Below are 1,153,433 nucleotides of genomic sequence, written 5' to 3'. Positions count from 1 at the left end.
GATAGATTTCTCTATGTCCTGCAACTAGAGTGGATGGCATCTTCAACAATGAAGTTTTGCCATCTGGTTATGGTAGGCAACAATGAGCTACTGGTTTTGGTTCTTCTGAGACTTCTCTGACCCAGTAGTTCCTAAGGAGGTAACTTGTGACTGTTCAGCATTCTTAACAGCTCTTATTCAGTCATTTCATGTGAAAGGTACAAGTGGAAATGATATCATGTAGTAATTGGTGAAAATTAAATGTGATAACACATGAAAAGAAAAATGTGCTCACATGCTGTTTCCTTCCTATCATGGCACACATGTAGTCTTATATTTTAGAGTATGGGCAGCCTTAAATGCACAAGAAAGAATGAGGCAGTTGTGAAACTATGAATTTTCTTTTCAAGACTTCAGACTCTTCTTAGAAATGGTTCTCCCATAGGTGTGACCAAAATGTCAGCATCCTATAGAGGATTCAGGCTGTAGAAGAGGTGTCAGGTAGAAGATAAATACCTTCAGAGAGGAAAACAGCCCCAGCAACACCAAGCAGTGATTGGACAAGTACACAAATGGGCCTGTTTCTCCTTCACATACACCCCCAATAGATCTCACACTGAGCGCTTCATGTTACAATGGCACTTCCTTTCCTTCACATTTACTAAATGCCATAAGATGTCAGAATAAGATATTTTAAATAATGATTCCATTAGAATTGTTGAATGATCTCACCTAATGAAAAATGAACAAACTACTTCTTTGAAAATTTAGACTTCTTGCAACTTATATTGAAACACTTATTTTGTCTACAGTTAAAGAAACTCAGGATACTAGTATAAAAGGAAATGTCTCTTATATGATGAGCGTAGCATTGTCTTTGGGTCTGGTTATCAAATAAACCCTGTAATCAAAATATTTCTTTCTAATAATGTTAAAAACTTGATACATGAACACTGATACTCATAGGATAGCTGAACTTTACATAGTAACAAAGGTAGAAATTTTGAGACATTATATCTCCAAACTGATATACTTTTGAACCAATAGGTAGTCCAGTCTCTCTAGTCCTGCATAGTCAACACACCAGTAAGGTCATAGAACACCCAAATAGTGTTGGCTTCTAGGCCACTCTGCTCGGATAAAAAAAAAAAAAACAAAACAAAACAGAAAACAGCAACAACAACAACAACAACCACAATCTTCCTTGTTAGTTATTCAGAATACAAAAAGCTTTCTCTCTTTTCAACCACAGGGTAGAAAATTTTTAATGAATCAAGATGACCTCACATTTTCTAAATTCATTATGATTTCCCTTTATTATATCAAAAATACAGAAAGAAATATTAGTCTCATTTTGGACCTACAGCAGATAAATACATCAGCACGAAAGAGAACGTGGTTGCCACTTGTCATTGAGTGATAGCACAGCAGATGGGAGCCAGCATGAAGCATAACACTCTGTGGGTGTTTCCTGGTGGGGAAAGCTGAATCGTGAGGCTGTTTAATAGCAATAAAAACAAACTACCTTACTCAAACATAATTCATCTTCCCGAAAATATTCTTCCTTCCTCGGTGTTTTTGTTCTCCCTGATGTTTGAGGAATCTCTTCCTGGGTTGAGTCACCAAACATCTATTTCGATGCTTTTAATGTTTTAAGTTTAGATACAGACGTGTCATTACCCACTGAGAGCTTAGTCATCCTTTATCAGGGTCACCTCAGTGTTTCCACCCATCCTTAAAGTCTGTATTTCCAACCTTTACCACCTTATATGTACCTGTACCCCCTGCTCACACATAGGACAACTGGCATGTCCATGGTGTGTTTTATCAGTGTTTTGTATCCTCTCTTCTGGCTTTATAGTCTTCATAGATTTCTAGGGATGGCCTTCTGTTTTACCTCTCTGCTTCTATTTAGATTTGTTTCTTTTTACCTAAAATAGTACTTTGCCTGAAATATTACGTACAATATTGCTTTGAACACCTAATTACCTGACATTTTACAATTGTATTTGTTTCTAGCATAAGAAAAAAATGAGTAGGCATTTTTGGATATCACAAGGTCAAAAGTGAAAACCGTTACTTTTAGGACACTTGTGACCCATGCTTTTTAGGCATGTCTGCCTACAGCATGTTTGCAGTAGCCTGATGAGTTAGACCAACATAATCTTTCTGTTTAACACTTAGTTAACATGAGACTCAAAGAGTTTGGGTTGACTTGTTTGGTTGGTTTGTTTTGTTTTTCCAAAACTAACTGGACTGGACAATCAATGGTAGACCTGCAATGTATAGAACACAATCTCTTTGACTTAAATCCCTTTTTATTCCCAAGACACTAAGGCATTCAACTTATTTCGCTAAACTATAAACACACACACACACACACACACACACACACACACACACACATTCATACAAATGAATTGTCAAATGGAAAAGCAGCAACTATTTAACGCCAAACTTAATATGAACCTTAATCTTTTAACCTTGATTTCATGGTGTCTTGGATTCTGCAAGCACGTTCAGAGTACAATCTAGACATTATTTCAATTCAGTCAACACAACAACTTCTTCATTGTATCCCTTGACTGGGCCCACAGAACTAAGGAGCTTGATAAATTCAATACCCAATAAATGCTTCAACATCTCCTCCTCCTGTAGAGTGGTTTATAGTACACACTAGGTGAAATGACAAGTAGATTCTCATCAAGCCATCATATTACAGCCAAAATCGATTAAAGGGAGCATGTCTTTACGTGTGAGGAAATTGGAAGACACCAACGAGGTCTAGACAGTGAAAGAATCCTCATATCCCATAGGTTGGCAGTAGAAAATCCAGGAAAAACAAGGATAGATGTTACCTTCAGATTAAAAGTATCATAATTTTTTTAAAAAGACACAAAATTTACTGTTTTTGTGGGTGAACACTTGGGTGACAAATCCACAAATAAGCAAAAAGATAAGAAGAAGGCAGTTAGTATATATTTTGTAGGAGAGAGGCATGATTGGTGACAGAAGACAGAACAGTAAGTTTATATGTCTTTACCAGGATGGCAGTCACAACAGTGTTCAGTTTACTCATTACCTCAGTAACTCATTAACTTTACAATCATTATGAATTATTTCCTGCATCTTTATTTCATCTTAGATTTGAAAGGATAGAACCTTTAAGTGGTTCACTGGGTTTCTAAACATAAAAATTTAAATTTATCCTTACCATGCAGGATAATATATAATGTAAAATATTGCTGTTTTTATTGCAAAACAATTATAAAATCAACATAGTTAGATATCAGCATTCAATGGAACAATCAAATAATTTACTATGTCAAACAAGTATATGACTTTGGTGTTGTGTCTGGCCCAAGTCTGCTCTGCTAATGGGCACTACAGCTTGGGGAGGCAAGATGCGGGGAGTTTGACTATGCTTATACCACCCGCAGCTGTCTGCCTAGTAGGGAAGCACTGTGGCATGGTGGGAAAGCATAGTCTGAGGCATGAAAAAGCTGGAGCTGGCTGGGGATCTCTGGCCTGCCAAGAGACCAAGGCGGTTCTCAAGTTCTTGGCCAGTGAGAGTAACAGAAGAGCTGAGAATGAAGTGAGTATCCTGCAGCTGGGTCTAGCCTGGGAGTGGGGGATGGCCTAGTCCTACAGGGAGAGTCCTTGGCTTGATAGCATCAGGCTTGGTGGTAGTGCTGGTTGAGAGCACATAGAGGCTTTCTACAGGAGACTAGGTTGCTGCTCTGTAAGTGAAGACCTTCTCCATGGCTCCATGGATCTTGCTGAAAAGCGTTTGTGGTTCCAAATCATTTGTTGTCATGGTGGAAAGTGGATGCTTAGAACCATACCCCCCTGCTCAGTGTGGGCCTGAAATTAAATACCTTTTGCAGGGAGGAATGTCTAGGAAGGAAATCTCATTGACAACACCCTCCAGGCCTCTTTGTACCTTACTAGCATGGAGATCTCTATCTTGAGCATACATGACCATATATCTGGTCTCTTTTCCTATTGTCTTGGTCTGAGATGTTAGGAATACCTCATCTACATGTGGAACAGCTTGGGGTATTGCTTTTAAGTGACTGATGACCACAAACCTTTGTGGGGGAGGGGAGGAGAGGGGGCTGTGACTACATGACAGAGGCCTGGTGAAACTACGTTTGGTTTAACCATCTCTCCCTTGTACCGCCAAACATCTTCAAAATGCATAAAAGTCAAACATAGATAGTATGTGTAGATATGTTGTACATTATCATTTAATATAGTACAACATTTTTTAATAAATGTTGATTTCAAACTACCTTTAAACCATCTTAGTTAGAGTTTCTATTGTTGTGGGGGGACACCATGATTAGGGGAACACTTTATAAGGAAAACATTTAATTGGGTCTTTAATAATATAAACTATTACTGTTTTTATTGCTGAACAATTGCAAAATCAACATTTTCAGATGTTTAATCAATTATTGTAATGGAAGCAAGCATAGCACAGCATGCAGGCAGACATGCTTGCGCAGAAGCTGAGAGTTCTAAACATGGATTAGTAGGCAGCAGGAAGAGTGATACTGGGCCTGGCTTGAGCATTTGAAACCTTAAAGCCCACTCCCAGTGACACGCTCCAACAAGGTCACACTTCCTAATAGTGCTATGACCTGTGAACCTACAAGAGCTATTTTCTTTTCTTTTTGTTCTTTTTTTATTGGATTTTTTGTATTTACATTTCAAATGTTATCCCCTTTCATGGTTCCCCCTTCTCACACCCCTCTGACCCTGCTTCTATGAGGATGCTCCCACTCCCACCCACCCACTCCCACCTTAACACCCTGGCATTCCCCTACACTGGGGAATCTAGCCTTCACAGGCCAAGGGTTTCTCCTCTTACTGATGCCAGATAATGCCATCCTCTGCTACATATGCTACTGGAGGCCTTGCTCCCTCTGTGATTACTCTTTGGTTGGTGGTTTAAGCCCTGGGAACTCTAGGGTGTCTGGTTGGTTGATATTGTTGTTCTTCCTATGGGGTTGCAAACTCCTTCAGTTCTTTCAGTCCTTTCTCTAACTCCTCCATTGGGGTCCCCACGCTCAGACCGATTTTTAGGTGCAAGCATCCTCATCTGTATTGGTAAGACTCTGGCAAAGCCTCTCAGGAGACATCCATATCAGGCTCCCGTCAGCAAGCACTTCTTGGCATCAGCAATAGTGACTGGGTTTGGTGGCTGTATATGGGATGGATGCCTAGGTGGAGCAGTCTCTGGATGGCCTTTCCTTCAGTTTCTGCTTCACCCTGTATTTCCTTTAGATAGGAGCAATGCTGAGTTAAAATTTGAGAAGGATGGGTAGTCTCATTCCCCAACAGGGAGCCTCTGGATATATTCTCTACAGGTTCTCCTTTCCCTTTGTTTCATTTCATCTAATCTCACCCCTGTTGGGTGCTGGGAGACCCTTGCTTTTCTGGCATCTTGGACTTACAGGTGGCTACTTCCAGTTCCCCATCCCCCATTGCTACAAACCTCTGTTCAAATTTCTGACCATGTGTATATATTCCCTATCTCCTCTCATACCTGATCCTGTGCCCCCTTTCCCCTTCCCTTCTTCTCTTCCTCCCAAGTACCTCCCACTCTCTGCCTTCTGTGAATATTTTGTTCCCCCTTCTAAGAAGGGCTGAAGTATCCAAAGTTGGGTCTTCCTTCTTCTTGAGCTACAATTGTATCTTGGGTATTCTGAGATTTTGGGTCATTTTCATTAAAAACCACCACATTGTATGAAAGAAATATACTTTGATCTAAGCAACATGGTGGTAGAACTCCACTATGATACTTCAAAACAAAACATTATGTGGACCTCATTTTCATTGGAAAACCAATGAAGCATGTAAATTTACATGGAGTTCTCACACAATGCAGGACAGAAGCAATCAGTAAATTTACCAAGCAGTAATACGAGTAAAGTTTGGTAAGATGAGGGCTACAAGAGAAAACAAATGCAGAAAGGAAGGAAAGAAAGAATGAGAATAAAAATACATGAGCTTTTAAGCTGAACAATAAATTCAAATAAAGGAGACTGTGTGAAAATGGTAAGGGACAGAGGAAGAGATGGGGAAATGCTTGGAAATTATTCATATATGTGAAGAATTCATATTCATAATATAGATAGGATTAACCAAGGCTAATATCTAAGGCCAACGAAGAATGCATGATATATAATGTATCTATGTAAGGATGTTTGTATGTGTGTTGAAAACAACAGAGAGGAGCAACTCATGATACGTTCACAGCTTGAGCTCTCCATGAACTAATCAGTTCCCATCCTCGTAGTAAAACTTGAGTGGCTAGGATAAGGTCCACAAGCATCATCACGAACTCAACAATATGTGATCTGAGATGTAACTCTGAATCCTCTAAACGAGTCAGACATCCAGCATCTCAACATCTGGAACGTATGGCTAGGAAACAATTTTGTCTTTCCAGAACTTTGGGATGGATTAGAGAGTGACTTTAGAGCCAGGAATACTTACATTTAAAACCTTCATATTCCATTTCTCTAATCCTTTCTTCAAGTGAGGTCCAGGGTTATACAATGGTTCCACCTTATCTCACCTCATCAGTATTGCCACTAGTGATTGTTCCCATTCTCATGATGTCTTTAGAGCCACCAAGGAAGTCTGTTATATAACCAAGAACCACAATAAGTTTGTTGAATAAATTATTGAGTTGACTTTTCCAAAGAAGCATAGTTATTAGACCTTAGGGGAAAAAAATCATCTGAGATATCTTATGAGTAGGATCAGGATAACTTCCTGCCAGAGCAAGAGAGAGAGATAAAAATGAAGGGACACCAAAAGAAGCAGTCTGGGTAAAGAATAAATAATGCCTGAGAATCTTTAACAAGTTCATGTTTCTCTGAAAACGAATTTCCTATGAGTACGTATGCATACAACACAAAGAGGGCTTCAATGACCTTTTGTTCTTTGAGGAGAGGGCATAATTAAGTATATGGTTAAAGAAGTGTTTTTCAACTTGTGGGTTGCAACCTTTTGGAAGTCAACTGTATTTCCACAGGGGTCACCTAAGACCTTTGGAAAGCTCACATATTTATATTATGATTCATAAGTGTATCAAAAATACAGTTATGACATTGCAACAAAAATAATTTTATGGCTAAGGGATCAAAAGAACATAAGAAACTGAATTAAAGAGTTGCAGCATTGGGAAGGTGAGAATCACTGATCTAGAGCATAGTTCTGAAGTTAAGATTTTATTCTTGCATTGCTTATGACTTACATTATATATCATTTGGATAGTTACTAAATCTCTCCGTAAAATTTGTTTTGAAATATGAAATCTGTCTTAAAGAGTCAATGAGAAGTGTAAATGAATAAAAATCCATGTATGTCCAACCCAGAGGCAATACATTTCAAAGATGAAACTTAAATTTATGTTGATTTTGAGCTTTTTTCTCCTTGGATTCACTTAAGTAAATATTCTGGCCCATGCTTTACATATATAAAGCAATTCTAGTGAAGTATCTCTTAATCCTTTATTTATAAGAAAATGAGGGTTTCTAGGACATTTGCATTCTGTCAGCAAATGAACTCAGGAGAACATTACACTAGATCCTACAGACATTTTAGTACCAGTGTTGTTTGCAGAGATAATATACTGACTGTGTGTACTGGCTATATATACCACATGCAGAATAACCTGACTCTAATTCCTAAATACATAAAACTGCCAAATATAACCTTGGATTTTTAAAAAAAAAGTCACAAATTTGTCCTCAAGGAGGGGAACCACAGAGATGACTCAGAGTTTTCAGGAAGTTTTGTTCCATTGACATCATGACCTCAAAAATCCTTTTCTTTTCCCAACTGGAACTACATGTTGATTCCAAAGGTGACTTTGTGTGCCTAACAAGATCAGGGTCTTTCCTAGTTCGCTCAAGTTCAAGTCACCTTCAGCCAGCCAGCAGCTGCTACTTACCCTTTCAGGATAAACTCAACAAAGTTGAAAAAATTATTACCCACATTACTTTCTGTTGCCACTATACTGACTCTGCTGTAAGAGAGAAGATAGATTTTATTGTAGCAACAAACAACCCTGGCAGGTAAATTTGAAATGGTAAATGCTTCTTATTCATGTCCTATCCCATACCAGTCCAAAGGAATGTAGGCTGAGAAGTCATGACTTTAGTGTTGTTTGCCCCCGAGTTAGAGGTTGTAGAATCTTGGAAGGTCTCTCAGCAAAAAATTAAACATTCAATTCTCAAATAATAACCTTGCTGAGCCACAACTAATTACTTGGCTTGCTTATCAAAAAGGGGCAAGCAAGTATACATGCCATAAGATTACCAGGCATTGTCTGTGGGATATATCCTTCTAGTTGGGCTGCCTTGTCTGACCTCAGTGTGGGAGGATGTGAATAGCTCAGCAGAGACTTGAGGTGTCAGGGTTATGGTATACCCAGGGTGGCCCTATCTACTCAGAGGAGAAGTGGAGGAAGGATGTGGAGAAGGATTGTGGGAAGGGGTGACCAAGAGGAGTGCAGTGAGCAAGATGAAAATTAAATAAGTCAAATAAAAGTAAAAAGATTACCAGATATAAGCTGGTCAACATTATCCTAAAACTTTTCATTGGTTCAAATCATCTCTCCACTAATCTAATTCTGGCTCAAATGCCAGGCTTGCCCTCCTGGAATTCTTAGTGAGAGAAGTAGACTTGTCAACTGTCACATGTTCTGGTCAGATACACAGAGTATAAATCGGAGCATGGAAGGGGGACATAGGATGAGGCCAGAGGAAGGTTTTTATAGACAAAGTAATATATATAGCCTTAAAGGATGAGTAACAATTAAGCAGATGGAGGAATGGGAGAGAGTGACTTTAAATCATTTGCCAAGAGTAGAGTCATCTTCTTCCTGGCCATGGGAGTCTTGAAATATGATCTTACTATAGACACAGAAGTATGTATCCCACCATGTGGACAGAATTATTTGAAAAGCAACACTTAACATTCAACTCAGAAAGAAACCTTGAAGAAATATCTCTACTTTATAAACTTAGAAATAGAATAATGGGCCAAGGATCAGGAGAAAGGTGGAGGGAAGATGTCACAAATGGGTGTTGTACATTTCAGGGCACACTGCCTTTTTCCATACTTGGCTTTCAAATACTCTTCTCCTTAAAGGGAAGAGAATCTGGCAGAGATGACTGGAAATTCTAGGTCTGCCTAAGTTTTCCTATGATAGTCCAATTTTAAACTAGTCCTCTCCCACTTGAGGACACATCCCTTTGGGATGGGAATGTTGAGTCACTCTGTGCCCACCCTTTACCTGTGTCAGTCTTCTGCTCTGAAATCCCTACTTGTTTCTTTTCTAGATTTTTTTTCTTGGTGATTAACTTTTTCTTTTATTATTTGAAGAGGTTAGACAAGAATCTTCCCACTTGACCTTTATGGGTCTCATTCTTGGTATTCTCTTGCTCAGACTTGGATACATGCCTTCATAAAGCCTCTCCCTGGGATGGCTTATATTGTGGTTGCCAATAGTCTCAAATTTTGTCCCAAATTAAACTACCCTGACCAATTTATAACCCCCCTTCATTCTACTTAATATAGTAAATATAATATGACACAGTGTAAAATATTTAGTATTTAGGATCAGACAAAGAAGTAGAGCCTTAGATTTAATAGCTCTAGTCAAGTGTCCATAAACCAATTACTTCATGTGTAATTGAAGCTTTATTTTTGCATTTGCAAAATGAGGTCAATAATGGAAAGTCATGCTAAGCACTTGTCATGACCATAGATGATGGTCGTCGTACACTAGAAATTTTCTATTCCTATATCAATTGCTTGTGACTGACTACCGCATTGCATAAACACTTGGTGCCTTCAAAACAAAACATCTCATAGCCCAGAAGTCTTCAGGTTTTAACAAAAGTTCTGATCTTTCCAGGCTTGGATGATCTCAGCCAGATTCATCCAAGTGCTTGTGGTCTGGTGGTGGGTCAGTTGGAACTAGCTCATCCTGGATGAGCAATTGGCCATGTGTCTTTTATCACTACATAGCCTAGGTTTGTCACTATGGGTTATAATAAAGCTCCAAGAGAAACATAAAAACTATTCATGATCTTTTGCGCATTGTACATACATATGATGTAACTTGCACTATAATATATTGGCAAAGTAGATTCTAAAGACAACCAGGTTTAAGACTTAAAGGGACAGGCTCTATCTTTTGATGGTGGAAGCTCTAAGTAGTATATAAGCTATATGGATGTTAGTAATGAATGAAACATTGGAGACATTTGGGCAAGTAATCTCTCATTGTTCCACTATTTTTTATTTCTCATTTCTCTTCTGTTCTGCTTAGACTGACTGTGAGCTACTTTTTCTCACTATCTTCTTATTCTCTTCTGCCTCTCACTAAGTAAATCCCTTCTTTTTCCCAAGTTCCCTTCTGACTTTCACGTCTTGCAAATATGCATTTGTATGACTTACTGCATTTAATTGGGTCTGCCTTTATGAGTGTCGTTAGGAGGTTATTTACTGAGCACGGGAGATGTGCAACAACTTTTTGAATGACTGTGACTCCCTCTCTCTCAGCATTCATTAACTACCTATAGCATGCCAGAAGGGGGTGCTTATGGATCTCTTCTCCATCCATGACAGAATGGTTAGTGGCCCAGTCTTGACCAGTACTTGTGCTGGTAGCCAGCCCTTCTGTGATTCATGGCTATAAGAGCTATGTCATGTACAGATGACAGCATTGTACAGCACTCCTACCCAGCCTTAACTCTTTACATTCTTTCTTGCTCTTCTGCTGAGATGTTCTCTGAACATTGAAGGGTATGAATGAATTTTCTGAAAGGAGGCATTGTATTTTACACAGATCAACATTCCTTAAGCATAGGTGCTACCATCACTATTATCACCAGCATTCTCCCAATAATGAGTACATTTGAAGATTTATCTCACTTACTATAAGCCCTTTATCCCTATAACTATTCTTATAATTGCCACTCATGATTTTCTTCTGCATCTGATACACTTAGTAGATATCCAATAAAATACTAGTGACGTGAATCAGTTCTTTCACCTCAGGCTATTTTGTGAGTTTAGTTCATGTTTGGTGATTGGGGGAGATGAAGCCAATGGTGATGAGTCAGTCCTTCTCACCTTTGACTTCTTCCCAAATCTACTTCTGTTCCTCACCTGTCTCACCTCCAGTTCACCCTACAGACTTGTTATTGTGGATTGAGTTGAGCCTCCCACAAACTCTTGTAACACTTCTCATGGCTCGCAGTGCTCATATTACTCATCTTGCTCACCCACATAAACTCCTACTTCCCAATATTCATGCCTGTGCCTATAATCTTTCCAGAAGGTTGCCAATGTAGGTTTATCACAGTTATTTTTCAGATAGAGAGATATCCAGAACCCTTTGCTTAGTCATAAAAAGCAATGATAATAGCAGTGTCTTCCTATTGTCACGCATGTGCTCTCATGATATTTCATGTTCTTTTTGGGACATGTTAGACATGGAGGTCAGCTCTCTGTAAACAGGTATCAAAATCCAGGCCTAGAGATGTTTTGTGGCTTTGATGTTGCCAATGAGAAGAAGCCCGGTATTAGTAGTTTGTAGACCTGCCCTAGTTCTTCCTACCAGTCCTTGTGATTTTTTTCAACTTTCTTTACTTTCTTTAGCTTTTCAGGTGGCTGTGCAGTGTTCATGCAGCATAACCAAAGCATTGCCAATGTTCTCTTCTATGTACTATATGCACCATTCTAAAATAGAAGGAATGCCTGTCAATGTAAGGAAAAAACTGAGGGGTTATGTATGAAAGTACTTTGTTCTTAGGTAATCTTAGATTCTAATTAAGTCACCATCCCTTCCTTATTCTAAGATCATAGGTAAATTGCACAATATATTTGGTCTCCAGTTTCTTTATTCCTCAGAAGTAGGAATTAAGATTTACACTATAGTTTTATTAGGAAGATGAAATGAGATGATTATGCAAATGAATCTCTGATACATTGAAGCTATTCTGGAGTCTATTATTATTGTTGTTGTTAATAAATATGAATGAGGTAAGAATGAGTCATGACAATCAGTTGCTCAACCCTATCCTGTCCAATCTTCATCATATTTATGTCCTTATTATTCATTCTATTTGTCTGCCAAAGATATATTTTTTTATTATATGCCAAGTTCTAAGATCACCCTTTAAGCCCAGAGGGTTATATTGAAACAGAAGTGACACGTTCATTCCATTAACTGTCTTTTGCCCTCCCATAGCTTAGGAAAATATTCATATTCAAAGCAAAACAAAGCAAAAATCTAGGGAGATACCATCTAAAACTCTTGATCTCCAGACCTTTGTAGGAAAAGAGTTTTGAGTAATTAGTTCAGAACCCCAATTATGTGAAAATATTCAATCTAAAATTCTTTGAAGTCCGTTTTCCACATGATATGAAAAACAAAAAACAAACACCAACAAAACCCTTTATTTTAGACAATGAAAGTCATCAGAGTTAACGATAACTTTAAACAAATTATAAATGATAAGAATTTCCTCCTTAGATTCTAATGTTGAATAAAATAGGGGAAAACGAGATTAAGAAAAAGAGATGAAGGAGAGATAGAGGAAGGAACGGATGGAAGAAAGCAGGAGACAACTGAATTTTGAAGATTATATACTAGCATCTAATAGCTTCTATGTTTACATATATGACTGTATATATATGAATGTATTCATTGTAAATATGTATATATACAATTTATTTTATTTTGTCCATTTTTATACATATTTGTATACATATACACATATACATACACATATATATCATATGCATATACATATGAAACACTGAATAGCCATATGAATTCAAATGATATACTAGTTCATTCATAAAATTTTAGGGAAAATTTGAAGTGAGATAGGTGAAGTAGCATGGACAAGCTTGCAGGTAGAGCTGGAATTGGTGTACCTTCAGTCAATAGTGTTTTTCCATCGTACCTCAAGGATTGTGCTGGAATGTGATAAACTGAGACCAAAGTTGATTGTTCCAGAAAATTCCATACTTAGCTACATAGGGGTCCTCATAAAATATAACTTGCCTTTCAAGATGGTAAAATTGGAGTGGACTGAATGAACCCCTAGAAGGCAGACTACTCTGAAGGAGGAAAGAAGGAACTAAATAATTCAAGCAAGCTTAATGGGATTTTCAGGACATGTTGGTGTTCTTGAGCTCGATGACCACCTGCTGAGCTAAACCTCTCCCTGCCTGTTCTGTTTGGGCAGCCAGAAAACAAATGATGTTTTTTTATAGAAAATAGAAGTCCCTCTGATTGGGGCAAAGTTCGCTTTTTGGGGAAGCTGGATAGAGGATCCTGGATAAGGTACTAAGAAACTTGAAGGTGTCTCTTTTTTGATGCATTGTTTATTCTAGTGTATGAGAGACATATGTAGTTTTCTGGTCTCTACAAACCTAGTTCACATTGATTCTCTCATTGTAATTCTAGATTTTTCTTCCAATCTGTAAAACAAAGAGGCTGGAATTCCACTATTTGCTACTCAAAATTGTGCAATTATTGGTCACTTGGTTAACGCCATTTGTTTGAGCTTACTACAACAAGACAGATCAATATCATCAACTTACAGAAGTTAAATAAACTGAGTCTACTTTCTCTATTTATAAAATAAGCATAGAAAGATGACTCTTATCTCATAAATAAAAGCAAAATTTGCTCCATTCCTTATATATCAAATTCTTTGTTCACATATTGAACTGATAGCCTTCAAAATGTATTGTGAGTATTGTTTTCATTATTATGTTTATTCTTCTTCTGTGAGCCTCTATGACTAAACCAAAATGCAAAGTGATATAAGATCCCTATGAAACTCTTAAACTTCCAAGAAAAATGGACCTGTCACATCTTTTCGGCCACCAATCAGCAACATTTCTGAGGAAATGAACTACCCAGAAGAAAGAGAACTATTTAATTTCAAACGTAAGAAAAGAGAAATAAAAGTAAGGTTAGTCACAGTCTTAAAATGTTCAAACACCATCAGTATTATTATCTCAGCAGCCAGGTATCCAGTGCTTCCCCAGCCATTTAGCATAATGGATGGTTGCTGACAGCTTCTCAGCAGAGCTCTCCCTTGAAGGTGTATAACCACAACAACCTGCCAGGACTTTATTTAAACATGTTCTTCTCATGACTGAACTCAAGGAGTTTGCTCTGGGGATACAACAACTCCTTAATATAGAAATGCTGGTGTGTGGCTGTTTTTGTGTCTGCTATGAGGCTACCCAAGAATATTCAAAGTCCTTTCCTAAAATATTGAGTTTACAAAGTTCATTTAGTGGAAGCAGAGTCCAGTGTGCTTGAACTCAGCCTTTCCTCTTCTTTCTATTACCTTAACTCAGTCTTATTTCTCACTTGCCATGTTTTCTTTGCTTCAGGGTAGAAGTAAGCAATAGTGAAGTGGGACTGTATCTCTCCATTATTTATTTGATTACAAAGAACTTAATGCTTTTGAAGAGCCAAATAATAGAAAAATTAAGTACATTAAATAGCACTTGAGTAACCAGGTACTCCACTGTCTAGAAAGACATAGCTTAACAACTATGACTCTTAATAGTAAGATGTACACCCGGTCATGCTTTATCTATGCATCTACAATTAGAATTGCATAGAAAAGGTGCTTGGAAAAACTTATTTCAGATAGGGCATTTGCTTTTGGGTAGGTATGAAAATTAGTTTGTGAGATAAAAAGATAGAAATCTCTGTTGTGGCCCCAGAACTAATTAACACTTAAGAAGTAAGAACAGGAGGAGAAAGCAGAAGAAGCAAAGGTAGAAGAAAAGAAAGAGGAAAGAACATAATCAAGAGGAACCCTAAAAGCAGAATCTCATATTTGCTTTGATGTCCTTTGCATGATCAATAGTAACTCCATAGATTTTCACCAATGTCAATAAACTTTTTTATAAAATTTTTTTTAAAAATGGCACTAATAAATTCCTAGAGACACAAGTAAAGCACCAAGTGCTGCACTCCTGATGCATCTGACCTACCATAAGCCATAAGACTATAAGCAAAATTGTAGGCAGAGGGAAGACAGGCAGCACAGGTCCTGGAAGCTTGCATAACCATGAGAAGGGCATTAAAATATTAAAACCTGAAGTTACCTTTTAGACACTATACCTAGAGTTTTGAGTTGCTGATATATTTAGATAATATGGCAGTTTGAATAATAATGGTCCTAATATGCTCATATGTTTGAATAAAATTGTTTTTAGTTGGTAGAACTCTTTGGGAAGAATAGGAAAGTGGAACCTTATTAGAGGAGCTGTGTCACTAAGGATGGACTTTGAGGTTTCAGAAGCCCACACCATTCCCAGTTTACTCTCTCTTGGTCACCTATTTGTTGATAAGAATGTAGATGGTCAACTTCAGCTCTTGCATCATGTCTGCCTACCTGCTGCCAGGCTTCCCTAGAAGATGGGCCTGGATACTAACGCTCTGGGTCTGTAAACCCAAATAATATGCTTTTGCTTATAAGTTGTCTTGGTGATGGCAATAGAAAAGTAACTAAGACAGGCAGACAGATGAATACGCAGATATGGTCTCACTTGTGCACTTTCTTCAATATAAATGAAATATGCGTGAATATATATATATGTACTTTTAGAAGCTATCATAACATATGTGCAGATATATGCAAAATATTTGTTATCATTTATAATTTGTTTTCTTCCATCACCAATTAATTATGATATAAATTCATACTGTTTCCATGCTTGTCAGCTTACTTCCAGAACTGTTATAGGCATGGGATACAACCATAGAAATTTTCATGGCAACACCAACATACCTATATCATTCTTATTAATGATCACTTTGAACTCTATACTGGAAAATTATGCTTTGTTAAAAGTTCCTAAAGAAAGATATTGTGTAGAGTTTTTCAGTCTTTTGGTGTTGGACACAATGCTCTAGCTTCTGGCTTTTGGACTCGTGCATATGTACAAATAGTTTTGAAGGTAGTTTTGAATGGATTGAAGGAAGCAGAACATAATGCATATTTCTTCTTCTCCCAGTCCCCACCCTCATCTACTCATCCTCCATTTCTCTTTATAAGAACATGGCATGTCAAGTTGCAGTTAAAATACTAGGCATCTTTCCTCATATTAAGGATGGATGAGGCAACCCAGTGGAGGATAATGTTCCCAAAAGTAGGCAAAATGATCATACATCCCTCCAAACATGCATGCACACACAGACACGGACACAGACACACACAGACACACAGACACACACACACACACACACACACACACACACACACACACACATGGGGGTGGGGTGGGGTGTTAAGAATCTCATAAGAACACCAACCTGTACAACCATCCATTTATACAGAGGGCCTAGATCAAACCTATACAGGCTCCCTGATTGTTTCCTCTGTCTCTTCGAGTTTCTATGAGCCCACAGAAGTTGGTTCTCACTAACCCCCTCATGTGTCTCTCTCTGTGTGGTTTTAGTTTTTGTTTCTGTTTTGTTTTAGCTTTATTTGTTTATTTTATTTTGTTTTGTTTTGTTGTGGTATCCTTGACATCTCTGACTCCTACAATCCTTCCTCCCTCTCTTCCGCATGATTCCCTGCCCTTGCCTAATATTTGGCTGTGGGTCTCTGCCTCTGTTTCCATCAGTGGCTTGATGAACCCTCTCTAATGACAAGTGGGCTAGGCACCATTCTGTGAGTATAAAAAATATCACTAGGAATCATTTCTTTGACTTTTTTTTCCCAGCTTTGTTTGGTTCTGTCCTAGATCTCTGGGCTATCTCACCTCTGGGTCCTGTCCCTCAAGGTATTGTCAGGGGTGGGCTCCCTCTAGTGGCATGGGTCTCAAGCTGGACCAGTCATTATTTAGCCACTTGAACCATACCTCTGTCACCTTTACCCCACCACTCCTTGCAGGCAGGAGGTTTGTGGCTGGGTTGCTATCTCAATCCCTCCACTGAAAGTCTTGCCTAAGTACAAGATGTGGTCCATTCAGGCTCTATTCCCCATTGCCAGGAATTTTATCTAGGGTCGCCCATGCAGATATTTTGAAGTTTCCATTATACTAGATGCATAGCTCATTCCCTAGATGCCCCTCTGTTGCAATTGTCTCTCCCAGTACTCCCTTCCTCCATTCTCCCACATTTTAATCTGTGTAACTTAGCAGAAACATGTACATCCATCAGTGAAATAGCAGATCAAACTATGAAATAAGACACATAAATACATCCAACTTATTTTTGGGGAAATGATAAGCAATCCTTCAAAGAAAAGATAGCTTTTGAAACAAATGGCTTTGAAATAACTAGAAATACACAGACAAAATGAAAAGTACCATGATTCTTTCACCATATGCAAAGTGAACTCAAATTGACTGTATCCTAAGACAAAATTTCTAACTATGGGAATTTTAAAAGAACTATACATAAGAGAAAAATTATGTGACCTAGGGTGAAATGAAGACTTTTTTAATGTCATTTTTTTGAGTCTAGCTCATTTTGTTAAACATGATCTCAACTTCTATGACTTTTGCTGACACTCAAAATAAGACATCAAAAAGATAGATGTAAATTTGTATTACTTAAAAACTGTGTTTTCTCTATTAATTACACTGAAGAAAATATTTTTAAAAATAGGACATAAAATTGGAGAAAATATTTACAAATCATCTATGTGAGAAAGATAAATATACTTTGTACTTTGTACTTGGAATATAGAAAGAATGCTCTAAACACAGTAGGGAGAATATGGCCCTATCAGAAACCAGAAAGAAGGGGGTGTTTAATCATATCACCATGCACGATGCACAGAGGACATATGAGTCTATAAAAATGTGCACCACTCACCATTAGGAAAATGCAAATGAAAACCACAATGAGATGCCAGTGTGCACTTAATATAATAACTGAAATAAAAATGTTGGCAAAACTATGTGCTGATGCGAAGCAAATTGATACATAATACTTTGCTGGAAGAAATGAAAAATGTTTCACTTACTCTGGAAAATAACATACCAACTTATAAAGTGAAACATATACCTTCTATGTGACTCCAGCATGGCACTTGTGGGAATTTGTCATAAGAAAAATGGCAAGTGAGTGTTCACGTCGTCTTCCAGCATGCTGAATTTTTGTGTCCTCCCAAAAACTTATCTACTGAAATCTCCTCAAGGAGATAATATTGGGAGATATGGACTTAGGAGAAAAGTAAGCCATGTCGATGGAGCCCTGATGAATGGAGTTAGTATGGTTATAAGAGATTTGGGAATAGAACTCTTTTTTTTTTCTGAGAAGGAGCATAGAGAAATGAGAATTCTGTAGCCACGAGAACAGCTCTCACCATACTGGCACCCTAATCTCTAACTTCCATTCCTCACATTTCAGCAAAACAATATTTCATTTTTATCCTATACCCAGTCTTTGGTTCTTAATTGTAAAAGCCTGAGCCAATTAAGATTTATTTGCAATTTCAAAAGATCAGATCCCAATTCAAATTTTTTCAACCAATCTGATAAGCTATAATATGTCCTTGCAATGGAAGAACACTTAGAATTAAAATAGAAAGTTAAAACCAACGACTCAGATGAGTCTCAAACTGGTTGGGCTTATGTGTTTGTATTTGTGATCTTAAAATATCGTGATTTTATTTATAAAACTGTCTCAGTATGACAAAGCTATAATGATGAAGAACCAGCCATGGACTGGTTGCCAGGATCAGGGTTGTGGGAGGGTGTGACTGTAACTAAGCATGAGGAACCATTCTGTAGAGACACGGTGATGCTGTGTCCTAATTGTGGTAGGGATTCTACAAATCTACAAACATGCTAAATTTTTATGAAGCTGTACATTGAAATTTACATGCAAAATTTATGAAACATGAATAAGGTTTACGGATAAAGGATGCTACATCAGTGTTTCCTATTTTGTGATTATACAAGATATTACTGCTGTTGAGGGAAGTTAGGTGGGTGATAATGCCAAAACTATTTTTACAAGTCCTAAAATACAAGAACGTTAATAAAAATATCAAACTTTGACTACTCAACTGTATTAATCAGGGCTCTCTAGAAAACAGAACTGATATAATGAGCCTCTCTCTCTCGCTCTCTCGCTCTCTTGCTCTCTCGCTCTCTCGCTCTCTCTCCCTCCCTCCTCCCCTCCCCCTCCCCAATACTTGCTCTTGAAAGAAAGGCCCAGGATCTGATAATCTGGTAGTTGTTCAGTCCACAGGAGAAGATGGTTCACCTGGTCTTCCATCTATTCTGAAATGCATAAGAAGTGAGTTCAAATACCAGTGAAGGAGTGTCTCAACATCAGTAGAATTGAGTTTGTCAGGGAAGAAGGTCAAGTAGGCATAAAGCAACATCTTTCTATTTCCATGACATCTTCTGTGTGATGTCACCAGAAGCTGTGGCCCAGATTTAAGATGTGTCTTCCCACTCCAAATGATTTAGACTTAGGGTAGATCTTACCACTTCAAATTATCTAATCAAGAAAAATCCCTCACGGGTGAGCCCAGAGGCATGGGGTTGAGTTGATTCCATATATAATAAAGTTGAAAGCCAAGGTTAGCCATCATACTAACTCATTAACACTCATTTCCTTGATATCTATCTTTTTTCCATTCTCCTCTCAAACCGTAAGTTTCTGTGTCTGGAGATCTAAGCACTTCCTTCCCAATGCTTACCTAATTGCTGTTATAGAAACATATTTAACAATAACAAATGCTAAATGGAATTAAAGTTCTGAAGCAGAGAAATTGAAAGTGAGACCCCTTCCTGAGTAGCCTTTCCAATGTTATTTCATTGTGTGTGTCTTATGTGCATAAAATAAGCGCACCGATTATTTTAGCAAAGGCTCCCTGCCACTACCATTCCATAATTTGGTTTCTGTGATTTAAGTTACCCATGATCAACCATACTTATTTTTTATAGACTTCTACTGTGTCTTTACATATTGTACTCTGTTATAAGTATATATTAAGGAGGGAATATGGTATATACAGAGGATGGTACTAGTTTCATAAAAAAATAATTCATGAGCTTTGAATTTCATCCCTTTCTGTTATGCAGTGAGTATTATAGTCTGGTTGATGCAACCTGGACAAGTATAAACCATCTCTTTAAATGTATTCAATAGCACTCACACTCTATTCAATATATTCTGATCCTTGAGACTTAATTCTTGCTATGTAGCCCAGCTGCTAACCTGTCCTCTTATCTCTATATCTTCTAGGATATACAGGTATTTGCTAGAGTTACAATTATATGCTACCATGATGGGTTTCAATACTCTCTTGGAAAGGTTGAGCTCCTGGATAGAGAGGAGAGATAAGGAAAAAGAGATGATGGAGAGGGGGAAGAGAAGAGAGAGACATTCTATCCTTTTAATTTTTATTGGAGTGTATTGTTTTACCACTCTCATTGTTCCTGATTTATAAATTACACTATAACATAAAAAAATATAGGATAGAAACACAGTATGTTTAAGATTAGGTACTACTCACGTTTAATAAATCCCATAAAGGATTTGGGATGTATCCCCTTTAGATAATGCAGACTACAGCATTTTAAACTGGAAATGATTATTGGCAAAGAATTGATTGAACAGCAAATTGATGCCTTTATTTTTAATTTATACATTGAAGTTCCATCTAGATTTCCACTGGGAAAAGATTGACAGCTAGTAAGAATATAAAATTAAAGTATGAAATCTGAAGTGATTCAGGGAGTCAAGCACTTACCACACAGATAGGAGGAAAGAATTTGTATTCAAAGAACACATAAAAATTGTTTAATAAGTATAGTAGTCCATCTCTTATCCTATCTCTCAGAAGTCAGAAAATCTGAATTCATATATGTATATATACATATATATATATATGCATGAATACATATGTATGGGATGGTGATATATATCCTATTAAGTCATGATATAGACAAATGGATATATATTCATACATATATTAAGTATGCTATATACACACAAAAATTATTATATATACATGTATAAAGTAACATAAATGTATACTTAGTGTGATATATATCATATATGTATACTTAGTATGATACACACACACACACATATATTCTATTAAGATTATTTCATATTGCTTCTACATGTAATAAGGCTGACCATTTGAGGTTGTATGACTATCGGAAGATTCATCCCTAGAGGGAACTAATTCTTCCTTCCTTAGTAATCATTGGATGTCTGTTACTTTTCACCCAGGTTTGGTTCTTTGTGAACTTGCCCTGTCTATGTTGGTATGCGAGCTGGTATGCTGGCTATTCACTGTTACAATTTCATGGGTGTAGCATTCATGTTATGTCATTTGTCCTGATCCTCCAGAGTTTATGATAAATGTGTCCAACTGCCTATCGATAAGAAACCTATTAATGCCCTTTTTCTAAATTTAGATAGCATAGATATGTATTCTAAATTACTATAATTTTTTTTCTTTATTAACTTGAGTATTTCTTATTTACATTTCGATTGTTATTCCCTTCCCGGTTTCTGGATCAACATCCTCCTAACCCTTCTGCCTCCCCTTCAAGATGGGTGTTCCCCTTCCCATCCTCCCCCCATTACTGCCCTCCCCCCAACAATCACGTTCACTGGGGGTTCAGTCTTAGCAGGACCAAGGGCTTCCCCCTCCACTGGTGCTCTTACTAGGCTATTAATTGCTACCTATGAGGTTGGAGCCCAGGCTCAGTCCATGTATAGTCTTTTTTGGTAGTGGCTTAGTTCCTGGAAGCTCTGGTTGGTTGGCATTGTTGTTCATATGGGGTCTTGAGCCCCTTCAAGCTCTTCCAGTCCTTTCTCTGATTCCTTCAACGGGGGTCCAGTTCTCAGTTCAGTGGTTTGCTGCTGGCATTTGCCTCTGTATTTGCTGTATTCTGGCTGCGTCTCTCAGGAAAGATCTACATCTGGTCCCTGTTGGCCTGCACTTCTTTGCTTCATCCATCTTATCTAATTGGGTGGTTGTATAAGTATGGGCCACATGTGGGGCAGGCTCTGAATGGGTGTTCCTTCTGCCTCTGTTCTAAACTGTGCCTCCCTATTCCCTGCCAAGGGTATTCTTGTTCCACTTTTAAAGCAGTAGTGAAGCATTGGCATTTTGGTCACCATTCTTGAGTTTCATGTGTTCTGGGCATCTAGGGTAATTCAAGCATTTGGGCTAATAGCTAGTTATCAATGAGTGCATACCATGTGTGTTTTTCTGTGATTGGGTTACCTCACTCAGGATGATATTTTCCAGTTCCAACCATTTGCCTATGAATTTCATAAAGTCATTGTTTTTGATAGCTGAGTAATATTCCATTGTGTAGATGTACCACATTTTCTGTATCCATTCCTCTGTTGAAGGGCATCTGGGTTCTTTCCAGTTCTGGCTATTATAAATAAGGCTGCTATGAACATAGTGGAGCATGTGTCTTTTTATATGTTGGGGCATCTTTTGGGTATATGCCCAAGAGAGGTATATCTGGATCCTCAGGTAGTTCAATGTCCAATTTTCTGAGGAACCTCCAGACTGATTTCCAGAATGTTTGGACCAGTCTGCAATCCCACCAACAATGGAGGAGTGTTCCTCTTTCTCCGCATCCTCGCCAGCATTTGCTGTCACCTGAGTTTTTGATCTTAGCCATTCTCACTGGTGTGAGGTGGAATCTCAGGGTTGTTTTGATTTACACTAAATTACTAAAATTATACGTACCCTTCATTAAAGATTTTTCTCCCCAGAAGACAGAGTTTAACAACAGGTTAAAATGCAGAAGATACGTGAACCTGGGGTGCTGCACCGCTATGAAGATATCTACAGCACAGCTCCAACACCTAAGGTTCAGGAAAACAACAAGGAAGAAGAGTGGAAAGACAGAGTTACCATCTCATCTTAAGGAGTATGAAGTGAGGTCAATGGGATAATGTTAATTGCCCATTCAATACTGGCTCCAGTTCCTTAAGTAGAATAAGAGCCAAGTTGCCCACCCATAGTTCGTTTGATAACTCTCTTATTTGTTTTCTTCTCTTATTTATCCCACTCTATTACTCTCCTCCTGCTGCTTTCAAATCCTCTCTCCTGACTGAGCTTATTGTACTAGAAAACACACCTCAAGGTCTGTTTCTTGGAAACCTGAACTAAAACCTGGATTTGAGATTCTTTCTTAAGAAGAGAAACTGATGCAGTGCATCCATTTCTCCTGACATCTTTGTAATCAGCATCCTCCTCTCTCTGTGAGCTTACTACCCTAGCGATGTCACTTAAGTGAGATTGTACAGTGCATGCACATATACCCTTATGTTAAGCTATGTTGCTTTTCTGTCTCCCTTTCTAAACAGAGCTAGCAACATAGGCTTGGTGATTTCTTTACAGACATTAATAACTCTCAAAATAAAAACATAGATTCCATCCATTCTTTCACAAGGAAAAGGAATGTTTAGTGCATTTTAAATTTTTAAATCTGTGCAACATGAAAGACTGCATATACTTGACTTTTTGTAAGAAACATAAGCAAGTTTTATATTTAAGATTAACCTGCATCAGGTGAGTGAAATTGGATGACCACATGCATTGCATTTAGTCTAGACTTCTAACAGCAATTTCTATGATCATCTATGTTAATTAAAAATTGCCCATACTTGTCAAATCATTCTTTTAAATGCTGCCAAATACTATGCCCTCTTATGCCAACTGAGACCATATGAATCCCATATCATAATCTCTTCTTCTCATTTTATATTTATTTCAACAAATAAAATTTAAATATTTCTCCTTAAAATATATTTTTGTTCTCAAATACGTATTTTTCATGGGTATTTTACTAAATATAGAGAACAGAACAATTCTAATAGCCTGAAAAGTTTTAAAAAGATCAATCGAGTATTCATCTTTATTTATTTTTTTTTTTGCCTATTCTCAACAGCATCATATATAATGTGCGTGTATTTAAACATACTCAGTTAATGACGGGCCAATTCCTAAGAGACTTTGTTTTACTTCTGGTGTTTCTATTGCCTCTGATTATTTCTGCATTTTCTACTACTAATCTGAAGTCCACCTCCCTGGAAGCTCACTGTATAATAAGCAGAGACTTTGTCCTTTTGCTCTTTGTTCCATTGTCTTAATTAAGATTTTAGTGCTGTGAAGAGAAACCACTACCAAGGTAGTTCTTATAAAAGGAGGTATCTAATTGGATCTGCTTTACCATTTCAGAGATTTAGTCTATTACTGTCATAACAGGAAGCATGGCAGCTCACAGGGGATGGAGCAGTAGCTGAGAGTTCTACATCTAGATAGACAGGCAGGAGTCCCACAAATACACACTCATAGAGACATGGGGTGGGAAAGAGAGAGGCAAACAGTGGAATAAAGGGAAAGACTGGGGACGGTTTTACCATTTGAAATCTCAAAGCCCAGCCCCAAATGACACACATCCTCCAACAATGTCACATATTCTAATCCCTATTGAATCCCTATGAGACTATGAAGCTATCTTCATTCAAACCACCACAGCCGTCCTTGAGACCTTTTGTTTGGAGTTGGTGGGTTGGTGCATAATCATGTAATAACTCCCAGGAGCCTTGAACTCAAGTGGTTTTTGATGCTCATCAAGGATTCAGTTTTCTTCTTCTGGGGCTGCATCAAGCGCATCAAACCCTAAACCCCAGCCCATTGGTAACATATAGGCAAGAGATAGCAAAGACGAGAATTTCACTAAATCCATTAGATTGTTAAATGAATTGTTAAGGATAGGAAATGAGTTGAGGTGGAGAGAAGGGGTATAGGCTTTTCCAGACCCTACAGTTTCATTGGAAATTGAAGACAATGTTTACTTTATCCATCTTCTATGGCCCCAAAAAGCGCATAGGCCAAATTTCTACTGTATGACCCCCAAATCTAAAAATGCCTTCTTCCTCTGATTTTCTTTCTTTAGACTCATTCTCCTGATGCCAATTTCCCATCTTTATTCTTTTGAAAACTTCTGGAACTTCTTGAAATCTAGGGCAATAGAATCAGCATGCACTGTGTACTACTCCACCAAACCCCCGAAAAAAAAGACAATTAATTATCATGATTTTGACAAGAGGGAGGCTGGAAATAGGGGTTGAGGGGGGGAAATGTCTGGGTGGTGATAGGTGTGAGTATAACAGGAGGGGAGGCAAATTGGAGCTTGGGGCTCCTCAGAGGGCTTTGACTAGGGGAAGATAAATTACCTCATGCTTGGTGTTGAGAGAAGGGTACTTGGAAAGATTGTGGTATCTAAAACATGCACACATGAGCATCTGGAAATGGCAGGAATGGCAATCAATCAGAGTTAAAAAGAGTAAGATGGCGCAGTCTCATTCCAAGAAAGAACCAAAGTTAAAGGTTCTCTGGCATGCCCCCACCCTGTGTGACTACCTGAACTCGCTGTCGAATATTCTTTATTGACTTATCCATACAATCATATTATTTTGCTTCTCTGACATCTTCCTAGATTCACCCCACTTTTCTATACATATAACTTCTCTCCCACAGAAAAATTAGAAAATTGAAGGGAAATGGGTGTACTTTCTAATACATCTGTCATACTGATATCAAACTAATAGGAGGTATGAAGCTTTAATACATCCACCACTAGCAGTGATAGTGAAACAACAGAGAAATCCTTTAAGACACACAAACAAACAAATAAAACTTATGCTCAGATAAATTTCCTCAAGAATTCTACCACACAATTAAAGAAGAATTAAACTCAGTCTATTCTACAAAATAGATGAGAAAAGAAGGCTTCCGAGTTTGTTTTATGAAACCGACATTACACTGATACCTAAATCAGACAAAGGCACCACCAAAAGAAAATTGTGAGCTAAGCTCCCTTATGGACATATATCAAAAGCTCTCAATAAAATGCATGCAAGTGAAATTCCAGACTATATTATGTAGATTATCCACTATGATCAAGTCAACCTCGTCTCACATCTGAAAGGATGGGCCAAAAGACATAAAAATCAGCAAGTGTAGTCTACCACACAGGTAGACTCAAAGACAGAAACCACCTCTCATGAGATTTAGAGAAGATATTTGATCCGATACCTTTCATAATAAAAGTCTTTGGGAATCTAGATATTCACACAACCTATCTTAAAACAACAATACCACAGTTTGGTTTAGGCTAAACTGAGAAAAACTCAGAATTTCCACTAAAGTTATGAAGAAGACCAGGATGGCTCCTCTCTTCTCAAGTTCAAAATATGGCTTGAAATTTTAGCCAAAGTCAAAAGAGGACTGTGGTGATTTGAATAGGTTTGCCACCATAGATTCATGTGTATCAATGCTTGGTCCATAGGGTGTAGCACTATTAGGACACTTGGCCTTACTGGAGTTGGTGTGATCCTGTTGGAAGAATGATATTATTTTGGAGCAGGCTTAGAGGTCTCATAGGTATACTCAAGCTCCATCCAGTTTAAGTAAGTTTCCTCTCCACTGCCTATAGATTAAGATGTAGAACTCATAGCTCCTTCAGCACCCAGCCTGCCTGCATGCTGCCATGCTTCCTACAATGATGATAATGGACTAAATCTCTGAACTGTAAGATAACCCAAATTTTATGTTGTCCTTTGTAAGAGTTGGAAGATCATGATGTCTCTTTAGAGCAATAAAGACCTAAAACGAGGACAGGAGATAAATGGGCTACACATATGAAATGAAGTCATACTGCCTAGTGGTAGTATACATTTTCATCCCAGCACTTGAGGGGGACAGAGGTTGGATGTCTGAGCTTGAGGCCAGTCTGTTTTACAAAGTCAGTTGAGATTAGCCAGGGCTGCCCAGAGAAACCGTGTCTTGAACAAAACAAAAATAAACAAAGAAAACAAAAAGAAGTCTCTTAATTTACAAATAACTTAATTCTATACATGAAACACCCTAAAAACTACACGATAAAACTTCAACAACTGATAAACACTTTCACAAAAGTATCAGGACACAAAATTAACACACAATGGTCAGTAACATTTCTTACTTTTTGACATTCTTTCTCTTATTCCAAAATATACTATATTCAATGTAAGAGTCTCTTACTTATGATCTTATCATCACAATTAGTTTCTAGGGTATGAGTCAATATCTTTGAAGAGGTGTTATCAAGTCCTCTACAAAGATGGAAGAATGATGAGTCCACCCTGCTATAACAACAGTGATTGTAGCTTCAAGAAACTCAGTCCTTTAAGGAGAAACAGACAGACCTTTGTTGGTTTATTAAGTACCTAACTGAGGTTCTGAGAACATTGGATATTGATTTGACATGTAAATACAGTGCAATGCCTGGTTCCAAGTTGATGAGAAGTAAGTATCAGGCAATGAGAACAGTCTTTTGTATCAGAGCCCTTTTCTTTTGTCAGATATTTTACATGTCTTCTTGGTTTCTTCTTCCCTAAATTCTAAAAAACAAAACGAAACAAACAAAACCAATGTAATTAACCCTTTTTATAAAGGTAAGAAATCTGCTAGCATTGAACCCAATAAGAGGTAAAATGAGGAAGCTGATTCGGCTTGGCTGTATGACAGTATAGAACATATTCTAATTCTTTCCTGTGGCTTTTTTTGCGAAGATATGTGAATGAAAAACTATTAAGTAATGGGAATGAATTTTAAATTGAGGATCTTAAAACCTTTCTAATTCAAGGAAGAAGCAATTATCCTAAGTGGTAGAATTCTAGGCTGCAGGATACTCTGCAAGGTGTGAGATTCCATAAATCGATATATAAATTTAAGTGTCATATATCCCTGCTACAAAAGCTTAAGGTCTCCATGAATACCTGATGGATGCCATAAACATTCAAATTTGGCCATTCTGCCGGCTCCCATGGGCATGATTATAGCACTTCAGAACTATATAGAACGCCTCTTCAATATTTTTAGTGTGCACATGCATTCTGTGGTAATACAACATTAGTCGCTCCATTCTGTTCCCTTTGGTGTCCTCTGCACAAAGTTACTTGGAGCAGCTCTAACCATCGCGGCACTCTGGTGTCTGACAGAGAATGTGTGTTCCTCAGGAGGCTTATGTGCTTAAGGCTCATCCTTCAAGGGTATCTTCAATATGTTCTATTTGTAAAGTGGTCCCATCACCTTTTATCAGAGCAGTGTGAACAGAACCAAATTCCCCAACCCTACTGATTTTTCTATATCTATATTGCATCAAAGTCATATTCTATTCTAGGCAGAAATGAGAAGAGGTCTGCTTCTCAACCTTGCATGGCATTTAGAAGTCAGGATGTAATTAATGTGCTTACAAGCAATTGTAAGTTTACTTACTTCTTCCTGAATTCCTAGACATTGATACTAAAGCCAGTGACTATAGGTTTCAGTCATGTGGTTGACTTTGTTCAGTAGAACAACAATGTGCTTGCAAGAATAGGCCTGGAGAAGCCTGAAGCTGAGACTTGTGACGCAACAGCGATTGGCCAAGACAATAATAAATTTACACACACTCAGTTAATCACTTGATTCCCAGGAAGACCAGAAGACATGGCTTACAAAGACCTGCCCAGTTTGGAAAAACTGTTCAATGAAGTCATGCAGACTATAAAAACTATAGAGATGACTCAGTGGTTAAGAGTGTTGTCTGCTCCTCTAGAGGACCTGGATTCAAGTCCTAGCAACCACATGGCAGCTCACAACTGTCTGTAGCACAGGCTCCAGAGGATCTCGTATTCTTGCACATATATGCAGGCAAAATATCAATGCACAATAAATTAAATAAATTTAAAAATAATATTAGTACTACCACTGCTGATGATGATAGTAATAATAATAATAATAATGATGATGATGATAATTAGTCAATTGCTTCTATTGACTCTTGTATTGCTACAATCAATTTTCTGGATAGAGTCTTGCATTGTGCATAGAAACAGCAATCAGATCATACCTCTTTTTTGCAGAAGTACTCCAGTTGTTTTTTGATGACTTTAGTATGACTGTAAAGATAAAACTAAAACACATACACAGCTAAACTGTTTCTTATCTTGATCACTACCTTCCTTTCTCAGTCACGACCTTTAAAATATTTTATCTCTGAATTCTATTTAAATTGTTACTGTGGAATAAGACTAATAGCCAGCAAGGAAATAGAAACTTCAGCCACACAAAACCAGAACTGAATTATTCTAGTAAATGAATCAGTATGGAAGTGTTTGGGACTCAGCAAGAAACACATGTGTGATCACGCCTGAGCTTTCAATGATGACACCTTAAGTAGAGACCATTGCACATTGTGTTACATCCAGACAAGATTGTTTTGTGGAATTAGGGCTTACAGCATGCTGTGATCACAATTTATACTTTAACACTGGTAATAGGTGATAATTTTTATAATAGCAACACAAAACTAAAACAAGGAACAAAGGTCACCAAGAAAGACTCCAGTCTCTTTTCATATTTTGAAACTGCCTCTCCTAAGAGACTTTCATCATTTTAAGTTAGACAAATCTCAGGACTCCAATTATTCCCAAGTTCTGGATAAAATATCAACTTGTACCACTGACCAGTCATTAATCATAGACATGGAGGCCATGTGTTGGACAGAGCTGGCTACTTTTCCTTGAGTGTTGAGATGCGTGTCTTATGATAAACTAAGAGACATCAAAGATATAACAGACATGACGCACATGAAAAGGATTCTGGAAATTATAACAGAGAAAGAGCATGGAAACATTTGGCAAGAAGGTGGCAAGAAGGTCTACAAGTCACAACCTTTAAAATCTTTTATCTCTGAATTCTACTTAAATTATTACTACAGAACAAAAACTTATCAACTCCATACAGGCAAAAAGAATCTTTAACAAAATTTAACATCGCTTTATGATTAAGAATCTTCAATAAATTGAGTACTGAAGGAATACCACTGAACCTACCAAGGACCACAGAAAACAAACCCACAGTTAACAAAACATTCAATGATGGAAGGTGCAAGGCTGGCTTTTGTTTGCTTGCTTGCTTACTTTTATTTGTTTCCCTTTCTGGGATCACAGGAAAAAGGTAAGAGAAGTATGCCCATTTGCATCATTTTCATTCTTCATAGTAGAATAGTATGGGAAGTCAGTTAAGAAAACAATAAAATAAAATGCACACAGTTGAGAAAGATAACATGTATTGGCTTGTGATGACAAGATATGGAAAATCCTAGTGACTCTACAGTAAACAAACAACTAAACCCAAATACTTGTGAATTTTTGAAAGCTAATAAAGTACTAAAGATAGAGTTATATATAAAACTAGACACACAAAATCATAGCATCTCTATGTTCTGTCAACAAACCACCTGACACAATAAAAATATAGCCACTCAAATGAAATACATAAAAGTAAATAAATAAGGAAATGGAAAATTGACACACTGCATGTTACAAAATATTGTAACTCACAAATGCATTGTAAAGTATTCCATGCTCATAAGAAGGATGATACTATGATATGAACATGCTCAAATCACATGAAATTATAGATAGATAGATGATAGATAGATAGATAGATAGATAGATAGATAGATAGATAGATAGATTGAGTGATACTTCTGTCAAAATATCATCAGATATAGAAAACACAATTCTAGAAGTTGCAAGAATCCATGAAAACCCAAAGGGAAATGGGCAGTTGGTATTCAGGAGAGCAGAGCTTCAGTTTTGTGGGCTAGAAAAGTTTTGTGGATGGATACTGGTGATATGATGGATATGTAATTAGTAACACAGAATAGTACATAAAATTTGTTAAAACTGCCCTTGGGAAATGGCTGTGTAGATAAACATGCTATACAAGCAAGTGGACCCTAGCTTGAATTCCTAGCACTAAAAAAGCTGTACCTGGCCATATGTGTCTGTTGCCTCAGTGTTGACATATCAACAGACAAACATCAGACATACGCTGACTCTAGGCATTCACTGGCCAATCAGTCAAGCAGAAGCAGAGTCCTTGAAGCTATCTGTAATGGTGTGAAACTGTATGGTCCACACAGACTCATGTGTTTGAATGCTTGGCCCATAAAGAGTAGCACTATTAGGAGGTATAGACTTGTTTTAGCAGGTGGTCTCATTGGAAGAAGTGATTCATTGTGGTGGGCAGGCTTTGACATCCCTCATGCTCAAGATACTTCCAACGTGGCACACAGTCTTCCTTTTCTGCCTGTGTAAGATGTAAAACTCTGGATTCATCTAGTACCTTGTCTGCCTGCATGCTCTCATGTCTCCTGCCATGATGATAATGGACTAAACCACTGAAGCTGTAAGCCAGCCCCAACTAAATGGTGTCCTTTAGCAGAGTTGTTGTGGTTATGGTGTCTCCTCAGGGTAATGAAACCCTAACTTAGACACCATGTAATCCCGATTCAGGAAAAGTTAACACAAGAGAATTGCTAGAGCTGGTTGTCCAGCTGTTCTAGCTGAATCAGTAACATCTGTATTCAGTGGGAGATCCGGTATCAAAATGCAAGGATAAAACTGTGGAAGACACAGAATATGGACTTTTGGCCTCAATACACATGTCTGTATGTACACATACATCCTTAATTGTTAACAAAATTAATTTTGAGTAGTGTTTAACTGTGTATGTAACTGTGCATATATGTATGTATGTATTTCATAAACAGTTTGTGTTTTTATCAAACAAGTTGCAAATTTTGAACCCAATCCTGCTAGCATCCTACAATAGTGTTCTATAATATCCATTCTCTCTTGGTTCTTGTTGACCTCTTATTTCATTCTTTATTTCTCTCTATTTCCTTCCACCTGCATTACTACCTCTAGCACATCATGGACCTGTCTTGCATGGTCCCTGTTCACATTAGAGACCATCAGCTTCATTTCTCATCAAAATTGAAATGACAAGTGAGATTTGAGATCATGTTATCCATCTGTGTGTTTATTTTTATTGAGGGAAATTTGCTTGACCCTCATCGATTCTGTTCTCAGGGAATGTCCATCTCCTGAACAGAAAGTGCTCAGAGTAATAGGCCCTCAGGTAGAGGGACAATGGGACAATCTTCCCAACATCTCTCTGTCTGTTGCTTTCTGATTCATATAGACATGAGATCAGGAGTTTTCAGAAAAAAAATACCCACTTGAAACCAGTGCCTGTCCAGGAGCCCAAATTGATCATTCTTAATCAAAAAGCCAAGTGGATACTTTTTATAGAAAAACAAAAAAACGAATATCAAAACTCTGTGAACATGATGCCTGCTGGAATGACACCAGAAGAAAAGCACATGAGACATAGATGGGGCTTTCCGAGACAATGGCATAGAAATCTTAGAGGAAATAACAGTATTCCAGAAATAGTAAGAGTGTCAAGTGACTATTATTATCCCAGTGGCCTGAGTTCAAACCCTACTCTGTAATTCTGAAATAATCTCTTTACCTTTTTGAGCCACAGGAGCCTTGACTGTCATGACCGCAGTCAGTATGTGACCAACGATCAACTGTGTGAGATGCTGTAAGTGCCCACGAGTTGCTGATTCCCCTTCTGACACAGCACCCTGATTTAGTCAATACTGTTGTTATATGCTGGTCCCTCCTTGACTCTCATTTAGCCTCATTCACGTCCTCCTTAATATGTAATATTATTAAATGCCCACTATAAATGACCTATCCTATCATCTGGTCACATGTGTTTTATCTCATTCTAGCTTTTACTGATGCTTTGGAGATCTTCTATGGCTATTCTTTCAAGTACAATTGTGTTGCAGCCTTCAGATACCAACAGGCACTAGTATCATGTTGGAGGCCTGACTCAGGCTAGGTGACACTCAGAGTCCTTCAGGTTCTCTTAGAGTTCCCCATTTCCTCACCTGCACATAAATGTGCTTGCATTATTATTTGCATTTTTCCCAATGCAAATCGGGTGAGTTACTCTACGGAGGAAATAATCTTCAGACCTTGGCAGTCAAACTAAATAATAACTTGGTTATTCCGCATGATTTCAAATGTATGTTCATGGTTTTTAACCTGACATTTTTAAAATGCATTTTAAAAGTGCTTGTTCTATTGTTGTAAGAAATGTCACTTGGTAATATTTGCTCCTTGCTGTGTCAACAAGCCATACACTGGCCCCAAAAATATGAATTGTGAAGAATGTCTTTGAAACTACTTGTTTCAGAGATGATGAGCTTAAATGCCCACCAAGACCAAGAAGCGATGCTTCTCAGATTCTAAGAATGATACACTCTATGACTACAGAGATAATATAGTGTATCCGGGTTTTAATGTGCTGGCAATTAATTTTTAAGTATATTCATGTTGTCAATGCATGCGACTGTTGGGTAGAGGGACAATATATTATAAGCTTAACATAGACTTTTATCACAGTTCATAGGTTATCCGTCTGTGATTTCTGACTTTGCCAAAAACTCATAATACAAAGGTTCAGGGATCAGGAATGCGTTTCCTACAGTTATACCAAGCAGTACTGTAAGCACTGGAGTGAGAAGTCAGATCTCAGACTGGAATGGAGTCTGTGTTTTCTATGTTGAGTTCTATCGTCCTTTTAAATAGAAAAGAAAAGAGAGAGATTGGGATGCACTTAAAAAGAGAAGAAGAGAAAGAGAATGAAGGGAAGGGAGAGCAGCAGAACCTGTGTGGTAAAAAGTCTCTAAGCTCCATCTACTCTTAAGTTTCAGTCCATGTTTCTTTAGCCTGGTTTCATGTGTGCCAGTGGCAAGATGGCACATGGTGGCAGAAGTGTCTGCCGGAGGAAAAGTGCTCACTTACAGTAACCAGGAAGCAAAGAGAGAAAAGAGAGGGCGTAGGATCTCAATAATCCCTGTAGGTTCATAGTCCCAGCCACCAACTTCCTGTAACTAGGATTCGCCTCTTAATTATTTCTCCTCCTCCTCTTCATCCTCCTCTTCTTCCTCCTCTTTCCAACAGTGCTACTAGCTGAGAGCCAAACTTTCAGCACATGAACAACCATCCCAAGGGGTGCCACTACAACAGAGACCGGCTGATTCAATTTCTGGACTCATATAGTTCCAAAGACATGTAAGTCTGTAGAAAGAAAATATGTCACAGGTACTACTTTTTATTTAAATACAGGCAAACTAAGGCTTTAGTGAACACTTGCTTTTGTTGTCTCCTCTGCCATCATACATTAAATATTTTGATATGTATTTTTGTGTATGTGTGTGTTCATGTGTGTAAGTTTGGACACACACATGCCACAGCACTCATGTGGAAGTCAGAGGACAACTTTGGGTGTTTGTCCTCACCTTACAACTTGTTTAAGACAGGATTTCTTGTTCATCTTTGAAGCACCAGGCTAGCTGGCATGTAAATAAACCTTCAGGAATTCTTCCGTCTCTGCCTCATAGCAGAGTAGGAACACTGAGATTATTAACACACCCCACTTTACAAGGCTTCTGTGAATCTGAATTCGGGTCCTTGTTCATGTGTCCACGTCATCTTTCTAAATTCTTTTTTACATCAATCAATAGTGACACTTTTATCTTCTTCTACTTGCTTGACAAATATTAGAAATAATATCTTCTGCTTATGTAATACACCACATAATGCCACTCACTAATGTTGATTTGATTCTTACTTGCATTTTGCTATACCCCAGCCTCACTGAAAGTACAACATACAACTAAATCTCCTGATCTAATCTTCTCCCCATGGAATCATATATATAATTTCAGGATTATAAGCAACTTTAATGATCAACTAAATCCAACTTCACTAATATTTATATCTAGTATATTAAATACTAAATTCCAGGCCTTGTTCCAAATTTGTGATTTTACAATCTAGTTCTAAAAATAAGTCTATAAGTTGGTGAGGTTGTGAAACACATTTTTGCAAATAGTCAAACACAGGGACCATAAGTAACTAACCAAGAATGCACAGCTGATAAGCAGAAGCAAATATCACACACAAGATGTGTGTTTCCAGAGTTGATGCTCAGAATACCCTTGCCAATCACAGCTGCCTTCTGAATGCCATTCAGAGATTGGATATCCATTTCCAAATGTGGGGGGTGGGGCTGGTGAGGAACAGAAAGGGGATCAGTAAGACAGGGCAGGAGGAGGCTGTGCAGGAAGAATGTGGTCACAGAACAATCAAAGCAATGCTTATTGACTAGTGAACACTCTGCTTTCAAATCAGAAATATTCTTTTTCCCCTTTCTCTGTTTCTTGTCTCTATTCATATGGAAATTCCTTAACTTATTGAATATTAAAAATTAAAAACTCTAATATGTTTTCTACCACACATCCATTTATAGACCTAAATCTTTTCTTATCATCATTGTTGTTTTTGAAATGAGGTATTTCTTTATCCTGGTTGGCCTTGAACTTCCAGTCCTCCTCTCTCATCTTTGTGAGTCCCAAGGTTATAGGTATACACCTCTATGTCCAGTTTCTTGGTCTGCATTAAATGCTAAAATAGCTCTGTTCAGTGTTTCCCTGTTGAAGCATATAGCCTTCGACTTTCAATGGCCTTTACCTCCACTAATCTCTAAGATATACAAGTGTACACAGTATAACCACATCTGCCAATGATCACTAGCAGCATTGCATAAATCTCCAACCCAGTACCTATGCTCAGTAGATAATGGTGCTACATCCATCCTCCTAGAAATTGGAGAACCCAAGACCATGTAAACCACTCAGTGTCTATCTCTGACACAACAGCACTGTTCCCCACATCTCATCTTCTGATAGCCCTCCAACTTTTCTTCACTAGATCCTCTTTCTTGTGTCCATGTCTCCTGCTCTTTGTCTAGTTTTCCCTCAGTCCCAGTGCTTTCAGTCACTAATTAGCCTTTTAGGGTGTAGTGAACTTTGAAACTGTGTCTGCACATGGCCACACAGACCCTGGCATTCTGCATTCAACCCCTAGGGTCCTTGGTGACCTGACAACTAAACATCTGGGAAACTGACTCATCTTGCTTTTCCTTTCATCTACATGACTTGGCACCATGACGGCACTGCCAGAAGGTCGGGCACAGAGTCCCTGATGCCGTGACAATTTTCTTCTGGCTTCTTGAAATCATCAAGGGCTTGTATACATGGGGAAGGCTTTTTTAATCAGGGAACAGCTGGTTGTGGTGAGGGATTGAATTGTTGCACCCACTATTAATTAGTAACATTTCAGAAAACAGAACAAGAAGAGAAACATTTACAACTGGGGAAGAAGTGGATACCATATGTAAAAGCTGGGGCAATGAACATGCCACGGTTGAGAACTTGTCAGGTGAATAATAGAGGTTCATAGTCTATGACTGTAGGTAGACACAGGGTAAAATCACAAATAGCAATTTCAGGAAAAGGAATTTTAGACCTTATCTTTCCAGACAAAAAGGAGGAAATCAAAAAATATTCTTTATCCGTTACTTTCTTATCTTTTCTAATAAACTTCTTATTCATTCTTTACCATGAAAAAATTTAATGAGAAATGCTTTAAATAAGAAAGCATGGAATAAAAGGTTGAAGAGTTTCTTCCCTTCGGTAATTCTCAAATAAAGTAAATTGATATGTAACAAGAGAATTAAGACTTTTTGATGCTTCAGGGCAGTGACTGACACACACACACATGGTAGAGGGAGCAGAGAGGTCCCCAAGTCACCTACCAACGCTTCCTTAAGAAATGAACCTTACTGAACTGCTCAGCTTGCCTAGAAAGAGGCTCGTAAAACTAGAAGAACTTAATGTCAGCAATGACATCTTTTGACAGGAAAACTGATGGATCAACATCCATGTCCAGCATTGCACTTTTGAACATTCCCACGGAGTTCTCCAGTAAGTCCGTGAGCTTCTATTGTTTACAAGTATTTGTGGAGGCAAAGTGACTTTCTGGACAGGATTTGTGAGAAAGGAAACTTTTGTACTGGGGGAGACTCGCAAAGTCCTTGAACTTCCTATTTGTAGTGACTTACTTGGTCTTTTCCCCACATTATAATACCATTAAAACATTCCTCCCTTCCCTTTCCTCCATTAAAAGCTTCTCGTCTCTCTGTCTCTGTCTCTCTGTCTCTCTTTGTCTCTCTCTGTCTCTCTCTGTCTCTCTCTGTCTCTCTCTCTCTCTAACACACACACACACACACGTATTGCCTCTTTTTCTACGTTGTTTTAATGCCTATAAGTATATGAATATGTACATGTATTCCTAAATACAATCTGCTCAGTCTATATAATGTTACTTATCTGTACATTTTCAGAAAAACAACTTCAGAGAAAGAATATTGATTGTTGTCCTGGGATTGGAGGAGTATGCCCAAGCTGGGAAGTTAGACATGTCTGGCTGAAGAGTACTCCACACTTGCAATGGTGCTGAGTGGTGTTCAGACAAGGTCTGTTCTTGCTTTCCTGAGACTATGCCATTGTAGAATCCCAGAAAGTATGAGGTACTGGTGCTCTGTGTCTCAGTGATTCTTAACGTAGTTAGTTTCAAAGCTTCTTTCCACAAAATTTAGCCATCCTGTCTACTCACTGTGCCTGCAGCAAGCCATGTAGTTCTGCTTCCTGTGAATGATTTTACATATCCCATGGGTTTTCTTCATGAATATCTCAATGTATCACATAGGTTCTCATGACATCTCCCTCAGTATATAATGGCAGTCCTTCCTCCATCAGGATCCAGGATATTTGAGAATGAAAGTTTCATATTAATTACTTATATTATCCTTTGTTGCCTCCTCTTATATGCAGCAGTAAGTCCACAAATTTTAATTGACCCTATACTATGCTCAAATGTCAAAGAACTTGCATATCTCAACCTGCTTTTTGTGTGTGCTTCCATTGAATGTTTTGCATGGCATACTATCTCTGCCCTAAATGTTATCACTCCTTATTTGAATATGTGCCCCGTGAGGAGACACAGTATTTCTTGTACAGCCTTGTCAGCATAGAGGTATTGTGTTGTTGGACTAGTTCTTTACAAAATTGCTTCAGCTTCTTGACTGTAATAAATTACATCCCAGTTGTAGGATGTATAGTGTTTTAAGAAACCGGAACTCTGACACCACCATTTAGTGTTTAAATATTAAATAAGAAAATCTTTGATCACTCTAGACTGTCGTACGTTGTGAGAAAGCCGCAAGTACTGAACAAAGACAAAATAAAACAAATTTCAAAAGTTACCTCCTTCCTTCAGGTAGTTCACAATCTGCAGCCCCAGGAGAATGCTAATTAGACTGCATAATTAGTGTCATGAAGGAAACATGAAGAATAAGCAAGAGAGGTGAGATTTTTCATTTTCCTGTACCATCTGGGGACAAAGAAAACACAGCTATTGGATATTGCATCATGAAGAAAACATTTATTAATAAAGCAATAGTCCCATTCATGTTCCTCTGTGGGGAAAACAGACTAAGAATGGACTATAGATTCTGACTTCTCTCTGACATAACTCGGGAGGGGGGATTTTCTTTCTTCACTTCAGAATGTTCTGTCCAGTGGTGGGCTATCTCAGCACAGACTGTCACTATAAAGGATTAAGATTCATGGAGCATATTCAGTCTTTGATGAGGAGCCACCTGGAGCTGTCAGATTGCATTCCCTTGGGCAATGAGGTGTTGCTTGGAGTTTATTAATCTGGAAAAATAACAACAAAAAAGTATATAATTACCTCAAGACTCTACCTGGGTGGGTTGAGAGCTGCAATAAACATGCGTAGTTTTCCCAGGAATGTGACACTCACTGGGAGGAAATATGAAGGGATTTTAGTCATTTTCACATATAAAACATAACGATGTAAATGAGGACTTTTTTGGGGTATTGTTTTGTTTTGTTTGAATACAAGGTCTCATTCTATTATCTAGTCTGGGCTGGAGTTTTCTACCTAGAGGATGTTATTTTCTGGACTTACACCATCATCTGTTTGTTTATTTGTTTGTTTGTTTGTTTTTAATTATGCCATTATTAGCCAATCACAGAAAAATGACCGGATTCAATATTCGAAGGAAAGTTAATTAAGAACTGAAAAGTTGTTCCAGCAGTTAGGAGCATGTGATGCTCTTAAAGAGGACCTGAGTTATGTTGCCAGCACTCACGCACGTAGTCGGCCTCACAGTTGCCTGTAACTCTAGCTCCAAGGGATCGAACACTCTTTGACCTTCTTTCTGTACCTATGTATCCAACCCTCACCCACCAACACTTACACAAGCCTGAAGAGGACTTGGATCTTATCCCATCAAAACCCAGGGTAAACTGATTTCCATCTCTGTTCCTCGTTCCCTGTTTCTAATCCAGGAAAGGAGTTACTGGACAAGAGCATCTTCTTTCTAATTCTTCCTTTCACAGTGGGACTTACGTGGAATCCATGGACTCCATCCCATCTGAAATATGTCTCTTCATGTTACTTCATTCTCCCAGAGCTCAAATGTGAGGTACAGGTAATAGAAAAAGTAGTGGGGAAGTCATAGCACCATTTGAGAGAAGAACAGAGGAAGGAAAGAAGGAAGAAAATCTCTGAGGACCAGAGCTCCCCAGAACTTACTTCCTTATCTGTTGTCCCAAATAAGCAAGTCTCATTTTTCACATTTGATTGTCAGTCCCGATTGCAGACTCCATTGCCATTACCAAACAGAAACAGGAAAACAACAACAAAGGCCACGTCAGTATTTATTGAAGACTAGGATTCCAGACACTAATGCCTGGGCAGCACAATTGCCAGTCACGCTAGTCCAGAGATCGAGGATGAGACCTAGTTCACTTGTTAAAGGCGTGTTTCCTTTCCATGATGCTTCTCTGACATTCACACAAACATTTGTTCCGAGGAAAATGACAACTAGATATAGCAAAAGGACACTCGAGTCCTTGGTCCCAATGATGTCTGAAATTTAAAATTAAAGACAAGACTAAAGGAATGAGGGAAGTAGAGGAAGAAAGAGAAGAAAAGGCAATTGGGAGCAGAAAAAGGAAAGGATGAGAAAGCAGAAGAGAAAGGAAGGTGGAGAAAGAAAAGAAAAAAATATTTCAGGAAAATTCTCTCACTTCCACTCAATGAATGCAGACTGAGGATGAGTGAACCCATTTGGGAAGCATGGAATCCTCAGAACAAATATCTGTGTTTTGAATTGCCCCTGTTGTGTAACTATCTGTCTATCACTTACAGGCTTCGATTGTTGCTATGGATTGGGTGTGTTGTAAGACAGACACCTCAGAGACAGCTGCATCTCTGAGCGCGTCCTCTGTGCCAGGCACTCTGCCAGGGACTTTACTGCACTGTCTCATTCATGCTTTACAATAACCCAGCAAAGGAGGTAATTTTAAGCCTATTTACAGATGAGGAAATGGAGACCAAGAGAGAGCTGAGGTAATTTATCCAGGGGCATGTATTTTGTAAGTGACATAGCCAGGATTTAAACCCAACTTGTTTTGCCCCCAAGCTTGTTTCTAAGACACAAAATCCCTTCTCCAAGTCCTCACATCCTACTTGGCCAGAGAAGACATTTACATAAGACTGCAGAGCTTGGGTGGCAGGGGTGTGGATGTTGGGGGGAGGGCTCATAGAGGGTTGTTCTGCAAGAATGTTTTTCTGTGTGGACATTTTGACTACATTGAATTATGTCATTTATATAACCACACTCTGTAAGGAGAAGGCACGTTAGTTCACTTTCCCAGAACATAAATGTGAGGCTCAGATGATGGGGGGCATGGTGACAGGACATTGGCAGAACTACTGCTGCTTACATTTCCAGGACATTTGACTTGGACCTCGCTGTGAGATTGAGGAGATGTTGGTGTGCTTCTGAGTTTCTGATGACGGACAAGAAAGGGGATAGGTAGAGCAGACAAGTACAAAATCTCCGTCATTAAGTGGCTTTATCTGAAATCCCCATGTAGCAGCCTGTGAATCAGTTGGCCTCTTCTGGTAAGCCTCAGACTCTCTGACAGGAAAGCATGGCCAAGAGAGTTGCTTATTTCATATGAGTAAAGTTGATGGTTTAAGGCCTAGTGTGTATACATTGTGAAGTGCTTCTCTAACCCCAACACTTTTTGTTTCTTAACACATGTTCATTAGTATTATTAGATATGTAAGCTCAGGGACATGAGAGTCATATTTGCATCACTGGTACCTGGTCTAGTGTCTGGCACCCACTGGATTCCTAATAACTATTGCTCAAATTATCAGAAGAATTCCACATTTGCCCTGATTTGAGGATGCTTCTAGGGATCTGGGAAAATTCAGTATAAAGACTGTTACAATTTAAATGACTCATACTAATTGAACATTTTAAGCAAACCATATCCTTGGTGCATGCTGACTCATTTATTCCTCAGAGAAATGCTAAGCAATAGAATTTGGTATTACTGACCTCCTTTAATTAATGAAAGACCTAAGAAAGTTCTGTCCGACATGGTCATGTAGTAGCACTTAAATTCAGCTTCTGTGAACCGAGTATAGGCACTTCACATTGCTCTCTAGCAGTCTCTCCTTGGAGTTTGCTACCTGGTTTCATGTGAAGATACTAAATTGGACCCAAGGCAATCAATCTAGTGTTGGCTTTCTGTTCCAGTTTTTGTCTTCTGGAGGTTGCCAGTGCCAGTGCCCCCCATTAAGAAGGATGAACATTGTGAATCAGGACATGAACATTAATTAGTTTTGCCTCTGAGGTCATACATATGAGAATGCCCCAGACTGCTTTGGTAAAATATTTGCCACCATTTGTTAACTGAAGTCTGGCTGATCAAAGCTGTCATGCAGAGAATCTTACCTAATCTTGGATTACATTTGTCCTCAAGATTTGGACATCACTCTGTACTTCCCTGGAGAATGATAGATAATGAATCTAGACTGTTGATAGTTGAGGAGAACTCTCACGAGGATATCTTCTATAAGTCATTATGGGATTCTCATTGGAATCAGCACAGCTACTGGCCATTCTGTAAAATATGCTGTGAAATTTGTGTGTTAACATGTAATAATGTTCAGATTCATTTAATAACTAGAAGGTCAGGAAAGTTATGAGTCCAATGGCCTTACAGAGGACAGTAAGCCTAAAATGGCACTTTTAGCACTCATTGAACACAGTAAAATATATGCAAGTCTGAACTGTTATCTCTCATCATGCTATTATACAGGGAGAGCAAATGAGACACTTACAGCTGTCCTCATATACTAGGGACATTGTTTATGGCCATGGCTGTCTACTAACCACTGGAAATTAGTATTTTAGAGGGTGGCGATAAAGCTAAGTAGTGAAGTACATGTTTAATATGTACAGACCTCAGTTTTATCACAAAAATATATTTAGGTAGTTAAAGACAGTTATTAGACAGACAGACAGACAGATTAATAGGTACTTTATTGCATGTCCCAACTTCCTGACCTATATTCTCTTGGAATTATGTGGTTACCTCTGTCAACATTCATTTTGAGAGTATTTCGCATTTCCATTTCGGAGGGCTGATGATTGCTAGTGATACATATTAGTGAACTTAAAGGTCTTCTTCTGACACCACGTGTCACGTTATCAGGAAGGAACCTTCACACCTGCAACTTAACATATAGGCAAAGAACACAGGCTTTAAAGACAACTGAATCTGGCTGTGATTGTCACAAATCCACACAGTGCTCCAAGGTTATTTTTTTTTCCTGGAAAATAGACAGTCTTATTTCCTGCCACTGGGCACTGTAAAGAATGAATAATGTAATATATAAAACATTTAGTAAATAAAGGCAAACAACAATGGCAAAACAGGACAAGAAGGAAAATTATCAGTCCACACAGCTAGCCAGACTTTTGCAAAATGTCAAGTATATGGGAGTCAACGTTGCTAAAAAGATGTTAAGTAAAGGCATGCCATCACCACTGAGAGTAAGACAGGGGGCATTTCTGTAGAATGCACAATTGTTTGGGGGAGAAAGCAGTTTGGAGTAGTTTGGGCTTTAGGGAAGTAGTTTGTGACTTTAGGGAAGCCTTTTCCCTATATTTATAAAGAAAGTGCTCAACTTAAAAGGTTGTAAAATGCTTTTGATATAAACAAATACAATGGGCTAGCATGCCATACATTAATATCATTCTCAAATGACATCCAGATAGAATTAGGTTTGCAGGACAAGAGCAGTAGAGATATACTGTAGATTGGCTGGCGTGGCTGAACTTGGGCTAGAAAAGGGGCTTCCTAGTGTGACTTTGGCTTTCCGCTTCTGGTCTTTAAGGTAAAAGGTGATCTAAGCATGGCCTCCTTTATTTGAAGTCACACACAGCAGGAACTGGATGCCACCAAATGCTCACTGCGCTCTTACTTAGCATAAAACACAGAGGGCACACTCCATATGGAGTAGCAAAAGGCACAAGATACAAGTCTTATCTCCAGGAAGCTTAAAATCTAGCATAGAAAGGAAAACAGAAGCACACAACAGTATAACAAAAAGAGAAGGCTCAACAGTCCCTAAAAATGGTTTGTTTTGATGATTAAAATGTTACTGAGGTGGTGGCTTTCCCCCTAGTTCAGAGGGAAAGCATTTGACTCCAACATTTGTTCTGAACATATATCTTATAGCTATGTGACTTGGGGTGAATTGCTCCTGTTTCTAAATGTAAGCATCATTAATTTTGGGGGAAAAAAGCAAACCTAATTGAGTCGTGAAAAATCTGGGTTCTCTCCATAAATAAGATGCAGAAAATTGCTGATATGTAGAGATCCTAACTGATATAGATTGAGTTTATCAGAAAGCATGACTGGACTAGCATCACAGGGAAAAGGTGTCACCAAACAGGGATGAGGTGAGTGCCTTCCATCTCAGGGATTTTGGAATCTCTGGGGGGAAGTGAGTTGAGAGCTTTGTTCATTATGTGATTCAAGGTTCTTCTTTTGTGTTCATCCTGGAATTAAGCAGAAGTTATAAAATGTTCCCCTTCTGATCAGCGAAGCAGGCCCAAGTGTACCCAAAGAAGAAACTGCCCTTGTTGTTTGGTTCTGATTTCTTATGAAGCTGAAACTTCTCTTCCACTGTATTTTGGAGGTCTCTCCCTGGTTCCAATTGAGAACAATAGAAAGATAAAGCAGGATTAAAGGCAGGTCAGCCCTGTGGTTAAGCCGGTGGACTTTGGAGTGAGATAACTCTGAGTTTAATGTGTCATAGAATTCAACTAACTTCTTATTTTTGAAAAAAATAAGACAGTATTTTAAGCGTCATTTATTTATTTGCAAAACTGGAAGATCATGAACTTTTACAAGGCACAGTTCTGAAAATTAAATACCATGGTATGAACAGGAACTACAATAATGAGTTATTGTTACCAAGAGAAAACTGTAAGTCAGGGGAACCCAGATAAATGACGTCTTGCTACAAATGAGAAGCTAAACTTAACTGTCAATCAGTGGTTTTCACCTTCAGCTTTAATTCTCAGCTTAATAAATGCTCAAGGTACCTGAGATAAGTGAAGGATTTTTTCTGTGTAAGCCAAATGACTGGTGTTGGAATCTAGACTTTTGTTTCATCTTCTTATAAACTGGCATGAAGAACTGAAAGGGGACTCAGATGATTCTATAACCACTTACTTCTGAACAAAATGAGTTCAAGAATGAAAATGGGAAGTGAATCAGGCCTGTGAAGTCCATATCCAGATAAATTAGGTCCCTCACCCCATGTTTCTCCCTGTACTTGACATAGACAATATGATCACTGGTCCCCTTTCCATGTGCCACTGAACTAAGAGCAGTTATTGTTAAATTACTGTTAATACTAACAGTAATTAAAATAATATTTTAATAAAGATCTTGGAGACACTCAAATTATATTGGTCTGATGTGAATTTTTTAATGGAATTCTAGAAAATAAAATTCATAAGTAACCTTCTGAGCAATTAAATTAATTTAAACAGTAACAAACCTAGTAGTGAATGTATTTAATCATTATTTTTTAAGTGGCATACCATCGGCACTCCATAAGGGAAGGTCATTATCACTGCCAGAACTCTATGACAGTGTCCCACTACTGCATGTATGCCACACAATGCAATTCAACTACTGTTGAGGAGGATGAGGAGATGAGGAAGCTGGTGTGTACAGAGTATTCACTGACATGCCAACTCACATCAAAGTGCTACATTTTAGCCATGATAGTCTTCTTCTACCTCCCAGTAACCCTATGAAGATTGTACAAATGAAAAATGTGATTTCATAGCAGGATGACCATTCCACAGTCTCTGAACTTGGTACGCAATGTTACACCTGGTACGATTAATACTTTTTTCCCTTCCTCCTTCTCTCTCTCTCTCTCTCTCTCTCTCTCTCTCTCTCTCTCTTTCTCTCTCTCTCTCCCCCCTTCTCTCTTCCCTTCTCTCTCTCCCCTCCCTTTCTCTCTCTCCCCTCCCTTTCTTTCTACTTTCCTCTCCTTCCTATTCACAACTTTTCCCTCCATCCCCACCCCCATTTAACTTCCACTTCAGGCCTGCTACAAGTATTTCTGAGGAAGGCACCAATGAAAGTAATTTACTTCAAACTTACTATAAGTACAAGCTGTTAAGAGAATGGTTGCTGAACTCTTTTTACTTCATCCCGAAGTCTGTATGAATATTATCTCATTTGAAAAGCTAGTAAATGTCACTGTGGATGTGTTAGGAGATCCACAGGTCCATCCTTAACTCTAAGAACCAGGAAGAAGGAGGTGTTAGATTAGATATTCCTCAGGAACCTAGTGTGTTTACGGACTAATGATTGGCACTCTAGGATAAGTTGTGTCATGTAATTTTCTTTTCATCGGTGATTTGAACAAGCAGTTACATGAGCAGAGGAGTTCTGTCTTTGGGGGAAATACAGCATAAATGCTTTGAACCCGGGAGACTCCCGGGACTCTGGCAGACATGTAACTAAGCATAAGTTGCCTTGGGAACATGCTGATAGAAATTCAGTAGAAGTTTTAGGAGAGCCCAGAGGAGGGAGCCCTTCAGGGGCTTATGTGCCTAGTTAAAGTTCTCTAAGCAGGTGACTGAATTGACCCTTAGAAGTTCTTACCTTTGATACTTCCTAATCTTTGCAGGGAGATATAAACAAGACATTGAGAACAATGCAAGGTCCTATCTCACAGGTTCTACAAGAAGACAATACTGCCTTAGAAATCCCAAGATGAGAATAACTTACTGTCTAGGAGTAAAAAGATAGTGTCCTGGCTGTAGAGGAAAGCTGAAAGAGAAGCCCAGTGGCTGTTAAATTTAAATCTACAGAAAGAAGTATGGGTGAGCTTTTAGTGAGCAGCTACTACTATGTCATACAATACACTAATTTAATCCTCATGCCAGCACCATGGTATGGCCACTAAGACTCAGAAAAACTAACACTTGCTGAGATCATAGGAACCCAGGTCACAGGGACTCAGAACTCAGTACTTTGGGCCACTCAAACTCATCTATGATTCTAAGGTGCTACTTTGTTGTTACTCTAACTTCCATAGCACCCTGTAGCCTTCTGGGCTTCATATAGAGCTTTCAACTACTCCCAGATAAGATGCATGTTGTGGGAGTATGCCCCAAGGATTGAAAGTACAGAGTAAGAAGGGTTTGGTACCAAAAGTTTCTTCAGAAACCTAAGAAAGACCCTGAGAATGGAACCAGGGACTGGGTAGGTTTGACAAGACTAAACGGGATCTAGTAGCATAGTTGCATAGTTTCTGGTACTAAAATGGGGGAGAAATGGAAAGATAAAAATAAGGAAAAAAATCTACAAGAGACTGCATGATTAATTTAACAGGGGACAGCAGTACAGAATGAATCATTATTTTACATGTAAGCCAATGCAGAGGCCATGTGTAAGCCATGGGTTTGAATGGGCTGTGGTCCACAGTGTGTGATTCATCGACGAGACTCCTGCATAAAAACAAGTAAATCCATTTGCACACAAAGGGTATGAGTAGCCTCCAAGACAGGTGAGGTGAAAGGGTAATTATATGGCTAAACTTTTATTTTACTTTTCACCATGTGGGTCCCAGTGATTGAACTCAGGTCAGCAGACTTGGCCTTTACCCACCGTGCCACCTAGCTGGCCTAGCTGTATATTACTAATCATCCATTTAGTAATATGTCAGTAAAAGGTTTTCCCAAACATTCCCAATGAATTTACAGATGGGTCAAAGAGCCAGACAACCTATAATATCTAGTCTTTCCTTTCATTCACTTTCAGAGGGGAAGAAGACATTTTTATCTAAGTAAGGACCCAAGGAGCAATTTGACCTTGATGGGAACAGCTGAATAAAGGTGCTCATAGAAAGATTCTACAGCTCAGAAATTTTCCTACTCGGAATAAGCTGTGAAGTGCATGCTCTCATTGTAAAGGTAACAGAATGGATGGCTACAGAGAAATGGCTAGCAGGAGGTCAAGTTGTGTATGTGTTGGAAGTTGATGTGCCTCCTACTCTCATTCCTGGTTAGAAAGTGGATGAAATTCTAAATGTCTGCAAATATTAAAACTATTGTACAGGATGGCTTATAAACCTCCAGAAATGCAGTCTCCAAATACAATCCTAGTTGTTATAACCGAAGTAAGCAGTAATCACATTTCAGATATCACTGGGGAGGGGAATACTGAATGAGAGTCTTTATGCAATTCATCCTCCATCTTTCTCCTTCTTTGAGGACAGCCTCCTAGCTTGTGTAAGTGAATCAAAGTTGTGGACAGTGAGAGGTTTGCCAAGGGAATGTTTTTACCCGTGGCATTGTACACATTATCTTCTTTTCTTTCCTTCCAGTCTCTAAAGAGTGGAGGATGGAGGATGAGCATCACTTTGTGAGTAGAGAACCTGAGTCCCAGAACTCTTAGCCTTACACTATATAGCAAGCTCTTCCCTGAACAGAAGGACACAAAACTGCGATAGCTGGCTTGCAGATCAGTGCCATGATCCCTGCTTACCACATCTCAGCTTTTATGGAGGGGAGATCTGAGTCATTGGCCGTCTTACAAATCTATATCCATTTACCAGTGAATATTCTCCGATGGTTCTCTCCCTCCCTGGAGCATGTAGCAAAGATCCTAACTCTAAGGAAGGATCTGGAACAGCCCGGAGGATGGGAACACCACGGGACAGCAAGTCACTAATTAGTAGCATCAACTTCAGTTTCCACCATAAATTCTACCTGGAATGACATCTTTTTATAGTGATACTATTTGGACAGAGTGGCAAGGAACTAATAATTTCTAAACCACCATGGCTAAGTCATTTTGACTTATTAAACACTCGAAGGAAAGAGAACTGTTTTGCCATAAGGGGGAGCTTTTGAGTTCCATAAAGAGGGGGGAAAGAAAAAAAAATACAAAATACATGTTTCAGTTCAAAATGTAGAGCCACAAGCAGCAGACTCCTACCTGGGACAGCATTAGGAGGTTGGATTGTTTTTAAGGTTGAAATCGGGTAAATCCATACTTTCTTTCCATGTATGTTCAACAAAAAGTATGTCCAATGACCAACTGAATGCTTTAGGATTATTCAGGGGCAATGATGGGGGCAAAGCACTGGTCCACAGTGCCTCAAAGGGAGATGCCTGGAAACACTTCTCCTCTGATGTTCTGTTCAATCTATGAAGATTTGGGAAATGAGTCTGAAGCCTGAAGGTTAGCATCGGGGGCTCAGGGAAGAGTAGAACCAACTTACTACAGTATAACTTTAAGAAAATTTGGTGAGGGGGAGAGGAGAAAGGCAAAAAAAAAATCAAAGAAAGCAAGGAAGGGGGAAATGGGAGAGGGGAATGAAGGAAGGGGACAGAGAAAGAGAAGAAAAGTGGGAGAAAGAGAAAGAAAGAGGGAGGGAAGAAGATGAAAAAGACTCTGAGAATTAAGTTTCAACGCATTACGTGTTGTGGAAAAAGGGAGACGTGTAACAGCAAAGGGCAAATGAGACTCTGAAAGACAGATTTCTCTCTCCCGCCACGAGGCAAAATAAAAATAAAAATAAGGGGCGGGGGTGACGGGGGAGCAAAGCAAAGCAAAACAAACCAGAACGCATGTGTTTTGAGCTGGAATGAGCAGAGCAGGGAGGACCCGTAAGGGGGTGTGTACAGAATTTCATTAAATTGTTACTTTAAGATTGTCTTCTTTAAAAAAAGAAGAAGTAGAAGAAGAACGAGGGGGTGGAGAAGCTGAAGCGAAGGGAAGGAGACAAACGGCAAAGTAGAGGAAGGCTGGGTGGATCGGCCTCTCCGAACCGATTGATTGGTCATGATCCCCGCAGTTTGAACAGGGACTCATTCAATTGGGAAGGTGGAGTGCTGGCGAACAGATTAGCACACGCTTGTTTACTCATCTTCTAAGGGATTTTTTCCCCCTCTTTCCTTTCATTTCGTGAAGAAGGAGGGAGGGAGGGGCAGGGGGAGAAGGGGCTGTGGCTTGTGTTATAAGGACGCAAAAAATAAAGAAATGAGAGCATCTTGGGGGGAGGGAGGGAATTCAGCTGATCAGTGTGTTAGAGGAGATTTTTTTTTGAAGAGCTAGAAATATATAAAATAAAATGAAATAAAACAAGGAGGAAGGCATCCAGCTGTTAGAGGGGGGAAATAAGGCAGATAAAGGAGCGGGGAGAGAAATTAATTGCCAACCAGGAGGAGTTGGACTGTATTTTTGAAAGGTGGGGGGAGTGGAGCACACACCTTGAGGAGGAAAGCGAGAAAGAAAAGAAAAAAGCAAGTGGAAAGGGGGCTCTCACGAGAAGGGGATCAGAGACTAGGCGGGAGCTAAGCTGGCAGCTCTGGGCGGCAGTGCAGGGGCGCAGGGGGGCGGGGGACCGTCGGACATGCGGCTCTGGAGTTGGGTGCTGCGCCTGGGGCTGCTGAGCGCCGCGCTGGGCTGCAGGCTGGCCGAGCGCCCCCATGCCGGGCCCGGAGAGACCCTCGGGCCGTGCGCCCCCGCGCCCCGCCGCCGGACCGGCCACCTGCGCCACCTGGGCGGCCCGCGGTCGCCGCGCCCTCGCCGCCGCCGCCTCCGGGCGGTGCCTGGGAAGCCGTGCGCGTCCCCCGGCGGCGGCAGCAGCGGGCGGCGAGGGGCGCCGAGGAGCCGAGCCCGCCGAGCCGGGCGCTCTATTTCAGCGGGCGAGGGGAGCAGCTGCGTCTCCGGGCCGACTTGGAGCTACCCCGCGACGCCTTCACGCTGCAAGTGTGGCTGCGAGCCGAAGGTGGCCAGAAGTCTCCAGCCGTGATCACAGGTAAGGCGAAAGGGGTGCCCTGTCCTGTAGACCATCCCGCTAGTCTCTACGGACCCCTCCGGGTCGCTCGTGGATGTCGGGGGGCGAGGGTGGTTGGTGGGTATGCGGGAGTCGCCCCTGGAGCAGCGCAGGGACCACGGAAGCGAGACTCGCTTTAACCCATCTGCAGAATGGGCGCGCTGAGAAGGGATGCTGCCCGGCCTCCGGGGAGCTGCACTTGGGAGCTCCATGCCTGTCTAAGACCACGAGCTAGAGATAGCTGATCCTCCCGGGAACCCAGAACACTTAGGTGGTGCTGGGGATGTGCAGACAGACATTGTCCGGGTATGGGAGGGAAAGGTACAGGACCCAGTTGGATTGCCTGTGAAAGAAGTGCAGGGAACCGTTCATTTCTCTTTACTTTTTGATATTCTTCAGTAATTCTTCAGTAGCCTGGCTAGCCTCAAAGTAGGCATGGGCCAGGTAGTTTTGATTGCCAGACTTAGAAGTCCCAGAAGTACCCCAAAGTTGCTCTCTGCCTGAAGCTTGCCTCTGGGATCCACCCCCACCACTATAGCCACCCACACTGCTTCTCCCGGGTCCTTGCTTTTAAAGCCGGTAGCCTGTCATTCACGGCTGGGTCAGACCTTCGTAGCGCACACTCTGCCAGCCTTCACCAGACTCTGGCGCTTTTCTCTTTGGGTACTTTTATGAGCCCATAGTAGATTTAAGTTCTCCCTCTTCACCCTCCCTCTCTCCCCGTCGCTGCTCCGTAGTGAAACCGGACACTTTGCGAGGGCTGCAAACCTTCCAAACGCCTCAACATCCATTTTCCCTTCTAAATGAATCTGTGGAAATGCCTTTAATAAAACGAGGGGTGGTGGAGGGGGGCAGCAATGGAGGAGAGAAGGAAAGTTTTGCCTCTTCTGTCTGGGAGATTCCCTCACTGCATAAACAACCTTGCCCTGTCCTGGGACGCCTTAAAGCTATATTAGGGGTTCCCCCTTCGCTGCAGCCTGGGAGCGAGCAGAGGCTTTCGCGATCCCACCCCTTACACACCACTCTCAGGCAGTCTGCTGCTGTTTTGCCTTGGTGTAGACCTTTCTTAACACTGCACTGACTCTCCTATTTACCCGAAGTCACCTTCGGGGGACCCAAACTCTGCCATCATGCCAATCAAATGTATCCTCAAAGCTCCCACTTTCCAGCTACCAAAGGAGAGCAAGAAGGACTCCACACACAGACACAACTGACGTCATCGCTAGCCACCACCCCCTCCCCCCTGGAAAGGAGAGGGAAAACGGAGCTCATTCACTTTCAGCTCCCAAACCATCCTCAGCCAGAGGAGGGTACAACAAGGAACGGGGAGGCAAGATTCAAAATAATCATGAAGATGATGATAATTCAGGAGAGACTCTCTCTCTCTCTCTCTCTCTCTCTCTCTCGCTCGCTCGCTCGCTCTGTGTGTGTTTGTGTGTGTCGTGTGTGTGTGTGTGTGTGTGTGTGTGTGCCCGTGCGTGCGCGCGTTTCACTTTCAAAACATAGCGGTCTGCTGCTTGGAAGTGGGGTTAAGAATTGGGTAGGTCTGGCTTCGCTGCTCTTTACCTGTTGTGTTGGTGATTCGGAAGGGATTCCCCTCCCCCCAGAGGAAAGCCCGGGGTTGTAGAGATAGTGGGTACATTTAATATATACATATATACAAATCTATGTCTCACGGGGTTGCATGGGAGACTGGCTTCTAAGTATCTAACTCAGACCCACGTTCTTTTCCTGTTCTCTGGAACACGTAATCCGCTCTTACAATGATTGTTGCAGTAAAATACTTTCATTGGATCAGGGATGCTAGGTTATTATTGCTCGTATAAAATGCCTGGTTCTTTTTATGCGTGGAAATAACATTCCTCACAAAACGGAAGAGAGAAAAAAACAAAACAAAACAAAACAGTAAGTAAATAAATTAATAAATAAATGGCGCTACTGCCATGTAGCCCCAGAAAGCCTAGGAGCTGTTCTCCGGAGAATTCTGGTGGATTTCCAACCCCCTCCCCTAGTTGAATCGGAGCCAGATTTGGCAGTGTGTAAACACCTGGCAGTAAGCCAGACTTACTCTGCCTTATCCTCCAAACGGAGCATACTGTAGGTCTAAAGAGAGCCTGCTTCTCCTTGAATTAGCAAAGCAAACAAACAGAGCGTTTTTTTTCTAGAAGTACTTTTTAATTCCCTGATCCGTGGTTAAATTGGGGTTGGCGGAGACAGGACTCCTAAGTGGGTGACAATGAGCATCCTCAGGTTGTCTGCGGTGACTTCAGGTGTGGGTTGGCTGCCTTACTTCTGCTAGTTTTCTCTGGTGGGGCATCACCACTCTCACAGGAATCCCTGGTCACTTATCTCCAGAGCAGTCCTCCTTCAGCAGGGTTTGCAACTGCTATTTCAGGCCCAGGGATACTCTCTCTCTCTCTCTCTCTTTCTCTCTCTCTCTCTCTCTCTCTCTCTCTCTCTCTCTCTCTCTCTCTCTCTCTCTCTCTCTCTCTCTCTCTCTCTCTCTCTCAGCCTGCCTTACATCACTAGACTGCACGATTCAATTGGGTTTCGTAAAGGTCTAATTTTACGGTGCTGTTAACCGGGTCTGTCGTCTGGCAGCGGCAGGCCTTGCAGCTCCTGGGAGGCGGGAGTGCTCCCAGATCTGCTGGCCCCTGGTTCTATTTCTGCCTGGGTTCAAACTTCACTTCACGGACACTGGTTCAGACAGTCACTGAAAAAGGCAAGGGGAAGGAGTAGGCTGCTGAAGCACAGAAATCATGTCTTTTATTTTTCTGAAAGGCAAGTGAACACACATACAGAGAGAGAGAGAGAGAGAGAGAGAGAGAGAGAGAGAGAGAGAGAGAGAGAGAGAGAGAGAGAGAGGAGAGAGGACAGTAGCTTGTGCAGGGAAATTTGAAGTCACCATTGTTAGAAAGTATTGAGGGTGCAGGATTCTCCTGGGTCCGGCCAAAGCTGAAGGAACTTTTTAGAACTGAAGACTCCTTTAGGGCTACTCTGAACAGGGTCCCAGGAGGTTATACATCAGTAGTGGTTCAGGCCAATGGGAAGAGATCCACAGGGGATCAGAGGGTGTGCTGAGTGACAGAGCTTAGGGGCAGGAACCTCTGGCATTCCTATTTCCAGAGCTCACCTGCTACCTGGCAGGGAGACGTCTCATAAACAGGCTCCTCTCATTCTACGAGGCCCACCATCCAGGGTGTGTGTGTGTGTGTGTGTGTGTGTGTGTGTGTGTGTGTGTGTGTGTGTGTTCTGACACATCTCTGCTTTTGACAGATCCAGACCCCTGCCTCTTGTCCCCAGCCAACATGCTGTCCTACATGCCCTATCACCCCTACAGTATAAAAGAAACAGAAAGCAATAGATTGATTTTTCAATGAAGTCAGAGGCCCCAGTGGCAGCTGACTTATTGAAGTTTCTCCTGACCTGAAAAGTGTCCCCCACAAGAACTACTTTCCTCCTACCCTAGTCTCAGTCCCCTTCGGTCAGTGACTCAGAGTTCTACCTCAGAAGGAGATGAGAGTTAAGCCCTAGTACTACCCAGCACCTCTGTTGTCAAATCCTTTTTCTTTTGATGTAAGTGTTGAAATAAAGTTTGCTAATTGCTCTCAAGAACCCCTTTCTTCCTCCCTTCTGTAGGTCATGTCTTCCTTCTCACTCAGCCCTTCAAAAAATCCGAAGCTTCACCTGAAGTTCACACATGAGCATAGCTTTCTCTGTAATCAGCTGTAGCTCCAGGGGGATGCAGAATACCGCACTGGTCATGATGAAGTGTCAGTAGCCAGGTTACCTCTGTCCTTGTGCATCTGTGACCTTGAACAAGCTAACTGGCTCCTCCTGGCTCCAACTTCCTTGTCCATGAAGAACAGATGTTGGGAGCACTTGTGTTACAACAGAGCTGTGTAAATGGTGACTGAGCTAAAGGGTGAAAAGTACTTAGAGCAGGCCTGTTATTAGGATGTTTCAAAGATCTCAGGCTTCCTGAGCTGAGGATAATGGGAAGCAGAAAGCCTTCTCTACCAAGCAGTCATCTTTAAGCTTGCTTTTGCTTTACACCTGAGAATTTTGTCCTCCTGACCAGTCTGAGAGGTGGGCATTGGTATCCACACAGACTACACACACACACACACACACACACACACACACACGTACACGCACACGCACATGCATACACAAGCACACATGCATACATACTCAGAGAGAGACAGAGACAGAGACAGAGGCAGAATCTGTGTCAAAGAGCTAAAGGAATTGGTCCAAAATTCCACATCCCCCCATGTAGATAGATTCTATCCAGGAAGACAATTCCAAAAGTACCTGGTCCCTCTGCTGTTTGTAGGGCAAGAGAAGTGATAATCTGGCTGCAGAACCTTTCCATTCCCTTGGACATCTCTGTGCCAACCCAAAATTTTCTATATCAGGGAGTAAGGAATGGAGAGGTTTCACCTGGAGTTTGGATCAAACTTGGCAGTTCTGTTGCCCTCTCACATCAAATCATCAGACTGAGCAGCAGCCTGGAGATTTATTTCTCCCGAAGCCTCTTGCTGTGTAACTTTCCCTATCCTTTCATACATTTCTCCCCCACACCACCCCCATACACCCCTCTGTCTGTCTGTCTGTCTGTCTGTCTGTCTCTCTCTCTCTCTCTCTCTCTCTCTCTCTGTGTGTGTGTGTGTGTGTGTGTGTGTGTGTGTGTGTTATCTACCTTCTGAAATGGGCATAATGATTTCAGGATATTTCAGCAACATACAGCAATTGTTGAAGATAGTCCACTCCTATTTGAGAATAAGTGGAGGGTAATCACAGCTAGTAAACATACACCTGCACGTTTTCCAGTTATTGGTTTTGGTTTTTTTGGTTTGTTTGTTTGTTTGGGGGGGGATGCTGGGTCTCTTGGAAGGTAAGCTAGCTTGTGCACACTTAGAGTACCCTCCCTTGAATTTTGAGGGATGTCTGGAGTCACCATTGTACCTTTGGGAACCACTAGACTTTAATTTCTTCTTTGACTTTGCTCTTTCCTTTGCCCTGTGGGTGACCCCTTGCTAGTAAGAGTCAAAGGGAGTCCAGGGTTGCTGAAAACTGTGAGTCTCCCAAGCTTGGAGAGGAAGCAGAGATTCCCAGAAACAGAAGGTGAATGGTGACATATGTCACAGGCCACATACCACTTGCTTCTCTGTGAATTACCTTTCACCTCCCCCTTACCTTTATGCTACTGTCCAATGGACAAGCAGACATGATTTAGACTGTTAAACCTTAGAAGCACCTTAATCCTCCCTCTCCACAGAGAAAGGTAACCTGGAAACTCTAGGGTCATACAGAATATTGTGCTCACAGATCTCCATAGCTTAGAGGTGCCTGTGAGACATTTTGATTCATTAGCTACCACTCAGGGATACACAAAGAATACTCACCTTTTTAAACATCCTTTGGTTTGGGCACGATGGTGCATATGTATGATTAAAGCACTAGGGCCTCAAAACTAGGATCAGCACAACCTTAAGGCTTGCCTAGGCTACATAGAAAGTTTCAGACCTACCAGAGCTTCATAGTATGACATTGTTCAGGTGGGTAAAATGAAGTAGTAAATGGAAATGACACTCTGTCTTTCCAGGTTAGAGACACCCCAAGGAGCTTTCTTCCCATCTGAAATCTCTGCTTGCTACCAGCCTTTGGCATTTTTGGGCCTTGACAGTACATTTTCCCCCTAGAGCTCTTCATGTGCTCTGAGTCATACTCTCTCTTACTCGTACCTCCTTTAAGGTAGAACCATGCATGCATGGAGTCACAAGCCTGTCCATGTCACAGGCTTGTGTTTCACAAGCCTGATTTCAAGTGAACGTACCAATTCTGGAAGAGAGCCTCACCAAAAAAGAATGTAGGAAAGGGAGCTTAGATCTGGAACATTTTCTACATATGTTCCTGATGTTTCATAAAATCCTCTCACTTTTAGATCTCTTTCAAACCAGTACAGGTTGTAGGTAGAGAAAACATCTCTTCACGCCTGTTCAACAGAAAGGACTTCCTTTGTGGCCTTCTCTACTTGTGGTGAAAGGCTCCTGTCCAGCATGTATTTGTCTGCCTCTTCTCTTTACCATTTTAGTCTCCCCTCAGAGTCTCCAGATCTTTCACTTGTTGCACAGAGAACTGTGTTTCCCAAGTTGGGCAGAACACCAGGAATACTTCCCTGGGACCCTGACACCAGGAATTGAGAACTGATTTCTAAGGTTGGTCGCTTGGGTGTTGCACATTTAGAATTGACAACCAAGAGTTCACAGTTCGGTGACTTCATTCCTTTGGAGGTCTGTGACTTGAGGCCAACGCGGCAGGATTAGGATGTGATTACATTCAACAGCTCCCGATCATAATCATCATGGGGACCAGTGACAGGAGATCCTCTCAGCAGAAATCAAAACCAGCTTATGCCAGCAAGGGTTGGAGAAGGGATGAATTTGTGCAGTCAAGGACATTCCTAGAAATGCACTTTTATTGTTATTATCATCATCATCCACCCAGCAGTGGATAGATAGTTTGAGCCAACAAACCTTCTCGTATACATGATCTCACTGAAAGTCCTTTGATGTTGGGACTTCACAAGTCTGCCAAACACTGCCAGATACTGTTGTGTGACCTTCACAGCTCATAGCTCCTTTCTGGGACCCACTGTTTTTGGTATGTAAAATAAGGTGGAGTAAAAACTTTACACCATGCCCTACAACTTTAAGAAGCCTCTGGAGAGATAGTAGAGGTCAGGACCTTACCACATATTTTCACTATGTTATTCTGCATAAATCACACCATTCTATAAAATTCCTTTTGTGGGGGAAGGACACATCCCTCCTTTACAAAGTATTTGAATGGACAGGGGCTGACCTGGAAGGATTTGGAATTGTGTTAAGTGTGATTATAGTATTGTGACCACATATATTTAAAAGATTCTAATTTGAAAAATGCACACTGGAGCACCTGTATGTTAGGAGATTTTATGTTTAGTTTTTGTTGTTAGTGTTTCTTGCAAAAGCTCTAAAAATATAGGAGCTTGGGGAGGGAGGGAAAAATGCTAAAAAAGAAATGGTGATGTAGTGCTGGCCACTATTGAAAAAAAGCTATAGAAACTTGGGCTTTTAATAAGTTTCTGGTGGTGCTTTTAAACATGTAATTGAATATTTCTGTAGTAAAGTATAATACATACATGCATGCATACATACATACATACATACATACATACATACATACATACATACATGTTCTAGAGAGCCAAAGAAGGAGATGATGTCTCAAAAACCCAAGCATTCTGACAGAGGCTGGAGCCAGGAGAGGCGCAGGGACTCTACCAAGGTCAAACAGAAATTAACTGAAGTAATAATACACTCTAGGCATCGGACACTAGGACCCTCCTCATGCCCTCTTGTCCCTACCTCTGTATACCTTCAAACTCTGGTTACCATGACCAGCTAGGGAGAGCTTCAGGAAAAAAGAATAGAGAGACCATGCAGACAGGGCTATTGGCGACTCACTTGCTGAAATAGTTTTGAATAACAAAATTCATTGCTGTATAAGACTCCCCTCTATGGGAGGAAACACAGCATCCTTCTCTTCCTCACAATGCCAGGAGATTTACCACTCATTGTAAAAATCCACAGGGTAGCATGGCAATATATACCACTCAAGTTTGCACATGGTCATAATTCTCTTTTACTAGTTCCTATTTCTCTCCATCCCCAGTTGCCCCGAGTGCTTTCTGTCTGGCATTCTTTGGAGCCTTTGAACAGACTGGGGAAATGGAGGAGGTGTTTTTCTGAGGAAATATTTTGCAGTGGTTGATCACTGGGCTCATGCGTAAGCCGGACTTGATTCCCTGACTCCTTTTCCAGCTAGTTGCATGGTCTTGCAGCAGCTACTCAATATCTCTGGCTTCACTTTTTCTGTCTATAGCGTCCAGCTAACAGCAGGTCCTACATCGTGGGATTTTTCTGAAGATTAACTCAGTCTCCTTGTGGAAAATGCTTAGTAACGGAGTCTAGATGACAGGTAATCCAATGATCAATCATTAACTTAGGTTGATATTACTTGTGCTGACCCTTACTGTACATCATTTCCAATTCTTTCAATGATTCAGGATCGTAGACATGTCTATCCTCTTTGGCAAAACCAGAAACTATCTTACCCTCCCTTGCCACTCAGGAGAGATTTATAAATCATCGTCAGAACACTAAAACAGCAACAAAAATAAGTGGAAAAAAAAGTGAGAATACAGCCAAAAGGTAGCTGCTTCATTTTACAAAAGTGTGTACTTACAAAACCGAAAATCCGATCAGCGAAGACGAAACAAAGTGAATGTGTGAGCTCCCTGTCTAAAGCACTCAGCAGGCGCTTTTGTGAATTTCTGCTGTGTGAAGTTATATTCTGGGTGCGAGGCAGAGGAGATGACAAACTGCAAACAAGAAAGCTGGCGTGTCATTTAATGCCAGATAAATTTTAATTCAAAAAATATATATAAAAAGTGGATGTGTGGGTGGGGTGTTGGAGGTGAAAGATTTGAGTGCCCGAGCAGAGAAGGTTTCTTAAGAGCTATGTGGAAAGGCAGCAGGGTGTAGTTGAGGTTGTCTAAAGAAGGAGGTGAGCAGAGGCCAGCTCTGACAAAAGACCATCAGTAGCTTGCCGTGTAACTTTATTCACGTTACCTTTTCTCTCTGACAAACTTTCCTTATCTGAGGCATGAAAGGTGTCACAAGTTTATCACTACCTTGGCCCTAAAGGGCCTTCTGGTAGAAACCTTTTACATTATTGTAATCCCAACCTAGCTGTCCTAGGGTATAATTGTGACATTGTCAATTGCTCCACTTTTCGCCCATTTTTGGCTTTTTTTCTTCCACTAGGTGGTGCCCGGGTCTGTTACCCTCAAAGGCATCGTGCCCACACACTTTCCTCCTTTCTCAGAAAGAAAAACAATAAAAGACCCACTACTCTTTTTGTTAAGGTATCATTGACTTACAGCTCTTAAAACATTGCTTTTTATTTGACATATACATTAATGAAATCTCAAAAATCTCTGTGCTGCATACCAAAATGTCTGTGGTAGAATTTCAGTCAGTCTGACTGGAGGCATTATTTAGTGGATGTCAGTACTTCCTAATGGCTGGAATCTAGCTCATTAACACTAGAAATAATTACAGCTGTCACAAGTATCCCTCCCATAAAAGCCCTCACTCATTGAGGGACTTTTCTGATAATTATTTATTAAGTTATACAAACTTCATAATTGTGTTTACTAGACAAGGGCTACTGTAGACTTCCAGACAGCACAGTCAGTTACTGGCCTATTAGTCTTTGTTATCATGTATATCAGAGAGTATTTTGCTAATTAAAAATATTAAAATTCAGGGGCTAGGATGAGAATTTATTTGGTAAAGTTCTTGCCATGCATTCATAAGGACCACTGTTTGAGCTTCAAAACCCACTCTAAAAACCCAGCAATAGTGAATGCTTGTATGTCCAATGCTGAGGATGTGGATAAAAAGTCTGGCCTGGAGTTTGCAGACGTGCAGGGTAAGACTGATTAGTGAGTGAGAACCAAAATTCCAGTCAGAAACACAAGGAGTGGATAAGACTTGAGGTTGACCTCTCATCTCCATATATACACATACACATACACATACACATACACATACACATACACATACACATACACATACACATACACATACACATACAAACATATACAGGCAAAATGTGAGTATACAAATACACACACACACACACACACACACACACACACACACACACACACACAGAAACTCTAAGAACTCTAAGATGCAAAGTCACTTTACCTTCTGTTCTTCCAAAGCCTCTAGTGTCAGCATCCCTAAGGTAACCTGGCTCCCTGGTCCCCTCTCTCCACCCTGAGCTCCTATTTCTCATACCCACTACATTTGCTAAGACTTTTCTTCAAACAAAAAAAGAAAGTAGTGTGTGTGTGTGAGTGTGTGTGTGTGTGTGTGTGTGTGTTGACATTATTTACTACAACTCAAGATCTTTAGAAGATTGGAAGGAGAATCATGAACTTTTGAGAACCTTGAAAGGTGCCACATTCTAGCCTATTTGGAAAATACAGCAGCATCAAAGAAGTGGGAAATCCGTGATGTAGGTTGTCACAGACCCTATAGACAAGGCAAACTAAAAGTTCAGGTAGATGTGGCACTGCCCCATCCCATGGTGAAGAAACTGCTCTTGGGTCTTCCCTGTATGCATCTTTCCTAAATTACCATTGCTCTGTATAATAGGAAAGACAGAAGAATGTGCAGAATGTGATCAAATGGTCTTATAAGGAAAGGATAATTTTCCCCACCTGAGACTGGAGACTTTTTTTGTACAGAGGTTGTTGAAGAAATACGGAAGGATGTGATAGTTAGTATTTAGGAGGAAGGTAGCCTTACCCTAACAGATGCAAATCTCACACCCACAAACGTAAGAAATTAATACATTCTACAGTCAGACTAATGAAGCCAAACCATGAATTCCAGAGAAGCAAGGTGCGTGGAAGCCAGAACGATGTATTCAGATATTCCTTTCATAGATGTGGAACTGAGATGCTGGTAGGGAAAGTAGGTAGTAGAGATCAGTGGTCAGGCTTGGAAGGCATTGCCGTCTAAGTCTAGAGCCAGGAAACAAAGCACATGCATATCTTTGCATACCTTCTCAGCAGTTAACTAGCACAGCTCTACTGATTGGTTTAAATCTCCAAATTGTATTCAATTTAGGTTTGTGGAACAGAACCATGTATTGAAATGTCAACATACACCACACATTCAACAAGTCCAAAATGTCCACTTCTCCTGCAAAATTTCTGTGGAATGTTACCAACTCTTTATGCATCATGGATCCCTAAGTTACCAACCCTTCTGTCCTGCTTTATAATAACTGGGTTAGCAATTTAGTCTTCTTTTAAAGTATGTTTTTCTCTATTGAAATGCCCAATAGAACCCCAACCCTTTTACCCACTCTAGTCCATCTACCAACCAGATCTGGATGTCCAGATTTTTCTACTACTAAAAAAAGAAATCTTACTCTATTACTCCTAGTTAAAGGCTCTTCCGTAGCAACTGAATTAGTTAAAGTTTCCTTCGATGCTGCAGGCTTTTTCTTACATCTCTTTCTTTACTTACAGAATATTCCTGAATACCATTTTACATCCTGCTTAAGGATCTACAGCTTTCTGCTCAAGGTTTCTTTCTCCTGAAAAGGCCTGCCCTGACTCCTTCCAATGTGTAACTTGTTTTTCACCTGTCCTTTTCCCTTTTTTATACCTTATGCAAATCTACATTTACAGATGCCTGGAATTCTTTATCACACTTAATTACGCACACATTTTAAATCATGTCCTTCTCAATTTCTCCCCTGCCTAGTATGCAAGGGTGCTTGTATGGTTTTTTGTTTGTTTGTTTGTTTGTTTGCCTATTTGTTTTCGTCTCTGTTTGTTAATGAATAGATAAATGGAGGTGATGACCATCTGAATATCTAATGACTTTCAGAGAAAAAGCTCAAGGAACCTCCCAGGCATGATGCATTACGTAACTCCAAGCACATGACCTGTGTTGTGCGTCACAGTTAGTAACATTACACAGTGGTTAATTCCATTTCCCCTTGAGCAAAGAAGTCAGAAGGGAAAAAGAGATTTGGCCTTCCACAACAGAAAGAGGAGGGGAGCAGCAAATCCTTGGGCCCTCAGCTCATATTGTAGCTGGTCTAATCCAAGCCACATTTTTGGTTTCCATCTCCCCATTCCCAGACCCTGGCTCATTTGCGACACACTTGTTTTGTGTCTTCCTTACAGCACATAATCCTCGACTTTATAGATCTCCCCATTCTCGGTCTTATCAGTATCGTTCTGAGACTCCAATGCCCTGCCAGTTCTATCCATTTTTAAGTCTGAATCCACTTCCTGTCTTTCTGATAGAGGGCCTTTCCATCTCTTAACCTTCATCTTATGAGACCTTGAAGTGACCTCGGGATTTAGGATTCTGCGTCCACTGTTTACTTACCCTTGTAGGTGGCGGGAGTGGGTATGCATTTTCATCAGTAGCAACTGTAATAAATGCAGCCAGCTTCTAAAGAACACTTCCTGTGTACTGGCACTATACCCACAGTGACTTTCTGTTCCCTCTGAACTTGCAGTAGGTAGCTGCATGCTTCACCAAAGAATCCTCTACTCATGGGTAATTGAACTGAAATTCAAATTTCATCCTCTATCTTCAAGATGGTCATGTTTATTACAGCACTATTGGAATTCATTCAGATGACTCTTTTGAGAGGATAGATGTTTGTATGAAAGGAAGAAAAAAGAAAGAAAAAAGAAGGATGGATGAATGAATGAATGAATGAATGAATGAATGAATGGGGACAATGTGCCCCTAGTGGCCAGTGCAGATATTTAATGGATGCAGAGTGAAAAAGAAAGAAAAGCAGAAAAATGACAGGAGGGAGGAAAACAGCAGGAAAAAAATGTGCATGAAAATGATGAGACATTAAAAAATTGGCTTATAAATATTTTATATGCAAAATAATTTTACTTGTAGGTGATATTTCACCTGCTAGAACGATTCCCACCTTTAACAGTCTACTCACAGAAATATGCTTATTTCAAAGATGCTGCTTTTGTCATGCTTAAGGCATGTGTCCCTAAAATACTCAATGAAGACATGTTTTGATCCCCCAGTAAGCACCTGAATGCATTTTGAGCTGAACTGAAGCATGCAGTAGGCCTTGGTGGTTGAACTATGGAGCTCTGAATGGAAGACTAGTTTGGGAGACACAAGTTGATTTGTCCTAGATATTTTTTGTGAGGTTCAATTGCAAATGAAAATTCAGTGGGAGAGGGAAAGTTTTATTCCTAGCATATCTCTGTTCATTCAACCTTATATTGAATAGGTCACTCATAAGCAATGTTTACATGTTGTATGCTATCCAAGGAGATGGAGTCTGAAAAGCAGACCTGGGTACAGTTCCATCCCCTGAGGACCTCCCAGCCCTTGTGGCGGAAGCCAAGGGGTAAACAGAGAGATGACATCATTGTAACTGCTCTAACTAAGCAATTAATAGAGCCCCGTGGAAGCAGTAGGAGGGAAACGCTGTGTTGTGGAACACCCATATTTACCATGGGACTAGACAGTACTCCGAGAATTCAGCTCTGTAAGTGGTCTCTTCCATCTAAAAGATCAGTGTTTGTACAAAGGCAGCAGTATGGTGCGCCCTGCTTTGGGGTATGCCATACATGTCATTTTCAACACGGTCGTGAAGATCTGAATCAAACGAGAACAACCTATATGACTTACTTTATGCTTTAGCTGTGGACATTGACCCAGAGCTGCCTTTTGGAATATAATGGGAGAAATAATTTTTGTGCAATTCAGTTGATCACCATCCATGTTAAGCTCAAATAACCAATTATATTCTTCCTACATAGTATTTCCATACTGTTTTGCAGTTACCTAGGTACCTGCTTATATTTCCCATTTGACTCTGAGCTCTTTAGTAGTAGACACCACTTCTCCTTTCAGCTCTATATAATTACCATAATTTAGACTTGTACTGGATACATTAGTGCATGCTAAATAAGCTTTGTTAAATGAATAACTAGATTTGAGATGGATCCAAATAAATTTAATATGGAGAATAAGGTGGCTGGAAGAAGGTACTAGAAGGCTAGGGGCTCTGAGAGTTGATATCTCAGGCTTTAGGAAAAGTCAGATCGTGAGAGCAAATGCACTGTGAAAGGCATTGGCTGTTATATGTGGCCCTGGCTTGTGAGCTGACCAACTGCCAGTTAAGATATATGTTGCCATTACCATTTCTATTGTTCTTCTCTTCATTCTCTCAAAATAGGTATGCTATCTTTGTATCTTTCTGTCTTTTCTCCATGCTTCTCTCTCAGCCTTTGCATCCTGTCCAGTTCTAATTTGTGTTCCTGCATCTCCCACATCTCTCTACTGTACCTACATGGCCTCCTTTCATTTCACACTCACCATGACTGCCAACCTCAGGGACCATTTCCAAAATAAATACCTAGGGGGATACATAACGCAAATTTACAGAATATATAATCTAGGCCCCTCAGCACACAAATGAAGAACTTGTTATTCTGAAACGTGAAAGAAACCATCACAACTTCCATTTCATCTTAAACATAGAGAAGGCCCCAGTTTCCCTGCCCATTTCCCTCTATCTTAATATCTTAGGATTTGGACCCAACTTGATCAAATGTAGATTTAAAAATTCATATAGTCAAGTCCTACAATTAGATAGGACTACACCTGCCCTTTCATTCCTGGAAAGCCTGAAGTCCAGTGGGAAAAATGATCAATTCTAGATTCATCAGTGATGCAGGGACAACTTAGAGCTGTCTCGAGAAATGTCCATGTATCTCTCAAGGTCAACAAGTGCATAGCATATGTTCCACACTATAAGATATAGTCATGGATAATACAGAGCAGGTCCTTGCCCTTGTGGACTTTGTATTCTCGGGAGAAGTGAAAGGCAATAATTTAGTAAACAATTGTAAGCAATTATAGCTTACTTGTGAGAATCAGGATTAGAAAATAAAAATATCAAGCTTTGGGAAATGACTACCACAGAAAAACACTGGCTAGCAGGGTCAAAATGAGGCTTGTATGAAGGAGGACAAAGACTGAGTGATAGTTGTAAGAGGCAGAAACAGATCATGGCCAGAAGAAGTTGAGCACAGAGGCAGAGCTTATGAAAACCACTGGGAGATAGGTATATAGAGAGCTGGAAATGGCTCAAACTATGAAATGTGGCTACTTACTTTAATCTAGATGTGTGAAGAAGTGGTCAGAGAGATTCTATCAATGACTTATTAGGTTCATTAAACATTTTCCAATAAGGATCCTGCATTACATGATGGGTGAGGGTCTCGATCTCAATATTATCATGGTTGAATTTATTGCTGGAATTTTTATTATTTAGTACTTTGATTAATATCATTATTATTTATTTTAGAATATCACTTCCAGCTAAAATCCCTAATTTCTGCTCATACTTTAGACCGACAGGGGAAGGATGGGCTCTTTCACTTGGCTTCAGGAGAATTTGAAGATATGTATGTATCTCAAGATGTTTTTTGTCAAAGTGTGTGGTTGTGCATAATTTTTTTGAGTCCAAAGTTTTCATCAGCCCCAAGCAGTTACTTAAATGCTAAGAAACAGGGAGCATCCCAGGTCATCCCCTGAAGGCTGTTCCCAGCACGAGAGTCTGAGCAGTGGAAAGGATCTGTGAAAATGAGACTGTTGATGCCTAGTTGTCAACTCAGACTGAAGAATTGCACTTTTCATCATCTGCACCCTTGCTGGAGTAAATAGAATTTAGGCTTTTATTCCTCTAAGGAGGAATTAGTATAGTCCTTAGAAATTTAATCTATAACTTTGTTTATTCAAACTCTGTTCACTCAGTTTCTCTGGGCTTTTAAGTAGGCAAAGTCAACTCTATTGTTGCCTGAAATGTTTCTCCTGGTATTATTCAGTTTGGATGGTGTATATTGATTTAGTCCAATGCATTCTAACCATCTATCAACTTTTAAGTTCTTCATACTTGCCCATCCCTTATTCTTCCTTTACTCTACCTTTTCATTTGTGGGTCTGTGTAAGCTTCCCTATATCAGGCTTTGGGCTTAGGGCCCAGGCACAAGTTAGGAGATTGTTCTAGTTGTTAAGATAATGTGAATTCCTAACTGTTTTAATTTCCCCAAACATTCATTGAACCCTGCACTACCATACAGTACAGTTTGAAAGCCACTCACTTCAGAAGTCAAAAATTACTTTAAAAGAAATTAAAGTGTGTTGTCTACATAGATATGAATTATAAGTGTTCCATGTAGCTCTTGGAGTCAGAAACTGCAGTGCCAGGCAGCTTGATTTTTGTTTGTTTGTTTGTCTAACAACACTACTATTTTGGTCAATCCTCTTTTTGAGCTTTGAGGCAACATGTGATGGAAAGCCTGTATAGAATGAGAAATAGAACCCAGGTAACAGGGAACCAACTACCTTCTTAGGTAGAGACAAGAAAGAGAGTTGTCAGTCACTTGGCTCCTAGGATCTTGCTTGTGCTCCTTCCCTCAGGGCTCCCATTCAGGACTCTGAGAATCCGTGATCTCTGAGCATCCCTGAACATAGGAAGTAGCAAGAAGCCCTCATGACGTGAAGTTGTTGCTGTTTCTGAAGCATTTTCAACATGCACCTATCATATTCCCATTTACCTTGTAAAACAAGCATTCTCATTTAATACAGTGAGGTCTTTGTATTCTGAACAGCAAACACATATTTTTAAGGCTTTCGGGCAAAACCTGCCTTTTCCTCCAACTCTCACCCCTACCCCCACTCCACTGGCTCCCTAGTACAAAGCCTTGTGTCAGCAGAACTATCTGTTAACAAACAAAGGCTCCAATTGGAAAGAATCAGCCAATTGTGCTCCTAATTCTGTCCTTGTGATTCCTGAGCACGCACAGCAGCACTCGGCAGAAGACTCCCATTTTTCCACCTTCCTGTATTTCTCATGTTCTCTGACTCCTTCCACTGTACATGAGATTCCTAGACTGAATGGGTGGTCAAATGCTGGTCGGGGGCATTTGAAGAACTAGGCTATATAACCTAGTCAAGGATCTGCTTGTAACCTCAACACTTGCAGTTCACGTGTTGCCACATGAAACAGAAGCTGGCAGGAGAAGAGTTATTAGCTGGGGAATGTACAGTAGTTCTGTGGAGAAAAAGTAGCTCCAAGGTCTTGAGTGCTTTATCCATTCTCTCTGACTCAAGCCTGGTGTGGTTCCCTCTTACTTCCTCATAGTAATGGAAGTAGCTGGTGTATGGACTATGTACTCTAAGACAGACCCTGCTCTAAGAACATTGCCTGTGCTTTACTCCTCCCAAAATTCCTCTGAAGAGAGTAGCAACAGTGTCCCAGTTTGTTAAGTAAAGGATGAAAAAATTTTAAGTGATTCCCGTAAAACGTACATCCTAGGCAGTGGGAGAATCCAACCTTCAGGTCAGCATTATAAGCAGGCCACCACAAATGTCTTAATACCAGATCTGAATGGCTCAGTACGATGTCACACTTGCTGTCCAGACTTTAAATCCTACCAGTAGCTTGTAGTAGAGCAAGTTGAGACTACTCAGCCTCAGCACCAAAGGACTTTTGGGATACACAATTCCTAGTCAGTGCTTTCCTGTGTACTGTAGGATGCTAAGCAGCATCTCCAGCCCCTACCTGCTTGGACCAAAGCAGGTCCAACCCACTCAACAGTTGCCATGATCAGAAATGGAAGCATCCATCCCCAAACACCCTATAAAAGGAAAAATCTATGTATCTTGAGAATGACAGACATTAGATTAATTATAATTGCCTGATATTCTTAGAACATATATTTCCATTTCTTTGCCTTTCCACATTAGATTTTTTTTCTTGACCTTATGGTGTCCTTGTCATTCCTCCTCCCTTCTATGTTCTATAACTTACTACATGTACTGTTGTCTCCTTTAAGACAGACAGAAAATACTAACATATCTGAGTAACTAATCTGTTTATTTTTATACTTAAAGCCATAAAAATGTATACCCAATTCCAAACTTTTGATTTATTGCACCCCCAAAGATTCCATTAGAATCTTGAGTTTAAAAAAGTTAATGTGATTCACATATCTAGCAGATTTCAATTGGCTTTACCATATGTCAGGTAACAAGCTAGTCGCCAAGGGTCTTAAACCAAAGGATATTTACCTGTATTAGATGGATCAGCTGGACCAAAATTGAGGCTTAGATCCACTCTGTACAATCCTTCAATTTAATAGGAAGGAATCCAGAAACAGAGTTAACCGAAAGTTGCAGAGTTCAGACCCTGCAACTAGACACCAGTATTGAAGATGATCGTAATACAAATTCTGAATCCCTGATAGGTGTCTAAATGTCATTTGTGTGTTTTAAAAGGACATCATGTCCTTGTTTTGAGTTGAGTCGCAAGTAACAATATTACAATAGATGTCAAAACAACAGAAAATTACTATCCAGGTAAAAATGCTGTCAACATCTCCAAATATTTGATTACATACTCCTCTCATCATTAACGGGCCTGCATTGCACGAGCTTGCCACTGTCACAGAGTCCTGAGATACTAATCCTGGCTTTCTCTTCCCTGTTACAGGGAAAAGAGGTGCTACATGACTCTAATAGTTCTCTATTTCTCTACTTTAAAGCTCCCAGAGATTCTCTCATGTCTGTGAAAGGAAGTTGGATCTTGCTGTATGCCAAGCTCAGCCCTTTGCAGTGTAGTCCCAAGCAGCTCTTGCCAGTTCATTTCTGTCCACTCCCCTGCACATTCTCAATCCTATCAATTATAGATGTCTTTTCCATCTGCAGGCTTCCCATAGGTGACAGGTCCTATCCGTGTCCATCTGACTCTATACTTGAAGTTCTCCTATCCCACCTTGTTCCTACCCAGATCCTGTACCTCATCAAGGTTCAACACTTTGAGATTCATCCAGGGAAACTTCTTTGGGCCTTCATGTCTGAACGAAGTCCTCCTTTGTGTTTGTGTCACAAGGACATTAACCGTGACAGGGTAGTGCCATTTCAAAGTTAAGCGCCCGAACTCCAGACTCAGACTCTGGCATTGCAGCCCACTTACTCAGGCTTGAGCACATTATTTTCCCACATATGAAATGAAAGCAATGACAATGCATCCCTGATTGGATTTCTGTGAAGATTCCCTGTAACAATCTGTGCACAGTGCTTAGCCTTTGCCTGGCAAAGAAAACCCTGGCAAATACCTCCTTCCGTAGCCTTCCTTGCCCAGGACAGAACCCTGAATGATACAACTCTGGTCCGCCTGGCCTCATCACTTTTCTATCTCTTCTTGCCATCTCTCTCCCTGAAAGATGACTCATCTCTGTAGGCCAAGAAGAAATGATGTCAGGCTTACCCAGAACTGTTTGTCTCCAGAGCTTAGACTACACTATCCGAGTGTGTTTTTATGGGACAAGCTATGGACTTATGTCAGGAATGAAACTTAATGTCACATTGTTGGCCATCCCTTTTACCTCTTTATTTAAGAGGGAGAGACTTCGCAAAAAAACCCACAAAATCCTAACTACAACCCACAAAATCTTTATGAAGTATGGATTACCAAGACTTGCAAAAGATTCGTAGAACATGAACTTCAAGCCAGAACACATATTTTATTATTATTATCTATAAAATATAATTAATAATTGTAATAATAACTAATATTATCTCATAAAGATTTCCCTTGTTTTTCCAAGGGAAGCCAGTAAAATTATTTCACCATAGTCTGATCCTTCAGAGTTGACAAAAATGCACACCAGAGAGCATTACCAGCCAAGCTGAGTTTTCCTATTAGTTTTCCTATTTTCAACAATGAAATTTAATGACCGTGGTGACAACCCCTCATTCCATAGATGGAAAAACTGAAAGCCAGGACAGAAGAGGCCTCTGCTCTTATATACGGATGCTTCCAGCTTCCTTCACTTCAAGGCTCTTCATCCAGGACTGGAAAGATTCAACTCTAGTTTCCCCATCAGCCTTAGGCACATTCATCTTTCATTCACTCATCTATTTAACAAATGTTTATTGGGTACTTATGCCCTGGGCACCATGTGGAAGATTCTAGATGCAGACTGATGATAGACATGCACTGTGTGCCCTCATGAACTTATAGTACAGTTTCAGAGACAACTTAAGAGTGGATATCTGAGATCAATCATAGGACTAATAGTGATCATTGCTATGGAGAAGTAAAGAAATAACCAACTAACACATAGCAGTGAGGACTCAGGAATGAGGGGCTATTCCTTAGGATATTTTGTATAATAAAATAACAGGCCAGAAATTCTATAAATGCTGCAGTCACATGCCCAAGACCTAAGACAGAAGTAACAGGTACTCATTCATGTGCATATACTCACACGGTGCAGACTCATGACAAATGAAAATTTAGTGGAAGAGATAATACTGTTTAGTCTTCTAGACTAGAAGGACATAAGGCAAAGGAAAAGAGTAATGTTTCTAACCAGAGGAGGCGGTGTGGGTCAAATAGATGGACCTAACAAGAGTCTGCCTCCATCAGAAATTAGATGTGCCAATGCTTTTATGGAAACTGAAAGATGGTCTTAACGTGGTGGGATCAGAGAAAGGCTTGCATGTACTGCGGAACTGTGGCATTATGAATATGAATCTAATGATAATCTACAGATTATATCATGTTGGGTGTAAATGGCCAGAACATAGACTAGTTAAGGAAGCTCTAATAATATTACGAATCAACTGTAGGCTTCCCCATGTCAATTGTCACTATCCCTTTAGAGTTGGCAACAACATGATTATCTTACGAACTAAGAAAGAAAACTTCAGACAAGTGTTAGATTTTCCTAAATCTGCAGGTATATGGTGACTCAACAGAGATCTAAAATCATAACTCAACCCGATCTCAGAAAAGTAGGCTTGTGTGTCTTGTGGACTTTCAAGCCTGCAGATAAAGCTCCATGTCCATATAACTGCATGGAGACCCATTTTCTTTTAAAATGAAAATGTGTGGAATATCTGCTAAGCACTAGTTTTTAACCAAGTAATATAGATTATATTGTTTTAAACCTAAAATGGGGGAGAGAGAGAGAGAGAGAGAGAGAGAGAGAGAGAGAGAGAGAGAGAGAGAGAGAGAAAAGAAGAGGGTGGAGCATGGGATAGCAAGAAAAACAAAATTATGATCAGTGTAAAACAGAAAAGAAAATCACCATTCAATGTCTCTTTCCTTCCCCAACAACTCATGATAATCAGTCTTGATGCATGTTGTTTACAGAATGTAATATGGTTGGTTTTGTATGCCTGTGTGGTGATGTTTGTATGAACATGTGAAACTTGCTCCTGAGCATATTAGATGCATCTGTGTTTTCTCTTTTCTCCAGTTCTCATGGTCTTTTGTGGTCTCCCCATGTGCATTTGTTCTTTCTTGCCCTCACATAAACAGAGGATGATGCAGTTTCTTGAGCACATATTTGACCAGACATTTTAAGTGTTCTATGAACAGTGTCTTATTACAGCTCTCTAACCAGAGCTGCATTGAGGTCATGTCAGAGTTGGAGATTCGCAGATCTTTGTTTGCTTCTGAATATAGCTTTTAATCACTAGACAATCTACTGGGCTGTCACTCAAACATTCTCATGTGTTCTCATTGACTTCCTCTGCCTTGCATGCATACATATCAGCATCAGTCAGTGCTTTCTACTTGCCAGTCCTTGTGCTGAGGCTAAGATCATCAAAAGTATGTATGTACCTTGAAGCTTCCCTTGTGCTCTGTTAACGACCTACCTGGACCAATATAGGATCCCTCAAATAGAAATATCCCTTGTTTCTGAAACAGCTTCTTGTGTAGTTCAGTAGAACAAGAGTTCACATACTTTACTCTTCCAATTTAAACTATTCCTTAGATTTCCATGAGCTTAATGCATAAATGAGGCTACCCATTAACTGTGTGGGGGAAAATAGTGCTGATCTCAGGGAGAATGTCTCTAGCCACTAAACAGAGTATTTGAGGCTGTAGATGCAGTCAGAGAGCATCTGTGTGCTGACTTAAGATTTACAACTTGGATTCCGGTTCTGTCCCTCACAAAACACATCAGATGATCTGGACAGTCTTGGATCCTCACTTTTCACTTTCATATAGAACAAATCATCTCCATTTTGTCTCCTTCAAAGGGTACTATAAAAAGACAATTAAACAAATGAGACACTCTGTAGATTTCAATCTCAAAGAAACTTCATGTTCTCCCATACTATTATAACTAACATAACATGAAGTCAGAGTGGGAAAAATTGAACAATTACCTAAAAGAATAAATATTCAACTGATGGTATGAGGATTTTATGTTTTCCATAGAACCTGTAGTACAAGAGTTAAGTCTAAGTAATCACAGGTCAAACGACCTTGGCCATCACTGCCACAATCTTGAAACTCAATTTTCTCCATGGTGGAGGGAACATAGAACATAGAACTTTGTGAAGCAGTAGTAATGGTTCAAGAAGATGACACACAACATGCTTTTGGTCATGTTCCTTACACATCATAATTAGTGAGCATATTTATTCCTAGGCACATATGACTGTGACTGGAATTAGAAAAGTCAAGCAATATCTTGAATAGGACACATGAAAACAAGTTTTCCTAATTGCATTTTTCTATCCTCTATTTGTATCTCTTTTGCATCCATCTATGGACCAGCTAGAATCATAAATCCCTAGCTAGGACCCCATACTGTTCCTTGACATGCCCCATGCTTCAAATATCTAGCCAGGGCCTGATACAATGGATATTACAAGAATATATGTTGAATGAACAAATTCATACATCAGAGGAAATTTAGAGATGCTAATTTGGGCAATTGTAAATCTCTGAGACAAGACCAGTCAAAAATCTCAGACATCTCAACTACAGTTATAGATACAGCATTAGTTTATATATACATAAGGGTTTCTAGAAATCAGAACATTGGTCGCTGTTTGAAAGAAAGGTGGGTAACTTAGTCTTTGTCTAGTACATTACTGAAACATGACTAATGATGAGTAGGTCTCCTCAGGTACTATGGAGTTCTTTGATTGTAGAAATAAGAAGGGTCTCTTGCTAAGATGCCTTACAAGTGATTCAGCGTGGTATGGAGTGGTAAAGGGGTTGATAATAGACTCTAGTAAGGAAATCTTCCTCTTGGCTCTACTTGATACCATAGTGAAGGGTGAGAATTGAGCTATGTTGAAAGATGAGGACTACAGGAACCATCTCATCTATATGTCACCATTTCCTCAAAAAGGTCACTGTTCTGGTGTTTAATGAATGAGTGTAGAGAGGAGTTTCTCAAGTGATCAATATGAAAAAAACAAAACAACAACAACAAAAAAATAAACAGAGACCTTACTTGATGGCAGAAACATTGCAAAAATCTGGTACCTGATTTGAGCTGTGTTAAGTGTTGAGGGTGAATAAAATTGAAATCCACCCTCACCCAAGCTCTTCTTTCTTCTCTTTACCCCTTCCTTCCTTCTTCCTCCACTCATGCTCATTCACAGTATGTGACAAAGTGGACAATGACATATCTTTGTGACTGACAATAGTGAGAGAAAGACACACAGTTGAAGAGCACAGAAGGAAAACATGGTCCAATTCTAAGTGGATAATAAAGAACATTCACTCTGGTCAATAAAACACACAGCTACACTTATTGAATGCTATGCAAGTGTGAAGTTTCTGTCTTTCAGACCTTCCTATTCTGAGTGGGAAATACTTGTTATATCATTTTATACATGAGGAAACTCAAAGGAGAGGGGGTTTAGGGGATGATGGGAGGTATAGCCTGAGGCTACCCTGCTAACAAGGAACAGAGCTAGGGCTCAAACAGACCAGTCTGACTACAAACTACAGATGTTTTAACACTTAGTATGTTGCCAGTGGCTGTGTGCCAAGTCCTGACAAGTTCATTATCTCTTTAGTTTCGTCTACAACTGTCAGAGGAAGAAGGGTTATCCCCATTCTAGATGAGTACTAAAACCAAAGTAGGTTTCCTCCAGAATTGCTGAGTTCCTTCACTGATAGCATGGTAGAGCCAGCACTTGACATCAAATTTGTTGGACTGTTAAACCCTAAACAACAACAACAACAACAACAACAACAACAACAACAACAACAACTTCTTCTTCCTTCTTCTTCTTCTTCTTCTTCTTCTTCTTCTTCTTCTTCTTCTTCTTCTTCTTCTTCTTCTGCTTCTTCTTCTTCTTCTTCTTCTTCTCCTCCTCCTCCTCCTCCTTCTCTTCCTCTTCCTTCTTCCTCCTCCTTCTTCTTCTTTTTCTTCTTCTTCTTCCTCTCCTTCCTTTTCCTCCTTCTCCTTCTTTTTCTTCTTCCTTCTCCCCCTCTCCCTTTCTCTCTCTCTGGTGTGTGTGTGTGTGTGTGTGTGTGTGTGTGTGTGTGTATGTGTGTGTGTGTGTGTGTACACACACGCATGCATGCATGCAGGTGTGAGCACTCATTCACCTGTGCACACGTTATTAGATGTTCTGTTGCTGTGAAGAGACCCCCTGATCAAAGCAGCTCTTAACCCCTGGGAGCTCTGAGACTGAGCCACCAACCAAAAAGCATACATGGGCTGTACAGAAGCCCTGGCACACATTCAGCAGAGGGCTGCTTTGTCCTGCCTCAGTGGGAAAGATGTGCCTAATCTTGCAGACTTAATGCTCCAGCATGAGAGGATAGATAGGGGTACTCCATCTTCTTAGAGTCAAAGGGGAGAATGGATGGGTGAAGAGTCTTTGTAAGAGGGTCCAGGAGGGGGTCAGTGTTTGGGATGCAAATTAATTAGTTAGTTAATTAGCTAATTAATTAAAAGGAAGGATTTAATTGCTTACACTTTCATAGATTTAGTCCTTTATCATCATGGAAGGAAGCATGGTACGATGCAGGCAAACTTGATGCTTATCCATAGGCAGCAGGCATAGAGAAAGACAATGAGCTGATCTAGAGCGTTTGAAAATCAAAGCCCACCACGAGTGATAGTTCCTTCAAAATGCCACACCTCCTAATCTTTGTCAAGTAGCATTACTGCCTAATGGCCAAACATTCAAATCTGCGTACCTAGGTAGATTATTCTTATTCAAAACAGCACATTGTGTGCACATGTGCATATGTGTGTATATGTGTATATGTGATATGTGCATATGTTTTGTGGAGATATGTACAATCATGTGTAAGTGCACATGTGTGGGGGTGTCTGCAAATTCCAGAGTATAAGTCTTCCTTTTATTTTAGGTATTCTATTTTATGTATTAAGTCAGGTTTTGTGCTAAACCTGAAATTTACAATTTCATTTAGATGTCTGGATGGTGAAATCTAGGAATTTTTTCCATCTCAATCTACCCTTTTTTCCAGCATTGTGCTTAGACAGATACTTCCATGCCAAGTTTTTACATGGACTCATGGAATCCAAACTTCGATCTTCTTAGTTGTGCATCAAGCACTTTATCGCTGAAATATTACCTCAGTCCCAAACTTTGACCTTTCTATTGTACAGGCTGCTTTTAGGAAGAAAGTATTCAGAATGGAAGGTCAAGAGTAGAGGAAAATATGAGTGGGGTTTTTTGGTTTGTTTTGTTTTGATTTAATTTGATTTTGAGCACGTAGAGTATTTTGCCAGTCTGAATCTATCACATGGGCCCATGTATTTAGACTTCTGGGTTATAGATATATGTACCATTCTTAAATTTCTTCACACCTGGAATGTTTAAAGCAGTTCTCAAGTATGTGTTCATTCATCTCCTTTACCATTCCAAAGATACCTGGGAAATATATGAAGCATACAGGTTATAAGTGTTGATCGTGGAAACACTTGAGGTGGAAGAATCCAGACTCAGAGAGCTTAAGTCATTTAAGGTTGTACCGTGTAGTGAAACTGGTAAGCTGAACCACATAGTTAGGAAACACTCAAAAGTGGTTCCTAACATAGATAAGGCATCTGGGTGAGAGAGCAGGTGCAGATGGCATTGTCTATACCAGCCCCACTGTGTGCTGAAAGTGACACTGTCTATGTCATCTCCACTGTTTCCTGCAACCTAGCTTTTATCAGAATGCATACATGGCCAACATACAGAGATCCTCACCTGAGCAAGTGTGACTAAGGTTGATTGACCATGTAGCTAAGGTTACATTGGATGTTTTTGCTTCTCTGACACTGGAAGACCAAAATGCCCTTTGGTACCATCTCAGCCTTCTCTTAATGTCTAGTGGTTCTGAATCCTTCAGGTCATTTTGGGGGCCTCCCCTAAATAAACCTAGTGCAGGGACCATGGGTATACTTAACCCAAATCTGTCTGTTTTAATTACTCTCCATTGAACAGACGAAAGCTTTCTATAGGATTGCTCTCTCAAGCATTCTTCCGTGGTTTTGATCCTGGCGATTAAATCATAGAAAGCAAAGCATAACAAAACAAAAAGGGACCAGTGTCGACCTTTAGCTCTTAATTTTTTTTAGCATCCTAAAAGAAACTGTATTGTTGACCTAAATTTCTCTTTTCATTCCTCTGTTTGTATTCTCCTGTCAGATTCCCATAGATCAAGGCCCCAAATCTGCTTGTTCTACCCATGATCTTAAATTTCTCACAGTGGAACGCTATGTTGGAGTATCTGAAGAATTACAATCCTAGAACTGTGAATCTAGGAAATGGGGTAGACCTTTAGGTCTATCTGTTGTGATCGTCCCATTAGAAGAGGGAATGAAGAAGCTCAGAATATAATTGCTTATCTAGTGGTGCATAGCAGAGCAGTATCAGAGGAGCCATAAGAGCCTCTGCTGGCCGAAAGGGATTCCCATGCAGGAAAGCATCCTGAAATCCATTTTGTCTGTAAAGTCAGGTAGATGGGAGTCAGAATCGCATCTTTCCAAGACCTTAGCAGGGATCCTTGTGACATCATTTATTGTCTTCTTATTCAATCTCCATATCTGCTGAAGGCATGTTAATAAAGAGTTTACAGGGTCATGTAAGCCCTGAGGTATGTGTGTTTAACATAGAGATTGTTACATAGAGGTTTTCAAAAAACTGATATTATCATCATTTATTTGCAACTGCTATTTTTTTTATTACAAGCAGAAATCTCCTAGGTAGACATTTTTTGTCTTCCCCTCTGGATACACTCCAATGGAGAAAAACAAAACAAAACAAAACAATATTAGCTGAATATGCAGTTGCATCATAGGCTAATTCTCCTCCCAAGGCAGTGGCAACTCAAGCCTTAATGTCATATTACATTGAGCATCCAGAGAACAGTATAGAAAAAGAGAGACAGAGTTGGGGTCTTTACCTACCCCAGCTATGAAAGAATGAAACTAGACACTGCAATACCTAACGTCTACCACTTCCTACTGCTTAGTTCTACTGATTTTGGCAAGGGAAATTCAATCTCTAAGGCTCAACTTTTTGCACTGGTAAATAGACAGCAGCTATGGTACAAGGCTAGTGTGAGTATCATAGCAGACAGCCTAACATGGAAACAGTTACCCATGTATGCAGAGCAAGCAAGGTGCTTCAGGGAAGTCAATTCAAACACGAACAGATAGCTTGCCTTACAGCAGGGAAGATTTTTCTGTGTGTGGTGACTATGTCACCCAGCTTTGTCTCCTCCTAATAGACTATGCTCTGCTCAAAATAGAAATTGAGACATTATGTCATAGAAATAGAGAAGTATTTGTGAACTGAGCACAAGGCAGTAAGAGATGGACAGTAGTTTAGAGAAATTCTAGTGATTGTATTTGGAGAGTGCCCTGAATGATAATACAAGAGTCTATTGGGGCTTATCTGGTGTAGCTCAGAGTCTGTGTGACTGAAACAACATACATCTTTTTCTTACAATCCTGGAGACTATGAGTTCAAAATTCAGGTTGGACTTGGTTTATTTAATATCTCAGGCTTTTATTTGGTTGTTCTCTGTGTGTCTTTTTGCGTTCTTTGAACACATAAATGCCTGGAATGTCTCCTCTTATTTATAATACACTGGAATTTGATCTTATGGTGACATTGCTGCTATATGATTACCTCTTTCAAGAACAACACCAAATACAGTCATATATAAGCTTCTAGGTGATGTGCGTTCAACATATACTTCTTAAAGGAGTCAGAAACATTCAGTTTATAACAAATAAATAGATGAGAGGCTATCAAATTATGACAGAAATCTGAAAAAAAAATGTAGACACTGGAAGCTAGGACAACCCTGGATCTGTAGAGAGGCTGACAATGGAAGTCTTGAAATTGGAGGACAAGCTCAAGAAATCATACCAAACTCGAAGGCAACAGATGCCTGTGCAGATGTTAGGTCCCAGTAGAATGGGATAAGCGCAACAGATTGTTAGTGGTAAAGAACTGCTTTCTGATTCCAGTTTTAGGTCTAGGCAAAAGTATGTCACAAGGCTCAGCCTTCTGGCTTGCAGTTCAGCTCAGCTTGCTTGTGTTGGCAATGCAGAGCTTATAGAAGTATTCTTAGAGGAGGCCAGGCCTTAAGACAATCTACAATAAAATGCTTGGTGCTTGGCACTTGAAGTAGTAACATGATTACAAGCATGAGGATCCTACAAGTCCAAATTCAGCACTGTTGCCTTGGAATTCCTGTTCTTGAGCCTCAACACACTCTGAGGAGTGCAGAAGAATGACAATGTAGGAACTGGCAGCTTCGTGGGGAAGGTTAAGGAGACCATGTACAGCACTTGACATTTAGTCATTCCATAGTAAGAGTAACAAGCTTATGTGGAGAATAGAGAAATAGTGATGTATATCCCCTAAAGTGGAAACTTTAATGTGATTCATAAAGAGTGCCCCGTATCTCAGAGCATTCTATCAAGCCAAGGCTATAGAGGACTTTATGCAGTTCTCCTGCCTTTAGGGTTTCCTGCTAGGTGTGAGCTTAAATGGAGAGGGAACATTGTAAAAGGGGAAGAAGGGGCTGGTGAAACAGCTCAACAGGTAACGGCACTTGCAGCTCAAAGCTGACACCCTGAGTTTGATTCCTAAACCTGTATCAGGATGAAAAGAGAGACTCAACTCCACAAATTGTCCTCTGACTTTCACATGTGTACCATAACATATGTGCACTCCCACATTCTATGCGAAATAACATAGACACAAAGACCTGTCAAATATCTGGAACCATCTGAATGCCTTCGCATATAAAACGTGGCTGCACATAGACCAGGGCATAGTAGAATGGCAGCAGACTGGTATTCTGGTGGACAGTTCCTTAACAGAAAGCCCAAGGATGGGTCCTCTACTGTCACTGTGACTCATCCTCTCTCGCTCTAGGTAATGTTTACAGTTGCCTCACTTGTCTGGAAAACGGGGCCCTTGAAGTCACTTTCATTGCCTGGCTCTGTAAGCTTATATTATTTAGCAGGTGTATGGTAATTATATGCAGATTATATGCAGAATTGTGTTTGGCCTTCTGCCTTGTCATACAGGGATATGTCCATCGAGACTATCCTCTAGTCCCACACAGATGGCTGCTTAAGACAGACTTTCCCTATTTAAAAAAGAAAAAAACTATGTCTCTATCTCATTGAATAATTGTAAGAAAGGACAGTACAGAGGTATATGGGTACTCTTAAGCACCCCAGAGAATGCCAGGTTTGAGTCCTGTGTGAAATGACACAGAAGAGAGGGAGTCTAGAATTTAAGATCGAGCATGACATAAGGCATCCAGTTCAAACCAACACATACTTTTGAGCACTGGCTACGTACAAGGGACCATTCTAACAGTGAGCAAATGGGCTCTTAAAATTTAAGGGAGAATCATTTCATTTCAAACCCCAACCCCCACTGCCACTTACGGAGAAGGGAAATGAGGCCCAGCATCATGACTTGTCCCAGATAAGGGCACACCAAGCAATGTCTCTCAAGCTGAGGCTTGGCTCTGGGCTGATACAGTGCAGGAGTGTTTCCTGTCCAAGCTGCTGGAAGGTGACTCCAATAAAGTTATTTTTCGATATTAAATGATGCCTATCCCCACATCTGTGCCCCACCTCCGGGAAGCTTAGTGATTTCCTCTCATCAACTTATCCTCCAGGTAACTATTTCCATCTGCCCTTCTGCAGCCACTGCTTTTTTTCTTTCACATCTTTCTTCCTGGGGCTACTGAAAATCACTCTTTATCTTTCCCCTTTGCCTTCTGGGACAAGCCACCTCTTCCTCTATACCTCTGAATGGCAGCATCAGGTGATCTGAACCAGAGCTCCAGTCTCCAGGAAGGTTCTGAACTGGGGAAATCCTACAGATGTGTAAACACTTTACACTGATAACAAAACAGGCTTCTTTCCAAAAGCAACAGGAAAAAGCAGAAACCAAAAGCCTCTGGAAAAATAAAAGGAAAGAAAGGAGATAGGATGGTATCATGTTTCCTATAAGAAAGCCCTCCTTTATCATTTTATAAGATGATGATGATGATGGTGGTGGTGGTGGTGGTGGTGGTGGTGGTGGTGGTGGTGGTGGTAGTGGTGATGGTGATGATAGAGAAATGAAATGGAAAAGGGGGAGCCAATGAGCTAAGAAGTATGAGGGACAAAAATATGATGGCTCTAGCAGCCTCTGATCCCACTGACATGCTAAGTGGACACTAAGACAGGAGCTCTAGAGAAATTAACTCCAAATGTGAAGGCAGCTCTTTGCCCGTGGAAAGCCAGTGGAAAATAACTTAATATGTAGTCTCTTAATATTGTCTAAGGTGGTGGAAATATAGGATTTCTAAGTGGTTTTTGAGCCTTCACCCTGTACTTTCACCTATCAGGCAAGATAATTTTAAAGTACCTCCTTTACAAAGGTGGCCCCTGTATGTTTTGTTTCTACTTCTTTCCTATACTTTCATTTCTAATTTACTCCCATTCTCTTCAACCTCTTGAAGACCAGCTCTTCTTTGGATAGCCTGTGTGTCAAGGATAGTATATCCATTACGTCTCTCAAGTAGGACAACATATTTAAAGAGAGATACAGATGAGGGAAATATGGTCCACAGAGATGACGTGATTTCATGCCAGACATATGCCCTGTAATTGCTGTCATCATGAGTCAGAACAGGTTACCCTGTACCCCAAATTCTCCCCCTTCCTTAACGGTAGAAACACATTTGTCCTCTAGTTTTCCTTGTCCTTTAGCAACTGAGATATAAATTACTGCCTTCATTTTGTTTGCCTTTAAAGCCTCATTCCTTTTTTCATAATATTTTGAATTCCATGCAGCCATGATTATTCATGGGACACATAATGGGTGCCCATTCAATGGACACATAAAGGGCAAGACAGTTTTCAGACATCACCCAATATGGTCACTACCCTCAACAGCCATCTAGTCTAGTAGAGAAGAGACAAGAAAATGGAGACAGGCTACTCCAGAGTGAGAGATTTGATGCTGTTCTCTGAAAGCAAAATGAATTTAGTAGAGTGAATAATCCATATTCACAGAGATATCAGAGAGCGCCCCTTGAGAGATGTGATTTGTGCATTAGGAAGCCTAGGATAAAGAAAATCAAGCATGGGTTGACTATGTGATGCAACACTTCATTCAAAGACCCAGAGGCACCTATTACACAGCCATTGTCACCCAGATGGTGGAAGTAGAATGACTGTTAGGAGACTCTGTGCATTGCTGGAAAATGTTGAGAGTAGGAAGAAAGAAGTGGGTGGGCTTAGATCCTCTGCCAAAATGCTGATCATGTCAGATGCTAACATAGGCATTTGTGTAGATGCTAAGGTCCCAGTGCCCACAAAGGAGAGAAGACTGTGTGGGCCTCCTCTATTGATTTTGTTGGACACCCTCCATGTTCATTTGATGAGTATTAATGGCAGACGCACACTCAGAGTTACGGTGACCGCAATGATTCTCCAGGGAGAGTAGGGACTGTCCTTCCAAAATTAGCATATTTTATTCATTCTTGTCTCCTTTTCTTTCTCCTCTCTCCTGGCTTCATACATCATCTGACACTTAAAATACACATGTAATTAGAAATTACTCTTTATCATCCAGGAGCTTTGCCTGTGCCAAGGTACAGTGGGTACAGAAAGGTACAAGAAAGACAGGGGGGCAGGAGAATCGATGAGTACAAAGATAGTCAGATGCATGGAGAATCTGTTGAGCTGCTTATTGGAGTTTCTACCTGATTTCTAGATATGGGCATAGCCTTTAAATGTCCTTAAAGAACAATTAAAACTTGTGATAACTACCTTGAACTTTCCTCGGCAAGTGATGAAACTCAGAGCTTTAATAGTATTAGCATTAGGACTGTTATGCAACTTGCACACATGACAGTTAACTGCAAGGTCATATACCAACCAGCTGACCTCATATCCATCATTTCCTTTCCTTTAGTTTTCATGTTAATCATTATATAAATGAGAGATAACATCACAGATCTTTTAAGTGTTCAATACATATAAAGACTTAGCATGATACCTTATCTGTTATACAGTATTAATAGAGTTTATACCTTATGACATTTAAAATGCCATCTATAAATGTGTAAATACACACACACACATACACACACACACACACACACACACACACACTATAAAGAGGAGAGTGTTAGATAAACATCAATTGGTCCTTGCACTTGGTTCTGTATAAACTTAAAAATGTCATCTATTCTCTGTGTCTTACTGCCCTCACTACTGGTAAAGTCCAGGAAGTGGGAGGCAGTAATCTTCTGAAATCTTCCCAGTTCAGATATTAATTGTCTTTCTTTCTTCCAGAACACATGACAGGGATAGACAAGACTCATGGTTGAGACAGAAACACTGGCTTTCGAGCCCTTGCATCGTACTCTTCATGAGCAACCTTTTCCACTATTTCACCTTACAGATCATTCACTGACTGCTAATGGCAGTTGTATGCTTGAAGTTACGGCAATGGTCCAAGAGACAGTCTGTCTAAATGAACATCTTCCATCCCTTATTTCCCACTGTTTTCCTATCACCTTTCATAACATCCTTTACTTACAGTTCTAAATTGAAAGCATACTTTCTCATCCAGCATTTTTGTAAAACCAATAATTTGAAGGCTTTATTTTCATTTTTCAAAATTTTCTATAGGTGAAATGCCCATTCTTCTAACAGAAACTTTCTTGCATGTTTCATAGTCAAAATAAAAAAGAGCAAAACCTCATGTCATGAGGTGACAAATCTAATTCTTTGCCCTCTTAGTTCCTCTAGCTCTTACCTTGCCCTAGGGGTGGTCCCAGAGGCTCCATTAGTAATAGCCAGGGTTTCAGAGAGCTTTATCAAAGCTATTCTAGAGTATCCAGATATGGATTTTATCAGAGAATAATAACTTACCTGCATCTACTTCCATGCTTTATTTACTCATCTTTTTCTTTTGGGGCCACATAGGGCTGTATGACAAATGTTCTTATACCTCGCGTGATCGAGGATGGGTCATGGGCATTCACACCATCAGTGATCAAGGCAACAGAGATCCACGCTACTTTTTCTCCTTGAAGACAGACCGGGCCAGGAAAGTAACCACCATTGATGCCCATCGCAGCTACCTCCCGGGTCAGTGGGTGCACCTAGCTGCTACCTACGATGGGCGACTGATGAAGCTCTATATGAATGGTGCCCAGGTGGCGACCTCTGCGGAGCAAGTAGGTGGCATATTCAGCCCACTGACCCAGAAGTGTAAAGTGCTCATGTTGGGGGGCAGTGCTCTGAATCACAACTTCCGGGGCCATTGAACACTTCAGTCTATGGAAAGTAGCCAGAACCCAGCGAGAGATTCTATCCGACATGGAAACGCGTGGCCTCCACACCCCTCTACCTCAGCTCCTCCTCCAGGAGAACTGGGACAATGTGAAGCGCACTTGGTCCCCTATGAAGGATGGCCACAGCCCCCAGGTGGAATTCAGCAATGCACATGGCTTCCTGTTGGACACTAATTTGGAGCCCCCTCTTTGCGGGCAGACACTGTGTGACAACACAGAGGTCATCTCCAGTTACAATCAGCTCCCAAGTTTTCGGCAGCCCAAGGTGGTGCGCTATCGTGTGGTCAACATCTATGATGATCACCATGAAAACCCGACAGTGAGCTGGCAGCAGATCGACTTTCAGCACCAACAGCTGGCTGAGGCCTTCCAGCACTACAACATCTCCTGGGAGTTGGACGTACTAGATATAAACAGTTCCTCTCTGCGTCACCGCCTCATCCTGGCCAACTGTGACATCAGCAAGATTGGGGATGAAAAATGCGATCCTGAATGTAACCATACACTGACTGGCCATGACGGTGGCGACTGCCGGCAGCTGCGCTACCCTGCATTCATGAAGAAGCAGCAGAATGGGGTGTGTGACATGGACTGCAACTACGAAAGGTTTAATTTTGATGGTGGAGAGTGCTGTGACCCAGACATCACTGATGTCACTAAGACATGCTTTGATCCTGACTCTCCACACAGGTAAGACTTTCCTGGACAGATGTCCAGTTGAGAGCTCACTGTGATGTTCCTATTTGATAGATAAGATACCTAAGTTCCCTAGGGGTTTGTGGCATTTTCTAGTCTGTATAGCAGTCTTGTGAGCAACACAAGTTTATTTTTAAGGTTATCAAGGGGACCACATACATACATAGTCCTTTATGAGACTACTTGCTCAGTGCTTCCATTGACTATGAAGAAGGCCTTAAAATCCTGTTCTCTCAAAGAGGTCAGGGTTAAGTTGGGGGCCATGCACTGAATGCAAATAGCTGATGGACTGTACGTGGTAGTGTTTGTTAAATCTGCCACAACCAATTCAGTAGTTTCTGGCCATAGGCTACCATTTAAAGCTAACTCAGTTAAAAGTAAACAGGACTGTTTTTGTTTTTTAATTTTACTTATTGCTTTATATTTATACATTTGTACTTATTACTTTTACTTTGTAAAGAAAACCAGAAGCACCTGATGTAATCTCAATTACTTAAGAGAGAGACACAGGTGATTTTAATTTCAAGAACTTCCTGGGCTACAGAATGAGTTCAAGGCCAGCCTGGGAAAATTTGTGAGACCTTATCTCAAAATAAAAGAAGGGAAGGCTTATAGCTCAGTGGTAGAGCATTTGCCTAGTGAGTATAAGACTCTGGATATGTTCAGTCTTTAGCAACACACACACACACACACACACACACACACACACACACACCCCACAAATGGATGCACATGAGGATAAAACTGTAAGAGGTAAAACTCAATTATTTCATTATCCAATTTGCCACATGGCGTTTGTGGCTTTTGTGCTGGACAAAATGATGCAGAAATCTTGCACTGTCAGGCCTAGTTCGGTGGATGCTGAGTTGGTAGACCTTGGGCCACTCAGGACCTTGGGTATGGATCCCAGATCTATCACTTAACTCACTTTTTGATCTCATAAAGACTCTTCCTGGATCTGTATGATGGATATGAGAATGTGATTACTTTTTAAGTTGCAGAAGTCAGAGAGATGGCGCAGGAAACTCCATTCTCTACACCAGTGGCCTGAACCTTAGTAGATCTCAATAAGTATATTTACCTAAGGAAAGGCAGAAGTAGTCAGGGAGGACCACATGAAGCATACACCTTATGACTTGAGTGTGTCAAGGAGAGTTCTTTTGGGCAGGTGGAAATTCACCAAGGTCTTCCAAAGCAGTGATAGTGGGAAACACAACTGAGGATCTCCAGATATCTACCATGGATAATAAATATGCACTGTTCTTAATATTCATGCTAAAACACAAACATTATCTTTTTGTTAGGTAAAGGTAGCTGTATGAGATGACAGATCTGATTATTATTTTCACTATCATAATCTTTTCCCTGTGTTTCTATCCCATGAAGACATTATAAACCTTAAATCTTACAACAATATTTACTTTTAACAACAGCAACAAAAATAATAGAAGGCATTGGAGAGATGGCTCAGAGGATAAGTGAAAACAGGATGACCTGAGTTCAGATCCCCAGCACCTATGTAGGTATCATGCACAGTCATTCATGAACACAGCCTTTGCCTTACAGGGCAGAGCAGACAAATTCTGGGAGCTCTCTAGCCAGCCACCTTAGAAAAATGGTAAACTTCAAGTTCAGTGGGAGATGCTTTGTCAAAAACAAGGTGAAGGATGATGACATAGAATACTAGATATTATCATCTATTTTATATTTGCACATGCACACACACAGAGGCATGCATGCACATACACAAGTGCTTGTGTGTGTGTGTGTGTGTGTGTGTGTGTGTGTGTGTGTGTACAAAGAACAGGTATAATTTTGACATCAATCAAAGATTAGACTGGGTCAGGAACAGTGAATTTCTCCTTTATTATTCCTGAGTAGTAGGAAGGAAAGAGGTCTGCTGTTGAAGACCTCAGAGTCTGCCCTAGCTGCTGACTAGAACCAGCAGTCCCAGCATACAGCAGGGTAAGCTGCATTTCCCATGGGACTTTCAGTTTGCAGTCAGGGAAAGTGTCAACACCCACTTTCCTGTTTTTCTCAGGTTCATGGGGAACTTTTCCACTCTGTCCAATACACAGAACCCTGGACTTGCTGATGGCTTCAACACATTTGCAGACATATGCAGGTTTTCTGCTGATACTTCTCTTTCTCTCTCAAAAGAGCAAGGGCCTCCCTTGCATAGACAAATACCTATGTTCAGAGAAATGGGGATTCTGGCAGGAGAATGTCCTGCCTGGCAGAAACTCAAAGAGCATGCATGGCAGCTCAGCCTGCTCGTGCACAGAGGGCTCCTGGGCACTCACTTGTTATACAAAGGAAGATGTAGGGTATGGCTAGTCCCTTCCAGGTCACTTCTGCTCACATTTGGTTCTCAGAAGAAATTGACAAAGGAGACAAGATGGGAGCTAGTATGTTCATGTGTGTGATGGAAAATAATGGGACTTTAGAGAATTCAACATGCATGATTCAGTAAAATCACTTGGCAAATGGAAAATCCGGGTTTTCTGTGACCAGTGTAGAGGGTTCTACTAAGCTCAGCTTACATGAAAGAAATTCGTATGTTCGAAGGCAGAGTCAGTAGGAAGGAGAATGAGCACAGCTGAAAGTAATACATACACCAATCCAATTAACTATCTCTGATTCCTGTGACAAATCATTACTCAGCATCTGCCCAGGGCCAAGAGGCAGGGACTCCAACCTTGTTTAACTTAAAGGAAACCCAGATTCTGAAAGACGGAGGGATACATTGCAAAAGTTATCCTGCTAAAGTGTGGAAGAGTTGAACTCAAACCTAGGCTTACTAACTCTAAAGCCATTGAATGGGGACTATGTTTCAATTCAAAAAACAATTAGATAACATTAAAGGACCGGGGAGCTGCTGGGGTAGCTTTTACAAAGCTTTGGGAGAAGTTTGATGGTTGTGATGGAGTCAGAACTGAAGGTAACTGGCGTTTTCAGAGTCCCGTGCTAGCATACTGCGACCATGGGGCCCCAGGTTCCAGATAACTCAAAATCAGCAGACAACACTGGCAGATTCCAAAGGCCTCCTCTTTTCTCATCACGAGACTGCATGCTCCAAATGTCTATGCACGGCCATGTGCCAGCAGTGTGACCACTCAAGCCAGGGGCTGTTTATTTGCTGCCTGGGAAAACTGTGTGCCCGGAGTGAGCCCCAACAGGCCCTGTGTCATCATGAATAAGCTGGGGTTATTGGGTTCTGGCTGAATCAGCTCTCCTGTGTGCAGAAAGAAACCTGTGGAAGGTTTCAGAGGAATACACACTTTGTGACTTTGAACAAATGAGAAGGTTGAGGGAGGAGAGGAAAAGAGAGAAAAGAGAGAAAGTATAAAGGGACAAGAGGAAGGAGGCAACTGCAACATGAGTTATGAAAACCAGGCTGCTGTTGTTTAGGTGACTTTTAATGAAGTGCTAGGTTAAAACAAAATAAAACTCATTTAGGGCATTCTCTCTCTCTCTCTCTCTAGCTCTCGCTCTCGCTCTCACTCTGCTCTGCTCTGCTCTTGTCTTTTCTCTATCTGTCTAGCTCTATTTTCTCCATCAGTTCTTTTCATGTGTCTATTATTACTGCTTTTATATCTCTGGTTGTTTAAAAACTATTATTGCTCTTATTATTAAAATCACTATTATTTGTGTGTATGAATATGTGTATACCATGTGTGCATTTGATTACAGAAACTGCACAGTTATAAGTCATCCCCCATGGATGCTGAGAACTGGATTCAGATCATGTCTAACAGCAAGTGCTCTTAACTGCTGAATCAATTTCCCTCCTCTCCATCTTTTAAAACTCTTACTATTTATTTGAGGATTTCACATATGCATAGAATATATTTTGAACATATTCACTACTCAGTTCCCACTTAACCTCTCCCATATCCATACCCCACTCCATCCTAACTTTCTCCTCCTCCTCCTTCTCTCTCTCTCCTCTTCCCTCTCTCCCCTCTCCCCCTTCCCACACACACACACACACACACACACACACACACACACACACACACACACATACACACACATCCCAAAGAGTGCAGAGTGCAGTCTCTGCTGGCCATGTACCATGTACTCATGGCTATCCTGCTCTTCATTATAATGTGGTTGACCTAATAAGGACCATACCCTTAAAGAAAATGTACTCTCCCATGCCCAAGGTTTAATCAGTTATTAATGACTCCTCAGTTAGGAGTGAGGGCTCGTGACCCCCATCCCCAGTCATGCATAGGCAGACAATCACAGCTGCTGTGAGTTCATGAGTGCACATGCAGTCCTATGATGTTTAGAACAGTTTCATTCTAGTCTTTCCTGACTCCTGGGTGTTAAGAACTTGCTCTCCTTTTCTATGATGATATCTGAAACTTAGGGGGAGGGATGTGCTATTCACCCTTCATTGTCACTGAGCCTTCCACAGGTAATTATTTGTACTTTGGCTAATTATGAATTTCTTTGTTAAATCCCTTCCTATGCTCAAAGAAACTTCTCTGATGAGTTCTCGAGCTATACAAACCTAAGGGTAGAGAGTTACAGATTTGGAGAACATTTTAATACTATGTCCTTTAGCAACATAGCAATAGTAAATTTATCCCTATGGTCTATGAACTCCACACACATGAGTTCTTAGCCAGGTCTACAGTATCAGTCTCGCATTGTGTCCCATAGGATAAGTTAGTTGCTCACATAACATCCATACACTCCCATGATTGTGTCTTGCTTTACTGGTAACTCACAGAGTTCACAACTAGGTAAGATAGTTGAAGACTTTCCCTTTATCAGCTACAACAACACTTTATGAAAGGTGGAAGCTGACTTTAAACCGCCATTCTTACTTGATAACAAAAGGGAAGATTATTCTATATCTCATCTGACACTGGGATTTAAAATACAAGGAATTAGTGTATGTAGGGGAAAGGAGGCAGATACCTGGAACAACCATGATTTCATCGAGCATCCAGGAATAACCATCCCCTAGAGAAGTCACAGTCAGGGTCCTGGAGTGAAACAGATGGTACATTCAAAGAGAATGGTAAAGGAAAGTTGAAGGAGGAATGATGTTGAAGTGACAACTACTTACAATGCTATATACAGTATTTTAAAAAAAATACTAGCAACCTTCTCTCTTCACTTCATGCTCATCACACACAAAGAGACATTTTTACTTTTCTTTAGTAGAGAGAAAATGAGTGGGCAGTTGTTGTAACTACAAATTGTGGCTGGATTGAAAGGCTTTCCAAGTCTGGCTGTGACTTTTATAAAAGAAAAGATGCCTCCTGACCAGAAGCAAACTAGAGGAATGAATGTTACTTTTCTCTTCTGACTTACTCATGTAACATATAGAGGCCACTTCCCTGAGGTACAGAACAGCTGGTGGCATCTCAAAGAGCAGACAGGAATGTCCAGAGCAGAGAGAAAGCCAGACCATGCTGAAGGTAGACAGAGAGAGTCCGGGAGGATGTAAGCCACTGGAAAAGAAAGGCAAGACAATTAAAAGGCCGTCTATTCAAAGAGGGAATCAAAATAGTTGCTCTTTTTTCTCACACAGAACTTTGTTACCTAGTATCACTTCCCTTCTTCCATTCCTATTCCTCATCCTCTCTCTCTCTCTCTCTCTCTCTCTCTCTCTCTCTCTCTCTTTTTTTTCACTTCCGCTCTTCACTTTCTTTAACAGTATAGATATGCGACACATTCCATTATTGCCAATCAATCCCTGCCCCTGTGGCATCATCACCTCCTTGGTAAAACTCACTAGCAATTGCTGTACTGAGTTCACTACTACAGGGGAATACCCCACAATACCAATGTGGGGTCATTAATTCTCCAGGAGCATGGATAGCCTTTCTAAGTGAATAGTCAGGTAGAGATAGACACAAGTGAGCCTCGGTCATTCTTCCCAAGGTAGACATAAGCCAGGTAGGCAACTCGAGTTTTGCATTTTAGTTGTCTTGTTGGGAGACAAGTTTCTCAATTCTCTTCTTTGGAGCCCACAATCTCCCCACCCCACCTCTACAAAATGATCACGTGAATTACACTAGCAGCCATGGACATCTATTTACATAAACTGAATGGGACAAAGGGACTGTTCTGCCACTACTGGCTCATAGGGATATGTTGCTTTGTTTTCATGTGTGTGTGTGTGTGTGTGTGTGTGGTTTGTATTTAGGATGTGTGTATTTAGGATATGTGTGCGTGTTTGGTGGTGGTACTTATATGTGTGTGATGTGTATAGTGCATATGTGGTATATATCTGAGGTGTGTATGTGTGGTAGTGGTGCGTGCTTGTGTGTGTGATTGTGGGACTAAAAACTGTGCCAAGAGCTTATTTCATATTCCCGTACCATTTCAGCTCCTCAAAATTCCTGCTAACAATTGTCCCAATGTCTTAGAAGCTGATAGTTCAAGACTTGAAAGTTCATATCCAGCAAACATTTCCTACCCATATTTCGTTAAATCTTTAATAGCCAGAACACAGTGACAAATGCTTCAGGATTTCAAGACAAAATCTCTTGTCTTTCCAGGAGTTTGTATTTTGCCTTTTAAGGGTCTGTTATTGCAATCATCTCAGGGATGGACCAGAAGGCAGAGTATTCATTTTCAATTGAAGTATCAAGACTGTAAGTTCCCATACTATCTGAGAAAAGGAAGAACCACCGTGGTTTTGAGAACTTAGGGAAATCTTCATGATGTGGTAGGGACAAACAAGGTTCGCAGCATGGTCAGTCTTGGCAATAGCAGAAAAGAGATTATGGGGAGAAGAGACAGGTTGTGCCGTACAGCAACTAAGGCTGAGATGGGGAGATAGAGGCAGAGAGCAAGAAAGGGATCGTTGGGACTCCATGCATGTGGATGTTCCAATTTGCTCCTCAGTTGAACATCTCAAAGAATCAGCGTGATTAGGAAGAAATAAAAATCCAGGGGAAACACATTGTGTCCTTGGCTGGAAAGTTTCTTAGCTATGCAATCTTGGGCCAGTCTCTTAAACTCTGAGTCTCCATTTTCACATCTACTGAAAGAAATAATATCTGATGGCACACACCATATATTATTTTATGTGGCCATGGGGCTCATATAAAAGTAATATAACAGGGAGTCCTGGGAAGAGTTAACCAGTTTGCAGTGTAAAAGAGCATTGTTATTTTGGGTTTTCTTTTTAGTAACTTCGTTCATTCTTTTCCAGTAATCCTGTAAGAGAAATTACTTGGAATCTTATAATCAGAATATCAGGGTTTATTTAACGTGACTAATATTCATTACAGCAATAATAGGAGTCAGGACTGGTGTAGTGGAAAAAATATGCATGCTGGAGACTGACCAGGGTTTGAATCTTGGCTTCACTCTGCCCTAGCTGTCTGACCTTGGCTCATTGTTCAGTAAGAGTTGGTTTCTCATCCATTAAAATTAGGTGATAACAGCTATCCTGTGACATGTCAGAAAACATAAGTAAAATGACTACCATGGGACTCTTGGTTTTGATTCCGGCACATAGTAGGTACTGTAGGTGTTCATCCCATTTCTTCCATGCACACATAGACTGCCTGCCTGTCAGCATTTATTTCACAGAGACTGCATTCCGACAGGCTCTTAACAAAGACTGGAGCAAACTGCAGTATACAAACTGAGAGCATTTAACCAGATTACTTTCATTCTTAAAATACTTTCTTTTAAGGACTGGCCACAGAACTGGTGCTGTTATGTAAAGACCACATCACTTATATCAAACTGATCCTGTTTGTTCACTAGTTTATTTGACAATTACCCCAAATGTCTAGCTGTATTAGAAGATATATTGCACCACAAACTACTACATGCAGTGCTGGCAATAGTCATGAAGAGGCACAAGCCAGTTTGGTGGATGTTACTAGATGTTTTTATCATGAATGCTTTAATGTTGAAACACAGTAAACCTGAGCACGCACATTGATGTGCCTGGTCTAATTTTCTCTAATGTAACCTTGAGTTTTCTTGAAGCTGAGGAAAGTTCAACTTCATTCGAAGTTTCCACCTGAGAGAATTCTGTGCCATTTTAGTCACTGAAAGGAGGATGAAAGGGAAACTGGAATTAACAAAGACTATCTAGGGCTCTGAAACATTAGGAGAGCAGGAAGCTCAAAGCAGTGAGCTGTGTGAAACAGCAAGTTTGAGAGACCAAGCACATTTTTAATATACTTTCACTAACCCAACTGATACCATTGTAGCCCTGTGTAGCTGCATCCTATGAGAAATCAGGATAGAAGGAACAATCTGCTTTGCTGTTTAGATTTGATGAAGTGCCACCATAGCATACGATTCACATTTTGGGGTAGCACCTGGCATGACATGAGCACTACAAATAACAATGAGTTTCCAGCTGTTGTTTGGGAATTTCCCTTCCCTAGGAAATCTTCTGATGTCTTTTCTCCATATCCTATGCTCACCTGCTTCTCAATTCTGCAACCTCTTACTAGACTTCCATGGCTAGAGTAAGGGTCAGAAATGTTTGAATCCATCACTGCCACCATTCGACTTTTAGCACCTCTGAGTTCCATATATTTTTTAGATTTGTATCTTTAAATTCTAAGAGCCTTTTACAGACTAAATGCTAATGTATTCCTCTTCTGGAGAGATAAGCAGCATAGCATGCCACACTAAGACTGTACAGTCTGAGGATCACTGGGTATTTGTGAAGTCAAGGAGCTAAAGGCCAGAAAGATACCCATCGTGATGTCAGGACCAAACCTTGCAAGTTGCCTCCTGGTAACAGGCAGCCCAGCATGGAGGAGCTTTCAGTATGAGAGTATCTGAGAGACTCTGTCTTTTACTCCTTTCATAGGTTCAATGTGCATTCCCATGTACAGTTCCCTGGACAGATGGGAATACTGGATGCCCTTTTGAAGGCCTCACTAGGAGACTGTTGGGGATTTTCCATCTTAACTTTGGCAAACTCAGCACTCTCCCTTCCCTTTCTCAATCCACTGGTGACACTGACAGCCTATGACAGCCTCAGCACTTGGTCAAATTCCCTTCCAGTTAGGAAACATAGCCAATGAGGCTGTAAGGGAAGGTGGACCTACAAACAATGTATTTCATTTTAGTGTGGGGAGGGGCACTTTCCCAATGAAATCGCAGTTCAGCATCATCCTGCAAATCACCACTGGGCGTTTCCTACCACCTTTGAGGGAATCTCCACACCTCCTCTCTCACTTTCTGTAAACACCAAACTAGTGAACTAACATGTAAACACAGAGACCTTTTTCTCCTAGATTTGTTTGCCTAAGTAGCACAAGTTTGCCTGTCCCTATTGAGGAGAACCTTCTGCTTTACTCTTTCGTCCTCTGCTTCTCTGTCCTGCTTTTTTCTGTGCTCTAGGTCGTATTAGTGGTCTGGTGGTAAAACAGCAGGGAGAACACTGTCTCCATTTTATGTTTCTGGTATTTGTAATTCCAGCCTTTCGTGAGTTCAGACAGTCAACTGCAGCCCTTAGCCTTGAGCTTGACTTCTGACTACTGAACTATTTTTTATGGCCATAGAGGGCAATGGTAACTGTAACACCATTAAGCACGCAGTGTCTCCGCATCCTACGCAGGGTGTAGGAGATTCACAAGGGAAGTCTTTTCCCAAGTGGATTCCTGGTAGAAAAACACAATTTGCCTGCGGTTTGGCCATACAAATAAAAGAAGGAAACTGGATTCTTCCAGTAACACAGTGGCCAGCATGAAGTCCAACACTTCTTCACTCTCATTTAAAATCCTTTGTGTGCAAAATGGGACAATTCAAGGTCTCTTCTTTGTTAGATCAAGTCATTCTCAAACCAGGTTTTGCAATTCTGGTTCCTATGCACTGAAGCTGATTGGGAGAAGATAGATGTACTGGTACAAATGAAAGATCTGATGCCTTCAAAAGGCGCAGGCGAAGTTGCATGTAGACACTGACAAAACTAGAGACATAAGAGACAGTTTCTTCCTTCAGAGAGTTTCCCAGATTCTATGTCTCATTAGGGACAATGTGTCCAGCACACCAGGAAAGGAAGCTATGATAGATGACAAGGTGAAAACCCTGTTACTATCCCTTGGATCTTAGTGGTGACACCTGGGACCAATGCATGTTTTCTACTTCATTTTTCCTCAAGCTCTATGTATAGCATCCATTTTTCCAAAAGTCAACTTGAATTTAATGGTACTTTCAAAGAGCTTGACATCCAATGTCATTTTTCCAATATCCTTTCTCCAAACTTGAACTTTGTGGTCACATGACCCTGTGGAAGACATCGCTGCTTTAGCCCCAGGAAAGACAAAATATGGAAAAGTTATTAGGTTTGTTAAAGGTCACCAACAGAGATCTACACCTACCGTTGTGATTGCATTATTCTCCCTTCAAATACATTTGTTATTTGCCTAAGATTATGTGACTCATATGGAACCATGGTCCAGACTAAATTCCAGATGCTCTCTTATTGACAACTACTGGTGATGATGTAATTCTTGATTTATCCTTCCTAAACTCAGTGGTATTTAGTTAGCCTTCCCATCTGTTATAGGGCACACATGGCTAAAACTGGAGCTATAACACACAGAGTCTTAGGTACAACTTCTCGTACCTAAGGCATCATGGCTACTACATGAAAAATGTTTTGTCTTTGTTTAATTGTTATTTCAATGAGAAAGACAAACCCCAGGACCATTTTAGAGCTATGCATATTTCTTTCAATGTGGTCAACTTTACTATTTATCAATTGTGGTTTGAGTTCTACAGGAAGGAAGTTAGATGGTGGGAAGAGAAAGCTGTGAATCCTGGAACTCCATAGTTTTGTTGTGAAAGCAATAGTTTGGCACAAATTGTCATATTGCTGTAATGGTACTTTTTAAACATAATATTATGCTTTAAGGTATTATGTTTTCCTATGTAACCAGGGATACTTTAAATTTTATAGGCTGCTCTGAAAATTATTGAACTCTGAGCTCCTGGTACTATCAAAAAAGTATTGCCTAACTATAAGAAAAGACTAGAGAAAGAAAGGCTCATTTGTGTATGTGTGAATGAGTGTACTTATTGTGTATGGCGTTGAGCAATGACTATACAACATTGAACAGTACACAAAGCCAGGCATGAACATGCCATGTTAACATTTACTATAAATGAGTAGCTATGTGAATAAATGCTGTTATAAAGAAGATCCGGGTTCTGAGAAGGCACAGGATGGCTTCTAGACAGGGCAGAGTCCTGAATCATGAGTCACACTAATCAAATATGTGTAGTGGAGCTGGAATAACAACCAGGTGTCTTCTGCACTTGTCTTCTACCCAAGTCATTTCTAAAGCTGATATTCAAAGTTAAAAGAGAAAACTAGCAGCTATGTAGTTCTAAATAAGATGTATCCATTAGAAGAGTAGAATCTTTTATTCTGTGAAAATTCTTAGCATTCAGGTACCTTTCATGATTTGAGAGACATTATTGTTAATTGCTTGTCTTTCGCCATATTTTAATGCCTTCTTTATCTTATGAAGATTATTAACCTCTACTTACTTGTTTGCATTTTTTTAATAATCCAAATTTCTGATCCACCTGCCCCTGCCAAATTTCTAATCAACCCTCTACTGCCTCCACCCACTAGACTCAATATGACACCTCCTCTAATCCAAATATTCACACCTTTCCCCTTGCACCTACCATGGGCTCATCATGACACCTATAAGTGAGAGGACCTATGAAAAGAGGACTTAATTCGCCTAGTCATAGTATCTTCACATGTACACAGGAAAGAGTCTTAATTTGACTTTACAAGTTTTGTAAAACTTCAAACGAATAGTATTTTTGAAAGTATATCAGCAGGGTTAGTAGATAGAAAACTCCCTAAGGTTATTAATAATCTCACTGTACTATTCTTGTTGGTGTTATTGTCCTCTACTTAATTTACTTCATTCATAAAACCTCTAGATTTTTACAGTATCAATCTTTTCTCTTTCCATATTTTTATCACCAGTATATGGTAGAATCTCAATGAATGCTGATAGTTGAAAGTTGAAATGAATGAATGAATGAATGAATGAATGAATGGTGCATGGAGAAGAAGGAAGTTGGGACATAAAAAGGATGAAGGCAGACAGCAAGGAATGGATGGGAGAAAATGAGGAGTAAATGAAAGAATGTCTTGTTCAATAAATGAATGAAAGAATAATCAGTTTTTCAATTATCTTTGTTGCTATTATATTTGTCTTGCCTAGAGTTCAAACTTCCATATAAAAGCTATTATTTCAGAAAGTGAACATAAGATTCCAAAATTTAGTAGACATTCCAAGAAGTGTGTGTGTGTGTGTGTGTGTGTGTGTGTGTGTGTGTGAGTTTTGATAAAGAAGAGAGGCAAACTTAGTCATTTATAATGATCAAACTAAAATAAATTCCAGATCATTAGGGCCCTTGGGATAAGACACAAAATTCAGGTTTTAGAACCAGTCACAGATTGGGGAAAGCTTGTTATTTGGAAGAAGAATATGGACACAATAAGCATTCTGAGGTTTATCTTGCTTTGGTGGCCTGCCTTGTACAGCTTTGATCTTTAGATTTGATAATCATTTTCGAATGGTCTGGTGTGTTTTGAAAGTGAAGTAGTGGTCCATGACTGCATGGGGTTCATTGGAAATGGTAAGCTGCAATTGAAACTTGGAACTGGGTGGTGCTGGGACTGAACCTTGCTCTGGGAGCAGGAGAACCAGGATGACCCATCCTGTGAGGAAGGAGAATACACAAACTGACAAAGTGATGAGATCCAGGGTCAGTGGTGGGTTGCTAGCCTAAATAGGCAATGGGAACTGGGACCTTTAACTCCATTAGCAAGTTCAGAAGAGAATGATGGATCTTGGGTCTTTTTCATGAACTGGTTGCTTTTCTAGGTACTTTCTGATACATCATCATACTGAATTTTAGATATTCCCATCCACGTTGTATTTTATAATCTCCGTTTTGCAGGTGAGGAAATTAAGAGTCAAAGAGATAGAGCCATGCGTTCGAGGTCAGAGGGCCACTGCACAGGAGAAGAAGGATTCGAATCCCTCTGTGTCTGTCTTAAAATAGCCATCTGCTCCTTGTTCTTTTAACCCAAAAGAACTGTTTTTAGCTTGGCCCACTCTCAGCTCAGACAAATGCTCCACAAATTGAGGTCACCTGCACATGTCCAGCACCATCCTCTGTGACCAGCCTGCACCCATCAAAAGCCCAGGGAGCAGCACAGGAGAATAACACTCTTAACTTGTGCACAGAGGAAGTCAGCTGCAAGACGACCTGCTTTTGAATCGGAATAAAAATCAGAACACATGAGGTTTGACCTGGGTTTCCTGTGAGCCATACCTCTGACCACTCTCCATTCAAAGGGATAAATAGATATATCAGTGTACCGTGCTTCTAGCACTGAAGGACCTCAGTCTTTCCCAGATTTTTTCCCATGATTTCATGTAAGGGTTTTGTTGTTGTTTTGCATTTTGAATGCGGTTCCCTTTTGCTTCTTTCAATAAAACAGGCCCTGACAGCTCCCTCATTCGGATTATTACAGAGTTGTACCATCTCAGGCCAGTGCATTTAGGAAATATGTTGTTGGCACTAACCAGCAAGTGAGATGCATAAAGAAAATATTCTAATGACAGTTGAGTTGAGAGAGCTTTGATCTCCCTCCAGAACTGCACTCACAACTTTGAAATGCAGTTCTGGCAAAGGGGTAAAGTCTGGGCACCATTGCAATCAGGGCTAGTCCCCCTGAAACAGACATTCCCGGGGACCCACAACCTTCACTGTGGAATCCAGGTGCATGAGATGTGCAGGAAGAAAAGAAACACAGCTTTGGGGAGGGGACCTAAGTTTAGCAGGGGCATTCCTGTTTAGATTGCTGTTTCCAAACACTGTTGGTTGTGCTATCATTGGTGTTTTGGCAAAGATGGAGGATGTAACAGGAGTGGGGGCCTGTGATTATGGTCAAATGTGTTTCAGAACACTTCAAATACTTTCTGTCTTGCTCCAATTTTGTTTAATGTAAGGTTATGAAAATGTTTGCAATCAAAAAGTATAAGGTTCTCCACTTGCTCAGGAAAGCATTTAAGGGTAAAGATTTGATGAATCTTTTCATTTAAATATGTATCTGCTTCCTGTGCATTTAGCTTTTAGTAGGATGAAAGCTAGACAGCAGCGATGTAGTTCACAAGCTCATCAAAGAGACACAGGCTTTAAGCTACAGAGCAGGCAACAGGCTGTACGTAGTGAGGTGAGATGTCGCTAAATACACAGGCAAGTTCTGCATGGGGCGAGTAGTTGGGGGGTGTCCAGATTGGGGAGATGAGGTAAGGCTGCCATCCCTTTCGTGATCAGTATTCCAAGCTATGCAGCCTTGCAAGGAATTGTTCCTACCTGAAGCAAGGGCTGATCTCACTCACCAACATAAAGGTTCTGAAATCAAAGATCACATGTACAGAAGCCTGAAGAGCCAGATCTATGGCTAGATCTTTATTATTCTCGGAGATACAAGACCTCAGGCAAATGACCTCACTTCCCTGAGTCCCGAGCTTACTCACCCTGGTTTGAGGCTATGTGATTCAAAGGACAAGTGCCCAATAGCTTCAAATCATTACTATCTGTCTGTGTATTTTTGAGGAAGATTTCACAATAATGATTGTGAACATAATCGTTTGTAGCCCATAGTTTTATGAATGAGATGGGTGCTCACAATATGAATTACACACAAACCAGAATGATAAAGATTAGAATTAAAAAATAGTGTCCACACAATCCTTTTTAGCTAGTGGTAATAATGAGTTTGGAGTGTTGATCACAGCACTGATTACAATTATATACAACTGTATTCATTTTACTACAAGATAGCCCACACTGGTCAATATTACCCTCTAGGTTTATTAATGCCATGTGGGTAGATCGAGCTATGTATATCACCAACCATATCTCTTTAGTTTCTGCAGCACTTATGAAAAGTAGTGTCTCCAACCTGTGAAATACAGTTGAAAGTGGTCAGGATAGGATACATAGAGTACCAAATATCCCCCAAAAGGGGAAGATTTTACATGATTACAGTTCAGAAAGGTATGTTGTAAAACAAAAGATGAAAGATGACAGATATGCGTAAGGAAGAGCTGTACTTAGAAAACACACAGGAGGCTCTGGGTAATGAAACCTTGTGATCCTGTGTGACTAAGGCTGCAAAAGGAAAAGGACATTTGGGAAAGAGGTATTGGAAGCTGAGACTGGGAGAACTATGCAAAGGGAACTGGCAGCTTCACTTCAGGAGGAAGATGGAAGAGACTAGAAAAAGAGGGGAACTGTATTGTGTATGCTACCATTGTGCTGACCTGCCTCAAAGCTAACAGACTTTTACACAGCCTTGGATCTCTCTGTCCATCTCTGTGTAAGACTAGCAGCATGTAAGTTAGTGGACGGTGTTTAGAGTTATATTGTAGGAGGTAGGAGGTAGAAGTTAATTTTTAATAATTTTGTCAAATTTGAAATTTATGTCCAAGGCTAATTTGATAATTGTTTTTTCTTATCATTGTGACCAAAATACCTGACAGATACAGATTATAGTCAGAACGATTCATTTTAGTCCACAGCACCTTAGGGCTAACTCCATGTTGCTTGGCCTCTTGCTGCTTAGGCCGAGCATCAGGGGGCTGGCACATGTGGTGGAAGAGAGCTGGTTACCTCATGGCAAGCAGAAAGCAGAGAGAAGGAAAAGGACAAGGTATAACCTTCAAGTACCCTTTTAGGAATCTGTTTCCTCCAGCTAGTGTCATCACTTCTCAGAGTTTCCCAAATTGTACCATGAAATGAGGACCATGTGTTGGCACTTCAGCCCCTGGGCATCTCATATTCAAACTGTAACTGCTAGCTTTCCTTAGTTGCAGAACAGAAAGTCGAGGGACCTTAGCAAGTCATTTTCTTTTGTTCAGGTTAAATATCCCTATACTACTATCTTCCTTTTCAATGTTTTGCCTCTGGTGCCTTCTCTTCTATTTACTGCCTAAAGTGAAAACTAAAAATTACATTGTCTTCAAGAGATAAGCAGATGGATATGATAAAGAGCCACACAGACTCCTGTGTTCAAAGGATTCCCTGATGTCTTTGGGAGACATCCAGCTTAGCTCTGAATTGGTAGAAGACCTCAGTTGACAGAGGGAAACCTTTTTCTAACAAAGCTATTTTCCCTTTGGTTGGATTCCCCCCAACGACAGAGACAGGGTGGAGAAAGGCCAGTGGGTCCAGTAGCTTAACTCCTTTTGGGAGATGGAGGCTTCCCAGGAATGAGAAAACCCCACATATGAGCCAGGGAGAAGATCCAACAACCCACATTTCTGCTTTGGGCTAGGATGAATACCACCTCTTGAAAAGATTGGCACTGCAATTACCACTGAATAAACAACCAATTAAAATGTCTCCTCTTCTACCGTGTCTTCCTCTCTTGAAACTTTTTCATCTCCGACCTTTGAGACAGACGTGTCTTTCTCTAATCAAATATTCCTCTTATGCCAGTAGATCATTGAAGGGAAATAAGCAAATCAGCTAGGGGTGGGGGTGGGGTGAACATCGTGGAAAGTGTTGCTCCAAGAAAAATCTAGGATCTTCTGTATTCTCATTCTCTTCTCTGTATTATTTTTCTCTTCCCCGTGGGCGGAGATCAGCTTAAAAGAGAAGGCGAGTCAGTATTTTAACTTACAATGCTATCCCTGAAATTAGCCACTATGAGCCTATGTTTGCTATCTCTATGAGCTTTCTCCAGACTAGTCATCAAACTGAAGATCACATGGACATTTGGCCTCATAGAGACCTATGACGAGACTGGTCAGAATGCAATAGCTGTCATATATTTCAGTCTGGAGTTGTGATAAGGCAGTGCAGCTTCTGAATCAGGAAACACTAAACTTGAGACCAGGACCTGGGTATTTTATCTTCAATACTACCCAATTTAAACTCAATTCTATCAGTTCCTTTTATTAAGAGCTCACTAGATACAAAATCCTGAGCTGAAAACTAGGTACCAAGAAATGGGCAAGATATCTTCTCTATACTCAGATGCCCTAAGAAGATGGCATATGATATATGTCAACAGAAAAATATGAACACATTTCTAAGCTCACCCCACAATAACTATCAGTCAATCATAAGGATTCCGGAAAAAAACAGAATGACAGACAAGAATCAAGAGAGGTAGCATTGAAAATGAGCACAGAATGTCTAACCAAAGCAGAGAGCATAGGTGGCTTCCTGTACTTAGCATTTCTGCTCTGGTGAATTTATCCAAGGCTATTATTGGATAATCCAAGATTATTATTTCTTGAGCACACAGAATATATGTCTCTTTCTTAACCAACCATTCCCTCCCCCCCTCTCTCTCTCTCTCTCTCCTCCCTCCTCTTGACCTCTCTCATCTCTCTTATTGTTGTTCTTTAATTTTTCTCTTTTCCTCTCTCTTTCCCTTTCTTTTTTTTTTTTTTTGGTTTTTTTTTTTTTTGGAGCTGGGGATCGAACCCAGGGCCTTGCCCTTCCTAGGCAAGCGCTCCACCACTCAGCTAAATCCCCAACCCCTTCCCTTTCTTTTTTTTAACCAAATCTCTTACCAACAAATTGATTCCCTACATTGAAGAGACAATTTACTATAGCATGAAGAGTTAATTCATTTCCAAGATATGACCACCACAATGACAGCAACATCAAAGTCAATATCTTTGGTCTATTTTTCACATAATGAAATAGAGTTTTCCAGAATGGAGAAGAGTAAATCTGTGGCAGCATGATACACTTACAAGCTATCCAGCACGAACACTGGACCCCAGTGCTACATCTTTGGTTGACCTACTTAAAAACATTGGACGACATATTTCTCATCTTTACAAAAAAGTTATGATGCCTCCTAACAAGATTATTGTAGAAATGAGGAACAATTTCTACTTCATCTGCCCATTTTTCTAGTAGATGACCAAGGCCCATAGTGAATGAGTGAGAGAGACAAGCTAAGATGTGATATCTCGTTCATGCTCTGAATTCTCGGTCTAGTTTTCTAAGTTGCCCTCTCCTTAGTCAAAATAGCACAGTCATTAGAAATATAAATATTGGTTTTCAACACGTCTAGATTCAAAACTGAACCTAGCTATTCATAGTTAACTTGATTTGTTTTTCTTTCAGTAAAATAAAATAATATAACATTTTCAGAGAAATGCAATGGTGTGATACTTATAAAGGGTTTAGCTACTGTGTCCAGAGTGAGAGCTCCTGATTATATGGGGAAGATTCTATTGTATGAACACTACTTTTGGGGGACAATGATAACAGCCAAACTTACTTTTATATTTCAGAGCCTACTTGGATGTTAATGAGCTAAAGAACATTCTTAGACTGGATGGATCAACACATCTCAATATTTTCTTTGCAAACTCTTCAGAGGAGGAGTTGGCAGGAGTGGCAACTTGGCCATGGGACAAGGAGGCCCTAATGCACTTGGGTGAGTTTTAGATGCTCATTCAGAAGGAACTTAGAGTAATAGTTTGGATCTCAGTGTGAGGAAGACTTCAGCATAATCACAGGGGTGCAGGCAATAGTGGTGGTGGGAATAACTCATTTGTTTGTTTAATTCACAAAACACTGGTATCTCTGATCCTACCTTTGGCCATCAATCAATCCTCTGGAAGAACTAGCTTTCTGAATGAGTAAAGTCAGACCCAAGCAGGCTTTATCCAAGGTTATATACATATAGTGAGGAAGCCTCAGTTAGAGTTCAAGCTTTTTACTATATTCAGAAACTGCATTCTTCTTGTACCTCCTAACCCATGCATACTTCTTAGCCCAGAAACAACATTATTCTGGCATAGCTGGGCTAAGACAATTCTGAAAGACACCAAAGAAACAATAGAAACACAATATATAAGGACATCTCTTCCTCCAGGTTCTGTCTACAAGCAACATGGGGAAATCTTCTGACATTTAAATTATGCATATTCATAAACAGCATATCACTTTGTGCAGGCTAATCTTTAGAATTCCGAAATGGGAATTATTCCTGAACTGGTGGTTGTAGAAAAAATTACAATTCTTTGAATTTTTTCCATATCCTTTCCAAGCATACGTAAATATGTAGAGAGGCCATTTTTATTTGTGTAGACTTGAAATGATAATAAAGGCACATGCTTCAATTCCGTTCATTTGATTTCTCAGTTGTCTACATGTTTCCATATCACATGAGTCTTACAATTACTTCCTGTCCTACATTTTTTCCACTTATAGTCATAAAAGAAAAGCATCCCTCTGGTTTATTTACACTTTGCTAAAGACAATCTTTTAAAAAAAAAAAAACAACCATTCTAATATTCCATGAGAAAGTCACTACAGTAGGTTTAACTGTTTTCCCTCAATAAAATTCTCTCATTATTTACAACAATGAATTCTGATGACTCTGTGTGACTCGTGATTTGTGAATTCCTACGCTCAGCAGAATGGCAGTGCTGGATGTACTCTCAGGCCAGCATGGTCAATAGTAAACCCAGAGTCTAGTAGCTGCTTTTCTTTTGGTTATTTGGAAGGTAGCAAGATCTAAAACTTCAGCTGGTAAATCAAATTATGGGCTTAGGTCTATAATTTTAGAGGGATGAAGCTAACTTGCATAAGAGAGAGGAGAGAAAAGAAGTGAGAGAGAGAGAGACAGAGAGAGGAGGGAGAGAGAGAGACAGAGAGAGAGACAGAGACAGAGACAGAGAGAGACAGAGAGAAGAGGGGGAGAAGATGCTCTATGACCCTATGGCTGGGGCGATGAATTCTTTTTGCTTCCACTGCAGTTTAGTGTTCTTATGTTGCACCAGAGAGGGTTATTTAAAGTTGGTGGAAAGCTCTAATATTCAAGAGAACACTTTTTCCTAAATGACATGAATACAAATAAATAAGTATCATTAACTTAGAGGTCAAATCTGTTTTGGTCAGTACAAATGTGGCATGCTATAGGCATGTAAGTAAGTAGTAGTGGTGAAATCAAATATTCCACAGTGGCCCCAACAAAGAAGTGGATGCTTTAAAATATCAATAGTGCTTAAATCAGGAAATCCTGATATCTGAGATAAGTGATGGTTAGATAGACAGGCATCAGACACCGATAGGTGGTGAGCAGGAAAGCTCATACAACTCATGCAAACTTGAAAATGATTTGCTCTTAACACACACTTAGTATATCTTAGGAAAGTAATGTCAGAGTAAAGGCAAAGGCATGCTTTTTCTCATTCTTAGCTGGATGGCCCTAGGCAGGTCTTTTCTTGGATTTGTTGCCTAAAATGTTGAAGATACAGGTTGACTAGATGGCCTCCCAGGGTCCTTCTAAGCTGTTAAATTTGCTCTTAAAAAAGCAACCAGAAGATTCCTGACCAGCATCTGGGGATGGCTGACGACTGGGCTTCTAAAGTTAAAGAGAAATACTCCTGATGATTTCATAAATGTCAGAGCCTGGCTCAAGGCGAGAAATGGGGGAGGCTGTAAATCTATAGCATGTTATAGTATTTCAGGTGATGTCAGGCTTGAGCTATTTCACCTTTTAAGAGAAGCAATGAAACAGGACCAGGGGCAAGTGTTGTCATTCTATAGGAAAGGGTCAATTGGTGTAGAATGAACAGAGCCAAGCTGGATATTTAGTTTGCTGTCCTATTACCATTCCTAGGCTGGTTCTGCCTCTGTTACCTGCAAGGCTTCATAAAAAGACATGGCTCATTAGTACTGTTGTAGATACTTAGTTCAGAGCTTCCTCGAGAAGTAAAGTCTGTTTCTCAGGAGAAACAAGGGCAGGGTGAAGCAGAAGGATTACTAGCAATGTAATGCTGCCTCTACCAGCCAACAAGCTGCCAGCTCCCCATCCTAAATGCAGTTGATCATAAGTAATGCCTGTGCAGTAGCCTCAATCAAACTCAATTTATTAGAACCATATTCGTTAGCCCTCCTTTCCTGCTGTTACACCATTAACCCTGGAAAAAGCCTTGGGTGGAAAGGGATTACATTTCAGATTATGAGTGACAGAAAATAATGGAGAAAGATTTCCTGTCTTAATTTCATTTCTTCCTGCTTCTGCCTGCCTTTGTCATAACACACACACACACACACACACACACACACACACACACACACACACACACACACACACACACATCTTTGTGTAAGAAATCTCCAAGCAATTAAGAATTTGTAGACTCCATGTGTCTGAGGACAGACCAAGCAACTCAGTCCAAGACAAAACTTGTCTCTCGTCTGCTCTGAGCACACCATTTCAATTCTATAATACATTACTGCCTTGTCCTTCCTCCATGAGACACTTAACACCTCTACTTCCAAGGGTCTCATACCTAAGTTTTAACCTTCTCTTTTAACATCCAGGGTTTTAAGTTTAAATATTTCTCTATCAACCTGTATGCCAGTGTCTAAAGTGTACAAAAACAAGTACTATTCATTGCTTCCACTGAAGTAGGTTCTAGATCTCCAAACTGAGTTATATTCTCTCTCTGGGGACATGAGGCATAGTCATTTATTTCTCAATCCAGAGCAGGCAGATGAGTCATCCAGGTCTCTTTTTAAAATGCAGATCCTGATGCTACAGGGCAGAGCTGGGACCTGAAACTCGTTTCTGCTAGGCTTGTAAGCATTTTCTACACATTTTGTTCTCATGTAGGTAGACAATAAGTAGCTATTTCATATCTGTCAGGGGTTACTCATCTTCCTTGGAAGTAATTAGTTATATATCACAACCCTTTCAAAGATGTGTTATCACTCATCAAATATTCAACACCTATTTAATCAGTACTCCAATTACATTCTGTTGATGTCATAAATCATTCAGGCCAAAACAATGTTAGGAAGGAAAGGGTTTGTTTGGTTTATACTTCCAGGTCACGATCCATCTTTGAAGGAAACCAGGGCTAAACTTGAGACAAGAACCTGAAGGCAGGTAGCACAGAGACTGCTGTTTGCTGGTTTTCTCTCTGGCTTGCTCTTTCACTAGTTGATGCTTAGCTTTTCTATAACTCATGCCAACCTGCCAGAGGAATGGCGTGACCCACAGTGGGTTGGGCCCTCCTATGTAAAATAATAGAGAGAAAGCCTCAGAGACGCGCCCATAGACCAATCTCATCCAGAAAACTCCTCAGTAAAGCTTTCTCCTTTCAAATGACTCTGGACTTTGTCAAGTTGACAATCAAGTCTAACCAAGACAATCAGATGCTGTGTTCTAGTCTCAACCCAAGAATGTTGATTTCAGATTCCACTGTCACATTTCTCTTAAGCAGGGATGGGTCATTTAGGTGATCTACGGATGAACGTCTTTATGTTTGAATTATGATAATAATAATATGAATTGTCCTCCTTAAAAACTCCATACAGCATCTGAGGACACATAATAAATAATCAAGAAATATCAATTGCTGCTTTAAGCAATCTATTAACTGAGCACAACCCATGGGTGACTTTCCCAAGTGCACTTGCTTTTGGAGCATTAGAGATGAAGGCATGAGATTCAACCATAGTAATCAAGTTGCGAGATGTGACATCATTGATGGAGGCAAATGAAAGTCATAGCTGAGGAGTGTGAGCCTTTTCGAGGGGTTTATGTATATAGCAGGATATGAAATAAATGTGAAGCATGGCATATATTCCAATCTCGGGTATACATTACAATAGAAGTCCAGTCAAGGCACAGATCAAAATCTTGATCAAAATAGTATTTTCAGCAGTTCAGCCTCAGCTTAGGCAAATGCTACTCCTCCAGAGGGGCAATGTTCCAGTTTCAAACATGATACAAAAGAATTCATGACACTCCTATCAGTTATGGTAGCCAGTCACTCACAGCAGAGTTGTGACAACCCTGAGGCAGTAGGATCATAAAGTGAAGAAGACTGTCAGTTTAAGTCAGTAGCATCTTTTTTTTTTTCTTCTTTGATTGACTTCTGGGCTATTTTAGTCTGAAACAGACAGTTGCCTGATGCTCTGGTTTTCTTCTTACAGGCGGTATTGTTTTGAACCCGTCTTTCTATGGCATTCCTGGACACACCCACACCATGATCCATGAGATTGGGCATAGCCTGGGCCTCTATCACATCTTCCGTGGTATCTCAGAAATCCAGTCCTGCAGTGATCCTTGCATGGAGACAGAGCCCTCATTTGAAACTGGAGACCTCTGCAATGACACCAACCCAGCCCCTAAACACAAGTTTTGTGGAGACCCTGGACCAGGGAATGACACTTGTGGTTTTCATGGCTTCTTCGACACTCCTTATAACAACTTCATGAGCTATGCAGGTAGGATTATACACATCCCTGATTGTAGCCCAGTCTGACATAGAACCAAATGTCAGACTTGGGCTCTACTCCTGGCTCAGGGTAGCCTTGAACCAACTGCTCATTTTCCTAAGAAGGAGATATTTCCTTCCAAGCAATCAGAATAGCATTTAATTCACAAGCATTTCTGAGATACAAGAGAGATGTTATACATGAATACAAACAAGATGGTAGAGACCAAAACCAGTAAATCCAGGAAGAACTACAGGGGTCATCTGTTCTCTACCTCTGCCTTCTTAAGAAAAATCAAATCTTTCAACTTGGTCGGAAAGGTTATTCATAGTTTTGTAGCTGTCCTGTTCTACACTAGTATATTGCTGAAGCTTTTTATTTAACCAAGGTCTTCATTAGATAAATATAATTTTCATATGTTTATTTTCTATTGGAAGCTGGAGAAAAAGAAGCTTTTGTTCTTGAAAATGCAAAATTGTCATATATTATTGGCTATGGTATTTTTCCTAACGTCCTTTAAGTTTTTACGTCCCTTTCAGTCATCAGAAGCCATATTAAGAAGTCATGATCTAGGTCCCAGGATGTCCTGTGCTTCCTGTTGGCACAGGCTCCATCAAGGCCACTTAAAGCCATTTTAGCAGTTTTGGCAAATTAGAACAAGTCACTGCTTCTTCAGGGTGGTCACACGCTGATTACGGTTGCCTGTGATCAACTGTCCACAAGTGCACACAGTAGACCATTACTGAATTCATTATAATATTTAATTTAGTCATCCCTTCCCCAGAAAAATGTATGAAATAAGCAACAGCCTTTTATTGTGTCACAAAAAGGAGAAAAATGAATAAACTATCTTTTTTCATTTTATATTTTAACCATGCTAATTTCTCTTATTAGAAGTATATACAATTGTTTCTTCCAATCAGAGTATTCTCCTCTGTGTAACCCTTTATTGTCTATTAAAGACTTTAATGTGTTCCCTCTCATTTAATTCTCACAACACATCCATGAAACAAGAACCATGACAATATTGAGAGTTACTGGGGTCCATTGCTTCCTATGACACATTGGATACCAATTATTCTTTTCCCTGTCTGTCTTATGCTATTCTTTTAAAGAGACCCAATGGATGGTTAATTAGGGAAGTTGAACAATCTCAATGCTCTTTTCACTCTACTTCCTGCAGTAGGGTAGAAGATCCACTCCTTGATGTGGGAATAAGGGTGAAGGTCCTAATTTGGGTTTGAACCAGGAAAGGTTACTCCCAGCTGTTTACGTTCCTGTTGGAATTTTTGGTGTGCATTGTGATTGAAAAGAGATTTTGCCAGTGAAAGCCAAAAGATTTGATGATTCCAATGGCCTTTCCAGTTTCCTATTTAGGATGCTGGCTCCTGGGGCTTTCTAGTGTGTGGCTCATAAAACTTAAAAGTCATGCCATGTCCAAAGAGAATAACCCAGTTCTGGATCTATAAAGTGTCTTCAGATATGGTTCTAAAAGAAGCCAGGGTGCTCGGTATTTCCTCAAAAACAGATTCCGTCTGGGCCCCCGTTTCCAAACATACTGACACTCCACATCCGGTGGCCTGCTTCCATCCCATCTCTGTAGCACCTTTCCTTAGCCAGCTCACCACACATGGCAAATAAACAATAGTAAGAGTTTGGAAGTTTGCCTGCTTCTTAGGGAATAGGAGCTTCCACCAGCTACCAGACCCTCATAAACGAAATCTCCTTTTTGTTTCCCTTTGAGAAGATCTAAAGGGTGATTAATTTACTATTGTTGTTTGGAAAGGATCTCCTCAGCTCGGTGACCCATTAACAGCAGAACTAATTCATTGAGCTGCGATAACAAACTTACACCCCAAAAGCATCGTCAAAGCAACCCCGAGCTTGGAAATGTTTGTTTTCCTTAGGGTCTCTGATAGATGAGGTGACAAAAGCTGCTGGACCACATTCAAAATGCAGAACAGAATGGGTTTCTCAGAACTAAGGAAAGGGATGCACAGGGCTCCCTTCACAACAGAGGGCAGTCACTGCTGAGTTGACTTCGTCCAGCTGCCTCTTTTGCTGGGTTCTCATTCCTCAAGCAGATCTGCCTGCCAAAAGGGTCACAGTTTATGTGTGTGCTTACAATGCAATAGCCATCATCTACATGTGGCTACTGAGCACTTTAAATATAACTGGTGTAACTGAGGACCTGAATTATTACCCTTAAAGTATTTTAATTAATTTAAATGGAAACGGCCATATGTATTGGTGGCTATCATCTTTGTCTTTGAAGTACCCCCAACATATAAGAAATAATATAAATAACCCAAACAGATAATGTAATTTATATATATTATATATAAAATGTATATGATAATAATGCAATATAATAAATAATGTAAATTGACCCAAAGAGATAAGTGATATTAAACATAATCTGTTTAGAGAGGCAGAAAATGTGGTTCAAATAGCACAAGAAACTTGCTCAGGCTTAAACATGTGACTTAAGTCCAAACCTTTGTTACTTCAGAGTCTGAGTTATTAACTAGTCACTTTACTATTCAGAAAAAGATTGAAAGGCTCCCAAGTAGTTCAGCCTACAAGGCAGCAGGCAGTTAATGTGTCAAAGGTACTTCAGTAGAAAGCACCAAAGTATATGCTTCTACTAACCTATTGGCTAAGCACTTGCCAGAGAGATGGGGAGGAAGCCTTCCCACATTTCCTAAAGATAGCAGGCTATATTGAAGATATTTCAAAGGTTACTGGACATATAATACAGAATCCTGGGATTTTTTTAGCCTGTCTGTTATGGTACATCATTCTATATGCTAGGAATGCATAGCATGGATACATGCTTTGGACCAATAGGCAAACATGCTTCAACACAAACAGTCCTGTGTTTAAAGAATATACCTGAAGCAGATAAAGCATTTCACATGTTTAAAGGTTTAGCAGCAAGAAAGTTCTTAGCAGTGTTCACAGTCTAAATCTTTATTAAGCATTCACTGTTTGCCAGGAGTAGAAAATAAATGTTTGTCTATGCAAAAAATTAAAACTGGTCTATAAGCTTGAGGATAATAATGGAAACTGAAATGAACTGCAAGACATCCCACATTATAGAACATCATGACACCACTGAACAAGATGCCGAGTATGTCCGAAAGAAATGGCATTACATACATTAGGTGTTGTGTCAGGAAGCTGAAATTGAAGGTCTTACATTGGAATGTTTGGTCATAAGCATATTACTTCTTATTTTGGAGCCTGATTTGTATTTTAATTCATGAAGAATAACTACTCTTGCCTTGAGTGATCAAACAAGGAAAGAATCTAGAATTGTCCTCGGTAGAATAAGAAGTGCTTGACAAATGATAAAAAGTATTAACTATTTTATATGGAAACATCCTAGTCCTAGTCATAAGTATAAGCCACATATTTGATGAGAATTACAGAAATTTACTATATCATACCCATAATATTATATATATATATATGCATTAAACAAAAATTATATTATTAAAGGTACTGGACTTAGGGTGATGTTTATTTTGGGCATCTTTCAAAATTTTACAGTGAGCATAGCTTTTATACTGATTTATTACTGAGCCTATTGTTATAATTTTAAAAGCAAAACCCAAACAACAAGATTTTACCAAAACTTAGCCACATACAGAATGTCAGCAAGCTCACTAAATGCTTACATCAACTTTCTGAGGAAGACTGTCATCATCCTTCAAATCGTAGTGAGTGGAAATGAGGCAGCCAGAGTCAGCATTATGTCCAAGGTCCTACAGGTAGTTTAGTTATTAAGTGTCTGTCCTGATTCCCATGCAATATACCCCTCGGAACATGGCTCAGGTTGCAAGCCTAGAGTGCTCTATCAATTGAATCGTGGCCTGAGCAGCCCCTCCAAGAGCTTCCTTCCTCAGAGTCCCTTCTACTTTGAGACAAGATGGGAACAGAGGAACAAGATGAACCTGAAGATCTAGACTGCAGATAGGAGAAGCAGAGCTTTTTGGAACTGGAAGCCAAGTGGGCCTGAGTTTAGACATGAGTTAATTGAGACAAAGCATTTATGATAAATGGAGGCCTTTAGGATTTTGCCCAAGTTTCTGATAGTCTCAGTGTGACATAACCTGGGACAGATGTTTTTCAACATAATAAAGTTCAAATGGATTCCTGTTCTATCACCTATCCATTTTCAAACTTTTTCCCATTGACAAGTGGAAATGCTTACTAATTATAAAAGGAAGACAAAATTCTTTGAAGGAAAACTAATCAGAAGTTTAAAAGAAAAATGTTTCATATTTCCATCCACACTCATCTTGGTGCTTTCTGTGCCCTATTTGGATCCTTAATAACCTTCTTTGCTTGAGTTGATTAAATACCCTTAATTTATATATCACAAAACTGATATATAAAGTTAGGAGAGTTGGTAGTGTTCGCTTAGTATTTTGTTTTAGTTATGTCCTTAAAATGTGTAGTCTGTGTTAACATTTTTACTATCGTGACCATGCTACAGGAATCAAGGCAATGATTTTCCTCATCTCTGTCCATCCATGGTGCTAGCATTAGAGCTATGTGGGCTAGTATTAGACTGGAAAGAATTCATGATTTACACTCTGAGCTTTGGTTCTTCCTTCTCCAGCTCTCTCTCTCTCTCTCTCTCTCTCTCTCTCTCTCTCTCTCTCTCTCTCTCTCTCTCTCTCACACACACATAAACATGTATATTTCGCACTTCTCCAAAATATGACCCAGTGAGCATTTGCCATGAAGTAGAGAGTTCTCATGCCAAACACTTCAGCTCATCCATATTGTCAGATGAACCCTTTTATTAGCCACATTGTTTCCACTTTGCAGATAGAAGATGGAGGTGCCAAGGGCATAAAGACACTCGCTCCCTTGACCCTATATCTTGAACATCTTCTTTCTTGAGCCATCAAACTCTCCGCCTACATCTAATCTACTTGGTGGCTTTTTCCAGACTTTTTGCACTAAGTGTACAGATCACAGTGTTGACGAATAATGAACTTTTGTTCTGGCGATTCTCAGGCTGAGGTGTTCGTACTCCTGGCAATCAGTAGCCACAGTATTTAGGGAGTTACATGGTGAATCTGGACTTGAGAGAGATTTACTGTCACTTCTGTGCAATGCTTGCTAAGGAACACTGGGCTGTTCCGATTTCGCCAAATGTCTTAAAGCTTTCCCTTGGGGTGCTGAAAAGAAGACTGTAAAAATTACTAAGAGAATCCAAGCCAGCCTCTCCATATAAACTCTCACACCCTTGTCAGTTCCCTTCAAGGTCATGTCCTGCTGCCTAGCACCTGTCCAAACTTATTTTCTGATAAGGAGAAGTGAGTTTATGCTGCTGGATTCCAGTAGCACTTTTATTTTTAAGATCTGGTGAGGTCCACACTCCTCTATCTGGGGCTCAGCTGTGGTAATCCTGACCAAGCAAATACCCTGAGAGGGAAGTGGTACATTGGGAAACCAAGCCAAACAATGTCTTTCTTTTTCCTGTTCCCAGGGGAGCTGAATCAGAATGTTGGAAAAGAAGCAGGAGGCAAACCTCTTCCTTAGGGGCTGGCTCAGGTCTTTGTCTTAAGTCCATACTCTGGAAAAGGGAGAGTAGAACTGAAGGTCATTCCATCTAAATACCTGAAAGATTGTTTCCAATTCCCCTTAGACTAGAACTGGGCTCAACTCCCATTCACAAGCCACCTGCTGGAGACTTTACCCATAACATATTTCATTTGTTCTAGGGTGGGGGGAGTTATGGCATTGGCTAGGAGCACAGCTTTATTTCAAACCCCAGATATGCTTAACTCCATGACATAGAAAAAATGGCTTGCCTGAACATAGCCTTAGTTTCTAACTCTGTAAGTAGGAGAAAATGATAATATCCACTCCAAAAAATAGCATGTGTTGGGAGATAAAGGGTAATTGTCCAAAGCTTGTCATCCCATGCCTGACTCATACTTACCACATGTTAAGCATGTGTCTGAGAGACATGTAGAGACTGCAAGGAGTTGTGTTTGCTCTTCTTCCCATCTGGACTGGTTAGTTTATCATCAACTTGACCCTAGCCAGGGTCATTTGAGAAGAAGAAGCCACAGTTTAAAAAAATGCCTTTCGTCATATTGGCCTGTAGGCATTTTATTAATGATTGATGTAGAAGGACTCAGCTCACTGTAGGTAGTGCCACCAGTAAGCAGCTGGTCCAGTGCTGTCTAAGAAAACAGACTGAGCAAACCATTAGGAGCAAGGCAATAAGCAGCATAGCTCCATAGCTTCTGCTTCAAATCCTGCCTCCAGGTTCTAGCCTTGAGTTCCTGCCCTGACTTTCCCCTAAGACAGACTGTGGTATGGAAGTGTGAATCCAGAAAACCCTTTCTTCCCCAAGTTGCTTTCGGACATGATCTTAATCACAGCAATAGAAATGCAACTAAGGTAGCATAGAGAGCCTGGGGTGTATATTCCTTTCTTACCTATGGCAGGACCTGAATTTTACATACCTCTAGCTGTGTAGTTACCTTTATTTTATAGAGTCACTTTCTTTCTCGACCTCAACCAGGTGACCTAACTGACCTCAGATAAACATCCACCTTTGGTGCCTTTTTAGTTTGTCCTCTTCCCCCACATGCCATCGCTATCATTTCAGTGGTAATCTACATCACATTAGTAAGCATAAAACAGTCCTTGTTCATTCGATGTGTTCCTATCTCTTTAAGGGCAGGAACATTTTAAGTCCCATCTTTCCACAATCCTGGTTTATAGCACTGAGCATTAATTAGACATTTAATGGATTTGTTTCAAGAAGAGTATCTTTGCATTAGGTAAAAGTAGAATTCATTAATGCACAAATGAATGAATGAATGAATGAATGAATGAATGAATGAATGAATGTGAAGGCATACCAAAGGAAACTAATGAGCACATAAAGGGGTAAATAAGTAAGTGGGTGAAAAGTGAATGAATGAAGAAATGAATGAAAGAAAGTGAATGAGAGTGGAGGCAGTGCTGACTTGGGGCCAGAGAATATGGGCTCAGTGGAAAGCAGCCTGTTTTGCCTTTGTCCTTAGCCATAACCTCTTAGTAGCTCTCTCCTAAGATCCAGGCTTACTTTTCCCATTCTGCCCACCCTCCCTTCCCTCCTGTTTCCTCTCACCTGTCTCCAGGAGTGATGACTGCACTAATTTGTTCACAGACCATTAACTTCTAAGCACTAGAAGAGGCTGCCCTGAGCTGGCAAGGACAGACTTGGGTGCTGGCTCTCTAGCTGCATGGAGACGTCATCCTTCTTTCGCATGCCTGCCTGTGCAGCTTGAAGCTTATCGTTCTCTCTTTACTTTTTTCCTCTTTCTGACTCTTACAGATGACGACTGTACAGACTCTTTCACGCCCAATCAAGTCTCCAGAATGCACTGTTACCTGGACCTCGTATACCAGAGCTGGCAGCCCTCCAGAAAGCCAGCACCTGTAGCTCTTGCACCCCAGATTGTGGGCCATACAACCGACTCTGTGATGCTAGAGTGGTTCCCACCCATCGATGGCCACTTCTTTGAAAGGTGAGTGTGCCCTGGTGTGTGTTGATCTCTCTCTCCTCCAGGGAAGTAGGCAAAGACTCAGAAGGAGGGTGGACTTGGAAGAGATTTTTCTGTGCTTCTTATTATTGTTGAATAGACACCCCCCTACTCAGCAGTGACTGGTACCCAAGGGCACATTGATAAGCTTAGGACAGATAATATAAGAATATTGTTAACAGAAATGATCCAGTAATGATGCATGCTTCTTCATGAATAGGAGGTGAAATTAACTTTCTTATAGAGGTTTGGAAACTAAGGTTGGTGAGAAATGAAAATCTAATACAGTCTAATCTTGTGGTACTTGTCTTTAATCCTAGCACTTGGGAGTTAGAAGTAGGCAGATCCCTGTAACTTCACAGCTAGTCTAGTATGCCTAGTGAGTTGTAGTCCAGCCAGGGCTACATAATGAGAGAATTATGCATCAAAACACACACACCAAAATTTGTCCATGTCCAAAATATCTGGAAATTTCTATTACAAGAAATATTTTCTGGTCTTGTCTCCATTTACACAGGACTTGAAATTGCCTCTGATTAATAAAAAAGAACCTTTTCATATTATATATAAATAGAAGCATGTGTACTACTCAGTTTGCAAAAATGTATTGTTATATATCACTATAAAGTTTATATTTAGAATATTTTGAGAAAACCAGAGGTTAATCAGGTATAAGACACCACAGATCTGCTCCTGGTCTGTTACTTGTCACGCAAATGCCAGATTGTTTTTAACTATCTTTTCCTGAAAAGAAAAATGGGTCTAATGATGTCTTCTGGTAGTCAGTAGGAGACCTAAATTCAATGCCTTCTTATGAATTCTTCCACTATAGACCTCTAAGGAGCTCAGGCTTTGAGGGAACCAGATAGAGCTTCATAGCTAGGCATGAAGTTCAATGGCAAGACTTCCTTAGCATGTATGAGGCCAAGAATCCAACCCTACCTGCAAAAATAAGAATTAATATTCATGAATACAGTTTACGACTATCTCAGAATATTTCTGTTATTCAGGTAATCTCTCAAGCCAACCCTTAGCTCTTCTTGGGATGTGCATCCAGCAATGAGGATATAGTGTTGGTGATGGTGTAGACAATAACCACAGAGGTGTTATTTGTTTCTGTCTGCTGAACTTGCAGCTGTCTGTCAAATGCTTACCGTGTGATAGATTCTGATCTGAATGCTTCTTGTGCAGAGTCTTATTTAATATTCCCATTAACCCAGTATAAGAATAACAATTTTTCTCACATGTCAGATAAGGAGAGCAGTGGAGCTGAAAGAGTCTGAGAAATTTGGCCAAGAGCTCATAGAAAGTGCTGAAGGTAGCCCTCAGAATTTCAGAACGCCCTGTCTATGAATCCTTTGTGCCTTGAATGAGTTGTTCCATACTAGAGTGTGAAGAAGGTATTAACTTTGCTCACAAAAGGTGGCAAAAAGTTCTCCTTTATGAGTTGTGCATATGTGTATTTTTGTAAGGAAAAATAAGCCCAAGATCTTACCCGAGATTTTTTTTTTAGAGGTAAATAGCTAACAGGCACATGTTTAAATGTTCACTCTCACTAGTTAGCTGGGAAACTACAACTTATAACTGAAATGATTCACCTCACATTCTTAAAATGGCTATTCCCAAAAAGAGACAGTTAAAAAAATGGCAAGGCTTTTGAGGAAGGGGAATCTTGTGCACTGTTTGGGAATGTAAATTTAATCAGTGGAAACTAATGTGCATAACTAACCTGGGACTGTATGATCCAGATCTTTCATTGATGCATACATATTCAAAAGAAATTAAGTTAGAGACTGGAGAGGTAGTTCAGTGGTTAAACATTTACATTGAAGCACATGGACCTGATCAGATCCCCAAACCACAGTAAATCCGTGGAGAACCTGGCCTATGAGTGTGGGAAACAGGGGATTCCGGAGCAAACTGGCTAGCAAGAGTAGCCAAAGCAGTAAATCTTGGTTTGACTGAGAAACCCAGCTTGATGAATAAATGGAAGAGCAATGGAGGACGGTTTCTGACATCAGTCTCCAGCCCTCAGTACAGGTGTTCACTTGGGTATAGCACACATCTATACTCATGTGCAGACACAGGCACAAGGCACACAAAAAATGGAAGAGATCAGAATTAGTTAGTTGAAGGGGCACCCTGACCCACACGCTCTGTATAGCATCACTCGCATATCTAAGAAACAGAAACAACCTGAATATCATCCATCAGGTGAAGAGGTTTTTTTAAACAAGCCTATGTGTACTGTGAAATATTAGTCAACTTTTAAAAGGCTGCAGAGAAACCTGTCACTTAACACACAGAATCGAGTCTGGAGGTAATTATGTTTATCGAAATATGCTTATCTCAGAAAGACAAATATACCTGATCACCCTTATATGTGGAATGTTATAAGGTTGAATCCTTGAGTGGGAGAGAATGATGTTCAGTGGAGGAGGGCGAATCTAGGTGAACGTGAGAAGTGAAGATGTTGGTCAAAGAGTATAATTCCAATTAGATTGCAGAAAGAAACTTTCGTGCTCTATTGCCCACAGCTGACATTATAATGAACAATACTGCTTTGTATATTTTAAAATGGATAAAACAGTAGATTGTAAATGCTTTCATCATACAGACAGAAAATGATAGGTATGAAAGATGATAGGTTCCTTCATTATTCTTCTTCAATTATTATAAACCTCGGTATAAACATTGTTTAATACTTCAAAATACCCAAAATTAAGATCTGTGTGTTAAAAGTAAGTTTCAAAAGTTAAAAACACATTATACAGTGATACTACATCAAAATGGGCCTCTAAATGTCTACAGATTATCAATCTCTGAATCTAGAACCTTCCTTTTGCATCCAGGGCAGAGTTTGCTCTGGTAGGAAGGAAGTGAACTCCCCGGGCTCTCTGTAGGAACTCCCTCTTCCTGGCCCCAGTTGCCCTTGCAGAGCTTGGAGCTGGGTTTGGGAATGCTCACGTGACACTTTGGAGCAAGCTTAGCAGCAGCCTGTAGATTTATTTATTTTCTCCGAAGTGATGAGAAGTTTCAGACTTTTGGTCATGCTTTGGCCTTGATTCTACCTAAAAGTGGAAGTTTTGTAAATGAAGCTTCCTGTGTGTGTATTCAATTTATATTTCATAAAGCAGTTATTGTCCATTAAATAAAATCCATCTGATTGTTGGAAACCTCTTCGAGGGTTAATTGTTGTGTTATGAGATATGTCTCTATTACACAGTACTTGGCTTTAATCAATATGTTTTTAATAACCTATAGTCAGTAAGGACTTGAGGCATATACAATAGCTATTCTGTTCAGGGTAATATTAATAATGGAGTTATCACATGCTAAATTCAAACTGACATTTTTGAAACATGTAATTAAGGCTAGCAGCTATGCAGACCACAATCTAAAGGAAGTTCGTCCACAATTATTAATAAATTGCCATGAAGGAATGGTACTTCATCCTTTGTGCATCTTGCTCCCATACGCAGGGAGTTTATAGCAGTGCAAATTGATTTAGTATGAGGCACATAAGCTTTGATGTCTGGTCACATGCACACTCTGCCACCACCTCCCTTAGCTTCATCGCTCCCAGTAGATGAGACTTTAGGCAAGACATCTGACTTTTCTAATTCTATGAGTCCTCCTCCATAAAAAGGTGCTAACTTGCGCACATTGTCTGTGCCATATGGAGAATTCAACAAATGACATCTACAATATACCAAGCACACATTCTATACTCAAGGAATGTTAGCTTCTACCTTGTGTGAGATTTTCCAGAACTGTTTGGTTACTTGAAAATCCCCTTCCCTTGCAAAACCTTGGGTATTTTCCACACCATCCATCAATGCCAGCATCGCGCCCCTGGCCATGTTCATGTCCTCCTGCTGTTCTCACATCTGTGGTCTAGGAGAATACAAGGGTTTCCCTTAAGAAAACATATTCCGATTCCCCCACAGCCTGTGTCCTCACACAGGGGCAACTGAATAAATAATTCAAGGCCACCCTTGGTCTTGCAAATGTGTTGACTAGCTGGTTTTAGTATTGGAACAATTGGCTATCCTATACTGGAAAGCATAGTGGACTAGGAACTATGGGACCATGGTCTAAATTCTTTGCAGATGCTTCAATCTCTCTGCCCATTTAGCTTCAGTTTTCTGATCTTTAAGTCAAAGACGCTTGGCCTTTCTCGGGCAGAATTTGTTCTCCATGTCTCCTAACACATATAATAATGAGGAATTATTTTTTCTACAATATTGAGACATACTAGTACCAGTCTAGGTGGAAAGAAGAGAAGCTAACTCCTTTTTGTCTAGGATGGCTTTTTGAAGCACAGTTCAGGACTTTATTTGTTCATGGGAATGTTTCTCTTTCACTTTCACAAAGATAGCAGCCATTCTCTAACACAGTAGCCACATACACCAAATAGTGACCATGAAGTACTTAAAATTATGACTGATTTAACCAAGGTTCAGAATTTAAAAAAATTGTTTTATATTAATTAGTTTAAATTTAAATAGCCACTTGTCGCTGCTAGGCTTCTCCTTCAATAGCATATATCTAAAGCTTTGAGCTTGGACTCAGATAAACTGTGTCAGAAAGATGAACTCCCCCAACATGAACATTCTCCAGGTATATGATTGTGTGTGTGTGTGTGTGTGTGTGTGTGTGTGTGTGTGTGTGTGTGTGTGCAGGTGTCCATGAAAGTCAAATAAATGCCAGAGTGAGTCATGGGCACCAGCATGCCATGCATGTATTGGATGCCAGCATTCCCTGGATGTACATGATACCACCCATCACATTTTCCGCCAGCTCAATGGTGGTTCCCTTGTCACAGTACTGCTTGAGAACCACTCTTGTTATGAGATCCGTGAAGTACAAGGCATGCCTACGGGAAAGAGAGAAAGTCAGTAGCTGTGTAGGTCAGCCCAGTTCTTGAATGCATCCCCGAGCATTCATGATGTCACTTTTTATTATCAGTCCTGTGAGTCAGAGCTGCTGTGCATGGAAGCTGACATTGTAAGGGACCTCTGTCCTCATTAAGATGCTGAAAAATTCCCCCAGTTCTCTTTCTCCCTTCTTCTCTACTTTCCTTGTTCCCTTTACTGTAAGCATATTTGTATAAATAAGATACCATATCTTCCCAAATCAATTCACAAATTACTGACAATTTTGTTCTGTTACTGAAGCCTACCCGAATATCACCAAGATAACAATATATAGGTTAAATGTGACTAAGACTATTCTGCATAATTTTATAGTAAATGTGTTTTCTATAAAATTGCATAATTTTAGATATTATAGAATAATTGCTGACTATTCTATTTAGATTAACCATGGAATGTTTAATGTTTTATTCTTCCACCAAGTGAAAATGTGCTTGCTTGATGTGTGTTTTCACATTTTCATCTACTGGGGTGAGAGGGCACACACTTTGCTGTTTGAAGATTTAGCTTAATTTAGCCATGACTATTATATGTGTCTATATGACTAATATTCACTCACTAACTCCATTTATTCATCCATCCGTTCAACTGCACATACTAGAGAACACTTGTGTTGTGTGCTAACCACTAAGACAGAAAAAAGGCCTAGGTTATGAATCTTGTTTTCAGGTGCCCCACAATTTATGAAAGAAACACATTTATACATAAACATATTAATACATGAAAATATAATTAAGGTGAACCTAGCAGAATGAGAAACATCAGTCAGGCAAAAGCAGCAAATGAGGGGTATTATGACCCAATGTGGTAGAAAGAGACAAGGCTAGCATAATGAGGACAGTTAGATTCATTAGAGGTTGGAAACACTCAAAATGTTTAAGCAGGAACACAACCTACTGAGAATGGGGTTTTTAATGATTCTCTGCCCTCTGCCTGGGATAGCTAGCACACTATAAAGGTCACATGTATATGTCCTTAGACCATAACCCTAAAATCACAGTTTCCTTGTTATGGTAAATCCTACAACTTGAAATCTGGATGTGTCATTCTGTCCTCTCAGGTCACCAAATCACACAGATTCCTCTAGGAGTGATTGAAGAGGAATCCCTGGGGCTGTTGTATTTTGAGAAACACTTGGTCGGTTGAGCCCTTAATATCATTTAGAAATTCTATTGCCAAGATTCTCAGCAGATGCCACTCAGATCTGCAGATATTTTGGTCCCTGAGAATATGGAAGAGTCATTCCTCTAGCTTCTCCACAACTGCCTCCTACAGATGCCAAAGTTGGAAAACCAGTAGGAACTCAGACACAGTTGTAGCCAAAGGGAGATTGAATCCAGATATACTAGAGCATTGGGGAAGCCACCATAATATTCCATTTTTGGGACTGGTCCCATTGAGAGATTGGCTCACCCCCTGGAAAGCTGTTAAAATGAGTTAGATGGCATAGTAAAGAAAGTGTTTTTGACTATTAAATTGTGAGTGAGTCACTCATCCCCAGAATGTCATGGCTGGAAGATTTCTTAGGCATCATCTCATCCAGCCCACTCATTTTCTGACGAAGGAACCACACCTTCTTCATGTTTAGTGCCTATGATGCAGACTGAGTCCTTGAACGTGGTGGCTACCTGGAAAATATTCTTAAAGAAGTCATTCCTGAGGACAAATGAGGCAAATATGCTCTTCTGATCACACAAAAGATTCTCAGTGAAGCTTTTTATGTCATGTACAATTAAAATTATTGTAGGTATTGGGTTTTTCTGGCCAGTTGGTTCTGTGCTACTTGATAGCAGAGGACTGCATGGAACATCAGAACAGGTGCCAATAAAAAAAAGCAAAAACAAAAACAAACAAAATTCCTGTGCAATAGAAGAGATTATTAGAGTCATTTTCCTAGTCATGGCTTGTGCATGAAGAAAAGGCAATAAAGACAGAATGTGTCCTCTGCCCTAATGCTATTGCCACAGTCCCATCATCTGCTCAGTCAATTGTTCTAAGTCAGTGTGTTTCCTCTCTTTCCTTGGCCTCCTAGAGAATTGGGATCAGCATGTGACCTTTGCCTAGAAGGGAGAATCCTGGTGCAATATGCTTTCAATGCTTCCTCCCCCATGCCCTGTGGACCATCGGGACACTGGAGTCCTCGGGAAGCAGAAGGTAAGTCAGATGCTTTTTGACACATGTGGTATACAGAAAACAACTTTAATGTTATTCTTTTAACAATCTTTTTTTTTTTTTTTTCTTTTTTTTTTTTTTTTCGAGTGGGGATCGAACCCCCAGGGCCTTATGCCTTCCTAGGCAAGCGCTCTACCACTGAGCTAAATCCCAACCCCTTTTTTAACAATCTTTAACGCTATTAATGCACTCATTAATTTAACAAGTATATTTTAGCATATGTACTATTTTATGTATACTATTCTCCTGTTACATCTCGTGAAATCAAATCACCAAAATATTAAATAAAGTTCATACATGATGTATGGAAATGTTCGTACAACTTAGAGACTCTAGTCCCCTGTGGGTACAGACAGGTAACATTGGAGTTAACACATGTATCGGGGGACTTTAAATCATCAACCATCTTTGATTCTTCCTTAGTTATGACAAAGGCCACATGACTCATTCTTGTATGTGTCACAACTCTTTAATTTTCCCATGTGCCCTTTTTGTCTCTGGCCACTATTCTAATCTTCACCTATTATCAGATCCTGCCACAGATAGATGGAATTCTCAGGAGTCCCAAGAAGTCAATGACTGAGTTTATGCATAGCATCATCATTTAGTATAGAAAAAAAGACTCCCATGTCGTACAGAAGCAAAGACAACAACTTCTGCCGTGTCTTGAATGTTGCACTTTGTCAATTAGCCCTTGCAGCCAGACTGGCAGAGAACCATGACTTCCTTTACATATAACATTTCCCTTCCCCTGCCTTGGGACATTTGCACATTGACTTTGTCCCAACAGAGTGCCACAAAGGTCCAGGACAGGTCAGATAACATTATCCATAGTCATTAGGTAAGACAACACGACATCAGGTTAACAGAGAAAGTAGACCCACCACCTTGCAGAGCATCAGTGAGAACTCTTTCTCTGCCCTCTATATTTTTAGAAAGAGAGTTGAAAAGGAAAAGCCAAAGATAGAGTAAAGCAAAGGAAAAGGATCAGAAAGGGAAGTGAAGTTGAAAAAATGACAGTCCTGTGCCTTATTTTCTAAAATAGCTTAAAATAAAAATGAGATTTGGACGTGGGAATTCTAAATAATTTATCTGCAATATTAAGCAAGAGAGAGGAATGCCTGGGAGAAGCCCTTAATTCAGTCTTATAAACTGATAGGCTTGGAAGGGATACATGTGGGCATTGTGCTCCAGACCTTCATAAAGGAAACTCCTCAATGATCTTCTTCACTGTGGCATGCCTCACTCCTTTAGAAAGCTACAGACACACTTTCCCTACCCAAATAGAACCCACTCAGTAGAAACTATACTTCGCTGACAGTGGAGAACGTTTTGCATACTGGTATAGAGTATACCTGTCTCCCTCTGTATCTGCCATGGGGAGTATGTGTGGGCACAGTCTTAGGTATATAGGCAAGAGCATGATGGCTCTCCAGCAGGAGTGAGATAAGCAGATGGGCAGTGACCACACTGATCAAAGTAGAGGGCTAAAGACCTAGTAGAAAGGAAGTTTCATCCAGGACTACCAGAATTATGTTTCCCGATGTCCCCAAACACTTTGGAGCACTGAAATAATTTTAATATTTAAAGAGGGGAAGTTTCCAAGGTTGTGGTCTAGAGTGTCCTCAAAGTCAAAATTATTCATAATGTTACTATGGCATCGTTTACTGCTTCTTTTCCATTCTCTTCTGAAAACACAATGAGGCTTTCCAGGCCTATGGAGCACGAAATGTTGTCAGCCCTCTGACAGATAATGGAGTACATACTATATATATTGTAGCTTTACAGTGCTCCCATTCATAGACATACTACTGCATGTCTATGAGTAAATATAGTCCACCTAAAACAAAAGCTCCTCATAAGGCTGTGTGCATTTATATGGATTCACAGCCTGAACAGCACGGTGAGGGAGACAGGTCCTGGACAGGTGAGGTAGCTAGTGCCCACATAAGGTGGGTGAATTACCACTGCAAACAAGGAGAAGATGCCATTAGCTTACATCAGAGAAGGTCATCCTGTCATAAATTGTAGATTGAACCTTATGTATGGTGGCATAATATTTTACAAAATAAAAGATTTTAGAGCTTGTCAGCCACAAAACTTAATTCAAAAACATTTAATGAATCCAAATCTCTTCAGGCAACACAATCCCGAGTTGTATTGGGCAGCCTCACTGAACACAGCTATACTTTATACAGTTCATGCCCTTGCACCATTAATGCTGATGGATATTTCCTTAAAACACCTCAGATTGAAGACTATTGGATATTATGGACTGCAATGTTTTAATTATTCACTCAAAATGGTTTTGCTTATATATAAAATTAGCAATGTAATTAAAGAAAGCAAAGACTTTAATATTTCCCTATTATCATGTCTCGGCATGCATTAAGTTGATAATCAGGGTTGTATTTTGTTATAAAATTTATTTTTTATGATGTTGGCATCGTTGATTTAAATTTCATTTGTAAAAAATTAAATGAGCCTTGGCTCTGACTTAAAACAGAATTTCCAGCAATTTTTGAAATGGCCCTAAACATACTTCTGCCAGTTCAACATAATATTTTGTGCAGTGCAGTATTCTCGGCAATGCTAATTATAAGATTAAAATATCAATCAACTCTGCAAAGCCATTGAAGATACTCTACATCTTGTAATAGTAAATATTGTCAAGATTTACAACTTTATGTACAATCAGACAAGCATATTCCTATCATCAGTATGCAATTGTGCTTTGGCCTTTAATATGTAACTCCATTATATGTATATAGCCAAATTCTTTTAAAGTAAGTTTGCTTAGGACTTACTGTCAAGAAGTGTTTACATGCCCACTTAGAGTATGTGGAATGGTAAGACGTGCGAGTTCTAAAGACTACTGTAAATGCTCTATGCTGAATACCTTCAAGGATAAAGGTCCTGAAGGGAAGGGAGCAGCTTTTGCTTGTTACTAGAATTCAGGCAATCAAAGATGCTGTCTGAGTTAATGCCAGGATAATGGCTGAGGCAGTGATAAGGGAGAAAAATCAGAGTTGCGAGATATGTGGGAGGTAGAATCGGTAAGTATTCCCCTTGGCTAAAATCATCTCGGTCACTCTGCCACTTGTTTGAGTAACATAATTTCCAGATGTCACTACACACTTTCATTCAAACCAAATGTGCTAGTCAGTGAAGTCTGCTCCTGGCTTGTTCTGACTCTCTTAAAGGGTAGTGTGCAGTTGATAATCTAGTGCAAGTGTGGGGGCCCCTGAATGTCTGAGCTGATTCCACCCGCTAAGGACTACCTACAGCCTCCTGTATGCACTTACTATGTTCTTGCCAGGAAAAGGCACCGCTCCATTCTTAGGGCATCTTATTACACATGCTGTGATCCATTTGGCTCAGACTCCTTTACTATTCTTGAAGAAATAAACTTTTCCATGGGCCAAACTCTAAACTTTATTTCACAACTCATTTCCAACCTATTTATCTTTGTGTGTTTAAATTTTGGGACTTCCTAAACTAACAGAAAACTCCCAAAGTCATGAGCAAGGCCAGACATATCTGTAAGGTTGAGGAAAGAAAGTACAGGGCAGAATTAAAAGTGGTGTTCCTCACCCTGTCACTGCCAACTACTCTGTACCTTTGAAGTTCTTCAAGTTCTCCTAAGATGGTGTCTTACTTACAGAATGAACAACTTAGCTATAAGGCCCTTTCTTAACTCCATATTAATATGACCTAAGAGTTTCATTTTTAAATATCTGTTGGCTGTCCACTACATTCAATTAACTTTACTCCACAGTTGGAAAAAATAACAAACAAAAGAAACACTTCAGGGGTTGGGGATTTAGCTCAGTGGTAGAGCGCTTGTCTAGCAAGCTCAAGGCCCTGGGTTCGGTCCCCAGCTCCGAAAAAAAAGAAAAAAAAAAAAAGAAACACTTCTGTACACAGAAAACTGTTACAATCGAATGTTTAGAGAAAAATCTATTTTTCACAGGTATGTATTTTTAAAAGTATTTACCATGCTACATTTATAAGCCAGAAACAAGATGGCTGAGTTTGACTAATGGAAATCCCACGTAGCATCACGTATGCAAGTGTTGGGTTTTGCGTGAGACATTGCCATGTGGTGCCACGTGGTTTCCTTCTTTCCTGTATGTATGAATGCTTGCTCCATTATTCTCCATAAAATGTTTCAGGTGTGCTGAAGCTCCTATCTTCAAAAAGAACTTTGGCATCATCGTGTCTGTGTTCATATCAACAGCTACAGTGAACATTCACTTAGATATATAATGGATCTCTATATAGATTTTCATAAATTTACACTTGGAACAGCAGAAGTGTGTATGAATATATGTCTGTACATGTCTGTGACCTTCTTCCTGATGGACCGCTTATATAAAAATAAGCTATTTTTGCGTAGTCATCATATATGTGAAAGGATATGTAATGATAACAAACTAACAGGACTTTGTACCTTTTTTTCACTTCTCCCCTGTTTTTTTCTATTCTTGTATTCTTCATCACTTCCTCATCTCCTTCCCTCCTTCTTTTCTCTCACTCTGTTTCTTTTTCTCGGACCTCTCTGGGTCTTACAACCATATATCTAATCAACTTCACAAATGTGTTCATTTCTGACCCTCATTAAGGAATTTAACTCATGGTCTCTGATGAGCTCTTTGACCAAACCATAGATGTGTGCTCTACATTAGCATAACGTTGTCCCTTCTGACATGACCGGAACAGAAGATCTATAAACACAGAGAGCACTATTGAAAACTTTCTCCCCAGGAACTAGACTAATACAGAGCATGTACTCAGGACTCTGAAATTATTATTTTAATATAGAGATACACATATTGATGATGGGTGGGTGGATAGATAGATGGAAAGAAAAAGAGTATCGGGACAGAGGGACAGGTAAATGGGTGGATGGGATAATGGATGGATGGACAGATGGAAGGATGAATAGAAAAAGATAAATGATTGATGAATAGATAGTATCTATTTCTCTAAACAGTGTTTTCTTTAAAAAGACAAGTGTTTTGTCCCTCTTTTGTTTAAAATTTACCATGAGCTCTTCATCTATCTAAGTGTAAAGTTCAGGTCCTTTAATGGGTCATACAGAACACTTCCTGATGTTTTGTTTAACCCGCTAGCAGCCTTTACTACTTTTTTTTTTTGAAACTGTAAGTCTTCTTAACTTGCCTTCTTTCTCACCCATTGTCTATACATGAAATGCTTCCTCCCCGAAAGACTTTCTTTCCTAGACCCTCATTTCTTCTCACGATGTAACTAATATAATTGTGAGCATGTATTAAAGACCCCATTTCATTTGCATTTTAAAACCATCTTATGAAGTAGGGAGCATTGGAGTCGATATCATAGCCTAAGCGGAATAGTCAGGATTTTAGCTCAGCTCTAATTGCTTTAAAGCCTAACACATTGTTTAGATCGACAGTATCCATGTCTTCTACTAACTAGAAGAGCTTTGCTCAGCTATCTGACGCTTTGTTTGCTCTTCCTTAAAATGAGTTTACTTGCTCTCCGAATACAGAGAGCTGAGGCATGTAATATGATTGGTGCATTGCCTACACGAAACGTCCAGTAAGTGTAAGAAACGTGGTAGTATTACAAATAGGTTTTGTGAAAGTTATGGTTCTTTTTATATTTAAGAATCTGTCTGTAATGACCATACAAGTAGAGGCCTTGCTAAAATTGTTACTCCTATGTGTCTATTTGAGCATAATAATCAGACTTACCTTATCCTTTGGAAAGCATTCAGTCCCTCTGCTGACTAACAAGAAAACAGAAAGGAATGATAAATCAAACAGATTTGTCATCTTTGTTCTCCTGTGGCTTCCCCAACTGATAGTCATTTTCTCCAAGGATGGGAGAACGATCACTTTATCCCTTGCCAATTCCAGGGAAAGCACATGAAAAGGGTGGAATGTTCACCTGGCACCAACCACTGGACAGCAGGCTCTAAATTGCCGTCTTCTTTTTATAAATACCATATTCGCAAGAGATAATTGTTAGTTGTTGAGCAAATACTGATCAAATATATTCTATACTGTGGGTAATCTATACAGACCAGATACTGTACTGATCAAAGGTTCTCAGCATTGAGTAAAATAGAACTGTGAAATAGGGACAGAAATATTCAGTCTTATAAGATTTTGAATATGATCTTTATAGTTAATTAGTAATTAGAGGATGTTCTTAATATCATGTAAACTGTTGTTTTTGATAATAAATACTAGATTAATAAGAGATCCCTGTGTCCTCACAAGCCAAAGTTGAGAGTGGACTGCAAAGTAGATAGGAAGACTTCAGTTAGTTGAAGAATCATTCTGCTTTTTCCTTTAACCAAGAGTTACTTTGAGAAAGCATTTTCTATTAGTAGAGGATGAATGTAATCAAGAAATCTTGTAATTGTGATTTTATCTTCTCGGTCTGCTGTGTTATTTATGAAAATGTGTATTTTCCGTGCCTCCATTTGTTCTCTAATTTTCTTCTATTTGACACAGTTTGTAGCATGTTGATTCTCCCTCTATGAGAAAGGGTAAGAATGTAGAGGGTGTTAACAACCTCCACTGTAATAACAGCCACACACACACACACACACACACACACACACACACACACACACACACACACACACACACAACTGTATTTTTTTATGCCTATGTTATGATGAGTATTGTTGCATTGTAACATTAAAACAAAGTATTGTAAGACTAAGGTTATTTTTCTTCCTCTTTACTTAAAAGTATCCAACATACTTATTCCCTAAACAGACATTACTATCCAGTAATACTGAAGGAACAAATGACATGATTACTAATACAACTTGAAATTATCCTATCTTGTCCTCACCAATGATCTCTGTCTGTCACTGGACTTTCTTAAGTTGTGATTAATTTTCTCAGCAGCAACAAAAAGGGTTCTCTGTATGTGACCTCATCAGTAAAGAATTTAGAAATTGCTTCAGACTGTTATCAGTAAAGATGAAGCATCATTTTTTTCCTGAGGAAAAGTAGCAACATCAATTTTTTCTTTTCTCACTCCCCTGTCCTTGAGTGAAAGTGGACATAACTCAGAGAAGTTCAGTGGTGTGGAATGATCTCATGTAGGGAGATGGAGGAGTACAGATAAAATGGTCCCAAATTTGACTTTGTAGCTCTGTCATTCACAGTTTATTCTCCTCCCAGGATCTCTGTCTAAAACATGTATCCCATCTTTGCTCCCCTCTTCTGCTAGTTATTTTCTAGTGTTTCTGTTAAGTCTAAGCAAGTTGTACCAGTGTCAATGATACTATTGGGACTCTAATGTTAATGATTCCTGCATATAGCAGGGACTTCATTGTATAAACTTTTGTTTAATTAATTCTATGTTTCTGAACCTTAATTACGTCATTTAGAAAATGAATCTATTCATGAATTAAACAAATTCATGGGACATAAAAGGCGTTCAGAAGAATATCTCTTTTATTCTTTCTATATAGAACATCAAAGTCTCTCAATGGAAACTTAAGAAGGAAAGTTTGACTATTTTTTTAGGAGGTAGACACTTCACTTCAAATGTTGGGTGACTCATCTGAGATCTCTTTTGCAGGGTTAGGGATGAGCTGGTTACTTTACATATAGCAGATTTCCATGACACCAAGATATACTCTTTCATCTCTAAGTTCTCATCAGACATATCTTTCTCTGGGTTTGTGGGAAACTATGAAAACAAGAATGTAGCAAGAACTCATTTTCACCTCTTTTCTCTATAGGTCACCCAGATGTTGAACAGCCCTGTAAATCCAGTGTCCGTACCTGGAGTCCAAATTCAGCTGTCAACCCGCACACAGTCCCTCCAGCCTGCCCTGAGCCACAAGGCTGCTACCTCGAGCTGGAATTCCGCTACCCCTTGGTCCCTGAGTCTCTGACCATCTGGGTAACCTTCGTCTCCAGTGACTGGGATTCCAGTGGAGCTGTCAATGACATCAAACTCTTGACTGTTAGTGGAAAGAATATCTCTTTGGGTCCTCAAAATGTCTTCTGTGATATCCCACTTACCATCAGACTCCGGGATGTGAGTGAGGAGGTATATGGCATCCAAATCTATACTCTGGATGAACACCTGGAAATTGATGCAGCCATGTTGACCTCCACTGTAGACAGCCCACTCTGTCTGCAGTGTAAACCCCTGCAATACAAAGTGCTCCGAGACCCACCTCTGCTGGATGACGTAGGCTCATTACTCCACCTCAACAGAAGATTCATGGATATGTAAGTGCATTCTCCCTCTCAGGAGCTGATAAAATGGATGGGATGTGGAAAGTGTGGGGAAAGTCAGAAGGTCCTGGCCTAAAAGGAGAAAGTTCATCTCCATCAGGCTTAATTCTATAGATTGTATTCCAGTGCTGAGTGTAGGATTCATGCTAATAAGGTAGAATTGCTATAATGGGAAGGGTCAAGGATGGGGTCAGAGGGGTCAGAGGTGAGGACATTCTCTTGTGATATTCATTTATCTCTCTAAACCTTGGTCTTTTCAATAGCAAACAAGGAAGAGTGGTTGGGATTAACAATGATAAGTCCTTTATTACTAATGAAAATAACTTTTCTGAAAGAACAGAACTTTGATAATGATTCCTGTTTATGTAAGCTTGAAGCAGATTTGTGCATTCTGATTGTTTCTCCACTGTATGAAAATGGTAATGTAGCAGCAGCTTCAGGGGGACTTGCACACACGACTAGGCAACCTTGTGAAAATATTCCTAGACATTGAATACCTCTAGTCACAATTTTTCTGCTTCCTGTATTTCCTGAGGTAGAAATGAGTTCTTAACCTCTTTGATCATTAAAGACCTTACAGTGTAGGGATCCACTGATGCTTTTGTGGGTAATAGGGTGGATATTCACCATGCTTGCCTTTAACATTTATATGTTAAGCACTTTTCTGCCACTTTCTTTACATCCTCATGATATGTGTCTTTTAGAAAAGAAGAATTCCTGTAGTGAGGTCATTAGTGTTGTATCTTTCTGTGTGTGCTTATCAGTTTTCTGTTCTTGTGGCAAAAAAAAATTGTCACTTGGACATTTTCCTACTCAACATTATTAGAGCCAGGACAGTACATCATTATATGGAACATAGAGTAGGGCACAGATGCTTGATTTATACAGTCCTGAAAGCAGCGAGAGAGCTCCATTTTATCATAGGTCCATTCTCTAGAGATTAGTAAGTTTATGAATCCACAAATAAATTAATCTTCTGATGATAACAAAGCCTTTATGATCCAATCTCCTCCCAAAGGCTGCCACCTCTGCACTTGGCTTCAATGGGAACTGAAGCTTTGATCCACGAATTCTCCAGTGACATTTAAGATCCAAACCATAGCATCCTGTCTACCAGACAGAAGGCTATAATAAAGGCAGTGTCACTCATTCATTTCATGCACTCTACAACCACAACCCTACAGTCATTATCAATTTGCAAAGAAGGGGAAAAGAGGCATTCAGACATGAGGTCACTTGTTTGGAGAACAGTGAAGAGATTGGAATGCAACCCCAAGTCAGTTGGTCCAACTTATGTTCCATCAAAAGGGTTGCTCTAACTTCTATTTTGGTCTTAAGTAAAAAATGGTGGAGGCTTAACTGCCTAATTTGAGTGAAGACTCTGTGCAGTCAATCAACAAACCTTACATAAAACTTCCTATGTGCACGAAATGCAGGTTGGAACATTGTGAATAATGGAAAGAAGCTCAAGGGACAGATGCTTCATATTTAGCCTTAGTCCACCTCCTTCCTAATATTAGGTAATTGGTCACTGTCTTCGAGTGCTCATTTCTCCTCTGTTTGATAAACTATTGAGTTGCATGACTTCTATAAGTTTGTGAGGCTCTCTCTTCAGTTCTTAGATGACATGAGACACGATCTCCACTCTGTGTACTCAAAAATATTTACTAGGCCCATCATTAATGGAAACCAAATTCTGGAAGGAAATTTTTAATCTTTTTAAGAGACAGGATCACTTTCAAACACTTTACCAGCACTTCCTTTTAAATGTCAGCAATTAATGGGCACATCTCAGGCAAAACCTCACCCATTCATTGAGTGAGAGATAAAGAACATCTGTTTAAGAACTTAGAGAGAACACTTGGTTTGTGTTTGAGAATGTACTTAAAACTTAAGTACATTGTCTTTCCGTGAAAATATTCCACAACCCTGTCTCACCCATCCCTCACTTGTCCGGACTGGTGAAGTTCTGTAAATTTGTAGCCACTTAAGACTTCTTTACAAAATAACAGGAGGAAAGAAGTAATAGATGCCTTAAAAACCTCAGTTTAAACATGGCTTTGATTTTTTGCCTTGATTTATGAGCCTGTGAGAACTGACATGAGTTGATAAGTGCAGAATGGTGGAAATGAAACTGAAGAAAAGCCATCCTGAATTCTATTCTCTGCTGCATCTTCAACTCACTCTGTGGCCATGGTTGACTCACTTAGTCTCTCTGATCCATAAATGCCTCAGTTCTGTGAGAGTGATAGTGCTCTTAAGTTATAGCCCCTGAGTTAGGTTGCTCCTTTCAAAACCTAAGATCCTTTTAAATGGCTGACTTCTCACCTTTAGTCTCCCCCACCTGCCTCCTTGTTGATTTAATAGTAAGAGTGAGCTCTAATGATCAGGACTGTAAACATCTCTGGATGTAATTGTAATATGTGATAAAATTTCACACCTACTACTCTTAGGCAGTCTCCTGGCATGGGGCTGTAGAGCTGCATCAGCCTCCCTCCGTCTCTGGTCAGCCTATTGAATCAGAAATCCCATGCGCATGGCCTTTCCAGGCGATTCTCTTGCTGGTTACAATTTAAGAGCTACTGCTCTTGGTGAGCCCTCTGGCCCGAGAATTGCCAAGTTTTTATTCACTCTTAAAGCTACTCTTCCAATTTACAAGTAAGAGTGGAGGACCGTCTATATAGCCTTCTATACAGGGAACTGGGGATGCCAAGAATCACTCAGACAGACCTGTTCGATAAAAGAACTCAACCTGTGGGCTGAGCAGAGGCCATCCCCAGGCCTCTGTGATAGAAACAGTAGTTCCTATGCCACCTCACATCCAAAAACCTCACAATTAGACCCATGCAACAGTATGCCATTTGGTAGGATTTTGGTTTTAGGTTTTGGCACTTGAAGCAAAAGACTTTGTTCAGTCCCTAGTATGTGTTAAGTGCCAAACTAAGGTACTGATTAACCTTCCTGTTTGCCTTTTTTTAAAAAAAAATGTATTTATTTTTATTTTATGAGTATCTTTCTCCACGTGAACATATATGTACCACAAGAGGATGGAGGAAAGCATTGGCTCTCTCAGAAACAGAAATTACGGAAAGATGAGCGCTACCACGAGGGTACAGAGAACAAAACTTGGGTCCTCTGAAAGGCCAGTGAGCGCTCTTAACCATTGAGCCATCTTTCCAACACTGCCTGTTTGCCTTTCTGGAGAGTCACCAAAAAGTTCTTGGAGACTGATAATGGTTTGGACTGGGCTTTCTCAATTGAATGTATTCAGAATCACTGACAAATGAAAGGAAAATTCATCACGCGAGTCCATCCACTATTTCAACTCCTCTGTTATCTCTCAGTAATTTGAGTATCAAACCCCACACAATTATGTGTGAGAGAGAAAGTAAGAGTTAGAGAGGGAGAGAGAAGGAGAGTTTGCTGCTTTTAAGGTTTTTTTTTTTGTATCAAGAAAATTGGCTTTTATACAAGTTCTATATAAAGACTGTTTGGGAGAAAAGAAGAGGGGTGTTCCTTTTTCTTCTGACTCAACCCATTACATGATTCCCTTTGACCTTAGTCTCCATTTTTTTCTCTCAACAAAAATATTTACCCTTTATGTTATCTGCGCTAGAGATAGTTTCATAAGGTGTGACATTGATGGAGAGAGCCTTCTGTGCTTACTCCATGGAAGTTTCTGGTAGACGGATTACTTTTGGCCAGGACGAGAAAGAAATGTGGAATGGTTCCATCTTCTTGGGAAAAAAACAAAAACCAAGAAAACCTACATTGTATGAGAACTAACACTAGCAGAATTAAAGGGCCAGAACCAACTTTGCTAATAACTAACTCAACACATGACACCGAGACACATTTTGTAACCTTTTGGGCCTCAGTTTTCATCCCTATACAATACAAAATGAAGGGCCAGCACATTAAGATTTTGTGTGTGGAAAAGATACCTTAGGTGAAAAATGAGTTTTATACCTTTTTTTTTACACTAAAAACATTCAACAGGAATCACGTAGCATAGTTAGTCTTCATGAGACTCTAACTGGCTCACAAAACTTTACTGGAGTCGGTTATCTGTGACCAATGGCAATCGTTTATTTATTTATTTATTTATTTATTTACTTATTTATTTATTTATTTGCTTTGGCTTAAGTGTCTTTTTCTCACTTAAGAAGCAAGTAAGAAAACCAAACCTCAAAATGATGGAAGCATCTTTGAATGGCTAGGAAATGCATAGCCAGATTCAAATTGAGATCGAATTCTAAACTGTCTTGCCCAGCCACTCTACAACACACTCTCACGTCAGAAGACACAGTTTAGGAGCTTGGGAAGTGCACTGAGTGTCCACTTTCTAAGTACAATGTATAGAATATGGGGTTACAAGGCAGAAGCCGCCAGCCAACAATTAGGTCCAGTGGCCTGCGGCTGTGATCAGAGAATACACATTACACAGCTGGTTCTCTATGACCCTGAATGGAGTAAAAAGAACAAATTTTTTTTTGTGTGATTCCTTGACTTTGACAAAGTCCTTAGCTTCTCCAAAAATGAAAAGTGTATATAACTGATAGATACATACATAGATATATAGATAGATACATAGACTCATAAATATATACATATGTACTATATACATATATAATATATAGATTGATAGAGACATAGATACATAGATATGTACATACATAGATACATATATAGATAGATATATAGATAGAGAGATACATAGATACATAAATACACAACACATAGACCGATAGATACATATGTTCACAGATAAACTGATAGTTACATAGATAGGTATATACATACATACATACACAGATAAATTGATACATAGATAGGTATATAGATAGAGAGATGATAGATACATACATATGTACATATGTGCATAAAGTGGTGTTAAATCAAACCAGAAAGAGCAAATAGCTGCTCACTCATTCATCTTTGTATCTGTCTATTTCACCCATCTCACAATCCATTCAACAAATCTTCATTGGCTACCTATTTGGTGCTCTGCTCTGTGTTTGGAAATGAAGATGGGGTGGTAATAACTTTTCCAAGTTCTCAGCTACATGGGAAATAGTGTTACCTCTGTAAATGATGCTCTAATGGAAGACTGATTCCAACAACTGAAAAAATGAGATCTAAATTTAGAACTGAAATATAAATTTTTCAAATTCTGTATTGCATTTTTTTTCTTTTAAATTGGATCTGGAGTAGAGGAAAGGGAGGAACATAAAATTCAAAGAGAATCAAAGACCCTAAAGCTTACAGGATGTGCCTAAGTGCATGTCAAACACTTACTAAAGGCTACACATAGATAGCATCGATGACCTTAATAGTCATAACAATTCCCTTATTCCCAGGCTGTAGATAATGACCTGAAACTCCACATAGGGAGGGAGACCATAGAATTTACACAGCTATAAGATCTGAAGCTTGTTAAGTAGGTGGCTGTATTGACTATTAATTTTCATTCTTTTTGTTAGCAGTGCTCTCCTTTTATTCTCTTCAAGTGCAAAAACAATAACATTCTTACACATTTTTATTTCCCAACTTGCTTAATTGTTTACCCAGTTGTATGCACTTACCAATTCTCTCATATTCAGACTGTTGTGCTCCCAAATTTATACCTGCCAGTTTTACCTCACCTCCCTGACATTCTCAGTGTAAGTTTGGAGTAATGGAATTGTGTTTTCAAGGTGTAGGTATATGTTCTTGTAGCTCTCACTCCAGAATCTACATATCAGATCCCAAACACTTCCTTTAGAGTCCTAATGCTCAGAAACTATGTTCACCCATGTGAAACCATCAGTTCACGTGTCAGTTTCTTTTCTCATCCAACACTATGATGGTTTTCACTTGAATCCAGGTACTTTCTGGTTGCTAAGCATGCAATAATGAGCAGAGACAAAAAAAATCTTCTTGCTTTGATTTATTCTTAAAATACAGTTGAAAAGACAGTAAGAAACAAGTACTCATATGCCAAGGTAAAGCAGACATGTGTTGCCAACTTAAGGCAACATTTAGCTTAATTCAGGGTCAGCTGAAGGCACAGGTGGCTACTGCCTGCTGTTTCTAGGGCTTTTCAGCTGAGTCATCACTTTTTTTCTAAGCCCCATTTGAAGGTCTTTCTATTATGTAATTATCCACTTGGTTTTTGTATTTATTCATTTGCCATTCATTCATCCACTAAGTAGCCAAAATTCAGCATAATCATTTTCAGTAACACATTTCACTTATCGTCTGTTCTGTGTCATGTACTGTGTTTAGACTAGACATAGCTTTGATCAATCTGTGACTCCATCTCCCCAGTTTAAAGAGGACACAAATGGGAATGGACACAGTCATACATGAAAAGTGCCATGTTAAAAGGAGCACAGTAGGATCATGTTAAATCCAAGGAGTGATGCTAGCCTGGTTTGAAAGGAGAGGATGGCTTACTAGAGTGACATTTACACAGGTCTGAAATAGATGGAAACTTTTGCTCACTGAAATTTGCCATGGCTCATGGGTGGAAAACAAGCTATGTCCAGCAAGAATGATGAAAACAAGTGAGAATGAGTAAAGAAACGAGTGAATGGACAAATTAATGAAGACAGGCAGGGAAACTCATAGGAGTATACGCTCAACCACACAGCAGAGTAGAACCTTCAAGTAGAAATAACGGCATTGTGGCTCATCTGTCTAGTTCATACATCTATTTCTTTATTATGAAGTTTTCAATTATTATGCAAAAAATGAGTTCCTTATGACAGTTCCGTGTTTCTGTATTATTATACTTTGCTCATATTCATCCCATTACCCCACTCTTGCTTTCCCAACCCTTATCATATCTACATCACTCTCCATAACAAGTCAGCAGTGCATAAATTTAAGCATAGTTTCGACATTTGAAAAAAAGGCATTCACGATTCGTCCGTTCTTTTCTATCCATTGCTCTCTTTTCCATTAATGCTCCATACTTTCATTTCTTCTGTCCCTCAGGTAGCTCTCCTTTGTCTTCCATGTCTGTCTGTCTATCTATCTGTGTTTTAGAAGTGGAGCTGTAGTACATCCTGAATTTGACTTACTTGACTGAACGTGATTCTTCAAGTCCTACCCATTTTCCTACAATTGAAATCACTTTGATCTTTACTTAAACTATTCTCTTATCACCACAAAACAAATGTTTCCCAGGTTACTTAGTCAGAGGCCATAAAGATTGGAGTTTATGTTGCCTCTTCTTTTTTTTTTTATTACATATATGAAAGTAAATGGTAGGACCTGTATTTTTGATGTTCTTTCTTTAAGGAATCTGCTGCAGTGGGTGTTCTTGTACAAATTTCCATGTAAGCACAAATATGTAACCATTTGTTTAGGGTCAATATTGGTAAATAGAATTGCTGGCACAGAAACTATAGACCTTTTCCATTTTAATGGATACCACATATAGCATTCTGAGAATGGAAATCATTGTGCACCTCATTAACTCTTTCCTCCATTTCAATCCATTACTTTGTCCCATCAGTAGTTGGTATACATATAACATAAATAGTGTACTCTGGTACACTGCAACCTGGGATGTCTTAAGCAAAGAAAGTCTCTTCTGTGATGGGTGAATTGTGAGGATTTGATGTTTGAAACATGCGTCCTCTTTTTGTTGAGATGGAAACTTATATTTCCCATTAGTTGATCCTGATTGTAAATTGATTGGATTATGAAATATCTAAAACATTAGCAAAACATGCATCTGAGTGTAATTAATCGAAGGGGAAGACTGACTGTGAATATGGGCTGCATCGTATTCTGGGGGCATAGATGGAATGGGAAGGGAAAAGGAGAAAGCCTAGCACACACACTTTCTCTGCTTCCCGGCTTCATGATACAAGCTATTCTCTGAATTTAACCGGCCTTGCAATTCCATGCTGTCTGTCTTACTCTTCGATACATTGAAAGGGGTTTTTCTTTGCCCTCTTGGTCTACTTAACACCTTCTCAATGACATATCTTATTCTTGGTTTAACATCTTTTCAAATGTTTCCTGGATATTCTCATTTCTCGTTCTGAGAAATCTACATTAATATCTTTAAGATAGCATTCATCTTTCATCTCTTCCGATCTCCATCATTCCCTTTATTAAACAGTGATTCTAATGTCAACCTTCCCTCACTTCTTTCAGTAGAGTTAGGAGCAAGGTAAAATAGGGAGTCAAGAGGGAATGAGTATTCACGAAGTGGTTACTGTGAGTCATTCTTTATGGATTGATATATTTATCAAAAAGTTCTTTATTGCACTCTCTGTGCTGGGAACCAGGCCATGTTCTGAAGATAAAATAGGTAACTAGAGCCAATCTGCTTGCCGCCTTCAGTAGAACCTAAATTTAGTCAGTGTGATAACCACTCTCATGTGTAGTAGTATCAACAGCAGCATTTCATGGTATCAATGCTGACATTACTGCCACCATGTAATAAGCACCTCACAGAAAACCTAGTACTTTTTATAAGTCTACTGATAAAGTCTAGGTGCTAGCACATCTGATTTTCAGATGAAGAATTATTTGGAGGCTTAGAGAGATAGCCTTTAATTCAAGTTTCTAGAATTAATAGAGTTCTAACTGCAGTGTCTATCTATTTGTCTGGCTCTGACTCCCAAGAGCTGTACCTGGCAAAACCACAGACTGTAAGCGTTGCTGTGATGGCTGATAAAGTACAAAACAGTATCTTGATGAATGGAGAAACTGGATAAAAATAGGTAGTCTTGATTCCAAAAGCAACAGAATAAGAAAAAAACTGAGTGAGGATAAACATGCTTTCAACATTTAAGTAAATGAAGAGGAGGAGGATAAAGGAAGCACCGAAAATGTGAGAACAACAAGGTTTCCAGTAACCCACTGCTGACATGCAGGATTTGGTCTAGCACTCTCCCACATTTACCAAGCAGGATTTTACCAGTGCTCAGAGGTGTTGCCCAGCAAGGTCCCTATGATGAGTAAGAGCTCTTTCTCTAATTCTAGAATAAGTACCATTATTCTTAGGTATTCTAATCCAACTCTGTAAGAATAAATAAAGCAATGGACCTCAAATCTGGATTCTAGATTAGGTGTAAATCAGATCCGAGTGCCAACACTTCTTTCAATGCTTTAAATGCTATCTCAGACAACAGTAGTGTACTGTAGATATATGTTTCATCAGTGGTATGGGGTAGGTAGTATTTACTCCTTTTCCTCTGTCCTGAACGTACAAGGCCAGATATTAAAAAAAAAAAAAAAGATAAGTAAATGAGAATCTATCTTCTGTGGCACACCAAAAAGAGATCCAAGATCCATAAGTAAGGTTGTCTTTAGTATATCACATTGCATTAAATGAAATTCATAGAATGAAGAGGACACTAAAGATCAAAAGACTTCCCAGAACCTCAGTTTTCATTTTCCTAAAGTGAGTCAATTGGGTCACTTGTGTAAATCAATCTTTTATTAATTCAACAGTTGCTTAATTACCACTGTCTATCATGCTCTCTGAAAACTAGCCTTCTGGTAGCTTAGTGTCATTAATGTGAAAACTGGACCGATAAACAAAGGATTATACAACAGAGGGAATGCTCTGTTAAGGGAATCCCACTGACTAAGATTTGTTCACTTGGCTCTAAGAGTCAGTGAGAAGCCCCTGTGATGGACTGCATTGTCAGCAAAGGTCCATATGGTTTACCCAGAGAATAGAGGGGAGATTGCCTCCTTATGATGATCAAGGGTGAAACTGAGAAAGGATAGTTGAGCAGAAATACCAAAGAATTTGAAAGTGAGCAGATCATCTGGCCCCAGAATACTTTGCTGAAGGTTCTAAACTTTATCCAGAAAAGTAGGAGCTATTGGGAATGGGACTTGGAGAACTGTAAAGTACTGATTACATGTGGTCCTACAACATCTCATCATATTTGCACAGTTGGTAGAAACAGGATCAGAAGCAAGTACAAATAGTACTAAAGGAAATAATAACCTACGGACAAACTAACAGACGGTGGCTTTGTTCTACTGAGCTGAGGTAGAAAAGAGTGAGGTAGCTGGGGTTGAGGAAATAGAACTTCATAACCATTCAGAAGGAAGAACCTGAAGTATGGGTTTGGAAATATGCCCATGCTACTGACACCATTGAGTAAGAATAAGTGTAGCTTTAAAGACATACTTAGGTTGAGATTAGAAGAAGTGTTCAAACATGACTTCCAGCTGCTGATCCATGGATCAGAAGCAAGCACCAGCTTCAGATCACGTTGGCCTATTACAATTCTCTCCTGTAGAAAATGAAATGAAATGAAGGCACATATATGATGTACACATGTATTCTCTCCTCTCTCTCTCTCTCTCTCTCTCTCTCTCTCTCTCTCTCTCTCTCTCTCTCTCTCTCTCTGCATGTGTGTGTGTTGCCTCTATCTCTGCCTGTCTCTTTGTCTCTCTCTCCTCTTTCTCCATCTCTCTGTGTCTCTCTGTTAGCATGTTTGTACACATGCATGTATGTGTGTTGCTATTAAACAAACTGGACCTGTGAGACCACCAGTTTTCATCACCCACTGATTCCCAAAGTGTAGTCCAATATTCTGAAAGGGTCCCCTGGGGGGCAGTAGGGTTAATCTTCCATAGCACTAATGCCTCTAATGTTACAGGGCTCTGGCTTTGTTTGCTACCCAGGATTAATCATTCACTCATGGGCTCTAATACAAGCCAGACACTACCTCCCCAGGCCTCATGCAAAGCAGTGCCATTCCATTTCCATCCTGATGTCTGCTTTTGCATTCCGGCTGTCAGACTGGGAGACAGGTTTTTGTATTTTTTTTTCTTTTGCCCCAAGAAAAAAGTTGGTAACTTATGTAGAAACTTGTTTATCAAAAATGCCATGGAACCCAGGGGAAAAAATGCCAGGGAATTAATGTATAGAAAAGCTACTTTTTTTTCTAGTTTTTGACTTTGTTTTCTGCTACACTGGACTCTGCCATCAACTAGCTGTGTGACTTGCAATGACTTTTCTAGGCTTGGTTCCCATCCATAGGCTTGGGACCCATCTACAGTGGGACACTTTGAAAGGTTAGGGTCCTTTTACACTGATCTCCAGAGTTTTGTGTAATTTGCCTGAGCTAAGTTCTAGATACACACTCAGCCATCAAAACTTAGAAAACAAATTTGTCTGAGATACTCGAATCTGTTATCTAGAAATTAGAACCCCAAACTCTCAGACTTAGAAGGAACAGTGAATATCATCTAATCCAAATTGACCTTCACAAAAGAAATAATTGAGCCAAGAAAAACAAGATAACTCTTTTAGTCATTTGGTGGCAGAATGGAGAGCACTCAGGGCTCCATCCTGTAAGCTATTTGTTCGTAGCAAGAATACTAGAGTCTGGCCACACCTTGGGATTCCAATAGGAACTCAGCCCTTCCTGATCATGGATCTTCTGTACTTGCTCCGTCTGAAAATGTAGAAAGTTGATGTAGTAACCTCATGGCAGCTGGGGCAGGTAAAGAGCTGCATAGGAAATAAATAAACACATCTGGTCAAGTTCAAGGTCTATGCAACTATCCAGGAGTTCTCATTTCAAAACAAACTCAACCTTGTAGGTTCAGGCTCTCCCCACCCCAACAGAAATGTAACTTCCTGCTTCTAAGAAGCAAGACTTATAAAGTGGCTCAGAAGAGTCTGCAGACATCAAATAGTTCTTACAAAATAGCGTTTTGATGAGTTAAGTGTAAATGAATCAGAAACATAAGGATTACATTTCCCCCAAGCACACATGGGTTTCAAAATTGAGGGGAAATGTAGCCTGCTAACAGCACGCGGGCTTTCACCAAACCCAAAGCGTCCGTGGGGATAGTGGGGGCAGAGAAGAAAGGGAAGCCCAGCCCCCAAATAGTTTTAGATCTGGTGCCAAATTCAAAAATGCTGTTGGGCTTGCCCTCTGCCAGTAATAAAACTGCTGGCCACCCAGAAAGGCTATGGGGAGGAGAAAGGAGATTGCTTTTCCCACTGGCCCCTAGTCCTCAGTAACTCCTCAGAGCTGCTCAATCACCAGCTGTCACTGGGTCCCTGTGCTGGACTGGCTGGCCCCAACTTGGCCTCGATTTTCACACTATACTGCATGCCTTGTTTACATCCAACTGTATCTGGTGTTTTGGCTTCCAGAGCCCTTGGCGATCAAGCAGCTTGTCAAGAGCCTCTGTTCTATAATCAAGTGACCTGTCTATCACCAGCAAAGTGTTTGGGGAAATTGTCACATACCTCTTTCAGTTGCCTTCAGAAAAAAAAAAAAAAGAGTGTCCCTTGGGAATGCTTTCCTCTCTTTTACTTTAATGCTATCCAGGTGTGGACTTTCCCCCAAAATGGTACATATACTCCATTCAGATCTCAGCATGACACAAATAACCAATAAAATCACAAGATGCCTGTTATGCCAGGATCTTAAGCTCAGAATCTTTTATAATTTCCACATTGTCTCTCCATTCTTCCCCTTATGTTTTATTTCACTGCACCAAGAAAGTTCATTTCAATTGGTGGTAAAAGATAATTAAAACAAAATAACAAAGGCCTTGGCTGCAAACTGTTAGTTTTATTAAATTTGCTACTGGGCTTTAAATTGGTAGCAGGGCAAAGCTTTGGACAATTGTATCAAAGGCTGCTGGAATTAAGCAGTTGTGTGTATATATATTTGCTCTTTTCTGGGTCTTCCATGGAGTTAAAAGCAGCTTTGTCAATATGAAAAGAATGAGTTTTGCATTACCTGTGTCAGAGAGTCTATCTTAGTCCCATTGGGAAGGAATCCAAATCCTCAGTATGGTCTCAGATCTTGACATCGCTTGTTGAACTCAGATCATGCAATGGAGGCCACAGTGGTTATTGCAAGGAATAAGATGATACCTATTGAAAAACAAAACTATGAATCTTTCTTAGCAATAGGACCTCAGTCACTTGTATAGAAAGAATGATGTCTTCCAAGTGCCTGGACTGGAGAGAGGAAGAAGGATGGATGGAGAGGGATTCTTGATCTATGCAAAGGATGGATTTTGACTCAATACCCCAATTACCATTAGCACACCTAAATTTTGAGTTTGACAGGTGCAGGTAAGGAAGAATTTCAGGCAGTCACTGCATCAATTCTGCTCTTATTTCAATGGATTTCCTACTATGACTGGAGGTCCCCCTTTTGATTCTATAATCTGGCTTGACCATTGTAGTAAAAGCTTCCTTGTCTTGTGGCTAACTTGAAGGTTCAGTCTAAATAAACTGTCCTTTATCTTAAAAGATTTACCTATGCCTTGTTCTATATCATTCTTACTGCTTAAAACACCACAGTCAATATTTATATCTTCTGATATTCTCCCTCTATGTACTATTTCAAACTATTAATTTACTTAGTAGATACTTCTGGAAAACTGTTATGGCCCAGACACTGTGCTGGAAACTGAGATATAACTATGTTAATGTGACCTGTGTCTTCAGCAAGTAAATAGATATCCAATATGATGGATAGAAAGTGGTTGGTTTTATTAAATAAAGTATAAGGAACTAAGGATTTATACCAAGAAACCAACTCAGTGTAGATGCCAAGAGGAATTCTATACAGTCCTCTCACTCTTTGAAGTCAATGACAGTATCTTCATTTTGTGTAATTTGTCCTCCCTAGACTGCATGTTTTCTAGTTCAGTGAGGACAAACTAAACAGACAGAACTGAATTGTCCAAAATCACAGCAAAGTTAATGAAAGAATCATGGCCACTCTTCGTGACAGTTGATCCAGGACCAATTGCTTGGCCTGCTTTTTATGATACTCCTTCCAAAGAGAGTACTTTGTACCAAATGTTTAACAACTATCCTACCACCAAAGTCACTAATAAAAAAGTAGAACAAAACATCTCCCAACCTAAAATAGAAATAGAACTTTCCTTTAATTCTTCATAGTGTTAAACATTGGAATTAAAAACTTTATGGCAATTATCTATGAAAATCTTGAGTGTATGTAATTTTACTGAGTGTCAAGAAAGACATTCTTTTGGTAGACTACTCAGAGCTTAACCATCACTCCATGACGTATGGCATGCTATTGGAGGCTTTACCTCTCTTTAAATAAAGCAGGGTATGAAAATAATGTCAAACTTACATCCTCTATTCAATCGACAACATTGCTTCTCTCCACAAGCCAGCTGTCTGAATTCACACCAAAGAAAACCATTGTCAACTCATTGCCAGGAAAACCAAGTCTCTTGTTCTTTTGACTTAACTTCTGACCTTTCTGCAGTCACTTGAGCACAGAACACTTCTTTGTAAGAGCTCATCTAGGATGCTCTCCTCCTCAGCTCAGACAATAGTCTCCTCCTTCAGTAAACTCTGAACTTATTATAGAAGGCTAAATGTGTCCATTTTAATATTTTCCTTCTAAGGAACACCTTAAAGATAGCACCACTTTTGTTTGTTTGTTTGGTTGGTTTGGTTTGATTACTTATTTATTTATTTATGTAGAGACAGATGTTCACTGTATAGCCCTTGCCCCAACTCCATAATCTAGACTGGCATACTTACTTCTGCCTCCCAAGGCATGGTGTTAAAAGGATGTTTTACTACCTCCCACCACATTTAATTCACTTTGTATCCCAGGAATGAAAGATATCCTAGGATGACTAAAGGAATGGCATGTGGATAGATGAGTAGATAAACTAATGAAATGGTACCTATATATTTGTTCAGGATGTGAAAAAAGAAAGTAGCTAGCTAGATTGACCTCTGTGTACTGATGATCCTTACAGATTAAATTGTGTTATAAATTAATGATCTTATAGTAAATTCTACATTTCTATGCATTAAAAGATAGATATAAAGGTGTTTACAGGGTTATGATCAGATATTTTATTTTTAAAGTAAATAATTTTCCATAACACTTTAATTTATATTAAATAGTAGGTAATATAATATGGATCAATAGTCAACCAAAATATGTCCCAGAAAATGTCAGCCCTCACTCTAAAGGATGAGATCAGGCTTCATGGTAGAATAGATGTCTAATAAGGAAAAAAACCCTATGTTCAAGTATCAATAACATAAAAAAAATCACTCTACCAAACCCCAAAACATTAGGGTTAAATTTACTTTCTTATACATATCTACATAAAATATAAAATAGATGTCATTCTGTATAGCAGATCTCTAAAGCATTTAGAGCCATAAAGGGGAACATGGACTCTCTTTGAATGTTATCTCCTGAGCTGTATTGTCCTTCAATCTATAGCTCACTATTGTATGTTTATCTAAGAAGTCAGCTAGAATATATGACCAAGTTAGTGGTCCTAGAATCCAACTGTTTGGCTCATATCTTACCTTTAAATTATTATCTCTTTATTTCAGAGAGATTATTGAAATATCCTTAACCTCAACTTAAAAATACAAAGCACATGAAGATTTGGTGGTAACCTAGAAGGTTATTAACTACAAAAAGATATTTATTCTTTCAAATATAACCGTTTGGTAAATCGTTATTTTTTATTTTACAAATAAAATATATTTTACAAATATAGATATTTAGAATTTACTCTATGCATGAGACAAATAAAAGTCAACAAATATTAAGGAATTACCACTTTATAGAAGACGATTTTTATGTTTATTTTTACTATATGATTCCTGTTAGGATACAAATAAAGAACTAAGTAAATAAAGACTATAAAACTTTCAATTGAAATTTATGACTAATGATCAATAATTTTATGTAAGATATTATGAAAGAGAATTCAATAATGTATTCACATCCACAAACTCATAGAAACACACATACTGAGTCAAAGCTGAATTATTCTAGCATGACAGATTACTTTAATATTAGATCATCTGCTATTATAATCCAAATTACTAAATTAACATATTGAAATATACATACATTAGATACATATATATGCAGAATAAGGATGCTTAATGGGGAAATGCTCTCTTACCATATGCTAGGCTAAGTCCAATCTTTAGTACATGAAAAAAAAAGTTTCAAAGGAGATAAGTAAAAAAAGCAATCTTTTGTCTTCTGGTAAGACTACAATGACAACATATTATTGGAATTAATGAAATAGTCTATGATTACTTCTAAACATGTTTTAATTATATCTTAATATTTTATCATCTCTAGAGAATTGGAATACATATATGTGTGTGGATAGAGTACAATTAATTATAGCATTGATATATAAAATATCTGTTAGGAATGTATTCCTATAAACAAAGTCAACATGATTTTTGTCAAAAGAGTTTTACTCTGTTACATGAAAGAATACTCAAATATATGAAATGATAAGTTATGTGGCTTAAGGGGATGATTTAAATCAGAAACATGCTCTTTCCCCCCCAAATACAGCTATATATTCAATGAAATTGTGATAAAACTCCCACTAGACATTGAAAACAGAGAATCTTATAATTCAATAAAAGGACAAACAGATTCATAACATAAATCAAGATTTTTATGTAGCCACATAAACTAAGATAAATTTCTTCTGACAGTATGACAGAAAACTTAGATTTCAGTGCTGGGGAAATTGTTCAGTAGGTAATATGTTTTGTGTACAAATATGAAGACCTTGGTTCAAAACTCCTGAACTCATATATAAGCCGGCATGGCAGTATGCCCCTTTCAACCCAGAACTAAGGAGACAGAAGCAGGCAAATTGTAGCAGTTAGCTGAATAGTCATTCTGGATAAAACAGCCAGCTTCAAGTTCAATGATGATTTCTCTCTGAAAAACTAAGGAGGAGAAGCAATTGAGAAATATCATATGAGACTATGCTCTGTCCTCTACAGGCAAGCACATGCAGGAATGGTTATATTTACAGATGCACTCCCACAATATAAATAAATAAATAAATAAATAAATAAATAAATAAATAAATAAATAAATAAATAAATAAAGTCCAGTGCAATCATAAATACGTTTAAAAGGAAAACTATCTGATAATTAAAAGTAAGTAGAGAGCTAGGAGAGACAGTTCAGTGATTAAGGACAACTATTTGCAGAGGACCTGAATTCGAATTCAACTCACAGGATCTATGTTAAGCAGTTCACAACCACCAGTAACTCAAGCTCCAAGGATTCAATGTCTACATCTGGAGTCTGTGAGCACCTGCACTCGTGTGTGTGTGTGTGTGTGTGTGTGTGTGTGTGTGTGTGTGTGTGTGTGTGTATAGTTACCAACAAACACATAGACAGATAATGTAAAATAAAATAAATATTTTAAAATAATTAAAGAAGCTCTTTTATGATTATGGAACACAAATCATAAGAGAAATAAAACTTACTATTCAACAAAATAGCATAAACACAGTGCAACATAGGAGTAAGGTACCTAGAAATGGCATTTTCAATGTTGTAAGTGATAAATAATTCCTATGCAATACATACAAACACACTACACATTAATACTGAAAACAAGATTTTGAAAAGGCACTAAGATGAACAGACCATACATGGAGCTAGAAATGTATGAGGCCAACAATTATATAAAAAGATACTCAGACTTATTAGTAATGAAGCAACAACAAAATAATACAATAATTAAATATAATTTAATAACCGGTCGATTGGCAAAAAACTAAATGTTTGGCAGAATTGAGTTCTGGCAAAGACCGAGGCAATGGGAAGTCTGTTGGTAGGCTTGCTAATTGGTGCAACCATTTGGGAAAACAATTTGGCAACATGTAATAAGTTTGAAAACACAAGTACTCGCTGCCTAATAATGCTATTGTTTGGTGTATTTCTTTCAGAAAAGTCTTGTTCTGTGTCCACAGGAATGTGGACACAATTGTTTAAAGCAACATTTGTTGAAAATATCAAACAAAAATATTAAAGAATAATGATATTAAAAGAATAAACCTAGGTCCTCATTATATAGAGAGTGGCTAATGAAAGTGTGACTTGCTTGTTGACTAATACACTTATGGTGGCGAAAATAATGGACATAATCTCCTTGTACCAGTGAGGATATTCTCAATGCAATGCAGATGGAGAAAAAGCTACACAATGACAGAAATGGCATTAAAACCTCTGATACATAAACAAATACACATGTGCAAAAGTATAAAAATGATATAAAGCAAATGGATATAGAAATAAACTGGGGCTGGGGATTTAGCTCAGCAGTAGAGCGCTTACCTAGGAAGCGCAAGGCCCTGGGTTCGGTCCCCAGCTCCGAAAAAAAGAAAAAAAAAAAAAAAAAAAAGAAATAAACTATTGCCCAGTGTGACAATTTGATAAAAATGAAGAGAAAGTCTGTGTACCTTTGTCGCACACCTCACCCCAATTTCTGTATAATTGAAATATCTTCTAATTAAAAGAGCTGTAAGGGTTTCGATGAGGTCTCTGGCACTTCTTCTCGGGACTAAAAAGTGATTGTTTCCTTCCTTTCCTGTTCTTGGCTCCAAGCTGGTATCTGAAGTGCCCAGGCATTACCCTCTGATTCTTACCCCCAGGCTGGACCAGGATGTTTGGGATCTTCCTGAGCCAGAGGCAGCCTAGGTGGTCTCACCATCCTATCTTCCTGCTCAGACAGTCTGGGTGGTAGGTTTTGACCTACACCCATTCTTACTGCAGAGTTTTCACTGTAGTGGCAGATTCTAACCTGTGTAATAGTCCACGCCAGGAAGACAGAAGTACACATTCCTCATTAAGTTGGAACTATACATTGGAGACCTGAGCATCATATTTCTCCTAAATTCTCTTTCATAGATTTATAAAGGGAGGTTCAGAGAAGTATGGGCTTCTCACAGCACTGGGTCAGTAACAGTATTTAAAAAAGAAGTGTGTCTTTTGATTTCTAGATCTTTCCAACTGGACTTCATCTGTAATCTCTTTTAGCTTGCAAGTTCTGTCTTTTGATTTCCTGTCTGCTGTGTTTTCCACTATAGAGCAGCAGGAAGCTTCTGTGACTGAAATAAACACTGCCTTGGAATGTGGTTATACAGAACGGGTTCAAGTTTCTACCCATGGCAAAAATCTATAAGCAGGCAGCTTGTTCTCTCTTTACTGCGTTAGTCTCTTCACCTGAGAAGTGGGATGATGATGATGATGATGATGATGATGATGATGATGATGATGATGATGATGATAACAATTGCTCAAGGAATGTTTGTTTTAATTGAAACTGTGCCCACAAATTATAACATACTATATCTGGCAAGTAAAAAACAAATTGAAGCTATAGTTATGGTTGTTTTTCTAAAAGGAAGAGTTTTAAAGAAAATATATTCAGCTTGAAAATAGAGACTATCTTGAGACACTATTGAGACACGAATGCTATTATATGATAACAATTGGATATTGATGAAGAACGATCAAGGGCTTTGGAAGTTTCCTGAAAGAAACAAAGTAGGGTGTTATTATACAGTAAATTGGGTCTCCCTTTGATTCCTCCTCCAGTACTGACAGACCTGACACAAATGTCCTGCTTTTAGACCAGCTGAGGAGCGGATTCTAACTTCCACCAAACCAGCAAAGTTCTCAGCACTCATCAGTTTGCCTCAAAATAAAAACAATCTAAGTTTGTAAGAACAACCTTTGTTTGGCACTAATTTTGGCTACATTAAAGGGAAAAAATGTAGCTCTAACACGAGAGATTCATAATCGTTTTAGTAACAATTATAACTAGCAATTTTCAACTCCTTCACCTTTACATTGAAGGGATGATTAGAGTTTCTTGTGTTCCTGTTTAGGAACTTAGGATATTGGCCCCTGATTCTGAAAACTGTTATTAGGCTTCAACGGGTGATCCAGGAGCCACACACAGACAATTGAGAAAAGAGCTCTGGACTTCTCTTTCATAAGTACTATGCATGTTGATCCTAGGTGGGTCACTGGATAGATGTTATTAGAAGACAATTTTTACCTCAGGACAGAAGAACCTGATTTGTAAGATTCTCAGAAGCTGTGGTGAGTTGCCTTGAAATAAAGTGAGGTGCATGGCACTGAGATCTTTCCACTACCTAAATGATGCTGGCCAAGGAAGGCAGAATGTGTAAGGTGCTCCCATACCAAAGGTAGATGGAATATTTATAAATTCACCTCACCAGGGTTATATATATTATCTGACTCTTCATCTCCCCCATAAAAGAGTCTATAGCACAACTCCAGTGACCGAAACTGTTGCTAATTAACCATTGATTAATGAATAGCATTTTCTAGGTATTCGTTATGAGCTAAGGGTACTGTCTATGTTCTCCCATTTAAGCTGTAGGAAAATGCTGTCGGTATGGCTTTAGAGTTAATTTGAAATGGGCTCAGAGTGATCGTAAAGAATGCCATGTGGCTTTCTGGATAAAAGTGGTAAAGGCAGAACACAAAAACATGTTTACTTACCTGCTGGTTGGTGATTGCCAAGGCATAGGAGGAACATGGCAAATAGAAGCTATAAGTAAAGCCAAGGTAGCGCTTAGAAGGAAAACATCCACAAGAGATTAGCCCATCACATTAAATATTTCAGCTACAAATCATTTGTCATGTCACACCCAACAACTTGAGAAGCACTGTTCATTTTGGCAAGCCTTTTTACAGAAGAGCCCCATCTGTTCAGACAATGAATATAAGTCCTCTGGGGTCCACGATGTCACCTGAAGCAAATTTCTTATTTTATTCCAAAACATTGCCTTATTTGCAGTGTATATCCATAGCTTAGAAAGGATTGAAAGAGCTGAAGGGGCTGGCAACCTCATAAGAACAACAGGTACTCCCAGGGACTAAACCACTATCCAAAAACTATACATGGACTGACCCATGGCTCCAACTGCATATGTAGCAGAGGATGGCCTTGTTGGGTACCAATGGGAGGAGAAGTCCTTGGTCCTGCCAAGGTTGGACCCCCAGTGTAGGGGATTGTCGGGAAGATGGGGCAGGAAGGGGAGAGTAGATGGGGAGGGGAATACCCTTACAGAAGAAGTGGAGGGTGATGGGATAGGGGTCTTATGTCTGGGAAACCGAGAATGGAAATAACATTTGAAATATAAATTAAAAAATCCAAAGAAGAAAGGAAGGAAGGGAGAAAGAGAGAAAAAGAAAAAAGAAAGAAAGAAAGAAAGAAAGAAAGAAAGAAAGAAAGAAAAGAAAGGAAGGAAGGAGGAGGAAGGAAGGAAGGAAGGAAGGAAGGAAGGAAGAGAGAGGGGGAGGGAAGGAAGGAAGGAAGGAAGGAAGGAAGGAAGGAAGGAAGGAAGGAAGGAAGGAAGGAAGGAAGGACGAACTGAGTTTATAGTAGAACTCATGTATATTTGTGGACTTTCACTCACTGTCTCCCTTCTCTTCCTGTACTTCTGGGAGAGTCACTCATTAGTCAAGGCATAGATAAAGAGTCAACAAAATGAGTATTCTGATAATGTCATTCTGGAAGTTTTCAACACATCCATCATTTATCTATTCAATATCCCAAAATATCTTTGCATTATCTCCCAGGATGTGCATCACCAGATCTGCAAAAAAGTTTGGTTTGCCCTCAACATCAGTAACTGCTTCAGTGCTACTCAAACAAACTCCCTTTGGGGATGATGAGTCTACTATTTTCATCAAGGGATTTTTTTTCTTCATAAGAACGGTTCATTGCTCATAAAGTCTATCATTACATTGAGTGTCAGGAAATCTTCCCTGTTCATTGTTCATGCACCTGTTGTCTTATTGGCCTTGTCCAAACATCTCCTGCCTTTCATAGCAGCTGAAATAACAGATGGGCAAGAAATCTTGAAATTTCTTGACATCTTTTTCTGTTTATGAAACTTTCCTCCTTTCACCCTGGAATGTCCTCATTAACCTTTTGTGTCCCTACCCCCATGGTACAATTTTTTCATGGTAAAATAATTAACATATAAGTCAATGCATATGAAGACTCACGTGTTCTTTTTAAAACAGTCTATCATGAAATATGAGTGGAAATTTGGTCATGTAGAATTGACACAAACATGCTTTTGTATTAGAGGATAATTGGCAGTAGCCATGTTCCTAGGTGAGGAAGTCTGGACAGGCCCTGGAAGTCTTCAGCCAGAGTGCAGATGCAGTTTTGGCATGTTGCAAATCTGGCAGTTACCAGCCTCCAGAATTGTTATTCCAGAACAGGACCCCTCTCTCCAAGAGATGTGGTTATTGGGCAGGCCTATGGGGATAAAGGAAGAAGAATATAATGTACTACTTGATAACATACAATTGAAAACAATTGGCTTAACATCTCTATGTTTCAGATTCATCATCTATAAAAACAACATAAAAATATGAGTACCCATGTAAGGTTGTTTTGATTCTCAAATAAGAAAATTTATAGCAAGTGCATAGCCCAGGGCCAAGATTTAATTAATGAATGCTACTGTTATTTAAATAAAGAGTAATAGTCATAGGCAAGAATGAGTGGAGATTAGGAGAGTCTCAATAATGCAGTGTAAAGGAAAAGGCGTTCTCATGTGCAGTGGTGTTCCTGCACAGGTCTTTAATGTGAGGAAATGGTCAGATAATACCCAGAGGATCAGATAGGCTACTTCCACCTCCTTTTGCTTATCCAATCTTGTACCAGGATTTCTGCTTCCCATAAGCTCTCATTGTATAGATTCCATACTCTCTGGTATTCTTCCCTCCCAAACCACAATTCTGGATTCCTGTGAGGTTCAAAATCAAAAGCATTTAGTACTATGCACAGTTATACTTCTGGTAAAGGTTTTTTTATTTTTGTACATTATAATATAGTCCACTGTGCTTAGCAAAGTAGCTTAACCTACTGTATAATATAGATTGTCAGATAACCAAATGTACCAATGATTTAAAAAATAAAAATAAGCAAGGCTTAAAGAGCATACTCAAAGGAATCCGTACTCCATCTCTGCTGATCAGCCCCTAGCACTGTATTTGTTTTAACTAACAGATTTCTCTGCACTTTCCAGGGATCTGAAACTTGGCAATGTGTACCAGTACCGGATTATCACCATATCAGGAAACGAAGAGAGCGAGCCCTCACCTGCTGCCATATACACCCATGGAAGTGGGTACTGTGGTGATGGCATTATCCAAAAGTAAGTAGACCCATCTAACTTAAGAGGGAATGTTAATTAGGTCAAGATGCTTGTATAGGAGATCTTAGGAGATGTGCCACAATTCATAAGCCCCGAGGCACCAGTAATCGCTAATAACCCATCAGTTGGTCGGTACTCCATTTGCTGGCCTTGGAAGACAAACCAATAACTATGTTTTGGGGTCACACACATTTCTCAAGTATATATGATTTAACCAGAGGCACTATTATGCAATTGCTACCACCTACTCTCAATCTTGCTCATTCGCTTTGAGGCACTAGAGGATTACACTACTTTTTTCTGTGACTATTCAGTCAATCGGTTACCTGAACACAGTTCATCTAGGTTAAAACACTTTTCAGCGCACTGGTGAGCTGGTTTAGTGGTTAAGAATGTCTGCTTTGGAGCTGGAGAGATGGCTCAGCGGTTAAGAGCACTGACTGCTCTTCCTGAGGTCCTGAGTTCAACTCCAAGCAACCACATGGTGACCTACAACCATCTGTAATGAGATCTGACGCCCTTTTCTGGTGTGTCTGAAGATAGCTACAGTGTACTACTCATACACATAAAATAAATGATTCTTAAAAAATAATGTATGTGTGTTTTTCTTGTAGAGGACCAGAGTATCACAACTGTCTGTAGTTCCTGCTTCAGGGAACCAGACACCTCTGACTTCTGCAGGTACCTGCACTCATAGTTTCATATCCACACAGAGACACATATACACATAAATTTTAAAGTCTGAGGGCTAGAGAGCAGTGTCTCCAGAGTTAAGGGTCCTGCCTGCACTTGCAGAGAACCCAAGTTCAATTTCCAGCCCCTACATAGTGGTTCACGATCATCAATAACTCCAGTTCTAGGGGATCTGGCAACCACTTCTGAACTCTGTGAGCACTATGCATGCATATGGTGTATATCCATACATGCGGGCAAAACATGCATACATACAAATAAACAACTCTATAAACCATAAATCTTAAAAAATACTTCTTTAACCCAGGCATGGCGGCACATAACTTTAATCCCAGCCCTCGAGAGGCAGAGGCAGGTGAATCCGAGTCACCAATTCAGGATTGTCAATTCAGCAAACAGGCCAAAGGCTCACAAATATTATGAAGTATTGTAACATACAATATTGAAACTATCAGCACTAAACAGTATTCTAGAATGAGTAGTGTCTGAAGATGAATACACTGAAAATGAGTGAACCAAGACGTGTAAAGTTTTCAGCACAACTTAGATTTATGGTTGCAAAATATCAAGCTGTATGCAAAAAGGAAACAGATCTTATAGGATGTTCAGTCCATTCATTGCTGGTCCTTGAGGGCAGGATATACACATGTGAAAACAAGAGCAAGAAGTCATCAAGCTTCACCCTCAACTTCTGATTTGTTTTTCTTCTAAGATATGCACGAAACAATTAGATGCCGGCAGAAAAGTGTAGGTTTTCTTTTTCCTATAGAAATGAAGATCAGACTAATCATCGTTCCAAATTAAGTTTCTTATTGCTCCCATTGCCAGTGTGCTCGTTTGCAAGTGACACTATCACTAAGACCTCAACAATTGACAGGTTTAATCTCATGCCTTATGTGTATGATGGCAAAACACGCTATTGGCAAATTCCTTCATTAAATGGCACTGTTGGGTGTCATATAATATGTTTGCAACATGGGACTGCAATTGCAATTCCTGTTGGGGGATGGGTGGTGTGAAGACAGCATTTGCTTCAGGGCTGGAGGAAAGCACTGATGTGCAGCCTGTGAATTAGTGTGTGGCACATATACGAAAAAGAGGTGCTCGATGTCTATGCCTTGTGTTTGTCACTCACAATAATGCTCTAGGGAAGAGCAGTTCGATTTGTTACTGGTGATTGTGTGGGAGGTGATGGAAACCTCTGGATTTGAAAGAAAGGAGCATCTAGACTGCATTTATTTCTTTTATTTGCTAGGCTTGCAAGGTAAAAGCAGTTTATAGTCAAAAGTCCATTCACAAAGCCATAGGTATTTGGTGGCAATATGCTGTCCTTTGTAAGGTTTATTTCTGTTGTATGCATGTGTGTGTGTTCGTTCGTGTGTGTGTGTGTCTGTGTCTCTGTGTCTGTGTGTCTGTATGTCTGTGTATTTGTGTCTGTGTCTGTGTGTACCATATGCATGTGTGGTACCTGCAGAGAGTCTCTAATAAAGTGGCAGACAACTTAGAGCTAGAGACACTTGTAAGCTGCCTGATATGGATGCTGAGAAATGAACCTGAGTCCTGGGTCAGAGGAGCAAGTGCTGTTAGCCATTGAGCCATCCCTCCAGCTACAGCAGTATGCTTTCCAATTGTGATTAGCACTGAGAGAAATACATGTTGTAATATGATCAGATGAAACCCAGACAATTCTGTCTTTTCAGTTGACTGGGTAAAAGGATTGTAATATGCACAAGAGTCTCCTGCCCGACACTGAAGTATATCAGCAATTCACAGAAAGGTGATAATTCACAATTTCAAAATCAAAAGTAACGTATTTAGGACTGGCAGTCTGGCTCGGTTAGAATAGTTCTTACCTAGCATGCTTGAAGCCCTATGTTAGATACATACATCCAGCATGGTGGCACATAGCTGACCTGCCCTGGAGTGGTAGAAGAAGGAAGATCAGAAATTCAAATTCATCTTCAGATACATGGTCCCATATTATGCTCATTGGGCAAAATAGAGTTTTTACCATTTTTTTTACATTAGGAAGCAGTTTTGCTTCTGAATTAAAAGTTGAGCTAAGATTTGTGTCTTTAGGGTTAACAATGTGGCCCAGCAGATAAAGGTAATCACCAGATAAAACTAGTAACTTTGATCCTCAGAACCTACATAAAAAGAGGACAGAATCAACTCCAGTAAAACACATAAATAACAACAACAACAGTAACAAAAATTTCAGACCTGTGCTTTCTCCATGTTTTTATTATTAAAGCTAATTATTTGATAGAAAAGGATTTGCAATCAATTTATATTATTTCAGAGAGGAAGAGATATTTAAAATTTTCCTTAATATTCTTAAAGTATTATTCTTGCCATTTTAAAATAAAAATAAGTGATATTTACATAAAAACAGATTTAGGGCAATAATTGCTGGTATAATTTCCTCTTACTTACTGGAAACACACATATCAAGGATATATATTTGTGCCCTGAAACACCTGTACTGTGTGTCATTTCCAAATAGACTTATCAATACTAATATTAAAGATACAAGAATTTTTAAGTCTTGAATTGTGGTACAAATAAGCTGGTAAGTAAGATTTGAGATTGCTGAAAAATGAACCTGAGTCCTCTGTCAGAGTAGCAAGTGCATCAAGCCATCCCTCCACCAACAGCAGTACACTTTCTGATTGTGATTTAGCACTGAGAGACATATATGGACATGGGTTATAAAGGCCCATCCTCTGAAGGTGAAATCCATGATATATTGCGTGAATTAATATCAGTATTTTAAAAATCCAGTAACAGAACATGAAGACATTCCAAGTGCAACAAAGTAGAGAAAGAAAGGCCAGTCATGAGTCTCTCCTCCTCCAAGGCATTAGCTCCAAAGCTCTGAAAAGTCTATGTATGATGAAACGTTGGACTAAAGCTTAGGAAGTAAGTGTCCCATTGTTGACTAGTCTCAAGATTGTATAGTGTATCTAGGGTTCCCACAAAACACTGCAGTCATTCCTAAGAACCTATAATTGTAACTTTGAATTTTCTAATTTGTAACTGTTATAGTTAATGTTCGTATTATTATGAACAGCCACCATGACCTTGGCAACTGTTTTAAAGGAATACATTTCACTAGAGCTGGCTTATAATATGGAGATTTAGTTACTTGCCATGGCAGGAAACATGGTGGCCAGCAAATAGCCATGGGGCTAGAGAGGTAGCTGAGAATTCTACATCTGCATCAGCAGGCAGCAAGAAGAGAGACAATGAGTCTGACTTGAACAACTGAAACCCAAATCCTATCCCACAGTGACATACTTCCTTCAACATGGCCTAATCTCTCTCAGATATCACTATTTCCTAATGGCCACACGTTCAAATATGTTAGCTTAAGGGGGCCACTCATATTCGTACCACCACAATCACAAGGAGTTTATTCATATTTGGAACCTTAATTTATAGCTTGGTCTAACTGTCTTATAGTTATATACAGCTGCAAACAATGTAAGACGTTTTAGTGATCAAAAAGGAAGAGCAGCAGCAGCACTAACCTAATTGTATACACAATTTAATAGTTGTTTTTAAAATGTTTACTTAGAATCAAACCCTGCATAGATATTTGGCTTACCTTTTGTAAAATGGAGCAGCTACTCATACATGTTTTATTGAAAATTGAATCTACCTAACGAGTGTTCTAGCAAAAAAGGTGGAAGGAGAAAACACGTTTGCCCAAGTTGTTTTCTGATCCCCACAACAGCACCTCAGTACATATGCACTCACACACTAAATAAATGAATGAGTTCTTTTAAGACAGAATAGATAGAGCACTCACAGAAACCCTTAATGGGTCAGCACTCTGGTGTGAATGGTCAATAGTAATAGATAGTTTCTTCCCATTTTTTACACTGTTGGGATAGAAAGACTGGTTAGATATGATAGTAACACTGTATGTGAACATTTACCAAGCTTCTAACACACATGAGACCCTACAATATATTATGATATCCTTGTGTCCTCTCCACAATATTCTGTGATTGGGCCTATTATGATAATTTATAGTAAAATAATTTGCAAAAAAAAATCTAAAATTCTTTTCTTAAGCATTCACACCTATTAATAATTAGAACCAATATTTATACTAAGGACTTGATTCTCATCTGGATTCGTCTCTTCATTTTAGTATGAGAAGAGAAGGCTACAAAATTAGTCAGTAGAGAGGTGGCTACATGCCATGTCCCTCATCCCAGGAACTGGACACTGGGCTGCTAAGATAATGGAGACTCTATCTCCTCCTTTGGTATCTCACAGCCTGCTTGCTACAAGCACTCCAGTATTAGGGGAAAGCAGTCAGTTTGACAAGTTCTGTGATAGATGAAGCAAGATGTCTGCAAACGCAGAGAAGGACGCCTACATACTTCAGTCTGAAAGGTCAAAGGAGGTTTCTCAGATCCCAGAACCACTCTATCTAATGATAGCCCCACCATGACTCAAGATATTTGTGGTGACCCTAACATTTTGCTTAAACCAATACGATGCACTGTTTGGGTGGTGATGGAAGGTAATTGGAAATACTCTTCATGGCTTAGGGAACCAGTCCAGTCTGGGGGTGGAGTGCGGCAGGGGAGGGGATGTCTCTGGGGGTTCGGGGGATGTCTCCCTACACAACTCATGGAAAATCTAAGAAGCTGAAGGTCATTGTTGATTTCAAGCCTGTGCGATTCTCTGGCAGAGAATGCTGAGGACAGCTAAGAGTACAAACCTCTTAGCTCATGGTTGTGCTGACAGGAGGGAACTTGGGTGGCTCCTTGGAGGTTGATGCAAATGCCTAGGTCATCTGAAGAATTGATTGCTGGGCCCTATCCTGCTATTCTGACACCTCCTAAAGACAACAAACATTACCTGGTGTTAATTGCCCCTGGTAAAAGGAAAAGTCTGAGACCTGTTCCATGCTGTGACAGTTCCCAGCTGGTCTCTTAAGAGGGAGGGACAGCTGCCACACACTCTACAGAGACCCCCTAGGGCAAAGAAGGAATGGGAACTGACTCCTTTAGCATCTGGTAGGTGAAACCCATCATAGCAGATACAAACATACAAATCATGCTGCAACTCCAAGGAGAAGGCTTAATTATCTCCATTGTTAACACGTAGAAAAGTGAGGCACCATACAATAAATATATCTAGGACAGTGGACTTTGTTCTGGGCTGTCGGACATAGTGGACACTGGCCACGTGCTGCTCCCTAGTGCTTGACATGTTACTACTGTGATTGAGGAATGACATTCCATAGATTTAAACTTATTAAAAGATCAGCTAGACCAGCCAAGGGACTTACACAGATCATTCAGTTAGTTTTGGAACATTTGGTTCTAAACTGACATTTTCAGTTTCTAAGAGGATGGGAACTTTTCAGAAAGCAACAGTCTATCTAGTTTCCCACTTTCTGCTCTTCTTTCTACTTGCCAAAGCCAGCTTTGAGGGAAGAAGAAGGAAAAAAGCAATGTTCAATTTCTGGTCCTTTCAACCTCTGCAAAATCATTAGGCGTTGGAGAGAATTGCAAGGATGGACCTCAGAGCTTTCAGTGGAGGGAGTAGAGCTTTCTAGTGAAAGTCGACTAAGCCTGGGAATGTGAGTGGAAGAAAACAAGTCTTTTGGTGTCTTGAGGGAGCCAGGAGAGCGTGAGCACAGGAAAAGGTGAAGAAGGTTGGAGGGCCTCGAACATTTCTGCCATTTCCAATTAAAACAAATGCCTTTATAGACAATGATGAGCTTCTTTAAGACCTGTCAGGAGAAAGCTGGCCATTCATTTGTTAATTTATACCTCCATTTCTTACTATTCCTTGTCTTGTCAGTCTATTTGACTTGAGTTTCAAGAGATGAGGGCAGGAGAGATGCCTCAAATGGTAAAATGCTTGCCTTGGACTTGTAAAATATACTGTAAGGCTGGGAGAGGTTTGGATGTCCAGAGCCACAAAAACATAGAAGAAAAAAGAAGTAAGATCTTAAAATTCTAAAGTGCTCGCCTTGCTTGCACAGGGACCTAAGTTTGATCCCCTCCCCGGAAACCACTGTAAAGACAAGCATAAAGCTGCTTGCTTGCCTGTAATCTCAGCAGAGCAGAGGTGGAAACAGTGGAATCCCTGCTTTCCAGCCAGTAATGCTAGCTTTATCAATGAGCTCTAGGCCAATCAGAGAATGTACATCAGAAAGTAAACTGGACAGAATTCCTAACAGTAATAACACACCTAAAGTTGTCATCCTGCCTCAACAGACATGTACAGCCATATATATATATATATATATAGAGAGAGAGAGAGAGAGAGAGAGAGACCTGCACACATGTATGCATACACAGATACTCATATGATTGTGTGTACACAAGCACATACACACACAAGCATACACATGCATACATGCAAAAAAAAAAAAAGAAAAGAAAAGAAATGTCAACACGATGGCCAGTTTTGAAAGAGAACTGTCCTTTTCTCATGAAAATACCACAAAGGCTACTGCAATCTGATTTCATAAATCTATACCTTTTGCTCGTTTCATTTTGCTGAGACACTAGACTGAAGTCAGGGAAACTGGAACAAGATCTCACAAAGCTCCATGATCCCTGTGAGTGTCTTCACTTGTCTAGCCTCTGTTCTGAAACTGACCTGGGCTTTCCCCCTGTTGTATCTGTTGTGCAGAGACCAAGGAGAAGAATGTGATGACATGAATAAGGTCAATGGGGATGGTTGCTCCCTTTTCTGCAAGCAAGAAGTTTCCTTCAACTGCATTGGTGAGTCTTTGCCATGTCTTTGACTGATTGGCCAATTATAATAATAACAAGTATGACCAAATGAAATTCACTCATGTTGATTGCACATCTATTAAGCATCTCCTATGGGCCACACACTGTCATAAGCATTAAGAAATACAGAAGGGAAAAACAAAGTAAGTCAAAGGCAAACATTACTGTCCTCAAAAACTCATGCCCTCATTGATGATGGCAGTGACAGGTGACATGTTTTTATCATTCTTTACCTTACATTCATTATTGGTTTTTTTCACACCGACTGCCCAGAATGGCTAGTGCCATGGTAGTTCATGTTTAAGCCTTTTCTTCTTTAGAGGAGAGAAATATCAAGAGTTGAGGCAATTACAAAGTATTTCCAGAGTCATACCGATCAGAAGAGGCTCATTCTTAAAGAATGACTTAACCTTGATTTTGTGTGATTCTCAAGTCGATGCTCATCATCCTATACTACACAAACAAGCTCTGGCTGGGGGTCTACCTGCTGCGTTGGTCCTTGCTTCAGACCCAAACTGCACAGTCTCTGGGATTTACAACACAGGACAAATAACAGGCCAGTCCGTGCTTAGAAAGCAAACCTCCTTTTCCCACCTTTACCAAATCCTGTGGGAAATGTGTTTTTCTCTGCCTTCTCAAGGAGTCTGGCCTATCTTGTTGTTTCAGCCCCACTTGGGAGGCCCTGTCCAGCCTCAGGGCTGGTAAACAGACAGGGTGTGGGGGCAGGGATGGAATTTTGAGCTGGCCCAGATGAGATCATGCTTCCTTTAAGATGCAAATCGATACCTGAAGATCAAAGGTCTTCTGGCTAATCCCTTGGGCTGGAGGTGAAAACTAATCACAATTCATTTGCAAGTACAAAGGACAGAGGTGCTCTATCTGAAAAGGGAATGGGCAGCGACAGAGGGGATGAAAACCGTGGTGGGAAGATTTTTCACTGAAAGTCGGTTTTCCAGGAGGACTACAGGGAAAGAGATGTCATCGCATCTTTGCATCTGTAGTGCATTAAAGTGCTGGGCTTAGACAGTGCTCCTCCTGGTAGCCTGAGCTGCAGGAGGGTAAAAGTATGCTTCACTTACTGTCTATTCCATTCTGAACACATTTATGGAGCATCTACTATTTATCTTCTGCACCAAATAGGATCAGAGCAACAAAACAGAGATGCTATGCAATTGCATGTACTTAAAAAAAAAAAGAAGAACATGGAAGTGGCGGTTTCCATTGCCGTTGTCATTGTTGTTGTTGTTGTTGTTGTTGTTGTTGTTGTAGTTGTTATTGCAGAAGATTTTGCCCCAAGCTGAGAGTTGAGTGTTAAACATCATAAAAGTCTGATTACTAACTAGCTCAGTGGTATGGCAGCAGGAAACATTAATTAAAATTAAAAAAATAAAGCTCTAGATGCAGTGCTGAGGACTTGTGTAAAGTTGACCAGGTTTGGATTTAAGTTCAACTCCTTTAAATGGAAATGAGTAGATGATCTGAGACCTTGCCCGTCTGCTGTGTGATTTCCCCTGTGTGCAGATGAATTCTTCATTACTGGAAACACTGCTTGAACTCATCGCCTTCGCCAGCCGTTCACCTAAGTAAAATAGGTTAAGTATTCTTTTGTATAGTGATCCCAAGCTACACAAAAGAATACTTACTTATTTTACTTAGGTGAATGAGGCATGCCACTTTAGACCTTCTTGGATGTAGGTTCTGGTGAAGGTGGAATGTGGGGGGACATGGACCTTCTAAAATGGATGTTTTGGGTCTGTCAGTCCTGTAGTGTATTGTTTTAAGATTATTCAGCCATACACAATAACAAAAAGAAAAGAAAAGATATTTTCAGGAAAGCATCAGCAAGCTGCAGTCCACAGACTGTGTTATATTTGTATGTTTGAGGTACCACAGCCACATGTGCTCCTATGTCTGACAGCTTTCTTAACACATTGGAGTCTACTGGGTGAAGCAAAGGTTCTATGTCTCAGAGAAACCAAAATGCTATCTGTCCCTTAACTATAAAAATTTTCACTTGCTAATCTGTGCATCAGAGGTATTTGATTCTTTGGGAGGTTTGTTTGTTTATTTGTTTGTTTGTTTTTGTAGTGTCTGGTGCAGAGACTAAATGGAAATTGGGATGTTATTCTCCACTTATTACAAAATGAACTGAATTTTAAATATACAGTGATAAAACTGAAAGACTCTTCTAAAATAGCACTGAGTGGTTAGTTCTAGAATCAATTTCCCTTGCTTGTTTGGCCTCATTTTTCTCTCTACTCAGACTAAAACAAATGCTCAGGATTATACGTTTTCAAAATGTTCTCTGTAATGTTTGCGAAGAAAAGGGTGTTGTTGAGGAGTTAAGACTTGGTCCTTCCTAACTCCATTGTACAAATATTCTTTACTAGGTTCAAAGTGATCCATTGGTGGCAGAATTTGATGATCATCTTTGTATGTCAGTCATATTTCTAAACTATTATTCCCCAGACACCTTTCTTATGGATAACTATTTTACCAAAAAAAGAAAGGAATGTTTGTAGTAGACAATAAACAAAGTGAAGCTGTATTTAAACCAAGAGCCTGGCTGAGTGTGATGGCACACAACTTTAATCCTAGCCCTTGAGAGGCAGAGACAGATGATCTTCATGAGTTCAAAGACAGCCTGCTCTACAAAGCAAGTTCCAGGACAGCCAGGGTTCTTACACAGAGAAACCTTGTCTGAAACAAAGAAACAAACAAGCAAACAAACAAGCAAAACACCCAGAGTCTGACTGTGTAATTACTGTGGAAAGTTGCTTGCTGAAACGTCACTTAATCTTTCATGTTCTAAAGAGCTTTGATGGTGAATAGAGACTTTACTATTAGGGAGCAATTCTTGTTCTAATTTAATGGAAATGGAATACATAGATTGAAGTAAAGGAAGGCTTTCTCTTTCTTTCATGCATTGAGTTTTATCTGTGCTAGAGAAAAGACATCAACTGTACCCTTGATTGGTCAATTAGAATTTCATGAGACTTACAGAGATATAGGCATTCCAAGAGGAATGGAACTCATTCTAAGATACCAGCTCCCAGAGACTGCATTCCAACAGAAACTCCAAAGCTTGATTCTGAAAAATATTCTAAGAAAAACAGCTCAAGTACAGACAGAAAAAAATTTCACACCCTGTCCCCCAATAGCTTCAATGACTCAGAGAAGGTAGACTGCAGCAAGGTGAGGGGCTGAGGGGTGAGGGCAGGTGTTTGTCGAAGTGGGCGTTCTTATCATTATATGCGTCCAGAACGGTGGCCAAGAAAAGAGTCCTCAGTGAAACTAACTTTCGTTCACACCACAGCTTAGATATGTGATATTGACTAAGATTTGGTACTCTTATCCAGAAAATGTAAAAGATCTGGGGCTCATTTGTGGCAGATATCTATGAATATTTTGAAATGTTACTTTCTGAATCCTAGATTTGGGGAGTCAAGATAATTGTTCCAGTAAAGTGGAGCCCAATCCTCATTAGAGCATTAGAGCATATCCAATCATCTTCCCCAAGTTACTCTGCAGTTAGTGGGCTCCTCCTAGGCTTACCTTCTACCCCAAAAGACAACCAACGCACAAATTGGATTCTCAAGCTATATTGAACCTATTTTGATGACCATTCATGAAATGACAGTATCCAAAGTACTAGAGTCAGCATCACAGTTGAGGAAAATAGAACAGTGTGTTATTTCTTACTGAGTTTAGTACCTGGGCCAGAGCTTCTGCCTGAAATTCCCCTTGAGGGAGTGCAGTTTCTCTTCTCCAGCCCTGCGAGAGAACCCTTTATCACTGAGTGTTTCAGATAGGTGGTTTATTTTGTTGAAGCTAACCAAAACTGGTTTCTACTGAGTATACATTAAATTCCTAACTGAGAACTATCCTCATAAGATAGAAGGAAGTTTAGTAGCATTTCCTGAAGCTCCACTTACCTCTCTCATATAAATGTGGGGAGTTGGGATGCTGTGGAAAATGAGCAGCACAATACTAAATGGGGAGACCCAAATTGTGCAGTTTTATTTAATATGAGTCTATATGTGGTTCTTATCCCAGATATGAGATCTGAGATTAATTGTAATATCTCAACTGGCCCAAAGTTCCAAAAGTATGGTGTTCCCTCCAAAATGAATACAGGACCCTGCTTTCCCTCCAAATGAATAAAGGACTCCAGAACTTTGCCACTAGAAAAGTTTTTCTTATTTCTTTCCTTCCTTCCTTCCTTCCTTCCTTCCTTCCTTCCTTCCTTCCTTCCTTCCTTCCGCTTTTCTGATCCTACCTCTTCCCTAATCTATGTCTTGCTCTTAGTTCTTGTCATTGCCCCCCCCCCCGCTCCTCCTCTTCTTCCTTTGCCTTTCTTTGCCACCCTTGTCATCACAGACCATTTAGAAGGCTGTTTTCTCTGGGCCAATAACAGCAGTGTGAGGGTGGGTGACAGATTTATGGGGGCATTCCCCTTCACTTTTCAGAAGCCCACACATCCGGAAGTATTCCCAAGGTGCCAATGTGTTATTGTGCAACACTCTGGTGACTTCCCTTTCCCACTTTCCCACCCCCAGAGCCTTAGTCTCCCAGCACATAATAAGTTTCTTATTAAAATAAACACCGCCCACAAGACCTCTTGAGTAATGCCGACTGCATTCCCCTTTGCAATGTGGAAATTATCTTGTCCTATAACACACACCAGGCCTGGGGTTTCCTTTAGAAACCACGGTATCAGTGAAGTGATAACTCCCCCAGCAGGCGCTGGCTGGAGGCATTGTTCAGAAGCTATGGGGATTCCTCTCTAAGGCACTGAGTCAGAAATGGCAGACAGGCTGCTGATAAAAGCTGAAGGAGGGAAGGTAATGGCCAAATTAGTCAGACAGAATGTGCAGGATCCCCCAAAGGGCTTGTAGTTAATCATATATCTTGAGCCAAAGCTGGAAACATGCTAATTTCAGAGAAGACATTTAAGCCCTTGCAGAAGATGCAATTCTGGGTGTCTTTATGTTCCACACTGTGTGCTTCACAGTAGTCCTGGATAGTTCAGTTTTTGTCCAGGTTTAGTGGTAGACCTTTTTACAGTTCAGCATCTTGGGACTTAGTTTCTCCCTTTGTGAAAGATTCTTTTGGTTTTTAATACTGAGCATCTTTCATGGCTTGAGGTGATTCATACTTTACTTGATGCTGATATATGGTCAAGAAACAAATTACTAGAGGTTTCCACATCATATCTCCCAGGACTACAGGCACCCCCCACTGTGTATCTCTCTTTTTCTCCCAGCTCCTCTCCCCCAGCAACTTTCAACATCACTTTGTCTCCCATCCCTGACAGAGCATCTCCACCCCTGTGTTCCAGCCAGGGCCAATAACTCAATTAGCACTCCCTAAAGCCCAGCACCCTCCCTCTCTCTGAGGTAGATATGCTGTAAGGGGCAGAAGATCAATCTGCCTTGCCACCAGTTGCTGGGAGGGCAGGGGGTCACCTAGCCTATGGCCCCTCTGTCAGACTGTCCTGGCCTGACTGAACCAAGGCGAGAAAGGAAAACAAGAAGATGAATCGGTGTGTCTTCTCAGTGGATATGCCTAAGAGAGTTTAGAACAACAATGACTAAAAAAGAAAACAGTATTTTAGGCTAGAGAAGAGGGAGGCAGGGCCTCTGCTCGGAGTTGCATTCATTATTATTTTTCTTCTTAACAGTACTTTCTGTGTAACCGTAATGGAGAACCCACCTCTCACCTTAGGAAAAAAATAATTTAAGGAAAAAAAAAATCAAACATTCCTGATTGCCCAAATTCACTTAGAGTTCCCTCTGATTGATATATATATATATATATATATATATATATATATATATATATATATATATATGTAACTTTCCATTACAGGACTTTCTGGAAACGATGCTTTCTTTGTCTTAAAGATGGGCCTTTATAACAGAAAGTAAAAATAAAGTTAAAAAGAGGAAGAGATGGGGATGGCAATAACAGTGATAGAGCCAGGATAGGCACAGCAGAGGCAGAGCATCCGATGACGTCTTAGGTACCAACATAGCATCTGGCTGAAAACGCTGATGCACCGGCTTTAAACCTGTGCCTCAGTTTTCATCAGCAAAGTATTTCAGTTACCACTGTTACCACTTAGAGTTGTAAAAAGCAAATGCACTAAGTGATCTGTAGCAGGTAGTTCACCATGAGTTTCATCCCCAAAGCACTACAAATGGAGAAGGGTTCATTTATGATCTGCATTAAAATAGTGATACTTGGTAATTTTAAATGAGTGTACATTGTTTTCTTTCATTTCTACTGGCAAGATTCATTAAAAAGTTTTACCAATACTCCCAGCAACTCTCAAACATTAGTAAAGTCATCACCCAGTTTGGTAGAGGATAAAACTGTGACTCTGAGATGTTATGTATACTTCCCAAGGTTGTACTAGATTAGGAGAAGTGGAATTCGCAGCAGGAAGCCTCATTAGGCAAGGATCCATTTGTTAGATGCCCAATTCCACCAGTATTAGACTAAGAAATGTTCTGAAAAGTAGGATATCATTCAACCTTCCAGAGTAGTCTTACAGATCTTGCTGACCAGAAAATAGAGACACTGAGACGGGATTGAGTGAATTATAGAAAGTCATCTCACCAGGCAGGTCAGAGAAGAATTAAAATAACAAAGATTGTGTCCCATACCTGGATAAAGTCTTGAATGAGCAGGAGAGCATTGCCTGGTTTATTTCTGTTTGTGACCATTGTGTCCCAGGAAGAAGGGAAGTGAACATACATATCCAGCTTGTACCTTTGCCATGCCATGATTATGACTGCTAAGAAACACTATCAAAAGCAAACAAAACAAAACTCAGCCATGGGACCCTCAGTTCTCAAGCCTTCTCTTTTCACAATTACATTAGCCAAATTGCTTTCTAACATTTAACATAGAGAGAAAATATGACTCAGTGGGATCCCATTGTCCTAGCTACATTGGGGATCTTGGAGCCTGAGGTTGCTATCTGGGTAGCCATGGGTACCTCTCTCCTGCCTCCCAGGATCAGTTTTCTCCTCTGGGAACTAGACACCATTTGCAAGTCCATAATACTATTGAGTACCAAGGATAATTCAGTGCAGCTCTTAGGCTCCTTTTCTTCCTGCCCATGAATCTCAGAATTGACTAATGAAGAAGCAGATGGTGCATCTGTGGCAGGGCTGGTTCTTATCCTGACTGTTGGACCATTGGATCCTAACACCAAGTGGCTGTGGTTGGTATCTTTTTTCCAAGTCACTAGGTCTTCCCACACACATTAGCATCAAGTGGTGAGGATGGGTTAGATGAACCCCAAGGGCCTTTGGAGTCTAACTTCTAGGATTAAAATCCTGGGTTGTTATTGTTTTAAAACTGTGCAGTTTTGAAAGAAGGACTCCAGGAGGAGAAAGGAATTCTTTTCACCCCAAAGGTCAAAAAGGGTCACAGAGGACACAAAAGAGCAGGAAAAGGAGGCAATGGGGCGGAAGGCTGACGTGTGGGCAGGACCAAAGATCTGAGTCTTCAACGGGGAGGTCTGAGGAATAAATTCAAATACTCCAGTCAGTATTCCTTAGGATCAAGCTTGCCTATCTGCCACAGACTAAGGCCCACTACCCCCTTTGCAAACCAGAGGGGGGGGTTACCCCACAAAGAGGCAGAGCTGGAGTGAAAAGAAACAGGAGGCCTCTGACACCAGCAGGGAAGAACTCTAGCCCTTAGCCCTGGGTCAGCTTCCTGACTCTCAGGAAGGGGTCAGGATCAGGGAACCCACTTGCAGCTCTCTTAAAAGTAAGGAATAGAGACCATACTTTGATGTGTGCCTTTGAAGGGTGGCCAGAGTCCTGGTATGTGAATCAGGACCTTTAAGAGTTCTTTACAGAACTGAAAGTGACCAGAAATTCATCTGCCCTGAAGTGCATCTGTAAACTTATAGTTTAGTAATCTCGAAGAGGAAAGAAATCTCTAGAACTGGTATCAAGACCTTTATCTGGGCTGAGGCTCTCTTCTGTTGCTTTGAGTCGGTGTTGAGTTGGAATAGATACTTAATATTCATGACCTGTGATCTCCACTTGAAGGGACTGCCCTGGGGGAAATTGAAATCTTAAGCAAGTGAGGGAGATAGTTCTAATTGTGTCTTCCTTTTCTTTTTTTGGAGAAAAGGTAATGTGCTTAAAATAAAATGATGGATGGACAGTCACGGTGATATGCGAACTTCACTGTGCTAAAAAGAAAAAAATAAGAAAAGGGCAACTGCTTGCTTGCACTCAGACCCAGGCTGAAAGCAGTGCCAAGTGCTTTGTGCATCACCTTTCCTTGTGTCTCTTCCTACTGATTGTGTCTCCTGAGTGCCATGCTCTGTGCTTGTTTCAAGGAAGCAGCAGCATGCAAGGAAGGCTGTGGGTTGGAGTAGGGAAGCTGGAAAAAGCCCCTAATATTTGATTACAAAGTCACTGGATGGTTGGAAAAAAATAAAACCAACAAATGTTTTACCTGGAGAGATCAAGAAGGACTTCTTAAAAACAAACTGATAAGACTTGAAGTTCTAAAGGAAGATAGACATGTTAGAAGCTATAAGGTAGGGTGGCAGTCAAGACTTCAAGAAGCTCAGATGATATAATGATCAAGGCAAGGAAGAACTTTTGCAGTGAAAGGAGGGGTTAGTATGGTGGATTACAAGGAAAGCTGAGGAGGTAGCATTGAAGGCCGAGGTTCTTCAAGGCCTGTCAGTACTGTGGTCACTTACAGCCTGAAGGAAGAAGAAGGTGACTCATATGTGTTCTCCTTACAGTGAGCTTGTGCATTCTTTCACAGACTGAGATGGGCAAATTGCTGCCCATGGCCAAAGCCAACCCGCTGCCTGTTGTGGTAAATAAAGTCCTATTGAAATACATTGAAGCCCCTCTGCTAATATACTGTCACTACAAAGGGGGAATGTAGTGATTCAATAGAAGCCCTGTATTGTTTGCAAAGTCATATAGTTACTGTCTATCACTGTGCTGAAGACATTCTTCATAGCTAACTGCTATATGGGAAGAAAAATAACAATAGGCTGGTACAGGTGGGTAAGGGAGAGGGGAAAGAGGAAGAGGAAGACAAAAAGAGAGACAACGGAAGAGGGACAGAGGGACAGAGAAAGGGATTCTTTCACCCACACCCTGTAACACTGGTGCCCCACATTTCTGTTTACACATTTGTTCCTTCTCCCTTGACAAAGAAACACTTCTGTGCTTCCATCAGCCAGCTCTAGCCAGTCACTCTCTGATACACTTAAGCATGTGTTATTTTGTGTCTGGAAGCAATGGCCACCAGAGCCCATATGGCTTCTCGTCTTAAAGGATCAGACAGCACCTGTCCCCGACCCCACCTGCGGACGGTCCAACACTTTTGGCCCAGTAAATCACATTGAGGTGTCTCTTTTCAGACCCACAGTGACCCTGGCAGCCAAGGTCACTTGCTGACCTCTTTCTAGATGACACAGAAAAGCTCCCAAATGTATGAACCATTCAGGGGAAAGTAACCTCTACTCAGTAAATATCTGTGGAGTTGAGAAATGACTACAAGGGGAACAAACCTTAGATCTGCTTCACTGGAAATTTAAGAGACTTCAGAAGCCTTCCATGAGAATGTCAAGCCTTCTAATTGGACCTGTCTTTCTCACCCTCCCTGATAATAGTTATAATAATACAAGCAATGGGTTCATGGAGCAGTTATATTAATTAATTCAATAATTAATGACACAGATCCTATAAGGTAGTATTGGCATTATATAGGTTGCCTGTGTACAGAAATCAAGACACAGAGGTCGATAATTTACTCAGGGTTTTCATTCTCCAGTTAGATATTTCTAGGCCTGAAAGAATAGCTCCTGAGCCCTGAGGCTGGACAGTTTAGTTTATGCTACATCTTATCTTTAAGTTTATCTAATAAAATGTGTACTCTTGGGAGCCGAAGGGCCTAAGAGAAAGCAGATAATGAGAAGGGGAATAATTCAAGACACAGTGGAGACTTCAAGCAACAAAAGGTCCCTGGGTCTCTTTATGAGAAACACCGTCTAAAGTGTTTATTTGCAGACCATTAAATACTTAACAAAGGGAGCAATGGAAAGTCCACTTTCTCTTGGCTGCCACTGGTTAAAGCCCTAAAAGAAATTAGCATAAAACAAATTTGAAATTATAATAGTCATTAAAAGGATGTTTTGTTTTCTTAACACCCTGGACAGAAAGATGAAATGCCTTGTGCTAGCATTTGCAGTGGTGAGACTAAGCTTCCAAGTTACCTTCTATGTTCCCCGGGCAGTGCCCACCAGCTGGAAATGAACGAGAAGCTCTCACAGAAGGGGTTTGTCTGTTTGCAGCCCCTGTTGCCTGTCACATTTTCTATGCTTCATATGCACCTCCAAAGCAGGGTCTCATCAGTGACAGTAAGGGTGGATGTGGTGGTTCCCAGGGTCCTGGAAGGCTCTCCTGATTGGAGTCAGTGAGTCTAGGAAATATTCCTGAACAATAGGACTCAGATGGAAACAAAAGTTGTACTGTTGAAGGTCCAGTGGATACTAGTCCTAGAGGATCCAAAGGCAGGATGCCACAAGAGGCCTGGGGTGTCTGGTCCTGTAGTGATTATGGTTTCTGGGCAGAAGCAAAAGAGGCTAGAGCAATATTTTAAGACATCAACCTCCCTGAGAGGGGTGCTCTTCAAGGGCCAACAAAGTACTTTTGGCAAGCTGACCTGATGAGAAATCAGAGTGATTTTAGCTTTCAACACCAGTCAGAAAGCCGACCCAAATTATCCATAAGTTTAAATTAAACCATCAGCTGCCATTGGCAGTAATGTGAACATTCTGGCAGGAGCCTTCCCTCCAACAGCAGTCCAAAACCGCGCACATAACTTGGGTTTAGCCTCATTACTGTGGAAAACGTTGTGCGAACTACTTGAAACCCCAGCTTTGCTTCCTGTTTGCCTCTGTTCTCTTTTGCCAAGAGAATGCACCGACAGGGTAGCTGGATACCTGGCCCTGAAGCATGGGAGCCTCCTCTTCTTCCAGTCTCATGCCCATGAGCATCTTTCTCCGTGTGAGAAATGAGAACAGTGGTCCTTACCTCAGCTATGATCTGTCCTTTCATGCACTAAATGAGTGCGTGCCGCGCTCAGGTATTGAGCAACTCCCACCATGCCAGTCCTGTGCTATGAAGTCTGCATATCTTATTGCCACTGCACGGGCCAGAAAGTGATCAATACATACTAATTATTATGGCTATTAAAATAGTGATGCTCTTACTCACAAGTAGCAAGTACCCTGTCCCTGGAAGACAGAAAGGAAAGGTGTGAATCATCCGTTATACAAAGAGGTCATGAAGGGGATTCTATTAACATGATTAAACAAAATATTGCTAGGTATTTTTCTACCTATACTTGCCTGTCTTTTTCCAGAACTCTGGGTGCTTCTGCAATATTGGGCCCCTCTGGTTTGTCTTAGTTCTCTGTTCATTTTAGCACAGGCTACTTTCTGACATCCACAGTGGGATTCCTTCTCCCAGCTCTCTTCAGAGTTATCTCTTCAGAAGCACAGTTTTCAGATCCTGTGTTGTGCCCAGCTGTATACCTTCAGTACCCTGCTCAGCCTTGCATGTTTGAGGGAAGTGTTCTACCACTGTACCACTGCCCAACACTGGGTTTTGCCCTTTTCCTGCAGATTCATGGATCTAATTTCTCTACCTGAATTTGAGAGTCACTTATATACTCAACACACTTGGAACTTTCTCCCCAAACCTTCAGGTGGCTCCCCTAACTAATACATCACTTAAACAGGACTTGCAAGAAACATCCACATTTGCTCTTTCTCTAATAACTATCATTCCAACTTCATTTTGAAAATCAATATGTCCTTCCTAATCAATCGCTCGCAATATTCTGAATTATTATTGTTTCACCCAAGGCCCCTTGCAATGTCAGTCTAATGTGTGGAAAGACAGTTCGCACAGGCTCCTGGTTCCTTGATTTTCTCAGCCACAATCTGTCCTCCACCAGGATGAAAGAATAATTTTCCTAGAGCAAACACGATTTTTGCCTTGCTCCAATGGAACATGTTCACAGTGGCTTTGCATGGCCTTCGAGGAAAATGTTAAATCTAAAGAAGCAAGGAGAAAGACCGTTGACACGAATTACCATGGCCAAATTAATGAAAGCAAGCTTTTTAAAAATTCGTATGGATGGGCTGCCATCACCTAAGGTGTGGTTCCAGAGGTCAGCATTGGACATTGGCAAGATAAGGGTTGTTTATAGGTCAAAACAGGGGTTTTCCAAATGAGAGATTTGACAGGCAAATAGGAGGTATACAGAAGTAGTACATGAGAAGGTGGTTATAAGGTAACCATAATACCCCTTTAAAAGAAAGGCAGCTTTGCAAGATGGTCACAACAAACTCCTGAACCAAAGGCATAATTGTCATTCCTGGGTCAGGCAATATAGGACCATTTGCAGTTAAAGTTACCGGTGGGGCATACCCCAATTTTTGAGAAACAGAGATTTAATCACATACAGGAGGAATAAATCTAGTTTGTCTATGTTATGTGGTGGCATTCACACCCAAGATGTGGACAGTTGGGTTCAGCAGAAAATCGAAATTCCTTATTAACATAGCTTTCAAGCCAAGTAAGAGCTGCCATGACCTGATGCTGTTATGTGCAGTAGGTTCCAGTGTGTTAGGTTCCAGGATCTTATTTTGCTTTTTACCGTCTACCTTTTCCCCTAGAATTCTTTCATTCCCTCACAGTTTCCTTTCCCCTGGCAAGGTGTCCTCTTCACTACCCATTGCTTCCGGGAGAGATACAGCCCAGGTGCTGCCTCTTAAGAGGAGTTCTTTCCTGGGAGCCTAAAATTGTTCCCTCCCCTGTGCTCATGCAGCATCAGATACCTCAAAGCAAATACAATGCAGTCACACTTCACACACACACACAGACACACACACACACACACACACATGCATGCACGCACACTCTCTCTCTCTCTCTCTCTCTCTCTCTCTATATATATATATATATATATATATATATATATATAATCAGTAAATAGAAAATAAATGAAGAAGAGTATATCCCTTATGAGACTGCTTTATTTCTTAGGAATTTAGGTGTCTTATAACTCCTCTGTCTTCAGAGTCTAACAGACTGTGACTTGAATGGAGACTTTTCCTCTTGTCTAAAGTGGGACATTTGGGTAGCTCAGGGTGGTGGTAACCCTGGAGCTGTGCTCTGTGTCTAATTCCTAGATGTAACAAAAAGTGATTGGAAGTACATTTGCCTCCTCATCTTCACAATGCCTTGTTAGTACGCTCAGTTCCAACAAGCCACAGAGAGTTTTACAAATATCTGTCATTAAAGCTTTTTTGACCCTCATTTTAGCTTCCTATTAAAAAGGAGTCAGGTGCAAGAGTCACACGCCTCTCTCCTTCCTCACCTCTGTGCTGACTGTAGTCCAAACTCTTGAGGGTTTTCACTGAGCGGTTATTTAGATTACCTGTAGGACTCTCTGATAACCCCAAATTGAGCGACTTTTGAATATCAAGCGCAGTCCTACTCTAGCTTCCTTTTGGGTGGAAAACCTAATTAACTAGTAGCTAGAAAGAACAGCAGGCGTGCCACCCCCTAGGCAGAGAATTCAAAAGGAAGTGGGTAACTCTGTAAATAGCGCTGCTTTAAGGGGCATTTAAGCCAATGCTCTTTGTTAAGGAAATTGATGGCTTTGTAAGTACTCTGTCTGAAGGGAGTGCTTGAGCTGAAGGCCCCCACCTCGCCTGCCTCGTAAATTCCCTAATGGACTGTGGGGCTGCAGGCTGGGCCCGGCATGTTCAATCATTTGCCAATACAAACTCAGATTTCTCTTTTAAAAAATCAAAATGTTTAGTCAAACGTAAGCCATTGAGCCTATGCAGTTTAAGTGCAGCCCAAGGTAGTAAGGATTGAGTGTTTTCTTCAGGGAAATCGAGCTTACTAATTTGTTATAGTAGATTTTCTTCCAAGTGCTAGATTGTTGCGATGGGTCCTTATAGTTTGTCTTATCACTTCCTATTCCCAACATCTGGAAAGTTAGTCATTATTTCAACAGTCTCCTGATAAGGAAGAGGTCTGGAACTGAAGGCTTCTGATCATTCCAAAGAGGTGACTACAGCTACCTCAGATGTCTGAGCCCCCAAGACACAAAATCACAGGACATCCCAGAAGGAAATGGGTCCACCTATCATATAAAACAACCTGCTCTGTATTCATATCCATTTCAAGAAGATGTTGAAGGGTGCAGAAGGAGCACACAGGCAGGTTTGGATTTTAGAATCCAACTAGTATAGATTTCATTCTTGATTCTGCAGCTGTCTTAGGTAATGAGTTAATGTTTTCAGGCCTTAATTTCCTTGTTGTACCATTGGGATAACCATAGCGCTTACTACAAAGAGTTCTACTAGGATTAAGTAATTGTAGGTGTTTAAAACACTTAGCCAAGAGCCTGACACTTAGCAAACCTGCCCCCTCATTTCCTTAGCAAATGTAATAAATGTGATTTTAATTGGTCAAGTAGTTGATGCTTAGAAATGCAACAAGGGGTGGCAACTAGCCTTTGTAGAGAAGGAATGGCAGATAGGGTTTCCAGAAGGTGCCTGCTTAGCAAGGAATAAAGCCAGCCACAGGAAATGCAACTGGGACATTAGATAAAGCCCTATTACAAGTGGGATAGCTGAGGCCACAAGGGTGGATATGGGTCCCTTAAGGAGCAGCCACGGTATCAATAGACCTGTATCAGAGAGCAGGATGGCATTAGTGATGAGCATATTCCAGAAATAGCTAATCATACCTGCCAATTGTCATTAAATATGTCAGAAAAGAATATATATATCCAGGCAGATGATTACGTTTTCACACCCACTGAAGCTTGAAAGAACTTCCAAGTCCTCTCCTTTTCAGGTTAGATATCTTAATACCTAAGTGGGTATTGCTTAGTGAGCAATTCCTATTCTGTATCCCATTCTCTTACTATATAGTACAACTCTCTGTGGCCCAGAATTGTTCTCTCAAGGCCTGGTTCATCTAGTCTTAGGGAGGACATCTCCGACCGTGTTCTGGAGTCAATAGCTAGCAATGCGGTCTGCAATCTCTTGTTTTCATTTGGGCAAACCCCTCTTCCAGTTAGTGGAAACTGACCTCGGAGCAACCATGGCTTCTTGGAAGCTGATTTGAACAAGGACAGTCATGATGACTTCTTTTGTTTCTGACCAGAAAGGGTAGTGGTTTTGATTTCTATGTTTGAATGTTCTAGTTAACTCTTTATATTTAGGACCAATGATCCTGTCTTCCCATTCTCTATCTTCCTTCCCCTTTCCTTAGTAGAATATTGATTGGAAAGACATACACAGTCTCTTTAAGAACAAAATGGAGTAAAACAGTATGAGTCATTCTGTTCTTAAGCTTAAATATTATTGTGTTCATCATATAAGAAAGAGCAAACTTACCTAGTGGTGATTCTTGCCTGATTCCTGGCTTTTGATCTTTATGCACTCCAATGTGTCTTACTGGGTTGGAATTGGAGGACACCATGACTTGCACGCCTCATTCTTTTGGACTTTTCTGACCCATATTGCAGGAAGATGGTCTTTGAGGCAAGCCAGAAAAATCAGGACCCGGGATGGAAGGGATCCATGTTGATACTCTGGCTACTCACAGGAACACTACCCAACACACCACACTCACCTTAGTCATGATGAGCTTTGTTAAAGTATTTCATGTGCTGTTCTGACTCATCTTCCACTCCGTGGCCCACCCCACTGGTACATATAACATCAGTTTATTCAAAAACCTCTGTTGGCGGTAATGTCCAGGATGCTGTAACAGAATGATGGGTTCCTTGTTTTCTTGGGTTGAGGAAGATACACATACATGTATATATTTTTATTTGCCTGAATTGTCTTTCACTATGTTCACATATATAAAGTTCTCATAGACCATGAGAACTTTTTTTATCAGCCAGTCACAATCCTCAGTGCTCCATCAACTATTTGTGCTATATTAGATTGGATACTTAGGTTTTCTCGATGTCAGTTGCTGCAGTTGTGAACAGGATGTGGACGAGCTGTGTAATCACTAAAGATCATTGCAGTGCAAGACCTTTGTTCATTTAGTACTCATATTTGCGCAGATGGTCTTCTCTGCATTGATCATGAACATAACAGTGACAAAGTGACCTGTCCTACTTTGATGGAACAGCTGCTATCTTTACAAAGAAAGTTGAATGATCAAATATTTCAAGAGGCAAGTTAGTGTTATGAGAGGAGTATAGTAGACTAGAGGTAGAGAGAAGACAGGGCACTTAGAATTTCACTTTGGGAGCATGTTTAGATAATCTTTTATTTATCAGGGTAAGACATGATCAATAAGATGGAAAGCCAATTTGGTGACTTAGAGGGTGACATTTGACCAAGTAAAAACATTACTTGAAAAATTTGGCACTTTAAGTATTTAAGTATCAGATCTTTACCGCCACTTTCTAAAATAGATAAGGAAAATAAAGTTGCTTTAAGGAATAAATAGCAAAGCAAAAGGAGAGAGTTATAGAGGAATAAAATATGGTATTAGATAGCCAAGAGTATCTTAAGCAGGCTTAAAGTTTGAATTTTGATTTTTGGTGCCAGAATTCATGTGATTTTCACTAAAGTCTTCTTCTACATCTTTCAAAAAAGTTCACTGTACATGGACTTCGAGAACTTTACTTTCCAGTTGCCCATTTCAGACTGAAAAAAATAGTGGCATGAACATTTAAGGGTTAAAAGAATTAAGAACCAAGCAAATTTTAGAGTAAAATATTTGAAGATTATAAAGCTATTTGATCTAACTTGCTTACTAGGCAGAAGGGAAAATTGCAGCCCAGAAAGAGAAAAGCTTTCAGAGTGCCCTCTCTCCTTGTCCTCTCTCTCCCTCTCTTCTTCTTTCTCTCCCTCCTTCCTTCCATCCCTCCTTCCCTCCCTTCCTCCTTCTCTTCTTTCATCCCTTCCTCCCTCTCTCCTTCCCTTCGTTTCTCCCTCCCTCTTTCCCTTCCTTCTTCCTCCTTCTTTCTCCATCTTCCTCCCTCCTGATCTTCCCTCTTCCTCCTTTTCTTCCTCCCTGTTTCACCTACAGTCTTCTTCCTTCCCATCTCCCTGCCCCTCCCCTTCATTCTCTCCTCTCCCTATTTCTTTTCATGTGGTGATAAGATCACATCCAAACCATTGAGAATCTATTTATAGTATGTGGTGTTTTGTTACCCTCTTTGGGCCATTTTTGCATACTTTCTCCATATCATAGTTTAAGGATTTTTCCCCCATGTATTTGCTTGGATTATCTAAACCAAATTTCATTTTGCTATTTCCTGTTGCTGATTTTACAGGTCTTGGTGTCTCAGGCATCATTTGTTCTTGTGGTCACATCTATTTTTTTGGCACTATAATTCATGTGGTATGAATTGTTCTACTCTTTGATATCATAAAACATAATTGGAGCTCCAAAGAGACATAAATAGAAATTTATTTTTGGCTTTGAGTATTTGGGTTTGTTAGATGTGTTGTCATTTATTTAGATTTCTATCTTTCTCACAATATTTTCAGCCTATTTAAATAAATACACTAAATTCAAGGTGATATCAACACACCTTCAGTTCTAATTCAGAAGACTGTCAAATCTATTAAGTTCCCGTGCAATATGTATTCCCTTTTCTATCCAGACTTTCCATTTCTTTTTAAAAATTGCAAAAAGGCAGAAAATAAAACAATGTTTACGGGGCTGGGGATTTAGCTCAGTGGTAGAGCGCTTACCTAGGAAGCGCAAGGCCCTGGGTTCGGTCCCCAGCTCTGAAAAAAAAAGAACCAAAAAAAAAAAAACAATGTTTACAACATATGGTTGAACACAAAGAGCCAATGTTACTGGCTAGTTACAGCATTGCACTGCTGCAGTCAATGTATACCAGAGTTTGGGCTAGACCTTCCCAAATTCTTTATGTAGAATAATCTGCTGAAGTAACTTGAAATCAGGTTGGGCACTCATTCTGGGTTTTTTTTATTTGTTTGTTTGCTTTGTTTGTTTTTGTTGTTGTTTTAGACAGTGTCTCATTGTATAACCAAACACCATAGGTTTTTGCCAGTTTGACAAAAATCAAGACACATCTGGAAGGGGGGGACTCTCAGGTCAGGAATTGCCTCCATCAAATTGGACTGCTTCTCTCTACAGGCAATCGTTCTTAATTAGTAATTGATGTAGGAGGGCCCACTCCACTGTGGAGAGTACCATCCTTGGGCTGATGGGCCTGGCCTGTATCACAAAAGCTACCTAAGCATGAGCCAAGAAACAAGTCAGTAAACAGCATTCCCCTATGGTCTCTAGTTCAGTTCCTGTCTTTAGTTTCCTGGGTTGAGTTCTTACTCTGACATTTCTCAATGGTGAACTGGGATCTGGAAGTATAAACCATATAAAAACCTTTCCTTCCCCTTCATATAAAACAGTGCTTTGTGGAGCTAGAGAAATGACCTAGCACTTAAGAGATTAGACTACTCTGGCAGAGGACTGGGGTTTCCAGAATCCATGTTAAATAGCTCCAAATGGTTCAGGCATCCAGTTTGAGAGGATCCACTGGTCCCTGACTTTCATAGGTACCTTTCATGCACATGGTGCATATAAACTGATCCAGACATATACAAGTAAACAAAAACAGAGAAAAGAATTTCTTTAAAGTTTTATTGAGATGTTCTCTCTCCCCTCATCCCCTATGTCTTCTTTAGCCAGTCCCTCTTCCAGTCTATCTTTTAGGTTTTCAGTGACTATCACTTAGGAATGCCTGGTACGAGCCCCTAAGCTCCTAAGACATAGAAAGGTGAAATGACATGTATTACATTAATCAACAATCTGAATCAGATCATTAGATCCAAAGATCTGATTTTAAAAGGAAGAACTCTTCACAATACATCTACTCCAATCTTTGCCTAGATTTTAATGAAAATCTGTCACATTCTCCTAGACTTGGTCTTCCAAAGCTGTAGTGAGTTTAACAATCCCTGTCTCTCTCAAGAAGAGGGTTTATTGTGTGCTTTAGGGATGCAGGGGCAGAATGTTTTATTCTGACATTCTGTACAGATGAGAATCAGACATAAACTCTATGCAGAGCCGACAAGTTGCCTGTCTACACGCAGAAGGTCCATCTGCCTCACACTCTTGAAACAGCTCATTTCCTCCCAATGAAAAAGCAAGTTTTGCCTTCTAAAACCTCAGTTGTGGGAGGTTGACCTTCTCAGTTACCATCAAGTGTTCTTTCTAGGTGGACACATTTCTAAATGTGTCATTACATCTATAGGAATGAATCGGAGATGGTGAATTCCTCTTTGGTAGGAGAAGATGGGATGTGAAGGAGACATCAGACTTTCTAGTATAAGGTTCATTGTAAACCAGTCCCTTCCTGTGTCTCAGTTCTTTTTTCTTCATCCTGAGACAGAATCTAAAGGAATTTCCTAAGGGTGTAGAGTCTCAATAGGAATGGGCACACCAGGGAGTCTCTAATTCATTCATTCATTCATTCATTCATTCATTCATTCATTCATTCATACAACAAAAACGTGTCAAAGTTTGCTGGTTTTTCAAACATTCCTCCCCCCCCCCTTCCTGCCCTCTACTCTCTCTTCTCTCTCTCTCTCTCTACCTCTCTTCTCTCTTTTCCTTTCACTCTACATCCACAATATCCCTTCCCAGTCCAAGTAGAATATATTCCATAATAAACGTCACCAGCCTACTACACTGGATATAGGATGGCAGGGCAATCATTTGCTCTTGTTGTAGACTTCAAATTCTGCACAATCACCTGCTCATCACCCAATGTAAAGTACTCAAGGAACACTAAGAAGATGGATGTAATGAAAACAGAAAGCCCTGTTTGCCTGATTGTTCTGTTGCTGCAGTCTTTGTTTTTCCTGGCCTTGCATTTGTATTCCATTCCTTACCCTGTTCTCTTTGGTGCTGGAGGCAGAGGGAGTGAGGAAAGAGAGAGAATTCCCCAGACAAAACACTGGCAGATGGAGTGGAGGAGCTCCCTTAGGACACTAGTAGCAAGAGAAACCAAATAGCAGAGTCCAAGGATGTTATTTTTAAAAGAGACTCACAATAGCTTTGTCAGCATAATGTTGAAGAGGAAAGGAAACATACTCACATACTCATCTTCTCTCTCTCTCTCTCTCTCTCTCTCTCTCTCTCTCTCTCTCTCTCTCTCTCTTTCCCTCTTTCCCACTATCCATTCATTCATTTTCACTTTTCCTTTCTATCCTCTCCATTCCTCTTCCTTTCTCTGTAAAACTTATAAATTAAATTTATTTATTTAATATACTAAAAAGAGGTGCCAGCCTGTATATGTTTCAGAAATTTGATGCACTTTGGAGAAGTTAGTTCTTTCCTACCACGTGGATCCCAAGTGTTGAATTCAGGTAACCAGGCTTGGTGCCCCGTCGCTTTTCCCTCTAAACCACCTCTCCTGTTTGAACCTCTCTCTTTTTAATTCTAGCTCTTCTCTATCATTTGAGGTTTGTGGCCTATGTATTGACCACCTTACTATTTAGTTGTGTAACTCTTGTTCTGCTGCTGTCTGTCTATACCTCCCTCCATTCTCAAATTCTAGTTCTAATCAAACAGATTTTTTGTGACCTAAATTTAAACATAAAGAAGTAAACCTTTAAAAGAACATACTTTTATCCAATTCGCTGCTATTTTGAGAATGGCCTTTGCCTTGAGAAATGAATTAAGTCATCTTAGAAGGTAGATATTACATAATCTTATCATAATTTCTCGCTATCCGTCTTCACATTTGAAGAGGAGAAAGTGGGTACCTAAGTTAGCCAACCTCATAATCTTGTCCTTAAGAGGTCATGTTTTATCAGTCTGTAAATACTGAATATAAATAGCTCTCCACTAAGCATAAAGAGACACAGAAGCTAGGCATAAGGGCTCCAATTCTCACCCTCGTAGCAGCTGTCTCTGTGGTCTAGAATTGGACACTGTGACTTCCTGCAGTCCTCTTCATTGGGCTGAGATTGCCCTTTGGTTGGACCTAAAGTTTTATTGTATCTGAATTGGCTACCATCCCTGGTGACTGGGAGACTGTTTTAAGTGCTGACCTTGTCTTCTTTCCATGTTGGAAGTATCTGACATGCTGGTCACTGGAGCTCTCTGCTGGCTTACACCCATCCTCCAATAATTAAATTATAATGAATTGACTTACTCTGGCACATTTAATAGTATTTTACTATGTAGGCTGTTTGTAGGAATAAACAAAGAATTTTGGAGGTTGGAAGAGGCTCAACATTCTGCTACCCCTGAATTCAATAACTCCCTGTACAGATAACAACATAAAAATTCAAGTCCTTTTCCCCCATGACCCTAGCTTTTTTCTAGAAGGTAGAATGTTTGAAAGTATTTCAAGTAAGTATTGATTTCACAAGCTGATTTAAATTCAGCGCCTTTGAAAGGAATTGACTCTTTAGAAGAAATGCATATTTTCTTGTCATGACTGTTTTAGAATGTATAAGGCATATTTATGTTCCTTTCCAGTGAGGATATTGTTCTTATTGGGGCAATTAGAACCGCGTTAGAGGAGGGGGACAGAGATTAAGAGGAAAAACTATCTTTTGTGGTTATATGCAGTGCAAAGGACAAAGAGGAAACCAATGCCTTCGACCTTAAATGTAGTATCTTCTCCAGGATTATGTTCCAGTGTTTTGGAGTCAATATTAGATGGATGACCTAGATCGAACAATTAATTCACAGTAATCCTACATCCTAATTTGCCTGAGATAATCAGAATTTGATGTGCATGTTGCTCAGACATAATTTCTAATAATATGCTCTTTACTTTCCAAGTGCTAGAGCTTAGATAATAAATTATACAGTGGACTTCAGATGGTGGAGACAACTGCTTGAGAAGTCTACAACCTTTCCGACCAGTTACAGCATGTGGACCCAGTGTCAGGACAGTTCAATGAGTACTAAGGTGGAGATGTTAATAAAATAGGCCCTCCACACGAAAGGGGCTGCTTAGCTTTGACTAGCAGCACAGGAGAATAGCAGAGAAGAATGGATACTAGTTTTAAAAGGTGACAGGGATCTCCACTTTGCTTCTCCCTGATTTGCTCTATATTGAATACATAGGTCAGATCTTCTTGGATGGCATCCTCCTCATGACTCTTCCGATGCTTGTCCTTAGAGACAAAGGAGCATTGGTGCAACCAGACACAGCTTTTAATGATACCCCTACAAAAAGCAACAAAATAAAACAAAAATTTCAAAAAAGGCAGGTTCTTGATCACTTGGCATTTTGCTGAGACTCTTAAAACTATCATGTAAGACTGTGGGAGCACTGGCTGGACGAGTGGAGCCCCAGGAGTCTAACTACCTTCTTTGCTCTGGGGACTGAGCCCAGAGAAGAAAAGAGACTAGTCATTCAAACACAGAAATGTAGTTGCTGGGCTGAAACTGAAGTTGGTTTGTGCTTTATGTAAACCTGAAATCTTCTTTGCAGTTAAATAAATCCAGGTTGCAAACTTAAAGTCCTATGGTGTTGGAAGACATGTCTAAGACTTACAGAGGGAGTTGGGTTCCTAGAGCTGGCACATATTGTGTGACTTGGGCACCTATTAAAGACATACAGCATCTTAGTTTCTGCATCTAGAACATTTGCATTATAATTAAAATAATACCTTCATCATACTGTGATTCAGTCTCACTTGAAAGGAGTGGCATTTATGAATTTTGTTTTAAGTAGGACAACAGACCTACAGAGTTGAGTTCTGCCCTCCCAGCATATTCTATGTACGTAGTCAGATATGTCAACTAAAAGCACAAACCTGTATGACAAATTTCTAGAATGTTTTCATCTTGCATGAAACCTATGGACATTGCACACAGTTTCCATGCCCCTACCCCCTGTCAAATGAAATTTGGATATTGTAGGTTGTAGTTTTTGCTCTTACTTTCTACACGTGTGTGTGTGTGTGTGTGTGTGTGTGTGTGTGTGTGTGTGTGTGTGCGCGCGCGCGCGCGCGTAAGAGGAGTCGTGCAACACTGTGCTTCATTTACTCAGCACTGCATCTACCAATTTCAAATAAACCATTGTGTATCCCCCTTAAGGCTGAAGAGTATCCTAATATGAGTAAAGATCATAGGTTCAACAGAGCTTCTGGTCTGGATGGTCTACTCCACAGCTGCTGCTGCTGTTAGGACCAGAGAAGAAATATTTAATTATTGACTCCCTTCCTATGTCCATCTCCCACAGATGAACCCAGCCGGTGCTATTTCCATGATGGGGATGGGATGTGTGAAGAGTTTGAGCAAAAAACTAGCATTAAAGACTGTGGTGTCTACACGCCCCAGGGTTTCCTGGATCAGTGGGCGTCCAATGCTTCAGTATCCCATCAAGACCAGCAGTGCCCAGGTTGGGTTGTCATTGGGCAGCCGGCAGCCTCTCAGGTAAGTTCCCAGTCTTGCAGGGCTCCTGATGCTGGTTCCCTGTATCCCTGCTATGGCTCTCAAGGTGCCCACTTCAAGCACCGTGTCACAGATCATATCGACCTGAGGATAACGTTAGCCAACTGTGATAGCGCCTCTTCACTCTCACTGGTAAGGATTAGGCATATTGTGGTGAAGGGGAGAGAATGCAAACATCATGGAAATAATGACTGTTCCCCTATGGGCTTCTTATTATGATTCAAATATGGGGAAGGACTCTGTTTTGAATATACCATTGGAATTCAATGGGGGTAAGAACAAATTTATTTGGAAAAATCATAGGGTATTTTGTTTTGTTTTGTTTGTTTGTTTTGCTTTTGTTTTGTGGGGTGTTTGGTGGGGTTTTTTTGGGGGGCAGGGACCCTCAACTTGTATGGTTACTGAATTAATAACAACGTTATCAAAAACTTGCTGTAACATCTCTCCACCATTGTAGGTTCCACTCTTTCTCCCTGGCTCTCACCTCTGTATTTAAAACAGGAGTTTAGTTTGAAGCACTTCGGGGATGTTGCCACTTCTAAGAGGCTGGGACTCATTGTATGGGCCCCCTAATGCACTATTCATATGACACTATTCTCCCACAGGGTAATCACAGCCTTGTGGAGGGAGGGAGAGTTTTGGGGATACCAGAGCCTATGTGATCCTAGTGTATCTGTGCTTCCCCAGAGCCCCCTTTGCAATTATCCTGCTGAGAAAATACCTGCCTTCTTCTGAGACTCCTATTTCCCAGAGACACAACTCAGTGCTTCTAACTGCCCAGCACGGTAGCCATTTTTGAACCTAGCCTTCCTCTTGGCCTTGCAGATGAGCCATGATTCTCAGTCATCTCTCTCTAATCCTGCTTCCTTATTTCCAGTTTGTTGGAGTCCAGCTGGCATTTAGGTGAATGAGAATTAGCACTTTGGGCTGGGGTCCAGTGAGAGTTATTGAATGTGTTATAAAATAGCACCTCTCACACATTCAGTTTCATTTCCATTCGACCATCTCTTCATCTCTCCTACCTATGTTCACATTATTTTTGTTTACTCATTTGCATGTATGAATGAATGCCCTTAGGAAAATGGAAGGTGTGAGTTACCCAGAATCCCTTGGTGCCTCTCATGTGCAGTGTCAGTCTGGCCATGAATGGGTTGGGTCAGCATTCCTCTTCTCTGTGCTGCCCAGCACTGGTAGGACTCACCTGGATGGTCATAGCTTCACAGAGAGCTTCAGGAATCTTATTTATGTACCCTATTACTTCCTACAATGGGTTATTGGAGGGAGTTGAGAGTAGGCTGTGGATTTATTCACCTTTTCTCCTCAAAGCACAGCATCAAGATAACACTGTGTGCCAAGACCGACTGGCTTTGTTTTTACTGTTAATGTGCATGTCCTAGAGATGCTTGAAAAACAACATTCAAATGAGGTAATTATTAACACTTTAGAAACCTTTATACACAGGAGTAATGGGAGCAACTGTGTTCAAAAAATCACCCAAAGATTATTGCTAATAGTGATCAAAATTTAAAAAAAAGAATTTCCCAGTCCCCTTATTTTGAAAAAAGAAAAAAAAAGTGTTTCATGGGATAATTAATCCAACCTTGTAGGGAGAGGTCTGCCAGGAATTATGGCTGATTAGTTCTCTCTAAACAAAAATCTAATTAAAAAAATCATTATAAATACTAGCTCTTCAATCTATAAAGAGGAGGGGAGGAAACAAAATCTTCATACTGAATTATTCATTGTTCCCAAATTTATTTTAATGAAATCGACTAGGTTCTATTACTCAAAGCTTGCATATAATCTTTGTTACAAGGAGAATTCACTGTGACTAATTTTGCCATTATGAGATCAGCTCACTCTCGTCTTTGAGGTCAGTGTGTGCAGGCTGGGTGCAGCATCAGGAAAGCAAAGGTCTGGGGGCACAGTACAATAGCGTTCCATTTTCTTTACTCAAAACAAATGCATCTCCTGCACATGTGTATATGTGCTCATCCACACAGGTACAGCCACATGTGTCATACAGACAGTACAACACAACATCTGCTTCCTTCAGGGCAAGCACTCTTCCTGAGGTAAAAATATTGCTCCCTCCTGACAACAGGGTAGGAGGAAATAAGACTATTCCCATCACTACCTTGTTCAGTGACTAGAGGATCCCAGTAGTTAATTTTTACCCTGTCAAGCCCTCTAGTGTAGATATTAATGGTGAGGGCAGAGAAGGTGGGAGGATCCTGATAATTAAATTGAAGAACGAGATAGAAAGGGATATCTTTGGTCCCTAACTTTCCTTAAACTTTATCCTCCTCCACCTTCTCTTTCTCTCCCCCATCTCTTCATTTGACTCCTCTTCTTCTTTTCTTCCATCCCCTTCTTATTCTTTTCCCTTATACCCCTCCAATATGTACATATATGAATAAGCCCATAGGAGCTCAGTCTAGACACTATCCAAATCAAATACAGGAGAATAGAGGGAAAGGAACCAGGAACACCTGAATTTCACCACCCACCTTGCTCAGCACACACACACACACACACACACACACACACACACACACACACACACACACAACCAATTGCCTTCTTCACGGTAAACACTCTGCTGTTTACCTTGGAGCCCTGCAGGAAGTGCTGTGGTCTCCTCAGTCGGTGCCATATACTGTGTGTAAAGAATCTTGTCTTAGAGGTATATCTTATAAGATGACAATGGGAGCCTAGAAATATGAGGCCATATACAAATTTGAGAGCTGCTGGATTCCTGGGAAACAGGCAGAGTTATAGGACTCCAGGACTCAAACCCCTCTACACAGTGTCACAGTCTCTGGAACTGAGGCTGCCCCACTCTATTCTATACACTGACCCTCTTCTGCAGTCTTACTCTTTACCAGGGCTAGCTTGGCCTGAGGAATTATGAAACTGCCCAGGCATTCCCATATCTCCTTTATAATCCAGCTTATTCCACTCTCTGGGAGTCTTTCTGAGGTATTATAAAAATGATAAAAACTCAGATGTTTGCTGGGACCATGTACGTATTTCTATGTCTGTGCTATAACCCACAGAAGCTTAGGACTGCATCTCTGACCTCAGCACTCTGTAAAGAAATAGGTGTGAGAACTCTCTCCAAATTATAGCTGCATTTGAATAATTTAGCAGGCAGTTGTGACTAGTGAGAAAGAGGTACACGCTTTGTGTTATGTGAGCTTAGAATGCCAGTCTAAACTTGAGCTTTGATTTTGCATAAACCTGCCACTTCTAATGATTTCCAGCCTCTCTCCTCGGTTCTCCTTAAACAACTTTCCCAAATTTGGTTACAGTAAAGCTACCCATGAATGCTGAGTCTTGTATCCAAATGTTATCAGACATATCAAAGCCTCCTATTTGGGCAAATTGGGCTGAATATCCTATAATGAGAGAAATTCCTGGGATATTTGGGCTATGCACCTTCCTGACCCAGCTGGAATCAGGAAGTTCCTGTAAGTGAACAAAAATGGAAATGAAGAAAGAGAATCTAGTTATCTCTCTTCTGGGAACCTCAGCAATGGTGCGCTTCAGTTTGGTTTAAGTGCTTGCAAAGATCTTGTCTTGTTCATACTTTGCTTCCATGCCTCACATTTCTCCAATATTTTACAAAAAAGTCTGCCAAAGCACAAAGTTGATATGCCTCCCTTCTGCCCTCATCCCCAGAGCTTCTCCCTAAGACTATTTTCTCCTGTGCAAACAGGAAGCCCCTCTTTGCCATGGATTGTAAAGAAGAGATGGAGATGCTAGGATGAGCTAGAATTCTCAGTGTTCTCATAGGGATTACAGACCATCAGTCAACAAACCAGTTCATTAGCTTAAACTTTTGAGGGTCAAGATGACACCGACATTTGTGGGGTGCTGATTTGAAGATGAATGAAAAGCAAACCTCTTTTGAGAATAAGGGAGAAATGACCTATCCACAAGAAGCAAGGTCTGTGACACGGTAAGCTCCTCCCATTCTGGGACTTTCTGCCTAGTTCAAGCTAGACTGTTGGTTCAATGGAGATTCCTGCATGAGAGAACACCATCACTTCTTTACTTGTGAAAAGTTTTGATTGTATTTGGCATTAACCTTTTGGGGAGCAGATTAGTCCTTTGCAACTTCATTCTGAGTTGCTGTCGCCTGGTCCTTGACATGCTCATCTATCATCATCATTTTTTTTTTTTGCCTCTGTTAAAATACAAACCATATCAGGTTTTATGCTAGAGTAATCATTTACTTGTTTGATTAAAGAGAGATAGAGAGCCTGTAGCCTGTGTCCATGAATGTGAAGGGAGAACATACACAATAATAAAAAAATGGGAAATCACAGTTTTGACCTCTAAAGTCAAATAGATGACGATCTGCCTTGCTCCTTTATCTTCTATTCCTGGAAACACTTGGCAAGCCATTTCTCCAGGAAGCTCGGTGTCCTCCTTTGGAAAATGAGAATAATCTCTACAACATAGCGATTAAAGATGCAGGATACACAGAGAATACAGGCTTTTTGAAGTTACCTTGTTCTACCTGCATGTTAGATTCCACTATACACCCTCACCCAGTGCTGACCACAGTGACCCATACAGGAGAAACCATTGGTCACATTTCACCCACTTAAGCATAGACCTATCAGAAATTGCTCACCCAGGACTGTGTCAGGCACATTGGGAATCTTTAAGAAAGCCCAGGTCCTCTTGCTGTTCTCGGAGAGCTTATTGTTATACCCGAGGGGTGTGTACACCTGGAAACAGTAGTCAAAGACCTCAGAATATAAACTCCAGAGGAAATACCCCAGGGAAGAAAACACAGAGTTGTTAGCCTACTCAGCCAGATGGGATGACAGCCAGCACACTGCATGGAAAAGTCCTTTGCCCACTTTCAGAATGTCTAGGATAAATCATAGAAATAACGTTTACCAAGTTCCTCTGGGCTCTGTACCAAACTCCTTGACTCTCAAACTAGTATCGAAACAGTATTAATGGTCTCCATTCACAGATGGGCATACTAAGACTTAAGACTCAGGTTTGGAAAGAGCCAAATTAGGACACTAGCCACTGAGTTCAGGTAGGAGCCCAGATACAGAGCAAGCAGGTCTCACTTGCTTCCAAGATGGTTATGGGAAAATGGTCAAAAGAAGGGATATTTTGTGTCATCTTGTCACTATATGCATTTTAAGAATACCAAGAAAATGGGGAGATCTCTTGCAATACCTCAAATACTGCTCCACCTTTCAAGTATGCTGCCAAGATATCCAACTTTGGCCTCCATTCTTTTTCCAGTGATGGATTCCATACAGATATTTCCATTTATGGATATCATTTAATTTTGTTGTGTTCACACCCTGAGCTTCTACCTTCCTCCTTCCTTCTAGTGCTTTCCTGTGTCAGGTTAATCCTCTTCTACCTTTCTTGTAACTTACCTCTCTCTCTCTCTCTCTCTCTCTCTCTCTCTCTCTCTCTCTCTCTCTCTTATGTACTATTCATTTTTGAGATAAAACATTCAATATTGATTCTCCCAACTCTAACTGATTTGTCTTAATGTGATTAGCTCTAGTTCTATTTAATTTGCTATGAGCAGCATAATGTTTGTCTTTATAGCTAAAGGAAACACCATGATGTGTGCACCCCACTTTCAACCTCCATTAGTGTGTGTGTGTGTGTGTGTGTGTGTGTGTGTGTGTATGTGTGTTTAAAAGAAAAGTTGCAGCTCAACAACTTTAGAGGGGCAAATTTTTGGTCAGGTCAAGGCATGGATATGAAGCACATGCTGTCAATAGAAAAACAGCGAGGCCAGTGTAAAAGACAAAATGAATGACACACATAAAGTAAAAACAACAAACAAACAAACAAAAATAAATAAATAATTGGCCAATACATTTTAAAAATCAAGGTAAATGAGCTAGGAGGGGTGTTTAAAGACACTGCAGATGCTTGGCATTTATTTTTTATCCTGAAGACTGAGGAATGCTTTTCTGAGACTTTAAGCATGAGACAAACTGGTCAGACATTAAGACGGAAAGAACAGCAGTAATGCCTACTAAATACCTCCTGTATGCCAGATCCCATGAAGCATACCCTTTCCCATGCACTTCCCAGCCACCCTCCTGAGCATAAGAGGCTTCTCTCAAAGGGAAGACGCAGAGCCTCAGAAAGAGACCTGAACTCACCTATAGCATACCTCTTTGTTTCCTTCTATCTACCTCACGACAGGTGTTAACGTGAAAACATCTCCACTCAGAAACCTTGTCCTGAGAAGCATTTCCCCTGTGTTATTTATACAATAATATCTGCAAGGAACAAGGAGAAATCTTGGCCTCCTTAGCTAGTGCTGAGGAGACAGTTCCAAAGGCTGTCTGCCCCTTGCTTGCTTGTCCCTGCCTTCAACCAAAGCATTCGAGTCTTCTCATTAGGAAAAGGGGCAGCCTTTGCCAATGGTGGGGAAGGAGAGGGAAAAGGAACATGCTGAAATGCTGGAGCACATAGATTCCAAGTAGTTTCCCCAAAGGCCCAAGGGATCTGCTTTCTCCTGGTGGTTTCAGAATAATTGTTCAAGAGCACATGTGCAAGTCATCTAAGGAGACAGAACAGAAAGTACCATGGTTTGTTACAGCCTGTCCCACTCATGGGGGCACCCAGAATTCCCTCCAATGGAGTACAAAATAGTGTCTGTGAGCTGTCACTCCCCAAACCCATCCAGGGAACCCTTGGGCTTGGAGAGACTTTAAATCTATTAAACCTTACAGGGATCCTTGTGGTCCTCCTCACCACCTCTCCTCCCCATCCATCAGTCATTCACCCCTTCTACAAAGGATGAATATTTGAGTGTTGAAAGTTTGAAACACATACAATCCAAGGGCATCTGCAATTCCATTAAGCCTGGGGTCCACCATTTCCTGGTTATGTGACATTGGTCAAGACACATAATCTCTGCTTTTTGAGGTAGGAGTGAGATGCATGTGATGTGTGATTTCTCTTCTGATGACAGACTCTTTCAGAAATGCTTTTGTCTCCTGTTACAATTTCTGCAACCAAGGGGCAGACATGGTTATAAACAACACGTGGTATTACTTTCAAATTGTTTTTTTCTAATATATGTACAGATATTTTGTCTGATTCTGTGTCTGTGCTTTGTGAGTATCAGATACCCTGGAGGTACAGATAGTTGTGAGCTGTCATGTGGGTGCTGGGAATCAAATCCAGCTCCTCCAGAAGAGCAGTCAGTCTTTGTATCCACCCTCTCTGAGTCATCGCTCTAACCCTAGGATATAGGTTAAAAGAAAAATAAACAACTCAGCTTTCCCGTACCAACTTTGGGTGGTTGTAGACTTAGTGAGCCCCCAGTTCTTCCTTCACTTCCTGTTGCTTATAGAATGATTCTGGTATTCTAATGGAAGGCCAGTGATACCTGTCATTGTAAGTAATAGAACGACATGGAGATAAAGTACAGTGCTATACTCTCAAGGGAGAAGGAATTGGCATGGGAGTCCTCTACTGAGGTAAAACACATTGTGACGAAGTGTTCTAATATATGGAGTTAACCTCAGCATCTTGCATATTTTGATGAGGAAGGGACAGTTGGCAAGATGGTTTTCTATAGAATTATCTTTCTTTGTAGTTGGGCATTTGAGAGTAAATTTAAGAAGCTATACTATATCTACATTGTTACATAAAGAAAGTCTGGGTTTTGCATTGAGAAATAACTGATGTACGTTTGAGCTGCGTGATGCCTGACAAATCGCCTCACCTTTATAAGCCTCAGTTTCCCTCATCTGCAAACTGGGCAGACTCTCCCCTCTGTATTATGGTCTTGAGAATGCAATAACTTAGCATACCAAGTACAATGTATGTGCTTGTTCTTACTGGGTATCAGAATAATATCAGATCTCAGTCCCTCTAAGGCATTTGATACTAAAGTAAACTAAGTCTGAAGCAGAACACAGTACTGACAGGAAGGAAGTTACAGATAGGAATATAGCACTTCCAGGTAGGCACTAAGAATGCATTGACTTCTTGAGGACAGTGTCATGTGTAGCCCTGAGGACCATGATTGAAGAGTGAGTCTCCATCTCTCAGATGCCAGGGGACTTGACTTGAAGCCGGAGAGCAAGCAGATCTCTGTGGCTTGAGGCTCAGTCCTCTGAGGTCTCTGTGGAAATCAGACCCTTCCCTTGCCAACCTTCATGGCCCATCTAGGAAGATTCCTAGGCCTTCGTTCATGGTCTCCATCCAAACCTGACCCACCTTGATCCTGATGCCCATCTTCTCTACATCACCCTTGTTAAACCTCATATTCAGGAGCAGACACTCCTTCATCCTTGCCTTTCACTTAGACTTCCTTCTCTTATGATCTCTTTCGATGTTTTTCTGTAGGTGTTTGACAGTCTCTCTCTTCACCCCACGTCTCCTCTCCTTTCTTTATTTCCTTCCTCTTTTCTCTCCCAGACTCCCTTCCTCTCTGTTTCTTTCCTTTTTTTCTTTTTGTACTATTGTTTTGTTTTAAGTAGGGTCACCGGCATGTAGCCAACATGGCCTTTGCTGTATAATTTAGTTTCATGTTCTGTACCCAAGAAACATGTAAAAAATGTAAGCAGCATTCACTCTCTGGGGCATAATGAACGTAGGAGGCAAGCATCAGTCAAGCTTTGCTGAGCCTGCTGCTTTGCTGGTATTGAATTCTGCCCCCCAAACCACACACTCATTTCTCTACTCTGAAAGTAAACTTTCTCAAGCCAGGCTGGAAGGAGGGGGCTTTGGAAAGGAGCCGAGCTTTGCTGGGCACAGGACTCTGTTTTTTGTTTGTGTGAGCACTCCTTTGTTTGTGTTTGTTTTTCAAGGCCCCGTAAGCCCCACTCTCTAGCTCCCTCCAAGTTCTGAATTTGAAAATTCAGTCTTGGTGTGCTGTCTGTAGAATCACACCAGGAAGAGTGTCCTAACTACACTGTCACTACAGTTATAGCTTCCTTAAAACTTAAAAGTCCTCTACTAGTTCTGAGCACAAGCAAACCTAGATGCATTTGAACATATTCAATTTTCAGGGAGAAAAGGGCTCCAAGGGTCCCATAAAATGTACTGTTACTGAGAAGCATACATCATAGTTATATCTTCCTGTTTACCCCCATGCCCTTCCTCAGATAGACCTATATGTATAATGGGTAGAAGGGGACTTTACTCAGTGTCTGCAATTTTCCCCTTTCTGAGAAAGAGTTCCCTTCTAACTCCGTGGAGAGCCATGAGCTTGGATGAGCATCTGATTTGTTGATAAATACTGTTTGAAAAAGTACGAATGCTACCCGAGTGATGTCAGTACAGCACCTGACATCAAGAGATGTAGAAATAAAGTAGCAGTGCAATGAAAACGAAGACAGAATACTACTTGGCACACATCAAGAAGTGAAAGTCAGGATTATGTTTAAGAGAAAACAAAACGGTGACATCATTGAGAGCTCGAGACTAGTGAGCTGTCCGCTGGAACTTCTTACTTGGCTACAAATGCCCTACATTGACTCTGTTTTGTACCACAGTCTTCAACCACTTATGATGTCAAGTCATAAAATGTGGCTCATGTATTCAAGAAGGTGCAGTTTGCATTTAGTTAAATTTAAGTAGCTTCATAGAGGCTGTGGGCTACTCTGTGCACTAGAGTGGGTACATCATATCCCATTGCTCCCGTACAAAGCGATCTCCAAGCAATTGTCTCACCTTGCTGAGCCTCTGTCTCCTCAAATGTAAGCTCTGTCTCCTCTAATGGCAAGTTCCCTGGATCCATTCATCAAATTAAATCATTTGAAATCCACAGTGAAATAATTTATCCATTTCCCACATAGGGAGGGAGAGCTTCTCAAAGTGTCTCACATTTTGTGGCAGAATAAGAGAAACACTCACTCAGTCTCTTGGTGGTCTATCCCATACCACCTTCCCCAAGACTTAAAAGTAAATCTCTCTTTTTTTCCCTGAATGACATATGACAGACTGAGCATTTTGTGATAGAAAGTCTTATACATTTTATCTGTACCAGTTCTCATGGGAGGTTTTTGACATTAGATACATTGTTTTTCATTCATAAGAAGTAGCTGATCTACATGATCACTTTTTTTTAAAGCTCTCTAAGTCATTTCACATAGCTGGTGAAATTTAGACTCTTTAAAGTAGGCAAGGCCTGGTGCAGTTAGTGCAAACTTTTCTATGTAGCCCAAGGGGCATGTTTTAGGCAGAATGAATGACATAGCTTGAGGGCTTTTTCCCCTTCTCTCCAGAGATGTCAGTACTCCTTCAGACATGTTTAAGGCTTAGCCATCATTCAGGGTCTAGGTCTTTCAGTGAACACCGGATTTTTAAACAAAAAAAAAAAAAAAAAAAGAAGAAGAAGAGCAGCTAAAGATTTGGGCTCTATCTTCTGTTTCAAGTTATTTCCAGTGCCTAGCATAGGGTATCCGTATTTGAAGAACATTTGGAAAAAAATGTTTCTGTATTTGTTGAATGTCACCAATGTAAATTTCCTGTGGTGATGGCATCTCCTTTGTAACTTGAGTTAACAAGTTGGGTCAGGAAGTGCTAAGTAAAATGTTTGGGTTATAATACTCTGTGAATTTATAAATGGGGAAAGCAGGCTGGGCCTTCTTAATCACCTGATTTATCTATCATTTGTTGAAGGATGATGATGATGATGATGATGATGATGATGATGATGATGATGGTGATGACCTGAAACTGAGAAAGGATAGGCTCCTTTATTCTCCTTTATGCCTCCAGAATTGAACCTTACCTCAAAACCAACATAGCTTTCCTTGGTGATGTTTCCTGCATTCATTGCTGGATGCCTCCACATCTGACAAATCAAAAGCTCATAGTAGGTGTTGAAGAAGTAACCTCCCGTTTACCAATAACTTAGCGCTGATACCAGGAAATGGCTAGACTCTGGGGTTGATGTGGAGGGGAGGTTCTAATCAGCTCCTTTGCCTCCACTATGGCGGACACATCAAGTCAAGAATGCCCCCATGATTGACTTCCCACAAGGAGTGATGAAAGCATTAGGTATGTTTTTTTCAGCTTGTAAGTGAGGAGCAATTTTTAATGTGGTCTCCAAATAAAAAGGATAAGCACTAGAGGCTGTGAAGTAGTAAGGAATAGGAAGACAGAGAGGAAGAGGAAAGAATAAGGAAGGAAAAAGAGATTATGGGATATAAGAGTAAATAGAGGAAGGAAACAATGACTACACCAAAAGAGTAAATGGCAACATAATTCCAATAACAGTTGTTATTAATGACCAGAATGTGAAGGACTCTCAGGGTGTCAATTTTGTATCCAGAACTTATACTGTTTCTTTGCGTCCAAACATGCCAACCATCTTATGAAGGAGATTGTACAGTTTTTACTAGTTGACAGAAGAATAAGTTATGAAGCCTTCAGGTGGCCCAAAGGTAAGGTAGGACTGTCTCCAGCTCTTTCTGCCAAAAGTGGAGGAAGAATAGATGATGCAGAAAGGACAAACCTGCGTGCTTTCTAATAAATGGGCATGATATGCCTACACCTGTGTGCCTGCAGGAACTCTTTGAATTCCCATGCCAGATCTGGTCATCTCATTTTTCAGTGGGGAAATACAGACTTAGCGACAGGTCTGAAGTCATTCCCTCAGTGAATGGCAGAAGCAGAACTTCCAAACCACAAACCTTTGACATCAAAACATATATAGTTCCCTCTGTCCCATGGAGAAGGAAAAAGAGTCAGGTGTAGGGGTGTGTGAAATATTTCGAATGGAGGATCTCAAAGCATAATGCCAAGGTGCTACTGCTGGGCACATATCTGAGCTGAGCCTTCTAATGCTGCCACTGGTGAAGACATACTCAAGGAAGTCCCCATCTTTCAGAGACCTTTGCTAATAATCTTGTAGACAGGGAAAATCAGGAATGGCCACTCAGCACCTGAGAGTCTTAAAGCTTACTAACTTGCTGATCACAGCTATTATCTCTACTTCTGAAATCTGACATTCCAGGCCAGAGAGTCACGCTATCTATTTTTCTCCTAAAGACTGTGGTCCTTGTTCAAACTGGAAGGTCCTGGGGCTCCCTCAACAATTTCAGCAACTCCGTCCTCTGTCTCTTACATATGTCAATGAAACACATTATTGGATTGGTTCCAGAAGAAATGAAACTGCGGACAGGCAGCCGAGGAAGGCACCCTCCCTCTCATTAGAGAACCAAGAGAAACAAGACACACATACTGCAGCTATAGCAGAACATCAGAGAACATACATGCTCAATAGGAAGCAGGGCCAAGAAACAAATATATGCAACCTGGCTATGTTGGCATAGTGCAAGAGTTCCCTATAAGCATTGTAACATGTACATTATCCTGAATACAGTTCTTAGGGCACAGATCTTAGTTAGCAAAGCACAGATCTTAGTTAGCAAAGCACAGATCTTAGTTAGCAAAGTTAGTTAGGAGAAGGCAGAGTGGGACAAACAAACACAACCTGGTGACTCCCAGTTTTATGAACTTGAGAAAACTGTGTTCTTTTATGACACATGTTTTTAAGTGAAAAATCATTCTTGTGACCTTTCTGAACAGTGTGGTGTGGTCTAGAATGCCATTAACCACTTCTCAGCTCTTCCTAATCAAGAGTTTCAGTGACTATAGCTTTGGTGTGGTTATCGATTATCCAAAGGTTTCCAGGAAAAGGTGGAGAGGGGATTGGATGGGTCTGATGACCTACATGTCTCAATCTTTGAGCTGGGTGATCAGGATTTCTCACTGTAGAACGTTGATCTAAGATTAGTTATGACTCCCAATTTAGCTCCAGGGTTAAGGATATCATCATATTTTGTTTTCAAATTAAAGTTAACTGTATTTGTAATTTTAACCTTTGTATCTAAATCTTAAACAGGTAGTTTTATAGTACCAGGATATGGTCAAAAAGATATCTTGTTCTACAAAAATGGCTTCTTGTGTTATAGTCAGAAAACGAAATTTTCTCAGTGCCTTCTATTTCTAGAACTATCGATATCCCAGGGCTCTGAAAGGAAATCCACTATAATGCTGGACTCTTATCTGTAACAGGTGATGCCTCAGGATGTCCACCTACTGCTAGCCATGGTGTCAATTTTCCTCTCTAGTGTCTAGGGTCCATTCTGGTTAAAGTAAACTGAGACCTTGTCTGATACAATCAGCACTGACTGATATTTTATCCATTTATCTAATATATAGCAGTTTTGTATCATGATGCAGAATTTTTGAAACTTGCTTTTTTTATAAATGTAAAAGAAGAAAGATCAGAAAACACATAAAAATTAGCATTTTTTTCCAAAAATGTTATGTTGGGAGCTGTATGCAGAATAAGGCAAAGCCTCTTGACCTTTGACCTTCCTCCTTCATGCTTATGCAACTGACAACATCTGGAAAACTGGTTTTGTCATGGCTCAGCTGTGGCTCAGTTTTTCCTCTTCTCGAGCCTTTTTTATCTCCAGAGTGTACTTGACACAAAGAATTTACACTTCAGATCTGGCTTCAGGCATAGTTTGTTTCAGTCCCTTACTTGTCCATGCCCATCGCTCAGACTTCATGAACCTTGAAGCCAGAGCCAACCTGGTTTTCTATACGTGTCAGCTCACTTAATTCTTTACAATCAACTTTCCATGGATTTAGGAGTCATTTATTAAAGAGGGGTGTGGGGACTCTATTGATATTTTCTTCTGTGTTTCCTTTTTCTCACATATACCATGGGAATTAAGATCTTAGCCCATAATAAGAAATAAGTATGTGTTAATTGAGTAAGTAAATTAATGAGAGGTCATGAATAAATATAGGAGAAAGGTCTTATTTTCAGCACAAAAAAGGAAAAACTGATTCTTCCAAAAGAAACCTGGGATATCTAGAAACCCATAACCTTCCCCTTCTCTCTTCAGAACACAAGGGATTCCCTCACCTTACTGTCTCTATCTTTCCAGCATCTTACTCCTGATAGTGACACATGAGACCTGGGCACAACTACAACCATCTTGCTGGAACCATGTTCTACTGTGGGAGAGCACATGAACTGAAGGGCAGCCTCCAGATGTTAGCAGTTTCTGCTCATTTTTTTTTTCCTTTTCAACAACAACAATAATAATGAAAGCAAACACAGGCCTTGTCCCCCATCTGCACCCCAGAAATTACAAACAGGTGGGCCCAAATACACTAGTATAGCCCAGACACTTACCCTTTGCAAGGCCTGCCTTGTACTGAGTCATCCAGCCATACCAGCTGTTCTATGAACTGGGACAGGGGCTCCAATAAGAGATCATGGTCATACCACAGGAAGCCCCAGAGTCTACTTTCCCTCTCCCCACCTCCCACCCTGAAGAAGCCTTGGCCTCTAACTTAAATGGATGTATTTTGGAGAACTAGGTGGCTTAAGAGATTAGTAATGAGATCCCAAGTCTTTCAGTACTAGGTCAGGAGTTCAGAGGCAGGCCTGGGTGACTGGTGAATGGCATAATTAGGAGCCAGGGGCAGCCTGTGAGGGCCTCTGTGAAATGAGCCTATAGGGCTTTTCATGGCTGCAGTTGTCAGCTGCACAAAAGCCCACCACCACATCCGACACTAATCACTCTCCCTTGTTAGAGGATTTACTAGCTGGAGAATCCTGAGCCCCTACCTAGCCTTCTAAAAGCCAATGTCCAGAATGGGTTTAGGCTATTGCCTGGTTCCTGTTTGTAAAGTGGGAAGAGCACATCAACCCCATGGTATGGACACATGAGAACTAACATTTCATGGCCTTTAGTTGTGAACTAGAATTATGTCTATTATTACTATCCTTGCTTTGTGATTGTTTAACTCTCCCTATCTGAAAAAAGAGGCCATGAATCTCCCCTGCTCAAGGGAAGAATGAAATAGAGAAGAGTGGTATCATTCTGTTATTGTCACCAGCTTTTTTATGGGCATCATTTACCCTGTGTGAACCTTGATTTCCTCACCTGTACAATGAATATGGAATAGGAAATTGTTTTGGACTAACACAGAAATCATATCCAGACTTTAGCACCTGCTCCTGACAAGCATAGTCCTGGAGTAGTTTTTATCCACTTACGAGACCTGAGGCATCAAAGAAGATATCTTCTTGATAGAGTCCCAAAGAACATGAAGACTAAACTTGACACACAAAATCTGGCCAGTAAATGTTGTGAAAGAAGCTCTGGTGTGCTTCATGGATGCTATCTCAGATTTCTATAGCAGCTTTTGCCTTAGAAGATTGAAATGCCCATTTCTGTCAATGAGAAATTCGAAGCTCATTTAGAAGGAGTGACTGAGTGAGTAGATACACCCCAGTGCAACCGTAATAATGGTTCTGAGATATATCTCATCTGTGAGATTTAGTTAATCTACCAGTAAACCATGTTAGCAAGGAATAGAAAATGGTATCCTAATTTCTATGGGAAAGCCCACGTTTTTCCTTGTGGCCATTTGATCAGATAACAGGTTTTCACTGCAAATCACAAGAGTTCATATTTTATAGAGGAGTAGGCTTGGCTGGGCATTGGATCTCTAAGGAGTGGGAAATGCATAACATTTTAGGGGCTATTCCCTTGGGACAATGAGGTGCTAATCAGTCCCAAGCCAAGACCCAAGGCTGGAGAGCTTCCAATGCCAAGTTCTTATTGTGAATTGTCTCCTAGGCAGAGGCCCCTAGATCGGCTGTTAGTTCCAGAATTCTAAGAGAATGAAGGTAGCGTCTCTCTGTCCAGCTTTTTTGCTTGATTGTCTGCCGACACCATACAGTAAATCATCATGCTGAAAGAAAGGCAACCTCCCCCTCCCCCTGCTCTTTAAGGCAGGCATCAAAGGGGAAAGTGCTCAGCAGGCCTGGGGAAAGTGATAATTGTTTCTAATGGTCGGTGAAAGAAAGCCTCCTCCCCCTCCTTCTCCCACCCCTCATTGTTATTAGTGTGTAGAAAGGAGGTTGGAGGAAGGGATTGGAGTGCTTTCTCTGTCTCTCTGTCTCTTTGTGTCTCTGTCTTTCTCTGTCTCTGTCTCTCTGTCTCTCTGTCTCTCTGTCTCTCTGTCTCTGTCTCTCTCTGTCTCTCTCTCTCTCTCTCTCTCTCTCTCTCTCTCTCTGTGTGTGTGTGTGTGTGTGTGTGTGTGCTGGATAGTTCATCTGTTAACCCTTGTTTGCCTCTCAAGTTTTCATGTTTAGTGGGTCAGTATGAATTGGGGCTAGAGAAGACTGGGAAAGTGGGCTTGGTGCAAACTACCCTGTGAAAGAGGTCTATGATGAGCGTTGTGCAGTGGGAGGAGCCTGATTCAGGGTGGAATGCTTGAGCTTCATTTGTTCATTGTGTGTGTCAACTGACCTACCCACAGGCATCAAAGAAGATATCTTCTTGATAGACTCCCCAAGAACATGAAAACTAAAACTTGACACACAAAAGGTGGCCAGTAAATGTTGTGAAAGAAGGTCTGGTGTCTTTATAACTTAAATCAAATAAAGTATTTAAATAAGTTTTATGGTAAATTATACCCATTGGACAAAGAGCTATCATCATATATTTCTTCATATCAAGCAAGATTAGTTAAAGTGTGATTTTCCCACATCTGGAATGATCCAGATAACCTGAACCCTTTCTGATACTCTATGGTCATTACCTACATCAGCATCTCTGTACATTGGTCTATGCCTATGGTGACTTGGGCTCCTAGATTGATTGCACCACCATGGGAAAAACCATATCAATTCAGTGACCCAGGCCTAATTAGCCAAGTTGGACGTTGATGAAAAAGTGACTAGCGATTGTCCTTCAAATGTATCCAGGGAGAAGGTGAGGGGCAAACAAGAAACCACACTGTGGGTATATGATGCCAAGCATGTGGGGCAAATTTGGTTGGGACGACTAGCCATAGGGATGGAGGGGAAAAGACCCTGAATCATACAAGTTTTGTGTGGTGAAATGACGAGTGTCTTCCCAAAACCTCAACGTCTTTATCTGTCAAATGGAAAGTCATATGCTTACTCTCCACTGTTATTACTGAGGAGAAATGAGATAACATGAAGGACACCATCCCATCCTATATGCACATAGCATATTTAAAAGTTGATGACTATTCCATCTGGCAGGGCAGGCTTGAGAAGGGAGCAAAGCTGTGTTTATGGACACAGATTCATTTCATCTGAGCAGTGCTGTGTTTGGGATTCCCTGACCCTTTAAGGTTTCAGTCTGGAGTGCTTTCTCCTAACAATCTCTCTCTCATATTTGTCAGGACCCTGAGAACTTGATGTTTGATATCTTGGAGGATATAGCTTGGTTATGGAACTTCAAGCCTGAAGATAAAGTATAATCTAGGGAGAGCTGTTGGAAAACAGGGGCATGGTTATGATTTTGTGTGCACACTTGTAGGCACACAAAAGTTATCAATTTATATCCCTACCTTTCTTCCTCCTTACTTTCTCTCCTGTTTTTCTATGAAGCCTATCACAGGTTCTTCTGGGTAGAAAAAGGAATTTGGAAAGGATAGGTCTAAGGTTTGAGGCACATTTCTTCCCTCCCCTAATTGATAAGGAGGCCTGGGAAAATATAAAATCAAAATTCTTTGAAATCTCATAAAATCTGCCTGTGAAGGAAAATGTCAGAACCTTTGTCCTCCTGTTCTCCCTCAATCTCTATGCAATTGTATACATTGTGTGTGGGTGGAAAATAAACTGGATTTTAAAAAATCCTTTGAAAGCAAGACGTTACTAAGTACTCTTTCTTTTTTTCTTTTCTTTTTTTTTCTTTATTATTTGTTATTCCCTTTCCCGGTTTCCAGGCCAAAATCCCCCTAGCCCCTCCTCCTCCCCTTCTATATGGGTGTTCCCCTCCCCATCCTCCCCCCAATACTGCCCTCCCCCCAACAATCACGTTCACTGGGGGTTCAGTCTTAGCAGGACCAAGGGCTTCCCCTTCCACTGGTGCTCTTACTAGGCTATTCATTGCTACCTATGAGGTTGGAGCCCAGGATCAGTCCATATATAGTCTTTGGGTAGTGGCTTAGTCCCTGGAAGCTCTGGTTGGCTGGCATTGTTGTTCATATGGGGTCTCGAGCCCCTTCAAGCTCTTCCAGTCCTTTCTCTGATTCCTTCAACGGGGGTCCCTGTTCTCAGCTCAGTGGTTTGCTGCTGGCATTCACCTACGTATTTGCTGTATTCTGGCTGTGTCTCTCAGGAGAGATCTACATCCGGTTCCTGTCGGCCTGCACTTCTTTCCTTCATCCATCTTGTCTAATTGGGTGGCTGTATATGTATGGGCCACATGTGGGGCAGGCTCTGAATGGGTGTTCCTTCTGCCTCTGTTTTAATCTTTGCCTCCCTATTCCCTGCCAAGGGTATTCTTGTTCCCCTTTTAAAGAAGGAGGGAAGCATTCGCATATTGATCATCCGTCTTGAGTTTCATGTGTTCTGTGGATCCAGGGTAATTCAAGCATTTGGGCTAATAGCCACTTATCAATGAGTGTATACCATGTATGTTTTTCTGTGATTGGGTTACCTCACACAGGATGATATTTTCCAGTTCCCTCCATTTGCCTATGAATTTCATAAAGTCATTGTTTTTGATAGCTGATTAGTAAGTACTCTTATTGAAAGCAGTTGTCTCCAAATGTGGGGGATTGGGAGGCAGATGCTAGGTGTAGTGGTTGGCATACATGGCATGAATGAAAATCTCCAGGTCTTTCAGCCACAGACTGGTTCTACAGACAGGCACTTCCAGATATCTCCAGGATGGCTGCTGGTCTACAGAATCCACAGAAATAACTATGTATCTTCAAGCTTCTCTCACTATTTCTTCCTCTATAGAATGAGAAAGCATAAATATTTCTAAGGACATCCTGGAATCTCAAGATCTGGCTGATGAACTTCTCTAGGTCACTGGCAACGTGCAATAATAAATACAGAAAGGGAAAAGAAATAAAACAAAAATCAGAAAACATATTGCTAGGATGACTGCAGTAAAACTCTGTACTTCTCTTGTGATTGTCATTGTTAGAAGAGAGAAGGTAACTACAAATTAGCTGTTAGTCTTTGAGTATCACAGACACGAGATCTGTAAGTTCTCAGACATTGACAGGATGGTCACTTGGTCCATTGTGAGGTTTTGTTTGCTTTAGTTAACCCCCTCTTCTATGAAATTCAGTTGGAAGTGGTTGGAAATCTAAAGCTGGCAGCTTGTCAATGCCATTAGGAAGTAAGCAATTGAATCAGTTCTAGGAAGGGACCTCTTCCTTTTTGATCCAGGTTCTTTCTGTTGTTCACAATCCTACAGAACAGACGTGTAAAGACCTGTTTGGTCTGTTGAGACAACTTCTATTTTCTGAGTACCAGGAATAAATAGGAGAAATTCTGAACACATGGTCTATGTGGCTTGGGACTTAAGCTCTATCTGACATAGATATATCCATTCTCTCAATATAACCTCCAAAATGTTAGGCATAGTCAAGTCCTTTTCAAAGCAGCATCTATGGTTTTAGTCTGGATTGGAGTCTTGGCTTTAGCAAAAGCTAGTTGTGACCTTAGGCAAAATGTAGGACTTCAGTTTTCTTGTCTGTACAGGGGGTATACATATTAGTCTCCACCTCTACCTCATATGATTCGGTACTGATAAAGGGTTTGGTTTGGTTTCTTTTTTGTTTCCTCTAAAATAATGTCAAACTCACTAGTAACTCAGGCTACCATTGAGTTGACAAGCATCAGACCTCAGCCTTTTGAATGATGGGATTATAGTAATGCAGCAGTATATTCAAATTTATAGAGTCTGAAAATATTCAAGACTTAGAATAGGTGTCTGTGTATGTCACTACTGCTGCTGTGGCCTTCTATGCTATCTATTATTTCCTAGATATTAAGGAATAAACTGGGATTTATGTGACTATAAAATAAAATAACATTCTCAAGTTAGAGATCATCAGACTTTATAGGGTAAGACTGGGCTCTGAATAACTATAATCTAACTGGACAGGTGCTATAACTAAGCTATGTTCAAAGAGCTTTGTGGACACAGAAGAGATAGCAATTAATTCTGACTGTTGGGTGAGCTCTCAGAAGAGACTTGTTATTCCAGACAGGTTTTAAGGATGCGTAGCATTACACAAAACAAGCAAAGCAGAGACAGGGGTGAGTCTGACCACAGGCAGTATGCATGGAGCCCATGATGCTTGGGAAAAATGAGTCTTCAACTGACATGAAAGTATCATAGTGGACATGGGACTCCTGCATGGTGGGTGAAGAAAACACAGCTGCTGCTGAAACTGCTTTCAAAGCCTTTAGCAGCTACATCTAGGCAAATCTCCTCCCACTGGGCATGGGGTAGACCAGAAGTAGCAGGTGATGTGATTAGTTTTTCTATTTGAAACAGGTGTGTGTGTGTGTGTGTGTGTGTGTGTGTGTGTGTGTGTGTGTGTGTGTGTGTGTGTGACTATAGAGTGACCAAGGATAAAAATAGTGTTCAGCCAAGCCTTTTTCCCGCTAAGGGAAGCTGAAGTTTGTGTCAAACCCAAGCAACAGTTATGTTGTTTTTCTATTAAACTTCACAGTGTAAAGTCAGAGAAATCAGTGTATGCACCCCAGCTCTACACTCAAGTGAGCATGTGATCTTGAAAGCATTGTTCATTGCCTCAGTTTCTTCATGATAAATACTGTATAAGGATTCCAGCCTTGTGAGGAGTAAATGGAACCCTGGGTCGAAAGGATTATTGTGGATGTCTGTAAGCTTCTAGTGCCCTTAGCAAACATTCAATGAAACCACTATCAGCTAAAGATGAAGAAGCTGCCTGTTGGAGAACTATTTCATAGTAATCCATCCAGATGTGGTGCAGTGTGCCTATTGACTAAATAAACACATGTGATGGAGAGTGTAAAGGTTATGCTAAAGGGTAGAGTCTCTTAAAGGTCGTGAGCAGTAGACACTTGTCCCTTAGTTCCTTCAAGTACTATAAAGGAAAGAGGGCAGCTACCTGCACTGAGCTTCCTATAACAGGGGGTATTGTGTACCTCAGAATTCCTGTCTGCTGTGTCTGTCATGCTATTTTAGGAAAAGAAGTTAAAGTCTCATCATCAAAGATTTTTCTTTACACCAACATCAGAATCAAGAGGACCCAGAACGCATGTACTAAAGCTAGAAGATGGAAGCTTGCATTTTCAGGACAACTTTGCCTCCTACCACCTGCATGTCATTGTGCAGGGAATCTCCAATCTCTTGCTTACTGAAGAGAGAATTCTCTCTTAGGGAACTCTTCTAAGCCTAATTAGAAAATTATAAGTAAAAATGCATAGTGATAGGCAAACAGCTCATGGGTAGTATTGTGGATTAGATTCTCAGCAGTGGAAAAAAATAATCAAATGATTACCACACAACACAACACCCACACACAGAGAGAGAGAGAGGGGGGAGAGAGAGAGAGAGAGAGAGAGAGAGAGAGAGAGAGAGAGAGAGAGAGAGAGAGAGAATAAACAGTACAGTCAAGAGAGCGAAAATATGAAGTCATTTTACTCCTTAGAGTAGAAGGCTTCCAGAAGTCTAAATGTGGAAGTGAATTTTCAGTCTGTGATCCAAGAATAATGACAATTCTGTATCCTTGTCAAACCCTGAAAAGACCAGAGTAAGCTTGCTAACCAAATCACACTTGATGTTTGCTTAGTACCAATATTTAAAAATCTCTAAGTAAATTTTATTTAGTACCATATTTATGCATTCATCAATATAACTTTTAGTCACACCTGGTTTCTTTTTTCAATATTTCATTTTATTGCATTAGGAGCCCACCAGATGATCATGCCTCTTGGCAATCTATAATGCATACTATGGGATTTTTAACTACAGGTATGTTGGTAAGCAACAGACCTTTAAGTCTTTTCTTGTTTAACTGAAGTACAAGCCCTCATATGTGCAACTAGTCGTTCCCTTTTCCCCCAACCCTTTGCACCTACCACTGCATCTTTGAGTCTTTTATGTGTCTCATTTGTGTGGAGACTGTGGTATTTATTGTCTGTGACAGACTTATTTATTTGTAATTTTTAAATTACTTTTATTCTTTGACAGTTTCATACAAATACATATTGATATCTGGACATTTAACCTGAATTTCCCTCTTTTATTTCCCCACTTTCTCACTGAACAAGAAAGTCCCATCTTATTTTATATGTTTTCTTTTGTTTCTCATCTAATGTAATGAAGATTACTTGCATGAGTATCAGTGGAAGGTTATTTACTTGAACATGATGACTTGCCAGTGTGATACATAAAAAAATGACACTTTTTCTACCAGCCTCCATAAAATTTCCACAATCCTTTAGTGAGGGGTAGGATCCCACAAGCCTTTTCTCGGCATAAGATAGCAATGTAATGTTCAATATCTAGCATGGAGAAATTATGAAGGTAACCACAGCTGCAGTAAGTTTATAGATCCAATGGCTGTGTCATATCCAGAAGTCAGCTATGCAGCACTTCTCCCCAAATTCTTATTCTTTCTACTCACTCTTCTATGAACCTCAGAGGGGATGCTTAAGATTCCAGTTTAGGTCAGGACATCCAATATTTGTTTCTTCTCTGCATGTTGACCAGTTGTGAGACTCTGAATCAATCATTATTCACTGCAAAAGGGAAGCTTTCACTGAGCAAAACTGAGAACATTACTATTACTAGTGGTATAAACATAAATATTTATAAGGCAATTGGATGTCATTTCAACTTAGCAAAATTACAGTAGTAGTATATCCCGTGGCCTATATGTCATATATATGTCCTACGGTCACAGGAAGTCTCTTCATCCTCTGGCTCTTGACAGGTACAGTAGCAGGCATGAATTCTCGCCTGTGGATAGGCATCTAACTCAGTCATGAAGTGGTTACACCTATAATAGTCGTGCCACTATTGTACCAGGTTTATTTCACTAAGTATTATATCCTCATGGCTCACTTTTTATTGAAGGTAGCGTGGTTTTCTTCTTTTTCAAAGGCGAATAACATTCTATTACATGTCCATATCATGATGTTTTTACACATCCACCTGTTTATAGGCATGCATGTTGTTACATTTCATCCATTAGAAATAATGCTTCAATGAACATAGGAGTGGGAACTGCAAAACAATTGAGCTCCAGAGAAGTGCTACTTTACCTCTCTCTGAAAACGTAAAGCCAGGTTCTCCAGAACATCCTTACTATCGTCCACAACAAAGTCAAAGTTGGAAGATAAGACAACAGGTCTTCTTCATAGTACTGTGACAGGAATGAGTATTACTGTGGTCAGTTACCTGACATCTCCAGAATGAGATAGCCAGTGACAGCCACAATCATTAAACTTTGCTCTGTAAGATTAGAAAGTCAGAGGAAGAACAGAAGGGCTCCTCATTAGATTTCAGAGATGTAAAAGTTGGGTTGGGCTTGGAATATTGAGAAAGACTGAAAAGCACATAGATCCAGTCATACTTTGGGAAATGGAGGCATGGTGAAGATGAGTGAGAACAGAGATGCTTAGAATGGTGGTAGAGATGATTTAAGAGTCTGTGATGGTGTGGAATGTATGTGTACTCCACCAATTTATTCACTAAAATTGTGTTCAGTAATCTTTGTATAGTAGGACTTGCTTTTCTTCTTGAAGGAGCCAAATAAAAGTGCATGGATAAAAAGAAAATATTCCCATAGCTTCAGTGTTCAACCTTGTGCTTCCACAGGGTTCTCTGTTGTTCAGCACAGGTGAGCCCAACATGCCCATATCTGTGCTCTTCAGTTTAGGTTGCTAAACAGGTAAGTTTGAGCAGTGCCCATAAAAACGGGAGGCCCTGAAGAATTTGAGTCTCCTTTTCTCTCCACCCTCCCAGGAACAAATGATTTCAAGATCAACTGAGCACTTTGGGTAAAATTCAACTGGTTTTGTTTGTTCCTTTCTGATTTAGTTTGAGTGTCCTGATTGGGATTACAGCCAGTCTGACAGAAACACACAACAAAACAAGAGAACAAAATAACAACACCATGTTCCACTAAGAACCTGTCTAGCCCTGATAAAGCTGAAGAGAGAAGAGGAAATCATGCTTAAGTAATAAGAAGGTTTTGTTCATGTTGGCCAGTTCTCTGAGCATGGATGCTTTAGATGCAGAGATAAGACCCCCAGCTCGAAGCTCAGAGTTCTGCTCCACCACACTCTGTGGGGAGACAGGCAGCTAAGAATGCAAGGAGAGTGCATTCCAAATGATAGCTGGCCAGGCTTTGAAATGCCGTAGATGGTTTGTGCAAAGTCTCATGCTGCTCTAAGTCACAGCACAGTTTACCAGCTGCTCTGCCTAAGCTGCTCCCAGTTGTTTTGAGAAAAATAAAAAAGCTGAAAAACTGTCTACTAGACTGTGAAACTGACTATGTTTCATCCTCAGCATCTGTGTCTAATTTTGCACAAAGGGATAGGTGATTCTTGGCACCTTTGTACTTTCTAAAAATCCCCTGTGATATTTAAGAAACCAATATTGCATTCCCAGGTCTCACCGACTCTCAGACCCAGCAAGGAATTTTGGCAATTGATGGTTTTGATACTTTTTGATGTTTATGAAACAATTAAGTCATTTTCTTGCATGAAATATTATAAGGCAGTAGAAGACAAAAGGTTCACTCAGTTGATATTAAGTTGACATCCAATCTAACACCAAGTGTTGAGAATCATTGATTAGACACCTTTGTGTCTATGGCGTATCCATTATTCAAATGCACAAGATCTAGAGAAGTCCATAGAGGCAGGACCTAATTCTCCCTCTGTTTTTGAGCCAACATTCACTAGAAGTAGGTCTACTTAGTCTAAAGTCTGCTACTGAACTTCTGGGTGATATTTGATGTTTGTTAATGTTGTGTAAGTGGTTTATCTTCCTCTGAGATTTCCAAAATGAATTGATGGGGATAGTAACACGAGGGCAAGCCAAGTGTAGTGTGCACATGGCTTTCTGCATTTTCTTTGCAACCTCAAATATGAACTTACTCCATGATTTTTAGTAAAACATAGAATCACTTACTGCCTATCACTATTACAGTTCAAGATGTGTTTTGTCTGAACATTGTTTAATGTGTCATTTCTGTAAATGGAACAGATACTTGACACTTTCTTCTTATTTTTTTATTTAGTTACTTTGTTCTTTGTTAATTTTATACATGTATATAATGTATTCAGATTACTCTTTTTTTAGACCAAAACATTTTTTATTGGGAGTCAGATGCTATATGAACATATGTGGTTACAACAGCTTATCAGCATAAGTGTAAAGAACAGAAACAATGCCTAAATTTATTAATTAGAGACTGAATAGTCAGCATGAGAAATACATTTCTTTCAGTAAAATTCATTACAATTCAGATTACTCTTAACCCTGAATCTCTTATATTCCTCCTCCACCATCAACTATCACTCTTTCCTATGTACTCTTGTCTCATATTCATATCTTTGGTTTTGTGATCCTCAACTTAACCAGGGTTGACTATATGACTACATCTATGAGCCATTTGAACTGTCCATTGGTACCTGGTGGTTCCACCAGTGGGTATGTTAACTGAACGCAAGGACCATACTTACCTCAGAACTTACTAATGGCCAATATGTTATCAAAGAGCAGTAGAGAGTAATGAGCTCTTCCTTCCATAACAGACTGTTGAAAGACCTAATCAGGTGTACATCCAGTGCAGGTATCCAAAGCTGCTGAGAATTCAAAATTGACAATTGCAGTTTGCAGCTATTCTGCCTGTCTTGGGCGCTCACATTTTTTTCTACTTCCACTTCTGTATGTTCCCTGAGCCTTAGGAGTTGTGTGGTATAAAAATCTTCTTTAGAGATGAGCAATCAACCAAAGACTTGACATTTTCTGAGAACTATCCCAAGATATGATGGAAAGAGGGACACTCGGAACTGAGCATGTGCATAGGTGGGATTCTTGGCGTATTAAAAGAAGGTTTGGTGATGCTCAGGTAAAGATGGGTTAGGTTTTTCAGAAGAACCTGACTTAGTCCAGTCCTAAAGCACAGTGTTAAAGGGAGTTAATACCAATAGTTTTACATCTATTTCCATGGCTTTATAAGCTAATATTTTGGTGATTGTATTCATTGGGTTTGAAAAAACAAGGAACATCTATGCTACATAATCCAGGCTGGCTTTGAACCCTGTGCCTCAACTGGTCTTACTTCAGATTTCTAACTAGCTATAATTACAAGTGGTAAGCAAGGACTAAAGAGTTTTATATCCTTTTAATTCATAATCTAAATGAAATAATGTAAACAAATCAGTGATGTTTGTCAAGTATATGCATTGTAACTGGTGTGCGCAGTACCTAAATTGATTCTTGTGTGTATCTCGTCTTGCTTGCTTCTTTCTTCTTTCTGTAATAATCCACTGCACATAAGATTCCACACATTTTCCTCCACTTCCTTGACACCATTGCAGCTGACACCTTAGCATTCAATGCATGTTTTCTCCTGATGTGTGCAATCCATACTAACCTCTGGTCACATACAGAGCTTTTAATGTATGGTTTTAACAAATATGTTAGAATGAGCTTAGACATTTACGTGTCATTTCTCCTTTTCACTGATTGTTGCCATGGGTCCATGTTGGTGTCATCCAATTCACCACTAATTTTTCATTTTGTTTGATCTGGGCGCACATGAATCTAGTGAATTCATTTTAATATTCTTTTGCTCTGTGTAATTCAACCGTAAGAATATTTCTCACTTTTGCATTCCTGTCCCCAAAAGTTGAACACCAAGACTATCTCCAGATATGCATGCATATATGTACATATATTAAAGAACTGGACATATTTGATTAAGAACTATTTATTTTTCTCTTTGTTTTGTTTATTATGTGTGTGCGGTTTAGTTTGATTGACATTAGATTGTCTTGCTGTTTATTCTTAGAGCTTTTAAGATCTTCTGAACTTTATAGGTCTGCTTTACTTCTCCAATAACTAGACTATGACCTGGAGGTGTAAAATAGTAGGCCCAAGAGCACACGGAAGTTTTGTGAGAAGAGTCACATTGCAGATCAGAGGAAAAGCGTTAATTCAGGATAATTCTGCCAAACATCTGGCCAATCTCAACAGCTCCATTTTTCACCCCTTTCCTCACACTGAACTTGGTCAGTTTGCACACATGTGAGGGATTACTTGATTGATATTTTGATGCTATGTCTGCTCTCCACCTTAATTTTATGTAGATTGTGCTCCCTAGTTCTTGATACATAGTTTTTAGTACTTAACATTTGAATGAATCAGATAACTTGGTAAATGGAATGACAGTTGGATACATGAGAAACTCCAGTAATTAAAAGAAAAAACATGCCCATGCATGCATTCTTCTTGATAATTGTAACACTTTAATATTAACATCATTGGAAGAAAGAGGGCAGTGGGATGTAGGGAAGAGGGAGGAAGAAGAAGGAGAGGAAGGATTCCATGGAGTTGATTTTTCATGATAGCATAGAAACCAGAGTTCATACTCTCAGTACTTTTCTGTCACTGTGAAGCTATGAGCCCAATTTTATGGTCACAATACACCACATGGCTTTGAGAATTCAGTAAGAGCAATCTCACAACACTCATCTTCACAGCTTTCCTCGAGCTTTCTGATCGCTGGGTAATTTATAACAACTTAGGACTCTGTCTGTTTTCTTTTGAACCTTCCCTTCTATTTCTTCTTACAATGCCTTCCAGGACCAGATTCAATGTCAACTCCTTCAGGATTTGTTCCCATGAGAATGTCACTGTCATTCTGCCACTGAAATATGTCATGTGTCCTTTCTTTTCCAGCATTGGGGATTATTTCAACAATAGAGTGTGAATTTCTGGAGTAGCTTCAATCTATTCACTCCTGCTTTCTATTCCACTACCAACCAAGCACATGAATGCTAGAGGTTCATTAACTTTAGCTGAATTCTCAGCACCCTTGAAACATCTTTTCCTCCATCTTTTGCCAGGTGTGTCGAACCAAGGTGATAGATCTCAGTGAAGGCATTTCCCAGCATGCTTGGTATCCTTGCACCATCAATTACCCATACTATCAGCTGCCTCAGACCACATTCTGGCTCCAGGTAAGAGCTCTCCTGATTTTGAGAGGCGTGATGTATAGGTCTTGCTTCAAGGATGTACTAACCACTCTAATGACTTTTTCCTCAAGATGTTCTTTCCACCCTCCAAGACTGTGAATTTGTAAAGACAGGAAACTGAAACATATTCATGGGATGCCTTCTACAACCAAATCCCATAATTGCTCGTAGGATGCCTCATTGAATGTTTATATTGCAGAGAATTTGAAATCTGCCTATTACTTATTATTCAAAGTTCTAAAATCATAATCTTTTTCTTCATGGAGTCTACACTGACCCAGAGAAAGAAGTGAACATTGGCCTCTTTGTAGCTTTGTATATGCTTGGTCACTCACTAAACAATAACCTTCTCCTGGTGTTTCACATCTTTGTGTGGTTTCACCTTCTTGGGTACAGACTGTGAACTGTGTTTATTTTTTATTTATGTGTCATTGACATACTTTAAGCCCCATGGTTCACAGAATTTTCAGGACCATGCCTTATTTGGCTTTATCATGTTGGGACCTAGTAGACAGAAGAGTGGAGATAAGTGATGGGTAATAAACCTACAATGTGTTTGATGTCCATGTGAAATTTCACTATGTACTATCCTTGTGCTAGACACTATATTCCCTTTGTCTTAATAGAACTTCACAGTGACCCTATGAGCCACTTCCTTTAATCAACTATGAAGGAACTAAGTTAGGCTCAGAATGTTCCAGGCATCTACCAGAATCACAAAAAAGCAGGAAAAAAGCTTAGTCTGAAGCAAGGTTTCTGGCCTGGGCTCTGCACTGGAATCCTCTGCCTCCTCCTTTCCCAGTGAGAGAAAAAGTTGAAAAAAAATCAAGATTCTCCTTTGCTTCACTCTAGTACGATAGGTTATTTTTACCATGTGGCTGAGTAAATGAATGACTATATCATGTCTTCTCTATTTCAGACATATTTCTCTCAGCCAATGGTGGCTGCAGCTGTTATTATTCACCTGGTGACTGATGGGACATACTATGGGGACCAAAAGCAAGAGACCATCAGTGTTCAGTTGCTTGATACCAAAGATCAAAGCCACGATTTAGGCAAGCATGCTATAGTGGGCTTGGTTCATCACTGGGTTCCTCTTCCTATGTGCAGTTACCCCCACCCCCACTTCAAGAAAGATCTTCTTTCCCTTCATTTCTTTGACTCTTTTCTATTTGGAATCACTTTAATCAACAGTTCTTTGTGTATCCAAATTGGGCAAATATAAAGATAATGATTCAGTGACAAAACTTGAACTTCATTGGCTTGCCTCATTACGTGTCTTTAAACGTAGGCATCCAGAGAATCCTCAAAGGACTCTGAGGAGGAGACTAAGCAAGCCCATTTCCCCACCATATGTCATCATTTAAAAACAATTGCAAAACAATAGGAGAACATAGGACACAGCAAACTGGAACTGAGAGAAATCAGGTTTTAGAATCATATCTCTAGATGTCTTGGAAAATCTCAATAATGGTTGTGTATTTGGCATATTTTCCAAGGGATATACATGTGGACACAGATAATAGAAAACTTTCAATTAGCTTTGGGGTTTGAGAAGTAAGTGAGAGGACAGGTCCTGCTTACTGTGGAGCAAGGTCATGAGAGGTATTCACTTGTCCTCTGGAGGTTGCTGCAAACATCTGAGCAAACAGTGACAACTTTTACCAGCTGGAAGGAAATCCAGTTCAACATGACTCAGTGCACAGTGTTGGTTCAGTCTTCTTGTGTCTGACATCAAGCACTTTATTTAGGTGTATTTAAGTACTGTACAATTTGGATTAAAAAGTTTCCTTGTGTAACACAATCCCCTCTGTGCAATCACATGGAATCCTTTCTCAAACAAATGTTACTTCTTCAATGAAGCTAGGTTCTGGAGATGGGCTACATGTATTATCTTATGGGTCTAGGAGAGGACATGCTGTGCCCTCAGTCAAACAAATAGTATAGTCATTCAGGTTATTAGCCACCTCTGACCCTGGTTGTGGGAGTTTTGGGGAGCTAGGAATGAACTGACCACAGAGATGGCACAAAAATTACCTAGGCTATTAGCAGCCTTCATTCCCAGCCTTCGGATGTAGAACAGGTTACATGTCTCTTCCTTTGAACAGACAACACTGCATGTTTAACATTTTCTGCTTTCCCTAGTGGTATCTGTGAGGTCTAGGTCCTTTGTGCTCCTGACATTGTACCATCTAAGCACATTTATTTTTGTCTTTGTATGAACAGAGGAATGACTCTAAAATTAAGATTCAAAGTTTGAATCCCATATTTATTGTTAACTCACTTTGAAAAGGCGAACAATTTTATTGACACCATAGCACCTTACAAAAAGCCTGGTGTTCTTGGATTGCATTGAGAGATGTACCATGTGGTTAGAGGGGACATTAGCTGTCACTACTATGACCACTCCTAGTGTAAAAGTTGGCACCACGTCCTCGTCTCATTAAGAATATTGTTACACATTGCTCTAGCCATCAATTCTGAAGAACTTTGGGCATTTATTGCAAGTGTTTGGAATTCTGGGTGAGGCTTGGATTGGCACTTCAAAGCCGTGTGCACATCATTGTGTAGGAGAACCCATTTCAAAACTCTGAAGGAGCAAGCAGACAAAGGGTCACTTCTGGGTCAAATGAAAGCCAAAGAAGCAAAAAGAACTTTGTTGTTTTGTTTACATGTTTATTTATTTAGTAGTTTTAAAGGCAAAGGGAAAACATATCTTGAAGAAAGAGAAAGAAAAATCCCTTAGGACTTCTCTGGATTCCTGGGAAATTTCCCAAACTTACAAGCAAATATTTTCATAGTTATCCTGGCACTGCATAGGGTGAGGAGCAGACAGTGGAAATGTCAGGCTTGCCAGAAGGTCGTTGGATCCCATTGTTGTTATCTAAGGCTTTGACGGTTTCCTCTCTCTTCCCACCGGATCGTCCTGTTCTCTGCCTCCAGACTACTGAGCAGAGGCTTAGTGTCATTGAGAGTGTAAAGCAGAAAAAGGACACCTGATGGGCCCAGGACTTCCTTCTCCCACAAGGAGAACTCTCCCATCTGTCAGCACATGGTCAAGACCATGCTACTTTTACAATGTAGAAATGAAGGTTTAAGAACTTGCTAGAATTCTGTCACCAACAAGTAACTAAACACTGAAGCCCGCTTTTGACCTCCTCACTCTATCCCACTTGCCCAATCCTCTCCTTACTCTGTGCAAACCATGTGTCTTTTCTCTGTGCTACCATCCCTCCCTTCTTAACCCCGAGGAAAGGAACAATAAAACATGAAAGACTTGTCTGAGCCAAATTTGAGTTCTACTTGTATTTGGTGCTGCAACCATGCTGTGCTTGTCTGTGCACCCCGGTTTCCATCCTTGAAGATCGGGCAGAGGTCCTTCCCACCCAGGGTTGCTCACAGGCCTGCTGATGAGCGTTAACAGTGAGCTTCTTACTCTGAGAAGGGCTTGCTCTTATGAATTATTTCTCCAATCTTTGAGAGCCCAGGCAAGCAGCATGAACACAGAAGGCTCAAACCTTCAAGTCCTGAAGCAACGTGGGAGGGAGGGAGAGCCATAGATGCTTGGCTGAGGGTGGCCGTTTGGGGGAGGGAGAGACTGTGGGCATTAGGTGAAGGAAAGCTTAGGGGCCAGGGAGGCAGGGGGATTGGAAAGATTTGGAAGCAAGAAAAAAGGCAGACAAAGAAACTTTCAATCAAACTCAAAATCCTCCTTGGCCGCCCAATGGTGCTTTTGTGGAGTGACATGAAAGGGTCTGGGGGCTTCGGGAAGGGCCTGTTGGGGAGGGCGTGACTGGCCTTGAGTAATGAGCCTGGCCCCTCGGCCCTCTGTCTCCCCTGACAGGCCTCCATGTCTTGAGCTGCAGAAACAATCCCCTGATTATCCCTGTGGTCCATGACCTCAGCCAGCCCTTCTACCACAGCCAGGCGGTACATGTGAGCTTCAGTTCGCCCCTGGTCGCCATCTCGGGGGTGGCCCTCCGCTCCTTCGACAACTTTGACCCCGTCACCCTGAGCAGCTGCCAGAGAGGAGAGACCTACAGCCCTGCTGAGCAGAGGTAAGCGACCAGGGCCTCCTTACCCTGGATCATTTGTAGTAAGTGGAGAGAGAGAGTCTGAACAGCCACTGCTGCTGCTGCTGTTAATTTCTACCTGTTCCTTCAGTTTCCATTCTCTGACTTCTGGTCAGCTTGTCCTTCAAGATAGAGAGAACCAAAAGTCCTTGAATGTTGGAGTCAATTACTATAAAGTAGAAAGGACCCCTCCTTTCACCTGTCCTGCAACTACTGAAATGATGGCAGGATAGAAAGTGAACTCGAAATAGCAATTTTCTGCTCTAGGCTGCAACATCCCCCTCTGAACAAAGACAGGGCAGGTATATCAGTTCTTGGTTCTTAGTATCTATTTTGATGGTGGAGACTTGGCAGGTGACGTGATCCTCCCCAATTGAGGATGATGTGACTACCATTTGTTTCATCCCAGTTCACTGTGTATTTTAATGAGTGAAATCCCCACATGTTCTGTGGGCCTAGTTCCTGATATTTCCCCAGAGGTGGAAGAGTTTGTGTTTTCACTGAGTCACATTTATGATCTGTTATCTGTTAATACTGTTTAATTCTTGCCACAAGAGGACATTATTTATTTGGAAGAAGGAATTTGGGGAAAATGCTAATCTTGGGCTTTAATGTCCACATTATTGATTCTCAGATGTATGTCCTTCCATGAGTCCTTTCACTTTTCAGACTCTCGGTTTCCTATTTAGGAAGATGTAGGTGATGACATCTACCCATACGGGTAATCGTGAGGCTGAAGTACTATAGTGTAGGTGAAAGTGACCTTGCATGACATTCACTGGACAAAGTTAATGTAACAGTGAGGACTGTTACCCACTGTCACCTTCCAACCACAATGGTGGTACCTCTGTGCACACAAAGCTGTCTATTGCTCTTAAAAGTCAGAAGTGGAAGAAACCTCAGAGATAATCTAGGGCTAAGAACATATTCAAACTTAGTGTCACCATGTAGGATTCTGGGGACCTGCAACAGGAAATGTTCCAGAGTTACTGAGTGTCTCTCATGCCTGTTTAATAAGATCCAGAGGGAGAGCTGGCATTTTGGTGGGCTCTGAAGAGTGAAGCCCCTCTGTGTGGCAATTCTGCCCTATCCTGTACACCTGGGGGCAGAGGAAGGGAAGAGGACTGGTGATGGGAGGGGGACATTAGCCTTTCCCACGCCCCTGTTCCCACAGAGGACACAAAAGGTAGTTGCAAAATCCACATTGTTTTGCACCCACAGTCTCTCCAGCTTCTGTTGTGCAAAATGTGTCGCAATCACTGTGATGGAAGAGCTCCTTAAATACCCTTCATTGTCATATTTCGTCCTCACAGCACTTCTCTATCCCCAGCTCTCCAGTCTCTATAAAAATAAGTTAATTCTCTGAACCCAGGAAAACAACGTCGATAGAAAATGCAAATCCATTGCATCTTTTCCACAGTGTGTTCCCAACTTCGGATATTTGTCTGTACCATCCACAAGCTGACCAAAGCCAGCACTGACTCCTCGAAGCTCTAAACTAATGATTCCTGTGTGCTGAACAGTGTTTACATTCTGAAACCAGTCAGTTGATATATGATTACGTAGTTCTTTAGTGGTAGAGAACCATGGATCTGAGACAAAACATTATCCTGTCTGTTTCATGTGACTGTGGACTGTATTCAACCCCTTCTTTGAGCCTGCATTTCTCCTTAAGAGATGCTGATGAATAGTATATTATCTGTGGCTCTTTCCAGGTTTTGCAGTCTGCAATTCCAAGAGCTAGGAAAAGTAAGAAGAGAGAGGGAAAAACAAACTTCTCTTAAGTCCATAATAACTGCATTACCTTATTTCATTCCTAAGCCTGATTTGACTCAGAGAAACAGTCGGTGAGTCCATGAAGAGTAGGCAGTAAGAGGGATGACCCCTGCCCAATGTATGAAGAACATGAATGGGATAAGAGGAATCTTCAGGACTTGTCATTCACCCTTCTAGTTAAGGGATGCAGAGGCAGCCAGGAAGGCTTTGGCTGACTGGGCCCTGCACTTGGACCAGGCTGCACAGAAGGCTGAGGCTGCAAAGCTACAGGATCCTTCTGAATGCCCCACTGGGGAAAGGACAGCAGCTGTTCTTGGGGAGCTGCAGAGGCATTGACAAAAACAGGCAGGACTCTACAATCATGCAAATGTAGTAAAACAACCCAGAAGACAAGAAAAATAAACAACAACGTGGTGAAAGGACTGCGATATGGTCCTTCATTCTTGAAATCGGCAAATCGTAGAGGTCAACGTCATTGCTTTTTACCACAGAGACTCCAGTCAGCTCTCCTTTGACCTTTCCACTTTACTCTAGGCTGTTTTTCTGGCAGAAAAGGGCAGTTTTCCTTCCCTCCCAGATGCTTTTCTCTCCTCCCTCCAGCTCTTCCTCTTCTCCCTCCCACTTTCATCCCCAGGGAACCCTATGAGATCCATTGAGCTACCTTGAGAGAAGTAATGTAGTAAGAACCACAGATTTTATAGCAAAATCAGCGTAGAAGATGTTTTCTGACCTAGATTCAAGGATTCTTAGCATCTGAGCAGTATTGTGCATGGATTACAGCTCTCCTCCACCAATAGGATCAGATTTCAAGTTAGAGGTCCAGTTGTAGAATTCAGCTGTACCTAGTTGGAGAATGATGCACAAATGGGAGATCACAGGGGTGGAGTGGAAAGCTAAAAGGCTTCTTTAAGGAAAAAGACTGTAGTCATGGTAAGACGCCTGTGTCTGTCTTTGTATAGTACATCTCCTTTCCTTTCTTTTTTATTCTCCTACACTGTTCACACACACACACACACACACACACACACACACACACACACACACACACACACACACACACACACATCTGCCCGGTCCATCCATCCATCCATCCATGCACTCTGTGGTTCTTAACACAAATCAAACACTATATTATAAATTTCAGTAGCCTAAGTATTTAAAGTTATTTCCACTTCTCCCTTTCCTTGTCCTCTCTCCTTCCTTCCCTGTTACCTTCTTCCACCTCTTTTATTTTCTTATTCTCTTCCTCCTCTACTTCCAATGTTTTCCTTTCCACATGTTACCACCTCTCTAGAGGTGGTACCTAACTTTGTAGAAGGCTCTTTGCTAGATACAAGTTCTTCATGTGTCTGTGATGAACTCTTTTCAGTTGGGGAGAAGAGGACCTAGGATAGAGAAAAATGCTCCTGGAGTATACACTTCCAGGACCCCAAGTGTATAATACCTTATGCAGTAACAGGAATCCATATATAGCATTTCAAACTCAGGTTGAAGGTACTCATGGCCATATGGAACTATCTAATACATCATACTGAGTCCACAGGCCTCTGTTTACAGGGAAACCAGACTTAAAATAACCCTGCTTCTGTAGCCAGACACTGGTCAAGGGGCAGCTGTCAGTTCACCCTGAATTTTAGTAGTCTGTCTACATACCATGTGGGGGTCACTGAGCTTCAATCTCTTAGTCTTCACTGGTCTCCATACCCTAGCACCATTAAACTGCTGGGTTGTAAATGTTTTACTATCACTTGCCCTTGACCCCAATTTCTGTGAATGAAAAGGAAGTCCTATCAGGCTAACTTGTTTCTGTCTCTCTCAATGTCCTGAAGAGTTGGTGCCTAGGTTGCATTTCCTCTCATTTTCCAGTTTTGACCATATGGCCCTCCATCTGTTGTTGTGGTGGTGGTGACTGCCATTTAATGGCATAATATTGGCTAAGCAGAAGGCCATAGGACTTAAGGGAGGACTTAAAGAACAGAGCCAGGAGTAAAGTCCTTTCCAGCCCTCCAATATCAGTTTTGTCCTGGCTGGTAGATTTGCCTAGGTGTCAGCCATGAGGTGTGGGATTTCCATTTCAATTCTCTATGGGGGAGGAAGGGAAGCTAAAAAAAATGCTGAGGTATTGCAAATGGTTCTGTCCTCATGAAGATCTCGAACGTGTAAGTAGATAGATACAGGGGCGTTTGGCCACATGGAGAGAGAGAGAGAGAGAGAGAGAGAGAGAGAGAGAGAGAGAGAGAGAGAGAGAGAGAGAGGGGAAAAGAGAGGAAAAGAGAGAAAAAAGGAAGAAAAAGATCACCTTTGCCCCTCAATATGAGAACTTGGTACATTCGCTCTTTCAGCCACGCACAACCATATTCTTCCTTCTGACAACTTTCTTTAGCTCCTTCTTTTTTATTGACCGTCCATCACTAGTCTTGAGTTCCCCTTTTAAAATCAGAGCCTTTTGTTTCATCGTCCTTCGTTTTGTATTTTAGAAATGAATCACAGCTGTATTGAGGTGGGGTATGTGAGACATTCAGCCATCATTCTTCTGCAGTGTGGCACACAACCTTTTCTAAAGAGTGGATAGAACTGGAAAGAACTAGGGCCGAGGGAACACAGTGGCCGATGTCTATTGGAACTCTGTCCAGGCTAAAATGCTACTTTGGGCACGCAATCCCAAATGTGTATTCTCAAACGGGAACAATATCAGTCCCTCCAGGAGTCCCTGTGCAGTTGCAGAGAAGGGGTTATAGTGAGACTCAGTGGCTAGCCCATGGCATTTCTTACTTTGTTTCCTCTTCTCCCTTTGTTATTTGCAAGTCTGCAAGCCAGGTGGAGACAGATGCTTTACTTCCAAAGTGCATTCTAAGAAGATACTAGTCCTAAGAATTGCCCCATAATAGAAGGGATATTAGATTTTGGAAAATAAACCCTCCTTTAGGCCATTCTGAACATCGAAATGAATCAGAAGATTCAACATTCTAACAAAATCTAGAACGTTTCGCATGTGTGTCATGAACACTTTCAGCATCAAACTACCTTTTCATAGAGGTCACCTAAGACCATCGAAAACATTAATATTTATTATTCATAAAAGTAGTGAATTAAAGTTATGAGGTAGCAATGAAAATACTTTTTATGGTTTTGGAATCACAGCAACATGAGGAACTATAGTTGAGGGTCGCAGCATTGGGAAGGTTGAGAACGCTATTCTGGAATGAAGAAATCTCACTGATCTCATTAGTTCACTACTATCTACTCCTGTCTAAAATATAGAACCCTTTAATAAGGAGGTTCCCAAAAGTAGGGGATATTTTCTTTATATAGCAAAAAGGGACAGAACAGAAAAGCCATCTTGTTGTGGAGTTCCAGAGCTTCTAAAGCATTTATTCAGTACTAATGTTCCTAGTATACCAAGCTATATCCCATCGTGGTTCTACATATCTCCTCTCCACTTTGCCTGGATCCCTGTGTCCCAAAACTTTGTAAAGTTCATCCTTACATTTCATCCAGTTCTTACTCAGATTTTTCCTTCCTTATAGATCCTTCCATTAAAATTCATCCTGATCCCACCCCCTACACCCCAAACAATGGCTCAGTATAATTTCTCTTTGGTCTTAATGGACTTACTGTATATATGACTGTGTGAATTTGTGTAGGCACTTAAGTACATGAACTTCCTCTTCAATACACAGGGTAATAGACACCTGATGTAGTCTCCTAACAGTACCTTACCCAGTGAGATGCCAAGGTAGCGTCTATTAAATGAATGAATGGATGGCAGTTCATTTGGTGATAACTCTGAGAGATAAATCAGGCTACTTCTGCCAATGTCTAGGTTAGGAGACTAGGGTGCTGCTCAACTTTTCACATTGAGCATGTGATAAATTACTGAGTTGTACCTTGAGCTTAAACATTCCTCACTCCTACACTCTCTTTCATTCTATGAAATTAAGTATTGCAGTTTTTCCTTGACTACTAAAAAAACCATGGCAAGCCCAAAGCAGGGAACAGGTGGTGGTTCTCCTTTAATTGCCCTAGGATGCTTTCCTTCTGAGTCCTGATAGGATGGAAACCCAGGGGCCTTCTGAGAGTACAGAGTCCGAATGTCTGAATGATAAGGCAGAGGGCAGAGAGACAAGTTGGGAGCTCCCAGCTTACAGACTAAGCTGTTCTCTTCATGTGGCTCTTTTTCCCAGCATTTGAACAATGTGAGCAGTGCACTGCTTGTTGTCAAAGCACATATGCTGACTCCACAGTCACAGCCTCTCCTAGATCTTCACGTCAGTACAGCATGATGTTATCATAACAGCTCAACACAATGCCAACTTATTCGGAAGTTTGTAGGGGTGTGAGGAGACAACAAAGCTACATCAAGAGGGTCTGAGCCACATATGAAATTATTGACCTTGACTATTTTAAAGACTAGATTTGCTCATAAAATGTGTTATAGGTTTTCACTTCCACAAAAATCTCCTGCTCTGTTCCTCACCAGATAAGTTGAGTAGTTGAGAAGATTAATATCCAGATCCTCACTCCCTCCTAAAACCAAAATACTGGTGAGGCTCACCACGACACCACGAAAGTTCAGAGCATCCTTATGAAGATGTTCCTGGCCAAACTCTTTTATATATATTTATCCAAAAAATATGAAAACAAATTCCAGGCATAGTAGTGCATACATTCAATTAGTGCACTTGGGAAGCAAGGGAAGATGAATCTCTGTGTGCTTGAGGCTAGGCCGAACTCCATATTGAGCTCCAGGACAGTGAGAGCTACAGACAGAGACCTTGTCTTGAAGCCCCTCTAAACACACAAACACTAAAAAATAAAAATAAAAACAAACAAACCAACAAATAAAAACCAGGAAAACCAAAGACTGGATGATCTGGATGCAAATCTAGCCACCTGTGTAGCCCTATAACCTATAACCAAGGTTTTAGGGTGAACATGAATATAGAAATTTTTTTACACCGTGGATTTTGCTGCTGAAAAGGAAATTTCAACTACTGTAAAAGTTTCAAGCCATTGATGGTGCTATGGCCAGTAGCTCCTCTCTATTTAGTCAACATCTGGGTACAAGCCATTTTTCTTCATAATGCAAAGCATAACAGTATATAACAGGCATTGTCCCTATACAAAGTCATGTTCTTGTTCAGACCCTAGGGTAAAGTTTGCTATGAAGACCTAAGGGTCACGCATAGGTATCAGAATGTAAGCAAGTGATTTATTCTTGCCAAGCTCCAATCTTTCCAACAATAAACCAAATAACCCATAGTTCACAGGGTTATCGCAAGGATGAAGTGAACTCAATTAGATATGCTCTCCGTGATTAATTACTAATGGTCTTGAGTGCCTGTGTACCTATTGCTTAATGGGAAAGGCTATCAAAGCTCAAGGGGGTGTATGTCATGTTTACTTGTATCCTTAAAGATTTGTATACATTTGGGTGCCTGGGAGGCACCTACATCCTGGATTTGAAATGCACTGAGTGGGAGGCAATGGTATGAAAGACAAGAAGGCAAAGTGTCTGGGATGGAACTCATGTAGTGACGTAAGAGAATGCTTTGATACAATTAGCTCTGACCTGAAGACTGTGCAGAATTCAGATTGGCTAAACGATGAAGATAGCATCCAGAACAAGACAGAAGGCATGGTTTCTGTACATTTTCCTCAAGGATTTGTGAGTTACATTACAGTTCTCAAAGATGCTCCCTGACTCTGTCACTGGGCCTCATGACTCTGTGAAGTGGAATAAACTTTCAGATACACCAAGGCCCCAATGAACAACATGGTTTTTTCAAAGTCATACAATTTCTAGGTAACAAGTAGAGCAGGCTGTCTGTGTAACATTAGCTACTGTTGGTTGAATGTGCTGGGAATTTAGCTACATGCAGTTTATAAATTATCGGATCCAATCATCCCCTTGATCCTGGAACTCAGCACTCACTGGAGTGTTCAAGTGAAAGGATTGGAATCCAGGATTGTCAGCCCCCATTTCTTGTATTCTTCATAATCCATAACCACGATCAGTGGAATCGCTTTTGCCTGACTCAATGCTCTTCTCTTCAGTGTTTGCTTCCTGAAATTTTGGGAAGAATTCTTCTAGGTGGAGTAAAGTTGGCTTGTGAGGAAACCCCTCTTCACCTTCTTATTTCTTCCTTCCCAGCTGTGTGCATTTTGCCTGTGAAGCCACGGACTGCCCAGAACTGACTGTGGAGAATGCTTCTCTCAACTGTTCCAGCAGCCATCGTTATCATGGTGCTCAGTGCACCGTAAGCTGCCAGACAGGTTATGTGCTGCAGATACAGCGAGATGATGAGCTAATCAAGAGCCAGGTTTGTGGATTCAGAGAGGAGAGCCCTTTTTCAGTCAGAGAAGGCTGTCAGGGGTAGAATGGATTCTCTGCAGAATCCCCAGTACTGGAAATACTATTACCACATGAGACAAATAAAGAAAACACTCTCTCTCTCTCTCTCTCTCTCTCTCTCTCTCTGTCTCTCTCTCTCTGTCTCTCTCTCTCTGTCTCTCTCTCTCTGTCTCTCTCTCTCTCTGTCTCTCTCTCTCTCTCTCCTTCCCCTCCCTTACCCCTTCCAACCCTCCCCCTCTCTTTTCTGCCTTTTCTCATATATATGTATACACACAACACAGTACACATATATGCATGTGTATACATATACATATACACACTAGTATGCATGTAGATTTATTATGATGATTGAATCAACCACACAGCCAACAAACAAATCAACTGGAACTCTGTAAGAAGAGGGCTTCTGTCCAGGATGTATTACAGGCAGCATATGGAGTGTTGGTACAGAGGATACATATCTATGACCTAGGAATGAGATCATATTGGACTGAGATGCTGACCCTCAAATTTTGCATAATGAAGTAAGCTGTTTTAAGTAGATGGGTTTTCTCAGTTTATGAGTTGCCATCCATCCATTCATTCATTTATTCATTTGTTCATTCATTCGTCCCAAAGCATGAGTTCTTCATAAGTCAGAGACTGATTAGGTCCCAGAGAAACAAAGTTGTTAAGATTGAACTGTTCCGTAGTGACTAGCAGAGAGTTCCAAGACAAAGAGACATGGGTTTACAGGAATATGTTAAAGGAAAATGCCCTGGAGGAAGTGACATAAGAACTGAGAAGTGGCTTGATGGGCAGAGGCGTGTCTGCAGGATACAGGCAAGAAAAGTGTGCTCTGGCAGTGGAGTATATGTAGAAACCTGTTGATACTGTAAGTGTGCCACATGTGGAGACTGGTTTTTCTTTTTCAAAAATCATGCAAGTCATGAGGCTAGAAGGTCAAACAGAGTCCACAGGTGCCAGATCCTACCAGTTTAGAGGGGAAGTTTGAAATTGTTATGGCAGCAAGAAGTTGTGGAAGGACATGGCAGATTTATATCCTGATAAACAAAGGCCTCATTTGGCTGCCCATATGGGAGTGGCATGGAATGTAAGCAATGAGACAGACAGCAGACAGAACCATAGTCATGTTATCGATGGAACCCTTGTAAGTGGGGAAATGTCCTGCACGAAACTATCGGTAGTGAGTAGAGATAGGTTACATGGAAAACCTTGCTTTAGTCTGATGCTGCTCTGGGAGTCTTGAGTCCAAAGGGAGTAGGTGGGACAAGTTTAGCAGCCCCAAGCTTTGAGAGTTCCAAAGCTGTCTCTAGATGCTGATTTTCCACAGCCCCACTAGTAGACCAGTAGACTATGTGCACTGCTAGCACACAGCAGCATATTCTTTATTGCTGGGAACGCCTATTTGTGTAGAGCTTCTGGGCTGGCTTGTCTTAGACACCTACTTCCGTGTGTCAGACATGGCAGGTCTGAACTCCTATGGAAACAATTAAGCTGACTTGGCAGTGAAAGACCTCTGCTCCCTTTGATGTGTACTTAAGAGAGGAAAATGTCCTTTGCTTTTAGAAATCCCAAATCAACATTTGGCCTTCTCAACCCCCAAGGGTTTGGCTGCTTCCTCCTTGAATGGAAGACTCTGGGCTGCCAATGTCAGGCCTTCTCTTGGCTCTATAGCATGGCCTCACCCTTCCACCTACATAACCCTGCCATTTTCTAGTTTGGTTTAAATCAGCTAGACAGTTCAGTGTTCCTAAATGTGTTTCTTTTTAATGTATTTTTTTCTTGATTATTCAAATTTTGTTTGCTCTGGAGCTACTAAATATCAGAATGGGCAACTGCATGTAATGTATCCTTGGGTTCTGCCCATCCATGTTACCAGTGGGACATTTAGAGAGGAACCTTCCCATGGAGAGACATCAAGTCTCCTGTACCCAAAGGTACTCCCTGACTTAGCACCAAGGATTTAGCTATCTCTAAGTAAACCCCTTCAAGAATAGATACAAAGATCAGCCTCTGATATCCTTCTATTTAATGTGTTTTAGAGTCTATTTGATGAAAAAAGTCTTGCTCTGTGAGGTCTCTGAATCTCAAGATTCTTATCATATGACGCTCTATCTGGAATCCATTATAGATTGCATTTCTTAGCACATTACTTGGGTTCAAGTCACGCTTAGCTTTTCTCTTAGGGGTAAACTGAGACTGTTCAAATAATATTTTTAGGTCTCCATTTTTATGTCATTTAATGGAGATTAAAGTATCTAATCTATAAAGTTGAGGAGTTATTAAAAATGAGTCTGAGTCAATCACTGAGAATGGGTTAGCTCTTTCCGAGACAAGACTCTGATGTACCACCTGAGAAGTGTATTTTTTCATATAGGAGCACCTGTCTGAGCTCCTTCATTGTACCTTTTCTGTCTTTCAGGTAGGGCCAAGCATCACAGTGACATGTACAGAGGGCAAATGGAACAAGCAGGTGGCATGTGAACCTGTAGACTGCGGTATCCCAGATCACCATCACGTCTACGCCGCCTCCTTCTCCTGTCCAGAGGGTACCACCTTTGGTAGAAGATGTTCCTTTCAGTGTCGCCACCCTGCCCAGCTGAAAGGTATTTTGAGTTCTTTATCTCAGCCTGGACTCTATCATTTCTGAGAACCTTGGAGCTGTTTCCCAGCCTCCTTCTGAGTCTCAGGCACCAACAGGTAGACGGAGATGGGTCTGTTCCTGGTTTCTTTTTAGCATTTGTAGTCATGTAAAACAACTTGTACAACCAAGAATTTTTTAAAAAAAATGTTTGTAATAGATTATATGAGTATAAAAATAGATATTAATACCCCTTCAAGATTTTGAAAATCTCTCAAGAAGATGGTAGGGATGGGGGACAAAAAGAGTTTTATTTCGAACTGATATGTCTAGTTGACTGTGTATGATTAAGGCCTAGCAAACCTTGAGAGGTGTTATTATTCAATTTTCCAAAGGGAGAAACCAATTATTAGGGATTAAAGAACCAACCTAAGGTTGCCATATTATTGATGGAGACCATGTTGTAACCAAGGTCTGTCTTTGACCAATGTCAACTAGACTCTTCACAAAGAGAGACTGGGTGGCTGTGGCCACAAGCATCTGGCATCTCTTAAACTGAATATGAAAAATATGAAGGTGAAAAGGAGGGAGTATCATAGGTTGAAGAAGAGGCTACATTTTGGAAATGGGCAAGAAACTGGCCTAGAAGCACATAGTGTATTTCTAGAAATGAAAGTCTTAGAATAGGTCTCAGAGCCCATACAGAACATCTAGAAATACTGAAGAGCCAAAGCACATCAAGGAAAGGGGGGAGCATCACAGAGCTCACCAGCAGCAATTTTTGCCTGAGATTTAAAGATTTAAGGGTTCGATCCTCCACACGGTTTGTTGGCAGAAGCATACTTCTTTCTTGAATGTCAACAACAGTAACTAACTTGGTCATAGAGTCTCATATTTTGGCCTATCATGCCAGAGTATATGTGAGGAGTTATGTTGAGTGTGAAGACTTTGGGAGTATGTCTCTGAATTCTTTTAATAGCAGATGAACTACTGTATATGGTTAAGATTTAGGTACTGTGGTAAGCATGAAGAGTCTTACCAGTTTTTCAAAGGGAGATTGAACCGAAAGGGTTATATGAACTCGCAGGCTTTGGAGGCACTGGCTATGTGGTCAGAAGTTCGGGAAATGACCTGCACTAAAACATAATAAAAAGTATTGATTGGGTACCTGAATGTTGTGATGGAAAAGAAATACAAGAATATAAGACCTGACTTTAATTATAAGCTATCCCTTAAGAAAATCAGGAAGTGCATCTGGGCTACATCCCATAGCTCCTCTTTTTTTTCTATTAATGAATATTTTTGACTATGATACATATCAAACTTTCATTTGAGATGCTATGAAGATTAAAATTAAAGAGGAAAAGAAACCAGTGACTCCATGGAAGGGTTATCCCAAGGAACTGCAACCAGAGGATAAGAACCCCTAATAGAATCTAAGCAATCCAATCCCATTACATGGCTCTGTCTATCAATAGGATGTTGGGGGTATTAATAACTAGAAAATCATACCTCTTTTAATTAGAGGCCCATGTGAAAAGAAGTCAAATAAATTAGCATTGATTATTAAAGCTCTCAGGATAAAGCTCTCAGGTAAATCCTTAAACAAATCTTTCTCTCACTGTTTATTGGACTATACATGAAGTGTATGGACATTGCTCAAGAAAGGTGGGTTCAGGGAACCCGCATTTTGACATGTGTTGATTCTCGTTTTGACCATCTCGTGAGAAGTCACAGAAACACCTTGACTTTCCACAGTGGCCTGTGAGAACCTACTAGGAGTTCATGTAGCTTGGTGTTCAGCACTATCTTGTACTCAGATCCTTGTTCTGAGGTTTCCACTTGAACCTGCTGTCAGCAAAGACTACGAGTTGTCCTCCCTCTTTGAGGTTCTTGATGGTAGTTCCCTTAACACCCATTTCAATAAATTATAAAAAAACCCTTTTCTTCTATTATATTTTTTGCTTTGTTTTTTCCTTCTACCCTTTAGATTTCCTTTCTTTACACTATGTTGTGGGTGTGGATGTGTGTATGCAGGAAGCAATGACCATGGAACAGAAATTTCCATGTCTGATCCAGCAAAACAGCTCAATGGATAACTTCCACATGGTGACATACATGTGTCCATACATATCACACACATGCACATGCAAATGTGCAAGAAATAAAGAAGATGCAGTAGCAGGTTAAAAATAAAAAATGTCCAGATATACTGGTTTTGTCCTCTGCGAGATATTTGATCTTAGCTGAGCAACTTTGCTCCTACGACCCAACACATTCCTACTTAAAAGATAAGCTTAGGAGTGGTCACCATCAAAGAGTCATTAGTGGATGAAAAACTGTCATTTATAAGATGGCTGCCCTGGAGGATGTTCTTCCTAAAGACTCAGTTTTCCCTTGACATTGGAGCACTAGGTGATTGTTCCACTCGTACTTTTCCTGTGCTATCTGTGGCTAGCAACCATGCACCATATTTTATTCTGTATGAAGCTCTTAGGCAACAATATCATCTTCAGAAGAGGTCATATCATTCAGGACAATCCAACCCAAGTAGCACAATCCCCCCTTGTCCTCTATTTCAGGTGAAATATTGCTTTAGTCCAAGTATCTCTTCGAGATTTCTGCAAAACAGCATGAGAGGTCGAGGTTTTAAGATCATTTATGCCAAGATTTTGGATACTGTGGTTGTTGGCATTTCTCAAAAAACTTTGTAAGCATAGGTCAAATTTATAAAATTGCACGAGAAGAGAAGTCCTTTCAAATTCTGGAAAGGCAACTTTAAAACGAATACCATAAATATTGAATTAATGGATTGCAATATATTAGTTTTATTGCCTAGTGAATCTCAACTCAAATGATAGGTGCATTTACTATTAAATTGGGTGCACAGCTTCTGAAGTAAGCATGTCTTCATACTACAAACTCTCTGTGGAACATCTACTTTCTATTTCTATCCTGTGACTTTTTTCTCTCTGCTTTTCATGTGAGCTTTTAAAACCCATTCAATGCACTGGTTTCCAAAGGATAACCTATTCTATGTAATATTTTCTGATTTCTTGTGTTTGACTGAAAATGAGGTGAGTGTGGAGGATAGTGTACCAACATGTAGCCTCCTTGTTTTCCAGTGACATAGTTTTCCTATGTCTCACACTTGCCTTTCTCCATCCATGTTTGCACAGAAGTAAGTAGATTCCTTTATTTCCCATCTTAGGAAGAATTTTCCATCAATGATCCTTGAAAACAACTGCTTTATAGGACATTCTTCCTCTATATTTAATATTGGGGAAGAAAGATGGGTTACCTTAGTAAAGGAGTCTACATGTGAGGTGAGAAGCTGGGTTAGTGGTAGCATTCTACTGTGTAGCTGATTCGCCACTGATTTAAGTCCTTTACTCCATAAGCCTTTCATTGAGTGCAGCTTTGCAGTTTTTCTTTGGGCAGGTTCGTCAGTAAGAGTTCCAGTGTGGTTGAAGAGTCCGACAAAGCTTCTCAGAATGTCAAGTCTGACATAGTTTTAACTTCTTGGCATCCTAGTAACCTAGAGATATACATTTAGATTAGCTGTTTCTCTTGTTATCTCTTTGAATTCTTTATCTTTTTCCTTACTTTTTCAAGGTCCATATGTAGCTGAGACTCTCATAAATTACTTTTCATAAATCAGCCTGAAGTCCTTTGTGCCGTTTCCTGCCCTACTGGACTCTGACTCTCTGTCTCTCTCTCTGTCTCTCTCTGTCTCTCTCTGTCTCTCTCTCTCTCTCTCTCTCTGTCTCTCTCTCTCTCTGTCTCTCTCTCTCTCTCTGTCTCTCTGTCTCTCTCTCTCTCTCTCTCTCTCTCTCTCTCTCTCTCTCTCTCTCTCTCTCTCTCTCTCTCTCTCTCTTCTCTCAAGCTGAATTCTTGTTCTCTACAAACTGTGAGGTATCGATATCCTTTCACATCATAAAATGTTCAACTTAAAAAGTTGACCAAGAACTCAGAAGTAGGTTTTGAATAGGACTAGAGAGGCTGAACAACTCTTTCAAATTCAAAAATAAATTAATGATGCTTCATTCATGCAACAAATGGAAATTGGAGAAGTACTATATACTGGACCGTAGGCTAGGCTCTGAGAATGAAGAATGAGCAAAACATAGCCCCTTATCTTAGAACCTCTACAGTGACCACACCATATAGCAAACATGAAAAAGACAAAAGAAAACAAAAACAAAACAACCAACCACAACAAAGCAGGTTGAAGTTATAATAGTTCACTTCATGAATCTAATATAATGGCAATTTCAATGCAAGGTTTCCATGCACACACTCTGATGTCACATATTTTGGGGAGACAATATGATGTTTGATCCTGCTGTAAATTGGGCCTTGATCAAAACAGGGTTATTGCTCTGCCAAATGCTTTAAACATTTATAATTTCCTTGTGCTAAGAATATTCAAAATCATTTCTTCTCATTATGTTGGAATGTGCAGCATGGCATTATCCACCACAGTCACCCTACTGTGCTTAGGATACAAAAACTAATTTTTCTTTGAAAGCGCTCTCAAAGGAACTTGGTCTACTGTATAATCTTTTAAGAAAGGTTATCACAATGAACACTACTCTTCTGTCACTACTGAATGTTTGTAGTTCTTTCATGCACTCTAGAGAGTGGATTTTCCCTAAACACACTGGGAGACAGACTAAGCAAGACTAATTTGCTGACTTTAAAAGATCATACATATATACATATAAGTAACAATAATTAATGGAAAATATGCCATTTATTTTGAAAAAGAGCAAGGAGGGATACACATACGTGGAGTGTCATGGGAAGAAAAGAGAATAGGGAAATGGCAATTATATTATAGTTTCAAAAATAAAAGAAATAGTTAAAAATAAAGCTTATAAGATGAGCAGTGTCTTGAAAGATGGATCAGTTAGGAACACTTCGTGATCTTCAGAAGACCCAGATTAGATTCCCAAAACCCACAAAGTGGTTCACAAACATCGATACCTGCAGTTACAGAGGATATAACATCCTGTTCTGTCCTCCATGAGCACTAGAGATACACATCATAAACATTACACTTGCAGGCAAAACACTAATACAAATAAATTAGAATAAAATTTGATTTATTTACACACATAAACATAAATACATCTTAAAAAATTAAAAACAATGAACAAATGAGATGACAGTGTACCTGAACTCATGAGAACCTAGTGTTTGATATCTATGCTTTCATACGCTGCTAGAAATGTCATGTCAGCCTTCATTTCCTGACTTAAGGAACATTCTCAAGAAAGCACATGTTGGGGAGTACAAAGAAAGGAAGAGACATGCTATGGATGAGGTTATAAGTGTATCTTCTATAGCCAGTGAAGAGTGGAAACAGTGCTACCTCATTGTCTATGAGGAACTTGGAAGGCGAGATTAGAATAGGCCCGAGTACTCCAAACTCTAGGTGGTCTGTAAGTCCTCCAACAATGACAGGTTTGACGCGGATACAAGCAGCATTCACTACCTGTTCTTTCGAGTATGTTTTAAAAGCATGTATTTGTGACCAAAACCAAGAATCCTCAATAGAGTAAAGATCCTTCAGAGTATGTGGGCCATTGTCAAAGGTACAGAGTATATATGCCACACAGTGCTTTCTTCAAAGCCATTTGGTAGATGGCTAGGATGGAAATCCTGACCCTGCAGAGTCCATTGGTGTGAAACACAGTTCTGCCCTACCTACCCTGTTCATTCGATCAGCAGTTTGCTAACACCTATTTGCTCTCTCCTAGAAGAACCATTTTCTGTTTGATTCTTTCCTCTTGGTTAACATTCTGCAGTCTTCCTATCATTTCATAACTAAGAACTATGCCCTTCATTTCACAGTTTATAGCATTTGTAGCTGATATAACCCCAACACTTTGGTAAAAGCACTCACATTTTAGCAGTGTTTTTTTTTAACACCCTTGAGCAATTTGGAAAGGACGCCATTCTCACCGAACTACTGATACATCTGGCATTCCCAAACAACTTGCCACAATAATAAATCCCCACAACGATATAGGGAAGTTCCAGTTGCTGCTGCCTTGAAAGTCCATTTGCTTTGATGAAAGCTCAATGAATCATCCTTTCATCTTTTTCTCTTTCCATGAGGTGTGAAAATATCTAGTTATAGTATTATAGCTTACCAGGTAGCATTTTCTGTGGGGTTTGCAAACACCATTGTCTCATGTCATCCAGATGAATCACCCTGACAAGACAGTGAATCTCAGGAAATGAATGGTAAGAGGGGACAAAGGAGTGTACATAAAATTGCCAAGCAGTTTTCTGGTCTTCCTTCTTTCTTCATTTTATCCTAGGTGGTATTTGCCACCACCTTCAAGAATACTAGCTAATTCATGTTTGATGACAGTTTGTCATGCTCTTTCATATATCATTAGATTACAAGCACTGAGTACATGTTATTTTTGTCTTATTTTTGTCTTATTATGTTTTATTCATTGCTTTGCTCCTCACATGTAAAGTATGCCACAAATATTAAGCAGAGGTTGGCTGAAGAATTGTAGGACACTGCACATCGCACATGTGTCCTGTCGGACATTCTTGTCTAAGAGTGATGTTAAAAGGGAGGGAGGAAGGAAGGGTTAATGAGGAAACATGGACATTGGTGACACTTTGATAGACACTTATCTAAGTTGCTATAATTTAATCTGCTAAATTTTGGAAAGCCAAGAAACCTCTATTCTTCCTATGGACACAAAACATAAGGTTGGACCATCCTGTGTGGAAAATAAAGGGTCTTGCTGAACATATAGATACAACCTCTTATTGTATAAACAACTCTGTATTTAGACAAATGTGTTTTTGAACATTTTACCTTTCGCTATTCACAAGCTATAAGAGCTTCAACAAGCTGCCCCCTCCTTTGGCAAATGAGAATTAGCATGCTAAGCACCCTGCATTTCAAAAACTCTCTGCACATAGTAACTGCTCAATAAATGCCAGTTTTCTTCCTGTCACTGATGGTCTCCCTGCCCTGCTTCAAAACCAGAGAGTCCCATGTGTTTCTAGCACTGGCTGCAAACTCCTTTTGGTATTAACCAATCCAAAGAGAATCAGAGAAGAAACACCCATTGCAGGTCCTCCTCTAATTGTCTTGAGTTTGGGAATGGCTCTGCCTTCATAATACATGAGCTGGCAAGGAAAAGCCTAGCTTCTGGCTTTTACTTTTATCTTCACTGACCCCAATGGAGCAAGTATCCTGAAGGCAATCAGCACCCTGTAAGAGCTGGCTGGTGCGTGTGGCGGGAAGTAATGCTCTCTCAGCTTCTCTCGCAGAAATTCTCTGAGCACTGGGTTCTGAATAAAAAAAAAAAATTAGCCTCCTGAAGAGATGATATTGTCACATCGGGGCATGAGGAAGCCAGGACAAGTACAGGGCCCAGCCCAAGAGGCACCCCTGGGTCATAAAGATTGCTGTTAAGGATGACACGATTTAGGCTGGTCTCAGGCAAAAACATGCACCTGCAGGGCACGGGAATGATGCATGACCAGGAAGCTTTTGTTTTTTGTTCTTCATGTTTTATTTTTCCTCTTCAGCATATGAGGTGCAGAATGGTTTGAATTTTAACACAGTGTAGAAAATTGACTAAGCCTAGCTTCCATGGCTGCCTGCTTTGCAACAACTGCCCAGCACTCTCCAGAGATACTGAGTTCTTAGAGGAAGGAATTGTGATTCCAACCTGGGATCTCTGGGTACCTCATGGTGGTTAAAATCCAGGCAACTCATGTGTTATCTTAGATGTCAGGGGACTCATTCCTCTGCTAACCCTGTCTGCCTGTGTCTTCCAGGCAACAACAGCTTTCTGACCTGTATGGAAGATGGACTGTGGTCCTTCCCAGAGGCACTGTGTGAGCTTATGTGCCTCGCCCCACCCCCAGTTCCCAATGCGGACCTACAGACAGCCCGGTGTCGCGAGAACAAGCACAAGGTGGGCTCCTTATGCAAGTACAAGTGCAAACCTGGATACCACGTGCCTGGCTCATCTCGGAAGTCCAAGAAGTAAGTGCTGCTGGGAACACACTCATGGACTTTAAGAAGAACTTCAGAAGGGAACATTTCCAGGGTTGCTGGAGGCCATACCAAGTGGTATTCCATTCTGTCCCATAGAAAAGATATGGAAGAGTGGGTATTTTATTAGAGTAGTGTCTTATTTTCTCAGGCCTCCTATTTGTTGGCAGTGATATGAAGATGGTAACTTACCACACAGTATTGTCATGATGCAGAAAAAGTTACAAAAATGCCTTACACAAAGTACTTGCTTAAGAAATATTGAGTTCTTGCATCACCATTGTGCGGGCACCTATCACTACACACTGGAAGGAAGAGAGAAGACAAGGGGCTGATGGGAATTAATCTCTGTCCCGAACCACATTTGAATGGCAACATGCCTACCTTCAACAATGTTGTTCAATGAATACAGTTTCTTTATTATAGTTCTAGGTTTTAATATAATTATACCATTTCTCTTTCCTGTACATCTCTCTAAAACCTGCCCATGTTATATTCCCTGGTTCCTTTCAAATTTATGATGAATTATTCTTGTTAAGCATGCACGCATATACACTATATATATTTTACTATATATATATTTTATTATATATATTTTATTATATATATTTTATATTATAAGTAATATATATTTGTGAAAGTAAGATTATTTCTCCTCCTCTCAGCATTCTTTAGGTCATAAGCTTCCCCTTTAAATGTTAGCACTCTATTGGTGCCATCCTTGTTAGGTCATATTTAAGCAACCATGTTGATCAGAGTTCACTGTGCCTTGATATTTCTAGGAAACAAAAGTATGGCAGCAAACTCCTTGTTCCTCTGGTTTTGCAGCCTTTCCTCTTCTGGTTCTGCATCGATCTCAGAACCTCCAATATAGGGGTTGTATGGCAGATGTTTCATTTGGCATTGTTCCACAGCTCTGCATTGTGACCAGTTCTTGCTTCCAGTCACGGTCTCCATCATGCATGCATCTCATGCATCTCTCATACAGGCAGGGATTATGAATAGGAAGACAATGTTGGTGCCCCGTTAGTGCTCAGATTCAAATCATGTTATGCTTACAATATCTATCCTTTCATCTTTCCTGAAGACGGGCCTTCAAGACTCAATGTACTCAAGACGGCAGCTGGCAAGAGGGAACATGTGTGCCGGTGACTTGTGACCCACCTCCACCCAAATTCCATGGGCTCTATCAGTGCACTAATGGCTTCCAGTTCAATAGTGAGTGTAGGATCAAGTGTGAAGACAGTGATGCCTCCCAGGTAAGCCCACTGAACCCTGAGATCAAGGCCTTCTTTCACCTACCAACTGTTATTGTCTGGGCTCTGTCTACACAGCCAAGCTTATAAAATGACAGCATCATCATTTGTAGAAGCTGAGAAGTAAGACTCCCAGTATCTTCTTTTGTTAAGATCTCTGAGCTGTATTGTCTTTCTATAAGCCTATTTTATTCAGAGATTCTTAGCTTTGGAAATTTTTTTAAGCATTAGAACTTTTAAACACTTATGAGAAATGTTGAAAGAAATGCATGTATGGCCTCTTAGCAGTTAAGATTGATCTGTTATGCCATTCTGGTAGGCGTGCCTGGGATTTTGATCAGCTCTGCCCACTTCCTACTACCCACATTGTTCTTAAAGCTTTTACAGACAAAGGGCAGCCATGCTTATCAGACATCAGTTGGTCCTGGAAGCCTATAGACAGGGCTTTCTTAAGGTTGGGAGAACACTTGAGAGTACAGTGTAGAACAAAGGAGAACAGAAGGGGCCAGCATGGATTTGAGTTTCATCTCAAGCCAAATGTAACTAAAAGGTAAGTCTAGTGCCCCTGCCTGCCTCTGCTGAAAGGACTGTGTGAAAAAATACCGTTCAACTTCTATACCCAACCTCTGCTACTCAGTTGGACAAGTCGGGAGGCATAAAAGCGAAAGGGAAGTTGAAAAGAGTGCAGAAGTCCACAGGAACCACATTTCCACAGATCCCACCACTCCGGTTTGACCGTCTAGCTCTGCGACTTATGGGTACACAAGGAACAGCAGTCAGGTGGAGCTGGAATGTAGCTGCCTAGACTTCTTCAGGGGTGAAATCCCCACTGTTCTTCATTTCTTAGCCTCCAAATACCAAACACTGCAAAACTTAGCACTTTTAGCACCCTTAACACCCCTTTCTTCCTTTTCCCACATTTAAACTATTCCCAGACATACCCAATCTTCCCAAAATACCCCCAAAGCTGTTCCCTCTGTACCCAAAGCAACTACCCTAATAAAGAAAAAAACACCATAGTCTCCCCCCCCCACACACACACAATGCAGCCTCTTGATCATATCTTTTCTTGTCATCCCAAGTCTCTGGCTTTAAACTACTTTAGGCCAGCATCTTTTTGTTTCTTTGGGATAAAATTCAACCCTATTAGGCAGTATTTCATACTCTGTCTCTACCCCAGAAGACCCAGATTCCCTACCTATCTATGAATCTGTTAAGCAAGTCCCTCTTCTGACTCCTTGCCTTCTACCCCTCTGAGAAGCAGCAATTCCACTATCTTCTTTTGTATTTTTTTTCTATAAGCCTACTTTATTCAGAGATCTTAGCTTTAAGTAATCCCTCCTCTAAGAGTCGTCCATAGGTCCCCTCCACATCTGAACTAAGCTACACATTCCTCCGGTTATCAATTCATAGTAGTAGCCACTCGTGCTAAGTTTCTGATTTACTTCACAGTGGTCCTACGCAACACTATAAAGCCTTCCACTGCCTCTTTCAATCACTCTCTGTCTTCAGCACTTAGGATGCTACAGGCACCTAGTAGGTCAGTAGGAAGTAACAGTCAGATTAGGAACCTGGTGCCTCTTCTGTGATAAGCTGACTTTAGTAGGTATTGCTTCCAAGTTTTGTGCATCATACATTCATACATATCTAGGGCTATCCTGGCCACTCCCGGGAATCACTCCTAGGAATCATGTGGGTCCTCCAACATCTAGGAAGCATGAGTCCTGGAATAAGCAGGGACCAAGATTGCCACAGCCTTTCAAAGACTGATCAACCTCCCTTTCGCTCCCTCACATAAAACTGTTGCTAACAGTTATCCCTGAGCCAAATAATATTCTGGCCATGGTCATGTTATCAAACTGAAACCCAGTCTGCCTGCCGCCTGCCAAGTAGCTTTCAAGGGCAGTTTGTATTTAAAGGAGAGGAAAATGTAAATTCATCAGAGGACTGGAGTGTTGCTGTTTGGCAGTGCGTGGAGAGGCTAGACTCGAAGGAGCAGGGTATGGCTTGTCAGCTCAAAGAATGAGGAGGTGTGTGCCAAGTGGGCTCTTTACACAGTTGACGTTTCTAGTTTGTACTAAGAATGAATTTCCTCTACCCTCAGACCAAGGGCCTGAGAGCCAACGCCAGTGTTCACCTCAGATTCCCTCTCGCTGCCTGTAAACACAGCAGGAACTCAAGGCTTATATGGAACAGAGATTCTTAGCTTTCCAAAACAAGTGACAGATCCTGGCATAGAAGGGCAGAGGCTACTACAGGGGAGAGTCACATACTCTCTCCACTGCTACTATAGGCAGAATTTAAAAAATTCCACATCATTGAGTCCTCCAAGGAAGCCAGTAGGATGTGAGATCTGAGTTCAAATGCTGACATTACTACCCTACTCCTCGACTGAGGGACAAATTCCATAACCCATCAAACTTGTTTCCCTGCGTATAACATGAAGAGAAATAATAAAGCCTGCCTCATAATTTTGGTGGTAGCAGGGAATAGATGCAGGTAAAGCCAGAGATGTGCAGTGAGGGGGCCTATGCCACAGTAAGCAGCAGCCCCCAGGAAGGTACAAATAGAATAGCCTGTTTTTATGGTTATAGCAGTAGAGAGATCTCTGATGCTGAATTAAACTTCCGTAGAGCCTAGAAACACAGGCAACAGATTGAAAGGTAGCCTTATGCTGGCTACTTCCCCAAAGTCTCAGAAGTGGCATTTACCCATATAAGTTGTGTGGAAACTTCTTACCTTGCCCAAATAGAACCTGTGTCTACCAGATCTGTTTTGTGTCTCCAGACATATGTCACTGAAGTATTTAGAATATGGTTATAATGTCCAGGTAGTTAAATATTAAACTATACTTAATATTAAAACATTGTTTTTAATTTGAGGTGTACATTCTAGTGTCTGTTACTAATCCCTACCTGTGGCAAGTAGAGACAGAAAAATTAGCAGTTCAAGTCTAACCTTGACTTACACTGTGAGTTTGAGGCAAGCCTTGGCTACATGAAACATGAGACCTTCTCTCAACCAAGTTATTTTATCTATTTGTTTTCTGATATAGTATCTCACCGTGTAGTCCAGACAAGCCTCCCTGCACCTCATGACAACCCTTTTTTTCTTACCTCCTCAGTGTGGAGATTTTAGATGTGAGCCATCACGTCTAGCCTCAGAGTTCACATTTAAATGTCAATAGTCATTTTTATACTTACATATTCAACATTTCAGTTTTGATGTTCCTATCCCACTAAATCATGGTGGAAAGCCTGAATAATCATAACATTGATTTTTTTTAATGTGAGGGTTTTAAGGGTTCTAGGCTGGTGTTAACAGACTTTTTTTTTCTTTCTATTAAAAAAAAACACCTCAACAAGAAATCATCTCCCCATTTGACAGACACAAAACGAAGGCCTACAGTGTCTAAAATTTTGCCTATAACTCTGTGTTCGTAGGTGGTATCGAGACTATTCTGCTACACTCATCCACTGTCCCCAGTTACTTCCAGGGCAGGCTGGTGACAAAGGGCAAAGTTTGCTCTCCAGACAGCTGGCAAGAAGTGCGAAGTGCTAATCCTCTCTAGATTTAATGGGACTTAGAAGGTATTGAATGTGTGGAGAGATAATGGAGTCCCAGGACATAGTGAAAAGCTCTGCAGGAGTTCTGCAACTGATTAGAGGAGTAGCCAGTCTTTAGATAGGATCAGGGTCTATGGCAGACACTTGAAGCAGGAGAGGACAAAGGCTAAATGCTTCATGGGTCAAGTAGTACATGTAATAATGGGTTTCCAGAACTCAGCAGGAGTTCCTGGAAGACAAGAAGGAGAAGAGTTGAATCAGGAGCATGCCCATTTCCTTGCAGGGGAGACAGATGGTGGGTATGTAGTTCTTTGTGCCACAATAGCATAGTGTTGGCTCGGACTATATGAACTCTCATGGATGCAGACTTCCATGGTTCCACACTCTATGGGTGTAGAAACAGTGTCTTATTTCAGGGTTTCCTTGAGAAAGGGATGAAAATGCAGAATCATGTGCCATTAGAATCTGGCAAATGCTCAGAGATTGTCATACAACCTACTCAGCTTGCAGATGGCTCCACTAACACCCAGAAAGGTAAGCCACACAAGTGACTAGCAGTGCCAGCTCTCAAAACAAATTATTATTAGCACGACTCATCTCTTTTGCAACAAGCCCTTTCTTCAGGTGATGCTCATGACATTTGCCTGTCTGCTTCATACATACAACATGTCTGCATTGTTTTACATATATATATTGGACATTTCTGTTCTACTTACACATGCAACCATGGAAGGGATTCTTGGAGGTAGGTAGCATGTGCTGTGTTATACAAGTAGGAAGGACATGGTAGATCCAGATTTCCATAGCTGATGCTCATCCTGTCCCCTGCTATCTGTCTCTGGCTGACTTTGATGCTATAACAACCTCTGCCATGGTTTGGCTTATTTCTTCTTCTACTCATTGTCTTTCTTTCCCTTTTGTTTGTTCCCCTTCCACTGTAGGAAAGGCACAAAGGGTTGTCTTGATTCCCAACTTCCCTATTGCAGCAGAGGAGTTAGGAGCCATGATCAATGTATAGCTCTGTGCCACACATATTGGATCTTAAATACTTCCATAAATTGACCACTTGGTTGTCATGATGACTCCTTTAGGCTGAAGACTCAATGTCCCTTAACAGTTGAAGAAACTAAGGCACAGGTCCACGAATAAACTCTCTCAGGTCCCAGATCTGGAATATTAGAGAACTGACATTTGAACTGGTACAGTTGTAACCATCACTATAATATCCATTACTTGTGTCTTTCTTGTAGTGAGCCTCAGTTTTCAGATTTGACATAGGATCCAGTTTCTCTTCCACCCAGTAGTTAAAATGATTTTTTAGAACATTGACAGTGTCATAGTTCAAATAATATAGTTGTAAGCAGTTTCAGCTCTGTGTAGTTTTCTTGGCTAACGAGACAGGGGGTATAAAGAGAGTGGAACATGACTTTTATAGTCATAGATAAGCACAGAGAGGAATGCAGTTTCAGTGAAGGATGCACAGTCCTCTTGTTCAATATTTTACTTTAGCAGATAAAGTCATGTCTTGTGCTAGGACTTGGCTTGTGCATTTGGAATCTAACACATTCAGTTGGTTTGGTTCCCCCACAACACCCACAGAAGTAGTGCTCTCAGATTGGATGCTCAACTACATTGGCTTGTCTGTGCTCAAATTAGACAGAGCAGTCAGCAAGGATATCCTCGTTGTCAGATGGTCAGCAAATGCTGAGCACAACAGGAAGTAGCCCTAGCAGAGACTGGAACATCTAGAAGCTTCTGCAAAGTTGCCATTTAGGGGGGAATAGCACAGAAAAAGGTAGCAGATATGGTAAACCAGCAATGCAGGCAGGGAAATGGTGTGTTTACTTGAGTAGAATGAAGGCCACATGTATAGCCAAGAGGTGGGGCTAGAAATCTCTGTGTGCCATATGGAAGCTATGGGAGTGCTAGCCCACATGCTTGCCTTCTTCTGAAGGCTAAAGTGTCTTAGCAGGTGGGTGCCATATTTTTAAGGCAGATTTAGCCACAGAAAGCTCCAGATGAACCAAGCAGGAGAAGGAGAGAGAGGGGGAGTCCTGAGAAAGTAAGACCAGTACCTTATGTTCCCACCTTCCACAGTGAGGCCTCTGGGAATTGAAACTCCCTGAGTAGATTCCAGTTAGCTCTAATACATCCTCTGCTGCAAACCTTGCTCCTCAGCCAACTCTGGCCCATGTAGTGCTGAGGTCTGCAGGCCTTGAGAGGCTGGAGGCCAAATGCATCATAGTCCCAGGCCAAGGATCCAGGAAATTGGGGTCAATTTCCTACTCCCCTGAGTACCGAGCAGAATCATGGGGCTTAGAGCTTGGGGCTCCAAGAGGGAAAGTCCAAGTTCTCTAAAGTCCCATGAAGCTGCATAAGCTTGCCACAAGCCCACAACAAGCCACTGAACGAGGCCCTCTTAGTTTCTGCGTAACTGCAAGCTCAGATGGGCCACATTCTCCTACAGGCAGAGGAGCTTCTCTCATAATGGTGCACAACTCCTGCTGGCCCCGGACAGACCTCAAGAGGGGCCCCTTTCTCTTCTCAGTTTCTCAGTCCTGATTCTATGCAGCTGCAGCTGGGTGTGTGTGTGTGTGTGTGTGTGTGTGTGTGTGTGTGTGTGTGTGTGTGTGTGTGTGTGTGTGTGTGTAAAGACAAGGAAGCATCAGTCCATTTCAGCCTTTTCACATTTTATCTCCTAGACATTCATTGTGTATTCCCTCATTCATTTGCTAAGACATTTATGCCTTTATTTTTTCTGGCCATGAATCCATTTATTTCCTGATTGGTTAAAAAAAAAACCCACATATTCATTCCATCTTTAGTTAAGCAACTAGTCTAAATGAACAAAAGCATCTGCAATGAGACAAGTGGTAGACTGAGTGGCCTACATTACCGGCAGGCTGTGAGGACACAGGGAGATGAGTCAAGGCAGTATCTAGGCCCCTGCACAGCCTCTTGATCCAGCCAAAAAGGGTAGTTGTCTTGCTTGTTTTCAGGACAATCCAGTCTCCCGAAGTCAGCATCAAAGATTCATACCTTCTCTCCTTCACTCCTCCCTCAAGTCTCAACAGAACCACATCTCCCTCAGCCATGGTTACCACACTGTCCAGCATTTGTCTGTGAGCTTCCTTCTTCCAGGAATGTCCTCCCATTCCTGCTTTGCCTTCCGGGAGCACCATCCAACTTCTAGTCTGATAGGTTTCTCATGTTGAGTGGGTCGTAATGCAAGGGTATATCTTCAAACTGCACTTTCCTACTTGCTTACAGAAGAATGAGGAACGACCTGTTTCTTACCTTAGAGAACCAAGAGTAGATACTGCTTTGACAAATAACCCCCTCAGAACCCTCTTGTGGCCATCATGGCTAGAAGTACCTTGGAAGAGAAAACTTCTCACCTGGGCTGCTTTCTCGGGTCTGAAAAGAATGAAAGTGCAGTGCACAGCTGTCTTTTTCTATGACTTCCCTGCACGATGCTTACATTTTATTGTCTGTGTACGACTTCTCAATAAAAACAGCAATAACATAAAACAAATATAAGGCATAGTTACTCTAATCATAATTTCCCAAAGACCATTAGTCTAGAAATTAGGAAACCTTGGAGTTAGTCAGTCTGGGAAAACCTGAGCAAGCTCTGGTTTTCTCTGAGTCTTCAGTTTCTCCACAAGGTCCTAACAATACCCCTGTTTCAAGATGTCTGGGACTCAGCAATTAGTAACAAGTTATTTTGGAACAACTTTTAAGCCTGTGGGGAAATGACACATTGTTTCTCCTTTCATTGTGAGATGCATGTCCTTTGTACAGCTTGAGTCTCTGACCTCCTGTGTGTGTTTCTCTGGTGTCCAGGGCCGTGGGAGCAACATCATTCACTGCCGGAAAGATGGCACTTGGAGTGGTTCCTTCCATGTCTGCCGAGAGATGCAAGGCCAGTGCTCAGCCCCAAACCAACTCAACAGTCACCTCAAATTGCAGTGTCCTGACGGCTATGCCATAGGTAAGATGGGTCTAGATGGGGAACAGTGGTATACGCATGTCCATCCATGAGCGCAGGCTAGTGCCTAGAACTTTCTGAGGTTATATCCAGATGAAACCTGACTCTGTGAGGGAGAGAGAGAAGAATGAAGCAAACTCTGCCTTCTCACCAAGGAACTCAGGACCAGGATCCTGGTTATACTATATATTATATGGTCGGCAAATGTGCACAGCTTTGGAACAGAAAAGCTGTCAATGGCCAATTAGGACAAAGAAATACCCAGAGGAACTGATGCTTACCCAGAGATTTGCTAGACTTTGTCACATATTCTAGGGAGAAGAAGCTGAAACCAAGAGACCAATGAGTAGAAAGTATGACAGCATACAGGTTCCACTGTGGCAGCTTTCATGATGAACTGTAGAATATATCTCATGCACAGGACCCAAGAGCAGTTGGTGCTCTTCAAACTCTGATCCCCAAAAGGGCTTCGTGACTGATCCTTTTAATCAAGTTTAACAGATGAGAGATAAAACCTTGAATGGACGAGGGAACTTGCCCAAGTCCTGAGATTTGACTTACTCCAAAGGCTCACCTCTCTTCCTGGCTACCTTTGGGGAGTAAAAGGCTTTTTCAACCTTCAGCTTGTGCGTGTGTGTGTGTGTGTGTGTGTGTGTGTGTGTGTGTGTGTGTGTGTGTGTGTGTGTGTGTAAACTTAGAGCATATAGAACCTGATGTAAGGGCATCTTACCACATTAAGATGATTCCCTAATGTCCATAGTCATGTCCAATGTGATGTCTAAGAATGTTTCCAGGGTTGTCTGGCACAGAAGGTTATGTGAACATATACAAAGCAAACATGTTCTTTATGAACCATGACAAGAATTGTCACTGTGTGTCCAGGAGCACACAGGTCTGTGGATGAACACAGAAGGTTCCTAGGGGGCTGTCCCATCTCTTTTTGAAGATGGAAACACAGAAAGTCAGAAAGCAGAAACTGTTGCCATCTGAACTTAGAGCAAGCACCAGCATTCTTGCACATTGTTTACCGTTCTAGCTCCTGCTTGTGTCCAAGGACAACAAGCATCCAGTTTCTCTCCTCTGATTAAGATCTTAAGGAACCACTAAGGGGGCCTGACCAGAAGAATTATGGAGAAATGAGGGTTTATGAAGTCTTGTCACATAATCATTCTAGACAGTTGGGGCAACAGGTGTCTGAAACAGTGGCTGCTGTATCCCAATGCCAAGCCTCCCTCTTTTCTAGTATTCCTCATGGGTGTGCATGTCTTTCAACACCTATGACTAAGAATAGTCTAGACACGGAGTGGTGGTATTCGTCATTCACCTGGTGTGAATTTTATATAACCAAAGCAGGAGAGTAGATTCTTATGATACCAGTCCTGTGTTGCTTTCTTGCCCCTTCAAACTCATGTTACTATGGTAGCCTGGATGCTCATCATATGGATACTTCAGGGTTGTCAATTGGTGAGTGGGAACCTCTAATAGGAAAGCAGAAAAAGAAGTGGGTAACTTGAGAATACTGATGGAAGCAGTGAAAGAAAGGGGAGAAATCTGTTTTCCCTCTACTATTTCTTATCTTCTAGTGGTTCTCATTTAGTCCCAGCAACACCCCTACCCAGGAATCCCATTTCCTTATGGAGAGGGGATTGTTTACAAACCTTGTATTAGGACAAGGTTGGGGTCAAACTTCTGACTGAAGACCCACCACTCCGACCCTTCGTTGGTCCTTCCCCAAGTAACCTTTAGGACATGTGTGTCCATCATGAGCTCCTGGGGAAGTCACTCCTTTTCTGGAAGAAGCAAGGGCCTGGTGAAATCAGCCCTCTGTGCTGATGCCAACTGTGGCGCATATATCACAACATTGCAGTTTGGTCCTGAGTCTGGCATGTGGGACAGGAGCCAGAGCAAGAAAGAGGGAAAGAAGGAGGGAGAGACAATGTCACATAATAACCAGTTTTTCCTCTTCCCATCCTCTTCCCTTTTCCTCATTTCTTGGGATAGACTGTCATTGTCTATTATCCAGAGGAAACATCTCTTTCCAAGATAATTTTATCACTACAGCTTTGTTTCATCTCTGCTCACTCAAAACTCCTTTAGAATTGGTCTCACAGCAACATATGGTGTGCCACAGAATTTTTCTGACAGCTCAGTGACATCTGTCCCCCTCTTTTCATTAGTCATCATTTGTCTTTATCTCTTTTTATATTCATTTCCTGTTTTCCTGTGGTCCTCTACTGGTCTCTTTACCTCCCCATTGCCACTTTTCTGTGTGGATGTAGCTTACCCCATAACCGAGCCTGAAAGTTAGGAGAACTGTGTTTAAGCCTGGGCCTTCTGCATGGCAACAGAGAGAGGTGACTTCCATGTGCCTTAGCTCACCTACTTATGAAATGCCACTGAAGACCCCTGTCTCAACATGGCGCTGGATTTTCAGGAAAGTGGAATGACATAAGGAAGTCACCTGGCAGGATCAAAGACATCACTGCCTAGGTTATAGTGAAATGGTTCTTAACATTTCCTTCCTTCCTTCCTTCCTTCCTTCCTTCCTTCCTTCCTTCTTTCTTTCTTTCTTTCTTTCTTTGTTTTTACAGGTTTAATATTTTATATTTACTTATATTGGAATATAATTAAATTGCAGATTCAGTATACACATTTTTTAAGAATCATCTCCCTGCCTCCTCACTGCTTTCTCTCCTCTCCTCTTCTCTCCTCTCCTCTCCTCTCCTCTCCCTCTCCTCTCCTCTCCTCTCCTCTCCTCCTCTCCTCTCCCCCTCCCTCTCCTCCTCTCCCATCCCTTCCCCTCCCCTCTTCTTTTTTTACCTCTTAACATTGTTTAAAATGTGCAAACCCAGTTGCCCCTTTCTTTTAGATTGAAGACAATATGATAAGAAGGAGAGCACTGTATAAGGTGTGTGTGTGTGTGTGTGTGTGTGTGTGTGTGTGTGTGTGTGTGTGTGTGTGTTGTACATGTACAAATCTGGAAAGGGATACTTAGAATGGCTCAATGAAAAGATTACTTGCTAGAAAGATTTGGCCCAATATTTTTACACTGAGTGGCATGTAGGGAGGATTGGACAGGCTTTCTGGTAGAGATAACACATGGAAAAGTTAAGCTCTGGGCTAGTCACTGTGGTGATAGTCGTTAGCTGGATAAGAGGTAGGAGCCAAAGAGATCTGAGGTGACTCTGCCAAAGGAATCCTCTCCTTCTCACTGCCTGTGTTGATAGCCAAATCCACTGGGGGGGGGGGAAACCAGTGCTTTCCCTGAGCATGGTGACCTATAGGTATGTGGAGATGTGGCTGAGCCATTACTTTACCTTGTGCTTCCCTTCCTTTCAGGGTCAGAGTGTGCCACCTCGTGCCTGGACCACAACAGCGAGTCCATCATCCTGCCAGTTAACTTGACGGTGCGTGACATTCCCCATTGGATGAACCCCACACGAGTACAGGTGAGTGACTAGGGCCATATCGCTATGGCTAACAAGGAAGAAAACACCATTGTTGAGCTCCTTCTAAGCCTTTGCTCTAGCCAAGATCATCCTTCTGTGTATAGTATCTCATTTAATCACATCTGTTTTTGGAGGGAGTTCTTTTTTTTTCACAATTTTTCCATCTATAATTTTTTTACTACACCTCATCAGCTTTTTTCCTAAAAGCTGTGCATTTACATTCCTACAGGTGCCTGGTATACAAGTGAGGAAATTGAGACAAGTGCATAGTTAGGGACATAGAACTGGATCCTGTTTTAGTGTCTGCCTGTGTAGTCTGTACCCATAGGAATAGGGCTCGTTGGTGTCTCTAGCAGCTCCGTGTGATTGAACTTTTCATTGCCTCAATCTCTTCCAACTTCTCCAACGCTTTCCTTACTTGGTGTAATGCACCCAACATGGGATATTTAGGATAAGTGACTAGTTGAGCCTAGTGTTAGTACAGTTCACAATGCATTCAGGTACCTGGAGTTTCGCATACAGGATGACTTGAACCTCAGCCTGTATCCTTTTCTGTGTACTCTGTACTTACAGAAGCTGCTATCATCTCAGGTATTCGAGAAAGGGAGGTCAGACATGATGCTTACTCTCAATACTAACCTTTCCATGGCACCAGGCTGTCTGGCTCCTGGACAGATGATGGTTGATGCCCTGGAGTAGTACCACTACCAAGCTGACCTTGAGGACACCATTGGTTCTTAGTTCCTCTTGTGTGACCTGACTAGTCCAGGGCTCCAGAGATGATTTGGGACCTACTCTCATCTTCCAAGACCGCAGAGTTCTGAGGTTTCCAGGAATCCCTTTGAGAATGACTCCTCACCTTGCAGAAGCAATGGGGTAACAGGAGCAGAGGGTGGGCAGGCAAATCTCACCTATATTTCTATCCACCAGTCTTTCTGCCTGGGATTTGGGAGATGCTTTCTGCCTGCCTACTGCAGATGGAGATCTGGATAGCTTGGTATAACCTGATACAGGGTGTACTGTTTCTCAAATGAGCTGAGGGAAGACTTTCTTCAAGGGCTTACTCAGCAGTCTAACATGAGGACTTGGCCAGACCCCTCAGCTATCTGACTATACCAACGGCCCCCATTCCTCCTTCCCCTGCCTATTTCTCTTCTTGCTCTTACCTGCCTCTACTTTTGTTTTTCACACTTTGTGTTACTTTTACTTCTACTTTGAAACATTGTTTCAATTTCTCTCATTTCCCATCTCTTTCACTGGGTTCATCCTCTCCCTTCTACACTTCCACCATCCTCAATCTGACTTCATCTCTGTATCTACACAGTATACCTTTATTCCATAGCCATAAGCTCCTACACCTCAGGATAACTTTCCCCATTCTTAACCAGAACAATAAAAGCATCCAGACTGATGCTCCAGGGTGCTTGAAATAGCTGAACTCATGCAGCAGCAGCCACAGATCCTGTTCACATGTAAGACACCTCAGAAAGCTGGAGATCTATCAGCCCAAGCCCCAGAGCATACACTAGAGACCTGAAGATTACAGTCTGAGGAGTAGGTCAAGGTCACATGGAAATGCATCCTCACCTACTTATTAGGACTCCAGACTGGTCGAATCTCCCACTGCTTTCTCCCACACTACCTCCCACATGCTCCTAAACAGAAGAGTGCCTCCCCACACAAGAGAATTCCCTGACAAATTCAGACCGAGGCTTGGCCCAGCTCCTACTTAAGTCCTTTCTTACCCACTAAGTGAATTCTTACCTTTTCCTCTATGAACTCTGGATACTAAAGCATTAAGTAGTAATTCATTGTGAAATAAATTCAGGGATTTGAAAGACCACAAGCTGCCCCCCCCTCCTTGAGTTGCCCACTCGCTGCCTGTCACAGCCTCCAACCCCCCTTCCCTGGTTTGCTTGCCTTTATTGATGCTGGACTACCAAGAGAGCTGTAACGAGGTTCAGACCTCCACCAGTCTCTGGAGGCCTCATTATACAAGAGGAAAAGAATGTAGGAAAAGTGAGGGGGTGAAGGGCATAGATTGATGACTTCCAGGAATAAAGCAGCAATGCTGGCCTCTGCTGCACCCTTGCCCCCTAAACAATGATTGCTGCTGAGAGGAGGCTAGTGTAGGCATCTCCAGGCCCAGGGAGGTGTTGGATGGCTCCTAGGTCTTCTAAGAGGTGGCTCCAATGCACCTATGTGAGGAGGATGGTAGAGAATATGACTCTGCTCCCACTTAGCCACCTTTGCCCTTGGGTAAGAGTTTGAAACAAGAACTGACATTTAATAGATACCTGCTGTGAGCAGTCTTTTCCCAACCATCTCAGCCATGTTCCTTGTCTCCCACCCACCTACCTCCCCCGCCACACACACAGATGCATCCCTATGTAGTGGCTGGAATTGAGCTTCTATTGTTTCAGTGGAGGAAATGAAATATCAGAGAAGGAATTGAGTTTCTATTGTTTCAGTGGAGGAAATGAAATATCAGAGAAGGACCCTCTCCACCACAAAGTTATTTTAGCCACCCCTGCATCTCCTACAGGATGTAGAATAACAACTAAGACAAGGCATTTATTGACTGCTTGCAAGGAATGTTCTAGAAAATTCTTAGTAAGAAGGGCTATACACATGCATGCACACATACGAATGCAAACCCGTGAGCTCTGATTTATGGTATTTTCCATATCTCTGGTGTAAACACTCCCACTCTGTAGGCCTCTCAGTATCAAGGCCTCTCAGTGCTTATCACTGAACACCAAATTGGAAAGACACGAGCAATTGTCACCTCTGAATCCCATGTAACCCACAAGTACAGTAAATAGTAAATAGTTCGATAATTTTACTTCTGTTAGTGATCTCATCACAGATGTGAAAAATAATTAATACAAAGTGGCACCTTCAGACTGAATATTCTGGAGCAAATCCTATTGTGTTTCTAGGCTACAATTTCCCATTATTGAAATGAGAGTTTGGAACAGGTCAGGTGTTCAAAGCTCAAGCACACATAGATCCAGGCAGGTGGGGTAGACGGGGAAGCGAGCTGAACCTATTGCTCTGTATGTTATGATATTTTAAAAACAGAAACCTATTAGTTTTGGTTACTGGACTATTTACTGGAAATATTTCAGAAACTCAGAAAGACTGACAAAACTACCATAGACATTCCTGTATATAGAACCGGACTTAAAACAAAACTTTATTGGTGTAGAGAAAGCGTTCTTCTTTTCCTTGATATGAAATTTATACACCACTATTAAGCATGGGACTTAGTAAGTTCTTATGCTCGTGTGTGCCTGCATAACCAGTACCGTATCAGAATGTAAAACTTTCCAGAGAGTCAGAAGACTACCACACCTTTAGCAAATGATGCCTTCATCACCAAGGCAATCACTGTTTATGTATTTATCATTACAGGTTAACGGTACTTAATTTTGAACTTCATATAAATGGATTCATATAATATGTCTTATGAGTTTTATTCATGAGCACACTTAATTGCTATGATGATAGAAACCATGTTTTTTTTAAATTAGTTATTCCTTTTTCAATAACCCTTGAATCGCATATACCATAAACTCGTCAGAGACACAAGTACATTAGACTCTTCTAATTGAAAAAAACGAGGCGATACAAACCCAATAATAGATGGAAAAGCCTCTAGCTTTGTACTAGATATGTGTAAGACATGCTAGTAATTATAGGAAAACATGAAAGACATCATTGCTATGTGTATGTGTATGTGTATGATGTGTGTGTCATGTTCCTCCATATGTTTGCAAAAGTTAGAAAACAAGCTTGTAAAGTCAGAACCACCTTATTATGGGTTCTGAGGATTGAACTCAGGTTCTCAGTTTCTCACAGCAAGCATTTTAACCACTAACTCTAGCACCAGCACTCCTACTCCCAATCCTGGACACTGGACACCATGTTTTAAAAAGCTATTTCCAGATTGAAGTTGGTTATTGCCAAATACAGCAATGTGAAAATGTGGCTTCATGTGGGCCATATTTTCCTCTCTCTGTGTCTCTGTCTCTGTCTCTGTCTCTGTCTCTGTCTCTGTCTCTCTCTCTCTCTCTCTCTCTGTGTGTGTGTGTGTGTTTGTATGATAAATCTGGAGTTTCATTCATATTGAAATATCTTTTTGCTTTTAATAATTTCAAATCTCTAAAATACTAGTATGCCAAAGCAAACATTTCTGTGGCTTGTGTAGCCTGGAAGCTGCTGGCTTACAACCTTTGGATGAGAGAAGCCAATTCCAGACAGGGTATCTAGAATTATGGGATTACGCAAGATTCTACCCTGTTCTAAGGAAGGTCCCCAGCATGCACCATTGCCTTGCTAGGGCTACCAGGAGTGTCCCATAGTAGAAGGTATTCTCTAGCATTATAAATGAAAGAATGGAGGCAAGGAAGAGAGTAATAGAAAAAAGAAAAAGGAAAAATAAGCATGCCCGTTTGTGGATGACGTATGTATGATGTAGTTTGCTATTGCTCTTTCATATCACCTCCATCACTTCGTCACATCATAGCCCTCTGAGGTAAATGCTATTCCCTGGTGATACATTTGTCCCACAGCTTTTCTACCCTTCTAAACCCTGGTTTTTCACCATCCACAAAAGGAAATACTTTGTAGTAAAAATTTCAGGGATATGAAGAATGGAGGGTAAGAAGCCTATACCTTGAAATAAGACAGAGATAGTTTACTTGTTGATGGTTGCTTCCTACTGGTGTGATTGGAATAACTTGTTGATTTTCATATAACTTCATTTTCCAGGGTAAAAATAGTTTTCTCAGAGTTCTGAGGAACTGAGAAGATCTAGGCATCTTGCTTGGAGAATATTCACTTAAGAGAAGATTTTGTACTGAGGACAAGGGTGACGGCGGTAGTAGTACTGTTGACTAAGTTGGTAGTGGCACAGCTAATATTTTGGTGGTGATTATGATAGTGGCCTTAGTAATGATTCTGTGAGAATGAAGGCTGATCGCTAATGAGGAGGAGTTGTATGGTTCACTTTTACCGCCCTGAAGAAATATTTGAGCAAACTTATAGGAGGAAGTGTTTGCTTCTTGCTGGTAGCTTTGGAGGCTTCAGTCCATGGCAACTTGACCACTGAGATTCAGGAAGCCTTGTGTTACAAAGTTCAATATCATCATGAGGACGTATATGTCTCAGAGCTACCTACATCATAGCCGCTAGGAGCCAGAGAGAAACAGAGGAAAGAATCAGGGATGAGACATAGATTCTTCAAAGTCATGCCCTAGCCTCTACTTCCTCAAATTAGGACTTGCCTCTAAAGTTTCTACCACCTCCCAGTTGTGTAGTAAATTGTAGTTACCCAACATAGTTCATTGATTGTGTCAGATCCTTCATGACCCAATCAAGCTCTAAAACCCCACCAGCTCCTAAGCAAGACTTAAACCTGTGAAATTTTGCTGGTGGCTTCTCTAGTTCTGCTGGTATTGTGAGCATTTGTCTTGAAGAAAAGATGGTTCAATCTTCCTTCATCCAGAAGCAGAAAATGAAACCCTCTTGCAAGACCTCATATAAATGACTTTGGTGGGGCCTGATGTCTCATTGAAATCAAACAGGGTTGACATTTGAGAGGCCCCACAGGACCTCCCAATTCTTGGTGCACTCAACCTACCCTCTCATTTGGCTCTCACTGCCAGTCTCCTTTCGTAGTTTCCCCAGCACACAGAGGGGCCCTGTGGCAAACAGGTGGGGTGTGCAGCCTTGAGTAGCAGTGGAAAATCCAAATACTTGGAAAGATAAATAGGCTCATGCAGATAGTACAAAAGTCCCTTTTCTGAACTCACGTCAAATAAACCTCAACTGACAGAACGTTCTGCAACCACACCAACACAGAAGGACTAATTTAGATCTCAAATAAGGAGGGCAGCATGGTTATCAAGTCCCTGATGGATACCAATATGGTTGTTTTCTTTTTCTTGAACCTTTACTAAATACTCTCTGATATCCCTGGGTTTGGGTTGTGAACAAACCCTTGGACTCATAGAAGAAAGTCTTATTGACGCCTCTTAGAGAAGTAAAACAGGTGGGCTTGTCCACTTTGGCCCTGTGACTGGGCTGCAGAGGGAGAAATGAGTGTGGAGCATAGTGACATTGCTTCATATGTTCTTCAGTTTGGCTCTGTGCTTGACTCTGAAGAATACAGGGATATCTAAGAGCTGGATCCACCCTCAGGAAGCTTAAGTCCTTTGTCTAAGAAGCCATTCTTGCTATTTGTTCATGTCAATGTGTCATTATAGCAAGCTATGGCTTTTTCAGGACACATTTTACATAAATTTTACCAGAAGTTCAAGTTAAAATTTTACTCATACATGTTTTATTTCAAATTTCACAGTGGTTATAGTGTTGCAGCATAGATCTCGAATGCCAACAAGTCAGGAGTGTCTCAAATATGTGTCAACCTGGGCTACACAGTAAAACCCTTTCTCAAAAAAGAAGGGTGAATAGTTGGAAAATCCCATGACTTCACTTATCAACAGAGGAGAGATAGTGGGCATTGTGTTCTTTATACAAGATATTAATTTTAACTCAGACTATGCCAACTAGCCATTGTAAATGATATCACTAATATTCTGACAATCAAGAAGTAAGGAAGACAAATGAAGAAGCTATTGTCCACTGGAAAAAAGTGATCTCTACTATGAAATGGACCCATTCCTTCATTAAAACAAAATGAAACAAAGCTATTTACTGAGTAATTTATGAGGGTCAGGCATTGTCCCGGGCAAGGATATCAAATTTGTGAACCTGAAGTGTTATAAAACAGAGAAGAAAGTCACTCTAGTCTTAGACTGGGGTCATGTGATTTCCGCTGTTAGAAGCACGCCAAGAAACTAATTACACTTTGGCTCTCATGTAAGTCTGCCCTCAGGGGGAAAATAGGACGGTCACATGCATTTCCCACTTTCTGGCCCATGTGACTGCTCATTTCTTAATTAAATTAATCAACTGGCACTCATCCAGGAAAGCAATCTCTGCCCATACATATAACTTCCATACTCACATGGCTGGTCCAAGCCATAGCTAACTTTAGCTCTGTAAACAAGCACATATTTCATTTTCTTAAAGAAACAATTGTAAAGCTACATGAAAAGAGAAGCTTATATGGGAAATTTTAAAAGGGATATTTAGGATTTTTATGATTGTTCTATTCTGGTCACCATCTCATCCTTTTGGTTTTCTGTTTCATTGTTCATCTATGTTATAAAATATTGTCACATTGGACTTTATGTGATAAGTTAAATCATTTCTGGAACAATCGGTGTTGTCAAATGCTGGATTCCCCCACTTAACAGTTATGGAACTTAGGAAGCTTATGGTACTATAACACAAGATTAATGCCTACCTCACAGCTTGGTAGCAAGAAATAAATAAGATAATACACAAAGTAATTAATGACAAGAATGCACTCAATATACTTTAAATGTTATTATCATCATTGTAGTTATTAGTTCTAAAACAATACACCATTTCATATGTGCACACACAGGTGTGTGAGTGTGTATGTCCATGTGTGTATGTGTACTTGTGTGTGAGTGTGAGTGTGTTCTGTCTGACGTGGTCGTGAAAAGCACCACGGAGGATGTGATATGTGGAGATATTTAGAGGACAGGTAAAGATTCTTCAAATGCCAAAGTGGGACAGGTATTTCAGTGAAGAAGCCCCAGTTCTCTGGGAAACAAAAGTGTGTGCGGCTTCAGGGAGTTGTCAGCAGAACATGATAGCAAGAAGGTTCGTAGGCTACGTGAAGCTCCACAACAATCGGTCCCTCATTCTTGAGCTAGCCCTGCTGTTCTCAGATAATTATATGATACAGTAGCATCATTGGAGACGCTTCCTCTTCAGATTCAAAATCACAGTCCTGCACTCAGATACTTGGATTCATTAGAATTGAAAACAGAGTGGATGAATCTGTCCTCTTAATGGAGAGGGATTCTACAAGTTCCAATAAAAAGAAAATGATCCTCAGGTTGTTGGGAGAGAAGGAGCTTATACTGGGAGAAGCCTTATTCTCTACTTTTTTTTCTAACATCTCTACTACAGTCACAAATGTACACGCATACATAAGCCAAAGGTCAAACAGGAGTTTTCGGAAAGGCTTTTCTGCTTGTGTTTCCTTCCCCACAAGTCTGCTTCTCCTTAACTCTTATTCCTGCCACAGCAATAAAGAACCATGACACATACAGTGAATACAAATATTATGTTAATCTTAGGGCTTCTGTTATTGCAAGTACCTGGGCAACTTCTTCATGTAAATACCAGGGTGAGGTCAGAATTTGGATAGTCCAAAAGAAATGAGGTGGTTTAATGTGCTGCCAATGAAAGTTGGTTCCCTTCCAATCCCAAACCCACCTGATCCTTTTCTCCATCTCTCCGCAGAGGATTGTCTGCACTGCTGGTCTCCAGTGGTATCCCTACCCTGCTCAGATCCACTGTGTCAAAGGCTGTGAGGTGAGTCACAAGAAGAGACGTCTCAGCCTCAAAGAAATACTTACAGTGTTGTGTTCATTTTGATGGTTACAATTCACTACACCAACTAAGCAGTGTGCACACTTAGTTGAATTGCTCTCATTGTTAGGTGAAGCAGAAGTATCATTACTCATTCTACAGATAGAATAGGGAGGTATGAAGAAACACACACACACACACACACACACACACACACACACACACGCACAAAACAACAAAGCGAGTTCTGAGAGTCCAAGGCGAGCTTTTCTTTCCGCATAGCTTATAGCTAAATATTACTGGAACATAGCAGATAGTAAGATGGTCAACCAGAAATGTGATTAATATGCAAGCTTGAGGACATGAGTTCAGATCCAGCACTCAAAAAAAAAAAAAAAAAAAAAAAAAAAAAAAAAAAAAAAAAAAAAAAAAAAAAAAAAAAAAAAAAAAAAAAAAAAAAAAAAAAAAAAAAAAAAAAAAAAAAAAAAAAAAAAAAAAAAAAAAAAAAAAAAAAAAAAAAAAAAAAAGCACAAAATACATCAGGCAGTGTAGTATATACTTTTAATCATAGCATCAGGGCAGTAGATCCAGGAGCATGAAGCCAGCCAGTCAAACATTACAGTGAACTTGAGGTTTAGTGAGAGACCTGACTCTTACTAAAGTAAGCGAGGTAGAGAGGAATTGAAAACTATATGTGACATCAGTGCCAGGCTTTCGTGCACAAGTACACATGCATACTCCCTCACAACCTGTGCATGTGTGTATAAGGCAATAAGAAACAGAAACCATATTTATGTAACAGAAATAGTATAGCAGGTACTCTAATAGCAATACATCATTTAGCTTGTATAATGCCACGTGAGGTCATTTTTCTTTTAATTTCCATTTCCTTGCTTCCAGGTGAGTTCTGTCTGTTTCCATACCTTAGTCATTTACTAATCCTTCAGTACCAGAAACAATCTGGTCACTTTTAACTGAACCTTTGAGTTCAAGTAGAAGATCCTTTCTGACCCTCAAAGTTGTTGACTTCCCAGTTAAGCCATTTTTCAGCCTTGGAATTGTGGAAAGCTAGCTGTACTAGCGACAGTTTCGGGATGGAGGTCAATAGGCCAGTTCTTGGGATGCAGGTGTGTTCGTGAGGAAAGGATTGCAAGGAAACCAAAGCTGTTTCTCTGCATCAATTTGACCCTTCCTGAGAAGATACAACATAGTGTCCCTAACAAAGGTGTAGAAAGAAACAGGTGCTCCCAGAATCCTCAGATAGAGCTGGAAAGGAGTCTCACAACCACTCCCGAATGGATATCAAAGCTCTGTAGTCTCAGACTTCACATAGAGGACCTCGATAATGTCCTACAAAAATCTGTGTGAACCGGAATTACTCTTTAAATAAAGTGATCGTCTAAACCAAATAATTATTGAAAAATGAGGAAACAGACCCAGGCAACTATTTCCAGGAGAATTTGGTGGAACTCCAAAGCTGAGAATATTCTTAACATGACCTGGCTCTACTGGACTGCTACATAAACAGGAAAATTAGAGTCGGAGATGAATAGACTGGTATATATTTGTATGGCATGGTAGTCACGGAATAAAAACATGAGTCCAAATACTCTGCCTGCTAGTCTGCTGCTTTTCTTCCTTTCTGTCTATTGCCTGCTTATAGTGATTTCCTATAAGCATCACAAAACATTCAAGACCACAAGTTTCTTCCTGCTGTGGCTAGTAATCATGTATATATTTTTCAGGGTAGGCAGCATCATAGTCCTCAAGAACTCCCATTCCTTCAGGCTTCATTCAGAATGACAAAATATGGCCATGGCCTTGTCCCCATTACTTCTTTTCATGTCTCTGAATCAGTGCTGTGTTTTTGGGAGAGGCATCTTTAGTTATCTGAGCACTTATTATGCTGAGTTGGCAGTCTGACCATTCAGTGTGACAGCAGAATTTGATCTCTCCTTTGACTCAGCATTGAGGCCAAAGACCCTCTATCACTGCTGGGCACTGAACCCTGACAGTGATGCTTATCGCCCTTACCCCTCATCTTCTCTCCTTCTCGGTTTAGAGCTAATACTCTGTGTCTTATTTAAGGATAAAAGGATGCCCAGAAGAGAAAGAAATGCTGGGACCAGTAGTGAGATATTAAGCCTTAAGTGTCTAGAGTAAGTCAAGGTACAGACAGGACCTCTGAGTATCACCCTTCTGCTCACAACTGAGTCCTAGTCAATGTTACGCTCATTTATTCAAAGTCTATTTAAGGTCATTACATGGTCAGTCACTGTTCAAAGTTCTGTGTACACACAGTTTCACACAAGTTAAAAATAGCAGCTATGTCAGCTATGATAGCAAGTCACCTGTGATCTTTTGTTCCTCATATATTCACCCAACATGCACCATTTGCTAACTTTTTATTGATCATTATACTTGATAAATTTTTGTGTGAGTTTCCAGGCATTTTTGTAGAAAATTGGGGTATGAAACCAGAAGACTTATAGCAAATCTGTTAAAATTTTACAGTGATAATAAAGAAGAAAAAGATAAAATTTAACATTATGGACCATCCTATGTGTAAAATGAGTACAAGAAAATGTGGGAACCTAGAGCATTCAGAGCCTGCTAGAAAAAGCAAAAAGGGGGTAGAGATGATTTTTGAGCTATATTCTGAAGGATTTTTTTTCAATGCATTATTATTCAAAGTACCAACTGGATGTGGGATAGAACTATATTCAGCAATCTTTTTCAGGTTGTTTCCTGTCTCTTAAAAATATTCCTTCCTACTCCAACTAATAAACTCTTATATATGATTATGATCTCCGTTTAAACGTCATTTCTCCCAGGACATTTTCACTGAACAACCTCAGACAAGGTCAATGCTTTGCTATAATAGCATCAAGTGACTATTTGATTAATGACATTTTCTTTCATAAAGTTTTGATCTGGCTGGGTAGGGTACATGGATAGAAGAAAGAGCGGATGGATGGATTGATGGATGGATGGATAGATAGATAGATAGATAGATAGATAGATAGATAGATAGATAGATAGATAGATAGATGATTATGGTTACAGGAAAGGGCACCAAGGGAAGAAACCTCATGCAGAAAGTCAACTCCTCCTATCCAATCCAGTTTTATTCATTTTAAGAAAGGGACGGTGATTTACCTTTAGTACTCTGTCCACAGATTATCTGCAGAAGAATTCAAATGGAAAAGGGCTTCTGTTTTGTTGTTGAATATGAATGTAACAATCTGTTTGAAGTGGAAGTTACATGGTAGAGTCATTTCTCAACTTGAAGCCATGTGTGTGTGAGTGTGTGTGTGTGTGAGTGTGTGTGTGTGTGTGAGTGTGTGTGTGTGTGTGTGTGTGTGTGTGAGAGAGAGAGAGAGAGAGAGAGAGAGAGAGAGAGAGAGAGAGTTCTCATACATATATGAGCTCAACAGTGGTTTTTTACACTCCAAGTGGGAAATAAGGAAACAGGAATTTAACATACAGCATTGCAGGCAGAAAGGCTGGATGAATGAGAATTTGGAGCACATATGCAAAAGCCAGTCATGCAACACAGACTAGATTCCTTGTGAGCTTGATTCGCCTCAGAGCCAGTCACAATGGGAAGAAGAGTGGCCACAGGTGAATCAATGGCAGTGTTCTGAGATGAACCAGTCTCGGGATGACATGATTCTTACACTATTAACTCTAATCAGGCTTCTAGATGATTGGGAGACACAGATGAAATTAATACTGCTCATGTTTTTACGGACTTACAGTCTCTTGCCATCATAAACACTTAAACAGACACATGATGTTGTGATGATGTGTTGATGATTGGAGTGAGGAAACACACACACACACACACACACACACACACACAAACATGCACATGCACACGCACATGCACATTCATGTGTGTGTGTGCACATTAATGTTTGTGGGTGCCATCAAAGAAAGTCTTTAGATTTCCTCAGGCCCTCAGAATTCAGAACAGCAAAGATCTTTGTCTTCTTTCTCTCATTTTTGGAGAAACAAAAATGTTTAGAATTGATTGAAGAAAATACATTACTATGAACTAGAACACTATAGAATGGGTAGGGGAATTAGGGAAAAAGACAAGTTTAGATCCTGACTTTTTTTTTTTTTTTGCCAGCATGATTTTGACCAAGTTCCTTTTTACCCCTACTCTCCAGGTGTTAGCTTATGAAGTGGGGATAGTGATGGGGGCTTCATATGTTTTGAGGAAATGTAAAAATAGACCTTCAAAGGCTTAAAACCCTGAGTAGATCTGTATTGCTTTTAGAGAATTAATACACACCATCTTGAGCCTAATCCTTATGAATCCTTAATTTTTATGTCTGTAATTCTAATAGGTTACATCCAGATTTCTCATTTGTCTGCCTATAAATCATTCAAGAGATATACAGCCAGATTTTATTGTCTTAAAGTAAAATGTACCTTCTAATTCAGAGTGAAAGAAAGACAGAAAGGGAGGAAGAAAGCACAGGAGGAAGAAAAGAGAGAGAGAGAGAGAGAGAGAGAGAGAGAGAGAGAGAGAACACTGTTTTAATTTTCATACTACAGCAAACAAAATATATTTCTCGGCATCATCATATTCCAGCAAGGAAAAATATGGCACATAAAAATGTTTATAAATGGTAAAAAGTAAAACGTACCCAAGGGGTTGTTGGGATTGAAAGCCAAGTTGGCTGATGATGAAGATTTGTAAAAAGAAGAGAGACTGCCAGACAGCCATAGAGGCCTCAGTGAAGTGCTGAGAGCAGCTCCCTGTCATGCCAGGATAATAACATAGCCTCATTTCCTCCTTGCTTCTCTTCCCTTTTATAGCCATTCATGGGAGACAATTACTGTGATGCCATCAACAATCGAGCCTTCTGCAACTATGATGGTGGGGACTGCTGCACCTCCACAGTAAAGACCAAAAAGGTATGTCAACTTTAGCCTCCTCATACCTGCCCCCTCAGGAGCTCTCCAGCCTACTGACTAAGGTTTTATCTACACGGTAGATGACTTGTTGCTGTGGCCATGTTCTTGCTCTGTCTTCAGGCTTGATATCACTCTAGATTTTTTTATGATGATGATGATGATGATGATGATGATGATAATGATAATGATGATGATGATTATTCCTTTACTTAGTAGTGAAGTTGCTATCATGTACTGGGGGCTAGCTGGACTTTGCAGAGTTGGTCCTCAAAGCTAAGTGTCAGGTTGCAGAAGCAATTAAGTAAAAGACAACTCGCACTTTAAGAGAAGACTGGAAACAGGAGGCTCTTCCGTGTGTGCAGTAACTATGCCACAACAACAAGGGAAGGGACAAGGAGATGGTAAGGAAAACATCATTTAAAGCAAGTGGGTAGCTTGTAAATTCTAGAGAGAATATATATTTTAAATGATATATCCAAAGTGTAAGGTAAGCCAACACAGGACACCGGCAACTAGACTATCTATGCCCTCTGAGCACTCTAGTATCTATTTTGTCTTTACGCCTGTAAAATAGGAGGTCTATGAAGGGCCTTGTCTACATGTGGGAAGAGGACTTGGACATCATTTTCTTCCCTTGGCATTACCCACATCCAGGGGCTCAATTATTTGTACTAAAACAGGAACATTAGGACAAGATGCTTATCAGCTACCATAAAAAGTGGTGATCACCTCTGCTAACTTCCTGAGAAGAGCTAAGACGAGAATTTGGGGCTTCACTTTTGAAAAGGGTGAGACACCTGGGCACCCAGAGCTGAAAAACAGTCATGTAACCGTGGAGAAGAAATGATCTGGTGCTTGAAGCCATCTATAACATGAGACAGGTTTTTCCATCTCAGAGATGATTTTCTCAAATATTCCATCATAAAGAACTGTGAACTGAATCACTAGAAAAGAAAAGAATCTAAATGATAGTCAAAGACTCAGAGATTATCCCACACAATCTCCCCATTTCATTACTGGGACACTGAGGCCAGAAGGTGGGTGATTTGGGCCAGATAACAGAGGAAATGATGCAAGCTTTCTGACTGCCAACATAAACCGTCGGCTATTCTTACAACCTTATGAGAGTTGTTTTACAAAACAGGCTCAGGCCTCACATTTTAGAGACTGCTGAGCACATACTCAAATCAGAGAGCTGTTAATGGCTGACAAATAAGAATGCTGGGGTTCTCTGGAATCCATTCAGTCCCAAGTGGGCAGTATTTTCGCAAAATGCCTGACCTTTTGTGGTTTTGGTTTTGTACTATTGCTAAAAGACTGAAGATACATGCTTTCTACTTAATATAGGAGAATAAAAGCAATTTCCTGTTGATAAATTTTATGACTTGTGTCTTAATAGTGGAATAATATATATCTTACTCTTTGGGAAGTGTGGAAAGAAAAGAAGAATATAATTAATATCCTTCACCCTGAAGAAAATCATGGTTACTTTTTGTACTAAACATTTTTCTTGTTTGTTTCATATATTGCTATAATGAATTCTATTTTTTTTTTTACTCTTCTCTCCTCATCTCCCACTGAAACCCTTCCTTTTGAACATGTCCAGCTTCTACTTTCTAGCTTCATTTTTTTGGTATGATTTCTTATCTGAGCCTGGGTGGGGGTTATTTACTGCAGCAAGGGTAACTTACCAATGGTTATACCATTGAAGAAAATGACACTGCCCCCTTTTTGTTCTTTTGCCTTTGTTTTTTTTTTTACATATTTTTACATATTTTATAAGTATAAAGGTATGTATATCTCTGTGAATCAGTGCATTCTCAGTTTTGGTTCTAACTTCTGTTTATTTGGCACAGGAAAATTTATACACACAAATGGTCTAACATTTCAGGCATATTTTTTCTCTGTTGATGTTTATTAGTCGATTGAGATGTACAGCATTTGAGCTACGTAACAATTTATTTTAACTCTTGTCATGAACTTTTGAGTTATGTTCATTTCTTTGTGCGTGTAAGTACTTTCAGAGCTCCAATTGTTCCTTCACAAAATCATTTCTCGGACTGAAATGACCGGAATTGAAGGTGTAAGCAGTTTTAAGTGTCTTGATGTCTGCTTCCAGTGAATATAACCTATCATAATTCATATTGTAGCCCATCAGAGTACTCTGGGTTTTCTTTTAAATAATGTAGGGTGTCGTTTTATTTTCAGTAGCAATTTCTTAAGAATTTCAACCCTGATTAAGCTCACAAGTTAGTCAAACAGTGCCCCTGATTAAAATAATTTTATGCTATTATAATTTATAAACTAAAATATCATAAAACTATTTGGGAGCCTTCTTTAATGTATTACTGTTTTTACAAGAATGTGTTGTGGAGAGGCGAAGTAATATGATGGAAGTTTACATGTAGACTCCAAGTTGTTATAGTAATTTACTAAGCGCGGGTGTGTGTGTGTGTGTGTGTGTGTGTGTGTGTGTGTGTGTGTGTGTGTGTGTAAGTCATCATTTGGTTCTATGTTCCTGAGTTGGGTACATCTCCAAGAACATCACTCTGCAGGGTCCTATAGTCTGAGATTTTTCCCCCATTCACATCTTCTGCTTTCTGCTTCTCTATCCTTCTGGATCAAGCAGAATATTGCATGTGTTCAGACTTTCTTTTCCCAGTGAGATGATTGTCCACTGAGCCTCTTCTCTGGACCAGACTGTGTATGAACAGTAAGACTAGATGGATACAACTTTATGCTTGTAAGACTTGTCTGTTAGAGGGCCTAATGAAAATCAGTGACACAGTGACAGCTCATCCAGTTGTCTTTGTGAATGATTTAGGACTTTGGGGATAAAAGTTCCCTATGTATGTATCTTTAGCTCTAAGGAGGAGGGGTGTCTCAGGGAAGGAGAATATGGTTTGGGACAGAAAGGTCGGGTTCTATGACCAAGAGGATGTATTATAGAGGCTAATTGACTTTCTCGGGGCATGTGTGACATTGTCATAGTTCGTAAACTCGTGCTCAACACTTCTCAAAGTGTGAACTCCAGAAAGAAGAGGGAAAGTATCTTATATTAACATCACACATCTTCCCTTTTAGATTGCCCAGTGTACCTTCTAAATAAGCTTCAAGCCTCACCTTGAAGCATCCTTTGTATACACCCAGCTACTCTCACTAGACTGGTTTGAAGAGGATTATAAGAAGTAAAACAAAACAAAACACAAACCAACAATCCAAGAATAGCAAACATGTATGTAAATCACCTCACAGACCAGACCCTCTCCTGGACTTCCCTTTTGCTGAATTTTGAGACTTCTGTACAGATTACTCTGTATTTCTCTCATCTACACTGCCCTTCCCTTCTCTTGTATTTATGTTGCAGATATAAAATATTGAGCCAAGACTCATTTTTAATCCCCATGTCAACACTGACAGGTCAATATTACCTGTACAGAAGAGACAAACTGACTTGGACTCCAAATAATTATGAGGCTTGCCCAAGTTCATTTGACCAATGATTGGCAAAGTCCAAATTGAAATCAAGTTCTGTGTGACTCACAGGTTCTGCTCGTTCTTCTGCACAGGGCTGAGTCTCAGAGGCGAAAGTACCTGTGAATAGGGCCTTGTTCTCAGTGCACCTGGGCATGGCTCTCTCAGTTTAGGCTACAGACGTTTTATGGCGTTCCAAGGCTGCCAGAGAACTTGGGTGGGGGACCCTCCCTGTGGCACACAAAAGCAGCTCTCCCAGAAACAGTGTTGCCTAGGTAATCCCTGACACCCCAGGATGCCCAGCTTGGGGATTATTCTGTGTATACACGGGACAGGAGCAAATTTCTGTTTCTTTCTCCAGCTTCCACAGTAAGAAACCTCTTACTGGACAGAAGAAGCTTTCTTGATTTTATGTTTCTGACCTTACTTACTTGTTATGTCTATTTTATTCTCACCCATACCCTTGGCCTCTATCATGGGAAATTTTCTTTCTGTGATCACGCAGCCTGATAGTAAGAAACTGATCCACGAAGGATGTTACAGACAGAAGCATGTGCCCGCTGAGCACTTGCTACGCAATGAATTTTGGCAGGAATCTCTTTTGTGTTTCCCGAACTGTCCATCAAGGACGAAAACAGATTCTTTCAGGTCAAATGTGAGGACAAGGTCACAGAGATCTATGTGGGATTAGGATCCCCCATGTCTAGAGATTTAATGACAGTTGTCTCATTGTCATGCACAGTGGTAACTGCTTTCCCCTGGTATTTCATGTCGCTAGTACAGGAACTCTGTTGCAAATATTGATGAAACTTGGACTTAGAAAGTCTTGTGTAATCCAGCCAGGAGTGAGCAGATCTGAGATACAGGTCAATGATTTTAATAAACATATCACCAGCCTCTAACCTTCATGACCATTTTTCAATGGGCTTGTGACTCGTCAAAGCATCTTCCATTTTCACTTCTAGCAAGTGTCTTCCTTTATACATAACCATACACTCCGGACACTGGTTAAGATAGACTTCCCTGAGCTAGGGCTTGCTACTTACTTGGCTCATTGTTACATCTGTGAACTTCTTCTGGTCTTCCTCTTCTGTATATATACCAGCCTTTACCAACATCCACTGTGTATATACCAGCCTTTACCAACATCCACTGTGTATATACCAGCCTTTACCAACATCCACTGTGTATATTCCAGCCTTTACCAACATCCACTGTGTATATTCCAGCCTTTACCAACATCCACTCTGTACAATATCCTGGGCCATGTTGGCATACAAAAGAAATACTAGAAACTTTGATAACAGGACTTACTCAATTCCCACCCCAACCCCCGGACACCTTGTAACATGAGGTAGACAGGGAGAGGTAGGCAGGCTTCTGCTTCTTATGGTATTGGCTTATTATTCTTGTTGGAGCCACAAGCCTTGAGTACAAAGCAGCTGTCCACGATGGCTGCTCTCATTGTTTGAATAATAAAAAATATGTAATAATTTTAGTAAGTTAATTTTAGTAAGTTAATTTTAGTAACTTAATGTGTTGGTGATAATATAGCAAATAGGGTGTATTAACAAGGATTCATAGATGAGACATTACTTCCATAAGGCCTAAGGTGAAAGGTTTAAGAGAGAAGCAGGCACAGGGTGAAGGGAAGAAAGTGTCTTTGGCAGAGGGCACAGACTATATCAGAACCCAGATATCAATTAGGGAAAGTGTGAAGGAAGTCACTTCTTGCTTTACAGAGCCAGATAAGAGCACAGAGGAGGAAGAAAGAAGCCTAGAGGGATAAGGATTTTACAACTTAAGCCAGTCTGTCTGATCAGCCTCCAAAGGTAATAGGGAAGTACAGCAAGGATTGCAAACATCGCACCAGCTTAGAGGAGCCAGGAATGCTCCTTAGAAGACGCAATATGCCAAGCTGAAAGGATTAGTAGCAGAACACAAGCAGCTTGCTAAACAGAAAATCCCAACCATTTCATGGCTGGTAATCACAGATACCAAAGGTGTTTCTGTCCCCCTCCCATTCAAGATTGGCCATGACATATTCCTGTGGATAAGACACCGAAAGGACTTTTAATTTGTTCCTGTGAGGGAATCCAATCATGCTTCCTCAAAAAGTTATCTTCACTGTCACTGTCACTATTGTCACTATCATTCATTGCCTCCATTGTCTTCAGCATGTTCCTATCAATGCCAGCATTGACATGACCCATATTCACCAGCACCATGACCAGAACCATCATGATCATTATCACCATCATGTATCCAACACAGACCGTTCTGAATGTCTTTTTCCTGGGTTTCATACTTTGTGGAAAGGAATTTCTCTTGATACAACTCTTATTACCTCCATTTTTACTGAAAGAGAGCCTGGGGCTCAGAAAAGAAAGCATACCTTAAGTCAATTACAGGGCAAGAGCTCACACCTAAGTTCTCCTTCCCTCTCTACCAGCACTTTTCCTCCTTATACCTATGTACAGTGTTACTCAATCATGAATAATTTACCCACAATTGAGCACTCCACTCTTTCCATTCATTGAATTGTATCAGGCACTGTATCTATCCCACTCCCAAGAACCATGTTGTTTGTATGTGCCTACTGGGATTGTTAACTATTTATATGTACACTATACTGCCTCTGAGACTCAGGGACACACAGTGACTGACCCAAGGTGCCATAGCATAGGTACCTTGCTGTGGGGTAGCAGAACTAAAGCTTTCAGACTGTCAGCAAAAGATACCTCTGGTTTCTTTAACACACACACACACACACACACACACACACACACACACACACACACACACATACACACACACTCACATTTTGCCTGCTACCTCCCTGTTGAGTATGAGTCAGAATCTAGCCCTTGCCTGTCTCCCAGTCTAAGACAAGAGTCACAGCCAGAGCTTTGTGGTACATTTGCCCAAGCTGCATTCCTAAGCCATGCACACCCATAGATGAAGGGGTAAACATGGGCAGCTGACCCAGATGGAGAAATCCCAGGTCTGAGCACCATCCACTAGCCAAGAGGGAAAGAGAGAGAATCCTCCCTTCCCTCCTTGATTCAGCATTGTTAACAGAGTCTGGCATAGGACAGCATAGCTACATGGTTTTTGGACATCTTTAAATATTATCTGGTCACCCTGGTGTGTGGCAGATTTTCATGGGAGGAAACACACAAGGGAATCTACATAGGGATTCAAAGACTGGAAATTAGGCTTGTAGTTCTTACTATATTGAACTGTGGTTCTTGTTCCCATGCTTAGGGATCTTCCTCTGCATTGAGATGAGTTTGACTCCTGTTCTTGCTTTTGGGGGGCATGGGCATGGCACTGAGAAATAATGATAAGCACAGATGCATGTTCCTGGCCACCTGCCAGCTAGTGACTCACTTCTTTGCATCTTAGTTTCCTCTAAGGTATAAGACCGGGGTAGTAAGAATAGCTACCTTATTAGGGTTGCTGGGAAGCACAGAATGAGATAATGCAGGTTGAGAGTAGCTTAGGGCTAGGTTCAACATAAGGGACAAAGGTCTACAAGCTGGTTTGGAGAGAAGCTAATTTCACTGACTCCTCACCAGAACATTGTGGAGACTTTTTGAAAGCACCATCTCTCATCGGGAGTCTATAATTCCAAACTTCTTTATCATATTCTAATTATATTCCCTACTGTTTACTTCCAGATGTGCCTGTTTAAGGAATGTTAAAACTCCCAGGGTTGTCCTTGCTAGGATAGAGAATAGAAGTCTCTTTCAAACATAACCAGACCAGTGTGAGAATCAGCTGGTGCCAGAGCTCTGCCTGCCAATGACTTTGGAGGAGTTAAAGGTACTAAAGAGTGTAGGAAAAGAACCAGGCAAGGCAGAGTTTGTTGGTAAAATTGTTTCTAGTTCCTAGACAAGAGGTATGGGTAGCTCAGAGGGAGAAAGCTGGACTAGCCAGTAAAAGGCTCAAGACAACACACAACACACACACACACACACAGAGAGAGAGAGAGAGAGAGAGAGAGAGAGAGAGAGAGAGAGAGAGAGAGAGAGAGAGAGGGGAGCTATATAATTTAATTTTTATTCTTTTATTTCTGGACAGGGTTTGCTTTCCTATTTTTCGATACTGAGAAATATTTTCAGGCATATAGAATGATAGATTATAAAGATCAATGCTTGCTATACAAATCAGGAAACTCCATGACGTGCTGGTGATCTGTTTGTGCATTCATGTGTCAGCCACTGATGAAGCTACTCAAGGCTACTGCTTGGCTAAGATTCAGTTCAACACCAGCCCCTCCTCCTTCGCAGGCTGAGCAGACGCACACAAACAAGAAGCTATTCTGCGTAGTAAGAGTGTAAAAATAATATGCTATGATATCCTAAGACTAAAGAAAAGGGGGATTAGACTTTAGATAAGATATGTGGAAGAACAGTTAGGACGGAAGAAATTGAAATGCTAAAGTCTTAAATATGAGAAAAAATGGACTGCTTAAAAACTGTATAAGTAAATACACCACAGAGAAGGTGCGAGAAAAGGTACAGGTAAGGCATGAGAACCATATAGTGCTCGAATGACATCAGGCCTTGAGCTTTGAGTGGAGTGATTTTCTTCTAAGAGTCAGAATTTGCCAAATACTCAGATGTGTGGGTCACAGATACTAAGTTGCCCCGGTGAAACAGAGCTCGATGGGAAAGAGGTTCATGGAGAGTATAGAGAAGCCAATAGAGGTAACGGGAAGGTTTTAAGTACAGAATTGGAGCGAGGCCAGGAGAAAGATGGGGTGAAGGATGGACAAATTGAAGACAACGTCTGGGTGGAAGTGGCAAGAAGGTGACAGGAGGCGGGGAAGATGGTGGCATATGTGAGAGAAAAGTCTGACTCTGTATATCTTAGTCCTCACTGAGTACATCCTTATACCCTGTGTGTTGGGCCATGTTCTGGGGGCTTCTGTGTGATTCCTCATGTTTTCTCCTCACTACCATATGACAGCACGTATTGCTACTCTTTCGATCTCTGCTTTATGCATGTTGAAAGTATGGACTATGGCAGAGGGAGAATCTGCCCAAACTGTTCAGTGAGCATGAAGCAAAGACATGTAGTCTGGGCCTTAGGGCTGCCAGTGTGGTCCTTTCCAGACTAGATCAACAATTGGAGTTTGTCTCAGATCCTTATTTACCTTCTCCATCATGGAGAGAAGATTTCTCTTTGTAAATTTCCAGTTCTAACATTCTCCTAAAGATGGAGAGGCTGTGGAAAAGAAGTCTGACTAGGAGGAATGCTTGAAAAAATTTTTTTGTTTGGTTTTGTTTGTTTTGTTTTGCTGCAAATTCTTAGAGGCTAGAATTTAAATGTCCCAAAGAATGAAAAGGAGGTGTGTGTAAAGGTTAAAACAGGTGCTAAGTGGGGGAAAGATTGAAACTGACCAGCTCCAAGTCCCTGTAAATTGAAATGAAATACAAAGAGATATCATAGACATGGTAGTGAGCCATGGAGCAAATACAGAGTAACTCATGCTTTCTGTGGCTTAGGCTCGAAGAAAATAATACAGAACACTATTGACCCTATCTCAGTAGTAATGAATTATATTAATGTATTGATTAATTGTATTAATTAATACAATGATGTATTAGTATATGTGTAATGTATGTACATGAATATATGTCTATATAATTGATCACAGTTTATCAAGCCCCATGCTAGATAATTTTCATAAGCTATTTTATATATCCTTTATCACAGTGTCAAGAGATATAAGGTTGTATTTCCACTGTTCTTATTTAATTAATGAGTTGCTAAGGCTCCAGAAATTGTAACATATTCGAGGTTTTCCCTGAGCTGGGTGAGAGGGGCTAAGGTGAATACTTAAATTTAAATTATTACAAATAGTTCAAGTTGAATAGAGTTTAATAGTTATGGAGGTAAGAGAGAAGAGATGAGAGAGAGAGAGAGAGAGAGAGAGAGAGAGAGAGAGAGAATGAATTAGTCTACAAGTACATAATAATAAGGGAGAGAAAGATGCTCTCAGAGACAATCGTGAGCACTTGGAGACCCTGCCTAGGCAGGAGGCGAATGAGGTCATTAAATCCATCTGCGCAGATGGGGGACCCTCTGGGGAAAGTTATAAGCAAATGTCATGATGCAATACGGTGCAATCGACTTGTGTTAGTTCAGGCTGGGACTCCAGCAGGGACTGTACTGCAATCTGTGGAAAGATGGATCATGTGCCGGATAGGGCAGACACTTGCTCTGTTGGGCTTTTCCTACCACTTTCTAGAAAGGCCAGCCAGCCCAAGGTCACAGAACACATGAAGGGACGGACTGGAAATGGAACTTTGGCCTTGCACTTTGTCTTATGCTAAAATCTGTTTCCAAGAAAGGTCCTCCCAAAATTTAATTCAAAACTTTTATGTAAAATGCTCCTTGCTCAGGACTTCAGGCCCCATCCAAGGTCCTGCACAATTGTCTTATGCATTCTTTTGATTTTATTTTGCCTCCTCAAACCAGATATGCCACTATGTATAGAAAACGTTGTTCTTTTCAACAATCTGTTCTCATCGTTTATTTTAATGTGTTCATCACAGAAGTTCTACTTGTTAGATAATTCACAGTACAATTATCCTAACAGGCTGCATTAGTACTCATTACAATCTTTACTCCTGTTGCTCAGACCATGAAGCTTACTCAGTTTCTTCTAACGTGCAGACAGAAGTGGTTTGTCATTCTTTAAGTAGCAGATGGATCATTTTCTTTGAAGAAAATAGTGTCCCTTTCTTGGTTTCAGTTTCATCATTGATAAAAAGTTGATTAGTAGAGACTTGTAAAAGTGACTCAGAATCAGTAATTTCTTATCTGAAAAGTACATTCCCTGACAGAGGTACTTTTGCAAATGTAATCTGCCATGTTAATGACTCTTGTGTTATGGGAAACAGTTATTGTGATGCTATCTAAAATTAGAACTGTGATTTGAACTTGAATTTATTTTTCAAATCTACTAACTACCCCCATTCCTTTTTACTACCAATCTGAAAATCAGAACAAAGTCTCTGATTCATTCTTGATTTTCTCTCTGCAGGTCACTCCCTTTCCTATGTCCTGTGACCTACAAGATGACTGCGCCTGTCGGGACCCTGAAGCCCAAGAACACAGCCGGAAAGACCTTCGTGGATATAGCCATGGCTAAGGAAAGACAGGTGTCAAAGATTTCCCAACGCCAGGACACGCATCCCTCTGGTATTGATTTCACAGTCTGCTGCTCAATGAAAAGGCCTCTCCACACCAGGGATCCTTAGCACCCAACCGGTCTGCCTTTAATTTCACCCAGGAAGGACCAACTGTGGGGCAATGAACCGAGTCTCACCATGTTGAATGATGGAGTGGAATACTATCCTGTAATCTAAGATGGATTGCACACACAGCATGTAGTCCCAGAGCCTCTGAAAGTTCTTTCCATTTTTCACATGACCACAGCCCCAAACAACGAAATTGTGTGTGTATCAAGGAGTATGCACATCTGTGGTTAGTACACAGGCATGCATACACACCCATACTAATGTCTGTGTGAGGGTAGTTTTGGAAACTGAGTAGAAAAAAGAACTGGAAAAAATGAACAAAATGAAAAAAAATCAATCTTTCATTTCCCAAGCTCCCAGTGAACACAGCCCTTGGGAGAAGTGGGTTATAGAAACTAAGCCCAAGTACTGAAAAGCCAATCTCAGAATGTGAGGCTCAGAATATGTAGGATGTTACATCATTGTGTAGTGCTGTGGGATTGGAGGTAAAATGGTTGTAGTCACCAACCTTCTAGGGAACTATGGCTCCCCAAATGGTAAATATTCCAAGGTGTGCAAAGCTCACCAATATTTTTGCTGCCATGGGGGTTTTGTCCCAACACCAGGGTGCAAGGCTGAGCTGGAAATGGTGTAGGACTGCAGAATTAAGGTATTCTATCAGCTCCCTGCTTGAGACTTGAGGTCTTCATACCCCTTCCAGATCCCACCCATTTTTCAGATCTTACCTTGGGACCACATTTGCTGCTACTCTTCCTGCTGCTCTGTCCAAATACATTGAGTGCCCTAAGATGGTAGGACTAGGTTAGAACCGACTCCATATAACCAAGTAGACTGCCTCAAAAGTGATTCATATTTTCTCACAGTTCCTCACCTCTTGGCCCATCCACAAGAAAAGAAAAACATTCATGGGCTTAAGTCTTTCATGAGTAGACTTTTCATTTTGGAAAAGAGTTGCGGGATGCCAGATGCTGGAGCCCTTTCTGAAAGTCCAGTATGTCTAAGCCAGTGTTAGATTTTTCTAATCGAGTGGAACAGTGTTAAACTTGGGAATGCTGGAGCTACCCAGAGACTGTTGGAATAGCAAGAACTTGAGTTATTGTCCTTATCCCAGTCTTCCTAGCTTTCTAGGCTAGAACAAGCTTTGGTCTTCAGACTATTCTATTACTCCCAGCAGATCCAGTTTTGAAACATCTTGGATATTGGCAATGTAGACTATATACTAAAGGAATATGGAAAGGAAGCCCTTCAGATCCAGACTGAGCACCCAAAATAGCCATCATATTTTCCACATAATTTTTCAGATGTTAGGACATATTTCTACATCCATTGCTGGGCACCACTCCTTCCACTCCCATATTTAGTCTTTAAAAGTTAAGAGGAAATGAGTTAATTGCCTATGGAAGCCAGCAATGTATGCAGGGCCTTTTTTTTTTCTGCACCTTTTCAGTTACCTATATATACACTCTGGATTAATATGGGAAGAGATTAATAAAGAATAATATGGATAGAATAGCTAACTTTGAAATAATTTATGAAAGGTGGAGAAGGAAGCAATGCTATGCGAGGATCTAAATGAATTATATAACAAAGGTGATAGCATATCAACTGATCTCAAGTCTAGTGGAGATAGCCAATAAAAGCAAAGTCTGGGACAGAATGCAAAATGCCAGCCCAGCATTAATTGTTAATCTATCATATCCCTTTTTCTACTAGGAACAACAGTAACTTTGCCAACTGTGTTTTCATATTGTGATTAAAACTTTTTCCTGCTGATCAAGAACTTGAAAAGGTACCTATTGACCATCTGTGGTCCATAATATCAAGAAATGTATCAAGGTGTTTTTGCACGGGTACCCATAAATATGGATACAGTGCTTATATTATGCATCTTGTCCTGTCCTTTAGCCTCTGAGGTTGAAGTCTAGAGTGGAAAAGTGGCCACCAATGCTGTGGTCAAGCACTTCAGCTCCTCCAAAAGCATATCTCATTTATACATAGGGCATTTCCCCTTGGGATTTTCAGACCAATCTATAGCAAAGTATAAGAACAATCTTTTGGAGTACTGGCCTGATTATGATCATCTCTCCAAGATCCTCAAACTTTTGTCAACCCTTCAGGTCCCTCTCTTGCTCAGATGTGCTGTGTCGGCTTAGAAGGAACAAGCAAAAGAATGGTGACAGAGCTATCCCTCCTGATAAGTAACCCAGAAATTTCCAAAGACCCAAAGATAACATTATCAATAGGAGGGTTATAGAAGCCAAGAAAACCACATGAAACTTCTTCCAGTCAATCTTTATCCAACTCTATCTTGGGTCTCCCTGTCATCTGTTCTTATACTCTACAGCTGGGCAAAGATTCCTGGAGGCTGGCTCCTCTATTAAGATTCATAGACTGAATTGGGGGGTGGGTGCTTTCCAGGAAGAGTCCCATCCAGTTTCTTCCTTATTACCATTCAAGCCTGTTAAGAACAAATTCATATTTGCTGAGCCTAATAGATAAAAGAGACTACCCAATTGGTAGCTTGCCTCATGCCCACAAGGGATGTGTAATTCATAAGGTCTTCTCAGACCTTAGTGCAGGACAGTCAGCTGTATTTTTGCAGTGCACTGATTCCCAGTTTCATTTTCTTCCTGAGAATAAATTCCTTGTCACATCTCCTCAGTCATCTGTTTTGGACAATGGGATAATCAGGAGGAGGCGGTCTGAAGCACTATTGTACATCCACAGCTTAGGGGCCCTAAAGCGCTTGAGAGTTCTGCAGCTGAAGCAGTAGAAGTCGGTTAGCAGCAAGGAAGTCGAGATGAGATGGACAGTTCTCTGAGCCCCATCTGGGAAACTGTTCCAAACCGCAACACACTGTCTGCCCAGAGGACTTGCATTACCCCCTAGATTTTGTGCCAACAGCCCCGTGAGGGAAGTCAGTGTGGGAAGTCAGTCAGTCCTTGGGAAGCAGTGTGGGTAGGTGAAGTGGGGTGTAAAGTAAAGGAGAGATTAAAGGTCTTAAATAGCAGGCCTTTGGAGAAGGAGGGAATCAGCTGCTGCTCTTGGCCTTAGCTCACTGGGCCATCGCCGAGACCATTCTCGGTCTCATTCCCACGTTGGCCAATGCTTAAATGCTATTTGTTGAAAATAATTCTTTGGGACAGATTTCAGCTACCTCCCTTCCAGGTTTGCTTTAACTTGGTTGTAACTGTCAATTTGTTAAAGGTCTTACCTGTGTGGATTTTTTAAAAAAGAAACAAATAGAAAAAGACGTGAAAGAAAAGAAAAGAACAGGAAGGAAAGCAGTCATATTAGCTGTTTCTGAGTGTGTGTGTGTGTGTGTGTGTGTGTGTGTGTGTGTGTGTGTGAGAGAGAGAGAGAGAGAGAGAGAGAGAGAGAGAGAGAGTCTGTGTGTATCTGTGTGTCTCTATGTGTGAGTCTCTGTGTGTGTTTGTGTGGTTGTTTTTCCTGAAACTACTTCAAGTGAGAAAATAAATAGAAGGAACTGAAGGTGACAAAGCTGTAAAAATTGAAATTAATAGAAGACAAAGTGATTACAAGGGACTAAAATGCATGATTAAAGTCTAAGAATATGAACCCTGTTTTTATGCTTCCTGGAGGAGACTATTCTGTAGACTGAGTAGGTAGAGATGACATAGAGATTTCTCTAGAAGATGTAGAGTGGGATTCTATGGCTCTGACTAACCCTTTCTGAACATTGTGGTAGGTCCAGGAAGTAAAGCATTTTCTCCCTTGAGTTGTTGTCAGCTAAGCATTTGGTTCATTTCTTTGGTGACTGTCTATGGTAGAGGGGAATGGGGAGGGTTGCTATTGATAGTTACCAACTATTAAGGATAGAAACTGTGTCTTTGTCCTTTTTTACACTATAAGATATTTGTATTGGCCAGTATAGCCCTGAGCTCCCTAAAGACTGCACTCAGAACCACACTGCATAGCTCTGTTCTTCAGAGCTGCTCCATGACCAGGCAGGTGATCCCATTGAATACTGAGAAAGGATCAAACCAAGTAAACAGGTAATACAGAGAACTAATGCCTCTTTTTTGATTTATTCAAGTTTTCCAAATTCCTAGCTATCATTTCCTCTGTAAAAGCAACGTAATAATGATCAAGATAGAAGTTGATGTGTCTGGCCCAAAGCCCCAGAATGCTTGCCTGCAGCCATCAATTCACTCGGTGTTCTTGGATAAGTTATCTAATTGCCTCCACATTTGCCTCAGTTTCTCTAGCTGAAAAATGGGGATACTGCTACTTACCTACCTCACAGTGGGAGGATCATGATGCCCTGAGGATTTTAAACGGACTGTCCAATCTATAGGAGACACAGCCTGATGCAAAATCCATAGTTTTTCCCCCCCTCTTTTTTTTTTTTTTTTTTTAAAAACGTACAGGCTCACTGCCCTTTTCAGAGACAGGGAGTGCTTGAATGACATTTCAAGGCACAAAGCTGGAGGGTCTGGATTGCCATCCACCTTAAGTGAGTGTACTGGGGAATAGTTTACTCTTCGGATAAGATTTCCCTCCATTATTCTGGCATTTACCAATCCAATGATTTGATCAAAATCCAATGGCTTCCTACAGTATAAAAGTCAGTCTACTGTCATCTAGCTAGGAATGCTAAGATTGGGGGTGGAGGCATTTCCAAGTTACAGACTAAGAAGGTCTGACATCTCTTCTTCAACAGAATCCTCACTTCTCAGACTTAGTTTCCACATCACAGGCTTCATTAAGAGAAGAGATAACATCCTGAGTGCAAGTTGGGCTTCTTCAACTTCACACCAGCAGCTAGTGAGGAGAACTTTGAACAATTATTGAGTTGCTTTCTTGGGTCTCTATAATCAATAACCTTTCTGCAGATATCTATCTATATAAAGATATTATATATAAATAAAAATTTACATATATATGCACATGTATATATAGCTGTACATATATGTGTGTATATATATACTTAAATGTAATATTTACAAAACTGTGATCTCGTCTAGAGAAAATGTATTCATATTACAAACTGCTCTTCCATATTTATGTATCATATTATACCTTTTTATTACTGTCGTAATTATTGAGGGTATTTCTAATTATTATGATGTTAGAATCTGTTTAGCATCTTCTGGAAGCAACCAAAAAATATGACTTTTCATTGAAGTGCTTAGAATCTGTTCTCATGAGAATTCTACTGGTCTACTGTAAAACAAACAAAGAAATAAAAAGAAACAAAAAATGAAAGAAAGGAAGAAAGAGAGAGAAAAGAAAGATTAAAGCAAAGTAAACAGCAAAAACTAAATACAACCCTAACCTTCTTCCTGTACCTCACGCGCAGAAATGTGCTGCTCTTGTTTTGGGTTTTATTTTTCCCGTTTATGTGTTTTTATGGATCTAAGTTAAGTCTTTCAGCAATATATAAAAATGTAAATAGTTAACTTTATTTATTAAGAATGTCATCTTTTTTAATTTATATTTACACGATGGTTCATCTAATTTATTTTTTCTATACGGTTTTAAATACTCAAACATATTTTTCTGTTCATGGTATTTTTTAAGCTCTTCTCATGGATTGGTGTTTCCATACTGTTTTCTCTGGTCTCAATTACAGGTTAGATCTGACACACACATACACACACACACACACACACACACACACACACACAACTAATATCAAAGACAAATATTTTGCCACTGTTGATTACTATACCTTAAAGTTCTATATTATGAAAATATATAATAGCTTGTCTGATTCAGCATGTTGTTGTGTGGTTTTTGACTGCTATAGAGATATATAGAATGGTCATGCGTGTGCACACAAACACGCTCAAACACACAGGAACACACACCCATGCAATAACATGTGAGCTTATAATTTAAAAAATCAATAAAAAAGCATGAAATTGAATTCAATATATATATCAAGTCCTCTATATAATTCCTGAAAAGTATCTATATTTTGTACATGCAAAACCTGGCAAACATTATTATACATTGTAATATATTTCCATTCTATGGCACTAAAGCATATACTCCGTGTCCTTATATACTACTATTTGGACTCTGTCTTGAACAATATACTCTGAGAATAATTTTTATTTTCATAACAAACAAAAAACAAAACAAACAAACAAACAACAAAAAAGGAATACACCCTGTGTTCTGGGTGTAACCCTGTCCTTGTAATCCTAAGCTCACTACCCAGGTTGATACTGCACATACCCTGCAGAAATCTGGTCCTTCAACATTACATCACGGATCAGGGACTGAGGGGCTGGTTATGATGCCTCTCTCCCTAAAGAGCTATTGACAGGTCATGGTTGCAGGGGGAGAGAGGTATCATTTTCTCCAGTGTCATAAGAATTGGCAAGGGGCCCATGCTTCAATAAATAACCCTCTCTCCAAGCTCATCCAAGCAAACCTTATTAAATAAATGTTAGGACCAACAATATCAACAACAACAACAAAAAGTGAGAAACCTAAGAAGAAGGGCATGTGCAAGGCAGGGGAGGGGAGAGAGAGGGAGGAGTGGATAGGATCACAACACAATGCATATGTATAAAGTTTTTAAAACGATGTTATGTGAAAAACAATAAATTAAAAAGAACGAAAAATTAGCCACCCAGTCCATCTTGTGAGCCTGCACTGAGACTGGATATTGCTGCTTTCTCTCTGTTTAGCACATTTTATTGTTCATCAGTACCCAGCTAGTAAGTAGCTATGCAGTCTTTGGAAAGTTATTAAATTGTTTTAAGGTTTTGTTTTACTATCTGTGAAATGAAAATAAACTATCAACTTCATAAGATTCTTAATTGCGTTTTTTTTTTAAAGATAAGCTTTCAGTGATTCAGAGCATGATTGGACATGGGTTGCATCACTCTTGTCAGGGTGAGAATGAAGTTGCTTGTGAAAAATACCAATAACATATTAATTTTACTGTTGCTCTTATTTAAAAAGTGAGTTAGAATAATATGTCTTGAAGACATGATACTTGCATAGGAATATTTATAACAGTGGCAGTGTACACTGAGCTGTTGGCTGGTAGCTTCAAGTATGTTTTTGTCTGCTGATGATTAACATCTTGAGTTTTGTACAAAAAGAATTGTTTGGGGGGACATCAGTTAGAATTATTTTTGAGATCACTATAAGGCAAGTCAGGACTATACATAATGAAGTTTTGAAATCATTAAAATACAGTATATCAAGAATCATAAGAGAAGGCACCACTAAACCAGTCAGCAAGAAGCATTGTTAAATGCTCCCCTACTCCATAACTAGGTTTGTTTGTTTGTATGTTTCGAAGACAGGTATTCTCCGTGTATCCCTGGGTGTCCTGAGACTTGCACTGTAGACCATGCTGTTCTCACACCTAAAGATTTAACTGCTGTGATTTAAGACACGCCATCATGCCAGGATCCATAACTAGTCTGCTCCACATTTATATTCAGTTCACTATGAAAAAAACTTTATAAAATAAAATTTATTGGATGGCTTCATGAGTAGAAACAAACATTTTTTCCAAGTAAAAAGATTATACTCTACGGTGTTAATATAGCTCAGTATTCTGCAAAATTTTGTCTGAAAAGACAAAACTTCTTTGTAATCTTTAGCTTACAGAGTCAAGAATGTCTTCTCTCTAACCCATCAGAAAGAGAAGGGGAGGGAAAGAAGGTGAAGGAGAAGCCAAGTGCAGAGTTAACTGTTTCTTTACAGCATTTAATGGGAAAATGGCTTCTTTCTCACTTCAAATTAGGCAACAGTGTTTATAATTTATAGTTAGAAGCAAAAGATTGGGGACCATTCTATGATGCTATACTGGCATTAGCAAATTACTGACTGGCCATAATCAGAACTGAGGATAAAAACACAGTCTGTCTGATATTCAACCCAGTGACCCTTCATCTTTTGAGTAAATGTTTTTAACACCAAAGGAACAAGGTTTAAGTTGAAAGTCAATGTTGCTATGGAAGGAACTAAGTCCAGTGATAATCTGCCCTGTGACTTTGAGCAAGTTCCTTGCCTTGGTGAAGACAGAAGGAACGCCTAATGAAAGCATGCAGGTGCTGTGATTAAGCAAATGAGATAAGCAGGTGTGTCCATCATTCTATGAAGAATTTTAAAAGTAAATCAAGAGGCCCCTGGCACAGATACTGCAGATTTGAAGCTCTGCCTCCATGGCTGCCTTGTCTGGCCTTAATGGGAGAGGCTGCACCTAACCCTGAAGAGACTCGATGGGCCAGGGTGGAAGGATATAAGGGGAGCACCTTCTCAGAAGAGAAGGAAACAGGGGATGGGGGTGTGTGTGAAGGGGGAATGAGAAGGCAGAGGTTGGGATGTAAATAAATAAATAGCTTAGTGCTCTTAAGGAACTGAAAAAGATGTTTGAAATTTGAATTTACTGCCTGTTAAATAATGTGACTACATAAAGTCATCTTTAGAGTCTTGCACATTCTACAATTTAGGAAATAAAAAATGGGGGACCAGGTAATCGAGATTTGGAAAATCAATAAATGTTCTTATGCTCATATGACTCATTATGTACAGTGTTGACTATCATATGGAAAGCCCTAGGTATGATTCCTACATTACATAAAACCTGCCTCATAGACAAGCCAAACCAAATAAAATAAATACACAAACACAGTTAATGGGCTTACAAAGGGTGTATCATGATGAGGTCTCACTAGAAGGAAGGCTTTGGGAAAGTTTGAAAATGAAGCAGGGATCACGTGTTGTATTATCCCGAGCAGTACTCTACCTCTTAGCTCTGTCCAACTTAACATTAAAACTGGGGTGTCCTAGGGAAACAATGAACCGTTTAAGTGAAGTGTCTAGCAAGGGGTATGGTATGTACCAGTCTTGAGTCCTCTACTTTTCTCCATTCCATGTCTGACTTGCACAATAGGAAGTATGCAGCAGAAAAGGAGGTGGGTAGGTGAGGAGGCGTCCTTCAAAGATCTCAGCTCCTTGGTATTTACATGGAGAAACCTTGCATCACTTTCAGATCACCAAGATAGGCATCCTGCAAGTCATTAAGCTTGTTTCCATCTCTATGAAACTAGACAAATCTTGGCTGCAAGCCAAACATATTGAATAGGTCCAGAGTGAAGACAAATTTGAAAAATTAAAGTCAGCACAATTCCATAGTTCATGGAATGTGCATCGAAAGGGTAACAAGAAAAGCAAGCACAGATGAAGCATCTCTTTAATATATGGAAATGGATTAGTGTTTTCTTTTAATTGTAACAAAATACTGTGATTATAGGAATCATAAGAGTCAATCGTGCAGATGAGAGAAACTGAGGATCCAAGTTTTACTGATTTTTTTCATAAATAATGAATGCTTCCCCAATCAACACTAACCATTTTGAGATTTATACAGTATAGTCCAGACCTTTTCTTGTCATATTTTGAATCTGTTTGAAGTAAAAACCTAAGCTGATATTCAAATACTCAAAGAATGGAAGCTACTTAAGCTTACTATCAGCAGAAGCTGACTGATTGCCATTGTAATGCAGGGTTGAGATGGAGTCACAAGAATCATTTAGGCTTTACCATCCAATCTTAGAGATTAGCACCCAGATCTCTGGCATGCAGTCTACATGATAGTGTTTTAAGTAGGAGAAGTGGGCAAGGATAAATGATACAGGCAGAGATAATAATGTGTATCAGTCAGACTTAAAAGAATGAAATAGGGCATTGCTGTATTAAAAGAAGCAAGTGTGAAGGTCACCAGAACTGAGGTTGTGAAAAGGGACTAAGGGACCACACTGGGGAAGAAAGATTGAGAGGAGTTATACAAAGACCGAATTGCTAAGCGTGTTTTAGTTTTAGTTTCTTCAGAAGTCAACACAAAGATTAAAGTGCACAGAGTTTATCTGGATAGTGACTTTACTAACAGCATTGTTTTATAGCAATTTCTACCAAGATATGAACTTTTATCTTAAAGGGAAACTTATTAAGACATAGGATGTTCTAAAAGGATGTGAGGTTTTTCATCCTGCAGGGAGGTTTCTTTAGTTCAGACAGAAACCAAGCCAAAGGCTCCAGGAAGTACCAGAATCTTATCAGACACACTAGGTCTCTCCCTCCTTAAGAACATATAATCAGTAAAAACGGACATAGAGACACCTCAGACAAGTTAAGCTGGCTAGAAGAGGCTCAGACAAAATGGTATACCCCTAAAGAATACTCTCTAACCTATAGAGCTGCCAGAAAGTTGTCCAGTGTGTTTCCTGTTTCTAGCTTCCATGAGACATCACTCATGCTAGGGCACACGTTCATAAGACAGGTGTCTTCTACTCCAGCAATCCTTGACCCATATTCCAGTAAATAACAATAATAAAATTCATTGCTTCACCGAGATGAGCTTTGATGGCATTTTGTGTCTATTATCAGTTCCCTGATCAGGATGAGTAGACATTTGCTTATATCTCTGCAGAAATAATGAAATACATCAGTTGCCAGCAAAGGAATATGTATAAAATGCCAAAATTGTATTGAGACCAAAAGAGAATCTATTTCATGCTACTAAATTATATTTTCTATCTCTGGTGAAAGTCACTGAGCAGATAGGACAGGAAGCTGGGGTACTTATCCAATCTCCACCATGAGCCAGTGGTCAAGAATTTCCCTGAGGTTGAATCAAGCACATCTCCCTTTCATGTTACTAGGCATGTGCACTCATGCCAACGAGAAAGGCTCTCAGCAAAAGTACATGGATTGCTGAAAATCAGACCAACATACCATAGAGTTATATGAGGAAATGGGAGTTATGGCATAACTATGCTATAGTTATATCATAGCAAGAAATATGGCCACAGATTAGTTGAGATCTGCTACAGCTGGAATGTAGCTAAGAACTATTCCAAGTTTGATGGGGAAACATGGAGATTTTTAGGGAATGGAATATCTTGAATAAGTTTCAATTCGTACAGAAATCCCTGCTGAGGAAAGCCAGGACTCACCAGGACCAAATTAGAGGTTAGACTGCAGCTCTATTTGAGAAAAAAACCTGGCAATATTGGGTAATAATGGAAATGAAACAACAACAAAAAATGGGCTCAAGACAGTTACTAGAATAAGGAATTTTAAGGATTAAATCAAAATGCATCCTTGGGATAGATGTTCCAGGGTGTTTAAGGATCAAACAATAGAAAGAAAATTTATGAAGTCAGAGCAAGTTAAATGGGCACTGATTCATTTTTAAAATAAAAGGAGAATGGCATTCGAAGGACGGCAATGCAGTGACAGATCTGGATGATTGCACCTATTCTTTTACTAGGGCAAACTCACATGGAACTGCCTTAGCAATTCCCAATATCAACCTCTTAAGATAGTAAGGAACTTTCCTCCATGGGTCACAATGCTCTTGAGTTCTATTGAAGCTTGAATCTACAAATGTTGGAGGAACTAAGATATTTTTATCACAGGGTCCTGGCCTCTTTGTGACTGCCGGTTCTCTGACCTTATGATGTGTTCAAATACATTAAAAGTTTCTAGGATCTGCTTGTGATTTGCATTACTGGCTATGATGCAGCAGTGCACATGAATGTACATTAAGCAAGCAAACAAACAAACAAAACCCTCCCAGGGGAAGGAGGGAAAAACAAAAACCTTTCTTGCTCATTGATAATGGAGGGGCACAGTAAGTAAATCACCGATGTCAGTCACTCTGCAATTCACAAACTACGTATCTATTATAGGAGTAAGTAGACTCCTTCATAAATAAAATGAGCTTGGCTCCCATCTTGGGGAATTTTCTCTCTGTTGGTAAAGTTAGTGGCCCCATTTTAATCACAGTATCAAAAACTAAGCGTTGGAAAAACTCATCAGTCTTTGCACTAACAATGTGATGCCCAGGTGGAATTTCCATTATGTCCAACAAAGCAAGATGAATGCAGGGATTGTTAAAGACAGAGGGAGTATGCTGGACAAAGGCTATGGACAAGAGAGGTGCACATAAATTTATGGAAAGAACTACCAAGTTGTTAAACAATTACTGCTACACACACACACTCACTCACACACACACACACACACACACACACACACACACACACACACACACACACTCACATGTAATTCTGGAGATAGGACTAGAGAAACCTGGAGGTTTTATATGGAGACAGAACGTAGAAGAATTGAAGAATTGAAGAATTCCTATTTCTTCTTCCTACAAATGACAGAGGAAGCATAGACCCCTTTGTTCTGTGACAAAAGATAGTCTAGGAGAAGGGCATCCCTTAAGGGTCATTCCAGAGGTCAGTCTTGGCTCTGTACAGAATGCACTATCTCATTATGTTTAAGATCCTTGTACCATGAAAAACACATTTTTTTTCAGGACCGAAAACACACTGAGGTAACATAAAGCATGTGCAAGAAGGAGGTGAGTAGATAACAGATATCACATTTTCAATCTGTGCCACATAGTACATCCGCCATCCATTTAGCTGTTTTCCCTCCCTCTTTCCCCCTCTCTCCTTCCCGCCCTTCCTCTCTTCCTATTTGTCCTCTCCCTCTTCCGTTCCTCTCCCTCTCTCTCTCTCTCCCCTTACCTGTTGCCTCTCCTTTCTCCTTTTCCCTCTCTCCCTCCCTCTTTTTCTCCTCCCATTAAATCCAGCAGCACACAAATTGGAAACAAAATTTCCAAGAGCCAATTGCAAAACTGCTTTAAAAGGAGCCAAAGCCTAAATTTGGTCTGTACACATTCAGCATACTATGCAAGCCTGTGAACACAAACCTGGGCATTTTGTTTCTGTTACCAGAATAGATTCCCTACAAGTTGCTACAAATATTTCTCCCTGTTGATATTTTTAAAAGATTTTTTCCACAAAGCTCCCTGCCAAATGCTTTCATCTCAAGCACCTGCACGCATTAACAAAGCTCCAGTTGTTGGAACTCCATTCACCTGTTCATTTAAGTGATCATCAGAGTCTGAAGTTTGCAAATATGCTCACTGTTTCAAGAATACTGCCCAGTGAAGTCTGAGCTCACTTACCGACTCTACCTATCTCAGTAGATTCTACACTTGCTAGGCATTTTGTTTGTTTCCTAACACCACTCCTAGCTCTCTGTCCTCTTTTTCAAAATAACTTCTTTTAGTTACTTTAGCAAGCTATCTTCCCGCAGTTTTGACCTTTAGATGCGTGCTGTTGCTTTTTCTGAAGCACTCACGCATAATGCAGCCTCGTTCATTTGTATTCTTTCCTCACGTCTCAGCTTCAATGGGCTCACTCATTAAATATATACAAAAAGCCACTGAGGAAGGCATAATCATCACCACCTTCATTGTACAAATGGGAAAACTGATGTGAGGAATTTAGGATAATTTTTCCAATGTCACATAGTTGATAAGGTGAAATCTGTACTGGAACCAAGACATTTGATTCCAGTTGTCACTTGCCACACTTAGGTAGAGAGCCAATCAGTTTTAGGTGCTGGGAGTGGAAGATCTTCAATGTGTTTAAAAGAACTTGTGCAAAGAAAACTTAAACACACACATACACACACACACACACACACACAGAGAGAGAGAGAGAAAGAGAGAGAGAGAGAGAGAGAGAGAGAGAGAGAGAGAGAGAGAGAGAGAGAGAATCTCATTATCAATGTGCACATGTAACACCTATTGAAATGATGATACTTTGGATTCTTTGAGTTAAATAAAATATAGTATTAAATATCACCATGGCTCCTTCCTTTTGGGGTTCTTCATTTGTCTACTAACTAAAATGGTCCATGTGGCTCAAACTTCATATCAGTTCAGCACTATGACTCCAAGTGAAATCTAATGCTCAGCTTCAATTCTTATTCTCTTCCTCTTAAAATTTATACTCCACTCAACCTGAATTCCTTCAAATTCTCCATCCTTCTGGTTCGTTGTTACTGAAAAACCACTATACATGACTAGAAACACACACACTCTCTCTCTCTCTCTCTCTCTCTCTCTCTCTCTCTCTCTCTCTGCATCTCTTATTCATCCTGTAGGGAAGAGTTCAGGTATTAGGATAGAGTGTGCTCAGCTTTCTCGGTTTGGGTTAATGATCCCTGTCTGTACCTCAGTACTTTCTATGTTTCCACCCTTCACAGAATATTCTAGGTTGTCAGGGTTCACCACACTGAACCTTCAGGACTGTAAGCAACAAAGTAAACTTATTTGCTGTTATACATAGTACCTAGCAGGTACTTAACAAACACTTAAGGGTAAAGGGAAAAAATACAATGAAACAGCAGTACAGTGATAGCATCCAACATTGTACCAGGCATTGGCAAACTTCACTCAGCATATTTTTGTAAAAAACAAAAACAATAAGCAAAAGGCCACAAAGTTTTATAGAAATACAATCTTGAGTTCATTATCTCAAACTCTGAATATGGCTGATTTAATGATGCAGAGACAAGTTGCAATGACTGAAATTATATTCCCTCTCCAAACCTAAAAAAACATACTGCATGATCTTATTAGGAAAAGTATTTGAGACAGCTGTAACAGACTTTTGTCAGCATGCACTGCTTGACATCAGCAATACTGTCTGGGTTTGGTGGCTGTGTGTATATGGGCTGGATCCCCATGTGGGGCAGGCTCTGAATGATTGTTCCTTCAGTCTCTGCTCCAAACTTTGCCTGCATATCCCCTCTTATGAATATTTTTGTTCCCCCATTTAAGAAGGACTGAAGTATCTGCACTTTGGTCATCCTTCTTCTTGAGCTTCATGTGGTCTGTGGATTATATCTTGAGTTATCTGAGCTTTTGGGCTAATATCCACTTATCAGTGAGTGCATACCATGTGCGTTTTTTTGTGATTGGGTTACCTCACTCAGGATATTTTCTAGTCTATACATTTGCCTATGAATTTCATGAAGTTATTGCTTTTGATAGCTGAATAGTACTCCATTGTGTAGATGTACCACATTTTCTGTATCCATTCCTCTTTTGAAGGGTATCTGGTTTCTTTCCAGCTTCTGGCTATTATAAATAAGGCTGCTATGAACATAGTGGAGCATGTATCCTTGTTATATGATGGAACATCTTTTGGGTATGTGCCCAGGAGAGGTATAGCTGGGTCCTAGGGTAGTACTATTTCCAATTTTCTGCGGAACCTCCATACTTATTTCCAGACTGGTTGTACCAGCTTGCAATCCAACCAACAATGGAGGAGTGTTCCATGACAAATACAGAGGTGAATGCTAGCAGCCAACCATTGAACCGAGAATGGGGTCCCCATTGGAAGAGTTAGAGAAAGGATTGAAGGAGCTGAAGGGACTTGCAACCCCATAAGAACAAAAATACCAACCAGCTAGAGCTCCCAGGGACTAAATACCCAAAGAATATACACGGACAGACCCATGGCTCCAACTGCATATGTAGCAGAGGGTGGCCTTGTTGGGCACCAATGGAAGAAGAAGCCCTTGGTCCTGCCAAGATTGGAACCCCAATGTAGGGAAAAGTCAGGGTGGTGAGGTGGGAAGGGGAGGGTGGTTGGGGGTGGTGGAACACCCTCATAGAAGAAGGGGGAGGGGGAATAGGATGGGGGTTTATGGACAGGAAATGGGGAAAGGGGATAACATTTCAAATGTAAATAAAACAATATCCAATAAAAAAAGTATTTGCTCACCAACACATAAGTGAATGCACAGATTTTCAGAGATGGTCCTGTCTCTGTGTCCAGACACCTTTGTAAGTATTCTATCTCTACCACCTTCCCATTTGCCAGCACTCCTATGCTCACCCATCCCAACAATAAAGTATTCTCCATACCTCTCAGCATTCTTGTGACACATATCACCATTATTACATCAGACATAATGAAATATGATTATTTATAGGCCTTTCTCTGAAGTATGAATACTCAGGAACAAGGGTCATCCATTCATTTAACAAATATTTTTTAAAAGAATCCCAGTGTTTGCTCTGAATTTTAAGGAGCAAGAGATGGAATGATCACTGAGACAGGGATATGTATAACCAAGGCCATAGTTGGTACACATCCATCTCTACATCAGCAATGCTATGAAAAATGAAGGGTAATAATGAATCTGTTCACTGCTATTCTCACCTTCAGGAAGATAGGCAGGCAGGAAGCAAAGGCTACAGATTCAGGGGAAGATGTGTAGAACACAGTGGAGGTCAACTGTTATTGGCGTGAGTGATGCTCTGTGCTTTGTCACTAGTGCCAAGAAAAATAAATGACAAAGACAGTTCATCTTGGAAATAAACTGTCTGGTGTTAAAGATTGGTTTTCCAAGTGCCTTTTTGGTTTCGAACAAATGTCTATACCTTCGTGTGACTTATCTTACTAGTCTGTGAATTGTTGATAAGCACGTCTTCTCTGATGTTATGCAGATTAACCAAGCTACTGGTGAGAAGTGTTTTGGCTAGTATCTGGCCTATAAAACAAAACAAAACAAAACAAAACAAAGCAGAACACTTTGTAAGTGCTGGCTCCCATTGTCTTCATTGTCATTCTCAGTGCTGTCACCATTTACAAAAGGAGTCTGACAGTTTTAGGACCTTGATAATCAAATGGACACAATGCTACCTGTCTTGCTGGGAGGACTCAGATTAGAGGTTTCAGTGATGCAGAGTGACTGGTAAACTGCCCTACAGATGTGAGCAAGCATCTGCAAGGCGCAAACATCTGGAAGTCTTGCATGCCACAGACTCAGCCTCTGTTGCCCTTGATGTTCATGGCCCTGTTCTCACTCAGGGCTCCCTGCCAGTGCCAAGGTTGCAGTGAGAAGAATAACATTCTTGTGTTCTCCATCCAGTGTGGAAATTCCATCCCTTGGCAGTTTCCATCATGTCAGAGTTGTACTGAAGGTCCATTAAAGATTCTTATGGAAAAGGAGGAAGGTGTAGGGGAGGGAAGGGATGGGAATCCCTTTTACTGGGGTTTTTACTAGCACTCAGATGAGATCATTCCATCCAGTCACCAATGTGCTATTGGGTCATGACTACCGCTAGAAGGTGATTTTAAAAAATTAGACCAACAGCAAAGAATGCCTCATTGAGGCAAAGCACACATCTACTGTGACTTTTTTCCAGACCTTTTTTTTTTTTTTTCACCCCTATTTGCTTTCCCAAACACAGCAGAGTCTGGCTTAGTTCTCAAGGCAGTTTTGCATGTAAGGCCAATCCTGCTTTGTAGGGAGTGCCTGAAGTAAGTAGATTCATTTTAATACACACTGACTTAGCACTAACTTTCTGCTATGTGCCATGCTGTCATTGAAGGCATAGAGATGACAAGAGCATTGAACTGTCACTGGAGATTACAGAGACTTTGGAAAGCAATTTACAAGGCCTAGAACTTTATGACAATCTTCCATGTTGCTTGAGAATCTCACAGGAGGAGCAAATGCTGTGTTTAAATGTTACCCATGCTAAGTACAGAACCTAGGATGTGCTAAATCCTTCATAAGAATAGTTGCATGGATGTCAAGTCCTGCCTCAGAAGGAATTAGGAAAACACGTAAAGAACAGATGGGGAATAACCGAATATTTATCGGGGTCATAGGTAGCAAGAGGAAGTAACCCAACATGGCTCATGAATAACTTACTATATGTGTTTGACTGTTTCACGGTTTCAGAATAGGTAATAGAAGAAAGTATCAGCTACAGTCATGCTTCCAATTGCAGAAACAAGGACTATAATTGACAGGAGTGCTTTTATAGTATTTTATTAAGAACATGTCTGTGCATAAATATACATATACCAGCAGATGTTTGTGCTTTCTTTCCTCTATTTTTTTTATCATGTAATCAACATTAATTGAGATCTTATCAGTGAGTAAGTGTGGTAAATTTATATTGTTGTATTGAAGTTATGATAGTAAAAGACTCAGCATTCCTCAAGGGATATTACTCCTATTTTAAAATATAGAATGTCTGTGAGTTGAATGTGGTTGAACTCTCAAGCTTGGCAGAATTTTCACTTGGTTATTGGTTTCATATGAAAATTAGCATGTCAAATGGAAATATGATTGTGTGTCAGGGTATCAAGGGGTGATCTAGTGATGGCTAATCTTGCTTGCTTATTACATCTGTAATTAAGTAGGCCCCATTTTTCTGGCTGCTCCTGTGAGGAAATTTCTTAATAGTTATTTGTAGCAGAAAGGCCTAAGTCTGAGCTACACCTCCTGGTGACAACCCAAATAAAATGACATGAAAGAAGGATTTTGTGTTTGTTGCCTGCTTCCCCTCACTCTTGCTTGCAAGTTAATTTACCTTCTTGTTGTGGCTGGTAATAAATTTCACTTTTTTCAGGATTCCAACACAGGCTGAAGACCTCTCTAGGAATCATTCCCAGACTCCAGAACTGGATTGCTTAAATATCTATCCCCAGAGACTGAACACTACTGGATTCTCTGTGTCTGGGTGACCATCATTGTTGGTCTACTCAGATAGCATCCTGTTAGCCAATCAAATGAACCATATATATGTATTTTGTTCATTATATACATTATGTATATACATTATATATTTGTAATAATATATAGAGACTCAGGAGTATTACCAGAAAGAGGGAGTGGAAAGATTGGAGAAGTCATTGGGGATAACTGAAAGGAAATAGTGTTTTCTGGACAAAACAGGGCAGTTGCACATAACCCACAGTGATTGTGAAAGTATGCACAAGACCCACACAAGAACAAGCCAAATCAGACAAAATCCAAGCACACAAAGAGAGGTGTGAACACAAAGCCCAAACCCAATCTGAACAGCTCTTGGCATGTAGTAGCTTCTGGAAAAGAAGTGTCACTTTTCTTTAAGAGTGAGACCACTGGAAGGTCTAGGGCAGGGCCCATACACAAGAAGATTTATATAACAGACTAGGCATGAGTTACCTGGATTGTAGAACCTATTTCTAATAAGACAAACAAAGATATGATTTTTGACTTCCCCTATCCAAAACAAATAGAGATAGGGGAAGGGATTGTGATCTGAGGATTGCCTCATAACAAAGCTGTTGAGCTCTGAGAAAGTAGAACCCAGGTAGCAAAGTTTAAACAGCTTTCATATTGCTTGAATAAAAGGCATAAAGCAAAGGATTCTAGAGACAAGCTATGGATACAACAGAACCTGAAAATGTCTAAACTTGCTTCTGTCTTGTGGTGCCATCAGGAAAACAAAAGAAGTGATTAGTGTTATTCTTGTCTGTGTGGACTGCTGCCTTGAATGTTGTTATTTTCCCTCTACAAAATACTGCACATGGACACTAGGACAAAGAGATTACCTAAGTCCAAATACCATTTCCCGAATTGCAGATGTACTGACCAGGTACTGACTGAACTTGACCCATCCACAAGTAGAAGTTTGTTTCATTGAAAAGGAACAAGGACCAGAAAGTGTCATGTGTAGCCAATGACCCATTTACCTAGATAATGAGGGAAACTCCCCTGTGCCCACAGACTATCCTTTGTTCTGATTTTTACTGCTTGTGTTTTAGAGCAAGTCTCAGTTTCTTATACACTAGGACATGAGGCTGGGTGTAGAGCTTTTTCTTTCTGGTTAGGTTTTGTAGGAACTAATATGATGCCAAAGATATGGGACAAATGAAAGCTAAAAAATGTGCAATCATGAGCCCTCATGAGCCCTTGCTATTTCCCACAATCTAGATCATCTGCTTTCTTACCTAGTTATGATGTCTTCCATGCATATTACCTATGTAGTGAGTCTAGTGGTTTCTGCATTGCTATGATCAGACTGTGGACCAAAGAGGTAAAATTCTCATTTGGGGGAAAGTTTAGATTTCAACTCCAGTTTCATAATAAGAATCATTCCTGCCCCAGAATGTATTCTATGCCCACCACCAACTACTTTCATAGGCATCTTGCTGTTCATTCAATCAGTGTTGTCTCTACTTGGCTACCCCTTGATATCAAGAGCTGAGTACTACCTTCTTCCTTCACTCCACCACACCCAACCAAGCAGCATTTTAAAAGGAGAATCTATGAGCAAATCTAATCTTTCTCCCAACTGTTTTCCTGAATGAACCCCAACAAAGATGACCGCTCCTTCAGAGGAATGCTGTCAGTTGAGTCGAGTGAATATGAGATCAGACCCGAATGTTGTCTCCCTGCAAATGTGCCTAGTGGGAAGGTAACAAAGAAAGAACCAAATCTGTGAAAAGACAGGACACACGTCAAAGCCACCTAGAACAGACTGTGAAAGTACAAATTACTAGGCTTCCCCTAAGATTTATTCAGTTGGAATCTCAGTGAATAAGGTCAAGAAATCTGTTTTTTACCTGTGTAACTTCCCAAGTTATTTGGCTACTTCTATTAAAATTTCTAAATTACATTGTATGGGGGAATCAAGATGCACAGAAAGATTGAAATTTTTCTAAGATCGCATATCCCATAATCCATGATTTTATTTTCTAAGAGGGCAAAACATGTCCTTTGAATTTCTGCAGAGAGCCCTGTCTAAGCAATTGCTTCTTGTTGTGCCTCAGGAAGACTGTTTATTCTGTGTAGAGCTGAATTGCTTGCAAGTGAGTGAAGAAACTACGTCATTTCTGACCGTAAAACCTAGTGAACCACAAGCAAGCTGTTGTTTGTGCTACAGAACCACCTGGGGAGGCCAGCCTGACTTGGCACATACCTTGAGCCTGAGGAGAGTTAAGATTTTTTTTCCTCTGCCTTCACTACCTGCCCAGAGTTCAGGAACAAGTATGGGCCTGGGGTCACTGTGAGGTTGGGAATGTACTGGAGATAAAAATCAGGATAATTTACTCTTGGTTCTGCTACCGGTATGAACTTAGCTAGGTTCATTTTCCTTCCCAACTCTTGGTCTCTGGATTTCTGAAATGGGAGCACTGGTCTCTAAAATACTTCTGCTAGGAGAGTTGTTAAGCTTCTATGTGTACAGTTAGATTGGTAGCCTAGCTTCTTTCTAACTCACTATGACTCCAGGATCCACCTCCCTGAACCTGAAGCGCTGTGCTCTGGGATGGGAGTGTTGACAGCTGGCATATGGAGTGTGGAGGAAAACTGAGGGAGAGGTTGTAACTAGTGTGTTTGGCATAGATCCTGGCCATGGACGGTGCTCAACAAGTGGCAATCATTGTTCTTGTTTTTGAAATTTGTCCTTCTCATCTCATTTTCTAACTGAGAAGAGAGATGCCAAGGCTAGTCCTTCTACACATACTCTCCAGTCATCAGGGATGCCTCAAGCATCTCCAAATGTTAGTCAACTCCAGAGGAATTTAGCATGGGAAGGAAGAAGCATGTAGGCCTGTTCTAGCTGAGAGATCCAGTTTAAACTCAAAGCCTATCTCATCTTCCATATCCTTATTCATGAGGTACAGATCACGAGGCTTGCCCTAGTAGGTACAAATAAGAGTGATTTTCAGATGTCATGGCACTGTATTCGCCCATTTTTCGAGCTTTTTTTTTTTTTTTTTTTTTTTTGCCAACAGTGGAACTTATCCTGAGTACTAGAGACATGCGGCTTTCCTGGAAAATGTCATTCCAAGAGTTTGCTTTGTAAACATCAATGTCCTCTGCAAATATGCAGGGCTGTTTACCTCTAAGTGTGCCAACATCAGGCCACAAGAGGTTGCAAATCCTACGACTCTAGAGCAGAATGACTCTACAAGGAAGCTGAAGTCACAGCAACTTGCTTAAGGAGAGACACTGGAAGCACATCTGGAAAGACGCCAAAGCCTGCCAGTGTCACAGTTGTATCAAGAATGAAAATTGGGAACTTGTTACCACCTGAAATGAAAAGCTCCCAACATTTACATTAAATACATCGGTGGCATGTACAGAGTGCTGCGTCACACACACACACACACACACACACACACACACACACACACACACACACACACACACCACACCACACCACACACACACACACACCACACACACACACACACACACACACACACACACACACACACACACGAGGGGTGGTGGCGCAGGGGAGGCACACATGGCTGCTTCTCCAGCAGGACACACCTGTGGATCCTTGTCCTTTTCTGCTGCCAACCCTTGTAAAATAGGCAAGCAGAGAGCAGCTTGGCTTTTGGCTATAATATGTACAAAACACATGGGGCAAAGTTTCCAAAGGAGCAGACAGTGAACACCTTTCAGGGTCTGGCAGTTTTATGGGCAAAGGTCAATTAAAAGCACACACCCCACAAAGCTAGTGGGTTTTGTTTGGCTATGGAGTTCTCTCCAGGCCCCTTGTAAGCTGCATTGATAATACAAATTGGAAGGGCCACTGTTCTCAAAGGATCACAGGTCTTCTCCTGATTCTGGGGAATCTTTGCTCAAGGTCATCTTACAGAAGCAAGCTCAACTTAGGTAGTAGTCTATAAGTCCAGTGTAGAGTTCCAATATCTCAAAGAGAAATAGTGAATATGTAAGGCAGAGAAATGAAAAAATCTTTGTGCACAAGTAATCATATAATAAAATGCTTCATGCCTAGAACACATACACTTCTCCCACTTAAAGGGATAATATGGAGAACTGAGTTCTAAGAGAACAAATAGCTGCTCAAAGACATTTACCATTGTAAGTCAAAAGGAACCAGAATCCAGAGTTCCCTACCTCAAAAAGTAAGAGAAGATAGAACTAATAGTGAAGTCAGATGGGATCAGAGGTAGAATTTTGGTCTGTCATGATAGGTGCACAGATTTGGAAATTTCTTAAATATCATATTATCAATAAAATGAGTATGTTAATCCATGTGTTATTTTGTGAAGAATCTGGAAACAAACAACAAACCAATCAGAGGATGATACTGATAACAACGAGGAAAGTGATTATGACAGTGATTAGGATTAAGAGGAAATGACAGAGGAGGGGGAAGAAGAGGAGGAGAAAAGGAGGGAAAGGATGTTAAAGAAAAAAGAAAAAGAAGATGAGTCAGAGGAGAAAAAAAAAGCCTATTACAGAAATAGGACGGAAAAGAAGTAGGAGAGGGGGATAAAAAGAGGAAAAGGAGGAAGTGGAGGAAGAGAAAGGGAAGGACTAGATACTTTTGTCTTAAGTCCCGCAATTCATTATCTTACAGAACTGTCCAGAGTTAAAGAAAGGCCAGGGTGTGGTTTTTACATAAGTAGTATTCTTCTTTCCAGCGATGATTCTCAACCTGTGCCTCATGAACCCACAGGACCATGGGAAAACACAAATGTTTACATTAAGCTTCATAAGACAAGAAAAATTACAGTTACAAAGCAGGAATGAAACAATTTTATGGACTGGGGTCACCATAATGCAAGGAAGTGTATGGAAGGGTCTCCGCATTAGGAAGGTTGAGAACCACTATGGCCTAAAGTATTCAAATGATACAAATCGATGCTTCATCCATGCTCTTCTTCTTGAGCACACGTGACTCTGTTCTACAGCTACACCTAGTTCTACCCATCCTGAGCATACCAGTGGCCAGCAGGAAGCCAACATCACCAGGCTCAGTAGTTAATCTTCCTTGAGTCAACTCACTCACCACGCTCCAAATCCAGCAGTTCCTTATGCTTACAGAGTCCCATCTCCCTCCTAGAAATCTAGTTTCCTGTCTAGTTTCTACGCCACTAAATTTCTACCACAAAACCAGATAGGTCTTTAGAAATTATTATCTGTATTTCACACTCTAATTTTCAACTACTAGTCTAGCTGGCTCTGTCCTCCTCTGCAAACACCTTCTATTTTACTGCTCAGACTATTTATTCCTTAAGTATAGCACACATTCAGAGGAATGCTGCTCTCTTTTCCTTCTCTTCTGCTCTGTTTGTTGAGTTCCTATACGCTCATCTGTGCAACAATTGTGTCAATGGAGGAGACCAAAGCACCTGTTCTTTCATGTATAAATTAGTTGTTACCATAACTATTTATATGTACAGTTTGCTAACCTTATCACCAGTTTTTAATTCAGTATTCTCAGCCCTCATGAAAAATGGTATATTTAATCCCTGAGCAAGTGAGGAGATTGAGATTTATAGGAATTTAGATGCTGTCTGCTAACCTACCATGAGGTTCTTAGTTGTCAAGACCTGTCCACTTTGCCTTACAGATTTCTCTTAAAGTACAGCCCTTCCCCAATGTAAACTGCCTAACTAATATTGAAAATCAGATTGGCTTGAGTTCAGAGTGTCTGATTTTATCACACCATGTTTAGTTAAATTCTCAAGGACAGAATTGAGTCTTCTTTGTCTCAGTGTCCAACACCTGGAAAATAACCTCAGATCTAAGCTGGAAAGTAGACTTAGCTTTTAACTTAGGAAAGAAGAGCAGGGAGCTGCATCTCTCTGACTTTGGTAACAAGCACATAGTTCAGTAAATAGAATACTTTGCCTGCTATATTTGGGAATTCAGTAATCCAATAACATCACTTATGAGATAAAGAATCTACAACCAGACTGCCTAAATCTTGGTTTTCTCAAAAATGGAATCGCAACATGGCATGAATGTTTTATACATGGTTCACTGAGATGAGTGTGTGGATGTGTGGAGACACTGATAGGATGACTTCCTAAGCAGAAGTCATCAGCATTTGCCTGTGTAATGAACTCTCATGCAGTCTGTCTAAAGTAGTTTTGTGTGGTGCACATGCGTACGTGCGTACATTTGTCTGTTTACATAGTACATATTTGTGTGATACAGCATTTATAGTAGCTGCTATCTTCTATCTTTTATCCTTCTTTGTCTTATTGCCTTTAGACAAGGATTTTTATTGAATTTAAAGCTGGCTGTTTTGAGCTTCTAGGCCATGTCTGACTCTGCCCTCCAATGATGTAATTACACAAATGCAAAGCCTGGCCAGTTTGTTTTATGTCAGTTCTGGAGAGTCAGGTCCTCAAAACTGGAGAATAAGTGCTCTTACCTGCTAAGCTGTCTCCCTAGTCCTGAGAGGATAGCTCTTAATCTTTATGAAAAAGAGACCATTAAGGGGTAATTTCCAATGCACTTCTAGCATATACCTGAGTCTCTTTGCAAATTCCTTAGCTGATGAAGAAAAGGCTACATGGGAAGTCCCACCCTTGCCCCTCAGTGAGATCAGTTTCCTGGTAATTTCTGTGACAACACACAAATCAGTGTGCTTGTAGAGATGCCAGAGCTCCCGCCCCAGCCGCTGTGTTTGCACTTGAAGAATTTTCGGTTTTCCAGTGAAACTTCTTAACAAATATTGGTCAAACCTTGTTTGCTGTCATAACTGACAACATTAACACACACAAACATACACACAGACACAGACACAGACACGGACACACACACATACGCACACGCACGCGCGCGCGCACACACACACACACACACACACACACACACACACACACACACACTATTGTGAGCATTATGATGGCTGAGAAAGGTGACAGATTCTCCAGAACAGGGAAAAAAAGCTGAAGCCAGTGAGGGAGTAGAGGGGAGAAGGAGTTAGGGACATCCAGACAGAAAGTATTTCAGGGATCACCACTATCTGTGAGTGCTTCAGGGAAAACCACATGGTTTTGGAGGGGGGCATCAGGTCATAATCCTGACATTATGACCACTTATTGTTGAGTTAAATCTCCGACAGTTTTTAATGTTATCATAACTCATAGAACAGTTAGTCATTAATTCTATCTTTGTGAGGTGTGTGTGTGTGTGTGTGTGTGTGTGTGTGTGTGTGTGTGTGTGTGTGTGTGTGTGTGTGTATTTAGGCGAGTTGATATAGTAAATGTCAGGGCCTTCCTCTTTGTCATCTATCTTACTTTATTGAGATAGGGTCTCCCACTAACTCTGGAGCTCTGCTTGTCTCTACTTCTCAGGGTTAGGATTAAAGATGCTTGCCACTGACGTAGTACTTTTAATGTGGTATTTGGGGACAGAAACCCAGGTCCTTCTGCTTGTTCAGTGAATACCCCTGACTAAGCAATCTATGTAGCTCTGCACTTTCACCTATTAATCAGAGCTTAATAGGCTTTCTTTTAGACCTGGTTTCCTAGTGATTTCCTTAAGATTCATATTATTCCTAAAATAATATTATAATATTGATATTCCATTAAGACTAAAAGAATCTCTACAATTACTACTGTAAGTGGTGTCTGGAATGGCCTAGCACACTTGCGCTCTCTCTCTCTCTCTCTCTCTCTCTCTCTCTCTCTCTCTCTCTCTCCTCTCTCTCTCTCTCCATCCTAACTCTTATCTATTTAACTTGTACACTTATTTATATGATAATCCCACCAGGCAAAAATATTGTTGGTCCAATTCACTGACAAGAAAACTGAATTTAAGGTGTCCAGTTACTCACCTAAATGCTATGCTTTGTGAACAGTAGAAGAGTTAGAATCAAAATTCTTCAGGCTCAGCTTGCTGCTTCAACACTGAACAGTTTTACTTTTGTCAACTCTTGGGTTGGATTTTCCATCAGGTTGAGTCCTTGTCTTTGTTTTTTTTCCTATTTCTTTTTCCTTTGTTTAGAAGATGGTGTTTCGAGACAGAGTCACACCATTATGTAGCTCTGGCTCTAGCAGAACTCACTATGTAAGCCAGGGTGGCATTGAACTCACAGAGATCTGCCTGCCTCTGCTTCCTGAGCTCTGGGATTAACGGTTTGTGCAACGGTGTCTGGCTAGGTTGAGCCATTTCCATTGCTGTGAAAGGTTATAGCAATATGCTGACTCAGAGAAAGCCTAGACTTGGGGTTAGGAAAAAGTAAATAGAGAGGCACTCAGAAGAGGATTTTGCCCACAAGTACTCAGTGCATGGTAGCTAGTACTTTTTTGAGTCTTTATTTTTAATTTTTGCTGAGATGTTGACTCCTCCTTGAGAAAATGAACAGCAACACTACAGAAGAAGTTCACCACCAAAACTTTACCTGTACACTTCCAGGTGTGTGGACTGCATCATAACTAACCTTCTTCGGAGAAGATGATGCTGAAGGTTAAGGCGATAAAACTGTCATTGGCATCCACACTTTCCTCCTATGGGATATGACCCAATGTACAGGTTTTCAAGACATGATCTCAGAAGCTCTGATAGAATTAATTAATTATATTAATTAAAAAAATCAGATGGATTTTTAAAGGCTTCAGCACCTTTTCCTCCTCCGGAGTCTCATAGTGCCTTTGACTCTGTTCCCTGAGACAGGTGCCATCTTTTAATGATGACATAGATTTATTTGCATCTCATCCTCTCTCATCACTGCAGTCTAGTAAGACATTAGTGAGGTAAGAACAAGGTTTTGGGAGTATAAAACACCTCTTTAAACTCACCACCACCCATGCCCACACCCAGGGAAAACAGGAGAGCAGTAAGACTGCCATTGAATGAAATCTCAAGTTTTCCTCTTTATGTCCGCATAAAAATAAACAAGTAAAATAAATAATTTAATAAATATTCCATGGTTGGAAAGTGTCCTCATGACTGTGGGATCTAGGCTACCATCATTATTGCTTGCCTGGATAAAGATACTAACTAGCTTATCTTCGAAGTTTTCTCCAATTTATTTTTGATACCATAGCTCGAGTGACTTTTCATACAGAATACTATTAGTTATTTTAGTTAAAGTCATACAACAGTGCCTAGGTACCAAGATTTCACAAGCTGTTGACCTCCTAACCTGTTTTCTACTATGTCTTTCTTTGATTCCTACTTTATTTTTAAATCTTTCAGGTTTTTAAAAAAATTTTAAAGTTTAAAAAATTGAAAAGTTGATAATTGTATACATACACATACTGAGTCTTGAGCACTCGTTACCTTGTTTCATACCCCTCCCTCCCGTGTATATTTTTCTACTGTACATGGCACAATTATTGTATCCATGATCACATTTAGTAAAGTTGTGGTTATCTGCACAAGAGCTGCACAAAGCTGGACCTGTTGAGCTTCAAGCTGTGTGAAGAAGGGGCTCATAAGACCCCACTCCTCACTGAGAGATTATGGAGAATTGATAGGTGCTAGAGGAAAGGCTATTATTTTCTTAATTAGTATGGCCACTGACACATTGCTTGTAATTCAGGAAATAACATGCTACTTGTGCTCATCATAAATTCAGTATTTCCTACGTTTAATAAAAGCTTCTTTGGCAAAAGTTAGATTTTATATTTTCCTGCTTTTCATCATGGCTTTTCCCCTTCCTGAACCATATCCTATGTTTTCTGCTTTTGTCTGACTTCTTCTTCCCCATTCTTTGGAATAAGTATTGTGTTTTCAAGCAAGCACTTATAACTGCTCCAGCATATTTTATGATCCAGACTCATCTCCAGGAAGCCCAGTCTGCTACTACTAGATTGCTTCACTACAGTAACCACTAGACTGTAAGTTCTTACAGGTCAGAAAACTTCTGTGCCTGTTTTGTTCAGCCTGTGTCTTCCATATCGTACCTCATTAATCGATATATGTTTCATGCATAGACAGAAATTCCTCAGTAAGAAACATCACCCAAGCAAAAAGAGAGACAATAGGAATTTTAATGCACAGAAAGTCCTGAAGTGACCCACAAGTAGCAGAAAGAAGCAGTGGGCCTGCAAACTCAATAATGGAGAGAGAGAGAGAGAAAGAGAGAGAGAGAGAGAGAGAGAGAGAGAGAGGGAGGAGGAGGAGGAGAAGAAGAGAGGAAGAGAGGAGAGGAGAGGAGAGGAGAGGAGAGGAGAGGAGAGGAGAGAAGAGAAGAGAAGAGAAGAGAAGAGAAGAGAAGAGAAGAGAAGAGAAGAAAAAGGAGGAGAAGAAAGGGACGGGGAAAGGAAAATGTGGGAGGGTAGGAGAGGAGGAAGAAGAGAAGAAAAAGGAGGGAGAGAGGGGGAGAAAAAGGAGAGAGAGAGAGAGAGAGAGAGAGAGAGAGAGAGAGAATCCTTAAAGACCCAAGCTTCCTTGCTGCAACAATTCTAGGGTATTCTTGCTAATGCTGAAGTCAAATTGTCTCTCCACAGGTCTCCTTCTTTCAGGGGTCCATGGCAGGAGGGAGGAAGAAAAGGAAAGGCTGCTTGGTCTCCTCCTGAAAGCTCGTGCCTCCACATTACCTTCCATCCATAAGAAAAGGTTTAAAAAGGAGAGACATTTGAGAGAGTCAAATAATATCTTAGAAAAAATAAAAGAGAAAAATGAATAATTCCATTGGTTACAAAGTTCTCTGTTGTCTGTCCACGGAGAAACAGTTTACTTTGGCCTTGCTGGCAAGTGTCATGTGCCAGGCCCCTCAGCTGTCCCCCAGCCCACCCAGGCCCCAGGATCCATGAAAGTCGTGCTCCCCCATAGAGCGTCTCTGTGCTCAAGGAGGGTAGTACCCTCCCTCACCGGCCCTTGGTTTCCCCATACGTGTTTCGGGCCATGGACACCATCTTCTCCTCACATGTGATTTTGGTGTCTTTGAGGATGCTGTACCACACCATTCCTGCAGGCCGGACCTCCTCACTGCGGCAGAAGAGATAGGGTATGGTATCCACACGACTCTGGATGTAGGCGCTTCTCAAGAGACTAGAACAATGGCTGCTGACCCTCTCCAGCCGCCGTAGAATCAAATGAGCCTTCCTAGATGGCACAAGAAGACAGAAACACTCAGAGCGAAGTCCAGAGGATGTCTTAAATAAAGTCAACAGATGATGTCTTACTCAAGCTATACATTTTCACCCATTTCCAACTTTAGTTCGGCACTTTAAATTACTCAAGAGTTACCAGGGACTGAGATGGAGTGTTCTTATAAATGCGAGCCTCTGGCTGAGTACTGAAACTTCCCTCACCCAGAAGGATGACTTTAGGACCTGTCCTTCTTAGTTTCATTCACTGAATCGTAATTTGTGACATAATACCAGTCTTGGAGCTCTGACCAACAGAAATTACTGTAGTAATGACTTAAAAAGATCCAGAAAATCTATATTTGGACACCACATGCTACTAATTCAATGAATATGTAATTCACATATGATTTTATATATTTATTAAATGTGTCATGTATTTATTACATGTTTGCATCAGTCCTGAATGTTTGCTTTTACTCTCAGTTAACAGAAAAGGAAACCATACTCAGAAAAAGAAAATTACTTGACCAAAGTCAAATATTAAGTTGTTGATCATTCGAGCCAAGGTTGTGAGTCTGGCCCTTTTCCACTTGGGTCCCTTTGGCTTCGGTGACCCTTGTGCATTTTTCTCCCTGTCATGACATTGAAAATCATGCCCCTGGGCTTTCTGTCTCATGAAAGTCTAAATATGAAAATCTTCAAATCAGAACTTCACTGTAGTAGAAGTAGGCGGTCCTCCAGACCACCTCTCATCCTGTGATGGCTGCCTTGCCCTCCTATTTGCTTCTGAGAGCATGAATGACTGTTTAACTTCCTCCAACAGTAATCTTCCCATACATTGTTACCATGATATGTCAAGACCACTGCTAATCTGAATACTCGTCCAAGCAAGAATCATTCTATGTGGCGGTCACCATTTTGAACTTACGTGGAATATTCTTCTAGCAGTAGAGAGTGATGGCTGCATAGTCTGAGTTAGGGAAGATCGTTGGTGTCCCTAGTCAAAGATTTTTTAACATTACTACTACTATTAACTTTTTTTCCTGTAGGAACAATCATGTAGGATGCTGATCACCATCCAGCAGCTTCCTCTCATCAGGTAGAAATAGCACCACACATTTGTCAGGACAATAAAATTGGCTCCTGACATTTTAAAATATCCTTTCAAGGAACCCCTAAGAATCCCAGACTTACTTACGTAGCCAGTTAAACTCCTATCAAAGACATAGACACAAAAGCTTAGAGAAGGAAAGGAAGGCTTCTCTCCCAGATCATACTCAACAGGAAACATATTTCTCTACATTTCAGCATCTTTTAGATGCTCAGGGGTCCTGGGTACTAAGGAAAGTCTGCATCTGTGTCACTGGCTCTCTGTCCTTTCCATGACCCCTTGAGACCCTGGGAGAGAAGGCATTTTATAATATAGACCCCACAAATTGGAGACTATGCTAGGCACCTGTGTGGTGGCTGAAAGGGGACTGGACTTGTGTATTACATTTCGTAGGCATGATTTATGAGGTGCCTTTCAAAAAGTCCTCTTTGTATAGTTCACCACTTGGGTGGAATATTTTGTGAGGAGCCAAGAATTCACCATTTTATGATCACACTCTATCCACAGGCCTCCCTCCTAGAAGGCAATTGCCCCCACCCCTACAAGAAGCCCGAGAAGTGAATTTCTCAATCTTTCTTGTTCAAACTCCTGCTCTGTTCTTATTTTTATTGTTTTTTTTTTTATTTATGGACTTTATTTTATGTGCATGGCTGTTTTGCCTGCATGTATGTATGAGACCTCATGCAACGTCGCTTTTCACAGAGGTCAGAAGGGCTCATTGAGTCCCCTGGAACTGGATTTATAGATGGTTATGAGTCACCATGTGTGTTTTGGAAATAGAACCCAGATCATCCGCAAGAGCAACACGTGCTATTAAACCCAAGTAACCTCTCTAGTCCCTCTGCACTTAAAAAAAAAAAACTATTTACGTACATGTATGTACATGTTTATGTGTGAGGGTGGGCACACGCCATGATGTACATGTGGAAATGAGGACAACCTTGGAAATTAGTCTTCCCCTTCTCCCTTATTTGAGCCACGGTCTCTCTTGGCGTTTCTACATAGACCACTCTAGGTGGCCTGAGAGCTTCTGAGAAATTCTCCGGTTTCCTCCCACCTTCCTGTTGGAGTGGTGGGACTCCAACACTCACCTCTGTTTCTGGTTTTTGCTGGAGTTGCAGGTATCTAAACTTGGAATATCTGGCTGGAGTGACACTTATATACACTGAGCCATTTGTCTCTGGTCATCTGTTTCCATTTGCTAATAGTTCTGTCTCTGGAAAAATCTCTCTATACTCCCTAAACTCGCTTTCTTACAAAAAAGAGGGACTGTGATAAAGTTAAAGGAGATAAAGTAATAAATACCTGCTAATTAGTTCAGAATATTTTATATCCATGTTATTATTTAATGGATTCTATGAGAAAAACAGATGGATAGAGATTGTGATACAGGAGCCAAGAGCAATGAATTAAAAAGTTAAGTGACAAATGTTGTGCGGACACAGAGAAAGGTGTCAAAGTGGGACTATGACCACTTTGTCCAAGAAAGCTCCCTAGAGGAAGAGGAGCTTGTGTTGACTGTTAGATGTACAGTAGAAGGTTCGGTAGGCAGTAGTGACAAAGACAGAGAGAGAAGAATGCAGAAAAGCCCTGGGGATTTGGAACACAGTACTCATGGAGTGTTGGCGGTGAGTCGAGGAACTGAAGCAGCAGGATGAAAATAGACTGCTGTTCCCATATCCATGTTCCTGTGTTATCTCCAGTGCTTACATTAATAGTGATTTAGATCCCCTTTCAGTTACATGCCACCTAGGTAATAGTCAAAAAAGCATTTCACTACTGTGCCTCAGTTCGCTTGTCTTAAATATGCAATGTGAGTAACCCTCCATATACGACATTGCTGCAAAAATTAAAAACGGAGGGCTATGAATGTAGTTCAGTAGAATGATTGTCCAGCATTCATGAATTTCTGTGTTGAGACCCCACAAGTGCACAAGTTTAGCAGAATAGCATATGCTGGTAATCCTAGCATCCCCAAACAGAGCATGAGAGTCAAGCATTCAAGGTTAAGCCTTGGCTATACAGTGAATTCAAGGTCAGTCCAGACACATGCAATTTTGTCTCAAAAATCAAATAAATAAATACGATAAAAAGAGGATAATAAATCTACAATAAACTCTTCATAGGTGTTATCTCTGCTTATATAGTTGCAGGTAATGCTGAGGGTGGGGGCAAACCGAACATTAACAATATACATTTCAAATTTATTTTCTGAAAATTTCCGTCATTTACGCAATGGGTTTTCATCATACACAACTCCAATTTCCCTTGTCAGTCTAAGTAGATAAAGCAAATCTTGACGTGATACAACATTTCATTCATAAACTTAACGCTCAAGAATCACCCAATGGAGTTACAAAAGAAAAATATGAAAAAGTCATAAAATATTTCACAGGTACCATTTTGTACCAGGCCCCATTCATAGTTGTATTCAGTCTCTCACTAAACTTTAAACAGAGAAACGAATTGAATGGGATCTGCATTGTTTGAAGATGTTTTTTTGCTGCTTTGGAAAGCAAGTAGTGGAAGGTAAGACCAACACTGAGAAACAGGCTGGGAGCACATCGGGGCATTTTTCTCTTTCCCCTTTTTTACTTAGGCATGCTGGATTGAATTTTCTCTGGGATGGTGAAAAGCTACCTGCTCTGTTTCCTCAACTTCAAAAAGGAACATCAGATGGTTCACCTTACGGGCTTATGGCAGGTCTTAAGTTAATTAGTACATGTAAAACCATGAGAGCTGTAACACAACAGTCTTAGGAACGGCCACATAGAAAGCAGGTGGTACAAATTGGGAAATGTCTTCACTCTAGCCAGCCACACAGCCATGGCCACCACTGCCACTTCTGCCACTGTCACAGCCACCATCACCATCACCAGCACCAAGGCTGACTCTGTCATTACGGTGTAATTTGCTGTTATTTGTTAATCCAGCAGTAGAGGTAGACTGTGATCTGGCTAAAGCAGTAAGCATCAAGATTGGAGGAGGCTCACAGAGGTAGAACTGTGTTGAACTGGAAAACATGAGGATGTGTATTAGGAGAATATAGAAGACAGGAAAGAAGGTGGCAAATATGTAACTGGGAAGGGAACTCAGGAAAGTCTTCTCAGAGTAGCACGGCAGAGCTGTGTAGTCAATGTTGGAACATATTCTTTAGATAAATGAGTATAATTAAACTAGCAGTTGGATAAAATGGATGGCCAAGGAATATGTGGGTGGCCATGTCAGATATGAGGCCATCTAGATTTTCCTATGCCTAACTCACATTTTGATTTTATTCTCCGGGCAATGGAGAACCATTGACTGATCTAGACAGTCACAAAGAAGAACAAGAAAATGCAAAATGAAGCCGAGAATGCTTTGCCTTCAAAAGCCCTGCAATTTCCTCAGAGAGTTAGTTTTAGAACTCAATTATACAAAGCCTCCCTCTATATGGATGAGAAAATAAATTATTGGTGAGGTTAGGGTTCGGGTTCAGGTTAATTAGAAAAAACTGAATTAAAAGAATGACATCTGGGGTTGGGATTTTAGCTCAGTGGGAGAGCGCTTGCCTAGGGGCGAAAAAGGCCCTGGGTTCGGTCCCCAGCTTTAAAAAAAAAAACCAAAAAAAAAAAAAAAAAAGAATGACATCTGTCAATTATGAATAAATACAGAACCAATATTCCTGATGGTACAAAGTTGAGGCAAAGACCTTAGTTTCACCATCCATAATGACAGGTCTGTGGATCATGAACAAATTCTTGCACAGGACTCTTACTTTCCACAACTATAAAATAGAAATAGTAAAAGCGATGGTAGCAGATGAAACAGCATAAGGATTTGCTTGGCTCTAAATAAACGGTGGGATTACATTGGTATTGTGTAGAGGAAAAGCTTGGTCTTAGGACCCATTACACTCCTTTGATCCTCAGTTTCCTCATCTGTAAAACAGGATTCAAGACACGTAATCTGTAGGAATGTTGCTGTTAGGCTGAGATGAAATGATTACGACAGTTATCTATGACAAGCAGGTAGGTGGCAAATGCTAAATTAAAGTGTGCATTTAGACAACAACAGAGGATACTGGAAATGAAGCAAGTACAGATGTGTTGGAGGTGCCTAGAGGAGGAAGAGGATTGGGATAAATGAAAGAGACCAAAGGCCAGAGTTCTAGTAGGTAACCACCTGTAGGCTGTGGAGAATCATAAATCAAAGATCAGGTCTGCTTGAAGCATTCCCAGGAGGCTAGGGAAGTCCTAAGTCAAAGTGACCATGTTTTGCAAAGACCAAAAATGAAATTTCCCTCACTGGAGTCAGGACTGATGTCTGCTGGGATAGAGGGAAAGAGATGAAGGGAGACAGTTAATTTGTCATGTATTACTAGAAAGAATTGGGGAAGGATAACCAGTGGGGGAGTCAGGACCAGGGCCTAGCTGCCACTTCCCTGGGAATTGTTAAACCTTTGACATTCATTTTGTTTCCATCACTGCTACCCAATTAGTGGTTGATCCAGACCTCAGTGGTTGATCTTCTTCCTCAGTGATTCTCAAGTTGTCCTTGGTTTAGGCAATGCCAAATTAATGAGATTCAAGGGCATGCACAACAAGGCTCTAAGAATTTCTCCAGAATTGAAGAGGGCAGAGTGAAGTAAGTAAAAACTGCATTCCCTCTGCCCTGTCAGGTCCCAGCTGGGGAAGATAGGCCTGTCCTGATACAAGGAACAGTGACCTTTCTAAACTGCAATCAGACTGAGATATTGCAGGACTTCTGACAATCTATCCCAAACTCAGAGCAGGAAGAAAGAGGGGGAAAGGCAGGGGTGTTCTTTACACAGCCACAAGTAAGGGAGTAGAGTAGAGCAGAAGGGATGAAGACAACTATAATCGGGTGCCCACTATTCGTCAGAAACTAGCTATGCAGGATCATCTAACTCTGACCCACCACAATGTCAGAATCTATTTTATGCTCCCATTCTATAGGTGGACAAAATGAGCCAGTGGCAAGTCACTTGACATGTGTTACATTTGCAGCAAGGTACCAAGTGTTACAAGAGAAGTCATGCTAAAATTGCCACTATATCATCCTATTTATCAGCCTTATAACTAGAGTCTTTGAAATTTAACGTAAGTCCTTTGATATGGTTATGGGTTGCTCCCTTCCGCCACAGTAGTACATTTTAGAAAAGTAGCTGCCTATATCCAAAATTAGAGTGGGTATTTTTGTGCTTTTGAGGGTGTATGTGTGATATGTGTGCTTCATGTATGTGTGTGGTGCGTGTATGTAGCTATGTGGGTATAGACATGTATGTTTCAGGGATACAAGTGTAGTATATGTCGCTGTATGTGAACACATGTGCATGTGTTCCATGTGTACCTCTGTTAAGTACATGCAAGTATCGCTGCATGCGAACAGATGTCTGTGTGTGTCTGTGTGTGTCTGTGTATGTCTGTGTCTGTGTGTATGCATATGTGTATGCTCAAGTTTGACAATCTTCCTCAGTCACTCTTCACTGTATTCGTTGAGGTAGAGTCTCTCAGTTTGAATCCAGAGCTCACTGACACGGCTAGTATGGGTAGTTAGCTCACTCTGCAGATCCCTTGTCTTTGGCATAGAAGTATGCCAACATGCCTACCCATTTACACAGGTGCTGGGATCTAAACTCCAAATGTGTCTTCATGCTTTCCTCTTGTGCTGAGTTATTTCCACAAGTCTCTTTTGTATGTTTCTAGTGAAAGGAAGGGGCCGTGATTTACAGAGAAATGCCATCCAATATACCTCTTATAAGAAGTTTATTAGGTAGCCTAATATGACACAGTGTCCAATGCACTGTACTCAGAGAGGAAAACCACACACTCGCTGAAGTTCCACTCAATGACAGGTTGAAATTTCACCTTCAAGATGTCTTCCAGATCGTCTCTACTTTCTGTTGGGCTTTCCCTGCTTGCTGCTGACCCATTTTATTTCTCTGTTGGGAACCAAAATTTATCCTCTCTTAGTTGTGCACACATGTTGGGTTGTAATATGTCACATGGAATAGAATGCTGATTTGATACAGCAAGACTATACTTTGAATTTGGGCTCTGACTCAGTAATTATGAGACCTTGAACTGTTTACATATCAGGAGGGCTTCTCTATTGTGTAATTGCCAGTCTACTATTCAAAATATAAGTGCTATTCATATGTCCAGGTCTATAATATTTGCTCAGTTAACATTTGCCAGCTGCAAGAAGAATTGATTATTAACTGCAAATTGACACAAATAGAGGATACTTTCTGTCTTAAATTTTCAAAACATGGCAGTTTTCTAGCAAGGGGCAGTAAAGGCAATGGAATAGCACAATTACATAATTTGGACCTAAGGAAGGAGTTAGACAATTAGGTAGGTGGTTTTGGAAAATTCATCTTTAACAACAAAAACATCCAGTTGGTATATAATGGAGAATTGGGATACATTCTAATAACTGCATAACCACAGAGATTTGCCTAACAATACATTTAGGTATATGTCCATAGAAAGATACTCATCTAGTGTATTGTTAAGATATGAATAGGCAGATGATGGCATGTATATTTGGTAAACACAGCAGAGATCACTTATGACGTGGTTGTAAATATAGATATCGTGAAACTGTGTGTATTTCCCTTTTCCATAAATATCCATGTCTATTTTCACACCTGTTTATGGAAAGCTATATGAAGTCAATAATTTTATATCTGGGGTAGCTGAAATGACACCATTTATATCTACAAAATTTCTACTTTATACTATACGGTTTGTGTGCTGTTAAATAAATAATACTGATTTGGGAATAAAATTACTGTATCACCACTTGGAGAATGTGCATGCACTAATATATATTTAGCTTGTGTGGTAAACTGAAGCAATGAAGTCATGCTTTCAAAGCTTCTTAATAGTTCATGAGGATTACTTTCAAAGTAAACCTCTATCAAAATTGAGCACCAGTCTCTTGCCCCAACAGGAAGCCAGCATTGGGATGGATGGCTGCTGATGCTGATGGATCCTCAACATGTGAGTAATTAGAGAAAATAAATACATTGGCTAGTTCTCCTTCTTGATTCCTCATAAGAAATTTTAGGATATATTCTCCTAGTTTGTATTTTCTTCAACATGGAGCCTCTCTATGTGTAAAAGTCATTTTTTTTTTTGTTGCTCTGATAAAATCACCATCACCAAAAGTAACTTAGGTAACAGTGTTTTCAGATTACAATTCCAGATACTTGGTGTCTACACTGAAGCTAAGAGATCACATCTCAGTCACACACAGGAAGCAGAGAGAAAGTAAACAGGAAGTAGGAGAGAGGCTGTTAACCTTCAAAGCTTGCTATTCCCAGTGACATACTCCTTCCAGTAGGGTAGTACCTCTCCATGTCTCCAGCTATGGACCAAGTGTTCAAATATTTAAGTTATCACAGGCATTCCCCATTTAAACCACAATCCTTTGTGTTTTGTTGCCCATGTTGGACTCTGAATTGAAATCTGCCCGCCTCAGCCTAGTGGGGGCCGACATTACAAGAATACACTGCTATGTCTGGCCAATGAGACTTGATAAAGAGTTTCTTGACTAGAGGCAAAAATGACTGACCAGAAACTATCTCAGTTGAAGTTGATAGGGCCATAAAAATTATACCCATTTGCTAATATATCAGAGAGGAAATTTGGAACATTTATTATATTAGAAGTCATACTAAATCATAACAGCTTTCATCAGCATTTCTGTCTTCTAAGATACTGTGGAGAAAGAGGTATAATTAATCAGTTTAACAGTCTTTCCCTGAAGAGTACACTTAATATCTATTCACTCTACACAATTCATTTTATCTCAGAAATATCAAAATATGCAGGAAATATTGAAGCATATCTGATGTTATAAGACCACATCCCAGAAACCTGTTTATTGCTTTTACCAATGTTAGTTATCCCAATGTTGCTAATCTAAGACAAATGTTGGAAGGAACCAATATGATCTTGGAAGACACTAGAGTATGGTTTTATGTTTGCTTACCTCTTGCTAAGGGTACAACAATGGTTGTATCAACACTTCTCAGATGAGAAACTACATTGTCTTTTAAGGTTGAGAAAGATCTCAGGTTGATCCAAGTCTGTGATAACTCTGTGATCTGTTAGAAATGTCTGCTATGGAAATTAGTATGAAATAAATTGATTATAGCTCAGATAACCCAATTTTTCTGAAACCAAATCTCACCACATGTTTTCTCTCCTCTCACTACCCTTTCAATTTGACCAAACATAACTGAAAGTATAGAGGAGCTCACGAGTGGTCAAGGATGCTCTGAGTGGAGAAAATCCTGGTCCCTGGCCACCTATGAGCTCAGCTTTTCAAGTCTCCTAATAGGAACCTTATGGTGGGACAGCTGGGTGTCAGCAGGTCTTCTTTGAGCAGCTGTTTGCAGTAACCTATAGTTGTCATGAGAACCAGACTCTGGGGAAAACCAGCCTGATAGATTTATTAGGCAGAGGTAAGAGATGCCCCTTTGTCACTAAATTTTATGGGCGTATGCAAACCCAGACCAGGGAAGGAGTTGAAAACATTTGGGTTGGAGATTATATGGGCCAAGAGAATTCTAACAGAGTTCATCTTGTGTCAACTCTTCGGAAAAGTTCTTTTCTCCCCGGGCATCCTAGGTCCCCAGAAACAGATTGTTGGGCTAGAAGTGAAATGACATCCATGTTGTCTTCATTTTCTAGTTGCTGTGACCTTCAGGGCTTTCTGGTTCCTTGGCTTGCCAGTTGGAAGAGACCTTAGAGTTAAGCCCTTTTGCTTTACAAATGAGGACCAGAATGGAGGTAGAATTGATTCCAGGTCTTACAGTAAATAGGTGGCAAAGCCAGGACATGAACTCTGGGCTCCCAGCCTAAGCAAGAGTCTTGCCCCATCTCCTTATCATGTTGGTTCTGTACATTTGCAAACCCTTGAGAGGCAGAGCAAATTTATTTAAATTGCTCTTTTAAAAGCCTTTACATAACTTCCGGGGTAAAGAATAAACTTCTGAGTAGGACTACACAAAAGCCATCAAAATCTGACCCTAGTTAAACTCTCCAGCCTTGCCTTTCATTTTTCCTTCTTGTCTCTCACCTTGAACTCTCTGCTTCAGTGATATTTATAGTTCCTGACTACACTATATTTTCTTACCTCGCCACCACTTTCCTCTTCACACTGGCTTCCTTCTGATGGAAGTATCCATCCCCTGCAGCTGGCAGGCTCGGCATGCTTTGGCTGGAAGCACTAGCCTCTCTTTCTTTTGCCAGGGATTCTTCCTTGGGTTTGGATCTGCATTGTCTTCTCTACCTACCCACAACTATAATCTTGTCACTACTAGTTGCTTCTAGACCAACAATACCAGCACTATCTGATAGTGTGTTCAAAATGCAAAATCTGAGCTTCTTCCCAACCCACTGAGAGGAGATTTTAACATGATGGACGTTAACATTTGAGATGCTCTGCTATACACAGTCTTTCATTCTCCTCCTTCACAGCTTGTGGCATGCTCCCCTATAATTGCCTGCTGACAGTATTTTCTTCTCTAGATGATAAGTTACGAATACAGCCTGAACAGTGTTGTTGACTCATTTCCAGCCCTCAGCCCAGGGCCTGGTAAGTTAAGACATAAAATGTACCTATAAATCAGTTACTGGATCAAAGTCCCCTCAAGTCCTTTAATATCTAGACTGCCACTTCATTCTTGGAATTCTGGATGCTGTTATTTCCAAATGGAATCTATACAACCTTGAGAACATGGACAGAATTAAGAGACTTGTGAGACGTAATAGGTGGGGAGCTACACAGACGATGGGGGGGGGCTATACCGAATGAATCCATGATCATCTGTGCATACACTCACAGATTCATACCACTGCCCAATTCCACACCTGGTGATTATTCAGCATCTGCTTGCAGAAGTGAAGAAGTCACAAAAGATCAATACCTATATATAACATGTATTGTAATAGGGAGAACAGCAAACACAGAAGCCAGTAAGACACAACTAGTGAGTTAAATATAGAAAATTAAAACATGAGGTTGACATAGAGTAAAGTGGTGGTCATTTTATAAACTGTCAGTGGGAGTGCCATTCTGTTAAGAGCTGGGGTTCTGTGTAACATATATTTAACTCCTCTGAGGTGAGTGTGTGTGCGTGTGTGCGTGTGTGTGTGGGTGTGTGTGTGCGTGTGTGTGTGAGAGAGAGAGACAGACAGACAGACAGAAGGACAGAATGACAGACATGCTACAGAGTTAGTTTATCTTGATCATCTTATACAGAAGCTAGCTAAAGGACCTGGATAAGGCATAGCCTAGTAGTTGTACAGTAAGTTTACTAGCAGAGTCAAGATGCAGCCCCTCCACACTACCTCTCCTTTATTCCTCATGAAATGTCAGTGCGGGCCACTAGAGCAATCTCAAATCCCCTCTCAGAGATCTAAAGAAACAAGAGAAGGAGGAAGCTGGGAGACATGTGTCAGCATTAGCAGACAGTGACTATGGACATGGTATCTGAAGGTTTATTGATTATTATTGTCTATTACCAAATAAGTGGTCTTGCCTCTATGGGCAACCAGAAGGCCTTACTAGAAAATTTATGTCTTAGAGGATCATAAAGGATGCCAGCAGGTTGTAAAGACAGAATTGGAGCTCTCGGGTAGGGTTGTTTCTACCCAAATTCTCTGAGTCCTGTGGCAAGCCCAATAAAGCTGAATGTCTTTCTAAGCCCAGGGTAAGATGGCATTGAGGTGACTCATGTGGTTTTCAACAGAGGCTCTGGACTGCTGCAGACCAATCTTCTTTTAGCTTTTATCTAAAGAAATTTCCTTTCATGTCAAAGGAAGAAAGTTACAGTCCAGCACCTTACAGAACTGATAAGACCGGTGGTGGGGAGAGATCTCTGTTTTATTCTTTAACAAATTCATCAGATCTCATAGCATTCCAGAAGGGCCTCAAACTCATCTCAGCATGGGAGATCCAGAAAGTTTTAGTCACCATCTGTAACTCTGTGACTCTAGGAAGTTCACTTAAACCACATGGGATCTCCAGTTCTTTATCACTCAGACATGGGAACAATTATCCTGTGGGGACATTTTGGAGCATGTACTGCTGCGTGCTAAATATTTTAGAAAGTCACACCTTTCTCTCCAGTGCTACCTGATACTACTCTGTCTGAGAATACCATACTGTCACCCTGGGGCTGCAATCAAAGCAGCAAACAGAAGGCCTCACTGACTCCTTTTGGCCTCCCCTCCTGTGCTTTTAGCTTCCAACTTCAGTGGAGGAATCCTTCTCCCTTTGAGTTCTGATAATACTGTTCTCACACCCCTGTGAAAAACACCAGAAAAGCTGCTGTTAACCTGAGGAGATAATCCAAACTCCTTGACCCTACTTCAAGGGCATTCAAGATCTGGCCCCTGCTGCTACCTCCCTGTCCTGCTGTTAAGCCTTTTGCCCCCAAAACTCAGAAATTCTTTAGTGCCTCCCAAAAGAGTGCTCACCCAAAGCCTAGAAAGAATTCCTGTGGGGCAGGAGAAAAGGATTTAGGTTGGTACTCAAGATGATCCCAGATCCCCTGTTACAAAGCAGTGAGGCACATTTGGGAAAGTGGTCAGATTCTCTCCTTCATTCTCTTCCCTCCCTCAAATTGCTTAAAACAAACAAACAATAAAATAAAAAATCAAGACAAACCTTGGTTGACTGCTGTGTATTTTTTAAATTAAAAAATTGTATATGATATATTTTGATCAAAATCTTTCTCCTTCCCAACTCTTCCTAGATTCTTTCTATCTCCCTACCCACTATATTTACTGTTCTATCCTTGCCACTTCTTTTGAGGATATTTTCACAAGGCAACTTCATGCTCTTCTAGAATTGACTAATGAGCTTTTTTGTTCCATGTTTGTTGTTAGTCTTGGATTATGTTTTAGTGATTAAGGTTCCTTTTCTGCTAAGGGCAAACAGCATTGTTTTTTTTCTTCTTCTATACAAGAAGATACAGTGTTATTCTATTCTAATACATTTCCAGTAAGCAGCAGTCTCTTCTTACTTCCCATCCTTAATCCAGACAGGACAGTGTTCATCAACACCCACCTTTCTTTCTTTGATCCAGCCCATTGTCAATGTAGGTAGAGGATGACCAGTAAAATTAATGAGAGGCAAAAAGCATTTGGCCCCCCACCCATACACCTAAGCCTTATACCTCGGTCCTAGCTCATCCTCACTCCTCCAGACGAAGTCACCGAACTTTTCATAGTGAGAGTTGTAGTGGTGCTGGACTCGGAAGAGCATGGAGGCAGAGACTTCCATCAGTGTGTTGTAAGCAGTCTGCTGTTCCTTGCCACTGGTGTAACCATTGTATAGATTGTAAATCTTGTCAGCTATCTCTGTGGGGTGAGAAACACAGAAGGCATCACTGACAGCAGAGGAAAATCTGGTGATGGACACATGAGTGGTCTTCTGAGATAGGAAATTCTCCACTCCATCTGAAATATGTCGTTGACAAGTTGAGTTCAGTTTTCCTATATGTAACTGAAGATAAGGATGTCTACTTGGGGGGAGGGAGAACTAAATTAGGAAATAAATGAGAGCCGTGCAGAGCCAGGCAGAAAGTTGGCACTCAATGTCTAAGCTTAATTAAAAGGTACTACCTCTGTGCTGAGAACTGAACAGAAATGCCAAAGAAATACTGAGACTTAAATGAACTCTTGCCTTCTCTCAATATCTTCCTTCTGTCTCACCTCTAAAATGTTTCCAAAGTCTTCCTGCAGTCAGGTCTGATGGATCTATTTTCAAAACCTTGTAAAGGAAGTCCAGATGCTTCATCTTGTCATTCAGGGTTATTTCTACTCTTCCAAACTCTGTTAACCATTTTTGATTTAAATAAATCACAAAGAGATGGTGCGTCCCTTCAGCTCTGAAGGCTCCAACCAAACTTTCTATTTGTGCCCTTTTCATTATTCATGTCAGATGACTCCAGAAGAGTCTGAGGCACTTGGAATCAGAATGAGAAAAGCACCTAATTTCTACTCTTCCTTCCTCTAATTTTTTAGTGGTGTATCCATTGTTTTAAAACTGTACTGAAATTACCACAAATCTCCTCATCTTAAGGATTAAGAGCTCCTTGGTTCCTCTTATCTATTAGCACATTAAACATTATTATCAAGCTCTTTATTAAATCAATAAAAATCTTTGTCTCTCTATCAAAAATGAGAACTTCCAAAGGGTAAAGCCTTACTTCTGATACATTGATTAGACCACAGATTTGGGGAAATGTCTGCACAATGTAAGGCTGTCCACTATAACCTCTGAGCTACCACCACAGTTGGCCAGTCTAGTTATATAAACTATACCTACATGCTAAGTGTATGGTTAGTTTGATTGATTGCTGCATTATGTGTGGATGTTCTTATCTAATATTTTGAACTTTTTGAATCAGGAGAGGCTAAGAATGAAACAAAATGAAAGTTTAATATTGTATGCTAAATCTGATTGACAGACACTAGTTGTTCAGGGTTAAAGGTTCAAAAGCTACCTCCTACTCCTTAGAATGGGTCAATGTACTATCAGTTAATGTCATCGGAGGTGCAAGAAGACTAAGGAGTCTTCAAGGTGTCGCTGACTTGTCAGCTCTAGCACAGACTTAAGTAGAAGAAAGTGGTCAGTACCTAAGGCTAGAATGTAGGCTCTGATCCTGAACATTCTTTGTCAATTGCTGAGCAATTCTAACCGCCAGCAAAGATATTGGTAGTTCATCTCAATTTGTTCTTCCACTATTATGATTAATTTAATTTTATGTTCTTCTTGCTCTTTTAATTCTTACACACATACACACACACACACACACACTCACACACACACACACTCACACGGGCACTGGCACACCCTCTGTGTGGTAGTTAGTGACAGTACTTAGAGAGGGAAATCACAGGACTTCCCTGGCAAATGCAGAGATGAATCACCTACCTTCTGCTTTGTTGTCATCTACCAGTGGACAAGCTGTTCTGAGAGTCACTGTGCTGAGCTCTGAGTGCCTCCCTCGAGTATCCACAGCATACAGAGTGAACCTGCAGTGCAGCAAGACAACATCAGAATGAGACTTTCCAGAAGGACCTGAGAGGTGGAAGGAAAGTCACAAAACCATGGCCACAAGGAATGCTCCCAAGAACCCAGAAATCCCCAAGCGGCATGCAAAAAAAATGAATTTTAAAATAATAATTACAAAATTTTAATGCATTTATCAAGCTTTGAGTGTCTGCTGGGCACTTGGCAGCTAGACTCATAATTTGCAATTAAGTAAACCCCAAAGACCAAGATAGACCATGACCCATCTTTCACAATGAGGGCGCTGAACCTTAAAGTGGGTATCTTTCGGATTCAATGTTTTTTAAGGCAGAATACAGGTATGGATACAAGAAACAGTGTGAGTCTAGGGGGTGAGAAGTAGGTCTCAAAAATAAATCGCTCAAAGACAAATATGCTTATTTATATGTTCATTCATGCATTCATTTGTTCATTAACTTTAAAATTACTTTGCCCAAACTGTGTCCTGGGACTTGTTTTGGATGCTACCTTTTTGAATGAAAGAGTGCAGTGTAACATTAATCAAAAGCTAAAACAACAAAATGCACAACAGAACAGTTGAAGGATGGCCAAAGTGATGGAAAATACAGCAAGATCCCACAGGAGCAGTCAGATGTGGGAGTGGGAGCTGCATGAGATTTTAGGAAGGGCTAGAAAGATGCCTTTCTAAGCAAGCAAAGTTTTAGCTAAGACCTGAACGATAAGGATAAAGCAAGGCAAGGGGGGACATCAGAGGGAGAATCAAAAGCTCAGCAAGTGTAAAAGAACTACGAAGGAATAGCTGTAAGTGCAAAGGCCTGAGAAGAAAAAGACCAGATGGGGGAAGAGGCAAGTGGTATGGCCAAGACAAAGCTAATAGAGGGAAGGACACTGGACGCTATGATAAGGAATTTGTAAGTTATTCTAGCTATAAGGCTGGCCTGGCCCAACCTTCTCATCACATCATCTGAAGGTCTATGCTACCTGTGTGGGACTCAGCTAATGGACATAACTGTTCACATCAGACCTGGCAGATGCAGAGAACAGAGTTCCTTTGAGCACATATGTGCAGAGCAAGGAGGGCCTATGGGCCTTCCTATCTTCAGGTTTCTGGGCATTAGCACTGTAGCTAAAACAAAGTCTAAGGAAGGAGAAGAAACTACCTTCCAGAGAAGGTCAGGGACAGGAACAACAGAAGGGCTGTACATGGGAGTGACTCCACTTGGTCAGGCCACTCTTCTCTGTCAGGAGCATGGGCAGATTGTGAAGGGGATAGATGGTTTCCTAGGTTAAGTTTGTAAAAAACAGCTGAGTCCTTTTTCCCCTATTTTTTTCCTTTCTTTCTTACTCAGCACCTGAGTAGAGATCATGTTAATTAAAATCACTTAGTGTCAAGGCTATGAAAGTGCAGAACTGCCAGGTCTGATTGACTGACCACGCATAGTGGCTGTTACACATTTCTTGAACAAATGTATTAATATACACTAAAACTTTAATATACTTCACACATTGAGCTAAACAGTTTATTTTACCAAGAAATTCTAAAGGAGATATAAAATTACCCTTTTTATTTTATACATGAGATTCAGAAAGGAAGGACATCTTGCCTACAATCACATAGTGATTACTGGGACAGACTACTTAAAGCTAAAATTGTTTGACCCTAATGAATGAAAATGTTTGGCCCTTGAATGAAATTGCTGCCACTACTGTTGTTAGGACCAAGATCTGCAGATATCAACTTGATACAGATATAATTCCAACTAGTTACACTTATGGAACCTCAGCTAGGCTCACCCGGTCCTGCCCCATGCACTTTTCTAATCTTATGAAACCATCCTAAAATAATCATCTCTATTTCACTGTTTCAGGATAGGAAACCTAAGGTAAAATAATAAGCCACATAGGATTGGAGAGTAAAAGAGACAAGGCTGTGGTCTGTTGACATCTAGACCTTCTTGCTCTGACTTACTCTATCCAGTTCCAGCTCCACCATTCACTGGCTGAACCAGTCTCAGCTTGGTAAACTACCTAGGCTTCTGAGCTTTGACACTCTATAACTTCAAGTCTCAAAGGTTGTTCATGAACAAGGGTGAGTGAATAGGAACTTCTTAGTACAAAGCAAGATGGCAATGATAGCAAAAGGAGCCTGGTTTTAGAGGTGAGCAAACTTATGTTTTTATTCCAGTTCTGTCCCTTTGTGCTGTGACTTTGGGTCAGTCACTTTATGCCTATGAGCTTGCTTTATCCCTCTGTACCAAGTACAAGTGACAGGCAGACTCACTTGCCTCTCAGCTCCAGTGTTGATGGATATGAAAGTTCTTCGGAAAGTTATGTAGATGGGAAAGGATAAGATAAAGAAGAAACTCAGCACCCAGATAAGTATGCTGACTTACAAACATAAACACGATGCTCTGGAGGATGAGGAAAGGCGATTTTGCGTTCAAAGCTAGCCTGGTCTAGATTGTGACACTGAGGTCATCTTTGATTGCATAGCCAAGACCCTCTCTCAAAACAAAACCAAACAAGCAATAACAAAAACCTTCAAAAATGGAGAAAGAGAAAAGAAAAAAAAGCAGCTCCAGAATGTGCGACTAGGCAATTTTCAAAGTCAACAGGAAAACCTACATTTGAAGATACCAGGTATGTCCTTCCCATCTGCACATCAGCTCACCTAGGAGCTGCTGAAGGTAGGACTCCAATTGCCACCTAGAAGTCCAGCCAAAGCACGCTACAGCATGGTCGTTTGCATCATTTAACACAGCACTAGTCATTCAATATTTGTGCAAATCAGTGAACTTGAAGCAACTCATCTCATTCCTCACTTACAGTTTCTCCATCAGCAGATTGGAGACAATTTTACAGCATATGGTTATCTCCAGGGTTACAAGAAATAAGGCATGAGGAAGGGCTTGTAGTTAGAGTTTTATAAAGACCACAGAAACAATACTGACTCTTACAAGAACACATCATTTTTTTTTTGAAAAGCCTTTTATTTGAACAGGAAGAGGACATATGTTGCGACTGAAGAGCAAATTGACATTGTGTAAAGAGTGAGTTGACACACTAGTTAGCCTCAAGATGGAAAGACTTAGAAGATGTTTAAGGCCTCTTTCTCATTGACTGTTTTATGTTTTGGTGACGCTTTGGTTTTCTCTTCTTCAAGCAGCATCAATAATACCATGCTAGGGGAAAAGTACTCTTAGGCCTGTTTTGCCTTTTTGTAGGGTGGCAATTAAACCCAGGTCTTGTATATGACAGACAAGTGTCAGATCACTGTGATATATCCCTCACACCTCAAATACCATCCTAAAGACTGAAAGGTGGGTAGAAGCCTTGCCTTTCCCATTTGAATGCAGAGAATTCTTTAGGAAGTTGTTTACCAGCTCTGACTCTCAGCCTCTTGTAAACTACAGTGACACAAGCTGAGGATCAGGATTGGATGAGATATCCTGACATGGTTCAGTCTTTGGACCTTAAATTGTAGTTTGGGCTAACCGTGTTAGCACAAATGCCAAATAGACATGGCATTAGGCCACCCTGCTTGATGTGCCTGTCAGAATGATGGGGCAGGGTATGGAAGAGAAGAAGGAAGGTATCAATCTCACTGGCCTGGGTCAAAAGTCATTAGGCCATGCGATTTCTGCCTGTCTCAGCTGTAATTGGAAAACTACTCCACACCCACATCTGAAATCAGTTAGAAAATCAAGCCAGAACTTGAACATTTTTTTTTGAAAGAGCAAGAAAGTGATGGTATCTGACATAGAGGGGAAGGATACCCAAGCACGCAATCAAACTTTTATGCTTCTCGGGGATTAGGAGGAAGTCATATACACTCTGATTCTCTGTGCTCCCTGAGAAACAGACTGAAGCCCAATGATAGAATGGATTGAAACCCTGGAACTCCATCCTGTAGCTTTGAATCTTCATTTCATAAATGGCAAGAGGAAGGCTGAGAAGGGAAATGAATTGCACAAGGACCCACAGTCTCTAAATTCAAGATAAACACCCAAGCCTCCCAGGGTCCTCCTCCAGGGTCCAGCAGTGTCTTATCCAAGTGACTGACTATGTCTATGTATACTTTGGAGAAGTTTTGTTGGTTATAGAAGTTGATCCAAGAGCAAAGTTGGGCTTCGTAGGAATCTGAAGCTCTAGGCTTAAACCATTTCTCCTCCAAATGCTGACCTTGTTCCACAGAGAAAATTATCAATCAATGAGGTTGAAAGTTAGAGTTTCAGTAAAGCACTTCCAGCTGCTTTAAGCACTGTGGTGTCTTAGGCACCTTAAAGTCATGTGGTCCTCTACATTGAGAATCTAAAATTATTCTAAGAACTTTGTAGTGATGTATTTGAGATGACTTCTCATACACAAAGGATAGTTTCTTCAGTGTCAGGACAGTGCCATCCACTCAGCTAGCAATCATCCCCACTACAATCATTCTCAGCTAGAAACTTTAATATTACTTTATTCAATGTCACTCAGTCTCTGAACCCAAAGAATGACTTTGGCAGTAGGTCCAGTCTTATTTGCTGATCTTAGCTGCCTACTGCTTTTCAGTCCCAATTGCTGCCTGTTCTAGAGGATGGATCCCAACTTTTATATTCATGTAGGTTGCATCTTCTCGCTAAGTAACCCTTCTCCCTTGTCTTTGAACTACCCTTCAAATGTTATCTCTTTAGAAAATCTGTTTTTTATCCCCTCAAAATGATGCAGGGCCTGTGTACTTCTCTATGAGTTGTCTTCCAGACATAGCAGCTCTCTGTAAATACCTATACCTGGTACTTCAAGAGCCAGCAAATACTAGCCAGAATGAGTAATAAGCACCTCATGCTATTAAAGCCACAACCCTTCTCTGGAAATGAATTTTTCTATCTGTGAAACAAACAAAGGATGATTAGATTGAGGGTTTCTAGGGGAGACTAGCAGAAGGAATTTGGCAATTTTGTTTTCATATTGAGTTCCCTATTTATTGGATATGTGAAGATTTACCACAACTTACTCACCTATAAAATGGAAATCACACCATTAAAATGTGCCATGGAGAGGAGCTGGTTTACAACCAAAAGTGGTAGAGAGCATGGTAGCATGACATCCAGCACGTGTGAAGCAGTCCATGAACAATAGCCCTTGGTCTTATGATCACTGCTATTATTTTGCTTCTTTGCAAGGCTCTGATTTCAACCCTACCTGGGATAAGTAGTCCTCCTGGAGATCAGAGGTAGGTGGGTGGGTGAAAAAGGAGCAGTTGCAGGCCCCATTCAAAACCCCCAGACCTCCTAGCAGCAGGGGTGAGAGAATGGAACTGAGAAGTTAATTGGCAGTGAGAGCTTCTCAGAATCTGACAGGGGGTAAGAGCAGGGAGAGAGCCCCAGAGGCCTATGTCAGGCTCAGGTCCCCTAGAGGACAGGAGAATGTGTTTGAAGTCTCTAAACCAACGCCTGGTCTTCCCCAGTCACCACATGATTTAGGCATTCTGGGGAGGCAAAAGTCTCTTTGCTGATTTGAAGGGAAACAGATGTTTCCAGGCCAGAGGCCCTGGTCTTATAAAATGTTCCTTCCCCAGACAAGGCTTTGGCAAACAACTTCCCATTAGCTCACACCCACCCCTTCACCTCTCCACCCCCTAGTTCTCTACCTCCCCACCCCCATTGCTATGGTTTTGCTCCCTGCATTCCCAGCACAATAGGGTAGTGGGGAAAACACCAGCAGTCCAACACATAGTTCTGGTCTCAGCATCTGGATTTGGCACTCCTTACTACCCTTCTTAGAGTCTCAGTTTCCAATCTCTGTAGTAGGAAATGGAGACAATCTGGCCTTTGGAGGTGTGTTAGATCTGATATTCTAGAGACAGAAGATTTTCTTCTCAGAGTTGGTATTATCTCTTTCAAATTGCCTTTTGTGAGGGTCCCATGCAAAGAGATTATTCTAGTTTTCAGTCCAGGCTGCACCAGCTCCTAAGCAAGTGACATGTTTACCAGTACACGTTGGTATTCAGTACTCTTGCTTTCTGCAACTTTAACATGGGAGTCATTGTTCAAACTCCTGGAGTCATGAAAAGGAAACTAGAATTCAATACCCTGGACTGTATTTTAGAATACTTGTAAAAGGAACAATGTACTATGCTTTTTTTCCTTTTGCCACTCTTAGTAATGCCTATGTATTACTAAATATGGAGCAATGTTTACAATTGGATGCTATAAGGAAAAGGAACGATCATTCCATGATGCCAGTGAGATGACCTGTGCAGGGGTTGAATGGGCTCTGGAACCTGATTACCTGGAGTCAATCGTGGTTCTACAAACTACCATACTTCTCTGTTCTTTGAAATGTGAATGATTATATTTGCACCAGAGGGACACTATATTTGAAGGTAGTGTCTGGCATATGGTATATACTAAGAACACATTGAGTGTATCTTTAAATTTTTAATGTTTTCAAGGGTAGAATACATTCTATTGGGAAACTGATGCTTCATTTTAGATTTAGAGTTGGCTCAGGAGTGCTGTGATTAGGAATATACAGTGGTGGAGATGCTGTGCTACGTCTGTGCCTAGTTGTACAAATCAATACGCCTTCTTCCTGCTCACTAAATCACCTTACTTGGAATCCTCAGCCTCCAATATGAAGTCTGAATGCTGTGCTACATCTAGAGTATGAGGAAGGTGAGCCATGAGAAGAGGTTGCCTATGGAAACCTTAGAAGCCTTGGGGTCCAGATCTTTCCAAGCTGAGACCTAAGTCACGCCAAGCTAAGTTCCTTGTACCACACAACAGGGAGAAAAGAGAACCTAACTTGTGTCCAAGTTGAAGTTCAGAATTAAAGAATTCATGTGTGGAACAAAATAGCCACACGGAGCTGCTGAGTTTAGGAATCATTTGCTAAATCAATAGGAGCTATGACAGCCTGCAAGCATGGAGAGTCGGAGTTAAAGACAAACTTGGCTTGCTGTTTGCTTTTTTAAATAATAATTAAGTGGAAAACGGTTTCTTTTAAAAAATGTGTTTACTATGGCTGCTTTCATACTAGAGGGACAAACAGAAGATACCAATGGCAACCATAGCTTCTACAGTCTGTGATTCTAGGGGAACATTTATAGAACTTGATGGAGAACTCCAGCAGTATTTAAGGAAACAGTTTTTCCCATGTTTCTTCATTTGATCCCAGAGTTACAAATCACTCCCATGGTGCACATAGACACAGAATGTTCAGGCTATGCTCTGAGGCCATAGCTCTTCTGATTTCTAGTCTAACACCTCAATAGCTGGCTGAAGACTTGAACTTCAATTTCAGAACTGATTCTGAATGAGCAGCATAGCTTGGGGCAAGCCCTATCCTGTTCTGTCCTTGGTTTTCCCAGCTTTGTACATGAAGACCATTGAGTAAATGGTCTGGAGTGGGTGTCAGAATTCAGATGTCCCAAGTTTCACTGATCTGGGTAAAGGGTCTTTGTTTTCCTTTAGTATAGGAAACCAAAGTGAAAGGACAGAATGTGTAAGAAAAGGCTGCTATGCATGTAGTCTCTTACCCTTAGCACCAAAACTCAACCTTCCTATTTTCCAAGTCAGGCTAACAGCCCACACATACCAATATAAATTTTGCCTCTAGAATCTGCCACAAAAACATGATCCAAGTAGCTTAGCAGTACCTGTCTTTCAAGCTTCAAAACAACTCAATCTGAATAATGGTTGTGAACCCTGAGCTGGGACAAATGTGAGATAGTATATAATTAAATTCTATAACATTCCAAAGGGTCTTCTTTTTAGTGTGTGTGTGTGTGTGTGTGTCACATAGGGCATGTGCACGTGAATGCCCAGAGAGGGCAGAAGTTATCAGATTCCCTGGAAAGCCAGTGGATTGAAGTTGCCAGGTGCTGGGAACCAAACGAGTACTTTGGAGGAGCAGGATTTACTCTTAACCCCTAAGTTATCTTTTTTAGTCCTGTGCTTGAATTCTAAATGTCAACTACACACACACACACACACACACACACACACACACACACACACACACACACACTTCCTTTAATCACTACAGCAGCATAAATTAACCATCAAAGATTCAGGAAGGTGGAGAATGCTAAAGAAAGACAAATTTGAAGACCAGTATCATCACCCAATTCAGTAAAAGTAATCAGTTCTAGATTTGGTAAGGTGAACACTCTGTCATTTGCCCCCCACCCTCCCACTCTGAGCTTACTGACAGGTGCACGGGCACTAAAACACACTTTACTAAGAACCTTGAAACTCTGATACAAATAAATATTGATATCTGAAATTAAGTAAACAAAAGTTGATTTCAAGCAAAACATGTCAGGTATGTCTTCAATACTTTACTGACAAGTGAATGATTATCACAGTAATCTCACACTGTGTGAGCCTGGGCACCAGTGAAAGACCTTTTAAGTGGCAAGCATGCAGTTACATGGGAATAGTTACCCAACAGAAAGAGAGTGTGGCTTTCGTGGAGCTTGTAGACCATTCCGGAAAGGATTGGGTAGCCATGAAATGGCACGCAATGAAAAGAGCTCTTTAGAACAATGTGCTTTTGGTCTTGGGTTTGCTTGAGAGAGAGTCCTTCCTTTGAGAGATATATACAAAAAGGGGACTTTGAACTAGATGGAGTCTCAGTTGCACATTAGGGCTGTCAATCACTTACAGGATTGTATTTGCTTTCCTGAAAAATTGGTAGCAATCCCTGTCCTTTCTACCTCAGTTATTTATATAGTAAAACCTAACCATTCAATTAACCAGCTAACCAACCAACCAACTGACAATCCAAACAAGTGAAACAAAAACAAGCCCCAGTGTCTGAATATGCAATCACTTTGCAAATGGTTATTTTAGTTCATTCATTCGCTTATTCACTCATTCACTCCTCAAATAACCTAAGCCTATCACAAACAGTAGAACAGATCTGCATTGACTTGCTTTAGCACTAGCTTAAATCTCTGCCTTTCTGCCTCTTGTTGCCTTGATTTTTTTCTTTTTTTTTCTCCAGGGTGTGAAATATAGAACATATAGTTAGACTATTATTCTTCATTGGAAACTATTCATGATTTACTAGATTACTTAAAGGTATAGCACACACAATCTAACTTGTGGTCCCAAGACAAAGAATAAATAAGTACAGAAGTAAATAAATAAGTCCATGTTTTCCTCTCCAGCTTATATTTATGGAACCTTTAAAACAAATTGTGAGCTCTTTTTTAATGCCTTCTTTTTATACTGGTCAGCATCTTGAAAATCCAGATTTCAATGGTGTTTAAATAGCTGCAGTTAGAAAAATGGTTTTACAGACAGGAGTCACTCAGGAGTGGACAGGTACTGGGTATGGTTTTGGGGTTGTCTTATCATTAACCTCTTACTAGCTGTGTGGATTTCATCTGACTCCTTGATTTCTCTGTGCCTCAAATACTGTAGATAACCCCAGAAAGGTATTATGAAAGAAACACATAGCTATTGGAGATGGGAAAGTTTCTTAGAGTTTTCACACACACCTAGGTGCCTACCCTGCATAGATATTGAAGGTTACACAGCTATCTTTTGGTTTTGCAATTGCCAGAGGTGTGTATAGGATTAAACCAATTTCAAGGAGTCATGCAAACCGTGAAGATTTGAATTGAGTTCCTCAAAGATGCAGACACTGGTAGTACTTCAGTGGGGTACAAAAGAGACCTACTTAGTCAAAGGCCAATGTTATTCCCAAACAGACAGAATTGTTAGACAACTGGTTTTTGAGTCACTATTCAGAGCAGTTACAGCATAGTAAAGGATGAAATTCATGTTACCATATTTTCACAGAGAACAGATAGTTCCTACCTACTTTACACTGAGATCAAGACCATCTCATCTATGAGCTGTTCATTCTCACAGGATGGAGAGGTGCGAATAGGGGAGTGACTAGGCCCCTGCACTCGGAGTCTCAGAGACTACATGTCATTACAACTAGTCTGTTTCCTGTTTATAGCATCTCTTAGAGATGCTAATACTTTCCCTATTCATAAAGTAGAGTCAGCAATATTTGTCTCACAAAACTGTGGTATGAATGAAAGAACCTGGAAAGCAGCAATAACTGTGACTGGTGCGCTGAACCAGTTGGCTGCATTTACTCACTTTGCATGCTCAAATGAGAAAAAAAGTGAAAACAATGCTTCTTTAAACGTTTAGAGACAAAGAAGTAGTAGAGACTGAGGAACTGGCCAACCAATGACTGGTTCAACTTTAGCCCTATCCCAGGAGCAAGCACCAATCCCTGACACTATTAATGATACTCTACTATGCTTGCAGACAAGAGCCTAGCATAATTGTCCTCTCAGAGTCTCAGGGCTGACTGACCCAGAAGCTGACTGAAACAGATGCAGAAACCCACAGCCAAACATAGGATGGAACTTGGGAAGTTTTGTGGAAGAGTTGGGGGACGGATTGAAAGACCAGGAGGGGATAGCAACTCCACAGGAAGACCAACAGTGTCAACTAACCTGAATCCTTGGAGACTCCCAGAGACTGAATCACCAACCAAAGAGCATCCATGGGCTGGACCTAGGCCTGCTGCACATATGTGTCAAATGTGCACATTGATTTTCATGTAAGTCCCCCAGCAACTGGAGCAAGGTCTGTGCTTGACTTTGTTGCCTGGGAATGAATCCTGTTCTCCTAATTGGGTTGCCTTGTCCCTCAGTAGGAAAGGATTTGCCTATTTCTGGAGTGACTTATGTGCCAGGGTGAGTTGGTACTTCTCAGAGGAGAAGGAAAGGGGTAAAGGGGGAAACTGTGTGAGGAGAAGACTGGGAGCAGGGGGGGCTGCAATTAGGGTATAAAGGGAACAAATAATTAATGGGCAAATAAAGTAAGTCAAAGCACATCATCTCTATACATAGGCAATGGTCTTGGAGACTGGCATCAGTGACAGGAGCAATGTGATCCACCAGATTCACAGAAAGTTCAGCTTGGCCGCTGGATGGATAGGTGACTCACACTATGTCAGAGCATGACATACATGGCAGACAGTGGTTGAGTGAGGGAGAAACTGCATGTTGCCTGTTGGTAAACCCTGATTCAGCCTCCATCAACATAGTGGTCCTGGGTAATAATATTTATTTATTTATTTATTTATTTATTGACTAATTGCTCATTTTCTCTTCCTGATAAGAATGGGCTACACAATGTCATTGAGAATTATACTAAATGATCACCAGTCTTCCAAAAACTCTTTACATAAGTAACTGAGAGGGAGTTAATCTAGTATGGTTAAAATTACTTTCATAGCAAAAGAAAAAAGAAGAAAGAAAACTAGATGTATGTAGTGCAATACCCTTTACAAACAATAATATGTGAAGCAAACTGGAAGACTGTCCTAAAGACTACAGCATGGGCTGGGGATGTAGTTCGGTGGTAGAGCTCTTTCCTAGCATATCTGATTGCAGTATGACCTCATGCACAGACCAGATGGAATATACTTGGGAATATAAAATTAAACCATATATTTAGAGTCAATTTTGTTTTGACCAAGAAGCTTAGATAATTCAATAGAGCAAAACATGCCCCCTCCCATTCTTCTCTCTTCTTCTCTTTCTTCTCTCTTCTTCTCTTTCTTCTCTCTCTGTCCTCTTCATTTTCTTCATTTGTTAATTATATTTATTTAGTATTATTTGTAAACCAAGAGTTCATGAAGTTACACAAGCTCAGCATGTGTGCACATGCTTGTGGAAACCTGAAGTTGTTGTCAGTGCTTTGTCCTTAATCATTCTCTACCTTATTTATATATTGAAATGAAGACTATTAATCAAACCCAGGGCTTTCTGATGCACCTCTTCTCTTTTAAGTATCTCCTGTCAAAAATCAAACTAGAGTTTCTATATGACCAATTTTTCTATGCTCAAAAATATATTTCCCTATGGAGAAAACTTGCATGGGAATTTTATATAAGCATTATTCCTAATGGCTAGAAAAAGTGTATGATGGCCCAATTTGTCATCAATTGATGGGTAAACAAAAAAAAATGATACAGCCATATAATTGAATATTATTCAGCCATGAAAAAATATGGCTCTTACTCAAGCTACAGTTTCACTGAACTTTGATAAAATTAAGTTATGTAAAAAGGGCTGGAGAACTGACTCAGCCATTAAAGGGTAGACTCACAACCAAAAATATAAATGATGTAAAAAATTAGATGTACAAGATCAAAATTTGTATTATTCCATTCATATAAACTGTGTGCAATAGGGAAATGCCTAGTGCCAGATAGCAGGTTAGGGACTGCCAGGAACTAATGGGGGGGTGAATTCCTGATTCTTTATAGGTGAAGAAAATGTTCTGGAATTTGTGGTGATGTTTGCTCAATTTTAAAATATTTGAAGACTATGGTCCACATGTATCAAGGACCACTACATAAAACCAGATACACTGAAACTAATAGAAGAGAAAGTGGGGAAGAACCTTGAACATATAGGCACAGGGGGAAATTTCCTGAACAGAACACCCATGGCTTGTGCTCTAAGATCAAGAATCCACAAATAGGATTTCATAAAATTGAAAAGCTTCTGTAAGGCAAAGGGCACTCTCATTAGGGCAAAACAGCAACCAACAGATTGGAAAAACATCTTTACCAATCCTAAATCCAATAGAGGGCTAATATTCAATATATACAAAGAACTCAAGAAGTTAGACTCCAGAAAATCAAATAACCCTATTTAAAAGGGAGGGGGTGTACAGAGCTAAACAAAGAATTTACAGCTGAGGAATATTGAATGGCTGGGAAGTATGTAAAGAAATGTTAAACATCCTTAGTCGTTTGGGAAATGCAAATCAAAACAACCCTGAGATTCCACTTCACATCAGTCAGAATGTCGAAGATAAAAAACTCAGGTGACAGTAGATGCTGGCGTGGATGTGGAAAATGAGGAACACTCCTCCATTGTTGTTGGGATTGCAAGCTGGTACAAGCACTCTGGAAATCAGTCTGGCGGTTCCTCAGAACATTGAAAATAGTTCTACCTGAGGACCCAGCTACACCACTCCTGGGCATATACCCAAAAGATGTTGCAACATATATCAAGGACACATGCTCCACTATGTTCATAGCAGCCTTATTTATAATAGCCAGAAGCTGGAAAGAACCCAGATGTCCTTCAATAGAGGAATGGATACAGAAAATTTGGTACATTTACACAATGGAATACTACTCAGCTATTAAAAACAATGATTTCATGAAATTCTTAGGCAAATGGATGGAACTAGAAAACAGGTAACCCAATCACAAAAGAACACACATGGCATGCACTCACTGATAAGTGGATATTAGCCCAAAAGCTCAGAATATACAAGATACAATTCACAAACCACATCAAGCTCAAGAAAGAAGACCAAAGTGTGGGTGCTTTAGACCTTCTTAGAAGGTGGAAGATAATACTCACAGGAGGACATATGAAGACAAAGTATGGAGCAGAGACTGAAGGAAAGGCTATCCAGAGACTGCCCCACCTGGGGGATCTATCCCATATACAGTCACCAAACCCAGAAAATATTGCAGATGCCAAGAAGTGCATGCTGATAGGAGCCTGATATAGCTGTGTCCTGAGAGGCTCTGCCAGAGCCTGACAAATACAGAGGCGTATGCTTGCAGCCATCCATTGAACTGAGATCAGTGTCCCTAATGAAGGAGTTAGAGAAAGGACTGAAGGAGCTGAATGGGTTTGCAACCCCATAAGAAGAACAACATTATCAACAACCAGATTCACTAGAGCTCCCAGGGACTAATCTAACCTCCTAAAAGTACACAGGGATGGACCTATGGCTGCAGCTGCATATGTAGCAGGGGATGGCCTTGTCGGGGATCAGTGGGAGGAGAGGCCTTTGGTCCTGTGAAGGCTTGATGCCCAGTGTAGGGAAATGTGGGGAGGTGAGAAGGAGTGGGTGGGTGGATGAGGGAGCACCCTCATAGAAGCAGGGGTAGGAGGAATTGGATAGCGGTTCTCTAGAGGGGAAACCAGAAAGGGAGATAACATTAAAATGTAAATTTAAAAAATACAAGAAAAATGTAAAAAAAAAATCTTAAAAAATATTTGAAGCCTAAAACATATCGTGTACTTCACAGAGGAAAATTCCATAGATGCAAATTATATCTAAAAGAAGTCTTTGTGGGAAAGGGAAGGACTGGCGTGTGGCTCTGTGGTAAAGTGTGTGTAGCATGAGCATAGTCCAGAGTTTAATCACAGCAAAAATTCCAATAAACAGAAGTTTGAAACAGCAGTGGCCTTGAAGGGTGTTTGGGAGCTGTTTCTTTTTATCATTCTTGCTCCAACCCTTATCTCATATCTCTTTATGTAACCAACAAGCTTTAGTTAAGCAGAAAACTAGAAACCTTCAATGAAATCCTAAGTGAACATCCATATCTTCAGTGTATTTGTAAATGTGGTAATATGATGACTGCAGTGGAACTCTTTGAATCCTTGGATTGGTAAAGAGAGAGCTGTTTCTCAACCTGTGGGTCAAAACCCATTTGGGAGTCCTGTGACCCTTTCACAGGGGTCACCTAAGGCCATCTGTATACCAGATATCTACATTATAATTCATAAGAGTAACAACATTACAGTTATGAAGTAGCAACAAAAATAGCTTCATGGTTGGGGATCATCACACATGAGGGACTGTATTAAGGGGTCACAGCATTAGGGCAGTTGAAAAATATTGGCATAGAGCCTAGGCGCAGGAACATGAAAGTGGAGAACATTCTAGATTTAATTTTTTATTTCCATTTTTCAGGTTTTGATTCTTGTGAGAGTTTAGTCTCTTTAAAGCCTGGTTCCCATGCCAAGGAAATGGATGAAGTTGCATGTGACCCAAGGGGTTATTTGGAGGATTGTGTGGATTGGATAAGATGGAGTTAGATTTCCTAGTCTTAATGTCCTATTCTGGGGCTTCGGACTCTGCTAAACAGAGAGGAGTCGGTAATTTCCATCAAATGAAGACGCCCCTTAAGGCCCAACATGCTCTAGCAGCCTGAACTGGCTCCTTATTCTGCTTCAAATATTCTTACCCCAGTTCCTCCCTCATCTCCCTCAAATATGTGTGGCTAATACTTTGTTTTCGGTGAGGTTTCCTTTTAAAATTTCAACTATGTTAAACTTCCGATATCATTGACTCAAATCTAATCTTTTCCTTAAAGTATTTGTGACATCACGATATGCTGAATGTTCACCTGTTTATTATGTTAAAACATCCACCCCCACTGCTAGGATATTAAGTTCATAAGAATTAGAAAAGTCTGTTTCAGCCACTAATGTGTATACCAAAACTTTTGTCAGATTACAAGGTAAACCCTCAGTAGGTATTTGTTAAACACAAGCGTATGCTCCAACGAATGGCCCTATACCTATCTGCATACCATCAACACTAATTGGACTTTGGGTTATAAAGGAAAAGGAGAGTAGGACGAAGAGGAATAGAATAAGGAAGAAGAAGAAAATAAAAAAAAAAGCAGAATGGGGATGTGGGTCCAAGAGGAGTGGAGTGGAAGGGGACAGTAGGAGTGGGTGTGATCTATTTAAATAAATTTTATTCATATGTGAAATTTTCAAAGAATAAAAAAAATAGGTAGAGCACATAACTGTATTTTACATGGGTTTACATGTTTTTACATGGAAGGTACTAGAAATCTTCCAACCTCCTTCTGACCCTCCATTTCTTTGGCTAAATAAATATCATCACTATAACCAAAGAAAATATAATTGGGGAGTGTTATTATTTGCCCAAGCTCATTCCCTTAGGAACTGGCAAGCTAGTTTCTGAACCCAAGTTTGTCTGATTTCCATGGCCATTCCCTTTTGGTTACAATGTGATGCCCCCGTGGGACATTATTAAGTACTGCAACCCAGATGTGCTCCCTTCCCGCTGATCAAACACCAGCAATGTGGTAGCAGGTCCATCAAACATAGTACAGTATCATCTGGTATATTTGATCATCTTTATCTTGTGCCAGAGAATGGAATGAGAGGACAGGGAGATTAGGCATCTTACTTAGAAAATGGTAGAACTGGGTTGCTCTCCTAGACAGTCTGGCTTCAAAACTATGGCCTTTAAATCCCTCTGCCATTCTCTATATTTCAGTTCTTAAGGAATTCCTAGCTCACTTCACGCCATTTGACTATGATTCTATATTCTTTCCAAAAGGATAGAGAGGGCACAAATTTGTTTTTCTGTGGCGCGCGCGCGTGTGTGTGTGTGTGTGTGTGTGTGTGTGTGTGTGTGTGTATGTGTATGTCCATCTGTCTGTCTATCTTCATGTACCTGCATATTTGTGAACACCTTCCTAAGGACATAGTATAGATTTTTTTTCCTTTGTAGTTATTGTAGTTCACTAGCCATTGGACACCTCTGTTATGACATCCATTGACAAATCAAGCCCTTGCCCCTACACTCTTCAGCCCCTGACTTGCAAGTGACACATCTGCTTATGCTGCTCATTTAGAAGGATAACACCATCCACCAACCACCCAGTGGCTCTTACTGTATTCTATAGGATGCTCTTTTAGGCTTAATACCCACTTTTCCATTCTCTATAAGAGATATTCTACTCCTGCGTTGAGTGTTTCTTTTTCTAAGATCCTTTCACTGACTTATTTTGCAGAAGTGAGAGACATGGTATAGGAGATGAGGATCAAGACACCTTGATCATCTGTGTTTTCTTTATTGCTGGTCACTTTTTACTGTGTCCCACTATGCTTTCTACCATTTATCCGTTAACACAGTATGATCTGTCTCCTTGATAGTAGGGGTAACATCTTGATAATTTTTGTATAGCCAGAATATGACATTCAATATTTGTTGACTATGCATATGAAAGAGTGTTTGAATATATATTTATTATTGAATCTACATTTGCCTGTTCATTATTCTGTGGGTACAATATTAAAAGTTGTATATCCATAAATTTGGTTCTAATGTGTATGAGGATGGAGAAGTGTGATTAGAGAAATGCATAGTTAGGTGGTGGTAGAGCCCACGTTCAAGGACTTACCATTGGAATTCAGTGTTTGTAAGAATCATACATCTACTATTAGTAATGAATTTTTGGCACAAATACATCATATCTCCTAGGCTAACTCTTATTAATTGCAATGTATAGGTATTGAGGGTTACCAGACAAGCAAGCCCATGGTAGTTACAAAATAACTATCTTAATTGGGAGCAATTTTATGTCTAATCCCATATAGATAAGTATATCTATGTATATATGTATGTGTATATAAAATTTAGAGTAAGCAGGCAAGGATAAAATGTAAAACATTCGAAAGACTCAGGGGAGTGTTCAATTTTACCCTCAAAGTTAACAGTGAAAGTCTTGGGAAAGGAGAATGTGGAGAAAGAAGAGAAGAGGAAAACAAGAAGTTCTACTATTCCAGACATGGTGGCATGCACATTGAATTCCAGAACTTTGGAGGCCAGGTTATCACTCTGAGTTTGAAGCCAGCCTGTTCTAGACAGCAAGGTCCAGGGCATGTAAGGCTATTAATACAGAGAAACCAAACCAAACCAAAACGAAATAATAAAGAATAGCAAACAATCAAACAAAATAAAGCCAAAAATGACCAAAAATATTAAACAACAAACCCCTGGAAGTTTGACTATTCAACAATACATTGACCTAGGAAGTCTACAACCTACTATGGCTGTTCTCACTCCACACTAGTACTAAAACTACTCTGTCTTCACTGATGCACATTTGGTGGGGCTGATGTCAATATAATTATCACATAGCAGTCTTGTGTATCAGTAGATATTATAGAATAAATTCAGAGTGATAAAGTAGATTCAAGGACATCTATCTACTATCCTCTCCCTCTCCTGTGTGTGTGTGTTTGTGCGAATGAATGAAATGGGACACCTGAATTACATAGATGGTCAGTTTTATGGTAAGATCCATTCTTAGACTTCATCTGGCACCCTCCCTCCGAATACATGGGCTTTTTGTTATACAGCATCCATGCCAGGAATCAACAATGTCTTGGTTGAAGATGGTTAACACATTTGTAGTTAGTAAATAAAGCACATTTATATAAAAATGAGATGATCAAGACAGGATAGAACGTTAGCATTATTCATACATCCAAGAGAAGATGTAAGAAAATTATTAAAGCCTTTCTCAAGGTGAAAGTGCAATTTGTCACCCTCACTGATACAGACGGGTCTCATCAATAAAGTATGGAGTTGGGTGATGCCAATATTATAGCAAAACAATCAAATTCACATCCAGGCTGTAAATAAAAGGTCAGGCATGATGAAATATTGTTATGTCCAGGTAGGATTATCAAAAGAGGTGGAAAATGCCAGGGAAAAGAAATAGCTGATGTGGGCTATGCTCTGTCAATCATGAGTTCCTAAGGGGAACTTAAATAATCTCACCACTAAGGTACTGTGAGCAGCATGTCTTACCCAATCTCTATGTAACCTACTCATTTAAATTAGGACCAACAAGGTAGTTGATATGCCTTAAGTCGCATAGTGAGCTCAATGCAAATCTAAGGTTGGATACTGTATAGACCTCCATCATGGTGAATAACACCACCTTGGCATTGCTCATAGTGAATAACATTTAGTCAGGATTGAGAACAGTGCTAAGAGAAGTGCTTTTCCTAAAGTTCTTGCCATGACTCCACTATATTTGGCATGAAGCGTCAGTGTGGCTTTTTAATATTTGTATAGAGAAATTTTCTTTCTGTTTTGGTTTTGTTCATTTGCTTGCCTTCCTCCAACCCTTGATGTCAAATATTTGACCTTCCTGCCCTGGCCATTGCTTGAAATATGGATTCACTTACCTCTTCTTCCCACCAACCATCCATGAGGATAGTGCAGGGCAACCACAGGTATGGTCCTAAAGGCACACTGGGATCTGCCTCTTCCTTACATTCACCAGAACCTTATAGTGAGGTGAGCCTCCCATGTTGGATATAGGCTCAGAACAATGGTGAGGCCACTACATAAGGATATGCTTAAGATATGTATAATGTAATATCAAAGCCATTGCCTTTGTCCCCTACAAAAGCTGTGTGCTCCTCACCATGACAGTTCTGTTTTAGACAGATTTGATTGCTGTTTTGAACTCACATAACCTTGCACAGCCTTCATCTAACATTCCTGGGCCCCAATCTCCATTGAGTTTCCTTTGCCCCATGAAGATAAGCTTCTCTGGTCTGTTGGACACATGAGCTGTGGAAACCTTGAGTTACCAGAATGCGGGCAATGGGCTGGCCAGGCATGGTTGAGGCATTCAGTGCTGATAAGACCTTGACATGGCTGGACAAGCTCACAGAGACGTAAGGCTTTGCGTAAGCACAAGATTAGAAGACAACATTATTCAAATATTTATTTTCTTGCAGGAATTGACATAAAAAGGGAGTGGAGGAGAGTCCCATGAGAAAGATAAGACCTTGTGGGCCTTTCTGTGGCATGACTTTGAAAGTGTAGTTATTAGAGAAATCAAATTAATATTAACAATAAGCAACACTGGCCGCACGCGTCAGCTGGAAGCAGATGTAGTTTGACTTGCTAGCATAAGAAACCAGGGATGGCAGTGTAAATTAAAGAACAAACAACAGGGAAATGTAAGCCTACTTTGCCCTTGTGCTAGACTGATATAGATTCAGGATGATGGTGATAATTTCAGAGGGAGGAGTAGAATGAACCTGATGGGGCGGGCAATGTAGTCTTTAAGTGCATCTTTCGTTTTGATTTCTTTGAAGCCTGGAGCAAAAGTGACACAGTACTGACATGCATGGGTAGTGTGTGGATTATTATACTTTCCTTCTACTCTCTGCTTTTAGTTTCGGGTCTCTGGATTAAAAGAAACGAACACATCCCTGACACCTATCAATTTGCACTTTTCAAAGCTTATTGTACAAATAACCTTGAGAGCAAGACAAAGCAGGGTTTATTGGCCCACATTTTGCATTCTGTGAATTTGCTGTTTGTGGAGAGGAAGGCAAGGGGGCTTTTAAACCAAGGACACATTGTTGGAAATTGATAGAGCTGGCACTTAGTCAAAGGCTGACCTAAAGATCTTTTCACTGCGTTCACCTTGACTTTGAAGAAGAAACTGTTCCTCTCTTACAGAAAAATAAATCTCTCTAGGGTTTCCATGGGTCCAAGGACTAAGACAGCACCAAGGCATGAATGAACTCCAGCCTCTTGGCCATTCAATTTGACCTCACTCCATCGAGCAGAAATGAGTCTTGTCATTACTGGGTGAGCAGCTGTTTCCTGAAGCCTAAATATGAGGGTATGACTCCCACTCACTCTTTCATGTATTCTCTTCTCACAGGTTTGCCTGTGTCACCTTAGTACACACCTTAGGCCTTCTGCTTTCTCCTCCCACTTCAGAAGGAACCTAGAGTATCTGGTGGGTTAGAGCAATGTGGTAATTAAGGATTAATGGTATTGGCTTTGAAAAGACTTAGAAGTAGACCCTTTCAACCTTGTGGATTTCTGCTGGGGCTATAATGCATTGATATTTGGTTGCTCCTCTTAGCAAAGCATCCTTCCTCCTTTGAAAGAGCAGTACTTGCTGAACAACTCTCTCTTCAACTCTGAATGAGGGTTGGGTACCATGACTTACATTATTCCTGGCCTCCCAGTGCAGAAGTGGTGACATCTCTCAAGTAAGACAACCAGAGTCTGACTTCCCAACTTGCTTCCCACAGCTCTGCCTTACCATGATTCTATTACTATTATATTGGTCAGAATGAGGCTTCAGCAAATTTGACAATGTCTACGGAGCATCCAGCTCAAGATCTCTAATGCTTGCCTTCGCCTTCAAGTTAAGAGTTCAAACTCCTTAGGTTGTCCTAAAGTCCCTTCATGGTGTGAGCCCCATCAGTGCTGTTCAGACTAACACATTCACGTATGGCCATATTATAACAGGATGACCTGATGTGGTTTGTAAACCTGCCTGGTTGTCCTGCTCTTCAATAACTTTTCACATGAGATGTCCTGCCCCTGGCAAAGCATTTTTTTTTGTCTCCCAATCTTCTATCTTACTGATCCTAATCAGCTTCAAAAGTTTTATGCCAATGTCCTGTCTTTCTAGTCAGCTTTCCCTGGGCAGAGAGGACCTGTTTTTGTGAGGGCTCATACCACATGAGTTCCATGGAAGCAGAAGCAATGTCTGGTTCATCTCTGAATTCCAAGAATGCAGTGCAGAATGCTACAAAGAAGTAGATTCAAGCCAGTGGGATAAATAAACACCCATGCAAACAGAAAGGATGTCACATTTGAGCAACTGCTCAGAAACTAATGGTTGCATGAAGAAAAGTGGGGGCAGGGGGCTTATTTCCTGGCAAAATAAAACCAACAGAACCTTCTTTGTTGTCTCAGCCATCTTTTCCCATAGCTCATAATCTGTATATTACGAAGGTAGTTACCAATTAATTACTGTGTGACATAGTGGTCCGTTCACGTTTGGCTCTTCCCTGAAGAACAGGAAGTGCATCAGGGCAAGCACTACATTTCCCTTCTCTCTGTGTCCCTTATGGGGCAAAAAAGAGTATAGTACAGCGAGTCAGAAAAAGGGCCTTGATCTTAGAGGTCTTTCAGATGTTCCTCCTCTCACTCTCTGGTACAATAGCTAGTTTATTATGCAACCAGGACTTTTTACTTACTTACCTTTAAAATAAAGTGAAAAAAACTTCTACATCATTATTATGGTTATAACTAGAGGCATATCACATAACACATGCACACACTCATATATACATACATAATGAATTATTATAAAAATAAATATTTATTGCCTTCCTTTGTGTTGCAGCTAAATATAAATTCTCTTTACCTCACAAACTGCCCTGTCTAACAGAGACCATATATAACACACATATAAATATGTATTATCAAGTTTGGTGACTGTAGCACAAGAAAAGGTATGTAATTTAGATGATAGGGTGCCATTTTAAAAAACAACTGAGAGATCAACAAAATTAACTGAGAGAGAGAGAGAGAGAGAGAGAGAGAGAGAGAGCACATACGGCATATGGGCATGTGTCAAAGCCCTGAGGTAGGTGTGAACATAAGCTTTACTGTCCCAGAGGCTCATTAGATGCTAATGTGGGTTCTGAATTAGTGAGTTATTGGTAACTTGGCCTTAGGAACCAGTCTTCTGAGTTAACATCCTGGCTCTGATACTTGCCTTTTTCAAATGTATTTACATTTTGGAGTTGAGTTTTCTTGTTTGTGAACTGACAATGTTGGACTAGTGTCCTCATTGAAGGTCTATGTAGCTAACTTGTGGGAAGCATTTGGAATGGTGTCTATTGTATGGAAAGCACATTTCAAGTACTTGCATTTCAAACTGTTCATTTTTTTCCTGGGCATCCATGAAGACACTAATGTGAAATAGAAGCAAAAGGTCTTATTGTGGAATAAATAGTATTTCAGAGAAGAATCAGGGGAGATAAAAGGAAATTGGGGGTGAAGTCAAGCCTTGTGGTATAGGCCTAGAATCCTAGCTACTCAGAAGCTGAGGCAGGGGGATAGCAAGTGCACAGTCTGTTACAGATTGTGTTTAATGTCAGTTTGGACTACTTGAGAAAATACTCTTTAAAAAAGCAAAGAAACACAACAAAAAGAGGCTAGAGATCCAGTTTAGTAGTTGGGTGTTTCTTGGTCATAGATAAGACCGTAGATTCAATCTCCCTCTCCCTCCCTCTCTCTCTCTCTCTCTCTCTCTCTCTCTCTCTCTCTCTCACACACACACACACACACACACACATACACACACACACACAGGCGAGAGGGAGAGCGACATACAGACAGAGAGACAGACAGAAGGAGACAGAGACAGAGACAGAAACAGAAGGAAGGAGGGAGGGAGGGGGAAAGAGAGATAGAGATAGAGAGTGTGCACAGACAGACAGACAGAGACAGAGAGAAGGGAGGAGAGAGAGAAAGAGAGAGAGAAGAGAGAGAGAGAGAAGAGAAAGAGAGAGAAGAGAGAAAAGAGAGAGAAGAGAGGAGAGAGAGAGAAGCTGAGTTTGTTGGTCTACAAAAGGCATCATTCTTGTCCTTCGGAGCAACACACTTCACACTAGCAATGTTACTTTTGAGACACCATGAGGGACTTGTTCCTTTGGCCTGCCATTGGCTGTCTAGATGTTTACAAGGATATTGAGATTCCTGGAAAAATGTTATGATGCTAAGACAGATAATATGGAAAATTTCACAAGATTAAAGCTAAGACAAACACAAAACAAGTCGTGGGTACCACCTCTACTTTTTGTCCCCTGAGGATATTTTCGTGGACTTTATACCCATTGAGAAACCAGAAAAACTGCTGTTAATTTCTCCTGTGAATTCTGAGTGGCTTCTTTGCTCTGAGCAGTACCTCTTCAACCTGTTATGGAACTTAGATATGATTGAGAAAGAGCAATTGAAGCACATTAATTTCACGGTCTATGCTAAGGGTGAAAGGATTTGCATACAGCCCTGGGAGTTACATCTACAGCCCACTCACCCACAACCTGTCCACAAGCAGGGCAGCTCCTTCTGGGCTTGTCCTAATCTGTGAATGTTTCCCAGAAAGAAATACTCACTTCTTCTTTTTCTGGCTAGAGAACCTGATGAAATTCCCTGTAAACAGGGCCTCTCCCTCCCCTTTGCACTGGCCTCGCACATGCTAATGCAAATCAGTCCTGACCTAGCCAGGGGTCTATGGGAAGGCTGCCAGGCGCTGGGGAACAAACATGCAAAGAATGTTATTTCATTTCTGGCATCCTGGGGAAAGAGGGCTGAGAGAGGGAAGTTGGTCAGTGAGAGAACAAACTGGGTGGATGGAGAAAAGAAGACATTTTTATGAATGTATAAGGCAATGAGAGTGACTAAGACAGGAAGGAGTTTACAGGAATAAAGGGCCTACTGGGTGCCAGGAATTACTGTCTGAAACTTTTAACTGAAATTTTATGTTTGACTGTTCAAAGTACAATGTATTATTCCTGTCATAAATGAAATCAATGCTTTAAAAATTTTTTTCTGCTTAAGTACTGTTTGTCTGTTTGCTACAGGGTCGAATTCTTAGCACAGAAAGATCAGAAACTTACTGTGTAATCCAGGCTGGCCTCAAACTTGTAGTAATCTTGACTGAGCCCTCAGTAATTTTTCATATGTTAATTAGTGGCCTACTGGTGGGGTCAGGATTTGAATCCAGATACAAGTTTTTACCCTGAACATCTTCACAAGCTTCATGATTAGTTGTTTTTTGTCATACTTTCAAGGAAAACTCTGAACACCATTGTCCCACATCCTGTCATTCTCAACATTGTCTCTTCCCTTACATCAGCTAACACAGACCTAACAGCAGAGTAATTACCTCTTATCAGATCTATTATAAAAAGTTTTGACTACTATCCCCAACCTCAGCCATATTCCACAGATATTTCTCCTTACTCCAAATCGCTATTCTCACTATTGTTCAGACTTTATCAATGGCTCCCTAGTCTGCACCATAGGGCTTTATCAGAACTGCCTCCCCAACCTCTTTTTTTTTTTTTTTTATCTGCCTCAACTATCTTGAGCTTTCTATCATGGGACTCTTTCAATATATCATCTCCTTTCACAGTTGTTTCAACCATTCCTTCTACTTAATAGGTAAACTTCCCTGTTCTATATGTTTAGTGCGACTAAAATCAATCTCAAAGATTCTTCCTCCAAGGACCACTAGATAACAACGATTATAGCTTCCTTATATAAGTCCCATGCTTTCATGTGGGACCAATATACCCTAGTTAATCGTCTGGTTGCAAGTTTGACTCCAACACCAGATGAAGCTCATTCAGCAAGAGCCATAGGACCTCAAAGTCCAGCTTAATCTCTATGTAAAGGAGGGATGCATAAAATTTTGATTCTGGTGCTAGAAAGCTTCCGTTAGAATCAAGGTTCAACCACTTACCAGTTAAGTGACCATAGCAAGTCATATTTAAGTGTTGTTTGCTTTATTATAAAATATAACATTGCTAACATTCAAAGAGTTAGTTGACCTAAAAACCTTAGCACAATGCTGGCACGTAACAGTCAAGTTTGACAAATAGTTAATGGTAATGGTAGGCAGGCACCTGGCATGGCTTTGTTTGTGGCTAATAGCTACAACTGTTTCTTTCAAACACTACCATGGAGTGATGCTTATTACTGATATGTGGTGCTTGCTGAATTAGGCATCAACCAAGTGCCAGGTCATGTGGTTGTTAATGAATTCACAGACATGTAACACATGAGTCCTGAAGTCTCTCTACTATTGGTCAATGGCAGAATCTCTGTGATTCTAAAAGCAAGAACAGGTCGAAGGAACTCATAAAGGATAATCAGAAGGAGTCATAAAACACCTCTTATTTTATTATAAGTTATAGGAAATTGACCCCAAACTGCCCACCCTTTATGATGAAAGAATGTCAAGGGTCTTGTTTACCAGCTGAAAACACTTCCTTGTAAAGGACGATCTTACATGTATTTGGTATCCTTCATGTTCATTGGTTTTACATGCCTGGAAGCTGTGTGAACCCTCAGCATGAGTAAGAAAACTCACATATGAGCTAAGCGATTCAGACCTTCAATTCTAGCACTCGGGAAGTAGAATCAGGAAGCTCTCAAGTTCAAGGGCAGCTAGGCAAGCAGAGCAAATTCCATGTCCGTCTGAGCTTCATAGTTGATCTCAATAAAGATAGAAGCAAAAATGTGATTCTCTAAAGCAGGCAGTAGCAATCTCTCTATTTTACACAGATATGGAATTTATGATAGCCCTCCAAAAGTAAATATTTTATACAGTAAAACAAAACAACAAAGTGAAATCAATCAATCAAACAAACAACAACAAAACCACATGAGATTTGAAATGACCCTAGGGCAATCTGCCTTGATCATATGACCTTGGCCTCAGACGATTTAGAGTACTTGAATGTATGGATATAGGACATACATACATACATACATACATACATACATACATACATACATACAGCAATATGTGGTTTATTGTAGACTTAAGAACCCTGTTCCAATCCATTCCGACTTTGAGTGACATGGGATAGACCATGGAGATGTGTGGGTCATAGATACCTGTATTCTCAGGCACTGTTATTCTGTACTTCAAATAGAAACACAGATTGGGGTTGTGGGTAGATGGAAGGCTCTGTACTCAGAAGAAAAGGGAACATGTAAGAATGGGAAAATGTCAGAAGTCTGGGTTTTGTCTCACCTCTGCCTCTCTACACATCATTAATGCTGGTCCCCTACAGTCCACTAACACTTTCACATTATAAGTCTGCCCAGAGTCTCCTCTTTCGCACTTGTAAATGCAGTAAAGTGAGGGAGAGATGTGTCTCTGCCCATAGCCAAGTTGCAGGGAATACGAAAAGCTTAGAGGACCTAATCTTTTACCTGGCCTCATTCCTGAGTTCCAATCTGAGCAGGAGAGGACTTTTCGACTGACCTGTTTGTACTACTGGTGAGGAATGTGAAGTTTAAACAGACAGGACTCTTTGTCCACACTAAGATAATTGACCTAGGTGAGGATCGTGATCACAGGGAGGACATCTGTTCCCATACTGAGCTATCAATATGCTTCTTCCTAAAGGTGATGCTAATGTAGACAGTGATAATAACAACCTCCTGGGAAAGGCCATGTGTCAAGAGTTAGCACCGCTGTGTGTTAATCCTGGCTCTGTCTGCTTATGGAACATACAGGCCTCTTAGAATCATGATTCTTTCACAGTACACAAAGAAAATGACCCTAAATTCTGTGAGCCATGATTTGCAGATTAACTGTTTGTGCTATCAGTTGTAAATTGACTAGGAGTTACGTCTTCCCTGTAGACACGAGCACAGGCAGTACAGCATCTCTACCTTGGAGCTTCCTCCTGCTCACCATGAAGATTTAGTACTGCCAAAAAGTTGCTTTTTTTTCCCTGTAACACCACCTCCTCCATCCTTGCCCTCCACATTCAAGCTGCATTCTCTTCTGTACCATGGAGGTCTCCTGATTTTAATTATTGTATTCTGACAGATATTGTCTTAATCTCTGTGTTAGTTTATTATGGTTGCCCTAAAACATTATCCCAGATGTATCTAGCTTAGTTTGAGGTGCCTTGTGGACAGCAACTAATACAACCTTCCCTACAGCTTTCCACACTATAGCCATTTACAAAGAAAGGAAGGAGTTGTTGCTAGGTATTTTGGAAATTACCTAAGCCATGCTGCTCTCTATTGATTCAGCACATTTCTTCACACTGGATAAAGTTGCTGAGGCCCAATCATGCTCTTTCTACCTACGTCAACCGGTTTATCTGACTCTCCATCCAACCCAGACTAATCTCCACACTACAGTTAGAATCACCACCAGACAGCACAGGTTGAAATCAACTCAGTATCTCCTCGGAAGATGCTGACAGTTCCCTGTGACCACAGGAGAAGGTCCATCGCTTTTGCTTGTCATTCAAGGACAATCTTCACAGCTCAGAGTTAGTTTCCACCCCCGTCCACCCTGCACAAGTTCACATGAGCAGTCTGTGCCCTGTCCTTCTGGAATCCTGGCTGGTGTCCCATTCCTGGATGAAATCCTGATGCCGTCTGAGGAAAGAAACAGTCTGCCTTAGAGTCCCCAGCAGGTTTTAGGAGCCTTGCTGTCTGTCTGCTGAAGAACAGCATTCTTTTTCCTCTGTGAGTCTCTCTTGGCTTGCGATACGTGGCTGTGTTTGCTTCTGGCTTGAAGACAGCTCTTCCCCTCTCTGGGGCCCCAAACGTGCATTTTGAAGAGGTCAGTGTGACCTGATGTTGAAGAGAATTAAGTCACTAATCTGCCCCAACTCACCCTCATTTCCTGAACAATAAGGATGGGCACCATAGTCAAAGACAGTCCATACTCCCCCTGATTGGGGTGATGACACCAGAGGCCCTGGCCCCTGGCGACATCAGGTATGCTTGACAATTCTCAGCTGGCTGCTTGATTAGAGCCTAAGAACAGGGTGTTCCTGGTCCTTAGGCTGGGATGTGGTATGAGAAGAGGAGAATGGAGAAAATTCACAGAATGGTGGGAGAAGAAACCTACTGATGTTGTACAAAGGAGACACTGAGAGAGGGTAAGTGAGGAGAATGGAACAGAAGGCGGAAATCTGCAACAAAGGAGATAGCAAGTCAAAGAAAGGTCCATGCAGAGGCAAAAATTGGACAGACAGGATGAGTGACATGAAGGGGGAGGTGGTACCCATGACTAGCAGAAGGAAAAACAAAATGAGGAAGAGGATAGAACAGAAAAAAGGAGCAATAAAAGAATGAATAGAAGTGAAAGCAGAGATGAAATTAAGAGTATACATGGAGGGACCCATGGCTCAAGCTACATATGTAGCACGGGATGGCCTTATCGGGCATCACTGGGAGGGGAGGTCCTTGGTTCTCTAGAGGCTGGATGACCCAGCTTAGTGGAACGTTGGGCAGTGAGGCAGGAGTGGGTGGGTGGGAGAGTGGGGAAGCACCCTCACGGAAGCATGGATAGAAGCAGGATGGAGAGAGGAAAGAGGAGCACAAAGAAAAAAATTGTAGTGGTAAAGTAACAGTCAGAAAAGAGCAGGGCAAGAGCTACATCTAGCCCCTTCTGGCCTCTTTGCTTGGTGTGTCCTGAATCTGCTTTGGGCAGCAGCCTCATCCCATGTTCATTCAGATGCTGCAGCGTGGTCAGCCAGGAAGACTTCCTCTTTGTGCATTTCCTTTCTTCTAGGAGCTGGAAGTCTCTCAAATGTTGTCTGGGTCATGTCTGGGATTTGGCTCAGAAGCCAAGGCAAAGGAAGAGAACTTTAGCTGTATCCTGAATTCAAGTCTTCTATGTGGACTGATGCTGGCCTCTCAGGCTGCCAGGGTTTTATTATATCTCTCCACTTTGTCCAATCTCGGGAGATGTACAAGTTCTTGGTTTTGAAAATGTCTTGGAGGTGGCCTCTTCAAGTGTCTACAAAGGGATAAGTTGAGACATCCCAATTGTAAATCACTTGGCCAAAGTCTCATAACCACTTAGGACAAGAGACAGGGTGGCCCTTGGGTCTCTGGCCTCTCATCAACTGGGCAAGCACTTTTGAAAGCTAGCCCTAGAAGACTTTTGATGACTTTCATTCTGCTTCCAGTAAATTCTGTGCTAATTCTTGGCATGAGGAGAGAAAATAAAGAGGGTAGGGTAGGAATGTAAATAAAAAGAAGGTTGGGGTGTCATCTAATATAAAATGATGGCATGCGTGGTGGTGACCTTAACTGCTTTTGTAATGGGCTTCCTAGAGTGTACCCAGGAAAGAAATGATACCCTTGGGGTTGGGGATTTAGCTCAGTAGTAGAGCGCTTGCCTAGCAAGCAGAAGGCCCTGGGTTCGGTCCCCAGCTCCGAAAAAAAGAAAAGGAAAAAAAAATGTTAAAAAAAAAGAAATGATACCCTGAGGGTGGTAGAAAGCCCACACACTTTGCCCTAGGCTCTATGACCCCTGAGTATTTGTAAAGTCATCTCTAAGCTAGTTGTCTGAACTTCTTCACAGAAGCATGGGAGTATAGAGACTAGAGAATAACTCATCCCATGAAAACTGGGCCTGAGAACACCTAAAATGGGATTAGGAGTCTATTCCTTGGCAGAATAGGCATCACAGTTTCTCTGGGTTTCCTGCCTTGTGAAGACTAGAGGGCAATACAAAGTTAGGAGCTCTGGAGTAGGTAGTTTAGTATTTAATGAGGAAACTGAAAATTATTTTTATATATTGTTCTCAATCCATATATATATAAGGATCTTCTTTGTGGAAAGGGTTCCATTTTAACTCTGGGACATGTATTATGTCTTTGTTAAGTTCTTGTTGACATTATCCAGTGAGGGCAGTTTTGAATTCAGGCCCTGTACCTATGTTAGGCATAGGCATACATATATGTTTCTCCTTTTATTACCTTTGTGACTGTGGTAAAGTTTTCAAACCACTCTGTACCTTAGTTATTCTACCTAGATACAGTATTTTTAAAAGGACTGATTAAAATAATTTTTTAAAAGAGGGAAGATGAGGGAGAGAGAGAAAGAGAGAGAGAGAGAGAGAGAGAGAGAGAGAGAGAGAGAGAGAGAGAGAGAGAGTGCTTGTAAGGACAGAGTAACAGAACAATCACTAAGGTTATGGAAATTTCTTGACTGGTAAGAGAAGTAGGAGAGGGTTGTGAGTGATTGAAAAGAAGTGGGTATGTGTTCAATTTTTGCACCGAATTAAAACAAACAATAAAAAAGCATACTAAATCATTATGACTCTAGTGCATGAGCCAGGTGAGTTCTATAGTCAAGAAAGGATATGAAGGAACATGAGGAACCACTGAGGAGAAAATCCAGGGAAAAACACAATAAAAGTGGGCATTGGTGGTAAGTACCTCAAGGAAATAGGCGTTCCTGGAAAGTGATGATATGGGCCAGAGTTGGGGGTAACACAACATGGTCTCCTACTGGAATGTGGCGAGCACCAGGGTGCCAACATAAGACATTGGTTTTGAGGTAAAATACAGCATCATAAATAGTAGTAATCGTGGCTATTGTTCTTATTCTTGCTTTTTATCAAGTACCAGTTATGAAGAAGGAAGTGTTTTATGTCCTTCTCATGCATCATTTCACTTATGAGTTAGGGCTTATCATGACTCTACCCTATAAATGAACATAGAGATGTCAAGAAACATGTCCAGGGCATAAAGCCCAGATAAAACCTATCTCTGTCTACTACAAAGGCATGATTGTGTGTGTATCTCTCTCTCTCTCTCTCTCTCTCTCTCTCTCTCTCTCTCTCTCTCTGTGTGTGTGTGTGTGTGTGTGTGTGTGTGTGTGATATGTTACTAGGGATGTAGATTCAAAAGCTCTCTTGTCTTTCCTGTTGCTTCTTTGATAACTCTTTACAAGTATTTACAGTCAAAGGAGATATCAAACTGTTGTCTCACCTAATATCTAGGATGATGTTTGGAAGAACAGTTTGTTTCTTCCTAGTTTACAGAGGAACTTAATATCTCCATTATATAGATGGGGAAAACGATACCTTAATTACTTTCTGAGATACAAAGGCTGTGATAGAAGTCTTCTGGTATCCATATCTGGTATTTCTCCCATTGCAATCACTGTTCACTGCTACTACAAGTCCCTGGTCTGGTTATTCATACAACTGCGTCCACATGTATGGGAATGAGCATGATAAGAGCATAGTCGGAGCACTAGCATGACCTGGGACATGGATTCAACTCTAGTCCTTCTTTGTCATATGATTTGTACAAAACCATTACCCCCTTAAAGCCCAGTTTCCACATCATTGTTATGGGAGATGATAAGAACACAGCTACTCTATCATAGAGCTCGGTGAAAATTATATGAGATCACGTGTATGCCTTACATGGTTCCTGGCACAGTGACTTCTCTGTGTAAGAGTATTACTATTATCCAGAAAGTTAAGATGTAGTAACATGAGAATCGGAATTCTGGTTTGAATTCTGAATGTATACCTGGTGCCCAAGTCTTAGGACAGCTGAGTTTAGCTTTCCATTATCAAGGCAGAACATCAAGTGTGGAGAAGGAGGAACTGGCCCAAGGTGGAACTGAGCAGTGAAGAAGGTTGTCTGCCTTCTGACTTCACAGCCTTGTTTTATGCAATTCTCTTTTTCCTCCAGGGCCTTGGTTTTTCTTCTACTCATCCAACCCCACCCATCCCTACTTAGTCTTTCCCCTGAGACTCTGTTCCCACCATGGATGCTGGCACGTCATGCAGTACCCAGGCTTCTTTGGCATTCCTTTCATACAGCAGAAGCCAGAGAGGTGAAGGTGGGCCCGAGGCAAGCCTCTGAATGTGTGGGAATGAGCCCCCCACCCCAGGAATCAAGCCTGGCTGCTTCTGGCATGTTTACTGAGGACCCCTTGGCAGCCAGCCATTATTTGAGAAGGCAAGGCAGCCAAGACAAGACGGAGGCTAATTACCTTGAGTAATAGGAAATTGGAAAGCAGTTACAAGGAGAGACTCCAGGCCCCTAGCCAGGTAAGGACAGAGACCTTGAATGCTCAGCCTGGCTTCTACCATTGGTCAAAGAGGACACTCCCACTCAAGGTCAGTGGACTTCAACTATCCAAGGGATAAGAAGCTGACCCCACTATTGGGCCTTTGGGGGACCCTCTCCATTTTCTGCTCTTGTTTGTTTTCATTCAGACCAAAACAAATGAAACAAACAAGGAAATTCAATTTAAATGGGGCACAGTTGCTGATGTTTCTGGTTTGTTACAGGAGGGTGAGCTTAGGACAGAAAATCAGCCTTGACTTTCACTCCTCCAATTGGTCTTACCCTGAAGCACTGTGTAAAATTCCATGGACAGAGGGGCTGCAAAGGCAATTTGCCTTACTAGGTAGGGCATAGAAAAGGAGTTTGGATGAGAGGAGGCAGAGCCAAAGATTCAAATAAGAAATAGAGCGGAGAGATTGATATGCACTTGGATAAATAAAACCTCCAGAGAATAACAAATGGGAAGGAAAATGACAGACACAGACAGGAATCTATAGAGAAAATAACCAGAGAAAGTTTATAAGATAAAGAGATACTAATAAGGCAACAGAGAGGCCGTGGATGGGGCAAAATGGAAAGTGATAGAAGCAGATAAGTGAGAAGGGCAGGAGTCCTAGGACTGGGAATGAAAATAGATCCCATGGCCAACATACAGTACACAGAACACTCAAGCTGTAGGGACTCTCATGAGCCTTCATTTTAAAGTTGCTGCAACTTCTGACCAAGAAGAGTATATGGAGTTTCAACCCAGCAGAAGCAGAGGGTGCTCGGCATGAACCCTAGCTTATTTGTAAGCACACTGAATCTTTACTCTCAGTTGAATCTTTCTAGAAGCTTGGATGGAAGAGTGAGTGGCTGACTGTGCTACTGTGCTAGACATAAAAACCCAGCTTTCTGAGCCTTCCCTCCTCTGAATCTGTCCATTCCTCTTCTTTTTCTGTCTCAGAGGACTCTTTCAGGTGGTTGGACCCAGTCTTGCTTCATAGAAACCAACTCCCCTGAAGTTGTCCGAAGAAGAAGAAGAAGAAGAAAGAAGAAGAAGAAGAAGAAGAAGAAGAAGAAGAAGAAGAAGAAGAAGAAGAAGAAGAAGAAGAAGAAGAAGAAGAAGAAGAAGGAGGAGGAGGAGGAGGAGGAGGAGGAGGAGGAGAAATAAGAGGAAGAGGAAGAGGACAAAGAGGATGAAGAAAAAGAGGAGGAGGAAGAGGAGGAGGAAAAGGAAGAGAATGAAGAAAGAGGAGGAGGAAGAGAAAGATGATGAAGAAGAGGATGAGAAAGAAGAGAAGGAAGAAGAGGAGGAGGAAGAAGAAAAGGAGGAAGAAGCAGGAGCAGCAGTAGAAGAGGAGGGGAGGAGGAGGAGGAGGGGGAGGGGAAGAGGGAGGGAGGAGGAGAAAGAGAAGAAGAAAGAGGAGGAGGAAGAAAACTGATCATGAGGAATTGATATTGAAGATCATTAATCCTTCCTGCTGGCCTTCTATGTCCAGGCAATCTGGCAAACTCTACGCACCTAGTATGTTTTATTCTTATTAATAATGTTCTCTGTTCTTAAAACTTGTCAGGCAGGAGTGACTCTATGAACACTTTTCCAAGTGGAAGAATCTGTCACTTAGAATAGTGAAAGATAATTTGTCTGGGATCAATTTCTGAGCATGCGGGGCCGAATCAGGATTCCCACCCAGGCTAGCCTGTCTCCAAAGCCTGTGCTCTTTACGTTGCCCCATGCGGTGTTTTTGGCTCAGAAGGAAGAAAACAAATTTTGCTGATGAATGAGCAAGCAGAAAATGAGAAACTCGAAGAACAGACATGGGAGTTATTTTAAAACTCAAGACCAAGTCAGTCAGACTTCATGGGAGGATAGCCGCCAGTGGGATGAGAGACTGTTCCAAACAACATTCTAGCTCCCTGTCAGAGGATCCCATATCACAGGGCCATTAATGAAATCTACTTCAAAAAGAAATGAATAAAACAAAAGGGTGTCCAGAGATAGGGAAGGCAAACTTATGACAAGCACATTTCTAAAGCAGAGGAAAGAAGGTGACCCCTACCTCAACAGTTGGGAAGCAGCGATGGTGCCAAGGAATTGGATAAAGATGAGTGAATGTATTTATTATTTAAAAATGGTATCCAATTAATCAGTTCTTAGCATTAATTGATTTCGGGGATTTATAAGCACATCTCTCTGCTTTTTATATAAGGGGACTGTAGACATTAGCTAAGCTAACATCCAGTTCCTACAATACCACCTTAAGTCAGGGCTACTTCTTTTGACTTAATGGATAAGAACCCACCAGGTAAGACTGATTTGTTATACTCACTCATCGGATCCATCAGTCTAAGGATAGATGAGGAGCAGGGGAAATTCATGACTTCCATAATCCAGTAGTAATAGCAACAGAAATAACACTTAATAGTTGTTATAGTCTCACTAGGGGCTCACACCAAGTAATCTAGAAGAACACATAGACACATGAATGGATACATACATGGAAAGAGAGAGAATGAGAAGCCTCAGGGTGCCATGCACATTCTCATAGAGAAGGAACTGGAGACTCAGTATAAACACCAATAAAGAAAAAGTGGTAGATTTGAACCCAGATCTATCTGCCTCTTGTGCATGTGCTTGAGGAATGGCAGAGGTATCAGAAGTCAGCCATCAGGAAATGTTCTAAAAATGCTACTTTCTCAATAGCATCATAGGTTTTAGTGTCAGAGAAGACCTGACAGCATTTCCTTTAGCTGTGTGCTTGCTGTATTGCACCAGTGCAGAAACTGGAGCTCAGATATCCAGTGCTCACTGATTCTGGAACTTTAGAGTTCTGTTCTCAAATTCCAGATTCCAGTCCCAGTATTCACCGTTAAGACTGTGGTCATTCCTTAAGGCCTTGCGTACATCATACTTCTCTGGTTAGCTTGCCCAGATATCTCTGTGTATTACAGAACTCCTATTTCTATAGCACCCCCCTTTGAAGATGAAGTTTGCACTGTAACAACTCTGAGATTGTTGAGTCAGGGTTACAAGTTCACAGTGATATTCTTGAGTTTGGTCTATTGATGTATCTGTACGGCAACGTATTTAAGGTTATACAATTAAATATACCAAACTCATCTTTCTTATTCCTGGTAGGTTGCAAGTGATCGAGGATAGGCCCCTTTGTATCAGACATAGGCATATGCGAGGAGACCTGAGTGCAGTCTGATGACATAAAAGAAATCCTTAGAAAAACTGGGAGTGAAAAGAGAATTTTCATACAGTAAGTATGATGTGTATATACTCAGTGTAAGAGTATGTAAAGAGATGGATGAACCATATGGATAAATAAGTAGAAGAAGAGACAGGAGAGGTAAATGAAGAATAGATTAATGGTTGAGTAGATGAAGAAATAAATGATGCAAATCAAAGAATCATTTGAGTAAGTGTTGAAAAGCTTAGCGCCTCACCAATTACAGCTTTCTAGAGGAATAAAGGGAGGTGGCCTGTGATTTCATCATTAACAACATGATGAGCGTGTCTCTAGAGCTCCTTATTGTTATTTATGATGCTTGCTTCCAGATGTGACAATCCTCAGAGGTTAGAAACAAATGATAAAATAGCTTCTTGTTTCCTCTTATAATACCAAATGAAGCTGAGTGTGACTTCTAAAGGTTTGGATACAGTAAGTCCAGTAAAATTTAATATATAGTCCATACATATGTCTGTATATATGCATATGGTTACATATACACAGACATAACACACACACATATGCACAGCTGTCAAAGACGATGCTTATGTGATCTGTATATATCAGTATAACTTAATATATGCATATACACACATACACATCTCAGAGACATTATGAAAAAAAAAACAGAAAAGAACAGTAGGCAAGTATTGCCAAGACAGCTCTCCCTCATACGCTGCACTGTGACCCTGAGTCAGCTTTTGTCCTTCTCTTGGTGGCATATTATTTATCAGTAGGAAGAACAGAATAGAGTTGGTGTCTGGCTTCTATGAGATCTGTAGCACTCACCTGGCATGCCTTACTGAGGTCTACAGTCTAAACAGAAACTTCTAAACCTTTGACTTTTTAAAGTTACATACAGACAAGCTAAGAAACATTGAGCTTCTCTGAAAAGAATGACTCCTGTTACTGCTTCCAGCTGAAAGGCATCGTTGTTGCTTCACACTTCCCAGGAGCCCACCACCTCTTACTTGTAAAGGCCATCTGGCTCCAGGCACTTGAAGATCACCGAGTAGATACTGACTTCCGGGACCTCTCCATGGCTTCGTCCAGCGGCTACACAAGATGTGCCCAGGCCAGAGAGTAAGTCATCAGCAAAACTCAGGAATTCTCCTGAAAGGAGATAAACAAAAACAAAAACAAAAACAGAAACAAACCAGATCAGCTCTCTAGTGCAAGTCTTGGTGAAAAGAAATTGTAAGGGGAAAAGGCAGATCTGAAATGTTGCAAATTATCATCCACAGTGCCTATTTGCTATATGATTGTATTGGAAAAATGGGTTCTTGCTGTGTAGCCAAGGCTGGCTTTGTATTTGTCATTTGTCTTCTTCAGTCTACCACCCATTTGCAGAGATTTAAGTTGTGAGCCACCATGCCAGGCACATGATGACTATTCAAGTTTATGCCTGAATTTTACTACCTGTGAAATAAAACATTAATAATGAACTTTGTCAGATATGGCGAAGCTAAAAGGAAGTACATTATTCTATAACAAAATACAAGTAAGGACAAAGGAATTATTTCCTCTTTTGGTGCAGAGTAACTGTTGATCCTGTCACTGTCATTTTCTTCTGACTCCATGACCAAAGACTTTCTTCCTTAGGCCTCCTATATGTCAAAGGAGTGGGACTTAGGATGAAAGAATCTTCATATCACATGGCCATCCTTTTGTGCTCATGAGGAATTCATAAAATGTTATTTGTAGGTGGATACAGATAAGCTAGGGAAGGAGAATTCTATGACTAATTAGTAATGAAGGTCACAGGCAGAGATGACAGTGGAAGATACACTAAGTACTTAAGAGTCCCTGAAATCTGTACCTGCTAAAACCTACCTTAACCATTGGACTTAAGGAAACATTTGAAGTTGACCAGAAAGAGAACTCTGGAAAGAGCAACTGAACATTTAGAATCTAATAGTTTAATATTAGCTCTGACGAGAGTTTGAAGATTAATTTGAATTGAGAAACTCATTTCAGCACTTAAGTTTTTTTCTATATAAGGTGAAAGTACTATAATAATTCTTGAAAGATAAAATAGATGTAGAAAAACATGTAAAGACGGTGTCATGCTATTTAAACAGCACAGATTTAGAGATAACTAAATATTCAGCAATGTACAAATGTTTGTCAATTGTAGCTCAATGATATTAAGGGATACTCCATAAATATTAAAATAACTTCTTGGAACATATGAAGGTATATAAAAGGACATTTCTGAGATATGTAAGCTAAAAAAAATAAAAATAGGACACACAATTGTAGAATATCATTTTATAAAATTTCACACATACATGATTTTAAAACAGGGAATTAAAATATGCTTACTAGTGTTTTTGAAGTAAGATGACAGACACTTTTCTACCTTATTATTTTTGGTTTTAACGTTGTCCTCAATAAAAATAAAATATACAGCCATTAACAAAAAGAAAAATCATTCAAATCCTGAAACTAGATAGAGAGAGCCTAAACAGCCTCTTACTTGCTATAAAATAAAATAAGAAAAGTGGGTAATTTAGAGGCAAAACAAGAGTATGTGAAAGTATTTTATACCACACAGTAAGTATGAAGTGTTATGTATTGTTTCCTAACTTATATTCACATAAAAGTGTCAATTAGTTGCTTTAGAGAGGAATTAATGTTTCTCCCAGAAGCCATAGTTGGCCAAATAAAAGGATACAGGACACCCCCCTCAAGTTGTTGGTCATGGGAATACCATAAATTCCTCTAAATAATACAGGATATTACTGAGGCTCTTGATTGCCTACCAAACTTTGTGATAAGATCCTTTATTGAAAACAAGGTACATGTTGATCACAAGCCACAAGGAAATAAAGTTAGTAAATGACCATAAAACTTCTCCCCTGCTAGCTAGCTTTCATGGTACCACAAGTTGTTCCACAGGCTGCTTGATAGAAAAACTCGACAACAGCTTTACCAAGATATCAATTGTGTGAATTATAATAACAATTACAGGAAAAAAATGTATGCTCACGGGTGTAATAGTGGTATAATTATTACTGGAGTATGCAACTACTTTCTGGGTGAACTTAAATCCTACTTCACAGAAGAAAAGATATATCTGGTATCGTAAATCTGGCCAAGAATCCAAGGTTCAGGAGATCAGATGTCCCCAGGATGAACATGCTACTATTACTTTACTAAATGGACACAGTACTTTTCTATACTGAAAAACTGAAATGGCTCTAGGATCTTATTGGAGAAGTTTCTTTGTGCAGTGTATGGTGGGTAATGTACAAACTCACAATCATAGGGGTTGGGGATTTAGCTCAGTGGTAGAGCGCTTGCCTAGGAAGCGCAAGGCCCTGGGTTCGGTCCCCAGCTCTGAAAAAAAAAAAAGAACCAAACTCACAACCATCCAAGGTGCTTAGAATATCAGTTGATTACTTAGCCACAAATGAATAATCTATATTATACTCCTCCACTGTGAACCTCAGAGACCATCATGAATGTGGAGGCAGAAAAATGTAAGGACCAGAAGTGAGGAATAATTAGAGCCAAAGAGTGTCTTCTGGGCATGGCAGGACTGCTGTGCCTATGAATTCATAGTAGCCTGTGGTTGACTGCACAATTCATTCAAAAGATCGAGCCAATCAGCATTTCAGCTAAGTTAGAGATTGGCTTGGGAGCCCCCACACCTAACTGAGGAGCTATTGAGTTGATGTCTGTGGGAGGGAGTCAGTTGTCTTTAAGAGTGTGACCTCAGTAACAGTTGCAGAAAAACAGTTGCCTGGGTGTAGTAACGGTATATCCACATAACAGTGGGTAGTTCTAAATCCCTGAGTATATGGATAGCACAAATTGGTCTAGGTGGGTGAGAAGTTGAGAGTGGGTAGAAGGAGTATATATGGTGGATTTTAGAGGAATTAGGGAAAGGAGTAGAATAAATATGATCTATGTATTATATTGTATGTATGTATGTATGCATTATATATTATGCATTTTTATGTATTTAATAGCCACAAATTACTAAAATTATTTTTAACTTTCCTACCCATCTGTGACACCTATCAACTACAACAAAAACCAGCACAAAACTCCTAAGAGTGAAGTAGTGGTCCACCATGCAAACCTTAACAGTAACCAACAACTCTGCATTGGCATAAGGACCCACTCAACAGGAGGGAAAGGAAATGTTACTGGAAGCCTAGTCAACAACCCAGGGCTGGTTTTTCATGGATCTTAGGGGAGAACTTATAGCCACCCCTTTACTGTACCAGCATAATCCCCGACTAGATGCTAAATATTTGTCTTTATAACACAGTTTAGTTCTCATCTCATATACAGAAAAGTTTTTTTAACAAAACACCATTAAAGAAAACCACCACCAATAAAAATACAGAGTGTGGGACAAGTTCCCATGGATATAGCTGCTATATATCCACTGGACACTGAGGGAACAGTGAGGATGAGGAAGCAGAAAGATTTTGAGACAGAGAATCCAGGAGTTTGCTCTAAGACTATCTTGGAGTAGTGTCAGAAGTTACACCCATAAAATCTCCCATAAAATGACTGCCCAACATCACTTAGAAAATAAATCAAAGAGTCTAGAAAAAAATAAAACCAAAGATGTTGAGAAGCAGAGGCTCGCTGACCTTTAAGAGGTAAGTGGAGTCCTAGACACTCCACATTTCCACTGTGGACCTCTTACCCTAACCTGAGAGCTGAGTCACCAAACCTTCCAATCCTAAGAGGTATCAAAGCAGATTACTATATGAGACTACAGATTAGAAAGAAAAAAGAGAAATGAGCAGACTGAGGGATTGTTTAACTTGGTCTGAGGATGGCAGATCTGGCTGTTTGTCCTTGTTTTCCTACGGCATGTTTCCATGTCTGTCTGCTTTTCAATTTATTTCCAGATAGCCGTTGAAGAAATTGGCTCTTCGTGAGGGAACTCAGTATGCTTGTAAGTAATATTAATTGGCTGTCTGGAAGCCAAAAGATGGCTGGCATTCATTTTCAAACAGGACAAAGCTTTCCAGATATTTCTATGAATCTCGGAATCATTGGGGCCTCATAAGCATGTCAGGTCATTCAGTACAGTTCTAAATTCTATCTAGTTCCAAGGATTATAAATTATAGTTCAAGTGAAGAACTCAGATGACCTGGAGTAGAGCAACTCATAAGCAAAGCACTATAGAAATACATAGTATCCAGCTGTCATTGAGATTACATGCAAACAATGACTGGGTTAAATTGGAAAGGATACTTAGTATGTACTTCACTTTTCCCAAATCCTTGAGGCAACTAACAAGTTAAATGTTATCACTCCACAGTAAAGTGTCTTTTAAAGTTGCAAAGGGGGTTGGGGGTGGCTGCGACTTGAACTTTTAATTTTCCAGTGCAGAAGTGTCATCTTTTATACTATGCTGCCTCCTAGAGAGGATTGTCGTGGGATAGTGTCTGAAAGCTGGCTTTCTCAAAGCTATTCACTTTACAATTGAGTTCATGCCACCCTCTTAGTGCTATGGGCTTGTGGAATGCAACAATAAAAGAAATGGTCCCTGACCTTACACAGCTTGTAATCTGACAACAGGAAGGGTTGTTAAATACAAGAACAGACCCATAAAGTAAACTGTAAGGTTGCTTTTCTTGGCTCTGTACTTTATACTGCAATGCCACAAATGTGGAGACAGGTGAGTGACTGACCCTTCAGTGTCCCTAAGAAATACCTCTGGTGACTTCTCTATGCACAATACAAATCAGAGGAATTCATCTGCATATATGGCTCTGCCATAAATTATAGTCCGAACCTGGCAGTGTCACAATCTACTAAGTATTAATGTAATTTCGTACTTGAGAGCCCAGTCTCTGAATTTATTCTACAGAGGACTTAAACCATTCATTGTATACCCCCCCACACACACACACTGCCTATTTTTGATAGCATCCTTACATCTGTGCATCTATTTCTTTTTTAATCTGGGGAAATACAATGGTAGAAAATGTAACATTGCAAATATGCAAAATATCACCTATAAATTAATCGTCAAAATGCCCAGCACATGGGAAGAGCTAAAACACAGCCATTATTACTTTTGTTTTTACTTGTAGTTACCACGACTGTGTAGAGAGGAGGATTTTAGATATTATTTTGTCCATGTTCTCTACTTACTCATGGTGGCTGGAGAAGTGACGTTGCCCTCACTATAAGCAGACTGAGGTGAAGCAGCAGGAAGTTTTACTCTTTTCACTCCTTTAACATAACCCAGCTTTGCTCAGGCAGCCTAATACACAGAACCTTAGAGCTTTTCAAGTAGTCACTGAATGCCATCCTCTTCCACTTCTGACTTCTTCATCTGATATGAACACTTCCCATATTTCCTGAGAGATTTCCTATGTGTCAGGTAGAGGAGTCCATCCTGCCATCATCCTAAATCTAGCAATTTCGGAGCAAGATATAAAGTCCGCAACTGACAAAAGAATTTGAAATGGTCTCTGGTGTAATATATTCTAACAGTGCTTTGCAAATTACAATAGATGGAACCCAGAGAGAGGGCTCATCACTAGGGGGAGGGGCATCAATATGTAGCTCCCTGTATATCTACATTAGCTTTCAATCATATTAGCAACCCATGTATTATTTAGTTGGTTATTCGATATTTCTTTCATTTTGAGTTATGTGCATGTGTGTGTTTGGGTTTATGTACATGAATGGGTGCATCAGTCTACTGAGGCCAGGGGCAATTGGAACTCCCTGGAGATAGTTTCAGGTGGTTGTGAGCAATCCTCATGAAGTACTGCCCTTCAGAAGAGCAAAAGAGTGTGTGCTCTTCAGCACAGAGCCTTCTCTTTAGCCCCCTTTACTGCTTTACTTTTACTTTCAAAATATGAAACTGCTTATTAAAAACTTTTAAAGGGGTTATTTCTACTTTTTAAAATGAAAACTATGTGTGTGTGTCTGTCTGTCTGTCTGTCTGTCTCTCTCTCTCTCTCTCTCTCTGTGTGTGTGTGTGTGTGTGTGTGTGTGTGTGTGTGTGTGTGTGATATTGTCATATCCTATACATGGGAGGACAAGAACAATTTAATTTTGTGGATCATTCTTTAGTCTACCTTTACATGGGTTCCAGGCATCCTATTCAGATTACCAGGCTTGAGTGACAAGTATCTTTACCTGCAGGGCCATGTTCCCTAATCTAACTTAAAGGTTTTTCTGTTTCATCTTTGTTAAATTGGGTATTTCTTATTTACATTTCAAATGTTATTCCCTTTCCCGGTTTCCAGGCCAACATCCCCCTAAACCCTCCCCCTCCCTTTCTATATTGGTGTTCCCCTCTCCCTCCTCCTTCATTACCGCCCTCCCCCCAAGAATCCTGTTCACTAGGGGTTCAGTCTTGGCAGGACCAAGGGCTTCCCCTTCCACTGGTGCTCTTACTAGGCTATTCATTGCTACCTATGCAGTTGGAGCCCAGGGTCAGTCCATGTATAGTCTTTGGGTAGTGGCTTAGTCCCTAGAAGCTCTGGTTGATTGGCATTGTTGTTCATATGGGGTCTCAAGCCCCTTCAACTCTTTCGTCCTTTCTCTGAGTCCTTGCTTAAAGTTTTATTCTTTAATATGTTTGAAACCCTCAAACATTCAGTCATTGAAAAGAAGTTGCTCAGGATACTCACGCTAATTAAAGCATTTGAAGCCCACTCAGGGGCCAGAAACAAACACAGCTCTTTTGCATCTGTGCCTCAAGCACCTCCTGCCTGGGCCACCCCACCAGTCTTCTTCTCCCTGGCAGGATGCCAGGCCTCCTGGTAGAGAACTGTGAGATCTCGGTCTGCTGCCTTGTCTCACCTGACCCTGTTCAAGTCTTAACATTCTTCTTTTTCATTTTGTTTTGTTTCTCTTTTCTTGAAAACAGATAGGGAGTTAGGAGTTGTTGTAAAGGAATGTGCCTGTTCCCCATTATAGCTCTTCAGGGGCTACAACCCGAGTGGGCTAGAGCCAGACCCCCACACATTTCTTTATCCACTCACACTTTCCTTATGTTCCACAGAAAAGGTTAACAGCCATTCTGCTGCAGCTTCAGCATGAAGCAACAAAGGCCTAACCCCCTGACTCAATCTCCACCCTCCCTCTCCTTTCAGCACCCCCATAAACCCCTTGTTTGTTCCTTACCTAACTCCTGCTCCTTCACCACACCCCCTCCTTTCTGATTGGGTTGAGGTCCCAGTTAAAGCTGGCCACAAGAGCAAATTGAAAACAGGTTGGGGAAAAAAAAAAGCAAACAGAAAAATCCAAAATGGAAGGGGAGTTCAGGTGGGGAGAAAGGTCTTCCAGGCTCCACACTTTTCAGAAAATACAAGGAGAACTTCTAGACACTCTGTAACTTGCAAATACCTTCTGTCAGGACACCAAAGAAAGTTCTTTTTCCCTCCTCACACTTCCCTGCCTTTTTACTTAGACGAGGAAGACATGCATTGTGCGAGCTTATCAGTAAGAGGATATTCTTTGGGGCCTCACATAGATCAGCTACAGTTGGTTTGTTTCTTCTAAAATATAATTCTGTTTTAAATCAGGGGAGCCAGTGACAATGACCCTTACCTTTATTGTGATAGCAGTATGAAGTAAAGGGAACAAAGTCGGACAGTGGCAAAGGAAGTCTGGTTTTGAATCCAGACTCACCACTTACGAACTCTGTAGTTCATGCAGGAATGGATGGCTACACCTAAAGGGCAGCTTTTTCATCTGCAAAGGAGATGGGCATGTGTATTTCAGAGAGTCAGGCAAGGAGGGAAGGAGCTAATAGTATATATAATCCCTTGTTATAGGATGCGTCGTATTTGTTGCTGGTCCTTCATTCCTGCTACCTGACCCTAGCAGTTCTCGTTAATCTATCTGATGGCAAATCTCATAATATTCAAACTCATTTGCTCTTCAAGGCATCACAAAATACTTCATTCCTTGATAATTTTGTAAATGTAAATACTTTTAGAAGAGAAGAACTTGAAAGAAGAGAAATAAAGGAAGTGTTTATCTCTTTTTATGGTATCAATGATGGTAGACTCCTTCACTTACATTCTCAAGTTAAATACTCCCAGCAACTGATCCTCATAAATTGAATACAACCAAATGGATTTCATTTGTTGTGCATTTACAGGGTAGAGAGTGGGCTTCAGGAAGTTTAATAATGTGCCTAGGAATGGACAAGTAAAGGAGAGTTGTCAGGGACCCAAAGTCTTCATGTTGTCTACGACATACTGGCCTGCAGACTGTGAGATGATTCCTGCAAGAACTGTGTTTGGACCACTGCTATGTCACCAGTCCTTGGCGCAAGCTGGCCATGCAGTTGTTTACCGAATTCTGTGAAATTAACATCCATGGTTGGTTCTTGGATCTCATTCCCTCAACCCCAGTGCCAGGCATTAAAAGAAGTTTCTCTTGGGAGACCCACTCTGCTTTCTGCTTTGTGACTTTTCAGTAGTAAATAAGACTCACATGGTATAGTAGAGACCACTAGGAAATAATCCCTCTGAAGGAACCAATTGTGGGCTAGCATATGCATGCCCACTGTCCCTGTGAGCAGGTACTGTGGCAAAGAGACTTTTGATTCATCTACATGCACACTCTAGTAGATATTTGTTGTTCCTCCTCTTGGGCTGTAGTTCCATTGGAGAATTTAGTCTACCATAATCTCTACTTATATACTTTAGGTAGAGGTAAGGCCTCTTCTATTATTCTGAAGTTGATGTATATTCAAAGGCCATTTATTCCATGTCAAAGGTAAAATAATAAATAGCCCATGGACTCAGCAGTTACAAGCACTGGCTAGTCTACCAGAGGACCTGGATTATATTGCCACTATGCACAGGGCAGCTCTTTTAGTAACTTCAGTGCCAAGGAATCTGATACCCTTTGCTAGCCTCCAAGAGCACCATACACACATGTCTTGCACAGAAACATATGCAGGCAACCTGGGATAAAGATCAAGTCATGATAATATCATTTGAAACCTAGGACGTGGTGATTTCTAAAGCTTGAGCTACCCTTGGATATTCAAATATGCAAGTCAGTACTTTTCCTTTTCTGCTGAAGGTGTTTTTTATTTGCTTTGTTTTACTTGCAACTAGGAGTCCCACAGATCTGCATCACTGAGGTTATGCTCATGACTGTCATCGTAAAGTAAAAACTAATAATTAAAAAATTATAAAACTCAGAGACTGAAGAAAAGGCCATTCAGGGCCTGCCCCACCTGGAGATGCAGCCCATATCCATACAGTAACCAAACACAGACACTATTGCTGATGCCAAGAAGTGCATGCTGACGGGAGCTGATACAGCTGTCTCCTGAGAGGCTCTGCCAGAGCATGACAAATACAGAGGTGGATGCTTGCAGCCTATCTGAGAACAGAATCCCCACTAGAGGAGCTAGAGAAAAGGTTGAAAGTGCTGAAGTGGCTTGCAAGTCCATAAGAACAATACCAATCAAGCATAGCTCCCAGATACTAAACCACCATCCAAAGAGTACACATGGACAGACCCATGGCACCAACTGCATATGTAGCAGAGAATGGCCTTATTGGGCACCAATGGGAGGAGAAGACCTTGGTCTTGCCGAGACCTGACCCCCAAGTACAGGGGAATGTCAAGGCAGGGAGGCAGGAAGGGGTGGATGGATGCATTATGGAATACCCTCATAGAAGAAGGGGGTGGGGGATGGGCTAAAGTCCTTATGGATGGGAAACCAGGAAATGTAACATTTGAAATGTAAATAAAAAATATCCAGTAAAAAATAAAAAAAAACTTTCTACAACACACACACATACACACACACACACACACACACACACACACACACATTAGCACAAAGTCTTATTTTATCTAAATTCAATTTTCTCAAACTTTAAAACCCAGAGATAGCACACTATTAGACACTGAGTAGAATGAAGGAGGCAACTTCTCCTCATAAACAGTAATCTGCTATCCCCAAAGAACTGCTTTCCTTGACCCCTTCTTTTCCTTATTGTCTATGTTCTTCCTTCCTTCCCCACACATGCCAGTCATGCTGGTGTTCTCCTTCTTCTAATGTGGCAAGCTTGATGCTGCCCCCCGGCTTTTACACTTGTGATTTTAGTATCTTGATAACACACTCATTCCCTTTTCTTATCAAGATCCCTTATACGTCACTTCTTCAGAAATATATTTTGTCATTCACCATTCTGTGTTTTTTTTTTTTGTTTTTTTTTTTTTTTTTTCGAGCTGGGGACCGAACCCAGGGCCTTGCGCTTGCTAGCGTCATTCACCATTCTAAGGGATGAACTTCAGCCTCTAGCCCCCTGTTCCTATTTTACTTCAATCGATGCCTCTCACAAATAATGAATTGTTGTACTATTTGCATCTGTGCATTGTGGATTCTACAAGGAAGCTCATTTAGAATGGTGCCAGCCAGTGCACAACGGGGTCTCTGTAAATATTTGTGTAGTGAGTAAATAGATCTACTGCATCCTGTAAATTAAACTTAAGACCAGAAGCACAAAGAAGGACATCTTGTTTGCATTTTGTGTGTGCCCTCTTGCTCTTGCTCTTGCTCTCTTAAGGTCTCTTCTTGTTCCTGTTCCTCCCTTTCCCCATTTTCCTCTCCCCTCTCTCGACATGCTCATGCTCAGCCTCTACTCTACTCCATCTCTCTCTCTGCCTTTCTCAGTCTCTAGTCCCCTAACTCCCCTTCCCATGCCCTGAATAAACTCTATTCTATATATACCATGCCTGGTACCTCAGGGAAAAGGGGATGCCTTAGCACGGGCTTGCAGAGGCACCCCATACCCCCACACCTTACTGTGCCTCCAACAAATATTTCTCTGGTCTCTAAATTTTTTTAGTAAAATACAACATTGGTGCTGAAACTCCAGATTTAGAAACTCGCAGGTTCACATCCCCTGCTGCCACATGGCGAGCCATCGCTCACTCGACCTACCCACTCAAACTTTGGAGAACTGGTTTCTGCCCAGCACCACCTTATCTGAGCACCATGTGGAGACCTTTGGCTATTGACTGGATACAGGATATTCATGGCATAATGCTGCCTGACAGGAAGGAAATGACCCTGAACTCTATCAGGGATCAGAGTCCATGAGCTATAAGACACAGACCCCTTCTCAGGAGCCCTGTACAGCAGGTTAGTGTAGTCTGCACTGCATCCAAGAACTATCTCTTTGTAATAAATAGAGACCATCACAGAAGACCACAACTGATCAGAATGCAGAGTTGTGGAACCTAGTCTCAGTGAGAACATCTGTAAAGCTCTCCTACATCTAAGGCTGAGTGAACACTGGGGAAGAGATGGCATAAAAATTGGGAGAGCTACAGGACAAGGGGATTTACGGAGACTCTGCTGGGACTGTAAGGAGCCACAAAGCCCCACCCATGGTACTACATAAGTGTGAGCAGAACAAGACTGATCCCAGTAAACACACCAAAGTGGACGGTAGGACCAGGACCAGTCAGGAATCAGACTCCGGAGACCAGCATCGAGGTTCGTATCTGAGTTTAGTGCACAGCTCATACCCTGAGTACCAAGAGGTGTGGTTAATACTGTCTTGAAAGCCTCTGCTCAGCTATCCTTGTTACAGCTCAGGGCGACAACAAGCATGACAGGAACTACCTTGGGATCTCAGTTGAACCTAGCAGCTTGATCCTTCATTCCAGTTATGTCCTTGTTTCCTCTCCACGGCTCATAACTAGGAGTAAACAGCCAATTTTTCAGTTGATCAAAGTTCTACAACTTGGATGTCCTGGTTAAATAAACCAACAGGAATCACCAAATTTGAATAATTAAATCTGAACAGAATCATCCGAGGTCTCCAATTTGTGTAAGAATTAAGTGTTGATGGTACTTGTGTCTTATATGGGCAAGCAAGTAATCAAGAGATGCACACAAGTAAATGGGGCGGGGGAGTTTGATGGAGATGTACTGAGTATATTTTCCTGTCCTGACTTAGGGACAGTGCAAGCAGCCTTCTACCTTTTCATCCAAAGGAGGCACAAAAGAGGCAATGGAAACTCTGGTGTCTTTCCTAAAAGATTCTAACCCCTTCCTTTGCAGTATCATTTTCCTCCTCCAGAGGTATTGCTAATACAAGCATATTGGCTGTGGTTCATAGGCCAAAAAAAAAAAAAAAAAAAAAAAAAAGTGCATGCTAAGATAATGACTTGCTTATTTGAAAGTGATCCCTGGAAGCAGAAATGGAGAAATAATTGAAAAACAAAGATAAGAAAGGGTAAGTGATTGACATAATGGTCAATCTGGTTTGTTGCTATGAGCACCAGAGGCTCGATTCTGCTGGGACATTTGATAAAGTGAATTGTCCTTCTGGAATCAAGGAACTGGAGTATTCAACATTTACATGCTGATTCTTATTCGTTGGAGTGCTAAAATGTGATCTTCGTGGACCTGGGGGGCTCCCTCCATCTTGCATTAGGCTGTGGGACATAATTCGAGCATGGATTTGAGATCACTGCCAGCTGGAGGTGCTCCTGAACTGCTTAAGAAATATTTGGATGAAATCTCTCTGAAACAAGGGGATAAAACAGAGCCTCGAGCACACTATCTACAGTGACCTATTTTTTGTCTTTGAGGAGTTTGATGAACAATTGAAATGCCTTCCTTATTGATATCTAGGGCTAATTTGTTCGATCTACTGTGATAAATGTTCACAAGCAGTTGTCGGACACCCTCTAGGTGACATAGAAACGATTACAACTGCAGACTTAGGTCTGAGCCACATGAACAGAGCCCTTTTCCTGTGCTGTTCATAGCTTAGAAAGGGAGAACTGTCAGGGTTGCTTTTGTGTGAGACCCAACGAGGAGTCCTGCAACTTATTATTAATATAGACTTTAATAGTAATAACTCTAGCATTAATATGCATTTGGCTAATGGAGCCATTCCTTCTCTACAGTTGGGTTAATTATGGCCATAAAAGCCCTCGTCATCTCCACAGTCTGCTGGACAAACGATGCTAATGCACTTGGCCGCAGTGGGTATTACTACCATGTGTGAGGAAAGCTGATTTGGGGACCAGACTGGGAAAGATGAGGAAGCCAAACATCCCCACCCCAGCCCATTTTCTCTTAAGAACTAAATGTCTGTCTGCTGCCCATGATGAACTCATTCATGGACAGCTTTCTTTCTTTGCTATTGCGAAGTCAAATTCTCAGAAGTTACACTGCTCTAAAAGGGAAAGCTAGCCATAGAGAACGCCAGACAGATCACACTTCTTTGGGAGTATTCAGCTCTTCTCATACTCCCAAGTGTTCAGTTCAGCTAATATCCTTCTCTCAGTCTAAACAGGTGAACTCCATGAAGTTGCTACTGGAAGGCTCACAGTGTGATGAAACAGCCCATGCTGGGTTGAACAGGCAAGGCTAGAATTATTGTTCTCAACTTGTGAGAAAGAAAAGAATGGCTCAGAAGGTGGGATCAGCTGCCCAATCACACAGCTCCTTCCAGCACAGCAAAACTCTGATTTGATGCCACACTCTCCTAATTCCAAACCTGCAGGGTTGTTTTTGCTTTTGTTTTCAACATCACACATGTTTTAGCTGTCCTGTTCTGTGAACCTCAAGTCACCTTGTCTCTAACGCGAACACGTCAGTGTCCATTCTGAAAGGAGTTTATAAAGAGCAAATTAAAACTAGGGAAGAATTTTCCAGTCTTCAAAATGAAATGTCTATGTAAGAGGTTGTACTAAGAGAAACACACACACTACCTTCTATCTTAACTGTCAAGTATGTAATTTTGGAATGCCAATATTCAGCCCCAAGGAAGCAGCAGGGATCAAGAAGTGTGAGAGTCAGGTGACAACAAATGCTGGCGAGGATGTGGAGAAAGAGGGACACTCCTCCATTGTTGGTGGGATTGCAGACTGGTACAACCATTTTGGAAATCAGTCTGGAGGTTCCTCAGAAAATTGAACATTGAACTACCTGAGGATCCAGCTATACCTCTCTTGGGCATATACCCAAAAGATGCCCCAACATATAAAAAAGACACGTGCTCCACTATGTTCATCGCAGCCTTATTTATAATAGCCAGAAGCTGGAAAGAACCCAGATGCCCTTCAACAGAGGAATGGATACAGAAAATGTGGTACATCTACACAATGGAATATTACTCAGCTGTCAAAAACAATGACTTTATAAAATTCATAGGCAAATGGTTGGAACTGGAAAATATCATCCTGAGTGAGGTAACCCAATCACAGAAAAACACACATGGTATGCCCTCATTGATAAGTGGTTATTAGCCCAAATGCTTGAATTACCCTAGATGCATAGAACACATGAAACTCAAGACGGATGATCAAAATGTGAATGCTTCACTCCTTCTTTAAACGGGGAACAAGAATACCCTTGGCAGGGAAGAGAGAGGCAAAGATTAAAACAGAGATTGAAGGAACACCCATTCAGAGCCTGCCTCACATGTGGCCCATACATATACAGCCACCCAATCAGACAAGATGGATGAAGCAAAGAAGTGCAGGCCGACAGGAGCCGGATGTAGATCTCTCCTGAGAGACACAGCCAGAATACAGCAAATACAGAGGCGAATGCCAGCAGCAAACCACTGAACTGAGAATTCCCCGTTGAAGGAATCAGAGAAAGAACTGGAAGAGCTTGAAGGGGCTCGAGACCCCTTATGAACAACAATGCCAACCAACCAGGGCTTCCAGGGACTAAGCCACCACCTAAAGACTATACATGGACTGACCCTGGACTCTGACCTCATAGGTAGCAATGAATATCCTAGTAAGAGCACCAGGGGAAGGGGAAGCCCTTGGTCCTGCTAAGACTGAACCCCCAGTGAACTAGATTGTTGGGGGGAGGGCGGCAATGGGGGAGGGGGGAAGGGAACAACCATAAAGAAGGAGAGGGGGGGATTAGGGGATGTTTGCCCAGAAACCGGGAAAGGAATAACATTCAAATGTAAATAAGAAATACTCAAGTTAAGAAAAAAAAAAAGAAGTGTGAGAGTGAGGGGCCTTTACAAATTAGAAAGCATATCTACGATATGGAGGAATTGAAGAGCCAATGAACTCATGGACTCCACACACAAAGGAGTTGGAGAATGAGGATACCATAAAGTTCTAGGGTTAACTTGGGGACTCACAAACTCTTCTCCCATTATCTTCCTTCAGTGCACATTCTAGTCTTTCTTCTGCACATGTGATTTTCTTCCTCCTCAGAGCTCCCTGCATTATTCCATCTAATTCTTACCCACACCGAATGCACTTAACTGTGTTTATTTTCATCTTAGAATTCAAATTTTCATCATTAGGACAACTTACAGTTTCTGTGAGTCAGTTTATTGCTTCTTCCTTGCTTCATTATTAAAATGCTAGTTCCATGAGTTTGGAATCTTGGTACACCCTGTTCATGATATCCCCATGTCCAGAAGGTCATGGAAATCACTCCATGTAATTATTCATTGAAGATGTGCTGAATAAATTGAGGGAGGGAGAGGTAAGGCTAAAGAACTAATGATTCTAGAAAACAATGGTAAAAATACAAGAGAAGTTCATGCTCATTGTTTAAGTGTTTGCTCACCAATGATATCTTCTAAAATGCTTCATAGCACTTGACTCTACCCTGCAGGGTGGAGGGACCCTACCTCATCTGTATTCCTATGTTTCAACTGCACCTCTGCTTATAGTGGATCTTAACTCATTTTTAGCAATTTTTTTGCCTGTGGGTGGAGAAACAGTATGTAAATAGCTTCATCCTGTATTATTTACGATATGAACCCTATTGTTCAAACTTATTCAGAATAAGTGGTTCAATGAATAAGCTTAGCTTCCTTCCTCATTTGGAAATGGGTGCAGATGGAGAGGGTTCGAGAATGTTATGGCTTTGCTGTCCATCACATTTTTAATGGTCTTGGAAAGACTCACCTCATGAGGATACTGATTCTTATATGAGAAATAACTGAATAGGGTCTCAGGAGATTGGCCCCTTCTGTATCCTTGTGAGATTCTGCATAAACTGTCTCACCAACTTCTGCCTAAACAAATGACTACCAAAGAAGACATACTCAGCAGGTAATCTTTCAGCATTTATATGATTTGGTTTTACAAGTACATCAAACATTCCATCTTTTCCAAAGATGCATATATATCCCCCTGTTGACCTGGCTCTCAGTCTAGCTAAATGTTCCTTACCATTTCCTAAATTAACATTATTGCTTCCCTTTTCTCCTTATTATTGGAAACTGAACTTACATCCTAATCCAAGTGAAGGAATACCCCACCACTGAGCTACAATCCAGTGGGGTGAATTGATGAGGTGAAGAGTAAGAGGAATCTCTTTTCATTTTGGAATTTTGAAAGAGTGCCTTACCAAGTTGCCTGCACTGTTGCTGCTTATAGCCCAGGCAGCCACTGAACTTGCCCCCTGTCTTAACCCTTTGAATAGCTGGGATTAAAGGCTTGTGCAGCCAAGTCTGACTTAATGTTATTGTATAGTGATGTCTTGTCAACCTAGCAATTCTACCCATTTACACTGTTCTGTTAATATTGAAATTCTCTCCCCCTTGACAACAAAGGTCTATAGCATCTGTATACAACTGTCTCCTTTGGCAAAGCCCTTGACCATTTGCCATCAACACCCACTATCTTGTCATATTTTAACCTTCAAAAGGTAAAGCTGAGTTGAGTGCAAGGTAAGTCTGCAGATTCCCATTGCACAGAAGAGCATGAGAAAACACAGGAAAGAAATGCATCCACATAAAGATGTACAGGAACAAGATCATTTCCTGACTTCTAATTCTCAGCTTTAATAGGAGTACCTTGTGTTCCTGTCTCTTAATACAGGCAATGAGCTGACACATGACAAACGCAGCATTATAGTAATCCTACGGCGCCTAGTCACAGCTCTCCCTTCCTGAACCCTCTACATGAAAGCACTGAGTTCAACAATATTATTGACTAAGGACATCAACAATGTGTTTTTGGGGAGCAAAGCTTCATGGAATATCACACTCTCCAAAGACTGGCTTTGAATCCTGACTCTGCTACACTGGTCCTTAAACTTTCATTTTCTATACCTGCTAAATGGAAGTGAACAAACCAACTTCAATAGAGTCAGGAGAATCATATTTGGGACTAATTTGAAGCATAATCAGAGCACATGGCATGCTGCCAACACTGCATGAGTGGGAGCTTCATTGACATCACTATTGTTATGAAAAATACCGATTCATGAGACATTTCCTATGAGATAAGTAAAAGAAAGCCGAGCAAATTTGAATTTAGCACATCTTGCCCTCCTAAACCAGAATACTATACTCTAGGTGTCCAAAGATTAGAAACTGCTGAATGCCAAAAATTTCCTTTTCTGTTCTAAGTATAAACTTCAAAGCCAGTGGTGAGAGATAGCAGGGGTATTTGAAGCATATAAACAAGCTTTTGATTTCTCATTCTCAAGTAGTAAGAGAAAAATTATTTTCTCAAACTCACCAGGGCCCTTCAAAAGGAGCCTCTATGTCCCCAGAAATGAACCAGGGGGCTTAAATTAGATTCTGAACCCATTTCCCTCCCTAAACACATTTCCTTACCATTCATGAACACACACACACACACACACACACACACACACACACACACACACACACACCTCCTGCTTCCCAAGCATCCAGGAAGAAAACAACTTACAGAAGGGTGGAGAGACACCCTGGGCAAAAATGAGTCAAATTTTCTGCTCATGCAACTAACACCATTTCACCAGACTGAGGTGAATCATCAGTAAGAGGTAGGATTGGAAGGTGACAAAAACCGGTCAATTTCCAAGTATTTGTATGTGTGTGTGCAAAATATATGTGTGTGAGGATGTATGAGGGGTGTGCAAATTCTAAAAATGTCACCAGAGAGAAATTAGGAAAGAGTTAGATAGTTAAAGATATAAAGATACAAACATCTAGACAGAAACAGGAGAGAGGGAACAAAGAGAGAGGGAGACAAAGGAAGTTGAAAAGTGGTGGTGGGGACTAGAAAAGAGAAGTAGTAAGGAAGGAGTAAATAAGGAAGCTAAAAATCTCTGTTAGAGAAAAATGCTCCAATGCATTTGAGAAAGGCAATGTTGGTAATTCCTGTTCCCACCTCTCCCCGGAGTAGATGGTCTAGTGTCACAGCAAACAGTGAGGAGGTGACAACCTCTTCCACCCACCTCCCTCCGTCTGCATGTCCCATGTATGTGCTGCTTTCATTCTTTCAGTTTAGCCAACTCCCTTGATGCCAACTTACATTTAATATTTCTTTTAAATAGAAAAGAGGGACCAAAAAGCTCTCTCTTCAGTCTACAATTTAAGCTATAAAAGTCTTTCTAAGATTGGACATTCTGCTGAGTGAGTTTTTCTACTGTTAAATACAAGCCTTGGGTTTGACTCATATGTTTCCCTGTAGGTTTACAGCATTTATCCATCTACCTACCTATCTATCTACCTGTCTGTTCATCTATCTATCTATCTATCTATCTATCTATCTATCTATCTATCTATCTATCATCTATCTATCATCTATCTATCTATCTACTATCTATCTTTCTGTGTATATATATACACATATACACATATATAATGCATACACACACATATATAGAAACATTTAGATGTACTTCTTAATAAATACACATACATATATATTACATATATATATATATACTATAAAGACACATTGACACAAACACATATAAACATATATACCTTACATGAACAAAAATACACATGCAAAAATAAGCATGCAAGTACATTTGTGTATGTGTAATTAACTCAACAGTGGACCGTTCACTAGACTTTCAATAACAATCATTCTTGATTTGATCCTTATAAGCATTCTGGGGAGGGTAGGTAGAAGATCACTCTTGGTTTGAAGGTACCTGTAAGGGGGAAAGGTTCTGGAGACTCACACACCTCTAATAGTTGAGAGTTTCTGGCACAACTCCCTATGTCCACAATCGCACAGATAAATCTCATGAGCTCAGTTGGCACAGCATCAACTTCTGGACCTTCAAGAACTGGACTCAAAGGAAGTCAGAAGAGCTAGCATTTAGTGCTTTATTTTTTAATACCATTTTCTTTTTTTTAAATTTATACCTCTAAATTTGTACAGTGTCTTTACTTGATTTCTACTCTATCCTCTCACCTTCCAACACTTCCCATCTCTCCCAATCCTTCTCAAATTCAGAGATCAACTGACCATTGTGTGCCCAGTCCCAATTAATACATCTACCATGCAACTGCTACAGACTGCAACATTAAAGAAAGGAATGGTGGGTTCTAGTCTCAAAACAAATCCTAAAAACGTTTTTATTGGAGTGGTGGGCATTAGCACCATAACATGTGAAGTCCAGTTTCCTACATTTTACATGCCTAGGAACTGTACTCAGCCAAGCACAAAGCGGACAGGACATTATGCACAGGAGAGAAAGGCAGGTGGTCACTACTGGAAATGATCTGTATTTTGAAGGTTGGAAAAGAAGGTTCATTTTACTTAAGGAACATATATCACAATAATTAATGTTGTTAAGCACATAATTTTTCTAGTACATGTGGTACATATGTGAGAGGGTCATATATTAGCTGGTGCTTTTTTTTTCCATTTTGCCTTCTCAACTGATCTGAATATTACTAATGACAGTGATAGTAATATATATTATCTACTTTTAGTATTGCATCCTATTCCTTGTAGTTCCCATATTCCATCTCATTGCAGCAATGCAGCAACTCTACGAGTTAGCTACTTACATACATTTGCAGATGAATGTATCATAATTCAGAGTTTAAGTACCTTGCCCAAATCACATGGCCAATTGCAGAGCTATGATTTGAGTTTTCTTAGAAAAGAGAAGACTGTAGAGATATGCTCATAGTCTCTAAGGTTGAATGAAATATTTTTCATTCTCAGTAAATATTTATTATTCTTTCACACCAGAGGGATTAGATTCTCTGTCAGATAGAGAATGACATCCAGGCAAGGGAATAATCTCTTGTGGTTACCTCATGCAGAACCCAAAGAAGAAACAAGAGCACATCTGTGACTTTGTCTGTATGTGTTCCATTATCCAACACCTTAGTCATCTCATTCAATTACTTGGAGGATGCAGAGGAAAAAGGATCTCCCAGACAAATATTCATGGTCTCTCTTTCCTCTGGTGACATAGGCTCTGCTGTCATCTTACCTCTCTCTGATGCCCATCTTGCTTACCTATTGCCTCTCTCCTTCACTAAGAATTCAATGGATGCAAATGGGTATGGTGAGACATCAGGTACTTTTCAAACAAGGACTAAACCAAACTAAACCTAAACCAGTAGTGTATTTTGACTCCTGCTCAAATGGAATTCTCTTTTTGTAAAGGAGGAAGAAGAAATACATCCATTTCCGTAGATGATTTTAAATAATTTCCTGCTTACGCCTGTGCCAGGAAGATGCCTCAGCCACGACATGGTGGAAGGAGATAACTGAGTCTTAGAGTTGTACTTTGAAGGACACATGTAAGGCAAATTCCACACATTCCATGACATCCCAAACGGGCATGCACACAAGTCCTTTCATCTGTGTCAACTCCCCACCATTGTTTGTGATTAAGGAAACCCGAGAGCTTACTTCTTCTCCAGTAACTTCTTTCTTTTTGCTCACTATACTTCCACAAACTATGTACTCTTTGATGCTCCTTGAACATGTTCCAGGGCCTTGGCTTTTACTCTGTTCTCAGTCCTCTGAAGGCTCATCTAGATAGTCATATAGTCACTCTCTCATATCTTTCAGGCTTTTATTCAAACATCACCTTCTCTGGGAGGCATTCTCTGGCCACCTTGACAAAGGGAATCATCATCTCTCAGCATCCTCCTTTATTTTTCATGAAACATGCTTTATACGTGAAATTGTTTTGTGCAGTTATAATTTTACCATCTATCTTTACCCCCTTCTGAAACATAGGCTCCATGGTAGATGTTTGGTTAAAATGCCTTAGCTTCTGGGATAGTATCTACCACATAGTACCTACTCAATATATGGTTTCTGAATAATTTAAGGGCTGAGGTTGGTAACAAGATGGTCCAAAGCCCTTCATCTGATATAGCTGATGTCATTGAACTTAACTGTTGAACTCAAATCCAGTGTATTTTCCCCTCCACTGAGGTGGATTTCTTATGATTGTTGCCTTCGCTTCCAAGTCTGTATTGAGAATTAAGAGAAAAGTCACAGTGATGGTGAAATGGGGAGCCGTCTCCTAGTCTTTTACCTACCTAGACACAGGGAAAGGAACAAGAATCCTGCTTGAGAATAAGCAGCAGGGATAATAGTGACCAATCAATCATGAGCAGCCAAAGTAAGGGAAGGAACGATCTTCAGTTTGGGAGAATGAAAGAAGACAGGGCAGGAATATCTTCAGCCATCTCCAAAGCTCAAAGGAGTCAGAGCTGTGTCCAGTTGCCCTTTCAGTGTTATTTTCACTCCATAAAGAGGAGATGGCTTTATTGCCTCCACATTTCCATTTGCCTATTGACCATAGCCAAGTCCTGCAGGGTAGGGAGCAGCTTAGTGACTGTCAGATCTCTGGAGAGGAAAAGACGTCAGGTGTGAACTTGGGCTGAGATTTGCCTTCCTTTTACTCTGTGACTCACCTTCCCTTACTGGACTTTGTTTTCTCTTCTATTTAAAACCTTGTGGGGCTTAGATGAGTTCTGAGGATTGGTTTGGAAGAGATGTTGTAAAGGGAGGCATGTACCCTTGCATGTGCCAAGTTGCTGGAGGTCAGGCTCTACTTCGTTGTGCTCTACACAGAGGACTTTTCTAATCCTTGCAGTCACTCCAGGAGATTGACACCTCCGTGTTATTTTTACACCAGTAAACCCCTAACTCCATAGTTTTGTACAACAGATTTGAGATTAGAACTCAGAAGCACTAAAAAATTTTAACTCCTAACCTCAATATGTTTATCTTGTCATTTGACAGACTTTCAATCGAAATGAAGTCCCATAAAAACTAATGAGATGAATCTCCTCTTTTCCAGATGCAACAAACAAAAGAAACACAGAAAGGAGAATGAGTTCCTGAAGCCATGCATTGAATTGAAGCCAGAATTGAATCAAATTTGTTAAACTAAACCAGGAAAGAAAATCTATATTCCAATGTTCTACCCACTTTATTTTCCAATTAAGGCAGTGAGATGACTACTGATTTGGTGTTCAAGGTAGACAAAGTACCTTTCTGTGCCTTCCTATGCACCATGGCATTATCTACTCAGTACCAACAAGCACTGCATATTCAAAGTATTTTTGAGATGCTATAGGCATTTACTTAATAAATAAGTAAATGGGTTTCCAGGCCAGATCCATTCCTCTCTTCCTAAACTATTCTTGGCATCTCTCAACACTGGAGCTTTTGTTCACATTTTCTTCTTTCCATTATTCTCCAGACTCAAACCTTAGGCCCCAGCTTTAGGAATCACAGGCATTCCTATTTTCTTTCCAAGTCTTCCCATCTTTCATTATCTTAGCATCTTGAGAACATTTGAGAACTTTTCTAAGCCTTAGTTATTTTAACCATGCAGTAGGAAAAAAGAGTCTGTAGAAAGCTACTGTAAGAATTGTGGTGTCACATGAATTCAGAGATGTAGAGATCACATAGTCGCTGAGGGGGTGAAATTATTCAGCTTCTTTATTGGTTAATCCAGTTCAACAGCTTGAGGGAACTTTAATGTGTTCACTCTGATAGAACTTCGTGTCTCATTGAATAGTCCTTTCAGCACTCCTAGTCAAGAGCTCCTCTCTCTGACTCTCTGTCTCTCTGACTCTCTGTCTCTCTGTCTCTCTCTGTCTCTCTCTGTCTCTCTCTGTCTCTCTCTGTCTCTCTCTCTCTCTCTCCCTTTCTCTCTCTCTCTCTCTGTGTGTGTGTGTGTGTGTGTGTGTGTGTGTGTGTGTGTGTGTGTATGTAAAAGATCCATAATTTAGGCAACCTTGACTACTGAAGATTCATCAGCACCCTTGCTAACATGCATGGTAATTCACAATTTACAAAGCATTTTACTTTTACTTCTGCATTTTCACCTCGTAACAATGTTCCAGGACAGATTTATAGTTTTAAGGGAATATAGTTTAGTATTAGAAAGGTGGATAATATGGAAAATAGACTTGCATTATTGTGAAAATTCTAGAACCTGACCCCAGCTCTAACTCATTGCCAAAGTCAGCCATATGCACATTAGGTGTTGATGGATGAGTAAAGGACATGTTTTTACTGAAGTGATTTTGAGAGGCAAAAGTTGGGGCTTTGCGTAAAGAATCAGTGTCCTCTGAAGATTCCTCCCTCTCTTAAGGTAGAAGAAATCACATCTTTGCTTCTGAACACAGCTGGATATAAAGCTGTAAGCTTCACAAGCCATTTGGTAGTCGATGTCAGCTATCTATCTTGCACCCACCCAAAATCTAACATACATTTGGGGAGAAAAACAAGGGCAAGATGAGGATGGATGTTACAAAATTTAAATTTTCAGTAAGTTCTCATGTTATGTTGGTACTGTTTGACTGAGCACCACATTTGGAGAATAGCTGATTTAGACAACTATGTAATAATTCCCCTCATTATTATGTACATATAAATATGAATTGATGAACAAAGTTTTCAAAAACTAAAGAACATATATTATAGCCATAGCCATGTACCTGAAATGTTAGGGGAGTTTGTTTCACATGAACTATCTCACACCATGTGTGTAATGAATAAATAAAGGATAAGTTTAAGTCTCTAGATCCAGATTGCTTTCTGCTCAGACAATTCAGGATAGAAGACAGAGTGATGAAGAAATAGTCCGAGTCTTACATTTTCATGTTCGGTCTAAAGGCCAGAACCAGAATGCATATGAGATAAAGTAAGTAACCAATGTCAGTATCCATCTGTTATTGTCACCTTCTATTATTTATAATGGACTTTTTGCATCTATCATCTCACTTGATATGCATTTGAGAGAGAACATGATAACTGTAGGTAGGATGGTAAGGCAGCTAGAGAGGAAGGGAGAGGAGAAGGCAGTAGCAATGTGGAAAGAAAGGATGATTCCCATCATACAGGTTTAAAAACTGAATTGAGCATCTGCACTTTGTTCATCTTTCTTCTTGAGCTTCCTGTGGTCTGTAGATTGCATCTTGGGTAATTTGAGCATTTTGGCTAATATCCACTTATCAATGATATCAGGATGATGTTTTCTACTTCATTCCATTTGCCTTTGAATTACATGAAGTCATTGTTTTTGATACCTGAGTAGTACTCCATTGTGTAGATGTACTACATTTTTTAAATCAATTCCTCTGTTGAAGGGCATTTGGGTTCTTTCCAGCTTCTGGCTATTATAAATAAGGCTGCTATGAACATAGTGGAGCACGTGTCTTTTTGATATGTTGGGGCATCTTTTGGGTATATGCCCAAGAGGGGTATAGCTGAGTCCTCAGGTAGTGTAACGTCCAATTTTCTGAGGAACCTCCAGACTGATTTCCAGAGTAGTTGTACCAGTTTGCAGTCCCACCAACAATGGAGGAGTGTTCCTCTTTCTCCACATCCTTGCCAGCATCTGCTGTCACCTGAGTTTTTTATCTTAGCCATTCTGACTGGTGTGAAGTGGAATCTCAGGGTTGTTTTGATTTGCATTTCCCTGATGACTAAGGATGTTGAACATTTTTTTTTTTTTTTTTTTTTGGTTCTTTTTTTCAGAGCTGGGGACCGAACTCAGGGCCTTGTGCTTCCTAGGCAAGCGCTCTACCACTGAGCTAAATCCCCAACCCCTTGAACATTTCTTTAGGTGCTTTGTGGCCATTTGGTAATCCTCAGCTGAGAATGTTTTGTTTAGCTATGTACCCTATTTTTTAATAGGGTTATTTGGCTCTCTGGAGTCTAACTTCTTGAGTTCTTTGGATATTTTGGATATTAGCCCTTTTTCAAATGTAGGATTGGTAAAGATCTTTTCCTAATCTGTTGGTTGCCGTTTTGTCCTAATGATAGTGTCTTTTGCTTTACAAAGCTTTGCAGTTTTATGAGATCCCATTTGTCGATTCTTGATCTTAGAGCATAAGCCATTGGTGTTTTGTTCAGGAAATTTTCCCCAGTGTCCATGTGTTCAAGATTCTTCCCCATTTTTTCTTCTATTAGTTTGAGGGTATCTGGTTTGACGTGGAGGTCCTTGATCCACTTGGACTTAAGCTTTGTACATGGTGATAAGAATGGATCAATTTGCATTCTTCTACATGCTGACTTCCAGTTGAAACAGCACCATTTGTTGAAAATGCTATCTTTCTTCCATTGGATGGTTTTAGCTCTTTTGTCAAAGATCAAGTGACTATAGGTTTGTGGATTCATTTCTGGGTCTTCAATTCTGTTCCACTGATCTACCTGCCTGTCTCTGTACCAATACCATACAGTTTTTGTGACTATTGCTCTGTAATACTGCTTGAAGTCAGGGGGGAAAATATTCATAGGAGAGGATATGGAAGCAAAGTTTAGAGCAGTCACTCAAGGAATGGCCTTGAGCCTGACACACATGTGGCCCATATATATACAACCACCAAAACTAGATAAGATTGATGAAGCTAAAAAATGCATGTGGAAAGGGACTGGATATATATCTCTCCTGAGAGACACATCCAGAGCATGTCCAATACAGAGGTCAATGCTAGCAGCAAACCACCGAACTGAGACTAGGACCCCCTTGGGGGAAATTAGAGGAAGTATTGAGAGAGTTGAAGGAGCTTGCAACTCCATAAAAACAACAATGCCAACCAACCAGAGCTTCCAGGGACTAAACCACTACTGAAAGACTACACATGGACTCACCCAGGGCTCCAACTGCATATGTAGCAGAGAATAGCCTTGTTGGGGCATCAGGGGAAGGGAAAGTCCTTAGTCTTGCCAAGGTTGAACCCTCAGTGCAGGGGAATATGGGGGAGGACAATAAGGGGGATGTATAGGAGGAATACCCGTATGGGGGATGGGCAGGGGAGAGAATGGGGGCTTATGGACAGGAAACTGGGAAGGGGAGTAAACTTTGAAATGTAAGTAAAGAAATATATAATAAAAATTTAAAAATAAATAAATTTAAATATATTTTAAAAAAAAAAAGAAAAACTGAATTGACCTGAGTTGACCCTGTCATACCACAAGATTGCTGTGCTCTTTCTCAAATTCATGCTTAACTGACATTAAGTTATGAAACTTTACAGAAAGAAATCATCTTTTCAGTGAATTAATACAGATGTTAGATAAGGATAGGAAGAATAAAACTTAGGAATTCTAGGGATTTCCTATCTTTTAGTACATTGTTTCCTAATAACCAATGAGACATCTTCATTTACATAACATGCTCTGACACACACACACACACACACACACACACACACACACACACACACACACACACACACACCACACTGTAGCAAATCAGGATCACCGTCATGAGATTCTAGGAGAACGTTCCATGCCTCACTCAAGGGTTACAAACTTTCGTTTCAGATGAGGGCTAGGACAGTTGTATTAAACTTAACTTTCTGCAACCATAAAGAAAGAGTCAAGAAGACTTTTATTAACTATTACATTAATTTAAAGTCAATTTTGTGAGTATTCAAATGCTTGAATTGAGACTTGTTGATCAAAAGGACAGAGAGAGAGAGAGAGAGAGAGAGAGAGAGAGAGAGAGAGAGCGCAATAATGTATCTCTTTAAATAACCCCAAAGAATTAGGTCCCCTTCAGAGGTAGCTTAGCCTTCCTGGAAGTCAGGGTATAAAAAAAGCATGGTAGTGTGAGGTGACTCAGTAAATGTCTCTGATAGTCTATGTTCTGGGTTTTAATATGATAGTTACTGTTACTGTCCTCGCAGAATCTAAGCCTTATTGTCGTGACCCCAAATTAAGACTCAAATAGGACAGTCTTATTATTTTGATAGTGATGGGCAGTTCATGGTGAACCATGCTGATGGGGGTTGTGTTCAAAGAAGCTGTCTTTCTACCCCTTTTGGCATGGGTAAAGAGGTACTTTCTGGTTAACCAGGCTTTGGCCACTGGCTTTGAGTGTTTTCTAAAGTCACAATCTGCTAAGCCAAGCAGTTCCTGACCTTCACAGATCATTGCTTAGTTCATTCACAAGCTTCCTTTAGTAAGAATTAGCACTTCTGAAGGCAGACACAGAATCAGAGCTGAATCTCATGAGAATGTCCTTTCTGGGTATAGGATACATGGAATCTATTTCATGTTCAGTCCTGGTTGGACTTTCAGCTAAAAAGAAAAGCCAAAATGTTAATAAAAATATCACACAGTGGCAAAGCTTAAATACTTAGACTTGGATTGACATTCGTTTCATTGTAAAACTCTATTGAGGATGTTTTTCCCCACTTCACTAGCAGATCATTTCTAAGAGGAGTTAGCCTCTTCAGTGAACAAAAGAGAGAAATGATTTATGATATAAGACTTAACAAAGGGGCTCCTCTTTCTGAGTAGCTTCTGCATGTGATATGTCTCTCACCAGTCACTGTCTACTTTGTGATAGCCTCTCCTATAAAAGGCAACAATGTGACTTATAACTAACTAGATTGGTTGAGGTTGAATTAACTGCTCCAACATAGCACTTTTCTATCTTAGCCAAAGACTGGAGCCAACATGGGTTCAATTGTTTCCATGGGAAAGTGGAGTCAAGCATTCCCTTTTGCACAGTGGTGCCAGACACACCCTTGCCTTGCAAGCTTTCACTCATCTCTGGGACACAGCATGGTGTCTGGGAAAGAGCTCTATATTTAGAGTATGATGACATGAGTTCCAATATCCCTTTCCTGTTCAGTCTGCCAAGTGATCCTTAAGTTATCCAAGGCTCAGTTTCCATATATGTGGACCAGGCATGAAGATCCCTATGCTCCTAGGCGATTGTGGTCTAAAAGGAAGCTGACATTAATAAAGGAGCTTTGAAATCTTTGAAATTCCCTACACAGTGTTGTCCATGACTGTTCTAGGCATGCTCTGTCCACAAAGCATCCCCTCCAGGCTCAAGCCCAGACAAATCTTAGTTGTTCACACTCCATTTTGCTTTGTTTCTTTGTTTTCTAGGTTTCTTTCTTGCCTGGCCTTAGCATTGGCCTTTTCTTTAAACCTTACTCGTTTCCAAAGCCGAGCTCAAGTACCAGGTTGTTTTGGACTCTTTCGATTAACTCTGTCAGCACTGGAGAGATAGACTTTTAATGACTATTAAAAGCACCAACTGCTCTTTCAGAAGACCCTGTTTCAATTCCCAGCACCCACATGACAGATCATACCTGTCTCTACGTCCAGTTCCCAGGCATCTGACACTAATACATATTAAAAAAATCAAGATGGATGATTTACCATATCCTTATCTGTCCCTTTTCCTGTAATACATTATAGCTGACCTCTGTTACTTCATTAACAACAAATTCATAAGCTTCACCTTCAAATAAATCTGGCCCCTTTTTGCTTATTTTAAATAAGGATAACCATAAAACTTATACTACTGTCTCAATGTGAGAAGAAATGAAATAAAAGATGAAGTAAATTCTAACATTTGAAACATAAACAGTTAGTCCTGCGACCTGAAAGATGTTATTTTTCTTAATTTCTTGGTATAAGTATATAAATTCAATTCTTCCTCAGAGAAAGTATCTGGGAAAATGAAGGGTGAGAAACAGACCAATAGAATACAACAGAAAACCACAGAATAAACTCTGATAGTTAATATAAATAAATTTTTAACTGAAATATTTCACAATAGGAAAAAGATAATGTCTTCAGTAAAAGGTGCTCCGAACACTGGGAGCCATGCTTACAACAATGAAATTAGAGCTGTAATTCACACCATGCACAAAAATTGCTTTCTAGTTATTAAACACATAAACGTAGCCTCTGAAACTAAAACCATTGAAAAACATAGAAGAAGTTCTGTTGCATTGGTTTGATGGTTCTGATATAGCACTGAAATACAGATAATAGAGTAAAACTCACTGAAAGGAGCAGTATCCATTTATATGATTCTCTGCAGTTAAGGGCAAACTCAACAGTCAGTGCACAACACAAAGAATGGAAGGGTATATTTTAAAACCATCCATCTTATAAGTGGTTCCGATTTAAAACATATCAATAAACCAAAAATAGAAATGAAAAATAACCTAATTTAAAATAAGCAAAATACCTATAGACAGTTTTTTGAAAAATATAATAGAAAAATAGCTAGCAAGGGATCTGAAGTAATGGTTCAGTAGTTAAGAACACTGGCTTTTATTTCAGAAGACCTGGGTTCAATTACCTGCCCCTTCATGACAGTTTTTCTGTATCTCTTTCCTAGGAGATCCTCTTTGGGAGTTTGAATATAGGACATATACATGGTGTATGTGTCTGCAGTAAAGCACCCATACACATAACACAAAATAAAACAAAAGTACTGTTACTGTTTTTAAAAATGTAACAGAAAATGTTCAGAATCACTAATCATCAGGGAGGTTAAAATAAAAGCGACAATGATTACTGCCTCACTGTGTTAGAAAGGCTGTGATAAAAATGTGCACAGGTCAAGAAGTGTTGTAACAATGTTAGTGGGAGTGCACATCTGGTGGAAATATAAATTAGTATAGCTGTTATAGAAAAAAACACTGTCATATGATCTACCAACTCCATGATTGGGAAAAATTCCAATGGGAAGGAAAGTCACAGTGAATAAGATATGGAATCAATCCATATGTTCATCAACTAGTAAATGGACAAAGAAAATGTAATACGCACACATAGTGGAGTTTATAACACCTTGGAGCAGCCTAGAGTACTTTGTTAAGTGACACAGAACATGCAGAGAGAGAGAGAGTCAATATACAATAGAAGGAGAGAAAAGTTGTAGTTATCAGAATCAGGGCATGGTGAATGGAAGTGAAAAGTTGTTAAAATGAAACATTTTCACATGGGGAACTAAGGCCCAGAAATACATTGTGCATCATGGTGACTATACTTAATAAAAATCTATTGTATACCTGAAAATTTCTAAGAGATTTGAAGTTCTCACACTATATACTCACTTTCAATCACAGATAAGTATGTAGGGTTATAAAATGCTAGATAGTCTAATTGAGCTATTCCTCAGTGTTGACACACAGCAGAACGTGATGCATGCCATAAATACATATATACCTATGGGAACACTAAACTAGAATTTTCCCGATAGACTTTGTAATGACATATAACCCCTTTTATTCTATTCACCATAGTGTGAGTTGCTAGTGTTTGTCTGTGGGATGCCATCTATCAACTGCACTGGACAAGCACCCGGTAGTAGAGATGATTTCCTCAGTGAATATTCATCACTAAGTTTGCCAGATGACTCAATCAGTAAAGTGCTTGCCCTAAACTCTGGAATAACACAAAGCTAGACATGGTGGTGTGTGTTCATAATCCCAGTGTTGGTTGGATCCAAGTGGATCCCGAAGGCTCACAAGACAGCCAATCTTGTGCAGTTGGTTTGCTTTAGGCCAGGCCAGTTAAAAAAAAATAGATGACATCTGGGGAACAACACTTAAACACACACACACACACACACACACACACACACACACACACTCACGCACACGCACACAGGCACAAGCGCTCAGCACCTAGGACAGAGCATGAAATTCCACAGGCACTAAGAATATATTCATTGGTTGAACATTTTTATTTTAAAAAAATCTTGGCAGCAGAAGACCACAGTGTATTGGAGATGCCAGTACCATGGGCTGATCACCAAGAATGGCAGTGGCAGTGGAGTGGATCAACCTGAGGTTAGAGTACTACAGAGGGCAGAGCTGGAGAAGTGATGCCTACCCTTTCGAGGAGCCCAGAAGATCATATGTGGATCCTAGACATTGAAACAATAAGCCATAACATTGAAGCTGCCTTGGGAACCCCAAGATTTTTGAGATTCCAGAGCCATAGGATATCTCCTGAGGAATGCTCTTAACAGGGACTGGAACCAGCCCAGGAAAAGAAGGTTGTTTCTGTCAACAAAGATGAAAAAAGGAGTTGGAGATTTGAAAACTGCTTTGGCATCAGACATGGAGATGCAGAGTTTGGAATTCGCCCAGCTGGTTTCCTATCTTGTTTTGGGGATTACAGTTAAGTGACTGGATGGATTTCGGAAGAGACTTTGAACTTTGGACCTTTATCACTGTTGAGACTGCTATAGACAAAGTGGATTTTGCAAGTTGGACTAAATGCACTTTTCATTATGCTGTAGCTAGCTATGACCCCCATAGACTCAGGTGCTTGAACAAGCCTATTTAACCAAAGAATGGAATGTGATGGTTTGTATATTCTTGACCCAGGGATTGGCACTATTGGAAAGTGTGGCCTTGTTGGGGTAGATGTGTCACTGTTGGTGTAGGCTATAAGACCCTCACCCTAGCTGCCTGGAAGTGAATCTTCCACTAGCAGCCTTCAGATGAAGATGTAGAATTCTCTCTCAGCTCCTCCTGCACCATGCTTGCCTGGATGCTACCATGTTCCCACCTTGATGACAGTAACATGAACCTCTGAACCTGTAAGCCAGTCCCAATTGAATGTTGTCATTGATAAGAAAAAAAAAGCCTTGAAAAGTGAAAGGTAAAGTTTTAAACTATTATTATTAATTACTGTCCTGTGCCTCTAGGCAAAGAACACAGTCTGTGTTTTCATTGCTTCTTCTACTCTTCCACCATGGAAACACCTCTCTCTGGAGCTAAGTTTATCTGTGCCTGTGTTTGTTAGCCTATGAAATGTGATCTCCAAATCAGAACTGCCTTTCTGTATTAAGTGAAAATCCACAGACACTGAATCAGAATGACAACCAGAACTGTAATTGTAACTCACTTTTTGACATGTAAATCATTCTGAATGCTGGGGTTCATACCTTTTTCTCTTTTCGAGTTTTACTGCTCACCCACATTTATTGTGTCCACATACTGATATTGTAACAGAATTATGATTCTGATCTTACAATTTATATTGGTAGCTCCAATTCATTTGGTACATCTATCAATTTCTGACAAGATTTTCTCCACAAGGAATGGAGGCCAAGTGATGTGTGTTGTGATGTGTAGTGACTAGTAGCAACACTGGGAAATGCAAGCTTACAACAAAGTGCTGGGAGGTACATTATTGAACTTTAGGACAAGGCAACCTTTGAGTTTCCAAAGCCAAAAAAAAAAAAAAAAAAAACCAAAGAGAGTTTCTTAGAAAAATGTTCTGTGTTCCAAGTCTTAGAAAGGGCAGGCACTACAAAGCAGTTCCAATGGGAGAATTTCAGAACTGTCATTCAATGTTACTGACAGCAAGGATCTAGTTATCGTAGCCCAGACTTGTACAGCTAGGTACTCTGGATGCTGAGCTATAAGGACTACAAGACTAGCCTGAGGAAAAAAGAAATATATATATATCAGATACAAATGGAGAATAGCTGACTTACAATTTGCCTGATAGAAGAAAAGCATTCTTTCCAGTAGCATAAAAAGGAAACTTAAAAAGCACAACAGGATAGAGAAATCTCAGAGTCCATTGTGGAGGCTTGGGCTCATTTCCATTTGAGAAATGTACTCCTCCAATGTTCACTCTGAGAACCAAAACCAAGTAACATAGAAAAACTCTGAACCAGAATACACAGTGTTCCACAAGGTGGGAATTTGGTATGAACCACATACTGGAATGAACCACACAGAATCAGCCTTGGCACCCAGGCTCACACCAGGGAACACTGTGTTCTGAATGAGTCTATTTCAGAATTTTTCTCGCATTCCTAATGGTGTCCCTCAGATCAGATCTCACACCCATTGTATTTGCTTTGAGTTCTAAGAGCACAGCATGAAAGGAGGAGGAACCTTTGCCTATATGGTACCTAATCTCTAGCTCAGCAGAAGTCATTTTTTATTGGTTATATTATTTATTTATATTTAAAATGTTATCCTCCTTCCCAGTTTCCCCTCCACAAACCCCTATACCTTTTTCCCTCCCCCTGCCTCTATGAGGGTGGTCCCCTACCCACCCCAGTCCTGCCTCAGCACTCTAGCATTCCCCCTATGCTGGGTCATCAAACTTCCACAGGACCAAGAGGCTCCCCTCCCATTGATGCTAAATAAGGCCTTCCTCTGCTAGATATGTACCTGGAGCTATTTGTCCCTCCATATGTTCTCTTTGGATGGTAGTTTAGTCCCAGGAAGCTTTGGGGTGTCTGGCTGGTTGATATTGTTGTTCTTCCTGTGGGATTGCTAACCCCTACAGCTCCTTCAGTCCTTCCCCTAACTCCTCCATTGGGGTCCCCACACTCAGTCCAGGGGTTGCACGCATGCATCTGCAACTGTATTGGTCAGGCTCTGGCAGAGCCTCTCAAGGGAAAGCTATACTAGGCTCCTGTCAGCAAACACTTCCTGGCATCAGCAATAGTGTCTGGTTTGGTGTCTGCAGGTGGGATGGTTCCCTAGGTGGGGCAGTCTCTGAATAGGCTTTCCTTCAGTGTCTGCTCTACTCTTTGTCCATGCATTTCCTTTTGAGAGGAGCAACTCTGGATTAATATTTTTGAAATGGTTGGGTGACTCCATCCCTCAATTGGGCTGTGCCTATCCACTGGATATGGTCTCTATAGGTTCTATCTTCCCTTTGTTGGTTATTTTGGCTAATGTCATCCCTGATGGGTCCTGGGAACCTCTTGGGTATGTGACATCTGGGACACATACATAGTGGTTACCTTCAGTTTCCCAGGTACCACTGCTACACACTTCCATTCAAATTCTTGCCCTTCTGCCCCTCTCCCAGTCTCGTCCAGAATTCGAACCTGCTCTCCTCCCCCCCCCGCTCACTGTCCCAGATCCCTCCCTCCCTCTACCCTCTGAGATTATTTTCTTCCCCCCTCTGAGTAGGACTGAAGCAGCCTTAGTTAGATCTTCCATCTTCTAGAGTTTCATGTGGTCTGTGAATTGTATTGTGGGTATTCCAAGCTTAAATGACTGATATCCTCTTATAAGTGAGTATATGCCATGTGTGTTCTTTTGTGTCTGGGTTAACTCACTCAGGATGATATTTTCAAGTTTCATCCACTTGCCTAAGAATTTCATGAAGTCATTGTTTTTAATAGTATTCCATTGTGAAAATGCACCACATTTTCTTTATCAATTCCTTTGTTGAGGGACATCTGGGTTCTTTCCAGCTTTTGGATATTTTAAATAAGGCTACTATGAACATAGTGGAACATGTGTCTCTGTTGTATGAGGAGAATCATTTGGGAATATGCCCAGGAGTGGAATAGCTGGGTCCTCAGGCAGAACTAGTCCCAATTTTCTGAGGAACCACCAGACTGACTTCCAGAGTGGTTGTACCAGCTTGCAATCCCACCAACAATGGAAGAGTGTTGCTCTTTCTCCACATCCTCACCAGCATCTGCTGTCACCTGAGTTTTTGATCTTAGCCATTCTGACTGGTGTGAGATGGAATTGCAGAGTTGTTTTGATTTGCATTTCCCTGATGAGTAAGGATGTTGAACATTTCTTTAGGTGCTTTGTGGACATTTGGTAATCCTCAGCTGAGAATGTTTTGTTTAGCTCTGTACCCTATATTTTAATAGGGTTATTTGGCTCTATGAAGTCTAACTTCTTGATTTCTTTGTATATTTTGGATATTAGCCCTCTATCAGATGTAGTGTTGGTAAAGATCTTTTTCCTAGTCTGTTGGTTTTTGTCGTATTGACTGTGTCCTTTGCCTTACAGAAGCTTTGCAATATTATGAAGCCACATTTGTCAATCTTGATCTTAGAGCATGAGCCATTGATGTTCTGTTCAGGAATTTTCCCCTGTACCAATGAGGTTGAGGTTCATTTTTAAATGGTCACCTGCCACCACTGAGAAAAAAGGATCTGTGTGTGTGTGTGTGTGTGTGTGTGTGTGTGTCTGTCTCTCTGTCTCTCTCTGTCTCTGTGTGTCTCTCTCTGTCTCCATCTCTGTCTCTCTCTGTTTCTCTCTGTGTCTCTCTCTGTGTGTGTCTCTCTCTCTTTCTCTCTGTCTCCATCTCTCTCTCTCTCTCTCTCTCTCTCCCTCTCTCTCTCTCTCTCTCTCTCTCTCTCTCTCTCTCTCTCTGTGCATCTTCTCACTCCCATGTTTGTTACTCTTTCCTTCCTTTCCCCCCTCCCCAGACATACAACTTCTTAAAATTATAACTGGCTGAAACTACAGTTTGATGCTGCCCCCGATCTTACGCAATAATTTCTACATTCTGAATTATACCCATGTTGGAAGTATGTAGATAAAACACATTGAGATGAAGATTTATACAGACTGATTATGAAAATGGTCAACAACAACAGCAAAGGAGGCAAATGAAGTTGTCAATAAATCTAATGGAAATATGAACGTATTGATCAAGTAAAGTGTTTAAAACAAACTGCAAAAGAGAGATTTAATAAAATATATTACAATCAAGTTGAAATCTTGTAAATGAAGCTTTCAACAATTCAGTAGATAGTGAAAAATTTACTAACAGTATGGATGACATGAGAGACAGAATTCAGTGGCAGAAAGATAATGAAGGAAAACCATAACAATTGTTTTTTTTTAAGTCACAGGAAGAAATGGCCATTCCGATACAGGAAGCATTCAGAATGTCAAGCACATAAAACCAGAAAAGAATCTCCCAAAGTTCCAGTTTCATTAATTCACTATGCATATGAAGCAAAGAAAAAAATATCCAAAGCTGTGAGAAAGAAGCATTAAGTTACACATCAACATGAATCCACGAGAAGAGTAGCAGACTTCTAAACGGAAACGCTCAGGGCTAGGAAGACATGTACTATGTATTTTAAATTCTGAAACGTAATGGCTGCCAACCAAAACTATCATGCTCAGCAAAACTGAAGGCTTTTCATCGTAAACACAAACTAAATGTTTCACAACCACTGATGTGAACTCCATATTAATTGAAGTAATATTCACAATATCCAGGTTATAGAATCAGTTTTGGGGTTTATTAATAGGCTTTAAAAAAACTATGGTAGGCAGATATGTAAATGATATTTTATTAAATCATAAATAAAACTAAAATAGTAACATTTATTTGAAAATGGATATAATTTTTGATCCTCACATCTAATGAAATAAGCTATGATCAGAAAGTCAAACACCATGTTATCTCTTACTTGTGGATTCTAAAAGTAATAGAAGGAAAAATGGGAGGGTGGATAGGGAGAAAAAAAAGCATATAGGGGTGAAATTGGTTAATATGTATGGCATACTCATCTTCCACTGTGTGCATAACAGGGACTTGATATAGGCTATAAGCCTTTGTGCTAAGTGACCTTACCAAGGTGGCCACCCCTTCAGTCTCAAGAGACATCTCTTTTTTTAAAAATAATGTATTTAATCCTTTTTTTTTTACACTCCAGATTTTATCCCCATTATGGTCTGCTCTCTGAATATTCCACATCCCATACCTCTTCCCCTCCCCTCCCCTCCCCTCCCTACCCCACCCCTATCTCCATGAGGATATCCCTATTCCCTCCACTCCCCACCCCACACTCCACTAGACCTCTCCACTCCCTGTGGCCTCCAGGATCTTGAGGGTTAAATGCATCTTTGTCTGACTGAACCCAGACCAGGCAGTCCTCTACTGTGTATGTGTTGAGGGTCTCATATCAGCTGGTGTATGCTGCCTGGTTGGAGATCCAGTATCTGAGAGATCAGGGAGCTCTAGGGAGTCTGGGTTAATTGAGACTGCTGATTCTCCTACAGAGTCACCCTCCTCCTCAGCTTCTTCCAGCTTTTCTTTAATTCAGCCACAGGGGTCCATTGGTTGTATGGAAATATCTGCCTCTGACTCTTTCAGCTGCTTGTTGAGTATTTCAGAGGGCAATCCTGATAGGTCTCTTTTTTAAAAAATATTTTTATTATTTATTTACATTTCAAAAGTTATCCCCTGTCCTGGTTTCCTATCTATAAATCTCCTATCCCATTCCTCCTCCAGCTTCTTCTATAGGGTGTTCCCTCACCCATCCACCCACCCCTTCCCGCCTCCCACCCTGACATTCCCCTACACTAGGGTTGCCCTCCTCCTCTGCTTCCTCCAGCTTTTCCCTAATTTAATGAGAGGGGTCAGCAGCTTCTGTTCATTGGTTGGGTGCAAATGTCTACATCTGACTCTTTCAGCTGCTTGTCAGATCTTTGGAGGGCAGTTATGATAGGTCCCCTTTTTGGGAACACTTCATAGCTAATAGTGTCAGGCCTTGAGAACTCCCTTTAAGCTGGATCCCACTTTTGGCCTGTCACCAGACCTTCTTTTCCTCAAGCTCTTCTCCATTTCCATCCCTGCATTTCTTTCAGACAAGAACAATCATGGGTCAGTTTTGACTGTGGGATGGCAACCCTATATCATATTTTCTGCCCTGTCTTTCTGCTGGAGGTAGGCTCTACAAAGACCCTCTCCCCACTGTACAGAATTTTATTTATGGCCCCTCCCTTTGAGTCCTGAGAGTCTCTCACCTCCCACATCTCTGGTTCATTCTGTAAGGTGTCCCCACCTCTTATCTCCCAACAATGCCTGTTTCCATTCTTTCTGCTGGCCCTCAGGGCTTTATCCTTTCCCCTTGCTCAAGACCTGGTCATGTTCTTCTCTTTTGTTCCCTGTCCCCCTTCCCACCAAGGTCCCTCCCTTCTTCCCCCTTCCCGTGATTGCTTTCTTCTCCCTCCCAAGTGGGATTGAGGTGTGCTAATGAGAAGTCTTTTATGCCAACACTTATTGCAGTACTATTCATATTAGTGCGGTGTGAAACCAGCCTAGATGCTAATAAACAGCAGAACAAGGGAAAAATACAACCCATCTCACATAGTGAAATATTCAATAACAGAGAAAAATAAAACATTACCATTTTCATATAAATGAATGTCCTTAGAAGTCATTATATAGCATGAAATAAACCAGACACAGAAAGGCAGGTGTCATACATTTTCTCTATGTGGAAATTATAATAAAAAATACAGACAGACAACCTGAAAGTAAGACAGAGCCTCCTGGGAGAGGAAGTGGAAAGAAGGATAGCCAGAGATAGTAATCAACAGAGTAGATCAGAACAAAAGAAACAATGTCTGAATATGTAGATATATCACAATGAAACCCATTCATGCATGCTTTCAATCTATTTAAGTAATAAATTTTAAAACGTCCTTGAAAATATGATGGAACCTAGTTATAACTTCTGGGAAACATAGATAATACTTTTGAATAATTGACTATCAAAAGTCATGTTGACCAATGTATTCTTTTAACACTTACTTTTATAATAACTGATAATGTCCTTTTACCCATCTGGTTAAAATAAACCTCTCTATAGTGTGTACATTGGACTAAAATTAGCATTTTGCATCAATTTTAATTTGAAAATTCACTCTCTTAGAGAACCACTAAAGAAGAAAATCTGTAATAGGGCCTTTGTATTAAGGTCTATAGAGTAATGAAAGGCAATAGCAATGACTTGTAATGTTGGAAGAACTCTTTTGCAGAAGACACCATATACTGGAGTTATAAACCATGGAGAAATCAAGAGGATTCTGACTTACTGGCTAGCTTCCTCGGTGCTATAAGATGCTATGCACTCTCCTGGGGGAGCTTTGAGTCTTACACAGGTGCAAGCCCTGTGAGGTACAGTGATGACTATCCTGACTAGATATACCTACTGAAGTGAATAGTGCAAGAGATGTTGTAGGAGTCATTACACACTTTCTGACTGGATTTAAGGCCCACTCACAAGATGGAACCTATATGTAGTATAATCATCAGGATTCATAAGCAATGGCTAGACAAGTCAAAGGGCCTAGGGAAGAAACTACTGCTGTTATTCTGGTAAATAGAGAAAATATTAAACTGATTCTATGCTGGTCAATTTTTTTGACACAAGCTTTAGTAATTTGGAAGAGGGACTCTCAATTGAGAAAGTATCTCAAAAAGATATGTATGCCCGTGTCTGTAGTGTATTCTCTTGATTAACGTAGGAGGGCCTAGCTTACTGTGTGTGGTGCCACCTCCGAGCTGGTAGTCCTAAGTGCTATAAGAAAGCAGGCTACGCAAGCAACAAGAGAGCCAGCCAGAAAGCAGAAATAATTCATGACCTCTGCATCAATTCTTGGTTCTAGATTCTTGCTGTGATTGAGCTCATACCCTGGTTTCCCTTAATGATGAACTGATTATAAGTCATAGGATGAATTAACCCCTTCCACCCCCAAGTTGATTTTGGTCATGGTGTTTTATCATAGCAATAGAAACCATAACTAAGATAGACTTTTAATGACTTCATGCTGTACACATAAATTAGTGAACATCTCAACCCTTGTCAGAGAGCTTCTTTTTGTAGTAAATGATTTCCATTTGTAAGACCCACAGCTGGTTGATGTGCACAGAATAAAAGACTAAGGAGTACATAACCCTAATAGAAGATCTATATCACATACCCCACCCCCAAAGGCTCAGGAATCTTAGAATATGAGGGCAGAAAATCTATAAGAGCCAGAACGGTAGATGACAACAAGGAAGGGATGTTTTTCAGGACACAAGAGGGAATTTGTTATATACGAATTGACACACATATTATGCCACTATCCACATGATCTGCACAAACTCAAGGAAGACAAAATATCAGTATGAAAAGGGTGAGCATGCACTCTAAGTCCCACCCCCACTTGAGGAGCTATTATAAATTGATAACTTCGATACTATGAGAGGCGAGAGTAATTATTTTTTAATGTGACCCATGGTAAATTCACCACACTCCAGAGCAGAATAATACCCAAGAATGTTTGGTAAGATAACGATGTGAACAGGGATGTGTTGGTAAGAGAACGATATGAACAGGGATGTGTGTATGAGTGGCAGCATGAGAGAGAGAGAGAGAGAGAGAGAGCCCACAGAACATTAGGTTGTATGAGTATAGAGGTGGGATGGATCTAGGAGGAGTTGGGGATATAGAGAAGTTAATATGGGGACCTGACCTTCTCTGAGTGAGTGATAGAGGACTATAATTAGGTTGTAAGGTGAATAAATTGATTTATGAAAAAACATTATTTTAAGATATTTGTTATATTTTTTCTTTTGGTGCTTAAAAATATAACAACAAAGTCCTGGATCACAGCTCTGCCTGAGTCCCTAGAGGTTTCCTGCCACCTAGGACAGCCAGCTGAGATCCCCACATCCCAATCCCTGCCCACTGGGTCCCCTGAAAGGTTTAACAGTATGAGGACTGCCACTTCCCCTTTCAGCTCCAGCTTTAGTCCACACGTTTACTGCAATCCCAGATCTGCATTTCACTCCCTGAACCACAGCTCTGCCTGCATCCCTGGGGACCTGTTGCTACCCAGGACAAACAGAGAACTGCTGCCATCAGCCACTATCTACCTGAAGTCCTCATATGTGCTGGTGAGGATGTGTAGTAAGGGGTATACTCCTGCATTGCTGGTGATAGAACAAACTTGTACAACCACTTTGGAAATCAATATGGTGGTTTCTTAGAAAATTGGAAATAGTTCCACCTCAAGACCCACCTATACCACTCCTGTGCATATACTGAAAGGATGTTTCATGATACCCCTCAATGACAAGTGCTCTACTATGTCATAGCAACTTTATTTGTAATTGCTAGAGACCAGAAACAACCCAGATCTTCCTCAGCTGAAGAATGGATAAAGAAAATGTGCTTCATTTGCACAATGTAATACTACTCAACTACTAAAATCAAGGACATCATAAATTTGTAGACAAATGGATGGAAATAGAAAATATCACTCTGACTGAGGTAGCCCAAACCCAAAAGGACGTGATGCATAGTATGTACTCACTTATAAGTTGATATTAAAATACAGGAAATACAGTAAAATACAAGATACCCATGCCATAATCCACAGACCCAAAGAAACTAAATAACAGGGAAGGTCAAAGGGAGGATGCTCGAATTTCTCTCGGAAGGAGAAATAAAATAGTCATTGAAGGTGGGTGGAGGGAAGGAACTGAGTGGGAGAGGAAATAGGGAGGAAAACGGGGAGGGGATCAGGTTTGGGTAAAGCCTGGGAGAGACAATGGCAATCATTGGAATGGGGGATATCTCTAGGACATGCCAGAGGCCTGGGATGGGGGAGTCTCTTGGAGGTCATTCTACCTGAAACTCCTAGCAATGGAAGATATGGATACTGAAGTGGTTACCCTCTGTAGTCAAGCCTGACTCCCAGTGGAGGGGTAAGGACATGAACCCACCCATAAAACCTTCCATCCAAAATCTGTCCTGCCTGCAAGAATTGCAAGAACAAAGAAGAGGCACAAACTGTTGGGATAGCCAACCAATGGCTGGCCCAACTTGGGACTCATCCCATGGGCAAGAACCAATCTTTGACACTATTAATGATACTCTGTTATACTTGCCGACAGGAGCCTAACTGTCCTCTTAGAAGCGCTACCTAAGCAGCTGAGTGAAACAGACATAGAGATTCACTGCCATACATTGGACAAAGCTCAGGGAGTCTTGTGAAAGAGTTGAAGGAAAGATTGAGGGTTGGGGAGCTTAGAAACACCACAGAAGGACCAACAGAGTCAAGTAACCTGGACTCTTCAGGGTTCCCAGAGATTAAACCACCAACAAAAGTACTGACCTGGGTTGGATCTAGTCCACCAACCACAAACATGAAACAGATATGCAGCTTTGTCTTCATATGGGTTCCCCAACAGCTGGAGTGGGGAGCGTCCTTGAATCTGTTGCCTGCTTATGGATCCTTTGTATGTAACTGAGATGCTTTGTCTGCCCTCAGTGGAAGAGGAGGTGCCCTGTTCCTGAATTGAGTTGATATGTAACAGTGGGGTGATATGCAGAGGGCCAGGGCAGCTCTCTCTTCTCAGAAGGGAGGAAGATATGGTGGGGCTATGCTAGTGTTGTGCTGGGAGGAGAGGGCAGCCTTCATCAGGATGTAAAATATATATGTACAAGCATACATACATACAAACATATATAATACAAACAAACAAAAAATAGTTTTATAAAAGGAATGGTCTTGTTCATTTGGGGATTTTAATACAAAGTTAGCCTGACACATTCTTCTGATTGTTACAGTTTTCAACCAAATTGTCAGTAAAAAACAACTCAAAATTGGTTAAAATGTCAGGAGCTCTAAAAGATAGGATGCCTTGCTGATACGTAATAGCCTATGCTGCCTAATTGGTGCCTTTAAAATCCCACTCTCTAGTGTCCTCTATAGAAAAATCATTATCATCCACAATCAGTCAATGTGGTGATGATGTTTATTTACTTCTCCTGTGAATACTGCACTGGTAGACGCTTCTCATTGTTATATCTGATAACAAATCTGATGACCTAAGAGTTTCTGTGACATTATAGTGATGCTTAAGTTGTCTTCTTCACTGGTGAGGATAAAAACGTCAAACCTTGTTGTTGTTTCTTACAAAGCCAACATGGGTTGTGGAAGATGAATAAAGCCTTCAAATGTTTCTGTGGTAGAACATGACATAATTGAGTCCTAACAGAGAAAAGAGGATGATTTAGCAATATCCAAACTCCCTTCAGTAGCTTTTGGGGAGAGAATGCCACCGTCACCTACCCTTTTTTAGACTAAGGAGGCTCTTTGTGGATGATATTTTAATATGCTTTGGTCAGTCAATCTGCAACTTTGCAATGAACTGACCATACTAAAGAACAAACTTATTTGAGAAGATGTGACACATCTCAATAAAAGATGGAGTGTTTAGGAGGAGGAGAGCAGAAGGAGCCAGATGCCCTCAGTATGATATAAAGTTAACTTACTCACCTTGTGATAGTGCTCCCCAGTCCACTCTATTGCCTTCAAAAGATTTATGGTATAAAACAATCTCATTGACAAAGGACATGTGTATATTAGACATGGTAATAGTGGGTCTTTCCTGAAATAATCTACCTTATATATCTTCTAATTTTTTACAGGTTATGTGCTATATTTACAGATGCCACCAAAAGAAGGGTATTGCGATTCCTCCATTTACACAGATTTCATGTGATTTTGACAGTTTTATCACATTCCTGACAGTTACATATTTTTGTTCATGGTCTATTTGGTAGACTGGTCCTTAGGGATATTAAACGTTTACACTGGAACACAGTAGGAGCATGTAGACCTCCCACTTCTGACACCAAAGGTCACAATTTGGATTATGTGCTGGGGGCTAGACTTTCAGACCACAGTAGCAAACACAAGAGCAATTTTCCAGGAGCCAAATCAATGGGAAACATGGCAAAGAGGATGAATCTAAGAGACATTTTTGTGGCTGTTTTAAGGATATAAAAAAGTCATGAAGCATAAAAAAGCCTCAGAGGGATTCCCTCATACTCCCAGCTGTAGAAATATTCTGCCTCATGTCTTTTGGACTCTGTACCAGAAGACCCTGGGTGAGAATGCCCGCGGCTGGCTCCTGGTCCAGCTACCTACTCTCCCCTTTGCCATAGAAAGCATGGATGGTTTCTGCTCCTACACAACCCATGGGACAGTTCCTTCCAGCTTCCCAGCAATGTTCTTGGACTGCACAGTGGCTCCTGGCTCTAACTTAGGCCAAGTGCCCGGATAGGCCAACTCACAGCTAGAGATGCCAGACCTGGCATTGGGGGCCGCCTGCCTGGGGCCATGGGCTATCCTCAAGAAAACAGACTGAGAGAGCCTGGAGTCATGAAGCTGACAAGTAGCCAGTGGGTTTCTGTAATTCTACTGCGTTCGGAAATGGTGTGATTTCTACAAAGATTTATATAGAAAGTGTTGCTTACAAAATTGGAAAATGGATTGAAGCCTTCACATGCACCCACCATTCTGTATTCAGCATCTCTTTTGGGAATACCTCACTTCCTTTCTTTGACCTTAGAAGTAGCCGTTCTGAAAACATTCCCAATGCAATAAAATTCACCTTTAAAAAAACCTTTATACATGTATCTTCTGTGAATGTAGGGGAGTAGAAGGCTGTCCAGCTGCAGCCATCACACTCTGTCCATCATCCATTCCAGTGTGCTGTTTGTTGCCTTCTCGGTCTATCCATCGATCTCTTAACTTCTCAAGAAACTTACATGAAATTTATAGTTTAAGGAGTTTTAGAAATAAATTCAATCTTTCCTAAAGTCTAGCTTTCAAATGATCAGCTTTTGGCAGGAAAGGCATTTAAACAAATTTGCACATGATTGCTGTCAGAAATGTGAGCATCTCCTGACTACAGAGTATAAGCTAAGCATATCTAGGAAATGAAGATACAGGAGAAATGAAGATACAGGGAAGTTGCAATTTAAGCAGCAAAACAGACCTTATTGAAGAGTGTACTGTGTACATGGGGAACCCATTTGTGCCCATATAAGTCTCTGTTGATTTGTAATGTTATAAAACAAAGTATATAGAGCATGTTAAATCGGGTTTTTATTTTCCTGGGAATACCTCCTTATTTTACCTAAAATAAATTGAGCTCGAGATTGGACAGAGAACATAGAGATGCAGACCTAACTTCCACTCTGGTTGTTTACAGTACATCAGTGTTTCCTTGACTTAATTGCTGTAGCAAAGAGATAATTACAAAAACTTAGAAAGAACAGAGTTAATGTTGTGGCCTGAGCCTTCTCAGGTACCAGTAAAACCTAAAGGTGACAGATCTTAAATGATGGTCTAAAAAGTCTTTAAAAAGTTAGAAGTCAGAATATAACACAAATGGCACTAAATTTAAATACACTATTTGATGTACAATGAGTTCTTATTGTAAGTGACATTCCATTCTGCCTTCAAAATGCTTACTGCTAGCACATGGCTAGGAGCATTCCTGATCTTCCTAGAACAGATCAAGACACAGTAGCAAAGAAATCACCCCTATCTCAGAAATGGGAGAAACTGAGTCAGATTAAATCTGTCTGGCTTCTTGTTTTGTTTTGCTTTTGGTATTTTTTGGTTTGTTTGTTTGCTAGCTTGCTTTTCTGGAGGTAATATGGTGTGAATATGCCAGGCAGGTGATCAGTCAATGAATTGTATGTCCAGATTTATGTGTTCCAAATGCAAGAACTCAACTGCCTAAAATAACATAATGTGCACGGTAAGTAAAGACTCTTTGTCTTGAGTTTTACATGTTAGATTTACGTTAAGTTAGAGAACAAAATGGACCTGGATTGTGGCCTAGGAGCATACAGGAAACAAGAGAGAAGAGCAATATTCTAAAGTTATTATTGTATATGTTGGTATTGCTGTTTGTGGTGTATTTGTGCAATTATAGGAGGGTTTCCACATGGAGGCCAGAAGTAAGCACCTAGTGTCTTCCTTGATCTCTCTGTACCTTACAAGTTTGCAAATGTGTATGGAAAATTTGCCTGCTAAATGTCTCTGCCAGCAGAGGCCAGAAGAGAGTGTTTGATCCCATTTGATTGGGGTCAGTGATGAATCTGAGCTCACATGTGGTGTTGGGAATTGAACCCTGGTAATTAGGAAGAGCAAAGAGTGTTCTTAAACACTCAGCCACCTTTCTAGGTCATGTGCCTTATTTCTTGAAAGAGGCTCTGTCACTGAATGCTTACTCAACAAAGCTATCTTGGCAATGAGCTTCAAGGGACCCACCAGTCTCATCAGACTGGGGTTACAAATGTCTGCAGTGAGAACTGGCTTTCTACATGGATGGTGGGCATCCAAGCTCAGGTCTTTATACATGCATAGCAAGAATTTTACCAACTAAGCCATGTCCCTAATCTCCAAAGTGGCATTTATTGAACATGAATCATAAGTTCAAAGTAAAACATAGCTGTACTATTTTAGAATTTTCATTAGAATGAGAAAGACAGATAAATAAAGAAATGAACGTCTAGGGCAGTGAGTTCTATAATACAGACATGCGTAGAAACATATTTAGTTTGTATTACAACCACATCACTCTCCCATCCCCATCTCTCTTTCTCTTACACACACACACACACACAGACACACACACACACACACACACACACACACACACACACGCACACACACACACACACACACACACACACATTTCATCTCTGATAAAGAAATAAACTTTGGAAAATCCTGAATTACTAGCCTCCACGTCATACATTTCACCCACAGAAAGCATAGGAGTTGACTACTTGTCACAAATTTCAAATCTCCCCTTCTCTGGACTTGACCTAGCGGCTCACAGATTCCATGAGTGTCTACAAGAATGCATCTGAAGATTGCGGTAAAACAGCATTTAATCTGCTGTACTTACGTGATGGGGTATTTATATAGAAACTTTCATCTTGGAGATGTAAAGTATTTTATAAACACATTCTTATTATTTTCTCTCTCCCCTTCCTCTCCTCCACCTGAGTCCTTGGGAACAAAGAGCTTGCCAAGAATGGCCAAGGTCACAAGTGTGGACAGGTGTATCAGCGGTGGTGGTTCCCCGTGTGTGGACACAGCTGTGCTTGGTGATAACAGCAATAATCTCTTGCATTTGTATACCCCTTCACTATTTACTAACCTCTTTCTTGTCCAGTTTTCATTTGATCTTTACATCTGTCATATGAAACAGGCAGAGAAAGCATCAGTTTCCAAAGGAAACCCCTGATGCCCAGAGAGGTCACCTCGTATCCACCCCGTGTCAGATGATTCTTCATATGACAGCAGGATCTGTAGTAGCTGTGTTGGAGCTTTGGCATCAGGCTGGCTTGAGTTTGAATGCAGTAGTGGGTATAGAATGTGCTTTAATGGCTCTGTGGCTAGGGCAGAGGAGTTCATCTCTGTGATTTTTCTTTCCTCTTCTGTGCACTAACTAAGCTAATGTTCCCTCTGTAGTAGTACGCGAACAATACAGACAAGTATTTTGTATAAAGAACAATGCTTAATATATAGAGGGCTTTCCATGAATACAGCCACAGGAAAGATCCCAAATGTGGTATCTTTCCACTATGGCAAATACCTTTAGTGAGAAGGCTTGGAGGTTGGATACACCTGAGAGTGTCTGTGTGAAGGCAGGTCGGGTGCAGTCTTTTACTAGCTGCCACCCAGGCTGAGATCTGGCCCCACATTCCCTCCCCTGTAGGCATTGGCTTCTATGTGGGGCGCATTCTCAGGAGGCCTGCTGGCAGCAGCTGTGGGAGGCAATGCACTCCTGACTCACATCCCACGCCCCCCCCACGAGCTCTGCCCACCTGTCTCTGGTCTTGCCTCTGGCAGCCCTACTTTGCCTCCAAGAAGAGCAGCAAACCTGCGTCCTTAGGTGCTCTCCTCTGAGCTCCGCAACTCCAGGATGCAGCCAACAAAAGCCAAAAGAACTCTGTTTGTTTTCTAAGCCGGAGCCAGCAGTGATTCCCGGAAGGCACTGCCTGGCTTAATGGGGCTGTGTTTGGGCCTCTCCTCTACGCCAGGCCCTGGCAGAGTCAGGAGGCTGCTCTCCTGAGGCCATGGCATTTGCTTAAGGTGATTCAGACTTGGGGCCAAGGGGACAGAGATGGCAAGAGAAATGGTTCTAGTTCTGTCCACACTGACTCATTCTGGATATATCCCTTTACCTCTTTTGGCCCTCAGTGCCCTTGTATCTTTGCCCTTAACAAAAGGCAACTGTAAAGTGTTTCTTCACTCTGGTGGTATAGGATAAGCAGCTGGGGGAGCTTTTAAAAATTCCTAAAGCCTGGGACACTCTCTGCTAAGTTCTCATCAAATTGGTCTGGTATGTGGAGGAGCGGTAGGGTGTTCAGGCAATACAACAATTTTGGAGGATTTTTGGTAGGTAGCTAAATGCTGAGCTCCCATGAACTATCCCATTTAACGAATCCACTTTTTAAAGTAAAATTGAAATAGACAATTCTGGAAGAAATGCTGATGGGTTCTTGTCTTTAAAATATTTTCAAATACCACTATTTTGCTGGGGAATTGGAGGAACTGAGGCATAAAGGAAACAAGTTTGAAAGCACCTAGACACCCCATGATGGTCTTTATGGGTATCCTGAATCACACTGCCCTACAGCAAACATAGAAAGGAAAAGGGTTCTAAGGAATAACAGGATGATGTAGAAATAAAAAGAGTAAAGGAAAAGAAACCAAAGGACACCAAGCAGAAGAAAGCAAGAGAAAAATGGGAGGTAAGGGGAGGAAGGGTAAGGATACAGGAGGAAAGGGGGGAATGGAATCCACGGCAGGGGCATGAATAGCTCAGATAATTCCCAGTGAGACAAGGCAGCATTGAACCACACTTGGCTGTACAGGCAGTTTTCAGATAGTGAAAGCAAGGGAGAACTTCCATCCCAACCGGGGCCCCGAGCTTAGAGCTGGAGCCTGCGCCTGCGCCTGCGCCTGTGTGGGGGCAGTCTGACTCACAGCTGCTGCCTCACCCTGTGTCCAGCTTCTTGCTCAATCCAGGCAGCAGGAGGGAGAGATGCCCTTTTTCAAGATGACTCCTGCAGTGAGGGCCCTGTGACCTTTCCAAAGTTGTCTGGTTCAGAGTAGAAACAAGATCAGGAGACCCCATAATCCTGCCATGGCAAATAACTGAATAGTTCATAAAGAGGCCTGTCCTTGTCTGCCTTCAGGCCTTTGTTTGAACCCCATTTCTATTGAAGTCTCCTCCCTAGGATAACTTTTCTAGCATGGCATTCAAAGTGTGCTGTAATATCTCTGTTGTAATCATTTACATTAGTTTTTACACTTTCTGTAAGACTTGTGCAAATCTGAGCAGAGGCCCCCTAGCTCCCACCTTTGCTTATGATGTGGCTAATTACCCTATGCAACTAGACCTATAGGCATCATACACACACACAGAGAGAGAGAGAGAGAGAGAGAGAGAGAGAGAGAGAGAGAGAGAGAAAGAGAGAGAGAGAGAGACCACCTGGGCTATTTCCAAAAATTCTGATTGAGTAATTTTGGGGTCAGCACAGTCATCTGAGTTATTAACATGATGATGCAGATATAAATGGACCACACACTGCAAACACTTTGGTACCTTGTCTGACCTAAATCAGCTTTCTCTCACCCTAACTTTGTGTATCCTCCAACTCATCTTTTGCTGAAAATACAGGATAAATTGATCCCCTCTCCATCATGCTACTATCATCCATAATTTTCACTTAATATTTCATGTATGTCTTTGATACATTCCATAAAACTAGACTTTGTCTATGAGCTCTATATATTTGAAGCCCTCCCTGTTCCTGACTCTTCAAGGACCTTGTTCTTTCAGAATGTTATCTCTTCCCCTCTCAGAATGCTTCCATTCTATTCTTGCCAAATTGGGGGAATGTCTAAGAATCCATGTTTCACCCTTTGCCCATTCTAATTTCTCCTTTAGAAGCTTCTATATGAGCATATAGTCAATGACAACAAAGTTCTCAGGATTCTGCTTCTCACCAACTTCCTATCCCCATTGTGGCCCTTCTACTGTAGTGCTCACTTCTCCCTAGAATGCTAAACTGTACTGTGGAAGGAAATAGGAAAATGAGAAGGCAAGAAATTAGAATAGCAGCTTAGGGCCAGGAGCTTCTGATCTCAGATTAGAAATAAAATGGGAAAAGCTATGAAAAATTAGAAGGAGGCAGAGAAAAGTAAGATGATGTTCAAATCAAGTGTGTAATTCTACCCATAAAGATGTAGTCAACTGATTCTCAAATAGTCTGTTATGTATGTGCATGAGTACATATGTATGGACGTGATATATATGCATACATATGGCTCAAACATACACACAAACATTCTTGTTGATAGATACATAGATACATAAATATATAGATAGAGATAGATGGATAGATGAATAGATAGATAGGACTAAATAGACATAATATACTCTCGTGAAACTAAATAGTCTTAAAATTCTTCCAACATGTGATTGTGTAAATGGAGAAGACAATTATTTTTTAGTTTTCTAGCCATTTGTCTCAGAGATTTTATCTAGAGTAGTCATTTTTTAGTAGAAAAATAATATTTTGTGTTTATTTTCTTTTGGCAAACTGGTATGCCTATGTATGAGAATTAGTATTTTCCAAAGTATTTTATTTAACCAGAAATTATTTATTTCTAACAACCTCAGAAGAGAGCCCAGACAATATAGATAAAGGGCTTGGCTGTTGTAGGACAGGCACAAGTATCCTGCGAATTGAATTTGCCTCTTGTGGTGACTCCTACTGCATCCCACAGTATCTTAGCATCTAACAGCATAGCTCTGAAAACTGCCCCAGTCCAGTTTATTATTGTCCGAAGAGGGAGCCTGACTAACTGGAGTTGCTGCGCAAGCCACTAAAAACCTGGGGTCAGTCCCTTGATTTCTGGCTCTCCTTTCTGTCCCTCTAGAAAGGTAACTCTCTTGCACATACTCACATCAAACTTATCTCAGAAGCCAAAGAGAAACTGAATATCCTAAGGTCTAGCACCCTGGAATTAGGCTTTACCTGGAACCAAGTGTGGGGTCAAGCATCCCCATCCAAGCTCCTGTGAGTATGGTCACTGAGTGTGCTGTGGAATTTCACAGGTTCCTTGGCAAATCTATAAAATTATTATTGTCAGGAAGAAATGAGGAAGGCCAGCAGTGTGACCCAATAGAACTCAGCACAGAGAATATTCAGCAACATATGATAGCAAAGAATGGGGCAAGCAGGACAGACAGACCCAAAGGTGTCCTCTGGCTGAGTGCCTTAGGAGATGTATGAAGACAGGGTGAAGCAAATGCATATCTTTAAAGAATGCTAAATGACAGATGTTCTCTCTCTCTCTCTCTCTCTCTCTCTCTCTCTCTCTCTCTCTCTCTTTTCTCTCCTCTCCTCCTCCCCCTCCCTCTCCCTCTCTCTGGCTTGAGGGATATTCTGTGTAATCTGCAAGTGTGCCAACGAAGAGGCCAGAAAGTCTACCTGTGACTCTAAAACAAGACTGATCAATAACCAGTCTGACCTCACTTCATTTTTGTTCCAAAATTAAAAATAAATAAAAAGACACACTTTGTAGATGCTTATAGAACTTACCTCAAAGTGGCCCTGGGTAAAGGATGGAGTATGGGGAGCGCTAAACCATTGGTCAGTGGTCTATTTTCTTCCCTTTTTTCTCTGGTCCTCAACTTCCAATAATTATACTTACTCTCTATTTTCTATACAGCAGTCATATTTCCTAACTATGTAATGAAGCAGAAACATGAAAGAAAGGCACACTGTACTCAGAATGCTCTTAAGCATATAGCTCAGACATGCCCTGGGGGAAAGAATGAAGCTCTGGAGTCAGAAAGTTTTGAGCTGAGCCCAAAGGCCAAATGATTTGCTCCAATCTCAGTTCAGGCTGAGCAAAATATTCAGTTTCGTCCCTGTGATAATAGAAGAACTTAACAAACTGCATAGCAGGCCAACATAGATGTCGTACAGAATGACAGGCCCCAGAGCAGTTCCTCAAATTTTTCCATACACAACAACAACAAGTTGCTTCTTTATAAGATTCGTTCACTGTGAAGGAGTGGGGGGTCTCACCAGTAAGGATTTTGTCCAGGGAAAAACAAAACACTAACCTTATGGTTTGAATGTCAGGTTTTCAGCTACCACTTTGAGCTTTTCTGATACATGATAAGATTTAGATATTTTTGCCTTGATTTGAATACTATACAAGATATGCATATATCCGAACATTGCATTGTACTTCATTAACATATATGATTATGTTCCTCTGTATTAGTTGTAAAAAAAAATGAAAGTAAGTAAGGCTCTGGCTTGGAAGCTTCCAGAGGTAACAGTGTCTGCTGAGACTGTTATAAAACTGTTTTGTTTATATTGTATTGATTTTTAGAGTTATTTACTATTTATGGCAAGTAATCCTGGTTTCCCACTTACCGGTAGTGATATAAATTTCCATTTTGAAATAATTGATTTTAACCAAAAATAAAAAAAGAGGAATAAAGAAATGAGTCAGTTTTAAGAACACACAGAGCTAATACTCCAGATATAGGAAAGATGCAAAGGAGGTAATTGAAGGATGGGCAGAAGTCACATCTGATGGTTCTGAGAAACCCTCAAGGAGGGAAACAGATTAACTGGATTCTTTGAACCCCAATCTGCCATTCAAAACATCCCTATGGGGGTTATATAAACTTTGTTTCTTAAAAAAAAGACAAAGACAAAAACAAAAACAAAAACAAATTTGACTAGAGTGATACCCAGACACTTAGGAGTAACTATGCTCTTTATCTCGTGTCTGTAAAGGAAAAATAGCAGGCCTGCAGATGCCCTGGAAAGAGTCAAACGCCTGTAACTGCAAAGGCCAGAGAAAACAGCCCACAGCTGCCCAGAGCTACCCTAGCAAGAGGCCCTGGGAATGCTCTGAGCTCCCCCATTTGGAGCCTCTCTGCTCTCTGGCCAAGAAGAGAGGCAAGGCCAGCTGCACAGACAGGCCTTCTAGTGCAGGGCTGGGATAGCTGAGCCAGTGTGAGTCAGGGCCCCAGATGTAGGCCCCTTCTCCTGCACTGCCCCTGTCCTCAGCTTGAAATAGAGCAAAGCATGAGGGTGAAACCAGGACATCGACACACTGGGTTTAAGTAGGATAGGGATGTGCTTCCCACTCCCCACCCAATGGACAGTACCTCAATTCCCACCCCATTCAATTTCCCCCTGGACACTCCAACTCACAGGAGACCTTGCCTACAGATGAGCTCTGAAAAAGCTCTTGGAGAGTGCTTTAATGTCAGAGGAGAGGGCTCAGGGAAAAGGAAGAGGAAGAGAAGAAGGGATAATTCTAGATAAGAAAGAGGAGAAATGAATGTGGGTTTCTCTGCATATTTAGCACTTACTGACCAATAAACAGAGTCAGCTGATTAAAAAGTAAAAAGAACAAAAGGAAGGGGAAAAAAATCACAGTCCCATGTCTTATAGCTTCTGGCCACGGAGGCAGGAGAGGCCTCTGGGTACAGGGGCATGGGAAAGCTGGATTAATATTTTGGATAATTAACATCCAAGTTCATACGCTGCTAGATTGGAGATGCTTCTGCCTGAGAGGGCATCAAAACCCATCATTTGGTGTAGCATAAGCTCAGGTGACAGCGTGAGACCGGGGCCGAAGGATCTCTGCATACACATTTACTCACCTGCTCAGCGTCACTGTCTTTCACTCCTACTATGTGCCTACAGCTCTGTGGTGAGCACTGAGGAGGCCACAATGAAGAATGTGGCTGGCACCTTCCCATATCACCATGTTTAGGAGCTTCTGATGGACTTAGAATCAAGTCTCTAATCCTTCCCTGTCTTTCAATAGTGACCAAAGTGTGTGTAGGGGAGAAGGAGGGATAGAAAGTCGAGGGCAGATTCAGGGTTTTTTAAGTTCAAAGACTTCAATAATACTCCTAAGTGACTTGATAGTATTATTACTATTATTATTATTATCATTTGTACATTGGACTGCTCTTATGTACAAATGGCTCTAATGATATAAACAGGAAGAGGAAAGGTTTGACAATAACTCAACTACATGATCACTAATATTCTTAAACTTGGCTTTCTAGGATAAAATACTGTTGTCCTAGTATTTGATGCAAAAATTTCTGTAAGTATACTATAACTACAACATAAGCAAACCTGTCTCAAACCATACCAAGTTAATGCAATTTTCATCCACCTCTCTCTCTCTCTCCTCTCTCTCTCTCTCTCTCTCTCTCTCTCTCTCTCTCTCTCCATCTCTCCCCATCCACCCCTTTCTGTTTGTGCTGCCATTTGCTTTATTTGCTATCTAACTCAGGTCAATCTGAAATTCACAATTTGTGTGACTTGGCCTCCTGCATGCTGGGACCACAGACATGTATCAGCCCCACTGTACTTCTGGGTCTTATTTACTATGATCCCCAGGATAGATCCTTTAGAGAATGTTACATTCCATCTTATCCTTGTCTTTGAAATGGGTGGAGAAATGGATTGCTTATTAAGATTCATGACTAGGTGTAAGTATACAGTTACAGCACTCAGTATGGTAGTGCACAAGTCCAGCTGTGTAGGTGCTATGTTCCTCCTTCTGTCTTATGTCCCTTCTTAAACATCAAGGTATGGCACATACCATTTTCTCTACCTTCACTTCTTGCTCTCAAATGACAGAGGGACACTAACACCTGGAAGCAAAACTGTTGTGAGCTGTGGGTCTTTGTTTTCACACCATCCAAACCAAGTGACCTAAGTAAAATATGGTAGTCCACTGAAACCATAGCTAATATATATAAATAAAGGCAGAAAGTTACAAAACTTTCTGCAGTCACCCATATATATATATATATATATATATATATATATATAATTTCCAAAGCATATATAAATGAGTATAATGAGTTCTGCGTCTTCAAGCCACTGTAAACTCTAGACTGAAGCAGCTGTAGCAACATACAGACAAGTCATTATAACATGTAAGGACACACCTCTACTTTTGTGATTCAGGTCCTTAGCAGCTGTGTACTAGTACCTCAAGTCCTGCCCATTTTCCAAGTGTGTGTGTTTCAACATGTTTTCTTGAAACATCTTGGTTTTACAGAAGTCTCATCACAAAGTTACAGGCATAGAAATCTAACAACTGTGCCCATCTTACACATCAGACTTTCTCTCTAGAATTGAGGCCTGGGAGCAGCTTATGCGCCATGAACACGGAGAGGTAGGGCAGAGTCTCTGTCCTTCCTCGTGGTACATTCACAGTGCCAGAAGTTGCTCGTTGTCATTCTTAGTTCCACACTTAGCTGATGATGTAGTAGACCAGTTGGGTCCTTCAAATAAAAGTCACAGTGCAAAATCACTGGTAATGTTAGCACCTACCAGCCTACTAATCAAGACTATGATACTTTATATTCATTCACTGTCTCTAGATCACTCTGTATCCTTAAACATGACTAACCTTTTATATCATACAAAAGGTATAAAATGTGATTATTTAAGGCCATGTGACCAGTGAGTGGTTGAGTTAGAATTACTTCCTCCTCTGTGTTCAGGAAAATGAATTAAAGAACATGGTCTTTGTCTCAGAACCACATGGTAACAGAACAATGACTTGCTCTTGGTTGAGCCCAGAATTCTCCCTTTAGGGAGACGAACCTAAGGTATTTGGGGAGCATTAGCCTGAAAAAGTCTTGTCTTTCTCTTAAAGAGTTTCACATTTACAGTGGTGAAGCTCTCACAAATCACCCTGCTTAACTGGTATATCAGATGTATCTTCATGACTCTGCACAGAAAGCCAGGGATGGTGGAAGACACATGGCATATCCCAGGACAGCCTGTCTTTCATGAGGCATCTGATAGTCAGGACACGGAAAAGAACTGGGGCTTAAAGAAAAGATATGGATCCCAGTGGCTTGAGTTTGTCAGGTTTCCTCAGATATAAAAATATGATAACATTATCTATTATATAAGATGACTATGAGGTTCAATGAAATCATGTAAAACTATCTGATATTAATGCAGAGTTGGAGTTTAATAAATGCTTGTTACATTAACTTAATGAATATCTGAACTCTCATTTACTTGACACTCTTAGTAAAGTTTAGAGAATACTAGTCAGTTATGTAAGCTTTTGCACTTTGGTGGTTACAGTTTGGGGATAAAGAAGGTATCCATACCCCATTCTTTCTTACATTCTCTATTGTCAGCCAGTGACAAAGGAGGTTGCCTTCTGTGTGAGACACAAGTCTTGCATGGCCATAGGTGTCTTTCTCTCCACTTCTCTCACACAGTCAATGGAGCTTCACAAATGCTTCTCTGGGACCTTTTCCCCAGTGTGAGTTCTGTGCCCTAACCTTATTCCACCTCACTGGCCAATTTAAATAGCTGAGACTTTGGAAGTCGTCTGGGAAAGGAAATTCAAGGAGCACATAGTGAATATATCCCTCCACTCGCCTCAGCCCATACTGCTGGTGCAGAGAAATAGCATGAATATGTTGACTAGGTTCTTTCACAACTTATGTGGCAGCCAATTCCAGTCTGAGCTGCTTATAGTTTGTGTGGGATTTCCCTCTTTAATCCCACTTACTGCATTTGCAAATGCATATGTCTAGTTGAAGTGTTTATAAGTTTGAACATATAGGTTTTGCTGCACATGCAATGAAGATACTATAGAAAAAATGTATGACTGAGCCTTTATAAAATCTCCAAACAAAATTTAGAGTCCCAAGCTCCTCTAGCACCTTGGAGGTTTGCAGCTAACAGAACAGAATCCAGATTTCAACCTGAGTGATCTGACTCGAGACCCAGAGTCCTTGACTTCTGTATAAGTCTGTCTTCTTTCTCTCAGAATTATGACAATGCACTGAGAACTTTATTCACTTTCCTCATACCAAGAAAAGCATGAGTTACTATTATTGCTTCTGCTTTATTAATAAAGAAGCAATTGCCCAAGCTGGAGAGATGGCTCAGTAGTTAAGAGCAATTTCTGATCTTCCAAAGGACCTAAGTTCAGTCTGCATGTCTGGTGAGTCACAGCTGCCAGTAACTCCAGCTTCAGGGACTCTGACTTCCTCTTTTAAGTCCATGATTACCTACTGACATGGGACACGCATATTGATAAAATTAAGATAAATTTTTTAAAAAGTAACAAAGCTATGCTTGCAGGTCCCCATGGTAAGACTAAGGAGTCAGCAGTGGCAGGCTCTACTGGTATAGCCATGTGTTATAAATTATAGCCATGGTGTTATACAGCCATAGCCTAGTAAGAACCAAACTCCATTGTAATACATTGTAATGTGTACTGGGTAGCTTATGGCACACTTTTTCCCTCGCCATGAAGAAGATGGTGAAGAGTGAACACAATTGGCCCAAATTTAGATCAGTTCCAAAGGCAATGGTAGGTCCTGGGATCTGCTTCTCTTCCTCTTCATAGATGCTTCATTCGCAGCAGCCTTTAAATAGTATATCCACCAGCCCTCATTCCAGCTGCAAGCTGACCCCATGTTCTCAGTACATGTGTGTTCTTATTTTCGGGATTATTAGTTTTTTCATTAAGTGATGTGTTTGTCTTTCACACTAGACTGCAAGTGTTTGGTGGCCAGCGCCCATGCCTTTCCTTTATTGGTGAGTGTACTCCAACCTCTGGCAAAACATCTGTGCAACACAGGTGGCATCCAATATTTATTCTCCAAAACTTCAAAGGGGTAAATAGCATTATTGGAGATATTCAAGTATTAGCATTTAATTCTTGAAGGGGGCAGAGAGGAAAGGAAAAAGCTTATCAGAGGGTGTGAAAGTGACATACTTGAACTGCAGCATTATATGACCTGTGGCTGGCACTCAAAGGAACTGGGAAGAACAGCAGGGAAATGGGAACAATGTGTGCATGTTGCTATGCTGTGGGGTGAGTGTGGGACTAACTCGCTGAACCCATGTTGGTTGGTAAATGAAGCTGAGAAGTTTGCAGGGGGATAAATGTAAAACAACCATCTATGTTGAAAACCAAGCCCTTTAAAACACGTGCTATCCTTCAAGTTTATCTCATGATCATAAATCTTCTAAATTCCACTGCTTGCCTCAATCCTAAAACTCCTAATAGAGTAGGCATCATGGTGCCTTTAGTTACCCTACAGCTATATAGATACCTTACTATGCTGGAATAAAGGCTAGAAATTATTCATAGCTGTCTTCTCAATGCTTATTATAGGGATCTTGGTAGAATATAAAAAATGCTTATTTTAAAGGATCAAAACTGAAGTGTGTGTGTATATGGGTATATCTGAATGTATGTATATTGTGTGTGTATATGTGTATATGTGTGCATGTGTGTGTATTTTTATGTATGTGTTTGTATATATTTGTATGTGCATTTAGGTGAAGTCTGTTTTGTTTTTCTGTCATAGCTGTCATTTATCTTTCCACTTACTAAAATCTAAATCGTCAAGTTTCAGGTTAGGAAAAAACAATCCAAAGTTATGAGACAAAGGAGACCACCAAAGAGAAAAAGCAGAAATAGAGAATGTCTTTGAGAAAGACAGACAAAAAGACTGAGCAAAACAAATCTCCTTTGTGGAAACCTGGAAGGGGCCTATTGGCATTTCACATCAGCCCTGGGGAGGAGAGATAAAGATCCCATCCCTATTGGTATCAAGCTGCATCTATTACATACCATCGCTAATTTAATTTATACTGCATGAACTGACCTGCCAAGCTTTTATTGTTGAGACTACTTGAGAGGAGGGTACAAAGCAAAAAGCTGTGCCCTTGTCATGCACAATCTGGGGTCAGAGGTATGCCCTCTTCATTCCCTTGTCATCCACAGGCTGAGGTCAGAGGTGTCCCCTCTTCATTCCCTGCACTTCCTCCAAATTTTCATAATCATGGCTCTTTACATTTCCATAAAAGTTCCATGCTGGGCAGGAAAATTTTAAAGTCTGAGGTCATTTCTCCTTGAGAGGCAAGGAGGAGGTAGAAATGAAAATCAAAATGGCTGCCCTGAGCTATAAAGCTATAGTGACAAGGGGTGGCTGAGGATAAACCAAAGAACAGAATCACCAAAACCATTTAACTTCATCTTAAAATCTAAGCTCTTGCAGATTTCTGCATAAGATAAAGTGTAACACAGTCAAAGGTCCCTTTAACCTCTCTTCTCTTTGAGATTCATAGTACCTGATGCTATAAGTTCCCTGAAGTCAAAGAATGAAGAACCCAGGTTATATTTGCTAAACAACTGCTAAAACTGATTCATGTGAGAGATCTTTTATTTGCTGTGTCTCATATGCTAGCATTGTGTAAGATTAATGTTCTCTTGTACATGCTCTGCAGATCAACTCTGAGTAGAGTCGACATAAGCAAAAGAATGGAAGTCGCAAAGCCTTTGTGCGACCCTGAATGATAGAGGATCAGGAAGCATGCATGGGTTAGGCAGATGAGAGGGAAGGATCAGAAGTCTCATATGTCCACCCAGTAAAGATCTACAGGGTGCTTACTCTGAAATAGAGAGCATTCTTGGTGTTAAAATACACAGAAAACCAAGGGAAGTAGAAAGTCCCAAAAATTCTTCATAGCACTTCTATTCTAAAGAATAAAAAGAGATATAAACACATATGGGTTATTCTTCTGCCCAGGATGGTTGAGAAAAGTATACAGAGCTTGAAAGTCATTTTAAAACTTCCCAATCAAAACAGGGAGAGGAACATGAATGCTGAGATTCCTACTTTCTTTTGAAAATTCCATACATGCTCAGAACCTTTGCATGCACTCTTCTCTTCTCTGATATATTCTTTTTGGTCTTCTTTCTTTCATGATTGCTTGTCCCTTCTAACTATTTAATATTTAAACCCAGGCAGCCTCTTTCTTCCTTCTTTATCCTGATTTTCTTTTTGTTTACTTATGATATCACTTATCAAATCTAAGAAATGATATGCTTTTCCCTAACTGCCTCTAACTGTGATGAAATGGATGCTCCAAGAGTTGTGCTATATTGTACCCCATTCTCCCTTATGTTTGCTTAATAAAGGAAAGGATCTGTTATATATATTTAATATATAACATATATAATAAATATAGATATCTATGTAGATATTTATTGAATAAACGAATTAATGAATGAATGAAAAGGATTGGAAAATTTAAGGACAAAGAATGAACAGAGAAGATAACAAATTATGTCATAAACTCTTCACAAATCATAGGGCAAGATTGATTTCATGAATCAAAAAAATCTGTAGATAGATAAATTAAAACTCAAACAGTTTAAGTGGCTTAATCTAGTGTTAGCCCCAAATCCACTGAGAAGTCCAGATTTAAACACAGCTACAACTCTAGTTGCTGGTGACTTGGTCCTTGTCAAGCTTTAGTGATCAATTTTAGTGTTCATTCTTCACTGCTAGTGAGCTCCATTCTTTAACAGATGCTGCAGCTTTCAAGCAGTCAGAGGACAGGGAACTGACTGACTCCTACTCATGGGACTGAGGAATAATAACATGGTAGCATTCAAGGCTGAGAATGACTCAGCACACCAAAGCTGGGAAAAAGCGTCATTTCTCCCTACCCAAAACACCTTATCCATTCCCTGATGCCAGGCATCTGGTTACCCCCATGCCCAGGTCAGTTAATAGCTTACCTAATAAATAGGTGCATGACAAGGTCTACTGCAAGGCAATCATCATTTCAAGTGTGGCCACATGATTCATTCCACTGGGCTGTGGTCCCCTGCCCGGGGTCATGCAGAAATCCTTCACTCCTTGGCTGGGAGGCACAGACACACAGTCATGAGTCTCCTTTCCCTGAGCCCCTCCCAACATTGTTAACTCCCTTTGTCACTTTACCATCACAGTTTTATATAGTTGTATATCCATTTCTGTAATTTTTCATTCCTTTATTCTACTATATTAATGTGTAGTCTGTACTCATTCATAGAGGCAAACACAGACCCATTTGCTTTCTTAAAGATCTTTGGTGAAGGAAAGGATGTTAAGAGTTATTTGATCGGGTAAAGTCACTTCGCCAATCAGATTTAAAATAGAAACAGGTAGAAGGGGGCCTTGATGACATCCATTCCTGTGTTTGTTATAATTAAGCATCCCTTGCAACATATAAATCCATGAGCTCAGGATACACAAGACATAACCCTACCCTACCGTAGTTCACAAGCTGGACATCTTGCATTTTCCATCCATCTCAAGTTGGTAGTGCACAAATTCATGTGCATATGAGACAAATCAAACACAACCATTCTGAAATAGTCCTTACCCTTACTATCTATACAACACAATCTATAATCTTAATTTTTTTAAATGTGAACCATGCCCCAGCAAGCTGATTTCACAACCAGTTAATAAGTTATGACTGAAAGGTTGAAAACTGTGTAAAACTGATCTAAAAGTGCCTATAGTAATGTGTTTGGTTATACACAAGTGTATAAACTCAGAGACCAATTTAAGCTCCCACTCTTACTATCTCCCAAATTCAGCATTCATTGATTGATGCAGGCTACATCTCCTAATTTACAACTTTTCACTTGATTGATCTTACTTTTTACCATTCACTGGACCACTTAATAACTGAATCAGCTTCCTTCTTCCAAAATGGACCAAACTATCTCTCTGACTTTCTGCTTCCAGTATATTCTCCAAACTGGAGTCATAGATCCTCTAAAATAGACACTTTCAGGAATTCTGTAACATACTTCAATTGCCTATAGAATACAGAGTAACCAGATGTAACAATTCCTTAGCTGTGGCTGATCTTGAGTCTCCCTCCAGGGCTATTTCTTCCTAATTTTACTTTTTAGTCTCATACTGAATCAATACTGAAGCCTAGAATTTCTTATTCTTCTTCATTTCTCCAGACTTACTATACATTTTCATTGTAGGCTAAATACTGAACTCATTCAAGAACTGTTTTTCTAAGCAGTACCTCCTAGACACCTATTTACCTGGTTTGTCGTTCTGAATATGCCCATTACTCTTGACGATACACTCTGTATGGCGACTATATACTTGAGGGCTGTATATTTGAATCAATCTCTCTCTCTGTCTCTGTCTCTGTCTCTGTCTCTGTCTCTGTCTCTGTCTCTGTCTCTGTCTCTGTCTCTGTCTCTGTCTCTCTCTCTCTCTCTCTCTCTCTCTCTCTCTCTCTCTCTCTCTCTCTCCAGGATTCAGTGAACTATTCAGAATAGATGAGACAATCAGAGCGTTCACAGATGAGAAACCTCCTCTCCCACATAGGCCTTTCCACACATCAGTCCTTGTATGTTTTACCTTACATCAGGATCTCTTTCCCAGATGACCTAAGCTAACACTCTATTCCCTGTGTATAACTGAAGGAGCTGAGGCCCAGATTAGTCATGTGACTTGCAAACAACTGGTGAGGCTGAGGTTTAGTTGAGTGCTGGCAATGGTTAACGACTGGCTCTCTGGGGGAAGAAAAGGTGCTGATTTGTAGTACTGGCTCATTTCCAGGGTGTAATTACCTCCACCCTGGGCAATTTCACACTACCAATGTGACTTCCTGAACATGGAGTGGGGAGGGTAGTGCACAGTTGCCCTAGGAGCCAGACAATTTGGCTGTAGCACATCTATGTGAGACTGTTGCCTCTACCGACATCTTTGGCAGGTCCCCCATACACACCCCAGCCTTTTTTACTTGGGGAGATGCCCTGTGTTCTGTTATTCTGCTTGAAACTTCATACATGGGCAGCTTTTCCATTGGCACAAGGGGTAGACAGGAGTAAGGACACATGCTCCACTATGTTCATATCAGCTTTATTTATAATAGCCAGAAGCTGAAAAGAACCCAGATGTCCTTCAGCAGAGAAGTATATACAGAAAATGTGGTACATCTATATAATGGAGTACTACTCAGCTATTAAAAACAGAGACTTCATGAAATTCATAGGCAAATGGATTGAACTAGAAAATATCATCCTGAGTGAGGTAACCCAATCACAGAAAAGACACATGGTATGCACTCACTGATAAATAGATATTAGCCCAAGAACTCCGATTACCCAAGATACAATCCACAGGCCACATGAAGCTTAAGAATAAGGAAAACCAAAGTACAGATGCTTCAGTCCTCCTTAGAAGGGGGAACAAAAATATTCACAGGAGGAAATACAGAGACAAAGTTTTAAGCAGAGACTAAAGGAAAGGTCATCTAGAGTCTGCCCCACCTGAGGATCCAGCCTATATACAGCCACCAAACCCAGACAATATTGCTGATGCCAAGATGTACATGCTGACAGGAGCCTGATATAGTTGTCTCCTGAGAGGCTCTGCTAGAACATGACAAAGAAAGAGGTGGACGCTCACAGCCAACCATTGAACTGAGAATGGGGTCCCCAATGGAGGAGTTAGAGAAAGGATAGTATAGAAAGAGCTGAATGGGTTTGCAACCCCATAAGAGCAACAATACCAAGCAAACAGAGCTCCAAGGGACTAAACCACTATCCAAAGAATACACATGGACTGACCGATGGCTCCAGCTGCACATGTAGCAGAGGATGACCTTGTTGGGCACCAGTGGGAGGAGAAGTTCTTGCTTCTGCCAAGGCTGGATGCCCCAGTGTAAGGGAATGTTATGGAGTTAGGGCAGGAAGGCAGGAAGAGGTGGATGGGTGGGTGGAGGAACACCCTCATAGAAGCAAGGGGAAGGGAATGGGATAGGGAGTTTATGGATGGGAAACCAGAAAGGGGATAACATTTGAAATGTAAGTAAAAAAATATCCAATAAGAAAAAAGAAATGTAAATTCTGTTAGGTCAAATACAGCAACAGAAGGCCTGAAATATCAAAATGACCTTTGAATACTTTTATGGATGTGACATGAGAAACAAGATGGAAAAAGAAATCAGATGCAGAAAGACTACATGGAGGTTGTTGTTAAAAAGAAACATAAAAATCAGAATGAAAGATGGTGGCATAAAGACTATAGGGAATCACAAAAAGAAAGGAGCAAGGAGAAAGGATGGGAGAAATAGAGGGAAAGAGGGGTCACAGTCACATAATCAGTTCTCCAGCCGGTCTCCGTGCCAAGCATTTTCTCACTGGAAACTGCCTTTAGCCCTATTGCCAAGAGGAAAATGATTAACTCAGCATCACAAATGTAGACCCAAGCTACAGAGTGATGGCTCCTTTAATGATGACACAGGTCTCAAAAATGGCAACTCACATGCACAAGGCTTTTGAGTGGCATCATCGATCCACTTCAATAACGTGATTAAGAAAACATGAAGGAGCTGAGACAGGATTTCAAAGACTTACTATTCTTGACCAAGGGCTAATTATCTTGTTCTATGTGCCACGAAGAGTTTTGATTAGGCTCCTAAACGTGAGCTTTTGTTTCTTCTTTCTAGATCTGGACTGAGATGAAGAAATTCACCATGTGGAATGAGTATGATCCATTTCAAAGATGGAAAACCCAGTGTACTCTCCAGATTGGACAGGAAAGCCTAACATTTCGGGTCATTCTTCTTCTTCCAGACTAGCTTTGAGTAAATTCATCACAAGAAAGGAATTTTGGAGATGTTCACTGAAGACCAAGAAAAGTGAAGGAGAAAACTTAATGTATTTGAGAACAAAGACAGCCATTAACCTTCCCATCCTGGGAATTTGAGGCTGGAGCCAAATCTCAGCAGACAGCCAAATAATGCCAACATAAATTCCCCTATTGAATAAAAGACAGGGAGAACAATATTTGAATGTTGTGGCCTCACAGACTTAAAGGTAGTCCCTCACCCTTAGGTGGTGTACACTTTGGCAACAGTCACCTCAACAACCTTACGTAGCTCCTCTTCAACCCCAATCAGAAACTCAGCTCAGCCTCAACTGACAGACATAAACTCTCTAAAGGGAACAGGAACTTCCACTATTGAACTAAGCAAAACTTATAGGGCTGAGGGGCAGAACTCCCACCTTTCCAAAGGAACAACTGTTAGATGACCCATGAAAGAGAAAATAAAAGCCAGGTCAGAGGACTGGCACATTGTTGTTCCACAAAGTCACTTCTAGGCAAAGAGAAGCTTGTTTTCCTTGAATGATATCAGACTGAAAACAAGTGACAAGGTCAAGTCTAATCCATGAAGTACAGGGAAAGAAGCAGATGAGAGGCTTAGAGCTGGGGTGTCATTAGCACAGTGACTTTGATTATCACACTCTTCTCTAGGCCAGTGGTTTCCTCATTGTAGCTCAGAGATGAGAGTCCCTGCTCTCTTCTTCAGGGTGACCAATACAATACTGCATTAGGCCAGAAATGTTAGAGCCCAATAGATCTCGTTTGAACAGCAGTGTCACCTATGGCTAAACAACTCATGCCATGTCACTGAATATCTCTGAGCCTTAGTATGCTCATGTAAAAGTCACAAATGCAGGGCCTGCTCAACAAGGACACTTACTAATACAGCACACGAACTTGATCAGCTAAGGATAATCAATTATGTTACATTTGAAATGCAGCACAGAAGCAATAAATGAAGGTATGTCATTGGACCCCCATATCCCCACTATGAAACAATTAGATGACCTCAGAGTTTCCTTCCAATTCTATTGCTACCTGAAAATGGATGACACAATTATAGTTATCTACAGAAAGAACAGCCATGTATCCAGAGATCAAAATTTGTCTCTGCTATGTATCACGCCACATCCGTGTTTACCAGGAAGTGGTGCTTGCATGTGTGTTAAATGTCATATGTCTGTGGTGTGTGCAGATGTGTGCAAAATCACAAGGACAAGGTAGTCTGTTAATGACCTTGAAAGTCAAACATTCCGCAAAGCTAACTGGCCAATGTATTTCAAGAATCTTCCTTTCTCTGTCACCCTACCCTACTCAAGGTTGTACTCACTGCCACCCCCTACTTTTTTTTGGTAGGTTCTGGAGATCTGAATTCAAGTTTGCGTGGCAGATACCTTATCAACCGAACCATCTTCTCAGCCCTGTTTCCCTATTTTACTGTCAATAGCTTCTTTTTCCTGCCTATAAATGGCTGGGGCTGGTCAGGAAGCCAGGAGCACAGCCCTGACACCAAACCCATATGTGAGGCATCAGGATGACAGCTGAAGAGGACACAGGGCCTGACAGAAATCTGTCAGGACGAATGCTAAACCCAGATGCCAGATCTAGGGGCACGGACCTGAGGTACTTGGGAGGTCTGAAGCTTGGCCTGGCTTTATAAGATTTCTTCTTCCAGGTGGGAGAGTCCAAAGTGCTCCCTGGAGCTTTCTACCTTGGTGTCTCTTTACTTTGGATCATACCCCTTTCTGTGGGTTCTTGCTCAAGATTTACAAAGGTAATGAAGATAATTAATTATGCCCATGTTGCCGAAATGCAAAGGGATGTTGAAATCAGGCTCTCTAACACTTCCATCAGGGATAGCTGCCTTTATGTCTGTAGCCTTGGCTTCTTCATGTGTAGTATGATGCTGGCAAATCCTTCTCATTTTCCCATTTTTAAGTGACTATTGACTCAGATAGTGTGTATATACTGCCCCCAAAGAAGTATGTGTACCAAATTTTTAACGAATTCCTCCTTTCCTCATCAATAGTTCTCTATTGGTCCCTATCCCTGTGACATTTACATTATATGGGTCTGTCTTCTCCTAGGCTGTACACTTTGGAAGGTGGACGTCAGCTTCTTCTTTTTACATTCCAGCATCCCACAATAGTCTGGCCTAGCTTGGCTGTTTGAGAAAGTTTGCTGATGTGAATCTATTTCACTGAAAATTCTGAGGTTCCAAGAATTGACTTTTATTTGGTTAGTTACATAATGAGCAAGATTTGCTTGAGTTCTGTACCATCCAGATCTATCCTGTCTTCTTTGGCAAAACAAGCCTTCTTGGGAGTACTCCTTCCCCCCCCCTCTCTCTCTCTCCCTCCCTCCCTCCCTTCCTCCCTTTAATTTTCTGTTGTTGTTAGTTTGTTATGCCTTCCCCCAATTTGGATGCTTTTTAAAAGCAATGAAAAAGTACGTTTCCTGAAAGTTTGGGAAAGTTTCTCTCTAACACTGGCCGAGTGGGGGGAGGTGGGCAGTGAGATGTATATGGCCTACAGCTCATTGATGATGATAACCGAGAGATGGGTGGGGTTGAGGCAGACATCTGTGGAGGTGAGATGAGCTGGCAGCTGCAGGGACATGCAGGAATAGACATGAGAGATGTGATCTGGTGCCATTGTTACAGCCGAGATTGAGGCTCATGCTCTGGCCTTGCGCCTAAGGCTCATTCTTCCTAGGACACCCTTAGCCCCTTCTGTCTTTGCCTCTGAAATAACACTACTTAGAACCATCACTATAGTCACGTAAGCAGAGGAGAGAGAAGCTGACCATTGTGTGCGATGCTGTGCTTCCTGCCCTATATCTTTTCTAGATGCTGCTTTTTTGTATTATCCTATCTTTCCCCTTTCACACACCCACTTTCCCTGCTCTTCTTCATGCCTGGTTCCCTTATCAAAACATGTATTTTATTCTAAGTGTTTTGAATGTATGTAGCGTCAAGTCCATGCAGTATGTGTTACTGTGTGCTGCCTAGATTGATGTTGTTTGATGTGTTACCCAGGCCTGTTCATGCTTGGTGAACTGACATGGCATTTGGCCCATAGACTTTCCAGTATGCTAGTGAGGCAGTGGCTATGCTTAGCCATGTCTGTCTGTTGTTTATCTGTAATATCACTCCTGGGGGATTTGCTGTGGAGGGAGGGAGAGACTCACATTATCTGTATGTGCTCTGCTTTCAATGGATTTTGAATGGCTGTGTGTGCTGTGGTCTACTGCATCTCTGTGCTGTGTGTGTGTGTGTGTGTGTGTGTGTGTGTGAGAGAGAGAGAGAGAGAGAGAGAGAGAGAGAGAGAGAGAGAGAGAGAGAGAGACTGTGTGTCTTTATTATATAGCTTACCTATCTCACCTTTCTATATTGTGCATGTTCTGAATGTCCTCATGGGGTGAGGGGCTTACACATATTAAATGTACTGTATACAGCCATGTATTGTCCTTGCACCTTATCTGGGAGTGAAGACTGCGTTGTATGCATCTGCGTGCTATGGGTTACATTCACATCGTGGTTCTGTATTATGTGACTCACAAACAAAATCTCCTTGTTCGTAGTCTGAGTAGGGTATGTTATATTGGTTGTTTGTAGGTATGCGCTCATGTTCTGTGCTTTCCCTGGGCCTCTGTCTCCATGAGATGTGTATTTGAGTTCTCTGCCAGCTCTTCCTCCCTTTCTGGTGCCCCAGCCCCCCTCCTTTCCTCCTCCTCCCTAGGCTGTGACTGCTCTCAGCTGACACCTCGGCTGCTCTGGCAACCCAAGAACAGCCTAGAGAAAGGTCAGCTGGCTGCCTTTGCCCTGCGCCTGTCTAGAGCCTTCCACCCAGTGTTGTGGTGTGGGAGCGCCCTCTATTGACTATGATATCCACCAAAGGCCCTAGAAATGGTTTTAGGCTTCCCTGTCTGGATAATCCCTGAGATTTCCATCTTTACTAAGTAACAGACTAAAAGGGGATTGGGTCAACATAATTTACTGTTCAAAGTCAGACACTCTTAAGAATGACAGCGCTATTAAATACACTCAGACACTGATGTATGCAGAGAGCAGATGGCCCAGAAAAAGACTGCCCTGGACCCTTATTCAAGTCATAGATACTTGAAAATGAGCCTCAAAATATGTGCTAACACACTGTGAAAAGAGCCCACTGCTTTCTACTCATATCCTGGGGAAAATCTCAAATTCACACTTTCTAGTAACTTCATGCAAATCTGGAGACCCCCTCACCCCTACCAAGCAGGAATTTTCAAAGGCTTTGATTTTTCCTTTGCAACAGAGACCCAAGGATGAGACCTAGGCCTCCAGGTACAGAAAGCAGTATGAGACAACTTCAGGAATTTCCCAAGGGACTTAACAGAAGCAAGGCAAAAACACTTGTGAGAACAAGGATAGTCGTAGAGTGCCAGAATTTGTTCAAGGTGTTTCTGGTAGCCTTATCTGTGAAGTCACTTGTGCAAACATGCGCATTCCCGTACACACAAATCCACCAGGAGACAGATACTCAACAGCCAGTATGGTCAATAATTTCATAGATTTGAGGACGAGCACCGTTTACTACTTTTTGAGTTCTAGAAAACAAAACAAACAAACAAAAAAAAACAGAACAAAGCTGAATTACATTTCAGGTGGAGAAAAGTGGGTTTCATTGTTTCCTTTTGCCAATAATTAAAAATGAGGCTTACATTGGAAGGTCTGTTTCTGTAAACTTGGCATGATGATTAAAGTCAGACCAAAGGACCACTTGGTCCGTTTTGTTCAAAGAGCATTTTACAGAATTTTACCTTCTGTGAGACACTGATAGTCATTTCACATAAATTTGAAAGCTACGGGGATAAAAATAAAGTTAAGCAGACTTCTTTTTAAAGGGGTATCTTAGAACATTAAAAATGATAATGTGTCATAGATTTCCAGAAACTGGAGGGTGAAGTGTGTCCACTTTTTCATAAATTACAGATTTACCCCCTCAGAAATCCTATGGAAATACATTCTGCCCTACTAAAATTGTCCTTTTCTGCTTCCTTTTGTACTTTTTTTTTGGGGGGGTTATATCTATAGATCTTGTACTGATATCCACAAATAGGAATTATGCTACAATGCTAAACCACAAATGGGAAAAGATTTTAAGGGGTCTGGTTGATTTGCCCCAGGTCACAGCACTGGGCAATGACAGAGCAAAAGGAAGCCCTTTAAAACACATGAGCTTCTCACTTAACTGACAGCTATTAAACAGAATTTACAGGTGTGCTGTGACATAACGGTGAATATAGCTGCTCCAGAAAGTTAAAATATGAATATGCCCACAGGAACTATACAGCGTTCCTAGAGAGATCCATAAGGGCATAGGTGTAAAAAGGCAAGTGTGTTGGCACATTGCCTACAATCCCTGCACTCAGGATGCTGAAGCAGGGGGACTGTTGCAAGCTTGAGGCCAGTCTGCACTAGACAAAGTTAACTCGAGGCCAGATCAGGCATCACGGCAATGCTCTGTTTCAGAAATCCAAAAAATAAAGGATGTGGAGGAAAGAAGGAAAGAAAGGAAAGGAAAGGAAAAAAGGAAGAAAAGAAAGAAGAAAAAAAAGAAAGAGAAAGACAAAAGAAAGGGGACTATGCTACTGGGAAATAGTATGTAAAGAAGAAGAGATAGAACATACCTATAATCCCCACACTAAGAGGCTGAAGTACTTGGAGTACCATTACATCAAGGTCAAACCTGAGTACTTCATGGACTCTAGGCCAGCCACATCTATACAGTAAGACTGTTTCCAAAAGCTTTGCTAACGTAGTAAGTAGCACTGTTCATCCGAGCTCAGAAAACTCAGCAGGAACTGGGAGGGTCAGAGTGAGCTTTCCAGAGGAGGTACATTTGAACTATTCTTTGAAGATGGAGATAGCATCCTTAGATAAAGGGCCAGCAACTATTTTAAGGTAAAGCACCAGATAATAAATATTCTGCTTTGTAAGCCCAATAATCTGTGGCAAACGCACTCAGGGTTGCTATTGCAGCATGAGAGCAACAGCAGATAACATGTAAATAAAAAACTGTGCACCAATAAAACTTTACTTGCAATGTGGCAGCCAGCGCATGGGCTGTAAGTGGCCAGCTCTTGCATCTGAAGGAGGACAGAAGGAAGGAAGTAGGGCCAAGAGGACCCCTTTGTGTAGTACTGGGAAGCGATGAACTCAAAAGAAGGCCACAAAGTCTGATCTTCACTGTTCCTCCTTATTCTCCCAACTCCACCTCAGACCTCTTCCATTGTCTTCTCAGCCCTGAGCATCGTACTGCAGCTACACAGAAAGATAGCTGCGTGCATTTAGGATAAGATGAATAACCAGGTTACTGAGGAGGGTGCTTGTGAACTGTGCCTAAAGTTAGTCTGTTGGAAAGACAAGAAAAGCAAAGTAAAAGAAAATTACTTTCCCACTGAGCAAAAGGATTGGACCGTTCCACACACACACACACACACACACACACACACACACACACACACACACATCTCCTTTTCCCCTATTAAGAAGTCAAAGCCAAGGCTAAAATATTTGCCAGTTTCTATATTCTGGGTGAACCATCTGCTCCTTTACTGATATTCACACCAGTCTTTAGAAGTTCCCGACATATAATGTGTTGGAACAACATCTCTGTTCTTTGGACTCTAGCACGGGCCCCATATTGTTACATCTTTGCTCATTAAACTTTAGTACTGTCTCACTTGGTAGGATCCATACCAAGAGCCATGGGCCTAGAATTCAAAGTAATGAACCTGATTCCTTTATGTATCTACTCCATCTACCTCACTCTGGTCTCAGACTCTGTGGTTTTCTACATTATTTACAAGTCTTCCATTGCAGACTTTGGACTTCCACTTCTAATAACTTTATATCCCCCCCCCCGCCAAACTCTTCCATTGTGTCCTCACTCCTGAGCAGCATCTTACTTCAGCTACATAAAAAGAAAGCGCTCTTCTCTCTCTCTCTCTCTCTCTCTCTCTCTCTCTCTCTCTCTCTCTCTCTCTCTCTCTCTCTCTCCTTTCTTCTTCTTTCCTTTATTCAAGTCCTACCCTAAGGCTCTACTCTTATTTTCTCTTCCTTGTAAAGATACCCCATTCTTACATTTAAAGTTCTCCAACCCAGACTCAGTAATTCTTTTTCCTTGGCTGCTTTTATTGTTTGTATTCCCAAACAAAATGAACATTTTAGCAATTCCAAAAATACATGACTTACTGTTTAAGACTCAAGCAGTCTAGCATCAACCCTGAGAAAAATTCAGGAGGCTGGCAAGGTTCAGGAAGGTGAAAAAGATAACATGATACAGCTTTAAAAGGAATTTAGTGTCTTTGGTTATAGCTGAGAAAATGGTTCCCACAGAAGACCAATGAGCAATGTGATCGGAGACCTGGCAGGGTCCAGAGTACCTTAAATTCTGTAGTTTTCATGAAGTCTTGATTTATATATTGTCAGAGTAAAAGCTATACATGACATATCCCAACTAAGTGCTTAGCTTGACCTACAGTAGTCAACTCATAAATATCTATTACATTAATGTAGGGCTCGTTATGGAGTCTTAGGAAGAGAAATTACCCTGAACTGGATTCCCTAACACTAGTCCTGTAGGAAAGGCATTGTGTGAGGCTGTGCGGCAGAAATTTCAGCTGGCTTGTGTCCTACAGAAGGTCCCATAAACTGATTCCTTCATCATTTCCCATCCAAAACATTAACTGAGTGGCCCCATATGTTGGCCCATGTATCAAAGCTAAGCAGAAGACTGTGAGTGGATTTTTCCAGTGAGTTGATGACGGTAATTTGAAGAATACATGCTAGAGAGTTGTCCATTTACGTACATCTCTGACTAGGAAGAGAAAAGCTCAGGGCACTGGAAGGAGGGAAAAGAAGAAGAGGGGAAACCCAAAAGTGTCCCTGTCCTCATATTGACCTCAACCCGGGAAGCATTTTATAGAGTAGTAGAATTATAAATTCCAATAAACAGAATGGCCCATTGCGCCTTACTATTCTGTGTTTCGGCATCATTGGGCCTCCCTTTGAACATTCTCCATTGCAAGAACTCATCCTATGTCCAGGAAACCACTGTGGAATAGGGTCCAGATGCAAGTGCAGACCATGGAAAAAGGAAGGAGACTAATCCTCTAAGAAGCACTTACCATATGTCAGGCCCTGACTCAACATGCTGCCGGTGCTGTTTCATGTAACCCATGTGACAACCTTGTGAATGGAGATTAATATCCCTATTTACCAGGCAAGGAAACTTGGGCTCAAAGATATTGAGTCATTAGACCTAATTACAATAAGTAGTGAAGCTCAAATTCAAGTTCAGGATGTTCTACAACATAGGGCATGGTGTTTCAGTTGAAAGAGAAAATAAAATAGAATTGATAAGACCAAGCAAAAGACAAGACAATCAATGTAGCCCCACAGGGCAGCAAACTCAGAGGGGATACAGCACTGGTTGGGAGGGCTTTAGGGAGGGTGTGAGAGACTGAAAGGCTGAGCCTGGCTGGCAGGAAGTGCTTCAGGACAGGATTAATGCTTATTGGCAAGTATGGCACTACCAGCTCTTGAGTTGTTAGTTCTCTATGTACCTGTGCCTATGCCTGCCCCTTGATGAATATTTTGGGCATTCTTCACTTCTCTCTCTCTTTCTCAAGAAGAGATGGGAGGGAGAGAGAGAAAGAGAGAGAGAGAGAGAGAGAGAGAGAGAGAGAGAGAGAGAGAGAGAGAGAGAGAGAGAGAGAGAATAGTGCTCAGGAAATCAAGTATGCCCTGGCTTGATCCTATAATTATAGAAAACAAGTCTCACCTTGTATCTGTTTCCAGCTCTTCCTTGAAAACCATCAAAAAGCTCATCTTGTACTCTGTATGATTATAAAATGCTTTCGTCTTTTCAACAGTCATTGTTGTCTCTGGGCCAGGCACTAGGGATGCCTAAATAGTAACATCAACAGTGATAACTCACATGCACAGACTTCTGTGTTTCAGGAGCTCTGTAAAGTGCTCTCCTAGCATAATTGTACTTATTACTAAGAACAATTTATGAGATAAGATGGCATTTTACAGCTGAGGCCCATCAAAGCTCAGAATAATTGTCTTAAAAATACAAACAGTAAGTCATGGAGCTGGTATATGACATGGGAATCCAAAACAAAATCATAAAAACTCTCAAGACACAGAGTAAGTCCATTAAAAAAGAAAAAGACACTGACCCGTGGATATGACTCCATCAGTAAAGTACTTATCTCCTATGTATGAGAACCTGAATTTGAACTCCAGAATCCTCATTTAAAAGTCAGGAGTGTTGGAGCAGGCTTATAATTTGAGAACTGGGAAGGCAGAGACAGGCAGATTCCAGAGCTTGCTGGCTAGCCTACCCTACTTGGAAAGCTTTGGATCAGTGAGAGAGACCCTATTTCAAGAAACAAGTTGTGTACATCCTTAGAAATGGCAATCAATGTTTTTCTTTCTGACCCCTACATGTTGACACGCTCACATGCTCCCCTATGTACCTACACACAAGCACAAAATACACACAAAATACATTTATAATGAGGAAGGCATAGGACATATTATTATGATCCAATGTGTTGAAGGGAAAGCATTTTAGTTTCTGGATATGAACATATTATATTGATCACCTCATTTATTTCATTCCTTCACTCTATGAAAAGATATTAATCGGTCCATTCTATAGAGGAGCAATTCAGACAAATGGGGAGGTTGAGGAGTCATTTGGACATAACTTGTAAATCTAATTATTTAGATGCTTGCAAACAAAATTAATAAGAGAGTTGCAAGTTCAGGTGGAGGCTGTAAGGTATGCAGGCTAGGGCAGTAGTGATAAGAACTAGCACATGGTCAGAGAGGGACCAGTCATATGAGTCAAGAAATTCTATATGTCTGGAGATGTGACTCAGTGATTGATCACTTGACTCCATGCAGGAGGCCCTAGGGTTAAGCCCAATAAACTATATAAACCACATTAACAAATAAAATGGAAAATAATCCATTCAATGATAGAAGTAGAGCAGATACTGTTCAAGTGAAAAAACACAAATGGACAACAGACATCTCTGAACAAAGATAGTCAGAAGTCCTTAGCCAACACAGAAATGCAAATCAAAACTATATAAATGTGCCATCTAACGGCAATAAGAATAGTCACCATCAAGAAAGCAAGCCAGAAATGCTATTGGGATGAGACTGGGACCTGTGCAAAAGTTCCCCAAACAAAGAGATAGATAGATAGATAGATAGATAGATAGATAGATAGATAGATAGATAGATAGATAGATAAGAAGCAGGAGAATTGAGAATTCTGGATACCTTCAGCTATACAAATAGTCTTTGTCACAAAACAAACAAAAAGGAAAAATGGGTAATAAATAAAAATAGAACTTTCACATGATCCAGTCATATTATTTCTCAGTTTATATACCAAAGAATCAGAGACCGTCTACTACAGTGACGCTTGCGCACCCAGGTGTGGAGAGGGATTGTGTGTAACAACCAAATTACAGAACCAAACTAGATTCCCGTAAGCTCAAAGGAAAATGAAATTATGTCAGTTTTAGAAAAATAGACAGAACTAGAAATCAGTACACTAAGTAAACTATCATGTAAAAACAATACATAGCATGTGTTCTCGTATTCTGTAGAAGGTATGGCAAACAAAGCCAAACAAAACAAGAGCTAGAAAAGCATGAGACCAAAAAAGCACATGGGAAGGAGGAAAAAGATGGTTTGGGATAGGTAAGAAAAAGGAATAGCAGGGAATTTTAGGACCACATTTAACTATAAGGATGTATGCGAATATAAGAAAACCACTTTGGAAAATTAATACACACCAATATAAGTAAGCCCACTAAAATGAGAGTTCTATTCTAAAGGCAAAGGAAGTTATGGTGGGTTTTAAATCCTCCTTTTAAATGTTAAAGTAAATAGTGATTCAAAATGGTCACAGCATAGAGAAAGAATAGTTAGGAAATTGTCACAGGACAGCAGTGATAGGCAAAGGAGCCAAGGTTTAAGGCTAAAAGGTGGTAGGCTCAGAGATGACAAGACAAGTTTCATACCATGTACCAAAGGGAAACTGAATTTCAAAAGCAAACTCATTATTACAATGGGTTTCATAGGGGACTCAAACGATGCTGTACTGATTCTAAGTGCTCATTACACCCTTTCTTCTGGAACTCTCTCGTATACTCATTTTTTTGTTTGCTTTTTTTAAAAAAAATTGGTTATTTTGTTTATTTACATTTCAAATGTTATCCCCCTTCCAGGTTTCCCCTCCGAAAACCCCCCATTACACACCCTTACCCCTGCCTCCACAAGGGTGCTCCCCTATCCACCTACCCACTTCTGCCGCACCTCCCTAGCATTCCCCGAGGCTGGAGCACCGAGCCTTCATAGAACCAAGGGCTTCCCCTCCCATTGATGCCAGACAAGGCCATCCTCTCCTACATATGCAGCTGGAGCCCTGGGTCCCTCCATGTGTATGCTTTGCTTGGTAGTTCTTCTCTCGTCCATTACATTTCAACTTCAGTTATCCCCTCTACCCCCTCTTCACTATCCCCAGATTCACCTCATCCTCTGTTTCACCTCAGAAAGCAACAGGTCTCCCAGGGATATCAACAGAACACTGCCTAACAATTTACAAAAGGATTATACACAAACCCTCATATTAAGCTGAATGAGACAACCCAATAGGAGGAAAGGGGTCCCAAAACCAGGCAAAAGAATTAGAAACAGCCCCTTAAAATACAGATGCTATTGTATCTTTAAGCACCCATTTAATTCTTACAATCCTCACTAGATACTATTTTTCAAGTCATTGTTTTTAAATTATGAAATCAGCAGCAGAGCAAAAAGCAAACAAACAAAAATGTCTAAGATCAGGTTAACAGTTACAGAGCCAGGATTTGAACCTTGGCTGTTGGTTTCCAAGGCCTCTGTTCTTCCTATTTTACCTTGCCAGGTTCTGAAACAATACCCATGCTTTTTCTTCTTCTCCAAGTCCTGCCCCCTGCCCAAGCCCCAACACGTTTTATTTTTAAAAGTTGGGTTTTCAAATGGAAAAAAGTACTGACTGTGGAAACATAGTATGTAATACGTTCTTGGATAAAGTTATTTTTGTCCAGTGTTTCTCCTCTTTGGAAGAATTACAGAAGGTTCAGATCAGCAGAAAAACAGCCTGGAAATTTCATGCCTTAATAAGTTCCAAATATTTTGGTATTATTATTTACTTATTTTCTTAGGAAGTAACGTCTGCACTCAGAGGGAAAGGAGGCCAGGGGTTAGCCACATTCACAGATTTCTACTCACTCACAAGAAGCAAGTCACTTGGAAAAACAATAGCCTCCATTACTATAGTCAACTATATACAGACTGATTTAGTTGCCCCAGCAATCCTAGGAGGATGCTTCTTTTTTTTTTTTTCTTTTTTTCTTTTTTTTTCATTCTACAATGAGGGAACTGAGGGAAAGAAAGCTCAAATAACTTTCTCAATAACGGCCAGATGAAAATACATGGGTCATACATCCAGAGATGCAATGGTAGTGCTTTGGGTTCTGAATACATTCACGTATATGATCTATCAAATAAAACTTTTCTCTTTCTACAGGGATCTCATCCGTCCTCCGTGTGCTGACTGTTTAGTTGATACAAGTGACAGTCAAGGAGTGGAGGAGTCTTAATTGAGAAAATGCCTCCAAAAAACCAAGCTATGGACAAGCCTAGGGCATTTTCCTACTTGATGATCTATGTCAGAAGGCAGAGCACATTGTGGGAAGGGTCACCCATGTGCTGGTGGTCCTGGGTACTCTAAGAAAGCAAGGTGAGCAAGCCATGATGAAAAACCAGTAAGCAGCACCCCTTCGTGATTTCTACAGGATCCTGCCTCCAGGTTCCTGCCCTGCTTGAGTTCCAGCCCTGATTTCCACCAGTTATGAATAGTGGATGTGTAAACCAAATAAACTATTTCCGTGCCAACTTTCTTTTTGGCCATGGTGTTTCATCACAGCTATTGTAACCCTAACTAAGGCGCCATGCTACTTCCCTTCCTTTTCCTAAAAACTGAGCTTATGAGAAGATAGATTTAATTATCACCAGGGGCTGATGTGAGAAACAGAGCAAACATGACCTTCCAATGCCACCAAATGTCCTTCCACCATGTTGCTATCTAAAAATTCACTATTATAAAATCCTTATGCTGATGATCTGGTCCTTTGGTTTATACTTGACTGTTATTCCCTATGTAAATCTATGGGTCCACTGTGCCCCGCAGTGACTCTTAACCTAACCATATCTAGGTGAGAAAGCTTAGAAGAAAATAGGCAGAGATGACTCAGGTTTCACATTTCAGGATTTGACCACATCAGGGGGAAATGTAGGCAGCAAAACTGTTATAACAAAATTGACTATGAACAGGATAAAAGGGCATAGACTTGAAGCAGGAAGAGAAGAAGCAAAGAAACTTGAGATAAGAGATATCTGATGGAAACTACAGCAGAGAACCCAAGGTGAAAATTCTGTCCTCATTTTCAGAGATTTCTTGATCAAAACCTCACAACCCTAGACAAATATCATAGAGGGGTTGATTCCAAAGTGGGGTGCAAAATTGATCAGAAGAGAACAAGTTGTTCCAAATGCCCTGGGACAGTGTATTTTCAAAGCCTCTCTATGCTGTGAGGCAGCTGAGTTGTTAGCATAGGACAGCCAGACATAATAGCAGAATCGGCTTAGCCTAGCTCCGGCTCCTTCCCTGGCTGCCATTTTCACGTGGAAACCATAAAAGATCCCAGAAATGTGAGTTGCACTTAATGGGTTTCGTTGGCACCAGGAAATTAATCTTTTTTAAACCAAAGAGATTTTTTTTTCCTAAAGATCTTTGGCAAACAGAAGCCAAATTGCTTCCAGGCCTCATGAAAGGTATTTTGTGCAAACGAGGTGTGATTTACACTTCCTTTAATTAGTCTGAACCCTGGAAAAAGAGAGAAATAATAGAAAACAAGAGTTGCGTAGAAAACAAGTCCAAACAGCCCTAAAATAACAGTTTTGTAAAAGGATCAGTTGAGGGTGCTAGAAGGGAACCAACAACAGAAAAACCCTTCTAATTCTGGGAGTGGAGCAATTACATGTGAATTTGTTGGACTGTCTTCCCTTGGGATGGGGGTGGGGAGGATGTTTGGCAGAAAGGCACTTCACTGTTCTCAGAGATCCAAGTGTGGTTGACCTTCCTTTAAGCCTCAGTCTTTTCTGGGGCATCTGAGGTCTAGGAAAGAAGAAAAGCAGGCAAGACAGCCCTGCTTACAATCACAGACTCACTCCATCCAAGCTTGCTTCCTAGCCCAGTGGAAGCACAGTGTTTATGAAGTGGCTTGGGCCCTGGAATCTCAGATATGGTTTGAAATTTTAGCTCTGCATGTTTTCCCCATTAGAATGACTCTAAGAAACCCAGTCTGAGACCTCTTTGCCACTTTCTTCCAGATGGAAGGTTTCTTTCTGTGTGTACTCTGTTCCCTACGTTTACAGGGGTCTATCAAGTTTCTCTTGCTTTGCCTCACTATCAGACTCTGTCTTCAGTTGGACGTCTTCAGGCACCCTAGGAGTCAACATGTTCAAAATTGAATTCAGGGTATCCTTCCTTAAGTCTATATTCTAAGTATTGGCAATGAACAAATAGGCCACGCTATGAAGATGCCACCTTTGACTACCATTCGCCTTCAGCTTCACATTTGACCAAACAACAGGATCAGCGGATTTAATCTTTACACTGATCTAGCAGAGGGCCTTTCCCAACTTACTCTGTCTCTGTGCAAACTGAGAAAGCTGAATATGTTCTCTGGGCTGGTCATGGCTCTGACGCGAGATGATGATGCAATTATGATCATTCTATTTCAGTTACTATTCCCCTGTATGGCTCACAGTCCAAACCAATCTCTCTGTCCCCATTACACAGCAGTCCCAGGAACTCTTTGGTTAGTTTATGTTTATGGGGAAATCCCAACAAGAAAAAAAAATAGCAAATGCTGGTGAGGATGTGGAGAAAGAGGAACACTCCTCCATTGTTGGTTGGATTGCAGACTGGTACAACCATTCTGGAAATCAGTCTGGAGGTTCCTCAGAAAATTGGACATTGAACTACCTGAGGACCCAGCTATACCTCTCTTGGGCATATACCCAAAAGATGCCCCAACATATCAAAAAGACACGTGCTCCACTATGTTCATAGCAGCCTTATTTATAATAGACAGAAGCTGGAAAGAACCCAGATGCCCTTCAACAGAGGAATGGATACAGAAAATGTGGTACATCTACACAACGGAATATTACTCAGCTATCAAAAACAAGGACTTTATGAAATTCATAGGCAAATGGAGGGAACTGGAAAATATCATCCTGAGTGAGGTAACCCAATCACAGAAAAACACACATGGTATGCACTCATTGATAAGTGGCTTTTAGCCCAAATGCTTGAATTACCCTAGATGCATAGAACACATGAAACTCAAGACGGATGATCAAAATGTGAATGCTTAACTCCTTCTTTAAAAGGGGAACAAGAATACCCTTGGCAGTGAATAGTGAGGCAAAGATTAAAACAGAGGCAGAAGGAACACCCATTCAGAGCCTGCCCCACATGTGGCCCATACATATACAGCCACCCAATTAGACAAGATGGATGAAGCAAAGAAGTGCAGACCGACAGGAGCCGGATGTAGATCGCTCCTGAGAGACACAGCCAGAATACAGCAAATACAGAGGTGAATGCCAGCAGCAAACCACTGAACTGAGAACGGGACCCCTGTTGAAGGAATCATAGAAAGGACTGGAAGAGCTTGAAGGGGCTTGAGACCCCATATGAACAACAATGCCAGCCAACCAGAGCTTCCAGGGACTAAGCCACTACCCAAAGACTATACATGGACTGACCCTGGACTCTAACCTCATAGGTAGCAATGAATAGCCTAGTAAGAGCACCAGTGGAAGGGGAAGCCCTTGGTCCTGCCAAGACTGAACCTCCAGTGAATGTGATTGTTGGGGGAAGGGCAGTAATGGGGAGAATGTGGAGGAACACCCATATGGAAGGGGGGGGGAAAAAAAGAAAAAAAAAAAAAAAGAAAAAAGAAGGGGAGAGGGAGGGATTAGGGGGATGTTGGCCCGGAAACTGGGGAAGGGAATAACATTCGAAATGTAAATAAGAAATACTCAAGTTAATAATAATAATAAAAAAAAACAGTCTTAGGGAAGTTCTTGTCTTTACCATCACCATCCTCTCTGACTATTCTTCCTTGGCAAGATGTGGCAAGGGACACAAAATTTCTTTTCTGGCAGAAGAAATTGAATGGCCATATCTTCACTCTATGTAAAGAACAATTAGTATTCTCTCTGTGTGTCTGTCTCTTCTCTCTCCTCCTCTCTCTCTCTTTCCCTCTGTCCCTCTCTCCCTCTTCCTTGTTAAAGATTGAACCATTGAGCTATATGTTGAGCCGTCATAAGAACAAGTTCTTTCAATTGTGATACCTTGGAGCAGTTCTTATTTCCAGGGCTTGGGCTTGATTCTCTCACTATATGATAAAGGGGTAAGATATACGAGCTATATGGGCTCTGGTAGTGCTGAGGTTGGTAAGGTTGTATTATATGCTATACAGAGAATAGCAGGGAATTCCAGGGAGTCTCTTTTACAGCAAGTAATGATGATTAATATTCACTATTTATTATGGATCATACACTAACATTCACAGCTAAAAATTAACCTAAGACTACACACATTTATGGGATAAAAAAAGAAAAAGAGATCGTACTAATGCTATATAGCTAGTAAATAACACAACAGATTTCAAGCATCAGGTTGATTCTAAGCCTGTGAAATACACCATTCTTTCTATCTATCAACCACAGTTATTATTATAAATTCATTTGTTTACTCAGCCATTAATACATGTGATGGGTATTACAGAAGTATTTTGTCTGTGAATGAAACTTTACTAACATAACTAACGATACATGGAAAAGATCAGAATTTTAACAGGAGGCTTAGAAAAGTTATTTTTTTTCCAAAATGACACTGTGACCAGGTGTATGATCTTCTTCAAAGGACTTCAATGACTATCATTTGCATATAAGATAAAATCCAAATACTAAAGCCTATTCTATCATTCCTCTGTGACCTGGCCCTTGTGTGGTACCTTGTTAGGCCCACTTATTAAATGTCTGTTAAAAACTAACCATATGGTCTACAAGTGTAGGAATGTTGAGTGAGACAGCCTTAGACACTGTTCTCAAGCTCACACTTTAGACAAATCGATATATTGATATAGGACTAGAATTTCTTTAAAATTTCTCTGACACTGTCCCATTAGATACGAAGTCACTGATGCCAGCGTGTACTCAGGATACATAGAGTAACCCAGTTTTCTTTGGACTCATGACATAGTCTCCCAACAATGTTGTATCCTATTAATCAAGAAGAAATATATATTTATGTTAAGAGAACACATTTGATTTAACTCCTTTTAAAGAATTAAAATAATTGTTGGATTCCAAAACCAATTTGTATCAATATGTTGAAATATGTTCCCTGCTGTCAGAAGTGCTACGTTCCCTTCATAGAAGCACTCAGCATTGATCATTTAACTCTTCTTGCTCCTCATTTAACTCCAAACTTCCAGGAGAGAGAATTTTGCTTACTATTATTCACCAATACAATTGCAACAAATTGTATTACAAATTTCTTTGCAAATTAAAGTCATTCAGTAGATTACTAAAGTTGAATAATCTTTAACTACACAATATCCAATTAAAAAATGAGACCATGGTACACATATTCCCATCTGGTTTGCCTCAACCCCTTACTTTCTTTGTTTAAGATGGAGAAACAGAATCTGAGAGGACGAACCAAACATGATGTAGATACCTAATTGAAGTTAGAGCTATGAAGAACCTAAAATGTAAGCTATTTACTCAACCGTTAATGCATGCTATGCGCATTACGTAAGTATTTTGTCTGTGAATAAAACTTAACTAACATAACTAATGATACATGGAAAACCTCAGAATTTGATCAGGAGGCTTAGAAAAGTTCTTATTCCAGTCACAATCCTTGAGTCTTAAATAACATGATAAGAGCCACAAGGAAAAAAACAGGGCAGGGCTGGAGAGGTGGACCCATGAATTAATGTCCAGTGTTAAGCCTAACCACCTGAATTCCATCTCCAGGATACATATGGTAGGAGAGGACTAACTTCTGAAGTTGAACCCTGACCTCTAAACATATACTATGGCACTCACATGTCCACATACATATACAGCACACACACACACACACACACACACACACACACACAACTGAATAAGTATAAAAAGAAGAAAGAAAGAACATAACTTGAGGCAGCTACAGTCCCCAGTTATTAGTTCCTAGCTTTTTCTATGGGTGAATATACCCCAGAAAGGCTCAGGAGTAGAACTTTCCCAACTATAAGGTTCAATACTCTTGGGAGTTACCCTTGACTGCCCCCAAACAAGGAAGTTATAACTCTCTCTAACCCAAACTCTCCAATGTATCACTTCCTATTATGTCTCAACCAAATCTAAACCACCGTCATCTCGAGATTAAATCTGTGAGCTCACAAAGGCTCGTCACTTAATTAATGGGAGGTAAAACCTGATCCTCTCCAAACAGAGTGAGATGTGACATAATTCAGTCCTTAGGTTTATAGATCACTCAGAAAGACACAGAGGAACTAGGTGAGAATGGGTGGGTCACTCATAACAAGAAAATTTCCAGGGAATTTGAGGGATGTATCTGCTTGATCTCAGTGTTCCAGGGACCAGAAAATGCTGGAAAAAAGGCCAGGGCATTAAGAGGCCTGGTATCAGTGATGAAGCCCAGAATTCCCAAGGGAAATGCCAGCTTTCAAAACCTACTGAATTAGGTTAACTCTGGGTATGGAAAAACCCCTCCTTATAAATAAGTACCATACCTCTTTGGGCCTTAGTCTCCTCATTCTTTATATAGAAGCTGAGAAAAACCTAGTTACAGTAACATACAAAGTCTCTTCCAAGAGCACAGATAGGAAAGCCAGTTACACCAAAAAAGTCAGTTTGTCTCATAGAAATAGCCTCAAGATCCAGTTCCAGCTTACGTGAATGATTTCTCCTGACAAGACCAGTTTTTGTTTTCATTTTGTTTTGTTTCTTCCTTAAAATCAGTGAACTTAAAAACAATTCTCTCAGAATCACTTTTCGGATTTAAGAAAATATATGCAGTGTTCTTTGCATGGTGTCTGGCATACAGATGTGCAGAGTAAATAGTAGTGATTACTCCAAGAAGCTGTTTGGGCTTTGTACAACCACTGAAGAATGCAACCTCTATGAATAAAGACTTGATAGAAATGTTGAGTTTAAGAAGAAGCTGTGCTCTCAAGTGAGAGATTCTTCAAACTCATCAGCAACTGCTTGTCTACTAGGGGTCACCAATTCACATCTGAAGAAACTACTATTCTTAATGGGCCATGCTGAAAAGGGACACAGTTTAAGAACATCAAGATGTCAAGACTAGCTCCTAGTCCCATGTGAAACTTAACTATGAGGGGCCTTAGAATGAACTCAGGATAAGATATCCTGGGTTAACTTCTACTGGTAACTAAGCAGTACAAATAACATTGGCCAAAACTCTTTACTAGTCCCTTACCCCAATTTAAGTCTTCTCATTTAGGGATGATGGTTTAAGTTTCCAGGACTTGCTGAAATGATTGATTACCTAAAAATCACTACACAGTGGCTAGCAGGCAATAAAAACAAAGGTCCTTAGCAGGATGGTACCAGCTGTGCCTCTTATTAGCCTTGTCTTTGGTTAACTCACTTCCCCTTTCTGACTGTCCATATGCACATCTTAGAAGCTAAGTCTCAGATTACTTCACATTCTAAGAATCCTGGGAGCATTTGACGAGACAATGTTTAACAAGCATCTTTATAGTTGAAGATGTTACTGGGAGGTGAAGGAACCTCAGTTTTATCCTACCCCCTCTGTCTGTCTGTCTGTCTCTCTGTCTGTCGCTCTCTGTCTCTCTCTGTCTCTCTGTCTCTGTCTCTGTCTCTCTCTGTCTCTCTCTCTCTCTCTCTCTCTCTCTCTGTGTGTGTGTGTGTGTGTGTGTGTGTGTGTGTGTGTGTGTGTGTGTGTGTGTGTGTGTGTGTACATAAGAGTATGACTATGAAGGTCAGAGGACACCACGTGGTTCTCTTCTTCCATCCGATACCTTCCACTGATTGTGTTCAGGAAATCAGCCTTGGTAAACAGTGCCTTTATTTTCTGAGTCATTTCTCTGTCCTGAAATACTTATTCCTATACCAAAAATCTTTCTCTTATTTTTCTAGTTTTTCAGTGATGGATTTGTAAATAAGAATTCAAAGATTCTATGGATTTTTCCACTACCAGGAAAAGGTAGCCACCATCATCATCCACTCATCATGATCATGATCGTGGTCATCGTGATCATCATTGCCAACATCAATTGTTTCTCATTTACCATAACATAAGGGGAAAATGAAACGATTGTAGTCTTAGATCCAGAATTTCAAATAAATCTGAAACCCCAGCCAGAAGCTAAAGAATGAGATGCTAGCTATTTACCATGTCAAGAATATATACCCTCTGCTTCCTGGGATTCCAAATGAAAACTGAAAACCTATTATTGAAAACATCTAACCTAACCCAAAGGGAAAATGCAGCTGTGCTTGAAATGAACTTTTTACCAGTACTAATATTAAAATTCAAAGAAAAGTCCTTCCTAAGCTGTGACATATTCAAATGTTTGCAGTGAGTTAAAGACATATAAAATAGAGTAGAGTGGGTATTTAATTCAGGTCTAATGTGCATGACTACCTACCATCCATGAAGACATGAGCTTAGTCACCACCACCTAAACAAGTAATTAATAAATTAAATAATTAAATCATGGGTACAGCTAGATAGTATTGGGAACAAAAAGACTATCTATTGAAGCACAGGGCAAGATCAGTGGTAATAGATGAAATGGTAATTATATGAGGATGTCTGGATGAAAGACATCTTAGCCCCTGGAGTCTTAATAGATCCTTACATAGGAATTAGGAATAACTTCACAAAGTAGGGTAGGGTAGAGTCATAAAGGGGAAAGAGTTATGAGAGTGATATGTATGCAGTACTCATGTATGAAGCTGTCAAAAAATATTCAACAAAAGTATAGATACTGTAAAAACTGGACTAAGTTTTGACAACATGATAGGTTAAGAGTGCATACCACTTAATTGTGGGTACAAAAACTTCTCAGAACAGCAGTGGCAACTTCAGGAAAATGGACACTAGATTTCCTGTGGTGACTGAATATAATTATGTCAGAAATCCCTATAAATGTGTTGCCTTCTTCCCTGACACTTATCTGTATTCGATTCTCACCTCTGTGTTTTAGAGCAATGTCTGCATGATAAGTAAAGGAAAAGATATGATTCTCTTAAGACATAGCAGACACAGACTTATAAAAAGAACTCAACACTGAATTGGCCTAACAACTGTCTGTTTTTATTTTAAAATAAGAAAACTTAATTCCAGATAATTGATTTAGAGAAGTAAATGTAAGAGAAGCTTATACACTTTAATACTTGTGAAGAATGATCTCAGTAATGATCAAATGTCAATTTAGTACCTGCAATGTCCTATGAAGACAATTCTTCTCGGTGAATTCATTACCTGTCAAACCCACAGAGGTAAAGCTACAGGAGGCTCTGGGTATATAAAGACAGATAAGCGAACTAGAGACTACTGAAAAGAAGTATAGATTATAGTTGAAGATGTGTTACTTCTACAATTACCTATACAGTTGAATATATGATTAAGTGAATAAATTCTGAATATGGATTGAATTCTGAATATGAATAACAACTTACAGCCTTACAAATCTTAGGTGATTTGCTCTCTTAGTCTCCCAGGAACAACATTGAGAAGTGCTCTGTATCCCTCAGAGATAACTGCTATCCCTGCAGATTACAATAGTTGTCAGGATTACTGATTCTTTGAGGAGGAAGGAAAGCAAACTGCTTCTAGTGACTCTGGTGGGTCTTTGGCAGTATTTCCTTATACTAGCATGTACAGTTGAGAAGAGGTGTCACCATTGCTTTGCTCTGCTGTAATATAGGCAGAGACATTAGAAAGAATCATTTTACAGATCACAGTAATCTCATGACCTCAAGGCCAAGCTCAAGTGTCCAACTTCTTTCTTGGGGGAGAGGGGTTGAAACAGGGTTTCTCTGTGTAACAGCCATAGTTGTCCTAGAACTTGCTTTATAGACCAGTGTGACCCCAGATTCACAGAGATCTACCTACCTCTGCCTCCCAGTGCTGGAATTAAAGGCATGTGCCATGATGCCTAGCTAGTGTCCAACTCTTTAGTTTATGTAATGTGCTTCAGTATCATGTCCTGTGTCAAGGTATCTATGCAAAGTGTGGCCTTGAACCCATTGTCTGTATCTTCTATACTGAAGATCCCTAAATGTTGGGCAATTTTAAGCAACCTGAAATGTTCTAAACCTCCTGCACAAAAGAAAGTATTGTCTATGTTTTTATCCCCAGAATCTCTTGAATTTTGGACTATATTTTGATAACCATTCCCCAGAGACTTTTGAGTTTAATTACCATGGAGAGTTGCTGAAGGGGAAATTTTTTCCTGCACCACCATATCTAAAGTCTACTGGGTTTTGTTTGTTTGTTAGTTTTTTTATATAACTAAGAGCAGCCATTCCCAAGATCTTTTACTGAGAAAAAGGCTCTGTTGTTGGCTACCAATCTTTATATTTAACATAGCTACAAGATTTTTAAATAAAAGCTTCACCTCAGATCAAGAGAAAAAAAGGAGGAGAAAGGAGAAGTAAGAAGAAGGTAGTGATAGAAGACAAATAAATTATAACTTTAGCAATATAGATAAGTCTCATAGCCTAGTGAACAAAAGAACTCAAATATCACTGAATATGAATTATACAATTTTTTGGTCAATGGTCTAAAATAAAAAAGGCAAAATTAACCTATGTCTAATTCCAAAAGTCAAGAGTGTTTTACCATTGATGGAGAGGTTGTTGCTAAGAAGCTTTTTGCAGCTGATAATATTTTGTTTCCTTATCTCGAAATAGGCACATGACTGTATTCACTTTAGGAAAATGTACAAAGTTTACATTCATGATTAGTGTGATTGTCTAGGTATTATATTTATACAGAAACTTCAAAAAAAGGTGAAGGTTCATTGTCACAAATGAGTGAAACAAGCCAAAGTAGTGTAAATGTTTAATAACCCTAGAGACTTGGGAGCATTAAACCTTAAAAATATAAGAGCCTCAGAGTTGATTGATTCAACTGTCTCATTTCAAAGGCAAAGGGAAACAAACTTGTAGATAAAAACAGCAAGACCACACAAGGACTCTCAGTACCAGAATCAGGCCTTGTGAAACCCTCAGCTCATGGTCCTTTGCTCTTCATGATCCTGCCTTCCTAATCAGATGATGAAGGGGAGATGTGGTTTCAGAATGAGCCATGCACCTCAGCATGTCATGGCATACACATTTTCAAATAATGATTAATACAATATCTTCTTCACAAATGGTTTCAGCAGCTGGGATGAGGCAGACATGGCTACACAAATGTGCTGTCCATGACGCATGGGTTGAAAGAGTGGGGTGGAGGCAGCTCTTGAGTGAAGGAACAAAAGGAGAGTTTATCTGCCTGGAATGCAATGGGGATGGAGATTCCAAGAAGGTCATCCAGGGAGACACTGTGCCTGCATCCCAGAGAAGTCTGGGTGCATTTACTGACATTCTGAACATCTGTGCTTTTGCGAGGGAGATAAAAGGGAATCTGCTTCTCTGCCTCGAGGCATGATGTATGGGCTTCTGAGACACTGGGTGTGGGCTGCTGTTGAAGGCACAATGCAGAGGTTGATAGATGAAGGCTAAGGGATCTCACCAGGCCACACATTAATAAGAATGATCAACTTGCCCTTGATGGTGGAGTAGAATGCTAATGTCATTCTCCATGCAAGTGTTGAAAACAGAGAATGTCTGGAGGGTGCAACCCTTGCCGTCTATCTTTACATTGATTGTACATGTCCAAATTAGGTCCTCTATTCTCCTGCCAATGGCCAAAGTCAGCCAAGGTTGGCAAAGCAAATTCCATCCTAAAACCACCCAAGATTTTCACATGCCTCTAGCCATTGACTAAGAGTGAGAAACTGTGTTCTCATCATAACTTACACTCATAAGTACTTCCTATCATCCTCCTCTGCCAAAAGAATAGTTTAGTTATTTTAACCTGGCCTTTGAATCTTTCATCACAAACTCCAATCTCTCCCATACTGTGCTTCTAGAAGTATTTCCATCCTGGCCTCATACCTTTTCCTCTCTCTGAATTTCCTCTTTTACTGAAATCATCCTAGATTAAGTTAGTGACTATTTCTTCATAAAGGCGTCTCTGACTATCAGAGTCTCAACTAAAGTGATACTTCTTCCATTGTAACTCCATTTAATCTTATTTTCATTTTTTGACACTATCAGAGAAGTATCCTCCATTTTCATAACTTTCTTCTAGTCCAGTGCTCCAAGAGGAGAAATAAATATCAGTCCTACATTGCTTTTCTGGAAGCATAGCAATATGTCTGGCATGTGAAATTGCATGGTATCAACACTTTCTGAATGAGTATTCTGATTTCAGCTCCAGCTGTAGCGGTTTTGGTATGCATTGAGATTAATTTTCTGATGCTCTGATACCCTCTACCTCAGGTATATTACAAGTTAAGTCCTTCTATTTTCTTCCTGAAGATTTGGGAGCTTCCTCAGCTCATGTAGACAAGCATAGCCAAGAAACAAAAGAAACAGTAATTTTCAAATGATTGAGCTGATAAGGTTGAGCCAACACTCCCTAGCTCTACATTCTTTGGGTAACAGGAGCCTAATTTCCTCACTAATTTCACTGTACTGATCTATTGCCCTGATCTTACCATGACTCTTCACAACTATCCTTTATGGATATTTAACAAATAAACTATATGCTTCCAATCATTGCTTAGACTCTGTCTTTAAGATTATCATAGTGGAAATAAAACAAAATGAGTGTGTGTCTTCTACTTTAAATTACATTTGCATCCATCTATGGGATTTTTCTAGTGCCAGGGACTGATTGTCAATAGTCTCTTGTCAACTAGAAATAAATTTGAAAATAAGGCCCATTAATGTCATTTAATCTAATGTAGGAAAGCCATAATTAAGCAAATCTTAGGTGAGAGTGAACACCCTGATGACCTTTGATTTTGCTCTCTCACTTTCACTTTTAGTTAGTTAACTATACTCCTTGATGTTAGAGTTCAAACCAAGAACCCTGTAACCCTAACCCTGTTAATATGCAGGCAATTCTCCTGGTCTACTCTCAGGGACCTAGCAACTGCTGACATTAACATCTTCCTCTACCAGATGCACAAGGTTTGTACTAAGGATTAAAGAACCCCCCAGCTACCCCAGAACACCCCTGCCCAGTCTTATCTGGTGATTTCCCTGACCTCATTCTCTAAGACAAGTGAACCCTCCAGAGAGTTGCCCACAATAAACCTGCTTTTTTAAAAAAAAAAAATGTTTTATTCATTTACAGTCCAGTCATTGCCCCTCCATTTTCATCCCCCAAGTTCCTCATCCCAGTTCTCTTCCCCCTTGCCTCTGAAAGGGTGACACCCCCATCAGGCTTCCCTCTTCTCAGGAACCTCAAGTCTCTTGAAAATTAAGGACAGCTTCTCCTACTGTGGCCCAAACAGGCAGACCTCTGCTATATATATGCCAGGTGATTCGGACCGGCCCATGTATTCTCTTGGTTGGTGGCTCAGTGTGTGGGAGCTCCCTAGGGTTTGAGTTGGTTGAGATTTCTGGTCTTCCTATGGGGTCATTCTTCCCTTCAGCTTCTTCAATTCTTCCCCTAATTTAACCATAGGGGTCCCTGACTTCAGTCCAATGGTTGGGTATAAGTATCTGCATCTGTTTCAGTCAGCTCCTGGTTTTTATACTTTTATTTCAGCTTCAATTGTCTTACTATATTGGCAAAGAAAATCTATTGCTTAGATGTTATTCTTCATCACCTATCTCTCTATATTCTACAGGACCAGAATACCTAAAATGTATAGTGCTCTAGGACAGCGCCATCTGACCTCCTGAAGGAATGATTCATCATGTGCTCCATGATAAACCACCTGTACCAAATACAAGAAATATGGTTAGACACATACCCTAGCCCAAATGACCAAAGTGACTCAGAGCTCACAAAAAAGCAAATCCCAGTGCCACCACACCCCCAATAATCGCAACCAAAAGCACAACCCAAGTGTTTTATATTTTACTACAGCCTTCTCTCCTTTTTTTAAAATTCAAAACACAATCGTTCCACTCCCAAAGACTCCTTTGAGGGCATCAAGAGAAGGGATACGTTTCTGAATGAAAATGGTTAAGGTCTAAACTCCTAACTGTATCACTTAGTATCTATATGCCCTTAAACAAATGCCCTCACTCTTCTTAATCTGTCTTCCTATCTGTGAGAGCAGGATAGTAGTAGCTACTTTTCTGAATAAATCTGATGTCTGCACAGTTAGTAAGTGCTCAGTAATTTGACTCCTCTTCCCCTCCACAAGCTTCACATCTCTCACCATGCCTGTGGAGTTCCCGGTATTAAGTAGGTACTTACTGCTGTGATTCAATTATAATAGTTGTCTTTCTGCTCTGTGACCGGTAGTGTTAACTACTTGGTTTCATGACCTCTAACAATACCGTAATTCATATTGTGATACTAGGAACACAGAGGGAAATAGATGCGTAAAAATCCTCATTTACCCTGAGGATAGAATCAAGTGTAAGGGAACCTTCATATGCCATTTTTGGGAAAGTATAATGGTGTAACTATTCTGGAAAATATCAAAGATATTCCTCTAAAAATGTTTAAATGGACCAATGAGATGGCTTAGTAAGTTAAAGGGATGTGTCACCAAGGCTGACCACCTCAGCTCTATTCCTAGAACCCATATGGTGGAAAGATTCTCATAGGTTGTCCTCTGACTTCTACACACACACACACACACACACACACACACACACACACACATTTGCATTCAGATATATTTCAGATACATGTGTTTATTAGAATGGCTTATGGCTATGGTCCAGTTACTCCAACAATGGCTGTCTACCAGCAGAAGGTCCAAGAACTGGTAGTTGCTCACTCCACAAGGCTGGATGTCTTAGCTTTTCTTCAAGTATCACAAAGAATGTCAGAATTCCAAAGACGTAGGCTGTAATGCCAGTGAAAGAATGGACTTGCTAGGGAGCTAGACAAGTAGGCAAAGAGAATAAGTTTCCTTCTTCCATGCCCTTTATGAAGGCTGTCAGCAGAAGATGCAGCCCAGTTTAAAGGTAGATGTTCCCACATCAAATGATCTAGATTAAAAGTGAGTTTCCCCACTTCAAATTATTTCATTAAGAGAGAAACACGTCACAAGTGTACCCAGTTACTTGAGTTCTAGTTAATTTTAGATGTAGTCAAGTTGACAATTGAGAATAACCATCACATTATGGAAAATATGGAGGTATTCTCAATGTTATTCTCAATAACCAAGATGTGGGAAAACAACTTTCCAACGTTCTGCTAAGGGAAATGATTAAAAACTATAATGTAGTTGAGTGTCCTGCAAGCATGTACCTTCCATCCCATCACAAATTAGGAAGCAGAAAGGCATCTATTACAAATAAACACCGCCACCCAGAAAACAGAGGCACGAAGATCATGGGCAGGGAGCAGGGGGTCACGTCTCATCTATTTTGTAAGATTGCTTCAAAATAGAACTTTTAAATAAAGGAAAATAGGCAGGGGCATCTGGAGAGATGTCCCAGTGGTTAAAAAATTAGTGTTCTTACAGAGGACACAAGTTTACTTCCAGCAGCTGTGTTGGTCAGCCTGACTAGAGCTCCAGAAAATTCAGTGCCATATTTTTGGGTTGTGTGAACATATAAACTCATATTTACAGACAAGTGTACTCCAAGAGACAAGCATATATATATATATATATGTAATTTAAAATATTTTTAAAAAGGAAGTATGGTGATATAAAGATATAATATCATTTGGACTCCCAAAGAGAGGACCACTGTTAATTGTGGAGAGATGGATGAGCCTAAGTACACAAAATGAGCCAGCTACAGAAGAAGAAAAGCTGCATAATTTCAATTACATAAACTATCTAAAATAGAAAAATTCAAAGAGACACAGAATAGGATGGTACTTTACACCAGCTGGGATGAGGCAGAAATGAAAAATTGTTTTTCAACGGAGTGTAAACTTTCTGTTCTGCAAGATAAAATGGTTTCATGGATCTGCTACCAAACATAGCACGTAGAGCTAGCACTCTGGGGTGGTATGCTTTAAAATGCTTTACAAGGATAGATGTCATGGGAAGTGTTCTTACACCTATACAGTCATGGCCACACAAATGAGCAAAAGGAAACCTTCTGGGAGCTGTGCATGCGTGGTCATGTTTGTGGTGATGCCATCCCACGTATATGCAGACATTCGAAATCACAAGATGTGTGCATCAAATGTAATTTTATGTATGTCACTTATACTTGCAATAGAGTTATTTCTAAGATGAATAGAAAACAAAAATAAGCAGATGAAGAAATAAATGAAAATTCTAGGTGATGTGTCAGCAGTAATAAAAGGAATGTGACATAAAAGATGTAAGTAACCTTCTACCTGGGTGGCCAGGAAAGCCTTTCTGTCATAATGAGAATGGGGTTAGCTCACAATCAATGAGAGAACCAGCAATTCAAGCAGCTTGGGGGAGGGGATGCTTTTTACATTGTTTTCACTTCATTGTGGAATTTCCCTACATACTCTCTTATTTGTTCATATTTCTCCCTTACTCCTCTCCCTCACAGTCTCCCTTCACCCATTGGTCTTCTTCCCATCCAACAGTCCTTTTACTTCCAGGTCACATGTGTTTTATTAGTCACCTCCCTTTAAGATCTCTTCTGCTCCTCCCATGGTCCCCTTTCTGGCAAAAGTGTGAGAAGAAAAACTGCATATTTACCACAGGTAGGAGTGTAAACTAGAGAAACTCCTGTGGAAATTAGTATTGAGGCTTCTCTGAAAACTAAAATTGGAACTACCATATGACCCAGCTACACTGCTTCTGGATAAATACCCAAAGAAAGCTGAAGAATTCTAGGCATAGAGAAGTAGATATGATGTAACAAGCTTGGTGTGTCTGAGGACAAGAAGGCACAAAATGTTTTTACCGCCTTCACATGCTAAGTTAGTCACTGGTTTCCTGAAAGCCAACTCAGGAAAGTAAATTATTTGTTTTACATTGTTCTCTTTTCCAAATATGAAGGCAATATCACTTCCAATACATAATAAAGGGATCAATTGTCATGCCTCCTAGAGTATGTCGATTCCATTTGTCTTTTGTCTTTGGAAACAGTATACTCTACTCTGCAAGTAATTCTCCCATCATTCAGCCTCATTCAATGATGTCTATGGTTCCACAATGAGGTTTGATTGAATTGATGGAGAAATCTAAATGTTGATAGTCCCAGAGGCAAATGGAATTAGCAGCTCACAGGGTTCACTCTGGAACACACGCAACACTGGCTATTTGCTGGTCATAAGTTGCTTATAAAGAGACTGAAGAGAAAAGCCCTTCATGTTCAGTTGTTGATTCCTAAAATGCAAAATGAATGAACTATTGGAATGGATTGTAAGTATCTTGCAAACAAAATAGTTTAGGATTCCAGAAGCATGTGATGGAATAGGCAACTTATAAACTATAGGGCCTGCTATATAAAAAATGAAGATAATAATAACAACTTCAACAAAGAGTTATTGTGAGGGTGAAATTGTTCAATGTGCTCATTTACCAGACTTTACTATAGATCAGGGTCTGATGTAGGAGAAAGTAAATAATTGAACAATGAAGAACTAGACCTAAGTCCTCACAGGTGTGAAAGTCTGTAGTGGGCTTTAGCACAAGGAAAGCATTGCAAAATAAAAGCAATTTTACAGTCACCATTCTGCTATCATTTACCAGTCAATATCAAATGCCATGTTATGGATCAACAACAAACAGACATATTACAATAGAAAGAAAAGATCTCTGAAGAGATCCTATGCTCTGGTTTGAGTGAGAGATAGTCCATTAAAGAGCCATAGAGCAGAGCAAGCTATGTAAATGAACATGCCAGATTAGACAATGCTAGCAAATCTGGGGGGGAAAAAGAGGGATATGGAAAACTAGAGTTTACATATTTCTCTAAAATGAGCAGTTGCCACTCAATTCTTTTGCCTCCTCTACCGTATGGGATTGTAAGCCTAAACCTTCCAGAACCTACTATTTCTCAACAGAATTTTTGAATCCAAATTTCTATATGAAAATCATCCAGATTTCCAATGATATCAACTTATTAAAATATTTTAAAGGATTGGCAGTCATTGGTTTGCTATCTCTGATTTAAGACATTTGTTTTTGCAGAAAATTAAGAGTGCTGCATATATTTTCAAAAAGCCAAGAAAAAAAAACTAAGAGGATAGATGGTTATTGAATGTGATTCCTTGACAGAATGTCACATATATTGTATATCATTTTGATGGATATTAACAATAGTGATGATTATTAACAATAGTGGATTATTCTTCAGTTTCCTCAGATGCGGGAAAATGTACATATGTATATATCAGGGCCAAACTAAAATCCTGGTAGTTCTAGATATTTCTAGCTAGTGTGACCTTGTGTGTAAAACAATAAGCACAGGGGATACAACAATGAAAGTAATGATTGGTGGGGATGTTAAGAGTCTAATAAAAAAGCAAATGTTAAACTCTTGTCCTCTGCCCCAAAATCAAAGTATATTCAGTATTGCAAAGTGCATTTCTAAGCTTAGAGGATTAAAAAGTGCTGAAAGGTCACCAGGTCAAAGAAAAGAGTAAATCTAATGAAATGATTCAGATAAGTGGCACCGAGATTGAGATGAGAGAGTGTCAGGCGAAAGGAAAATATGGGTGGTGTCAAGAACAAACAGCAGAGAATTAAGGAAGCACATCATTCATAACCTTTTAGTACTTGTCAAAAATTCTTTAGTAATAAAAGTAATAGAAACATGTAAAAGTCCTAAGAGAGGAAGAATCTTATTTGTAAATCACATACCTATTTTCATAGTTACTGGGTATTTAGTGTATCAAATAATGTACTTATCTCTGGCTATATCACATGCATACTATGACAAATTATAAATTGATATAGAGAAAAGATGAATAGTTTGAGGGTTAATTTGAAGGTTAATAAAAAGATTTTCATCAGTCTAGATTAGGTGATAGAGATAGAAAAAAATTGATTCCTGAGACAATGGTGATTGAAGTAAAATAGTTTACATATGAAATGAAGAAATAAATATGAAACAAAGTTCCAGACTTTTAACCAGTAAATACAAACTCAGAAAGGTGCAATAGTATAAGAAGATGAGATTTCAATTTAAGATATATTGATTTTGAAATGCTTATTGGATAATATATTGCAAATATGTATAGAAATCAGTTGGATGTAGGGAAGAATATGGCAGAGACGACAAGGCAACAGTGAATAGTAAGAAATGTGGCAAATAACTGCACACTTGAGTTTTGTTTCACCATAAGAATCAACTATATCAAGCAAAAAAAAAGCCCATATAAACACAAACACATGCACACATACACGAAACATAAAAAGTGAAAGTACAAGAGGACTCTTTAGAAAGGGCAAACAAGACTGGAAGAAAGGAATATAGAGTGATAGAAAGATGAATATGAGCTAAATAAATTTATTGAAAATACCATTAGACTCAATTTGTGTAATAAATATATGCTAATAAAAATCAATAACTTTATTGACTCTTATACTACACGTAGTTACAGTAGCCCAAAGATAGGTTAAATTGAGAAAAGAATGTACAAAACCACAAGAATGTTGACAACTTAAATAAAAGATAGGAGAATCTATCAAGAAAGACTAAGGTTTAGTTAGAGATGGGAGTAGAAAACTAGCATGTTATCAAAGAACTATGGAAAATAAAATATTTCCCTGGAAGAGAATAGTCAATCTTATAGAATGTGAAAAATGTCAGGAATATTTTTAAAAGTTTAAAGTGTCTTCTAGGTATGACAGGGAAGTGACACTCATAAAATCTCAATAACATGGCTGATTAAACAAACCAGGACAATTTTAGCATCAGTTGACATCCTGGCATAGATGAGGAAAAGATCTCACAGGGCCACACCCCTAGATAAAGATTCATAGAATATTAATAAATGCTGAGGAAAGGAGAATGAGTCTTTCCCTAATATGTTATTTAATATGAAGTCATCAGATGCCTTAAAAACATGTTCACATAAGCAGTACTAAATGCACTCCTATGTCTGTGTTCTATAACAATATAATAAATAACATGAATATGTATTACATGGCAATAAGACAACATAAATTTGAGAGAGACCATGGAAGAGTCCTGAGAGGAGCGAGAGCCAAGAGGGGAAATGATGTAGTATTTTAAGTAAAAATATGGTTTTTAAAAAGTCATTGGCTGGGGTTGGGGATTTAGCTCAGTGGTAGAGCGCTTGCCTAGGAAGCGCAAGGCCCTGGGTTCGGTCCCCAGCTCTGAAAAAAAGAACCAAAAAAAAAAAAAGTCATTGGCTAATGTGGATGAAGGAAATGTCATACGGTCCCACACATACCTGAAAAACTCTAGTCAAGAAATGGCTACTGAGAGAAGAAAAATTATTCTTGTACAAGGATGAATCCCCTGAGAAGTTATCCAATCCCTAGCAGTAAGTGCATGTACATACTAGAAACATGCATGGGCATAAGTGGATTTGTGACAATAATGAAGAGTAAAAGGTCATAAATTTGAGAGAATATAGACATGGGAAGGCAGGGATGGATGAGAATGACATGTAATACAGTATTCATACATGAAACTTTAAAATAGTACCAAATTTAAACAAACATTTTAGATTCCAAGACAGGAAGATCATAAATATTTATAAAGTAAAATGATTCTGTAACCTGGGAGTAATAGGACACAGGAAAGCCTAAATTGAAGCTTAATGGAGTCAGTCAACATAAAACATGTCATCAACTGTGAAATTATGAAGGAGAGGAAATGGATTTTATTGGGTGGAATGTGGAGTGGTTTTCTTTGTTTTAAGAACAAGAAAGGCTTATTCACACATTTAAGTAATAGTGAAATCAGTGTGCTAAAAATAGAAAGGAAATGTAGGATATGGGGAGAAGTATGTGTGTGTGTGTGTGTGTGTCTTCCTATGAAGATAAAAGGAGAATATCAGAAGAATTAAATGTAAAGGATACCGGGGTTGGGGATTTAGCTCAGCGGTAGAGCGCTTGCCTAGCAAGCGCAAGGCCCTGGGTTCGGTCCCCAGCTCCGGAAAAAAAAAATGTAAAGGATACCACCTTTACTACAAGAAGGAAGAACATGCATCATGATACCTATACATTTAAATTGTTATGGAGGTCCATGGACTACTTCCTGCTATTCTATTCTCTGCGATTGGAGGATGAACGCTATGCATTTAAGTATGATGGAGAAGTAAGTGGGCAGGAGCAACCTGGAAAGTCACAGGGGCACACAGAGGTGAGTTGATATTGGTGGCTAATAATATATACGCTCCCATTCCTAAACCTGGAGTTTTCCTTAGGCTGTTTGAATATCCCAGAGGAAGAACACTTACAGTGCAATCAAGGATTGGTTGGTGAGAGAACTCAGGTTCTTGTTGAAAAGAGTACTTAAAAGATAGGACAAGAACTTTACCTTGGATAGGGAAATGACTTTTAAAAGTTGTAACTGATAGGTGGACAAAGTAATTATATGAAGATATGGCAAGTGCTGAGGAGTTAAAAGGCAGATATTATAGGAGTCAGAGAACTACAAACAGGGTGACATATTACGGTCAAAGTGTATGGTGTGGAAACTAATGATTTTGATGGAACAATATCCTGTGGGGAAAAGTATTTAGTGTAGCTTAGGAGTAGTTGGCTGAGAAAGAACAAAGGAAAGTTCACTGAAAAATGAGGAGGTCAAAGAAACAGATGACCTGATTCTTTAAAAATAGGCCTTCTACAAGGACCATGAACTTATCTCTTAGGTTGACATGAACATGAAGAGAAAGTTCAAAAAGAAGACCTTAAGTATTTTTAGAACTAGTTTTAGTTGAAGCAGGAAGATAAAGTTGGGAATGTGTGTGTCTTTCCTTTTTAGAGGATATCTAAGCATCTTAGACATAAGAGAAGATGGATTTAGCCTCGAAAAGGTCTTTTTTATGAAAGGTGGGTCCTCCTGGCATGATACATACTTGCTCCTGAGGGAGATATTGGTGATGACACAGAGAAATATAACTTTTATGCTCTTGTTCTCTGCAATAAGCAAATGTCACTAAGAATAAAAATGGCAACCAATGGCACCAGGAAGGGGGACCTGAAAAGACTATGTGTGATAAGCATGGGGGCTGGAAGTCTTATTACGATGTCTTGATCCTGGTGACTAATTACTGGGACTAGAATCTCAAATAATTGCCTCACTTCATCTGGGTACCTGTATTGAGTTAGAAACTCCTTTTCTGTATTTCATACCATATGAGGTATCTTATCACCCTTCTTTCTGTCACCGACATTTCTCAATAAATCATTTTTCGCTTCTAGCAGAAAATAAGCTTATTGGGGAGAGGAAGCATTCTGTGTTGCTATCGTGTTCTATGCACATAGAAACAACTATACCGGAAAGAATTCCATCATGGTAACTATGTAACGAGTAATTTTTTGGTGACTTTTAAAAATTGTATTAGGAAGGTAGGCTTTGTAGCATAAAGAAATGGACAGAATTAAGACTCTCTAAGACGTATAAATACCTTTTCTTTTGGAAGGCTCTTGGCTTTAGAAATGTCTCATTCAAAGAGCAGATGGAGTGATAGAAACATTACTGAGACCCTAATATTAATTCCAGATGTTTGGAGTCATGCTATTTTGTACCTCACCCTGCAGAACATATTTCACTTGCCACCCTCTCCACGCCTACCCTTGTTCCCTTTCAGCGGAAGGGGTGGAGTTCTAATTCTAAGGACATCATTTCCCTTAAGCTGGCTCAGAGCAAGCAGACACCAGACTGGTGAGAGTCCCTTTAGCTTCCTCTACATGCCTGAGGCATAACCCTTATGGTTGGAGGAATGCTAGGTTGCTTCTAGAGAATGCCATAAATAACTTCAGGGTAACTACTGAATCACAGCCTCTCTCTCTCTCTCTCTCTCTCTCTCTCTCTCTCTCTCTCTCTCTCTCTCTCTCTCTCTCTCTGCTACTGGAGAAGCATTTTCCTTAATGTTCTTCTCATATGAGGAGGTCTTTACTCTAAAGTCTAAGATGGATTGGGGAGTATATCCTGTGGAGGGGTGAAGAGGAGCAGGTCTTCTTGACTGAGGATAAGGCATACCAACAGGAAGAACTGAACATGTGAGATGAGCTGAAAGTAAGCAGAGGTGACTTCTCACAGTTTACAAGTTCTTGACCCATATCTGAGTCTAGATGAACAGTTTATGCTGAAGCCAGGTTGGAGGAAAAAACAAATAAATACATGAAACCTAGAGATTTCGGGAGAAAGTTAAATAGAAGAGTCAGATATCAAGAGCACGCACATACAAAGAAAAAGAAATAAGAAAGAGGGCAAACGATGGAGAAAAGCAGAATAAGAAAGGACTTGAGAGTTGGCAAGAGATAAACCCAATGCCTGGTACCAATCTGCTGGGGAGAGGCCCATAAGACTCCCAGATGCCAGCACAGAAAGGGGCACTGACCAGCTCCAGATGTTACTGCCTTTATTGAAGCCGGGTGGGGGCCGGCAGAAAGGGCCTGCTGCCTTTTCAAGAGCCAAAGGAGTCAGCTGGCCTTCCAGCCCTGAATCAAATGAGCTGAAGCTAGGAATCCCATGAGGAAAGACAGAAGCTTTTATTTTTTTAAAGATTAAAAGGGAATCCATCAAGTGAGGAGCAGATGCCTGAAGACACTGGGAGTGGAAGAATATAATGGCCGGTGAGCCTGTTTCCTTCTATTCCCACTTTCTCAACACTTACACCAAGGAATGGGGACTCCATGCTTAAGGTGGAGTCCAAATCCTTGAGATTCTCAGCAGCTAATATACATATGACAAAGAAATGACAATCTTGATCAGGAGTCCCCATGGCTATCTGGTGGGTAGTTTCCATCCTGCCCCGCTACATAAACATCTCTTATTCCCATCTGCCTCCAGGATTTTTCTCAATCACAGAAAACTATAATAGATATAACATGGGCTCTTGGACTTTGGAGGGGAAGTAGTGAGGTAAAGAAACAAAAATCTAGGTCTCACTGTGGTTCTACAACTGACTCCTCATGTGGACAATCTCTGCCCAAGTCCCTCTCCATAGGTCAGAGAGGAGTTTGGACTCATTTAGTTGGCTTGTGCTTCAACACAACTTCTTATTCCCTCACTCCGCACATGTCTACCCTGCCTGAGAGACCGAAGCTCATGCCAATTTCTCTGATGAGGCCATGTGGGAGAAGCAGACGTCTGTTTTTAATACTGATGACAGATTAGTGTGCGGGGAATTTAGCCACCCCACAAAACAAGCCCCATTCTGCTGAAAACAACTGGAACAGAAGGCTACTTATGCTCAGTGTTCCTAATGGAGTCAAGACCCAGAGAGCAAACCAAGAAGTCACCAAACCCAAGGGAAGTGATGGGAGCATGGATAGGATGCAGGAAAAGGGGTGTGCATTTCCAAAGCTCAGAGGAGGGTAAAGGAGATGGCAGCCATAAAGGATATGTGTTTGCATGAGCACAAGGGAGCAGGACCGAGAAAGATGCATGTGTGCACTTTTATCTGCGTTGCTCAAACATGGGATTCTGAATAAATAATCTCAGCACTGAACTTAGATGCTATCAAAATTTAAAGATCAATGGTAAGAGCCTAGGATTTTCTATTCTGGCAGCCTCTGACCAACTGTGATGAATTCTCTTTCCAAAACAACTCTCTACTTTGTTTTTTTTATTCACATCTCCCCACCCCCAATCCTGATTCCTCTCCCCACTCTAATCATGGAAATAAAAAAGAAGCAACTGGACTTAAGTAGTTCCTATGTCCCAGAACTCTACTGTAGTTGGTTCTCAGAATAGCTTAGATGAGGAAACTGAGACCCAGAAAATATGTTGACACATACTAGCTATTTCAGGGAGAAGTAGCTAAATTTGGAGAAGCAAAAGACAGCTTTTGCAAAGTCCTCTTCCTTGAACTGGGCTTATGTTCTTCAGGACAAAATTCATGTAACTAAGCTGAAAGATTCAAATTTGGGCCAAGTTCATTTTTTACAGGTATTATAGTTTTGATTTGAAATACAGTGCCAGCAACTAAATTTTCTGTGTTAAGGACACAGTCCTCATCTACTGGATCCAGACATTGAGAGTTGAATGGTTCCTGGGGGCCTACACCCTAACACATGTATTTATTCAGTGATGGATCATCATCTGAGGTATTATTAGAAGGAAGTGGAATCTAGGAGGTGAGGATGGTTGGAGGAAGCAAGTCACTAGAGTTACGCTTTTGAAAACTCCTGACCTCATTTCCCCATCACACCTCCTGCACACTTTCTTCCCACCTCCCCTTTTGTGGAAAACATGAAGTAGGCACATTCCTCTCACACACACACTCCTGTTGCCTCACCACAATCAGGCCCAATGCAATAGAGCCAGCTCACATGGAACTGAAACCTCTGAAATTGTGTCAGCAAAATAAATCTTTCCTCCACTCAAGTCTTGTTTTTTGTTTTTCTTTTTTCTTTTCTTTTTCATTCTTTCTTTTTCTGGGTATTTTGTCATATACCACCACATTTTACATCATATATTCTCATATTTTATCATAGCAGCTTAATGATCAGTACAAGGTGGATAGGATTGTACCCAGACCATCAAGCTTGAATGCAAGTGCCTTTGCCTACTGAACCAAAGAAACTACTCCATGGGTCTAGAGAGCTTGATCAATGGGAAAGCTGCATGCCGTGAAACCATGAGGCCCTGGATTCCTTCATTAAGATCACCAGCAGCCATGTAACTACAATATGGAAACAGAAGATTCAAAAGGGCTTGCTGGCCAGCCAATATGGCTGACATATTGAGTTTCAGCTTCTGGGAGAGACATTGTCACAAAAACTAGAAAAGTATTTGAAGATGACACCATGATGTCTGCCTCTGAATTCCACAAGAATAACTGTATACCCTCATATACACACAAGAAACTGCTCAATAGCTTAACTATCTCCTAAAACAGAATTCAAATTATTATTATCAGGAATTTGAGAACACCCAGTACCCAACAGGGCAAAGATCTTAGAATTTGGCAATCCAATTCCAGAACCCACAATGGAAGAACTACATCTCAAAAGTTGTATTGTGACCCCCATGTTGAGTATACAAATACTTACACACACACACACACACACACACACACACACACACACACACACACACGCACGCACACACACGTGAAAAAATATCAAGTACACAAATGGAAGCAAGAAAAATGAAATCTATAATGAGTAAAAAAATAATGAGTCAATAATCCAACCAAGAATGGATACAGATGCTAGAATTAGCAAAAAGAAAATTTAAAGTTATGAAAACTGAACTCCATGTGAAAAATTATTGTCCTGATAATATGGTTCAATGGGTAGAATCACTACAAGCCTGAAGACCTTAGTTTGATCTCCAGAACTCATAAGGTAAAAATTAACCTCTGACCTCTATATATACACTGTAGTATATACACACCATCACATAAATAATTAAATGCAAAACAATTAAGGAAGAGCCATGCATAGCAAAGCATGCCTGGAACACCATCCCAGGAGGATGAACAACAGGATCAAAATTTCAAACTAGGTATGACTTCATAGGGAGTGTCTGTCTCTACAAAACAGAATAAGCCAACAAGAAAGATATGAATCTATTCAGACATAACTTTCAAGAAATGAAGTGGCAATCTAAGACAAAAAAAATCACTAGATAGAATTAAAAACAGATAATTTACAGAAGGCACTAGAGGAAGTATGAGAAATTATCCAAATGAAGCACGGAAAGAAAAAAATTTAAAAATACAAAGTAATCACTAATTAGTAATACCTTCAAGTTGCTACATACACATGTAATTGGAGTCGCCAAAGAAGAAAAATGAGGAGAGAAGAAACCTATTTGACAAAGTAATAGCCAACTTGTTTCCCCTGGGTGATGGAATTATAAAGCCATAGATCTAGGAAAGGTCAATAAATGCCAGATAGGAGTAAAACTAAAATTGTTCAAAATGAGTAATAAAGAGGACCTTAGAAGCTGCCAGAGAAAACTATCCTGTGACTACAGAGAAACCACCATAAGAGTTATGGCTTATTTCTCACATGGAATACAGCAAAGAAGAAGACAAATGAAGAGCATCTTTAAAGCATAGGGAAATGAATTGTCAACATTGATGTCCACATCTAGCAATGATAACTTCTAAAAGAAAATAAGAACAAATACATTACTGACTAATGTGAACTATTAGATATTGCAAAATGTGTTCAACACCTTTTGCAATTAAGGAAATGCAAATTAAAAATACTTTGAGATCTCATCCTAGACTAACTAGAATCAAGAAAACGACTAAAAACAAAGGCTGGAGAGGATTTGGGAAAAGGAGACCAGCCATTCACTGATGGAGGGATTGCAAACTAGACCAGCAGAGAATTTTCAAAAAGCTAAAAGTAAATATATTATATGAGTAAGCCTTACAACTGCTTTGTGTACATCCAAAGGACAATATCCTACTCCACAGAAAACTTGTTCAGCTATTGTTCCTGTAGCTCTATTGACAATAAATGAAAAATGGAAACAGGCTATATGTCCTTCAACAGAGGAATGGATAATGAAAATGTGTTACATACACAAAATTTCCTACTCCTCAGCTTTGAAGAGACATGAAATCAGGTAAAATAATGGAGTCACACCATATTATACTGAGTGAGATAACCCAGGCCCAGAAATGCAAACATTACATATTCTGGATCTATTTCTGGATCCTAAGTCAGATCTTTATATGTGTTTATTTAACTTGGAGAAGCTACAGAAACCAGGAAAGTAAAATGGAACCCTGGGAGGGGGCTCCAGAGAGGGGAATAACATGTTACAGGTGTTATGAAGGAGGAAATGGTAAAAATAGCGGGTGGGATCTGCCTGAGGAGGTGGCAAAGGAGGCAACACTGAGGTATAGAGAAAAAGAAAAGACAAAGAACACTAAGGTTGAGTTAAAAGAAAAAAGCCAAAGGGAAACAATTTATTTCATGTTCACTTAACTATAAATGTGTAATATATAAGTGAATACATAAAATTATTTAAATGAAGTTATGCTACTTGGTGTGATAATACTTTTTCCCAAAGTCATAGATTATTTAGCAAAATTCCAGTGCCAGGCATGGGAAATCCGCCTTTGTTTAGTTTCTCAGAAAAGTTCAAGAAACTCAGAAAATGATACAGGTTATCCCCAGTGCTCTTGGTTACCCACCAGAATCTGATGTTATGACCCTAATTTTTGAAGACATCTTACGCTTCAGACACAGGAGTTGGAGGACTCAAGTTTGGATGGATCAGGAAGCCTTCTGTCTGAAGACCAGCTCTTATGGCATCCGAAGTTAGTATGTAATGATCAAAGGGAGAAACTCCCTATCCAAGTGCAAAGACTGTGGACCACACCAAAGATCTGTACAGCAAAACATTACTAAAAGTGCAATGATGGTGTTTATATCTCAGGAGGAACTGAAAGTTACCTAACTTGATTTAAGGACAACTCAATAGTAAGAGAATGCACATCCCTTATGATTAATCTAGCCAATTACCTGTGGTTGCTAAAGTCATGGGTCCTAGGGGAAAGCGTACTACTGCCACTTTTATTTTTTCTAAAATAAATGTCTTTTTTTTGATATTTTCTTTATTTATATTACAAGTGTTAGCCCTTTTCGGGGTTTCCTCTCTAGCAACCCAAAATTCCATCCTCCATCCCCCATCCCCCATCCCCTGCTTCTATGAGGGTGCTCCCCCACCCACCCACTTACCCACTCCCCTCCCACCTCCCCGCCGTGGCATTCCCCTATACTGGGGTATCAAGCCTTCACAGGACCAAGGGCCTGTCCTCCCCTTGATGCCTGACAAGGCCATCCTCTGCTACACATGCGGCGGGAACCATGTGTACTCCTTTTCAGGGGTTTAGTCCCTGGGAGCTCTGGGGTGTCTGGTTAGTTGATATTGTTGTTCTTATGGGGTTTCAAACCCTTTAGCTCCTTCAGTCCTTTCTCTAACTCCTCCACTGGGGAACCCGTTGTCAGTCCAATGGTTGGCTGTGAGCATCCACTGTATTTGTCAGGCTCTGGCAAAGCCTCTCAGGACACAGCTATAGCAAGCTCCTTTCAGCAAGCACTTTTTAGCATCTGCAATAGTGTCTTGGTTTGGTGACTGTATATGGGATGGAAGCCCAGGTGGGGCAGTCTCTGGATAGCCTTCCCTTCAGTCATTGCTCCACATTTTGTCTCTACGTTTCTTCCTATGAGTATTTTGTTCCCCCTTCTAAGAAAGACTGAAGCATCCACACTTTGAGCTTTCTTCTTCTTGAGCTTCGTGTGGTCTGTAAATTGTATCTTGGGTATTCCCACAAAGTCTTTATAATTCTCTATTGCATTTTAAGTATTTCTTCTTATAGCCACAGATAAATGTAGCTGTCATCATTCATCAAAGAAATATCTTTATTTCAGCAACTGGAGACCATCACAGAAATACATAAGTCAGTGACAATGGAGAGAACAACGGACTATGGGTTCTCAGCTCTAAATGATACATCTATAATCCACTCCCTATACCTAAAGCTCATGGAACATTATAAAAGAGGTGGAAAGATTATAAGAGCCAGAGAACCAAGATGCCCAATATAAAATAATTATTTCCTATAAATTACAGTGAGCTAATTCAGGAAATATTAACAAAATTGTCTCCTATAGAAACCAATGGGGATCATGGGAGGGATCTCCTATAAACAGTGGCAATGTCATTTAATATTACAGTGTGGATGGAAGAACTTTCACACGGATCCATGTCTTGATGAAAAACTAGAGTCAATTAAAGGCTCCTAGTAGAAGGAGAATCAGTTTTCTACAGGGAAAATCCACCTGATATATATCCAATCCCAAGTATTTATTCCTAAATGCATATACTTATAAGCAACAGTAAATGGGACTCAGCAGCCTGTGTGTATATATGAAAGCAGAAATGAGAGAAGGAGAAAGAGACACAGAAACAATAATAATTAAAGAATGAGTTGTCATAAAATTACAAGGGAGTAGGGAAGACACATCAGGAATTTAACAGGGTATTGGGTAGAAATGACATAAATATAGTACTCATGCATGAAACTCTCAGAAATTAGTAATAAATATTAAATGTAAAGTATTGATAATCATAACCTTATGACAAGACCCAAAACAAAGAAATGAAAGATTCTCATTTAGTAAATCAAAAAGGAAGTTATTCTGAGATCATAGAAGATAGAAAAAAATGGTAAAAGATACAATAATCATTAAGATAAAAGAAAAGAATTAACAAGACAATGAGCTCAAACCTAGTCATACATTTCACATTAAATGTAAATAGTCTAAAATTAAGTTTGATGTACATAAAGTAAAAGCTGATAGTACTTCCAAAGAGAAGAGCAAATTATATGCAAAGATACATGCTGCTCAAATTCCATTAGGAACATAAAGTCCCTAAAGAACCCTGTAGACAACTTAAAAAATTAAAACTACTCAGTTTCACTCAATGAGTTTTTTTCCTCTCATCTACAACCCAAGCCTGAATATGTATATCATGCTCTTCTTAGTTCCAGAGGAATTAAAGCAAAAATAATTCAGAGAGCAAAATTATATAAACAAAAAATGTCAGGGAGAAAAATCAAAACAAAATTGAAACAATTAAGTCTTTTTATTTGTTATCTATTTACCCCACAAATATTTGAATATTAGACTCAGATTTATTGTAAATGTGGAGAATTCATATTGATTTAAGAAATATGTCATTTCTATGACTGTCTTTTAATGTAACTGAGTAATCAAAATTTGTACTTTTTAAAATTGTAACATTTCAATAGTCTTGTGGAGATGACAGCAGATGGATAACCTTGCGTTGGCCTCAGTTTCAGGATCTGTGAGATAAGCACAACACATCAATCCCTTTAAATTTGGAGCCTTTCAGGGAGATGCTGAACAGTGTAAGTAGGTCACTGTGTGGCAGAGGAAGCAAACACCCAATCAGTTTTCTGACTGGAAAAGCGTAATGACTGCTTGAAAGTCACAACAGAGTGCAGAGCATAGGTGTTCAGTACAGTTCAAATCTTTTTGGCAGTATCAGAGACACAGGAAAACACAGAGTTAATTTTCTCAGTGGCAACCAAATGGAGCTCTTTTAAAAGCCACATTCCTCAAAGCTCTTGGATGCTTGAATCATTTCTAGTCCTCATTTACCTAACATCAGTTTATGAAAACCAGTCCCTGTTACATCCTATCAGGAAAGGAGATTGCTTGAATATTCTCAGTTCCAGAGTAGTAGTATATGTATGTACAAATGTTTTCAAACCCAAGATTCATTGACCTTTCTCACACGGAGTATAGGTGTATACTCTCACCTGTGTAGAGGTCAGTGTCTGTGTATTCATCCACTTTCTTGTGCTGCAGGATATAGTCAGAAACTTTGGTTCCAATGGCTGGCTGAACATCTATCCACTCCAGGGAAACCACAGTGCTGGAAGGTTCCACTGTTGGAGAAAGTCGTAACCTAATTGGGGGTGACAAAGAAGGTTTCTTATTTGCCCTCTTGTTTCATCCAGGGCCCTAAAGACTTGTAGAAGGAGTTTTAGCCTAGGTTCAATTAATGATTACATCTGTTACCACAACTATTGTATGTCTGTAAATAAACTACATTAGTTTTCAAACCCTCTATTTCTTCATCCACAAATCACAGATACAAAAAGCTTCCTTTTGAAAAGCAATACAATCAACAAATTAGCCCATACAATACACACAACAAATTAGTGTGTGTTCAACGGAAAAAAAAACGGTTAGCATTTGATTTATTTACATTACATTTTCAATGCTGTTTCATTTTATAGATTGTCACCAATAAATTGTCAGGGGCTAAACACAGTTGTGTTTAGTCTACTGACAGTGTGTTTAGCTCCTGAATACATTAGTCGACTTTTAATATCCTGAAGTCTCTACAATTGGTACTTAATAATCTCTCAAAAAAGAAAGGGACTTTTGGGATAAATCCTTCTTTAGAGCAATATGAAAGAGAACTGTTGAAGGTTATTACTGAACTGGTCTCTTGGAGGCAGTGATGTGCAATTCCCTAATTTAATAAAGTAAGAAAAGTAAAGCTCCCAATGGGAAACATTTTCACTGGTTCATATAACAAAACACAACCAAAAGTCATCTGGGTAACTTTGTTTACCCTAGGTCCATATTCTTTCTTTTAACTTACTATACCATACTATGTCTACAAGGACAACCTTATAGTACATGTTTTCTCTTCCTATAGAAGTGTTTTATGGGACTCTGGCGGCCAACACTGGCTCCTGACCATTTCCCTTTACAGCACTTCTTTTTAATCACACTTCTCCAAACAAGATGGCCTTCCTTTGCTTCCTCAAATAAACTTCCTGTGTCAGGTACCTCTCTCTAATAGACTGTCTCACCTCTCTAAACCGTGATTCTAGGTATTTGTTACCAGCTCATGTCTCCGTTTATAATTCAGATACCTTTACTGGTGTTTTCTTTAATGCTGCCTCTTCTATCTAAAGCATGCCCATGAGTCTTCACATGAACAACTTTGTTTTTCTTCAGTTTTTACTTTAACTTTAAACTGTGTCTCATTTATTTTTATTGCTTGTCTTTCCTATCTCACTACCACCCTTCTAAAGCTGTAAATTGTCTCAGTCTTGATCATTGATATTTTCTTACCAGTAACTAACACCCAGAAAGTGACCAGAATGATTGGCTAAAAAAAAAATGAAGAAAATAAGAGAGGTTCTATAACTTTCTTTATCTCAGTAGCTGCCATGTTCAAAGTAGGCATTGGCAAAGCAAGTTATTTGCCTAGCAGACAAGTGTTAAATGAATAAGCACAGGAAGGAGAAATGAATCACAAGTCATCATTTTAAAACATATACTGCAAACTGAGTGCATGGGTCACATCTCTATACTACAAGAGCTCCTTTCTTAAGAAAGGAAGGAAGCGCCAGAGATTGTAATGATCTGGGTATGCACCTGGATAACCCAACAGAGTCATAGCTTAGTCTGCCACTACAAGAGTGTAAACCAATGGAAAGGCATAGGCAAAGGAAGAGGGGCCATACATACTTACACCGGCTGTGGAAGGGGGCTACAATTGGGAAGCCCACTGGCATCGAAGGCACTGAGGTCACACCTGCACCAGTCATCGATCACATCTCCTTTACCAGAACACCAGTAAGAACTCATCAGTGCATTCTTGAAGGCCTAGGAGAATGACAGAATGGATGACTGACAATAAAGTTATGTTGATGGTTATGATGTTACCCCACTGAAAATGTGTAATAGCATTCCTGCTTAAACTCTGTGACCTTATTATTTGGGTTCTTGCATCTTCAGATATTCATTTCCCAGCTTTCAGAATAATTATTGAAACATAATGCTAATAGCATCATTGGGAATTTCTCTTGTCCTTGGCACTCTACATATTAACATAGATTTTCTTTATAATAGTCCCACATGATAGATATTAATATATTCCACATTTTATATATGGAAAACTGGAGCACAAAAAGAGTAATTTCAAGAAGTCACAGGTAGTAAGTAATAGAAGTAGTATCAAACCACTTATCCAGTTTGTTGGTACCCTATCTTACATAAAACCAATCTCAACTGATTCCTGGCCCCGCCACCTTATCCTACTAGAGACATTGTATCTCACTATCTCAGCACCCTGTTTAAAAATATGAAAATACCCACGCCATTCAGGATTAAGTCTAAACTCCTTTCCTAACTTTCTATAGTCCTTTCTAAACAGCTTACACAAGTTTTAGAACCCTTAGTATAAATTATCATTCCACTGATATCGATGTCCCCAGGAATCAAATCCTGTCTATTCAACTAGACAATTGAATACATAAAATGAGAATAATATTAATATCTATCATGTGGAACTAGTGTAAATAAAAACTATGGTTTTTTGTTATTTTATCTTTTTAATTCGATTTGTTTCTTTATTTACATTTCTAATGTTATTCCCTTTCCCAGCTTACTGTCCATAAGCCTCCATCCCCTCACCCTCCCCCAAAAGGATGTTTCCCTCCCATCCACCTCCCTTAATGCCCCCCTCCGACATTCTCCTGCACTGGGGGTCCAACCTTGACAGGACCAAGGACTTGCCCTTCCACTGGTGCCCAATGAAGGCTATTCTCTGCTACATATGCAGATGGAGCCCTGGGTCAGACCATGTATAGTCTTTGGGTAGTGACTTAGTCCCTGGAAGCTCTGGTTGGTTGGCATTGTTGCTCTAATGGGTTGCAAGCCCCTTCAGCTCTTTCACTCATTCCTCTAATTCCCACAAAGGGGTCCTGTTCTCAGTTTAGTGGTTTGCTGTTAGCATTGACCTCCAGATTTGACATGCTTTGGATGTGTATCTCAGGAGAGATCTATATCCAGTACCTTTCAGCATGCACTTTTTTTAGCTTCATCAATCTTATCTAGTTTTGGTGGATATATATATATATATATGGGACACATGTGGGGCAGGCTCTGAATGTCCATTCCTTCAGGCTCTGCTCTAAGCTTTACCTCCATATCCCCTCCTATGGATACTTTTGTTCCCCCTTTTAAAAAGGAATGGAAGCATCTGCATTTTGGTCATCCTTCTTCTTGAGCTTCCCGTGGTCTGTGGATTGCACCTTAGGTAATTTAAGCTTTTGGGCTAATACCCATTTATTAATGAGTGAATACCAAGTGTGTTTTTCTGTGATTGGGTTATCTAATTGAGGATATTTTCCAGCTCATTCCATTTGCCTATGAATTTTTTGATAGCTGAGTAGTACTCCACTGTGTAGATGTACCACATGTTTTTAATCCATTCCTCTGTTGGAAGGCATCTGGGTTCTTTCCAGTTTCTGGCTATTATAAACGAGGTTGCTATGAACATAGTGGAGCATGTGACCTTGTTATATGTTGGAGCATCTTTTGGGTATATGCCTAGGAGATGTATAGCTGGGTCCTCAGGTAGTGCAATGTCCAATTTTCTGAGGAACCTCCAGACTGATTTACAGAGTGATTGTACCAGTTTGCAATCCCATCAACAATGGAGGAGTGCTCCTCTTTCTCCACATCCTTGCCAGCATCTGCTGTCACCTGAGATTTTTATCTTAGCCATTCTGACTGGTGTGAGGTGGAATCTCAGGGTTGTTTTGATTTGTATTTCCCTGATGACTAAGGAAGTTGAACATTTCTTTAGGTGCTTTTCGGCCATTCAATATTCCTCAGATGAGAGTGTTTTGTTTAGCTCTGTACTCCATTTTTAATAGGGTTATTTGGCTCTCTGGAGTCTAATTTGAGTTCTTTGTATATTTTGGATATTAGCCCTCTATTAGATGTAGGATTGGTAAAGATCTTTTCCCAATCTAATGGTTAGCATTTTGTCCTTATGACAATGTCCTTTGCCTTACAGAAGCTTTACAGTTTTATGAGGTCCCATTTGTCAATTCCTGACCTTAGAGCATAAACCATTGGTGTTTTGTTCAGGAAATTTCCCCAGTGCCCATGTGTTCGAGGCTCTTCCTCACTTTTTTTTCTCTTAGTTTGAGTGTATCTGGTTTGATGTCGAGGTCCTTGATCCACTTGGACTTAAGCTTTGTACAGGGTGATAAGAATGGATTGATTTGCATTCTTCTACATGCCGACCTCCAGTTGAACCAGTACCATTTGTTGAAAATGCTATCTTTCTTCCATTGAATGGCTTTAGCTCCTTTGTCAAAGATCAAGTGACCATAGGTGTGCGTGTTCATTTCTGGGTCTTCAATTCTGTTCTACTGATCTAACTGCCTTTCTCTGTACCAATACCATACAGTTTTTATGACTATTGCTTGGTAATACTGCTTGAGGAAAAGGTATGTTAATAGTTAGAGTTCTAGGGACAAGAGAAATTCCCAATGATGCTATTAGCATTATTCTTCAACAATTAATCTAAAAGCTGGAAAATGAATATCTGAATATGCAAGAACCCAAATGCATAGAACCATTAAAAAAATTCAACATTGTGGTGGTTTCTGTCACAATTAATACTACATTTGTAGTACACTAAGAATGTCAATAATACTCCAAAAGAATAGCATGTTACATAAAAAAGAGACATCCGTTGACAGGTCTAGCCAGTGGGTAGATTGGCTCTGACAGTCTTACTCTATTAATCTTTGTTTTGGTTACTTGTCTATTTAATCATAATGTTTCTCACTATCTTTTTAAAGGTATCTTCTTTTTGGCCTGAAATTCTGTATTTTCATTGAAGTCTACTGTAATAGTTTTGGATTTAAATTAAGACTTTCCCTTAAATATGTAGCAGAAGATGGCCATGATGGGCACCAATGGAAGGAGAAGCCCTTGGTCCTGCCAAGGTTGGATCCTCCAATGTAGGGGAAAATCTGTGCAGGGAGGTGAGAAGAGGGTTGGTTGGGGAGGGGAACACCTTTATACTTGAAAGGAGAGGGGGAGGGGATAGGGGCTTATGGATGGGAAACCTGGAAAGGGAATAACATTTGAAATGTAAATTTAAAATATCCAATGGAAAATAATTCCCTTAAAACTGACAGAGATCATGTTTTTTGGACACTGACACTAAGTGACTCCTACCACCACATCTATCTTACCCATCAAATTCTAACCCTAATTGCTACCACAGGCAAGGGACTGACAGTCTTCCCAGTAATATTTTCATAGTACCTTGTGTGATCCAGTTAGTAGTTAATGAATAAATGAATGTTCATTTAAAACTAATTGTTAATATCAGATGGAAAAGGCAACTTAAAAGTAGTTTCCTAAACTCAATGGCTTAACTATGAGTGCTAATGTTTATGAAGCATCCAACTGCACTGTCAAAATATTTTAAGCACACAATCCCAAGAAAAAGGAGCAATGCTGGAAAACTTGTCATTCCAGATTTCAAGATATATTGCAGAGGCATAGTAATAAAAAACAATATGATAGTTGCACAAGACAAACTTGTAGAACAATGGAAAAAATTGAAGACCCAAACATGAGTATATGTAACTACAGCCTCGCTATATTTGACAAGGAACAAAACATACAGTGGAGAAAAGACTGCATCTTCAACAAATGGTGCTTGAGAAACTTCATGTTCCCATGTAAAAGAATGAAATTAGACTTGCAACTATTGTGTTACATAAGAACCAACTCCAAATGGTTTGGAAACATAGGCAACCCTCTACAGAACACAGATGTAGCTTCCAGGGACTACGCCACTACCCAAAGACTACATGGACTGACCCTGGGCTCCAACCGCATAGGTAGCAATGAATAGCCTAGTAAGAGCACCAGTGGAAGGGGAAGCCCTTGGTCCTGCCAAGGCTGGACCCCCAGTGAACATGATTGTTGGGGGGAGGGCGGTAATGGGGGAAGGATGGGGAGAGGATCACCCATATAGAAGGGGAGAGGAAGGGGTTAGGAGGATGTTGGCCTGGAAACCAGGAAAGGGAATAACAATCGAAATGTAAATAAGAAATACCCAATTAATAATGATGGGGAAAAAAAGGTAAAAGCTTTATCAATAGTACTCCATTTATTTAGGAACAGAGGCAACATTTGACAACTGGGATTTTATAAAACTTAAAAATATCTGTATTAAAGGAAACAAAGGGATAGAATCAACTTGCTGGAGAGGAAGCTCACGGAATGTGACAGAATATTTACCAGCAATACATCTGACAGAGGATTAATATCCAGAATGTGTAAGCAATAACAATAACAGTTTAAAAATAAAATAAATAATTAAGAAAAAACCAAATGATCCATTCAAAAATGGGCTTGGAATCTGAACAGATAATTCTCAAGAAAGAAAAGAAGAAAGAAAAAAAGAAAGGAAGGAAGGAAGGAAGAAAGAAAGAAGAAAGAAGAAAGAAAAATGAAAAAAATTATTAAGAAATATCTGAATACCTGAAAATGATGTTCATCATTTCATCATTTCTAGCAATTAGGGAAATGGTAATCAAAATAATGTGAGTCTTCCTCATACTTCCATCATAATATAGCAAAGATCAACAAAACAGCTGACAACAAATGCTAGAGAGGATGAAGGGGAAAAAATACCTTCATTCTCACTGTTGGTGGAATTGCAAAATGGTCCAGCCACTCTAGAAATCAGTGAGGAAAGCACTCAAAATGACAAAAATAAATGTACCATGTGACCCAACTATACCACTCCCTACTATATGTCCAATGGACTTGCCATCTCTAAACCATAGACACTTGCTCTGCCATGTTCATTGACACTCCATTAACATCAGCTTTGAGATGGGAGATAAGGAACCCTCTAGGGTGTACCAAAGACCTGGAAGGTGAGAGACTCTCAGGACTCACTCTCACAGTCGGGAGAGGGAACTTGTAGAGTCCACCTCCAGTAGGAAGACAAGGCATCAAGTGGATGGATGGGGTTGCCATCCCACAATCAAAAACTCTGACCCAGAACTGTCCCTGTCTAAAAGAACTCCAGGGACAAGAATGGAGAAGAGACTGAGGGAAAGGCAATCCAATGACTGGTCCAATTTTGGATCCATCTCAAGGGAAGCCTCCAAGGCCTGACACTATTACTGATGCTATGGTGTGTTTACAGACAGGAGCCTAGCAAGGCTACTGTCCAAGAAGCACAACAAGCAGCTGATCAAGACAGATACAGATACTTACACCCAACCAAAGGAATGAAGTTGGGGACCCCTGTAGTTGAATTAGGGAAAGGCTGGAAGAAGATGCGGAGGAGGGTGACCTCATACAAAGACCAGCTGTCTCAACTAACCTGGACCCCTGAGATCTCTCAGACACTGAGCTACCAACTGGGCAGCATACACCACCTGATATGAGGCCCAACTCATATACAGCAGAGGTCTGCCTGATATTGTCTCAGTGAGAAAAAGTGCACCTAACCCTTGAGAGGATTGAGACCCCAGCAAGTAGGGAGTCCTGGCAAGATAATTCGGAGTGAGGGAGTGGTTTGGGATGGGGAGATGGGGTAGTGAGATGGGGGATATCCTCTTGGGGACAGGGAGAGGAGGAATGGGATGAGGAACTGCTAGAGGGCAGACCGGGAGGGAGATAATAACTGGACTGTAAAAAAGAAAAGAAAAGATTGAAAAAAGACTAAAGATAATAATAATAATAATAATAATAATAATAATAATAATAATAATAATAATAATAATGATGATGATAAACAAAAAAACCCAGTAGCTTCGAGATGGAAATGACCCAAATGTTCATCAACTGATGGAAGGATAACAAGGATGTGGTAATTGTACACAATGGAATACTATTTAGCATTAGAAAAAAATAAAATTATGAATTTTATAGACTCATGTATAACTAGATGGATATATATGGATATAACTAAAAAAGATCATATTGAATGAGGTAATCCAGACCCAAAAAGACAGGCACCACATCATCTGTTTGATCTAGGAATCCTAACCCCATGTCTGTGGATATGAGTATAAGACCTGGAATAATGGCAGAAGCTGGGAAAGTATAAAGAAAGCAGAGGGAATAACAGGATAGAAGCAGTTAAAGAGGAAATTGGAAAAATGTGTGAGAGGATTCAATTAGGGAGGAAAAAGGCAAAAAAAAAAACAGTTAAGAGGGTCTGAAAAAGTCAAAATGAATCACTGCCTAATCAAAATTATTTATAATACATATAAGTCTGTATATACAAATACATGTATAGAACAGATGGAATTTTCCCAGCCATGCTGACAGTGCTCTCAGACATGAGAATACCACTTTTGAGTTGTTGGTCAGGTTTGTATAAGAAACTCCCACAACATAATAGGCTATTACTTTTACCTTTATTTGCATCCTAGAAATGAAATGGAGGTCCCTATTGCTGGAAACACCACACATGTTGGACACAAGACCAAACTGGATCTGACCTGAAAGACTCCTCTTTGAGGACTATATTTCATAACCCAAGAAAGCACAAGAACGCTTCCAAAGGAAACACAGCAAGCAATAGTCCTACTCAATTATGATGCCCGTAAACCATACCAATAACTAATATGACACCATAGCTTTAAGAGTGCCATAGTGGCACACATATCTTGGTGGTAGCTAACAGTTCTGGAATTGAACTTAAGGCCAGCTCAACAAGAGGGAAATCATGCCCGATACTGAAAATGTAGCCATTACCCTAGGGTGGTGAAGGCCTGAATATTGGAGGAAAATGTGTAAGTATTATTTTAGTAAACCAGCATAATTCCAAACTACATCTTGCATATTTACCTTTATACCCACAGATGAGTATAGTTATCACTCTGCAGAGAATCTTCTCTTTACAACAGAGATAATTACAGAAAACCACAATCAAGTACAGAGAACAAAAGATCACTTAGGACCCAGTCCCTACTGATAACTCCTATCCATAAGGCTCCAAGATCGCTGAAGAAAAGGGGGTAGAAATATTTTAAGAGCAAGAGGAATGGGAAATTTGTTGTAAGGTTTTTGACTCCTAGAAACACCATAGATACCACACACGAGTTTCATCAATATGACTGTCTATGTAAGACCTGAACAATAATGACACCAGTGGACATCCTAACAAGGAAAAAGAAAGCTCACAGTCTCAAGCCTAGAAAAAGAACTACTGGGAAGTATGAAATGATAACAATAGGAGAAATGGTCTTCCCCAGGAAGAACCTCTCCCAATTGGTTTTCTTTCTTTTTTGTTGAGGGGGGGAGCAAGTGTATAGGAATAATTTTATTTTTTACACATTGTAAATTTCTAAAATTACTTACATTATTTTTATACAATTGTGCAGGGAATATATACAATGGCTAACACTTAAGGCAGCATTAAATTGTATGTACAAAGAGTCATCATTCTGCCCCTTCCAATTACCAATCCTTAGAGACCTTCTCTTGGACCTGTCCTACCCTGATATTTACCTCCATGCAAGATGGTATAGATATTCTGCATAACAACTCATTGTTTTGCATATGAAATTTCAATAGCGAAGTGACAAATAAAATGAAAGCACTGCTCATAAATACAAAATAACAGAAGATATTATAATGCACTTATGCTGTAATGTTTACATTTTTAGTTACAGATGTTATTTTTTAATCCATTTTTAATTGGATATTTAATGCATTTAAATCTCAAATGTTATCCCGTTTCCTGGTTCCCCCCTCTCCAATTCCTCCTCCCCCTGCTTCTATGAGGATGCTCCCCCTCCCACCAACCTACTGCTACCCCAACACTCCGCCATTCCCCTACAATGGGAAACATGTCTTCACAGGACCAAAGGCTTCTCCTATTGATGCCAGACAAGTCCATCCTCTGGTACATATGTGACTGGAGCCATGGGTCCCCCACTGTATACTCTCTGGTTGATGGTTTAATCCCTGGGACCTCTGGGTAGGGGAGAGTCTAGTTGGTTGATATTGTTGTTCTTTCTAGGGAATTGCAAATCCTTTCAGCTCCTTCAGTCCTTTGTCTAATTTCTCCATTGGGGTCCTAGTGCTCAGTCTGATGATTAGCTACAAGCATCCTCATCTCTATCTGTAAGGCTCTGGCAGAGCCTTTTAGGAGACATCCATCAGCCTTCTGTCAACAAGCACATCTTGACATCAGCAATAGTGACTGAATTTGATGACCGCATACAGGATGGATCTCCAGTTAGGGCAGTCTCTGGATGGCCTTTCCTTCAGTCTCTGCTCCACTCTTTGTCCCTGTATTTCCTCCCAAGAGTATTTTGTTCCCCCTTCAAAGAAGGTCTGATGCCTCCATATTTTGGTCTTCCTTCTTCTTGAGCTTCATATACTCTGTGAATTGAATCTTGGGTATTCCGAACTTTTGGGCTAATATTCCCAATTGGTCTTCTAATGCCAAGCGGGTAGCCCTAGGATCATATACATACATATAACATTATATAAAAACCAAGAAAGTATTTATGTATTTAAGAATGTGTGTGTGTGTGTGTGTGTGTGTGTGTGTGTGTGTGTGTGTGTGTGTGATGACTACAGGGAAAATGGTCAGGACAGAGAAAAGGGCAAGGTGAGATGCACATGAGAGGAAACGGAGGTAGGAAAGAAAAAGGAGGAAATGACATAATTACATTATAATTTCAAAAGCTAAAAACATATTATAAAAAAACAATCCCAATAATAGTTCTAAAAGCTATGAAATACAACCTATAATTACAGATGAAAAGACTAAATATCGGTACATGAAGAAACTTTTCTTTCAAGACTACACAGCAAAAAAAAAAAAAAAAAAATGATACAAGGAAAATGCCAGACTGTGCCTCCATCACTTACAAAAGTGCAGGTCTTTTTGGTTCAAACATGAAGATCAGTGGGATTAATTCCCACACTTAGTAAATTAAAACAGAACATGTTCAGTTAAATATACATTTAAGACATTTAGTTCAATGTAACTATATTCAACAAAATATTTGTTGTAAAGTACTTGGGCCAAAATTGACTCCAGTGTAAGAACACCATTCCTACTATGTCCCTGAATCTATGTTGGGAGCCAATGTTCCTTGTACTAACCTAAGAAAAGTTGCTTTGTTCATAAAGGCAGGAACCAGATAGGAAACTGAGTTTATATTGACTGTCAGAACTGTTCTCCCTCATTTGCAGGTTCCTCTTCAGTGCAGTCAGTGTGTACTGACTTTGCTTATAAGCAAAGATTCTTCAGCATCTCCAGCCAAAGCTAAAATCTTAATTACCACAGTAGTGAAATCCAGGACCATGGGGAAGAGTGACACAGATGGAAAGACTGTGTAGCAGTCCCACATAGAGAACATCCTGTTTTGTATGTGTCTCCTCTCCCTCCTCTCCTCTCCCTCCTCTCCTCTCCCTCCTCTCCCCTCCCCTCCCCTCCCTCCCTCCTCCTCTCTCCCTCCCTCCCTCTCCTCCTTTCCTCCTCTCCCCCTCTCTCCCCCTCTCTCCCTGTCTCTCCTTCTCTCTCCCTCCCTCTCCCTCTCTCTCCCTCCTCCCTCTCTCCCTCTCTCCCTCTCCCTCTCCCTCTCTCCCTCCCTCTCTCTCCCCTCCCCCTCTTCCCTCTCTGTCCTCTCTCTCCCTCCTCCCTCCTTTCTCCCCCTCGCTCCCTCTCTCTCTCCCTCTCTCTCTCTCTCTCCCTCTCTCCCTCAGTCTCTCTCTCTCTCTCTCTCTCTCTCTCTCTCTCTCTCTCTCTCTCTCTCTCTCTCTCTCTCTCTGTATGTTTGGTTTCTGTCAAAATAAGAGCTTGTAGAAAACAAAACAGTAAACCTCCCCGGACTTTGTGAGTTCACCATCTAGGCAGTTCTTGGGAAGAAATCGTGCCTGTGAGCCTCCACATTCACTGGCTGTTTCCCAGAATTCTGGGGAACAGAATGGGGGCTGGTGCAATGGCCAGGCAGGCCCTGGAGAGAGCACAAACACACTCTGATAAAAGCCTGACATCAAACAGGGAGCTCTTGCAAGGCAGCAGAAGCCAGCATTGTGTCAGCGCAAGATCACTCTTCCTTACGTCTTCAGCCCTTGCAACACTCCATCCACAGTCCAGCTTGATCCCAGGGGAAGGGAATCATAGAATGTTCCAGCTTCACAGGACTTGGTCTGTAAATCATCTAATCTAATCCATTTACAGATGCAGATACAGTGGCCCAGAGAGCCTAGCTGGCTACCCAAATATGACGGATACTTTTGATGATTAAAATTATTCTCTTCCTTCAATTAATGCTTAAATTTCCTCCTCTGTCATGGGTTTTCTGTTCCCATACACAGAAAAGAATAAGAAAGTAAGGAGCATGAGAAATTGAAGTTCATTTGAATCTGTACCATTAGTCTTTTTTTCCCCACTTTAAACAAATTAATTGGTTATTTTTTAAAATTACATTTCAAATGTTTTCTGCCCTTTCTGGACTTCCCTTTCGAAAACCTCCATCCCATCCCTCCTTTGCCTCTGATAAAGGTGCTCCCTCACCCACCCACCCAAACCTGCCTCACTCTTGTAGCATCCCCCTATGCTGGGCAACAAGCCTCCACAGGACCTCGCCTCCCATTGTTGCAAGATAAGGATGCAGAAAATCACAACCAATCGCAGCAGACAATCCCAGTGGAAGAGTTAGAGAAAGTACTGAAGGAGCCACAGGGGATTTCAACCCCATAGGAAGAACGACAATATCAGCTAACTGGACTCCCCAGCCCCAGTGCTCCCAGGGACTAAACCACCAACCAAGAGACCAGCTACATATGTAGCAGATGATGGCCTTATCTATACCATTGGTCTTACTAGGTCATTTAGAACAGTACATGCCAGGATTTCATTCAAAATCTAATTTTAGTTTCTCTGTTTTGGATCATTATAAGGATATGCATGTTTGTGTGAGTGTGCCTGCACTGCCTTGTGCATGTGTGCACATGTTTATGTGTGTGTGTGTGTGTGTGTGTGTGTGCGCGCGTGTTCTTAGAAACAAATGAAAACATGTACTGTAAGCACTCTGACTCCTAGCTTTTGATGGGATCAACATTAGTATGGACATTGCTTTTCATAACAAAGAAGGTTTGCAATTCCAGAACTCATAAGTGCTTCCAAGTTCAAGTTAATTAGTAAACCAAGTTGAGCAGGAGGAGAAAAGCAGCCACAGAAATGTTAAGCAATCAAAATAAACTAGGATTTATTCCTAACACTATTGTTACTTTCTCATTTGAACTTGCATAAAGGATTCCTCTTGTTAAGCCTCAGTTTCACTGTGTGCAAATGTAGAAGACAATGATACTTCATTGACGGTAAAATTAAGTTCAGTAAATATTACTTACTGGCTAAAATTAAGAAAGGGTGAAGAAGGCCCAGTGGTTAACTTTAAAGAACTCTGGTTTAATGGTAAAGACAACACACAAAGAATTAAAATTACTACGGTTGAAATGCTATGAAGTCACGTACATAGGAGATGATGAGAAGACAAAGAGAAGGGTCCCTTTCAGCTCTAAAATTATGACAGTGCCTGAGGAATTCTAAACTCTAAGTAAACAACCTGCATTTCATTAAGATAGTTAAGACAATGAACACAGAATGCCATTCAGGCCGTGAATTAAATTCCATTTTCTGTACTCCCAATGCCTATATTATTATGACTTCATTTTTACAATAAAAATTGATATGGCTCATTGACAGTAAGTCAGTTATTGTTGGTGTCCAGAGGGTTATGTAAGACTCCAGAATGAGACCCTGAAGTCCTCATTCCAGGCTTCAGCATTGTGTTATCTGTATCAGACTAATAAGCTTCGTCCTGAGATTGTTCAACTTTTTCCAAATAAGGAAGGGAAAGTTTTCTAAAGACAAAATAATATATTATCTTATTATTATTCTGTCTCCATTTCACCGCTGAATGCAGCAACTAACATGCAATATAAATCAGTAGATGTTTGTTGAATTGACTTCAATTTTTATGTGGAATGTTGAAGGAAACAAGTTTTATAAACAGAGAAAAAAAGAAAATATGTTTGTGACTCTCTTCTTCCCCAAGGACACTTGTGTTGTGCATGTCTGTTGGGTGCCTCCATCCAAAAGCTGCAGGTCAATCAATCCAAGCTTCTTCTTCTATGTCAAAACCAATCTCTCTCCCTTGGTCCTATGGATATCTCCCCTAGGACGGTAGGCTTGTGTCTTCTGTAAGCAATTTTAAAAGTTTTTGGTAAGATGTCCGGCTTCAATTTCAGTTACTGCTCTATATTCTCTGAGAGATTTCTGAAACACCCCTGGTTCCTCTGTCTTCTTGCCTGAGCCTCTTCAAAATTCCTACTTTCTAAGGAAAGTCTCCCCTACTGAACTTAAGAGTCAGCATTCTTCGTCATAAAACGTCTTCCTTCTTTTGTCTGTTTCCCGCTGCTCACACTGTGGTGCAGGGCATCCCACTTTTCAAGGAACTGCGCTATTTCATAGCCACAAGCATTTTATTCTACTCTTTGATTTTACCTGTGCATTCCCTATTTCTCTGACTGTGATGGTTTGCATATGCTTGACCCAGGGAGTGGCACAATTAGAAAGTGTGGCCTTGTTGGGAGAAATGTGTGACTGTCGGGGTGGGCTTGGAGACCTTCCTCCTAGATGCCCAGTCTGTTCCTGGCTTCCTTTGGATGAAGATATAGAACTCTCATCTCATCTTGAATCATGCCTGCCTGGATGCTGCCATGCTCCCACCTTGATGATAATGGACTGAACCTCTGAACCTGTAAGCCAGCCCCAATTAAATGTTGTCCTTTATAAAACTTATACTGGTCATGGTGTCTGTTCACAGCAATGAAATTGGCCAAGCATATGCACCATCACACTGATGAACTACAGGAAGAACCCATGTCCAGCTGAACATATGTTTTGGGATGTTTTCTTTCACTTTCTCTCATTAAAATTTTATAAATTTTATATCTCCTTGCAATTTGAGTATCTATCCTTCTCACCTATCAGCTAATGATATGTTACAGCCGAAGTCATAAATGTGAGTAATGTCTGCTCCAAGAGCAAAAGCTGGGTATAGAAATGTCTCCAGGACAGATATTAAATGGCATAGAATTAGAATAAGGCTCTCTGTCAAGAGCTAATCTGAGGAGGGAAGACCCATGAATTGGGGTCCCAGATTGAAAAATGGAAGTAGTTGAGTACCTGCATTCACTTCTTTCTGCTTCCTCACTGAGGCTACAATGTAACAAGCTGCTGCATGCTTCCACCCCTTGCCAGGCATATCTACCATGATGAACCAAATCCCTTCACACCATGAGCCAAAATAAACCCTTATGACTTTGAGCTGCTTTTGTTGAGTATTTTTGTCACCGCAATAAGAAAGGCTAATTAATACAGAAAACTAGTACCAAGGATCGTTGCTGTGACTCATGTTACCATGTAAACTTATGTATTTAGAGCTGGTTTGTAGGTGAAATTTGTTTTAGCCCGAATCCCTAAAATATTTAAGTAAAGCCTAATAGGTGGTCATTCTGATAGGATTCCGGAAGACCAAAATGTTGAGAGAAATGTGCAAAATGTTCTTAAATAGTAGTTGAGTCAGTATGATGTCGGGGATGTTCACCAAGGGACATTGGAAGCATGGAGAGTATCAGTCCCAAGAGAAACGCTATGTGCACTGCCAGTGACAGAACAGGTATGTAGGATACCCTAAGTCGTTAGGGCCCAGATAATGCCATGAAAAGCCTTGGATGTTAGACATGCCACATCCATTATAACGCACTGTCAACTATGAGTCAAATAAACACCTTCTTCCTTAAGCTTCTTGTCTTAGGTATCTGTCACAGCAATGAGAAAAGTAACTAACAGTCTAGTTAGTCTATCGAAAGAAAGGACACACTTTTTGAAGTCATTGAGAGGGCGCTCACATGCTATAAATGTCATGAAGTTAGATTTTTTTTCTGAAGATAGTTGTAATCATTTTTCTGAGAAAAGTAGTTGAAAATATAAAAAGGCATTCTAGTTATTTTGAGAGATATTAGAGATGTGAGGATAGGACATTGACTGACATCCGATATCTTTAAAGTGACTAATTCCTGAGCCCATGTTAACCACATGTTTAGGACAGAAAATGTCTAATGAACACTTGAAGGGCTAAAGAAGGTAATACAGCAATGTAAGCACAACATAATTAATAGAGAATTCTAGCCACACTAGAACTCTTGGACAAGCTATACCAAATCATGTGTTATTTATTCATCAGCAAACAGCCCCCAAATCCCTTACTGGCTGGAAAATATATTCATCTCCGTAGTAGCTTTAAGTGACTTAAGATGAAATAAAGGTGCTTCAAGAGACAGAATGAAATGTAGTCTGATAATGAAAAGGAGATTATCTAATCATCATCATGTTAGATCATGTGACTGTATTATTAATTAGTATTGTGAGAACACATGCATGAAGAGAAGTGCCAGTTATCAATCTTCTTATTCCCAACAAAGCAAACAAGGTATGTGTGATGGCTTATCTCAAAATTGTTTTAAGAAAGTACAAGTAGGGAAAATGGAAACTTTCAACTACTTACAGATTTAAGTAAAACTCTGAAGCGAGTCTATACTTTTCATTGGCATTGATTTCTTCATACTATATATAATTATGTATACATGCAATATGCATTTGTCAATACTCAAAAGAAAGCATACCTCTAATGGTGCTGGTTGGTACTGATAACATAAATGCATATTCATCCGCTATAACAAATATACTATTTTTAGTGTGAAATGTTTGGAGTTGAGAAATTTGTGGGAGTATGTAGGTAGAAGATGTATATTCTCTATTGTCTATTCGATTTTACTAGGTGACTACAAAATGTTCAACTTGACATCCATCCATGTAGCACCTACCCTGCAAAAGAATTTCATACATGAAATTGATAATTTGACCAAGAAAGAAGTAGGAAGGAGACAGACAGCCTATTGAGTCTCACCATTTCAAAGCCAGGTACTACTCAATCTGCTTGCTAACTTTAATGAGCCTCCCAGTGATCTGTGAATGAAATAGCCCTTACTGTTTCCACTAATGCTTAACAGATAAGCTGGTCAAGTGTCATAAAAATATAGTCTCAGAATCCCTTCAATTAAACTCAATAGCACTATATTCTATTCTCAATTTTCAGCTCCATGATGAGTAGTTTTTGTCAGTTTGACACAAACTAGAGTTATCTGGAGAGAAGCAATTTCAACTGAGGAATTGCTTCTATCAGATAGGAGTTATGGGCATGTCTGCAGAGAATTTTCTTGATTAATGATTAATAGGGTGGACTCAATCCATTGTAGGTGGTGCTCTTTTAAGGAAGGTGGTATTTGGTTATATAAAAAAGCAGACTGAGCAAGCCATAGGGAGCAAATCACCAAGCCGCAATTCCTCCATCATTTCTGCCTCTATTTCTGCTTGGGTACCCATCCCAGCTTCCATCAATGATAACCCAAATAAGTCTTTATCTCTCCAAATTGCTTTCCACCATGATGTTTATCACAGGAACAGAAGACAAACCAGGACAAGTCTCATCCTTGAAACTTGCTCACTGATCACCTCCAATCATTTACCTGTGGCCTCAGATCATTCCACTCTGTGATAAAATACCAATTTGTAATGATTCATCTTCAATATGAGAAATCATGCAACTCAATTCATGGCTCAATAAATCATAAGAACAACACTGAATTTCCCCAGTCAGGACTCACTACTTTTGATGTTCCTTTCTTCTAAATGACAAGAGCCCAACAGAACAACTTCTTAAACTAGATGGCACTTACAGCCAGCTGAAATTCTGCCTTGCCACAGCAAGTGTGCCTAATAAGAAAACATTAAACACACACACACACACACACACACACACACACACACACACACACACACACACACACGGGGAACTGTCAACTCTCTGTTCATTAAGAGATACAGAAGCAAGATAACAGGGTTTCATGACCCTTCAACAGGGAGCTCTTTTTCTTGTCATCTAGTCTTCCATTTCAGCTCCCATTCATTTTACAGAGGATGGTGTTCTGGGTTAATTCACTAAAAATAATAGTGAGCATTTTTTAATACTTTTATATTGATGACACAATGCTTAGAGTTTGACATGCAGGAGAGCATCTAATTGTCACCAGCATATCATGAGTTGAATACTTGCATTGTTCCATTACAGAGAAGATGAGACTGAGGCCCTAAGGAATTTGAACACTTTTCCTCACTCACATAGCAAATATTCAACAAAGTAAAACTCATTCTCATGTTTCTCAGTTTCTAAGCCCAAATATTTAACTACAGTTAATTAAGCAATATGTCAACTCCATGTTGTAAGTTACATTGTCTTCATTAAACCTTTGAAAACATTGAAATTTTTGATAATTTGAGGCATCAATGACAGTTCATGTTACAAATCAGGATGAGTTAGTGTTAGAATGCAAACAGGTGTCTATTTCAAACACTCATCCAAATTTTTGAACGTCTCTGTTTTGATCATGTTTCCTAAATGGTGAGAATGGGTAATATTGGAGGTACACTAGGTACTTTCTGGAAGATGCAAGTTAACTGTTTTGGTGAATTCTGAGTTTATATTGGGCCCATAATCTTCCAGCACATACTGGAATTGCCCAAGTTCAACAGATTTGAGATGAAAATCTCAAAGAAATCTGGAGCCAAGGAGGTAATGACTCTCTGCCTGTTTGCAATCATGAGGAGCTGAGTTTAATCTCTAGCATCCACACAAAAGCCAAGATTGTTTTCATACAAGGAACATAATAAGGATTTATCAGGTTGTATTTCTATATTTTAATACAAACACATACACATACACAGACATCAAAACCACCACCACCTCCACTACCACCACCAGTACCACTGACAACAATGATTAAAGAAAATGAAGCCATGCATTTTAAAGACAGTAATGGAAGTACTTCCCCAGTTAAAGGAAGAAAAGAGAAATTAAAGATGATGATAATATAATCTTTTTTTTTTCTTTTTCTTTTTTTCGAAGCTGGGGACCGAACCCAGGGCCTTGCGCTTGCTAGGCAAGCGCTCTACCACTGAGCTAAATCCCCAACCCAATAATATAATCTTAAAAGATAAAAACAAATAATTTTTAAAAGCCATTCCTGGTATATAAATCAACCTTTATTGTCTGAAATAATTGTCATTTCTGTGGCTTACTGCCTCTGCGTGCTAACCTAGGCCTGAAAGCTTCTAGCTTCTATACAAACTAATCTAGGCCTAGAATGTTTTCAGACTCTGGAACTTACTGCTGAATGTGCTTACTCTTTCTAGTCTTTCTGAACTCTGAAAGGCAGGTAGTTATAACCCGAATACTGTGAAGGTAGAAACAGAAGGGCCACTAAGGCTTGACTAGACCAGCTTGTCTAGCCAAATGTTCAGTTGAAAACCTTGTCTCAAAAAATAATTCAAATGCACATATATGCACCCCACATGAGCAAACACAAAAGCGAGCAAGCAAATCTGGGAAAGACAGAATAAAATTAAATAGATTTCTCTATAAAAAGACCTTTGAAGCAGCTAGGATGTCATTTTTTTTTTGAGAAGTCCCAAGAAAATAATGTAAAACATAGCATTGAATGTCATTCATCTACACAACTTTCTTTTCCTGATAGAACTTGAGAATATGAAACTCTTGTTCCATATTGGTATCCAAGTTGTACCACTATAGATTCTGGCCTGAACACCCAAGAGCTATCCAATAAAGAGAAGTAACCATTCATGCACACCTGAATCTTTGTGCTTTTAACACATTTCCTACAAAATGTGGAGTTTGATATTCTTATTTCGGAGGGACTAATCTTCTGGTATCACCATGAGAAAAAAGCAAATCCAGAGTCGCCACCTCCCCTTACTTACATATATGTAGAATGTAGCATGATTCTGACCACGCAATTACGAAAAGCCATTTGGATTTCTGTGAGTCAATGGCAGGATCATCACACCTTTCAGTCCAGCATCCTTGCCACTAAATACTGTTTAGTGTTTTATGTTCCAATTATGCTTTTTTAATTTCCTGCTCTAATATATTAGTTCTTCTCCCAGATATAACTTCCTCCCGAGGATTATTTCCTCTCAATAGTTCTTCAGCCTACAACCAGGATAGGTCCTCTGAATCTAGGACAGACTCTTTCCTTTGCAAAGCATCTTCTCCTTAGTCTTTATATTCCAAAATATTGTTTACTGCATTATGCATTAATGTTCATTTAATTGATAACCTGTCTTTCCAAATATACAGTGCACATGTTGTTTTGGGGGACACTGAGTGTTTGACCTACTATTTAATCTCTTGCACTTGATGCAATAATGATTGATTAATCAATTGGTTCATCATAGTTAGCTAATATCAGAAATCATCCTATAATAGTTCTTCTTTATCAGTTTTCTTTCTATTAGCACATATTACTTATGCATAATAATGTGTTTATTACAACATCTTCACACATGTTTATTTTCAGCATTTCAACCTCCATTACTCTCCTTTTCCTCCTTTCCCTTCCCACCGACCCTCTTCTTCTTTCCAAATTGTCTTCTTTCTATCTTCCAATTTTGATATTATTACTTTTATATAATCCAATACATTGGTGTTTCCTAAAAAAAAATACTAAAAAAAAAAAAAATACTAGGTGCGAAGTTATATATAAGACAGGTACCTTACCAGTGTCCATACCATAGAAGAAAATGCCACTTCCTTCCCCAGAGACTATTAACTTCTTATAGACCAGTGCTTCAGAACCTGTGCACTGCAATCCATTTGGGGACACATGTCAGATATTATACACGTTAGACATTACATTACAATTCTTAACAGTAGCAAAATTACAATTATAGAGTAGCAATGAAATAATTTTATGGGGGTTGGGGATTTAGCTCAGTGGTAGAGCGCTTGCCTAGCAAGTGCAAGGCCCTGGGTTTGGTCCCCAGCTCCGAAAGAAAAAAAAAAGAAAGAAAGAAAGAAAAGAAATAATTTTATGGTCAAGTGTCACCACAATATGAGAGACTTATCAAAGTGTCAAGCATTATAAAGATTGAGAACCACTGTGTGTCTGCTGTATGTATATTGTCTATAGTATAGATTGTCTACAACATAATCACATGGTCAATGAGGCTAAAAGCCCTGCCCTTTAGTTACCAGTCTGTCTACATGTCTTTAAGAGGCCCATGCCTACTGCCCAATGACAGGATACTGACAGGTCTTATCTCATGTAGGTCATATGACCAGAATCATAACTGCTATCTGAAAAGAATGTTCTAGAGTCAGTACTTCACCTTACTCTGCTCCTTTCTCTGGCTCTTAGATCTTTTTATACCAATGTCCCCAACATTCTTTGAGTCTTGGAGAGATAAAAATAATACCATTTAGGATTGAGTATTCAACAGTTCCTATCCTCAGAACTTTGATCAATTATGTCCTTATCACTTCACCTTAGCATTGAGACTTCCCCTCTGCCCAGCCTAAGGGTAGTATGCACTTGGTCTTTTCCGTGTTCCTTGATGCTGCCTTCAGTCCTGTAAAAAGCCTAGGAGTTCAAAGATTCAAAACCATCCACTTGAAAACCTCCCACACCATCCCGGAAGGCTCTATTAAACTCTGTGTAAATCACTCCAAATAATAACAGAAATGAATGTAGAATTACTTTGAACTCTTTCATGTCCGAAGGAGTTTTATATAAATTATGTAATCTGCAAAGGACAGGTTAGTTGTTTAGAGTTCTTTAGGTTTTTGTGTGTTTGTTTGCATGCTTGCTTTTGATCTGTTTTCCAGGCTAGGAGTTAAGCTCCTGGTCTCTTGTAAGTTGGGCAAGTGTTCCATCACTGAGGTATCACCCAAGCCCTTGCTGTTTTCTCATTTGCTCATGACAATGTCTCACTAGATATCCAAAGATGGATTGAACTCACGACACTCCTGCTTCTGCCTGTGAAATACAGAGATATTAGGAATATGCCACTTATCTGCTTCATATAGACTAAGTTAACACATGAACAATAAAAGTTACTCCAAGTAATTCTCATACCTTAATCCCTGGATCATTAAGGGATTCCTAGGCTGACCTCAGGCTCACTAACTCCTTGAAGAAGGGTTCCAGTGCTCCAGAACCTGCACTTTCATAGCTCTCTGGGCATGCTAATGAACCATGAAATTCAAGAGTCTTTCTTGTCTTTTTAGTCATTGGTTTTTGGATATATGCTGTCAGTTAATAGGATATCAACCTATTTTAAAGCTTTAAAAACTAGTTATCAGATAAAAGATGAAAACTTGCTGGCAAAACTTGAACTAAGTAAATATTCTGTTTTAACAAAAGTTAATTGGTTCATTAATACATGTTGGTGAATACAAACTAAAGCAGTTGAAATTTTTATTAGGAATTTAGATTGAGATATTCTTTCCATTTTTCTGAGTGTCTTGATTTTACAAATTGTTTGAAGAAGCTAGGCTTACAAGATAAGATGAGAGTAAGAATGAGCATAAGCTTAAATGATTGTGGAAACAGGCACTAGGCAGCAGGACAACTATTGAATTGAAACCTAGACTGAACACACACACACACACACACACACACACACACACACACAAACACTCACTCACAAACACTCACTCACAAACAAAAAAACTAAGATATTGTAATAACATCTCCTTCTGTGTTTAGAAAGTTTCAGCTATTTCCTTTCTAGTCGTTAAGTGCACTTTGACAGAAACAGGTATAAATATTTTGCTGCATGACTTCAACAGGATCCTTCACAAGATGATACCAAACAATCACAGTAGTCTCATATCCCCCACACTAGTCTCTCTCCACCCCACATACCAACTACACCTAACCATGAACCTGGTCATAAACCTGGCCAATAGCATACTTTTATGTCACTTTGCCATGGTATAACACATCTCAGTCTTCCTTTTCTTCATTCTATTTTTGACCAAATCTACCTTATCATAAGACTCGTGACCACTGAAAATTTCTCTGAAAATCATTCTCCTACTTTTCAGAAGTGCAAGCTCCTATTGTACCTTGGATCATATATCTGTTGAACTTACCATTCCATTGAATTATTTATTTGCCTTCCCCCTCTGTTGGTCTATGAGGCTTTTTTAAATCAAGAACTGTTAACATGTTTACTGTATGAACAAGTATTGAAGGGGTGTGTGGCAAAGTCTGAGTGCTAGAAGCTCCTTGCGTGGCTAAGCTCTGTGATCCTGAATAGAACTACTCAGTTGTCGGGGCAACAGCTCGTGCTGACATTGTTCTAAACTATCTCCAGACCATTTGTCCTCCTTGTCACTGAGCTGATAGCAATTGTGAAAGTGATGAATAGCAGGCCAATTATCAACAATAGGAAACATCAGTTATAACTCCAGGGAGAAGACATAGCCATATCAGTAGCCTCATCCATCTAACTGTGAGTCATCTTCCCAAGGCATCTTGCCCTGTGACCTTGAACTGCCAAAGGATTCTTAGTTTTGGACAGATCTAAGTTCCTTCTCTCAGACTGTCTTCCATAACTGTAGGCGTTGTTCCTGGCCCACTCAGTCCTAGAAAGGGAACACGGCATGGAACACATATATTTTTCCTAAGGGAAGCCACTAACCAAAGATCTCAGCCACACCCAAAAGACAAGACCAGTCTTCTAAAGCGTTCTATCCTCTGATGTCTCTCCCTTGTGGTAAGAATGTCTGGAGATGAGAGGCTGGTGGAAAGGCTAATACCATAGAGTTTACTGGGCTAAGTGTTAGCAGAAATTAATGGCATTTCTTTCTCCTGTGGCCACTGGTAACCTATTTTCCAGTACTCATATGGTACAGGATGAAGCATACAACAGAATAAGTCTCCTTTGCTAGTAGATGGTGTGTGATTGAAGGAGAAAATCCACAGCCCAGGAAGAAGCATGTTTACTCCAGACCCATACTAAGCCTACTTTGACATTTGGAGGGAAGGTGTAGGGGTTTGGCTGAGGAATCTGTTTATGAATAAGTAATGTCTATTTCATGTTTTGGTTATTTTTGTGACTTAAAATTTGGTATTTGGCATGGGAGCAAGTGCTGTACAACTGAGCCACAGCTCAGGCTTCTGATGAAGGAGGTTCTTATCACATTCGTTGCAAACATATTTCAATCAAGGTAACTAGAAAAATCCCTATCACTTAACCCAGAATGAGTGAAAATGTTCTATAGGTTTGGTGGCCAGCAGAATATGGAAGTCAAGAATATGGTCATTAGAACAAGACTCTTGGTTCATGTACTAAGATAAGTAACTGCAATTCCATGCATGCTGTAGTACATTGATTTTTTGAACATTAAAATGGGTATATTAATCTCTAACTCTGTATTAACTAGTGTGTATCATTTTTAAATGCCTTAAGATAATGCTAATCCTACATTTTTATTCATGAAGACGTATATTTGGTAGTTTAATAACTACTGCCTAAGTCTTGAATAGGAATAGTCTATAGCTCAAATATTTGTTAATCAAACAATAAAAAACGCAGCTAGACACATTTTTAACAATGAAGCAATTCTAGACATACCTGTGTCCATCTGGAATTATCTTGTTGTGTTTAATATTTTCCATTGGAAATTATGTCAATAGAAACAGCTTTCAGAGACACTATCTTTGCCTTTAGGAAAGAATGAGTTTCTTGTCTCTGTGTGTTGACTACTCATTTGTTGGTTAAAATCCCTGAGTGTCATGAAGGTAAAGCAATTGCTATTTATTATACTTTGCACTCGATGCTTTAATCACAGGGAAGGCAAGATGACAAGAGGGCAAAAACAAATAATAAGAGGGTGATATGAAGAATATAAAGAAAGCAGAGCAAAGCTGCAAGTGATTTACATCAAGTATTTAATGTACAAGGAATTCGCTAAATGCTTCCCAATGTAATCTTATTTAGTCTAACAACTCTGTGAGTTAAATACCATTATCATAGCATTCCATTCGGATTCTGAGGAATGAAATTATATGCCCACAGTATGCGGTGAAGGAGAACACTAATGCAGATCTGATTTGTATACTGCCTTTTTTTTTTCAGGTCCAATATAATATGTAGGAAGCCCGTGAAGAAGGGCCTCTTTATTATCCTCAACTTACCGATGAAGTGTAATCCAACATGGAAGAAAGACGTCAGAAAGCAAACTTAGATCTGACTTAAAGCCAAGATGCTTTCATTGACATGTTGCTAACCTTCCCAAAAGTCTCAATGCCAGTGTTAAGTGTGTCTACCTTAGACATCGCCAACACCGTGTTGAATACATTAAGAACATGAAAACCATCCTCCCTATATTTACACTGTTGTCTCTTTCCAAATATACATTTACCTCCAGTTCCACTTAAATTAGGTACATGCACATTTGAGAAACAATAACCAGGAAAGGGCTAGGTGAGGAGTAAGCATCTTTAATAACACAAATTCCCCAATGGCACATTAACAACTGTGTTTGTATCACTGGTGTCCCATATAATTTTTAAGAGACAAAATTATGGAAAAAGAAAGATTTGAATCTTCTACATTGGCATTTTATCCGATTTCTTTTTTTTTTTTTTAATGAGAACCAGTAATTCCATTTGCTGTTGTTAAGAGAAAGAAATCAAATTAAAGTTGAAGCAAAAGTTGAAGTAACAAGTCAAAACTATTCTAAAAGTAGGTGTAGACCCTCTGGAAAGAGGGAAGAAGAATAATATGGGTTGAAGAAATCAGAGGTCTCTCATGTGTTTTTCTGTTTATTGGGTTTTTTGGTTCTTTGGGTTTTCTTTTTGTTTGTTCGTTTGTTTGTTTTTATAAAAGTGTCAGCTAGATGGTGGGACAGAACTTACCTTCTGATCAGCTGAGATGTAACTGAGAATAAAGGAAAGGTAAAAAGGATGATAGTGACAGGAGGGGGTCTAGAGCCTAACAAAGGGTACTTGAGGGTAAAATGGTTTGTCTGTGCCAGAGTACAGTGGAAGGACCCAATGATAACAGAGGCCCTGGAAATTACATATTTGGTCAAAAATACACAAGTAAGGGTTATGAGCTAAGAGGCATTGAGATGCTGGTATATGTTTTTTCTCCTGAACTTCAGTTTTCTTCAGTCACTTAAAAGTTACATTCTCAATAATTACTAGATTTATGGTCTCAGAGATTATAGCTATTATGACTCAGGACAAATCAAAACTTAAAAGAAAGATTTATCCTCAAAACAAAATGGCATTGACAAAGTCTCTGTGAATTTTAACTAGAGTCTTCTTAAGTAGAAAATGAAACATTAAGAAGGACTTAGAAGTTGAGTAACTTCTTTTAGGGACTAATAAGGACGACTGGCAGACTATGTCTGCTGTGATTTCAAGAATGGCTCCCAAATTAATGTTGAAAATGAATCCCCATGGAATTGTGTTAAGAAATATGTATTTGGGGTTGGAGATTTAGCTCAGTGGTAGAGCGCTTGCCTAGCCCTGGGTTCGATCCCCAGCTCTGAAAAAAAAAAAACCCACAGAAATATGTATTTACAAAAAACGCAAGGTGGCAAAATGGGATGGAAATTAAACTAACCCAGGCAATGGAGATTTCTTTTTTATTGTAAAAAATAATCTGATGTTTAATAGAATCATATAGAAATATAGAGGAAATTTCTAAAGGACAAATAATTGAGTTTTATCATGAAAACATATGTTTTGTCATATTGAGAACTGGGGAAGAGGGAGAGAGAACTGTAGATTAGAAGAGTCCCTCTTAAAAGCCAACCAGAACATTTTGATTTTGATTTCACTTTGTTCTTAATTTGAAAAAAAAAGTAATCTGGAAACAAAAATAAAAGACACTCTTTTAACCCCAGACAACACCTGAAACTGGTGATGTAAAGAAATTGCTGTTAATTGGAGAAGCCTGGTAGTGATGTTAAGTGGTTTTATGTTTATCATTTAGAGATGTGGGCTTTAATATTTACATAAAACATTACCTAATGTTTGAGGTGGGTCTTTTTTGGCAAAACAGATGAAAGGGCGACTGAGGTCAGCTTGGGATGAGATGATCATTTTTAAATTCAGTAATGAGTACATGGAGGTCCACACTCTTATTATGTTTTTATCTATTATGATTTTCTAAACACAATCAATTTTACAGTGAGAGAAGATTCTGGAATTTGACAACGTTACTTTAAATGGGATAATGTGTAGGCAAAATTGAACAAGAACAAAACCATGGTGCAAGGAAAGTTACATTCCTCATGTTCTTCCCCTCAGCTCAGACTATAATTTATAGTCTGAAACCCTTTTGCTCAGAGATGCCAGGTATCCCTCGATTGTTGACCAGAAAGGCCCAATATAGAATGGCCATTTGTCTAACTTGTGACTTCAAGTGTACCTGCCTGACACATTGTAAGGCACATCTGGAATGAATATTTTTTCTTCATTTTAGATTGGAGATAGATCTAAAGAGAATGTTAGGTTGTTTTTTAATCCTTTCTGGGTCCTTAACATCACTGTTACCTCAAATTGTCTAATGACCCAAGAAGAGACCCCTGGTGAACAGGGCTAAACGCCAGCAGGAATTGGGCCTGAGGTTTGTTCTGTTCTGGAAGTTGACATTTCCGTGGCTGGGCTAGCCTTTGCATGACACCCTCAGATAAATGGTGGTGCTGTGATGAATGAGTTGCTCTAGGGGATGTGGAAAGGGAATTCTTATCCTGGCTCTGTCCTGAACCTCAAGCAATAGTTGTCTATATGATTTTAACCTATGTAACCTTTTGTATAAAATGAAGATAAATATATAACACTATTGGAATAATTGGTGCAGTTACTGTAGTGTGGACATACCACTGCAGTTTGGTGACATTTCTTCATTCTTCATTCACATGTTCTCATTTTAATATATTGATCATCATATTCTCAAATTGAGTTACTTAGGTACTTATAAATTTATATGAGTTATGTTTATTTTATTAGCCCATTTATTTGGATTGCTTGATTTCTTGCTTCTTTTATGGGTTTTTGTTTTGTTTTGTTTTTTAGTATTTTAGGATAGTTTAGATAATCATCTCTCAGATGTATAACCAGCCCAGATTTCTCTCCCATTCTGTGAACCATCTTTTCACTTTTTTCCACTATTTCTTTTGCTATGCAAGCTACATTTGTCAACCATTGGCCTTATTTCCTCACCAACCAGAATCTGACATAAAAAGCTCTTGCCTATACCTAGGCAAGAAGGGTTTACCCTACTTTTTCTTTTAATATTTTCATAGACTCTTGTCTTATGTTAATGTCTTTAACACACTTGAAAGTAATTTTTGTATAGTGTAGAGATAGGGCTATAGATTAATTGTCTTACATGTGGATAGAATCACTATTTAGTAAGTCTGACTCTTCTCTAGTGTGTATTTTTGCTATCTTCGTCAAAGATCAGTGGCTGCAGCTACATGACCTTGTGTCTATAGCCTCTGTTCTATCCCATTATTTCATGTGTCAGATTTGGTGCCAGTACTGTGCTGTTTTTCTTACTATGGCTCTGTTATATCATTAGGGATGGAGTACTGTCATATCTCCTGGAACACTTGATATGTGTAAAAAATGCTTTATTTTCTAAAAAAAATATTGATCATATACTATACCATGTAAAAGCTACTCATATAATATACTTGGTCCAGTCTCTGACCTCATAAAATTATCTCCTGAATGTATAGGAAAATATTTTAATTCAGAGGCTGGAACAGTGGCTTTCATTAAGAGAAGAGAATTCACAGAGAGCACTAGGAAAATAAAAACTGATAATGTCCAAACATAAGCTCTGTGCCTTTAACAATATGCGGTTGAAAAGAATGTTTTAAAACATAGATGGCAGGTGTAGTGGCACTTGTCTTTAATTGCACTACCTGGAAGGCAGAAGCAAGTGGATCTCTCTGAGTTCAAGATCAGCCTCATCTATGAAGTGAGTTATGGGCCAGCTGGTACCACCCTACTGAGATTGAAAAAAATAAATCAATCAAGGACAACAACAGCCACAAAATTAAGGATCAGGAGAAGTGAGTGAATAAATGTGCTTGGTGAGAAAGCAAAGATCTGAGTTCAAATCTCCAGAACCCAGGTACAAGCCAGGCACTGTTGTTCATGGCAGTAACTTCAGCCCTGGAGGGTGAATACAAAAGATCACAGGAGCTTTCTGGCCAGCCCAAGTAGCCAACCTTCAGGTTGAGTAAGGATATTTGTCTCATAAAAATAAAATGATCGAGGAAACCAGTGGACACCCAGATGTCCTCCTCTAGTCGCTTCATACACACGGCTGTACACACCCTTAGGTATGTACACCCCTCTCCAGAGACAGGCAGAGGGGGGAACTATATGCTTATATAATCCTTTCTGTTCCTGATTCACCTTTTCTTCTCTCTTTTTTCTCTCTCTTCCTTCTTCATTTCTTTCTTATGCTTTGTCTTTATTTCTCACAAGCACTGGAGTGATCATAAATAATGATATGTCGAGGAAGAGATGCCGATGGCAGTGAAACAGTCACAAATAAACAAATAAAACCAGGACTGCTCTCTGAAAACTGCCATGGAAGAACAAGAAAGGTGCTCAAGAACCTAAGTGAAGATGCAGGAAGGAGGATTTGTCAAGCAGAGAGCCTTGGCCACCTGATGAGCGAGCATCAGTCTGCTAAGAAGAGAGTGAGTGGGGAAGACGAGCATACATATCACCATAGGAATGGCACAAACAGAATCATTTTGTCAGAAAAAAAGCAACTTGCCTTAAGAAAATGGAAAAGGAACCACTGTGACTGAAGAAGAGATAAGATGAGGCAACATGAATGAATGGATGTAAGAAAGGGATATCTAGTCCCGTGACTCCTCATGGTCATGATGATGACTTTGATCTTGATCCTAAAAGCAACTGGAAATCAATTGTTAGATGAGTGAATAATCTAATCAGGAAAACTGTGTGAGAGATTTCGTGTTGGAATTATCGATTTGACTCCATGTTTTTAGGAAAACAGGATCATTGTTGCCTATCAGAAGAACACAGATGATTTAGGTCAGGATGGATAAAATGAATGCATTTGGAAAGCCTTTAAGAAGACAGATCTACAGGATCTGTTAATGTGCTGGAGGCTGAATAGGAATATGGAAGCTAAAAAGAAACAACATGACTGGTGGGTGTTGCCATGGCTTCAAGATAATGAAAGCTGAGATGGGAAGCACCACAAGGCCTCTCGTGGCAGATGAAGCACAGAGGTCTGCCAGGGATATGGATGGGAGAAGCCGAATAACTGGAGTGAGCCAGGATGAAGGATAATGAAACAATGCAGGCCGACACTGTTCCGTTCTCCAGAAGTTGGCCACTAAGTAAAGACGAGATGATAGCTGGAAACAGTAAGCACAATGAAGTGATAATGTCTTTAGTACATGTTGGACAACCGCTTATTACACTTTATTGTCAAAGCTGGAAGGAGAGGGCCAGCATAACAAGAAGCAGTCAGGTGCTGATGACAAATCCTAGCTCTTCTAGCTAGGATCAAGTGATTAAACTCTCGCTGCTTCGATTTTCACATTGAGAAAAAGAAAGATAATGATGCTACATGCGAGTGAAGTGGATGAGAGGGTTCAGTGAGCTAAGTGCGTCCAGTGTTTCAGATGGGCTCCTGGCACACCCAAGTAAATGTTTGTTATTGTTAAAGTGCAGGGAAAGGGTGCTCCGTTTTTCTACTTATTACATTTAATAATGGAATCTGATGCCTCATCAAATTGCTCTACTCTCTGACATGCAAAAACAATAGCATTTGCTAAGGCTTTGTATCCCGTATGTTTTTCTGAATCTGGTCGTCTTCTACTCCTATGAAAGAGCTTCATTTTCCAGTTTTGTAAATAGGCAAGCCAAGCATTAAGTTCCTCTTTTGTAATTGACCGTGTGTGTTGAGTAATATTCGGATTATTCCCCTCCTTTTCTTTGATCTTCCCTGCTGCCAAGGAGTGCCTGACAGGCTGACTCCTGGCAGCTCACCTCCTTCTCAGAATCTGAGATGAAGAAGTAGCCCATACTAACAGAGAAGATTTAAGGTAGATTGTAAGAAACATTTGACTTTCTTAATCCATAAAGAATTCTTTATATGAGTTTTAAAATGGCAAAAGCATATGAAGCAAAGTTTTGGTCCAAGAATATAAAGAATAGTGTTAGAGGGTTAGGGATTTAGCTCAGTGGTAGAGCGCTTGCCTAGCAAGTGCAAGGCCCTGAGTTCGGTCCCCAGCTCCGAAAAAAAAGAAAAAAAAAAAAAAAAGAATAGTGTTAGAATGAACCTGGGGAAATGCTCATGGAAAGATGGGATCTCGGCTCTTAGACAAACAGAATTGGTTCAAAGTGGCCATGAAACTGCATTCTTTTTAATCTCTCTCTTTTCTCTCTCTCTCTCTCTCTTTTTTTTTCGGACCAAACCCAGGGCCTTGCACTTGCTAGGCAAACGCTCTACCTCTGAGCTAAATCCCCGAAACTGCATGCTTATTGAATATTTATTCCATATTGTCCCAGTGATTCTGGTCTTCTTCGAGATACCCAAGACCCAAAACTCTATACTTGAATACACACATACATCTCTATTATTCATAATCTATTTATCCACATTTTCCTATTATTTACTAAACTGCTTATTTTTCTGTCCCTCGTACATCTGCTGGTAGAAATGAAGCTTCCCGATGATGGGAATGTGTGTCTCCATTGCTTTCTGATGTGTCTGAAGTGATCAAAACAGTACCTGATGTCTTAATCAATATTTACTAAAATTATTTGAACTGGATTTCCACTCTCCCCAAACATCTCGTGCATGCACAAACGCGCACGCACGCGCGCACACACACACACACACACACACACATGTACGCACGCACACACGCATGCACGCACACACACATGCACAATTTTGAATGTATTTTCTGAGGCTATATCCAAAGATGCTTTAATGTCAAAGATACAGAAATAGCAAATTAATAATATGTTCACTAAAAGGAGTTCTAGTCTTTGAAAATCATGTCCAGTGTTGCTGTAGTGTTTAGCCTAACCTTCACATCTAGTAACACATCTCCTTTGATCCAGAGATTAAAGTTCTCCGTTCAGCTTTCAGACTTCATATCCCTTAATACAGCCCTCCAGCTTACCCACAACTGAACTTTCTACACAACCCTCTTACTGTTTTCCCATCTCCAATTGACAGTTTTCCCTCTTCTGTCTCCTGAGCCTCTTCCACCTATTGCAAGAGCGCCTTATTAAATATTTATGTTCTAGACTCAGGAATCTTGCCTTTGAATTCTTAACTTTCTTTTTAACTTTTGGGTTTTTTTTTTTTTTTAAGATTTAGGTAGATGGGTGTGGCTGTGTGTGAGTGTGCACCTGTGAGTTTAGATTCCTGTGGAGTCTTCAAGAAGGGTTCAGACTCCATGGAGCTGGAATTACAGGCATTTGTAAGCCACTCAATGACATGACGGTGCTAGGGACCAAACTCAGAGCCCCTGTTAGAGCAGTACACATCCTAAAATTGCTGAGCTATCTGTCTAGCCCAAATCCTTAACTTTCAACCAGTCACTTAGTCACCCTTCGATTCAATAGTGGTATGATCACAGAATATTTATTTCATTCTAAACCTTGGGTAATTTATTTTCAATTTGTGAAATTAGCATAATAGTGCACTCTTCATGTGTGCTGAGGGGGGCAAAGGATAAGGAAGCATGCAAATACACATGACAGTTTTTAAAATGAGAGAGAGAGAGAGAGAGAGAGAGAGAGAGAGAGAGAGAGAGACTTGGCACACATTACAACAGCACATGTGTGAATGTGTAGCAGTCAGAAGATAACTAGCTAGAGTCAGCTTTCTCCTTCCATCCTGTAGGTCTCAGACATTAACCTCAGGTCATCATATTGAATGACAAGTGCTACTGATTCACCCATACATTTCTCTTGCCTTCACTTTCACTATATCTTAGTATAGATAATGATTTTGTAAATATTTTATGTTAAGGAGTAGAAGGGGGTGTTTTAAGAATTACTCACTACAGGGTTTTCTGCAATTCCTACTTAACTTTTTCACTGCAGTAGTAAATCTAGAACAGATATGAATATATTAATATAACCTTTGTGTGCAAAAACAGGCAACAGGTCTGATGGACACATGGGAGGTACATTATCTTCCATTGCTGGTCCAGATTAGGTTTGACATAATATAGACGTTAGTGTAGATACATTAGTATTTCCTAAGTTGTTAGATGGTTAAATAAGATTAAAAACCTCAGTACCTAGAAGTGCTATGCAGATGGCTGAACTGAGAGTGACTTAGAGGGTTAAGAGTGTTAGATTGAGGAATGTTGAGTCTGTGTAAAATATCTGGAGCCATTTAAGCTATTGGATTAATGGAAAGGTGTATACAGACAATGTATGCATATATACATATATACATATATGTATATATAAGAGATTATTACCTCCATTATCAATAGATCTACTTCAGGTTATGGCTATACGTACTATGGGCCTTTTTGTACCTTCAGTTCCCCAGAACATTTTCCAGATCCAGCTGCTCAAAGTTTCTCACTGTCTTCTAATACATTTGGAATGTTCATTTCATTATTTAAAAACAAGTCATGCATTAATGTAGCATATGCAAGTAATTAGAGCTGTTTATGTGTCTTGTGATTCATCTACTAGACTGTGAGATCCTTGAAGTTAGTCTACATCCTAATGCCCTCTGTATCTTATTTCCTAGCACAGTATCTGGCCCATAGTAATTTCAGTATACAAGGACATACTAGGGAAATGTGGTGGTGGTATAATGACTGTGTCAGTTGTAATGGTAATGACCACGGTAATGGTAATAGTAATGTAGTAGCGGTAGAGTGATGGTGGTACTGGTAACTGTGGTACGGGCAGTGGTGATAAGGATGGTAGTAAAGTAGTTGTGGTGGTGCCAGCGGCACACTAGTGCACACTAGTAATCATACCAAGAGTGAAGACAGCCATTATTTAAGGTGGAGATGGCTATTACAGTAATATGGATAGTGATGAAAATATTGATAATGGTAATAACGCAATGGTCATTATGTGGGTAACTGTGTTCAGGTTATTACAATCATTTTTCCAGTGAGTGTCATATGTGGTCATTGTTGTGGTGATGGTAATGGTGTTGGTTAGTAATATAGTGACAATGGTTGCTCTTGTAGTGATGGTAGTGGTAACAGTGGTGGCAGCAGGGCAGTGGTAATGGCAGCAGTCATTGTTGTAGACATGGTGGTAGTTGTGGTACAGGGATGGCGATGGTAATAGCTGAGGTAGAAGAGACTTTATTAATTACTTTTTAAATGTTAATCAGGGTTTTCTTCTGTTTGAGCCAAGAAATGGAAATGAAGCAAATAAGTGTTTTTGGCAAAGAATAAAGATATGCAGGAAAGTCAAACAACCACAACAAGACCAATATTGTATGTGACTTTTCCTAAGACAACATGAAGACTAAAACCCTTACAGGACTAGAAGTGAATCACCAGACCTTAAATATTTTACAACTTCAAAATCCTATCAAGTGGTCTCCTAATTATTCAACATGAGACTTCTGAGGGTAAACTTATACACACCCACTTTGCTGATGAGGAAGCTAAAGGTTTATTTTTATTAATTAATTTTTAAGTCCCCTGCACACAGAGTTCCTTCCCCCATTCCCCTTCACCTCTAAGAGTGTGCACCACCCCAGGCATCCCCCTTCCCTGTGGCATCAAGTCTCTACAGGATTAGGCACATCTTCTGGCACTGAAGCCAGGCAAAGCAGTCCTCTGCTACATATGGACTAGGGAACCTTGGACCAGCCTATGTATGCTCTTTGTTTGGTATCTCAAGTCTCTGGGAGCTCCCAGGGGTCCCCCAACTTAGTTGACACTGTTGGGCTTCCTATGGGGTTGCCATCCCCTTCAGTTCCTTCAATTTTGCCATTAACTCTTCCGTAGGGATCCCTGACCTCAGTCCAATGCTTGGCTATGAGTATCTGCATCTGTCTCAGTCGGCTGTAGGTAGTGCCTCTCAGAGGACAGCCATGCTAGGCTCTTATCTTCAAACACATATAGCAACAGTAATAGTGTCATGGTTTGGTGTCCACCCATGGAATGGATCCCAAGTTGGGCTGGTCACTGGTTGACAATTTGTTCAGTACTTGGATGGGAGATTTTAATATACCTCAGCTCGCACATGAATTTCTTTTGGAATAGGGTGCAAGATTATCATATATTTCTTTCCTCATTACTAAATCTGAGAAGGAACGTTGGCATTGCCTTTGTGTGGGAAGTTTTTTATTAGATGATTAGATTTTTCTTTCAACCCCAAAAGATTTCCTTTTTATTTGGTTTCAAAGTTAGTATATTGGTTCCAAATTTTCTTCACTGCTCTAGATCTCTACTTGTGTGTCATTTGTCACTCTATTGAGAGTAAGGTGGTATTTCACCTTGGTTCTGATTTTTGTTTCTCTAATGATGGATGGTGTTCAGCATTTGCCATTAGTCATCAGTCATCTTGGGATAGTTATATATTAAAATGTTTTGTTTTTTTAAATTTTTGATTATTTATCTTACTCTGTTGCTTGTCGTTTTGAGCTATAAATTTTTCACAATATTGGGCACCAGCTACTCTCCTGTAACTTCTTAGAGGAAACCAGAAAACATGGTATTTTCACTATTAATACTGATATTATATAGCAAGTGTGTATGTATGAGGATTACATGTATACACACATATATTGGAAGTTCATAAAACAACCAAATTTAACATTAAATATATAAGTTTCAAAAAGAAAAAACATAGATCTGATTTTATCACAATATCAAAAGGGGACTTTGGATAAAGTTAGCTTGTATTTCTCCATATTTAGATACACCAAGTCCTCATCCAGACAACAGAAGTCCAATCAATGCCATATAACAATGGAGGAGAGTGTTTAATTTAGATCCTTGGTGTTTCAATTGTCTACTTCACCCAAACAAAACGCCCAGTCCTGAAATGGATATGGATGGATATTATAATTGTAACTCTATGAATGAGTAAAAGAAAGGTCACACAGGCAGTAAATGCCAGATGTGGGATTCAAATCCAACTGTCTGGGTTTTCACTGTGACACTCCTGTGTCTTCCCCACTTGGAGTCTCTACTTTACCCACAGGCTAAATTAGTAACCACACAAAGTCTAGTACATTTAAGTAGCAGTTGTGTAGAGCCAAGATCTGTGGCTCAGGGCTGTTTAAGGGCCATTTAACAGGTGGAGGAGGAGAGTTGTACAGCAATCAAATTCTCCATCACAAAGATACTCATTTAGAAAAACATTTTCCTTATTCAAAAATCACAGCACAAAGTATAATTAATGATTTTTTTCCAGCTAAGTCGAAAGGCATTATCCCTTCCTACATCTTCAATGGAATTGATCCAAGCGTACTCCAGACACCTAAAGAGGTAGTGTCAAATAGTCCCTCATAATATCCAGATCTTAATCTCCCTGTCATTCAGAATCAAAGGCCAGGATGCTCCCATAAAAATCAGTGAAGTATGGTCCACTTGTTATTTGGTCAACTGATGAGCTCTCCCATACAAAGTGTGAATCTGACTTGAAAACTACATACAGTTTGGGCATCAACAAAATCATCAGGTTTTATCTAGAAGTGGAAGCACAAGAAGCAGTCATATATATATATATATATTTTTAATCTTATAGATAATACTAAAAGGCAGAGACCTGGAGTTGGAAGTCGTGGGTTCTGAACAGAGCAAGGCCTTGGCAAGTTCTTTGCTCTGTGAGGCTTTTCTTTCCCTCCAGAAGAGAAAAAAGGACAGATTGGATGAGATAAGAACGATGTTGTTCTGAGTCTCCTCCAATTAACTAAGTCTTCATGGAAGCAGATAGTGTAGTGTAAGCTCTGAACTATTCTTGTTGGCTCTAAATCCTGCCTTTAACCCCTAGTCACTGCATAATTCTGAGTGATAATCCCAAGCTTCAGCTTATACATCTGCGAGATGTTCTTATAATACCTACTTGTAAGGGAATCAGATGAGGTGGAGTATCAGTGAGACACTCTGGGCATGTATTCTAGGCATCTTAGTGTTTTATCTATACAGCCACCTCTGAGCACTCAGAGATGGCAAAGAAAGGCATAACCTGGGGAAGAGTGGGTGATAGAGGATTAAGGCAGACGGGGAATAACCAATAAAGAATGAAATGGGAATAAATACTATCCTTAAACCAGCCTTCTTGGGTGGCTATCATTCCATCAATCAGGATCATTTCCACATAGGTTTCTTCCACATATTCTGACTGCAAAGAAATACCTGATGTAGCCAGGAGTGGCAGTGTGTGCCTTTACTACCAGCATTGGGAGGCAGAGACACCAGCCACACTGGTTCCCATTCAGCTTCTAAAATGAAATGTATTTGTCCACTCTTCTGGTCCTTTCAAGACCTGGACCTCCAATCTGGAATGCTCTTGATCTCTGTCTCCTCCAACAAGCCTTGTTCTCACTTTATGTAGCTAGTGACAGGGACTTGACTTTCTCAGAAAAGCCTTCTCAGATCCCACAGAGCTCCTTGGCAGGCACTTCAAACTCATGAGCCCAGACTTGCCCTGGAGACTTTGTCCAGTCTGGTTTCACTATATGTGACTGCTTCATGAATATCTGTCTTCTCCACAAGTTTATAGATTCCATGAACTAAAAGCCTATAGCAAAGTCTTTCCTGTTCAGTGTTACAGTCCTTATAGATCATATATGAGGAGCTGGATTAGATTTCCGCCACTCAGAGATGGGAGAGCATATCTATTTTCCTACTCTTTCTTTTTTACAGTATTGGTCAATAAGAGTATATTTAAAAATATACTCACTCATTTAATGAATGAATGACTAGTCCTTCCAGCTTATCAGGTCTCTTTCAAGAAACACAGTGACATCTAGTGACCACTTTCCCAAACTTGAGATTCTCTAGTGTACCATGAGTCAATGATAGAATACTTCACTGTACATTTAAAACATGGGACATTTCAACAATGCTAAGCAAAACTGCCATAAAATCCACACACGGAAGATTTTTGCTCCTGATCCAAGTAGAAATGAACTGTCATCGCATCAACTCCCCCACACACTAAGAACATGCAGTGAAGGCTACACAGCTTGGCTTGTACTGTACCACACTGCAGACTCACAGAGACATCCTTTGCACTCCTTGTACTACTCATTGAACAGTAAATGAGATAGCCACAGCCTCACACAGTCTCAGAGAGAGCGCCCTGAATTGCCACCACTATGCTGGCATGCTGCTCATTAGATCACCTGTGTTGTTTATCATGGAATTCATCCTATGGAAGTGACATTGTGACTTTAAAAAATGGGCAAACTTCATATGGATCAGTATTTTTAAGGACATGGTAGTCTTGAATATAATGAGATAAGCATCGTTAGATTATTATTAAACCCATGTATTCTTCCTGTAGATCCCTCAGTTAAAACACATTTCTCTGTCTCTCTTGTAGACAGGTGTAGACAATGACAGAATTGCTATAATTCATGGATCTGTAATTGTCATTCACTGCCCTCAAATCCTGGCCCGTTGAAAGCTTTAATATGCAACCCCTCCTCCAAAAAAATTTATTATCTCCCACAGTGACCTTAGCAATGTCAGGTTAATGGAACAAAAATGTACTAGGCTAGGTCCCTGAACCACCTCTTAGACAAAAGCCACCTATTAATCAAAAACAACTATTTGGGATTCTGTGCAGATAAAGTGGTGTCTACTGGGTTGGGACATTGAGAGTTCTGGATTTATTCATTATTGCAGCTAGTGTAATATCCATACATACTTAGGATAGAACAATGAATCTATAAATGGCAGACAGTACCATACTGCTCTTATTGATGGGGGCCGGGGGAGACAATCCTCATGGGCAAAGGGGCCATAAGAGCAGGAGCTGGGAGGATCAGTCAGATTGGACTTGGCATCTGGGCCAGGGAAGCTCACCTCCTTTGTGCCATTGTCTTGGATGAGGGTATAAAGTGGCACTACACGGTTAATCTCCAGCAGCACTGGCGTGGGGCTCAGCTGTTCTTTGCCTGGCCGGCGGCAAAGGTGACAGGTAGATGGACAGCGGCCCTTTTCCTCACATCGAATCTCCACACCTGAGATGAGTTGGTCATCTGATAGCATCTGGGCTGTCAGTAGACCAGAGAGGTAGGTGATGAAGGGCATGGACTTGAGCTCCTTCTTGCTGCCCAGCTCCGTGGTCTCTAGAGGGTTATAAAAAACAAAGTGGTATAGGTCAAGTCAATATTGTCTAATTTGGCTAAACCTCTAGGCCAACAAAGAGCATTCGCTGAGAAACTGGTACCTGTTGGAAAAGAACGAAGGCAATAAGGTGACTTGTTCATCAGGCTTTGGAAAAACCACTGGCCTGAGGGTTAAGGTAATGGGATGATGTCTTACCCTACTATTTATACTAGATAATCTGTTGCTTTATGTAGCCCTCACTTTCCACATGTTAAATTTGTAGGTCGCATGGAACGATTCTGCAAGCAAGATGTAAATACTCAGAGATATTTTTCCTGACCAGAAATTCTCTTCTATCATCAACTTACAAAAATTATACCCTTCTTTTAAGTCTGTGCTTCAGTTTTATATTTTCCATCAAACAATATAATGACAGAAGCATGAGCATCAGGTCAAGCCAATTTTGGTTTGAACAACAGTTCTGCTTGCTAAAACTTCTGCATCTTTGGGAAAAGAACCTCTCTTAATGTCCGGATATTTGGATCACTAGTAGTTTGAAATGGGGTTAATAAACCAATGAAATTAGTTATAAGTGGCAAATTAGATAAAAGGAACTAGAATAGCCTTGTATGGGCATTACTTCCTCTTATGATGCTTACTCATTTTATTAGGAAATGTTCCTTTCCTTCCAGTTCTGTCATGTGCTCCCTGGCATGTAGTCTGGGCACTCTCCATTACAGTGCTTACTATTATGGTCTATATACTTAGTAGCTCCTGTCTTTGTGATTCTGCTCACCATGTCTTGCCTCTGAAATCTTTTATAGCCACTAATGCTCTAATTTAATCTACCTCAAGAAGATTGTCTCAGCTGATCAACTCTGAATAAGTTCTTGAGGGGAGGAATCTCACCTTAAGTTTTCTTTCCCTTCGTGTTTTCTGATTTTTAAACCATTTTATCAACCTCTTCCTGCCCACTCTTGGTATCTAACCCGATGCTGAAGATATGTTTATACTCATAAAGGGAGCTTGGGAAACTATGAATGGAGGAAAATCCATTCATGTTCCAGTTCAGAGATTTTGAAGAATTCTTGAATTCATAGGAAGTGGGCCAGTAAGATGGTTCACGTGTAACAGCACTTGCCACACAACCTGACATCTTGAGGTCCATCCCAGGAATCTACATAAAAGTGGAGGTGAAAAGAACCTCCACAATGTTGTCCTCCTGCCTCTACACACACGTCAAGAACATTATACCTAATGAAATTAGTAGGGCTATAGAGATGGATCCAGAGTTAAAAGCATTTTCTGCTCCTGTAGGGGAATCCAGACTCAGTTCCTACTATCTACACAGCAGCTCGCAACCGTCTGTGACTCCAGTTTCAGTTTATTCCAAGCTCTCTTGTGGCCTTTATGGGTACTAGGCACATGCGTGATGCACACACATACTTGCAAACCGACACTCACACACATTAAAAATAAATAATAAAGTTCCAGGGAGCACCTCAGCAACTGCTTCCATAAGACTAGAGATGCTTATCAACTTCTCAGCCTCAAGTATAGCATTTCTATGTTTTTCAGCAAGCCACCTTTCTATGCAAGATTTTATACAAAAAAAAAAAAAAAAAAGGAGGAGAGGCTGCGGCACCAAAAGCTCCAAGGTACACAATAGTAAATATGTCCTGGAGGGTGACATAATACATTATGTGGGTATTGGCCACAAAAATGTGCAAGGCATAATCTAAGTGCCAAAACAGAGGAACCCTCCACTAAGGGACCAAGCATGGTCCAGATGGCAGCTTCTAACAAACGTGAAGAAATAAAGATAAACACACATCTCAGTGGCCATGAGGGCCCTAGGCAGTTAGGTCAGAAGGAAAAGTAAGAGTTTTCTCTTCCTAATGCTCTGGCTTGCAGTGACATGTAGCTGATCTGAAAACGGCCTTGCCAATTAGAAATCCAAATAAACTCAGCCTTCATTCATTACTCTTTCTGCCCTCAGGTCCAGGATCTGGGCTCCACTTTTTCTGTCTGACTGTCAGCAAATGCATATGAGCGGCAGATCAAAGGCTCCAGGAGAGGAAGACTAGGAGGAGAATTCCAGCTAACCATTCCTTCAGAGGGATTAAAGAAGGGTAGTTACTAAGATAAACAAAACAAGGCTGTGAAAAAGGCCTCACAGCAGCTGGAAGACTGAGAACGGATTATGCAAAGACATGGGAAGAACATGGAAGAGAACTACCATTTGGATAGATGATCAGGAAAGAAACACAAACAACAAGGATATTACAAATCAGACCAAGAAGTGTAAAAACCGGAGTGGGGGGTGGGTTCATGAGACAGAGTCATTCAACTTCCTGCATTCGTGAAAGTTTTACTGGAAAGCAGATATATCTGTTCACTTACATATTATATATGTTCACAATGAAGAACCGAGTGCTTGCACCGAGGATTCTATGTCACACAAAGGCAAAAAAAAAAAAAAAAAAGAAGAAGAAGAAGAAGAAAAATACTTATTTGTCTCTTTACAAAAAGTTTTTTTTAGCAACTCCTGTGTGTAACTCCAGTGTACAGAGTGGGAACTTGAATTTCAGATCCCTGGGGTGTACCTATAGTCAGAGAAGAGTATAGGAGTATGATGGATTAGATAAAAATGTAAATTTTTAAATTGCAAATTGTAAAAAAATTGCAAACAATCAATACATTTGTACCATGACTTTCCAAAGACAGAAACCATAGTAGGACATCTCTTTCTTCCAAAATTAAGGCAAAACAAACTATTGAGAGAATATTTGGGGGGGGTGTTGCAGAGGGGAAATCAGAAAGGGGGATAACATTTGAAATGTAAACAAATAAAACATCCAATTTAAAAAAAAGAAAGACTATTTTTAGGCACCCTTATAGAATATCAACTTCCTATTATAAACTATGTGGGTATGTCTTATGAAGATGAAACAATGAATTACTGGCCAATCAATTGCCCAAATTACTGTTATCATCTACTGATTTGTCTAGTTTTTACAGATTGGAGGATTAAGCCCAGGGCTATCACTGCTCCAGTTAAGTTTGTGTGTTTGCTTTTAAGGTGGGCAGTCTCCTGATTTTCAGGCTGGTTTTGAACCCATTATCCTCCTCCTCTGATTCTCAGGTGTTGGAATTAGCCCTCTATGCCACCCCTCTTGGCTAAGTGTCCTGAATATTAAAACATAGAAGGTATCTCCCCAGTGACACATTTCAAAAGCACGCAATTAAATTTAAAACAAATGCTACTTCATGTCAAAGGTTTTTTTTTTTAAACTTCCCTGATCAAACAAACACACCTATGTATCATGTTAAAGATACTTTCCATTTACTAATCAAATAATCAATAGTCTTTGGTGCTCTCCTTTGATCAATAAATCTTTAGCTTTTTCCATTCATCATCCTCTGTAAGTGGTTTTGAAAGGTAACAACTCAAGCTAAAAACAGCAAGACAGCAGCAGTGTAAAATTAACAGATGACCCAAAGGGCTGGCTTTGCAAAAGGAGGGTGCTTTGGTCATCATTTGTTGCAACATTAATTTTTTTTTGAACAGGGAGGAAAACGGAAGGCAGAATAGGTGACCCACATTTAGGTCCCATCTATATTTTCTAACAATTTTTTTTCCTCAAAGGTTGTGTCATGCCTAAGTTATGATCTAGATGAGAGTTACAGCAGGAAAGAACATTAGCCATTCCATTAATTATTCCTCTGTAGACATTACAATTGTGAAACCTAAGTCTCTGATCCAACCCCACCCTGTGGCTAAAGTCATCTTTCCAAAAGGCAAACCATGTAGTTGTTTCCTGCTTTAAGCTCCTCTGTGATGCTTCCCTACTCTTAAGAGAGAAATCAAAATTCTTCAGCCATGTATAGAAGGTGAAGCCTAGACAAGCCGCTGCCTCTCTAGACTAATCTTACACTGCCCTGCCACATTTTCTTTTTATCAGCTGCAATGACCTTTAAGTTCCTTGCATATACCTGTCTTTATCTCAGTCCAGGCATATGCTTAATCTCCCTCCAAAATGCATCCTTCCTTTCCTCCTGGGCCCTTGGTTTCTCCTGGCTGACTTTTATTCATGACCCACATCTTAGTTCAAATATTAATTCCTCAGAAAAATCTCCCTGAAATCCTATACCATTAATGTATATAAACATTTCTTTTACAATTTCTCATTGCCACCTGATTTCTGTATCATCTGTCTCAAAACTGTAAAGTCCTTGAAGGAAAATACAGAATCAGTTTTTGCTGATGTCCAGACCCACCTTACACAGTTCATGGGCCATGATTTTAAATACACTCCCTCCTCTCTTCCGTCTTAAGGTCTAGGGATAAATCCAAAGGTTCTTCCTCATAGTAAGCAAGCACTCTACCACTGAGCTATACCCCAAGCACTGTTTGTTTGTTTGTTTGTTTGGTTGATTGTATGTTTCTTTGTTTTTGAGACAGAATTTCTCTGTATAATCCCGGTTGTTCTGGAACTCACTCTGTAGACCAGTCTGGCCTTGAACTCAGAGATCCAACTTCCTCTGCTTCTTAAATGCTGGGATTAAAGGCCTGTGCCATGACCACCACCACCAACAACAACAACAACAACAACAATAACAACAACAACAACAACAACAACAACAACAACAACCATCCACTGGGCTTTTTTCCCCTAAGCACTCCTTTTAATTTTTGTTTTGAGTTTAGGTCTCGCCAGTTACAAAAGTTCGCCTTGAACTTACTTTGTAATACAGAAAAGCCTGAATATACCAATCCTGCCATTTTCGACCTTTAAATACTAAGGAAATTTACCACTAGACCTAGCTTCAAAGTATTTTTAATAAATGTTTGTTGCCTACATAGTATGCTTGTATGCCCTGGCCACTACTATCATAGCACCAATGAATGCAAGAGGCAGGATTTGGAAGCAGAAGCACAAGAAGTAAGAAAGAATTCCAATGGAGATAGGACCGCTTCTCAAAGTAAGATTCACCTATTCTAAGGAAAGTCAGCAGATGAAGCAGTTGATTAACTTTCTATGTGTTCTGACCTCCTCCAGGTTTGCATGTAGGCCTCTGCATTGAGAGGATAGGAGAGTTGAGTTTAAACAGGCTGTCTGTCTTTAACAGGAAAAAGATAAAGAGCATTTTTGAAGAGACTTATCCTCTGTTCACATTTCCCATCCCTCTGAACAATGCTTCCAAAATAGGATCATGTCTGGTTTCAAGCCCGGTTCAGTTCCAACGACACTACAACCCATTCATTTGAGAACCTGCCAAATGAACTCTCTTTTTTCTCCTCCCAAATTCCTGCTGGGTATTATTTTGTTGCCACCAAAAAAAAAAAAAAAAAAAAAAAAAAAAAAAAGCCTTAGTGACAACTCCTTGTTGGGAGAGCAGCCAGAGCTTTCCGGCAGGAGGTGATGGCACCATTTGCCCTCGTCCAGAAAACAAAACAAAGGCATAAGACTGAGGACTTCTGGGAGAGTCTGAGCTGCACGGTGTTTGTTCAGTGATCAGCAATGGTGCAGGACTTCCTAGTCAGACAGGCTTCACTTTGGCAATGGGCTCCTACTTGAAGCATTTAAAGGCTCCATGGGGATGACAGGGGCTCAAATTAGAAACATGAAAGAAGGAGGAAAAAGGGTGAGACTTTTACATCATAAAGAGTGGCCTTTCTTACAACAGTGGCCTTTCTTACAGCAGTGGCCTCCCAGGAATTACGGAAATGGAATCATCTCTTAGGAGGAGTTATTGTGTCCTGTTGGAGAGAAGCAGTTTAATCCCAGGCCTGAGCCACACAAAAATCTGAAACAAAGGGGAAAAACTTATCTGAAATGTCGTCATTGAAGTCTAGCCTGCTTTGTCGTTCAATGTGAACTTTTCAGCCTAACTCAGCCCATGGTCCTGAGAGTGTCCTTGATATGTGACAGTATAAACTAAAAGTCCATGTGAGGATTAAATGAGGTGCCTGGCAGAGGCAACTCTCTCAATCAATATGAGCTGCTGTTGTTTGCTGCTGCTGCAGTTACTATAATTATATTGTTGCTGTTGTAACAGAATGCTAAAATTGCCATTTCTATTGATATACCAAGACATACCAGAAGCGAGATCCCAACATCAAGCCCATAGACGCAGAACTTAAAAACGAAATGCATTCTAATTAGTTTCATAACTCTGAAAATCTCATCCAGAACACACACACACACACACACACACACACACACACACACACACACACACACACACACACAAACGAGCCCAGAGAGTATAAAAGAAAGATTCAGGAGCTTCTCATTGAGAGAACTATTACCATGTTTGTAGTCTCCAGCATCCTGAGACAGACATAGAAATCCTATGACCTCTGACCCTTGTTCTATGGAGGGTCTCTTTGAGTGCTGCTAAGAAAACTTGGTACCTGTTGTTAGAAAGTGGGAAGATCAGTAGGCCAGGCTTTACCTTCACCTGAAGAACTCTAATGGCGTGTGTTAGAAGAGCAGAGAGGGCTGCAAAGGATTGGCACAGACATCCAGAGGTTTCAGGGAGGGAACTGCTTGTGTTTTCCATGGACAGAAGGAAGAGATAGCATGCAAGCCTTTTGAATCTTCCCCAAGAGTCCCTAAAAGTGAGTGTCCATGAAATGAACTACCAGAAAACGTAAGTAAGGTGGATCAGCATCAACCAGAAAAAGAGAAATCACCATGTTCCTAGTCTGGAGAGAAATCCTTAGCATTGGGCTTCACAGCACAGACACTTAGCTAGGAGAAAAAGGAAGCTTTAAAAAATCTGTTTGAACTGGAAAGGGTAGAGTCCAGCAAAGTCTGACCATGCCCGTCCTTAGTATTCTCTTCTTGGGGTAGAAGAGTAAGCATGAGGTTAGAAATCCCGTGAAGGCCAGCGGTGCCACCTGTGGATGCCACCACAGAGAGAGGCAAGAGGATTTGACCTGTCAGGTTATATAGTCCTGTCAGAGCACATGGACTATATAATCATACTTGAAAGCATGTTAACAGTGCAAAATGATAACCAAGTAGATGTGATCCTAAGTGATTTGTGATTGCCCACATTAGATACACTAAAAGTAGTGTGGAAATCAGTACACACCCACATGCCCACATGCACGAGTGCATGTACATGCACGTGCGTGCGCGCGCATGCACACACACACACACACACACACACACACACACTTTCAGACTTCTTTCAGGTTCCATTGTCAATGGAAACACTAATTGTGACAGTACCTACCACATTTGGAACTTTGGTTAATGTTATAATTAAATATCTGCCATGCCAACTAGTTTGCTCCATAAGAACAAGGACCATAGCCAGTTTTAATGACCTTATATATCCTCAGCACAAAAAAATGTATTGTTTGTATCATTGTCATAGTCTGAAGGTAAATATTTGAATAAATGAATATGATGACTATATACATATGACTCCCCTTCCTTTAATGCTCTGAACTATATAATAATATGTTGGACTCTAATCCTTCTATCTCAGTTTACCAAGAGATAACAGGAGCTGAATTCAAATTCGTGAAGGCCAAAGGTAGCAAGTTTTGATTGTGATTACTGATGCCAACTGACAAAGGTGAAGTAATTCACACAAGGCTGTATAAACGGTAGAGTCAAACTATTTCTAGACCATACATGTCTATAGACTATAGACTATAGACTATACATGTCTAGACCATACATGACCATTCATTACATGTGTTTTCTCTTAGAAAGATTCTCGGTAACAGTTTTCATTCCTGTATGAGTCCTGCCTGGGATCTCTCTGTTTCACACACATGTACCTGTCTGATGCTTGTCACTCCCAGGTATACACCCAACCTTTCCCACCACTTTTCATGAGATAGTCTGCTATCATGAGCAGAAGGAATTTAACAGTTCACCTGGTCAGAAATCTCACCTAACTTTTTATTTACTCTTCTGTCCTCTAACACTTTCAATGATATGAAACTTCCTCGGTCTCCCAGATTCATCATGGGTAAGCATTGTTAAATGTGGGCAACCATCCAAACTTGGGCAATTCTCAACCTACGTGTCAGACTTAAACCCAGGGTATATAGCAATTTTCAAGCCTGCCCCTGCTTAATATGCTAAAACCAGCGAACTAGTAGTTGGATAAAATCTCCATCTCATAAATTGGAGGGAACTATGGGGTGGGTTCTCATAAAATGTATATCTGTGTTTTGTGCCATATGTGTGCTCATCTAGGAAACAGAGAGACAGCATGGTAGAGCCTCTGACAAAGAGGAGGTAGGTTTACAAAGTAGACACGCAAATGATCCTCTCCTCTCAGCTACCTTAGCAGCCTTTCAGTGTGGACACAGTCCGTAGAGCAGCTACAACAGAATGGCTTGCACGAATTTGAATTCAGCTCCTGTTTTCTAATTGGGCAGCTTTGATCTGTTATTTATTTCTCTAATGTGCTGTTTTCTCAGCTTTGAAGTGTCAATAATAATAGTTCTCATGTTTTATTACTATTATCATCTGAGGGATTGATGGGAAACAAAGTTCACAGAAGAACATCCAGGACAAGTGTGTCAAAGGCATCGTCAAAATCCATTTCATCTGATACTTCTTCGCTTCCATTCAGTATTTTTCATTTCTGAAGCAAATGTGAATCTCTAAGTCTTTTCTTCACAGTTGCTTAGTGTTATAACAATAAGGAACTTCTCTTAAACTGCTTTTTTTTCTGCTCACTAAGGAGATCAGGCAAGACTGAACACTATCCTACAGCCATTGAGTCCAACTACTCCATTTCAAATCACTGGCGAGCCACTTCACTTCCCCAACATTAGTAAAATGAAGACTCTAAGTCCCCGTTCATATGTTTTGGAAACCAAATGAGAGAATCTCATACCCATGACCTGCTATGATCCTATCATTCAAAAATAGCATCTGTTGCTGTCTTTTACAGGCTTAAAGTAATCAAGCATAACCTGGAAGAGGGCACCTGTCTTCCAGAGAAAGCAGTTTTCTTCTGAGGAAGGTCAAACTCTCTGTGGGCACTGCCCAGCAGCTAACTGCTGGCTAATGTTTTGGCCAGAGGCAGGAACCACTCAACATCTGTTCCTAATATTCATTTTTGCCTCTTGAGACAAGGTGGGTTGCGACTAGTCAGAGGGCTGAAAGCTCCTCCATGTGTGATCTCCTGCTGCCCTCTAGTGTCTGCTGAAGATGTTTGCTCCCAGAAACGACTGCTTTTTCCCAACTGATTACAGAGCGCAGCTTGCTAGGCATTAAAGAGGAGCAGAGGAACAAAATAGAGACATCTTTGGCTCAAGGGAGCTTGAGTTAAAACTATTGCAAGAAATAACAGTTCAGAATGGCATTTCCTTAGAAGACCCATACAGTACCATGTTTGAAGATATGATCCACAGGTTGAGAATAGAAATAACAATCTGCTCTGTAGTTCTCAGGTATAGGCATTTGAGAATATACACTGGGAAGGAAAATACAGAGGTGGAAAGAGATTAGGGATCCAGAAGGGATCAAATATAACAGGAAAGAAACTCCTGCCTAGCAAGGCAAAAGATAGCTCAAAGGCTGTTTTCAGAATACTCAAAACTAAGGCATGTGGCCTGGGTTTCATTCTCTACTTCCGGGCTGCTGTCCATGGAATTGAATTCAAGCAGACACGCACCTTTGCCTACAGTAGAAAAAGTGATAAGGAAATCCTCACAGTATCCCAGAACAGTACTGACAGCAGGGAGGTTAAAAGTAAAGTCATGAGACATCCAGAGACTAGCCAGCTGCCATGCCACACAGTAGGGACGAGAAAAGATGCCCAGAGACCTGCCCTCCATCACACAGCATGAGCGGGTCATAGGCATAAAGAGGCTCACTAGCCATATGGTGTGGGAGAAGGAAGACGTCAATAGACCTGCCCACTGCCATGCTACATGGGTAGGCTGTAGCTAGAGGCGCACTTGCCAGCACACCAATTGGCACAAATAGACAGGGTAATCCAGAGGTCCGCTAACCATGTGGCTGCCTGCAGCCAGAGTGGAGTCACTCACAATGTCCAAGATTGACAGATCGGAGAGAAACAAAAGCAGAACAGTTTGAGAATTATGAAGAGAGAGCTGGAACTGGAGAGATGAAAGAGCTTGGCATGAGGAGCCAGCCCTGTTGCCTGAGGCCATGATCAAGTCTCACCCCTGGCTGCTCCTGCCACTGAGGACCTTGTCTGGGTCTGTGGTTATACAGCAGCTAGAGTTGGTGTTAGTGTTAGTGGTTCATATTACCACTAGAAACCTGGCTGGGAATGTCCTTGGTCTGGCATCATGTGGAGTCCAGAGGCTATGCAGAACTGAGTCTGCCGCTCACTGATTGTGACACTCTGGAGAGCCCGCCCCACTTCTCACATGAGGCAGCATTTGAGAGAATTGGCCCTGTGCCTTCCCTGGGCAATAGAGTGGAGCTGGCCCTAGTGGCAAAGGCAAGAGTGAGCCAGCCCCAAGGACATAGGTATGGAAGAGCTGACCCCTCCCCCCACTACACTCATATGCCCTGAGATAGGCTGGGGGTTGGGGTAATGCCCTCCACCCCCTTGCCTCTCACCACCTGAGGCAGTCAGGTGAGTTGACCCCAGGGTCACGAGTGTGGGTGAGTTGACCCTGCCCCTTACTAGCAGCAGCACTCAGGACAGTGGGCCCTACACCTCCTCTGAGGAGCACAGTAGAGCTGGCCCTGGTGGAGGAGGCACAAGTGAGACAGCCCTGTGGGCATGAGCACAGAAGAGCCGGCCTCATCACTTGTCTGCCATGTGGTGAAGTGGGTAGGGTGGGGCATGATACCCCTTCTTCCCACTCCACCTGTGATACTGGGAGAATGAACAGGCTCCCACGTTCACGAGAGCAGGAGAACTGGTCCTCTCCCTCATTTCAAAGCTCTAGCACTTAGGAGAGCAGTCTCTTCAACCAGCCTGGGCAGCACAGTGGAGCTGGCTGTGGAGGCATGGTTGGGAGTAAGCCAGCCCAGAGGGCATGAGAGCAGGAGGACTGACCCTGCCTCCTGCCAATGGCAGCATTGGCTGGCCTAGCAGGAGCAGTGCTGGAGAGCTTGCCCTGGTATGCAGAAAGGGAGAGCTGCAGAAGTGACCAGTTCAGCTACCTCCTGGGCTCAGATCCAGGGCTTTGAGTTGGTCCACCCCAAAATCCACATCATCTGTGAACTATTGAGTATGAGAAAGGGTTGACCTTGCTGATCCAAAGCTGCAGGATCTCTATGACACAGGTCAACAATAGGATAACCAGGATGATTATCATAAACGAAGCCAAAGACCCTGAACCAGACCAATGACTCATTACAATGAACCCTCCTAAGTGAGGATGTGGGGACAGAGGAGTATATTGTAGGACACAGTGTAACACACTGCAGCTTACATGAAGAGTAATTTTCTATGTTTTGTTTTGTTTCTCTCTCTTTCTCTCCTTCCTTCCCCCCTCCCTCCCCCAGCCTCTGTATGTGTGTGTGTGTGTTTAGTGGCGGGGGGGGGTGATTGCAAGGGCTAAATATGAGAGGACAGGGAGATGAGTGTGATTAGGAGGCATGATTTGGAAACTCACAAAGAATCAATAAAAAGTACTTTTTTTAAAGGGGCTTATAAGCTATCTACAGACCTCTATGTGACCATGAATAATGAAAACAAATAGAAATATATGTATTTTTATGCATAAAATAAGTGTAAGGTGAACAAAAATACAATCGTTAAAGTCTAATATATTGAATTTTCATACAAAGTGCTTGATGTCCATCCAGAAAAAATCAATTGTGTGTGTGTGGGGGGGGTGAGTGCGCACGTGCATGCGCTTGCATGCACACTTGAGTATATGTTTGTGCATTACATCTTGTAGAGACCAGAAAAAGGTGTCAGGTCCTCTGAAACTAGTGTCAGAGGGATCTTAAGCTCCCAGTATACTGGGGAATGAATCTGGATCCTCTGCAAGAAGAACAAGTAGTCTTGACATCTGAGCTAGCTCTCTCTCCCACTTACTACATTTACTACAAGAGTGTTACTGTCTTTTTAAAGATGAAGCTGGATGAAATGTTTGAAAGGGAAGTATGAGAGAAAAGAGAAACCTTTCCCAGCCATCTAGGTTTTGCATTGTAGGTACCACCTTTACTAACACTGCGTTCTTTTCCCTGGAATCAAGCTCATGCACTGCCCTTCATGTCCTGCTCAAAATGCAGGACTCAAAGACAAGCCTTTTGCCAGTACCCTTTCTTTCCTTCCAGTAACTTAGAGGTAGGGAGAGCAGTAGGATGTCTTAGTCGGTGTGAAGGGTAAACAGATCTTGGAGATGCTAGCACCCTGGATTGGATATACTATCCTGCTGTAACAAGGCTTGGAGGAGGACAAGAGGTCACAAGGCACACCAGCTACCCTCAACCCAAGAAGAGGCAGCTGGGTTCAAACACCACCATAGCCTTTGCTGGACTCAGCTAACAGCTTTGGTTAGAGGAACAATGGGAAACAACTGTCATTGCTTTGCCAGTTAGAGCAGAACCATAGCCTTTCACAAATTTCTTTAAAGTACTAACTCTCTCTACGTTACAAGGTCATATTTAAAGATACCTGTGAACATTTTATAAGGTATTAATTCCTCTATTCTCTGTCGTCTTTTCTGTAACTGAATATCATCTGGGATCAGATGACTAACCAGACCATCCCACAGAAAAGAAGATTAAAGCACAGGTTTGCAATCCATCATGAATTCCCTTTGTCAAAGTTGAGGCACTGAGTAAAATGAATAGCATCCACTCCAGTTGTACAGATACACATATCAGCCATAACTGATGTACTTGTTTTGTATACACGATCACACCCGGTCTCTCTGCATCCTGAAAGCAATGAAGGGCAGGTTTCAACATTGCTTCTTGAACATGAGAAAGTAGCAGATCACAGGTGGAAAATCAGGGTCTGTTCTATTTTGTTGCTGTGTCGCTGCTGTGACAAAACATTGAGTGACTCGATCCTGGGGAAGAAAGTGTTTGTCTTACAGGCTATAGTGTAGAAGGAAGTGAGTCAAGGCAGGAAATCAAGTTAGGAACTGAAGGACGGAACTGAAGCAGAGAACATGGAGTAGCACTGTTTACTAGCTCGCTCTCTGTGGCTTGCTCAGGTACCTACCTTCCGTGTGCAGCGTAGTCTGACCTGCCCAATGAGCATGCTAGAAAATGCTCCCGTGATAAGCCCACAGGCCAATGTGATGTAGGCAATTGATCAAGGGAGACTCCCTCTTCCTAGGTATGTCCAGGTTTGAGTCCAGGTTGACATAAAAATGTAGCTGGGTCTACGACAAACTGGTTCATTGTTTTCTTGTCTTATTTCTTAGCACACTTGCTGCTGTGTTAAGCTCCCTTTCACTCTGGTGGTGCTAAAGATTCCAGTCTGGATAGCTATAAATTCCAGAGTGCAAGCTCTATCTCTTTTTCTGGTCGTAATATCCCAGGACAAATGGCTGAGGGGCCTATTTAAACTATCAAAGCAGAAGCTGATTGCCAGGTTCTCCTAGCACCCCTCAGTCCCTACCTGTTATAGGGTATGGCTGGCACATCTCACTCTCTACCCTAAACTTTTCCAGTCCAGGGCCTTGGCTGTTCTTCCTCCAGCTGCCCTTGCCTATATAATCCAGCCATTTGTTTACCTGACCTTTCAGCCTAACTGTTAACCTCCTGGCCAGTCTCTTGGCACAGGCTGCTCCTGTTGGTCGGCTGTTCTACCCCTTCTCCCATCTCACATGGTCCTACTCAGTCTGTTCATGTTCAGTCTGGACTCTTCCAGATGTCGCTGCCTCTGACTGTGCTCTCCTTTTGATCTAGAACAGATTTTCTCTTCAACCATACTTAGGGGCAGTTATGTTCTTTACTTTTTTACTTCTGTCTTTTATTTTTTTCACCTGGTCCTCAAACCCAGGGAAGATATAAGTGAGCCTCCCTCCGAGGAGCTTAGCATCTCCTAATTGAACCAAATTGCCAGTTCTGCCCTTCTGGGAGTGGGTTTCTTGCCTGTTCTGGCTTCTGCCACCCACCACATATTGGTTCCATATTCTAGAGGCTCACTCTTCAGCTGCTCTCCCCCACACCTGCTCTAACAATCTGACTTTTCTGAGTATTTATCAAGTGTTTCTCTGGCTCTTCGAGCCTACCACACCTGTCTGGACATCTCTCATACTGGGCACTTACCTTTCCTCTATACAACCTTCATCCCCTTCCCCCAAAGGCCTTGCCAGTCCACCTTGCCAGCTTCTCTTCATGCTCTAACTACTTGTCTCTCCTCATCTACAGGGTGTCATCCCTGAGTTCTTTGTTTTGTCTATTCATACTTCAAAAGCCATACCAATGTGCCAAGAAGCTTCTTTCACCTCCACTGGGCTCTAGTCATAAGGACAAAGTGCTTTTTTTCTCTGTAATTTAAAATGTTTCTCCTTCACAAGTCTCTCAGTCCACTGAGGATGTGGTAGGTTGAGATTCTTGTCACTGCAATGATCTTCTCTATTCCCATTGCTTCTAATCCTTATCTGGGTAGGAACTAAGGAATTACTCTGCCTCTCTTACTCTTTGAACATTGCCTCTTCATACTCAAAACCTAACCCCTCAACTCTGCTCAAGTCTTGACCCACTCTTGGACTTAGTGGTGTCATTAAACCTTGCCACCTCATTTTTTATTGCAACATTGCCTTGCCACAATACAGACTCTACCGTTAACCTCAATGGCCAAACAATGGCACAATTGACTACCAAATCATCACTGATCGTAACAAATATGGCCAAGACACAGACAAAGTGGACTAAGTCCACCTATATGCGGAAGTCCTTTGCTCTCTGCTCTCTGCCTTCCCTCTGTATCTCATGCCAGGTGCTCCTGGCAAAAGTCAACCCCACTCCTGAAACTTACCCAATCCCAGACTTTTCAACTTCAATCTAGAGAATAAGACCCTGCCCCAGTTGCCTCTTCTCCTTAGCCCTCTTCCTTAGCCCAATGTCATGATCTAGTACTCTTCATCCAGCTCCCATCCCCATCCTATCTCAAAATCAATAGCCCTCTCCTTGTTGCTTCCTGCAGCTCACACCTACTCCCACACTGATGGCCTCTACACTCTCAGGGAAGTGGCAGATCCTGATGGCTTTCTCCATGTCCCTTTTTCTATGGCTAATCTCCCCCAGGAAGAAAGACACATTGGTTCTTTCTCTAGTGATCCATCTAGCTTCACCAAAGAATTCATATGACCTCTATGCCATATGAATTCCTGAGGAAGAGGAGAGGGTCCAGTCAGCTGCTGAAGTCCACAAAGGGAGTCCATTACATAGACAATTCTTATTCTGTGGGGACAGACACAGTTGCCTGGTCAGACCCCCTCTGGAACTACCAGGTTAATCTCGAGAATCAGTCTGCTGGCAGGAGGGCTAGGGACAAAAGAGTTATTTGCCTCCTGGCTAGCTTTCAGAACACCTCCCATAAGACAAATAATTGTAATAAGCTGACAAACTGACAAAGGTCACACAGTATGGATTAGAATACTGCATAGTTCCTAGCCTCACTTATAGAGGTTCCTTTGGCCAGAAATAAGGAGAATGCTTACTTTTAGCAGGTAGGGACTATTTTTTCTCAAGTCCCTAAGGGAATGGTGGCTTTTGTGTAAATGTCAAACTTTGGGGAAAGGGATTCCTTGGGACCAGACACTGGTTGGCAATAAATTTCTTAAAATAATATGTAGTTCAGTTGTTAGAGGGTGTCTTAGTTAGGGTTTCCATTGCTGTAAAGAGACACCATGACCCATGTAAGTTTTATAAAGGACAACATTAAATTGGTGCTGGCTTACTGGTTCTGAGGTTCAGTCCATTATTATCATGGCCAAAAGCATGGCAGAATCTAGGCAGGCATGGTGCTGGAATCGCTGAGGATTCTACCTCTTGTTCCGAAGGCAAACAGAAGACTGATTTTTAGGCAGCTAGGAGGAGGATCTCTTTGCCCACTATCACAGTGACATACCCTCCCCCCAACAATACCTCAAGGACACACCTCCTAATAGTGCCGCTCCCTGGACCAAGCACGTTCAAACTGCCACAGAAGGCTTGCCTAGAATTCCCAAAGCCCTAAATTCTGTTTCTCAAACTGGAATAAATCAGGTGGGTTGTTGCACAATGGTAATCCTAGTACTTGGAAAGTAGAGAGAGGAGGATTGGGAGCGCGAAGTCATCCTCTGTTACACAGTGAACTCAAGGCAGCCTGGGGTATGGGAAACCCCATCTCAAAAACTGGGGGAGAAACTGGCAAGATGGCTTGGTAGGCAAAAAATGTTTTCTGCTCTCACAGAGGACCTGAATTCAATTTCCATCATCCACATCATGTTGCTCATAACTATCTAGAATTCTAGGTCCAAGGAATTCAATGTCCTCTTCTGACCTGTACGGGTCTACTCACACACAGATACACATGAAAACACAGGAATAAAAAAGTTAGGTATTCATAAGAAATCTATAGATGATCAACAGGAAATTGGTGGAAATTCATGGCGCATCTAAAATGGTAGGATCAGTATGACAAACTTGGAGTTAGAACAATTTTTACTATGTGTCAGATAGAGTAATCAGAAGCACTTTTATTAAATGGAAAAGGAAATGTGTGCAGCAGTAGATAGATCTTATGTGTGAAGAGAAGGAACGCATAAAAAATACATATCTAGACTTATAGATAATATCTATATTGTTTTTTTTCCCCTTAAGAAATACTGACAGGCCTAATCAAACTAATAAAATGGCTACCTACAGGGATAGCAGAGAAACACAGACACGAAGATTTTTTATCTTATTTTATAAGATTAAACTTTACAGAAGCCATAGACAGTTTTTTATATTAAGAGGGAAGCAAAACATATATCTTCAAGTTGTATAGAAGCTGAAAAATGTCTACTGTATATCAAAGTTTTAAAAGAATTAAATAGGGCAGAAGACACCCAGAAGCCCAAATGGCACTAAGATGAGCAAGTATGTGGTGGACAGATGGGCGAGGAAGACAGGCAGAAGGTGGTGTGCACGATGAAGAGAGGAGGACTGGAGGAGTGTGGTGATGAGCAGGCTGACAAGAGTAGCTTGCACTACCACCTGAGACCATGGTGATGGCCCAGCCTGTGCTGCCGCTGACGATCATGCCTGGGGCCATAGTCCTGTAGCAGCTGAGGTCTGTGTCAATGTCTTTCCCATGCTATCACCAAAGGCTATGCAGACATTCCTGATGTGGGCTGCTGCCTGGAGCCATATTGATGTCTGAGGGCTGTGCAGAGTTGGCTCCACCCTTTGCCTGGGCAGCATGGGAGAACTGGCCCTGAAGGTATGAGAGCAGGCAGGCTGGTCCTGGTGGTGTGAGCATGGGAGAGCAAAGTGGGGAAGTACACAAGGGCAGAGGGTGGATATGGGGAGATGGGGAGATGAGTGGGATTGGGGTGCATGATTTGAAATTAACAAAGAATCAATTAAAAAGTTCTTTAAAAAAAACACACTAAATAGAATGGCCGGAAACAAAACTTAGTAGTTACGAGAACTTGTAAAGTAACAAATGTCTATAACTCCAGTACCAGAGGGTGTGACACCCTCTTCTGGCTTCCATGGGTACTGCATACTCGTGGCACATTGTCATACATCTAGGCAAAAACACCTATACGCTTATCATAGAAATAAACCCATTTTGAAGAAAGAAATAGCTAGAGAGAAAAATAATGTCTAGTGTCTTTAAACACAGCATTTTTGCATTATATGTTTAAGGATGTTATTCAAAGCAGAAAATCATCTAGGAATAAATGTTAAAGTAGATTTAAGGAACCTGCAGTTCTGTTACTGGGATATAATTATGCAAAAATTGTTCACTTCTCCTGTTTTCAAAACAATTTTAGATCATCTTTGGTTCGTGGAAATATTAAGAGGAAGGTATAGGAAGGTTCACATGCTCCTTCCCTAATCTATGCTAAACCTTCCTCCATCACCATGGCTCCCACCAGTGTAACATAATACCCTTGATGAGCCTTCACAGACATCATAATCACCCACTGTCCACAGGTTATACTAGAGGCAATTCCTTGTACTTCCTGGACAAATATATAATGACTTGCACCCACGATGATTGCGTCATACAGACCATTTCCACTGCTTTAAACGACCATCAGTGTTTGCCAGCTTTAGTCTTCACCTCTGCCTGCAACCCACGACAACCACTGACCTTCCTGCGGTCGGTAATCTACAGTTTTGACTTACCCACAGCGACACATAGGAGATGGCTGCTGAGTCTCATGCTGAGAGTGTGCTCTGCTTTGTGGTAAACTTCCAAGGTCTCTTTTCAAATGGCTTTGCCATTTGCATTTCCACCAGCAATAAATGAGGCTTCCTATCAGTGCATACACATACGGTCAGCATTTGCCTTTGGCGTTGTTCTAGGTTTGATAGTTGGATAGACAAATCTTGTTCTAGTCATTGTTTTTTGGTGGTATATAATGTGGAGTGTATAATGTGGCATATAAGCATTTGTGTAATGCTTATGTGCCGTCTGTATATCTTCTTTGCTGAGTTATTAAGTTTTAATCCATGCTATAAATTAAGATGCCTGCCTTTCCGTTTTTTGTATATCTTTTATTTCTCTCTCTCTCTTCTCTCTCTCTCTCTCTCTCTCTCCTCTCTCCCCCCCCGTGTGTGTGTGTGCATGATATGTTAGAGGGGATACACATACCTGTGTGTCCATGTGGAAACTAGGGGTTGATGTTGGGTGTCTGTGTCTATAGCCTTTCACCTTAATTTTTGAGACAAGATCTGTCACTGAGGTTGAAGCTTATCAGTTGGCTACACTGGCCGGCCAGTTGGTCCACAGGATCGTCCTGTCTCTACCTGCCAGTACTAGAATTGCAGGTGTGGACAGCCATGCTCAGCTTTTCTAAATGGGCATCAAGAATCTAAACTCAGGTCCTCATGCTCTAAACCTGCAAGTACCTTACTCACTGAGCCATCGTCCAAAGCCCTGTTTGTTTTCTTACAGCTTCATTTTAAGGTCTTTTTATATATTTCCATAAATTCTCTATCAGACCTCTCTTTTATAATATTTTCTCCCAGTCTGTGGCACCCCTCCCTCCTTTTATCTACATGCTGTCTTTTGTAAGGACGCAAGCCTTTATTTAGTTTAATAAGCTCAGTTTATTATTTCTAATATATTACAATTTAAATTTTAAAATAGCTAAGACCTCTTCCTACGTTCAAAAAATAAAATATTTAGTAAGAAATGACATAAAACCGTGTGAGACAAAGGTGATAGGCTGGGACAGTGGAGACTCTGTCTGGTGAAACTCAATCTAGCCAACAGCTACTTCAAGGGTTTTGGAAATGAATGTTTTCTCAATCCAAACCTTCAGCTGAGACTTCAAACCTAGCCAAGAACTTGACCTCCGTCTTGTAAGATACTTTGAAACATAGGAGCCAGGAAAGCTGGAATTGGATCCCTTGATTCACAGAAACTCTGAGATAATGCATGCAGATGACTTTAAATGTTGGGGTAGTCACTTGTTATACAATGGTAGACATGTAATACAGATAGACTGATACCTTTGAATTTATATTATTTAATAAAACGCTATTTCAATAATAAGTAGGTATTTTCAGACAAATTTTGTAATGATACATGAGAATTTTCATTCCTTATACTTTTCTCCTCTATATTTTTCAAGCAAGACACTTCTTTTCCTATCATAATTCATTTAGTAATGAGGGGGGTGAAAAGGATCCTTTTGTTGAGATTAGCAATCATAATAATTGTAAACCTTCACACAGAGCACTTTGCACATAGCTCATTAAGTCCCTTAGAAGGTATGTTAAGCCAGGGATGGTGGTGCATGGCTTTAGTCCAAGCACTTGGGAGATCACAGCAGAGGGGGCTCTTTGAGTGCAAGGCCAGCATGGTCTACAAAGCAAGTACCAAGATAGCTAGGGCTACGCAGAGAAACCCTGTCTCAAAGAAACAGAAACAAAAATAGAATGATTCACTAAATTACTGAACATTCAAATAAATGTGAGTATTGGATGTACATACTAAGCTCCCAAGGCTTTCTCCATTCCAACAAAAATTAAAATATATAAAATAAAATAAAATAAAAAAGTGACTCTCAACCTTCCTTATGTTGTGACCCTTTAGTGCAGTTCTTCATGTTGTGGTGACCTCCAACTATAATGTTATTTTCTGTTGCTACTTCATAAACCATAATATTGCTACTGTTATGAATCATAATATAAATATTTTTAGAGATAGATGTTTGCCCCAGGATCTCAACCCACAGATTGAGAACATTTCTGTGTCAAAAGGCTGCTAACATGAGGACTGCGTGTGCAAAGCTGCAAGACAGAGTGAAACTAGTTTTCTAAAGTGTTTATTTTACTCCTAGATTTCGTGTGGAGGGTGACAATAAATTCACACTTGTTGAATAATTTAAACATTTTTTTTTAAAAAAGGAACATTCAGATGAACATGATTTTCAGGAGAAAAGAAAAGAACATATTAATTACAAAGGCATGGCTGAGCCTTATCTTTGAATTTCAGGAGGGCCATTAGCTTTCTGTCAGAAAGAAATATCAAGTTATATGCATTCCTATAATATATATGATAAATCCATATGATTAGCTACATATATATGCATATGTGTATACACACACATATACACACATGCACACCAGTAGTGCTGAAGTGAGATTGTAGGCTGTTAATTGCAGTGTTCAGAGAACAGAATTCTAATTCTTTCCCTCTGGGAGTAGAAGAGAATTTAAGTCAGAGACCATTTGACAGCAGCTCTCTCATTGTCTCCACCTACAGCACAGTGAGTAGAAGTGTCCTAAGCCCCTTGCCTGAAGGCTTCCCTATCTTTCTAGAGGAAGAAGCTACAAGTCTCTGATATGACATATGACGGAAAGCCAGTACAAAGGTTATTCAGTATTCACACTGCTGGAATGTGAACATTGGATGTTCATGCTAAGCTTACAAGCCTTTCTCAGTTCCAGCCAGTTAGGAAGCCTAATAGCAAGTCATCTCTCTTCATCTACCCCCCAAATAACCTGAAGGTGTTGAGGCTGCCCCTGTGTGTGGTATTCTCCCCTGGAGATTATGCTCAGAACTGCTCAAAGAAGAGTAAAACAATAACCAGGAGATCATAATCAAGTTTGTCACAGATTTCTTGACTTAGCATTGTAATCTCTCATTTGTTTTGAATATTTTGAATAATCTTTCTTAACAAATAGAAAAGATAGCTCCTCTCATAAAATGTGGGTTGTTTGTGAAGGGTGGTTTGGACTCTAGCTCTGTGCTTCCGGGAGTTGACTGGCACATGCTATTTGGGGTTTCTTTATCCACCTACAGTATTATTGAAAGGGTCAGTTATGACGAGTGAATGTCTATGAAGTACTATGAAACTGCCCAACCCTTACTTGACTTAGCCCACTGTATTCTATTGCAGCTACACTAACCTTAGGTCAGACAATTAAAAACAATTTAAAACCATTTGCCTAAGGGCACAGGTTTGTCATCCTCACATTTAGGAGAATGGGTAAGGAGAACAGACAGCTTACAGGCAGACGGGACCACTAACCTAATTTGCCTCTACCGTTGTGACAATGACCATGGCCAAAAGCAGCCTGGGAAGGACAGGGTTATTTGGTTCCCACATTCTGGTGCCAGTACATCATTAAGGGAAGACAAGGCAAAGGTTCAAGAAGGCCAGAACCCGGAGGCAGAACTAAAGCAGAGATAAAGGGGGGCTGGGGCTTCCTGGCTTGTTCACTGGGTCCTATGCTCAGTTACCTTTCCTATATCTCCCAGCACCATCTGCCTATCCATATGCCACTCCCATACCAATTATCAGTCAAGAAAATGCCCCGTAGGCCTGGCTACAGGCTAAGCTGAGGAAGGCGTTTTCTCAGGTAAGGTTCCTGAATGTGCCTATATTTGTGTACAGTTGATCAAACCAAACGAAACAACAAAACAAACAACAAATGAAACCAACAAATAACTTACCAGGACAGTTACATAGTGGGGTACAGGACAAACCTTGGTTATACCCCAAACCTTGCCTCAAATAAACAAAACAGGAACACAGTCATAGTTCGTTTTTAATGCAACCTGTTATACAGATAGTTCCACGGTCCCAGACCCCTGAATTTCAGATGTCAGAAAAGGAGAGAGGATGGAACACTGTACTCCTCTCCTTTTTTGCTCCCAAAGTAATTCGGAGTCAAATAGGAATAAGCATAGCCTTGTCTCTCCCATATAACACACTTTACAGCGGAAGAGGTCTGTGAACATTCATACTCCCAGAACAAAAAACTCCTAAGTCAAAATACTTAAATGCATCACGGGGCGATATCAGGTAGGTGGACTCCAGCAAGCTAGGGAGATTTCTTTTTTCTTTTCCAGATGTTATAGCATTCTTAGCTTTAGAACTATTGGAAGCTAGTGGTCTTCCACTTTAAGGATACATTCCAACAGTTTTACCTAATAATCGCAAGTCAGAGTCAGAGGTTGGTAATAAATGCCCATTCAGAGAACTAAAAGATAGCACAAGATAAATTTGATTATGTGTGTATACCAGGTTTCTATCCTTTCACATTTGAAGTTCTAGGCATTTGGTCAGTCCATAGGATTGCCAACACAGATATAATTTCTTCAGGGAACTTCGAGTCACATGTTCTCCGAGCAGGCCTTGGGAGTTCTGGGTAGCTGGATTGGCTCAGGGCTCTAGAATTATCTGAGATAACAGCATTGTACTCAGAATGTATAATTTGGAAATCTGGCCAAGGATAAAATTGTGTGAGAACTCCTGCATCACCAAGAAGAGAGCCCAGTTGGAGAATGACTAGCCTGCTTCAGAGTTCCATCTAAATAGATGTCCTGTGGATACAGAACCTTGGACAAGTTGGGGATGGGTCGGGGGGGGGGTAAATTTGCTTTTCCCATCTTTCTGAGTTCTAGTAATTCATCAATACAACCCTTAATTTTATTTCGAGATAAAGAAACGGAAAAATAAAACAAGGTTAAGAATGCTTCTCAGAAATTAAATCCAGGTTCTGGCAGGTAGAAACTGGTTTCTTTGGCATTTAACCCCTAGGTCTCAGTTTCTTTACCCAAAGTCTGTAGTTTGTCGGAAAGTGTTTAAAGATATTACTGGTTTTGTTTGTTGTCTTATCATCAGTGCAGAGGGTACTCAGCTTGGTGGAATTTCAAATATGAGAGCATAATATTTCAGATTCCTTCATATTCCCAACTAGTACTGTGTGTTCATCGGGTTCAAGAGCAGGTATTACCAGTCCCCAAACTACCTTCAGGACCTGACCAGTCACTGGGCCACAGAACTTACCATCTGATAAGACTGAATGCAGGCTTTTCCTTGTTTTCCCCTTTGCTATCCGCCTCCGTGCTGTGAGGCAAAGAAAACCTCTTTCCTAAGTGCTGTGTATTCTGTGACTCCACTGTGGGATGTGTCACAGGCAGAAATACCTAGCCTGGGGACCTGCTGCTCTTTGAAGGGAGTGTGCTTGTCTTCCCTACATAAGATTCAAAGAGGCGTCTCTCTGTAAGGTGCCAGAACTTTCTGGAGACTACTACTGAGGGATTAACATTGACTAACCCTGTTTAGACTCTGAAATAGCGAAGAAAGCTGGATCACACGCTGCAATGGCCTAGGTTTCTGAAGCCATCCCTACCCATTTAGCTGGGCCGCAGGCGCTGGGCCCGCGGGCCTACAAGCCCCAGCATGCCTTGGGAGGCGGGGCAAGTTGACGGACAGGCGATTCTACAAATTGGCTATTGCCGTGGGAAGTACGCGCTAGCGCATGCGCAGGAGGCAGCGGGCGGGTGGGCTGGCAGCGGTGGACTCGCGTCGGAGCCGCGGGCGGTCAGGTAGGGGGCGGGAAGGAGGGTCTGCGATCAGGGACTGTGGTGGGTCGCGGGGCTCCAAGATTGAATGGCAGAATTTGGGGACTGGATCTGAGTGGCAGGACCGGGTTGGGGAGGGACGGGCTCAGGAGCGATTCGGCGGGGCTGAGATGCAGCTGGGGGAGGGGAGCAAAGGGGCTGAGGAAATTTGCAGTTGCAGCATGTCGGGAGAGAGGTATGAGGTAATGTGGGGGCCATGCGGAGAGACGGGGTGCAGCAAGTGTTAAGATGCGAGGACCTGAAGTGCCTGGAGGTATCTGGGTGCATACTATCAGAAGCAGAAAGGAATTTGGCAGGCCTGGATGAGATTGGGTGTTGGCGGGCAGAATCTTAGGGGCTTTGAGGAGATCGGTGTAATGGTAGCAAGATCCGAGATCAAAACAGCCAGAGTCTTGGAAGATCCTAAATGCTGAAGAGAAAGAGATTTCTGTAGCGGAATCTGGGAAAGATTGAGGGGTGAGTTCCCAAGGGAATCAGTACCCAGTTAGCAAATCGCAGCAAAGGTTTGAAGGCAACACGTGAGGCAGGACGGGGGCGGGGGTGGGGAGGTTGGAGGTGGCACAGTACAAGATGGGGAATGCAGATGAGGGAAAAGGTTGAAGGAGGCAGAGTCTAAGGTACAGGATTGGAGTTTGGAGCTGCCATACGTGGGTGATAGGAGTGGAAATTTGAAAATAGATGAAAGGATGTACCAGAGGGATGTGGGACACATAAGAGCTATTGGTGCGTTGCAGGGTTGCAACACACACAGTCTAAAAGGTTGAATTCTAGATTTGGGATTTATTGTTGAGAATGGGGTTCGTAAAGGATTGAATGGTGGGGAGTGAATGTTGTAACTAGATTGCACAATTCAAAACCAGGTGAAATTTGTGAGCTGGTTCTGAGACCACTAAAGGAGGTGTTTGTTTGTTTGTTTGTTTGTTTTGTTTTGTTTCTTGATTTCTGCATAATTGAACCCAGAGGGTGTTCTAAAGACCTAGGGACCTGAAAGTAATTTATAAATAAACTATGTATGAATGAATGGAATTTAGGAGAATGTAGGGGTTTGGAAATAAAGACACTGGTCTTCAGAAATCATGAAGGAGAGTTTGACATTCTCTGAAGGGCAGAGTCTTCCTCACTTGCTAACTAAAAGCCCTTTAATCCTGAGGCAGACAGGTATTCTCACTAAATCCACTCTGACCACCCCAAATTCCCCACCACAGACTCAACCAACATTATAGGCCTTGGGGAAGAACAGTAAACTACCTAGGGGCTTTGCTACTTATCCCTTTCTCTGTACCCCTAAGCCCTCAAAGGTATAAGCCAAAATTATCTTAGATCTGACATCATTTTATAGAAGGTCTATTATAGCACAAAGAGGCAGTGATTCTATGAATGAAGTATTAGAATTGGGCGAGAAACAAAACAGGGTTGGAGCAAGGGAGAGCCTCACATGTACTGAGTATTTAGACTGTATCATTACCTAAAACCATGGTTCTCAGACAGAGTGGTTTTGTTCTGCCAGGAAACATTTGACCATGTTTGGATGGAGGCATTGTCAGTTGTCATAATTGAGGGGTTGTGGGGGGTCTACTGATTTCTAGTGAACAACCCCCATAATAAACTGTCACCTAGCCAGAAATGCCAATCATGCCACAAATGAGGGACCTAGCAAGAGAGTCAAGAATTCTGTGTCCAAATCCTGGCTTTTTCTCTTCCTGCTTTGAAATCTTAAGACTTATTTGACCTCTCAATGCACAAGCTCTTGGAGACCTGCATCCTAGGACTCAGTGAAATAAATCGGGGTACTTACTGTCTAGTGCCTAGTAAGTGTTCAGAATTTACTACTCTCAAAGATCTATGTGTACTTTCTATGTCCAGTGTGACACATGAAACTAAGGCTTAGGAGATCACTTGTGTAAAGCCACATCACCAAAACTGGCAGAAGTAAACTGCCGTGTAAATCGCCACCACAGAATCTCCCCTCTTGCTCCTTTGCTGCAGTCGTCTTGGTCCTCCCTTTTCAGCCTTTCCTAATGAAAAGGAGGCTTGCTCCATATTCAAAAGTGGGGTGACTTTTCTTGATCAGCAGAAGCCCTGGACTTTGTTCTTGCTTTGCTCTTAGACCAGAACCAGTGGGGAGATAGTGCAAGGAGCTTGGAGCTACGAAGCTGAGATAAGAAGACTCTGGCCCAAGGACAGTGCTAGACTGAAGGAGACTGCTCTGAATACCCTCCTTTGTGTATCTTGGTCTCAGGAACAGAAAGGTAGCATTGTCTTTATCAACTCCAAACCTAGCTACATTACAGAAGGCAATTTCCTAGTTAAAATCAGACTGGAGCTGAGGGCAGAACACTTGACTGTGATATCCACACGGATCACTTCTGCAAACACATGATGGAGCAGGTTCAGTTAGCTTTGGAATCAGGTGTTTTACTGCTTGTTTGGTGGTCAAGCACTAGTCAGCCTCTGTCTATAAACAGAGTGAACTCCACTGAGTGCTGACTAGTGTACATTCTCTCCATAAAGCTCACAATGTAAATGTTGCTCTTGATTCCATAAGGTGGGAAGTTAATAGGTACATTGCATGACATATCCTGGGCTTCAGAGCCTATGGCCAAGTGGGCATGTGAATCAGAAGTCACAAGTTGGCAAGCCTCCTAAAGTGTGCCCCTCCGTATGTAGATGGTGTTACCTTTTGAAGAGTTCTTCCATTGTGCCTTTCTGATAGGACAGTATGGTTTAAAAGTCATTCCTGGATGAATTTACCCACCTGTTAGCCAAATCTTGCCTGCAGGTAACAGTAGTCGTATCCTCTATGAAAGCACATGTTTGAAGTGGGCCCTGTTGTGGCATAGTTCACATGTGGGCATCTGAGGGATGACGCTACTACAGTCCATGGTGGTAGAACCTGGACAGGTTACTTTTTTCTGAGTGTTAATTAGGATGCGAACTAACACTTCCTTCACAGAGTTAAGAGAACACATGTGATTCGTAGAAGGTGCCTGGCACTCACTACCCCAGGTGGCAGTTAGAAGATATGGTTTTAGCTATTAGCAGGCATCGTAAGTGCCCCCAATCTAAAGTTTACAGACTTGTCTCCCTGGCCAGAGCTAAGGGAATGGTGAGTTTTGTTAGTGAGTGGCCTTTGTGGCACTGAGACCGGTTCACACTTGGTTCAAACTGGGTTAAAGGGCATAAGAAATAAAGCTTGAGTGCTGGCGCAAAAGGGAGTGATTAGTCTCTAAACAAAAGAAAAGCACCTGCAAACCACATGAGCATATTAATTGTAGAATGTTCCTTCATGTCAAATTTTTAGATTTTTTTTTTTTTTTTTTTTTTACATCTCTTTCTAAAAGTTCTCTCCATCCCCATCTTGTCGGGGCTAAACTAGTGGTAATTGCTTAGTAAAGACCAGCTTCTTTAATTGCTTAAGGTTCTCCAGGTTTGCTTATGGCCCAGTCGCCCAAGGAACAAAGATGCGCATAGAAAATAAAGGTGTCTAAAGAATTCCGTTAGGTAGAGATCGAGTACTCAAACTTTGGCTCTGCTTGAGATCAAATAACAATCTCCCAGGAGGCCCTGAGTTTAGATTATTTAAATGGATGTCTACCGCCTTAGATATCTGCCTTATGACAGGTGCCTGTTCATTTCATATCACAGGCTGGCTGGTGGCTATGGCAAGCAGTAGCAATTGCAGCCACTGCTGCTAATAATAATAAAGGCTCATCTACACAGTTAATTCTGTGCCTAACTTGGTGCTGTCCAAAGTGCTTTAGGCTCTGTGTCTTCTCCTCGCCTGTGAGAAGGAATCACCTTAAAAGGCCATTTCATATATAAGCTGAGATGTTAAGTAACCTTTCAGATCTCCACTGTAAGTGGTAGAGCTGGAATCTAAAGCCAGAGTGATCTGGTCCTGAATGTACTTAATGCTTGTAGCACCATTAGCTTCTAGCCCGTTCCCCTTTGCCAGAGTTCTGCCCTGTGATGTGTGAGTAGCTAGTTTTCCCCTCTTGGTCTCAGTTTCCTCATTTGTAGTACTCTGGGTCACAGCTCACTCTAGCTCTGTGTATTTAGTCTCTGCTAGAAGGGGCCTCAGTAGTTGCTATGTTAATTAAAGTGGTGATTTCATTTACCCCTTGCTTCCTAGCCTAGGTGACCACATTCTCAACTGAATCCCTCCCAAGTTAACTTGGCCTTTGAGTGATCTTTATGTGCCTTTGCAGCCCATGAAAGGATAATTCTCCATTCCTTTCAAAACGTAGATTACAAACTGAATTGTTTGCTAATACCAGGACTGTTTATGATTCTTAATGCTCTTGATTGCTAACAGAATTAGGTTAAATAGTCACTGTCATCAACTATGTTTAGTCACTGCTTGCCTGCCAGTTATCAGCATAAGTATCTACATGTATTCCTAGTTTTCATGGTAATTTTCTTTCTTTTCTTTTCTTTTCTTTCTTTCTTTCTTTTTTTTTAAAACTAAGAAAATAGGTGGAGAGGAGTTAAAGCATTTGTCAGGCCTAGAATGTCTGAATAACTTGCCAGGCATGGAAAAGTTAAGTAATCTGTCAGGTCTAGAGATATTAGGTAATTTGCTACCCCCGCCCCCCATTCTGTAAGTGAAGACAAGAAATTTTGTCTTGTTCTGTCTCACCTCAAGGTTTATGTTATTTGCTTACTCTTTGTTCTTTCAACTCCCTGGCTACCTGTTTCACCGACTGGCAAAACTCAGGGTGTCAGGAGGGGAGAAGGCTGTCTTAGATCTGTGAGAACACATACAACTTTTAAGAGATACGGTATCTAGAGTCAGAGATGTGCTGACATCAGGGTGGGCTGTACACTTCAGTCATTGTGTGGAGGGGGTGAGCGAACAAAGTAAATGAATATAACATAAAATGGAAGGGCAAGACTTGAGAGTATAGACTGAAAAATGGGAAATGTGTTCAAGGGGTTGTGGAGGCAGCCAAGACTGTAAATGGTGTGTTGACTTTTCATTCTGCTTGGTTACTGATTGTTAATAGATGGGCAGCACGTGTGAATGCTTGACATAGTGAGGCAGTTCCTTTCACTGTGACAGTCTTGTCAGGGATGTTGAAGTCAAATCGAGCTTCTGTGGGATTCAATCTTGGTATTAATGGGAGTGGTCAGGTATGCCCATCTATAGGAAAGGCAGGGTCTGCCTGGCTGGTGGGTCTGTCTTAGCCTAAGTGAAAGCTGTGTTCTGGGATGGTGGTACAGAAGTAAGTTCAGGCATTTTTCAGGTCTACACTCCTCCAAAGCCAGAATTTTTAGTGCATGGATTTTTGACATCTTTTTGGAGAACCAAAAAGCTGTAGACCGGAGAAATAGTTTGCAGTTGGATGTGGGCATAGTCAATTAATTTCATAAAACTGATAGCTTACACAGGCAGGAAGCTTTTGAATTGAAAGAAATCTGGGGAAAGAATTTGCTAGTATTTTTACAAATTGGCAGACTTGTTTAACAAGCTGGTCTGCAGTGCCAGCTCCAGGAGGAACAGATGTCCCTGTACAATGTAAGGTAACATGCTCGCGATCCAAACAGCAAATGCTGCCCTCAGTCTGTTCTCACAGATGACAGGAGACAGAAGAAAGCTAGTGGTTAGGACTGAGTGGCTTTCGTGTAGATTCTGGGTCAGGGCTTCTATTGATGTTTCTGTGGGGCTGCCCCATGCCCACAGCATTTGAGAATTGAGCATTCACTGTTGTAATAGTCACAGGAGACCATTTAAAGTTCACGCTGCCCAGTAATTTGTTCTTTTGTCAAGGCATGGATTTGAATTGTAATGGTTGCAAATCAAGAGTATGGGACTGTGTCACCCAGCTAATAAATCAATTTGCTCCACCCTGTTGGCTGGCTCAGCTAGGTGATTGTTCATTTTTCAGGGAGAAAAGTATATCTTAAAGGCAGTATGTCCTAGAGCAGAGATGAAAGCACTCGTTAATAATTACTGAAAGAAAAACCTTGGAAATAATGTTGGGTTAAAAATAAGTAAAGGTACCATGTTTGACCGCTGAGACCTTGAGCTAGTTTTTCTGAACTTCGGTGTTCTCATTGCTAAAGTAGGAGAGTAAATATCTTACCTCATTTCCACAATGAAGATTAAGTGAGAATCAACATGGACAGCATTGGGTAGCGTGTAGTAGGTGCTAGGATACCAGAGCAATTTCCTAGCTGTAGAGGGACTTCCTGGAGGTAAATATGATCCCCCCCCCCCACACACACACACACAGTGCTTTTCTTCCTTAAGCATATCAGTTCTTTGCTGCTAAGCGCTTGTCCCAGCAAACCCATCACAATTAATTCCTATTTTACTTGCACATGAAAGTCATGTTGTCCTCAATATCTGATCATCCTCAAATGACCTCTGTGTGCATCTCACAGCTCCTGCTGTAGTCTACAGTTTTAACATAAGGCTAAGTTCACTTAGGACCTTCCTAGTGCAGATGGTATCCTTCCTGATCCTCATGTAAACCCAGTAAAGCTATGCTGTTTCCATTTTACAGATGCCGAATATTAAATCTAGAGAGACCGAGTGTGCTCTGTTCTTCGTCCCAATTCACATAACTTTGTGTTTTGTTCTCTGCTTTCTCAGGTTTGTTAAGGCTGCCCCCTTAACAAAGTGTTTCATTCTCTCGTCTCATTTCTGTGTCCTTGCAGGCTAAAATGAGTGTTCCAGCCTCTCTGAAATTCAATTTTTCTTTAAGTAAAAATGAGTCTACTTTAGTATCTGTGAGACTGAGTCTGTCCTAACTCACACACCTTTCTAAGGTAGAGCAGGATGTGTGTGCTAAAATGTAATGTCTCATTTCTACGTGATGCCAAGACTACCGTGGGTGCTAGGTGACGGGGTAGGAAGATGAACAAATGAAAAACTTGTTCCCTCCTTATCTGATGGTTTGCAGATTACTTAAAGGCAGCCATCAGAATCTTCTCTCTCTCTCTCTCTGAGGCCATCAGCTCTGTGATGGAATGAAAGGGCTCAGACACGAGACTCACACAGTGGTCTTTGCTTACAATAACTGTATGTGTCACTGCCTCCCAGCTTTTCAAGTAGCACCATTTATGAGGAACCTTACTCGGTTGTCAGGCTCCACTACTCTACCTACTGCAGCCCACAGTGTAGACCGTCATGTGACTTTCTCTGCTGGTCAGGGTTATTCTGTGCCTTCCTGCTTGCATATTATATCATTTAACCCTCCGGTAACCTAGTAACCGTATGAGATAGATGCCGTCATTTCTGTTATATAGATGATAGAGAAACTGACATTTAGGCATTAGGCTCTTCCCTGAATTCTCCCATAACATAATGCTTTAATCGTGTGTGTGCACTTGTGCATGTGTGTGTGCATGTGTTGTGTGTGTGTGTGTGCATGTGTTGTGTGTGTGTGTGTGTGTGTGTGTGTGTGTGTGTGTGTGTGTGTGAGAGAGAGAGAGAGAAACTATTGCCTGAGTCATAATGACTGCAATAAACTGTAGATAGGTAAATGATTAAATGGATGGTTATAGCTATTCTCTTAAGTGTTTCTAGACTGGATTAGCCTATATAAGAATGGAAAAATAAATAATGGTTTGTTTTTCTCTTTAGCAGGAATTTGACACTGGGGCATGAATATTAAGCTGTTCGGCTCTAGGCTGTGTTAACAGGAACCCTCTCTGGAAGAGCAATGGCTGCGGCTGCAGCAGCATCTCACCTGAACCTGGATGCCCTCCGGGAAGTGCTAGAATGTCCCATCTGCATGGAGTCCTTCACTGAAGAGCAGCTGCGGCCCAAGCTGCTGCACTGTGGCCATACCATCTGCCGCCAGTGTCTGGAGAAGCTCCTGGCCAGTAGCATCAATGGTGTCCGCTGTCCCTTTTGCAGCAAGATTACTCGCATCACCAGCCTGACCCAGCTGACCGACAACCTGACAGTGCTGAAGATCATTGACACAGCCGGCCTCAGTGAGGCCGTCGGGCTGCTCATGTGCCGAGCCTGTGGCCGGCGGCTGCCTCGGCAGTTCTGCCGAAGCTGTGGTTTGGTGTTGTGTGAACCCTGCCGAGAGGCAGATCACCAACCTCCTGGCCACTGCACACTCCCTGTCAAGGAGGCAGCTGAGGAACGGCGGAGGGACTTTGGGGAGAAGTTGACTCGTCTAAGGGAACTTACTGGAGAGCTGCAAAGGAGGAAGGCAGCTTTAGAGGGCGTCTCCAAAGATCTTCAGGCAAGGTATAAGGCTGTTCTTCAAGAGTATGGCCACGAGGAACGCAGGGTCCAGGAAGAGCTAGCCCGCTCTCGGAAGTTCTTCACAGGCTCTTTGGCCGAGGTTGAGAAGTCCAACAGCCAAGTAGTAGAGGAACAGAGCTACCTACTCAACATTGCGGAGGTGCAGGCCGTGTCTCGCTGTGACTACTTTCTAGCCAAGATCAAGCAAGCTGACGTAGCACTCCTGGAGGAGACAGCAGATGAGGAGGAGCCAGAGCTCACTGCAAGCCTACCCCGGGAGCTTACCCTGCAAGATGTGGAGCTTCTTAAAGTAGGACATGTTGGTCCTCTGCAGATTGGCCAGGCTGTTAAGAAGCCCCGGACAGTTAACATGGAAGATTCCTGGGCAGTGGAGGAGGGAGCAGCATCTTCTGCCTCAGCCTCTGTAACCTTTAGAGAGATGGACATGAGCCCTGAAGAAGTAGTTCCCAGCCCTAGGGCTTCACCTGCGAAACAGCGGAGTTCTGAGGCAGCCTCCAGCATCCAACAGTGTCTCTTTCTCAAGAAGATGGGGGCGAAAGGCAGCACTCCAGGCATGTTCAACCTTCCAGTCAGTCTCTATGTGACCAGTCAGAGTGAGGTGCTGGTTGCAGACCGGGGCAACTATCGCATACAAGTGTTCAACCGCAAAGGCTTTTTGAAGGAGATCCGCCGCAGCCCCAGTGGCATTGACAGCTTCGTGCTAAGCTTCCTTGGAGCCGACTTGCCCAATCTCACTCCTCTTTCAGTGGCCATGAACTGCCATGGGCTGATTGGTGTCACTGACAGCTATGACAACTCCCTTAAAGTCTATACCTTGGATGGCCACTGTGTGGCCTGTCACAGGAGCCAGCTGAGCAAACCATGGGGCATCACAGCCCTACCGTCCGGCCAGTTTGTTGTGACTGATGTGGAAGGCGGGAAGCTCTGGTGTTTCACTGTGGACCGAGGAGCTGGAGTAGTCAAATACAGCTGCCTCTGCAGTGCTGTGAGGCCCAAGTTTGTCACCTGTGATGCTGAAGGCACAGTCTATTTCACCCAAGGCTTGGGCCTCAATGTGGAAAACCGACAGAATGAACACCACCTGGAGGGTGGCTTCTCCATCGGCTCTGTGGGCCCTGACGGGCAGCTGGGCCGACAGATCAGCCACTTCTTCTCTGAGAACGAAGATTTCCGCTGCATCGCCGGCATGTGTGTGGATGCTCGGGGTGACCTCATTGTGGCTGATAGCAGCCGCAAGGAAATCCTCCATTTTCCCAAGGGCGGTGGCTACAGCGTCCTTATTCGAGAGGGCCTTACCTGTCCAGTGGGCATCGCCCTCACACCCAAGGGGCAGCTGCTGGTCTTGGACTGTTGGGATCACTGTGTCAAGATCTACAGCTACCATCTGAGAAGATATTCTACCCCTTAGAAGATGAGAAATACCAGTTTCTTCTTCCCCCAACCGAGTTTCCTTCCCTTTCCTTCCTTCCTTGTTGATGGTGCCGTAGAGTAGATGTGGCCTGTGTCCTGATTCTAGTAGGGTTGCTCTAGAATCGTAGAAGCTCTAGTTTTCGGTGATTTTGTTTGTTATTCCCCTCTTCCCACCCCCTTCCCCTTCTCTCCTTCTAAATTTAGAGCTTAGAGCTTTAACAGATACTTTGTCCCACGTAGAATAGATGATGCTCTTAGCAGAAGTTGCTTAGAAGTCAGGCACTTCAAGGCTTTAGTAGAGAGAACCACTTTAGCCCTTTGCCCTTGTATTTGAACTTTGTATTGGTATTGAGTAGTCATTGATCTTTCCCTTTGGACTCTGAGGTCCCTAGTCTATTGTCCTCTTCCTGTTACAGTGTGCTTCATCTGTGGCTTTAACTCTGGCTGCATTCTGTGTGCATGCTCCAGTGGGCTCTGCTCAACCGTTCAGTGATATTATATCTCTGTAGCATGGTGTCTCCTTTGATCACCTTTACCAGTGTGAGACTGTATCATTAAGTGTCACTAAGGTGACACAAAGTCCCTTTGGGAAGCAGGACCTATTGACTGGGGAATTTCTGCCAACATAGATTGTCTTCTCTTACAGATGTGCCAGAGGATTGTTTGATGGACCCTAGTTGGATAGTGTTGAACACTTGAGTCTAGAAATCACTTGCCTTTTAAAGGAGTTTCTAGGTTAGAATTATGCCATAGCCAAGGCAGATGGGAACAGGTAAGCCTTGCTAACATATCCAGCAAACCTGTATATTTTTTAGGGCTCAGAATGTTTCATACTCCTTCCACTGACCTATGCTAAGAGTTTTTGGAAGAATTGGATTATGTAGGCTTCGACCAACAATGCGGGGGAAGGTCGACACATCCATTTTCATTACAGAAGAACAAACCATTAGGTAGCTAACTCTGTATTTTCTTCAAGTGAGTGCATATTGTTTGACTTTGAGATTTCTTTCTGTTCTATGAAGCATTAAACTAATAAAACTAATAACTTTCTTCATCACTGATGTTCATAGCTTAATTAAATGTGGGCTTTGGGACAGGAGAGTAATAGCGTGTATTATGCCATTGTGCTCATTTATACTGTGTTTTGTTGACAGCAGAGCATTCTGCTTCATTTAAAATGCAGTCCCAAGTACCATTATATAAAGATGAACAGATCCTCACTCCCATGTGCATTTGAACAGGATCCGTGTAGCATCACCAGCACCCTGTTCAAATTGGGTGTCCACCATATGCTTATGGTAAGCATGGTAGTCTGTAAATGAAGATAGCTACATATGTGTGTTTCAGACTAGAAGTGAGAGTGTGGAATAAAGTTCTGCAGGCCTCCATGTCTGCAAAGTAACCTATCTTGATCTTAGGTGCAGGAGTGATTGCAAGCCAGAGAGCTAAACTATAAGGAACCCCAAATTGTTTATCGGTGGCAGTGTTGGCACAGCTGTCAAAGGCTGGGTAAAGAAATAGTGGATGGTGAACAAGTTCTTCTTGCTTTCATTGGAGGAGGCTCCATATTTGGATTATGAAATTACATCTGATATTCCAAGTTTATAGAATTGAGAAGAAATTAATCCAATTAGATTATACATTATACAAAATGGCTCAGTCACTTCGAATCATCAGTGGTGGTTCCTAGCAGTCGATCTGTTTTTACTGAGGGTGGGGACCTGGTGGAGGTCCTAACAGGGATGGAAACCTTTGCCACACAATGTGAAGTGGCTCACGACTACAGTGCTGCTGGTAAGATAAGAGGGCCAGGAACCCTCCGGTCACCTCTCAGTTCGCTTTTCCCCATCTCTACAGCACAGCCTTGCTTTGCCTTTCAAATAAAGCAGGTGTCTGCTGGGGTGAACTAGCTGATTTTCTCTTTTGATATTTCAGGCCGTGACGAATAGTTTGCAGCTCTCTGCCTTGTTGTTTAAATAAACAGATTGTGGCTCGAAAAGCATTTAATCATAACCGTTGGATTTTTGTCCTTCAAAGCAGCAGCCCTCTTAGACAAATGAAATGTCACATGCAAGTCTGTCCTGTAAAATCAATTAAGAGCAATGGCTCTAGTTGCAAACTTGGGAGGCGGGGAGTGGGTAGTCCTTACCACAACTTCTATGCTACTACTGCAAACTTTTAGGAGCTGATAGTACCCTTTCTGAAAGCCATCAAGCTACAAGACTTAACAATTCCATTGTATTAGCTTGTAGACTAGACAATTTGCTTAACACAGAAAAAAAGAAAAAATAAGGCCTCTGTATATAGGAAAGGTAAAAGAATATGGATGTAAAATCACCTGACCAGGTTCCCAAAGGACTTGCGAATACGAGCTATTTAGCTGTGCGGGTTTGGATGCGCCAGGCTGCCTGGTGCTGTCAGCTTTTGTCTTCCATCCACATCAAACTGTCTTTCCCCCTCCTTTCATGCTCTCCTGCTTTCATTTGGCCACTGGAGCCTTCCTCAGCGGTTTCCTCCCCCAGCCATAAATGCCCTAATAGGTTTATCTGCCTGGTCCTCTCTACAGGCTAGTTAATAGTTCTAGTTTTGTATAAATTCCCATGTCATTGTTATTTGTCCATGGGGCTGAGCTTTACTGAGGCCAGCATATAGCACTGTGCCTCATTTAAAGTATGCCGTCACTTCATTATTCATGTTTCTACCTGGTTTCTGAAGCTTCCTAGGGCATCTTCTCCATTGGATAAAGAGACATTCCCAGTCAAGCCCTTTGAAAGATTTATAAGACAAGCAAGTGACAGTCGATTGCTTGGTCTGACCTTTGTTCTCTTATCATTCTTGGAGAAGTCAGGAAGAGAAGTTCATTTCCATTCCGTTTGGGTTTGTTTAGCATCTACTATAGGTTAGGTACTCTGCCATGTGTTTCAAAGAAAAATGCAACTATTAATCTTTCTAACTTTTTTGTTATTCCAGCATCTTGTCTGGAGTGTTCGAACTCCCCTGTTCTGCCAGTGTGTCCTCTGCAGACCATATACAGGGTACTTATAGCAAGAGTACAATTCACTCTTCAAGAATACAGAGCACCACTCCTGTAAATCACAGTGAATTTGGCTTGAATTTTGCAGCGTTGCTGCTGGAAGGCAGGTAATGCTGGAGTGGTCACATGATTTGCATAGTCCCAACTGATGACTTCTTAAGGTTTGGAAGGCAGGTCTAATCTGAGACTCAGGTTTTCCCTCCTTATCTGGGCAGGAGGTTGGTTTACAAATGAGGAAGTACAGCCCCGTAAGGGATTGTATAACAAATCCCAGTCATGAAACGGTGCTTGAATGAATTTTACAAGCAGGGCAGTGGTAAGACAGAAAGCAGTTAAGCAAAATAGACTGAGAGACTGCAGACTGTAGCTTTATCTTGTCAGTATCAATGCTGATGGAATCCCATCTCAATGCAAGCTTAACGAGGCAGTCCTGGGACCAACAGTATTTTCAAGGGGGAAGATCACTGGTTATTTTCAGGCCTGTGTCTTACTTGCAGCTCTTTCTCATGTATAACTAGCTGTAGGGCTACAGGTAATCTCAACACATCAGTTTCAGTACACAACAGGCAATTGGGAGAGACTAGTAAATTCCCTTTTAGCTATGACCTTAACGTTTCCCCAATATAAATTGTGCTTGACTTCTCCCCCGGTGTCTTTGCACTTTGCATATTATTTGCTATAATTTTATTGTGTGTTCATGGAAAGTAGAAAACAACGGAAAAAAAAAAACCCTGAACTTCAAAATGTGCCTCACCTCAGTCCAATTGTTTCGTGCTGCAGCTCGTGTCACTTGTCTCAGTTATTAGCCAGTTGTAACCCTGCTAAGTTACTGTTTCTCTATCTGATAAAAGGAAGTGACAGTCTGCATTTCAATGGGTGAAGGTTAGGAGAATTAAAAGATAATAATGCCAAGGTATATGTAAAAGTGCCCAATTAAGAAAATAACCTTTATTGTAGAGGGCAAAGACTTCCCTTTTGTGGGAAGTTGATCTGCACTTTTTGTATAAATGCTGACAAGAAATCCAGGCCTGTGTTGGTGAAGCAACCATTTGTTCAATGTGGCCTAGCTTCTTAATTAAAAAACCTGTTGGTCCAAGAGTGGCTTGCTGGAACAGCGAAGCAGAAATCATTCATTCACAGTACCTTGTTTCACTTGCAAAGCTTCATAGATCCTTGTCTAATTTCAATTAAAAAAAAAAAAAAAAAAAAAGTAAGGTAACATCTTAACTCAGATAGATGGATTCGGGCAGTCAGGATATTAAATGACAATCTATAGTCATATGTAAGTGCACGGAAGAACACATTTTAACTTAGAATCATGTGTGTTTGCTATTCTTCAGCTAGCCTGAAATGAGTTTTTCTTCAGTCCAGTAGTCATTGAATCCTTAAAGCCTCAAATCACATTCTAAGGGAAGTGTTAAGACATGCTTATATCCTGGACTTTAGAAGAGGGATATGTGTCACTTGGTCCTGTTTCCAGCTTAGTAGCTCTGTGACCACTCACAGAGCTTGGCAGTCACAGTTTCTTCCTGTGTCCCGTAATGGTTCTGGTTCCCACTTCCCGGGACAATTGTAAAGACATGGTAGGTATAAAGTGGCAAGTCTACATACAGGGCACTGCTGAAATCATATGTGAACTGGATAATGGACCTGAACGCTATTGTCATTTGTGTCACAAGGATGATAGGAATTGGTGAAGAAACAATCTCAACCCCAGCACCAAAGGAAAATTTAGTGACTCACAGCGGAAAGACAGGAGCAGTTTGTAATGTCAAATGCATGGGCTTTTGTCTTCTGTACTATTGAAATCAGAAGTTCCCTCTAGTGATTTACTGTTTACTTGGTTATAACTATGACAACGTTGCATATTTTCAAAAATAATTGGGCCTGAGATAATATTTATTCACCCGCCTGCTCATTAAACACCAGAGACATCTACCGTATTATCAGCAATAGTTGTATGAATAATGAGTGCAAAGACAGATCAATCATGAGCCTCACAGTCAGTTAGCTTGTAGTCTAGCTGCCAACACAGAATAATGTAAACCGTACGAACGCTGAAGGCTAAGATGAATGGTATAAGACGAAGTAGTCCAAGGGCTACAGCAAAAATGCCGGCTGAGGGACTCTGTTAAAGTGCCTTCTAAGTATGGCTGACGCTACCGACAAAAGCGGATTGTTAAAGGGAAGAGTGGGATTGTACTAACAAAACCAGAGCAGGGTGAGAAACCCACAGATCTCAAGAAGTCCACGTGCCCTGTAACTATCAAGGGTTCGTTATCGAGGGCTCACCGGTCATTGAGCATTTGAGGCTCAGGAAGGCTGTGTTTCTCATCAGAATCTTGGAGTCTCCTTGGTGGAGAGCAAAAATATAGTTAGCTGGAATCTCTGATTAGGTATTGTCCCCTAAACTATTTTTCTGCTTTGAAAAACCATGAACTAGCATGAAACCACTTCTCAAAAGCGTAGACCAAAAGGAACCTTGTACTCTTTGTAGTAGGGTTTCCCTCTTTTTTTTAAATTTTTTTAATTTTTGCTGGAGGTTTTGCGATTCACTATTGCTGCTTTTGCCCTGTAACTAGACATGCTGGTAGGAAATCTGAATTGTTTTTCCTTGTCCTTCCTACCTCCAAGCTACTAAAGGCAAGTTGGTCTGATTTGCCATCTCAAGCTATTCTTGGACCATCCAGGAGTACTGTTTCCTTACAGAAAGACTCGGATAATAAACATTTTATGTCTATTTCATGTGAGAGTGATACTATTGACTTATTGACTTCAACATTAGAAATAAGTTTGTGGTTTTAAAAGAAAAAGATTCAACTTTGTAGGAATGGCTATAGCCGTTGACACAGCAATCTGGGAGGTGAGGCAGTCACTACTATTAGGGGCCTCTTGGAGTTTGTTTCTGCTTGCTAACTGGTCCTGGAAGGATAGCATGCCTTTGTCACCTTCACTGTGCTGACTGGCTGCATTTGCCAACCATCAAACCATCATAGGTGTACTCGACTAGGTTGGAAGATTTGATGGCCAGTTAGGAACAAAACACTAATTCTGCTCATAATGTATCAGACCTGAGCTGTTAACTGACACTGAGACTCAAGAATGACTCTTAGCCTGCCATTTTAGTCAGTTGTCTTTAGCAGGCATTAACTCCATTCTGTACGACACTCACAGGAAATTATATAGCCTGTGCATATTGGAGCCTGTAAGTCACTGATATAGAGGAAAGCTGTATAGGATATGGTAGCCCATACTCCTAATGGGTCCAGATGACTGCATAGAATGTACAACTGTGATTCTCAGAGTTAGTGCTGAAGTTTATATATCAGATCTACTTGGAGAAGACGTACTCCCAATGCATCCATAGCACTCGTGCAGTGTGGCCAATGGATGAGTAAAAAACTGACTTAAGCCAGGCATCCTTAAGCCTTTTTAGGTAGCTATTGTAGTCAGGAGATCTTGGTTCTGCTGATAACAGATCTCAGACTAGAGGAGGAAACATAAGGAAGTTAGCTAGGACTCCCCACCCAGTTAAAGCCAACAATTGCGCAAACACTTTAATACAGAAGGACAGACAACAGCAATAAAAGAAACAAGTCCATAATTTGACCCAGTTGGAACTGCACACTTTACTAAAATGATTTATATAGACACATAAACAAGATTAAAGCTGCTAATTGGCTTTTGTATCTCTACAACCAACCTTGCAAATTAACTTTTAATGATTGCTAAAATGGGCAAAATTTTGTGTCCTTAATCGTGGGACTCAACGTATAGCTATATCTGAGAATTCCCCTAAATTTAAACAGGATGCCCCATAATCTCAGGGCATCTACTGAGAACATTTCAGGACATGTAAGGAAGAAAACTGGGTATATCTCATTTCAGTGAACAAAAATACTGCCTTGACTAAATTTCTCATCACCCACAGCACCCATAACCGTGACTATCCCATAGTGGGCATGGACATATTGGCCTAATGAGTAATAAAGTACAATTAAATCTTGAATGCTAAGCAGTTACCTTGCCAAAATGGGACCACATGGACTTGCCCATCCTCCTGTTAAGTAAAATGGTTAATGTGGCCTGGTTTAAATGAAAAGAAGGCCTTTGAGGTTTGAAGCCCATATACCAGACCTACTTAGAGAAGAATTATTATCCCCATAGCTTCACCACCTAATGGCTCAATTTCCACTGTTTTTAAATCTACATGTAACAAATGGCTCCTCCCAGCAGACTGTTGTGATCTTAATATCTAAATGCTGAGGGTACACCTGTTAAGGCTACCATGCTAATTATTCTCAATATTACTAACTCTATCTGATTACCAACTGGTAAATAAATACTTTACATTTTTAGGTTTGAAAAGGGAAGGTTAGGTTTCTGTGCCTGTTTTAACAGCCTAAGCCAGTTTGCCCTTACCTTCAATGGACACAGTACCCTTTTACTGGGATACCTGTGGGGAGGGTAAATCGTGACTATGCCCTCACCCAGTCTTTGTTTATACATCCCAACCATATTCATCTTCAGCAGCATGGTGATGACATCAAATAATCACATCCCTCTCCAAAAGATTCATGTGACACATTCAATGAGGGCAAGCAAATATTCACCAAAAAAAAAAAAAAAAAAAAGAAAGAAAGAAAGAAAGAAAGAAAGAAAGAAAGAAAGAAAATCATCAAGGGAGATGGATCACTGAACCACACATGATAAAAAGTATTGCCCTGTGCGTGTGTGTGTGTGTGTGTGTGTGTGTGTGTGTGTGTGTGTAGAGATGGCTCATCAGTTAAGTAGCACTAACTGCTCTTCCAGAGGTCCTGAGTTTAATTCCCAGCAACCACATGGTGGCTCAGAACCATCCTTAATAGGGATCTGATGCTCTCTTTTGGTGTGTCTGAAGACAGCTACAGTGTACTCATATAAAAAGAAATAAATAAACCTTTAAAAAAATGATAAAAAAAAAACAAACCTTATTGCCACATCAGTCAACTTCCTGAAAATTGTAACTTCTGAAAACAAGATATATCTCACTCCATGTTTTACTCATTACATTTGTCTAGTGCCTCACAAATGGGCCCCACCTTAACTGGCCTTCTGTGCAACGAGAAGCTCTAGAATTGTAATATAGTCCTCCATGTCAATGCTTCGGAATTCCTTAGGCCTCCGAAGGTCTATGGACCATAGCTGTAAGTCATCTCTTTACAACTGATAACTCCTTAGCTCCATGCTTTCTGCTATTACAGTAAAACCACTGCCTACATACTGGGCAGTTCTAGCATGGGTTGAATGCCATGTGATCTGAGTCTGAGACTTACTACATTATACTGCCTTTCAAACTTCGGGCAATAGAAACAGCATCCAAAAGCTTAGTGAAGGATGTTTACTGTACAATAGAGGAATATGGCATAGTCCATATGTTGTAGAAGGTTTCCTCTAGTCCTTCCTTGCTGGGGCCTTTTTACTGGTGAAAGTTGTTTCATTCCCAGACCCTTGGAAAGCTATTCCTTGAACTTAACTGAATTAACAACAAAGCATGTTTATATACTTCATAAATGGTGTGCACCGTCATGATAAGCAATGAAGCTTGTTGGAAAGCTGCTAGGTTTTAGGCCTGAGCTGGAATGTCCCTTACAGCAGAATACAACCCAGGAATAGGCACATGTGGTTCTTTAAGCACTGGGTACCCTTGTCTGCAATCTGCCTCACTGTCCCAGGCCTACATACTCTTGGAACACTGCTAGTGATCTGTTCATTTGTTGTAGCAATGGCAGCAAAAGCAGGTCCTTACCTACGACTGCCTCTTTTGAGAACAACACTGAATTGCCATCCGTAATGGAAATGAAGAGCTACACACATACACCATCTATGTAAAGGCATTCTTCACTCTGTCTAGCAGTCCAGACATGACTATCAGTGAGAATGCACTCGTTTCCCCTCTCATAGTTTACCTCTTGTAAAAGTATTCACTGTCAGATTCATGATGCAGTCCTCATAGACAGTCACAACTGTTACTTAAGCAAGTTCAAATTCCATTTAACACTGCATATTTTAGCCATCAAATGTTAGGAGTAGATTACAATAAGATCCTGAATCTACCTTTGATAAAAATTTCAGAAAGCTTTCAAGCCCTATGTCTCTCTTCTCTTCAGACTCCCATCTGGGCAAACTGATAGAAAAGCGTAAGTATTTCCACCTTGGCTGCCAGAGCAGAGTTCAAGCTAGGTAAGTTCCACACAAGCTATGGGACCAAGTTCAGCCCCATTCTATACTCTACACTCTGCATCACCGCAACTGCATAAAAGCCAAACTGGCTGAACAATGAGGATGCCAATGTACATGCCACAATGGGTGGGGAAAAGCGCGGGAGGCTTCAATCTTACATAAGGAACTACAGGCAACTGATTAAAGCTGGGGGGCAGGACACATTCATCCTTGCAATAAGATTTGATGAAAAAGAGAGGCCAAGAATTTAAGGGAGGACACGGAGAAATTCTGCAACACCCCTCATGTTAAAAGTATTGGAGAGATCAGAAATCCAAGGCTCTTAATAATAATAAATAAACATAATAAATATAAACAATAAAAGCAATATACAGCAAACCATCTACCAGTATCAAATTAAGTGGAGAGATACTTGAAACAGTCCCACTTAAATCAGGGACAAGAGAAGGCTGCCCACTCTCTGTATCAATTCAATATAGTACTTGAAGTTCCAACTAGAGTAATAAGACAACAAAAGATCAAAGGTGATACAAATTGGAAAAGAAGAAGTCAAGGTATCACTATTTGCGAAGTTAAGGAAACAACACCCTTCACACTAGCCACAAATAGTGTAAAATATCTTGTTGTAACTCTTATCAAGCACGTGAACGATCTGTACAACAAGAATTTCAAATCACTGGAAAAGAAAATCAAAGAAGACCTCAGAAGATGGAAAAATCTCTCATACTTATGAATTGGTAGGATTAACATAGAGAAAATGGCCATCCTACCAAAGGCAATCTCCAGATTCAACACAATCCCCATCAGAATTCCAACACAGTTCTTCCCAAACATGGGAAGAGCAATTCTCAATTTCATATGGAAAAACAAAATACCCAAGATAGTGTAAACAATTCTTAACAATAAAAGAACTTCTGGGGGAATCACCATCCCTGACCTCAAGTTGAACTACAGAGCCCTAGTAGTAAAAAACATATGGTATTGGTACAGAGGCAGACAGATCGAACAGTGGAATAGAATTGAGGACCCAGAAATAAGCCTATACACTTATGGAAACTTGATCTTCAACAAAGAAGCCAACGATATTCAATGGGAAAAAAGAAAGCATCTTCAATAAATGGTGCTGGTCTAACTAGCAATCTGTATGTAGAAAAATGAAAATAGATACATATTTGTCACCTTGCACAAAGCTCCAGTCCAAGTGGATCAAGGATCTGAGCATAAAACCAGACACACTGAATTAAATAGAAGAGAAAAGTGGGAAAGAGCCTCGAACTCACTGGCCCAGGGGGAAATTTCCTAAACAGAACGCCAATGGCTCAGGCTCTAAGATCAACAATTGATAAATCAGACCTCATGAAACTGAAAAGCATCTGTAAGGCAAAAGACACAGTCAATAGAACAAATTGGCAACCCTACATCCAATAGAGGGCTAATATAAAAACACAAACACAAAAACAACAACAAACAAACCAAAACTCCAAACCTCCAAAAAACAAAATAACTCAATTTAAAAATGGGGTACAGAGATAAACAGAATTCTCAACCATGGAATCTCAAATGGCCAAGAAGCACCGAAAGAAATGTTCAACATCCTTAGTCATCAGTGAGATGCAAATCAAAACAACCCTGAGATTCTGCCTTACACCCAATCAGAATGGCTAAGATCAAAAACTCAGGTGACGGCAGATTTTAGCAAGGATGTGGGAAAAGAGGAACACTTCTCCATTGCTGGTGGGATTGCAAGCTTGTACAACCACTCTGAAAATCAATCCGGTGGTTCCTCAAAAAATTGGACATAGTTCTACCTGAAGACCTAGCTATACCACTCCTGGGCATATACCAAAAATGAGCTCCAACATATAACAAGCACACATGTTCCATTATGTTGATAACACCCTTGTTTATAATAACCAGTAGCTGGGAACAACCAAGATGTCCCTCAATGGAAGAATGGATACAGAAAATGGTACATTTACACAGTGGAATACTACTCAGCTATTTAAAATGATGACTTCATGAATTTTGCAGGCAAATGGGTGTAACTAGAAAATATAATACTGAGTGATGTAGTGATGTAACCCACACACAAAGGGACATAAAGAGTATATACTCATTGATAAGTGGCTATTAGTCCCAAAGCTCAGAATACCCATGATATAACTCACAGACTATGTGAAGCTTAAAAAGAAGGAAGGCCAAAGTTTAGATGAGTCAGTCCCACTTAGAATAGGGAACAAAATAATCCCAAAAAATAGAGGGAGGGAGGGTCCTTGGTGGAAGAAATAAGGGGCAGTGAAAACGGGGTGGGGAAAGTTCAGGTACGGGAAAAGTCAGTAGAGCATTCCAGAGGGTCAGGAGATGAATAGAAATATGTAGCAGTGGGGGTAGCGAACGGGGAGGAAGGGAGAACCACAAGAAAGTCCCAGAGCCTAGGGATTTGAGAGGCTCCCAGGACCCAGTGGAAATGACATTAGCAGAAAAACCTAACAGAGGGGAGATAGAACCTGTAGAGACCACCTCCAGTAGACAGGCATGACCCTCAGTTGAGGGAAAAGGCCACTTACCCATCTCAGTTACCCAGAATTGGTACTGTCTAAAGAAAACACAGAGACAAAAAAACAGCCAAGGATGACAAAAAGGCCATCCAGAGACCACCCTACCTTGGGATCTACCAACTAAAGAGTTTACATGGGTGGGTCCATGTCTCCTGCTACTTATATAGCAGAGGATTGCTTTATCTGGCATCAATGAGAGGGGAGGCACTTGGTCCTGTGGAGGCTTGTTGCCCCGCTGAAGGGGAATGCTAGAGCAGTGAGGCTGGACTGGGTGGGTGGTTGGGGGAGCACTTTCTTAGAGAAAATGGAGATAGGGGAATGGGATTGGGGGTTGCTGAGGGGAGATGGGGAAGGGGGACAACATTTGAAATGCACATAAATAAAATAATCAAATAAATAAATAAATGGGAGAGTATTCTGGAGGGTTTGGAGAGAGAAGGGGATAAGAAAAGAATCTTGTAATTAAAATACAATCACAAAAATGAACAACAAGCTAAACTAGTTTCCTTTCCTGTCCTCTGAAGCTGTTGGGAGCCCCCTCAGGTTTTCCTCAAAAGCTGAAAATACATCATTTCATATCCTGCAATGTGTAAGTTTTACCACAAGCCTCAATATTATTTGGTGTGTGGGGGGTACACTCCCCTACTTCACAGAGACAACAAAGCCTCAGAGTTGAATATTGAAAATGACTTCATAATATGATATATGAGAATGTGGTTAAGTTTAATTTCAGAGCAGCCACATGTGGAATGGCATTCAATATTGAAACTTAAAAATACTAAACCTATAAATCTCCTAAGCCTCGGGATGTGAAAGTTGTTTGACTTGCTTAATGATTCTATAAAGACATCAGGGATAAAGTTAAATGGCATGGCTTGAGGGATACAGATGGTTAGGATCCACACATCCTCTCACCTGATCCGGGACTTAGAAGCTGAATCTAGAAGAGTAAGCTTGCGCTAATTGATACATTGCAAAAAAGGTCATAGAATGAGGAATGGATGTACCAGAGCCAGTCAGAGACAGTAATTGCAAGTGAAATGAAGAAAAAAAAAATAAATCAAACAAAACCCTTCCATTCTACTCCAAGGACAAGAACCATGATACACTTTTGCTCTCGTCAATGATTTCCAGCCATTTGGTATGGAGACTCTTCTTAAATATCTTATAATGCTTTGTGCAAATAAAACTAAGCCCAAACGGAACAGCAGAAGCAGCCTTTCTGGATGCAATAAAGACTATATAAATAAAGTGTCACAAACAATATAGAGTCTGGTGGAGGAGTAGCTCCCCAGAGGAACAAACTGCAAAGAGGAACTTAACTTTTATTCTGGGAGATATTGTCTTCTGTGATTTCATCATCTTTTGTAACCGGGTCCCAGTTCTCTAATTTTCAGCTCTTAGCCTTTTCCACGGTGGACTGGTGTATAGCTAATTGTCTTTTAGTTTTGCCAATTTTATAGTCTTAGTAGCCCAGACTCAGCATGCTCAAGCTGACTTCAGCTCTACCGCATCTAATGCTCATTCCTCACTCCACCTAAGGAGCACCAGTAGCCATTCAGGCTGCAGAGCCTGGAGGCCTGGAACCTCCTCTAGCCATTTCATTAGCTCTTACCATCCACTTCCCGTGATTCATAAAGGCCTTATTTGCTAAAGCTTGCACACAGTTTGAGTCGGTCCCTGCACCGAGTATCCGTTATGATTGCAGGCTTAGTTTTCAAAGCTTGGGAGAAGTGAAGCCTTTAGTAAGTGACCTGGGTGGAATGGCCTCAGGTTATTGGAAGAATGCCGCAGAAGGCAGTTTTTAATGAGGCTCCTTACTAATTTTCTGGAGATAATTGTTATTTTTTTTTTATAAAAAGGCTGTATCTGGCCTCATGTGGTCCTCTCATTTCCGATTTGTGATGTAACTTCTTGCTCCAGTGTAAGCACCTACCTCTTCTAGTCACATCTCATCTCTCTGAACACCAACACAAAGATTCCTAATTGATGTGAGGACTTTGAAACTCCAACACCATGAGGTAAATAAACTTCTTTTCTATGTAGCTTGGGTCATATATTTTTACCATTATGCAAACCGAATATTTTTTCACATCCATTTATACTTTTCTTTAGCCTCAGGGCAAGCGAACAATATGCTACTCTTGTTTCTGAGCTTGGGACACTACTGTAGCTTCCTAGATTAGATCTTCTTCATTCTCTCTGACTTGTTTCACTTTAGGGAATCATCTCCACTATGAAGTAACTGAGGAAGTCTGGATTCCTTTGTGTTGATGCAAAGTCACAGAGGAAGAGAAGAATGCTCAAGAATGCATTTTCAACGGTATGGTCTAGATGCTGTGTCACTGAAGCTGCTCCGAGTCAAGAGAGAAAATTATATACATGGCCTCTTGAATTTCCTCTCAACCTAGAAAGTAAAGGGAGTTATCTACCATCTGAGTCTAAATCCTCTTCCTTTGAGAAAGTTCGCTGTTCTTAATATCATGTTACTTCCCTCTACGTTTAGGATATTTTCTTAAATAGTAATTATTTTTATGCACCAAATGGTTTCTTCAGCATCGATCTCACAAAGAAAGAGGCATCTATACTTCTGGGCATCCAAGAAAAGGGAGAGAGACTCTGGACCTTGAGAACAGGGCTCTGAGGAGGGACGCTTGAGGCCAGGGATGGCATGCCAGGTGAATACTAAGATCCATGCCAACTCAGTGGGTCATGCCGGTTTCTAAGACCTGGCTGACAGCCTGCCCTCTGTCCCAGAACGAAGGTGATATTAAACCCAGCTACCTAGTATCATGTGGCTTGAAATCACACAGATCTGATTCCCCCTTTCACTCTCCTTGACTAAATATTTTGATTTATTGCAGAGAGAAATGCTTCCCAGGAAGAGCACTTTCTGAAGCACTCCTGGTGACTAAATGAAACTGAAATGTAAATGATGAGAGTGCTGAGGCCAGACAACACAGAGAAAGGAAGAGAAGGGCTCATTTGCTATCTCTCTGGCTCTTGGTAAATTCTTTTATTCCTAAGCCCCCATAAGATTTAGTTGGATCTTCGTTTCCAGTCATAAATGTGCCAACCACAGAAGTTGTAAAAATTAGATTAAACTAGGTGTGACGTATTCAGCGTACCTCCTGGATAAAGAGTTCCAGTACGAGGCACCTGTTGTGATAGGAATGTCATGGGTCATGTAGATTTTGGAGTCAGACAGTTTTAGAATGGTATTCTGCTTCTGCCTTTTACCAGCTATGTGACGAGAAGATTCTACCGCTGTATTCTTCTTGAACAATGTAAGTTCAGTGTTTTGTTGCGTGCGCATAGTTCATCCATTCCACTTTGACCTCAGGCCAGGCCGTTGGACAACACGGCTTTCTTCTGTTCCCACCACCAGACTCATGCAGAATTCATCTTCAAAAGCTCCCGGATTAACCAGGGAGGAATATTCATAGCTTAATAAGTGCCATGCAAAGAAAGCAGGTATCTGTCACTACTATAGTCAGAAATAGTAAGAGCTACGCCATGATGCTTTTTGCTTGGGAAAACCAATAAAATGAATGATCATTGCTGGATTAAGTATATCTCAATAATAATGAGAATGATAATAGCTAGCATTCCTTGGCATATATTATATATCAGGTCCAATGAAAGTCACTTTATAAACATTATTTCATCTGATCATGAATCTCATAACAATAATGTAATCCAAGTGTTACTAGGCTCACTTTAAGGATTATAGAAACAGACTCAGAGTTGCCTTGATCCAAGTCACAAATCTGACAGTGGGACATATGTTTCACACATAGTCTGTGTGTGTGTGTGTGTGTGTGTGTGTGTGTGTGTGTGTGTGTGTGTGTGTGTGATTTATTGAGTAGACAGATTGACTCATGTTGAGTTCCTACTGTAGACCAATTAGTCGTCACAGGACCCCATGCCGTCTTGATAACTTCCATGTGTGATGCGTTTCCGGCTATTCACTGGTGCTTCCTTAATTGGTGCATTATTTTTACTTCATTTGCATTGTCTGGTGACTCGATCCTTTCTCTTTGTAATATTTCTCAGCTATGCATGGAGGTACTTCACCTTCTCTAAGTACTAAGTAACCTGAGGCATAGAAACCCAATATTTCATCGAAGAAGCCAGAGACATTCCTTGGGATCACACAGAGAGATCCAGGGACTATTAATCTTAACTGTTTCAGGATGTTTAAACAGTGCTCTGACGTGTTGGGACTTTCCTCATATTCAACTTGCGCACAATCTCCTTCCTGTATATTTTTTCATGACAAATGCCCACTTAGATAGCCCACCCCCAAATCTCTGCTAGACATCCAAAGAGACCCCTTCAAAGGCCTTTGCAGAGTGAAGCGGCCATCTCTTAGCTGTGCACCTCTGCTCCTAAACTTCTGTGCCTCTACACATTCCCTAGCTTCCTCTGTCATAGTATTTATTAAAGGGTAACAAGAAGGGACATATGGGAGGGTTTAGAGGGAAAAAATAAATGGAGAAAGTTTGCAATTATGATCTCACAAAAATTAAAGTAAAAAATTAAAATTTAAATATGTTGAGACATTCTGTATGTCAGCTTTCCCTGATTGACCGTGACCTTTTTGAGAGACTCAGCTGTATCCTACCTACCTTGTTTTTCCTAGCTATTACATGGAGTGTGGCGTATATTAGGATGTCAACACGCTACTGTAGAAGGCTGGGGAAGTAAGGGGTGATGGAGAAAAGCCATCACCTGAGGCACAGCGAAAAATGAAAGAGCTTTTGTAGCATCCCTGAGAACAGTGGTCAGGTCAACTTTTGCCAGAGGAAGACAAAAGTGTCAGTGAGTATATCCTCTATCCAGACCAGTGTTTTTCTCACTGAGAAAGTGAAGAATGTAGAACAAAATCTTCCTAATTCTATCCAAGGAAACTTCACATTCCTGGTAAAATACAGCCAACACAGAGATGTCCTGTCTAACAACCAATCGTTATCTAACATACCATGCCAGGGACCAGATCTATGACAGAATCAATGTGATTTGTTTCCACTTTAAATAGAATCAAGATAACTAAGTTAATGATAGTGTCACTCTCTTACTCTTTCTACCAAGTATTGTTCCCTTCAGTGAGTTCCCATAAGTCCTCAGAGTTTCAGGTATGGTATACCCTATGTTTGCATTTATGCATATGTGTAGACATGTATTGTAGGCATGTATACATACGCACATAAATACTCATGCACACTATATTTTGTGAAATAACAAATAGTCTGCCAAAACGTTATTGCTCTTTGTTTATGAATATATGTGAGGTTTTATCAACCAAGAGTCTAAATTTATTCAAATTTTTACAATAGTTAAGATTAAAAAATACCTAGCACACTGTTTTTCCCTTAGTGGCTGTGACTATGAGTACTAATGCTGCATGATTTGTCCTCAACTTGACTTTCCCATAAGAAGAATGGGAATGACTAACGTACACGAGGAAAGAAATCACACATTGCCTTATTATTTCCTAGTCTCAGCCCCTGGAAGACACTGGGAAGCAATCTATGTATTCTTACTACTGAGATGGGTCCTAGCCTAAAATCTCTTTCAACACAGTTCTCCAAGCATTCATTACCATCTGATTGTAATGGTCCTGCGAGAAATGTAGGCCTGGCTAGATGATTTCTAATGTCTTTTCCCACTATGATCTTTTCAGGTTTTGGTCACTTTACCTTATAATGCTGCCTCTAAACTAAGATTTAGAAGTAAGTTGTATCGAGGAAGACTAGTGAGGAGAGCATTTCTACGTCTGTTTAGCTTTCTTCCTTCCTTTCAGCTGCCATAAGAGAAATGGAACTCATGAGCAAATGGTTCTCTTGGGTTTCACAACAACAGCCGAAGAGCTCTCTAAGATTGTGGTGGTATAGTTGGATGAACACTGATTTTTGTTATTAAAACTGCCAGGGTTCAAATCTTTGCTCTGTCAGGCTCTCTGTTGTGAACCATTGACAAATCACCTCACCCTTCTGAGCCTTAGTTTCCTCAAGTATGAAATACATATAGCAATGCCTACCTTACAGATGTGCTGGGAAGAGTAAATTGAATGAAGTAATTTATGTGAAAGTGCCTTGTAAGTTGCACTGTGCTGAGTGCATGGAAAGGATTATTGTTCTTGGTGCACATCCATAAGAAAAAAGACTAGAGTGTTCCGTTCCAGATGGACACAATCTAAAATGGGGAACAAATGCTTTTTTTGGTAATTTTATCTTGTGGAAACAGCAATCTCATGGGCCTGTTTGTGTTTAATGAACCACATCCTGTATCGCCTTTTTGCATGGTTCTGAGAAGAAATAAGTGGGCTCTCCCCTCTGGTGTGCTGCAAAGTAGGTGTCCGGCTTATATGTAACCTCCTCCATCTCTCCCACTTTGCCAAAAGACATAACAATACTTCATTGCTAGATTGACTCTACAGTCATCTATACAGAAGCCAGGATGCAAGGCAAACGTAAAGGGATGTTTGGCCAGCACCCTATCCTATGTTGGTCCGAAATAAAGATGACTGTGTCTAGGCTGAGCACTTAAATCTGTGCTACAGTTGAGGAAAGTAAAATAGGCCCTGAGTTCATACAGATTGGCAGTAAAGGCGCCAGGCTTGTCTGAAGACCGTGCAAAAAATTAGTATTCTCAAATCTTCCACAAAGTACTTCTGAACAGCAGAAGCCTTCATTCTTCTAGAAGCAGGGACTCATTGAGGGCACAAGAAGGCTATGTATACTTTCTTTCCCAATAAAATACAAATATAAAGAACACTTAGACTTAGATACTAAAACATATATGAACGTCCAATCTTATCTAATCATCACCAATTAAATAAATGCACATCACCAATCAATGCTTAAGCATGATGCCACAAATATTTACCAAGCAACATAATGTCTAACTTCATAGAGCTTCCAGTGAAGTAATAGAGATAGACACAAGCTATGAATGTAAAGTTACACACTGAGATACATTCTTCGGTGCAAGGAAGAATCTCACCTTAGCCTGATTCTTCTTGAAAGGTCTCTTGCAAAATTAACATGTGAGTTTAGGGATCTAAAGTGATCCTGCCTGTGAATGTCAATACCCAGAAGGCAAAAGGACTACAGATTGCCCTAGCATCTGACTGAACAGTAGAGAACATGGGCATATGGCAAGGAAGAGCTTGGATGGAGACAGATGGCACCTATAGAATCTTAAGGCTGTAGAAATGAGCTTAGATGTTATCCTCAATCCAATGATAAGACAGACCCTCAGGAGTCTGAAGCCAATGAACAACATAATAAGACCTCTGGTTGAATCTGTGGTGGTTAAGTTTATGTGGCAAATTGATGGAGCTGTGGGAGCATAGATGTCTGGTCAAACATTGGGGATGTGAGAGTGAATGACTTTGAATGAGGTTACTACTTAAACTATTGGGCTGTGTGAAGCCGAGAGGCCTCTCTAATGTGAGTTGGCCTCATCTAAGCTATTGAAGGCCTCAGCAGAACAGTTAGGCTGACAACTGAGCTGGAAGAATGACTCTTACTGGACTGCTCTAAGCTTGTTGATGGTCTTTTGTGCTTTCGGACCCTCATGCCAATATTGATTCTTCTTAAGCTTTAAGTTTCCAGTTTCCAGACTACAACTACATACAACATATTACCAGTAGCCTGGAAGTAAATTATCATTTCATCTGAGTCTCTAACCTGCTAACTCCATAGTCTCTGTAACTGTGTAAACTAGTTCATCAAAATGACTATCTCTCTTCCCGCTATCTCTTTCTCATGTGTACGTGTGTATGTGTGTGTGCATGCTGGTGGGAGTGTGGGAATGTGTTTGGGTGTGTGTTTGTTTCATTATCCTGGCTCTGCTTCTCTGGAGAACCTGAATGTCACATACATCGTTAGGAGAGTTGTGTGGTGTGGACTAATATGAGTAGCTTCAGGTATGAGACTAACACTGGGATGACACAAGCTGCGATGGTCTGCTCGGGGTCAGAAGGCAACAATAAGGTGGAAATGATGAGAGCATCCAGAACTTTGAGGAAATGCAAGCTGATGAGATTTGAGGTGCTTTGGAAATGGAGTAGAGGAGGAAGAGAAAAAGAGTTGCTGAGGATTCCCAGGTTCTGACTCTGGCTCTAAGCAGGTAATAGCACTATTCACTAGAATTCTAGAAAAGCACTGGGTTTTGTGGGGTTCAGTTCATGTTGCAAGAGAACAGGCAGGAGAGCAAACCTTGGAAGAAGGTTTAACAGAAGACGTAAGTGATGCATATGGTGGGGCCATAGTGTAGGGACAAAAGAAACTATACTAGATTGGCACAGAGGTGGCCCAGGAGCAGAAAAGCATGCCTCCTGTTCAGCCTTACTGGTTTGGCAGAGAAGGATACGCCTGCAAAGGGAGATGCAGAGCAACAGGTAGGGAGGGCGGAGAGAACACAGAAAGATCTGGTTTCATACAAGCAAGCACAGAAATGCACCAAGCTGGAGGCAGTAAACTGTCAAGTGCTACTGAAAGGTCAGGCAAAATGAGAAGAAATAAAAAACGGCCCCAGGTTATGAAATCACTGGGGATGTCATCTGGCACCCTGGCAGTCTCAGATCCTGAGGACAAGCCCTTTCATGTCTCCTTGCTCTCTTTGAAGCAAGTTCCCCCAAGAAATAAGAGAGCTCTGGAGAATTCTTTAGCTCACAACAGCCCTCGGCCACACCTGTCAGCACAAGAGGAAGCGACAGTTGTCTACATCTTGGTATTCTCCTCCTCCAGCCTGATGCCCTGATCTGCCTTTCAAACAGCCAAAAAAGTAGCCCAGGAGTGTTGCAATTGATAATGTATGTGATAATTCAGACGAAAAATCATTCCCTAGAATTTCCTGGAAATATAAAATAGAGACAACACACCTTTAAAAGGGGGTGTTTGTCTGTGGGAGCATCTCCTGATACCCCAGGTTCAAGAAAATTCAAGACCAGGGTATTCTGAACAGAATGTTCTTTCACAGGGCACAAAGGCTTGGGGGACTCTATGCTTAGAAGATTCAAGCTGCTTTGCTTCTGGACTCTGTCTGCTTCTTTGGGTTTGGGTTTCCCTCTGGCCGTCCTCCTCTCCCTCCTCCTCCTTTTTATTCTCTCTGTTCACTCACAGAGGTTAAACAATCATTTCACATATTCATATCCGTCCACTCATAAAGTCACAGGAGATCACACCCTGCTAGGTCTTTTTGTTTATGGGTACAAAGGCAGACAAATTCCTGAGTGCAGGCTCAGGCTGGGACAGAGCAAGGTAAGGCCCAGGTGTGGAAGAAATGGAAATTTCAGATTGGGGTCTCACCTAGCTATTTTATCCTGGGTGCTTATCAGAGGCAGGCAGATCTCTGAATTCTTTTGCTGTGTTAAAAGAAAATGCATGCTTGTTGTCTCTTAAGAATAGGGCTGGGGTTCCAGGATACTTCTTCATAGGCTAATCAAAAGGAAACCTGGAGTAAAGATCTGGATTGATATATAAATTTAAAGTCTGGATGTATGATCTTCAAGAGATGAGCTATCGAAAGGTCTTTTTAGATTAGCAAAAGACAACTGCTTGGAGAACTGTCTAGAGCAGAGACTAAGAAGAGAAAGCTGTCTAGAGAGAGAGAGAACTGTCTGGAGTTCTCCAGAGAAAGAAAGCAGAACAGAGAGGGAAAGCTGTCTCCAGCAGAACATAGGTCACCAGCTGGGACCCATGATTTGACTTGGCATTGTTTTGGCTGCTCCCAGACACCCTTTCTCTCAGAACCCCTCTCCAAGTGGAGGCTGGTCCTTGGCCTATGCCTGTGATTTTAAGGATGACTCCACCGATTATGAAACTGTTTTATTCATAAATGAAAGACATTATTCATGAGTGACTTTATAAACAATCATAACTAAGGACTCAGTATCAAGGTCACAGAGAAGTAGAACATGCAACTAGCAAGGGCAGACGTGAAATAAAGCCCCAGTTGGGGGTGGGGGATATTGCAATATGTTTTGCCAGTATAATCCTAGTACAAGACACTCAGAATGTCACATGGGCTTTGAGAAAGGCAGGGGGGCACCGCTGATGGTTATAGAAACCTGATTGCCTGAGCAGTTCACATGCTAATTTTGCCTAGGATTCTTAACTTCAGGGATGATTTCAGACACTTAATAGCATTTAGGGCACACCTTTCCCTGGGTTAAGGTCAGTTCAGGTACTACTTTACTGACCTGCCTAGTCCTCCAGGCTCCCCCAGAGTGCTGGAAGCTCAAGTCCCTTTATCTACCTCTCTGGGTCTTTTCATCCGTCTTTGGCATACCCAGGAGCTATTACCCTGGCTTTTATTTTTTCGCTATTACAGAGAAGAAAATGCTCAGGCACCTTCTTCCTTCGAAAGACACTATTAACTAAGCTGAGCTCTTTTCTCCAGTAGTCACTCTTCAAATGGGTAGAACTAGCAAATAAAGACTTTAGATCGGAAAAGGGCTAGGGCATTTCCTTTTTAAGGTCTGGAGATAATGATTATAGTGAAGGAAGCTTTAGGCCCAGTTTAGGATTCAGTCCCCAGTGCTCTCACTGAGGAATCTGGATTCCTCCTTTCTCTTTTCCCTTCTGCAAAGGGAAGAGTACATACCCTTTTCTTTGCCTCCTGGGGTAGATGGTATGATAAGAGTATAGCCACCCAGCAACTGTAGAGGGCTATGAAAATGTTCACCATCTTTTTCAGGACCTATTTGATTGTTCCCCTGGTGTGGTCCTTCCCGTCTAAGAAAAGCTACACATTTCTGCTAAATGGAAAAGACATTAGCAAATGCTACCTTCTTCCAATGGCATATATAGTTCATAGGGAGAAACAAAGATGGAGGCCACACATTAGGAAGGGCTGGTGCCAGGTCTAGATTCCTCAGAATTCTATCATTTTCATTTTATTTTAAGCTATTGTTTTTCATGTACCCACTAAGTTTTGGAAGTTTTACCTGTGGTGTTTCATCTCATTGACCCAAAAGTTGTGAAAGGGAATAATTGTCTCTCACGTAGCACGAGGCATCTGAAAACTTGAAAGTTACTAGGTCAGTGGGTATAGAGGAAATCTAGATGTGTCCCACTTCGTTGCTGCTCAAGCTCCTCCGCCCACAAGCTCTGCTCCCAGCTAACAGTCACAAAGCCCGGATTTAACTACCCTGTGTCCTCGTGTTTAGCAGATGCTGATTTTACATGACTGACAGCTTGGAAAGAAATGATATCAATTGTCTGAATCCAAAGTGTTCCCAACATCTTTTTTTTTTTTTCTGCTTTATAACCTCCCCAGTCTTTTGTATTATTTCCCCATTATCAAAAAATAAATCAAGAATTCTGATGAGCCATAGGGGAGAAAGAGAGAGAAAGAAAAACTGAAAACGGGTATCTTGGCTTCAGAACATCTGTATATTCTCCTGGAGCAAATATAGACCATGAAAGGAGTAAAAATATGTGCAGAATAGAAACCCAGAGACAGAAAGTTCCAACATCAAAGTCACCCAGTCCTTGACGGGGGGTTGGAGACTTTGTTTGCTCTTTTAGCTTTTCTCTTCCTATATTTCTTGTAACAGATTCCATTTTTATTACGAAGAATGGGATGTTTTTCAACAAGGAAGCCTAGGCCTTGAAAGCAATCAAGGATGGAGATGGGATGACATTTAGCATCACAGTAGTATCCTAGGCCCTGAATAGGGCATGAAGCAAATTAGTTCGGTGGCCACAGCAAGAGAGGGTTTTTTTTTATAAACATAACCTAATTGTGTTACTTCAAAGTCCTGAAGCTTATTGCCCTGCTTAATGATGCGTCACGTTATTTATAGGGTGGTACGATGAGGCTTCTATTGATTTAATGCACTTCCTTAAAGACTGTCATTGTCATAGCCATAAAACCGAGCTATTCCCTGACAACTCAATTATGTCCTCCGAGCCTATAAACTAACCATGCCCCACACAGTTGTATGCAGGAAGCAGGCAGTGGTGCAAACACAGCTAGGGGAGCAGAGCCCCCAAAGGCAGAAAGAAAGGCTGCAAATATGGCCAGGGTAGGTTCAGGGGCTCTGTCTCATAGGCATTGTCAGCAGCTAACAAGCACTAAAGTTGGCATGAAGCAGCTTCAGTTTGCCTTAATATATGGAGCTGTGTGACTTAGCTCCCCCTCCCACTGAATTTTCATTTCCACAAGGGCAAACTGGAGAGCTAAGTTCAATGAAGACTCCAAGAGCCACAATGTTCTGTGGTTTGTGTTTATGACTTAGGGGTTTCTCGGAGCTAGGGTGTTAAGTCCTATAGAGAAAGTTCAAGAAGGTTTGTATTGTCAATCCTCACCCTTTGTAATCAAGAGCCTTTCTTTCATAATTAATTGATAGCAATAATATTAACTATAACAGAAAGCAGTGTAATATAGCTGGGGGAAAAAGGACAGGAAGAAAGAAAATGGCTTCCATAGGTAGACAGTTCTAATTGTGAGTTCCAACATAGGACTTGCTATTCATAAGCTCTGTCTCTATGGGCACGCGACTCAGCATGTTTCTTAACTGTGAGACTCCATCTCTCAAATACGGTGACCTATCGATGTGTTGCTAGGAGATATCTCAGTGGTTAAAGTGCTTGCTGTACAATTAGCAATTGTGGGAACCAGGCTTTGGATCCCTAGCACCCACATAAATGCTAGGCAGGCACAGCAGCTTGCTTATAACCCAGCGCTTAGAGAGTGGAATACAGGAAGTGCCCTAGTAAGTTGGCTAATTAGATTAGCTGGATGCATGAACTTGGGTTCAAGTGAGAGATATTCCCTTGATGGGCAAGGTGGAAATGGTCAAGGAGAACTCCTCATGTCAGCCTTGGGTCTCTATACATGAGTACCCATATACACATACACAGGTATACATTTATACTCATGTGAAGAAACAACTCACACACACACACACACACACACACACACACACACACACACACACACAAAGTAAAATACAACCTTACCTACATGTGATGTTTCCAACTTTGTAAAATGAAATCTGTATCTCACCTCCCCATTCACATGTGGTAGGTTCATAGGAATAGTTATTGAAGTGCACATTTTCCAGGAAGGGGACATTGAGGACACAAGGGAATGACTTTCCCAATGTTAGGGTTAGAGACTACTCTTCTGCATTAGACCAACTTAGGCTGAAGGAAATAAAGATCTGTTAACAGCTGAGAAGCAGGGGAATTGAAGATGTGGTGATTCTCCATGAGAATAAGAACCCCTTTGTGGGGAACAACTTGAGGAGCAGGAGTGACCGTTCTTCCTGGCTTCTCCCAAGAAGCCCAAAGAGAAGGCATCATGGAGCTACCACTCCCTATCCTCTGTCTTTATCTCTGGCAACTGTTTCAAAGGGAAAGCATGTTTAAAAACAAAAGAAAATCAAATGAGTCTACAATATAAGAAAAGAGTTCAAATACCTGAATGAAAGAATCCTGAGGCAGTGTATTCCCTCACCTTGACCATGGTGAAGTGAAACTCAGAGGAAGCCAAGGGGTTGACAAAGCCCAGCCAGCTCACAGATAGGAGAAATGGGCTCTGGTGTTTCATCGGTTGCCTTTCCTCTGCACCACATCTGGCCATCACCTCCAACAAGCCCCGCCCCTGAGACTTACCTTTCTGATACTGGAGCCATAGCTGCTGCTGGACCTTCTTGCTGGGAAAATGGATGATGCAAGTGAGTTCAGAACCATACAGAGCCTCTGCAATGTAGTGGGAGCCATAGTGCTGGATGAAGGAGAGCAGCTCATCCCGACTGCTCTCTTTGGTCAGGATCTTTAGGACATTGGTGAAGCCTGGAGGGAGAAGAGCACATGTAAATGCTTAGACATGAGAAGTTGATGGCCAAAGAATTGTGTGCCATTAAGGGCTCTTCCCAACTAGGGGACATGGCCTTTACTTTTATCACAGTGTCAGTGGGCTGTCATCTCAAACCTTATATTCTTATAGCAAAGGCTTACTTTCACTCCCAGATAAGGTGACATAGTAAACCCCTTCAGAAGAGGAAGACTCACCAACCTACATGATACTTAAGGACACAACCAGAAAGTTAGAGGTGAGGCCTATGATTGAACAGCTAATGTATACACTGCCATGCTTTTATTCTCTTAGTGCAAACACTGCAATGTTGACCACCACAGCCCCAATTAACCTAATGAAAAGCCAAAGCTCAAAGACTATAACTAATACGTTTTGGCCCTCCAGCTAACAGAGCTTATAACAAACTGATTCAAGCTTATAATAACTGAATCGAAAAGATTCAAACACTGTTTTGTTTTTACTCCAAGTAAATTGCCGGGAGTCCCTTTCCTGCACTTGTCCCAGCTCAGTACAGATTCTCTAGCTGCTCTAGCTTCTGGCTAACTCATCTCCCTTTCTACCTTTGCTCTTGTTTCCTGAGCGGGTGGACTCCTTTCTCTACTGAGATTTCAATGGAGTTTTCTGACTGCTTGCTGTACTGCTGAAGTGCATTGCTTAGTCTTCTGGACCTAGGATAGGGCTGGCCGAGCCGTGACCTAGGAGCTGCTGTTCCTTATTCATTCTTCTTGTTCTTCCAGGGCCTTCCGGCATGGGAGACTGGTTCTCTCACCATTCAGCTACTACCCAATTCTCTCCACAGCAACCAACCCAGCTTTGGTATGGGAAACACCTTGGAAAGCTTCAGAAGGCGTAATGACAGCACAGAACACACTTCCTTGACTTTCAAACCCAGAACGTTTAGAGCACAGCAAATGCCAGGAAGGGCTCCTGGTGGATCAGCTCCCATCTCCCTTAACGGCTAAGTAGTCTAGAGTCCATGCAGTTGTTATGAATTCTCTCTCCAGAGAGTCCAGAAACTGGAGGAGTCTACAGCATCCTGCAGTTGGACTTGACCTGGCACCACACGTGAAGTCCAGACAAATACTGTTCCTGGCTATTGTCACCATTCATTCTTCTTGGCATTATTTCCTCTTCATCTAAAACTACCTATGCCCCACATCCTTAAAGGTTCTTGTCCTCCTCCCTGCCCCTAGATAATGTCCCATGACTCTCTCTGGGCCTACAGGAAGGCCTGGGTCATCCCCTATTTCCTAATTTGCACTCGGTAGAGCCTGGACTTTCTATTACTGTTTCTTCTTTTACCTCCTGACCGTACCCCAAGACTACTCTCTCCCCATACATGAATTTACCCCTTCCCACACCTGTGCTTAAAAATACTATGAAGCTGCCCCTTTCTTAGAAGCCAATTCCTGTGTGGAACACCCATCCCCTCCTTGTCTCCCCCAACCCCACACTCTGAGGGACTACCGGTTTTACAGATAGAAGCCTTCCTTATCTGTCTCTAAATTCACAAATGCATTTCTCCTGTGCCCGCCCCAGCCAGGCACACCACCAGCTCCTGGAGGCCAACAAATAGCAGGCATAGTTATTATAAAAACACCCAAGGCCGCATCAAAGTGCAAACATCTCTCCAACATTGAAAATGAGCTCCAATTTGCCAACATTTGATTTACAAGGAGCTTTCAGGAACATCATTACTGATTAATTAAAGCAGGTACACCTTTGTAGTTCTAACAGGAACATCACAGTTATATTCATAAGTGCGGGGTGAGGGGGTGGAAGGGAAACAGAAATAGGACTCAAAGAAAGGGTGCTTGATTAGAACAACCTCTCTCCATCAACCTGTTAACTCATGCACTGGGTAATTAATACAGTGGGTTTAATAATGAGATGGTTTCTGTTAAGTAATAAATGACAATGCCTTGGAGATGCCCCATGGCTCTTTAGCCAGGCAGACAAAAATACAATCAAAATGCCTGCTCTGTTTTCTCGTCTGGCACTGACTGGCTGTGTGATCTTGAGTTGGTTGCTTAACCTCTTTGACCTCCAGTTTCTCTATCTGATGACAGATAGGTTAGATTATTACTGTTCTTGTGGGACTGCTGCAAGCCACAAGACATGAAACATTATCACATGCTCGACAGATGTCAGCAACAATCATGGTTTGTACTTCCCACAGGCTAAAGTCCTCCCAGCCTCAGGATGAAAGGGCCCCATTTTGCTGATGACTAAAGTAGTACTGAAAAAAAAAGGTAATGAAAGAGAGAAGAACTCAAGAAATAATTAGGGGACATGCTGATAATAAGCCAGTGACAGTGTTGGCAGAACAAGAGTAGAAAACCCCCAGCTAGGTGTCGGCTTCCCGGCCACCATTATTCAATACCATATTCTCCAGTTCTCATTCATTTCATTCTTTGATCAACCATGGACACCAACAATGATACTCTGTTAGTTTCTCGAGACACAGGGGAAACCAGATCCCAAACCCTGGCTCCAGTTCTCCTGTAAACAGACATGATTCAGATTCGAATCAGGTACTTTGTTAGTATTTCCCTAGAGGTATTTCAACACCTGACATTTCTTGGATTTTTTTTTTTTTTTGTTTTTAAGAGTGGAGAGTGAAGGAGGCACCAAAGAGTTTAGAGTGTACGCCCCAGGCAGGGAGAAGGAGGCAGAAGGTATAGCAAATGCAAAGTGTGCAAAGTCGTGAAAAAAGGAGTCCCTTCTCGAAGTCTATGCTCCCTGCTGAAGCTCAAGGCTTGCATGGATAAAGAAAGATGGAGGAAGGTGCCTATGGTGGTAAAGAGTGTAGCTACATGTTATTACCATGATGGTCCAGGAAAGAAACAAAGAGAGAACTGACCAGAGAAGAAGGTGCAAATCACAGGCCAGACACACTTCTGGAACAAATATTGCTTGGATTCCTGTTTCTATCCTTCCTGTGGTCGTATTTTTTCACCATGCTTGGACAGCTCTTCTTCTAAGAAACTCCTCTGTGTCATACTGCCTCATTGTTTTATTACCCCTACTGCGATGTGTTAATGTCATTGTGTGCTATCTTGTCCTACCTAGGTGTTCTCTCATGATTTAGTGCCAGCCAGGGCTTGGGGCATTCTTATCCCTCGAGACCATGTATTGTGTGATGGTAAGTCCTTTGGTTGCCATTAGGGCAGTAGTCCTCACCTGCTGACAGGGTGATGGTACTCAGCTTCACACGATAGAGGTTGCTCCGGACACGCCACTGCTGCACCATGGGGTAACCCATGGCCTCGTCATACCTGATGTCTCCTAGAGGGACAAATAAGATGGCCACATGAGCTGAGAATGAAGAATACTTCGAACAATGCAAACTGTGCAGTGAGAAGCAGCTTGGTCCTGACTGTTGCTTTTGTTGTTAGAACCATTTTACCAGCTCTGCAGCACCATGTATTTTAGTTACAGCTCTTTTTCTTTTGGGCTTCTAATGCCTCTCTACTTTCCATGCCAAACGTCAAATTTTTTATCCCACCTACCCAAGGCTTAGCATGGAGTTAGACATCCCGTTGTCTCAGATTTCTCATTTAACAGTACAGTCATCTATCATTATTTTATCTCAGAGGCATAAGGTGAGACAGGAATGTGGTAGCAAAAGTGGAAAACTCTTTTAGAAAAGAGAAATTTTGGGCCTGTAGGCCTGGAGACCTATAGGGGACAGTGGCATATTTCCTTTTTTTCAAATCATTTATTTGTCAGTACTGCAGCTGATTTTACATTGAGCAGAGTTGAAGAGTTGAACAGTTATAACAGAGACCACTTAGAAAATCCCTATATGTACCACATACCTAATTCCTTCATGCTTGCTTCCCCTGGTATAGAACATTGGTTGTTAATATGAGTGTTCATAAGCACTACAGCAAACCTGTATACCTACATACAATTTCCCAATTCAAATAAATGAAAAATACTGGCCAAAGAAGCTAAACTTTTTAATCTTCACCATATGATAGTAATTAGAATACATTATAGGGCTCTGTGAAGATGCTGCGACTCATGGGGCCCTCTTTATATAGAGGGATCATTAAGAATGCATGTTCCATAAAGTGCATTACAGAAATCACAGGTGTTAGAGTGATGCAGTGTAAACAAAGAAGAATTACAACAAACATGTTGATAAGCATTTAACACTGGGTAACAGATTCAGGCCAAAAAAAAAAAAATCCCGCTTTCTGTTTTGTATCTATCTCCATTTTCTAAACTTTCCACCCAAAGCTATGCATTCTTTCTTATTCATAATCATGAAAAAATGCATTAAAAAATAAATGCTAACCATGTTATCAGTTATTAGTGTTGTTATGTATTTGCGCTTTTCTGTGCCTCTGCAAATAGCAGGCACATTCCGTATCCTTTTCTCTTGTCCCCTGGTGAGGAGGCACTTAAAGAGATATTTGATACAGAGATTAAAATGAGAATCTCATTGGAACAAATGATTTCTTCCTGGACATTTCTGTAGTATTAAAGTTGTCCATTATTGTCAACAGTTTTTTTCCCCCTCTATCTTTAGCCTTTTCAGGAATAATATAATTTTAGATGCTTTCATTTTCTAGTAAAATATTCATGATCCCCTAAGATATGTCCATTGATGTGAGACTGTTTAGTTATAAATATGTCCTGTTTATCTGCTCTGTCTTGCCTGTGCTCCTTATGTGGTGCTAGGGAAGGAACAGAGATTGGATGGAAGGAAGAAGAGAAGACTATGCTCCTGACCCAAGGCAGAGAAATTAGTCTACTCAAGGAGTAGGCAGCTTCTATTTCCTGTCCCATCTGCTACTACTTTGTCATGTTCACAGCTATAGTGTGTAGAGAAGCAGGTAATCAACTCGCACCCTCCTGACACAAGAAAGCTGAACATTCTAATGTGGGCTTTTAAAAGAACCCTTTCCTTCCATGGTGTAGTGCTCAAAAGCATGGAGGCACCTTTTGCTTATCAACTAATTTATAAAAACTATCTTTACTGCCTCTCATTCTATCCTGGGCTTCCCGCATATGGAGCTATTACTCTATGTCTCATTTCACATCTGGAATACAAATTTATTTAGTAGAAAGTTGGGTTCTTGATATCCAGGCCAGGGGCTCTATTTGCAGTTCTCTTACAAAGTCCAGAATGCATTTGAGCATCCAGGTGGATTTTAATAATTTCTTAACTGGAATGCCTTCTCTGTGTTCTTCATCATGATACCACCCCTGATTTTCAGTCTATCCGCCATCATGCTCTTCGTGAAGTTCATCACTTGGGGAAAGGAGATGAGATGAAGCTCTGGGAGAGCAGATGATTTTTCTTGGTAATTATATTTTTAAAAGATTTATTTTTACTTTATGTTTGTGGGTATTTTGTAGCATGCATGTCTGTGAGTGATGTGTGCTGTGCCTACAGATGCTGGTAGAGGATTTTGGATACCCTGAACGTAGAGTTAGAGATGGTTGTGAACTCTCACGTAGGTACTAGAAGACAGACCCAGTGTTTTAACCACTGAGCCATTACTATTGCCTTTGATAATTAAAAATAAAATCCCTTGAATTATAGCAAATGTAGCAATTCCTTTATTAGGGAACTTTCAAATGTTCCCGATCCAACACATACAATTTTAACAATCTATACTATTACGAGACACCCATGGTAAACCAAACATCTCATTTATACGTGATCTTTATTCCTTAGCATATTTTTGAAAAAAACTGTTACATTCATGTTGTGAAGATAAAAACTGCCCAAGAATACACAACAATCAATGATGGGTCAGGATATTATAGAACTCTTCTATGGACCATGTAAAGAAATAGCAGTTCTTACAAATGGTGAGCCTCCCTTACTGAAGTTTTCCAAAGAGACATGTATCTTAAGAAGGATATAATAAAGTAGACCTGATGCCCAATCAGTGGAGAGAATTCAACTAGCATACTCTATGTCACTTAGAATTTCTATGATCTTAGGAAGGGGAAAATTAAGGAAAGCATAGAAGTCTTTAACACACTTTACAGAAGGTTTTTCATCTGTGGGTTCATTTGATCTGAATCTTCTTTGAAGTGGGACAAGTCTGGGAGGTGGTAGGATAATGGATAAGGCATCCACTTTGGAGTCCAGACTAATTAGGCTTAATCCTTGATGGTAATTTATGCCGTAGCTATGCAATGTTGGAGGAGTGTATGTCCCCTTCCCCCCCTTAACCATCTGAAGGCAGAGTAGTAACGCTTACAGGATCATGTTGGCTGAAAAACAGAAAAGACCTGTCCCACAAGAACACTTTCAACCCATGTAGGGGTCTTCTCTGTCAATGCCACTTTATGGGAAAGGCTTGTGGTAGCTATATATCCTTTGCTCTTTGTCACTCAGAGCTTTCGAGTGATGAGGGTGTCTGTCACATTGCAGGATAATTCCTATGGGACCATCCTCCTCTAAATGACAGGATTCGATCATCCTCAATGGTGGCCATCCTGGTTAATATATTCCACCCAACTTTTATATCACCAAACTAGAGTTCAGGTCCTCGTATCTTAGAGAATCAACCCACCCCTCAAGAAAGAGGCAGAAGAGCTGGAAGACGATACAGAAGCGAGATAAGAAACACACCCTGGGTGGAGACCAAATTCTGGCACCTCAGAAGACTGGCTGTGAGTCAGTGAGTCTGCAGAGGTCTGAAAGGTGCATCTTACCCGTGAGAAGCTGAAGGTCTGGGAGGGGCTCAGAGAGAACCCCTCGGCATTGCTCTTCCACCGGTAGTGGGATCACCAACAGTCCATCCGCCAGCTGGGGAAAGTCCTTGATGAAGTTGTTCTCCCTGTGGGGCAGAGCAAAGAGATTGCAGAGCAGAGGAAGGGAACACGGCCATGGTGGGGGCAGGAAAGCAGGAACCTTGTCAGCTTGTAATGCTAGCTTTCTGAATCATAACTGTGAGAGCACAGCGCTGACCACAGGGCATAGAAGGCAGGCAGGTTGGGTGTCAAAGCCTGGAGCACCCACTGACTAGCTACTTACTGTTTCTCTTGCAACCAGAGTTTCCCTCTCCTTTAAATGAGGCTTAGATCTCAGGGCTGCTGTAAACACTTAATGGGATCAAGCTGCCAATTGTTTAAGACATCCTCCGAGGCTCCATAAACTATATATTTGGCTGTTAAGCATCCCTTTGCATAAGCAATGACAGGGGGTAAACCTGGATGTGAGGGAACTGAGCATCAAACAGTGTTTGAAGCAGGAAACAAAGCTAAGCCGAAGAACAGAACGCTCAGAAAAATGCATGTGTGTTAAGGTAGAGAGAATTCTGGAGGTGCTCTGGCTCAGACAAATCTGGAAGACCACGGCCTTAAGAAAGGGAATATCTTGTTTAACAACAACCAGTAGATCGGGCACAAACCCAGGTCTCTTTGCTCCCAGACAAGTGCTCTTTGACTTATGCTAACTTCATATGGGTTGCCTCCAAAGGATCTACAAGACGAACCCCTAGGTGACCCCGGAATACTGAATCCTGGGTAGATATATGGTTTAAGAGGACAGTGGTGGCAACACAAATTTCATTATTCGAGACAATAGTCTGACCTAAAAATGGAACAGCCAGCCACAGGAGATGGGAGGCTTGCTGACACTAGGAGCGTGTAAGCAGGAGATGTGACAGTCAGCTGGCACGCAGCATCTCAAGGGCACTTCCCTATTTAACCTGACTTGTGAGGTCACTTCATGTTCAGAGACCCTCAAAGTTAGAAGCACTAATTATAGTCTGCAGATGGAGGAGGAGAAGGAGGGAAAGAACAAAAGGAGGAGGCTGTTTATACCTCCTTTTGCCACCTGGCACAGGCACCCTTGAAGCGAAAATCAGAGACAGATACAAAAATACCTGATGTTAAACAAAGGCATTTACAGCCTGAGCTCCAGGCAGGCTCAGAAGCAACTGAGAAACTGCTCACTGGGTCACCATCTTGTCTTTACTGCATATGCCCGTGCCATTCCCTAGAGACTTTTAGAGTCTGTCACCAGTCTGTTCACTTACTGAAAATGTTCTCTAGGGCTGAGTCCAGAGAAGGTGATGTTATCCCCACCTCCCATCTCCAGCATCACCATCCCCTTCTCCATCACACTCATGTCTTCTCCATTATTCAATGCATCCTTAGTTTGCTGGGCACTAGCAAAGTGCTTAACATGTATCTTGATATTTAATCTTTACCGTGGCTCTTGAGCTAGTGTTGTGTGTAAAAAAACAGATAAGCCGCAATGAGAGTCTAGGTTGGTGAGAATAAAATCTAAAGCCAGGTTTAGCTGGGCCTCTTTCTGGGGAATACATGTGTGCACTGTGGTGAATTTCCTAGCTACTCTCACTATATCGTTTAGTATTTTGTGTGTACCTAGGTCTGTCTGTACAGTCACGTGATCTGCTAATCTGGGAGCCACAAACAGCACTGGGCATAGGGAAGTCAACTTTCCAGCTAATAGAAATGCTACACACAAGGGAACAGCAGTGCTGGGTCTACAGAGCTTTCGCCAAATGTGCAGTAAAATGGGAGCATGTTTTAGGCTGGTCACATAGCTCTGAGTTGAGTACTATAGACAGAATGACCAACTTTGTCCTTTGTCCCCCAGATCTTCCCAACCTGGTAAGGGAGAGAGAAACATTGGCCATGCAGTACAACCAGCGAGCTCCTTGTAAGGCTTTCTGGTTAGTTTGTAAGAAGCCCTTCATCATGTCTTCCACAAGTACTTGATTTACAGGTAGGAGAAACTAATTTTAATGGCTCTGAACACTGGGCTTCAGGTCTCCCCACATAACACCCTACCACAGTAATCAGGGACAAAACTCCTAAACTTTAGTTTTCTTATCTGTAATATAAGATCATAAAAGTTTCCCACTTTGCTATAGTGAAAGAGTAGAATGAATTTCTATAGCACATACTGTAGGCCAGGCATCCTGGTAAGCACTTTTCCCAACAGTACAAAGTAGGTGCTGTTAAATACCCCAGGTTAGAGATGAAAACTTTAATTCAAAAGAACTCGTACTACGCGAGGCCATGACATTGTAGGTGTGAGGACCTGGGTAGTAAGGTCACGGAGGCCATACTTCTCATCTCAGTAAGGCAAGGGCTGAAAGACCTGCTCCAGGATGGACAGACTGAAGTCCTCAGAGTCCTACAGGCACCATCCCTTCAGATTCCCAGACTCCAAGCAGGCCTCGGCAGAGAAAAGGGCCTGTGGCATCTTACAACCTGGCTGCTCACAGAGGCTCTGCTCTCATCGAGAGCTCAGCAGTTCTCACTCTGAGGTGGGCACAGCCATATTCTTCTGCTTAAGCAATAGGAAGAAGGTGGCTCCACAAGGTGCCCAGGGTCTTGCAGTGATCCATAGTCCGAGCACATTTGGTAATTGGCCTTTGCGGGAATATTTACGTCTTTAGGGTTGGAGGTTTTCTCTATATCCATCAACTCCTGTACACGTTCTTAAAACAGCAGAAGAGGGAATATATACCAACTAGTACCCCCTCATTACTCTCTCCAAACCTCTGTCCTCCATCCAAGTCAATCTGCTGACATCTGACATCAATGGACAAGGCCAACCCGATGTGGCAGGAGACATGGCCAAAGGTGCCTCGTCTTCCATAAACATTCACCTCTGAGTTTCAGGAAGAAACATGATGAAGCTCATGAGAAGGAGAAGAAGAAGTAAGGTTGCATAGAAAGCTAAGAATGAGGCACACAGGCAAGGATGAGGCACAGAATAGCAGGACAGTCATTCTTTTCCAGGGAATAAATCCATTCTTGGCTGTCTGGGCGATGGCTACAATCGTGCATGGCCTCTACCAGCAGAGGGCGCCCAGGGCCTTCACATCAGCGTGCTCTTGGAAGAGGCAAAATACAGATTGGGGAAAACAGCCTTGGGAAAGTTTTGCTGGGAAGAGAGGACCCTAAGATGAAAACTGAGAGAGCCTGAAAAACCAAGGAGGAGGAAGGGACCCAGAGGTGACATGTGCTGGTACAGGCCATATAACATATAACCATCAGAAACAATTCTGCTCTTTACCTCTTCTGATCTTTTCTTTTTCCGTCCTCCGTCCCCCAACTCGTGTGTCTGTCTGTGTGTGTGTGTGTGTGTGTGTGTGTGTGTGTGTGTCTGAGAGAGAGAGAGAGAGAGAGAGAGAGAGAGAGAGAGAGAGAGAGAGAGAGAGAGAGAGAGGAGAGGTGCAGTACTAGTCTGATTTTAAACATCATGAGGTCTATTATGAGGTCTATAGTTGGGAAGTGACAGTAGCCTCACCAAGTTTGTATTCAACTGAATACTCAGATTCAGGGAATTCAGCCAGGATGGGGTCTGCTTGCTCGATCATTGACTAAGCCAGAGATACTTTTAGAGATGAGAGCAGGAAGCACTCATGAGCACAGCCACGACAGAGCATTATTTCATACATGTGTGTTTGGGTTTGATAGTTTATGTGTGTATGTATGTATATATACATACATATATATGTGTATATGATTGATATATATATACATATATAACATGTAAATAAATAATATTATTTCACATTAGCAACAGGCTCAGTGTTAGATCAACATCTTCACAATGCACCCATGTAAAAGTTAAATCTCAACTAATAATATGTGGAAACAACTCAGCAAAAGTTTTAAGCATATCCTAGAACTCTGACATTGAGCGGGTCCCATTCTCTCTGCAAATCTGCATGACTTCAAGGCATCAGGGCTACAGCTGAGGGGGAGTGCTGAGTGTTCCTCCATGGGAAAAACCAAGAAAGAATGCAGGTGCTGTATTCCAGTCTAGAGAAATAAGGACGCTGTATTACAGTCTAGAGGATCCCACACGATCCAGCCCCTGCTGACTTCTGCTGCCCACTCAGGATGAACTCAGGCTGTACTCACTGTCCTCTCCTGGGGCAGGCTCGCACTCTATAGCTCCTGACTGGAATGTGTTCTCTCTCTGGGAGGTTTTTCCTTTTTCTCTGCACCTGGACCATTCACCACACAGATCACACCACAGACCAATGCTTTTAGGAAAGTGACTCAGATCACATCTGTCACACACGTTTCTTCCAAGAAAGGTTTCCAAGTTTTTAGCTGTAGATCTGCGCATGAAAAACTTCTATTTCTCACTGGGCTGCAGGCTCCATGGGTCTCCAGACAATGCCGAGCCTTTCTGAAGGCCAAACTGTGAGACTGAGTGTAGGTGAGTCAAGTGTAGAGGCTCGGTGAGTGTCTCTTGCTACATGAAGGACACAAAAGAAGGCAGCACGTGCATAGCCCCTGACTTCTCATAGCCACTGCTCTCATGTTTCTCTGTCCAGAAGGTTTCCTCACCAGAGTTATTAAAGATTTGAATCTAGCCTTTCTCCAAGACGATTCAAAATACTTTGTTAGGCTGATCAGCTGATTCAAACCTCATGATTGTGGAGACTTTGGATGTTAAAATATAGAGCTCAATTGTCTTGGGGTACCTTCTTCACTTCTAGAACAATTCATTGCCCATTTGTGTCTTAGCTAATGTATTGCTATCAAGTCAAACCTTCTGGAATACATTTTCTTAAATGAGCACTAGCTTCCACCAATCCAAAAGCTATGAATGTCGTCAGATAGCATCTGACATTGACAGCAGAGATTTCCCACACGGTACTGTAGCCTGCCTTCATGACGTTTCCACCAATGCTTTTGAATCAATGTCTCTATTTGCGATGTTCTTTTCTTTTCTATAAAAACTTCCGGAGACCATCTCCATGTTGGAATAAATTATTTGGGGTACCCTAAATTCATGTTTCCAGACCATGATCACCCATATTTGGCTTAGAAATGATTCTCTTACTCCCTTTGAAGTGAAAAGGGTTTTGCATCAACAAGGCAGCTGCTGTGGCTTCCTTGGAGATTAGACCAAAGGGGCTGAGGACTGATGAACTGACGGAGCCAGGTGGAAAAACATGACTTCCCTAGACAGCATACGCCAGGCCTCAAGCATGCACTCATTCATGTGGAGGGTTGTTGGGTACATATGGGGAAGAGGGAGCTCGAAAATCACTTTTTCATAATAGTAATCTAGTGTCTCCAACTTCAGGAACTTCAGATTTCTGAAGTTGGCAACTGATTGTGGAATGTGCAGAACCTTATAAGTCATATAGCCAAAAACCCACATTTTATCTAGGAGGGTCTGTCTGTCTGTCTGTATGTATGTATGTATGTATGTATAGTTGCCTGCCTGCCTGCCTGCCTGTCTGTTCTTAAATCACACATTAGATTCTGAATCTCGTCAAGGGTTTTAGACCCAGTTCAGCCAGGGCCTGGTTCACATTATTCACCACAAAGCAGCTGCTGACCCATGTCGAGGAGCCAGGGCAGATGTCCTTATTCTCCAGTGTCACCTGCACCTCACTTCTGGGTGACACAAAATCTATAAAGCAGCTCAAACTGTCTCACTTCCCTTTGATCAACCATGCTGTCAGGAAGGACAGGCAGGGAGAACCTGTCTGCTACACAAATTCTCCCCACCCTTCCACACCTTGCATTCCTCCCTGCCTCCCTCCCCTTTAAGAGCATATAGGTGAGGGTATTTCATCCACCACCATCACCCACCCACCCCTATCTCCCCACCTTTGGGAGAGCAGCCTCTTAGAGGAAAAGGGGGTGAGGTGAAGAACTCTGGAAGTTGGGCAGCATTTAGAATATAAATAAATAAAAAAGTAATAGAAATACCTACCTCACAGAGTCATAAAAAAGAGAAAGAGTATTGGTGAGCATTTTGGAAACATTAATACAGAAAGACCAACAAGCCAGAAGCATCACCTCTCAATTCTTGGAAAATTAGCATTTAAATAGAGGCATTTGGGAGGTGAGTCACCCTAGAGTCAGTCTGTGTTGTCTGCTTCCTGTTTTTGCTTGGAGAAGGCTAGGAGAAAGCTGGCCTGGAATTTTGAGTTTTCAGAAATGGGACTCACTGTCTTTCTGTCTATCCTTTGGCTGCTCAGAGCTTTCTAAGAGGGTCCCATCAAACTCCTAATGTTAATCAGCATAGCTACCTGATTTAAACTGTGTCCTATCCCTCACCTGCAAATGAACACCATTTCTGCCAAGAGAGGGGAAGCACTTCGGCTGAGATGTGGGGTCCTCAATTTATGGTAAGTAACCACATGTGGTTCTTTCTTGGCTCTGCCACAAACAGGATCTGAAGAAAGCACTTCCCTTCTTTGGAATTGAGAGGACTCAGGGTGGAGCTGACGCAAACTGTAGCATTTCTGACCATCGGGGGCCTAGACATCTGGTGATTAAATAATTATTAAGATTGGTTTAGCCGTTATTATCTTGAAGCTTCACCATATCCAAAGAACAGTTATAAATGGTTCACTCATGCTCTAGTACTTGACGTGTCAAGATGATAGGCCTCACTGTGAAGTGTTTCTTAAAAGGCCAGGTCAGCATAGAATTTGCAATCCACCTGTGTGAGTGATGGGATTACATGTGTATGTCGCCACCTTTAACTTCCTAGGGCGTCACTCTTAGCGCTGGCCCTTAATTCAAGTTTTGGGTCAAGCCCTCAATACACAGTCATTTTTTCATTCAAAGTTTCATTCATTAATCAGTTCATCCACTGAGTTCTATTGTGATGAAACACTGGGGATACAATAATGCCCTTCTGTACCTTAAGGCTTATATAACTTACAGCCTATATTAAAAAATGTATTAAAATGCTTCCTACATATATACCTGTGTATATTCCCAAGTTAATGTTTTTGAAAAAAGTTAATATGAAGATTTTTTAAAAATTCTCTCAAGATCATATTTCTCTGGAATAATACATATTAAATCAATGCTATCCATCCTTTTGGTAGAAGAACAGATACCATCCAGAAAAGGAGGGACTCCTTGCTCAGCTTTGTATCTCAAGGCAGGCTTTGTAGTGCCTCAAACCAGACAGCTCCAAGAGTAAAGACTTTTTTATATGAAAAACCATGCCTGGCTATCTCAGGTCATTGTGTTTTATTTTAACATAGAGACATTGCAGGTAATGACCTTAAGGGAGTTCCACTAGACAGGAAAAGAAATAGTCTTTCTGCCACTAATGTTTCAAGAGGCTGGTGAAGAAGAAGGCAAAGAGGTCAGAGTTCAAATGGGGATGTTCCTGAGACCGTCATTCAGTCTCAGTCTTTTAGAAATGATGCATTTCACACATGCACATGAGCACACGAAGGACAAGGGTGATAACACAATTGTCTAAAAGGCACACAGAAAGTTGGTTGAAACTTTTGGTGAACAATGGTTATAGAGTTTCCTTCCCCAGAGTCAGGGCATAATGTGTGGAGTTTGTAAGCCCCTTTACCTCATAAGACAAATACTCTCATGATAGCCAAAATGAGATGATGCCCTTTCCTGAGTTTTGACTCCCAGGGAAAAGGAGATAAAGCTGTGAAGATTTCCTATTCCCATGGAGGCAAGGATGCGGGAGGAGGCTGAGGTTAAACCAAAGAGGACTTCAGCATGCAGATGCATCCGTTGAGTGAGTCTTCCTGAGAGCTTCTCAGATAGAAACCAAAGTGGCATTTCCTTCAGGGTACTGTCATGGGGCTCTTCTTTGTCAGTAGTGTCCTTGTGTTTTCATAGCATCCAGTTCTGGTCCCTATGTCAAAACCCATATACGTAGGCAGCTGCAGCTCTTCTCTCCACGTCTGTCTCCTGGCTCAGGGCACGGATTTGGTTGGTTGGTTAAATCCTTTTCCAGCAGGCTGACTTCAGGTTCTGATACAGATCCAGTGCTTCATAACCATATGCCCTGATTGAGGCCCCATCCCCTCTCACAGGACTACAGGAACAGCTTGTTAATGATGCTGTCTGCATGTAGCCATGTCCCCTCCAATTTTTAAACTGTCATGCAACCAGAGTGATTTTCTACAATGACTGTCCTACTGGAACCAGTGATAACAGTCCAGCAGGTAAAGGTGCTAACCACTAATACTGACAACCTGAGTCTGACCCTTGGGAAACATATGGAAGAAGGAAAACACAACTTGTCAACTATGATGACTTCTCTGTGTTCCAGTACACACACACACACACACACACACACACACACACACACACACACACACACGTACACACACTAGATAAAATGTAAAAATATTAAAAATACCTTTGGATGCATGTATTAGTGTATTTATATTCTGCCACCACCATCCCAAATCACCTTACACTGGCTATCTAACAGCACATAGACTTAACTATCTTGGAGATCTGTAGGTCAAAAGACTGGCATGGATTTCTTATCTAAAGCCAAGATACCAACAGGCTACATTCTCCCTAGCTAATTACCTCCAAGTCCTCAGGGATATCCAAATTCCTTGCATTTCTTTTCCATCATTAAATGTAGCCCGCTTCACTTGGGAACTATGATTTTAACCTTGGCTCTCTTTCTTCTACTACAAAGACTCTCCTGATTTCACAGGGCCCAACTGCATCACATGAATAATCTTTCTAGCTTTGCTCATCTGCCTGATGCCCATTTTGCCATGTAAGAGGTTCACATTTCCAAGGATGAGAAAATAGATATCCTGAAAAGAACTCAAAGATTTCTCCTTGCTTCATCATCCACGAGGACACTGTCAACACTTCTCTCGAAATTCTCTGACTTGTCACAGTCCTAATTTGAAACCAGCCCCAGTGTTTTCCTACTATTCTACTGTTCCTAGTCATTGACTGTCTCTTTCACTGGACCATAAGTGCCCAAGGACAAGAGCCATGTCTGTGTGTCTGTCTCATGAATTGTGCTAAGCATCCAAAAACTAAAGTTGTCTCTGAGGCATGCACATGGGGATTCAACACATGCTTATTCGATGAATGAACAAGGTATTCAGCTGTGGCATCTTAACCTCTCTCCAATAGACTGGGTTATTGCCTCCTTAATCTTTGGCTCTATGTATTCCCCCCTCTTTTCCTCCCCCCCCTCTCTCTCCTTTGCTTTTTTCTTCTTGATAGCTAAGAAGTATCTAACATAGCATATAATAGCAAATCTTATTTTATAATTCTTTACATTTATTTATCAATTTACGTGACGCATTTGCAAGTCAGAGAACAACTTGTAGAAGTCAGTTCTCCCCTTCTCCCATGTAGAGCCTGGTCGGGAAACTCAGATCCTCATGCTTGGCATCTTGCTGGCTCCCAAGACTCAGTTTAAAAATTAGTGACTAGTGATTATTTACAATATGCCAGTCATTATTCTAAGCGCTATGCACATATTTTTCTTTATTTTCCATGTGCAGTAACTAAGCAGTATGTTGAGGGGAAAGAGAAGACTAAAACAAAATGAGGTTAAATACTGAATGCTTTAAAAACTAGGTTTTGAACAGTGTAACTAGTGATTGTCTACTTTTGCTTATGCATGAAAGGGAAAGGTTGTCTTGTTGAAAATATCAGTGGTGGCTGACATGGATGGTCCCCTATGGATGCTGGCATCAATAACAGCAATGCCCTTTATCAAATGCATACCACGTCATCTGCAGGCTCTGCTTCCAACATGCTAAGCAATGTTTTGAGATAATGGTAGTGAGGAGACCAGGGCGCTCATAGGTGATGTCACCTTCCTAATGTCACCGAGGATGGAATCAAGATCATTCATTCTACTCTGTTCGACATTCATCAGAGCCACCTTTTTTCCTGTTTAAAGCCCGACTTTCTCTCATAGATAGGTAGACACACTGATGCTGAGTTAAGCTGGGCTACATATTGCCTGTGTGTCTGCTCTCTCAGTGCAAAAGAACTTCTACCCGTGGCACTGGACTCACTTACGTATTCTAAGCATGGCCACTCCTAACTCTTGCCCTGGTAATTGCAATCCCTAAAATTGAAAGAAATTGCAGGCTAGAGAAACATTATCTTTTCCTCAGCTACTTCACCCTCCATCTCCTTGTCTGTGTGTGTTACCACAGGGAGTTTGTGTCCTGTCATAACACTGAGAACAAGCTGAGCTGCTCTTCCCGTGCTTCCTGGAGCATTTTCTCAGACTCCTCTGTCTAGTTTTTAGGAAGGAATGAAAGACTCTAATATCTTGACATGCAACTTTAGAGTTGGAGGTGAGGAGAGCCCAACACCGCTAGATCTAACCTCTTCATTTTTCTGACACTGTCTGCATCTCTCTCATGGTCTGTATTTACTAGATTTTGTAAATAAGACTCACAGAAGAACATTAGCATTGTGCTCATGGTAGCCCAGATACACCCAGAAATTTAGAACTGCCTCCTTCTACCGGCTCAGAAGAAAAGATTCCTTAGTTTAAGGAAGCTGCCAAGCTTCCTTTGTGATGGAAAGGTGTTTCCAGTAGTGTTTGCTGGCTCCAGCCACCCAGTCCTGTATTACCTTCCCCAATCCTTCAAGATTCTAGCTATTAACTTATATCACAGTTAAGATCAGAAGATAATGGACTTCATTCATATGGCTACATGGGCTATAGAAGAAACATTAACACATTATCAATGCACAGAAGCCTTTGATGCAAAACAAAACAAAACAAAACAAAACAAAACAAAACACCAAAGGCTATGGCAGCTGACCTTGTCTATGTCATCAGTACTTCTCGTTGTCCATAGGACTGCTCTGGTCAGTCATCCTAGTTAAACCAGCTATGTGAAACATTGCCACAGAGACTATATGGTCTTAAGCAATGGTTTTCCCACCTATGGGGGTATTTTAAGCTTTACAGACATTTCTCTGACTAACACAAGTGTCCTCAAATAGTGTTAACATAAAAGTGGAAGAAAAGCTTCCCACAAATTCAGATAGTGAGCCATGTTCTCATGGAGTGCTCTGTCTTCTCTCACACTATTCTTTTACATAGCTCAGCGTGACCTTGGATCCACTGTTTAGACAAGGATGACCTTGAATGCCTATTTTTCCTGCTCCCATATCCAGATCAAAAGCATATATGGTTATAGAAGGTTTTATATGTTGCTGGGGATCTAAATCAGGGTTTTTTACATGGCAGGTAAGCCCCCACCAAGTGAGCTACATCCCTATCAGTCCCTCACATTTCTCTCTTCTTTAGATTACAATGTAATGACATCATTTCTCCTGTCCCTTTCCTCCTCCAAGCCCCCTTTCCCATATCTTCCTGTTTGCTCTTTCTCAATGCATGGCTTCTCTATTCATTAATAACTGTTATATGCATGTTTGTATATATGTATACTCCTGAATACAACCTGCTCAGTCTGTATAATGTTACTTGTATGTATGCTTTCAGGACAGACCATTTAGCATTGGATAACCAGTTGGTGTTATCTTAGAGACCATTTCTCCCATTCTCAGCAAGCTTCAGTTGCTTGTAAGTCTTTGTGTGGGGTTGTAGCCCTAGGGACTTTCCCCCATTTGTTTTTGCATGTCTATTGAATGCTTAGGCAATCCTCATGGATATATGGATACAAAATTCCTGCACCAAAGGCTAGGGGAAAATTGTGGACCAGAGGGCAGAAAGACCGTAAGAACCATAGAATCAGGGAGTTGTCTGTGCCATTGTGTTTCCTAGTAACATCAGAAACTACACCCATAAGTACACTCACATTTTTAAAAACACTATTTGCAGTCATACATTGTCTCCACATCCTGCTATTGCCTCTCATTTTCTATGTGGCTTTGGCTAGGCAGAATGTTAAACTTTTAGCCTGGGTTTGTGTTCCCTCATCAGAAAAAAGGGGGGGGATAGTAATCATTCAAGCCTCTCATATTTGCTGTAAAGATGAAAAGAGCCCATAAACGGGCCGCTCAGCATAAGGTCTGAGAAGAGTAGGCTCTCAAAAAATGGTAGTTATTGCTGCTCAGAATGGTCTACTCCAGATTTTAATTTAGCATACTCCAAAGGCTTGGTTAGGAATAAGAAGAATAAAAACATTAAGGCTGGAATGGACCTTAACCCCCTCTTTCTTTCATTCCTACTCAGACACACAGACAATTATCCAAGATACGTAACAGAGAGACAATAAGAGTACAGAACATACCACTATGGATTTGAAATTCTTTCTTCTTTTGCTGTACATGTAAGTCTTCCCATACCATGTCTGAAACCTTTGGAAGAGTCTTGATTGCTGAAGGCAATATTTCTTGCACCACAATCCTCCTTCCCCCAGCATCCTTCACTGAAATCACTGCCATTATTGTGATTTCCCTGACTTTAGGATGAGAAGGTAGCTGCATCCTTTTGTCTAACTCCTGAAGAAAGCATTCAGCCCATAGAAAGTAGTCAAAAATGTTTGCAGTTTGCACCACCAAATTCTGTGCCAATCAAACTACAAATTAAATGTAAGAGATGTTTCAAAACTCCTAACTTAAAGCAACAGATGAGGGAAAAAGTCAGGGCAGTAATTTTAACTAACCACATTGTATCCATCCACTCAATCATAATGATGGTCCTAGATTTTTCTTTTTATGTTCACATTCAAAATCAAACAGGAGGTGGAAGTTTGGAATCTGAACAAATGATATAAAGACATGGTTCTGGTGTGAATTTGTGTCAGGGTCAAATCTCTGAAAGTTTCATTTCTCTTTTTGTCTTTCCCATTCTCCCTGGGGTACCTTGGGGGTCTTTCCATACAGTCACCTCTAATGAGCTTAGCAAAATGAGAAACCCGTTGTAGTAGAAGAAAATCTAATAGCAGCCGCTTTCTAGTTCCCATGTACTCTCCTCGGTCTCCCTTTCTTATTAGTCATTAGCAATGGAGAGAGAAAACACCCAAAGGCAGTAGAAAGGCAGCATGACTTGCTTGTGCTTTCTGCCGCACTGTGCTAATGAGGATCCCACCATGTTTCATGGCCCTTGTTGTTGAACCAGACATCAGTTGCATCCAAATCCAGAACTCAGCTCATGTGGACATTAGCCAGTCTGTTTTATAACTAAGGTGAAGTGTGCATATCATTATAGGACAGCTGGAGTTGTCTTTAAGTGCTTCTTAAAACCAAGGGATGCCAAGACATTCACAGATAGCATAGGAAAACAAACATCCAATTAATGAACACAATTTTTGCCTTTTCAAATCTGACATCAAAATGAAATTGAATTCAGTCTTGAAATCACTCTTTCTGGCTTGCCACCCTGTTATCTACTGTTGATAATCTTGTATGCGATCATGTAGTCATACTATCAGTCATCAATAACTGTACACATGAGAAGAGATCTTAAGCTGTATGTCTTTTTAAGTGTTATGGTTTTGATCAAGATTTTAATTGCATGACCATCAGCTACTTCATTTGTGAAACTGGATCATGAAAGCATCCATTCTAAATTTTTTTTATTGTTTTATATGTATTGGTGTTTTGCCTAAATATAGGTCTGGACACCACATGAATACCTGGTACTTTCGGAACCCAGAAAAGGGCATCAAATCTGGAACTGGAATTACAGATGGTTGTACATTGCTATCTGGGCACTGGAAATTAAACACAGATCCTCTGAAAGAACAGCCAGTGCTCTAAATTGCTGAACCATCTCTCTAGTTCTAAAAGGCACTGTTTTTATACCCTTGGCTATCAATGGCCCAAGTGATAATGAAGGCAGGTATGGTACTTCCCTTCTGTACTCCCAGTTTTTGAGAGGCTGAGACTGGAGGTTTTTGTGAGTTAGAAGTCAGCCCAAGATATATAATGAGTTCCAGGGTCTTAACTACATTGAGAATCTATTTAAGGAAAATAAAAATAAATAAAAATATAAGACAGACATATGAGAGAGAGAGAGAGAGAGAGAGAGAGAGAGAGAGAGAGAGAGAGAGAGAGAGAGAGAAGGTCCTATGGTCAATAAATATGATGGGTGATCGGTATATTTAACTGGTAGTTGATTACTGTTACTATAATTTATTACTGTCATTACTCATTTACTGATAAGACTGAACAGAGTAAGAGGATGCCTCACTTTTTTACAACTTCAAACAAATTATTATATCTTCTAAACTTTGCTTTTTTATTCATAAAAGAAACAAAACAATACCTGTATCAGTGCTGGAAGCAGTGAGATAATACATTCAGTATAGCATTGTATAAATTACATATATTTACAAAAATTAACTTATTATACTAATAGGAATGTCATTTAGGTATGAAAAATAATAGACAACAAAGGTATCAGGGTTGCGGAGATAGCATAGCAGATAATATGCTGACTATGGAAATCTGAGGACTTGAATTCATATTTCTAGTACTCTGAAGGCAAAGGATAGGTTTCTTGGAGCAAGTTGACTAGCCAGTTTCATCGTGCTCAAGTTCTGTTGCGAGACCTTCACTTAATGGATTAGGTACACAGTAATCAAGAAAGTCTCTGAATACCAACTTAAGATATCTATATTCATATTACAGTTCTGTGAATATACCTGCACCCATATATATATGAACATGGATGAATAAATACAAACACAGCAAATAAGAATAAGATATCAGACTGAATGCTTAAGAGCACATCTACTCTTCCAGAGGACCAGGGTTTAATTCCCATAATCCACATGGCAGCTCGCAAGTATCTGGAACTCATGTTCCAGGGGGATATGGCACTCTCACATAGACATGCACATAGGCAAAGCACCCATGAATATAAAATAAAAGTAAATTGGAAAAAATGAATAAAGTTTGAAAATATTAAAGAATTTAAAAGAAAGCCTTTTGTACTTAGTGATTATAAAAAGCTTGCAGAATATATGTTCACATACAAAAGCCAGTTGCTCTTCTTTATTAACAGAGAAAAACTGGAATTTGGAATTAAAAACACAGCATAGTCTATAGTAACACACACACACACACACACACACACACACGCATGCACACACACACACACAATACAAAATATTAGTTGTAAATCTAACAAAGTTCATACAAGGTCTATATAAGCAAAACTATAAAATGTGTATACACAAAATCAGTAATTTTTAAAAAAAATGGAAAGGAATTCCATGCTGACAGTTAATATTATTAAAATGCCATTTGTTTTTAAGTTGACCTCTAGAGAGGCTCAGTTTGATCCAACTCTAATCCCCAAGTTATTTTCTAGAAATAATAAATGCATTCTAAGGAGTATGCACAAGGCTTAGGATATCCAACACAATTCAAGGAAGAAAACAAAGTCAAAGGAAAGATACCGTTTATAAAAGTAGTGTATTCAAGATCACGAATTATAGATGAAATAACTGAAAACTAGACTTGTAGGACAGAATAAAATGCCCCCAAGCAGACCCACCCAGATGTGCTCAATTGAAAGCTTGATGAAATAGCAAAGACAAACTCACAGAAGAAACAAAGGACAGTGTTTTTTAGAAATACTGCTGAAACAGCTGTGCATCCAGGTGAAAAAAAAACCAAAATAAAGAAGAGAATAACAGAAAATGAAGAGTCTAAACAAAGACCTCACATTTCCCACAAAATTCATTAAATATGCTTAAACTAAAAAAAGAAAAAAAACATTAAAATCCTATAAAATACAAGAAAAAATCTTGATAACCTTGGGTTTGATAATGTGCATTTTACCTAAGAGTCGTATAAAAGAGACTGATGAATTGAACTTAACTAAAATAAAAATCCAGCTCTGTGCAAAGCACTATTAACAAAAGTCATATCAGAGACGGGGAGTGTTTGCCAGCATACAACTTATTAAAAATTCATAAGCAAAATGTGCACTAAAAACACAACACTAAGTACAGTAGCAAGTGAGTCACACAGGATTCTAAAATTACAGATTAAACAAGAGTGAAACAACTCGATGCAACTATTACAACCACTAATGCAGCTTAGCGAGTGCACACAGGAGCTCTCTGGTTAATCTCCAGCCCTTCAAACAAAGACACCAATACCCAATATTGGCAAAGAACTGAAGAAGCAGGAAGAGTTTATTGCTAGTCAGAATATAAAAATGACGGAGCCATTTTGGAAGGTAAACTGGTAATTTCTTGCAAAACTAAGTACTCTCACCACACAGGTCAGTAATCGTGTGCTTCTGTATGTCTCAGACCATGGGGCACATGTCTACACAAAACTTTGCATATAGCCTGCCGAGATCCTTATGCCTTCTCACCAAGCTTTGGAAACAATCAAAATGTGACAAAAATCCCATTGTTTCCAAGTAAGAGTTGACAAACTACATAGTCCTCTAGGCTATCCGGATCCTATCATATCTCACACAGGTATACAATGGGTTGTGTTTGTAAAGACAAGGAACTGTTCTCTCTAGTCATCAGAAGATACAGGAACTTAAACTCTTCTTGCTAAGTGAGAAGATTCTGTCTGGAAAGGTTTCACATCACATAGTTATAATTACCAACACTCTGAAAACAGAAAGCTATAAAGGCTATGCAAAGACTGCATTGCCACATGTTCAGAGAGAGAAAAAGGGGGATGGATAATCAGGGCATAAAGTATTTGAGGGATGAAAAGCATGCTGGGTGACACTGTAATGACAGATATCTGACATTATGCTTCTATCCAAACTCATAAAAATATACAGCGTAATATTAAACTGAGCTCTCATTAATAAAAATTTATCAATGTTGGCTCATAGATTTTAACAAATATGCCATGTTCATGCATTAGTAACAGAAAAATGGGGAGAGATAAACTAGCTCTATTTTCTGCTCAATTTTTCTGTAAACATTAAACAGCTTTAACAAAACAAAAACCAAAGGCTAGTAATTAAAATAATGATTACATGCATGGTTTAGGTGGTTGTTTTTATCAAATCTTGTTGTCTCCAAGTAGGAGTTGACAAACTACATAGCCCTCTAGTCAATCTGGATTCTATCTAATTTTATCAACATTGTCATGGATCATAGCGGCACCCAGGCATTTTTATAACATTGTATTATTAGGTTGCTGCTTTGGTATTTCAGTGGCAGACACATGAGCAGCTGTGATGGAGCCCACATGACCTACGAAGCTGAAAATGTTTACTATCTGGAGTCTCGCAGAAACTGTTGGCTGACTCCTGTTGTAGAATTGTTTAGTTCAATTACCGAGAAATGCCAGAACGGTTGCAATCACATTATCCTAGGGGGAGCCATGTCCTGGCCTCACTTTTCTAGCTGGTAATGATCTTTGGCACATTAATGGTGATATGAGAAATCATCTTTTCGTTCATCCTCCGCTACTTTCTGCTTCAGAAATAGCATGTCAGAGTTTAACTTAGGCATGAATTTATCCCTCAGAGCTCCCATTCTAAAATGCTTTCCTTGACCCAGTGTCACCCTGTTTCTGAAACTGTGTTCCTGTGTACCCTACTTCTGACCTTACTCTTTCTCACCCTGGTCCTGCCTCTGTACCTGAATTTTAATTCCAATGCTAGATCTCCATGATATTGCTTTTGTTCCCAGAGTCCATTTTAATCAAGACATACTGTGCAATACTAAATCATAGTCATTCAATATATTGAGGTCCTAACTCCTGGAACTTATCAATTTTATGGAATGAGTTGTGCTGTGGTATCTACCTTCCAGTAAAAAAAAATACCAAAAACAACCACAAAAATATCTTGTATGTTCATGTCCTGTCAGGACCAGCCAGAGTCTTAGAAACTGGTCTCTAAATAGGAATCGAATTAAAATGATGTTATTAATATAAGAGCTTATCCAATGTAACTTATCTTTATAACTAAGGAAAAATATCTGGACATATAAAACCCAGGAAAGTATATGAGCTAGGAGAAAATGGCTGAGAAGCGTCTCATAAAACTCCAAACCTGTTGACTCCTTGATCTTGAACTTCTAGCCTCAATAACAGAGAAGAATAAACTTACCTTGTTTGAGTCATTCAGTTGGTGGCATTCTATATGGAAGACCAAGCTAGCTAATATAGCATATGTTGCCAAAGAGATTTAGTTGCAGAATAATCTTCTAGTTGGATTTCTCCATGCATTTTAACTTTAGGTACATCAACTAGGGAGGTTATCTGTACTCTGTGCATGGGTCCTAAATGCCATCGCATTTTATGTCCTTATAAGAGGGAAACAGATGGCTATTTGAGTACAGAAGGGGCAGAAGTAACATGGACTAGAACAATATGGCTACAAGCCAAAGAAGCTGTAGAAATAGACTATCATTAGATTATCCCCTTGGGTCCTCCAGAAGGAAGCTGCCCTAACACTGCATGTTAAAGCCTCTCCCACTGTGAGAATAAATGTGCTGTTTCAGCTGCCAAACTGGTCATAACGTGTTATAGCAGCACACTCTGTCTTATGCACACTCTTTCTCAATTAGACACCATTTGGGGGCTGGTCTCCAGATCATCTCCAGAGCTAAGAACACTCAGGCACCAGTCCTTCACTTAATCGATGCCCAGTTCAAGGGAGAGCAGAATGCTTCACTTCCACAAAATATAAACTTCGGCATCAACCAAGACTAATGTCGAATCACGGCTTCAAAACATGTTTGTAATCTTAATATACTGTTTACACTAGCTTGGCCTCAGTCTCCTGATCAGAGAATGGGTATTAAGAAATGTTTGTTGTGACTATACATGGACTGACCCTGGACTCTGACCTCATAGGTAGCAATGAATATCCTAGTAAGAGCACCAGTGGAAGGGGAAGCCCTGGGTCCTGCTAAGACTGAACCCCCAGTGAACTAGACTGTTGGGGAGAGGGAAGCAAGGGGGGAGGGTTGGGAGGGGAACACCCATGAGGAAGGGGAAGGGGGAGGGGGATGTTTGCCCGGAAACCGGGAAAGGGAATAACACTCGAAATGTATATAAGAAATACTCAAGTTAATAATAATAAAAAAAATATATATATAAAAAAAAAGAAATGTTTGTTGTGAGGACATTAAGTACATAAATCAAAGCATATACCTTCTGGAATAAGGTCTGCTGCTGACATCTTTACTAAGTAACAGCAATGTTATCGTTACTTGTTTCATGCTGTTTCATCATCTTGATGCCACTGATTTCTATTTCCCAAAGCAATGAAAAAACTTAGAAATCCTGGTTAGGAACTAAGCTCTAGAACCATCAGTGAATTCATAAAGGCCACTTGCGTATTCATTGACTTCAGCCTTGCTCCTCTGTACGTAAGAGGGATAGAGCAGTTTAGCTTCAAACAGGCTAAGCAAGTTAACTAAGGTGGCGCAGATGATAACCCACCTGTACTGGGCCTATCCATTCCAGTTGCCCTGTCAACAATAGAGCTTCCCACGTGTAGGACCTGATAAATGGGTGAAAGAGTTCCTGTTGCTCAGAAGGCTTAAATCCTCCTTCCTTCCCTCTCTGGGAAACTTGTTTCCTGAGCTTTTATTGGGAACTGAGAAGGAACAATTCCACACAGCTGCCAGAAAGACCCAAGCCTCATGCCTCGTCTTGGAGAATGTGGCACCACACCTAATATCCCATCCCCTAGGATGCCAGGAAACCAACACCCACAGAGTGCCTTCCTGCTCCACCAGCAACCCAGACCATATGGTTAATTAGCTAAAATTCGTGACCACATCTGTGATGCTATTTCTCTTTCTGGCATGTGTAAAGCTAATTACTGAAACCATGGGAAGCTCCTGGCCGTCTGGGAGCCCAAGAGGCATAGGAGGGCACAAAGTATGCCCATGGTTCAGACAGTGGGATTATATGGATGAAGAATGGAGGGGAGAGAGGGCTACTTTGACTAGCAGAGGGTAGAGGTTTTTCTGCTTTTTGTGTCATTGTATGTGGGACACACAATGTCACCAGAACCTTCCTCTGTTAATGAGGAGATATAACCTTAAGCAGAGGCCAACCTGAATGAGTAGCAGAGTGTAGGGCTCATCCTCTGATCATCCACTGCCCTTCAAATTTCATCCTTAACTCCCCTGAATAATGTCTGTCTTATCATCACGTAGGATTATACAATATACACTTTGTTTCTGAGCAGTCATTTCTATGTCTGTAGAGCAGAGATTAAGAAAGTTGAATTCTACCATGTTGCTGGGGGATTAAACAAGCTAAAGTGCACAGAGCACATATCACGGCTCTCAATACAGTGGAGACTGCTCAACACAAATTCATTAAATAAAAAAAGCACAGTGGACAAACGCATGAAAGTATTTATAACAGAATTACCACTGGCAGAAATCTGAGAGATCAAACTGTAGATTAGTGCTCCCACTGTGCCTCTGTTTCCTCACCTGGATAATAAGAAAAATAAGACCATTCCCCTTACTGGTACCTTGATGATTAAAACAAATGACAGGTAAATATTCAAAAGTCTGGCTGTAATTGAGTAAGCTGCCCCAGAAAGGAAATGGGAAAACTTGGCATTGGTAAGCAAGAGGATGTGGCACTGAGAGGAACATCTGAGGTATGCCTTGTATTCTAACTCAGGGATGCTCCTCGCCCATATGTTGCTGCTTTCTGAACAGAATGATGCTGGGTTCGTGTGTAGTGGATGGGAAGTCCTTTGGAGTTGCTGCCTGACACTAGAGCCTGAGCTCTCACATTTGGGAAAGAGCAATGCTAAGAGTTAGTCTTCGGTGATGTTTCCTGGGATGGCTACAGAAGTACTGTGTCCATTAGGAGAATTCTGTAGTCTGAATTCTTCATGGCTCTGTGTTCATGGAAGGGTAGGTGTTTTACAAGTCACACAAAACGGTTGTATTGCAGCTGAAGACATGAATATTTGAAGCTCTGGAACGCTGAGCAGGCACATCAGGAAACCAGAACAGTATCTTAGTCACCTATGTGTCAGGTCTACTGTTATCCCTCAGTGGACACTCATGCTAGTACACACAGATGAACCTTTTGATTTTTGGGGTTGGTGGCAGATTTTTGAGACAGGGTCTCATTATATATTGTGGGCTGGCCAGGAATGTTCAATCCTCCTGCCTCAGTGCTAGCATCATAGACTTGTATCACCAATTGTAGCTCCTATTACATTCACTTTTTTGTATGTATGTATGTATGTATGTATGTATGTATGTATGTATGTATGTATGTACATGTATATGCATGTATATATATATTTCTCACCCAAATAGAACACCTTGGTTCAATGCATGTGCACATACTTCATGGGCCCAGATTGTTCACTATGTGCAGAGAAAACAAGCCATGGCCAGAGTCCTCCAACCTTACCAAGGCTGGAAGGTATAGCCTCATTATAAAGCCTGGAAGTTCTCCAAAACAAGACTATGCTCTCAGTAAAATGAATCAGTCACGACTACTTTTACTCAAGGAGGAGGATGGGGACAGTCTGGAAGCAACCTCTGCTAGCTGCGTAATGTTGTGTGTGGTTAGAATTAAAGGCATTTAAAGGCACTCTTTGGGAAAGTGAAAACATCAGATACTTGCACATCTTTAACCTAAGGAGATGAAAGTCAGGCCGAGTGGCTCAGCCCTGAGAGTTGGGAGCTATAGGAGGATCTTGAGCCAGGGGAATGGGCAGAAATGCTCTCCGCGAAGCAAGTCAGCAGTGTGTTCAGACACACTGGGCCTCCATTGCTTTCCTTTTTAGTTCCTTCTAGATTGTGCCTTGGAAATGGAGCGGGGTGAGAGGCAGTGTCTGTAAGGTGGAGAATCCTTTTACCACATGCTGAAGCAGTGGGGGTGGAGGGGAACAGGCCCGGGTGACAGGCTCTACTTGTGCCACTCTGATTAGCTGGGAAAATGCAAATCGGCACTTCCTTCTGCAGCACAGCTAACAAGATAATGAATATTTTCATCAGCTGCAGAGAATACAAACATCTGTAGGAACACCAAACCTACTCTCGGGTGGGGGAGGCTGTGGAGGTGGGGAAGCGTGACTCTCCGCAGTTTTAAGGAAGAGGAGCCGTGCAGGGAACCTGACAGAGTGGCTGGAAGATGGAAACTGAGGCTGGAGTCTCCAGCCTGTGACACATTGGGGAACTTGTAACTGTCCACTTGCTCTGTGTCTACCCAATCCTTCATGGCTGCTTCATGGATGTCAAATTGGTAAACAAAATAACATCCACAGAGGCTGGAAACAGGAAGTCGCCAGTGGAAGGACTGCCAGCAGCTGTGTAGAAGTGTGTGTTAGCAGCAAGGATAGGGCTGGAGCAGTGACAGAAAATGCTAGAAGATGGACCTGCGTTCAGTTCTAAGGAGAGCATCAACCGATCTAAAGATGCTGACCTTTATTCTGGCCAAAATAGGAAACCACTGAGGGGTTCTGAGCAAGGGTAAGCCCTGTGTTTTAGAAAATGGCTCTGGCTGCCACTTGGAGGATAGATGTGAATACATTAGAAGCAAAGCTGAGCAATATTTAGAAAGGCTTGGGGGGAAGAGTCCTGGAAGAGATCTGAAGAAGTGAATGTTCAGCTTTGCTATTTATCCAGCTCTTTGACTTCCTGGGCCAGCCTGGCTTCCTAAGAGTTGGGGGAAGAGAGTCATATAATCTCTTTCATGGGGTTCAAAAAGAAACAATGCCTAAGGTCTAAGGTTCAGCGGACATATCACCAATCCATAATTGAATCGCAGCAGTGATGCTGGGCCAGATCGTTTTGCTCCTCAGCCCTTCATAGCCGATGTCAAAACAGACACTGGCAGATAGTTGGGGGCTTGAGGACTTGCTTTGTCTCTTACTGTATGGGAGCTGATTGGACGTTCTCTGAGTCTCTGTGCTTCAGATTTTGTATCTCTGTAATGAAATCTCTGTGCTGTTCACTGAACACCACACATCTTTAGAATCTTGAAAGGAAAACAGACATGAACTCCAATCCTTTAGTCACCTTCTGGGAGCCCCGTATTCTAGACTAGGAGTTGCCAAACTTCCATGTGCAGGCCAGATCCATCCCGCTGCTTGCTTTTGTAAAGATCGTGAGCTGAGAATATTTTTGAGATTCCTAAGTGGTTATTTTGAAAAATACAGAAGATGAATAATGTTTTATGTGACATACTAAAATTATAGATATTCAAACTTAATGTCTATAAATAAAGTTTTATAGGACTACGACATGGCACACTTAAGTAGATGGGTGGAGGGATGGGTTCATTTATATATTTTATATGACTCCTATCTTACCACAGAAGCAGAATTGATTTCTTTCTTATATAATAAAGATCGAAGGATTACAGAGCTCAAAATAGCTCTCTGCAGAAACAAGTTTTCTGACCCCTACTTGAGACATTGTGATGCATTTCCTTACTGCAATCCTATGAAGTTGTTACTTATTTTTCCCATTGTACATATGCTGAGACCAAAGATCAGAAACTACTTTATTTGCACGACTTTCCTGAAGTATGAAATCATGGAACTCTCTCTCTCTCTCTCTCTCTCTCTCTCTCTCTCTCTCTCTCTCTCTCTCTGTGTGTGTGTGTGTGTGTGTGTGTGTGTGTGTGTGTGTGTGTGTGTGTGTGTGTGTGTGTGTGTGTGAGTATTCCATGCCACAGTGTATATGTGGAGGTCAGAGGATAAGTTCAAATGTTCTTCCTCACTTTCTACTTGTTGAAGGCAGTGTCTCTTGTTTTCAACTGTCTGTGACAGGTTAGCTGCTTGGAGAGCTTTCCGGAATTCTTCTCTATCCATCTACCATCTCACACTGTGGTAACATGGCTATTACAGATATGTGTTTCAATATCTGCCTCTGTATGAGTTCTCGGGATCTGAGCTGAGTCTTCATGCTTGCACAGCAAGCACTTTACTCATTGAGCCATTTATTAGGTGAATTTCCTTCTCTCCCTCCCTCCTTCCTTCCTTCTTTCTTTTTTTCTGAGGCATGGTTTCTCTGTATATCCATGTCTGTCCCAGAACGAATGAATGTAGACCAGACTGGCCTCAAACTCAGAGATCCAACTGCCTCTGCTGGTATTTAAAGGTGTGGGCCAACCCCTTCCCACCCCCATCTCCCCAAGCCCTGGGTTCATTTTCTTCCCTTTTCAAAGACTCAAATAGTGATGGATGCATTATCTGCGAAGTCTGTGAAAGGAGAAACTGAGACTATGGTGTTTATTACTACTACCCTGTAGGGTATAGCATTGCTCAGTAGGGCAATGGATACATGTGGCAATGGATAACCATTCCATTCTTTCACAAATTCCCTAACTAGTCAGCCATGCAGTTATAATACATTCTCCCTTTCTCCTTTTACTTTTGGAGATGTATATTAGTCTATCTCCAGAGACTTTTGGAGATTTAAGTACATATTGTATTCATATAGCCACTCAGGGAGCTCTAAATAATCATCTTTAAAGACCCAGAATTTAAGCCAAGCATGACTGCACACATCTGTGATGCCAGCACTCAAGGCATAGAGGCAGGAGAACGATGAGCTGGAAGACAGTTTATGCCGCATGTTGTGTCTAAAGCCAGGATACGACATGTTAAGACCACATCTACAACAAACATAACACAACACCAGAAGATTCAAAATAAAATAAAACACATTGCACAATGCCATTCCTAGCTACAGTATTTCTACTGGAAATACTGACGCAAAACAGTAATTACATACTCTGAAAGAAATGTACACAAGGACAGAAGCTACCCCAAGCAAACCCAGCATTTTTTCACTGAAGATACTGCCATGGTAGTACTGATAATATTACTACTCAGTTGTTACATATTTACTGGGATAAATCCAATAGATATGTGTCCAGGTAAGATTGAAATGAGAAACAGATATCAGATAATAAAGTTAAATAATTACTTCACACCCTTTGCAAAAAGAAAAGATGGTTTCTTTTCCAGGCAAACTCATGTCTCAGACTTCCTGAAAAACAGGCAAAACCAACCAAGAGTAGAGTGACAGATGCAGCCTGTGTGTGCTTGGGACAGTAGAGTTAAGTCCACCTGGCCTTTCATTCCACCATTTACACCATTTGGCTGTGTCACCAACAGATTCTTCTCTCCTCTGGGTTTAGCAGGGCCCAGGTCAAGGTTGCAGATAGCACAACAAAGGGTAATATACCCTGTGAGAAAGTGATTTTTCACATCTGCCTTTTAGGGACTAAGGGAGCCTCACAGCAGTTCACTTTCCTTCCACATGCAAGCCATTATTTTAGGATTAGGCCCCTTGGAGGGAAAGCAACATAAGGGTGAGGGTGAGAAAACATCAGACAACTAGAGCAACAGTAGGGTAAGAAAGCTGCAAACCCCAAAGGGAGCCCAGCATGCAATCATTACTGACCCTCCCTTGGGACTGAGCACATTACAGAAGGAAGTTCTGAATCTTTCCAGCATGCTTCTCATATTCATTTTATTTCACAAATAGGAAAGGTAACTGATCAGAGAAATTCTACCAGCTGACCAGGATCATGTTAGTGTAGCAGAAACTGTGATACCCTGTCCAGGTTATTCTCACTAGAAAGACACTGCCAAGCTGCTATGGGTGTTCTTAGCCCATGGTCTTTGGCTGTTACCTCTTACAGGGTATGACTTCTCCTGAGAAAGCCCACACGGTTAACTGCCCACTTCATAGGGAGAGAAAGCCATAGAGATTGTGTCCAACTGCAGTCAATACTGCAGGACGTCTGAAGCTGCAAGGCAGTTCAGTTCCTTGCCCAACCTGCTTCCGAATTTGCCTTCCATGGCATGACATTAAACCTCTAACCTTTAGTAATGAACATTCTGCATTTGGAGCAAGCACAGCTTGCCAGGTTAGCCACCAGGAAGCTGACATTTGATCTGCATCTGGCTTCTCATTTGAGTGTTTGTCTGTGAACTCATTTGGAACTAGCTGAAGTCATTCATTAATTCACCTTTTCAAATTTTTTGTTGGTTTTCCTGCAATTGTCCTACCCCTTTTGTGAGTGCTGGCACCTGAGAGTCCTTAACTGCTTCTGATATTTTAATTGGAATTTTAAAATAATTAGGTTCTAATGTAGGCCATCATTTGATCCTCAGTTCTTCCACGTGTGCCTCTGCCCTCAGTCCCACTACTCTTTGACTTCCCTTTTTTTCTCCTCATTGAATTCTGTCTCAGCCCTCTTTATCTTTGAGAGCTGCTGTGTGAAATGTGCATGCCTCTACAATGTGCCTGCTAATGACAAATTTGAGGACTGAGACAGCATGGGCGAGAATTAGGGTAATTCAGCCCAAGAGGGTTCCTCCTGAGCAAAGGACAGGTTCTACCTGTGAGCATCCTCTGAACTAGCAAAGCAGTGTAATGAGCCTTCCTGTACAGAGAAGGCCCCTTTCTTCCTCTGTGCTCTGCCACTACTCTATCCGGCACCCTGCAGCTGATCTTATCAACAGCTCCAGGCATTAGTCCTGGACCAGCTAGCTAAAGGGCCAAGGCTATCAAAAGTTTGCTCTCCAAACAGCATGTGGAGTTAAATGACAGCCCAGCTGCCCTCTCTCTCTCTCTCTCTGGCTAACTCGGAACCTTTGTTAAGCCATTACTACCTCAGGGACTTGACATATAAACTGTTTTGACCTTTCTTAAGGCTAGGCAGCATTTCATAGCCACATTTACATGTGTACACCTCTGGCCCCCAGTGGTTTTGCTTCTTGGAATTATCCTAAGTAGTCAGATGTGCACAGCTGTATTTACAAGTTTGCTGACTCCAACATAGTCTATGGCTGGAAATAATCTGAATGATTATCAATGGGGGGGGGTTGATTGAATGAATTACATCTAGAAAATAGACATATAAAATATACGGATAATCTTTATAAATTAGAAGCAATGATCTCTAGAAGATAATGTGATGTGAAAGAAGACAAGCACGTGTTGTGCTTCTGTTTATAAGTTTTCCTTTATATAATATGCAACTTCCAGCCCTGGCAGTACATTTGGATGAAAATTTGCTAAAACATGAAAGCAGACATCAGCACATGAAACTTCAGGTTATCTATTTATTTTTAAATATTGCTGGACTTCTAGGAATACATGTTAACTCTGGGGTGATAACGTTTGGTGGATAAAGGCTCTAGGGACTTTGGACAATAATTTCTTTTTCAATTTTTAATGAAAATCAGGCTAATATTTAAGGTGTTTAACTCACAGCCCAAGACTTAACAGGCCACGGTCAAATATGAGTGGCTGCAATTATTCTAAAGTGTGGGGATGGGGTGGGGGAGGGGCCAGTCTCTAACAAACAGTCTAGAGCTATGGACAACGAGATGACAGTTAATCTGAGGATATTTCATTCCTCCTACCCTGACAAGACTGCCCACACACATACATTAAGCATAGATTTTCGTTACACAAACACATATTCATACTCATATATGCACAAACACACTCTCACAAACAGTTAAACAAATACACTCACACACACAAATATTAATGCACTTACACTCACCTCCACTTACTGTTACCCACAGATAGTCAGACGCAGCTACACTACATCCAAGTAAACAGCCATACTCACACAGGGTCAGACATACACAGACACACATAGAAACATGTACGTACGAATGCATATACAAATAAACAAACAAAAAACACAGAGTGGAACACAGAGTGAGGAAAAGAAAAGCAACAAACTTGCGGAACTGGAACTGCCCCAGCAGGAAGCTACTCCTCGCTACCCACCAAGCCCATTCGTGCCCCAAATCTCCTTTAGAGACTCTGCAGCTCTTTGCTAGTTTCAGGAGCTTGGCTCCCAGCAAGGAGAGGGAGGGGTGGCTTGGGAGAGGAGAGAGTGATTGTTCCAGTCTAATTAAGCATGGTGCCCAGAGACAGGCTTAGAAGATGCACTGGAAGACACATTCTGCTGAACCCGGAACCCCTGTTCTCTAGGCATATGCAGACCTGACAAAACATTTCAAAGCAGAGGAGCGCATTAGGAAGGGAGGGGGCTGACAGCTCCTAATAGCACAGTAACAAGGAGACACTAATAAAGCGTGCGCCTATGAGCTGAGCAGCTCCAAACAAAGACAAGGCCATGGGCTTCAAAGGCATGTTGGCAATGTGTTGACTTTGATTCTAGTGCATGCTGTTCCCCTTCCATCACATGAAAAGAGCAGGCACTCCTGGGGAGTACTCAGAAAATACACACACACACACACACACACACACACACACACACACCCCATAAACTAGGGCTGCTGTCTTACTGTGAATCTGAGAATGCCCTGGGGTTATAATGATAGGACAGTACAATAGAGTCAGTAAATATATCTGAAAATAAAGGTGGGGGGGGGAGAGAAAGAAAGACTGCAGGGATTGAAAGGGGAGGGAGAAGAAGGGGGCAAGAAAACAGGAGGGAGGGAGGAACAGGAGGAGGGAATCTCTCCATTTCTTAGTCCCTTATCTACAATGAAAAGGGGCTCATTCTCTCAGTAAACAAGCTGTGAAATTGTTGATATTGTTAGTTCTCTTTTCAAGGCAAGTTACTATACATCTACTTTATGCCAAACCCATGCATTGAAGATCAAAATGAAACAAAACAGAGAAGTCAGACAAAGACCCTGTCTTCAAATATTTAGTAGTTTAGCAGAGGAGTCAGACAACATGATTAGACTGTATTGTAAACGCCCCACATCTAACGCTTCCCCTCCACCTTTTTTCCAGGAAAATTCTTCCTTGAAAAAGAATTTGTTCTCTGCCTCCAATTTCTTGTCTTTCATCTATACTCAACTGGTTTTAGTTAACACTTTATGGCATTTCCCCCAAACATCCACCTGCTGAGTACCTCAATTTGCCTAGTACACTAGTTCCCTTCCTTTTCTTCCATGATCTCTAAGCAACGAATGATGCCTTTGACCATGTCTTCCTCAAAAATCACATTCTTTTGAAGACTCAATGATATCTCACCTCTGTCCCTGCATATTCCTTCACCATCTTGGCTGGATCCTTTGTATCCACGTTCCTCAAGAATCTGCCTTAGCTCCTTTTCACCCCCTGTACTCACACAAGACATCTGTTGTGCTCCAAGTATTTATGTCTTCCTGAATTCTACAGGTTGAAATTGTGATCCCTCAAGTAAAATGACTGTATTTGTAAGGCTTCGAATACCTTCCTGAATGGAATTGAAACTTTTATAAAAGAAGCCCAAGACAGGTCCACCATCCTACCATGTGACAACATGGCTAGGAGCTGTCATTCATTGAGCCTAAAATAAGATATTCAATATGAAGAATCTGCCATGTTCTTGGATTTCAATAGCTCAGAGACTCTTACTCAACAAATAGTTGTCCTTTCTAACTACCCAATTTGTAACACTGTGCTACAGAATTCCTACTAGAATAAGATGACACTGTTGTCTGAAATGATTATGTAAAAATTCATCTAAATTCTGTTACTATGGAATGAATACTATCTCAGTTTAAGATTTGATCAGAAAGTCCATTTTCCAACAAGTAGAGTTACTATGGCAAGATGTAGAACTCTGTCCTTATCTCTGAGGAATGGCTCAGGCCTGGGATACATATTTGGTAGATGGTATTCATGGGACATTCAGGGACTCTATAGTCCAAGAAATATAGGTTGGAGGAAAAGACAAGAAAACTGAGCCTCAGTCCATAAGAAGGTAGAAGTTTCTAAAAAGATAGCAAGAAAACTGGGTATGTGCTACCCAAAGAAATAAGAGATGGTTTTGAGAGTAAACAGCATTGCTGAATATAGAGCTGGATGGAAGTGTATATAACCATAAACATGTGCACTTTTGGCCTTGGAAGAAATAGTGTGTGAGAGTGATGAGTATAAAAGCCAGACTGCAGTGGGTGGAGGAGAAAGTGGGAAGTGAAGAAGTGGAGAGCATTTGCATAGATTTCTCTTTCCAGAAGTCTGGCTGTGAATGGAAGACATAAGGTGGTAGCTGGAGACAACCGAAAGTTTAAGGAGAGGGTGAGTCTAGAGATAGGAACACATTTGTAGTCTAAGGAGAAAGGCGCAGATAAAGAAAGGTACATAAGACAAAAGGGGGCAATATCTGTGATTTCAGGTTACTGATGATCAGAAGGTATGAGGTAAACGTTAGGAAGAAATTCTGCCCAATGGTAGGGATGCATATACATAGGGATGGTAAGTTTGAAAGTTATGCCTTTTCTTGCCTAACGATCTCAAAATTTCTCTTTAAAGGGCAGGGGAATAAAGGAAAGATGACTGGTCTTAGGGGTTTAAACAAGGGCTAAGAACATTTTAGTAAATGAGTGCTGGAAAGAGAGAAGGAGAAAACAAAAGAACTAGCTGCCAGTGCTATGAGCTGTTACTGGAGCCCATGGATGGGAATTATTGCCAACTTGATGTGATGCAGATCATTTAAATACATGCGATTGTCTTCAGTACTAAATTTGTCAGTTTAGGTCTGAGGATGTATGCAAAATGAGTCATTCCCCTACATCTGTATCTCTACAATGTAATGATGTTTGCACTATCAAGTGCTGTGTGTTGGGTATTGGTTATTTACGATGTACCTCATATGCAACATCCAGAATTAGCAGGAGAGTTTGGAAAAACTGCTGAGTAGTTTGTCTTTCACCCGTGAGGAACCCACATCCCAGAGATGAGATGTCATTTACCAGAAGGTCTCACATGCTTGTCTACCTCTAGTTTCCTGACTCTTTTGCTTACTCAATACCTTGTCACAACCTTTGAGATGTGATATCAGCCTGTTTTCCCTCTGAGCATTCATTTCTCTGGCATCAGAAGCTCGAGTCTTTCAATTCTTCTTGAGCGATCTTGTTTTCAGTCTTCTTACCCTCCTGCCTCCCCCTACAGGATGTTTGTTTCTTATTTTTGAACATGCATAGACTCTTTTTTCAAGGTGGTAATGAGTTCCCTATGGAAAAGTCAAGACTCCTCAGTTTAAAAAAAACAAAAAAACCCCAAAAGCACTAAACTCCTTGAGGACAGAGTGGAAAGTTTTCCCTAAGGACACCTCCACACTTCTTAATTTAGTTTCCTTCTTAAACCAATTTGCCAATTGAGTTGTCCTTCTAGGAGTCAAGGGCAGCACTCAGAAAGTTGCACCTCCTCCTTTGTCTGCCCTTCAAAGACACTCATAGTCTGGAACCAAGTCACTTGCCATCTTAAGTTTGTCATTTCTTATATCATATAATTTGTTCACCTGCTGAACTCACTGCCTAAAATCTCTATGCCTCTGTCACTTCCTAACAACCATTTACTCATCAAAACATTTGTAGGTAGCTTGGCTACATCTGATGCTGCGTCTAGCTCATGCCTCTCATATCACAATATGGGACTATGAGGGAAATGGACCAAGAGAGTGGGCTAACAGGCATGATGGCCATAATAGATAAGACCTGGCACAAAGGACTTCCTAAACATGTCATTTCATCTTGTGACAACCCTATTACCCCAGCTATAGAAGTCATAGTGAATAGTGACATCATAAGACTGTTTCAGAGAAGAAATGCACTGGTCTAACTAATATTATAGGATGGGCTAGCATAGGTTATGTGGATAAGTACATTATTTGATGCTTAATATTACTCAGAGTATGTATTTTATTTATGATTGCATTTTTCATACTGGCTCAACGGCACCAAGATAGTAGGGATGGAATTTGAACTGGTTTCCTTCTCATCACCTCATTCAGAGTCTAACATTCACTAGGGGCTTATTAATAAATGAGTGTACAAAAATAAATCCTCTCAGGGTGCACCATCCCTAGGACTATATTATCTGTAATCACATTTTTAATTTATGTAATCCTTTAGAGTGAAAGTAAAGAGTGGACAAACATCTTCATTTGAAAGTGCAGAGGCCTCTTCAAGGACTGAATACTTGATGGGATATGTATACAGCAGCAGCCCAGTTCTGTATACAGGACCCCAGACAGTCATACCAGCCGTGCACACATTAAATTTGGCTTCTCTATACAGAGCTGATTGAGGTCAAGGGACCAGGAAAAGTATAGACAAATGATGACAGAATATTAAATAGAAGCAACTGGAAAAATCAGCATCAGTGCTGGCCCTCCACTGATAGTTCTACATTCAATATTTCCTTTGTGTTTATGGTTAATGGTCAGCATGATAGCTTCAGAGTTTAGTCAAACTCCTTAGCAGCAGGTAACAATACTCATGAAACAGATTCAATATCCTGTGTCAGAGACAACAGAGTCCTCGGCTGCCACCAAGAGTAAGGGTGATAAATAGGATGAGGAGATTGCAAATTTCTAAACTCTACATCAAGTGGTTCTACAAGAAGAAGAAAGAGGCCAAGTTCAAATCAAGGAAAGGCCATCCTACCAGATAAGCCAATGGTTTACACATATAAGTACCGTCATGTTTACTAATCCTTAGATGTTGTCAGCCAGAGAATTAGCATGGATTAAAGTGGCCAGCCCCTTTACAGGAGCATACTTTTTCTCAGTTACCATCTCTTCAACTCCTATCTTACACTGGACGCAGCCACTCAGCCAGTGCTTTACCTCGACTTACTCTCCAGGACCCTATTTAGGTCACAGGATATTTTTGACCCCTAGTTTCGAATTTTAAAAAGTTAGCTTCAGGTTAAGACTTAGTACCCTTGTCTTTTAAGTAAAAGACAAACAGTATAGTCATTATAGTTTATAGTTGAGTCTATCATGCTAGTGCAAAGATTTTCTAGAATATTCAAGATAAAATAAGAAGGAGAAATGCAAGAATTGAAGATGAAGGAATTAATGTGACCTCTAGCTTTAGTCTTTCTCTAGTAACTAGTTTAGGATACTGGACTTCCATCTAGTTTCCTAGATACTTATCTTAACCCACCCTGTAAGCCTTGTTATTTTTTTAATCCATGATGCTCTCTTCATAAGCAATAGAACTATACATTTTTGTCTTATATCCTAGCTTTTGGTTACTAGAATTTATCTGATTCCTGCCACCATTCCAAGTTCAAACTCTGATCTAATATATACCCAGATACCACATTTATATCTCATGCAGAACTGAGTCCAGTATTAAAATTTGAATCTACTACCATAAAGATTTTCCTTTTCTTGAAGTTTCCAGATAGTGGGTTAACTACCAAGGCCTTACTCTAGAGGTCTATGAATTATAAGGGAGAAATGCTGTATCTTGTTGATGGCTACAGTGGTAGCATGGGTAGGCTGATGGGGTCAGGAGTGGCTGGATTTAAATCCTTGTAGTAAAGAGCCAAGGATTTTGGTGAGGACAAGTGGAAAAAAAACCATATACTGAGTGTAATCCTCATAGCGAGCAGTGCCAGGTTACAAATCCACCTTAATAATAGTGTTCAATCATTTTCATGTCTCCACCCTCCTTTGCAGTAGGAGCAATTGTCTGAAGTTTTCCAAATGAGAGTTCTCAGACCCTTAGAAGTCTGAGTTTCATTATCATCAAGTATGTTAGGAGTTGAACAGGGAACTGAATCAGCTCTGTTTAAGTGTGAAGCTGTCCCCTCACCTTTAGAACCAGATCTATGTTCTCAAAAGACCTAAGTGTCCTCACTCTTCTAAGGCATGTGTCGTCACTGATTAGCCCTGCACCTGAAGACTTATCTTTCATTGTTTAAGAGAGAGGTCACATTACTTGGATCTTTAGTGAAAAGTTATACAATAATAGGGTATTGGGATTGTAAGTACATTAGTAATCTGTACTGATATACTAATTAGAAATTCAAAGCCTGTAGCTAAGTGTTTTCCAGATATCTTTGCTTCACTAATAGGAGAATCCATGTTGTCAACTCTTATATATGAAAGAGATACGGCAGCCACTCTGAAGTCCTTAGCTTCATCTCTTTAGGGGATTCTTGTGCTCTTCTGAAGGACACATGTGCCACCAAGGTATAGTTTCATGTCACCTGACTCTTTTATGGGTGTGGAAGCTCAAGTCCAGGGCCAAAAAGGGATTTGCCCAAGATTATCCAATGACCTTGAGGCAGAACAGAAATAAGAACTTACATCCTGTGTTCTCTAATTTACACTAAGGTCACCTATATGCATCAGGAGAGAAGATATATCTTAATCTACTCAGGTAAACTGTCTGCAAGAGTATTCTTCTGACAAAATCCAACAAAAAAAATAACACTAGTGTTCAACATTTACTAAGTACACAATGTAGACCTAGGCACAATGTTAATATCTTTGTTTATATTGTTCTGTTAAAAACATCATAAGGACATGGACTGACCCTGGACTCTGACCTCATAGGTAGCAATGAATATTCTAGTAAGAGCACCAGTGGAAGGGGAAGCCCTTGGTCCTACTAACACTGAACCCCCAGTGAACGTGATTGTTGGAGGGAGGATGGCAATGGGGGGAGGATGGGGAGGGGAACACCCATAAAGAAGGGGAGGGGGAGGGATTAGGGGGATGTTTGCCCGGAAACCAGGAAAGGGAATAACACTCGAAATGTAAATAAGAAATACTCAAGTTAATTAAAAAAAAAAAACATCATAAGGTTGGAGTCTTTTTAGGTAAGTAAGGATGGCGTGTCTTAATTCCTTAGCATTCCCTGCCACAGCTGGTTGAAAGCTTTAGAAAGATTTCATGCCTAGCCATCTTGCTTCAAAGCCTAGCACTTTGCCAGTCTGCTATACTGTCCTCCAAGGAGTGGGAATAATCTGGTGAAGGCTAGGAGCTCATTCAAATTTACCAACATGTCCTTCCCTCCCCTCCTGCCAATCTCGCAGCAAACGCTTTGCACGATCAGACATCTCATTTTCCTCACTGTGACCGCCAATATGCAAGGTCTTGAGTATAAATGTGCATCCCCCCCACCCTCCCTCCAACAAACCTGCTCGCACCCATACACACACCACATTCAGGCATGCACTCATGCATAATGCATGACGTTGCAAGTCTCAAATCTTGCTAAATTGAGATTCAGCAGGCTGCTGGGTCTGGAGACACCTCAGTGCCTGCGTCATTAACTGAGCCCTGAAAGCCATCATTACTGCAGCCACTGTGGCTGAGTCACTGAGACCGTGAACAGGTAATAGAATTGCGGGGACACAATAAAATGGAATGGAATGGCACTCTGGCTGGAAAGGAGGCCTATCTGTTATCAAGTCCTGAAGGGTGATATGTAAACAAGAAGCCCCAGGCCCCCAGAGGTGGCAGCTCCACAGAGTCCCTCAGTAGAGGATTATAAACAGCCTAATTATAACCTCTACACCGTGAGATTTCAAAGGAAAAAAGGGGAACAAAAATCAATGAAATTAATTTAATGTGGACCCATTTTTATGTTTGCTTTTCTACAGCAGTTGGATAAGACACCCCTATAGACAAGCACATCTTTCCTCCTGTAGGTGTCTTCGCCCATAAGAACAAAGAACAAAGGACGAGAAAATAGAAATAGAGGGGAACCAGACTTTTAGGTATGCCTATTTTTGATATCTTAGGAGAGGAGGAAAAGAGGGAGGAGGAGGAGGAGGAAGAGGAGAAGGAGGAGGAGGAGGAGAAGGAGGAGGAGGAGGGGAAGGAGAGAACAGAGGAGTCCAGAGCTAGAGGAGGCTTTCAAATCTCATCTTTTATGACATAGCAGAAGACCCTGAATGATACGGGACGTTGTCCATGGGATGGTCTATGTGAGGGCCCCTCTGGACAACTGAGTCTTTATAGAGAATGGATCCTTGCTCTCAATGGACAATCAGTTACATTGCATGGGATTGCACTCACCTCTACACAGTTAACATTCAGGAGTCACAGATGACTTAGCACATTACAATAGACAAGTAATCAAAATCGTGCATTCCATGAGATTCACATTCTCTTTGGCTTTTTACACATTACTCTCTAGATATAGTCCCTTTTTACAAGTGGGTGATGTTGAGTCAGATGCAAAGTAAGAAGACAACTGTTAGAAGGGCAAGAAATCCTCACCAAGTGCAAAACAGGATGTAAAGTGTTTGCCACTTCCAGTTTATTCACGTTTTATAGACAAAATCTCAGAGACATGAAGTCACTTTTTCCAAGTGACATAAACATACACATGGAGAAGTTCAGATAGAAATCCCAGCATAGCCAGGTTCTTGAAAGCTGACTGCACTGCCTTCATAAACTCCCTCTACATCTATGTTGTTTCTACTTTTAGTTTTCTCTGCTTCTGAGGTCTCTTTTATTGTGACATTGATGGGAGGGCAGAGATGCTCTCCAAGTCAAACAACATGGACCACTGCCTGGTAGGAATTAACAAATCTGTGTAGGAGGAGGCAGGCAGGCAGTCAGTGGAGGGCACAGAAACTGGCCCAGTGCAGAACTCATCTTTCAAGAAGGTTAATGAGAGGTAATCCTGAAAATCACTGTCCAGTAAGCCTGGTGTCAATATTTAGTAAAATAATTGGATGAATGTGCCCAGAGCAAAACCCGCGATAATAGAATACTGAGCTATAAGGAACACTGGTGTTTCATGCAGAACAAATCACTCTGGACAACTTGATAGCTTTTCCTGACAAAAATGACAAAATAGCAGAATTAGTGGAGGTATGAAATGTAGTACAGGTTATGGATCTGAGCTCAGGCAGGACACTGAACAGTGACGTATGCGATGTTCAAGTTTCTAACACAATTCAAAAATTGCCTCTGATCTAAGCTGCATCCTATGGATTAGTGTCATGGAATCCGGTGGTAGAATAGAGCCATCAAGGTGCTGCTGATACATGATACTGCTCCAGTGATCAGAGTCAGATATGTCTGAGGCCACCTGTAGTCTAAAAGTGAATATCAGGTCTATGGACTCCAAGCAAGAAATGAGCATGTGTGGGACAGAGGAGGACACTAAGGAGGCAGACGGAGGGAAAATTTTATAAGTGATTTGATTATCACCATCTTTGCCCTGGGGCAGATGTGCTCATTGTCTTCTCTTAATCCAGTCCTCCTGAGTGAGTTTATAAGGAACTGAATGTCAAGGGGGCTTGGGAAGCAGAAGCTCCCCTGAGGTCTAACTCTGTTGTGTCTGATTCTAATAGCCTTGGTACTTTCTAAAACCAAAGTTCTCATTTGGGGTGCACTATAATCACAGAAGTGTGTACCTATATGACGATATAGAGACACGGTGAGAGTTCATAGCACTATATCTCACATGTAAAATTTCTGGCTCAGAAGGTCTGAAGGTAACAGGGCCAGAGTATGTTTGTTTCTTTATTTTCCAGTTGTTGCTGGTGTTGATAACCCAGCGATCACATTCTGAGAAACCTCTCAGTCTTTTCGTTTAATTCACATAAGATTCCTGGGAGTTCTTATTATTACAGATTCTAATTTAGTGTTATTTTCCGAAGAAATGCTAGATTGTTGGTTACTGTGTTTATTTCTAAGTTCTCAGATGATGTCTATGCTGAGGAATGAAATCACACCTTGAGTAGTAAATGGCTATGTTAGGATTTTAAAATGTGGATAATCTAAGAAAACAGCATTGTATTTCAAGAATTTACTTTGGATTCAAAGTTGGAGGTGGTGGTACTGGCCTATAACCTCAGTGCTTTTTGATGCTGAAACCAGAGGCTCTGGTGTCCAGGAATATTCTCAGCTATAAAAAGCATTCAAAGACAGCTTGGACTATGCCCCTGGCTCTCTGATCTAAACACATTGGAAACACACCTTAGAAAACACACACGCACACGCCTTGCACACACACACAGATACACGGGAGGGGAGGAAGGGAGGGGGGGAGAGAGAGAAGAGAGAGAGAGAGAGAGAGAGAGAGAGAGAGAGAGAGAGAGAGAGAAGATATTAGCTATAAAGGGGACATAGACAGGGAGATCTAATTTCAATATTTAGGAATGGTTTTCGTTTTAGCTTTATGATTGGGGCAAATCCTTTTAATTTCTGTTATTTTCAGTTATTAAAGTTTTTTGAAATGACAGCTGAAGACATCGCTATAATACTGATGGCATTCCTTGACAGAAAAATCATGGGTAAAACTGTTCTTAGTATATTATATTAACTATTTTCTATCACCTGATGACTGGTTGTACATTCTCTTTTAGGTAAAATTAATATGAAAATATAATTGCATAATTCTCCCTCTTTTCTTTCCTCCCTCCAACCTAATCCAGGCCCTCTCCACCCAAGCTTCTCTCATGACCCCCTGTCTAAAATTGATGGTCTCTTTTTTCATTGTTATGGTTACGGTTATGCATAAATATATACATGCAACATGGTGAGTCCATTTGATCTGGCTTGTGTGCATATGATTTCAGGGCAGATCACTCTGTCTTGGATGATCAGTTAGGGGGCTCATCTTTGGGAGAAGCTAATTCATTTTCTCAGTAATTATTAGTTGTAAGAAATTCTTTCATGAGGGGTGGAACCCTGACATTGAATTGCCTCATCTGGAAGCATTGTCCAAACTCAAAAGTGAGAAATTAGACACTATTATATATTGTTACATGCATTTACATGGTAAATTGCTGTTGTGGTTATTTCTGTACATACACTCAGGGAGAGTGTCACTTTAAACTTGCTATGTAGAACTCAGTAACACATGGAGTTATAGAATCTACAGCAATTTCCCAATCTCTGTAAGTTTCTACTGTTCCCCCCCTAGTACTGCTGTATTCTGATATGGTGTCAAGTTTCATGTGATGGAAACTCCAAGGCCCAGTGCAACCATATGAGGAGTTGGTTCCTCTGAGAGATGTTCAGATCACAATGTTCTGCTCCTATGAATGGATCGATGCCATTAGAGAAGGCAGCAAAAGAAACATGTTGGTTCCTCTCCCTCCTTCAGCGTTTTCTTCCATGTGGAACACAATTTTCTTCTCCTCCATATAATGTTGACATTTCTGTACTCCTCTAGGAAGATATCCATCCCTCACCTAAGACACTGTCTATCAGTGCCTTGATGTTAGGTTGAAGAATCATTGTAAATATAGGAATGTTCTTGATGAATTATCAAGTCTCAGTTATTTTAGCATAGCATCTCAAAAGAACATCTCTCTACCCACATTCTGCATGTTTAAGGATCATTCCTTAGCCTTTTATCTTCTGTGCTTCCCTTACTCTAGCATCCCATACAACAGACAATTCTAAATATTAATATATTTCTCAGTGTTTCTCAAGTTATAGAAAAGTCAAAACTAGGTTTTTCAACAGTTATAACTTTGTTTGTTGTAGTCATAAAAGGTTCCTTATTATGACTCCATGAAGCCAATATCACATTCAGGGTCTTCCCACTTCCATCAGGGTAAAAAATCTTATTCATTCATTTATATTTTAACTCAGTTATTCTATTCTCAATCTCATAGTTCAGTTATTACTTTATTAATCCATTCATGTGACTATACCTTCATATATTTGTTATTTACCATATATCAGTGTGTCCAATTCCTCCAATGAATAACTGACTCTTATTTTATTCATACATCAATTTTCATTCACAAGTTCATTCATCACATTGAACATCTGTGTTCATAGACTGCTCTGTCTCAGAGTTTAGAATATGTGCTCAGAAGTTCTTGAGAAACTTACAAACAAGTGAAGAAAATAAACAAATGCTGAGAGGCATTATAGAACAGAGAAGGGTGCAAGATTGGAAAGAGTGTGTCCTGATTACTCTATGCTCAGTACTTTGTCTGTATTATCTAATTTAAAGGTGTCCACCCCTTTAATGACAACGACATCAAGTTTACTTATCAAACAGATGTTTTTTTAGGATTTGAGGCCACATCTTCTCATTCTATACTCTAATCTCTTAACCACTTTTGGTAACTGCGGATTTCACTTGGAGGTCTGAGCTTAGACTAACATTTCTGAGGAGTGGTATGGGAGAATTCAAATTAGGAAGGTGTGAGCTATAATTAAATGTGAAGAAATGGCACATTTCTATGGAGCAGCTGAATCTTTCTTTGGGTGGACAGAAGGCTGCACCTGAAAAGGAATTTAGGATTGAGTCCCTAGTAGAGTGTCAGAAGTATATTTTGAGCGTGGGGAAACATTCAATATCAGTTCATTTCTGTCTTTAACCTTAGTTCTTTTTATTTCTGCAGCTACCTTAACTGTTCTCATTTCTATTTTCTAACTATGAGTATGCGTGGTTGTATTTACTTTCATGGATACAAGTAGAACGTGACAGAGGGAAGATGGGCAACAAATACCAGTAGACTAAACACCACTGGGTTCATACGTTATTCAGAGTTGTATTATGCAAGAGGGAAAAAAATGCTAAGTTCAGCTGAGTAGGACATTCTAAAAAGCAGCTCATAGAACCAGTTGGGTTCTGGAAGCTTGTGGAAACAGTAAATGACTAAAATAAACTAAGTCAACATTATAAAGCATAGAAAAATACTGGAAAAACTTGAATTAAAGCATTGATGGAGAGCAGAATCAAAGTAGAAAACCTGAGTAAGCTCCAGGGTTGTCTTAGAACAGACTGAAAATTGGCCATGGCAAATTCAGACCCAGAGAACAAATGTTAAATGGCCACAATCTTTGGATGTTTACACTGTTTTCTGGCAATTTCTTTTGGATCAGGATACCTAATAACAAAAATAATAGTATGATGGTGGAGAAAAAGGGCAGTTTTAGTTTTGGTGGTATGAGTTTAATCAAAATTCTTAGGGTCTGCAATACAAGAAGTTCATTTAATATTCACTAGGACTCTCAAAACATTGGATATTATAAAAATAACACAACTCCATTTGATTCTTCCATGGTTTTCTTGATGCAAATGTGAGCACTTGATCTATGAACGGTGTTTAGGGAAGGATAGCTTTCACTTGTCATTTGTGCTCAGGTTGGATACCTGCGGTCTATGCTCGACACATTGTCGAAAGGAAGAAAAAAGCCTTTCTCAGATGGTGAGCTATAGAGGGGCTTTGATGTATATCATTTTGTATCACAATTTGAAGAACCCAAGGTCGAGAAACCTCCAGTAGATTTCACACAGCAAGTTCACAATGATATTATCATTCAAACTCAGATGGTCTAACATTCCAGGACCAGATGCTACCTGTCAACAATGGGTCTTGGGAAGACAAGGGTTTCTTGGTACTGGTTAGTAGGATAGGATTAGAAGAAAAGAACAACGCATGTAGCAGGCAAGCAAAGATAAGATAAAGGAGAGAGAATCATGCCACGCCAGTTTCAGACTCAAAGATCACTCCCTAGCTGTCAGCTAAGCCCACAATCACTGTGGAGTTTTATTAAGGAGCAAGAATTGTAGAAGAGTGAAGTGACAGATTTAAAATTAACTTGCCAAACTCCCCATCAATATTATGACAGTCCCCAAGTACCAGTTCAGCGACCCAGTGCACCAACTTGACAATATTAACATAACTTTGCCAGAACAAAAGCATCCCTTCTGTCTTTTTGAATGAAGCTAAATTTGGGGAGAGAGGGAGTCTCACTGCCTTTTTTTGACACTTCTATGACAGGTCCCTATGGGCTGGGCCAACCTGAGAGTGTATATTTCATAAACCTCCATTATCCTTCTGCCTCCCTAGAGATTGCCACCCACATAGGATGCTTAAGTCAGAAAGAGAGGTGCTTCTCCTTTTAAGGAGTTATGGAATAAATGAAGGCCAGGAAAATACTTCTCAGATAAGCTCCACTCAGCACATTAATCTGAAGTCCTTTTAGTTTTTTATATCTTCAGTGAAGATTTACAGCATCCATCCACAACTTTTATTTCCTTAGCAATCTGCATCCCTCTTTTCTTTTATTTAAAAACCTAACTCACCTTTCATCCCTCAGTTCAGAAAGTTAATTCCTAAGGGGGTATTTACATGGAGTCTTCAAATCCATGCAGATTAGCCCACGTAGCCCTCTGATTTCCACAAATCATACTGCATTGGCAATTTTATTGAATTTCACTGAATGAGCATCTTTCTTTTGTCAGTTATGACTTCAGTAAGTTGAATAACTATATAATTTGTCATCTAATCCAGGCTACTTCTGTCTAGGATAAATGGTACACTGAAAAGGTCTCTAGAAGAAGAGTCATAAATTAGAACTATTCTAGTTAAAATGGGATATATGATCGCACTACAAATATGAGCATAAAGATGTCAGGAAATGGCTCAGTTCATAAAATGCCTGCTTCACAAATGCAAGGACCTCAGTTAAATCCTCAGCACCCAAAATTTAAACAAAATACAGGCATGGATGAACCTTTCTTTAATCCTAGTTCTAGGAAGGTAAAGGCAAGAATATTCCTGGGACTTCCTGGCTCTACCTAGCTGAATCTATGTGCGATATGATAGCATAATCTAGCCGAATCAATAAGCTCCCAGGTCAGTAAAGAACCTTGCTGGCCACCATTAATAATGCCAGAAGGCACCATGTAGGCTGCTGAGGGATAAGATAAATTATTATCCTTACCCGTACTGGACCCTGCATGTTTGGGTACTGATTCCTTCCAAGGAAAATGTGCCCATTGGTACAATAGTGGCATGACTGTTATTGAGTAACCAAATACTTTATAATTGAACTTGATTCCTGCCCCGCAGGAGGAAATTCATGTCTGTTACAGTAGACTTGACCAAAAGCTTATGTCTTGAGAGATCACAGGACACATTGTGAATCACATTGATTCTGTGGTTGAATCAATTATTGTTATTTTGCTATATGATCATGTTGTCTGGTTATGCTCTACAATGCCTGTGTTTATAGATATAGAACAGGGCTGCAGCAGGTGCCTCCTCCTCCTTTGCACTGTGTAGCAGTCAGTGGAGAGAATCATAATAAAAATTGAGTGTTAAGCCCTAAATCAGACATCTTTATCAATCTCCCCTCCACCACTTAGGGAACATAAAAGAAGAAGCAAAAATAATGTATCAACCAGGATTGGAGGAGAACTCTAAAATGCTGTTTTCTTTAAGTGAAATGCCTATTACATTCATGAATGTGTGAAGAAGGGGCTCATGATGTTTTTCCTCTGTCAGTTGGTAGTTTCTGGAGGAAAGGGAATGAATCTCCTTATTGTTGTAGCGTTATTAATAGGTGGCCCTTGCTCCACTGGATGAACCCATATACATGCACGGATGGATAGCATTAATTGGTATTAGTGGGTTATTTAAAAAAAATAGAAAAAGGATTTGCCACAAAGTCAGTAGGGGAATGTGTTAGGGTGGAGGTTCTCAACCTTCCTGCTGCTGTGACCATTAAAGAAGGTTTTCATTTTGTAGTTACCCCTTGTCAGAAATTTATTTCATTGCTACTTTGTAACTGTGATTCTGCTACTGTCATGAATCATAATATGAAAATCTGTTTTCTGATGGTCCTGTGAATGGGTCGTTTTTCTTCCCTAAAGGTGTTACATCCCAGAGTTTGGGAACCACTGTGTTAGGGAGATCTTGGGAGAATTAGATGGATGTGTGGGTTGTGCCTATGATAATATTTTATTTAATATATGTAGAAAATTGTTAAAGAGTAAACATGAAGTAATTAAGGTAGAGAGTAACTGAAGAGGCAGCTCCTTAACATGTATGTTACACAACTGCATATCCATCAGGACACACATGTGGATCCATGCACATGCATGTGACCATATATTGCCAGTCAGTTCCCATTTTGAATCTTCACTACCTTTTACAGAGGTCAAAATTTAGTGTAGGATGTGTAATAAATGGATACAATCATGATGAATGAATGAGCTGAAATGACTCATTTTCTCACAACAAGCTGTGCAAGTAAACTCATGGAAACATTAAGGCTTGACTTCCTTCTGTATTCCCTCCCACTTTCCTTTCTTTGCTCCCTATTTCTTATTCTTCACTTTCCAGTTTGCTAAACAGCTTCTCAACTTTTTAGAGCAAGCTTGATTTATTTGTTTAAAATACTAATACTTAGCACAGGGAAGACAGTTGAGAAATTAATACAAATAGAATGAAAATCACATGTGCTCTACAATGGATTAACGCCTTCTCCAGGGTTGCGTTTTGACTAAGGAAGGGATGCAAGTTCAGCTGAGCAGGGTTTCCTACTAAGACGCTGATAAAACCAGCTGGTTTCTTCAAGACTAGTGATGCAGAGTGGATATAATAAAACAAATCAACACCGATTTTAAAAAAAAAAGTGTAGACCAAGCCGAGCAGTAGTGGTGCATGCCTTTAATCCCAGCAGTCAGGAGGCAGAGGCAGGTAGATCCCTTCCATGTGATTTCTAGGCTATCCAGGTTGGTTTCAAAACAGCCAATTCAACCCTGTCTTAAAAAAAAAAAAAAACAAAAAAAAAAAAACAAAAAAAAAACACAGAGGGCAAATTTAAATTCTTGGCTTTGCACATGCTTATAAGCATTGCAACACAAAGTGCATCTCCTGCCCCAAAGTATTTTCAAATTTTTGGTCAGGAGATATGTAAATACATGTAGATTCAGCCCTGAGAAGGCTGAAGATAACATCACCATGCACTGGTCACATACTATATGCCAACTGGCTTAAGCTATGTGTTATTCAATGAGCTATGACATAAGAAATCACAGGGTAAGACAGAAGAATCAGAGACAGGTAACTTGACCAAGATCATGCATGAAATTTAGCAAGAAAACTTGAATTAAATTCTAGGTTTGCCTAAATTGCAAGCTAAAGTCTCTTCAGCAAATTAAACTGTTATTTCAACTCTGTGGGGGAAAATTAAAATGTGAAGCAAGAAAGAACATGACGGCTACTGTCGATGCTGGCTATCAGTATAAAGATGAGACTAGATCTTTCTCCGATGCAAAAAAAAAATCATACCCTATATACATACACAAAACAAATGAGAAGCCAACGTTAAAAAAATACCCTTTTAATTTAAAAATTTTAGAACAAAGACTAACCTCTTGTGCACAGCTACAATTTGCTGACATGTTAGTGGGTGGATGCTTGGCTACATCTCAGAAAATGATAAGATTGAAGAGGCAAAGAGTTCAAGGTCTCGGTAACCACTGTGCTGAACTTGAATTTCAACCCACATGAGCTTTAACCCAAAGCCCCTGTTGTGTTCCTTCTTCCTGGATAATTTTATCATAAGCCACTAGGGAGCACAGCAAAGCTCTTACCACTCTCTTATGCTTTAATCTCCATCTTCATACTCAGAATAGATACAACTTTTGTTCCTCACCATGAGCTTTCTCTGAGGATCAAAGAATACACCATTTGAACCACTGACAGAATAGCAGGCCCATACATAGGAATTGTAACCATCGTTAATATTATTGGACACTATTGAATTATTGACAAAATTCCTTTGCTGGTCTATCCCATACAATATTCTGTGTTACCTTTGACATGACAGGTTTTGTTACTGTTGCTTGTTTGTTTTACAGCATATCTCCATCCCTTTATTATCATTGCTCTTCGGCCTCCCAGGCTGCATAGTACCATAGGCAGAATGTATGACCAACCAAGCAGTTTAAGAGTGGAGAGATGTTTGAGGATGTGTTTGGCACTGGACTACCTGAATTGCAATCTTGGCACCACTATTCATAAGACAGGTGGCACTGAGAGAAGTATTTAATCTCTCAGCACCTAAATGTCATCATATGGCAAAAAGAAATGCATGTAATATGGCAGAAATAGTGAGAAAGATTTGTATTCCAATCGGTTAAGGAGCTGAGGCAGGAAGATTGTGAATTTGACACTCTGCTGCATAGTAGGACCTTATCTCAAGTAAAAGGAGAGGAGAGGGAGAGGAGAGGGAGAGGGAGAGGGAGAGGGAGAGGGAGAGGGAGAGGGAGAGGGAGAGGAGAGAGAGAGAGAGAGAGAGAGAGAGAGAGAGAGAGAGAGAGAGAGAGAGAGAGAGAGAGAGAGAGAGAAGAAAGTGCAAAATTAAAAAAAGCTAAGTGCCTGCATGTCAGAGGGATAATGGTGCTTGGCCCTTAGACTTTATAACTTTTTAATTGTAGTTATATGAGTACACTGTAGCTATCTTCAGACACACCAGATGAGGGCATCACATCAGATCCCTTTACAAATGGTTATGAGTCATCATTGTGGTTGCTGAGAATTGAACTCAGGACCTCTGGAAGAGCCGTCAGTGCTCTTAACCTCTAAGCCATCTCTCCAGGATTACCCTTAGACTTCCAAGGGTCTATTTAAGGTTTTAAGAAATGAAAGTGTTAAGACAAGTGGGTTGGGCTTCTGGACTCTCTGATAACTTCATGCTAGGGTTGTGCCTCATTCTCAGGCTCAAAAGACCAACCAGGGGCCAACTAAGATGTTATCACATTAAGGGGTCTCTTTATTGCAAACTCTAATTTGGACTTGCTTATTGCTGGCCCATAGGATGGCTTGGTGAAGCTGCCCCAAACTCTCATCAGTACAAGGTTTAATATGAAATGGGAGCAAGTGAGGGGCTGTCCACCCTGGCAAGCATCTAATTGAGTGAGCAGTGTAAGCTGATAGGTGGGTGCTCTGAAGCAAGACTGTATAAAATTACAAATGGTCTGAAAGTACATCTGAAACAATCATGCTAATCTTTGATTAACTGTTGCTAGGAAGTAGCTATAGAGTAACTCTGGCAAAGAACAAGCCATGGTGTCCTTCCTGGTACATGAGTGTAGCTTGGGTTAAGCTTCTGGTCAAGTTCTCAGGCTTTGTTTTTTCATTTAAGATGGAGGCTGGTCCCTAGCTGGAGTAGGTTTGGGTTCTCACTAGTTCATATTTTGTCTCCTTTACTAGTGTTTCTCTAATCTCTGTGATTGCTCGAGAACAGGACTAAACTATCAGGCAGTTAATTTATCTCCCTTCTCTTCTTTTATATCTTTTGTATATTTAATAATATAAATTCTGTACTTCAAGTCAGGCTTCTCTTATAGACTGCTATGTCCTACTGATTTCCTGACATCTCCATGAGGAAATCTATTAGACATGACCAGATGATGGTTATTGAAGCAGGATGATGCGAACCTAGGGATTCATTATACTATTGCTTAGTTTTATAAGTGACTAAAATTTCCCAGAAAAGGTTTATTAGTTAAAACAAGATCAAATGTGTTTTTTTGCTCCATTCTTCTTGCCTAGTCTTCTTAACATCATACCACCAATGGCGTATCCATCTCCCGAACAGCTCACTTCAAAATAAGAGCCAAATATACCTCCATGATTCCTCTTCATCATAAGTAAATTTGGTGTGTGTGTGTGTGTGTGTGTGTGTGTGTGTGTGTGTGTTTGCATTTGTGTGCATTGACATGTGTGTACGTGTGTAAGTATACATGTGGAGGTGTAAAGTTGGTGTTGTGAACCATCATCTTCTATGGCTCTTCTACCTTATTCATTGAGGTAGAGAGGTTCTCAGTCAAACCTAGATCTCATAACTGTTACTAGTCTCTCTGTGCAGCTTGCTCTGTGCTATCCTGACTTCGCCTTCTGAGGCTCCGGGGATCAGAATGCCAGGTCCTCTTTCTGGTGTGGAAATGCTTTCACCACTGATCCATCTGTCCAGCTGCATTCTTACTACTACTAATTGATTCCGTCTTCTTGGTCTTGATTTTCCTCATGACATACGCCAAAGATCTTTGTTCTTGCTGTACCCTTTATTTGGAAACTAGTTCCTAGACACGTGAATGGCTCACTGCCTCCCTTGCTAAAATGTGGTACCAATGTCATCCTATCAAGGAATTGGTTTGTGTCCAAACTATAAAAGTAGATTTCCCTGTCTAGCTCACTCCAGTCCCTTTACTTAACCTTCTTTCCTATTAGGTTTTATTCACTTGGCAGAGTATTCACTTGGTTATTGATTGTCTTTCTCCCCATAGACTTAACTATTTTTTCAAGTACAAAGGATTGAGTTAACTTCATTGTGACAAAAAGAGAAGAAAAAAGGAGACAGCGGAGGATTATACAAATTAGACAAGGGGCACATTAAATCTCAACATTTAAGAAAAGGCCATTTTCCAATGGTCCATTAATCACATCATAATTTTAAAACTATACATTGATTAAACTTATACATATTTAAGTCACATTTTAATTCACCCTTGGCTTTAACTATCTAACTGAGAAAATTTTACTGAAAGAGAAGGCAATGCCTATTAAACTCATGTGGTTATGAAGGCATGCCAGGGCATGTTCTTGAAGAAAGAGTTTTACATGTTACATTTCAAGGTTTCCAAAGCAAACATGCCATATTATAGGTATTCAAAACCCATTTTTGATTGGATGAAGTTACAGCAATATTTGATATAGGCTAACCTCCCTCTTTCCTTCCCTCCCTCATTCCCACTCTCTCTCCCTCTGCTCCCTGCCCCTCCCAGCCAGTTTGTGTTTGTGTGTGTGTGTGTGTGTGTGTGTGTGTGTGTGTGTGGTGTGTCTATGTTATTCTTACTAACATTGTTACAGTAAAAGTCTAACCAGGATTAGATTCCTTATCTCGGGTACCTCACAATTCTTTTCAATGTCCATATTTTCTTCACATCAAACCAAGGCTGAGAAAGCTGAAATTATCCTAGTGAGAATCCAAAGAAATTCAGTCTCTTGCTTCTACAATCTATGTGCCTCTGCCTTCTGGAAGCCCTGTTCTCACTGCATCATGGTGTTCACCAATGGGGTCATATACCGCTGTGTAGGATGGTGTACCGGTTGCTTTTGCATGTCAACTTGACACAGGCTGGAGTTCTCACAGAGAAAGGAACCTCCCTTGAAGAAATGCCTCCATGAGATCCAGCTGTAAGGCATTTTCTCAATTAGTGATCAAGGGGGCAGGTGAGGGTTTAGCCCATTGACATTCCTGGTGACATTCCTGGGCTGGTAGACTTGGGTTCTGTAAGAAAGCAAGCTGAGAAATCCAGGGGAAGCAAGCCAGAAAGTAACATCCCTCCATGAGCTCTGCATCAGCTCCCGCTTCCTGACCTGCTTGAGTTTCAGTCCTGAATTCCTTTGGTGATGAATAGCATTGTGGAAGTGTAAACTGAATAAACCCTTTCCTCCCCAACTTGCTTCTTGGTCATGATGTATGTGTAGGAATAGAAACCTTGACTAAAACAGAGGGTGTGTTACTGTAATTAAGTTCATTGCCTATAGAAAGACCTTCAAGAGCTGCCATTACATGGAAAACACTGGGAAACCAATGTGCCTGCTACGCTTTTTGTAAAAGTTGTGAAAGGGGAGAAATAATTATTCTTTTTGCTTATATTTACACATGAAACTCCAGAAAGATATACAAATAACTAACAGAATTGGGAAGCAGATGGTTGCCTGGTTGCCTGCAAAGGACCTGAACATAATCAAGCAAGTCAACATTCCAGCATTAAGTGGAAAGGCATGCCTCTAAAGCCACGCTGAGGAACCATTGTCAGTTGATGTCTTCTAGGAGAGAGTCAGTCTTCTCTAAGGGTGTGATTCCTGGTAGATCAACCACACTCCAATGGGTGGTTCCACTCTTAGGAGTACATAGGCAGCACAGATTTGACTCAGTGGGTTATAAAAAGAAACAATAGAGGAACCTGGTGTATTTCAGGTACATAATGTGGTAGTGGATAAGAGAGAAGTCAGAGCTGAATGTGATCAAAACCCAGTGTATGATATTCTTAAAGAATTAATAAAAATATAAACAAGTAAACAAATTGAGAAGCAGAGTGGAAGACCTGCACAGATTCAGATATAATTTTGTTAAACATTAAAGGGCTACATACAATGCAATTCTTACAATGAGGAATAGGCTGGGGAAGCACACTGTTAAGTAGAAAAAGAGGCCCCCGTATTCCTTTTATATTTCAGACTAGCTATTTCCAGATTAGGGGGTCCCTGGGTTAATATGTTCTTGGTGTACATTTTAGAAATGTCTGTGATTTTTTTGTCTTCTCCTTTAAGAAGTAAATCTTTAAAAATGTTTCTGGCTAGCTTTATAACTTAAGAGGTTGTATTTCTCAAGGATGTTAGAACAATCTCTTTAAAATATGATCATCAAGAATGCAAGTGCCCCATTGCCCAGGCGCAGTGGGAAGGTGAAAGCTTAACTTCCATGGGTGCCAATTAGCAAACACAGATGGTCTAATCACAGAGAATACATTTTCAAAGATGAGAATAACTCTCTGGGATATGCTGTGCATGTCTCACTCAATCTTCTCTTGTCTTTCAGAACTTTCTCATTTGCTGCACATCAGTGTTTAAAAGCCCTTCTACCCTTTGTCTCAGCAGAATTTCATTAGACCTTGCCATAGTTTTAAATAAATTCGTCTTTGTCTACTTAATATTGTCTAAGGCAATGTTGACAGTTGAGTAGTAGATGGAAACATGGTATTTGGTAAAAACCAAGAAAATCTGAATAAAGTGTAGAATAGCCATAAGAAATCAATATTAGTTCATTAACAGAAATAATTATACTATACAAATATATCAGGGGAAACTGGGCTCAGGAGGTATGAGAGTTCTTCATATTTTGACTTATCTATTAATGCAACTATTTAAATAAATATGACTTTTTTTAAAAACAACATTATCTGAAGCTGTAAGAATTGGCATTTAGTGCAATAAGTGAGACACAGAAAGAAAACTGCATGTTCTTACACATGATCTTAAAATCAAACCCATGGAGGAAAACACAGTGGTACAAGGAGCAGGGAATGTAAGGAGTTGGTCACAGGGCACAAAATATCAATTACTACACATGGTGACCAAAGTGAACTTTATATTTTTTTAAATTAGTTTAAGAAGGATCTTTTGTGTGTCTGGGGTGTGCACATGTAAGCCTGGGTGAGGACATGTATGGGGAGAAGAGAGGGTGACATAGGTTCTTCTTTTATTGTTCTTCCCCTTACTGCTTTGAGAAAGGTGTCTCACTGAAACACCGTTTCAACTAGACTGGCTGGTGAGCAACTTCTTACATCGCCTTGTCTCTGGTTTTCCAGGGCCAGGCATTAGAAATTCTTTTTGCCCAGCTTTCTGTAAGGGCATTGGGGCTCTTTGCTAGCTGAGTCATTTCCTGAGCCCTACCAAGGCTCTTGTAAGTGTTCTCAATACAGGTAAGAAAATAAATGTGTGGTGATGGATCTGTTATGTACATTGGTTTTATCATTCCTTGTGTGTGTGTTTGTGTGTATGTGTATGTGTGTTTGTGAGTGTGTGTTTGTGAGTGTGTGTGTATCTCTATCTATCTCTATCATATCTATATCTATCTATCTATCTATATCTATATCTATATCTATATCTATATCTATATCTATATATATCTATATATATCTGTCATTAGACCTCATTGAGTCTAGATTCTTTTTCATCTTTGACCTGACATTAGTAAGTGTACTTGTATCACTTTTTCAATGGTGGCAGAAATTATTCTATATGTAAACACATCTAAATATCACATCAATTGTGACCCTTCAATGTTTAATTGTGTTCAACAAAATGCTATCTCATGCTACTAATAGGGAGAATGGTCACCTTATTATAACTGTACTAGATGAGTATGGAGTAATGATGGGGGGAAATATTAAGGGACATAGACTTGGAAGAGACATGGAATGGACATTTTTTTAACTACAGCTTTAGATTCTAAGTTTTGTTCAACTTGAATCCCTAAAATATAGAACATAATACAGATGTGACAAATATTTATGGGTTGTATTACAAAGCTGAAGGAAAATTTAATGCAATTTTGCTTAATTTACTGGCTGTGTTCCCACTGCTTTGCAAACAGAGATGTAGAGAGGCCTCTGGGCTTGTAGTTCCCCATGGTTGAGTATGTAAAAAGTACTAAGATAGTTATGGAATTAGTAGAGACTTACAAGGATATTGGCTGTTGAAGTTTTTTCTGAATTATGATAAGGCAGCAAGAACCAATTCCCTCATCAAGTTCCTTTCCTCCTACTCTAGAAAACATCTAAGCATAGCTCGAGAAGCTCCAAAGTCACACAGACCTCTCGAGAGAACAGAAGAGTGACTGGCTGATTCAGCCACAAGTGAGCAGCTGAAGTCACCAGCCCTGGGCAATTCCAAAGCCTACAGCTCTGGCTTTTGCCTTGTGCCTGCTAATTAACTGCCCACATTGACTCCACTGAGAACCTCATCTGACATAAAAATGAATGTTCATTTTGGACTCCTCAAAGCCACCTTTGAGGAGTTCCACAAGATTATCATTAATAGTAATTATTCATACATAAAACCCCAGCCACTGCCCTTGAAGGTTTCTGCATTAATTTTCATCCAATGCACTGTGATGATATCTTTCACTGGAATTGTTACTAAGTGCATTTCTATTCAGAGTGTCTCCCTGAAATGGAAATATTTCCCTAAAAATTAATTTTCCAAATATGCATGTGTAGGCTTATTAATGTGAGCTTAGAATAGACTTTTTCATCTCTCTTGAAGAAGTATAAAGAAAGTAATACCAATAATTCACATCTCATGTAATTTCAAATCTGACAGAATGCACACTACAGCACAACATTCCTGAGTAAGCTGGACCTCACAGGTCCTTGAATTCATGTTAAGAAAATATTGCTAATATATTCACATCTTTAGAGAGCACTTTAATTTTCTTTTTCTTTTCTGATAACCACTTTATAATTCTTCGATAAGGTAAGTACTGTTATGTCCTCTGATATAATGGTAAGCAAATCAAGGCTCAGGCATGGTGTTAGATCACATAGAGCCTTATAACTAGTAAAAGCACCCTCATAACAGTATTTTTTATTTGATTGACTATCCTCTGTCTAGCATACAATAGCATCTTCCTGCCACCACCATCACCATCATCGTGATCATGACCATCACAATCATCATCATGATCCCCAAATGTTGTGGTTTGTCCTGGAGTTATCTGTATTTTGATGCTAATTCCACTGCCCCAAGGACAGTCATGTACTCAGGACTCAGGTGACTTCACAAGAACCTTCTCTCCATTCAGGTGAGAGACAGGTACAGGATAGAAGGAGGTCTGTCATTGGATGAGATGGAAGGATGAAGAGAAGTTTGGAGGAAGAGGAGGAGGCTGGAACAAAGAGGGGAAAGAGACAGGAGGGACAGGGAGCAAAGATGTGGCAGGAGAATGTGGTTGGGTGACATTAAGATTCCAGGATGTACCTTTACAGGTTGTTACAAATGTTTTTAAGGGATGGATGTGTATTGAGCTTTGCATGTTTAGGTGGGTAATTATATCTTATCAACTGGGCCAAAGGTTATTGTATTGTGTGTTCTTTCATGTGTAAATTGAGTGTGGGGTGGCTGGTCTGGGTCACCTCAGAGTTGGGATGTGTGTTTCTGGCATGGAAACCTGTCTTGGGAGCTAGATAGGTAGAGAGATTGCTGCCAGGCTCAGAGAGAGGCCTTTGGCAGTGTGATACGGGATGGAGCAGAGCGGGTGAGACACTTTGCTGACTGAGAATTAAGATATCCAGCAGATATCTTAAGGCACTGTGGTGCTGAACCTAGCGAGGTAAAAGACAACCATAATTCTTTTATTTTTTATATTTTTACAACACCCACCACCATTCTTCTCCTCCTTAATGGAGATAGGTCCAGGGCCTTGTTCATGCTTAGCACACACTGTACCTTTGAGCATTGTCTCCAACCCTGTTTCATCTCTCATTTTAACTTACTTGCCTGGTGTTCTTATCTGTAGGTCTCTTGTTCTGTTACATACCCGGAGCATTTTTCTACCCAGCTAAACAATACTGCACCTTCCAGACCTTGCTCAACATCTCTTATCTGGATGTCTTCCCTTCTGTTTTCTCTCACAATCACGGTGGAGTCTGATGGGGTTGCAGAATGATTCTTTAGTCTCCAGACATTCTTCCATCATGACCCACAGCACAATGCAGAGTGAGCATGGGCAGTGAGTGATCTATGTGAGAGCAAAACCTTTAATTATCAGCTTCCTCCTGTCATTCCAAGTGCTTAATGGGGCCCACTTTGTAACAGGTATTCAAGACAAATTTAACAAGTGGGAATAAACGGAAAAGTGCAGTTGGAACCTCGTAGCCCAAGCGATGCTTTGTATCATCCCATTCCATCTCACAATTAATAAAACAATAACAAATTACTACGGAAGCATGATGTCTTTTAAGAGTAAGAACCAATGTTGCCATAGCTCAAAGCAAATCATATAAAAAATTTCAGTGAAGTGGACACCATTAACTAAAGATGTATACTGCTTGGCCAGGGGGTGGGCTGGCTCATACCTTTGAAGTGTTTATTTATAAAAGAGATGGCTAAGCACATTAGTGCATTAGCAATGTAAACAAGATCATAGGGGGGAAGGCAGAAGATACTTAGGAGAACAAACTGCCTGGAGTCACTTTGGAAGCACCCATTATGAACAAACAATCACTGTGCTAATTACTATTGCTCTGCTAATTACAATTACTGTGCTAATTACAATCTATCCTTATCTGTTCTGTAGGTTCCCTATGGACTTTTACTTCTGAGTGCTTAGACCAGACTGAGTTACTGCCTTCATTCGAGTGTAATGAAATTGTACTTCTTCAAAAATTGTCTCTGCTTCAGATGTCTCAATGATTCAGAGAGGCATGGCCCTCCTAGAAAAAGTACAGAGTCAGGGATTTTGAAGCCAGAGCATCTAAAACAAACTAAAGGAGGGGAAGGGAACTGTATGATGATGTGAAATAGACCTTGTTGGTTTTGTTGCTATAGTACCTTTTATGGACTGGAGATGCGGTTTTAGGTTAGATGGAGAACAACTGCAATGTAGTGAGTACAGCTTGGTGTTCTCATAAAATGCCCATGTTTGGTATTGTGAGAGATGCATGCATTAAGAAGAAAACTTGAAATTAAATTAAATTAGATCTCTTTCTTCTCTCACTGTGTATGGGGAAAGATTAGAGGGGCTTTTTTTTTTTGCAATTCCCTGCCTCTTCTCCTCCTCTTCCTCACACACACACACACACACACACACACACACACACACAAACACAAATACAAACACCCATACACACACACACACACACACACAAAGAGCTATCTGTACCAGCTTTTAATTTTATATTTTCCCCAATTAAATTTACAGTGGTGTTTGCAGTATGAAATCTTGTCTCAGTAGTTAAAAAGACAAAGTTTTTACTTTAGCCAGAGCTGATTCTAGACAGGTTTCTCTCTACTTTTCCAGAATTCGAATTCTGTCTCTGCCCTGAAGCAGGGTCCAACCCAACTCTTCACTGTTGAGTTGTTTTCTGTTTCATCCAATAATGGCTGAGATTACAGCAGGAGCATGTAAAGGAGGTGAAAATCTAAGCCTCATCCATGCCTCTTCTACACAGAGGCAGGAGATTCCTTCATGTAAGTGCCTCCCTCATCAGAGCTCATCTCTGTGTATCTCTGTACCCATCAGTGAGCAAGGTAGATGGATACCAGACAAAATGTATTGTATTATGCTCAGGGGGGCTACCAGGTAAAAGGAGAGGGCTATCTGGTCTGTGGCTGAAAACTGAAACACAGTGTCTGTACTTGGTCATTGGGGAGAGGGTTATGGAAAGGAAGCTTCTACTGTACTCCATTGCTTTCTGGTGTCATGGGCCTTGAAATGTGCTGCCCAACTGCCAACAGGCAAATGGAAGGGCAAGAATCCCTTTTCAAGCACCATCTAGGCAGTGATGCTCTCCACTCAGAAGGAAAGTGTGGTCCAACATCTTGCTACTCAAAGTGGAGTCACAGGTTCAGGAGCTCATTAGATATTCTGGTTTTCAGGCCCCATCTATAACCCACTCAAGGGAGGAGTTTTGGACATGTCCTTTTGGTAACTAATATGCAAATAAGGTTTCAAAGCACTGCTATAATCTGTGTGTGTTAGAATTTAAGGGATAAAATGGAAAAAATCTCTACTACTAGAAATGGTTTCAGGTATAAATTGGATATATATTATTATTATTGATCTCAGAGATGCATACGTTTGAGACTATGTATGCACGTATACACATCTGAAGACTATAGACTGGTTAAGTGTGTGGGTCAAAGTCCTGGCTCCATGTATAGGCTGTGTAGCTTTTGATAGTATGCCATGTATGGCCTCCCTCAGCTTGTCTACTCAAGTCAGGAAGTGTGAGAGAGACCTGAGGTGAGCAGCTCAGTGCTGTAGGACTTGCTCAGTCTTCAGAGGGCCCCGAGACCCAAGGACCAAAAATGTAGGAAAAGGAAACAAGCATAATGGTCACGTTACTCCTTCTACATGTCCTGGGAGAAATATCTACCTACACTGCTCACAGACAGACAGGGAAAGTAACAGAAAAGCATGTTTTTACATTATCAATTATGAGCAAGGGAATTTTAAGTGGATCTGAGGCTGTGATACATCGTTAATAGTGAAAAGGACTTAGGATGTGAACAAGACTGAGGTGCAGCCTAGCCAGCCTCACTGTATCATGGGCCTCCGTTCTTGGTGCCCTATGCCTTTGTTAGACTCATCATCTAATATTTTCAATATCATCCATGCTGGAGAATATATATATTCTGAGTCCCACATTCATAATGACATGTATTTCATTGCAGGACTTTCACACAAAAGGGTCACTGAAGGCAAAACACATTTGAGAGATTTATTTTTCCCAAGCAAGGCTGTCTTCAGTACTCCAGGCAGAAGTGCTGAACTTCTATTCTTTCCAACTAACTCGATGGCAGGCTCAGAGGTCCACTTCCCACAGCTACACACAATATAAATGGCAGAGCTTTTGTTTCTGCCTTGACAATGTCACTTAAAGATTTACTAGTGTGAGGGAGACGGGAGGGGAGGGAAAAAATTCACTAATGTGTTTGCATTCATTAATGTGTGTTCACTCATTAAACTATGTGTTCATTAATATGTATGTGTGTATTCCTTAAATATGTGTGTTCAGTAGGTGATAGTTGACAGGATGACCTTAGCCCCAGCAAACTTATCTCCAAACTAACTGAATCATATATATTCAATATTTGTAAATATATATTTGTATACACATGTATATTTGTATACATATAAATATGTATATGGCATATACATATACACCATGCACATATATGTTGTATATGGCTTTTAAAACAGAAAAAATATATAAAGAAAGAAAGTCTACTTTTTTTCCCTCTGAAACCAAATTCCTTTACTATTGGAAGAAGTTGTGAGAATCAAGTTCCCTTCCATAACTAGATATATTGATAATGGGAATACTTTTGCTGTGATAATTGAATGACAGTTGTACCCATTTTGTAGCCCAAGTATTACAGGAAGGCTGGCAATCCATAGCTAAAGAGGAATTGTAGGCAAATGTCACCTCTATTAGAGGATTTTTTATGAACTGAATATTATTTCTCGATGCTGGATGCCCCCATGTCTGCCATTCCTACAACATGGTTCACAGAAGTACATAACAATGATTGTTCTGTCAGACCAGATTCCTAAATACCAGAACGACTAGGGTCCCTGCCATTCTAAGAGAAATGTAATATAATCAACACAGGAATGCTTTCATACCCAATACCAGGGTTTTTAAATTGTCTACACAGCACAAATTAGCGGATGTTGACATATGTTTATGTCTTTGTGTGAATATGAATTGATGGCTACTTCCTAATAGGTACTGGAAAGAAGAAAACCATATATTTTGCTGCATAGCACAAGACATAAAAGCTACACACATGCTTAAAGAGAAAAAATAGAGGAAAGAGGGTAAAGAAAAATAAAGATCCAGAAATAGAATATATAATTAACTATCTCACGGGAAAGAGTGATTTGAAAAAAAAAAAGTCAGTTTAGAGCAACTTTGGAGGCCTCTTCATCTGACCTGACTCAGCCTCTGCATTGGGGAGCAAATTAGCCTCACCCATGAGGACCAGCTTTCCTCACATTCCTAAAGAGAGCCCTCTGTCTCACTAAGGTGGGTGGTGGGGTGGAGAATTCGGAAATCCCACCTCTCACCCCTGCACTTTCCATTTACTATAAGATATGCACACATGATAGAGAGACCAGCTTGGAAACTAGCTGCCTTTCTAGTAAATTTCTCAAGCACTCATGCTCTTTTACAGGTAATTATTGAAGGCCTGGGACTCAGCGTCTGTCACCATCAGCGCTGCCTTATTTTTGAAGATAAGGCTTTTGCACCATCTACCATTGTAATTTGCTCAGTCCTGTTCTTAAGCGACGTCTCCTCTGCCATTTCTGAGACTCGGGGCTCAATAATAGCTCCTGACTGATGTTTATCTAAATCTCCACAAGCTATGACCCAACTTGACCTTTCTCCCTTATTGGAATGAAATAGGATGGCTAGAAGAGGTGTGGAGTAAAAACAACAAACAAATAAAAAGCCATCAAATGCCATCGGCCTTATGAGTTTATCTCGCTCCTGCAGGTCTGCTGATTCCCACACTGATCAAGAGCTAAGGAAGGAGGAATCCGATAGTGTCTCTGCCTGGTCATTAAAACCAATACGGCACCAAAAGGGATTAGAAGGAAAGCCTGACCACTGGCTGGGCTTAAGGGCAATTCTGATGTGAGATCATCAGCTCCTCACATTTTTCACAGCACTTGACATTTTAACCGAACGCTTTTATGCCCATTCCTGTCCATTTGGACTTGATTCTTAATCTCTCCCAGAAGACGCTGTCTCTTCAAGCAAGCCTCCCACACACTCTTGGAAGAAACCACGTTTCAACTTCTACATGACTACAATGTCCTTCTTTCTCTGTCATTTCCTTCCTCCTTCTTTTTTTTTCAACCTTTTGAGCCTTTAAACTATCACCACTCCCTCACTATTTTTATCTACTTCCTCACTTCTTCAGCCCTGTGCAGAGTTGTCACCTTTCTTTAATGACTCTTGGCTTGGTATTATCACCAGTTTTGTTTCTCTTTCCACGACTCTACTTTGTCTGACCACTTTTCTCCACAGGTTTCCCTGCCTCTGCTTGTATATGTTATCGTTCAGAGACTTTCTACATATAGCAGCTTTAAAGACACAGCCACCTATTACTGACCTTTGCCTCAAATATCTTTAAAAGTGAATCTGGCATTCTCCCTTGACCCCTAGCTTCTGACTGTGCACTGAGAGTGTGGTGTTGGAGTGCATGGCTGTGCCCATCACATGATAATGCAGGATATGAGGAAGTATCATACTGTGGCTTTTGTTTATTTGTTTTTCTTTTAGAACTTGAGATAAAGTGGGCTGTGGCCTGAGACCTAGGAATCTAAATTTCAGTCCCAGAAAAGTTTCAACTCATGATAAGCAATAGCATGCACACTTCTCTTTATGTGCAAAAAATAAATAAATAAATGAAAGGTTAGGCTTCAATTAGTCTGCCTTTATGTGCTCATCTTATTCAGAACTAACTTTAAAGCATTTTGTAAAGCAATCCAGGTTGTTCATTTAGAGATTTATTTCAAGCATGGAAACCTTTGAAACTTTACAAACTTTTCATCGGCAGGTGACACGTCATAGAGAGAGGAACAGTGGGATGGGAGAGAGCAAAGCAAAGCTGTACTGACACATGGACATGATACAGACAGCACAGATTGGATACCTCAGGCCAGGCAGTTGTCAGGAACGGAAGCATATGGCAAGACGGCTGGTAGAAGTGCCTGCTGGCTACTCTAGGCTGGACCAGAATGTACTTAAAGAAGATGAAGGAGGAGGAGGAGGAGGAGGAGGAGGAGGAGGAGGAGGAGGAGGAGGAGGAGGAGGAGGAGGAGGAGGAAAGGAAAGACAACTGCCTTTTACAGTGAGAAACTTGATGGCCTTTGGATTAGGGCAGACACAGAAGCCCTGCCTCTTCTCCCTTCAGGATTTAGCAGCTTTGTATCTATTCGGGTGTTCTCTTTGAGTTATGGTGGTCCTCTTAGACAGTAGAATATAAATTAGTACATTTGCTCATTTATCGTGGGTCAGACACTCAGTACTTTCCATGAGAAATCAACCAGTATCAAACATGCAAGGTGCTTATGGCCATAAATAGAATCGGATAAAATGCCCTACTAACAAATGAGGAAGAAAAGTTACGCTTGTCATTCGACTGAGCCATGCAGACAAGTATACCTGGGGTCCATTCCATAACATTCTTCCTGTGTATGTATATATCTGGGACTTTGTAGATACTTTCTTGGATAGGAAAATTCCCCTGTAGCTTTCTCCAGAGACACACTATTCTCTACTACCCCTTTTAACTCTGTCCTCATGCCTTGTGCTCAAACATGCTCTTTCTTCCTTCTTCTAATTCCTCTCAAATGCTTTATGTGACTGTTCTTTGGAAAACATGAGCCTTCCTTAGAATGCTGCCTTGCGAATTAAATTTTGCTTGTATTCGTCAATTGTGCATGTCATCTTTCTTGCTTATAAATTTCTTACTCAAAGGGAAGGGGTAATTTATTTGCCCCCTCCTTTTACAAGTAGCAATATTCTATCCATCATGACATGACACTTTCGTAAACTTAAAATTATAGAAAGCTAGTTTTGTACAATCTCAGTTTTAAGCAATAGTTCATCTAGACATTTCTTCAATTTCTTTCACAGACTTTCCAATGAAGTTGCGTTGAGTTTGGCTTGAGCAGCTGAGCAATAAAAAGAGCGGAGAGTTGGAAGATCAGGCTGGTAAAACTTAACCTGTGTCTGCCAATCACCTCTTTTCAGTCTTGAATTCTCTCTCTTCTCTTTTCTTTCAACTGTTCACTGGACTTCACAATTTTCTCTTCAAATCCCATTTCTACCTGATATAATTTCTATCATCTTTAGTCGAAGCCTCCAACAAACTCATCATAGAGCTTCCCCAATGGATACCTGATTGACACCCCTATTTCCACACTTTTCCATATAACCTGCTTTCCACACACCCTCCAGTGAGGCTAAGAAATGCAATTTACTCACTGCATAGCACCCTCCCTGTGTGACCTAAGAGTTTTCTCATGCTTGTTAACAAACAGACTCGGTCTGGCCCAGCCTTGGGCTGAGTCTCAGATTCAGTTCCTTTCATTATTCCTATACTGTCCTCCCCAACATCACTCTCTCAGTCCCTGATACAAGCAACTTTGTTCCTGTTGTAGAATAATTATCTTCCACTAAAACCATTTCCAGCGCTGACTTCTGCTTATCTTTCAAGTATTAGGTAAGTGACGTTTCATATCAACTATAGACTCTAAGCCTTATTATAGCTATCTAACCCAACAGAGGCACATTTAAAATTGCTCAGTCCATAATAGATTCCACTGTTAATTGTTTTTCTTGAAACTCTGCGTTTAAACTTTAGTAAGTGTATAACATCCCTTTGTCATATATGTCTAAGTATCAAGATGTATGGTGTCATGATGTCTCACTTTTACATCATACCCTTAGTAAGCAGCATAGCACATGTGGTGGTTTGAATAGGAATGGCCTCCATAGGCGCATGGATTTGAATGCTTGGTCACTATTACGAGGTATCGCCTTGTTGAAGTAGGTGTGGCCTTGTTGGAGTAGCTTGGCCTTGTTGGAGGAATGGTATCGGTATTGCTGCAGGTGACTGGACAGGGTTTGAAATACTCTGCCCCCCCTAGTGTTTCTCCCTCCTCTCTCTTCCTGCTGTCTGCAGTGGGTATGAGTTTGACATAGGCTATTTTTTGTAGAAGATGACCACATTAACTTCCCACTCCAATGCTTGATAATATCGGTAAATAATGGGTAAGTTGAATATGTTCCAGGTTCTTACAGTCTTTGTATTGTTAGTGAGGACTCTGTTTTGAAATGGTAACCTACTCCTTTTTTCATGAATCATTGTTTACAGTTATGGGGCTTTTTGTTGTTAAAAAATCTACTTGTACACAGGGATCTAGTCTTCTCACTGCACCCCCAAAGTGATCTTTATGAAAGTTTAAATAAATTCCATCCAGTGCATCTTTACTGAATGGCCTTGGCTACTTCAATTGACCAAGGAAGTCCTTCACATCAATTCCACATGCTGATTTTTTTTTTTTTGTTGGTAAAAATCTCACCAAATTAAGTCATTGTTCTGTTCTTTCTAATCGAGTAAATGTGTCTTTTAATTAGCCATATACTACTGTATAACTGACGGGGCAAATGTCTTTATGATGTTACTAGGGTAATAACACAACTTCAAAGCAGCTGTATTGAGACTTGAGAAACGTGTATGAATGTGTAGACAGACAAATGGAGAGGGAGAAGGTGGATAGTGAGGGAGATAGGTGTTTTAGAAGCATTGGGAAAATGTTAATGAAGAATGTTTCTAGGTGATAAGATTTTTTATTTTCTAATTCATTAAATGTCTCTATTTTTGAAATTTCAGGATAGCATTTATAAGATACTTGGCTTTCAGTAGGCTGAAAGATTAATTAACTTCTGAAAAAATTCATTAGGTGTACTATCAGAATGATTTAACAGAAATTAAAATATGTGTATAGCTGTAGAAGAATAGAAAGCTGGAAAAAATAACAATTACATTTTATGTCAATGGAAAAGATGTCTGACAGGAAACCCTTTGATGACTTCTAACTCTCTGCGGAGAGTATTTGGCAGCATAACAGGTTTCGGGTCCAGTCTGCTCATACTTTCCTCCCCCGCCCAGAGTCTATACCAGTGACTGTAAATGTGCAAGCATCTGTCCCATACCTGAATGTCATTTGGAAGACTTGGCCTTGGTTTACATGTTGTGTCCGGTTGTTGTAACCATGTAGCATCTCTCCAAAGAGGGTATCATTGAATTTGGAGTCAGATTTGAGGCACTTGGGGCCATCACAGACATCCGAGAGCATTAGACAGGATTTCCCATCAGGAGCCAGCTTGTACTCCTCCACACAGCTGCATGACAAAACAGTTGAGAGTTAATTCTCCATGCTAGGGGAGCCCCTGAAGGTGACCTAAAACCAGGCTTTCCTTTGCCTAAAAATAGGTCATAGTTTAAGCATGGAGACGGCTAATTTGGTTGAAATATAACTAGGGCACAGGTGTCTAGAGAGAATCATGTTAATCCTGAAAATTGATAAATTCAAGGAAAGTCATTTGTGACATTTTCAAGAAGTCAAGGGGGACACCAGTATTCACATCCACATGTATAGTTCACTTTAGAACAGTTTTTCACAAACACACTGTTTTAAAAGCACAGCAGACCAATTCACAAGGAATTATCAACGAGTTTCTTGAGGAACTCCAGGGAATAAGAAACTGGGAATAAGAAATATTTCCCAGTCTATCTGTGAACCAAGGTTGAATACTGTAGGAAAAATTAAAGTTGATATTGCCCTTGTAATAAAGGTAACCCATCAGGATCATGTCCAGTTCACATAGTTGCAGAAATGACTTCTGCTCAATTATCACTGTGAGTCGTCTTCCCTGGTCGATCTTTCAATGCCTAACAGCCAGATGAGCCCTTGACATGCCTTGGAAGCAGAGATGTGCTCCTTTGTGGACCAAACAGGCATCTGAATGGAGATTGGAAATAAGACTTCCAATTTAGAGATGTTTTCAGTAGAACAGGGATCTTTTAGGGAATGACTGGACACCGAGGTAGAGGAGAGGTAGGGGAAGAGGCACAGGAATCTGCACCTGATAAGTAACACAACAAGTCGCACTATATGGAGTATATTTCCTTTCATAGTTCTTGTGTGCATGTGGACACACAGTACCTGTGCATCAATTAACAATCAGGCAAGAGAATAAGTGGCATAATTGAAGACACCCAAACAAATCTGTTATTTGCTGCCTAGAGCCTGTGAACCTGAGAAGGGAACTTAACTTCTGTATACCATGAGCCTCTAAATCCAGTGATGACATAACCCACAGGCAACAGGGTCCCTCATGTCTGTTGCCATGGCAATTGCCACACATTCCCGGCATCCACCTGCCCTTACATGTTATCGGTTACCTCACAACTGAAATAAAAGGCAGAGACCCTTGACCTTTTTTTCCCCCTCTTTGTCTCCCTTTTGTCCTCACCCTCCAACCACCACCAATAAACCTCTCCCATGGAACTGTGCTGGCCTGGTGTGATCTGTTCTGTCCAATAACACAGCATATTGACTACAAAAACGAAGCTTCAATGAACCTATCAAGTTCATTGGAGTAAGTAGCAGTCATGGGGGTATTTCTATGTATTAAACTTGACCCATTCATGTATTCATTTCAACACAATGAGTAAAATCACCTTCCCCATTGACTATATTATCAATAAAATGATTCAAAGATGACTCATATTACTGTGAGGAACAAAGGTGGCATTGAAGTTCAGGTCTGTTTAGGAACCAAGCATCTTTTGCAATCCCAGTATTTTCCAAATCTAGTATTTTCTATTTCTACTAAAGCCTGATTAGAAGCATCATGCAGCATTTGTTACCTCATTTGACTTTCCTCTGGAAAACAGTGGAGATCCCTTAAATTTGAGTGTAAAATGACTGAGGAACTCACTGGACAAGTTAGTGTCTGTAGTTTGGATGGAAAATGTCACCGTGTTGCTGGGACTTGTAGCTGATGGATACTAGAGACATGGAGCCCAACTGAAGGTCAAAGATAGACAAGTTGCATTGAAAACTTGACCCAAGATCACTCCAGTGAAGAACCATGACATCCCCATGAATAAAGCAAGCTGACACTCTGTTTTTCCCCTTCGTCATCAAGAGTACTGTGTGAAACTTTGGTTACCTTTTTAAAGGTTGTAATTTCTCATCCACAGGCTGCAGAGAGGCCGTGTCAAAGGCTCTTGCTGAAGTATATGCCACACCAAACATCATTTCCACATCTCTTAGGTACAAATAAATCCTTCCTCAGTGCAACTTCAGCACAGGTGAACGGAATGGACTCATGAATGCAGAGTATTTAGGGAGCAAATTGCTCCCTAAAGTCTAATCACACCCATTATCCCAGAAGGCTTCCAGTCAATAGGAGGAGGTGGTTTATTTAGTAGTCCGAGTAGGCTTTATTCTCCATATCTTTCTTTACCCAGTCATATATAAACTGCTTGTGCAACTTTGATTAAGTATATGCTTATTGTAAATGTGTAAAGAGAATCAGAGTGTGTAAAGAAAATGTGAAACTTTTCTTCTTATGCCATACTTCGAGTCTACTGTCATCACTCTTATCTGCTGTATATTCTACTAAATGTTTCCAACTCATTTCAGTACACATTTACATATGAGTATCATATACAATATACAGAGATATGCAAATACAAGCATACAGTTAATTATATACATAAAAATCATGACACAATTTTATAAGATATGCATTTGTATCTAATGTTGTTAGAGATTGTTTTTCAAGCCAGTGACTTATGGATCCGTCTTTAAAATGGCTATTTGGCAGTGCACAGTACAAATGTACCATAATGCTTTTAACTAATTTTTATTGATGGGCACTTTGGCTGTTTGTAGCTCTTTGTTATTGCAAATACTGCCAGAATGAAGGTCTTAGTAGATATATCACTGTGCACATGCGTGTATTCTGTAAGACAGATCCTCAGAAGAGGGATTGCTGGGTCAATGGTTTATGAATTTTAAAATTTTGATAGATATACTAACGGCCATCTGTAGATGCTATACCAGTTTACAGTCCCATCATTGATAAATGAGGGACTTTATTTTTCTACATCATTGATGCTCATTATTGTCACTCTGGGATGGGAAAAATAACTCATTCCTCTTTGGATTTAGATTTCATCAATGCTGTAGCCCTTTCTATTTCTGTGGATGATGTTTGTACTGTGACCATTTTCCTGTTATTATATTCGTCCCCTTTTCATTGATTTGTACATGCTGTGTACAAATCTGGATGATTACTCTTACTGTCCATCTATTTTCAAACATTCTTCTACCCCGGGCTTGTATTTTAGTCTTGATTTGGATACCATAGAAGCTCTGTGAACTGAGACTTCTGCAATGTTTTAAAAAAATGCAGGAAAATGCAAGTGTCTTTTTGTATAGTAATCTAGTATTTTTAACATTTAATCTTTAGCTACTTCATAGCTGTGAGTTATTTTGTGTTTGGCAGGAGTGATTATTTCATTTTATTTTTATTTATTTATTTTTTGAGAATTCCTAAGATATATATGACGTGTTGGTTTCTAATCTACTCCACAGGGATTACTTGTTTGAAATCAATGACTTTAAAAAGGTCTAAACAATGATGAAAGGGGTCAATCTATTCACCAAATGACATGAAGTATTATTTTTATCAAATACCAAATATAAATGTACAGTAGGCATGCACAGTTGAGTTTATTTTCTATTTAATATCTACAAATTACTAAAATAGGTAGTTATAAGCCTTTTGACATAGGTGCTTGGAATAGATCTGTAGTTTTCTGCAGAAGCAGCTGTTAACCACTGAGTCACCTTTGTAGCTGCTGACAGGAGAGTTCTGTCCTGTTGATTGCTTATACTGTGATACTGTGACAGAGGTAACATCTAACACCCACTACACTCTTTTCTCCTCCTGGACATGCTAGTGTGTGTGTGTGTGTGTGTGTGTGTGTGTGTGTGTGTGTGTGTGTGTGCATGCGCACTATTTGGAGCCCATATGTTAACGATAGAGTAAGATGGATGAGGCCTGCCAAATAAGACATTCTACGTTTATATACCCTTCTGGATTGATGGATGGTTAATCTGTTAAACCAACAAAACTCATCTCATTCTTACTATTGTAGCAACATCATGGTTTAAAATCTTCTAATTTAGAAACCAAGTTTCATGTCTATTCATCAAGTCTTTTTTTTAAAAAATACTTTCAGATTGATCTTATCATAAGTTGTTTCGGGGGAGAATATTAATAGAATTCATGGGAGTCACCATACTTTCAAGGTTTTGATAATATAATTTACATATTTTGGATCCAGGTCAACAGAGTATCAATCTTGATTCTACTACTCAGGAGCTGTGAAACCTTGGATGAACTGCCTATATAATGTAGTCCTTGACTTATAGAGCCACTGTACAGAGTTAAAAGTTAAAATGCATATTATCACAACTTCTCCATTTCAGGAGTGTTCTAGTTAGGTTTTCTATTGCCATAATAAAACACCATAACCAAAAGAACTTTGGGAAGAAATGGAGTATTTAAACTTACAATTCAGATCATACTACATCACTGAGGGAAGTCAAAGCATAAACTCAAGGCAGGAACTTAGTGACAGAAACCAAAGCAAGGGCCATTGAGTCATGTGCTTATTGACTTGCTCCCCATGCCTGGCTCACTTTATTTTCTTATCCTCCACAGGACCACTTTCCCAGAGACAGCACCATCTACAGTGAAACACTCCCTTCCATATCAAACATCAACCAACAAAATGCCCCATGGCTTTGGTCACAGGCCATTGGAGGCAGTTTCTTCACTGATATATCCTCTCCCAGATGATTCCTTTTTTACCTTTTTTTTATTTTTGTTAAGTTGACAAAACCAATCATACATACCAAGGAATGTGATCACCTTTTACTGACATTTTCTCTTATATTTTCTCTTCAGTTATCTGTGCTTTGAGAAAAGTTATTGCTAATTATTTTGTGACTTGATTTTGGTTCAATCAAACCATCTAGTTGTAATATGTTCACCAGAATTTCTTAGGGATGTGATCATATATTTGACTGTTGGAGTTAGAGCGAAAGGAGAAAAATTCTCCTTTTTATTTCTTCAAGTTATTCGTGTTTAGCTCTCTTATTTCTACATTTTCTGCCTGTTTGTGTTTTCTGTGTATTCACGACTCTAACTTGGAATTTTTGTTTCCTAAGACTCCATGTGTGTTGCTATAATATCTTACATAGTATTGTCATTAAATACTTTTATTTGTTGTGTGTCCACAGTTTTGTCCTGTTTGGTTGTTCTCTTCTAATGCACTTACTTCTCCCTCCCTCCCTCCCTTAACCAAACTTTCTGAATATTAGTTACTGTGTCTTTTCCCTGACCTATTTAATTTACTTCTGCCTTTATTTGGATCAATTCCTTTCTGTTGCTTTCTTTATTTTGTTTTATGATATTTTTTTCAAAACCCTCAACTCAGATGCTTCATTTGTTTACTTTCAGTCTTTGTATCTTCTTAGTAAATTCCATGGAGCTCCTGACTATAGCTTTGCCCCTGTGCCACAAGTTTGATACAGGGTCCTCTTTGCTTCTAAGGAGGTGGTCATTTCATCTTGAGTTGTTTTTCATACCCAGTTGATACTTAAAAAGTTTTTATTTTGTCTCTCTCAAACACATTATGTGTGTGTGAAGGTTTGTGCATGTGTGTGTATGGGGGTGGTTGTTAAACTCAGGTGTTGATCTGCACCTTCTATTATGCTTCTTGGCCATTGTATATACTAGGCTAGCTGGCCCTTAAATTTCTGGGATTCTCTTTCCAACTGTAAGGCCAGAAGGATTACAGATAGGCAATAGTGTATAAGTCTTTATGTGGGTTCAGATCCTCCACTGAGACATTGCCTCATCACAGAAGACAGGATGGCTTTGCTTTGTTGTTTTTCTTAATTTAACAAATAGACCTCTTCCCTTTTCATTGTTAATCCATAACAGTATAGGATCTCAGTCTGAGAAGGTGGCATACACAATCTACTTCAATAAATTCATTTTGATTTCATACTAGCTTAGTTAAGGAAGACATAAGGTATCAAGTTCAGATTTTGGAGCTAATTAATCCTGAGTTCAAATAAAGGCTATGATGTCACCTACCAAATGACCTTGATCACGTCTATTAACTTTCCTAGGTTCTGTGTCATAATCTATTAAATGAGGATAATTACAACCCTCATCAAAGGGCTGATGTGAGAATTAGAGATAACTTTGACTATAAAACAGCACTTTTCATGTACTAGCAAACCAGCTTACCACACATTACACTTGTGAGGATTGTCAGTTTTACTTTCCTGGGAGTGTAAATACTAGCTAGCCTCTACCTTCTCTCTAGATCAAGGTTTCTTAAAGTTGCAATTGATTCTTCCTTTTCTTTTTCTAGGAACTTCTTATGTGCCATTCATTATGAGTGAATGATATGCACAATTTTTATTCATATGTGTAAGTAATATGCATGATATATTAGCAAAATAATTGAACTGCACATATAAACAAATGTATATGCAAAGCGCAGTCCTATATCCATTACTGTACAGATGCACAAACATTTTATAGACTACCTGATTTGGTACTTAAAACCTATAATGGGTAGAATAATGGCTCAGAAAATGCCATATCCTGTTCCTTAAACCTGTTGCTATGATTTGGATACAATTTCTCAAAGGCTCATGTGTTAAATATGTGGTCTTGCAGTCAGTAGTTCTATTAGGGGTTTTATGGAACTCCTGAGAGGTAGGGGCAGTAGGAAGAAAGTTAGATATCTGGAGAGTGAATGCTTTGGGGTAAGACATTGAGACCCTGTTCCATGTTTCTTTCTTTTGCTTCTGGACTATTGTGAAGTAAGCAGCCATCCTTCTGCAACTCACTCTGTTTAAGATCATGTGCTATACTGTGTGTGACATAGCCAAAGCAACTGGGTCAATCATTCATAGAAGAAACCTCTAAGACTATGAGTCCTAATAAGCCACACTGTAATGAAATAAGCTCTTATGAAATAGTGATCCAAAAACTAATGGGTGCTACAGTTCCCCAATATCTGGGAAATACCGGAGAAAGACTACTGTAAAGTCTCCAGAATATAACCTTCTTTTCATGTGCAGAAACTTTGGAATTTCTGATAGTTGGAGCTATAGAGTGATAAGTTTGTATTGTTTATAGACACTGATTTTGTGGGGATTCATTACAAAGCCAACAGCAGAGTTTCACCCTCAGAGAGAGGTACTGCTTTGTGCCTGTTTTCAAATGAGAAAACCAAGTATGAGAGACAAGAGGGGGCAACTGAAAAATGGTGTTAAAAGTAGACCCAGGGTGTCAATCAAGTTCTGTTTGATTGTATGTAAATGTGAGTATGCATGTGCACAATTTTAATATCATAATTGAAGATTCCAGGGGCTTTTCTTTTGCTTGGGGGCAGAAAAGAGTTATGGTTCAGCAAGAAAGGATGGAGGGAGGGAGAGAGAGAGAGAAAGAGATAAAGAGAGACAGAGACAGACAGAGGCAATATAGAACATCCTAGGATCAGCTCTGTAAGACCCCAATACACACAGGACAAAAAGCAGATTCACAAAGGCAATGAACCTCTGAGATTTGACATGTGAACAATTCTTTTCCCAAGGCACTTTAATACACAGAAAGATGTATATGAGGTCTGTGTATCTGATGCTTTCTTTTTAAATTTTATTTTTGTATAATGTCATATAATTATATGGCTTCTTTAGAACATTCTGTTGTTAGGGAGGTTTTTCCTTACAGAAATTCAAAAGAGTGTAGGCTCACAGGAAAACAGCCAAAATCTGCATGAAATTATATATTTATACATATGCCAAATGCAAAATAGAAAATAGGTACAGGCAGAGTGGGCATTTTCGTTTAAAGTGATGGGCGGGCTACGTTCAACATGCTCATCACATTGGAAGGAATATACAGCTGAGTTGGAATTTGTCAAGAGCCCCATAAAATCTACTCTGTGTCTGGTCAAAAGCATGTCTGTTCATTTAACCTTCATAGAAATACAGCTAGATGGCCATTTTCATTCTTATACTGCCATTGAAAATCTGAGGCTTGGGTTATCTGACTTCTCTGACCAAGGTCACATGACTCCTTGGAAACACTAGGATCTGGACACTGATCATCTTAGTCCAAATCCAACTTTCTTTTCATGTTAGCACAAATTGCTCTCTCTAATCATCTTTAAAAAAATAAAAAAAAAACGAACAAACAAGAAAAAAACATAAAACAAAAAGAAGACCAAAAGCCAGGAAACTATATAAAAAATAAAAAGGCAAATTCTTAAAATACATACCTTAAAATTTTATTTTGTGTTTTCTTGATTGCTTATTCCATCATTCCTTGGTGGTTTATGGGACTAATAAAATTATTTATTGAAATACTTAAACTAGACACTGTTTCTTAAAGTAAAGAAGGGAGATGCAATCCTTACAGAAAGATTGGAAATAAAGTTAAAGCTAAATAAGAAGAAAATGCACATCAGAGAGATGGACAAATACGGGGATGAACTAAGCTTCTGATGGCCACAGTAATATGGGAACTGGGGCCGATCAGCTGTTTCAGCCAGGCCTGTAGCCACAAACAGCAACTGTCTTGTTTCCCCTGATCCCTGTTACAGGGGTCTTTCCTATTGAGAGTCTCAGGAATTCCCCAATGTCAACAAAATGAGGATCTGTAAATCTTTCTCCATACACTCTAGATCTGGGGTTTTACTTAAACAAAAAGGGGAAGTTTCTAGAAAAAAATTGGAAGTAATGTACTCAAATCTATTTGGGAAAAGAGGAAAGGAAACAAAGAAACAAGGGGGGGGGAAGAGGAGAGAGTGGAAGGGAAAGTGAATAGAAAAACTGAGAGAGAAAAAATACTTAGGGAGAGAGAGAAAGAGGGAAAAAGTAATGACAGGGTTTAATAGGTACTCCAGGCTAATTAAATAGTAGATTTTATCTACTCTCAAAACTTGTAAGAAACAATAGCAGTTCACACCAGGGAAGAAAAATGGGTGGTGGCAGGGATTATTGTTTAAATGGTGTCAAAACCATTGGTTAAACATACTAATTTTAAAAACATAAAACTGTGGAAATATGTGTATTTTAAAATAAAAATATGTTTCTCTGCACAGAGTTCATCAGAGCCTTGACCATCAGCAGATACCCTGGGAGCCTGAAGGACAGACTTTTCCTCTATGGGCCTCACCACTCAACTATTTCTTGTTTTATAAGTCTAACCATTTTTCAGAACCAGCATTCACCAAAGCCTATAAGAAAGCATCTTGCAAAACACATGGAGGGGCTTTATGTCTTTCTTTGCATTTGCTGATAATTTGAAAGTGTTTAATGAACAGCACACTGGTTGATAATGAGCGTTTGATAAGAATATGATATGCAGGTATTCAGATAGAGCTCAGAAGTCTAACTTAATGAGATCCTAGATTCTATCCTAAAACTTCCTCCAGCAGGCAGACATCCAGAGTTAACTCAGTGTTGTGAGTTTTTGGTGCTTTGATCATGCTTGACCCATAAGTGGCACACATGCTTCTGTTTTATTTTGTTAAGAACACATTTGTGTAGATTTTCGTGCTTTCTTCCAATTGTTTAACCTCAATTAAGAGAGTATCAGTGATTATTAAGTTGAGATACAAAACAGATGCTTTCCAAGGGACACTGACCTATTCTAAATTTACAATGTGTTTGTAATTGTATGAGTAATAGTTATATCATGTTAGGTGAATTTATGACTTGGTTATTGTTTCATTCAGACATGACATATGAATTTTGTCAAAGTTGATAATGGGTAGATTGTGATGGCTATTCCGTTGTCAACTTGTCTACATCTGTAAATGGAGGGCACACTGTGATCCAGATCTTGAGACTGAAAGACAAAGGCTTTTGATTTGGATCTTGACATTAGGATGATACATGGTTTTAATCCAGATTTTGGGGGACAGTGACCATGAAAAGCTGAGGCTCAGCCAAGGTAATCCATGTCTTTTATTCCAGGAGACTGGGGCAAAGAGATCTCCAAGTTCAAGGCCAGTCTCAGACAGAGCAAATTCCAAATCCAGGCTTGGTGGTACACACCTTCAATCCAGGCCATACCTTCTGCTCGAGGCCTACAGAAGGATATTTGGAAAAGGAAAGGTTTGTTCTTTGCCTGATTGTACTTACTTGCCATCACATTTGTTGTAACCCATTTTTCAAGTTTCCGGCTTATAGAGAAGACAAGATGAAACACCTAGTATTATGGGACTGAGCTTAAACTACTTAAACTCTTGGATTTCCCACTCATAGCTGCCCACTGTTGGGTTAGTTAGACAATAGACTATAAGTGATTATAATAAATTCCTTTAATATATACAGACATTTCATAAGTTCTGTGACTCTAAAGAACACTGGCTAATGCAGAATTGAATAAGAAATGTCCCTTATGGGCTCATGTGTTTGAACACTTGGCCTCCAGCTAGAGGCACTGTTTGGGAAGACTCTGCCACTTTTAAGAGGTGGAGCTTTACTGGAGGAAGTATTTGGGCACATATTTCAGATCTTATAGCCTGCCTGTTCATCATCTGCTTCTTGTCTCTGGATACAATGTGACGAGCTACCTCCATCTCCTGTTACTAAGACTTCTTACTAAGTTAAACATAGAGCCAAAATAAACACTTCCTCTCCGAACTTGCTTCTTGTCTTGTGTGTTTTTCAAAGTACTGAGAAAAGTGTCTAATGCAATGATAATTAGTAGAGGCTATATCCTTCAACTAAGGAGCAAAGGAAGACAACTCTGATTCTTGTCCATTGGGCAGAAAGTACAAGACAATTGCTTGTGTGAATACCCATGTTTTCCTATTCTTGAAATAAAATTCAGTATCTACACTCTTTAACTCAGTATTGTTTAAATCCAGAGCAGTGTTTGCTTAGGGAATGAAAACCAGGAGTTGCCTGTTATCTGCAGACAATACTCACATGCATTTATCTCCTCTTCCTCCCAGATCTATTTATTTTAAATGTCTGAGTGTTTTGTCTGCTTGAATTACTGTAAAAATAAATACACAAAAACATGTGTGGGTCGAACTCCACTGCCTCTGTGTGGGATATGAGTCTCCACCCCAGTGCACTGGTTCCTATCGATAAACCTCATGTGATTACAGCAAGGATGGTCTTGTGTGAGTTCTTGGGGGATTGTGTCATCCTGAGACTTGAGTGAGGGTCTCCCCCATGGGGATCTTTCATTTGGGGGCTCGTCCGGGATCAGCGACCACCCTTGTTTCAGAAGACCCACTTGGAGGTGAGATAGCATCTGTGTCTTTGTCTGTGTCTGTGTTTTGTGCCGGCTAAACTCTGGGTCTGTATTTGCTATTCTGGGTCTGTATCTGCTCGTGAGTTCTGGAGTTCTGGTTTTGCAGTTGCTCCCATCTTGGGCTGAGAGGGAGGCTTGTGTCTCAGGAGAGACTTGAGTGTGAGCGGTAGATGTGCCAGGGGCTCACCGATTGTGTTGCCCTGAGAGATGTCCCGGGAGGTCTGGGAAAACCCCAGGGAAGCCTGGGAGATTCCCATCCGGGTGCCGGTGGGGATTTGGTGATTCTCCTGGATTGGAGAAGAGACCCGCCCTCCCGGACGTCTGTATTTCCAGAGTGGTCTTTGTGTGTCTTAGGTCTTTGTTTTGTGTTAGAACAAATTCTGGTTGGGAAAGAGGAGTGATGTGGAATCTGCTTCCCTTCATATGTTTTTGGTGTCACCTTGGGAAGGAGGAGTGAAATGGAATCCATTCCCCTTCATCTGTCTGTGGTTGAGAAGGAAAAGTGATGTGGAATACGCTCTCCTTCATCTTTCTTTGGTGAGCTCACGGAAGCTCCCATCTGAATCAGTTCAGTTTTGTGGTGATCTCACTGCGGCCACTTGTTTTTATTTTTGGTTTTTTTTTCTTGTTTTATTTGTTTGTTTGTTTGTTTGTCTGTTTTTGTGCGCACTTCTGGTTTTTTTGTCTGTTAATCTTTTGATTGTCTTTCTGTGTGACTGAATGCTATTTGTCCTCTTCGGTGGACCTCTATTTTCTGGACTCTTTTCTTGTTTTTGCACCATTCCACTTGAGATGCTTGTTAGTAGCTGTTACAGGAAAGACAGAATCCTACTAGAGGCCAGAAAAATGTTCCAGACACGGATGGAAGGCCCTCACTTTTGCCTGTTGACTTCAATATGCCTGAAGGTAGGGAGCGCCAGGTCTACCATCAGACTCCAATGGTGGGTCTCTGAGGGGCTGAAAAAACACCGCACCAATTTGGCTAAAGTAAGGAAAAGATATGAAGAAAAAGTTGCAGAAACTTGAAGGGTTAAGCTTAGTCGCTGAGAGAGTTAGTGTAAGTTGCAGAGAAAATAAGGTTGATGTGTGGTTCAGGGTCTGTGCACAAAAGTAGACAGCACCTAGTAGCTGTAGAAGCAGATGCAGACAGAGAGACTGAAAAAAAAAAGAAAGAAAGAAGACAAAAAGAGCAGAAAGCTAGGGAAGAAAAGAGACAAAAAGAAGAGGAAGCTAGAGAGCTAAAGAGAGATAAAAGACAAGAGAGGAACATATTCTGGCCACAGTAGTTAGGGAACCTAGGAAGACAGTGCCTGGCAACAGAAGAGAATTCCTGACTAAAGATCGGTGTGCCTAATGCAAAGAAAAAGACATTGGGTCAGGGACTGCCCCAGGAAGAACAAGAGGGGCCTCTCCAGTGCCCCCGAGGCAAGCCTCTCGGTCCTAGAGTGCTGGCTAGCAAAGATAGACGGGAAGCCCGCCCAGTTGTTTTGTGAATATGGGGGGTGCGGGGGCTAACACTCTGTGCTCCTACGCCCAATGGACTAGTGTCCAACAAAGGACCTTGAGTACAGGGGGCTATTGGCAACAAACAATACTTATGGACTACCTGAAGAACAGTGGACCTTGGCGTGGGCCGGGTAACCCACTAGTTCATAGTCATCCCTGACTGCCCCATCCCTTGCTCATGAGAAATTTGCTCTCCAAAATGGCTTTTGTGGGCTGAAATGGCTGGTTGAGGCCATGTGTATGCATACCTGCAGACTGTGTATGTGGAGCTTAAGACCTGTCTCAGTGCACCAGTACCTGATGCTGGGAGATGTGTGGCTTAGTGCTGTTCTGCCTGGAACACACCACTCCTGCCAGCCAGGCGCTAACAATTATCACCCAATCCAGAACTTAAAACTGTGGTAGAGTGGCTGATGTTTTGCCTTTGAATAAAATGTCCCAGAGGATGTGACCACTGGTCAGCTAACATGGACTAGATTCTCCACCGGTTGGAGGCAATCTGGTCACCTTGTTGCCCAATCCTGACCTGGAGCCACCACAGCATGAGTGTCAAGTACTGGCAGAAGCCCATGGGTGGAGGGAAGACCTCTGAGAATGACCGACCCCTGCTGAAAGCCGAGGCTATCTTGTCCACAGACGGGAACAGTTCTCTTCACGAAGGTCAGAGATAAGTGGATGCTGCCATGGTGGACAACACAATGTCATCTGGGATGGCCGAACCTCAACCCCCCAGCAGGTCAGTGCCGCAGATGCCTTTGCCATCTCTTGGATGCCCTGATGAAGCCAGCAACTGTGATTATTATTCATTGCCCAGGACATCAGGAGGGAAGAGATTCAGTGGCATGGGGCAGTAACAAAGCAGATCAAGTGGTTCAAGAAATGGCTATGTAGGAGCCTATCCTGGTTACAGGCCTGTAAGAGACAGCCACAGGGAACTGGGATCGGACTAAGGGATGGCCTCATTTAGACTGTACAACAGAAGAAAAGGCCCAAATTGCTTAAGAAAAACAGACAATGGCACACTTGAGGGAAAACTATTTTCCCCAGAGAACAAACAAAAGACTTACTTTGCCAAATACACAAATGGACTCATTTAGGAGATAAGAAGCTTGTCCAAGTAGTTAAGGTATATGTAATAGACTTTAAGATTTTAGCCAGAGAGGCAGTAAAAAAGATATGTGAGTAAGTGAATGCTTAGCAAACAAACAGGGCAAAGAGACTTAAAGAGTATAGTAGAAAGTCGAAGTGAACTTCACTGGGATAAAAACCAGGAAAATATGGTTACAAGTATCTCCTAGTCCTTGTAGATACCTTTTCAGGAATAGATAGAAACTTTCCTCACCAAGCAAGAGACGGCCTTGGTAGTCATCAAGAAGATACTGGAAGAAATCTTCCCCAGGTCTGGAGTGCCCAAGGTAATCTGGTCAGACAACGGCCCTACGGCCCTACTTTCATTGCCAAGGTAAGCCAGGGTGTGGCCAAGTATTTAGAGGTTGATTGGAAATTACATTGTATTTACAGACCTCAAAGTTTAGGACAGGTAGAGTAAATAAATAAAACTCTAAAAGAAATCCTGACCAAATTGACCATGGAGACTGGCGCAGACTGGGTGGCACTCCTTCCCTCTTGCTCTCTTCAGAGCAAGAAATTCCCCTTCCAGATTCAGCCTTACCTACTTTGAGATCTTATATGGGGCCTCGGCTCCTCTGACTGTATTAGATGATGTTACTGAACCAACATGTCATAGTAATAATGATTTGTATGCCAGGCTAAAAGACCTACAGGTGATACAGAAAAAAATCTGGTCACATCTGGCAGCAGCCTATGCTCCAGGGACCCCTGAGACAACTCATCAGGAGACATCTCATCAGTTCCAGGTCGGAGACTCGGCTACATACAATGACACAGAACCCAGACACTCAAGCCTCACTGGAAAGGACCTTACCTGGTATTGCTGACCACCCTGACAGCCGTCAAATCTCAGCCCTCACCAGCTGTGTACTAGCTGTTGGGGCTGAGAGCTGGGACCTAGAGGGACACTCAGATCTTCAAAAAGCTCCCTGGACCTGCACATCAAATAAGTGGGTACATCAGAGATGTGACTTGTAGGGTTACTATAATGCTCCCTTGAGGAGTGTGCTTTAGAAACAAGAATTTCATGTTTCCCTGGGTTCCATCGAGATAGGTCCCCCAATTGTAGGTGTGGGGGTAGGCTTGATTTCTACTGCAAATGATGTAACATCGAATGTGTTAGTACTCCTAACACTTCTTGGAACTGTGCCTCAGGGATCACAATCTGTATAAGTTTAGAAGCTCTAAAAGACAGTCATGACCTTGGTGTGTAGGTTCAGATAGTGTTCAGATTGTGTTGCAAGGGCAATTACTTAGGGCTATCTCAAGGCTGAGTCTAGGTGTTGCAAGGGCAGATACAAGGACATCTGCTGCTCCCCTGCAACACAAGGCTTATGGTGAATTCAGCACTGCCATTGACTTAGATATAGAAAGAGTAAAAAAGACTTTTTACCTGACCTCCAAGCATCCCTAACCTCCCTCTCAGAGGTACTCCTTCAGAATAGGAGAAGATTAGACATGATATTCCTTAAAGAAGGAGGTCTGTGTGCTACACTAAAAGAATGTTGCTTCTATGTAGACCATTCAGGAGTAATTAAAGACTCCATGAGTAAACTTAGAGAAAGGTTAGACAAAAGACAGATAGACTGAGAAAAACATCAGGGATGACTATTCTGATATCTTCCCTTCTGGGACCCTTCTTAGTTTTGCTTCTGCTTCTGATTATAGGTCCATGTGTGTTAAATAAACTAGTTACCTTCATTAGAGGAAGAGTGAGTACTGTTCAGATTTTGATGTTACACCAACAGTATTATACTTTAGGAGGACAAGAAAGCCAATATTATAAAGATGCTGAAATTTAGTTCTATGATTAGAACTAGCCACTAGAAGAAGTGGGGAATGAAAGAATAAAAAATACAGCCAAAAATTCAGAAGTTTAAAAATGCAACCTTACCCCTAAGAAGCCCTAAATACCTCAAATTCCAGACCCTGCCCTCTACCTGTAAGTAAGTAAAAGGTTGCATTTCTTGAGCCTGCTCTCCAAGGAACTAGATAAAAGGACTTAACATAAGGTCCTTAGATATGCAATTCCAGACCTAGCAAAGATAACAGAAAGCTTCTTCCAGGAGCTAGCTGAAAATATTAGAGAACAACCTTGAGAAGCAGGAAGCTTCTAGGAACTAGCGGACAATAAAGGTAAGCAATCTTGAGAGACAGGAAGCTTCTCCTTGTGATTTTCCAATGACGCCATCCCTGCCCCCTTGGGTTATGGCTTCTTCCTTTAAATACCCTTTCTCTCAGCCTCTCAGGGTCGAACTCCACTGCCCCTGCATGGGATATGAGTCTCAACCCCAGTGCACTGGTTCCTATTGATAAACCTCATGTGATTACAGCAAAAAAAAAAAAAAAGCATGTGTGCCTAGGTATGCATAGAGGTCAGAAAGAGATATGAGATCTCCTGAAACTGGAGTTACAAATTGCATTGAGATACCATGTAGGTGTTGAGAACTGCACCTGGATCCTCTGGAAGAACAAGTACTCCTAACTGCTGAGCTATCTTTTCATATGGTAAATTCATTTTCATGGAAACAGGAGCTAAGAAATACTTGGAATAGTTCAAGCTCCTAGCTTTTCTTCCTAAGAGTAGTTCAGGTGGCTGTGAGCCTTGACTGATTGTCTTTCTAACCACCCTCAGAAATATAAAAATTCTAAATCAACTGATGAAATTCTCACATTGTGGTTCAGCCAGAGACCCATGCTCCTTCCAGTTTGCCCAGGAGCTGGAGCAGAGATCTCGCTTTGGATCCCCACCCATACACCCCAGTGACAGCTTGATGCCCCAGGTGTTCTGACACATCTAGAATCAAATGTGAGACCCCAAACCTGGCCCCAATACTTGGTATAACCATGAGTCCTTTCGCCCACCTTTCACCCCTCTCCCACTCCCATGCTGCACTCAGGAAACATACCTCAGTGACAAAGACAGACACTATCCCAAAGTAAAAGAATGAAAAATTTTTTCCAAGAAAATGATCCCAAGAAACAAGCTGGAGTAGTCATTCTAATAACCAATAAAATAGACTTTCAACCAAAAGTCATCAAAAAAGATGGAGAAGAACAGTAATTGTGGATTGCTGTCCATATGCAGGTGAGGGCAGGCTAGAACCTGTGATTGAGCAGAGGATAAAGAAGGCAGACTGAGAGTTTTAAAGACGAGGAAGATAGGAACACTGGAAGAAGGAAAATAGAAGAAGAGAAGAACAAATCAGATCCATGTGGCTTTACCTAGCCACAAGTAGCTATGACTATCATAGAAAGGCTGGATTAATACAGGACAATGTTTCTAATCTAGGTGGGCAGCATATACCAATATCAATTGGCTCTGAGTTCATTGTGTGGATGTTTTGTTGGTTAAGAATTTACTAGTATAAATCTGACTGATAAATTACAAGCCTCTAGAATTTTGATTTTACTGGGTTATGGGGATCTGTGACAGCTAACCACAGGGGAAAAATGGCTGGGAATGTGAGCAGAATCTGGAGCAGGAGAACTGCAAATTGGGCAGTTGGCCACTACATGGGGACCATGGAGACCATGGAGAGGGAAATTGTATTACTAGAGCACAGCCAGTGCTAGCATGGGTAGTTGTTGGGTTTGTTTGTTTGATTGTTTTGTTTGTTTTTGTTTTGTTTTTATATTTCATGCAACACTACGTACTCATCAAAGAAAAATTCACCAAGATGAACTCTCAATTCTGAACATGTATGCCCAAAATGCAAGGGTACCAACATTTCTAAAAGAAACATTAGTAAAAGCTCAAAGCACACATTGAACCCCAAACAATAATAGTAGGAATTTTCACCACCACACTGTGACCAATGGAAAGATCATGGAAACAGAAACTAAATAGACTGAAACTGACCTCAAGCTATACTTTAGAGCAATAGTGAAGAAAACATGGTATTGGTAGAGAGAGACAGGCAGGTAGATAAATAGAATAGAACTGAAGACCCAGAAATGAACCCAAACATCTATGGTCAATTGATCTTTGATGAAGAAGCTAAAACCATCCAATGGAAAAAGATAGCCTTTTCAGCAAATGGTGCTGGTCAACTGCTGGTCAACATGTAGAAGAGTGCAAATTGATCCATTCTTATCTCCCTCTACAAAACTCAATTCCAAGTGGATTAAGAACCTCCCCATAAAACCAGACACTCTGAAACTAATAAAGAGAAATTCGAGAAGAGTCTCCAAAACATGGGCACAGGGGAAAATTTCCTGAAATAACACCAATCTACAGGTGGGACCTCATAAAACTGAAAACTTATGTAAGGCAAAGGACACTGTCAACAGGAAAAAAAGCAACCCACAAATTGGGAAAAGATCTTTGCCATCCCTACGTCTGATGGAGGGCTAAAATCCAAAATATACAAAGAACTCAAAAAGTTAGACTCCAGAGAACCAAATAACCCTATTTTTAAATGTGGAGTACAGAGCTAAACAGAATTCTCAATTGAAGAATCACAAACAGCTGAGAAGCACTTAAAGAAATGTTCAACATCCTTTGTCACCAGGGAAATGCAAATCAAAATTACCCTGAGATTCCACGTCACATCAATCAGAATGTCTGAAATCATAAATACAGGTAACAGCACATGCTGGCGAGGGTGTGAATAAAGCAGACCATTTCCCCATTGCTGGAGGGGCTGCACGTTTAGAAAACCACTTTGGAAATCAAGCTAGTGGTTATTGAGAAAGTTGGGAATAGTTCTACCTGAAGACCCAGCTATACCACTACTTGGCATATACCCAAAAGATGCTCCCATGTAACAAGGACATATGCTCCACTGTGTTTATAGCAGTCTTATTTTTAATAACTAGAAGCTGGAAACAATCCAGATGTCCCTCAACAGAATAATGGATACAGAAAATGTGGTACATCTACACGGTGGAGTACTACTCAGCTATTAAAAACAGTTACTTAAGGACATTTGCAGGTAAATGAATGGAACTAGAAAATATCATCCTGAGCATGGTAACACAGACACAAAAGAACACACATAGTATGTACTCACTGATAAGTGGATATTAGCCCAAAAGCTCACAATGCTCATGACACAATCCACAGACTAAATGGAACTTAAGAGGTGTAGATACTTCAGTCCTACATTGCAGTGGTGGGGGTGGGGGTGGGGGACAGGATGGTCATGGGAGGTGGAGGGGGGAGGAACCTGGGAGGGAGAGAGGAGGGGGAGGAAACGGGCGGGGGAGTAGTATCAGTAATGGAGTGGCTGGGAGAGTGGTACAGACAGTTAGGAAATCGAATAAAAATATGAAGCAGTAGGAATGAGGAACTGGAATAGCCTCTGGAGGGTACCAGACTTCAGGAAAATGCGAGGCTCCCAAGAGTCATTGGGAATGATGTTAGCTGAAATTCACAGAGAAGGGGAGATAGATCCTATAAAGATCACCTCCAGTAGACAGGCACAGCCTTCATTTGGGGAATGGGGCCACCTACCCATCTCAAAGTTTTTAACCCCAAAATGTTCCTGTCCAAAGGAAGAACAGGAACAAAAAAATGGAGCAGAGAAGGGCTATCCTGGGACCATCCCACCTGGGAACTGCAAATCTGACACTGTTGTTGTTGCCAAGAGAAGTTTACTGATACGAACCTGGTGTGGCTGTTCCTTGGGAGGTCTGGCCAGCAACCAACCAATGCAGATGTGTCCTCTTGGAGCCAACTGTCAGACTGAGCTCAGGGATCCAGGTAGCTAACTGAGGGACTGGAGGAGGGGAGGAGGATTGCAGCCCCATAGGAAGAACAGCATTGGTTGGTTGGATCACCCAGCGCTCCGAGGGCCTAGGACTAGAATAACAATCAAAGAGTGACTGGGAGGGATCATGGATCCAGAAACATATGTAGTAGTCGATGGCCTTGTCTGACATCAAAGGTAGGGGAGGTTCCTCTTGGTCCTGTGGAAGTTTGATGCCCCAGCATAGGGGGATGTTGGAACCCCGGTGCTGGACAGGGTGGGTGGGGGAGCACCCTCATAGAAGCAAAGGGGAGGGAAGAAAGGGCCGATTGGGAGGGAGGAGTTGTGGAGGGGTAATCAGGAAGCAGGATATCATTTGAGATGTAAATGAATGGAACGTTTAATAAAATAGAAAAAAGAAATTCTTACATTGTTTACATGTTAACAAGTGGGGAAATGTCTCAGTTAGTAAAGTCAAGAAATATAACTTTCTTTTTCTTAAGCAAAGACAACTACATAATCTACTGTATTGTTTTCATGTGCTTGTTTAACTGTTTACATTCAATGTCAAGAAGCACAAAGCTAAGTTTATCATATGTTGAGTAATTTTCTAATTTCAGACTTCCAGATCTATTTTCTCTTTCCCACTCTCATTCCTTATACATACTCTTGCTAAGCCCTATCTTTATATCAGTAACTTCCAAAAACTTGCATCAGATTTATGCGGATAAAATTAAGTTCTCTTGGAAATGTGTGTGGTAGACATTATAAACTCACTCACACAAACACAGCAGATAAACTCAGTTGCTAGGCAACTTACTGGGGTCTTCACAGAAGGCAATGCCTCTCCATCTGTAAGAATCATTCTAATTACTTCAGCTTAAAGTCCAGTGACTTCACAACCAACCTCCAAGTTTCTGTCAGTTACATTGGTTATTTGACCTCTGTTCCCATCCATCAGGACCAAGGGCGACTCAGTAACCCACTATCAGTATCCTCTTTGTCCTTTGGGGCAAGAATTTATGTTCAATGCTTCACTACACTGCTAGCATCTCAAGAATCCCAAACACAAAAAGAATATAGCAAATCCTTTTATTACAATATTAAAGTTTTAACAATGCCCTTGGGTCAAGCAATAGAAAATGGCAACACGGATACTGTGGATATTTGGATGAGAATGAATTTCATAGGCTCACAGATTTGAAAGTTTAGCCCTCAGAGAGTGGGGCTACTTGAGAAAGATTAAGAAGTACAACCTTATGGGAGAAAGTCTGCCATTAGAGATTGGACTTGAGGTTTCAAAAGCCATACGCCAGACCCAATCTTTCTTTCTCTATCTTTGCTTATAGAAGAGGATATCTCTCTCTCTGCTACTTCTCCAGTACCACAGGTGCCTACCAACATGCCCCCTGCTATGATGATAGTGGATACTCTGAAACCATAAGCCATCAATGAAATTTCTTCCTTCGTAAGAATAGCCTTGGTTATATTGTCTTTTCCCAGGGATAGAACTAGGATAGACACTCGGGTGCCTAAGATATACCTTCTCTTCTTAAAGGGCACATGGTATGACAGGTACACGTGAAACAAGTAAATGAAGAACTCAATGGAATTCCCATAGAAAGGAAAAAAAGGGGGTAGGCTGTGTTGGTCTGAGTGGCAATCTGAATAGATAGCCAGAGATCATTTCTATAAATCCAGATATCACAAGTAAAGTTAGATTAGCTACAATGGTAGGTATGGGGATGCCTGTTTTCTCAATTCTTGGGAGGTCGATACAAGAGAAGGAGTTTAAGGTCTCTGGCTACATGGCCAATCCAAAACCAGCTTGGGCTCCATGAGACCCTGCCTCAACCCTCTTCCAACACCTATAAAATGAATTACAGGCAAATTTAAGTAATCCTCTCCCAATCAAAGGATGGATGGAAATTTAAAAAAAATAGATAATTTACTACACAGCTTATTTAATGCTTTATTTAGTATGCCAGTTCTAATAATTATATCTGCATATGTATCAGACACATACATATGAGAATGACAAAGAGAAAGAACTCTTTCTATATGTTCTCAATCCTGCTTTGAGCCATAATTTAAGCAGTCTTTATCTGTAAGCATTGGTATTATCACCTGTTTTTTAAGTAATTGTACATCTATTTCACCACTCCCACAGTGATCAGAACTTGCTGAAGAAGAAGATGCCTGCCTTAACTCTAGAAAGTAGCAAAGAGATGTCCAGGTTAAAGGACCAGGGACAGATGAGATGAGTTGAGTACAGGGAGAAGAGAAGTGGCAGAGAGAACAGTGTTGTCAAAATCCCATAGGCTGTGGCCGTGGGGGTAGGAAAGGATGGGGATGTGTGTGAAATGATAACGGAAAAGGCCAGACTAGCAATGCCTTCCATTGACTTACGTCAAGGCCTTTTAAAAAATAATTATTAGCTGAGCACCACTATGCGCTAGGTTCTGTTCAAGTTATTGGACACAGAGTAGGAAACAATATAAAATTCATTGATTGGATACTTAAATGCTATAGCTTTCTACCTATTAAACTAATAATTATGCAGCTTACCGAACGCCTCTTTCCACATGCCAGTCTCTCTGCTTGCATAATTTCACTTAATTCTCACAATTATGTACAGTCACTTCTGAGCCTACATTAAAGATCGGAGGCTCAAAGAGATTGAATCACTTCAGAAAGATCACATGAGTGGATAATAGTTAGAGGCTGGCAACGATAGATAGGAGATCTGTTTTGCCTGTAATTGGAGCCGCACATGGTAGGTTGGAATTCCTATGGCCCCAATTACCAGCTATGTGACCTTGGGCAAGCCACCAAGCCTCCAAACCTCTGTGCTTGGTTTTCTAGTCAGTAAAATGGAAATCATGACTGTCCCTTTCTTGCAGAGCTGTCATGAGGATTAACAGACAAGTCACTTAAAGCAGTCATGACATGTAAGAAGTACTTAATGAATCATTAGCTGCCGTTATTAACCTGGTTACAAACAGATTTATTCAGCCTGCTCCCAACCAGCCTTAGAAAGGTCATAAAGCTTTATGTGAGGTAAGCAAGGGAGGGTCTGTTTTGTTTACCCTGCTTAATTCAACAGCACCTAACTTCTCTCTCAGCCAACTCTCTCACAAGCACCTGCTAATAGCTTTCATTGTTTACAGCACTTCTAACAAGTGTGGGTAACTTCTCATTTGCATCCTTAATAGACAATTTCCAAAGCACATAGAAAGTACAGTTGGTTTTAGGAAACCTGCATTTGATTTCCTTTTCTGTTTTGTTTACCAGCGGCGAAAGGGGCTCTAACAGCTCACCCACGGTCTAATCCAATCTTGTTTAACACTTTTACAGAAATTTCAAGGTCAGGAAGTCTAGTCTCACAGACCAGAAAAGCAAAGTGGAGGGCATCTTATCAGATTAAGGGCCCAACAACTCTCACCAGATCACACGGCGTAGTTACTTCACTCCATACTGTACGTAGCTTGAAAGCAATCCCAATACTTGCATATATGTGATGTAGGCGATGCATTATTCACTATTGCAGCCACATATACAGAGACTCTTGTAACCTTGTGACAGAGGAGGAAACTGAGGAACTAAGTAATGTGCTAAGTAATGTGCCCAAGGTCACCCAGCAAGGAGGCCACGAGTTACAAGTATGACTTTAAATGTTATTGCTTCACAGGACAACAAGCCAGACAGTACTTCGCACTTCACACAATCATTTTTATATCAGGACAGGAATTATCAACAATTTACAGCTGAAGAAGGGATGGAGTCCTGGGAGGCTTGCCTACCGCCTAAAGGACAGGGGTGATCCTAGGACTAAACTCTGTCTATTGAATGCAAGGTGCCCTGCACACTGGGAAGACGACGTTGATGATTTCTGATGTCAAAATCCATTACTCCAGCGGCGGCTGCTGTGACTGCTATTTTCTGCAGAACACCCTCCCCCAAGTGCGTGGCGAGAGAGGAAAATAACAATGATAAGAACATAGCTGATTCTGTATGCAAGCCTGCAGATCTGAATCCATGCATAATTTACTCAACACTGCCCTGCAGTCACTTAAGCTGAGGAGAGACTGCCGTAAATTCAGGTCTGCATGCGCTAATTTATTTCTTATTTATTTTATTGATACATATCTAAGGCCTCCAGCGAGCTGCTTGAACACCTGCTTGAAGGCTCTGGCAGCCCCGAGTTCAAAAGGGGCAGGAAAGAAGATCCTAAAATAAGTACTGAACGCTGTGTACTAGAACCACAAAAGTTAAATTAATTTTCTGGCAAACTAGAATTAAACCTTCCACCTTTTCCACCTTTTTTTTTTTTTTTTTTTTTTTTTTTTTTTTATGCACAGGCCTGTAAGGCTTGCTTCAGTCTCTTGCTCTCCTGCACTTGGTAATGAGAATGTCTGGGACACTTCTCACAGGGAGCACAAGGACTCTCTCTGAGTGACAGAAAGGCAAAGATGAGCAAATCAGAGAGGGATTAAATAGGAGAGGAAAAATAAAGATATTCCTATTTTCTTGAGAGGTTACTGAGGATGAACCACCACTCTAGGCACTGAGGCAGGACTCTGACATCATCTACACAGTCACTTGGAGAAATGTCCTCTGCCCCTGTGTGTGAGAATAAGCATCTCTCACAGACTGGTTAGCTGCAGTCCGGAAAGGGAAGAGAGGCCAAAGGGGAGTCAATCTGAATGTGTTCGCCTCTTCATTTTTCTCACACTCATGTCCAGGTGGATGTACCTCAATGATAGAATACTTTTCTGGCATGGGAAGGGCCCTGAGTTCACTCCCAAGCCTTCCTCCACCAATAGAAAAAGAAAGAAACATAGTAACCAAAGCGTCTGAACTTGAATCCTTCAGAAACCAGAAGCTGTTTATAAACTTTCATGCTTTACAGGTGCTGTTCCCCAGTTAGTACTTCTGACCCAGGTAGATATAGGACCCAGAAAGATAAAGCTCTAAGCTCAAACTGATGACTTCCCACAGGAGCTCATTTGCAGTCTCGCAGAGCCAATGTGTATACTTATACACATACCTTCAACATCTATGAATCTGGCTCTAGATGGGACTGTGACACAGAGAGAGGGCAGGGACATGGGGCAGACTGAGGCAACATCTAGACCTTATAAAGAGGCTTCTACATGAATGTATGTACTAGCACATTCCTAAATAATTGTTTTGAAATTTTCTCTTAGCCATTCTTCTTTTGCACACCCAAGAGGCCATGTCCCGGCAGTTCAGCCCTGGCCTGGGTGAGGTAGCATTTCCTGACAATTTGCCCACAGATTCTCTGCTGCTATCTGGGAATTCCTGGACCTTAGATGTGGAGACTTACCCGCAGAACATGAAGATGGTGCTGGAGGTGGCATCATAGGGCAAAGGCATTGTTTGTTGTAGGCAAAGCTGCTCACACCCTCCATTAAAGCCATCAGAGCAGTCAATGCCCTTGGAGTGATCATAGCAGCCGGAACCATCCTTCATGGGCTTCAGTTCCTCAGGACACTGTTTAGAGAGAGGACAACAGGGTGATTATGGTGCAGGAGGTGGCAGGCTCCGTTGCTCTCCCTACACACAGATGGGGGTCTAGAAGATTCATTAAGAATTCATTAAGGTTCTGTAGGGCCTTGGATAACATTCTTTACTTCTATAACCTCAATGTACCTTGCAGTAAATAAGTCTTTTGCAGTCATTTTTTTCACCAAGCTGTGAGACAGAAGGGACATAGTGTCAAAATACGTAGGACACAGACTTTCACAGAAGCGGTGCTAGGGTCATCTTCTTAATTGTTTTTATAATTATTGTTTGACCAGGTTTCCCACTATAATGGTCACAGAGAAAGGCTGCAAAGTATATTAAAAATAACTTTAATGTGAGTTTAAATTTAAGTTCCTTTCATTGTATGATTTCAGGCAAGTTAGTACTCTCTCTGAGTCTTATTATTGTCTTCCATATGCTGACAATCCAGGGCATAATGTAACTATAGATTAGCTGTGAAGCTTAAATATGAAGCATAAGCATGAATGCATACATCATTTCAGAATTTGTCACATAACTGGTACTCAAAAATGCAGATTACCTTTCTATATTGAATTGACCTCTTTTCCACCCTTATTCCTAAAGCCCCAAGTAAGCAACTTGTATACTCAAAGCAGTGAGGAGAGACCTCCTAACCAGTCTGGCTTCTCTACTTTGTCCATGTAGCCACTGAAATCTTGTTTCTTAACACTACCACATCTCAGCATTGGTACATAAATGAGGCTGCAAATTTTTGAATCTTCCATATGCTGACAATACAGACTGTTTGCAAATCCTCTGTCTGCTAAGTACACGTCCTTCCATGGAACCCTCCCCACCACATTCCAGAACCTCAGGTGGGACACAATTTTCTATTTGTTTGTCTCTGTGAATGAGAGATCTCATGTAAACGTTCACCTACCTTTTAATTCCTGTCACTGGATGGGCTAAGCTCATCTCCCGATCTGCTGACAGATACACAATCCCAAGACCCCTGCCATCTGAACAAGGTATCAAGTTTTAATATCATCCACCTTGCTGTCATTTTCACTAAGATAACACCCAGAGCTCAGCCCTCTTCATCCATCAATAGACGTCACGGATTAAAATGCCCTCTATCTTTGTCTTCCCCTCTGCCAGTTCTATAGTTTCCTCCCTGACTTCCTAAAATTATAGGAATAACAGCACACACACACACACACACACACACACACACACACACACACACATGCACATACACATATCCACATTAATTTCCATAAACCACTACAATAAAAAAGGAGGTCAGCTCTCTTGGAAATTAAATTTTGCCTAAGTATGATTTGTAATTACAAATGCACAAGAGAATTCTTCAAGATATTTGAGACTGGTGCCAGCAAGGGTGATGGAGAAACTAGGTTATAAATGGTCTTTGTCAAGCGCCAGAAAGGTTATAAAACTGCTACATTTTGTGCATAAAAAGAAAAATCAATTCTGCATGTGAGTGAATGTTGTACATATTAATACAAGCTCAGGAGAGGCCTTGCCTGTTTCTGAATATCAACTGTCAGGCAGAAGGGTGCTGATTACGCGGTTATTTTGGAGCAAGTTGCAATACTGGGGCTTGTTTCTGTCCATTTAGAAATATTCAGAAGCAAGTATTGGACTTTCTCTCTGAGTAACAGGAGAGCCCTGGCATAAAGTATTTGTTAAATTTCCTTCCATTCCTTCCTGGCCTTCATTGCTCTTCTTGTTTCAATGGATGCTCACTGCACTCTAGATAGTTTCCTTGTTGTTTTTGTTGTTGTTGTTGTGACCAAGTTACCTGTTCTTGCTTCTTTATTTCTTATAGCAAACACACAAGGGGACCAACCATGGCTCCTGAGGATTTGGATTTATTTCAAGCCCCAGAAACTGTGACTGTTACCATCCATGGTAAAGTCTTTGTGGGTGTGAGTAAGAAAAAGCTCTTGAGACTATTTTGGCTTTTACAGGATAGTCTAAATATCTCCATAAATGTCCGTAAGAGAAAGAAGAGGAAATCACACTCACAGTAGATGGCAGTAGTCAGTGCAGAGATTTGTAACTGACCCATCAATGTGCGAGAATCAGTGACTGTAGTACTCAGCTCTGAGTACACCTATGTCACCCTCACTCCCCAGTCCAGGGAGTATCACAGAGGAGGGTCAGAGAGGATATAAGCGGGATGGGGCGAAGTGCTGTGAGATGCTGTCTACTACTCTAATGACATGGTCACTGCAACCCTGAACTCACGGAAGCTGTGATTGTTTACGTAGAACCTGGCTTATGGTCAGCTGGCATTCTAGTAAAGACAGGTACGGCGCTCATGAGAAACTCCTGCAGAGATATTGGTAACCGATGGGTACGTGGAGAGGCCATTTCATTCTCTATAGGGTGTGACTGATAATCGCCTACCCATGTATATGTAGAAAGCACTAATTGGTCTTGATATATATATATATATATATATATGTGTGTGTGTGTGTGTGGGTGTGTGTGTGTGTGTGTGTGTGTGTGTCTCAAGAGGGCATGAGGTGAGAGAGAGTCATGTTGGAAAATTACAATGAAAGAGGAGAAAGAAAATTGGGATTGTATCTGATCAAAATGATAGATAGATAGATAGATAGATAGATAGATAGATAGATAGATAGACAGACAGACAGACAGACAGACAGACAGACAGATAGATTCTGACAGAGGAGTAAAGTACAGGTGAAGGAAGAGATACATACAATATGACCATAAATCAGTACTGAATCAGCCACCAGGAACTGGAAGAAGGAATACATACATTCTCCTCTGGGGCCTTCATTGGAAGCAACATCTACTAATCGTTACCTTGGGGTGAGATTTTTGGCTTCCAAAAAAAATTAGACAATGTGTAACTGTTGCTTTCAGTTACCCATTTTGTAATTCCCTACAGTAGCCAGAGGAAAGATAGATGGATCCTGCCACTGTCTATTGACAGAAGAGGGGAGTGAAGAGGTTCAACACATCAGCATTGGAAAGGGTAGGGCTTCCTAGGATTGTCAATGCTGTAGCTCTTACCTGAATTTTGTGTGTGTGTGTTAGTTAGTCTTGATTGTTAAGTGAATTGAGATAGGCATAAGAGATTAGTAGTGAATGCCTGTGTGTCTATGAAGATATTTATAAAAAAGTATTTGTTCATATGTGAACTGATCAAGTCATTGGTTTAATCCACTGATGTATTCAACTTTGAATACTGTATTTAGAAGTATAGGAGCTGTGGATGATGGCACGTAATTGGAGGAAGCATGTTACAGAGACATGCCTCTGGAGGTTCTCTTGCGCCTGACACTTTCCTTCACTATCCCTACTTTCTGGCTGCTCTGTGGTGAGCAGCTTTTTTCCTACTATGCCCTTCTACTATGATATTCTGCAAGACCACAGCCCAGAAGCAATGGAGGCAGCTGATCATGGACTTAACCCTGACACCACAGATCATAATAAATATTTCCTCTTTTAAATTGTTTTTCAGTGATATTTGTCATAATAATGAAAAGCTGAGTAACATGTTGAATAAGTTGCTTCAAAGTCCTGTCATTGGCTGGCTAACAGAGGGTCAGAGCAAGGCAGGGTTAAAGCTGATCTAACAATCTTAACTTTATAACAGAGGTTCAGAGAACGTTCAGTCCTGGACAGACACTCAGCTAAGGCATCAGGTCTCCTTATTCTCAGCGGTGGGCTCTCTGCCCACACACTCCATTTTGTCCATATAATAAGTGTGCTTTATTTCACTGTGCCTCATCTGTATATGGAAATACACAGAAATAAAAAGTCCTCTCTTAATGGCATTTCTGTAAACTATGAACAGATATACCAGGTTTTGTGGGTCTGGCTTTGGATCTGACACATAGTAAGCACTTAATAAGTCAAAAATGTCAATAGATCAGTTAAATTAATAAATACGCAGACCTTCAATCACAGTAGAAAATGGAATTAAACTGCTAGTTGACTTTCTTGTCCTTTCCTATTGGTCTAGTCCTTCACTGAATCACTTAACAGATGCTTATTATTGAACAAATATTATTGGCTCAGAGCTGAGCACACACCTTCAGTGCTAGATATAAAGTGATTCATAATATAGCCGAGCTCCTGTTTCCATAGAATTAAAGCTGACGAGCATGGACAAACAAAAGAAAACAAATGAGTATATAAGTAAGTAGCTTAGCATGACAACAAAAGTAAAAAGCATAACGTGATGAAGGTTTACTAAGGATGGGGTGAAGGAAGCAAGAATTAACAACCTAAGACTGGACAAGGCTGCCCACTCTCTCCCTACTTATTCAATATAGTTCTTGAAGTAGCCAGAGCAATCAGAAAGCGAAAGAGATCAAAGGGGTACAGATTGGAAAAGAAGAAGTCAAAATATCACTATTTGCAGAAGATATGATAGTATATTTAAGTGATCCCAAAAGTTCCACCAGAGAACTACTAAACCTGATAAACAACTTCAGCAAAGTGGCTGGGTATAAAATTAACTCAAATAAATCAGTAGCCTTCCTCTACACAAAAGAGAAACAAGCCGAGAAAGAAATTAGGGAAATGACACTTTTCATAATAGTTCCAAATAATATAAAATACCTTGGTGTGACTTTAACCAAGCAAGTGAAAGATCTGTATGATAAGAACTTCAAGCCTCTGAAGAAAGAAATTGAAGAAGATCTCAGAAAATGGAAAGATCTCCCATGCTCATGGATTGGCAGGATTAATAAAGTAAAAATGGCCATTTTACCAAAAACGATCTACAGATTCTATGCAATCCCCATCAAAATACCAATCCAATTCTTCAAAGAGTTAGACAGAACAATTTGCAAATTCATCTGGAATAACAAAAAACCCAGGATAGCTAAAACTATCCTTAACAATAAAAGGACTTCCAGGGGAATCACTATCCCTGAACTCAAGCAGTATAACAGAGCAATAGTGATTAAAAACTGCATGGTATTGTACAGAGACAGACAGACAGAACAGTGGAATAGAATTGAAGACCCAGAAATGAACCACACACCTATGGTCACTTGATTTTTGACAAAGGAATCAAAACCATCCAATGGAAAAAAGATAGCATTTTCAGCAAGTGGTGCTGGTTCAACTGGAGGTCAGCATGTAGAAGAATGCAGATCGATCCATGCTTATCACCCTGTACAAAGCTTAAGTTCAAGTGGATCAAGGACCTCCACATCAAACCAGATACTCTCAAACTAATAGAAGAAAAAGTGGGGAAGAATCTCAAACACATGGGCACTGGAGAAAATTTCCTGAACAAAACTCTAATGGCTTATGCTCTAAGATCAACAATCGACAAATGGTAGGACAAACGGCAACCAACAGATTGGGAAAAGATCTTTACCAATCCTATAACTGATAGAGGGCTTATATCCAAAATATACCAAGAACTCAAGAAGTTAGACTGCAAGGAGACAAATAACCCTATTAAAAAATGGGGTTCAGAGCTAAACAAAGAATTCACAACTGAGGAATGCCGAATGGCTGAGAAACACCTAAAGAAATGTTCAACATCTTTAGTCATAAGGGAAATGCAAATCAAAACAACCCTGAGATTTCACCTCACACCAGTGAGAATGGCTAAGATCAAAAACTCAGGTGACAGAAAATGCTGGCAAGAATGTAGAGAAAGAAGAATACTTCTCCACTGTTGGTGGGATTGCAGACTGGTACAACCATTCTGGAAATCAGTCTGGAGGTTCCTCAGAAAATTGGATATTGAACTACCTGAGGACCCAGCAATATCTCTCTTGGACATATACCCAAAAGATGCTGCAACAAAGACAAATGCTCCAGTATGTTCATAGCAGTCTTATTTATAATAGCCAGAAGCTGGAAAGAACCCAGATGCCCTTCAACAGACGAATGGATACAGAAAATGTGGTACATCTACACAATGGAATATTACTCAGCTATCAAAAACAATGACTTTATGAAATTCATAGGCAAATGGATGGAACTGGAAAATATCATCCTGAGTGAGGCACCCAATCACAGAAAAACACACATGGTATGCACTTATTGGTAAGTGGATATTAGCCCAAATGCTCAAATTACCCCAGATGCACAGAACACACACATGAAACTCAAGAAGAATGACCAAAATGTGAATGCCTCACTCCTTTAAAAGGGGAACAAGAATACCCTTGGGAGGAAATAGGGAGGCAAAATTTAGAAGAGAGGCAGAAGGAACACCCAGAGTCTGCCCCACATGTGGCCCATACATATACAGCCACCAAACTAGATAAGATGGATGAAGCAAAGAAGTGCAGCCTGACAGGAACCGGATGTAGATCTCTCCTGAGAGACACAGCCAGAATACAGCAAACACAGAGGCGAATGACAGCAGCAAACCACTGAACTGAGAATAGGACCCCCGTTGAAGGAATCAGAGAAAGAACTGGAAGAGCTTGAAGGGGCTTGAGACCCCATATGAACAAAAATGCCAACCAACCAGAGCTTCCAGGGCTAAGCCACTACCCAAAGACTATGCATGGATTGACCTGGGCTCCAACCTCATAGGTAGCAATGAATAGCCTAGTAAGAGCACCAGTGGAAGGGGAAGCCCTTGCTCCTGCTAAGACTGAACCCCCAGTGAACGTCATTGTTGGGGGGAGGACGGTAATGGGGGAAGGATGGGGAGGGGAACACCCATAAAGAAGGGGAAGGGAAAGGGTTAGGGAGATGTTGGCCCAGAAACCGGGAAAGGGAATAACAATTGAAATGTAAATAAGAAACACCCAAGTTAATAAAGATGGGAAAAAAAAGAATTAACCTAGATATAAAATAGACCTTTCATTTGAAAACAGGCTTAGACTACTTATCTTAAAATTTTGTATCAGTTTGAGAAATATAGGCAGCTTCACTGTAAATATTTTTCAATTCATGCATATACCATACTTATCCATTTATTTTACTTTTCTTCTATTCCTTTTGTTATCATTCAAGTTTTAATATAAATGCCCCATATACATATTAGAAAATTATTGCTTATGTAGTTCATTGTATTTTAAGAATTGTTAATGTTACTGCATATTTTTATTGCTTCATCCCTAAGTTCACTGCAATACAAAGGTAATAATAAAAGAAGACACCTGGGGAATTGGAGAGACTGACAGCTTAGCAGGTAAGAGAGATTGGTGTTGCTCTTGCAGAGGACCAGAGTTCAGTGCACAAAATCCACAGTATGTGGTTCACAATTGTCTGTAAGTCCAGCTCCAGGGGTTCAGGGCCTTCTGGCATCCATTGGCACTGAAGCACATGCAACACACACACACACACACACACACACACACACACACACACACACACACACACACACACACACATTTAAAATAAAACCTTAAAAAAATACAACTGGTTAACTTGTTCCTAGATTGTCAAGTCTTCCTGAAGTCATCCTTCATGATGAGGATTCAAAAAAATAATCTTTAAGCATTTTGTCAGTAAACGTGTGATTTATAAACAAGAGTACCACAGTCTTCTGTACACGTTTCTATTGAGTCGTCTATTTACTTTGTTGGTCTTAAGGAGTGGGATATCCTACTCAGTGTTGTTTTTAAGACAAAATCCCAAAGTTAAATTTTACCAATGAATATTCAGGAGCCATATTCTGGGGTATAAGCTTGTTAGTTCAGAGAAGCAGAGAGAGCACCCAGTTGACGACTGACTATCCTCTCTACTGACTCCTGAAGGAAAAAGACCTTTCTACTTCTCCACACTGTCTTACATAATGTTCAACTCATTGACTTCCCTCTTTCCGTTTTCTTATGTTCACTCCCTACCAGTTGGTTGCTTGCCCTGCCTCTTGACCTAGGATTGACTTTATTTAGCTTTTGGATTTAAAATGTACACCAGGGCTGAGCAAGGTGTTCCCAGTTCTCAATCTTGGGGTTCACAATGTGGTCAAATATCCTGCATCATCACTGAATTGAACAATAGAGATACTGCTCATGCTTGAGAGAAAGCAAGATGCCTTGGTGGCCTGTTGTTCTCCTACCAATGGCCGCTTTTCAATATTGTGAATCTCTTCAGAAATCACGTCTTCTAGAAATCAAACTTTACCTGGACTTTTCTGACCAAACTAAAGTGTTCCAGGTCTTTCTGTTCATATTTCTATTCTTTATACTCACTACAAATGTAGGTAAAAATCAGTAAGCAAAGTCCATACCATAGCTTTGGACTTCCTCAGCATTTATTCTGCTAAGTTATCTAATCTGTCACTTTAACCTACAATAAAAAACTCAAGACATACACAAAATGTAAACACATTTGACAGAGTATGGCCTCTAGTCCCTACTGGAGTGACTGTCGCATGTGAAACCTCATGAGCAGTGTTTACCCTAAAGACCCTTTACTCTCCTGAACTCCTTCCTACGAGCACCGCCCAGTTTACTCCGTCTTCATCTTCTCTATCTCCCGGAAATCAGTTGGAAAGGCTTAAGAACCACGCAAGATTCAGTTGCAGCGACAGCCCCACTTTTGAGATACTGAGTTCCTGTTTTCGTTCCTTTTGTATCCCTGTGACTAAAACACCTAAGACAAACAATTTACAGGAAGAATTTCTTTTGGTCAATGTTTCAGGTCATTGGGACAATGGACAAAAAGAGGTTGATCAACTTCTTGACAGGAAGGAAATAAAACATTGAGAAAGGACTGGGAACCAGGTTGAAACTTTATATTCACACCCACCAGTGGCCTACTTCCTCAGGCTAGACCCCACCGCCAGTAGGTCCTGACCTGTCCCCCAGCAGCACAAACTAGGAGCTAAGTGACAGTACAGGTGCCCTTGTGAGACTTTTCAAATTCATGCCATGAAACACCTAAGACTTGCTGTGTGATGCGCAGGGAACTTGGAAGTATGTTGTTTCCCAGTACAAAGAAGTGTTTAGGTTGCCTTTCGAGTGGGCTCAAGGCTCCTGTCACCACATAATTCACTTGGTGAAATCTTACCTCTTATTTTGATATTTGTTTCATTTGGGCTTTTGTGTTGTGTTTAGACCATGGGGACAGAGCTGTATGTGTGGTATTAATACCTTGACAAGGAAGAAAGACCAAAGTCTTATTTCTTTTAGACATGAAAACAGAGTGAATATAGAGAGGCAGGAGACGGCCCTCTCCTGAGAAATGGATCAACACAACATCGGTTTCAGAAGTCTGGTCTTCAGAAATGTCAGTTGTAAATGTCTGGTAGTTAAAATCCGTGACATTCTGTTATAGCCACCTTTACTGAAAAATGCCCTCTGTTATTGATCTCTAGCTTGTTTCTTCTACATCTGGAAATCATACTTTGAATATATGAGTTTTTTAAATCTATTAAGAACTTTTATCTTACCATGTATTTTGTAGGCTCCAACACATATCTAATTTTCTGTTTGCAGCACTGTATTCTATTAACAAAATGTACATCTCATGGTAGTGTTGGTTGGATCTTCCTATAGTGCTGCCATTGTCTGTTGTTTTACCAGATGTTACCTGAGAAATCCTGAAGAAATCAACCATGATTATGATTTGTCTCCATTTCCTTGTCATTCTTTCATTTTTTGCTTTGCACAATCTTCTCCGAGTTTGGTGCATAAGCATTTACGGTGATTATGTCTTATCTGTGAATGATTTCATCACCTGAATATGATGTTCTTCCCTGGTAATTTCTAATAAGCTGTGTTTTTATCTAATATCAATATAGCCACTCCTATTCTAGTTTTATTTCCACTATTCAGGTGTTTTCTTTTAAGCTTCAACCTGGAAAAGTGAGATAAAATTCTGATAGGCAGCATATAATTGAATAGTGTTTTATCCACTGTCAAATTCTTGTTTTTAAATCTGTGTACTCAGATGATTTAGGTTTAATTGTTGACTGATGCATTACTGCCATACTTCTGCTTTCTGTTCTCTCTCATTTCTCCTTCTTTTGGCTCCCTTTCCCATAGGTTGTAGTTAAGAGTTTGTTTTACCCATTTTCGAGTACATTTCCTTGTAGTTTTCAGGTTTGATTGCTTTAGGTTTACATAACTTGTTTGTGGACTGACATCATTGTCTGCCCCCCCTCCTGGGAAGTAATGTTTATTATCCTTATTTCTCTTTATGTTTTATGTCTACTTCTCTTCTCCCATGTAATGGCATTTCTTCATTATTCCTTTAACTATATCTAGAACCAATGGGACAATGTTATCAGTTTTGGTTTCCATTATCAAACACAGTGACATAGAGAAGGAGGGTCTACTGTGTCTACCTGTATTGTTGTTCTTCTTCCCCTCTTGGTGTACCAGAATTCTTCGTGTGATCATTTCTTTCCTTTATTTGACTGATTAATGGATAGATTTTTTGAAGACAAATTCTCACGTAGCCTAGGTTGGCCTCTCAGCCTCAATGTCAGTGTGCTGGGATTTCACGCATGCTCTGCCACACCTACTTGTTTATTCTCTCTCCGTTTAGACAGTGCCCTCAGCAGTTGTTTTGAAGACTGTTTGCTGAGCACAATCTCTGCACGGTGTTGCTGAGGAAGTTTTAGTTTCTCTTTGAATCACAGGGGATATGTTCACTGCACATTGGATTTTTCATCATTCAGCACTTTAAAAAATATTGTACTTGCGGGTCGTGGTGGTGGTGGCAACTTTAGTATCAGCTCTTGAGAAGCAAAGGCAAGCAGATATTTGTGAGTTCCTGGCCAGCATGGTCCACACAGGTAAGTTCCAGACATGTCAGGGATACACAAAAGACCTTGTTCCAGGGTCCCCCATATACCCACCCCCCAAAAAATGCCACTTCCCTTATGACTTCTTAGGAAAATTCTACTGTATTAAAATTTTGTGGCTTCATAAATAAGACCCAATTTCATTTCCACTCAACCAGTATTTTTACATATAAAAAAGTCAGACTGATGTTTTGATGTGAATGCCTATGCAGCTTTCCTGCTTAATGCTTACCTAGCTTTTTAAATATATAGTTTTTTCAAAAATTGAGATATTTTCAATGTAATTCCTTTAGCCTGTTTCTCTACATCTGCAACTCCAGTAGCACAAACATTAGAACTGTGTTTTTATAGGAGCACCAGCCTTTAAGGGTGGTTCATTTCCTTTTTTAATTTTGTTCTGATACTCAAAGTAGATAATTTTTATAGATTTAATTTTACTAAGTATTTCCTTTGATATCTCCATTCTTTCGCTGAGGTTATTTACAAAGTTTTTATGACATTTCCTGTATTTCTTTCTCTACTTGATTCTCTGCTACAACTTTATTTATTTATGTATTTTTACTAAGTTTTCTGTAGATTTCTTGTTTCCAGAGTGCCTAAGTACTTTTTAAAAATTATGTTTTTTTAAAATATTATCATTGATTAATTGTAATACAAGTTATTTTGGCCCAGGACTTCACTGGCTGCTTTGTTTTCACTCAGATTGAGAGATTCCTGGTTATTAAGGTTACAAATGACTCCACATGGCAGCCCGGGCATTTCAGCATAACATATTATGTTTTGATGTTGGGTATTGTTCACATTTTCTTTTTTACTTTTTCTTTTTTTTAAAGATTTATTAATTTTATGAATGTGAATACACTGTAGCTGTCATCAGACACATCAGAAGAGGGCATCGGATCCCATTCCAGATGGTTGTGAGCCACCATATGGTTGCTGGGAATTGAACTCAGGAGCTCTGGAAGAACAGTCAGTGCTCTTAATGGCTGAGCCATCTCTCCAGTCCCTGTTCACATTTCCGTTTTGCATATTTCCTCTGATACTGCTTCAGTAGAGGAAGAGTATTTCTGACAAAGGTGAAGACAAGCTTCCATCTCCATTTAAAAGGTAAGGCTCCTCCTTGCGGATTTGGGAGATGAGGATCTGATTCCACACAGAACTTCAGTGAGACTGTTCCTTCCAAAAGGGCCAGGATTAAGCCTAGATGTTGCTCCCTACTGGAACTATCTAATTCCACACTAGTGGGCAGGGCCTCATTAATGCTGGTCCTTGATGCTTATCCAGGTTTTCTCCTAGTGGAGCTCCAGGGAGCTGTGTGTTAGTAGTGGAAGTCAGACTCCTCATAAGTTCTCCTCATTGACAGTGAGTAGGACAGAAGTGGGGTGCTCATTATCTGATTATGGAAATTAAAATTCTGGCGCTTTATTTTACCTTTTCTGGTATGAAAGCAGGGCAAGTGCACATTCCCCCCCTGTGGCTTTTGGAGTAGAGCCATTATTATTTAACAATTATCTGCCCTGCCTGCCACCATTCTCCTGAAAACTGACTATATTTAACTATGGGTGCTTTGGGGTGTTCTATTTTCTTTTTTCAAATGTGCCTATTGGCATTTCCAAGCTGCTACTTCCTTTGGCAGAGAAAAAACTCACCACCTGGGTAGGGGTGGGGGGATGTATATGTGCTGTATATAAAATGTCTAGTGGTTTTAGCTGTATTTAACAAGAGAAAAATAGAGAAGAGAGATCCATTTCACCGCAGGCTGTTTTTGTTCAGCCCCACAGCTACGACTGACTTTTATTTACAGTTTTTCAGAAAAAAAGGAGAACAAGAGATAAAACTAAAAGACCACATGTCATTTGCCAAATCTAAAATATTTACTATATAATACTTTATACTTAAAAAAAAAAAGAAAAAGAAAAAATCAGCTACTGACCCATGACTTCAGCCTTGAAAAATCCACAGTTTATCCTAAGTATACCTGGAGGGTTTGGGGAGGGCTGTCAGCAGAGGAACGAAGTGATTTGATTTGCTGCTTTGAAGAGATTACCCAAGTTAGTGAATTCAATTATCTGTAAGCATTTTCTTAGAGCTCACAAGAGGAGCCCTGGGAAGCAGGCTCTATGAGAGTGGGAGTGGGTATGGGAAGGAGGGTGAGTCCATGCAGCAATGAGCCATCCACAGAGGGCACACCTCTGCTCAGCGCTGTTCAGTAAATAGGTGAGAGAGATGCTATCTCTCTCAGGTCAGCTGGGACACGAAAGTTCAGCTCCCATTCTGCCTCATTTCCTGGGAGGATCCTTAAAAAGATTCAGGACAAGGGTCCCTGAGTTTTAACTCATCTCTTGTCTAGAGGAAGGCAGCAGAGGGTGCCTGGGAAATTCCCAGCTGTTCGACCACAGGCTCGTCCTATCCAAATCATACTTCCCCAGCTGCTGCTTCTATTCCCTGTGCCTGCTCTTGGTGCTTCCTAGCTCGATTTTTCATCACTACCAAGCCGTTTGTTTCTGTTTGTAATTATGCATTTTAATGTTCATTAATTATGGAATGCAAATTGCTCCGAGTGCAAAATTTGTAATGAGTTGTTCTACCACCCCACCCCCATGTCTAGAAGGTGGGCCAACTGTTCTCAGCAGAAGTGAAAACAACCAACTTAAAAGACAATACAATAAAACATGTTCTTCTGGGGCCTTCTTGAATGCATGGTATGGTATACTATAAAGGTGAGGGGTTCCCTGGCGGCAAAAAAAGAGGTTTTGTCTTTCTTGGACCACAAGAGACCTTGGTGCGTGACACTTTTATCTTTTTTCTATAGTGACCTAGCCTCTTACAGCTCATGTACCCTGAACTGGTTGATTGACTTCTCTGACCTCAGATCTCTGGATAGAGGACAAGTAAGTCACATCCCCACAGGCTAGGGGAAAGAATCCCTTAGAAACTGGAGTTTTATCTGGCCCCACCTTGGCCTTTTACTGGTTAGGTGGCTTTGGCAGAGCACAAAAGACTGTTTTCTCCATTATAAAATGAAGACACTGGACAGTGGAAGTTGGAGAAGCTGTTCAGTGCTCATATTTTGCCAGAGTTTTGTGTAAAGGAGAGCATCATCTTGAAAGCATTTGAGAGAAACTGACTGAACATCAGAGACTTCATAAGGATGCCTGTGACTTTGCTCAGCTATGATCAAACAGTACCACACTCACGGAGATCTGCAAGTATTCGATTTCCCTAGGTCTCTTCATCAGAACAACCTTAATGAAAGGGCTACATCCTAATCATAATGTTCCTTTTAACTTGAACCCAGCTCCTATAATCATGGTGAAAACTTAATGATAAGGCTCTAGAGTCTAGAGTCTAGACCCCGAGGCTCTAGCAGAGCACAATATCAATCACATAGAATATACAGAACTACAGTGAAGTCTTTTTTAGGAGTTTCTTTGGTATATGTCCTTGCTCTAATGTGCCTCAGTTTCCACATTTATATAATGGAAAAAGTAAATGGGATTCTGGCTTTTGGAGATCATGTGCCCTGACACAAAATAAGTACACAAAACAAGTGCTCGTGAAATGTTAGATGTTGTTACTTGTTCCAGATATAAAACCTACAATGAGAACTCAGGATAGCCATCTAAGAAAGATCAGTGGACACAGCCAGAATGAGCCTTTGTTCTGGCAATGTTCAAGCTGAACTGGTATGCTCCTGGGCATTTTGCAGATGAGAGAACTGGGGCTCAGAAAAACTAAGTGACTTGGCTGAGGTCACACAGAAAGTGAGTGGCAGGATGAGCCTATCACTGAAGAGTCTCTGACTGAAAATGTATATCTGTTTCTCTGATCCTCATTGAGGCTGGACTGCCTGTCACATCCCAAATGGTACAGATTGATGAGGTCTATAAGGTATCATTGGGATCCTTCTTAGGGAGGTCTTTGGTGGGCCAAGCAGCCTTAGGAGCTTTCAGAATAGAGAAGTTATTTGTATCAGGCTTAGATGTGCAGGTCAGATACTGCATCTTGGGAACAAACAGGAGGGAAGAAAACAAAGAAGGACATAAAACAGGTATTTACTGAGCACCTCCTTTGTTCAATACTTTGCCATCTAATGTTTCTGAGTTTTCACAAGACTCAGAGGTTCCACTGAGATATACCCATTTTACAGACAAGGTTACAGAAAATCACATATGCTAATCAAATGTGGTGGTTTGAATATGCTTGGCTCAGGGAATGACACTATTAGGAGGTGTGGCCTTGTTGCTGTAGGTGTGGCCTTGTTGGAGGAAGTCAATCACTTTGGGGGTGGGCTTAGAGACCATCAGCCTAGATACCTTGAAGACAGTCTCCTCCCTACTGTCTTCAGATCAGCATATAGAACTCTTAGCTCCTCCTCCAGCATCATGACTGTCTGGATACTGCCATGCTTCCTGCCATGATAATAATGGACTGAACCTCTGATCTTTAAACAAGTCTCAATTAAATGTTGTTTTTTATAATAGTTGCCTTGGCTATGGTGTCTCTATACAGCAATAGAAACCCTAACAAAGACAGCAAGGGTTATTGAATTCAGCATGTAGTGTTGTTTGATAATAGAATGAGGGTGGTTGACTTTCTTGGTCTCAGAGAGCCTGGAATATGCCTGAGTTGGGAAGGCCAAACTGTTCTCCCAGCCCTCCCTCTCCCCTGTCCTAATCCTCCTTCCTTTCAATGTTTATCTGTCAACAAGTCCAACTAGTCCAGCAACTAATACTAAAATTGATTTGTACAAACAGGCTAGACAAGATCCCATAATTACTGGGAGTTTTAATCAACTCATGTGAGTTCAGTTGCCATTCAATTTGTACTGGGCCTTGGTGCTGACAAGAAGGGAAGGATTGTACTGCACTAAGAATTAAAGGGATCAATAGTTCTGGAGTATGGAATAGCAGCTGTTGTCCCCACCAGGGTTAAAGCATTCTCCAACTCCAGGGAAAATTCTAAGCACAGAGCCAAATCCATATCCCAAACAGGCATCACCAAACAGATTTTTTTCTCTTTTGAGGGGGAAGGGAGGGTTTATTTAGCTTATGCTTTGTATCCCAGTTCATTATCAAAGGCAGTTGGGGAAGAAACATAAACAAGGCAGGAGCTGACGCAAAGGCCATGGAGGGGTGCTGCTTACTGGCTTACGTCCCCCTAGCCTACTCCATTTATTTTCTTATTTTTCTTTTTTTATAGGATATTTTCTTTATTTACATTTCAAATGTTATCTCCTTTCCCAGTTTCCCCTCCAGAGACCCCCTATCTCAATCCCCCTCCTCCTACTTCTATGAGAGTGCTCCCCCACCTGCCCACACACTCCCTCCTACAATAGAGGAGTTAGAGAAAAGACTTAAGGAGCTGAAGGGGTTTGCAACCCCATAGGAAGAACAACAATATCAACCAACCAGACCCCCAAAGCTCCCAGGGACTATACCACCAACCAAAGAGTACACATGGGGCTACCCATGCCTCCAGTCACATATGTAACAGAGGATGGCTTTGTTGGGCATCGATGGGAGGAGATGCCCTTGGTCCTGTAAAGGCTTGATACACCAAACAGTTTCTATTCTATTCGGGTTTCGAACTCTGGGCAAATGTGTCCTGGTTGTCCTTGTCTTCCTAATGAAACCTACATGCCTTGTATTTCAGCTCCTGTGGTACTGTTTTGTGTAACTCTTCCTGACCTTTGACATCATCTTTGATATTTAGGAGACAAAAGGCAAGGAAATATAGTATAGAAGCTGTGTGGCATTGGACAAGTAAAGACACCTCTCTTCTGCTGGCTTTAAAATAGACTCATTGATAAATAATGGCCTTCTGGGGTTGTAGGTAATATGTAGTCCCATCACAGGTAATAAATACTTATGGGCAGTCTCCTTCTTCTTTTGATTATTTGTTACTATATTTTGTGCTGCTTGGGATGGAACCTGGGTCTCACACATGCCAGGCAAATAGTTTACTGCTGTGCTTCATGCCTCTTCTCTGCTTCCCTTTTGATGCACTGGTCAGAAAAAATTTTTTTTCTTCTTTCCCATGCTGAGATAATTCTTGCTATGCAGTCTGTCTATCAGTGAATCCTGCCTATTGAGAAAGACTGTCTCAAATTGTCTTGTTTTCAGTGCTGAATGGCATGCAAGGGATGTCCCTTTTCATTAGGCAGGACTAGGCCTGTACGTCTCCTGGTATAGCCACTTAGGAGTCACAGGATGCCATTTGTCCTCTCACTGACACTTTAGGCCTTAATTTTCTCAACATAAAATGAGCCTAGTTTATACCTACTTTGAATTGTAATAGAAAAAGTAAAATTCAAACATTTAACACCCCACATTGGTACCTGACACATGGCAAAATTCCAAATAGTATGAAAGTTATTTTAATTACTATCACTCTTAATACTTGATGCATGGTAAATATTTTTGAAATGTAATGTAAGTCTGGTGGTACAGCTCCGTTTTGGCTTGGTTTCCAGTAAAATTCCAACAGGCCATTCTCTCCACCTGCCAGCCATCTGTGCAGCATTCAAAACATGCTCACTGCAGGCACGACAGAGGAAATCAAGATGTTTTTAGGCCATAGTGTGGGCCAGGCACTATGCATGGTGGTGTCCTCGTATGACTTCGCCGAAGACCTGCTGCAGTTCTATGACCTTGCTGTGACTGGCACAAGCTTTGTGGAGAGTAAACATGCTTCGAGGCCAAGCTTTTCCACCTAGTGCTTATCTTCAGATGAGAAATAGAGCATGGGTTCAAGCATTCAGCTTCTAACCTCAGTGAGAATCTGCCAAATGGGGGAGCTGGGTGAACTAGAATGAAAGTACTCTTGGTTCAGTATGGCTGACTCTAGGATGGTGCCCAAGAACAACAGACAAACCCCGATCCAAAAAATAGACATCTCTCTAAAGCAGGAATATGAAGGCGCAAAAATTCCATACAAACAATCAGACCAATGTCATTAATTATTGGGAAATTTCAAATCAAAATCACAATGAGGTCTACATTTCTCCCACTATGGTGCCTATTACCAAAATATAGTAACATGCAGTGATGAAGAGTTGTAGAAATTGGAATCTGTGGACACAGTGTTGATGGGATTGTAAGACAGTGTGGCTGCTCTGGAAAACATCATTGAGGTTTTTTATGAGGAAGAAAGGAAGAAAGGAAGAGAGAGAGAGAGAGAGAGAGAGAGAGAGAGAGAGAGAGAGAGAGAAAGGTATGCAAAAAAGAAAGAAAGAAAGAAAACAAAAGGAAAGAAGAGAAACACATCTGTGTATAAATCCAAAGTAAGCAGTAGCAGGGTCTTATGGAGACTCCTGTATGACCTTGCTTTGGCATTATTCACAGTAGCCAAAAGGTATAATTATTGATGAGTGAATGGCTCACAAAAGAGGTAGTACATGCACACATTGGATTATTATTCTGCCTTAAAAGAGAAATTCTGATGCTTGGGATACTGCTATGAACCCTGAAGACATGCTGAGTGAAATAAATTACAAAAAGACTAACATTATTCTTCACTTTCTTGAGGTTGTTGGATAAGAAAGAAAATGAAATAGAACTTCTGAGGGGCTTGGGGGAAAGAGCATGAGCTATTATCTGGGAGGATATAGTTCTTTTTTTTTTTAACAGATAAGAAGGGCTATGGAAGTTGGTGGACAATTATACAAATGCAGTTAATGCTACTGTACCATATACCTAAAATAGTTAAGACGATATGATTATTAATATTATCAGTTTGAGAGGATCTAGAATCATAAGCCTTTGGAAATGTCTATGTGGGATAGTCCAGATTTGGTTAATACCCACGCTGAATATGAGCATGGACATTCCACAGTGTGGAATTCTTAGACTGAATGCAAAAGAAGCTAGCTGAGCTTGGATGTTCATCACTCTCCGCTTCCTGACTACAGATGGAACGTAACAAACTGCTTAAAGCCCCCGCTTCTCCACTGTGATGAACTCCCTTTTCTGTGAGCCAGAATAATAAATCCTTTTACCTCTGAGTTGCTTTGCTAGGATATTTTATCACAGTACCAGGAAAAGTAATACGGTGGGAAATTCTGTCTATGTATAGCAAGAGTTAAAATATTTTTCTAAAAATTAAAGCAGAAAGCATAATGATTACTAGACCTTAGACCACCTGCAGGATGGTGTGGACATATAGCGAGAGTAAAAGCTATGCTCAAAATGACTTGCCATGGGGCAACAATGCTGGGATACCAAGATGGCACCACACAGTAGTATATGCTCTCTGTGTGTGTCTGTCTCTTCATTTCTCATGATCAGGTATTAAGAGCCACAATCGGCCATCTTTGTTCTCAAAAGGACCCTTCCATTTGCTGGTTCTCAGTATTTCTAATTATACAGTGATGGATGTGCAATCTGTTCTCTGACTTTCATTATGAGTCTCCCTCCTATGGGGTCTTTGCAAGAAACTCAGGAGAATCTCAATGGACGCTGGGTGACAGTGTTCAGCTCCTCAGCCAGGGAACTGAAGAAAGAACATCTAGGATGGTTTGAGTTCCTGCCACAGCTCACCCCTCAAAGGGCTGATCACCTCTTTGATTGTCTCCACCTGGAGCTCCTTTAGGCGGTGAGTAAGCAGGTGTTTCATTCAGAAAATGCCTAATCAGCCTCTGGTCTCTCAGGTCTCATGAAACCCTAGCTGCGCTCTCAGAAAGCACCACCCAGATGAGGCAGAGGGGTGCATATGAATTTTCTTACAGTCCTTGAGGTTTTATGTGGTAGAAATAAGAGCCAAGGGCTGAGTGAAGGGAGGCCAGGGAACATTTTCTGAGAAAAACCTGCCAGGAATCCTGAAAAATGTCTATTCAATAACTGTCTGGTCATGGTAATAAATTGCCTTTGTATAGCTCATTAATAATAATAATAATAGCTAACAGTTAATAGTGCTTACTGTGTGCCAGGCACTGTTTAAATGTGTTTGGAATATTAACTTGGAGTATGAACAGCAGCCTCCTGACATTATCATATACATTTTACAGAGAAGGAAACTGAGGCACTGACTGACAGATTTATAACTTGGGCCATGTTTGCTGGGTAAGTCAGGGGCACAGGCAAGAGTATGAGACAATGCTGTGCCCTCTCTGCAGTGGTGATATTTCATGTGATTGCCAGAAGATTCACGTTTCATTGTAAGAGAATGATCTTGAAGATACAGATGTGAGGGGCCACATCAGGTCACCTAGTATATACTATGGAACAGGGCTGAGGCTGAACTTGGGTCTGAATCATCCTACAGATAGGTCACTTGGGTTGATGGCAAGGCTCTGAGAACACACCATCTCTTCTTCCCAGAATGGGCTCTGGACTTCTCCCACCCAGGTTGAGGCATGTTTTGGATGTTGAGAGCGAAACAGCATCTACCATGCTTTCCTTAGATGCCAATGCAATGGTACGCTGGGTCCTGTTACCCCATGTGAGAGTTCATATTATCAACTTGACAGAATTAACAACAGAAACAAGTCTGTGGGCATGGCTGTGAGAAATTATGTAGATTGTGTTAATTGAGGTGGTAGATTGTGTTAATTGAGGTGGTCTGGTCTACTCTAACTGTAATGGGGACTACCCCACAGGCTACGATCTCAGAACTCGAGCTGAGTACACACATTCATCTATTTCTGTTACTGACTATGGATGCCATGTGACCAGATATCTCCTGGAAATATCTTACCTGTTGTCAAGAACCTGGGAATGTGAGACAAACCAGAGCCTTTGTGCCTTAAATTGCATTTGTCACATATTCTGTCACAGCAGTGAGATAAGTAAATAGTGCCCCCATCTTCTCAATATTTGTCAGGAAAGGTGCACTATTATCTCCTAATCCCAAAGATGGGAAAATGAGGCAGGGACAGAGGAGATAACTTCCTCTGGATTCATGTTACATTACACAAGTCTATATTTTATTTTGTAGAAGCCCTGTTTTTTACTGTGACTAATGCAGTTCCAAGGTCATTTTGAAGAGATACACAAGAGGCTACCTGGGGAATGGTTTAAAGTGACATTAGGTGACTAACGTAGCGCCAACTCCCATTTTAAGCAGTGGATTTTCTGATAGCAATTTCTTCCTCATAGCAGCTCTAGGTGATGAACATTATGATCAAGCCCACTTGACAGACAGTGAACCCGAAATGCTGAGATGGTCACAAAGACATCAGGTTGTTTAATTCACTGTCCCAGGATCATTTTAGCTATTTTCTCTCTAGCAATTTATATTAAAGATAATCATTAAAACACAAAGCAAAACAAGCATGCAAACCAACAACCAAAACGAGCACAGCGAGGAACAAAACTTTTCAGCAACCTAGTACCACTCTCCATCAGCAACTGATCCTGTGATGGCTCCTTGAAGGAACTCTAATTGGTTTCCTCTTGTCGATCCAGTTCTGCCACTCTCTACTGGGAACTGTGCTGGACCTGGAAAGTTGAGGACTTTGCAATACAAAGTTGACCTCTCCTCAGATGTTAAGTCATGATGACTCCACCCATATTTATCACCAGCTAGCTGTAAGTGGGGATTCCCATAACACTTCTCAGATTTGAGTCATTAACAGGAGCAGCTCATACAAACCATGGTGAGTTGTTTATTACACAGGATATACTTACAAGACACCAGAAGAGACATATAAAGAAAGATATATCAGAGAGCATATAGAGATTCCAAACTTCTCAGGCTATCTCAGTCTACAGGAACCTTTACATTTTCAGAAACTCCCAGAAGTGCTTATAGAAATGTCATTATCATAGTTAAGCTACTGGTCACTGGAGAGCACATTGGTCTGCAGTCCCTCTGCCTTGTCTGGAGGTTAGGAGATGGGAATAAAAGTCCAAATCTTCTAGTCTTATATAGAGCTTTCCTCTACTCTGTCCCCACCATGATGCTGCTATGAAACACTCTTTTCAACATATCAACATAGGCAAAGACATTTTGGCCAGGCATCATTGCACACACATGTAATCCTACTACTTGAGAAACCAAGGCAGCAGGATGGTGAGTTCAAGCAGGAGGATGGTGAGCTGAAAGAAAACCAGGGAGTGGGAGGGGCAGTGAAATGTTTATCTAGCATTCAGAAGGTCATGAATTTGATTCCTTGCACCTTATAAATCAGGTATGGTGGTGGATATCTGTAGTCTCAACACTTCAGTGTTATAAACAGGAGGAGTTAAAGGTCAAGCTTGGCCATGTAGCAGGGAACATGAGCTGTGTGAGAACCTGTCTCAAGGTTCTTATAGAAACACTGAAACAGGGAGAAATCCGTTGAAGACTAGAAGAAAGTAGATAGGTATTTTATCAGTAAACAGTGTCACCAGGAAACACTAGCAGCGTTTCTTTTTTATACTCTGCAGTTCAAGTTGAAGGGAACTCCTCCAATTTTACAAAGTCAAGGAGTACAGGCAACATTTGAACCCATGCAGTATGACAAAGAACAAAGTTTCACTACAGTGCCTAGCTATGAGCTGTTTATTCAAGGGTCAGACCAGGCCCTCATTAAAGCTGCAGAGATGGACCATTTTAGGCCTGCTGCGTTTTACTGGCTCATTTCCCTTCTCCATCTTTTGTAACTAAAAACTCAATTTGCAGCTCAAGGCTGTGTCCTCACACCATACCTTCTCATTGATCATCCAGGCTCTGAGTGAGAAACGATTTTATAAGCTAGTTGGCTTGGAAAAGCCTAGAGTGGCAGCCATTGAACATATGCTTCTGTGGGTATATATTTATTCAGCTTATGCTGAGTGTAATTTTGGATGCTTTGCATATTTTATTTTTTGTCGCAGAGAGCAATTTTTAAAAAAGGGAAGAAAAAAATCTCATCACTAAATGGAGACAGATGCCATACAGATATATATTCAACATATATATATATATATATATATATATATATATATATATATATATGAATTGGAAAAGAAGACGATCATCAGTCCTGCATTCTGCATTCCAGGAACTGAAGTGGGTAGAAGAAGGTGAGTCATAGGCAATGACAATCGAGTGTTAATCTGATGTTCATGAGTCCGTGAAAAGATATCTGTCAGGTTGGTTTCAGGCCAGGTCCTACGATCTTTCTTCCAGGCTCTGCCTACCAACCTGCCTCATTTTGTCTTCTTGGTACTACTGGGAGAACATAAATAAAGGCTTGAGTGCTCCACTCCTCACTTCCAGCAGCCCAGAGTGAGTAGTTTAACATGTGAGACTGTGAATGAACCATTGTCTGAAGTCAACGCTACGGCGGTAGTCTTGTGTAGGTTGGGACCATGGTCTCAGAGCAGCATCCACTAGCAGTTTTCGAAGTCGTTGAATTGAAAACCATACCCCTTATATACATCCTTATATATGAGAAGCACTTTGCTTATCTTCCTTAGTTCCACATTCCAGAGGAGAGCAGCCCCATTTTGCTGGTGTGAAAATGCTTGCATTCCAGCATCCAAGGTCACACTTAAAATTGGCTAAAGAAACTTTTTTTCTTCCTATTTTATTTCTTGCCTAAAAGAAGTTCCCCTCTCCACTAAGGATAAACTCAAGATGTAGCGTTTTTTAAAAGGGGGGGGGTCTCAGAAAAGGCCTGAACGGTTTTCTATCAAGCTGGGAGAGAAATATGCTTATGTAAGTGGCAAAGATTTAAAGGAGAGAAGCAGCAGCCCAAGGTGAGCCTGCATAACAGAGGATTCTTTTAAAAAGGGATGTTCATCTCAGTTTGCAAAGTATCCGGTGTGAGCTCAGGATAGGACCCAGAGCGTTGCTTGTTGACTGTGCAAACAAATAGGCGCTCTTTACAGGTCAGAACATAGTCCATGCCTCTAATAGAAGGAACCAGAACTGCTTCCCACACGTAGCACATACTTAATCTCGGACTATACAGCTTTAAGATGGGAATAAAACCATAGGGCAGATATATGAGCATCTACTTTTACTTTGGCTACACACACACACACACACACACACACACACACACACACACACAATTTTTCTTGGTGGGATGTGCTTATACGGATGGTTTTACCACCACAAGCCAAAACTAAAATGAAAAGTGCTGTGGCAATGGGCTCTTGATGGCAAAATTTTAATAAAAATACAGGATTCCATCTAGTAAGCAGGTTAAACCCATCCTCGCTTATAGACAAGAGAAAGGAGTAACATGGGGAGTGAAAAGGGAGCATGGGTTCTCAGATGCAGGCAATATTCTCCTCCTTGACTTGGGAGGTGGTTTGAGTATGTTCCTTAATTAGTATTGACGAAGCTGTAAAAGATGCCTCATCCATTTTTTTTTCATACAGCTTATACATCTCACCATAAAATAGCTAAACATAGATCAGAAAAACGAAAAGAAAACATTAAATTGTTAAAGATAATCCCTGAGGACATGACAAATGCTGTACTATTCTTTCCTCTCTAAACATTTCAAATATTCTCCCATGAGCCCACCATAGTTTCATCATGTGTAAAAGGATATATTTTAGCAAACAAGACATGATATCACACACCTGTAATTCCAGCACTCTGGAGACCGAGAGATTGGAGGATGGCAAATTTGGGGTCAGTCTTACAAGCATCCTGGTCTACTTAGCCGAACCTTGTACCTCAGCAAGTTGTTTAAGATGCACATCATCACATCTGGTTTGTGGACAGGTTTTAAAGACCAAGGAAAATCAGAGAAGGTTACCATATCTCCATCTCTGTCATGTTCTTCCTTTCCATAAAGGAACTGATTTCTGGAAATATGAGCCTGCCTGCTGTTCACACTGGACCCTACAACATCTTGAACTCTAGTGATCCTGACTAACTTACAGGCAAAACACGTTGGCAGTTTGCCCCATGCCACACAGCTTCCCAGTGACAGAGATTACATATGAATCCAAGTCTGTGCCATGGTAAGATTTGGAAGCAGGTCAGAGAGAGGCTGCAGATTATAAAACATAATAGTGTTAAGTCTTTATATAATTAATACTGTGATTAATGGCGGTGGTGTTGGTTCTGGTGGTATCATTTCCCATATAATTATCCCCTGGACTTATGATAAAATATACATAAATTTATGAGAGGCATAAAAGAAAAATGCTTTCCAGTTAGAGTCTCAGACTGAAACTTAAGCCATATCAGTTACATATAACTATGGCTAATGTATTCTTTTTTTTTTTTTCTTTTTTTTTTTTTTTTTCCGGGGCTGGGGGTTGAACCCCGATCCTTGCCCTTTCTGGGTAAGCCCGCTACCCTTGAGCCAAATCCCCAACCCCCAACTATGGCTAATGTATTCTTTGTGCTCAATTTTTTCCATCACTCTGGCTCTCTATCTATCTATCTATCTATCTATCTATCTATCTATCTATCTATCTATCTATCTATCTATCTATTATCTATCTATCTATTATCTATCTATTATCTATATATCTATCATCTATCTATCTATTATCTATCTATCATCTATCTATCTATCATCTATCTATCTATCATCTATCTATCTATCTATCATCTATCTATCTATCTATCTATCTATCTATCTATCTATCTATCCATATATTTGTTCAAGACTGGGCTCAGGGATTCCAGCATGACTGTGAAATATGCTACAACTGAGCAGTAGCTCTAATGATGCATTTTTATTTTCTGGCACCAGGAAAACAGTTATACATGATTATCATGCTGTAGATCTTGTTGTCATTAAGGAGCTGGGGGTAGGGCATGCTCTTTAAAGACACGGATAGAGAGATGTACATCTGAAAGGGAAACTAATTCCAAAGATTCACACCTGGATTCACTTTATGCTTCCATTTTTTTAAGTATGTGTTTTTTATTTTATGTATATGTTGCTTTGCTTATACTCATGTCTGTATACCATGTTTGTGCCTAGTATTTGCAGAGGCCAGATGAACACAGATGAACCTGGAATTGGTGTTTACAGATAGTTATACACTGTCCTGTGGTCTCTCAGTGTCCAACCCCAGTCTTCTGAAAGTTTAGTCAGTGCTGGTAATCATTAAGCAATCCACTTTTCCAGCCCTCTCTTTCCATTCTTAAATTTGCATGTGTAAGCTTTTATTTATATTTGCATATGAATATCAAAGACATGTATAGAGAATCTCCATGTAGAGTAACTGTGGCACAGTTATCTCGTAAGTGGGAGAGTTGTAGAAAAAAAAATACACTGTGCTTTTTCTTTACAGATCTAAGTCATGGTTAAACTCATTTAATTTTACAATGAGTGTAAGTTACTTTAAAACCAAAAAACCCTAAAATACAAAAAAGAAAGAAAGAACACCAGATGGGAAAATACTCCACAAATATAAAAACTTTATTATTATAATAAAGATGAATGTGGTTATTCTAGTTTTTCACTTCAGATCCAAGCAAAATGCATCCATCCATTTACCAGCATCCTCTATTCTCAGAGGCAGGCCTCAACAGGTGCTGGGTGTATTCACTGAGTTGCACATCCATGCCTTGTGACACTGATGGACACCCTCATAATCTCTAGGAGAAGCAGACCCACTGCCTCATTGACCATGCACACCCCTGCATTTGGCTGCTTTCCATGGGCATCTTGCACACTTCACTGAGCTGCACTCCCTAAAGTTCTATGTTGCTTTTATCACTCTCCTGCTTAAGGACCTATTTGGTCAAACATTCTAGCCTGCCCTTGAACTACAATATGAAGGCAGAAAAGGAGGAAGAGCCTAAACAGGAAAGTGTGAACAGTAGCTTTAACGTAGCACTGTTGCTTTTGGGAGAAAAATACAGCCTATGTGACTCCTTCACCTAAATCGTGAAACATTAGGAAACTCCTTAAACATGAAGGAGGATCTATTCTAAAGAAACAATTCACTGCACAGGAACAGTCCATGTCAAAGGTGATGAGAATGGTGTGGTTTCTGAATTGGAAACAAAGTGCCTAAGAAGTCAGTGCCATCAATGATATCTTTCCTTCCATGAAATATTAGGCAATGATTACAAATGAAATTTATGAGGAATTTTTCCTGGTTAATGACAAGTCCTCATATTAGTCTGATGAGTATAAACTCCCATGCTCTACATCCTAATAACAGAAAAAGTTTAAGTAAGATCAACTTTCTAATGTTGCCTCAGGTGGCTAGAAAATAGCAAGCACTTAAAGCATCTTGGTTATCATCGTCGTCGTCGTCGTCATCATCGTCATCACCACCACCACCACCACCACCACCACCACCACCACCACCAACAACAACAACAACAATAACACTAACACTGCCATCTTCCCTGCAGGACATACGTCATGATAATAGCAACTGTTTCCTGAATGCTTAGTGCCAGCTGCTGGTTATGTGAATGCTTTATCTCAGTCATTCCTAAGGCTAACTTACCTGGGGAAGTATAATGATCCCTGTTTTACTCAACAGGAAACTAAGATTCGGAAGTATTAAGTAATTTGCCCTAATATCACATGACTAAAGAGTAACAGAGCCAGATTTTGACTCCAACTTCTCAGAAAGCAGAACCTGTACGCTTCAACTCTAGACTGACTTCCTGCAGGTAGGGAGTGACAGTGGACATTAATACATTCTGAATGGGTGCCATTCAAAAGAAAAAAAAAAGGAAACTGAGGCGTGCATAAAATACACAGTTAGAACCTGAGAGGCTTGTCTAGCGATGCTTATAAAAATGAAGTAAAATGATGGAGGTTTTCCTCTCTGTAGTTTTCATTCCAACTCACGAGTGAAGCTCCACTCTCTCTCCTGTCCTGTTCTTTGTTCTCAGTCCTTCCTATACCACAAACACTGCCTCCTGAGAAGATTTATCTTAAGGTTATGAACTCAGATGCCAAGAGGAACAGGAGCGACACACTGGCCACCTTCCCAGGTTGATCTCTCACATGCCACATACACGTGGTACCACCTTCCTAAAGCAACTTACATAATTCTTACTGTCAACAGGTACAAAATGATGCCTACCTTTTCCACCTCCTGCCTCTAATTGTGGTATCTTTCCCACACTTTTTTTTACAGGAATCAAACGGTAAACCCCAACACTTTGGAAGAGCAGGATCTACTCTCTGATTTTAAGGGATAATGATATTCATACAATAAACCTCAATTTCCAGAATTACCATCAGACACAGAAAGAGCAGTTCTCAGAGAAATTAAACAGGGCATGGTGTGTGTGTGTGTGTGTGTGTGTGTGTGTGTGTGTGTGTGTGTGTGTGTGTAACAGACTAGCCTTCAAATGTCACAGGAAGAATAAAGAATTTAATGTTATAAAAGGCTGCACAGGTTTTATGAGAAAGTCACACATTATAATCTCAGGAATACCATTCTGCCCCACCTCTTCCGCCTTTCCCTGCATGGTTTGAAAGGAAGAGGGCTCAGCTGAAAACTTACAAAGGAGCTATTCAAATGGACTAATGCTGATGAGAGAGCTATTCTGAAGTTTGAGCATTGTACAGAAGCAACAAAAAACTGGGCAGTTCCAATTTCCATACAGACTAAGTCCTCCAAAGCACCCACTTCTCTTGACTATAGAAGAAGAAGGCTGTATCTTGGTTTTTGAAAGTGAAAGAGATGCTCTCTAACATGAAAGGCATCTCCGGGGACTCCTCTTCAGCCACTGGACGTCGCCTTCTGAGGCATTAACAGATCAGGCTTTGGAATCTGAGAAACTCACATTTGAATTTTGGTTCTGCATTTACCATGCCAGTTGGATTTGGGCAAGCATGCTGTGCTTTCTGTGTCTTATGTGAATCTTATGAGTAATATTAGCCCTTGATTTGAAAAAAGATCATGGCGATGGCCCAGTGGGGTGCATTTCAAGCACTCATTCCAGAGCCTGGCATATCATAAGCACTTAAACATTTTCTATGAGTACCAGAAGCCATCCAGGACTAATATTATTCACAGCATCTATTCACTTAATTATTAATGGCATTAACAATACCAGCCTGGTAAAGGCCGACATGCAGAATCCTCTACTTTTGGCCCTGTTAGATGAGAGCGCAGTCTGATGAGGACACTCTGACTAGAAGTCTGAAATAGTTCCCATAAAGACGCCTTCCTCCTGACTTTGCATCTTTCTAACAATTTTCAAAAAGAAAAATGTGGCAAGCATCATTCCTCCCATTTTAGATGTTGGCAAGGGCTGCCTGGCTGTGCTCTGAATTCATCACTCTTGTTGGAAAGCTGTACAGGGAAGAACTAAACTATTAGAGCCCACTTCTGGGAAGAGGAGACCACTGTCCAGGGCCCAGTTCTCACTAAGGCTCAGTTCCACTGTTTTATTTGCCCAGGAGGACTGGAGGCCCACACACACAGGATGGTAAGCTATGACTGGGCTGTGCTCCAAAGCAATTTCTCACTCTGTTGCTTCCCCTGCTTGTCTTTCTTGCCCTCTTAAGTTTTTCCTCTTTAATTACAGCCCAATTGAGTCATTAAAAGTGGGGAATGATGAGGAATGGAGAAGAGCTACTTTCTTTGCCTTATTAAACAAGAGTCCAGCGTTTGCTTCCTTCTGACCAGTACCACAAGGCCCATGGCAAATGAACATTCTTTTCCTTACTCATCTTGCCACTAAAGGGACAGCATCTTGTTACCTTCTCAATATCTCCGGGTAGTCATGGCTCCTCTGGTCTTTCCTGCTATCTTGAAGACCAGATGGCATTTTAGGGCAAAATAGGAACAGAAAAAAAAAAAAAAAGAAATGGAAAAGAAGAGGGTAAAATGTGGCTGGTGCTTTGTAAGGGATGGGGAGTGTGGGACTAGCCCTGCAGTGGCAGGGCTGAGAAATGGGGGTGAAGATGCCTCCAGAAGATACTGTCGCTCCACAGCACCCATCAAGTACACAAGTGTATGCACTATTGCTGCTCCTTTCATGTTCCTTCCCACTCTGCTTCTCTTCACAGACAAGTTCCCTGAAAGATAAGTCCCTTTTCTTCGCATGGAAAGTGAAGGGGGGAATACTAATTAGCTCACATGATCATTCTGAGAATGAAATTGTTTAAGACAGGCAAAGGCCTTAGAACCTCAGTTGCATGCAGCCATTGCATGGATGGTTGCTTGCATATCACTAGCATTTCTGCTTTGGAAAAATGAAAACAATGGTGTTTGTCTAGGACACAATCTTTTTTTTTTTTTTTTTTTTTTTTTTTATTTATTTTTTTTTTTTTTTTATTAACTTGAATATTTCTTATATACATTTCGAGTGTTATTCCCTTTCCCGGTTTCCGGGCAATCCCCCTCCCCCCCCCCTTCCTTATGGGTGTTCCCCTCCCCACCCTCCCCCCATTGCCGCCCTCCCCCCGACAGTCTAGTTCACTGGGGGGTTCAGTCTTAGCAGGACCCAGGGCTTCTCCTTCCACTGGTGCTCTTACTAGGCTATTCATTGCTACCTATGAGGTCAGAGTCCAGGGTCAGTCCATGTATAGTCTTTAGGTAGTGGCTTAGTCCCTGGAAGCTCTGGTTGCTTGGCATTGTTGTTCATATGGGGTCTCCAGCCCCTTCAAGCTCTTTCAGTCCTTTCTTTGATTCCTTCAACTGGGGTCCCTTCTCAGTTCAGTGGTTTGCTGCTGGCATTCGCGTCTGTATTTGCTGTATACTGGCTGTGTCTCTCAGGAGAGATCTACATCCGGCTCCTGTTGGTCTGCACTTCTTTGCTTCATCCATCTTGTCTAATTGGGTGGCTGTATATGTATGGGCCACATGTGGGGCAGGCTCTGAATCGGTGTTTTTTCAGTCTCTGTTTTAATCTTTGCCTCTCTCTTCCCTGCCACGGGTATTCTTGTTCCCCTTTTAAAGAAGGAGTGAAGCCTTCACATTTTGATCATCCGTCTTGAGTTTCATTTGTTCTAGGCCACTAGGGTAATTCAAGCATTTGGGCTAATAGCCACTTATCAGTGAGTGCATACCATGTATGTCTTTCTGTGATTGGGTTAGCTCACTCAGAATGATATTTTCCAGTTCCAACCATTTGCCTCTGAATTTCATAAAGTCGTTGTTTTTGATAGCTGAGTAATATTCCATTGTGTAGATGTACCACATTTTCTGTATCCATTCCTCTGTTGAAGGGCATCTGGGTTCTTTCCAGCTTCTGGCTATTATAAATAAGGCTCACGATGAACATAGTGGAGCACGTGTCTTTTTTTATATGTTGGGGCATCTTTTGGGTATATGCCCAAGAGAGGTATAGCTGATCCTCAGGCAGTTCAATGTCCAATTTTCTTCTTAACCGACTACCAAGAACACACAGGGGTTACCACATACATGCCATTTTCCACCACCCACTGTCACCTTTCTCCTCCTCCTCCTCCTCCTCCTCCTCCTCCTCCTCCTCCTCCTCCTCCTCCTCCTCCTCTTTCTAAAAAAAAGATTTGTTCATTTAATGTATGTGAGTACACTGTCGCTCTCTTCAGACACATCAGAAGAGGGCATGACATCCCATTACAGATGGTTGTGAGCCACCATGTAGTTGCTGGGAATTGAACTCAGGACCTCTGGAAGAGCACTCAGTTTTCTAAACTCTTGAGTGCTTATGAGTGGTCTTCCTATACCGAGAAATAAAGAGATTTGTTGAAGGCAGCAACACTGCCCTGCTGGATTCTGTTTCAGGAAAGAACTTAAATAAAGTGAATTTCTTGTTTTTGTGTGTCTCCTCTTCCATTTATAATGCTGGATTCACATATGCTATGGAGTAAACCTTTGATCTGATATAGTGTCAACAGGGAGATATGACAGTTAATTGTGGTTGCTCACTTGAATCTAATCAATGCTCAGGAAGTACTGGAGAGGTGGTCGCTCTAACATAGGACCCAGGTTTGATTCCTAGCATCCCACATGGTTGCTTACAACACTCCATTGTATCAGATCCAAAGGATCTGATACCTTCTTTTGGCCTTCACAGGTACTAACTACCACACACATGACACACAGGTACATATGGAGGTAAAATATTCATCCAAATAAAATGAAATATGAATCTTTTAATAAAGAGAAAAAATGCCTAGAGGATTAGCAAAACATGTCCCAATATATCTGGGGGTGTACTTGCACAGAAAATCAACAATAGGGGTCTGAGCAAATCAACCGGTAGATCTCTTGAAACTTTCATAACATGATTAATTGGACAGAAGTGAGAGGTTATGCCTAGCTGGAGGGAGCAGGTCAGTAGGATGGATCTTGTTTTCCTCCTCCTGCCCCATCCCTTTTCTGTGTCTGCTTTTCTCAGCTTCCAGACTGACTATCACGGTGTGAGTTTCTCTGCTCTGCCAGACCTTCTGGCATGAATACAGTCTTCAAAAATAATGAACTAAATAAGCCATCATATCTTATTTTTCTTTTTTAGATTGTTATGTTAGACATGTCACAGAAAAGAGAGAATTAATTAATGCAGGAAATGGCTACCATCACAAGAGCACTGCAGTGTGTAAATCCTACTCTGTGGTCCTTATAGGTCTAGAATGGGTTTGTGGGAAAATGTGTAAAAGTTTGGAGATGCAGTGTAAGAAAGCCTACAATGCTGCCACCAGAACATGGTGCAGGGAGCCCAAATGACCAGAATGCAGAAATACCTGTGAACAATGAACACTGTGCTCATGAGGCTACAAAAGGGGATAAGGACACTACTGGAACTTAGAGAAGAGACCGTCTTTGTTACATTTAGGTAAAGGAGCTGTCTATATTTTGATTCTGCCTTGAAACACTGTGTGAGGCTGAGCTTAAAGTGATAGACTGATTTCATAGAAAACTACTGGAGACAACACAGCGTTCAGACTGCGGTAGTTCTGTTGTTGGCCAGATTTACAGCACTGAGATAGTAGGAACGTTGCACTGAAGGCAGCTCTAGAATTGGTCAAACTGTACCTACTGCAGACTCTAACAAACAAGACCACCATCCCACTTGAAAACCTTCCCCTTGAGAAGAGAGCATGAAAGGAGGTGCTCTGCTTGTGCACAATCACCTAGAAAAGAGGTTTTTTCCATTTCTGACCCCTGGAAACCCAGAGGTCACTGGAGTTAGCAGAACTAGGCACTATGCACTTGCTGCTGGTTTTGCAGTCCTTTAGAATATCATAACTACAATGTCATAGGGCCTTTCCTAAAGATTTCAAAGGAAGGCCTGGGTCACGTATATCAGTTCAGATTCCCTAAATTGTGTACCTGAGAGGGCTATGAGATGGCTACGAGGTTTATGGGGAGAGTCCTGGAAGTTAGAGATGCAAGAAAAATAGAATGTCCCTCAAAAAAAAAAAAAGCTGGAAACAACAGGTGAAGCTAGACTAAAATAGAGGTTTGTATGCTGCAAATGGCAAAACCACTGGAGTGGGGCATTCAAAGCTTGACAGAGCTCACATCAATATACAAATCACAGGAGACTAAGAAACAGAGCCACAGCATGGGTTGTTTGCCCTTCTGCATTTCACTGTTGCTTCTGTCTCGTACCCTTCCCATGTCCTCTTTCTTTCTTTTGGGAAAGGGATATTTGCTCTGTGCCATTGTACATTGAAAGTATGTAATTTTCTTTTTGATTTCTACAGAAGCTTATGGCTAAAATTTTCCTTGCATCTTAGAGGAGGTTTTGATTCTGGACTTTTGAGCTCTGTTGAAACTGTGAAGATTACCGAGACTTCATGAGCTGGGCAGAATGCTTTCTGTATTATGAGATTGATATTAGCCTTTTGGGAGGCCAGAGGTGGAACATTAAGGTTTAAGGGGGTAATATGTGTAAGTGACAAGCCGATGAGAGGCAGACTTTGCTATTTAATCTCAACTGTCAGCTTGATTGGATTAATAAATGCTTAGGAGATTAGTGAAGCGTACTTGATGGTGAGATCATTTCCAGAGACAACTGGATCAGGAGGACTCTCACCTCATGAATTGATTAATCTTTTGGTGGATTTTTAATAGGATAGCATTAGTGAGAGGTGAGGAAAGACAAGAGGTAGAATTTAGGTTGAAGAAGTAGGTCACTGTGTATACAGTACTGTATATTACCATGAAGTCTTTCTATTTCATTTTTTTACTCTGTTTCTTGGTAGTTGTGAGATGAACTGCTCTGTTCTGCCATGGCCTCCCCATCTTGATAAATTGAATCTTCTGAAACCTGACACCAAATAATCTTTCTCCTTTAAGGTGTTTTTCCTGGGTTGTTGGTTACAGCAACTCAAAAGTCTTAATTAATCAAGGGCATTGATATTGGAAGGTACAATTGGGTGGAAGGAGTCTTTAAATTCTATCTACATTCTGTATTGACCTCTTTACATGAATAATTTTTCCCATCATTCTGAGTCTTTGTTTTCCTGTTTATATGTTTAAGGTAGATGGTAGAGTTCTTGGTTTGGAACTCTACAGTTCCCTTTCCCCCTGCCAGTAGTCCTTGTCTGCAATTTTACTGATTGCCAACAAGTTAAGATGGCCACAAAACCTGCTGTTGTTTTTGTTTTCTTTATGTATGCTGTACCCCCACCCATCCTACCTCATAGAGGTTCTCCCCTCACTCTCCCTCCAAGAGAGAGACCCTCCTTGGATATCCCTCCACTTCTGGTGCATCAAATCTCTGCAGAATTTGGTTCATTCTATCCTACTGTGGCCAGACAAGGGCATCCCTCTGCAGAACATATGCCAAGGCCCTCTGGCAAGCCCTTGTTGGTTGTTCACTGTCTGGGACTTCTCAGGGATCTAGGTTAGTTGACACTATTGGTCTTCCGGTGGGGCTGTCATTGCCTTCTGGGTCTTCAATACTTCCCCTTCAGAGGTCCCTAAGTTCTGTCCAATGTTTGACTCTATCTGCATCCGTTTCAGTCAGTTACTGGGTAGAACCTGTCAGAGGATAGCTATGCTAGGCTCCTTTATTGAAACACAGCATAGCATCAGTAATAGTGTCAGAGATTGGTGCCCATGGAAAGTTTCTCAAGTTGGGTGAGTCATTGGTTGGTCCTTCCTTCAGTCTCTGCTTCACCTTTGTCCCTCCATTCCTTTCAGACAGTTCCAATTTTGAGTTGTAATATTTTTTAGGTGAGTTGGTATTCCTATCTCTCCACTGGGGTTCCTGTCTGGCTATTGGATGTCTCCTCAAATTCCATATGCCCATTTTTTGGGTTTTCCACCTAAGGCCACCCACATTGATTCCTGAGAGCCTCCCCTATCTCAGGTCTCTGGGACTTCCTACAGATTGCTGCCATCTCCACCCCTAGAAGCTACAGATTTCCATGTATTCTGGTCCTCTGGCCCTCTGGACCACTCTTCTGCTTCTTCCCACACCCCAATTTTAAATTGGGTTATTTGTTTGTTTGGAGTCTAACTTGTTGAGTTCTCTCTATATTTTGTACATTAGCCTTTTGTCAGGTGTAGAGTTGGTGAAGATTCTTCCCAAACTGTAGACTGCCATTTTGTTCAGTCTATCTATCTATCTATCTATCTATCTATCTATCTATCTATCTATCTATCTATCTATCTATCTATCTATCTATCTTCCTACACACACATACACAGCAGCAGCAACAATGCGAACAAACAAATAATGCAAAACACTAGGAGCCAATCCAAGATTATACCAGGAGTGAAAGAGGTGCTCATTGGTTAAAGATGGCCCAGATACTATTCCTAGCACCCACAAAAAACAGCTTCCACCAAGTGCAACTCAAGTCTCAGGAGTTCAGTTTCCCTCTGCTAAGAACCTGTATGTATATTATACACATACATGTAAAATCTTGCAAGTCTTAAAAAATTTATTCTGAGTAGTCTTTATTTCTTATTGTTACATCCCAAAGAAACTTGGGAGAAGTGTCCCTCAGTACATCCTAGGACTTTTTTGCCCCCTACCGTAAACCACTCCAGTCCAAGTGCTGGGCTTTCCTCCCCTTCCTCTAGCCGCTGAATTCTATATATAAGTCAGCCATTTTGGCTATTTGCTCTCTAGGGTTCCCATGTCATTGTTGGCCTCTTGGTTCCCTGGTTGATCCTTTGCTTTTGGTGATTGGTCTTCCCTCTTGTAACTTCCTCTTCTCCTCTCCTGTCACAGCACAGTGCATTCCTCTGGCCATGTTCTGCCTGGACACTTCAAGATGCCCAGACTGTTCTTCCCCCCATAAGCACAATAAAATCCTTTCCATCAACCATACCCAGGAGTGGTCATGTCCTCATATTTGCTCACCTACTTGTGGCCTTTATCGTGGGTTGACAATAAGCTATATGTATAACATTAAAATCAGAAAAAAATTTGGGCTTCTAGAATGAGTCTCCCGATGACAACAGAAGTTAGAAGGTATCTGAGAAGTGACTACAAGACTCTGGAACTCTCTCTTCAGCTTTCTGGGCAGCTAAAAAGGCAATGAAGAGTCACAGAGAGTGGTGGGCAGCAGAGGCTGAGGAGTCTATGAAAGGGCATTTAAGTACTATGAAGGTAAAAAGTTATGAAGACATAGTGAACCTATTACTTTGCATGTTAACTAAAATACTAATTAGAAAGAATAGAGTGGAAGCAGTAAGACTAGGTGGGAGAGTCCCAGAGAGCTGAGAAGGACTAAAAACGCAGGGTCATTTTATCCACACTTAGGAGTTCTATCCCTATCCCCTGTTAAGTATAAAAGTCCTGATTCCCAAAATCCCAGGGCTGCAACAGTAGCTGCTGGCATTAAAGACTTAGAGCTTGTTCTGTCTTGAGTGCCTAGAGCTGTAAGTCTCTAACTTTAAAAGCCTGGAGTCATAAATTTCTCCTTCTTAGGTCTCAGAGTTAAAGCCCCAGAGGTTTGAAAGCCCTCAGGATTCCGGAGCTTAGGGATATCAACACAGAAAAAGTTTTCCCTTGCCTGTTTGTCAATTCTATGTAATAGAGAAAAGTAACCCCTGTTAACATTTTGTGACATCATGAGGATGAATTTGGATTGCCTAGTATTGGGCTAGTCCCAAGGTGTCTTCCATATGCTGAACTGGACACAAAGAACATGAATATTTCAGGAGCAATGAACTCTCAGAGATGGTGATGGAAGGCTTGGTTATGACAGGATTAGTGTATTCTTTGCTTTAGTTTCGTGTTTTATGTAAAGTTTATATGCTGCCAGACAGCCAACAGACACACAGCTTGCATCCACAACTCTGCCGTGCTGATGCTGCTTGCATAATGGTGACCTTTCTACTTTGGGCTCTCTTCCCTTTCCAATGTTTCATTCATTATTACTTCCTCCATGTGTAGTCAAGACGTAAGGATTTTCCAGAAATGCTAGATAATAAAAAAGATACAAACCATCATTATACCCTATCTACTCCATTAAACTCCCATACTATTTTCATACTACATTAATATTGTATTTCTATTGTTACTTAGTACCACAACTTGGCTACTTAAAACAACACAAATTACTTATATTACTGTTTTATAGGCCAGCGATCCTCTTCCTTATTTCAGGATTCCTATGCAGTTGCAGTGCAGTGGGTATGGTGGGCTAATCCATGAGAAAAGCCACCTCTGAAAGTCAGTCAATTCCTTACTTTAATCTCACATGTAAACTCCTTTTTTAGGGTAAAGTAAGATAACATATCATGCTCACTGATTTTCAAGAATTAGCGTGCATTTGTTGTTAGAAGAATATTTTTTTCTGCCCATCTGATAACCACAAGTCATAATTCAAGGTCACCTTGTGTTACTGGGCTGCAAACATATCAATATTACTACTACTAATAACAATCATCATCATAAAGCCAAAGGTAACAAGAAAGCAGATAAAGGAGCTGTGCTGTGTTACATAAGCAGTCTTCCTTTCACTCACTATGAAGAAGTACACACCAAGTGAGTTGGGAAAGAATGTTGAAAGTCAATAGAGATCTTGTAATTGTTAGCAATTCCCCTGAAATGGGACTTGATGCTCTGTTCCCATCAGGTTAATCACATAAGTGGATAAAGGAGATGGAGGACTGTTATAAAATCAAGTGCTCTGTTTGGGGATTATCCCTCAGTGGTGGAGTTCTTACTTAGCAGGCAAAAGGCCTGTACTCAAACTCTGGTAACTCACCACACACACACACACACACACACACACACACACACACACACACACACACACACACACACACCAGCTGAGTCTGAGGGCTCTGAAGGCAAAGTCAGGGGACCTGTGCTTTACTTGCCTTTCTGGACTAGTGCTATGTATGAATCTTTCTCATTAATGGCAGGACTGGTCAACTGCACTCACTTTTGTGAAAACCGCTGACTATAAATGCCTTAATGGCAAGTATAGAACAAGAGAGCTTTGAACAGCCTTGCTCAGATAAGGATGACATATAAAAGCTAGTGGATATTTCTTATGCACTAGTCGAGTAGGAACAGTTATTGTATAGATAGACCCATATGGTTTTATATGACTTCACAGTGAGATGAAGAATGTCAAGCAGCAAATACCAGAATAAGTCACATACCTATGAATCAGGTGAGAACATACAGGTTCTTACAGGTACCAGAAATTTAAGAGAAAGGTGGATGGGGTCAGAACAAATAGCAGATAGCAACCAGAAGTGGTGGCACAACACCACACATCATCTTGACTCCCTAGGAATGCTTAGAAAAAAATGGGAAGCTAAAAAATCCCCGTATTGACTAAAATTCATTTTCTACTCCCAATAGTTATAGGAGGTCAAAAATGATATTCAGTTTCAGAAACATCATAGAGGATTCTTCTCAATTTAAGGGCTCATAAATTTGTCTGGCCTCAATATCAATACACTATGCACAAACATTATTAATAGAGTAATGTCACATAGAGAAATGGTATTTTGCAAGTCCCAAATAATTGTCTATTGAGTTATTTATTTTTTCTTTTTTAATAATGCATTTAAATATATAATATGTGTGCATATACATATTCATGTCTGCATATGTGTGAAAATACATGTATGTAGGTACATGTGCACGTACATGCATGTGTATGTGGGGGACCAAGGTAGACTGAGGAAATTTTCCCTATTGGTTTCTTTTTAAACCTTATTCTTTGAGGCAGGGTCGCTTCGTGAAATTCAGAGCTTGCTGATTCGGCTGGTCTTGGTTGTCAGCTTGCTTCAGGGATCTCATTTGTCTGTCTTCTGAGGCTGTAATTACATGTAGGCTGACATACTGACCCCGGATTTATGTGGCTTCTGGGGACCAGAACTCTGTCCTTTTATTCACAATGAAAACATTGAACTATCGCCCACCACTCTGCTGTGTTCTTTCATCCCACAGGGGGAAAAAAGAAATCTGTGCATTTAAAAACTGTTGTTCTGTTTGAAAACTGAGAGGTCAGTGTTGATCCCAGCTAGCTAATGATTAAATGATGACTGAAATCCATCTCACTCAGATCAACTCCTCTTTGCTTGGCAGGAAAACAACCCCAAATGGTCTGGCTCTAGGAATGATATGAAAGACACGGTCTTCATCCTCTATCATGTTACCTGGTGGTAAAACCTTAGGAAGTCACCCTATTCTCCCCTAGGCTCATTTATTTATCCAGCATGGAACCCATGTTGCATATTAGTTGTGAGAGATTGCTTATTTTGTTTGTTTGTTTAATGCAAAGTATAATGGTGCTTGGGAGAAGGTCCAATTGGCAAAGTACTTATGGTGCAGACATGAGAAACTCAGTTTGAGTTTGATTCCCACAAGCCACACGAGAGAGAGAGAGAGAGAGAGAGAGAGAGAGAGAGAGAGAGAGAGAGAGAGAATGCTTTTTTGTCTTGTCCTTGTGAATCTAGTGTTATGGTAGAGCCAGAAACATGCAGAGATGTGGGGCTTGCTGCTCAGCCAGCCTGGCCTAGTTGTCTGAGAGCAGTGAGAAATCCTACCTCAAAAAAAGAAAAAAAAAAATGAAAAGGTGAGTGAGCCTGTGGAATGGCACTAGAGGGTGCCCTCTAGCATCCCTATACAAGCACACAAATGTGTACTTCTACATATATGAACATAGACACACACACACACACACACACACACAAAGAATATAAGATGTGACTTTTTTATACCATATAAAGTATTTTAGGAGAGGATGTGTGTGAAACAAACAAGTTTTAAGCCTTTGAAGTCCTATTGTCCTAGCTATTCCATGCAGCAGAGTTTGCTAACATCCACTGTACCCATGAGTTTTAAGAATATCCTTTTAATCTACGGGGAAATCTCAGAAAATATAGCCGACTACTGGATTTTCTCTTCCTCTCCTTTTATTTTTTTCAGTTTATGTGAGAGAGGAAAGAGAGATACCCTACTCCTAGACAGGTACACCACACCACACTATATTCTTGGAGCCGTCACCCCCATTTCTTACTTGTGAATTTCATTGCTCAGAGATAGCAATCATACATACTAAGCTACATGTTTCAAATGCAGCTGCCTCTTGGTTGAAGTGTTCCACATGACTCATGTGAAGATGAGTCTTACCCAGCCCCTTGATTGCAGCTTTTCCTGGTGAAGGGCTAGGGGTGAAAATCAATTTTGCCCAATGTGATAATCTAGGGTCTGTCATTAGAACAAGTAAGAAAGGACTGCTCTTGTCCACAGGACTCAGAGTAGAGAAGCTGTAGCAGGGCAGAGAATGACACAACATGGGAGGAAGCAGATAGAAAGTGGACAGTCATTCTCATCCAGTTACTTGAGTCTCTGAAGACATTTGCCTGAAGATTGCCTTTGGCAATGAGTTTCTTCTCTTTGCCTCGACTTTCTGTCACTTATAATCCTGAAAACTGAAGTGCCTAAACTCTTGACCCGCCTCTAAAGACCTGTTGATCTCTTGACCTAAATGACAGATTCATCAGCTCCTCTCATATTCTCAAATCTTCTTTTACTTCTCACCTAAGCTTCAGCTATCTCTCCACTCCTACAGAGATGTGTCAACTGTGTTTTCCCTCCTTTTCAGTCTCATTTGGGGAGCTTAGTCCAGAGTAGTGCCTCCTATCCTTGTCCCTGCACCCTGCTTCCTATTCTCAGAGGAATATTGCTGGTGTACTGAGGTGAATCAACAGATTTCCCGGGATCTTCACTCAGCTTACTGGTTGAGACAAACCTAGGGCAAGCAGTCTGTGTTATAAAATATTCCAGGTGATGTGAGAAAGGTAGGAAGAGACAATAGGAAGATATCTACCACTTCCTGGGTGGGAGGGAGATGCATTCAGAAAGGACAAAGATCTGAAAGCATGTCCACTTATTTGCTCCAAGGGTTGACAGAGAAATTGACTCTAAGTGAAGGGCAAGAAGCTTTAAACAAGCAGCATGTTCTAAGAATTGCATCTAATCAGGTCCATTTGGCTCTAGTGTGGACTGAAATCAAGTGGTGAGTGATGTGCGTGGAGGGATTGGAAAGGAGCCAAATGAAGAGAACTGAAGGCCGGGCTGAGCCTGTCTGGATAGCAATACTTCCAAAGCACATGTCGGGCTGCCTGCTCTTCGCATCACACACCTATGCATATTTGCACATGCATTTACTTGATAAAACTTCAAGTTCATGAGCTATAACCCCACTTATAATTGTAGCTCAGAAATTAAAAATTCAAACAACTACCTTAGGGAATCCTTACAAAACGAACCATCAGTTTTGAAATTCATTTTCATAGGCAATGGGTATCTTCACTTAACTTCTCCTGTGTCCTTATACTAGATACTGGAATCCCTGAAAGAAACCATTTCCTCCTTTTACAACAACTCCTCTGTTTTAGCTGTCTGCACCATTTTCTTAATACCTACTGATGTATGCTTTCCAAAAGCCATTTCTATAACCAATTTCCCCAAAATGTCTATTGCCAGCTTTGAGTGTCTGCTATAACATAATCTAAACCACACCAAAGAATCTACACTGGGTACTATCTTCATCCTACTGACTTCCCCTGCCTGCACTGTGTTTATGGAGCTATGACAAGTTGTCTTTTAATATTAAAAGCACTATGAGCTTCTAGAACTCAGAGCCTCCCAGAAAGAACACTTACATTCTATTATCTCATTTTATTTCTCTAAAAAAAAAATCAAAGAGGTAGGTTTAATGATCCCATCTCACAGAAGAGGAGACCCCAGAAGCCTGCTATTTGAAGTGACACAAAAGTAGTAAGTTTAACCTAGCAATTCTCAACCTTCCTAATTCTATGACACTTTCGTATGGTTCCTCATTTTAATTTTGTTACTATTATGTATTTGTGTGTGTGTGTGCACATGCACGCACGTATGCACGCGCATACTTTCTGATTGTCTAGGACACTCCTGTAAGAGTCGTTTAACCCCTAAGGAGGTCCTAATGCACAGGTTGAGAAATGCCGCTTTACCGTGCTCTACTTGCATCCACTTCCCCTTGCACAGAAGATCCCAAGTATATGAATAGCTCCTGGGCCACAGAACACTCACCACACATCCCGAGGAGTCCACCTGGCGGTCAGACACACACTTGAAGTTGCGGGTGCAGCCCCCATTGTTCCTTGAGCAGTCACGGACTGGACCAAAGGAGGACAGCAGGTCATTGATGGTCTCAAAGTACGTGGACAGCATTGCTTCTTCCCTTGGGGCAAAAGGGGATGGTTAAACCTTAGAAATGGCTGTAGTATTATTTCTTTCTTTGTTTTGTTTTGTTATTCCTTTTTATTAATGTAAGTTCAGCACACTATAAATCATTATTTGTTTTGTATTTAATTAGGAAATTAATGCAAATATAAGGGTAAAAGGGAGGCAACAGTGGAGAAGAGCATAATGCTTCCATCCTGTTTTGATAAGGAAAAGGAGATTTACATGATACAGTTTGTATCAAGTTCCACCTGGTTGCCCCACTTACAAAAAGAAAGTTCAATCTACTATAAGCCTTTTTACTTTGACCATATGTTTGCTTGGGTCTCAAAAACTCTGTGTCATTCAAATATCATTATTCTGACTGCAATTTATAAAGCTGAAGCTACAAATGTTGTAGGATTTTTGTCCAAATCACCCAGGCCCAACCAGAAGCACAAGTTTCTAGCCGTAGGACACCAGAAAAGATTGTTTTCAAAACACGCCATGAAGCTCAAATTGTTAAATTGTCAACAATTATTGTTGGCGAGGTCATGGAATTGTCTACAAATGAGGTTCCTTTTACTTATAGATCTGCCACAAATAAAATGAGATTCTATAAGATGAATTCTCTAATATAAGCAACATAGACAACATTTCTGTTGCTATTTTATGAATAAAGAGTTTCTCAAAAGGTAGTAGGTTTGCCCTGGGTTAGACATGAGTCTTACAGATGCAGTGATTAGTAAGGACATCCTGCTGGGCGTGAGAATCAGAAGAGTCTTCTCCCATGAGATGTTGCTCATGGATCCCAGAACGGCAAAAAGCAAACATAAGAACAGAAAGAGATGGTGACAGATACCAGCAATGACGTTTCCCATTCCTTCTCCATTCAAGCCTGCAGTTATCCGATTGGATTTCCAAACTCATTTCATTTTTCTAATCTTACATCCTTCGGTCTGAGTATTATAATGATTGGCAGTGAACTTGGTAAATCCATTTCTAATTAGATATCCTCTGTCCAATAACTCCTCCGTACTTCTAGAAGGGCACCTAAAGCAGTTTCCTTGGCCCTTAAGGCTCCTCACAATCTTTCCGCTAGATACCTATTTGTGATGGCTCTTTTTAGAGCTACCTCTGAAATTAACTACTACCCAGGCAGCTGAGTATACCTATGAGGGATGTTGTCTCAATTCAATTATTTGAAGTGGGAAGCCCCACTTTTAATCCAGATCTTCTGGGGTGAGAAGGTCCACTGGTAATGAATATCTTTTGAGGTGGAAATCTCCACCTTTCATTTAAGCTATGCTTTCTGCTAGAAGCTTATCTAAAGGACAGGGAAGAAGGAAGCTTGTTCTTTGTGTGCTTTCTCCTGTTGTCACTGGCGATTCCGTTCTCTCACTTACATTAGAGACTACTTCTTCAGGATTCTGACATTAAGCCCAACTGAGACAGTCAGCGTTGTGAACTGAACAACTACTGGATTCTTAGACTTCCCATTGATAGATAGCCATTCTTGGATTAGCTGACTACAGGCTGTAGGCCATTTAAATACCATATATACATATCTATTATATATAATATCAATTATATATTAATAAATACCATGTATATTTAATAAATATTATATATTCAAAATGAGCAAACGTTTCTATTTCTATTTTATGGAATATATACATACACACATACATACACACTCTATATAGTTTGTATATGCTTGGCCCAGGGAGTGGCACTATTTGCAGGCATGGCCTTATTGGAGTAGATGTGGCCTTGTTGGAAGAAGTGTGTCACTGTGCATGTGGGCTTTAGGACTCTGATTTTAGCTCCCTGGAAGCCAGTCTTCTCTGAGCTGCCTTTGGAACAAGATGTAGAGCTTTCAGCAGCTCCTTCACCATGCCTGTCTGGATGCTGTCTTTCTCCTGCTTTGAGGATAATGGACCGAACCTCTGAACCAATTAAATGCTGTTCTGTAAGAGTTGCTTGGTCAAGGTTTCTCTTCACAGCAATGACAGTATGCTTATTCGTATAAATATATTTGTTCCTATACTCATTTTGTCAGTTTTATTCCTCTAGAGAACCTTTTGACTGCTATTTGACCATATGTACTGTAACCTCATATTTCCTATTGCTTGGTCTCCTGCTTCTTATTCTTTGAAAACTGAACCTTAGGTCAATCATTATAAAAGCAGATTCTGAAATACAGTTACACACAGGGGGATGATTAGGGACCCCTCTTGGGAGATGCTTCTGTACAAGAAAGCAAGTCAAGACTTGGTAAAGGACCCACAGTAAAGCATCAGTTGATACCATGTCAAGTTCAGGGTCTCAGGAGGACCTTTATTGACTTTGCAGATGTGACAAAACACCTGGGCCTTTGCATTCTCACATCCTTTGGCTTTTGCATGGACTGCTGACCAGAAGAGAATAAGTGAGTATCATTGGGTAAGGCACTTCCCTGTGGCTAAAGGATACCAAAGATTCAGGCCTGGCAGCTGCTAAAGCTTACATCTGGAGGATGAAGAGAGTCAGCCCAGATGATAAAACACGGAGCAGTATTTTCAGTCTGAGTGTTAGTCTGGATGCTTGGGAACAAAAGCACCTCCTGCTTAGGACCTTTGGGGGTGGCAAGCAGTATAGATTGCATATACTTAATTTATTCAACACCCATGTTCCTAAAAGTCTAAAGTTTAAATTGCTATAAAACCTGCAGTTTTGATTATTGCCTTATGACCTGCATGCTGTCTGAATGCTAATCACATTTTCCTTTCTAAGATACTTATCTCTGAATTATTTTCCTGATAAAATACCAAGACACCTTGGAAACCGATTAAATTCTTTCATTCATTCATCCATTCATTCATGTGCACATATATCTTAAACTGGTTATTGATTATCTAGTTAATATGAACTAAGCCCTGTTCTATGTCCTGGGATACAGCAGTGACCTCAGACAAGTCCTTCACATATACCTCATTGTCATGTTTTTCATGAAGCCTTCTCCTTTTACTAGACTGAATTCCTTTATGTTGTGGGTACACTGCTTAAATCTATGACATAACTGAATGTCATCACCAGTTCCCTAGTCTACTAAGGAGAGTGAATGCTTTTGGAGGAAAGGGTTTAGGATTTATTTATGCTTATATAGCCCCCAAAACAGAGTCTGAAAAAATATTGGCTAGGTAATCGTGTTCAAATGAAATAAGAGAAACAACAGAAGGCATAGGTGCAGGCTCCCTGAAATTTATACTTTTGTAAACATTCTGTCCAAGTAGGACATGCTACTCCCAGTTGTAGCCCTGTGTTTCCATTCTAGGCCCTTCATTCTAGAGACAATAGGGATTGAATAAGAGGAATTGTGTGACTGTCCCTAGATTTGGATAGAGTGAAGAGACAAGTACATGGGGAGTGTTTAAGAGATATAAAATAAAATCCTTAGGAGACTGCCCATGTTTGAAGCATGTGAAGAGTTGAAGATGTTGGAAAGACACAAAGCTTTAAAATGTAAACACAGAGGTAGAAAAGGCAGGAGATAAAGACAGAAGGAGAGAGGATCTGAGAAAATGAGAACAGGGACAGAGACAAGCACAGAGAAGTGGCTAGGAAAAGAAAGAAACTGGGGCACAGACACATAGTCACCCTGAACTAGTAAAAAGAAGCAGAAAATAGAGAGACAGATAGATTGACAGACAGCCCCGACAGGGGGGAGAGTCACAAATAGTGAGCAAAGGACAGCCAAACGAGGACAGAAGAAGTACATGGAACGAGACATAAAAATGAGGAAACAGCGTAGGAGAAAGAGAGAAATAGAGGAGTGAGAAAATACATAGGAAGAAGAGAGGCAGGGAGAAAGAGAAGATGAGCAAGATTAAGAAAAGAAGGGGATAAATGAAAGACATAGACTGGGAAATAAAAAATGACAGAAAGAACAAAGAAAAGCAAAAAATAAAAGACAAAAGATGCCCCCTTTCTGTGGGACCTAAAAACTACAAATGAGCAGACTGCTAGCTCTTAAAAAGATCAATTCTGCAGAAGCAGTGTACACAAGGGGAGCTCTACTTAAGACGCAAAGGCCTGACACAGGCTCTTGCTAAGCCAAGAGGAGCGATTATGTCCAGACAGGAAATGAAGCAACTAAGCACAAGAGAGAAAAGGAGTTCAGGGCAGACACTGCAGTTTTTTCCTTGAAGCTTGAGAACGTAATCCGTCATTATGGCCTGAGTTAGGTTTTGGGTTGCAGTATTCTGTTGTACTTCTGAGCTGCCCCAGTAGCATGAAATGAGGGCTGAATCCAAGGTTCAGTGGGTCCCCCAGAGACAGAGGCAAGCTGGATTGATAGGTATAGGCTCAGGGCACCAAAATGAGAATCTAGTCTGTGACAGACACTACCAACATCATCAGTACTGTCTCCTACATTAATGTTTTCCTGGGTATGTGCTATGTGTAGAGCATAGTGTAGGGTTTTGTTTTGTTTTGTTTTGTTTTGTTTTGTTTTGTTTTGTTTTGTTCCCTATGCAATTGCTTTTGATTTTCTAATAGCCTTGTATACTACAAATTTTTCCTTCCATTGGGCAACTGCAGGGAGTAGATTTTAAGGGAGCTGTGTCACATTCCCTGGTTACTCAGACAATGGAAGGCTGTACACACATATCCACTGGAGTGTTTCCATGCCACAGTTAAGCATCAAGAAACTGTTGTTAGGAGCAGATCAGAGCTGCCACAGCAGTTAAGACAATAAGCAAGCGTCAGTGTCTACTTCCTCTATGACTTAGAGAAAGATGGATGGGAAGCGCCTGTTTGCTCTTTACACAGTCCCCACCCTAACTCCTGGCCCCGAGGTGTTTATGGTCCACAACAATACAAAACAAAATAGGAATGAAAGGTTCAAATCCTGTGCTTCTCCATTTGAGCTGTGTAGCAAAAAGCACCAAGTGGGTAAGCTGGGAAAATTGTGTCCCTGTTCTAGAGATTTTAAGTCGAAAAAGACTGAGATGTTGACAGAGCCATGTGGTCACTCAGCACCAGAAAGGGAGCAATTTTGAGTTTTTATAACTCCTGAGGACTACTTTTATCTTTCCATATTTCCATGGTTTGGAACTTTCTGACCCAATATCTGCCTCTACTGTTTCAAGGATGTCTTCCCCTCCTCTGTTTGTCCTTCCCTCTCCTTTAAAGGACATTGCTAACTTCCAAGATGTGAAAGTTTGTAATGCATCCAAAATTCCTTCAGAAATGTTATCACCCGGGCAACATGCTTTACTTATAGGGGCTTCCTGAGGTGACAGGAACCCTATGTTTAGAGGGTTGAGATCATACAAATGAAATCAGATGTCCTAGTGGAGGTCTCATGCCCTTTGACAATCCCCCATGTGTTATATTAAGTTACTTTCCACCCATTCACCGGACACAGTCTTTAAAATGTTATCTTGGGAGCAAAGACAAGGCTTCCAGCAGACAATTACCCTGCTGATACTTTATTCGTGGATCTCTTAGCTCTGGAATCACGAGAAAAAGATTTCAATTCTTTATAAAGTAACCAGCCTGTATGTTTTGGTACAGCAACACAAGGAGTTAAGACAATCATCCTTTCAATATGGAGTTATAAGAACTTTGAAATCTGTGTTACCCACTTTCAAAATTCACATTCTTTTTCCTGTATGAAGTCCCCTCTCAAACTCTATCTTCTTTTCTCGAAAATGTGAGCTTTTAAAGTGTTTTGCTTACAAGTCTAGACTGTTATAAAATTATAATAACTTGATATATACGAATGTGTTCTCCAAACTTGAAAACACACTGTTCATTTATTCAATAAATCTTTGAGAACTTACTGCATGACAGGCACTGGATTAAGATGATTCTAGATTGTATTTAGCTTCTCTGTAACTTGGTTTCTTTCCCATGCCCAGACATCATCTAAACATTTCCAAATGTGGATCTATCTCTCATACTCTAATTCTGCTTCCTCCCCACGGAATCAGCCAGACCCCAACAGATTGGGTGAGACTACAACCCCCATCACCTGACGGTTCAGGGGAAAACGCTTCATCTGGGTGCCATTCAGCTTTGTCAGCCTGTGCACCAAACAGAGTAAGCGTTAGTCAGGGCAGCGGGGAACAGATGCTGGCATGGCTCGCTGTTAATAGACACCAGGAAAGGTTTGTGCCTCTCAGAGAGAGGTGTGAATGTATGACTCAGAGCCCAGAGAGTGACAAGTCCCCCACTGATTCACACTAATCATTCTCTGGCTACAACATGAAACCTTGCTTTTTGAGTTATGGTAGGGGAGGAAGAGGCAACAGCTGCATGATTGGAGTCAAGCTTTCCTCCCACCTATCTTTCTCAGTACCCCTTGCAGGACTAGCAAAAAGGCTTGTCTGGAATCATCCTGCCCTGCAGCAGAGTATCAGCTACGCAAGTCTCTTAACTGCGAGATTCCAGTTTCTTATTAAAAATGGGGTTGCTGATATCTTGATAATTGAGCTTGCCTGAAAAATAAATTCACTTATTAGTCTGAAATACCCAGTAATACCAAGTATAGAGAAAACATCAACAATTGGTAATGCACAGTATAGGAAAAGTTTTAAAAAGCATGGCTGAAAAAACATAAGGAGCCCATGAAAGAATGAGGGAAGGCCTGTAGTCCCAGGTAGTCTGTTTGCTCATGTGAAGTGGTCCATGGGTACCTGACTTATTTCAGGTATCTGTCTATCAGTGGGTCTAAAGGACACATTGGGCTTTTGCAACTTCAACCCCCTACCCCAGGTCCCAGTGACCTTAAACCCCTTACACCTTCTATTCCCTCCCTGAAACAGTTCCACTAATTAAGGTCCAAACATTCAAATATATGAACCTGTGAAGGCCATTCTCATTCAAACCAACACACTCTCAGACCCAAAATAGTGTGATGGTTTGAATGACATCAGTGGCTCTAAAGGACCTACTGAAATTGTGAATCAGTATTGCACTTGAGACAACAAGGATTGGGGCAATCCATTAAAAAAAAATAGCAATGGCCAGGGTAATGAAGTTGCACCAGAAGGAACAGCATATGCTGAGGCCTGGAGTAGAAGACACTCTGATGGGGGACTGATGTGAGATGCAGGGAAGGCTAGAATGTCAGGAAGGCTGGGCAACAGGCAAGCTAGAGGGATCTTGGTGTTAGGTACCGATGAATATTGGGCTTCATCATAAAAGCTATGGGCTTCACCAAATATTCTAGCAGCAGTCCTAGATTTTAATCAGGTTGATAATGAGTATAAATAGTTAAAAATAATTATAGAAATGACAACCACTGTGGTAATAATAACTGTTTACTGTGCATCCATAATAGACACACCATAATTTCAGCACTAGGAGTGTCCATTCACTTACTCTTTCACTCATCACTCCAACACAGTGATGCAAATTATAAATGACCCCACTTTACAAAAGAAACTGAGACATCATCTTGAGGACTAGCTTGTTGGGAAAGCCATGAAGATGATACACAGTCTAAGGAGGGATAGTGTGGTGGTTTGGATGAGAATGACCCTCACAGGGTCATATATTTGAATGCTTGTTCCTTAGTTGGTGGAACTGTTTGGGGAAGGATTTGGAGGTATAAGGAGGTGTGTCACTGGGGTAGGAGGCTGAAGTTGCAAAAGCCTATGCCATCCTACCAATCTGACTGCTGCTCATGGATAAGATCTAAGTCCTTGTTATTGCTCTGGCGTATTACCTGCCTGTGTGGCACCATGCTGCACACCATGGTGGTTATGTTTACCAAACCTGTGAGCAACCCCCAATTAAATGCTTTCATGGGTTGCCTTGGTCATGGTATCTCTTCATAGCAATGGAACAAGTAACTAAGCCAGGCACGAATTTGCTGGGACAGCTATGGAGGTGAATCGTACTTTGCAGGGAGAGAACGCACCCCATGTAATAGTGGTAACTACATAGTGGCACTTTGATCTCATATGAGCTACCTCATTCAATTCTTGCCTTAGTCTCATAGAGTACTCTTATTATCTTATTTCTATCTCAACATGAAAAAGTGTATGTCCTTTGTGGTACAGACCTGAGAAAATTGACAGAGAACCTAGGCAACAGACCTAGGCTCATCTTGGGAGTGTCTAACCCCAGTCTCCTTGGTGTCCTGGCTTCCTTTTTATGATTCCTGGTTAGCTAGTAATTCTGCAAGTTAGGTTCAAGCTGACACTTCATATTCCCCTTCCTCTAGCAATTAGAGTTTGCACTAATTTAGGTGGAGAGAATGGATTGCTGAGCGGAGTGGTCTAATAGCTTCCTGTGAGCATCTTGTGCCTTTGAGTAGCTTGTAACTTCCTGCATACTAAGAGACTCCTTGATCACATCTCCTGGTACACTGAGCATGCCGCAGCTGCTCTCTGAATAAGGACAGGGCAAAAGGATCAGAGCAAGGGGGTGGGTAAAGTTGATTAGCTCTGTGGCCTTGGGAACAAAGGGAAAATGATTACGGTGTCCATTGTTCGTCTGTGAAACAGACAATGGCATTCAAATCACAGGACTGCGGGTCAGAACTCAGTGAGTTAAAAGATATGAATGCTCAAATGGGGATCTTCATGAGGTGTCAGCATGTTTCAGGAAGTGTTTGTACACTAGGTAAATATTTACTTACGTTTACCATGCGGGTTGGACATTAAGGGTACAGGAAAGAGCAAAATGGCTGTGCATTGAGGTTTGCTAAATAGAACAGACATTGGACAGTTAAGTTATATGTTCCTGCCGTGGCAGAGGTGTCTGCGTCTAAGCCCACGCTGTGTTTGGACCACTTTCTACATCTGTGCCTCTGTGTCTCTGCTCATGCCTGTGTCTCTATCTGTATCTAAGGATGTAATTACGAACTTTGATGAATGCTCTGAAATATGCAACACAAGGAAAGCATATGGCAGAGATGCAGATCTAATCAAGGGTTAACGGGTTGGAGCTAGGGGAAGGCTTCTCTGGAGAATGTCACTCTCAATCAATTCAGCTTGGGGCCTAGTGAGGCTAAACCACAAGGGTTTCCTCAGAAGTGTCCTGATTATATATGGCCCACCTCTACCATCTATAGTGACAGTGGTGTCCAGCTGACCTCAGAGGCCACCTTTCGTCTTTTGGCACTTGAATTGACTATTCAGTAATAGACATTCTCCTCCTTGCCCTCTCCTTTCCACCCTTTCTAAGTCCCATCATTATTTTTAAAAAAGAAACAACAGGAGGAAAAAATACTCAGTTCAGTGAGAAATGCTAAATCTTGGGGATTATTTATTCATGAAATACCCACATGGAGTCTCGGATTGCTCTACATGACTCACACCCTAGAGAGAAGCTCATTGTATGGGCATTAGTGATGGGAGGCCCCACATTTCCCGAGGGTTTTCTTAGAAAGCCAGCACCTTTCCCAGCTGTGGGCACCCCAGGCTACTCACAGCTGGAAGATTTTGTAGAGCCTGGGGTGGCAGAAGGGCTGCTGTACAAAAGCAGAACCCACCATTGCTCAGGATGTGGGTTTGTATTAGCCAGAAACATGAGCACCAGCGTGAGGTGTAAGGTGCAGAATCCAAGTTCAGCGCTGTCTTCCTCTGCTGTGTGTCCTTCACAATCTTTGGGTCTCTCTTTCTTACAGAAGCACTATGATCTTAAGAGTCCTTCCAGGTCAATGATATATGGCTCCCCTGAAAGGCTGTCGGCTGTTTTCCCTTGTCTACTACCAATTTCAAAGATAAAGTACAAGTGTAAGAATGTAGTGGGTGGGATCACACCCCAGGAAACTAAGGAGCTTCTGGAAAGCAGTAGTGAAAGCAGAAATAAATACCAGTGTATCCCTATAAAGAAGCTGAAGACTCAGAACATTCTCCTGCCATTTATTAACTCTCTGAGCCTCATTTGTTCCCACAAAACGGCTGACAATACCTAATTCTTAAGTTTCCAGGCAGAGCCAGAGATAATGACAATTACCTAGAGGGAGGAACTGAGCCATACTATTCCCTGACCAATGTCATAAAGCAGCATCTCAAAATCAGAATGGTTTAAGGTCAAAATAAATAATTGAATCATAATAAATGAATGCATCAATAGATGGCACATGAAAATATTCTGCAAGTCTCTGAAACTAAAACAGAGGTAGCTACACTCACTTCAATTTAGGATGACCACTACCAACCACGGCATGTTTTCCATCCACCCTGAAAATTGCTCGAGTCCAGACAATTTTCTTATATGTGTTCTTGCATTAATATGAGAAATACTTCATCCGTCTCGTGAAGCCAGAGGCTCCCCACACTTTACAATCCAGATTTTCATGCACGGAGCCAAATACAAAAGCATTGTAAGAGAAATCATTTATCAAGATCTTAAAAAAAAAAAAAAAAAAAAAAAAAAAAAACGCCACTTGTATCGTAATAATATATATGCTTCTTTAGTGACACATCAAATTAAAAGATCCAGTACCAGATGCAATAATAACCATAAATTCAAAGTAGCTATGAGCATAAGCTATATTTTAAGACATCTGCGACAAATGAAAGATGATATCAAGCTATATGTAATTTCCATTGACGACAAAGGCACAGATGCTGTTAACACACTCGTGTTCGTTGCTGCTGTTTGTAAAGAAAGGGAGCGCTAAATTTCAGTGAGTCTCTAGCACAACTCATAGGACATTATTCTCCTATGTCATTGCGTAGATCTGTACCCTGCACCCCAAGGCAACGACTACAGCCTAGACTGCCACCTGGGTAGATGAAGTTCTTTACTGAATGCATGTCACTTTGTGAATATAATCCAAAGCTTGGGTCCAGATAGGAAGAGACAGGAAATTAAAAACCTCAGCTATGATCACACCAATATAATTAATCCTGGGGAGCCCCATAGGATATGGTGAAAGAACAGATATTAGCTTTAGAAAAATATAAAAATCCCAAGGGTTTTGTCAGTGTAGAAATCACCTCGCTTCCCTGACTAACATCGTTTCATCTGCAAATGTCACTGCAGTGTTTGCGGTTGTGAATGTGGCTGGAAGACACTGTACCTCTGTGTAAGCATGCAGCTACTGCCCTCAAACTATATGTGCCTCAAACTATAGAGGTGCTGAGACAAGACACTGCCCTCAGGCAGCACACAGGCTAGGGCAAAGGGCACAAAGGCAAAGCCATTGATACAGGTCAACAGAACACATAGAGCTACATCAAATCAGGTCAGGGTATCCCCACAAGAAAAGAGTGATTTCTTCCTGGTCTGAGTGGAAAAGCTATCCTGAAGAAGGAAGGATATAATGGGTCTCAAGCAATCAGAGGACAATTTTGATTAAAGAAATATAGAATGGAAGGGAATGTGCAGAAGAGAAGAGGGGAGGAAGCAGAAGGATGCGGGTGTTAAAGACTAGCATCCACAGAGACAGAGAATGACAAGCTAGAGGCGGAGGGCTGCAGAACACATAGTGAGCTCATGACTAAGGCAGGTAGTGGACAGCTGAAAAAGGAAGCTTGTTGATTCTGGGGAGTGTGCTTTATAGATGCCTTCTACCTTCACACTAAAAGGTAGCACTGATTATCCAAATTTATATGTGAAAAGGCCAAGGCTCAAAGTGGGGAACTCACTCACAAGTCCACAGTTCCCTCTGGGGAACCAGGAATCACTTGCTCGAAGCTTTAGCAAGGCTAACAAGGAGCTGTCTTGAAGACAGACTCAATGTCTGGCAGTTCAGGAGAGCCCCAGCAGGAATTCTATTGCATTCTGAAGCTCTTCCTGAATGAATGCCATTTGAAGAAGACTAGGAGCTCTCAAGTCCTACCATCAGACTCAAGAACCAAAGCTTTGGAAATGGACTTGGTTGGTCGGAAGGTCTGCCTCCTTCTCACATTACAGCAGCCCCATTCTGCTTCCTCAGCCTGTACATTCCTTCTTTTCTGAGCCTATCAAGGCTTGGAGAGAGCAAGCATGGGAGGGGGTAGTGATCATAGTAACTCACAGTGGCTCTCGTGGAAGGTGGAATTAGTGAAGCCACAGATCAAGCTGGGGGCCAGCTTTGTCTCTCTTCTGCCTCACTTGTGCCTGCCAGGAGATTCTCACTGGCTTTTATCCTGGCCACTCCAGCCCCTGTCACATTCTGGCAGGCAGCATTTACGATCAACACAGGAGTGGGTAACCAGCTCTAGCTTTCCCCCTAAAGGATTGCTGAATGGCACATACTGGACACAGAGTTGAAGAAAAGCTGGACATAGAAGACCCATCTGAAAAGAGCCAGGTGGTTAGAGGAATGTGTGTATAGGACCTTTGAGTTTCCCAAAACCAATTTCTTCTTAGCTCTTGCAGTCTTATTTTCTCTGCCAACAAATTCTCATGGCTTTTGTGTGTTTTATTCGTCCCTCCCCACCCCTCCCGTTCCATTTCCTCCCTCTGCTCTTTCCTTCCTTCCTTCCTTCCTTCCTTCCTTCCCTCCTTCCTTCCTTCCTTTCTTCCTTTCTTCTTTCTCCTTTCCTTTTCCCTTTTTCCTCAGCTTTTAAGTCTAACATACAGACAATTGGTTTTCATCATGTTTTTTTCCTGCATTATTCTTAAGTAACTGCCTCACTTTTCCCTTGCCTCACACCTTGACTCTATACAGAATGTCTGGCTCTGTCACATTCATTCCATTATTGTCTCCAACTCCCTTAAATCTCTTCTCATGGTGCTGTTTATAGTTTTATCACATACACATATATGTGTACACACACATATGCACTCGTGCACAAATCTAGGTTTTGCATAAGTTAGAAAAGATTCTTTATTTTGTCTTTCTGGACATAGCTTATTTCCACATAATATAATAGTTTCCTGTTGCATGTATTTCTTCTTAAAGTTCTATAACTTTATTTTTCTTTATGGATGAATAAAATCCTATTGAGTATCTAAACACAGTTCAGTATTCATTCATTTGTTCATGGACAATAAGGTGCATTCCATTTCCTTGCTATTGTGAGTGCAACAGTATTTCTGTGGTAGGACTTAAGAGTCCTTTGGGTGTATACTCAGGAATAGCATAGATTGATCACAGAATAGTTCTATACTTTAGGCTGTTTCCTTTTCTTTGTTTTGAGAAAACTTCATGTTGATTTCCAGACTGGTTTTCCCAGCTTATACCCTCACTATCAGTGAAAAATGCTTCCTCTTCTCCCTCATCCTCACCAGCATTTTTCGTCATTTCTTTTCTTGATAGCCATTCTGATGAGGTGAGAGGAAATATCTACGTGGTTTTAGTGTGCATTCCCATGATGGTGAAGGATGTTGATCTCTTTTCCAACATGTTTCTTTCATCCATTCGAGACTGGTTTAGTTACGTTCTCCATGGCCTTATAGACTGGTGGGTATAAGATATTATTGATGATTACAGGACAGCCAAGACTCTGAGTTTGTGGCCCATGTTATTTTATGCAGTTCGTACAGCAGCAGTGTTATATATGTTCATGCATCCCACTGCACAGATGTAACACCCAAGGCACAGTTGGGAAGAGAGAGATGCTGCAAGTCACTGTGTTAAGGCTCAAAGCCCGAGCATAGAGTCATGCAGAACTAACTCCAGCACTTGGGAAGCTGAAGTGTGAACTAAGTCCGAGAGCAGCCTGAGCTACATAGTGAATTCTAGACCAATCTTGATCATACAGTAAGGCCTTATCTCAAGAGACAGAGGACAGGTGAAGAGATAAAAAGAATAATATTTGTGTGAGTCCAAAGTGAGCTATGTGACTTCCTTGTCACTCTGTTATCAATTTCAACTCATTCCAAGTCAAATGTTCATAATTCAACTCCACTGTAGATGGCACAACCTGGAGAAATCAGACCTGGGTTTTCACTTTTCCCAGAAGAGAGAAAGGAGTAGTTGGGTCCAGAGCAGAAGGGTGAAGGAGGGACATTATATCGGATTATCCCACTAGGTTTTAAGTGTTAAAGGCAAAAATAATCTCCTTGGGATTCAGCTCAGTGGCATGAACCATGAGATATCAAATATTTCTCTCTATATAGTAAGTAAATTGATGGGTAATCAAATAATGAAATAAATTATCAAGAAATTAATTCGTGAGAGGGCTGCCCCCAAACTTCCTTTGAAATTTTCTTTAAATTTAAAGTCCATACATCTTTATAAATCTAAAGCGCTCCCCCACTTTGATACCTCCCTTCGTGGGAATTAGATTAATGTAGGTTGTGTGGGATACAAGAAAAAAGCGAAGATCCATGTTGAATCCTCTAACCTTTATGACTCCTTGAAATGAAGAGCTGTTTTTGCTGCAGGTATGACTGATATCTAGTGATCAGCTCTACCACAGGAGGAACATAATTAATAATGGTATATTGTACATGGAGAGTTTTTTCTTGTAAGGGTAGATCTCACATTAAGTTTTCTTAGTATAAAACAAAATAGTAAGAATGACAAAAGAACACTCAGAAATCTGGAGATGATTTATGTGCTTTTTATCTTGATTGTGGTGATGATTTTATGGGTGCAAAGGGAGAAATTATAGGAAGACCCAGAAAGAGACATGGCTGAAGCCCTAGATAAGACAAAGAAGAACATGAATAGCCTTGGAATTAGACAACCCATTGTAGACTCTAAATGCTTTTTGAACAGGATGATTGATTGCTTGAATAGTGAGAAAAACAGGATTTAATATTCAGAGACATGAATTCTCCTACCCAATTGTGATGATTATGAATAAGCACCTTCTGTTCTCCAGGACTTAGTTTCTCCAAGTGTGAAACAAAGGCTTGACTCAATGTGCTTTCAGATTGTTGTGTCAGATGTCAACTGTTCTCCCTGGGAAAGCAGATCCAGGGGTGGTTTCATCAGTCATCCTGTCCCTGGTAGAACCTGGAGAAAATGTAGTAACTTTCTGGATTGCTAGAAGATCCTGGCTCCCCATGTAAGAAACTGGAAGGTTTCAAAGAGTGTGTTCTGGAGGAAAGGCTTCCTTGACTCACTTAGTTTACCTCTGCATTCATTCTTCATTCAATTCATCCTTGTGGAGTATCTTATAAATACCAGACTGTGCTCTTAGCATGTGCAGGTATGTAGAGATGTTTGTGTTCAGACAGAAAGGCACTGTTACAGATACATAGAAGTGAACCATGGCAGACTCATTTGAGATAAACTCTTAAGTTAGCAACCGAAGCACAGTACTCGGTTCAAATAACCCCATGCATGTGTGGAGGGCTGTATCATTATTAAATGGTTGTCATATGAATTATTTGATTGAGTTGTCAGAATCATCCATGGTCCTGCTATATACATTCAAGAGAAGAGTACAGTTCATGAGAGAGAAAATGGCTCCCTGTAATTAGATCCTGTGTTTCTGTGGGGCATTGACCAGAGCTTGTAGTGACTGATGGTGGGTGGAAGTTGGATCTGGAGGACAGTGGTGTAAACTGAAGCTAAGACATAAGTGCATTGTGGGAGACTAGACCTACAGAGCACGGGACCTTTCTGCCACACCACTGCAAAGGCAGCAAGATCAGTTAACTTAAGTAGTACATTAGTGTGGAGAAGGGATAGCATTCCAAATGTCCTTGGAAACAATAAAGAAGGGAACCTGCAAAAAGAGTGCTCATAGCACTTGAGGGCACTAAGCAGCCTAAGTAGAGGAATCTGATTTGTGCTTTGCTGTGTCCCTTGGTCCTCCCGACCCTGGTTTTCTTATTTATCAAAGGAGATTTGAGTACTGACCCACAGGACTGGCATGAAAACACAAATGAGAAAAGTGGCTGAAAATACCACGCGTGATGCCTGCTGGGCACTGATCGAGCATCTGGCCAGTGCAAATTCCCTTTTACTGCTCTTCTTGGTTCCCAGCAGGGTGGCAGCTGTCGGAATGGTGTTGACAGGTTCTGAGAAAGCCCAGTGTCTCAAAAGACTCAGCTTATGTGAAATACATGTCACCTCCACCTGCAGGAATTACTTTATTCAATCAAATACAAGTCAGAGGCAGGGAAAGGCTGTGCACGGTCTATTAGTTGTTTGAACAATAAAATACTAGCTAGTAAGATATGGTAATTAAACACTAGTTCATTTGTTTGCTAAATAAATACTCTGGTTACCCCAAAGCATTGGGGTTATCTGGACATGACTCAATAACTTTTATCTGCTGAAAATTACCAGGTATTTTCCCACTGATCATCAATAATAAGACTGTTACATATTCAAAGCCTCGGATGATAGCTGCTAACTTATTTAAACATAATAGAATAATTATCCAAATTTCCACCCATTTACCCACTCATCCATTTATCCACCCACGATTCCAACCATCATTATAAAATATTATGTCTTAAGAACCTACTGTGCTTGCTCTATCCCATGAACTGCCAGCAACACAGATATGCATAAGACTGTGGTTTCTGGATACAGCAAAGCCAATGGTCTTTACAAGTAGGAAAAATGTGGGAAAACATGTCAGAGAATGTTCACAGAGGCTTAGAAAAGGAAGATGTTGGAGGGTGGTGGTACATGGCTAAGAAAGGTGTCAATATCTTTGTGCTTGAAATGGAAACTGTGTGCATACATGCATTTATTTAAACTGACTGCATTACTTTAAAAAAGTCTGTTTTGGCACTAAAGTAAGGGGGAAGAAAAGACAATGATAGAGGCCAAAAAGTAGTAAAAGTATAGAGGATCAAGGACTAAAGGTAGCCATTCTATTCAAGCTATTGTAATGAATGGCAAATAGGACTGGATTGTAAAGAAAGTGGATTTGGGGAAAAAAGAACCTTGGAGCAAATTGATCTCTAAAAGCTTTCCTGTGGTTTAGTCTGCATCCCCTTGACAAGATGTTATTGGTTTTTATCCATCAAGTAGGAAAATATTTTTGTCACATGGTAATTCTCAGTCCTGATGGGCTACAGTGAAACGCTATATTCCCATTCTACTCGTGGGGTAATAGTTTGGCAAAATTTATGGAAAACAATCTTGCCTAATGCACCAAGACTCCTGAAATGTTTTTTTACATTTTACCAAGAGATTATAATCATAAATTCTGGAGGAAAAATGAGCAGTGCAGGTAAAAACGAATACATATATGCTCATCACAGTGTTGTGTATAATGAGTTTCAAAATAGAAACAATCTGCATCTGGAAGATATCTCAGTGGCTAGTAAGCATGAGGGACCTGAGTTCAGATTCTTACCGTGCATGTAAAAGCCAAGCAGCTGTACTGGTAGCCCACTATCCCAGCATTTGGGAAGCTGGAAACAGGAAATCCTCCCCAGAAAGATGGCTAATTAGACTAGATGGACATTGTGGTTTTCCTGCAAAGCAAGGTACACGTGTGCATGTGTACCTGTATACACACATGAATCTGCACACAAGTGGTAAAAATGGAAGCAACTCGTATACCCAACAGTGAAGAAATTGCTATTGTGTATTTCGATACAATAGGATGCCACATGAAAATTTAAAATAATCATTTCTACATATAGTTTAGAATATTAGAAAAATTTATGCTGTAACATCAATTTTGGAAGAAGCAAGAGCAAATTACATAGGTATGAGTATACACATACAAGTAGTGAAAAGTATGTAATCTAAAAGACCGCATCTGAGATTGATATCTATTTCTATACCTATGTCTATATCTATCTATATCTATCGACTATCTATCGATATCTATATCTATATCTACCTATCATATACATACACATCTATATCTATATCTATCTATATCTATCCATATCCATATCTATATCTATCTATATACATATATACATAGAGAGAAGAAGAAGAAAGAAGAAGAAGAAGAAGGAGAAGAAGAAGAAGAAGAAGAAGAAGAAGAAGAAGAAGAAGAAGAAGAAGAAGAAGAAGAAGAAGAAGATCATCAATGTGTAGTCTTTGTGTTAATTCACACAGTATCCTTCATAGCAACTGCACCTCATTGAGTTTGTAAAATTTCCATCCCTATTTCTTGAGTCAAATCTGTACAATTTAACCAGTTAATGGGTCTTGTCTTCATTCTGCTTACAAGGTGAGCACATGAATCGACAATCCAGTCCTTGGCATATGAATCTTTGTGCTCAAACTTTGGTTTGCTTTCTACTCTCACAAATCACCTATTGGAGGATCCTAGCTGGAATGTTAACACAAATAGAACTCTCTATAAGCCACTAAAGAAGCACTTCTAGATGTTCCAATTTGATGTAGTCTAACAATGGGTGTTGTCATCAAACAAGCCAAAATTCCTGAGATTCTGGGTACATCATGTAAAGAAATGGAGACAAGCAATGAGCACCTGATGTGGAAAGAAGTGTTCATCCTGTTGGCCAGATAATCTCGGATGGTCTGTGAACATACAAGCTCTACACCCCTGAAGGTCTGGGAGACTGGGCTCCTTGGGAGGCCACGGAAAACAGGAGAAGCAGATTTAGGCTTTTCTCTGCTGCAGCCCTGAGTGACCCTGGGAAGTTGTTAAATCAGTATAGAGAATAGGCTCACACATCTTCACAACTCAGGAGACATAATGTTTGAAATCAAAGCACAGACAGATCAAGGCACAGACAGGCTGATTTCATCCTAAGTCCTCTCTCCACCTACAGATATTTGATACTATGCTCTAACCTCTCAATGCTACAGCAACCCTCACTGATTGTGGTACTTTCCTGGCAATCTTTGACATTCCCTAGCTTATAATAAACACCCCAGATCACTTGATCCTGTCGTTCACCTGTGTGCACGCCTGCCTCAGAATTTCCCCTTTTATAATTATCCTAGTCAGCTCAGATTAAGCCTCATTTAACCTTAATTAGCTCTTTAAAGATCCTCCTCCCAGTTTAGTCAAACTCTGATGTACTAAAGGTGAGGACTTCCCTGTCAACTGAGAAGGGACACCATCAAGTCAATAAACATCCATCTTCTGACTCTCAATTTCTGTATTTTCAAGAAGGCTCACTGCTACTCATTGACAGCAGACTGAGTCTATGTCTATGTATTGACTCATCCATTTCTTCATTCATCGATTCCGGTCATTTTCTCCAGATAATTCTTCAGGGCACACTGTTATCAATTAGGTGCTACCATTAGCCCCAACTTTGTACAATAATACAAAGGATGTTAGTCACATTTAATGAAAAAGATCAAAGGGATAGTGAGCGCCTTCTTTCTTGGAGGTCTGTGAGAACTTAGACTATAGAACAGAGAAAAAAGCCAGTCCTAGCCAGAAGCAATGTCAAAGAGATCTATAGGGATGGGATCCATACAATGGTTTGCCCTAAAGCTCTTCTGCTGGTCTTATTCTAAGTAAAATTACGGAACAAGGCTGGTGTTGGCCTGTAGGTTCGTCCTATAAAGGAAATGACTGGGTAGGACACAGTGGACACAGAGATCCTGGATAAAATATTTTAAATACACCCCATGCACAGATGACATGAGAACTGACACCTGCCGCAATTCCACCTTTTATTTATTTATTTTTTTCTATTTTGAAATAGGGTCTCATTAGCCCAGGCTGACCTTGAACTTTCTCTATAAAGAAGTTGTCAATTGGTTTCCTTCTTCCATCTTCCTTCTTCCTTCTTCCTCCCTGCCCTATTAGCAAGGAAACAATTTGGAAAACAGTCAAAAGAATGATTTGAATAAGAATCTATTTCTTGTCTAGCATTGTTCTGGGTGTAACAAAGACAGCATTAAGAAAATATTTTTACCCCATTGAGTTTATGTGGTAGTGACGGAGGCTGACATCTAGTAGTGAGCAAGAGTTAAGGAGTTATATGGCTTCAGTATCAAAAAGTTACTATGACAGATGGGGTTAAGGAGAGCTGGGGCAGGGCGTGCTGTCTTTCTAAGGTGGTCTGGGAAAGCCTCCTCAATAAGTCATCAAGGGGTAGGGTCATGGAGATAATCAAATGGCATAATGAATGTGGAGTGATTAGTGTAGCATTTGGCACAGAGCAAGTGCTCAGAAAATTGCTGCTGTTGATGTTGTTATTGTTAATTATGTTCTAAATTCCTTGCTTGAATATGGGGACATTATGCCTAATTCATAAGGTTGCTGAATAGATTAAATTTGGAAAAGCATATAAATAAACTTGCATGACAAATTCAATGACTATTGAGTGCCAAGTAGGTACAGTGCTCTGGATGGGAGAGGAGGACCCCTGAGGAAATGGCTTCTAAGCAGAGGCAGCATGGAAATGCTGCAAACAACCAGGCTGGTATAAAGCTTGTTCATAGGCAGTTATTATTGGCAGAAAGCAAAGACATTGGGAAGATTTTGTGTAAGGAGAGAAGTGACCTGATGAATATGTTAAAGCATAATTCTGACTTCCATACACTTATGACAGATATGTCAAGTCATTTGGATGAAAAAGTAAGAATGATTGCCTTCAGTTAGCATGAGGCCATTATCTGTAGCACATTTGAAGTGTATGACCACTAATCAAAAACCAATATATAGATTCAGTGTCTACTGTGTATAGACCTATCAGATATATCATGGAGCTAGAAACAGAGATAGTGGTGTTCTTAGGGACCATCCAGTGGCACTATTGGCACAGAACAAATGCCCAGGAAATTGTTTCCATTTGATGTGGAATCATTTGTCATGGTATATTCTTCATGTTTCGATCTGCACTGCTCCAAAAGTAACAGTAGCGAAATACGGAGCTTGGTTAGTAGATGACTCAGTGGGTAACAATACTTGCTGTCAAGTCTGACAACCTGAGTTCTAGCCCTAGGACCCTCATCGTAGAAGAAGAGAATCAACAACCCATGCTGCCCTCTGATCTCCATATGTGAAACTCCCTAGGGGATCTCTCTCTCTCTCTCTCTCTCTCTCTCTCTCTCTCTCTCTCTCTCTCTCTCTCTCTCTCTCTTTCACACACACACACACACACACACACATACATACACACACACACACGAAGACAAAATTAAAATATAAAATGTAATAAAAATGTTCCTTTGAAATTCTACTACAGGAATCACAAGACCAAGGACAGTTGCTGCCAAGACCTGAGTGTGAGACCTGAATTCACAGGGTGGAAGGAGAGAGTAACATGGACTCCTGGGAATTGTTCTGACTTCTACATGCACATAGTGGTGCATGCTTGCTTTACACAGCACTAATTTTTTTTAATTCTATTGTTCTTTCCTGAAGAAGAAAAAAGAAAAGTGAAAGCATGAGGATATAATATAGGAGGGTCCAGTTCTCTCTCTCTCTCTCTCTCTCTCTCTCTCTCTCTCTCTCTCTCTCTCTCTCTCTCTCTCTTTTTCTCCTCTCCCTCGTGTGTGTGTGTGTGTGTGTGTGCATGACCACCTGCAGATGACTGTTTAGGGAGCTGCTATCCTGCCCTTCACAGGGCCAATCTTAGCTTTTCTCTCCTTTCAGAAGCCAGAAGCCCTCCCTTTCCCGACTCCTCTCACACTGAACCATAACCAGTCTGTCTGCCTCCGTGGTCTCCAAACTACACAGGAGAATGCTGTTCGATCACAATGTTCATCCTTCTCATTTATTTGTGCATCCTCAGGGAGGAGCACAGAGTGATTTGTGGCTGGTGGAATAAACATTTGGGGAAGAAAAAAGGGAGAGACGAAGAGGAGGGGTGAGAGGAAGGAATCTAATTCTTCTTCCTTTCCCAGACAATGTTGGAGTTCATTTCAACCACCAAGCACTTATTGATCAACAGTTCTGAGATATTGAACTGTGTTTCTATTGACAGAAATAACTGGCAAGCAGGAGTGAGAAATGTGCTGACAGCCAGCAAATCACAGCCCCAGTCCTGGAGTGCCTGTCTATGCCAAGGGGGACAATCATTAATTTCCTGTTCCTTCACAGTTACATTTCTTGGGTTGACTGACAAGTTCATCTGGCCCTTTATAAATACACTCCCTTCTTATTCCCTGCTTCTAACTGCACCTGCCACCCAGATGATCAGCCTCCAGGGACTCACATAAACATTTCAAATTGCTAGCGATAGCACACGATAGTTAAAGGAAAGCTTCCGGTTGTTGTATGATATAATCAAGAGAAAACACTTTCTCCAGCTTCGTGTGCATTTGAAAACCATGCCCAGAATCCAACAGGATATTGCTGATTGTTCACCCCAAATTTAAATGAGTGACACCCAAAGCATACAGCTATAAAATGCCTCATTAGCATGCAAAATGTGAAATGAAGTCCCTGGTAAGGTAGCGTGACTGTGAGCACATTTCTTAAGCCCTCTGGGCTTGAGTTTTCTTGCGTGACAAACAGGAAGATAGTTATGTCACTGCTGGCAAGAGAAGTCATGACAGGAGCTAACAAGGCAAAGAGAAACTTCCATTGTACCATTTGATCTCATGAGTCATAAGAACACTGACTGTTGCCTACGTGGGAGCAGTGACTCTAAGAAGGGATGTCACCTGCTTCAGGGTGATGATTACAGAAGTAGAATATGACCCATTGTACTGGTTGCTCCAATAAGGGAAATGCATCATTCATTTCATTTGTAGTTTGGCTTGTATCCCTGGCCTGCAGGTCTATTGTTGGCAGTCACCTGGAGGTTTGCACAGAAAGAAATCTAGCCCCCAGCTAGATTTCCCAGCAGTTCATCTAGAAATAACTCTACATAACTCTTGCAGACAGCAAGGTCAAGTTGTTAGAAGCCAAAGGCCTGGCACTGATGTGCATAAGATGCTTGTTCTTCAGTTTGTTTTGCTAACAGTAGCCAGAGATGCCTTGACATTTGCATTAATGTACAATTTCTCTTAAAGACTGATTATACTTTGAAGGTGTTGAGTGATGTTAAATATGATGAACTCAGCCTAGGAAAGTTCTCTGTTGAGAAATAACCAGCCACATGCTGGAGCTTTGGTGTAAGGCATGAGGTAGTTTGCTTTGTGTCATTTAACATATTTGTTTTTTACATTTTAAAAATCTTTTATTCATTTTTTTTGTAAATTTTACATCATGTACTGAGATACACTAACCTCCCCATACCTTTGTACCCACCCCCAAAAGAAAATAAAAACATAAAAAAATTTAAAAATTAAACCAACACTGACTCTTGTTCATTTATTTTGATGGTATTTGATCACTGCATATTGCTTGTAGCTGAATACTTTTGCCACAGTAGTGTGAGGTAGCCTCTATGTTCTCCTCACATTAGATGTGAAAACAGCAGCAGAACAAGCCAAGGGATTGTGCAAGGTCCCAAAATATTCAAGTGGAGGTCTTAGAGTTCAGATGCAGGCAGGCCCTAAGGGTCCCATGACATCATCCAAGTAAAAATTGGTCCCTGATGCCAAACATAAGGAGGTAGAAGATTTTAGCTAGGCAATGAATGGGCACAAATTAATCCACTCTAAACAGAGTCCGACTTGCAAACAGTCTGTCTTACAGTTGTTGCCTGTATGATATTGTGAAAAATGCTATGTGTCCAGCAAAAATTATATTTGTAATTTTGTGTTTCAGTGTTTCTTTGTTAGTGATATACAGTACAATAATCTCCTTAGGTACTGGGCAGGAAGTGAACCAAAGTTCTCACTTAGCCCGAAGAGCATGAGAGGAGGGGAAAAGAGAGTTCTTCAGCATAAAGTAGGCTATTCACTAAGAAGGCTGAGTATGTTAAATACATTTTCCACTGAATGAGGATTTTTAACTAAGGTTGTGTTACTAGGATTTTACTCCACTACAAGTCAAAATACAATGTAATATTTATGCATTGTAAATTATGTACAAGTTGGGACACATACATATATACCTACAGACATACTCATGTCATATATTCTTACTTATTTGTGTTTGATATATTATACATATTATATATTATATATTTTATACATATTATACATATATATTTTCTATAATATATAAATATTACAATATATAAATAATATATTATATATTATATATGTCTTATATAATATATAAAATGTGTGTGTATGTATGTATGTATGTATGTATGTATGTATGTATGTATGTATGTAGAAGCTCAAGCCAGAGAAATTACCAGAAGGTTTAAGAATGAGTGAGATAGTACAAAGTACAAAGCAGAAAAAGCAGATGTGACTGTGCCAGTCCTGTTTATACCACGATACATAGTATCTCTCTGAGTTTTAATCTATTTTTAATAAAAGTAACACATTGCTATTGAGAGGTATTTAGACTACACCAAAACATAAAATGAAAAACCAGTCCATTGTTCCCACTGCCCAGAGATACTTTCAATCACCTTTCACTCTCTTTGATCCAAGCATGAATGGTCTTAGATCCTCTGATAGCTTCATAACTACAGAATCAGTTTTGCAGTTTCAGTGATGGCCACCAAATACCTAAGATTTGTCAGATTAACCAAACCAAACTACAGTGTACCCAACTCAACTTTGACTTTCAGTAACAAATAAATAATCACTCTTCTGGTATAGACATTTCTCAAGTGCAGCAATTTGCTGCTTCTCTGAAATTTCTATTTAATTGGACCCTGAGTATTTTTTTTGTAACAGATCCTTCACCATCCTCTATGTATCCCCAACATCTTTACAATTTTTATGTACAAGTCATTATCTAAGAACTAAAACAACATATTTTATTATAGTTATCACTTATTTTTTGTATTTTCCTATTAAAATGTATACTGTTCAATAGTATATAATTTTCTGTTTTACTCATTGGAGTATTTGCCCCATGTATTAAGAATACATGCACCATATAATGGTCACCTACAGAAACACACACAGAGAAACTAAATGTATTTTTATTCTTCCAAAAATAATAAAAAGGTTCCAAGTATATTTCAACTCTGCCCCTACTTTAAACACAGAAATTTTGTGGTATTTTATATTCTTCTTCATAACTATTCAATTAAATGATCTAATCACATATTAAAGATGTCTGGTAGTGTCACCATTTTCTGAAGTACAGTTGAGCTTTGATAGACAGTTTGAAAGGATTGTTTGTTCACAGGATTCCATGTACTCTGAAGCAAGAGGGATCTAAGTATAATTCTGGTTCTATCCCTGGTGACACTCTAGAAGTCACTGTCTCCTCTGCTTTCAGTCCATGTACTTAGAAAAGTGGATTAACAGTAACTGCCATTCCCAGTAGGTGCCTGGTATGTTTGGAACAGTTATTAACCTGTTATTCATGCATAAGATCTTTCCTATCCCTTAGCATATCTTTCTTGTTTAGCCTTTTTAGTAATTGATTCTGTTTACCCAATGGACCAAACCCATCCACTGTCAAACCTCCACAACTTCTTTCTTAGGTGTGTAATCTCTATCTCTATCTAAATCCCACTCCCAGATGAGTTCCTGATTTGTGTTTTCCTTACAATGTTTGTGGAAACCCTATTCTCCCAGCAATTGCCCTGCCCTGTCTTCCTGTTCATTCTACAGTGCACACCTTCAGGGAAGCTACCCTAGCTTCCCAGACATCCTGCTGGGTCCTTCTTCCTGTTCACACTCAGTCAAATCCACCTGAGAAGTAAGAAGTCAAAAACAGCCTAGACATTTGCCTGCCAGTTCCTGGACAGAAAATATGATTCTTCTTTCCCTGAACCCAGCATGCAGTCCAGCTTTATTCTTGTTCTCCAAAACAATCCTTTGCAAAAGGTATGTGGGGTGTGTGAGTAGAAGAGACAAGTGAGTGCTAATTGGCACTTGATAGTGACGAAAAGTTGTAAGTACCTCTTAAAAAGGCAGTGACACCACATCACAATTACAAAAGAAAACAAAACAAAAGAAAGGGACAAATGGTCACAATCACATCACAATAGGAGCCCAGGCTCCCCGCTGAGAGCTTCTCCATGTTCTCTGTGATTCTGCCAACAAACCCCAGAATAAATACAATATTGCCATTCTCAGTTTATAGGTGAGTAAACAGACATCCCAGAAAGGGTAGACAGCTTGCCTCACGTCTCAGTCACAGAGGAGCTAACAGAATCCAAGGTCTTTTGGGCACTCAGACTCCTATAGCAAGTACAGACTTGAGTCTGCAGCAATGTCTAGACTTAGAGAAGCAAATGCCTTTTCCGTGGTGTTCTAGGTCATGCTATGCATGTTTCCCTCAGACATCTGGCCTTGCTGTGTATTGATGAAAATGGCCCTGTGAGAGGAACTGTTTAGGAAGCCTCCCCTGATGCCAACATACTCTGAAAACAAATTTAATATATCTGTTTGTAGTGAGTTAGCTCTGGGGAGTAAGCTTTGACTAGGACACCTTAGGGACACCCAGTCTTCATTCTTAAGAGAATGGGAGTCATGGATCACGACTTAGTTCTGAAAGGACTTTGGGTATAACGTGGTTATATTGTTCCTTGGGACTCAGATTTTCCTATATTAGGCAGGACAACAAATGAAGCCAGTATTGATTTTCTGCTCAGATCAATAAATAAGATAAATTGACCAGAATCACTAAATACTGATTGGGGTGAACGCAACATCAACATTTACTAAGGGTAGAGGGAAGAGAAACACATAGATCAGAAAAATGGAGATGCCAATACAGCATCTTGGTTTTAGTTAAAATCTGTGTTTAAGAATTAATATTTTACTTAGATCTTTACAAAATAAAATCCAAGAGTGAAATTAAGTTTTTAAGTACAATAAAACTTCATTTAGTCAGACTGATTGCTAGGAGAATTGGTTGAATTACAGAAGAATGCCATTAAAGTAAAATGCATAGGCAGGGGTTGTTGCAGTTCATGCCTTTAATCCCATCACTCTGGAAACAGGCAAGGACATCATTATAAGTTTAAGGACAGTCTTTTCTACATGGCTAGTTCTAGGCCAGTTAGTGGTACACCGTGGAATTTCTTCTCAAAACCTCAAATGAAATAGAATAAAAGGTACACATGTGATCTGGGCCAATGAGCACAGTGTGAGGGTAAGCAGAGATGGGACACTAAATGTTCTGCTAAGTGCAAAAAACCTCACATGCCCTCTTATGTCCCTTCCATATATATCCCAGACTAAGTCTGATTCTCAGACTAAGTCCTGAGAAGAGCAGACCTTCAACCGAGGATGAGCAGCAGGATTTGGTGGGGAGATGACTCCAGGGCAAACCAAGGGACTAAGAATGAAGACCAAGAGGACTGCTGGGAAGTAGTGTCTTCCGGACATGACAGGCCTTTGATGCTCAGGGACTCTGAGCAGCACTTTCGTCTACACAAGATGATGTCAGAAGCACTCCACTATGAACAGAGAAGGGGACCTGTCTATATCTGCAAAGCTTATGGCAAGTGACAACTGCTGAGGGAGGCCCTGTCCATTTTCTTCGTCATGTAGCCCATACCAGATGGTCTTTTACCCAGGAAGCACCAATTGGACTTGGTGGGTGAATAGAGGAAGAGAGAAAAATAGAGGAAGAAAATATGAAGTTGTGAGTATGTTGGAGAGTATGGGAGGAGTTGGAAGAGTGGAATGAGGGCAGATAAGATCTAAATGTATTGTATTCATGTAGGAAATTACAAAACAATATATAGCAATAATAACAATAAAAAAGGAAACAATTAAGGAAGGGTAGAAAACTGCCAAGTTCTTCTTAAGTAGTAGGTTCCAGGTGAGCAACAGGCAGCTGTGTCCCTGAGAGATGCTAGTACATGTCCTTGAATACTTCCAGGGCAAGTATCCTCTATGTAATGGCATTACCCCTCCATTACCCCATAAGTTCCAAGAGTAAAAGACTCAGATTTACCTATAAAATCTGCACCCCTGTCTTCTATCCTCCTGGAGAGAAATTCAGATGCAGTCCATCAAGGGGAAGGTGAGCAGAGATACACAATACAAACAGGTAAAGGACGGCCTGCTTGAGTTCTGTATGTTGTTATTACCAAGGCAATGTGCCCCTACAGGAATCAGTATGTGACCATACAAAGCAAAATTTGACTTTTTACATTGTGTCTGAGGCTGGCTGTCAGTAACTCTAAAACCAGATGGTCACACAAAGAATTAGAGGCCCTTTAGGAACTTGTCACTAAGTTAAAAACTAAGTATGAGCTGTGGTACAAGCACTTCAATGTACACACAAAATGAGTTAAATACAAGGTGCGCACTGAGTCAACTGTTTGTAGAAGCAACAATTGTATGAAACAACATAAATACCCTTCAATTAAGTCCTGGCTGGATAAAATTGGAGTCTTCATATGCTGGAATGTTCTCAGGCAGTTAAAAGGGATGAATCAAAGTTATATGTATCAACATGGGCACAGCTCAAGAAATATTGCTGAGCTGAAGAAAAGAGCACAATGCAGAATGTTTTATATATAGCATGACACCATTTGAGAATACCCACTGTACAGTTTTCCTATGAGAAGGTTACAGATATAGAAAAGTGTATTTAAAGGATTGAAATGACAACAGAAAAGTCATTTAATGCTATTTTGGAATGACCTAGAAAATTAAAAACCACATTCATCCAAGCAGCTAGTTTTGGGTAGAGGAGAGCAGAAACAAGTCCAGAGTTAGCAATGATGTAGGTGGAGTAAGATTTTAGCTTTAGTGACATTGTTCTGATGTATAAAAGCAGGAATGACCCATCCACCTTCAGAAAACTAAAGAAAAGGGATAAATGTCTAGCATACAGGTTGACATCATAGGATCACAGGCAACGACTTTGGAAATAGAATCAGAAAGATCCAGTGATGTTACCAAGGGCTTCTCTGCAAGAAGCTATACTGCTTCCGTGTTGCACAATGGACACATTTTGCAAAGTGCGATTTCAAAAGAATGAGTTCAATTTTTCTTTCTGAGCATAGATTTGCATACTCTGTCCCCTGCTTTCCTTAAAACAAGCCATGCATATTCTAGCTGTGTTGTTTTTATTTGATTAGAGTAATTATTCATTTAATAAGTTGGAAGTTGAGATTGTGGCTTAATCCACAGAGAATCAGGTGTCTGATTGTACAGGCTTAATAGTGCAAAGGTTTTGACGTTTGCTTAATTGTCAAAAATATGTTGGCACTGTGCAGTCTTGCATATGTAAGTGAACATGGCATTTTGCTTGGTTTTGCGGGGAGCAATTACTAAGGAGGAGACATCCTGGGATGGCAGGACTGGGGCTTTGTATCAAAGTCAAAGTGAGGCAGGCAATTATAGGAAATAGCAGGGCAACCTGTATCTCCATTTGAGTTGGGTCGTACCCTCCTCTTCTAGTAATGCATGTGGTAGCCTGCAACACTTACCTGCTTGTACTTCGTAATAATGTACATAGAAACCTAGGACTACCAGCTGCGTGGCACTGCAAATAGAACCCTAACAAAACAAGGGAATCATTTTTCTCTTCCCTTAACTTGAACAGATTTTACTCAGGCATAATTTAGTTATGTACAGGTAGGAAAAAGGAAGACCCATCTGGCCTACACCAGTTCTGGGTACATGCACAATAAGACAAACTGTGTCCTCAAAGTGAACTTTGAGGGAGAATTCCCCATTTGTCATCTTATGCCTATGCATAACCAGACATGCATATGATTAAAACCAGAAGAATTATGAAAAAGGACAAGCACGGTAGAGAAATGGTTGTGTAATGCACTCTGTCAATCAAAGGAGAGAGCTATTCTTTATATGCCCCTTAGCAACAAAACTCCTCCTTCTCTTGATTCTCATAGAGAGAATTCCCAGACAATAATCACAACCCTGTACACTTTCTCACTCATATGGTCCACTGTTACTCTTGACAGAATATTTTCTTGCCTGATTTATCACTTTGCTTTGAATGAAGTGTTTGTGATGCTTTGTAATATATATGCATCAGTATTTCCTTCTGAGAATTTCATAATGTATGTGATATATTTAGGTCATATCTACCTCCAATCCTCCATCCTAAATTCTCCCACATATATTTGTCCACCCCTCATTCTTTCCCAACTTCATGTCCTCTTGGTTTTTTGTTGTTTCTTTGTTTTGTTTTGTTTTCAAACTACCTACTCAAATTTGCTCGGTCTGTATATTCAAGATTGGGAGCCAAATTTTGGAACATGACTTTACTAGGTGACATGGTGTTTAAAGGTATGCCCTCTCCCAGAAGCCATCAACTGACAGTAACCCCTCAAGTAAGGAGAGGGACATAAATTCCTCTCCAATCCATGCTTGAACGTTAACTGGTGTGATCTTAATAAGCTTGTGTCTTTTTTTTTCTTCTTCTTTTTTTCAGAGCTGGGGAACGAACCCAGGGCCTTGTGCTTGCTAGGCAAGCGCTCTACCACTGAGCTAAATCCCCAACCCCGTGTCTTTTTTTTTTTTTTTTTATGTTTGAACAGGACACAAAGAATGTGGAACAGCCCAGATCTTAAGCACTAAAAATTAAAAAGACCAGAATATTTTTTAACATCAGAACTACTTTGGTAATGACAATCAGACTTCTGTCCCCTGACATAATCAGTAAAAGAAACCAATCTTCTTTTCAAACATTCATATGTCCATGTCCTACTTTATACATCATAGTTTTCAAGATAATTGTACAGATAAATCGTACTGTAACCTCACAAAATGATAATGGTCATGATGATGATGATGATGATGATGATGATGATGATGATGAAGAAGAAGATGATGATAATAGCTACCAGTTGCAGACACCAATAGGCTGTACCTTCCTCTAACTTTTACAACATTGTAAAAACTAAGCATCCCATTTTACAAAAGAAGAAAGCAAGCTCAGGGAGTGTGGAGGAGCATGAGCTGGAGAAGATATACCATTTTCCTAGGCTCTGTATTTGATAACTTCCACCCAGACTTTACCAGATCATTCTCTCAGAGGATGCATGCTTTGAAAATGGTCTAGAGTTGAATATATTTGAGAAATGCTGTGTCAGTCAAGGTTAATTAAGTTTTCTTTCTTCTTCTTTTTTTTTTTAATTCAGGAATTCTCAGAATTTCCCACTTACCTGAAGACAGAGCATCTCATAAGGTTTATGTGCCATAGGAGATGGACGACGAGGCTTGCCTTCTAGTTGAACATAATCAGTGGTACTAACCGAAATAGTGCATAAACCAGGGTTGGGGAGATCACTCAGTAAAGTATTTGCCATGTAAGCATGAGGACCGAGTTTAAATCTCTAGCACTCATCCCACTAAAATCAGGGACTAGACAAGGCTGCCCACTCTCTCCCTACTTATTCAATATAGTTCTTGAAGTTCTAGCCAGAGCAATCAAACAACAAAAGGAGGTCAAGGGGATACAGATCGGAAAAGAAGAAGTCAAAATATCACTATTTGCAGATGATATGATAGTATATTTAAGTGATCCCAAAAGTTCCACCAGAGAACTACTAAAGCTGATAGACAACTTCAGCAAAGTGGCTGGGTATAAAATTAACTCAAATAAATCAGTAGCCTTCCTCTACACAAAAGAGAAACAGGCCGAGAAAGAAATTAGGGAAATGACACCCTTCATAATAGACACAAATAATATAAAGTACCTCGGTGTGACTTTAACCAAGCAAGGGAAAGATCTGTACAATAAGAACTTCAAGACTCTGAAGAAAGAAATTGAAGAAGATCTCAGAAGATGGAAAGATCTCCCATGCTCATGGATTGGCAGGATTAATATAGTAAAAATGGCCATTCTACCAAAAGCGATCTACAGATTCAATGCAATCCCCATCAAAATACCAATCCAATTCTTCAAAGAGTTAGACAGAACAATTTGAAAATTCATCTGGAATAACAAAAAACCCAGGATAGCTAAAATTATCCTCAACAATAAAAGGACTTCAGGGGAATCACTATCCCAGAACTCAAGCAGTATTACAGAGCAATAGTGATAAAAACTGCATGGTATTGGTACAGAGACAGACAGATAGACAAATGGAACAGAATTGAAGACCCAGAAATGAACCCACACACCTATGGGCACTTGATTTTTGACAAAGGAGCCAAAACCATCCAATGGAAAAAAGATAGCATTTTCAGCAAATGGTGCTGGTTCAACTGGAGGTCAACATGTAGAAGAATGCAGATCGATCCATGCTTATCACCCTGTACAAAGCTTAAGTCCAAGTGGATAAAGGACCTCCACATCAAACCAGATACACTCAAACTAATAGAAGAAAAACTAGGAAAGCATTTGGAACACATGGGCACTGGAAAAAATTTCCTGAACAAAACACCAATGGCTTATGCTTTAAGATCAAGAATCGACAAATGGGATCTCATAAAACTGCAAAGTTTCTGTAAGGCAAAGGACACTGTGGTTAGGACAAAACGACAACCAACAGATTGGGAAAAGATCTTTACCAATCCTACAACAGATAGAGGGCTTATATCCAAAATATACAAAGAACTCAAGAAGTTAGACCGCAGGGAGACAAATAACCCTATTAAAAAATGGGGTTCAGAGCTAAACAAAGAATTCACAGCTGAGGAATACCAATGGCCGAAAACACCTAAAGAAATGTTCAACATCGTTAGTCATAAGGAAATGCAAATCAAAAACAACCCTGAGATTTCACCTCACACCAGTGAGAATGGCTAAGATCAAAAACTCAGGTGACAGCAAATGCTGGCGAGGATGTGGAGAAAGGGGGAACACTCCTCCATTGTTGGTGGGGGGTTGCAGACTGCTACAACCATTCTGGAAATCAGTCTGGAGGTTCCTCAGAAAATTGGACATTGAACTGCCTGAGGATCCAGCTATACCTCTCCTGGGCATATACCCAAAAGATGCCCCAACATATAAAAAAGACACGTGCTCCACTATGTTCATCGCAGCCTTATTTATAATAGCCAGAAGCTGGAAAGAACCCAGATGCCCTTCAACAGAGGAATGGATACAGAAAATGTGGTACATCTACACAATGGAATATTACTCAGCTATCAAAAACAATGACTTTATGAAATTCGTAGGCAAATGGTTGGAACTGGAAAATATCATCCTGAGTGAGCTAACCCAATCACAGAAAGACATACATGGTATGTACTCATTGATAAGTGGCTATTAGCCCAAATGCTCGAATTACCCTAGTTGCCTAGAACAAATGAAACTCAAGACGGATGATCAAAAAGTGAATGCAGATCGCTCCTGAGAGACACAGCCAGAATACAGCAAATACAGAGGCGTATGCCAGCAGGAAACCACTGAACTGAGAACAGGACCCCCGTTGAAGGAATCAGAGAAAGAACTGGAAGAGCTTGAAAGAGCTCGAGACCCCATATGTACAGCAATGCCAACCAAACAGAGCTTCCAGGGACTAAGCCACTACCCAAAGACTATACATGGACTGACCCTGGACTCTGACCTCATAGGTAGCAATGAATATCCTAGTAAGAGCACCAGTGGAAGGGGAAGCCCTGGGTCCTGCTAAGACTGAACCCCCAGTGAACTAGACTGTTGGGGAGAGGGAAGCAAGGGGGGGGGGGTTGGGGGGGGAAACCCAAAGGAAGGGGGGGGGGGGGGGGGATGTTTGCCCGGAAATCGGGAAAGGGAATAACACTCGAAATGTATATAAGAAATACTCAAGTTAATAATAATAATAATAAAAAAATCTCTAGCACTCATGGAGAAATCTGGATGTGCTGGCATGCTCAGATTCCCCACTGAGCTGGCAGTGGGCAGAGACACTGGCCCAGCTCTTGATCAAATAAGGACCTACTAGGACTCACTTGCCTCTGGTTATCTGTAAGCGTTATTTTTTTCACTCTATTCCTTTCTGCTGTTGACTTCACAAATGCCTAGTTATTACTTGCACATTAAAATGTTTTTCCATCATTGACGAATTGTGTTGTGTGCCCCAGGGTACTTGTCCCTTTGCCATCCTGGCTGGTTTCATAGCAGATTATGAAGATTGTTGGCATCTTTCATTCCACTGCCTAGTCATTTCTCTCATTTTTGTAGCAAGACATTTAGGAGAGCAACTTAAGGGAGCAAGGGTTTATTATGCTGATGATTTGAGAGAATATAGTTCATTATGACATGAGAGACATACTGACATAAAAGGAATATGAAACTCCTAGGCTGTATCACAAGGAATCAGGAAGCAAAAAAAAATCTTCCTGGGGGCAAGGGTAGGATTTAAACCATAAATTTCGATGCTATAGTCTGTATCTGCCAGCAAGGCTTCTTATCCAGATTCCACAATCTCAAAGAACAATTCAGTTTGTTGGGGGGGAGCCAAGTGTTCCCATGAGCCTGTAGGGGTCATTTTATATTTAAACCATGGCCATGGGCCTCAAATCCCCATTAGATGATAGTCATCTCATCAAGCAAAATGCATTTAGCCTAACTATCAAGGTTGTCATAGACTTTAGAGTTCCCACTAAGTCCAAAGTCTCCTCTGAGAATCTTAACTAGGAATCACTGTAAAATCAGAGCACAAGTCAAATAATTCCACATGCCTCACAAAATAAGCACTTCCATTCCAAAATGGAGAAAAAAGGAAGAGCAAGGAAAAAATGGAACAGAACAAAGCAGAAGTTCTGCAGAGTTAGAGCCATGTGCTTATAGTAGCCATCATGTTGACAATATTCTGGGCTCTTTACTGGAACTTAAGCTTTATGTACATGCCTCACAGCCCACCAGGATACTCCATGCAGGTATTCCAATTGTGATACACATGCCACCTATCCTCAGGGGCATTCAGGAACCAGGGTGATACAAGTCTCCACAACGGGAAACTTTCAGTTTTGTAACTAGCACATAGAAAACACTAAATTCAGCTGTCAGCTCAGGATGACAGCTTGGTCACCCTGGGCTACAACTACAGTGGTCATCATTGTAGCTGAACCTGGAAGACACTCCATTGGGCGGCCTTCTTATCTTGTTTATCAATTCTTTAGCACTCTTCTTACACTCTCTTTGCTTTCAAATGAATTTGTATTTTCTTACCCCGAGGCCAATGTGGGTGGAATCTGGCCCCTCATAGATAGTAACATTCCTGTTGTTCCAGGGAAAGTCTCTCTCCCCTAAATCCCCTTTCTCAGTCTTCAATTTTCTTGGCTAGCTGTTTTTTTGTTTTTGTTTTTTTCTCACAAAACTGTACTTTCCCCCCACGTATTTCTGCTCTACCACCGTAAATCAGGTTAAGAGAAATGATCAGCAATCATGTCACAGTCTGAACATTATATTAATTATACTATCTTGAAATTTCCTTTGCTATAAAAATTAGCTGGTCACTTTTGAATTCAGCATCACACAAGATTTCAGAACACAGTAGAATGGGGTTAGATAATTCAGCAGAATTTAACATGAAAATCCTCAAGTCCAGTTCCTGATAAAGTCCTGAATATAGCCTTTACAGTCCACATTTCTGTCTGTGTTTGGTTCTTCCCTAACTCCCCTCCGAATCAGCCAGAGTCTCACACTGTGTGGCTTCTCTGGACCTCAGCCCCAAACTGTTCCTTAGTCAGTCCACAAAGTGCAAAGCCCTAATGAAGCACAGGGCTGGGCTTAGAACTATAACAACTCTGTGTCTCGGTAATAAGTTTCCAGTAGCTTCTTTTTCTTTGTGACAGAAATTACACAATGGTGAAAGAATTTATTCTGGATCATGGCTCAGGGATCCTTCTACCCTGCTCTTAGTTCCTCCATATTGTGCAAAGTAGTAGCTTCTGAAGTTATACCTTGCCTTTAGAAACTCCATTTTACAAGCAGCTTTTGATTCCATTTTGAGGATGGAGAAACACTGCACCTGAGTGGCTCTGGAAGCAGAGCATCCGCCTGGTGCTACCTGTGAAGCAGGACTTATTTCCCGGAGTAGAAAAGGATGCTGCCTATAAAATCACTAGGGCATATTATACTATAGGGATAACAGGGTGAATCAGACTATAGGGATATCAGGGTGAATCAGACTATAGGGATATCAGGGTGAATTATACTACAGGGATATCAGGGTGAATCAAACTATAGGGATATCAGGGTGAATTATACTACAGGGATATGCAGGCATCTTAAGATCGTACCAAAAACACAGGCAAGAAATTATCAGCTATGCCAGACTAAGGAAAGAGTGTAACTTCACTTGGATCTTCTAAAGAGATAGACACTCAGCACTATGATGACGATGGCACCCGCTGAACTGCTTTCTGTCACTTAGTGGGTATGTCAAAGACAGACACACAGAAAACTCTTAACTATCCTTAGGAAGTCAGGAAGGCTCGTTCCCTTAAGTTTTTGTGGCCTAACCCATTCCACTGCCTTGACCTCTTTCTTGCCTTCTGTTCACTTGTTTTGGCTCTGGACCTTAGTTCTGCAGCTTACCTTGAAGCTGAGTTCAATTCTGCATACTTGCTCACAGCTTTGCGTCCACAGTGATTTATCAGTTGTTTTATCAGTACACTACTTACATTTCTATCAGCCCACGTCTGAAACCTTTGAACTCTCTGCGGCAGCATCTTTGACCCTTTGCATCTACTTCTATAATATGTGCACATGCACATACACACATACATAGATTACATAGATACATTGTGATTATGAAAGTTAGTATTAGTAATTAAGACTGGCATAAAAGAACCCATGTTTGTCTAGTTCAGATTCCCATGGAAAGTGTAACAATCAGGCAAACGGATGACTTCGAAGCCTCCTTATTTTGAGTTTATTGTGATTCAGTACACTCTGACATTGTGCAAAGACATATGTCTGTTCCACTATGTTCCTGGCACAGCACATTCAAGGCTGATACAGTTCATCAAGGAAAGGAAAGCATTCCAATGGGACTAGATCCTGCTCATGGAAGGGGGGGAAGATGAAGTTGCTGGTTTACACCTAGAAGATCGGAGGCAGAAAACGGCTAAATCAGTACTGGGCTATAACCATCAATTATTCTCCCCTACTTTCTTGTAGGACCAGCTAAGCCTCATGTCCCAATGCTTGCAGGATTAGCCACAACAGCATCCCCGGCTGGGGACCAATTAATCAAATGAACCCATGGGATCAAGCAAATTAAATCATGACAGTTTCTTTAAAACTTCCAAAGACAAACAGGATCACAGGAATAAAAGATTGACAGTGTGTGTTTCAATCTTGGAATGTTATTTTGTGTAACTGCTCCTCTGCAATTGGTGGAAAAGTCAAGCTCCTTGTTTTGGTTCTTTGTGATCATAAAATCCAGCGAATGCCCCTTTAAGTCCCTTGAATGCTCTCCAGGGTACCATGTTTTGTAGAGAATGAGAAAGATGACCAGTTTTCTGAAGTAATCTCTGGCCCTTGCCTTGGAGGCTTCCTCTCACTACCTCCCTTCTTACAGTCTTGGCTATTTCAGGAAACTGAAAAAGACAGCCCAGGGAGCTAATCCTGGGCTTCATTTCTGGGAGGGCTGAAAAGGAGGTGGGGGAGGCAGATTTTCCTGTACAGAAGACCGTGTGTTCCTTTTGAAATATCCTAGCGGAAATAAATGTACAACCTATTGTAAGCGGCTAGGAGCCACCAGCAGGGGTTGGTGTGATACAAAAGGGGCATTTGTAACGGCACAAAACACTTAGCACTTTACCAAGACATGCACAGGATACAAAAAGAGAAAGGCCCTGACGATTCTGCCAGGAAAACAACGTGCCTTGAGTACAGGATGGCAATCACTACACCCGACCTGTAGTCTTTATATTTTTAAAGATGCCACTGCTTCTCTGTGGCATTCCGAATGGAGAGGTTGAACACTGGTAAGAAAGGCCAGGTATACCTGCTTCTGTGCCTCCCATTCAGGCATCTGGCTCTGTCCTATTAAGCAGACAGCCCTCCTCCAACATTCCAGATGCTGCAGGCAAAAGAACAAATAGGAGGAACCTACCTTATCTACAATGGGACTGACTACTGAAGGCTATACATTCAAGTAACAAAACAACAAATGTGTATTATCTCCCAAAATATACCTTCAAAGCAAACAGAAACGGTGAGGCTCAAATGAGCCCACTTGGAATTCCTTCAGCTGGGTGGCCTAGGTGTCCCTTCCTATAGTCACAACACTCAAAGCATCCAAAAAAAAAAGAAGCGAATAAATGGGTCTCCTGCTCTTTTTTCCAGTTGTAAGAGCTTAGGAAGACCACCTTTTCAAACAGGGAAGTAGAAAATGCTCTCTACTTTGAGTGTGAGTCTGATTCGTTATAGCTTTCTGCCATCATTTCCATTTCTCCTCTCCCTCCTATAGCCAGGCAGAAGAAGCATCACATTCCTGATTTCCATAGACCACCAAAGCCTCAGATATAAGCCAACATCTAAGGAGAGACTTGTGTGAGAGTGGTGTGTGTGTGTGTGTGTGTGTGTGTGTGTGTGTGTGTGTGTGTTTATCTGTGTCTGTCTGTCTGTCACGGTGTTTTTATCTGTTTGTGTCTGTCTGACTCTCTCTCTCCCGTGTGTGTGTGTGTGTGTGTGTGTGTGTGTGTGTGTGTACATGAGTGTATACCAAGATCAAGGCTCGAGCTGCAGGGAAAAACTACAAACCCACTCTGGCTCCTAGAGAGTTCCAAGGAGAACAGACTATACCCAGGGCCCTAGAGGCTGCTCCACAGCACATGTATTAAGAGTCAGGAAGAGTAAATATGTGCAAAACAGTTATACCTAAGAAATCTTGCATATCGGCCAAGAAAGAGACCAGAAGACATTTTATTCAATGTTATGAGAAAAATTAAAAAGGCAGGAGAAACTTGTAAACAAACATTACTTTCTGTGTATTTGGACAAAGAACACTGCAGAGTATCTCTGGCTATTCTGGAACAAACAGGCTGGGGGGTGGAGCTTAGAGACGCCAACAGTGCAGACTCCTCTTTCTATCTCCAGACAGCCCCAGTGCAGTGCCTAGGGGTCTGAGCCCCACCCTTTTTCCACTGGCACTCCACACTCTTCATATTCTGCAGGTATGTTTGTTGAATAGTTTGCCACAGTGGATTGGTATGGCTGGGATCTGATTCCTATTGTGCCACCCAAACCTGTGGCACATGGTGATTGTCCAGGAGTGCATGAGAAAATAGATTGAAGTAGAAGCTGAAAAGATGGCTTCCTAGGTAAAGTGCCTACTATGCAAACACAAGAGTTTGGATACCTAGTATCTATCAAGAATCTGGGGGTGGCAGCGTGCTTTTGAAACCCAAGGACAGAGGATGCTGTAGAAACAACACTGTTTAGAGATTCCACACCTCACTTCTGCATGTTCGCACCCACACTGTAAATGCTATCAGACACATATACCATTACCACCTCACCCAAAGAAACTTTAAAATGCAGTGAGTGAAAACTGTCAGCTGTTAATGGGATATTTGAACCCCTTAGATCTCATTCCTTTAGAAAAGGTCTTAGGTAAAAAATTAGTCATTCCTTTAGATATATGCACACCAGTTCCATGATAGAAAGAAAAAAGTGGAAAGGGGAGAAGTCAGAAAGAATGAATACTAATGAATATTAATGAACACGTTGCCATTATTCTCATTAAATTTCATGGTCATATTGATGCTGCAACATTATATCCTGTTCATGTTTTTCTACCAGGTTTTTTTCCCTGGCATTTGACTATTGAGTCTTTACTTCATATCAAGCAGCAACTGCTAACCTTTATTGAGCAGCTGTTATGTCATCTTTACAAAAGGCATTGCATACATTTTTGACTTTGAAGAACAAGCCTTTCAGATAGCTCCTGGTTTCCCTTTTTATAGATGCAAATATTGGGACAAGAGAAGTTATGGTACTTGTCTAAGGGCTCACTTCTATGCAGAAGTAGATACGCCTTAGGACATGAAACAGTCATATATCAAATGCTAAATAGGAAGGTGATGCATCCAGGATTTAGGGGACCAGCCTGTTTCTTTTGACTTGTGATGACAGTGCTGGGTAATGCATTTCCTAAAGTCTAAATATGATCTGCCTGCTGCAAAAGTCATGTTGAAACTTAACCCTCATTATGAGCTAGTAAAAGATGGCAATCAATGACACCTTGATTAAGATGTTGTCTTTACTGATGCAGTAATTCATCCGTGCAACTAGAGGGTGGATGGGAGATTTTGGAAGTGAAGCTACGTGGAGGCAGTTTGGCTAGGACTCTCTACCATTCTTTGGATTCTGCCAGTAAGAAGTCTAATTAAGTTCAGGGTGAAACTTGCCAACCTTGAAAAAGAATTGCAAATCAAAATTAGCCTTATCTGTGATTCTTTCCAGTCTCTGTTATTGTGCCACAAGTAACATAGAACAGTTTGAGACTAACGCTATGTTTTGTTTTGTTTTAACTGAAAAGTAAATGCAGGGAATGTGACGTTATCTGAACCTCTGGTACTACTTGGGGCCCAGGGCACTCCAGTCTTCAGTCAAGAATTCACAGGGTGAATCTCAGTTCCAAGCCTAGGAAAATATTCTCACCTTTGTTTTGCAGCATGCCCTGCTTTTATTGAGAAAAGTAGGTTTGCCTCCGTGGGCTCTCCCATTGGTCTTAAGCATGTCTAAATGGGGGCCATATTTCACCCTAGAGGCAACTGCTTTTCAGGAAAGGCATGTGATTAAGAAAGATGGATGGCAGACAATACCCATTACCAACACTTGTACTGTGTGCAGGGCTCTTACTTGGCAGAAAAAGGTGATGTAAGAGGTAGATCTTTGCTGCTTGAACTAAAACACAAAACATGACAGAAATTGTGACGTATGAGAGGGAAAGGGAGGGAAAGAAAAGATACAGAGAGACCCATCATCCCCTGTACTGCAGACTTTAACTTCATGCCTGGATCCTGAGCTCCAGCCCTTTCTGCTAGCTGACTGAGAGTGCTGGGAAAAATTGTCCCTCCAGATGGACTGGTGGTGGTGGACCGAGGCTGTGGCTCTGAGGGCTTTTCCAGTCCCACACTCTCCTTATACCTTCCCCCTTCCCGCCTGGGGACAAGGCTAGGCCAAGTTCCATTCTTCACCGATAGGAACATTCTTGAATAAAAAATTCTCAGAATGTACTGACTGACTCTCTAAAAAGTTCCAGGTAGAGTTCAAATGGGCGTCATGCTTGCTAGCCAATAGATTTAAAGGTCAATATGTTTAGCCAATAAACTTGAACTGTAACCATGTTGATGTAACCTGTGCCCCTAAAACGTGGAAAAACTGCTTGTAATAGCCAATTGGGGTCGCCTTCTAACGTGGGGTCACTCGCCACGAGGGACTAATTGAGGGTCGACCGGAACACACTGGAAAAAATAAACCTCCTGTGTTTGCATTGAACTCCACTCTTGTGTCTCACTTTAGGGCGTGGGGGGTTCCTGATAGTTAAGACTCACTTTGAGTCTTACAGCTCTACCTGGACAGATTTCAATATGTTCCCACATGCTGCGTGTTAATAATGATGAACCAACATTTCCAGAGAGGCAGAAAATAATTGAAGAACCCAGAGTAATATAAGGTGAAGACAGAGTTAAAGTGTAAAACGATGAGGGCAGGCTGTCAGCTCTGTTACTTCCTCACTTCAAACCCAGACATGCACAGTTCCTGTCATAGTCTGCTGGTTTTTATTTGTAAAATGGGTTAAAAAATAATGTCTCATGAAGCTACTCTTGAGTATGAAGTAAAGTCATGTGTTACAGAGTCTTAGCCAGAGTCTCCTCTGTAGGCTTGAAATGGAGACTTAGCCCTTTCCTCTCTTCTCACCACCAAACCCCTCCCCCCATCTTTAGCATAGATAAGGAAGCTTTGTTATTTAATGCTGGCATTTTCACTAAAATCTCTAACTGAGCAGGAGGAAGAGGTTATTCTTTGCAGCTCCAGTGGCAATTTGCAATTGATTGACACGTATGAAATATAGAAAGCATATAGGCAAAGATCAGAGGGAAGAGGACACTGGCCTGTCATATTCCTCAATTGCTGTGGGTACTATTATTCAATGTTATTGGTAGTTTTGTTGGTTTCTTTATTTATCTATCATCTATCTATCTATCTATCTATCTATCTATCTATCTATCATCTATCTATCATCTATCTATATTTTTGAGACATAGTTTCATGCTGTAACTTGGGTTGTCCTGGGACTCAATAATGTAGTCTAGTTCATCCTCAAATTGACAATGATTTTCCTGTCTTACCCTCTGTAATGCTGGGATTATGGGACTAAGCCAACCACATGTAGCCCTGTCAGTCCTTAGAATCACAGTGACACTCCTGCTCATAGTGAGCCATACATCTGTTACCACCATTAATGTCCAGAGACTGGTACTGAATGCAGTAAATAGACAATATGCAATATTAAATCTTATGAACATGGATAATATGCATTATGATACAACATGAGTATATAGGGCTCTAGGCATATGGAGGCAATGAGGAGTTTACCATTGGAGAGATGTGTATTTCCTAATAGCAAACACTAAGAGCCAAGACCCTGAAGCACATGTGAGCCTGAAGTATTGAGCAGCAGATAGGCCAAGGAACTAAAGAGGAAATGAGGCTGGGATCTGCAAGAAATGGTAGAGACAGGAAAGGGTCAGAGCAGAAAGGGACTCAAGGGCCGTAGAAAGGACAAGAGATTCATTCTAAGTGTTCTTCAAAAGTCAAGGGCAGGAGGCATGTGGCCAGGTGCTGACAAGATCTGCCGTTTGCCTTAGAATGATATTTCCACTTGTGGGACAGTGGAGAGTGAGTTAAAGAGAGACAGGAAGGCATTGCAGTAGAGGCTAGTCAGGTCACTCACGCTTTCTGGTCAGGGTTGATGGTAACTTAAGCCTGAAAGGCAGCTACGTAAGTTTAAATTATGGATGCACTCTCTCGGAGGTTTGGAGTTGGTTTGGGTGAGAATATTTACTGATCAAGAATAACTACAACTTGTTTTCTCTGAGTATTAGGACACATTGTGATGCCATGTCCAGAGCGCAGCCAATGCTGAGAGGATCAGGTTAAAAATAAGAAGCTCATTTCAGACCTGGTACTTTTGAAATATCTACAGCTATTTAAATGGGGCACAGTAGAGGTGGGGGTCAGGACTAGAGTATTACAGGGAATTTCCATAGTAGCAAGAGGCCTGAACGTTAGGGCATGGCGTCCTTTAACATTTAAAAGGTTAGTCAGTGCAGTATAGCAGCAAGACTTAACAAGACCTACTCGGTAGAAAAACAGAACATGGTAGGCAATATTGCCCTAGACTTGAAAGAAAATATTTCCAGCATGAAGGAGTGAGCACTATGTGAAAGGCAATGAAGAGTCCCAGAAAGTCAACATAATGCCTGAAATTCTTTGTCCTCTGTGATAGATGTATGGCATTGTGACAATATATCTTACAGATGAATGAAAAGCATAAATGATTTCCTTCAGTTAGTGGTTTCAGGTTTCATTCATGGTGCTGAAGGTGGACCAGACAGCTGACATTATGGCAGATCAGGAAGGAGAGAACAGAAGGAAAATGGCCAGTGACCTCCAACAACCCGCTATCAATGGCCTACTTCATCCAGATATATGCTACCACTCCCAGTTTCCAGACACACCTAAGATAGTGATACCAGGTCGGGGTGCAGCATTTGAACCATGAGTTTTGTATGTGTGGTGGGGTAGGGAACTCCTGTTTAGCCTTACTTAATACTCCCTGTGACAACTTAATAATTTCAGTCACTTATTTGTGGCCACACAGCCTGTAAAGGTTGTAAGCTGCAAACTGGCAAACACTCTATGAAATTCCTGACCAGTTTTATCCACTGCACTCAATGTTGTGACACGCTGGAAGATTGACCTGCCTTACACCATGGAAATCACAGGAGACAAGACGATAACCAAAGGCAAATGTTAGTGTCTGCAATTGGAGTCCGAGACAGAGAAGTGGGCAGGAGTAGGCTGGCTCGTGAAAATGAAAAGCAGTCTGGACCCCAGCTAAGAGAATCCTTCCAAAGCTGCTTTGCTAGTTTGGATAGATGTTCCATGGTTAGGTGTTAACATCAAGAGAATAGAGGGGAAGCAAAGACAGACACTCTTTACTGCTACAACTGCATAAATCTAATATCAGTTTACAATAAAATCTTGCCTGGAAACAACAACAGTGGGAGGCAGTGATGTGACTAAGTCTTTGGCATTTTATTTGTTGGCTGTTTTCCCTCTGTGATACTGAGATCTGGAGGCCATTATTCTATGTCCAGGGTTACTGTTTTTAGGGACTCGGCTTTCTGCTTTTATCATTGCATATGTTCTCCAGCTGAGGGGCAGCTTGGTTCAGTGGAAACTGCATGAACGTTGTACTCCTTGTGGTACTTGAACAACAGCAAGTAGTGTCTGACACTCAGCTTCCTGGTTATCCAGACATGGCTGCAGCTGAATCCCTTTCTGCCTTCTTGCATTTGCTAAAATGTAGCCAATCATTTCCCCATCTCCTAGGCTTGGAACGAAGAGGGAAGTGGCAACTGATATAGCACTTGGCACACAGTAGGTGCTCATTAACTATGAAGGCCGCTCTCTTTCCTCCTAAAAGCTAAGGGCTAGGAGCTCACTCAGCCTCTTTCTTTTCTACAGGAATCTTTCATGTTTAATTTATAGCCTGGTTTAGGTAGTCATGGTTTAAATAATTCACAGCCTTGCTGTTAATATTTGTACTTGTTGAATTTCTTTAATAAAACATTTAGGGATTTTTTTTTTACCACCCCCACCCTTTACCAAAGTGTATTTTTCCCAGAGAACGATTTGTTTTCTGAAATCTAGGACTTGGCTGTCCTTTATTTTCTTTACAACATTGAATCCTGTGTGTGGCTATGGCTGTGACAGAGGCTGAGGGGAAAAATACAGGCTTAGATTCTGTTTGGTCAAAGTGTACAGATTCTATGTGAGTTCATGGGTGCCTGGGGCTTGGGAAGGTGGCTTGGTTTAGAAGGCAGGGCTTGTGGTTGAGAACACTGACTCCCACACTCAAGAGTAAGGCTTGGCTCACATCGTTGCCTTGTAGTAAGAACCTCATACAGGTATCATGTCTAAGCTCTTGGCTGATCACATAAAGAACCATTGCCCTTTCTGTTTTATCACTGGAACTACTTCTGAGCCTTGCGATTTTCTCAAACATAGTGCCACCTGCCCCTCTTTTCTTTTCCAGGCTTGACACCCTTGTTTGTGTATTTGATGTCACAAAGGGGCCACTCTTCATTTTGTTTCCTTTTCTGTCTTGGTTTTAGGTCATTACCACAGGAAGCCTCAGTCCTTTCTTGGACCTTGTAAAAATATACTGGCTTTGTCATTTATTGTACCCCTAGGTATTAGTGGCAGGCTAAGGAGGGTTTGGGCATGCTGTGACACTATCTTCAAGGAAGCTCTGGCTCTCTTGCAAAGACACAGTATGATCAGAAACACAAGGCAAGCTTCACAGGTGCCTACTGTATTGTTCGAAGAATATACATCCTTTTATAGCACTTATATTTCATTCTCTACTGCCAGAATGGAGACACATGCTGGGTTTCTGCATTTGTAATTGGGAACGAACAGATGGGAGAATCGCAGTTGGAAGTAATACTATCATTAAAATAATGTATACCGCTTGTAACTCTCAAGCGTGTGCAAGAAGGTGAGTGGTGCCACATGGAGTGAGTTCCTTCTCTATCTGTTCCTCATGCAGAAGACAAGCCATAGGACTCTTCGGAAATCCACATTCTTTCACTGTCCTTCTAAGGGTGTGTCTCCAGGTCAGGGATGCAAAGAAGAAAACCAAGCATATTTCCTATGCTAACGAACGGTCAGGGTGAAGGTAGGAAGGTCAGAGAAAGAGACTGTTTCCCCTGATAGCATGCAAAAAAGGTAACATGGGGGAAATTCTCATTCAGAAAGGAGGAAGCACACGGTAGGGGAGAGAGAATTTGGGCAAAGAGATCTTAGAATTTGTAGAAATGAAACTGAATACTAGAAAGATCTTTAATTGCTACATAGGTCCAGGTCAAGGAGTTAGGAGATATTCTTTCACCATGACAGAGATACTTCCCTTTCTTGGGTTTAGCTATTCATTCTAAAATGGGAGCAGGGTAAATCCTTTAAGGAAAGACTTCATGGCTTGAAAAAATGAAAGAACTGTAGAACACAGAGAGTTACACTCTGAGTCTTGTTCTTCCCTCTTTTTTGCTGGTTAATTGTTAGATAATGTTACTCTTCTTCAAACCTGAGGGTCGACAGGGCTGGGAATTGTGTTGTGTTCCCAGCGCTGCATGTGTGGCAGATGAAAAATCATATTTGCCTTTGCTGGCAGTGACTCTTATTGCCATAGCAGTAATGGCACATCCTAAGGAAGGCACTGATGAGACAATCCTTCCAACAGAAGTTCCAAATAGACCTAGGATCAGTATTTTACACATGACTAAGTGAAACTAATGCAGGGACAAGTCACCTTCCTGCAACCATAAAATCCACAGACCTATAGGTGGGCTTTAGCAGCAATTCTACCTAGCAGCAGACCTCCATGTGCTCTTCTGGGCTATTCTGAACATCACATCCATAGATGGAGCCCAGGATTGGGTATGCTCCATAATTCCTTTCCCTAAAGTATGGGGTGCTCTTAGCAAATTCTTTGCTCAGAGATGTTTCAGCATAGTAAATTTCTAGATTGTTCGGTTTTGCCCTGGAAAGCATCACCCCTACATCAATGCTACAGACACAAGGGAGATAATAGGACATTATTTTTAGCAGGTCTGTATCAACAATCATAGGATTGCTAGAATGTCAATGAATTCCCATGACTACAACTTGGTAAAAAAGCCTTTGGCTAGCTCAGCAGCACAGATACATTTGTCTAAAGACTGTGGTTTTATTTTTTTAATCATTTACACATTGGAAGGTATGTTATGACAAAGTACATAGACACAGAGAAACACATACATGCACGTGCACAGACACAGACAGACAGACAGACAGACAGACAGACACACACACACACAAAATTAGGTTCTACTTCTTTGAAGGAGAGATTTTAAACCATTTATCACTTGTAAGTGATAGGAACATCTTTGGCTTTAATGAGGTGGCATTTGTAGGGATGCTGAGTGACTTTAGGAAGAATGACATTAGAGAAACCAAACCATGAGGAGCTTAAACATTCTGCTTTAGCCTCCATTACTCAGGAATGGGAGAGGTCACAGAGCTAACCATCTACCATGTCTTCCCGAGGCCATCATGAAAACCCCTGTACTGCATGGTTTGGGGTCTGCAGATTTCTGAGCACATTTCTGTGCCAGGAGTGTACCATAACTCTCTGGACATCTCTCTTTGTCCCCATCTATCTCCACTTGCATCTTTTATCAGATCCTCTGTAAGACCACTAAATGTAAGTTCCTGAATCCCCAGGTTTTGTCAACTATTTTAGCAAGTTACTAAACTTGACTTGAATCCCCAAATTTGTGGCCTTGTCCAGCAGAAGTATGGGAAACCAATTTTTCTGACAATTATCTGAAGGGAAGACAGAGTTGGAGACTGAGCCCTTAAGCTTCAACTATGCCAGTCAGAGAATGTCAGATTTCAGATCTGAATTAGATTTATAGGTCCCTGAAGGAATGTTGAAATAATTTAAGAATTGGTTGGGAGAAAGAAAGTATTCCGCTCTTGTGGTGTTCAAAGTACTGCAAATCGAGAGAATGGATTTTCCTTAGCAAGTAGCACCCTTCTCCATGATAGGGTGGCTGCTTCATTCCATGAGGGAGAACCCTTTGTCAGTACAAAGTCCTGAGCCATAAGATGAAAGCTTGTCTCTATGTCTGACTGAAGGTCTCTGAAAAGTGAAAGGAAGGAAGGAAAGTGAGATTACTTTGTGTAAATGAGCTCTGAGACATTCTATCAATTTACTCTATCATCTCACTTCCCTTACAGACAAACAACCAAAGCTCAGAAGGGTTTAAATGGCTTGCCAAGGTAAGGGGTAAGAGATACAGTGAACACTTTGAATCCAGGTCTTCTTTCTGGGTGATGTCTTCAAGTTTGAGCCCTGGTTCGCAGAGTATATTTTCTCTTCTATTGGGAGAAAGTAGACCTGGGCCTCCATGCCTTATCTACATCCCACTTTCACAGAAGTTGAAGACTTTACAGTTTGTTTAGGAAATGTCACATTCCTGAATTTGGAAGGCACGGTACTGGCTTTTCTGTGGAGACCTTTTCCCAGTGCTGGCCAATCTGACCATGTTCTTGCTACTCTCCATCTTCAGACCACATTTACCATTTCATTCCATGCTTCCTGTAGGTCTCAGATCAATGCTCACTTTGTCAGAGAACCTGTTTGACCCCTTCTTAGGTTCACTTGTCTCAATTAAGTCTCAGCATTGCCCTACTTCACTTCTTTGCTTAAGGATCTATTTGCAAATATTGATTGATTGGTGCTTGTTGGATTAATGCTGACTTCATTTCCCTGACCATAAGCTTTAAAGGGGCAGAGCCCTTGTCTTCTAGGATAAAACTTGTGTTTAAGGTGGCCTAATCTTATTTTCAGTGATTATTAGAATGGAGAATACCAGGCTCCACCCCAAGGCTCTTAAATAAGATTCCAGTTTTGAACATGGTCTCAGATAATTCCCATGGACATTAATGACTAATAGGGTGAGTAGAAATACAAGGCAGTGCAAAGGAGGGGGAAAGGAGCCTATGTTGGTTACTCAGTTAACTGCTTAAATAGTTTCATAAAATTCTTCTAAGCCCTTAGTATGTGCGTGCTATTTTTCAACCCTGGAACTGTGGCAACTACAGGGTACATGCACTTGCCGTAACATGGTACTTCAAATCACTCAGAGCTATAAGGGTAGAACAAGGCTGCTCTCTGACTGTAAGTGGTGGTGACTTTCAGTAGAAAGCACAGGGCAGTGGGCACTGAAGTTTACTGTCAGGTGTTATTGAACTTGATGCTGGAGGATGGCAACTGGAGGTTGTCTTGATAATCCAGGATACTTAAATGTCTTCAGACATTTTTCATTCCAGGTCTCTCCCGTATTATGCTGTCCTCCTGAAACCTCCAACTACAAAACCCTGAGATGAGCTAACACCTGAATCCCATGGGCTTCTCTTAGCCTCCCTCCCTGTTTTTTCTCCAGCTGTCAAATGTCAATCCCACTTTCTTCTTGTCCACACACTGCGTGTTTTCTCCCCAGTCGATTGATTCCCTTCTCGGCCTCCCTCAGGCACATCTATTATCAGATGCTCACACGTCCATTAGAAATGATGACTACAAAGATGGCTTAATAGCCCAGAACACATTTAAGAAGCTGAGTACAAAGTTATATAAACATATGATGACAGTCTTTTAAGAATAATTCCCTGTAGTTAAAATATTAAAAAAAAATCAAGCTTGAGAATGTATCAAATAATGTTCATATTTGTATCAGGCCTTTACCAAACATTCATTTAAGATTTCTTTTTTTCTTTTTTAGTGGGCAAGAAATTCTTTTAATGGATCTAGCAATAAGTGTATAGTACAGAAAATGCTCTTTCTTCTTCACTGTGCTGGATGGAAGGTGTCTGTCACTGTTGCTGAACTGTGTTGTTCTTATTTCAAAAACAAGATTACACCAATGCTTCTCATCCAGGTTGTTTGGAAATTGTGTCCATCAAGTTTTTGTTATAAGACTAAGCCTGAGATTAAAAGTTGAGCCTCTAGTGGTTGTTATGGTATAGATGGACAGTTCTTATCTTACTTGTTCTGTACAGATTCCATCAAAGAGTAGGATGAACTTGAGTTGGAGGAGACAGGAGCGGAGGTCATCATTCTGGAAACCTTGACTTTGGAACTACCTGCATGGCACTGGCAATGCCTTGTCATTTCTAATAGAGAGGAATTCAGTCTGTACTATTGACAGATCTTCCTGTTCCACACCTGAAAGATGAACTCTTATGCCCCACCCCAGGCTGCTAATACTTTAAGCGTCATAAGTATTACATTACAGATGCTGCAGTGTCTTTCGAATGTTAGTTCACTCTATGATGTTTGAAAACCTATGAATAAAGATTCCTTGTTTTCAAGATCAGAATATCTTGTCCTTACTTCCCAAAGCTATGAGCTCCTACCCTCTTTGCATAGGAGAGTTCATGATTTTATGTTGTATAAGGTTTTTCTGTTTTGTTTTGTTTTGTTTGTTTGTTTTTGTTTTGCTACTTCTGCCTATACAATGACATATAACTACAGTGTCAACTTCTTTGGCAGTTAAGGCAGGAGAATTCCTTCAGCCTAGAAATTTGAAGCTGGACTGAAAAACAGTCAATTACTAACCCCGAATTAGAAAACAAACATCCATTTATATTATTTATTCATCATCTGTTTATTCACCTTTGCATGTATGCATGCACGTGTGTTTATGGTTGCACATGTAAGTGCAGGTATATGTGAAGTATGTGTGAGTGCTGTAGAGGTAAGAGGAGAATGTCAGAAGGCACCAAGCTTGAATTTTTTTCTTTTTAGTCTTATTGAGCATTCCTTAAAAATCTTTCTTTCTTTCTTTTTTTTTTTAAATTGGATATTTTTATTTACATTTCAAATGGTTTTCCGTTTCCTGGTTTCCCCTCCAGAAACCCTTATCCCATCTCCCCTCCCCCTGCTTCTATGGGGTTGTTCCTCCAACCACCCACTCCTTCCCACCTCCCCTCCCTGACATTCCTTTACACTGAGGCATCGAGCCTTGACAGGGCCTCTGTTCTCATTGATACCTTGATGCCCACCAAGGCCATCCTCTGCTACATATGTAGCTGGAGCCATGGGTCCATTCCTGTGTATTCTTGAGATGATAGTTTAGACTCTGGGACCTCTTGGGGTGTCTAGTTGATTAATATTTTTTGTAATCTTATGGAGTTGCAAACCCCTTCAGTTCCTTCAGGCCCTTTTCTAACTCTTCCACTGGGGACCGTGTTCTCAGCCCAATTGTTGGTTGTGATCATGTGCTTCTATATTTGTCAGGCTCTGGCAAAGTCTCCCAGAAGACAGCTATATCAGGCTCCTGTCAGCCTGTACTTCTTGGCATCCACAATAGTGACTGTGTTTGGTGGCTGTATATGGACTGGATAGCCAGGTGGGGCAGTCTCTGGATGGCCTTTCCTTTAGTCTGTGCTCTACACTTTGTCTCCATATTTCTTTCCTGGAATATTTTGTTCCACCTTCTAAGAAGGACTGAATCATCCACACTTTGGTTTTCCTTCTTCTTGAGCTTCATGGGGTTTGTGAATTGTATCTTGGGTATTCCAAGCTTTTGGGATAATATCCACTTATCAATGGGAGCACACTAAGTGTGTTTTTCTGTGATTGTGTTACCTCACACAGGATGGTATTTTCTATTTCCATCCATTTGCCTATGAATTTCACGAAGTCATTGTTTTTAATAGTTGAGTAGAACTCCATTGTGTAGATGTACCACATTTTCTGTATCCATTCCTCTGCTGAAGGACACCTTGGTTCTTTCCAGCTTCTGGCTATTATAAATAAGGCTGCTAAGAATATAGAGGACCATGTGTCCTTATTATGTGTTGGAGACTCTTTTGAGTATATGCCCAGGAGTGGAATAACTGGGTCTTCAGATAGTACTATGTCCAACTTTCTGAGGAACCGCCAGACTGATTTCCAGAGTGGCAATCCCACCGACAATGGAGGAGTGTTCCTATTTCTCCACATCCTTGTCAGCATCTGCTGTCACCTGAATTATTGATCTTAGTCATTCTTACTGGTATGAGGTGGTATCTCAGAATTGTTTTAGTTTTCATTTCCCTGATGAGTAAGGAGGAGAGACTCTCAAATGAACTTTCTAGGTAAGTTAGCCTGGCTGGAAGAAGGGATATGCTTGTTTCCACAGTATGGGTTGTCCTAGTTAGGGTTTGTATTCCCGTGATGAAACAACATGACCCAAAGCAAATTTGGGAAGGAAGGGTTTATTTGGTTTACACTTTCACATTGTAATCTGTCATTGAAGAAAGCCAGAACAGAATGTCAAACAAGGCCAGAATCTGGAGGCAGGAGCTACTATAGAGGCCATAGAAGAGTCCTACTTGGCTTCTTACTCACACTCTTTTCTTATAGAACTCAGGACTGCTAAGCCCCCATGGTACGTCCCACAATGAGCTGTGTATGCCCTCTCAAAATGATCAATACTTAAGAGAAAAATACTTTACAGGCCCATGTAAAATCTAATCTTATGGGAGACCTTTTCTTAATTTAGGTTCCTGCTTTCAGATACTATAGTTTGGATCATCTTAAGAAAACTATTTACCACACATGTTATTTTGGTATTGGGCTAAACTGGACAGGAACTCAAATAGGGCAGGAATGTGGAGGCAGGAGCTGATTCCATAGAAGAATGCTGCTTACTGGCTTTTTCCTTAAGACTTGCTAAGCCTGCTTTCTTAAAGAACCAAGACTATCATTCAAAGGAAGCTCCACCCACAAGGGTTGGGCTCTCCCCTATCAATCACTAATTAAGAAAATGGTCTATAAGCTTGCCTATAAGCCAGATCTTATAGAGACATTTTCTCAATTGGGGGTTCCCTCTTCTTAAGATGACCATAATTTGTGTCATATTGATATAAAACTACTCAGAACACCGGGGCTACAAGTACATGCCACCACCACCACTCTGCTTTATTGGTGTAGGGTTTTCAGACTCAGATAAGGTGGACCAGCTCACTGGGCTATACACACAATAACTTTAATGGCTTAAAAACTGAGGAGTTTTCTCTAACTTCTGTAAGTGGCAATATTAAGAAGGAATAATTTAAAGGGTGAGTTATGAAAGAAAAACAATAGAAAGATTAGAAGAGAATCAAGGAAGAAGAAGATGGGAAGAAGAAATGATCAAGATTTTTCCTTTTCTTTTTCTTTTTTTGTAAATCTGTGTTATGATACAATATATTGCAAAAACCCTATAGTACTCACAGCACCTTTTTAATGTGAAAATAAAAACATTCTATTATGATTTAGGTACCAGCCCAAGCTCTAGACTACATATAACCTCTATTAGAAGATCAGTTCCATGAAGATAAAGGGATGATGTCTAAGTCTGTTTAGTGTTGCATGTCTATTTTTCGTAGAACAAGGCCTGCCCTTTTACATATTTATCTTGTATCACATAGTTTTCTAAGCACACTGAGATTTCTGTTCTATTTTACAGATAAGTGCAGTTGAGTCATGTGGTTAAGGTCAGATTAGCTATTTAGAAAATAATCTGGAATTCAGATCTATTGGACTTTAAAGTGCACATTATTCCAGACAAGTCGCTCTTATGATTTCTCTATCCCTATGTATCTCCTATTGATTTCCCCTCCCTTTTAAGAGGAAGTTCTCATCTACAACAAAGACTCTTCCTTCAGAAAGACATCCTTGAGGATTTTGAAACAGAAAATACACAGGATTATCCTTTATCATTCTAATATCAAGTATAATAGTAAAATGATAGTAACTTAGCACTATGCATGTTGGCACATGCCTGTCAGCATTTGAGAGACTGAGGTAAGATTATTGTCATACATTAGATGCTAGCATGGCCTACATAGTTATCTCCAGCCTACACTTGAGTACAGAGTGAGACCTGTTTCAGAACAAAGCAATTTTTAAAAACACTTTTTTCACTTTATTTACATTCTTATTGCATCCCTCCTCACTCTTCCCCCCAGTCTCACCTTCATATATACCACCTTCCCACATAACTCCCTTTCCTTCTCCTCAGAGAAGGGGAGCACCCTACCTGCCTAAGCACATCCTCTCCTCCTAAGGCCAGACAAGGTGGTTCAGCTAGGGGAAGGAGATATCAAGGAAGGAATAGGGTCAGAGACAGCCCCTGGTCTAATTGTGAGGGGACTCACTCAAGACTAAGCTGCACATGTGCTAAAAACATGTGGTGTAGGGGGCTATGTCCAGCCTATGAATGCTCTTTGGTGAGTGACTTAGTCTCTGTGAACCCCCATGGGCCTGGGGTTAGGTGACTCCATATGTCTTCTTGTGATGTTTTTGATCCTTTGGCCTCCTTATTCCTTCCCCTGACTCTTCACAGGTCTCCCCGAGCTGTACCTAATGTTTGGCTGTGAATCTCTGCATCTGTTTCCATCAGTTGCTAGATGAAGCCTCTCAGAGACAGTTATGCTAGGCTCCTGTCTGTAAGTAAAGCAAACTATCATTAATATTGTCAGGGGCTGACTTACTCCGATGGGGTGAGTCTCAAGTTGAACCAGTCATTGACTGGCCATTTCCTCAACCTGTTCCATTTTTATCCCTGCACACCTTGTAGGCAGAACAAATTTTGAGTTGAAGGTTTTGTGGGTGGGTTGGTATTACCCTCCCTTACTGGAAGTCCCCCTGGCTATAGGAGGTGTTTACCTCAGTCTCTGTATCCTTAGCTGCTAAGAGTCTCAGCTAGGATCATGCCCATATGCTCTTGGGATCCTTTCCCTTACCTGTTCTAGGTTTCTGACTTGTCCCAGAAATGCCCCACCCCACTGATTTTAGTACTCTCCCAGATCCTCTCTTCCCATACTTGATCCCCACCATCGTTTCCATCCCCACCCCTACTCTCAATTAGAACCCTCCCTCTCTCCACCTCTGATGTCTATTTTATGTCCCCTTCTGAGTGAGATACAAGTATCCTCCCCTGGTCCCTCCCTATTACCTAGCTTCTTTGACTCTGTGGGTTGTAGTATGGTTATCCCATACTTTATGAATAACATTCACTTATAAGTGAGCATATACCGTGTTTGTCATTCTGGGTCTGGGTCCAGATATTTTCTAGCTCCATCCATGTCTCCAAATTTCATGATGTCTTTGTTTTTAGTAGCCCAGTAGTATTTCATTTTGTAAATCAATCACATTTACATTAACCAGTCTTTGGTCGAAGAACATCTAGGTTGTTTTCAGTTTCTAGATCTTATAAATAAAGCTATTGTGAGCATAGTTGAGCATGTGTCTTTGTTGTATGTTGGAGCATCATTTAGGTGTATGCCCAGAAGTGGTATATCTGGGTCTTGAGGTAAAATTAAATTCCTAACTTTTTGAGAAATCACCAAACTGATTTCCAATGTGGTTGTACATTGTGTATACACACAAGACAATAGAGGAATGTTCTCCTTGCTCTACAACCCAGCCATCATGTGCTGTCACTTGAATTTTTGGTCTTAGCCATTCTGATGTGTGTATGGTGGAATCTCAGAATGGTTGGATTTGCATTTCCCTGATGACTAACAATGTCCCTAATAGGTTCTTGGAGAGCAGAAATTCCTCTGTTGAGAATTCTCTATTTCATATTGTGTATCCCATTTTTAAACTGGATTATTTAGTTTGTTGGTGTCTAATTTCTTGGGTTCTCAACTTTTTATGGAGAAACAAAAAACCACAATAGCTGAAACATTCTTGTACAATAAAAGAACTTTTGGAGGTATCACAATCCCTGATTTCAAGCTAAACTACAGAGTAATAATAATAAATAAATAATAAAAATATGTGGTATTGACATAAAATCAGACAGATGGTCAATGGAATAAAATCTAAGTCCCAGAAATAAACCCACACATCTATGAGAACTTGATTTTTGACAAAGAAGCCAAAACCATACAATAGAATAAAAGAAAGTATCTTCAACCAATGGTGTAGATCTAACTAGATGTCTCCATGTAGAAGAATGCAAATAGATCCATATTTATCATTCTTCACAAAACTCAAGTCCAAGTGGATCAATGACCTCAACATAAAACTGGATAAACTAAATCTAATAGAAGAGAAAGTGGGGAACTGTCTTGTAGGCATTGGCACAGGAGACAAATTCCTGAAGGCAACACTAATAGCTGAATCTATTGTTCAAGATCAACAATTAATTAATGGGGTCACATGAAACTGGAAAGATTCTGTAAGGCAAAGGACTCTATCAATAGGACAAAATGGCAACTTACAGAACAGGATGTGATCTTTACCTACATCAGACTAAAAAATATTCTTAAACAAATTAATTACTATTTAGAGGCCCACTGTTGGCTGGTGTTAAACAATTTGTGATACATAATATTAATGTGAAGTATTAATCATTATAGAAAAGAATGCTCTAGCTGATGACACAGCCTTTGTGGCTTTCCCCTCCCTACAAAGGTTGCTTATCACCCACCTGTGCTTCTTTACTTATATATTGAAATGTTGTTTACATATTACTCATTATAACAAATCATAAGCCTCTCAAGAACACCCCTAAGTCCAATTAATTTTTGTATTGTCAAAATACCTGACTCATAATTCTGTTTCATAAAAAAATATTCAATAATAATTAGTTTGTCCCTTTGAGTAATGGATTCATTGGATTGGGACTTAAGAGTGACTACCAACAATTAAAATTACTCCTACTTTAATAAAATTCTGTGTGAGGAGTCTTGAACATGGTAATAAAATACATGTATGAAGTTGGTAATCATCTCATTGTTTATATGATTCATTTGTATTCTAGAGTATTAAAGAGTTGTGACAAAAGGTAGTATAGATTACCTGACCTGACATGGAAACATCCTTAAAATTTTTCAGAAATAGAAAATTCAAATTTCACATGCACAAATATTCAGTGTATTATTCCTCAGAGTTAAAATTTATCTATGTAGATGTAAGGTCAACATTTCTAAAAAGCATGTTGAATATCTAAGCACAGGGTGAGGTTGAGGTTGTCTCCAAGAGTGGGATGAGTTGGATTGCGATGTTTTCATTTCAAAAGTGTTTCTATAAATGAGATTTCTCATGTATAACTTAGTGAGAGAGTATATGTACCCGATCCCTGATTTCATCTGTAGTACGGAACAGTATAGGAAAGTCTGTAGGAACTCTGTAGGAAAGCTCTGGAGTGTCTCTTTGTGCATTACATGGCTCTACCTGTGATTGTTTGAATTAGAAATCAAACATAGACTCATAAACTCATATTTTTGAATGCTTAGTCATCAGGATGGGTCACTACTTGTGAAAGATTAGGAGGTATGGCCTTGTTGGAGGAAGTGTATCATTGAGGGTAGACTTGGAGGTTTCAAAAGCCCATATCAGGCCAAGTAGCACTCTTTTTATTTTTTTCATACCTCTAAATCTAGTTGTACAACTCTCAGCTATTTCTTCACCTCCATGTCTGCCTGAATCTCACATACTCCCTGCCATGATGATAATGGCCCCAACTTCTAAACTCTAAGCAAGCCCTAATTAAATGTTTTCCTTTGTAAGAGTTGCCATGGCCACGGTGTCTCTTGACAGCAATAGAACACTGACTGAGACAGTACCCAAGAAAAAGGAAGCATGAGCCTCAATCTCTCATTTCAGACATGATAAATGAGATCTGGACAGTAGATGGTTTGTTAATGTTCAAGACTTCTTGTTCTCAAATAGATGTCAAAAGAAGACTTTCATGTTTGTTTGTTTTTTTAAAGAATACTTTCTTCTCCATCAATTTCCTAAAAATGAAACATTTAAGTCCATCCTGCTGAACAATATGTCCTCTAGTAACCACACCACCACCACTATCATTAAATAAATGAGGATTATTACTGAGTGCCCACTATGTGCCAGGCCTTCTTGTGGTGTTTTAAATTTAAAGACAATCTTTTGAGAAACTTAGTGGAGTCTCAGTCAGGACAGTCACCTTTGAAATAGACATTTTATAGGGCAGAAGACACATAATGTTTTTCCCTGCAGGATCCTAGGCTCTTGGAATTCGAGCTCCGTGTTTTCTATTGCTATAGTAAATATTAAGAGCAAAATCCACTTGAGGAGGAAATTGTTTTATTTAGCTTACATATCTATATCAAAGTTGATCATTGAGGAAAGTCAGGGCTGGGTGCTTGCTTTCTGGGCCTTATGAAACTGTATGCCTTATACAACCCAAGACCACCTGTCTAGGAGTGGCACTGTGCACAGTAGGTCAGGACCTCCTATATCACTAGTCATGAAAATGTCTCATGGACATGCTCACAGTTCCATCTGATGGACTTAGGTCCTCAACTTAGGCTTTATCTCTCTATGTTACTTTAGTTTGTACCAGGATGACAAAAACGAATCAGCACACTATGCAATAGAAAAGTTGAGTTGCTCTTGCTACAGTTAAAAGGAATGCATATGTATGATTATTTGTCCACACATGTACCCATCCAGATTCCCTGTGTCACAGAGATAATAAAGAAAGAGGATGAACATTTAGTTAATTTCCTCCTGGTCAGAAATTACTTGCAGGTGCTAAGTGCATAATCAGATTCTCAAACAAACACAATTCATGCCTTGGTGCTGCTTTCCTCCTCCCTCCTCCCTCCCTCCCTCCCTCCCTCCTCCCTCCTCCCTCCCTCCTTCCTTCCTTCCTTCCTTCCTTCCTTCCTTCCTTCCTTCCTTCCTTTCTTTCTTCCTTCTTTCACCTTCCTGCCTTTAACTCTGTTTCATCTTCCTGCTGTCTCTGTGCTTTATAGCAAAAACTATATCAAAGTATTTTGCATAATTTTACTTTTTACATAGAAAGACAGACAGATGCACAGAAAGACAGACACATACACACAGAGTAAGAAAGAGTATGAGATCATATGAGAGAAGCACATAGCCATAACCAGACATTCAAAGAAATTGACAGTGTCAACTCACAGTTGACAGCATAAAACTGAAATACTAACATCCGTTATGATGTAAGTCACATTCCTTCCTGTAGAACATTCTTTCTCTATTATTTTTCAGGTTTCATCCCTGGTTGCATAATGTGCATGTCACTGATGCATTCTCGTGCTTTGCTTTGTGTTTTCCTCAGACAGTGTCCTTGCTCAGTATGCCATCCACTGTGCTATTATACAAATTTAAGTAAGAGTTCCATGTTGTCTAAGACATTGTCAACAATGACTCCAGGACGCCTGCCATCAACGATCTTTCTCGAACTTCTAAGATCATTTTCAAGCAAAGCCTTAAGATATATGTTGATCCCCCAAACTGGATGCAGATACCTTACTTGCCACTCCCCTTTTATTCAGGTTTTTAGTTCTTTTTTGAGATTGGTGTAATTATACCATTTACACTCTTCTCCTTCCTCCCTCCAAACTCTACACAAAGAACAACAGGAAACTAAAGAATGTTGAGAATGGGAGAAAGCATCTTCCCCAGGGAAGAGCACACTGAATAGTTATCTAATACTAAATCGGAGTTTTCTTGATGATGCATGCTTTTCATTGGTATCTTCTATGACCTTCGCACCTTCATCTCCTTCTTCTCATACTTCTGTGCTTTTTTCTTAACCTTTATCCTCCAACTTGATATCATCTGGTCTCACTTTAACCCCTTGACCTTTACAAACCTAGTTCATGGAATTTTGCCACTGCCATCTCCATTTTGTCAAACTGTTTGCAATTAATCATGATCATTTATGTTCTTAATATAAAAAGGACATTTGATTTCTGAGTGACCAGACATTGCCCCAAGGTTGTTCTTTATGCACATTGTTTTAAGTTTTCATAGAATCATGAAAGGAGGCCTTGAAATGGAATCGTGAAAAAGAATCTATTTTATATATGGGAAAACTGAAACTTAAAAAAAAATTGAGTCCTTCAAAGAAGGATAAAGGCAGGAGTTAAATCCCAACATGGGCTGATTCCCAAATCCAAACTTTTAATGACTTTATCAGAGAATAACCCCTTGATGTTTGATTAGTTACATGCACTTTGTAACATATAAGAGAGGGTATTATTTACTAATAAAGGCACAAGAAGATTTATAAAAACAGAGAAGCAAAATTGAGTAGACAACCTGAATGCAGTGCATCATGGTTTCCGATCTTTAGGTGAACTAATTAGCTGGAATCCAGCGAAGAGGTCAGCCTGGACACTCTATTGTCAAGCAGACTGAATGGAAGTAGCAAAGAAATTCAAATGTATTGCCTCCGCTGGTCGTCTGGGTCTGGAATATTGGTGAGAAGCCATTTCTCTCCTGTCATCAGCACACCTGCTTTCTCTTGGATTGTCTCTACCACTGCACACTTCAGAATGTCTCGCTAGTGTGCAGCCAGGCCTTATCATTCCCCTAGAGACTAGTTTCCGCCTTTAACAGAGATAACGCATATCACACATGGTGCCCCGAACATCAGAACCAGTCATACCAGCATTAGTATGATACATGCAGAGATACTGTGTGATTGTGGGCCATGGACTTCTTTTATTTATATTTAATTATTAACTGGAAGCTAGTGGGTGTTTGTTTCTTGGTCTTCACTGATGTTCACATTCTGCTCTTCCTCTAGCTAGGCCTGGTAACTCATCTGTGCAGCAATGAACTCATGAGTGTTTACAGGGCTCTCAGGTTTGGGTTGATTGACACCACCTATGAGCATGGTCCGTGGTTCTGAAGGAAATCTACAGCAGAGATTCTTCCTTACATGGAGGCTCCCAAGGAATGATTCTTGGGCATAACTTGTCTCTAACATTCAGGGCCCAACTAGTTATCTCCCTTATAGACAAAAGCAGCTCCTGATAGGTGGGAGAATCCTTTAGATGGTCCCTTGTTTTTAATGTATCACTTACGTTACAAACACGCAGCCCATGCTTAGCACACATTCTTAGAATAAACAGGTGACAAGAAGCTTGAATTTCCTCCTGCTACATAGAGCTGGTGGGCAATGAACACAGCCCTTTTTGAAGTTTCTCTTTCAATGCAAGTGCATGAGTTTAGTGTTGGCTCTAGTTCTCTTTGCATATGCTTTCATGTGTGTACAACAATACATCATACCTCTTGGTTGCTTAGTCTTGGTAGGGTTCTACATTTCTCATGGCATTCCATAGTCAACTTAGGTCTCTCTCCTTTATGCCAATATGCCTGATCCCTAACTGCCTCTTATCCAACTAGTGATAAGTAAACGACAATGGCTGTTGCCATTATGTAAAATTCATTTTGAGTCTGGAAATCTGTGAAAAAATTCCACTGGATCTTCACAACCAGCCCCAAATAGATTTAAAATGAGAAAACAAGCTCAGGGAGACTTCACAGGCCTAAAAGAAAAAAACTGACATGTAGACTCAGCTGTCGCTGACATTGACGTCCAGCAGTTTGATCATTACACTATTACATACCTGAAAATAGAAATACTGATAATTAGTTCTTGCATATATTCAAAAAATGTTTCACATAAATTTTAATGTTAATGGGCAGTCATATGTCTCACAACTCATCTACTTACAATTCATTATCATAAGAGTTTACCCTCCTGTGACTGTAAATTACTTTTTGTTTTCTGCAAACTGTTTTGTCCTACAAGGCAGATTGCTGAGCACTGCTTGGATGCAAAGTTGTATATGAACTAAATTATATACTCTATTAGTTTACTGAAGAATGGACCAATGAAGGTAGGAAAGGGGTATAACAGAAATTCTAACTTTGAGAATTCTCTTAGACAATTACACGCGAATGTACAGAGGAAAGTGTCAGAAGAGCAAAGAAACTAACATTTAGTGAGCAGATGCTGGAATCTGTACAAGATTTTACACAGGATAAAATTACTGGTGACCATTTAAAGTGCTATGGTGCATTCTGGGTTTTCATATCTTATCTAGCACCTTCACAGGAAGGCAATGGAATTAGAATTCTCAATGGAGAAGTGAGAAATGAGTACCAGTATACTGACAGCAAGTACAGAACAAAAATCAGAATCAATGCCTGTCTGGGTCCACTGGTGACTCGTCTGAGAGACACACTCACATTATTTCAGGCATTCTTTAAGGAAGTTTCATGATCTTTCATTTAGATTGACAGAATCATCTCCATTTGCCAGTTAAGAAGAGGTATTGAAATCTCATTGGAAAAGACAAAAGAAAGCTTATTTTAAAGACATAAGGAAGGTGATGTAAGTCAGAGGATGTGTGGCTGGAAGAACCAGTGGAGTTTGATGCACAGACACCAAAGGCATTTGTAAAATAATGGTCTTCATGATCAGAGACAAGTTTAGCATATGTAGCAGGAAAAGATAAAACCCATCCACCAGTATGTTCACAATCTTAAGCTGAATAGACTGAGTTCAAAATTAAGTCTAGATACAGTACTTTGCTTTATTTGATTGTTTGGTATGAATCAAGGGGAGTTGATTATGCAGAAGAAGAGAAGAGGCGCAAAGCTTACTTTTGTAAGATAACAAGTTCACCGGATTTAGCACCTTGGCTTTCAAGCTTTGCTTCTGTGCCGACTCCTAAAGAAACGTTGTATTTATTTCCAAGTCTGGGGAAATAAAGTCCATGGGGCCTTTGGGAGATGAAATGGCACTTGTTACTCACTACATAATCTGAACAACCCATTGCTGACTAATTGAATTACTCTTGGCCACCAACTGATAGACAGCTGCTAGAAATGGTTATTGCATTATTAATTTGCTTCAGCAATTTCACATTAAACCTATACTGTTAATAATTTCTACCCTTCTATTTCTTTCCTCTTAATTAGACTATTTAAAACTTTGAAGGAATAGTCTTCCCATGCTAAATGGAAGCACTGGGCAAATTACATTTTTGATTGAATACTTCTCTGATAGGCCAGCAAATGAGACTGTTGAGTTGTTAATTATTGTCAGAGTTCCACGCAATGCCTGCTAATGAGGCAGTCAATCTCAGCTGTCAGTCCAAAGATATTAATGGAAGCTGATGGAACAAACTGGGAAGGAGCTCTGTGGAGACCTAAGGTGTCCAGGTCCTGGGATATACATGGGAAGTTGGTGACCTCACATTGTTAAAGTTTGAGGGAACCTGTGATAGGTATGGAAAGGAATGATAAAGGAAACAGGGGTCAAGATAGGGTTTTGTGGTACCCTGGGTACTCCTAGGGAAGCGTACTTGGTGTATGTTAAATATTTACTACTGCAAATATGTCTATGTGTATGCAGATTGTTGGTAAGTGATGTACACAAGGAAGGGTGTGTCAAGCTGTCTTTAGTATACTGGAGAAGGTAAACTTTCCCAAACTGCTCACCTGGGGTCTTGCTGTTAGTGACTTGGTTCTAGGCTCCAATGCCAGGGGATATCTTAAAATTTAGTCTTTCAGGATTGATTGTGCTGGTATGAAGTAAGAGATGTCAGTTTTATTCTGAAGGAGTAGGAGTAACAGAGAACTGTCATGCAAAAGTGTGCACTGTATTTAGTCCGGGGCAAAGCAAATGCTCAATAGAAGGGTAGAGGAAGGAGAGAGATAGGATTTAACTGAATAGTTATTTTCTGAGCACTTTGTATGTGTGATAAAGACTTAAACTCCCTGTGCAAACTCCCAAAGCAGATGGTATTTGGGAAATCATCCTTGACCTTTACTTTTTTTCACAACTGCCCATTCCTCCTCTCTACCCTCGGTCATGCTGAGTCTAAAGGCTTACAGATCATTCTCCACTAGGGCTTCAGGAACAATTTCTCTTTTCTATTCCTACTTTTCATTACCTAATCCAGGTCTTTCTATCATTTTCTAGGTCACTACCATCAATCTCATTATAATTTTTATTACACTTTCAACCTCCTCACAAGTAACCTCTTTGGCTTCATCTCCTTCTGTTTGGCTTGTCTCACTTTGGGTTCCAGACAGCTAGGCATGCTTATTCTGTCCCTTCTGAGCTTTTGTTTTGGCATCTTTGAAAGAGGACAGTTAGCTTGCTAGAATTGAATTGGCTATGGGCTGTTCAACAAAGGTCATTATGATATTATTGGGAAGCATCATAATTTGAATAGATCTTATACTCTTACTGATGTCTGCTCATTCATGTACACATTATTATTATTTAGATATGAGATGTGAGTTGAAGGTTTGACTGGAAAAGCTTCAACAGACTGGCAATAGATTTTCAAATAGACATATGTCTACCCAGGCATGTGATATGGTATGAGGGTCATCTTTCCATGAGAAGGGCAGGGACACATCTATGACTTCTAGAGGATTTTAGGAGTACTACTGAGTTTCAGTTTGCAATGTTGTGGGATAATATAAAAATGGAATTTTACTTTTGAAGATATAATCTTATCAGTTTAGTAACTGTCAGGTTACTAGATCCTGAACACTATTTGTCATGATATACTGTATGACAAAACAGATAGAGTCTTTGCTCATCAGAGATTCTTTTTTAATTAAAAGTCATAAGCAACCAATGAACAAGGAAGTTAATTATTATAAATGAAATTTCAGATATTGCAAAAGGATATGAAGATACATTTGTTATGAGACAGCGAGCCATGGGTATATATGGGTAAAATCATCTGTTTGGCTTGGTAAAATTGAGGAAATATTAAAAGGTAGATTATTGCAGAGAGCTAAGCAAAGACGAATCATCTACTGTGTACAGAGAATGGTAAAGGAACATTCAAGCAGAGGTAAGTTCTAGGAAAGTTCCAAAAGAATTGTTTGGAAACCTGTAAGAATGGATATGATTCCACTGTGGGTGCCATTGGATGTATATGCCTCTTCATGAGTGTAGTATAGAAAGGTGTGAGCATGAAGTGAAAGAGCTTCAGAGGACATTTTGTTAGTGCTTGGGTCTCCCAGGGAGTTATGTCCTAGAAATCTGCTAAATTCCATGCCAAGATAACGACAGCTGTGGTGGTTTGAAGTGGAATAATGATAAAAGTGCATGTACCTTTAATAGATTACTGTCATGTTCCTCTGACTGTGAAATAGATAAAATCAATACCTTACTGGGATTAATTCTGATGGTGGAACCTGACACACAGTCAGGTATATGTCACAATATAAGAACACACAGACTGATGGTAGATCTCAGTATTCTGTCCTTCTGTAGCAGGCAGACCCATTTTGGTCCAGCTCCTGGTAACTCTTACCAGTGCATTTCCTACTTATCTCTGAGGTTAGGTGTCGCTATGAGATTACTTTCTGGCTTCGATGATATGTACAGAGTAAATCCAGGTTTCGCTCTGGATCCACAGATGCTTTTAAACCAGTGGCTTCCTCCTCCCCCCTCTATCTTATTGCTAGGACTTTAGATGGCAGAGCTATGGCCACTGTGAGTGACAGTTGGGCTTTTAACATGAAGAAACCCAAAGCACATAAGAGTGGATCTTGAGAACTTCAACGATTTGGCAAAGAGTAGGAATTCTAGCCCTGAACTGCTCCTTCTGAAGTTTTATCCAAGGGATAGCTAAAGTACATTTCTTCAAATATATCTTTTCCAGCTGCAGGTTCTATTTTGTGCCACTGCGATGGTAGACTAACTGCACCCCATGAGTTCATTGTGCTAATGATATATTGGGGATTAGTAATATAGAGAGAAAGTGCGATTACTTTCTTTTTAATGGAGCTTTCTTCCTCATTTCTTCTCAACCCCTGTTGCAGACAGGAGTAAAACCATCTTTCTTTGAAGCCTGAGATTTTTTTTTTTTTTGCCTCTGCCCTTGTCTCCCTAGTGTAGCACAGCAAGCAGACAGAACAGAAGTCATTGTGACCATGGTGAACGTGAGTAGCAGGTGATTGATTCCTTCCTACAGAGAAGACTATCTGTCCCCTGTTTATAAGACAGGCTAGTCAAGACAAGTTTCAGTTGCAAACAAGAGCACTTAAGCAATTAAAGCAGAGTATTTACTTCGGGAGCTGGGAGTGGAGAGAGTCAGAGAGGAAAACTAGCCTCATGAAAATGCAGAAGACAGTGCTTTTAAAGTGATCACTGTCAAAGCTTGTTCTTGAATGTCATCAGAAGAAGGAGAAATTGGAGAGTGCAACTGGAAAAGAAAGGAGCTGGAAGAGAGATGAAGAAAGTTCACCATCAGGGCTGGAGAGATGGGTTCCCAATTTAGAATTCTTATTGCTCTTTGAAAGGAGCAGAGTTTATCTCCCAGCCTCCACAATTAGACAACGCACAATCTGTTGTAACTCTAGATCCAGGGGAATCTGATGCCCTCCTTTGGCTTCTATGACATCTGTACACACACACACACACACACACACACACACACACACACACACACACACACACACTCACACACATATACACTCACACATATACACTCACACACACACATACTCACACACACACATACACACACACACACAGAATGGACTAAATGCCACTATCTAACACAATATCCAGACTATGTTAATTGTATCTACTTGATGAAAGATAAGACAAAAAGCAACACGGAAGACAAACTGTCAATAGTCTAATTGTGATAGAGATCTTGTCTTTTAGAGAAATACTGTCTTCAGGCATAGAGGACAGTCAAAATATGTACCAATGAGCACATGGGGTGCATCACTCAGCAGCAAATCTGGATATGATATATAATCCTAGAGCCCTCTGATGTGTCCCATGTCAGTCCTTTCATGAGGGAATAAATAGGAAGTCTGGAGACTATCTACCAAAATTGTTGCAGTGGTCAGAGTCACATAAGGGTAAACCAGCATTCATTTAAATACCAGCCCAGGGTACTACAGTATTTAACAATTACACAATATACTACTGTATACTTTGTGAATATTGGCCGAATCTCCACAAATAGAGAAATTGCACTAAATAGATGCCTTGAATCAGAGAAGTCAGTTTCTTTCCTTCATAGCCTGTGAGAAACCAACACTACCAGTTTTCTTCCAAGCCCTCTGTAGAATCCCAGAGCATGGAACAGGAGCAACTGCAGCTGCAGTAAGTGAACGCGAAGCACTTCCCAATTAACAGACCTGAGTGTCATTACAAGGACCTTGTAAGGACGGCTATGTCCCCACGTAAGCCTGGGAGCATAATGAGGCCAGTTAAGCTAGTAAACACCTAAGTGATGGCCTTGTTAAAAAAATCACTTTTGAATTAGTTTAGCTCTGTAGGCTCAGATAAATGATGGTGGACCATTCTTTTCAGGTGACATTTATATGCAATTCTGTCCACATACGATGGCTGTTAAGCAAATAGGCTTAATTTTCCAGAACTGGGTTGTTTGTTGGCATACATAGCCCAGTTATTTTCTTCTCTAGCTGTGCAAACTTATGGTACTTCCTTGAATTCTCTGAGTGACTGTTTTTCTCATGTGGAAAGAGGAAAGGGGATTCCTGCTTGCTCTGCTGGGCTGTTGTTAAGAGTACTTACAAAATATGCCAATTAAATGATATTTTACATAGCAGTCTTCATGCTTGGGCTGGTTGAACAGACACTGGTGGGCATTGTATTTTAAATGACACAGATATTGAATTGAAGTCCAAGAAGGGTACCCCATTATTCAATAGAATGGGAGTTTAGGGTACATAAAGTCAGTGCTTAAGAGCACTGGCCTTTAGCATATGTATAGATGGATTTGAGCCTTGTTCCTACAGTTTTCCATGCCAGGGTAGGGTTGGGCAGGTAACTGCCCTTCTTGGAGCCTCGTGGTCTTCACATTTAAAAAGAAAACATTACAGCCTTGCCTTGGGGGGAGAGTTGTAAGAATGGAACAAAGTACTGCACAGCTTGAATTAATAAAAAGGCTTGAATAATGTTTTCCATGATCCTACAAGCATGTTATTCTACAGGCTCCATAGCCACCATCATGACCATTGTCACCAGCACTTCAACTACTATCATGTATAGCTCTAACTAACAGCATTCCTATAATTCTTACCAGTCTCTGTTATAACTATTAAATATTAACCATTACAACCTACTATCCAGTATTACAATCATACCTTCATCTCTGACCATAACATTAAACACAGCCACTACCTCACACAACCACTGGCCCAAACATGTTACGTGTGTCCCAATGAGTTAGCAAGTACTTTCCATGCATGATTTCATTTTGCTGTTATAACAACCCTCTGGGTGAGTTAAATGACTTGTTCAGGTTCATTCAATAACACAGAGATAATGTTTGCATTTGACTTAAGTAACTGGCTTCCAAAACCTTGTTCTAAGGCACTTTACCACATTTTTAAAATTATAAAAGAACTCACACATTATTAGGCATGTAGATGACTTTTTCCTCACAGCCATTTCCCTCTTCTAGAAACCTGTAAGCTGTAGAGTTTCCATTTTCTGACAAAATTTGGGCACTTGGTATTAATCATTTTGCCCTGTATGAATTGAAGCATGAGTTCAGTGGCTTCCAATAACAAATGGACCCACATATATCTCTACTCTGTCCTCATTTAGAACAGGTCTGCCTTGTTTGTGTCTTTGAAAAGGAAGCATGATCAGCTAAGCTGGGTGGCAGAGTCCTGCCTACCTTTTAAAGGGCCGGACAAAGTGTACATATTACGACAAAATGACGGGAGATAATAGAATTCAGGAGCCTCCAATATAAAAAGTCTGGCTGTCTCACCATTGTATGGATTTTATGTTGTTATTTCCTATCTAGTTTACTTCATGGAGATAGGCTGAGTATTAAACAAGAGAGTCTAGGATTCATTCAATTCAAAAGCATCAACCTTGACTTTACTTTCCACGTGTCTCCTAACACAATGCCAGAATCATTATTCTACTGTGAAAATCCAGCATTGTTTTATGCTTGGCATTCTTTCTTAGTTGCAAATTGCCCCCAGCTGAAAGTCGGGATGCCTTACATACTCCTCTAAATGATTCATACTTGGTTTTGGAACCAAACACTTTCCTTTGTTTCCTTTGTTTCTCCTATAATTCTTTGCTGCCAATCTTTACTCAAGTCTTCTAGGCTGTCTTAGTAAGGGTTTTTATTGCTGGAATGAAACACCATGACCAAAATTCAAGTTGGGGAGTAAAGTGTTTATTTGACCAATGCTTCCATATAACAGCAGGAAAAGAAATCAGAATAGGAACTCAACCAGGGCAGGAACCTGGAGGCAGGAACTGAGACAGAAGTCATTGAGGGGCACTGTTTACTGCCTTTTTCCTCATAGCTAGCTCAGTCTGCTTTCTCATAGAACTCAGAACCAAATCTTAGAATGGCACCACTCACAATGGGTTGAGCTCTGCCCCATTAGGCATTTATTAAGAAAATGCCTTGCAGGTTTACCTACAACCTAGTCTTATGGAGACATTTTCTCTAGTGAAATTCTCGTCTCCAGATGACATTAGCTTATGTCCAGAAGACATAAAACTATCCAGTACACAGACCAACTTGTATGTACTGAAATGTGTTAGGTACTGTTTTTCCTTTGGGGAAGCCAGCCTATAGAGTTAAGGTCTATCCGTTCTTAAACTCTCATTGTCTAGCCTCAACTGTTGTCACTTCACCAAGGACATAAAGGGTATAAGTTTTCCACCACCCACAGCACCACTATGGCTGGTCCATCACAAAAGAAACAAGTATTTCTGTTAGGAAGATGGGTCAATTGAGTGTTTTCTATGCAAGCATAAGGAACCGAGTTCAGGTGCTTATAATTCTGGCCCTGGAGAGGCAGCAATATGGGTATCACTGAGACTTTCAAGTGAGCCAGCAGAGCAAACTTGGCAAGATTGGAAGGCAAAACTAGTCTCAATAAAGCAAAGTGAACACCAGACTGAGAAATTACACTAATGTTGACATCCATACATGTACATCTACATGTATGTGTTCCTCTACATGTGTACATGTGTTTACACACAGAGACACACAGACACAGACACAGACACAGACACAGACACAGACACACACACACACACACACACACACACACACACACACACACACACACAAACACAACCTGAGTATTCCAGGCTCATGTATTAACTTGCACCTTCCTTGGGAGATATATAGAAAAGAATTAATCGAAATTATAGAACAAGGTAAAATTACAAAAAGCATTAAAATGAATAGTAATAATCCTCTGACTCCTACTTGATCCTGGTTTTCTCCTACTTTATTTTACAGATGTTTATTAGTACTTCCTCAGTTCCAAAACCAGTGTGCTACATTCCCCTGAAGAAAAGACACAGCATCTCTTCAACCTTATTAAACTCACAAGTCCATGTGCTCCAAACATCAAAACCCAGTACATAAAAATGTATCTTAACTATTTTAGTGCATGTTAAGTACAAAACCATTTTCATTTGATAAATTTAGTTTTCTCAGCAACCTCAGAGATAGGCATCTATACCCTGTTTTATGGATAAAAAGACTTAAGTTTAAGCATATAACTTTTTTTCATTCAACCAAACAGAATATATACAGAAACATTAACTCCTTAATGCCCAGGAACTTTATACTTCATTAAATGGCAATGTACTGCACTATCAACGCACTGATTTGACACTTGTGAGCATTTGTGAGCATCAAACCTTACTTCAAGCTTATACATGTCTGTCTTTTATATGGACAAAAAAGCCACTAAAATCTTATGTTCTCAGGAAAGGGCCATTGAAGTCATAAGAGACTATGTCACCTATGTTTGCAAATAAGAGGAGAGTTTAATTTCCCAATATTGGATTGTGTACCTGGTCATATTAGAGATGTATTATAAAAAATCAGGTGCCATTGACCCAAACAGGCACCTCATTTTGAACTTTTCTCCTCAAGGCAGGAAGATGACCTAGTTCTCAGTTTGGATCTGCCAGTTTCATAGACCCCATGGGTATTTGGCTGCCTTCTTGTCTCAAAACAGTGCTTACATTAAGCTTCATTTCGGGACTTCATTCACTGCTCTCTTGTTAGTTAATATCTGCAAGAGCCCTGTAGAGCATGGTCTGCTTTCAGCTCTGTTTAAAGGACATCACAGTGGGTAAAACAGTATATTATCTCAATATTGTCTTCTTCAAGTTGATAACAATTCATACTTTAAGTACACAGGGTGATAGTTCTAGGGAAGAATTGATCGTCTCTGACAGATTTCTTGCTATTAAAAAGGCAAAAGAAAAAAAAAACACAAATTGAATATTCTTAAGAATAAATTCCTTTTGTACTCTTTGTGTGACCAGGTTTTATTTCTTTAATTCAATTCAATAAGTATTTATTTCCCTAATGTCGTGCCAAGCCCCACGTAAAAGTTTGAAGGAACAAAGATAATCCTTCTCACAGAGTCTTTGCCCTATTGTAAAAGGTGGTATGATCATACAGGCAGCTAGATGTGGGAGATGATGGAGAAGAATAATTGGGGAGAAGGAACAACCAAAGCAATAATGCAGAAAAATAACACATGAAGCCTTTTACATTATATACAAATTAGAAATTCAACTAACAGCATAAAAGACATAGTGAAGCAGTTCACCAACTCAGAAAGACACACAGCAGAGTAGCCATTTTGTTTTCAGGTCTTATGGTGGGTCAACCATGGATACAAATCCCAGTTCTGGTGCTCACTAAGACTATATCCTTAGATCAACAACTTTAATCTCAGACGGTTTGGATATTCCAATATAGAAAGATGAATGTGGTCCTGAAAATTACCAATATTCTGGACTTAGTTGAGGATAAAATAATAGCAAGCTACTGTGAAAGCAGAACAGGAGGATGCAAGGTAAGTATTTACTATAGACCCAATAATTACTTTAATAATAAGAATAATGATTTTTTAATTTAAAAATTTTAAGAGATTTTTTCTCTGCTCTTGGGGGCCTACACAAGACTGCTACCTTTCTCTGAGATTTCCTGTGTCAAATTTTTGTCAGTCCTCATGGTTCATATTTACCAAAGAAGTCCTGCCAAATTGGAGTCTGAAAATGTATCTGGCTATATTTTGGACAGACCCACTTTTAGACACAAATCAAGCCATACATACAATTCTTCTACAATTTTATTTTTATTGATAAACTTTGCAATCTGTTCAGAAAACCTAATATGTCTGTCTGTCTGTCTATCTATCTATATCTATCTATCTATCTATCTATCTATCTATCTATCTATCTATTTATCTATCTATCATCTATCTATATCCAGTTTATTTGTTTCCTTATTTCTGTTTGAGAGAATATATCACCATGTTGACATCTGATCTTGAATTCCTGGTTCAACCAGTTCTCCTTTCTCAGCATCCAGCAGCTACAGATGTCACATGGACCTGCCTGAATTCTATTTTTCTTTACTGTGTATGTGTGTAAAGAGTTGTGTGTGTACCTCAGTATATATGCAGAAGTTGGAGGACAAATTCATGGAATGGGTTCTCCATTTCCATCTTTACATGAGTTTCACCAATTGAAAGAGTTCAATAGGCAAGCATCCGCTGAACTATCTCCCAAAACTCCTATTAGTATATACTGAGAAAAAATGAACAAAATAGCCCTCTCATCTCATCTTACATATCCTAGGTGTTGGCATGGAAAGAAGAATGAACAAAAGGACCATCAATTTTCACAATGCTTCTATCAGAAAAAAAAATGATAACCACAATTAGTGACTCTGGATTCACTTTTTCTTGAAACCTTTTATTCTTGAATAATTTAACATACATTTATTCAGAGAGAGAGAGAGAGAGAGAGAGAGAGAGAGAGAGAGAGAGAGAGAGAGAGAGAGAGAGAGAGCCAGCCTAGGTTATTATAAATAATCCTCTTATAAAATCAAGAGGGCTGACAAGTTTTACCCAGGAAACATACTGCTTTGAGTCAAAGGCAGTATACGCTGTTATAGGACCATGAAAATGAGACCTTTCTTAATTTGAATAGTCAGGTGGGAGAATTTTCTCTCAACTGAGAGAAAGCAAGCCTTTTATTCTTTTCAGACCCTCAAGTGACTGGTTGAGAACTGCCCACGTTAGAGGGCAATCACCTCTATTCAGTCTTTAAGTTTATGTATTAATCTTATTTAAAACAAAGTCACAGTAACACGAAGTATTATGTTCGGCCAAATAATTTGAGCACTCCTGTTCCATTGGCTCATTCAAGTTGACATATAAAATTAATCATTACCTCATAGCTCAGTTTCAAAAACCAGTGAATTTATATTGAACTAACAGCATTAAAAATTTCAGATGTTATTTGGATGCTGATTTATTTTCATTGGGCTAAGATACATGTAGACCACATGACACCAGAAGTTGAGTGTTCACTTTGTGACTATTGGATCTACACTACCAAAATAAATAAATAAATAAATAAATAAATAAATAAATAAATAACACCCAGAAATTAGAATACTGATTTTGTCAATTTAGCCCTTAGATGCACATTCTAGATTTGGTTCTAAAATGTTTCAGATCCTCATGAAATGATACCAATGTTCTTATTCTTTATTGAGAAAATCAAAACATTAAAATCTAAATAGATAACCCAGAAGAGCCCTTCATTCTGGAAAATCCCAGACATTTAAGAAGACATGACATGACACACAGAATGTGAGCACACACACACATACAGGCAAACACATACACACACACACACACACACACACATGCACACACACATGCACACACATATGCATACATACACCTGCATACACACACATGCACACAAACACATGCACACATACATGCACAAACACACATGCACACACACATGCATACACACACATGCATGCACACACGCATACACACACACATGCACACACACATGCACACACAAGCACACACACATGAACATACACACATTCACACACACATGCACACAGACATGCATACACACACACACGCACACACGCACGCACACACACGTGCACACACACACACATACACACACACACAGGTACTCATGCTCATGAGCACCATGCCAACCCCACCCTATAACCCAATGTGTCCTATGGTTCCAGGAAGGTCTCATCCCTTCTAGTGGAGCAAGGTTGCTACAAGCATTTTGATAATCTATGCTTAGTGCTGACAGGCTCACTAAACTTTGATCCTCTTCCAGCTATACTTAATGGCTGGCTGCCTTAGCTTACTTCATACTTCCCCTGAAGTCATCTCCAACTGAATTTTCTTTTTTTGCTGTGGACCTTCTACTGTTGTGCTTCTTTCCTCTGAATTCCAATGCCCAAGTCTCCTCAGAGTTGGTGGCTTTTTATTCTACGTGCTTGCTTTCACAGCTTGTCCTTTCCTGAAAGCTTTGCTACAAGACCTACTTTCCCCATCCTGGTCTAAATGACTGGCTATGCCTTGCCTCCCCTTCAATTTTCTTATCCCATCATGTCTTTCTGGGGAAATAGGTGGCTACAATAAAAGCCTTGGCTTTCGTGGACAGGCATTGATTTACTGTGTCTACACAGTCCAGCAAGAACAGCTTTTGTGGCTTTCCCTGAGCAGGTGTCCTTTCTGCACTTAAAAAGCCAGCTGGAGTTGAGGGGTATGGCATTTAGAAAACATTTTAGATGCAGTTCAGAGTGAGGAAGATGGAAAAAAATTAGGGGCTAAGTTCAGCTCAAAACAAAGTAAGGGCTTTAAGGAGCATCCAGGCTGGTTTAGTTCAGGGACAGCAATGGCAGATGAGAACGCCATCAATGCACTTGACCTATAATTGCTAAATAGGCAGTAATAGCCCCAAACTGTCACTTTTGGAACTTTGCTCTTTCCCCTTTTAGACTCTGCAAGACTGTTACATCCTAGGGGAATAAGGAATAAGCACTGTTTCCATAGTAGGGTTAGAAGTGACAATGTGCCTGAGTGCCTGAAACATCCTAAATATGATGCCGGGTCCTGCTACAGGCATCACTGAATGTGGTTGTAACGATGAGTCACATATGGTTATAGACACCAAGGATCTCACCGTGTAGAGAAAAGGGACCATGGTACATCTAATAATTTATATATAAATGTTGGCTCTGAGGGGGAAGAGGAAAAACTGAAGGACAAGAATTCATAGTAACCTTATGATTATATGGATATAGAGGCCAAGGCACTCATGCTTGGGGCAAAGATAGACAGGTGTCATTCCTACTGCTACTCCTTTCTTTTCTAGAGTAAACTAGAAGACTGAACCTCATTCAAAATACTAATAAAAATCATCTAACTCAACTCATCTAAAGAACCCAGACACAAATGTTCTAAGCTCAGATCCGGTTGATGGCGACACAACTTCACAAATTCACCAAAGCCACTGAGAAACACATTTAAAGTGGGCGAGAGTTATTATACATACACCATATCTGGAAATCACCCTATAATGGCAGATCGATCTTTTGGGTAGATTTGAGACTATGCAGTATTGAAGGATAAGATCCTAAATACTTTCCAATTTCTTCAAGATAAATTTTATTTTATTGTCTTGATGGGAAATACTGACTTGATGTAGGTTCTGGTTATTATTTTTTACTTTTGCATATGACACATGGCCTATATTTTCTATTTACAACAATTTTTTTTACATTTATTTCCATCTGATGTTATCACATGGCTCACTATTGTGCCTTTTTTGTATTTTCACAATGCACCTTAGTATGTTTTGTGCAGTTCTAAATGGGACATACATATCACACGCTGGTAAGTGTTTATAGCAAGTCTGTGTTCTATAAAGAATAAGGTGGGGTGGGTCAGGAGAGTAGTTAGTGCTTCCGCGGTAGATGCTAAGCCTTCTCCCTGAAGTAATAGTGGCAGATAGAGAGGAGCAGGGTGGCAAAGACACATTAGACAGATAATTGGAAACTATGTTGTATTCATCCGTCTATTGCCTTTACCACAATGCACACTTACCTCTACTCCTCTACTCCTTCACTCCCTTCTTATATGCTCTACTCTATCCCTCCCCCATCCTTTCCTGTCTCTATCAATTCTTCCTTTGGACCCAGCTCTCCTCTTCACTTTCCAACCCCCTCCCTCCTTCAAGGCTTTCCATCTTCATCATTTTGTAAAATACAGATGTGCCAAGGCTTCTCATGTTTATTATTTGGTCAATATCATTCCTAGTGCTGAAGTTTCAGTTCTGAGCAACATACACACACTGGTTATTTTCCCCTAGAATCTATAGGTGTACAAACACATACCAATTTTAAAACCACTCCACCCTACATCCTACAGAAATCCTTTATAGAGATGCTAGCCCTCAGTGATCTCTCCCTGATACCTAGAGTTTTGCCATCTCTGACACTGGTTGCTTATTCAAGGACTCTGTGTGCAAAAATGGGAACCTATCCTATGGGAGATACTGGGGACAGTAAAGACATCTTAGAACTAGAAGTTTTTCTTATTTCTTATTATCTTATTTCTTCCTCCTCCACCTTAACCCTTCTTCTCCTTTCCAGTCTTTTAGAATTTTTTTTCTGAAGAAGATTATTGGTATTCTGTAGCCAGAGGGCAAAATTAATAAATTCCTCAGCTGCACAACTTTCTTGAAATAGAATAATGATCTTCAAGTATTAGTGCTGAGATGAAGGATGAAGATATGAAAGTAGAAACAGGTAAGGAGAGCAGTAAACATACGCACACATTCCTGCATTTGTAAATGCTATTATTTAGGCCTGATAAGCTGAGTCCTGAGATGAGAGGGCTATAGGTAGAGTCATCGCAGTGGTAAATAACCCAGGTTCTCTTCACGGCAGAAGACCAAGGTACCACTCTGATTTGGAAAGGTTTTCTAAATCGCCTTCTAAACATTCATACCTTTCACTTTAGACCTCAAGTCTCATTAAGCTTGAGAGATTTTCGCTAAAACATATGTTGGTGTAAATTTCAAGGTGAAAGAGAACGGAACAGAGTTACATAGAGTGTACTGTGTAAAGCAGATGCCAGAGGATAGGGGTAAGTGGATAATGATGTCAGAAGGTATCAGCTATGCACTGGTACTTTTCCTGAGGGACATTTTACTTGGTAGGTATCTTGGAAAGCAGTAGATAGATTCTCAGCAGTGATGGAATCAGCTAGTTCTGTATCTTATTCCCTGAATCGTCACAACCAAAAAGTATGTATGACCTCTCTCAGAGAGTCAGGGATGAAAACCCAGACGATGCACATGTTATATAACCACACTAACACCAAATAAGATCCCTGACCCTGGGATTTTTTTTCCGATCGTGCAAAATGAGTCTTACATTCTTTTTCAATTTTTTCCATGTGGTTTCATAAGGAATATAAGGATAATTGATGACGAAGGCTCATCAAGACACCTGAGTTAGGTGTAAAAGCTTAGTTTCATGAAGATAACTACGGACTTCCCAGAAAAGCTGCATTGCCAATCTCACTGAGTAATTAATATGTAAATGACTTTGATTTTCGGTCTTCACAATGTTCTCTCTTTTTCTACTTCCATGGATCTCAGTCCTCTGTACTCTCTTCCAAAGGCAGAAAGGAGCAGAAGATATCCACAGATTATTACCCAGGAGAACAGCCAGAGACATATCACTTTGATACAATTTTGGCCATAAGATAACTGCTTTATTCTAAATATAGATAAGAATTCATTATTTTCCTATACTCCTTTTCAGAACGAAGACCTTTTCTTCTCTGCAGAGTATATTCCTAACTATATGTAGCATACCACTCGGAAAACTTTGGTGTTATCTTCTATAAACAAAACCAGTCTTAAGCAAAACGATGCTGTAATCATCAATACAATTAGTATTATCAATCCTTAGGTCTAATTAAGTCTTTTTTGTTTTGTTTTGTTTTAAAAATAGGGTTTCTTTTGTAGCTCTGGCAATACTGGGACCATCTTTAGAGACCAGCTTGGCCTCGAGCTCAGAAATATGTCTGCTTCTGTTTCCAGGACACTGGGATCAAAGGCATTTTTGCTTTTCTTGCTTTTGTTGGTTCTTTGCTGTCATTTCTCAACAGTATTCTTTAGTGGAAAGTACCCAGGTTGAAGCTGAGATTGCCTTTACATAATATCTTCCATTAACAATGAATACTCTATTTTTCATTGTCTTTCAAAGTCTTGATTTATTTGAATATCTTTTTGTCTATGCGTTTGGTGTTTTTTCAAGATTAGGTTGAGGTCAGGTGGCACACGATCTTGTCTTATTTAGAGGATCTTCACTTATTCATTTCCTCAGGATATTGTCTACTTTCCTTACTGTAATATAACCATTTACGACTTTATGGGAGGTAATTTGAAATTAGATTATTTCACTCCTTATCAATTATTCAATATATCTATCTACTAATGAAAATGAGTATTGAGTGTTAGTTTCTTGTTCATTGAGTGGGTTATGTTACCATAATTATTCATTCTGCTGCTTAACCTGTATTACAGTTTGCCAGTGTAAGCTTTGCCAAGATGAATCTCCTGTCCTTTAACATGTATTGATATTTTGAGTTTCCTGCATAAGGTATTATAGGTTCACCCTTTCCTTTCTTGGGCTCAACTCTAGAATTAATCATTTCTCTAAGGAGCTGATTCCTTTTGGTAGAAGTGTCATGTAGAAACTAAGATGTGTACACTATGTTTGTTCACTGTTAATGATGGTAGAAGAATTGCAGAAAGGATGTTTGCTGCTTGTAGCACTGTAAGTAGGCACAATATAACTTGTGCTCATGCATTTGAACTTGTGTGTGTGTGTGTGTGTGTGTGTGTGTGTGTGTGTGCACATGTGTGTATGAGAGGAGCTGTGGTGGAATGAGAAATAAGTTCTTGGGTTTCTTTGTAAAATGTATAATCATGATCAGAACAGCATTTTCCAAAATACATCCTGGTGAACTATTAGTAAATACTCTGTGAAGAAAGGAGACTTTAGCTACCAAGCACTGGACTTCCCTGAGGCTTGACTAGACTACTGCACTTCCACTGGTGCCCACCAAGGCTATTCTCTGCTACGTATGCAGTTGGAGCCCTGGGTCAATCCCTGTATAGTCTTTGCCAGTGCAGGGGGATGTCGGGGGATGGCAAGGGTTGGTGGTTTGGGGAGGACACCCTTATGGGTAGGGGCAGGGGATAGAGGACTTATGAGCAGGAAACCGGGAAAGGGAATAACATTTCAAATGTAAATAAAGAAATATATCCATTAAAAAATGAGGGGCTTAGTAAATATCTAGAAGGATGCGAAAGTTAAGAAAAAAACACTATTATATTACAAATGATTATCATATTTAAAATGAGACACTGCTGAATATGTTTAAATACTGAAATGAAACTGTCAATATGAAACCGATTAAAGCCAGCCACAGAAAGCTCTAATTTGGCAAGTCTTGCTTACCACCTTCTCCTCCTGGCACCACTATATGTGTCTTTTTCATTTTTATCTCATTACAGAGTAACCACTTCTTCCTCCTGGGGGCTCTGGGGTGGCATAGGAGCCTGCAGAAGCCTCCTTTCCTTCTACTACAGTGCCTACCTGGCCATGCTGGTTCCTGGTTCTTTTATCAGTGTCACAGTAAAAGCATAAACACCATGCAGCATCAATACAACCCCTCTATGGAATTTTATGGAGCAGAGAAAGATCGAAGCTTCTTCTTTCCCGTACGTTCAAGATTTACATTAAAGATTGCTTTCCAGAGCACCCAGTGTTCAAGCCCCATACATTACAGAGGATTTGGAAACAATGTAGTCAACAGAGACACAAACTGAGATAAAAGAGTGAGTGATGAGTACAGACTTCTGTGGCTCTGGATATTGTAGTGGGAGAGACCAACCTGAATCACGCTGATGGGAACTGCAACACTTACCATTCAGACTTAAGCTCTATGTGGGCAGTTACACATGGCAAGGAACAGGGTCTGCTTTCTTGTTGTAAAGACAAAGGAGAGGGAGGATATAATCAATAGATTAAGGCCTTTCTCTATACTGGCATATAGGAGATCATGGTTCAGGCAAAGCAATTTGCCATAGGTTTGAAAGGACCATAACATGGACATTACTGAGAGACAGGTAGTGGCAATAATGCTCAGTCGGTTATTTGGTGGCAGAAATTATGGGACGTACCTCAGCTGGAGGAGGAAAAATTTGGGAGGGTAAAACTGCCAGCAAATTACCACTGGGCTTACTTTTCTTTTCTTTTTTTTCACTCAGGAAAGTGATTGGGAATATGAGAGAGCCTTTCTTTCCTATAGGAAAAAATAGATTCAAACTTGAGTAATTTTACTATTATTATGATGTTCCAAATGTATCTAGATGAACACACAAGTTTTTGACTATAGTCAACAGCTACCTGTATTGGTAATAATAATAATAATAATAATAATAATAATAATGATGATGATGATGATGATGATGATGATGATGATGAAATTCTTTGTATTAATTGCTTACAAGTGCATACTAATTTGTTTGCCTCACTTGTACAACTAGTGTACAGCTAATAGGGAGTTGTGTAAAACAGTTTACTTTTAGATTGGAATATATGGCATAAGCATACTTAGTGTAAACCCATACAGACTCTACTAATCAATTCTTGATTTCATTCTTATTGTGCTTCCATGAAGCCTTGAAACTCTTTTCCACATCATCGCCCTTGAGTATATAAGACTAGCCTGAAAGATGCAGCTTATTTGTTGTTGCTGATTAGCTTTGCAGCCCTGGGGAGGATGTCTCTGTTGATTTCTTAGCAAAAGAAACTGCCTCCAGGACCTGGCAAAACTGAAGACCCTGGAGCAGCCTTGAGCATCCGGCACTCTATTGCAGCATCCTCATTCTCCTATTAAGAAGAAGGGAGATGTGATGAGAGGCACAGGCTTTGAGGCCTCAGGCTTTTATCTCTGGCACTGACATGGGCAGCGTGACATGCAGGGTAATGAATTGCCCTCCTTGCAGAAATGAATAAGTTGTGGTCGGTGTTGCAATGATCAATTTGCTCCATCACGTTAAGCTGCCCATTCATCTTCCACACCTGCTGTCAGGAGCCCAGGGCTGCTAATGTTGGCCTCAAGCCTCTGCCTCAGCCTGCTGAACAACAAACAGCCTTTGGAGCTGCCTCTCTAAGGCTCAAGGCTGCCTTGATTACAATTTCTGATGAAAAGCTCAATTCCTGCTCAGCCGCTGGTGACTGTGGAAACAAGGCATATTTGTGAACAGCAAAGCTGCAGAGGTACAGCTTAATAAAACACTCAGGGGCCCCTGATGGGGACCCAGGTAGCCGGTTCCATGGCGTGGACTTGTGCCAATATGGTGTCATCCTCGTGCTTCTGCTTCTCCATTCTAAAAAGATAGCATATAGAAGACTCCAGGTCCTCCAGACCTCCTTTCTGTCTTTGAGTCCAGTAATCATCCACACTTATCTGTGGTGGGGTTGGCTCTGTGATTTATTTAAGTCTCCATCTACCTATAGCAAATAGTAGCATCTTTCACTTAACAAGAAATTGTTTGGTAGCCATGAATCAGCTCATTGATTTTCACAACCGAATCAAGTGTGAATTAGCACAGTTTATTAATGAAGAATAAGGTTATGTGAAGTTCTCAGAGCTAAAGGCAAAGTTTGGTATAGCAACCGAACCTTGACTCCTAAGGCTTTGCTTCTTCTATTGGAGATTATTTTGGATAAAGGAGCAGACCATTAACACCTCCAACCATGCTGACTTCCTGGTAGTCCTTCAGGATTCAGTTGTTGCTAAAACTTTGTCTGTTCAGGGCGAGACAGGGTGAGCTAGAATAGCCCAAGACGACATGATAGGTTTCCTTCCTTCCTTCCTTCCTTCCTTCCTTCCTTCCTTCCTTCCTTCCTTCCTTCCTTCCTCTCTCTCTACCATTGGTAAGTTCAGTTAAATAACAACTGCTTGTGTTAGTTAGTTTCATTTATGGGTAGAGAAAAAGAAGCCCAGAGAAAATGCTTGTCTGGGATCATTTTGCTTAGTCAATGACTCTCAGAGTTTTATCAAAATCGGGTGCATTAATCATCGGCCCATTAAAACCAAGGGAAGTAAATAGGCATTAAAATCAGATCAAAGACAGAAACCCTGTGCCCATGTGTGTCTGGATGTCACTTTTCTTTCCAGGCACAAATTGGGTTCCCATTTGCAAATTAAAATGAGTAGTCATAATAACAGCTATCTTTTATTTGGCTATTATTAAAGACCAGGACTTTAAATTGTCCTAACTTTTTTCCAGTCCTTAATATACTTAATGATATAGGCACCAGTGTTTTGATTTAGATATATAAGGCTAGAAATGGATATAAGCAATCCTTAGCATAAAGTTAGGAACTAGAAGAGTTTCAATTACCTGATTCTAAAATATAGTCTTTCAGCTACTTTGCTATTTAGAAGCACCATTTCTTAGTGTTTACTATTATGACAAATTACCCTAGGATCTTCTAAAAACGTACTTTGTAATTTAGCTTGTTTAGATTTGGGAATTGGGATTCTTTCTTTCATGAAGATGGTAATTCCACTGGTCTAGGAACACACTTGGAATCACTATATTTCAACCTTTTTCTGCCATAGACCAGATGGTAGATACTTTAAGTTCAGTGGACCATAGGATATTTTGTTGCAGCTAGTCAATTCCACCATTGTAGCAATAAATTAGCTACTCATAATCTGTTAAAAAAATGAAAGAGGTTATGCTGTAATAAAATTTTATATGTAACAGATGATGGGCTGAATTGGTTCAGCTGTAATCTGCCAACAGTTGTAATTGGGTTTCCAGATCAATTAGCTTCCATTGGTCCCACTTATTTTTATTCATGCTACCACCCTTAGTATAGTTTAGTTGTTTTCTATCTTCCAAAGACAAAGACTTGTGGTCTTAGTTCTCATGATATGGCACTACTAGTAGAAGAAGAAAGTTTAGCAAGTTAGGTTATTGGGAGTATGCTCTCAAAGGGCATGTAAGGGAGTTCTTTTTCACTTTGCAAATGTCACAAGCTCAAGGAGTCACTTTTGTTTGGGCTACGATCCTAATATCCTGACACACAACCTTTACATATTCTATTTGTAGTTTTTGAATCATACAAACACACACACACACACACAAACACACTCGTGTATGTTTTGGGGGGCCATGTATACCTGAGCAGGTCGCTGTATGTGAACATATATGTGAAGCCAGAGATTGTTGCTTGCTTCTCTCCTAATTTTAAAACTAAATTAGTAGAAAGTGTTCCTATTACTCTTTTTTATTCACTTTATTTTTTTACTTTATTTATTATCTATTAATATTTTTATTGGATGTTTTCTTTATTACATTTCAAATGTTATTCCCTTTTCAGGTTTCACCTCTAGAACTCCCTATCCCATCCCCCCTTCCCCCTGCTATGAGGGTGCTCCCCCACCCACCTACCATTCTCCTCCCTCCCACCTCCCCATACACTGGGGAATCAAACTTTCAAAGGACCAAGGGCCGCCTCTCCAACCATTGATGCCTGACAAGGCCAACTTCTGCTACATATGCAACTGGAACCATGGGTCTGTCCTTGTTTACTCTTTGATTGGTGGTATAGTCCCTGGGAGCTCTGGTTGGTTGATATTGTTGTTCTTCCTATGGACTGCAAACCCCTTCAGCTCCTTCAGTCCTTTCTCTAACTCCTCCATTGGGGAACCCATGCTGAGTCCAGGGTTTGGCTTGGAGCATCTGCCTCTGTATTTTTCAGGCTCTGGTAGAGCTCGGAAAGTTTGTTACTCTTAAAGCATCCTGACTTTGCTAAGTTGGCAAGTCTGCCAATGAGTTCTATTGTTTTATTAACAGTAATTTGATACATACTTAAGTAATTTTGTGCAAAAATTCTCAATATAAGGTTTGCGGACTAGCAACCTATACATTACATGATACGCTAGAAGATAGCAAAATATAAAACTTCACATCAGACTTATCAATGAGGGAGATTATGAGTGAGCTTAGCAATGCATGACTTACTAAGTTTTCTATGAGATTATAGTTGTCTATGCTCTGTTATGAATAAGGATAATACTGACATGCGAAGTGTAGGCATGACCTTTGTACTTTTAGCAGCAACATCAGAAGGCACCACATGATGGGGATACATGACTTAAGCTCTTGTGTTGAAATACTGGGTCTTTGGTTTTGTGACCAAGGACAAACAAGCTCTTTCATTTGAAACAACATCATAAAAGTTTAAATGTCAGGAAGCCTTAAGAATGACTGAAGTCAGGTGATGTTTACAAAGCATCTGTCAGATGGTGGGGACTGGAAGATGGATGCCCAGGAGACGAGGAGCTTATGAATCTGAGGTACAAAGTGATGGATAAGTACAAATGTGAGAAAAATGCCAACAAGTTTTAGTGTATCCTATTCTATGCTGTGATGTCTAGCAAATATAAACCCTTGCTTGACTCTTCTGAGCAGGGTAGAGACTTGGAAAATGTACTGTAAGGTAGAGGTCCTCTTAGGGATGCAAAACCTCAACTTTGAATCCATACCGGACTGGCTTTCTACCGTCACTGATCCACCATTTAACCATGTGCTCTCAGCCAGTTGCTTCAAAGAGCGCATAATATTTTTTTCTCCTGTGAAAATGAGGGCCCTTGTTACATACCTCATGGTGTTGGGAGAGGTACAAACTTTGATGTAAAGTTGGTTTTTGTTTTGTTTTGTTTTCTTTTAATCTCTTCAGTAGCAGACACTATTGTTGTAGACAAAATGGTAAAGAAGCAAAAATCACCACTTCAGCTCTGGCAGGATTTTCATTTTCTTGGAAAACAGATCAAGGCATCACAGTCAACTGTGACACATGCTATGATGGATAATGACAAAGACCTCTTCCAAGAGAGGTGGCTGATCAATCCTGGCTGTATTAGAAATAGTTAAAAGGATGCAGTTCTTTTCTTGCTTTTTTTTTTTTTGTCATTTGTTGGTTTAGTTTTGTTTTGTTTTGCTTTTTTTTTTTTCCTTTTTCTTTTTTTCAGAGCTGGGGACTGAACCCAGGGCCTTGCGCTTGCTAGGCAAGCACTCTACCACTGAGCTAAATCCCCAACCCCATTTTGCTTTGCATTATGCTTTGAGCAGGCTACATATTTTGACCGGCTTCACTTTGTTTAAAATAATTTGTATTTTTTCTTATTTTATTCATTACCATGCAGGATTATATGAGTTCATTTTATGCTAATATACAAAGTACTTGGAACACTTTCCTTATGCTATGCTACCCTGTCCTGCAGGTCACTCCCATTCTCCTCAGTTCCCATTGCTTCCCTGGAGAGCTTTGCTTCTACTTTACCACCATCATATACCTTTGATTTTCTCTATCTCTAAATCTTCTGCACACCAAAGAAAGTTTTGTAAAGCAACCACAACCATGAGTACCTTCCTAGACCATCTGAATCAGTATTCTTAAGGCTAGGCTTTTGGCATATATGTTTAACATTTTTATTTTAATGCACTATAAGGCTTAAAGAATGGATTTACAATTCAATATAAACTCTTGCTGCTTCTATTGATCATTGCAGTGGAGTTTGTATTCAGGCATATTTGAAAGGCAAATAAAATGAAATAAATTCAGATTGGTAAAGAAAGAAAACAATTTTCATTTGACAGATGATTTTAGTTTGTATATAGAAAATGCTAACACACACGTGCACACGTACACACACACACACACACACACACACACACACACACACACACCTAGAACTAATTATTGGCTTCATCGTCTTGCAAGATATATGCGAAATGTACAAGTGTCAATTGTGTATCTACATATTAGTTAGTGCATACCCTGAGAGCAAAATTAAGAAAGCAATCCCATTTGCAGTCGCATACGAAGATGAAATGTTCAGAAATAAACTTATAAAAATCAAAGCAAGGTGTGTAGTCTGAAAATGACAAAAAGAAGGATGAAAAATTTGTGGAGGATATAAATGAATAGAGAGACATCACATGGCCATGGTGCCCAAGCTGCTTTACAGACTGAATGCCCTCCCTGCTGCATGTTGCTAAAAGATATCAACAACAAATTTCATATGTAAATATGAGGAACTCTGAATAATCAGAATAATATTGGAGAATGGAGTTCAACACAAGGGAACTCACAAAGACAGTTTTCCTTCTGTTTTCTCTCTCACTCCATCTGCAATTTCTGGATTCACACACACAAACATTTCACTCTGAAGTATTTAAAAGTCAGTTAAATGACACAAAGCCTACTTTTTTTTCAAATACTTCATTGTGAATTTTCTGAAAATGAGAACATCCTCTTTCACCTATAACAGATGGTTACCACAGCTCTGGTACGATTCCATAGCCATTTAAGTATTCTACTGATGTCATAGTTTTATTTCATTTTTTACCTGTGTGTGTGTGTGTGTGTGTGTGTGTGTGTGTGTGTGTGTGTGTGTGTGATGTGTGTGTGCGTGTGGTGTGTGTGGTGTGTGTATGTTTGCGTGTATGTGTTTGTGTGTGTATGTGTGTATGTACGTGTACACACATGTGAACATCTATAAGCATAAGTGATCATGGATTCGTGGAGGCCCATAATAGATGCTCAGTATCTTCTGTAATCATTCTCCTTCCATCTTATTCACTGAAGCAACATCTCTTGTTGAAACTGAAGTTCAACATTTGGCTAGTCTAGCTAGCCAGCTTGTTGTGGGATGGGAATTCCCTTCTCTGCCTTCCATGAATTAAAATGACAGGTAGACTGAAATGCCACCTGACATTTTATGTAGGTTTTAAGGATCCAAATGTGGCTAGCGCTTTACCTGCTGCACAATCTCTCCAGCAGTTCATGTCCTTAAAGCAAAGAAAGCCCCAGCTTGTGGATGGCAATCAACTGTCATCATTGCTTGATGTCTTTTACATTTGGACAGTTTTTCTTGCTACACTGCTCTGATGACTTTCATGTTTGTTTGATTTGGTTTTTGTAATTATTTTATTTATCTACATTTCATTTATTCTCCCCTTCAGTTCCACCACCCACAGTTTCTCATCCCATTCCTCCTCCCCATTTCCACCAAGAAGTTCTTCCTCCACCAGGCCTCCTCCTTCCCTAGGGCCTCAAGTCTCTTGAGGATTAAGTGCATCTTCTCCCACTGAGGCCAGACCAAGCAGACCTCTGGTACGTATGTGTCATGGGCCTTGGACCAGCCCATGTATAATCCTGGTTAGTGGTTGAGTCTCTGGGAGCACCCTGGGTACTTAGTTAGTTGAGACTGCTGGTCTTGCAATGGGGTAGCTCTCCCTTTCAGATTCTTCAATCCTTTCCCTAATTCAACCATAGGGGTCCCTGGCTTCAGTCCAATGGTTGGTTTTAAGTATCTACATCTCAGTCAGCTGCTGGTAGGGGCTCTCAGAAGACAGCCATGCCAGGATCCCATCTGTAAACATCATAGCATATCAGTGTCAGGCCTTGGTGTGCCCCCCATGAGATGGATCCCATATTGGGCTGGCCATTGGCCTGTGTTTCCTTCGGCCTCTCAACTTTCACATTTTGGTTAGTACTCTATAGACTATTCTTCAGTCTGGCCCTCTCCTGTGCTTCTTCCTTATAATTAGATTCAGGTTATGTGCATTAGGCAGAATCACTCTAAAAAGGATGCTGTTGTCTCGGAGTGTCTTGTCAAGAGGCACACAGGAACTTGTTATTGACTTTGTCGAAGGCAAACACGGCCTTGTTGTCTTACTCTAAGGTATAATTTCATCCTTCCTAACTACTTGTTACTCATGACAATCCATTTTGAGGCTACTTGGATATTCCATGACTCTAAATTTTCTCACAACTCCAATATGCACTTGAGATTTCTAAAGAAATCTCCAATTTTTAGAAATTCCAGTATTGAAAAACCGCATGATTAGACTGATTTAGTAAATACAGCCCTTCTGGAGACAGAGAGACATTTAAACTGAAGGCTGAGGGACAAGTGCAAACAGCTTTCTTTGTCGAAATTTGATGAGATTGGACTAACAGGTATGCAGTGAATACGATAACCTGAAGATATACAAGCTACCTAAGAATTAGCTGAATCTACCTGGCCAATACGGAATACAGTGCATGATTACAGGCAGGAGGAACTTCTAGGAACATTTAAGAAGTTTGGACTTCCATAAAGGCGAAAAGAACTCTTGAGTTTCATTCAGTTATAGAAATGATGATCAATTTTTAAGACTAGAAAGAGAATATTCCTTGAATACTAGGGTCATCAGGTTAAAAGTGTGAAAAAGACAGGCAAGTAAGGAGGTGATGGGTAACAGTGATGAAGAGGGGGAAAGGCTGAGGCATCTTAGCACTGATTTGGGAGAGTGAGTATAGCAGTGAGAGGGAAGGGGGTCAGACAATGTGGGCAAAAGATAAGGGTATCTGCACTGTATGATAGTGGGGGTCAGAAAAGGCTTTTCACAGAGGACACATGTGAGGAAACTTGATGGATGACTAGGAGGCAGTGGTTGAAGAAGTAGGTTGCTGTGGGTAGAATAGGCTAGGAGAGCCAGGAGAACAAATGGCTAGCACATCTAGGAGCATGCCTGAGAGAAGCATCAGTGACCCGAGAAATGCAGGTGGCAGGCAAGTGGAGCAATGGGAGAGACCGACGTCAGCTTTCAGTTGAGACAAGTCTATGGCAACTGCATTAGAGGCTGATCTGGCAGAAAAAAGAAATTTTAACAGATCCATTTCTAACACCAAGGGGGAAATCATGTATGAGGAGTACATATGTATCCCTTGATGGTTAGCATGTAGAAACTGTCACCACAACTCAGTGCTTAGAGCACATGTCAGGCAGACCCACTGGGAACTTTGCCAGCTCCAACTGGGGGTCCTGCTCTTGTAAACCTTCAGTGGGAAAGGTTAAAGGAAGAAAAGATCATCCCACTCAGAAGAGAGGGAGAAAAACAAACCTGTAGTCTGAGGCCGAGGACGGAAGAGATGGAGCAGAGAGCTTGCTTCTGAGCTGAATGAAGAGAAATGGGCAGTGAGTTCTGGAGAACACATCCTTTCTCTGGTGCACTTGCCTCTCCATCAGTGCCCAGCCAAGGCCTGTCATGCAGGAGTGGCGCTTTTGTGCGTCTGCAGGCTGTGCTCCTGTTGCCATAGTGATGAGGCCATAAGTCATGTCTGCTGCTGCTGTACAGAGGTGTTGTGATTTATGCAAGCCCAGCTGGGATTGTAAACTTTTTTTCTTAATGTTCAAAATCCGTCATAGAAAAAGAGGATAGAGAGCTTCAGCCTCATTTAAAAGGGGGTGAGGGGTGTTGTTAGACCTTGCTTTTCTCCCTGACAGTGATGTTTCCTCATGGACCAATGAAGCATGTGCAGAGCTTCTTTCTGACTCTAGCCATAGGAATTTGAAATCCTTGGGCCAGATGGTCAACCCTAAAGCCAGGCTTCTGCTGTTTTCCCCAAACAAACCCTGTCCTCAGTCTAAGCTGCCTCAAGCACCCCTACCATTTTCCTTATGCTCATATTTGTGGTTAACGATTCATTCTGGGTTTATAATGCAAAGAATGTGAGCGGAAGAGGAGCTTGGGGTGGGCCTTACCCCATTTTTTCATCCATTTAATGGGGACAGTATACCTTCATAGAATGTAGGGCTTTGCAACACCGGCATCATTGACATTTGAAGTTGGATTTCTGTGAGGCTTTTGTCCTCACAGAAAAATATATTCTGTGAATATCTTTTGTGTTGTGAGATATCAGGGGCATGCCTGTCTCACAGCCACTAGTGTACCACAGCACCCAGTAGCTGTGAATGAAAGGTTTCTAGAGGTTAAGAAACGTACCTACGGTTGTGTCCAAATCATCCCTTCAATACTCCCTTACAGGTGAAGTAAGGAATCTCTTCTTGACTTAGAATAATTTCAGCTTTTATGCTATTCTTTCAGAGGACTGGGGTCAGTTCCTGGTACCCACATCGTGGTTCACAACCATCTGTATGTCTAGTTTCAAGAGATCCTAAGTCTTCTGATCTCTGTAAGCAATAGACATGCAGGTGGTGCCCACACATACTTTCAGACAAAAACCCTCCCAGAAACAGAATACACCACAATAAGAAAGCCTAAAAATATATGGAAGAAGGTGAAAAGATTCTGCCAATAGGATTTTAACCATGTCTGGTTACAGCAAGCAAGGAGGCAAGGCTCATGCCAAGGAAAAGACTTCCTCCTGAACTGGCTGGCAGTTTCCGATCATCTATGTACATAAGGACAAAAGTATATTTCCCCATGACCATGTCTGTGAGATATGTGGGGCTGTGCATGTCCTAAAGTGTTTCCAATCATATTTTACAGATATTGGCTTCCCTCTGTTGGATAGACACCATCAGTGAGTCAGTCAAGCATCCCAGCACTAGAATCCCAAGGGGAATTCATATTCAGGGCACAGATCTTCTCAGGCAGCTCCACTTCAATGCAGTGAACATTATCTTTCAGTATCCAAGGGACATGGTAACAGTGCTGAGCAAAATATACTATGGGGACATGGATTCTGCTACAGGAACACTGAAGCAAGGACTTAATTGAGGGATGTGTCATGGGGTTAGGTCTGTCTGGTAAAGCCTTTTATACTCTTACTCAAACTATTCTCTTCTATTTCTTTGTCCACTTTAAAGTAATAGAAAGGCCATGTAACATACGAAGTACTATCTTAATTTTTCAATACAAAGTTCAAGGGTATCAAGTACGGACTGTGGAACTAGCACGGCCATCCTCCACTGGAAGGCTCTTCATGGCTTAAAATGAAACCATGTTTTTTCTGTGCAATACGCAGAACATAAACAGCAACTCTCCCTTTCCCTTTCTCTCCAGCCTTAAGTAATGACAATTATTATCTCTTTCCACAATTTTGCATTTGAGTTCTTCATAGAAGTAGAGTCTACAGCATTCATGCACTTGTAATTATTTATTTTACTTAGTATAATGTCCCTGGGCTCATTCATATTACAGCACAAATCACAATGTCCTTCATTTTTCAGGGAGAATAATATTCCATTGTATTTTTTAAAACCTCATTTCAGTTATCAATGTATAGACTGACAAACACTTAAGACGCTCCCATATCTAAGTATTGAAAATGAGGGTTATGATTCTTGAATCTCTTTCAGAAGCACCTCAATCATGATGTACAATACACATAAAGAGTCAAGAGAACACAAGAAATTTGAGGAAAACCTCCCTCTGAGAAGGGTCCATGAATAGCCTAACAAGAGCTCTGACATGGGGATCAGATTTAAGTCAAATATTTACAACATAGCAATGATAATGACCAATGGTTCACGAAAATCATTGTCCATAATCTCACTTGGTGCTCAACCAGAGTCCTACAGCTATCTCCACTTTGCAAGTGTAGAAACTGAGGCATAAAGGTAAAGGAAATGAATTCATTATTGTCTAGATAATGTGTGGTAGGGCTGGGGAACCAGCATATTAGATGCTAAAGAGTGTCTCAGCATAGACTGAAATGGCTAGAGTTCTCTAATGATCTAGACTATGGGGAATCTGTGTCAATAACCATAATTCTATATCTATAAGAACTATAAGATATAGTTCATTATTCATAGTACTGAAGGAAAAGCTGCATTGCCATACCATTTATTTTAATACATATATTCTTTGATGCTTTCTTTGCCTTCTCTGCCCATTCTACATGACACTGGAGAGCCACTTGCCTGGAATGATGTCAACTCTGGAATATCCAAACAGGCTGTTCTGTAAATGATACTAAGTACCTATAAGAACACAAAAATTTCTGAAAACTTGGGTGGATAGAATGTGGAGTTCATCAGCTAGATAAGTGACGAAAGGCCAGCTCCAACTTGGATCTCCCTCTATTCACGTGAGTATTTTGAAAGAGGCCCTTGGGAATTAGGTTCCATTTTTTCTGAGCTTGGTTTAATTTACATAGCCCCTGAATCTTGCAGGACTATGTGGTTTTGCTTGAAGTGTGTTGCAACAAATGCAGGCACGGACCTGTTTCTAGGGTATCAATATTGGGGAAGGCAGAGTATACGGAATTCTTGACATCCATTAACATATCAACACCTATGGGAAAGCTGCTGTCTGGAACATTGGCATAATCATCTTAATTATAGGAATAAAACTTCTCAAACTTTTCGAACTAAGGACTTTTTTCTCATTTTGATTTTATTTCATATACTTTTATTTCACTTGCCCCAAAGTACTGATGTTACATAAAATCACATGAGCAAATGTCACTTGCAGCTCTACAGTAGAGAACATACTGTGAAGCATGTTATTTATATGCAGAGAGATCAGGAGATAATTGGAGGTAGCACAGGAGTATCTGCAGAAAAATATTTGTTGATAACATCAAAATATCTTCTCAGCATCAAAATAAGCACAGCTACTTAGGGCCATCAAATACCTTAGAGACTTTCTCTGAAGTGCTTGTGATGCTTTTAAAGGTTAAGATTCAATCTATGTCCTTGAAGGTCACACAGACCATCAGGTAGGATTAGACTGGGTTTCTTCTACATAATAAGGTGCACCCAGAGCACTGTTTTCTAAGTTAGGAAGAGATACTCTGGAGAGGTTAGCAAAGCAAGCATGGATATGACAATAGATGCCAGGAGGACAAAGTCATGAAAAGCTTCTCAGAAGTGACCCTGCTGCTAAACTAGTGGATGAGAAAGAGTATACTGTGGGCAAGGGAGGAAAGTTTGACTGCCATGCCCAGAGCTGTGGGGCAGTGAAAGACACCTGGTTCTTAGTTGAGGAGGTTTGAACCCTGGAGACCCTGAAAGGGATGGTAGGTGTTTCGCCTGATTCCTAGAAAACCAGGCTGGTCACTAGCCCGCAGTCTTCCATAGACTTGTGAAGATCAGTAGAGGACATGACTACAGGTTATATAAGCTCAAGATAGATCTCCATTATAATGAGATACCTAAAGGCCTGGAGGCTTAGTCAATGAATTTCCATTCCTAGACACTCCTCCCTTCCAAAGGTATTTAATCTCAGGCCCACTCTGAGAAGTGGGGTATGGTTTCCGCCATGACAATAAACGGCCTGAATCCATGGATTGCCTAGAGGAGCCCTTCACCTACAGAGTCATCCAGTCTAATCTCCCACAGAAGGCTTCCCTGCACTCCCAGCAGCTGCCTCCACCAAGCCCAAGCCTGCCAAGCCACCGCTGGGCCAGCCAAAGAGACTCCCTGCTGGGCCAGCTGGAGCACACTGCCCCTCCTTCCCCCTTCAGCCCTGGGCCATATCCAGCCCCTCTGGCCCCCACTCCATTCTCCCCTCTTGAGCCACACTACAGCAGGATACCCAAGAGCTCTAAAATCTGGCAGTCTTAGCATCCTTGCAGAACTGAGGACCCTGAACCAACTCTGACTGTCCATATCCTCACCTCAGACCCCATTTCCCCACCCCTGGAGCGATGTCCTGAGGCTTCTCACAACCGGACACGTGCCCTGCAGCTCCTGGGGGTAAGCATGGTCAAACTTCCCTTGTCCTACATCCTCAGTGGCCCGAGCCCTGTGGCAGAAACTGGACCCCCCTGCCTTCCAAATTAATTTTACACAGGGCCAGCATTGGAGAGGGCTAGCGTCTAGGAGAGTGTCATTTTTGAGAAAACTACAAAAGGGAAGATGAGAAGAGAAGGAGTAAGTAACCAAAGTGATGGCCTCCCAGCTTTAGACTGAAATGCGTGTCATCTTACAGAATTTGTACTTTTATTCTGAAGCATTTGGATTTGAGAGGAGTGGAGTTGGTTTTAGGCAGAGAACAGCAATGGTTCAAACTACAAAACTTGCCCATAGGTAGAAGAGGGATTGAAAGAAAGGATGCTACCTGAGAAAACTGAGAAAGGTGTAGGTATTCAGAAGATAGGAGTATAGATGGATCTTTTGAGGGCTTCTCTAGATTCATTCTCAGCTCAACCTACTCCTGACCTGGACCTCAAAATGGTGGGTTACTTCATTGAGATTCTTCATCTAGTTTTCCATTGGGTTTTCTTCTTCTACTCAGTGAGGCTGAATTTCTCAGTAGCTTTCATGAAAGGTCACAATGAGTTGTATCCTTGACTGGCTGCCAGGTCCCCAGGGAATTAGTCTGTGTTCTAGAAACGTTGCCCACAACTTAGTTCACTGAAACCTGTAGCTGACTGAGCCACAGATTTAGTCACAATATGCTGCATATCCTTCTTGGGTTTTAAAGACCTTTCCCAAAACTGTGGGGGAAAATGCTTCCAATTTGAGCACACCATCCCTTTGTTGCTGGGTCTCTCCTTTGTACTGGTTTCTTCTGCTGGTGAGAGAAAAGAAATCAAGTCTATTCACTGAAATCCTTCTGATCCTTCTAATCAAGTGATGGTTCTCTCTCTCTCTCTCTCTCTCTCTCTCTCTCTCTCTCTCTCACTCTGTGTGTGTGTGTGTGTGTGTGTGTGTGTGTGTATGTTTGTGTGTCCTTCCCTTTGTTCCTCCTCACCTCTGCAGTATGTTTGTTGAAATTCTGTTACTTACATTGAAGGATATGATACTATGATACACTGAAGGAAAGGTATCATTCCATTCAACCTCAGGAAGTGGGTTTTAGATGAATAAGTAATTGTTCATTTTAGGGTTTTTTTGTCCTTTCTGTTCTAGAGTGGCTATTTGCATAGCTGAAAATGTTGCTTATGAAGATGAGTTCAAGAGAACTTATAGGAAACACCGTGAAACTAATACCCACCATATAGCAGAAATTAGGTCATAAGCATCGGGAAGAGTCTACCCTATCAATATAGGAGCAACTATCTGAGGTCAGCTGGATGGGAGAGAGTGTCTCCATCCTCTGTGAGTTTGTGATTGTTTACACATACCTTTAAACACTATCTCAGTGTTTGAGACTCCTTTCATCAGGGTAATTTTTCTCCTAGAATTCATTTCTAATACGAGTGATGATGATTGTGTCCAACAGTATCTAGGAAGTGCTTACACAGTTGGCTTCAATTCTCCTACAAGCCAGAAATTTATCACAGCAAGTATACTAGCACCAAGAACAGATTTTGGTTAAATATGTCTCCTGAGATAATAGATTAATGAAAAAGCATTAAATAAGATAATTCTCCTGTTAATTCATCTTTAGCATTTCCATCTCTATGGCTGTTCCTTCTTTGTGTCTTAGTAACCAATAATCTCTCTTCATCTGACAAGAAAAAAACATCATAAATTCATGAGATAGAAAATTAGAAGCACTCACAAAAGTCTTAGAAATTTTCCCAACATAAACATTTGAGGCAGTGCCTACTTATTTATCTTAGTTGATATGAGGGACATCTGATATCTACTATTTCTGATTTACTCCAGCCTATATGATAGACTGATATGAAGACCAGGGAGAGATTGGTCAACATGGGATGTGATGTCTGTCTCCTTGATTCTTCCTTTGCCAATGTCTCTACTTTATGGTCCTGTTACTTCATGATAAATGATTAAGCCAAGGGTACTTTAACACATTTTAGACCAATAATATACCTTCCCTGAAAGTCTATAACACTTATCTCATGCAAGAAAACCATTACTCCTTTGTGGCAAGAAGCACACATATTTAATGATACACAAGTATTACCACCACTCTCCTCAAGGTGGAAGGTGTCATAGAATGTGAAAGAATGACTTGCATAGTACGGGAGATTAAAGCCATCATAATAGAAAAATGGAGAAAGAAGGACAGAATCTTAGTATGTAATCCCTTAATCTTTATCTCATCTTCCTTGTGAGCTTATCTCTCGCCTCTCCTAGGACAGCATTCCAATGTAAGTCTCATTGAAGTCATTCAAACCAAGTTGTTTTCCCCTGAAACTAAAATCACTCTGAGTTATATCAGGCAGAAAAGTGCTCTGCATGGAGGGAGGTCCTACCGCGTGATGGATTGAGCAGAGGTCAGAAGTCTACATTCCATTTTTAATGCTTTCCCTCCAACTGTTCCACTTAAGTCCTTAGGATGTCAACTTCCTTATCAGTTAAGGAATACAAGATTAAAATTATGTTACAGTGTGGGGAGATGGCTCAATTCAGAAAGTACTTAGCATGCAAGGAGGATGACCTGAGTTAGATACCTAATGCCCACATAAATTCTGCACAGCAACAAGGACCATGTGCAGCAGCGCATGCTTAAAATCCTGTGAGCTTCAGGCTCAGTAAGATACTCTTTCCATAAAAATAAGATGGATAGTAACTGAGGAAGACATTGGACATTGACGGCTTCTCCCACATATTCATCCACAGTCAATAAATAAATAGGTCTGACAATAAGCAATGACCATAAGCTTCCCTCAAACCCTCACTACCAGTGTATTTGCCCAGTGTGAATACTTTCATGTCTGTCTCCTTTTAGTCTGAAGATGTGGGATCTTGCAGCAGCCTTGCAAGTCCCATTTGAAAAGTATTTAACTTCTAATGCAGATATAACAAGTCATTTCTCAGCTTCACTGTAACTGCAAAGCCGTCTATAATTCAACATCAAATATTTATTATTACATTTATTAAAAGTTTAATAATTTAGCATTTCCTGTATTTAAGATGGAAGCTTAGCTAACTGGTTCCCCTTTATCCAACTTGGGTCACTTCAATATTTATATTCGAAAGTCTCCATGTGAGTTTCATTTAGCAGAGGCTGTGTCTTGAGCCCTCCACCTGGGCTGCCCATTGGTGCATGGTACAGCTTCCCCTGTGGCAAAGACTAACAGAAATCCCATGCTGCGTAGTGTTTGAAGAGATTTACAGAGCCTGGGCAGAAACTCATCCTAATAGACTTCGGTTTTATTATGATCACTAAACTAAAATGGAAAAAATATATGTGTCTCCAGGCTCACTGGATGAATGACAGGCAGTGGGTAAGGAGGGGAAAGAGAGGCGAGAATCTATCCATGTGGTAGCAAGTGTGGGGGCCTATATACAGACTTTAGTAGAGGAACTTTTATCCTCCAAAACTAGGAGGAATCTGGTGGTCAGGAAGAATTTAGATGCACTAATCTATGAACCAAGCTGACTGTCAAAGGGACTCCTAATTTACTTACAATCTCTTTCCTCCATTTATATTTTATTTTACATTTGTAGAAAGGATGCATGCCTTCAGTCAGAGGGACAGCATAAGGAATTGAGTTTTGCTCTTCAGTATAAAAACAAACAAACAAACAAAAAATCCCCGAATAAAAACCCAACCCAAACCAAACTGAAACAAAACAAAAACAAAAAACAAGCCATCAAGCAGAGTGGTGAGTGCAGATTCACGGTGCCCATTCACCAGCTTAACCTACTCGGTGAGTACTCAGCCATTGAAAGACTGTTTCAATAACAGGGTAATGGCTTCTGGGGAACTGCACTTCATGTTGTCCACTACCCTCCACACACATGCACATATATGTGCATTTCCACACATATGTACCTGTATGCATACAAGCTACATGCCTTAAAACTTAAAAAGTGAAAACTAAAAACGAAGAAAGAACACTTGCACACAATAACCAAATGGTCAGTAAGACAAAGATGAAAAGCCCTAACCCTGTCCCCTTATCTTACTGAGGATTTCCTGTGCAAACATAGCAGCCAGAATGAAGCACTAGATTAACAGTCTCAGCTAAAATACTGACTTACTACTCAAGTAATATTGTGTGCAGAACTTAATCCATTTGCTTCCTCATCTGGAAATAAAAGTGGCTATTCCACTAGTTGGAAGGAGACAGAATTTATACTCGTAAGTTTAGCCAGATCAAGACACAGACGACACAATGACCAGATACAGCTGGTCATTGTTATTTACAAGTATGTAATTAAGATTAGTTTATGTCTCAGGAACATCCAAAGTTATGACTGTGATTGTTATTTCCACTTATAGATAAGAAACAGAGGCTAATAAGGCTTCAATAATTTGGCTGACATTAGCTAGTGAGGGGTAGAGCTGGAAATTAAGTCTATGCAGTTTCATGAAGGTATGTTCTACTCACTTTGCATAATACTCTAATCTTGGAGTTGTAAACTCATAAGTCTGTTATGAAGATCTCTTGCCTTCAGAGGAAAAGGATTTCTGGAGAACTGATAAGGGAGGGATAAATAAATGGTGGGAGAAGTCTGATAGCTTGAGTTTTTATTTCGACTGTCAAGAATCCTGTGGCCCCATAGCATCCTCACAACAGAAGCAGAAATTCATTTCCAACTTGTCTACAAATGCATGCCTATAAATATACTTTCTCGCGAAAAGTCTGATGAGTTCAAGGGGCAGCAAATACAAATTCACTTTCATGTCTGGGATACCTCCCTATGAGTTACGGGAGGTCCAGTGGCACCGAAACAGCATAGGATGTTGTCATTGCTCTTGCTTGCTCAGCCCAAATAGATGAAAAGACCACATCTCTGAAATGACAATGCATACCACTTTGGTGGAAAGAGGGAAATCAACCTCAAACTGATTAACAAACTTTCTGCCTGCTGGCTAGTTTTTACATTGTCATAAGGTGCTATGCACACTGATAGGAGAAAGAAGACTTGAATAGTCTGAACCAGAATGGTACCGTACCAACCTGATAGGTAAGCTATACTCATTGGCGCATTACAGACATAATGACTTTGGGCAGCCAACCACTTTCTGATTGGATTTGAGACATAGGCCAGGAGGGATTTCATGTAACGCAATATAAGCCTGTTCAAATGCCCATGGCTAGGAAGTCCTGAACTCTGGGTGTGGGGCTTCTACTGATATTTTGCTCAATGGCTAGGATGGAAAACTGCCTTGTACAAAATTTTCTTTCTACCCATAGTGTTTTGCTGCTGAGCTTGACCTTGTACAGAGAAATGTCTTTGCCATGTGTAGTGATTTACACAGGATTCCTAACTGTACAAAGTCCTGAAAGTAAGTGACGAAGTGCTCAGCCAGAGAGGGGCCATCCATATGAACTTCTCCCAAACAAAGATTAGGGAACCAATGTCCAGGGAATATTATGGAAGAAAGGAAGAATGTAAGAGCTAGAAAGTGAGGAGAAAACCCATGAAATGATCTCTTCTGAACACCTGGGGCTACCTGCACAAGACTTGTAGAAGCTCATAGCAGTCAATGTGCCAGCATTGGCGTAGGGCTGTGCTCTGAGGCTCCACCCACATCTGAGGCATTACTGCCATTTTATGACTGCTGAGGGAGGAAAAGTCACTTTTATTTGTGGGTGTAGTCTCTTGCCGTCCACTCTTGGTTGTGCTAATTGGATGCAATGTGTTATTAATTATGTAAGAGTAAGGGCATGAGGTTCAGAAGAAGTCATGCCAGGGCAGTGGTTCTCAACCTCCCTAGTGCAGAAAACCCATAATATAGTTCCTCACGTTGTCGTGACCGCTCAACCATAGAGTCAGGTTTTTGCTACTTCATAACTATAATTTGCTAATATTATAAATCATAATGTTTTCTGATGGTCTTGTGCAACCTTTTTTAAAGTGCCATTCCATCATGAAGAGGGGCTGTGACCCACATGTTAAGAAGCACTGTGCTAGGGGGTCCTGGAGGGAACTAGAAATTAGTGAGGTGGATATAGTCAAAGAAAATTGTAAAATATATGAAATCTTCAAAGAATAAGTAAAAATATCAATTAAAAATGAGAGCATACTTTCAATTGTGTTCACTTCCAATAAAAGAGAGGTTTCTTGATTATCGAGTGATATTAGCCCTTTGTCAAAAGCTTTTCCACCAGAACCTACTTCTCAAATACTCCAAACCCCATGTAATGTCTTGACTTGCATGATTCTGCTTTGACCAATGCCATAAATTGGTACACACACACACACACACACACACACACACACACACACATTTATATTCTTCTTATTCCCTGAACACCAACTGCACATGCTGTGAAATATAAGCCCGCCATATATATCATCATATGAAAGAGGCCACTAGCTTCTACCCAGGGGTTTTTTCAGAATAGGAAACAAACTTAATCCAAGCTATGAACCCAGAACTCACAACAAGCTTGTATTTTATTACCAAAATTTATGCCCTGTCTGTCATCTCTTACATTGCTATTCTTTATAATTTTTGAGCTAGTATATTGTTTACCACAGAGGCAAATGCCCAGGATGTGTATGCTTAAGATCCATTTACAGAACATAGTGACTAAAGGCAGTGCCTTTAGTCTATGTGGTCTGTAGCTTAAAAAAGAAAGAGGTGGGAGAAAATAGCACGAGTGTTTTGTCTTATATTCTCCCAGAGTATTTCTCATGCATTTTTCTGCTCCACTGAAATCAGACTGAAGTGAAAGCCCCAGCCTCAGGCCCATTGTTTATGGGTAAGAAACTGGTGGTGTTTTCTTGATCCCATACTTGGCGTGCTCTGAGTTTTCCCTGGGGAACTACACTACTTGCAATCACAATGCATGAAGCTAAATTCTCTAACATTTTGATTTACAGAGTGAACTTGTCATTCAGGACAAGGTGGGTGTAGCAGGTTGCCCCTGCAAGCATTGATCTGAAACACCGACTATGGCCATGTGATTGGCCCGAAGCATCAAAGCCTACAGATGAGGAACATGGGTTCAAAGGGTTCAGGTTTCCAGGATTCAAATCCTGATTTTGACATTTACTGGCTGTGGCCCTGGGCAAGTGACATGACTTATCTGAGCTACATGGGATGGTGTTAGTACTGCAATGTCAGACATATTGAGCCATGCAGAAATATATATCTCTTTACTATAACAAGGTGTCTCAGGTTATAAGTCTAGACTTTATCACAACGGTATGCATGACAAAGCTACCCAGATTAAAAACAGAAAGGACAGATGAAAAGAGATAGGACTAATGAATCCTTGTAACATCTGAGAGTGTATTAACCTACTATCCAGGAGGTAGGGCTACTCTAAAGTGGCCAAGCCCTCATATATTTTATTTTCTAGTTGAGCAGGGAAACTCTGTTCTGTTTCATTTCCTAGTACACTTAGATTCAAACTTCACTTAGTAGCTGAATCATCCAAAAATGTGCTCCATTAAACAGGTGGGTTCATCTCCAAAATAATAACAGATTTAGTAGGTGGAATCTGTTTCCTGTGTTTGCTATGAAAAGATCACACAAACTCGAGTGGCTTGACTGAGAAGGAGAAGACGTAAATCAATATTGCTAGTCTGAAGTCAAGGTGACTCATCTTGTAGAGATGGTGTGTGTGTGTGTGTGTGTGTGTGTGTGTCTGTCTGTCTGTCTGTCTGTCTGTCTGTCTGTCTGTCTGCCTGCCTGTAGTCTTGATTTTATGTTCTGCTGCCTATTGGTTTTCTTGGCTTATGACTGTAACACATTAACATTTCACTTTTTCACACTGTTTCTTCTGTTTGTGTCAAATAACCTTTGCTTCTCTCTTATAAGAGCATTTGCTGTAATGTTCCCAGTCATACCCATAAGCCAGGAAATCCAGGATATGTTAAAGAGTCTTAATAACATCTATAAAACCCCTTTTTAAATTAATAAAAGCTAACAGTATTTACAAGATTTAAACATTAGTACCTTATACCTTTGAATATCAGTCAATCAGTTGTTGATGAATTGCGAGAATCTGTCTTTCAAACAGGTATCCATGCAATCTTGGACCAGTGAATGACCAAGTGACATCTTGAATATTTAACGCAGAAATTTGCATATATTCAAAATACTCTTTTAACCTCTAGATGTGTCTGGTTATATTTAGCCTTGTGATTTCTTTCTATCTGGAAATTTCCTTCTTTATTGAATATCACAATGTACATTTTTTGTTTGTGTGTGGCTTTTGCCTCATCTAATACATCAAGATTCTTGCCTTATATTTTGTATGTCTACTACATAGCCCCCCACATAATAGGTGTTCAATAAATTCTCAGGGCTTGGAATTGAAAGAGCAAAAGAACAAGAAGAAATTCTTAATTCTATTCAGAAAGAACTCAATGTGAAAACGATCACCAAGTGTGCAACGTTAGCTCGCATTCTGATGTCCTATTATTCTTTCCACATTGTTCAGGAATTAACAGCACTTCACAATTTCATTTTCATTGATTGAGATCATAGAAAAATCACTGAGGAGCTCCAAATGCTGGGCTTTGTGGATGACTATTATTCTAACTATAATAGCTATTCTCACATTTCTCTTATAAGAAGATCCAGCTGTAGGCAAAGTTGTGAAGAAGGCCTCAGTGTGCAGCAAGAAGTGTTGTTTGCCATGGTTCCCTCTCCACAAGGAACTTTTCTTTTCTTTCTCAAGTCAGCCTCTTGTCCCACATTCCTTGCTAAGCCATGAGACTTCTGACAGGAGAGGTAAGCCTTATTCTTGTCTGTAACACTAGGGTGCTTGGCACTGTGCCTGGCACACAAGAGGCACCAGGTACAAGCTGTTTTCATTCTTTTTAAGAGCAGAAAGGAATTCATGTGACATTTAGCTACCCTACCTTTGTGGCTGGCATCATTAGTGTCTCCAGTACTGAAATTCTCATTGCTGGTAGCTTCGTGCTGGGGCAGACTAAAGAACAGGAGGCCTCCAGAAAAGAATTTTCTTCATTTGCCCCTTTACCCCTCCGACTTGAAATATTTCCCTTTCACTTCAAATTCTGCCCAGCCAAGCCTTTTCTACAATTTACACTTAATATCCAATGTTCTTTTTATCTTTTGAAAACAACTTGTTCTCCCCTTTGCACCTCTCAAAAAATCCTCTAAATACCCACACATGATTTTTTATTTATTCAATAGAGATGCCCACGTCCATAAAGCCACAGGCATGACAAACCACAGGAGACTGCACAGACTCATTTAAATTCTTCCCTAAATCTTAAGACACAAAGATGAGTGCAAGCACTCAACACCAAGACACTGCTGTTTTTAAAATGCATCAATTGGATGCACCCTTTTTGCAAAGGAAAGAGAAAAGAATTAAAAAGTAAAAGAGGAGAAAATCCATTATGCTACATTGGAGGCACGATAATTATTGTCTCTAGAGAGCTAATCATTGTCAAGTTCAGCCCTTTATTAGACTATTTAATCTTCTCTCTTTATTGTGCAATATAAGAACAAAACAATAAAAACAAACAGAAAACAAAGCAATAGCAAAATTTCCTCTATCTTCAATGTCCTCAAGCATAAACGGTACCACAGAAAATCTAGAATGCGAGAGGGCGATGGCATGAAAGTGTACACTGGGCTGGTTCAGCTGGGTCCCTAGATTTGTAACTTTAAACACTGAATTTATGTTTAATCAAAATAAAGTCTTCTTGTAGCAATGTGTACTTTGATGAATGTTTAGGGGAAATGTTTATAAAAGCCCAGCAATGAGGAAAATATCAAACTTCATCAATACAAGCCTTCCACCCTGCCCTTAGTCATTAACCTTCCATCACCCAAAGTAGTACAAAGGCTTTTACAAATTAGTAAACATAATAGTATAAATTATCTTACAGCATTCTTTTGTGTCTAGATTTTGTGCTTCAGTACTATTTTATACATACACATGCACATGCACACACACACACACACACACACACACACACAAGTTTCTGTTATATACATACTTAGTGCTGTAATCAATGAGTTAGATATCTGTACATCCAACTTGATTGGACACTACCTGACCGATTCCTACAGTGGTCAAGCTAATTAACACTCCTGTATTAAGTATATAAAATATTTAGTTGCTCTTTTTTTGCTGACCCTGTATAGATAATTTTACTTACAGTAAATTCAGCTACCCCAGTGCATCCCAGCTACTCTGGATCTGTTTGTGAAAGGTCTCGTGCTTTCCCCTTAAATTTATCACAGTTTGGGTATCCCAGCCCAAACTTACAAAGCCCCTTCAAGTCATTCCAGGAATCTTACTGTGACGTACACTTCTGCCTCCCCTATGCTTCAATTGCCACAGTCATTATTCTACTCTCTTTGCTGTGATTCCATGTCAGAGATATTGGCTATCTATAATTATGATCTATTATTTATTAATTTCTAACAGATTACCTGACTGGAACTTATTAATTCTTTAAATGCCCGTGATATGCTTGCCTGGGCAATGCTATGTCAGACAAGGTTTATTAATGTAGCTTGGAAACTCCACTAACTTAGTACAAACCACTTCACATATAAGACTATAATCTTTGTGTGCTCTTGCTGGTTAAAGGCCAAAACTGGGCTTCATCACTCCCAAAGAAGAACACAATCTAGGCCTTAAGTTCATGTTTTGTCTGCCTGCTTAATCTTTATAAATAAAATGTAAATAACAGCCTAGCTACATCACATGATGATATAAAGATTAAATATAGTTGCATCAATAAATGATCTAGTACACAGGGTACCATCAGTGGCTATGAGCTATTATTCATATACTTGATGGAGAATGCATGTTCTCTTCATTTTACAGGCAAAGAACTGGACACATAGAAAGTAAGAATTGGCTGCATCATATTGCTTACACACTAAAAATGGGCTGTTCACGCACAGCAACATTTGACATAAATATCTTCATAAAATCACAAGAACAATGTTAACCACCTAGAGCTTTGTGGAAAGTTAGCAGAGAGCTTTTCACGGATTGTAAACTGAGCTTATTAGAACTCCTTGAGAGAGGTTCTATTCCATGCACCTTGTTCTACTTTTGCTATATGCAATGCCCGGAGTCTTTAACAAGCTTTCCACAAACGCCATCTACTCCAGTTCTACATTTAGACGAATGAGAATGATAGAAATCATGACGAATTTATATGTTCAAAATTATTTTTGTTCTTTTTTTAAATGAATTTTTGCTAGATATATTTCTTTTTTTACATTTCAAATGTTATTCCCTTTCCCGGTTTCCTGTCCATAAGCCCCTCCTTCCCTCTCCTCCCCCATACAGGTGTTCCCCACTTCCACCACTCCTTATACACCCCCACCCTGGCCAACATTCGCCGGCACTGGAGGTCCAACCTTGGCAGGACCAAGGGCTTCCTCTTCCCCTGGTGCCCCAACAAGGCTATTCACTGCCACATATGCAGTTGGAGCCCTGGGTCAGTCCATGTATAGTCTTTTGGTAGTGGTTTAGTCCCTGGAAGCTCTGGTTGCTTGGCATTGTTGCTTTTATGGGGTTGCAAACCCCTTCAGCTCTTTCAATCCTTCCTCTAATCCTCAACCCAAAGGGGGTCCCGTTCTCAGTTCAGTGGCTTGCTGCTAGCATTGACCTCTGTACTGGACATGCTCCGGATGTGTCTCTCAGGAGAGATCTATATCCAGTCTCAGTATGCATTTTTAGCTTCAACAATTTTATCCACTTTTGGTGGCGGCATATATATGGGCCACATGAGGGGCAGTCTCTGAATGACCGTTCCTTTAGTCTCTGCTCTGAACTTTGCCTCCATATCCCCTCCTATGGATATTTCTGTTCTCCCTTTTATGAAGGAGTAGAAGCATCCACATTTTGGTCATCCTTCTACTTGAGCTTCCTGTGGTCTGCAGATTGCATCTTGGGTAATTTGAGCTTTTAGGCTAATATCCACTTATCAAAGAGTGCATACCAAGTGTGTTTTTCTGTGATTGGGTTACCTCACTCAGGATGATATTCTCTAGTTCATTCCATTTGCCTATGAATTTCATGAAGTCATTTTTTTTGATAGCTGAGTAGTACTAGATGCTCCAACATACAACAAAGACACATGCTCCACTATGTTCATAGCAGCCTTATTTATAATAGCCAGAAGCTGGAAAAAACCCCAGCTGCCCTTCAACAGAAGAATGGATTCAAAAAATGTGGTACATCTACACAATGTTCTTTAGTTTTTAATAACTCGCTTCTATGTTTTACAAGTGCTATTCATTTATTGCCTTAATAAGCTTTTACATTTCCTTTAAAATTTTCAATTATGTATACATATGTGTTGGCACATGCAAATGAATGTATGTGTTTCTGAAGTCCCTAAAGGATATTGAATTCCTCTGAATTTGTAGTTCCATGTAGTTATCTGTAAATCACATAATGTAGGTGTTTGCAACTGAACTTGTGTTCCCTTAAAGAATTGAAAGTATTTTGAACTGCTGAGCCACCTCTTCAGCCCCAATATTATATTGCTTTTTTAAAAGACCATTGTTCTAAAAAAAATCATAGCCTGGAAAAGCATGTTAGCCTCATCCTTTCATAGAGATATCGAGAGTTGCCTCTCAAAAATTTCTCAGAAGACAACAAAAATTGTTCACTACAGTTCAATTCATAGAATCTCTGTCACTTGTTGAGTAGTAGGATAATGGTCACAGGTAGTCATCAGCGACAGGGTTTAATTTTAGTTAACAAATCAGTAAGCTGTAGGCAAACTGCCTTTATAACTAAGACTAGAGTTCATTTATCATTACATCATACTTTCTGGAAGGTTTCCTTTAGTCAAATTGGAAACAGAGAAATAAGTCTACACTAGAAATACCCAGACTTGTAATAGGATCAGATCTAAGACCCTTGACTTAGTGAAATCAATAAACATTTAGTAGATGTCCAATATGTACTATGAACTGGGGATTACAAAGCTATAGAAGCTATTTTCTTTGACCTTGAGATGTGCACCACATAATGGGACAGCAAAGTGTATAAGCCACTAATTAGAAGGAAGGAGAGGAAGTCTGCAAGGAAGTTGTTCGCAAGGTAAAAGGCTTGAAAGGAGAGAGGCAGTCAGTCACATTCATTTCATGAGTGAATATCAAAGGATTGGACAAGTTGGGCCTTTGGACCTTTTGGATTTTCCAGAAGGTCATTTTCACAATGGAAAATAGACCACCTTTTTAAACGTCCAAGATTCTCCAAATACTGCTAATTAACAATGGTTATATGATAAACTCATCCATGATAAATCTCACAGCGAGTGAGATAATGTATCAGCCATGAATGGTTTTTTCTTCTTTTTTCTTTTCTAAATCAAATCCCAGAAGAAGAGCTGGCAGAATACAAGCCAGTGCTGCACAACAATGGAAGGTGCTTCGAAAATTTAAGAGCAGATGGATTCGACAACATTCTTTTCATCTTCTAGACCTCAATCAACATTACTGAACTCTTTCCTTCACAAGAGTGCTTGTGGTTCTGAAAGAGAAGGCCATCCACAGCTACACAGAGTACTACACAGTCTTAAAGATGACTTCCCTACCTGACATCTGCAGGGTCTTCTGTGACAAGCACATCAGTCTTGCAACTGGCCAGGGGGTTGATGGACAGCTCCACTGGTGGAACCACGAAGCTTTTGCTGACCGGAAGCCAGAGGCCTTGACCCAAGCTGAAAGTAGACCTGCAATGTAAGAGTTTCCATTGGGGAACTCCCCGGGAAGCAAAGAGTAAAAGAAAAAGGGGGCCCTCTTCCCCTCCCTTATAGGGCATTTTCTTATCTTTCCACCCAACTTGAATTCTCTATATTCTCTAAGGCCCAGCATTAGCTGGATTTGCTCATATTCAGATGTTTGCTTTTTAAGTTTATTCATCATTCAGCTCTTGCACTACATTGTCCTGCTTGTTATCTTCTCATGAGTAACAATTGGACACTGAAGACAGGGACTACTGCAGCTTTTCTTGTGATGCCAATATACAGCAGGAGTTCCGTAAAGTGTCAGAAGGAGCAGTCTGGCACAGAGGGTAAGAATGTGGACTCTAAGCCAACATTTCATCCCCTGGTTCTGCTACTTAATGCACTGTGTGCCTTTATCTGGTTAAATTTAGAAGTTTTCCACAGTTTCATAGAGCTGGCAAGCAGAGGTAATGGGAAGAGAGTTTGGGGTTGTAAAATATTTTTAAGTAGGTAGATGGAATAATCTGTAATGTCTTCTTTAGTTCAAGACTCTAAGTCTAGAAACCAGACAAACAGGAATCAGATTCCCATAGCAACGGGGCCATGGTGCTGCATCAGTACCAGTGAGAGTTCTTTTATACTCAGCGAGACTCTGGATCTACATTCTAAGACTGCACAAACACACCTTCTGTCTACCCTTTCTCCTTTCCCCAGTATCAAATCCCAGTAAGACTGTCAACTCACCTGAGAATCTTTTCAGGGGCTTGCTCTCCTGTCACCAGATCATAGCCCCTCTCCAGTGTTGTGTAAGGCCAAGGTCTAAGGAAATAATGCAGGAAAAGGAAGGCAAGAAGACAAGACATGGCATTAGTCAGAAGTCAGTAGGAGCCAAAGTGTTAAACAGAAGCTACACAGTAATATTTCATAGAAGTAGCTGATGGAGGTGACTTTCTACATTTTAAAGGAATGACTTAGACACTTTACAGAGGACTCAACACTTTTATTAAGTTCACTTGTCTTTCTGAGTTCATGTTCAAAAACCCAATTTGTCCTCAGCATACTTATCGATTATTTCCTATTTCGGTGTATGAGGAAAGCATCAGTGCTTCATCTCTAGAAGCTTCATCAGTCATGTGCCACTAGTAATGAAGTGTGATTCAGTAGAAGAAATAGGTTTCACTCTTCACTGGGATGTATGCAGAGTGGTGTGTGTGTATGTGTGTGTGTGTGTGTGGTGTGTGTGTGTGTGTGTGTGTGTGTGTGTGTGTACGTGCGCATGAGCATGCACATGCATGCATATGCATATAGCATGTACAGTATGCTTTGATTTATATTTAAAATAATATTTTATTAACTATTGGAGAATCTCATATAATGTATTTTGATAATATTTAACTCATCTAATCTCTACTCTCACCTCCCCACCCACCCAACTTCATGTTCTCTCTCTCTCTCTCTCCCTTTCCCAAGCCATCAAGTTTAATTTGTGTTGATCAAATAGTCTTAGGTATGAGACCTGCTTGGGAGAGAGATTGATCTACCAAGAGTCATACCTTTTAAGAAAATTATCAGAAGCTTTCAGCAGGCTAATATCTCCTCAGCTGTGGGTGGGACCTCACGCCCACATTTCCCCATTCCATGCTGCTACTTCATCTTGCTTGACCTTGCTCAGGTCCTTTATGTAGTATCAACATTCCTGTGATCTCATATGGGCACCTATTCTGTTGTGTCTGAAAGTTACCCTTTGTTTGTAGTAATATACTACCTCTGGCTCTCATACACTTTCTAGCCCCTCTTCCAGAGCCTATGGGAAGATGTTTAGAAAAGATGATCTCATTTAGGACTGCATACTATGCATTTTCTTATTCTCTGCAGAATCTAGACCAGGATGTAAATGAATATGTGTTTTACTCCCCTGACCAGAGGTCCTGTATCACTCACCCTTCACTTTGACCCCAGTCACTTCGAATACATAGATGTCTGTGGACTGGGTCAGGGGCGTAACCTTCATGACAACTGCACTCCCCTGGAAGCAAAAAGAAAAATGATTTGATACATTACCTCTACACATATGCTCTTTCTTTCTTCCCCTTGTGTTCCTGGAAAAGTAATCAACTTACTAGTTTGGGAAAGGACTCATGAAAAAATCATTCAGGATCCACTGAGTATTGTGGTTAATACAGAATTTATGCATGTGCTCATTTCTTTGTTCAACTACTCATCTGTTCATCCAATTCATTTTGAACACATTCAACCAAAGCTCTCAGCTCTATTCTACAGCTACAAAGGAAAGAAGGCATTATTCAGTGGCTAATGGGGTTTACAGGTTGATAAGGAAAACAGAAAATAGACAAATAGTGACAAAGGGCCTATTTTCAAAATATATCTATATATTCGATTATATATATATTGATATGTATATATAGACATATGTCTATATAATATGATATTATATATGTATTGTGCAAGTATAAGTAGAAAATTAAATGTTTTCCAATGCAATGAGCCTGCTTTTTTCCTTTGTGTCTATGGTACCAACGCATTCAAGAAACTTTTGCTTTTCTCTTTGGAACATGTATTTCGCCTACAGTTTGCCTCGTTTGTTCGCTTGTTTGTTTACATTTCCTCACCTCTCCTTTCTCTTCTTTTTCTTCTGCTCTAATCTTGTTCTTTATCTCTTGTGTGTTTCCTTCTTTGTATCCATCTACTACCCACTACTGAATTCCTTCGTTTTTTTCCCACGCCATGTCTGGGTGAACTTGTGTGAGGACCTCCAACCAGTTAACCCTGTGCAAAGTTTCCCCCCTTGTTGGCTAAGTTCATTTTAGCATGCTTTGTCTATTTCCAAAGTTCAGAATTCTACAACAGTTTTCAGAAGGTTCCACTAAATACTTATGACGGCTGCTCAGTGCATTTCTGAAGGTGTGAAGTTTTAAAGTTAAATTCGTTATTTTCCACCAAAGGTATACTTGTAAAATGTTGACAGATGCTATGCCAAAAATATATTCTATAAAAAAATTTAGGGGATACAGTACTCTCAATGGAGTGATTCTCCGTGGAAATGAGGCACACAATTCTCTCCAAACCTCATTTTGAGAAACTTGCATGGCTGGGGATAGAGCTCCATGGTAAAGCACTTGACTTAGGCTCTATTACCCACACTTACATTGAAAAAGAAGGACAATTTGGTAGTCCAACAGTATGTGGAATCATCATTCTGTGACATTCATCTCAGAAAATTTAGAAACTGCCCAGGCTTAGCCTACTGCCTAGAGGAGAGTCAGCCCCAGTACTCAATCATATGAGTCCAATGAGCAATTAACTATTATCTGTGTTTAACAAATTTCCTGGCTATTGATGTCTGACCATTCCCATCTTTTGGTGAATCATAGAGATTCTGCTTGTCTTGATCCAAACTTTTCACAGCATGATGAGGGATACGCAAAATTGAACATGGACGATTTAGGGACATTTCAGTTTTAGCCTTTAATTTTTCTTAGCATTTCATATTTTGGGTGTCCTCGAAAATTAAAAAAAGAAAGAAAGAAAGGAAAGGACGAAGAAAAGAAGGAAGGAAGGGAGAGAGGGAGAGGGAGAGAGAGGGAGAGGGAGAGAGAGGGAGAGGGACAGAGAACAGGCTGGGAGCAAGTAGACACTAAGAAATCATATTTGAGAGTTGAAGATACTGTTAAGATTCCACAAATCAACTCTGGTATGCAGGTAGATGTATTTCAATTGGACTTAAGAAAAACAAGTCTTCTGGTCATCCTTGTTTCATTGAAGGGGATTTCTAGCCTCTAAGTAAATATGCTAACAAGCTCAACCTCTATGAAATATAAATTACGAATTAAGTCTTTAATTATTTTTACATTTATTTATTTAATTATTTTTACATTTGCAGTCACAGGGAAATTGCAGGAATTAGCCAATTCTTTTGTTCAGCTATGGGGATTTTGGGTATTGAAATCAGGTCACCATGGTTACAGGTAGCTATCTATACCTACCATTCATCCTATGGATTGGGGTGTGTGTGTGTGTGTGTGTGTGTGTGTGTGTGTGTGTGTGTGTGTGTGTGTTTGTGTGTGTGTTTAAATGTTGTGTAAGCCACATAAACACAATTCTACGTAGTAACAGGCTGTGAAACTCTTGCCAGAACTACTTGTTTCAGAACGTTTATGTTTATCTACTAAGTTTCCTCTTTTCAACAGGGAACCATGAATGTTATACATTTGACCTTCCATCAAGCATTCTTAGAGGAACAAGCAAACCTTTAACTCTTTCTATGTATTACAACATGTCTCAATTCTTTTGTGGCCAGCGTCTTGCAAGCATTTGAAACAGAGTCTGGATTTCATAAATATTTGTCAGGATGTAAAGGTACTAAGAGGGTAGACTGAGGCAGAGAATGGATCAGGGAAATATTCAAAAGATGGTTCAAAGTCAGAGAAATAGAATAGAGATATCCACCTTTTCCTTTTCTGTGAGCATATGACAGATCACTAAGGGGTCTTCTTGCAGGCAGTTATGCTTTCTGTAAGCTTCCCATAACCATCAGGCCCGGGGTGGTCCACTGAGTGCGTGTGTTGTATGTGTGATCTAATAAACTGGTTCTTTCAGGAGGAAAGGAAAATTGACTCAAAGGGCTGAGAGCCTTGAGTTTGGAGAGCAGTTATTTACCAGTGGGGGAGGGTAAGGACTTGCTAATGATGTGTTAAAATGCAACAGCCCCTTCATGAAATATTCACCACTTTAAACATGTCTAATATTAAAGATTAAAAGTCCCGGGATTTGTCCTCGAGACTCCCAAAACTGATTTATGATCTGCCAAAAGACACAGACCTCGTGATTCATAACAGGGGAGGTAAAACAGTTACTCTTAGCAAAGGGAAAGGGAGTCGTGCTACAGTGAGCAAGGAGAGAGCTCCTTTGGTTTCTCCTAGCCTCTCAGTGATCCTTTGGTAAAGGGCTTTGCTCATTCACCCTGCCCATATCTACCAGGGGATCATTGTGACAGTGAGAAGTTTGTTCAGTGAAAGGGCACAGCTATATTTTTCTCTTTCCTCCTGGTGTGCTTACTAAACAACTTTTCCTTGATTCAGATGGATCATTAATTACTGTCACTCACTATACAACAAATATGTATCTTGCAAATGAGAAGCAGCCACCCCAGGGGCTTCCATGGAGCTGCCTAGAGAATAGGAAGTAGGCAGAAGGCAAAGTCCCCAGGGTTGGGAGTAGGCAGACAGACCAGACTTTAATGCTGTCTAGTTGTGTGATTAGGGAAGCAGGGTGGTTAGAATTAGCTTTATCTCTTTGGTCTCGGTTTTTCCTCCTATACACTGAGAATGAGGTGACAGCAATGCCACTATCTTACATAACAAATGAAGGTAGAGAAGAATATAGGCTGTAGCTTAGACAGACAGGAGTCAGTGGTCAACCTATTCCTTTCCTCCACTTCAGCTTTAATTCTAAGATGGTCCCCGGTAGTGCCCACATAGTTTATAAAGACACGAGTATTTTCTTCTTACTTTTTCTTCCATGGACAGTTTTTCCAGGTACAAAGTTGAAGGTTGGATTAAATGTTCATTAATTCTGAACACCAAGATTTAGATATTTGCTTTGCCTCTCCAAATCCCTAACCTCTGCTCTCTGGACAATTTGTTTCAGTCTTGGCTATGATCGCTCTTAGCAGTGGGGTGGGTGTCTCTGGCAACATCTCCATCAGTGCCATGGCTATTGGCTTTATTGATTTCGCTTTGCTATTTTGCTGATCCAGCAAATTCTCTTCTGTTTGCAACTAAAGCATTTCCTTCCTGTCAGAGGAAAAGCCTTTGGCCGATAGAAGTTAAGGGTTATTTGCCCCTTCCCTGGGTAGTTACTTTTTCCCACTGTGCCTCTGCATGACAGGCTGTCAAGAGTAGCTCTGCTGGGACACAGGTTAGCATGCTGACTGGGAACACCTGTTTACCTTTGCGTCCATCATCAGCGTGAACTCCGCTTAACCAACAAAATTCACCTTCTGTTAGGGCTGCATCTCAACACCTATTATGCCACCACACCCTTGGAATTATTTAATGACCAAATGCTAAATACAATTCATAGGAGGGAGAGTCAATTTTTTATTTGGTTGTTTTTCACATAAACTTAATGGTTTTTAGATTTTTTTTCTGGTTTTGTTTTTTGTAATTGCAGTTTTAAATAATAGCATAGTAAAATAGACCAATAACTGATGTAGGTCAGGTTAACTGCTGAATAGACAGAGGGAAGAAATGAATGAAAGAATAAATGAAGGAAGGAAGGACTAATGACCATATAAATATAATACTCACGAATTCAAGATGATTTTATTTAGAATAGCAGTGTTAAAAAACTTTCCACTCCTGGCAGGTATTTGCCAGGAAAGCAGTCATTGTGAACTTGAACTAAGGAAATGTCCAAAATAGAATTCTATTATACGTCAGAGCAGACAAAGCCCTTAAAGACCCTTTAGTTCAGATCTTTCCACCTTCATTTTTCAGAAGAGGAAGCCAAGGTTCAGAAACTAAAGAAGTTTTGCCAAAAACCTGGACTAGTCCCTGGGGTAGTCAAGGTTAGGACTAAAGGCTTTTGTCTACCAGAACTACCTGAGCACTTTAGATGGCTTGGCAGTATAATTCTTTAGTGCATATTAAAACCATTTTAAGGAATTTTTTACCCTTTTTACTCCTCTGACATTTCTGAATTTCCTATAATAAGGATATTACATTTCCAAGCAGGTACTATAAAAAAGGTAAAATGAATTTGAAATATCCTTAAGCACATTAAAAACACACATTTGTGTGTGGTTAATAATGCAGACCTAAAAAATGTTTAATCTCTTCATTAAAGTAGTTCCCATAAGGGAATTCAATTAAGCAAATTTCCATCATGCTAGTTACGAGAACTCAGTATTGCCAGCTGCAGACGAGCTGTGTTGGCTGTGATATATTTACTCTTGCTTCTTACTCCTTATTTACAGAGCTCTCACTTCATGTTACATGCATCCTTTCTTCATAAACTCTTTTTTCTTTCTTTCTTTCTTTCTTTCTTTCTTTCTTTCTTTCTTTCTTTCTTTTTCTTTCTTTCTTTTTTTTTTTTTTGGAGCTGGGGACTGAACCCAGGGCCTTGGGCTTGCTAGGCAAGCGCTCTACCACTGAGCTAAATCCCCAACCCCTCTTCATAAACTCTTATGCAGAAACAACAGAACCCTACTGTTCAGGAACAACTGGACTTTATTTTTAATCTATAGCACTTCAAAGTGAACAGTGCTCTTCCCTTAAATTATATATGGCCAATGGGTTGGTAAAGTGTTCGACCCTGGAAGATTCCTGTTCTCGATTCAAATCCTGCCTGTGCTACTAGAAGTGATATTAATTGTTTTTCTCTCTCTCTGGGACCTTTTACTTACGTATAATGTGATTGAGACCAAGCATCAGCTGGGAATTTAAATGGAAAGAAATTTTAAGTCCTTAGCATAGTCTTTGGCACATTTACTGTTGCTGAAACTATTACCTATCCTTGAGTTTCTCTTGCTCCTGAGTGGGAGAGACCCATTCGAAATCTTGTTTTAGTAGAAGAAAAACAGACTGAGCACAAAGAATCGCTTTGAAAAGTTAAAGACACCACAGTTTTGTTTGTTTGTTTATTTGTTTTTTGTTTCTTAGCTATAGAGTTTGGCATGTCAAAGAGACAATCTCCATGACCCTTTCCCATCTTTCCAGAAGCCTGGTGCCAGTTATCTTCCTTGTCTGCAGCATTCCCTGTAGAAGGAGCTACACACCGACTTGGGGCACAGTGGAAGGCTGCTGTGTTGCCTTAGGAGGATACTGGAGACGTACAATCTTTTTCATCAGCCTGGCTTTCTGACTGCCATCCTCCCTCCTTGTCATACTCTTAGGATTCCATTTTCACTTGCTCCCAGCTCAGTCATCACTTATCTTCACAGACCAGGGAAGCTTCTGGCTGTTCACTTTCCTGTTTACTCTTTGTGTCCCTGGTACTTAGAAATATAACTCTCTGGTGTCTCAGAGTATGGAGTAAGGCATGCTTTCCTGATATGACTGCAGCTATTATCTCTTTGCCCTGAGGCTCTGTGACCTATCCCAGAATCAGGTACAGGATCAAGTGGTAAGGAAGCAATGGCATTACTGAGGGCCAGATTGTTGCATAGAGTAATAGAATGCAAGTGACATATGTCATTGCATGCCCCTTTCTTCTGCAGTGTTCCCTGGACCATCAAGGGAGGGAGTGTAATACAGACGTTCCAATTATGGACAACCCCTCCACTGACACTTGAGGAATGGGGCTATTTGAGGTATACTTGCAAACCTCTTACTATGGTATGTGAGTATATGTTTATGTGTATGTGCAGGTATATTCACATATAGAACTTATAAGAGGGCATTGAGTGTTCTCTTCTATCACTCTACCTATTCCTATGATGCAAGTTTTTTCTTTATTGGGGGGCTCATGTGTTTCTCACATAAGGTGAAAGCCAGCAAGTCCCAGAAAGTTTCCCATCTCTGCTCTTTTGGAGCTTGTGTTACAGATGTGAATGGGATGTTTGTTGTGTTATATTGGTGCTGGGGTCTGGATGCCAGTCCTCATGATTGTGCAGCAAATGCTCTTATTCACTGAGGCATTGCAACATCCCCTGAAGATGACTTAGTCCCAACCCTTGAGAAAAGCACAGCTTGGCTAGTAGAAGGATGAGATCAAAGGAAGGGAAATCAGAGGTTGAGAGAGTGAGAGGCAAAGGAAAATTAGGTGGGAATGTGGTTATTTAAAAGGTATGAGATGATTACAGCTGCTTTCAATGTAACCAGTGTCATTCAAATGCCATTCAAGGATTACATTTAAAGGTGTTTTTCCCTCTGCAAATCATGTTTTCTCCATCTTCTTCAGTCTTCTCATCTGTAAACTGAGAAGGCAGAACTCACATAATGAAAACACCCTTCAAAACATGGCCAAATTTTGGTTCTCTTACACATAATCTGTTTTTGCTTTTTTTTAAAATGATGTAACAATTTAATTAGAGTTAAGGATAACAATGACTATAGTGACCTCAGCTGTGAGTCTTTACCAAAAGTCTTGGAATCTCATTTTTTTAACCATAAGTAACTCATTGCTACAGTTATAGAAAGTAGTATAAATCAGTTCCATTCAGGATGAGCAACAGAAATAATGCAAGAACTTTGATATATGTTCTCTAATAAAGAATTGGTATTCATATCTGAATACATATACTATAAGACATTGTGAGAGTCCTTTTATACAAATAAATATAAAGGTGATGTCCTAGATGTACTGGAACAGAAATGATTCCTACTATGGGATTTAAAACAGTCTATCTATCTATCTACAATCTATCTACCATCTATCTATCTATCTATCTATCTATCTATCTATCTATCTATCTATCTAATCTGTCTATCTGGTTTTGCTTAACGGCAGCATCTGCCTTGTTAGTGGGTCAGTAGGCATGACTGAGGTGTTTAAGAATGTGGGCTGGAGTTGATTCACTGAGAAACATGGCAGGATTAAACAGAGTATTGTTAGGTGCTCTCTATAAACTTGCTATTTAGATGTTGGTCAGGCAAATGGCTCTTCTACCTGGGGAAGATCTCTTATTTCTTGGGATCTAGTTTCTCTACGAATGCACAGAGCCACCTTACTGATAGATGATCAGCTTTGAACAGGTGTCTTTAACATATGCTCTTTCTTTACAATGTCAACAATATTTCAATCTTGTTAATTTCAAAATCACTGATGACTACATTGTAAACTTGCATTTTACATGCTGACTCTCCATTTTCATTTATCTGAGGCCTCCTAGGTCATTTTAATTAGTGCTTAGAGGTTATACTAGCATGGGTTGATCTGGTATGATTGATACTGGTTACGTCCTTCCTTTCTTTTTTTTTTTTTTACCTTTTTTTTCTTCTTTTAAAACACATATTCAGGTTCAAATACAATTATTCAAGGAACTCCAAAGTGACTTGACTATAATATTGAGAAGCTTGAAGGCCATGACTAAGGGGCAACTATTGCCTCCTACTTACTACACAGTGCCTTTAAGGTACTTTACCAATCCCCCAGTTGTGTTTTGACTGGCAACTTTCATAACAACTGGTGCAAAATATACTTTGATTTATGAATTTGTGCCATCCTTGCACCTGGGCCATAATAATATTCTCTTTATTGTTCTAATATTAGTATATCTGCTTCTGAAATAAGTGCAGAGATTTATTTCATTTATGTGTACGTATGCTGGAGACTGCATATGTACATTCCACAAAAGTATCTGCACATGCCAGAAGAGGCTGTAGAAATTCCTGGAGCTATAGTTAAAGTCATGTGTGGGTCTCCTGAACTGGATTCTGGGAACCATATTTAGGTACTCTGTGCATAGTCTCTTGACTGCTGAGCTGTCCCTCCAGCAGCAAATTGGTATACTTCTTGGGAAAATGAGCATGCTAAACCAATTTTATTTATCGGAAGTATCATAGACGATACAATAAATAATTGTTATACTGCTGGGAACATAGGCATCCCTCGTAATAGAAATGATGTCATTATCCCTGCTGATAGCACTGAGAGCAACATAAGAGCTATGGACTAGGAGGGGCTACTGAATTTCCTCCATGATTTGATAGGTCTTCCATCTCTATGGCTACAACTCCTCTCTTAAACTTCTTGCTATGGTACATGCCATTTTTTTCTCCTCCTCACATAGACTTTGTTTTATACCTGTTCCAAAGTTAAGACTTCTTTATTATGCCTGTGGTTGTGATCCTTTTTACTGGTTGCCTGAAGCTGGCATGAGATAAGGATTTAGTGATGAATCCATTCATTCTTCTATCTTCAAGGACTAGGTGAAATGGCTATCACCAGTACAAGGTATAGTGTGGTGTGAGTTAATAAAGGTTGTGCAAAGAATCACAGAAAGGAGCCTAGAAAACACTCTCTCTCTCTCTCTCTCTCTCTCTCTCTCTCTCTCTCTCACACACACACACACACACACACACACACACATCTTCTAGGAGTATTTCTACAAGAATAGGACCATGGTAATGGTGGAGGATGGAAAGACAGTGGAAAGGTAGTAGTAGTGTTAGAATCTCTGCATTCTTGTTTCTAGTTCATGCCTACCCTTGAATGACCCTATGAGATAGCTTCTAATGCTATCTTTTTTTAAATTTCTTTTTTTAATTGGATATTTCATTATTTGCATTTCAAATATTATTCCCTTTCCTGGTTTCCTGTCCAGAAGCCCCCATCCCCTCCCCCACCTCTTCCTCTACAAGGGTGTTCCCCTCCAAATCCACCCCCCTGTTCTCCCCCCCCCAATATTCCCTTATACTGTGGGTCTAACCTTGGTAGGACCAAGGGCTTTTTCTCCCATTGGTGCCCAACTATCTTATAGACAACAAAACTGATCTTAGAATGGGTTAAGTAAAGGCTTTGTCAGAAGACAAAATGATGCAAGAATGGGGAAGGCACTATTAGATCACTGAAAGCCTGGCTTCACAGCCTGTGTTACAGTGCTGGGTCGTCCTGTTTTTCCCTTATAAGAAGCATGGGACTTTCATACCAAGCAAAGCAGAGGAAAGGCATGTAACAGAATAAACACTGTTAGTCACATTGTTTCCATGGGTCAGTGGCATACAGTCGTGCTAGACTTAATTGATGCTGAGGAATCTTTCGGGAAATATAGGAAGCCAGACCTTGGAAATCTGTATCTTCAAAAGCAGTCACTTTCACGTGCTCAGTGTAGGAGCAGCGAGCAGAGGTAAGGCAATTTAAAGAAGCCAGGCACAGGAGTCAGAGTAAGGTTTGAATTCAACAGCTTTTTGATTTTGTAAAATCACTTGCCCTGATCCAGATCCAGAGCCGTAGTTTCCAAGTTAATCATCCCCACTGTATTCATTCCTCAAGGTGAAGAATATTTATTCAATGCACTTCAAATATTGCCTGGACTATCCATGATTTTTGTGAGAGACATTGAGTATACAAATGTCCCTTCATGACCATGGCTTTTAGTCTTTTGATAATAACTTAAAAGAAAAGGTTATAAGACTCCTTTCCAATGACCAAATCACTTTACTGTTATCTTTCAGATATATCTTATGAGCAAGAGTTAATTCTGTTAGGATTTTCAGAAGATAGAGGAAATGGAAATCCTTAGGTATTTAACTTGGCCTCAATTTCCAAAGTGAGAATTAACATGGTTAGGACTTCAATTCACATGATTATGGAACAAGAACACCACATCATGATATAAATGATGAAAAAGATTAACACATGTAAATGATCATGAAAATCCAACATGGTCATCCACTGCACATTTACAGGATCCCAAAGGCTTCAATTGAAGCAATATAGACATCAGTGATATAGGACCCCTGAGCTATTTTCCTGTACACTGCTTGGTGGTCTCCTCCAAGTTATTTCTTTCCTCTGAGATTCATTATTTTCCTCTAATAGATGTGAAACAAAAACTCTTTCCTTTCCAATTCATGAGGATACTGTAAGGATAAAATACATACTTAAGCTAGTCAGAACACATTATGATTAATAATGCAGTTGTTACATGCATGAACAAAAAAAACAAAAGAACAAAGTGAAATACACAAAATATATGGAGATAAGGGTAATCCCTCATTTTGCAAGAAGGTTTGTTCACTTCAAATAGAAGAAAGAGACCTAGGGAGTGAAAGAGACACAGGGACTTACAGATTTATTGATGTATTTTCCTCAAAGTATCAGCAATCTTAGGAACTGTAGAATCAAATAACATGTATACAGTCAAAGCGAAAAGACTAATTATTTTTATTATAGAATATGCCTTATTCAGGTCATGGGGAGGGGAGTTAAAGGAGTAGAGACAGAAAAAGGCAGAGAGAGAGAGAGAGAGGGAGAGAGAGAGAGAGAGAGAGAGAGAGAGAGAGAGAGAGAGAGAGAGAGAATGAGAGAGAGAGAATGAGAGAGAGAGAGGGGTAGAGGCTGGCCATGAGCATTTGGAGGGGTGGGAAGGGAATGACGAAAGAGAGGGTAAGGAGCAAGAGGAGAGAGCAAGAGCAAGAGAGCAAGAGAGTGACTATTGAGTTTTAATAGAATGTTTTCTGCAAATCACTATTCCTACATGTCAAGCCCATGTCATTGATGTAACAAGACATGGCAGTTGAGAGGCTCAGAGGGGTTTTAGAAGCTGGGATCCAAGGGATTCTAAGGAACACACAAGCTTAACAATTAGGTCACCATCACATGGGGAAAATGGAGGAGTTACAGGAAGCTCTGCCGTGTCTCTACTGCTGGAGAACCTCAAAGTAACCTCCATTTCCACTGTAGGCAGATGGTAAGCACATTGTTGACTTTCCAAAGAACCCAGAGGCCTGGCTCACACAGTCCTCGGCATCTGGAATACTGTATCATTTGACATAATATGTGCACTCTATTGAACCCACTTAATTCTTACATTGCTAATTTCAGTGTACGCTTTATTGGTATTGGGCCTAATGTTCTCTCTTACTTTCTTGTCAAAATTTTATCTCTCATCTTATTTACACCACTGTTTCATCTCAGTTTCCCCTCTGGTATCTCTCTCTCTCTTTCTCTCTCTCTTTTCTCTCTCTCTCTTTTTTATTGCCTTTTTTTCTCTTTGCACACTTGTATGAGATAAACTTGAGATATGAATCAAAGAATTAAACACTTAGAATAATGACCAAAGTTTCCTTATCCACAAATAAATTTCAAAAATCATCTACTTCAGGTGATGGTGCAAAGATTCAATAAGATACTGCACATTGAGCTACCTACAACTAGATATATAGCCACATCACATTAATTCCATACTTTCTTTCTGTGAATCCCAAATTTTCTTCCCTCCCTCGCTCTCTCCTTCCCTTCATCCCTCCCTCCCTGTCCTGCACACTTCACCTCCTCTTGCTATTTACCTATTCCTCTCTCTTTACATCCCCTATCTCCCTTAAGCCATGCACACGATAGTCTCTAGCCCATTCCTTTCCTTTAGTGATCTAATTGTGAAGGGTGGCAGCGTTCATTACTAGAGCACATATTCTTTCACAAAATGCTTTATGGTATAATTTCTTGTATATGATGGACAATCATGGTTCAGTAAAATGAAGCAACATTTGTCCATTTACCCCATACTGGACTTTACTAGAATCTGGCTCTCCTATTTTATCCATTTATTGTCAATGAGAGATTGTCATAGGCTGTTCTACTGCACAGAGCAAATACATCTGGGCTCTCTAACTTGTCTGGGGTACATACTACTGATTGCTATGTCCTGAACAAAACTCATAGTGAGGTCATCTAAGTTCACACCTTGTCCCCTGTTGTCCAATATAAATTGAAACCCATTTAGGGAAGTTCTTTAAAGAGGCCATTCAACAACATAACTAATAGGCTGCCACATGCATACATGTGCGCACGTGCATACGCACGTGCACACACATACACACACACACACACAACACACACACACACAACACACACACACACACACACACACACACACACACACAGCCCTTAATCATTCTATACAAAAGCAGCCTACAGTCAACAGAAAGGGGAGAGGACGATGTGGAGCAATGGGCAGGCTCCCCACAGATAGAATCAAATCCTCAGAAAAGGCTCATGCTATTGCTAAGTGCTGAGGTTTAAGCAGCTTCCAGGAGTTCCCTTATGCTCAGAAATCTGTTATTGTTTCTTTCACTCCATCATGATTAAGTCCTTTGTGGGTTCATCATTGCCAACTCTGGGGAGTCTGTTTTGCCCCTAATTTAATAACTTCTACTTTCTTAATGTGTGTATTTGCCATAGAATGCACCAAGTACTTTCCACTGATTACAATTATCAGAATAATACGGCAAAGGTGAACCTTTTTCCTTATTAAAAAGAATAGTCAATTGAGTCCTGGGGAAATCAACTTGCTTGAAAATGTATCTACCAACAGTCAAGGGCTGAGCCAAGTTTTGATCAAGTTCTGCCTGATTTTAATGCACAGACTCTTCCTATCTTGTCCCTACTGCCTTCCAAAACCAACACAGTCCACCATTCTCTCAGCCAGATTATCAGTAGTGTCTCTTATGGCCTGTGCTTGGTGATTGACAACTTTGGACTCAAGGTTTAAGAAATAATGGCATTCGTGAATCTTGGAGGAGACAGTGTGCCTTAAATCCCCTGCACTGAAGTGCTTATCAAGAATGAATGTTGTTGAACACACCCTTGCAAGAATCATCCTCTAAAGCATTGACAGAAGCAAGTACCACCTTCCTAAGTTAGAAAAGCAAGATATGCAAACTGGTTGAATTGATACCAGAGCTTTATTGTCTTCTATGATTAACAGCTCATAGTGAGTCTATAGTTGGCATAGATTTTCACTGACTAGCCTGTGGCTTCCGAGAGCAGCTTTATTCACCCATTCAAAATTTGTTCATCCAGTTCTGCCCCCAATGGGTATACTAGGTATGAAGTTTCCTTACAGATTGTAGCTGTGGTTATTTATTTGGTGTTGGTTGACCTTACTCACAGGCTTTCATCATTTCCATTTATTTGCCCAAGAGCACATATCTGGTCACATGCTATAGAGAAATTCAGCTAAGCCAGAAGCTTTCTCCCCATTGAATACATTTCAGCATATCTAACATTGCTATACAGGCTGGTTGGGGAGCATTTCCTTCAACAGTCTTATTCTGCCATAGATCCAATATGCTACTCTATTGACCTGACAGGCGAGATGTGCCCATTGTTGCAATAATTGTAATGGCCACCTGTTGTAATAGCTGTAATAGTTACCTGTCTAGCTTTAAGAAGAGACCAATGATTGTGTAATTGCAAGACCTCATTTTATGCCCTGCCCAACAGTCCTTATTTTTTTCACTCTGCTTCCAAACGTATCTAACCATGGCCAGCACAACTCTCGTCAACCCTTACTTTTTTTTCTTACACTTATTTTAGTATTTCTCTTTTCATCTTGCCATAGGTCTTCGGTGTCATCTTCTCCTTGGTCTTATCTTCAAACACAGCTTGAAATCTGGGACTACAGCTTTTGCACATATTAGAGTCATAGCAAACAGATTCCCCAATTTTGATGTCAAACCATGAAACCAGTTTTGTAGAACCTTCATGGTGCTCTTTCGCTACTTTAGCTTGTTACTTCCATTCCTGAGCAGACTGACTGACTTATATTTGGTCCTCACTAAACAAAAGAAGCAGTGAAGGGAATGTAGTGTTTGGATTCTGACCACTTCTTTCCTCAATGCTCTTAATACCTAATGTAAGCCACTTTCATCTGTGGCCTGTATCCTCATACTGGGCTTCCCACTGGTCTTTCTACTTTTGCATTGATTCCTTGAAGCTTTTTCTCTATAGTTGGTAGTTTAATAATCATTTGAAAATATAAACTAGGCAATGTTTTTTCCTTTGCTCAGCATGCTCCAGTGATTCAAGACTGCATTCAGGGTGAAAGCAAGCAAGCTGATGATGCTAAAACTCTTCCTTATGCCTTCATCCTGTCTTCTAACACTTCTTAGTTTCCAGTGCAGAAGAGTACACTTTTGACTATTTTCCTAGTAAGTGTGAAACTCAGTCGCTGCTTGAAACTTTTACACTTGCACATATGTCCACATGAATGATGGTTTCCCTGGATATTTGCCAAGCAAGTTTGACTCCTTCAACTATTCAATGATACCCACCATAAAATTATGCAACCCCCTTCCATCTTCACAGTACACATGTACACACACACACACACACACACAGATCCTTCATCATTCCCACCTCCTTCGAGCATTTGATGCACTTTATTATTTGTTTATTTATATGATATGTATATAATATAAAAAATAAATAAACATATATATTTTGTCTCATGTCTGCCTCCTTGCACCATAAATTGTGAGCTCTGTGATGCCAGGAGTTTTATATTTTGTTTATTTTATCCATGCTTCTATCCTGCTTCCACTAAGGTTCTTCATAAATATCCATTGACTGTTAAATAAACAAATACATGACTGAATAAATAATACCCGATGAGTGATTCACTTTTGCTGTCAAAACACTGAACCAATTCCTTAGAGAGATATGTCATCCTTTTTATCCTCTAGAAATGGGAATATTGAAACTGACTTAGGATTTGCAAGCTATAGTATTGTGATTCTTTATTTTCCCAGTTCAAGTGAGAATTATTCAGCATGGTCATATTTCAATAAAACTTTATTTATATTAAATATCAGTTAGCCAATGGGATACAGTTTGCAGATTCTGCAATGGTCTATTTCATGTTTTCAACCAGTTTCATGATGAGTGCCATTAAACAATACAGTACCTCTCATAGAATTGTCACTAAAAAGAAAGTATTTTCAATGAAAGGAAATGTAGAACAAAGTGTAAAATAAATGCATTCTTTCACAGCATTAAGTGAACTGGCTGCAGCAATCCCATGCTGTATATCTGAGTTCTACAGCATGGCAGTCACTAGCTACATCTGGCTATGCAACCTTTCAAACATGGCAATGCAGCCAATGGGGATGAAACTTTAATTTTATTTCATTACAATAAATTTGCATGTTAACTTAAATGTCATTGATATCTACTAACTACCATCACACATTGGAACTCTATTATAATCATTCTTCTGACACACCACCGTCTTTGTCCTTCTCTTTTAATTCTCTAAAAGCCACCTGTGATAGTCAGAACTCAGGGTAACTGCACTTTTCGTCAGGATCACATAAGGCTTATTTTATTCAGGCCATGGTTTTATCACTATCACAGCTGTAATAATAGTTTGCTTTGGTTTACTTTCAAGGCTCATGTGCTAAGAGTTTAATGCACTTTATCTCATTTAATCCTCATAATAACCCTCTGTGGGCTGTTTACCTTATTACTTCTGTTTCGTTAGAAAGAAAAACAGGAGTATAGGAAAGGGGTCCAAAGCATCCAAGTACTACAGATAAGCATGGGTAGGGCTGGGATTGCACTCCTGAACTTGTAGAAGCAGAGTACACATTATCTTTCCAAACACCTTTATTAAAGGTAGAAACTTGTGCTGGTCCAGTTTCCTGGTATGTGAGTTCCACGATCAGGAGTCCCTAAAGTTCATCTAAAGACAAAGACCACCCTAACATTTGCTTTCCACTAGAATTTTAGTGTACATAGAATCCTGAAAAGAAAAATTGGCATGTACAATTATATATCATGAGGTATTTGGAAATATGAGTGAATCTCATGAGCTTTGTCTCAAAATCCAGTATTTCATCTGATTTGTATTAATTCTAGCATTCATTATTAAACATAAGGGTGTGATACAGAGCAACATGGGTTTAGGGATAAAGCAGTGAATGATGATAGAGCTCTGACATTTATACAGCATGCAATTCCTTAGACAAGTAGTAATTAAATGTGAAATGATACAAATAAATGCATAATTACATGTTGTAATTGCATTTAATAACACGAGCTTGTGGTTCCAAACTTTGGAATAAAATCTAGACTCTACCACTTTATAGATGACTTTGGAAAAAATTAATTACTTGTGATTTAATATCTTCAGTTGTAAAATGATGACAATATGTCAATTGTTACCTCAATACACATGCATACGTTTTCACATCTAACATTGTTACCATGGAGCCTTAGCTGAGTTTACAGTACACTTTGGTGATGATTCATAGCATTTTCTTAGAGGATATAATATTAATAAATTTGTAAAGCTTTTATTTGATTACAGTATGATTGCAAGGTTGGACCTCCATGACATGGTTGTTAAGATAGTAACTGAGGTATCTATGAAGGGTGAAGAAGATGCTAAGATGCATAGTTACTGACACCTCAGTGTGGACCATTTATATAGCTTAGGATGAAGGAAAAACAGAGTACTAGAGTAAAGAACACAGGAGGAATAGCCTAATCTAGAAGGTGCATCCTTGAGGATGTGGCACTCAGCTGAAATGCAAAGGATAATGTTAATGAAGCAACAAAAGAACACATGTGAAAGTGAAGATGGCGGAAGTTAGACAATGCTATGCAGGGAGAACAACACCAGAAGAGCCCCTGTCATGTTACTAAATAGAATTAACTGAGAATGAGCAGATATAGAACACTTTACAGCATAGCTTTCTATCCTATAAGCCATCTATTTCAACCAAGTGTTAACCAGTGTCACCTATTTCCAAAGTTTTGTTAATAAACCCTTTATTGTAAAATTCAACCAATATATTTCGATGACAGGATTTACTCTTTTAAATAGTGGGGCATAAACCAATGTCAGTAGCTGAATAAATTTTTTAGATGTACTTGGATAAAATAAAATAGTATCTAGCTTAAATGTCAAATGTTATATATCTATGATCCTACTTTTAATCACTCCAGAGTGACTGAAAGATATATTGCAGGCCATCTTCTTATTTGATAGTTTGCAATGTGAGATTTAACATCTTTCAAGTTCAGAGGCAACATTGTCTTGACTTTCAGTCATACTGGAAATTTCTCTATAAGGAAAACTTTCCAGTGCCATTTCTTTAGAACTCTGTAACCTTCTTGTTCTCAATTTTTGAACAGTCAAGCTTGTTGCATGCTGTTGTAGCCTCTCTCAAATTTCATGACCTCATCTTTGACCCAGATCACCCTTTCTTAAAAGACCACAATCCTTTTGCACAACATAACATTTCACAACACTTTCAAACCAAATATAGTAAGAGAACCTAGCAGAAATAGAAAATAGTTTCTCTAAAATTCATAAATGCATGAACAGACCCATTTCTTCGTTCTGTTTCCTCACACCCTGCTTGTAATTAATCCAGATGGGTCCTTTTATTTTATTTTTTCAAGTTGCCTTATTTTGTAAGTTCTTTGTCTAAAGGTTTCTTGTCTACCTTTGATACTTCTTTACAAATACCTCCTAGAAAGAAAATTCCATGATGCCTCTTTCTTTTAGTGCTAAAGAAACTCTCTTGCTGACTAGTTTACCAAAAATGGTAGTATGTTATTCAGTCTTGGTTCAACTTCTAGTAGTGATACTAGGCAAATATGTATGTCAATCAACCCTTTAAAAATAAATCTTTGTATATGATAAGTGAAAGTAATAACTATATGGAAGTATGCTTACAAAAGCAGGATAGTTATCTAAAGTCTCATAATGGTGCTTCACTTACAATACATACATAATAAATTATAAATCCTACCACTATCACTTTAGTATTTGTATATATCTTTATGTCTCATCAAAAACTTATCATTACCTCTCTTAACTGTGTGACTGGTCCCTGTCTATAACCCCCAACTCCTATGCACAGATAATTAAACTACATCAAATGGCTTGTTCTGATGAGAGGAAAGCCTTTGTAACCAATTCACTTCATGAATTGTAAATAGAATTAGTGTGGCTGTCATTTCAATGCTTTTTATTGGAAATGGTTTTAAAAGCTTGTTTCCATTATCTTGCATGCCTAAATAAAAGTTAACGATAGTGACTAATTCATACTTTCAACAAATTTTCTTTGAACGAGGATCTAATGAAGCTCAGGGCCAAAGAATGGTGATTTGGAAAATTATATATTCTGTAGAGCAGAAGGATGCTTCTAGACTAATTCTGACCTAAAGGAAAAGGTTTAATCTATTTGAATTCATGGAAAACTGGCTGAACCCAGCTCATGAAAGGTGATTTTTAGAAGAAAATTAGCTTGATATGTCTCTATTTAGTAAAGGCATTCATACATCTTGAGCAACATTGTACCAAGTGCTATCCTACTAGCTGACACCTAATTCAGTATGCAGCTCATTGACTAAACTATGGTCCATTCACAATAGAAATTGATGTTGCCTACCCATCTCTCTCTCTCTCTCTCTCTCTCTCTCTCTCTCTCTCTCTCTCTCTGTTATCTACCTATCTATTCATCCATCCATCCATCCATCCATCCATACATACATACATACATACATACATACATTCACACCTTCATCCATCAGATGATTCATTTTAATATTTAAGACAAAAATACATGTAGGTCTAGGAACTGTTTCATTTTCATACTGCCTTTAATAAGGTGAATAAAAACCAAGTTTCTGTAAAACACATATTTATATTGTAGACTTTTCTTCTCAGTCTGAGTCAAAATTACTACCCATAATTATGTCAGCTTATTTACCTGCATATCACGTACATACTGTCACTCATGATTGTATATGCTACAGCACCTACAAATCTTAATGTTGCCATCTCTTTCAAATCAGGAACATTCCCCATCTTTGAGAATTCTTGGACTTTACAGTTTATAAAATACTTTTTGTCACTTTGAAGTTTATTAACATAAGGTCCAAAAATAATAAAAACAATACATAAACATCAGAAATGTTCAGAGCAACCCATGAATGTTATGTGATATAACTACACACACTGTATTTTTATTTCATATCCTATTTCAAATGAAAAGTAGCTGTCGAAGGCATGAAAATAAGGAGGATATGATGGGTGAATATGAATGAAGTTCATCTCAATTGTGTAAAGAAAATTCCATTTGCCATAAATGCCATTTATAAATCGTTTCAATCAAACTTATGTTCTAAGTTATTAGAGCTTAGAAGGTCATAGAAACATGAATGCCAAGCTGGAAAGTATCTTAGGAATTATTTAGTGTTGTAATTTGTACTGTGCCACTAATTTACTGAGTGACATTGGCAAACTTGCTGGACCTTTGTGTCCCTGATTCTCCTCATTAGATCAGATGACATGATGTCTAGGGACCATTACTGCATTAAAATACATTCTCACTCAACACTTAGCTAAAGACAAAGACTCCCAAGTCTGTAGTGTATAACATGGTCAAGGGCAAGTCACAAATTTGTGTCAAGGCTGGCACTATCATCAGTATGTAATTAAAAATCATACAAGGATCAAGTAAAAGGTGAATCTATAAGAATAGATATCTATTCTTATATCTAGCTTATTTCGCCTCACTCTAATAAAATACATTTAAACTCAAAGGTGTAAGGTACTATTTCCCTTTTCCATTTATACTTTAATGCTGTTACAGACTGCTTAACTTAATATAAATATTTCATGAAGATACTATAACTAACACTCATTGCAAAAAAATGTAATGAGTGCTTTCATCCATCAGTCACTTCACAACTTCAATAATAAGTTTTGCATTTGTTTTTATTCATATCTCAATAAAGACTGAAAATTAGAAACTGTTCTCATATTTTACAGTTACAATAAAGAAGTCAAGATCTATAACAGATTTTGACTCAGAGTATAAATCTACTCTGGTTTACCAAATGTTTGAACAATGAATATGTCACTAAATAATTACTGTTCTGCTATTAATAAATCCTTATATTAAGTAATATGGTGGTTTGAATATGATTGAGCTAGAGAGTGGCATTATTGGTAGGTGTGGCCTTGTTGGAGTAGGTGTGGCCTTGTTGGAGAAGGTGTGGCCTTGTTGGAGAAGGTGTGGCCTTGATGGAGAAAGTGTGTCATTGTGTAGTGTGCTTTCAAACTTTCCTCTTAACCAGTAGTTCTCTTGTTCACCTCTGGTCCAAGATGAAGAACTCACAACTCCTCCAATACTATGTATGCCTGCCTGTACACTGCCATCCTTCCTGCTATGATTATAGTGGATTGGACCTCTGAACTATAGGCTATCCCTGATTAAATGTATAAAATCTAACATTTTACATAGAACTTAAGTAACATTGTTTCACCACAAATCATTAGCCACTGTGATGTTCCTGAGTGCTACAGTCTGGTTATCTCAACTGTTTAGCTGTGGCTTTTGGGTTACCTTCTGTAACCAGAAAGATGAAGAATAAGAATGCTTTATAGTAAGGAGTATAATGTCAGGCTTAGGTTACCTGCTCAGGTCTAGACTAAGACTTTTTTCCTCAGTCCTTTTTCAGTCCATTTGCGTCCCTCAGTGGAATGGGAATAAATGCTTAATAATTGTCTTTCTTAAGAAAATACATCTTCAATCTGTGATGTTTACCAGCTTTCTTGGCTTAAAAATCCCCAGACTATCAAACTTCCCCACCAACCATGTGATATTGAATAAATAGTTGGTCATAGTGGCTAATGATGAACTCTTATGAGTCCATGTGAGCTGTTCCTAATGCACCAAGGGTTATACTCCAAGTCATTTCTGTAAGTTCTATTAACTGTTGAAATTTCTGGATAAATGCAGCTGATTTGGGCAATGCCATACAGGTAAGAAATTATATTCTCTGTAGCATGGTACTTACTTACTCTTCAGGGATAGCATCTTTCTCAATACTTCTGCTCTCTCTTGACACTTAAAAGAAATGATCCTTCTTAACAAGACTTACATGTAAACTCTGAGGCATGATGGCCAAAACTTGCCTCCATGACTTTGCTTAGATCGATATATTGATTCATAGAAGAAAGAGCTTGTTTTGATTTTAAATTATGTTCATTTTATTATTGGTTTTAATTTTTATTGAGAATTTTATACAGAGGCATGATATGCTTTGACCAAATTCAGCCCGTTCCCTCCCTTCCAATTTCTTCTCTATTTCTCCTTATTCTTATCCCTCCCAACTTCGGCTCTCTTTCTTACACCTACTGAGTCTACTTAGTTGTGGCTATGCGTACACAGCTTTTTAAAAAGGAAGCTAGGCTACATATTTTTTCAAATATAAAAGTAGAAGATACTGTGAGAATGGTTTGATTTTTGCCTAATTACCTCTAATTATCACTCTTGATGGAATGTCATTAATTGAAAAGTAAATCTAGAAGGTTTTTTTGCAAAGTTAGATGTCTCTTAATAGATGGGGTTAAATATGACAGTCACTTTCCACTTTTTAGTATCCGTTAGTCTTATTAATATGTGATGATCATTTTCAAAATCTTTCTCTACTTTAGAACAGATAGTACTCAGGGATTCAAACATGCTAGGCACATGCTCTATCACTGAGCTACATTCCCAGACAGGATAAGAATTTTTATGAGCCTGCTTCATATTATTTTCCCATTCTGTCCCCTGTTACTTTTTTAGTGCCTCATCTCCACTTATATCTGGAGTAATCCGAGATGCTATACCAACTCTACTTCTCTGTGCTCTCTGAATACATGCATTCTTCTTCTGATTTTGGTTTTGAATTCTTTGCTAAAGCACTGTACCTACATACACTCCCCACTGATTCTCCAAGGCTAAGCTAAAAGGTCATCTTTCTCTCAATACCAGTAGTTCATCTCCTGAAACTCCCCATCTCCAATCCATTTCTCACTGTTCTACAGGAAGGAAGCACTTGGATAATGCATTGTTCTTGATTTATGGCACACTACATTCTTTATAATAGCTATATTATCAGATCCTTTTTTATTCTTGTGTGAATGTAAAATCCACAATGAAATGAATACTCCAATTTATCTGTGATTTCCCATAGCTCCTAACACATCGACTTATGAGTGAGGAATTAAGAAAATCTTGCTTGAATTGAATCTAACGAATTGAACTAAATTTTCCAAAGTGGGCTTGAATCAAGCCTCATGAAAATATATTAGGCTCTCGTTTTTGACTTCTCACTTGCAGATATTCTTATCAATTTATGCCTTTAGTGGTTTATAAGAGTAAGACTTTTTGCTGAGCACTGGGATGGGAAGAATGCAGAGATAAGCTAGAAAAAAGCTCTAAATGTATGAATTTAAGTTCTAGTAGGTTGGACAAATTTTTAAACAGCAACTCTGAGTTTTAACCTTATTTTAATAAAAAAGAATTCTAATAACTATAGACTAATTCATCCTACTGAGAGAAAACGAGTCAGTTAACTAAGTAGAGTTTAGGAAGGTTGGTGATTTTAGAGCGGAAAATACTTCAACTGGGAAGAGGAACTCTTGTCAACACAAAAGACCTTGTTCACTGGGATATAGGAGGAAAAACTGTGAGTGCATATTTCAGTGAGAAGAATACAAAGAGATGCTCTTTGGGATGTGATGGCCTGAGAAGAAGAGATGAGATCATCTTGGTTCTTGTGATTGGTTACTGAATAGTTTTTGTTGAGCCAATTTTTCACAACCTTGAAAATACTTAATCTGAATTCTCGTGTAGAAAAATGTGGAGGAAGAACTATCATATTTGTGTATGAGTGGTTCTGGAAACATAAGGATGTACTTCCTATTTTCTGTAACTGAATAGCAGGCACAGTGCTGAACTTTAATGACAGATGAAGGGAACGTACATCTTGATACCCATCTTCATCTTCACCCAAAGTATCAATTGTACATTTGGCTTAGTACAGTATCAATGATATTGACATTTGAATGCGTCCATATTTATCACCACTAAAAACAGGACTCTTTCATTGAGTCACAGCAGGAAAGGACAAATGAGGACACCTGAGAAGGAATACGTTTTGACTAAATGTGAATTAGGAACATGGTACCTATAGTGTCCCAGTAAAGGCAGAAAGTTGTTTAAAGTGACCCAAAAGAAACAAATAAAAAACTTGAGAAAATGGAAGTTATAAGGATCTGGTGTGTTCAAGGGACTGAATGAGGATGGGGTGATGTAAGTGAACATGTTTTATTTTGTTTGTTTGTTTTCCAAAACCATGTTTGATGAATATGGCAGCTCAGACGTTCACTGAATAGGCAGAACATGAAAAGACTATCCAGGGTGAGGAATTATTGTAACCTTGCCATATCTTCGTAGTCCTGATGTGACAGGTCAGAAGCATTAACAACAGCCATCCACAGGCTTGAAATGTAGAATCTGAGGCTTCATTTCTCTTACCTACAAAAGCTTGAAAATAACTAGATTAAGACACAGGACTCTGAATAAATCTTGGTTTTGCCATCAGTTGACCAGGACCTTGATTTTGTCATGTGTCTTTTCTGGCATCAGTACTCACGGCTACATAGCTGAGATGGTCTTAGTGGATTCTATACACATGGGTTCAGCTCAAAGATCCTGTGCGTGGGTGTGCGTGGGTGCGTTCATGCATGTGTGTGTGTGTGTGTGTGTGTGTGTGTGTGTGTGTGTGTGTGTGTGCATGTGTGTGAGACAGGGAAGGGGAAAACTCATTTTATGATGGTAACTTACAACTTATTGGTACTATTTATTTTCACAAATTTAACCATTTATTGTTGAAAATTTTATGTGTGGATATAACAAGTCTTTGTCAAATTTAACTGCACTCCCTCATTTTGACTCTTGGGATATTTCCTACCACTTTCCACTTCATGTGCTCTCTTTTAAAACCTCTGAGTCCACTTAGTATTTCCAGGAGTGCACGGGAACCGAGCAATGCACTGGAGCATCAGGAGTTACAGCCAAAGAAAACCAACTCTCTATCCAGTTTCAACAATCTGAACGGGTTGGGTAAGAACTGCATCGATCGTCCAAAAGTGTCCCCAGTAGAACTATCAGAAGGCTGTGAAAGGGGTATCAATATGCTCTTGATAGACGAAAGAACAAGATTTAAAACTAGATCCTCACCATACCCTAAAGAGATTCAATAGTTATCTGGCTTACAGTTTCTCCTTAGTTCCTAGCTTTGCCCTTTTGAGAGTGGAGCTACTCCAGACTGTGGTTACTGTGCAGAGCAGAGGCCGCTGTCTTCTAGACAGCATTAAGTACCATGACATCTGTAGAAAGTGAGTTTTCCATAAGGGCAGGTCAGACTCTTAAGAAGAGACTGGTACAGTTTCAAAGTAAAAGTGCTAACACAAACAGTGAGAATGAAGAGACCTTAGTCATAGCTGAGTTTCTAGAGTCCTTTGTGACATTGCCAAGTCCTTTAATTTAAATGTTCTTTTTGTTTCTGTATTTGTAGATGACAGGAACTATCATGAACTGATTAACATTTGTAAACGGTATATTGTTCATGTTTTAAGTTCTCATTTTGAGTAAGATAGCATTCTTTTGGTTTGGGTTACAGTATAGATAGCACAAAATACCAATTTCTATATCTGTTCAAGACTCCTCTTTGAATCACGGACCTTTAGTGAATTCTTATTCTGTTGTTTTGTCTTCTGCTTTAAATGTTACACACACACACACACACACACACACACACACACACACACACACACACACACACACACACACATATATATATATATATATATATCAAGATTCACTACTTTGACACAGTTTGTAGCTGTCAGTCTTCTATTTACTCAATATGATTGATTCAGACATCTGACAGATGCCCGGATATCAGGAAATATCTGGCAAAGGTGAATGCTTAGCCATTAAAAATAGAATGATGCACACATATGTCTCAGTAGAGTGAGGAGAGATAAGAACCTGGAGGCACCTTCTCCACTAGCAGACTGAGATCTCTGTCTGTCTTCTTGCCAGTAGCTATAAACAGTTCAAATATTTAATGATAAATTTAACATACCAAAACATCATCCATGAATATATACTGCTAATTGCCAAGTCCTCACATCTCTGCATTCTGTTTGTAATGAGGGACCAGAGGGCAACTACTCTTCTGATACATTACATCCTCCCTTCTCATAATTCCTGTACAGTAAGCCTTTAAATTTTCTTCCTGTTTGGTTGGCATAAAGAATGTGTGACTTTCACCTGAACAAGCTCTAGCAATTATAAGCTGTGTGTTCCTTAAGGTTTGGGGAAAGTAAAAGACTGCGAGCAATGGTTAGGCGGGTAAGCAGGATCTAAACATGCATCAGGCAGGAGCTACGTGGGGGAATCTGCCATTATGAATATGATTTTGTATGAGCTATCTCAACATCATTCTATCTAGTAGGTTGTGTGGAAGGCACACTGCAGAGGGGCCGCCATCTTTCTTTCTTTTATCTGCAGGGCAGGACTTCTAACTGTTACAATGTTAGAGCACCAACACAGATCTCAGGAGCAAAACCAAGTGTTCATTCTCCACTTCTGTGTATTAGGCAGTAGTTATCTTGAACTACTATTCACAACTCTGCTCCTTGTACCTCTCACCCAAAGCTGACCCTCCCTGGCATGCCTGACTCGTGATGACTTGAGGAAATGATAACTTGAGAAAATGATGACTTGATTTTTCTCACCAGTTAGACTGGAAAATTCGCAATCATCTTTGACTGCACTCCATTTCTCACATCCCATGTCTAATAACAAATGCTGTCAAGCCTATGCTAGAGTTATCCAGAATCTGTTAAAATCTCAGCATTTTCTTGCCTTCCTTTCATGATCTAAGCCATTACCAACTCTTGCCTAGATTATATTAATAGTATGTTTTGACATCTCAAAAAGGATTTATCACACAGCAGCCAGAGTAGATCAGTTAAAATATTGGTCAGAACTCATGCTCACATGGTGCTTTGCTCAAAAACATCCAGTGACTTTCCATTTCACTAAAGGATCTCATCATCCTATCAAAGGTCTGAGCCAAATATACACTTGTATTGTACTTTGTACTCCTTGCTTCTACTCTAGGCATCTTGGAACACCTGCCAGTGCCCAGTAAATGATTCACTTATTCCTTTCTGCTCTAAAGGATTGATGTGTGCAGGGCCTTCTATTTCTGAAAACTATCAGAGTGACATTGTTTTATCTGTTCCTATTGTGAGACTAACTGACATAACACCTTCCCAGAGAGCCTTTCTGTCTATGTTCTCCCCTACTCCAAGGTTAATGTCTGTCTGTCTATCTATCTGTCTGTCTGTCTGTCTGTCTATCTATCTTCATTGTCATCATCATTGTCATCATTATCATCTATTCCTTATATATTTCTATATCTTTGTCTCCATATATATACACATACATGTATAGTTTTGTCTAGTAGCATTGTCTGTTACAACTTTCTAATTTTTTTTTTATGTCTTGGTTCTACAAGAGGGTAGTCAGTCACAGGGTCATGGAGTACTTGAAATTTGGCTAATATGACTGAGTTTATGAATATTTAATGTTATTTCATTTAAAAAAATTTAAAATAAACAGGCATATATGGGTTTGGGCTACCATATGAGACTGCAGATTTTTTGTTCCTTTCCATAGACACTCATATGTAGATTACAGGAGGCAAAAATTTTGCCTAAAAATATGCCTGGCTGTATCAAATTCTTTTCCGTTGGATGTGCAAATGAATACATGGAGAAAATTCTGTATACTGTCTCACTTATTTAAAATTTTAGTTTTTATTTTATAAACATCATACGCTGGCGTTTTCATACCCATGTCATTTCACTTCATTTTTATTCATCCCCTATGCTCACTTGTACTGTTTCCTTTCTTCCCCCACCCTTATATATTTCCCTCTTCTGCTTTCTTGCCATTTGATAGTCTACTATTTTTTTTTATCAATTCTTTTAAGCCCAACAGAAAGATCGTGTGTTAGGTACTCTTTTCTTTTGTTAGAAATGAACGATACACACTATCTTTTTGAAAAATATGGATATGCACCCAGTGGTGTCTGATGACATTCAGACACTCGGTCTTGCTGAGGTTGACCTCAATGTCCTCTGTGGCCTTTTCTACGTCTGAGCTTCCATAGTTTTCTCAGAATTTCCTCCCTTACCAGAGAATGGAAGCACACGGTTTAATTGATTGGACTGACAGACCTTTCTATCAAGTCCCTCGTCAGTGGATCAGCTATCTCTGATTATTTAAGTGAAAAAATGGACTCTTTTTATATGCATAAGACCCACATCTCAAGTTCCACACCGCATGACTCACCAGTTTCTGGGTCACAAAGCTGTTCACAGGCATCTGTCGTCCTCTGTCCACAGAGGTCTCTCACCCATGGCGAGGTGGCATTGATCTGGTAATACAAGGACAGCTTGGCAGGGTTTAGCCAGTCAGAGATATCCAGGTAGCTTCCTTCACTCACCACAAAGCTGCTTCCTGTGGGTGAACAGAGAGAAACAGCTAATTTCTCCCCAATGTCAGAATCATTACTGGTAATCTAGGAACAAATGTGCAAATAATGCAGCCACAATTGTTACATCTCACTTACCTAAGAACATTAGAAGAACTATTACTCCATGACATTATATTGTGAAAGACAACAAGAACTAGTGGATAAGACTGTGTCCTGAGGACTGGGTTCAGATCCAGACTTCCCTTACAGACCACTGACTCCTGTGGAAGTCATTTCGTTACTTTGACCTTGGCTGCTTCATCTGTAAATGAAAATATTAAGGAGCACCACCTCAAATGTGAGAATGAAATGGATTAATGTAAGGTGTGTAGATAGTGGCTAACTGGTTCTAGTAAAAAATGATTAAATTTCAAAAGGAAAACTGTCTGTCCCTGTTAGCCCTGTATCCCTTTGGGAAAGAGTGCACTAATGCCCACCGCAGCTCAGAGGATGATATCTGCATCCAAAATAAGAAACATGGAATCATGGCCTAGTTCCTATATTTTTTGTAGTTGTTGTTTTTGCAGTGCTGTTGTTCAAAGCTAAGGACTGAGACATATAGTAGGTGAGTACGGTAACACTGAGCTTGACTCTCAATACCATTTATTTAATTCTGAAGGAGATAATGAGATAGAAATGTAGATTTTGGTAGACAGAGACAGGACTTTTCAAGAAAATTCCTAGACCCTCTAAGGAAAGATACTACACATGCATACATGCATGTACACATACATGTGCACACACACACACACACACACATGCAGAGACACACCCATCTTGATACAGAGTTTGGTGGCATAGGCCTATAGTCCTGGGACCCAGACGATGAACGTAGTAGTAACTTCAAAGCCAGAAAGATCTACCAAATGAGTTTCAGTTCATCCAGAGACGCAGAGGGAGGCTGTGTTCAAGAACTAAGCAAGCAAACAAATAAATGAGCTTGATTCTCAGAGTTCAGAAAGTACAGGAACAGAAGCAAGCATGGAATGGGGTCAAAGGGTCACATCCAGCTCTACTTGAATAGCAGCTATGAATCACTTCCAGACAGATCTTAACACATAGGCCTAAACGCCAGGAGAGGCTGAGATGTAAAGGTTTTTGGCTTTTTGTTTGTTTATTTTCTAATAATTAACCTGTTCTCCAAAGAAGGCTTAAATATGTTCCTAGAACTTACATAGATCAAAAAGCCTCTAGCTTCCTAATGTCTGAATGGAAATATTCCTCATTAATTCATGAGATATCATATGTATGGATGCATGCATATGCTATACATTATCCTTTCCAATGTAACTACTGTGTAATTATACAGTGTTTACATATACAACTATGTATCCTATACAAAGTCACATATGCCCATATGTACACCCAGTTTGGAGGAGGCAAAAGGCTCCTTCAGATTGGCCATAATTATATTGTAAATAATGAACACATGCATGCAGCAATCATGCAAATCTATGGCTAAGCTTCACGGAGTGAAAAAAGATGAATTTGAATAAGACTAAAAAAGACTTAGAGTGTTTCTAGACTTGTGCTAAATGCATCAGCTTGTTTTATGCAGAATAAAAGATTGTGTCCTAAAATTAATATAACCAAGCTTCCTACCCTATTTACTTCTCTTCCTCATACCAGGAAACAACAAAAACAATGCCCTAGTTTTTCCTGGGAAGACATTCAAGTTTTCCAAAGAGTGCCTCTGCTTTTAAGCATCCTTTACATTTAACAAGGGATTCTCTGTCAGATCATATTAAACACTGCTCTTGCCCTATGATCGGACTCATCTTGGATCAGATCTGCTATATGCCAATGAAAAATGGTCTGGGAGATGAGGTCAAATTAAACCATGTCTGGCTATTCAAGTATTTGAGAAGAAGGGCTAAAGCTTACATTCTTTAACTCATATGGATATACAATGCCGATTATTTTATAGAAGTTCCCATGTAAGAGCACAGGATACAGCATGATTGTCAGTGTGAATGCCAGAAGCGTCTAAGTGAGGCAGTGGGAGTAATGGGTGACATCACACTGAAAAAAGGAAATGACCTCTTTAGAAGTTGGCCCTAAAGTCTTTGGCAGCTAAAGGGAAATAGAAAAAAAAAGAAAGAAATGAGTCTATAGGATTCTGTATTTCAAACCTCTGGCAAGGAAAGCTATGTAAATCTATCTGCAAAGCCACGTTTCCCCCACTGGAACAAAGCCCGAAGAGAAATATGTCACATGGGTCCTTGAGCAAGGCACTACACATCAGTATCAACTGCAGATTTTTCTTTTAAAAAGCACAGTCATGCTGTTTAAATGGATAACTCTTGTATTTATTCTCACCAAAGACTGAGGGATGGATATTGAATTGTGTCCCAGGGCTGAGTTTGGTTAATCCTGCTGCTTCAGAAAAGCTACACAGTGCTGTGATAAAGAGAACAGCCAGCAAGATATGAGTTCAGATCCTCATGGTGTTACTTAATAGCCATACAAATTTCAGCAAGAAAACAATCCTCCAGTTGCTACATATAAATAGCATGGGTAGAGAATGTCCCTTTTCCAGGTGCTGATCTCAAGATTTCCTAAGACAATGCATTTGCCTTAGATCACCATTGCCTGCATGAAGACTCAAAGGCAGAGATTGGCATAAGAGTATTCCACTAGGATGGTCTCGTAAGAGAGTGGCCAAAGTAACATGGCATGGTAGGAGAAGTTGAATTGCCATGGTGATGCAGAAAAACTGTCCACTGACTGTACTCGACACTCTGGCTGTGGGTGCACCTTTGCACTGGTTTCAAATCAAGTCATTTATACCTATACATTGTCCAGTCGGGAATTATAAGCTATCTCTAGGAAAGGAATATAACCTTGTGTGAAACAACCCTTCACAATGGAGGGATGCTTATTCAATAAATGTTCAGCTGAGGGGCCAACCACTAATATACCTTGCAATTAGAAGAGCTAGTGTTGTAGCACTTAATGGAGATAGGGATACAGCAACGCAAATCCACTAAAGGAGATGAAGCCCTGGGTGCCCTGCAAAACTGACTAATGGGAGCAATTTTCATTATTATTTGTATTTCTTATGAACTTCAAAGCTCTATATACAATATCCACAGATTTCAAGTATGAGAAACGTGAATGAGAAATATTGGACTGAAAAATGGGTGTTATAGACTGTGTGTCTTTGAGTATTTTAGAGATAACTGGGTCATAAATACAGAATTCTTAAAAATTTGTATTAGTGTACTGATAAGGACTTCAGAAAGTTGTCACTTATGAAAGCTCTACAATGAAGCAGAAGGCTATTACCAGACAGCACACCTGACATCCTGATCTTGGACTCTTCAGACCCTAGAACATTCTGGAATATAATTCTGTTTTTAATAAGTGATTACAACTCTGGTATTGGGTTTCAACTTCATAAATGGCCTAATCAGTATGGTTTTCTTTAACTTGAATATCTTTTGAAACAAGATTTGGAAGAGACATTCAAATGTTTTGATGGCAGAGGGTGGCTACATTCTTTGAGTGTTATGTTTGTTGTTTCTTGAGATAAACATGTTACATATTTTGCTTATTTCCAACAGTCTATTGAGATTAGTTACTTTCTTCTCTCACAGAAGAATGCATGAGATTCAGAGAAAAATTGATCGGACCACTATGCATAATTAATCATCGTTGGGAGTAAAAGTTGAAAGAAGAGTTTTCAGTTTCCAAATCTGTGATCTTCCCCACTATTTCAGGCTATATTGAGAAGTAGGGACTCTGGTAGGGAATCCTTTCTGTCGTCTTATCACTCCTCCTCCAGCAAGCTGGACATTTACTTTGGTGACTGCAGTGTACACAGTGCTGGAGGTGCTTTCTCTTCTCCACTGGACCATGGCTTCTTACAAGGAATATGTGGTGACTCATGAGTCCTTATCAATCCTTCCCTCAGCAAAATACTTGTCACATGCTACAGACATAGTGAATGCTAAAGTGAATTAATGAAATCAAGTTCCATGTCTAATGATAGAGATCTTCAATTCACTTCTTCCTGGGATTGTGAAAGAGAAAGGCCATCTCACTGGTCCAGGTTAATTATATTTGCACTACATAAAACTTGACAATGAGGCCAGCCCTTTCAGAGTCTCACAGTGTTCAACTGAACATCACATTCAGGACTCTGGAGAGAGGTGAATCACCTTCAAGGGCTTGAGGTGTGGATGAGTAAAATATAGACCTGAGTAAAGGGGGCCTCTGTGAAAAGGAGCAAGGAGATGAAAAGATCATATTTTATCAGAAAGATGGCAAAAGAGACTCCTGAACTAAGTTTAATGTGTTCATTGTCCAGCACTTAGTAAAGTCCTCTCCATATAAGACATTTTCTCAGAGTTGGAAAAATGAGCTAGGGCGATTAAAAATATAATGAACTAAATAATATATATCAAATATTTGCAGAAATATGTAGTAGACAAACTGGAGTGTGGTGAGGATTATCTGAGGAGCTGGGTTTCCCCACTGTGGAAGAACTCTTCTTCTCAGGAAGCAGACCTTGAAAATTGGCCTTTAACTTAAACTTATATAGACAGATCACTCCGAAGGTAAAAGTGGGAAAGCATCAAGAGCTAGGAGCTTTGATAATACACAGCAGATTTACCCAGTAGACCCGCATCTCTCAATTTTTGCCATATTTATGAGGGAGTTTCATCCAGTATGCACTTAAATACACCATGCTAACAATTCATTCAGCTGCGTCTTTGTATACAAACTAACCAGCCGGCCTATACCTGACTCTAGTTCAATAAAATACCGTGCTTGACAATACCAGGGATGGAGATCAGACATGCAACTCTGAGGCAAAACCTATGTGCTTAGCCCTTGCCCTTTACCCATTATTCCGCCTGGATTCTTCATTTCTTGATGGCAAGGACCATGCACTGCTCAAGTCATGATCAGCATAGTTCTTAGTGTGGGAAGGAGGTTCAGAAGACATTTGGGTTTGGGGAGAGAATGAAAGAAAAGAAATACACGGTAGCGTTAGGAAGGAGGGTGCACTAGTAAGTTAAATGAGTGTCAAACAGCTCTCTGAATAAATTGCCACATTTTTATGGGAATGAAAACTACCTCGCAAGGAAATAAAAAATGTGTTATTTCTTATGTCTCATGTTTCCCTTATTTTCGTCTGGATGTCTGTCTTATTTTCTTGGCTTTAGATTGCAAGCCCTCCCTCCCTTATTGGGCAATGTAAGATTCCTCTCTGAGATACTCATTTAGATCCTCCCAGAGAGCAATGACTCTTAAGTGAATCTCTGCCAAAATCTCAACTTCAAAATGTCACGCTTCCTTATTTTAAATATATTTATATATACATATATACATATATATCCATTTTTCTCTCACTGCCTTGTGGGAATATACATCATCTAATTAGCCAAATGGATTTTCAGTTCAGCCCAATCATTTCCTTATCTAGAATCTGAAGCCAGTGTTGCTCAGGGGACTGTGCGGGCACCGAGGTCCTCATTAACTCTGATCTTCAATTACATTGATTATAAGCCTGCTTCAGTAATTGTGCAGAATAGATCAGGGGTGAGCCGGGAAGCTCGGGCCACTCCATAACGTTCTCTGAAAAGCCAGAGGCACAGCATCCCCCAAAAGAAACAGAATGCTACAGATGAGAACTAAAAATACCACGGAAGTAGGTAGCACCAAACAAAAACTGCCTGGCGAGACAGGCAGCAGCTGCAAATGTCCTTTCACTTCCCTGTGTGCCATGAGCCAGGCCAATGAGAGTAAAAGACTTCAAAACAAGGCTGGGTCACACTGGTAAATGCCCAGTAGACGCTTTCCATAAATAAAGCGGAAGAAGAATCTTGGCCCCAAGGACTCAGTCCCTTTGGTTGGGAAATGATGAGAGGCACTCTCCCTTTGGTCACATCACAGAACCTATCTCTGTTGGACTCTCAGAGCTATGTGAAACATCCCTCCTGGAGGTATGACGATGTACAAACTCAGAAGCAGAAATGAGGAACACATATGTTATCAGCCCAGCAGGAATGCGAAGCACGTGTTCACTCTGGCCTCTGGCCCAATTTACGGAGCCATAAGTTAATATTGGCTACATTCCACCACCTACTACATTCCACCACCTACTATCCATTGAACAGTGGATATATGAAGTTGGGGGGATCAAACAAAGTGGTGAGGGCTTTGTAAGAGAAATCAAAGCCAACCTAGGTGGTTGGGAGTTACTGGTCTTTGGGAGCTGTAAGATTATTGGGGGTCAGTTTTCAAACAAGGCTCTCAGCAACTTACTCTGTATCCTTTTTTCCTTATTTCTGATATTTTTAAAATCTTATCTCCTACTTAATTTCTCTTTACTTTGGGTCAAATGTAACCTTCTTACTATCACCTACATGTTATCTCTCTGTTATGGGATGGATTGTATCTTCTTCCAGTTTACTTGATGAAGATCTGACAGGCATTGATTGACAATGACTGCATTTGGAGGCAGGATTTTATTTTTTATTTTATATATATATTTTTTTTTGGTTCTTTTTTTCGGAGCTGGGGACCGAACCCAGGGCCTTGCGCTTCCTAGGCAAGCGCTCTACCACTGAGCTAAATCCCCAACCCCTATTTTATATATTTTTTTTACTTGTTCACTTTACATCCCACTCACTGCTCACTTTCAGTCACCCCCTCCAACAATTCTTCCCCTATCTCTCCTCCCCATCTCTTCTGAATTGATGGGTGTCCCCCCCCGAATATCCCCACCCCCCCAACACACACTAGCACTTTGAGTCTCTGTGAGTCTAGGTGATTCCTCTCCCACTGAGGCCAGACAAGACAGCCCACCTAGAAAATCCTATCTTGTGGACAGGCGACAGCTTTTGGGACAGCACCCACTCAAGTTGTTCGGGACCCACATGAAGTCCAAACTACACACCTGCTACATATGTGCGGCAGGCCTAGGTTCAGCTCCTTTACATTAGATAGTGGTACAGACTTTGAGAGCCCCAAGGGTCCAGGTTAGTTGACTCTGTTGGTCTTCCTGTGTAGTTCCTTAGGGGCCTTCAATCCTTCCTAATATACTTCCATAAGAGTCCCCAAGTTCCATTCACTGTTTGGTTGTAAGTGTCTGTATCTAAGTCACCTGCTGGGTGGAGCCTCTCAACATGCTCCTGTCTACAAGCGTAACAGAATATCATTAAAAGTGTTAGGGATTGGTGCTTGCCCATGGGATGGGTCTCAATTTAGGCTCGTTATTTGTTGGCTATTCCCCTAGTCTCTGCTACCTCACCCATGCCTGCATTTCTTTGTAGATAGGATAAATTTTGGTTTGAAAGTTTTGTGGGTGAGTTAGTGTCTCTATTGTTCCACTAGCGTTCTTGCTTGCCCAAAGGAGGTAGCCTTTTTAGGTTCCATATCCACAATGTTGTGCATCACAGTTAAGGTCACCCCCATTGATTCTGGTGTGCCTCCCTTATCCCAGGTCTCCATCTTGTCCCGGAGATGCCCCACAACCCCCTCACCCCATCAGTTACAGATTTCCATTCATTTTCAAGGTTGTCTAGGCATTTCTCCTGTCCTTCCCCACACATGATACCTAACCCCCCATTTCCCTACCCATTCCCGTCATAGGCAGGGTCTTTAAAGAGCTAAAGTTCAAAGGGGAGCCTTTATCCAGCACAACTCATGTACTTATAAGAAGACTTTAATCACATATGTACATGGAAGAGAGATGAGAAAAGACGAAAGTCATCTATCAGCCATGGACGGAAACAGCAGAAGAAATCAATCCTGTTGACCCCTTGAACTTTGAGTGCTAACTTCATAACTATGAGAAAACACACTCCTGACATTTCAGCCACTCTATCAAGGGTACTTTATTATAGCAATATTATCAAACTAACACACTACTTGCATCTTACTGGACAAATGCTGATTAGGTTTTTCTGATTACTAGCCTTTATTTAATATCAAGGAACCCTACAGATTACTTGTCTGAATAAAGTTTGAAATGTATACAATTAAAAAGCATAAAATGAGAAAGCCAATAGTTGAAATTTAGTTCTATACAGGTACTTCTTGGAGATGCATAGAGCTCCAAATATAAACCTTAGCTTGAACTAAGCTGTTTCACTGATTCCCCATGAGCCCACACTGATTCTAGATAATCCAATATTGCTGGATAGACAAAAGAATGTCTATTCAGTAATATCTAGGCTATAATATATACATATATTATGTAAATAAGATGCAAATGTTAAGGAGATGGAAGGGAAGAAGAAAATGAAAATGCCCAGGGATTATTTTAAAGAGGGTCATTTTACATAAAACACTGTATTGGTAGGCTCCTCAGAAAAGAAAATCTTGGTTAAAATATGAAAACTCTTCTTGGAAGTTATATAACAGGTGAGAACTTTAGGATATTATGAGAGCCATATATGATATGTAAAAGAAGTTCCCAAACCCTTCTCTTTATTATTCCCTAAGTTTATCTTTTTCTTCCAAACTATGTTTTACCTGTGACATTTTAGCACCACTGATACATTGTGTATCTACCATTGCACACGCTTTATGGTTTACATTTACAATGCACGAAGGGAGCAAATCTTATTACCCCCAAACCCAATTTTCATCTACTGGGTATAAGATAATCCTCACTAAAGATGAACACTATAGTCAAACCTTCTTCTTTAGTAGACGACAAACCCTAAGACAAAAGGTGGGAAAAAGATATGCTTTAAGATCCTGCAGAGGATTTGCCAAGTACCGCTGTGTGCTATATAAAGATCAACAAGAAACCTCATATGTAACAGTGGTCACTGAAATTGTAAGGAAGCTGACAATTCTTGTTGCCTATTGACATAGCCATTGTACTTTCAGGAGATGTATGACTTATGTGTCTGGGGTCATTTTAGTGATTATGTAAAGTATAGAATATACAACTATATGTGATACATACTGCTTATATTTATTAATACTAATAATACTTAAGAAAGTTACTAAACATACATGTTACTGTATTATATATTTAGGATCCTACAATATTTTTGTAATTTTTAGGGTATCATCTACTGAAGTTTTAAAGGAAAATTTCCTATAAAACATTGTATTGATTACATAACAGCAGTCTATGCATACATCTCGTCCTTATTAAATCTCTTGATCATATTGTTTTCTCATAAGCTTCATTTAATTTTCTGGTGTTATGTTTACCACAACCATATGAGCAACAATATACATCATACAAGCAGCCCAAGTATGTAGGAAGTGAAGCCACTCAGCTTTGTATAATTATACATTTCGATATTTGCACTGTGACTTAGCATGAATCACCATTATTAAGAAATGCATGACCAAAACTACCCCTAGAACTTTCTGTACAACTTGCATTCCAAAGGCCATACCACCGGAGTACATCAGAGTTAGAAGAGAGTCTAAGTAGTGTGACATCAAAATTACAGTTGGTTGGAGTAATTTATATCATCCTGCAAAAGCAACTCATATGTAGCCGAGTAAAGCACCACAAAGCTACAACTCCCTTCTTTCGAGGAAAGGTCCACATCATAAGAGAATCATCTAAGAGCTTATCACTAGGTGCATAGAGAAAAATAAACATAGAGATAGGGGGCCAATGGGGATGTAGTGTTCTGCATAAGAAAAACGGTTGTTTCTGAGTAGTTTTATTACTTTTCCAATACCCACTAAATGTACGTTTCTCTGAAGTGCCATGTGGAATTTCCTGTGGGCATTGGCAATGTTTTTTTTTAAAAAACATTTTCTGTATTCCCCATCTCAAACTGTGATCAAAGTCTGCTAAAAACAGATTGTCACAGAATTCTACATGCTTTTATATGCCCTTGGTCTTTCTTCAAGTTGCTTTAGGGATGTTTGGGGGCTGGACAAAAGCTATTTGAAGTTTCATTATTTCAAAAGAGCATTTTCCCTAAGGTGCATGACAATTTTGGTACCAAGCTAGGTAATGGAAAAGAACAAAGTCATAAAATGCTTCTTCTGTCTTTTAAATTCATTTAAATTTCTAAGGAAATAATTTTGATGCAATTACAAAGTAGCTTTACTCTCAAGTTCTTTCTTTCTTCATTTCTTCCTTCCCTTTTTCTTTCCCCACTCAAGGTTTCCTTTAATACTTAACTGAGAATTTATGAGTCAGATCCAACCTATATATTGTACTGATTTTGACCTGAAATTAGTGGTTCTTTTTTTAAATTGGTGATTCTTAATTTTTAATCTCTATCAATCTATCTATCTATCTATCTATCTATCTATCTATCTATCTATCATCTATGTATGTATGTATGTATCATTTATCTATCTGTCTGTCAGTCTGTCTGTCTATCTATCTATCTATCTATCTATCTATCTATCTATCTATCTATCTATCTATCCACCCATCCATCCATCATCTGTCTATCTATTTTGGGGGTTGAGGGGACCTACATGCTAAAGCATGCAAATAAAAGGCTGGAAAATCTTGCAAGAGTGGGTTTGCAAAATGTGAGAGGGAGGATAAAACTTGGGGTCTCAGCCTCAATGACAAGTGTATTTACCCACTGATCTGTTCCATTTGTCCTAAATTATTGGTTCTGGAAGGAATATAGTAGGTATTGGCTCCTGATCCAAGAAGCCCCTTTACTGATGTTTATAACAGGAAAGATCTTTGCCTTTGTGTATGCTCCAAACATAAGACATGGGCTTAAAAATGAAGCTGGGTGGGAGCTCTGTCAGAAGCTAAGGAGGGGCAGATCAGGATCTGGTCTAGCCCCTTGTTTCTGATTATTGCAAAAAGAATCAATCCTTTAAGCTTACTCATTTCTTTGTCTGCATTTTGTGAATAAAGTTCATAGACTTCCCAATGTAAATTAAGTAAATTTCAGGTGAATTACTTAGGAATAGTTCAGTCTCTGGGTAATTATTTACAGTGCACTATTCTTAGAAAATCCACACAGTAAGCAATGTTTTTCTGTGTGTAATTAAATTTCTACCCATACATATAATGTATATGATTACACATTACAAGCACATACACACACAAACTATAAAAACATAATTGACTATTTATCTGTCCTGGAATATTTGCATATTTATGTGCCCAGACAATTCTATGAATAATTGTATTTTGTGTAGACAATGACTCCTGAATTTGTATAACAGGGTAGTCCTGCTTGGGAAACTGCAAAACATTAATTTCATGTTTTAAAAATCACCTTGCTCTCACCTACTTTCTCATTTCCTCTGGGCTGACATATGCCACATCCCAGTAACTAGTCCTCTTACACAATAATAGTTCACAGTATTATCTAAGGTGACTTAGAGTCACCAAGGAGTGAAAACTGTAGAAGTGACAGCAGATCCCAAGAAGGATACCTGGTAAAAATTAGGATCAGCACATTTGGAAGGACAACAGTCCAAAAAAAATGTGTGGTTGAGATGTAAATCTTCATGTCAGTAAGATCCTAGTGTATAGCCTTGAACCACTCTGTGTTTGCCAAGTTAGCAATGTTCCCTGTCCTTTTCCTCTTCTTTGTTTCTGTCCTCATCTTGTGAGACATGCTTCTCTGCTCCTCCCAAGGAGCCTGCACACATGTCAATGGCTGTTGGCACAGGCAGCCCGCAACTGCGAGCACTAAGAATAACCATATTAGCAATTCCTCCCAGATGTGTTTCATTACTACACCACGGGTTCAAGCCAACCAACCTAATTAGACCCGGGAACCTGTACATGGTTTTTTTCCCACTTTGTGTGTGTGTGTGTGTGTGTGTGTGTGTGTGTGTGTGTGTGTGTGTGTCTGTGTGTCTGTGTGTGTGTGCGTGCATGTGTGTGGCCAGGTACATGTATATTGCTATTTTTTTCTAGAGTTCTTGCCATCTATATTCTTCTATCATCTGGAAAGAGTTTCAGAGAAAAAAACACAGATGTTGAAATCAGCAGAGTTAGATCCAAATGGGGTCCCTTCAACTCAGCATTTGAGTGGCTTTGGAAAATGATTCATATTTCTTTTCCCAGTCTCTTCCTCCAAAAGAAAGTGAAGGGCATTTCCCATGCAGCATTTGCATGCATGCTATAGGGCTGTGTGTTCCCGACTTACTGAATGCATTTGTCAGATGGAAATTCATAGTGCTACTGATGCCCGTCTTTAAATGACCTTAGAACTATCACTAGAGAGGAGAATATTCTTTTTATTCTCATTCTACAGACAAAGAAACCAAGGCTTCAGGACTTCACATGAATATATCCTGAAAACTACAGGTACATTGCTGGAGATTGAAAATTACAGTGCACACTGTAATAACAATAGCAATGTTCAAGACTATTAGGGTGCCCTCACTCTTCTCACTTCAAGAAAAAAAAATCTGTCTACACACTAAAAGAAATTTTCTGCTCTGTTTTAACTTGCTTATGTCAATTCTCCAACCACTGTACTTCTGAAGATGATGATGGAAACATAAACCATACTATGCTAGAATGAGTGCAAAGGGGGGGGCAGGTGACATAACATTGTAATTGGTACTTAATAACTCCAAAGACATGTAATATTTCCAAGAGATACTTTCTGGAAACTGGACAATAATTCAAATTAATGCTGAGCCTTAATCTAATTGTTTTATGATACTACAAAAGATTACATGAGGTAAAGCTTCCAAAAAAATCAGAGGCTTCAACAATCATGTTGATGGAACAGCTTTTACTGTCTGGCACAGATGAGAACAGCTGCCTAAAGATGTAATATTGGTACTTGGGGTAGCATAATAAAAGAATTCTGAAGTTTATCCATTCTGTAGGACCCTCAGCAATCAGAAACTGCTAATTCTGCTATGAAGTCTTGAAATATTAAGGAAAGAAAGGATAAAATTTGAAGATCAAATAGAAGACTCTAGGGCTCAAGTAGGACTTCTTGTGGCTGAAATCTTTGTTTCTAGTCTATCATGCATACAGAATGAACTCATTCCTTATGTTCTCAGAAAGACTTGGTAAGGAACAGATTGAGAGCATCCAGCCCTGTAACCAGCAAGAACAATGGTTTTTCAGCCCTGCCATTCTCCATTTGTTTTCTTTCATGACTACTGCGTGACTTTGTAAACCTTGGGGCTCTTGTACTGCAAATGGGACAGTAACAAGTATCACATATCTCTGTGCAGGACATGATACTGGGATGATTGTGATTCATAAGAAAGATCAGTGCCCAACAATACTTAGCATCTTGTCTCAGTATTGAAACGTTCACAATAAAATATAAATTTATGATATATGCATAGGTATTCAGGAAAAATTCCAAAAGCATACATACATCAAAGTGTCATCAACTGATCAGACAGGATGTGGAAATGAAAGAGGATGTGTTTCATATGTATCTCTTGCCAATATTTATCTCACTGTTTTATAATAATACTGATAGTGAGTAACATTGTCCTATGTGAACAGCTGGGGAGGAATAAAAGCAGAGTTGAGATAACGTTGTAGTATTGCGTACATGGTTAAGTGGCCAAGTGATCATTCTCTTTTTTAGTTGCCAGAAGTATATCCCCAAACTGCTGTTATAATGATGGGAAGGGATCCCAATCAGGCCTCGGGGAATAATGGCACATTTTCTTCCTCATACAGGTAAATTTTCAGATTCTCACCTCCTTGTCTCTGTCCACATATTCTGAAACATTCAGAGCAATGAAGTATGGTATTGGATATGAAGGAACCATCTCTATTTTCACTGGGCTATCGAAGGGTAAATTCTGCTTTTAACCCACAAGTGATCCATTGTGATAGCTAATATTGCTTATCAATTTCATAGGATCCTCTAACAGAGAGAAAAGCCTCTGAGTATGTCTGTGGAGGAATTGCTTCATTATGCTCATTAGGGTGAGGAGATGCATTCTTGGCTGGTGGTATTGGACTGATCAGAAAAGAGAAATTATGAGCAATTTTAGTTCCGTTTCCTCATGATGACTACAATGTGACCAACAGTTGCCTCAAGCACCTGTCCCCATGCCTTCTCTGCTATGATGGGACACACATACCCTCAACCAGTGAGGCCAAATAAACTCTTCTTTGCTGAATGTGCTTTTGGCACAGCAACAAAACAAGTAATATAATTTATCTGATATCTTCCCCGATGGCCCAGAAGAGGCACCATTCGCCTTACCACAGTGTCATTTCTAAAGACTCTGAATTCAGGACATGTACACTGAGTATGCCCTATGAGATAAGATGTGAGCTCACTCGGTGCTTCTTCCATATGCAGGAGAACCATACCCAACACATCTTTGACAGAACAACTTTTATAATAGTGTTTAGCAATTGGCAGACAATAATTAAAACATTTTGAATGAATATATGACTGACAAATGGTGCCTCCAGCACACTGTCTGAAAAGTACTGCCTTAGATGTTATCAAATGGAAGTTAGGCAAATTACAAAGTTGCCAACACATATTCTCTCGTGGGCTTCAGTATTAACACATACATGTTCCTTAATATCTAATACCACATTTCATTCTGCAGAAACAGCTATTCAAGGTTCTGAAATCATCCACAACTCTTTGATATCTGCATGAGTTTATTACCCACTCTGTGTTTCCACATACTCTGAAAATTATGAGGAAATCAATGCTTCCCTTTTCCTATTTTCAATAAGAATCATGTAAATGCGTGGAATGTTTTTAAGAGCAGGTGTTACTCCCTTCTATTATGCCTTCACATATGTACATTTTCACTCCTGTATCATAGAAGAACTAGCTAAAGATAATAAACAAGGGCCTTTGCCTGGCTTCTCCAAGGTATGGCATTTTGAAACTAGAATCATGAGTTCCACACTCCAGGTTCTCTACTTTACGTCTTGTGCTTTTTAGAAGATAGCACAGTGTTGGGTCTAAGTAATACACATGCTTGTTCCGATGGTGGACAAATTTAGGGACCACCACTTATGTGTCAGTCCTAGAGGTCATCAAGTAACAGGAAGACAGGATGTTTATCTATGGCAAATATGCAGTGTTATGTAGATGGGCATGATAGAAGTAGTTTCACCAACACTTAAAGGAATCCAACTATGAACAATGCTCTGGAGGACAATAGAAGCTGTTGTGGATAATGAGCGAGATGCGTGCGTGTGTGCGTGTGTGCGTGCATGCGTGCGTGCGTGCGTGCGTGTGTGTGTGTATGTAAATGTATACATGTATACATATATATGTGTATATGTGTATGTCTCTTGCAAAGAATATGTGTAAGCCAAGCTTTTGAAATACAAAATAGACTGAGGTGTTTTTATTAAGAACTAATACTCTAGCAAAGGATTTTAACTAAACTAGCAGATACCCAGGGCATTGGGCATATATTTTTGCTTCTGCTTTCTAGTTTAACTGTTCATTTTGGGTTGTTAGGAGTCTGAAAGAATAAATAGTTCTGTAGCCAGGCTATGATTCTGTGTCTCCATATTGAACCCTAAGGTGCATACATGATTTTCATAATAGGAATGGGCACCATACAGGTCACATGAAAGAACGAATATACTTCAATCAATTTCACTTGTGTCAAGAACCAGTGGATGAGTTATTTTTCTCACTGTTAAATGCATTTAGATGATGAAGCCCTACTGTGTGTTTAGAGTGAGATAGCAAATCCAAGGCAGCGTTGATGAGCAGAAATATGGAATTAGGCAGCCAATGCTCATGTTCTGGCCCTGCCCTTAACTAGCAAAATGATAACTATCCAGTAAAATGGGCTTTGGTTACACACCTATAAAAATGTGGATAATGATCTCATAGGAATGTGGGAGGTAATATATGTAAATTAAATTTCTGTGTTTCAAATTACTCACATTTAATGTAAATGAGGCAATATATGCAGAGTGCTTAAAACACTACTGACACATAATAAGTGCTTAATAAATGTTAGTGTTCTCAGTACTGCACTACCTACATATATTTGATAATCCTATCAAGAAATAAAAAAGAATGTAGCCTTGTTCAAATACAATTCGGCAAAAACAAATACAATAACCAAACCTCTTGCTTAAGCAACTTATTAGCTCAAGGTATTACAGCACAAACAAAAGCCCATTCTGTGACTCATTTCTACTTCGCTAATTACCTGGTCCTGTTCTGGGCCTCAGCCAGGAGTAAGTCTTTAGCCTTGCCATGGATATAGTCACATCCGTTCATGTGTGTGTGTAAGCACGAGTGCACAGCCCTTGCCATCTCTAAGGACTGCAAAGAAATAGCATTAAACGTGAGTGATTTGAAACAACTGAAATTTAATTAAAAACAAAATTAAAAGTTGTTCCAAGCCTGGCGCTCCAGCCAGCAAGACTCAGAGGAAATTGGTAAGTGCTGCTAATAGCTGGATCCAATTCACAAGCCTCCACAAAGAATCAGAGGGCGCAGAGAAGATGCATACCTTTTAGATGAAACAATTAAAAATCGCTTCTGAGAAATAATCACAAACAGTATCCCAGGGTAAAAAGGCTCATTAGTGGATGGTGTGTTTCTCTTGGATATCCTCATTTCCATTATGGGAAAGGGCACTGAGATTTCTAGTAGCATCCTCCGTGGCAACACAGAAGGACAGGGACTTTTAACAACAGAATTGAGTAAGTTAGAGATGGATGAATTCCTTTAAAGAGTTATTTGGCACACTCTGTCTAAAATTCCACCTGACCAAATTATTCAACCTTTGAAGTTCTAGATATTCATGTGGCTTAGTATAATTAATTTTCTTCAAGGAATGCGCCTAGGAGGACCAAGGTCAGCTGGAGGGTGGCCACTATGAAGGTTAAATGCACTTGGCACTGGATTGAGATGGGTGGCAGTCTAAGGGACTGCACATTTGGTCTCATCTCTCAGGATCTAGGAAATTCCTGACTCTGAGGGAAGCATGGAGTTAGCTGTAGAATTTGAGCTATGCCTGCACGAAGGAAGATGCAGGGGATGATCAGGGAAAAGGTAAGAGTGGTGGGGAGAAATCAGGAGCGTATGACCAGAACTAGGATCAGTAAGCTTCATAGGAGTTCAACGGAGACTGGTGCAGCTGGACTTATGTATACAATCAAAACAGATGGTAAGTGTCCCTGACAATACACTGATCTCTATCTCTCATCCTTAATTCTCTGGATCATATAAAGGCAACAAAGATATTTCTTTTTTTTTTTTAATCTTTATTAAGTTGAGTATTTCTTATTTACATTTCGATTGTTATTCCCTTTCCCGGTTTCTGGGCCAACATCCCCCAACCCCTCCCCCTTCCCTTCTATATTGGTGTTCCCCTCCACAACCTCCCCCCATTACCGCCCTCCCCCCAACAATCATGTTCACTGGGGGTTCAGTCTTGGCAGGACCAAGGGCTTCCCCTTCCACTGGTGCTAACAAAGATATTTCTTACATAGAAGAGGGCCTGCTTTTTTTTTTTTTTGAACATCTCTACAACCCACTTAATTGGATCAACACCAACTATGATGACCATATTATTCTAGCCTTGCAGCTATTCAGATGGCATTAGACCTGCTGTTTCCTCTGTCTGGGTATATTAATCTTTTCATCCCTTGATATCTGTTTAAATGTTACCTCTTCAGAGAGGTCTTCCCCATGATGCACAGGAAGTTCCAATGCCTTTATTCCTTCTGGATTTAATTCCATTCACTGCTACCAATGTTTACTTTGCCACTTAGAAAATCTCCTTTATTCTTTCCTTATTAAGAAGGAAAACATCATGAAAGCAGGACCAGTTCTGCCTTCTGCAGGAGATCATCTCTATTACACCACAACACATATGGGACATGGAATGATTCATATATCAGCAAGTTTTGAATGACTAAATAAGGTATTAGGGTTAATACTCCTACCATACTTCCTAGATGTCAGATGCACATGATGAGTCTTACCAGTTATTCTTAAGAATACCAGACAATATGTTTATCTAGATTCTTAGTAGTTACTGGATCTGTGTGGAGGTGAGGTAAAAGGTGGAGGATTGAAATGAGAACACAGGCATCCAAATACAAACTTGGCATCTTTTCAGTGACTTTGAAACATATACACTACAGTTTTTGTTGCCTACATGGATTTTATCAGGGAGTAAACACAGGGTATCAGGAAACCATGTGGTCCTGAAAATGGATGCAACAGGTGAGTTGAGGAGAGGCTGAAGGTAATTTGCTTTTGCTCAAATCATTTTCATCTAATCCTTAGTTTCTTTTAGATAAAAGCTTTTGTGCTTAGTTCATACTCTACGTTGTCTAAGAGGCTTTTCAAAGGAACATCTTTAGCTATCTCCTATCTCGATCCTTACAGAGCTTTCAAACCATGAATCTCATGTTTACTTCTCTTGCTAATATTTGTGGTTTAAAAATAAAGTTGCAATAGTGACTGCAATTACAGTAGTGCTACTGAGTATTTCAGACTTAACTTATAGGTTTATGTATTATCTGGAATGGTGAATGGATGTACACATACAACTATTATTCCACCTACGACAAAAAGTGGTAGCTATAAAATGAGAAGAAAAACAATCTGGGCTTGAAGGTAGTGCACTTTTAGTATGAGAAGAACATCATCAGCCTTGAAGTTTAAATACATAGGAGTCTTTGGGGGGCACAGATCAAACGTGCTCACTTTGATCTGGGCACTACAGAGAGTTGTCTACAGAAGTCTCAGATGAGCTGCATGTGGAAGATTGTGTCTAGGTGGAGTGTAAGGGTTAGCAGATTGATGCAGGAGAAAAGTACTATTTGCAAAGGAGAGAACCCAAGCTTTCAGGAAATATCCATTGTATGCAGCTGGAGTGTGTGAAGCAAAGCATTATGTGTGGAATAATCACAGAAGAGACTGAAGATAACTTCCTGTTCTAATAGTCTATAATTTAGAAAATTGCCAAGCTAGTTTCTTGGCGGTATGCCCGCCATGTGCCTTCACCCCTGTGCCCATCTGCTCCCTTTTAAGGTGGTAGAAGCTTAATTTTTTAATTGATTCCATATGTCAAATATGACATCAGATCCCTAGGTCTCCTGTTAGGCTTCTGATTCTAAGACAATATCAGTGTCCAGCCCACTAGTGCTGTATTTAAGTCTCTTCTGGAAGTATCCATCTCTGGAGGCTTCATGTCCATATGATAGGTCAGCACCTGTGCAGGTTCTGAGGACTGCCACTCTCTCCATCCTCCACCCTGGCCCAAATCCCATGGTAAGATAATATTCCAACCATTCAAATATTCAGCACAACAGCCTTCAAATATCTTACAAATTAATTTTGCTCACACAGTGCCTTGACATCTTTTACTAATAATTTTCAGCTAGTCAGGGCTTTTAAAGGTCCTAATGCTATGCGTTCTTCATAGTCGCTTACATTTTCATTTTGTCTTGCTTTCACTCATTTCCTTCTAATATGTTCAAGGGGTTGGCATCTGATTCTTGATCTTGTATATGGAAGATGGTGTCTGAATGGAATCAATAACAGCAGATGCCCGACTCTGTCCCTCCAATGGCCTGGTTCTTGCCTCTAGTGACCATGCATTCTTGATAATTACACTGAATTTTGGTACATTTGAATCCTTATATTTCCTGAGGACAAGGCTGGAGATAGGATTTGAGGCCACAAACTCTGACATTTGTGCTTCAACTTTGGACTACCAATTTAACAGCAGGCAATAGGGAAATTATTCGATCTGCCTTCCTCTTCAATTGGACATGAATATACAGTGATGGGAAGAATATAAGGCCCTCTGCATGCTAGGCAAGGATATTACCTCTAAGGTATATTTCAAGACTTCCTGTGGGATTCTGACACTGATAACTAGATGCTCTGGCCCTCCAGGATCAAGGCGTGTGGCTTATCTTCTGTGGCTCTTGCACCTTTGGTCCCTTAAATGCATCCAGTTTGCTGTTTCCTTGTTCTAGCTCTAAGTAGATAGCACTCCCTCATTTTTATTCTAGGCTCTGATGCCCCTGTTCGGACATTAACATATGGAGCAATTACAGCAACACCCTGCCAGCAGAACTGCTAGCTTCAAATTTTAGAGTCTCAAGTTCCTTTTACACAGTGGCCAGTTACTCCACTAACCTTAGGAATTTGGTGCACTGTACAAAACAAGCCATCTCTCTACCTTTAGAGGAGCATTGTTAGAAACTATATATCATATATCTCCATATCCCAAATGATAGTGTTTCTTGGAGTGGTATATTATGTCTTTCTCCATTTCACAGATGAAGATAATCCTGAAGCAATTAAATTGCTACATGAAAGCTATATAGTTATAAACATTCATATCCACTAAATATAGGGAATGTTATTCTGTAGCTTAGACTTAGCCAAGTTGGATAATGAGTAAATAACTGTTGAATAGAAAACAAAATTCAGATCACTTAACAAAGGAAGTCAACTTAGAGTAGGGGAGTGGTGATGATGGCGATACTAATAAAAAGTAATACTGTCAGTGCTTCCTGCTTGCAGAACATTTTACTAACTCCTTTCTTGCTATCTCATTTAATTCTTAGAATTCTACAGATTAAGAAATGAGCTATGAGTATAAGTATCATTGGCTACATCCTACTGCTGACATTTGAATCAAGATATATCTTAACTCTAGAGCTTGAACTCTGAATTACCTGTGGTGTGTGTGTGTGTGTGTGTGTGTGTGTGTGTGTGTGTGTGTGTGTGTGTGTGTGTTTGGTATGTGTTGTTTGAGTAAATGATTGCCTGAATTCATGTCTATGTACCTTTTGTGTGCCTGGTACCAATGAAGTCACACAGGGTGTCAGATTCGCTAGACCTGGATTGTTGGGAGTCATCATGTGGGTTTTGGAAATTGAGCTTTAGTCCTCTGAAGAGGAGCCAGTATTTTTAACAACAGATCTGTCTCCTCATCTCCTGATCTCTCTATCTCTCTCTGCCTGTCTCTGTCTCTCTGTCTCTGTCTCTGCCTTTCTCTGTGTGTGTGCATGTGTGTGTTTGTGTAAGTGTGCAAGTATAATATATACCTATGTATATTGTTTTCATCCAGGAATTCATGAATGTGTGTGCAAGCCAGAGGCTGCTGTCAGGTATTGCCTTCTAGCATATTTTACTTTATTTTTCTAAGAGAATCTCTCACTGAGGTCATTGATTTTGCTAAGCCAGCTAGCTCCAGAAATCTGTCTCTGCTCCTCCCTCAACTCATATTACAAATGCAAATAACCATGCTTGGTTTTTGTATGGGAGTTTTAGGGATCCAAATTCAGATCCTCATGGTTAATTTCCAATTACTTTATCCACTATGTCATCATCTTCCAAGTTATTCCTTTTAAAAAGTATTTCATCATACATAAATTGTCCACAGGAATGGGTTTCATTATGACAGCTTCTCGCCTGCACACACTCCTTTACACACTCCTTTTGTGTTGCTCTCACTTTTTTCTGTCCTGCTATATCATACTTAAAAGAAAAGTCTAGTGCCTCTATCATAGCCATATTTTAGGCTAAAAGTTGAATACTGTGCCTGTATGTTGCCTCTAGTTATCAAATACACAACTAACATGAGATAGGCCCTGGATTTGAGCTCCAGAACTCTAAATGTGGGGCTTCTCTTTCAGGCTGGCCCCATCCTGAATTCCCATTGATGCTCACATAGAGTCCCAGACTCCATACATTATTTTAAACCTTGACTTACCACACTTTCCTTTATGTCACCCCGTTTAGCTGGATGACCATTTATCTCATCCTTACTCTTCCCATCTCATTCCTAAAAGGAATACAGGTCTTTACTCTAAACCCCTATCTATCCTATTTCGGTTAATCATATAAGACTCAAGTCCCTCTAAGGGTAAATACCCACTCTTCCAAGTCCCTCTGTTCAACAGTAAATGTCCACTCTTTTCTGGCAACCTTACTGAATCTGGTTTTGTGTCCCACTGGATTCAGGTTAGTTAAATGCTATAGTCCTTAAATATATGACTTTCCCATCAAAAGGAGGATGTCATTGAGAGTTGGATTAACATTTACTGACCAAGGATTTTTGAGAATTTTTATGCATTTCCCTAGTTTATTTTCATCACTTCCCTGTAACGGAGGAAACCATAGTTTTACTATCACAGACAACGTGAGTGGTGACTAGAAGTACCAAGACTCATTCAAGACCCATGTTTAGTAAGTGGAAGGGTATAGATTTGAATCCTATAGAAAGATGTTTACCCTATAGTTCATGTTCTCTTTACCATGTTTGTTACATTTGAAATTTTCCTAGAATTTGATTCCTTATCTTGATCTCAGCAAATGTCAGATTCGCATGTGAAAGTACCAATTTACTAAAAAAAAAAAAAAAAAGCTCAAATATGAAGCAGACTTAAAATAAAGGAAAACATAGCCAGGAGCTCATGGGTAGCCGTGACCAAGAGGCAAGTGTGGCGATCAGATGCCCAGGGCGTTAGTAGAGATTCGAGAAGTTACCCGCAGCTTCGGGGAATGCTAAGGCTGAGCAGCTGAAGATATATTTGCTTTAGATAACCCAAAGGAGTCAGCTGAGGAAGAAAACAAAATAGCAAGGCTTTGCTGGGTATTGAGAGCCGGGTGGGGGATGCACAGGTTGTAATTATTCCTCTCATCTCGTAATCTCCCTTTGGAAAACATTTCATGCGTCCTCCTCTCATACTCTCACTGGCACAGAGGATGCTGAAGGTCCCTTGGCATCTGGAGCTGAGAGCTAGAGATGGGTATATATCTTCCCCACCACAGTCACTTCCCACAACTTTCTTTTTCATCCAGACAGCCTTGGGAGCTTGAAGTCCCCAGAGAAACTTGGCCGTGATCCTTCTAAGCTTTCTTCAAATGGCAACTTGTGGGCTGTGGGAAGTTTGTTCAGCTGCCTCTGCTCTCGGCATCTACACCAGGGACTGTCTGGCTACACGGATTGACTTGAACCTTCTTGAAGAGACAAGACTAGGAACACAAGCATGATACTAATAGCTATTACTCTTATATCATAAATGATTATTTTTAAGTTGACCCAGAAATGTACATGTGTATGGAGTAGAGTATAAAACCTTAACACATGTAAGTACTGTATATTGATTGATTCAGGAACGTTATTGCATCAGATCGCTTTCCAAAAACATTTATCATTTCATTTGATTTAAAAATAGCCAACATCTTTTCTTTTAATCATTCTGAGAATGGAATAAATTATTGCTATGTTAGTACAGCATGCTATAGGAAATTACAACACAATCCTCCTTGCTAATGACATATTTATAAGTAATGAACAACTATTTCTTATCCTTCTGTCCTGTTTCATCTCCAGACTCCAGTACCCAGTGCTCTACTCTTCTCCATGAGATCATATATTTTTAGCTTCTATATGAGTGGGAAGATGTGTTGTTTGTCTTTCTGTGCCTAGCTTATTTTACATTTTGTAACATCCTGTAGGTTTTAAATCTAGTGTTTCTCCTACTTTCAAAATGACTAACACATAGTGGATTCTTGGATTTCTCCCATAATTTACAATGAAGATATGAGGTGTGGAAAGTAGACATTTGAACAAAGTCATAAAGTACCCATGGAAGTCCAGAGTTGATAGTGATTGACCTTATCTTAGTCACTGCCTGATGCTTCCTGGAGTTTGGGGTGGTGTTATAATATATCCGAGGTCTCAAAGGAAGGAGGCAGCCTTGGGTTTAGGTCCCACCTCTTCCCGGGTTAAATAACATACTTGACCTTGCTATGTATTCCTTTATTTTGTTATTCAGTAGCTCATTCCTGCATCATTTGCAAACCCAAACTACTAATTGTACCTTCTACCCATAGGGACTTGATCTCCATCTCATGAGAACTCCCAACCCACCTTCTATCTTTGCAGTCTAAAAGGAAATGGCATCTTAGGTTTAAAACAACAAGTTAGAACAATTATGCGATAAAATTGAATTTTACTATCCTTTGCAACCACCCTCTGTCCCCCATTTCCTGGGAAGATTTTTTTTAACTCAGTCTACTATCAAAACACAGAAATTAGTCTCTAATTGTGGATGTCAAACACAGTTTTATCCTTTGTAAGGAAGGAAATTAGTAACAATTTATTCTGGTTGGAAGCCAAGCTAACATCTTAGCATAGAGTGTCATTAAAATTCTCAGTCCCACTGGCTGTTGTGATAGCTATGAAGGATTGAACATGTTCAGCTGCTTCGAATGGTTTTCCTAGATTTGTTCTTCCCCAGGCTCCTTGTCACATTTAACCCGAAGATCAGTTACTATTTAAGGAAGACATGGCGGTAAGCATAATTTTTCCTTCTGTGTTTTAGAAAGTTTAGGCTTTCTCAATGAAGATGTTTGAAAAAAAAGTCCACTCTAGGGGGCATCCAGAGCTTCCAGCCTCAGTGCCAAGCCATAGCTGAGGAAGTTGCCTGTTAATGTAAGAATAAGAAAGAGGGAAAAAAAAAGCTTTCACAGTTTATAATTATATTACCAGTTTCATTACAGATCCCATTTTAATTCTGTCTGAAACCTAGCCTTGCCTTCTTCCTGTACACGCTCACGTATAGTTATTAAGTCTGGGTTGGAGTTCAACTTCTTATGCTTGGTTTCAGCATATTAATATGGTTTATTGGTATTTCATTGCCTCCTCCCCCGTGGGCATACTGAATCTCAGCTCAATTTATATTTTTACTTCTTTCCGGACTCGGAGATAAACCTGGCTTCATTTTGGTGTCAGGGTTGAGGTGTGAGTTTGATTGGAGTTGCTTATCTTTGGAGACAAGTAGAGAAACTGTGGAGAGGGAAGTCAATCACAGAAGAGGCAACCTTAAATGTCTGGCACTTAGATTCTTGGGGTTGTAACATCTTAGGGCAGCAGGATCTACCTGCCACTCATGTAAGGTCTATTACATATTTACTATGTCAGAGTATCCACTAGCCATGATAATATATTTTGGACATGTATACCCTTGTCTCCCTTTCTCTGGGGATAATTTAAGTCTATTCATTATAATCACTTCATTTTTTTTCACTAAGCAAATGTTTCAGAGTAAGAGACAACTGTTCAAGGTACTGTTGTGGTGCTGAACACAATGTATAAAACAAATATTTTATGGGGCAGACTGCAATTAAGCAAATAACTGTACAATCACAAATAGAAATACTTTTAATAAAGGATAAAAGTAATGTTGAAGGAGAGCAATTAGCAAAGAATATATAGCAGGCTGGGCTGGAAAGGGAAGTTAATTTACAGTTCAGCAAATGTGATACACTGGGGCAAGTAGACACAGAGACATATGCAATGGCCCCGAGATAAGTACCAAGGATTACTTGAGGATTTGGCCTCAGAGGGCCTGATAGAGCATGTTCAGTCTTGATGACAAAGGACAATGGAAGCTGTTGAATTATTTTGTAGAAGGCATTATTTATAGAGATTTTTCTTCCTAAAATGTAATAGTAATAGTTTTGAGTTTTAAAAACTGGAGTTTTGAGTCTGGTTTTAATGCAAGAGACAAGTTTTGAGGGTAACACAGCCATTTCAGTGACACACAGGCAGCAGTTTGGAGAGAGACTCTGATGACTTTAGAAAGGCAAAAATAATACTGGTGCATGGAATGCTCATTGATGTTAAGAGTTCTTACATGTATATAATGAAGGTGATGTTATAGAGGAAGGAAAGTCATTTGGGCTTTGAAATGAGAGGAGTGCATATCACTGAAGGGAGAAGCATTGTTTCTCACATAGAATAATTAAGAGGCCAAGGTTTGGAGAGCAGCAGACAGAAACAAGACAGTCCACTTGTCTTAATAACATTAAGTCTGTGCAGATGAGTGAAGAATGAAAAAGGCAGGGGCCATATTGTGCAGCACTTCCACCAATTAACCTGCACCATGATGTGCCTTTGAACATCTGTGACTAACACTGAACATTTTAAAACAAAGCCTGGGATGGATCCAGAGAGCAAGGTGCCTGAGGAACCACTTTCTAAAATAAATTGCTAGGCAGCTGTGGCTACGCAGTGACTTTCAGTGTGGTGTAATTTTCCCTTCCGTGGACTGCAAATACTCCTCCCATGTATTCAAATCACAGTAAACCAGCTCTGCAGCCAATTATGAACCTTGTCTTTTATTAAAGTCATGAAGCTGTGCATTACCTTACTCTCTTAAGTTGAAAGGCAAGACAAAGTGGGGGCAGGAAAATGCAGAGAGAATTCATTGTAAACCAATGTGTGATCAAAACCACCCTCAGTGAGGCATAGCAATAAACCACAGCATCCTACATGTGGGCATTTAGACTTGATTTACCAGGTTCAGAATTAACACTCTGACTTTAAATAACTCAGTCACAAGGAACAGAGGAGACTTGACAACTATCTTACTTCATCCAACAAGATGAGGCTAATAGTTTAAACTGAACTGGATAAAAAGCACATTTTAACATATGTACATTTCTATAATATTCATATTTGTATGAATTATAGTCTTATTCAATTCTCTCTCATGTGTGTATGTGTGTGTTTGTGTGTGTGTGTGTGTGTGTGTGTGTGTGTGTGTGTGTGAGAGAGAGAGAGAGAGAGAGAGAGAGAGAGAGAGAGCTAAATATTCTAGAGACACTCTTCCTCCCTAACACCATACATCAAACTCTTTCATTATTTCTGAGACTCATCAAAGAATGGGTGACAATCAGAGATAGAATATTAAAGACAAAATAAGTATATTGCAAAAAAATCTTCAAAAATGAAGTGGTTTGAAAATTTAGGTTCTGATAAAATGGTTTCTAATGAAACAGAATATATGTTTAACCCAACTCATGCCTTCTCCTCACTTCTATGACTTCATGGAATGGGGTCATCTGTTCTCTCAGGTTCTCTGTGATGGGGACTCATTACCTTGCAATGAACCTCTTCTCATATTAAGAAAACATTGTTACAACTACTAGCATTTATATGACTTATTGAGCCATTACTAGGTATTAAGTATTCAGCTAAGGGCTTCATGGGCATTATTTCATTTATTCTACACAATAATTTCGGGTGATAAATATGCAACTATCCCCAACTCATAGGCAATGTACCTTAGCTTAAGAACTTTAGGAAGTGGGCACAAGGTCACACAGTCAATAGCAGAGGAAGACATTACTAAATCAAAGCTCCACTTTCCACACTCAGAATTCTAGTTTTACCTTCTGAGATCTCCAAGTGCTGGCCCTTTCATTCTTTTTTTTTTCCCTTTTAAATGTTGAGTGCCTTTTAAAAATTTTGTTGGCTATTTTATTTATTTACATTTGAAATGTTATCCCCCTTCCCAGTTAAAGTCTTTATCCCCTCCCCCTTTCTCCCTGCTTCTATGAGCGTGTTCCCCCACCCACTCACTCCAGCCTCAGTGTCCTAGCATTCCCCTCCACTGAGTCATTGAGCCTCCACAGGACCAAGGGGCTCCTCTCCCATTGAAGCCATGTCCCTCCATGTGTACTCTATGGTTAGTGGTTTAGTCCCTGTAAGCCTTGGGGGATCTGGTTGGTTGATATTGTTGTTCTTCCTGTGGGGTTGCTAACCCCTTCAGCTCCTGCAGTTCTTCCCCAAACTCCTCCATGGGGGTCCCCGCCTAGTTAGATTGCTGTCTGGCTGCATCCTCATCTGTATTGGCCAAGCTCTGGTACAACCTTTCAGGAGACAGCTATACCAGGCTGCTGTCAGCAAATGCTTCTTGGCATAAGCAATAGCATCTGGATTTGCTGTCTGCAGTTGGGATGGATCCCTAGATGGGGCAGTCTCTAAAGGGTCTTTCTTCAATCTCTGCCCCACTTTTTGTACCTGCAATTTTTTTTGACAGGAGCAATTCTGGATTAATATTTTTAAGATGGGTGGGTGGCCCTATCCTTCAACCAGGGACCATACTTATACACTAGATATGGTCTCTCCAGGTTCTCTCTCCCCTTTACTGGGTATTTTAGCTAACGGTCCTCTCTGTTGGGTCCTGGGAACCTCTTGGTCCCTGGCATGTGGGACTTTCTAGTGGCTACACTTAGTTCCCCAACTGCCACTGCTACACACCTCTCTTCTATTTCCTGACCCTCTGTACTTCTCCCCCATCTCTTCCCACACGTGATTCTGCCCCCTTCCCTTCCCTTCCCCTCTTCTTTTCAGATCCCTCCCTCCCACACTATTACTCGTTATAGTGATTTCTTTACTGGAAGTTTGGTGGATGGTAGGGCATGGAACCGTGGTAAAAGAAAAATTAAGCTTTTATATTTTCCCCTTCTATATGATATTTCTTCACTCTTTCTCTTACTCTTCTAGATATACAAAATGAAGATGATAAATTCTGCCTCATGATTTTGGTCCAAGAATGGAATACAGTCCTCTCAGTAAATTGATCTGTACACGAATAAGACATATAATAGATATATTTGGTAATTTTAATTTCCCTTCCAATATATATCTAATCCCCAATAAGGGAACCTACACTAGAGTGGATTTTTCTTACATAATTAATCTAAATATATTATCCATTCATATGTAGTCTTTTTTTAGTGGGTTCCATATTGAATACAAAACAACAAAAGTTTTGATGGAATCAAAAGACCTATAACTACAGTATATTCAGGTGGCATTATTTGGAGGTCAAATATTGTTGGAAGAAATAAGGCAATGCAAAGGGAGGGGACCATTTCAGGATGAATATTTCCCCTTTTTTCTCTGTGTGCCTCCTAGTTGTCATAAAACAAGCAGTTTGGATCTACCACACCTTTGTACCATGATGTCACTGTTTTGCTAGAGGTATGAAGCAACAAAGTCAAGGGTTCCTGAGTGGACATTATAAAACCATGAGCCACAAAATATTTTTCATCCTTTATCTTATTCTCTTAAACACTGGTTATGATCATGCGAAAAATAAACATACAACGTATCTCTAAAAGTTCCAGTAAGAATCTCTTAATTTTCACAAATAAAACCACCCAGGCTACACCTCCAAAGTCTGGTTGTGCAGATATCTTATAGGCAGCACCTTGAGAAAGTGCTGAATTAGGTAAACTAATGTATAGATTTTTTTATGTTTCTTCAGTGTGTGTTAGTGGACAAAAGTCACTTGTGGCCTTGAAGAAGTCCAGGGGAGAATATGGGGTGAGATTATTAAAGGCTTGGGTAGAAACTGTGTCAGTATCAATTGCTCTTGCCAACTGGACTCTGGACAAGTGCTATGTCGTCTTGACCTTTTTGTCATAATGGGCACTAAGCATCAAGTATAACTATACAGGAACACAGGGTCAGAATTCATTTTCTTCTGAAGACGGGACATATTACTCAGTCCCGACTAATGTTTCAGCACCACAGACAGCTCAATGGATAAGGTTGGCTGAGAGCTCTCCCTGATGAGAAAGGGCCAGCACCTTGGCAGTTTAGAGTCCTGGAGGACAGTAAAATAAAAGATGAAAGCTGCCATTGGAATATGGTCTTTAGGAGACCTGGTTTAAACTGGAGCTTCTTAGAGTTGACATGAGCTGTTCTCTTGACAAGCTTCATAGTGATTTTACCCTCATGTATGTAGCCATTTTATGGAATGGCTACAGATAATCTAGTTGTATGAACAAATGTAAAATATCATTAAACTGCACCTGTTGCCTGTATTTATGTAGTTATGATAGATCACTGTGCACTTAAGACTATTAATTCTAGATGATGACACTAGTCCAGGAAAATAGATATTGTCACTGCTTCTTACTCCTTTTCCTGCTATTTAACAGCCTGTTTTCTCTGGGCACTGCAGTTACTACCCAGTTGTACTTCACAGCACATAGAAGATTTATCTTCTCTCTTCTGTAATCCAGAAAAGACTGACTTTTACTTATCAATGTGCTCCTGTCTCTTATCTGTTATTTGTGATTGGTAAGGAACATGCTGGACTATTACTAAAAAGATATGATAAGAAACACATGCAGAGATACTGAGATAGAAAGATTGGAGGCCAACCTTGGAGAAAGAAACACAAAGTTATCCTTGCACTGTCTGAACTTAGTATTCTTGCTGAGAGAGGATGGATGATCATTGAGTGTTCATCTCTTGAATTGGGAAAGTCAGTTCCATCTGGTAGGGGAACAAGTTCCAGTCCTGAGTCATCTTTAATTTTTCCCTATAGGGGGCAGTGTTGTATTTTGGTTTCCGAACTTCTATGTATGTTTCTAGGTGCTGCCCCCTTTACTTTTTGATTCCCCAGATGCATGCTGTCTGAGAATTTGGTAACCATCTGGAAGAAGGAGGTATCATGCTCACAGTATACCTATAAGTCAAATAGAACTATCATCCCAAATTTTTATATACAAAGACCCAGTCAATGAAAGACAAAGTAGATGAAATAACAAACATTCAAAGTAAGTATTGTACCATCTCTAAGCCTGGGTACATTGCCTTCGAACTGTTTCACCCTAGTGTTGAGTAATTTATCTTCCTTTCTACACATGTATAAACCAATAACTAAAGCTTATCTCTACCTCCTACAGTATGATAGCTAATAAGTGTGACAGGTGAATGGTGGTGAGAGTTTGTCTGGGTTGGGAACAGGCCATTCACAGTGATTTTACCCAGATCACGTTTGTCATTCTTTTCATTCTACCTTAATTTTGCAGCCACCCATGGACTCTGGTAAATTCATTTAGCCCTGAGCTTCATGAAATCAATTACTTAAATTCTGTTTCTCTTTCACACTCTCTCTCTGACTCTGTCTCTCTCTGTCTCTCTGTCTCTGTCTCTCACTCTCTGTCTCTCTGTCTCTCACTCTCTGTCTCTCTCTCTCTCTCTCTGTCTCTCTCTCTCTCTCTCTGTCTCTCTCTGTCTCTCTCTCTCTCTCTCTCTCTCTCTCTCTCTTACACACACACACACACATACACACACAGTCTTAAATGTACATATAATTCAATAGGGACAAAGCAGGAGATTTTTTTGTAGATTTGAAAAATAACTGACACACATAAAATGTGTAGAATGTCTTTCATAAGTATATTTTATCGTCAATGTAATTCAGTTTGTATACATGTTAAAAGTGTAACAGAGGAGGGGAGAGGTCACAAGGCAGTCTCCTTGCCCTGCAGAGGCTCTGCAGAAAGGGATTCTGGACAAAAGGAAACATTGCCTTCAGTTTACGTGCACAATGTTGAGCCCACAAAGCTCCAGTGGATTATCTTAAACCCATGGTCATTAATATGTTCTTGGTTGAACTCAGTGGGCCGCAAAGAAAAAAAAAGACATGAACAGGAAAAAAACTTGTAGGAGGGAATCAATTTGTCAGTGGTGGGAAATGAGAATAAATAGACTACATCTTATATATGATAAAAAAAATCAAAGAATATATTTAACTACTGAGAACTAAAGTAGAAATTAAGTAAAGCTGCATAGTCCACTCATGTTAAACTTTAGCACATTAACAATATTAAGGTGAAGAGAAAGGTTTGGGGATTAGGGACCCGCACACCTCACTAGAGGAAACAAACTACATTGATGTTTTTAGAGGGCACTTTAGCAATAGACATCAAGTATCTTAATCAGTTCTTTGGACATACTTTGCTAATGACCGTGGTGACTACAGTGTCTCATTAATTCAATTTAATTAACTGAAGAATAAATGGTAGAATTTTCCAAGACATTTGTAAAGCACAGTTATAGGGAAAAAGACATGAATATTCCCTAGACCATTCAAAAATTCTAGAAAATTCATAAGGTTTTTTTGTCATATGCTTTTAAGTATGTCATACTCTTTGTAGAGTATTTTTAGTTTGAAACAGGATTGAGAATCTTGATCAAGCTCTTAGATAATTTTTGAAGGAGCCCAGTCCTTCTTTAGTAATTTTTGAAATCTTGCTTTAGTTAACAAACCTTATCCATATACATGTAATAAAAGCACCCTTTAATTTAATTCTAGTAATCAGGCATTTACAGTAATAAGTGCTTCTTCTAGAGCCCTGGGAAGGCCTTTTTTTCCTGTACTTTACATTAAAGAATTCTGAAGTTATGCCATGCCTGGCAATATAGATCATTGGGGTACAAGGTGACAAGGAATTGTGGGTTATTGTTAAGACTTGACTCTTACCATCTGCAATGAAGTGCTCCGGCACATGCAAAGTCACCTTCACAGTAAGTGGACAGGACATCTGGTTGCCACACACCATGGCCAAAATGCAGGAGCTGACAGCAATCAGTGTTAAGGCTGTCTTGTTCACAGGGCTTTTCAGTAAACCTGGAAAACAAATACATAAAAAGTATAATTCTGTCAGATGAGGATATGTGGATGAAATGGACGCAGTGGATTCTATAGTTCCTTAGTGTGAATATTAGCCAAGAAGAAAAGAAAAAAGGGAAGAAGGGAAGGAAGGAAAAGAGGATATTAAATTGTGTTGGGACTGTTGTTGGGTATTTGAGGAGATTTGGGGGAAAACTGGGGTGGACATGATTATGTTTCTTTGTACAAGTGTGTAAAGTTCTCAAGGACAGAGAGTAAAAAAGTAAATAAAATAAAAATTACATTTATGACAGAGGGTTGGGGACAAACAATATTTTCCAACCTCTTATTAGGTTTTGTCTTAAACAAAATAGGGTTGATGTTTCCTTTGGTAAATTAAAGAAAAAATGTAAAAGAAAGAAAGACAGAAAAAGAAAAAGAAAGGAAGAAAGGAAGAAAGGAAGGAAGAAAGGAAGGAAGGAAGGAAGGAAGGAAAGAAGAAAGAAGTCTACTTCTAAAACTTGGCAATCACCCCATTCCAATTTAAATGGTCACTCTTGATAATAATGTTATAGTGTTAAACTTCCTTTACAAACTAAATGAAAAAAAAATATCATGTAGTTTCACTTACTATGAGGTAGCAGAACAAGTCTGTTGTTTGAGGACTATTCTAGATTCAAATTTCATTCTAATCCATTCTTATGTCTTAGATTTAGAATGTTAACCAAAGGCCCATATAATGGAAACTTCATTTTCCAATGCATCTAGGTTCCAAAGTGAAATTAAAAATAAATGATAGATTATAAGTAGTCTGTGCCCATTAATCGATAAATGATGTTATTTATGAGGTCATGGTTGGAGGAACTGCTGGGGTAGAGGTGAGGGCCCAGGTAGAGAAAATAGATCATGCAGTTGAAATGTGCTGGAAGGATGTTTCTTGTCTTTGGCCCCTTCTTCCCACTTTACTGTTTTCTTTGAGTCTCAGCCAAAATGAGATCAGAAACAATGGAACTAAAGTAGTATCAACCAAAGCCCTCAAACCAGAGTCTTATAAACTCAAATGAATACCCCCGTATTTGCCACTGTGAAGTAAAGCTAACTAATACATCCCTTACTGGATTCATTCTCCAAACCTCTATTCCAAGGGGTTCTGATAGTTTGTGTCTACGTAACACAATCAAAGGTCACCTTGGAAGAGGAATTCTCAATTGAATTCTCCATCAGATCATGCTTAGATCTTTCTTAGGGATATTTTCTTGGTTGTTTATTAATAGAGAAAGGCTTAGCTCACTATAAGCTGTGCCGCACAAGGATAGGTAGTTTTGAATTCTATGAGGAATACAGCTGAGCAAGTTAGAGAAGGCAAACCTGCAAAGAGAATACCCCTGTGGGCTCTCTTTCAGGTCCAGCTTCCAGATGCCTACCTTGAGTTTCCCTGATTTCCACTCATGATGGACTATAGCTTAGAAACAGAACTGAACACTTTCCTTCACAAGTTGTTTTTGTTCATGGTTTTATCACAGCGATAAAAGGTATCTGGGATACTTGGCATACATCCTGAGAATAGGATCAAGTATCTCAAAGAATTGCCATAATGGTTACATGATCATGCATGTATAAAACCTGCCATAGAGGAATATTTCATTTTCAGAAACTGTTTATCATTTTCACCAGGATGACTGAAAACTTGGTTTGTGAAAACTGCATGTCACAGAATAAGAACAGCCCCTATTCATGACCTTGGATATGGCCAAGACAGAAAGTTTCTTGCTCTGAGCACAAAGTCATGAGTTTAACCTCCAGAGGACAAATTTTTAAGAGCCAGCATGGCAGTATGTAATTGTGTTCCCAGGTATGGGGAGAAAGAAGGCAGATTCCGAGAGCTCACTGACCAACAACTTGCCTACAGGGCAAATTCTAGAACAATGAGAGATCACATCTCAAAAATCAAGGTTGACAGCCTGTGAGGAAAACTTTAGTTGACTTCTGGCCTTCATATTCATAAGCACAAGAGTATATGCCCATGCAGACCCAAGTCCACATGTACACAAAAATTCATGTACTTACAATCCCCACTCTACACTATCCAGAACTCCTGAGGAGTTTACTTAGAGGTTCTCAGAAAAATCCAGACTTGTCTTTCTCTAATTAGATTCCTAAACAAACTGTGAAAAACCTAAACAAGAGGGCAGAGTGTGTGAAGGAGAATTTTGCATGGATAAACTAAAGTAATTTTTATTAGAATAGTGGAATAAGTAGATTAGATCTGCATCACCAGGAGTGTTCTAGGGCTGGTATACTGTATATAAAGGGGTCTGCCCTGAAACTTCTTTGATCCTTATTCTTGGAGCTTTACTTCTTTGCCTCTACCTTTTAGGTTTAGTTTATTGGCTTTTACACTGTATTTTAATTTTTTTTCTTTACCTCTTCACTTGGTAACCTGCACATATGTCTGAGGGCATCCTACAGGCATGCCAAATACAACCCATTAAAAATAACATATCTTCTCAAATTTCCCTCTGTTCCAGACATCCTCGCCCATCAAAATCATTACCATTTAGATGACTAGATACCCAAATATCTTTTGGTCCTCTATCTTCTCTCTAAAAATAAATATAGTCATACAATCTCATTTTTTTAAGGTTGTGAAATATTTTAATACATTATTTACAGTTGTAAAATGACACAAGTTTTAATAAAATATCACTGTTATTTATCAGAAAAATATTGGGAAAAGATTCAACATATTGATGGAGTAGAATAGTTTCAAAGAGATTCTTTAATAGATTGTACAGAAATGTTACTGTGACTGGACTGTCCGAGTATTCAAGGAATGGAGTACCGAGCTCTAATTGTATGGAAGCTGAGCTCTAATTGTGACTTTCCTTGGAATGAATGTTGAATTTATATGTAGGCAAGTAGCGTTAATGAATTTATTTAGGGGAGGTGCACTGTTCTAGTCTGTTTTTCCGTTGCTGTGGTAAAACATTAAACAGAGCCAATTTTTGGTAAGGAAGGGTTTAATGTAGCTTATATTTCCTGATTAAAGCCCATAACTGCAGGAAGTTACTCTCCCACTTTTTCTATGAAGTTGGTATTTTCAGCTACCCTCCGCTCCCACTGCTTCTGTTGCCTGCTCGTAGGATAAGAAAGGTATTGGCACATAAGCTAACTCACTCTGCTGAAACCCCTTGAGATATTTTATAGCATCTGTTCACACTATGTGGTCCACATTCATGAGCCTGGCATCTAAAAACTATCACACATTCAGGCTTCATGGGATTTCTACTACCTGGCCCAGGTACTAGCAGGGCTGAATTGCTGAAATACACCCATAGTAAGCATAGTAAGCAACATCATCATACTGTCCATGATATGTGTTGTTCCTTAGATATTACTCCAACTTTTCTCTTATCCCTATCACTTTCCATCACTGTTTAAGATTCACAGAAAAAACGGAATTTCTTAATATTCCTCTTAGATAAGCATACTTAATGCTTTCCTCAATATCCTGTTATAAGGCTCATATATTTGAATGCTTAGTCCTCAGTTGGTAATACTGTTTGGAAAAGATTAGGAGGGATGTCCTAGTTTTAGGAGATGTGTCACTGGGACGTAAGTATAAAGGCTTCAATAAGAAGTATGCACCAGACAAGAGTCTAGTATAGACACAATAAAACTCCTTGCATAGTACCTAAGTGCCTAACACAATGTCTGAAACATGGTGGCATTTCCGAACATGCATAATCCCTTCCAGGAGTACAGTGATATTATCAATCAATGTAATATGGGCACTGATCATTAAAAAAAAAATGCCAATTAGCATAGCTATCCCTCTTGACTCCAGAGTAAGAAGCAATCTAAGGGCATCCAAATTTAGGATGTTAAAAATATTTATTTTCTATTAACATACAGTGAGATGCTTGAGGGGAAAATCACATAGCTTCCATTTGGGTGTGTCTTCCATACACAGCTCATGCCTAGGACCTACAGGCTGCTTTGTTAAGAAAAGGATCATTTGGGAATATGCCCAGAATTAGTATAGCTGGGTCCTCAGGTAGTACAATGTTCAATTTTCTGAGGAAATTCCCGACTGATTTCCAGAGTGGTTGTATCAGCTTGCAATCCCACCGACAATGGAGAAGTGTCCTTCTTTCTCCACATCCTCACCAGCATCTGGTGTCATCTGAGGTTTTGACCTTAGCCATTCTGATTGGTGTGAGGTGGAATCTCCAAGTCATTTTGATTTGCATTTCCCTGACAACTAAGAATGTTGAACATTTCTTTAGGTGCTTCTCAGCCGTTTGGTATTCCTCAGTTGAGAATTCTTTGTTTAGCTCTGTACCCCATTTTTTTCTTTTTCTTTTTCTTTTATTTGATATTTTGTGCATTTACATTTCAAATGCTATCCCCTTTCTCAGTTTCCTTTCTGGAATCCCCATCCCATCACCCTTTCCTCTGCTTCTGTGAGGGTGCTCCCATACCCAGCAATCCACTCTCCACCTCACAGTCCTGGCATTTTCCTACACTGGGAAATCAAGCCTTCACAGGGCCAAAGGCCTCTACTTCCATTGATGTGAGACAATACCTTCCTTCTCTACATATGCAGCTGGAGCCATGGGTCTCTCCATGTGTACTCTTTGGTTGGAGGTTTAGTCCCTGGGAACTCTGGGGTTATTTTGTTCTCTGGAGTCTAACTTCTTGAGTTCTTTTTATTTATTAGTCCTCTATCAGATGGAGGATTCGTAAAGATTTTTTCCCAATCTGTTGGGTGCTATTTTGTCCTATTGAGAGTATCCTTTGTGTTATAGAAGATTTACCACTCCTGTGTATATACCCAAAAGATGCTCCAACCTAAAACAAGGACATATGCTCCACTATGTTCACATCAACCTTATCTATAATAGTCGAAAGTTGGAAAGAACCCAGATGTCCCTTGGCAGAGAAATAGTTACAGAAAATGTGGTACATTTACACGATGGAGTACTACTCAACTTTTAAAAACAATGGGGTTGGGGATTTAGCTCAGTGGTAGAGCGCTTGCCTAGGAAGCGCAAGGCCCTGGTTCGATCCCCAGCTCCAAAAAAAGAACAAAAAAAAAAAAAAAAACAATGACTCCATGAAGTTCTTAGGGCAAAAGAATGCAACTAGAAAATCCTGAGTGAGGTAACCCAATCACAAAAAGAGTACACATGGTATGTACTTACTGCTAAGTGAATGTTAGGCAAAAAGCTCAGAATACCCATGATACAGCTCACAGACCACAGGAAGCTCAAGAAGAAGGAAGACCAAAATGTGGATGCTTCAGTCCTTCTTAGAAGGTGAAATAAAATACTCACAGGAGGTAGAGGATGGGAGGGACTTGGGAGGAAAAGACAAGAAATAGGGGAAGGGGGAGGCAGAATCAGGTATGGGAGGAGACAGGGAAGGTATACAGAGGGTCAGGAAATTGAACAGAGGTGTGTAGCAATGGGGGTCAGAGACCTTGGGATACCCGCCAGAAAGTCCCAGATGCCAAGAAAGCAAGAGGTTCCCAGGACCCAGTGAGGATGAGATTACCTGAAATGCCCCCAAAATGGGAGGGAACACCTGTAGAGTTTAGGCAAGGCACCCTGTTGGAGGATGGGGTCACCCACTCATCTCCAGAATTGCTCCTGTCTAAAGGAAATAGGTAAACAAAGTGTGGAGCAGAGACTGAAGGAAAGGTATCCAGAGACTGCCACAGCTGTGAATTCATTCCACATACAGACACCAAAGGCAGACTTATTGCAGATTCCAAGAAGTGCTTGCTGACAGGAGCCTGATATAGCTGTCTCCTGAGGGACTCTGCCAGAGAATGGCAAATACAGATGTGGATGTTGGTAACCAACCACCGGATTGAGCATGGGACCCCAATGGAAGAGTTAGGGAAGGAGCTGAAGGGATTTACATGACTCCAGCTGCATATGTAACAGAGGATGGCCTTTATCTGGTATCAATAATAGGAGAAACCCTTAGTCCAGTGAAGGCCTGATGTAGGGGAATGCTGAGGTGGTGAGGTGGGAGTGGGTATGTGGGTGGTGGGTGCATCCTCAAAGAAGCAGGGGGAGAGGATAGGATAGGGGGTTTTGCAGGGGAAACCGGGAAAGGGGATAATATTTGGAATGCCAAGGCAGGGAGGCAGGAGGAAGTAGGTGGCTAGGGGAGCACCCTCATAGAGACCGGGAGTAGAGAGATGAGATGAGGGTTTCTGGAGGGGAAACAGGGAAGGGGATCACATTTGAAATGTAGATAAAGAAAATAGAAAAAGAAAAGGATTCCTGTCTTTCTTTCCATTCCTAAGTCTATTTGTCATACAGGAGGAACATTTGCAGTTGTTACAGGTTGTGTGACAAAGGTTGAATGAAAGAATAAATTAAATTATACCTTGTCCTGGGGTCAAATTATGAAATATCCCTAAAACTTAAAATAACCACAGGGTAAAAAGAAAGAGCAAATTTTATTTCTTATCTGCCTGTCCCAAATGGTTAAGGTATCAATATTTTAGTAGCTTTACAGCATATATAAGCTAACACAAATGTTATCTAAGAGAAAGAAAGTCCACGAGAAGCTAGAGCTGTGAATGGATGGTACCTTAAATAGCTATCATACCACTTAGTACTTCACACATAACAATTAGCAGTGGAAGTTTTTATTCAAGAGTCTATGAATGCAACTCTTCAGTAAGGGGCATATAAGGAGAAGTTTAGCATGAAAAGTTCTTAGAAAGATGAATAGAGTCTGAATGATGGGTTACAAGTGGTGTTTGGAGCTGGTGGCTTAGGGGGAGAATGTCAGTAGTGGTCTGAATGAGAGTGGTAAGTATGTTTGCATACTTGGTCCTCAGTTGCTGGAACTGTTTGGGAAGGATTAGGAGGTGAGGTCTTGTCAGAAAAAAACATGTTACCAGGAAGGAGATTTCAAAAGACCTGTGCCATTCTCAGCTCTTTTTCTCATGTGGTTGTGTCTCAAGATGTGAGTTACTGTTTCAGTGTCAGGCCTTCCTGCCTGATTACTGCAATGATGGCCTTTGACTCTAATTTTCTAAAATTGTAAGCCCCCAACTAAATGCTTTTAAAAATAAGTTGCCTTGGTCACCATGTTTTATAACAACCGTGTGAAAGAAACTAAGGCAATGTCCTATTCAGTGAATAATATAAAACAAAACCTTCAACTCTGAGAAGTAGTTTTCTCCCTTGTTCATGCAGCGGTAGATATGGATGGGACAAAAACTGTTTTTTCACTTTCAGGAATACTTCCTCCAACACAAAGCTGAGCCCTAGGATGAGGAAGATGCCTAAGGGCCAGAATAGAGACTGTTTACTCTCTTTCAATGAGCCACCACTCAACAAATGATATCCCTCATTGTCATAGAATCCTTCAACACAACCCAAGATCTTTAGAGATGATCAAGAGAAGTGGAGGTATATAGCTTATTGACTGGTTTTTCCTAAAAATTAATGTTTAGATGGCCTATGCATTGAGAATTTTGAAGGAACTGATGGTGGCAGATGCTATCAAATGCTTTACACTTGCTGCAGCACACAGTAGGCTTAACAAAACAACAATTTCTAGGACAGATACAAAAATCTATCTGCTGTGGTGTCTGTACTTATTTACCTCCCTGTCAAATGGATTCTTAGAACATATTAAGAATTGAAGGTTTCTTTGCAGAAACAGAATACAAACAGGAGATAGCAAATGGAATTTATACAATAAGGGATAAAATGGTAGGAAGAATGAGACTGAATAGCATTATGGCTCAATGATTTACTAAGAAAAACTGTCTCAACTACTTTAACTGTCATTAAAAACCAAGAGGAAGGAAGGATATACATAGGTCAAGACTGCACTAAGGTCAGTTGCTGATAAGCAGACTCTAGGGCTTGGGGAGTTTCATGGAAACAAAATTTGACAAAGGGACAAAAGCAAATGTGACTTCTTTAGAGTTTTTGGCCAAAGGGACTGATCATAAGCACTTACATTAGGGTAGGCTGTACAGAGAGCATTAAGCTAAAAAACATTTATCCTATAATATCCTCCCCCATGAAAGCTATTAAATTGCCCTGCAAGAAGCAGAGAGGACATAAAAATCTCCTGGTTTTTTTCAGTGCTTACAATGATATAGCCACTGTATCCATATATGTGTTTATATACATTCTGTCCATTCATCATCCATCCATCCATCCATCCATCCATCCATCCATCCATCCATCCATCCATGCAATGTAGTTTTACTGAATCTTACAGTTTTCAAGGCACTGTTTAATATTAGGTTTTGGTTTGCATCCCCATTCACAAGGGAAGGTGCTATGCTGCAGAAATGAGAGTCCACTGGGATGTATTGACTGCTACAGCAGAAAGCTAATAATCTAATTTCCCTTTCATTTCTTCCCCTAGTACCCCTCACCCTCTCTCATGGTTGACCAGAATGGCATAAAATGCATTGCTTGAGAAATTCAACCAGAAATACCTTGGCATTGTTGATTCACACACTGTCTATAATTGGGGGTTTGATTGATTCTTAGTTTGGAAATGCCAAGTTGAGAGAAGAAAATCAAATTTAAGTTAAATTTGGAGTTGAATCAATCACATTTTACAATGGAGAAAATAGATTTAACACTATCAGACCTTTTGTGTGCAAAACTTAAAGTTGATATATCCCATGGCTTCTGTCCTCATAGCCCCTAAAAATAAAGGTCTAGATCTCATTCCAGGGGGCAATTTATTGAAGTTGCAAAGGGCATATTGCACTGGGGCAGAGCATATGGATACCAGTGGAGGACATTGGGCAGAGGAGCCCAAGGGATAGAAAAATCATGAGGACGAGTAGAAAGAAACTGATTTTTGATTCTAAATATGGAAGTCTAAATGGAAACTATCAAATTTAACAAGTGTCTAGCTTTTGACAAGGAAATTAAATAGTTTTCTTTTTCTTTTATGTATGTGTTTGTGTGTGTGTGTGTTTGTGTGTGTGTTTGTGTGTTTGTGTGTGTGTGTGTGTGTGTGTGTGTGTGTGTGTGTATGTACCATGCTAATGCTCACAGAGGCCATGAGAGACTTTTGGATACCCCGATGTTGGAGTCACCTGATTTGGATGCTGGGACGCAAATGTAAGCTCTCTGGAAGTGTTGTAAGTGCCCTGAACCACTGAGCCATATCTTTAGCCCTACAAAATTCTTAACACCATACTTTTATAATCTACAAAATGGCACTGATAATCTCTAAATAGGAGAATGAAGTGGGACATCACATGTGACAGTAGAAAGTACAATTCCAGGCATATACTCTGGGCTCTGTAAACTCTCATAGCCTTTCCCCTCAGCTCACCTCCTTAAATACTCCCAGTCCTACCTGAGAAACAAAGTGGTAGTTTTGCCTATGCTGCAGTTCTTGGTTTTATATTTAGTTTCTGACCCCTGTGAATCAGTTTTACCTTATGAGATGTGAGGTTCTTATTAGATAATTAATTCATTCAGTAAACAATTGTTGGTAGTGTGTGTGTGTTTCTGGCATTAAGTTTATTTGTGCACTGTGGTTAGAGGATAAACTTAGCATCAATCCTCAGGAACTGTCCATTTTATTGTTAAAGACAGGATTTCTTGCCAACTCTGGGACTCCTGATTCAGCTAGTTTGACTTGACAACCAGCTCCAAGGATCTACCTGTCTTCTCTCCTACAAATCAGGTCCTAAGTTCAGCAAAAGAAGCGATTTATCCGTATATTCAGTCCCATAAAACAGTCATTTAATGTGCATCTAGTTTATGCTATGGTTCATATTCCGTATCATTCTAAGTTTTTCTATCTCTACAGCATAGTTGATTGTAGTAGGTGCTTAATAAATATCTATTGAATAGGACATCTGAGCACAAATGAATGTTCAAATGTTGTTTCCCCTACCACCAAGAGATGTCACCATCAGAATATTGTTGCACTTATCCTAGCCAAATGTGATCCCTCACTGTCTTTTGTAAGTGCTGTGCTCTATCTGCTCAGAAATCATTCCAAAAGGCTATGAGGAGGCTCCAATCTGCCTGCAGATCAGGGGTGACTAGCCCAGATCATAGAACAATCTCATTAACCTCACAGAGTGCCCCATGGGATTCCTGTAGCTCCTGAGCTCCTGAGATTCTGTGTCAATATGCTATATTTTTGGAAACTGAAATTGGGACACACCGTCTGACAATTCCAAGTGCCATGCCAGAGGCAGGAAGAAAAACGTGAAACTGGAGCTTTCTCAGAAACTTTGGAGTGGGTGCTCATGTTCCACTTCCTTTCTTCTGTCTGAATCCTTCATGAGCTACAGTGTTACATCCCTCAATGTGGCTATATCATACTGAGTCTCACCCACTTAGATCCAGGCATGTCCTTCACTGTCCCCTCTATTCTAATCTGAATCTAATTCTCAAACCTTTAGCCTCCCAAATCCATGTTCTTTTGAGTGACACGGGATTCCTAGAATCTCTCATCTTCCATAGATTTGTCTTCAAAAGCTCTCTGTGGATACTTATTTGGATCTTCCTGAGATAGTAAGCTCAATGTTTACCAAGGAACTTGGTTTATTCTTTGCTCTCAGCTGATTAACATCTGAAAGTCCCAGGATCTCATCCTATGAACCAACGTCTGCTGTCCAAAATAAATAGAATGGATCTATTAATTCCTCTTTGGACCACTTAGCTAAAGTTGTAATTGCATTGCGGTAAGCTTACTGTTATTCAAGTTAAATACTGTTACTAAGTTTGATTTTATTTCTCTAAGGTCACAATTTGAATATCTTTGGAATACTTTTTTAAATTGGCTTTTATTATGAAGCCTTTCCCAATGAGTGTTACCACTGTTACCTCATGACGATTACCACAACCCTTTATATATCTACATACCAGATATCATAACTAAATTCTTGCATGTACTATCTCATTTAATCATCACAGAAACTTTATAAGATTGCTCCTCTCTTCACTTGCATGTTGCACACGAGATGTTTACAATTATAGTTACATTTTGCCAAAGGCTGTGCACTCAAAAGCAATGAAACTGAATTAGAAAATCATTTGGTTTCCAAGCTCAGTTTCATATCAAATGCCCTGCCTCCCCACTAATGTTAATGGTGCCAATTAGTTGCAGCCACCATAATTGTTGAGCTACCTACAGACTTCAGTGTGTCATTCATTTTGGAATGATTCTGAGTCAACTCATTGTGTTCTTACTCTTTTACCTGATTCTAATAACAAGTCTTCCGAGTACCTTTTTATATTACTAGAAGGGAACATCCTAAAGATGAGAAACTGAGAGAGAGGCAAGCTAGATGCCCATTTCCAACCCATCTATAACCCTAAAATAGATTACAGCCTTGGAGACACAATCTCAAAGCAAACTTTCCATTTCTCAGGAGGTTACAATCTTTCAACTCATTATTCTTCTCTAATGTACAGGAGCTACAGACATGAAATCCCACAAACATACCTGCCCAAATGACTTGATGAAAGATGCCAACAATAGACATGCAAACATGTAAAGGGAAAACTCAGGAAGCTACAACTCTAGTCAGAAAACGACAGGCAACTAAGGAGTGCTGTTAACAGGAGAAATGCTCTTCCTCAGGGAAGAACAAACCAATTGCTTATCTAGTAGCAAATGATCAGGCCTGAAAACACACACACACACACACACACACACACACACACACACACACACACACACTATATGGATTAAGCATCTTGTATTTATATATTTAACAGTACATATATTATTAAAGAAAAAGTGGTCATGAATTTGCAAGAGTGGAAAGGGCACATGGGAGGGGTTAGAATGAAAAATGGGAAGGAGAAAATGATGTAATTTTATTATAATTTCCAAAATTTATAATTAAAAAAAAATTCCACCCTCTCTGTGGTCTTTGGACTCTAAGCATTATTTGTGAGGGCACTGTGGGCTAGACATTGGTAGTTAGCTCTGTATTCATGAGAGGGTCTACAGTTCAGGAGTGAGTCGTGGTTCCCTATTGAAGATAGAGCCATTAGCAGAGACACTGAGAGGAACTACAAAAAGCTATCTGCTTTTTTTTCTAGATCGAGCTATGCCTACAATTTAAAGGTAATTTCAAAGCTTTGAATTAGTGATGTTTTGACAAGAATATTGGTGATGAAGACATCACATATTTTACCAGTTTTAAGAATTACTCTAAAAGATTTCATTAGTTCTTTACCAAAATTCCAAAAATGTGCACTGTTTGCCATTGCTGGCATGGAAAAAATGAAGAGAGTTTATGGTGAAAGGATGGTCAATAGCAACTCCACATTAGGTTTTGGAGCTAAATTTCCTGACTGGTGGCAAGTACTCTTTCTGTAGTACTATACTGTGAGGGAGATCCTAGTTCAGGTGTTGCCAGATGGATGAGACAGAAGGATTTGAATCTGTGCTCTTTGGTCCTGGCTCTACTACTCCAAAGTGCATCTTAACTCAGAAAGCCAGCAAAATGTTTCCTGTGTAAGATGTGGTTTAAAGATCTGTCTTAAACTTTCCATTGATGCTACAAAACAGGACAAGATCATGGAGATGGGAGCTGATGTGGAAGCCATGAAGGGATGCTGCTTATTGGCTTACTTCCCTCCCCTGGCTTGCTTAGCCTGCTTTCTTATAGAACCCAGGACGGTCAGCCCAGGGATGGCACCACCCATAATGGGATAGGCACTCTCCCATTGATCACTGATTGAGAAAAGGCATTACAGGTAGATCATATGGAGACATTTTCTCCACTGAGGTTTCCTCCTTTCAAATAACTCTAGTTTGTGAACCAAGCTGACATGAGACTTTACAGCACACAGATCCTTTTCCCATGTTCAAATATTCTACATTCTTCATATTCAAAAATGTTACATTCTCTGCTTCCTTTATAGTGCTAAAATGTATTTTGGTACTAAAATCCCTAGAAAGCACTGTGTTAAATTGTACATAATCTATCCTACTTTTTTCATCCAGAGCCATAACTGTATGAAACAAAGAAGGAAAACAATGTGTTAGTTTAGTTACTTAAAACAAGGGTTGTTAGTAATATTTGCAGATTCCTATAACAAATGGCTGTTTCTATGCAAGACAGTGTCTTAAATGTAAATGTACATTATTCTTTTTAATATTTTATATTTTTAGGCAAGTTTTAGCCAGGGTAGTGCCACATAGTTCAGAGTGTCCTTGAGCTCACTTCATGATGTGCCTGCCTCAAGCGCCTCACAGGGATCACTGGGATTACAGATGTGAACCACTACATCAAACCTCTAACTGAAATTTGGAATACCCTAGAAAGGTATGACTGGCTATCTCCATTGAAAGTGGAGGGAAAAAAATCAAGACTTAATAGATACTAGGGAAATCTTGGCAAAAGTCTCCTGATCAGCCTTGTCTAATCCTAATGTATTTACTATTCTGATTTCCAAGTGTTAAAAGAAAATAGTTTTGAATTCATGAGAAAAGACATGCAGAGAAGGAAAAGGGACAGGCACAAAAGAGCAGTTCAAGAAGTTCAAGAAAAAAAGATGCCACTCGCAATTGATGAAATTACTCTGGACAGATACAAACAGTAGAGAATATGACTTAAAAGGGTTAACGCTGTAGAAGGGCTCAGATTTAAATGAGGAGTGAGGAAGGTAAAAGAAATCAGGTTTCATTTCATTAGTGATAGTTAGCTGATGATAACAAAAGATTACCTTTTAAGATAGTTGTGGTTGTTTCATAGGTTAACCCTAGATTATAGACTCATTAAATGTTTTATCACACTGGACCCACATTAGTGGTGGACAGAGAATTACAAAGCAGAGGTAAGGACTGGTATGACTAAGGGTCAAATCAAAAGAATACCCACCTGTGTCTTTATTGTCAAAAGGGATAGGCCGTAGCCATCACTCACTTCTACCAAAGGTATATTTGTAGCCCTTTGTTCACAGATCATGCTAGAAGTAACGCTGTAAATTATGTTAGATAAAGTCAATGAACTTTACTACAAAGTCTATGAAAATAGGGGCAGAGAAATAATATCTGGTATCCATTTTGTATGTAAAATGCCATTTGTATGTCCTTTACATGCAGAATCTACTAAATGCAGTATATTCATAGCATGCTTTGGGTACCACAGTGGAGAAAGTAGAGAATTTAAATGACTTGCTCATAGACTAATGACCACTAAGAGACAGGGATAGTATATGGACCAAAATCTATTAACCTCCAGTTTCAATGTTTGAGCCAAATTACTTCTATTTGCCTTGATCGAGCAGGTACACAGTGACTGTGGATTGCAATGCTGCTTCTAAAAATATGGTACTCCCTTAAACTTCTATATTGCCTTCTTCTTACATCTTTTTACAGATAACATCAAATAATAAAGCAAACTTGGTCCTCTTTGATGATCTTTTATTACAATATTTTTCTATTTTTCTACTTTTCTATTTTTCTATTTTACTTGTAATGCAGATTGTCTGCCCTTATTCTTTCAACTGCCCACCTAAGACTGCAATCCCTACACTGGTTTTTCTATTGTTCTCAGTATGTCTAAAGTAGGACATTGATTGAAGATCCAAGAGAACTTTTCCCTCCAAGAGTTTGCATTTTTCATTGCAGTAACAGGAATACACCAGGAACACACAGGAATAACCTATGAGCACTCTTACAATATTTGTTCTTACTTGACTCGATGATCTCACAATGACAGGGAAATCTTAGATTGAACATTTCATACAGTACAGGTGATTTCCATCAATACTTCCTTGTTGTTATTCAGTATATTTGAATATCACCCAAGCTTGGAAGCTGTTAACTCAAAACATGCACATATCAATGTTACTAACAAAGCTAGTGGTAATGACCCTTTCTTAGTACTTTATATATTTGAAATATTATGCTAAGTAGTTTATAAATCTTTCATTGTTTCATCAATTAAAAGTATTTGTTAGCTGTTCACATGCAGTAACTAAGTTTTGCATAATTTACATTCATCACTATATTTAGCTGAATCTGGCGTTTAAATGGAAAATTGAAAAGAAGAACAGAAGGCCAAGTGATGCTTGAGGGGCAGAATCAAAGAGTAACTTCTGAGGGCAAAGACAGGGTTCACTACAACTTTAAGAGTGAGGCCATAATCTTCCTTCCCTAGCACCTTCCATGTTTGAATTTTTATAGATGATTAGTGGGAATCTAATCCTACAACAGCCAGTTGAACACACTGATGGGCTCGAAATCCCACAGACTTTTCCCCAGTCCAAGATAATCTGTTTCGATATGAAACTGGAATGTACATTCCCCATCCTTTTATTTGAATCATAGAAATTGTCAGTTGTTTTCACAGGAGAGACATGATCATAAATCCAGGTATAACATATCTGGGTGATTCGAACTTAAAATGATACACATTCAGAGGAAAGAGAACATCTAGGAGCCACAGTTAGATCCTATCAATCCCATTCAAATCATTATATAATCTGACTCATCATCACTAGAGTGAGCTGCTATCTCTTCCTTGCCAGCCAACTACTTGCCAGCCAAGTAGTTGGGAAATCTAGCTTTAAAATAAGACATCCCTAGCCAAAAGGTTTTAGGAAAAAAAAAACCATACCACAAGATAGTTAAATACAAAAAAGGGAAAGGAAGCAAATATTTTACGCACATGCACGTATCATGAACAAAATGACGAGGCTTAAATGCTAAGCGTGCATTGTTTGGTTCGTGCCTTAAGACAGGTTACGAAGAGGAATACCATTACTGCAATTTTATGAAGGAAGTAAAAAACAAAACTCTGGGAGATCAGATATTTGTTCAAAGTTACAAGGCAATCACAGGGACTGAGACTCATACGGTAGAATTAGATTTCACATCATAGGGTTGGGGATTTAGCTCAGTGGTAGGCGCTTGCCTAAGCGCAAGGCCCTGTTCAGTCCCCAGCTCCGAAAAAAAAAAGAAAAAAAGAAAAAAAAAGATTTCACATCATAATCAATAGAGTCCACTCAAGGAAGGCACCAGCAAAATTCTTGTTCTGCTTAGTTCTCTGCAGGCTTGTTTACCATTACAGCCCCTCATAGGGACAAAGAACTACAAGGATCTGTGGCCTGAGGCACAGCTCCTGGGTTTGCTTTAGCAGTCACACTTGGACTGTTTGGCAACGGACAGCATCTCTGCAGGTGAGGGTATCCTTTCAGGTCAGGGATTTCAGCTGCAAGGAAGGGAGACATTATTAAGATGAACATTCTTGTCCCTTACTCTTTTAAGTTAAAAGGAAAAAAGAAGCATATTCTGTGGTCCTCCAACCCATTCTTCATTCTTTAGAGTCCTAACATTTCCATAAAAGCACACAGGCATTCTGTTTAAACAGGCATCTGGAGGTAAACAACTATGCCTTTAGACTTCAGCCAGGGAACAATAAAAGAAGATTGAAAATTAAAAACTGGGGGGGAAAAAAGCAATCTTTTCCTGCCCAAAGGCACCCTCACACAGTGGTCTCCACCCATTTCAGGCTGACATTTTGGACCTAAACCTTTCAAGTCTGCCTCTTAAATATGCCATGTCCTTCAATAGCAGTCTTAGTGCAAGGGACACTCCAGCCATTCACATTCTATTCTGCTTGCTAGTGTCATGGCAGTGACAAAGGACGTGGAGAATAAAGAAAAACCAAACTGACTAGAAGTCCAGAACACCATTTAAAAACAGGTTCAACGATTACTGTCTAGAAAACCATGACCAAGCCCTTTCCTCTGCAGAAATCTTGCCTCTTTATCCTTACCAGGATAAAACACATCATTCAACAAATACTGCAAGTCCATACGGCACTGTGCACTGTAATGTGGGTATGGGAATGTGGAGATCAGATTCATCAAGGGTCCCAATGTCCTGCAAGGTAGCAGGCCTCAGAACAGAGGATCAGAGGTTAGTTCAGAAGAGTGGATACTTAATCCTTGTTTGAGGCTCAGATGGTGATTACCAAGGGCTGATCATGGTCATGCACACATAAGGTAACAGTAGAAAACAGATAGTGTGTGTTTTAGGAGATGATGGGGCAGAAGGTCACTGTACATAAAGTATAATGATAGGAATAGTGAGTATATGGGATGCAGTGTGGGCAGAAGTGACCAGACAGAGAAGTATGACAGAGGTCTCAAAAAAAAAAAGCTCTAGTCTCTTACCAGGAGATAAGGTTTTTTAGATGGTATCTCAAGGCCTTTTAGGAGACGGCTTTCTCAGCACTTTGCAATCTCGAATCATCCTCATTCAATCACACTGTCAGCAAAAATGTGGTTAAGTATTAAGATGACTGCTGGGGACACAGCAGGGACTTCATAATCCCAAAGCTGTCAGGACATGAGGACCTTGTGGAAAGGAGATTGAAATCCACCTCTTAAGGGGGCACAGGGAGAGGCACTTGGGAGAGATGAAGGAGACTTAGCTGTAAGGCCAGGCTATAAGGGTACTGGAAAGCCTTTCATTAGACAAGTCTGGAGATGTCCTGGATAGATTTATAGCCCATGAGGCTATGTTAAGCCATTGTTCAAGTACATAGATAGATAGGGATAAGCATATGCCACCCAAAATGAAAGGCAGACATGATTTGAAGAAAAGAGAACAAGGATCGAGAAAGGTGAGTTATCAAAGGTATCATTAACTTTATCACACTACTTTCCAAGTCTCTAATGACTTAATTCTCTCATGGAACTCACCAAGAGTTTCAGGATCTTATATACTATGTTGGACCTCAAAAGACCAATTTTCAATTTGCTTTCCTTGCCTTTAGATCTTCTTGTTTACTTCCTCTGGTCAAGTCAGACATGATCATGTCTCTCTGTTATGGAGCAGTGTGGTCTACTGGCCAAGGTGCTGAGTGTGGACTTCAACAACTACCAATTGAGAACCAGTATCCTGTTAATAAACACAGGAGTAAGCTGGGAATCAGAGCCACCCTCAGCACCAGGATGATGCCAGCCTGGATTCACAGCTTCATAAAACCCCAAGGAAAAGAAATCATTAACAAGTGGAACTGTGACTTGTTCACCCCCTGACCATGGATCAGGGAACATTGCAGAAGAGGAAGAATAAAAAATGTAAGAGCAGGAACATGTAGAGGAGTGCTGGGATACAATGTCTTCTGGACAAGATATGGGTATCACAGTCATGAACTCATAGAAGCTATGGTTACTTGCACAAGACCAGCACAAAACCAAGCCAGCCAAAATCTCAGCATGAATGGGTAGGAAATTTCCAGGTCCCACACGTTATTGAAACGTTATTGTCAGTGAGTAGCTTCTGGGGGAAAGTTTCCTTCTGATGAAGTAACCACTGATAGGATTCCTATGCTTCAGTGGATGGCATCACATCCTTGCAAATATGAGCAGCACTAACTGGACTTCTTCAGATATTGGGAAAAAAAGACATGTGGTTGGTTGGGAGATATGACAGGAGGAATCATAAAGAAAATGGGGATAGGTAGGGAGTTTATATGATCATAGTTCATTGAATGCAGGTATAAAATTCTTAAGAATAATGAAATATATACTGGGAGATGATAAATATTCATTATCTTAAGTTGGTAATTTTCAGGAGCCTTCTTATACAGTGATAGATAACATATCAAGATCTATATAAAATGCTAAGAAGTTCCCATCTCTAGTTGGAAGCTCACAGACCCTCAAATTTAGAAGATGTTTGTGGAAAACTGCAAGACCCATGTCAAATCTTGGGTGAGTCACAGGACTGTGAGACCTGGATAACACTGTTCAGAGATTTTACACTTGTAAGAGTTAAGAGGAAGCAGCCACTGGAATTTGCTTAACAAAACCGGGACTCACTTCACAGAGGAAAAAATGAGTTAGTTGCTTCCTTTTATCTCTACAAAGCCTTTCCCATCTCCCTGTGGTTAAGCTCTCTATTCACACATGAGTCTTAGAAGTGAAGCCGGTGAAACAGAAGGACTGTGCGTTCTGTAATCAGGGAAGTTATGTTTGAAATTCAACTCAATAATTTCTTAACACTGTGAACTTAGGGAGTCAATAAAGAAGAACAAAGAACATGGACCTTAGAGTCCCATGGGTCTGGGATCAAGCACAGGCAGTGCTCATTACTCGTTGAGGATGCTGGTACAAGTAGTCTTATCTTTCAAAGCTTCACTGTTCTCATTTGTAAAACGGAAATAATTAAAATACTCACTTTGCAAGATTACTTGTGTTAAATCAAGAAGTTTTCCAGCACAATGGCTTGTGATAAGGAAAGCTTGATAACTGTCAGCTAATAGCCCTTGAACGTAACTTCTTCATATCTTAATGTAAGAAGGCCTCAGTTCATGTTTGATATATGCTTAGAATGCAGCGACCAGTAGTCACCTATTCCTTGCCATTATGTAGGACTTATTATGCACTTAGAATTATTGGCAGATAATATTTATTGCTCTGAGAACAGGCCCTAGACCATGTAAAGTCAGTTTCTCCTAGAGGAAGGAGTGTACACCAGTAATGCATATAAGTCACGTATCTTTGTGCAGTTATAAAAATATCCCTCACTCATCTACAGGGACTCTTGGTTTCTTGTGCAGGGGTGGAGGAGCACAGCTGATAGCTTCTGCGGTAGGAGCTGTGCAAAGGCATCATTAATGTAGATCTGCCAACAACAAGGCAGTGGTGGTTCCCTAAGTAACTATAATTCAGGTGCTATACACACCTGGAGCTTCCTGCATGTGCAGTTAAATTTATGGGAAAACAATAATAGTAACAGCATTACCACATATTTATTTATAAAAATGCCCACACCTGAACAGTCTAAAGAGCTAAAATAGAAGCCTCACTAAATTTTATAGAAATCTATGTATATATGTGAAGATGTGACTATATGTGCAGATGTATTAGAATTGAAAACAGGATATAGATATGCTTACAGTAGAGTAACAACAGCCTGGGGAAACATAACTATATGTTTCTTCTTCCATTTCAATCATCAACCAGGACCAAGGCCAGCATCATTAGGAATTCTACTGCCTTTTTGGGTTTCCCATAGTCAGCAGCTCACAGAATAGAAACTGCGCTTGCAAAACTCAGGAGGACTTATATTCCCAGATTCACTAGTTGCTGGAGGCATTACCTTAGACTTGTCATTTTTGACTCTGCAAGTGATAAAACAGTATAATCAACCTAATAGTGGAAGGTAGACATTCTTTTGTCCCTTTTCTCTCCACTGCTAAACATGAGGGCATAACATCTCAAAACACATAGTTTTTGTTGAATATTAACTTAGTAAAATGATATAAACATGCTTTTCATTCTTCACATTCTCCATGTGATTCCATGATTTTCAAGGGGAGGGTCTTGCTATGTACTTTCTCTGGCACAGAACTTAGCATTGCACATCAGGTACTGTAATATTGGTTACTAAGGAAATTGGTGAATGAAGGAGTAGGTAAAATGACAGAGACCCAGACTTGTCCTTTTTAGAGAGAACAGATTTCTTGGAGGAGTAAAGTCCTCCAGGTTGCCTCCTTGTTACAGAGAATGAGGCTGACACAGTTTTCCGCAGGGGTACCATTTTGTCTCATGTTGTTAAAAGAGAGTTACCACACTTAAGTACTTACCCTGCATTAAGGACACTGTAGCTATTCTAGAGAAGATAAAATTAAGTCAATATAAATGAAATTTCATGTGTAAGATCACAAAACTCATAAAAATTTGAACTCAAGTTGCCTGACCCTAGGTCAGAGCCACTGAAATATTCTGGCACACTACATTCTGTGAGGTAGCTTTCTGGCTTATGACAGAAAATCTCCAGACAAAGCAGAGGTTAAAACAAATACTTCCAGTCACAGGGAAGTCAAGCAAAGGGTTGAATTTCTCGTCTTCAAGTTGTTTCCAGTCTGACAAGGGTGGGAATCTATAGACCTTAAGTATCATTTCTAGTCTGAGGAACACTAAGACAAACCGATTTTTAAGTAAGCTGTTTTTTAAATGGAGATGAGGGTGCATAGTCTTAGTCCTGATGGTAGGAACAAAGGACACTCAGGCTGTGGGATGGATACTCCAGGTCTATAAAATATAGTGAAAATGAGAGTGAATGACACTGGATGAAGCCAGAGGAAAGAACAGAAATAGGCAAGGCTTCCAGGTTAAGTTATGACATTTGACCACAAGTCTAAGAAAACAGGGAAAAAATACTGAGGGATATTGAGATAGAAAGTGGCAGAATATTACTGTGTACTAGGCTCACTCTGTGCGAGGAGGGAACTGCACAATTGTCAGAACAGTGACAGAATGGTGAACAGAAAGGGTTCATACCTTTATTGTGGTAATGACACTGGGGATAAGGAGATGTCAACCGGTCTATAACAAATTGTAGAGTCTCTGAATCACATCTAAGATTTATAAATGAGGAATAAGTGATGCTTTGATGTGATACCTGAACTCACAGTATTTCTTTAGCAGTTCATCTCAGGGTCATGTCAAAATGCACAGAACTACACAAAAGTCCCTAACCAAAGAATTCTTTTACAGGAAGGTTGGTTATTTGGGATGGGTTAGATTTGGTGATGCATGACTCTAAGCCCAGCACTCAGAAAACTGACAAGTGAGATGGCTTGTGTTTAGGCCATTCTAATATATATTATTACATCCATTCTAAGCTAAGCTAAGATACACACTCACACAAACATGAACACACACACACACACACACACACACACACACACACACACACACACAAGTTTCAGACCATCCAGGACTACATAGCAGGAGTCTGCCTCTAAAATTAAAACTAATAAAATAAACAAAATAATTGCAAAACCTATAGAACATTTGTCTGAAAATCTGTTTAGAATGCGACATTGGATCTGATAAAATTTGTAGAACAGAAACTTGTAAATGCCACAAATCAGAATTTGTGGTTGTTTGTTTTGTTTTATTTTGTTTGCTGGATGATTTTGCTGAAAGCAAACTTTTTGGTTTTGTCACGGGACTGACTGTATGGTGGTTTCCCTCCCAAGCTCAAGAAGATAGGCCCACGTATAGAAACACAGGGCACAATTACAAATGATCCCGAGCTCCTTCTGTCAAGCATTTCTTCAATTTGAAGATCATAAACACTGGGCTCAGCAGACCTGAGTTTGTATCTTCCAGATAACACTCACTAATGACTTGGATTAGTCAACTTCTCAACTTAATAGATATATACTTGTCCTTAAAATGGAGATAATATAAAAATTAAGATATAGTAAGAATTCTGGAATTTTGGTTTCCTTAAGAAATACAGAAATATTAAGTGACTATGTTTTCATTTTATTCCCAGGTATGGCTACATAGGGCTGCTTCACAGCAGGTGACTATGATTTGCCTCCAGCTCTAGCAGAAGTATAGTTTTGTCAGCTGTAGATAGTTTCTGTGATTGTGTGACATTTAGAATTCTGGGAATTTCTCAGAGGGTATAAAAAGGTTAGGACCCCAAGAGGGCAGGTTGGTTGCTGTTTGTCTGTAGTCATGTTCAAAGAAGAAACGAGAAGAAAGAAATTAGATTGAACATATCCCTTTCTGTCTTTCCTTTCTACCCTTTCTCTCCTATCAAGTGATGGGAGGGGAAACCAAGGAGATAATGTATGGCCAAAAGAAGAACTCAGAAAGTAGCAAAGCCCAACTCCATTAAGATAACAGTTTTCAGAGGCCAGACCCTTAAACACTTAATGCACTCGTCCCTCATTATTTTCTAGTCTATCCTTTTATCTCATTTCACTCTTAAATGCCCTTAGCTGCACTGAATTCTCATGACACTTTGCCTTAGAACGGGGTTTTCTCAAATTTCAGAGCAATATTTCATCCCAGCAGTGAGCTCTAGCTATCCGAAGATCTTTAGTAATGGATCAAAAATACACATTTCTACATCTGCCCTATTAAATTGCTTATGTGTATGGTGTTTGCTACATATCCATTAAGCTGCTTAAGAACAATTAACAGTACACTATACATTATGTCCATTCTGCTAACAGCCTTGAAGGAAAGCATTGGTCTCGGTCACAAAAGGCCAAGGCTAGAATTTGAACTCTACATTTTGTAGGTATCATGATAGATTTTAGCCAAATATTAAATTTATGGATATACTTCATCCTTAGAACATTATCCTAAAATGTGAACTACAAACACTGGATGACACAAAATGAGTAATATTGTCTTGAAGTACTCAACCATGCCTTGCAGCAACTGAGTATAGGGGATAGAAAAATGAGAAATAGGGAAGGAGAAATGGCCTAATGGATTCAGCATCTGCTGCAAATGTGTAAGGACCAGAGTTGGAATTCCCAGAACCCACTAAATAGCCCTAGGTGGTGGCATGTGTCTGCAATAACAGTACTGCCAAGATGGGTGATTGAGATTAGAGAATCCCTGAAGCTAATGGACCATTCACAGAAATGAACAACAGGAAACTGTCTAAAACAAAGTAGAAGTCAAAGACTGACACTCAAGTTTCATGCCATCATACATATATGTACCAAATCACACACACACACACACACACACACACACACACACACACACACACACACACACAGAACCCAGGACCACCACCAGCCCAGGAATGATATCACCCACAGTGAGCTGGGCCGTCTTCTATCAATCACTAATTAAGAAAATTCTTTATACACTTTTATACACTTCATATACTTTATACACACTTTTTAAAATGCCACTAAGAAACAAGAATGAATGCAGCAGTAGCATGTGCTGTCTTCAGATGGAGGGTGTTCAGGCTTAAGACTCCAAGCCATCTGCCGAAAAGGATCAACTCTTTCTAATTCTTGCCTATACGAATTACCAAATTCCAAATCTCAGGGTAACTAACTGTGCACCTCACCATTAGAACTTCTTTTACCTGATTCTTCAGCTAGAAGATAAATATTACACCTACCTGATTGGTGGCCAGAGGGACTCACAAAATAGTATGAGTATCTATGGTGAGTATGCTAGAATGTTTTTTGTTAACTTTACATCATCTAAAGTCATCCGAGAGGAGGGAACCTGAGTTAAGAAAGCGCTTCCATAAGATCAGGTTGTGGGCAGGCCTATAAAGAACTTTCTTAATTAGTGATTGATAGAAGAGGGCCCAGCTCACTGTGGGTGGTGACATTCCTGGGCTGGTGGTCCTGGGTTCTATAAGAAAACAGGCTGAGCAAGCCCTGAGAAGTAATCTAGGCAGTAGCAACTCTCCATGACAACTGCATCAGCTCCTGCCTCCAGGTTCCTGCCCTGTTTGAAATCCTGTCCTGACTTCTTCCATGAATAATGATATAGAAATATAATCTGAATAAGCCCTTTCCTCCCAACTTACTTAGCAAAAGCAATCCTAAATTAGACAGTGAGTATTCAGGGTAAGTGTCTTGCCTTGAGAGTATATAAAGGAGACTTTCTAAGCCATCCTCAGAAGACCTGTCTCTGTTGTAGGGTAGCATAGAAACTGACAAGTTTTTTTTTTTAAATGCTACCCTTCTGAACTATATCCTCCCCATAGCAAAGTACGAGTTGCCTCTAAAATTCAGTTACATTCCTGTTCTAGTTCTACCTTTCTGTTTATAGAAATACAGTCTCCTCCAGAACTGCTTAGCTCCTGTGCCAATGGGGTTTATTATCTCATGCATCTGCATTAAATCCCCAAGGAGGAGACCTCTGTGTTCTTAGATGCTCTGTTTGTACACAGATGACGCAGATGTGACTGAAGCACCTAATTTAGCCCTTGACATGTAGGAGGAAGTCAAGTGGGTAAACTCTGGAGTTAGTTGGAAGTTGTAAATCATTTATTACAAATGCACATTATGTGACTTGTCATATAAATTATTAATGGCAGTCCAGGCTACGGCTTGTTTATATTCTCTGAACAAAGAAATAAACACTGTCATCCTTGATCTTTCAGTGGGTAAATGGAAAGGGAGAAACAGCCCCCAATTCATCGTTCACTAAAGACTTTTTTACCAGTGCACATTGACAAAAAGGAAGAAAAGTGGTGTGCTTAAGGAAAAGATGGAAAGGAAGCAATATTTGGGAAACTAATCTATGTCATAGAGTGATTTCTTTGCCTGCATGGTTTCTTATTAATCCTCTTTAAAGCACAGATTATTTTCCTAGTGAGAAGGACAAGGAATGCAGGGAAAACAGCATGGCTTCTCCGAGACCATCATGATTGTAGAAGGTGGAGCCCAATGAGAAGCATTACATCACTGGGAAGCAGTTCCTGCCACACCTATACTCAATGCCATGCTTTAGATTGACCAAAATGCCTACTGCTCTGATCTAGATGCCATTGGACCATCCCCTCCCCCACAGTAGAATATTAACTCCATCACTGCTGGACTATATCATTTAAACTGTATACATCACTTAAAAGGAAGTTCTTTTCTAATAGCTCCTTGATTTCATTAGGTCGATAACACCTTAAATTGCTCTCTGGTCCAGAAGCTTCTGTAGAGTTTGTTAAAAATATTTTAAACCCTACCTATATTTTATAAAATAAGAATTATGAGATAGGGTTGAGAAGAATGACTTAAAAGCAAAATTTCTCTTACCATAGAATTGTTAACTTCTGTTCCTACAGATGGATAATCAGAGAAATGTCTAAAAAGCAGAGTGACTCAAAGTGTAAGGAAAAATGATGGTTGAGTGATCACCTAAATAGTCTTAGTACACTCTCCAAGGCCAGGCCCAGAAAACATTATGGAAGAGGCTCTGAAAGAATGTATGAGTCAGGAAACCTGACTGCAAAAAAAGGAGAACTGCAAAATATTACCTCCAGTCATTGCAAACATGGGCTCACAGCAAACAGTGCTACCCACACTGGGTCTGAATAAGACTGGACCTACCAGCAGTTTGTCTTGGATCAGTGAAAAAGTCGTTACACTCTACCTCTCCATGTTGCAGTATCGATACAGCCTACAAGAGGGATATTTATTATCTTCAATCAGCATCCAAAGGTAAGCAAGCCAGGGTCCAACATAGCTCTGAATTCATGGCTATGCACAGACTCTGGTAAAGTCAGTGAATCAGAATAGAGAGGAAAATACATGAATGTGTGAAGGGGCAGAAAAGGAAAGGTGGAGAATTAAGAGAATGTATTATATATGTATAAAGTTGTGAAAAAATAACCAATCAAAAAATCGGAGTTGGGACTGAGGAAATTGCTCAGTGCCTGCTTGTTGCACAAGCATGATGACCTGAGTTTGGATTACCAGCATCTAATTTTAAACACTAAAGTCAGATGCTGCAGCATACTCCAGTAACCTCAATATTCTGTGGAGACAGGGACTTTGAGGAGGCCTGTTGGCCAGCCAATCTAACCAGCTGGAGATCTTCAGGTACATTGAGAGTCTGTGTTTCAACAAATAACATGGAGAGGTATAGAGGAGGATATTGAACATCAGTCTTCAACATTTACATATATAGGCAGATGTACTTCAGATAAACATACATGCACATGTGTGCACAGACATGCACACACACATATATGCCTCCATCTACAAATAAAAGCACAATGGCGAAGCCCCATACCTACTGGAATCTGTGATTATGACTCCAGTCACTTGTAAGATACATTTTTTTACATTTTCTTAAAATTAACCCAATGGAGGCAGTAGTTTTCACAGTTTTTACACATAGCCTCTTAATTAGGATTGTGGATAAAACCAGAAACTTAATCTTTAGTCACATCTTTATCACTTTTCAGGAAGGCAATAGATGCATAAAAAAGAGGGGGTAAGCTTTTCTCCAAACCATCACTTTTACTCTTGTCATGCAGCAGACACACCAAGGTGGGGGTTAGCAAGGATGTCTGGTTGCCTCAGAAGGGAACCAACCCTTCTGTACTCTTTGAGATTAAGTACAAGCTTTACAGAATAGCTTTAAAACCAAACCAAATAAATTTATGTAGATTTTCATTATGCACTGACTATGTCAACTATAATTCTGATTCAAATATATCACACTGTAAAGCATTGGCTGAGGCTATCCTTTAAAAAAAAAACTGGTTCGTAATTTTGTCATCTTTTAGGTAGTCTTTGTTAAGTTACAAATCCACTTGGGTCTCATCTGAGCATCTGAATATCCAAGAATAAGGTTGCAATGCGTTTGATTCACCATAAAACATGAATTGTTATAGGCTAGCCTGGGAACATTACACCCCTTCCCATGTATACTACATGCTTGTCTTTGTGAGAAAGCACCCCAAGTGTGCCAAAAGCTCTTACAGATAAATTGCTGGCAATACAGTGTGCTCCTAGGTTGGGGTCCTAGGGGTTGTAGAACAAACTTACTAGGGATCTGGGAATCCACAGGACTATATGAGCCGGACAAAAGCCGAGCCAGCTGAGAGCTATAAATAGCATGCCAAGTCACCCTAACAAGCTTCCTATCCACTGGGGCCTCTCCAACAGCTTTCTCTTTTGGAAACATGAAAGCAGCTGAAAGGATTGTTTTCCCGAGAGCTTTTTGGCTGCCCTGAGCATGTCAGGGGACTTTGCTGTTTCTAATTATCTCCCTTTATGTTCAGGCCGAGACTTGTTAATACAATAAAGTGGCGTTTCCAGGACACGCTCACAACGCTGAAACATTTCAAGGTGTTTTACAAGCAGAAGATCATGTTAAATCAAATCAAATAGCAATTAAAGATTAATACTGGTGTTAGAGAGCTGTTATCATGGTCCAGCAGGGGCCTCTGGGATAGATGAGGTTTCCTCCAAGCTGTTGCACTTTAGCTCCCATCCAGGCTGCTTTGTGAGGGTGGGATAGAGTTAGAAGCCTTGACCTGAGCCTTGGGGTTCCAGAAAAGATATTAAGGGAAATTACAGATTATTTCTGATATTACGTTTGGAGAAATCCCTGTAGGGAAAGGGTGACCTTTCATCACCTCAATTAAAAAGTATAAGGTAATAAATAAAACAATTAAAAGATAATGCACAGAATGAAAGGGTATAAGCTACTTGTGTGTTAACAAAGATGCCCAGATCAGGGTGTCTAGTTGCTGTCAAATTTCTTTGAACTTCATCTCTACTTCTCATGAAATGAAGTAAGTCTTTCAATGGAACTGTGTATTATGAATGTATTTTAAAAGAGGGTCTTGTAGATGAATATAAGTTCACTATCAGAAGCAGAGGTCATCCAGTATTTAGAATAAGCCATAAATCTAAAGTCTAGGTCCAGGATTGAGATGGTATTTTGATGAAGACTAAAACATTGAGTTTGGGGTCAAATACATCTGGGTAAAAGTTCTAATCTTCTCACTGTATAGTAAGTGGTTAAATGTCTCAGAATGTCAGTGTCCTCTTCTTTTGCATGTGATTTCCAAGATTAAATTTGGGCCTGCAGAGACTGTTTTTGAAGTGCACTTATTGGTGTTCCAGAGAACCTTCACACTGTTCCCAGCACCATCATAGAGTGGCCTATAACCACCTCTAACTCCAGTTCCTGGGGCCATGATGATCTCTGCTGACCTCAGAGGCATCCTCAGACGGCAGATAGTCACATCGTCAGATACTCATAGAAATAAATTAAACCAATAACATGACTTTCATCAAAAATGATTGAACAAATCTATATGTGTATTTGGCACAAGTACTCCGTTTTACCACATCTGTATTCCTATTTAGCAAATAAGGAGCTGGAAGTGAAGGAAAGAGAAGTGTTGGAGCGGTGCCAGCAGTGTCATTGCTGATTTAGGTATTTCCAAGCATGTGCTCACCAACACCTCATTCTTTCCCGAGTCTCGTTGCCGCACCAGCAGGATTTCACCAAAACTGTTTGCTGAGTAAATGACAGAAAAATAATTTTACTCTTTTCAAGAATGAAGCATCTTCAGAGTAGCATATACCTTTGAATTTGTCTTCTGCAGTTTGCAGACTCCTTAGGAGATCTCTGAATCCACATCTAATATAGACTCCTCAATCTCAGCTGGTTTGAGGCTCTGTGTGTCTCAGGGCTATGAGTATGAAAACAAATGTCTTCTGCCTAAACCATCATCTTTCAATAACAGACCACTCTCTCCATTTGAAAGCACTATCATTTAGATATAAACATTTTTGCTACCTGGTGGTGGGTAGACCAGAAGGAAAAGGCACTGGGAGAGAGGATGTGGGAATTCCAAGATATGTGGGAAGATTAAGTCAGAGATAGGGTAAAGAAAAAGACAATGGAAACATGAAATAGAATACACACTGTGCATCTAGTTCAAGTCCCTTAATTAAAGCATAATCCTAGAGGTTCTGGCCTTATGGACATACGAATCAGAACCTAAGGCATCGAATGGTGATTGCTAAACTTGTGGAATAAGGTAAAGGGAATTTGATGCAAATATTTAGTACAGATGAAAGTAAGGCACATGCATCCATCAGTCACACATTGGGAAAACATTCTCTTCTTTACTGTGTGCTCGAGACAGGAGATAAATCAAAGTCAGTCGTGCAGTGAAATAAGATGTTGTCACTAATGAGTCTCAGCAGGAGATGACTACACAGGGAATCTGTGCTTTGGATTCAGTGTTCTGTAGTATTCCGGGGTTAGGTATCCTATATTTGAAAAGTTGGGGATGTGAGGAAAAGTAGATTTTCAGGTATAGGAATCGAGTTAAACCTGGCATGGTAAAAGGAGAAAACAGAGGCCAAAGAGATGAAAGGAAACAAGCCAGCAAGCAAACAAACAAACAAACAAAACACATCTATAATGAAGACCCACAGGAAGAAATTATGGGAAGTCAATGTAACATAACCACAGTAATCCATATAAAGCAAATGGCAGAATCTGCAGCAACTGAAGCATGCAGTTACATAACTGCAAATGTTCCCTTGCATCCACAAAGCCTGTACCAGTGGAGTCCTAAATCCTTACTTGGGTCTTCAGCCTCCAGAGGACCAGCGTTGACTGAAGTTCCCCTCCCTTCACTCAGACCAACATTCTGCCTACACAGCCCTGCCCATTCTGCTTTGAGATTTTTTTTTTTATTCACTCTGCCTATTCCTTTGAGACCTCAACTGTTTCAGGAAATGCCCCACCCCATTCCCTCTTCTCAACATTCACTCCTTATTCCCAGCAGGAGAGGAAGACCCCCTTCTGTGTTACCGTGGCATGGACAGAATCTCAGTGTTATTTATCACAATGAGCTGTAAATCTCTGTACTCATGTCACCTTTCTTTCCCCAACAGAAAATAAATTTCCTGTGTATAAATTTCCCAGGGCCAGGAACTGGGTTTGATTTATCTTCTATCTCCAGCACCTACCATAGGCTAACCAATAGAATATACACTCCATGTGTGGCTGATGGATGCATGATGAATGAATGAATGACTCCCCTCAAAAGAGGAAAAATCATGTCTTTCACCACATGATGGTGCTCCCAGGTAGTTCTAGCAACTGGGCTCTTGGGGAGCAGGCTGAGTAAAATTTTTCTCTTCTGTGAAGGCAGCATCTAACAGGGAAGTTCCAAGTTACAGTAAACTGCAAAGATCCTTCCAGACATCATCAGGTGAGGGAGAGAATAGAACAAAGCCTGCCCCAGAGGATTAAAGACCGAGAGGACTGGTCAGCTCTGTGGCCTGGGGTTACTCATCACTGAAGGGCAAGAGTTCATTGCAGGCATGTAAGCCCAGGGATGGCCATTCTTAGCACTGGCTCCCTCACCTGGAGGGAACATAAGGATGGATAGCCAATAAAGACTTTTTATCTAGTAGGAGGAAAACAACCTTCACAATATGAGACTATGTAGAATTTTATTTGTTGACATATTATTGTATGTGTCCTATGTAAAACATGATTCCAAACATCAGCAATCCAGGTCTAAGAGAGTCACCCGCTGTTGCTCTCCAGTTCTGGAGAGGGGAGTATAAAGCCACACCACATGAACCATGGTTTAAGAGCAAAGCAGAGACCCCAGAGCAAAAGAAAAACAAGAAACATTCCACCATGTTGACATTTTGTCTGGAGATATTGGGAAGTTTTAGAAAGTTCATTTCAAACAGTCCAAAAAGGAATTTGGGTTTTATTACACAGAGCTGGGCAAACATGTTGCCTTAGGCTGACAAAACAGCCCAGAGGACATTAGCATGTGGATATGGCTCTGTATATTTCTTGTTAATATCAACACAGAGAATGGAGCTGCAGAATTGAGATCTACTGGTTGACATTAACAAAGCATTATTACATTCTCAACAGTGGAGCAGTAACAGCCATAGTCTGAATGGCTACTGTTGTAGGGGGTGTAGTAAGAGCTGCTAGTAATTCAGGGTGGTAAGGACTATGCTAAGGATTATGTATGCAATTGTATCCTACAACATGTACATACATACACGTACATATGTAATTATGCACCATATATGAAGGCATATATGTATCAATCTTAGACATATAGTTCTCATTTCTATTTTGTAAGTGAACACTATGAAACACAGTATTTAAGCAATGTATCTAAGGTCATAAGCAAAACTAGGATTATTTGTATAGTTTATGTATTTCTGAAGGCAATGGCATACTGCATAATGCCCCTTTCTAGAATCAAAGTCTAGGATTTATTCTGGAGGTAAAGTGCAACAAGTCCTCATAGGTATCTTAGCAAATCAAGCCACATAGCACACAGCGTTCAGGAGCCAACTCAAGTGTCACTCCCTCAATAACAAACTTCCTGCATTTATGAAGTTATATATAGTGTTCATAGGGATGGACGTGGTGCATTTTTGGCAGTCTTCAGCAGAGGAGCATAACTTGCCATTCCACAAGACTCCCAGGCTCCTACCTCTACCTGTAACATTTGCCATTTGCCAGCACAGTATCAATGTTCTGTCTACTAGTGTATGATGCAAAGCTGGCTGCCCAAGATGGGGGGTTTACATTAGCCGAAAAAAGGAGTCAAGTCCTCTTAGATAGAAAAAAAAAAAAAGAAACACTGAGAAGACTCATAAATAGAGAACCACGGCCCCAGACCCATAACTGAATTACAAAGGAAATGGGAGAGGGTGTAATTGATTAATTTTTTTTCATGTCTCAAGGGAAGGACCTTTTTTTAGTATGTATGTGACTGTATTTCCAGCTTTCACCCTTGAGCTGCTGCACAATTTAAGAGGAAAAGTACAACAAAAGAGCTTGCAATCTCTGCAGGTAGACGTAAGTTTAAATATATGGTTTCAGTGCAATGTGACTTAGAGAGGCTTTTCTAGCCTGATTTCAAACACGACCCATGTTTCTATGGGGTAATGTTTGCTATATACTGAAGAAAAATACAATATTATTTTAATATCTAAAGGCATGATAGAGTTCACTTTGGAAGGAAGGTGCAGGTTTACTCATTACAAGGGTCTCAAAGGCAGAGTGAGGCTAACTTTTGAAAGAATCTAAGGATATGAACAGTTTAAGCCTAGTAATTCTGCCAGACTCAGAACTATCAGTTGCTCCTGATGGCCTTTCCATCACCAGAGGAGTGCAAGCCAAATATGGACAGTCATTTAGAGTGATTTCTTGACAGGTGTTCCTTTTTGGTCTTTGCTACTATGTTAAACACTCTGCCCCAAAGCAAATAGACCAAGATTATTTGCCTTATTCTTTAATGTCACACATTGCTGAGAGAACCTCAGGACAGGAACTCAAGCAGGAACTGAAGGCAGGACCTGAAGCAGAGTCTATGGAGGGACACTCAATGACTTGTTTTTCATGGCTTACTCAACATGCTATCTTATGTAAACGAGGAATGAGACTGTCCTTAGTGGGCTAGGCCCTTCCACTACAATCATTAATTAAGAAACTCCCACACAGACGTGTCTGCAGGCTAGTCTAATGGAAGAGGTTCCTTCTTCCCAGATGACTCTACTTTGTGCCCTGCTGACAAAATTAACTAGCACGGCAGGGTTTCTCCTTTAGTCTAGAGTTAGGTGTGTAAGACTGTGGCTTACAAATGCACTCTCATAATGACTCTGGGAGGTGGGGGTGGGGTAACATCTCAGTGTTACAGGTAAAAAGTCAAAGAGCAGAGTTTCCAGTCACTTGCTCAAGGGAGGGTGAAGCAAGGGCAAGAGCTCGGGGGGGGGGGGGCTACATTGCAAATCCCTTCCTGAGCTGCTGTACAACCTGCCTCCCATTTGCAGTTTCACACTGAGAGCAGAAATCATAGCTCTGCCCCATATTGATTGCAGATGTCCCCTCCTTCCTCCTCAGCCCCTGTCTCTCTCCCCTGTTTGCTCCCCCACATGTATTTATGCTGGGCTGCCTGGTAACAAACGGCTCGTTACCATGCGGAGGGCGACAGCCAGGCGATTAGTGAAATTTGTTACTCGTGCGTCTCTGAACAAAATTAAATTAAAAGTGCTGCTTCGCTGTCAAGATAAGGGCCAAGCTGCTGAGATAATTTTTCACTCTCAAACACTCAATTACCCAGTGAGGCTGGATCAGATACAATCAAAAGGAGGCAGGGGGGTGGGAAGGAAAGGGAAAAATAGAGACAGGACCTCCAGGAACAGATGTAAGAGTTTGTTATCATTTCTTCTGGCCAGGGGATATTAAGGAGGCTGTTGCTATGGCTATCAGACTGGACTACATGTGGCAGGTACCTAGGTGTGTCTTCTGACAGCAAAGACCCTGTTCCTGCTCCATCTCCATGGCATTTGCCATAGGTGAGATAGTATCCATTTCCAGCCAAATTGTTACTGCAGTCTCCTATCTGTTTCCTCTAATTCTACTATTGCACTATTGATACAGCTTCCAGCAAAGTTAGGGTGACATTTCTGTCACACAGATCCAAAATAGTCATTTGACTGGTGAAATTCTCTGATTCTCTCTTGTCACCACAGTGAATCCAACCAGTGTCCAAGCTGTCCTTTCTTATGGTTTATATTATAATGAAATGGTCAAGATATGGTCCTCATCCTTTTCCCTCTGAATCAAGAGTGTTTATTTTGAGAATACACAGTTTACCAGACATCTATCTGACTGCATCTCTATCTCATTCCTAGAGACTACTTATTCTGCTTTCTCCTTTATGAAGCCATCTTGTGTTTCACAGCTCAGTACAGAAAACCTCAGGTTTTCATCTTCTGTTTTGGCATGTGTGAAAATTTCTGCTTCATTGCCATAGCTTTTTTCCATTATCTAAACAACTATCCATGGGCCTGCGTCTTCCCCACCAAACAGGGAAACCAAGTGAATCTTCTCTTTCTATTCCTGGGTTCATTCTGGCTGAGAGTCTCAAACTGAAATTCTCTTAGCCTTAAAAGCTAGTCCTCTTCTTAAAAGCTAGTCACCTCACTAGCCTTCAGGAGTCTGTCTTCTCCTTGTTTCAAGTTTCCCATTATTATTTCTTTAGATATCTGCTATAAAATTATTCTTCTTTGGACAAACAATCTTGATTGACAGACCCTATGTATCCAAAACACTTCTCTCTAGACTTCTTTTGTTATAAGCATGTGGCTCATACCAGACTACCTTCACTTTTCTTTAAAGAGAACGGTACCTTGTAATCAGAACAAGAGTTGGAGACCTAACAAAAACATTATAGAATTATGGATAGCTTAATTGTGGCTTAAAAACTACATAGATGTAATATTCCTCACTATTTTGAGCTCTATACCTTAACAATACCTCAAGAATAGAGGCTACCTGTCTGTCTCATTTTAGTGCCTTGAGTCAATGTTTCCCAGTCACAATCACAACTAGAGAAAGGTGACACAAAAAAAAATAGACTAAAAACAAACACAACAAACAACAAGAACAAGAACAACAACAACAACAACAATAACAAGAGAAAAGTGCTCTGTTTCTGCTCCAGTCTGTTAAATTCTGGATTAAAGTTCAAAAAGTAATAGTTTTAAAAAGAAATCTAGCATTTTTACTTTCTCCATAGTATTGCAAACCATGCTAAGGGAGAAGACAAACCTTCTTATCAAACTCATGCTCCACTGAGAGAATGAATACAAGATGAATCACATGAGATGGGCTCTTCCAACTAAGATGTTGAAATTTACTTTGGATACGTCTCCCTCTGTTTTTCCTATTAGGTGAAGAAGAAATTCACTCATGGCTCTAGGGATGTCAACATCAGGCATGCAGGGATTGAAATGAATTATAGAACTACTACAAACCACACTTTTGAAATTTTTAAATTGATTAAAGGTACAACATATGTTTGAGGTCATAGAACCTGACTGAGGCTTCTCATTCATGAAGTGAAGGGGTCCATTCTGAAGTCATGATGACTGTTCTATCATTTATGTCTTTCCAGAAATGGTATTACATGGTTGACTCAGCTACTTTATTTCAACCTTGAAATTGTTAGAACACATGGTGACAAAAAAAAAAAAAAAAAAAAAAAAAAAAAAGCACCGTTGTTTGCCCACATTCGCACTGCCAGAACTCACCACTAGGTGTTTAGCTCCAAAGACCACGAATTCAATGCTTTAGCCTCGCCTGGGCTACTTCCAGCAAATCCACCCACCTCAGGTCCCTTTTTGAAGTATGCAGTATATAAATAACAGAAGGATAAATAAATACAACCATGCACAACATATTGTGATTCACCCACATATTTCTTTTCAAATGAATTGTTGTTTGTCCTCAAAAGCAATCATTGTAGTTTATAAATTCTGTTCTACTTTGCAATTATCTGTCTGTACAGTATTCGCACAAGCTGATGCATCATCATTTACTTAGCCACTCCCCTCTTGTTGGACATTCAGACTCATGCTACTATTTCAGTATTAGAGATTCCATGACAGTGACGGCATTCAGGATCAGAGTTTCATGTCAAATGCATATTAGATTCAGTACTGTATCACAGAACAAGTGTGGGTTTCTACTGCATGCATAGTATTGGTAAAGAGGACACATAAAATATGAACAGAGATGTGCAATGAATTTTTGGCCTGGGAGTTGCTTGTTTGTCTCTATGCTTTCTGTTTCTTTAAGGAGGATCGAACAAAAAGGTAAAAGCAGTAAGTACAGCATCATGACTAATTCTAAAATTCGTAGCTGCACAGATGCCTTGAAGGTGGGTACAATGTGGGTGGAAACGAAAGAAGGAACATCTTGCAGTCTGGAGCCATGCCTTATTGACCCTGACATTCCAGAAAGTCATACTGTTCCTAGTATTGCAGTGCATACTAAATAACAAGTGAAAAGGGTCCCAGAGATTTGAGAGCCCTTAGACATAATTTATTCAAGCAGCACAATCTGTTGAATAGAGAGAGGTGGCGAAGCATTTGTGCAAGGTTTTAAGTGTTTTACAGCTCAAGCCAGAGATGACCCTGAATGGTCTTAAGTTCTCTCTAATTAGAGGAGGTAGATGGCTATCAGTTTGGCTCACTGTGAGTCACAAAGGAAAGGTCTTTTTCATTCTACCACATAATAGGTTTGACTGAGCAGCTGTACTGTAACATATGTCTTCACGATCTATAAGTCCTGAACTGCTAAGGTGTTCTTATAACAAGTATCGCTGAGCTGTGGTATACATACCACATACATACTCTTTTTTGATTCAATCTTGAACTATCTATCACTATGGGGTATACTTTAGCCTCTTTTACTCCTGTTATATCATCTCTTAAAAATGTACCTTTCTCTTGTGCCATTGTTTAAATTCCAGTAGAGGGCAGAGGTCTAAAATAATCTCTAACATTTCATACCTCCATATACTCTATGACCCTCTCTTTAAATATGTACGGTGCTATGAATATGATATTCTGTGATTAGGTTACATATATGACAAGGATTCGGATATTTCTAGGATAGGATAATACTCCTATCTCAGTTGACTCTGAATTCATAGAAAATAAATTTGGCATTGATAGGTCTGGCCAATTCAGGTGAACCTTGAAAAGAGATTAGGATTTTAAGAAGGGAAATCAATATGAAGTATTTTCCTCTTGACTTCATAGAAGTAGATTGTGAGCTGTCTATGATGAAGGTCAGGTGGCAAAGCCTTGTGAATAGCTTGAGTTTTTACAGTGATGCCTGCAGTCAACTAGCAGGAATGCAGTCACACAGCTCCTATAGATATATGTAAATGGAAATGCATTCTGCCGACAACTACATGAGCTTGGAAGAGGTCCCTGTATCTCAAATGAGGCTTGGCTTTCAATAGCAACCACAGCCTTATAAAGCCCAGAGCAGAAAGCCCAGCTGCGCTGCCAATGTATTTCCAACTTCTAAGACCTAACAGCTGTAAGTTCACAGTGTTTGTAAATGCTAAGGTTGTGGGGACTGTCCATTTTCAATGGAACACTAACCACCATTGAGATGATGACATTCTTTACTTCTCAACAGTCACCAGAGCTCAGATTTCTTTGGTTATGGTCTTTGAATAGGTTTTTCAAAGATATCTCAAAAGCAGCTGCTCCATTGTCCATTTCTTCTCTCCAGAAAACCTCCTTCTCATCTCTTCTCTCATCGGTATTAGCATTTCTCTCTACTTCTACATCAGAAACTAGAGCTCATGATCATCATGCCTCAAGATTCACTTTGTCTCAATGCCACAATCACTTTTGCTGCTCCTTGTAGTTTCAGCAGACCCCTTATCACTCCAAGCTCACTCAGATGTCCTCCTTTAACTTGTCTCTCTGTCTTTAATCCCTTTTACCTCCCATAGACTATAGGGAAAGTTTGACCTTATAAAATATAAACAAAGATGCTTTCTTTCAAATACTTCCCAGGATCCTCATTATACAGTGGCTGAAGTCCAAGGCCTTTCTACTGGCATGGGCATGGATTTGTCTAATAGTGGTGCCCTTTCAAATCCTTCTTCAGGGATAAGCATCAACAATATTGATTCTTCAATGATACAGCTCATGGCCATCCCTCAATTATGCTAATTTTATCTTTCTGTTAGATGTATTTCTCCTTATAACAAAATACTCATTCATATATTTACTTGTAAAATACTCTTTCTTTCTCTTCTCTTCTCTTCTCTTCTTCCCTTAGTATGAGTATAAACTGTTTATAGACAACCATATTCTTGGTCAACTTTCCACTATCCAGTGTTCAAAGTCTTAATAGAAGTAGATTCTCAGTGCGCATTCGCTAACTGCATGAAGAGATGAACTTGTCATGCAAACAATTTGTGCTTCCTGCTCATTTTTCCTTCATCTTGACTTTTCTTACCATTCTGCTTTACATAGCTTTAATAAGACGTGATAACATTTAATCACATAAAATTCATTGTAGAATGGGATCACCACATCTATTTTTGTGTGCAGGACCACACTCATATATCATTTCCAGGTCAGGGTTAATATGGGTATCTTCCATAAACACTCTATACTTTATTTCTGAGATGGATCTCTCACTGAATCTTGAGTACTCAGATTCAGCAACATGATTAGGCCAGGAACCCAGGAATTCCCTATCTACTGCCTCCTTCATCTCCACATCAGTAGTTCACAGATTAGGAGAGGATATTTATTAACCCTACATTAGACAGAGGGGTAATATCCATCATCTACAAAGATTTCCATAAATTAGACACCAACAACCCAATTAAAATGGGGTATAGAACTAAATGAAGAATTTTCAACAGAGGAGTCTTAAATGGCCAAGAAGCACTCAAAGAAATGTTCCAAGTTCCTAGACATCAAGGAAATATGAATCAAAATAATACTGAGATTCCACCCTGCACCCATCAGAATGGCTAAGAACAAAATTTCAAAAGATAGTACATGCTGGCAAAGAGTGGAACAAAAGGGGAACACTCCTCTGTTGCTGGTGGGAATGCAAACTTATACAACCAATTTGGAAATAAAATTGATGTTATCTCAGAAAACTGGGAATACTTCTACCTCAAGACCCAGCTCTACCACTCCTGGACAAATTATGTTCCAATATCTCACAAAGACACTTGCTCAACTATGTTCATAGCAGCCTTATTTTTAATAGTCAGAAACTGGAAACAATCCTGATGTCCCTTATCTGAAGAATGGAAAGAAAATGTGCTACAATTACACAATGGAATACTATTCAGATATTAAAAACCAAGACATCATGAGTTTTGAAGGCAAATGAATGGAACTTAAGAATATCATCCTGAGTGAAGTAACCCAGTTCCAAAAGGACATGCATGCTATGCATTCACTTACCAGTAGATAATAGCTATAAAACAAAGATACTATGTTACACTCTACAGACACAAAGAAGCTACAAAAGAAGGAAGGCTCAAGCTAGAAAACTCAAATCTCACCTAGAATGGAGAATACGAGTCATAAGAGGCAGATAGAGGGAGGGAACGGAGAGAAGGGGTATGGGGAGGCGAATGAAGCATTTAGGATCAGGTACGGAAAAGAGATGGAGAGATGACTAGATGGCCATGCAAACGAATGGAAGTTTACACTGATGGGGTAAAGAGGTGGTGAGCATCTCCAGGACAAGACGGACACCTGGGATAAGGGAAGCACCCAAATATCAATGGAGGTGACTTTAGCTGTGGCTCAGTACTGCAGATATGGAACCTGAAGTGGTCACTTCTTATAGCCAGACATAGACACCAACCCACTCCAAAGTATTTCAAATGCAAATTTATCCTGCAGGCATGGAGGTGAAAGCAGAGACTAAGGGAATGGCCAACTAATAACTGGCCAACTTGAGACCTATCCCATGTGCAACCACCAATGCCTAACACTATTAATGATACTCTATTATGCTTTCAGACAAAAGTATGTTATCCTGAGAGGTTCCACCCAGCAGATGACTCAGACAGATATAAACATCAACAACTAAACAGGGGATGAAGTTTGGGGACAATTATGGAAGAATAGGAAAAGGATAGAGGGCTCTAAGAGGATAAAAAGTCCACAGGAAGACCAACTGAGTCAATGAATCTGCACCCTTAGAGTTCTTTGAGTCTGAACCATCAACGAAACAACACACTCACCTGTGTCTAGCCCTCTCTGCAAATATGTAACAGATGTGCAGCTTGACCTTCACGTGGGTCCTGAACAGCTGGGGTGGGTGATATGCTCATCTGGTTTATATGGCTTCAGTGGGCAAAGAAGAGGTTAGCTTTGTGGAGACTTTAGGTGCTAGAGTGGGGGAATACCCAAAGGCTCCCATCTACTCAAAGAAGAAGGGGAGGGGTGTTGGAGAAGGGTTGTGGAATGGGTTAACTGGGAAGGGGCAGTGGGTGAAATGTAAAGTGAATAAGTAAAAAAACAAAACAAATCAAATTAAATTTAAAAAAATCCCCTACCCTAAAAGTGAACATCGCCATATCCTGTGTTTTACTTGGGTGCCTGGGGAAAACTCAGATCCCCATGCACACATGAGGACAGAATTATGACACTATCTAAGGTTATGGTAATGTCATGTATACAAACATCACATATAGCTCTGACCATACAGTGGGTGCCTATAGTTGACCTCTTTATCTGGAGAGCTATTTTACACATGTAAGAGGATCCTATCTTCCACACAGGACAGGGGTGAGAACTAGAATGACAGACTGTGCTTCCTTCAAACTGACAGAGCATTTTTGTCTCTCAGGCTAAAGAAAAGGAGGAAAAATCATGTGGAGTTTAGTTGGAAAACAAGAAAGCAAGAAAGAGAGACTGATTTTCCCTTCCTGCTAGTGTAAGCAACTAAAAACGACATGTTTGCTTTATCTCCTTTGGTCTCCCATTTGATTCCTGACAGCCATCTCCCACCCTTGCGCACAGGGCTGTCAGGTAATGTGCCGGCTGGCATCACAAAGGAGCCAGAGAAAGAACAGTTAAACAGTATTTCAGAGACCTGTGGGCCTCGGAAAGGAGTGTTTGAAGTTGCCTGACGCTCTCCCTGCTTTCAAGAAACTCGCATTTGCTTAGGCTGAATAATATTTTTGCAGGAATGTGCAGAGGAAATCTGAAAAAGACATTTAAGAGAAAGAAAGTCATTGTCTATTCCCTCTAAGGTTTTGGGGAAGGGAGTGAAGAAAGGCATCAGAGAGAATCTTTCTAAGCCCATAATAATTTCTGAATCCATAATTTTCTGTCCTTTGTCTCATTAAATAGGGCCAACTCCAAGAGTAGACCAAAGCAAAGTTTTCTATGTGTTAGTGTTCTTTCAGTAAAAGGAGTCCAACTTCCTAGTCTCATCTCCCAAAGCAAAACTAAAATCTTTTTAGAAGGCTGTGGCAGCTGTTTAGCATAAGGTATCAATGTGCTGCACATCATAAAAATGTCAACTGTTGCCAGAACTTATGATACAAGGGAGGGAAGTGAAGCCTACAAGATTCTCATGGAAATAATTTGAAGTGCTATTGGCAATCATTTAATTATTATTTTTTTGAGCTAACGAAAATTAATGCAGTCCTGCAGTCATTGATTCTGTGACCTTCATGAACTTACTCTGTGGGAAGTTTTGTTCCTTTAAATATGGAGACAAAGAGCATGGCTAATTATACAGGAAGACAGTGGCTATGCTTTGACTCTGGACCACAGTGATATTCAATAAATGGCTGCTTCGGTACTTTGCCTTTAATTGTTGTTCCAAATCTTGACTGGGAAGAAGACATACTTGACCGATGGCTAAAAGCCAGAATGAGAATAAAGGTGTGCTCTGGAAAATGTTATAGAAATTAGGAAATGGTAGCTTTGAACGTTGGCCAGAAATTAGAATCTAGGAAGGGTTTCACATCATTGAGAAGACTCCTTGCTTGGGCATTCCCATCCACTGAATCTGAGGTAGATACCTGGATCTCATAGTTCCTTAATACTTTCCAATTGACCCTGATGCTCACTGAGGTTAGGGGACTACATAGCATTAAAAGCCCCTCAAATAACCAGGAGCCCCTCCCTAGATTTGTGGCTTTAACCTGGGGGAGGATCTAGAACTTCCAATGGAAAGAAGTTTGCTACTTAGCTTCCAACCACCCAGTTTCTTCAACTGATGCTGCATCTATGTATGGGAAATACCACTCCCTCTGAATATGATAACCTGAGGGCTCATTTGCTGCTCTGCCTTACAGTTTACTGTAGCATCCTCCAGGGAGTATTGTGCAGTTCTTAGACTATTTATACAAAATGGGCCTAGAGCCAGAAGCTAAATTCTTACTTTTTATGGAAAGTTCTCTTCAGTGTCCTGTAATAACTGTTTATCAGTTGGCCAGGGATTGGAAGTAAGGTGTTTTTTGATTTAAATTGTCCTGTGAAAGGTCTTTTCTTCTGTCTTCAACTGACATATACCTCACAGCACACCTGAGGTAAAGGTGAAAGTAGGAATAAACTGGAAAAAAAATGAAAACCCAACACACAAACAAAACAAAAAAAAAAACCCATAGTATGTAACAAGTAATCCAAGTATATTTATAAGTATGCAACTTATAAATATAAGTTTATATGAAAAAAGGTGCTATATCTTTAAGCATTCTCCACCCCGAAGTGCTCTGTCTTCCATGGACTATTAAGGAAAAAGACTCATTTGCTGGACTCTAGCACAATTGCTACAAGTCCGTTTGCAAAAAGGCTCCCTACATCCAGGGTACACCTGAAGGCAAGTATTTACCAATAAGTTTTGTTTTACATCCTCTTCTATTGCAGCAGTAAAACACAATGACCAAGACAACTTTTAGAAGAGTTTATTTGGGTGTTTCCAGTTTCAGAGGGTTAGTGTCTGTGACCATCATGGTGGGGAGCATGGCAGCAGGCAAACACTCAGGTTGTGGAGTCATAGAGGAGAGCGTAAGTCTTGGTCTACACAGGTGTGGGGCAGAAGGTGATAAGTGAGAATGGTTTGAGCTCTTGAAATCCAATGACACACCTCATACACCAAGGTCATTCTTTCTGACCCATCGAAGAGGTTTCAACACCTGGGGATCAAGTATTCAAATATATGAGCCTATGGGGTTAGTCTCATTCAAACCACCACAAGTTTTCATTTCATCTTACTGTAAAAGTTGTTCAGAAGTGAAAATGTACACTTTCTGTGTCAATACACACAGTCGTCCCATGGACTGCATCCATCTGGCCCTAGCGCAGTCATATACCAGGGTCCATAGCATAAACATGTTGATCCACTTCCTCTTCCCTAAGGGCAAAGACCTAGGCCAAGCACTATAATCAGTTCTTTCTTCGGAGAAAGTTTTATTTAAAACTGACATGGCACTTAGCTAAGGATGATCTTGAAGACAGAGTATTCTAGATAAGACAGTAAAGCTACACCCTGAAACTTCAACAGTGTGTCTGATGAAGCAGGCCTATATAAATTGTGGTAGCAGTTGACATGCTGATGTGGAAGAGGTTAATTTCCCAAGGTCGCAGACATGGATGAAGCACCTATACGCAATTAATAGAAGCTGAGAGAGGGAACAAAACAGTTTGTTTTAGACACTAACTACTTGATACTTTATCCAATTCCTAGTTGTCAGCCCTAAATAGATGTAACTATAAACAATATTTCATGGACTCAGTAGGGTGTGTGTGTGTGTGTGTGTGTGTGTGTGTGTGTGTGTGTGTGCGTGCGCGTGTCTGTGTGTACTTGCATGTATAATATTATTAATTGGGGACCAGGTCACAAATTTGAGACAAGTATAGGAACACAGGAGGAGTTCCTTTTTGTGTGGGTGGGGGGAGAGAGAGAAGAATGATGCAAATACCAAACTTTTGGATAAAATTAAAAAAATAAATTAAAAAGTTCTGATCTGCCCAGCATCTTCAACTCTCAAACCCTGAAATTAGAAGTGTGAGCGAGTATACCCAGTTTATGTGGTACTGAGAATAGAGCCCAGGGCCTCCTGCATGCTAGGCAAGCATTCTCCTAACTGAGCTCTATTCATAAGCATTGTACTATGCACTGTACACAACTTACCTCATGCAACCATAGGATAACTTAGCCATCCCTGTTCTTCGTTATGCTTCCCTTACATTCATGTGGTAATACCACATACATGAACTCTCGTAAGTTTCAATTCTCTCATCTGCTAAATGATAGTACTGAGATACACACAAGGCAATTTATTAAGAAAGGAAGAGAGCAGCCCAAGGAGCACAGAATGAATCCAGTGTGGTTTCACATGTTCTTTCTTTTTCCTTCTGTCTCTCTGATCCCATTTCTATCATGTACTCTCCAAGCATCGTGGCTGAGGACTTGGGCAGCATCAAGTCCTACCTGCGTGTTGAGAAGCTGGGGCTCCTACTCTCCTAACTAAGTGATATGATAGCCAGGTTAGCATGTAAGGCTTAAGACTTCCGGGAAGTGCATCATATGTCAGTTGGTCATTCCTTCCTCTGACTCTTTTGTCCTCCTTTCCTGGGAGCCTCAGTCTTTTCACTGGCTTTTTGCTTAGTGCTCACAACCTGATCTTTCCAAAACCCATTCCCACACTCTTGGTCAGTTAGTTAACGCACCCTTGGAAGACGCTGTTGTCTTCATTCGTGGAGCTCTAGCAGACAGTCTAGAGCCTCCAGGTCATGTTTTTCTCAGAGGGAAACTACTGGACTGAGAGAAGCAGGCTCAGACTTCCCACAACTCTGACAGTATGCCTGCCCTCCAGAGCCTGGCCATCTCTCTCAGGTCATCGTGGCAACAGATTCTTGGGAGGCTGATTAAATACAGATCAATATGTCTGCAGTGTTTACTCTTCCTGAGTAGCAGGTCCTATGAGTGCAGCTGCCAGCAGGCACACGGCTGTGTATGTGGGAAAAGCTATCTTTAGACAAAAGGCAGAGGGCAGTGAAAGTAAAATCTGTACCACAGTGTTCCCAGGAGGCCAGGACAACCAAATTCATCATCACACTGAAAATGCCTGCTTCTTTTCCTCTTCTAAAACAAGATCAGTTTGTGGACCAGTGCACTAGAAAGATACCATGAATGGTGCGTGGCTCAAGCATTGATATGGCCTGCTGACCTACCTGTTGCTGAACTTGTCACACAACAGCCTTGAATAATAATTCCCTTTGCACGGTTAATCCTCATAACAGCCTGAGGAAGAGCAGAGATCCAACCAGCGCGCTCTCCGATACTCACAGTGGCTGCAGGCACAGAAGCAAAGGGCAATGCTGCTCCAGTCTGGCAGAGCAAGAACTGAAACCTGCACCTGCTAATTCTGAAGTCTGCGCACATCGTAAAGCAATGAGTGTTTTGTCTGGAAATAATTTCAAACTTCTGGGACTGTGGCAAGGATGAGAGGAGTTAAGAACACCCATATGTCACTGCCTAACTCCACCTATTAGCATCTCATCTCATTTGCTTTTGTCATTTAAGGATGCTATTTTTAACCTGGAAAGAAATGCCTTCCTTCTTGAAACCTTGTTCCTGTGTGTGTACAATGAATTATTTGCATGAATTGTCTTTTGAACTGAACAAAACCCTAAAATTGCTTAGTGGGGAAGGTGGAGGACAGGGTCAGGGACTTTCCCAATGTCAAGACATGGCTTTTCATTTTCCCATTCTCAGTTCTCAGCATTCAGTGGACTGGTACTGTATGCCTCTGCTATCTCTCTTGAACCTTCATCCAGAAAACACCAGGGATTCCCAAACTTTACACCTGTGCAGGTACAATTCTGTGGATGCTCTTCTTTTTACATTTTCCACTTCTACTTAGGGGAACAAGCTTGGTCATGGCCTCTCAAGTTAGACTTTAGAACAGTCTCCTATTTCTAATCTCCAAAGCATTTCTCTAAAAATACGGCTTAGGCTTGAAGTTTTCATCATCTGTCCCTTTCGTCTGAAACAGGATTAAACTCATAGTGTGTTTGTGTGTGAATGTGAGTAACTGTGTGTGTGTGTGTGTGTGTGTGTGTGTGTGTGTGTATGTGTGTGTGTGTGTGTCTGTGTCTGTGTGTGTGTTTTCATTCTCAAATGTATTTAAGTGTTTATTATATGGAAACATAAGAAAAATACCATATATTCATGCATTTTCACACAAAGCTTTGCTTTAATTCAAAAGAGAAAATCCTAGTTTAACAATCGCACAGTTGTGGGGCTGGAATTATAGCTCTTTGCTCATTTCTGCAGAGGACCTGGGTTTAGTTCCTGTCATCTAGAACAAGTAGCTCATAACCATCTGTAACTCCAGTTGAAGGGATTTTTATGCCCTCTCTTGACCTCTCCAGCCACCAGTCACTCATGTAGTATACTTACATACATGCAGGCAAATGCTCATAGCAATAAAACAGATAAATCTAAAATTTAAAAGAGTTATTAAATGAAAAAAAGCAACCAAAATTATAAGAAAAATGAAGTCAAGCGGAGTCATTTGGGCCCTACTTCTCTCTGTTGAACTAACTAGCAGTGCTTAGTAAAAGGACATCGGATGGGAACTCAGAAGGACCAGACTTCTAAAAGCACCTGAATAGACAGCAAATGAGAACATGGTTAGAGAAGGAGAGGGGTTTACTTAAGGCCACATAGCCACAGCAGAGAGATAAATTAGGAGTCCCATAGCTGGAAGAACTCAGTAACCTAGCCAGGACCACTGTGTATCTTGTTCATTATTATGCCTCAGGCTTGCCACACATCTGTACTTTTCCTTGGGACCTGCAATTATCAGCTAGCTTATTTTGATCAATATCAATTCCAATGCCATCTCCAACCCAGTCCCGCAGGAGATTATAACTACTCTGATGGTGGAGTTCAGCCTCCATTTCCCACACGGTCCAGCATCATCTTTAACCTGCTTTTGTAAGTAACCATGTCCAGCCAATAAGGTAATATTCCTATCCCATGTCAGCCTATCATTCCAACTCTGTCATTAGCTAATTCTCTAGACTACCACCATAATGGTAAGCCTCAAACAACTGTTATCTCCAGTGGTTATTTACTTGACCAAACACAGCACTGTTTGTCAACCAAACTCTGTAGACAGCACAATCTTATGAGGTCAGATTCATTTTACCAAGCACAGTGAAATTTGCTACCTGCTTTCTGAACCAGATGCACAGGTCAGACAACTTATAAGATATAGGTTTATGGCAGGAGTCAAACAACTATGGCCTATGGATAAATTTGGATCAGCATACTATGGAAAACAGAGCTTTACACGTGCTCATTTATTTGCAGTCTACGGGCATCCTTAAGGAAAGTCATGTGATTAGTGCCACTTTCCTATGTTGTAATGAAGTCTATCTGGCCCACAAAGCAGTCTTATAAATAGCTTGAAGAACATCTAACAAATCTTTTTTCAATTGACATAAAAGGCAAAAGTGAGACGTTATTGTTGTTGGTTGGAAGCAATGTTTTAAATGAATGTTTTAAATGAAGATAAAAATGTAAAAACAATACATTATTTATTGACCACCTTTGGGTGCTTTATAATTCATGGACTAGTTCATGGTGTGAGAGATATTTTAAGAGTGTGATTTTATACAAAGGGCAGTGTCCAGAAGTTAAAACTCATCCGAACTCAGAGTGATTACTTGATACCCAAACTTCCAGTTGAGTCCAGCTGAGTTGAACCCCAATTCTATGTCTCTCATGAGAAATGTAAACAAAGAGAGTGATGTACCTGCCACACCTGTTGAAAACATTCCCTCTCCTCTTATTTCTCAATTCTTTTTCAGACATCAACCTGAGGTGTACACTGACTATCACATAGATTCAGGCCTCAGAGTGTGCCCTCAGAATAGCTTTATCCTAACTTTGTTTAAAGAACACATTTAAAGAGTCCACCTTTCCCCATCAGTACTCATGTGTTCCCACCAATCTTAGGCATGGCTCTCTCTGGTGAAATTAAGAGTTAAAGAAGGAGAGTTAGGATTTCAATTTCACTCCATGGAATCAGGAAGGAGAAAGGAAAAGAAGAGGCTACCCAATTGTCAAAAGTAGGAATGGAGCATAAATAAGAAAGGCAAAGAGGAAAGAAGCGGCCACTATGCATAACTCATAATCACACCATTCATTGTGTTATTACTCTCATTTATTCTTTGCATTACACATTCACTCAAACTTGGTCCATTGTGGCCTATGCCTACTTTTGGTGCTAAGGGAAGCAGATTGGACACTGTGTTCTTATTATCATGAAGTCTCTAAGTCTATGGAGAACATAAACTTAGTCTAAAACACCTGAGTAAATGTCAAAATATTATGGTGATGGCATCTATAAAGTGGGAAGATCACAGAATATGCTAAAGAATAAAACAGGAAAAGTATCTGTGGTGTAGGATAGCTTTGTAGAAGATGCCATTGAAGAGGAAAGGTCAGAGTGAGTGACTGCAATCAGAACAGAGGAGAACATTCCAGGAGAGGCTTGCCTGTGGAAGTTTCGCAAGCTCAAGGCAAGAAGACTAGAAAGAGATGTTGTATGACCATTGAGCAAGAAGCCTTGGGAAATAAGTGGAAAAGAAAACAAGCAAACAACAACAAATAAATCAATGTTTTGAGCTTGGAGATGGGTTAATGGCCTATTTCTTTTAAAAAAATTTTAAATGTGAAAAGAAGGCAACCACTGGAACCCACTGGTCCTGTTGTCCTTAAAGAGCCCCAGAGATCTCATTTTTTTCTAGGCACTTCAAAGATGGCACTAGTCAAATGCCACACGCTTCCTGATTTGGAAAAGACAGCACAGGTTTTATTTTTGGATGGATACAAAGAGGGTACAGTGAGTTAATATGGAATCCCAAATGCTACGAGAGCTGTTTCCTACAGCCTAGGGATTTGCCTTTCCTGGTATTTTTATCTCGTTCTCCTTGAGTTCCTCATACTTTAGTTTTGCTACCAAGCCAGAGTGGTTCACATACTGCTGGGCAGATCTCAGGGAGCAGCTGACTCACTGCATTTGCCGAGGAGGAGCTTGGATGGCAGCCAAGGAGGTAGGGAGAATACTGGAATGTTGGGGAAGAGGAAAGTGAGAAGTACAGTCCACAGAGGTGGCTGGGGACATCACTGTGGTCCTGGCACACACTCTCGAGAAATAGTACATGGGAAAAACTTGGGCAAATGATTCAAATGACACAGAGCCTGAAGCAAGCACATTTAAAAGATTCACTGGTGCATAGCACAGAGAGAAGGGAGCTCCAAGAGAGGATTTCACCAGCTCCTGTCTTTCCTGCTATTGTTCCAAGTTCCAGATAATGGAAGCCAGAACAGGTGGATTTTAACTAATGTCCAATAGTGACTTGCCAATTGATGTGAGATTCTTGATACCCTTAGACACATATTGGTCCTTCCTTGGTAGTTTAATTCTGTTTCAATGTCTTTACTACACCCTAAAATCTGTTTAAAAATTTTATAGATATTAATCAATTTTGATCTTTAGGACATTCTTCTAGACTGTTAAGCCTTATATCCTCACTTCCTCATTTTATAGTTCAGGAAACTGATGCACAGGGATGCACAAGCTACATGTTAAAATGACACCAGTAAGTGTCTAGGCTGGAATTTTAACTCAGGGAGCCAAAACCCCAAATTCTTTTTTTTTTTTATTAACTTGAGTATTTCTTATATACACTTCGAGTGTTATTCCCTTTCCCGGTTTCCGGGCAAACATCCCCCTCCCCCTCCCCTTCTTTATGGGTGTTCCCCTCCCCATCCTCCCCCCATTGCCGCCCTCCCCCCAACAATGAAACCCTAAATTCTTAATACTGTGTTCTGTTATTCTGGTAGCATGGAGGACTCGCAGACCTGTCTTGGTTTACTTTTGAGCTATTTGTTGTCCCCGATAATACTGGTAGTGCTACAGACTCATCACTTCCTTTGGATAGTCTAAGAAGAACACGACGGGCTTTGTCTCTTGCATGTACAACTGTAGCATCTGAAGAATTGGCCATTTGGCTCTAAGTGCACTTGCCTAGAACAGAGGCTTTGCCATGACCTGATCGATGTCACATCTTCAACAAAATATCAGCAGTAGATGCATCAGGAATAGCAACAAGAAAGACAGCCTTAACACGGTCAAGTGTATAATCAACAATGCACTCTGAATAGCAGTGCCTCCTGCTTGTGGTCCAGAACAAAGGGGAGGAAGGTACGCTCATGGTCTATCATGAATCTCTCTCCTCATTTGGTTCTCTTCCTTACTGTATCTTTCTCCTTTCTGTTTTTCATTGTCAAGTAGTTTCCCATTTTATATAATGCTACCTCCACATGGTTAAAGAATTTAAAAACCTCCCTTGCTTTTGTCATGTGGTTGCTGCTTATAGCACTGGCTGTGGTATGTATGTATGTATGTATGTATGTATGTATGTATGTATGTATGTATGTATGTGCTAGGTATGGAAGGAGGGGAGGAAAAGAAAGAAAGAGTAATTAGGAAATGGCTGGAGCAAAGAGCAGGAAACAAAGAAGAGGAGAAAGGAAGAGTAAGAAGAAAGATAAACAAAGAAGGAAGAGAATGTAGCAGTAGAGAGAAACAGAAGAATAAGAGAAGAAAACAACCAGATAAAAGAAGTGGGAAGATATCAAGTTAACATAGCATCCTGCAAAGGAAGTGGCATGTGCAGCAGAAATCAGAAATGCAGGAAGAAGACTGTGATATCAGTGGGAAACAAATGGCAGGTAAGGAGGAAGTGGCTTGGCACTGCTTTGGCAAGCAGGGCTTGGGAAGGAGGAAGAGGATACCACAGCCATGTTACTCACACTATCCTAAGAACACAGACAGATCTTTGAGAGTGTCTGGGGCTGTCAGCCAAATCTTTTATCTCAAATCCTATTGCTTGCCTTTGCTTTTATTTTTGAAGCTTAACTTTAATTTATAGGAGGCATGCTTAGTGATTGATGCTTTTCCAATTAGCTATAAATAGCCCAGTCCTGCTGAGGAAACCTACCATTCTCTTGTTCTAATTTTGGCTGTGGACTGAGGGAGGAGAAGACAGGTCAGGAATCATTGATCACTAGCTTCTAAATCTGCAATACAATAAATCCCAGAAAGCCACTGCGTGGGTTGAACTTAGAAGCAGGACCTATTATTTGAAGGCTGTAGAGGCTGAAAATTCCTTTTAGGGGATGTGTCAATGGGAGTGCTTCCTATATGGAGCCTTTTTCATTGGTACCAAGTGGAGGGAGACTAGAATCAAAGCAATAAGAATCGAAGCTACATTAAAAATATCCACCTCCATTTTTCCCTTACCTCAACTACTGTGATGATTTTTTTTATATAATGTGATAAAAATCAATAGCCAAGTCTAAATGGCAGGTACAGCCATTACAAGGCCCATTCCACAGATGAAGGAATGTAAATAACTTTCCCAAGGGCAAAATGTTTCCAAAGGTATGTGATTCATGATGTTGCTATGAAAGGTCCATCATGGACAAATGTTCCTGGCTCAGGAAACACTTCAGCTCCCTTCTGTGTAGTAGAGGAAAGAAATTCTGATATGTCCATAACCCACCAATATTAATGGTTAACCATAGTTCTTAAAATGACACACAGTGCAGGTGACAGGAATGCCTTCCCTGTAATGTAGAACCTTCCTTTCACTGAGTGGTCAAAGCTTGACAATCTGTCCTAGCCCTTGGCATTTAGTATATGTTTACACTCCAGGGTCTCTTATACAAACACCTCTTCACATTTGCCAATTCCCTAGCCTTAGGTGAGACTTAGAGAGGAGGTATTGCTTTTGTACAAGTTCTCCTGAAATACAGTATTTTCTTGTATATCCCACCAAATCATAAGAGAAGTGTGAACTTCAGCGACAGAACAGCCCTGTAATGACTCTTGCTCCAGCATTTTGATATCCCTTTCACTTACTGTCACTGTGATGAATAAATGTTGAAGACACTCTTTAGTAGGTCACATAATGCCTCGTTGACAAAGGCCAACTACAGAATACTCAGTTCCAGAGAAACACAGTATCATGGACAAATGTTTAATTCTATCCCGCAGAACTTATACATTTTTCACTTCAGAATGTTACTTTACACTTTTGCTGCTAAGAAATGAAAAGTTAAATTGCTAACTCATATTAAGATCTACCCTCCACCCATAGTTCAAATTACTCAGCACACATCTAACCTAAATCTGATTTAATTTTAGCACTAGTTTCCTTTTAATATGATTAGTTATTTCATTTCCTATACTGAAATATGAATATACATACATTTAGGGGAAATTGTCTCTAATTGTTTTGGGGAATGATGTTGGGCAGGAAATAAGGAACCGAATGGAAAAGGAAAGATTAAAGGTCAGTAGAGTGATCAGATCTGGGGATGCTAAATGTGTTGAAACATGGGGTTCTGGAAACTACTCAAGGATTCAATTACCTTTGCTGCGGCGGCGACTGCGGTACTGCTCTGTGTAGAATGTCAGCTGTGTTTCGTCATCTGCTTCTGAGCCTGATGTCCCCTTGGTTCTCCCAAAACTGATTCCCCCTGCAGAGAAGCACCATCAATCAGTTGGCCTTGTAGTAATCCAGAAGCTAGTTAAATCCCTCAGCCATCCCGAAGACCCAGAGCTCTCTCCTTGGGCTTCTCCTGATGATCCCCAGTGACCCAGGAGTCTACATGATGAATGGAAGTAGTTGAGATTGGCAGTGAGGCAGATCTGGGTTCTAATCATGGTTCAGCAGCTTCCAAGGTATGTGACCTTGAGATTCCAATTCACCTTTATGAGTTCTCGGCTGTTTCTAAAACAAGGCAGTAACTCTAAACCTTGTGGATTTGCTTTGAAGAAATATGACATGCAGAGAAAGAGGTCCACAGTGTGTACTAAATAATGGAAACCTACTATTGCTACACGTGACAGGATTAACTCTAAAAATAAAATTCTCCAGGAAACTTAATCTCAGATTCCTTTCAACCACAGGCTCAGGATATGCCAGGCTTAAAGTCAGACACAGAGACACAAAGATAAATGCTGCTTTGCCCTTACCAGCTGGAGTATCATAAGCTAGGCAGGGGGACAAATGGGATCCTTAGGAGCCTTAAACCTAATTCATGGCCTATGTTTTCCAGACAACGAGATGGAAGGAATATGGGGAAAAGCAATTCATTTTAACATGGAGGACCTAGGAAAGCTTTATGGAGGAGTGAAGATTTAAAGCATGGTTTGAAAGACAGATGGGGTTTTGGCATTCAAAAAAAAAAAAAAAAGGAGTTTCCAGGAGCTGCCTTATGAAGCCTTCCTGAGGTCAGGGAGGTGGGCAGATACAGACAACATCAAACCCAGGACTGACTAGCAATGAGGTGCTCATGCCACATGATGAGAGACTTGAGTGCACCACTAAGAGGTCATGGGGTGGGGCCTTTTCTTTAATTGTCACAGGAGTTTCCAGAGAAAGAAAATAAATTGGTTACATGTGTGAACCAGAAAGGATACTCTGGACAGCCAGGCAGTGAAATGTGAGTGAGCAGCAGGAGACTCCATGATGACCCAGAAGGATAGGTACAGGATGGGAGAGGGACAGAGACAAAGTGGATGGGAAAGGGGGATGAGCATGGGAAATGCTACAGAGATGGATTCAGAGGAACATTCAGGAGAGAAGAAGCACGATTTGTCAGCTATAAACAGTTGCTTGCTCAAAGAACAGTGCCCAAACACTAATAATCTTTAATTCCTAAGGGAAAGCACAGGAGTTCCTATTTTTAATCTTTATGTTTTTGAGATTTATATTTGTTGACTTTCTGTTTAGTTGTTAGGGAGTGAGAGTGTGAGTGAGTGACTGAGTCACGTCAGGGCTTTGAGATGCTCTCTCTTCACTTGCTCATTCTAGCCTTAAAGTCTTGATCCACTTCTTCTGCCTTCCAAGTGCTGGGATTACATGCATGTAGCATTATGGCCGGTACTACTTTCAGATTTTTTGCATGTTTTTACCTTTTTTTAAAGATAAGCTATTGAAAGATATAGATTAAGACACCGAGGAATTCTATACCTAGAGAAGAATGAAAGAGGACAGAAAACCCAGAGAATGGTGTGGGTGGGCAGGGGAAAGAAGGGGCTTTTAAAGAATTTAACTTCGGTTGTACAAATAATAGATTATCTCCAGGGAGACTCAAGAATTTGGTAAAAGTGGCTTTTCTGGGTGGAGAATAGAGTGACTGGAGAATGAGGGAAGAGAGAGGCTACTCTGCCCTGTACATCTTTTGTATCGTTTGAATCAATCACGATGCAACCATTACCTTTTCGAAAGTTCTACCTGAGGAAAAGAAAAAGCATAGATTATAGGAAAATGATATTCAATTCACTAAAGGATTTTACTCTGTAATTTCCTTGGGTAGGGATTTGAAATGGCAGTCACTATACTGACATTACACTTGTAGATACCCTCTTCACAGCGGGGTATTATACTTTTATTCATTCCAGCACCATTGCTGCATGATTTGTATACATGACAGCATGACATCCTCATGGGGATATAGTCATTAGGGAGATGTAATTAACAATCTAGGTAATTATTCTAGTTTGATTTCCATGTCTGTGATCAAACTGTCTGACAACTCAGCCAAGGAAAGGGTTTATTTCATCTTAAAGATTGCAGTTCACCACTGAGAAATCTTGGGTCTGCAATCCACGATGGAATCTGAAGAAAAACTATGGAGAAATGTTGCTTCCTGGCCCACTTGCTGTCTTGGTCAGGCTCAGTTAGCTCCTTCACGCATTCTAGTATCACTGGCTTAGGGAATGGTACCACCTACAGTATGGTGAGCCCCACTATATCAGTGAGCAATCATGACAATCATGCACATACACATCTGTAGACAATGAATCTGGTGAAGACAACTACTAAACTGAAAATATCGTTTTAGATAATTCCAGGCTATGTTGAAAGTTAAGCAAGGACTGTAATGAAATAAAGAAACAAGGACATGCTTGGTCAAAGCTAATTGCCAGAAGGAACCTAGGGGCAAATTAGGAGAGTTCATTTTAGGGCTCAGGTTCTTGCTCTCAATACAGGGTCTCTAGTATTCAACTTGGCCTCTGTATTGAATAATTTTATGTCAATTTGATACATGTTAAAGTCATCTGAGAGGCAGGAATCTCAATTAAGAAAATGCCTCTATGAGACTGAGCTGTAGGCAAGCCTATAGGGCATTTTCTTAGTTAGAGATTAATAGAAAAGGACCCAGTCCATTGTAAGTGATGTTGTCTCTTAGTCAGTGGCCGTAGGCTCTATAAGAAAACAGGCTGAGCAAGCCATGTAAAACAAGGCAGTAATCAACACTCCTCTACGGCTTCTGAGTCAGCTCCTACCTCCATGTTCTGGCGGTTTGAGTTCTTGTCCTGGCATCCCTCAATGATAGACTCCAAAGTGGATGTACAAGTCAAATATACTCTTTCCTCCCCAACTAGCCTTTTGGTCATGGTGTTTCCTTGCAGTAATTGTAACACCAACAGAGCTAGCCTCCTTAAAACATCTCCAGAATAAACCTTTGATGTATCATTACACATGAGCTGGGAGAACATCTCAATTCAACTGAAAATAACAGCAAGGCTTTGAGGCAGTAGGAGACCCCAACTCTAACAAATGAAATACCCTAGCTTTGGGAAGGAGCTTCTAGGGACCCTATGTGTTTCTGGAAGTAGATGAACAACAGAAAGTCCCTGGTGAGCAGGACGTTAAAAATTATCATCATTTTTTTTTTACTGTCATAAAGATAAAACAAAAAGAAAAAAGTAGAAAGAAGAGATTTTTGGGAGAAAAGTAGGAATTTTCATCTAGTGATTTAGTATCCAGATAGAATTGAAGGAATTTGATGAAGACACTCCAAGGACCAGGAGGAACAATTTCCTACTGTCTGGTACATTAGGGTAACAGAGAAAAAGGGAATATTGCAGGTCTCCAGGACTATACCCATGCTACCCCTTTGAGCCATGCCCATTACAGTGAAACTCGTATTCTATGCCTTCCAACCTGGGATTCTACCTCCCTTCCTACTTAATTTTTATCTTTCCTTCTTTGGCAAGAAAATGTTCTGCTCTGCTCTGAATAGAGAATTTATATGGTATAAATGATTCAGACAGAATTCCCTCTCTGATACAGGATAGTGGAGGTGACAGAAAAGGGATTAGAAAATTCTAATGTAATGAGAAAAGTTAACAACACATAGTCCTGTCTTTCTGTGAGATACTGGAATAAGCCTTTAGCACATGTTGCCTCCAGGAGAGTTATAACAGAGAGTGCTAAAAAGCAAGACACGATTTTACTATTTTTATTTTTTTATGGGTGAGAATATGAAGGCACAGAAAAGTTGTGATATTATACGTCCAGGGTCACACAGTTTATAAGTAGTGGAACTACCATTCAAAGAGGCTGTCAAGTCTCTTCCTTCAGGCTGTTTGCTGGTACGCAATAAGACATGAGCAAATACCTCATTTAGTGTGCACAGCTTCCCATTGGCAACATTGGGAACCCTTTTTATCTGAATAATGTGATGCAAGGTAGGAAGTGGGATTTCACGTTGTAGTTGAACCTCTCTAAATCCAAAAGCATTCTTACAAGTAGAATAACATGGAGAAGGTGTGTGCATGTGTGTGCAGGCACGCTCACATTTCGGAAAGTCTGTATGTGAGCAAGGAACCCACATGCTAAGCACTGCAGCTTCACAGGTCTTTTCTAGCATCCTATCTTAGGAACATATTTTCTACTCCTCTCAGCTTCTCCTCTGAGGTTTGCAAGAGTAACTCCCCAAAACTCTAATCAGCTTAGCAAGATATTAGCACTTATCCATCCTTCTATATGCCTCAGAACACAGAAAACACACCTTGTAAACCAGGAAGAATAATAGTCACTATTCATCCTCAAACCTCCTCTGATTCCCACCTCTGCTCTGCAGTATTTTAATATCTTCAGAGGGGAAACTGAGTTTCAGCAATAGTATTTGCTCTCCAGCCTATCCAGTAGAAATAAAATGTAAACCACATACGTAAGTCTAAGCGTTGGTGCTCTTGTGGGATTCCTAACAGTGGGAATGTGGAGTCTCTGACTCTTGCCGGCATTGGTACTCCTTTTCTCTTACTTGATTGCTCATCCAGCCTCGATTGAGGCTAATCTTATTGAAACTTGTTATACCATGTTTGGTTGATATTCCTGGTAGACCTACTTTTTTTCTGAAGGAAAACAGAGAAGTAGATCTGAGAGAGAGGGGAAATGAGGGAGGAAACTGGAAGGTGTGGAAGCAGGTGTGATTGAAATGCATGTAGGAGTGAAGAATAAATAAAAACAGTGGCTGGATTGGGATGCGTAAGAGGAAAATAAATAAAAAAATTAAAAAGAAAACATTCTTAAAAAGATAAGAATAAGGGCTGGAGAGGTGGTTCAGAGAGAACTGGATGTTCTTCCATAAGACTGTTTAATTCCCAGCACCCAAGAAGTGGCTCACAATCGTCTGTGACTCCATCCCCATGTCATCCAAAGCTCTCTTCTGATCTCAGTGGGCAATAAGCACACATGGTACACAGACATAAATTTGGCAAACATTAAGTAGAAATAAATAAAGTATAAAATAGTAAAAATGATTGAATTAAATTAATATTCAGGGTACATTTAAAAATATATGAAAATATCATGTCCAACTGTAATTACATAAAACTTAGCACTGAAATATCTCATCTATTCCTTTATAGTGAGTCTTCAAAACTGAGTATATATGTCTGCCATGACTGCAACACATTTTCATATAGACAACCTGTATTTCATGTACCCACTACACAGGAGAATGCATTCTTGTAGGCATTTGTACAGCCAATACTTTTCCAAAGAATAATTAGGGCTAGGACTTGGGCACAGGAGAAAGATGAATAAGCCACAGGTCACATAGATTGTTAAATTTTGTATGTGTATCATACAAACAAAGGTTAAGATGAGGTCCCATCAAACAACAATACTCACAGTCCAGGCTCTTAGGCTCTAGTTTCATATTGGTTTAATTCATGAGCCTTGACAGGTTGTAGATGTCAGTATAAGGAAATTAATTTATTGGTATCCAACATGACTTATAATACTATGCCTTACTCATTCGCTATGTGAACTTGGCCCAGAAACTTCACCCCTTAGAACTCGTTTGACCGTCAGGTCACATGGTCATTATGGATACAGTGTTATGTTGCATATGAACAATTAGAGCAGAATTCAAAAGCTTGAGAGTTGGGGTACTTTGCTTTCTTAATTTTAACTTGTCTGTATTAGGAGGAAAGAAAAAGCGGATGCATAGTAGTCAGTCTTCCACTGAGACATCGCAGAAAGGTGGCAGCTAGCCAAGGTATATAGCCATCGAGTATCCACATAATCTGAAGAGGTGAGATGCCAATTGTGGACTGACGCAGAGGTGATTCAGATGGATGGTAAAGGGCTCCCACTGCTGCTGTTTTGATATAAAATTGATGATTTAGTGCCTTAAGGTAGAGCCATTAATTACTTAGGGCTGCTCTGGTATTTCCACTTAGTCAGAGACTTGAAAAAGAACAGAAGAGGTGATCCGCTTCTCAGAACTTAGGACTTCTGCCTATACTCCTAGAACTCCTGATTCTCTTTTCTGAATACTCTTCATATAGCCACCAACGTGTTATCCCAAACACATACCACAGGACAAAGAGTGCTATAAAGGGCATTTTACATGTGAGAATACATGCTTCCTTCACATGAAGTCTCACAGGCAAAAGAAATTTCTAATTTTAGTGAAAAAGCAAAACAACATTTCAAATCTGCATCAGACCATGGAAGTTATAGAGAGCAGAACTCATCTTTAAATTTGGTTTTGGTGTGAGTCAACATCCTTGTTCTCATGAAAATCAAGCTCAATTTTATTATGTACTGAGGAAATAAAAATTAAAAACCCATTGATATCATGCTATAATACTAGTGTGGTCTAGAGAACAACAATTAAAATAAAGCATACAATAGCAATGGATAAAAATGGGGCAGCTGATATGGAAAATGTTTTGGAAATACATTTTCTACATAGTTCAAGAATTCTACATCAAGGCATGCAACACTAAGAACAGAAAGTTATTAAAATAAATACTTGTATGTGGACATTTGTAGTTATAACTTCTACAAAGCTCAAAGATAGTAACAACAAATGTATAAACAAAACGCAGTCAAGCCACATGAAATAATACTGACATGTGACAAATGCTGACATATTAAACCATGCAGATAGAACACATCAACATTTTGCTAAATGAAAGCAGCTGAATATAAAAACCCTAAGCCATAAGATGCAGGCTAGATGAGCTATCCATGGAAGATCCATTAAAAAAAGAAACTAAATCAATAGACTTGGGGTTGCCAGGACTAGGAAGAGGGTGGTAAGGATAGGAAATAACTAGTAAGGACTACTTGTTTCTATTTGGGTGATGAGTCTGCTTGGAACTAGATAGAGGTAAGGGTTACACAAATTTACAAATCTATGAAATGCCACTGAACTGGTCACATTAAAATGATTAATGGTTCATTTTTTTATTATGTAGATGTTTAGTTAAAGATTTTAAAAAATTAAACCCCTCTGCTTTGTAATATAACTAGACTGATGGTGGACAGGAAGCATAAGGGATGTAAAAAAGCAAAAGAGGGACAGCTGGGATAAAAAGAGTTGAGGTGGTGCATAGCTTCCTTATAGAATTTATTTTATGAAGTTTGCCCATAAGGAGATGGAGATATTCATAAGTATTTAGAGGTTTACTATAGATAGCTGGCAGAAAACAGGAAACGTGATCTCTAGTTTGGTTTTTGGCAAAATAGCACATTTGAAAAAATCAGAGGTCATACTGTTGAGAAAGCAGGAGAAATCAAGGTCCTTGCCTCTATGTGAGGTAGGATGTTCTTCTTTGCAAATCTACTTTATCTGCAGGGGCTGGCCTGTCTACAGATCTCCTTTGTCAGCAGCTGGTAAGCCTGCCTCTAGCCTCTCCACACTCCATCTCCTGCTCTTGCTATCATGATGGATGGTGGTGACATGTTAAATTATTCAGGCTCCATGTCTTTCTCAAGTGGATGACAATGATATTGTACTTTCAGATTGCCCCAAACTGAACCAAATAGAGAAATATGTGTCTAAGGAATGTAAAAACCCTTCTGACACCCCAACCATCCTGAGATTATAAATGGTGGCAGCCATGGGTAGAGGACAGAAACCATTACAACTTTTCTTGTCCTCTGAACTACCCAAGTAGTAAATACTCACAGCTCTGGAACAAAGTTTCAGATGTCAATTCACATTTACCTTTTAGACAGACAGACAGACACATACACACATACACAGAGAGAGAGAGAGAGATAGAGAGAGAGAGAGAGAGAGAGAGAGAGAGAGAGAGAGAGAGAGAGAGAGAGAGAGAGAGAGAGAGAGAGTGCTTTTGTTTTGGTAACTGCTACAAAACATTCTGACCAAAAGCAAGATTGGAAAAGGAAGGGTTTATCTTTTTTGACTCTTTCAGAAAACAATTTATTATTGAAAGAAGTCAGGGCATGAACTCAAGGCAGGAATCTGAAGTTGAGTCCATGGAGGAATTCAAGTTATTGTCTCAATCCCTGGTTTATGCTCAGCTAGTTTTTGAAGTAGAGAAGCCTAACTGCCTGGGAATGGTAATATCCAGAGTGCACTTGAGCCTCCCACACCATTCCTTAGTCAAGGCTTTCTCTCACAGATATGGTCAACTTCATTTTGGGAATTCTTAATTGAGGATCCTTCTTTCCAGATGACTATAGGTTGTATCAAGTTGACAATAAAAATTAACCAGGACAGTGTGGACTTATGTGTGCATGTGCAAAAAGGACTATCTTGAGTGTGGAATTTCAACTATCTATCTTGAGACAAAATCTCTCAGCGGCCTGGGGATCTCCAATTAGATTGTCAATTCAGTGAGCTCCAAAGTGTGTAACATTTCTCAGGTAGGAACTGGGGATTAACCTTCATGCTTACATGGCAAATTTTTTGAATGAACACCTCATCTAGTCTACACTTGGAGGTATTTTGAGATTAATGGGTATCTGCCATACATAGTGCCCAGAACACTGTAGAGAGATGACTACACATGAGCTTAGGTTTCGCATGCCAACAGGCAAAAGTAGCTCTAGTTCTTAGGCAAAGTTAGGGAATCAGATAGGTAAGCTGGAAGAGCTGGATTCAGAAACTGGTTTATCTAAATTCCCAGAAGATTCTAGAGCATATCTCTGGCTCATGTTGAATTTTAAAGTTGATCTTTATGGTGAAATATATTTATAATAAAATACAATTAAACACGATTTTTATAATTTCATAAAAATAGAAATACACATATTTATAGAAGACATCAAAAATTACTACTTAACTCTAAAGTACAGCTTCATGAGATCATTAAAACACTGTGATATAAATCTATATTTACTGACAGCCACAATTCTCTGTGCACAAATGTGTACAGAGAATAATACAAAGAAGAATTTTACATAGTTGCTGATACACGATATTAATCATACTATGTATAGAATGGAAACAAATACACACGTATGTATTTTATGGTACTAGGGATTTGAGAGAAGGCCTCATCACCCTATGTAAATTATCTGTTACTGAGTCAAAGACCCAGTCCTAAAGACAAATTCATCTTAATTCAAAGAGTATGAAGCTTTTTTTTTTTAAATCACAGTGCTTTGGAGAATTACGGAGAAGGGTTTAAAAATGCCAGACCAGACTGTGATTCACAGTAAAATCATCTGTGAATAGAGGAATCAATCAATCAGGCAAAAGAGGAAATTATAAATTCGTTATTGGATGTTTATACAGCTATAAACTATAGAGTAAAACCTGTAATGATGCAAAGCAATTATATTTTTAAAACATATACTTTAAGCATGCATGTGTAGACACTGATATTTGAGGAAATATATTGAAGAGTTACAGGTAGTTCGATCCTTTCAGTGAAAATAAACTGAGGTCTTTAAAATTCTCCTCACTTTTAGTCATTCATATTGCATAATTTTCCTTTTCTAATTGTTGTTTACAAAAAATAGAAGTTACATTCATTTTTGGACAAATATTTCTTATTCTTACAACAGTTTAAACCAATGTTGTCATTTAACCTCTACTCTAGTATGACCAAGCCAGGAAGAGATGTTCCAGCTTTCAGGAATGAACACCCCAATTCTCAAATTTTGGCCCTAAACAGTACAAAAACCTTAAGTCAAATTTAACCCATTGTTTAATTAAAATAAAATATTCTCTTCTAAAACATCCGAGTGTTAGACAGGGCAAGAGCGTGTTTTCAAAGGCAGTCTTACAAAACCTCCCACTCTATTTTATTTTGTGACGTCTGTCCTTTTATCTCTTCTGGCCCAAATCAGAGTTAGATCCGGCTCTAACTCTGCAATGACCTTAGGGATTAGCCTGCAATGCACTTATCCATGGAGGACCGAAGGAGAGACCTCCAATGTTCATCTAAAAGGCAGCAGAGCTCTCTAGCAGCACAGGTGTTCTATGTTGTCTCTTTGGAAACCTGCCACTGCATCGTGAGAGGCATTGCCACATGGAGGGGTCATTAACAACACAGAGACCAATTGTCAAAATAATTCAGCCATCTCTGGTGCCAAAATATGGTGGAAACATCTTCTAACTGCTTCTAACCCACCTCTAATACTGACGTTTACCTAGATTCAGCCTGGTGATCATGGACATGAGACAATATGTGCTTCCTTGACCTTTGATGAATTCAGGTTTTTGAGGAGCTCTTGATTTTTGGGATCCACAAGCAAAAGATTAAAGTTATAAAGCTTGATTTCTAGGATGGTATGTTTTGCCAAGGAAATTAATATTAGATACAACTCTATCTAGTTCTATAAGGATACTCAGAGTCTTTTAAGCCATGAGCATGTGCCAGACCCGGGTAATGGAAAGATAAATTCAGTTTCCAGAGACACATTGTCTAGTTCTATTTGGTTACTAAGATAATAAATGAAAAAAGATATTAGCATTCAGCAAATATTGAATAATACTCAACACTTTTAAGTCCATTCCTCAAAATAAGGAATGCATTTGTTCCTTACAATGATTGGATGAGGTCACCATTGTTACTTCATTTGAACGATGAGAATATCAGAGTCCAAGATATTATAAATGGCTTTTTCAAGGTCATATACCTCTTAACTGGTAAAATGGAAGTAGGATATGAAGTGAGTTCTGGGGTGCGGCAATTGGTTAAAGGGGCAGATTTGAGGCTCTGCTGTTGGATGGGAATCAAGTCACCTGTGATACCCACCATCTATTTGGAATGACAAGGTCAGGTTGGTCCCTTATTCCATATAATAGCCCTTCAGAGGACAGCTAGTGAGTCTACTCAAAAGCTTTCCACCCAAGATAAGTAGTAATTATCCCTTCAACTGTTTCTCACATTCTATCAAATTAGGACTTTGGGGATTACAATTTATTTTACAAAAGTCATAATACAGAAAAAAAGAAAAACCATAGTAACCAAGCCCAACACTATTATTTACTCTTGTTTGTGTATTGAACCACAAATTTGTTATGCATATATTGTACAATGTTTACTATTATTTAATGACTTGAGGATATTCTGTGAATTTTGTCAAAGGTATCTGAGTACATTCTTCATGTAACTATGTATTGGAATCCAATTATATGCCAAGCATTTCTCTACTGTATAGTTTCTATCTATACAATGTATGTGTTCTTCATATTAATATCTTCAATACAAACATGTACACCAAAAATAATAATAATTATTAAAAACAATTAGTATTATTTCCTCTAAATAATAATTCTCTTCATTTTGGTCACCATTCCCCTCTTTAGGTAAAATAAACCTAGAACACATATATAATAAAAATAAAGATGAAAGTCATCAATATTAGAATTTGTGTTAATATTCATCTCTAATATAATTTAATATCTACCTCACTACTTAACCAAAAATGTAGTGCCTAAATTTTTACTTATTTTAAAATTTTGCTGGAGATTGAATTCAGGGCCTCTATCAAGCTGTCAGCATTTTACCACTAAAATAAAGTTCTAGACATTGAAATATTTTTCTTAAAACAATTTTCTATATAATATATTTTGATCATGATTTACCTTCCTCCAGTTCCTTCTAGATTATGCCTACCTCCCTACCTTCCCAACATCTGATTCTTCCTTTCTCATTTTAGAAACAAAAAAAGCAGAAAAACTCACAACTGAAAAATCAAACCAAACAACCAACAACAACAAAACCCCGCAGTAAGATAAAAGGTCCAGACTTGATGGGAGGTTGTGATACACAAGGCAGGAGGATCTCAATGAGTTCAAGGCCAGCCTGTTCAACAGAGCTACTTCCAGAAGAGAACAGACTATACAAAGAAATCCTGTCTCCAAACCAAACCAAACCAAACCAAAACATAGGTCAAAACAAAGCATGTACACACACACACACACACACACACACACACACACACACACACACACACACACACACATGCACACACACACATGCACACACACACACATGCACACACACACACACACACACACACACACACACACACACACACACACAGCACCACCACCACCACCACCACCATCACCACCACCAAACAAACAAACAAACAAAGGGCATAGATTTCATTTTGTGTTAGCCATAGAGAATGGATGATATATTCACTGAACTTCCACTAGAGGAAACTGATTGGATAAGTTTTTCTTAAATAGCCATGTGAAACCTACATAAAGAAGAACTGCCATGCAAAAAAGTATTGACTTAATTCAGGTCTCAGATCCATATTGTCAAGATGTTTTTGACAGAGTTCTATGCACATAAAATCCTAATCCAGCATATATAAAAATGGCCATACCATATATCCCCCATCATCCTCCATAGCACTGGGTATTACATTAATATTTTAAAATCTTAGTGATGCTAATATGTTTTCAATTCTTGGAATTAATTTTTTCACATCCTTACAAACACAGCTAGATTGCTAAAATGGTTTGTGAATTCTAATGTCTAGAATCAGGCCTGACAGCACAGGTGTGGTCTAACCTGTATTGAAGAGAATTGGGCTATTAGCTGCTGGTCCAGAATATGAGACATCATCATGGTACCAGGATTTCCAGGAGAAGCAGAGGGGCAGACAGCTGACTTACATTCAATACACCCTTAATTCTTTGTTCCCATGAACTCCAAATACAGCACATCTTTCCCTGTCATGTATGTGTAGAATTGATTTTTCTATACCAAAGTAAAGTATAATTTATACTGTCAAATTATATCTGCATATTTCACCACTTTCTTCTAGTCTCTAAGAACTACTGTGTACAATCTTCTTGATTTTGCATTTTCACTATTTCCTGACTTTATGTCCTGTATGGATCTGGTAAATATGAAGAGCCAGAACTTCTCAGAGTTACTAGGTACCTGCCAAATGACAAGTGGCAAGACTAGAGGTTGGTTTACACACACACACACACACACACACACACACACACACACACACACACACCTGAGCGCGCATCTGTGTGTTAAAAACCCATTTAGTATATAATAAAAGAGTGTAGCTAAGTTGATGTGATCATCCCTATATTACTTACAGGAAAACAATGTTTGAATGGAGCATTTGACTTGTTCAACATTACAGCATCAAACCACATTGGTGACAAATGCTTTTAATGCCAACACTCTGGCAACAATTGCAGGTAGCTATCTTTTGAGTTCAAGGCCAGCCTGATCTTTTTACCAAGTTCTAGGTCATGTAGGCTATGTAGTGAGACTTATCTCAAGGGTGGATAGATAGATAGATAGATAGATAGATAGATAGATAGATAGATAGACAGACATACCTAGATGATAGATACATAGATACATAGATTGATGCACAGATATGTAGTTGATAGATATATAGATATATACATAGATGATAAATAGATACATAGATGATACATAATACATTGATACATATATATACGTAGCTGGTAGATAGTTAATAGACAGACATATAAATAGATAGATTGATAGATAGATAGATAGATAGATAGATAGATAGATAGATAGATAGATCACGATTGTGTGCAGATAGGAAGATATAGTCTCTCTTTGTTTATCACTCTCCACTTCATTCTTTTGGGAAAGGTTCTGCCGCAGAATTTGGACACCCCCCCAACTCCTTTTTTTTTTTTAACCTAGGCTAACTGCCAGCAACCCCCAGCAATATATCTGTCTCCACTATTCTCTCTTAGGTAGGATAACAGGCACATGTCCATACTAGCCTTTTTGATGTATGCTAGGGATCCAAACCTAGGTTGTTATGATTGTATAATAAACACTCTTATGCACTGCACAATCTCTAGCCCCTTCCACTGACTTTTACAAGCTTTCAGGCCAGCCTTGATTCATCTAAGATGATAACCAATCTCACCATAACAAAACCATATCTCAAATCATTTTAGCAGGTGGAAAGCAATTTGCTTGTACTCAGAGACTGGCATTGAGACAGGGACTTCAAAGTAAATACTTATACTACTTCTATGCATGTTAAAATTCCGTTCCATACGAAACATCTTTATGTTCCTTCTTCCAGTTTTCAGACTTTTTTTCTTGATATAAGTGACATATCTGACAGTTTTGGAATGAATTTAGTTCTAGACTTTCATCTGGTAATAAGGTTTCTGCTATTCGATGCAATGGCGCAATCATTTTCTTGTTCTTATTGTTCCAAAAGCAATTTAAAAGCTTGAATGATTTTTGTTGGTTTTCGCTCAGTTTTACCTATCATGCATTGACAAATATGAAGCTGTAGGTCTCTGGAAGTGGTCTGATAAGTTCAGAAAAAACCAATAGAGATTTTGACTTTTTCTTCTAACCTTTTAGTTTTCTATACAAATTTATCTCCTCTCTCTATTCTCCCCATGTCCTTTCTTTTTGTAGCTATCTTTGGTTATTTGTTAAGCACTTTAGTTTTTTCATAGTTTTCTCTGAAATATATCTATTTCATTTCAAAATATCTGGCCAAAGAACCAGCAGGCTCTCCCTCTGCTGTTAAATTATTATGTGTATGCTTTCCTAATTTTTGGTTATAAATTTTCTTCTTTTGAATCAGAAATGTTAGCTCCTATTTTACCAATCTCTAATGCTGACAAGGATCTTATGAAACGGTCATTTCTCTAAATTGCTGTGAACTGTAGAAATTTGTATGGCCCTTTTGGGAAGCAATTTGGCAATATGAGAAAAAATGTTTCAAAATGTCCATCTCTTTTGGTCTACTTTTGGGAATTCACCCTAAAAAAACTATCCTATACATAAGAAGGGATTTATGCATGATTATAAATATGGCAATGTTATGTGTAAATATTAGAAAATAGATAATACCCTTTACGGCCAACTCATAAGGAATAGTAAATGCTGTTGAAATGTGATATAAGCTTTGTGGTAATAAACTCTATAGAAAATAGTTTTGCATTCATAGCAGTTTTAAGAAGGGAGACAGAAAATATAAATTCTATGTTATCTAGTTATTAGCATTAACTATGAAAATTCTGCCTATATTACACAAGAATAAGACTCTGATAGACCTTCCTTCTTATACATAATGATGATAAATTTCTATTAAAAGATATAACATTATTTGTTGGTTCTTAGTTTGATTATTTCCTGCCTTCTCCCCCTCCTGGGTGTATTTGCTTCTTTTTTTTCTAGAGCTTTTATGTGTGCTGTCAAGCTGCTGATATATGCTCTCTCCTGTTTCTTTCTGCAGGCACTCAGAAGTATGAGTTTTTCTCTTAACACAGCTTTCATCATGTCCCATAAGTTTGGGTATGTTGTACCTTCATTTTCATTAAATTCTAAGAAGTCTTTAATTTCTTTCTTTATTTCTTCCTTGACCAGGTTATCATTGAGTAGAGCATTGTTCAACTTCCATGTATATGTGGGTGTTCTTTCCTTATTGTTATTAAAGACCAGCTTTAGCCTGTGGTGGTCTGATAGGATGCATCGGATTATTTCTATCTTTTTACATCTGTTTTGTGCCCAATTATATGGTCAATTTTGGAGAAAGTGCCATGAGGTGGTGAGAAGAAGGGATATCCTTTTGTTTTGAAAAGAAGTTGAAAGTTTAAGAATGCAGAGACATTGAAACTTAAGCCAAACATACAGACCAGGTTATTAGTACATCAAGCAGTTGTCTGCTGAAGATTGAGGCCATGGTAGATACATTTTGATAAGGAAGGAAAAGCACAGACCAAAAATGGGAGTCCACAGACTGTACATCTCTGGCTAATCTCTGGGCTACACAGATGTGAAACAGCCACCAAGAAGCTCAGCTAAATGTAACAAAATTCTAGTATTTGAACAACTACATGCCACAGGAAAGACTGGAATTAGGCAAGTTGACAGTGTTTAAAAGCTGAAGCATGAGCACTCTGTGAAGAAATATAACAAAATCCAGGGGTCATTATCACAGTAAGCTAAGGTAGCCCCCAAATCAATCTACAGTCACCAAATATATAGAGAAGTGGAAAACCATATCCATTTCTAAGAGAAAGGACAACTTTAAATTTTCCTTAAAAGGATATAGATGTCAGGATGATCAGATAGGTATCACTATACTTGAAATCAATTACGCACTCAATGATTTCAATGAAGAAAAATGTAAAAATTATTATAGGAAGCATACATTAATATTTTATGGCAGATGGATGACTGTTGGGGAGAGAGAATCATTTTTCATTTAGAAGTGTGGCTATTATAAATATAATGGAGAGATACAAAGATAGGGATAAAGAGAGAGATTTAAGAAGAGAGAGATAGATGAAAGACAGATAGACAGACAGTCAAACACAGAGAGAGAGACAGAGAGAGAGAAACAGAGAGACAGAGACAGACAGACAGACAGACAGAGAGACAGAGACACAGAGAGAGAGATTTGGGGAGAGAAAGATGAAAGACAGAGACAGAGAGAGAGACAGACAGACAGAGACAGAGATAGACATAGACAGAGAGAAACAGAGACAGAGAGATTTAGGGAGAGATAGATGAAAGACAGAGACAGAGAGAGAGAGAGAGAGAGAGAGAGCGAGAGAGAGAGAGAGAGAGAGTCTGTACAATGTATATACAATGTATAAGAGGGGGAAGAAGGAAAAATGCTGTGAAGAGTTGTGGTTTGGGCATGACTTAGCTATTGCACACATGAATTTATCGTAGTGCCTCTGGTTACCAAATTAAGATCTGAAAAAAAATCAATTCAAGTAAAAGGAGAAGAGAGGGTCTCTTGAGACCCCATACCTAAGTAAGGAGCTACTGCTAAGTTGATGTTTGCTTGTGGAAGAGAATGACTTTTCTTTAGGAGTGTGATCATTATTTGGATTCCCATCTCCCAGTAGATGACCCCACATCTGCATACATATTGGCAGTGCCAACTGAACTCAATGGGTTAAATAAGCAAATGCAATTATAAAAAGAGGACATAAAGTTTGGAGGAAGATATGACAGGAGTTCCAGGAGATAACTGGAGGGAGAAGTGACAGGTAAATACGATCAAGATATACGGATAAATGTGGCATTTTTTTCTTTTAAAATTCTCTTTATTTTTATTGGTTATTTTACTTATTTACATTTCAAATTTTACCCCTCTTCTGGGTTTCCCCTCTGCAAACACCCTATTCCATCTCTCTAGCCCTGCTTCTATAAGTGTGCCCCACTCACCCACTCCTGTTTCACCACCCTAGCATTCACCTGTGTAGGGGCATCGAACCTCTACAGGACCAAGGGCCTCCCCTCCCATTGATGCCAGATAAGACAATCCTCTTCTACATGTGCAGCCATGGGTCCCTCCATGTGTACTCTTGGTTGGTGGTGTAGTTCCTGGGAGCCCTGAGGCGTCTGTTTGGTTGATCTGTTTTGTTGTTCTTCTCATGTTGTTGCAAACTCCTTCAGCTCCTTCAGGCCTTCCCCCAAGTCCTCCATTTGGGTCCCCCAATGCTCAGTCTGATGGTTGACTGTCCATCCCCATCTGTATTGATTAAGTTCTGGGAGAGATTCTTAGGGGACAGCTATATCAAGCTTCTGTCAACAAGCACTTCCTGGCATCAGCAATAGTCTCTGGGTTTGGTGTCTGCATATGAGATGCATCTTTAGGTGGGATAATCTCTGGATGGCCTTTCCTTCAGTCTTTGCTCCATTCTTTGTCCCTGCATTTCCTTTACACAAGAGCAATTCTGGTTTCATATTTTTGAGATGGGTGTTTAGCCCAATCCCTCAACCAGGGTCCATGCCTAATCTCTGGTTATGGCCTCTACAGATTCTTTCTCCCCTTTGTTGGGTATTTCAGCTAATGTCATCCTCACTGGGTCCCTCAGCAGACGAATGGACACAGAAAATGTAGTACATTTACACAATGGAGTGCTACTCAGCTATTAAAAACAATGACTTTATAAAAATTTCAGGCAAATGGATGAAACTAGAAAATATCATCCTGGTAACTGAGTCACAAAAGAACACACATGGATATACTCACTGATAAGTGGATACCAGGAAAAAAGCTCAGAATACCCATGAAACAACTCATAGACCATATGAAGCTCAAGAAGAAGGAAGACCAAAATCTGGATGCTTCAGTCCTACTTAGAATAGGGAACAAAATAATCAAGGGAGGTAGAGGAAGGGAGGGAAACTGGAGGGAGAGAGGAGGGGGAGGGAAAAGGGTCAGGTGTGAAAGGAGACAGGGAGAAGTACAATGGGTCAGGAAATTGAACAGAGGTTTGTAGCATTGTGGTATGGGGAACTTGAAGGAGCCACTAGAAAGTCCCTGATTCGAAGACCCACCTGGGATGACAATAACATACCACATTTTAAAGGAACAAATAAAAATTAAAAGAAAAATGAACAATAATAAATAGGAACCACTGGTTATACATACTGGAATAAAAATAATTAAGACTTCAAAGACCAAATAGTAAAAATTTTAAGGCCAAAAAATAAATAGAAGAATAAAAATATTACACAATAACTAAAATATCCATAAGACAATACAAAAAGCTTAAATATAGACAACTAGAGACTGTCAAAAGGAATAAAGAGAAAAAGAAAGGAAAGGAAGGATGCTGACCAAAGGAACAATGAACAAACTTTACAGAATTTAGAATAAGTTATAAGCCCAGGCAACAGAACCATGAAGGGGAATGGCGTCCATATGCACACAATAGAGTCACTGCTGAAACAGAACATACAGATTCTTGATTTTTCCATTTCCACCCAGTGAAGAAAAAAGCACCACAATTTGAAAAGAAGGAGTAAATCTGCATTTCCTTGAAGATGACATGACTATGTATTCAAATAGTTTTGAAAAAATCTATAAAATAACTGTTTGAATATGTACTGTTTATTAAGAATGAAAAATATGAAGGAACTATAAGAGGTCAGCTGTAATTGTAGGGACTGATAAGCAATAAGTGCAGAATGACATTTAAATGTGTTTATTTATAAAGGATATGTATCATAATAATATAACTCTTCCATGTGCACTGCTGCAAAGTATAGTACAAAGTATTCATGAAATGCTTTGTAGAAAGCATACCTGACTTCTTTACAAAGTAGAAATTTCCAACAAAAACATTTTTTAAAATCTAAAGAATGGACAAAAATACGGTGCCATTGTTTTGAATACTAAATATTTTAAGATTCCATCCCAAATTTATGTAAAAGTTACATGGAATCCTGGTTATCATCTGAGCAGGCATTTTAAAAAGACATTGTTGGGGTGATTCTAAACTGTGGAGAGGAGCACAAATCGCCTGCAAGGCCAAAACCATTCTAAAGTAGAGCAAACTAGAGGAGTTTGTACTGTGTGCTTTCAAGATTTACTACAAGTCCACAAGAACAAAGGCAGCAGGCTATTGCCAAACAACAGGTTCACAGATAAAACATCATCATCATCAACAACAAATCAGACAGTAAGCCCAGAAATATACACAGTTCGTTTGACAAAGTTGCTGAAGGAAAGTATTTTTTGATATGTTACAAGAAAACCTTGAGGCAGAAGCTGAAAGAAACGAACAGTACCTACATTCCTAACAATCCCACACAGCAACTCAAGACGTCATAAACCCAAGTCTAAGAGTTAAACCTTAACTTAAATTTATCATAAGATCCTTATCATAGTCAACAATTTTTAAAAAGCAATTGTATTAATCACAAGAAATTATAAAGGTAGATTTTTGATTATTTTAAGATCATATTATTATTATAAAAACCCTCTCCTTTCTTCCTCCATCTCAACCTTTTCACATCCCCCTCTTTGTGTCTTTCAAATTAATGGCCTCTTTTTCCAAGTGTAAACATTTTTGCTTAATAAAAGATAAGACTAGGCAAAAAGAAAGCTAAGGCTCAAACAGAAGAAAATGTTAAATTGTTTATTTATAAATGATATGTATCCATAATAATATACTTTTCTATAACATTCTATCACTTAGACACAAAAACTCAACAAAAATTTAGTACAAGTCTTGAAGGATTATCTCAAAATTATGAATGCAAGTAAGCAAGTTGACAACCTTAACCACTTTAACCATAGAAAAAATGCAAATTAAATCACATTGTGATATCATTATAAAATACCAGGGAGCTTAGAGTTCAACAAACATTGACATTATCAACTTTGATAAGTATTTACAGTAAAAGCATCTTGTACTGCTGATAAGAATTTATATGATGAATCCAGTTTGGAAAAAAAAAAGTTGCTCAAAATTTCTATCTTCTGTAAAAAACACATGACCCTGACACCACACTCCTAGCTATTTACTCAAGAAAAACACAAGCATACACCCACATAAAGTACTATATATATTCATAGCAGCTCCACTCACAGTAGCAAAACCTTGGAATGAATTCAAGTGTCCATCAGTACATACACAGATGAAATCGAAATATATTTCTAGATAACAAAGCCATTTAGCATTGAAAATGAACTAGAGCTATACACAGTCATGCAGACGAATGTCAAAACTAGTGTGCTGCAGCTGAGATGTCAGGCACAAAGGAAATATACAGTTTCCTATACTTATGTCATACAGTAGAAGAAAACAATCTACTCCATGGTGACAGAAAGCAGATCGGTGGTTGTCTACTGTGGGGGAGTGAAGCACAAAAGTCAAGGGTGTTCTCACTGAGAACATTTGCCCAAACTTGCGGAATCACAAAGCCTAACCAATGCAGTTTGCCTAACATGCCTAGTAAATTTGATTCTAAAATTGAATATAGAACAATTCTAGTGAATTGTGGGGAAAACAATCAAACAAAAATTAAAATTGAGTGTTTTTCTGTTCTTAATTGTTCTGTCTGTTCGTTGGAGAACTTTTCAATTATTTTTTTTTTAAATTCCTAACGATGGGTGTGTAAAGCAGGTCCTTGAGCTGCAAGGGAAGCAATCTACCACTGAGTCACAGCAGTTCCACAAAATTTTGGCTGTGAGCTGAATCATATATCTACCGTGTATTAGACTGAGGAACACAGTGAGTTATGGTTAAACATACGAGCAGTATGTAATCTAAAACAACTTGTTTCCAAATCAGGTTCTTCTTCTCATCTAAGGGCAGGTAGGTAGTCCCAGAGGATCAAAGTCCTCACTTCTCTGCATTTCAAGCATGAAATTGGAGGAGAGACAATTCAAGGGTTTATCAGACATTGTGATTTTAGCAAAATAATCCATTTTTTCCAGCAACTAGGGAATTTTTTAATATACCACATTAACTTGGAATTGTTTTGTGCACTGAAAATCCATCATAAATATATTTGAGGTAGACTAGGGAAAAAATACTAGAATTGGGATGAGAATATATGAATGAATCTTGCTTCATGTATGCTGTGGTTGTTTTAAATTCAGTCTTTCTATTCTTTTTCACATATTCTATTGAATTGCAGGGGTCTATGTTTTGCGCATCCATCCATGTGGGCTCCTTACAGCTTTGAATGGAAATGAATGGCAGAAGTAGAAGTATGTGCTTTCCAAGGCAAGGTCAAAAGGGGCCATGCAGCCTCATCTAATTCTTCCCAGGAGGGATGCAAGACAGAAATCCAACTTGATCCACAGCCTCATGGAAGCAAAAACTTCACAGCACCAGGTGAGATCAATAATTTGCGTGGACTAGCACACGGCTAACTTCCTACCGTTTCAGATACCTACACCTCTACCTTTCTTCGCATTCAACTTCCAAAATTCCCAACACAAAGAACTATGAGCTGAATTATTAGCCTGTTGATCTCAATGAGAAATATTTTACATGCGCTGAGACTGTCTTTTCCTTTTCCAAAGCTACCAATCTACACCTCTGTCCTTTCTCATTTCTGTCCTATGAGAAAGCAGCATCTTGTCAGGACAGATGTCACAGTTTACCTTCCTTCAGAACTAGTAATGAATTCTGGGGTGAATTTTATATGCCATGGATGTTAAATTAACCACCTCCACATCAGCACATGCACACAAACACACACACACACACACACACACACACACACACACACGGTATCTTAGGATGATAGAAAAGGATGCAGGTAGGACCCATTTTTTAAATCTCCAGGAGAACCTCTGGAAAGAAGATTGAGCATGTAAGAGTACCATGTGCTTGTCCAGAGGCCCTAGACTTTATTTCCAGTATCTACGTAACAGCTCCCAAGTCTGACCTCAGTGCATCTGCTGCCCTGCTTCTAACCTCGAAAGGCACCAGGCACACATGTGGTACACAGACTTTCATGAAGAGAAAACACCAATACACAGTTTTGTAAATCACTGTAATGTGAAAAGAACATATGACTTCTGTTTTTGTTCCATATGCCACAAGGGTTAGGCACAAAATCAAGTCGTTGGCATCAAAAGGAGTTCACAAGTCAGTGACATAATTGTCAGTAAGACTCAGGATCCCAGTATCTGCACTATGGCCACATCCATTTTATCATATGACTTTTGTCACAGCATATAATATTTTTAAACTTCTCAATTTTCTTCTTATATTAAAATTTTTTTCTTTTTACCATACAGATTGTAAGGCATTACTCAGTGTAGCGAGGAGGCTTAGACCGGGTAGCTAGCATTCTTGGACATGAGTCCTAATCAGATTCTTTTTCTTATCTGCTCCAGTCCAGGAAGTCCATCAGCAAGTACAGCTTTAACTTGGAAGAGAACATAGTAAATATGATAGTCATGGTGAACCTCTCTTCGTCTCTCTCCTAGAGAAGAGCCAATCCACACCTAAGCCCTACCATTTCTACTTAAACCCAAGCAGGGTTGGCACCTCCACAGCTGGGATCTCAGGTTAAATCCACATGTTTTCTGCTTATTTATGCTGAGTACTTCTTGCCATTCTCCAGTGTCTACTTCTCCAGGGTCACTTCCATACAAATTATTATGAATGAAAATCTAGCCACTTATGAGCCCTGCTTATGGGTCTTCGGTGACCACTCATTAGACTAGAATATGGCTTCAAAACCTACAACTGTTTTTAGGTGATGTAACTGCATGCTGTTTCTCCTGCCTGACATCTCTCAGAATAATGCTCCACTCCTCCAAACTTGACCCTTCAAATTCATTAACTTTGTTTCAACATCAGTGTCATAACACGGTCTTTCCCTGCTTAACATTCTTTGGACCACTTTATTCAGATCTCTGTGTTAACGCTACCTCCATAAAGAAGCCTTCCCTGAATCATCCGATGTGAGACCTCCTGTTCCAATGCCTCATCATTCTGCCTCTGTCTTCTATATTATGTTTTCTGGTAGCATTTATTGCTTTCTCAAATGACACTGCTCTTCTATCAGGATCTCTTTCTTTTTCCTCTGACTACAATCTTAGTTGCTTCTGTGACACACACACACACACACACACACACACACATGCACACTCATGCACACTCATGTACACCTACACCCTGTTCAATATGTATTATGGAATGGATGAAAGGCACTGCTCTGAAAAGAGTGAGGAAAAAAGTTAAAGGTGAGCAACTGAAAGGAAGTCTTAAAGTCACTTCCCTTTTCATATAAGATCCACATGGAGTTCGTTAAATCTCTTGAACAAACTTATACTTTTCAGGAACTCAACTATTTGGTTAAGTGAGAAAATTCACTAGGGAAATGAAAGAAATGAAATTGATTTTATTAGACAAGGTATGTTATTTCCCAAACTGCTCTCGGTTTCTTGGAGTTGATTTCGGGTTTAAGGAATGTAAGTAGCAAAGACTATGATGACCAGGCAAGAAGGCCACTATTAAGGACAGTAAAGGAAGTCCAGAGAGTGTTCTATAGAGATCTCTCCACCCTGTAAACACCCCTTACTGCGCTACCTCATCATCTGCTTGCAGACTTATTCCCTCCATTATTCAAAATAGACACAAACCTTCTGAGTGGTAGAAAGATTTTATGCTTGCGTATATTATTGGAGCTCTGCCTGTTCTTAGTGCCTGATTTCGGACAGATTACCTCACCTGTCTTATTTCTAAATTAAGTAAATTAATTAAATTAAATATTTAATATAAATTAAATTAATTAATTAAAATTTATTTTGAAACATATTAATAAAAAGCAGAGTTACTAATCTACACATCACCAGATCCAGTATAGGTGCACAACTGACAATATTTAGAGACGCTGAAACAGCACTGCAGATCACCCTATATTTCACAGGAAGGTTTTGAGGTAGGACTTTAGAAGCTTTCTTATGCAGAGACTTAGAGAGAAAGAGAGAGAGAGGGAGGGAGGGAGATAAGGAGAGATGGAGGGAGGGAGTGAGAGAGAGGGGGGTAGGAAGGGAGAATGCAATGAGGATAATGGTATTAGAACATATGAAATGATTCTCTTACACTGTATGGCTATTATGTTATATTAAAGGAAATGATATGTATTTTCAGAGTCTGGAATGAAAACTGTATATATTTATATATTATGTAATTATGAAACACAGAAAAGATACAAAATATTTTGGCTCTTGTTCAGAAGCATGGGAGAGATACAAAGCTCTTAGCCTGTCTCTTAAGGATAAGTGAAAACTCTGCCCTCCCACACGTTACTGGTTTTCTTGCCAAGTGAGCAAGTGTGTCATGTTGGCACGTACTAACAGAACCACATGCCCATTTTCTGGACCTGCAATAATTCTCAGGCCTAAACCAATGACTTATAGAGAGCCTGGGTCGAGCTACAAGAAAGAATTAAGAGCGCACGCGCGCGCGCACACACACACACACACACACACACACATCCAAAGAGAGAGAGGAGAGAGGAGAGAGAGAGAGAGTACATTAGAAGAACTTCTAATTAGGTTAAACATACACTGGGGTGAGAACATTGGACATTTCAAAGGCAGTTCATTACATGTTGATGTTGAGACCCACATAACCAAGGAATACTAATTATAGGATATATACTATGTGAAACACCATGGAGTTTTGATATAAGCACCCGTCACAGGAGTGCTCTCCTAGTTCCTTAATGTACACTGACAACAACAGGCTTGGTAGTGTGCAGAACACCCTTTTTACTGTTTTCCTAGATTCTGTGATAAAGCATCACACAGAGAGACCAAGTGGAGACATTCCCACCACTAACCAAAAGAAGCGACCAAGGATTGTGTATCATCCTGAAGGTAAAGAAGTGGCTATCTTAAAGATGTTTACAAAATAGGAATAGAGGACTCCATCATAGTCATATTTAATTCATCCATCAATGGGACCCCTGTTGAAGGAATCAGAGAAAGGACTGTAAGAGCTTGAAGGGGCTTGAGACCCCATATGAACAACAATGCCAACCAACCAGAGTTTCCAGGGACTAAGCCACTACCCAAAGACTATACATGGACTGACCCTGGGCTCCAACCTCATAGGTAGCAATGAATAGTCTAGTAAGAGCACCAGTGGAAGGGGAAGCCCTGGGTCCTGCCAAGACTGAACCCCCAGTGAATGTGATTGTTGGGGGGAGGCAGTTAATGTGGGGAGGATGGGGAGGGGAAGCCCATGTAGAAGGGGAGGGGGAGGGGTTAGGGAGATGTTGGCCCAGGAACCAGGAAGGTGAATAACAATCGAAATGTAAATAAGAAATACTCAAGTTAATAGAGATTAAAAAAAAAAAAAGACAGGCTTTTTCTTTGTTCTGTAAGGGATACAGTGGCATGTTAAAGTCTACTGAAATGTACCGTCATTACTGATGTGAACACAGCTCTACATAGGATTTACCTCTCACCTTCTGGAGCACTTATCTCAGCTCACTCTTAAACACACTTTCAAGTTTGCACACTAAAGAATCATAAACTTCAACAACTCCAGCTGCTAGATATGTAGTCACGGTATAGGCAATTAACACAGCCTTGGCACATACTATTTATATACAATGATCTGTAAAACACGCTTTTTTTCCCACCCCTTCTAAGAAGAACAGAAGTAATTTTAACTCACATGAGGTAGGAAGTATTATACATTTTTGTCTTGCACTGTGTCTATTCTGTGCATACCTTGTCCTAGTAGTCTGGAAAGAAATGGTGGACATGTTGTAGAAGAACATTGATACTTCAACATATGCCAGATGAGCAAGAAACTATGGTTTTGGTAAACATACACGATCAAAGGTGAGACATAAATTCTATGAAGAATCAGAAGTTCACTCTGCTGGGGAAGAATGAAGAATTTAATCATTTCTACAATGGCAGAGATTCAAAATCCAGAAGCACTTGCATCCTGTTCTTCCTTGTATTTCAGGAAGTAGTCAGGATGGCAAGTATAACCTTCCTGAGGCCGAAGGTAGCAAGTACACATTTAGGATGACTTCCTTGGCCTCCTTTCAACATAGCTTGGGATGCTGCCAGCTCTGAGTGGATCACAGGGTAGGAAATGTCTCTCCATTACAAGGGCCATGATATAAATAACTGCCACATGCACTGTGTGACTCACTGGAGCCTACAGTGCATTGTTGGTGTTCATAGATACTGTGTAGAATTTATGGCGAGTGTCCATTAGGAGAAATGCAATGAAAAGCCTCCTCAATGCTTTTTTCATTTATTTTTTTAAGGAGCAGAAAGTTCTCGATACATTGACAATTTTGTCAAAAGACTATAGCCATAATATAGCATATCAGAGATAGTTTAATGAGGTCCAAAAATTTCAAGTTGTGATCTGATTGTGATATTCATCATAAAATGTAAATAGAATATTCAGGATTAGGTGCAAACAAGGAGAGAGGCATAAATGAACCATATACAAAGCCCGGGTCCAGGGCCATCAACCATGCTGTACTTGTGTCTTTTACTCAATGTGTTCCTATGACCGTCTGGTGGCAGAGTTGGAAAAGACTACACATATCATATGTTAGAGCATTGCCTGTGGATACAAAGATACAAACCAAAAATGGACACTGCTTTATTAGGAAAAGAACTTTGAAAGGTTGGAGAGCAGAGTAGGGTAGGCTATATGTTGTGATTGGCTTGCTAGGTCTCTGACAGAATGATGGGAAGAATTTCTCCTTAACAAAGTCCTAGAAGTGAGAGAAATTGAGGTATAATCAAAAGTCACTGTTTGAAATGATTAAAGAACTAATTAAAATATGAGACTATGAAATAATTTAATAAAGTCTTCCTGGCTGTGCTTTTCAGCGGTAGTAGATTTACAAAGAGGGAGGCAGAAACAGCCCTGGAAATTGACCCCATATTACAACACAATGTACAACTCAAATCCTGTCCAGGTTCCCTGAAGCCTACCCATATAGCTGACAATCCTGAACCTCTAGCATACTGGCTTTGCTCATCCACATGAGAGAAAAACACATTCGAAAACTCAGCGATCAGAAGAAGAGCACAAAGAGGAAATCAGCTATTGACCTTCAGGTTCTCCAGAGACCCGAAATTCCAACAAAATAAAATCAAAGACAGGGATATTTCTGGAGTACTATTTCCCAATTCATAATCATAATCACCTGAAAAACTAGGAATTCAGAGAAGCCAGGCAAGCTTCACCCCAGAGTAGTAGGCTGAAGCTCATTTTTCTTCCAGGTGCTCAGGAGAAGCTGATACTGTGACCATGGCAACAGGAACTCAATAATGGCCTTATGGGCACAAGGCATCACCACCCACAGCTCTAGCATGAGCTTTTCTGAGAGAGACTGTGTATGCTGCAGTTAAGAATCTGGTTTAGCAGTTAGAATAACCTGGGTTTCCATCCAAGCTTTCTCACTGACTTTCCATCTTTTCCTGTTGTTGTGATAAAATCCTCTGACAAAAGCAACTTAAAAGAGAGAGGGTTTGTTCTATAGTAAAGGTTAAGGCATATTCCGTCATAGTGGAGACATCAAAAGCAATATGTCTGGGTTAGGATTTTTATTGCTGTGAAAAAGACACCAAGACCAGAGCAACTCTTCTAAGGGGAAATGTTTCAATTGAGGTTGGTTTACACTTTCAGAGGTTTAGTCCGTTATCATCATGGAGGGAAACATGATGCTGGAGAAGGAGCTGAGAGGTCTACATCTTGCTTCATGGGCAGCATAAGATTGTGTGCCACACTGGGTATAGCTTGAACATAGAAGACCTCTAATCCTGCCGCCTCCCCACACACAGTGACATATGTTCTCCAACAAGGCCACACTCTGCATAGGCCAAGCAGTCAAATATCTGAGTCTATGGAGCGCATATATATTCAAACCACCAGAGACTAGAACGAAGTGAATGTTCCCGTGTGTTCAGCTAATTGTGTCCATTTTTATATTGTCCAGGATTGCCTGCTGAGAAAGTAGTTCCCCCTATAGTGAAGATGAGTATACTCACATTAATTACAATCAACAAAATAATTCCTCACAGGTATGTTATTCTACATTCTTTTAAGTTGAAAATTAACCCTAATCACCACAGCCACTGAGCAGCCATCTGGCTTTTGACAAGTGACTTTGCCTATGAGCTGTATGGTTTTTATTTGCAAAATGGATATAGTAAAGATAATAAAATTGTATTAGTTACTTTTTTATTGCTACTAAAAACACCATGACCAATAAAATGTATAAAAGAAAACATTTAATTTGGGGCTCACTTTTGCAGAGGGTTGTAGTCCCTGACCTTTATTGTGGCGAGCAAGGCAGCAGGAAGGCGGGGAGTAGCTCAATCATTAGCTGAGAAGTGACTTAATCCAAAAGCATGAAAAACACAGAGACAGCTAAGTGGGAATGGCTTGGCCTTTAGAACATACCCTACAGACAATAACACACCTCCTCCAACAAGGACACATGTCCTAACCTCTCTGAAATGGTTCCAACAACGAAATATCATGTAGGTAAGTATGAGTCTATGGAGCTGTTCTAATTCAAGCCCCCAGAAATGACTTACATGGATAGTATGAGAGCTTAATCAAATAAGATATGGAGTAAAGCAACATTGCGCATGACACAGTGTAGGCCCTTGGCAAATAAGAATATAACACGATTTTTATGCTCTATATTGAAGTGATAGCCTTTACTTCAAAATTTACCTGCTTAAATGTATACTGGAAGTTCACTAGCAACTAGTTTCACATCCTACATACCTACTGTGCAAATGAAAGAATCTGTATTTCATACATATCACTAATGACTACAACATACATGTAACTGACATTGGTGGCATCATACTAAATTTATAAAAATTGAAGACACAGAGGCATGAATCTGCTTCTACCTGTGCTCAGTGCATGGCATTGAATTAGCAGTTGCTGCTCTTCTGATCGATTTTACATTTACAGAAAAGGCAATTTCTGAGTCCGTCCCCAGCTTATGGTCATGGATAGTTGTGATAGAGGGGACAGAGTCTAGCATAGAGTCTGTAAGATCTGCCCCTAACCCCTGAAAAGCAGTGGTTTCACCTTTCCATGTTTGTTTGTTTGTTATGTGTATTATGTGATGGTTTACGTACACCCACTTCCCATGCTGTAGTCCTAATTTAACATTTCATTTTAGGCTTCTTGGGCTTCGAGGTCAAGGCTATTAAGTGTTGTCTTGTATCAGCCATGTTTCCATCCATCTAGAAGTGACCATATTTTCCTCTGTTATGTATATTATGTGATGGTTTATGTACACCCACTTCCCATGCTGTAGTCCAAATTAACATTTCATTTTAGGCTTCTTAGGCTTCGAGGTCAAGGCTATTAAGTGTTGTCTTGTATCAGCCATGTTTCCATTCATCTAGAAGTGACCATATTTTCCTAGAGGCCTCTGGAATCTTACTAAATGAAATCTTCCATAAGGACTCACAGCAATAATTATCATTAGTATTGCATGCTGTTGTTCAAACAAGTAGCAATCCATGATATCGGTCTCAGATGGCATTTTAAGGTGATATTATACTGAGGCTTTATCAGGACATGTGAAAGCCAGAAAGGACACAATTTAAGTCCTCAATCTCCCCTTTATATAATGTAACGAAGACAATATGGATTTGGCTTGAGATGCTATATCTTTGGTCCCAGACTACTTTATTTTCTAGTCATGCAACTGTGGGCAAGTAACTCAGCCATGCTAGTCTGCAGTTTCTCTGCTTGCCTCACAGGGTTATTTCAAGGATCACTACAGACAATAGCTATGTAAAGATGTTATAAACTGTTAAGTTCTCTACAAACAGAAGACACTGCCATTACTGTAATAAAAAGCAAATGAGACATTAATATTTTACGGGGATGGATCGCAGCAGATTATTTTTTTAAGTATTCACATCTAATAGAGTTTGATAAATACACCATCACCGTTTTTCTTATGAACTGCCTAATCATCTCTGTTCAAGTCTCATATTCTTACTTCCATTGTGTTATCTTTTCTCCTAAATGTCTCTCTATGAAGTAGCAATTCATTATCAGACTCTGAACAGCATCTGGGAAGAAAGATAGAAAAATGTCCATGAGTGTATTATGGATAAAAAACAAAAACAAAAAACAAACAAACAAAAAAAACCAAATGCAACACAAAGCCAGTATGGTTCATTTATGGACCCTGGAACAAAACGAAATCCCTATTTTCTCTATGGGTTTATTGGAAGTATTCTTATTAACAATACCTATGGTATGAAGTCAGGCTTAAAAACATCAACCTTACATGGAGCCATAATTAATTCACATGTGTCATTAAAATAAAGAGGGAACAAATTAATCATGGTTGGATGAGGTTTTTCTGTTCTTTTTTCTTCCACATCTTTAAAAATAAGTTTTTCAAAACCTTTTGGAGTCTCTGTGGTCTAAAAAGGAAATCTTTTTGCCATTAAATGCTCCTGCAGAGAAAGCCTGCTAGCTGCAAGATCATGATGAGGGTAAGCATTAATTAAATCTAACTGCGAGAGAATAATTACGTACACAGATCCGTCAGGGCACGTTGTCACTATCCAGTAACAAAGTTGGATACAAACTCCATCAGCAGAACTGTCAGGCGGCTGTTAAAAGGATATAAATGTGTCCCAAAAGGATCATTTCATTTAGGGGGGTAAAAATTGGATTGCAAAGGATTAATGAGGCAAGAGGTTTGTGTTTTCAATTGGATGTAAAATGCAAACTGAAGAAATTGTAATATCATCATTTAACCTTACTGTTTAGCTGCATTTGGATTTTTAACACGTGATGGGGACAATTAGGCCCTGTGTATCAGAGCAACATTTTCCATCATGGAATGATATTAAATGTTACTTCTTTCCAAGTGAAATTGTATGAAAGCCTATGGCAAAATACTAAAATCTAATTTACACAGATGGCATATTCTTAATAATAATTAGACAAGAAAATGAATAAAAATCCCAACAGAATAATTAGGGGATTCAGAAAAGGGTCTTTTTTTTTTGTAGCTGCATTCAGTTTTGCTGAATTTTACCCCAAGCTCTGAGATTGGTGTGAGTGCAGATGTACCACAGAGGTGACTCAAACACATATCTTGAAGGTGGCACTGAATGCAGACACAGGAGATGTGTAGGAGAAAGGACAGCAGCATGGGACATAGATGGATTGACATTCACTTCCAGGTCCTGTTAATGACTTCCTTACTGTGTAAGCCTGGAAATCTTTCTTCATGTCTGATTGGCTGCAATAACATATGAAAGCACCCAGAATAATAAGGTGAACCATATCAACCTGAAGCTATTGTTTCCCTCGGCTGCATGATCCAGGGAGTAAAACACCAAACAAAACCATTCCCAGTGCTGACCTCAAGAGTGATTATTCACACAATTTCATCTTTGATGGAGAATGGGGAGACTGTTGACTTTCGTCCAGAAGAAATGAACAGAAAGGAAAGCAACTAATTTCACTGCAGATTTGACTGACAACGGACATGGTTAATGCCAAGGTCATATATTGTATATGATAAAAATGAAGAATGAACACTGTATTTAAATACCTGAATTATTGACTACTTAACTGCTGTTCACTCTATATCCTGATCCCCATAGGAGTAGAAAGCTTATGGGTCTGGTGTCAAAAATCCCACCAGACATCCACTTAGAGAAGAGGAGCCATAACCTTGGAACCACAATCAGTTTCAGCAAGCCAAGAGGGTCCTCCTATGGAGACACAATTCCTCATACTATGACTTCCATGACTCTACTTAGAACAGGGGAGCTAAGCATCACACAAATGAAGTCAGACTCTATAATGATACTTGCTACTCTGAGATGTTGCAATTGCTATCAAATTACACTTGATACACTTGATTAAAATACTATTCTACATTTTCCGGAACATAAAGAATTATTTTCTTTCATTCCTTCTTAGTGGATACACAAAACATAAAATTATATATACTAGTGAAACAGTATGTTATGTTTTGATACCTACACATTGCACCATACAATATTTCTTAACATACTATTTTATAAAATGTATATATTTATGACTAAAAGCTTTAGAAATCTCCTTTCCTGACTTTTTGAAATACATGTTACATGATTATCATTTATAATCAACCTACTAGGTGAAATCACAGGAAAGCTTCTTGTTCTGAACTAAAGGAAATTTGTTCCCATTGATCAACTTTTCTTAATCTTTTCTTCCACCCACTCTTCCTTTAGCCTTTAGAGCAGCCACTCTATTCCCAGTTTCTGTGCGCTCATGCTGTTTGCCACGCTGTGTCTGGCTTATTTCTAGTTCTATTCATAATGCCAGAGTTGACGGGACGCTAGAGCTGTTTCTATTTAACCCACATGAAAACCAAAATATGAATTAAATAGGAAAATGAGTTACTGGAGATTTCCCTATCTTACAATCTATGGTGGCTTCTACTAACGCTGTAACATTTCATAAAAAGGAATCACAATGACTCTTCTGTCATCCATGTATTAACCAGGCAGAGCCTTGTTTCTTAGCCTTTGAGATCAAACTTAAATTGCTCGCAATTGCGATTGAATCATGGAATTCTAGACTGTATGGGTATGGAGCACATCACACTTTCTTAGGCAATTCTTTTGGCAAGTTTGAAAGACTGGTGTGTGTGGAAGAGGTACGTGTCTCAGATGTTTTCTGACAGTATTCATAACTAAATCTTCAACAGGAAATTTGAATTTGTTAGCTACTCGTCCAGTCACTGTGATAAGACACCACCACAAAAGAAACTTACGGAAAATTTACGTTATTTTAGATCATAGTTAAAGAATATTCTATTCTCATTGATCACACAGGGCCACAGGTACTAAAATTAGCTAGTTACACTGCATCCACAACCGAAGTCAAGACAACAAATGCATGTGCCCCCTTTGCTTTTCTTCTCATGGAATACAGAAACCAATCCTAGAGAATGCTATCCCACAGTGAGCAGCGCTTCCCACCTTAACTAACTTATAACATGATCTCCCGCAGGCATGCTTAGACGCCCATCTCCCAGATGATTCTATATCTCATGAAACTGATACTTCAGATACACTAGCACAGTGGGACATGTTCTCCATAGGAGATTGAACGGCATTGTGACAAAGTGATAGCTCCATTTGTCTTTTTAGTGATTTTTCCAACAAAGATTTATCAATATCAATATCCTTACAAAACAAAATATATAAATAAGAATAAAATAAAAGCAGCAAATGCAGATTACTCCCCCTAACTCCACCTCTGAATTGGAGCCAACATCTTTAAAAGATAACATGTAAAAGATTTAATCATAAGAATCATCATTCAAAAGGAAATAGAGTTAAAGGAAATTGAGACAAAGCCAGAAAATTGAGACCATGAAGAGAATTTCACATCAATTTAAGAAATTTGTTAATATCACATTTTTTTTGCAGGGCAGAATCTTATGTAAGTTCACTTGCTTATCCTTTTAATGATGTTTTCAATCTTACTATTATTAACTAACTTTTTTTGGGGGGTTCTTTTTTTCGGAGCTGGGGACCAAACCCAGGGCCTTGCACTTCCTAGGTAAGCGCTCTACCACTGAGCTAAATCCCCAGCCCCTATTACCTAACTTTTAACATGATCTCCCGCAGGCATGCTTAGATGTCCATCTCCCAGATGATTCTATATCTCATGATACTTCAGATACACTAGCGTTTGATTTAATGAACTGATTACTATATGATATTTCCCAACTTTGACTATGTAAGCTTTTAAAATAGTTCTCTCATTTTTACACTTTGAAAGCTGCTGTTTTGTATATAAGTTTATAATCTTGTATAGAAGTATAAACTTTCCCTTTCACTTTGATAAACAGTTTCTTCTGTGATATATTGATGATTCACTTTATCCCAAAAAGATTATGATTTTTCTGTATCTAGTTGTTGAAAAGTACATTGTGTTGTATATGTGCACTTCCCTAAATGTCTTATTTGATTAGTAATGTATGATATGCACTCAGTTTTTCTCTACTTTGCTGACTAGTTTTCTGTCAACTTGACAAAAACTAGAGTTGTTTGGGAAGAAAACCTCAATTGAGAAAATGTCTTCATAAGATTGAGCTGCAACCAGCAAGACTTTTTCTTAATTAGTGATTGATATGGGAGGGTCCTTCCACTGTGGGAATGCTACCCCTGGTATGGTTGTCCCCAGGTTCTGTAACAATGCTGGCTGAGCAAGCCAGAACGAGCAAGTAAGCAGCATCACTCCATGGTCTCTGAATTAGCTCCTGTCTCCTCCTTTCGTTCCTGCCCTAATTTCCTTTGATGATGAACAGTCATGTGGACCTATAAGCCAAGTATGACTTGTCTTCCTGTCTTCCTCAAGCAACAATAGTAACCCTAGGTAAGACTTTACTGTCAGATTTTGTATCTTTATGCTTTAGGTGGACCTTTGGAAAAGAGAAGATGGCTTAATTTTGTTTACCACAATCTGTCTCTGATTTAGTACTTCAACTGTACATATTATGTTTCCTGGGACTGTAGGACTATTCTTATCTCATCATCTCTTATTTTCCTTTGTTATTTTCCTTTCTGTATCCTCCACTGTATCATCATCTGGATTCACCATGATATCAAATTTTAAACCCAGAGTTTGTTCTGTAATCTCATCCCTTAGAGCTTCAGGCCCTTTCCTTCATTTTGAAGTGAATTCGTGTTGCTTTAAGTTACAAACATTTTTACCCATTGTATGATTGTGCATGTACATAAATAAAAAAAGAAACATACTTTCTATTATAATAAGCTTTTGAAAAGTTATTATGATTATTTCTTACTTTTTATTCGGCACAGGAATGGGAAAGTTTGTCCTCTCAGCAGAACGCAAATCAGATTCTTGGGCAGACTTTAACATGAAAGGTTGATAATTCAGTTCTTGCTAAAATTCTTGCTCCCCTTTGAAACACAAGGAACCTCATAAGTGTGGTCCTTGCTGTTCACATTTGCGTCAGTACTCTGCTCTTCCACATAATGCTGAACCTATTGCATGCTAGGGCTTCTTTAAAATGAAAGTCTAAAGTCTTAGCAAGCATTTCTCTCATATTCCAAAAGCCAGAGACACACATAGTCAGTTTCTTATAGCAATGACAATAATCCAACTTTCAAGTAGCAGATTTTGATATTAGCTACTTCCCAGGGAATATCAGAATGAATTTAAGGGGAGAAATAGTTATTTTGCCTCATGGAGTGAGGGCGCTGTTCATGATAGCAAGGAATGCATGGCAGAAGTGACACGAGGTTGCTTGCTCACATGTGGGTGAGTCAAGAAATAGAAAGAATGAAGTTAGCTGCAATGCTGGACTGTCACCCCACAGTTTGAACCACCACCCAATTCTCAGACATCTGATTCCCCCAGCTGGGTCTCACTTCCTTAGAGTCCCGCAGCTTCACAAACAGAGCCACTAGTGGGAGACTACATGTACAAAGGCTTGAGTCCATGGAAGAAAGTTCACAGTCAATCCATTACAATGATATATAAATAATACATATAATATATATATTCATGTGAAATTAGGATTAAGAGTTTTATGAAAATGGTGATGCCTAATATATAAGGATAGCATAGCTATACCTTGGTAGAAGGACCCCAAACGCTCAGCAACAACTCCTCATGCCTTGCTCTAAGTATTTATTTGGAGCACAGCTTGAAAATGGCTAATGTCTCACGCATTCCATGACATTGCCTCAATATGTTTAACTGTGTCTACTGCAAACATAGGAGAATGCAAAAGTACTCTCTGTAATAGTCTCACCCATTTACCCATTTGATTACCACTGAATTCTAAACTAGCAGTAGCTGCTAACATCTAACTATGTGCTTTATCAAAATTCAACAGACAGCAGTAATGTGAGTCAGGTGGCCTACATGTTTCTACATGCTCAAAAGCCATGAAAAGAGGCAATCTAATTTGAAAGTTCAGAGACTTGAATCCCATTCTTAGATGTGCTCATTTCTGTCAGAGACAAGAATCTCCTCTCGTAATTTCTACACCCAAAAGCACATTGGATAAGAAAACTTGGAACTCTATTTATGGAACCCTATAGTAGGTGAACACGCCTAAAGAGCTCAATAAATGGTTACTAATGTGAACTAAGGTCAGTTGTCCTGCCCACTCAGACCCGGACTCTCCAGCTTAGACAAGCCCAGATACTTGGCTTGAAGTAAGTACTAAATAAATGGCTTCTGATTAAGGACACTGAGTTTCAGGGTGTTTTATTATATGAAAAACTAAGTGACACAACATCATCTCGTTCTAATGAAAAATGTGCCCTCGTGTTCCTGTCTTTAGGTTTTCCCAAGGGCCGGTCTTCAGGCACCTGCTAACCCCCCTTGTAATTGTCTTACAATAGGCAGACTGTGTGGAACTGACTAAGAGCTTGCTGACACATTTCAGATGGACAAGTGACATTGCCTGTAGGTGACATACACTTTCAGGAAAGCAAACTTCTTTGAAAGACATTCTAGCAAAGATTTATGGAGGTCGCTGTGTGCTGTGACTTCCATTTAAGTCTCTTACCCCTGATTCAGACACAACTGGGGATCACCGGGATGGTAGAGGTGCTGGCTGTACCCTCAGATTGACATCTGGGGTCAACAGGGGGAAACCAGAGACCTGGTGGGAAGGTTTCATCATTAAAGATGCATGATACATCACATCTTTTCTTTACCTTTCTCTTTTTGCAAGTTCTGAGATTCTGAGTCTAGAGTGCAGCTAATTCACAGCTGCCTTTACAAGAGCATGACAGATGCACCACATTTTCTGACTCCAGGCATGGAACCCTGAAGATAGTCAGCAACTCTGCCACATACCCACAGCAAAGAGGGCAGGGTTAGCCTCAAATCAGAGGTTTATTTCAACTCTTAAGTTGGGTCAATAGCAGTGCCTTCCAATCACATTTACAATCCAAGGCAATTTGAGTAGAAGGAGATTGGTTGAAGTTATCTAGCCCATCACCTTAGCTTTCTAAATTAACAACAACACAGATTTATTAGGTACTTGTTTTGTTCAGTGTGGGTCCCTGAGTACTTTACGTATACTAACTCTAATCCTCCCAGCCTCTCTATACGTGATCAAATGATTGTATGGTTAGCACATTAGATAATGGACAATTTGGGCATAAATAATTTTTTAAGTTATGCAAGTTAGTGATGAAGCTGGAAAACAGATCCATGTCTCTCAGGATGGAGAAACTCCAGAATCCTAGAGCTGCAGAAATGGGAACATTACAGCATGGAGAGAAGGAGCTCTTAACACAGAGGATGCAGTCATCCTGATTAATAATCTGATAATTTATCAAACGTTAATTGAGCATCTGCTGTTTGTTAGGAATGAGGTTGGTCTGTGGGAACTCCAGCACTGCCTAAAAACAGTTGCTGCACTTGGGTGGACTCATTAAGGCAGAAGAAGATATGAAGTGGCCATAAATTACTCTAATAACATGACAAATAGCTCATGAAACTCAGGAAGGGCAGGATAAAAAGTTGGAAGAAGTGTCCATGACTTCAATTTTGGAAAAAAAAAGTTAGAACGACTTCAAAAGTGGTCTTTAGGGGTTTGTTTGTTTCCTAATTCGATACAAAAGCAAGCTGAGTGGTGCAGACAATTGAGGAAGGAAAAAAAAATACAGAGCTGCAAAACTGGCACGAAGGTAAGGAAAGAGGGAACTATTTCAGCATGGACTCCAGGTAGCCAAGGCCTATTTGTCATTCTAACTAATCTGCTATTATCTATAATTTTAACACTAACGCCATCTTGATGATGCATGGACAAATTCACCCTTGTCAAAGGGGACAGTTTCTCATGAAACCTTTTCAATTTTTGTCAGATCAATGTCATACATGCTCTTTCCAAGCTTCCACAATATCTTTATGGTCTCCCTCGAACTGCACAGGTGAATACTTGACAGGAATGGAAAATTGCTACAGTGTCTAAACACAAAAATTCATTTAAACCATGACGACCACCATAGAAAGAAAGATAGACCCTGGGCCTGCTTGTTCAATATTTATAAGCAGAGCTACAACCCATTAAGACAACTAATTTAAAGTCATTAATGTTTCTGGCTATTTTGTTCCAACTAAGTGAATAATTTATAGCCACTTACTAATAAAAAGGTAAGAATATATGTGCCTTAACATAAGCCTGTATCCTATGGTCAGTTCACCAAGATAAAAGACCACACTAGAGGTTATATGCAAGGAAAATGGAAGGACACAGAAACTGCATGTTCTCTGTACCATGAGGCTGGGAAGCATGGGACTGAACTGTAGGACATGATCCTGGAGGAAGAGAAGGCACCTCATGCTTCCAGCATCTGTTTGGCTCAGAGCGCTTTCCAGATATTCCCCCAATGCCACGCATATCTCCACTCCCATGTGATTTACAGATGCCTTTTACTTTTCCATCCAGAAATTCCTTCCAAACCTACTCCCTGGTTAATATCAAGACATCTTCTGAGGGTTTCTTTCTCCGTGAAGCCTTCTTAATTATTCTATGTGGGTTAATGTTTCACATGTTTCACACCGACTTCTTCTTCTTCTTCTTCTTCTTCTTCTTCTTCTTCTTCTTCTTCTTCTTCTTCTTCTTCTTCTTCTTCTTCTTCTTCTTCTTCTTCTTCTTCTTTTTATTAACTTGAGTATTTCTTATATACATTTCGAGTGTTATTCCCTTTCCCGGTTTCTGGGCAAATATCCCCCTCTCCCCTCCCCTTCTTTATGGGTGTTCCCTCCCCATCCTCCCCCCATTGCCGCCCTCCCCCAACAATCACGTTCACTGGGGTTCAGTCTTAGCAGGACCAAGGGTTTCCTTCCACTGGTGATCTTCTAATATATATTCACTATGGCTGCATATGTCTGATTCTGGGCTTCGGTTTAGTAAATGATTACTGTTGATGGACAAAGGTATCGATGATACATCTTATATATGTATAGAATTCTGAAAAGAATGAGTTAATGCCTTAAAATATACAAAGCGGGAATAGTATCAGAACTTCTGAACTCTTTAGAGTCATAAAAAGCCTAAATGTGAGATCTCTTGGCTCTATGAAGTCTTGAACAAGGATATAAAACACTGTAGCTCCTAACACTCTCACAGCAGTTCAGATGACACAGAATAAAACTTGCCAATGCAAGGGAAACTACATATACTTCCATGTACTTACTAGGCAAAGCTGACATAGTTTCACAGCTCAAAGATCATAGCCAGGGTAGCTAAGAGCAGAACTCAAGTCATCTTGTAATTTAAGTGTGTGCTATGAATTCACAGCCCTACCATGTATTGGTTGGGTAATCTCTGACAAATCATTAAAGATTTTCAACTTGGATTTCTTTTGCTTTCTTAAGTGGGGATAACAGGCATGGGTTTTCTGTATGCTTTTAAATGAGATAATATATGATGGCGTTATGCCTAGAATACATTAAATTCTCAATAGATTCTTTGTAATCTTTGCATTCCATGAGTTTCCTCCATTCCTTCATTTCTTAACCCATTAATATGTCCATCCATCTCTCTTGCAATTCATTCATTTTTACATGCAGTAAAATGATATCCTAGGCAAATCATTTGCTACACACATATGCTACTGAAAGTATAAAAGTTTGCGCTTTCCTTTATAGGACCATAAAAGTTGAAGAAGGTGACAGATGTGCCCACCTCCCTTTAAAATGAATAACGAGGCAAGAAAAGCTCCACAAGTGTGAGGGACTAGAGACAACACTGGATCTCCCGTAGGAGGGGAATGAGATGAGGATATGTCTCTTGGAAAAAAACTCCTCAGTTAAAGTTTGAAGGTGAAGAAGGGCTGGTCTTCCACGAAGATTTGGATTAGTAATGATCTAGTATTGGGTCAAGGAAGAGTGGGCCAGCATTAGCTATAGGGAGCAGTAACCTAGGGCAGAGTCAGAGTGAGGGTGGTGTCTTGCCTCTAAAGAAACCATGTGGAAGGTCAGGGCTAGCTGTATTATTATTGTTTTCCTCTCATACATTATGTTTTGACTTCAGTTTATCTTCCTTCCTCTCCTCCCAGCACTTTCTGACATTCCCACTCCCCCAGATCCACTTATTCTCTGATTCCCTTCATAAAAGAGCATATCCCCCAGGTATATCAATCAAATATGTCATAACAAGTTACAATAGTTAAGCCATTTATCCTCATGTCAAGGCTAGACAAGAAAACCTAGTAGAAATAAAGGGGTCTCAGAAGGAGGCTAAAAAGACAGAGACCGCCTCTGCTCCTACTATTAGGATTCCCATAAAAAACACCAAGTTCTACAATCACAACTATAAGCAATGGACCTAGATCAGATCCATACAGGTTCCCTGATTGTCAGTTCAGTCTCTGTGAGCCTCTCTAACCCTGGCTAGTTGACCCTGTTAGCCATATTTTCATGTTGTCCCAAACACATTGCTTCTAGAAACCTTCCCACCCTTCTTCTTCTGGATTCCACAAGCTCTGCTTAATGTTTGGCTGTGGGTCTTTCCTCTTAGTTTCTGCATGAAGCAAGGGTAGCTTTAACCTCTTTTAAAACGAGCTCCCTTCACTCTCTCGGTTCTTGATTTTGAATATATGTAAATATATTCCCATGTGGCAATTGAGCTGACTACAATATGACTAAAGCAAAGTAATATGAATGGCAAGACAGATAGTAACAAATGACAAATTTATAGAACACATATTCAGTGTGAATCTTGTGCTTTGCTATGTGCTACTGTGCTAAGTGCTTCATTTTGCATGGTTTAATTCTACAAAAACACATTGAAGAGATACCACTGCTGACCATGCACCTTGGTTGTTGTCCTTGGTATATATCTAAAGATTATATTATCTGAAGATTTGAGCTCAAACTCAAATAAACAGTAAAATCAAGTCATGTGTGTGTGTGTGTGAGTGTGTGTGTGTGTGTGTGTGTGTGTGTTTACACACATGAATGTCATGGCAGCCACAGTGCATGTATGGATGTTAGAGGACAACTTGTGGGTTCTGACTATGGGATGAGGGTTGATAAGCTTGTTGGCAAGTGCCATTTCATCTTATCTGTGAAATGCTTTTAAAAGATGGAACAAGATAAGGCCATCTTCTTCTACACATGCAGCTGGAGCCATGGGTCCCTCCATGTGTACTCTTTGGCTAGTAGTTTAGTCACTGGAAGCTCTGGGGGATTTGGTTGGTTGATATTGTTATCTTCCTATGGGGTTGCAAACCCCTTCAGCTCCTTCAAGCAGAGGATGGCTTTATCTGACCCTTGATCCTATGAAAGTTCGATGTCCCAGTGTAGGGGAATTCTACGGTGGTGAGGTGGGAGTGGGTGGTGGGCAGCACCCTCATAGAAGCAGGGGGAGGGAGGATGGGATAGGGGCCTTACAGAGGGGAAACCAGGCATGGAGATAACATTTGAAATATAAAAATAAAAAATAGACAAAAAAAGATGGAGCAAGAAATTTAGACTTCATAATTACGTTATTTGAATATAAGGGCTGATCTTTTAGTATTTATGCTCAACTACCTTAACAGTAATTCATGCAAAGACTCAAATCAGTGCTCATTGTAGGTGACAGAGTAAGGAAATTGTTTTAGGGAGAGATGTGATGTGGCCATATATACTGTGTTCTCAAAAGATCATCCTAGCGATCATGGTAGAAGACAGGTTTGTCAGGGATAAGGCTAGAAGAGAGCTTGCTGCAGGGATTCCAATTAGGTGCAGGAATGTGCTGCATAAGACAGAGGCTGTGGTCCAGAAATAAGGACTCGTAAGCTTCTAGAGGGCAAGTGTGTATCGAAGCGGCCTGACCACTCTTTATAAGGGTTGTGTGACCAGCTGTGGGCCAAGTGTCTCTTGGATGTCATTTCCCACCTACATGTGAGCCTAGTATTAATAACTCAAGTTCGAAGATTAGAAACAGAGATTATGCACAATTTTACTTACTTAATAAGGACCATCCTGCAAGACAATAAAGAAATACTTTCTAATCCAAAGTCTTATTTTTGATAGATAAATAACACTTTTATTGACTGTTTTCTTTATTTACATTTCAAATGTTATCCCCTTATTTGGTTTCTCCTCCACAAACCACCTACACCAGCCCCTCCCCCTGCTTTTATGAGAGTGCTCCTCCATGCACCCACTCACTCCCTCCTGCCTCCCTGCACTGGCATTCCCCTATACTGGGCCATCAAGCCTTCACAGGACCCAGGGCCTCTCCTCCCATTGATGCCCAACAGGGCCATCCTGTGCTACATATGTGGCTGGAACCATGGGTCACTCCATGTGTACTGTTTGGTTGGTGGTTTGGTCCCTAGGCACTCTGGAGAGTCTGGTTGATTGATGTTGTTCTTCCTATGGGTTGCAAACCCCTTTAGCTCCTTCATTTCTTTCTCTAACTCCTCTATTGGGGACCCATGCTCAGTTAAATGGTTGGCTGCGAGCATCAACTTGTGTGTTTGTCAGGCTCTAGCAGAGCCTCTCAGGTGACAGCTATATCAGGCTCCAGCCAGCAAGCAGTTCTTGGCATCTGACATAGTGTCTAGGTTTGGTGTCTGTTTATGGGATAAATCCCCAGATGGGACAGTCTCTGAATGACCTTTTCTTTAGTCGCTGCTCCACACTTTGTCTCTGTATTTCCTCCTTTGAGTATTTTGTTCCCCCTTCTGGGAGAGACTGAATCATTACCACTTTGGTCTTCCTTCTTCTTGAGCTTCATGTGGTCTGTGAATTTTATCCTAGGTAATGGGATCTGATTCCTTTTATGGAGACACCATATTTAAAACAAACAAACAAACAAACAAACAAACAAACAAAAAACTTCTCAACTGCAGGAGCCTCAAGAAACTCTTGCTCAAATTTGGAGAAGCTTTCCTCTGCTTTATTTGAATGTCAACTCCTCCTTCCCACAACCTGCAGGACACTAGAGAGTGGCTACTTAACAGCTACCTCACAAAACCATGTCACAAATATGAAGGCAGAAATTAAGCACCCCCACCCTGCTCCAATAGCCTTCTCAGTTTGATGAGCAATGGTGTACTTTGCATTTACCAGGCCTCTTAGGAGAAAGGCCAAGCTGTAGAATCATCTGAGCTGATTTTAGCCATGTGCTTAATTCCATGACACTGGTCCTCAGCTACCCATTCCATCTGCTGGAAACAACTGGGCACAACACATTGGTCAGAGAGCCTAATGAAGCAGAGAGTGGCCAGGTGTTCTCACTCTGGGCCAGGAGGGGGGGACAATACAATGAAAGACTGTAGAGTCAGACCATCTTATTTAGGCTTTCTGATGGCCTGTGCAGGGCAATGGAGCATTTCTAAGCTGTGTTTCTGAGGCTGCTTCTGTTGGGCAAGATGTGAATAAATGTTCCAGGGGAAAAATAGAGTCTGCAGGCAAGATGGCATCACAGACAGTGAATTCAGCAAAGCATTCTTGCTTTTTGTACTGCAGGCTTTCCAGTCTTAACAGAATTAAAGGCAATACCGAAATCTCCAAGAAGAGGGTGTATACTGAATTTTGATTATGGAATTCTAACCCCTCCAAATGTGTGCGTGCTCTTGGGCATATGCATGTGAAGACCTGCACATATGTGGACATAAGAAGGCAACAGCTAGTGTCTTCCTCTATCATTTACACTGTATTTTAGGAGACAAATCTCTGCCTGAATAGAGTTCATTGATTCAGCAAAATTAGCTGCCCAACAATGCCCAGGGAAACTTTTGCCTCTGCCTCCCCAGTGCTGTGATAACAGGTATGCACCTGGCATTTTACATGGATGTGGAGCAACTGAACCCAGATCTTCATGCCTGCAAGTACTTTACCAACTGAGTCATCTTCCCAGGTCAAGACATCTCAAAAGTGTGTTGACCAGCTGGTATATGCATTATTCTTCTTCTCCAGCATTCAGAGCTAATGGAGGCAAGGGTCATCATCACCCTGCTCCTGAACTATTTAATTAATGCTTGACGACATTAGTTTGATGTGCCGTGTGTCATTCAGTCTTCCTGTTGGGGGGAAGCATTTTATGAAGATCAGTGTGATCAAGGACCTTTTACATACCATCAATTCCAAAGATATAAACTACAAGTGATTTCAGATGTTCATATATTCAACCAGCATTTGTTAAATACTTTGTACATATTAGGTTTATAATCATGAAGCATTTATTTGAGAGAGAAAGTCAACAAGCAAGCACAGAAAAAAACCAATCTTATGCTATATTCTTATGGAATATGTATATATGATAATGTAACAAATAGTATCCAATCCAAAAGAAGAAAAAAATTCTGACTGCTTAACATGGGAGAAAATTATCTGAGAGACATAAGGTGAGAAGGAACCAGATAGGAAAGCGGCTGTTGGTAGTTGAAGATGCAGAAAGAACAATGAACAAGAAGAGTTAGAGAATTCCCAGGCTCTAAAGAAAGGATATGCTAGCTGTGTTCATGAAGTGTGACAGCAACCAGTTTGTTTAGAATACAATGAAAATCAGAGTAAATGACATTAGGGAAGGCAGCAGGATGCAGATCATCAAGATACTTACTTCAGAGTTTAGAGTTCTGATGGTATTTCAAGAAGAATGGAAAACTGCTCAAGGTTCATAAACAAATATTAACTTAACTGACAGGATTTTAAAAGAAGTAGCCTGGGCATACATCCAAATGATGCTCCAACCTAAAACAATGGAGCATGTGCTCCATTATGTTTATAGCTTTATTTATAATTGCCAGAATCTGGAAAGAACCCTGATGCCCTTTAACAGAAGAATGGATACAGAAAATGTGGTACATTTACACAATGGAGTACTACTGAGGTGTTAAAAACAATGACTACGTGAAATTCTTTTGCAAATGGATGGAACTAGAAATATCATCCTGAGTAAGGTAACCCAGTCACAAAACAACACACATGGTATGCACTCACTAATAAGTGGATATTAGTCCAAAAGCTTGGAATACCTAAGAAAATAATTCACAGATCATGTGAAGCTCAAGAAGAAGGAAGAACAAAATTTGTTTGCTTCAGTCCCTCTTAGAAGGGAGAAGAAAATATTCATGGGAGGAAATACAGGGATAAAGAGTAGAGCAGTTACTGAAGAGAAGGTCATCCAGGGACTGTACCACCTGGGGATCCATGCCATATGCAGACACCAAACGCAGTCACTATTTCTGATGCCAAGAAATGCTTGCTGACAGGAGCCAGATATGGGTGTCTCCTGAGAGGCACTACCAGAGCCCTACTGATACAGATGAGGATGGTTGCAACTAACCATTGGACTGAACAAGGGGACCCCAATGAAGGAGTTAGAGAAAAGACTGAAGGAGTTTCAGGGGTTTGCAACCCGATAGGAAGAAGAAAAATATTAACCAACCAGACCCTCCCACCTCCAGAGCTCCCAGGGACTATAACACCAACCAATGGATACACATGTAGTGACCCATGGCTCTAGCCATATATGTAGCAGAGGATGCCATTGTTCAGCATCAATAGGAGGATTAGTCCTTGGTCCTATGAAGGCTCATTTACCCAATGTAAGGTAATGCCAGGGTGTTGTGGTTGGAGTGTGTGGGTGGGAGGGTAAGCATCCTCATAGAAGCAACGGGGAGGGGTATGGAAGAGGGAGGAAAGGGGATAATTTTTGAAGTGTAAATACATAATGTATCCAAGAAAATGAAATTAAAAGATAAATAAATGAATAAACGAAACATAAAAAAAAGTCTGGTTGCTGTGTAGAGGAGAAACAGAGTCAGATACAGAGTATAGTTACGAGAGACAGCAAGACATGACAACAGTCAAGATTGTAAAAAAGAAAGGCAGGACATACTTTTTTACCTACATTGAGGAGCTCTGCTTAGATTTATTCATTAGAATACTGAGACTTCTTGTAACTAGCAGGGGATAGTATCCATCTACAGTCTGTCTAAACTGCTGTGTGTTCATTAACAATCTCAACCTGAAATTCTGTCTGCCCTGCCAGGGCAAAAAAAATTATAAATTGAAGACCAATTTTAGAAAAAAAAAAAAAAAGGAAAATAACCCCTATGTAACATTTAAAACAAAATACTGCTTCAAAATGAAAGCCTGCCCAATTGTCTTACAGTAGTGGCCTGCTTATGAAAACTGTGAAGCATAAAATAGATAGTTATGAAGGTAGGTGACATAAAGATATTTAGAATAAATGAAGAAATGAAGTCATATTGGGTCTGAAGAAAAATGATTTACTCGAAGCCAAGTAGGTTTATGAGGTGTGAAAACACAAGAAGGCAGAGGAATCCTCTTGGCAAACCCGAAAAATAAAGATATGTAGGTAAAACTTAGTGTGATTTTATGTGACTTGAATGTGCAATGCAGGAAAAGACACAGGACAGAATTTATGTATGTTGGCTGCATGCTGTCTGAGCATTCTCACTGTTTTCCTAGACTCCTAGAGCAATCTTATAGTTCGATGATTCCCATTTTAGGGAATTGGAAAACTGAGACTCAGAGAACGTGATGACTTTTTCACAGCCATCCAAATGGAAGGTGATTGGGTTAGCATTAGGACACCACCATTCCTGACTTCAGAAGACTGTTATTAGCTACATAGCTTCCAGAAAGAAACTCTGCAACTCTCTCTACTTTGATCTATGACCTCCCACAATATGACGATCTTATCTGCTTTTCTAACGTCCTGATTTAAAACTCACAGAAATAGGAACAAAATCCTCTCAACAAACCCTGAGCACCACTTCTGCCATGCTTTTAAACAGTGATTTAGATCTAGCTGTAAACATCATCCACCTAGGAAGACAACTCTAAGAACACTGTCCAGCTAAGGAAGGAGTCAGGCAGAAGCAAATGATCACACACAAGGGACCAGTACTAACACATACAAAGAAAATCTAGGAGACTTCACTGTAAGTTCAGACTGCCACAGTCAATGAAGTCTTTACACAAGTATTTCATTCAGATGGGTAGGAGGATACTTAGGAGTTCACTAATACTATGACATGCTAGATAAGCTACCAGATTTGGGAGTCTGATTAGTTGAAATTTTCTGGATCTACCAATTTCTAGGGCACTGGTTCTTAACCTGTGGGTTGTGGAAAGGGTTGAATGACCTTTTCATAGGGGTAACCTAAGACCATCAAAAAACCACAATTATTTAGATTATAACTTATAACAGTAGTACGATTGCAGTTAAAAAGTAGCAATAAAAATACTTTTATGGCTGGAGGTCACCACAATATGTGGAACTGTATTAAAGAGTACAGCATTAGAAAAGTTGAATACCACTGTTGTAGGGTACCCTCTTACCCATGGCACCCTCTGACACATGTTCAGCTTTTTCTGTCTTGGTGCAATCATCTATAAAATGTGGATTATTGTACTTGCTAAAAAACGGTTCTTCTGAAAAACATATGGTGTACATATTACTTAGCCCACTGCCTGGAATGAGTTAAATGTGAGGAAATGGAAAGAGATAATTTATAGGGTTCAGTTAATTTATTTAAGGCACACAAAGAAAATTCCAGAAGAGGGCATGTGGAGGTCACAGCACACAGATTTAGAATAAACAGTGAAGAGGTGAACAGCATGCAATTTTAAAGGTCATATTCAGAAGCTTGCACACAAGAAAGGTGACACAAGGATGAAGTTACAGTACATAAAGGCGTGAGAGGGGCAGAGAAGTGCGATGAGGTGAGGGTGGCCACGACAAAACAAAAGTGCAGGTTCAGAAATCAGACAATGATAAGTGGGATCCACCCACACGCAAAGTCACACAGATACTCCGAGGAAATGATGGTGATGTGAGAAGTCGGAGGAAAAGGGAGAAGTGGGGGACAAGGACGAACCGTTCTGTTCTAGCTACACTCGAACTATTGCATGAGATTTTACTACAATGGGAGACAGGTGTACCTCACACAGGTCTAATGGAATGACACAGGGAACACAGCTTCAGAATGGAAACAAGAATCAGTTCTATCTAATATGCGATGCCGATGTTCTCAGCTGCTGTTCTCTACAGGGTTCTAAACTGTAGTTCCCTAACACTGCTCCTGGGAGCCTTGTTTCTGACTCTCAGACAATAGTTCTCATGCTGTCTACAAGCATGCTCTGATTCTCTTTTATTCTTGGTAGGGACACCTTTGAAAAGAATACTTGCTGCTTGCAGGTTTTGGCTATGGAGGCCTCCTTATATTCCCTCATAACTGCTTTACAATGTGAAGTGTTCATTGTTATCCTCACATGAGGCAACATGGTTCTCAGAGAAGTTAGCTCTAACCTGGCGGCACACGCATTATCATCGTCAAGGGGGCTTAAGAGGCAGGGAAGCGCCACAAGAGATAAGAGCAAGAGGGAGGTACTGGACAAGGTTCCTTGTATCTGGGAACACATGACGGGTTTCTGTCTTCTGGCTGAGCGCCAGGAGTTCCTACCTCGAGACTTGCTCCTCCGTTTCCTCTTCCCTGCAGAGGTGCTGCTGCGCGAGGCTGGCTGCAATTGACCGATCTCCACAGGTGTGTTAGCTCGGAAACTCTCCTTGAACTTCTGCATCAGGGACTCCACTGTCTCCTGTGTCGCCTCAGCTGCTGCTACAGGGTGGCAATGGGGCTCAGGTTAAGGCTTGACCCATTCCCAGTCCCCGGGAGACTGGGACTGGCCACCTTAAGTCTCTGAAACTCCATCTTTGTCTGACCCACTAATAATACCCAATAACAGGTCTTCTCACCAGCTTAAGGACAGATACAATGTTGGTGTATCACCTTTAGAAATTGGGAAAAGCTCTTGATATATGATGGTAAAAGGTGGGTATATCCATGTTTCAAATAACTTCTAATCCAGTAGAATATATATCTGCACAGTTCTAAAATCAAGCAATGTTTCTGAAATAGAATATAACAACAAGGGACATGTCACCCATCCAGAAAGTCAAGACAGTCTTCTTGGAAAAGACACTATTGAAAAAGAGACAGTAATGATGCAAGGTGAGTAGCAAACACAGCAGGGCAGGGTAGGAGTGAGAGGACATTGGGGATGAGAGTGTCCTAGGCAGAGGAGAAGCAAGTGTGATGATCTCAGGGAAGCTCTTCAATAAGAGAAAGGAGTGTGGTGTGGGTGCAATGGAGTTTGCACACAGAGCGTGCTAAGGAATGAAGCATGACAATGAGGACACCTTGTACACAGGATTTCATTTAGATTTCAGGCGAAGACTTATCATGGAATGGTTTCAAGTCAACATATTTAAATTAGTTCTTTACTATTACTAATGAAAGTAAGGGGAAATACAAAGAAATGGGATTTGGAGGTAGAAACTAAGAGTTCTGCTTAAGTCACTAAGGCTAATGAAGGTTTGAGTAGGCACAGTGGCAATGGAGAGTACACAATAGCTTATTAATGAAACTACAGCATTGTGGGATGTAGCTCACGGAAGTCCATATCCAAAATTTAGTAAAGGAAAAACAAGGCCTCCAAACAAGTCATAGGATTTTCTCCAGGCCAGTAGTTAGTAGTCAAGTCCATGAATCTGCCAATATATATTCCCCAACCAGCTGGTCACTTATCCATGGTCACATTTCCAGTTTCCAAATTGAGAAAATCCACATGAATAGACAAAGTAAGGTGAAAAATTTAGAGAGAAACTATAGAAGATGAAAGGAAAAATATAGGAAGGACTGAGAAAGAAGATGAGAGATATTATCAAAGGCAGGAAGAGGAAACCAGAAGAAAACAGGACACACCTAAATGGCCTCAGTGACTTTGTTCTCAGAAATGTCCAAAGACAGCCCTGCCTTTGAAATCTTCAAACTTAGTCTCCCTCCACCTACATCAGCAGATGATGAGAAGGTCTTCTCAGATGGAGTTTCCTACCACGTGATGCCACGAGGTGGCATGCACTCCCAGATTCATTTTTCTTTGGATGGATTTCTCCAATATAGACAGAGGAAAACTTCCTAACCTCTCAACACCCACTTCTTGTTTTATTGGGAAAAACTATCCATTTAGACAGATGTGTCTGCAAGGTAAGTGAAAACCAGAGGGTGGATTTGGATATTAGGTTCTGTGGGAAGCCCCATCTTCAGGGACACAGGGAGAATCAGATTGCTAAGAAACACAATTGACAATGCAAATGAACCATATGGTGACATTATAGCGTCCTCAACTCTGTCTTTTGCTATCTTCTCCCCAGTCAAGTCAGGTCTATGAAGGTGATACAAGGAGATTTCACTTACAGGTTCCCTGTTAGAACCAGAAGCTAAAATATAATTCTTATAAGCAGTGTAACGTGAAACTTAACTCAGGATGCACAGAAAAAAATATGAGCAGAACCATAAGAGAAGGCTAGCCTCTGCTCAAACATTCAGAAGAAGCAATGGTCTGAAATCCACAAAGGAAGAGAAGGTAAAGAGGAGAGGGATGGGAAGAAGGAGAAAGGAACTTCAGAAAAGAGAAAAAGCAATATCAATGGGCTAGAAAGGAGAACCTCACCAAGGGTATCCCCATTTGGATGTTGGATTTTCTGCCTCTATCTGTAAAAAAAAACTTTGTTGTAGTATTTTATTGAGGTAGACTTTTTGATGTTTATCATGCAAAAAGACGATGCCATGACTTAATAATTACTAAATTAATGTGAACTATGTAACAAATGTACTGGAGTGGAATGGTAAATGACGCTACAAGAGTTTGTAGCAGACGATATCTAGTAGTCTAAGAAAAGGAAGTGATAACAGACCATGTGATGGGATAAAGGAGAGGAAATCAAAAACCTAACTTGGCCCTAACCCTCATGTTCACTCTCTGGGCACTCTTAAGGATGGAGCATCATTTTGAAGTAAAGAATAGTCATATTTGTATTCATAGATAATTGTGAAGGCAAAGGATAGAGGAAGTACCTTAGCAAGAAAAAGAGGGTCAAGGAGACGGCGCAGTCAGTAACAACACTCAGTCACTTACACAGGGCTGAAGTCCGGAAGAAAGAAAGAGAGAGAGAGAGAGAGAGAGAGAGAGAGAGAGAGAGAGAGAGAGAGAGAGGGAGGAGGAGGAGAGGGAGGAGGGAGGAGGAAGGAAGGAAGGAAGGAAGGAAGGAAGGAAGGAAGGAAGGAAGGAAGGAAGGAAGGACACTATGTGTGGTCAAGTGTTCCTGTACTGTAACCCCATTGTTGGGGAAGGGATAGGAACATAAAGATCTAAGGAGTTTCTGACTACAAGCCTTATTCTAGGTTCAGTGAGAGTCTTTTTCTCAGGAAATATGTTGAAGAATGATAGAATAGTAATCTTTCTGTCTGTCTCTCATTTTAGTGCACATGTGTGTCCATACATGCTCACATAGAGGAAAGGGGAGAGAGGAGAGGAAGAGAACAGGAATAAGAGTAGAAAGACTACCTAGGAACACAGCATGGACATAGTCCAAGTACGAGCTGATAGTAGCCTGCAATAGGGTAGTGATGATAGAGAAGTAGAGAAAGCAATAGACAGCGTGGTGAGAAGTGGTGAAATAGTATATATGGTGAGGTCACCGAAATTGAGGGTTATACTGGACAGTAAAGACCCAAAGAATGTGATATATTATAGAGATAGCAAAGGAAAGAATGGCAATGAGTTTCCTCCTCTTCTGGCTTTGAAAAACTGTAAAGCGATGATGTCTAGGTGAGATAAGGACCACATTTAACAGAAATGAGTATGAGTGTAAGTTTAGATTAAAAATATAGAGTAGCCTTTCACTGGGGTAATCCCAGCTTTGTTCAGACTTAGGTCTCCACAATGCAGGCAATACAAGGTATATGTATTCCTGACATGTGTCACCTGCTCTCTCTTTATACCACCAGAGCTCCAACTCCCTGCCATGTTTAATCTGCCAAATGAAATTCTGGGGGAATCAACACCTGGCTTCATGTCACCTGGTTCCTAGGTAAGCGGTAGGATGCTATGAAAAAAGGAGAATTAGAGAACAGTTTTCTTTCTTTTCTTTTCTTTTCTTTTTTTTTTCTTGTTTATGTTACATACTCGCGATAGAGGCTAGAACTCTAGACAACTACAGATTCAGTCAGGGTCCCTTATTTCACAGTTTCAGCTTTTATGGGAATCAATAAAGACATTTTCCACCTCTGCATCTTTGTTTCTAGCCTATAATGGCTCTGATATGTCTTGCCTTGGTGTCTTAATATTTTCATCTTCATGGCCTTTGTTAGCATTTTGTCTAAGTTCCACCACACATTACCTGGCATTAGCCAGGTATGTGTAACTCACTATAAAAGGGGCCGCTTGCCTCCTCTGGTCTCCCATGTTCTTCCCTTCCTGCTTCTCAGCATGGAACCGCAGAGGCACCCCTTTCCCCACACCTTTCCACACATCCACAAAACATATTCATTCTCTCCTTATATTTTTATAAGCAAAACACCCTTTACTTTGACTACACTTCAGTAACAAGCTCCTTCCTTACCTTCTCTGAACAGTCCCATTCTGGCTTGTTTCTTTATCCTGCCTGGCCTGGGACACTATCCATACCCTTTCCATATCTTGACATTCATCGATTCCTGACAATCAGCTCTTCCTCTCCTCTTATCTCTGTTTTACATTTCCTAAGCTGCTATAGGTTTAATTAGCTATGACAGAGGGCAACACATGTAGAAGGAATGTTTGCTCCTGATTTGGTTTCTGATCCCAATGTAGCAAATCCCATCCATCTGTTTGGCTGTTCTTGAGTTGGTTACAGCACTAAGACCACAGACAGGCTTGGGGAGCAGTGCTCATAAAAACCTTACATGACTAATGTCATCCTGTATTTCACTCTTCCCATCCGCACCCCTCCTGATGCAATTCAACAGCTCTCTCAACATCAACATATCAAGTTGTCCAAAGAATCCCCATTACCTTCCAGTACCCAATAAACTCTGTCAGCCCAGAGTTGCAATATCTTCACCCATTGCCAGCATGAATACAACAGATGGTGCCTACTCTGAGCATCTCCTCAGGCCCAGAAGCAGGAAGAGAAACGGAGCTGCCACCTCTTTCAGACTGCTACATAAGAGATAGTCAAGAATAGTGGGGATGATCCATAAAAGGCAGAGAAGAAGAGGTCTGCTCCCCAACCCATGAACAAAGCGAGGTAGAAAGAGGAGGAAGGAAAGAAGTGAACATAGGTGGGAGGGAAAATCACACTCAGTAATAGAGGTAAATATTATAGAAAAGAACTGTAAACAGGAAGGTAATGGAGAGGCAGGGGAGACCAGAGAAGCAGGGAGTAAAAAGACAGAGAAGGAAAGTAAAAGAAAAATGCAAGAGGTAGGTGGTAAGGAGGGAAGGGAGACAAAAAGGCAGGAAATGAGGAAGGGAGGGAGATAAACACAGTCGGATTGAGAAAGGAGAGAGAGAGAGAGAGAGAGAGAGAGAGAGAGAGGAGGGTGGAGGGGAGAGTAGGAAGGAGGAGAAGGAGGAGAAGGAGAAAAGGAGAAGGAGGAGGAGAAGGAGAAGAAGAAGAAGGAGAAGGAGAAGAAGGAGAAGGAGAAGGAGAAGGAGAAGGAGAAGGAGAAGGAGAAGGAGAAGGAGAAGAAAGCATAGACAGAATCACTCTATACAGACAGATGTGTACTGATTTCCTGATACAAGCAGTTTAGAACATGTAGCCTGCAGAACATACTGTTTCTATGCCCGGGCACAACTGTGCAACCAATCTGCCATCCATTGCTTTTTCCACACAATAATGTCTATACACACTTTCACTGAAATGGGCATATATTTGGATTCAAGTTTTAGTAGCATATTCTTCACTCTCTTTAATTTTCATAGAGACTTCTAAGCTGTGTTAGAAAGAAAAAAACCTCACCGTTCCCATGCACCAACACTTTGCCAGGAAATGATCTTGGCATTTCTTTATGCTTTCTCATTTCCTTCTCCTAATGAGTGTGAAAGGCAGCTATCATTAACTGCTGCTTAGAAGCAGACACAGACTCAGAGAAATTAGATGATCTTCCAAGGCCATAAAGCTGAGCTGTGAAGTCACATAATAATGATGGATATTTGAGCTCCATACACTGCACCATGCTCACACCTATGGCCGCTAGTCAGATTGATGTGTAGAGATGTCCATGTCAGTCTTAATACTTTGGATGCCATTTCTGCAAGCCTTCATAGATGCTCTGATGGCCAACCTTTTTTCAGGGGAACTAGACAGGCACTCACAAGGAATCTGGACCTTACTGGATGTGTCACAAGACAGCCTTGAAGTCCAGGGTCTGCTCATATCTCATTTTGCATTTCTCTTTCATTATAGATTTATACAAGGAAGCAACTAATGGATATTTATTAGTCATATTGCCTCATGAAGGTGGGGAAGGCTGTGGGATTAGTTCACTAGCTGATCCCTATTGGGGAATTCCTGGCAGAAACAACTTAATGGCAGAAGACTCTATTTTGGTATATGGTTTATAAAGATTTAGTCAATGTTGATGGGGAATTCATGGGAACCAGTGGCTCTAAGTATGACTGCGTAAACTTGCTGTGGTTGCTTTCTATATGGTACTTTACAAGAAACAAAGAAATTGGAGTTGAAAGCACTGTGAATTATGACCTCAGTGTCTCTGTACTCATGACTTGTTTTCCACCTCTTAAAGGTTACTCAACCTTTCAAAGTTAGCACCATCAACTAGGGACTAAGTATTTGAATATATAAATTTGTTGGTGACAATTTAATGCTTAATATCACAAAGCTATTTTATCTATATTGAGATGTTATTTCCTCTGAATTGACAAGGTCTCATTAAGGCAAAAGGCTTAGGAAGGTCCTGATTCCTAAGGACCCCTTCTCATATTATAAAACCAGTAAGCATTTGCTGGCAAGAGGAGGCCCTGAGCCGCTTCCCAAGTTCTGAATCATACAGGAAGCTCTAGAAATACAGCTTCCATGTTATAAAGAGTTATAAATACTCACCATCATACCCAACTTTTACATGGGAATTAGAGATCCAAGTCTATATTTCTGTGCTTGCACCATAGGTCCTTCTCCATTTAACCATCTCTCTGCTCCCCCTTTGTCTTATACATTTTCTTAAATCTTTGATGCATAGCTTAGCTTCAACATCCAGTGCTGACTTCTACTATTTCCATTGTTCCTCTCCTCTCTTTCAAGTTTTGGGGTAATTCAAGCCTCAGTTTTTTTTTTTTTTTTTTTTTTTTTTTTTTTTTTTTTTTTATTAACTTGAGTATTTCTTATGTACATTTGGCAAACATCCCCTTCCCTCCCCCCTTCCTTATGGGTGTTCCCCCAACCCTCCCCCATTGCCGCCCTCCCCCGACAGTCTAGTTCACTGGGGGTTCAGTCTTAGCAGGACCCAGGGCTTTCCCTTCCACTGGTGCTCTTACTAGGATATTCATTGCTACCTATGAGGTCAGAGTCCAGGGTCAGTCCATGTATAGTCTTTAGGTAGTGGCTTAGTCCCTGGAAGCTCTGGTTGCTTGCATTGTTGTTCATATGGGGTCCTCGAGCCCTTCAAGCTCTTCCAGTTCATTCTCTGATTCCTTCAACGGGCGTCCTTCTCAGTTCAGTGGTTTGCTGCTGGCATTCGCCTCTGTATTTGCTGTATTCTGGCTGTGTCTCTCAGGTTCGATCTACATCCGGCTCATGTCGGTCTGCACTTCTTTGCTTCATCCATCTTGTCTAATTGGGTGGCTCTATATGTATGGGCCACATGTGGGGCAGGCTCTGAATGGGTGTTCCTTCCGTCTCTGTTTTAATCTTTGCCTCTCTCTTCCCTGCCAAGGGTATTCTTGTTCCCCTTTTAAAGAAGGAGTGAAGCCTTCACATTTTGATCATCCGTCTTGAGTTTCATTTGTTCTAGGCCACTAGGGTAATTCAAGCATTTGGGCTAATAGCCACTTATCAATGAGTGCATACCATGTATGTCTTTCTGTGATTGGGTTAGCTCACTCAGGATGATATTTTCCAGTTCCAACCATTTGCCTACAAATTTCATAAAGTCGTTGTTTTTGATAGCTGAGTAATATTCCATTGTGTAGATGTACCACATTTTCTGTATCCATTCCTCTGTTGAAGGGCATCTGGGTTCTTTCCAGCTTCTGGCTATTATAAATAAGGCTGCGATGAACATAGTGGAGCACGTGTCTTTTTTATATGTTGGGGCATCTTTTGGGTATATGCCCAAGAGAGGTATAGCTGGATCCTCAGGCAGTTCAATGTCCAATTTTCTGAGAAACCTCCAGACTGATTTCCAGAATGGTTGTACCAGTCTGCAACCCCACCAACAATGGAGGAGTGTTCCTCTTTCTCCGCATCCTCGCCAGCATTTGCTGTCACCTGAGTTTTTGATCTTAGCCATTCTCACTGGTGTGAGGTGAAATCTCAGGGTTGTTTTTGATTTGCATTTCCTGATGACTAAAGATGTTGAACATTTCTTTAGGTGTTTCTCAGCCATTCGGCATTCCTCAGCTGTGAATTCTTTGTTTAGCTCTGAACCCCATTTTTTAGGGTTATTGTCTCCCTGCGGTCTAACTTTTGAGTTCTTTGTATATTTTGGATATAAGGCCTCTATCTGTTGTAGGATTGGTAAAGATCTTTTCCCAATCTGTTGGTTGCCGTTTGTCCTGGACCACAGTGTCCTTTGCCTTACAGAAGCTTTGTAGTTTTTTTGGAGATCCCATTTGTGATTCTTGATCTTAGAGCATAAGCCATTGGTGTTTTTGTTCAGGAAATTTTTTCCAGTTCAAGCCTCAGTTTTTACACTGGTTAACTTACAGTGCTGTCTTGACATGAGTGTCCTATTTACATATGTGATCAAGCACTATTTTACAGGGATTGTAGAAATAGTTTTAGATATTATCATCAGACCAGGACACTCTGAGTAAAACACACTGCTTCCTCATTGCAGTCAATTGAAGGCCTTGATAGAACAAAGACTTGAAGAGGAAAGAGGCTATAGGCATAACTGAGCTACCCAACAGACTAACTCCCTGGTCTCTAGATAGCTTCCCATTCTCTCCAACAGCATAAGCTAATGCCTTAATATAAACGTATGGATGGTAGATATACATAGATACAGAATGCCTGTAACCAACAATATTCATACGTGTACACACACAGATGCTTACCTGTTTGTGTTTCCAGGCTTTGAACTGGATACACACAGATACCAGGAATGTGAAGAAAGTGGTTTTAGTCTCTTAGTACATCGCAGATAGACCCAGCACAAAACCAAGAAGCACCCAGTTCTCAGATTGACAGAAGTCAGCCATAGAAAGTAACAGCTAATGGTTTATAGGGGTTCTCATGAGAGTAAAAGGAATTTAAAAATAGCCAGTATTCTTAGCTAGATGAGAATCCTCAAAGACTAGAAAAAAATTCAAGTTCATGTTTTTAAAATGGCTGCCTCTTCTCAACCTGCAGGAATTGACTAAATGATGGATAGAATTTTCTTATTCTTTAGTTTTTTTTCTTCTCCTATATTTTCTTAAACCTTTGGTGCCTGGTTTAGCTTATCTTCAAGCAAGTGCCTGCAGACAAGATAAATGGGCAAAGAACAACAAATATAAATTGAAAAGCCAGCGGATAGTCTTTTCTTATACACAGGATCTTGGGTCTATCAGTTAACTTGCAGGCTCACGGAGTGGATGTTATTTCAACTGCGAAAACTACATCATGTATGGAAGACTGAATCAAATTTGTGGTATTTTCTTTTCTTTTGATCAAAGTACAATACTTCCCATGTTCAGTGGGGCTGGTTTCATGTTTCCCAGCCAGAGCACAGATGGTCTCCAAGATTCCTTCCGGCTCAAACATCTTGAAGTTCTAAATGTAAATGAATGCGCTTTTGTGAAAAGGAATATACTTACCACAGGAACTGTTCTCCTGTTTGCAAAGCACTTAAAAAATATTTCCTTTATCTCTGAGATTATGATATAATTACATCATTTCTCCTTTATCCTTTCCTGATACAAACTCTCCATATACTTCTTGCTCCTTTTCAAATTCATTGTCTCTTTTTTCATTGATTGTTGCTACATACACTGTATGTGCATATTAGTATGTATATATATATATATATATATATATATATATATATATATATATGTATTGCTACTTGTAGGTACATTTTCAGAGCTGACCATTTGATATTGGATAACCAATTGGCATGCTTTTTTCCTAGTGCTAATTATTTCTCTTACTTCTAGAATTACTTTTTTGCCTGTAGTTCTTTGTTTAGTGTTCAGAACTTCTCTGCTTCCCATCCCTGTGGATGTCAGCACATTATTCTTGTGTCTGTTCTATCTAGATCAATTGAACTCCCATTTTACAGAGTCCAGAGAATCAAGAGGTGATTGGAAAGGCTAGGCAGCATTGTCATCACACACTACTAAGTTCTGCTCATATATATATCAGGCAAGCTAAGTCAAAACTCACTTCATTTCAGTGAGATATGCCTCTGGAAGGCTCTGCGATGAAACAGTTTACTTTACCACACTTCTTACTAGCAATGAGACAGGCATTTATTTAAACCCCATGGTAACTTCTTCACAGTGTTCAAATGATGCATGCCTGAACTCCGATAAACTGTTTTCAACTAAATGAAATGTTAGAGTGCCTGTCACAGTTCATGATACACTTATGTAAAATTGAGAGTTAATAGGACTATCTCAAAGATCTTTCCCCATTCATCATAGAAAGTCCACAGCCTCTCCACAGTACGTGCTGCACACCCTTACAGGATTTAGTCACTACCAAAATTAACTGTTCTCTTCTAAGACTTCCCAGGACAGTCAGTCACATGGTATGTCTCTGTGCTCCTTGCTATTAATTGGCCATAGGCATTCTGCAATTCTATGTCTGAAATTATTCTGGGTGGAGGCTATATTCTGGTATGGGAATTGTAGGTACTGAGATCACCCCTTTCTAAAACACATCACAGGTATAGTCAAAGAAGAGGTAACGATAAGAAAAAATAGCATCCTGGAATTCTGTGTAATTATAACACCACTGGTCAGGCATCTCACAGACACTTTTGAGGTTAGAAAGAAAAAATCCATGAGGGCTATGAGCTATTGAGCAATAAAAAATGTAGCCAATGGCATGGCGAAAATGAGGGGCATGGGTTGTAGAGAAAAATCCCACAAAATTTGTTGTTTCTGGAGCTTATATTGAGGAATGATTTTATCATCAAGAGACTTCATCTTTGAGTCAAGAAGTCTGAGTATCCTGAACTCACCCCTGCTTTGTTCCTTAAACTCCAACTTAAAAGCCCTATCTTACTTTGCCCCCCTAATACTTAACCCTATTATTTTGCCTGTGTCTGGACTTTGATTCGAAATCCCCTGGTACAGTAATTGCACACAAAGTAAATGCAGATGCAAACCTTCATGCCATTAGGTACTCAGTGACTTTTCCGATTATATGTGCCTGAAACCTAGTAGACAATGAATAATATATGTGTAGTTTGAAAATATTTTGTGTGATTTTGTTAACATTTAATGTAACATTATATGTAAACACTTTACAAACTTCCCAAAGTAGATCAATGAAGTATAGGCTTTATTATCATGCTCATCTATGGCAGACTCTCAAAGGGTCTTGTATAGTACATGGTAGGTTTTCCCCTTCTCATTTCAGTAACTTCATTGGCATTGGACACAGGATTGTAGTCTTCCACACTGTTCAAATGCGATTATCATTCCATGTCCTGGCCACCCCCACCATTCTTTCCACTGCCCTTCAGTGTCAGCCAGTCCTGTCTCCGCTCACCAATGATCAGCCCTCTTCATGCCTACACCCTGGTCACATGGTAGTCCAGAACCTGGATATAGCTTCAGCCTCTGGCAACATAGCTGTATGTACAATGCATTGTCATTGCTATTGCACAGGTGCAAGACTCGAATGATCCAACAAGGTTCTGATTCTTAGCCATATTATCTCAAATAATTAGGAAATTCGAAAGTTCTTGATAAGGCTTATCAGATAAAAATGTGTGAGGAGAACTTTTCATGGCAGGCAGCGTGCAAGGAAAGGAAACCTTCACTTTCTTATGCCCAACAGCTTCCAGCTCCAGTTTTACTTCCTCTATAATAGAGTTATATTGGATTTCTCTAGTTGATAAATTACCAAGATTCTCCACATTGTTCCATGTCAGTTTGCCAAGAGCATTTCATTAGACAGATAATTACAACAACAATAATAATGACATTTACCAATTACAGAGTACTTGCTATATGGCAGGTAATATTTTAAAGTAAATACAGTCATTTAATTTAAACTTCATAACAACTCCAATGCATAGACTATTATGTCCCAATTTTAAGCCCTTTCTGAATCCATACCCTTGCCACAGCCTCTTGGCAGACTAAATCTTCACTTGGTCATGGCTTTTTGACTTGCCATGCTGAATATCATATGTGTAAAAGTTAGTTGTGCTAAGTCATCATCCGTTCCTCTGGATACATCATATATTTCTACTCTTTCATTACGTCTGTGGCTATCAAGAGGATAGTATTCACAACTGTACCGCTGGAAAAGAAAGATGAATCACTGTGGATTCATTGCCCAGCAGCATTGACCAGGCATCCTGTAGCCTAGAACACTGTTCCGCCTAGCCTGAAGACAATGGACAAAACCCATGTGAGTTAATATTCCTCGTAGTACTCAGACACAGAACTTCTCAGCATTGATGATTGGGAACCACTTTAGAAGTCTGTTGTGGGGGTTGGGAATTTAGCTCAGTGGTAGAGCCCTTGCCCAGCAAGAAAAAGGCCCTGGGTTCGGTCCCCAGCTCCAAAAAAAAAAAAAAAAAAAAAAAAGAAGAAGTCTGTTGTGGAGCATTGTTTTGGCAGTGACTGATAGACAGGTTTTCAGAAAGAGGGTAAGTATGTAACAAGGACTTAGCTTTTAAGGTTACTACAGAAACTATGAACAGCAGCAAAGTTTCACTGGTACCTACAAATATAAAGTTATTGCTGGTTTTACAGTAAATCCAGTAAGCTAGCCTTCGTGAGTTCTTTCAGTAGTGGAGAAAACAAAATAAACATTCTCCTTGTTTAGATAATATTTTTAAAAATCAACTGAAAGATGACTTAGTCCTTAAGAGAGTTTCTTATTCTCCCTAGAGGCTATTACTGCCTCAGTTCTTTTCCCAGAAGTCATAGCACTCATCTTACAACTACCTGTAATTCTAGCTTGAGGGGCTCCAATCCTCTCTCCCAGCCTCTGCAGTCATTCATGTGCATTACTCCCTGTCTTCACATAATTGAACAACAACAACATCTTTAATACAAGAAAAAAGGTGAAGATGATCCCAGAAACCACAGTCACCTGAAACAGAGAAGTTCTTTTTCTATGGTATGAACTCTTGTCACAAACAAGTACCCTTCACAGGACACTTGGCCAGTAAAAACATGGTTTACACTTGGCAAAGTGCTCAATAAGGGAGAAAAATCAGAAGTATATTACTAACACATGATATGGTCAGTTGAAAAGTTACAAAGAGAAGAGCATAGAACTGGCAGAATTCTCAATACTCTGGTAGGCATATTTTTCAGCAATGTTCCTTTAAAATGAGGCAAATGACCCCAGTGCAATAGGATAGTAACAAATTTAAACACATCTTAGGCAAATGCATCAATCAGCAATGGTTCTGTAGTGAAAATAATACAGCCGAACTATAAATACATCTTATTTCTCAATATTAAACCCTTTAGAATGGAGTAGCTAAACATACAGTCAATAATAAATAGATTGATGCTGAGTTGGCATTTCTGTAAGGCTTGGAATTTTCCATTCAATGACTTATAATTCCAATTTCTCGTTTCTGTGTGACAAAAAAATGCTTGTCATGCACTGCAACATAAAAATCTAAATTTAAATCCAAGTGAAACTGAGGTTAGGCTGGCGATGAAGTAGAAATTCAGCAGATCAAGAGGCAAGAAATTAAGATTAAAGTTCCAGGTCAGCTACAGTGTGACACAAAAATACCTCACTCACCTCTCTGAACCACAGACAATAAAACATTTCTTTTAGACATAGGTTAATATATTTGTAATTTGAGTCATTGTAGATGGTGACACTTGAAACTGTGATACTGAACTTGACTATTGCCAATAAAAAGCAGTAGTTCAGAATTATTCTTGCCACGTCCTTTAGTAGCTGATAAACATATAATAATATGTGGTATAAATAACAATAACAAAAAGGAAGTGTAAAATTATTTGATTATCATGAACATCAAGGTACAAACAAAAAGATGGTGTTTGTATGAAGCCTCAAGGGTCCCCAGTTTCTTAATTGAGATGAATATGGGTTGCAAGAAAGATTAAATTTGACTAGTAATGATTCCCTTGATCCCATTTGTCAAATGTTTCTGCTAAGCACTGTAATTCCTTACCCTATTTACCATGAGTCTTGCAAGTCGATTGATTAGCATCATCATCATGGGATAGATGCAGATCATGAGCCCAAGTTTGACTCACGTGACTTTTACCACTGTGATTTTACTGCTGTGAACAGACACCATGACCAAGGCAACTCTTATAAGGGCAACATTTATTTGGGGCTGGCTTACAAGTTCAGAGGTTCTACCGATTATCATGTAGGTGGGAGCATGGCAGCATCCAGGCAGGCATGATGCAGAAGTTGCTGAGAGTTCTGTATCTTTACCAGAAGGCAGATAGGAGAAGACTGACTCTCACATGGTTAGGAGGAAGGTATCATTGCCCAACCCCACAATGACACATTTCCTCAAACAAGGTAACAAATACTCCAACAAGGCCACAACTGCTCATAGTACCACTCCCTGGGCTATGCATATTCAAACCACCACATTCTACTCCCTGGGCCCCATAGGCTTCTTCAAACACATTAGTCTATGGGGGTCATACCTAGCCATAGCATAATAAAAAATACATTTAGTCTGTCTTCCAAAGTCCTCATAGAATATAGGAATTTCATGAATGTTAAGTCCAAAGTTCAAAGTCTCTTCTGAGATTCATCCAATCACTTAACTGTAATCCATAATGCCAGAGAGAAAACCAGCTGGGCAAACTTCAAACTCTGCATCTCCATGTCTAGTGTTGAAGATCCAAACTCTTTTTTCATCTTTGTTGACTGCACCAAACTTCTTTCTCCTGGGCTGGTTCCACTTCCTGTGGAAGCAGCTTTCCTGGGCAGATATTCCATGGCTCTGGCATCTTTAATGTCTTGGGGTCTTCAAATCAATTTCAACTTCTTTGCATGACCCCTTCACTCCTGCACCATCAAGTGCAATGAAGGCTATACCTTCACCAATGGCCTTCTCTGTCCTCTCACAATGCCAAGCATCTGATGATCTCCATGACTTCTTCACACCTTCAAAGCCAGTACCACCTGGGCAGTTCTTACACATTACCAAGTCCAGATACAGCTCGAAGTACAACCTTGACTATTTCTGGAACACAGCTTCTTTGTGATCTCAGAAAATACTCCACAGAAGATTTCACCTCTGTGATCCTAGTCTCTTCTTAATCACCACTAATTTCTTAGCTCCAGCTAACCAGCACCCCTTCTATATTTGACTCTAGAGCCAGAGACACATGACCAAAAGTGCCAAGTCCTGCTGCCCGGTGGAACTGGAACATTTCCCCCTTGTTCTATCACATTATCACTTTCTGTTTTCCAACTCCTTCACTGCCTAAGCTTGTCTGTCCTGAAACTTGCTCTGAAGATTGACCTTGAGCTAAGAGATCTGCTTATCTCAGTCTCCTGAGATTAAAGGCTGGTACTACCTTGCCTAGGCCTAAGCTTTTCATGACTGTTATGCATTGAGGGCACCATGTCAAGATCTGAGTCAGGAGCCTGAATCTTCCAGCCCTACAATCTGGATCACAGGTGTGCTCTCCATTTCTGGCTTGTAGTTCATTCCAGACGTTGTCAAGTTGACAACCAGGAATAGCCATCACACTAACACAAACAGAGTGAGAAGAAAAGAAGATGTGGACTAGTCAGATCCATCTCTGTGGGATCAACCTCTGTAATGTGGGGGTCACCTTATATTCATATGTGGATTTTCCATGCAGCTGTGAATTCTGTAGGTATTTCTGGAATTATTTTTATCCCATGCTTAAATAATCCTGATTGTTTTTTAATCCCTTGTGAAAACTGGCTCAGATAGGTATTACAGATATTTTCTTTCTTCTCAATTCTTTTCCAAGCGAAGAGCCAAAACACTGAGCTAAGGCAGCAGAGGAGCATGAAAATCATGTCTTCAGTGGTGCAGAACAAATTCCTTCTGTGATATTTTTTTGGTGAAATAATAGAGATCCATTGTTGGAAGCCACTTGCCCAGGGAGGCAGCCAGCACGGGCTGATGGATCTTGAAAAATGCCCTCATTTTGCTGGATGTGCACAATGAGGTACAGTAATGTGATACAAGAAAGAGATAAAGAGAAGGAGAGACAGAGGCTGTGACAGAACTGCCTGAAGATAGAACTGTGCTGAGCTAACTCCTCACAACACTGGCGTTTCTAATTAGCTGTGAATATGTTCAGAGTCCAACCCCTGTCCTGATAAGGGGGATCTCAGGGCTGGAGCAACTTCCTGTCACTTCTCATCTCTGATGGTATGCTTTTGCTTGCCCACCCTTCTCTATTACTGGTCACCAACTGATTTAAAGCTAAAGATGTTAGAGCCTGTATATCATGTTATGAGTTCAAGCAAATTTGAGGAAAGATTCCTCAACAATAATAAAGGTTTTACAAAACTCATTCCTGTGTGTAACCCAGATTTTTTTCATTCTTATTCAATACTTCAGGAGAGAAAAAGAAAAAGATACAGACACACATGGAGAGAGGGAGAGAGAGAGAGAGAGAGAGAGAGAGAGAGAGAGAGAGAGAGAGAGAGAGGGAGGCAGACAGAAACACAGAGACAGATATAGAGACTGAGATTTACTATTAGCTGTTAGATGACTATGTTTTTTATTGAATATTTTATGCATTTACATTTCAAATATTATCCCCTTTCCCCCCTCTTCTATACCCCCTCTCCCTGCTTCTATGAAGATGCTTCAATTCCCACCAACCTACTCCCACCTCAACACACTGTCATTCCCCTACACTGGGGAAATGAACCTTCACAGGACCAAGGGCTTCTCCTCCTATTGATTCCAGACAACACCATCCTCTGCTACGTATGCAGCTGGAGCCATTGGCCACTCCATGTGTATTTTTTGGTTGGTAGTTTAGTCCAAGGGAGCTCTGGGGGATCTCGTTGTTTGAGATTGTCGATACAAACATTATTCTAGAACAAGAACAGGACCATCCTTCTCTCTCTGACCCCAGAAAATTCCTTCAAAATTATTCTAAGAAAGTGTCACAGAGTACCTTGCCATAGAGGTTGAAATAGCATCACGAGGAACAACAGGATCTTGAGACACTAGCTGCCATCAGTTGTCTGGAAGGCCATCATATCAATGCTACTACCAGTGTTTGAATTTGTGCGGCTACAGATGTCCCCAGTGCATGAATTTTATATTCTTCAAAATCCAGGAGACAAGACTTGCTTCATTTGTTGGAGACATTTAATTTAAGAATAATTACATAGATAGGTTAATAGTTGGCCAATCCATATCTAAATATCTAAAAATTTCTGAGACGCAAAAATGGTAAATGCTCATGTGAGAATTCAAAACATTTTAAATATCAACTCATTAAGAAATTCAGTTTTAGATTAGGGATGTTCAGCCTTTGTTTCCTGTATTTAGAAGAGGGGTTATGATAGGCCTGTTAAGGACTTTGTAGGTGTAATTTCATATCATCTCTCATATATGATAAATAACAGATTATTTCTTAATTTTGCAGATTTGAGAAAACCCCGAAAACTCAAAGTACTTGGCAAAAATTATGTCTTCCCAATCTTTACAGTGTGGGCATCTAGAACTGGACAATTTCTGATTATAGAGATTCATCTGGGGATCAGAGGATGGTCGTTCATACCCTGGGGTCTTCTCTTACTATATAGTGTCTCCTCAAGCTATAATCACAGAAAATGTTTTTAGATGTCTCCATCTGACCCTTAGCAGCAAAATATCTCCTTAGACTAGAATATATGGATAAAGACAGACTTTATGTGTATGGTAGTTAGGAAATTTGCAATGCAAACTGAGGTCTTTATGATTCACAGCCAGTAATATAAAGAATAGGATTATAGTATTAGTAGTGACTATTGTTCTGAGCCTACTATCTAATGGGATTTTTGTCTCAACAGAAGAACCATTAAATTCTTCAGTGCTCTGAATCTAGCAATAATAAGCAGAGGCATGATGTTGCAAAAAAATCTAGAAAGGGTTAAATAAAATTAACAAAATTAATAAAAATATACTGTGAGAGCATATACCTAAAGGATTCTATGGCCTACCACAGAGAATTTTGTACATCCATATTTATTGCTGCTATTTTTTATGATAGAAAAAAATAGAAAACACCTAGATGTGCATCAGCAGGTGAATGGATGATAAAATGTTGTACATAAACAAAAGAGAACATTATTCAAGAGTAAAGTTACAGGAACTGGGTGGAAATGAAAACTATAATATTAAGTGAAATGATCCTTACTCAAGAAAGAAAAAAAAAACCTACATGTCCTTTCTACTATTTGGACACTAGTCTGTGATGTATTTGTATATGTATGAGAATGGGTTTAAGTGTAGGTATGGTATAAAATTTAGATAAAAATCAGGCACAATTAGGTTAGTGTGGCCTCAGACTTTTTTAAATATTACTTTATATAAATGTGTGTGAGCCTGTGTAAACTTTTGTATACCACCTGGATGGGAGTTCCTTCACTGGTCAAAGGTCGTTCAGTTCCCTGGAATGTCAGTGGAAGATGGTATGACCTGTCACATGGGTGCTAGAAATTGAACCCCAGTTTCTCTGAAAGTGTAGTGTGTGCTCTTAAACATAGAGTCAATGCTCCAGCTCCAAATGGAGTGGTAAGAAAGAAGAACAAGAACATGAAGTATTAGTAAAGAATGAAATGTGCCTGAATCACAAAGGAGCATATGAAGCCAATTATTTTTCTAGGTGATACTCAATCATAGTTTGTATGTGCATGCATGCGTGCATGCGTGCGGGTGTATATATAACAATTTAATGGCTGGTGAAAGTATAAAATCCTAAGTGAAGTGCCACAGCTTTAGAGCAGCCATTTTACCTGTACAGAGTTCAGTGAGATCTCTAGAACCTGGGTTTGGGCAAATGCTTGAGAAACTTTCTTAAACTATCTACTTGATATTTGATTTGTGAGTTAATTTGATAAAAACAGTTTGTGGGTTTTTTAATGGATTAAATTAATGAAGTTCAATAAGGGAAAATAAATACTAAATTAGAACTAAGAAAAAATCAGAAGAACATGTATAATGTTTACACAGTGAAATATATTTCCATTTCATAATGCAAAAACTGTCTCCTAAGGGTAAAGTCCAACAACAACAGGAACCACAAAACTGATTAAATGTTGTTTTTGGAAGGAAAAGAACACACAACATCATTATTATTCAGAATGATAATATAGGTGGAAAAACTTATAAAAAGTAGGATTGAAAAATATCTTAGACCATGGTGACCCTTAATGCCATCCATCATCTGTGAACTGATAAACACTGATTTTAACCATACTTTCAAGAGCATTCAGTAACCGTGGTTTAGTAAACATAATGGAAAGAAAGAAATTAGTCAGAGCAAAAATTTGAGATCGTTTATTTGGTTTAAAATGTATGAGATTGTGATGCATACCTACTCCTTTCCTTATATCTGTCCATGTACACAAACACAAATCCTCTTGCCCAGACCTCTGGGTTCAAAACCAATCAAAAGCAGAAGAAGGCTGAAATCCAGAAACAGAAGTTCAAGTGAGTAGCTGGTTGCAGGTCTCTAATAAGTGAATGATGTCTGAGAAAGGAAGGTGTTGATTAGAACACACCCATGCTTCCTTCCTGCCTCTTTTCCCATGAAGATCATCTAGTTCCTGAAGTGTATCTGAACACAGAGAAGCAAAACAAAGAGAAGATGTGTGCACTGAAAGCAATTGGAGACTTGATTGGAAACACATCGTCCAGGTAGTTTCAGACTCAGTCTCCCAAGGGTTCCTGTGATACAAGGAATTCTATCCAGTTAGGGTAAAATTAAAGCTCAGATGCTAAATTGTTCTGGACATCAAAGAAAATTCTTCAATTAACTGAAAAAATAGTGAGGAATGGAAGCTAAGGTATTTCATTTCAGAAAACTAGGTAGAAACTACCTAGCTTTGTAAAATTACAATGGCAGGGGCTAACCTTGAACATAGAGGGAGGCATACCATATCTAAGAAGGCAGAAGGCTTTTCTAGGTAGCACCAATAAAGATGCAGCAGTATGAAGTGGTCTTCAGTTGAAAAACTGAAGAGTCATTTGGTATAGCTTGAGTTCACATTTCTGTAAGGATGCTGATGTAGGGTGAACCACATCACCAAGGGGTCTTGGTTGCATGCTAAGCTTTGCAATTTCAATTTCCATAACATATAACATGATTCTATTAGATGATTTTGAGAGGAAGGGCAACTCCATCATAAGATGTCAACAAACATCAATGTGTGTATCATTAGGAGGGGGATTAAGGGAGAAAACAATATGATAATTGTGAAGACAGGAACAACTTGCATGTGCCAGAAATTGTGCCAAGCTTTTCACTGTATTTCAATTTTCAATTATTCTTTATTTTATGAGTATGGATATTTTTCTCTGTGTATACTGTATGTTTGCATTACCCTCAGAGGCTAGAAGAGAATGGTAGGGCAAATGTCCCCCAACCTCACCCCACTACAACCACACAAGATTCAAATGATAGATTGTTATGAGCCACCATGCGGATGCTGGGAAATTGAACCCAGCTCCTCTGGAAGTGCAGCGAGTGCTTTTAGTGGCTAAACCATCTCTTTCCCACCATCGTGCCGCAATTCACCAATCACAACTCATAAGCAATATAATCTTCAGTAATTTGCTTTCCAAAGAAGAAATTAAGCTTAGAATTCAAATTGTACTCATAGTTTCAATTATTAATGGAGTCAATATACTAATCCAGTTGAATTCATTTCCAATTCTAATGAGTGCTGACTTATTCAATGAGGGTAGTTATATCCTAAACTAATAAAACACATAGAATTTTCAAATTTGTATGTACATAGATGTAATACATATGTACTGATCATATTTACCTACTATTGCCCTTTCTCTTAATCCTACCACTCCCGCCAAACCTCTTCTTTCCAGGTGAGTAATATCTTCTACATTCATGTCTTATTTTTACCCGTATGCCCCACTGGACTTCATTAGGGTTACTTCTAGGACCATAGTTTAGAGAATATTTACTTGAGGAATTTACTAATTGTTGTGAAATATGACTCTCATTATCTAAGCAACCATTGTCTTGCCCATAGTTCCTTAGAGAAGAGTAAAACTTCATTGATCCTTCCTGAATCAGTGATGGGATGGAGATGGGCTGTAGGCAGTCTTGACCATTACTGATGCCATTTCAGAGACACTTTACAACAATGTCAAAGGAAACAAAACAAGATATATATTTTGGAGGATAACAAATCTATTCAGAAGATTCTTTTCTGGACAGAAAAGACATGTGTCAGATAAGAGTTGGAGAAAAAAGAAGTCAAGAATACATCTTATCTTTGCCCAAAGAATGGCATGGTTTACGTTGTGAGCTTTAAAAATATGTCTATATAGCTAGATGTTGCCTAAATGATCCTTAATCAATTACAGAATGGCTTTTCAGTGGTGCTTTGCTCACTATGAAAATTTGCCTATAGAACTAAAGTCTACCATCTATTGCTGTATAGAAGAAAGTGAAATCAAGGCACGGTGAAATTTAGCATCCTATTACCAACTTCACAAGATGCACAGGTACAAAACAGAGATCACTAGGCACTTTAGCCTTAGATTCAGAGATTTCAGAAGGACTGGAGAATTCATGCTGATAGGCACAGGTTCAGCGGTTTTAGGGATTGCAGTAGATTGAACTAGAGACATGCAAACGCAATTTTAGCAAATATTTCCACTCCCCTGTTCAATAAATGTACTATGATGTTTTTGTGGTTTCCACACATTGGAAAGTCTAATTTTGAAAGTCTTATGACTTTTCCTAGATACCAGATATTGTGCACATCCTGATCCTCCCTGCTCACCTGAAGCAAAGAATGAGTTTATTTTTGCAACTTTTTCCTCTTAGCTACGTCTGACTCTCCCTACGCCATCCTATCTCCAGTTGCAGACTTCATTCAGCTCCAGGCTAATTGTCTCCATCGATGTATGCAAACGAACCATTTATGGAAAATGCCATGGAATGTTAATTTCATTTGGAATGGGGTAATTGCAAAAAGTGCTTCAATTTTTTTCATTATATAAAATGAATGACTATCATATTAATAGTGCTATTTCCAATTACAACCAAAACCACAGCCTTGTCGTCATCTGTGAACTATTTCTCATGGCACATTTTTTTTCTGCACCATTTTTAAACAACCCCCATGCTCTGCCTTGCATCACTGTAATTAAGATAATGCATACTAATTATAAACACACATTGGAAGCACAAATCAACACAGACTAGTCAATGACTGATGTGTGCTTAGTGTGATTTCTGAACCAAAGGGGGGAATTGTTAGAGGTATTACTAAGGAAGAAATATGTAAGCTAGTGATTGCAACAAGGCAAAAAATCTGGAGAGAGACTGTGCCTGTAGATTTAAGGTTGCTTAGTTTTCTAGGAGGCAAGCAGAAATTATGCTTATAGATTTGGGTTCCAGATTCCATTTATAGAATGGAGTACTGCTCAGGTCTTAAAATCAAGGACGTCACGAATTTCGCAGACACATAGATGGAACTAGAAATATCATCCTGAGTGCAATAACTGAAATACAAAAGGCCATGAATGATATGATAAGTGAATATTAGCCAGAAAGTTTAGAATATCCCTGATACTCCCCATAGAACCTAAGAAGTTAGACAGGAAGGAAGGCCCGAGTGAGGATGCCTAGGACAAGGAAACAGTCATGGGAGGCAGGAGAGGGAGGGGCTTAGATGGAAAAGGGAAGAGTTGAGGGCAATAGTGGAGTGGGATCGGGCATGGGAAGAGCAAGAGAGAAGCACATATGGCCAGGCAAATGAATGGAAATATGTACCTGAGGAAAGTGGGGTTTGGGAGGATTCTCTAGGAAGTCCCAGAGACCCAGGGTGAAGGAAGCTCCCAGGAGTCAATGCAGGTGACCATAGCAGAAATGTCTAACATTTGGGAAACAGAACCTGAAGAGAGCACCTCTCGTAGCCAGAAAGGACCCGCAGTGGCGGGATAGGGACAACAAGCCACCTACCAAACTTTTCACACAAAATTGGTCTTGTGTAAAAAAAAATGCAGGAACAAAGATAGAATAGAGACTAAAGGAATGGCCACTAGTGCCTGGACCATTTTGAGGTCCATCTCATGGACAGGCATTGATCTCTCAAACTATTAATGATGCTATGTTGTGCTTGCAGACACTAGCCTAGCATAGTAGCACTCTGAAAGGCTCTATCTAGCAGCTGACTGAAACAGTTACAGATACCCACAGACAAACATTGGACGAAGGTCAGAGACTCCTATGGAAGAGTTAGGGAAAGAATTGAAGACTCTCAAGATGATGCCAACCCCACAGAAAGACCAACAGTGTCAACTAACATGGACACCAGGAACTATTAGAGACTGAGGTACCAACCAAAGAGCATACATAGGCTGTTCTGAGACCCTCCACACATATGTAGTAGAAGGCTGCTTTCTGTGGCCTCAGTGGGAGAGGATGCCCCTGCTAAGACTTGATGCACCAGGAAGGGGTTACTTGGGGGGAACCACCATGTAAGAGGCATAAGAGAGGGGAAGAACTCTGTGAGGTGGAACTGGGAGGAGACCAGAATTTGTGACGTATATAATAAAAATATTGATAATTGTGTATAAAGTGCTTTATGTACATGATTTAATTTCATTATCTAGGCAATTTTCTAGTTGTTGACATTTTAGTGTGTGCATGAGTGTGTGTATAAGATACATGTATATGTTCACTTAAATATACATATATGTTCAATCAAGTCCACATGTACACATGTCTTCTTCAATTTCTGTCCATCTTATTTATAAAACTCAGTTTCTCAATACGACTACAGCTTACTGATATAGCTAGGCTGGCTGGACAAAGATATGCAGAATTCACCTGTCTTTCCTACTCTTCCTAGTGATATGATTATGGACACACTGAGCCTTTCTTTAAAATGGGTGCTAGGGATCTAAGTCCTAGTGTTTCAGTGGAGCTGTCTCCGTCTACCTCCATCCCTAACAAGCCCTTTACCCCTCCTCCACTTTTGCCCAGCCTTTTGCTTAATTCACTGACTCAAGCAATTCTGTTTCAATGTTCCAAAGAGCTGATATTACAGATGTATGTCACTATGAATTTTTTGGAAATTTCTTTTCAACACTGTTTAAAGATGATGAAACAAAGTTCAAAAATGTAGGAAGTTTATCAAAATGATCTAGAAATGGAAAGGTCAAAGTTAATTCTAATAGGAGCATCTTTCTTCTACTCAAAACACTTCTTCAAGATTTCATTAATCCTGCCAATCCATGAGCATGGGAGATGTTTCCATCTTTTGATATCTTCTTCAAGTTCTCTCTTCAAAGACTTGAAGTTCTAATCATACAGCTATTTCACTTGTTTGGTTAGAGTAATACCACAGTATTTTATATTATTTGTGGCTATTGTGAAGGGTGTCATTTCCCTAATTTCTTTCTCAGCGTGTTTATCCTTTGAGTAGATGAGGCCTATTGATTTGTTTGAGTTAATTTTCTATCCAGTCACTTTGCTGAAGTTGGTTATCAGGCTTAGTATTTATCCGATGGAACATGTGGGGTCACTTAAGTATACTACCATGTCATCTGCAAATAGTCATATTTTGGCTTCTTCTTTCCAAATTGTATCCCTTTGATCTCCTTTTGATGTCTGATTGCTCTGGCTAGGACTTCAAGTACTACACTGAATATGTAGGGAGATAGCGAGCAGCCTTGTTTAGTCGCTGATATTAGTGGGATTGCTTCAAGTTTCCCTCCATTTAGTTTGATGTTAGTTACTGGTTTGTTGTATATTGCTTTTGCAATGTTTAAGTATGGGCCTTGAATTCCTGGTCTGGAGTAACAAAAAAAAAAACCCTGGGAACTATTCTCAACAATAAAAGAACTGCTGGGAGAATCACCATCCTTGACCTAAAGCTGTATTGCAGAGCAATCATGATAAAAACTGCATAGTATTGGTACAAGGACAGGCAGGTAGATCAATGGAATAGAACTGAAGACCCAGAAATGATCCGACAAACCTATGATCACTTGATTTTAACAAAGGAGCTAAAAACTATCCAAGGGAAAAATGACAGAACTTTCAACAAATGTGCTGGTTCAACTGGAGGTCAGCATGTAGAAGAATGCAAATTGACCCATTCTTAACTTCTTGTATAAAGCTCAAGTCCAAGTGGATGAAAGACCTCCACATAAAACCAGATACACTGAAAGTTATAGAAGAGAAAGTGGGAAAGAGCCTTAAACACATAGGCACAGGGGAAATTTTTTAACAGAACGCCAATGGTTTATGCTCTAGGATCAAGAATTGACAAATGTGACCTCATAAAATTGCAAAGCTTCTGTAATGGAAAGGACACTATCAATTGGATAAAACAGCAACCAACATATTGGGAAAAGATTTTTACCAATCCTATATCCAATAGAGGGCTAATATCTAATATATACAAAATACTTAAGGAGTTAGACTCCAGAGAATCAAAAATTCCTATTTAAAAAATTGGGTAGAGAGCTAAACAATATCTCAAGTGAGGAATATCGAATGGCTGAGACTCACCTAAAGAAATGTTCAACATCCTTAGTCATTAGAGAAATGCAAATCAAAATAACTCTGAGATTCCACCTCATACTAGTCAGAATGGCTAAGATCAAAACCTCAGGTAACAGTAGATTCTGGCGAGAATCTGGAATAATAGGAACACTTCTCTATTGCTGGTAGGATGGCAAGCTGGCACAACCACTCTGGAAATCAGTCTGGAGGTTCCTCAGAAAATTGGACATAGTACTACCTGAGGAGCCAGCTATACCACTCCTGGGCATATATCCAAACCAAGATCCAAGGTATAACAAGAACACATGCTCCATTATGTTCATAGCAGCCTTGTTTATGCTAGCCTGAAGCTGGAAAGAACTCAAATATCCTTCAACAGAGAAATGGATACAGAAAATGTGATACATTTACACAATGGAGTACTACTCAACTATTAAAAACAATGACTACATTAAATCCTTATGCAAACGTATGGAATTAGAAAATATCATTCTAAGTGAGGTAACCCAGTCACAAAACAACGCACATGGTGTGCACTTACAGATAAGTGGACATTAGCCCAAGGGCTTGGAATACCTAAATAAAAAATCAGAGATCATATGAAGCTCAAGAAGAAGGAAGACCAAAATGTGTATGCTTCAATCCTTATTAGAATGGAGATGAAAATACTCATGGGAGGAAATACAGAGATAAAAAGTAGAGCAGAGATTGAAGAAAAGATCATCCAGGGACTGCACCACCTGGGGATCCATCTCATATGCAGCCACCAAATCCTGTCACTATTTCTGATGCCAAGAAGTGCTTGCTGACAGAAGCCTGATAGGGAGGTCTTGTGAGAGGCTTTGCCAGAGCCCTACTAATACAGATGAGGATGCTTGCAGCTAATCATTGGACTGAACCAGGGGACCGCAATGGAGGAGTTAGAGAAAAGACTGAAGGACCTGAAGGGGTTTACAGCCCCTTAAGAAGAACAACAGTATCAACCAACCAGAACATTCCAGAGCTCCCAGGGACTAAACCACCATCTAATGAGTACACAAGGAGGGACCTATGACTCCAGCCAAATATTTAGCAGGGGAGGTCATTGTCCAGCATCAATAGGAGGAAAAGCACTTGGTCCTGTGAAGTCTCAGGATCCCAATGTACGCCAGTGTGTTAAGGTGGGAGTGGGTGGATAGGAGTGAGAGTATCCTCATAGAAGCAAGGGGCTGGTGTAGGTGGTATGGGAGAGGGGGAAAGTGGATAAGATTTGATATGTAAATACATAAAATATCCAAAAAATAAAATTTAGAAGAAAAGATTACATTAAATCTTCCTCTGTTCTTAAGCAGTGTCTACATTCTTTAATGTCAACTCAGCTTGGCTGTGTGTGTCAAACATGCAAACAATATACTTTCTCTCTCTCTCTCTCTCTCTCCCCTTCCCCCCCTCTGTGTGCATACTTGCATGTGTGTGTGAGACTCTCATTCTCTCTATATATTCTTCATCTCTCTCTGTCTCATTCTACCCGTCTCTCTCTGGACTGATCTATTATGCAAGTAATATCCTCACAGAGATAATAGATAATAAAAAGCGCTAGAAGGAAACATGACTGCATAAGCACATAGTTTTTGCATGTGTCATACCTGCTAACATGGCTAACATGTCATTTGTTAAAATAAGTCAGAGTGAACCTCGACAGTGAAGGGACGGGAAAGTATTATCTGCCCACTGGGGAGTGAACATTGTCTGATCAATATCCTAAGCTATCATACCAATCAACATTTTCTCAAAAAAAAATCATACCATTTAAGGACTCTTTGCTAGACTATGGAGGATTTGTCAAAATGTAACAGCATGGTGTGACAGAGAAGCACTAAGTTGTGAATTCTGAATATTACTTTTCCCTAATTGACAAAAGTGTTAAACCAGTTTCCCTAAGAAGCTTGTTAAGAGGGGGACTGAGATGGGACAAGAGTTTCAAAGAGTAGACCGCCTCTTGTGATGCTCATCTGACTTGATGTTTCTTTATCTCTTTCAATTATTTTCTCACCTCAATCTGCCCAAATGTAAACTAAATTAGTAAAGGCTATGTCTTTTTAATTAACTGTACTGCCGGTACTGAAGAACTAACTGAATGTAAGAGGCACACAAAAATAATTTTTAATGAATCAAATGTAATGTATGAAAAATCCCTTATTATAAACATACAACGTGTATAACAAAAATGTACACACACACATACACACGCGCGCACACACACACATACACACCTATACACACTTATACACACTTATAAACGTGATTTAATACCCTTATCTAGACAATTTGCTAGTTGTTGACATTTTAGTGTATGTGCATGCGTGCGTGCATGCATGTGTGTGTGTGTGTGTGTGTGTGTGTGTTTATGTAGTAGGCACAATTTGCCTTCTGTCTAAATTGTGTACTGTCTAAATGTCTAAGTGGGGAAACAAGGTTAGAAAGGATGGTAATGATGATGATGATGATAATGTTGGTAATAAAATAGGTAGTTTGTTATGTTAGTATTAATAGTGAAATGGTAGAATATATGTGCATATAAAAGACGCTTGTAGAGCTGGAGAAATAATTCAGAGGTTAGTACTTCATGCTGCACAATCATAACATGCAGAGTTTGAATCGCAGCAGGGAAACTGTGCTCTATGCAAACACCTGTAACTCTAAGATATTTAACTCCCATTTCTGGCCTCCACATCTGCAATTACTCACAGATGGTCATATACTCCTTTAGTTACACACATAAACAAATGAATTAAAGATAATGAAAAAATACATTTTTAACTAAAATCCTAACATTACTAGACAAAAAAAAGTTTTTCTAGCTGAGCAACTATATCAGGTCTTTTCATCAATACAGTTTTCCAAAATTTTATCTATATAATTGATTATCTATCTAGTTCCTGAATAATGATGATGTTGATATTGATGGTGATGGTGACGGTGATGGAAAAGGCACTGACGTAAGTGGTGAAGACACGGATGGTTTTGTTGGTGTTGGAGTGTAACCTACTGAAAGTCTGTCTTGTAAAAGCGGGTAGAATTACATTTCTTAGCAAGTACATCAGAGGGCTGGGTGCAGAGAGCGGTGAAAGAAAGACCTTTCAGCTGAACAGACTGAAATTGTTTCACAAAAGAAAGACTTCTAAGAAGATCCTGGAGGTCTCTGTGATGAAGCATGGACAGTAGAGCTATGTCACAGAACTCAAAGTAAGAAAATGTATGCAAGAGAAAGGATTAACATTCGCAGCTGTCTGAACAACTGCCACTATATTTCACAAAATAGTTTACATTATCTAAGTATGAACAGGATTAGTGCTAGTTGATTCCTGTAACAACCCTGAGGAGGGGGGGTACATAAATAAAAAGTTGCCATCACTATTTTAAATTAAGAAACTGAGATTCAAAGGTGCAGTGTAATCCATCTTTGTCGCCCGATGAAAAAGAAATAGAAATTTCACCTGAGATTCCAAAGTGACATGTCAGACATCAAAATGAAAAGATCATTTAGAAAATCATGTTCAAAGCAGGGAGAACTACTTAATAGTGAACTATGAAACGGTTCAGTCCCACCACGAGAATGTCACATGGTTTCTGAAAAGATAAAAAGATTGAGAGGATTTATGAGGAGAAGTCGTCCTGATGCTCTACTGTCTGCCTCATGGAGAAGAAGGAGAAGTCTACTTTTGTGGATAGAGCTGAGAGAAGGGCTTTCACAACATTGCTCAAGAGCACTGCCTGCGGTGCTCCTAGTCTATAGTACAAGCCGAAAATTATAAAAAGGACGACATGGTGGTGCATGCCTTTAATCCCAGCATTAGAAAGCAGAGGAAGCTGGATCTCTGGGAATTTGAAGTCAGACTGGTTTACATAGTGAATTCTAGGATGATCAGAGCTGTAAAGTGAGACCCTGTAGAGAGAACGAATGTGCTGGCCAACTGCTGACGTTAGAAGAAAGCCAAAGAGCCATGAGAAGATGAGCTTGTACTCCTAGAGTCACCTACAGAGTTCATGTGGCATGAGCCAAAGAAAACACATACAAATTGAAAAGACTGAAGATCTGATAAAAGGCTGAAGTCTGTGCCAAATTCCAGGACTCTCCTTGGCTTTTTCTTCAATATTCCACCTGCGGGAGCTTAGGGGAGGACCCTAACCTTTCTTAAGCTCAGGTTTCGTAGCTATAAAGTAAGAATAATACTTGTGCTCATAACGACTTTTGGGGATTAAAAAAGTCTAAGTACAGTATATAGCACATTGTTATTCAATACGCGTGAGCTACCAGGCTGTTTCACTCCATAGATTAAAGTTATCTAACGGAATAAACACAACTCACAAGGGGAGCAAGCCAGAGGAAGGACTAAATTCAAAGAAAGAGAAGATGAACACAAAGAAACATGCCTGTATCAAATGGCATTCGGCAGAACTCCAAAGAGGAAGGATGGTTTAAGGATAGGAGCTGGCGTCTGAGAAGATATGAAAGTGTGTGTAGACAAAGAGCTAGCTATGACATCCACAGGGATCATGGAAGTTTAAATTGTGTTTTAAAAATACCAATCAGAGAACTGGATTGCTGTGTCTGGTACACATCTGCCTTTTACATCCCCTCTAGTCTAGACAAATTAGGAAGGATAGCCAAAAAATACAGGAGAAAGTGGGGCAAAAGCAAAACCACAAATCAACAGAAAATCCCATCAAGGTTCTTCTTCCTTCCTCAGCTCCCAAGAAAGTTATGCGTGCAGTTGGAGGAGACTTAGGGGTGGCTCGCTTTCAATGAAGGGCAAAGTACTGGTGGTTACACGCCATTTGACCTCTCTGAATCTGTTGTGCTACAATAAGGGAATGTTGCTTTTGTATTACCTGATGTTTAAAGTCAAAGGAATGCCAAGTGTTTATATAGTAGCTGAAGAGAAGCTGACAATACCTGGCTACTCAACAGACACAGAGAACCTTACGAAAGGATAATGAAGATGCTTAGTGGCTGCAATCCAAGAGCTCTTTTTGGGAAATATTCTGGGCTACACATTTCTAGTAATACTTCTGTAACATTTACTACTTTGTTGTATCAATATTTACCTTTTCTTATTTTAGCTAGACTGATTTCTCTCTCAGTTTTGGTAGAATTATCACAGTATGTCTGGATAAAAGCTACTAGGCAGGATGTGATACAATATGACTTCACTCTACATCTCCTGACACAAGAACCATTATTTCACATTATGAGACAATCAATGTTTATAATTTATGATACTAAACAATGATGTCACCTCCCTTACATAAAACTTGATTGACTACTCACAAGTCCATATTTTTTTCCTGCTCAACTTTCATATTTCTAAAATATGTTTCTGTTTTTGTCATGGACTCTTGCTCCTGTTACACTTCATTCTGCAATGGCATTTAATTCTTATAAATCATAGGTGGGCTCTGCAAAGACAACGACCATACTAATAGAATTTGGTGCTATTCCTTAACAGACCAGTGCAGTTCCTTACACAGAGTAGGCACTTAGTATATATTACATTAATCGTTAATTTTACTCAGTAAGTTTCAAAGAACTTACGTTAGTTTTAAGTGACTTTTGTACTAATAGGTACTTGACATAAAAATCTGTCTTAAAAGATATTAGAGATAAATAGATGATAGATAGATAGATAGATCCCACTATTCTTTCAAAATCACACACAGAGCTATGGCTTTTAATAGGTAGTTGCACTCTAAGCCATAATTTTTAGAGAAAAGCCCCAGAGAGTGGGTAGAGCATAGGAGGCAGGATCATTTGGAAGATCTGGCAAACACACACCTCTAAGTTCAGTGTTCTTTCGGTTGCACTTAGCTGCCCAAACAACTCTGTGGTCCTGTGTAACTGATTGTTTTTACAGGTTCATGCTACAGGGAATTGGCTGGCGAGACTGACATTGGGTGTAAATGAAAAGTGAAGAGAAGCCCGGAGGAAGCGTCCATGCTGGCATTAATGAACAGGCAGGAGAATCCCAGCCTAATGTTGCATGAAGTGTGGGGAGAGATCAATAATCTTCAAATCAAAACAGATATTCATCCTCTTGGTTTCACTAGACCCGTGCTACCCATCCCCTCCAGGCAGCCAGTGGACCCTGAAGTATGTTATTCGTGGCGGGTGTTGAGACTGTTAATGAAACATCTTTATGCAGCGTGAGTCTGGGCTGAAGTTCTGAGCATAGGCACAGGGTACTATTCTTTCCATCTAAAATGTCTCCCCTAGGCTCACCTTGTGAATTTCTTACCCAGTCAGCGATAGTGTGTTAAGGGGCTGTGGTCATGAGACGGTGGGACTCAAAATAGAAATAGGTCAGGGATGGGCTATTGAAGGTCACACCCAAATGCTTGGTTTCTCTCAGTGTTTCAGCAGGATGGTAATAGCTCTCCACCATCACATGTTCACATAGCCATAATGTTCTACCATTATCTATCAAAGAACATGCGACCAAGAAAATGTGGACTGAATCCTCTGAAACTATGGATGGAACTAAATCTTGTCTCCACCATTGCTGTTTTGTATTATGGTCAAGGGGTGAAAAAGAAAGTAGTGAGCAGAGATTCGTGATGTGCTTTCTCTGTTGCACCGAACTGGCTGAACAACCCTGCCACCCCTTGGAACTGATTACTTTTTACAGATTCACATTCCAGGCCATCATCTGGTAAGATTGTAACTAAAACATGGAAAGACAAATGGTGGTGACTAATGAAAATTACGTGCTTTCATTATATCAGCAATAAGCTGAGAGTATACACAATTATCTCTCATGCTGGACAATAACCCGAAAAGGTATTTATAGCAGTTGTTTAACAGATGAATAAAATGCATTGGCACAGGCTAACTCACTTGAGGTAACACGGAAAGCACAGGCAGAAAACATAATTGAATGAATATGCAGTCTAACTTCAGTACTTTCCTTGATGACCACTAATCTTCATAATCCAACTTCTCGTGTTGGGGACATTGTACATTGGAGTATCATTGATCTTTTCTACATGTTTACTTCATCTGTCCTGACTATTCCTTACCTCTTTGACACTATGAATCTGCACTCTGAGCAGTTATAACTCCTTATGGTTTCCTTATACTTTGCTTCATTTCTTTCTTTGGTCTTTGCAGAATAGCAATAGCAATGGAGGCTCCGGGAAACAGTATAAGTCCTTGAAGGTCACCTGGTCAACAAGACATAAGGCTGGGAGCCTGAGTACAAGGCTCCTTCCAAGTGTTCCAGTGTAGTCTTGCTTGACCCCCTAAACCAACACTCTTTTCCATTCCTGGCTCCATGATTGAGCATAGAACTGCACAGCATGCAGGGTCAAGAGTCAACTCACATTCATGAATAATTTCTTGTGCTCTGAGACTTTGTGTTTCTGGGAAGAGAGACCGTCTGCATTTCCTATACACTTCCCACAAGCCCTGTCCCCTCTGCTAGAGATATTTGAAATTCTAGTGGCAAAACACCCTCACTTTCTTCACTCTTCCCGGTATAAGTCGCTGAGAAAGTCACTTCACACCTCTTGAATTCTACTTACCATGTCTATCAGAACAGGATAATACCAGATCCCCATAATATTGGCTATAAGATGAAATGCAAAACAAGAATAATATGTAAAATGAACTTGGTGTCCAGTCAAGTAAAATAAAAGTCCTAGGAACATCTGCACTTGAAGGAAGACATTGGTGATCTGCAGTTTCTAAAGCTCTAAAATGTGCCCATGGAAAAATAAATCTATGATGAAAGAAGGAAAAACAAATCTGCTTATTAGCACTTATCAACAGCTAAATTACTCAGTTAAGTGGTTTTTCAATATACAGGTACTGACTCCTATCAATAAAATTAGTAATGACAATTCTGATCACGACAACAGACATCTGCCCAGCACACTGCAGCCTTGGAGTATGTCCATTTAGTCACACGGGAAAGGAAAGAGAGGTGAAGAAGGTATATTAAAGATGCAGATGGGAAGTCTGAAGGTTTATAAAGAAAATGCAGGCTTTGCAAAGCCTCTCTCTCTCTCTCTCTCTCTCTCTCTCTCTCTTCAGATTCTCTGGTTTAATACTGCTCTCTATCCTCTGCACATCTTTTTGCCCATGGAAAAGATTGTGCAGTTTCCAATTTGATCTGCCAAATGACTTTCCACCCTCTTCAAATAACACAAGTGCTTGTCCATGGCTCTCAAGGACGGAACTTTGTATGACGTAGTCTGTAACTATCTAGTGGCTTGTACTTAAGGATTCCTCCATAGAGTGTTCATCCTCTCGTCTACTTCAAATCATCCACATCATTGCCAAATATTCTATATGCCTTTCAGATACCTAATCAGCCTTCTGTTACTCAGATAAATCATTGTTACTCTGAAGACTAGAGAATCCTATTAAATGGCCCAGAGAAGTTGAATTTCTATGTGTAATATAGACTCATTCTATTTTGTCTTCCCCAAAACTGAGAGAATCAAAGACATTCATGGTTAAGAACCACCATGGTAGCATGAGCTATATAAGATGTTTGTAGTCTTTTTTTCCTCTTAGGTTCAATTTTCTCCAAGGTAAAATAATCCTTACAATATCATGTCTCCCTGCCAGTTATGAACAGAGTAGATATAAAAGGATGTATATGTATATTTTGAACTACTAATTGCTGCACAAATAACAAAGTTTGCTGTTTAATGTTTTAAAAGATAACAAAACAAGGCAAACAAAAGATAGTAATTGAGAGAAAAAATGTATCATTATTTAAACTATGAGAGGAAATCCCAAACTTTTTCAAGAGACTTCCTCTATTTATATCTATTTAACTTTCTCTAGCTATCAGCCATCGATCATCACCTATCTATTTATCTACCTACTACATACATACAATATCCGTACCTACCTATAATCTCTTCATTATCATACAGATTGACTGCATTTAATGTTTTCCCTCCAAACACCTTTTTTGCTGCTAAATTCTTGTGGGCTGAAGAGAAATGGAATACATAAAATTCTAAGTCATCTATGGTCAAATCATTAAAATATTATTTAGCAATTACATGTAATGTGTAGGACCATTTAGAGTGATTTGAATAAATTCTCTGAAAGCATGTGTCTTTTTGTCCCATTACTGTAACCACCTTTCTCTAACACAATACCTCAAATGAAGAAAAGAAAAAAAGAATTCAATCAAATAACACCAAATACTGAAAATATCGTGGGAACATTAATTCAGAAACCAAGAAATAATTGCCCAAGAATTTGAAAAATTGGCTAAAATATTACTTTCTCTTTTGAATATGAATGTTCAGGTAAAAACTAACTGTAAATTCTGGAGGAAACCTGATATATGTAGTTAATGTTAAGCAGCTGCAATATACCAGAGTCTGAACACAGCAGATATTAATATCATATTTTTACTTGTTTAATTATGTATTCTTGGGAAATTTCATTCATGAAAACAATATATTTAAAACTATATCCTCCTCTCTCCTTTCCTCAGCTCTCCTGGATTCCTTTTTAATTTTCCATCATCTTCTATTGTATTGTATTATAATCCACTTTGCAAAACAAGTACTGCCAATATATTAGTAGATATAGTGTTATCCACTGGAAAATGGTCACCCTACCATGGACCCACCATATCAGTAAAGAAAATTATTATAATTTTTTAATAAATGTATTTTATATCAATGGACAGATACCGAGTTAAATGTTATAACTGATATAAAACACTGAGTAGGAGTATAACAAGGACAATTTGTGGGACTGGTGATCAACTTATGCCTTCTTCTGAGGAAGGAAGAGTTGGGCTGACATCATTCTTCGTCTTATAAAAGAGCCTTATTATTATTAATTTATTCTTTGATAATTTCATATATATATTACTTTTAATAATATCCAACTTTCAATCCCTCCCAAGACTTCATGTCCTTCATCCAACCTTAGTTTGTCCTTTTTTAGCATCTGCAGAGCTTCTTAAAACCATCCTTAGCTCTAATTTCAGAGGATTTAATGATCTCATGTAGGCAAAATACTCATAGTTATAAAATAAAATAAGTCAATCTTTTTAAAGAGACGGTGCGCATGTGATAGTATTGTCCAATTGAACCACCGTTGCATGAAGTAATATTAATGCAACACACCATTGGACTCTATTTCCTCAGCCACTAAGCTAATGGAATAACTAAAGTACCTTTTTTCTTATCTACTCAATTGTCAATTTCATCTTATTGCAGTTTGTTTTTTCATGATTTCCAATGTTGGCTATGACTCAAAAGTTGAACATAACTCATAATTAATGAGAAAAATAATGCTGAAAGAGTGACAAATGTAGTTTCTAAGCTTTACCTCTGTCCATACATTGTTGGTGTGAATCTGGACAACAGACATCCTGTCTGAGCCTTTGTGTCATCAGCTGTAAGATGGGACTAACAGTGATTTTTAAGAAATTCAGAGAATTAAGTTAAGTAATGTTGAGGGAAATCACTAGCTGCATAACTGCCAGGAAGAAAATAGGTGTTCAATAAACAGTAGTGTCTATAAATAGTGGTTGCTAATGGGACAATTAGAGCATAGCTAAACTCTTCTTGCCTGAGGAAAAATAACAAAGGAAAAAAAGGAAGAAAATTCATTTTCTACCCAGGGGGTCTTTCTGTCTACCAAGTGTAACTGTTTGTTGTGGGGAGGAGAACATAGTCCAAATGCTTCTGTTTGCTGTGACAGAACTATAAATAAGTAAAATGCTTTATCAAACATTTATAGTTGTGTGTGAGTCAAGAGATGGGGGAGAAGCATGTGTGCTCAGAGTTTATTTATAGTTGTCTCCCTGATATTTTCACTTCAACTAAAATTTCACAGCTTAGCTTCCATTTGCTTATGATTGTTCTCGAATGAACTTCTAAGTAGAAGGTATTAATTATTAAAACACAGAACAGAAAAACAAGGCCCATGCTATTTTCCCCAACAACAGGATAATGCAGCGGAAAGAGGACACTAAACAGAAGGCCTAGTAGTTGCCAACACATAGTTTCAACCAGAGCTAGCTCTTGGGATATCTCCTGGTAACATCACCACCACAATTTGCAGTGAGGTGGTTGTGATAGCCATAGAGGCTGTCCCTAATTCATTTCCTAAAAAGGGACCTCTCAAGCCACTATCAAACCACCACCTCCCACTGCCCATCTAATACACAGAGGAAGGATTTACCAGCAAACTAAAGGAGAACGAAGTTCTTGGGGGAATGGGGCACACAGAATCCCTCTAAGGGACCATTTTGGACTGAGGAAGGGAACAGTCTTGGTATTAGGCTGTCTCAAGTTTGAAGTCCTATTACAGCCTTCCTTGATTCAGGAATCTTGGGCAAATCAGTCATATCATTTGTGGTTAATAATGCACAGGCAAAAAATATCAATGATTAAATATGGAAGTTCTTGTGAAATTAGAGACATACAAAAACCATGGTAAGTATTTAACAGTATGAGATTGAGCTTGTCACATAGTAGGAGGTTAATAACTCCTATGCCACTTTTTTTTTTTGCTTGGATTCCAAATTACACCTACCTTGTAGCCACGACCTCCTCCAACTACAATGTATTTATAATATTGGCATGTCTTTTTCTCTACAAGAATCCTCTTACATGAATCCAGGGTCAGTCTGCTACATAATTTATGTGTTATGCAGTTATTCATTAATTTTATGGAGTTTTTATTCTATGATGGCACATGTGTTAGCACTGGTATTTGATGAAGACGAAAGGCAGATGCTGACCACACAAAGCTTGCCTTCTAATGAGGAACAGAAGACAAAAAGAGAGAATCTATGTTACATGAAGACAAACACTAGTGAGAAAACAAGGCAAGGCAGAAAAAGGTAGCTGTTATTTAAAACAGGGAGATGGGGTGTGGTGTTATGAAAAAAAAAGTGACATCTCTACAGCGGCCTGAACAGATTGCTAAACTTTTAGTGAATTTGGAGGGAACGAAGATCCCTGTGGAGAGAAGAGCAGGTGAAGAGCTTCAGGGCAGCAACATGCTCAGCCTCGTCCCATCTCCCACAGTGGTCTCTGAAAGGAAGGAGGGAGCAACACAACTGATACAGGCTCTCTCAGCATGGCAGAGTGCATCTACAACTGTCCATCAGACCCTGCCATGCTTTCTGAAAGAGATGAAGAGCAGCTCTGCACTCTGCTTCTGCTTCCCAGGAGGACAAAACATAGCCTGGGTCGGGCTAACTCACCATCTTGTGGTCCTGAGCTCTTCAAAGATATAGCTCTTAGCAAAATCCAAGAGCTCAGACTTCGGAATAGTGTCTGATTTTTTAGGGTTTTACAGAGAAATTTAAGCCAAATGAGACCAGAAGCAAAAGTAAAAGTAGAAAAAGAAGAAGTACCGAATCATTCGTTTTAGTATAATAAAGCTCATGGGTGTGAAATTTCTGACAAAGGACAAATGAGATCATTGTCGTGTCTAGAACCAAGGTTCTAAAGAAAGTCCACCTGCCTGAGTTCTGGCCTGTCTAGGTGACTCACTTAAGAGTACATAATCTCTCTGTGTATAGACTTCTCTATCTATCAAAAGGAATATAAGAGTGTCCCAAAGGCCAGAGTTTGGGGTAAAATAACCTGACCTGAGTAAAAGATTAGCCTAAAACTTGTCTTATAGTCATAGGTCATAAAGGTTAGGTAGTGTTTAAAAGGAAGAGTTAAAAGGAAGAATGTGCATATTTGTGTGTGTATGCGTGTATGTATATATTACTCAGAAACCAGATCAAATATATTATCAGTACATAAAGTATTACCACAGATAAATTCTGTAATTGATATATTGAGTAAAAAAAGTCAGTAAAATCAGGACACATCTACAGGATCAAAAAGAGCAACAAATTAACTGATAGTGAGATGTCAGACTGCCTTCTGCTAAGGGATAGATACTGTCTAGGAAGGTATAAAAGTAACCTTAGGGAAGTGGCAATGTTCTACCATATAGTTTTCCAGTAGAATCTGTGAGTATGACATTATTCACAAACTGAGACTAGTCTCATACAGTAGGCAGTTGATAACACAGTACACACATGTAGCTCCTGAACCTTTCAAATGTACCTCATGTGATGAAGGGATTTGATTTTTAAATTTATGAACTTTAGTTAATTTACGTGACAGTAGTCACATCTCCACTGGCTGCTAACTTGGGACAAACAGATCCATCTGTCAACAGGGATGAAACTTATATGGGTATATGCATTAAATATTCGTAAGTACATACTTCCATTTTGTGCCATTTATATAACTTTTATAATGGTTGCCCTTCCAAAGTCAGAGAGGACATTACTAATTTGCAGCCATTGCCTGAGGTATACTTCAGAAACTCATGAGAGTGTGGGGAAGAAAATATGTATCACAACTGTATCAGTGTCCCTTGAAGCTCTAAAGAGGATGTGATCTGGAAAGACTCACATAGGTGTGAATGCAAGAGCAGGCTCAGAATCCGTGCAAATTCTTCTGAGAAGTGGAAAAGATGATGAAAGAGGCCTGATGAGCTGGTCCCGTCCCACAATTCAATGGCTGAGTACACCACCCACGGCTAAAAGCTCTATTGGAAGGGACTGCTGGACAGTGAGAAGGTTTTGCAGTCCATCGAACACTTTGGGAATCTTTGCTCACAGAATACTGTGCCAACTTCATCTGATTTCTTGATGTGACTTGGCTGGGGGAATAAAACAGGATAAATTAGGTTCCATTACACCTTTTCAGTTTCCGTGGACCACCACAGGGTCTAAAGCTTGAGGCCTGCTTCTTTTCAGGGCTCCCTTCGCATCTGCTATTTGAGACCACGTCCTTTCATGGATGAGGCAAGAAAAGGATGGAAGATGAGTCAGAAACCCTGCGAGTAAAAGAAATCAAGGAGCATTGGGATCAAAGATCATTTTCATTGTTCCATAGTAAAAGGTAACTCTGTGCAATGAGTAGCCATCTAAAGCATGTACAAAACGGGAGTGTGTGGTGGGGTGTCAAAGCAGAACATGATAGAAAAAAATTAACTGTAGCAGTTGTGAATTAGTTTCCCCCCCACCCCCTACATGTATCTTGAAAGCAACAACAGCAATGAAAATCCAAAAAGGCGATATTAGATTTACAATGTGGTCACTAACATTACCAGGCAGTAGCAATAGTTATTCATGACATAACATGCCGAAGAGTTAGAAAACACATACTATTTCTAAAGCACAGTCACAAAGTTTAGCTCTGTAACCAGGGTGAAAACAAAATGAGCTTCACAATTAACAAATGGTTGTTAGGATACAAATACATTTAATGTTGATGGCTTAGGCTTTTAAGACTTAGAAATGCTAAGTAAAACTTGTTTCGGGTAATTAATTGCCTAAAGAGAACAACAAAGAAAATTGAAAACTGTTTAAAAGTAATAAAAATATTAACACAACATAGCTAGACATAGCAACTAAAGACAAAGGAACTCTTTACTGATGTTAGAGCAGCACATAAACCATAAAGAAGAGAGAATGAATGAGCTGGCCACTTAACTTGAGAAAATAAAGACAGGTACGTAATAAACAATATAAAAATCTGACAGAGAATGCTACAGAGAGTACTGACAAATGCCGCACTAATTTTAGAAGCAGAAATAAATAAGTATAAAACCAACGATACTCAGATATGAGGCCCAAGCAAATTTGCAAAAGTCACTTTTCAAATGAAAATGAAGGAAGGAACACAGGCATGCCAGAGATAGACAGACAAAGGCCTGTATGTTCACACACATCATGCACACAGGTAGTCATCCCACACATACGTACACACTGCACATGTAATACTATTTGCAAAATATTCGACAAATACTAGTAAAATTACAAAGCATTATAGCCACGAATGTACATCACAGTAAATTGTGGGAAAGTAACAGTTACTAAGCTGGTTACTACTCATGAAGAAGACATTGAAAAATGAAGACATATTACAATCAGGGAAACCATTGTCAATCCCATCTGGTTAGTAGACAAGAATACTATGTCTATGCAGACTGAAGTGAAATTATAAACTTAACTAAATAGCATTCATTTGCTTAAAGAGATACCTAGAGCAATAGTTAAGTATGACAGGAGAGTAGCCTAAGAGAAAGAAAGACTTCAAGCCTCAGCTTGTAAACATAGGATGATGTCAGTGTCCAAACTTGGTAGCTATGCTAGAAAATGTGATGATGGCTGAGAAATGAATGGACCTAGGCATTCCAACCAGGCTGAATGAGAAAATTCACTGTCTCAGATGGTTTGGAACACTAATTAATAAACTGAACCCCAAAATCACTTATTTTGGTCATTAGAGACATTTGAAATGGGGGAAAACTTATTTATTCCAAACACTTCCTCAACCCTTCCATATGGTTACCTACTGGGAAGCTACAGGAACCCTCACATAATGATTGAAATTGTGAAGGTCGCTTTTAACATCAGGTACAAGACAATGACATGCTCTGTCATGATTTTCAGTCTAAAGTTGAGGGAGATGCAGCCTGTAGATGCATTATGAGACAAAAAACGAAATTCAAGTTCAATGTATGCAGACCTTCAAAACAAATATTAATGGCAAATTACATGCTTTTTTCACATGGAAATTAAAACACACTGGCATAAAGAAGCAAAATAATGAATCACATCTACTAGATATAAAAATCAATGAAGAGACGGCATTGGAATGAGCCAGAAAACAATAATTAAGAAATGCAATAAAAGTGAAAGATATCATTTGTAATAGTAACAAATGTGGCGATGCTCACAGAAATTAAATACAATAAAAGCAGGGGAGTATGTGTATAAATAATATGTAAGGCTCTACTCACACACATAAAAGAAAGCCCACATAGGAAATGTATTATGTTACAATTGAGAAGTTTTGTGAATTTTGTAAATTAAACTGTAAATTCAATATAATGCCCATCCCTATCACGGTAAGTCTTTCCAGGAAATACAGATTTATCCTAAAATCCACATAAGTTAGCAAAGGAAAAAGAAGAGCTGATATCATTATATAAAAATAACAATGCGAAGGACTGGCTCTGTATGATATCAACACATTATACAGCTATTACAAATAAAAGCAGTGGGTTACTAGAAGGGGTGTTGATTAGTCCTGACTTAGGATGTAAGTTCTCTGTAACAGGAAGCTGGTCTCAGGACAGGGCTTTTATAAGCAGTGAGGTATGGATGAACTCTAAGAAGTAGACAGAAGCAGCTACCCTCATGAGCAAATAGCACAAATTCCATGGTTAGGATCAAGAATGACAGGCAAATACTTTAAAAAAAATGTAGAAGGAGACAGAAAAAACCCATTAAGACATCAGGGAACTGGAAGACAGTCAGTGATTTCACAAGAAGCATAAGGTAGAAAAATGCAGCAATCAAGCGAAAATACTGGAATTAGAAATTTTTCTCATCACAAAAATGAAGCTTTAGACTACAAAGTATTATCCGATGACAAAGACCTATTCACCTTTAAAATTTTTGATAATTGTCATTAATTATAGAGAATCTTTGTCAATCAACTAGAGAAAGAAACAAAAAAAGCAATCTATCAGAAAAACGTGTGAAAGTTATACATCAGGAAATTGACATAAAAAAAGAAATTTTAATGTGAGAAAAAATGTTTAAGCTAGTTAGAAATCTCTGACATGCAAATTAAATCTACATTAAGGTTATAGTTTCACAAGCAATAGACTCATAAAATATAAATTGTCTGATACATGTTAATAAGGATCTAGTAAAGTGAAAGTTTTATATAAGGTAGTAGAAATGTATAAAGTTTAAAAATCACAGGACAATTCTAGATATTTTCGTTAACATGAAGCAAAACATTCAAATGAGTAGAAAACATCTTTACCATAAAAAGCAATAACATCTTCATAAATAACAAACTATATTGGTCAATATTGTATTTCTAAAATATAAGATGTATAACACATTTTTGTTATGACTAGGGTGGAAAGAATAAGATTGTATATTATTATAATGTCTATTACATGGTTGTAACAATTAATAATTGAAAATAATACAATGATTAGAATGTTTTATTTTTTTAGCATTTTTAAACTTTGTAGGTTGATGTCTTTACGGAGGGAGGAAGATACAGGATAGGACAAGGCCTATCATTAGATGAGAAGGAAGGGAGGTGGGAACAGAGGTTTTTGCAGGAAAGGAGAAGCAGCAGAGGAGGAGCGGGAGAGGGAAGGAGCTGGGAGAACATGGCGGCAGATGTTGATTATTCTCTGCGCATAGTTACAGGTTGTTATGACTTTTTTTTTAAGGGATGGGTGCATACAGGATTTTGTGCTGTCTAGATGGGTAGATTATATCTTACAAATTGGATCAGAAGTTATTGTGTGGTGTGTTCTTTCATGTGGCTACTTAATTGAATTCAAGAGAGTGTATGGTGGCCAGACACACCGGGCCTGCCACGGATGGAGTTGGGATGTGTGTGCCTGGCGGGGTGGCAACCCGCCAAGGGAGCTGTGTAAGGGCAGGCCTGAGTGGCAGAATGCTGTGCCTGAATGGCTTGAAGACCAACTGGGTCAGAAGGAGTGCCTTTTTTATTTTTACTGCAACAAGATTTTGTTATTTTATTTTAGGTAAGCAAGTCTTTTGATTGCACTCATGTATGTGAGCCTATGCAGTCCTGGTGCCTGCAGAGGCCAAAAGAGTGCATCACATGGCCTGAAATTACAACTATTGACTGTTGAGAGCTGCCATATGGATGCTGGGAATTGAACTCAGGGACTCTACAAGACCAAGAAATGTTCTTCACTGCATAGTCATCTCTCCAGGACATACAAGGAAAATTGTAAATGTATAATTGCAAAATGGTACTAGATAGAATAATGTAAACATGAACAAACAAGAATGATATGCATTCAGAATGATACTTTAAAGTCTGTATTATCAAGCAGATTTTGAGCATCCTAGAAAATAACACATGCACTCAGGCACGTGTGCGTTCATGTGTGCGCGCATGCGCACGCGCGCGCACACACACACACACACACACACACAGAGGGGTGAGGGATAGAGAGATGAGAGAGGGAGGGAGGGAGGGAGAGAGGGAGGGAGGGAGGTAGAGAGGGAGGGAGGGGAGAGAGAGAGAATATGGTTATGATAACCAAATATCCAAAATGCTAAAACAACTCTCCAGAGAACACAGCAATTTCAATGCCCCTGAAACATTGACCTGGGATAATGCTCACATACAGTGTTGACAACTATATATTTTATGATATTACAGTGAACTGCTGCAGAGCTAGTGTTGAAAACAGCATATATGTGAGCAAGCAGTGTATGCTTTATAAACTATTCAGAACTTAGAACCAGGCTTTATATGTCAATATCCCTACTTCGCCTATAAAGAAACTGATGAAGTTAACTACTTTATCTTGATGTTACAAAGATGAAGTGGAAATTTCAAGACTAGATCTTTCTCAGCTTGGCTTTCTACTGCCCTGTGTTATGTCATCCTACTAAAGAACAGGAGTCCCAGAGCAGCTTCACGCTGTCCAGGTAAAGATGCAGGGTCTGTGTTCTCTAGCAGTTACGTTTCTACTTTAGTTCATTGTTTGAAACAGTGCTCACTCTTCCTGTTTATGTCTGGACCGCTAGCTAGACTGAGAGAGCTATAGATACTCTCCCCGGGGAACTGAAGATGCCTCATATTTTCCAAATGTTTCAATGCGAAATCCAAAGCTTGATCTCTATCTTTTAAAATATCTTACTCTGGAGAGGAACGAACGAATTGACTATTTCCAGACATCAGTTGCGGAAGCCACATTTTCACCGTTGGGCATCCTTTACCTGGGAAGATTCCCAATGCCACTGGTACACAGGACACTATAAACACTTGTCTTTCTACTCTCTAGGACTGTCAGAGTCACATGCAACAATCCCCTAGCTGCCTTGCCATCTTCCTTGCTTATTCTCTGAATCCTGTACACATACTGAACAGCAGCAGGGATCTTTCAGACCAAGAAGCTCAAGTTGTTCCTCATATGCTCCATTCCCTATCAGGGCTTCACTTATCACTTGGAGCAAGACATCTCCTTATCATCAAGACTCCTAAGGACTGCTGCAATCTGGACTTTGGTGAGATCTCCTCTCTCAACATCTGTACTTCTCCTATTCCCCCCTCTATTTCATTCCCATAATACATCTTGCTAAAGGACCTGAAAGATATGCTTTGGTGAGATCCTCTCAGACATACATATTCGGATCCTCATTCTTTACCTATTTACCATGACCCCACCCCCCTGCATTTTGATTTTAGTTTTGTTATTGTTTCATGTGATTAATCGTTAATGATATCAATCAAGTAGGGTGAAAGTTCTGTGAAGACAAGAACTTCTCCATTTTGATCTCCCTTCTGTCCCCACCATCTGGATACTGTCACACAGTGAGTTGGTACCTAGTGTTTATAAGTAAGCAGAATAAGGCAAGCTAGAAGGTAGAGGGAATGACCACTTAGAGTTTATAAATGTAATATGTGCACATTCCTAAACACAATGCATTCTTGAGTGCTTGTCTTAAAGTCATGAAGACAAATGATTTGTGTCCCATACAAAAGATCAACAATGGAAAGATCAGAAGAAAGTTACCCAGGGTTCCTACTTAATAGCTTGAGCATAAGAAGATATGTGATAAGTATATCCTGTGAGGAACAATATCAGGAGACGAAAATCTAGGCCTGTGGTGTCAGTAAAAAGAATAGGAGCACCTGTCCCGAACAACCATGCAGTGCAGCCTTTGCCAATCAAGAAGGAGGAAGAGGGGAATCAAAGTATCAGACTCTGGTTTGCCTGCTTAGAGGAGCACAGACCTTGTTATGCCATCACACACACACACACACACACACACACACACACACACACACACACACACAAATACTGGAGACAGAGATCCCCTGCTCACCATACATCCACAAGGTTGTCTCTAGATTTAGAACATCATGCTTCTAGTGTAATACACTCCTAATTTTGTTCCTCTTTTTATGGTTAGTGGAAGATGAGGCAAACAGGCCTTCAGAGTTGTAAGAGAGATAACTGTTAATAGTGTGCAATGCTTTGGGGTCATTACATATAATTAGCACATTTTGAAGTATATCCAACTAATATGCAGTGGAGATTGCTATTTGCAGAGAAATAGTCATACGGCTAGGCATTGTACACCTATGAACACATGCCAACTTCTGGGTGATCAGGGAGCTATTTATTGCAGAATGTATAAGGCTATATGTATATACACATAAATATGTACATACATGTTTGTATGTCTCTCTATATATGTTTTCCAAAAGTATATACATGAAATAATCTTGAGAAAAGTGATGAAGGCCAATGCCATCTCTATCTTCTATGTGGTAAACAGTAAGGGTGAGCCAGGGTTCCATTACAATGTTCTACTATATTTAGATACCTGACCTAGGATGTAAGGAAGGATTGGTGTCATTCACAGAGCACCTGCGCAAGCTCTCTTGCTTCCGTTTCTGAGTATTCTTCCTCATCCTATAGTCCCCTCCTCCCCTCCACAAATAAAAATGCATCATGAATATCCGAGTCAGAGCACCAGTGGAAGGGGAAGCCCTGGGTCCTGCTAAGACTGAACCCCCAGTGAACTAGATTGTTGCAGGGAGGGCGGCAATGGGGGGAGGATGGGGAGGGAAACACCCATAAAGAAGGGGAGGGGGAGGGATTAGGGGGATGTTTGCCCGGAAACCAGGAAAGGGAATAACACTCGAAATGTAAATAAGAAATACTCAAGTTAATAAAGATTTTAAAAAGAAAAACAAAACAAAACAAAAAAAAATGCATCATGAAGACTTCAGAGCTTCTCTGTCTACCACAATCATTTTCTGAGTTAGGAAACAGGAAATGAACTTTGCTTTCTCATCCTTAAATCCCAGCCCCCTGATTTCCCTTCACACCCTATTGTGTCTGCTCCTGATCTGCTGACTGTCAGCATTTAGGAACTTCCTAGATTGGACTATTGCCTCTCTCTTTTATGATCTCCTTCTTCACACATTTCCTTCTACTTGGCCCTTCCAATTGAACACCGTTCTATATAGGAAATGGACAGTCCTTCAGAGAACAATAAAGTCTCATTTAACGGACATTTAACCTAGGTCCGGGGCAGGGTACTTCATTCAAGTGGCTAATCTGCAACTGAGCTTTATAATACACGAGCAGGCCTGGGGTGGGGGACTGGGTGGGGCACAGATCAATACTCTGGTGTCTACTGTGGAAGTATGCAAGCTCTGTGCTTCTCGTGTGCATCCTAGGCCTGTCTTCCATCAGTATTTTTCACCCTAGCCTTATTTTGGCCAAAACATTTGAAGATAAAACATATCTGATTATTGAACTCCGTAGTTGTAATTTTCCAGTGTCTCCCCTGGTACTTTCTTGTCAAGATCCAAGGTCTTTACCCTCCTCCCTACTCTGATGTTCCCCTTATTCCTCCCACTTTGCTCTTCTTATAGCTCTTAAATTTGTCATTCCTTTTCTGTTGCCAAAAAGGATCTTTGCCCAGCCCCCATTCCTGTCCCTAGATAAACCCGATGAATGTATCTTCAAGATTCAGGTCACACGCCTGCTCCTAGGGGAGTCCTCTCTGCCACGCTCAGCGTATTTCAATGTCATTTCCCAAATGACCTTTCATATCCACGTGCCAGCACCCTGATAACAATCAATAACTGGTGGTTTACTATACACCAAGCACTGTTACAGAACATCTCAGATGAAACAATCTCTTTTAATTGTCACTGCAATTTACAAGCAAATATGCTTATGTGACTGTTTAGGGGAGGAAGAAATGAAGGCTCTGACAGGTCAAACAACTTGCCTCGAATCTTCAAGCTGATGTCAGAGTGAAATTTTACCTTTTCCACACCCTCTAAAAGATGGCCTATTGGGACTAGAGAGATGGCTCAGTGGTTAAGAGCCACTGACAACTCTTCCAGAGGTTCTGAGGTCAATTCCCAGAAACCACATGGAGGCTCCCAATCATCTCTCATGAGATCCAATACCTTCTGGTGTGTTTGAAGAGAGTGACAACAAACTCACAAACATATAAATAAATAAATAAATAAATAAATAAATAAATAATCTTTGGGAGGAAAAAGAGGTCCTATTGTTTTGTGTTTACCCAAACCAACTTCCCGTTCTAAGATTTTACTTTTAGTTTTAATTACATGTACTTGAGAGTCAGGTTAGGCTCCTGTGTTCAGGTATGGATCCTATGGATCTAGAGCAAAGGGCAGCTATGAGCAACCTCTGAGTATTGGGAACATAACTCCAGTCTTCTGTGAAAGCAGCATGGGCTTTTTAGCGCTCAGCTATCTCCCTCTCCTCCCTTTCCCAGACTTCTTACACTTACCCGTGCACTCCTCTGAAGTATTAATTACTCTGTAAACATCTACTCTTCACCCACTGATTCATTTCTAGGGATGGGCTACACACTTTGCAAATGACCACTAAATATGCAATTCCCCTCCTCTGTTATTTTGTTTCATGTCTCATCATCCCTCAGAGCAGGTTGTGTAGAAGATACAGGACAGAGGCTCTAGGGTCAGACAGAATTCCTTCACTGCTCAAAACAGTGCATCTCTCTGAGGTCTTATTTATGGGGCTCTGTGAAACAGGCTCCCATGATTATACAAACATGATAAACGAATAGAGAAATCTACACGGAGGGCACAGCATGAAGCCAGGGTCTCTGAAGATGGGTGCATGGACACAGAGATAAATGGTTAGATGGCTGGCACATGGTAGTGGTTATACAGATTATTACCATTCAATGTGCTCCTTTGCTTGTGCATTTCTGTTTTGCTTACTCTTACCTTAATCAAGAGGCAGCTTCTCAGCAAGACTTACTTGAGGTTTGTGAATCCTGAGAGGGGAGCATGGCTGCTCTGGTCCTGCTGGGCTTGCTTCCCTTCCTACTCCCTCCAGGCAGGCACATTCCAGCTGTGAAATGGAGTCCCTGCTCCACTGGGCTCCAGGGCTGTCAGGGGCCTGCTAATTTCACAGTTCACGAGGCTGCTGTTTCCCCCCTGATTAATGGGGTGCCAGCAGCCATGGGCAGGGCTATGACACCAGCCACATGGGGTTCTCTCCCCTCTTCCCCTGCTTCCTGAGGAGGGAAGAGTAGGCCAGCTTCATGCATATTTATGCAATGAGAGAAAGAGAGAGAAATGATTTTGTACTGCATGCTTTCCAAAGAATAAATAAGATTTCACCCAAGTCCTGTGTATTTCTCTCAGTAGGAGCTCAGCATGATTTGGGGGAGGGGGCTAGAAGGAACCACACACACAGATGCTCACAGAATAATGAAAAACTGAAAACACTTTATATACCACCGATCAGAGCAGGGCTTCCTTGTGCCAGGATGACCCAGGAGACACGAGAGATATTAAACCCTGGAGCATGAACGGGGTTATTTTGAAATTAATCCAGCTTCACCCTGTAACCCCAGTGGAATTAGAAGAGATAGGTCCAAATTTAGCTGGGCCATGCCAGCCTGCTTCCTTCTCCTCTCAGTCACTAACTAATTTCAAGGACACCCTCTTGTTATTGCTGTCTTCTCCTCCCTGTAAACACAGAGGGCTTGCCTACCATGGCACCCTCCCTAGAGGGGTTGCATAAATAGCTTTCATCTCACACAGGTCCCCACCAGCTATGTCACTTCTACAAAGCTAGCTCAGCCTGCCATGCCTCAGTTCCCCTCCATATCTTACAGAACTCTCTAACCCACTGTCGGAATTCTAGGCATACTCACCTACTGGGCCATGAAATGATCTGATCTTCAGCTAAAGTCATTTCCCCTGGTTTAGTTTCGTATCATATATCCTCTAACTCCATCTTAAATCTTTCTCTTTCTGGAAAGCCTTCTTAAGCAGCTGAAACCCTGGTCAAGCACTCCCTGTCATCACCAAGATCACTCATCGAGGTCATTTCCTGGATTAATGAAATCAGTAAGTGCCTCGCATGTTGGTGCAGATCTCAAGACACCCATCTGATGTCACCCATAAGAGGAGAATGTCTCCAAAGGACAGGGCTATGCCAGCCATGACCACCTTTCTCCGAGTCCTAATGACTATTTGTGAAGTGTGCGAATGAATGAAAGGCTTGCTGAATATTTGTGAGAGCTAAATGAAGCCACAGAGTGCCTGATCTATTTGCAGAGGACTCACACACTAAAAAAAGGAACAGTAATTGAAACTTTCTCTTGCAATAAGCACTCCTCAAAGCCTAGTGACACACATTAACTCATTTTGCCTTACAACAGCTTGGGAATGCAGGGTTCTTTTTTAGTTTCCCTGTTTAGAAATGAGGACAGTGAGAGGCAGAGACATTTTCTAATTTGCCCTCATAGGTACTAAATATCGGTAGATCTCAGGAGTCGGCGGGTGTGGGCAGACTTGAGTCAGAGTCCTGCTCCTGTTCAGTATTTTGCGGTGGTAGCGAGGTTCCATTCCTTTGCCTTCATGCTTGGATTTTCTGCAGCCTCAAGTTCACTGGTTGAAGCCCATCTCATGAGGTCTTTCCTGATTTATCAATCTTACTCTTCTACTTGTTAAAAAAAAAAATCCCCACAGCCTTGTGGCACATGCTATGCAAGAAAAATCGGGGTGGCAGAAATGTAGCTCTTGTAACAAGACTTTCTGTAAGTCTCTGACTTTCCTACAAATGGAGGATTCCTTTTCTGGCCATGGAAGAACATAATGCAGAATTTCTTTTGTTACTCCATGGCATACAGGGTGACTGGAGACTTCAGGCATAAGCCAAACTAATATGGGTGTACCTTCCATCTTAGGACGTTCGTCTTATCTTGGCTGAGAAATCTGCAGGTTAAGAGCTGGTAGAGAGCATGGCAGCAGAGAGAAGGCTCTGAGAATGGAGATCACTGTAGCACTCTACTCCCACCCCAGGCATTCTCCTCTTTTCCCTGAAGGGGAGCTGTGGTCTTCAAGGAAAACCTTGTCCTTCACTGCCAAGGACACAGCTGGAGCCACACTGAGCCAAAGCAGGCAGCCTGTCTGTCCACTGGGCGAGCCTGCTTCCCCAGGGTGATGAACAGCGCCAATCAGGCGGCACTTAACATAATTATAATGAAATGGCTGCATCTGGTCTCTGAAGGCTTCATTCACCAGGGAAATGAGGAGGAAGTGATATCTCTCTCTCTTTGCTGACCTCCTTGTGGGACACTTACAGAATAGCAGTGGAGCCAGGAAGCCGTTGACATGGACTGGGGACTGGATTCTGTCACTTATTAAAAGGCTCAGATTGCTAGTGAGGATGCCCTTCCTCCCCTTTGCATCATTTCTCTGGAGGGAACGCAGAAGATAGAGTTTGCATGAAACAAAATCTTCTTTCAGGCGGGGTTTCCTAAGAACATCTCTTCCCATTTGTACCCAATTAGTCATGCCCACTAGTCACATGGTAGTGAACTTCTGGTCCCTGCCACATGTATTCTAGCAAAAGAGATGGAAACCGAAAACTGCAGGTTTCGACCTGGAGGGGTCCAAGGTGCTCATCATAGAGATAGGAAAAGTGAGGCTTAGAAAAAGGATATGATTTTCCCAGAACTGTATCCGATTCTTCAAATGCACATCCTGAGATCAAAGCCTGGGCAGTCTATATTCTTGTTAAACCAGTTTCATAGGAGAGAGGAGAGAGAGAGAGAGAGAGAGAGAGAGAGGAGAGAGAGAGGGAGGGAAGGAGGGGGAGGAGGGAAGGAGGAGGAAGGAGGAGGAGAGAGAGAGAGACTGACTAAACGAAGTCATATCAACTTGCCCTAGAACAAGACAATCTGATGACAGAAGAGGACAGCATTCATGCCTGTACCCTCCCTGTCTCATATCCTTCTTTAAAAACCCTACTATTGGCTGGTCTCAGAAAGCCCTGTATTATATTTTTGCTGTGTTTTCTAAGTGACAGTCTCTAAACATTCAGGAAAGCTAAAAGTCAGTTAAATCCCCTAGTCTTTCTCATGTACCAGTGGGCTGCTATATATTGAAAGGAGACCTATGGTAAATGTGGTTAATGCTTTTGTAAAATAAAGAACTGTTTAAAAAAATAATCTCAGTACCTAATTTATCTATTTGATAAGCTGTGCCTTTTATAAACTAGATTTTTCAGAAGGAGGGCACACTAGCCCTGCTCTGGGCAAATGGACTCCTAGCTGTAATGGACAGAGTCTGATGCTTTGAGGCTATGCTACAGGTGCCTGGTTTACTGAAAAAAGCTGCGGGCGCCTTCTCTCCCTCAGTAAGAATTGCTGGGTGCTCCAAGACACTGAAATCCTGACACCATTGACGGGATCTGAACAAAGCCACACAGCTTCATATTAGCTTGTACATGGTGATACAGCCTGCTGTGAGGGTCTGCCCATCACCATACCCAGTAATTGTCATGACAAAAATCTTTCTCTAGATAGGCAGGAGTCACTGGGGTGGGGGATCAAGAAATGGGTTTGGAGGATGAAAGTCAAGTACACAGGTGAGTATGCTGAGGCGGGTTATTTCCAGATTCATGTAAAAGAACAGAGAAACAACAACAACAACAACAACAACACACACACACATGAATTCATTAGAGTTACTTAAGACAGAAATAGTGTCTACATCTGTGCCATATCCAAACAATGGGTCTTTCTTTTAGAAGTGGAGGTTATTTTCAGAACAAAGTTGTTTGCTGACTTCTTGCAAAAGAATGACGGCAGACTGTTGGTGAAAAATGACTTCACCATCATATACACCCGCATAGAAATTCTGCGTCAAACAGCTACCCAATCCATGGCAGGACACCTGAGCATGTTCTGCTTCCACTTTCTCCTCAGAACATGGGAAAATGAGAGCTACAGACTACATCATTTTTTTAGCATTTCATATGTATTTGGCATTTACAATAGTCTTAGTCTACACAGAGTACTTAATGTTGTCCCTACTGCAACTGAAAATAACTTCCATTATCTAAACTAAATCAGGTTCTGTCAGTCCCAGAAGTTGAATTAAAACTACTAGAGGCATTATTTGTGAATTTAGTCATTCATTCATTCACTCACTTAATTATTTACATGTGACTGACATGTCACGGACAGTTCAATACAACAATCATCCAGCACTGAGCAAATACAAAATGCCTAAGTATAGAGACAACAGATATACCAATACAGACAATAAAAAATGGTGGCTAAAACAATGTGAAGAAAGAAAGAAAGAAAGAAAGAAAGAAAGAAAGAAAGAAAGAAAGAAAGAAGGAAGGAAGGAAGGAGAGAGAGAGAGAGAGAGAGAGAGAGAGAGAAAGAAAGAAAGAAAGAAAGAAAGAAAGAAAGAAAGAAAGAAAGAAAGAAAGAGAGAAAGAAAGAAAGAAAACAAGCAAGCAAGCAGGGTTTCACTCTAATCAAAAGTTAGGGAAGGAAAGGCTTTATTTGTTTTATGTTGCTAGGTCACATTTCATTACTAAAGGAAGTCAGGACAAGAACCCAAGCAGGAAACTGAAGTAGGGACCATTGGAGAACACTGCTCGCCGACACCTTTCTCAGGCTCCTGTTGAACTGTGTTAATGTGTTTACAGCTCAGGACTGCCTGCCTAGTGACAGAACTAGCCACAGTAGGGGAAGTGATAATCAAGAAAATCTCCCACAGACATGCCCGTAAAGCCATCTGACCTAAGGGATCCCTCAGTTGGTGTCTCCTCTCAGATGACTTTAGGCTGTGTCAAATCAGCAATTAAAGTTACCTAGGACCAGGATAAAAGAGCATTTGTGCCATGGATATTGCTTTATTTTAGGCAGAGAACTAGGAGATGAATGCAGTGACAACTTGGCAAATAAAGGAAGGACTGGAGAGATAAACCATGAAGTGCCTGGGAAAAGCAAGAATGACTAATGCAAAGACACAAGGCAGCACTTCCAAATTCCTACTGAGATTGCAAGCAGAATAACAGTACTATATGAGCCTGGGCATCCTACGTGCACATATGATGAGTGTCCCATCAACACATGAGGAGGAAGGGCGATCGAGGATGATTCCCTATACCACCCTTACAGATACATCTGTAGGCATACATTCAAATGCATATACATACACAAAGACCAGGCATGAAAAAGAAAATGCAAAAGGAGAAAATGTAAACTCAGCTTGCATAATAATAAAAATGAAAACAGGGGTTGGGGATTTAGCTCAGTGGTAGAACAACGCCCTGGGTTCGGTCCTCAGCTCCGGAAAAAAAAATGATAACAAATAAAAGATGTGGAGGTTGAGATCTCTTATATTTCAGATTAAATAAGTATTTGCCATTCTTCTAAAGTTCACATCTCTCTGTTACGGCTTTGAAACCTGTTTTGGGGGGTTGTTTTTTTTTAAGTCTTAGCCAATACACACTTTATTTCAAATTATTCTTTGCTTTGGGATGGAGGTGACCATGGCATCTTTTGCATTAAAAGATACAGGGTAAAACCCACTAGACACTAGATACTGTTAGTCCAAAAAATTTTAAATATAGGGCAGGTAGGATAGTTCAATGGTTAAAGTGCTTATTGTACAAGTATAAGGACCAGAGTTCAGATCCTCAGAAACCATATAAGTGCAAGATAGGCAGGGCAGCCTGGCTCTAACTCCAGCCACTGAAGACAGAGACAGAGATCCACAGGGCAAGCTGGCTAGTCACTTTCAGTCATGCCAATGAGTTCTAGGTGTAACTGAGATATTACTCCTCAGCTCCTCAGCACATGACTTAGAAGGGTGTCTGAGGATGATTCTGTACATCAACCTCAGAGATGCATGCATCCATACATTAAAATACGCACAGCGGCACACACACACACACACACACACACACACACACACACACACACACACACACACACCCGCACACAGCATAGAATAGAAAATTTGAAAGGAGAAAAAATTAAATCCAGCCTGCGTGAAAACAAAAATGAAAACAATCTGTGTAGGTTGAGTTTTCTCTGTGAGATTCTAGGCGAAATTACCGGTCCTCAGTATCCCTCTGTTCGATCATGCCCCTCCCTTCTCAGGATGAAGCACACACGTATCGAATCTTTCCTCATTTTGGTTTCAATCGCTTAGTAAGAAGCTGGTGTGTCCTTTTTCCACTGGTCCCCAGTGCACTAATGATGACAGTGGATAGACTTATTTCCCAGGCCTTGAGACCCCTGTTCCAGAGCTGTGTTCCTCATACTTCTCTTTTATATCACTTAAATCTTCCAGCACACTGATGCTGCAAGGCCTTTGCTCTTACTATCCCTATACCCTGTAAAGGTCTTTTTACTCAAGTGTCCAAGGTCTTTTTTCTTCCTACATTGCAAACACAACTCCATCTACCACCTTGCCAGTAAAATGAGGATGCTAGTCCTCTCTTTTGATTGCCTCCCATCACAACGGACATTTGATAATGCACATTTTCTTCTTCATTTTTCTACCTTATTTCTATAGCAGAAATCATGCTGCTTTCTTCACTGCTTTATCTTCAGTGACCTCAATATATCCTGACACACAGTAGGTGTTTAATCAGAAATTGTTGACTCAGTAAATGAAGGAATCGATGAACAAACATTTTCTTATTTATCAAGCGTGTATGGACTTGTAAGCTAATTACGAATCAAGAACTTTAAAACATCACGGCATATGACCCAATACTTTTCCTCCTAGGAATATAGCCAGAGGAAAATAAGTTTAAGCCCAAACATAGTTGTTTCTGTTGACTGAAATTACAGACAAACAAACAAACAAACAAACAAACAGAAAAGCAAAAAAGCAGCTAATGCTTAGAAAATAAGAAGCAATGATGAGACAGAAGTATAAATATGTTTAATGCTTATGATCTAAGATTAAAATGAAAGAAGAAAACTTGAGTGAATAAATATAGAAAATTGTGATCAAAAAGTAATTTGATAAATTGCCAAAGGATATGTATTTTTAATCTTCCTACAAGGAGCATGTACATAGCTTTTATGATTAGAAAATATCCCAGGGGGAAATGAGGACAGATTTGTGGGCAGTTGAGTTCATCTTCCACATTCAAAATGGAGAGGAGGCTGGTTTAACAGAGGACAGTTACGTCACTGTGTCACTGTAGGAGGCTAGTGCTAAACTTCTATGGACTCTGGTGACAGGCAAGCCCCACAGGGCCATTTGCAGCTATTATGGGGAAGGCCAGGTTAGGAGGGTACAAGTCCCAGGTTTCTGGTAAATGGCTCTAGCTCTGATCAATCAGGGAACCATCTTGAAGCCCCTGACATTTATCAAACCTCCTTCACCCTCATCTGTCACTGTGTGGTAAGGCTGCCTAGACAGGCACACTCTAATCAAGTCAGCATGCCCTGAGGGGCCCCAGAGATACAGAGCTGAGGGATACAGAAGGAGTGTGGAGAGAGAGAGAGAGAGAGAGAGAGAGAGAGAGAGAGAGAGAGAGAGAGAGAGAGGATCCTGAGGGAGGTGGGGTGAAAAGCACACTCAGAGAGGACCCGTTTGTTTTGCTATCACAGCAATTAATGCCGGGAAGTGACATTTTAAGGGGTGCTGGTGACAGCTTTGGTGACATTCCTATTTGTGATTCCATGACAAATCTCTGTCTATATCTTATTTTAGCGAGTGTGGAGACAGCTCTGAGGCCGGCAGACTAAGCTCCTCTCTGTTAGAGACTCCATCTCTCTGCTTCTGTACAGTCTAGCCATTTGCACACTGGGGACAAGGTCCTGAGGAATTTGAAACCAAAGGCCATGATCCAGTGTTAGCTCTTCGATGACCCCGTTACCCAATCCAATCCTTCTAATGATTACCTGAGGGGGAAATGAGCTGCTGTCATTCTACATGTTTCATCTACTCTGCCTATCAGTTGGGGAGCAATAAGACTGGACAGGAAACAACATTTTAAATCCTTTCAAGCCTGGTTAGGTGTAAGGAATGTATTTTGATGTACAGATCCTGCTGCCTTTGTTTTCTAAGCAGCTCTACAAAGAAAACACAATGGTAACAGCTTAAGCTGCAATTTTGCAGGCAGAGATTAGAAAAGATTACCTAAATTGTATCTGAGTCCCAGGCCCACTTCCCCATCCCTGACCAGTGGCCACATGCTTTTGTTTGAATGCATCCATAGATGAGATGATAATGTGTAAGACCTGGCGGTGGGGTTGTGAGAGGGGGCAGGCGGGGAAGCAACAATGTAAAAAGGAAATCAATTTGCCAGATGATAGTCAGTGTACTTCAGGAACAACCAAATTGTGGCAATAAAGTGTTTACTGAACATGAACTCTAATATGTGATCACAAAGAAACTGTCATCATTTGCCCTTCCTCCTATCTCATCAGGCAGAGAGAGGTGAGAGTGAGACAGGGGCTAAAAGTGATAGCTGTTACATAAATATATGAAACTGTTAAATAACCAAAGGTAGCAACTCGTATTTTATCCACCATTCTAAGTGACTAGCAGGAGGCCATCAACATGGATAAAGGGTATGAGTGACAGACTTAGGAGGGAGGCCAAAAGAGAAGGTGCAGGAGTTCTCAGCTCACCTTCCTTTCTGGCAGACTATCTCTGATCAGATCACTCATACAGGGTCAAAGTGACTAAGGCTGCATCTTCAGTCTAAGGGGTGCTTTGTATTAAAGAACTAGGAAGGCACTTTAAAGACACGACTGAAAGTCAGTGGAGTGTAAGGAAGTCAGGACAGCTTGGTGTTAAGAAAATCCTTTTTCTTTGTTTATCCAAAGAGGTCTCCCTTCTGCTTTTATGATATACGTATTCCCTTACATTCTCTTGTTTCCCTTCTTAGCAAGAAGGGAAAGAGGGAGTATGGGAAGAGATTGGAAGAGAGTTAAAATAAAACATGGTGTCACAATGAGACCTATTTCTCTGTATGCTAACCAAAAACATTGTTTTAAAGTTTTTGTTCCAAACTTTTTTTTCTTATGATGGAGTATCTGTTTTAGAAACAGCTTCCAAAGTATATGGAGCATATCCCTGGTAAAAGTAATGTACTTCTGCAAACATTTCCCCCAGTTAACCCAACAGAGTCCTGACAGGCCCTTTTATTAATTGTTAGGTGGTATTTTTCAAGAAAGTATTTAGTGGTGATGGAGTTTTGGAGATTGAAAGTACAGTGTCCTAGGACAATAAGATCAAGGTTGTACAAAAGTTCCCTTGATTGGACAGAGTTTTCCATTTCATAACATTGAGAATCAGGATTGAATGAAGGACACTGCCCAATTGAAACCATAATCATCTTTCTAACTTCCATAGAAGGTGACAGAAAACCTAGGAATCTGTATTCCTGAGTCCCTGGAATGACCTTCATCCTTCAGATCTACTAGCAAAGAGTAGGGGCCCAGTAGTCAGAAATCTGTGTCTACTGTGTATCACCCAGCACTGCATTAGGCTCTGATGCTTCTTGTATGTTCTATTCAGATACTGTGAAATCAGTTCAGTGACTCATACCCCCATAAATAACATGATATATAGATAATAGCAAATATAAGATCATTGCATATATAACATTATAAATTCTTTTGTAAAGCTTATTTTTCACTAAGGCCATATATGTGTATATATAAATGCATATATATATATATACACACACATATATAGATATAGATATAGATATAGATATAGATATAGATATAGATATAGATATAGATATAAATTCATATACACATGGGAAGTAAAATGCCAAGCACATTTCTTAAGTATATTTCTTATTACTTCAATACATGGTACTAAAAATTTTGTATAAACTTGGCACCAAATGATTTGATTTGTTCGCATCTAACCTGAAGTATTTCCTTCTTCCCTTCAGACTGTAAGGATTAACATGAGTTGTATTACCTTCAGAATATGTTTGGTTTGTCAGTCAGACAAAACTAGATTTAAGTTGTGTTCCCCTTATAGCTAGAAGCCTAGAAATAATATTTGTATTTTTATGAAGATATTACTTTATTTCGGTGATGTATTTAATAAGTCACTGTTTCAAACGTACTAATACTACAACATAAATGTAGATAAGATCTGCCCAGTGCAGAAAATGGATAATGAGTCCCTGAGAAGAGTATCCCTCTGGAATGAATGCTGAAATATCCACTAGTCTATTCATTCATTCATTTCCCCTATCCCACCAACTACTGACTCAGCACATATATAATGAAAATTCTGTCACATGCCAAGTATTGTATGGTATGGAATGGACTAAACAGACCTATTACTTGTTCTTATGGAACTAAGTATGGTGAGAGTATGATATATATATATTTAAATCTATCTAGTAAAAATACTGATTAAAAAAACACATAGAAGAGTTGGTAGAGGACCCAAGAGAAGATCCCACATAGAGGAAACAAGCTTTATCTGGGAATGTGATCTATTTTAAGATCATGCTGATGAGAAATTATCTATGTTGTGATAGATTGGGGAAAGAAAGAGAGGTTTTATTCCAGCAAAGATAGACCTGGTGTATGCAAAGAGTCTATAGTTAAGGAATAGTAATGGGTTTTTCTTTTTTTATGTTTTTAAATTATTTTTTAAAATTTATTTTATTTATATGAGTACAACATTACTATCTTCAGACACAACAGAAGAGGACATCAGATCCCATTGCAAATGGTTGTGAGGCATCATGTGATTGCTAGGAATTGAACTCAGGACCTCTGAAAGAGCATTCAATGACCTTACCTGCTAAGCTATCTCTCCAGCCCAGAGTAACAGGTTTAAAGAAATGAGAAAAAGTCATGTTGGGGAGAGTGTTAGGAATGAGAAGTGAGAGTTCTGGGATGCCTGGATGTGGACCAATGTCATCACAACATAGTGGCTGCCTGTGAAGAATGGGCAAGAAGAGAGATACCATGCAAGCAGTGAGACCAGATGGGAGGAATGTGAGGCCGAGGAGTTTGAGGGTCACCAGCAAGAGAAGTATGGCTGAGGGAAGGATTGGTGGCCTTAGTTTAAAGGACTAGAATTACAGGCTAGTGATTCTGGGTAACAAAGAATGAATAGGAAAAAGTTGGGGGGCACTTTGCCTATGAAAGAGTTACATGAAAATACACATAGAAAATACACATAGATGATATTTACCTGACATTCACTGAGAGGTGTCACAGGGACATTAATGAAGAACTTCTGTTTCCAACACATTGAAGTGATCTCTTCACATCAGGCAGGAGTTCACTGTGTATCAAGAACCACTCTACACTAGGAAGATTTCCCTTTGCCAAGTCCCTTCTGCCAATTTAGTATCTCAGAATTGCTAGGTAGCTGCTTCCTACCTCAGAGATCACACCCTGACTATCAAGATTATTAATGTTTTGTAAGGGAATGCACACCACTGCTGTGTGTTTTGAACACCCCTGGAATTGAGAACTCAGTGTCTTCCAAAGATTACAAGTCTCAGTGTAAAGGGCTGTACTTAGTAACAGTCCTGTGGGTACTCGGGATGCTCTCAAGCTCAAGTTTGAAACACGTTAAAGTCCTGTGACCTTGAACTCATTACTTAACCCCTCATTTCTTCAGTATCTTGTGATGTGTAGGGACAATGTTAATACACATATCCCATAGGGTTGTTTTGTAGTTTAAATGATATATTTCATTGAAAATTCCAGAAAAGAATTAAAAGTCAGTTAGTAACTGTACTCCTGTTCAATGATATAAGATAAAAGATAGCATTAACAGCAATATGCACTACCCAAAGCTTCTGTGCATCTCCCATTCAGGATATGGCATTGGCTTAATGAGAGAGTGAACACAGCAGCAGAACAATCCTTACAGATACTCAATACGTCTAATATTCCCCTTCCTGCCACCATATATCCCACAGACCAAAGAATAACTGGACTATTCACAGCAAAGTTTAAACTGCTGGATCTGTGTCAGATAGATTATCTGATGCCTCTATATCTCTCCCTGTGGGCCATTACTTATTTAGTGCTATTTTTCTTCCTTCTCTACCTTACATCCTTAGATAATGCAGGAAGGAAGAGGGAAGGAATGCATCCCTTCATTTCAGGGAATCACTACAATAGGGGAAATTAGAGAATTGAACTTCAAAAAAGAAATAAATTAGTTCCAATGTTAATTAGGGGCAAAATGTATTGAGAAAAAATTTATAATGGAAGCAATAATGTGGATAAGTATATTATACTACAGGAACACTCAGAGGGCTGCCTGTGTAGACAATATTCCATATACTCTCTTGACAATACAAACCACATTGTGAAACTGGGTACATATGCCTGTTTCCAATGATCAAATTGGATTTCATTTGATGCAGCAATTCAGCACTTAGGAACATGCCTGCCCTACAGAAATGGTCTGACAGGCTGAAGGAGTATTTGCCTAGCTCACTAAACTGGTAACGATATGCTTTGCCTGCTATCTCCCTATTAGTGCAAAAATGTAAAATAATGGCTATTACAGCAAATAATAAAGGGAATTGCTGTATACTAACCGTATCCACAGAATGGCATCTACAGAGCCTTCATGGATAGGAATGCATGAGTGACAGGGAAGATGATTTGGATATATTGGTTTTCAGTCTTATTAGTGGCAGCAGGTAGGGCAAAGGTAGAAAGTTAGCTGCTGTTTTGTGCAATTTCAACCTTTTCCTCCCTTTCCTTTCTTCCTTACCTTCCTCATCTCTTTTTCCTCCTATACCGTTTTTCTTTCTTCTCACCTCCTTTTGCTTCCTTAATTCCCATCTCTCCTTTCTTCTATTATAACTAACACATAGTCCTTCATCATAAAACCCAATAAAAATAGCTAAATGCACATCCATTATCTTTTATACTATTCTTCAATAAATTCATACATTTGTTAATCTAACTTCATTATGCTTCCCATGCATAAACTTCACAGGAAGGAAGGCTAAGTTTACAAGGGAGGAGGAAGATTACAATTGAAATGCTTTGAGTTTCCTTTTGTATTAATGATAGAGATGAATATTCATTTATTGACACAGGTAAACTTTTAGCAACTCACTCATTTGATGTCAAGGGTGATAGACAACAAAAATATCACAGAACCTTCACATCCCAGGCTCAAACTAGGCCAAATAAACATAGCAAAGCAAAACAAGAACAAGAACAAAACTGTTCAATCATCGTGCTGGGGCAAGGTCATAAATCCACTGTTGGGCTGTAGGAAAAGCAGGAGAATATCATGTGTGGATGGGGAGAGAGCACAGGGCACGGTTACCCAATAGCATCAGAAGAACATTTCTATATCTCACAGTGGATAAATCATATCTGCATATTCCATATGAACATTATCTCTCCTCAATATCCTTGAGCCCATGCAACCTCAAGCAGTTGTCACTTTAAAATTGCCTTCTTTCAGGTTTTCTACGCCCTCCTGCAAGACTTGCACATTTGAGCTCAAATTGAGGTTGGTACAATTCAATCTGGCTGAGGCAATTTAATGCCAAAGGCAAATTGCAAGAATGAAATGTGTGTGTGGAATTAACCTCTGGCAATAAAATTTCAAATACTGTAGGATCATTTTTGCATCCCTAATTATTATTTTTATAATTACACATACTTATGAGGTATAGTGGGGGTGATTCAATGTAGGTATACATGTACAATGATAAAACAGAATAATTTATATTTCTTTCTCCTTAAGGATTTGTCTTTTGATTTTGGAACCTTGAAATAATACTCTTCTAATTCTTTGTAAATACCTAACAAATCCTTGTAGATTGTAATCATCCCTTGTTCCTTAGTATATATGCACCTATTCCTATGCCTTAACTGTGTTCTGATACTCAGTGAGCATAGACTTCCCAGCTTCAGTATATTGCTAATACTTTGCATTTTCTAAAGAATAGACTTTTGTGATTCTCTCTGAAGAAAGGCAACAGAGCCCAAGCTTGACATGTACTAATGTACCTAGGTCTTTGTCTGATATTTCTAGTGGACTGAGGTCAACCATGATTTCAAGACTATATCTATCACTCAGGAACTGCTTCTAGCATTTGTCTCCTCAAGGACATATAGAATTCTTTGTGATGTGGGGAATTGCATGAAAAGTGTTCTCTTTTTCCCTGATTTTGTTCTTGACTTCCGCTCTTATACCCAAGTCCCATGAACTTCACAAAGAATTATGTGGGTAGGCTGAAAACAGAAAAACAGAAGATTTGAGGGCACATCATGGCATCATGTCTAACAAGGTAGTTTTTTAAAAGACATTCTACCAGTAAGCTGGGGATTGGAACTTAGTGCAGTTCTGCCTGGTGCATTCAACCACACTGCCTACCTCTCAGGAATCAAGAACTTTTCATTGGCCTTTTGAACACTGATATTTAAATTTCTGAGAATCTGAAACTAGCTCTTTTGTCTGAAAGAGTTCATTTTGGTAAACAAAACAAACACAAACACACAATGAGCAAGCAATCCAACAGCAGAAGAGTCCCCTCGAAGCTGTTGCCAAGTGGGAAGTCTGAAAGGAGCAGAACTGAGGCATCTCAGCAAAGTAGAAGACTTGAAACCTCCCTCAACTTCTGAGGAGTCAGCCCAATTCAGCATTATTCTGTCTCCTGCTATGACAGTCCTAATAGTCAGAATCTTCCTCGCTCTTTGAGAAGAAAATAGTATGGAACCGGAATGGACACATTTCATCATCTTTAAGAGGCCCAAAGCTTATGAAAAGCTAACCTCTCAGAGAAATGAGCCATCATCTGGATCTTCATGGTCCACTCTGACCATGACATGGTGGACAAGAAGATGAGTGTCTACAGAAACAGACATTTTTCCTGACGATTTGGGACTGAATCTCTGATCTCAGCTCTGCCACATCCTGGCTGTGTGCATGGAGGTACCTGTGGCTCTATTTAAAGTTTACAGATGTTTTTCTACCATTCTATGACTTATGGGAGAAAACTCCCACTCTGCTATCTAAGAGCAGCACAGAGGTTCTGTCTTGCACATCACCAATCCAGGTCTCATACACTATCTAGTGCACTGGAACTACTTTGAAGATAGAGAAACACTATTAGCCAGCAGATGTGTTGGGGGAAGGGAAGGCATTGACTGCAAAGATTAGATTTCTCATGCTATAACTCACTGAAACCTTACAGTCTCTCTGAAAAGCTGAAAACTTGTAGCCATAACCTTTGATGGGAGATAAATGTATACCTTGCCTAAGTTCACAGAAATAGAAATATTGCACCTGCTAACCCTGTTTCTATTTTAATACGTACTGATAAGTACTGGGTTGTAATATAGTCTCTATCACTCTAGCATATGATGATAGAACATTATGTGGTTCTGTTTCATACTGGGGAGAGATGGATGGAGGAAAGAAGGGGGCATTGAGGGATGGAGGAAGAGAAAGACAGCAAACAAGAAAAATAGTGGCAACCTCCCCTGACTCTAAGATGTTTTCTCTTTCCATTTTCATGCTGGGGAATATGTTGAACGTGAGGATTGTAATGTGATGCCGGGGTGGGGGGTGAAAGTTCTACAATGCTCAGCATTGGAACATTCCCAGCTAGAGAGGGGTTGGTGTCTGCCTAGGTATAGCACTCTAAGATATGAAAAATGAGAAGCTCCATCCAGAAGACAGTTCTAGGATGGCGGAATGCCTGAAGTGTATTTCACTTGAGAAGGCTGGAACGACTGATTTACAGAAGTAATGGGCACTTTCTATTTTTCTCTTGTCAAAATTCCCAAGATATTTCTTGGAGAAGGAGGAGCAGATTCAATTTCTTTATGGACAAGAAGGAAAAAGCCATAGTTTTCAAGTTGTATGGGAGGAGAAAAACAACCTTCTAATAAGAATGTTCAGAAATAGTCCAATTCTTGATAGTGAAACGGCTGTCAAGGGAGGTAGTTAAGAAACATTCAAAAGTATTGGACTATGGACACTCTCGTGCCCTCAAAACTCCAGGTATTGATATAATATTTATGTCATTGGCAAAGAAGCAAAAGACACGGAGTTATAACTCGGCAGAGTAATGGATCTAATATCTACAAAGATTGATCTCAACAGACCCTACATATGTCCCCAAACCCTGTACCTCTCCCTATGCTCCAGATTGCCCCAGAAAAGACACAATGTTAGAAGGGCTCACCTTTCTTCTCAAATTCCACTTTCTCTTCTCCTGGCCTTCCCAAGCTGTCCAGGGCATGAGTCATCTGGCTATCAAACTCATCCTCACGGGAGACATGGTTGGCCCGCCGGGGTGGGTCCTCTTCCTCTTCATAGTCATAGTCATCTAGGATGGGGGTTTCCCGGATAGGCACACCGATGACTGAGTTGTGTGCCTGTAGTCTGGTGGAGCGGAAGCTCTCCCTGGCCTGAGGACCGAGCAGCACAGATGGGATGTAGTGAATCTCATGAGTGGCTTCTGTGCTTGCGCTCTTCTGTGGGATGCGCCTGCGCTTTTGCCAGCGCCGTTGGGCATACAATGCCACTGTGAACACCAGCAGCAAAAGGAGCAGTGCAATGAGTCCACCCTGGAGGAGAAATAAAGAATGGCAAAGAAATGGGCCACTGGCTTGTTAATAGTAGACGCAGATCACACTACTTCTCAGCCCAGATTCTTTTCATAAACAACCTGTGAGACTCTAAGGAAACCTTCATTTTCCACGCTTTAATTTTATAGTCATCAAGGATGAAGAAGAGTCTTACCCTCCCTTCTTTACAAGTTTGATATGAAGAGAAAAATATATCAGTAACAGCCATGTTAGAACAATCTACCTTGTTAAATGTAGGCAGTTGTGTTCTTATTTCTCCTATCAGCTGAGCAGCCCCAAAATAATTCATCATACTCCCTCAGTTTTATTATATTATCTACACAATGAGTTTCCCAAAAGCTCAAGAGATAGTAACATTCCCTACACTCCATCACAACTTTCAGATAGTATTAGATTGTATTATCCAAATCCAAATAGTTCTATAGTCTGTGTTTTCTTCATTTTCACCCTTTAATCTTTGACTTTTCAAGAAGCAGTTGGGGAAAGAAAGTAGGTGCTTCCCAAATGTTTGGAGAATGAATTAGTGGAAAATGAATGACAGTAAAACTTCATAAGGCTCCTTTAATCAGAAACTTAAAGTAAACTGAAGTTTATTTATCTTAGCCCATCTCACCATTGTGTATTAAAAATGTACATGTCTGTCTGTAACTGACTTGTAAAATTCATGAAATGATCTTGTCTAAGATTTTCTGAGGGCAAAATATTCCCTAAATATGCATTCTTCTTCCAGGTCCCTGATAAAGGTGGATAGTAGTAGTTTTACACTCAACTGATCTCTCCTAATCACCACAATGTCAAGAAAAAAAGTCTCTCTATTTCTCACTTTGTATTATTTTTCACCGCCTCTTAGTTCAGTTCCGTTCATGTGTATTGAGAGAAGGAGACTCCAGTAGATACTATTTAAAAGTCTCATTGTCTTTTCCCTTACCTGGTCCCTACATCCTGCTCACCAAATATACAATGGATACCCTCATGTTATTTTATCTAAGACCCCTAATTCACTACAGTAAATATATTCAAAATGCAGAGGGGTGGAATGTAGCTGGGTATAAAGTTGAGGTAAGAGCATTATAACAGGACTGAAGTACGGCATTGAACTTAGCAGTGATTTACAATAAGGTCCCAAGGAATATTTTCCTAAATGTCATAACCTTGAAATCAATAACATAAGCTGAACAGATCCTCCCACTACATAACTTTATTTAGATATGAATGTGTATAAATTTTCAATTATATGTAAAATATGTAAGTCAAAAGCTTCTTTGTAGAGGGAGATAAGTTGAAAGTTGAGGGATTTGGAGAATGTATCATAAAATGGCTCCCAGTAAGCATGGACTTTAGATGTTCTCTGTCAGTGCACCTGCAGGATGGTTGTATCAAAACAGCAGAAAAGCAGGAAAATTCACTGTAAAGAGAAGAATTCATTCATAAGCATGAGGCCCTTGAAAGAACCACTGGACTACCTTTGTCTCATTTGGACATTCTACTCAGGAAAGAAAAACAAGTGACTCAAAAGGGAGAAATAGCACATTGAGTTGCCAGAAATGGCTAAGGTTGCTAGAACTGACCCATGCTAATGGTGCCACATTCTACCTCCATCTTCCTTCACCAGGAACAAGTGAAGAAAAAGGAAGAGCAATCGATATGTCATCAAGAGCTGGATCATTTAGCCTCTGAGCACACAGCAGGAGCAAATTCAGAACCTGGTGGCCAAAAGTACACTGAAAGGCAAAACAAGCATCATAGGAGAATGAATGTTGGGTAGACTACTTTGAATTTTCCTAAAGTAAATTAAGATGAAGCTGAAGTTCAAAGGCTGATATGTTGAGGCCCTTTAGTTTCAGAGTCAACCTGATACCAAATCCAATATGAGGGGGGACATCTTTGGTTTATTTATTTGTTTTATAAAATAAACAAAAATGGTGAAGGGCTGAAAATTCATCCCCTCAACAGACCAAATAGCAGTCTATTGGCATGAATATATAAGTGTACAAATGCATGTGTAAAAATGTGATTTAGGTCTCCTTTATGAGCGTGAGATTTTCACTATGTTCTTAGGTAAAGGGAGGGAAGAAGTGAGTCCCCTTCTCTTCTCGATTCTTCCTTCCCTACCTGTCTCTTTGAAGGATTTTTCTATTTTCCCAAATATATTACTGAGAGTGCCCGTAGATTCCCCAGTAGAGGCAGACAAGACCAAGGACATGAAATAGAAATGTTAAGGACAGGGTCTGCGTCCAGGATAGGTGAAGCTCTGACTCCCTGCATGCTTCTGGCTGTGACAAGAGTACTACAATGGGTTACCTTCTTGGGCTCCAGTAGGAGCCTTTGGAAATGATTATTCTCACTGTGAAGAATTATGCCAAGAATTTATAAAAAAAACAACATGTGATCTGAGTAAGAGATGTCTGCCACAGAAAGACCACAAATAGCAGCCTCCTTCCTATAGTTTCTCTATTCCTCTACTCTAGAGCAAACCTTTTCACTCAGCTCCCTGAGGACAAACCTATCTTCTAGTTCCCCAAGCCTCACGGAATAACATCTAGCGTTCCTACCCTGGCACTCAAGGTCATTCATGGCTGCACCCTTGCTTCTTTTCGATGCTTCTATTCCCTGCAAGTCTAGCCTGTCCTGCCTAGCACATCTCACCCTACAGCCTAGAGCTGACTAGTCAGCCTGTCCCCTAAGTATGATGGCTACTTCATCTAATTGCCACCTCCACCTAAAGTGATCTTTCACTCTCTAAAGTGCACTGAATAAAGTAACCCAAGAATCACGCCCTCACAGGAGCTCAAGGGGTGACCTCATTTGGATATTAGAACTTTGTAAATATTATCAGTGATGATGAAAGCATATGAGATTAGAAAAGACCCTAAACAAATTGGCTGGTGTCCATTAAGAGGAGAGAACATAGTAGCATGGCCACATAGAAGGAAGGTAAGGCGAAGACAAAGACAAACTAGGGTGACCCAGCTGAAGTCCATGGAACACCACGAGTCCATGGGTTTCCATCACCAACTGGGGTAGATTCTTCTGTACGGCTTCCAGATTTAGTGGCCTCTAGTGGCATATTTAGGGGATTTCTGACATTGAGCTATGAGAGAATAGTTTCATGTTAAGCCACCTAGTTTATGAGAGCTGTTGTGGAAACCCTAGGAATCTGATCTGCTCATTGTAACTTTTACCCCCATACACATCATTTTCAATATTATGTTTTTTGAGGATGTATTCGATGCTACCACAGTACCATGAATAAATCCTTGAGACAGCAAGGAAGAGGAGAAACATTTATTGTGCCTATTGTTTTAGTCCATCATAGCAAAAGCAAAGTGTCTCACATTGTGGCATCCAGGGAACACAGAAAATGCCCGATCTCTCATTTTTCCTTCTTTCCCTGCTGAATTAAACCTCTTAGGAATCACCTTTGAAGATACCAACAGTGGTGTGCTTTACACATTCTCAGTTAATCCTGTGGTTGACATTAGCTATCACAGGATCTTTGTCTCTTTGTCTCCAAGTGTTGCAGGACTCCCAGTGATCTGGCAATACTATATCCAATGACTGTTTCTGGCCATTTTTCAAGGACAAGTTGTGAACTGTTATTACCTAGACTATGGTGTAATGTAGAAGATGCTGTAGGAAATGTCCTGGTGCCTAAACCTGTCCCTGGACACACTGAAGACATGCAAGTACAAGGCCTTGTCGTTAGCTCTAACTGGCACCCACAGAGCCCCTGATCATACACTGTATGTCACCTCAGCTGCTCTTCTTTTCCTCTCAGCACCTTTACCTAGTGTGCTTACACAATCAATATTAAAATAGTCATAAATTACAGAGTCTAGGGACTAAAAAACACCCCCAGGACACCCTCCCAAGCGAGAGCCTTCAGAGAAATCAGAGTTGGGATGTCAGTCCACCTGGCCTCATTTTCATCTATTTCTCCTGTTTAAATATCCAGGCACAGGAGAAGAAGCAAGAGAATGGAAAGAGGATAATATGGGAAATGCTTTATTTGACAATGTGTCATTCGGAAACTGATTATTTCTGTCTCTGGCCTTTTTAATATTCCCTCACAATGGCCAAGCCGCAAGGGGATTTGGTATTCTAAGTCTGGATTTATAATACTCTGTTCTGCAGTGATAAGAACACGGGCCTTTAATCCTCAGAGCTGTGAACATGCATATTCTCCTAAGTAATGTCCTTCCCTTCTTGCCACTTGTTTCTGGTCCCTGGCAGGGAGCCACACGATAGCTTTGAGCAGGTGACCCATTGGATTTTCTATTTGGCCAGATGCCTAGTGACAGAGGTAGTATGGTAGGGTGGAACAAGCCTCCAGATTCTCTGAGAAGTTTCTTTGGGGCTTCAGTGTATGCATAAGCTGTGATGATTATAAGAAAATAGTCCAATCTCTTTGAGGTACAAATAAAGAAACTGTTTCTGTCACTGAGAGAAGAGTGCTTTGGCCAAGATCACAGAATGTCCTGCAAAGGTTTTCGAGAAAGAGTTTGCAGTCAGTACCCATCACAGCTGCTAATAAACCTGTCAATCAAGGAAATGTGTTTGATGAAAGAAGTTCTGCAAACTTCCATTTGTCCCCTGCCCCAGGACAAGATAGCATTCAGTGTGATCATTTAAATGAGTGCTAGATACTCTTCTTGCCTTTATCTCCTCTCTTCCTTAATTCAAAATCCATTCTCCTACCATAATGAGAGCTGGTAGAAACACACCTACTTCATCTCCCATTGACTCAGCTGGGAGTGTCTGTGATATGAAGTTCAAGTCCTTGCCACACAGACAGGACTCCATCTCTGTGAGCAAGCTAGCATCAAATGTACACTTTTGAGATGTTAATGGGGGACTCAGCAACCTTTATTCTTGACATAGGTTGGTAAAAAACATGCTGTGGCTGTAGAAAGATCATGTTGTATATACTAGGGGACAGAAATCAGGGAGGCCACTGAGGTTTCTCATGACAAGATAAACTACTGCTTCTTATATGGGATAAATTTGTACTCCAGGAGCCATTAGGAATGAGGAGCCATTATAGTTGTCACAGATAGGGGTGGTAGAGGATTTGTATTATCATCTAGTGAGTAGTGAGTAGAGACCAGTGCAATTTAGGGAAATTTCCTAAATGTACAGGAAAGCCAAATTAAAATAAAAACAAAAACAAAAACAAAAAACAAACCCAAGTGCATGAGGCACTAATACCAACAACTGATAGCCCTTGGTTTAAGAGAGATGATGAAAACTAATCTAAATTAAGGCTGTGGAGGTATGTAGCTGTCTACTGGGATTTCTTTTTTTTTTTTTCCTTTTTCTTTTTTTCAGAGCTGGGGACCGAACCCAGGGCCTTGCGCTTGCTAGGCAAGCGCTCTACCACTGAGCTAAATCCCCAACCCCTTTACTGGGATTTCTATAACAAGTACGTAACAGAATAGGAAGATTGAATTAGCAGTAAAGGGAGAGGAGGAAGGAGGTACTGACCATGACAGTGAGATCTGGATTTTATCATTGGGCCAGAGTGGGACCTATCTAATTAATGATTTCCTGAATAATACTCTATGTTATGCAAGATCCTAGCCCATAATCAAATGAAAGATGTTTGCATGCATAAATAATCAATTAGCTAAAAGAAGATAAATACACACAAAAGATAAGTTGTTGTATATAAATACACATAAATATTCTCATCTGTAACTATATACCCACATTCTTCTGTACGTGTATAATTAGTTACATTTATCTACAATTATGTCTTTGCCTCTAGGGAGATACTAGCTGACCTGTTTAAGAAGGCCCTATTAAAGAAAATAAGTCACCCTATTTATCACATATGTCTTAGGTGCATATTTTATTTCCCAAGACAATGCTGAAGAGGGGGGAAATAAAGAGACACATTGCAGTTCTTTGGAAAGTATTCAATGTCCACCTATTGCTTTACAGATTATATATCCTTAATCATCTTTAGGTTATATCAGAAAAGGAGTTAAGCCTTCACATAATCTATACCCTATGAAAAATAATTTATCTCTCAGACTGTAGCTAATAAACCCTCAGGCATGAAGTCCTGACCATGACCTCAAGAGACATGGGTGGGATCTTGACTCTACTACATTTTAGTTGTGGGCTGTGCTTAAATCACTTAACTTTCCTCTTTTCTCATCTACAAACAGGGTTACTAGCATGTAACTGAGAAAGAATGGGGGAAACTCAATGCAATCATGTTATGTAACAACACATCTAGCATAATGAGTTGCATTTAGCAGATCTCAAGAGATGTAACATCCTTTTTGTTGACGCAAGATTCTATTTCCCTCAAAAAATTAAATAAGAGATATTGATGACACCAGTATGAGATAGTCTTCAATACTGTAACTACATCTCACACTGCTTCCAGGCTATAAGGCACAACTGTGTTCCTTCCTAGGAGTATTCAGGTAAAACCATGTACCTTTAAAAATCTTTTCTTCTCTCCATCTCTTTACAGATTAATATATTTTCAGATAGAGTCTCACAGGTAGATCCACAGCTTGCTTCATAGGTCAAGTAATTTTTGAACCTGAGATCTTCAGGTTTCTGGCTCTTGAGTGTGTGTCCCCAACACCAGCCCAAAAGGCTGGCAATAGTCATTCTTGTGTACCAGAGTTCTATCCCAATTAATTGAATAAGAAAGATGACAAGAAGACAGTCACTGGACAAGGAGGAGGTATGTCTTCCGGGTCCTAGAGAGGAAGAGGGAATGCACGAGGAGGGCACTTCCTATACGAAGGCAAGGGGAGGGAAGCAGACAAAATGTAGGCTGGGGACTATTAGATCTGGTGGTCGAATCCACCAGGATGCACCACTGGAAAATTTATAACAGAATAGTTGATAAATTTAAGATGATAGATTCCAAGCCCAGCGATTATATTATCTATTGATTATAAACTAAGATTATTTGGTGTTTTCCGTTCCTTGGTTACTCAGGTGGGCCAGAGGGAAAGAACTTAGCTGAGACAGAATTCAGCCACGCTTTGTGACAGGAATAGTGGGCAAGGATTAAGCTCCAGGGGAAAGGTAGAGAGTGGAGCGCTGACTGTGAGTGGAGTGCTGGCACACCCACAGCTGCCCTAGAGACCAAGGGCAATTTCAGAGCTTTGGAGAGACAGAGCCAGCAATAGTGGGAGAGGCCCTGACGGGGGAATTTGTTTCGGTTCTAGTCTGGGAACAGATTGAGATCGCCAGTACCTAGTCAGCAATAACGTGTGTTGGTTTTTTAATTATTACATGCAACATCTTTGCTCTAATAATTTAGAAGATGAAAAAGCCAATACTGACCTTGAAAATGTTTTAGGACAGATGGAGTACCTACATGCTTTTGCTACTTTGCCTAAGACTGCTAGTATGGATGAAGGCACTACAGCAGATTAAAAAACACAGTGATCTGCTTTGTTTTATATCACAGCATTCCTCTGACTGAAATGCCCCAGCTAACTTCTTTATCTAGTGTTTGAAATCATAAGTCCAGTCATGAGTTTTCTAAAATAGCTAGGTCAAGTGTTTATTTACTAGCACCGCTGAGTCACTCATGCTTATTTATCAGAGAACACGGGACTTTGTAGGTTAACTTGAATATTACCCACTCCCTTGGACCAGACTTGGCTTGGAGGGATTTGTGAGAAAAGTGTATCTGAGAATATCAAAACATGACTTGAACTCAAATTATGGGTCCCAGCTGATGGCCTCTGTTCTGCTTGAGACAACTTTTCAGATTATGTGTGCCCCCCACCCCGTGTGTGTGTGTGTGTTTAGAAAGCTTTCACTTGTTATTCTAAAAATTCTCTGGATAGCTCATCCCTTGCATATCAAAACCCCAGATATATATATATATATTATATATATATTATATATATATTATATATATATATATATATATATATATATATCAATTCAGGTATTACCTCAGGTTCTCTTTTGATTTTTGTTTAACCCATGTATCAGCATCCCATGACCCAAGCCTCTAATTAGAGACAGCAAACATAAGCATATGACTGGGCCTGGCCCTAAACTCCCTCTGTCACAAGATAAACTTGAACTCAGAAATCTGCCTGCCTTTAAAATTATAAACCAAAAACCTTAGCTGGGTAAGGTCTTGTCCTGTGCTCTCAACTCCCTAAATCTCTTTATCTCCTTCCTTCGTATCTTTCTGATAAGCTGACTCAGAGTGCACCTGCCTTTGTTCCTTTGGATCTGTGAAGCTCCTTATACAATTCCTATTGCATCCTTATATTTTACATAGTTGAGAAATTATATATTTTAACTCATGTTTTCAGCATTCTTTCCCACAGCCTTGAGAGCTGTTCTAAAGGTCACAGTTTTCTATCATTTTGCTGAGAAATTAGAGACACCCTTGTCTCTCAGACTCCTGTTGCCTCTAATTATCCTGGAGTCAGTAACCTTGACAGAGAGAATATACACCTTGAAGAAGAAATGTGAAAATATGTATGTTATTATATAAACAAACCTTATGTCCACAGAAATCATCAGCACGTGTGGAGGCCCTTGCCCTCCTGGCTCAATTCTAGAGGCAGAAACCATGTCATTCTGCCCATTACATGGCCAAGTAGATATAACATTAATCAACTGCCTATTTCTCAGAATCTAACACTGAGTAGGTGTCATTATGCACCTACTCTATTTCTATGCTGAGAATCAATGAATAGATAGGCCAGGTTTGTTTTCTTTCAGAATGATTATGAATGGTACATGTTTCTAGTAGATCTTCAGTTAATTGTTTAAGGAATGAAAGAATGAGTCCATTAAGTATACTTCTCTGAGGGTAGGTGGTTGAAATACACCTAGAGCTGTCTGGCCATCCTTCATTTGTATGTAACAGGATAATTCACACACGCCATTTAGCACAAATCAGTACTCCTCTCCATATCATTAGGTGACCTCTCAAACTCTCTCAGAACCCACTGTGAAGGATGCATAATGGGGACAGAAGAGGATTGATTTTCTTCCCACACTTATAAGTCACTGAGATGAACAGATGGACCCTTTGTGGTCAGGGAGGGGTGCTGTATGAATTCCTTGATCTATTCCCTCTCTTCACTACTTTAAGGGAATACCTGGAAACAGATAGTCAAGTCCAGGACTTTTCACTCAGTCATCAAACAATATTGTGACCTTAATACAGCCTCTGTATGATGCTTAATTTTCCCAACTTTCACATGACAGTACCAAGCCTCAACCAAATAGGTTGTAGTAGAGACTAGATATAATTGTACAGTATATTCTCTTTTCAGACAAGATCTCGCAATGTTGTCCAATTCTAGGTGGAAATCACTATGTGTTATTCATGCTGACACATACAAGTTTGGAAACTTACCCACCCTCCTGTTCAAGGTCTTAATTGTAACACCTTGTTGTTTTATACTGACCCTGTGCCAAACTATTTGCCTGGATTTAGAAATGCACAGATATGTCCTTGAAAAACTTGCAGTTGTTTGGGGAAATAGATATGCAAGCAGATAATTACTACCGTGCACAGTTTGATATACTTTTATGCCAGGGGGAAACCGTGAGGAGCAAAGAGTTTCTCACAGCATCCCATCCAAATCATACAGGGAGTAGGAATAAAACAGACTTCCCTGTAACTCCAATTACAGACAAATTAAAAGGGAAGAAGACTGCCCATGCAATCAAGTATATTCACACCCAAAATGAGACTGATAGAACACTGAGCAGCACAGTGGGTAGGAGTTGGAATGTCCACACTGTCATTTACCAGTTGGAAAGCCTGACATGGGTCAAGGCATTTTTTGGAGCCTCTGCTCTTTTATTTGAGAGTGAAAAACAATAATCTTGATGGAATGACAGCATTGGGAAGATTAAATGAACAACTGCACAAAAGGGAGCTAACACATCAGTGCTCAGAGAATGGTGGTGTCATGAATTCTGGCTTAGAAAAATACACTGAGGAAGGAATCAGAGACCCTAGTCTGTCCCTTGTCTCTTATATACCATGGAAGCCAACAAAGAATCCATGGTTCACATTCCTGATTGTTTAAAAAACACAAACAAGATGGATTCAGCAGCCAAATAAGCTAGGCATCCTTAACTTCATTTAGCAATTGAGTAAACTAAGCCGCCAACAGGGCACTCTGCCCAAGTTTGCAACATTGTGTAGTGGCAGAGAACAGATTTGATTTTAGGGCCTGAATCCATCTGCTGTAAGTTGCTGCAATCATCCTAACATCAAAAGCATCGCTTAGTACACTGTTGGCTTTTTTAAAATATTTTTAGACGATTAGTAGGAAGTACATATTAGTGAATATGCAGAAGGGTTTCCAAGTGTCTTTGAGCCTCTGAAGCCCAGGGCTGTGCTTGAGTTGTTCCAGAATCCTCTCCTCAGTGAGAGACCAGAACATACTTAAAGAATGAAGAAAATAATGCTTTTAATGCTCCATTAATTTCTGGGGAAGGCATTCAGGCTATAGGAATTATTTGGAAGCAAACATGTGTATCTGACTAACTTGTATCTGATGTTGGAGGGAAGAAAGAAAGAAAGAAAGAAAGAAAGAAAGAAAGAAAGAAAGAAAGAAAGAAAGAAGGAAGGAAGGAAGGAAGGAAGGAAGGAAGGAAGGAAGGAAGGAAAACATGGTGCAAATTCCCAACTTTATAAACCGCTGCAATTCCCATGTATGCATCAGTATGTAAATATGGAAATAAGGGAGCTTTCCATGAAAGAGGGCATTCTGGAAGGAACTCTGAGTTTGGATTTGAATTTGGATCTAAATCTAAGCTTATCAACTATAATCCTTGCTATTGTCACCTTTTTTTCCCCTTCCAATGTGTGTGCTTGTGTGTGTGTGTGTGTGTGTGTGTGTGTGTGTTGTTGTACATGTGCATGTGAGTATGAATGCATAGTCACATGTTTCACATGTACAGGTGAAGGTTACAGTATGACACTCGGAAACATATTATATATAGAAGCCTGGCCACTTGAACCCAGAGCTCACTAATTCAGCAAACTGAGATAGCTCATTTTCTCTGGGAATGCTCTGTCTCTGACTTCTGGATGTTAAGATTAGGTATGGACTACTATGCTCGCCTGACTTGTAAGTGAATAATGGGAAACTAGAGTCTGGGCATCAGGTGTTATGCTGATTGAGCTTCCCTTCAGTCTGCCACCTTGATATTCTAGTTTTAAAGTGGCCATGTTCATGAGCCTCTTCATGCAAAGAATCCCCTGCTTCTGATCCTGTTTATAAAATGTGTGTATGCTGAAGAATGGTTTGTATACAATGCTTAGGATGTGTAGTGAAAGGGAGGAATCTAAAAACCACAAGTAACTGGCAGAGATAACAGCAACCACCAAAAGCTATGCCACATGTCTTAGGGATTTTGACTGCATCTGATGCTTCTATCATCTACCCATCGAGCTTCTTCAAAACCCATTACCAGACACACAATAGGAGTCATGTTAGAGGCACTCTTTTGGATGCCATTTTTGGTCATCAGTGATGGAATTGTCAATTGTTTTTAAGGCCTCAGGGTCTCCCCCACTGAGACTGATCAGGAAATCTCCAGGGCAGTTAGTTATCAGGGCACAGAGTCAAGCATGGCATGTCCAGGAATAATAAACAAAAAGACAACAGACTCAACAGGAGGCTAGTGCATACAATGACAGGAGAAGGGAGCTAAAGTTGTCCCTGTTCCTATTGGGAGGGTTGGGGATGCTTCACAGTTTCTTCTCTATCTTCTGGTGTTGTGTCACCTTACCTTAAAAATACATATAGCTTGCAATTCCTTCAGAACCTGAAGTTAGCAAAGGGAATTATCTGTCTAATACTTCTTTGTGGGTGGTTTATGTGTACATTTGCACAAGGGTGTAAATGTGTGTACCTGCATTTATGGAGGTCAGAGGTCAAAACCAAATATCTTTATCAATCTGCACCTCATCTTTTGAGACAGGTTCTGAAAATGAATGCACATTTCAGTAACTGCTTAGAGTGGACGGCCTCTCCTTTTAAAATAATAGTATTAATTGACTCAAGTCTGACCTGAAGTCCATGATAACTTTAAGTTGATGTCCTTAACCACTGACATCTACAAATGTCTAAATCCAGATGGTTGAATGAATATGAATTCTGGGCGGCACATAATTTAATTTGTTATGCAGAGAAAGGACTATTGGCTCTGTATTCAAATCTAGCAGTTGTGGAAGAAATCATGGTATAGAAAGCAAAAAAAATTAAAGGGGAAAAGAAAATGGCCAAGAGAAGATAATATAAGGCCTCTTTTTTTCTTGACGCTCATGCTGAGCAGAGGATCAAATGATGCAAGCATTGAGGGGAGAAGGCATTAGGACACAGGAGAAGAAATTCCACAGAGAAAACTTAGAACTAAGATAAGCAGAATAAGCAAAAGTACTTTCTGCACAGAAATTGACTCTTTTCTTACAGTCTTCTAAGATTTCCTTAAGAGAATTAAGTAACTGCTAACTAACCTAGTCCTGAGAATCTCCTGTTCATTATCTAACCTGCAGAATTCACCCATGAAGCATGGTCATCAGTTATCTGGAGATAGCTTAGGGTTGACAAACCAGGGAATCTGATCTAGGGAGTTCAAATCTCAACCATGACAGCTTCTGAACTAGTGCTCATGGGTAGACTGATTTCTTCTCTGAATAGTCTTCTCCTTTCTGTGAAAGTGCATCTGTCACCCAATCTGATTCTCCAATTTGTTGAAGGAGGCAGATAAGGTTAATGATCGCCTGCATGAAGTTATCTAAATAAAGTAAATGAATATTCATCTGCGTCGATTTAATACATCAAAGGGGAACTGTTTGTGAGGCATGGGAAGAATAAGGTGCCTTTTAAATTTGGAAATTCTGGGGTACTTTGCAAGAGGAGAGACAGAATGAGTAGAAATAGGGGTGAGTAGAAGAAGAAATTGGAAAGAAAGAACCATGTCCTCTTGGTTCAGTTCATGCTCCTTAGCCAGGTACATCCAGGAGAATTCTTTTATCTTAGACAAAATTTCTTCCTTGTTCTCTGTCTATGTCCCAAGGCTTTTGACGGAGGGTAGAGAGGCAAAAAGCAACAAAGAGGACATGGAATGAGGCCTCGGGACTCTCTTTATTTCTCCTCTGAACTGGTTCTGACTAATACTTCTGCTTTGTAGACAATCACGGTTACATGATGGGGTATTAAACACTCAGCTCTGACACTGACTGAGTCATATTTCTTAACAGAGCTCTTCACATAAATAAAGTTAAAACTTTATCCATCATCTGTTTCACTCTTTTTTCCATCTTTCAAGATGTTTTGAATTTATGTGAGGATACAAGGAATCCCCAAACCTAATGTTCATTAAGTGCATCAATAGAACATTCTCAGGAAATTGCTGTTATTATGATACTTGCATAGAAAATTTTCTAGGTAGAATTTTTTCCCTCCTATCCAAAAGCATCTACACTCTTTCCCCCTTTTTAATCAATGTATTTTTAGAATTTCACTGCAATGCAAAACAGGTGCAGATTCCTTCCCTGGTATTTTGTTTCTCATTCATTGTGTTTGGGAAGAGGCCCTTTCTGTCTGAGGCTTCTGTCCCTGACACATGCAGGAACTCTGGCATTATTCTTCACCCTTCTGTGTCTATGACTGGTGTGTGAAACTTCTCCTTTTGCTGTTACCAGGAAGATCAATGGGGCTGTCTGTCCTTCTGTGAGACAGAGCAAGCTGAGAGCCTCAGGAGCAGATGCCAACTGTGCGGAAGGGCTGTTTCCAGTTCTTATGGGACAGTGCCTCCTCACTCAAAAGCAAAATATCATAGAAAACTACTGAACCTTGATCCATTGGGCTCAGGAAATCTAGGAATTGAGGACTACATCCATTAATGAGACATTGGGAGAGGAGTGACAGAGCATCTCATAGCCTACATTCCTCACCAATCAACTAGCAAGAAGAGCTAGCCTGACTTGACTCATGGTAAATGGGAGAATCAGATTGAATGATAGACATGAAAAATATTGGAAAATTCCTAAGTTTTACTTATATATGAAGGTTGGGCAAAACACAACTACAATATACACTTAAAACTATCAGTGTATGTCCTGGCTAGTTTTAATGCCAACTTGATGGAAGCTAGAGTCATGGGAGAGGAGTATATGTTAATTGAGAAAATACATCCATAAAATGTAAAGAAGTCTATAGAACATTTTTTAAATTAGTGATTGATGTGGGAGGGGTCAGTTCATTGTCAGTAGGGCTATTCCAGGCTGTATTCCTGGGCTGCCAAAGAAAGCAGGCTGAGCAATTAATAGAGAGAAAGCCAATAAGCAGCACTCCTCTTTGACCTCTTCATTAGCTCCTGCCTCCAAATTCCTGCCCTGCTTGAGTTCCTGTCCTTACTTCTTCTTCTGATGAACTGGGATGTGGAAATATAAGTCAAATAAACCCTGTCCTTTCTGAGTGGCTTTGGTCATGGTGTTTCATGACAGCAATAGTAACCCTAAGATTCTGTATTAGAGAAAGACTGAAGTCTTATATTGTTTCTGGGTAGAAGTGTCCCATATGTTGAAAGCTTGTTCTTCAATACAATGCCCATCAATGCAGTGTTGGGAACTGATTGGAGAATTGGGACATAGTCATAATCTGTGGATTTACACAGTGACAGGTGCATAATCAAATGCACTATAGGGTAACGTGTAGCAATAGTAGAACCTGACTGGGGAGGATTCTGACTTTGGGTTGTGCCTCAGAGGATATGTCTCACCACAGAACTCTTTCTCTCGATGTTTCTTTCTGCTTTTTTAGATGCCCTGAGGCATGTTCCCTGATACCAAATTGTTCTGCTTTAGTACAAGCCAATAACAATAGAACCAAGCAACATGAACTAAAACCTCTGTATCCACGAGCCCAATTAGATATTCCCTCCCTTTAGTTCTTTTAAGCATTCTGTTGAAGCATGAAGGACGGGATACATACATGCTGAAGAAGTTTCTGTTCAGCCTTCATCATTGAGGTGAAACATTTTATTTTTACCTACTTAACTAAGAGTCTGAAATAACTGCCATGAATTCTTTTTAAAAAAAATTAAAACAAGATATTCTAACAAGAAAATGTCACTCAGAGTGCAGTAGCATCCACTATAAGCAGCAGGTACCAAGAGTGACCAAAGAAAACAACAGCTTTGAATATTTTTGCCCATTTGACTCTGCACTATAAAAGCTCTTTGAAGGTAACTGTGAGGATACTGATCCAAATCCAAGTTCTTATGTTACTCTTTCTCTATTTCCTGCCATGGATAAAATTTATATTGGTTAGTTTGTGCTAATTAAATGCAGGCTTGATAGGCTTGCTCCATTATAAATGGTTGTTTTTATCCGATTTATGAATAGGAGATACCTGCAAGATCCTATTTGGACCCACAACTCTGGGCTAAAAATGTTAATGTACCTTATCTCTGTGTAACAGGAGAGTGTCTTTGGAGCATGGTGAATGCACAAGGCTGGGCAATGAATGCATGAGTTGGCAGAAAGCGAAAGGCCTATGCCAATCCCTCTGTTGTACAGACCAGAGAAGGCAACAGAGGTACCCAGCTACCTACCACCAGTCTGAGAAGGGAGCCTGAGGCAGGCACAGATTGTGTTTGGTTTGGAGGGAAAGACTAATAACTCAACAGAGACAGCACAGATGTGTTTGGCATTCAGACCATCTCACCCTGACACCCCCTCTCTCCCTCCTCCACACCCTTTGCAGTGCCAGCTAATCCCTCCTGCACAAGCCGTGTACCCCATACCATGCTGAACAGATGCTTAACAGGGGCTAGAGAGAAACCCAGCAGAGCCAGATACAACTAGTCTTGCTCCGTTCAAATCCCACTTTCCAAATGTCACAGTCCATGGGAGCTGAGAGCTCTTAAGGTTAGAGGACACGGTTGGGAATATACAGCTTTTGAATGCTTGCCTTTGAAAAATGTTTCTAAATACACAGATTTTAGGGCTCCTTAAGACAAACAAGAAGAAAGGCTATTTTTCCATTGTGTAAGGGAGATGAAGGCTGAATGAGGACAAGAGAATTAGAACCTCCCTAAGTCAACTACAGCCTGAGGTAGAGTCAGGATTGGAACCTGGATGTTTGGAGGTCAGTTTGAAGCTTGTTTTGGTGAGGTAAGAAGCAGAAGAGTAAAAATGGGCATGCAATTTCAAGGATTTGCTGTTATCAATTGGCATTCACTGTTTTTCAGAGCATTATAAGGAGAAACAAAATGTTCAGTCCAGTTTTTAAGCCGCTATTACATGACAATCACTGGCAATCGCAAATTAAGTACCTTAAATGACTAAAGCAGTCCTCACTGAAAATCAGTAAGGTTGATGTTAATACATCCATTCTGCAGGGAAAAAAAAGAAAGAAAGAAAGAAAGAAAGCAGGCTAAGTAATCTGCTCCAGGTAAAAACATTAATGGATAGCCAAGCCACTGTTAGAGCACAGACCTCTAATAGTAGAAAAGAAATGGAGAGAATTTTTCATGGCCTCTAGAAGAATCCTCTCCCCTTTTATTCAGCAGGGGTTTCTACACAGCAGGATGAGGCTTTCCCTTGTTCAGTACCACCTTTGCAATGAGGATGAGAATACCAGATTTCTTTCTTGTATGTTGAATTTCACAGGAGTTTAATGAATACATCAATCAAGAAAGAGGAGTTTTTCATGTAAAAGTGTTAAAATGCGTATACCCCTGAATTTCATGGAAATCTTGTAAATTCTTTGTCTAAAGTGAGCGTGGTGCATAGCATCATAGCCTAGCCCCATTCCTCAGGTCACATGAAGAAATGAATGTTTGCATCAGCTTTGCACATGAATGTCAGAGGCATTAGGTCACATTTTTCGGAAGCTGGAGGTATGTCTTTCAGAGCTGACCCCATAGGGGTAAGTATGTCTAATCCAGCTGGGAGCAGTGAGGGTATGCCAGTGCTGAAATAAAACTAAATCCCTCTACAAGCTGAACACCAAGACATTGCCACCAAAGTGGAAGCCATGCACAGCTGACAGACTAACCTCAGAGCTGATGAGACCCACTTTCCGTACTGCCTTCAATCACCCTCCAAATTCAAGGATTACCATGTTCTTCAATAGTGCATGCAACTCTAAGGTGCACAGAAGGCCAATGGACAGCCCTTCTGCAGCAGTGTGAACTAGGCTCTGTGCTTACTACTCCTGATCACAAAGGCTTTTCAGTCCTGAGAAAGAAAGAGAGAAGCTGGCAGTTGGTGGGAAACCATACTGTTGGTGAGAAAATTGTTCAAGACCTGTCATAAGGAAAGAGAGCGATAGAGGTTAGCTTTCAGGATCCAGGTGGAGACCCCTCACAGTGGCTCTCATTTTTCACTATACTCTATTCTTTTTGAGGACAAAGGCATTATCTGGTCACTATGCTGTATTGCTAGTTCCTGCTCTATAGTAGAGAGAAGAGCATCAAGATGTAATAGGGCACGGCATGATCCGGTTCTTTTTTTTTATTGAATTATTTTTTATTTATTTACATTTCAAATGTTATCCCCTTTCCTGGTTTCCCATCCATAAACCCACTGTCCCATCCACCCTTCCCTTTTTTCTATGAGGGTTACCCCTACCCATCCATCTACCCCTTCTCACCTCCACACCCTGACATGGCCCTACACTGGAGCATCTAGCCTTGGCAGGACCAAGGGCTTTTCTTCACATTGATGCCCAATAAAGCCATCCTTTGATATATATGCAGCTGGAGCCATGTGTAGTCTTTGGATGGGGGTTTCGTCCCTGGGATAACTAGTTGGTTGGTATTGATCTTATGGGGTTGCAAACCTAATCAGCTGCCTCAGTCCTTTCTCTAACTCCTCCAATGGGGACCCTCTTCTCAGTTCAATGGTTAGGTGTGAGCATTCACCTCTGTATTTGTCAGGCTCTGGCAGAGCCTCTCAAGAGACAGCTATATCAGGCTCCTGTCAACATGCACTTTTTGGCATCAGCAATAGGTGTCTGGGTTTGGCGGCTGTATGAATATGGACGTGATCCCCAGGTAGAACATGCTCTGTATCGCTTTCCTTCAGTCTCTGCTCCAAACATTGTCTCTGTATTTCCTCCTATGAATATTTTTGTTACCCCTTCTAAGAAGGACTGAAACGTCCTCACTTTGGTCATCCTTCTTCCTGAGCTTCATGTTGTCTGTGGATTATATCTTGGGACATCGGAGCTTTTGGGCTAATATCCACTTATCAGTGAATGCATACCAAATCAGACTCCTGGTTCTACTCCTGATCCTAAATGAATGACTCTCTCTTTACTTAGTTCTACACTTCTGAAATGAATACAATAACACTATATGTTTCATAGGAATATTGTGTGGGTTTAAACAGTTAATAATATATATCGTCTGATTAGACTGCCCGGTATCTAATAAGTGCTACATAAATGTAAGCTGTTACTAAAGCAGCCATAAAGGTTTTCTTGAGATGTAAACAAAACAGGTGTAGGGTCTGATAGTCTACACCTAATTTTCAGAGTTGGATTATAAAACACAGAACAATATTAGAACTACGGAAGGCTATCTTTAAACAACTTACGTGCATTATTTTCATTTCAATTCTCTTTTGGTTTTTTGTTTTGGGTTTTTTGAGACAACGTCTTAATATTTGAAATGTAGGGCTACCTGTGAATTTGAAATTCTCAGGATGACATCCAGAGTGAAGAATTACAGGCAAAAATGGGAATTCCCCTCCACGTTAATTAATTCTTTAAAATTCATAGGGTAGGTTCAAGTATCAAAGTTCATTTATTGTTGTTCTCCATGTAAAAACATTTGGCATATTAATTGAGATTAAATTTCTAAAGGGAAAACAAGAGAAATAGTGAAAAGTCTATTCACTAATAGCTTCAGCTATTGACTAGGAACCATGTGCTGTACTGTGCTTTAATGTGATGTATTGTGCTGGGCTATATCTAACCAGAGCAAAATTTCATGTGGATTCTTACACCACCTGGAATGGACAAATCACAATTCACTTGCTGCTTTGGCTATAGCCTCTCTCCAAGCCCCATAGAGACTATGGTTATCTATCTTCTAGGATTCATACAATTGTGTTTCTCCAAATACCTGGACCAGAGGATATGATGCTATAAGGTGGTGGTAGAAAAGTCACCACATGGTGAAATTTCCACCATCTACAAGTCTAGGTTGGATAGAAGATGGTGTTTTGACCATGACACATGAATCCTGGTCCAGTGGAAGAAGAAGAGATGATACAATCATGGAGTCTCAGCCTCCCCAGGCTCAGAGCAGTTGCTTCTCCAACACCTAGTTATGCCTTCAGAATCTCTGACATGAATGGTGAGCTGAAATGTGATCATGAGGAATGCAGCATTCTTTCTGTATGGAATCTCAGAGGGACAGATATCAGAGACGTAAGACAAAGAATTCAACCCCAAGTTAGTTTGAGGCTGGAGGCTGATAAATTACATTAATCAAGTCCTCATTCTTCACAAGGCCTAAGTTTCCCCATTTGTTAAAAAAAGGAGGCTCTCCAGATCTCTAAGGATTTCTCCCCCAGTGCTGGATGTACATTTTAAAAAGTATTATGAACTAACAAATTCTAAGGCAGTATCCAGGTGCCATCCATGTTTCAGTGGGCCATATTGACTTTGACTTAGCATGTTCAGGGAAACATGAGAACCTCAATGCTCCTTGTCTGTAGAGAAACCCAAGAAGAGCTGTGGGTCTCTCTTTCACTGATTTTCACTTAAGAAAGTGTCATCTGAGTATTAACTTAAGAGGTAGGATACAGAACAAGATGAAACTCAACTTTCAAGACAGTTGAGTTTATTGACTAGACTCTCACCTAAAAAAAATTATCCCTGAGATCCAGTGCTTATATATACATAGTGACCTTGTTTAGATTCTCAGCTACCAGAGGAACAGGAATATTGGTGCCTGCATGGGAAAACTGTTGGAACTGTTGGAACTTCTGGAATGATAAAATAGTCTAACCAATGAGTGTATGGAATCCCAGGTACCAAGTAGAAATTCAAAGATTATTCTCCAAGCTGCCATCTCTCAAATAGAAATACACAAACAAGAGGGAAATAGATGATACTCATTTTTCATGCAAATTTAAAGCTTCCTTCAGTCCTTCCCAGCTGTAAGATATCTGACAGCACACTAGGATGAATTCAGAAAATTTAGATGTATCACTTTATTGAAATGAAACAGGTATAGAGGGTTAACTTGTCTTGATGAAGATCTATCAGCAAAAACGATATAGGCTCAGATTTCAAATTTCCAAACTACTCCTATGTCCACCTGTGTAATGAAAAGAATTTGGCCCATTTGACCAATAGCCCTGTACTCTGAACAAAAATCCATGAGTCTCTGAACCTGATAAACCCAATGTTTCTTAAGCATCTTCAAATCCAGGCATTGAACATAACATGTAAAGCACAAAGATGAATGGAAATGATTCCTTTTCTTGGCATGGAGGAGCCTATGGGGGATGGGTATGAAAAGGAGGTGGAAAACATCTTCCCATGTTTTTGTAATAAGATGTTTCCTTCCGCCTTTGTTCACTAGCTCTCTGTAAAAGGCCCAGAGAAACAGACAGATGTTGCCAACATCTGGGCCACTGTTGTCAGGGCACCAAGTGGCTCTTGGCTGCCACTGGAGAAAAGAAGCTGTTGGTGTTAGGAAGAATAATGAAGAGCTAACATTTGCATAGTGCTTTCTGCTGTTTCCAGAAACATCTCTATTCTATCCCACCCCCATTTATTAGCCAAAGGAACACAGAAATACGCTTCCTGAAAGCTAAGTAGAATAATTTTCAGTTTGCACAGAAGTAATGATTCCTACTTCAAAACATAACGATCATAGGATGCCAAAGGTCAGGCCTAAAGATGTATGACCCCTGAACTGATGCTTTTTGCATGTTCAAGGCTTAGACATCAACTCTAAGTATAAGACTGAATGAAACTCCTTCTTCAGATAGGAAGAGAGCATTCAGTACATGCTTATCAGGTACTGAGCATATAATCTCAGGCAAAACCTTGGGTACGATCCTTTCAGAATGAAGAAAAGGTCATTATAGGGTAAAGCAATGTCCTCAGTGAAATTTGTTTGGCAAATTCCCAGAACATAGCTGGAGCTGTGTGAGACAAGGAGGAAAGAGTCACTAGATCAGAACATATCACAGCTATAACAAAGGCCAGACTAGAGCAGAACTAAGTGCATTTGCTACAGATCCAAAACAGACCCCTAGGCTAGCCCTAGTGACACCTTGGAGACTTGCCCTACAGAACATAATTGTCTTCAGTTATACTCTGCTTTGATGAAGAACTTCCAGAAGCTTTCATAAGATTATCAGTCAAGTCTCTACTTTCGTTTTAAAATACACTTTTTAATTCCATAAGAATTACATATGGTATATTTGGTTCTAACCCCCACTTTTCTCCCTAATTATTTCCAGATTCTTCCTTCTGCCTCCACACCCCCACTTGGTGTCCTTTTTTTATTTTTGTTTTTAAAATTTAAAATATTTACTCATTTAGGTGTATTGTGATTTTTCTGAATGTACATATATGTACTACTTGCATGTTTCAACCCAATGGAAGCTAGAAAAGGGCACTGTATTCTCTGGAGCTGGAATTTCAGTGGCTGTAAGACATGGTGTGGGTGCTGAGAACTGAACTCAGGCCTTCTGTTAAAGCAAGTGTTCTTAAGCACTGGGCCATCTTTCCAACCCTCATTTTAGTTTTCACAGTCTACCCAGTTCAATTTGTGTTACCACACTAATGAGTATGGGGATATTTCCTAGGCACTAGTCAACATATGAGAGGCTATATTTCTAAAGCACTCTCTAACCTAGAAGATATCAGGTATCCATAGTTCTTTAGTTGGGGATAGGAGCTCTTGCATATCACATCCGTCCATGCTAGAAGGTTAAATAAGATTGGTCTTGTATAGGCCTTATATAGGCAAATAAAACTGCTTCTCACTCATGAATGAAACACCCCTGTGATAAGCAGAAGATATTGTTTCAGTCCAGTCATACCCAACATCTGTCTCATAATCTTTCTACCCTTTCCTTTTCTTCCCCAAGTCTTGAGGGTGAAGGTGATAGAGTGGGGACTATAGAAATGTACTATTTATGACTGAGCACTCCATTAACCTAATCTACATTTTCAAATGAGGGTCTGAAGCCCAATTAAAAGGAATATATAGGTTTACACACAGACACACACACACACACACACACACACACACACACACACGCACACACACACGCACACACACACGGGACTGGAACTAGAGATCAATACAGTTTTCCCTACCTATGTATGGCATGCTTTTCAACACTCCCTTTCTTTACCTCTATGACTTATTGTCTGCAGATCATGAGGCTTTAGCACAAGGCTCTGATTCTCTCACTGGCTTCTTATGCTCTGGCTACAATTCTTTCTACCTGAGTCTATCTGGGATTTCTTTTTGTCTACCCTGAAAAAGCCACTCAAGATGAGAGGGGGGGGGAAAGGTCAATTCTGTCTATGCCATCTGTTCTTTCTAAACTGAAGGCTGTTCAAAGCCAGTGGGAACACCATCTCTGACAAGAACTGAGGTAGATAAACAAAACTCCACAGAGACACATCTGTCCTTTTGACAATTTTCAGAGTTGACCCTCTAGCACCTCGGCCTATGAAATTCATGAGTTTCTTCTAATGACTAAGTCCGAGTAGATTTCTCAATAAGATGAAACATTGACACCTGCACTTCTAGGATCCAGAAGTACCTTCTAAAGGATTCATCTGGCTTCATTCAGGCAAGAGATTATTTTGACACATGTATTACTATAAGCAATGAGAATTCTATGAAATGGGAAAATCAAGTACAAATACTTACACATAGCAATAAGCAGGTACATGATTAAGTTATAGTAAAAAGCACAATAGGGAGTGGTGAGGATGGTTGCAAACATATGATATTCCTAAAAATCTATCTGCTACTGAAACTAAACCAACTATCACCACCAGTATTCCAAACTACTACAAACTGAATATATACAGAGCATACAAATTTCACATGTTCCCACATACATACAGACAGACAGATAAACACACACACACACACACACACACACACACACACACACACACACACACACACACACCAGAGAGGCAGAAACACAGACAGGAACAGAGACAGAAAGAGTCAGAATCTTAACATTCATACGAAATTGACTTTGAAGTTCTGAGATATGAATTCTTTTTTTAGAACTGGGTGGCCCAATTACGGACAAAATGAAACTCATCTGTGGCCTAGATCTGGTCTTGAGATCCTAGTTTACAACCTCTGTTCTACGGGGTCCAATTAGTTTCATTTAACTTGGAGCTAACTTTGACATTCACATCACTATAAATCCACTTAAAGCGTGCTTCCTATTTGGAATGGCTCCCCTGGTCGTATCCGACATCCTGCTAAGCATTCCTATAGATTGCTAGACTGGAAATTGGCAAGCTTCCACCTAAAGGCTGTAACCTATAAATATATCTCAAGTTTCCATTCCTTTTACACTCTACTGGTGGATATAATTGAGTTTCTCAGTGTACCAAATGAGCTCCAAGTCTTTAGTACTTGATGTGCTTAATGGAGCAAAGTTGGGAGGATGCTGGCTAACTAAGAATAACATGGGAATGGAACAGGGGTATGCTGACTGGAGGTGTGATGGAAGCTGTATGGTCTCTCGTCAGATGAGAAAAGTCAAAGTAATGTTATCATCTCACACTCTGAGAAATAAGGGTTTTGTGGTGCCTGCCTAGCACCTTCTACACAGGCAGCCTTGGAGACCTGGTTGAGAAGGCAAGAAAGCAAGTATATGTTTGGTTGGAAATGAAAATCTCTCAGGAGCATGAGTTTCCAAGAAGCAAGCCTCTCATTTAATAGTATATGTTTTTGTTGGATTGTAGAACCAGTAATACCACCCAAGTGTTACTGGTCATATAATTTGCAAAAGCCACTTTTAGATTCCCACAGGAAACTTAGCTCAGTGTGTTGCCCTATGTGTGCATCTCCAGGGAGAAGACAACGTCAGGCTTCTGGCTTGTTGCTAATGCATCAACGTAAACATCCTTACGTTGATGCATTAGCTTTACAAAGTTTGAGTGACATTATCAACAGCATTACTACCACAACCACCCCCACCACACAAAGTCTCCTGAGTCTTCCATAGGCCTTTGCTTTGTATTTATTAAGACATTTGCTTCTACTTCCCATAGGAAATCTATAAAGAAAGTATTACTGCCTCCTTTTTTTTATTCAAACAATTGAGGTTCAACAAAATGGCGATCCACCAGAGCACAACTATTTTTTTTTTACTTGTGAAAGAGGGTGCATGTTGTTGTAAAAATATAAAAAATTTTAAAAAAAGTATCTTTTACCCCGCTAGGTTTGACACCTCAGTGCCCCAAGATATCTGCTAGATATCTTGACGGAAACACATTCCAACTACGTGGCGGTCCAGTGTCTCCTGCCACTACACACTTTCCTACACTCAAACCATCACATAAAAGAACACACAACACAAAAATCTTTGACCCAGTTGATAAGATATAATTGCCCACTTAAACATACCAAGCCCGGTACCATCCATCCCTTAAGAACATTAATAACAACCTGTAAATACACAGAGCAGAATCTTAACACCAGCCTCCATTGTCCTGTCACGGCTTCTCCCTTCTCCCTCCTCTCTCCTCCTTTCCGTTCCAGTCTCCTCCTCTTCCTTCAAACTTCTCTCCCGCCCATCCTTCCTTCTCTTCCAATGACAAGCCTCCTTTTATCTTGTACCTGCCCCTCACCTATATTTTACAAATTCAATGGGGAGAAGGTTCTGGTGAAGTCACCTGATTCCTGAGTACATGACTAGGCAGCTGTCCTTGGGCAGTGGAATTAGCATCAAAATACAGATAACTCCAGGGCAAACCACAACAGGTGCAGAGCTATGAAGCCAGGTTCTCTGACTCCTTGGCTCCCAGTTTTTTCTCACCACTAGTAAGGCCTAATGATTGATGATAATTTGTTAACCATCAGAAAGTTCCTTTATGGGTTGGGATTTAGCTCAGTGGTAAAGCGCTCGCCTAGCAAGCGCAAGGCCCTGGGTTCGGTCCCCAGCTCCGGGAAAAAAAAAAAAAGAAAAAAAAAAAGACAGAAAGTTCCTTTATGACTCTCATAATCAAGAGCAGATCAAATGGTCCTATTCTGCACAAGGGAAATTGAGGCTCAGCCATGTTAATTAACATGGCTAATCTAGAGGCCAGACAACAATTAAACAGATCTCAAACAAGAATTTTCTCACTTCAAGGCCAGAAATGCTTAAAGTACTATATTATCCATGTCTCAGACTCCTTCAGTGATCATGACAGCCATTAATAATCTTGGAAGTTATCAATTATTGATGTCTCACTGTGGGCCAGAAGCCTTGCTAAGAACATCATTAGAATTCACTCATTTCATTCCCCCTGCCATTCTACAAAGTCAGTGTGACTATTACCATAACCAAGAAACAGGACTCAAAAAATTAAGCTGAGCTTGCCCACGGCACAGACTGTTAAAAAGCAGAGTATATATCTATTTCTCTGTCTATGTCTCTATCTCAGAGTTTGCCTTACCCCATTCTTATTTCAAATTCTGAAACCTCCCGCTGGTGTTCACAGAGTGCATCAAGGACAATGACAGTGATAGACCCAGACCTCTTACCACACTTGGAGGAGGCTCCCAATGTGTGTATGCCTTGTCTTACCTTTTTCTTTCTAGATTGTTGTATTCCATCTAACAAATGAATCTTAATCACATGACCACATTCTATGGGCATATGTCCTCAGAGATGCATTTCAGAAAGTTCCTTTACAAAAGAACCAATTTCTCTGAAATATATGGCTAGCTTTTAGTTTGTCCCTTTCCCTCTCTCTGATCCTTCTCACTGTCTGGGACTCAAACAGGAGTATTGACTTTTTGCTGAAGACACACTAGGGAGTTGCTGAGTCAGACCTGCCTTGGCTTTCGGTGTAAGAGAGATTTTGTTGTTGTTTTAAATTAATGTGAATATGCATGTGTTTGTGTAACTATATGCCATGTTTGGGGATACCCCCAGAGGCTAGAAGAGGGTGTTCAATCCCCTGAAGCTAGACATGTAGGCAATAGTCAATGAGTCAACATGGGTGCTAAGAATCATATTAAAGTCCAAAAGCAACAAGAATTCTTTTTTACAAAAAAAAAATACATTTCTGTGCATGTGTGTTTGGCTTGCATGTATGTTTTTGCACCACAGGCAGACAGAGGCATCCAATGCCCTGGGACTAGAGCTTAGAGGGATGGGAGTTAAATAAGCCACCATATGAGTGCTGGGAATTGAACCTGAGTCCTCTCTAAAAGAGTAATCAAGAGAGTGAACCCGTGTCCTCTGAAGGAATAACCAAGGGATCTTAACAATCTGACCAATCTCTCAAATCTCCAACAAAGCTTCTTAAATATTGAGTCATCTCCTAATCCCTTTTAAAAAGATTTTAATTTTTAAATGTCTTCGTTTGATTGATTGTTGTGTTTGAGACATGTTCTATTAGCTATGGTTGGTTTTAACTTTCTATGTACAGGCTGGCTTTGAACTCAGAAATCCACCAGCCAATATTCTCAAAGTCCTGAGATTAAAGGCATGTACCACTGTGCCTGTCAAATTTTATCTTTTAAAAAGTTATTATTTACTTTTGCTTTCTCTCTCTCTCTCTTCCTCTCCCTCCCTTCCTCCCCACCTCTGTGTGTGTGTGTGTGTGTGTGTGTGTGTGTGTGTGTGTGTTTGAGTCTGTGTGGATATGCATGTGAATGTATGGAGGTAAGAGGAAACTCTGGGGTGTTGTTCCTCAGGACGTATCTAACTTAATTTTTGAAATAGAATGTCTCATCAGAACTAGTAAAATTGAAAAAACCTGACTGTTTGGTTAGCCCCTGGCATCTGCCTTTTTCTTCCTCCAGGAGCAACTGGGGTTCCAGACACTGGACCCCACACTCCATTTTTTATGTGTGTGCAAAGAATTGAACCTGGGTGCTCATGCTTGTATGGCAAGCACTTTACTGACTGATCACCCTCCCAGCCCTTTCTTTAACTTTTATGCTTATACCACCACATAGCCAGACAAAATGCTAAGGAATACAAACCTACCTTTGAAGAACTCACAGATCTCTTAGGAAGACAGATATGTGACAAACATAATCAAGATACAAGTAGAAAGTGGTTATACTTCTGAGCAAAAGTGAGAAAAGTGCCCCATTCATCCTTCTGTGGCCTCCACGGTAATGGCCCTGACAGTAAAATCCACGGGCTAGGGCGTGCTCCCTGTGTAATGGCAATGGATAAGCTGTCCATTATGAAAGGCAAATACATCCATTTCAATTAGATGTGCCCAGTGCTAGGATTGTAACCAATTAATCCTGCCCATCTGAAGGCTGATTAGCCGGAATATTTGGGTGAATGGATAATAACAGGCTAATAAGCCTGCTATCAGAATGCTGCCGCACGTCTTTTTTGACACAATATTGCAGATGCATTTACAGCATCTGTGACTAATCTTCCAGTGGCGGGAGTCCCAGTTTTCACGGTGGCAAAGGGACAAGGCTCAGGGGCTCTAGAGGCTCAGCAGATGGAGCCTGGTTCCTCTGGGCCCTGGCCTTTGTGTTTGGACTTAGGCAGCCAAAACCTTTCCTGCTATATGACAGAGGCAGAGACAAACACTACAAGCAAGAATTTGGGATGCTGAGCTGGGAGGCAAACGGTCTCCATTGTGATTTCAGGTCTAACCTGAACACTCTGGTAATTTAGCTTATATCTCTTCCCCTCCTTGACATTCAGTTCCCTTGTTTGTATAATTAACAGGAACCTTGAAGCAGACTTTCTTTTGTCTCTTGGTGTTAAATCCACTCTGCTTCTCTCCTATGCCTCCCCACAATCCTTTACACACTTAGTTTCTTCCAATTCTATAGGTCTCTGCTGTCTTTAGGATACCACTAGGTCATCCCTTACTTAAGACTCAAGGTTGCTCAGAGTTTTTTGCTTCTCTTATTCGGACCAAAAGTACAATGATATTACAGGTCACCCTCTCACCCTAACCCCCACATTAAAAGGGGCCATGTCAAATTGCTCAGTTATATCCTTGATGCTTACCTTAGTGCGTAGGGCAGATGCTAAAATAAAATGCTTGCTACAACCTTATTCTACCCACTCCACTGAACTCACTAAGAAACAAATGGAATCTGAGGTTATAAAAAGAAAATTGCATTGCAAACCTTTAAATTGACGCACAAATGTGTAAGGGAAAGCCCTTGAAGGGACAGAAAGTGAGCATTTCCATTCTTTCAGGAGACTCACACTTCTGCAATGTGTTACCAATAATTACCATGACTTTTCCTTTCCCCATTTGATGTAATTAAGATGCAGTGTTTTCACTATAAGAAAAACCTTAACTGAAGTCAAAGCATAAACAAACAAATAAATACATTTTCAAGTTATTGTTCCTGACATCATGCATGCTAGGTGAGTGGCCAAGGACTAAGGCTTCTTTGGAGCCCTTCTGTCTTTCTTCTGTGCAGCAGGGTGATCACCAGTACCCACAGGTTGCTGTGAGAGTCAAACAGAGCTAATGTGGGTAAAATGGTTTGTAATCTGTAAAATGCTATGGAAGTGTCAGTTCAATGACTTCCTGCTGGCACAGTTTCTGAACAGGTAGTGCTACTGAATCCTTTCCCTCAGAGTCCTCAATTTCAGAGAAGACAAGGGTAGAGGAGAGTGCGGGGAAATCTATCCAATGCATCCTCTCACCCGATGTGCTAAGTATTTCCTCAACTCTCTATAAAGGCTAAATCAGGAATAAGAGTAGAACTTGCTGGTTAGCAGAGTGAACAGAGGAGGCAGATAAATGGGTGCTTATCCCAGGTAGGGGATGCTCACAGCTCTGGAGCTGCTGGGATGACTGGATGGATGCTTGGTATTGACTACAGACTCATCGTTCCATCAGAATCCTGAAGAAACATCTAGAAAAGGTAAAGGTGTATGGATCCTTTATAACCCGTTCATTTCATGTGAGTGTGTGTATTCTAGCATTAGATAATAGCTACGGCCATTTTTTTCTTTTGTTTGGAAACATACTCTTGTTAAGTTATCCAGGCTGGACTTGAACTCCCTCTGTAGTCCAGGCAAGCTTTGAACTAACATTCTCCTGTTTCAACCTCCTCGATAGTTGGGGTCACATATCCTCATCGCTAGATCTGGGCATGGATTCTGGTTTGTAAGCAGTATTTTAAACAAAATGCTGTAGCTACCAGTTTAAAAGAAAACTTTGGAAAAAGTAGAAAAGACAAAGGTCCTTTAAGTGAGGTCATGGTCAGAAGTTATAGTTGTTTACCTAGCATTTTAAAGAATGAATTAGAATATATATATATTATATATGTCCAAAATGGAAGAGAAGAATAAGGGGGAATTTGACACAAGTTTTTATTGGAAATGTCAGGAAAGAATGTCTCAAAAGAAACTCTAAAGATAAAGACAGGGAAAGCCAAGGTGAATGACTTCTTTCCTTATCTTGAAGCCTCCAGGTTCTCACTACATGCACTCTGCATCTTTGAGGTTCGCCTTCTGCAGAGAGGACAGGAGCCTGTCCACAAGTGACAGTCTGTCATGGATAGAACCTAGGGAGCAGAAAGAAAGCATGCTTCTTTGAACTGTTTTCTTTGAAATTATTTGTTTTTAAAATGTGGGATGCAAATTGCACAGCACCATAGGGTACCTGGGGATGTTTCTCCACATGAACAGTTCATGTAATGTTCAAACCAGGCTAAAAAGTATCTGTCTCCTCAGTTACTGTTTATGCAGTGAAAATATTCACAATATTTTCCTCTGGCGGTCTTGAAGTATACAGTGTGTTGTTGTTATCTTTAGTTGTCCTACTGTGTAATAGCATAGCAGAACTGATTTTTCCTTGTCACACTGCAACTTTAGCATCTGTTGACCAATCTTTCTGCATCACTCCCTCCCCAAATATGGAACCTGACCCATGCATTGTCGTCTTCTTACAGAAAAAGAAACCGTTGTAATCACTTACCCTTTCCCTAGTATAAGGGCTAGTAACTGTATAGTGGTTATGGAGATCTCAGGGATGGCTAATTTGTGTTAGGTAGACCTGATGTTGGAGCCAGGATGCCCATATATTTAGAATGAGAGTACAAGTGTTCTCATCTGGGGCCTGGCAGAAATTTCCTAAATTTGAGGATATAGTGCAGAGGTAAGATAATAGCCCAGATCCCAAATGGCAGGTCCTGAGATACAGCCCTGTAAATAAAAAGCTTCACTACTAAAGGTGAAGAAGAGGGAACAATCTGCTCTAGCTTCCCTTTTGAGAAATATAAGGCATCTCAAACATGGCCCTGGTACATGGAAAAGAGGTACTTTAGAAGCAAAACCTGTGTGTGATTAATAGGAACGTCTCCTTTTCAGGAGTAACTTCGAGTGTTTTTCCAGGATGTATGGAAGATCCAAGTTCAATCTCAGCTCCCCATGAAACCAGAGGTGGGCAGTAAATACATAATTCCAATGTTCTGGAGATGCAATTGGAAGATCTGGAGCTTAGCCTCACTGATACAGAGAGTTTACAGCTAACCTAATACATGAGACCTTGAGACAAAAAGTAAATAATTAAATATTAAAATAAATAAAATTTTTGTTTATTCAAGTGATGCATAAATCCTGATGTCATTTTAGAGTATGCCTTCTCCGATATGCCTGCCTCATGGCCTTATGAATCTCTCTGTCCAGCAGACAAGGAATGAAGCCCAAGGGAACACAGTTCTATCCACCAACAGTGGCAGGCCCACTTACCTAACACTGTTACATGTTAGCTAGAGCATGCAGCTCTGCCAGAAGAGACAGATACATAGTCTGATATCAAAACATTTCCTGCCTGTAGTGTAGCAGACAGGAGGCCAACTTGGTGATAAGATATAAGTACAGCTATGAAAGTGAGCTCAAACTGGGGGGCCTACACTTAGAAAGGGCATGCAACTCAAATGTGGAGTACAGAATTCATGACACAATAATAAAGAAGATGAAATTTGGATTGAAGCTTCAGTTGACAGTAGATAATTCGTTTCAGGTAGACCTAACATAAAGAGAGGTCAATTCTCTCTAATTGGAGAAGCTGAGATCATCACTCATTGCATGCCAGTGCTATAGAATAATCCTGAAGGAGCACCTGAAGAAGACTGTAGCTCAGAGGGAACAGGAGACATAGCTCCATGCCACTGCCCATAGCAGCTTGCAGAGTTATCTTCAAAGGACTCCACACAGGAGAGGCTGGGATTCCTGACTATAGAAATGAATTCTGGAATTTGCCAGTATGAAATAAATCAAAAGCTTACTAAGAAATAGTTTTAATGTGGGTTTAAGCAAAGGAATTAAGGGAGAGGGGGAAAGGTGGCATTTAGAAAAAGGACAGTACACACACACCCAAGATATGGATTCAGGTTTCTCAAGAGAGAGAGAGTTGCTCAGTCTTTGTTAAATGCCATAAAACATTGTGAATGCAATAAAAACTACAGGGTCCATTTTATCCTTATACTGAGAAGTTTGGGTAGCAATGGACACTAACGTTTCCGGGTCTGAATCATGGAGAGATTCTGAAGTGACAACACAAAGCAAGGTTAATCTATGCTAGGTGGCCAGAAGGCCATTCCCAGCAATGGTGTTCTGCAAGGGTATTCAGTGGCAACTGGCTTTGTACCCTGTCTGATGCTGTTAAGTATTCATAAAAACAGTTGAACTTTGAGTATGCCTTTGTAAAAACAGTAGTAGTGTCTGTAGCTTCTTCAGATATTATAATCCCTCAGACCTGTCTAACTAAAAACCCTAGAGATAGAAGTACCAACCTCAGTTGAATGAAGAGAAGATAAAGACATCTAAGAGTACCAGATTTGTTTTAGAGCTCAAGATCAATAGATCCTTCGTTGTGTTTTGTATAGTACAATACAGAATCCACCAGAGTTAGTTCAGCCTACTGCTGATAGACTCCGTTTTCTCATCTGCATAATGTCACAACTAAGTTAAGAGTATTCTTGTGTTGCCATTAATTCTGGAATATGAAGGGAGTTCCCAACCAATCTTTCTATGATTGTTGAAAATATCTGCTCTCATGACTTGCTTCTACATGCCATGCTTGTTAAGAGAAGGAGCCTACATAGAGCTGCTGTGATAGCTCAGAGATGCTCAAACCCTAATAGATTCTTCCAGAACTGCTCAGCATAAAGAAGAAAAGAAGAGAAACAAACCATAAAACATAAAGTTAAAAAGAGGGAAAAAACCCCAAGAAGTTTGTTTTCACAGGCTTAAATCCCAAAGTTCCGGGATTCCAGGTTGATGCCTTCTTTCTGTCCTTTCTGTCTGTCTCATCTCTGCCACCTGCAACCTGTTCTCCATCTCCTGTAAATCGAGTGCCTAAAATTGGAAAGCTTTATTTTCGCTCTGATTGTCCTTTCACAAACTGGAAACCATTAAGATAATTTGGCCCAGAAGTGTTCAAACTTGATGTGATAGGAAAACCTCATCGAAATAAAATTTTATTCACAAGCCCCAACCACACCCCAAACACAAACATACACACACACACACACACACACACACACACACACACACACACACACATGAGAGCGAGAGAGAGAGAGAGAGAGAGAGAGAGAGAGAGAGAGACAGAGACAGAGACAGAGACAGAGACAGAGAGAAAGAAAGAAAACATGCAAAGAAATAGTTTGCCTAAGATTGAGGGCAAAACAGCAGGCATTTTATTTCTCTTCGTCATTACAACCTTTGGCAACAAAACACAGCGGCAGACCCCTAGGGTTCCAGGGACCATGACTTAGAAACCACAGATCTACCCTCTTGCGTCCCTCACCCCATGTCTTCTTTTCCTTTTGCAAGACTTGAGACTGAAGTCCAGAGGGCAGAAGGTGCGGGCTTTAGTACTACTGCAGAAAACAACAGAGCTGGAACCCAGGTCCTAGAGCTGCAGTTGAATGCCTGTGTTCTTTCCTGCTGTGTCCCAGACTGTTGAGGCTTCAGCTTCAAGGGCCCTCAAGGTGATATTTTCCCCAGCGAGCATCACCACCTCCTCACTCTGCTCGATCCCTTTCTTTAGAAATCAACTAACTAACCACCCACACTCATTTCCAACCCTGCTTTTTGGAAGCGGATGTCTGAGTTATATTACACACTGCCCCCGCAGGGACATTTGAGTCCAGGTGGCAACAGAAGGCTTCCTGTGAACTTCTTGCCTAATTCACCACATGGACCTGCCTGCATATATACCGAATCATGCACAGACACATATATAACCATATGCTTAGCCTTTAGTGATACAGGCACTCAGATAGGCAGAGCCAGCAATGGACCAGGAGGTTTCAGTGTTGATCCCATGCTTTCCAAACTCGCTGATCTTTGACACAGTTTTCTCTTTGCTTTTTGATGTCTCTTAACTTGCGAAGATCAAATGAGCAAAGAGAGACAGATTGGCTATAAAATACCCTGTCTATGTAAGGAGTGATTTTACTCAGTCAAGTTTTCAATATTTTCCCATGGATAGGACATTTACATTGGTTAATACTTAGGAAGTATTTCAATTGATCTATGATGTATTAAATGCACATCTATGATGTATTGCTTTTGAAATGATAACGTAATCATCTGATCCTACTTTCTAGTCAAATCAGTCCTCTATAAATGCATTTATTCCACAAACACAGAGTACTGGTCATGTACCAAACATTCACTTAAATGGCTTTCCACTTTCATAATCTCATGAATGGCCCAGCTACAATCAAACCTGTGAACAAGCAGTCAAAATGGAAGAAAGCAAAGGAATGGATGCACATCAGAAAGCATACTTTAGCACTGCAGCAGGAAGGTCACCAAAGGCCTCTTCGATAAAGGAACATATCAGTTAATATCTGAAAGTTGGCCCAAAGATGAAATGAGTATGTGCGTATATGATAGAAATAATGATTCACCTAAATGGAGAGATGACTAAGTGGGAAGAGGCTATAAGGGATTCTGTGGGAATGGAACACAGAGTAGCCAGAGATGAAGCTGAGTCAAGACTAATCAAGTGGGTGGAAACATGAATGCTTCTGAGAGTTAAGCTAAGAAGTCAAAACCATCTCATTTTTTTTTGCATCTTCACTTAACGGAAGAGAAACTGAGGACCACGAAGTTCAATATGAGGGCAGTAACTGATGTAAATCAACCTAGATTTCCATTCTCTGCTGAAACTCTACTATTTCACACTCTACCATGGCTTCCTCTTTCCCGGGCTACATTTGTGATTTCAAATAAGTGCTGCTTTCTCTGAACTATGTCCTACAGCCATCTCTTATAACGTTAAACCCTACCTGCCATTCTGCATTCATGACTACACTTTATTTGTCCTCATGACAGCTGCTATAAATTTGACAATCTACATTGTAGCATCTATATTCTCACGGATAAAAATAGTATCCAGACAGGATAAATATTTGGTCCATTCGTGCTATACACATGGAAATTATTACAGCATTTGACACATGGACAACGCTGGCTGAGTAAAGGCTGAATACATTTGTGGGTAAATGACTCAATTCACCTAAAGCATTTGCTTTGATGATGCCACATTGTGTACCTTTCAGTGAAGGGTGGCCCCTGACCTCTGGGTTACATTAGAAGGATATCACCATGGTAAGTCTATGCTTTAGGGACGCTATTCTTGTTAGAGTGTGAGGACTAAATCACAGAAATGCATTTCTTGAAGCCAGGAGAATAATGACAATGTAACAGCACTAATTTTGCCAGATTGATGATGTTCTAGACCAGGCAGTAGTATCAGATAAGCATGCCAAAGGATGTGATTCCCCAGGAGACTATCAACCCAGGAGCTGGATGCCTACTAATGGAAAATATCATCCACAGAAAGGCAGAACTGTGTCATTTCTGAATATTATACACACAAATGGCTTGAATAGTCTCTCATATTAAATTTCCTCATAGCAGCCTCTGATAAAATTACAATCTCTTGATGTAAGAGTAGAACTATCTTTGAGAAAAGATAAAGAAGATTTTAGGATTACCTAATGATACTGGGGTTGAATATATCTAAGTAATATGGAAATCAAAGACAGCCTTAACTTGATACTTAGATCAGCATATTTCTCATAGATGACAGAGCGTGGTTCAAAATACTAAGGAGGCTGCTGCCTGCACATGAATTTCAGGCTGGTCTGTCTGTGACCAGAACAGATAGAACTGAAGATAGTTATTTTCATTTTAATTAAGATGGTCCAGAAAATACAAACTTAATTGCATTCATTCACTTGCTCATTCATTTATTTAGTTAATCAACTCACTAGAAAAGAATTGAAGATCTATTTCTGGGTATCTTCAAAGAACCAGAAACAGCATTCCTAGCAAGGACAGAATAAAAAACCGGACAAATCCAATCTTGGTGCACATGGAGAGAATGGTCCAGTGTTTCCCAACTATGTTCTTTGTACAAGAGCATTACAAAACGAGCCATCATTATGTTGTTAGAGAATCCTTTATTCCCAGACCGTACACGTGTCTTATGTCATTTAATCATCAACTCCATGTGGCTCTTATCATCAGGCTCATTTGTCAAATAAGAAAGATGAAACTCAGCAAGGTTTAGGAATTTTTAGAGCTAATGCAGCTTGGGTTATGAAGCATGGTTTACATTTGTGTCCAGATTTTCCCAAAGCCCATTCTTCACCCTCTGAAGTCATCTACCTTTGGAGAAGTCAGGGTCCGCAGTAAGGCCACTCTGCTGTGAATCCTAGTATGATCCTATGCTATGTGACTTGATCCATTGTTTCTGTTGCCAATACTTTAATTTGGTACCTGACTTTAAAACGGAGTCACAGTGTTCTCCTATATGAAATAGCGATATAAATGCACCACATAACATTTATGAGAATTACAAAGATGGTGTCTAACTTGCTGCTTAGTACCTTGAGCAGTCACTGGCATCAGAGTCAGACACTTTAATCATGTATCCTACTGGTTCTGGGGTAACCCTGGCTCTGGCTACAGGGAAAACACTCCTTAGTAAGATTGTGTTCCTCTTTTTCCCTGGGTTTTCTGGATCAGAGGATCATGGCAATCTCCCAGAATTCTTCTGCTATGCCTCATTTTTCTACAATAAGGAGAAGAGAGAGAAAAATGGACACAGTGCTGTATCAGCAGACTAGGAATAGCAATGCCCTCAGGAAACCCTGTGGCAAATAGAACTTCAGGTTAGAGACCCTTCCCAGAAACTAAGATAGCCTTCAAGACTGTCTACTTGCTGCTAAAGCAGAGAAGGCAACAATTTTTTCCTGGCTACAGAGAAGAAACTGGCATGACAAACGTCTAGCAACTCCAGTAGAGCTGGTCACAAAAGAAAAGCAGATATCTCTTATTATCTGAGGTTCCTCCTGCTAATGTTCTCAATTCTTATTCTCATCCTCTCTATATAAGAGATAGTAAGTACTCCATTTAAGATCAAGAAAATGGAAGCAAGAAAATCCCAACAATAGTTCTGGGCTGTATATGTAACTATCCCTAGGCAACTTCTAGGGTCATTGTATTATCATGTTTGATGTCACAGCAATCATGAAAGGAAAGTTGAGGTTTAGTAGGATATATAAGTTCTGAATACATCCAGCCCAGAATAAAGCTAAGATCAATTAAGTACAATTGGCTTGACTAGTATGCCTACCCATTGACAATTTTCCTGTCTATTAAAACATCTAGAATTCTGGTTTGTAAGTGGAAGGTATCCAAAGGATTTCTGAGTGTGGGTACCTGTAGCCAGATTACCTTAGCTCACCCTAGCAGTCTTCTCCCACACTTCTGCCACATATGTGTTAATGTTAGCTCTATTTCTATTGAGATTCACATCTTTGGGCAAGTGACTCTATCCCTTTGAGCATCAGATATTCTGATCTGTGAAAAGTACAGCATTAATAGAAACCTTAGAAGTATAGTGTAGGTAATACATGAAAAGACGCACTAAATCTCATTATAAGCAGTAAGTGGTAGTAATTGAGGAAGAGGACAAAAATAATGAATGTGTCCACAGTATTTTATTTGACTAATCCTGAAGAATCCAGAAATAATGAGTTCAAGACAAGAGCTTGAAAGGATTCAGATTCCAGGTATTCCACTAAGGTACCTTAATTGGAGAGCACAGTGTCAATTTAACCAATAAAACAAGGGCACTATTGTTGTTGTTATTGTTGTTGTTGTTGTTGCTATTGTTGTTGTCATCCCATTTTCATGGACTAACAAAACAAAGTCATCACCAGGAGGAAGTTACTTCTATAGAGCCCTCCAAATATTAAGTGCTATTACCAACTCTGAGTTATCCCCCAGAACTTGACAATGAGAAATTATTGATAATGGCACCATATACTTAGTTCTTAGAGCATGGGGAGATGAAACTGATATTGACCTGGAAGCTCATCTTTAGCAGCTAGTTCTCATAGTGCTTGTAAGTGCTGTGCATGCTACCAAAGAAGAAAATAATCGTCAATATTGCACAGCTATGAACCTGTAAACTACAATAAAGACTGATCTGACGAGATGTGTACAAATATTGTAGGAGTAACCAACTACTTTCTGATTAGAGTCAATATTCCTTCCATAAGATGAAGCCTATACATGGCACCATTATATGGCCAATAATCTATGGCTAGACAGATCATAAGTTCTAAGGGAGAACTTACTATTATCATGCTAAATCGAGAATGTATTAAGCCAACTCCTAATGACTTGTCCTTTATTCATAGATGAATGGATCCCAACCCTAGTCAGAGAAGCTTCTATTTGCAGTAGATATTAATTGACATAGAGACTCACAAATGGCCAAAGTGCAGAGAACAAAAAGCTGTAGTATGCTCAGCCTTAAATGGAATGTGTACATCACATCTGGTCAGCACAAGGTTCAGGGGTCATTGTGAAAGAACAGGTAGAAAAAATGGAAGAGCCAGAGGCAGTGTGCGAGAAAACAAAACAAAACAAAACCAGCAAGAACAACCAACTCTTAGACGTCTCTAGATCTAGCCGGGCAGCTGCACATATGAAATTGCACTGGCTGTGACAGTATGCATAAGACCCATATGCTCTAGCTACACCAAATCACAGCAGAAGATGAGGAGTTAGGCACGAACTCCAACCATGATCTGGACAATGAGTAGCAATCATTAGCTGCTGGGATGGGAAGAATCAGTATTCCTTAGGAGTGTTGCCTCTCTCAAGTTGACAAGACTCTACTGGAAGGCCACAGATCCAAGAATAATTGGGCGACACAAATGTCTTGAGGAAGTGGGGGAGTGGATCTGGGAAGAGTTCGGAGAGTAGTAAATGTGAGCAACACACACTTTACAAAATTCTCAAAGTAATAGCAAAATAAAATACTAATATATTAACAAATGCAATAACAAATAATATAACAAAATAACAAATAACAAAACAAAATGAAGATGACAATGATGATGATGATGATGATGATGATGACCAATATCACTTCATGGATCACTGAAACTACAAAAATAAATGCATAGAGGCACATATACCTACACATATGATTTATAATCCACCCAAAGGTGTCCATAGGCATGCACAAATTATTTGTAATTAATATAATGAATGTATATGTTAAAATCTTCTGCTCTAGCCTACGTTATCTTATGATTTCATTTAGGTCCCAGTCCACCCTCTCCTATAGCATATCACTTTCTATTCCTTTCTGTCACATTTCATTCTCCTCTGGTGCATTCTGTTGTTTCCCTCTCTTCCTCTTAGTTTACTTTATATTTCATTACACACCATGGTTTATATCTTTTTTCTATTTCTCTTAAAAAATTTGCGGCGAGCTACTAAATATTTCATGGCCAATTAAACAGTTTGGATATATCCCTCAAAAACTACTGAAAAAACAAAACAGAAGCTGTTTCGGGTTATTTACAACAAGAGACTTGTAGTACCATAAACAAAAATAATAAAAGTTACAGACTGGTGAGACAGCTCAGTGAGGAAAGGTGCCTGCCCCTAAGCCTCATGGACTGAGGTCAGTTTTTGGACCTACGCTGTGAAAGCAGAGAACAGACTTCTGCAAGCTGTCCTTTGACATTCACACACACACACACACACACACACACACACACACACACACACACACACACACCATCATACATGGCTCCTCCCAAGTAAATATGGAAAGAAAGAAAAAAGAAAGAAAGAAAGAAAGAAAGAAAGAAAGAAAGAAAGAGGGGGGGGGAGGGAGGGAGGGGAGGAAGGAAGGAAGGAAGGGAAGGGAAGGAAGGAAGGAGGAAGGAGAGAGAGAGAGAGAGGAGAGGAGGAGAAAAGGAAGGAAGGAAGGAAGGAAGGAAGGAAGGAAGGGAAGGAAAGGAAGGAAGGAAGGAGAGAGAGAGAGAGAGAGAGAGAGAGGGAGGGAGGGAGGGAGGAGGAAGGAAGGAAGGAAGGAAGGAAGGAAGGAAGGAAGGAAGAAAGGAAGGAATGAAGAAAACAAGTAAAAGAAGCTACTCTGGCTGAAGAGAGAAAGAACAGCACTGTTTGTACTCTTTACTCATTTAAAAAATTGCAAGGATACTTTGGGGCTCATATTAATTGTAAAAATAGGTTACAAGGGAGACCATGATTCACAGAAAGAATGGAAAGTTATTTAAGTTTTTGGCACAATTGGTTTACTTATGTATACTTCTCAGATGCCTACCATCTGTCATACTAGGATTAGGGCTACCACATAGCAAGAAACAAGGACTATTCCCCTCTCTGAGGTTATGCTGATAGTTCACTATAGTCTGAGGTTGTCCGGTCTTTATCCCATTGAGAGACAAGATGTATCTGTCTGTGTATTTCAGAGCAAATAGGCTTAAAAGTAGGCTAATGTCAAATGTTGATAAATGTTAGTGATAAGATTTAAACCAGAGGTATGTAAGCCCTGGATACATTACAGGTAGACTAATGTGATAAATGTCCACAGAAGAGGTTTTTGTTTGTTTGTTTGTTTGCTTGCTTGCTTGTTTTTTTTTTTCTGAAATGAGGATAGTTGTAGGGCTTATGGAAAGGTCTTCTTTCTGCTGGAAGAAGCCCAGTGGTATGAATAAAATTCAGGAAGAAGGCTAAGTCACAGTACATGTTGAAGAAACATGAAGGAACTCTGATCCCATGAAACATACAATACAAGAGAAGAGAATTTGCAAAGGCCCCAGGAGGCCACACAGTCCTTAGAGAAGACAAGTGGAGGTTCCGTTCCCACTGGAGCAGCAGGACACAGCTTACTCTGAAGGCTTGCTCATTCGGTCCTCAGGCAAAAATGAAGCTTACATGGCAGTTTGAAAAGGGCAGAATTCATGGCAAGAAAACATTGCTGGGCTAGGAAATACATCTCTAGATATAGATATCTTTCCAAGGAAAAGCATGCTTTGTCTGGATGAAAATGATTTCCTGAAGAAATTGTCATTCCATTTTTATCTCTCATAAAACACTACCTCATTTTCATTTTAATTCTCTGCTCACATCAGGCCCCAGGGACAGGCAAGGCAGATGTGAACATCATCTCTGTTTATTATGGGGCAGTGGGTACATGAAATGTCAGGAAGCAAGAGGGCCAAGGCCTGATGTATGTATGGCTGTCAGGACTCATGTTGCAGCCTTGAATTCTGCTTGCCCATGCTTCTCAGCGAATCTATTCTAATGCACTCATGCAGAGGCTGTTGTAAAGCTGAGCTGCACGGTGATCCTGGGAATCATGGGGTATCTATCTAGAGTTGAAACAATGCTTAGAAATATAACAACAAATGGGAGTAAAATAAAGAGGCTTGGTACCCATATGCTGAACATGCTGAATAATTCAGCAAAATTTGTTGTTGCTTGATCAAGGAGATCCTCTCCCTTAAAAATAAAACAACTGACACTTCGTTGGATTAATATGTTTGTCATTATTAGTTAGTGAAGATGGCTGTGACGGTACACACTGGTACGATCAGTATAGAGGACACTCAAGCAAACAGGATTCTGTGTTCTGGATTAGACTAGGCTATAAGGACTCCTATCTCAGGCCAAAGAAAGAAGAAAAAAGAGTAAAAAACCTTAGACATGATATTAATCCTGCCTGTTGACAGTGCCCAGGGCTTTGATATCTATATTATGCTCTTTCATGTAAGAATTAAAATAAAGAACTTGACTATATTTAAAGAAAAGTATGAAACATCAGGGACAGTATGGAAGCAAGAGAAGAAACAAAAGGGAAAGAGGGAGGAATAGTTGCTGCTCTTCCTCTCATGACTACTATAACTCCACTCCCACGATGGTAGTCAGAGTGCCTCGGTTCCTCTCACTTTTGTGAGTTTCCCATTCAGCAGCATGATTGATCCTCACAGGGACTCTGTGAAGGACAGAAGACATGCCTTTGTGTGCCTTTAAAAGGTAGGGAAAGAGAAATTCAGAGAAGCTAAGTCCCTGTTGAAGACACGAGTGTCAGTTATGAAACTGAAATGGATCCATCCTTAAAGATGCTTGGCTAAAACCTGGAAGACCTTGCTCCCTGGGATGCTACCATTGTGCCATTTCCACCAACAGACTCAGCCTGCTTTGTTAGGCTTCTCCATAACTTCCTCTGATATTCTGTCTTACTCCATTCCATTTCATCTCAGAAATGCTGCTGATGATTTATGAAATGGATTTAATAGCTTATTAATGGGCCAAAGACTGGATTTTTTAGGGAGAATATTACTGTCTTCAGAGCAGCATGAAAGTGAGTCTACAGGCTCCAGAGGGCTCCAATGTGCAGAGACAACAGAACAGCAGCCAGTGGATACTGGGCACCAGTTTTAGAGCAATGTTAAAAGGTGTTTCTAGATAGGAAGAAGATGGTCCCAGAATAGAGAGACAGCCTAGGGAAGAAGTGAGCCATGTAAGACTACGCATGAGGATCTCCTGAGAGGGATGCAGTGAAAAGAATTGAAGGTGACCTTGAAGTTTCTTTGTAGGACAGAAATGCAATGTAATGTCTTTTTCTCATTTCTCTCTATGACAGCAGCTACCCTAGAAAATTCTTTTAACATAGAATGAGAAGATAGAGTATACCAGCAAAAACCAGAGATGCTAAGTTTTGGAAAGATGGTAAGCTGGGAAAATGACATGCGTCTCTCTGATCTCAGAGAGCAGGAAAGATAAGAAAAGCAGCAAGAGAGTCAGGGGCTGGAAGAGGGGCAACTCTGAACTCTACTTGCTGTGCAAGAATGAGCACCCAAGTCCTGATCCCCAGAACTACGTCCAGTACTGCATCTCTAATTATCATATTCTAGAGAAAGAACAAGAATTGTCCCTGGACAGATGCTTGACAGACAGTCTGTCTAGCCAAATTGATGATTTCCAGGTTCAGTGACAAACCCTGCTTTCAAAAGAAAAAAGAGTGGACAGCAATGGAAAGGAACCCAATGTTGCCATCTCAAATGAATACACCAGCATTCATATATGCATTAATTCCACAAATCACACATGCACACACACACACACACACACACACGCACACACACACACACACACACACACACACATGCACACACACCTTACAGAGAACAAGCAGGAAAATCAAATCATAAATGATATTCCCCAGAACAAGAGAGACGCAGAAACACAACAGCAGCTGTTTCGTTGTGGGACAGAGAAACAGTCAATTTTCCCCAGCCACAGAAGGAGGATGCAGGTGACTGCACCTCCACAAACTCCTTCAGTTCTCCAGCCCTAGGTATCACTTGTTGCCTTACCCCTGAGTCTCCTTGTCACCAGCCAAGCAGCTGGAGCAGATAAAAGGGAGAATGAGGGATGGCTTATTCTCTTCTGCACAGAGAATGAAGGAGTGATGCTGGCCCACCCCCATGGTCATGTGCTGACTTAGGGAGCCATATCCCATCAAACACATGGGTCAGGAAGTTCAATTCATTAATTTTGGTGGAGGAGGGAGGCTGGCAGAGCTGATGCTGACAGGAATAATGATGGATCACCGGGAGAGGGCCCGGCAAAATCTGCGGCTTAATCAGACCCAGAGTGTCTCTGCGGGCATTAATGTAGGCCAAGTGCTTTGCAGCCAATCAGAGCCCATTTCAATTTAATGTTGCAAATTGTCTCCATGCTGCTCAGACTCTCCATGCACAACTCACTTCAAACTGGGTTACTCATCTAGTCGTTTTCCTGTGCATTCGGAAGCACCTGCCTGGCCATTGTCAGTGTTAACAGTCTCAGGCAAGAAAAGAAGACCGATCAGTGGCAAGCATTCATGCAGGGTCCTATAGGGGAGTACAGAACTCTCCTCCCCCCTATTTCTTTTTTATTCCACATTTATTCATTCATTCATTTTGGGGGGAGGGTGTGAGGAATGTGATGAAGGGTCCAGATGGGGGTTGGGAGTACCACAGCCTGACTGGTAGGTCAGAGGACAACTTGTAATGATCCACTCTCTTTTCCCACGTCAGTCTAAGGGATTGAACACAGGTGGTCAGGGGTGACAGGCGGCACCTGTACCCATTGAGTCTTCCCACCGAACCACGCTCAACTACGGTGCACTCAAGGTACTGATGCCTGTGCTTTTGTTTGCTTATCAAAGCATTCTACATAGCATGAAAGACAAAACCCCAGCTTTTGTTATCAAATTTCTTTCATCCTATCCCCTGCTATGTTTTCCCAATGATTTCTGTGCCTCATCCTCAACAAATCACTTCCACTCTTACACAGATGCTGTCCCTTGCATCTAGAAGCTTCTCTCTGTGGGTGTGTTGTATGTCTGCTGGGAACATCTGCCCATCTGTTATCCATTTCACATGTATCTGCCATCCCTTGAGGCAGAGGCCAATGCCATCCCAAAAGAAAACACAGCAAATTGTGTAACAATGTGGTACTGGGGGTGTCTATTTCAATCCTTCCTCAGAGTGGGTATAAAAGTAAGACAAATGGACAAGACATTTTAAGTTTCTAGCCCTCTGTTTCTCAGGGATAAAGGGGTGGATGTGGCGGGGCAAACTACTAGCTCTTTCACAGATCCCATGTTTTACTCTTTGTTTCTAAATGTTCCCTTGCCAACCTTTACTGGGAAAGGAATAGGTTTATGGCCATGCCCTCTCAAGCCCTATCTTGCCTGTCTTTCCTGTGGGTGAGTTTCACATGTAAACAACTGTTCATTCTTAATAACGGAGGGCTATGAGGATTAACAGCATGTGTTTGTACTGCTTTCAGTGTGTTTGTGAGATCCACATTATAGAGATGACGAGTTAGAAGCCGGCTTTCCTGAGATGAGGGAAAGTCCCTACTCAAAAGGAGCATTCCAGGTCATCTCAAATTCCACTGTTCATTTTCTTCTTCCCTCCTTCCTCCTTTCCCTTCCTCTCATCTTATTAAGTCTTCCCTCCCTCCCTCTGTGCTCTGTTCCATTTTGCTCTCCCAAAACACTTCGGTTCTGGATTTCGCATGGACTCTTGGGAAGAAAACCAGACACAATCCAGTCTTTACCTTGAGCACTCGGACTCACCTTCCAAACCCACCAATAGAGTCTGGAGCTGCAATGATTTCTTTTGAGCAACCTACCTGTGAGCAGAGGGTGAGCGGGGTTATGACTAATTAAGTCAGCTGGGAATCCTGGTTACTCTCCTGAATAGTCGCCATTCCTCTATGTCTTAGGAAATAAATGCTGTGGGGAAGCCAGCCATGTGGCTTCTGTTCCAAGCATTGCATCTTGGTAATATACCCGTTAGCATAAATATAAATATCTCATCCCAACATGCCACAAACCATACAAGATAAGGATCCAAAACTTAGCTAGTCCCTGAGACTAAACGCTATCATCCAAAAACAGAAGTAATGGAGATTCCTTAAAGGGAACTTGAAATTGAGTCAGGAAGGAAGAGAACTTGAAAGGTCAAGAGCAGAGAACACTATTAGCTGACAATATGACGATGCATTGTTTAACATGGGTCACTTGCTTCTCTGAGAAATATACTATTCTCTTCTGAGAAATTTTCAGAGCTCAGTTCAATCAGAAGAAAATGAGGAGAAGGAGGATGAAGAGGAGAAGGAGAAGAGGAGGAGGAGGAGGAAGAGGGGAAAGCCAAACAAACCAAACAAAAAGCTGGTATCCTCCCATATCTTTCCCAGCACAGGAACTAAGCATGGATAAAGAGCCAAAATATGTGTAGTTTGATATAACAGGAAACAGGTTGTTACAACAATTTTCTGTCAGCCTTTTTGTATGTATGTATACCTGTGTACACGAACACCTGTAGGTATTATTCCAGGGAACGAGTGAGAAAGTGAGTACAACGCAATTAGTAAATGCCTCTGACACAAATATCCGGAGAGTCTAACTCCTAAGGATGTTACTCCTGACACTGCAGACAAAGGGATGAGCATAGCCAGACCCTGCTCTCAAGATTATGTTACCATGACACAGAGTCATATTACAGAGACAAAAAGGGAACCCACAGCTTTTCCCACTTTGGGAGCATATACTAATGTATGTTATGGTTACAGAGGCCAAAGCCAGCTGAGACTGCTCTTTGCTGGAAATCAGGTCAAGCACTCGTGAGACCTTATTCAGACCACATGCTGCCCCTCTTGGGGTGGCGGAGTACTGCTTAAGTAGCTGTTTTCAATTTGGTCTGATCTTAAAGACCTTCATATATCCACAGCGTTCTCCCATTTGCTGTCGAATCTGATTCTGTTTTCATTGCACTGCTTGGGTCATGCTAGAGTTGCATATTGTTCCCTCCAGCTTCCTAGGCAAGCTTCTGGTTTGGATCCTCAGGAATCCAAGTCAGGAAGATTAACACTGTGTTCCCTTTGTAAAGCATCTCTAGGATCCCCTTCTCCTTCTTACCTCTGCTTTCAATCTCTCTCACCTTCTGTAGCCCTAAACTGTGCATTTGACTGAAAATGTATCAGTCAAGGCACCCGTGGCGGGATAAAATTGGTTAGGATTTCATGGTCCCATCCAATTTCGGCTAGCAGCAGGCAGGGAGGGCAAAGTTCTGAGTTATGGGAGACCTTGTGTTTTGTACTTTCCTAGAAGCGACAGGATTTGGCTAAGGCAATTTCCATTGTTTTCATTCTCCAGTGCAACTTTGGTTTTATGATCAGCTTGTCAAAGCCCGCTATAGAATATTTTCAGGACTGTCATTTAATGTGTGCTTCTCAGGTAGGGAAATAGCCTTTATTTTGAAAGTTATTATTGTAACCTTTATTTACATTCATTTAGAGGGGAACAACACCAGTCAAGCTGACGCTGGCATTTAGGAATGAAGGGACTGCATAAATATGTTGGTAAATAGGAATGCTCAGTGCTTCACAGGAGGAGGACAGGCTCTTATCAGTAAAAGAGGTCGGCAATTTGTGTTCCTGGTGGATAGGCAGAACAGAACTGTAGCCTCTGGTGCCCAAACATCAGAATATGATGAAAAATGCAGTTGCTAATTTTATTCCTTACATAATAATGATTATCCCTACCAAATACTAACTGATTTCCACCACCACCAGTTTTAGCCTCTCTCTTTTCTTCTACTATAAAAAGATCTATCTGGTTCCGTTTGATAACTAGGTGGCAACTCTTCCAATATTCTTATGATTTGGCCAGCCAGAGGCCAAGTTCAAGGATGGAGACTGGAACCCAGGTTTATGAGGGAGAATACTGCAACAGTTTGTTTCTGACTTCCGATAGCCTGAATATGAGCTCTGAAAGATGTCTAGTTCCTTCTTATCAGAAGAAATAAATATGTCAAGTTATATGTGAAAGGATAGTCAAGGTTCTAGGTGAATTTAACATTATTTATCTTATGACACCATCATGGGGAACTTCCCTGCACTGTCCATATAGTTCCCTTAGAAACACACGAGGGTTAATAAATGGACTGGGGTGGGGGTGAGAAAAAAAATGGAAGGCAGTAATGCATGGGAATGCCCACTTAGCTTTTTTGGGCAGAGGAAAAGCCAGAGCCTAGGAATACCAGGGGCCCTGAAGCTATGGAAGAAAAGGAAATGTTTTCTCTTTTAAAGACCCTAGAGAGAACAATCTTGTCCATACATTTAACACAATGAAACACATTTATCTATACAACAAACAAACAAAGAACAAACAAAACAAATAAAAACAGAACAAACAAACAAAAAACTCGACTAAAACTGTTAGACAATGTGTGTTGTTTCAACCTACCAAACTGGCAGCAATTTTTTAAAGCGATAAAAATAAGATAAAATAGATAATGGATACACAAACAAATGACAGTCTGCCCAGTTGCTTTATATAAAAACAATGAATACTCCCCACCCCACACCACGGATGATAACAAGATAAATCATCTTAGGCCCAGGCGAGGATGTTCCCAGAAAGGAACTCCATCAGAATAAAGCAGGAAAGAAGAAATTCAGATTCCTCTTGAGTGTCTAGGGCCATTTTTATCTCTCCATTCCTAAAACTCAAAGAAATCTTTGTCACCTAGTTCCGTGAAGAATTAAATTTCTTGTTTATTCTCTAGACTGTTGGATTTATGGAGCTTACAAAGAAAAGAGAACAACCCACAAATATAGGCAGAGTGGAATAGGCAATGCTTCTTGAAAAAGCCGATTTAATTCTGGTTACATCTGCTATTGTTCCTTCAGAAAATAGAGCCAGACTCAGCTACCGTGTGGCTTCTCCCTATTGATCTGTCTGTCCCGAGGACACACCGATCTGCTGTAACTCCTGAGAGACTCTGGTTTTGAAGTAGTAATCCTCCCTACCAGCATCTCCAAGTCTTGTCTTCTGCGGGCTAAATCCTCCCAGTTATTTTCAGAATCCTGGTAATTTGCTTTTGAACCCTTTCACTACCCCGTGGCTAATCTTCTCCGGACATGGTTTATTCTGATAATGTTTTTCATAAAGATAACACCACAACTGAGCACAGTCTTCCAAGAAATGGCGAACCATATCAGAATATCCCTGCTCTCAATGGGGAATGTATTGATGAAATCTAAATTGAAAAAAAATAATGGCTTTGTGTATTCAGACAAACTGCTCTGCCTCTAAGTCCAGTGCATCCTGTGTTTTCTGATATGCACACCAGCTGTTGCCCAACTCCTGTCTCTGTTTTTACCCAGTGTTCAAGAATCATATTTGGAAATGCATTCACTTCTCTAACACTGTAGCTACTCTATATTACCACGCAGAAAAGCATTATGATTTTAATGCAAACAAGCCCAAATTCAAATCCTGGCTTTTCCCTTCATGTTCATTTCTGGCTTTGTTTTTAATGACTGAATGAACTGATGTGATATGCTTAGTTCTCAATAAACTACCCTAGATTTCCCCAGGTTGCACAACAATTAATATTCTTTCTCTGAGTTTCCCATTCAACTGTGCTATATCATCAAGTACTTATGAAACTTCCCCAAGAAATCATGGATGCAAACTGCTCTAAATGACTACTAAAAGATAAGGGCATATCTAAAAGAGAGACAGGACCAGCAGAACAGTGACCACAATGTGTGCACTTCCTTGTGGACAGTTATCCTGATCTGAATAGACAAATTCTTCAGTGTTTAGCTTTCTTTCTGTTTTTGTTTTCGGTTCACAATGCCTTTCTTTATCTACTTGCTAGACTGTTATACTAAGATCAGTTGATGATGGTTAATGAGAAAACGTTGACGAAATAATAGGATTTTTTTCAGGACTCTGTGAATAGCATGCAAATATTTCTTAGTGATTATAGTGATTTAGATGCATGTCCAAAAATTATTTGGCAATCCTTACTCCAGTAAGTAGATCTTACCTTCCTTTTCCTGGAATGCACATCCATGTAGAGACTTGTTTATAAATAATAAATTATAAAATGGATAAACAGTACTTTAAGGGTCCAAAGACCTATAATATACCACCTCAAACAAAACTGACGACATCTATCATCCTCAGTAAGTCCTGGTGACAATGTCTACCTCCTGATAAGTTATGCTGCCCTTCACTTTGTGAGATTCCTCCTTCAAATACATATTTCCAATTCTAGTATGAGGAAATATTAGTCAAAGTCAAACTAATGGGCATCCTATTATTTGGGTAGTAGTTGGGGAAGGTGCCAAAGTGAGAAGCAACAATGAAAGGACAGTAAAGGGACTAAGGGGACATGGGGACTAAATGAAACACGGTGTCCTGGGTCAGAGATTGGGCATGGAAAATCACCTCTATGGACATAAGAGCTGCAGAGATGGTTCAGCAGTTCATAACACTTACTGTTCTGGCAGAGTGCCAGTTTCCAGTATCCATATAGAAGCTAACAAGGGTGTGTCATCCAATTCCTGAGGATCCAAGCCTGTCTTCTGGCCTGTGGCCCCTGTACACAGGCAGTGACTTATATAAATGCAGACAAAATAAACATACATTAAATCAATCAATTTTAGAAAGGGAAAAAAACACCTTAGTTAACAAGGGCATGTAGATGTTAATTTCTTAGGTGTTACATGATTATGGAAGGTATAGTATTATAAGAAGACAAACTAAGGATACATGGGAATTTTCTGGACTTTTTTTTATAATCTGTAAATTTAAAGTAAAAATTTAAGCACATAACAATCAGACACAAAGATTTCTCCTTCAGTATTGCTATGGGCAGCCCTGATATAAAAGCCCAGAGGTGGCTCCTGACATCAGCCCACTGGAGGTATCATTTTCTTTTTTTTTTTTTTTTTCATAGTTTCTCCATCAGTTTCACAATGTAGGGAGTGCGTTGGTAATCTTCTAGTTATGTTTTCTGGAGTACATCATTGATGTTGTTCAGGGAGAATAATAGAAACCCAGATCTTTTCCCCCTAACTTCTCTAAACTTAAACTGAAAGGAACATCCTCCTTGATCTTTTATATATTTGAAGCCCACAAAGTGTTTCATTTGATAAAAAGTTTCTGCTAGAAGATTGTTGAGAGATTCTTTATAAATTTCATTTCACCACCATTCCCTCATAAAGCTTCTCTGATAGATAAATCAGTGTAATGAATACTTTGTTCCTTTTCTCTTCCTCTGCTCTAGGAGATTGCACAGGCCAGGAGACATGTATTGATTAATCATCCATGCATAGTATCGCCCAGGAGTCACTATCTGTGTATCTGGAGCTTAGGACATGGCTTTGTCAGTAAGGTACTAGCCAGTTCAACATGAAGACCTGAACTGAATCCCCAGCAAGCATATGAAAAGCTAGGTCCAGCAGTACACGCTTGTAATCAAACACTGGAGAGGCCAACAGAGAAAGATCCTTAGGGACTGCTGACAGGACAGTCTAAATGAATCAGTGAGATCCAGGTTCAGAAAAAGATCCTGCCTCAAACACTAAGGCAGTGAAAGGTTGAAGAAGACAACTGATATTGGCCTCTGTGCACATGCATAAACACTCACATATGTAAATCAACGTTGTGTCAGATGCTGGGATACCGTCTGAGATATATCTCTGGCCATAAGATCTTGTCAATGTTATCTATTATAAAATCATCATGACTGAAAGGCAGAACTTGTAAGCTTCAAGTTCAAAACCCAATGCCACACTGAACGCCTTAATGAATAATCCCCTCCTTCCCTCTGGGGAGTTTTTTTGTTTGTTTGTTTGTTTGTTTTGTTTCCTTTTTTTTTTTTTTTTTTTTTTGATCTCACAAGCTGGAAGCAGATTGTTTTCTGTTGTGATCTCAGTGGTCTGTATCTCTGGCAATAATCCCATGCCTTTCTTTGTGGAATGCCTATCTCAGTGCTTTTGGCAAAGAGATGAAAAATTTTATAGTACATGAAGGTAAAGTGTTGAACGGAGTTATTTGTGCAATGAGATGGACCAGAAAAACTAAAGAGAATGAGCAAGCTTCTGGTATTGTTTCAAAAGTGTTAGTCCAATGTTAGATCATATAGTCACTTGTAGTCTGGCTCTGACAATGCCTACAGCATGATCTTTAAGGAGATAGTTAACTTACTCTGGGGCCTCGATCTCAAATTGGAGCCATTTAGACAACACAATAATTACAGCTTGCTAACATGGTACTTGTCACACAGGGCAGGGGTAGATTGTTTGACAAATATTAGCTAAAAAATTAATAAATGGCATCATCTCTGAATTTTGGTTTCGTCTGGAAAATAAAATATCTAGTTTGCCTGATGGCTGTGGGTTAAATAGTAGAACAGAGACAAGCATTCAGTAGGATGCCTGGTGCTTGGCAGTGACTCAATAAATGTTTGTTTCTCTTCTAATCTTTTCCCATTAGGTATTCTCTCCAGTGAGGGCTCCAACTTAAGCAGTTCTTCCAGCCATGTGCTTCTTTAAAGAGGACAAATTAAGAATCCAAGGTGCTTACATTTGAGAAAAGGCAAAAAGATGCTAGACCAGAAAGCACAGCATGGGGTGTAGTGTATTCACAGTAGCTCTGCTAAGAAAACATCTAGGCTCCCAGTGGAGAGACTGAGGAAGCACATTAGCATAACAGGTGTCTTTGCTACAGGAATGACACTTTAAAGGCAATCCTCCCTCCCTCAATATATCCCCCAACTTCAGGAGTGCATTTTTAAGTATAATTGTTATAATTGCCTCTAGTTCTGTGTTTTGGGGTGGGAGTACCTCACCCCACAAATTCAGGGAGGTTTTTATAGAAATGGCTGAAAGCCATAATGACTTCTCAGTTCTTGGGTCCAGAGGGAAAAATATCAATAATGTTGCCTGAGGAAAAGAATTATGGGCTTTCTTCAGTTGCTTAAAGAGCCTCTATCATGGAAAGCAAAGGAAGGAATAGGAAGCACAGAAGAAAGGATAACTCATTAGAGGGGAACTTGGGCTATTTTTTTTTAATGCAAACAGGAACGATATGGTCTAAGTAAAGCCATCTCAATGGCACAGGTGGAAATTGGCTGAGTCACTTTCCCCTGGCTTCCAGTGCCTGAAAACACAGAAGCTTAAAGCTGAACTCAAAACTACCTGGCACCAAGATCTTGGCTTTTCCTTTCACTTTCTAGGCACAGGTCCTGTACCACATGCTTGGGCTCTTGAATTCATATCCACCAACTCTGAATTCTCATAGTCATTCGATAGTGTTGTTTTTCTTCCTACTTAACAGAGAAGGAAGCAACTATTTCATTAACTTACTAAAGTCATAAACAGAAATAAAATATTTAAACCTGAATTCATTCATTATTTATTGTATACATTACACTAATTTTTGTGACTTTTTTGAACATGTAAATTTCCCAACTCTCAAGTTATTGTCTTTTCTGACTTAAAAAAAAGTTCTATTTCATGTCATCTAGGAACACTAATTTAGGATCTTAAAACCTGCTTTCTTAAGTCTTCAGTTATGTAATCTATAATTGTAAGCAGTAGACATGTGAGCTCTCAGGATGTCCTGAACTTACACTTCTTGCTCAATTAAAACTTAGTGCCCATCAATTTTTAACTTGCCATGACCTGCTACCATAGTCATTGGTAAACCCCATGCCCAATTTCTTGGTTAATTATATTTAAAATTTGACTATTTTAAATAATTCAAATGGGTATAATTCAGAAGTGTTTGTGCTTCTGTAACAATAGGGTTATAGAAACTCTAAAATAGAAACATTAAAACCTTTCCTGCATCTCATATATCATGACATTACACCACTTCTGTCATTATTATTCCTCATTGGTAGCCACAGTCTTCCTAGGCTGCCCATTCTCACGGTGATGTCTAAGTACTAATTTGACTTTCCCGTTGAGTGCTTTTGTGATCCTGGCTAGACTGATGATCTACCTCTTAACCCACTTTTCTATAATACAATACCAATAGTAACAGTAAGAATGAACATGTTTTGCCTAAAGAAGAGTGCTACATTTGTTACTTTTCATGTTGCTTTGATCAAATATTTTACAGGAACAACTTGTGAGGAAAGATTTATTTGAGCTCATGATTTCCAAGGGTTTAGTCCATCATGGTATGGAAAAACAGGCAAAACATAACAATTCATATTTCATGGTCCAAGAAGTAGAGAGAAGGATGGTTGGTTACCTATTCTTTCCTCTTTCACTCCATCTGTGTACCCAACACTTGGAATGATGTCACTAACATTCAGGATAGGTCTTGTATACTCAGTTAAATTTTTTGGACATACCCTTAAGTCCCACTTACAAGCATGCCTCACTAATGTCCTAAGATATTTTAAACCTAGTGAATATGAATGAAGTTTAGTCATCATAAACCTTCCCTTATTAATTGGACACCCCAAAACATCATTTTCAAATGGTAACATAGCATCTGTGGTGCCCCAAATGCTTGTGTCTATCTTGTAGTATAAAATACTCTATCCAACTTCAAGAATCCTGAGTGTTTATAGAGCTAATGCTTTGTAAAACTGTAAGTTTAGAGTCTCCTGTGAGACTGGGTGAAAACATGTGTGAAGAATCCCTTTAAGGATAAAACAAACATACTTTAGTGCCAAATGACATGGTATAAGTATTCCTACAAAGGAGGAGCCAGTGCGGAGATAGGAGGTCTGGTATCAAAGTAAGACTAAATCCATCAAGGCAGATCTTAAATCCTCTAGTTCCATGCTCAGTATCTAGAATACATGGTGTCCTAATATGATTTCCATTCGGCTGTGGCTGCTCCAGCCCTCTGGCTCATTTGTATCCCACATAGCTCCTCTTTGGTGCTGGCTTCACTTGTTGCCAGTTGTTTTCCTCAAGAGATATTCCACATGGATGGACCATCAATATCCAGGTCGTTCTTCATTTCAAGTTTTACCATTATTATGTTCTCTTTATGAATCCAATTTATAGCAGCTCCTGGCAGGGAATTTGTCCAGGCTACACACTGCCTAGCCTCCCAATCCTTTAAATGTTTGGATAGAATCCCCACGACTACCAAACTCCTGTATTCTTGCCAATCCAGCCCCACATAGATAATTCCAAAGTCTGCTGCCATCGTAAGCAACATCTGAGCCCCACTGGACCAGTGTTTAGCAATCTCTCATGCCCTGGACAAAACAAATGGAACCTAACCTGTGGAAGCAGGGTGTTAACGCACCCCTCCCTAGTAAGGAGAAATATTTTCAAATACATTTAGAATTTGAAATCACGGAGTCAATAATAGATTGAGTCTATCCAATTTTCATTATCTTAATGGAAAATGTGTTACTTTTTTTAAAGTAACTAATTCCACAACTTTCTTTTTCCTGTTAAATAAATAAATAAATAAATAAATAAATAAATAAATAAATAAATAAATTTACATCCAGATTGGAGGTCCCCTCCCTCTTCTCTTTTCAGGTCCTCCCTTTCACCTCATCTTCCCCTATGCCTTCTCCCTTCTCCTAGGAGGAAAGACCTCCCATGTATATCAACAGCACTTGGCATATCAAGTTGTAATAGGACTGGGTTCATCTTCTTCAATAAAGGCTAGAGAAGGACAACCAGCTAGGGGAAAGGGCTACAAAGGCAGACAACAGAGTCAGAGAGAGGCCCTGCTCCTGCTGTTAGAATTCTCACATGAGGACTAAGCTGTACATCTCTTAAATATATATAAGGAGCTTAAGTCTGTCCCGTACATGCTCTTTGACTGGCGGTTCAGTCTCTGTGAGGTCCTATTAGCTCAGGTTAGTTGATTTTGTAGGTTTTGTTATGGTGTCCTTGACCTCTCCAGCTTTTTCAATCCTTCTTCCCCATCTTCTACAAGATTCCCTGAGCTCCGCCTAGTGTTTGGCTGTGGGTCTCAACAATTGTTTCCTTTTCTGGTCATAGTGCGTGTTTTCTTCAGATCCTCAGTACCAGCTTGCTAAAAACAGCTACCAATAACTGTTCTACCGCCTGAATTCTCTATTTTCTTAAAATGTCCTTGATCAAATTCTGTAGCCTCCCACCTTTAAGCGTCTTCTCACAAAGTTTCTGGACACAGCCAAAAACTGTAGGAGAAATAGTTGTCAGAATAAAATGTGAATGGCCTCTATTCTAATTTCTAGTACAGTCTTTATTTCCATGTAAAACCTCACGAGCCCAATATTTACTGATTGTATTTTCATCACCATTATGATCTTCTGAGCTCCTGCCAGAATCTCTGGTTTATCTGTGCTCACAGTGTTCTAGACCTTAATACCTTACAGTTTTAAAACCTTTCCAATTTCCTCTAGCAATCCAGTTCTTTATAAATAAAGAGAACTCATTAGATTGAGTTACTCAATACTTACAGTGGTTAGGTAATCTGGCAATAGGCATTTGTATGCCAGAGAAGCAGAGATTCTAGTAGCTGCCCAATCCAGGAACTACAGCAGTTCACAATAAAAAGTCTAGAAACTCCCTGGAGAGTTACGAATATTAAGTTCACACTGAAAGGCCGAAGAAGCTGAAGTGTGAAGTTAATAGGAGATCATTACAGCAGTGAGATGTACACTCACTCAACAAGTGCAGGCTCACGGAATTTCACTTGGGCTTTTTGCTGATCCAGTCAGAAGGTAATTGACACTCAAGTTGAGGACAGGCATTTCTCTCCCAGTCATTGTCCTATCCTATTGATGACTCTCCCAGTCTTCAACTCTTTCTGGATATCCTGTCACAGAGGCACAGTGTTTTAACAGTAGTAGGTATTTTTTAATCCTTATCAATCTGACATCCAGGTCCAGCCATCACAGAAGTGTGGGTTTTGTTTTGTAACTGCCAGCGCACCATAAAGATATATAAGTATTATTATTATTATGCTATCATTTTTAACAGCAAAAAAGTATTTGAAAGGAATTAAGTTCTGCCAATATAAGGTATATTCATCATAGCTCACATTCTTTATTGACTCGTGCATGAAAACCCCTTTCTAGGTGAACCTATTTCCATGTTCCTCACTCACCTTTTAAGAGACATTTTAACTGGACCAGCAATGACATTTTAGATTGAATGTGATGAAACGGTACCCCAGATAAAGCATAAAACTTGGGGTTCCACATTCTGGGTTCAAGTCTGAGCTACACTACTTCTGAAAGAATAATTTTCCTCTTTCATGTGTAATAGGGGGTTGAAAATAGCCTTCTCCCTAGGCCATTGCAGCAATTAAAGAAAGCCTTCATAGTGTGCTATTAATACCAGTATTCTACTGAGAAGCAATAGCAGTAACAAAAAGGTCGGAGCCATGCAAGTGAGCACACAAAAGTGGAACGAAGAGACGGCTCCGGTGTCCCTTTTCAGTGTAGGTTCCCCCCATGCTTCCTTTGCTAATGTGTCCCCTTTAATAAAGTGTTAAAGGGTAAAAATGCATTTGTGTAAAATCCATCTGCTTTTTATAACTTCCAGAGATGCAAATATGCCCAGGCAGCAGTTTTTTGCCACTCCTAATTAATTCCTAAACAAAGACCGCTTCGGCGGCAGCAGTTCGGTTTACGAAGCCAGTTGACCTCCTGGTGCAGAAATGATGACGCAGATGCTGTTATAGCTTCGCATCCTCATTTTTCACTTTGCACCAATGGGTGAGGCCCAGCATATTTCCACCTTTCCCCGAGCAGATGGTTTGTAGGGTGGTCCTGAGACTTTTAGGTGTTACTGCTGGTGACTGCCGACCTCCCAGAAGTCAGGAGATTAATGAGAGCAGCCTGGGCTGCAGCAGGCCAGCAAATATAGGTGTGGTCTTTCATTGATATGCTAGACTCCTTGATTTTCAGAATCGAGAATAAATATAACTCCTGGGTGCATGTGAGTAGCAATAACCACAACTACAATGAACTGAGTACCTACCAGTTGCCAGGCAAGATCCTGGACTTGATTCCTGAGCTATTTCATTTTCTTCAAAGTCATCTTTTAAGAACTGAGATACTGATTGTCCTAAATGAAAAATCTAATAAACAGGGTATTATGAATTCACATCAGTTGTGGATACTTGGGTAAGACTTGTACAAGGTGCAGCCGGTGAAGACACTATCATTAGGCTCCATCCCTAGTTAACGAACAGCCAGCAGCAGAGGCAAGGGGGAGTCATTTTGTCAGACTGGTTGTGATCAGGTTGACTCTGCGCTGGAGGATGGCCCTCCACCTGTGTGCATGCAGTCTACAAACTGGACTTAGTGTATTTTTTCCTTTTTAAGAACATGAAGGTGGGAGAAGGGTGTATTTTAGGGTTAGTAGGGGAGGCACTTAGCAAAAGATACATTGCATAAATGAATTATATGTTATGATAAAAACTATCTAGAAGACATAAATAGAAACATGGCTTCAGCACTTAGAAGAGATTAATAATTTTTAGCCTCCATTTGTGTAATGCTTCCTGTAGGTTGGGTACCAACCACTTCACTCAAGTGGCCTTGTAGAGGCTGGGGCCCATTGATATAAGGCTCAGTCAGGTTACATGTCTCATTCCAGGTATGAGCTATAAGATTTCATTTAACATGATCTTTTAGTAGACTATGATAATAGGAAAAGAAATAGACTGACTAACTTTTGACCCTTTCTCTGAGTTAGCTTGTTTACATTCTCTCTGATATCAGTCAATGTATTAGTGGGAAAATATGGGCTCAAGATGCAGAATCCAGCCAGGAGGAGCAGGCACAGGCCTGTAATTAAGGTACTCAGGGTTGTGGGGGACCTGAAGGGGGGTGAAGCAGGCATAGCTCTGTGGTTCCAGGACAACCTGGTCTACAGGGGAAGTCTCAGGCTAGCTTCATAGTAAGACCTTGTCTTAAATAATAGGGTGAGAAAAGGAGATAGGTAATAGATAGATAGGAAGGTAGGTGACAGATAGATAGATAGATAGATAGATAGATAGATAATAGATAGATAGATAGATAGATAGATAGATAGATAGATAGATAGATAGATAGATAGATAGATAGAAGATTGAGACACACAAAGAAACACAGAAAAACACAAAAAAACGTATGCTGAATCTCAGTCTTGGCGCGGGTCTGTAAGTGATCTTGGGCTTCCTCACTTTGTTCATTCATAAAACAGGTGTATTTTCCCATACCTTTTCTCTGAATGGTCACTAACAGGAAGTTGCTACAACTTAAGAAAGTAACTAAGATATGATGAAGACCACTGGCATATGCTAAACAGTCTTAAACCCGCTACAGTGACTACATGGAGAGCTGTCAGAGGCTCTTTCCCGCATCCTCTGAATCTGCAATCAGTGCTTTATGCTGAGAAAAGGTCACAGTGTGATAAATCTGTCATCTGCCTCACAATCGACCCACTTCAGTTGTATACAGGGCACCCATTCTGTCTGTTTTCTATAAAATTTTTAGTTTTTCATCATTTCTCTCAACTTTTGAGGTCACTGCAGCCACTAAAGATGGAGGTGCAGCACCCTTAGTTCCCACCCATATCAGCCAAATAATATACTTACACAAAATAACAATAAAGGGGCGGCTTGGACAATATGAATTGATTTCTATATTTTGCTCAGGACTTCCAAACCAGAATAAAAGTGCTAGAATGGTAGGTTTCTGGTGAGGTCTTTGTGTCTCCAGGTAACCTCTTCTCTGTACACATTCATTGTGGTTGTCTCTTCTTATAAAGACATCGTAAGACTCTAATGCGTATGACTTTCTCTGACATAAATTACCTCCTTAAAGCCTCTGTCTCCAAATGTAGCCACACCAAGGTTAGGTTAAGGGCTTCAATTTGGGAGCATTCCCCTGCAGTTAGTCTACAACACCTCCTGTTCAGAACCTCAGAAAGCTGAGTCAAGGCTGCACACAGAGGAACCCTGCATTGCCTCTGTACAGGATTTCAGACAAATGTTCTCCAGCGACTTTACCTATCTACACTGACAGGGAATTAGGGGCTTTATCTTCTGACAATGACCAACTGTGGGATCCTAAGCATGGTCCTCTTTAAGTCTGTCTCCTCTGCTATATAGAGTACTATAAGGAACATGGATTTGGTATACCATCAGAAGATTATTTAAAAATTGTTTCATAATGTTTTAAGATTGTATGCAATGTTTTCTCATCATGTTCAACAACTATTCTTTCATTTAACCCATCTCAAATAAACCCCACCTCTATATCCTTTCTCTCTCTTTCTCTCCCCCTCCCTCCCCCCTCTCTCTCCATTCCTCTTCTCTCCTCTCCTATTCTCTCCTCTCCTATTCTCTCCTCTCCCCCTCTCTCTGTCTCTCTCTCTCTCTCTTTCTCTCTCCTTTTTTCCTTCTCTAATTCTATATTTCCCAGTAATTCTAATTTTGTTGCCCAGATACTCTTGGGTGTAAGATCATCCACTGAAGAGCCCTGGACAGAGAAATCTGTCTTTTATTCTCCCAGGAAACATCAAATGTCAGTAGCTTCTCATATAGGGATGGGAGTCCATGAGCCCTTCCCCCACACAAGCTAAAACATTGATTGGCTCAGTCTTGTTCCAGTCTTGTACAAACATAACTGCAATGAATTCGTCAGTACTCTCGTCTTCCCACTGTCCACTTAACAGGATATTAAATAGATTCTATTAAAGTTAAGTGAACAGAATATGAGCTTTAAAAATATTTACCATTTATTTAGTGATCCCAATTTATTAGACAGGAAAATTCTTACTTACTTGGGTCCATTTTGCACCAGAGGAAACCATAACCTAGTTAATAGTAGATCACACAATTTTCAAAAGGTTCACAAATCTGAATCTCCTAAATTCTCCTCTCTGCTTCCAAGACTATTATAATGGCCCAGACATATGCATCAGGCAAGATTCATTTAACTAAAACACTTAAGTGGGAGAGTCACACATCTCCCCTAGACTGATCCCCACGGACATATACAACATGTACACAAAGTATAAGGTATAGCCATGGTCTTAGTTACCATTCTACTACTCTAAAGAAACATTACAACCAAGACAGTCTGTTATTTTTGTGATATGTTTTAGTTTGCATAAATGCTCATTTTTGCTCACTTATTTTATTTTTCACATTGAAAATAGACTCTTATCTCATACAATATATTCTAACCCCAGTGTTTCCTTTCCGTACTCCTCCTAGCTTCCCACATCCACATCTACTCTTCCTCAGATCCACTTCTCCTCTATTTTCTCACAAGAAAAGAGCCAGCTTCAAAGAGATAACACACAAACAGGGAAAAACAAGATACAATAAGGCAGGTTGAAAGCTCCCAAAATTGAGGTGGGACCAGGCAACCCAATAGGAAGGAAAGCGTCTCAAGAACTGGCAAAAAAGTAGGAGATACAATCACTCCAACTGTTACCAAGGTGGTTTATTACATAAAGCATTTAATTACAGACTTGCTTAACAATTTTCAGAGGGTTAGTCCATGATCATCATGATGAAAGGCATGACAGCCAGAAGGTAGGCCCGGCACTGGAGTAGTAGCCGAGAGCCCAAATCTCTTCTGAAAGTGGCAGGCAGTAAGAAAGTCTGGTCTGAGAATGGGTTTTTGAAACCTCAAAGTCCCCACGCCCAGTGACACATCTCTAGCAAAGCCATACCCCCTAATCTTCCTAAATTCTCCACCAAGTAGGAACAAAATACTCAAGAATATAAATCTATGAATCTAATGTAGCCATTTTAATTCAAACCAGTACAGCTACCTATGTAATTCCATCATTATTATGGAACATGAAGTTAGGGCAGTCCTCACACACTTCTTTCAAGCATCAATAAACAGAAATTGATGAGGCACCCATGGAGAAAGCCTAGGGACCTGTGTGTGTGTGTGTGTGTGTGTGTGTGTGTGTGTGTGTGTCTGTGTGTCTGTGTGTCTGCGTGTCTGTGTGTCTCTGTGTGTATGCTCATACTCATACCATAACATGCTTGTGGTTTCCAGAAGATAACATTCAGACTGAAGTTAGTCATCGGACTTGATAGCAAATGACTTTACTACTGTCTATTTTCTCTGTGAATTTTAAAGGAAATGGAGAGCTAGGAGCTGGAGAGACAAGAACAGAGCAATTGTGACAGACTCACTTAGGAAGAGCGAGGACTTTTACCAATGACACAAAGGATCCAGCTTTCTTGTTAGTGTTTTCCCAGGCAATGTGACTTGGGCAAGGCTAGCAAGCTTGATGCCCCTCAGTGAAGCAGTCTGTAAGGTGGACTGGCCACTGGTTCATGACAAGGTTTTGTTAGAATTAAATGAAAATCTTGTGAATGAGCAAGCTGAACCTTTATCTTCCCCTTTCCCATGTTATGGGGCTAGAGGCTACTAGTTCTTAACCTGTGCACATTCCCTAGAACTTTAAATGCATATTCAGTCAAGCAGACCTGGAAGAGAGTCCAAGAAATGTCTTTTGACTCTTTGTGTTGTTAGTCCTTCTTTGTGTTGTCGGTGGTGAGTGTATACTCACCTTACTCCTCTTTTAAGGTCCTTACATTAGATATGATTGCTGTGGAGTAAGATGTATTGTGAGGTGTTGGAGTTTTCTTGGGGGATAGAGATTGAATTTAGAGCCTCACACATGCTAAGCAAATACTTTACCAGTAAGCTTTAGCCCTGTCATTTTTATTTTTCCTTTTTTTTTTTTGTTTATGAGACAGAATTTGGTTAAATTATTCATCAGGCTCGAAAAATCCCTCAACTTGTGGCCCTCTTACCCTAGACTTCCCAGTGGCTGGGATTACAGGCAAATGCTACCAGACATTTTTTTTTCCTGAGATAGAGAAGTTCTCTATTTATAGTCCAGACTGAACTACAAAGCTCATCTTGCCTTAGTACTATAATTTCCTATGTACCATTGTTCCGTTTTTTTTTTCCATCTTTATAAACTTGGGTATTTCTTATTTACATTTCGATTGTTATTCCCTTTCCTGGTTTCTGGGCCAGCATCTCCCCTAACCCCTTCCCCTCCCTTCTCTATGGGTGTTCCCCTTCCCATCCTCCCCCTATTACCGCCCTCCCCCCAACAATTAGGTTCACTGGGGGTTCAGTCTTGGCAGGACCAAGGGCTTCCCCTTCCGCTGGTGCTCTTACTAAGCTATTCATTGCTACCTACTAGGTTGGAGGCCAGGGTCAGTCCATGTATACTGTTTGGATAGTGGTTAGTCCCTGGAAGCTCTAGTTGTTTGGCATTGTTGTTCATATAGGTTCTCAAGCCCTTCAAGCTCTTTCAGTCCTTTCTAAGATTCCTTCAATGGGGGTCCCGTTCTCATTGTTCCTGGCATAAATGTACAAGTTTGATATTTATTATCTCAATGAAACAGGACCTCTGGTACTTAGCAGAAAGTGTTATAGTTTGGCATAGTCATCATGAGAAAGAGTAAGAGGTCTGAAAAAAACTTGAAAATGAACTAATACAAGAGACAACCCCACCTTATTTGTTTCTAATGTAGGAGGATTATTTTTCACCATTCCCAGTGATACACAATAAGTAGTAAAACTTAGCGATATTAGAGCATTTTAAAAATCCTAATGTTCAGTGACCAAAACCAGACAAACATGGACCACACAAGTCAATTTAGTATCAAAATACACAGCTTAAAATACATACTATATTGCTAATTTTGGATGAAACATTTACTATATCTGGGCTTCAATTTTTCTCCCAAGTGATATTGAGAACTGATGTAAGAATTAAGCAAAGTACTGGATGTACTGTACATATTCCTTCAATGGACTCATTTTCTAACAGCCTTTGGAAAGAAGTTGTAATACATCCAAGTGTGTCAAAACTCTAGGTAGGAACCCATCCCCCATCTCCAATTTCTCTGCCTTAACTCCAATCTCCCATTTGTTTAATCAAGCAATTTACAGGGGGTAAAATAATTAGTGGTTTTGAGTGGTTTTTGATACAACCAGACACTGCAATCAGGATAAATCATCTCTGACATATGCCCAGATCCTTCAAATGACAGATGACAAACAAAAGGAGGGCAAGGTTCTTCCTCACAGGCAGAATCATTGAGTTAATGGAAGAATTATTGCCCCAGCAATCCACTCCAGTCCTATTGAAAGGAACCGTCCAATTTATCAAAGCTAAATGAACATTAATTGCAGCAGTCTGGTAAGTTTTCCAGCCGCTATGACCTTCATTGAATTTTAATCCAAAACAGATAAGATTTTCTTCCACACAAGAGGAAACAACACAATTAGCACAAAATGACAGTGAGAATATGAAGCAGACTCACACGAGCAGCATGCATGCACACACACACACACACACACACACATACACACACACACACACACATGCACACGCGCGCATGAACACTGATTCAATACGACTTAAAATTCTGCATCATGAAGGCAGGCGGGTAGAAGGTAAACATGACTAACATCTGCCTTGGCTCTTCCCCCTCCTTCATTCAGGAGGGAAATTGGGGAGGCAGAAGGCAAGATGAGGAAGGTGGCAAGCGGTAATAGAGACAGAATTTCAGTTAACTGTTGTAATTAATGTTATGTCTCATTGGGGAGAGATTAGGCAAAAACAGAGAGGGAAGAAAGAAAAAACAAGTATTATTTTGCCATTAAAGACGCCCTTGAGCTGGGGAACATCCGCAGAAGAAGTTTGAATTGGGTAATTGTTTGACTATCACTGAATCTGCAGACAGGATGATTACACCAGTGAAGTGAAATATAGTAGTGTGGGAATCTCCACCAGGTAAAGCTCCCTCCACACAAAGGAGCAGACTTGCTGCTGATAATAACTTACAGTAGAGAAGAGCATAGAGGGAGACGAATCGCAGGAATAGTAGGAACTATGCACACCACATGTGCACACACACTGCAAAGCAACTATATTAGAAACTCAGTTGGAGTTTTCTGGGATTTTTCTTGGAGTTTTCTGCATTTATTAACCAGAAGTTCTGCTTTAAAGAAGAGCTGTCCTTTCTGTCCTAGTTATTTACATAGTCCACTCCTTCTTCTAACAGCATTCGCAAGTCAATATTCTTTTTTTTTTATTAACTTGAATATTTCTTATATACATTTCGAGTGTTATTCCATTTCCGGTTTCGGGCAAACATCCCCTCCCCCCCCCTTCCTTATGGGTGTTCCCCTCCCCACCCTCCCCCATTGCCGCCTCCCCCCCAACAGTCTAGTTCACTGGGGGTTCAGTCTTAGCAGGGACCCAGGGCTTCCCTTCCACTGGTGCTCTTACTAGGATATTCATTGCTACCTATGAGGTCAGAGTCCAGGGTCAGTCCATGTATAGTCTTTAGGTAGTGGCTTAGTCCTGGAAGCTCTGTTGCTTGGCATTGTTGTACATATGGGGTCTCGAGCCCCTTCAAGCTCTTCAGTTCTTTTCTCTGATTCCTTCAACGGGGTCCTATTCTCAGTTCAGTGGTTTGCTGCTGGCATTCGCCTCTGTATTTGCTGTATTCTGGCTGTGTCTCTCAGGAGCGATCTACACTTCTGCACTTCTTTTTTTGCTTCATCCATCTTGTCTAATTGGGTGGCTGTATATATATGGGCCACATGTGGGCAGGCTCTGAATGGGTGTTCCTTCAGTCTCTGTTTTAATCTTTGCCTCTCTTCCCTGCCAAGGGTATTCTTTGTTCCCTTTAAAGAAGGAGGAAGCATTCACATTTTGATCATCCGTCTTGAGTTTCATTTGTTCTAGGCATCTAGGGTAATTCAGTCAATATTCTTAACTCCAGCCCAACTTAACTCAGAAGATATTTAAAGAAATGAAAATTAAAGAAAAAGGATTAACTGAGCTCTATGCTAAGATACTTTATTCTTCCCTCAGCCCTGAGAAAGAGTATGGTCTCTATAGTCTCATTTACAATAGAGGAGATAGTGAGCATTAGAGACATGTAGAACCACATCTAAGGGCAAGGAATAAGAGAAGGCACACATGGAATACACAGCCGTCTGTTTTCAAGGCTACACCACTTCCCATTAGTCCAAGTTGCCTTTTGAGCACAGGAAAGAAGGGAGAAAGGAAACGTAGCCAACATTCCACCAACCTGAGGTCAGCACTCACGTTTAATGTAGAATGACTCAAATCATGTGGGCAAAGGAATAAACAGTGTGAACATCTATACACAAGTACACACACACACACACACACACACACACACACACACACACACACACACACACATACACACACTGAGAGAGAGAGAGAGAGAGAGACATATATGGCAGAGGGAGGTGTTATAGGAATACTGCATAATAGCCCTGGGTTCCTGAAGGGGAATAAATTATAGAAGGAAATATTAGAGTAGAATGGGTTTGTCATTCTAGTTTGTATACTTGGGGGGATTATCAAGTATACGGTTCCCCTTCCTCTGTCCCCAGCTCAACATTACTCTTTGGAATGGACCTCCTGTCACCCTTTCTTCCAGCCACTGCATTGCCTCCAAACTGACCTTTCCCTATGTTTTCTTCTCTGACCCCTACTCTATGAGACTCACTATATACTATCCTTATTGTGCAGAATGCTCCTGGTCTCATCCTAACATCTGAGCCTCCATTCACCCCAGTGTCCTGCCCTGCCCTAGCCATCCTTACTACTCTTGCTTCTTACTCTCGGTGCCTCTCTCCTGCGTGTGTTTCTCTGTTAAACCCTCTGAATGTTCCTGTCACGTTCCGTCATTTCCCTGCTCATTGTTCTTGGCTCCAATTTCTCTCAGTTTGCTTTCTCTGTCACTTTCTGCCTCTGGTAGTTTTACTCAGCTGTTATAGACTAGTTTCTCAGGAATACCGACAGTTGTCTACTTTTTCTGTCTGGAATTTTCTCTGCCATTTTCTACCTCTATCATACCAAAATGTCTTCATGTATTTCTTGGCCAAAAGCCTCATAGCAACTATCTGCAGGACCCTTTCTCAAGCTGAATCCCTGTCTCAGGATGTTTTTGTCACCTTTTCCCCAAAAGGCTTCATCTCACTGAGCAATCATGGATACTGCTTCCTTATTTTGTTTATCTTTCCTTTTTTTTGTGAAGGATTAAATTGTTGCTTTTGCTTAATTACTTTTTGGAGAAATTCATACATGAACACTGCATCTACATCACTTCTACCCTTGCCTTTCGCCCAACTCCTCTCATGTACCCTCCAATACCTCTTGTTTATTATTGTCTCACACACACACACACACACACACACACACACACACACACAAACCTATGAGCCCATTCATGTTTGCTAATATGTGCATATATACGGGGCTTGACAGTCGGGATTGGACAAATTATATGGGAGATTGTTTCAGGAGAAGACTGACATTTTTCCTCTCGCAGCAGGCACTGACCTCCTGTAGTTCTTCATTTAGAGGAAGAACACCCACTTTCTGACCAGTTAAGTAAAGATGGCTACAGTCTGCTTCGGTTTGTCATGATTTGTGTGCATACCCCCTGTAGAGAGCTGCTTCCTGCACCATTGACTCTGCAGTTGGCCATAGGATGAATAGGTTTTGGCCCACGGAATGTGAGAGAAGCAACAGCTGAGCATCGGATACATTTCTGTATTTTCCTAGATCCCTACCAGCTGCCTTGCTGATTCTCTCTGCCATGTAAACCAAATGTCTCTGACTGGGGCTCTGCTTCAGCCAATGTTCCAGTGACAGGGAATGTAGAACTGAGTCACAAACCCTACAACTGCCCACACTTCATATGTGTGAGAAATAAAATGGCCAGTCCTTGAGACTGGAGGGAGGATATCTGTAGAACAAATAACTGAATGGTCTGCAAGCGTAGGGTATTGTGAAGTGTAAGGTGCTTCCAGCTTTAATGTTCCAATAAATGCTTATAGTTCTATTGCTTTGGCAATGTTATCGATCCTTCCATATAGATTATCTCCACTGGATACTATGGTTTTAATTTTATTTCAGTTGTGTAAATGACCGAATGAATAACTTGGAATGTCGAGATGACTATATATCTCTCTATGGCTGAGATCTAGCCAAGTATAAGCCAGGATTTTAAACAGAAAAATCTCTTATCTGTGTATTTCTTGATGCTGACAATCGGGATTGTTCTCTGGAGTCCACATACAGGTGCACAAAAGTATGTGGGCACCCACACAAGCTAAGTGTATACAGACACGGACACACACACAGAAGCACATGCAAACACACACACACACACACACACACACACACACACACCAAATACTTCTTAAAAGTTGCTTTATTTATTTGTTTGTTTTTTCTTCTGGCAGATAAGATTTTCATTGATATTTTTGCATAGATACACCTATCTATCATTACATGACTGATAAAATCGGTGACTGGAGGAATTAGTGATATGTTTTGAAAGAGTGAATGCACTTGTTGGGGCAATACTTTAAAGCCATATTTCACAGACAGATTTAATAAGTATTATTAAAACATAGCACAGATCCTTCAAATTAAGCTACTAATTAACACTGGTAATAATAGTTTCTTAGATTTATGAGGCATGTTATAGTCCTCAAAGCATTTCTCATATATTATGAGACCGGAAAACTATAGATCATCTGAATTTGAAAGAAATATAATAGTCATTCTATCTATTATCCATTTCAGAATCCTAATGGTTGGGCTTCCAACCTTGGCTGATACACCCATGCAAATAAGGTTTCCACTGCAGGCTAGCTGAGCTACTCCACGGCTTGAAAATTTCAGTATATTGAGAGATAGTCTATGTTGCCAGAGTAGTAATTCTGGTGTCTTCTAGTGTTCCCTCATGGGGTCTAACAGAACACATCTTTAGCATTTCCTATAGGGAGTTACACACTTTTCCCTTCCTAAGAGAAAAGTGCCTTCAAAAGTCTTTTGTTCCACATCAAACCATACATATCTTTTCATCCCTCTTATGAAAACATTTGTCACAAAAAAGACTAAAGTATTTTTTCAGAAAACTCCATGATAAAAGATATTGATCTCAATCCATTTCTTTAATAACTTCTGTGGAAATCCTTAAGACAAGACATGGTATATCAAAATGAAATGATATCATTGATTAAGGAAAGTATGGAGTGGAGTCACAATGTCCAACCCTGTGAAAGAAAACCTGAAACTATTTTTTGCTATAAGAATTATTGTTAATTGCAAAACTAAAATCTCAACATAGTAACAGTAGCAGCAGCAAAATGTAAAAATAGACAAACAAAACCTACCTTAATGCAAAGGATAACAAGAAATTCTGATCACATTTACTGGGTAATTTTGCATCTAATCTTAAGGCCACCTGGAGCAGGCAAAGAAATTTTGATCACATTTGCTAGGTGATTTTGCATCTAACCTTAAGGACACCTGGAGTAAGTGAACTCCTCCATTCTAAATAAGCAACCTTCCCAAAAGAACTCTGAGCAACTAGAGAATGCTAAGAGCAGGAGAAGTAGGTCTTTTCCAGGGTGGAGAATACCAATTGGTTACCAAGTGGCCAGCCCTGAGAACATATGTGCAGATCAAGCAGGTTATATTTAGAAGTATATTTATAGATGCACATATTCATGAAACAACAATTAACAAAGAAAGACCATGGATTTCAAATAGAACAAGGAGAATTTTATGGGAGGGGTTAGAGGAGTAGAGGAAAGAAAAATAACATGCTTATATTATAAGCTAAAAGACAAGAAGTCATTAAAAAAAACCAACGTTCTTGCTATTCATTTACATGCCCAGATGTTGAACAGATCTGAGAGAATGACTGATACTGTGAGTTGATGCTGAGGAACAAAGCAAAAGGTACTTACAGGATTCAAGCCAAAAGCCTGCTCTGCCTCCGTACCTGAAGGTAACTTGCTCAACTTCTGGCTTTCTATCCCCCTCCTGATAAACTGTTGGCATGAATAGCACCTCTCTCTCTCAAACTGACAAGATTCCAAGTTCTATCAAGTGAATACCCCATAAATAACAGGCACGATAGACCCTCACTACTGCTAACGTTTTAATAACAGCTTTTCCTTTTTGAGCACTATCAGGCACTATGCCATGTAGAATCGTGCCCAAAAACACAGACTCTCAATTTGGACAGACTGGAGTCAGAATCTCAGCTTCAGTCTTTATTGGTGATGTGCATGAATGGGATTCAAAATCTTACAAACTACCAGGTTCCTCATCTGCAAATGGGGGCAAACAACAGCATCTTCTTTTAGGGTTTGCTATATCAAACAGAATGATACAAGCATTGCCTTTAGACTGCCTGGCAGCAGAAAGTTCCCCAAGCCTGTGATCATTACAGGTCATTGTACAGGGCACTTGTGAGTGGAACCTCAAATGGTGCAGAGGCAAAACTCTTAAGCCATGGGGAATACCACACAATTTTATGAGTGACACAGGTGATTTGACCAAAGATATAAAGGTTATGCGGAGATGGCATTCAAATTTGGAATTGTCTTCTAAGCCATAAACTCCAATAATCTGCCCATGAATTCCAAATATGAGCTAGTAATTGTAAAAAGTCACTTGTGGTACATTAGAATTTAAGCCAACAACAAAGAAGACACATGGTATTCAGTATATTACTCAGGTGAGAAACAGAAATGAGGTGTTATAAAGAATTAATTTTTACCTTTTTAACCTTTGCATGTTCAAAATCTCACAAATTACTATTTTATTAACATTAAAGGATTTTTTTTGTCTTTTTCCAGTTTTTCTTTTGTTTTTGTTTGTTTTATTGTTTGTTTATTTGTTTTTAAAATAGTCCCACTTTGAGATCTGGCAAGAATTATGAATGATGATACCACATGTTAAAAAGAATTTGCAAAACAGCCCAGCTTATAGTAAATATTCAAAAGAAATGTCAGGTGTTGAGACAATTTGCTCTACATCACACAGCAATAGAACAGCACAAATAAGACAAGAGCAGTGTCTTCATACTCCTTCAAACACTCAATGCTGTAATGGTAATATTAATAGCCACTGTCTCTGTGGGTTCGCTGTGCATCATGCATACTAATGTTCATCACTATTTATATATTCCCTTCACTCTTCAAGATTGATATAATCAGTATGGTTTTATCAGACTTAGAAAACTAAGTCTGAATAATGTTAAAGGACCCAGTCAAGGTAGGAAGAAAAAGAAAGGATGGGTGAGGAAAGGAGGTTAAGTTAAGAGCCAGCTCGGCTGAATTATATATATTTGTTTTCTTCTGGGCATTTAGGCTTCCTGCATGGCTGACGCTGATTGGAGCTCAGACTAGGTTTGCAGAAGGAAATGGCAATAAAATGTCTGGCCCAGGTTCACCAATAGTTTCTTAGTTGTATCATTGTTTTAGTATACTGATAATCAGATGGTTGACCACTTAAGAATTAGGGAGCTGCTAAATTCAGGTTGTAAGGAGCCTAAGTAACATTTCCTTCCACCTACATAGCCATGGATTATAGAAGGCTAGAGATGCTGAGAATGAAATTTTGTCCTTAATGCTGAGGGAAGGAGACAGAGTTATAGATTCATGCCACCTCACATCCTTCTTTGAGATTTCACTGCATGATTTTGGTCCTCTTAAAAAACATCTCAGACATTTACCAAAAATAAAAAGGACAGCTGAACTGAAGGGGTTTGCAACCTCATAGGAAGAACAACAATATCATCCAACCAGACCCCCCCAGAGTTTCAAGAGACTAATCCATCAACCAAAGAGTACAGATGGGAGGACCCATGGCTCCAGACACATATGTAGCAGAGGATGGCCTTGTTGGGTGTCCATAGAAGCCATTGGCACTGTGAAGACTTGTTTACCCAGTGTAGGGAAATGCCAGGGTCTTGAGGTGGGAGTGAGTGGGTTGGAGGAGGAACAACCTCCTAAAAGCAGGGGTAAGGAGGATGGGAGAGGGGGGAACTGAGAAAGGGGATAACATTTAAAATGTAAATACATAAACTATCCAATAAAAAAGTACAGCTCATGAAGTAATTATGTGACGTGAGCCTGGAATTCAGGGAAGCATGTTCCCAGAACTGTCTCCATGCCAAAGAGCCATGAACAAGTAAAATTTACAAGTCTCAGACTTTTCATCTTTGCAATAAGAAGAGTCTCCAGTCATCTTGGGAGCCATTCTCAATGTTCATAAAAGCAAATGCTTCTCTTTGTGTTCTTGCTGAGTTTTGTGTAGCTGTGAGAACAAGGACAGAGACTGTGGCATTTAAAGCCCTGACTATTCAGGGGACTACAGGCAATGATGGCCTAATGTGGAACTCAATTTTCCCATTAACAAAGAAGGAGAGTATAATAAATTAGAATACTTCTACCTTTTCAATGGAACAGCCTTCAAGTAAGAAATGTCAATGTCCTTATGTAGCTCTGATCCAAGCCTTTAAGATTCAAGGGCTTAGTGTAGAGGCTCATACTAGTACAACTTACACCCCATGTACAACAAAACAAGGACCAAGGAATTAAATACCTGATACAAAATCACCAGACAAGATAGTTGGGAACGAAAATATCATACACAGGCTCTAGGCCCCCAGAGTCCTTCCTCATAATATTTCTAGAGACTGGTATTGTCTTTGAGGAGCTACCTTTGAGGGTCAAGTTTATCCAAGATATAAGTGCTCTTACAGTAGATAAGGAGACCATAAAGAATCTATTTAGATCCTAACTAGTTGACTACAAGTAATGTGTGTGTGTGTGTGTGTGTGTGTGTGTGTGTGTGTGTGTGATGGACAGAAAATGTCAGCTTCTCTATTCTCTCTTCTGCAGGCAAAACCTGCAGGGAATTTCAGTGATATCTGGTTCACATTGAGTTATTATTTTCAAACTGAATTTGCTGTGCAAAGAGAAAAGGAAAGGGATGTGATCCTGGGCAGACTGGTTTACTGGAATAGACACTAGGCCTGGAGTCAGAAAAGGTACATTTAGTACTCATTTATAATTAAGATAATCTGATATAGGTTACTGGGTTACAGAAAAAAATGAGTGCAAGTAAACGTTATGGCATAAAATAGAATGCACTTAATGAATATTAATTGAAGCTGAGGCTCATGCCCAAACATTAAAGACAGAAGAGCAGTCGCACCCTCCACCCCTCTCAACACTAGGTGGTACTTCAAAGCCCATGGGAATGGAGATAGCATACTGAAGCGGTGTTTACAAATTTGCACCCCAAAATTAGCATGCAGGCACCCACTGGGGTTGGCATGTGGCTGCATCATTTGCTAAATATATATATGTATATGAAAAAGTCTACCACACACATTCCATGAATAACACAAAGGCCTTGATTTGTTCTTCCACGTGCTAAGCACTTGTTAGGTCCAAAATTAACATTGCTATCTGGCTAGGCTATGTGTATGTGTTTCTAAAAGGAGAAAAATTCCACGATCTTACTCAGCCCTAATCAGAACATCTATTGCAATGTTGGTTGAGGTAAAAATAAAAGTTCTGTTCCACTGTAGAATCTCACTAAATAGTTACTCTTGTTAGAAGGAAGAACTAACCAAAGGAATAAGAGATCACTCATCTTTCTGAGCTCTGCTTTTCTCTGTATATGTTAGGAATATCATTATCTATCTTCATTTACTTGCTAGTGCATTCTAAAAGTAAAAACGAAGAAATAACTTAAGATTGACTTTGAAGTGTATAATATTGTGGGATAAGGAGTACTGTGAGTGTAGATGCCACCCCAAGTCTATCTGATGTGTTTTCTGTATAGTAGATGTGCGTTTTCCTAGCTTTCTCTTTACAACGCACTAACAAATTGGGCTAAAGGAAGGTATAGTACAGTTTGTAGAATTCTTGCTTTACAAACACAAGATTCAAAGTTTCTTTCCCAAGAATCCATATTAAAAAGTCAGGTATGGTAACATGCACCTTTAGTCCCAGAACTTGGAACCCATTAGAGAAGAATTTAAGAGGTTGCCAGGCAGTCAGTCTAGAAATCACTGAACTCTGGGTTCACCAAGACCCAGTGTCTGAAAAAATGAAGAGAGATAGCTGATGACAAAGGACAGCAATTGCTGCTTCTGGCCTCACACATGCATGCAGATGGATGTGGGAACTCTCTCACTCTCTCTGTCTCTCTGTCTCTCTCTCTCTCTCTGTCTCTCTCTCTCTCTCTGTCTCTCTCTCTCTCTCCTCCCTGCAGTAATTCTAACCTTTTAAAATAAACAATTAACAAAAGACTGCTAATTGATTCTAATAGCCTCCTCAGAAGGGACAAGAGATTCAAAGTGGTTTGCCATTCAGCATACCTAGAAGATGCCTTTGCTTCTCTGTGCTCTTAATTTTATCTCTAACGTGCAGGTGATGCGCTACACTTTATGCATTCTTGGTTTGCTACAGTGAGGTAATTGTCATAAATTGTGCAGCATGGTTCTGGACAAATGAGAGATATTTAATAAGGTCTCCAATTGAGAGATAGGAGGGAGAGTCTCTGGGACTCAGTGCTGGCTTAAATACTCAAGAATAGTTCTATTACTTGCCCAATATGGCACGTGGGGTAAATTTTGTCTCTTTGCTAGTTTGATTGGTTGTTTGGTTGTTTTCTCCCTCCCTTCAAAGTATTCAACAACCAGAATGTTGTAAGGATAGAGACATCATCCTAATTGGTTGTGTTGATTATATCCGGCTCATTTCTTTGTTCCACCTTGTAGTAGTCATGAGGCATAAAGCATTGAGGAAAGTGCTTTCAATTCCAGTTTTACTCTGATTTTGTTTGTTCAGTAATTTGCAGAGAGAACTGTTGTATTTAGGAGTACTGGACCCCATTCTTCAGCCAAGCAAGATAAGCATGTGACAGATGTTAAACAGCTATTCCAAGACATATTGGCCCAAAGATCAGAGTTGAATACCCTTTATTTTCTTCCCTGATGTGCAGTTAGCTTGTTATAGCTGGAAGTGATTGAAACTGTCCAGGTAACACTGCAGAATCCACCTGAACTTCTGAGTATTACTCTGTCGTCTTACAAGAAAGTTCTATCCTTCCATCTTCAGACTAGTTCATATTTTTTTCTGTCTTGAACCCTCTTCCCATGTCCAGTTACTCACCATCACAGAGATGTGGAGGATATGCAGCTGTTCTTCAACGATTTCTGAAGGCTCCTGCAGTGTGGGAGCAGTGGCCTGGGCCAGCTGCCCAGAGCTGCTCATGGAAACGTGGAAGTACAGTGTGCCATTCTCCAGCCACTGCTGTCTCCAGTGAACCAACGAAATGTCCGCTGCTGTGCCAGACATCTCTGTAAGATAAGAGCAAAGGCTCTGCGTGAGCTATGCGCCAGGTTTTCCTGCTCTGAGAGCAAAGGTGCTGCCTGCACACACTCATGAACTCAGAAGCCCATTATTTTGTCAAGATATTTTTCCTTGTACAACCTATGATCCAGGAGTCACTGCTTCCACTTAGAGATAAGAAACCATGGCCAAGATATTCCTCAAGTAACACAGGACCAGAGGCACCACTTGATCTTGGTGTGTTTAGGGCAACTTTTCTACGACCTGATGAATGAAAAGGTGATTCTTCTCCAACAGTAGAGTGAAATTGAGCAAAAGAATAAAAGTATTACAGTTTTCTGAAGTTGCACAACTAGCAGAAATAAAGAGAAAACCATTCTTAGGTTCATGTATGAATTTTACAGACACTGACCAGAAAGTCCTTGGATAATAGCTGGAAAGACCCAAAAGAGTCTAGGTTTAGCTTAGGTTCTAGGGTCAACTCTACTTGGGAAAGGGCATGGACAAATCTATTGTTATAAACCTTTCCCAACTGTTGATGAACACAACTTCTTTTGGGCAATGTATGTTATGAACTCAAAATCAAGAAAGCGTTGTCACAGATACCTCCAGTGATTAAAAATAATTGAAGGGGAACGCAGTGGTGGTTTGGTTAGTTAAGTGGTTGTCATGCCTGCATGAGAACATGTGTTAGGATTCCCCCAGAACACTTCTTAAACTTTTTAGGTGTAGTACATGCTATAGATCTTGGAAGTGGAGAGAATGAGATTCCTGGAGCTTACTAGTCAGTTCGTAAAGCCATTTCAGTGAGTTCCAGATTCAGAGAGAAACTCTCTCTAAAAAGTACATAAAATGGAAGTTGTGTAAGGATGATCCTCAACACTGACTTCTCAAATCCACTTACACATGTACATATGTACATACACTTGCACACACACACCTGATTAAGTATACATTCCTCTCTCTGTCTCTGTCTGTATCTATCTTTCTCTCTCTGACACACACACACACACACACACACACACACACACACACACACACACACACACACACACACATACACACACATACACACACACACACACACACACATAGAGGCACACAGAACTATCGCACAGATTTATTAATGTCACGTATCTGGAAGGAAATAATTAGGCATTTCTAGTAATTTGTTAAATCAAATCTCCTAATTTGAAGATCCTAACTCTATAAGCTTTTATTTGTTCATCAATACTTTCAGAAAGAACATATGAATGAATAGTACTTCTATTAAATGTTACATTACCACCATAATTTCTTATTAGGTAACAAGGGTGATGAAAGATGCTTCAAAATATTTGCTTGGGGATTATAAATTATAATCTTAGTGCCTTTTACAAAAGCAAGGCATGCCACTTAACCACATCTCAAAAGGACAGACCCTGTGAGAGCATCTTATGAATAAAGGAATTGAGAAATGGGCTTCTGGGAGAATTACCAGGTCTGCACTCAAATCAGAATTATTTTTGAAGCCAGATAGCCATAGTAGTGCCCATAAGAAGATGTTAAATCTTCCACACAAATATCTAAGGCTTAGAAATTTGGTCCACTGTGGTCACAAAGGTGGCATTGAGATATCATCTGTACTATACCCAAATATCCAATATGTGTTTCCACATACAAAGGAGGACTGGTGTGACAAGACCAAATTCAAGCTTTTACTTATTCAATCAGCTCTTTTCATGTCATAGCTGTGGCCCTTATTTTCTCTCGTGATACTGGAGTCACCTTGAATAGGTAAGTGGATAATAGTGCCTCTAACCAAATTCTATTGAATTGTCCTTATGTACTACTATTCCAAAAGATTTTAATTTCTTGAAGTTAGCAATCAAAAGTCCTTAGGAGATTTGTTTCTGGCACTTAGTGAGTGCTCAGAGAAAAGTTAGTTATGAATTTTAAATTAATTATTGATTTATAATCATCATAACAATTATTGATATGAATAGGGTCTATTTCAGTCTTCAGTTGTTATGAAACAATGCTGGTGATATTCTTTATGGTGTTTTTTTTATCAATTTTCAAGTCTATTGGGGAATCCTTCAAAAGACAGTCAACATTCCAGTCTTCTCCAGCCCTCTATCCAGCCTCCTAGACTGAGGTACTATGCTCTAATTTTCCGACTTCCTACAAATGCATCTTAACTTGGCTACCTCCTCCCCGCTTGGCTCCATGTTTATTCTTAAACATGAGCTACAACATAAGTCATCTCACAGTACTGAACATTCTATGCTGCAGCCCTCTAGGGCCTCCCTCTTTCCAAATAAAAGACAAAGTGGCCAGAAAATGATGAATTATTATTCTAAGTACGCACAGTCTTGGGTTGCTTGAATGGTCAACCAGAGATGAAGTGGAGATGGAAGTAATTAATCATAGTTCATCAGCTCTTACAACCATAAACCCCAAACTGTGAGGGCTTATTATTGAACTTAGGTAGCAGACAGTGTCTGAGTCCTTCTCAGCACTTTCCCTCTTCTAGACCTGGGGAGTTCTGTCTCCCCACCAATCCACTTCCACATCTCAGGACTTGGGGCATTGGCAATATCTTCCCTGGCAGCAGATTGCCACAGTATGATGGAGATATTGTAAGAAATGGTTTGCTTAGCACCATATTCATTTTCCTAAGTGCATCACAACTCAGAACTAGAGGTACAGGAAACTTGAGAGTGATGTTTGGTGCTTTATGTAGTTGTAGCCAACACAGACTGAATAGGTTAAGTCTATAAAATGTCAACAGAGTAGAAATGATTCAGCTGGAACAACCTGGTTAAACAGATAGAATAAGCCCAGGAATACTGGTGGGAATCTGAGATCCTTTCTTCTGGAGTTATAAATCCCATAATGTGTGAGAATTTTCCCACTCATGTTCCCATAAGGCAACAGAGGGTTCCAGATGGCTAGTGACATATTTAAGGTTACTCGTGCATCTGTTCTCAGCTGGACTCTGTGGCTTTGCAGTCAACGCAATTGCGACAATGCCAATTGCACTTGCAGCGTCTCCTTTTCCTTGACTAAATTAGCCCATGAACAAAACTAGATTGAGCTCTTTGTTTGCTACCGTGATGAGTGCACAGTCAGCAGACAGTAAACGTTAAATGATAATAACAGTGTGTGAAACATAGTAAATATTGAATCACAGAGGATAGCTTAGGACATACACTATTACAAAGAGACTGCTGTTGGGGCAATAGGAGGAGAAGCAGGAGACTGCAAAAATGAAAACTACTTTGGTGGAAGCGAACAGCCTTAGTGTTCATTTGCTCACTTACTTTTTCACCCATCCATTCATTCAATATAGTTTATCATGCTCGTACACAGTTCCAGGCTACTTAGCTCAGAATATGGAGATAAATGAATTGCCTGCAGTGAGCTCTGAGTCTGTTAGCAACAAAAGTTCTGTGTAGTCTGCTGTTTCCCAGCCCCATGTCATGACCTACACACTCAAACATTCTGTGAGATTAACTTATCCCTTCCCTTCTATATCCCCTTCGTCATCAGTTAGAGCCCTATGAGCCTTAATTTATCCATTAAATGTGCCAGCTCACTCTTGTATCAGAGAATAAGTATTTTCTGTCCAATCCTCCTGGAACTCTCATCCCAGAGCTTACAAATCGGTTTCTTCTCAGTATTACCACCCCAGCTGAGGAAATATCCGCTCTGTCAGGCTGTGCCTGAGCGCTCAACCTGAAGGACTCTTCTCCACATATATTCAAGCTCTATCATGTTGCTTTCCCAAAAACTCTTGATAGCACTTGCCACTATTAGAAATTTATCATCCATATTACTTGAATATGTGTTTATTCTCTGTCTCTCCAGAAGATCTAGGACCTTTTAAGCCTTATATCCTGTCATTTCTCAAACAGTTGTAAAAAGTACTTGGCATATAACAAATGTTCAGTAAATACTTACTGGAACTCTGAAGTATAAGTAAATATATATTTACATATGTGTATATATGTATACAGATATATATGCATATCCATACGAAAACAGTACACTTATTAAAAATTAGAATTCAGGGGTTGGGGATTTAACTCAGTGGTAGAGCGCTTGCCTAGCAGGCACAAGGCCCTGGGTTCGGTCCCCAGCTCCGAAAAAAAAAAAAAAGAAAAAAAGAAAAAAAATTAGAATTCAGGATGTTCACTCTCATCAGAGAATTAAAGCAAGAATCAGCAAATATCTGTTGGAAACTCAAGGGGAAGAAGGGACTCTAAAAGCCTGGATACCAAGAACTGCTCAGAAAGTAGTGAGGACACAGGGGAGGACAGACACTGTTATTCTAAGGCAATAGGAAGTCAAGGACCAGCTGGATAATCCAGAAAACGGAGCAAGATATAAATGTAAGAGGGCAACAAATGCAACTGCATTAGAGATCGGGATTTCAGTAACTTGTGTTAAAGCATCTCTATTATTTGGCCTGCAGTAAGAAACTGGCAGAGCATGCTTGTTCAGCAAGCCAGCCCTGTGTCCATTAAAAACAGGTCAAAGAAATTGTAACACGACCAAAGCCAGCTCTTGAAATTCCCTGCTGATTGATTTTCCAATTGCAGTTTCCCTTTTTTCTACCCCTGGTCCCTCCATATAAACATTTCATTGAAGTCTTCAAGTCATATTACAATCAAACTTAAAGCAAAGGGGGACTAAACGCATTTGGTCGGGAACCAAGACGATTCCCATAAAGGCAGATTATGCTGACATGATGAATATAAAATGAAACAGCAGATATTAAAGTGGGAGAATTGGTGCACCATGCCTTCCGGTGGTAGTCTGACTCCAGCGCCAGCCACCCTCCCACCCTGCATAGCTTGGTTTTATATTGGAATCATAAAGAAACACAGGGATTGCCTTTTCACCTTTCTCTGTTCTCCCCCTATGGGCTGCAACTTGTGAAATATTCAACAGTCTCAAATCCCCCCAATAGTCCCACAAAACCAAGCAAAAGGATCAGCCTTCATCAGTAATTCTGGGTAGCCCTCCATCCTGCCTCTGAGGCCACTGATGCCTTTCAGCCTCCTGGAAAAGAAATAAAAATCCCTAAGGCGTGTTATGCTTTTAATTGGCTTGTTCTTCCTAATCTATGGCACTCATTGTATTTTTATTTAATTCCTGAAGGTCATTATGAAAATAAGCAGCGCTTCTGATCTCCAGCCATCCTGGTAACATCTCCCATGTGGCTAACTAACCAGCCTTCTGCTTCCACAGCACCAGCTGACCCTCCAGTAGATTATTTGCAGAAATCCAGAGAGAGCTTCCAATGAGTTTGTAAATGGCTTGGCCTCACTGAGGAGGAAGAAGACATTATATGCAATTGGCTATAAGAACTCACTGTTCAGGCAGGCAGAGTTAGGGAAAGTAGTGATGTTAACTCTAGCCAACCCTTGCCACTGGCTATTACAGCTTCACAGCTGATCATCATGCACCTTCTGAGTAGGCCTAGGAAGTAATTGCCAAACACCACATCCTCTTTTTAATCTCTATAATGGTTAATTAATGCAAGCCTTTATCATCACTCTCATGGGCTATTGCAACTGCTTCTGTGCCAGTCAGGGTCTCATCAGAAGAGAAAAGACATTCAGTAAGGTCATTGAAAATTGTTTCATAAGAGGCCATTTAGAGAGACTTCAGTAGGACTAAAGCAAACCAAAAATAGTGAGTGAAGTGGCCCAAAGCTAGTAGCAGTAAGGAACGGTCACATGGGGTTTGAGAAGGGGCTGTTAATCTGAAACTCTGAAAGAATCACACTTGCATTAAGGGCTGCAGACAGTCTCGGTAGTCTTTAGAATGACCCTGACTCTGGCAATGCATAGCCCAGAGTGAAAACTGTCCATGGGATGAAGACCCTGAAGACATTCTCCTTCTCCCTTACAGGTCAACTTCAGCTGGATACCCACAGGTATTTAAGTCAAGAAACTCCTAAGGTCAGCCTTCCGGGGTTCACAGCAGATGAGAGATGGATAGAAAAAGGATCTCGAAGCACAAATGGAGACAATTCAACAGGTCCATTAGCTGGAATGTCTACCACCCACCAGGTTCCTTCTTTCCAACTATACATCAAATAAGCCAACTGGAAGAAATTTGTAACTTGTAATCTGATCCTCTCATTCTTTTGTTCAAAGCTTTTCTGTGGTGTCTAATATTCCATGTAAATTTATTTTGAGGAACCTGGCATACAAGTCTGCTCTTGACCAGCTATATCTTCATCTTTACTCATTCCTTTGGACCCCTTCTTGTTTTTTTGTTTGTTTTTGTCTTTGTTGATATTATTTTTATTTTTACACAGTCCAGTCATTACCCTGATCATGGTCTGCCCTCCAACAGTTCCTCATCCTATTCCTCCTCCTCCTATTTTCAAGATGTCTCCCCTCATCCCCCTGCCAGGTCTCCCCACTCCCTGGGGCCTCTGTCAAATCTCTGAGGGTTAGGCACATCTTCTCTCACTGATGCCAGACCAGGATGTCTACTGCTGTATATGTGACGGGGCCTCAGATCAGCTAGTGTATGATGCCTGGTTGGTGGCTTAGTATCTGAGAGATCTCAGGGAACCAGGTGAGTTGAAACTACTGGTCTTTTTTATGGTAGATCTCTTCCCTTTAACATATATGTCAATTTATACTATACAGTGTTGTAATTAGGATACGTACATGTATTCCTCAATCAGCATGGAATTTCATAAACTTTCAAATAGTTTTTGAGCCAGAAATCGTGTATGTGAATTACACTTTACACACCTAATCTATCAGAGCTTATCATAACCAGCCTTAAGCCTGTTTAGCTTTCTTCACCATACAGTAGAGCAACATCACCTCATGCAAAGCCTGTAATAAAAATGTTGACTAGCACTTGTAATCATTGATGTACAAATCCCTCATCATGGTCCAGACACACTATACACTGTTGTAAGTATACTGAAACCATCTAAGTATGTAGGTGAGATTTTGGCATTGCTCAAAGTAGGGGCTCCATAAACTCTTCAAAAGTTGCAATAAACTACTTCTATCTTTGAGGAAAAGGATAGCGACTCAGGACATTCAGCACTGGCTAGAATCACACAAAGAAATTTGACAGAAATGACACCATCATCTTGCTCAAGCACAGGTACTTTGGAGAATGCAAATTAAGAGGAAAATAATTTAACTTTCAAAATATTATGTTGTCACAGAGTGAGAGTGAGGATGCTTATATAGAAAACAGGCAATCTTAGGATTTTGTCTGGAGATGAGCCTATGTATACAGAGCTGGGAAGAGATGTATTAAAAGAGTAATAAAAGTTCTCTTCGAATTGTGGGATCAGAGGTGATTTTAATCATGTGCAGATACTTTTTCTCTGTATCGAATGTAAATCATCGCTGTGGTAGAGGCAAATACATGTATATTCATTTTAAAGATTCATGTAGTTGAATCAAGCTTTTCTAAGATCTGGCAGTGAAATATGTTGTCCTCATGAGCCCAGTCCATGGGACGAGAACAAAGGTATGCTATAAATAGTTCTAGATCAAAGTGTGATGCTTGAAGGAGAGATTACTTCTGCTTGGATCTAATGTCTTCATAGAGGAGTCAAGAGGATAGGCAAGATTTTTAAAAACATATCAAGTAGACAAAAAAGCCTTCAGATGTAAGAAAAGGTAAAAATTCATGAGGTAAAAGGGTGGCAAACATGTGAGGAGATGCACTGAGAAGAAGAAAAAGGAGGCCACCAAACAGCCTCACTGTAGAAATAGCACAGCAACCGAGGTATCCATTGTAGAGAGAGTGAGACATAGTAGGGGGGCAGCCACTTCTTATGCATGGGACAGCTTCTTTCAGAACAGTAAATGTTTGTTCCATTTAGGGCTCTTTCACTCAGAGTAAACCCTGGGTCAGATGGGTACTGGAGGCTCTCCATACAACACAAATGAAAATCAGAGCAAATCAAAACAAAACAAAACACGGCTACCAAATGAACAAACAAAAACCCATTAGAAAACAGGACAGATGGACTGATGACTGGGTAGATATTAGATTTAGCTCAGATTTTTGATTTGAGCATCCTAGACTAGTGAAAAAAACACTGAAGTTGGGGTAAGAAACTTAGAGTGACACGTCCCTCTATATTAACTGACCAGTTTACATGAGGACTAATCATAAAGTTTTTATGCTTTTCTTATTTGAAAAATAGGGGTTTCAGTTTGCCCAACTTACATCATATGTAATATAGAATTGAGAAAAGATAAGGCCAAACATAGAGACATTTTCACAAATCTGCAGGGTTCTGCAGTTAGTCACAAAGTATACAACATCATTACCCTGGTGCTCCAATTGTTTCAAATGTGTCAGACACAGAGCTTGAGACAGAGAATAGACTAAAGGAAGGGATACATTTGACTGTTACCCTCACAGGCTTTCTCATCTTGCCAGCGATTTTCGTTTTCTCTGTTGTTGTTTAAAGAACACCATCCTGTGTGTTCATAATGCTGTGATAGTTGCCACAAAGTAAGACATGTTGTGCACTACAGGAATGTGGGTGAGGCCAGCATGGTCCTTGTGGATTGGGCATTTGGACAAGGCTATGTAGAATTTACGGTCTGGATGGTTTATGATTCTAAGAAATCCTGATGTCAGGCAGGCAACATGCCTTCAGGATGATACTAATGGCATGCTGGGTTGGAGAGGTCGCCTGAGGGGACAGAAGGTGAAGAGGTGGCGGGGGTGTGACACAGCTGAGGCCCTGCAGCAGTAGTTGGCAAAGAGCATCCCTGGAGTACCTCAGAACCCCAGCACCACCATCAGCTGTCAGCAATCATCTCTGCCTCTGTCTCCAATCTGCCCATTTCTACATCCTTTGGGAACCGCATCTTTTATATAAAACTATTTTCCTAAGTCACTCAGTAGGAAAAAATAATATGGTTTTGCTTGGTTTTTAAAGGAGAGGGGAAAAGAAGAATTAAGAGTTATTGGCAAGGGAAAAAAGCATATCGTTTCAGATTAGATTTGAAAATAGATGGAAGGTTGATGGAATTGACTCTCATTACTCTGAGCTACTCTCTCCTGAACTCACTCTCTCTGTCTCTGTCTCTGTCTCTGTCTCTCTGTCTCTCTGTCTCTCTCTTTCTCTCTCTGTCTCTCTCTCCATCTCTCTCTCTGTCTCTCTCTCTGTCTCTCTCTGTCTCTCTCTGTCTCTCTCTGTCTCTCTCTCTCTCTCTCTCTCTTTGTGCATTTTTTTTGAGGGAGTCATTCCTTGTCATTTACCTTCACTCTACTTGTGCTGGATGCTTCTTCTGTTCTTTTTTATGTCTACCATAACAGTGAGATTTCCATTATCCCTTTCCTGAAAACGATGTGGAGAAGTAGCTAAAAGCATGAGGACAGAGAAGAACATTTACACTACCTACTGAAGTGTCAGGCTACTGTCGGGTTTTCATTCATTGCCTTATTTCGTCTGACATGGGTATGCAAGGTAGAGAGTGCTCTATTCATTTTTCAGCTGAGAGCTCTAAGGCCTCGCGTGCTTTTATTTAATAAAGAGTAGAACATTCAAGACCTAGTTCCCTGATTCCAAACCAAGTGTTTTTCATTGCCCTCCTGATTTGATTGAAAAAAGGGATCAACACATTGAAGTAAAGAAAGAGACAGTTGTACTCCACTTTGCAACATGATATGAGAAGAAACAGGACAGTCATCCTGCTGTCTACCTGATGCTATGGCTGCATGTTTCTTCATTCTAAAAGCCACATGTTAGGGTTATACATGTGTCCCTCTGCTTTTAAGATCCAAATATCACCACTACAAGTGGTACAAGAATTATTGTGTAATGCAGAGTTTGTAGGGTCACTCTGTTCCTTTCCATATAATTAACTAGGTTGACCTTTAACACACTCACGTCTCTGAGCTTCACTTGTCTCAGAGACAAAAGTGGGAATCATAAAAACAATCTTTCAAGATTATTGTGAACATTGGGCAGTGGGATGTGTGAAGGAATAAGCATTTAGCCTTGGATATAACCTGTCAGTCATCTGTCTTCTTGTTACTTTTTTCCATCTCACCTCTGTCAAGGCAAGAGTCTGTCTGTTTTAAGTGTGTGTGACAGTATCCAAAGGAAAGCAAAGGGGAGCAGAATGGATATAAGGTTGCATACTTTGCAAATACTCTAAAGTCTTACACCTCATCTCAAGCTTTCCATGTCCCTCCATTAATCCTAGAACAATGAAGTATAGTATTATGAAATTACGATATAGATGACAAAGGGATGGAGATTTGACCCACCTATTTAACCAATCCTGAAAATGAGGACCAGGGATGGGTGGAACTTGTCTTAAGTAACAAAGCTTCACACTCTAACACTCTTGCCATCGAGTATAACAAAAAGATCTACAACAGAACCAGCTTAGATGGGGGAGGTCGAAATCTCCCTGACTTAGGAAATGATTTGTTTTTAAACCTTGGCATCTAAACCTCTCCTCTCATCCTGTGTGAGATGCTGCACAACTCTTCCTTATGCTTCTGCTCAACAGACAGGTTGATCTCCCACCGACGAGGCTGAGCAGGTGAGTACCAGTGCATGGATTCAGAGCTGATGAGTCAGGGACGCCTAAGACCATGCAGTACAAGTGAGGAGGGTGAGAGCTGTAGTAGTCAGTAACCAGAGTCCTTGAGATGAGATGAGATGAGATGAGATGAGATGAGATGAGATGAGATGAGATGAGATGAGATGAGATGAGATGATTAGACTGGCAGCCAACAGCACTAGCTATTTGCAGAAAGGAAGACTAGGAAGAACAGCCTTTCCATGATGAATTGGTGCTTGGGTCAGATCCTTACCAGGACCTATTGAATATGGCTGCCACATCACCACATGGAAGTAAATGGTTGCCAATATTTATTCATGACTCACCAGCTCCACTCCTCTTTCCCTCTGCCATCACAGATGTTATCATTCTTTAAAACTTAGCCGACCCTAGCACTCTGGAGAGCCCAACCCTTTGGGTGGCATTCGTTCGCTGAGCTGTCAGGCTTCTAATCTCTGTACTGATTCACTAACCTTGTTCATGCCTAATTCTCATCACCTTTGCTAAATTATAAGATTCACAAGGGTCATGAATCATCGTTATCTCCACTTCCTCTCTAGCAGCGGCTTAGTGCTCTGTGCTACAGCCAGAAGTTATTGAACACAGGAGCCGACGCGATGGAAATTAAAGCCTCGGTCAAGAAAACAGCATGGGAGACATCTGGTCACAATTTCATGTATTGAAAAACTGAAGTGAGGAAGATGAAAACAGACTGGACACCAGAATTAGTGGGCAGCAAAATACAGCTCCATACAGGAACACTGAGTTCTTCTATCTGTCCCTGGTATCATCCAGCTTGCACTTCTCAGTTCTCCACCTATCCCTGCCTCTAACCAGACATCACATGAAGAAGGACAACCCTGTGTACCCCTTATATTTTCTGTGCCTTCCTTCCTCCCTGAATCCCTGTTTCACACTTTTTCTTTCCTTCCAGTCTGCTCTCCAAGTGACCTTGCATTTATTCTCATAGCTTCAAGGTCTTTGTCCATACTGTTCTCCATATTAGACTCTCACTCTTCCTTTTTTCTGTTCTTTAGAACATAATTGTGTAAACTTTAGAACATAACCATGTAAGCCTGCATACCTCGTGTTTACATGGAAACAGATGCAATGTGCAGTTGTAGCTTCTTTTTTTTTTTTTCAAGGAGTGAGATTGTTTCTCTTGTCTCAATCAAGGCCGGCAACATGCTATGTTTGGCCAATGAATGAATACTAAGACTGATACTCTTAGAAAAAGGATGTGGGAGTGGGCTTTAACAGAGTGTCTGAAAACTCACCTTTCTCTGTTCTTTGGAGACTTTTGACACTAAAACTAGGATGCTAGAGGATGCGACTAGTATGGCCCATTTTTCTAGGTTGCCTCGGAAAAAGCCCACTGTGAACCTATAAGAAAGATCACCAAAAGTTTCCAGCCAGGCTCACAAAGACTTTCAGAAGAACTGTCAATCCAACTTCATCTAAATTACCAATCTCGTAAATAGGAGCTCCAAAGAGTCTCAAGTTACACACAGGAACAAGTACCTAGAAAAAGGCATCCAGTGTATACTCTTTCTGAATCCCTGCTCCCTTAAGGTATTGATTGGTTCCAACGTGCACTGCTGGAGGAGCATAATCTACCTCTCTATTCCTTAAATAAGCTCCATGCCTGTTCGGCGTGTTCATAGCAGCCTTGATTGGGTATTCCTGCTCTATACTTCCTCACACTGCTGTGCTTCTCACACTACAAGATATTCATTTCTTTAGTTATTTCACACCTCGCCTACTTCTGTTCCCTGAGTCTCAGAGCCTCTTTAAACCAAAGTCATCTCACTCAGTGCCTGATACTTCCTCAATGCCCCGCTTGGAGCCAGCATTCCATGGCCATATGTAGCACAAAACAAACAGAAATGGAGGATTCTTTTTCCCTAAGCAACTTCCTACCCTATTTCCTTCAGCCCCTCCTCTTCCTAATCAAAGTCTCACTGGCCCTGATTTGAAGGACTGAGCAGGTATTGATTGGTTCCAACGTGCACTGCTGGAGGAGCATAATCTACCTCTCTATTCCTTAAATAAGCTCCGTGCCTGTTCGGTGTGTTCATAGGAGCCTTGATTGTAATTCAGCCTCTACCCCATTACCCTTATTTATAACATGGTACTAGAGCACAGAGCCCAGGGCATCAGTGCAATGATTACACGACCCTTTTGACTTGCAATTCCACACCATTCAGTCCAATTTAGACCAGCTACAGCTGGTGCCCAGTGGCAGTGAAGGGATGATTTGAGGATGGGAGGGCTTATAGAGAGGAATCTCCCTTTTGAATTTCTCACTATATCAGAGAATACAAAATCCAGAATGGGAGACCCAGAATCATTCTGCAGTGGGGCAGTGAGTGCATAGAGAGTTGCAAACCACACTTTCTCTTTCTGCTAGAGAAAGGGAACACAGGCAATGGTCCCCTGACCATTCTGTGCTTATTTGGTTTGAATGTCAGGCACATGTCTCCAGGTTATAAAATAGCAGGCTATTTCTGTACTGTAAGGTTAGCCACGGGAAAAGTTAAATTTCGTGTTGTTGCTTTCTAGCCTTAGATAAGGCATTCATATCTCTAGGCAACAGTCTTCACATGGGGGTAATAGCTGTTCTCATCGACCCCTTCACTAGACCACTGGAAGATGCCAACAATAAATCCATGACAAAGAATTTTGAGTGCCATATTCTCTAAGCAAAAGTCAAAGTCATGATTAATATGGATAATATAATGGAAAATATCTAGTAGACTAGTACAAACAACTGAACTGGAAGGACTGAACCCCCCTCTGACTTGTGAACTCCCCAGTTCCCTGCTGTAGCAGAAGAGCTGAGCTCAGTGCCTGCTGGATGGAAATTTCTGATCCTTTGCTGGGGAAAAAGAAACTGGCAGCAAGGTCATTTCTAAAAGCTTCACTTTCATTACGTGAACACAGGTGGAAAACATAGTCATATTCTCTGGAGTGAGACTCAGGTAGGCAGGGACTAGATTCTTGTCTAATTACAGCCTAGAACAATGCAGGGTACTCAACCTAGGATGACAGACAGTAGTTTAATATTTATAGTGTCCCTGGCTGTATGCACGTTTGCTCATCTTCCTCCCAACATTCCCCTGACTTATGGATAATAACAAGTACAGATCTCCCAGCCTTGAGAGTTCAGAGTTAGTTAAGGGATCAGCACTAGCCCGTGCTCAGTAATGTGTGCTGCAGTGAACGCTGCTCCAACTAGCATTTCTCCAGTGCTCTACAAATAAATTGCTTTTTACTCTAGTTAATAGAGACATTTAGGATTCCTTGCTCTGAAGCACCCAAGCTTGTCTTTGATTGTAAATTTCTGGAGAATAAGAATCACATCTGTCGTGTGTCCTCAGTAGGAAACTACGATTGCAATCTTGAGCTTCTTCGGGGTGTGACATTAGGAATCATGAGTCTGAGTTATCCCATCTCCCCTCAGCTCTACCCTGTCTTATTTCCTCCACTTCCAGAGACACAGAAACTAAACTTAGACTATGCCAACTCAGCATATGTTTCGAAAGAGCATCTGCAGCATGAAGCCCTTTGCTGGGAGCCTTTGCCGTCTTTTCTCTGTCGCTCCAATTTTCATTTAGAAGCAAGAAAGCTGAATTTCACTGGACAGTTTCAGTGTGTCTTAAGGGGGTAAGAATATAGAATCCTAAAGTCTAGGGAAAAGATTCACTCTTCTGCCATATTTTGTGTTGTCTCTCTGATTAATCTGATCACCTGAACCACCTGGTAATGGTTTCTCTCTCTCGATCCTCCCTGTTTTCACCTGGGGAATTATAGAAGCCAAGGAATCTTCAGAGGTTAGTAAGAGGAATGACAAGGGAATGTGTTAGTGGGAAACACACTCCTTAAAAATGCCTTTGTCTTGATGAATACTGTATCATGCTATAATGATACAGAGAAAACACATATTCCACCTCACAATTTACATGATGAATCAATACATATCTCACTTTCTGAGAGTTACAACAGGAACTGGCAAAGAGGATCGTCCACCAGATGTCACACATGCTATAAGATCCCATTACAGGATTAAGTAAGTTGGCCTTACTTAATAATAGAGTTTCTACCACTATTCTTTTCGATATAGGTGATGTGCAACATTCTAAAAGAAGTTATGTTGCTTGAGTGAAAAGCAATTTCTCTAGGATGAGCTAATGTGACTATAACGAAGGGAAACAGGCAGCGCACTCACAATGCATGTTAGGACCAATATTGGGAAATTATTAGTAGAAAGTATACAAGGACCATCAGGTTGGGTAAGTCACAATTATTCCAGAAGTCATTTTTTCACAGCTTAGAAATACAGGTGAACAGATGAGCTCTTATTGACTATATTTTCTCCCAAAGCACATCTGTGTTTATACATGCATGTATTACATGAACCATGCTTCTATATACTTCCAGAAAACCATTTTTTGCCTAAAACACAAACAGTATGTTTATATGTGAGTCCTCATACATATGAATGCACACAAACACAGGCTGTGTGTGTGTGTGTGTGTGTGTGTGTGTGTGTGTGTGTGTGTGTGTCTGTAGGAACACAGATGCTAGAGCAAGAGAGGTTGAGGTCTTAGAGATTCATGCATACATTTTGCAAAATTGCTCCTTTCTTATGCTAGCACCATGAACATGTGTTCATGTCCAGACATTCCCCAACATATAGCAATAAGTCACCTTAACAAACTGGTACCCATAGGCAAATCACTATTATCTATATGCATACTCACATAGTATGTTCACCATGTTCATCAAGATATATAGTCATGCATATTTGATAAACAATTTCTGCATCAACATGTACACAAAGACGCTTTATACATGCATGCATATAGTTCTCCCCATGAGCAGACATATATATGCATGTCCCCACTGATCTGGGTACATTTTAACCTAATAACATACCCAGTTGCAACATCCCTTCACATATACTGACTCCTAGAGAAACAGTCTAAATCCTCTGCTGCCTTCCCCTGAAAACCTATATCCTCTTTTCTAGAATGACTGACAGCACATTGTGGAGCATAGAGGAGCAGAGCTCCCTGTGTTCCTGAGCTGTCCATCGGCTTAATCTTTTCTGATATTTTTTTCTGGGGAAAATTTTTTCTTCTGACTTCCTATTTCATCCCCTCAGTCTGGTGTCCTTGAAACAGACAGATTGTCATGATGCACGAAGAGGTCCACTGATGCTGAGCCCCAGGCAATCTGAGGACATCCCCACGGGACACTTTCTTTCATACCATGTAAGAAGCCTAGCCTTACAGGAGGCTGAAGCCAGTCTCTTGGGTGTCAGGGAATGGTAACCTAAAACAGAAGTAAAGCAATAATATTCCTTACAGTATGTTTATAGACAGATATGATGCTTGGACACTGCTGCTTATGTCAATGCTTTAAATAATCACTCACAATGTGAAAGAAGCTATAGACAAGCCCATTTCACAGAGAGTGAGGGAAACTGAGGCTTCTGTAGATAAAGGCATGATTTGAAGGCACTCACTGCACTTAACAGGGCTCACTTAGGGGCGGGGAGTAACGTATGAACACAGTTCTATTTGCTTCATCACACTTTCAACAGCAGGGTCTAATCCAGTGGTTGTCAACCTTTCTAATGCTGAGACCCATTAATACAGTTCTCATGTTGTGGTGACTCCTGACCATAAAATTAGCTTCATTGCTACTTCCTTACTATAGTTATGTTACGAATTGTAACATAACTGTCTGTGTTTTCTGATGGTCAAAGTCAATCTCTCTGAAAGGGTCTTTCAAGCTCTAAAGGGCTGTCGTCTGCAGCTTGAGAACTGTTGGTCCTGACTGAGGTTGTCTAGCCACAAAACTACTTAGGCTCAAGTTGCATAATTTCAGGTGTTTTTGCAGGAATTTCATACCTAGAAGACCCTAGACCAATGCACCCTGAAAATAGAATCCAGAGTTGGACAAGGTGATGAGAAAGGAACATCAGTTTAGGAAAGAAAGGAAATAGGAAAGAAGAGCAAAATGGGGCAAAAGTGGGAAATCTAGGTTTTCCCTTTTCCTTAGGCCCATGTGGAAGCGTCGTTGCTTCTCTTTACTAGATTTGAGATGTCAGCAATGCAGAGTTGACAGGAGAGGGGTTTTAGGTTATGGAACTAACAGACTACTAGGACTGATTATCTTACAGTGTTATAGATTGATTGGGTACTTTAAAATATGTTTATCCAATGTCAAATGGTCATCCCTGAAAACATACATATAAGTAACACTATACAGACTGAACAGATTGTATTGAGGAACACATGTTGCATGTAACAACTATGAATGACAACAGGGATCATGAATTTAACAGAGAGAGGGAGAGGGAGAGGGAGAGGGAGAGGGAAAAAGAGAGAGAGACAGAGAGAGAGAGAGAGAGAGAGAGAGAGAGAGAGAGAGAGAAAGAGAGAGGAGTGTATAGGATGGTGAGAGGGTAGAGAGGGGAATGATATAATTATAATATAATCTCAAAAGTAATAAGTGATAAAGAAGATAAAGTTATTGGCATGTTTTCCAAATCAGTGATGGAGGGAATGATGCAAAATGACATTCAACTGCCATTTCCTACAAGATCTCTTGCCCCAAAAGGTCATTAGTTATCTATCAAGCCATTTACACATAGTATCCACATTGCCCTCCCAACTACATACAGTTTTTCTACTCATTTTGTATTCATGAATGTAGGAGATCTTTTGCATGTGTGTATATGTGTCCCACATACACATATGTATCTCAGAAAATGAAAACACTAAGCAAAGATGTAATGATTTCCATGAAGGAAGTGGAATTCATGCATTTTCAACTTAAGTCCTGGTTCCTTAACAATATTTGCTCTTCTTCTCTTTCTGCCCATGGCCACATATATTGCCTATAACATTTGACTAATTCCCACAAGACTGGCTCTGTGGCAGAAGACAGCAGAAATAGATGGAGCTTGGAAGATCATCTAGTAATAGAACAATTGAGATCAGAAGAGGTGAAATGCCTTAGCCAGTGACTGGACTATGACTAGGTTCTGGCCTTTTGACACTGGGGTCAATGTTTTAGAGAGTGCTTTGTGGCAATGCATGCATTTTCTGTAATGAGAAGTCCTTACCCCATTTCTGCTGATCCACAATCCAGGAAGATAGATGCTCGGAAGCTCTTCTCAAGTGCTGGAAAAGTGATCTTTCCAGCCTTGGTGTTACAAGATTAGAACCTTATTTGACAGAGAAGACAACTGGGGCCCAGAGAAAGTAGTATTTGTCTACATAAGCAAGTTCTCTCTGACAAACCTAGGATATTCTGCCATTTTATCCACTCGAAACAGCTCAGAGGAGCAACTGCAAGTAGAAGTCAGGACAAGCATAGGAACTAAACCATAGTATGTTACAGAAATGTCACTCACAGTTGTAGGATCTTGAACTTATTGGTACAGAATATAAGACTCACAGATAAGAGTTAAAAAATACTCATACTTATTTCTGGACTATTTTCACTATATTGGACTATTGACAATACATCCCACATTATCTCTTTGTACTTAGAGCAGAAAATGATGTGACTGGTCCCAATTTATTAGTATTACATTCATTTATTGGTTTAGTTCATGTATGTGTGCATGTGTATATGCATGTGTGTACATTTGTGTTTGCATTTGCATTTGTGCATGCACAAACATGCTGGTGTGTGCGTTTCAAGGGACAATGTACTGGAATGATCAGTTCCTTGCCATTTGGGGCTAGCCCCAGTCTTGGTAGTCTCATTTGCTGAACTCCTAGTTTCTTCTATGTTGAATGAAAGTGGAAATAGAACTATGGCTTGACAGGAGGTTTAGCCAGCACAATCTTAACTTTGCCCACATCTTCTTTGGCATCCATCCATGTAGTATATTCTACCCTACAGAATTTATGGATTCCACAGACTTACATGAACAACAGAAAGCATTTTGATAACAAAAATTGCATCTGTACTGAACATTTATACACTTTTTCCTTGCTATTTTTTAAACAATACTCAATAACAGCATATATCTTTTTACATTGTATTTAATACTACATATGATCTACAAATTATTGATATTACATAAGAGTATGAATGTAGGTTATATGCAAAACTCCATCATTTTATAGAAGTTCCTTGAATGTACTTAGATTTTTGTTGGAAGATAGAGTTTTTGAACCAAAGTTCAGTAAGTTCTTGTAGTCCAATAGAACTTGTCCTGTAAATGCCTACAATGCCTGTGCAATTGCTTTCTTAGTCCTCATGTAGATGGGCCAATAGTATCAGTGGGTTTTAATATACTCTATCTATAATGTCCTTCCTCCTGCTCTTTTTTTTCTCAACAGGGAATCTTCTTTAGTCAATAACAAAAAATAATCTGAGGTTTTCTCAGACAGTTTGTCCTCAGAGAAAGTCCCCACTCCTCTGAGAATCCCTGCTTAGTCACACAACTTCCATTGGCTCCCCATCCTAACCACTTCTCTTTCTCTTTGAAGTCTTCATGAGACTACGCCTCAGAAAATTTACTTGTCCTCATCTCCTGTTCCCTAAGTCTGCCTCTGGAAAACACATAGCTGCTGAAACTTAACTAGAGACCGTGTCGAGTGCTAAATACAGCTCAGACACAGCAGCAAGCCCTCAATGCATGGTAGACTTACCCCAAAAGAAAACTGCTTTATAATTAGATATGAGGAAGATGTTAATTCCTATAACTGACTTCTAAATTTATTCTCCAGATGATATTATTCCCACAGATTCTGTTCATGGACAGTGAAAAATGGCTTCTAAGCTCTTGTTTTCACCAAGCATAGACATCTATTACTCTGGGTCCTGGGATCTAGTCCAAAATGACAGCTCAGGAAATTGCTCTTCACGTCCCTACCAGCCTTTGCAACCACAAGGAGGCACAAACACATCCTGTTTCACAACGTTGGCCTCAGACATCTCACCTGCATCTTTGTTTTGCAAACACAGAAAACGGAGGCTGAGGTGTGCCCAAAATCACCCAGGATGGTGGGCTAAGTACAGAAGTAAGACAGCCTGCCTCCATCCCCTAATTAAATTGGCAGATTTGTTCATCATTACTGTTTGTTAATATCCCTCACCATGCATAGATATACATTAGATCATAAATTCTACAGTACAAACATTTTTATTTTTGATATTCAACACTATATATCCCTGTAATCTAAAATGGTGCCTGTCCAATAGAAAATGCTCAGGAAAAATTCTTATTAAGTGAACACTATTTTCTTCAACCTAGTCAAGGTAAATCCTGGTTAGAGCTCTTCACAGCCTCTTTGAGAAGGTAACACTGGAATTCTAGCTGCAGAATAGAAATCAGTTAGCACAGGGATTCTGGGTCACATCACCGGCATAGATTCATGGTCCATTGGTGAACTATTCACTCTAAAGACTTGGACCAGTTACCATTCCTCTGCCATTCCTTCTGTAGGTATGTTAGCTAAAAGAGTCATATCCTCAGGAAAGTACTCAGTCCTCATCCGCTCTTGTTAAGGTATCCAGGAAAAATACTTCACCCCCATAAGACTTCTCTTTTACTACTAACAAACCAATTTAAATTAATTACATTAATTAATTAAAATTTGGTAAGGCTGTTGGAAGGGATGAATGCATATAGGTTACTCTCTTCATATTAATTAACATAAAAGCACAAAATTAGGAAATTTGATGTCTCCCCTTTCATTTGGCCCCTTTTGTTAATGACAAGGAGGACATACTTGTAGGGTCTTCCAGTCCATTTATGAAGCCAAAGAAAGTAGGCTACTAGCTCAAATCCCAGGTGGACTGTTGTCATCTACTGACTGAAAAGCAGCATCACTGATTTGCTTTTATTGTCCTTGTCTTCATAGTGGAATTTCGATTTTAGTACCTGATGTTGTTACCCTTATATCTTATTCTTGAGCATGGTCTTGTTAATAACATATACAGTACCTTGAAAGGAGACACTGAGACAATGAGAAGATGGATATAGCCAAAATGCTAAAGAAAACCCTGAGAAAGAGCTGAGGTTTGGGACACATTAGTTCAACCCTTAGGACACAGATTAGGACCCCAGGCGTCATGCCAGAACTACCATTTCACTTGTTTTATGTGATTTGGGACAAGCCTGTTACTCTTGGAAGGACCAAAACCTACATCTTTGCCATGCTTGAAATATATTAAATCCCTTCAAGATACCAATAAAATGCTGTAACAAACCCATAAACAGCATGTTCCAGATTTGTGTCTGCCTCTATTTTCCAGATGTCTCACTCCCAATTTAAGTTTGTAAACTATCAAGGCTTGTTGGCACCCATGTCATATTAACGAGGATTTCCTCTTTGCTTGCTTCCTCTCACCCAGCCTAAGCTTTCAATAAAGGGAATGAAGAACCTGTGCTTAGAAGCTTCACTTATTATAACGTAGGGAGATAATACCAAACTCTTGGTGGTAACTGCAATCCACCTCCCCTGCTCCTTCCTCCCTGCCTATATTTGAGTCTCTGGGTTGCACTTTGATGGAGTTTCAATGAGTTCATATGTGGTTATGATAAGGTCCCTGTTGAGCACCCCTGGGCTCAATTCTGAGTTAACACCCTTGTTGTGAAATTTTCATATTGACTGACTTATAACTTTAAACCACCCTATGAGGTGGGAAGATTATAGAAGAGAAGAATCAACCAAGGTCTTCCCTATCTATGATTGGTAGGGTGGACATTCAATTACTCAAATGTAATATAATGCAACATGAAAAATGCAACCTCACACATCTGCACTTGACAATGAGAGAACAGAGAGGAGGATGAATAACACATTCTCCAGAGGCAACCATGTGACTTTTCCAAGAAGATGCTATCTTTATGTGGTCATGAAGAATAGACAAGTATATGTTAGGTAGAGGTGAAGAAATGCTTTCTGAGCAGCAGTTAAAAACAAACTATTCTATACAATTGATTCATAAATGGAGACCACATCCCTCTGTTGATTTAATGAAGTTATCCACCTTCTACAAATCACGAGTCCCCACTGTTTATCCTTGATGTGTTCAGGTAGGATTCATGGGAGATATGTAATCCTATGAACCATTAGAACATAGTCACTAACATGACCAGGGGACCAGACTTTAGTATTTGAAGGCAATCTGAAAAAGGGCATAGATATATCCTTTCAGACCACTCTCAACAAAATCTTTCTTTTGCCTTCCTTATATTTCCCGTATCTGTTTTTCTCTTTGTGTTTTGACACATGTCCCTGCCTCCTGAGCTCTGTTCCTTACCCCTGTGTTCCTAACAGCCCTCTCGTTTTCAGCAAGAAAACAAAATCATAGCGCCTCAGTTCCCTAATGAATGGAGGAGGCTTTTAACAGATTTCTTATGCTTTCCTATAGACTCAACTTCTTAAGGCTTGCTTCCCCAAGGACATCTTACTGAAAAGGAGAAAGATACACATGGTTACTGAGGTTTGTATTTGATTGTTTTCACAAAACACTGCCAGGAATGTATCTGTGCTTATTCACTGGTAAATACATAGAGTTAACCTACCAGCCCCACTGCGAATGCTTAAGTACAAAGGCACGCAGATCAGAAGCCTAGCAGATTCCGGACAAACTGGTGACATTGGGTGTTCATTAGCATTCATGACATGGGATCCTAGAGTCAGGGTTAGTAACCAAACTTGAAGCAATCTAACACTTCTATCACCAAAACTCACTCACATCTTCTTCCCCCAACATTTGAAACCAAGGCCAAAATGTACAAAAACTAGTCAATGATACATATAGCCCTAGGCTTTCTCTCCTTGCCCAAATCTAATCAGAACAGAGTTATCTAATAGTTCCTTTAAAACATATTTATGAACTCAGTACTAAAGACTTACTGAAATATGTCTTGATTTTTTCTACTAAAATCTTTTGAATCAGAGGCCTCTAGATTTAGTGAAAGCATAGCTGAGTACCTTTACCTAGGTGACCCAATGCCCTTCCAAACCACAGGAGACTTTTTCTTTTTTCTTTTTTTAAAGAGGTAAGCAAGTCCTTACATAATCCACACAAGTGAAAAGGCAAAATCTCCCTCCTGGATTCCTTAAAGAGTAATATCCCAGAGGCACTGTCTATGAACTTCCTAAGTATTGAGACAGTGAGGACAACTGCTTTGTCTGCTCTGCTGACTGACAGATTAGGTCTGCTGAGATCAAGTGCAGAGAGTGTAGTTTGAGGGACAGCCTCCAGTAAAGTCTCCTTTTCCTTGAGTTCAGGTCATACTAGCGATTTCAACTCTCCATAAGTTTGTCTCTTTGGATTAGTCTTCATGTGCAGATCCTACTTTTAAGGGAAGGGCATTTCTCAACAAGAATAGAAGAAACCACTACTATTGATTATTTAAACATAGCCAAACTTCAGACAGGAAATCCCTTGGCACGCATGTCTTTGCTTCCCTGACTCTTTAGTACTGAAGCTGGGAATGGATGACATGAACAAATAGTGATCACTGTTCTGGGCCACAAACATGACCTAACATGAATAATCTCTATAGTGCCAGGGCATAGATCCCCATGCCATATCTACCTCCGAGATGAAAGACACCAAATGTACCACATGACAAAGTATGTACAGCTATGACTTGTACTCTCAATTATGGTTCTTTATCCTGTGCAGTTCATCAACCACATCTAAGGCCTTTCTGTGTTTGGAATCAGATGGCGGTATAATAGGTGAAGACTCCAACATAGACCACTTGATCCTCTAGAAAGGCAACGTCCCAGTATCCGCAAGCATCATATTTAAAATAAGAATAATTAAATCAAACTTGCAAGAATGTTTTGAGAATCCAAAAATAGAGAGATAGAATTAAAAAGAGAGACAAAGAGAAAGAAGAAAGAGAGATGAAAGGAAGAAGAGGGAGAAAGATAATTACTCTTCACTAAATAGCAATTTTTTTTTTTACTTTTACTCTTGCATTTTTACCAACCACAGTGTCTGTACCTTTGAACTATGAGGGTTATGAAGACCTTCAGAGCCATTTGACGTGATGCTGTATCTGATAATATGACTTTGGGAATATCTCTCCTTGTAATTATGTTCATGTCTCTAGGAAATAGCTAGAACCATCTGAATGCCTAAAAGCAGAGCACTGCTGGAACTCTTGCCTTTGGGCTTCCTTGTGGATATTTTTTTGGGGAAGAATAAACCATGAGCTGATTTAAAAAGGAACAATGTCTTTAAGATCCAGACCGCATGTGCATATCTCACTGATATAGAATGAAGCCTCAGGTTTCTTTATCACAGAGAGATGGGGGCAGACATCAGTAATTACCAAAACTCAGACGATGAGTTAAAGAGTGATCAAAAGTGTCTGAATAGAAACAGGAGTGTATACTGCGGCTTCGTCTGGGCCCTAGGTGGGGATGAGGACAGTAGCTCTGTTTAATTTTTACCTGCTCTTATCTTCTTATTCAGTTTATTTTCCCTTCTCTCCCTACACTACCTCCAACCAAACAGTCTTCTTTAGGATGAAGAAGTGAGATATTTAGAGCATTAAGCTATTGGTATCACCTTTCATCCCCAGAAGGAAGTTCAGAGCCTCAGGAAGATTCTTTATTATGACTCTGCTTACATTTCCCACCTGTCCACCGTAACGCTCAGTGGTTGTCCACAGATCCCTGAAAAGCTAAAATGATAGGGATGTAGAAAGCGGGTGCTGAGTCAGCTAAGCTTAAAGCAATGGCTGGGAAACAGCAAGTAACAGTCCAGAGATGATGAATTAATCAATGAATGGGTGTAACTTTTTGACCTTACCTTATAGGTGGAAAAATCTGGCATCCAAGACACCTAAATCTCCTTCTCAGTAATGTAAGGTAAATTGACAGGAGATCCAAGGTTTTCATCCCATTTTCTGAAGTTTGTCTTTCTTGGTAATCCCCATCAGTATTCTAAAACCAGTGGCCTGTTGTCTTTTTGTTTCTTTTTTGTTTGTGTGTTGGTTCCAGTGAGACTTGCGCACTCTCCTGTGAGACATAACAACTCTATCTATTGCCAGTCATTGTAACCACAGCAAAGGCTGGGTAAAAAAAACCTAGACATCCATGCAAGAAAGAATAAGCCTTGCCAGACATAACATCAGCAAGCTTCCAACTCATTATTAAGTAGGCTGATTGCCAAATCTATTCGGCTATTCGAGAGATAGCCTAGAACCATGCAAGAGAGCTGGATTTGCTGAGTTGTGTAAGATGGCCATATTTTTTCTTTCTGGTTCTTCATCTTTCCTTTGAACATCTGTCGGAGCCACTGGCATGCAGGTAGAATGGGACACTACTGTCAAACTGTGTCACACCCATTAGGAGGCAGAGTACCACAATAATGGTATGATCTAGGCGGTGGACTGATGAGCTTCCAATCACATCCTGGCTTCTGACAAACTGGTGCTCCTTTACATAGTGAGCATTTCCTCCATAACTCAAATCACCCCTGTTTAAAACAGGAATATTAATAATGCCAGTTCCATTGGGTTTGGTGAGGACTCGGTAAATTTATCATGCACAATAGCACATATAACTTGACCTGGCAAAGAATTTCCAATTCTATACATGATAGCCATTGTTATTAAGAACACATGGGAATTCAAAGTAACCTCAGCAATCTTATAATGCAGAAAACTGTAAATCTTTTAGGGACCACATAAAAGCTTGGGTGTTTCTACATTCTTTTGGTAAACAGTCTATACCAGTAAGAATAACCAGGTGTTGAAGAACGTTTGGAACAAGGGAAGCTTGAAAAACCAATGCCAAAACTAATTTTTTCATGGTGCATGTTGAGACACAAATCACACCTTTTCTGTCAAGTTTGTGATCATCCCAGTTAGGTTTCGGGTATACATGAGCTAATGAAAGATGAAGCTGGAGGGTCTGCAGAATCAACATGTATTGTCTCCTCAATTCTTGGTGGAAAGATTGAGTTCCTGACCCCCACAAACTGAAACATAGACTAGATTATAGCATCTTCCCTGTGGGTGTGCCACCTGCCATTGTCCACACACACAGTAGCAAAGGTCCTGATGTCATAGAGTTTTCCGAGACCTCACCGTTACAAACTACTTTGCAAAAATAAAATACTGCAGATGGATTAAATTCAGTAATGGCTCCACTGTTCCTCTCAGTTGGGGAAGGGGAGCAGGGAGGCCTTAGTAGTCACTGAAGAAGGAAATTTAAGGCACATTTGTTTTATCATGGGCCCCACTTAGAAAACTGCTTCTTCTAGAAGCTCCTGGGATAAATCCCTCCCTTTGCCATTTGCTCCAAAAGGCCATTTATTCTTAAGCAATCAAAGAAATTCTGAAGAACTCTGTTCCTCTCTGATGTGCCTTTATTACACAGTCAGTAAGACACAGTAAAGGGGCTTTATGTAGGTCTAGAGTTGCATCTTCCATATGTTTGTTCTCATAGGCAGTGAGGTTACCAAGAATCTGTTTCAATCCTTCCTTCCATGAGTATAGTGAGGTATTTAGTAGAGACAACGCAAGTCAGGATTTTACCACTTACCAATGTGCATTATCTCATGCAAATGACTTTTCATCTCAAAATGGGCGTGGAGGGTTCATGATAATCAACTTGCAGAGCTTTATCAAGAGTACTCACCCCTGCATGTGAATGCCCATTTCAGAGATCAGGAAACTGAGGCCAAGGTATTTGAAACTGGGAGCAGACTGTACAAAATTCATAACACATTTAGTGGGATGTGTAAGCTTCCAAACTCAGCATTTCATTTTTTCTATCAACGTAGGATCAAGTAAGTAATATTATAATTGATGTATTCAAAACCCAAACAAGTAGGAGTCACAATAAACGAAGAAGTGAATCTCAATTGACTTGGGAGAATATGGAAGGTTTGTACCTGTGGAACGGCTGAGGAGATTGAGGCCTAGCAGCATTAATGATCGTGATTTTCTTGCTAACAAAGACTTCTAGAACCTCCATGCTGCCCAGAAGAGTTTGGCAGAAACCTAGGAATCTGCACTTTAATTGGCTTTGGTCTAGCATGGGTTTATGTCTTTGTCAAGTTAGGAAATTGTTAAATACAATGATTTTTGTATAATTTTCAGAGTAAAGAAGATAATATCTGAGTTCCTTCTTGTAACCAAACTTAAGGGTGAAGATAATTGTTTTCTCACATCAAAAAAACAAAAAGAAACCAAACAAAAATTCAAACAAACAAACAGTCTCGGTGGTGTTTTGTAAGGAGCTCGATGTAACAGATTGGAAGCTAATTTCCTAACTTTTCAGTCCATACTGACTTTGTTACATCACTCAGCTCCTTCCTTGGCAACTAAAACCACTTAGCACTGTGCTCCTTCCCAACATTCTTAGGAGCATTTTCAAGATTCCCAATACTGGCTTGCTCTTTAGATGTGCCAGTCTCTGAATTAACCTTTCTCAGCTCTTTGATTTCTTTACCCAAGATGTCAGAAGTGCCTCTCTTACCCATAATCGCCATAAATGTCATACAAGTTTCATCTAATTGCATGGCCTACACCACAGGCAGCATCCCATATTTATTTTTCAGCCCCGTCTGGTACTACAGGTATCAAAAGAAACCTTGCAAATAAAATGCAAATCTCCCAAAAGCAGCCTTGGATGAAGGGAAGTCTGGTGGTTACTGCTTGCTCTTACTAATTCTGCATGCCTAAGATTGCATGTATCTTCCAACACTCTGTCAACTAAAGACGTGCATTATCTGTCATCAGTTTCTTTTACTTACTGTTATCAGATACATATTGAAACCCAGTACTAAAAGTGGGAGCTACATATTCACCACTGTCATTCACTGTCCAGAGAAAGGTACCTTGCCTAGATGCTGCGCGGGTTCTGAGGAAATGTCAGCCCCTCTCTGGATATTAGTTTGTGTAGGTAGGAAATGCCAAACTATGAGGTCCACTATTTTGAATAGTGTCTGGCATATAGTGTGTTTTCAGTGAATAATTTTTACAGAATAGAAACACCCACAAAAACCTTTGGAAATTATGTGGTGGTATGCTAAGATAAAAGTTGGGTCCACAAAATATTTTTATCTCTTGGAAGACAGAAATATTTTTGATTACAGGGATTATCCCCAGATCACAAGCTCCTCTGTAGTTTTCCAAGCCTTCTAATTAAGAGAGTTACAGAAGTCTTTAGTTGTTAAACCAAGACTATACCCTATTCTTGAAATTCTTGCTTAACAACTAGATAATCAGGAGAATTGATTCAGGCTCAAGTATAAATGGCTGCTGGTAAATAATTCAGGAGAATGAGCCCAGGTCACTGGCAACATCAGCATCTCATTGAGCATTATGAATCTTCACTTCTAAGAAAGGAATGGTCAGCAGTGGCCAAGAGTGGATAGTACTAGAGTAAGAATCTGGTTTTTTCTTGAATCAAATGAGGAACTACCTTTATGACAGGCATGGTTCCTGCATTACAGAATAAAGTTTCTTAGGTGTTTGGTTGTGAGTATAGCGCTTCTAATGTCTGAGGCATTGCATGAACCATAGAATATGGTTTTTGTTTTTCACAATTTGAGCAGATTTGGTCTCTCCTGTGTACACTGATCTATATCTTTTAGAATGGGAAATATCACCACTGGCTTCTATCTACTAGATGCATGCAACATCTTGCAATCCATTATTAGTGACAAGCAAAAATACTTCCTAACTTTTTCAAATGTCTCCTGCCAATTGATACCACCTAGCTTTAGAATAAAAATTATGGAAATGTGTTAATTTCCAAATTTTTCAGTAATCATGGCTTCTTGTTCTATGTCAACCTACACACTCTACTTCGTCTGCCAGGAATTTTCTTTTCTATCTCTTCTTAGATTTTCATTTGTCAAATCTATTCTGCTCCTAAATTCTAGGGCACATCCTCTGTAAAGCTTTCCAGTACCTCCTAAAATGGGACTGGGGACCCCTCTTCTGTTCAGCTTCAAGTTGAACTTCCTTATAACACTTGTGACTATCTTGGTATTCTTAACTAAACCTTATATTCTGTGAAGATGGAGTTTCTGCATTATTCATGTGTAGCTCTCCAGCTCTCACCATCAAGCCTGCTTATAACAGAATAAATAAATACAGTAAGAAAATGCTAATAGGTTAGGAGAAGGCTCAGTCAAATGCAAGCATGAAGATCTAAGTTTAGATCATGAAACCTACTTTGATGCTGAGTATGGTGCCTTGTGTCTTCAAATCAGAAGAACAGCGTTCATCACTGGGGAGGCTAGCAGGTAGTTTCCTGGAGCCTTTGTCAAAACCTAACTGAGAATCTCTAGATTTAATGAGAGATCATGTCTCATAAAGCAAGGTGGAAAGGCATCAAAAAGGCATTCAAGTCAAATCTCCAAGCTCTACATGTGGACATGCACACACACACACACACACACACACACACACACACACACACACACACACACACACACACGCTATGCTGACACTTAATGACCACCTACTATGTTCCAATCCTAGTATGACTTTGATATCAGCAGTATATATTCAAATTAAAACCTTATAAACCTTATACCAAATCACCATCTCCAGTTATCTAGAGAGTCACTGACTGCCAGAGAGTAGAGATAACTCATCCTAAGTGACATACACAGCGAATTGTACATGGGAACATATGATCTTTTCTAAGCAGTTTCTACTCTGCTAGTCTGGTCTCTTCTATTTTGCTGCCTTTCTTCCTAAGGTATTGACTGCAGAGTCCCTTGCTGCTTCTCTGAGGCCCTAGGGCATACTCTGCCGCTGCTGCTGCTTCTCCAGGATACAGGACTCTGGTTTCTAAGCAGTGACAAAAGCGGCAAGAATGCATGAGTAGTGTAAACGGACATGCTCCAAGTCCTCACCAGACACAGCCAGGCAACCAAATACACAGGGCAATGTAAAGGCTCTCCTCACAGCAGCTGGAACCAAAACAGAGGACTATGGGCATATTCAATACTCTTTCCAGTCTCAGGTGGTGTTATTATATTCCTTTGTCTCCCCAGTAATGGGGACCTTTGGGGGCTTGAGTAAGAACAATAATTTTTCCTTCTACTCTCCTAGAGCTGGGTTCAGAATTTAATAAATGCTATAAGAAGATAGTAAAGTATTCCAATTCCTCCTCTCTGCAGATTGCTTTTTAATTTAGTTTCAGCACTGATATTAGATTGACAGTTCTGCAGGCTGAAGTGTGTCCACTCCCACATGTAGTCTGATGCTCGGATAGAGGATGTTTTTGCACACACAGGGGAGGTGGCAAGGGAAAGGGAGAGGGAGGGAAGAGGGGAGAGGGAGAGGGGAGAAGGAGAGAGAGGGAGAGAGGAGAGAGAGAGAGAGAGAGAGAGAGGGACTGAGAGACAGAGAAAGCTCTCCCTCAAGATGAACACTGTATTTTCAAAAACCAGCTGCATCAAACTCATCTGGACAGTCTGTCTGCCTCACCTTTGACCACCTGAAGCCTAGTTCTCAAATCCAAACTGGCACACCAGGCATAAGCAAAATTTCCTTCTCAACTACTACTACCTCAAACATGGGATTCTGACTGCTTTTCTTGATGTTTGGAATTGACTTCTTGGCTCTGTTCATTCCCAGAGAATGTGTATATAGGAAACACAGGTCTTAGGTTCCAAAATAATTTGTGACTTTGTCAATGTAAGGGACTCCCATTATTTTTGGTGAGGACAGCACCCCAGCCTTTGCTATGCAGAGTGCAATCCTGTCTCTTCACCTCACCTTGAATTATATCACTTGGTTTAAATAGAGGTTGACTGATAATTGAAAGAGGACTTAAGCATTGCAAAGAAAGCTTATATATTGTAAGTCACCAATATTCCCATAGAAAGATCATGCAGCATCTAACTTGTCCCTAACATTAGCTATTGCTGCTGTGGGACTATGCTTGAAACATTCTAAATCAGCCTTTTGTTTCCTTGCATATTCTTGCTTTTACACTGTGTGCTAGCTGCATTGACAATTAGGATATACCCATTTTACTGATGCATAAATAAAAACGTAGATCAAAGCAGTGTCTGATCTACATCTATTTAGTTCAATTCACTTGGTCAGTCTACTGATATTTATTGGACGATGATTTGATAAATATAATCCTAAGGCAAATGCAATTCTCACAATATAAAGAGATACTAGCGAGATGTGCTATCCAAAGTGGGGGAAAGGATGCGTCTGTCTGTCCTTGCAGCACATAAAAACATATGAGAAACCATGACGAAACGAAAGTGCCAGCTATGGGAACCAGAGGGGAATACCCAACCCACACACTGTCAGATACGTGCTGCAGGTAGATGTGCCATCTGTGTTGAGAGTCATAGCATTGATGAGTAAGGTTCTAAAGTGAGAAGAAGAGACAAGACTGTCCAGCACAGAGAACTCACAGATCCTTGGGAAACAATAAACATAAATACAAATCCTCGGAAACACAGATGTGAAATACAGAGACAAAATTATACTGAGTGAAGAGGCAAAAAAGGTGTGTGTGTGTGTGTGTGTGTGTGTGTGTGTGTGTGTGTGTGTGTGAGAGAGAGAGAGAGAGAGAGAGAGAGAGAGAGAGAGAGAGAGAGGACTCGTTCCAGAATTGCAGAGTTCATAGGCTGTGTAGCATTTAGAGTCTGCTGATATCCATAGGGAATCACTGCAGATATTGAGACAACTTAGAAAGAAGCTAGCCCTCCATCATTTCATTTAGAGAGAGGGGCGGGTCTGGAAACAGTAAAGTGGCAGAGCAAGAAATAAAGAGAAAGCAGGAATGACCCTGGGCCCATAAAGCTGGAGACCGAGAGGAGCAGTACAGAACAAAAGGCCAAGGACAGTGTGTGTGGTGCCCCAGGAGCACTGCTCTTTAGAGGAAGGGGTTAGATACTGCTGCAACCGCTGATTGGCTGGAGACTGTGCAATCACCCATGTAACTAATTTATTAATAAAGCAAGCAGAAACACAGACAAGAGACGCCATCTGAAGTGTATGCTTTTGGCTGTGAGCCCTGAGGGAGAGGCCAATGGCAGGTCAGAATGCTGGTCCAGCATTGTGTCTAGATGCCCTTTCAAAACGCAGAATTGTTCCAGAGGATGCTTAGGACAGAGAGCAAGGTCTTAGCTCTTACTGTCTAGCCCTTTGGAGAGACTGACAGTACTTAGTGCCTTTCTGTCTCCTGTGTTACATCTTCTCCAATCACCCGTGAATGTCCCAAAGAGCAGACAATGAGCCGGTCCTAAGTCAAAGCAGACCAGAGCAAGCGTAATCATTGGAGGAACAAGCTAAGCGTATCAGCCTGGGTACTATTCTTGAATTTTGTTTCTCCTTCCTTCTTCCCTCTCCACTAGGCTCCTTGCAAAGAAGCATCTCATCAATTCCCACACTAATTACTTGCTGTGTGTTCTCCTGGCGACTGATAAGGAAGTAATTAGGATGGACATGCAGGGATTACAGAAGGGAAAAATGTTCCATTGTCAAGATAATGCCAGTTCCCCATGCCTCCTAACGAATGACTGCAGCAGGATCCGAGGATAGTTTAGAGATGTAAAGGCTGGAAAAGGACGGATGTAAGAGAGGCGCAGATAGGGAGTAAAGCTATACATTTCAGATAGGCTTTTTGATAGTTCTCCAGCTCAGGAGTCTTGAACTAATAATTTTCAAATCAAAGGCATTTGAAATGTGGTATTCTAGAGTTAATGCAGGGAGGGTGCAAGGAAGGACCCAAGTCTCTTTTCAGAAGCAACAGAACTTAGTCCCTTGCAGTGTCCTCTACCCTTTTGGAAGGGAAGCCTGGGTCTGGCTACCTTTCTCACTTGTCAAGAAGCTGGAAATCCAGATGTTCTGTGAATTCTCTCATTCTACTCCCACATCATTTTGGAAACCTATCTTTTTTTAAGTACATTAAGAGCCAACCAAAATGATATCTGATTGCCAAATGTATCTTGTGGGCAGCAGACTCGAGATCTCTAATTTTAGTCCAATGCCTTTTAGAAGGAGTAGGAAATTCAGTGAATATGTAGAAATTGAGAAAGCCTTGTCCAATATCACACAGTGAGTGAATCACAGAGCCGAGACATAAATAAATGTTTACCTTCTACTCATCTTTCACAATACTCAAAACTAGGAACTGGTTTTTAAAGATGAGAGATGCATGTAAATAATAGTGATGAATGTGATGGAGTAATAAAGCTGTCCCCAGAAAACTATACAGCAGAGAGTGGAATTAGCCAGTGGCTTATGGGAGAAGAGGGGTAAGGACAGAAAGGTTTGAGTGAAGACAGAACTGAAACTCGTACCACATTCATATAAAACTCCTAGAACACTCACGTTTACACTGAGGGATTAGGTTGGGATTCTGGATAGGCATGTCCTATGCTCCTTCCAGTACTTGCTACGTAGAGACAAAGAAAATAAGACCCATAAAGTAACTTCAAAATGGAGTATGCCAAGTATCAAAAGAAAGACATCCTGTGAATTAGGGTAGGCCAGAGAAAGTTACTGTCAAACTCATATGGATATAATAGTGGTTGGAAAATCTTCAAAGACAAGATTGTATTTGAGATAGAATATAAACAGTAATTTTACTACGGAACAAAGCAATAAGCTTTCAGGGACACAGGGATGAGATACCTGAAATCATCCTAGTTATTCCAAAGATTTTGGTGTCATTATTTTCACAGCCAAAAACAGGGTTTGGGTATACTATATGAACTCAATCACTATTTGCTCTGTCTAGACTAATAGATCTAGATTAGAAGAACAAAGACTGGAAAGCTTGTCAGTCACCTTGAAGACACATAGCTGTTCTAATAAGAGATTGGTTTCAGGTGGTAGCAACAGCTAAGCACTGACCCAGAGAGAGCAACGCAGAGGGATGTCACAGTGGGCATCAGTAGGATTCCATAGATTTTTGTGTTCATAATGGTACCCGCAGGAGGCAAGGATGTAGTGGTGAGTGGAGCCCACATTTCAGAAGCCTACATATGCCAAGCAAAGAAGACAACTTGAACATGGTACAGAGACGGTGACTTGATTATCAGTGTTGTGTCTAGGGAATATTCACCTGGCAGTGTTTATACAGCGAATTGTAGGATGAAAGACCTGACATAGGAGTCCCTCGGGAAGCTGCTAAGAGCTCACTCATCATCTCTGAGCAAATATTTGTTGAACAAGTATCAAGTTCCAGACATTATTCTAGCAGTGGTGAGAGAGAGGGAGGGAGAAGGAGAGGAGAGGGAGAGGGAGAGGGGAGGAGAGGGAGGAGAGGGAGGGAGAGGAGAGAGAGAGAGAGAGAGAGAGAGAGAGAGAGATCTTGTAGTGAATAAAACAATCAATCAACACTTACTGTACACCTAGTATCTGCTAGGCACCTTTCATGACCAGTTTTTGTCTCACTCATTGCAAAGCAAGTGTAGAGATTGGCATATAACAGGTGTACAAGAACTGTTCGCTGGACCTAAATGAATATGCATAAATGAGTAGTTTTAGAACTGCAGGATTCTCCTAGGGCCCAGAGTCCTAAAAGGTACTGTTTTTTGATTGGGGTTCTGGGTTTCAGTGGCATATCTCAATAATTATTCTGTAAACCTGAGTAATTCCTCTCCTCCTGACTGGGCTCAGTTTCTGAATCTTCAAACTTGAGAAATGTGTGTTACATAAATACCAGAATGTCACGTGCAAAATTGAAGCCACAATCAAATGGAAAAAGTGGAAAAGGAAAACAATTACATGTATAAAATATTTTGGGCTAGAAATACAGTGTCACAAAGAGAAAAGGGAAAGAAGCCAGATTCGAGAACCTCAGTTGGAGAATTGAATATACACCAACTCCAGTGTGATTTCTCTGCCATGCCCTCACCCTTGGAAGACCTCGGACTGAATAGCCACGGCTATTTTCCACTACTTTCTTTTTGATTGGATATTTTATTTTCATTTCAAATGTTATCCACTTTCCCAGTTTCCCCTGGAAACCTTCTATCCCATCCTCTCTCCCCAACCAACCCTCCCACTTCTGCCTCCCTGCCCTGGCATTTCCCTACACTGGGGCATTGAGCCTTCCCAGGACCGAGGTCTGTTCCTCCCACTGATGTCCGACAAGGCTGAATTCAGTCGTGTTCTCTAGGCATTCTAAACATGGTGGAAAAGCACTTCCCTGATGACTGTTAATGAATTTCACACCACCTCTGAGTCTGCCAAGGTCTGTGGAGTGACTCATTTTTCATCCCTGGGAAATGGGCATGGGAAAGGGTTGAAGGTTGACAAGGTCATGCAGCTAGTCTGAGGCTAATTCAATACTGGCCTGTTGAGACCTTTCTGCAGCCATTTATCACCTGCCCCCTGGTGAACCAGTAAGAGAAGCACAGGTGTGAATTGGCTAAGAAACAAGTCAGGGCAAGAAGAAAGTGACAGCAAATGTATTACTGAGTCTGTCCTGAGAACCAATCTCATGGAGAGGGGGCAAAGAAGGAAAAAGAAAAGAATAAAGCCCTGTGGGTTTGAAAGGGTAAGGAAGGTAAAGTAAAGGTACAGAAGGCATACAAAGAGTCAGGAATTTATAGGAGACACCCAATCTTCCTTTGTGATCAAAAATGGAAGGACAATTTTCTGTGCTAGGAAGAGAAAGGTGACTTCTACTTTGAAGGTCATAGGAAGTTATCATGTAGCTGTGGGGCAAAGAAGGGTGACATTTTGCCAGACATCTAGGAAAAGAGAAGGAATTTTGGCATTCTAGTGAAAATATAAGTTTTCGTGATTTAAATTAAAAAGCAGATGGATGAAGTTGCTACTCCAGGAGCAAGAGACAGCTGCTCTATATTCTCCAGGCACAGCAGTTAATTTGTCTACCTCACTGCTTCTAATCTACATTCATTTATTTGAGGTTTTGTCACATGCATTTGCTGGCTTTTCAAAAGACGGAAACAGGATGTATAAAGACATAGACCAGTCCTTGTCACTTACGATCCACTTTGTACATGTGCAGGAGTCAGGTTTTGGCCAGTGATGGTTAAGCAGCAGGTAGCCTCCATCGTTCTCCAAGCACTGATACAAGAAAGCACAGTTACTCACATGGGAGCCAGCAGGAGGTGGAAGAGGTGGTACGGAGGGCATGTTCCCTGCTTTGAAAGAAAGGACAGAGGGCATTTTAAAGGGAGACCTTTTAGAGTCCCTGTCCATGGTGAGTGACAATGAAAGATTGGAAGGGGGGACAAAGGAGAAGGACCTGCCGAAGCAGGGAAGAGGCAATCTTGTTTGATTTTGATTTTTGGTACTTTGTATTTAGCCCAGAGTGATCTCTTGAGTACTAGACAAGTACTTTACTGCAAAACTATATACTTAGCCCTACTTTTTATGTTTTTATTTTGAGACGCAGCCTTACCAAGGTGGCCCACCAGGCCTTGAATTTGTGATCCTGCATTAGCTTCCTTAAGTAGCTGAGGTTGCAGGCATATACAATCAGGTATGGTGGGAACAAACTTTTAATTGACTAAATTCCACAGAAAAAGAAATATACAAGATGAGAAGATGAGTCATGCATACTTCCCCCTTCAAGATATTTGGGTAAGACAACGGAACTCTCAAGACTCCAATGGAAGCATTCTTCCGATGTGGAGGTCAGAAGCTAAGTGAATCGGAAAAGCCAAGAGATTGTAATAATACCAGCTACAATTTATTGTTTACTATGTTCCAGGAATTGGACTCAACACTGAAATAATAATGGATATGACTATTTGTAAGCACACACTGTCCTCAGAGCTTATACTTGTCATTTCTCATGCATTATCTCTATCTATATATTCTCATAGTATCTGTGATGGTAATATCAATTGCTAACTTGATTAGATTGAGAGACGTCTATAAGATTAGTAAAGCACAGTTCTGCAAGTGTCTGTGAAGATGTTTCCTGAGAGGATTAGATCATGATGGCTCTGAGCTAATAAATGGTTTACTTCATTGATGTATTCAAGATCTGGATAGGCAATTTAGAAGGTGATGGTACTGTGATAGGGTAGAGCATATTTGGAAGAAATCAGTCATTTGACCACTTTCTAGGTCATAGTTTACATCCTGGAATGGTATATCTTACTGTAGGTCTTGCTCTGAATTATTTTGTTTCTCCGTCACTATAAGAAGATCTGCTTGTTTATCACATCCATTGCACCATGATGTTTTGCGTTCTCCTATCCCTGAAGCAACACAACCATCTGGTCATGGACTGAAACTGTGAGGCACATAAATCTTTCTTCCTGAAACATTTTTCTTAGATATTTGTGGATGACAAAGAAGTGACTGAAGCTCTGTCTTATCAAGTGAAGAGTTCCCTTTCCAATTTCCATTAAAAGAAGCTAAGAATTCAGAATAGTTAACTACTTTAGCCAAGGTCATGAAGAAATGGTAGAGCATGAACTGAAGCTTAGGTCTATAAACATACATGGCCCTTCTCCATGGCTTAACTACTCATTTGATGGTTTGCTTCTTTGTGGAATAGATTGCTATTATCAAAGCAATGAACTCACGTGGTCAGAGCATCTTCAGGAAAGATTACCTAGTTTACATTGTCTTTCCCATTACACTTTCCTATCGTGTTGCTCTAAGCAATTTCAAAAGGTACCATGATATCCTACAGCTGGTATGTCATTTATTTTTACACACTTCCTCCTAAGATTTCTAGAAACTCAACTGACTTTGGAGATAGTTAGTACAACTAAGATGTATTAAAATGGATGAGAGTCAAATAGATGATGTATACAAAAATAGAGCAGATATTCCTTCCATATTGATATGCTGTCCAAAAGCCATTTGGATTATTTCTAAGGGAGTTTCCAGAATCATTTAATAACCAGATTCCAAACAGCAGAAGGGGACAGAGCAAATATGAAAGTCTGCCTGCCTCCACCCTATGACAGGAGACAGATGTTTATATCCCTATCCTCACTTCTAACTCAGCTTGATGCCTGCTATTGAATACTGCCTCCAGCCCACGTAACCTTTTTGCTTCCTTCAGTTAATCACTTACCTCCTCCATGATATGATTTATCGATGCATGTGCAGTGAGAGAATGTAACACAGATCACCCTTTCTACCTTCAGAACTAAGAACACACATTTCCTTTCCACCAATAATAAAATATTCCAAATTTAGTGGATAATGTTTACCTTTCCTTGAGATTTTGATAACCAGAAAGGAATATAAATAGAAGTTGGTCAAATTTGAAGAAAATTACTAAAATTAAGGAATCAGGCCCCTCAGATGAAACTTTTCTTCCTTTCCATCATTAGAACGTTGACCACAATGGGCATAGAGTCACTGTGAACTGGCAATACAAGCCATGAAAGAGGGAGTATAAAAAAAAGGTCAAGTTTCAAGCACAGTTGCCTATTTATAGCACAGAAAACTTAGATATAAACCTCCATGGTGCATATGTCCTTCGAATGTTAGGCTCTATCACTCTCATAATACTATCAGTCCTAATGCAGAAAAAAATTAACAGTGGAGACTGGAATTGTCTTGCTTTCAAGAGTCCCATTTCTTTTCTTAGGGTTGCCTCAAAACAACATAGCTTAAACAAATGAAGGCGTTTGAAGACATAAAGGAATCCAGTGGGTATAGGGAATAAATATGAATGCGAGCCTCAGTGATCTCATCCACTAGATGGGACTCTGACCATCAAATCAGTTAAGTTACACCCCTTAGGAAGGGTATATCATAGATCACTGACCGCTTTTGCCATCAGTGTTAGCAACAAGTCATGACAATGTTAAGCAATTGCAAACCTTAGGTAAAGAACTGATGGCTGAATGAGGAGTGTGCACTGAGCATGCGGCTTACTGTCAGTTCTAAGCCTTAATTATTAACAGCCTTGATGTACCTTCCCCTTTTGAAGGTTTGACTAGAACGGGAGCATTCAAAGATTAAATAAAAAGCCTATCCAGGATTTGTAAAGCCTTTGAGTTTAATTTTTTGGTTGCACTATAAGCACATTGCAGAATAAAACTCTCTTTTAAATATGGAAGGCAGAATGATGATTAGTTCTTTCTTTTTCGATGTTTTCAGAACTTCTCTTCAACAACCATCCATTCATGCCCCATTTAATTTTCACACATATTCTAGGATGCTAATTTTCTTTCAGACTTCACTGAGCAGGATCCTCAGCTTCTGTCTCAAGGGCACAGAACCCCAAAAGCTAAAAGAAAGTAAGCCCTGTTGTAGGGATGAGCTTCCTTATGCTCCAAAGCTATGAGATTATATACAGAAGGAAAGAAAAGAAAATAAGGATGAACTATTTTTATCTTGTTTATTGTTGTTACTGTTTTCAAATCTTACATTGTAGCATAATGATGGTAAGGAGATCTTAATTCACATCTCCATTTTGACTGATGTATGGATTTGTTATCCTTCTGTATTTATGATCAAGTAAACATATAGGATACATAAAATTTGAACATAGAAGAATTAATCCACTGCTATGAATGAGTAGCTGATGTCTTTTGACTTTTATATACATATGATTACTACTCCCTTTAATCAAAGGAGGTGACTTTAAGTGTTATGGTTAATATCTGGTGTCAACTTGACAGTATCAAGAATCAGTCATGAGATAAGCTTCTGGGCACACCATTGTGGGGTTTTCTTGATTTATTTCACCGAAGTGGGAAGACTCGCTCTTAATGTGTGTGGTGTCAGTGTGTAGGCTGGAGTCCTGGACCACATAAAAAGCTAGATAAGCACAAGCATTCACCTCTCTGCTTTGTGACAGCTGATGCAATGTGACCAATTTCTTTCTGGGGTTTCTATGTTCCTGAGTTCCCTGCTGTGATGGATCCTAACCTAATAAACCCTTTCTCCCTTAAGTAACACTAAAATAACTAATAAATAAGTAGCATCATTTGATGAACATTTGTCAATGAGGCATGATAGAACTATATAATGGAATATCAATGGGCCTCAAAAACAATGAAGATGTTTGATGAAGAGATGGCTCAATGGTCAAGAGCGTTGACTACTTTTCTAGAGGACTGGGATTTGAATTCCTCCATCAATATCCCAGCACACAACCTCAGTACTTGGATGTGACACTGTTGCCTCGGTGAGAACCAGATACATACAGAGCACACAGACATACATGCAAGGAACACACTCATATATTCCAAATAAGATGCAAGAAAATACAACACTGATAGATGTTACATCATATGCTATGCAAAACTTGACAACTACAGGTCTCTATATTTTTCACATGAATAAAATCTCCAGAACGTACAGTAGCGATTGTTTAACCTACGGCTGACAGTAAAGAAGCCAATGATGCAATAGATAAATTATGTTGTTTAAGAGAAAAGACTGGTCTAGAATTGAGTGGTAATGAATGCATGTATCTATGAATTATACGAAAATCTGTTGAATAGTATGCATCAATTATATATTATATAGCATATGAATTTATCTCAATAAAGTTGGGAAGAGAGTAAAAGGAAAAGTGGAGGCAGAAGATGGTGTGTGTGTGTGTGTGTGTGTGTGTGTGTGTGTGTGTGTGTGTATGTATGTATGTACGTATGTATCCATCTGCCCTGGTATCTGAACCCATCTGGAAGGCTCCCAACTCTTATTTCTTCCACTCCGTCACCTGGCCATTGGCATGTACCACCTCAATGAGTTCTGAGAATGGTTCTGTGAAGTGTGGATGACTGTTCTCATTTCAGAAATGAGGAAATTGAGAGCCAGGGAGGAAAGATAATGTGTTCTCTTGCTAAAGGGAAATTTAATTTACAGAGAAGAAAAATGATTTTTCTCAACATCTCCATATCTGAGGAACATATTCTGGTTCATTATAAGCAGAGATTGTGAAAGCCACAAGACACCCTAAAACAGACTCGTGATTTTAAAATTGCCCCCAAAATTCCATGGTTGAAGTAGGCTCATGAAGATGCTGGATGTTCATGGCAGGCTGATCGGAGAAGTTCACTCAGGTGGATTTTAACTTCTATTTTAGATGTGGCGTTTCCAAATAAAATTCAATAGAATTACTAGTAAGATAATTTGGAAGCTACCAACCTTGTCTGCCTTACCTGTTTTAAACATAACCAAAATAGAAAAGGAGTAAGTCCTCTTGGAATTGTATGGTGAATTAACACCAGTCCTGGGAACAAGGCCAGTATTTGAGATTCCCATGTCACACAAGCTTCTTAGTTCAAATTAATTGCCTGCTTGGTGCAAGACCAGGCTGGGGAATTGGACTTTCCCACCAGCCCTTGCTCCAATCCATGTTCAGTACTAGAGGTCAACAAACTTTTGTTGGTGAGGAGCAGATGGTAACGACTTTGCTCTTTGCAAGCCATATGGGCTCTGAGGTGATTTACTTGGTGATTGAAGAGGGAAAGTAGCCAGAATGTACCCAATGCACAGAAAGGGGGACAGACTGCATTCTAATAAAGGGGGAGGCATATTTGGCTTGTGGTCAGTTTGTTCTCTTCAAGAAAATCATTTACTAACTGGACCAGAAAGTGATGGGATGTAGCCCCTCCTCAGCCCCCATGAGACGGAAAGTGAGACAAATTCAGGTAAGTCTGCTTTGGGAGGCAGGCTCCCTCTCAACTGTAACTCTAGTTACTTCTTTGAGACTTTATGTTCAACGTAGAAACATTAGTTTGCATTCTGGGGATTATAAGGATTATAAAAGAAGTGAAATGGCAGGGTGTCCTTTGATGGAAGAGATAATAATAATAAACAAAGCTAGACCCACTATGGACCTTCAACTCTCCTAACCTTGCTCTACAGCTTTGATAATGAAGCCTCCTTTATCAATCTGTTGCACATCAAGCTTTCTAAGCCTTGCTGGCTCTGAACCCATTACTTCCCTAGCTTGGCATGTATTTCTTCACACTTTTCTGTAGTTAACCCTTTTTTATTTCCTAGTATCAACTCAGTTTTCCCTTTCTGTTTATTTTCAAGCTAGCACCTACTTCTCATCTTCGGGCACGTTCTTGAAAGAACAGATTGATGTTTTTACAGAGACTTGCTACCTCAAGTTTCCTTACACATATATTTAATATTTAGTATCTATTTCTTTCTGAGTTACAAAGGGATCTTATTGAAATTTGCTTGTTTAATAGAATCTAAAATTGTTCTCAGAACACAGTACACATTCAATAAATATTTTTTAAAGATAAAAACAAAAGGAATAATGGTCCCCAATTTGCTATAATTTCACGAATTAAATTCTCTATCCTATGCTTTTTATTTAAGAAATATTTGGCTTGAGCACAATATAAGAATCCATGTTAGGAAGGTCAGTCTGGTAATGGTGCCTCAATTAGATTCAGATATACCTGGAGCCTGAAAACCATGTCTCAAATTATCTGTGTCTCTACTGACATTGGTTTCTGGGAGCTGGCATTGCCCTCAAATTGTGGAAAGGACATTTTCTTATCATCCATACTGAATTAAACTGGAGAATATTTATTAGCTTAATAAAACACCTTTTAGAGTAAAATTTTTATACATGTTGCTAATAGGGAAACTGGCGCATGTGCGCCACACACACACACACACACACACACACACACACAACTCACACACATAGAATGAGAGAATGGCTTTGGTCCTTGTTTTTCAATTACTTGAGTCTCTTGAATCAGTTAGGTCACAAAATACTGGCGACATAGTCATCTCCAAACTTATCCCCATCTCAGTAGATGAATAAAAAGACAAAGAAGACAAAAGGGTTCACTCAAGATCACAGCACACTTATGTTTACAATTATTATTAAAGCCCATGCCTATGTACACCCAGGAATGAATTCTGTCCCTCTCCTTTCATGTTGCTTTTTGGATAAAACTCAGGACAGAGAAAGGGAAATCAAATTATTCTAGGCACACATTCAGTGATGCTCATAAATCCTGACAATATTAACAACACACGACAGCTTCATTGAACAAATTGGCAGCAATGTAGGCAGCTTAAGGAGGCAGGAGGTCTAGAATGAAAAAAAAGAAGAAGAAAAAGAAGACCACCAGGCATGCAAATATGTTCCAATTCTGTTCTTTTCTAAGTCTGTCTGTAAAGTAGGGGCTCAGACAGTAGATGCTGTGGTATGTGAGAGTCTGAAGGTGTATGCACAGAGTGTGTACGAGTGCTTGCTGGGTACAGCTCCCAGGAGACTGTTCAGGGAATAATCCATTCGTAAATTGTCACTCATCCTTTATACAAATTAACCTTCAACCCCCTCTTGCTGGGATTAATTTGCTCTTTGTTTCCTTGACATCTAGCTGGGGAGAGCTAAAAAGAATCAAAGCAGGTTCTTTGGAAGGTGAAAAGGGGAAAACAGGGTTTCTAGGGGCCTAGAATCCTGGGTAATTGGTCCCTGTGGTAATGCTCTTGTCTGGGGACAAAGGATAAGCTCAGCTCAGCTCTTGTGTTCTCTGCTTGTAAGAAGCCCATTTTAGCCTCCAGATTTGGGAAATAATAGTTGAATATCTTCTTTGCTCTGTTGTTCATTACACTCAGTGATTTCCAAGTACTATGTCAATTCCCAGTAACCCAATGCTATGGAAGTTCTGGATAGGTTTTCTTCTATAATGCTCCAGATGTAGGATGTTTGACTTCCTTCTTTCCAGCCAATGAATATCTGATGTAAGGGACCATTCTGTAGCTTCACGCATTTCTCAGATGGCTCCATTCCTAATTCTTTCCTTTGAAATCCCCCAACCAGAATAGCCCATGTCTTTGAGGGGTTCATATCACAGCATTATCCCTGGACTGGAAGGTTCCGTCATTGTGAAACATTCTTTCATGAAGACTAAATTTGAAATGAAATTAAGATGCCACTAGTAATATGCTCAAAAGCAAGAGTCACTTTTCTACTAAGCTGCATGTCAGTTTTCTGTTGGAGTCTATATGAGTAAATACGACTTCTACATTATTTTTGGAAAGCAAAGCAACACAAATAAATAAATATAAATGATTGTAAATGATACTAATGCTGAATGAAGACAGGTTTTAAAAATACATATACTCAAAGTGCAGCTAATGGGAAGAGTCTACAAACTTATATATACCCCTAAGGCGTTTCTTCATAAATGCAAAAATTACTATGCAATGAGAGCACCTACTTCACAAAGAGGCCACAGGCCAGTGGAGAAAGCCAGATGTTGGATGACGTTTGCAAGAATGAAAATGATTTCATTATTCACAGAGGAGTGACTTTTACCTTCTGGGTTTTAAGCATCAAGATTCTATCCCAAATTGGCATATTTGAATAATCTTTGGAGTTTTTAAGATAGGAATAAAGGAAGAGCAGTGGTTTTTCTTTACTATATAACCATCAGCGATCATGCTAATTAACATGCCTGGGAGTAGATGAAGTATGACTCCTTAAATTCTTCTAACAGTCTCATGCAGGGTTGAAGGAAGAGTAAACCAATTCTTCTAAGGAATAACATATGGAGGGTTAAAGAGAAAGATTAGATGTTTAGAGGTGGGGCAGCCCCCAAGTACATATTAACACATTTGTGTGACTCCAAGAATATCTCCACTGTGGATTTTCATTTTCCATGATGCAGATGTCAGGTAATGAGGCCTCATGGGAAGAAACAGTAGGAAAGTTCTCTTCAAATACCAAGAAATAGGCATTATTTTGAGTGACTGTGCAAAACACACTGAATCAGATCATGGTTAAGGGGAGGCACAAGAGACTACACTGCTAACTTCAAGGTCCAGGGGTGGGGGCAATGGATGAAGAGGGTTCCTCACAACCTTGGGAAAGTCAATGTAACCAGAATAGTAAATCCACATAGCTTTCTCTATGTAGCTATATATGGTAACAAATATTATCAAGATTTGCCATGTTAGAAATATTTCTAAAATCCATACACTATAAATTTTATCACAATAAAATTGCTATCAAAATCTGCTTCCCATGAATCTGTCTGAATCCAATTTAGTTCTTATATTACGAAGTAAATAAAAGCTATCTGTGCTCTCACCACATTTACTACTTCCTCATCATCCCTTTGTTCTTCTACACAATAAGAACAGAGCAGGCAGATTTGGAAAATATGCCATTTGAAAATGGCAAACTGAGGCTGCCAGTCATATATGTAATAATTAATGGACCTTTTAATTATTACTTTTAAGTTAAAATTACTGAAGTTTGAAAACCAGGTATCCTGATCCAACCCCATGCTTGAGATGGTTGGGTAGATGGTGACTCTAATTTATTAACACACTTAGTTTCATTTCCTTGAATAAGTAAAGCTGCAAGTTCATTTCATTTAGCATAGAAATCCTCCTCACCCTGTGGTTGTTACTCCTCCATCTATCCACTCATCGTCACAGCTTCAAATTGTTCAAACCAGTTCTCAAATGACCTACCTTGAACAAAGCACATGCTCTTTTCCTGATGGGCTCAGTGGCTAACTGAAAGAAATACATTATGCAACATATTCTGAAATTTAGAGGAAAACGACGCTATGTGATATGCATTAGAAATAGTAAGCCCTATCTCTGTTTGACTTCAGCAAAATAGCAGAAGAATCAGTGCAGTCTTTGGAACAGAGGGCTGACCTCATGTATGTACCCTGTATGTACAAATATTCCCCTAGAAATTTGTGAGTTTATTGTTTCTCCATGACTTTTCCTGGGGAAACTTTCCTGTTAAAAAGCAAGAACCCAACAGCTTCCCTGAGATCCATTTTTCATGCGATTAATGTCAGGCCTCCCGTGTTTCCTAATGAAACCTGACACTAACTGAGAAAAATGGATACATTAATATTGAGTTCATTAGTAAATAGATTACCCAAATGTTTGGGGTAAAGGGAGGAGGAAGGTGAATGGAGTCAGAGGAAGGGGAAGAGAGCCACATATAAGACGCAGCTATTCTGACAGGAGCCTCTCTGAGGACCACATGCTGATCAAATATTTATGGATTTTAATGCACCAATCTGTTAAGTCAGGAAATATTCTCTTTTACAGAATTTTTTTAAAGAGGCCACCTGATGTGGTATACTTTTATTTAGGTGGAAACTGCAGTCACAGAGGAGAAGCATAGTTCAGAGCATGGCCTTTGTTCCCTGCATGTACAGTACAAGTGCCTGCAGTCACATTCCTCGGGCCCTGACTCCACACCACTAGAAAGATTTGTAGGAAGGATGGTAGAGGAAATTTAACCTATTGGGAGAGTGGCTGTAGAGCAAAAGGCTGTGTATTCCCTGCTAAATTCTTCCTGCCTTGCAGAAGAAAAAGGCAATGGCTACTACTTTTAGCTAAACTTGGATACATAGAGAAAATGAAGCCAATCACAGAAGGAATTAATAGAAATGTCCTTGATGACCCTGTATAGAATCCTTCACCTCCTGCCTATTTAAATGGTGATTCTAAGTATATTCTTGGCCAGTCTTAACAGAATCACCACCACCAGTCTCAAATGATGCACCAAAAGAGAACTCTTAATATAAGCTATCAATAGAAGGCTCAATGTTATGGTTTATGTAAGTGTATGTAACCCTTCCAGTCTGTGTGATGATAAACAAAGTAAGTATAAAACCAAACCCCGGACTCTACCAGAAGTTCACTATGTCATCTCCATCAAGCTTACTTCAGAGTCTTCCCAGGAACTTTGTCAAGGCCTCCCGTACTAGACTGTGAACTAACCGTACTGGATTGCCTTTAATTGACCTGTGTGTGTCCATAGCAACCCTAATGAGACTTCAAGAGAAGGTGGTTGTTGAGTAGCTCCCACAAGGTGTTGGCTTCTCTTGGGACCTGAATTTGATCTTGAGTTATAAGATCAGAGTGAAGACACACAGGATCAGTTGGTCTCTTGGAAATAGTGTTCTTTGATTTTGTGTGTCTTAAGTTTCTTAAGCAAAGAAATCTCATGTTATTCTCAGAAGAAAACAACTTAATAAAAGCAAGGGTGTAAAAAAAAGCAAGAAATACCCAGGTAGCTATGGACTCTAGAGGAGGGAGATATTCAGGGATTAAAGAGTTTCTTTGTCGGTTGCTGTACTTCACTCTCTCATGGTTACTTTATTTGCTTCGATAGGGATGATCTGCTAAAACACTTTTTTACACACAAGAGACAAAGCTACATCTCACAGACAGATGGTGAAAGACAGAGACAGACACAGTCTCTAAGCTGGAAGCAAAATCTTTTCTATTCTTCATAAGGCAGGAGGTTAAGATGATGAAACAGAAAACAGTGGATACACAGAGACACTACTACATTCAAAGCAGTTTCTTTGTATTCCAAACAACAGTGACATTTCGTTAAATGGTCAGACAAATTCTTTCATGGGGGCCTTTATATACCAGCTTCTTGCCACAAAATTTATTAATATATATAGCGAGAAACGCATGAAAAAAAAAAGGTGAAGAGAGCATTGACGGGTAAAGGGGACAACAATGCATTTTGTTTCCAAAATCTTCTGCTGTGATTTACTTGCTGAATTGTGATACAGCGAGAGGTCTCTCAGGACTTAGTTCCATGTCTCATCCATCCACAATGTAATGGGAAAATCCCACCCCACTTCTGTAAAATATCAGCACTCACTGTGTGCCACACACACTCAATTCCATTAAAGGTAATGGAACAAGATTGTTCCAGAAGTTGTTTTCAATTGCTTGAGTGCATCCTTCATTTAGAGGAACAAGAATATATGAGCTGTTTGAGTCAAGCTGAAGTGTGGACCCAAGTCTGCAGTGATAGCTATGACTGACCACATAGAAACCTGGTCTGTATCAGCTTTTCCTATGGTAAAGGAAATAGGATTAGGCATCTCCATCTCAACTCCATTTATTACAAAGCAGAACGTGGCTATTCATTAACTGACATTACCTGGGCATAGTTCCTGAAGGGTCCCCTCAAAACAAAGCCATTGCTACGTTTTGGCCAGCACAATCCAATTCAGAGGCTGAAGAACACACACCAAAGTACCAGATGCTCAGACATTTGATCCCCTGTTTGGTCACTTTTCTCTGCTTCATCGTCGCTAAGACATTTATATTTAGTGAACCCCTGCATTTCTAGCTGGAAAGTGAACAGAACTCTTTTGCTTTTGTTGGTATAATTTACACAACAAAGGTTGTGAAAATATATTAGGAGATAAATTAAAATTAAGAAATTAATTAAGACAGATAATAGATTTACTATCCAATCTAGAAATGTAAAACTTTATTTTTCAGAAATTAATAGACAATATTTATGTGGTTGCATGCTTGTGTATGCAGCACGTATGCACATGTGGAAACCAGAGGAAAATCTCAGGCACTATTTTCAGAAATGCAGGCAATATCCCTTGAGACATGATTTCTTTTTGACTTGGGGCTCACTAGTTAGCTTATACTGACTGGCCAGCAAGCCTCCAGCGGTACACAACTTTCTACTTCCCTAGTACTGTGATGACGAGCATGCTCTACCAAGCATGGCCTTTTAATGTGTCTTCTGGAGATCAAACTCAGGTCCTTAAACTTGCAAAGCCAGCACTTTCTTCACTTTCTTCACCTGGGCCATGCCCCTGGCCATGCATGTATATATATATATATATATATTTTTTTTTTCCAGAGTGAGAGTGGGTATAAAATAACCAGGAGCTAGAAGCCTCTTTTCTGTTTGTGTTTCTTACTTGTATATGTTCCTTAATGGCATATCCTGTGATAAACCGGGATATTATGCAATATAGTAAATTTGGTGGGATGTAAATATTTCAAGGACACTGAAATATGAACCAGTGATACTTGTCAACACAACAGCCCGGAAACACCTGACAATTTCAGGTGTTTGCAGTGCTAGATAGCTCCTTCCTCTGAAGGTACTAGGGCTGAAAAGGGGGTAGTTCTTTAAGTAAGAGTAAGCAGCCAGCAGGAGTCCTTTTGGAGGTCATTTCCTTGTCACACATGGGCAGTGTATCTACACAGAGACCAACCACTCTGTGTTGGTGAAAATACATGCATACATCTTTCCTGTTTGAAGTGGTTTGATTTGGTGATTATGAAAACTGTATTATTTTGTGAGGGACTTGAGGGAGCAGAACATTATTCACTACTGATTCTGGAGGCAGTAGTCCATCATTTCAACTGAACCAAAAGGCAAAGTGCTGGGATGGTCACATTCCCTCTGGGTGTTTTCCAGAAGGACAGAGTTTCTCTGCCCTGCCAGGATTTGGTGATTGCTGGAATTACTCAGCTTATAACCACATCCCCAATATCCATATATCTCTCATCACACTGACCCCTCCCCTTATGCCTGAGGTTAAACCTCTCCCTGTCTACCTTACCTCTCAATGGCTGCCTAGTATTTAAGGAATGGAATCACCCACATAGTCAAAATAATCCCCTTATCTCAAAATTAGCCTGTGTAGATCGGCAAACATTATTTTCAGATGTTAAATAATAATATTTACATTTCTTTGGTGCCACTCATCTCATGGCCATTCCTAGTTCAGCATTACAGCATCATTTTAAGGCAGGCGTACCTGATGCTTCACTGCCACCACAATATAGACATCTATAAGCTTTCTATGTTGCTCTTCTCACACTATCCACTTTCCGGGAACTGTCCTCTTTCCGTTCCATTTTTGCATACTTATCCATCCCAAAGAAAAACTCTGAAAATAAGGTATGCAAAAAGCTTTCTTGGTTACCACAGTTCTTTTCCCTGGTATAGGCTTGCACAAACCATCAACTCGCCATCACTAAGGATTTTACATATATATTCATCTCTCTCTCTCTCTCTCTCTCTCTCTCTCTCTCTCTCTCTCTCTCTCCATCGTCCATCCAAGCATGATCACAAACACTGAGGTAATGTTAACATGAACAACAGAATTAATATTTTCAACCCAATCTAGCAGCATACACTCAGGCTTAGAGCATTTGGGTCACTCACCAACATTTGTTATCTATAGAAGACTGACTGGAAAAAGCGTTCACTGATGTCATTGCAGAATCCCAGTTCCCAATACAATATATATCCTCTACCTTCCTATGACATGTTAATTAGTCATACCACCTTCATACTTCTTACTATAATGTAGACTTCTTAGAGATT

At 40.2% G+C, this 1,153,433-nt stretch overlaps 3 protein-coding genes and 1 non-coding gene across 5 annotated transcripts; 2 read left to right on the top strand and 2 right to left on the bottom strand.

Moving 5' to 3' along the window:
* Positions 1-83,151: 83,151 nt before the first annotated feature.
* Pappa (pappalysin 1) lies at positions 83,152-271,613 on the top strand. The gene is given in 22 exon segments (XM_032902919.1): positions 83,152-83,466; positions 83,468-84,187; positions 102,517-102,662; positions 107,183-107,476; positions 114,825-115,017; positions 122,002-122,123; positions 129,898-130,396; positions 153,285-153,413; positions 160,779-160,870; positions 184,193-184,386; positions 212,336-212,449; positions 213,384-213,519; positions 216,309-216,522; positions 224,468-224,636; positions 227,094-227,277; positions 235,077-235,287; positions 236,384-236,555; positions 243,965-244,112; positions 247,449-247,558; positions 255,971-256,042; positions 260,873-260,971; positions 271,506-271,613. Coding segments are annotated over 22 exon segments (4,419 nt in total). The 5' UTR covers positions 83,152-83,173.
* Positions 271,614-300,432: 28,819 nt separating this feature from the next.
* Positions 300,433-1,103,809, bottom strand: Astn2 (astrotactin 2). Its single transcript, XM_032902906.1, has 22 exons — positions 1,103,624-1,103,809; positions 1,029,310-1,029,694; positions 964,712-964,867; positions 915,849-915,956; positions 863,614-863,760; positions 831,446-831,613; positions 803,694-803,778; positions 802,497-802,571; positions 801,621-801,758; positions 695,217-695,367; positions 653,004-653,170; positions 628,089-628,277; positions 565,637-565,761; positions 562,133-562,237; positions 558,745-558,924; positions 499,435-499,700; positions 462,090-462,223; positions 460,354-460,502; positions 352,563-352,704; positions 316,225-316,325; positions 314,462-314,645; positions 300,433-301,161 (listed from the first exon to the last, which is right to left on the bottom strand). The coding sequence occupies exons 1-22, from the start codon at positions 1,103,807-1,103,809 to the stop codon at positions 300,924-300,926; spliced, it is 3,579 nt and encodes a 1,192-aa protein (XP_032758797.1). The 3' UTR covers positions 300,433-300,923.
* On the top strand, positions 523,559-534,350 carry Trim32 (tripartite motif containing 32). 2 transcript variants are annotated; one of them, XM_032902882.1, is made up of 2 exons: positions 523,559-523,617; positions 531,245-534,350. In XM_032902882.1, exon 2 carries the CDS (start codon positions 531,324-531,326, stop codon positions 533,289-533,291), a length of 1,968 nt encoding a protein of 655 aa, XP_032758773.1. In that variant the 5' UTR covers positions 523,559-523,617; positions 531,245-531,323; the 3' UTR covers positions 533,292-534,350. The 2 variants fall into 2 exon arrangements, with proteins under 2 accessions (XP_032758773.1, XP_032758782.1); XM_032902891.1 differs by having other exon boundaries at positions 523,564-523,617; positions 531,248-534,350.
* On the bottom strand, positions 811,905-812,011 carry LOC116890399. The gene has a single exon (XR_004386602.1). It is a non-coding gene; the product is annotated as a U6 spliceosomal RNA (small nuclear RNA).
* Positions 1,103,810-1,153,433: the final 49,624 nt, after the last annotated feature.

Source organism: Rattus rattus, chromosome 1 (genome assembly GCF_011064425.1).
Source record: "Rattus rattus isolate New Zealand chromosome 1, Rrattus_CSIRO_v1, whole genome shotgun sequence".
Lineage (NCBI taxonomy): Eukaryota > Metazoa > Chordata > Mammalia > Rodentia > Muridae > Rattus > Rattus rattus.
This window is presented reverse-complemented; position numbering and strand designations above follow the sequence as displayed.

What these genes read in the sequence shown, in the direction of transcription:
- Trim32 (XM_032902882.1), top strand. Translation starts at nt 531,324, where the DNA reads ATGGCTGCGGCTGCAGCAGCATCTCACCTGAACCTGGATGCCCTCCGG.
- Astn2 (XM_032902906.1), bottom strand. Translation starts at nt 1,103,809, where the DNA reads ATGTCTGGCACAGCAGCGGACATTTCGTTGGTTCACTGGAGACAGCAG. An exon ending in GCTTTGTGACCCAGAAACTG is followed by an intron (nt 803,779 to 831,445) that starts GTGAGTCATGCG and finishes TTTTGCTTCCAG; the next exon opens with GGGAGTGCAGTTGTCATGAA. An exon ending in AAGACAATGGCACAAAGGAG is followed by an intron (nt 462,224 to 499,434) that starts GTGAGCTTCCCT and finishes TCATTCTCCTAG; the next exon opens with GCCTTCAAGAATGCACTGAT.